Source organism: Zootoca vivipara, chromosome 4 (genome assembly GCF_965207765.1).
Source record: "Zootoca vivipara chromosome 4, rZooViv2.hap1.1, whole genome shotgun sequence".
NCBI classification, from domain to species: domain Eukaryota; kingdom Metazoa; phylum Chordata; class Lepidosauria; order Squamata; family Lacertidae; genus Zootoca; species Zootoca vivipara.
Genome location: NC_142587.1, coordinates 21396236 through 22549668, shown reverse-complemented (window position 1 = coordinate 22549668; position 1153433 = coordinate 21396236). Strand labels below are relative to the sequence as shown.

At 42.4% G+C, this 1153433-nt stretch overlaps 11 protein-coding genes and 1 long non-coding RNA gene across 25 annotated transcripts; 6 read left to right on the top strand and 6 right to left on the bottom strand.

Moving 5' to 3' along the window:
* Window positions 1–254819: 254819 nt before the first annotated feature.
* Window positions 254820–269236, top strand: SLC10A2 (solute carrier family 10 member 2). The gene is made up of 6 exons (XM_035116235.3): window positions 254820–255259; window positions 258785–258903; window positions 263086–263174; window positions 263258–263433; window positions 266143–266300; window positions 267643–269236. The coding sequence occupies exons 1-6, from the start codon at window positions 254820–254822 to the stop codon at window positions 267807–267809; spliced, it is 1149 nt and encodes a 382-aa protein (XP_034972126.2). The 3' UTR covers window positions 267810–269236.
* Window positions 269237–297824: 28588 nt separating this feature from the next.
* LOC118085661 (methyltransferase-like protein 21E) lies at window positions 297825–308336 on the bottom strand. Of its 2 annotated transcripts, XM_035116564.3 has the most exons (5): window positions 308131–308336; window positions 305444–305529; window positions 300459–300616; window positions 300003–300120; window positions 297825–298932 (listed from the first exon to the last, which is right to left on the bottom strand). In XM_035116564.3, the coding sequence occupies exons 2-5, from the start codon at window positions 305514–305516 to the stop codon at window positions 298496–298498; spliced, it is 786 nt and encodes a 261-aa protein (XP_034972455.3). In that variant the 5' UTR covers window positions 305517–305529; window positions 308131–308336; the 3' UTR covers window positions 297825–298495. The 2 variants fall into 2 exon arrangements, with proteins under 2 accessions (XP_034972455.3, XP_088523690.1); XM_088667564.1 differs by lacking the exon at window positions 300459–300616 and having other exon boundaries at window positions 308131–308275.
* A 1187-nt stretch (window positions 308337–309523) lies between these two features.
* LOC148685860 (uncharacterized) lies at window positions 309524–312365 on the top strand. Its single transcript, XR_015949475.1, has 3 exons — window positions 309524–309873; window positions 311125–311274; window positions 312259–312365. It is a non-coding gene; the product is annotated as an uncharacterized LOC148685860 (long non-coding RNA).
* A 946-nt stretch (window positions 312366–313311) lies between these two features.
* On the bottom strand, window positions 313312–340417 carry ERCC5 (ERCC excision repair 5, endonuclease). The gene is made up of 16 exons (XM_088667563.1): window positions 340358–340417; window positions 339865–339983; window positions 339305–339480; window positions 338546–338725; window positions 338395–338483; window positions 338194–338254; window positions 337580–337723; window positions 330481–330688; window positions 328685–329647; window positions 328091–328335; window positions 322573–322692; window positions 320105–320318; window positions 318810–318954; window positions 317838–318038; window positions 316960–317044; window positions 313312–314141 (listed from the first exon to the last, which is right to left on the bottom strand). Exons 2-16 carry the CDS (start codon window positions 339950–339952, stop codon window positions 313572–313574), a joined length of 3489 nt encoding a protein of 1162 aa, XP_088523689.1. The 5' UTR covers window positions 339953–339983; window positions 340358–340417; the 3' UTR covers window positions 313312–313571.
* A 1429-nt stretch (window positions 340418–341846) lies between these two features.
* Window positions 341847–354343, bottom strand: BIVM (basic, immunoglobulin-like variable motif containing). Its single transcript, XM_035115272.3, has 10 exons — window positions 354095–354343; window positions 351917–352515; window positions 350976–351102; window positions 349673–349768; window positions 349409–349513; window positions 348644–348738; window positions 347550–347682; window positions 345577–345660; window positions 344429–344525; window positions 341847–343311 (listed from the first exon to the last, which is right to left on the bottom strand). The coding sequence occupies exons 2-10, from the start codon at window positions 352395–352397 to the stop codon at window positions 343018–343020; spliced, it is 1512 nt and encodes a 503-aa protein (XP_034971163.3). The 5' UTR covers window positions 352398–352515; window positions 354095–354343; the 3' UTR covers window positions 341847–343017.
* A 2221-nt stretch (window positions 354344–356564) lies between these two features.
* On the top strand, window positions 356565–377069 carry POGLUT2 (protein O-glucosyltransferase 2). The gene is made up of 10 exons (XM_035116014.3): window positions 356565–357800; window positions 361431–361636; window positions 362567–362772; window positions 364934–365011; window positions 369484–369656; window positions 370256–370493; window positions 372861–373070; window positions 373711–373800; window positions 375265–375369; window positions 376893–377069. Exons 1-10 carry the CDS (start codon window positions 357616–357618, stop codon window positions 376908–376910), a joined length of 1509 nt encoding a protein of 502 aa, XP_034971905.3. The 5' UTR covers window positions 356565–357615; the 3' UTR covers window positions 376911–377069.
* Window positions 377070–377419: 350 nt separating this feature from the next.
* On the bottom strand, window positions 377420–409300 carry TEX30 (testis expressed 30). 3 transcript variants are annotated; one of them, XM_088667561.1, is made up of 6 exons: window positions 409276–409300; window positions 382136–382206; window positions 381076–381306; window positions 380539–380590; window positions 379344–379546; window positions 377420–378617 (listed from the first exon to the last, which is right to left on the bottom strand). In XM_088667561.1, the coding sequence occupies exons 2-6, from the start codon at window positions 382151–382153 to the stop codon at window positions 378456–378458; spliced, it is 666 nt and encodes a 221-aa protein (XP_088523687.1). In that variant the 5' UTR covers window positions 382154–382206; window positions 409276–409300; the 3' UTR covers window positions 377420–378455. The 3 variants fall into 3 exon arrangements, with proteins under 3 accessions (XP_088523687.1, XP_060129350.1, XP_088523688.1); XM_060273367.2 differs by lacking the exon at window positions 409276–409300 and adding an exon at window positions 383805–383976; XM_088667562.1 differs by lacking the exon at window positions 409276–409300 and adding an exon at window positions 383723–383742.
* On the top strand, window positions 402177–419430 carry METTL21C (methyltransferase 21C, AARS1 lysine). Of its 2 annotated transcripts, none has more exons than XM_088667560.1 (5): window positions 402177–402196; window positions 414454–414587; window positions 415638–415780; window positions 417073–417190; window positions 417900–419430. In XM_088667560.1, the coding sequence occupies exons 1-5, from the start codon at window positions 402180–402182 to the stop codon at window positions 418292–418294; spliced, it is 807 nt and encodes a 268-aa protein (XP_088523686.1). In that variant the 5' UTR covers window positions 402177–402179; the 3' UTR covers window positions 418295–419430. The 2 variants fall into 2 exon arrangements, with proteins under 2 accessions (XP_088523686.1, XP_034970829.2); XM_035114938.3 differs by lacking the exon at window positions 402177–402196 and adding an exon at window positions 412670–412729.
* On the bottom strand, window positions 419030–463078 carry TPP2 (tripeptidyl peptidase 2). 4 transcript variants are annotated; one of them, XR_015949473.1, is made up of 30 exons: window positions 462727–462964; window positions 457074–457202; window positions 454045–454140; window positions 453006–453110; window positions 452281–452405; window positions 451200–451363; window positions 450153–450307; window positions 449058–449134; window positions 446341–446468; window positions 446099–446198; window positions 444351–444499; window positions 444087–444202; window positions 442439–442607; window positions 442088–442245; window positions 441084–441160; window positions 439883–439989; window positions 439201–439355; window positions 438407–438523; window positions 437523–437623; window positions 436541–436637; window positions 436233–436370; window positions 433346–433590; window positions 432803–432881; window positions 430723–430761; window positions 426280–426431; window positions 426043–426139; window positions 424510–424651; window positions 421366–421573; window positions 420227–420346; window positions 419030–419981 (listed from the first exon to the last, which is right to left on the bottom strand). XR_015949473.1 is itself a non-coding variant. In XM_035114935.3 (30 exons), exons 1-30 carry the CDS (start codon window positions 462889–462891, stop codon window positions 419892–419894), a joined length of 3789 nt encoding a protein of 1262 aa, XP_034970826.2. In that variant the 5' UTR covers window positions 462892–462970; the 3' UTR covers window positions 419030–419891. The 4 variants fall into 4 exon arrangements, 2 of the variants coding, with proteins under 2 accessions (XP_034970826.2, XP_034970827.2); XM_035114935.3 differs by having other exon boundaries at window positions 424521–424651; window positions 462727–462970; XR_015949474.1 differs by lacking the exon at window positions 430723–430761.
* A 38663-nt stretch (window positions 463079–501741) lies between these two features.
* FGF14 (fibroblast growth factor 14) lies at window positions 501742–793165 on the top strand. 3 transcript variants are annotated; one of them, XM_088667558.1, is made up of 6 exons: window positions 502741–502849; window positions 661165–661204; window positions 721257–721367; window positions 725182–725285; window positions 786224–786422; window positions 790054–793165. In XM_088667558.1, exons 3-6 carry the CDS (start codon window positions 721316–721318, stop codon window positions 790188–790190), a joined length of 492 nt encoding a protein of 163 aa, XP_088523684.1. In that variant the 5' UTR covers window positions 502741–502849; window positions 661165–661204; window positions 721257–721315; the 3' UTR covers window positions 790191–793165. The 3 variants fall into 3 exon arrangements, with proteins under 3 accessions (XP_034970596.1, XP_088523684.1, XP_034970595.1); XM_035114705.3 differs by lacking the exon at window positions 661165–661204 and having other exon boundaries at window positions 501742–502849; XM_035114704.3 differs by lacking the exons at window positions 502741–502849; window positions 661165–661204 and adding an exon at window positions 692725–693727.
* ITGBL1 (integrin subunit beta like 1) lies at window positions 793140–913132 on the bottom strand. Of its 3 annotated transcripts, none has more exons than XM_088667556.1 (12): window positions 912898–913132; window positions 910153–910364; window positions 864985–865131; window positions 863441–863563; window positions 861647–861787; window positions 858435–858575; window positions 856607–856753; window positions 815179–815295; window positions 810681–810827; window positions 806899–807012; window positions 803604–803731; window positions 793140–793262 (listed from the first exon to the last, which is right to left on the bottom strand). In XM_088667556.1, the coding sequence occupies exons 1-11, from the start codon at window positions 912996–912998 to the stop codon at window positions 803640–803642; spliced, it is 1482 nt and encodes a 493-aa protein (XP_088523682.1). In that variant the 5' UTR covers window positions 912999–913132; the 3' UTR covers window positions 793140–793262; window positions 803604–803639. The 3 variants fall into 3 exon arrangements, with proteins under 3 accessions (XP_088523682.1, XP_088523683.1, XP_034970593.3); XM_088667557.1 differs by having other exon boundaries at window positions 793241–793259; XM_035114702.3 differs by lacking the exon at window positions 793140–793262 and having other exon boundaries at window positions 802930–803731.
* Window positions 913133–920142: 7010 nt separating this feature from the next.
* Window positions 920143–1106275, top strand: NALCN (sodium leak channel, non-selective). Of its 3 annotated transcripts, XM_088667553.1 has the most exons (46): window positions 920385–920517; window positions 929485–929636; window positions 931460–931642; window positions 946366–946422; window positions 951406–951489; window positions 952816–952955; window positions 954271–954399; window positions 959085–959239; window positions 992781–992923; window positions 993065–993169; window positions 994182–994268; window positions 1017351–1017482; window positions 1021573–1021740; window positions 1034570–1034761; window positions 1040757–1040894; window positions 1047117–1047191; window positions 1066495–1066631; window positions 1068391–1068532; window positions 1069672–1069758; window positions 1071965–1072038; window positions 1075515–1075616; window positions 1075996–1076065; window positions 1076541–1076632; window positions 1077592–1077714; window positions 1078928–1078984; window positions 1079245–1079365; window positions 1079457–1079588; window positions 1082907–1083074; window positions 1083792–1083896; window positions 1085093–1085199; window positions 1086925–1087045; window positions 1087142–1087240; window positions 1088780–1088873; window positions 1090387–1090493; window positions 1091650–1091724; window positions 1092124–1092243; window positions 1092532–1092600; window positions 1093287–1093435; window positions 1093873–1093966; window positions 1095429–1095561; window positions 1096850–1096965; window positions 1097672–1097829; window positions 1098686–1098836; window positions 1100771–1100920; window positions 1102130–1102247; window positions 1105296–1106275. In XM_088667553.1, exons 2-46 carry the CDS (start codon window positions 929529–929531, stop codon window positions 1105487–1105489), a joined length of 5361 nt encoding a protein of 1786 aa, XP_088523679.1. In that variant the 5' UTR covers window positions 920385–920517; window positions 929485–929528; the 3' UTR covers window positions 1105490–1106275. The 3 variants fall into 3 exon arrangements, with proteins under 3 accessions (XP_088523681.1, XP_088523679.1, XP_088523680.1); XM_088667554.1 differs by lacking the exon at window positions 1069672–1069758; XM_088667555.1 differs by lacking the exons at window positions 946366–946422; window positions 1069672–1069758 and having other exon boundaries at window positions 920143–920517.
* Window positions 1106276–1153433: the final 47158 nt, after the last annotated feature.

Sequence of the window (1153433 nt, the reverse complement as noted above, 5' to 3'; positions counted from 1 at the left end):
ATGTTGAACTAGTACAGTGGTACCTCTACTTACGAATAACTCTACTTACGAATGTTTCTACTTACGAATGGAGCTCCGTCCGCCATCTTGGATGAAGTTTAGATAGGATTTTATTCTACTTACGAATTTTTAGATAGGGTTGCTTCGACTTACAAATTTTTCTCCCAATGCATTCCTATGGGATTCGACTTACAAATTTTTTCGACTTACAAATGTGCGCTCGGAAGTTGAGGTACCACTGTATTCAGGAGTTCATATTACCTTTATTAAGCCAAACAAACTGTCATAATACAGCATGGAAGCCTTCAGGGGTCCCCTTTATCAAGTGTTTTATCAGGCCCAGGAGAGAGAGACAAAAGTGTGTTGGTGTTAGTCAAGCCACCCATGCCTCCATTTAGTAAGTTTTAAGACTAAGTGGAGGAGGAGCTAGCAGACAATTCAAATGAGGCCCTTTAATTTGCTTGCAGGTTTCATGTTGCACTGTAGCCTCCTGGGAATATTGTTGCACATTCCTTTCCTGGTCCCATTTACGCAGAGGCCAACAGGGGGGGGGGAGTAAAATGGGAGCTCGGCAAACATTCTACATTTGTGGCAGTAGTTTCAGTGAAACATGATCGCAGATGTAGAGTTCCCATTAGTTTACTTAATTTTATTACTGAATAACATGCAGAACACATTCCCCACCCCCACCCCAAACTTTATCCTTTGCAGGCCTTTGTGCCTTGAATTACTACCGTTCAGCAGATAAATAAATTTTAAAAGGCATTTAATACACTACCTGCTATTAGTTTTATTATTTTTATTGCACAGGGTGGTTTTAGAAAATTACTAAGCTAAGCAATGACACACATTATGCACACAGCACATAGAGAAATCAGAAATTGCTGAGGTTTTGGGCTTATATATAACTATGCCAAACCACAAGCCATAAATAACTTTGGGGATGGAATTCTGTAATTTTATATTTTCAAGGGATCTTCCATAACCTGTGTGTAATAAGGTGAACAGAACTTGTAAATTTCAAATAACCTTGTGCATTTATAATTCTCAAACGTAAATGCTTAACTTGGGCTGCAATTCCTATAAGTTTCCACCGAACTCAATGGGAGCCTAGTTCTGAGTAGATATGGATTGCTGCTATGCACCAAGACGCAAGTCCTGCTCAATTCAATAGTACTCAAAAGTAAACAGAGCATAACGTTATGACCAGTCTGCTTCCTAACTCATTAGAATTCCACCCACCCTAAACCCTACTGTGAGTCAAATTATTAGCCAAACCTGTTTATTAGGGGTGGGTGGTATTTTTGAGGATTTTGAGGACAACTATTCTGAATCTAATCCAGGCTGGCTATTTACAATTTATTACAAAACTGAAAACTATGGAGAGACCTGGTCTGAATAGAGAGATTGGATTCTTGTCTCATTACACATGCTAAAGCTATTTTTGGTCATCTGCATACTATCCCTTGCCTTTTTCCTGCAGGACTAATTGCAGTCGTTAACAGTCGTCAACAGGTTTACCATACCCACTGAGTCAATCACCCATCTCCTACTACCCTCCTGAGAAAAATCCCCACCCCAACCTCCCACTATATATATAAGGGTCTGGTAACTTCTGTTTCGGTGTATCTGAAAAAGTGTGCATGCACACAAAAGCTTATACCCAGACGTAACTTAGTTGGTATCTAAGGTGCGACTGGACAATTTTTTTAAAAAAAATTATGCACATGAAAGTCTACTTCCTAAATTAAACCTCCCTTGCTGGGTTCAGCTAATGGGCTGTAGCAGGTGTTGAGGGACCTTTCTTTGTCCCTCCAGATGTTGCTGAACTTCAACTTCCAGCAGCCCTGCAAATGACCAATGTGGGAGTTGTGGTTCACCAACATCTGGAGGGATAAATGTTCCCCACACCTGGTCTATAGGTGGGATTACAACACCCCCCCCCCAAAAAAAAACATGACACAAAGAAAACGCTCACCAAAAAAATTCATGCAGCTATTTTCCCTGCACCTTTGGTAAAGGGCGCATTTGGTACATTTGCTCCAGACATGAGACAGACCCTCTCATTTAGAAGGTAAGCTACTGTGCTGCTTTCCTTTAAAAGGGGGGGGGAATGCTGCAATAAAAGCAGGCATATACTTGCGGGGAGGGGAGGGTTGGGGGAGAGAAATTGAAAGAAAATTAAGAACAGGACTTGAATAGACTTCTGAAGAATTAAATACTGCCAACAAACTCTGATGTCAAAAATTGATACTGGATTTGTATTTCCTTTATCCCTTTCAAATGCTTTATCTCTATTTTTCTCTGTCAAATATCAGGCTTACAGTTGGCATAATAGAACTTCTGTACCATGTAGCCCTGGAAATTATAAAGGAGCTACACGAAGGGGCGGCGGCGGGGGGGAGCTATTCTTTTTATGATCCAGCGGGCTGATTTCCCTCTAGAATACCTTATTCCCACACACCACTTGCCCGGGCCCAGTCAGCGCATATTTTAATAAATACATCACTTTATTTGATAGATCACTTTTCTAATTTAAGAATATGTTATAAAACTTTATTTGGGAGTCTTGTTTCAGCCACAAAAGGAACAGTCCTGTGCATTGTTGAATTGCAGCTATAGGAACATAGGAGGCTCCTTATCTCAGCCCAGACCTTTTCTCCATTTACTTTCCTATTGTCTACATAGGCCTTCCCCAATCGTTGTTGCTGTTACTATTAGTAATAATAATAAAAAATACCACTTAGTGCAAAAAGGGTTTTCTCAGCGCTTTACAAGGTATACAGAGGCATTCAGCTAACCTTTTGCACTAATGCAAGGATTGGCACAAGTCCACCACAAACATCCAGCTAGTTAGCAAAAGGTGTCTTCATGCCCATTCGACCACTTCGGACTGAGGCATTGGCATTGTTACAGGAGCCATGTAAAATCTGTTCCGCATTTCAAGAAACCAATATTTGAGTGTGGCACACGTTGGAACTTCCTGTCTATTGACATCCAACAGGAGCCTTCACTATATTCTTTTCAGTGCCTGCTAAAAACTTTTTTATTTAGGTAAGCCTACCCAGATGTGTAAGGGACGTGGGTGGCACTGTGGGTTAAACCACAGAGCCTAGGGCTTGCCGATCAGAAGGCCGGCCGTTCGAATCCCCGCAACGGGGTGAGCTCCTGTTGCTCGGTCCCTGCTCCTGCCAACCTAGCAGTTCGAAAGCACATCAAAGTGCAAGTAGATAAATAGGTTCGCTACAGCGGGAAGGTAAACAGCGTTTCCGTGTGCTGCTCTGGTTCACCAGAAGTGGCTTTGTCATGCTGTACCCCGGCTCCCTCGGCCAATAACGCGAGATGAGCGTCGCAAACCCAGAGTCGTCTGCGACTGGACCTAATGGTCAGGGGACCCTTTACCTTTACCCAGATGTGTAGAACGTGGTGGGATGTTTATTTTATTTTTAAAAAATCTGTTATTGTTGATTTTATGTTTTGTATTATTTACAGATCTGTTTTATGGTTTTTTTAAAAAGAAATCTCCATTTTTATTCACTTTATAAACCACTTTGAGATGGTTGCTCTTAACAATCAAGCAGTGTATAAATTTTAGGAAATCAGAGACCACTCCTATTGAGAGGGGCTTCCCAGCTCCCTCTCTACTTTTCTGGAGGAGAGACTCCCTAATGATGCTGCTTCTGCAAAGGTTACACGATTTGGAAACCCTAGAAATATAATGCAAATAAAAACAAATGTGCCATTTTTTGTGATCTGGTGTGGTGTCTGGGGGTTGGTGTCATGTGTTTTTAATACTGCAGACTGCTCTGTGATTCTTGGGTGAAGGGCAGTGTAGAAATTTAATTAACAAATAAATTTATTTCGCTATGGATATCTACAGCTATTTCAAAAAGCGGATGACGGACACTTTCAGACAGTCAGAGGAAGCATGCAGTGCTCAAACCTATTCCTTTGGTGGAGGCAGGAAGCACCTTCCGATTTCGCTCTGCTTATAAGGCAGTGAGCACGTGCCTGCATGAGAGAGTCGCTTCCCCAAACAGAGCGCGAGCTGGAAGCTGCGTGGGGTTTGCTGGTCTCCTGTTTCTACTCAGCTCTGAGGATGCATTGCTTTCAAATTTAAACACACATCCAATCCAAAGCAGAGATGGGATCAGATCAGATCAAAATGTTTATTCGGCTTTACGCCTATCATAAAACACAACACAACAAAATAAATCAAATAAAACAGCGGACTCGTTCAAGCCACAAATAATATAACACAATTCACAGCTCACAAGGACAATGCAGAGATGGGAGAGAAATTCAACTCAATTCACATTTAAAGGCAAACCCACCAAATTTTCAGTTTGCGAAACAATGCAAGAACTGAGACCCAGACATTGTTCAAAATTTGCGCTCCTCTGAATTTTGCAGTGCAGCTCTCCAGCCAAGTAATGTCTAGATGAGCACATTTACTAGGGTAAGTTTATCATTACGGCAATATGAGACAGTAAGGAATAGGATGTGGCCTGAAAGCTGCCCTTTAAAACTTCCCACCACCCCCACTCCCCAATGATAGATAAAAGTCACTCCAAGTTGCTAAAAAGCCCAGTAGCTGCCATTGCTGCCATACTTTGAAAATGGAGCCCCAATTGCCCCTGTGGGAGACAGGAAGTGTTGACAAACTGTTTCCTCTACATCATGCATAGGCAAACTAAGGCCTGGGGGGCTGGATCTGGCCCAATCGCCTTCTAAATCCGGCCCGCGGAGGGTCTAGGAATCAGCATGTTTTTACATGAGTAGAATGTGTCCTTTTATTTAAAATGCATCTCTGGGTTATTTGTGGGGCATAGGATTTCGTTCACACCCCCCCCCCCAAAAAAATAGGACCGACCCTCTGCTGAAAAAGTTTGCTGACCCCTGCTCTAAGTCTCTCCTCAGAACTCATGAAGCTTATGGTTTAACTCAGACCTCCCCAAACTGCGGCCCTCCAGATGTTTTGGCCTACAACTCCCATGATCCCTAGCTAACAGGACCAATGGTCAGGGAAGATTGGAATTGTAGTCCAAAACATCTGGAGGGCCGAAGTTTGGTTATGCCTGGTTTAACTCCATACTTCTCAACAACAACAACAACAACAACAACAACAACAACAAGCTTGAGTTCAAGTTCACTACATTCTCATTTAATTGCTTTTTACTCATTCCAGCACCTCCCATTTTTGTTTCCCAAACTGTTGAAATTTGGATCAGGGCAGGGATGTACTTGAAAAATAATAATAATAAACTTTTACAAGCACCATGCCTGTTGATAGCACTACACATAAAAACAGTAACAACAGTAATAAATAATAATGACAAAGGATGCTCTTGCAGTTGATGCTGTAGTCTTGCTATTATTTTCCCCACCTCCTCATGGGAGATTGGGGGGCTAGAAATATCTCTTTCTGCAAGAGCTGCAGAGGAGTTTTGTTTTTCGAAAAGACTAACAACGCCCATGGCTCTGCCAGAATACTTTGACTTTCCTCACAGAAATACCTTGTCTCCAATTAGGGAAGAACTAAAATAGATGTTGTTGTGAGGCTAGATAGTCAATTTTTACAAGTCCGAGGGAAATCCAGGAAGGGATATATTGTTCCTGTCAGGTACTTTAGTGCCAAAGCACTGCAGTTTTGCTTTGCTCGTGGTTTTGTTTGGAAAGCTTGACAGGTAATTGGCTTACCTCAGGACTCAGCTACCCAGCTGCGAAGAAAACGTTTCAAATGTGTCGTAAAGGGCAATATACAAATGTGACACTAGATGGCGGTGGTGAGCTATGCAAAATTCAATGTATTTTTCAAAACATATTTTTAAAAAGCATGGACTAATTGTGGGCTATTTCATGAACTCACAGGAAGAGAAACAGGTGAATCACCTGCTCAGCTTCCATCATCTACCTGACATTTAGAAAACACCTAAAGGCAGCCCTGTTTAGGGAAGTTTTTAATCTGTGATATTTTAATGTATTTTTATATTTGTTGGAAGCCGCCCAGAGTGGCCGGCGAAACCCAGCCAGATGGGCGGGGTATAAATAAATCATCATCATCATCATCATCATCATCATCACATATGCCATAATAAGTCACCAGTGCCCATCTACATTCTACATACCGGTAGGTCAACAAGCTTGGGTTGATACAAAATACATGGACACAGGCAATATCCAAAAACCAGTGGTGGAACATTTCAGCTCTCATGAGAATCTGTAGCTGGCCTTAAAGTGGCCATTCTTGAACAAAGGAACTTCAGAAAGCGTCTGCAATATGAAATTGCTCGGGGTTTTTTGAGCACAGGGTTCGTTTGTTTTTTAAACACGTTTTTAACCACACTGCATGTGCTAATTAGCTGACTATTGCCAGGATGCCTGTGCTATTGACAACTGTTTTGTGAATGGCAACTTTAATAACATAATGCTTTCTGCATTATATTTCCATCTCAGTACCCTCAACCCCTATCAGCACCTGTAACTCAGACTAACAACACTGCAAGCATCTGATGAAGTTAACGGTACTCTACGAAAGGTTATGTCACAGGCCATTTCTTAGTCTTTAAGGCACCACAAAACGCTTCATTGTTTCTGCTGCAGCAGACCGATAAGGCTATCCTTCTGGGGAGTGTTACATCCAGGAGTTTCTCTGGACTGATTCTTTGACATTAGGTTGTTTCGGATCATAACAATGCTCCGAGTATTTAACATATTTTCTTAATTTCACCTTTCCACTTGCTGTGAAGCAAGTAGCTTAGTAGCTGACCCAGCTTCTCATTCCCGTCTGGTAATTCAGTGGAGAGGTGCCTCTTCTCATTGTTTTTAAATTTAGATACAACAAACTGTGGAGCGGGGGGCTCATTAATGAGTATTTAAACCCCGTTTAATGCATCCCATTTTACTCATTAGCCAAGAGCGGGTCATCTACAAATGTGCCAAGGTACGTTGTGTAGAACAGAAATTAGTTTTTAGGCACAGGATCATCTTGATTCATTTTGATCCAAGGAGCACTGAGCAGTGCTTTGTTTTCACAGTATATTGTGAGGTGCCTTACTTAGGGGGCAATCCTGTACACAAAAAGGGGGCTGTAAAGCAAGCCAGTGTAGGGTAAACCAGCCTAAGGTTACACCAGATCTAAAATTTGTTCAGCAGCAGGGCTACTGCTGGCCACCTTTTAAAAAAAAATTGGGGGAGGGGATAGGTAAGCCCTGTCCCAAATCATTTGCATGCACAAAGTCCATTGGCCTCTCTTGGTGTCACTCCTTGCCCTCAAGCCTGGCAGCAATCCGTGGGCAGGAGAATGAGGAGAGCTGGGGGGGGGTGAGCGAGTGAGTGTCAGGTGGCAGCCATGTTCCTCCAAGGCACTATTATTATTATTATTATTATTATTATTATTATTATTACATTTTTGATACATTTCAATATTGGCAAAATGTAAACAAAAATAATGCGAGAAGAAAAGAATCTTTGAAATAATAAAAAGTAACAATTTTGAAATAAGAATAAAAAAATAATAGCCAGAAAGCATTCCTTAACCGACTTCCCTTCCTCTCCTTTTATCTCCTCTTCTTCTCGCGTTTTCTTGGTTCGCCCTGCCTATCGCAACTCCTTATATAAACTCTAGTTATTTCTTACACTGCTGAGAATCTTACCATCCTGCTAGGTTGATAGCCTGCAAATAATATTTTTTCATATATTCAGTAAAGAATATCCAGTCCTCCTATCTTTTATCATTTTTGATTTCTTACTCTATTGGTCATCCCTGCTAGCTCCCCTCTGACGCGCTTTATCCTAGGGAAGGGGCAATTGCAATGCCCCTCACCTTTGGGGGGTTCCTGCCCTCTTAAATAATTTATGGGGTTCAAAGGGACCTGTGCCCCTAGGAGTTGGTGCCCTTGCTGCTGGCTGAGCTTGTCTAAGCCTGGCAGAAGGGAAAAGAAGACTTGAATCTTGTTTGAGTTACACTAGCCTTTTCATTGGGTTCCCAGGTCATGCGATTGAACTAAATAGGCCAGGAGTCCATCCTAAGTCCCGCTGCGCTGCCTTCCTTTTCCAATGTTTATGTTGGCTTAAGATCTACCAAGCTTGGCTCAGGCAGCTGAGTCCTGACTAAGCTGAGGATGAGGGAGTTAATCATGCTCTAGGAACCTTGCCACTCAGCCAGAGATTCACTGGATCCTAACCCACTCCCTCTGGCAGATCTTCCTATAGGATTGCTGCCGTAGACTGAGAGAACATTCCTATCCAAATAAATTCGCAGGTGGGCCATGATTTAAACCCAGCTTTCATACATCTAAGCTCAAGTCAAGCACAATATTGCGAGCACGCTAACGTTCCTGGATCTGTGCAGTTCATCCAAGGACTTGCATCTCTTGCAGTGGAGAGATCACAGATCAACAGTTTCCCGATGCCAGCTTGTATATTGTATAAGTTTATGAAGTGCTAGTAATCAAATGCAGAGATGTGCAAGCACACATGAACTAGACCCAGTGCTTTTTTTTTTTCTTTAAAGGAAATGTTTAGGGGCACTCTCATTTTCTTACTCATATTGAAATACCGCCCCTCAATGAGGCCAAACTTAGATTCACAAAATGTTTGGGGGTATGCGTACCCCTGCATTCCCCCCCCCAAGGAAAAGAAGCACTGACTAGACCTAAACACACCCCTGCTTTAATTGTAAAAAAATAACCAACAGCAGAGATTCAATCTAACCCATACATGAATTCAGATGAATTGAATGGGTCTTGGCCTGGGCAAAAATGGGTATGATGAAGGGTATCTCAAACCAGGAAGTCCTTCTGTTTAAAAATAATAGCAGCAGCTATTACTTCTGAGTAGACCTGCCTAGCAGCACATAGTTCAACCATATTCCATTCAGTAAAATATTTCATTGGAGCATCTATTATGGTAACTGTCCGATCTTGTTTAATATATCTTCCCTATTTATTATATCTCTACTATCAGTGAACACACAAACACACACACTGAACCCAAGAACACTTGTTATTTTCTCGCCTTCCCTCCTAACATATATTTAATTATAACCAATGTCAACGTATGCAACATCGCTGACATTAAGGGCTGCAGAGACAGCTATTTTCCTGCCTGGGGCTCGAGAGAAGAGCTCTCCTGGGCCTACAACAGACAGTAACACACAGGAGAGGCCTCTGACCTTGCTAAGTACCAAGATTCCTGTTTACCATTTGTCATCTGATCTGAGGCTGTAAGTGAGCAGATGCCTCCTTTAGCCTAAGGCACCCCCTTAGTAACGAGGGCAGCTGTTGCTATGATATTTGATAAAGGTATGAAAAGTGAGGATGAGGGTGATGGGTTTGCAGGTCTCGTCAAATTAAGCTTCAAAGGCAAAAACAACAACAACAACTAAATAAATGTGCCTGGTGCATTCTCCGTTGTTGTTTTTTAAAGATTTGTTTGGAAATTGCCTTTTAATTATTTCAGATAAGTATCATTTTCCATGGCAGCAGAAATTACATTACATCGTATTTTTAAGTGCTTTTAAGTACCCAGGTCCTCCAACCCAGGAAGCTGCCCTTTCCAAGAAGGCAGCTGGAACGATGATGCAGATTAGAGAAATGGCATGGGGAAAGGGTTAAATACCTCCGTTTCCGCTGCTGCTGCTCCATCCCAGTTCGGAGTCTTGCATATTTACTTTCAAGTACAAATGAAAAATATCTCCCAGTGTGCTGGTCTACAGAAAGAAAACAGTAACAGCAACAACAGTAATCCAAGTAAAACCGAGAACTAGAGCATCTGCAGGGGAGAATAAATTGAGACTCATAATGCCTGTTTGGGGGGAGCATTTTGAAACCAAGAAATGCATATCGGAACCCCAGAAAGATGAGCACCACCAGATTCACTAGCTGCTGGGGTTTTGTTCTGAGTCGAAGGGTGAACTTTGGTGACATCTCTATGGAGAATGTTCGTCGGTGGCTGTGACAGCTAAATGTCATAGTTCAGAAACAGTATGCCACTGAACACCAGATGCAGGGAACAAAGGATAAAGGGGGTCTATTGTTTTCAGGGCCAGCTTCTGGGGTTCCCTGAAGCATTGGGACGGCTTCCGTAGTAATCCGGAGTAGATGGACTGATGATTTAGAGATTTGAAACCTTAAAACTCTTGCATAACATCATCCGGTCATTTTCTTCTAAGTAATGTTTTACCTAAAGTACATAAATTCTCTCTCTGTGTGTGTGTGTATCTGTGTTAATGATCTCCTTCAATAATTTCAAAGGCAACCTCTGCAGCATCTTTCATTTTTTAGGGCGTTGCATTGTTCCTATGGGTAAACCTACATTTCTGAAAGATAATCTCTTATGGTCAGACTTTTATCATGGTTCTACCTGCACCTGCAGACCGATTCACACATTCTCTCCCCATGCTTACGATTAACACAAGGGGGGAAGTGGAAGAGCTTGCACATCCCATGTCTTATGTGCTGGATGTCTGCAGTGGGGTGGGGAGATTGCTCTGCTTGAGGAGGAGGGGCAGACTTTGGTAATCTTTCGCAAGATGGCGCCCTGTGCGAGGCCGAAATTTGGCGCCCCCCAAATGGATCTTCTCAATTATAGATCTTTGCTGCCTCAGCTCAGTGCCCTGTGTGAGGGAGCCTTCCACATCGTCCTGAATCTGATGCTCTTGAGGAGGTCTTCTGCGCAATGAAGAACCCCGGAATAATGTGCCAAAGAAGATGCGACAGGGCCGCTGTGCCTCTTTCCCTCTTAGGTGGTGGTGGAAATCTAGGTTCGGATTCAATATAGCGCATTGCATCAATGCAAGGATTTATGCTGGCCCAATGGAGCTTCTAGCCACCTCTCATGCCTCCTAAATCTGTTCCAGTGACATTTATAAAATATTAGTAGAAATGGAAGATCAGGAAGACAAATTAAAAGAGATGTGGGGAAAGGAGACAGCAGGGCAGATAGATAGCCAAAGCTGGGGGACAATATGGGAGAATCGTACGTTGAACATGTTGTCTATGAGAATGAAAGAAAAATATTATAAATTAATTTGGAGATGGTATTTAACACCAGTCAGATTAAATCAAATAAGCAAGGAATGTTCAGTGTTATGCTGGAGGGGATGCCAGGAAACAGGGAATTATGTTCACATTGGTGGGGGTGTAAATATGTAAAAAATAAAATAAAATGGCAAAGGGTGTTTAAGGAGATAACAGAAATCACTGGGTTAAAGCTGACCAAAAGTCCAGAGGTAGCATTATTATCAATTCGCGCTGGGGTGGAAGGTTCACAGGCTATGAAGGACTTGCTCACAAATTTATTGACAGCTGCTCGAATTATTACAGCTAGGAAGTGGAAGGGGAGAGCAGAATATAAAATGAAAGAATGTGCCATTAAGGTAAGATGGGGAATATCCAGGAGAAATGATTTTGAGGAGATGTGGAGAGTGTTTGTAGAATTCGTACTGTTAAAATGTAAAGGGGTCAAGCCATCGCAAGAGGTGTTGAAATTTTGGCGAGGTTGGATAGTTACAATGGAATGGTATCAGGGGTGCGGTGCACATAAAAAAAAATCTGTTGCAATGGTTCGCCCAAACACTCTGGATCCGATTCAGGGAAGGCACAGCTCATGTGGGGGGGGGGGGACTCCATTGAGCAAGCATGAAACTTTGTGTTGGCAGGGCAACACTCTGGGCGGCTTCCAACAGAAAAATGAAATAAAATAATCTATTAAACATTAAAAGCCTCCCTAAACAGGGCTGCCTTCAGATGTCTTCTAAAAAATCTGGTAGCTGCTTTTCTCTTTGACATCTGATGGGAGGGCGTTCCACAAGGCGTTCCACAGGGCTAGTGACGAAGTAAGATCAAACTGTCAGTGTGGTCAGCTTTGCATAGGGAATGGGGAGGAATGAAGCCATTTTGTCCTTCACCTCAGGTAGCAAAATGTCTTGCTTGAAGTAATATCATGTAGCCGGGCCACAGGACCACTTTCCCTGCTGTGCTACTTTTCTGCCTGCAGGCGATTTTGCTTGTGTTAGCATAGTAAAATGGTGGTTGTTGTTTTTTAACTGCATTCCTTTCATCTCAGCATCAACCAGCTCATTCCCATCTCATTCTGCTGCATGTGAACATCCACACAAAAGACGAAAAAATGAAAAAAAATGGGGGGGGGGGGGAATGAAGGATTTACCACACACGGGGGCATACAGGTAGTGAGTATATTGTGGTATTAAATCAATGCTTTCCCACACCCCTGACCCAGTGGAGAAGTGCTGAAGAATAACTCCACAGCAGTCATATTTTCAGAGTGAGTTGAGTCATTTGCCTGTCATTTTTGCCCGAGGAAGCCACTGTTTGGCTGATGAGGAGCCATTTTCCCCCAAAGCATTCAAAGAAAATAAATGTCTTTATATTCTTTCAGAAATGGAAGATTCAAATTGTAATGAGATTTATGGATTATTAAGATGTGAAAATGTATAATTATATCCACTCTCTCGCTGTAATATCTAACCAAGTCCAATAAGGATGTAATCTCATTAGACTCAAATTTACTCTGTGCTACATTTCTAATATTTGTAAAACACTATTGCCTGGTGATTAGGGGAATGGCATAAGGGCATTAGGAAGCTTGCATATAGCTGCAAGTAGGCAGTTCATTATTATATGAGCAGCATGAGTACTTTTAAAAAAGGTATCCGAGAAATTATACGATGCTGTCTCTGCAGGAAATGCAAGCTAGAGTGCTCATCATTGATTTCACGTCCATTGCAATTATAACAAAACTGATTTTGAATCACATTTGTCCTGTTTTGTGAAACAGATACTCAATGACCCTGAATATAAGAGGCATAGGGGGGAAAATATGAACACCATAGAAAAGACTTAATGGGAAAACATCATGAAAACACAGATTAAAGAAAACGAACGGGATTGCTTTATAACGTATCTTACTGTTGGAACATAATGATGATATTACAAGGAAGAAAGGGGGAAAGCATTCTGCAGCAGATGGCAAGTCTTCTTAAGCAAATTAATGGATCATACATTTCTGAAAAATAAAGTAGTGGGTTATTTGACATGCACTGTAATTACATTGGACATATTGCTTTCAATGAATGTTAAAGGACAAATTAACATTCCAGGGTCCGTCCCCCCCAACTATGTTCTAAATGTGTTTTTCAAGCTTGTAATTAAAATCCTAAATCATCACTGCAGCAAATTAGAAGATTTAATGTGATTCAAATATTGTGATTTGGGTTTTTCATAGACTATATGAAAACACACACACACACACACACACACACACACACACACACACAAACAAACAAATAAATAAATAAGAAAGGCAAGATATAATTTGCACCAGAAATGTTTTTTTGGTTTTTGTTTGACATGGTGGGCTTATCTAAAAGTGACTTACAGTGGTGCCTCGCTAGACGAATTTAATCCGTTCCACGGGTCTATTCTTATAACGAAAAATTCATTTAGCGAATCCCATAGGAATGCATTGAAATTTTTTGATTTATCTTTTTTTGCCCATAGGAACGCAGTAATTGAATTTCAATGCATTCCTATGGGAAACCGTGATTCGCTAGACGAATTTTTCGTAAAACGAATTCGTCTAGCGAGGCAACCTCCGCTAGAAAAATCCTTTCTTTAAGCGAAAATTTTGTCTTACAGGGCATTCGTTAAGCGAGGCACCACTGTACTACGTTGGCTTTGCACAGTGAAAATTTCATCTGAAGTCCTAAGAGCTGGCACTTCCCACAACACAGACAAGCCTAGCTTCCAGTAAGTATCTCTTCTGAACACATGTGCTCAAACTAATCACCATGCAAAACTGAGCACAACACAGATTTCACAATGTCTAAAAGTAACATGACTGATGCGGCTCGGAAGCTATTCTTTAGTAGACTTTCAATTTAAATGCCAACCTTATTTCCAAGTTTCAGGGATACTGTCAAATCATGACAAATCACCGTGATCAATATGGCCAATATGATTCTTGCTATATGCCTCTTCGGCTGTGGTGATGTCAGGTATTACCAGTGAAATCACATAGAGATCTGCAGCGAAACAACACAACTCTCCTTTTGATTAGACATTGCAAAAAAGCTCTTAAGGATTTGCTTCTATTATTGATACATTTTAACCTTCACCTATCAGCGGGACCCAGGTGGCACTGTGGGTTAATCCACTGCGCCTAGGGCTTGCTGATCAGAAGGTCTGCGGTTCGAATCCCTGTGACGGGGTGAGCTCCCGTTGCTCGGTCCCAGCTCCTGCCAACCTAGCAGTTCGAAAGCACGTCAAAATGCAATGCAAGTAGATAAATAGGAACCGCAACAGCGGGAAGGTAAACGGCGTTTCCATGTGCTGCTCTGGTTTGCCAGAAGCGGCTTTGTCATGCTGGCCACATGACCTGGAAGCTATACGCCGGCTCCCTCGGCCAATAATGCGAGATGAGTGCGCAACCCCAGAGTCAGTCACGACTGGACCTAATGGTCAGGGGTCCCTTTACCCTTTACCTTCTAAGTTTTTGTTTTTCCTACTGCACAAGCAGCCAACACACTGCCCACCCTCAAACTTTTTGCAGCAACCAAAATAATAATAAAAAGAACATGATCGAGGCAAAGGAAAATAAGAACTAACAGGAAAAGAAACAGGAAAGAAGAAAAAATAGAGAAAGAAGGAAAGAGGGGATATTTGGAGGAATGAAAAGGACAGTGAAGGAGCAAGAAAAATAGAGGTGCCTTTAAAAGGCTGGAGAATTGAGACCCCATAGCATTTGAGTGCATTATCTCCATTCAACTTAGAGCTGGGTACTGTGACTCACTTTCCCCACAAAGTGTAACTATGAAGATGATCCCTCACTCCAAGTTGTATTTTGTGGGACTAGGATCTCTACAAAATGGCTATAAGCCATGAAAAGTACCACTATGTTGCAGGTTTGGTTTATTGTTATGGCATACTAAATGTTAATGTGGGACCATCACAAAATGGCTACTCCCAAACTGCATAGTTGTTGCCTCTAACCCATGTTATTTATGACGCTGTCTGGAATAAGGTCCAGGATGCAAGCTTATTAATATCAATATATCTACACGTCCTTCAATTTGTCTGCTTCCAGGCTTACTTAGTTCAGTATGTAAGGTGGAATCTACACATAAATAAAAAAATGCTGTGAAAATGGTTTTTTAACGCTTTGAAAAATACATGGAATTTGCCATAGTTCACTGTCACCATCTAGTGTAACGTTTATATATTGCACTTTACAACACACTTAAAATGCTTTATTTGCAGCTGTGTAGCTGAGTCCTAAAGCCTTGCAATCTGCTGGGCCTAGTGGAAAGAGACCTTACCCCAGTCGGGGAGTTTCTCTGAAATGTTACTTTCTATTTAACTGAACTTTCCTGAAGTCTCATCATCTGATGTGCATCTTCTTCAAGGACTTGTTCGCCAGGATAGGTGAAAGCCAAAACACATGCAAGCAAACAGGAGCAAAGCTCCTGGCATCTCGGGAACTGTAGTATGTCACAAAAGAGAAGCTGATATGATTGAAAAAAAGAGAACAGACGAATTGGAGAAGGAAGGACACAGCACCTACACAAACAGCTGAACGGAGAGTTGAGTATCTGTCCTATGATTTGCAAAGCTGCCAGTTGAAAGAGAGAGAACTAACTGTGCTACCAGAGCTAAGTTGTATTCTTAGTGTTGATGCTGAATTTTTCATCTGTTAGCAGAGCTTGCAACTTGGGTGAATTAGGTTGCGGTTTCTGAAGTTCAAATGCTTTATTCATGCAGGAAATATTTACAAGGTGAATGGAGATGCAAGAGAGAAAATAGCAGGCATCCTGTCTCAACAGGTCAGGAGAGAACAAGAAGCAAAATCACTCAGCTTTTTAGGGGTGGAGTTAACTTAGTCAGAGACTACAGTGAGCCTGTCTGGGAGAAATGGCTTTGGCCCTGATGTGTTTTGACTATATGCAATTTTGGCTTTAGGCACTGTCCCCTGTGTGAGTTGAGGGCTTACTGTACAAGCAAGTGAGGGATAGATTGCTAGATAAACAGTGCCCTCACATGGTTTAAAGTAACATATTCATTAGCTAGAAGCTTAAGAGAAGGAAATACACTTGCTTTCCTCCAACATCATCAGCACAGGCATTAGCTTCAAATCGATCAGCAGTTGATTCAGAAAATGAACACCTTTGTATCTATCACAATAGCCCACCATTTACTGAATGGGATCCTAGGGCATCAGTGGTCCTCTGGAGAGCACACAAGCAAAGAAATGCTGTTGACTGGTCAAGTAATCAGTTCCATAATATGCTATTAAGATAAGGTTATGACGATTTGAAAGGAACCAGTATTTGCCTTCATTTTCTATTTCTTTTTATCTTTTTAAATCCATTTCTTTCTTTTCTTTAGAAACTGCCTAGCTCCTTAAATCCCATATGCCCAACTGAAAAAGAAATATTACTTCTTGACATGGTACAAAATGTGTGTAGCTGCAGGTTAGAATAAGCTGAATTAATAGTATATAGTTTGGTGGGGCTTCCCCAACCACTCTGACTCATGGACATCGCATGGGGGGGGGGGTGTCTGACTTTTGTTTGCAGAGTCAGTGCTTGAATTAATGAATGTTCTGCCTCCAGATGCAGAGGTACTGTAATTGCAGTGTAGTTTAACCAGCTGCATTATCCATAAACTGGTCACAAGAACAAGCATTTTCAGAGTTTAATTTTTACCAGCCCTTTCCCTTATGTGTGTGGTTTTTCTTTTAAAGTGAACCCTCCGGGCTTTTAAAAGCAACATTTATAGGCCTTTGAAAGGCCCCTGGTTGAATTTGAATTAAAGGTTTTGTCTGTAGACCATTCAGCTCTTGGGTTTAATACTTCTTTTCAGTTATTAGTCAATCCTAATAGGTCATTTCATTTCAAGCAGAATCTATCCATCCATTCTTTTCTCCTTATTTCATCTGTTCCATATCTTTCCAATCCCGCTCTGATCCCTACCAAATGCAAGCTCAAAATTAAGGGATTATGTGCAATAATATGTATACAAATATATTTCCCAGCAGCTGCCTTGGCAAGATTCTACGTCCCCTACAGCTAACTAATTTTTATTTATTTATTTTATTTTGGACAGAGTATTTCATGTTGCTATGGTGCTTTGTACTGAATCAGAAGCAGTCCCAGGAGGATAGGCAGTGGCTGTTCCTCTATTGACGAAAGAGGATTACTGTAAATGAAAACTCAAATGTAATATGAAAAGCATTTTTTAGGGCAGGGGCAAGACTGACCTTCTCCAGATCTCCACAATCCACCAATATATCTGAAATTTTCAAGGCAAAGGTGCATACTCGGAATTTCTTACCAATTCAGGCATAACTCATTTGCGCAAACTGATCCTGTGTTAAGTGATCCATGCATTCTTGCTGAACAATATATGATGTCCAGCATCCTTTTTCAAGAATATCTATAGCAACCACCAGATGGCCTACTGGAAATAAGCCAATGAACCACCAGTGGACCACAGTCTACTTTTTACCCATCTGTTTGGAGAGTTTTTAAGACACAAAACACAGCAATTGCCAACAGCTAAAATTACTTGCATTGGGAGAAATTCAACATCATGCTGTTAACAAGCATTCTGTCAGTGCAAGAGTTTGTGCTTCCCCAATGGAAAGCTTACCCCCCCCCTCTCTTCCCACTGTGCACTGCTCTGGGGATTCCTCCCCGCAAGCCATTTTTTTGGGGGGGAGCATGGAGGAGGGGTGGAGAAAGGGGAAAGCCCTGTTGTGTTGCTAGCACAAGTGCTTGTGAGAGCTTCAGCTAGCGGGACTACTTAAATAAATCCACCCCCGCCATATTTAAAATAAATCAATTCTGAATTAGCAGGCCAGTGCCACAAATACTGTCATGGGGAATATTCAGAACTTAATCTGAACCAGAGAGCAACAGGAGTCAAGTGCAGAACCAGTTTTCAGTGCATGAACTCTGAAGAATAGTTGGAGACTAGTTCTTCGGAGCACATGCAAAATTCCTGTTATCCGCCACCCAGGTAGCCGCAGCTAGTCACCACACTTTTAGGATTTGTAAACAATTCTGGGTAAAGGGAATCCATCTTGCTGAAGAGGGCTGGGCTCTTAATCAATTTTGGTTACATCCCTACACCCACTTCCTTGGGAGTCATCCCTATTGAGCTCAATGAGATTTAACTTCTTATGTTACCTACTTCCACTTAGAACAGGCATCCCCAAACTTTAGCCCTCCAGATGTTTTGGACTACAATTCCCATCATCCCTGACCACTGGTCCTGTTAGTTAGGGATCATGGGAGTTGTAGGCCAAAACATCTGGAGGGCCGCAGTTTGGGGATGCCTGACTTAGAACATAGTAAGAACCTGCGGCTTAGTCATGTTGGCCACATGACCTGGAAGCTGTACGCCGGCTCCCTCGGCCAATAAAGTGAGATGAGCGCCACAACCCCAGAGCCATCTGCGACTGGACCTAATGGTCAGGGGTCCCTTTACCTTTAGCTTTACTGGATCAGGCCATCGCCAAAGGCCTATGGGAAATCTGCAAGCAGGACCTGAGCCACTGGAGGCAGATCATGGAGAAAGCACAGCAGAGCATAGCCATCATGACTAGTAGCCATTGATAGCCTTACCTGCCATCATTTTGTGGATTATGAGGAATGCTTTATCTGAGTGGATGTAGCAACCAAGTAATTTCGTTGTTCCCGCAAGGGGACAATGACGATAAAGATATCTTATCTTATCCTATCTTTTTGCAATCCTATTTTAAAGCCACCCAAGTTGACGGCCAACATGGCCTCCCGCGGGAGCAAATTCCAAAGTTTAATTTAATTAATGAAGCACTTTCTTTGAACGGTCCTGAACCTTTCAACATGCACTTTCATTGCTATCCATCACCTTGATCCCACTGTCTTGATCATTGTGGCTGCCGGTTTCAGAATCTTTTCCAACTCTGCAATAGCCTTTTGGAGGCGAGGCAGCCAGAACTGTACAGTCTGTAACTGTAACTGCAGTTCTGCATTATGATATCTGCAGTTTGACATTCAGGTCTTTCCCTAATGATTGCTAGTATGGAATTTTTCCTTTTCTCAACTGCCACACACCAGGTCGACGCCTTTATTGTGGAATCCATTGCCACCCTGAGGTCTCCTTCCTGGTCAGCCACCACAAGTTCGGACTCCATGTACATATACTGTATGTGAAATGAAGATTTCCCCCCCCACACACACACACACATGCATCACTTTACACTTGTTTACATTGAACTGCATTTGCCATTTTACTGCCCATTCAGTCAGTTTGGGGCTCTTCTCTTTTTGTTTTAACAACCCTTAACCATTTAGCATCGTCAGCAAAATTGGCCGCCACACTGCTCATCCCTAAATCGAGAGTTAAAAAGCACATATACCAATACTATTCCCTAGGGGACTCTACTCTCTACAGCCCTCCATTCAGAGAACTGTGCTCTTGTTCCTACTACAGCCATACCTCATGTTGTGTCCGCTTCATGTTGCATCTTTTTGCGTTACGTCCCGTGGCAACCTGGAAGTACCAGAGCGGGTTACTTCCGGGTTTCGCTACTCACGCATATGCAGAAGCGCTAAATCACACTTCGTGCATGCGCAGAAGCGCTAAATCATGCCGCATGTGTGCGCAGACGCGGTGCTTTTGTATGCGAACACTTCGAGTTGCAGATGAGCCTTCGGGACAGATTACGTCCACAACGCGAGGTTCCACTGTATTTGCTTTCTGCTACTTAACCATTTCCTGATCCTAACCTTCCTAACCTTACTCACATTTTGGGTGAGGTACCTTGACAAATGCTTTTTGAAAGTCCACTATGCCAGCCATCTCTATCAGTTGTTGACACTCTCAAAGAACTTTAATAGATTGGTCAGAAGAGACATGCCCTTGCAGAAGCCATGCTGGTTCTGCTTCAGCAAGACTTGTTCTTCTTCTATATAGTTCATTATTTTATCTTTAGCAATACACCCACCAGTTTTCCGAAGACAGAAGCTAAGCTAACCAGCCTGTGAATTCTAGGATATTCCCAGGATTCCTTCCTTTCCAGTCCTCAGATATGGAGGCTGATCTGAGGGGAAAGTTACATATTTTTGTTGCGAAAACCACAATTTCACAGTTGAGTTATTTGAGAACTCTTAAGTGTAGGCCAAGCTGTAAGTTTTGATTTTGTCTATTAGAACTAGATGAACAGAATTGCCCTGGTAATCAGATTAATTTTTCCCATAGTCCTACATCACCCTGGATTAGGGATCCTGTGTTGTTGGACTGTAACTCTCATAAACTCAAGCCAGGGTGGCCATTTGTCCCTCCGAGATTAGTAGGATTTCAGCAACTTCCAGAGGGCCACAGTGAGGTTCCCTGCCCTAGATTAACAGTTGTCAGAAGTCTGCACAGATCCAGCTCCTGAACAGCTTTCTCCCAGTTTCATGGAACTCATAAGAAATTCAGCAGGAAAAAACCTTTAATGACGGAGTCATAAAAAACTCAAAAATTCTTTTCCTGATACGATTAAATTTATCATTGCCATAAGCAGAATTTATCATTCTTTACGACCACTATCTTTTTATATTTTTTAAGGCAGCAGTTTTCTGTTACAGTACCACCCACCTAATGATATTTCTAAACTACGTGGTGCAACAGTAATCCACATCACTCCAGTTACTATAGAGGTTTAGAGTTCAAAATGTAACACCATCAACTATAAAACTTAATACTCATGTCATACTTAAATAGCCATTATCTTCTGCTTCAATTCTATTCCAAAATAGATACTGTACAGCTATTACTATGTATAACCTGTATCATCTCTGCACTATTAAAGAGGCTTCTATGACATCCTTAATGATATGCTGTAACTGATTACCATACTTAATTCAGAATAATGGTTTATTTCATGAATATTCATGTGACCCCATTTAATTTTCTGTAGCTGACCTCTGAATTTAATGTATTCATCCTGCAATATTAGTCATTGGTACTGTGACACTGTTATTTCTAGTTCTAATTGTCTAATGTTTAAAATACTCAACAATGTGTTATCCAGTCCCTGATGGAGGTTTTCATCCTTTCTGAAAGTGTCTCACAGCAACCAATTATTTGGAATAAATTGCTACAGTTAAACCAAGAATTACAGGGACACTTAAAATAGCTTTGAAGTGATAGAATACTTTCCATGGATCATAGATCCCTAATTTCTTCTCTCTTCTGTGGTTTAGCTCTCTACATTATCTTTATTAATTATTTGTACTGTTCTGGCTTTCAGAATGAGAGAGATATTAACTAAGAAAACACTGATGGCTTCCATAATACAATTTCCCATGTTTTCATATTTTAACTTGCTCCTAATTTTGCGCATCTCATATTCCCCCTCCCCAAACCAAACCAAATATCAAAGCAAAGATTCTAATCCCTTCTTGTTGGCTAGAAATAAATGATGATGCTGAAATGATAGTGCTGAAATGAACAATTTAAAAATCCTGTTCTTCAGTTACATCTTTATATAATTGTAACTGCTTATATATTTTCTGTCTGTTCAATTATATCTGTTGTCTGCCACCTCCATTGGGTTTGGGACCAAGTTATCTGAGTGACTGCCTTCCCTCATATGAGATCCCCCCCCCTGGACTGTCATCTAAGGTCTTGCTCCATGATCCACTAGCAACAAAAGCTCCAGGAGCTGGGAAAGAGGATAGGGCCTTTTTGTTTGTGGCTCCCCACTTAGGTTGCAGGACTCCTTTCTTCAGAAATCTTGCTTGGTTCCAACTCTGATGATTTTCTGACTGGCTGGTTTTGTTTATCCCTACTGCTATATTTTTCTAGTTAGCTCTAGTTTTTAACTCTTGTTTTCATTGTTGTTCTGTTATGCTTTATTCGTTTTCTTTCTTTCCAATAGAATTTCTATTGAATTTCTTTTTTACAAAATAATTTGAGATTAAATAATTACATTGTTTCATGTATTGACGTCCGACCCCCATCCCCCTCCAAAGTGTTTTTATTCAAACTCTTTTCTACTGGGTTTTACATCAAATCCTCATCTATTATCAATATCTTCTAATACAGTTATTTTATTCATTTTCTTAAATGGATGAAAACGTGGGCTTGTTTTCAGGCTGAAAAATGGATTTAATATAACTACCACCACTAAAAGACCGCCCTCCTGCACAGCACATGTATTCCATGTGCTTTACTACTAGTAGTGGGATTCTTACCAAATAACTGGAAGGTATATGATAATGTGGCCACAACTTGCTGCATCCCATCATGTTTTAGCTACCTCTATCTGCTGCCACATTTGAACCCTTCCCTCCCTTTCCATTCTGAGTCAGATTAGAAGGAAAACCTCCAAATTAATATGCTTTCGCCTGTAGGTTTTCTGCGCCCTACAAATTAAGTTAGCAAATGAACATCGAAGTACAGATCTTTGATCTCGGAGGAAATCTAGAACAATTAAATTGGTGGATCCAGATTTCACGGTGGGTGAAACAGTAAGAAATTGCTTTTTGTTTTGTATTGAGCCAGTCCTGAAATATTATATACGGGGGACAGTTCACACAGAGCTTACATAACCAACAACCATTTGCTGTCTACAGGGCTGGATTCACCCTTAAAATAAGTGCGGGTCTAGGGCATCAAGGGAAGGGGACCGCCACAGAAATTTCCCATTGCTGGATTTACCATGGACCGTATTTTGACACACGGTGTTTGCGTGACATTTTGAGATACCAATATCTGTGATATGGTGCAGCTGAACAAAAGTAGACATTATACAAATACATCTTATGGTAGGTTTCGTTTTGAAGAATAAAATTTTATTTTAAGGTTTATTGTTTATAAATATTAGATATATCTGGGAGCCCCAAACTCTTTTAAGTGCTTAGGGTCTTAATCCAGACCCCCCAAGTGTTCCTATTTCCCAGGGAAAGTCACAGATTTACAGAAGCCATACCAGTTTCTGATTTGTTGTTGGACTGTCCCGCTTTTCCTTAGGACGTCCCTATTTTCATTGAAGAAATGTTGGGGGGTAGGAAGGCAGCCCTGTATAGGGAAGTTTTTTGTGTTTAATGTTTTGTTATGTTTTTATATATGTTGGAAGCCACCCAGAGTGGCTGGGGCAAGCCAGTGAGATGAGCGGGGTATAAATAAAAATATCATGATTACCACTGGTCCCATCACCTCCTGGCAAATAGAAGGGGAAGAATTGGAGGCAGTGAGAGATTCTTGGGCTCCTTGATCACTGCAGATGGTGACAGCAGTCACGAAATTAAAAGACGCCTGCTTCTTGGGAGAAAAGCAATGACAAACCTAGACAGCATCTTAAAAAGCAGAGACATCACCTTGCCGACAAAGGTCCCTATAGTTAAAGCTATGGTTTTCCCAGTAGTGATGTATGGAAGTGAGAGCTGGACCATAAAGAAGGCTGGTCGCTGAAGAATTGATGCTTTTGAATTATGGTGCTGGAGGAGACTCTTGAGAGTCCCATGGACTGCAAGAAGATCAAACCTATCCATTCTTAAGGAAATCAGCCCTGAGTGCTCACTGGAAGGACAGATCCTGAAGCTGAGGCTCCAATACTTTGGCCCCTCATGAGAAGAGAAGAATCCTTGGGAAAGACCCTGATGCTGGGAAAGATTGAGGGCACTAGGAGAAGGGGACGACAGAGGATGAGATGGTTGGACAGTGTTCTTGAAGCTATGAACATGAGTTTGACCAAACTGCGGGAGGCAGTGGAAGACAGGAGTGCCTGGCGTGCTATGGTCCATGGGGTCATGAAGAGTCGGACACGACTAAACGACTAAACAACAACAATGGAATAGGACATCCCTATTTTCATTGGAGAAACATTGGACAGTATGTTAATCTCTCCCTGACTGTTTAAAGCAAAGGTGAAGAGGAGCCGCTTAATTTTGGATTTCTGTATTTTTCCTTCGTTACCCATATGCTTCTGAAGTAACTGAATTCAGGACATTTCTTTTGACTCTTTTTGTCCCTTTAATAAACAACAGCAGCGGACCTTGCCTAGGTAGTTCAGCACTTGCTCCCCCTCTACGTATTGTGGGGAAAGCCTTTGAGGCCCCTGGCACATGTCATCTCACACCTCCTGCGTAACAAAAACTGTTCCTTACATGCCAAGACAGGTTTTTTTAAAATGCGTGGGGATTTGCAAAAAGGTGCAGTGCCAAGGAGGAGAGGCTTAGTAGGTCCTCGAGAGGCCCAGCTGCACGTGGAAAAGGTTTGCAAGAAAAAGCCCCCTTCCTGCTTCACTTCTGCTATGGCAAACGGAAGCCGTTCGGATGCCACAAAAAAGCAGGGAAGCTTTAGAAAGGAGCTAAACTGTAGCTGAGTCAAATGGTGTTTTTGATGAACGCTAATGTGAATTTAAAGCAGCATGGGGCTGCCCCTAATGTTCACAAATCCTCAGAACTCGTGCGCAGAGACCCGGCAAACAGAGAGGATAGTCAGGTCCTCTCTCCATGCACCTTGACCTGCTGAACTAAAGCTGACAGCCAGTCAGTTACAAGCGCTCAATTGTGCTTGTGACTCAAATATCGAAGCGTTGAGTATTAAGTGTAGTGACAGGCTGCTTTAACATGGCTGTGCTCTGGCCCATTTTCGGTTGCAAGCTATCAACATAATTCACCCCAGAGGCATTTTTGGGGAGTGCCTAATGTTTCTCCTTTCCCCCCTTTCCCTTTCTGTTTGTTTGCTTATGCCGCCCTACTACTGTGCAGAAGTCAGGGCAGATTATTTTAACTTGATAATCTGAACAGTGATCTAATAGGAGACAGCTGTGGCATCTGAGTCCCACGGCTATTTACTGTCAATTAGAATGAAATCCCAAACATATTCCCTTGGTTCTGCTCTCAACATGCTCTAATACAGTAGACAATGTTTCATCATTCTCTCTCTCTCTCTCATCCCAGAAAAAAATAGGGCTGGATGGCCCAGAGTCACTCAACTGAATCTGAATATTAAGAACATTCCGAAGCCTCTGAACAAATTGGTGAATGGCGAAAGATAATGGCAATTGTTTCTCACACCAAAGCTTCGTTTAGGCATTCCACCAAAAGGAAACTAGAGGCAGCCAACAACAGGAAAACATGCTGTCCGTCCTGAACCAAGCATGTATGTACGGTAGCTACCGAAAAAATAAGAGAGAGAAGCAAAACAAAGCATCCTGCTCAATAAATAGCCCTCTGAAGTGCCTGTTTTCCAAACAAACCACCAGCCTTCTAGAATGTAAAATGTCTCCAAATGTCTTAACACCGAAAAGGTCACAGGCTCAATTCTGTGCAGGCTATAAAGGGAGTGAGCGTGAGCAAAGTACATTCCACTGACAATTTCGAGACCAAACAGACTGCATCCATACAACACTTTGTTCTGTTTTCCTGATATCTCCTTACCTGATAATTTTCACATTTTGTATCATTCACACAACAAAAAAAAACCACTTGCCATACCCTCCAACATTTCTTTAATGAAAGGACTTCCGGTCTGGCGTCATCAGAAATCGGCGAGGGAAACCTCGGGCTCCGAGGTTGATGTGATGATTTGTATCTTAAATTGAAAATGCCAATAAAGATAATTTAAAAAACAAACAAACATTTCTTTAATGAAAATAGGGATGTCCTTTATTATTATTATTATTATTGTTATTATTATTATTCTCCACCCATTTGACTGGGTTGCCAGTTATATTTAAAAACATAATTAAGCATTAAACATTAAAAGAAACCTTCCATATACAACTCTGCCTTCAGGTGGCTCAGGGGTTGGCTAACCCCATAACCTCCGACATTTCTCCAATGAAAATAGGAGAAGGGAAAGCAGGATATTCCAGGATCAAATCAGAAGCTTCTGTAAATCCGGGACTGTGCCTTGAAAACTTGGAGGCTCTGCGAAAACCTAGTGGAAGTTTAGAGCTCACTTCTGTGTTATATGCTTCCGGGGGGGGATCTGTTTGTAACCCTGTTAACCTGAAAAATCATGAAATGACATCGGGGGCACTATGCCAAGATATGGCTTCCATCCACCGTTTCCATGTGCCCCTAAAAGGGGAGCAGGTGGTGACATGCCCAATGAAAAAGAATATAAAAACTGAAGAAAGCTCATACCAAAATAAAAACTTAGTTGGTCTTTAAGGTGCTGCTGGAAGGATTTTTTTATTTTATTTTATAAAAACTGAGTTAGTGATCTGCTTAGATTAAGCTGACACGGGGGAAATTGAGAAAAGATGGGAAAAAGTTAAGAACAAATTTGAATAGGGTTATATTTCAAATGGAAAAAGAAACGCAAGTAACAGGAAAGATTTAAAGAGAAGCGATGTGTTGTGATTTGGAAGTTAATTTTTATATATATATTAATTATTTGTATATTAACTATTTGGATGATTTATATCGAGTTATGGTTTGTTTTTTCTGTACTGATTTTAAATTGATTCATTAGAGAATTTTTTTTTTAAAAAAAAGGGTGGTGACATGCCCAATGACATCCACTGTCGTGTGACACCACATCCACTGGCGTGAATGAAATTTAACATGACACAGCAAATGTATCAGTCCGAAAGCCGCAGTTCCATAGCACAACAGGTAAGGGAGGGAGAAGCGCTAGCATTATTAAGGAGGAAAGTGAACTTGGCAATCCCCACATCTGAATGTATCCTTTCTATGACAGCATGAAAGCAAATGTGTCACCCAGCCGCTGGCATGGCTTCCAAGGCTTGCAAAGAGGGGAGGGGGATCTGCTAAGCATTTACACACACACACACACACACACACACACACACACACACACACACACACACTGCAGTCACCTCAGCTTTCCCACAAAGGTGGTATTTTAAAACAAACAAACAAACCAGAGCAGGCATGGAACTTCCATGAACTAGAACATGGGTAGGCAAACTAAGGCCCAGGGGCAGGATCTGGCCCAATTGCCTTCTAAATCTGGCCCACGGACGGTCCGGGAATCAGCGTGTTTTTACATGAGTGGGATGTGTGCTTTTATTTAAAATGCATCTCTGAGTTATTTGTGGGGCATAGGAATTTGTTCATTTCCCCCGCCTCAAAATATAGTCCGCCCCCCCCCAAAAAAAAGGTCTGAGGGGCAGTGGACCGGCGCCCTGCTAAAAAAGTTTGCTGACCCCTGAACTAGAAGCTGCTTCCACCACCTAAGGAACCTTCTGCCTGCAGGATTGAGTTCCATGCACAGCGGGACTGCAAACCCAGTGTCAGCTGTAACCCTGTGCTTCAATGGCATGTTACCAAGGAGCCTGGGATGCAAGTGGCACTGTGGTCTAAACCACTGAGCCTCTTGGGCTTGCCAATCAGAATCCCCATGAGGGAGTGAGCTCCTGTTGCTCTGTCCTAGCGCCTGCCAAGCTAGCATTTTGAAAGCACACCAGTGCAAGTAGATAAATAGGTACCGCTGCGGTGGGAACATAAACGGCATTTCTGTGCGCTCTGGTTTCCGTCACAATGTTTTATTGCTCCAGAAGTGGTTTAGTCATGCTGGCCACATGACCCAGAAAGCTGTCTGTGGACAAACGCCGGCTCCCTCGGCCTGAAAGTGAGATGAGCATCACAACCCCATAGTCACGTTTGGCTGGACTTAACCACCCAGGGGTCCTTCACCTTTTTACCTTTACCAAGGAGCCTCATTTTGCTGCCATGTTAAGTATGCTCCAGCAGCTTGGCCCTAGGAATCTCCCATTTTGCCTGGAAAAGCAAACTAAGTCAAGATCATAAGAGCCAACTCCTAGGAGCCAACTCCTAGGGGCCAACTCCTTTGCCAACCCCCAACCCCCAATAAAAGAAAACACAACTGGTTGGCTTTGACGTGCATTACTCAAAAGTAATTCCCTTGAAATAAACACAGCTTTCTTCATACATAGGGGAAAATAGCGCTATCACAAGTCCCAACTCCTGTTTTCCATGTTCCCACACCCAGTCACTACTGATCTGCTTGTCATCACTGGTCTGTTATTAATATACAGTAATGATACACAGAATTTTTTTAAATGAATCAGCAAACACCTTACAACTGCAGCGAGTTAACATTCCTATAGACTGTATTTCACAGGGATACTTTTTTGTTTATCAAGGCTGGGGAGAAATGTTTTGTGCACACGTTTGCTAAGAGTTGTGAAACCGCACATCTATGTTGGCTGTCGTATATTTGTATCTTGTATATTTATTTGCCAAGGTTTGAGGCTTGTCTGTTGTCCTCTTTCCTGTAACTATGATTTGTTTTTAAACAGTTTTGGAAATGAATTTTATATTGTGATGGGATAACTCGGCCTAGGTCCTTACAGCAAAGGGCAGATAAGAAATCAAACAGATAAAAACTCCAAGTAGCAGAGAACACACATATCAAGGACTGTGACTGAATAGCTTAAACATTTTTAATAAGACCACCACCAATTTTGGAGAAAGTTCAAATGGTATAGTATAGCCGCCGCCGCCCCCCCGCACCCGCAACCTTATGTGTGCTATTTTTATCTCATTATTACTCTGGTCAAACAGGTTTTTTAAGATGTAGTGCTATTTAAAAAATGCAAAAAGCATTTACCAGAGATGCCTGGCTGTATATCCTCCAGGCAATGGTGCCTCTTTCAATACCATCTTCAACACTCTGAAATAACAATCATTAGTCTATAGCCTAAAAGTAACAATACATTTGAAAACTTTCAATGATACAATATTTTCCCTCCCACAACACACACACACACACACACACACACACACACACCACATCTATTGAAAGCTTGCCTCTGGATCTAAATGTCTTAGGGGATGGGTGTAGATCAGGCATCCCCAAACTGCGGCCCTCCAGATGTTTTGGCCTACAACTCCCATGATCCCTACCTAACTGGACCAGTAGTCAGGGATGATGGGAATTGTAGTCCAAAACATCTGGAGGGCCGCAGTTTGGGGATGCCTGGTGTAGATGATATAAACTGGAATAAGAAGCTACATTAGCTTTTTGAAACCAAAGCTCTTAAAAGGATCTGTATATTCTCTCCTCTTCTTTCCCACGTTTCTTCTCTTCCCAGATGATGATGAGACAGACATATGCTCATAAAACCATCTTGGTGACGTCTCGGAAGAAAATAATTGTGGCCGGTGGCTAGTCACCCCGAAGAGTTATCTCTTACAAACTGTGTGTAGAGAGAGGAAGGTTTTTCAACCAAAGGAGTATTTTAAGGTATTAAAATTTGAGTACTCTCTGCGGTATGTTTGGATGTAGTTATGTGCTTCATCATTGGGGGAATCTTTCATTTTGGCACTATTTTGCCCCTAGGAGCCAACTCCGAGGGGCTGAGGTCCCTTCACACACACACCCCAATATCTGGGCATTGACATTTAAATGGTGTGTGCACGCCACATCTTGTGATCAGTTATGCAGGGTGGGGCTTACCAATTTTTCCCAAGTTGGCTCCCCTGATTTTGGCAGATCAGCCCACCCCTTTACGTTTGCAATAATATGCTGAATGATTTGATTGCGAGTGGGAAAACAAACCCTAACTTTCAACCTTCATGCGACTGATCCCAGTCACCTTCAATCTCATATGACTCCAAATGTACAGCTTTGATATCGACTATCACGTTGCGTCTGTGCAAAGTTGTAATCCATCCCCGATGATGACTGTAACAAATATATATTCTCCCACTTCGTGTAAGTAAATCTTAATGCACGTTTGCTCTAGGTCAGCCGAACCCCCGATACCTTGAAAAGAAAAATGTTGAAGTGTTAACTGCAATTACCCTGCTGGATTCTAATTTACCACTGAAAACCTCAGGGGTAGATATGCATGGCACACTCTGCAAAAAGATCTGAATAAACCACCACTTAGAGCTGAAGTGACGTGCTTTGAATTCCTTAAATGAGCTATATAAATACTGCATTGTTATGAGTGAAAATTATTATGCTTAACAAATATTTACTCTTTGTTTAAAGTATAACTAACCTGGGTGACATATTTTCATTCTCTTGAACCACATTGAGTAATTATTTAAATGAACATTCTTCTTCTATGTTGTCAGCGAGCATAGAGCCTAGTCTGAGGACCAGTGGATAAACATCATAATCCCAGAAAAACTCTGTGAATGATGCCACCCCGCCCCAAAACGACGGCAGCAGGTGGCAAAATACATCATATGTACTAATAAAAATTCTTTACTTTTTTAAAAAAAATCATAAGTGCTATCTGTGGGATGTAAAACTGCAGTCAAGTACGGTACAGTGGTACCTCGGTTTATGAACACAATTGGTTCCAGAAGTCTGTTCATAAACTGAAGCGTTCATAAACTGAAGTGAACTTTCCCATTGAAAGTAATGGGAAGTGAATTAATCCGTTCCAGATGGGTCCGCGGCGTTCGTAAACCGAAAATTCGTAAACCGAGGTGTTCGTAAACCGAGGTTCCACTGTACAACATTCCTACAGTAGACATGTGACTTGAAGAAGGTGTGGTCTGTTGTCCCATGGAGGAGCACACGGCTTCCATGTTCTGATCAGTGTGTGTGTTCTCCATTTTGGACTTTGCTGTGTGTTTGGAGAAGTGACTGCTTAGCCTCAGTCACCTGGGACTAGCTTCTTTATGGAATAGTTCTAGCTGTAAAGTAACCTAAGCCTGCCTTCAGGGATATGTCTGTGAACCAGAATGAATCTGTGAGTAAACTATTTTTATAGTAACATTAATCCGATTCTTGTGTATATTCTTTTTAAGAGGGAAAGACAAGCGGTTTTTACCAGGAAGGAATCTTTAATAGTAAGACTCAGATGAGTCACCAAGAAGCTGATCGCTACGTAATCTAAAAAGGGGTATGTTTGGAACTCTGCTGGAATATGGAACTTGCTAGTGCAAGTTTGGAAGGATATTATTAAATAATATATCCTCTCCTGCCTCCCTAATCATCCCCACACTATCTGCATGCATAAGAGACACCATTATGCGTACCGAAAGACGGATATTGGGCATGCCAGTTAGCACTCACAGTCAATCTACCATAGGCTGGGCTCATCACAGTTTCTCTGTGGGTTGTGAACCCAATGGCCATGTGGGTTGAAGCCCAACAGTCCTCTACCTCATGCACCTCATGCTACCACAATTGGCCCGTTTTGAAAATGTGCAATGGCTGAGGAGCTCCAAGTCTAAGCCAGACAGAATTGTATTCGCTTGGATTTACAGTGCCACCCCTCGTAGCTTGGATTTTGTGACCCTTAAAATCATAGCCCCAAGATACGTTAACATTTAATCTACTTTACTTGAGAGAGAGAAAATATCTAAATGCACTTTTCCAAGTATGGCACAGTACTATTTTTTGCACTTAAAATTGCACACATTCCTCTCCAGAGAGAGAAGAAGGGAGGGAGAGAAAAAACAGTTCACTTTTGAGCCAGCTACAGAGACATACAAGCAAGCCTGGAGGGTTCGGTACATTCCATTAACTCAGCAATACATTTATCACATACCATATTGCAATTACAGATGAGTGAGCTCTAAACTTTTTTCCCTTCGTTTGAAACAAAAGTTCATCCCTTTTTATTTCTTCTCGTTTTACGTCTGCTGGCTTTAATGAAGATCCCCATGAAACAGTTGCCAACCCCCAATGCAATGTGCAACTGCTCTAACTTAGCACCCGCCTCTGTTTCAGCTAAGGGTACGCACTGCCTTTATAGTTAATTCACGGTGCAAATTCATGTTGTCTTATTCAAAGATGGCGTAAGGCAGCTGTGTTCAAATTTTCTCCATGCATACAATCCTTTGCCCACCAACTACCACAAACCCACATGTGGGAAGACTCTGGGGGCATGTGCCAGATTGCAGTCAATAGTCAGATCACATGGAGTGTTGACTAGGGCTATTTCAACATTGCCCTGCCTTGCACTGTCAAGGCTGATGGTCTGGAGACCACCAGGAAAAGACTGAAAGCCTATTTCAGTGGTAGCATGCACCTTGTGAAATTCCCTTCTGAGTGCAATCTATCGGGTTTTGATGCTATATGCTTTTCAGTGCATGGTTAAATAATCTGGCTATTTTAGAAGGCTTTTTGCTGTTTCTTTTGCGTCCTATATGTGAAGTTCTTCCGTCCATGAGCTTTGGACTGCTGTTCTTGCTGTTGTTGACATTTTTGGTTGAACTATGGGATTCTAGTCCTAAGAGCCTTTCCCAGACGATGACTTTCGGAACAGCAGAAGCAGCTGGGAAGAGAGAAGAGGAGTTCAGGGATATTTAATTTTTATATCTACAGGTATATAAGTTCCTCCATTTTATCCTTTTACATGGTTTTGTATGTTTTGTGGTATTTTATGCATTGTGACTTGCCATTACAGTATTTTTTATTGATTACAGTTTACTAATTCTTTAATGTAATTGTTAAGTGTAAACTGTTTAATTATTATTTGCTGATATCTAATTTTGCCATTTACTGTGGCATGCTAATGGGTTTTGAATACAACCATACCTTGGTTCTCAAATGCCTTGTGACTCAAACATTTTGGCTCCCGAACGCTGCAAACCTGGAAGTGAGTGTTGCGGTTTGTGAACATTTTTTGGAAGCCGAATGTCCGATGCGGCTTCCACGGCTTCCGATTGAGTGCAGGAAGCTACTGCAGCCAATCGGAAGCCCCGCCTTGGTTTTCAAACATTTCCAGAAGTCGAATGGACTTCCGGAACGGATTCTGTTCGAGAACCAAGGTACGATTGTATTGTTTTATTTAAGTTGTTTCTTTTAAAGTTATTGTAATTTTTTTGTATTGGATCAGATTGTTATTACATTGTGATCTTTGCTGTGTTGTTGTTTCATCAGCTGGTAATGCAAATTAAAAGTGAAACGAAAAATGAAATGAAAATTTCAAGTGATGTTTTTTGTTTTGCTTTTGCTGTTTGATATATGTTCGTGTTGTTTGGCTTTTGCCTAATACAAGCCCTATTCAGACATGATGCTCACAAGTAAGTTTCCCAATTGCAGCACACCGAAAATTCCAGCTTGGATGCAGTGTGAGTAAAGAAAAACCATGGCTGCCAAAACACACAAAATACGGAGTTAGAACTTCAATGCCTGCTGCACTGCATTAAAGGTAAAGCCACCCGCATCTGCATTACAGGGAAATAAATATAACTATGGTAGCCAATGCAGTCATTTAAGACACACCGAAGACTTCTCAATTATGGAAGCCCATTTTTGTAAAATTACTATTAAGGGTCATTGGATAGATTACAGGAAGAAATATTTTGTCTATAATTCATGAACTGAACGGTACAGAAAAAGTTATTCCCTCTAAGACTTATTAGAAACAGAAGCAAAAGGATAATAATGCACAGAGGCGAGGCAAGGTCACACAGGATTTGCTGGGACAAAAGCAATAGCATCTTTGTAACTCATTATCCTGTGCGTAAAAACCAACAACATATCGAGGAGACTACATCTTCTTCAGAGAGAGATTTATGAGAAGGAGGACTGAGTGAAAAAGTGAACTTGCATCTAGCCAAAGGTTTCAGATCTTGATTAGTATTGTTGGGGGGCGGTGGGGTGGGGGGAGGCACAGGAAATCCACTCTCCAAATAATTATATGCTAGGGAGCAAAGATAATATTAATGACTGTCACAGCAAAATAACATTGTGTATTGACACAATGTAATCAGAAAAACAAAGGGCAATGATGACAATCTATAATACAATTAACAAATTACAAAATGCAAAGATATAATGCTGGAATTGCTGTTATCAAAAAAAAACCTAATGACACATTACTAAAAATATCAAAATCAACAACTCAAAATTTGCTGTAAGGTAGCTCAAAGGTCTACCAGTGTATTCTGCATTGCGGATTTCTAAATACGTTCTGATAGAAAGCTATTCCACACATCTGATTCTCAGTTATCCATATTGATGGGATACATATTGTTTTCTTTGCTTGTAAAGCAGTGGCAATATTCCATACCTTCTGGCGGCCTTCATAACAAATTGGTTCAGAATGCTAATCTCGTGTGCTCATGAAGCGCTCCTGTGTTCTGAACTTTGAGCCATCTCCTGATGATTCTTCTGTGGCTTAGGTTGCAATCTTAGCTTGGCAATAACTCCTCTCCAACTTTCACCCCCACCAAATGCCCAGCTACAGCATTTATTTATTTTTTGCGCCTACAGTCACTGAACGTAACAATTTGCCACAGTACCCACACTGAAAGAAGAGAAGAAAAGAAAGGAGGCTTTACCTCGCCTCGAAGCGTAATGGAACACAAAGTCAGGAATCAGAGATCTGTGCCTTCTGTAAGAGGTAAGCTCTTCCCTTAAAATCCTATGCCATAAATCTCTTCCCCCGTTCCTTGGTCCGTGGCCGAACGAAGCATCGGGCCTTGAGATCACTGATGAGCATTGAAGCTTATGAACAATGTTAGTGTATACAAGTTTATGCGTGCAAAGAAAAGGGATAGGAAAGGGTTGTCTGAATGTATGTGATTGTCCTGCACCTGCAGCTGGCAAAGTGTGAGTCTGCAAACTTGTGAGAGTGGCTCAGCACAAAATAAACTCTAAATACCCTTGTGTTTGCAGCAAGCTAGCCTTTGGCTAGAACCTAATGTGTGTTGGATTGCTGCAGGGCGCACATGTTGCTGGAAATAGCTTTTATTCCTTTTGCTGTAGGCTGTCTGTTGGGAATTAGCAACGGACTGAGGTAGGATTACAATACTTTCGGCTACAACTGAATGTAACGGCTAAACTGAGAAACTGCATTACAGTGGTACCTCAGTTTAAGAACAGCCCTGTTTATGAACTATTCAGTTTACGAACTCTGCAAACCGAGAAATAATGACCCGGTTTTCAAACTTTACCTCGGTTTACGAACGGAAGCCAAACAGTGGAAGGGCACTGGCAGCAGGAGGCCTCATTAGGGAAAGGGCACCTCGGTTTAAGAACGGTTTTGGGTTAAGAACGGACTTCCGGAATGGATTAAGTTTGTAAACCGAGTTGCATGTTCAGACCCAGAGACCTTCGCCTAAATAAATTCACACATGACTCAAACTTTGGTTTGGTATTTGGCAGAATTTAGGCCACAACTTTATGGATTACAGAAAGTGAGTGGTTGCATAGGCTCTGGTTCGACTAGCTCCCTGCACCCTTGCAGGTAGCGCTGACCCAGGGCATCAGCATAGGTCAGCCAAGGGTGAACACCTGGATAGGCAGAAAGCCAGAAACAGGCTATGTCCACCACCCAGATGTCCCTGTGGACTCTGGCACAGGCAGAGACCAAACCATTGAGTCCCTGGATTCCTTTAACGGAATACCCTTCACATAGGGATGGCAAGAGCGTTCTCCCATCCCTATCACCTGAACCAGAGCCTATCTGCAACCTTACAAGTTGTGACGATTTGCTACATGGCAGGCAAAACCCAAATGGCACCAGCCAATCAGCCAAGTGGGGAAAATTCCTGCCGTGCCCCTGTCCCAACAACAGATGACACACGACGGCATAGCAAGGTCAAGTGCAACAAAGCCCTAAAAGTAGGGAGAGGTGGGTGGGTGTTCTGAATGCACGCACCGAAAGAGGAAGCTCTGGGTCACGTGCATGGGTATATATAGGTCCCTCGATCTGTTTGGACTGCTCCCCATTAGCCAGATTGAACCCAACATTGGGGGACCTACCAATCGGGTGTTGTGGCTGACCAGTCCTACGCACCCACAACACAGGCGGTCGGTCTCCAGGTTTCACTGCAACACATGCCCTCTATGAGGGAGGACCTGATGTACCACTGTATACTTTGGAATACTTGTCAGTAAAGGTGTTTTTCCTTTGACAACCCCATTCTGGCTTTTCTTTTTGCACAATCTGCTGGCGGGTTGAATGGGTACTCCAAACAAGCAACCCAACCACTGGGGAAATCTGGGGTTTAGGTACTGTTTGGGGCCAACCATTCCTTATGGAGAAAGGGGTCTTCATGGATTAGTAAATGTTATAACACCTTTATTCCTTTGCACCATTGTTTATTTCCTGTCTTTTTACAATTCTGTTTACTTTTTTTAAAAGTAATTCGCGATTTTCAGTTATGTACATTTCAATAGTTTTACAGTCATTTTAACATTTCAAAACTCGACTTCCTTTCTCCTCTTTGTACAGTTCCTTAAATTTATTTTTTTCTATTTCCTGCATATTCTAAATTAACTCATCAAGAGAGTAAGGAAATAAATTCTGTTTACTTTGCTAAGTTTGACATGGAAAGGACATGAACATAGTGAGAAACGATGTCCCTGAATTGTGAGTTTCCCATTGAAAGGAGATTCTATTGCCTATGTGTGGAACCCAATTCTTTCTTACAGAGGGTGAAAACTTTGTTGGTAACATGGGATTATTGTGCTGATCTTTACATTAAGTATTAGGAGGTCCACATATTTACTCATACCTTCCAGGACATATTTAAGATAAAGACTAGTACATAGCTGCCAAGTTTTCCCTTTTCTCGCGAGGAAGCCTATTCAGCATAAGGGAATTTCCCTTTAAAAAAGGGAGAACTTGGCAGCTATGGACTAGTATCAGAGTCAAAATAGTTTAATGAGGGGGTCACTTTTCATATCAAGTTATGCCCACTTCGCTGATGCCATGACTGGTCGCTGGTGCAGTCATAAAACATAGAAAAAGTTCACCATTGCAGCTTCTCCTCCTTGCTGTCACTGACAGAACAGAGGAGGGGAGAGTGCACAGTCAATTTCCCAGAACTACAGCTTAAGAAATTTGCAGGATTATGTCTGCATCAGACCAAAAATGAAAATATGACTCAGGCAAATCTCTGCACCTAGCCAGATTCATGTGGCTGTCAAAAAAGTAAACATGGAAAGCAGTCAGAAATTTGATTTAATTGTAGCGAAGTTTCCAGTGGTTTTTATTATTATTAAAAAACACATTTAATTTGAGAAACGGAAAATATGTATAACTGAACAAGAATCAGAGCTGAGCCAATGTTGTCTGCTCTGCCACATTATGCATGCAGTATGTTTTCAGCCACATAAAGGGCATTTTATCTCAAACTCATTCCCTTTCCTTCCCCTTTAAAGATAAAGCATTTCCATCCCTATGTTAAACTTGCTTGCCTTATAAATTCTCTGATACAGAGGGTAAATCACAATCTGGAAATATTTTAGTTACAAGTTGCACTTCATCTTGTGTGTTTGAGACAGTACATAAATTCACCGTTTTCTCTTTGGGTTTAAAATTTACAGGCACCTTCTCCTTTCTTATTCAGGCTTTTAAACTGTTTGCTTCTGTCAGCCTGCATACAAATTAGCCTGAGTACAGACACTTTAAATATTACATGCTCCAGCTAAATCTTGTAAATATGCATATCTATTTCCTTATCACATTTCTCTTTTATTTGTAGCTTTGTTGTGGCCTATGGCTAAAAAATAAATAAATTTGACTTGACCTGAATGATCACGTTACAGAATATGAACTTTACACTCGGCTCTCAGAAGTTATTGCGCAACAGTTTGAGGCATTCCTGAGCTTAAGATTTGTCCCTGGGATAGTCAAGATTTCCTACATTTGGCACAGTGGGAGAAGGTCACACACATTAGAAAATGAGAAATAGCTTGAAAGGCAGTGGCCTCTGCAAGATTTAAGATTTAACAGAAGAGGCAAGACGTTGGTAGAACTATTATTACATAAAATAAGAGTATCCACATTAGAACGGTGGCTCTTAAAACCCAGGATTAGGCTCCAACCATAGCTGCCAAGTTATCCCTTTTTTAAAGGGAAATTCCATTATGCTGAATAGGCTTCCTCGTGAGAAAAGGGAAAACTTGGCAGCTATGGCTCCAACTCCCGTCATCCCTGGCATTCTACTCCTAAGTAGCTATTTGGATGCTAAACAGGGGCAACAAAATCATTCATTTTATGAGGCAGGTAACAAACCCCTCTGCCCCTAGATATGGCCTGCAATGGCCTGGCTAGGGTTGCCATATTTCAAGCAGTGAAAATCCGGACAGAAAAGTTGTTGGCCAAAGCTGTTCAAGTTTTTTTTGTTTTGTTTTAGTTGAGCTTATTGGCAAAATTGCTAAAAATAATATGTCGTTTTGAGCTAATTTTTTTTGGGGGGGGAATAGCATGGGCTAACATATGTCCAGATTCTCCTGGACATTTTCCCGATTTCCGCCCAGACACTGCTGCCGAATGCAGCATTTTTGATATGTCTGAGAAAATCTGGATGTATGGCAACCCTAGGCCTGGCTGTTTCCTAGGGATATACAAAGGCATTGTTTTCCATCCCAGCAAGGATTCCTCACAAGCAGCACTGTATCCAATCTTCTGCAGGTCATCTTCTGCTAAAAAAGATGCTGTTCGTCTAGCTGTCTGATGTGGCAAAAGTACCGGTACATACGTTGCATAATTGTTGCAATTATGTTAAAGATGCCATCATCACTTTATTTACCTCATTCATTTCAATGCAAAGGAAACACAATGCAAATTGGAGGGATATTACTCAAGTATGTATCATTTGCATACTGAAAGCATTTGCTGGGTTGATTTATGTTCCAGACATGGGACGAATGAGCGAACACTGACAATTTCTAATCTCCAACAATGTGCCTATTAAAAACAAAGGAGATGTCAAATATTCTTCAAAGGCAGCTCCTTTCCCAGTTCTCCAACATCATGAAACCTTCCCCAAACTTTTTCTCATTCTGGTCTTACCCTTCCACTCAAAATCCACAAACACAACTGCTTTTCTTCCTGTGGAGAACAAGGTGCTGGGGATCGTTATATTTTATTCTGTGAGAGGAAAATCTATTAGAAAATACACAGACGAAGACAAACTAGACTTCCTAATATCTTTACAGGATATTAGGAGCCCATAAAGGCGGTTAGCTTAAACAGGAGTCAGCAGTGAATGGCCTAAGATTACAGGAAAGTTGAAAACTACTAAAGTATTAGAGTGAGACCATGGAACACAGAGAAAGTATTTTAGGTAACCATAGAGCTGTCAATTATGAGGCTGGCACCCTTCTTTTTATCCATCCACCTGGTAATTATAGTAATTTTCTTAACCTCACAGGATCTGACTTGTGTTTGTTAAAAGGTTTTTCCATGAGCTTGTGAAGCTACCTAGGCACAAGTACCATTAAGCAAGAGTACATCATCTCTACTTTTGCAGCCATTAAAGAGCAAAAGAAAGAAAGAAAAACTTTAATAATGCAACCCAGAAAGAATAGGAAATAATTGAGTTCACATGCTTCTTAATCTTTGAATATTTGAAGAGGGACATTCAGTGCTGAGAGAATTCTGTATAGACTTTTGTCCTGGAGCTGTTAAAACCTTGTAGTGCTTAAAACCTTGTAGGGCAATGAGGCAATGTAATGGCGGTCTGGAAGAGATCAGAAGAAGCCAAAGCTTTCATTGACTCACAAATGGGGAACCTTTTCCAGCTCCAGGACCACATTTCTTCCTGGGCAATCTTCCAGGAGCCACATGGCAAGAATGGACAGGTCCAGCAGCAAACACGAATGTGAATTCTACCACCACCACCACCCCCAGTAGGATAGTTTCTGCACACACTCACACTCCCATCTCTGTCTTCTGTCCAGGCAACCAAGACGCATTATCAGAGTTCAAGGAGACATTCCGGCCAGGCCAAAATACAAGGAGGTATGAAACAAGGCTGGTGAGGGGAAACAGGGTGTCGCCGGGGTGCAGGTATGGCTTGGGGAAAGTGTGAAGGCACAGAAAGTGAGGGCTGGATTTTCCCAGCCCCTTCCTCTAAATGGCTATTTTCAGAAAGTAGTGTTAGGGAATTTCTGTTCAGACCCTTGGAACTTGGGCTGAGGGCCCTGCAGGGCTCCATCTTGTAACCCCTACACTTTTAAGCATATATATGGGAAGCTGCTTGAAGATGTCATCTGGTGCTTTGGGGCACAGTGTCATCAATATTTATTGGTTTGTTTGAAAATGTATAGTCTGCACTTTCATTAAAATACATCAAGAAGGCTTACAAACATATAATGTACAATAAAAGCAGTCAGAGCATAATTTTAAAACATCCATAAAACATCAGTGAGTACTGGTTGGTTGGAAGAAAAATTCATATTGTGAAGGCCTGTCTAAACAGTACGGCGAAACTTTACACTATTTTAATCTTTGTTGGAAGCCGCCCAGAGTGGCTGGGGAAACCCAGCCGGATGGGCGGGGTACAAATTATATTATTATTATTATTATTATTATTATTATTATTATTATTAAAGGAGTGGTCCCTCGTGAAGACCAGCTGAACCTCAGGGGCGATAGGAACCATCAGAAAAGCCCCCTAAGAGGATCTTGGTAATTGAAGTGGAGTATAAGGGATCAGATAAGATATTTGGAGCCCAAGTTGTTTAAGGATGTGCAAGAGGCAGTAATGGCATGGATGAGGGCCAACAGACTGAGGCGGAAGATGGAGGTGTTGTTGGTTGGCAAGTGAGTGAGAAATGCAAGGGCTTCCATTTTCAAGAACTTTGTGATATATTGTGGTTGTGATGGCCAACCCATTTGTCATCCAGCCTGGCAGATAGGTGTGCTTTTTGGTCCTTCGCAGTATGAACACTTAGGTCCTAATGCAGCCTCCCCTGTAATTCTAAAAAGTTGGTGACTCCAGTCCTCACTGAGCTATTAGGAGGCTCCCTGTGTGAGTAATAAAAGAGTTCAAGTTCAGTTGTCTCTTGCAGACCTTGTGGTGGGCCGGACTATATTTTGAAAAAAATATATGAATGAATTTCTATGCCCCACAAATAACCCAGAGATGCATTTTTTTAAGGACACATTCATGTAAAAACACCAGGCAGGCCCCACAAATAACCCAGAGATCCATTTTAAATAAAAGGACACATTCTACTAATAGAAAAACATGCTGATTCCCGGACCTTCCATGGGCCGGATTTAGAAGGTGATTGGGCCACATCCGGCCCCCGGGCCTTAGTTTGGGAACCCCTGCATTATAGCCTTAGCATACCCAGGAATTGGAATAGGGTAGAAATGTAATGTGATTGGCATTTTAATGGAAACTTCCCTCATTTGTGCTTCCCAACACACACACATCCTTTGAAATGTTCAACTTTGGAATGCAGTTTGTCAATCAAAATATTATCTATATATTGGTGAAAGTAACAGGCAAAAATTCACTGGGGGAAATGGCTTGCAAAAGTAAGCATAGTAGCAGAAATGCACACTAAAATGTGAACAAATTTTTGTGATGCCTTTTAAAAGGAATTTTGCAAACTGATCCAGTAATTTTGCAAACTGTGGTGAACTGCAGATTGGGGGGGGGGGAGAGAGAGAGAGAGAGAGAGAGAGAGAGAGAGAGAGAGAGAGAGAGAGAGAGAGAGAACATGAGAAACTGAAAGCAAAGAGGGCCCAGTCAATCTGTTTTGCTTGGAAACCTGCAAGGCTCTTGAGATTAATGTTTACCAGATCGGCAGATCGTGGATGTCTAGGGGTTAGTGTTCTGTCTGCTGCTGAAATTATAGCACGATGTTTGTTTTGTTAAGTTAACAGAAGTTGTATGTTTTAAATTACATTCTATATGACAATGTTGTAAACAACCCTGGGATTATAATGGTTGAAGGATAGTTTTAAAATGAAATGAAATAAATGTCTGGGCCGATAAGACATGATCAGAATCACTGTGCCTGGATTTTCTGTGCCACCCTGGAGTGTTGTAATAATGGCCGTTATTGTGTAGGTTCAGAATAGGGATCCTCATCTTTAGGGTGAAATGCTGGAAAACTTCCATTTAGAAGGCCATGGCATTTAGATCCACTACAACAGTCTGCTTTGCTGCTTGCTACTTATGCTGTGTTTCCCACCCCTGGGGCTCATCTCTGTTTGCCCTGACACTTTCTCCCAGGAAAATCTGTGGTTTAGCGCTGAATCAGAACAAATGGCAATTGGGTTTTCTGTGGATTGCTGTTTGTTCTGATTTATCACTAAAGAGCAGTTTTTATGGGGGAAAGCAGCAGGGCAAAGGCAAAACCGCTCAGACCCATGTTTTATAGGCCCAGGACAAGTGGAAGTGGGGGAAGCCCTCAGTATTACCTGGTCCCAGCCCTTTATCTGTTGATGGGTGCATTTGCCATGGTGTCTGTGAGAACATACCGTTCAGCACTTCTCTGTGCTAGAGTAGGTGAGTTGGCACAGCCAACTGCCATGTCCAGGAGAGGGGCCAGTCCTCTCAGGGCCTCACAATTTAGTGTAGCTTTGCAAGATCTCAGGGAGCAAATGTAGCAGCAAGCTCCTTAAAAGTTCGAGGTGTTCGCCATCACAGCCTCTCTCCCTTGTGACCAGATTTTCCGAACCCACCCACCCTTAAGTCTTCCATGGATAACATTAAGTGGCCAGAGTGGTGCATGCTCTGGTTATCTCCCGCTTGGACTACTGCAATGTGCTCTATGTGGGGCAACCTTTGAAGGTGACGCGGAAACTACAACCAATCCAGAATGCGGCAGCTAGACTGGTGACTGGGAGTGTTCGTCGAGACCATATAACACCAGTCCTGAAAGACCTACATTGGTTCCCAGTACATTTCTGAGCACAATTCAAAGTGTTGGTGTTGACCTTTAAAGCCCTAAATGGCCTCGGCCCAGTATACCTGAAGGAGCGTCTCCACCTGCATCGTTCAACCCAGACACTGAGGTCCAGCGCCAAGGGCCTTCTGGCGGTTCCCTCATTGCGAGAAGTGAAGTTACAAGGAACCAGGCAGAGGGCCTTCTCGGTAGTGGTGCCTGCCCTGTGGAACACCCTCCCTTCAGATGTCAAGGAAATAAACAACTATCTGACTTTTAGAAGATATCTGAAGGCAGCCCTGTTTAGGGAAGTTTTTTAAATTTTTGATGTTGGGAGACACCCAGAGTGGCTGGGGCGGCCCGGCAAGATGGGCGGGGGATAAGTAATATATTATTATTATTATTATTATTATTATTATTATTATTATTATTATTACTGCTACTTGTTTACAGGGTTGGGAAGGAATTTTATTCTCTTGGTTGAGAAGGTTTTGCCTTCCTCTCAGTGGACAGATTGTTGTTAGGCATGTGACCAATTTAATTGTCACAAGTTGTGTGGAAATGGCATTGGCTCTGCCCAATGGGATCTTGAGGGGGCACACCAGCTCTGAGCCTGACCTTAAGTGGGCTGGGTCTGTCACCACACACCTCAGGTTGCACAGGCCTCCACTGTGTTGGGTCCTTTATACAGATTAACTGCCACAGAATTCCCTTTTTCTTCCCAGATCCAGATCCTGTCTCCAGCAATGCCAGCCAATTCATGTTTTTCTTCTTCTCTGTGGAGTCCCATGGATCCTGAATCATTACTTGCAGATAATGTAGTCCCCATCCTGATCAGTTGCCATTGTTACATTCAGTGCTCCCCCCCCCAAAAAATAAAATGTTTAGGGGTACTCTCATTTTGACTCAAGAAAACCACCATTTTATAGTTCAAATTGGGAAAAATACAGTAAATGGGCAAAAGTACAAAGAACACGCATTACCTCATATTACACAGCTGACAGCTCACGGTAACTTACACATTGGCATGAGGTTGTGTGCACTAACATCTTCCTGATTCCATTAACTTTACACTTCTTTGCTGGCTGTGAAGGTGAAAAATAGTAATTTTTCTACTCATATTGAAATACTGCCCCTCAATGAGGCCAAACTTTCATCAGTAAAATACCACACATCCACATTCCACACTGCTTCACACATTAAACGCTCGCTTCCATCCGAGACTCAGGAAACACCGGGAAAGGAAAGGAAGCTGCCATCAGAGGTGGTAACAACAAAACTGGCCAGTCACCATGCTAGATGCCAACTCCTACTTCACACATTAAATGCTCGCTTCCGTCTGAGGCTCAGGAAAGACTGTGACAGGAATGAGCCCACCATTGGGGGTAGCAATGGAACTGACGATTCACCATGCTAGAGAAGAAACTATTTTTAAAAATAGTTTATTCTCCTGTTAGAGTCACAAAATGTTTAGGGGTATGCATACCCCTACCCCCCGCAAAAGCACTGGTTACATTGACAATTACATCATAGCCTTGGGAATCGCTCAGTGAAATAGTTCCATATACTGTAGTCTGAATCTTCATCCCTACTACAAAAATACATACCTGTAATTATGTTTGTCTCGCTGTGATTAAACTACCTGTGCTAGAGTGGTGCCACTGTTTATTTCAGAAACTACAGAGGGGTCTCACTCTGATGCATCAACACATGAACATTGCCTAAAGGAATGATTGATCTCGAGGTCTTCGGCCATTCTTCATTCTGGATGTGAAAAATGGTTCAGCGGTGTGGCTGGTTCCCTAAGTAAAATGAAGCTGAAACTTGCCTGTGTGCAGCCAGAAAAAACAAAAGATAAGCAATAGTAACATCTTCTCTGGCTAGCAATCACATCAGTGACAGTCAATGGGAAGAAGAAGAAGAAGAAGAAGAAGAAGAAGAAGAAGAAGAAGAAGAAGAAGAAGAAGAAGAAGAAGAAGAAGAAGAAGAAGAAGAAGAGGAGACAGAGACAGAGACAGAGACAACCTGGGAAACGGGAAAAACTCTGCAGGGTAACAGATAGCAGCACATACCTGTACATACAGAGCAAGGGGAGAAATTGACAAAATATTTTGAAAGACCAATATAAGAAGACACATACAAAGTCGTATAAAGGTAATTTACATTCTCAATCTGAGAACAAAAAGGGGCTGGGACAAATTCTGCCTTCAGTTACAGCTCGGCAACAGTAAATCAATGAGGGCGGATAGAACGTTTATAACCGAAGGCAGACATTGGCATGTGTTTCATACCGAAACGATGCTCGCTGCCTCATCAGGCTGTTGTCAAGATGAAAGCCTTACCCACCGTGCCCCCTCCCCAGTTTCAGCCTAATTTGTTCTGATCATCCGCTTTGAGGAATCATTCAACGTCGGTACCCAATAACGCCATAGCTGCCAAGTTTTCCCTTTTCTCGTGAGGAAGCCTATTCAGCATAAGGGAAAATCCCTTTAAAAAAGGGATAACTTGGCAGCTATGAATAACGCACACCAAAAATATACTTTTAATTAGCATCTGACACACAACAGAGTGCTTGCCATCCTTGCCTTGTTTTCACTGCCAGAAGCACTTCTGTGAGTTTGCTGCTGAGCCTGGTGAATTATAGAGCGAAGCCCTCCCCGAGAAAGGCAAAGGGGCCTGCTTTTAAGGAGGCACACATGCAACTAGGTCAGGGCTTGGCCCATTCGGCTCAGGCACTCCTAAGCTCTCATTGTTCTCTTCAGTTATGTTCTTTACTTCGTTTCCAGCAAAGCCTCGTTCTGGAGAGCACACCTGGTACCCAACTCCCTGGAGAAATGCGTGGGCTATATATCACTTCCCTCCTGGTTTTGACATTTTAAAAGAAATTTGATTAATTTCTTTTCCTTCCTGCGAAGATACATACAAACAAACAAAGAAGCACACACTATATTACAGCCCATCATTGATGGCCCCGGAAGGGACGAAGGAAGTCTCTGCCATGCTGTCTTCAACTGTGGCTTTCCAAAGGCAAAGGAGCAGTTATCATGGTGGAAAAGAAGAGAAAGCGAAGAAGAAGAAGAAGAAGAAGAAGAAGAAGAAGAAGAAGAAGAAGAAGAAGAAGAAGAAGAAGAAGAAGAAGAAGAAGAAGAAGTTCTTTGCCACTGCAGTTGCCACCCAAGGAAGGCAGCCCAGAGCAGTCCAGCTCAGAAGTCAACTTTCCTCCTATTCTCTATGGTGGCTTATGATTTCCGATCAATTTATGAAATCCATCTCCATCTGAGCCTTTCGGTTCTCTGTGCCTGCTTAGACTTGCAAGAGGTAGACCCTGAGAGAGACTCTTTACCTCTAATGCTCACACACAGAAGGGAGGTGGTTTTTTTTTTTGTGTGTCTCTCGTAGGATGCACCTGGCTGAACATTCCTTAAAGATGCAGGAACACCCGTAACATAGCAATATGGTGTAGTGATCAGAGTGTCAGACCTGGGAGGCTAATGTTTAAATCCCCACCCAGCCATAATGCTCACTCACTGAGGGAACTTGGATCAAAGTCGCTGCTGTTGAACCTACCTCACAGGGTTGTTGTGTGGATAAAAAAATGGGTGGGAGGAGAATGAAGCCTTGATCTCTTTGGGGGAAAAGGTGAGATATAAATGTAGCAAGAAACTAGCAAACCAACAAACATCTCATGGCTGGCCTCCACCTCTTTGCTTCCTGACTCAACAGTATTCCAGCTTCCTTTGCTGCTCTTTCCCAGTCCATGACACATAGCCACTCCTGTCCTTCAGTATTAAACCTGTGAAATTTTCACATTGCCAATCCCTTTCTTAGTTGACCCTTCTCTCAGCTTTCTTTGTTCTCTGCTCTTCTTCTCTCCAGCCAGGCCCCCGCTCTCTGTTCCATTTTCCTTCTGTGCTGAATTGCAGGGACCAGCTACAGGCAAATGTGATTGATATGATCTCTGCGTCAAAGCTGGATCGGATCAATTTGGCCTCGCAGGTGGTCATTTCCACTTCTTGCAGAGTTCAGCAGCACTGCGGTACTCTGGGAAGCAGTAAAGTTAGCCACTATGTTCAGAGGCAAATCTCGCAAGTTTTCTTTGTGAAATTCAACATCTACAGCTTCAACAGAAGGGAAATGAGTTAAGAGTCTCTCTCATGCACACAATATTCCTTCTCTCGCCCACCCACCTTCTCCCTGTGCCAAGATAGCATTTCAGCAGGAGTTCTGCAGATGATCCCAAACATAGTTTTCCCTTTCAAGACCTAATAGAGGAGCTGTTGAAATTTGGAAATATTTTGCCTGCAACCCAAAGTGCAAGTCCCCAAAGGAGACTGCAGCCAAAAGTGCTTCTGGAGAGGTAGTTGAATTTATGGGATGGAGAAATGAGAAGGAAGAAGACAAACAATCCAGAAACTTACCCCCCCCCAAGTGCTTTTAAAAAAAACGAGACAAGGGTGTTCATAACATATTCCAGACACCATACTCCTGCAGACTATGAAGAGAATCTTGAGGTGAATGTAAACAAAATCCTTGGGTTCAAATCCATGCAAGTAGCCCTGCAGAGCCTCCCAGTATAACTGTTTGCAGAAACCTACCCAGCTATCCCATAGCTAGTTGATGCTGAAAGTTTGTTGCTTAGGAACAAAGGCCGTCTGTACGCCAAGATTCCGTGCAAACAGCGCAGCTTCCATTTTGTCCAAGAGGCTTCTCAAAAGCAACTTTAAATGTCGAGTGTTGAAAAGCTAGTGGTTGAAACATCTATGAGGAAACTCTACTGTTCCTGTCCAGGAACATGGTGTAGGTGGGAGCAGCTGAACAGCTACAGTGTTGGCCAGGCAGAAGAAGAAGAAGAAGAAGAAGAAGAAGAAGAAGAAGAAGAAGAAGAAGAAGAAGAAGAAGAAGAAGAAGAACCCATTGGCCATCTCGAGTTTAAAAAGCAACTTGAAATGTATTTAAATATGCCTCCTCCCCTGCCAATATGTTCCTACTATGTTTGCAGGGGGTGATTTTGTTGTTGATGATGCTCCCTTAAACACTTCCATCTCAGACTGAATGTAGTGATGAAGGGAATGAGCCCTTTTGTTGAATGATTTGCTACTTAGGTCCCCTCTGAGGTATACATTTAAAGCAGCATCACAGGGGCGGAGCAGGAGGGGGTGGGGCGGGCCACCCCAGGTACCACCCTGGAGGGGGGTGACACGCCGGGCCCCGGGCCCCACTCCGCGATCACTACTCCAAAGCCAGCAGGCCGAGAACTAGCTCGGTGCGGGGTGACGGTGGCTCACTTGCTTGCTCCCTTGCTCCCTCGGCCTGCGCCTACTTGCTTGCTTTTTTTTTTTTTTAGCGTTTTTCTCGGCGGCAGCACTGGGCCCTGGGTAGCAGGGGCGGCCAGCGAGCGTGACACCCCTCCTCGCTGGCCCGCCCCTCCCTTGCTCTGCCCCTGCTCAGCACCGAGAAAAAGGCTTTTTTAAAAAAGCAAACAAGCAGGCACTGGCAGGCCGAGCGAGGGAGCGAGCAAGCAAGTCAGCGAAACCACTGCCGCTGCGCACCGAGCAAGTTCTCGCTCTGCCAGCTCATCCTTTTTTGTTCTTTTTGGCTGTGCTGAGCCCTGGGCAGAGAGGCGAGGGGATGGGCCAGAGAGGCGCCGTGACGCCCCAGCTTGCTGGCCCGTCCTCTATATGTACAGTCTGCTGGCCTACCCTGCTCGCTGGGGGCGGGGTCGTGATGTCCACCCCAGGTGGCCTAGGGGCTAGCAACGCCCCTGCAGCATCACATCACTTTTAACGGTCATGGCATCCCTGGGAGTTGCAGTTTAAGGGTGCTGGGTATTGCTAGGGAGCCCCTCTTCCCTTCACAGAGAAACAATTTTCAAAGCCATTTGACCATCAATCCCTCTTCCCAGAGAAAAAGGCAGGGCCGTCTTAAGCACCTCTGGTGCCCTGGCGCCGTGGTGCGATGGTTCCCCCCGCCGCCCCGTTTTCCAGCGCGACGGGCGACCGGGTGGCCGGGTTCAGTGCGCAGCACGGCTGCCGAGGGTGCTGCTGTGCGACGGGCGGGCTTAGCGCGCAGCGTTGCTGCCGAGGGCACTGCTGCGAGGTGGAGCGGCCAGCGGGCGGGTGGGCGCAGCTGCGAGGCGCCCCCCCCTTGAGGGCCGGCGCCGTGGCGCCCTGCGCCACCCAGCCTGGCCATAAGGCTGGCCCTGGAAAAAGGCTTAGGCCTAGTACACAGGCATTGGGTCTGTGGAAAACAGAATGAAAAGTTTCTCCTTCCCTAAACATGCACAACCACTATTTGCTTTCTTCATGGGTCTGCTTTTTCTTACCAGTTCTGAAATGCAACAGATCCCAGTCTGGAGTGGTTGGTTGGGTGTGTGCGTTTGCGAGTAGTTGGTGGGGGGGGAGAGACTAGAAAATGTTCTTGCCTCAATGTCAAGGAGGATGTCAGTCTATCACCCTTCCCATTATTACTAAACTTCATATCAATCTAATTGTGATTCGCCCTCTCTCTGGCTTGCTGCAAAGGGGGCATCCTTCAGATTGCGCCGGGTGGATGTGCTTCAGCAGTTTTAAAAAGGGTTACTTTCATCTGTTGCCACTTCACACGGCCAGTCCTCGATGGGAGATTATTTTATCCTCCATTACCTTCACAATGACCTTTGACAGGAGCATGGCTATTACGAAACCCCCTAGTCAAAGCCAGAAATTTTCCTATCATTTTATAAAGTGCCGAACAATCTTCCCCACTCGCAGCTCTGTCCTCTGGCCCTGGTAGTTTACGTGACCCATAGACTCTCTCAATCCATAATGACATTGCAGTCAAAATGAAAAAGTGCCTTTTTTTCTCTCGCTCACAAAAAAAAAGAGCCCCTTGAATTCAATTGAAATCGCTTTGGCAAAAGATAAAAAGAGTGTGATCTAGACGCTTTAGCTTGATTTTTGGAGTTATATCATGAAGAATATTCGCCTGATTAAAATTGTTCTGAATCATCACAGTGGAGCCTGATAGAACTGTCAGTTTAACAAATCATAAAATATCCTGTGTTCTTCAGGGAAGATCAGAAGGGTTATGCCAGCCCTTTTCAACAGTATATATATTTAAAAAAGCAAAACACAGGTCAGGGCAGAGTACAGTAATAGTTTGCAGTCAACTTTTATTTAGAATTACATTTTTCAGATAAAATAGAACAACCCAACATTGATTCTTGTGATACAAATATACACTGGTAAATATTGAATGGCTGCAGTATTTTCTGTTATACTTGGATGGGGCAGCCTTCCACTTCCACCCAAATCAAGGCTGTTAACTATCACTTTCATTAGTGGGGACAGAAGCATTCACAGAGCAATCCAAAAGCCCATTGCTTTTTTTGGAGGATGTAGAAAGCTGTCTTATAACAAGCCAGACGATTGGTCCATCTCACTCAGCATTGTTTACACTGATTGGCAGTGCTCTCCAAGATTTCAGACAAGGTCCGCCACTGCCTTACCCAGAGATGATGGGGATTGAACCTGGGGTAGCTACCACTAAGCTACGGCCTTTCCCCTGAAGGGTTCTTCACCTGTTCTTGAAATGTTTTTGTCTCCCTTGCCCTTCCAGAGGCAAGAGATGCTGGCATGTTACCACAGAAAGGGGACATCTCAAGGATAAACCATATCTCAACCTTGGGTGCCCTTGGTCATCTTAGGAAAGTGCAAGAATTCCACATTCCAATACAGTAAGACACTGGATGCAAATTGAATGAATGAAAATGTTCTCTTCATTGTGGCCTAAGGGCTACTGCTGAACTAAAGAGCCACGGTTTCATTCTACCTCTTTGTCAAAATCCCATGGAGCAGAATTTGCTTAGTCCACTTTCCCTTGGAATGCTCAGTGTGGCTCCCAGAGATGTGACATTGAGACAGGTTCGTTCCCACAATGGTGATTTCCCAAGCCTTCTTTCAAAAACTCATACATGGATATTTTGTGTCCACTGCCATCTCTGGGTTATTTGTGGGGCATAGGAATTCATTCATCATTATTATTATTTTCAAAATATAGTCCGGCCCCCCACAAGGTCTGAGGGACAGTGGACCGGCCCCCTGCTGAAAAAGTTTGCTGACCCCTGGTGTTATTGTAGCTGACTGAGCCAGTGACTGCATAATACAGTGCAAAAATCTGGTTAATAAAAATGTTTGGTTGTTTATTTTCAAATTAAAATAATAATAATTAACCCCCACAGGGCTCTGAGCGCATAGACATGCAAACCAAGGGCTGGCAGTTGAGTATGAGAACTAATTTCTTTGAAGAGCATTGTGTTTACCATGATTCCACAGGCTGTGGTAAAGTCCCCTCTGTTTTTGCCTGTTCTCTTCCATCATGCAAACCAAGTGTTGGCCCTGCGGGGAAACAGAGCCTGGAGAAATGAGATGAAATCCTGATAAACACAGCCACAAAGGCAGATTATCGTCAAGACAGGATGAAGATTCCCACCGGAGAGTGAAAATGGAAGTGCCTTAAAGTCGAGATCTTAGAAAATTAGCCCGGAGAAATATTAATAAGCTTTAACTGAGAATGCCTGCTGACTGCTTGACGTGAAAGGTGCTTTCATCCCATCTTTAAATCCAACAATCCTTGTCTTGTACATTCTGCATCTCTGCAAAGGCTCCAGCAGCGATGACAAGAGGCCTTTAAGAAAAACAGGAAGGAATATTAATACTTCATACATTAGACACAGACTTCAATATTTCCTGCGTTTTGTATGTAGGACAGCTTTAGCGGATATTTATTTCCACTGTTGGGCAATTGTTTACGGGGAAATAGTTTTCTTATAGCTTGAAAGATGGAGCCACTTTCGATTTTATCACCTGGTGAGAATATCCCGAGAATAATTAATTCTATATGTGTGACAGGCAAAGAGTTGTCACGCTGCAATTTTTACTACATCAAAAAAGGTTACGAAAATCAGACGAGGGTGTGCTAGGTATGCTAGGAGGATGTTCACCAAATGGTGGCCCGGGGAGGGGGGGGCGAGTATATTTTGCTTCAAAGCATCCCTCATTCGGCTCTCTGTATAAAGTTGATGACATTGAGCATACTGTATGTACTTACTCAGGCATGGCTGAGCCACTAAAGATACATCTCAATGGAACTTGAGACACTGATGTACCGGTATGGAATCTCTTTCCCCATCCTCCAAGTTTCAGTCCATCTTGAGCCAGCCAAGTAATGCAACAGAAGGTTGGGGATGGATCAGAGAGATGTGGTTTCAAATCCTTGCTTGGCTGTGAACTCCACTCCATTTCTTGGCTACTTACAATTCACAGTGATGTTTATTTTTATCTTGATGGATCAAAATGGTGCAAGTTCAAAAACCGTTATCATAGGGTTTGGGGTGTTGTTGTTTTTCATTTCTCTTTTAAATTAACTGTTTGCACTTAAATGGAAGGAAGAAGAAGCTCCAACCAAAGAGGAATGGATAAGGAAGATAATGGACTAGGCAGAAATAGCAAAATTAACAGCAAAATTGGGAGAATCTAATGGTGACTGGTTTGTGGAAGAATGGATGCCCCTTTTTGGACTTTTAAAAGAAATGTTATGGTATGATGAACTCACGAGCAGGATTTGAGCTGTGAGCAACAGAAGTAATTAGATTATAATCTTGTGGTTAGATCTGATAGATAGAAAATAGGGTGCAGCAGAAGGCGATGACAACTCCATTGAAAAAGGGTTGGGAAGCTGATAAAAATAAGAGAAAAGATGAAGTTGTGTTTTGACTGTGTATGTTAAAAATGTTGAAACTTAATAAAATATAATTAAAAAATAACTGTATCCTACTATCTAATATTACAGGATATTTTTTTTGCATCTGTAGAGAATATAAATTGCTATGTTGAATAGGCACAACTATCCATCTCTTTTAGGCTTCCGGTTTAGCGCCAGCGCCGTCCGGTGGGGTCTGTCTCGATCTCCGAGGCAGCCCGTCTTTGCGAGGGGGGGGAAGCAGCGGGGGCGACGCTGCACCCCATAGAGCCCTATATCGAGCGTTATAGGGACGAAAAGTCTCAGCGGAGCCCCAATTCAGACTCCCCAACTCTCTGGTAGGCTCTAATAAGAGCTCCAGAGCGAGGAGGGTTGTAGTCGCGGGGGCCATTTTGAGCACCATTGTTGCCTTCGCAGAGAGAAGCTCCGTTCCGGAGGCGGAGAGCGCTGAATACTTCCAAAGAAAAAGGATTCAAAAAGTGGATGTCCGTGAGTAAAAAAGCTAAAAATTTCATTGGAACTTAAATTTGGAGCGGGAGGAGATTTAAAAAACGGAAGCCGATCTCCCCCATATTGATTGAAAGTGGAAACAGTTAAGAAAATACCCATTGCCAAGTTATTTGTGGATTTGTTTTATCTATGCATCTGCAAGAACTGTGCTGAAATCCCCCTTGGTGACAAGGTAGAGGGGAGAGTGTGAGATTTAATAAGAGAGAAGAGTCTCTTACTACCGCTGGAATCGGCGGTCCTGACGGATTCAGCAAGATTTGTGTAATAGGGAGTTCTGAAACAATGTTGATAAACTGAGCTGTAAAAGTTGCCTACGAAAACTCCCTTTGGATTACAATTTAGAAACAAGTAATGGATTTTAATTTGTGAATACATTGTAACCAGTTTGGAAAAATGGCGATCGAATGAAAAATGTTAACACTTCCTGTGCTCTGGGATTGCACTGTGTCCTTGAGAGGAGTACAAAAATGTCAACATACGATTACACAGCTGGATTTAAAGAAAAAATTCTGAAACTCTTATGGGAACTTACTATTGGAACACATAAACAGATTGCTCAAATAGAGGAAACAAATCGACTTCTTCAAGGGGACAAGGGACAAAAAACGTTGGAACAAGAGAATAAACAAGAAATAGAAGGAAAGCGAGAAACATGTCAGCTTTTGGATCAAGAGGAAGTCTGCAATGAGAAGAAAGAGGATAAAGTTTTTGAGCACGTGAATCAGGGGAATGACGCTCCCATGGAAGGGGGAGCAGAAATTATGTCTGGACTTCAGAATACCCATAGGGAACAAAGACCGTGGGAGAGGGTTACTTACATTGAGTGGATGATACAAATAATAAAGGGGCAACAGCGAGGGAATGGAAAATTTGGACATGTAAAATTTCGCAGAAAGGGAGTGGGGTAAATGGAAAAAGGTTTTTTGTTTAAAGGCTGGCTAAAACGGTTTGAAACTGGTTTATGGACCATGGAATTTGCTGATCCGAGAAGGGAGGTGCCGTGAACGGGGGGGAAGAGGCTAAAATTAGAAGATAAGATTTAAAATGGAATAAGAAAATGATATATAGATTTTATAAAAGTATGAAAGTTCTTGCAGGAAAATTCAGGCAAGGGAGGGAAAGTAGAATAGAGATGTGTGTGTTTTTCTTTTTCGATTTGAAAGGAGATTATTAGTATAGCTGGGAAGAATGAATAATGGGATAGCGGGGTTCTCTAATCCTCCTCCCGTGGTCATCTCCGTTCTGGGGTTCCCTGGTGGCAGAGGGGGACTTCCGGAGTGGGGGGGGAGGGGGGAGGGGGAGAACCAGCTGGAAAAAGAGCCATCTCTTCCTATCTTCCGTACCCTGGAGGCTTTCGGTGGCAGGGAGAGTTCTGGGGTGTGGGGAGAAGGAGGGGAATGGAAGGAGATATATAAGTAAATAAATAAATAAAAATTATTGATAATTTGATTAATTGGCTAAATGGACAATTTTAAATTAAATGAGATTAGAATGGTTGGTAAATAGTGAAAACTGTAAAGATGGAGCTGGCAAATGAAAATCAACAAAGGGGGGGGGGTCTGGGGAAGCCCAAGAGACAATGTTTACGAAGTTAGATAAGATTTGAATTTTTGATGTTATGTGTTTTGTTTTTATTTTTATCATATTTTTTTGTATGCTGTGGTTTTTTTTTTCTTCGTCATTATTTTTATTTTATTTTTTATTTTTTCTTATCGTTTTTGAACGTTAAAGTTAGATAATAGCTGGGTGGATATCCGCCTATTCCTATCCTTGCCATCCTGGGATCTCTTGGTGGCAGAGGGAGGTTCTGGGGGGAAGGGGGGAGGGGGATAGAGACCCAACTATAAAATGAACCACATTTGATTGCCTTCCTCTCGGGGGGTTCTCTTGTGGGAGGAGAGGGCTCTGGGAGGGGGGTAGGAGAATGTGAAAAATATGTTATGTATGTGTATGGTCTTTGTTATTATGTAAAATCTTATTATGGAAAATCAATAAAAAAATAATTAAAAAAAACTATCCATCTCTTTTAAACTTATCTTTCCTCACCAAAAAAAAACTTCAGGCCAGGGAACTTTGCAGGGTGACGATGGGAGTGTTAATCTATATCATCTTCACAAAACCTGAAAAGTAGATTAGGTTTAGAGGTTATGGTTAGCCTACCATGGTCACCTAGTAAAATTGATGGTTGAGTGGGAGGGAGTGAACGTCTCTGGAAAAGGTTCCATGAGAGAAGACTGATATGCAGAGAATGTAGGTTATCCCAGGCTCCTTGGAGGATGAACAGCATACAAACGAAACAGATAAATGATAAAAAATATAGTAGGGCTGCCTAGAAGCAAGCCCTCTTTGCTCATAGCTGCCAAGTCTCCCGTATTCCCCGGGAAACCCCCGTTTTTCCGGCTGTTCCCAGCCGAAAAACGGATTTTTTTGTTTTTCCCCAGTTTATTCTGGCACGGTGGCCATTTTGGAACTGGGCGGAGCATGCTCAGAAGCGACTTTTGAATGGCTGCAGCGCAACTTCTGGTGTGGTGGCCATTTTGGAACAGGGCAGAGCAGCATCAAAAGTAGCTTCTGAGCATGCTCCGCCCAGTTCCAAAATGGCAGCAGCGCTACTTCCGGTCTGCTACTTCCGGTCCAGTCCCTTATTTCTCAGGCCGGAACTTGGCAGCTATGCTGTTTCCTAGATCTGATGGAAAGGTCTTTTTTTGCCACCCCTCTTGTTGTAGTGTTGCCTCATATGTCTAAGCACCGCACCACAGCTCCTTTTGCTTTTTAAAATAATGTAACCCAGAATAGCATCGGTCTCCCCTGTTTTTCAAATCCTGAGCTTCGAGCTCTATAGAGTGTGTGCTCAGTTCATTCAGCCATTTGCTGAATGACACAGCAAAGAGAAGTCATTCCTACGGCACCTTTGTTTCCAGAACTGCCTTTGCGGGCATTGTTACTTCTGCAGAGGGTTGATATGACTACTGGAAGAAAAGGAATCGAATTCCCTTTGTTCTTTGCCATTGCTAGGTGATGTACCTCTCAAGCTGCAAAGCAACAGACTGCGGGGAAAGTGTGCGTTTTGACAGTTTGCATGAACTTACAAGCAGCCTTCTATTTATCTAAGCTCCTGCTATCAAATCCTATTTGCTAAGACCGTTGCCCCAGCCTGTCAGCAGCTCTACCAGATGCATCGATATCAAAGCTACCTAACCTGCGCATAATCAGATCGTTCTCTGCACAGGAATAACCCCATACAACCCTCCGACTGCATTCATCTGATAACATCCAACAGCTCCTATTTGGCTTTGCATCGTCTTTAGTACACAAAAGTACTAAAGCAAATATGCTGACTGTATCTGATGTGCCAGAATATCGCTGCAACATCTCTCAAATACAGCGTGAAACAGCCCCCCCCCAATCCATTAGGGCAATCCCACTTGTTTCAACAGAGCAGAAATATCTTCACGCTCATTCATTTGCGTACACGCTACTGTTTTCTCCATTGAAATAAATGGGGCAGGCTGCGTACACAAGCTTTTCATGTGTGCACTGAAGCAGGACATTAGCTTAGCATATTTGGGTTTAAATAGAAGAGGAATGCAACCGCTCATTCCCACCTGCAGAGGTTCTTTGCAATAGTAGCACCATCCTCCTTAATTAGAATAGTTAAATAAAAGCAAAATGAGAAAGATAAAGCCACAGACAATTTTCATTTAAAATTAATCAAGTGATAACTGATGGCTTGTTTCATTCTTTTAAGGCAAATAAAAAACGCAGATACTTTCTTTCTTTGTCAAACAACCCTTTGCTGCTGTCATTTAGAAAAATCTATTGCACATCCCAACACTAGGTGAGGAGGATGTAAAAGGCAATGTGTAAATTAGAGTTTTCTGGGGGGGGGGTGGCTCATGTGTAAGAACCTATGATAGAAGCAGACACTCAATTCATTTAATAGATTTGTTGTTCAGGAAGAGTGAATAATTTAAGAGATTAACAGGTCATTTGTAACCATGGAAATTGTGTTTCCTCCATGCCTAATAAACTAATTTTCACATGAAGCAAAGCAACAGTTGTTTGTTTACTTGCTTGCTAAATGTTATTTTCGATTGCTTTCATTTCCTCAGCTGAATTGGCACACAAATGCTAGAGCAAAAATAAAACACAGAAAAGACACCGTGCCATGGCATCGTATGTCTTTGTCATCCAAGGTGATGAAACATTTGTTTGTCTCCTGAAAAAGTCACCAAGCTTTCATCTACCTATGCGGATATTTTGTGTGGAAGGTCACTTAATGGTCCCCAGTTTGGCCATCAGTGTCTATGGGCCATAACAAATGTGACATGGGAGGTTTGTCATTGCATCTTTCATTCTTAAAATGTTCACTGAAAAGTAGCCATGCAATGGGGCTCCAATTCGGATTGGAAGATCAGCGGGTGGAGGTGTCGCTTTCTTACACACTATTTGGCCTGTTAAAATGCCCAAGCACCTACATGCCATTTGTCTCCTGAATAAAGACAGGCAGGTGCCTTAATGCACCTGGATTTGCCCCCTGTAGGGATAAAAAGCAGACCCCCCCCAACATTTCTTCAATGAAAATAAGGATGCCCAATTTTAATAATAGTAATAAATTTTATTATTTATACCCTGCCCATCTGACTGGCTTGCCCCAGTCACCCTGGGTAGCTTCCAACATATATAAAAACACAATAAAACATTAAATATTTTTTAAAAAATTCCCCATGCAAGGCTGCCTTCAGGTGTCTTCTAAAGGTTGCATAGTTACTTAAAGCCTTGGCTTTGGGGTAGCATAACTCCATAGCCTCCAACATTTCTCCAATGAAAATAGGGACATCCTAAGGAAAAGTGGGACATTCCAGGATCAAATCAGAAACTGGGATGGATTCTGTAAATCCAGGGATATCCCTGGAAAATAGGAACACTTAGAGGGTCTGGGGTTGTAGCTCGGTAGTAGAACATATCCTGAAAGGACAGGGAATGTTCCTTATCTGAAACTCCAAACAGTCTCTTCCAATCAAAGTAGACAATACTGAGCTAGATGGAATCTTGGTTTGATTCAGCAAAATGCAGCTTCCTCTGTTCCTAAATACTGGGGTAGCGAACTTGCTTCCCCCAGAGGTTGTTTGCCGACAACCCTCATCATGATTGTTCTTTAGGCTGATGGAGAGTTGTAGTCCAACAATATCTGAAGAGCATTAACATGGGCCGTCTCTGGACCAAAACAACAACATTAAAATAATCAGCAACAGTCAAAACTGCAATTGTAAACCACAAACCCAATATCAGTTAAAAGCGGGCTGAAAGAGCACCAACTTCATCTCTGTTTTGCATACATTTCTGTTCCTCTCTCCACCACAGCACCCCTGCCCTGTCTTCCAAAGAGTGGAAAATCCAGGGCTGAGTTTTTGAGAACTGAGATTACTGAAGTCTTCTTGTTGTTTAGTCATTTAGTTGTGTCCGACTCTTCGTGACCCCATGGGACCAGAGCACGCCAAGCATTCCTGTCTTCCACTGCCTCCCACAGTTTGGTCAAACTCATGTTCGTAGCTCCGAGAACACTGTCCAACCATCTCGTCCTCTGTCGCCCCCTTCTCCTTGTGCCCTCAATCTTTCCCAACATCAGGGTCTTTTCTAGGGAGTCTTCTCTTCTCATGAGGTGGCCAAAGTATTGGAGCCTCAGCTTCGGGATCTGTCCTTCCAGTGAGCACTCAGGGCTGATTTCCTTCAGAATGGATAGGTTTGATCTTCTTACATCGCTTTTCTTTATCTTGGAAGTCTGCAAGGGGGCGGGGAGTAATAACTGAGAAGCAACAGTCACATGACCAGAAGCAGCAAAGTGGAACCCTGGAAGAGCACCTCTGGCTCTGCTTTCTGTGGCTTCGGGTAATGTGTGGAAAGAGAATTTGTGTGGCTCCCCTGGAGGCGCATACACACCCTTGAGGTGCATGTGCAGAAATTCATTTGACTAGCTGCAATACATTTGGGGGCCAACAGCTTCCCCAACTCTTTGGTTTAGCACCATTAGTCTGATTTACCACATTTGCTTGCCGGCTGATATTCCTTCCAGGAATGAAGTGGGAGGGGGCAGAGACAGTGGAATATTTTCTGAAACTTGTCATTAACATTCTCTGTTGAGCTGCCCACATTCCATTCACATCTATTCTAAATAGTCCACACTTTTTACATATATAATTTTTCACCTCTTCCTCTGCGCTCAAGGCTCCTTGTCAACACTAAGGCAACACTGGTCGATAGCTCTTTGGTCTCACTGAAAGCAGCCTGCAGCCTGAGTCTTGAAAAAGAAAAGAAAAAAGAAATTATACCAGAGAGATGCTTATTAAAATGTGGCACTCAAATATGAAAGAAAATGAATTAAGAGCAGTTGGATTTACTTCAGTCGGAGACTTCAGAAGGACTATGTTCGAGATGGAAAAACAGTTGTGCCTTGGTAGAAATCCAAAGCTACAGATTCCTTACAGAGTCACTAAAACTGCAATCCTATCCATTGTCTGCTCAGAAAGCTCATTAACCCCTTAGGGAATAATGAGTGTTGCGGAAGGGCCCAGCAGAAAAAGCCTCTGTGTGTGTGTTAAAGGGTGGGTCTAAAAGTAAGGGAGATAAGGTAATTGGAGGGCTGAGTGTTGCTGGGGTAAAATGCATGTATCAGTTCTTTGATTGACAGGGTGAGTGCTTAAGACTCAGCGTTTTAGCTTCCAGTTTCACTTTTGCTAGCTGATTGAATCTCCCTCCCGCCCACCTCCTTTCCTTGGCAGGTTAGAGTGACCTTGCTTTGCCCTGTGGGGCCGCCTATATTCAGGGGCCAGTAGGAATTTTGCCATTTGGCTGATTGGCTGTGGCCATTTGGTTTTTGCCTACTGCGCAGCAAATAGTCACAACTTGTTAGGTTGGCGGTTAGGCTTTGGTTGATAAATTTGGGAGGGGTATCGCATGGAGGTGCATGCCCCTCAGTGATGCTCTTATAGAAGTATTCCGTTAAAGGAATCCTGGGGCTCCGGGGCTCTCGTCCTTACACCCCCGCAATGGTGCGAGGCTGGGGCCAATACAGAGCACGAGCCTTGGGGAACATTTCTGGTGGAGGGGAGATGGCCTGGACTCAGCTGTCTCCTCCCCCATGGGGTGTTTACTTGACTTTCCTATCGTAGGAAAGCCAGAGCTGGTCTTGTCCCACCAAGGGGCAGAAGTTTAACCAAAGCCTAAGGCCAACACTCAATTTGAAAATTTGTAATTTAAATAAAGTTGTGGCCAAAATTATGCAAAAAACAAAACCTAAAATGATGTGTCTGTCTGAGTTATTGGGGGGGGATTTTCTGGGGGGCCTCGGCACGCAAGCAAGACCCACCGATTTCAGTTGGAATTTGAGTCCATAGGATTGCAGCCTTAGTTTCCTCTCCTATTTCTTACGTGGGGAAAGAAGCCCATTGTACCAAATGAGACTGAGTAGTTAGGCATGAGATTCTGCAGTAAAATATTGCTGTAATCTCTGAGCATTGCAAGACTCCAGGAGTCCCAGACTCCTGGTTTGGTGTTATTGGGTTGTTGTTTTTATTGGGTTGTTTTTATTTTGATTATGTATACTGTGGTTTTATATTTTGATTTTGTTCTGTGAACCACCCTGAGACCTCCAGGTATAAAGCGGTTTATAATTTGAATAAATTAAAATAAAGTAAGAGTGATCATGAAGACCTACACCAGTGGTAAAAAAGTAAAGAGTTTTGTTTGTTTGCATCTATTGCATGTATCTGTTCATATTTTTCAAGTTCTGTGTAAGCTGATATATTCATTTTTTGTTTGCAAAAGGGGGAAAGGTTTAAAGATTGAAAACAGAGAAACTGAAGTCACTACCAGCCCCAATGATAAGCCCCCATAACAACTTTTTAAATTTTATTTTTAAATTTATTTATTAGATTTATCAACTGCCCTTTAACTACAGGTCTCAGGGTGGTTCAAATAGGGGCATACAGTGCTTTTTTCTGGGGGGACGCATACCCCTAAACATTTTGTGAATCTAAGTTTGACCTCATTGAGGGGCAGTATTTCAATATGGAAATATTGAAGGAAATATCCATTCTTAGGGAAATCAGCCCTGAGTGCTTACTGGAAGGACAGATCCTGAAGCTGAGGCTCTAATACTTTGGCCACATCATGACAAGAGAAGACTCCCTGGAAAAGACCGTGATGTTGGGAAAGATTGAGGGCACAAGGCGAAGGGGACGACAGAGGATGAGATGGTTGGACAGTGTTCTCGAAGCTACGAACATGAATATGACAAAACTCTGGGAGGCAGTGGAAGACAAGAGTGCCTGGTCACGAAGAGTCGGACACAACAGTTTCAATATGAGTAGGAAAATGAGAGTACCCCTAAACATTTTTGTAGAAATGATGCACTATATCTATCTATCATCTGTCTGTCTGTCTGTCTGTCTGTCTGTCTGTCTGTCTGTCTGTCATCTATCTGTCTATCTATCTATCATCTATCTATATCTATCTATCATCTATCTATCTATCTATCTATCTATCTATCATCTATCTATCTATCTATCATCTATCGATATTACAAAGTAACCGTCCCATTTTCACTGCCTGAGAATGGAGCAATGAATGAGGAACTTCGTTGCAGTGCAAGAGATTATGCTGATGGCATTCAAGTCTCTGAATCTCCTGCCTGATTCCGGTGAGCATCCCGTGTGTTGTGTCTCGCCCCAGGGACTTCAGAGATGGGGAATCGGTGACTCTCCTTCAGATGCTACTAGACTACAACTCCCATCATTTCTAGCCGCTGGCCGAAGCAGGCAGGAGTTGGCGCCAAAGAATAACTGAAGGGCCACAAGTTTCACATCCCTCCTCTGCACCGCCAGGATTTCTTTTTTACAAAAACGTTTGCTGTGATGTCTGAAGAGAATCTTGATGCCTGTATCAAGCAACAACATGGAGGCATCTGCTCTTGGAAGCCATTTAAAGCAGCCTCCGCAGGAAAGCTGACTCATGTGCAACTAGGCCAGTGTCTGTCAGGACTGATTTTGCTCTAAGCTTTCTGACTTCAGTGCAGGGACTGGATTAGACACTTCATGTGGCTTCTTCCACCTGAGTGAGTAGAAACCATGGAGATGAAAGACCATCCGTTATGAAAGGGTTTAGCAACTGCTGACGACTTCAGTGTAGGAATAAGAGTTGAATGTTGAAAGGGCATCCAGGCCTATGACTGGTGCGTAGAGTTTACACATAGCTTGAATATACGAGCTTTGTACACCTGGATGCAGAACAACTACAGAAAACCAGCGTCTGTACTGCGTGTTATTTCAGTTCCTTAAGCTGTTTTGCTGATTAATATCAGGAATGATAAGAGCAACAGCAGGCAACAAAACAAAACATCCTCTGCAACTGTAGTGTGATCTTCCTACTGCAGCTGCTGTTGGAGTCATATATCCTCCCCAAAGATGGCACAACAACAACAACAACATATTATATCCTTCCCATCTGGCTGGGTTTCCCCAGCCACACTGGGTTTCCCCAGCCACTCTGGGCGGCTCCCAACAGAATATTAAAAACATGATAAAACATCAAACATTTAAAAAAAAATCCCTAAACAGGGCTGCCTTCAGATGCCTTCTAAAAGTCATGTAGTTGTTTATTTCCTTGACTTCTGATGGGAGGGTGTTGCACAGAGCGGGCATCACTACTGAGAAGGCCCTCTGCCTGGTTCCCTGTAACCTCACTTCTTACAGTGAGGGAACTGCCAGAAGTCCCTTGGTCCTGGACCTCAGTGTCCAGGCTGAACGATGGGGGTGGAGACACTCCTTCAGGTATACTGGGCCGAGGCCGTTTAGGGCTTCACAGGTCAGCACCAACATTTGCATGCATTTCATGAAAAAGCTGGTTGGTGTTACCCTCTCAATAAATTTATTACAAACCTCAATTGAATGTGGGCACAAAATAATCCTTTTCACCATGCATAGCTGGGCTACATCTTCTGGTTCCCAAATACGCCATGCAAACACTCTTGTGGGATTTTGATTCATCAGTTCGATCCCACATGCACTATACAGTTAAAGCAGCAACATGCCTCTTTAAGCAGTTGCGGGAGCTGCTGTTTGTTAAAGATGCTGAGGGTTGTTAGGAGACTCCTGTCCCCCTCAAAGACATACAATTCCCAGAGTTCCTTGGGAAGAGAGACTGACTGTGAACCACTCTGAGAACTGTAGCTCTGTCAGGGGAATCTGCTGCTGAAGTAAACACCATTTGTTCCGCTTTTCATTTGCCGTTCTCCCATCCCTCTCTATTTTGTAAAGTTAAGAGCTGATTCTGCGGATGCTGCTGTTTCTCATAAGATAGGTAATGCAGCTGGCTGCTGCATAGAAAAGACCAATTTTCCCCCTAGAGTTTGTGGCCTCATTATAGGATAACTTACTAGGAAGAAATATGAGGCTTAAACAGTGGGGGCGAAATTTAATAAACAAGAGCAATAAACAGATTGCTGGCTGACATGGCCTAAAATAGTACTAAAATAAAACACAGTGCCAATTCTAGACTCAAGCATCAGACAGCTGAAGGATCCATCATGCTGCCAATTCCTACAAAAGCCACCCACCCTGGTTTGCCCTCCCTAGCACTTTAATAATAATAATAAAAACGCCATGCCACAAAACTCGGGGACTCATTCAGATAATCTCCCTAACAGTTTGGAATGTTCATCCTCTCTGTCCAAGGATTCAACCAATTCCCATAGTTTGCTTCATTCTGTAAAGGGTTACCTCAGGCAATGTTTCCAATCGGTGGGCTCACAATTGCTTGTAAAAAACCATCATTTTCTTAATACCCAAGAACTGCTTTCCATATCCTGACCTCATTGGCTGAGTTAGCGAATCCTTCAAAGCGGAGCTAAGATCATGTGCAACACCACACGTCGATACTAATTCTGATCTATTTATTATCAAGCCTATGCATATTTTCTGGGCAGCTGATCCCATTGAACTCAAAGGTTTGTGGCTTGACATTCCGATCCTGTGAATGTGAGGTGTGCCTCAGTCTATTTCACCCAGTTTAGACGCATCCAAGGAGGCTTCCAGACTTCCAGGGTGTCAGTATTTCAGAAGGGATTCCAACATATACTGGCAAATTCAAGCTGGTCAGTTAAAATTGGTTCGTAGCTCTGGTGAAACAAAGTCCCTTTCACCAAAAGACCAGACTTTTCTGCAAGAAGGAAAGTGATGGAGAAATGCACAGGAAGTGCTTGATACAACAACCTCCCTGCAAACAAATCAGAATGAATGTACAATAAATAGTCGCTGTTGTCCAATTTGCCTGCAAACAAATTGGGATGAACAGTCAATAAACAATCATTTTGGGAAATATAGGGGCAGAACTACCCAAACTGTATAGAAATTTATTCATGTATGCAACTACAGAAGCAAGAATTTTATTTGCCCAAAAATGGAAAAAAGAGGACGTCCCAACGAAAGAAGAATGGATTCAAAAACTTAAGGAATGTGCTGAAATGGTGAAACTTACCAGAAAAATAAGAAATCAAGATAACAAACTTTTTTTTATAAAAGAATGGAAATGGTTTATTGAATATTTACAAACAAACTTTAGTGTAATAAACTGCAGTTTTATAAGAGTATATATTTAAAGTAGGTGAATAACTGAATAATTTAAATTAATTTGGAATATGAAGGAAATATTTTTTAAAAATTAAGGGACCGCAGAAAGAGTGGGGAGGAAGTTGAGTTTTGAAATGTTAAAATGATTGTAAAACTATTGAAATGTATGTAACTGAAAATCATAAATAATTTTTTAAAAAAAGAAACAAAGAAAAAGAACAGTCAATGAACAAGTCATCTGGAGAAAGCCCAACTCTACATAGGACTGGGTGGTATAATGTATGCACCATCAACTGAATATCTGGCACATGGTCCCTTTAAGAGAAATAGCTATAACCTAAGAGGCCAGCTTCTGGAGAACTAACTCAGATATCTGGCCTGGCTGGAGAAGTTTGTTTCTACTCTGTGTGGGCTCTCAAGCATCTTCAAGAATAAGGATTGTACTACCATTAATTCAATTTGTAGTGAGTTTCTGTATAAGCATCATAAGACGAAACAGGAAATAAATATGGATATTTTGGACTAGAGTTCCTACCATTCCCCAGCCAGCATGGCTGGCCTGACAGATGCTAGAAGATGGGAATAATTTTACTAGTCAACCATATAAGACTGTTGTAAGAGTTAGCAAAATAATGCGGAGGACTTTGCACTTCCTAAAAGCATCGTTTGAACACTTAACAGCACCATACTAGGCATGGCTATTGAGAAGTGATAATGTATAGGATTGCATCCAACTCTATGATTCTATGAAATACATGCACCCAAATTGCCATCATCTCTCATTGTTAATGGTTATCTAAATCTCAAGATGCTTTCCATAAACGAGACAAGTTTGCCAGCGACTTGAAATGAATGCTGCCAAGCATACGGTGACGTTCGAGAAACTCTGCAGATTTCCAGCTCCAGTGTGCATATTTTGCAATGCTCCTTTATTTCATGTGGTGGCAAAGCAGCATAATGGCAGCCATATTTTATTTCTCCCCCCAGAGCGCAAGGAGAACGTTCAAGCAATTTGCATGCATGCAGAGCAAACAATAAAAAACCAAGCCGACATCCTGGCTCTTCCTACCTTGCAAGGATTAATCACATTTTGGGATGGAGTCTTGGAAAGTTCATCTTTCACGGCAAAGGTGGGGTATTTTACAAAAGCATCACAGCATGGAGTATGTTTTTATGTGCAGAAAGGGTGCTAGTGAAGTATGGCTTGCAAAACAGGGCTGTTACATAGACATACAAAGTTTCCCCCTCATCTCATTTGTGGTTCTCCCTTAATGTTGAATGTTAGCTAGTTAATTTTGTATCTAGAAATGTAGTGTATATGTTCTCTTCTAGCCACATGCTTTCAAACCTTTGAAGTCGAACGGAATCCGTTCTGGAAGTCTGTTCAACTTCCAAAATGTTCAGAAAACAAAGCGTGGCTTCTGATTGGCTGCAGGAAGCTCCTGCAGCCAATCGGAAGCCGCGGAAGCCCTGTTGGACATTTGGGTTCCAAAGAACTTTCTCAAACCAGAACACTCACTTCCGGGTTTGTAGCGCTCAGGAGCCAAAACATCTGAGTACCAAGGCGTTTGGGATCTAAGGTACGACTGTGTTTCCTGGATCACATCTTCACGTTGCCAGTGCTGTATTTCTCCTCTTCCTCTAACTCTTCCCAAAATGCCCTCGAGAAGCAGCCTTCCAGATTTGACTCCCACTACCTCAGCTCATGTGCACTGGACTATGATTGCGCCAAGCCTAAATCAAATTTGACAACATGTTAAATGAGTATGTTAAACTTTTTGCATAAAGGTTATATGGAATGAAATGAAATTTGACGCTAGCAGGTGCAACTACTGTCTTGGTCACAAGTGCAAAACAGAAAAGCGTAATTTTGGAGAACATCGCTGAAAAATCTGGGACAAAACATGATTATCCCAAAGAGTGGTAGGACTACTGAATTCCTTTAGGAAAGCAGATTGTGACTCATCTATTATCTTCCTGACAGGAAGGATAATTCTGTTTGAAATTTGCTCATATGTAAATGGTGGTGTATTAACATGTGCAAAGAAATATGCTTTGAAATTATGTCTCTGCCATTCCTGTTGTTGTTTTACATGAGGAACAGAAACACCAGGCATCTAAAATGTAAATAACTCAAATGGAATCTATGAGTTGCATTTCCTCCCCCCCCCCCAACTCTGTTATTAGAATTAATGCAGTTGGTTGGGTGAAATGGAATGGCAATTATTTTAATTCAGTAAAAGGCTATGTTTGCGTGCCGTGTTTTGTTAAGAGCAAAACAACACAAACTCTATTCCCTTCGTAACACGCAGGTGTACGGCACTAATGAAAAATGTGACATTGGTGGAGCCTATGACTCCAAACCAGAAAAAGGTAGTTACAGTACACTTAAATACCATTGCTAGTTTATTTTCAAATCGCGAATCCTGTAGTCCCTGGCAGTACCATCTTGGGGTTACATCTCCAAGGAAAGAGGAGAAGGTCCACCCTCTGAGAGGGCGGTGCAACTTCACATGCCTCCTCCGTGAAGCGGGGGGAAAGGTCCTTGGGTGGCACCCCTCCCAAGACAGAGATGCTAAAGAGGAAGTGTTCTGAGAGAAGCTGGTAGGTTCCAGAGCTGTCCTATTTAAGTGAAATGCCCCCAGAGGATGGCACAAACTATGCCAGCCCTGGCAGGGCATTTGAAAAAGCTTTTTGTCAGCCTTCAGTTGTCCCCTATCAATTGCTCCTGCCCATCACATTTTTTTTCAAGAGGCAGCTAACATCCTCAGGAAGGCTTCACATTAGAGGGCTAAGGAGGAGGCAGGGCTACCCTAGTCCTCCTTTGTCCCTGTCCCTCCCTTCTTCTGCTACGGGGGATGTCACCTCCATCAATGATAGGCTACCTTCACTGACTGGCAGGTGGAGGGAGAAGGTGGGAAAATGAAGGAGGAGTCCAGAGACACAAAGGAAGTCCTCAGCTGCTGGGATGTACTGGTGGGATATAGCATGCATGACTAAGGGGCACTACACATTATTATTCTGTTCAAGTGTATACTTGAGATATTTTAAGTGCACACCAGAAAACATGTAAAATGTTGTTGCTACAAAAGCATTCACAAATGTTGCATCAATCAAGTACCAGCAACCAAGGGGTTGCCATCATGTACCATGTAATACAGGGATGCGGGTGGCGCTGTGAGTTAAACCACAGAGCCTAGGGCTTGCTGATCAGAAGGTCGGCGGTTCAAATCCCAGCGATGGAGTGAGCTCCCGTTGCTTGGTCCCTGCTCCTGCCAACCTAGCAGCTCGAAAGCATGTCAAAGTGCAAGTAGATAAATAGGTACCACTACAGTGGGAAGGTAAACGGCGTTTCTGTGCGCTGCTCTGGTTCGCCAGAAGCGGCTTTGTCATGCTGGCCACATGACCTGGAAGCTGTACGCCGGCTCCCTCGGCCAATAGAGCGAGATGAGCGCCGCAACCCCAGAGTCGGTCAAGGGGTCCCTTTACCTTTACCATGTAATGCAGCTCTATTTTTTCAAGCTATGAAACAGAATGAGCTCATCTGGCAATAATGCAGACATCCCATTGTCTTGAAAACAGCCTGGGATTGTCACAAAGCTGAGAACAGACTGGAAAAACCAGATCTGGATCATATCAAATGCACAATACATGAATGAGCTGAAATGAACTTACCAGGTTCTAGATGAGCACTCTAGAAATTCCTTGTGCCCTTTGGAAAATGTGATACAGCAATGAGCCAATTCCTTATACCAGAAACAACATTCCAGTTGCTTTATACAGCTTGGGGGCATATGAAGCTGATGATAATCTGAGACTCTTCTGCGTGTGCCACCTCCATGGAATGCCTAAAGAATGGCGATGAGAAAATGGGCCCCTCATTTTTGGAATGCTGTCCCTGGGAAGCCAGCCTGACACCAATCTTGTCACCGTTTTGGCACCGGGAAAAGACATTTGTTTTTAATTTTCCCAGTCATTTGGGCAGCACCAGTGATATTGTGTTGTTAAATTTGTCCAAAGGAGGAGCCTGTGCGCATTCAGTGGAACGTGCTTGCTGTCCTCCACACAATTTGAAGCCCTGCACAATCTAGCTTCCCCATTGTTTAGAAGAGTACCTTTGGCCAACTGATTTCCTGGAGCTGTTGGGGGCTGGAATATGGGGACAGGAATGGTCTACAATGTCCTACTCCTCCACTCCATGTATGACTGCATGGCAGGTGGCTTCTGAAGGGGTCTCTGATATGCTGTTCTGAATCCAAAGATTCCGTATTGCCTTTCTAGTTAAACTTTCATTAGCTTCCAAAGTCCTTGATTGCAAAATGATAGTTTTGTTGCTGTAACTCAACTGGCAGACGGGGGGGGGGGGGGAGTCATTTCCATCACATCCCCTAACTGATCTGAGATGTCAGAAAGAGAGGGGTGGGGGCTATTCTCCATTTGACATGAAAAGATTGAAATAGAGGCATCAGATAATGAAAAGCAGGCAGCCTAAGAATGTCAGGTGAAAGAGATGCTGTGCAGATAAAGGAATTCTTGTGTGCGGAGATGGGGGAAGGTTGGCTTCCAATCCTTTCGAATGGTTCTGAGATTTTTTTGTGCATCTTACTACAGCTATAAATATAACCATTCACCCTTGTCCTGATCATGTCAGCATTTCACTACTATTAAATTATTTCCAGCTGAAATATTAGCTGGGTAAAGAATTCTCCAAAGTCAACAAGGCTGGTAAACAACAAAGGCAACCGTCACTACAGTGGTTTTCAAAGCACAATCCAGAAAACCGTCCGGTTCCTTTGGAACTTACAAAGGATTGCTCACTTGCAAGATTTCTTGTGGATTCTTCATTGATTACAAATATTTCCGGAGCACCCTTCATCCAAACTGATTCCAGGATGGCGTGGAAGGAGCACGGATAAAACTCATTTTGTGGCGATGCAAATGAAGTAAAACGATTGAACATCAACATTTATAATAAATTAGTAATAAAAGTTCAAAATGCAGGCTGAAAGTATAACCTACTTACTGCTACAGAACTTCTGCTGCAATGCCTGGGTGTGTTATCACCTCTGGCAGTTAATGGGAAGCTTGCACCATTGAACACTCCTCTCACATGGCATCTCCAGCATCTTCTACATACAGAAATTCTGTGATGCAGAGCTCTTCAGCACATATAGATACGTTGATATTGATATGTTGAGGAACCGATTGGCCCCTGAATGGAGGAGGTGTGAAAATCACTGCACCCCGTCCCCAAATACTTCAGAGAGGAATTGTCTTTCGGTTGTGTTACAGAAGTATTTTCTCCTGCAGGGGCAGACCTTGAGAACATATTGCCCTGTACGAAGGCCAACATTTGATGCCCTCTTCCCTGCCCTCGCTGCACCAGCTTATGGGGCACAATGTTAAGGGTAAACACATATTCAAAGCAGGCATATGTGTAACTTCCAGCAAAATATCCTAAACCTCTTGGGAGTATGAGGAGTAATACATCTGAGTTCTGGATACGCATATGGGTTCAGACATAGATCTCACAACACCACCTCCCCTCTTCCTATAAACCTGAAGAATTCTACCCTAGTACCTATGAGATTACAGCACTAGCCATAATGTTTGATGCTGTGTTATGTTTTTATGTGTGTTGGAAGCCACCCAGAGTGGCTGGGGCAACCCAGACAGATGAGCGAGGGAACAACAACAACAACAACAACAACAACACAGCTGATAGTTTTGACAAATCCCAGTCACAGGGTTTCATTTAACCCAATAAGATTTGTTCTTATTTCATCTGGAAAACACCGCAGGGTGTTTTTGCTGCCTTAAATTTATTAGATAGCAGGTTTGCTCTTAGGGAAATTCTCTTCAGTTTTAGCATTTGCTTTCCTAACTGGCAGAAGGGGGCGGGTTACAGTGCACCGGCAATCTTCCCTTTGCATCACCCCCCGTTACAATCGTTCAATAAGATGATTGATTCTGCGGCAGCCCGGACCTGGGAGCAACTCTTTCTGCTGTCATTGTACCACTTTGCCACTCTAGGTCTCGCTGACCTATTGCTGAATATAGCTCTGGCCTTTAAAAGAATTGCCGATAACTGCTTTTCTTCTTCTGCCGGGATAATAGCCTCCAAGACTTTTTGCTCCAAGTTCAACTTTAAGACTCCTCTGGCTTTTATGGGCTTTATCGGTTTAATACAATGGTTTTGTTTTATTACTTTCTTCGGCAACTTCCCATCTATCCTGCTCAAACCCGGTTTGCCTTCTACTCGGGTAATACTTCAGAGTTGTCCTACAATTTTTTCTCACTGACTGGGGGCAATTTGTCTTTCATTTATGTCGCATCGGTTGGCTGAACATTGAATGGTGGATTGATAAACCGCACACCTTTCTTAAGGGCTGTTATTGGCCTGTACGTTTTTATAGCAATCACTGCTAAAATATTATTGCCACATTTCATAATGTAATAACAAATTCCTCTGTTAAGCATTTTTAGCATTCTCCAATCTTACACTACAAATTTAAAAAGTTATAGATTGTATCTTCTTAAAGAATGGTGTGGGTTTCTTGACATCCAACCAGATAGCTTAGAGTGGAGTCTTGGCAGCTGTCCCTGATCTGAGAATCTGGGTTACAGCTGAACAACTGTGAAGCAGTGGGGCGAGGGGATAGTTTGCAACAGAGAATGAGCACCTGCTTAAACCTTCCTCTCTCTCTCTGCCTTCGCAACCTCTCCTCACAGCCCTTTCCCAAGTAAAGCATATCTTGTACTGTTCATTACTGAACAAGAAAGGAACCAAGACCCTACGCAGCTCCGGACCAGATTGCTTGGGAGAACACCTTATCCCTTATATATCCAGTAGCAGTTCACTATGTTCAGTAGGAGATTTTCTCCATAGGTAAAGGTAAAGGGACCCCTGACCATTAGGTCCAGTCGTGACCGACTCTGGGGTTGCGCGCTCATCTCGCATTATTGGCTGAGGGAGCCGGCGTATAGCTTCCAGGTCATGTGGCCAGCATGACAAAGCCGCTTCTGGCAAACCAGAGCAGCACATGGAAACGCCATTTACCTTCCCGCTGTAGCGGTTCCTATTTATCTACTTGCACTTTGACGTGCTTTCGAATTGCTAGGTTGGCAGGAGCTGGGACCAAGCAACGGGAGCTCACCCCGTCACAGGGATTCGAACCGCCGACCTTCTGATCAGCAAGCCCTAAGCTCAGTGGTTTAACCACAGCGCCACCTGGGTCCAGTTCACTATGTTCAGTAGGAGATTTTCTCCATAGAGCCCCCCAAATATCAGTAGATTGCTTCACAGTATTCAGAGCAAGACTTTCAGGGCTACTGCCCCTGTTCTGCAAAACAGTTTTCCATTCAAGATATGAAAGGCACCCGCTACCTGTACTTTGGGACAATTTTGTTTTGACAAGCTTTTTCAGCTGGATGAAATGGTCTCTATTTTAGGTATTAATTTTGTTAAGATTTTAATCCTATGCTTTGTTATACCTGTACTATTTTTAAAAAATATTTTTTGCAATTTTCAAGGAAGTCTGTACATTGAATTGTGAGGTGGTTTAGTTACTACTATTACTATTACTCATTAACAAACTCAGCCAGTTACTCACTCCCTCACTTAGCCAGCCCCATAGTCACTCACTGGTTGGCCAGTCTCTCAGTCTTTCTCTTAGCTCAGTAACTCAGTCGGCCCCTCAGCCATCCTCACAGCCATTTGATCTGCTGCTGCTTGGTTTGACCCCCTTCGATGACCCTGACCCTCTCAGGGAGGAGGAAGAGGAAGATTTACAACAGGGGTTTGCGGGAGGTCACAGCTCAGAGGCAGGTGAGGGGAAAGTTGGGAAATAATCCCTATATGGGGCAAATGCATCTCCCTGCATTGCAGGGGGCTGGACTAGATGAACCTCAGGGTCCCTTCCAGCTCAACAATTCTACGATTCTATGATATAACATATCATGACTTCCATCTTGCCAAGGCTTCGGGAAAGTTATTCCTCGCCCAGTTGCAGCAAGAGAAAACAAGGTAGAGTCCTTTTTAATAATAGTGAGAGTCAAAAGAACACAACAATGGCGTTGCTCCAAACTGGGCTCCTCCTCCCTCCACCATAGCAACAGCATCGCCCCTTACAGTGGTCACTCATGGTCAAATGTCTCTGACTGCTTTGTTCCTGCACTCTTAATGAACGCCAAGTTCTGGGAGAAGGGGGATCAGAAATACTCTCCAGTGACAATGTGTCATCTGGCTGCCCTACCGCAGTTCCCCACCCCCCTTCTTCTAACACTTCCCAACTCTTCTGTCTATCTCTGACCTGTGACTTTCCTCAAAGCCCTTTGTAAATCAATGCTGCATCCCTCTTCTCCTGCAGCGTCAAGAGAAAGGTGGGGTGATCTCCACCATTCCTCCTCTATCTAGCCCTCTTGAGTCCAATCCCTGACATATCTGCCTTAGCTTCCAGTTCTGATCTTAAGATTGGTAGATGAAATAGCTAGATAGATGATAGCAAGAAGAAGAAGAAGAAGAAGAAGAAGAAGAAGAAGAAGAAGAAGAAGAAGAAGAAGAAGAAGAAGAAGAAGGGTAGTTTGGATTTGATATCCCACTTTATCAGTACCCGAAGGAGTCTCAAAGTGGCTAACATTCTCCTTTCCATTCCTCCCCCACAACAAACACTCTGTGAGGTGAGTGGGGCTGAGAGACTTCAAAAAAGTGTGACTAACCCAAGGTCACCCAGCAGCTGCATGTGGAGGAGCGGGGAAGCAAACCCGGTTCACCAGATTACAAGTCTACCGCTCTTAACCACTACACCACGCTGATAGATAGATGGTAGGTAGGTAGGTAGGTAGGTAGACAGATAGATACCGTGTTTCTCATATTATAAGACATGTCTTATATTTATTTTTTCCTCAAAAAAACACACTATGGCTTATTTTCAAGGGATGTCTTATTTTTTTCCTCCTCCTCCTGCCGTGGCCGGCATTGCTGCTACGCCTATCACTATGTCTTATTTTCGGGGTATGGCTTATATTCCTTGAATGCTTAAAAATCCTGCTATGGCTTATTTTATGGGTATGTCTTAAAATATGAGAAACAGGGTAGATATAGATGATAGGTAGGTAGGTAGGTAGGTAGGTAGGTAGGTAGATGATAGATAGATAGATAGATAGATAGATAGATAGATAGATAGATAGATAGATATAGAGATAGAGATTTGGATATTTACATTGGTAAGTCTATAAGAATAGCATTGCTGGTTTGTAGCAAAGTTCACAAAATCCAATATTCTATTTCCAAGAAGGGAGCAACCAGAATCCTCTGCCTGTATGGTATCTGCAGTCAATTGATAACATTTCTTACTAATATCCAAAGAGGGACATGCATAGGGGAAAATAGGAAGGGAGTGGATATATAAATAGCTCGTGCAATTCACACGGCTCTCTCTGAATGTTTCAGAAAGACTAATCTAAAAGTGACTTCAGAGCTTACAAATGGCCAACAAAATAGGACGTGCCACATAAACAGGGAATTCTCTTGTAGCATCTGAAGGTGATTATAAGAAATACATCATTTCAAGCCTCTTCTGTACACTAGTATATCTCGATTAAAGACAACAGCAAAAGATCCTGGCATCTTTTCATCTCTGGCAGTGTTCTAATGGAAAACAGATGGCTGAACATTAACAGACATTTGCACCCTTATGATGTTTCAGCTAATGGATGAACTGAGCCTCTTCTAGGATCACAGACAGCTATCAACTGGAAGAGATAATAGATATAGACTTGATTAGTTCCAGCAGTATTTTTTTTAAAGGGGGGGAGGAAAAAACTTGCGAGATGCTCACAAATGAAACAATAGGTAACATTTTTATGGATGTGTACAAACCCAGAGGAACAATACTTCCGTCACACCTTTTGCTCTATAAGGAACCCAAATAGGCTGCCCCCCACTCTCCTACTTTTAAACAAGTTACATTCGTTGTTTGCCCCATTTTTCTTCGCAATTTTTCAGTTGGAAGTGTTATTTCTGATGACAAGTCGGGTGTCAAAAATAGCTCTGCGACAGCAGTGCACTAGTTTTCGGAGGCAATGAGTGCTATAAATATTCTGTTCGAGAGAAAACACCACCCCCAATAATCAACAGGGCGAGGCATTAGGTACTTGGACATACAACCTTTCTAATGGTCTAATGGGTTGCTTTAGAGTACTTTCAGTAGAATCTCAGCTATTCATTGATTTATAATTTTATTTTTTTATGGTTTTAAAGACAAAGGACAGGATCCAGCCAAAGATGACCATTTTGAGCCCCATTGCTTTCAACAGTATAAAGGTAAACCCTCCCCACTTGCCTGTGGGGAGGAGTTGCGGTGGACCACGTGGCCACCCACTCCCCTCCGGGGGTGAGGGGCGGAGTCCTGTGTCACCCGGAGATCCTGGCCATGTCATTGTTCCAGCCAGCCATTCCGCTGGCTGGGGGGCATGGCCAGGCCCCATTTAAACCAAGGCGTGAGCCAGGAAGTGTCCTCTTGGCTCGCTTCCTCAATCTCCCACCCTCCCTATTTTCAGTTTTTGACATTGGCCTTGCTATGGACCTCAGTTGGTCGCCGTTGAGGGGCCTGGTAGGAATTTTTCCACTTGGCAAATTGGCACGGGCCATTTGGTTTTTGCCTACCTCGTAGCAATCGTCAAAACTTTGTAAGGTTTGGCGGTTAGGCATTGGTTGATCTTGTGATGGGCGAGGGGAGGTGCGGCCATCACCTGCCCCTCCAAGCTTAAGGGTATTCCGTTAAAGGAATCCGGGGCTGTGGATCCTGTCTGAAGCCCGGGGAGGGACTTGGGCCATGCCACCACCCCGTTGGGGACCCAGGGGAAGCTTGAGTTGGTTTGCATCGATGGGGCTCCCCCTACTGTGTGATGGACAGGAGTCAGATACAGTCAGCTCAATTCCAATGCCTAAGCCAATACCGCTCACATTCTGTAACCAATAAAGTTGTGGCCTAAATTTGCCCAATAACCATTGACCTAATATCCGTGTCCTTGTGTCTTATTCATCAACGAGGGGGTGGCTTCGGGGTCTCAACAGGCAATAATGTTACTTATCTCCAAATTTGGTTGGATTGTGCCCATAAGTGTTTAGTTTCCTTGAAATAAATTAAACCTATTTCCCCCTGCCCCCCACTTTGTTCTCTATGCCAGTTCCTTCCTCGAGTGCCTCTCAGAATCGGGAGTCTTGATTTCATTATGCATTTCTGCATCAACAGCCTTTTTCACATCAACTCTCTTTCTCAAATGTTGTCAAACGTATCTTGCCTAGGACAGTCTGTTAGCGGCTCTTATTTATTTAATAGAATTTATATACCGCTTGATTGTAGGGTGGGGACTCCTCAAAGTGGTTATTGTTACATCTGCAACTGCCCCTTTTCTGTATTCTTTCCAGGGTAGGGAAGTTGATATTTTTCATTTTTCTTTTTCTTGAAACCTAATTACAATATCTCAGTTCCTATTTTAATTTAAAATTCATTCTGATGGTGTTTTTTTTTTTAAAAAAAAAAAAGGAATCAAAATATTGTAACTTTTTTTACAGTTCAGATTTTTCGGTATTTGTTTTTAAGATTTCCACATAGACATCGATGGACGGAAAGGATGTGAATACAGAAATTGGCTTCCTGTATTGGATTCAGCATCCTGGGAATCTCATTTTTTCAATGCAAGTTTGTATGGCTAGTCAGCACTGTAAGCATTAATGCAGGTTTCTCACTGTGATGCTCTAATCACATATTATGTAGGGCATAAGTTTGCAGAGTGATCCACAGGGCTGTGCTTTTAGCTCTTCCACCAACAATAGCCCGAAAAGGCTGGAAACATAAGCTATAAAATATGTGTAGGCAAGACCAGGAAAAATATCTTAGGTTCTATAGCACACATTACATTTGTCACAGGAGTGCTTTTGATGGTGGCAAAGATTTGCATGATTTGCATAATATCTACAGGCAACAGTTTTCTGCTTCTATTGGAACAAAATTTGGGTTAACTTCACACTGATTTGTTTATTTTTTTAAAAAAAAAAACCAGTGCAGTATGAGGAGAGTTGTGACTGTGTGCTTGGTTATAGATATTCTCTCTCTCTCTCTCTCTCTCTCTCTCTCTCTCTCTCTCTCTCTCTCTCTCTCTCTCTCTCTCTCCCTCCTTATGCTTCTTGAAGGATAAGGCAGACAACTAAAAGAAGAGGAAGGAGTCATGTGAATTTATCTGCTCTGTACTTTAAATGCTTTGATTGCCAAAAACCTCTCAGTGCCCTTTGCACTTAAGAGCATCTAAGCAATTCTGGGATGCTGGTTTCCATGGTACCCAAATGTTATTCATTTTGTTTAATAAATATCATTACTGGCACTCATCTTTCTAGCAGCTCAAGCAATTTTGCCCGAGTGAAGAGCACAATAGTTCCTGCAGCCTTGCTTAATGTGACCCTGAAAATTAATTTCCCATGCAACTTCCATCATTAAGAAGGGAAGCAGCTGCATGCCAAACCGATTTCTACCTCCCAGTTCTGAACTCCAGGCCTGGCTTCACTTATGTTCAAAATAATTGTAGCCAGGCAGCAATAAAATACTTCGGAAGTGAAGAGCCTTTAAATGTTAGAGGATCAATTATATTGGTTGGTCTTTCTTGGAAGTCAAGTCCCTGGCACAATGAGATGTATTAGCTACCAGTATTGAGTTCTGAAAAGTGCCTCTCCTCATGCCTGAAAGAAAAACATCCCTGTTAATGCATGCAGCCAGAAGAGTACCAGAGCTCAAGCTTCCTTTTACTGAAATGAGAGTCAAACAGGGAACAGGAAGTAAAGCTGTATTAAGTTTTAAAAGAGCATCACACTATAGTCCCCACCTCAGATGCAACATACCAATGGGTACTTCTTGCGGGGAGGGTGCCATTGTGAATTTGGATTTTGAACATCTGACAACGTGTTATACGTTCTTTTTGTCAGTTCTGAACAGCAGTGGGTGGTGGTAGTTGCCTAACCTCCCAATGGCCGAATTGCTGCTGCTTGCTGGGAAGAAGAGGGGGCATAGCTGCCAAGTCTCCCGTATTCCCCGGTAAACCCCTGTTTTTCCAGCCGTTTCCCGCTGGCAGTCCGGATTTTTAAAAACCCCGTAAATCCCCCGGATTCTTACCGACCCAGAGAGGTGCCTTCTGCGCATGTCTGGAGTCTCTGGACATGCACAGAAGCGATTTCTGGTGCTGTGGCCATTTTGGAAATGGGCAGAGCATGCGTAGAAGCGGCTTCCGGTGCTGCTCTGCCCAGTTCCAAAATGGCTGCAGCGCGACTTCCGGTGCTGTGGCCATTTTGGAAATGGGCAGAGCATGCGCAGAAGCAACTTCTGGTGCCACTCTGCCCAGTTCCAAAATGGCCGCAGCGCGACTTCCAGTGCCGCGCTGCTGCTGATCCCAGATTTTTCAATCTGGGAGTTGGCACCTGTGAGAGGGGGGCAAGGCAGCGAGGAGGTTAGCAAGGTGCAAAGAAATAAGAAGGAATGCCATAGTCAGACCAGCACTGAATACCACCCGCTGTCTTGAATGCCCACCAATCAAATGATTTTAAAGGCCTTAAAATACAGCTAAACATGGACGGAACTAAAACTATATTCCTAGATAAAATCTGTTTAAAACTTGCCAAAAATTGATATAAAAACAGCACTGCACCAGCCCTTTAATTAAAGCCAGTCATTTCCAAAAGGCCTGTTGCAACAAGAAAGTCTTCGCCTGCTGGCAGGAGGACTGCAAGGAGGGAGCCAGTCTAGCTTCTCTAGGCAGGGAGTTCCAAAGTTTGGGAGCAGCCGGACTTTCCTGCATCCCCACCAAACATGCCCAGGAGGGTGGCACAACTGAGATAAGGGCCTCCCCACAAGATCTCAAACCTGGTAAGGTTCGTATGAGGGAATACAGTCTTTCAGATAGCTTGGACCTAAGCCATGAAGGACTTTATGGGTCATAAACAGCACTTTTATCATAACTAGCTATTATCAGCCTCTCCCCTTGTTTCTGTTTTCCTCACTCTTTATATTAGCAGCCTTCAAAGATACATCTTGATGCCCCCAGAATGGGCATAAGCAGTGCAGCGCTGAACATTTATATTGCATTTTCCCACACGTGAATATTTGGGGGGGGGGGTGGAGAATTAGAGGACAAATTTCAGCACAGCAAAATTGATACAACTTTCCAGATGTGTTAATCTCTAGTGGCTGACCACTGTTGTTCATAACCATTGCTTCTACTCATTTCTTTTACCCTGATCGCAGAGGAACTAAAAATAGAACACTAACAACCTCATTCTTTCTCCTTTTGCCTTCCCTGTTCTGAATTTGAAGACAACCAAGTCATTCGTTCCCCAAATGCAAAGTTTCTCGAGAAACACACAAGGCTACCCTGTGCGTGTACACTCAGAAATAGGCCCACTGAGTTAAATGGGACAGATTCACATGTGGGTCTAGGACTGGAGCCTGCCGGAGCTGGTCTTATTGTCCTGCCAGGTGTGGGGGGAGCTATTAAGGAATTGTGATCAGAAAATTAAATGGAGGCCAAGCTCTCTAATTACTCTGTTTCAGAGAAAAAGCAAATACTCCCAGTTTACATATTTATATAGTATATTGTGGCGTTTTACCTCTAGGGGACCAGCAAGGGTTAATTAGTAAGGGAGAGTGAAGAGCCAATAGGAGCTCATTAGGCAGAAGCAGGGAGGATATAAGGGAGAGAGTCAGAGAGTTGAGGGAGAGAGGGTTAGAATAGAGCTAGAGAGGTGAGCTATCGTGCTGAGTCTGAGAGAGAATGAAGAAGGGAATTTCAGAGTCAGGAGGACGTTGGGGGAACTAGTAGGAAAGGATAAGTTTAAGCAAATGTACCTGAGAAACTGTGAGGAATTTATTTGCTTGTGTGATCATCTTAAATAAATTGTTTGGTTTACCTTTCACCTGACTGGGATCCAATATTTGTGTACCAGTACAGTTACTGGTTGGTGGCAGCAAATGAGTAAAAAGGCATGGGAGACTCTGGGTCAATAGACCGTGAAACGTCCGGGGGCCCTTTGCCGGTTTATCATGCCACAAAAAATATCCCTTGGTATCCCTGGCAATGAATAGCAACACATGTGTGCATAAACATCTGACACAAAGTAGTCTTCAGAATGCCAAGAGTTATTGCAAAGTATTGACTTTCTGGTTGCAATAAATTTACTTTCGGGGTGACCCAGTGCCGCTGGAATACCAATGCGATGAAAACGGAGGAATGAGGCACGGTGATTGGCATTTCTCTTACAGCTGCCAGCCTTTCCGAGGGTACTACCCACACAGAGAAAATGCTACTGATTTATATGCAGAGCTGACTCGCTGTATCTGTCATTTAACAGAACAGCAGATGCATTTGACCACTGTGTCTGGTAGCATTCAGTAAGTAAATTTTATGTTGGACAGTTTACTCAGACGCTTGACTCTTTGGCTCTGTTTGCTAATAAGTTCCACTGAAATGAACTCTCGAGGCGTCTGTGGACTTTCCCTTTCGAGCTTCAATCTTCTTCACTCCAGCCAGCGCAGTAGGCCAATAAAAAGCCTAAAAGAAAATGCATTACTTCTTTGAAGGGGCACATTGGATTAATGTTCAGTTTCATTACTTCAGCTGCAGACAGTCAAAACAAAAATAGAATCCGCTGTGCTCGTTCAAAACTGCTGCACTGCAAACCGACAACGAATGCTGCGGCTTTGCGAAAGGAGAGGCTGTGAAGTGCTGGAAATAGTGGGTCAGTCTAAAATGAGAACAGTCCCTGTTTTACTTGTGTGGGGGTGGAGAGGAGTTTTGGCCCACTTCAAGAACATGACTGAGAAGAGAGTCAGAAATTGAATTGCAGCGTATTACAGTGAAGGGATTGGGAGGGTTCAGTTGCTGAATATTGGGGTGGCCAATCTCTCTTGAAGGATGCATGAGAATGGATACAGGGAGGGACATGCATAGTTGGATCTTGAGACTAATCTTTAGCCAACACAAGCAGCCATTGAGTATCGCTCCCTACTGGAAGCTTGGTTTGTCTAATTGTCTTCTCCCTCTCTTTATCCTAGTAGTGGAGAGCCTGAGGGCCCTCAATGGTGGTGGTTGCTGCTGATTGGACCGGTAGGACAGAAGGCAGGGAGAGCAACAATAGGTGGAGTCAGAGAGCCAATGACAAGCAGAACGGCAACCAATAAGAGGTTGAGCCAACTATTTCCAGTTTTGTCCCCAGCTTTCTCCCTGCAGAGTTCTACAAGAGCAGCATTGAGACGGAGGGAGAGGAATCCGACAGCCAGAAATGAGGTGGTGGAGATGGGAAGAAGGGAGACACACTCCTGCAAAAAGAAATATTTAGCATCCTTTGCGTTGTTCCAGTCCACAGCCCTGGATTTCACTCATACAGCTGCATTAAGGACCTTGGTACTCCACACCTCCCTAAACATATGGTCAGTTTGCTTGCTTAGACAAGTTGTTTGCTTAAAAACGGGCAGCTCATTTCTCCGGGATTTGTTAGCAAACAGAGCTCAGAAGTTCTAAAAGGGCCCTTGAGGAGTTTGAGAAACACAAAACCGAGGTGCGATAAACGCAGATGAGAGCCGTATTTATTCTTCCTCTTTCCCTGTTGGGAACAGCAGGAGCAATGCTTGCCGATTGCCTTTTAAAAATAAGTGATGTCGTGCGCTTGCCATGCAGATCTATACTGTGGTCGATTTTTAGAGGAAGGGTAACAATCACAGCTTTTATGCTATTGTAAGCTTAGGGTTGGATGGGAGAGGGTTAATGGGCTGGGCCACTGTCTTAATCATGGGTAGGCAAACTAAGGCCCGGGGGCTGGATCCGGCCCAATCACCTTCTAAATCCGGCCCATGGACAATCAGCGTGTTTTTACATGAGTAGAATGTGTCCTTTTATTTAAAATGCATTTCTGGGTTATTTGTGGGGCATAGGAATTCGTTCATTTCCCCCCAAAAAATGTAGTCCGCCCCCCCACAAGGTCTGAGGCACAGTGGACCGGCCCCCTGCTGAAAACGTTTGCTGACCCCTGGTCTTAATAGTCATTGCAAAGTTCCTAGGTACCATCCATTTGAAAAGGAGATTGGCTGATTGCTCAGTTTTTGTGTGGCATGGGAATACTTGAAGGAGACCATATGATTTCATGGTCTCTGTGTAAAGAGAAATTCTGGTGAGACAGAGACAGAGAGACAGAGAGTTGGACCCTGTAAGCTAGATTCTGTTGGGCTCAGTAATCTAGAAATGGATGAATCAGTTTGTTTCCTGCCATTGTCAGTTCACATGTGTTCAGTCATAAGTCCCTTCCATCCTGTTGTCTGCTATTAAATTCACATTTAAATTCATAGAATCATAGAAATGCAGACTTGGAAAGGACCCTGAGGATCTTCTAGTCCAAGTCTCTGCAGTGCAGGAATATGCAATTGTCCCAGATGGGGATTGAACCTGCAACCTTGACATTGTCAGCACCACGCTCTAATCAACTGAGCTATCCTGTTCCCCAAAAGTATCCACTGCACCCCTTAAATACACATTTGCATGCAGGGCCGGTGTGTCCATTTAGGCGAACTAGGCAGCTGCCTAGGGCGCCCAAAAGGAGGGGCGCTGGCCAGCCTGCCTGCCTCCCGCCGTCCCCCGGGGCTGCCTCTAGCTGACAGCCACAATGGAGGTGGCCCCAGGCTCGCGCTCCCCACGCGAAGCTCCGGAGGCACGTGGGGAGTGCGAGCCTGGGGCCACCTCGCCACACCTCTCAGTTGTTTTTTATTTTATTTAAATTTTTAATTTTTCTACTTTTTAATTTTTTTCTATTTTTCTATTTTCTATTTTCTATTTTTATTTATTTATTATTTTTTATTAATTGGGGGGGGGAGAAGGTGATCTCGCCTAGGGCGCAAAAAACCCTAGCACCGGCCCTGTTTGCATGCATTTGTGAGCCAAGAACTGAACTGCAAAATCTGCAGTTTGAAAGATTGGCATTCTGATATGTATTAGTCAACGAAGTGCTCACTTAAAAATGCAGATCAAACAAGATTATTGAGCATCTATACTCTAAACATCCTAGGGCAGGGGTCAGCAAAGCTTACGGAGCCTGGGCTGGTCCACTCCCCTGGAGATCTCTTCGCGGGCTGGATCGCGTGCATGTGCACACTTTTGCAGATGCTATTTCCGGCATGGAGGAGGTGTCTGCATGCTCACACACATGCGCAGACGCTGTTTCCGGTGTGGAGGAGGCGTCTGTAGCTTCCTATTGGCTGCAGGAGCTTCCTGCTGCTGATAAGAAGCCCCGCCAGCACTGTGGAAGTGAGTCCCCAAGCTGCACTGCACCGGTTTAGCGCAGCGCACGGGGACTTGCCAAGTGGACAGCGTATCCAGCCCGCGGGCCTTAGTTTGCCGACCTCTGTCCTAAGGTGTTGGCTGTCTCCCTAGAGATCTTATGTGGAAGCATTGGCCTTTGCTCTCTGCTGAACTGTTTTAAGTGTCTCCACCTATGCTCACTCTGTATATTTGTAAATTAGTGCAAATGTTACAAAAGATGCCATCTACCGGAAGGGCTTTGATTGTACTCAAGTGATATCTGAAAGCTATTATTATGAGTTGTGACCTCCTTCAATAGAGATATTTTCAAGATGTTTCTCGCTGTATTGGTGGCATAAATTAAAAAACAAGTTACTGTCAGATGGTTTAGTCACAGAGAAATATCAAATGACTCAGCAGCCACTTTCTAAAAGAAACTCCTATCAAAACTGCAGCGGATTCTCAATTTAAAATGCTTATGATAGCGCTCCATTACTCCCTCTCTTTCTCTAATGTTCATACATTTGATTATTAATGGAAGTTGAGGTGGGAAACAAAGAACCGTTCTGCCCTCTCCCCATAAGTGCATTTGTGGAGGGCCAGAGTACTCATTTTGTGAACATAGCATCAAAAAGGTTTAAACTTACTATGCTGAGCTTGAATGATCAGTTTGGGAAGGTTTTCTAAAGGGTACGGTGTCATCAAAGCACAGATCATGAGGTCACTGTCCATCTTGAATAGAGAAGAGAGGTCAGATTTCAAGATTCGCATGAATGTTTCCCAGAGATAAATGTATCCGAGGATGAAATCAGATGGATAGTATTTCTAGCACATCATCTGAAGTTCCAATTGGGAGGTCAAACAGTTTAGCAGACAACTCAGTGCAGAGAGGAAACAAGCCGATTCTAAAATTGCCTTGTCAGATTCAAAGGGTCTGTGTTTATCATTCTTAGACTATCATAGCGCACCTCCGATTAGGTTTTATTAGCATCATCTGTTCAAATAATGAGACAAAACCAAAATATCGTTGGGCCAATTGAGCAAAGTTGTATCTAAAGCGGAGTCAAACGTGTGCAGTGTGAGCTGCACAAATACTTCCATACCCCTTAAAAAGGAAATACAGTAGTACCTCAGTTTTCGAACGTAATCCATTCCAGAAGACCGTTTGAGTTCCAAAACGTTCGAAAACCAAGGCGCAAATTGAATAGAGAAAAATGAGAAAAATAACATATACACTCAGCGGAAGCCATTTGACTTCTGAGGCATGTTTCAAAAACAGAAGCATTTATTTCCGGATTTACGGCATTTGAGTTCTGAAACGTTCATCAATGGAGATGTTCGAAAACTGAGGTACCACTGTAATAATAGTAACAACAACAAACAACAACAACAACAACTGTATACTGTCCTTTATCTGAAGATCAGAGGATTCACAACATAAAAATACAAAATGAGAATACAAAATACATAATAAATATGAGAACAAAAACAAACCAAGAATGTCCCCTTCCATGCCACACTTAAAAGGGCATCAGATGTCAATCAGCCAAAGGCCTGGTTGAAGAGGAAAATTTTTGCCCAGTGCCTAAAGGTGTACAATGAAGGTGCCAGACGAACCTCTCTGGGGAGAGCATTCCACAAGTGGCAAGACACAGGGTTCTCTCGTGGCAGGAGAGGGCCGGTGGAGGGGGGGGGGATAGGAAAAGATGGAATAAGTTGAAGAAGAAAAAGAGATAAAGTTTAGCAATAAGGATCAGCTGTAAGAGTGATTATGTTAAAGAAAGTGAGTTGAAATTGGGTAATATGAAAAACTGCTATGAAAATACAACTTGGTTAAAAAATGAATATCAGTTGGGAGGTATCCAGGGAAGTCACCAAAACAATGTTAAGCAAATTACAAACTTGAAAATGGGATCTATGTGTTTTTTGTTGTTGTTGTGTTTCTTGTGTTTTAATAATGTTTGCTTAGACAGATATTTGGGTGGACACTCGCCTGCACTCTACCTGCCATACTGGAGCCTCTTGGTGGCAGGGAGGGGTTCTGGGGGGAGGGAGGGGGAGGGGGGATAAACCCAAATATAAAATGAACCACCTTCAACTGCCTGCTTTCCATGGGACTCTCTCGTGGCAGGAGGGGGGATTAGAAGAAGGTGGACAATATGTATTGTATGTTCTTTCTTTATTTTGTAAAATCAATAAAAATCATTATTTTAAAAAAGGAAGATTTGGGCCATCAGATTTGGGGCATCACAGGGCAGGGCAAAGTCTCAAACAAAGATGTGCTTTTCCAAACCCCATTTCTAGCATGTACAGGATTGCACAGTTAGTTGAATGATTAGGTAAAGGTAAAAGGACCCCTGACTGTTCGGTCCAGTCGCAGATGACTCTGGGGTCGCGGCACTCATCTCGCTTTACTGGCCGAGGGATGTGGCCAGCATGACTAAGCCGCTTCTGGCAAACCAGAGCAGTGCACAGAAACACCATTTACCTTCCCATTGGAGTGGTACCTATTTATCTACTTGCACTTTGAGGTGCTTTTGAACTGCTAGGTTGGCAGGAGCTGGGACCGAGCAACGGGAGCTCACCCCGTCACGGGGATTCGAACCGCCGACCTTCTGATCAGCAAGCCCTAGGCTCTGTGGTTTAGACCACAGCGCCACCCGCGTCCCTTTGAATGATTACCCCCCCCCCAATATAATACTCAGTTCTAGCGATAACAGTAGCAGAAATGAGAGCACATCTTTTTGACCTAGGGCAGCAAATCTCATACGTTTGTTAGGGGGGACCTAGGCCTCTTCCTCTTTCCCCCTTGACCTCAAGGTTTTCAAGATGGAGGTGGAGGGAACAACCATTGTCACCTGCAATTCCTGTGCAATGTTTGTTTTCTTGCCAAAGGATGTGGGTAGCTACACCTGCAACAATTGCAAGTTGGTTGCCCTACTGGAAAACAAGGTTGCCCTTCTGGAAGAGAAGGTGCAGCAGCTTCAGGGGCGTGTATCTACGCTCCAGAGAATTAAAGAGCTGGAGCTTTTCTTGGATGCAGCAGAGCACACTGTCTGCACCAAGGAGGAGACAGGGGATCTCCCTGAGGAGGAGGTCAGTTCCCCAACACAGCAGCCAGATGTATGGAGGAACGTGACTCATAGAAGTAGAAGGCCCAGGGATCGCTCTGAGTGCTTAGAATTACACAACCGTTTTGAAGTGCTCATGGAAGACGAGGAACAGACTCCACCTGAGGATCTCTCCCTCATCACAGTTGATGAGGAATATGAAGACGAGCAACCAAGTCAGTCCTCTGGAAATATGCAGGTAACCTTGGAAGGGACAGCACATAGAAGAATCCCAACCAAGCCTATGAAGAGGCGTGTAGTGGTGATTGGGGATTCCCTACTGAGGGGTACAGAAGCAGTGATCTGTGGGCCTGACAAGATGTCTCGAGAGGTGTGCTGTCTACCTGGGGCCAAGATCAAAGATGTAACAGAACGGCTGCAAGGAATCATAAAACCCACCGACAAATACCCCTTCCTTTTGGTGCATGTGGGAACCAATGACACTGCAAGCCATAGCTTACAGAAGATCAAAAATGATTATGAGGCTCTGGGCAGGAAGTTGAAGCAATTAGATGCACAAATTGTCATCTCTTCTGTCCTCCCAGTTGAACGACATGGCCCAGGGAGAGAGGGAAAAATAGGGGAAGTGAACAACTGGCTTCGCAAATGGTGCAAACAGGAACGGTTTGGATTCCTAGATCACGGTCTGCAGTTTCTTGAAGATGGACTTCTGGCAAGTGATGGACTGCACCTCACAAAAGTTGGGAGGAATGTTTTTGCCACAAAACTCAAAAACCTCATCAGGAGGGCTTTAAACTGACTTATGTGGGGGAGGGAGACAGTGGTCCTGAAGGTAGGAGTCTATCAAATGCTGAAGATGATCATCCAAATGTCAAGGACCAAATGGAGCAAGCAGCATGCAGACCTAGTGGTGGGACGAAAATATCCTTAAATAAGAGACATGGGGGAATGATCAACGGTCTTCAATGTCTGTATACTAATGCACAGAGCATGGGAAATAAACAAGATGAACTTGAGCTCTTGGTACAGCAAACTAAATATGACATAATAGGCATCACTGAAACCTGGTGGGATGAGTCTCATGACTGGAATGTAGTAATAGAGGGATACAATCTATTTAAGAGAAATAGACCAAACAGGAAAGGAGGAGGAGTAGCTTTATATGTTAGGGATATGTATACCTGTGAAGAGATCCAGGATTTAAAACTTCAAAGCCAAATTGAGAGTATCTGGGTCAAAATTAAGGGAGAGAAAAACAACAGTGATCTCATTGTGGGAGTTTACTATAGATCCCCAAGCCAAACTGAGGACACAGATGATGCCTTCCTGGAACAGATGGCCAAGCATTCCAAAGGAAGTGAGATAGTAGTAATGGGGGATTTCAACTATCCTGATATTTGTTGGATGTCAAACTCAGCCAAGAGCATAAGGTCGAACAGATTCCTCACTGGCCTTGCAGACAACTTCATTGTCCAGAAAGTGGGAGAAGCAACAAGAGGATCAGCCATTTTAGATCTGGTCCTAACCAATAGTGATGACTTGGTTAGTGGGGTAGAAGTGGCAGGATCATTAGGTGGGAGTGACCATGCTCTTCTGGAGTTTATTATCCAGCGGAAAGGAGCAACCAAGCATACTAAGGTCCAAATTCTAGACTTTAAGAAAGCCGACTTCAGAAAACTTAGGGAAACGCTGGGTGAAATCCCATGGACAGTAATACTAAAAGGGAAGGGAGTTCATGATGGTTGGGAGTTTGTTAAAAGGGAGATATTAAAAGCACAACTTCAGGCAATACCAATGAGACGGAAACATGGAAGGTGCCTAAAGAAGCCAGGCTGGCTATCTAAAGAACTTTTGACTGAGTTAAGATTTAAAAGGGATATGTACAAAAAATGGAAAAGGGGGGAAATCTCCAGAGAGGAATTCAAACATATAGCCAGCACGTGTAGAGACAAAGTCAGAAAAGCTAAAGCACAGAATGAACTCAGGCTCGCCAGAGAGGTTAAAAGCAACAAAAAGGGCTTTTATGGGTATGTCCGTAGCAAAAGGAAAAACAAGGAAACAGTGGGGTCACTCAGAGGAGAAGATGGTGAAATGCAAACAGGGGACAGAGAAAGGGCAGAACTCCTCAATGCCTTCTTTGCCTCTGTCTTCTCCAAGAAAGAAAACAACGCCCGACCTGAAGAATATGGAGCAGATGATTCAGCAGGGGAAACACAGCCCAGAATAAGTAAGGAGGTAGTACAAGAATACTTGGCTAGTTTAGATGTATTCAAGTCTCCAGGGCCAGATGAACTACATCCAAGAGTATTAAAAGAACTGGCAGAGGTGATTTCAGAACCACTGGCAATAATCTTTGAAAATTCCTGGAGAACAGGCGAAGTTCCAGCAGACTGGAGGAGGGCAAATGTTGTCCCTATTTTCAAAAAGGGGAAAAGAGAGGACCCAAACAATTACCGCCCAGTCAGCCTGACATCAATACCAGGAAAGATTCTAGAGCAGATCATTAAGCAAACAGTCTGTGAGCACCTAGAAAGAAACTCTGTGATCACTAAAAGTCAGCATGGGTTCCTGAAAAATAAGTCATGTCAGACTAATCTGATCTCATTTTTTGACAGAATTACAAGCCTGGTAGATGAAGGGAACGCTGTGGATGTAGCCTATCTTGATTTCAGCAAGGCCTTTGACAAGGTGCCCCATGATATTCTTGTAAAGAAGCTGGTAAAATGTGGGCTAGACAATGCTACCATTCAGTGGATTTGTAGCTGGATTACTGACCGAACCCAAAGGGTGCTCATCAATGGCTCCTCCTCATCCTGGAGAGTAGTGACTAGTGGGGTGCCACAGGGTTCTGTCTTGGGCCCAGTCTTGTTCAACATCTTTATCAATGACTTGGATGATGGGCTTGAGGGAATCCTGAGCAAGTTTGCAGATGACACCAAGTTGGGAGGGGTGGCTAACACCCCAGAGGACAGGATCACACTTCAGAATGACCTTAACAGATTAGACAACTGGGCCAAAGCAAACAAGATGAATTTTAACAAGGAGAAATGTAAAGTACTACATTTGGGCAAAAAAAATGAAAGGCACAAATACAGGATGGGAGACACCTGGCTTGAGAGCAGTACATGTGAAAAGGATCTAGGAGTTTTGGTTGACCACAAACTTGACATGAGTCAGCAGTGTGATGCAGCAGCTAAAAAAGCCAATGCAATTCTGGGCTGCATCAATAGGAGTATAGCATCTAGATCAAGGGAAGTAATAGTACCACTGTATTCTGCTCTGGTCAGACCTCACCTGGAGTATTGTGTCCAGTTCTGGGCACCACAGTTCAAGAAGGATACTGATAAGCTGGAACGTGTCCAGAAGAGGGCAACCAAAATGGTCAAAGGCCTGGAAACGATGCCTTATGAGGAACGGCTTAGGGAGCTGGGTATGTTTAGCCTGGAGAAGAGAAGGTTAAGGGGTGATATGATAACCATGTTCAAATATATAAAAGGATGTCATATAAAGGAGGGAGAAAGGTTGTTTTCTGCTGCTCCAGAGAAGCGGACACGGAGCAACGGATTCAAACTACAAGAAAGAAGATTCCACCTAAACATTAGGAAGAACTTCCTGACAGTAAGAGCTGTTCGGCAGTGGAATTTGCTGCCAAGGAGTGTGGTGGAGTCTCCTTCTTTGGAGGTCTTTAAGCAGAAGCTTGACAGCCATCTGTCAGGAATGCTTTGATGGTGTTTCCTGCTTGGCAGGGGGTTGGACTGGATGGCCCTTGTGGTCTCTTCCAACTCTATGATTCTATGATTCTATGATTCTATGCTAGTAATTAGCTGTTCAACTTGCTTGCAAGACTGGGTGTAACAGAGACGCTTAAATTCTGGGAAAACAGATATACTTTGTGAGCCTTTCAAATTACAGATAGCTTAGCAGCTTTGATGTAATGGAATTCCATTCAGCTGGGAAGTGGTGTGATATGATGCTGCAAGTCCACAGATATATTTTACTTTTGACAGCAGTAGTCCTTTATGAATATGGCTTTGCAGGACAAAAAAAAATGGTCCTATTTAGCCACGTATTTGCCAAATTTTGCAGTGCTAAAAGAATGAGCAAATCTTGCCATGATTTCAAATGAATACTTAAGATATTTAGGAACTGCTATAGTTGTTAAAAAGGTATAAGCTATAATATTGTCAAAAAGTTTATTTAAGTTTTGTCTGTATAGTTCAAAAGATAGCAGAGGTTCGTTGTAGTACATGGGTAGGCAAACTAAGTCCCGGGGGCCGGATCCGGCCCAATCACCTTCTAAATCCGGCTCGCGAACAGTCTGGGAATCAGCATGTTTTTACATGAGTAGAATGTGTCCTTTTCTTTAAAATGCATCTCTGGGTTATTTGTGGGGCATAAGAATTGGTTCTTTTTTTTCTTTTCTTTTTCAAAATATAGTCCGGCCCCCCACAAAGTCTGAGGGACAGTGGACTGGCCCCCTGCTGAAAAAGTTTGCTGACGCCAGTTGTAGTAGTTGTTTTATTACTATTATCTGCATACTCAAACTGGATTTTTTTAAAAAAAAGATTAATTGTAATTAACTTTATATATCTGAACTGGGCTTCAAGGCAATAGTGGTCATTTTTCAGGTTGTGCAGCTGATTCTGCTATGACTTAAACTACAAAACAATCTAAATTTCTCATATGGATACTCATACATATGAATTTCATTTACGAATTGCTTCCCCAAAAAAATTACTTAACAATTAAAAAAAACCCAGATAGATGATAGATAAATCAGATAGATGATAGATAGATACAAAAATCTCTACTTAAAATATTAGCTGCAGAAGTAAGGTCTTCAATAGGTTTTAAAGACAATAGAGACAGTGCCTGTCTGATATGTGATGGGAATTTACTTGTAATTAATAATAATTATATAGTCCTACGAAGATACATGCTTTATTGTCGACTGAAAAGGAAGATCTCTGATGATCCATTTGAGAAGAAACCAGTGGCTCAATCTTCCGTTATTCTATTGAAAACAGATGCATTGTTTTAGGAAATATAATAATTCAGATTACTAGGATTAAATGATTGCATGCTAGTAATGTGACGGCATATTATTATGAGTTTTTCTTTATCACAATTTTCATTACCTCGTTATCTTTGTAAGTAGATCAGGAACCACACATAAAAAATGTCTTACACGATAGCAAGAAGAAGAGGAGAGCAAGGTGAGGTGAAAGATTTTGTTTTAGTTTAAATAGGCCAAAGGTAAATGAGGGAAAGGGGTGAGAATACAGTAGTCTTTATTAATAAGTATGTCATGCTTTACTGACAGTCCCTAGAGGTGTGTGGACATGCTCACAAGCTGTACCAAAGTTACCCATGTGGTATTTCCACAACTTAATATGTGATCCAGTATTGCTTCAATAATAATAATAATAATAATAATAATAATAATAATAATAATAATTTGGTCCCAATGGTCTCCGGTTGCCATATTTTGAATAGCAAAAAAAGAGGACACATTTGCTGAATTCTACTTTTAACTACTACTCTTAACTACGGGTCGCTATGACAACTCTACCCATGAAAAGGAGGACGTGTCCTGGAAAAAGAGGACATATGGCAACCCTAGCCACACACATGATTCTACTCAATTAGGGACACATGGTGAATGTGATTATGACATAATGATGCATAGCCAATCAGCTTTGGCTTCATCATGTCACTGAGGGCAAGGGAGGTAAATATGTGTATGTGAATATTGCCAAAAGGGGAGAGCATTTTTCTGTCATATGGCCTGTTCTAGCCTTGATACCCCCAACTCCTAGGGGCCAAGATCCCTTCAGCCCCTCCCCCCTCCAAAAGTCTTTTTGAGGCAGCTGCACCACCCCAAGTTGATAGGCATTGCCATTCAACTGGTTTACGTGTGCCGTGTCTTGTGATTGTTTATGTGGGGTGGGGCTTACTTGCCCCCTCTCTCAATATTTTATTCAACTTGGTACCCCTGATACCTCCACAATCTTGCCTATAAATTGCAAGCAGTATTGCCTGGAAAGAAAATGTGTTGGCGCGAGCATTGCATACCATTTTATTTATGCTGATAAATTTAAAAATGGAAATTAATCATTGGTGTAACTTTAGTACAGCATCGTAATTTATCAAGTCAAAAACAGGGATTTGGTATCGAGAATACTAGCTCTATCAACATATTATTTTTATGTTATATTTGACAGGCAATCAATGAGGGTACCACCATGCGCTAATGGTAAGTATATAGTCGACTTTACAGAAGCACTTTGCTGACCCCACAAATTAACCTTTGGAATAGTATTTCTAAAATGAAGCTTTGATCAAGTACATTTTAGATCAAAAGCCGAATATCCATGCGTGTCAGCAGAACACATTTTTCAGGTAGCTAATAGTATGCAGTTGAAGAATAGACGTGCCTTGAGAAATATTTCCAGAGGTGAATCACAAGGGAAATCAAGAGGTGTCTAACATTTGTAAACTGTCATTGGGAGGTCATTGAAGCAAGTGCAGCCGTAAATGAATGCTGGCACCTTGAAATGTTTTGTACAATAGAGAAAAAATATTCTTACTCTAGAAGTGTGCTTTGGAAACCATATGAACAACAGGGGGGAAATTCATAATTCTTTCTATAATGTGAGGATTACTGAGTGAGATAATCTAGGAGAAGCACTCGAATTACGCTGAAATGCCATACGCAGCCCATTCTTATTAGCATTGCTTGAAAAGAAGTTATTTAGAGTTGCAAATTAAAGAGTTGATTGAAATGGCACATCTAAAAATGCACATTCCTTTTCCTCGGCAAATGGAATCTTCAAATGTGCACGCTGGAAAATTGGGACGTTGAAATTACAATAAACCCGTGTTAATATCCTGAAGTCGGTTGGATGGCTTTGGGTCATACTCTGGCCCATACTTCAGGTAGTCTGAACAGTGCGTGCATTTTGGTGTCACCTTTGTCATAGTAGTCAATCCATCATATTATGGCACCTAAGCTCCAAACCTCCTCTGTGGATTACCATGCCTGGTTTCCAAAATGCTTTGCTGGAGTTAGCAGGAGATGCCCTCGGGCTGCTCTGCAAATACCTTGGTAAAGAGATATGGTGAGAATTTGTTCTTGGCAATCAACATGATCGTGTACCAGGACCCCAACTTAGGGAGAACCTTGTGAGAGAGCATATCAACCTGCGTTCAGGTGGCAAAAGGTTTGTCGTCTGCACGCTTCGCGTTGGTGGCAAAGAAAGCTTTGTTCCCCATCAAAGTTGCATCAGGTGACCCAGCAGAGCCATTCAGGGTGGTTCATGATCTGTGACAGCCTGCAGCGGCCACCTGAAAAAAACAAAACTGTCCCCAGTTTACTTTATTTGAAGATGAAGTTGTTTCTATGTACCACAGCTAACACAGCTAACACAGAAACCAAGTAAGAGGAGATCAGCCTCCACCTATAAAAGAATGTGAATGAATTGCTAGGTGTTGAGAAGGCTCCCACATACTATCCAAATTCTTGCTTTTCCTAGCTGTTCTAAACAAAGTCAGCTGCTGGTGAATTCTCTACTTTATTAGATGGTGGGTAAAGGTAAAGGGACCCCTGACCATTAGGTCCAGTCGTGACTGACTCTGGGGTTGCAGTGCTCATCTGGCGTTATTGGCCAAGGGAGCCGGCGTACAGCTTCCAGGTCATGTAGCCAGCATGACAAAGCTGCTTCTGGCGAACCAGAGCAGCACACAGAAACGCCGTTTACTTTCCCGCTGTACCTATTTATCTACTTGCACTTTGAGGTGCTTTCGAACTGCTAGGTTGGCAGGAGCTGGGACCGAGCAACAGGAGCTCACCCCGTCGCGGGGATTCGAACCGCCGACCTTCTGATCAGCAAGCCCTAGGCTCAGTGGTTTACTAAAGACATGAATGTAGAACATTAGAGCTGGGGTCTCTAGAGGAAAGGCAGTGGGTGAAAGAAGGGTAAAATGTCTCTCCTCCAGCCCACTGCCTCTGTGTGGCAATCACCACCATTGCTTTACAGCTGGAATAATAGGTGGCCATTCAGATGTTTTGGGCTGCAGCTCCCATCATCCCTGATCATTAGCCAGGCTAGCTGGGTCTGATGTGAGTTGGAGTCCAGCAACGTTCGGAGGAGTTAACGTTTCTCCATCTCTGCTCAACAGCAAAAAGGCAGCCAGGGGTGGAGTGGGGGGTCTCTTAACTAACACAAATTGTTGGTGGAATATGTAGCTTCACCTTCAAACTCCCATGAGTGAAGGATACACCTATGGGAAGAAACAGACTCTTCTCTGACACTGCCCTGTAGCTATAAAATACATTCCATCCATAATGAAGTGTGCCACTTCACACCTTTACTAGCTTTTAGGGAGAAGTTCAAAGCTTATCTGTTTCAACATGCTTTTGAAAGGATAGAAATGCTGATGTTTTATTGCTGTGGGTGTTTACTGTGCTCCTGATGCTATAGTTTTAGGGCTGAATTTATTGCCACTAATCTATCGCTTCTGGGTTTATTGTTTTGAAACCAATGAATTTCTTGGTTTTGCCTTTTATTTTATTATTGTGAAGCTACCTGGTGAGAAGCTGGGATCCAAATCTATCTAAAGTAAAAGGGGGGGCCAAGAGGTCAATTTGAATTCAGCACAAGCTCATTTCGCTGAATGATCAGGAAGCAGGACGGGAGGGGGGAGGCTAGAACAACCAGATTCAATTTTTAACTGATAAACTCTCAGTTTGCATGTTGTCTTAGCTGATTCTCCACGTCCACTCCATGCACACACTTGGTAAACATGACATAAAAAGTTAAATAGTTTAGAGCATAGCTGTCAAGTTTTCCATTTTCTCGCGAGGAAGCCTATTCAGCATAAGGGAATTTCCCTTTTAAAAAGGGAGAACTTGGCAGCTATGGTTTAGAACCTTACAGATCAGCTGAGATAATCGGCACACTCATTATGCTCTTCCCAAGAGTCGACCGTTCCTATGAATGAAAAATGTGACCCCGCATGGGCCTAACATAATATGCAGATTACAGACCAGGGTGCCCTATATGGATGCCAAAGGGATCAGCAGATCCCTTACTCCCAGCTGTAAAATGAACACATTTGTACGGTACTATGCAATGTGGCACTATTCCATTGCAGGTACCCCTGTGCATGCTATCTATCCATGATGATCAGTGGTGATGATAGGTTTTGGGTTTTGGTTTGTTTTTAATCTGATGATGTTTTGGTGCTTAGAAATTGCATACATTATTGCTCAAGAGATAAATTGACCAAAGGGATGTTGTGATCTACGGTGACCACAATATGTACCCTGACCTCAGTTCCACTTGTGTTCCTCGCATATGCCAATGCATGTAGAGGGCATGCGCCATCACTAACATCCACACTCAGTTGCTTCTTCCCCAACTGTCATGAATGAGCCAGCTCCCAGTGAAGGTTTTCAGCCAACTGAAGATAGCAGCCAGGAACAGAGAGGGTTAACTGCCATGCAGGATGAGCATTGGCTAGGGTCAACTCCCCCGCCCCTTGGAATGCAGGTTGATAAGGGAATGGCTGAGAGTGAGCCGGAACCCAGACCTGTGCGAACAGAGAAGGAAGCAGCTTGTCAGAACGGGAAGAGATTGGAGCTGAGCCAATCCCTCCTAAGAGCAGGCTAAGGGGAGGGCTGTTAGACCGGAAGCAAAACAAGATACACAAAGTGAGAAAGTTCAATATCTTCTGTCACCGGAAGGCATCTTCAGAAGGGTCATCTTGATTGATGATGGTGCTGCAGGCTGTGTTAAGCCGTCCAGAGCTAGCTGTTTGTTTTGACAATAAATCATCCTTTTTAATTAACTACACTTATTGTGTTATGAAGCGGGGACTGGACTCCTGACACCAACTTTCCCACATTCTGTAGGAAGGTGTAAGGGTCTTCAGAGACCAATGCTTAGCTTCAGACCTTCCCACTCAATGGGGTTGGGACTGCCACACTCAGTGCTGAGATCCCTATTTGTGTTGGCATCCTTGGTCATGCTCAGTACCTGAACAATAGTCCATGAGCACTGAGCAACATTGGGTTGTCATTTTTATTTTGATTATGTATTTTGTGGTTTTATATTTTGATTTTTTTCTGGGAACCGCCCTGAGACCTCCGGGTATAGGGCGTTATATAAATTCAATCAAGCAAACAATCAATCCTTTGAGTAATCATAAAGTCTGGATAACAAAGTTTTGGAAAAGAGAGAGTTAACTATTTTTTGTTTCTTTTGGAAAATAAACAGTTGCAGGAGCTGGACCTGCATATGTTGCATCCCGTTAAGACAGAGCTTTTGCAGCAGTACCAAATAAAAATAGGTTTTGGAAATGCGCAAGTGGAAGGAGAGGGTTGGATTCAATTCTCCCCACTCCCATATACCACAGCTTCCACCAGTGGACAGCTCCTGAGTAAATCCCCTGCCAGGCCAATTCTCATCTTAGTTTTGCAGCTTTTAAACATGGCCTCAAAACTGGCCAACCTGAAAAAGCCGCATGCAGAACTCATTGGTCCGCTTGTCGCCCTCCTGTAGCAGGAAAAATTATTCTGTTCCACTTAATCTTCTAAGCCTTGGTTCTCATTTTATTTGTTGAGTGTTTCTTGAAAATATCTGCCTAGCTGCACTGCATGCAAATATGATGCCCTGTGGAAACGTGAAGATGTACAGAAACTCAACGTTATAGAAAATTAATCACCCTGTAAATATATATGAAATACCCACTGGGTTTCTTCCGTAAAGGAGGCTACATTTAAGTGAAATGCTGGAATGATTTTTCTTTCGGCCTGGTTGGGATGTCTCATTACCATGTGTTATGACTTCATGGTCCCGCGGTTTATATTGTAGCTGGGAGACTATAATCTAATCTGATGTACTGTCGTTGTGAAATTCTATTAAACTAGGACACTCCAGAGAATCAATGAAATACACTGTTTTAGCAATCACTGTTTCAGAACCTTTTGGGAGGAGTGCTGCTTCTTTAGGTGTCTTATTGGAGCTCTACATAAACTCTGTTATTTCAGGAATTGCCGCTGCATTTCCACAGGGTTCTAGTATTACATTACTACATTTGGAAAGGCCTTTCCTTGTTGGAGAGCACTTTGTTTCAGAGCAGAGGCAGTTTCCAATAGCAATTGCTTGCCTGACTCTGAAATGTTTGCTCGTGACTCATCTTAGCTGTTCTCCTGCACTAACATTCCTCCCATGGAATATTTTTACAGTGCCGGCTGTGAAAAGGAAGCCACCAGGAAGAAGCCCATGGGACCATATACTCACCTAGTGATGATTTCAGAGGAAAAGCAGTAGGAAAATGGGTGGCCCTGTAAGCTCCTGTTCCTTTAGGATGACAATATGTCCTCCCTTAGAGAAGACAGTTCTCTATTTGAAGGGTTATACAGCTCAAGTCAATAAAGATAAAGAAAACCATAAGAAGGAAGCCAATGAACTTGATGGTATACCTGCCAAAATCTTCAAAGTGGGAGGAACTGAACTTACACAACAACTTCACAAGCTCATCGAAAAAATCTGGGAAAGAGAAGAGATCCCAGCAGACTTTAGGGATGCCAAAATTATCAATCTCTTTTTTTCTTGAACTGATCTCTGGTTTTTCCCATTCTGTTGTTTTCATCTATTTCTTTGCATTGCTAATTTAAGAAGGCCCTCTTGTCTCTCCTTGCTATTTTTTGGAAAGATGTATGTATGATATAAATAGGTAATTTGAAAAAAAGAAAAAAATGTAACAAATAATCTGGAGCAAAATGTTGCCTGCTGTCTAAGTAGTTGATTGTTGACTAACCCCCTTCTCAGGGGAGAAAACTTTAGGCAAGTCTATAATCCCTATACCATAATAAAGAATGTAAGTTGTCCAAGAAGACCGGCAAGTAAAGACTAAGTGTGTGTAGCTTTGCTGTTTGTCTTCTGGTTGCTGTTTTTGTTGTCTGTGCTTTCAAATCTGCAATATGGACAATCGATGAAAACAATTTTTTTCTCTCTAAAGCATCCTGCTCTCCAGTGGTTTACCTGGCTCTCTGCAGGTCAAAGATCTCTGTGGCCTTCAACTATTTGCAAAGTACAAGTACTGACTTCGCACAGTGTGTCACATCAAAATTGGTTTTACATCTCCAAGGAAGGTTTAGAATGTAATGTCAGGAAAGCAAAGGTGAAAGCGACAAATTTTATGTCACATCTACTTCATTTTCTATCTGCCAGCCTGCCAGCCAGTTCCTTTAAAAAAGAAAAAGAGTACATGCGAAAACTGGTATTTTTCATCTGCCTTATGATGCTGTGCTAGAGCTTAGGATGAGCCCCAGTAGCGACAATATGTAAATTGGGCAAGTGTTGTCACAAATTAACTTAATATATGAAAGCCATACCATATTCACATTTTATTTCATGTGAAACAAATCTCAGCTTCCTCTTGGCATTATATATGAGTAAGCCATTCATTAAGAGGAACTCGGATAACTTTCTAAATATAAAAATCAAACCAAGTGCAAACATTATTTTACTTTCTACCCCACTTCCAAAGAGTTCAGTGTGGTGTGCATATGGTTAGGAACATTAGAAAGCTGCCTTATACCAAGTCAGACTGTTTGTCCATCTCGGTCAGTGTTGTGCACACCATGGATGGAGAACCTGTGGTCCTCCAGGTGTGGTTGGACTCCATCTTACATCATCTCTGACCATTGGCTTTGGTGATGGGAGCTGGAGTCCAGCAACATCCGGAGGACCATAGATTCCCTATTCCTGGTCTACACCGAGTGGCAGTGGCTTTCCTGAGAAGGAGAAGGAGGAGGAGGAAGAGGAGGAGGAGGAGGAGGAGGAGAAGAAGAAGAAGAAGAAGAAGAAGAAGAAGAAGAAGAAGAAGAAGAAGAAGAAGAAGAAGAAGAAGAAGAAGCGGAGGAGGAGGAGGAGGAGTTTGGATTTGATATCCCGCTTTATGACTACCCTAAGGAGTCTCAAAGTGGCTAACATTCTCCTTTCCCTTCCTCCCCCACAACAAACACTATGTGAGGTGAGTGAGGCTGAGAGACTTCAGAGAAGTGGGACTAGCCCAAGGTCACCCAGCAACTGCATGTGGAGGAGCAGAGACACGAACCCGGTTCCCCAGAATTCTGAGATTCAGAAAGCTGGTATCGGAAGCAGCTCACCAGATGGGGCAGAGCCACTACACTAGCTTCTCAGCAGTGATCACTGTTTATAGATATTTATTATCAATACATAAATTTAAGAAGAATTTAAGATTTTCAGAGGTGAACATTCTCTTGAACCATATACTTATATACTACCGTGTTTCTCCGAAAATAAGACACCCTCTTATATTTATTTTCCCTAAAAAAAAAAGCACTATGGCTTATTTTCAGGGGATGTCTTATTTATTTATTAGGTAGGATACAGTTTAACCTACAAGGTTAAACTGCCTATCACTATGGCTTATTTTCGGGGTATGGCTTATATTCCTGGAATGCTTAAAAATCCTGCTATGGCTTATTTATGGCTACGTCTTATTTTCGGAGAAACAGGGTATATAGAATCATGGAATCATAGAGTTGGAAGAGACCACAAGGGCCATCCAGTCCAACCCCCTGCCAAGCAGGAAACACCATCAAAGCATTCTTGACATATGGCTGTCAAGCCTCTGCTTAAAGACCTCCAAAGAAGGAGACTCCACCACACTCCTTGGTAGCAAATTCCACTGCCGAACAGCTCTTACTGTCAGGAAGTTCTTCCTAATGTTTAGGTGGAATCTTCTTTCTTGTAGTTTGAATCCATTGCTCCGTGTCCGCTTCTCTGGAGCAGCAGAAAACAATCTTTCTCCCTCCTCCATATGACATCCTTTCATATATTTGAACATGGCTATCATATCACCCCTTAACCTTCTCTTCTCCAGGCTAAACATACCCATATGTATGGAAAGTGACAACGGGACAGCGAAACTGGATTCAACTTGCCCTAAAGGCAGCTCAGAGATTGATGCTGATGAACTGGAAGAAGAGATATGTGATTCTCCTTAAACAATGGGTTGACAATATGATAATATTAGCAACATATGAATGGACTGCCTATTGATACAGACTTTCTTTGGATAAATATAATGATACTTGGAATGACTTTACACAGAATATATTAGGCTATTGATAAAGATATTTGTATTAGAATAAAAAGACTATACACATATTGTACTAATGTATGGAAATGTTGAGTATGGAATAATTGAGTATTTTTTTCTTTTATTTCTCTTTTCAGCCACGTTTTTCTTTTTCTGTTTTATTACTCTTTCTTTTTATAAATGAAAATTTTTTCTAATAAATGTTTATTTTTTAAAAAACCACTAGCTGCTCAAGTGTGTCCTTACATGGGAAGGAGCAAAGTGGCAGGGAGGCTGGTGCAGTGCAAATGCATTAGCATAAGAGCATGCCTTCCAAAATCCCATTGATAAAAATCTAGATGCTCATTTTTTGGTCCTGATCTCTTGTGGGAGTCAGCTGACTCATGGCAGAGTGTGAGACCCAAAACTAAGCATTTTTTGGTCTGGTGCTCTGACACAAACCAGTTGATTCACAGCAGAGCAGGAGACCCCAAAACTGAATGTTTTTTGGTCTGGAAATCTAGGGTGAGCCAACTGACTCAGGCCAGAGCACCAAACCAAAAAATCAGGACATTCTGGGATCCAATCAGAAGCCAAGCTGGCTTCTGGAATTCTGGGGTGTCCTGCTCAATTCAGGACGGATGAGTGGTATGGGAGAGTTGGAGTGGCTCTGCTGTTGCATTTGCACCAAACTGACCTTCCCACAGCTTCTCCCCTCCACCTCCCAGGAAGCAATAGTATTTCATCCTGCCAGAAAGCTAGCATAGTTGCTCCACCCTGCAAGCCACTGAGCCTGGCAGAGACTGAGCCTGGGGCAAACATATACCCTATTAGTGAGATATAATGCTTCCCCTCCAAGAGTTCTGGGGTTACATGCCTGGCTGCTTAGCTTTTGTAGCAGAGCTTCAGAACATCCCTTGAAAGAGCTAAAAGTAAGTATAGCAGAGGGGAGAAGAGGAATAAAAATATATCTTGAAAATACACATCCATATTTGATGACTATTCTCTGATAGCACAATTTATTTCATGTCTGTGCTTCTGGCAGAAGGCACACTTGTTACTTCGCTGACTCAGAAGCCATTTAAGATACAGAGAACCAACGAGAGATTTCCATTCCAGCAACTAGCATATGGCATGACCACATGGGCACCGGCATTTGCATAAGCACACAACAAACCATCCCTTTAGGGAAGAGGAGGGTACCATCTTTTTAAAAAGGAGCTTGATTAAGGTTGAGTTACAAATAGAGTAGAAAATTATATTTACAACCCAGAGGAAGAAAAGATCTGGTACTATTTATTATCACTGCTTCACTGAGACTAAGTTGATCTTAAAGTCTAAACCAAACCCATGGTTTGTGTATTAGACTCCCAGAGCCCAAATACAGGTAGGTAGCAGTGTTGGTCTGAGTCGAAGCAAAATAAAAAAATTCCTTCAGTAGCCCCTTAAAGACCAACTAAGTTTTTATTTTGGTATGAGCTTTTGTGTGCATGCACACTTCGTCAGATACCCAAATAGTGAGTCATCTTTGTTGGTTTAAATGTAACTATCAATGGGACCTGATGCAGAGTGTACATTCTTGTGTGGACATATCTGCCTGTGGCTTCACCTTTCTATTGTGTTTTTTGTCTGGTCTGGTATTTTTACGTTGTGAACCACTCTGAGATCTATGGATGAAGGGCAGTATACAAAGAAGAAGAAGAAGAAGAAGAAGAAGAAGAAGAAGAAGAAGAAGAAGAAGAGGAGGAGGAGGAGGAGGAGGAGGAGGAGGAAGAAGAAGAAGAAGAAGATACTTTCAATCAGAACTGTGGCAACCATAAAACCATAATTTGGGACAGGGAGTCAACTAAAATAAAATGGCAACATTTTGGGCTAAAGCGCCCAGGTTCAGTGAACTTCCTTAAGAGTGCATGATTTTTATTACTCCTTCCCCTGGCCCTCAATGTGACAGTGGAAGAGTAAGTACATGCATTAAGAGAGATTGAATCTCTCTCCCTTGAAATAGTATTTTCAGCTAACTGCTGCAAGTACATTTCTAGGCTTTTTGGCGAATTTGTAGTTCACTCAACTTTGAATTCATTTTAGAAAGACGGTTGTTCCTCTTAAACAGAGAGGATATGACTACTTGGCAACAATCCACAGTACATATCCAGACTCTGAATTTAATAATTATTATTCACTATAAATGCAAGGGGAAAATTAAAATTGCAAGAAAGGTAATTTCCTTTTGTTTTATGCTGTGCGCATGCTAGTGATGGAAGCCCAGCTGTGTAAATGCACGTTCTTCAATACAGTCTTTGAGATCCCATTAGGGCAAACTCTAACAGTTTCCAAATACCAGAACTTGTGTGACATAGGTGAGAAAATGGAAAAGAGAACCTCATACATTTGTGTATCTACACTAATGATGGAGAACTTTCATCCACATCCTTAATACCGTGTTTCTCATATTATAAGACATGTCTTATATTTATTTTTTCCTCAAAAAAACACACTATGGCTTATTTTCAAGGGATGTCTTATTTTTTTCCTTCTCCTCCTGCCGCGGCCGGCATTGCTGCTGTGCCTATCACTATGTCTTATTTTCGGGGTATGTCTTATATTCCTTGAATGCTTAAAAATCCTACTATGGCTTATTTTATGGGTATGTCTTAAAATATGAGAAACAGGGTAGAAATGCACTAATTTATTATGTTTTGTTTCTGTATTCATGAGGGCAGCCCCAGGCATGATTTGCTTGATGTTCTGCTTACATATTAAACTCCTGATTTTTAGATGTTTATTTATGAATCAAAACCTTTTACAGTGTTTGGGAGCTGAAAGTGAAAATACCACTCACTCGTGGCATGAGGAGGAGGAATTGAACATTTGCAGCTTCTTAACACTTAACATGAAATGGTTCAAGGGTTGATGTGGAATCTTGCCTAAATGAGTGTTGCAGATATTAAATATTGCACGGTTTGAAGTGACTGGAAGCATAAGAACAGACTCCTTTGGAAATGAAACATTGTCCGGGGCCATAGAGATAATATTCAAACTTTTACTGGTAGAACTTTCTTCAAAATGGAATTAAAAAATATCCATACAATATCTTGTGGTGCCCAGCATCTTACAAAATATGAAATAATTCAAACAGCAAAGGTCTCTCTCTCTCTCCACAGCCTGCATTCCAGCCTCCAGACTGTTTGCTCTCCCTTCAAGAGAACCAATTCCTTGCATTATTTGCCCTGGAGCGTTCAGAGAGACAATTCCATTTGCATCTTCACTTCACTAAGTTTGGGAGGGAAAAAAAAAATAAAGGACAACTATTTTCAAAATGGAGATTGCAACCCAATACCTCTCACATAATCCACATTTACAACCCTCACATGTTGGCCATCAGAAAACAACAGTCAGTTAGTTAATCATTAGCATAACAAGAGCTCAAAGTCCTTTAGTGAAACTCTTGTGGAAAAACACCAGTGTTAGCAATACTTTCCCTCTTTTAAACCTTCATTAATACATAAACACGTTTCATTTCTGTGTGAATTAAACCATTACAGTGGTACCTCGGGTTACAGACGCTTCAGGTTACAGAAGCTTCAGGTTACAGACTCCGCTAACCCAGAAATAGTACCTCGGGTTAAGAACTTTGCTTCAGGGTGAGAACAGAAATCGTGCAGCAGCAGCGGGAGGCCCCATTAGCTAAAGTGGTACTTCAGGTTAAGAACAGTTTCAGGTTAAGAACGGACCTCCAGAACAAATTAAGTTCTTAACCCAAGGTACCACTGTATACTTAACCATGGGATCTTGCCCAAACGCAAAAGCCCTCATGCTAGCTTTAAACTTCATGGGATGGTCAAAGGCTGATACTTTTTTAGAGTTGCAGTTGCCTTGACTGTTTGAAGAAACCATGAGAAAACTGCAGAACAGAAAACCCTGTATCAGTATCAATCAGAAGAGGAAAGGAAGCAATAAAGTACAAGCCTTCTCCACACTTGAGGTTGGACTCATAGGGGACTCAGTTCCTAATCATCATCATCAAACCTTTTATTGGCATCACATACAAACATCCATAACAAATCAATACAGAATTACCACCTCCCCAGTGGCACAAAACATTAGCCAAAAGAAAAGAGGCAAAGCAGGGAGATCAGATGTCTGCAATGTGTTTCGATGACAGAAAACCAAATAGAGATATTTAGCGACTAACTTGGTGAGCTCCTGATCATTCCCCAATAATAGAAAATGTATGACCTCCAACTCTGGTTTCCATTTGGGGATGCAGAGTTGGTCTAGGAAATGCTGGCGGAGATCAGCATATAGTTTACATTTAAGAACCATATGTGTAAGGGTTTCCACCAGGTGGTCTTCACATGGGCAAATTCTTTTTCCTTCCACCATGCCTGAGAACCTTCCCCAAAGGAGGTTTGATGGATTTGAGTTGAACCTGGCCAGCGAAAATGCCCTTCTTTCTTGGGGGTTAAGCAAGAACTCAAGATAATTGTGGTTAATTTCATGTGCCCATGAAAGTTGAAAGTGAAGAGGGGAACTTTTTTTTTCCCTGCTGCTACTGTTAGTTCCTGGCATTCAATATCCCACAACCTATTTTTTATTATAGCCTTGGCAGATGGTAGGGACATCAATTGCAAAAGTTCCACTGCCAGCCCAAGTTGCTGTACCTTTATGTTAAACTGTTGTAGCCCTGGGGAAGGAAAGGGGTCTAACAAAACTTCACTGAGGAGAGAATCTTTATCTGTTGTAAGGCAGATGTTTAGCCAGCATAGAAGAAATTTCACCCAGGCAACAGACTTGTGTTGACCTCCCTCTAAACACAAGGCTGCTTAGGGTACACATCATGGAACAGGAAAAATCTTAAAAAGGAAAGCTGCCTGCACTCGTTCAACCAGCTGGGTAAACCCTAGCAGCCAAACTGGAATACCATAAAGCAATTGAGCTAGAATTTTGGCGTTGAAGACCTTAAGGGTAGAGGGGATATGTGAATTACCTCTTGTTATGAAGAAACACATTATAGCCTGCATAGACATCTAACCGGCATTCACCGCATAGCTGCCAAGTTATCCCTTATTTTAAGGGATTTTCCCTTATGCTGAATAGGCTTCCTCGCGAGAAAAGGGAAAACTTGGCAGCTATGATTCACCGGCATTGCAAAGTGTCAGGACCCTAGCAGCCTATGATAGAATGTAATTCCCAGATCCTAATCATTCTGCAAGAAGAACAATGGCGACCTACAAAGCGATCCAAACTATAGGAAACCAGCAGAAGTTGCCTGTATTCCAAACTCAGCTTGGTCACATGACCTAGCAATCTACCCTAAGTTACACGAGCAAAAGGGTGGTGTACTCTATTTTAAAGGCTTGTTTCTCCTCTACCAGGCTTGGGCCTGCTCCGCCAGAGTTTAGAACAGGGGTGAATCGCACTGGTGTAATTAATGCCAGCGTAGTTTATGCTGGTTTCCTACAGTTTGGATCTCTACACCCTTTCCGTTAACCCGAACTGAGGAACGGTGGTCCAATAACTTCCCATTCACTTTTTTTGGGGGGGGGGGGGAGAGAGAAAGAAATAATAATGATGTACATTACTGAGAAAATTGCCACACTCCCTGTATTTGCTCATTGGGACTGCCCTTAACGTGGAATAAAATCAGAGTAACACTATCAACTGATAAACATTGATAATTAGGAGATGTAGAGGAGTTTCGTCTCATTTTGGTTCCTATGATGTCTGGCGTGATCCGACACCTCCATATTATGCTGCTGCAGTGTGCCGGAATGTGTGTTCTTACTGTCAATGAAACTTCTTAAAACACACACACACACACAGGGAGAGAAAACATGTGGTACATTGTGCAGTGACTTGAAGGAAGCTGAAGGTTTTCTAGCATCTGACCTCTTTCCACTTTCCACTCCCCCCCCCCCCCGATTTTTATAAGTGGGCTTTCAGTTCCTATCTCAATGGGTTCACTTCTAGATTCAGCCTTCAGGCTGTCTCAGCGCTGTGCTGTCATGGCCTGATTGACGATTCCTGATCTTCACCGTAAGACCCTCTTTCCGTCTCACTTGTACGCTCTTCTCCGCTTTCCTGTGAACACTTTGTCTTTAATCTCTGCTTACAAGTGTAGCTTTGTGCTCCTTTTGATTTGATAGACTACCGAAGGGTTTTTAAAGGCTCTTGTTTGCAGCAAACGAAAGAGACAGGCTTCGGAATTAGTCCACCTCTCTCTCTCTCTCTCTCTCTCTCTCTCTCTCTCTCTCTCTTCTCCCTCCGGCAACCTACCTCCCAGTTCTTCTAGCCCATCTGAATTCTTCACTTATGGCCAAAACTTTTCCAAGGGGAACTCATGTGCATAGGAATATCCTAATCACTAATGCTTGAGATATGTAAGAGGTAGTGGTGTATTTTTAGATCTTGTAGCTGAGTGGATGGAATCTCTGTACATGGCTGATGGTTGCCATGGAAGCCTCAAAAGTAGATGCTATAGAAGCCAAAATATAATGAAAGTCCTCTGCACCTCAACCAAGTGACCTCAGCAAGGACAGCGATTCCCCCCTTGGCAGGTGTGACTCAATATTGTCATGGCAACTGCCAGCCCAATGCAGATTACAGAGCATATGAAAGCCCTGTGATTTTGCACAAGAGTAGTAGCTAGCACTCTGGAAACTTGTTGGATAGATCTCTAGTATATCCTTGCCATGACAGATTGTCCATAGTTCACTCAAGATAGCATGATGCTTATTTTTTAAAATCTGTAATGCTGGAGTGATGGTTAAAGAGAACTTTGTTCTCTGTCACCTTCGTATCCTCTTGAGTTCCTTTTATCAGTGTGACTTTACAATCTAGTCCTTCTGAAAAGACAGATATCGATCACTGATTGTGGTTAGAAAATTTCTGTGTTATTTATTGAGATGAGGTACCTCCATCCCTTGAGCTGGTGCCCAATTCTCCTGCTTCAAGGGCCCAGAAACCTACCTTGAGGCAATGGCAGGTGCTCCTTAGACTGCCATGGAGCATCTTTTTCCAGGACTAGCAAGGTTTCCATTCCCCCAATGAAAAGGCCACCAGAGAGCCTTCTGTCTGGTGGAAATGATGTGCAGAGCATCATTTGCCCCCTGAAGATTCTGGAACTGGTGACCCCATCCCCAGTGGGGGGGGGAGAAGTTGCCCAGTGGACTGAGCATTTCTTTCACCTGCCCCAAGGTGGGTTTCTGGGCCCTTGATAAAGAGGAACGTAGCAGCATCTGTAGGCACTGCCAGCATTTAAGATGTTCCAAATCTCAAGCCTTTTAAAAATGCATCTTCGTTCTTCCTCTGCACTGTGGATTGTCCCAGCCTTATTCTTTGTATGGAGCTTTTAAGCCATTCTCTCCAGCAATGACTGCTGACTCTGGTGCAGCAGCAAAACTGAGCATTGGACCAAGCTGTTAATATACAGAACAAGTGAATATCAGCCACAACCCCATTTATAAAAGTGTAGTATCATTAATATGTAATCTCGAGCATCTTATTTATCCTAATTACATTTAATCTATTCATTAATGTGCTCATCCCTCCAGACATAGCAATTATTTAAATGTGTTCTCTCTCGCTCCAAGATTTTAGCCAAATTTAAAATGCTAGGCAGCAGCCGGAACAGAAGGTGAAGCCCATTATCCCTACTATACTCCACATCTTGAAGCAAATGGATTTTACCCTCCCTGTTATATAACCAAGATAGTCTCCCACTTGCCCATGTGTTTCCAGCCTCAAAAGCCTAATAGAAGATAATTTATGTGACATTTCCTGGTAATTTGAAGTAGCTGTCTTACATATATCACTAGACAAAAAGGGGGACTCTCCTCTCCTCCAGCCCCCAATTAGTTACCATGCCATTGAATTAAAAGCAAGGCTATGTTTTCATTCATCTTTCAAACATTACATTAAAAGATAAGTACATTCAAATGCCTAGCTTATTTTAAAAACATAAAAATCTGAGGTTGGCCTCTTTGACAAATTACTTGGGCACAGGACAAATACCCAGCTTTAAGTGTGATTCTTCTTGAAATAACGTAGCTCACGTAATTACAATATTTGAAAAGCATGTTCCACGGAGAACAGAGCCCACCTAGCTTATCATTACAATGTGGTTTGCATAAGCTTAGGAATGATGGAGAAATTTGATTCCTTTAGATTAACCTTTCTATCCAACCTGATTTGCACTTTGCAAAACACTGTGCAAACCAAAAGGCAGCCATCTTTTGGAATTCTCACTCCTCCCAGTTGTGCAATGCAGTGCTCCAGCCAAGCCTACAAAAACGCATAGTATGCGAGTGAAAATAACATACAAAATGCATCATATTAGGGAAAATAGAAATATAGGAGACAATACGCAAAAATGTATACTGCAGAAATGGCTTTCACAAATGTGTATATTATGAGACACTGATATTAAAATGCAAATATTTAATAAAAATATTTATTTAAAAAATGCAAATGGATTCTCATAATGACTTTCTTCTTTAAAAAAAAAGAAAAGAAAAAGAAATGCAAACTAATGTGGAAAACCTAGGGAACTGAAAAGACTGAAAACATAGAAGTTAAGAGAAACTGCAACAGAAAGATTGTCAGGGAGCTGTCAGGGAGCCAGGTAATCCACAGGGCAGGAACACACATGGAAGGCAATTAACTTTTTATTAGCAGAAAAACAACCAGAGAGCAAGGTCCCTGGTTCATCTTAACTCAACGAAGGCATTGCTGAAACTGAGCTCTAGGCATGTCCCTCCCCTCTAGCCTCGCACTCTGGAATCCCTCCCAAGCGGACGAAGGCTGCGTCAATGGCTCCTCTGGCCCTGTCTCCTCTGGCATGTTGCTCTGCAATGTGCAGGACCCTCCTCAAGTGGGAGTCAGAGGGGCAGAAGAGTCAGCAGGACTGGGACTGTCTGTGTACACGCTGTGACTCTCAGCTTCTAATCCTGTCCCGAAAGGCCCTCCTTCTCCTGCCCCCCCCCTTGATCGCTCAAGTCTCCTGCTTCTATCAGCTCCCAGCTCATCCCCTTCCGCTGACTGCTCCTCAGTTCCCACTTCCAGGCTCCGGGCTCTAAGGTGCCATCTTTTGAGCCCTCCCTTGGGGAGCAGGCTCCTGTGGGAATGTTGTGGGTAGTAGGAGAGGATATATTGATTAAATGTTATCCTTCCGCACTCACGCTGGTGAGTCATGTAGCAGAGCACATTCCCCTCAATACAGCAGGAAGCTAGTTTGCAGATCCGTTTTGAATCTCTTTAGTTAAGCTATCTAGTCTGGCATGCCCAGATTGGAATTATTCCTGGTAAGTCCCCTTTGAACCCTCTCAGAAAAAATAAAGACACAACAGTCTTTCCTTAAAAGTAACAAGAAGTTTACTTACATTCCGTTCACAGTATGATCTGGGAAGGCAGGCTTTGGCTTGCAGTTACGGTTAAAGAGATAGGTGGGAATTACCCCACGTGCTGCTGGCTGAGAGCCAGCAGTGCAGTCCAAGAGAAGAAAATGGAAGAAGAAGGAAAGAGGGCTGCGTGACCAGCCCTTTTATGGGGTCTCCCAGGGTCATGCAGATCTACCTGCTCACACGCATGGGGAGGATGCTCCAGATCAGGTGTACCAGGAAGTTACACTGGCTGGAGTAACATCCCCCTGTCTGTGTCCACTCTAGGGAAACAAGGAATGCTGTATTTGACTGCTCCAATGGATTGCATCCCAGAAGCTCCCACCACTCTTCTTCATCCAGCTGGTCCCCGACACAGATTCACCCTTCCTTACAGAAGCTGCCGTTCTAATATCATAGAGATATGTCTTCCTAGCAGTGATCTGCTGCTTTCCAGAGGGGATCAACTGTGCCTCGGTCACAAATGTGTGTTCCTTATCTATGTCTGCAGCATCTGATGGAACCCTTACCAGTGGAAGAATTCAAAGGGACAAGTCAAATAGGAGACTCAGTTTCCTTCGACTGCATCAAAGCTAAACATAGCCTTTAGAAATTCAATCCCTTTAAAACTAAAGCTTTTGGAACTCAGGCCAGGGCTGTTGCAAGCAGAAGCAATCAATCAGGCAAGTTAGGTAGGAAATCCCGTCCGTCCGTCCGTAACAACACCAGTGAGGTATCCACCTAATTCACACAGCTGTGAATCATGGAGTATAAATATAAGCAAGTGATGTACCGTATATGCTATTTCCTGCCATAGCCTTGGATGCAGTTGATCTGAAATACTCTACCTAGGGTCCTGTTCTGTGGCTAGAGGTATCTAGATCTCATCTTACCCCCATATTTTGATGAAATGTTTTCCTCATCTTTGGCAGGGCTTTTAGAGGGTTGCAAGAAACTGACAGAGCACACCCTATTATTCCTGCTGACATTACAGCTAAAAGACTTTGCCTCTGGGCAGATCTAATCTCCACACTTTTCAATGCACCATTCAATATAAAATGGTGATTAGAGGATAAATGTCTGCAGGGGACGAAGACCAATTACAAACAGCCACTGTTTGCAGAGGACACTACAACATGGGATTCTCTGACAGGAGTCTAACAAGCTTCTGGAGGGTCCATCATGCACATTTGTGGACACTACATAAAAAAACACATCTGTGAACATTTTTTGCAAATGATATATATATATATATAACAAATTCATGAAAAGGGGCCCTGAAGGTATGTATATGTATGGATTCTCCTCCCCACCACCACCAAGTAGGTTAATTCCACTTAGGGTAGCTAGTTGCAAAGGAGGACACAAATCTTGCACTTTTGATAGCTGTATATAATAAGGAATTTCGGCAAGTGTAGCTTGTCATTGCATCTGACTTCACTGTTCTCTGAAAGCACTTGGAAAGTTCAAAGAAAAGAAAAGAAAAGAAAAGAAAAGAAAAGAAAAGAAGGGAACTTGTTCTAGTTCATGTCTATTCTGGTTATATAAAAAAAATCCAGTTCAAGTCCTTTTACAAAATGAACTTGTTCAGTTCATACTCATAAATATTTGATCCTTGAGGGAAATAATAATAATTCAGAATGCTATGAGCTGTTGTGTTGAAGTATAGGGTCCAAAAGAAAACCAGGAGCCACACATAAGTAATAAGATGTCTGACAGACAGAACATCAAGAGCCAAAGCTTCCCCCATAATTGTCTTTCCAAACAAGAAAATATTTAGCCTGTTTAATTTGTGACAGGCACATAGCTGTTAAAGGCACAAGGCTTCAATCACTTTGTTCCGCGACTTGTACTTCTTGCTGCAAGCTGCTCCTGTTGGGAGGGAGGGCATCTCTTCATCAGGGAAGATACAGGAAATGTCTCACATTCCTTCCTTCTGATTGCTTGGCAATAGCTATTAAGTGACTAAATGTCTCTAGCAACAGCAGTGTCTCTGTATCTGCCTAATTGTCCTTAGAACATTGCCTCCACTTTTTGTTTCCTAACTTGTGTTAACTTAAGCCACTTCTGACTCTGCTAGCTATTCACATGGATCAAGTATACATTCCATACCAATCCAAACCACAAAAACGAATAAATAAATTCAGATGTTGCATCCAATGATGCACTGGATTGCATGTTCATAACAGGGAATCCGTAGTCCTCCTCCGCATGTTGTTACACTACAACTCCAATCACCCCTGATCGTTGGTTGTGTTTGCCGTAGCTGATGTTAGTTGAAGTCCAATAATATCTGGTGTGCCACGGAACCCCTGCTTCTGGGTATAGGTTCCAGCCAAATGCTACAACCCTACATGAACGGTTGCCACTATCGGAGGCAGGGGGAATGTGCTTGATTCTTTACAAAGTATAAACTGATCTTACCTGGTGAAGAAGAACCACAGGTTTGCCACCACTTAACATCCTGTTTATGTTTTGAAGCCAAAGTATACTGAGCCCAAAGTGATAATTTGAAAGAGATTGTCTCAGTCAATAGGACTGAGACAATGACCTGATTACACCTTTTAAAAACACTTTCCTTAAGAGCGTTCTTTTTATGCCTTTTGTTCAGGAGGTGCATTTTCTAAAGCCTTATCGGATCTGGGGTGCTCTCTCAAGTATGTTATCATCTCTAGAATTTGGTAGCCTGCGGTGTAAATCTATGGGAAATGGTTCATTTCCTGCAGAGAGTCGCATTTTTGTCAATAAAAATAAAAATGGAATATTACCAGGAAACTAGCAAAAGGTTGCAAATGTTAAGGCAGCTGGCCAGCTCCAAACCTTTTATGTGTTTAGCAAAGGCCCATTAACCACAATTTATAGAGTTGACCAGAATAAAAAATATCCAGTCATTAGTTGACTGGTAGCATTTTACTTTTTTTTTCCAGAGAGCTTGTTAATCTTATTGTACATGTGAAGAAAGCAGTGCCAGAGAACTTGTGGGAGTTAGCAGGGGGGATCAATATTTCAGCACAACAGCTCATATTCTTTGCTCCATTCCTGTAGGGAATATGTCTGCTCTCTACTCAGAAAACTGTTCTTAAATCCAGTTGGTATACAATATTGCCACAGCTAGGGAGGCCTTCATTTTGTTGATTTTATAAGCACAAAACATCTCTAAGTTAAGATTTATTATTTTAAGAACATAGGAACTGCCTTATATGGAGTCAAACCACGGGTTCGTTTGGCAGCATTTCCCAAACTTGGGTCTCCATCCAGCTGCTTTTGGGCTACAATTTCCATCATCCCTAACTACTGGTATTGCTAGCTAGTGATGATGGGAGTCGTAGTCCAGAGGCAGCTAGAAACCTAAGATTGGGAAAAACTGACCAGCTCACCAAGCTTTCTCAACCTTGGGTCCCCAGATGTTCTTGAACTGCAACTCTCCCCATCCCTATAATCATCATCTTCATCATAATTTTATTATTTATACCCCGCCCATCTGGCTAGGTTTCCCCAGCCACTCTGGGTGGCTTACAGCCCGTAAAAAAATTGTAAAACATTAGACATTGGCTATGCAGGCAAGGAATGATGGGAGTTGTAGTCCAACAACTTCTAGGAACCCAAGGTGGGGAAAGGATGGTCTTCACTGAGTGGCAGTGGCTCTTCCACCTTTCAGATTGGGGACATCTCTCAGCCCTACCTGGAGATGCCAGGGATTGAACCTGGGAACTTCTTTATGCAAAGCTGATGCTCTACCGCTGAGCTCTGACCCTTCCGCCAGTATATGTGTATGCCATTGCCCCATAGATAAGCTCTGCAACTGTGGAATTCATATTAATTTTAATAAAAAAGTGAAGGAATCCTTGTGCTTTTGTGGTGCTTCACCAGGATCCCAAGTATACCTGAGGCTCAGAATCTACAGCCTCTGAGAACTGCTGTAGTATTTTACCTGGAATACAAGGAAACAGCCTTTTGCCAGAAATATTTACAGTACAACAAAACAGCACGAAATGGGTTTAATATTTCTGGGTGCAGTTTTAAAGGCCTCTGGGTATGTGCAAGTAGCTAAAAGATTGTAGGTAGTAAAAACATAAATGATAGCATAAAGGATTCATGGTACAGACAACGCAAATCACATGAATCCAACCATAAGCCTGTCTAAAAACATAGGCTTTGAACAATTTCCTGAATGATAGCAAAACAGGACTTTGGGGAGGGCGATAAATTCCAAAAAGATGAATTGGGAGTTTCTGGCTATATGAAAACAAAATTTGGGAACAATTAGCAACAGTGCTCTGTCTTATTTTGTGTATTCTAAGGTCCTGAGCCATGGGTGTACCCAGCATGGGGCAGGGGCATAGCTGCCAAGTTATCCCTTTTTTAAAGGGATTTTCCCTTATGCTGAATAGGCTTCCTCGCGAGAAAACGGAAAACTTGGCAGCTATGGGCAGGGGGGTGCAGCTGCCCCCCCTAGAAGGCCAAACCACGGGCCCGACTAGGGAAGCAAATACCCTGCGCAGGCACCCCGTTTGTTGACAGGGGAGGGGGGAGGAAACGCTGCTGGTGCCGCGGCTCCTCGGCGGCGGCTCCTCCTCTCAGCCCGCCCTGCTTACATTTGCACCAATTCCCGCCCACTAAAGCCTTCGCGCCTCCCAATGGAAAGCCCTGCCGGGCGGCAACCTCTCCTGCCTAAGAGTTCTGCTGGGCTGGCAAGCGAAGGAGATGCGGCTCCCTGCATTGGTTGCAGCCGCTGCCGCGCTCTGCCTCCCGGTAGGCTGCACTGCGATCGTCGGCGCCGCGGGCTGGGAATTGCCCCCTTCCCCCCTCCGCACCCCCTACCCCCCCCTGAGTTAGGAGTTGCTACTGAGACTCCTCCTGGGCCGGGAGAGGAAGTGTACCGACAGGAGCCAGTTCAGCCTCGGCAGGCAGAAGCCCACAAAGGAGGAGTGGGGGGGGCGGCGCCCGAAGGCGGTGGTCGTGGCTGCTGCAAGGAAGCTGCGTGGGGGCGTTTGCGCCAGATTGCCGGTGGTAGGAGTAGCCCAGCGGCAGGAGTAGCCCAGCGGCAGTGACCCTTCCTCGCTGCCCCCCACCCCCGGCAATAGGAAAGGAACTGCCTTGGGGAGCGGCACAGCTCTCCGCTCCCCCTGCGTGCATTGCCCTCTCAGGGCATTGGCTGCTGTTTCCTTCTTTGCTGCCGCCGAGTCGTCGGGCCCGCTGGCCCTGTAGCTCCGCCCACATTCCCACTTTGTGTCCCCTCCCCTCCTGTGCCTTGGCCCCGCCCCTGAACGACCATGGCTTGCCCCCCCCCTAGTTTTGATCCTGGGTACGCCCCTGTCCTGAGCTGCAATCATATAACTGCATTTATTTTATTTTTTTAAGAGTAGCTAGTCAAAAGCTATACATGGTAATCTTCAGAAAGAATTATTCTGGGTTTTGCTGGTTGCTAGCAGACAGGACATCATAAAGATACCAGCAAACTGATGGAGTAATGCAGCAAGATGTCTGTCCTTAGCTGCACCCAAAAGTTGTATTTGAAGAAAACCATAGGAGATTTCCAATGGCAAAATTCATGGCAAAGCAAACACGTTATTGACAGCATGAACACCTAATCTCCATTCATCCTCTTTAGTATCTTTAGTGAACATCACTGTGAGGCAGTTGTTTGAATAACGATTAATAAACCAACTGGGAGGAGAAATATCAGTGTAGGGAAAATGTTATTTGCTAAATAATATTTAGCTATAGAACATGCACACATTGTGCATTAGAAGCCCTAAAGGCCTTCTCCAATGCTGCTGAGATCAAAATATATCCTGATTTTCCAAACATCAGAAAACTTGTCAGGAAGATGGTCGAACATGGACTGGAGCACATGCGTGTGCCCTCCACATGGTGCTGAAGGTGGCAAAGAGGTCCTGCTTTTCTGTTTCCATTACATCCCCAAGAAGCCATCCAGGCAAAGATACTCTGAGTGGCGAGGAGCCTGTTGTCATTGGCCATGGCCAATGAGAGGCTAGAACACTCTGATGACAGCTGTGACAAGCTTACCAGGCACGTTCGGGATAAATGTCCTCATCTTCCAGCTGAATTGCATACTGGCATCCAAATGCCGAGTCAAATAAATAATCACAAAATGCACTCCACTTTGAAGTTGTCCTATCAACTCCAATGCAATTTGGATGAAGCCATGCTGACCATGAGATGACGGGAAAAGGTAAATGTTTATAAAAGGGGGCTTAACACCTACTGCATTTTGTATGTACTTAAGTGGTTAATTATATATTTGTGCACCAAGAGAGGAGATTGTGATTTCATTGAGCTGATTATCATAACGATAATGAAGGAACTTCTTTCATGGGGCCTCTCAACCTTCAAGCTCTGTGAACAGAAAAAAAAGGTTAATATGTCAAAAACAAAACAGGGTTCATTCAAACTGATGTTGAGTACAGGTGGGTAGCCGTGTTGGTCTGAGTCGAAGCAAAATAAAAAAATTCCTTCAGTAGCACCTTAAAGACCAACTAAGTTTATATTTTGGTATGAGCTTTCGTGTGCATGCACACTTCTTCAGATACCTTCTTCTTCAGATACCTTCTTCTTCAGGTATCTGAAGAAGTGTGCATGCACACGAAAGCTCATACCAAAATATAAACTTAGTTGGTCTTTAAGGTGCTACTGAAGGAATTTTTTTATGATGTTGAGTAGGAAGCAGAGAATTCAGATCAATGTATTAAAAATGCAACTAGTAATACAAGCCCTGTTGGATTTTTTGAATAGTCAAGTTACTTTAGAGCCGGTCTAATGTAAATACTGTCTGTTTAAGAGAAACAGGTGCCGATGTTTCTGTTAATTGCTCACAGGCGTGGGCTCTGCTTCTTGTATATAAGGCTCTGCCAGAAAGCCTTCTGTATCTCTTAGTTAGATCTTTCAGTTTGATTCATCTCGTAGTAGATCACTCTCTCAGTTGTTCTCAGTTTAAGAGATTCCTTAGTTGAATCTTAGTATGATTGCTTAGTTATAATGCTAGTTTGCTGTTAATTCTTGGGTAGTTTTAATGGGAGTTTTGTGGGAGGTTTGGAAAGTGGGTAGATAACATTGCTAAGAGAGAAAGCATTTATCTTTAGTTTAAAGTCCCTTTAGAGTCAGTTTGTTTTTTAGTTAAAGAAACCCAACCGTTTGTATTTTCATCTGCATACTTTTACAAGTGTGCAGCTAGTAAGGGGTTTCATATAAGGGAGATAATTCCCTACGCTCTTGGTGGTGTTTTCTTAGCCAGGTCAACTTCTGACTGTGTATACTCTGCGTGAAGCGTACTTTAAAGGGCCGCTGTAAAACTGGAATATATGATTTAGGTTAAGCAGGTTTCAATATCCAGTTTTCTCCAATATTATTCTTATCATATATATATATATATTATTTTCCAATAAGCCCTGCACATCAGCTTTCTACAACTGATAACTTTTTACATTTCTGATTTACCACATATGCGCACCTTTCTTTCACTGGCTCCTAGTATACAAGATATAATTATTTAACAATCTTTCATTTGTTTCATTTTGGACAAACGGCCTCAGGTAGGATACTGGAGGAATAATTATCTTCTCACCAGCACCATATGCTGTGCTCCTAACATCCCAGGATTCAATGAATCTAAAAACAGAGAGCTTCAAGTTTCCTGTGGAGAATTTCATTATCAATAGCATGTGGTGGACCAAATGAAGGACACTTTCTGAAACAAAGGGTCAAAATGCAAAATAACAAATGCAAAATATGGTACACTTTTTAATATTAGAAACTTTTGAGGGCATATATCTTATCCGTCCAGTCAGGTTCAAGATTCACAATATTCTCTGTTCAGATGAAATATATTCCAACTTTTTAGAAAGAAATGTTGCCATCCTTTTTGGGGAGAGGGGAAATCTCCAACAAAGGAAGTAAGAATTGGTAGGAAAGAGAAATTGTGGTCCTTGGCTCAATTCATATGAGGCATCTGTGAGCCAGTCTAGCACAGGGCATAGAGTGGTAGACTTCGATTACATAAACATAGCGCTGTACCTCTAGCACAACAAATCCACCTTTGCACAAAAAAGCGTGGGATAAACAACTGATTAACAGGAAGACAAAGGAATCAGGATGAAATCCAGATGGATGGTCACTGTTGTATAGCCTCCCCACAAATGAATCAGCACAAGCACCCAATAAGAGCAGACCTCATCTAATCCCCACAGAAACTTTGTGCATTGAATACTCAATAAAGTAATTGGAGAAGCTAAAATCCCCGCTCAGTTGTGAAGCTCTTAGTAGAGGATCTGGGACCATTCACCATCTCCCTGTCCTATCTCTTCTCAGACCAAAGTCCCATTGGAGGTCAGGTTGAAGCCAGAACACTCACTATTAGAAGAGAGAAATCACATCTCAAAGAGCAGAGACAGGGCAGGGAAAGTCCAGTCAAGTCTATTGATAATGTCAAATCTAGGAATTTAGTCCAGATAGATGAGGCACAAGACAACAGGTTAGGATGCTGAAGAACTTCCCTGTACCCCTGTAGACATCTCTCAGGAAGAGCTGTTGCCTCAGCAGCATGCAGAGAAAGCTGGCCGGCCAAATGCCTCCTATTAGCCAACTCCAAACACCTCCTATTAGACCCACTCCGAGGAGATGTCTGCAAATGAGCTCTGGTTGAGTCAGGATGAAGGATCTTAGCCAGCATAGTCCTGGCTGAGCCCAGGCTCAGCCAGAGATCTACCTAATCCAAATTCTGCTCCACCCAGCGGATCTTGGGTTTGGATTGCTCCCACATCTGGATTCAGCCCACTCCTCACTGTGGCACACTAACTTCGTTGAAAAGATTCACGAAAGGCTATTTTTAGAGGAGATAATATCTCTTCTTTCTCTCCCTTCAAAGCAAGGCTCTTCCTTCGTCTTTCCTGCCAAGGGTGCATTAGCATTTGTTTGTATCCACAAACATGCTCCAGGATCTGAACCACAAACTGAGCAAACTAATACTTCGGTAAATTGTTGCTGCCTCCTGTTACATCTGTTCTGCTCTGTTCACTAATTGCCTGTCACAACCACTGAGCCGTCATGCCAGCCTCACTGCCACTTCCTGTTTGGTCAGCTTGTCGTCTCCTGTTAATCTGATTCCCACAGCTTCCCCCCCACCCCGCAAAGCAACTGTTTTTGCTGACTGACATAATGAATATCTATTACTTTGGTACAATATGTAATGCACTAAATTAAATGCAAGAGGGAAAAGAAATAAAGAAACACATTTTACTCTTAACACCGTACAGTGTTTGCCAGTAGAATGAGATCCATCTATTTATTTATTTATTTCAGTGTATATCCGATTAATAACAGTAATAACAACAAACTAAAACATTTTTTAAAAGTCAATTTTAAAATGCACAATAGTTTTTTAAAAGCCAATAACATTCATCAAGGAAAATCACATTAGGATGAGCCACAAGTTAAGAAGAATATTGACAAGCTGGAACGTGTGCAGAGAAGGGCAACCAAGATAATCAAGGGTCCGGAAACCAAGCCTTATGAGCAGGCATCCCCAAACTTTTGCCCTCCAGATGTTTTGGATAACAATTCCCAACACCCCTGACCACTGGTCCTGTTAGCTAGGGATCATGGGAGTTGTAGGCCAAAACATCTGGAGGGCCGCAGTTTGGGGATGCCTGCTTATGAGGAATGGTTGAGGGAGTTGGGTATGTTTAGCCTGGAGAAGAGAAGACTGAGAGGAGACATGAAGCCATCTTCAAATATCTGAAGGGCTGCCACATGCAAGAGGGAACAAGCTTGTTTTCTCCTGCTCTTGAGATGGCTTTAAGTCATAACCAGCACTTTAAATTGTCTCCAGGAGTAAACTGGGAGCTAGTGAAATTGTTGCAACATGGGAATGACAGTGGCTCTGGTCAACAGTCCAGCTTCAGCATTCTGGACCAGCTGAAGTTTCCAAACATTCTTCAAAAGCAGCTCCACATTGGAGTAATCCAAACAAGATGTAACAAAGTCACATGTCATCCTGGTGAGCTCTGACACTTCTAAGAACTGGAGGGAATTATTCATCAACCTTAGCTGTGTGAAGATACTCTGGTCCCTGCTAAGGCCTGGACTCATACAGAGTCAGGAGAGCACTCAGCCTATGAACCTGAATTTTCAAGGGGGATACGACCCCATCCCAGACAGGCTGGACCCCAATTAATACTAGTGGCATATGAGTTTCTACAAGGTTATAATATTATCTTTCCTGGGGTCTGTTTGGTAGCCTCCTGTGAGAGAAAAGAACTGCGCTAGTTCAGATATAGTATCATAAAGCCCACACACATAATGAGATACTATATTTTCCATTAACTTTGCCAGACAATCCAGATGTAGGCAAATCAACCAATATGTTAGAAAGGAATGTCATTTACAATAACTCATTACTTGTTAAAGTATGAGTTCTGAGAATGACTGGGGAGAAATAGTATGACGGCAGGAGAAATTACTTTCTTTGCCGACCAGCTGTAATACCGGGAGCAGCAAGTGGGAAAAGGTTATTTTCTGTTCAATTTATCTGTTATCTGGTTGCACATAGCCTTTATGAAGTGCAGACATCTAGATAACATGGACCTTGAATTAAGGGAGAGTCTTTTTTAAAAAAAGTGACCCAAGGTTCTTTCCCCCCCCCCCAAACAATTTTTGGAAACCTTTGCATTATCTAAATAGATTGTCAAGCAGACAAGAATCCATTGTAGACACTACTACAAGGACCAGTCAAAATGAAAGTGAAGGGGCCTTGTGAACATACTAAGTTATCATATATTGAGTCAGATCTCTGATTCATTTAGGCCACTGTTGTCTACTTTTGACTGGCAGAAGCCACAGTTGAAGGTCTTATTAAGCTCTACTAAGTTCCTTTAACTTAGGGATGGATAGGCCCTTTATGGATGTCAAGGAGGGGAAAATGGGGAGGATGGAGTGGTTCTCCCCATATTTGGCTCCAGTCCCACCTACTTTTTGCTCTAGCCCCACCCTCCCCTTTGATATTGTGTAGAACCAAATGGTGCGACAATCCCAGAAGACCTGTAAACGCCATCTTGTTAGTCAAGAAAACCTTGTGACTAATTGGTGTGAGGTGTAAAATGGGATCATAGATGCTTATCTGCTTGCTTTGAAGCTGCGGAGCCTTGGTTGTTGGCTTAGCTAGTTGAGAGAGGGGAGGCTTCTTTGTCTATCAGCTACTCCCTTATCTGAGAGATGGATGGGAGTGAGGAACAGGCCTCAAACCAGGTGTGAATAATGGAACTATTGCTGCCAGTTTTGTATAAGTAATGCACAAATTATTAACACCTTACTGATAGTCATGATGAAGGCTTGCTCTTTCGGTTGTCCACCCCTAGGGGACGACAGAGGACAAGATGGTTGGACAGTGTTCTCGAAGCTACGAACATGAGTTTGACCAAACTACGGGAGGCAGTGCAAGACAGGAGTGCCTGGCGTGCTATGGTCCATGGGGTCACGAAGAGTCGGACACGACTAAACGACTAAACAACAACAACAAAGCCGCAACGGCAAGGAATCCTGCCTTCAATTGCTGTCTGTAAGTCTCTTGAGATATATACCTACTTTATAATAAAGCACTAGAACTGAGCGTGCTGGGGTTTTGTGCATCTTTCTTTGGAATCCTTGCAACTGGGTCCTTTGGGACATCAGTCAATCATTTGCTCCAGATGGCACTTAGTCCCACAAGACAGGACAGAAATGCAGCTCCCTGAGAGAAACGCAGCCCTTGACCAAGAACAGTCATCCATCCCTACTTTGTCTGAAAGTACCAAGGATTGATATAAGGGACGTGGGTGGTGCTGTGGGTTAAACCACTGAGCCTAGGGCTTGCTGATCAGAAGGTCGGCGGTTCGAATCCCCGCAACGGGGTGAGCTCCCGTTGCATGCTCCCAGCTCCTGCCAACCTAGCAGTTCGAAAGCACATCAAAGTGCAAGTAGATAAATAGGTACCGCTCCAGCAGGAAGGTAAACGGCGTTTCCATGTGCTGCTCTAGTTTGCCAGAAGTGGCTTAGTCATGCTGGCCACATGACCCGGAAGCTGTACGCTGGCTCCCTCAGCCAATAGAGCGAGATGAGCGCCACAACCCCAGAGTCGGTCACGACTGGACCTAAGGGTCAGGGGTCCCTTTACCAAGGATTGAAAATGGGACATTGTGCATACAAAGCATATGCTCAAGGACCATTGTGCAAAGTTTTTGGTTCAATACTTATTTCAGAGCTTTAGTATGGGGTACTTAACTGGGGCAGGAACTAACATTATGTGTGGACTTACCAGGTCACTAAATGCATTTCCTAGTATCATGCAGTGATACTTTTAGTTACCAAGTATATTGTCATTGCTAGGATGGTGATCAGATATATTCCCATCTTGAAGTGATTTACCAATTAAAAAACCAACCTTAAAAACATACCCAAAAATAATTTTAGGCCAAATACAGTTACAGAGTCCAGCACTTTTGTCTTTGGTGTGACTTTTCCCCAATGAGATGGTATCTTTAGTAAGTACCTGAACTTCCAAAGGCTTTGGAAACACGACCTTTGTATTCCTTCTTTCTCCATCTCACTCCAGGACTGGGCTAAAGCCAATCCCAAGGATGCCTTTCCAGGGATAAAGTAGAAAGTCAACACAGCCCACCATCTCTCTTCATTGGAAACGGCAGCATACTTTCCTGATTAATACATTTTTACACTCATTGCAGTTCTTTCCGTTTCCTCTGATCAGCGTTCTCTCCTTTCCAGTTGCCGTCCCCTAGACTAGAAATAGAACTACCTTTCAATCTAACAAGAATTTATTTAAGGAGGGCTGGAGAGTTGGTTCCATCTAAAATTCCATCACCACCCCACTGCTTTATTGTTCATGACGGGGAATGAGATGCGGCTGGACATGGAACAAATTGCTTCATTAGTGACACAGCTCCAATACCTGGGGAATTGTAACCTGCATACCAAGCAAATATAATTTGATCCATAACTAGACCATACTGTTGGAACTGCATAGCTGTGTGGCACTACTGCAGTGTCTATTGCCCAAACAGCATTGCAACACAGCTGGACTGTGACATCCCATTGATACTGAACAAGCAGAAGTCTGCTCCACTCCTGCAATCTACATCACTGGCATTGACTCACTGTCTTGAAGACTTTCCAAGCCAAAAAGACAAGGCAGAGCCCCACCCAGGAGATCCTGTTATTGGTTACTTATAGTAACTAAAATTGGTAGCTACTCAACAATGGCTTACTGTGTATTGTGTAAGAGAGATTCTCCGGTTAGGATTTTCAGGTCACCTGTACCTTTGGCAATGATGCTCCTTTGATTTCCTTCATCGTTTGTGCATTACTCAGTTTTATGTATTATATACAGCTTTATTCTGTTTTTACTTAGTCATTAGAAAATCTTGGTTGAATGTTATGGTTTAATTTTTGCTTGAAACCAATACTGACTTTTTCTGACCATATCTCGCATGAACTACTCAGAGTTTTTGTTTTCTTTTTAATTAAGAGTATATCAATTCTATAAATAAACAACAGCAAGGAGATAACCATGCTGCTGTTCCTTTAAACTTTGTAGAAACTTGGCTAGATGGACATTTCAGCATAGATTAAGCATTAGGGGAGCATTCTACGACATCAACAGAGCGAACAATAAGTATCTCATAGCTATAATGAGATAAGTAACCTGTGACATTCCTGATGTTGTTGGACACTCTCATCAACCAGTATGACCAATGCTCAGGGATGATGGGAGTTGTAGTCCAGCAACCTCTCGAGGGTCACAGGTTCCCCACCCTGCTATATGACAAGCAGAATAGAAACATGTCCACACACACAGCTACCACTTACTTTCCTGCCCTCAAATGTGCACTCCAGCTGTGATATGTTGCTGCCTCCATGGCTGTAGGAGAAGCATAAGGTGGGCAGCTCAGAAATTTGTCCAATTCCGTGAGCAGCATAAACTCAGTTTCCTGGTTACCTTCTGAACAGAACAGATCCTCTTGACTGTCTTTGCAGCTCCAGAATTTTTGTCCTGGAACAACATGTCAGGAGGCTGTCAAGGAATCAGGTTCATCAACAGGTCAGAAGGGAGACTCAGAAGTAAAGTCAGCTGTTTTATTTAGAGAATTAGTACCGGTATGCAACAGAGATCGCTCAGGTATGGCTGCCTCCATGAAGACATTGCCCAGACTGACTCTTGGCACCTCCTCTTCCTCCTAACCCTCCTCTTCTGGATGTCTTCCAAGCAGACCCAAACTCTGGTGGGGAGGAAGGACCACCACCACCACCCCTTGGGCTTTTCTAGCTTTCTTTTCAGCTATGTGTAAAGATCTGTGTGACCATGGAGTCAAAAGGGGAGGGGAGCTCAAGGCAGAAGGACCTGGCAGCTGAACTCAAAGGGCTCCTTGTCTCTACCTCTTCTTGTTCATTCAAATCTCCAGTTTCTTGTGCCTCCCAGTTTCCTCCCTCCTCTGATCTGTGTCCCACTACTACTACCCTGGGTCTGAGCCTTCTTCTTCTTCTTCTTCTTCTTCTTCTTCTTCTTCTTCTTCTTCTTCTTCGGCGTTCCTCAGCTGGAGCCTCCCACCACTCTTTGTGATCCAGCCAGTCCCTGACACTGCAGGCTTTTCTGGAACACAAATGCTACTCTGATGTTGGTGAAACTATACCAGAAGAACTGGCCAGATGTTCCTCCAGGGGTGATCTATCTCCACTCTCTAAAAATGACCTCTTGCACCATCTCAACCAAATCAGGAAAGAATGAGCATCTGCCATCATAACTTGATTGGGCATGGCTGAGATGCATTAAAACTTTGTACACAAATTCTCTGTTTCCTATGACACAAAGGGAAGGCTTTGGGGGGGGGGTGGCAGACCCTGCCACAGTGCCACAGTTAATGTGAGAGTGAGGCCAGAATATAATGGACTCCTCACATATAAAGCAAGACCACTTCTGCAGGAAAAAACAGATCAATTGCCAGTTTGTTCCGGTGCCACTGTTGTGCCTGGGCTGCTTTGATTTAAAATATTGGGGGAAATTGCCTTCCAACTGCAAAATAAGTAGTAGCGATCACGGCATACAGCAGCATACGAGTATGTAATAAAGTTTAACACCATTTGTCAAAAGGTGGGGGGGGGGACGTTCCGTGGACAAGTAATAACACCAAAACATACATATCCCCATGAAATTTCAATCAAACACCTTCCTGACAGGCCCTTGTGACAGATACTCTAGCCTTAATGATAAACCATGAAGATTAAAAGAGAAAGTGGATTGTGTTATTTAGCCCTATTACATATTTTAATCTGACATGCATGAAATTAATGCAGTATAAATTATTTAATGACATAACCTATCATTTTGAGAACCCGCAGATGTCCACACACCATCAAATGGGCTTGTTTGTTAAATTTCACAACTGGCTTCAATCTCTTCATGACTCTTGGTTTCAAGATCGTCTCCAGGTCACTGTGAAAGCTTGAACCAACAAAAATGAATTTTTGATTGATTTGGACTATAGCCAGCCATGGTATTCCATTATATCAAACACACACATTATTTTGAGGTTATTCAACGAGGTTTTTTAAAAGTAATTTCTATCCACCACACCAATCAATCTTGCAGACATGACTCAAAGGGAACCTTCTGTAACTCATGCAAATGCATTGAATCACAAACTCGGTCTCTTTGGATAAAATTCTTTTTAATATAGAACTCAGAAACGTGGGGAAAGTTACATGTTACATATATAATTTAATTTAATTTATATACAATTACACACACACATTTATGTATCATTTAATTTTATCCTGTTACACAGCACCACAGGGTCCTCAAAGCAGCATTAGGTCACAACATTAAAAGCATGCCAAACTACAAATCATTTATGAAAGGAAAGAAACAGGACAGCAGTTAAGACATCATCATTTTTCAGCTGCAACAAAATAACCAGACCCTCTCCGAAAAAACAAAGTTGTTGTTGTTGCTGCTGCTGCTGTCTAATTTTGTATACCACCCTGTATCTGAAGATCCCAGGGCAGTTCACAACAGAAAAATACACAATCCGAATACAAAATACATAATAAAACAAAAACAAACCAATAACCCCCTTCACTTTCAATGGGTTTACTCTGAGTATAACTAACATTGGATACAACCCAAGCTATCAGGATGCTGATGATCCCTCTTACTTCCCCATAACACACATTATCACTGTTATCCTGAGCAATTAATAATTAGTAAAACAGTCACTAATATTATTAGCAGTGAACCAGAATTGGAGGCTCGAGTTCGATTTCCCCCTCTCACTTCTCCATATCACATCACGTCATCTTGATAGTTATTTAGCAACAATTTATTAATGCTTAATAATGCTTACCACTATTGCTAACAACAAACTAAAATTCTGGTATTTTTAAAACTAGAATTAAAAAATGCTAACAATTAGTGTTAGTGCGTTGGGTGGAGGGGAGCTCTTCTCCAGACACGGCCCTTTACTGATGCTTACCTGGATGGAGGTGATACAGGGCAGTTGTGATGCTGAGGCAGAGCAGGTGCACTGGTGAAACGGCCAGCCCACTTCAGCCCCAGCCAGGTAAACAGCAGCAATACCGTATCAGCATCAGGAGGGCAGATACACCCCATTCTGTCTCATGCACCGCTGCTGCCAAAGATCTCCCCACACTACCAGGGGAGCTGGTATAAAATACAGTGGTGCCTCGCTAGACGAATTTAATTCGTTCCACGGGTCTATTCTTATAACGAAAAATTTGTCTAGCGAATCCCATAGGAATGCATTGAATTTTTTTGAATTTTTTTTTTTGCCCATAGGAACGCATTAATTGAATTTCATTTTTTTTTTACAAAACTCTTTATTGCGTATTAAAATTCAAAAGAAGATACACAAAAGAAAAATACGTGTAACAAATACATATAACAAATACATACTATACAACGATTCGAAAATTACAATTAACATTCTTAAGCTAACTTAAGAATCCAAATGCTCCAGACCTTACATAAAAAGGAACCAGCAAAAGATAAAGAAAAGGAAGAAAGACAAACGGAAAAAGAAGAACGGACAAGGAAAAATGTCTGAGGTAAGTCATTATGGGGGGGAAGGGAGGGAATGGGGTGGGATAGGGGGGGAAAGGGGGGAAGAGGTAAATAGGCAAAAAAGAATTGAAAAGGACAGTTAGCAAGAACAGTATAGAATAAAATTTCGACTTCCAAACACTTATAACCGGTTTCATTTCGTAATTAATTTCAGCTAAGCTTTCCTTCTCTTTATACTTTAAACTATTTTTCATCTTCCCATTTCCTTATTTCTTATCAACTTGTGCCTCTTAATCCAAACATATCACCAACTTTGTGCTTATCTTTTGTTTATAAAAGTAATCTTCCACATATTTCCACTCATCTTTTATTTTTTGTTTAGGTGTCTTTCTGATCAAAGCGGTTAATTTCGCTAGGGTCATATATTCAGCTAATTTTATATACCACTCCTGTATGGTTGGAATCCTATCGCCTTTCCAGTTTTGGGCAATCAGCACTCTGGCTGCCGTGCACGCGTAGAGGAGTATATTCTTCCTATCCCTCAGTATATCCTCCGGAATCATACTCAACAGCAGAATCTCTGGCTTTTTTTCGAATGTATATCTGAGCATTTTTTTTAGTTCTTCATATATACCTGACCAATAATTACTAATCTTATTACACCCCCACCAACAATGAAAAAAATCCCCCAATTTCTCTTTACATTTCCAACATTTATTTTGGTCATTTCTATAAATTTTAGCTAACTTGGCTGGTGTCAGGTGCCATCTGTATACCATCTTCCATAAATTTTCTCTAATTGCCATACATGCTGAAAAATTTATATCGTCCCTCCATAGTTTTTCCCATTGATCTACATAGATTACCCTCCCAATATCTTGAGCCCATTTTGTCATTGTATGTTTAACTAACTCATCTTTCATTTCCCACTCAAGTAAGAATTTATACATTTCTGCCAATGGTTTTCCCTGGTTTTCTAATAGAATTTCTTGCAACTTTGATTTCTTGTCCTCAAATCCTACCGCTTTGTGTTTCTTAAATATGGATTGCAATTGGAGGTAATGTAACCAGCTTTGACAATGTTGTTTGATCTGATTATATGGTTTAAGCTCATACTGATTATTAATTTTCCTAGTCAATTCTTTGTACGTTGGCCAATTACCCCCTTTAGGTTCCCTACTCGTCGCTGACATTTCTAAAGGTGAAGCCCACCATGGGACCTTAGGTTCTAACAAGTTTCTAAATTCTTCCCATATATCAAACAGAGGTTTTTTGAACACATGATTAGTAAATGATGAATATTCTTCCCTCTTTTCTCTCAATAGGTGTGCATGCCAACCTCCAATGTTCCTGAAGCCCTCCAATTTGAGTAGTTCCAAGTCGTCCAACAGGAACCATTCTCTCATCCAACACAAGCAAGATGCCGCATAATACAATTTCAGATTTGGGACTCCCCAGCCACCCCTCTCTTTTGCATCCGTTAATATCCTAAACTGAACCCTTGCTTTCTTTCCTTGCCAAATAAAATTGCTTAGATCTTTCTTCCACGTCTCGAATGTGTCTTTTTTGATTTTTATCGGTAGCATTTGGAATAAAAATATCAATTTTGGTAATACCATCATCTTGATTGCGGCAATCCTTCCTGCGAATGTTAAATTTAATCCCTTCCAATTCTCCAACTCCTCTTTTACTTTTCTCCAAATCTTAGCATAATTATTATCAAATAGATCCACATTATTATTAGATATAACGATTCCCAAATATTTGATTTTTCTCACTATCTCCCATTCACTGATCATTTGTATTTTTTCTTCCTCCGCCTTCCTTATATTTTTGATCATCAATTTAGTTTTCTGATTATTAACTTTTAATCCCGCTACCTTCCCGTAATCCAATAATTTTTGTTTCAGTTTGGGTAGGGTCTCCACTGGGTCCTCCAACATTATTATTAGATCATCAGCGAATGCTGATGCTCTAATATTGCTAGACATCTTTCTTTGGGGTAAGAATCCTTGTTGCTCTTTACCTATAACTCTATTCAGGACACCTTTTATCCTATTGGCCAGGATTCCCGCATATAATTTATAATCAATATTCAGCAATGAAATTGGCCTGTAATTCCCTATTTCCTCTCTTCTTTCTTTATCTTTGGGTATCAGGGTAATAAACGTATCCTGCCATGTCTTGGGAAACATTCCCCCTTCTAATATCCCATTTACCATTGTTTTATACACTTCTCTAAGCTCGTTTTGTAGCATTTTGTAATGTTTCCCTGACAAACCATCCGTACCTGGTGATTTTCCTAACCTTAGTTTATTTATCTCCTCATCTATTTCTTGGTACGAGATAGGTTCATTTAATTTCTCCAATTCTTCCGAGCTTATTTTAGTTCCATTAAATTTTTCAAAATATTTCTCCAATTTCTTTTTATTAATATCCTCCCCCTTATACAATTTACTATAATATTTCACGAAACAATCTTGAATTTCCTCTACCTTGGTCTTGATCTTTCCCCCGTCCTTTATTGTTATTATTTGTTGTTCGCTTCGCCTCTTCCTTAACTGCCAGGCCAATAACTTACCTGATCTATTCCCTAGTTCAAAAGTTCTTTGTTTTGCCCATAGAATCCTGTTCTCTATTTCCTCGTCCATTAATTGTTTCAAATTATTTTGTAGGATTTTTACCTGTGTTATTAGAGTATTATCTTTTGGATTTTTCCCCAGATCTTTCTCTTTCATTTCTATCTCTTTTTTCAGCTTCTCTAATTTTTCCTGTTTATCCCTTCTATATCTACTTTTCTGCTGTATATACAACCCTCGAATAAAGGCTTTACTGGCATCCCATACAGATGTTATATCTATCTCCGGCATTGTATTAATTTGAAAAAAATCTTTAACCAATTCTTTTAATTTTTGAACAAAGATCTCGTCATCCAATATCCTATCGTCCATTCTCCATCTTTTAATATTTCTCCTTTCTTCCTTAATCTTCAACATTACCGGGTTATGGTCGGTTACTGATTTTGCCATTACCTCACATTTCTCTACTAATGTTGATAGATCAGTGGAGATCCAAATCAAATCTATCCTGGAGGCCGACTTCTTGGCCTCAGAATAATACGTAAATTTCCTCTCCATTGGATGTTTAAGCCTCCAAATGTCACTTAGCTCATAATTGTCGATTATCTGGAAGAAGATCTTAGGCAACTTACCTCCTTTTCTAGTATCGCTTGTTCTATCAATATTGGGCATTACAACACCATTAAAATCCCCTGCCAGAATTATTTCGTCCCCATCGACTACCTCATTTAATGTTTGTTCAATTTTCCGAAAAAAGCCAGATTTACAGCCATTTGGCGCATATATGTTTATCACCATTATTTTTCCTTTGGGTGTGTAGATTCTTACCCCTACCACCCTCCCTTCTTCATCCTGGAATACCTTCTCTGACTTTAGATTCCCTTTTACATACGTTACTACTCCTCTCTTTTTCTTCCTCTTATCGGCCGATATATAATCCAACCCCAATCGTTCATTCTTTAAGACCCTTTCATGCTTTTTTATAACATGCGTTTCTTGTAAACATCACGTTCCAATTCCCTTTTTTTATACATGTTCCACTCTATTTCTTTTTCGCTTACAATTTAACCCATTTATGTTCCATGACACGATATTTAATTCCATAATTGTATAACAGATGTTATTGTTATTATTAATATATATAATCCAATATACACGTACCTATATGTACGTGTATCTATTCCTCTTAATAAATTATCTCCCTTTTCTTGATATAATCAAATTTTATTATCTTAATAAGAAGAAATATAAGGAAAATCACTACAAAGACTTCTACTACTAGTAATTGTGTTCAACTCATCACCGCTCCAATAGGTATGCGGTGCTTTCAAAAGAAGATCAGATTTTAGTGACTTATTACATTTTCAGTTCTCTTCCTCCCCTCCTTCACCCCCTCCCAACAGCTCCTTCCCGCATTAATTGAATTTCAATGCATTCCTATGGGAAACCGTGATTTGCTAGACGAATTTTTCATAAATTTTTCTAGCGGAGGTTGCCTCGCTAGACGAATTCGTTTTACGAAAAATTCGTCTAGCAAATCACGGTTTCCCATAGGAATTAATTGAATTTCAATGCATTCCTATGGGAAACCGTGATTTGCGAATTTTTCGTAAAACGAATTCGTCTAGCGAGGCAACCTCCGCTAGAAAAATCCTTTCTTTAAGCGAAAATTTTGTCTTACGGGGCGTTTGTTAAGCGAGGCGCCACTGTAGTTGTTACTAGTTTCCTAAGACTACATAGACATTAGGCCTAGAAAGCCATTATAGGAAAAGGTGATTTGAAATCTAAAGTGTGCCACCACCCAAAAGGCCTTGCACCAATAGCCTGATAGCATGGGGAGGCTCCTATAGGGAGAAGATGCTCACCGAATTAGGGTTGCCATAATTCAAACAGTGACAATCCTGACAGAAAAGTTGTTGAGCTCTTCTGTAGTTTTGCCCAAAGTTCCCAAGTTGGCAAAATGCTAAAAGCGGCACTGCCGGCATGCGCTGGCATGTGTCTGGATTTTCACACACGTTTTGCTGATTTCCACCTGATAACACTACACTGTTGGTCACACAGAAACACTGACAAGGTTTTAAGGCCAAATTCTTTACCAATTGTTCTATGTTCTTCTGGTCAGCCATACTAAATGATGAATTTCAATTCTAAAAGGGCACTGATACCGAAAGGAAAATGAAACCCATAAGAATGGTGGAAATATTTGACAGCAGTGCTCACAAGTGAACAGCCTACGAAGTGTGGGAAATAGTCATTCTTTCTGTATTGAACTTATGGATAATATTGGGCCTTGTAGAATGTATTGGTCTAATAAAAATCAGGGGCATTAAGTCATGATTTCAGAAGTCTCCATGTAGAATGAACTTAATTTGAAAAAGAACAGAAATGGAACTGAGTGAACTTTTTAAAAAATACCTCAGAAATGAAGATTTGCCCCAGACCATTCTAATATTTGAGTCCTGTCTTTAACATCAATACTCAGAAAATGTGAAAGAAAATCCTGCTGGGATTTCATTAACACCGCCTTTATTGCAAAGGGCTTCATTCCTACACACATTCATGGATTCAACTTTCCATGTTAAATTCAGACAGCTGAAACACAATTTCCCTCTGCGTTTCTCAACCGATAAAGAAGCCATTGGGCTGTCATTAATCTGCAATCACCCAAAACCTGCAATTATTTGCACAATTAGCTATTGTGAAGAGTTTAGATTTAAAAGAAGAAAAAGAAGTCTGAGCAGCAAGCACCAGTGGGCCAATCTGCATTTGGAGCCAAGTGTGAAGACAGTGACTTAACCCTTTGACCCCTATATTGAACCCACCTGCACCTGCTATTTGAACTAAAAAGGAAGTTTCCATTAGCACAAATGGCAACTTTCCTTCTAATGCAAATAGCAGTCGCAGGCCTCCAATTTGGATTGGGGCCATTGTGAGCAGTGGATTAAAGCCCATTCCCCACCCACCCAGATTCCAATCCAGATGGGGTTGTTTTCCCCTCACCCCTGTTCATAGCTGCCAAGTTTTCCCTTTTCTCGCGAGGAAGCCTATTCAGCATAATGGAAAATCCCTGAAAAAAAGGGATAACTTGGCAGCTATGCCCCTGTTATTTTTGTTAAAAATTATGAATATTATCACATTTCATTTGGCTCTAAGTGAAAACGGGACTGCAATACTCCAGCAAACTGCCTACTGCCACAAAAGTGAAAGGCTATGATTTCTTGCTTCCTCTCTGGTGGAAATAAACAAAAAGGACAAGCATCATCCAAAGCCATTAAAAAATGGGCTTTGAAAAAAAAAGGGAGAATGACAGCCATGCCCAGGAAAGAGATCTGCAAGCAGCTAAGCGAAATTGAACTTAGACCTTTCAAACGAACTATAAGGAGATGGTTAATCAACCTCCTGTACTAGCATGATGACACCTGGAATGGGAGGAAAATTAATAAACAAAAGCTGAAGTTATCAGTTCACCTCTTGTCATCCAAGCCTACATGGAGCAGAGGTCATGTAGAACCAGTGCTTATGGGAGGCATGGTTCAATGCTGGAGCTGGTCAAAGGGAAGATGGGTCCCGGAAGGCAAGGGGATTGTTCTGGCATTTTCCAGAATATTGACCAGAGCAGTCACATGACCAGGCAGGCCACATGACCATCCTGTCTGAATCCAGCTTTATCTGAGAACATTCCTCCCCCCACAGCTGGCCAGGATGCCCCCCCCCCAAGCAGCATTTCATTTTATATTGGATTTGAAGTGACGGGATCTAAAAATCAAATCCTACAACTGAGGATCAAACAGTATGTGACAGTTACACAACTGCACAACTATCATTTTGTTGTTGTTGTTTTAAGAGAGAGTAATTGCACGACTGGGTGATCTTGACTGGGACCACAAGAGGAAACAAAATGCCTTCAATCCCTTCTCACACTCCCCAAATCTAAATCGCACAAACTTTGCTACTATACCACCCCTGCTGTTTCCTTTTCTCCCTGTCTTTTGAGGTCATCAGCTAATTGTGTGATTATCGCCAAGCCTAGTTTGGTCTTCAGTTTCTCCTCTCAGTTAAAATGCCTTCAAATATTGCAACGCTGAGTTCAACCACAGTTTGGAAAGGTGTAAAAGATCATGCAAATAGCTTTACTTTGGACTTGTGGAAGTTGTTGGTTGTTGGCATCTGGCTCTCTCAAGAGACAATGGAGTGCGTCTCTGTGGGTGAAGTCAAACTGCTGCATTAGGCCAGACGCCAAGAACCCCCGCTCAGCCCCACTGACATGGTCCAAAGGAAAGAAGAGCAAGGTGTTTGGTACCAGCTCGGCTGCAGGAATTGACAGGAGTTGACAGAAGGAGGTGTACAAGGCGCCATCCAATCATCTTAGAGTTTTCCTTCTTCTAGATGGTGAGCCCCCTCTGCCCCTCACTTCCCTTGTGAAAGTAATACTATATAAATGTATTGGGTTTTCTTTTGTTCATTTGGTATAGACACATATTTGAGGTGGTGAGTGAAAAACCAGATTTCCGTTTACTTGGGATCTTTCTGTGGGCAACGGCTTAGGCGTTGTGTCATCAGTTGTTACTGCCATTTGGTTGCTGCCTTCCACAGTAATTCATAGGTGGCAACTGACTCTTGGAGATGGCTGAGCTGCACTCCACATATAAAGCACTACAATACCACTTTACACAGACACAGTTTCCCACAAGGAAGTTTGGAGCTGGGATTTGTTAAGGATACTGAGAGTTGTTAGGAGACCCCGAGTCTCCTCACAGAACTACATGTTTCCAACAGTGGTTTCTAGGGCTGCCGTATTTTGAAGAGCAAAAATGAGGATGCATTTGCCGACTTCTACTTTTAACTATGGATCTCTATGGCGACTCTCATTTTGCATACCCATGAGTAAGAGGATGTGTCCTGGGAAAAGAGGACCCTGGCAACCCCTCTTCCCAGGGACTCTGGGAATTGTAGCTCTGTGAGGGGAACAGTGGTCTCCTAACAACTCTCAGCCCACTTAACAAACTACAGTGGCACCTTGGTTTACGAACTTAATCCGTTCCGGAAGTCCGTTCTTAAACCAAAGCATTCTTAAACCAAGGCATGCTTTCCCATAGCAGTGGGGGACTCAATTTACAAATGGGACACACTCAACAGGAAGCGGAAAATGTTCTTATTCCAAGGCAAAGTTCACAAACCAAAACACCTACCTGTACTTCTGGGTTTGCAGCGTTCTTAATCCAAGTTGTTCATAAACTAAGCTGTTCTTAAACCAAAGTACCACTGTACAGTATTCTTTGAGGGAAGCTATGACTGTTGAAAGTGATATTGTTTAGATGTGGCCAATGACATCCATGTAGATCCACATTTCAACTTCAACAACCACTCACCAAAGAGATGGGCGAAGATGTAACTTCTGTTTTATACTATAAACTTTCTGTGGAAGGAGTGTGTTAGGAATGTGTCCCTGAGACTAAGGATTCCAGTTTCTGACAGTACAGTGCTAAGTGCATCTAAATCTATAGCTACCGTGTTTCCCCTTTTTTAAGACACCGTCTTATAACTTTTTTTCCTCAAAAAAACACAGGGTGGCTTACTTTCGGTGGGGTGTCTTATTTTTTTTTATTGCCGGTATGGTATTTATGGCTCAGGGCGCCGCTGGGCTCTCTTGAGTGCTCGGTGCTGCAGCAGCCACTGGTTCCGGGTGGCGGGGCGGCAGGCGTCCTTGACCAGGCCAGGCGGAGGCCGCTGGCTCAGGCGCTCCGCCCGCTGCTGCAGGGTGCTCCAAGCTCCTTGGCTGGGCCAGGCAAGGAAGAAGCAGTGAGCCCAGCGGTGGCGGCAAGCACGGAAGCAGTAGGGACGGCAGTGGATGAGAAGGCGGAGCACGGGGATGCAGCCAGCAAGGCGGGAGCACGATCAGCTGTTAAGCGACGCTCTTGGAGCGCCGCTTCACAGCTGATTGCGCTCCTGCAGTGCCGGCCGCATGGAGTGACTCTGTGAGTGGAGGTGCCTGTGGGGGTTGGTTTCCGCGGCGCAGAAGTATGGCTTATTTTCGGGGTATGTCTTATATTTCTCAAATCCTTAAAAACCCTGCCATGGCTTACTTTATGACTATGTATTAAAAAAGGGGAAACAGGGTATGTGCGTTCCTAATCAAAGAGTTCACAATTGCAAATAAACTCACCTCCCAGAGGTTTCTCACTTTGAGAATCTCAGCATTCCATTACAATACTGGTACAAACTTTTAGCATTCTCGTTATGGAGAACAGTTTGCAAAGATGAATGCTGAGTCTAGTGAAATGGATGAGGGAGTTGGGAGGGTAAAGATTGGAATGGTCAGAAATGAGACTACGGAAAAGTAGCTATTTAATTGCAACGAGGAGATTGGCACATTTTTCCTGTCCCTGTGGATGGAAATGGCCTTAAAAGATCTGCATTATCCATCACTGAAAGTTCATCTCCTCCTGAGGCACGGCTTCTCCTAAACCATATGTCGAGTTTGTGTGATGTTCTCATAGGGATTCGGGAAATAAGTGAGCAAAATGTCTCTTGTAAAAGTGCCCTTGCGGATTTCCTGGAGCAACAAACCTCTTCAAGCAGTTGTAGGGTTTCGGATTCAAGGCCTTAAATGGCTAGATCTGAGGCATTCTGACCCTTATCCAAAGTAGCACATGGGAGCCTATTTAACATTAAACCATGAAGTACTAGTTTGCACATGGAGGTCTATCAGAGTGCACTTTACCTCCATATATAAAGAGGCTGGACTAGATGAATCCCAAACCGGAATTAAGATTGCCGGAAGAAATATCAACAACCTCAGATATGCAGATGACACAACCTTGATGGCAGAAAGTGAGGAGGAATTAAAGAACCTTTTAATGAGGGTGAAAGAGGAGAGCGCAAAATATGGTCTGAAGCTCAACATCAAAAAAAACCAAGATCATGGCCACTGGTCCCATCACCTCCTGGCAAATAGAAGGGGAAGAAATGGAGGCAGTGAGAGATTTTACTTTCTTGGGCTCCTTGATCACTGCAGATGGTGACAGCAGTCATGAAATTAAAAGACGCCTGCTTCTTGGGAGAAAAGCAATGACAAACCTAGACAGCATCTTAAAAAGCAGAGACATCACCTTGCCTACAAAGGTCCGTATAGTTAAAGCTATGGTTTTCCCAGTAATGATGTATGGAAGTGAGAGCTGGACCATAAAGAAGGCTGATCGCCGAAGAATTGATGCTTTTGAATTATGGTGCTGGAGGAGACTCTTGAGAGTCCCATGGACTGCAAGAAGATCAAACCTATCCATTCTTAAGGAAATCAGCCCTGAGTGCTCACTGGAAGGATAGATCATGAAGCTGAGGTTCCAATACTTTGGCCACCACATGAGAAGAGAAGAATCCTTGGAAAAGACCCTGATGTTGGGAAAGATTGAGGGCACTAGGAGAAGGGGACGACAGAGGACGAGATGGTTGGACAGTGTTCTCGAAGCTACCAACATGAGTCTGACCAAACTGCGGGAGGCAGTGGAAGACAGGAGTGCCTGGCATGCTATGGTCCATGGGGTCACGAAGAGTCGGACACAACTAAACGACTAAATGACTAAACAACAACATAAAGAGGTTAAAATAAAAGGAGGTTGTGTCCACGGATTGCTTTGTTTGCCTTAGAAGAAGGTCCTTCCACTCACACAAGCTGAGGTACCTAATTTTCTTCCCCTACCTGCTTAAGCCCTCTATCCCCCCTGAAAAGGTCCTCCATACCCCAGCAGAATGGGATATGGTACAGAGGGCTGCAGTCGCTAAGAGGAGAAAACTTAGGGCCTCTACTTTGTGTGAGTGAGTGTCTTCTGCTGGGGCAAAGCTACCATTGGATCCAACCTGCACAAACCGTCAGACATGACTACGCAGCTGCCATCTCACCCAGTTCTTCTCTCAATCAAAGTATGTCGAGCAGGAGCAAGCAACTCTGATGGTAACCTAAGCAAGCCCCAATTCCTTGTACAGCACTATGCAAAATCTTAATGTATACAATGTTCGTTTCATATAATCTTTCTGCCCACCTGTTCATCTGGCATAATCAAGCCAGATTTAAGCACTTTGCAATCCACACATTTCCAAGAGTTAGCCATGGATTCAAGCTTCTCCCTTCAAAATCCCTTAACTTGGGTGGAATCATGCTGAATTTTATCCATTTTAATGTGTTAGTATTTCAAATATTCTGCTCTTCTTCCTGATCAAATTCTCTCTGTGTGTGTTTTAAATGTGGAAATGCTCTTCAGTTCATTGTCTTCTTCTTCTTCTTCTTCTTCTTCTTCTTCTTCGGTTCAAAATAGGTAATTTGAATGAATCTGTTGGGTCATTTCCCCTGGACTGTCTAACAGGTTTCTGTGTATATGTCCCCAGCTGGATGGAGAACTGAGCCTGCAAAGTATTCTGAAATGCAGCTGAGGTCTGGCATACAGAGCTCCTTCAAAAATGTAAATGTTCTGTGGATTCATTCCCTTCTTGCTCCCTTTACTCCACAAAAACAGCTGAGCACTGTATTTTACAAGCTTTTTAAGAGAGAGAGGGGGGATTCAGGTGTTTGTGCTGCATGCGTAATCCTTTAGATCAGGGGGGACCTCTATTTAAGCAAAATCCACAAGTTAGCAGCTGCAGAGATGCATTCTTATTGCATGGTAGAAACCCCCTTTTTGAAACAAGAATCATCTCAAATCAGTGGCCATCTGATCTGCAGGCTGCTAAATGGAAATCTTGAAGGAACCTGCTTAAACGCAAGTCCTCTGGCTTAACTTCTGCTTTGGTGAAGTGTTTTGTTGAAGTGCTCTAGCCCTTAAATAGAAATGGGTACGAAGGGCTGGCTTTGCTCCGCAGTGTCACCGTAATTCCCCCTTTCCCAAGGAGCTCTCCTTTGCTGCCTAAAAAATAAAAAATCCAATATGCTGATGGAGCCAAAGTAAATCGAAGCAGTGAAATGCATAAGGAGCCAAATTCCTAGCACAACCTGTAAGGATTTCTAATAGCTGAGATCTCATTAAAAGATAGTGTTTGCATGTAAAGCCAGACAATGGTGAGGAAGACCTCATAGGCCAAGTGATTGACAGCCCAGCTGAACTCCTCAGTCACTAGAGACCTCAATCTTTATGATTCAGTCAGCAAGGGTATGATGCTTCTCATTTTATATTGTGGAAAACAAAGCATATTGATAGCAGCTTTATTCCTACACAGCTGTTGACCAGGCCATAGAGACAGTCATGTACAGACCCTTCAAGAGCATTAGAAATTCCCACTGCACTTAATTTCTTACGAAATGCCATATCCAGCCTTATCTGCCATGAACTTCAGCCTTAGCTTAATTTCATTCAATAAGGCAAATCTCTATAGACTCTAGACCAGGCATCCCCAAACTTCGGCCCTCCAGATGTTTTGGACTACAATTCCCATCTTCCCCGACCACTGGTCCTGTTAGCTAGGGATCATGGGAGTTGTAGGCCAAAACATCTGGAGGGCCGCAGTTTGGGGATGCCTGCTCTAGAGCCTAGCACAATATTGGGATGCATGGGCTACTCGAGTCCTCTGAAATCCAAAGCAAAGTGACTTGATCCACAGCTCTATGTCTGGAGGTGGGACATTCATCACCACCATCACCACCACCACCACCACCACCACCACACCCTTTATTTACATGCCACCCACCTGACTAGGTTGCCCCAGCTACTCTGGTGGCTTCCAACACATTAAAACATTTAAGCTAATTCTCCATGAGATTTTGGAATATTTTAAAAGCCTGGAGTAAGAAAGCACCAAAAATAAGCATTGTAAGCATCAGGAGAATGATGAGACAGGCCTGCCTTGTGATGTTCTCCTTGAGAGTCAGGGGCTGCTCTGAGAGGTCCCAAAAGTGTGATGGACCTAGATAAATCAGTGCCATCCAGTAAACCCTGGGTGGCTAGGTAAACCTTGAAGCTTGGATTTACACTGTGAGCTATCTGGCTCTATACTTTTAATTTGAATGGGTCAAGAGATCTGTGGCCTTTTCCTGTCACAGCCAGTAGCATCACTGAAAAGTTAACAAAGCCCAGCCTTTCTCAGATGCTGGGGTGGTCCAAAATATATGGAGGGCACCAGGCTGGGAAAGACTTACAGCCAACAGAATCTCCTTGTGTAAAAGCCTCTTTGTCACCCTTGAAACGAATAGAAAAGGACTTTCATCCTTCCTTTCCCTTCCCTACTCTCTCTCTTCCACAACCCTACCAGTCAGTCAGTTAACTTAATGCCACAGTTTACAGGCCCAGCTCTAGGGGTAGTCCCGGTGGCGCGGGGTGCCAGGGCGCCGGGCCGGTGGGCGGGCGCTGCGCGGCAAAGTTGCGTGGAAGCCGTGCTGCACGCTGCACCCGCCCACCAGGGCGGGGGCACCAGAGCGATCTCCGCGCCACAGCACCAGGGTGCCCGACCTGCTTGAGATGGCCCTGACAGTTTATTCAAGGTTGAATTTCTTAGGGGAAATGCGTGCTGGGTGCCATGAATTCCTAATGGCTACTTGCGCTTTCCCTTAAAATGGTTTCCCGATGCATTCCTTGTAACAAACGAGACAGAAATTATCTCTGCATCATTACTTGAATTAGCCCTGCAGAGGTTTGTCCTAACCCTGGCTGTGTCGACTGGCCACACAGCGCCAAAAGCCTTTCCCAGTTATCCAGACCCACTATTATTGGCACTCCAAAATATACTTTTGAAATGCCCCCTATGGTTCTCTGTGCATGTGTGTGTTTTCTTTATTTTGCGAGCATAGATGCCAGGCTTTCCAACAGTTATGGAAGTTGCAGACAAAGGTGAGATGAGAGGAAAGCAAGGGACGGCGTGGAAGCTACAAATTTGGCGGACATTCACAGACTTGAGTCGAGACCATTGCTCAGCGTCAAACTGCAAATTCAGCTGCACCAGGTTTAATCCCTGGCATCTCCAGGGAAGAGGATTGGGTAGCTGGTGATGAGAAAAAAACTCTACCTTAGAACCCAGACAATTAGAACAAGCAGTGCTTTTTTTCTGGGGGTATACAAGGGCACGCAGTACCGGCAAGGTGTGGTACCTTTCCCCACACAAACATAGGAGCCAGCTCCTAGGGGCCATGGGGGCTTCTGCCCCCACAATAAAATATTTGAAGGGGCGGGGCCCCCACAAAGTTGATGGGCATTCCCATTCAATTGGGGTGTGTGCACTGCATCATGTGATCGATTATGTGGGGTGGGGCTTACCTGGGCCCCCACACCACAATATTTTGCTCAAGTTGGCACCCCCGCGAGCCGCAAATGTTAAAAGTGTGGCGCTTATTGTCACAACTTCATGGCTAGTACCGGCACCTTCCCCTCCCCCCCCCAAAAAAAACAAAACAAAACACTGAGAATAAGTGATACTGTTCTCTTACAAAATAGACAAATAGTCTGACCTGGTACAAAGCATTTCCCTACATCTAAGCAGAAATCGAGGCATTTGCCGGGCATATGCAACCTACAGAGGCATATAGCTAGTTAAAGCTGCTCAAGAAACTTCAAGCCAAAGCCAAATTTGTCTGGCTGCAGTGCCTGTTATACAGGGTCGGAGACACCTCCTGGAATTCCCAGTAATGTGTGCATCCCTTCATTGCCTCCTGGTGCTTTCCATTTTTTTCACAGTAGCTCATGTCCAATAATGCTGGTAGCTATCATCTATCTTTAGATCTGTCAATGCTCAGAGCAACTGCTGGTGATCTAATGCTTTCCACTGTCAATGCACAATTTATGCCTTTGGCATAAATAATATAAAAACAACCAGTTTGTGTTTTTTTAAAAAAAAAAAGTAGTCAGGCTTAAAGTAGCATGACTTTTGCAGAGTTTTCATTATTTTTCCCTACAAAACAAAAATAAAGGTTACATGCGCAATTAGTAACCATATGGAGTCACACAATTATCTTTTCCAGAACTGGAATTACACTAACACAGACTAAATCCGACAGTCTTGTGTATTTGCCATCACTTACACACAGTGTTTGTTACTATGTATTGTTTCTGAAGTGCCTAAAATCTGCCCCTTTGATTGATTTACAAATATTCAATGTACCTTTAACAAAAAAAAAAGGATGAACATAAAAAAGAGAACTGCTGAGGTGAGCAGGGATGGGAATGTCTTTGCAAGATGAAAGTATGTTACAGTATTGCCTCAAATGCCCTGATGCTCATACATAGGGTTGTCATATCCCCAAAAGTGAAAACATCTCCCCCAACTAATACGCTTTAGGGCTTTGGCAGCCCTACACATGCGTTCCTCAAAATAAATGCCTGCGAACATTCAAATGCTTTCCTCAACTTCAGCATTCCAAATCCTTCTAATTAGAACAGCCCTTAAAATAATTCTGTGTTTGCAAGATCAATAATACTTCTCTTGGAAAAAACTTTGCAATTACACACTCATCTCTGAGTAGTCCCTTGTTGGTGGCAAGCTTGAGACATCTCCCAAATTTTCACATGTTCTTCACTAATTTAACATGTGGCAAGGGTGCCTTTCAAAGAATACTCTCGTTGCTAATTAAAGTTTTAGTTTTCGGATTGTCTGACTAAGAGCTGAGAAGGGCATTTCATCTCCAGATTTCTCTAATTATAGCAGGGATTTCTCCCCAGACCCCTGGACTGAAGACATGAGGCACAGTTAGACGGGTTGATCTATGGGCCACAACTTTAGGAATATACATGTCTTACTAACCTGGAACATTTGTAACAAGTTAAAGCCAACCTTGCCTAACTTTGGGTCAAACCAAACATTGCACCAAGCATACATTTTATAAAATAAATAAAATAAAATAAAAACCACACGCACTGAGCACAGGCGATTTTCCTCCCCTACTTCTCACTAAGGTTGGAACGGCAACAAATGAGGGCAGGCATAACCATTTCCTCCCCAGTCTGTTTTCCTGCTTAATATTTGAGCTACCCTAGAGGTGGCATTTTAGCTGAAAGCACTACCAATGCTGTTTACTACGACTGCTTTGATATATAACCGTGTGAGTGGTCTATTATTCTAAAATAAATAAATCACAGTGGCTCATGGGTGAAATGGCCACCAGAATTGTTGCCACCTTTATCTGTGAACATTCAGTGCACAGGCAATAACTTTCATGTATTGGCAAATGGTAATGGGGGCAGGAGCAGAAATATTTTTTAAAGAAGCCTTTAAAAAAAGGCTCACATCTCTTTGTGATGCAAATGTAAAACCTACATTACCCAGAATACTAATTTGCATTACAAATGCCTCTCCTTCTACATTAAGGATGATACAGGCATTCACCTAAATAGCATTAGAGAGGCTCAAAGACCATTTTAGAACCTCGCGTGCGAAACTGCTTTGCATCTTGCGTAAAGAGCACTTAGAAACAGCCATTTCCAAACCAGCGGGATGTAAGAACTGTTCGGGTGCTGTGAGAAATGTATTACTGTAAATGTAAAGGATCCTTTTGCAAGGCTACACCATATACAGTGGTGCCTCGCTAGACGAAATTAATTCGTTCCATGGGTCTTTTCTTATAGCGAAAAATTCGTCTAGCGAATCCCATAGGAATGCATTGATTTTTTTTTGATTTTTTTTTGCCCATAGGAACGCATTAATTGAATTTCAATGCATTCCTATGGGAAACCGCGATTCGCTAGACGAATTTTTCGTAAAACGCATTCGTCTAGCGAGGCAAGCTCCGCTCGAAAAATCCTTTCGTTAAGCGGAAATTTCGTTAAGCAGGGCATTCGTTAAGCGAGGCACCACTGTACTGTACATCTACAGATGAGGAGGGTGTTTGTTGTGTCTCTGCATGATGGGCTGCTTTGGTCTTCTTTCCTTTCCCCCCAGGAGTGTATCATACCAATCAACTGAAGGGCAGTTCTGAAATATTTTGATTACATAAGAAATACGTTCCTGGGAAAGGATTTCTCCCGGTCTTCATTATTCACATGCTACCAATCAAAATCTCCTCATAAACTGGTTCACACATACATATCCTCATTTGATCAGGCTGAACTATACTCCTGGAGCTCAACCAAAGTATAATGATATTGCGGGGATTAAATATTGATCTTCCCATATTCCTTTAAGGTATTTAAGGGGGGGGGTGTTCATTTGCAAGCACGGGGTTTATAATATTCCCTACCGCCTTGTACTTATTTTATTGCTTCGATGTGCAAGGGAAGCTGAGGGAAACCCAAGGATGATTAGCAATAGAGTTCCAATGCCAGACGTTGGAACGGCAGGAAATGTGGTACTCAGTTTTTGTTTTTAGTGCTCTGTTTTTTCCTAGGGAATAGCAATGGGGTGGCTGCAAAGAAACTTGAAGTAGCAATTCACATTTTGATAATAACAAGGCAAAGGGCAAGGTGGCACTTTCCCCATGGAGCAAATCTAGATCAAGGGAAGTAATAGTACCACTGTATTCTGCTCTGGTCAGACCTCACCTGGAGTGCTGTGTCCAGTTCTGGGCACCACAGTTTAAGAAGGATGCTGACAAGCTGGAACGTGTCCAAAAGAGGGGAACCAAAATGGTCAAAGGCCTGGAAACGATGCCTTATGAGGAACGGCTTAGGGAGCTGGGTATGTTTAGCCTGGAGAAGAGAAGGTTAAGGGGTGATATGATAGCCATGTTCAAATATATAAAAGCATGTCATATAGAGGAGGGAGAAAGGTTGTTTTCTGCTGCTCCAGAGAAGCGGACACGGAGCAATGGATTCAAACTACAAGAAAGAAGATTCCACCTAAACAATTGGAAGAACTTCCTGACAGTAAGAGCTGTTTGACAGTGAAATTTGCTGCCAAGGAGTGTGGTGGAGTCTCCTTCTTTGGAGGTGTTTAAGTAGAGGCTTGACAGCCATCTGTCAGGAATGCTTTGATGGTGTTTCCTGCTTGGCAGGGGCTGGGACTGGATGGCCCTTGTGGTCTCTTCCAACTCTATGATTCTATGATTCTATGACAATTGGATGGGCAGTTGACTCTTGCTTTAATACTAGTGACTGTACAGAGTTGTTCATGTCATTTGAGGGCAGCAAGCTAGTGCAGGGCAGGCTATACAAATATACTAGTGGCCAAAATTGTGGGAATCTTTTGGAAAAAGTGTTTCCGAGGTTTGATGCCCCGTAACACCTGATTGGCTCTCTAAACACTCATGCTCATTGGCTAAATTCAAATGAAGGAAAGCTACCTAAGCAAGTTGTGCTTCCTTTTTATGGTTATTTGGCTATACCTTTTGATAGAATACAGATAATTGAACGAACTTTGTTGAATTACACACACCATTAAATTATCTTTCCATTGATATATAGTTTTATGGTATTACTCCAAAGAAAAGTGGTGTTATGAGCCATCAAACCTCAGAAATACACTTTCCCCAAAAGGTTTCCACAATTGTGGCCACTAATGTGCACAGAAAGAGAGACCAACAGATCACTATTATTGCCCTTCCGCCAGCTCTTCAATCCATTTTTTCTTTTTCTTATTCTATGTGCATATGTTTTAGAAATGCAAACTTTTTGTGCTTTCCAATGAAACAGGGTTGCTATGTGTTCTCGTTTTATGGGTGGGTGGATGTGCAAATGTGGGCAGGTGATTTGCAAAAGGTTGCCAACCTTGAGTCTACATTCTTCAGGCTCGTCAAGCTTCCTGTACATTAGCTTCTTACAACTGGAAATTCAGAGGTTGCGTACAGGAGATGAGATAAAGCTACATCTTTATCAATGACTTGGATGATGGGCTTGAGGGCATCCTGATCAAGTTTGCAGATGACACCAAATTGGGAGGGGTGGCCAATACCCCAGAGGACAGGATCACACTTCAAAATGACCTTAACAGATTAGACAACTGGGCCAAAGCAAACAAGATGAATTTTAACAGGGAGAAATGTAAAGTACTACACTTGGGGGGGGGAATGAAAGGCACAAATACAGGATGGGTGACACCTGGCTTGAGAGCAGTACATGTGAAAAGGATCTAGGTGTCTTGGTAGACCACAAACTGGACATGAGTCAACAGTGTGATGCAGCAGCTTAAAAAGCCAATGCAATTCTGGGTTGCATCAATAGGAGTATAGCATCTAGATCAAGGGAAGTAATAGTACCACTGTATTCTGCTCTGGTCAGACCTCACCTGGAGTACTGTGTCCAGTTCTGGGCACCACAGTTCAAGAAGGATACTGACAAGCTGGAACGTGTCCGGAAGAGGGCAACCAAAATGGTCAAAGGCCTGGAAACAATGCCTTATGAGGAACGGCTTAGGGAGCTGGGTATGTTTAGCCTGGAGAAGAGAAGGTTAAGGGGTGATATGATAGCCATGTTCAAATATATAAAGGGATGTCATATAGAGGAGGGAGAAAGGTTAAGTGACTAAACACATCTGACATATGTGTGTGTGTGTGTGTGTGTTTATTTACCATTTAGTATTTATAGCCTCTCATCTAAAATACCTAGAGCTTCTTATAAAAAAAGAACAGACATATTAATATGCAGATTCTTGAACATGACCAATAACTATCTTTTTCAACCAAACGTAACTCTAATACAGCCTCATAATAAGGACATCATATGCAAATCCCAGTTTATCATCAAGTTCTAGAGTGAGGTATGTCTATTTCTGAATTGACACATCATTCACAATTGCCCATTTAAACTGCTTAAATATTGCACAAACATTTCAAAATATTCAGAAATCAGGATTCCTGCAACATTGTGTACTGATAAAATGCACCTTGCTGATGCCTTGAACAAACTGAATGGTTAAACATAGTCATTTCCTTCAGAAGCTAAGAGTACAGTTATAAGTCAGATTCAAGCAGTGTTAGGATCTGAGATTAGAGATTGTGATAACAATCTTTAAAATCATGTTGCCTTATGTTCATGCCAGAATGAGCACAAATATATCTTTCTTTAAATGTCCCCAAAGTCCTGAGTTGACACTTAGAATTATCATCCAGCTTCATCTGCCATTTGAAAGATCATCTGTTCTTAGCCCATTGATAATAAATGTCATGTAGTCTTCATGTGCATGTCAAAAACCAGAAAAACAGTATCTCCTCAGTAGCATTTGCCCATCATTGCCAAGGGATGGAAATTTTATCGATAGGAGGATACTGCAGTATTTAGGATCAAGTTGTTAAACCTCCAAACCCTTTCGAAAAGCATAGAGTACTTTGCCTCTCCAAACACTGCCATCTTTTACAGATATACAGTTGAAAATAGCATCTTCTCTCTCAGGCCTTCTGAAGTTAATATTTAAGTGGAGATCTTAACTAAATCTGTTCTTAACTTCCTTTGAAGATGAAGAAACTAGCACTATCTGTTTCCATTTTCCCCTTTCCAGCATGCATATTTGGGTGAAAACTTTTAACAGCATCTACACCACAGACTCATCCATTGCGATTTGAAGATACGTTGCAGGAGAGAGATAGTCAAACTTCCCATACAGTGGACTTGCACACAGATCAATTGTGTCATTTATGGGAAGCAATGAGACTAAGTTTCTAACATGTCTAGGATGGAGAAGTACTATAGGAGATTTTTGAGTGATTCATATACACCACCTAAAATTGTTTCCTTGTTTTTTATGAAGATATTCTGCCCAGTCAGGATTTCTCAGACGCATACAGAAAAACCATTTCAATTACTACAAGTGACTACAGCTTCTGTTGTACATATTATAAATACAGGGGGGGGGGATCACTAACGTATATGCTATACCTATCTGCTTTGTACTGTAAATCTAACCTCCTTACCATAAATCAATCTAAATCGAAAGTGCTTATTTTTTCCAGAAGTCGGAAGTTGTACAAATGGATGTTGGATGGGAAACCTATCAAACAAGTTCAAAAATTTCAATACCTGGGAGTGCACTTTCAACACAACATGGGCTGGAAAGCGCATATTGCTTACCTCCAAAACAAGGCCAAAGCCCTTTCGAACGCATTACTGCGTTTCTTCTTTTCAGAAGGGGCTTTACATGTACCATCTGCCCTAAAGGTATTTAAAGCTAAAGTGGTGGCGACAATGGCTTATGCTGCCCCGTTATGGGGAGCATCAGTAAATCTGGCGCCCCTAGAAACAATTCAGAACCAATTTCTGAGACGCCTTTTGAAATTGCCCCAGTGCGTGAGCAATGCAGCTATTCGCCTTGAACTTAAAATTCCCTCGTTAGAAAACTCCTTATGGAAGCATATTTTCTGCTATTGGCTGTCCTTGTGGCATAGATTGCCCAATCACCATCTCATTCAATGTCTTTGGAGAGACGACTTTGTTAGTCCCTGGGCAAAAAAAATCCACTCCAAAATTATGTCCTACGGATTGTTCCCATCGGACCTATTGAAATTAGATCTTCCCTCAGCCAAAAGAACTATAATTCAAAAACTAGATAACTATGATTTCCATCAAAATATTATAACGGGAGGTGGAACATGTTCCCCGCTGAATCAAGGCATACAGCCCACGCATCAGATTCCATCGTACCTGTCTTTTCTTTCTGTCGCAGCCCACAGATTCGCCTTCACCAAAGCAAGATTTAATGTTTTCCCATCCAATGTCCTGGGGCACAGGTTTTCCAAAGGCCAAATCTCAGTTTTATGCACGTGTGACAACAGAACAATAGAATCCCTCTACCACATACTGTTCTGTTGCCCCCTGCATACGCCCGCTCGGACTAAAATCTTGTACCCTCTAATTCTGGAAATCACGGACAAACCGCTGGAGACCCAATTAACATACCTGCTGCAAGATGATGATACGACCAAAACATTACTTGTAGCAAGATATTTGATTTCAGTTCTCTCTTATAAAAAACAGCATAACTTACTTTACGACTACTGACACTAAGATACATCATTCAAGTAACCTTCTGAGCTGAGTAATGGAAAATGATGGCCTGCAATGCACTAACGTTTTAACCATAGCTAAAAAACCCATAAAACTACTTGAAACGTTTTAAAAAAGTTGTACAATGTTCCTTGTATGAGGAACTAATTTTGCCTGATTGTTCTGATTCTTTTATGTTTTTAATTTGTCTGATTGTTTTTATGTATGTCGGTTTTATACTGTTTTTTATTCTTGGTTGCAGTACATTATGGGCCTATGGCCGAAATAAAGTTTATCTATCTTATCTATACCTATTGCATTTTCTGTTTCCATGTTCCAACGATAAATAAGCATACCCTTCAAGGCGGTTTTAAAACGTTAACTGAACACAATCTTCTGGGGAAGGAAGGAATGCCCAATTTGGGGAGAAGGCAAAATATGCAGCCTACATATTGTATATTTATTTGTCTGAAAGTGACAGGGCGTGTGTGTGTGTGTGTGTGTGTGTGTGTGTGTGTGTGTGTTTTAAGCATATAATATTGAATTAGAATACATCAAAAGGTTAAACTTATTATTAACTAAAAGTGCTGATCCTGAAATAATATAAAAAGGACATACCCCACCCAGCTAAAACATGAACACCAATTAAAAGTGAAATGCCTTGCTAAATAAGAACATCTTCTCCTGGCACCTAAAGGTTGACTGTGATGGTGCCGGGTGGATGTCTCTGAAAAGAGCATTCTACAGTCAGGGAATTTCACCCTATTATTCCCCAGTGGCTCCGCAACATTTTAATCAAGCTGTGATCAGAGTGCTCACAGTTTCAATTATAAGGAGCAAAAATAATAATAATGAGATGAAATGAAATGAAACTGTAAACAGTTGGAAAGATACAGCTTGCATTCCTCTCTTAATTTTGTTTTTCAAGTGTTAAGGCAGTCAAGGGAAATTCTGAAGAGTTTCATTTCCTTTGCGTTAGAGAAAACGCTGGAGATTTATGGGTGGACTCTACACACATATAAAAAAATGCTGTGATTTTTTTAAAAAGGTTCGAAAAATACGTAGAATTTTGCATAGCTCACTGTTGCCATCTAGTGTCACATTTGTATATTGCACTTTGCAATGCATTTAAATTGTTTTAATTGCAGCTGTGTAGCTGAGTCCATGGTGTCTGTATAATAACTGGAGCATATGCTTTGCATGTAAGAACTTCCAGGAAGAAGCCACAGTGTTTATAGGAAGGGCTGGGAATAATTTGGGCTTGAAACTCTGGAGTGCTGCTGCCAGTTCACCTTTTAATACTACCTTATCTAGTCTGCACTTACCGAACCAATTCACAAACCGAAACACAGCTATCCTTTGGGGAGGGGAGGGAATCTGGGAAAATGCGGTCTGTTAGGGGAAATTGCTTGCCATAAAAAAGAAAGTGGTGTCATGTCACAGGGACATAGTCAGAGGAAGAGGTGGGAGATGACCCCAAGAGTCCATGGGCTCGCAAAAGAACAAAGGTCAAGGAGAGGTGTCAATCAAAGTAGAAAGTGGGGGGGGCGCTTTCGTGTTTCCTGTTTCTTGCTTCCTTAGGAAGCAGGTTTATAAACCTTAAACTTTAAATAGATCAGAACTTCAACATTCAGAAAAGAACCCAGCAACTCAACTTTTCACCAAAACCCAGTGATACAAGTTTGGTCAAAATAAATTCCTTAGAAAATCTCAGCATTGTGGATCATGTTTCCAGCATTAAACAGTCATATCTGTACCCCAACCAATGAAAATTAGCCAGGCCTGTGTCCTACTGCAACGTTTGTTGGTGAAAAACCCATGTTTTCATGGCACCCCACAAAATGAGCCAACAGCGCCCTAACCCGCGGTGCCACCGTCTCACTGAAAACTTGATGTCATCCGATTCACTCTGAAGTGATGCCAACTGCTTGCAAAAGGCTCCCTGCAGCGTTTGGCACTGAAAATTCCACGTTTCACGGCACCCTACAAAATGTGCCCTCAGCGCCCTAAGCCGCAAGGTCATGGTTTCACCAAAAATCCAATGTCGTCCAATTCACTCTATAAAGGTAAAGGTAAAGGTACCCCTGACCATTAGGTCCAGTCGTGACCGACTCTGGGGTTGCGCGCTCATCTCGCATTATTGGCCGAGGGAGCCGGCGTATAGCTTCCAGGTCATGTGGCCAGCATGACAAAGCCGCTTCTGGCAAACCAGAGCAGCACATGGAAACGCCGTTTACCTTCCCGCTGTAGCGGTTCCTATTTATCTACTTGCACTTTGACGTGCTTTCGAACTGCTAGGTTGGCAGGAGCTGGGACCAAGCAACGGGAGCTCACCCCGTCACAGGGATTCGAACCGCCGACCTTCTGATCAGCAAGCCCTAGGCTCAGTGGTTTAACCACAGCGCCACCTGGGTCCCATCTATAGTGGGTGGCATCTATAGTGATGCCAAAAACTAGCAGAAGTCCTGCTGCAATGTTTGGCGGTGAAAAGCAAGATAAGCACCACACCCCATAGTCGCCTTTGGCTGGACTTAACCATCCAGGGGTCCTTTACCTTTTACCCGTTAACTGCTGACACCCCCAGCTTTAAAATATCCAGACATTCTTTTTTTAGAACTATGGTTACTCATGAAACTAATTTAACAGTAAATTAAAATTGTTTTATTGGATGGTGTCCAATATCTATTGTATTCATAATAGACCCACTGCAACCAATGGACTTAATCATCTTAAACCCATTGGGTAGGATTTGCCTAAGTAGCCCCATCAGCAGAAGCTCTGTGCTTCCCCCCCTCCTTCCCCTACCGCCAAAATTGGCTCAGGGGGCTCGGGGAAAAACCCAGAATAGTACAGAGGGAAGAGATGGAGGAATCATTCTGCCTGGCAAGCAAAAATGCTGGAGGAGTGAAACATTGACCTCCACCCATTAATTTCAAGGGAACTGTTCTGAGTATGACTAATAATGGATACCACTATAATTCAAATATTTTATTTTATTTATTGACTTCCTGATCATATACACTTGTAAATCATTTTTTTCTTTTGATGGGGGAGGGAGAGGCCAATAGGCATTGGGGGTACCTCTAATGGTCTCAGAGAGTTCTGATTTACAATGGGCAATCTTGACTTTGTTTGCAATTTTCTCTTCCGATTGTCTGTGAGTAACAATGTTCTGCTTTAGCTATCTGCATAGATAACTGCCTCATTTACCTCTATAAATTAGGCTGCCTTGGGCATAGACTAAAGTGAAATCATTATCCTCTTCATGATAAATACGCATCTGGTAAACTGTTCCAGACCCCCCTAATGACACTTACTGAGACACATGTTGTAGAACAAAGACAATTTTTCTTATAGCTAAGGCATACTATTGAAGTTCATGGGTTCTTCAGATGATGAAGAGCTCTGAATAACGGCTGTCCGACAGGCCTTATGTTTCAAAAGATCGCAATGACCTTTGATTTAGTTGAACATGGAATGCTAGGGTAAGAAAATAGACGTCCTAACTAAATAACTAAAAAATCCAAACCAACCAACATCAGCCAATATTCAGATACCAACTCCTACCTGTACACGGCACTGAACTTATTGCAATGAAAACAATTACTCTGCAAATGCCAATATTGCTCTGCTGATTTTTGAAAAATGTGCAGATTCTGATAAATGCCTATCCGAACGAATATACAGCCTTAGTTGTATGCAAAATAGCAGAGAGCATATAAGAATTGCCAGGGCAAATGCCACAACCCCACATTTTCTGGAATCCTGGGGATCTAAGGGTGCAGAAGGCTAAGCTCTTCTCCCAAAGAACTCCTGCCATTAGTTGGCAAAGGGAGAAGTAAGAGGTGAGTATTCTTGCTTAAAGATGCTTTGCAACTGCAGCCACCTGCACTGGCATCTGAAAAAAAATAGTCTATTCTCTTTTTTCAGTGACTAATGCAAGCAAATTGGCTTGCCCATGTTCTCCAATTGTTCTCTTCTGTTGCCATTCTACAAAGTAGCTCATTGGAGCCTCCATGTTGAGCACATACTTCTGAATACCAGCTGCAGGGGACAAAGAACAGGTGAGACATCCAGCTGCCTACTACAGGAAACTGCATGCTGGATGAGATGCTTCATTGGTTAACAATCTTAAAATAAATGCCTATTTCTTCACTTCTCACTTGTGTTCTAATGCGGAACAAGAAGCATTGTGTTATATCCATAGGAGCTAACTCCTAGGGGCTGAGGTCCCTTCAGGCCCACCCAATAAAATATTCAAGGGGACCGGAGCCCCTAAAGTTGATGGGCATTGATTCAAATGGTATGCATATGCCTCATCATGTTATTGATTATGTAGGGTGGGTCTTACCGCCCCCCCCCAATATTTTATTCAAGTTGGCACCCTGGTTATATCTAGATTCTCGGGCCTCTGGGTGGATCTGAGTATGATAAGAACCCAGCCCTAGTTTCTGTTGCTTCTATTGACAGAGATATTGCACATTGTAAATTCTAAAAGTACACAATGCATCCATTCTTAAAATAGTCCACAAAAAGCCAAACGCTTTTCCGATAACCTTCAGGCGCACAAAAGGTTGTCAGCTGAACTGCCGTTCTCCAGGCCACGACTGTTTTTGTTTAACGCGTCAGCTCCCTGTTGCTGGAACGCTGAAGATGAAAAACTGTTTTGTGGTTTCGTTCTAATTAAAAATGTGATAGTACACACACGCAGAGAGCGAGAGAGTCCTACGGTAATTATTTTACAAAACCCATTACAAACTCCGGCAAGAAAAAACATCACAACCGGTGCTGACATATTTTCTGCAAACAATAGTTCTATAAAATGCACTTTAGCATCGGACTCTTGAATTTCCTAATTTGCTTTTGAATAAATAACAGACACGTCTGAAATCTGAATTTAAGGCATGCTTCATTACTTCTTCTTCTTCTTCTTCTTCTTCTTCTTCTTCTTCTTCTTCTTCTTCTTCTTCTTCTTCTTTTGTCCAAAGATGCTGTTTCTTTATCCAGGGGCTACTCAGTAGCTGGCCGTGCTACTGAGTGTGAATAAAGAATCAGATATGCAAGAATATTTCCATTGAATTTTAGTTGCAAAATAATATGAATGCACAGTCTCCTGGGTAGCCTTTTAGGTGAACTCTCTGACATGGAAGGTCACATGCAAATCCATGATTCATTTCCTTTTCACAACTTGCAATTATGCAGCATGTAAAATTTAAAAAGCTTTCTAGGGGGGCGGGGAAGAGTTTTGAAAGGTCAGTACCAATACTAATAACTGTTCTGTTAGTCAGTAATGTACCAGAAGGATTATACTTCACATCAAATGAGACATCTGGTATCATTTCATAATTCTATGAGAGAAATCTAAAGACGTCCCCAGGGTTACCTTCTCTTGGATACACATGGGCTGCCTTCATCCTGAGATATTTAAAAGAAATAACAGTCAGAAGTCTTAATTTGTTTCAGATGGCACTGCCTTTAAAGCTCATTTATCTACATTTTTTTTGTAAACTTGCAGCATTAGAGCCAGCTGAAAAGACCTGTGAAAGTCCACAATGCCCTATGATAAAGAAAATGAAAAGCTATAAACCCCCAGGGAGAACAGGTGCTAATGTGTCTCTGACATGCCTTCACAGAATACACTGGAGATGCAGTAATGGGCAGGAAGAAAACACAAGTGTTTCTACATCACAAAGGTTTCATGTGTAAATGATGTCAAATGGCAGCTTCTAAGGGCGAACTCACACACAATACAGAATAGAGGTGGGGGGGGGAGTTCATTCATTTCACATATTGATGCAAACCTAGTTTAGGATGGAATCCAATGCCCTGGACACTGCCCCACCATTCACAAGGGCCAGAGTGGGTGGTGGAGGAAGGAAAAATGCCTCTTTACTATGACAGCTCCCAGGCTGGCACCTAAAGGTCTGATTAGTTTTGGTCTACCATCAAACCAGGATGGCTTTAAAAGAGAATTAGGCACATTCATGGAGGATAAGACTATCAATGACTACTAGCCATGATCAATAGGTCTGCTCTGCGAGTGCGGCTTTCTCCCAATCGAAGCGCAGAGTGTTTGAGGACCAGGACATTCACAGGGAAACCAAAATGCTTGTTTACAAAGCTATGGTACTACCAACCTTACTGTAGGCTTGTGAAACATGGACCACTTATTAATGCTGTCTCCAAATATACCATCAACGGTGTCTCTGAAAAATTGTACACATCACTTGGGAAGACAGGTGAACTAATGCCAGTGTACTGGAAGAAGCAAAGATAACCAGTGTCAAAGCAATGATTCTTCAACATCAACTTCATTGGACTGGTCATGTTGTTAGGATGCCTGATTATCGCCTTCCAAAGCAACTGCTCTATTCCAAACTTAAAAATGGAAAGTGTAATGCTGGTGGTCAACAAAAGAGGTTTAAAGACTCTTTCAAAGCAAATCTTAAAAAAATGAAGCAACTAGGAAACACTGGCCTGCGAGCACTCCAATTGGAGAAGAGCCTTTACCAAAGGTGTCATGGACTTTGAAGACACTTGAACTCTGGACAAAATGGAGACATGTGCTAAGAGGAAGGCATGTTTGGCAAACCCTCACTGTGATCAACTTCCACCTGGAAACCTATGTCCCCACTGTGGAAGGACGTGTGGATTCAGAATTAGCCTCCACACTCACTTACAGACTCACTGTTAAGACCATGCTAATGGAAGATAATCCTACGCGGCTACGAGTGATCGTCAGAAAAAGAAAAGGAGGTACCCGGGCAGTGAGGACTGGACCATCTGCTGTGGTGGGAACTGCAGGGCCTGCTCCCTCCACAAGGCCATTACTGTGACTCATTCTGAATCAGACTGAACACAGGTTAGAGCTCAATGTCATGCCTACCAAGTGGCAATAGCGACGGTGAAGAGGACTTTCTTCACCGCCTCTACTTCATCTACAGAAAACAGCAGTAGGAGACTCTTTCAGGTATCTAATGGAACCACCTTCGCCATCAGGGCCTGGTGAGGACCCAAAGATCTCCTGCAATGATTTTGCAAAGTTCTTTGCAGATAAAGTCACTCAGATTCAGAAAGAGGAATATTCCACCTTGGGAGCAGGGCTAGGGCAGGAGAGTGCTAGAGTACTGTCTAGTCATGTTATGTGGGATTAATTCCAATCTGTTACCTCCAAGGATGTGGACAGGCTGCTTGGACGAGTGAAACCGACCACCTGTCTCCTTGATCCTTGCCCATAAAAGCCAGGGTGGAGAATGCTTCCCTCTGTGAGGGAGCCTTCCCAGACCCACTGAAAGAGGTGGTTATTAAACCGCTTCTTAAAAAAAAAATCTTTGGACCTGGCCAATATGGCCAAATATCACCCAGTCTCAAATCTTCCATCCTTGGGCAAGGTGATTGAGTGGGTGGTTGCTGAACAACTGGAGGATGCAGACCATTTGGATCCCTTCCGATTGGCATTCAGGTCTCATCATGGGACTCAAACTGCCTTGGTCACACTGGTCGATGATTTCCAGCGGACTAGGGACAGAGGTGAAAGCTGTTTCCTAGTTCTGGATCTCTCAGCAGCCTTTGATACCATCCACCATGACAACCTTCTGGACTGTCTAAAGGTGTTGGGAGCTGGGGGCACTGTTATACAGTGTTTCCGCTCCTTCCTCCTGGGCCATGTCCAGAAAGTGGTGTTGGGGGATGAGTGTTCAGCCCCCTGGGCTCTCACTTGTCGGGTGCTTCAGGGCTCTGTCCTCTCCTCCATGCTTTTTAACTTCTACATGAAACTGCTGGGAGAGATCATCAGGGGATTTGGGCTGGGCATTCACCAGTATACCCTGGAAACCCAGTTGGATGGATGGGGTAAATAATAATAATAATAGTAATAATAAATATTATTAATAGGGCATTCCTATTTTCATTGGGAGGGTAGTTCTCTCATGAGCACGTCAGGGTCAATAAATGGCCCATTATTGTAGCACAGACTAAAGCTACCTGCCAAGTTACAGCATTTATCTAGAAATCCCTTGGGAGATGTTATCAGTCAGGCCTATCCCTTCATTTGTAGCTAAGCAAGATAAAATATCCCTTATAATACTAAAATCATCCCAAAGGTTGTAACATCCCTTTGGAAGTCTTTAAGCAAAAATTTAGTATAAGTCAGTTTGAATGCTCTCTTTGAAAATTTATTTGCACCTTGCTGCATCTGTTAGATAATCATGACAGATAAACGCCATCTTCTTATGCCCAGTCTCAGCCTGGGCAATTTGGTTTTAAAAGCCTGACATGCTACCTGTGCTGCTAACAGCACTTACCTTGTGTTTATTTGCTTTGGTTGCTCTACAAATCTTTGATTAATATGCCAACTAAGGCCCCTGAGCAAGTGCATTGTGGGTAACTATGCCATAAAAATCCATTAAGAATGTAAAGCAACAGTGATTTAAGGGATAAGGCACTAATAGAAATCGTTAAGGAAAGTAAGAGGATCCAGCCTCGGACCATGAAGATATAACTTTTGCAGCACTAAAAAAAAAAGTTTGCTGCACGAGACTGGCAAAATAAATCAAAACACACTTCATGGAAAGAAGACACAAATCTACTTCATATACTGTATAAACTGCCTCTTAAGCTGCTTACAAAGAGAGCAGGTACTCAGTTGGGCAGAGAATGTCAGCTAGAGGTGAACCCAATTTGTTCAAGCGTTAGCAGAATAACTGGCAATTTCCTGCCTTGCCATTTCTCAAAGCATTTGTGAGTCTTTTTTGTTTCACAGTGGTACTGAAAACAAAAACAAACCCAGGTGACCTGTTATGGCACAATCCAAATTCCGGGGGTGGGTGGGTGGGTGAGAGACTGGCCTGATTTCAGAATAACTGTGCAACCTAATTATTGAGGTCCTAATCTATGGTGGCCTGAAGTTCTGAGCGATGATGGATTCATTCTCCCCATGAAAGGCAAATATGGTTTGGAAAGTTCATAATTTATTGGGAGTGGGTGGGGTCTCCCTCAAGGCACAGCAACCTAAAGGAGCATAAATGTACAGTCATTCCTTGGTTGTCAAACGGCTTGGCTCCCGAACAAATCCGCTCCCGAATACCACAAACCCAGAAGTGAGTGTTGTGTTTTGCAAATGTTTTTTGGAAGCCGAACGTCCGACGCGGCTTCTGCAGCCTCTGATTGAGTGCAGGAAGCTCCTGCAACCATCCAGAAGCTGTGCTTTGGTTTTTGAATGGTTCTGGGAGTCGAACGGAGTTGAAAAAATATCAACGTAGTGCCCATTAAGTATCCTGTTTCGTAATCTAGAGGACAGATGAGCACCAGGGATAATATCCCTTACAGTATTGGTCGAGACTTTAATGTCTTTGACCGGTGTACCATCGACGCACTCTAGAGGTAGGCCATATCTCGCCCTGTGGGTGTTGGTAAGCAACAACAAGCAGAATCACTCTGTTCATCAGCTGATAAATAGGGGATTCGGTTTTGCTCTCAGTATGGTTTTGGAATCCAAGACAATCTCTGATCTGGAAGTCCTGTCTTCAAATCCCAGATTTAGAGGAGGGATGAATTAGGGTTACTCAAATGTGACAGGTAGGTAGCCGTGTTGGTCTGAGTCGAAGCAAAATAGAAAAAAAATTCCTTCAGTAGCACCTTAAAGACCAACTAAGTTTTTATTTTGGTATGAGCTTTCGTGTGCATGCACACTTCTTCAGATACACTTGTATCAAATGTGACAGATATACATTCTACACATGCTCAGAGGTGTGGTGTTGACTTTTAAAAAAAAAGTTGTAGGGCTGAACCTCAGCTAAAATAAAGTCCCGCAGTTTACACACTACTGGAGGGAAGCAGGCACATGACAAGCTGCACACACAAAAAAGTCAGTTTGTTTTGCCAGAGGGAAACAGCACAAGTGTTGCCTCCAAAGCAGTACAAGCCAAAACCTGGACTTTCTCAAACTGCCAATCCGTTTGTTTTCAATAGTTTAATGTAAAGCATTGCCTCAGTCTGAAACCCAGTCTGACAAATTCCTTGCAAACAGTTTTTTCAGAGGTCAATCATTTATGGTTGAAAGAAAGTTTGTGTAACTGCTGACGTTGCCTTAGTTTCAGCTGCATGAAAAGCAGCACCATAATTGTTGGTGGGGGTTAGATTTTTTTCATTCCCGATGCAACTGGATCAGCACCCAAGGGCCACAAGCCATACCAGACTGAGATGTGAGATTAAATGTCAGGAGGAAACAGCAGGGGAGGCTACACAATAGCAAGGCGTAATCACATAAGATGGCAGGTTAACTTGGTCCTCCAATCTCAACCCTACCTTCTCTGTGGCATCCCCAAAGTTGTGTGATTCCCTCCCCACAAAGATTTTTCTGGTACCTGCATTGTACAGCTTTCATCATAAGCCAAACCCCTTTACCCTTGCCTTTGACACCTGAGATCTATGCTTTTAGGGCCCACTCTATTATTTTGATAGTTCACGGTTTCAGCTAACGATTTGTCTTGTTTCACATTGTTGTAATCTGCTCTGGGACCTTATGGGAAAGGAAAGGGAAAGGGAAAGGGAAAGGGAAAGGGAAGGAATTAATCGTTATTTTAAACCAGCATGAAACCAAGCAGAAAATCAAACTGACCCAAATCTGCTGGGGGACTAAAGGGGTGGAGTTTGGAAAGTCATTTTGGGGCTTCAGAAAGCAGCAGCGCTTGCAACCTGGAGGAGAGGATGATGGTCCTACAGTGCCTCCCAAGTTAGGAATGGAAGACAAAAGTCAAATGGGTAAAAAGCACAGGTTACCCTCTGGTTGTGCCCCAGTAGTATTAACCCTAAAGAGTGGTGGCATTTCACACTTTTCATCACCCTGGAAAATGAATCCAGCATTACTTCAGAATCAAGGAACTTCAGATAAACTTTGGGATGAAATTCAGAATCATTTTTCTGAAGGTAGCCCAAAGATATCCAAAGCAACGATCTGAAGGTCTATGTTAGGGACCTTTTATATTAGTGAAAGTAGCAAAATTGAAAGAGATCACACACAGAAGGACTAGAGGCAGAAGAGGAGATTAAAAGGTTTGGGAATAAACATAAGCAAGCAACTGAAAAAATATATAAAGTGTTTTGAAAAAATAAGATTGGACTGTTTCAGAAATAAACAAGATCATTGCCAAATATAGCAACTTGCTAGTAGAAGTTCCAAATTAATATCTAATGGACTTTGGCAAATTAAGCAAATGAAAATACTCTTACTCTAGTTAAAAAAAATAATGAGGCAGGTAAACAACTTTATAAAAATTCAGATATTTGAAAGCAGCTTGAGCTTTCCCCCTGCCAGCTATAGATCCCAGAAAACTCAGAAGGAAATAAAATTAAAGACTATCTGAGCAGACGCCATTTAGAGAAGTTTAGAGATGAGCACATCACGTGCTTAAATGAAAGCATAATGGACAAGGATGTATTAGAAATGCTTGAAAAAGTTAAAAAACACAAATCCCCAGGCATATATGGGTTTACTGCGGGAGGCAGGGTGTTAATAAAAAATTAAAGATATATTGCTTCCACATCTGACTAAGCTGTTAACAGCACACTAAATGAGAATCTATACCTTCAACCTGGCAGCAATCTCAACGATCTGCAATTCATAAACCTAGCAATGACAAACCTAGACAGCATCTTAAAAAGCAGAAACATCACCTTGCTGACAAAGGTCCGTATAGTTAAAGCTATGGTTTTCCCAGTAGTGATGTATGGAAGTGAGAGCTGGACCATAAAGAAGGCTGATCGCTGAAGAATTGATGCTTTTGAATTGTGGTGCTGGAGGAGACTCTTGAGAGTCCCATGGACTGCAAGAAGATCAAACCTATCCACTCTTAAGGAAATCAGCCCTGAGTGATCACTGGAAGGACAGATCGTGAAGCTGAGGCTCCAATACTTTGGCTACCTCATGAGAAGAGAAGAATCCTTGGAAAAGACCCTGATGTTGGGAAAGATGGAGGGCACTAGGAGAAGGGGACGACAGAGGACGAGATGGTTGGACAGTGTTCTCGAAGCTACGAACATGAGTTTGACCAAACTGCGGGAGGCAGTGCAAGACAGGAGTGCCTGGCGTGCTATGGTCCATGGGGTCACGAAGAGTCGGACACAACTAAACGACTAAACAACAACAACAATAAGGAGGTGGATCAAGTGCAGCTCTGCCGACCCATTGCCTTAAATCAGCTAAAGATGTAAAGCTTTTCATAGGCATCCTAGCAAGCCATCTTGGAATATATATGTGAACCAAACAGACTTTATTTTAAAGAGGCATATATTTGACCTGATGTGGACATGTAACATGATTAACTAGTATAAAAAAGAAACAGGTAAAACACCCATAACCTTATCACTTGACAGCCACCCCAATGTCGTGCCCACCAGATGTTTCGGACAACAACAGGAGCAGCAGCAACAGCAACAGCAACAGCAACAACAACAACAACAACAACAACAACAACAATTTATTTATACCCCGCCCATTTGGCTGGGTTTCCCCAGCCACTCTGGGTGGCTCCCAACAGAATATTAAAAACACGATAAAACATCAAACATTAAATCCTTCCCTAAACAGGGTTGCCTTCAGATGTCTTCTAAAAGTCAGATAGCTGTTTATTTCCTTGACATGTGATAGGAGGGTGTTCCAAAGGGTGGGAGCCACTACCGAGAAGGCCCTCTGCCTGGTTCCCTGTAACCTCACTTCTCACAGTGAGGGAACCACCAGAAGGCCCTCGGAGCTGGACCTCAGTGTGGGGGTGGAGACTCTCCTTCTGAGGCCTCCTTCTGAGGCCGTTTAGGGCTTTCAAGGCCAGCACCAACACTTTGAATTTTGCTCGGAAATTCCAACTCCCATAGCTCTACTTAGCATGGCTAGTGGGCAGGGATGATGGAAGATCTGGTACAAAGCTGGAGGGCACCAGGTCAGTGAAGGCTGCTGTAAAGCTTGCAATAAATTGGAAAGGGCCTTCATAAAATAACATTTTTATCCAATGGCAGAAGGTGGAAAAATTCCAGCACATCATAAGTATGGAAAATAACAGGGCAACAGATGGAGTTAACGGAGAAGATGCTAAAGAGTTTCAAATTTATAGGAGATTTAATTTATAGGGGTGTCCCTCCTTTTTGGTAAACAATAGATATAGTTAAAGGAACATATGGCTGTGCATAAGAATAAGAATAAAAGAAGATGGCGCCCATTTGACTGGGTTGCCCCAGCCACTCTGAGCATCTTTCAGCAAAATATAAAAAAACAATAAAACATCAAACATGAAAACCTTCCCTATCCGTTGATGTAAGATGACCCTCTCGACAATGTCCTCCACTGCAGTAGAGGGCAGCAGACTAGCTCAAAGTATACAGGACAGGATATATGGCACTCACAGGTCTTTCTTCCAACACTTTGCCAGTTCCCCTGCCCCTCAGCATCTGCCACCCGAGGTGGCTAGCTCACTGCCCAATGGTAGAGCCAAACCTGAAGTGATGTTCAACCAGTTGTTGTTGTTTTTTAACGAAAAGAAACATTTTTAGAGACAATTTCTGTAATGTTGTCTTTTTCATCACTACACTACTAAGCATCTGTTGGAAAAAAATGCATAGGCATTCAGCTGCTGAGAGCGGGTAGATTTTTCCATTCAAGTTTATTATGAGAACCTCTTTCAAAGGGTGATTTACATACAATGGTCAATTTGCAAGCTATTGCTTGGTGAAGGAAAATGATGGGAAATGCTGTTTTCTGAACTTTTAGCAGCAGCCATCTGTTATGACGACCGATGCAATTTAATTGTGCTCGCAGCTACCAAGACACAGACACACACACACACACCAGTTGCACTCAACTAGGAGTACATTGTCCCTATGCAGGTGTCTCTGCACCGGATATTTGGGGGAAGTCTTTCTGGAAGCAATGTTAAATGGAATCTCATTGTACCTTAGTAGCATTTATCAGGCAAGTGGGAAAACTCACCATGCAATAGCCTCCACTCATCTGATAAGAAGTTGGAAGGTTTTGCCATTGGAAGCTCATTCTTATAGCAAATTTGAGGTCCAGGCTAGGGATGGATGAATCGGTCCTTTTCCTCCCTGTGTCACTTCTGCATTTGTTCACCCATAATTCAGTTCCTGTAACATTTCTGCAATAATTGGCATTTAAAACAAAAAATCTGCTTGAACACATTTTCTCTCAAAATAAGCATTTTGATAGTGAGTATGATCTTATTATTGTTGTTATCCTTATTGTGAGAACAGTTTTGAAACATTCAAGAAGTGTGAAAGCCATTGAGTTTTCTTCCTCTCAACATCACGCAGAACAAAAAAAAAAAGGTGTGTGTGTGTGTTTAGGTGCAAAAACAGAGTCCTGTTTATACTGAGAATAAAATTCCTGCACCAAAGGAAGGAAATGGTGAAGCTGACATATGAAGCCCTTCCTATAATTGTGAAGGGAAGTGTCATCGATCTACTTTAAATTCTTTAATTGCAAAGCTTCAGAAGCCAGCCACTTTTTAGGAAATAAAGGAAACATTCCTTTATTGTAAATGGAGCATTACATTCTCCACTGAGAAATAAGTCCCACAGTATTCAACGGAGCTTGCTCCTAGGTAACTGGGTGACGACTGTGCAGCCTTACACTGCAACCCTAAACATTTTTTATCTTGGTTTTTACAGTAGTTTTTTATTTCAAACCTTACTGAAACAGCCTATAGAATCTAGCGCATGGGTAGGCAAACTAAGGCTCCGGATCCGGCCCAATCGTCTTCTAAATCCGGCCCACGGACAGTCCGGGAATCAGCGTGTTTTTACATAAGTAGAATGTGTGCTTTTATTTAAAATGCATCTCTGGGTTATTTGTGGGACATAGGAATTTGTTCATTATTTCCCCCCAAAAAATATAGTCCGGCCCCCCACAAGGTCTGAGGGACAGTGGACCAGCCCCCTGCTGAAAAAGTTTGCTGACCCCTGATCTAGCATCTTGGATAAAGGCGTTGTCTCAAATAAAACTCCGCAGACACACCCCTTCTCTCCTACTTCCTCATTTATAATCATCATCACCTCCTCTACGGGTGCCACTAAGCGCCCTCTGTCTTCAAGCTCTTTGCTCTCCTACTTTTAAGGCTCACCGGGTTCTGGGAGATGGAGGTTCTGGAAGGCTTTCTAGTGTCAGCCAGCTGCTGCTCTGGCTCTGCCTGCTCCTCCTCTCCCATGATTTCCCAACTATCCCCCTCATCTGCCTCTGAGCTGTGACCTCCCGCAAACTCCTGTTGTAAACCTGTCTTCCTCTTCCTCCTCCCTGGAAGAGTCAGGATGGGGAGGTAGTCTCCACCATTCCTCCTCCTCTGCCCAGCCCCTGACATCCAGGCTCCAAATACAGCAACTGTCAAAAGACCACAGCAAAGCCCAGCTAACCGAAAAGGAAATGGTTAGAGCAATAATAAACAATTAGTGCAGGGAGGGGAAAGTGTAGGTTGCTGCTCACGGTCGACTGGATGCAGCACTGAGTGGTTGGCCGGGTTAATATTGTTAGGATTCATCCCCTGTCTGCAGTCATAGGGTTATTGTATATCATATGACTGCATGTGTCTTCATTCCACAGAGTGGATGTGACGTAGACAGGATGCTTGTCTTACTGTCTGCCTAAGTAGGATTGTTGTGTCCTTTATTACCTCTCTTTACTGGCTGTGATGCCAGAGAGAGGGAGCCATAATGTAGAGCTCCCATCTGTTTATATGTAAATAAAGCAATCGGTGTGCAGACCTGAGCAAAGCCTGTCTCTTTCTGGTCCACATTTTAATGGACGGGTTTGGCGGAAACCCGTAAGCCTCCATGGCAGCCAAAGGGAAGAGAGAAAAGGGCAAAATGGTGCAGAACATATTGGCAAGAGTCGAGGCGCTGCATCAGGCCACAACCGTCACTCACCAGGAAGACGGTAAGCAGCCATTATAGAGTAAAAAGGTAAAGGTAAAGGGACCCCTGACCATTAGGTCCAGTCGTGACCGACTCTGGGGTTGCACGCTCATCTCACATTATTGGCCGAGGGAGCCGGTGTATAGCTTCCAGGTCATGTGGCCAGCATGACAAAGCCGCTTCTGGCGAACCAGAGGAGCACATGGAAACGCCGTTTACCTTCCCGCTGTAGCGGTTCCTATTTATCTACTTGCATTTTGACGTGCTTTCGAACTGCTAGGTTGGCAGGAGCTGGGACCAAGCAATGGGAGCTCACCCCGTCACAGGGATTCGAACCGCCGACTTCTGATCAGCAAGCCTTAGGCTCAGTGGTTTAACCACAGCACCACCTGGGTCCCTGAGTCTATCCCATTATAGAGTAGGATGTCCCTATTTCCATCAGGGGGGAAAATGTTGGAGGGTATGATATTAACACTTAAAACACAGGTACGGAAAGACACTGGGATGTTCTCCCCCTACCCTCCTGAAAAACAGAAGGACATTTTCACATCTTCAACAGAGACAACAGAAGCATTGCCACAAAGGAGTTAATTGTTTCAGGGTACCTGTAATGCCTACTGCCGTTCAAGAAGACCAGGAGCAAACAAGAAGCTGACACAATAACTTCAATCCTCCACGATCAGGCACCTGTATTGAAACTCAGAAAATTAGGTTATAAGGGGGGAAGAGGATGTCAAGACTTGCCCATCATCTTAATAGCATATGCCCTGCAAGGCCAATGGAGGGCAAGATCATTCTGATTATATCTATTTCCTCTATAAAGAAGAACCAAAAAGTACATCACAGTAGATATCAGTAGATATCTTATGAACAGGAAAAGAAAGTGACACACTGATCAGGGAGGGTTTTTTAAAAGAAAAAAAGAAGAAGACCTAGTTCAGAAGGATTTAGAGGAGCAATTTGACCATGCAGCAATATTATAAAAATCCTGAAATTGAGTATCAAAGGTCAGTAACAAAATGAAGGCTAATGCCGGAGCAAAATAGAAAACTGATTTCTGAAAATTCAGCTTCATTGCAAAAATGGAAGATGATGACATAAGCCATAATTTTCTCTCTTTTTCTCCCTTTAAAAATTCTGATGATGATTTAGCTGAAATGCTTCCACTTTTCGCAACATCTCAGTGAAAAGAGCAGCAATTAAAACAAGAATTTATCCAACAAAGGGTGGGTGTCGATGAATGAGAGTTATTACACTAAAATATAGACCGAAATGCATCCTCATCATCATCTGCAAATAGGTTTCAGATATTACCAGGAACTCCAGCTCCTAAGGAGAAATTCTGTAGTAAATAGGCACTTCCTAGCAAAATGGTCTAACAGTTATGATGAAAATAGAACATCTACAAGACAAGGGCTTGGTCCAAAGTTCCATCTTCCATGAAGGTGTCTTCCATCTATAGAAGCATTTTGATCCAGGGGCATACACACACAACCTGTAGGCAGGTGAAGTATAGACACTCAATTGCTCATAGCAGAGGTATGTGTGTCTAATTAATGAATGCTTAAGAGACTAATTTTTTTTCCTCCCATAGCTCAGGGCAACGTTTATTACCATGCTGTAAATGCTTAACGCAAGTTGCTGACAGCACTCCAGTTTTACTGTCATAAATGTGACGCTATAATAATCGTCTATAATTACAATAAGCAGCAATTTTTAAAATAATAATAAAAAAGAACTCTGAGCATTCCAGAGTTGCAGTTTTCTTTTCTGTGTCAGCAAAGTTCCCTTTTATAGAGCCATGCATCCTAGTGAGCCGTGGCACATTAATCAGGGAAGCTTAGAAAGCTACACCTGGTATCTTTGAAGAAGCCGTGGCAGAAATGAAAACACACACACACACACACACACACACACACACACTCCACAAATAGGAACCAGAATGGAAGAATGAGCTGCAGCGTGGGGGTGAATAGGGGTGGGGAGGGGTAAATGTTACAATAAAAGCTATTACTTTGCAATGTGTTCTTTCCCTCCGCCCCCCCCCCTTAATTCAGTTATATGAATATGCATGAGAAAGTATTCTTCACCTGTGACCAAAACTGCTCCCTGGGAAGAGAATGACAGCTAATTATAATTCATAAGACTGATAATTTCCTATATCTAATTTCCAGATGTTAGTCTGACAACCCAGACAGCCATAACAAAAAGGGCAAAAAGGGAATTCATATGCGCCTGCTCATTGCAAAGCATTCTAGAGGTCAGGTGGGGTGGTGGGGAGAGAGAGAGAGTTAATTTCGAGATTCCGAGTTTTTCGAAATGACATTTGGCCTCGGTGGAATGTCAAGGGCATATTGAGAGACAATCTTCCACATCCCACGACACATGCGGCCACCACTGCCTACTCACCCAATTTGCATGTACACACATTAGAAAACAAATATAATTAATGCCATTTTACTCCGCATGTCAGCAGAACTAAAGTCTATTGAAGAATAAATAGTTTTGGAAAGTTAATCAGATGCTAAAGTGATTGGGTGATTTATTTCTGCCCAAGCCGGACATTGTGACTAGAACAGGAAATAAATGTGTGAGATTTATATATTTAAAAAGACTGGGGTGATTATTTTCAATCAGAACTGCTTTCAAGGTCAGATGTCCCATGCCCAGCCATTATTTTCCTCTCTGCTCCTTTTGGCAAGCATTTCACTAGCTCATCCATAAACAATGAAGAAGAGAAAAGACTGTAGGATCAGCCTAACCTTTGGTGGGAACCAAAAGTGTCTTAAGGTTCCCACTCACAAATAATAACTTGCCTTGTTTTTCAGCCACAAGCATGTGACAACATGTGACAGCTACTAGCACACACGTTCCTGAGGGCCTGTTACCTGTCACAGGTAGGGCCCAAGACCAACCAGAGGACATACAAGACGTGTTTTTAGACCTATCTTTTATTCTCTTATTGGATTTATTCTCAAAGTGCAAGTAGATACATAGCGGGAAGGTAAACAGCGTTTCCGTGTGCTGCTCTGGTTCACCAGAAGCGGCTTTGTCATGCTCCCTCGGCCAATAACGCAAGATGAGCGCCGCAACCCCAGAGTCGGTCATGACTGGACCTAATGGTCAGGGGTCCCTTTACCTTTATTCTCTTAGAAAGTAGAACAGGCCTATGCTACAAGCTGTGGCTCAAACATTGTGGGCAAATGTCCTAGCTAAGAGAAGTGTCCATGTTTGTACCTTGGGGCAGGAGGGAGTTGGTCCATAGCTCAAGGACAGAGCACGTGCTTTGCAATGCATGCAGAAGAACCTAGGCTTTCACCAGAACATCTAGCTTTAAAAAGATCTGACCCAGGCATATATTTTGGGGGGACCACTATCTTGAGGAACTGGTGTCAGAGTTGACAAATAAATGACCTTGTGGCTTTCCAGATTGGGACCAGGGTACCCAAAGGACTGCCTGTGTCTGTTCATACAGACAGAGGTCTGATCTTCAGCAGAGGTCCTTCTCCAGATGCCCCTGCCACCTGAGGTACAGCAGATGGACACCAGGGAAGATCCTCCACAGTGGTGTGACCCCCCCAAAAAAAACTCTAGAACTATCTGTGCAGCATAGGTGCTAACTCCCTGGGGCCCTGGGGTGCCCGAACACCCACAAAAGTTCCCATATAGGGGCCAGGCACCCACAAAATGTGGTGGCAGGCATGCCAACACCATGCCCTCCAGAAAGAGAGTGGAGTTAGGGCAGGGTGGGTGGGAGGAAGAGCATGGAGATCAGGGGGGTAGGAGAAAGAGGGCAGAGACAGGGATGTCGGGAACGTCGTCGTCCCAAGCGAAGGGGATAAGTTAGACTCAGGGAGTGAACTAGGGACCGACTCTGCAGATGAGAACTGTCTGTCAGAATCGAGAAAGGGCAGTTTGACCCACTTTTTTTTGGAGAGGACTCTATTAGCTCTCAAGGAGAGGAAGAATTGGAAGGCAGCCAAAGCGTTGCAAGGCAATCAGCGCATAAGCAATGGTCTGGGTCTGGGTTGAGTGAGAGTGAGGAGGAGGAGGAGGGAAGTCGGCCTCTCAGTCCCAAATCCAGGTGTTTGGATAAAATCAAAAGGCAATGGAAGGTCAGGAGGGGAAAGGCGCGAGTCTGGTGCCCTTCCTGTTGTGGATGGAGCGAAATTCATGGACTGACCAACAATTGAGAGCAGCAGTAATTGAGAGCAGCCGAGATGCCAGGCTCTGGATGTGTCTTTTTGCAAATAAACCTGCATAAAAACTGCCAGAGAGCCAATTACTTCTTGCTTGTCTGCTAGAGAGCATTACATGGGAGATCCTACCATATTGTGCTGGTTTTTTACCTCATGTCTTCTCTGGTCATGTGAACTTTACCTGCCGTACCTGGTGAGTGTTTTTCTTTCTCGGCAGCACCTCCAGTCCATGTGAACTCAACAAGCCCCAACACTGAGGAATTTCTCCACAGTTTTCGCACGTTTGCAGCTATTAAGATAAAATATCATTCCACAATTTGCATAGCATAAACACCTATGAAGAACCGCTGCTCCCCAATGTCAAAACTTAAATATCATGTATAAGCAGAATCTTTTTTTGATATCATAGTTTTAACAGATGGATGCAGTGCCAGCAAGGTGCATCTCTGCCAGATGGCTGACTCTTATTTACTGATTAAAACAGAATGAGAAGTAACAAAATTACTTTTATTGTAACACATGGATTAAACACGTAGAAATGTATTTCTCATGGGATGGGAACCGACTAGAACTGGCATATTTGTATACATAGTGTTAGCTGAATTTTTGGTTTGTTTATTCAATGGATAAATGAAGTTGTAGCCAGTTGCCATCCGGACAAAGTTGTTGAGCTTCTTCTTCTTCTTCTTCTTCTTCTTCTTCTTCTTCTTCTTCTTCTTCTTCTTCTTCTTCTTCTTCTTCTTCTTCTTCTCCTCCTCCTCCTCCTCCTCCTCCTCCTGCACGCCATTTTTGCAGCCCAATTCCCTACGGTAGCCCTACGGTACCCCAAAGGATCAGATGTGGGCTAAGTCTGGTTCAAATGTTGTGATTGGAAGTTTTAGGCATCTCCTAGGTAGGGGTAGAATTTTCTGAACATCCCAATGCCAAACTTCTTGGCAGAGATTTTTTTTCTAATTCCCATCTCTCTCCTTAATCTCAACAAGAAGCAAAGTGGAGATTTTTACTGGTCCGTCTAAAAATGTGTACAACTCAAGGACCACCTCTTCTCACAAGAACCAACCTGGACCTGCAATCATCATCTGAGGCCCTTCTCCATGCAGTGGCAGGCCTGGGGGGGGGGGTGTGTCTCAAATTCAGTGCCCACACCTCTTGCCTTCCATTCTACATCATAGTAGTGGTGCCCCCTGTGGCACTGCCATGGCCCAGTGTGACCAAACCGGTCATGATCCCCTAAACCCACCACTGCTCCATGCTCCGTCCGATGGCCTTTTCGAGGTATCCATAGTGTGGAATGCTCTCACTATGGAGGCTTCCCTGGTGCCCATACTGGTATCAGGTCAAGACTTTTCACAAATTCAGTCTGAGGACAAAAAGGGGGATCTTTGGATCACTTGCAGAAGTCACTCCCAGACTACACCATGTGCTGCAATGTGTCTGGGGAAACAGGTAGTGCTGTGGTCTAAACCACTGAGCCTCTTGGGCTTGCCAATTAGAAGGTTGGCGGTTCAAATCCCCGCCATTGCTCCCATTGCTCTGTCCCAGCTCCTGCCAACCTAGCAGTTCGAAAGCAGGCCAGTGCAAGTAGATAAATAGGTACCGCTGCGGCGGGAAGGTAAACAGCGTTTCCGTGTGCTCTGGTTTCCGTCCCAGTGTCCCGTTGCACCAGTAGCAGTTTAGTCATGCTGGCCACATGACCCTGAATGCTTCTGTGGACAAACGCCAGCTCCCTCAGCCTGAAAGCAAAAATGTCCAGGGGACTTAACTGTCCAGGGGTCCTTTACCTTTACTTTTTTTACCTATAGTCAGTGGTATAGAAGCCTCTACCGCACAGTTTGCATCCAATATACTTGTACAATATACATGTACAATACATCATTCTTATCACTGTTTTGCTCACATTCTCCATCTGGCACATTTCTGGAACGGTGTCCAGTTGTGCAGTCCGCACATGGATTTGATAGCACTGCCATCCGAAGCTGTGCTTTGCACAATGTCCCAAAGATCCATTGTAATGTTTTCAGAGGAAGGTAATCCATAGAATGCTAACGGTCATTTATTGTACCATCTCTACCAAAATCGATAAGTCTACGAGTTCTGCACTGTTTAGGAAAACTGTGCCAGTGTGGCACAGTGGTTAGAGTGTTGGGCTAGGACCTGGGAGGCCAGGGGTTCAAATCTTCAACCAGCCATGAAGCTCACTGAGTGACCTTGGGGCAGACACTGCCTCTCAGCCCAAACTACCTCGCAGGGTTGTTGTGAGGATGAAAATGCATAGGGTGAGAATAACGTACTCTGCCTTAGCTACTGGGAAGACAGGTGGGATATGACTGCAGTAAAATAATAATATCCAAAATATATAGATGCAGGTTGTTACAGTTTGGACATTCGTTACTTTTAAAATGTAACATTCAAGAAGATATAAACGGGGGAGGTGGATATTGAAGCTGAAGTTTATTCCCCCTGGTGATCATCTGGTTGCAGAGTCCACCTTAGGCCACTCAGCTGATGGCAGCTCTGTATAACAAGCTGACAGATGTTGATTTCTGCCGCCAGTGATGAAGGCAGTAGAAAATTATTTTGGCTAGAATGTCCTCCTCGGGCAAAACAGAAAGATGAATAAAGTAAGCATTTTTTTCCCACTGCACATAAACACACATTCTCTCCCTCCCCTCCCCACCCTGAAATCTTGCTCACATATGTCCTGCATGAGGTAGGGCAGCACAATCATATCATTGCAGGCTAGAAGTCTCTATCTGCTGCTTTTAAATCCAGCAATGCAAGCTCCTGAGTCAGCTTGAAATTAATCAGAGCACTGCACTGTGCTTTGTGCTATTTTGGCTGTGACCTTTGCATTTGCTGCGAAATGCTTTTGTATCAAAAGGGGGGTGGAGCAGGCGAAGCCTGTGAGCAAACTGACTGCTTCTTTGGGGAAAGGAGCTGCTAAACTAGAATTTCAGCCAGTATCTGCTTTCGGGGTTCTCAAACCTCGCCAAATCTCCATATTTGTATACAGACCCTCCAAGTGTCCCTATTTTCCAGGGACTGTCCTGGATTTACAGAAGACACCCCAGTTTCTGATTTGACCCCAAAATGTCCTGCTTTTCCTTAAGACATCCCTATTTTCATTGGAGAAATGTTGGAGGGTATGGTGGGACGTTCCTCTTTTCATCGGAGGGTGTGAAGTTATGCAACTCCCAAGCCAAGGAGATACATAACTTTACAACCTTTAGAAGACATCTGAAGGCAGCCCTGTATAGGGAACTTTTAAAATGTTTAATGTTTGATCATGTTTTTGTGTCAAATGGGTGGAGTATAGTAGTAGGGGACCCAGGTGGTGCTGTGGGTTAAACCACTGAGCCTAGGGCTTGCTGATCAGAAGGTAGAAGGTCAGCGGTTTGAATCCCTGTGATGGGGTGAGCTCCCGTTGCTCGGTCCCAGCTCCTGCCAACCTAACAGTTCGAAAGCACGTCAAAATGCAAGTAGATAAATAGGAACCGCTACAGCGGGAAGGTAAACGGCATTTCCGTGTGCTGCTCTGGTTTGCCAGAAGCGGCTTTGTCATGCTGGCCACATGATCTGGATGCTGTACGCCGGCTCCCTCGGCCAATAATGCGAGATGAGTGCGCAGCCCCAGAGTCGGTCACGACTGGACCTAATGGTCAGGGGTCCCTTTATCTTTACCTTTATAGTAGTAGTAGTAGTAGTAGTAGTAGTAGTAGTAGTAGTAATACGGACATCTGTATTTTCACTGGAGAAATGTTGAAAAGTATGCCATGTCCAAGGGCTCGGGCATAGACAGCCCCCCCCCCCAAATTGTTTCTTTCAAGCATCAGACCTCCTTGCCATATCTTTTTCAACTCCCCCAATTTCCAAAAAAGTGTTCCATGCATCATGTGGAACTAGTAGTGCTGAAGGCTGAAACAGCAATAGTTGCACAGTCCTTTGGAACTGGTTCAATATTAATTTAAGCAACCCTTCGGTAGCCAGAGACCGTTCCCACCATTTGCCGTGTCTTTGGCAAATTCTGTGCAGTTTATTAGCCTGAGTCAGGTCCTTACTGGGGATTTTACAATAAACTTTGAAAGCTTATAAATATTTTGGGCGGGTGGGGAGCTAAAGGTTTTTGCCATTATTTTGTGGCTTTAAAAAAGAGAGAGAGAAGAGGAGAAATCAACCCAACAGAGGAAAATGCTGACAGAGGCAAGGCAGAAAAAATGGCGGGACCCAAAATATACAGAGCTCTAATAAAAAGTATCTTTAGCGATGGAAATGTGGAACTGATACATTGCTGGCAAAGTACGGAAAGCCTATAAAAAAACCTGGGAGGTAGCATATATTTGTGGTTGAAATAAGGCTTAATACAGCTCCAAAGGTAGTATGCTGGAAGGTAAGTCGATATTAAGCTAATCAAAGGAGATTGCCAACAGCAGCCATCTGACATTAGGAGAGAGCGAAATAACTTTCCCATTTAATAAGTAACTCAATATCCATACATATTGGATACGGAGCATGCTTGGGAAGAGAAATGCAATAGGAAATGAATCAAATTCACACAAGTGCAGGGATCCATCATGGGACGGCTACAAGACATTATAGGTTTCCAGGTTAGTGAAGTTCACCTGAATGCTAATTAATCACTCAGACTCCAGGGCTGTCTTAGGTAAGTTACTAATCTTGATGATCTCTGCCAACACAACACTTGCAGTACAGATGGTAGTTCCTGTGGGGCCAGAACTATCCCCAAGCTTAGAGTTTAAACAAACAATTCCAGGCAGTCATCAGTGGGATAAAGGGAGAGAAACAGTTAGTAGGACATATCCGGAATACCACAGTTGGCAGTAGTTTCTGGGTGTAAAATCTGGATGTATGGCAGCCCATGCCGGCAGTGCCAGTTTTGGTGTGTTTTTGTGTGTGTGATTTTGCCTAAAAAGCTCAACAACTCTGGGCAAAACTAAAGAAAAGCTCGACAATTTTTCTGTCTGGGTTTTCACTGCTTGAAATATGGCAACCCTAACAGAGCTATCTGTGTAGTGTAGCAATATCAATGGCTTTAAGAATTGCTTGTCTGGAACAGTTTTCCTGTCTGATTAGGGACTCGTTTTTATCGAAAGAAAATAAACGAGCAGAGCAAAATCCTTGCGACAACGAATAGTGTGCCAGCCTTTGAAATCTTTCATTTCCATCTCTAAATATTTGTTTTATTTTCTGTGCTGTTGCATAATATCAGTTCTGATCCATCTGTGAACTTGCATGCTTCCCCTTTTAGTCAAAACCCTACATGTCAAATAGTTCCCAGCATACCCAAACCTTTCCACAGTTTAGAAGATTAATATATTATAATTTATTAGGCCCAGACATCCATAGCTGCCAAGTTTTCCCTTTTCTCACGAGGAAGCCTATTCAGCATAAGGGAAAATCCCTTTAAAAAAGGGATAACTTGGCAGCTATGCAGACATTCCTTTGTTTTATAGTACTATACCTTGCAGACATTCTTGAAGTTCAGAGCCATTTCCATTACAAATCCCATGTTGGAGGGGGGGGGGAAATGGGTTTGTACAATCAAAACTAAGAAGGAAAATATTCCAATTGAAATTTAGTTAGAGGGGAAAACCCTACACATCATATAACTAAGACTACTGTTAGAACAGGGCAGGCTCAATTTTTCTTTTTTTCCCTTTTTATTGAGGATTTTCTTGGTTTACAAAGGTAATGCAGTGTCTCATAATTATTCCATTGTTACACATCAATCTTGCTTTTTGAGACATTAGGAAGAAGAGGGGGGAAGAGGGGGCGGGATGGGTGGGGTGGGGTGCCTATGTTTCTGTTTTCCTTGAGATATGTAGGGGTTCAGTGTCAGCGTTGTTTATGCGGGTTCTCTGTTGTTCGCTTGTGTTCCTTCATTGGTGAGAGAGGTCGGGGTTGGCGTAGGGTGTGATTATTCATTTGTGGATGGCTGTGGTGGTCTTTGGTTTCTTACGTGAGTGGGGTGGGTGGGTGCTTTTGATTAGTTTAACCATATTGATTTGTATGCTGACGGTGGGTTTTTGTCATTGTCTTGTTGGGCTGTGTAAGTGATGAGGGGGAACCATATTGGGGTGAAGGTGTCTTCTTCTGTTTGTCCCCGTGTCATTTTCAGCTTACTGGTTAGTTTACTTCACTTCACCTCAAGTTATGTACTTAATCAGAAACATCTCTTTCCCTTCTGCACTGTGAACTTTACTGGTTGTGATGCACTAGGGGAAAGAACCAAGTTTGATTTCATAACTGCCCAGAATGGCAGAGGCAGATTGAGGAGAATGCATCCGGTTCATCCACACTGGGTGCTGAGCTGAGAGGGCATCACAGAGGGTGCCACAACAGTGATGAGCAACAGAAGCTGAGAGGCGGGAGGGGCGCTGAATTTTGGCATCACCACTGAAATTTTAGCATGTGGTGGTTCCGTGGCTTGTAGTGTCAACCTATGTATTCATCGCCCTGTTTTACGGTCATACAAAGGATGGTTTGGTTATCATAGAGGTTGTAAGGTTTGTGTGGGTTGCCATTTGAGCATCAATTCTGATTCCACACGATGAATGTCATCTATAATGCTATCAGTCCTCTCTGCTGCAGAAATGAGTGGCTCGAGAAGATCTAATGCATGGGCTTCTCACCTTCTCCTGTAGGGAGAACATTAGTCCTCCAAATGTTGCTGGACTACTTCCCATCACTTCCCACCAGCATGGCCAAGGGTTAGGGATAATGGGAGTTGTGGTCCAATAACCTCTGGAGGGTCACAGGTTCCCCATGCCTGGCTTAGAGTGATAACCCTTTGGAAATAACCTCCAAATTGCCTCAAGATCAGAGGCATTCAGGAAAGTGAAGGCTCATCTTCAGCCATTCCTTGACTGTGTCTGAAGATGGACACAGCTAAGAGGAGTGAACCCTGTTCCTTCCCCGGTTATGCTCTCTCACCTCAGGCATTTTTTCTCTCAGGGCTTGTCCACATTTGACCATTACTTAACTGTTAATCCATTTTTCCCTATTCAAATTAGAGTGGAGTGGTCCACACTGGCAGATATTTGAATTTGTATCTGAGGAGCATCTTTTATCTTTCCCATTCATGCCAGTAGGCAATCCCATATTGTGTTTGACCCCATCTTCTAATTTGTTGAATCTATTATGCCTGCAAATGTGTTTTAGGCCAGGCATGTCCAACAGGTCGATTGTGATCTACTGGTAGATCACTGGGTGTTCCTGGTAGATCCTGGTAGATCTCTGGCCCCTCAGCGATCTCCTTCCCCCCAAAAAAACTTCGGCTCAACAACTTTGGCTTGGCTTCCCAAAAAAAAAGCTGAACAACTTTGCCTTCCTAAAAAAAGCTGAACAACTTTGGTCCTTCCAATGACAATGGGTAGATCACTGCCATTTTTTTTATCCTGTTTGTAGATCGCAGTCTATTGGGAGTTGCACATCCCTGTTTTATGCTAATGCCCTGTGGGGAGTTATACATCTTTTGATGGCAATATCATATTTTTTTCTAAAACAAACAAACAAATGCCCTTCTTAACCATGTAGGGCACTAGCCACCTGGAAATTCTCTGAAGCTAGCCTAACTGAAATGAAAGCATTACTTCTACCATGCTCTTGCAGGTGGCCGGTTCATTCCATTCAGGCTTATGCCACGGGAAAAGATAATTTTCATGATAATCATTTGCACCCAAGCCCTTTCTACATAACATTTATGTAATCTTAAACACTTGCTAGAAATTTAGATTTAGATTTTGCCCACAAATACAAGCTGCTGATATTTGGGTCTATTAAATTTCATTCCTGTTTAATAAAATTGGTTATGTCTTTAAATTCTAGAAAGTCAAAACTGTGCACACTTATGAGCTTATTAATGCTTTCTGACATGAGCCAGGAAAAGATATCTTAGCCAAAAAGCATGAGGAATGAGTGTCAAAAACAGACAATAAGCGCTGTAAAAAGGGTGGGAGGGGAGGGGTCCAGGGACATATTGGATTTGAAAGACATTTGGCACAATTAGGAGGCAGGTATATAATGACATGAGGGCAATCTTGTTAGATTTTTAGGGAAGGGGGAAAGTGTATTTTTTTACAACCATTATTCTTTTATTGGCAAGCACTTGAGTTCTCCAATACTTTCTTTAATCAACCTGTCCATTCACTATACTGACATTTTTCCTGGAAAACAGTGATGAGGCACTAAATCTACAACATTCACTTTTTAAGTAATAATATCACCTCAGTATCATTGATATATCAATAAAGGCTATAAAGAGGGCTTCATGTATTGGAGATGTTCACGAAGGGGCCAGGCCCAGATATGAGCTGGGGAGAGGGAGAGAGTCATCATGCTCAGCTCATTACAAGGTTCCGAAATTGTCCTCCATCTTAGATTGAAATCCAAGCCACAGAAGAACATAGCTGCCAAGTTCCGGCCTGAGAAATAAGGGACTTGACCGGAAGTAGCAGACCCGAAGTAGTGCTGCCGCCATTTTGGAACTGGGTGGAGCATGCTCAGAAGCTACTTTTGATGCTGCTCTGCCCTGTTCCAAAATAGCCGCCGCACCAGAAGTCGCGCTGCAGCCATTTTGGAACTGGGCAAAGCAGCATCAAAAGTCGCTTCTGAGCATGCTCCGCCCAGTTCCAAAATGGCCGCCGCGCCAGAATAAACTGGGGGAAAACAAAAAATCCGTTTTTTTCGGCTGGGAACAGCTGGAAAAACGGGGGTTTCCCGGGGAATACAGGAGACTTGCAGAAGAAGCACCACTTACCCATTTGTCATTTGTCAAACTCTAAGCTGTCACCTTCCCACAGCCAGGAAAGGAGCAACCACGGCCTCTGCTGGCCATGGAAACAAGTCACAGCCTGGGATTATGGGACCTTGAAAATCTCCACAATCACAAGTGTGTGTGTGTGCCTGTTGGGGGTGGGGGGGGTCGGGGTTCTGAGCTTTGCCTGTTTCCATTCTGTGAAATGGGCATTCTATTGTGCCCATGACACTTCCTTTGATTTGCAAATGTGTCCCTAGGCCCCAAAAGGATTGGGAACCATTGATCTATATATACCTTTACTGGTTTAAGTTGATATGAAGAAAGAACAAGTTTAGGTTCGAAACTATGGACTTGTGAAATCAGGGAATCCATGCTTGGCAGTGAGTGAGGGGCAAAGAAGCTGAGCAGGACCTTCAGTAATCTAGAAGAGGGACTTTCAAGTGCTGTCTTGGTTTGCTTGATTCCTATTTAAATACTTCAATATTTTTTCTTCTAAATGGTAATAACTACCAGAGATGTGGTATGGCATTCAGAGTTGCTTGCCCATTCTGCTTCCTTACAGAAAGAGAATTATGGGCATATCATGATTTATCAATAACTGTTTATTTTATTATTTTTAGCCAATCTGCGGGATTGATCTTTTCCTAGTCCTCATCCTGCTTGTAAATAATCTTAAGAGAAACAATTTGTTTTTGTTTTTTATTATTATTTATTGAACTTATAAAAAACAACAAAATATCTATGGCAGCTTCTCCATTTTGCAAATGTGCATGTAGGCCTTTGGATAACACTGCTGTAAAACTTTATTATTATTATTATTATTATTATTATTATTAATCATCATATAAGTCAGCTGTATGTTGGGGCACCTGGGAAGCTTATTTAGAAACACTCAAATAGGGTTTCAAATAGTAGTGGACAAGAGGCCTTTACAAATTTACCCACTAGGAGCAAATGCTGCTCAGCAACTTCTACTCTAAAGCTCAGGTTGTCATGAAACCTCTTGCTCTTTTCCTCCATGCAGAAGGATAGAAAGACAGGGATCTCTTTGCTACTATGAGCTCTGAAGCAAGCAGAAGCAGTGCAAACTGAGGGATGCCATCCTTTGCCCAAGATGGCTCAGGGAAGGGGGAGGATCAGAGACGAGCACAGATTGTGGTTCGTGAACCAACCGCACCAAGATTTGCAAACATTTGGCAGCAAAGCACACAACCAATCCATTACCTTTTTTAAAAAAAAGTCACCCCGCTACTGACAAGCAACTCCAAAAAGTAATATGACCCTGGGTCAAAAACGGTTTCTGTGTTTTGCACATTCCCAACTTCAGTTTCTCATTCACAATTTCATCCTTTCAGAAAGAGTGTTAAAAACTCTGGACTCTAGAAAAAGCTGTTCATTCAGCCCAGAAAAGTAGGTCATCGCTCACTGACCAGGGCAGAGTTTTTTAAATTATTTCATATTGATTTTATATTGTTAGTGACCTGGGCTCTTAGAGCCAAATAATGGAAGGAGTGAGGAGATGCCAATAAATTGTCCAGATTATTATCTGTTCGGCAAGCAGGGCTAGATGGGTCAGCAATAGCACCATAAAATAATTCAGGCTATCCTGTATTTGAAATGGAAAGTGTGGTGAATCTGATCATAACTGCATTGTTGCGACTCAAAAGGAAATAAATAGGCTTGTTCGGTTCTTCAGAACAACATAACTTTTAAGTTAAAACAATCCTCACAAGACAGCAGCGAAACCCCACAGGCTTCTTAGTAATACTTTCTGCCTGAGCATTTTCAAGTGAACAGATTGGTGCTATACATTGCTTTGAAAAGCTTATAACATACTCTGTAAAAAGCACCCATATCACAAAGGTAGGTATAAAACCATACCTATCTAAATTGCAGGTGTGCTTTCAACCAGAGTGTATTTTTCAAAATAATAATAATAATTCATTTTTAATTTTAGAATTACTGTGCCTGAAGCTGGACAAAGAGAAAAGAGGGTTGTTTTCTTACTCCCGAAGATGAATCCATAGATATTTTTAACCGGCACTTGTTTCTAGTCAGTGTTTGAGAAAAATCAAAACCACGCAATTTACTTTCATGCCCCTTTCAACCCTAGTATAATCTATGAGCAGCAATCCCTCTTCCAAACTACCTTCCACTCTTTAAGAAAGAAAAATAACTATGATCTTCCTCCAGACTGAGGTCAAACTCTTTTTGAAACGTATGAAGTTCTGAGATAGCATTTTTAAAAAGCATACTTCCAATTCCAGATTAATGGCAAGGGCTTGTTAAATGCAACCGCAGAAGAGAAGAATATGCAGAATTACATGCTCAGCTATCACCCGAGACCTACAGTGATTTCAAATTGTCAGAGCCAACGAGAGAAGATTACTAACCTTAATCGAGGGATGGAGGACAAATTCGATTCAGTTCACAAAGAGGGATAGTTCAATCGGTTAGAGCTTGAGTCTCTTAGTCTCAGGGTCATTGGTTCGAGCTTCATGTTGGGCAAAATACTCCTCCATTGCAGGGGGTTGGACTAGATGACCCTACCTAATTCACATATTTCGAAACAAACACAACCGTCCTTGAAAATTCACACTGCTCTGAATTTTGCAATGCAGTTCTCCAGTCAAGCAATCTGTACAAAAGTGCATATAATGGGATTAAGTGTGCAAAAAAGAAATACACATAAGACTGACAACAATGCACCAAACACTGCATTAAATTAGAGGAATTTCCTTTGCAAAGTTATGTTAGGCAAAACCGCATACAAAAATGTGCATGTTAGGAGAAATTTGGTCTTAAATGCCGGTAAATTTTCATGATGCCTCTTTGAAAAGAACAAAACAAAACACCCGTGGGAATATTGAGAGCCAATTTTAAGACTGGAGCAATGAATAACTGAAAGAATCCAAATTGGACAGATCTACCCGTCCCTACGCTTACACCTCAATATATGTAATTTGCCTCTGATGATCCTTCTTATGGGGTTGAAGTGCTGCTTTCCATCTACCTCGAAGCAGAGGCTGGTAGCCATTTGCCAATTATTCTGTGGTTGCATCCTGCAATACAGATCCTGCCTTGATTATGAAGCTTGTCAGCAGCTCCTGGTTGGTGGCCCAGAAAAGTATGAAGACAAGGGAAAGTTTCTTACAGTCCTTTTTTATTTCAGTCTTTACAGAGAGAGACTATAGAACCCAGCCTCTTGGATAACGGCATTGTCCTGGGTGAAGCTCCACCCCCACCCCCGTCTCTCCCACTTCTTCATTCGTCAGTCTCATCGTCTCCTCTACGGGTGCTTCTACATGGCCTCTGTCTTTGAGCCCTTTGCTCTCCTACTTTTAAGGCTCGCCTGGTTCTGTGAGATGACAATTTCTACTGACAATGTGTCAAAACTGGGTATTGTTCCAGCTGTCCCATGATTTCACAGCTTCCCCCCCCCCCCGCTCATCTTTGCAGATGACACCAAATTGGGAGGGGTGGCTAATACCCCAGAGGACAAGATCGCACTTCAAAATGACCTTAACAGATTAGACAACTGGGCCAAAGCAAACAAGATGAATTTTAACAGGGAGAAATGTAAAGTACTACACTTGGGCAAAAAAAAATGAAAGGCACAAATACAGGATGGGTGACACCTGGCTTGAGAGCAGTACATGGGGAAAGGATCTAGGAGTCTGGGTAGACCACAAACTGGACATAAGTCAACAGTGTGATGCAGCAGCTTAAAAAGCCAATGCAATTCTGGGCTGCATCAATAGGAGTATAGCATCTAGATCAAGGGAAGTAATAGTACCACTGTATTCTGCTCTGGTCAGACCTCACCTGGAGTACTGTGTCCAGTTCTGGGCACCACAGTTCAAGAAGGATACTGACAAGCTGGAACGTGTCCAAAAGAGGGCAACCAAAATGGTCAAAGGCCTGGAAACAATTCCTTATGAGGAACGGCTTAGGGAGCTGGGTATGTTTAGCCTGGAGAAGGTTAATGGGTGATATGATAGCCATGTTCAAATATATAAAGGGATGTCATATAGAGGAGGGAGAAAGGTTGTTTTCTGCTGCTCCAGAGAAGCGGACACGGAGCAATGATTCAAACTACAAGAAAGAAGATTCCACCTAAACATTAGGACTTCCTGACAGTAAGAGCTGTTCAGCAGTGGAATTTGCTGCCCAGGAGTGTGGTGGACTCTCATTCTTTGGAGGTCTTTAAGCAGAGGCTTGACAGCCATATGTCAGAAATGTTTTGATGGTGTTTCCTGCTTGGCAGGGGGTTGGACTGGATGGCCCTTGTGGTCTCTTCCAACTCTATGATTCTATGATCTGCCTCTGAGCTGTTACCTCCCCCAAACCCCTGTTGTAAATCTATACTGTCTTCCTCTTCCTCCTCCTTGGAAGGGTCAGGATGGGGAGGCGGTCTCCACCATTCCTCTTCTGCCCAGTCCCTGACATTTTACCACCTTATTTGGATTCTGCTTTCCCATCAACAAGGAAATAAACATTTGTCCCGTAAAACAGGGCCCGGCTCTAGGGGTAGTCTGGGTGGGGCGGGGCGCCAGGGCGCCGGCCCGGTAGGGGGGCCCCACGCGGAAACCGCCACAGCAAGAAACGGAGTTGGGCGGGGGCGCTGGAGCAATCTCCGCACCACAGCGGCAGCGCGCCCGACGTGCTTGAGATGGCCCTGCCATAAAACATTCAAAACACAAACACACCACACATTTTATGTTAATTATGTTGTTGTTGTTTAGTTGCTTAGTCGTGTCCAACTCTTCATGACCCCATGGACCAGAGCACGCCAGGCACTCCTGTCTTGCACTGCCTCCTGCAGTTTGATCAGACTCATGTTGGTAGCTTCGAGTTCACTGTCCAACCATCTCATCCTCTGTCGTTCTCCTTGTGCAATCTTTCCCAACATCAGGGTCTTTTCCAAGGATTCTTCTCTTCTCATGAGGTGGCCAAAGTATTGGAGCCTCAGCTTCAGGATCTGTCCTTCCAGTGAGCACTCAGGGCTGATTTCCTTCAGAATGGATAGGTCTGATCTCCTTGCAGTCCATGGGACTCTCAATAGTCTCCTCCAGCCACCATAATTCAAAAGCATCAATTCTTCGGCGATCAGCCTTCTTTATGGTCTAGCTCTCACTTCCATACATCACTACTGGGAAAACCATAGCTTTAACTTTACGGACCTTTGTCGGCAAGGTGATGTCTCTGCTTTTTAAGATGCTGTCTAGGTTCGTCATTGCTTTTCTCCCAAGAAAAGAGGAGTCTTTTAATTTTGTGACTGCTGTCACCATCTGCAGTGATCATGGAACCCAAGAAAGTTAATTATGTACCCAACCCTTTATATTTATTAATACACACACACACAGAGAGAGAGAGAGAAGCAGAATGGAAACACTATACTAACATATGAAACAGCTCAATAAGTAGCAGTGACCTGTGCTGATTGGCACCATCTGTAAGTTCACACATTTCTGTTTTTAAGTGACAACCAGGGATGGTTAAATGGTGTTTGGAATGCGTCAGGCAAGAACAGATTTCCCCTGTTACCTTCCTCTATTGTTCTGTGGGTACTTACTGACCTGTATTATACTCCTCCTGATTTAACTAGAAGAATTTCTAAATTTAATTGGAGTGTTGAAGCTTGTGCAGTTTTGCTGCAGCTTTCAGTTCCGTTTGCTCGAGTGGTGAGAGGTTCCAAGGGTGCTGCACTTACCCAGGTTTGGCTTTCTTTAGAAAGAGGTCCTGGGTGGCTTAATGGCATTTCATAAAATTCCCACATCGTTACTTGATCATAGGGGGAGGCCAAGAGCCAAATCCACTGCGGACATGCCAGGTCTCCATCTGCAACTCCCACATTCAGAGATTCCATCTCGGTGCCTTTTCTGAAAGCTGACCTCTCAATCAAAACTGAAATCTATCATTTTTTGCACACATTTTTTGCCCTTGTCCCATTGCTTTCCCCCCAGGGAAACCCATTTTTTGCCACAGAATCAGAGCCAATGTCAATCGCTTTCTCTGGATTGACATTTGCTCCGATTTATCACCAAACTGGGAAAAGCAGTGCGGCAAGGGCAAAACTACTTGGACCCATACCTAGAAGTTGAAAACCAATTGGACCCATGTTTTCTAGGCATCAAACAAGTGGAAGTGTTGACAAGCCCATAGAGAACTGCAATCTCCTGTTTTTTTTCATGCAGAGACATCTTTCCACCTCCCCTGGGCTAGAGGTGGGGAATCTGAATGAACAATTTCTTCCTTTGGCCACCACCTGTCTCCTTGGGTCACCTTAGGTACCATTCAGGCCATCTGAATATTACAACCATCAACAAACAAGACTGAGAAGCCACATCACATTGATAGAAAATCAACTCCCATAGAAAGCCTTTAACACTATATTTTACCACACAAAAAGAATCATGCTTCGTGCTACCAAATCTACAATCACATAAAGATTACTTTTTTGGGGGGGGAAATAGTGTTTTATCAAAATGGAAATACTGTTTCCTACAAGAGGCAAAAAGACTTTGGTCATCCATACATTGTTGAATTATCTTCCAGGAGGTCCAGCATGGCCAGTGATCAGCAATGATGAAAGTTGGAGTCCAACAGCATCTGAAACCAGAAGTTAAGTTCTGGTCAGAATTTTATTTTTATTGTTTGTAAGTTTCTATAGATGATATATATATATATATATATATATATATATATATATATATATATGCTAAATTAGATGGATGCATGACTTGATCCATTTGGGCTTTTCTTATGTCCCTATGGATATATATATTTTTTAAGTCCCACTGTGCTCCATGGGCTTTGCCTCAAGCAAGTGCATGTGTAGAATCGAAACCTTCGCGGTTGTGTATTTTGTACTGTTTCATCTGTGCTTTCTAATTCTTAGAGCCCAGACAGATGCATCTTGGAGCAGTTACCACTTCATGAGATTTTTGTTTATTTTTTAGCAAAGATTTGTTGGCGAGCTTAGCGCCTTTGCCATTACGTGGGTAAAGAAAGGACCTGAAACTCGCCTGAGTCAGCAAACCTCACGAGGAAGACAAAGGAATACAGTACCAGTGCTTAATTCCGTCTTAATTCCCAAGACGGAATTAAGATTGCTGGAAGAAATATCAACAACCTCAGATATGCAGATGACACAACCTTGATGGCAGAAAGTGAGGAGGAATTAAAGAACCTTTTAATGAGGGTGAAAGAGGAGAGCGCAAAATATGGTCTGAAGCTGAACATCAAAAAAACCAAGATCATGGCCACTGGTCCCATCACCTCCTGGCAAATAGAAGGGGAAGAAATGGAGGCAGTGAGAGATTTTACTTTCTTGGGCTCCTTGATCACTGCAGATGGTGACAGCTGTCACGAAATTAAAAGACGCCTGCTTCTTGGGAGAAAAGCAATGACAAACCTAGACAGCATCTTAAAAAGCAGAGACATCACCTTGCCGACAAAGGTCCGTATAGTTAAAGCTATGGTTTTCCCAGTAGTGATGTATGGAAGTGAGAGTTGGACCATAAAGAAAGCTGATCGCCGAAGAATTGATGCTTTTGAATTATGGTGCTGGAGGAGACTCTTGAGAGTCCCATGGACTGCAAGAAGATCAAACCTATCCATTCTTAAGGAAATCAGCCCTGAGTGCTCCCTGGAAGGACAGATCGTGAAGCTGAGGCTCCAATACTTTGGCCACCTCATGAGAAGAGAAGAATCCTTGGAAAAGACCCTGATGTTGGGAAAGATTGAGGGCACTAGGAGAAGGGGACGACAGAGGACAAGATGGTTGGACAGTGTTCTCGAAGCTACGAACATGAGTTTGACCAAACTGCGGGAGGCAGTGCGAGACAGGAGTGCCTGGCGTGCTATGGTCCATGGGGTCACGAAGAGTCGGACACGACTAAACGACTAAACAACAACAACACCAGTGCTCTGAATTTGTTATAAAATGGAAAGCTATTTCAAAGCTAATTGCCAGGTTCTTCTGCTGTTAGAGTTTCAGAGATAAAATAATTTCGATATATTTTTAAAGAATTGTTTTGTCGTTATACAGTTCCACTTCTGAACACTATTTCATTATTTACCGATATGCCTCTGGTGAGAGAAGATTCAGCACCGCAAATGTTTCATTTATCTAAGCAATCATGATGACCAAAGGGGGGGGGGTGAACCAACCCTCTCAGCTTTGTACTAGACCTGTAAAAATACTGGCCGCTTGCCTGTAAATCCTAGTCCATAGAAAACCTCAGAAAAATACCAGGGCAGGTAGAATGTTGGCAGATAGAAGAATAATCCCTTTTCTATACTGCAGCAATATTTGCTAACCTTTGCCCCATGTTTGGAGCTGCCCACATGATAACTGAAGGCCAGACTGGAAATTACTTTAATTGTAGGGTTAATAACAGTAGTAGTATTAACAGTGATGATGATATTGAAGAGGAGGATGGAGGAGGAGGAGAAGGAAGCATTGGGAATGCATCAAATTACCAGCACAGCAGCCTCTTGCACAGGAATCATCATTAGAATACGAAAAAAGCTCTCCCATTATTAAAAAATATTGCTTGCAGTGGGCCTTAACAGCACAAGTGAAAAAGACAATTTTGGTTGCTTCCTTTGTCTATCTTGCCACTCCAGCCCATATTTTCAGGTGGGCTGCCTGCCTACTGTATCAAGCACGACATTGGCTTGTCATGCATTCACCTTGTTCAATTAGAAAAAGAAAAAGAAATCAAATAGAAAAACACTCCAGGGACAGGGAGAGAGGTTATTTGAGGACACATCGTGGGTGCCAGCTAATCAGCCCCATCCGTAGGTGGCTTCTGTTGCAAAGTTGCAGAGCCATCCTTTTCTGAGCTGGTCCCTAAAGGGGAAACATGCATATGGATTCCAAACAGTCCAGGTGTTTCCAAGAGTCCTGGAAAATGGCCCATTTCATGCAGTTGCTTAAAGGGCACTTTGATGCTGAACAGGAGAGTAAGCAGAAAGAGAGCGAGCGCAGTGACTGAGGAGCAATTCAGTGACTGTAGCAAATACAAGTGTTATTCACTGACATGCTAAAGCTTTGTATCCATTAAAAAGAGAAGAGCACACTCACAGAGCCTCTTTTTAATGTCTTTCCATTTTTTTCCCTCCTCTAGAAAAAAAGAAAGATGTTACGTCTTACTTTTTATTTGGGCACCGCTTCTTTGATTTTATTCCATTCTCAGTTGGAATGAAATTAAACAAAGGCTGGATGTTGAGGGTGGTGGTGGGTTGGGGCCAGGGAGACAGCTTCGGTTTACACAGTGAACAGGTGAGACATATCAAAACCACCCCCTCTATTATGCTGAGCAGCAAACAGGCTCGGCTGCGCTTTGTTGCAAGCGACAGGATATCAATTGGGCAAGTCTTTCCCCATTCCCCTCAGGGTAAGCTTCCAGGGATAGCTGAGCAACTGAAAACATAAGGAAACAGCATGTGTGGTCTCCCGGCTTTGTATACCCTCCCCCCCCCAAAGGCAACATGATTGACTGTCCACAGCCTTTGAGATTTCCAAGGTAGTTCAGTGTGAGGGATGCTGCGCAGCCTGTGGCATCATTGATTGCTTCTGGAAAGCATCTGAGACATATTCAGAAAGAGTGGTTGCACACCCAACCCTTTTTCTATCAGGACCCGGGAGGGGGAACCACTACAACTCCCAGAGGAACCTACTACTTGTTAGTGCATTTTTTTTTAACAGTATAGTGCACTCGCTTTAACGTAAAGCCATTTCTTTCTGCAAAAAGGCACCCAGTGAATAAGCAATAGGTTTAGGGTTTATCCAAAAAAAATTGTCCCTTTCCAAGGCACCAGGGTGAAAAGCTACCATGGATTTGACAGGGGAGAGGAATATAGATAGTATTTCCTAGTGATGGATCCAAACATGATCCAAGGACATTTGGAACAAGAATCCAGGCAGGTTTGTAATGTATAGCTTGAATGTATTTCTATCATTATTTTTATTATCACCTATCCTTCACCCTCCCAGTGGGTGGTGCTGTGGGTTAAACCACTGAGCCTAGGGCTTGCCGATCAGAAGGTTGGTGGTTCGAATCCCCGCGACGGGGTGAGCTCCTGTTGTTCGGTCCCAGCTCCTGCCAACCTAGCAGTTCGAAAACATGTCAAAGTGCAAGTAGATAAATAGGTACTGCTACAGTGGGAAGGTAAACGGTGTTTCCGTGTGCTGCTCTGGTTCTCCAGAAGCGACTTTGTCATGCTGGCCACATGACCTGGAAGCTGTACACCAGCTCCCTCGGCCAATAATGCAAGATGAGTACGGCACCCCCAGAGTTGGTCACGACTGTACCTAATGGTCAGGGGTCCCTTTACCTTTATCTTTTTATCCTTCACCTTAAGATCCCTGGGTGGGTTACAGCAGTTAAAAAAACAACCACAATATTAAAAACAGTCGAAAACAACTTAGAATCACAGAAATAAGGTAGGTCCCCAAAATATACAGTGGTACCTCAGGTTAAGAACTTAATTCATTCCGGAGGTCCATTATTAAACTGAAACTGTTCTTAACCTGAGGCCCTACTTTAGCTAATGGGGCCTCCCGCTGCTGTTGCTCCACAATCTCTGTTCTCATCTTGAAGCAAAGTTCTTAACCCAAGGTACTATTTCTGGGTTAGCGGAGTCTGTAACTTGAAGCGTCTGTAACCCGAGGTACCACTGTAGAGCTCAAATGTCAAAAGCCAGGGTAAAAAGACGCATCTTCAGCATTTGCCAAAAACTGTACAATGCAGGTGCCAGACTCATCTCTATACATTTGTCATCAGACGTCCAACTGAGTTCCTAGAGAACAGAGTACTCTCAACAAAATTTTGCAGGACTGTGGCCATTAGTTTGGCCAAATGCAAAACTCCAGTCCTTCCCTTGTTACAGAGGCGGAGCTACCTGATCTGGTACCTGGAGTGGCGCACATGCTGTGCACCTGGAGGCAGGGCTAGCTGCCTGTGGGGGTAGGGCTAGCCACCCACAGGGGTGGGTGGGGCTAGTGTCCTAGGGGGCACTGCCCATGGCAAGAGTCCCAGGGGGTGGGGGAGTGTCACCCCCCTCAGGGATGACACCTGGGGCAGACCGCACCCACAGCACCCCGCTTCCTCCGCCACTGCCTGGTTACTCTCATCTGTATACATGAAGGGCTTGAGTGCCTATTATAGGCAAATGCAAACTTTCAACAACAATATGTGAACCAAAACTAAATCATCCTTTGAAATTCACACTTCTCTGATTTTTTGCAATGCAGTTCTCCAGCAGAGTTATGTGCAAAAACAAATGTGTGTACTAGGGTAAAGTGTGCCTAAACATGCACACATTTTGTGAAAACTGGTGTATGAAATATGCATTATTTGGGGGGGATTGTTTTGCAAAAAAAATGTGCCTTTTACTCGGTTCCAAACCACTGAGCCTAGGGCTTGCTGATCAGAAGGTCAGCGGTTCGAATCCCTGTGATGGGGTGAGCTCCCGTTGCTCGGTCCCAGCTCCTGCCAACCTAGCAGTTCGAAAGCACGTCAAAATGCAAGTAGATAAATAGGAACCGCTACAGCAGGAAGGTAAACAGTGTTTCCATGTGCTGCTCTGGTTTGCCATGCTGGCCACATGACCTGGAAGCTGTACGCTGGCTCCCTCGGCCAATAATGCGAGATGAGCGCGCAACCCCAGAGTCGGTCACGACTGGACCTAATGGTCAGGGGTCCCTTTACCTTTTTACATTCTGCACAGAGCATAGTATATGGCACGTGGCAGTTAATAACAATCGAAGAAAGTCCATAAGAATAAAAATGGAAGAATTCTTTAGGGCAAACAGATTGTGTAGGGCTAGCAGGAAATAGTGATATATTCAGCAAACCTGAAAGTGAGCGGAATCACTGGCATCCTGCTGGTTATTTTGTTTGAAATCTGCCCAATAAGGGAGCTTTCACTCAAGCAACATTGTTACCAGAAACACAGAGACCTATTGAGACAATATTATTAAATTCACTCGTTTGTAGAGTTTACTGCTATGAGAACTCACTGTGCTTTAGATGTCGCTCGGCATGATCAACCTGAAATTGGAACTCTCTTTTTTTTTTTTGACTGGTAAACAAGGAGAGGTTATTTATCTAAGCCCATCAGTTGTAGAGGGAAAAGATGAATCTTGTCACACAAGTTGGAGCCCAGTAGTTGGAATCTCAACAGACTGCCCAGAGTTGAATTAAAAGTATGGGAACAAGCAATATCCCTCTGGTTGAAAATTCATTATAACCCAAAGGGAATGTTATCCCATTTTCTGGCCGCAGCCCCTTATCCACCTTGGCTTACGCAAATTACTAACAAGATCAAACAAATTGGCCTAAACCCAGAAGATCTCTTTAATGGTACTTTGAATAAGGCAAAAACAATTATTACTCAGAGGCTTTTCGATATTGAACTGCAAAAAGAAGGTGCCTTACTCCCTGAGAACTACTGGTGTCTAAAATCTTGGCCTAATTTGGCAGCTGCCCATATCTATCAATATTACTTGTGAATCTTATAGATGGGCCTTTTCCAGAGCTCGATTTGATGTGATGCCTTCAGCTGTGTTACACGGAAAATTATTGCGTGTACCAATTGAAGAGCACTTTTGCCCATGCATGTCCAATAAGGTGGAATCTGTTATTCACATTCTTTTATTCTGTGAATTCTATACTGAAGAACGAACGCGACTCATTTTACCCCTATTATCAAAATTCACACCCTTGCAATATTATCTGGAATCCCCCCCCCCCCCGGAAACATTACGTAAATTCCTTTTGGAAGATTCTTTGAGCTCAGTATCCTTTGCTGTGGCCAAATTTTGCACCTTGGCTATTAAAAAAACGTAAATATCTTTTATTGAATAACATATTATAACAATTTGTCCTGCCCTCGGACGATGATATTGCTGCTACAGTTTTTAGTTAAATCTCTTATTTTTTTAATGGTGTTTTATTCCTCTGGACATGTATTTTAAGTACTGTACATTTAATTAGTATATTGACTGTTAAAACCCCATATCAGTCGTTTTTATTGTTTATGTAGAGAATTATGCAGAATTTATGGTTTGATATGCTGGCTGTTTGCCGCAATAAACATTGACTGACTGACTGGAATCTCAACAATGGGGTGGGCCAAGAAAGAAAGAAAAACAGGAAAAGGAACTAATTTTGACACAGTAACCAATCCAGAACTTTGAAAGTACATATTCCCTGGAGGGTGGTGATGGGATAGAGCTGTTTCTACAGAGTTCCAGTCACAGACCATAGGCTCATACAAGAAGCCACAGCCTTGTCTGACGAAACACAGAAAGGATCTGGGGAGGAGTTTGAAAATCAGAAGCATAAAATATTAAAACCCAAAACACTGTTTTCTGCACAAAATTGGGGGGGGGGAATTATCTTCCCCCCTTGCCTTCTCAAAATCCCAAGCAAATTAGAGGTTTGACTTGGAAGCTATACATTGTGCCGCCCAAACGAAAGGTTTTGTAGAATTCAAAAATACATTCCAACATTTAAACAAATATGGGAGGGATGGGGAATCAAAAAAGTTAAGGTTCTGTTAATAATAACAATTCTAAAAATATATTATTAATAATACTTATTAAATTTATATACTGCCCTTTATCTGAAGACCACAGGGTAGTTTACAGTGTAGAAACACAAAGCTACATAGCATTGTTGTTGTTGTTGTTTGTTGTTGTTACCCCACTATTATTACCCCAGCCACTCTGGGCAGAATAACAAACAAAGCAATAATTATCATAAATTTGTTTCATCTTTCTACTATATTGAAGTGAGTATAAAGACAACAGTTAGCATCCCCAATAATGAAGAAATAAACAGGCTTTCAACAGGCATGTCAGAGATTCTGACAAAAGCAAAAGCAAGTGCTGAATTTGCTGATGTTTGCTTATTCGTCCCATGTCTGGAATTCAAATCAATCTGGTGAATGCAATCGATCCTGCTTTCAGTCTGCAAATGATCCATAATTGATTACATTTCCTCCCCAATTGCACTTTGCATTGAAATGAATGGAGTGGAACAACATAACACCAGTGCAACTTTACTTAATATATTAATTAGGGAAATCACACAAGCTACATGGTTTTGGCCACAGCAGATAGCAAGATGAATATCTTCTCTTTTGGTAGGAGGCAAAATGCAGCAGAATAGAAACAGCGCTGCATACAGTGACTACCATGTGGAACAGAAAATTATGCCTCCTTACAGTACATCCTTAGATTTCACCAATGTCCTTTACTATTCCAGGCCACCACTGTCCCTAACCATGAGCTCCAGAAAAGGGATCTAGGTTTGCACATTTTGAAAAACCTACAGTGTAATCTGCTCAGAGCTGGTTTAACCAACTAGGTGAACTAGGCAGATGTCAGGGACAGCCAATTATCCCACTGCTGTGGGAAGGTATGGCGGGACCCTCTGCCCCCGCAAGGAGGCCCAGCAAGGTCCTCTGCCACCACAGATATATATTGTGATATGCTGAGACATTTAGCTGATGATATATAGTGATGTTGAAAACCAGATATCGCCTAGTCCTAGTATCCACATGCAGCCACTGCCACAGGTTGGTGGCCAGTCATTTAACCACTACTCCACACTGCCACATTCCATAATTAAAGGAATAGGCATTGGCTATAGCATCCACTAGGTGGCTCTTCTGCAGACATTGGGGTAATAGCAGACATTGGGGTAATAGCAGAATTTTCCCTTCAAAATTGAAGATCGCTGTAGTTGCAGCAATTGATAGGGCACTGGTGAGGCAAGTAAATATTAGTAGTGTTTGAGCTTCTGCTCAGAACTTGGCCAAACCGTGAAGGATCGCCTTCCTTGAACAAAGTACATCCATGACATCAGTGACTGCCATGAAATCTGGAAAGAAATATAGTGTCTGGCCATTTTGATGAGGAAAATGCCGACCATCGTTTCACTGTGGCTTAAACTCTTCCTATGCCTAAAAGTGAAACAGAATTCTAGTAAGAGTTCCTGTACTAGTAATAGTTCTGTAGAAAAGAAACCTCTACCAGTAGGAGATGAAGAAATCTTTCACCTCTGCTGTTGCTCCCAGTACTGAAGCAAACATAGCGGACCATGGAATCTGGGTGTACTTTCAAAGGTATGTACAGGTGAAACTCGGAATATTAGAATATCGTCAAAAAGTGCCTTTATTCCAGTAATGCAACTTAAAAGGTGAAACCAATATACGAGATAGATGCATGACATGCAAAGCAAGATATGTCAAGCCTTTATTTCTTGTAATTGTAATTATTTGTCATTAGGCGGGTCAATTATAAATGGAATGTAATTAATAAAATGTAATAGCGATGTTTATTTTTATTGTAACTATTTGTTTTAGTACTGTGGAATTTCCAAAAGAAAGCATTTGTAAAAATTAAAAGGAAAAGGAAAAATAATAAGTTGCATTACTGAAATAAATGCACTTTTCGGCGATATTCTAATTTTCTGAGTTTCACCTGTATGTGCTTATCTTCAGGATATTATGCCAACACTGGCAATGGGATAGCACCCTCTAATGAGCCTAAGTGGAGCTTAGTAAATCCCACAAGCTTTGGGGATGCGTGTAAGACTGTGTTGTACATGTAAGCTCTAATTGACAAGGAGCTCAGGAGGAATGCCTAGCTTTCAGCTAGTGCTGAGCAGCAGTATCCGCTACCTGAGGCAATTGTTTCACTCTGCCTAATGGCAGGGCCAGCTCTGCCCACAACTGCTATTTCAAAAGGTTGGGGCTAACCTGCACGAATACCGTTTCAGCAACTAGATAAAGAATAGTGTATCACTACAAGCATGCTAAATAGGGTTGCCACATTTCAAAAAGGAAAAACCAGGGCACCCCAAAACATGGGCGTGGCCAGGATTTTTGTTGGGGGGGGGCAGAATCTCAGTTAGCTATGCTGCTGAGCTTTTTTTTTTTTTTTTTTTTTGAAGACCCCAAAATTGTGGAGCTTTTTAAAGGAAACCTTTAAAATTGTTGAGCTTTCTTAGGAAAACTCGAAAGTTGTTTCTGCAAAAGCACCAGAAAAACTCGATTTTTCAATTGACTTGCCTAAGATTCCAGGACACCGCACCGCCTTTCGGCACCCCACCCCCCAGGACTTTGATTCCGCCTTTGAAATCTCAATAATGTCCAGACGTATGGCAGCCCTATGCTAGATAAAGACTTTCTTTCAAAAATGACACCCTGACTACCTTGTCATTTTTAATACACAAAAAAAGGAAGTCAACCCTGATTGCACAGGTTTGCCTCGCAAGCAGCTCTTCCGACAGCGCTGGTGTCTGTTCTCTCCGTGGTTGCCCCAAACAACAAGGCAGTCGAGATTCGGAAGTGAAACATATTCTGTATAATAATAGTATTTTGCTTTCATTGCCTACCAATAAAAATAATCACCTGCTCCACTTGGCATCCAGCTACCGACGGAGCCGCTCCATCCTCCGCAGAGCTGTGCACCACAGAGTCTAATTGACTGTTGTGCAAACAGTGGATGTAAAGTGACATCCCACAAACCTGTCTCTTGTCAGCTCGCCGCTGCTTGCAGGAAGGCCTGTCGTGATTTATGGAAAAAGGCAGGTTTGCCGTTCTTGCCTGTGCTTCGCTTTGCAGTCATTCAGAGCAGGGCAACACTGGCACAAAGCGTTTGATATTTTGCCTTTACCCTTATAGGTTAGTCGGGCCAATGGTGTCATTTGCTATAAAGCTATCCTTGGTGTAACATTATATATACAGAAACACAAAAATAACTTTGTAATTACTGGGGGTTTTTCCTCTCCTGGCATCCCTGCGCTACTAAAGAAAAGCGGGGAGGGGGGGGAGAGAGAGAAAGAGTGCAAGTTCATTTTAAGTTCTAGAATTAAATCTTTATATATTCCCGCCTTCTGTGTCTCCCATTGCGTTTGAAAGTGCTGAGTGCTGACTCGCAGCAGGGAATTAGACAAACTATTTTTAAAATCACCAATTGGGTCAGCTCTAAAACACAGCAACAGTGTAAAACACAATGAAAGGAAATGCAGCAGATAGAGCTGTGGCTTTTAAAGTGCTGTTTTGCAAAGACCTTTCCATCTCTCTCTCTCTCTCTCTCTCTCTTGCTTCCCCCCCCCCTCTCTCTCAAAATTAGAGAAGTGGCCTTGGAAGCGAACCAAGTGAGTGTTAAGAGATAATTGACTGAGGCCAGGCCAGCCATTTTCATGGCTGAGCAGATTTCAGCCTGGACCTTCGAGACCCGCAAACCCAAACGTTCCACTGGGGGTTTCTAAAAAAGATGCCGACAGGAAGGCAAAAAGCCTTGTCCCTATGCAATACATGTCTGGGGGAAAAATATGGGCAGAGCAGCTGGCATCCCCTTCCACACCGGAAACTGCTCCAACTTTGCGCAAAACCCATTTCAAAAATATGAGAACCAACCCTGAAGCTTTAGTGGACTTCCCAAAACAATAAATCGGCCTGAACAAGGAGCTAGTCAGCTGGTTCAGGGGCTGTTTGCTGGTGGCTGATGTGCCACGGACTGACTACACAATTGTCATCACTTTGTCATGGGAGAAGTCCCTCGCCCTTTTGTCATGCGTCCAGTACTAAATTTAGAAAATGTGAGGAATGCAGTAGCAATTTATTATTTATACCGCACTCATTTGACTGGTCTCAAGTCCACTTGGGAGTCCATATCCTCCAACATTATTCTAATTAAAATAGCAACGTCCTATTCCATTATTATTATCATCATCATACCCTACCCGTCCTATTCCATTATCATCATCATCATCATCATACCCTGCCCATCTGGCTGGGTTGCCCCAGCCACTCTGGGCAGATTCCAACATTTATAAATACATAATAAAACATTAAGCATTTAAAAAAACTTCCCCATATAGGGCTGCCTTCAGATGGCTCAGATAACTCCATACCCTCCAACATTTCTCCAATGAAAATAGCAACACCCTTCCATACCTTCCAACATTTTTCCGGCGGAAATAGGAAGGAAATGCGATCAAATCAGAAACTGGGATGGCGCCTGTAAATCCCGGACTGTCCCTGGAAAATTGGGGCACTTGGAGGGTCTGTGAGCCCTGTGCGCTGCCCAAGCTTTAATCTCCAGGTTTGGGTATCTGACTCTATGGTAAGGAAAAGACGTTGTGTGTAAGCACATGGACACACACACACACAAATGTACACACTCAGTTGAGCTTTCATATGCAGCAGCCACCAGGCTCCATGTGAATGACCACTGCAGAAACCAACCCCAAATAATGCATTCTATGGGGCACTGGAGTCAAGGTTCACAATCATGTAAGTTGATCATGTAACACTCCAGGACAAAAACATTTTAGAAAGAAGCTCAGATCGCTGGCCCTAGAGAAGAGAAGCAAATTAACTACTATGGAAATAAGTACTGCTCTTTAACTCCCTCTCCTATCAAAAGTATGTTGTTTTTGTTATTTCTCCTTGACAAGCAGTGTACCTGACGAAACGTCATACAGAAAACAGGAATATCTCTAGGATTCAGTACCACCACTTTTAAATCTTATAACCCTTCCTAGAAATGGCAGAAATTCCCATTTTTAAAATCATTTTTTAAAAAATAAATAAATCTGTGCATCAGGGATGGGAAACCTTTGCACACACACTCACACCGATATATTGTTGGGCTAGCATTTCTGCCATCATGGCCATTGTTGGAGCCCAGCAATATCTGGAATAAAGAAACACCAAAGTATTTGTTCATGAAGCCAAAAATTAATTCTTCCATTCGGACATTATTGCTACGGCAGTTCATCATTTCATACACAATAAGCGGGGCACCAGTTTAGGGTAATTAATTGTTCTCGCTGGGGGCCATAAGAATTGGGCAGGTACCAGACTGGTCCTATGTGACCAGAGAGAGAAGGAAGTGGGAAGAGAGAGAAGTGGCAGAATTAGAAAAGATGCAGAAAGAGGTCATAGAGTCATAGTTTGAAGGGACTCAAGGGTCATCTAGTCCAACCCCCTGAAATGCAGGAATCTCAGCTTAAGAGGCGGTACCCTCTTTTGGCTGCGGCTCTACCCAAAGTTGGCAAGCAACCTTCAGACCTTTGAGGGAACAAAAAGATTGCCCACCTCTGAAAGTGAAAAAGTGATCAAAAGAGAAGTCTTTTCAAGAAAGGTAGGTGATCTTGGTTCAACGAGCATGGCATGGAAAAGATAAGCTGGGATATATAGGAGCAGCTTGTCATAAAAGCGAGAATTGAGCCTTCCTGTGTACAGTAATGGTATTCAAAAATGCCAGCTATCATTTATGAGCCCATTAAAAAAGAAAGAAAGATCTGTTCTAGCTTTTCTGCAAAGTGACAAAAGTGTTCAGGAAGTCATGCGCTGAAACAACATAAAATCCAGCTTAAAATCACTTCATAGTAACTGCAATTAAAGATGCATTTAGGAACATATGTTGAGGAAAATGGGTGTCTGGTAGCTATTTGCAGGAACAATTAGATGCATTTTTGCTCTTAACAAATGAGTTACAGGTGCAAGTCTGAGCAGCTGCATATCCAGCTTCTCAACCGGCACCCACAGGCAGATAAGTACAAGACACTTGATACTGCTACCAGGCTATAATTCGGAAATGTGCTCTCACAAGCAGGAAGGCTCTCCTTCAGAAAGTTTATCTCTGAAATCTCTGAAAGAAGATGACTTTGTGTCTCTACAGGACCATGTATTCAGGAATAGCATATTGTACCTCTCTTCTGTGACTGTACACATTCAAAAATTAATGGGGGGGGGGTGGTGGTTGGGGAGGGAGATCACATAATTGAATTCTCCCTCAGGTTAAAAGCTTCCCCCACATAAAGCTAGTCTCTGAGGGAGAATGCCTGTAATTTAGGACAGATATTCACCATACAATTGAAGCATTTTCAACGCATATTTAACACATGTGATTTCCCTCAAAAGTATCCTGTAGTTTCCCCCTCACAGAGCTATAATATCCAATATTCTTAAAAAAAAACAAACACTTCACTTTAAACGTGTGTAGAAAGTGCCTTAATACATTTACTCAGAAATATGTCACACTGAGTTTAACGGTGCTTATTTCTAAATAAGTGGATATAGGACTGCAGTCTGAGTTGCCCAAAGGGTACTGTATCTTAAGGGCAGTTGTGGTGGCTGCTTTCTTTATATCAGAGTTATATACCAGATAAACGTTCCCGCAAAATGATCACATGGGATGCGAAGTGGTTGCTGCCCCTAGACTTCCTGACAGCCACGGATTAATTCAGTCAGAAATACTGTTATCGGTATTATTAATCGTACAAATTTAGGCTGCTTTACATAGGTATGGCCGATGTGTGGAACTGCTTTAAACCGTCGCGTGTGGAGACATTTATCGCACAGCCGGTCTTTCGTGTGAGAAAGCTCACAGCATGGAACAGGTTGTTTTCATCGAGTCACCGGAAAGATCAGAAAAGTTTTGCAGTGGCCCAGTACAAATAATCTGATCCTCACCATAGTTTGCTCGGCATTAACAGCTTTCCATGTGATAATATCAGGCACGTGGCGCAATTCCATAGGGTGAGTAAACCAGCCTTTTATCCTGCTGAAAAGACCACCGGTTGGTGGCTTCCTCTTAGCTTCAGCTCTGTCATTCAACTTGGCTTCAAGGGAATTCACTAAGCAAACAATCCTAGACATAAAAAGCTGGCGTAGAGTTTAAAGTTTTGTTGTTGTTTGTTGTTGTTTAGTCGTTTAGTCGTGTCCAACTCTTCGTGACCCCATGGACCATAGCACGCCAGGCACTCCTGTCTTGCACTCCTGTCGTTTAGTTGTGTCCGACTCTTCGTGACCCCATGGACCATAGCACGCCAGGCACTCCTGTCTTGCACTGCCTCCCGCAGTTTGGTCAGACTCATGTTTGTTGCTTCGAGAACACTGTCCAACCATCTCGTCCTCTGTCATCCCCTTCTCCTAGTGCCCTCAATCTTTCCCAACATCAGGGTCTTTTCCAAGGATTCTTCTCTTCTCATGAGGTGGCCAAAGTATTGGAGCCTCAGCTTCACGATCTGTCCTTCCAGTGAGCACTCAGGGCTGATTTCCTTCAGAATGGATAGGTTTGATCTTCTTGCAGTCCATGGGACTCTCAAGAGTCTCCTCCAGCACCATAATTCAAAAGCATCAATTCTTCGGCGATCAGCCTTCTTTATGGTCCAGCTCTCTCTAGAGTTTAAAGTTAAGCCAATGTAAAAAGTCACACCAGATCCAAATTTGGTTCAGCCATGGAGCTGTTGCTGGCTGAGCTGGCCGAAGCCTGGCTGCAGGAAAACAAAGCCTTTAAAATAGTGTTTGAGTTGCACCATCCTTTTTTCCAGCAGGGATGCCAGGTCACGAGACGAAACTGAACGGACTTAAAATCCAGCCCAAGTCCCCATACCTCCCTTGATCCTGCTCTGTGACAGAGGAGAGAGCATCACCTAAGAAAGCTGGCATGCTGCTGAAAAAAGGCAAAAATCCTCACATTTATGCATGTATTTATAGGTGATATTTTACTGGTGTGTTTTTAATCACTCCTGTTTTGATTGCATCTTACGTTACATCTCATGTCGAAGCACACCCACCCAAGGATCAACAGCGATGAAGGGTGGAATAGAAAATTCTCTAAAACATAAACTAAAAGGCACACTTCACCTTGTTCTCTGTACAATCTGCTATTTTATTGTTTCAAGAGAAAGACTCAAGGGTATTTACGAGGTTTACCCAGTAATCTAGGTGTTAGGTAAGCACCTAGCTTAATTTGCTGAAGAGTTTGACACAGCATTTACGAATGCAGAGTTTCAAAAAGCTGTAGCTTTCAATTATGAAACATTCAATTATGTTTCTTTTTTTTATTTCAATTAAGTGGGTTATCTACCGAGGTGAAAAAGCAAAGTAAACAAGCATTGCAAGTTTTGTAGATAGTATCCATTCCATATGTGGGCATGAGTTTAAATGCACAAATAATAACCCAGAAGACTGAAAAATCATTTAATCAGCGAGTCTAATTCAGCATGTTTTGTGAAAAGAAAAGAGAGGCTGGAAACAAAAGCAAGCTGTTGAAATTAAGATATATAGAGCTGTGCATCTAAGCATACTCATGCAGAAGTTTCTTTTGGAGGGCCATAGCTCAGCACCAGGTTCAATCCTTGGGTCTTCAAGGCTCTTGGATAACAGGGATTTTTCACAAATTAGATCAGATTTTGATTTAAAATTGGTAAAATAAAAATTAGTAAGTGCATTTACAAAGAATGAAAGAAAATTGGATTTGATACAGACAAGCAAGCATACACTAATAATTTCTTAAGGTCACGATATTGCTTTTCTGTATACAGTAATAGAAATAATCATGGGGCAGGGAAAATAACGGACTCTTGAGGTTAAAAGTTATAAAGGAGACTCTTTGGATTTAGCACAGGCTTCCTCAACCACAGCCCTCCAGATGTTTTTGGCCTACAACTCCCATGAACCCTAGCTAGCAGGACCAGTGGTCAGGGATGGTGGGAATTGTAGTCTCAAAACATCTGGAGGGCCGAGGTTGAGGAAGCCTGATTTAGCAGGAGTGGATTATCTGCAGCCTGGGGGCCACACATGGCCCTTAGGACCCTCTGCAGAATTTCATGTCGAGCAGATGGGGCAGGCATGGAGAGAAACGAGAAAGACAGGATTGGGGCAGAATGATGAAGGAACCAAAACCATGGGTGACCACTGAAATAATCCTAGGCAGGGGGCAAGGTCTGTGACTTGTAACTCCAGCATCCCAGAAAAAACTGAGACATCCAATTTTTTCCCCCACAGGAGCACAGCAGTCATTTTGGGTGTTGGGAACTTGCCATGAAAAAAAGTGCTTGGGGGGGGGAGCCGCGATCTCGTGCGGGTCTCATGTTTTGCTTGGCAGTGCGGCCCCAGAAGATAGCGGCCCGGTTTTTTGTCGTGATGTGTTGGAAGGTATGTAACTGCAGGTTGTTGACTATTTGCAGACTGTATATAACAGGTCCCCTGGCACCATTAAATGTTGCTGAAGAGAAGCAATGAAAACAACAGTCGGCTGTGCCAATTGGTGATCTACTGTGCTGTCTGGGGTTATATGTTTCAGAACTGACTTTAACAAATTGCTTTATCTGTCCATTTAACAACAACAGAGGAAGGCACAAGAAAGGCAGGCAGCTTCAATTTGCCCATTGAACAACTGTACTTTAGGGCTCTAAAGCAATTTTTTCAAAAACTCCTAAGGCTAAATTTCACACCTGTTAGGCTGTGGTGAATGCCAGACATTAGGTCTGAAACCAGTCAGATTCCCCACCCTGACTCTTCAAACCTATTTTCTGTTTTCCTAATTTTCTACTTTCAGGAAATTAAGGCATAAGGTACAATTTTTAAAGTGTGACCCACAGTCAGAAGGGTATCTCGTTTTAGCGCATTTGCAACCCAGTTGCACAAAGCATAGAAATCAGGTGGGGGGGGGAGAGAAATAGGTATTTGATCTCTCCACCCCCCCTCCACTTCTGCAAAGCAACCCTTCCCCCAATCATTCCTATCTCAAATTTGATTCAGTTTTTAGTCTGCTATTGAGTAAAAACGGAATCTAACCCTCCCTGAAAAGCTGTGATATGCTGTCATGTTTAAAGTGTCTGAAGTATGCAAAGATAGAGCCTGATATAATGTGGCGTATTGTCAGAAACCCTGCTCCACTAATAAGTGCTAGGCATAAATGCAATCATAAAAGCTCAAAAAGCATTTCAGAAATACCACATACAAGAGTGAATGCCTGCCTATGAATCAACTCAAGACAAGACAACAAGAAAAGCTTAAGGTATTTGTAAAGGACATTGTGTATTGCGCTCATTTCTGCTGTTCAGCAAAAGGAACGCATACCACGCAGACTGTAAACATGACAAAATATCCATATATCAACAACTAAATTCTTTGGAAGATTAAACACATAGGCTTTTTTTCTGAAACAGTGTGAATCTCAGGGAAGATAAAATTCTGCACATCTTGCATTTTGCAAATAGAATCCTTCCTCCACTTTATTCTGCCTTCCATGTGCTAGTTTTTGCATTTTCTGTGATCTTTCACAGGATGTAAACCCCACTTCTGAAATCTAGCTGGTGTTTAGCATGCATTTCCATGTTAATGATTCCCTCCCCCCCCAAAAAAAAAATCTGTTTAGAGTCCCATTAACTTGGAAAGTCACAGGGGGCGATGCACTGCAATTTCACGATCACACCACCAACACACATGTGACAAAATCTGAGGTGGTCTTCACATCAGCTTTCTATATTGTATTGTATCGTGAGGGGGAAACCTTCAATAAAAACCTTAACAGTAAGAAGTAAGTACCATCGATATGCGTGCATAGGATTGCAACTTCTAGCACTCAAAACTCTCGAAAAGTTACTTTTAAACTGTTCCTTCCCTGGTATGGCACCAGATGAGAAGGAAGGAAAAAAGTTGTCTTAGCCAAGAAGCTAAGACAATTTCAAACTGTGGAGATAAGTCATTGAAAGCTGCCCATTGTCATGTGTTTTACCACAACCTATTCACATTCTCTCGTTAATTAAAATAAAAGATATGGTGGGTTAATTTTTTTCTTTGAATTGTGTGCTTTTAGAATGATGTTAGCTCAGAAGCGCCGTCATGCTTTTTAAGAATAATAATAATGTTATCAGCTGTTTGTACAAGAAAGAATTCCAAAATATTGCCTTGCTACACTGCAGCAACTCTTCTTCAGATTTTTCTGAAGGGATTAACGTTGACTCTGAAGAATTAACGTGGATTCTGTGAGGCTCCCGTGAGCCTTCGACAAGTAAATTTTAAATGCATTAAATTGTTTTCTATTTTGAAGAGACACCTGAAAGTAATCTATAAAGTTAGCATTGACATAAAACTTCAGTAGCAGCAGCAGAAGCAGTACATATAACTAACCATGACAGCCATAACGGAATTATTCTACTGTGTAAAATTTAAAAAAAAAATTAAAAGGGGGGGGGTGGGTAGAATTTTAGGCCTGTATTGCAATCTGTTTCGCAAGATGTGACAATCTCACACAGAGGTGGTGTTAGGGTAGCACAACTGGCTGGGCTGCACTGGGGACCACAACAGTGATGTTCAACGGGGCCTGGGAGGCAAGGACACTGAGTTTTAGCGTCACAGCTGAAAATTGAGAGCCCAAAGTCTGCCACTGTTGCACATGACAACATCCTACTTGGAAATATTGGGCGATATTCAGCATAGTGCTAAGGAGTTCATTCCATCAGCTCAAGTATTTCTGCTTGGTCAATGAAAAGCTTGCCCTGTACTGTCAGGAGGCTTCCTACTCACAAGTAGAACTTTGGCAGAGACACACGCCCAACTGGCATGTTCCCTCCCTCCTGGTCAATCGTTCGGGGGCTTCTTAAGCATTCTTCAGCCCGAACATCACAGTAACTGATGCCAGAAGACATCAGCACACTTCACGGATCCGCAGAGGTTTGCGCAGTTTTGTAACAGAACTCAGTAGCACAGCATCTTAGCTAATCTACTTTATTCTTTAATCTACTCTCTCTCTACCATCAGACAGCAAAGAGAAAGGACAAAGGACAATAGTCCCTCTTCGGGAACACAGTAAGACAAACATTCTGTCTACGTCACTTCCCACTCTGTGGAATAAAAACACATACAGCCATATGATAAGGGAATGAATCTCCAACATGTACATGGGTTCCCCTGCCCCTCCAGAGTGAATTTGAGGAAAGCAGGGCAGACCCTCCAGGTGCCCCTATTTTCCAGAGGCAGTCCCGGATTTACAGAAGCCGCCCCGGTTTCTAATTTGACCCCGGAACATCCTGCTTTGCCTTAAAGGTAAAGGGACCCCTGACCATTAGGTCCAGTCGTGACCGACTCTGGGGTTGCACGCTCATCTCGCATTATTGGCCGAGGGAGCCGGCGTATAGCTTCCAGGTCATGTGGCCAGCATGACAAAGCCGCTTCTGACAAACCAGAGCAGCACACGGAAACGCCGTTTACCTTCCTGCTGTAGCGGTTCCTATTTATCTACTTGCATTTTGACGTGCTTTCGAACTGCTAGGTTGCCAGGAGCTGGGACCAAGCAACGGGAGCTCACCCCGTCACAGGGATTCGAACCGCCGACCTTCTGATCAGCAAGCCCTAGGCTCAGTGGTTTAACCACAGCGCCACCTGGGTCCCTCTGCTTTGCCTTAGGACGTCCCTATTTCCATCAGAGAAATGTTGAAGGGTATGGAGGGTATGTGACTCCCAAGCCAAGGAGATAAGAAAATAGACACCCTTAAGAATACATCTGAAGGCAGCCCTGTATAGGGAAGTTGTTGTGTTTTTTTTCAAAAAAAATGTTTAATGTTTTGCTATGTTTTATATATGCTAGAGCGGCTGGGGCAACCTAGTCAGATGGGCGGAGTATAAATAATTAAATTTTTGTGATTATTATTATGGAATAGGACGCCACTGTTTTCAGTGGATAAATGTTGGAGGGTATGGCTTAGCAGTGCAGGCGAAGGAGAGAGGAGGCACTGGCGGAGGAAGGGGGTACGGTAGGTGTGGTCCGCCCCAGGTGTCATCCATGAGGGGGTGACATTGCCGCCACCCCCTCCAGGATGCTCACCGTGGGCGCCGCCCCCTGGGACACTAGCCCCGCCCCTGCAGGCAGCTAGCCCCGCCCCCAGGTACACAGCATGTGTGCCACTCCTTGCGTTGACTCCTGCTTGTGGAACTGTTCAGCTGAATCCAGCATGTTCTATGCAGAGTAAAATGTGCTCAACCTCAGAAGCTACCTTGTGCCTGCCTTGGTTTTTTCCTCCCTCAGCCTGCCAGACGTGGACTCCCTCTGCTGACAGCGCCCAGTGCGCTGAGGGGAAAATGAGCTCCCTCGGCTACCAGTGCCCAGTGCGCAGAGGAACAAGCTGAATCAGGCCCTGAGCCCACAATGCGCCGTGGTAAAACCACTACCACTTTCACCGAGGGGGAATAGCCTAATTTCACCCAATGCAGCTTATTTCTCCCTCCGCTTTTCAACATCGCGATGTATCGCTATATCGCAATGTTTGGCTGGCGATACATAGCAATGTCGAAAAGCTAACATCGCCTGGCGGACAGAGTGCGCTCGGACACAGAGCTTTAAAGCACAGGCTTGTGCCTCGAAAGAGCAAGTCAAAAGGTAAGTGTGAATAAGCCCTCAGCCTCCATTCCAACCACTGGCTTACAAAGCATCCCCTGTTAATGCATTTCGGATTGCACGACAAAATCTTCATAATGAGGTATACAAATTGGCACATTATGAAACTTATGTTCTGAAACCTTTGCCGGGCGGAAGCAAGCACATTGTGTTCAGATGAGCTCTCGCACGTTTATCATCTGCCAAATATGTGAAATTCTGATATTTTTCTTACAGACATGCTAATTTCCACTCAAGCTGTGATCAGGCTCCCCATGCAGTCTGCCCGCGACAAGTTAATGAATTGCCGGTAGAATATATTTAGCATTATGTTTAGTATGGCTAATTTACATGTACAGAAGCCAAATGTGTATCAATTTGTAGAGTAATAGGCCCAAAATTATATTAGACAGTTTTTTATTCTCCAGGTGCGTATGTATGTGTGCGTTTTAATGATCAAAACCAGGCTCTGTATACCGAGATGTTTCTTGGGTGTTTCCATTTACCGTGTCCTCATTACAGCATGCTGAGAAATGCGCAGTAAGCAACTGCTGCCAACACATGCTCAAGCGGTAAGGCTAATTCAGGCCTGCTCAGCTTGCAGGAAGGCAGAAATTTTATTCATGTTGCATTTAAAAGGCAAACTTGCCCCATTTTCACCTCCTAAAACAATACGCAAACTGAAACCCAGCCATCCTTTGAAATGTTCATGTCTCCAAATGTTGTGGTGCGGTTCTCCAGCCACGTGTACAAAAAGGATGCACTAGAGTCCATGTGGTTGGTGAAAACATCATAAAAATACATTATATTAAGCAAGTATAAGAAGACAATATGAAAAAAATGAAAGGCACAAATACAGGATGGGTGACACCTGGCTTGAGAGCAATACATGTGAAAAGGATCTAGGAGTCTTGGTAGACCACAAACTTGACACGAGTCAACAGTGTGATGCAGCAGCTTAAAAAGCCAATGCAATTCTGGGCTGCATCAATAGGAGTATAGCATCTAGATCAAGGGAAGTAATAGTACCACTGTATTCTGCTCTGATCAGACCTCACCGGGAATCATAGCTGCCAAGTTATCCCTTTTTTACAGGGATTTTCCCTTATGCTGAATAGGCTTCCTCGCGAGAAAAGCGAAAACTTGGCAGCTATGCCGGGAATACTGTGTCCAGTTCTGGGCACCACAGTTCAAGAAGGATACTGACAAGCTGGAATGTGTCCAGAGGAGGGCAACCAAAATGGTCAAAGGCCTGGAAACGATGCCTTATGAGGAATGGCTTAGGGAGCTGGGCATGTTTAGCCTGGAGAAGAGAAGGTTAAGGGGTGATATGATAGCCATGTTCAAATATATAAAAGGATGTCATATAGAAGAGGGTGAAAGGTTGTTTTCTGCTGCCCCAGAGAAGCGTACAGGGAGCAATGGATTCAAACTACAAGAAAGAAGATTCCACCTAAACATTAGGAAGAACTTCCTGATAGTAAGAGCTGTTCGACAGTGGAATTTGCTGCCAAGGAGTGTTGTGGAGTCTCCTTCTTTGGAGGTCTTTAAGCGGAGGCTTGACAGCCATCTGTCAGGAATGCTTTGATGGTGTTTTCTGCTTGGCAGGGGGTTGGACTGGATGGCCCTTGTGGTCTCTTCCAACTCTATGATTCTATGATTCACTCACAGCTGCTACTGTCTAGCCTCCATGCGTCTGGTCCCTATCTGCTGCTGCAGCTCTTTCGTAACTCTCTCTTTTGCTCCAAAACAAGACCATTTGGGGCTAAGCAAGCCAAGGTTATCTTCCCCCAGGTGAGGTTCAAATTCTCGCCTCCTGCTTCCCAACCCCAAGACCTGTGCAGTAAGTCATGCCATTGTGCACCTGTGATTCCCCTCGGTCTGAGGTCCTGGCCTCTCCCTTTGGTTGCTTGGCAGAAGGATCTTTCCATCCCTTGATGGGTCTCTTGAACCTTTGTCCAAGGGAGGGTTGTGTGTGCTCTGCTCAGGCCTGCTACCAAGGGAACCAGATGGGCATTGTGTGAGCTCTCCCTTGGGATACTAACAGGGCTTGCAAGGAGTCAAAGTGGAATAGGATGCCTAAAGACTTGCAGTACTGGGCCATTGCTGCCTGATTCACTGGGGCTGATTGCACACCCTCCAAGTGTCCCTATTTTCCAGGGTCAGTCCCAGATTTACAGGTGCCATCCCAGTTTCTGATTTGATCCTGGAATGCCCTGCTTTTCCTTAGGACACCCCTATTTTCATCGGAGAAATGTTGGAGGGTATGGAGTAATATGACACACACACACCCAAGCCAAGGAGATAAGTAACTCTACAATCTTTAGAAGACACCCGAAGGCAGCCCTGTGGAAGGTAGTTTTATTAATCTTTAATATTTTGTTATCTTTTTATATATGTTGGGAGCCGCGCAAAGTGGCTGCTGCAACCCAGTCAGATGGGCAGGGTACAAATAATAAAATTATTATTATTAAGCTAAATGCGCATAAGTTGTGGTCGTACTGTAGTAGATTAGTTCACTGCTCATTAGGTAAAGGTAAAGGGACCCCTGACCATTAGGTCCAGTCGTAACCGACTCTGGGTTGCGGCGCTCATCTCGCTCTATTGGCCAAGGGAGCCGGTGTACAGCTTCCAGGTCATGTGGCCAGCACGACAAAGCTGCTTCTGGCGAACCAGAGCAGCGCACGGAAACGCCATTTACCTTCCCGCTGTAGCGGTACCTATTTATCTACTTGCACTTTGATGTGCTTTCAAACTGCTAGGTTGGCAGGAGCTGGGACCGAGCAACGGGAGCTCACCCCGTCGCGGGGATTCGAACCGCTGACCTTCTGATCGGCAAGCCCTAGGCTCTGTGGTTTAACCCACAGCGCCACCCACGTCCCATTGTTGTTGAGTAGGGCGCCCCTATTTTCATCAGCGAAATATTGGAAGGTATGTGATGGATCTGGGAAGCTATGGTATTCTTTTGTGTGTTGCGTGACACAGGATTGCATGCCGGGGGACATATCACCATTGCCATGAGTTTATTGGCTTGCTCCCTCTGTTGTGCGTTTTTGTCACTGGCAGTCCCCAACTGGTAGGAGTTGGTGGTGTTTCCTGGGCACGTCTGACATTTTTACGCCATGTGCCGATTTTCTGAACTTTGTTTTCCCTTCTCAGAGAGAAGACCCATAGGATAAAGTCGGTGTTCCACTGTCAGAGTAGGAGTGGCATATGATATTGCACCACTCTCCATGCAATTAGACTATTATATTGGTCTCTCAGCATAACTATTACAAATGCGTGTTATCATATATTTATGTTTTCTAGCATGCTAATTTCCTGTTTGACTATTAGATTGCAAAACTGCCTTTCCCCCCCTTTTTTTTTGCATCAGTTTGCGCTGTGGTTAAACCACTGAGCCTAGGGCTTGCTGATTGGAAGGTCGGCGGTTCGAATCCCTGTGACGGGGTGAGCTCCCGTTGCTTGGTCCCAGCTCCTGGCAACCTAGCAGTTCGAAAGCACGTCAAAATGCAAGTAGATAAATAGGAACCGCTACAGCGGGAAGGTAAACGGCGTTTCCATGTGCTGCTCTCGTTTGCCAGAAGCGACTTTGTCATGCTGGCCACATGACCTGGAAGCTATACGCCGGCTCCCTTGGCCAATAATGCGAAATGAGCGCGCAACCCCAGAGTCGGTCACGACTGGACCTAATGGTCAGGGTCCCTTTACCTTTACCTTTACAAACCAAAGGTTCCCCTTTTATTTGCATATTCTTAGATTTCGTTTTTAGAATTCAATGTGGGCTTCCTTCCAGCTAGCCAGAAATAACTAGTGTTTCAACAACCTACGATTCATTAAATACCCATTGAGGAACACCTTCTCTAGTGTATGTTTTGGACCGCGCAAACAGTACATGATAAGTCTGGCGTTTTTTACAGTACATAACTTCTTTGAGCTCAGAACTACTTTAGCTTCATTCATTGAGAAACAAAGGTTTCCCCTTGTTGTATTTCATTTGCCGCACTTCTCAAGTTTGGTTCATATTGCTTAATGGCAAATAATAATAATAAACCACACAGGGGGAACAAAAACATAAAATTCAAGATCACTTGATATCACAGAGGGGAGGAAGAGGTAAGTTTTGAGTTGTAGCCCACACTCTTGTAGAAATATAGAGGCGCAGCATATATCTGACTTGTTTTTGTGGATATGACTACTCGATTTCAGATATTAACATTGATTGCAGCAGTTCTAAAACAGAGGTTGAAACAGCATTTCATCATAAAATTATTCTGTGAGTCTCTTGACTATTAGATGCAAGTGAGCTATCCCCATCGGAATCTCTGCCCAGAAACAAACCAATGTGTGTATCATTCAGTATCCCCAAGTTGCAGACCTGCTATGGACAGGGAACCCCAAAACTTCCACTGAACCATTCATGCCTTCCTGAATTCTACAATGCTCTCACAGGAGAAACACCAAAGAAATGTCCAGCTTCACAGGCAGTTCCTTCAATCACATGGACATAACCCTTTCAGACTGGAGTAACCATGGCCTGTAAATAAGCTGAAAGCCCATGTCTGACTGGCAGCATCTGTCCCCCAACTATACACCACTCGTGTGACATTGGAGACCAACAGCAACCACAAAATATGGGGCTGCATTTCTATAGCTCTGAATAATAATAATAATAATAATAATAATAATAATAATAATAATATATTGCCGTATTATTATTCGTACCCCACCCATCTGGCTGAGTCTCCCCAGCCACTCTGGGCGGCTCCCAATCGAATATTAAAACAATACAGCATTGAATATTGAAAACTTCCCTAAACAGGGCTGCCTTCAGATGTCTTTTAAAAATAGACATCTTTTGGTATCTGAAGAAGTGTGCATGCACACGAAAGCTCATACCAAAATAAAAACTTAGTTGGTCTTTAAGGTGCTACTGAAGGAATTTTTTTATTTTAAAAATAGGATAGCTGCTTATTTCCTTGACATCTGTTGGAAGGGTGTTCCACAGGGCGGGTGCCATTACCGAGAAGGCCCTCTGTATGGTTCCCTGCAACCTCACTTCTCGCAATGAGGGAACTGTGATCCATCAGGCCAAATTCCTCCCATCAAGCATATATGGCAAGCAACTATAAGGCTATACCTGCCTTATAAATATACATTATTGGAATGATCGAGCTGCTCTGCATATTGGCAAGCATGTCTAACACTGTTCATCCAACAGAGTGCTCGCATGCACAGGTGGGGGGGTAGGCTCCCCCACAGCACAATCGGTGCCGATTGTCATAGTCTCAAAGACCTATTATACAGATATAGCAGAACGAGAGAGCAGTTTTTTGAGATAGTAGAATGGATCATACCACCTCAAACTGCTGGGTAAAGCAATGCAATATTTCCATGTTTATTTGTTTTTGTTTTGTTTTTTAGAATTTCACTCCCAGCCAGGAGAAAAGTAGTGCTGCATAGATGAACATGTTAGTTTGCTGTCCTGGGACTCAGCCATACAGCTGCAAATAAAACGCTTTAAGTGTGTTTTAAACGCAATATACAATGTGACACTAGATGGCGATGGTGAGCCTTATGGAAAATTCAATGTAATTTTTTATTTTTTATTTTAAAAGCATTTTCGCAGCATTTTTAATGTGTGTAGACTGCGCCCTGGTTTGTTACTTATGATTACTGACATATGAGAGCATTCCAAGATGTTGTGCCCCACGCCACATGCAGAACCCCCCTAAACTGGGAGGCCCATTTACTCACTTCAGTTTCATTAATATAAGCTGCTTTTTCTCCTATGGAAATCCCTGGATTAGGAATGTTCTGCTTATGCTTTTTGAGCTGCTGTTTGGGAGCACTGTTGGCAGTGCTATTTTTCTAGAAAAAGAGGTTCCGGAACCCAGCTGAGAGGTGCTGGAACTGAGTTCCGGCGAATTCCCACTGAGATGGAATCTACACGCATATTTTTTAAAAATGCTGCGAGAATGCTTTTTTAAAAAAAGTTTTGAAAAATACATTGAATTTTGCATAGCTCACTCTCGCCATCTAGTGTCACCTTTGTGTATTGCACTTTACAACACATTTAAAATGTTTTATTTGCCGCTGTGTAGATGGGCCCTGGGGGGGGGGGGGGAAAGCCCTGACTGTTGGGAAGACAGGTACAAAAACTGAACTCGTTGTCATTATTGCAGCATGAAGTGCCACTTGCCCATTTGGCCAACTCGAGCTTCTGCTCTGTTATATCCATGTCTTTCTGATGCTGCTGCATATGTTGATCAAATCTCAAAGGAAGGGAGGGGGAGAGAAGAAGAGGAACGGAGGTGGGAGAGAGAGAAGACAGACACTTAAGAAGGATCTGCTCACATCCTCCCTTAAAGTCAGTTCCTAGAAGCAGCCAGATGGTCTCTGTTGCTGGGCAAAAGAGAGGGGGGGGGAAGGTAACCTATATGGTAACATGAAGGGAAAAAAAGGAATATCCATTTGCCCTGATTCAGAGGGCTGCAACAGGAGGACAGCCATGGATACGCAAGAAATCTCCACAAACGTAGCAGCTAAACAGATGGTTGCTGCTGCATCAGGAGAGTTCCCAGAAGGTAGAATGCATTTAGAAGTAGAGTAATATCTCCAGAGGAAACCACTGGTTATGTCTCATCTTTTTTTAAAGGAAAAAAGACCCAGAAAAGACCCAGTTTATTGGGTACTGCACAGATTTGCCAGAATACAAGTAACTATGAACACTGCGTGCTAGAGAGTTGCAACATACTCCCAGGAGCTGATCGGTACTGTACTCATTATGGCCGGAAGTGGACAGAATTATTGACTGTGCAGCTTGAATAAACTCTCTGCTATCATTGCAATTCTTGGTCATACATACCATCCGTTTGGCCCTTTTGACAACTGCTTGAAACCATCTCTTAGAGAAGATGCAAAGTTCCACTGGAAGAATATGGAGAGGGGGGGGAGAGAAATTTGCTTCATATATTTTCAATGTTTAGATTTCAGTGAGAATTGTAGCAAGACTCATACGGTTATACCCAAATTCAATTACACTCCAAGCAGAGGCATCCAAAAAAATTGTTGTTGTTTATGGATTTTTGCAACTTATATATACACCATACAATATTCATCCTTACCTCTTATCCTCGGACTTCCCAGTCCATCTCTCCCTGGCATTTTAGGTAGTATTTTGTCGGCTGCACAATCTATTATTCAACCCATTTTTATATCAAATCTGCTCATATGTTCATTCCTACTTGCAGGTTAAACTGACTGTCATACCCTTTGAGATGCTCCTCCAAACACTTCCACTCATCTCTTATCCATGACTCTTCCTTATTTCTTAGTTTCGCAGTTACTAATTCTGTGCATTCCATCAATTTATTCCACCATATTAGTGGCAGAAATTCAGGGGCCGACGTTTAGTCCTGTTGAATTGGTCCACTCTGAATAGGACTAACGTTGGAGACAACATTGGAATTACTACTTGTTGTAGCGGTAACATATACAGTGGTACCTCGGGTTAAGAATTTAATTCATTCTGGAGGTCCATCCTTAACCTGAAACTGTTCTTAACTTGAGGTACCACTTTAGCTAATGGGGCCTCCCACTGCTGCTGCCATGCCGCCGCTGCGCAATTTCTGTTCTCAATCCTGAAGCAAAGTTCTTAACCCGTACTATTTCTGGGTTAGCGGATTCTGTAACCTGAAGTGTCTGTAACCCGAGGTACCACTGTATCTAGCTAACTCAGTTAGTTAGAGTGTGATGCTGATAACGCCAAAATTGCAGGTTCGACCCCTGTATGGAACAGCTGCATATTCCTGCATTGCAGGGGGTTGGACTAGAGGATCCTCAGGGCCCTTTCTGATTCTATGGTGTGTGTGTGTGTGTGTGCATGTGTGTGTGTATGTGTGTGTGTGGCTTTTTAAAGCTGAAACTCAGTTCCAGCACCTCTCAGGTTTGGTTTGGTTTTATAACAATTTATAAATTTTCCAAAAATGACCAAAAAAAGAAAAACAAACATCAAAACAATAACAATACAGAAACAAAACAAAACTAAACAAATATAGAAATTTAAATCATAAATCTTAACTCAGTTGACTTCCCTCCACTCCCCCTCTTGGTTCCATTGTGTTGACTCATTCATGCACGTCCATAAAACTTTATACTCTTGTTGTTGTTTAGTCGTTTAGTCGTGTCCGACTCTGCGTGACCCCATGGACCATAGCACGCCAGGCACTCCTGTCTTGCACTGCCTCCCGCAGTTTGGTCAAACTCATGTTCGTAGCTTCGAGAACACTGTCCAACCATCTTGTCCTCTGTCGTCCCCTTCTCCTAGTGCCCTCAATCTTTCCCAACATCAGGGTCTTTTCCAAGGATTCTTCTCTTCTCATGAGGTGGCCAAAGTATTGGAGCCTCAGCTTCACGATCTGTCCTTCCAGGGAGCACTCAGGGCTGATTTCCTTCAGAATGGATAGGTTTGATCTTCTTTGATACTCCTAACAATCCATTTTTCAAACCTTATTCATCTGAATACAAGTGACTTATAAAAGTTCTACTAATGCAAAAGTCTGTACGCAACCCTTGAAGAATATGCATTAAACATTTTTGTTTCTTGGGTTTCAAATTATCTAATAAATCCTGCATAGTTCGTTAATTGGTTTTTTCCAATCTTCTTTATCTTCTTTGGCTGCGGCTTCCTCCTTCTATTGGGGTGAACTGTTTTGGCACTTCTCAGCTGATCGCCATTGCCATTCTAAGAGATCGAGGGAGGAGTTCATGGTGAGCTCCAGCACCTCTTTTTCTAGAAAAAGAGCACTGCGTATATAGCAGATAGAAATAATGAGCCCAACAGCCTGTTCTCTCCTTAGACTGTCCACGTTCAGTGTGACCAGCTTCATCCCACCCTTGTCCAAAATCTCCTACCCCAATAAGAACATAAAATGAGCCTCTGGGTGAGATCAATGGCCCATCTTTTCCTGCATCCTGTGGCCAACCAGATGTTTGTGGGGAGCCTGCAAGCAAGACTTGAATCCAATGCCCACATGTGATTCCCAGCACCCTAAGGCGAAGCGGCTATGGGCAGACTTACTTGGGAGCCAGCGGCAGCCGCCTCTGTGTTGTAAAGGTATCTTTACTTCCCTTGGTCTGCCATAAGAAATAAATAAATAAGGCTTATGTATGCAACAACAGCCACACCGATGCTACCAGCCCAAAGATGGAAAGAAGACAAAATCCCCACCAGAGAGGAATGGCAAATCAAAGCTGATAGAATATGCCGAAATGGCAAAACGTGACCGGAAAGCGCATTATCTAATCAAAGATAGTGCGGGTTGCGGAAGGGATGTAGAAATCCTCCTGGTTTGGGTGGGTGCTGGGGATCTGCAAGACAGTGTGATTAGGGGGCGTGCATGAATGAATGTGTAATTCTGATTGGCTAATGGGCCCCCTATTTATTCCTGGCATCTTTTGAATTTGGTCAGTCGTGCTGGTTTTGAATCTCCCTCCCACCCGCCGCTTGTCTTAAGGTGTTAGCCTGACATTGCTTTGCCTTTCTAGGGGTTGCCTGTATTCAGGGGCCCAGTAGGAATTTTGCCATCTGGCCGATTGGCCTTGCCATTTGGTTTTTGCCTACTGCTAAGCAAATCGTCACAACTTGTTAGGTTGGCGGTTAGGCTTTTGGTTAATTAATTTGTTGGAGGAGGGGTGTGGCATCTACATGTCGACCCTCTTCTAAACATTGCTCCATATAGAAGTATTCCGTTAAAGGAATCCTGGGGCTTTGTCTCTCGTCCTTACATCCCCGCCAAATGGCGGGGCTGGGGGGCCTCTTTACAGAGACTGAGCCTTGGGGAACACTCATGGACAAGAGGGGAGAATGTCTGGGCACAGCTACCTCCTCTCCCATTGGATGTTTACTTGACTTCCCTTTACGTGTGGGGAAGTCGGAGCTGGTCCTGTCCAAATTGGACAGATGGTGATGGTCCTGCCCCAAGTGGTCAGATGGAAATGGCCCTGCCCCTACGGGCAGATGGAAATTGGTCCTGTCCCAAAGCGGGGGACAGATGGTTTAACCAAAAGCCTAAGCCAACACTCAACTAAATAATTGTAATTAAATAAAGTTGTGGCCAAAATAATGCCAAAAACCCAAACCAAAATTAAGTGTCCTGGTGTGAGTTATTTGGGGGGATTTCGGGCATCCTTGTCACGCAAAGCTCAGGAACCAAGAAGACAATCACTTCAAGAAAGAATGGGGGGGATTTATAATTTATTTAGGAGACCACTGTAAGCAGATGAAAACATTAGCAGGATTTTAACAACACTTGTAATGTAACTAAAACGATGGACAATATGGCAGCGGCGTAGCTAGCTGCTCAGGTGCCCAGGGCAGCATAAATGCCCTGTACCCGAGGGCGGGGCAAGCTGGGGCAGAGCACGTTGCACGGAACCTCCACAGAGTCTGCAAGCCCCACGTTGCCGTGGGAGAGATGTGTGGCTCGGGAGCGCTGCAGGCCAGGCCCCACGGTCACCCCCCTCAGTGATGACGCTCGGGGCGGTCTGCACCTACCACACCCCCTTTCTACACCACCATAATATGGAATGGAAAGATTAAAAAATATGGATGATGTAATAATATGCAGTTGGAAATGTTGACAATAAGACCCATGGAGGGGAAGGTGGGAAGTCGAGAGACTATATATGGATATGTATTTGGTAATGTAATAACTTTTTACTTTATTTTTTAAATAAATAAATAAGGCAAATTGATTCTACAGTTTGTAATTAAAAGTTCAAGACCTTTGGAAAGTCCTAGACAGCGGGGAAATGTTTTGGCATCAGATGGTTCAATGGATCTTAAACTGAGACTTAAACAATCAAAAAATACTATTTAGAATCGACTGGACTCCCTTACATTTGCGTAAGAAAGGACTATGTGATGTAGCTCTTTGCTGGAGATGTAATATGAACTAAGCTTATATGCTTTTACTGTGTATGCTTTCGGGAGAAAGTGCTGGACTATATCAACAAGACACTACAGAATTTTTGTTAAGATTTCCCGGGGTGAATATGCTCTTGAACTATATACCCATTGTAATATGGAAACTGACAACAGGACAGTTAAAAATGGATTCTTGGCACCCTAATGGAGGCCAAGAGACCGATACTGACGAAATGGAAGAATAGAGATATGATTCCCCTTAATCAATGGCTTGATAACATGACAACATTGGCTGGATAAAGCTGAGAATTCATGCCTTGTGGGAAACTGCAGCAAAAAGGTTGGTTCTGCGTACTTAGACATTGGGTGGGTAGGATCTCCTAGATCTAATGGTATTGCTGAATCCATACTGTAGTATTTTTTAATGTGAATTTAATTATTATTCTTTAAATATTTTAAATAATATATTTTTGCATATTTTCGCTTTTATATGTATCTTTGTTGTTGTTGTTTTTCTCCCTCTCACTTTTCTTTTCTTTGTTTTCCCTGTATCTCTTTATTCCTTTTAAATGAAATCAAATGTAAACTGGCCATGTCCGTTAGTATCCACTTTTCACTAAAACCGCTTGACCGATTGCATTCAAATTTTGACACAATGCCGCATGCGAATATGAGAGTGACCCCGTACCATTTTCAAAAACAGATGTCACACCTGTGCCACGTAAAAAACCCGTGCTTCAAAACACACCACTCAGACGAAAATGCATGCTGGGAAAAGAACCAGGTTGCAAACCAGCACCCTCTAGTGGCAGCTACACTGGTACTGCACCTATAAAACCTTCCCTCTCAACAGCACCTCGGCTCCCATTTACATACTAGGCCAAAGCCTTTACAGACCAGGCCGAATGGAGGTACTGACTTGCCTGTGGGGGGGGTTGGGGGAGGAGGGGATGGGATAGGTCAGGACACAGTGGGACAAGTCACGGGGATGAGCCAGGGGGTGGGGGGAGAGGGGACGTGATACGTCATGGGTCGGGACAGGGTGGGGGAAATCACAGGGATAGGCCAGGGTGGGGGGAGGGGCGGGATACATCATGGATTGGCACAGGGTAGGGAAATCACAAGGATGAGCCACAGCAACGCGTGGCTGGGCCAGCTAGTAAAATATAAATATTTTTTTTAAAAAAATACAGCAAACTTATAAAGAAAACAAAGAGCAAGCTTATAAACACAGACTTTCCTTGGGTAAGTACAATATTTGGAATGAGTTTACACAGAATATGTCAGGTTACTGGCAATCCTATGTGTATTGGGATAATAAGAATATACACATCTGTGTATTGATGTATGGTGATGTAACAGTATTTTTTCTTTCTTTTTTATTCTCTCTCTCTCTCTCTCTCTCGCCTTTCATTCTTTGTTTCCTCACCCTACCTTTTTATAAATGAAATTCTCCTAATAATTTGTTTTAGGCTTGAAAAGTCCCACTGTGTTCTCTGCCGCAACTTCTCCTGTGCAATGTCGTGTGCCAGAACAGAAGCAGCTCAATGTACTATAACTGTTGCACGCACAATTTTCAGAGCAAAGCTGCTCTCTCTCTCTCTCTCTCTCTCTCTCTCTCTCTCTCTCTCTCTGGCATATTTCCCACCGTGAGCTGACATGGCAGCCTGAGCCAGGTGGCAACCCCGGTGGTCTTTTGCCACTTTGTCTTTCCTATGGAAATCCTCAAAGACTTAAAAGAGCTGTGTTTAAAAGCCATTATGATCTAAAGGGGGAATGTTTTCTAGCTTTCATGTTCCTTCCTTAGGCTATTCTGTTTAACATTTCCGATCTGATTGTCTTGGGAAAAAGTGCTATGGGGGCAAAAAGGGGGATGAACATGCTCCATCAGTTATACTTTCTTGCCCCCTGCTGGATAATGCTGAGAATTCATGCCTTGTGAGAAACTGCAGCAAAAAATTGTCATTTCTGCATACTTTGACATTGTTTGGGTGGGGGTGGTGTTGTAGATCTAATGGTGTGCTGAATCCATACTGAAGTATCTTATTTTAAAAAATATATGTGAATTTAATTATTATACTTAAAATATTTTAAATATTTTTTTGCATATTTTTGCTTTTATATGTATCTTTGTTGTTGTTGCTTTCCTCCCTCTCACTTTTCCCTCTTTTTTCTGTATCACTTTATTTCTTTTAACTGAAATCAACTTAATAAAATATAAATATTTTTTTAAAAGACAACAAACTTATGAAGAAAACAAAGAGCAAGCAACAAAGAAAATAATGGCATTTTCAACAGATGGATCCAAAGACATTCTCTTTACCCTCACCCTAATCCATAGATCAAGCAAGGCAACATAATTATTATTATTATTTGTAGATTGTTATTGAAACTTATCATCATCTGGTCTAGTGTGAGATACCACCTATTTTCAGAGTTGTGAAATGTAATAATATAGGTGAATATATTGGGTGCTTCCACTCTTCTTGTCGCTTTCTATGGGTGACATTCAACTAAGTTTTTATTCAGAGTAGACCCACTGAAATTAATGGACATGGTGATGTTAAGTATATCAATTTAAATAGGTCTGCTCCAAGTAAAACATTGTTTAGTATCACCCAACATCTGTCTTATTCCAGGAGAATTTGTCAATCAACTTTCCTCAGGTGGGCACAGCCATATTAGAGCAGTATTTCCCAAAGTTGGGTCTCCAGTTCTTTTGGGGCTACAACTCCCAGCACCCCTAGCTAACAGGACCAATGGACAGGGATGGTGGGAATTGCTGTCCAAAAACAACTGGAGGCCCAAGTTTGGGAAACCCTGACCTAGAGCAATCGACCCAACCTGGTAACCGCCATATGTTTTGGACTTGCTCTACCACAAGTCCCCACCAACGTGGCCAATGAGCAAGGGTGATGGGAATTGAAGTCCAAAACATCTAGACAGCAGTAGGAATTTTAAATTTCAGCAATTACCAGCTAAAGAGCATTGCTGGAGGGCACCTTATTGTTACTTTCCTAGAGTTCATTAAGAACCCAATAAGGGCATCTACTTGCGTTTGATACGGGAAAGGTTGTGGGCCCTTCATTATGTCAGAGGCTCATGATGAACACCCGCTCTTGTGAAATTCCCTTAGAGGAGCTACCACGGAGGTGATATTTGGACACTAGGACTTCCCCACATGGGAGACCCTTTGCCTTGAATTGCTGTGGCTACCACCAAATCCTTTCCCAAAGCATTGCATTGCTCAGAACAAAACAAACACGTAATTCTGGGGCATAAGGACATCAGAACATGTCAAAGAGCCCTGCAGGATGAGGCCAGTGGCCCATCTATCTCAGCATCCTGCTCTCACAGTAGCCAACCAGATGCCTATGGTTTGCATGCAAACATGGCCAGGGTGCTATAGGACTCTCTTCCTGCAGTTTCTAGCAACTCGTATTCAGACGCCTACAGTTTCTGCCCATGATGGCAATACACTCGGCACATGCAAAGTTCCAGGCGACCAAGCTTCTTGATAACACCACCAAACTAAGCCTCTTGGGCTTGCCGATCAGAAGGTCGGCGGTTTGAATCCCTGCAATGGGACAAGCTCCCGTTGCTCTGTCCCAGCTCCTGCCAACCTAGCAGTTCGAAAGCACACATGCAAGTAGATAAATAGGTAAATAGCATTTCTTTGTGCTCTGGTTTCTGTCACGGTGTCCCGTTGCGCCAGAAGCAGTTTAGTCATGCTGGCCACATGACCTGGAAAGCTGTCTGTGGACAAAGGCCATCTCCCTTGGCCTGAAAGCAAGATGAGCGCCGCAACCCCATAGTCACCTTTGACTGGACTTAGCCGTCCAGGGGTCCTTTACCTTTGCCTTTTTGTATGGTTACTTATCTCCTTGGCTTGGGGGTCACAGAACTCCATACCCTCCAACATTTCTCTGTTGAAAAGAGGGACATCCTAAGGATAAACGGGATCAGATTTGATTTGATTTGATCCAGGATAATACTAGAAACTGGGACAGATTCTGTAAATCTGGGACTGTCCTTGGAAAATAGGGACACTTAGAGGGTCTGTAAAATTCTATCTAACTATGCCATGACAGGCTATTTTGGTAAATCTTCCCTTTTCAGTTTCTGAAAACACTTATAACAAACAATCCCTGTATATCAAGCTCCTTATTTTTTAACTAAATGTCATCTAGGTTGTATAGGAACAAAGAGAGCTGTCTAATATAGAGTCAGACCATTGGTCCATTTAGTTCAATGTTGTCCACACTGATTGGTAGCAGCTCTGTGGTCTCAGCCTGTGGTCTCTCCCAGCCCTACCTGGCGATGTTGGGGATTGAATCTGGGCAGGTGCTCTGCCATTGACCTGGGACCCTTCTCCTAGAATGATGAAATAATTTGTGTTCTTGAAAGCCTTCAAGACAGCGCTGGCAAGTCTTCAGCAAACGTCATGTAACCTGTCTACCAAACATTCCAAGTGCTCTTGGGATTATCTGAGCACGCTAACTGAATTAGTCGGCTGTACAATTCCCTAACCCATCTAGACAAGTTTAAGAGAGCAGCAGCAACCTGATTTATAGATCCCGGAGCATTTAACAACTGGCACATTGCTTTTGGGAGAGCCGATCTCTCTCTCTCTCTCTCTCTCTCTCTCCCCAGCAGGAAAACTTCTGGCAATTGCAAGCTAAGCATGAATTTCCACAAGAGATTCCATGACAACAGGTGGGTGACGCGAGTGGAGAACAAAGAAAAGTATCCTGGCAAAGCTTAACTTGTCCCAATTTCTTAGATACCGGTTTGTCAGTACAAAGATCCGCCTCACCAAGTTTGGTATTATGAAGATAAAAGGAAGGAAAAGTGAAATGATTTATTGTTTGGATGTGCAGCACACAGCTGTCTTCCATTTACAAGTGTAACCATGTTATTACACAAGCACTTTTGTCAGTTCTAAAAAATAAAAAAGTAGCGTACCCTCAGCTTTGTCTGAATACTCCACACTCTTTACAGCTCCCTACCTTTAATGTTCTTTAAATATGACACTTCCTGAATGGCAGGCTTTCCTTTGGAAATACAGTAGGGTCCATTAGCTCTCTCCTCAGCGCTTTCTTTTCCATGAAAGTCCTGTTATGGTGGATTAAGTAAGTATGGCCACGTTACAAAGAAGGATGGGACATGCTTTGTTAAGTATGCTACTGAGAAGGGGCATGCTGGCTTTTCTCTCTCTTTTTAATGCCTCTTTAGACCTTTCAGGCAAAGTGCAGCTCCCTCCTGTGAGTCATGAACCTTTGCGAGAAACTTTTCTATCCAAAATGACCTTCCCCTTCAAAATGACAGGATGCACTCATAGCGTGGATAATTCGCCTTTGGCTCCTCAATCCGGCATGGAATAGTTCGCATGAAGAGGCGTATCATATTTGGGAGAGCAGGGGGTGGGGGAATCTCGTTCAGCCAGTGGCTCAGTTTCCTCTCTCCACCACCTTTCCTTGTTCTAAATGAATAGTTTTCGGGAGAAGGGGTTGCCCCTGGTGCGCTAAAGCAGATGGAATGTAGCTGGGAATGAGAGGCGTTGAGTTGCTCTTTTCTTCCCCATTTGCAGTTCCATTTCATCTGCAGACGGCTGGTGTGAAGGTTTGCAACACAATTTATGACATTGCAGCACAGAGTGGGAAAGCGGGAGGTTCTTGTGTGGGCCAAGAGCTTGAAAAGATTCAGTGAAGGGATTTTGTCACTCTAGGCAATTTAAAAACAAAACAAAAAGTCCTTTCCCCCAACTGTTGTTGTATTCTGGGCAGGGCAATATATGATAGCAGGCTCTACTACTACAATAATAATAATAATAATAATAATAATAATAATAATAATAATAATATTTATACCCCGCCCACCTGGCCGGGTTCCCCCAGCCACTCTGGGCGGCTTCCAACAAAACACTAAAATACAGAAATCCATCAAACATTAAAAGCTTCCCTAAACAGGGCTGCCTTGAGATGCCTTCTAAAGGTCTGGTAATTGTTGTTCTCTTTGACCTCTAGTGGGAGGGCATTCCACAGGGTGGGTGCCACTACCGAGAAGGCCCTCTGCCTGGTTCCCTGTAACTTGGCTTCTCATAGCGAGGGAACCGCCAGAAGGCCCTCGGAGCTGGACCTCAGTGTCCGGGCAGAACGATGGGGGTGGAGACGCTCCTTCAGGTATACTGGACCGAGGCCATTTAGGGATTTAAAGGTCAACACCAACACTTTGAATTGTGCTCGGAAACGTACTGGGAGCCAATGTAGGTCTTTCAGGACCGGTGTTATGTGGTCTCGGCGGCCGCTCCCAGTCACCAGTCTAGCAGCTGCATTCTGGATTAGTTGTAGTTTCCGGGTCACCTTCAAAGGTAGCCCCACGTAGAGCGCATTGCAGTAGTCCAAGCGAGAGACTTGGACTACTAAACCATCACCATTGTACAGCCTGGTTATTTTGCTGTTCTCATGGGTCACATAATGCGCCTGCCTGGGCAAATCGCAACGCCTTGCAGAATACAACTGTGCTATCATCAGAAGCGGCACCAGAACCCAGGTGGCGCTGTGGTTAAACCACTGAGCCTAGGGCTTGCTGATCAGATGGTCGGCGGTTCGAATCCCTGTGATGGCGTGAGCTCCCATTGTTTGGTCCCAGCTCCTGCCAACCTAGCAGTTCGAAAGCATGTCAAAGTGCAAGTAGATAAATAGGAACCGCTACAGCGGGAAGGTAAACGGCGTTTCCATGTGCTGCTCTGGTTTGCCAGAAGTGGCTTTGTCATGCTGGCCACATGACCTGGAAGATATACGCCAGCTCCCTCGGCCAATAATGCGAGATGAGCGCGCAACCCCAGAGTCGGTCACGACTGGACCTAATGGTCAGGGGCCCCTTTACCTTTACCTTTATCATCAGAAGCGGCACCAGAAGGCAGCAACGCAATTCACACAGGTGAATTGAATGGCACACATTAAAGGGTAAAGAGAATGCTTCTAAAAATATAGCTATGGAGAAAATTTACCCGTCTATCCAAAATGACAGGGTGCACCCATGACGTTAACACGGAGAGGCTATTTGCGCATCACTAAATGCGTGGTTGAGAACTCAGAGCACGTGCAGAACAGACACATTTGGGTCCAGTCACATGTATAAATTATATGGAAAGTGAATTAAACATGCTGGAGACACTCGCTCAAGGAATTGAGGGTAGGCAATACATGCAAAGGATTAATCCTGTAGGAAACACAGTTACTTTCAGATTATATTTTTTTTACTTTTTCATCCTGTAGAAATAGCAGACCTCCTACTTCACACACACACACACACACACACACACACACACACACACACACACACAATGTTGCAGGGCTTGCCCTACACTGGCAGAGCTGAGCAGAGCCTCCACTGGCTTTGGAGTGAAATATCTGGCTTAACTGAAAGGGTGCTGCTGCTCTACTTGCAAATGAAGTGAAGTAACAGAACTGGTTTCTTCGCAACACGGCTGCTGAAACAGCCATAATACATAATGATATGGGCTCTTATTGCAGTGTGAAGGCCGCTCTCAGCAGTGGGTTGGGGGGGGGGACGGACACGGAGTATGAATTTTTACAACAGCTATTACGTGTCAGAAACTTAATACTGCTGTGGGGGGGGCACGCAAAAAAGTTATTATGACTTTGAGGTCAACATTTCGTAGTAATCAAAAAGTGTAACCCAGTTTATATCTAGCTCCTAAAGGGGAGACAAGTTCATAAAACTAGAATTATGAATTCTTCATTCTTGTTCTTGAAGCTGTCCTTCTCTGCTGCGGAAAGCCTGCAGATGCAGTGTTAGGGCCTAGGGCTGATCTGCACATTTACTCATGAATACTTCGGGTGGAGGCATTTATGGAATGCCAGAAGATTCAAAGAAAAGGGGGTGAGACAAGTTGCTGTAAAAACCCAGGCAAGGAGAAAGTGTTTTTGTTTTTGTTTTCCTTTCTCCATTCTGGTTGCAGCTGAGAAAGAGTCCCTTCGCACATGACCCAGTCTGGCCTTTTCTTCACTCCCCAGAGTTATCCATTCACACAAGCACTTCATAATATGCAAGTACACAGATCACAGATCTGCAGCCTTATGAAATAAATGTGAGGTATTCACCCGCAAGCATCTGTGGATGTGACTCAAAAATAAAAACCAACCTCCAACGAAACAAGTGTTTATGCCATTCCTCCTCAGACCAGGAGCTGCTCTCCTTCCCTTCACTTAGTGTAGGCTTTGAGGGGAACCTGTGGCTCTCCAGATATTGCTGGACTACAACTCCCATAATCCCTAACTAACTGCCATGCTCCCCAGGGCTGATGGGAGAGGGAATCGAACAATAGATGAGGGGAAAGTTTTTTATTCTTTTCTAAGTTTGGTGAAGTTAATAGCAATAATTAAAACTGTTCCTGTGACTAGTGGCTCCTTCTCGACCACTACTCCAGGATGAGATTCTAGATCTTGTAGGAGAAACGTTTTTCTTAAAGATCCAGTCAACACTTCAGTGAAATACTTTGCCCACTCTTTACTTCAAAATTACATCTATTATAGAAAAGAAATATATAGCCGGTTTGTTATGCATTCACATCCTAGGACAGGGACTCTCTCCCTGATGGAAAACCTCTCAGTTGTGTCCCAGATTTTATCACCCCAATATTTTCTCTCCCACAGTCTAAGCCACATAAGGCAACACAATACAATGTGGTTGTATTATTGGTTTCTGCCCACCATGGGACATCACCAAATATCGCTCCCCTATGCTAACATCACTACATCACTTGCTTTTGAATTACCCAGTACTACCTGAAGTTTAGAAACAGATGAACCTTCTTGCATTTCCTGCAAGCATTATAATTTGAGGAAACAATCAAAGCATATCTGATTGAATGTAATTGTTTGCCAACACAGAAAGCCGTTGAGTTTCTTAACAATATTGAGCAGCAAATTATAAGCAGCTCCTTGTGGGTTAAGCAGTTTAAGCAGGTTAAGCAGTTACTAACTGAGAATCACTCTCTACTATGGATAAGTGGGTCTATCAATTCCAGTTTCTCTCCGTAGCTCGTTTTTTTTTCAATCTTTACTTCAATTCTACACATTTCCACATCGGTTTGCTATTTCTTTTAAAGCCTGCATGAAAAATCATTAGCGTCATAGTGCGAATTCTTCATAAGGTACACATATTTTGCAAAGCACATTTTCCCCAATATAGTGCACTTCTGTGTGCTATTTTTATGATGATAATATACATAGATATACAGTATAGCCTATATATGCAATTTTGTACATATTACTTGGCTGGCGAACTGCACTGCAAAATTCAGAGAATTTGGGTGGGTGACTGCATTTTGCCCTGCGTATGCTTTCAGAGAGCGTGGGTTAGGTATTTTTGTCTTTATCACAAACTGGATTTAATGGGTTGTTGTGTTGTTGTTTGGCACTTAGTGAGCTTGGCTCGCTGCTGCCCACTCACATAATCACACACATCCTTGTTTCTGAACTCAGTGCCAGTTGCCAGTTTCTCAGTGCCCATTCCTTGAGTTTCAAGCAACTGTCCATTTTTTGGGGGGGAGGGGGGTCAAGTTTATCCAGTTCAGTATATGTGTAGTACCTTTTTAAAATGAAACAAAGCAAAAAAGCATGGCAACCAGTTTTGTTTTGTTTTTAACTTTACAAAAATAGACCAGGGTTCTTTGATTGTCATAATAGACAATTCCAAAAGGATGAACAATTCATTTTCTTGAACATTATATGTGTGTGTGTGTGTGTGTGTGTGTGTGTGTGTGTAATTTTTTCCTGAGCTCACTTCTTAAGAGAAGGTTGTACCTCTCATCAAAATGGTGCATTCAAGTTATGAACAAAACTGGATGCAATCCAACGTTCACCAAAAGCTTCAACTAACCATGTGTAGAGCATTCCTTTTTTAAAAAAAAAGTAATAAAACCATCTATATCTGAGAAGCACTTCAGTGAATTTTAATTTCCCTCTTCTGCAAAGTTTCAAGGATTAAATGCTTCGGGGTTTTTTAGGAAGGGTTTAATCATGCAAGGCAAAAACAAATTTCATACACCACAATCACTTTTAATCAGCCTGCGATGAACATGCACAGCACACGATGCCTTCATCCAAATGTCAAAACAACATTAACATTTATATATTTACCACTCTTACAAAATTGACGCTCAGTCATTTTAACTACAGATTTTTTTTCCTTTTTATTTAAAGAGTAACATTGTCATTTGCATTCATTTTCAAAAACTGCCATTTGCTTCCGGGGCTTCCGGGAAATATATATATATATGCGCAATTTGCAGCTTCTTTAACTATACTCAACAGCAGAAGTTGGATTGCCGAAGTCTCTGAATGGTTTTCTTGTACTGAGTTTAAAGCTATTAGGGCATTTCTGTGGCACTTTCCCCCAGTGCTTAGATGCACTAATGCATCACTTTGGTCCCCTGCCATTCATTCAATCACACACAGAGACAGAGATAGATATATAGGCATGTAGACATACAGATAGATAGAGATGTATCTGTTTATGAAAGTTGAATTGCAGCCTGCACTGAAAACACGGCCTGTGTCTTCTGAACCAGCCAGAAGAACACATGAAGATTTCAGGTTGCACTAATCCTAACCTGGTTTACTATAATGCAGGTGTAGCCAATGTGATGCCCTCTAGATGTTGTTGGACTACAACTCCCCTCATTCCTGACTATTGCTACCTGGGTGAGGGACATACAGACCCTCCAAGTGTCCCTATTTTCCAGGGACAGCCCCAGATTTACAGAAGCCGTCTCAGTTTGTGATTTGATCCTGGAATCATAGAATTTTCATCCTAGAATTTTAGAGTTGGAAGGGACCACCAGGGTCATCTAGTTCAAGCCCCTACCATGCAGGAATCTTTTCGCCCAATGTGGGGCTCAAACCCACAACCCTTGAATTAAGAGTCTTATGCTCTACCAACTGAGCTATCTCAGCATTTTCCTGCTTTTCCTTAGGACATCCCTCTTTTCATTGGAGAAATGTTGGAGGATATAGAGTTATGAGACCCCCCAAGTCAAGGAGATAAGTAACTTTGCAACCTTCAGAATACATCTGAAGGCAGCTCTGTATAGGGAAGGTTTCTAAATGCTTAATGTTTTATTATGTTTCTATATATGTTGGAAATCTCCCAGAGTGGCTGGGGCAATATGAACATACAGTATGAAGAGCTGCCTTTGAAAACTGTCTGGAATCTTCCTTTGGTACAAAACACCACAGCTAAATTGCTAACTGGGACTTGTTATTTAGTAACGTGTTTTACCAGTCCCAAAGAAACTGAGTTCCAGTCCACTTCAGGATTCAGTAAGAAGAACTGTTAATTTCCCCCTTCCAAGCCTTATGTGGCTTTAATTGTACCTTAAGAACAATTTCTTCATAAACCTGCCTTCTTTGAGTGCCCACCATCTCTACAGTAGAAGGACACATTTCGGGTGGGCCAACACTCTCGTGGAGTGCATATAGCCAGACTGGGGATGGGATAATGGCCTAGACAGAGGGGGCGTGGCCTGGAGAGAGACCTGGAGGTAAGATAGAGGGGTCTGGAGAGTTACATCCACAAGCCTGAGGTTCTCCGACCCTGTCCTTGGCTATAAGATACCGACTTTACCAGGAATGTTTTCCGTAGCAGGAGCCAGGCCAGCTGCCATTCAGGCATGCCTTACGTCGGGGTGGGAAGCAAGCAGATCAAGATCCAGTGGTGGCTGTTGCCCCTTGGGACTGATAGAGTGGAAGGCAGGGATCCCCAGCAGTAGATGGGTCCAAAGCCAATGACAGGCAGTGCCAGAGCCATTGGCAGGTGGAGTCTACTCATTCTCTCATTGGAAAGAAAAGACAAGAGAAAACAGTGTAGAGGAGGAACATGGGTTTCCTCATTAACTTGGGACTCTTAAATGCTCGGTTGTCCAGTGTTGGTAGATTTCCAGTGGACTGCATCTGTGAAACACATCTTGCCTTTCTGTCACATTGAAGATGGAGCCCATCGAGCTTTCTAACAAACCAAAATTCTATATTTGAAATCTTAACCTTCTTTCAGTGTTACATGTCTTCAGAGAAGCTGTTGTCGTGGTTCTTGACCGTTTTAGATATGTTGGACCCATGCATGTTCTTGACCTATCCTCTCCCTATTGAGTTCCACAAAGGCAATTCCTAACTTGGGAGGAAATCCTAAAATGATAAATAAGTGATTTGCCATTAGCATTGACCTATTCAGGAATATCAGGTGATCCCACAACAACCGTCCTTTCCTAACACTACTAAAACACCTTGGTCCTCATACACCCACAAGATGAACACACTGCGTTATCATTAGCAATGACAGCAAATGGTTTTCATGCTTTTTACAGAAGACTCATAGAGGAATGATATTCACTGGGATGCTTTCATGGGATGAAGATGGAGTGAGCACAGGACATACGCGGCCCATAGTTATTTCGAGCCTTTCCTTCTGACCTTCCTTCAGTCACAGTGGGTTTTTTTTCCTAATCTATCATCATGCACAGTACACACTGACCTTCTGCAAGCACACGCTGCAAGCCAAGACAGGTGGAAACCTGCCTGAGCGAAAAAAGCTGGAGGGGGGGAAACAGCATGGTCAAGAGCAAAACAATGTGAGGCCAAAAAAAGCCATGACAAGGGCCAGCCAGAAATTCAGGTCACGAATTTCAGAGCATTGGAGGCTGGACAACTGACCTATTTTTTCCCCCTTTGAAGGCTGGAATTCTGCTGTGAGGGACAGTAAGAGGGCAAAGAGCAAAATTGTGAAGGGCAGGGGAGCTGGGGTTGAAGACCGAAACAAGTTCTGGCACAAACACACACATTGTAGGAAGACTGCAAAGTTAAATTCAGGAACTAAGGAGCCCGTGGCAGCAGTTCGGCATTTTGCAGCCCAATTCTTTCATTTGTCATTGATTCGTGTCATGTAAAACATTGTACTCTTTGCAGAATTCCCCATAAAAAGGGGGGTGGGTTGTTGAACCACTCTGGAGATCGCAGGGAACTGGGGTCTCCTTACAACTCACAGCACCCTTCACAAACAACAGATCCCAATTGATCTTGTGATCAGTTATGTGGGGTGGGGCTTACCCTCAACATTTTATTCAAGTTGGCACCCTTGTCAGAGAAGGGAGGGGCAAGGTTGGCACATGGTGGTGGCAGGATTGGACCAAGCTCACCACACCTTGCACCTCACTTCTTTCTCTCGGCAACAACCAGTGACCTGCTGTGCTGGGAAGACGCTGCCTCACCTTCAACACTTCACCAGCGGCTACTGCTTAGGATTGCAGCCCAAGGCCCGAAACATCACAGAGGCTCAAATTCCTGCACACCGAAGCAAAGCTACCATTATACCCTCTTTCTCTTTAAGAGACACTTCAACAAACCTGTCCAACATAGTGGTACTCAGCTACTAAAGTCCTGAGGAAGCGATCCATTACGTTGTGGTGGGGCGGAAATCTCTAGGGCAAAACCCATTATTTTAGACACGGTCTTTTTACTATGGTAGCTTATGGGACGCTGTGTTTTCAAGTGTCTTCATCATGAATATTTACACAGATATAATTAAGAATGTTCAGCAGGCATTATAAACACTATTCATTCAGTCCTGAGCTCTGCAGTCAACGCAGTAGGTTTGTTTACTCACCATTTGAACCATGTAAGTGGGTGACATTAGCATGCATCCTCCTGGGCTGTGAGAATCAGTGATGTACCCTCTTTCGTTTTTTCCAGGGAGAGGGCTTTAAAAAGTGATAACAGGTGTTTATTGTAATGCAAATTGCCGATACGTACTGTTGGTCAACATGTAAATTAATTTTGTTCTTTACTAAACCAGATGGTCAATTGTAGAGCACCAGCATGGGTAAATTTAATAAGCATTATCACTGCAGAACATGGTGTTTCATCCTTAGATTCTCTGGTTTCTCGTTCCAGCTCCCCTCTGGTTTCTTATTCCAGCTGCTAGAGGCCCTCTCCAACAGCATGATCGACTGTTCTCCTCTTTGCCCCCTAAAACCACCCAGCAAATCTGGAAAGAGTGGCTAAAAAAGACAAACTAACTCCAAATGTAAAGACATGCTTCAGTTGTTGTGGTATTCCCCTCCTCCATCCTACTCCTCCATATCTGCACCTGGGCCTGTGTACACACAACAGTTTATTCTTGCATCAGTGTGTGGGGGGGTATTTTGTTGTTGTTGTTGTTGTTGTTGTTGTTCTATGTAGTCCACTCAGCTCTTACCTGTGGCTCCTAGAAGTCAACAGCATGCAATAGCAGCCACACCCCAGGAAACAGCTTCAATTGGCCAGCTAAACTAGGTGAGGGTAGCCGACGCGTCTCAAACTCTCAGGGAGTTAGGAACTTCCACTGCGTGTGAAGACTGGCTCCAGCGGATTGAGCGGGCAAGTCCAAAAGTGGGCCCAACGGTCAAGAAGGTGGCTTCTGCACATGCTATAGAGAGAAATGAGGGACAGGTGGGGCTCTTCAACCTGGGAAAGTAGCCTCATTAGGAGAAGACTCTGATCCTAAACCTTTGCTCCCTTGGGTACTCATCCATGAGAAAAGAAACATTAAATTCCTTTTCCTCCCCTGTCCCCTGACCAAACCCTACTAACATGGTGCTTATAGGAATCAGCTGCTTGGCAGAGTCAGATGAGAGTCTGATAGCTTAGCTGCCTACGTGGCTGAAACATATCTTGGTTAGGTGTGGAAATGTGAAAGTGAAAGTCATTCGTTGAATGTAGACCACAGTTAGCTATGTGGCCTGTCCACCCTCTCCCCATAAATCTGTAAATTATGTTATTTCAAACAGCGAGGCAAGAAAATGAGCCAGAGCGCACGTTCTTACATGACATCTTCTCAGGAGGTGGTGGTACAGTGGTACCTCGGGTTACAGATGCTTCAGGTTACAGACGCTTCAGGTTACAGACTCTGCTAAGCCAGAAATAGTACCTCGGGTTAAGAACTTTGCTTCAGGATAAGAACATAAATCACGTTAAGAACAGTTTCAGGTTAAGAACAGACCTCCAGAACGTATTACGTTTTTAACCCAAGGTACCACTGAAGTGGCATTGCTTTGTAGACGTAAGCCCATCAGATACTTTTACAATTTGTTACGAATATAAATTGCACACAACATAGTTTTACCACTTAGACAAGAGAGAGTTAGAGATGAGAGAGAGAGAGAGAGAGAGAGAGAGAGAGAGAGAGAGAGAGAGAGAGAGAGAGATGAGAGAGATATAGAAAAATTAATTGAATGAGTCCTATTTTGTGCACCTACAAAATTGAACTCATAGCATCATACATATACAGTGGTACCTCTGGTTAAGAACTTAATTCATTCTGGAAGTCTGTTCTTAACCTGAAACTATTCTTAACCTGAGGTACCACTTTAGCTAATGGGGTCTCCTGCTGCCACCGTGCCGCCACCGCACAATTTCTGTTCTCATCCTGAAGCAAAGTTCTTAACCCAAGGTACTATTTCTGGGTTAGCGGAGTCTGTAACATGAAGCATCTATAACCTGAAGCGTCTGTAACCCGAGGTACCACTGTAATGTAAATGCCTTATCATTATTCATTGCAAAAAGCTTTATATATATCTAGACTCAACTGACTAAAGGAGATTACTCTCAGAATAGATTAAGGGCCTAACTATAAGTTATATGCAAACACACATAACAAAATGCTGACGGCTATGGGTATTTCTGGGAGGGACAATTTGGGTTGGTGAAACAGTGGGGGACAGGATGTTAATCCTTTCCTTGATCATCACTTACCTGCTCCAGACAAATCCCAGCAACTCACCCATGCACCACTTCTGGAATTCCAATCCCCTCTTGCAGCAACAACCACTGGGGTTGTGTTATACATGTGATATGTAGTTTTAGTCCCTAGCAGCAACAGGAAAAAGCCAATCTCCCTTAATGCCTGCTCCTTCCCTGGAGGTCAACTCTGAAGATCAAGGTGTTATCTTTAATTGTGGACCTTGCAAAATCTTCCCTGCATACCCCGCCCTCTCAGGATTCTGTTTCCATAGTCAATTTAAGCACTGGCTTCAACAGGATGCTATATTTAAGTCTCCACATTTGGAGGAACTGAATTGCGGATCCAGTGGAAAACTCTTGCAAACTCAAGTCTACAATATTCATCTTGGTACCACCTTGTCCAATTAGACCCCCACCCCACCCTATAATATACTACATGCATACACTGGTATGCGTTCTTTCAATGTACACTTGCGGTGGAGGCATCATATGATGTCAAACACCCTCCAACTACTTAAATTTGATACATTATTAAAGATGAGTATCCTTCTTGGTTCTGCTATCACCCAGACCAGTTTTATAAGCATATAATGAACATGATACACAAAGATTTTGGAGTCAGAAATCTTCTATTTTTGTCTCTAATGAAAATAGATGGAGGACTTCTTAGACTTAGAATTATTCTATCATTTCTCTGTGAACAACACAGCTGCTGTTTATTAGAAGCAATCTAGTTATCTTTGAACCAAGTCCTAATGCACACCCTCAGTTCTTACAGATTATAGAACAGCTTGGTTTATCTATAAGATTTAGTTAACTGTGTTTCTTCATACTTTAGCTTAATTTAGGCAGTCACCATGATAATATACTTTATAATTATTTTGGTGTATCCAGCTGATGAATTCTTCTCAGTTAAAGAGTAATTATTTGCAAGTGCCTATTACACGAACAATGAAAATTGCTATTATATGGCAACTTCATCCAGTTTTCAATGGATTCCCCCTCCCCCCGGTTATTTCATTACCCAATTCAGACCTGCAATTGGGATGTGTCTAAGTTAATTCCAGAAAGAAATTCACATTATATTTCCATGTTGTCTACTTGCGAGGGTCAATTTTAAAACCAATATAAAGAAGAATAGTTGGGAGCAAATGAAACCAAAATGAAACTTTTGTATGCTGTGTTCCTTTACATCATTTGCTGAGAGCAAATCTCATTGGACTCAGCTGGGATTAGTTCTGAGTAAACATGTTATGACTGGGCTGCTAGTTCTATTGATTTCAGTGGGGAAGTTAAGCACATAGGACTGCAGTCTATAAATTTAGCCTGATCTTTTGCACTTATTAAAGCAGATTGAATCTGGCTTATAGTTGGGTGTGATTAAACCCACTGATTTTATGTTGGCCTATATCACAAATAAATTAAAAGGCAAACTTTTCAAGATTATAATAGGCACAAATTTCCATGAAAATACTAACGTCTGAGCAATTGAAAAATGCTAACACATGCAACTCCATATAGGAACCTACCGGTACTTTTTTCCTAGGAGTACTCAAGAGTACACAGTACCAGCACCTTCTTTCTAGAAGAAAAGCACTGGAACATACAATCGACTCATCGGTGCTGGGAGGGGTAGGTGGCAAGTACCTTAGAGGATTAATAATCATAAATGTGCAAAAACATAAGATGTGATCCCAACTGAAGTCCCAATGGTGGTCAAAATTCCCAAGTCTGAGGATGAAATAGCCCAATCCTTCCGGATTCAGCGCCAGCGCCGATCGGCGGGGTCTCGTCTCGTCTCCGAGACGGCCCGTCCCTGCTAGGAGTGGGGAGGGCAGCGAGAGTGACGCTGCGCCCTTTAGAACCTCGGGAAGGGCGTCCCGGGGGCAATTTGCTCGGCACAGCCCAAATCCGGACTCCCCAACTCTTCTGTTAGCTCTAATAAGAGCCCCGGAGCGAGGAGGGTAGAAGTCGCGGGGGCCATTTTGAGCGGCAACGTTATTCTAGCAGGGAGAAGCTTCGAGCCGAAGGCGGAGAGCGCTGGATTCTTCCGAAAATAAAACGATTGGAAAAGATTGTAAGTAACCTCACAATTTGGATTATAAAACAATTTGGATCTGGGAGAGAGGGGAGAAAAGAGGAAGCCACCCCCCCCCCCACGGCAACAAAAGAGACAGTAAATAGAAACCCGAAGCCATAAACAGAAGATTTACAATTCAAAGGATCCCTCAAAGGCATCAAAGAGAATCTCCCCTTTGATGCAGGGTGAGAAGGGGAGAGAGACTGTGGTTTATGACTGCCCTGCAGCAAGAGGTAAAGGCTGAGAAAAATCTTTCTTTTCCTCGGGAGCCGGCAGCCCAGGCAACCCAGTGAGTTGATCAGGATTTATGAGTCAATTTTTATTTCATTTTGTATTTCTGGACTTTGTGGAATTTCTTTTCTGGTTTAAATGTTTGTGAAATGTGAGTTCGAACTGTATTGTTAATAAGACTTGAAGAATGCAGCCAGCTTGTTAAAATGGAGTCGAGAAAATAAACTGTGATCATATTCCACCCCACGTGACAAGTTTTGACCTTGGCAGGATTGAATTATGTCAACAAAAAAGTGTTCCCCTGAGTTCCAGCGGTCTGTTTTGACCTTAATGTGGGAAACAAGAATAGTGCTATGTCAAGAGGAGACACGACGGCAAGAGTTACAGGGAAAATTTCAGATGGTGATGGCAGAATATGATTTTTTAGGAGATGAAGCTTTTGACACTGAAAAAGATGAATGTGAGAATGACAATGATGATGACTGTGATTTGGAAGGAAAAGATGAAGATGAGGACTGTGATGATTTAACACAAAATGAAGCACACCACGGAAAAAATGATGACTTTACTCTACAAAAAGTTGGATGGAGTGCCCCGCTTTTGAGGGGGGCACGATTGGTATTATTGGAACTCCAGAACGCCCACAGGGAAGAAGGAAAAAATATGCAGAGAAGAGAAGAAATTCAGGGGCCCTGTATGGTGGCCTGGATGGCAAAAGACTGTAAACAGGGGGTGGGGTGAAGGGAAAGTGATGTTGTGATTACATGGATGGATTAACAGGTTTATAACTGGTCTGCTGATTATGGAATTTGCTGGATTGGGGGGGTGGAGCCGGTAATCGGGGATGTAAGGTTAAATTGAGAATAGTTATAGTTTTAAAAGTGAATGGATTTTGGAAAATGTGAAAATATGGAGGCTTATAGAGGGAGAAAAAATTAGGCACGGGAAGATAAAATGGGAGTTTGATTTTTCAGTGATTTGAAGTTGTATAAGATACAAAGGTGTATTTCTATAAAGTAAGAAACTGTTGCAGATGATAAAAAAGGGATGAAAACCGGGGAAGGGGGGGGAGGGGAAGCCCACAAAATATGGTTTTAAAATCATGAATGTAAGAAAAAAAATTCTGTTTTGTATTGTTTTTTTCTCTTTTTTTGCCCTTTCTTTTTTTTTTCCTATTTCTATTTTTCTCTTCTTTTTTTGGTATGACAATAGATGGTTGGATGGATGGCCTCCTGCGTACTGCCCTGGTTTGCTGGAGCTCCCTGGTGGCAGGGGGGGGCTTTGGGGTCAGGGGAGGGGGAGGACAGAAATCCAAGCATAAAATGGAACATCTCTGACTGTTCACATACATGGGATACTTCTGTGGCAGGGGAGGACCCATGTGGGTGGGTAGGAAGGAGGTGGAAAAGGTGTTTATGTATGTACCGTTTTTGTTTTGTTTTTTTTGTTTTTTTTGTATTCTGTAAAATTAATAAAAAGTATGTTTAAAAAAAAAGAGAAATAGCCCAATGATGAGAATAAACTCTTGTTTTATATTCATGAGACAGCTGGTGTTTATATGCTTGCAATAAAGAATCAGGTGGCTTCACAATTTCTGCTGCAAATATCGCATTCATTGATACATATACATTGGAAGAGCACTTGACTTCCTTCTCCAATCACTGGCTATCAGTTCCCATCCCGCAAGCTCTTCTCTGTGCAGATATGCAACGAAGACCCCTAACAAAGAAGTCTATTTCCATATCATACTTCATGGGGCTACTAAATGCAATGCCTCTGTTTGCCTCAATGTCAGCAGGGTGCTTACTCAACTCCTGAATGTGATGCACCCTTAGTTGCCCATATTTATGATAGCTGCCTAGGAAGAAAGAAAGCTGTGCAGTTGAGCAAGATGATACATCACCCTGCCTTCAACCAAGAGGCCTTATTTTGCTTTCTGATGTTGGCAATGATATCTGGTTAAATCACATTTCAGAGGGCGTCAGGGATTGGCTGCAGGTGTGAGGGTGTTGGCGGAGAGCCGTTTGGGCTCGAGTGGCAGTTAGGCATTGGGTAAGCCTTTGATTGGATGGAGGGGAGGTTGTAGCCTCCGCCTGCCCCTCCTGTAAAAGTGATCTGAGGATGCGGTTTCTGTCCAATGCCAGGGCATGGGCTAGGGCCATGTCACAACCCCAACGGGGACCCCTCAGGGTGCCCCTATTTGATGTACGTCATAAGACTCCCTCTATTGGTGGTTTACCCTTAGATGGACTCCCTGCAGATGGGCAGAAGTCAAGACATAGTCTGGCTTCACCCAATGCCTAAGGCAAACTGCTCATATCTGTAACCAATAAAGTTTTGGCCTGTTTGAACCCATAAACCAAAATACTCGTGTCTTGGTGTTTATTGTCCATTAGGGCCTGCAAGAGGGACAGGCGGTTAAACCACTCTGAGAATGGTGGTTGGCTTGATCTGTTGACCAGCAATATCACTCAGTTGCTGAAACTGCCGTACTAGTTAACGTGATGGATGATGTTTAGTTCAACAGATCAATATGAGTAGGTACCAAGTTAGGGGTAAGAAATGTTGTCATCACAGTACCCCCTCATGTGTATGATTAATGGCGTGAGACAATGACATATTAGGACTTCACTTCCTTTCGACTGAAACAGCACTGAGCATTGCTACTCATGTCCACAGCATGATGAATATACTTAATCAGTAGTACTAGCATTCTCATTAATTTCTCATTAAACTTTATAACCTTGGGAAGTGCATTAAACACTAATGAATGTATTCTTCTGTCACACTACATGCAACTCCCATTTACGCGTGTGGTACGCCTGTAACCAGCACCACCTCCAAGACACTTCTCTGCAGCTCGCAAGCTGTTGACTTGTAAAAAATACAAAGCTGTAAAGTTCCTTGACCTCATGGTTCTGGAGACAAACGGATAATAAAATTTAATCGCACTAAGTCCGTAGCCAAGGATAAGCATAGCCAGCAAAACATTGGAATGGCTTCGCATGGGTTCCGATCTGGTCTGTGGGATGATTCACCCCACACCCACCTGCTCCACTCCTAATGTGGCTGGGGGCAGGGGGAAGACTGAAAACTAGGGAGTAATGAAACAGAATGGAGTATCCCGGAAATGGGCACAGGAGACTGCACACTTCAACACTTTGTTGCCACCTATATAAAAACCACACTAACTCCAGTACAAAACTAACAAATACAAAACAACTCTGTGATTGCCCAAAGCTCAAGTATACAGGACACCCTTCGACAGTTACCTCAAAAATAGTTAAGTAAGAACTGGGTGGAGTTAGTGTTAGTCTCTTTGAAGGAGTTCCACAACTGCAAACATGGGGAATGGCCCTTAGATCAGGCATCCCCAAACTGCGGCCCTCCAGATGTTTTGGCCTACAACTCCCATGATCCCTAGCTAACAGGACCAGTGGTCAGGGATGATGGGAATTGTAGTCCAAAACATCTGGAGGGCCGAAGTTTGAGGGTGCCTGCCTTAGATGGTAGCCACCCATCTAATAACTGAATATGTGGACACTTAGAGAAAGGTGCCCAGTGAGGGTCTCAGCTTCCAAGCTTATTCATATTGGAAAAAATGGTCCTTTCAAGTCTCCTGGTTTCAGATAGGAGTTTGTGCCCAGAAATGAACTGGGAGCAATTAACCAATGACCCATAACATTCATATAAATCATATCCGTCTTTTGGTATTTAGCATTTGGTACCCAAGGCAAAATATTAAAGCATATCCACCTTCCCACAAGACATCAACATCATAACTTGTTGTCAGACTCACAGCACCTACCATTTTTTTGCTACTCTTCTTCCCCAGCAGAGAACCCTGAATCCTTTTTCCTCCTCATTCTCAACTGAGTCCCATCCTGCAGTGGCTTGAAACTCACTATTAATCAAAAAGCAGCCCCTTGCAAAGTGCTGCCGTAGACAATTGTCAAGGTTGGTGTGCCCGACTCGTCTGATGGCAACCACCTTTGCAAAGTTTCGTTTCCAGAGCTTTCGAGAATGTAAATCGAATCTCAGTTAACACTGATAATCTCTAATACATGCCACATCTAGTCTCAGACTGGAAGCGATCCCACAAAAGAAGATGCCCATCAGCTATGACTTGCTGGCAGTTGCTGCCCATTATAGATGTGCAAGCTGCTGTTCATATTGCATTAGAAGAGCTTGCAAATATGAGGTTCCGCTCAAGTTAGATTTCTTTTATGGCTTTATAACTCAGGGCGCCCACTGCTGCCATGTGGCATTAACACCTAGGCAACCGTACTACACAAGGATTTCACGTGAAAGGTGTTTTTAGTAAGCAGTGAAAACGAATTTAAATACGACACAGGGAAGAACAGTGACTAAATTAATTTGTACACAAAGAAGGATGGAGAAGATGTATTCATTTTCAGAGGCAATGCGCCCATCACCACAGTAATGTTATCTTGTAAGCGCATCAACTCTCTGCTCAGGAGTTGACTGCTTAACAGATTAAACATGATGGCCTTGAAGCAGTGTGAATGGATTTTTAAATATATTTAAAACAAAAAACAAAACAAAACTGTGCTTGACAAAGTGAATGTTGCACATTTCTCATCTCTGTAAGGCAGATAATTAGCAACCGCACAGTTAAGCAGTCAAATTCAACAAGTTGCCTGTCAAAGTCGACAGCTGGTAACCAGAGATCATTACCCTCTCTGCCACCCAAGCTATGTTTTTGTCACTCTCTATCTGCCACCACCCTTTTGCTTCTTAAATGCACTCCTTTGGGACAAGAACAAGTTCTTTGTTGTATAGCATCGGCATGACTGCAATCAGCAACTAGTGGCCCATTAAAGACAACTGCCTGGACCACCATTTACCCAAAATATTCCTTCCTTCATTCATTCATTCATTCATTCATTCATTCTTTCCTTCCTGTTTTTGCCCCTTCCAGTTTCCTGCTTCTTCTGGTCCTTCTCTTATTTCCACCCAAACGCTTCTTATTCCAATTGTTTCCGTGATTATTTCACAGGTAGCTTGTCTCCACTGCAGGCTGTTTCACTGTCCACCACGTATGGTTATCAGTACATCTCTGCATTCAAAAACTGAAATGGCTTGAGACTTACTCAACAGAAATCATGTCAATTTGTGGTTGCTTTTTTGTTTTGTTTTTAAAAAAACCAACCCCATAGCCTAAGTGATTCTCTGTGCATTCAGATGCAGGGGTCCTGCATCAATCTTCCTGATTATAATGCCAGTGCATTTATGGTGGATTATAACCTTCACTTTGCTTCGTTACCTGTTAAAGTATGGAACTGTGGCTTTCTTAAATATAGCAGCCGAGAGCTCTCTTTTTTTTTGAATATATTTTTATTAAGTTTTTATATAAACACTTATAAAACATAACAAATTCACAATATAACACTACAAAACATAAAAAACACACAACAATAAAAACAATAAACACATATCATCTTGTTTCATCCTTTGAGTCATTGTCTCGTTTACTTCCCCAAGTCCCCTCTATCTGATTTTCATTTTAAATTCATCTGTAGCAGTTTCTAAATCATTACTTTTAGTTTTTCATCGTCATATTTTTCTTAGTCCATCTTTATCTCAGTCTTTTGCTTATAACTCATTTCCCTACTTTATAATCTTCTCTTTTTTCCCTAATGCCTTAACTCCAGTATTTCCCTAGATGGTCAGTCTTTTAATATTCAAAAATAATTCCCTAAATACACTTTGAATTTTTTCCAATCTTCCTCCATTCTCTCATCCGCTTGGTCTCGGAGTCTTCCTGTCAATTCTGCTAGTTCCATAAAGTCCAACATTTTCATTTGCCATTCTTGTAGAGAGGGCAGTTCTTCTTTTTTCCAGTATTTCGCAATTAAGATCCTCGCAGCTGTGGTGGCATACATAAAAAAGTTGACATCTTTTTTTGGGATTTCTTCCCCAACTATTCCAAGTAAAAAGGCCTCTAGTTTTTTCGAAAATGTGTTTTTGAATATCTTTTTCATTTCATTATAAATCATTTCCCAGAAGCCTTTTATCTTGGGGCATGTCCACCACATATACTCTTAATTCTGATTTTTAATGCTATAAAAGTTAAATGCCACACACACACACACACACACACACACACACACACACACAGGGCAACCCTACCTGCTGCATAAAGGGGACAGACACATGAGCAAGCAAAAGTGGCTGTCTCTATGCAGCTTGGCCCCAAAGTGAAATACTTTGCTTACCAACAGCACTTTAAGAACGCAAGTCATCCGAGAACATGGTGCTAGGAGGAAGCAAGATGCAAGGAAGGTACAAGAGTGACCTGTACCAAGAAATGCAAGCTGTCTCTGCTTTAGGAAATGGTTTTTCCAGATAAGATAGGATCAAACAGGCTCATATCTGCATCACCATGTACATCATCCCGGTTATTTCCTTATTCCCTTGTACTTATAGCCTGCTCTTCCTCCCAATGGGAGCTCACATTTAACCACACAGGAGTGCCTGCAAGAAGGCTGATTACATTCCAAAGACTTGAGTAAAGAGAAAGGCTTTAACCTTGCACTCACGTGAGATCAACTCAGCTAACAACTGAATGTCATTTTAGTGTTTGAGGGAGACACATAATTGGGGATGGGGGGAATGCACCCCTGAGAACGCTTTGTCTCACACCATCGCCCGCCCAGTAGAAGCTAAAAGTCAGAATAATCATAAACAGGACATTAGGCAGAGTCACCCAGCCACTTCAAGGCGGCAGGTGCTGGCTGGCAGAGAGTGGTAATTCATAAGTTAAATTCAGTTCATAAGTTTACTGTTCTAGCCCAGAGTTTCCCAAACTTGTTCCATGCAGGCAAAAGCACACAAGGGATAGAGGTATTGAGCAGAGCTGGAAAGGGGTGTGGCTAGAGAGGGTGTGGCCTGGGGAGAGTCCCAAGGGCCAGATTGAGAGCCTTGGAGGGGCACATTCACTTCCGAGGCCTGAGGTTCTGCACCCCTGCAGTAATAGTTTCTGATCCCTGGATGAAAAATTGTTTAATAATCCCTTTGTCTTCCCAGATACTACAGAATAAATACCTACTACAGAAGCACCTCATTATTATTAGTATTGCACCATTTATAAACAAAAGGAAAGGAACAGAAGTGGGAGAAAAACTTGGGGTGGGTTATAGCCAACCAGTGAATATACACAGCCAACATAAGATAGGAACCAATGTCTCCCATTTCCCAGCTTACTGTTGCTTTCTCCTGGATCTTAATTTGCTTTGAAAAGAGAGAGTACTTGAGCCAAGTAGAGACAATGTCTTTTATTTCTGAGTAACTGCTATCTCCTCTAGGTATCGTTATGCCCTGATGAATTATAGCTTGTTATTCACAGCGAACGTGTTACTGTTTTGTAACAGTGGAGAAGAAAAGGATAAGCTTGCTCCTATTACACTTGATGCTCTTGACTCTGGTTTCAGATCAAGCACAAGAATGAGATTCTTTTCTGCCTGCAATATGTGGCTTTGCCAGTCCTTCAAACGTGTTAAAGAACACTTTGGCTAGGGTGCCACTTATTTCACTTGCCTCTCCACCTGTCAAGGAGACTGTGATTCTGGCAGTGTGCTCAGTATAAGCCTTGGAGACATCTGCGTCACAAGAATACAACACAAGGCAGCGCTTGGCTCATCGTGACTGTTTTTCCAGTTTTCCTCAGCCTAATATATTTTGTTGCCTGAGAAAAGGGGCAAGATCCTCACACACACACAGCTGACTGGGATGACAGTTGAGTCATCGGCACCCTCTGCACCATATATTTAAAGCAGTATGTTAAATCATAGAGTCTAGGGCTTGCTGATCAGAAGGTCAGCGGTTCGAATCCCTGCAACGGGGTGAGTTCCCGTTGCTCGGTCCTAGCTCCTGCCCACCTAGCAGTTCGAAAGCACATCAAAGTGCAAGTAGATAAATAGGGACCGCGCCGGTGGGAAGGTAAACAGCGTTTCCGTGCGCTGCTCTGGTTCGCCAAAAGCAGCTTTGTCATGCAGGCCACATGACCAGCTGTCTGCGGACAAACGCCAGCTCCCTTGGCCTATAGAGCGAGATGAGCGCTGCAACCCCAGAGTCGGACACGACTGGACCTGCTGGTCAGGGGCCCCTTTACCTTTTACCTACCACTTTAAACAGTCATGGCTTCACCCCAAGATTCCTTGGAGCTGTAGTTCATTAAGGATGCTAAAAGTTGTTAGGAAACCCAACCAGTTAGGTGGGATATAAAATAATAATAATAATAATAATAATAATAATAATAATAATTACAATTCTTAATGGTCTATCCCTCTTCCCAGGGAACTGTGGGAATTGTAGCTCTGTGAGGAGAAAAGGGGTCTCCTAGCAATGTTCAGTGCCTTAAAGAAACCTCATTTCCCAGCATTCTTTGGGAATCATGCCAGGGAAAGTGGCATGATACTCCTTTAAATGCATAGTGAAGAAGAGGCCTTCAGTACTGGCAATGGGAGCATGTTGCCACACCCCTCACCTGCTCACCAATACCTCTCTCCCTTGTGTGCCTTTGCCTGCGTGGAGCTTGTCCTTGAACTCTGATAATGCCTCTTGCTTGCCTGCATGGAGGACAGGGAGGGGAGTGTGTAGAAACGAGCCTACGTTACAAAGGTAAAATTCACATCCATTGCTCTGCTCACTTTTGTTTCTGAGCCTGCCCACAAGTGGTCTGTGGTCCCCTGAATGTTGGTGAGAAATGAATCCCCAAATGTTTGGGTTCAAGGAGGGTCCCACATCTGGAAAGGTTGAAGACTACTGATCTATGAGGGAGGGGACTACGATTTTCAGCATCCCTGACCATGGGAGTTGATGGCCAACAATATATGGGGCCCTCCAGATTCCCTATGCCTGGCATAGATCTTCCATCAAACTCAATCTTCCGCCTCTCTTTGTAGGGTGGGAATAAGAACTTCAGCGCTATGGTTCAAAAGATGCCAGTCTCGGAGAGGGTGTCCTGAGGGTCCCCAGGGCCCCTAAAAGTATAGCAATATATTCCTGGCTTCCCTGGCCAGCATATATATATATCACCCCTATGCACTCACAGCTATCTCCCGGAATCTTACTTTGTGAGAATGGAACCTTTTGAAAGGTCTCAACAGCACAAGCATTTCATTGCTAGGACCAGATAAATGATGGGGGCAAAACCATTGGCAGGAAATTCCATCTCCATTGCAAACTCAAAAACCCATCTGCATACCAGTGTCTTGTTTCATAAATGAAACGCGGAGGGAGAGAGAGATTACTGTGGCATACCTGCACTTAGCAAATGAGAAATGCCAAAACAAATCAAGCGGTAAATCCATACTGGAGTATGACAAATCGATTCTGAAATCACGTTTTCTACAATCAGTTACTGCTACAATGATTGATAGTTCTGAAATTTCACATGGATTTGAGGTCCCAGACCTACATTGATAAGAACAGGAAAGCAGCTAAGCAATTCCAGCGCAGGTTTTTGACACAGGCTCACCATTCATTTGTTGCATTATATTTCTACCCACTTGCCTTGCTACTTGCCCTTACTTTTCCTAAAGAAGACACTTAGGCAGAACATTTGTACGTCCTCTGAAATCTGAACTGCAAGCATGCCTTCTTCAGTATTTATATGTCACTGCATTTTTATTGCAAATATCTGCTTTGAAATTCCCAGAGTCATTATCCCCTACCAACCATCACCACATGCTAACTTATTTTCAACAGAAACATTTCAGTAGATTTTTATCACATACTTTCTATTATTTACATAGCTTAATAAGTCTGCAAAAAATCAACTATTATATGCCAGCATTGTTTTTTTAAGGCTCCCCAGTAGTGTGCAATTTCTCATACACAGAAGCCTTAAAAAGAAAACATGAGGAGATGAAATCATAGAAGGCAACTTCTCATCTCTTTATGCCAGTGAGGGGGATCCTGGGCCCATGCAGATATTGTAGGACTCAAACTCCCACCAGTCCCAGTCGGTACACCCAATGGTCAGGGATGATGGGAGTTGTAGTCTAACAACATCTGAAGTGTCACCGGTTCATCAGCACTTGTTTATGCCATAGTGAAAGCAAAAACAATGACAAACTAACTTCCAACCGTATTCATTTTCATCTTCTTCTACAATTACAGCCAATTTTTTTAAAAAAATCTATGTAAAATGATTCCCCCACATTCTGGACACATTGATCACTTGTCACCTGAATTGTCCCACCAGCCCTTGGCAGACCCAGCACCAAACTAGACACATTGATTGCAATCACATAATTAACATCCCATCTAGTTCAGCCTTCAGCAACACCTCGCATTTCATAATTTCTCTGCACAGGGGGCCCGTTCAAACATGCACATGTGCTACTTGCAAGCTCCAGAATCAAGTGATGACTTGCTTGTATGAACAACAACCACCCTGCCCTGTTTCTGATATTGCAGGAGGTTAAAAGGGGGGGGTAAGGGAACTCTGGACAGTTAAGTGCAGTCAAAGGCGACTATGGCGTTGCGGCGCTAATCTCACTTTCAGACTGAGGGAACTGGCGTTTGTCCCAGCTTTCCAGATCATGTGGCAAGCATGACTAAACCGCTTCTGGCACAATGGAACACCATGACAGAAACCAGAGTGCACAGAAACGCCATTTACCTTCCCACCGTAGCATTTATCTACTTGCACCGGCCTGCTTTCGAACTGCTAGGTTGGCAGGAGCTGGGACAGAGCAACGGGAGGTCACTCCATCGCGGGGATTCAAACCGCCGACCTTCTGATTGACAAGCCCAAGTATTATTGCAGGGGGAAAGACAAGGTATAAATAAATACAAAATAATAATAATAATTTTTAGCATCAGGTCTCCTTTTGAGCAAGACAAGTACACCAGTCATCCATGCAATATTTTCCCAATGGAAAAATATTCATATCATTTATACCTCACCTTTCCTCCAATGAGATCAAGGTGACATGCATACAGGCATCTCACACTGCCCTCCCCACATTGTATCTTTGGGATAAAGTATGAGGTTTGGTTAGACTGACAGATAAAGCTGAAGGCCACTCAGCATCTCCCATGGCCAAGTAGGGATTCAAACCTGGATCTCCCCAGTCCTTGTCCAACACTCTAAACACTACAACACCCTGACACAGTTGCCATGTAGAGCCGATGATCACCAACTGTTGGGTAAACAAGTGATGATGGCCAACCGTGTATGACAGGCATGTCAAACCTGCGGCCCTCCAGATGTTTTGGCCTACAACTCCCATGATCCCTAGCTAGCAGGACCAGTGGTTGGGGAAGATGGGAATTGTAGTCCAAAACATCTGGAGGGCCGCAGGTTTGACATGCCTGGTGTATGAGAATCAGCGCATTGCAATTTTATGCAACAGATCACACACCATGTTCAATGTGTTCTTTTTGGTTGTGAATCTATGGTCAGTGGCAAACAAACAGATACACAGACAGCTCCAGATACAGCTGCAGACTAGCCAATCAAAGCAAAGCAAAGGATAGAGTCCACAGAACTAACAATTGCCGGACGGAAGAAGAAGAAATTCCATGACAGGCAAAGGTGAAGGGTCATTTTAAGGCAGCTGTGGAAAGAAGATTGATTGCTGAGGACTCTAATCTTACAAACCAGAGCATCTAAATTTGAGGCCAGGGGGATCTAACAAATATGGATTTGATGTACATTAACATTAACATTTGACATCTGTTTAATAACAAATGTCACAAGAATTTCACGAGCACCCACATATAGACCCACGGTTCCCATAAGCAAACCGCAGAAAGGGAATGAGAGGAAACAAATTAATAATTTCATTGCTACTCATTGTGTAAAAATCACAGGACAATCAACAAAAGCTGTATTTACTATTACTTTCCGAAAGGTTTAACACATAGACCTTTTGCATGGTGTTTATTAATACAGCTTTCCGGTTTAAAGTGCTGCAGCTTCTTGCCACAGCTCAACTCAATCTGGAATTCATAGAGACTATTTTACATATGAGTGATTCAGAACATATGCTGGATTGTGGGGGGGGGGGGGAATCATAAATGAATGCACTTGTGTGATTAACAAACTGGCCACCTGGCCGAACTGCTCATCCATGTACAGAAATCTTACTAAACAGAAGTCAGAAACAGCGGACGTTTCTGAATTAAGGCTTAAAAGATCTTCTGTTTCTGAAATCATCTCCCTAGAGTCTAGGAGACCATAAGATTATACACTCTCCATTCTTTAGTATAATCTTCAGCAGTATGGCAGCATGCCACGGTTTTCTATTAAAGCATGTTTATTTTTAATAGGAAAAAAATTGATTGTGGCACAAGGACATTTCTAGGTTGGATTTTGAAAACATGACAACTTCCTATTCCAGAATGTGACAGTCTTTCAAAAACTAGTTTATCTTAAACTTAAAGTGGCTTTGGAGTCTCCGTCCGAATTTTCATAAAGACAGGGAGCATGTTTTCTACAGACCATTCCAAGAATGTTTGACAATGTTAACAAAATCTCGCTTTTGTACTGAGAGGGTCTGCTCTGGGCTGGCACAACTCTAAGTGCAATCGCACTGCAGTTTGTTTCACAGTCAGCATCACAATACCTCACAACAGCCTCTCGGGAATAGAATATGACTGTGTGGGGCAAGAGTTAAGATCTACCTATGAGAGAGGACTTTGCATTTTCCCTTCTCTTTTTTCTGTTTCTATTTTTGTTTAGATCAGTTTGTTTTTTTACTGTAATGTGGTATAAAAAGTCTTAATAAAACTTCCCAGCCAAAAAGGGAATACGACGACATGTGCAAGTCTGAATTACTTCACAACCTTAGAGTAAGTGTTGGTGCTGACCTTTAAAGCCCTAAGCAGCCTTGGCCCAGTATACCTGAAGGAGTGTCTCCACCCCCATCGTTCAGCCTGGACAGTGAAATCCAGCTCTGAGGGCCTTCTGGCGGTTCTTTCGGGAAGTTTTTAATGTTTGATCTTTTTGATCATGTTTTTAATGTTCTGTTGGGAGCTGCCCAGAGTGGCTGGGGAAACCCAGCCAGATGGGTGGGGTATAAATAAATAAAATTATTATTATTATTATTATTATTTATTGCAAAAGTGTACATGGGGTCCATCCAGACACAATTAGCAGCACCCAATTGCTCTTCTGCTATATGTTGAAAGTCTATACCGAGACTACATTCAAGCTTCTCAGGCTGCTTCCTGACCAATGTTTAGTGTGGAATGGGTGCTGTTCATGCATGCAAACATTCCCAAGAGTCATAGAATCACAGAATCTTGGAGTTGGAAGGGACCCAAGGGTCATCTAGTCCAACCCCCAGCAATGCAGGAATCTCAGCTAAAGCATCCATGACAAATGGGCATCTAACCTTTGCTTAAACACCTCCAAAGAAGGAGAGTCCACCACCTCTCGTGGGAGTCTGTTCCACTGCTGAACAGCTCTGACCGTCAGAAAGTTTTTCTGAATGTTTAGTCGGAATCTCCTTTCTTACAACAAGAAGCCATTGGTTCAAGTTCTACCCTCCAGAGAGGGAGAAAACAAGCATGCTCCCTCTTCCATGTGACAGCCCTTAAGATTGAAGGTGGCTATCATATCTCCTCTCAGTCTCCTCTTCTCCAGGCTAAACAAACCCAGCTCCTTCAAGCGTTCCTCATAAGGCTTAGTTTCCAGACCCTTGGTCATCTTGGTCACCCTCCTCTGCACACGTTCCAGCTTCCCAACATCCTTTTTAAATTGTGGTGCCTAGGATTCCAAGTGTCCCAGCTTTGGTCAGACCAAGGCAGAATAGAGTACTACCGGTATGACTTCCCTTGATCTGGACACTATACTTCTGTTGATGCAGCCTAGAATAGCGTTAGCCTTTTCTGATGCTGTTGACTCATCGTCCCAAATAGGTGGCTAAAATATACATATGTCTGCTTAAGAACTTCTCTTATTCCCAGCATAACTTCATTGCCAACCCCAAATGTATTGCTTTCCTTTCCTTTGGACCACATCAGTGAGGCCGAGAGGGAGGGGGTACAGTAGTACCTCGGGTTACGAACACGATCCGTTCCGGGACGCAGTTCGTAACCCAAAATGGTCGTAAACCGAAGTGCCATTTTGCACATGCACAAAGCCCGATATTCACGCTTTGCGCATGCGCAAACCGCACGCAACGAAAATACTTCCAGGTTTGCAGAGTTCATAACCCGAGGTGTTTGTAACCCGAGGTGTTCGTAACCCGAGGTACAACTGTATTGTCATCTGGGCAGCCCAGGACTTCCATACACACTGCCCAGGCTAGCACCCCAGAGAGGTAACTGCAAATCAGAGTGCTGCAAATCAAGCAAAAACAACATGGGAGGCAGCAGTTGTCTGCAGCCATAGCAGGCGCTGTAACTTTCCAATGGTTTGACGTCATCGCTCCATTGTCTCCCAAGACAGACGGATGCCAATTATTATATTTGGGGATGGGGCAGAGGAAGGGTGAAACTAGCATGAATCCAACACTTTATCACATTAAAATCAATCATTTCCTAAAAGACAGTCTTACTTTTATACCTGCCTACCATGCAGATCAAATAAGGACTAGCCCCCCGCACCACCGGGACTCTACCTAGAGCCGGCCCTGGTTGCCTGTTTTGGAACAGGGGCCAGGTAGGAATTTTTTCCATTTGGCAAATTGGCAGTGGCCACTTGGTTTTCGCCTACCCCCTTAGCAATCGCCACAACTTTGTACGGTTTGGCAGTTGGCTTAATGAAGTGTGTGGGAGGGGAGGTGCGGCCATCACCTGCCCCTCCATGAATAAGGGTATTCCGGTAAAGGAATCTGGGGGGCCTGGATCTCGTCCGAAGTCCGCTTGAGGGGCTAGGGCAATGCCAGGACCACAGGAACCCCGGAGTGAGCTTTAGTTGGTCTTCATCAAGGTTGCTCCCTCGTTTGGTGTTTACCCTTTCAGACTACCAGCCAGAGAGGCAGGAATCAGTTATAGTCTGTTGCCGATGCCTAAGCCAATACCACTCACTTTGCTGTAATCAATAAAGTTGTGGCCTAAATTTTGCCCATTAATTTAAACCAAAATTACATGTCAGTGTGAAGTTATTTACTCGGGGAAGGGTTTGGGGGCCTCGGGGCACAAATGTTGGGACCGGCTGAGATCAATGGACCCCCGGGAACCCACCCACCCCAAACACCAGAATTAAGCATCTTACTGACTGGTGGTCAAGATGGGGCATATCAAATAGTGTCCTCATGCTGTTTTTTTATCTCTCTCACATACAAAACTTCCCTTTCCAATAGTCTGGTTGCTTCTCTTTTCCTTTCTTGTTTACCCCCCACCCAGCTTTCCAGAATTAATTGCTGCCTTTGCAGTTAAAGATTTGAATGAAGGAGAAGGTGCTTTAATTGAATTCTGGAGAGATTACACACCATTAGTTTCAGGCTACCTTGCGAAATAACAGAATCAAGGTCTTAACATCAAATTACAGCGTGTTTGGAGTACACAAAAAGCCACTATACAAGCCAATTTGTCTGGTAAAATACAGTGCATCAATAAGATCTAATTGGCGCTCGTGACTCAGATTAATTGGCTGCGGTATCTTGAAGCTAGTGTGATGGATTTGTTTTAATTACGGATGCCGCTTAAGCTATTGTGTGTGTGTGTGTGTGTGTGCGTGCGTGCGTGCGTGTGTGTACGCATGCATAGCTCTTATTCTTATTCTTTAGGTATCTATCTTCTTCCAGCCTTAAGTATTGGCACACGATACGCTATGAAAGCCAGACAACAGAAACATAAAGAGGAACCTCTGCATACCCTCCACCATTCCTCCAATGAAAATAGGGACACTTCCAACTCCCCCAACTGATCCACCTTCAATCCTCATTTTTTGTCCCTCTAACATCTCTATCCAAAGTGCAACATAAGGTGGAGATGGAGTTTAGCTTACATGTTTAATAACTTTGTGGCAAGACATTAAGTAAGTCGCATGTAACCCAGTACCTTGAAATGGCAAATTACAAAGGTATGTGTCCATTGACATGTTAATTTTACTCCTACCAAACTTTGCAAGGAAAACAGTTACAAACCGAAATGTTTGCTAGAGAGCAATGGGCATAAGTTTCTATGCATTCTAATGAAACCACGTTATATTATTTTGCTCAAAATTAACTGTAAAAATTAAGATACTTTACTGAAAGAAACAGAATTTTAAAAACAAGCAGTCAAGCATATACTCATTCCCCTGGTATCGCACGGAAAGTTCTGAAATTTGGTTCAATAGGCCTAGGTGAATCTTCCCTATCAAGTAAAACTGTAACTTTTCAAGTAAAGGCTGGGTTAATTTGCATAGTCTATTACATGACAAAGTCCAAGGTTGATACTTACTAGGGAAAATGAAAATGCTGGCTTTTATTAAAGTATTCCAATCCAATAAAATGATTTGAAAACATTAACGTCTACAGTTATGACATGAGTCATATTTCTTTGACTTCAGAAATATGGAGTGATGTACCTTACAGCTATTTAACCAATAAGCTTTGAGGTCACTTTGACAGTTCAGTTGCCAAAAGGCCAAAAATTACATTCTTGATAATCATTTAGTATCTGCCTCGTAATCATTGATGGGCGTAGATGTGGTAAATCTGGGTTTCGGAACACATTTTTCATTCCACCAAGATGATGTGGTCGTCTATTTAAAAACTTGAAATGTGCTCAAAGACAGTTAGATAGCAGCATAGGGCAAATCCGCTTATCACACAAATTGTGTTTACCATCATGGCAAAATGAAACTATGGTTGCATTTCTTCTAGGCCACAAAGCCAAGATGGAACTCGAGTTGTCCCAGAGTTTCCCCACTCTCTGGGACTTTGTTGAAACTCTAGGCAGAGACAGAGAACAGGGCAGCTTCTTGTGACATATGATCTCTTAAGGCAAGTGGGCTGGAGCCACTACACAAACTTCCTAGCAAGTGGGAAACTGTTGCTTACTGGGAGGATGGGGCATCAGACAGGTTGGTGTGGTGCAAACACGCGGCAGGAGCTCGAGATTGGCTCCACCAGTGCATTTTCACTGTGCTGACCTCCCTGCCTTTTCACCTCCCTCCTTCCTGGTATGCAACAGTGCCCCATCTGCCGGAAAGCTAGTTGTAGCAGCTCCCCAAACACACACACACACACACACACACAACTGACAAGCCGCTTCTGGTCCCAGCGTTCTTAGTTCCTGCCTGTGTTTTCAAGCAAGACTTCTTGCTTGCAGAAGTCAACAGAGAAGCCAGTTTGCACGACAATACTCCTGGTTTCTCTTCCACCCTTTTCGAGGTCCCACTCCGCCGCCCCCCCCAAAAAAAAACATAGCTTCAGAAGGTCTCCCAACCCTCTGGAGAATATTGTGGGGTAGGAGGGGACAGTAGGGAAAGCAGAGGAAGGATAAACCCTGTTGCATCTGATGTCATGCCTTTTAACTAGTTGAGAACAGAAACCTTAACTTAACTCCAGGGAAATTGAAAGGCTGCTTACTCTTAAGAGGGCCTTCTCAGTGGCTGCTCCCAGACTCTGGAAATCCCTCTCTGCAAAAGCTAGAATGGCTTCCTCCTCGTTGGTCCTTCCACTGGCAGGTGAAGACATTCTGGTTCCAACAGGCATTTGGAAATTGACTGTTTTTAATGAAAGAGCTGGTGCCATGCTGTGTTTATTGTAATTGTGTGTTTTAAAAAGAATTTATGCATGCATATACAGTAGTTTTAATTCTATCCGTGTTTGATTTTTCTGTGTTTTTAGAGGTTCTTTTATTTGCCTTGAGTCCTGTCAGGGAAAAAGACAGGGCATAAATAAATATAAAAGAAGAAGAAGAAGAAGAAGAAGAAGAAGAAGAAGAAGAAGAAGAAGAAGAAGAAGAAGAAGAAGAAGAAGAAGAAGAAGTTGCTTAACTAGAATTTTCATTAACTGTTCCTATGGTTCCATGTTACACATATTAATGAGCTTTTCCATGTGGAATCTCAGTAAGGCCTTCTTCGGAGAAAATTGTTCAACAGCTGGGTGGACACTACAAGCTTATTATTTTGCTTAGGAAGGTGATGTTATCCCCAGGCCCCTCTCTTTGCTTTTGCCTAGCTGTTGAGCAATTTCACTTGCAGACCCACCTTTAGGTTTGAATTATGGTATGTGTTGCAGCAAACTCTGTATTAACCATTGTCCTACATATACCCATCATCTTTGCCAGCAAGGTTATCTGAGGGCAGCAGCATATTCGTTACAGATAAGACTGTAATTATATAACTATATATTTTATTTAATTATCTTCTAATAAGACTCTCATTGTTGTTAAGTGAAAAAGTCAGCTTTGCAAACTTAGGCAACAGATATTCTTCAAAATAACTGCATTTCAACTCACAGCATCCAATGTTCAAGATCACGAACACGAACATTTCCCTTGCATTCTTTTGTCTGCTAATCTTCTGCAGTATTTCCACTATCAATTCTGTAGAGACTTGCTGTTCCTCTTCACAATTCACTTGTTCTTGTAAAATTCTTTAACTTTTACACCTGCCATCTGACGAAGAGGTCTCCATAACAGCACCTACTCCTTTAAGCAATTGCTTTATTTCATGAAACACCCATCCTTTACAGCATGCTAACTTGATAACTTTTTTGCTTGGATGCCAAGAGAAAATGTTTTCATCAATTCAGCACTCAGTCTATTCTTGCAAAGCAATTGTGACCTTTTCCCCACCCTCCCCAAAAAAACTTCACTGCAACCATCTTTTAGCCTAACAAGCATCTTATCCTCTAAATAAAAGATAGGGAAAGATCCACTGTGCATTTTTACAACGATCAAGGAAGGCCTTGCATGCTTTGGACAAGCACAAAACACTGCTTTATTAATACTAATTATTCGTAGTTATATGACCCGTGCAGTGGAACACCTGGTCATAACAGCAAACATAAAAATGTTCCACAGTTCTACAAAGCTGTCTGTACTCCTCCCAAACAGCTTTCCCAGAGAGATCCTGCCTGAAAACATGGGAGGCTACTGGGTTTGGCAAATCTGTAATTCTCAAATAAAAAATAAAAAAATCATCTCCCAATAGAAGCGGATGGTTGTTTCCTGAATTCCCTTCACCATAGTGGTTTTTAGCCCTGGCTCTAGGTTTGGGGGAATCCTCAGCGGGGATAGGAGAATCTGTCAATTTCAGTTTCTCTCAGTTCCTCGTGTTCCTCATTCTTAAGTTCAGTCCTCTATATTTCCACATCAGCTGGTGATTTTGAAAAGCCCTCATACAAATCCATCAGCATTTTAGTGCAAATTCCTCCTACATTTTTGTATGCAATTTTGCTTAACACGTGCATTTTTGCAAAGCAGTTTTCCCTGCTATAATGCATTTTCACTAATAAACGCATTTTTATGCACACTTTACCCTAAGGTATGAATTTTTGTGCACATTACTTGGTTGAAGAACTGCATTGCAAAATTCAGAGCAGTGAAAATTTGGGGGTGGGGGTGGCTGTGGGAAATGAGGTACGTTCGTCTTTAAAGGAAAACTGAATCAAATTTCTCTGCCATATCTAGACTCCTGAGCCAGTGCCCATCCCTGTCACTCTATCGCTTGTGGGCAGACTTCTTGCCTACCTGTAATTGGCAGTGGTGCTCAGCAGAGCTCCCTGGCCACACTCAATGCCTGATATTCACCACTGCTACCGTCTAGATTATGCCCGTCCTGTCACCAACAGGTCTAAGTTGAGAACAGGCCAGGGCTGACAAAATTCAAGTATTATTATTATTATTATTATTATTATTATTATTATTATTACAGTCATACCTCGGGTTAAGTACACTTCAGGTTGAGTACTTTTAAGTTAAGTACTCTGCGGACCCATCTGGAACGGATTAATCCACTTACCATTACTTTCAATGGAAAAGTTCGCTTCTGGTTAAGTACGCTTCAGGTTAAGTACAGACTTCCGGGACCAATTAAGTATTTGACCTCAGATACCACTGTATTAGGGACCCAGGTGGTGCTGTGGGTTAAACCACAGAGTCTAGGGCTTGTTGATCAGAAGGTCGGCGGTTCGAATCCCTGCAACGGGGTGAGCTCCCATTGCTCGGTCCCAGCTCCTGTCCACCTAGCAGTTCGAAAGCACATCAAAGTGCAAGTAGATAAATAGGGACCGCTCCGGCGGGAAGGTAAATGGCATTTCCGTGTGCTGCTCTGGTTCGCCAGAAGCAGCTTTGTCATGCTGGCCACATGACCCGGAAGCTGTCTGCAGACAAATGCTGGCTCCCTCGGCCTATGGAGCGAGATGAGTGCCGCAACCCCAGAGTCGGACACGACTGGACCTGTTGGTCAGGAGCCCCTTTACCTTGTTGTTGTTGTTGTTGTTTAGTCGTTTAGTCATGTCTGACTCTTCGTGACCCCATGGACCATAGCACGCCAGGCACTCCTGTCTTGCACTGCCTCCCGCAGTTTGGTCAAACTCATGTTGGTAGCTTCGAGAACACTGTCCAACCATCTTGTCCTCTGTCGTCCCCTTCTCCTAGTGCCCTCAATCTTTCCCAACATCAGGGTCTTTTCCAAGGATTCTTCTCTTCTCATGAGGTGGCCAAAGTATTGGAGCCTCAGCTTCACAATCTGTCCTTACCTTTACCTTACCACTGTATTATTATTATTAATTATTATTATTATTATTATTATTATTATTATTATTATTATTATTGAATTTACATCCCGCCTTATACCTGGAGGTCTCAGGGCATTTCACAGAATAAAATCAAAATATAAAACCACAAAATACATAATCAAAATAAAAAAACCAACCCAATAACAGCCCCCCCAAAGGGAATAGGGTGTCAATCAAAGGCCTGGTTAAAAAGGAATGTTTTTGGCTGGCGCCTAAAGGTATATAATGAAGGCGTCAGGCAAACTTCCCTGGGGAGAGCATTCTACAGAGAGAGAGCCACTGCAGACAAGGCCCGTTTTCGTGTTGCCACCTTCCAGACCTCTCAAGGAGGAAGCCACAAAGAAGGGCCTCAGATGATGACCTAAGGGAATACAGGGCAGATCTGTGAGTGAGGAGCTCCACCTCACACTGCCCCTGCCTCTCCTTGGAGACCCCTGAGTTCCAACAACAGCCAAGGACAACAGTCATACGATATTACCAATTTCCTCAGGTAGTCAAGAACTTTATCATGAATGCCAACGCGCTGTGCTTACCTTTATGCAATGTAGTCAAAACAGGCAATCTTCCAGAAAAGATAATTTCAATAATAAACCTTGTGTACAAAGAGACACAAACATGCACACGTGAAGAAGATTGTGGGAGAACGAAGGATGCGTTTCACCTCAACATTTCAGAATAAGACAAGGGGACACAGACTACCTATCATTGTATTTTTCAGCTGGAAATATTAGGGTGGGGCATGAGGACACTTGCCCTTTGGAGCTGGCTGGAGATGACTGGAATTGTAGTCTTGCAACAATTGGAGGGGACTAGGCTGGGGGAAGCTGCTTTAAAGTGTGGCATATCACATTAAGTTAAATGAAAAACAAAGCAAGGCAAATAAATAAATATGAGGAAGTAAGCCCTTAAGAAGTCCTCGTGATCCTCATTTCACTATATTCGCTATTCCTTCCTGATGGCCCTTGTGTTTAAATATTAAAATTAAAATTTGGCGTGAAGTCAAATTTGGGGATAAATGATTGATTCAAAGTGTCCGTATATTCATTTGTACAACTGGAATGTTATGACTCAGCAGTTGTTCTCAGCTCTAAACCTTGACAGCGGCCAAGTTCAAGTGTTTATTTAGCACTTTATTGCCCCTCGTCATTTAAAAATGAACTGCTTTGAGTTACTAGCATCCATACAGAGTTTAAGAGGTTGGCAGAGTGCTTCGTTGCCGTAACAATGCAGGACCACCTTTCAAGCACAGCAGGCATCTTGACCTCTCACTTTTTGACAACTCAACCAACTCCGAATTTTTCATATTGCTCTCCCAATGCCACGATTTGCAATGGCACATCCTGCGCGCTGCCCACTGACGATTACAACAGAGTTTTGAGCACCATTTTAAGCACCGTCCTAACAATCTTGTTGGCAATGGTGATGTTCTCCATGGGCTGCAACGTGGAGCTGAAGAAATTTCTAGGACACCTTAGAAGGCCATGGGGCATAGCCGTAGGCTTCCTCTGCCAGTTTGGAATTATGCCTCTGACTGGTTTTGTGCTGTCGTACGCCTTCAATATACTTCCTATACAAGCTGTTGTGGTGATCATCATGGGGTGCTGTCCTGGTGGAACATCTTCCAATATTTTAGCCTACTGGGTAGAAGGTGACATGGACCTAAGGTAAGAGATATTGGCTTTCAGCGGAATTGCCTCCTTCCCTACAGACCCTCTCAGGTGCTAATGTTGGTGGTGAGTGTTCTTTTGGTCATTCCACTGCCCTCAGAAGCTCAGGAGGTTGCAGGCCAGGAGATGGCATTCTCTGTGGCAGCCCCTAAATTGTCAAACTTCCCACAGAGGTGCATCTGGCACCTTCATTATATAACTTTCGGTGAATGCTGAAGATACATCTGTTCTCCTTGGATTTTTACTCTTGAGATATATATGTTTAGGATCCACCTCATTTTGTTAAGTTTAAGTTCTTTTAAACTGCTCTTCATATTGTATAGTAATGTGTTTTAATGCTAATGTTGTGTTTTCATTGTTCTAACCCATGCTGGGATGTTAGGGTGAAGGTCAGGTAATGGAATAAATTATTATTATTATTATTATTATTATTATTATTATTATTATTATTGTGCAGATACCTGGGTGGCGCTGTGGTTAAACCACTGAGCCTAGGGCTTGCTGATCAGAAGGTCGGCGGTTCGAATCCCTGTGACGGGGTGAGCTCCCGTTGCTTGGTCCCAGCTCCTGCCAACCTAGCAGTTCGAAAACACGTCAAAATGCAAGTAGATAAATAGGAACTGCTACAGCGGGAAGGTAAACGGCGTTTCCATGTGCTGCTCTGGTTTGCCAGAAGCGGCTTTGTCATGCTGGCCACATGACCTGGAAGCTATACGCCGGCTCCCTCGGCCAATAATGCGAGATGAGCGCGCAACCCCAGAGTCGGTCACGACTGGACCTAATGGTCAGGGGTTCTTATCTGGAACAGGAACGGCCTCTAAGATATCTCACTCAAATCCTTCCCTGAATTATAGTGCCAACTCTGTATACATTATTTACTGAAAATTTATTGCTGTGTGAAGCGATCCAGAAAGCTGCTTGGAACTTGCATGCATCCTGGCTCCATAGAACAGCAAACCTTAATGCCACACAGCAAACTTCCATTGAACTTCCCAGAAGGGAGAAAAGAAACCCATAAAAAGCTACTGGATGTATAGAGCTACTAATAAGGTTATCTGGATTGTGTCTGTTGCTATTGAACGATTGCATACTAGTCCATCGGTAAACATATTTTGGGGTTGGTATTATCTACTCAGGCTGCAATGCCAGGCTCATCTGCAAAGTTATTGACTGACATCACAGTTAGAGCAGCAAAGGCAGATAGAGAAGTGTGCTTGGTGGCCATTCCATTTGACCTCAGCCTGACTTTGAGTTAACAGGAGAACCTACTACAATAGTAGCAGCAGTAGCAGCAATTAACAATAGATCCTACTGCCTTTGGAGCACACATTTTCCCATCTAATGGCACGGGGTGGGTGGGAATGGTAAGTCACTCTTTCCCCCAGTACTGCTGCCTTGATCTGATTCAGCAACCTCTGAGAGTGCTTTGAGCTTTTTTTCGGGGGGGGGGGTTTGCAGCAGATCTCATGGCATGCCTCCCAGTGTCTTCAGTAACTTGGCTCTGAAAGAACTTTTCCCCCACCCTAAAATGCTAGGCATATCCTTCATGAGGCAAACCATCCCATCACCTCCACACCTTGCTTGAGAGCTTCCAGCAGCATCTGACTGGCTGCTTTTAATCAAATAACTTTAGATTAGGAAGAATCTAAAGTGTGAAGAAGTGTGCATCTAAATCTGAAGAAGTGTGCATGCACACGAAAGCTCATACCAAAATATAAACTTAGTTGGTCTTTAAGGTGCTACTGAAGGAATTTTTTTATTTAGATTAGGAAGTGACCTTGAAGGTCATATAGTGAGACACACACACCCCGGCTCAATTTCACACCAGCATTGCAGGTCTCTTTCGGCAGAGGCTGATCAGCCACTATCATCCCTGAGTGACAGAGGCTGACTAGACTTTGCTTAAATACCTCAGTGAAAGAGAGCTTCTGTTCCAGAGAGCCAGTGTGGTGTAGTGGTTAAGAGCGGTAGACTCGTAATCTGGGGAACCAGGTTCGTGTCTCCGCTCCTCCACATGCAGCTGCTGGGTGACCTTGGGCTAGTCACACTTCTCTGAAGTCTCTCAGCCCCACTCACCTCACAGAGTGTTTGTTGTGGGGGAGGAAGGGAAAGGAGATTGTTAGTCGCTTTGAGACTCCTTCGGGTAGTGATAAAGCGGGATATCAAATCCAAACTCTTCTTCTTCTTCTTCCACTGCTGAACAGTTGCTATTCTTGGGACATTTCTCCTAATGTTTAGTTGAAATCTGCTTTGTGGCCATTGCCTCCCATGCAATCTAGTCCTGCCCTCTATGGCAACAGAGAGCAATCCTGCTCCATCTTTTCTGCCCGGCAGCCCTTTCAATATTTGAAGAAAGCTGGAATATATGGGGGGGCTGTTACTCTCATGCGGCATACCTCTTTTCTGCATTGGGGCCTATCCTAATACACACATTTGTCTCAAACCTGCTGGACTACCAAGTTGCCTTTGAAACTCCGGAGCTCAGACAGGAACGTTTAAAAGCAAAACAAAACACTATATGGTGCAAATATTCATCCCACTCCAGAGATCCTCAGACCCACAAGGGCTGTTTCAAGCGGATGGCTTGCCAGGGAGAAATGTTTTCCATATGGAATGCATATGGAGAAACATACAAACTTATACCTGCAATAACATGTTGCTAGAACTTGTCTTTTGTCTCTCACACATCCCTTGTGTTTTCTGCACCAGGGCAAAGGAGTTTCCCTGGAATAAAAATTTTGCAATAAAAATCTGTACCCACTTCCAACATTATTGAAGAACAGGAGTAAATTCCTTCTTATCCCCCCCCCTCCCACCCCACCCCAATCTGGAAAAAGACTGAATTGGCCTGTTTTTAAATAATACGATATTTAAACATTTTCTGTGATCCTATAATCTCTGCACGTAAGTAAATTCTATTGTTTTCAGTGGGTCTTATTCCCAGGTAGGTGTGCTTAAAGACTTTTGGCCACCATCTTTAAACTTCAATTCTGGCATTTACCAGTTTTGACTTTTCTTTGTAGCCAAGAATTTAATTTTCTCAGGACCAAAGGCTTCACATTCTAACTTGGCATCATCTTATGACTACCCACCTAATACTATCAAACAGCATTCCTTCCTCAGTGCTCGCAAGACTGAAGGGACATAAAACCCCACTGACCAAATATAGTGCCAACAACCCAGAAGCAGATCTCAAGGTTCCTGTGCTTTTCAGATGACCCTGCTGTAGAGTAGACGTTCTTCCAAGGGTCTTACAAGGAAGAGGAGAGAATAAGACCTTCTCCAACTGCTTTCGATCAGCAAGCTCTTAAACCAGCCTCCAGATGTTTTGGACTACAACTCCCATGAGCCTCAGCCAGAACACAGTTGGTTGGTGTTGTAGTCCAAAACACCCACCCCAGAGCCATGAGAAGCAGCATAAGTCTTTGCTGAGCCTCCATTTAAAAGCCATGGCCTCACCAACGCAAAAAGTATTTGTAGCCTAAATGGTACGAACAGTAATTGCAACCAACTCTCTTGCAGCATCAGTATGACAACGTGTTCGACTTTGCTGGCCATGGGAATGATGCCACTTTGCCTCTTCCTTTATACCAAAATTTGGACAGACTACAGCTCCCTTTTAATCCCCTACGACAGTATCGGTAAGTCACATTTTTACCATCTCCCACAGCAAACATCCTCTTATCATACATCTTCAGGACTTCATGCAACTGAGTTCTTGCGCTAGCGGAAGCCCGCACAGTGAGTCCCATACATGCGAGGGGACTTTTTCCCCCTCTCCCCCAAATCTGGTCAGGAGAACGACTGAATGAATTTGTTATTTCGGTCACAGACCAGTTTCAGCCCACATACAACATCAAGGAAGTCATAAAACATGATAGGGAGAACCCCCAGAACAGCACACGGGGCAAGGTGTTCCACCCAGCAAGCAGAAATGCTTTCGCTGGTGGAACAATAGCTGTAGCATGACATTGAATTCTACCATAAGTCTAGAATGCCAATGCACCATTGACCAACCATGTAGAGCACCTCTGTAGTGCTGAATTTGGGGTTGGTGAGTGTGCTGCTTCATCATTTCCCATTCCAACATTCCAGATGTGCACTCTTATTTGAGCCCATGGTAGCTTCCTCCTAGGTTACACAGTCTGCTCTGGCACAATGTAGGATGTTCCCTCACAATAAGGACCAGAGTGCCCCAGGTTTTTGCCCAGGATGTGTCTTACATTTCCAGTGGCGCCCTTATAAGTTCAGTTAAGACAGCATCAATACACACTTCTGTTTTTCATTAAAGGGGTATGACACAATTTACATTGTTTCTTGAGAGGATGTGTATCTATGTCTCTACATTATCAATCAACATCCTTTGTGGAAATGGAACGATGGTGCTGATAACATTTGAAGTTTAAATGCTCAGTAGAAGTTGGACTGAATATGGCATCTCTACTGGGAGAATGGATATAATCACACTGAGATGTGGAGCTTACGAAAATAAGAAAGCTATGTTTATTGCAGCAAACAAATGTTTGATAGGACTATCCTAGTTCGGTCTAACTAAGTCAGAGGTGCACTGCTCCGTGCTTGCTCTTGCATCTTAGGTGGAGAGAGTTCTACACATGTCTTCTTCTCACAAGGAAGGCATGGAGAAGGAGAAAGTGGGGTCAGGTCAGCAACCCTAAGGGTATCAATCTAACACTGTAGAAAGCTGTCAAAAGGACAGTGCAAGGAGCACAGTCTAGGAAGCTGGAGGCTCCTCTCTGCCTTCCATTTCTCATGCAGGTAAAGCAGCCTACAGTGAAAGCAGAGTTGCACCCTGACATTTCCAACAGGTGCAAAGATCTCCACAAAATTTACTTCAATTATGGGGTGAAATGTGGGGTGCATTTGTAAGGGCTCCCAGATTTCATGTGGGATAAGATAAAAATCAGCATGAAAAGAAACATTAAACTTATGTTTTAAGTAGACGAACGTGGAATAGCCATTGTGCCAAGAAAACACAAAACAAACTAATATATGTTTCCAAAACAACATGGAAGATAGTTTACTTGTCACACAATTCTCTCTATTAAAAACAGACAGCTATGTTAATATCAAGAATCCTTTGTATAAGACTGTGATGGAAAGATTGTATTCTGGGCCCTTTAACAGATCTGAAGAAAGGCTGGTAGCCAATGGGAACATTAGTATAGTTTGTGGCCAGTGATATTATTCACATACTTAAAACCAAAAGATTATGCCCAGACTGTCAAGTTACCATGTACAATAAACAAATAAATGTGCAAGCTCTGTCCACAGTTTTCTGCTAGCAGGAAGTCCAAACAGGCTGGTAACACAGGCATAATAATAATAATAATAATAATAATAATAATAATAATAATAATAATAATTTATTTATACCCCGCCCATCTGGCCGGCTTCCAACAAAATATTAAAATACAGAAATCCATCAGACATTAAAAGCTTCCCTGAACAGGGCTGCCTTGAGATGCCTTCTAAAGGTCTTGTAGTTGTTATTCTCTTTGACCTCTAGTGGGAGGGCATTCCACAGGGTGGGTGCCACTACCGAGAAGGCTCTCTGCCTGGTTCCCTGTAACTTGGCTTCTCGTAGTGAGGGAACCGCCAGAAGGCCCTCGGCGCTGGACCTCAGTGTCCAGGCAGAACGATGGGGGAGGAGACGCTCCTTCAGGTATACTGGATCGAGGCCAGATGTGGAGTGCTGAAGATTGCTACCACCAAATTCAGATTGCTCACTTAGATGTGTTCTGCACCAAACATGATATCATAATGCAGCCCTAGCCGAAGTTCTGGAAAAAGCAGGCAATCTATATAGTTCTGCACATGTGGTGATAAAGCTTCTGGTGAAACTGATCAACCAAGACAGTGTGTTTTGGAATGTTCAGTTGCTAAGGAAACTAAACAGGTTGCAGTCCAGCTTCTGTGAGGAGAGGGAAATATGTTAGTGTGGCTGGAATTAAAACCTCACCCAGATTCAGATTGCATATTTGGAACAGGTTCTAGGCTGCAGGGGTGCTATGGAATTGGAAAGTGTTAGACACAAAGAATGTAGAGTAGCCAAGAGGGAGCATGAAGAAAGGGTAAGTAGAGAGAGAGACTTGGAAAAATAAGCACAGAAAAGAATCAGCTTAGGCATGCAGCTAAGAAAGCTCCGAAGAAACTTCACAGCACTTGATAGGCGTGGGCTGTATATTATAAGAATGAGAACAGGATTTTTATGGCTGGTTAGGTGATAAGGTGTTGAAAGGAAGAGGAACAATGTAGTCAGTGGCGTGGAAACCAAGAATGTGAGAAACAATGAGTGACGAAGACAAGGAAATGAAGAAAAGGAGAAAGGGAGACTGGAGGAAACCTCAAAGGGTCTAGGAAGAAAGTGGGAAGGCAAAGGGCTTTGTGGATGTCAATGGTTTGTAGGTTTGCTCAGTGTAGAGTCTAGGCTGTAGTAAGGGAATTCCAGCAGTTGTGGCTTTTGTTTTTAGCAGATGCTTGCAACTGAGCAACACTAAAGAGGCAAAAAGGACGGAGCAATTTCACATATTGATTTCAGCTAACCAGTCAATTCTTTGGGTATAGTTTTCTGGTCAACATTTGTTGCCATGGGATCCAAAATTGCCTTCAGATCTATGCCATTCTACTACTAAAGCATGCTGTGTGCATGCCACAATAATGGGACAGCAGTATTACTCTCTGCCTCCTACTTCCAAGAAGCAAGAAGCCATTTGCTTATATTTTTTTCTTCTTCTGAGAAACAAACAAAAAAAAAACCCTAGAATGCCACACAACGAGAGCTTTAAACTAGTGCCGACTATAGAAGTAGAATCCCAAAGGAAAAAATCAATGCTTCATAGCATCATAAAAAAAAGAAAAGGTACGCCACAGAATGACAACGATTAACCACGGGAGAAATAAAGCTGAATTTTTGTTATCCAGCTGGGTGAACGTGTGACTTTTTATGGGCTATCAAACACAGAGCCAGCATGGTGCAGCAGGTAGTTGTCAGGACTTTGATCAGTGGCACCGTCTCAGGCATGGCAATCCCTGGGTGACCCTGTTAGGGCAATCCCTCGCTCTGTCATCCACAGGAAAATCCCCACCTACACAGCCATGAGCTTCCTGAATGAGATATTTGATTAATATTTGATCCTTCAAGGCAGAAAGGACAACTATGTGTGAGAAAGCATGGGAACAGAAAGAAAGAGCCTTATGCAGAATCCGACCATTGCTCCATGCCAGAGACACAGAGTTCCACCTGACATTGGGGGGGGGGGGCTTGACGCATGTGCATGATATCACATGTGTGACACATCATGCGTGTCGGGAGGAGACCACGACAAGGCCCAGCCCCTCAGGATTGGTGGGGCTCAGCCCTATTGCCACATACTTGGGGGGGGGTGAGGTGTCCCCAGCCCCATAGAGTTGGAGCCTATGCTCCATGCAGCTCAGTATTGTCTACACAGATTGGCAGTGACTCTCCCGGGTTTAAGGCAAGGAGTATTTCTCAGCCCTACATGAAGATGACAGGTTGAAACCTGGGACCTTCTGATGTTTAGAAGATATCTGAAGGCAGCCCTGTTTAGGGAAGTTTTTAATGACTGATGTTTTAATGTATTTTTTTTAATCTCTTGTTGGAAGCCACCCAGAGTGGCTGGGGAAACCCAGCCAGATGGGCAGGGTATAAGTAATAAATTGTTATATTATTATTATATATTGACCCCTTTCCCAAGCCTGCATTTTCAAAAGATCACATTGTTCGGACCTCACCCTTCTCAAGCAAAGAGTTCTGTGCCCAACCTGTGCTATTCTCTTTCCAGGCATTTCACTGGTAGCACTTGTCATTCCCGCTTCGCTCGGAATATTTTTTAAGCATCGATGGCCCGCAAAAGCTAAAATCGTACTCAAGGTAAGGTGTGACATTTCCCAATTGCATATCCAAAAGCTACCCAGAAATGTCAAGGTGTACTGACCTTCTCTTTCCTCCCTCAGATTGGTTCCATTGGTGGTGCAGTTCTCATAGTGCTCATAGCTGTGGTTGGAGGGATATTGTACCAGGGCTCCTGGACCATCACTCCTGCACTCTGGATTATTGGAGCCATCTTCCCATTCGCTGGCTATTCGGTGGGGTTTTTTCTGGCTCGCATAGCTGGCCAGTCCTGGCACAGGTAAGGCTCCAGAATACAAGAATGGAACAGCTTCTGTTTCCTTCAGGCTTGATGTATACACACACATTGGAGTAATGCTTGTAAATGCACCACAAAAGTTTTGGAACGCACCAAACATGTTGCAGGACACCTCGTTTTTAGCAATTTTCTGACACACAGCTCTTCTGCAGCTACAAAGCTATAAGAAATACTTTTGCAAAGTTGTTCCTCAGCATCCCCACTCCGGCAACATTTTGCAAGCCGTGTCCATCCATTTATCTGGTGCTGTGCACAAGCAAATTTGTCTTCTCATTTCCTGGGAGCTGACTAATGGCTTCAACACAGAGAGGTGACCGGTAAGTCCCTCAGTGATTACCCAAAGGACGTCCCATTAGTTTGTGCTGTATAACAGAGATTTGCAAAGGCTAGTCAAGTTGAGAAGGCACATCGGGGACTGAAATACATGCATGGTCAGACAGCACCCTGTTTTAAAGGCCTCAATATGCATACAGGTCCGAGCAGCCGCAAGGTACATGTGTGGAATGGCAATATAAGATGCACTCCACAGCAGAGTCAGGAAGGTCACTTACTGCTATATCTGCAAATTTAACGTCTCAGTCTTTTTCCCTGTTTTGCAATGTACACTGACACAAAATACATTGATGCAGTAGGATACTAGTCACACATTCATGCATCGTGTAATTGACTCTGTATCAGCTCAAGGTGAAGCCGCCCAGGGCCAATTTCAAGGTGTGCATTCAGAATGCAAGTGAGCAATTTTAGGTGAGGTTGCTCAGCAGGGAAGTTCACACGGATTCTTAAAGAACCCACCGTCCACCATTCAAACTATTTCCATCTTGCCCTCGGTCAAGCGCAGGGGGAGCTAACATGGCGCTCTCCAAGTGCTGATGAGATTACAATTCCCAGTAAGCATTGTCCATGGTCTGGATCCTGGGATGTTGCATATTGCATGTTGCAGTCCAACAATCTCAGGAAGGCATACAGATTGGCTGCCCCTGGTCGAATGACTGGAGAAATATCCAATGCCTTCCTTGCTCACTTCGCCACCCTTCCTATTATCCCAGTCATATCGTTGAGCCCTTGGGTACGGAGTTAAGCGAATGGGAGCGCAATCCTATGCGTGCTAACTTGGGATCGATCCCCACTGATTTCAGTAGGTCTCACTGCCCAATATGCACCCAAAGTATTGCATCCTGAGATGTCCAGCAGTAGAAATTTACCTAGTGTATTGCAAACTGAGTATGTCTACTTTTGCACCACCTTTTTCAGTGTATACTGTGTGAAATCTCTGGTTTGGTCTGGCCACGTGCAGATTAATGAAAACATGTAGCCCATAAACATAATAACGATGCAGGCAAGCCAGGCTCATTGTTTAAATATATAACACGAGGACAATTTCTAAAGTGTTTATTTATTGTATAGCCCTAGGTAAATTTAAGCATTTTATTTTTAAAAAAAACAACATGATGATGATGATGATGATGATGATGATGATGATGATGATACTGCCAGTTCAGAGCTGCTCCCAGCCTCCCCAATCATTGCTTATATTTATTTATATTTATTTTATTTATTTTACAAATTTTATATACCACTAGATGGGAATAAAACCTTTCAGCAGAAGTGCAATTGGCTGCCACACTATCAGGAACACGGTGCTTTTTCAATGTGTACATCACATTATGTTCTGTCAGCACTAATGTGTGCGACATAGTTGGGTCACATTCATTATAACCCTTGTGGAAGGTACCCTTTTATGACCTCGTTTATTTTTCTTAATTGATCTTTTAATTAACTTTGAAATGCTTTTCAAGCTATATTTTTTCATGAAAAAATATAATGTTGTAAAGTTATGGATCTATAACACAAGTAGACCATGATGTTGTTGTTGTAGTGACATGGCTAAGTTGTTTTTAAAAGCTTTTAAAAAAAATAGATAAACCAAACATATTATACCTTTATGACTTTATAGTATATAATTGCTCTTTCGTTAAAGAGAAATTGTTTTAGTGCTAATTAAAATGTTAATGTAAGGAATAGACCACTGGAACCATTAAGAAGTGCTCACCGCAAAGATTGTAATCAATATATGCTAAGCTTTGATAAGTTTACTATCTCAATAGGGCACAACCTATGTTAAAACCCCAACCTTTTATAAAGGCGGTGCTAAAGGCATCTGTACCTGTTGAGATTCTTGTATATATACAAGAAGCGAAGTTACAGGGAAGCAGGCAGAGGGCCTTCTTGGTAGTGGCACTCTCCCTGTGGAACGCCGTCCCATCAGATGTCAAGGAGATAAAGAACTACATAACTTTTAGAAGACATGAGAAGGCAGCCATGTATCAAGAAGTTTTTAACGTTTGATGTTTTATTATATTTCTAGAAATGTTTTTGTTTCTGACTATCGGTCGAATAAAGTATATTGAGAGATTATATTTCTGTATATGCTGTAAGCCATCCAGAGTGGCTGGGGAAACCCAGCCAGATGGGTGGGGTATAAATGATAAAAACTTATGATTATTATTATTATTATTATTATTATTAAAGATGAAAATGTTTGGGTGATGGCGTTGTGCAGATTCACCATAAAGAGAGAGTGAACAAGATGTGGTGAGTTCACAGTAACATCTTAGGGTGGGGTGTAAAAACACCCTAAGTCTCCTAAGGTGGTTGTGTCTGTGTGTGATTTTTTAATAATGTCGTTTTTAGGTGTCGTACTGTAGCTCTGGAAACGGGGATGCAGAATACTCAGCTCGCTTCAACCATAGTACAGCTCTCATTCAGCCCAGAACAATTGGAGCTGATGTTTACTTTCCCACTCATCTACAGTATTTTTCAGCTAATACTTGCAGGGATGTTTTTGGGAGGTAAGCCACGAATTAACAAATCCATGAATCATCACGGTTGCAAACTGTACAAGTAAATTGCCTTGCAGGTCTAGGCATTGTACTCCACATTCCCCAATAAGAGGCCAATATGACTGGTTTGGATCAAAACAGGCCACAACTTTACTGAATACAGATTAAAGAGGTTTGGCTTGGGCATGGGGCAATTGAAATACTTCCGGCCTGCCCCCCGGAAGTGACACATAGGTCAATCCAGACGGGGGTTCGTAAGACTTACATCAAATAGAGTCACCCCCGCAGGGACCGCTGTTTGGGGGAGTGCCTTTGGCCCTGGCCCCGCCTGGGCACATGGACATGATCATTTCCCCGGATCCCTTTAATGGGATACCCCAGCCTTTGGAGGGGCAGGTAGAGAATACAACCTCCCCTCCATCCAAGACAAAGGATTGCCCCAAAAGGGGTGAGCGGACTTGGCTGACAATCCAGTCGCAACCTTTGCTCTTGTCCAACAACGTAAGCAGAATATGTCACCTGGTTCAGTTCAAACATCACGCTAAAACAAGGATATTAAAGCTTAACTCTTTGGTGCAGTGTCTGAATTGGCAAATCAGCCAGCAAATCAGAATCAGAAGCCATTGTTGCAGGTCCACCTAGGGAGAGAGCAAACAGAAATAAAAGGCTAACAAACTGCTCTAAACCATGGCTTACGTGGAAACTCAAACTGGAGTTTTGCGCGTTGACTTCAACAAGGCCTTCCACCGCCTCCCTTGGCTGTAATTTCATCTGAAGGCTAGTGTTCATGATTTATTGTTCATATCTCAGGGGTGGTTATTGAGCCACACAGCAGCCACATACACCCAGTATTGTTCATTTCCCTTCCAGTCTAAAATGCTCTGGATTGTGCAAATGAGACCTTAAATTGTGTGCAGTGTATCATCTTAATGACTCATCTGCACCATGCATTTAAAGCAGTATCATGCCACTTAAAACAACCACGGCTTTCCCCAAAGAATCCTGGGAACTGTGGTTTGCTAAGGCTGCTGAGAGTTGTTTGGAGACCTCAGACACAGAGCTACAATCCCTGGGAAGAGAGGTTGGTTGTTAAGCACTCCTCAGCATTAGCAAGCAATGCTAGCCTTAACAACAACAACAACAACAACAACAACAACAGGCAAGCAACAGTGCACTATTAGCTATATCTTCTCAGAAGGAAGTCCCATTTAGTTCAGTGGGGCTTACTCATGGGTAAGTGGGTACAGAATCACAGCCCAGCTCTTCTTTGACACACCAGGTTCGGTTAAACACTGAAATGCTTTCAATCCTGTCTATTATTACCTTTGACATGTTGTGCCAATGTTGTTAGTCTACCAGGTGCACAAAAGGTATTTTGCTGATCGAGACTCGACCGACGAGAATGGACCTGAATCAACGCAGGAGCCAACACACAATATGATGAATGGAGGATTTACTCTGGAGGAGGGAGGAGGAGGAGAGAACCACGTGTCAGTGACTCCCAATGGAAGAGTATAGCCTTGAGCAGGCTGGCTGAAGGCAGGTTGGGAGAGATGCATTGGACTGTGGGGAACAAGTCCCTCTTGAGACAGCCATGGTGTAAATATGTGAATAGATCATGTTTCTTAAAGCTACAACAGTTCCACCCCATCTTCACAGACCCTGGATGGTGACCAAGAGGCCTGGAATTCCATGCACAGCTTGGCAGGGATTAGGGTGTCCGATAACACTATTTAGGAATGAATGAATGAATGAAACCATTAAATAAGTGGCTAACTATTTAATGCTCTCTTATGGTTGTAGGTTATAAATACCATTAAATCTAAAATCAGTTGGTTAGAGCATCATGCTGATAATGCCAAGGTTGCAGGTTTGATCTCCATATGGGGCAGCTGCATAGTCGTGCACTGCAGGGGACAGAACTAGCTGGTCCTCAGGGTCCCTTCCAACACTCTACAATTTATGGCTTGGCTATCATTAATCACCACATAATGATCCCTGTCAAAGAGCTGTCGGCAGAAAATGTTCAGTCCACCATCTCCTCCCCGGAAGTCCCAATCAATGAGAGTTTCAGAGGGAGTAAGAGGTTTTTAAGACTTTTCTTGCGCGCACCTACAAAGTAGTCTGGCCAGCGTGAACAACACTGTTCATGTATGTGCAGAATCTTGGAGTCATACACTCCAAGCCACAGAAGAACTGGGAAATGGCGCTTGATGCTGCTGATCATTACAGGGCAGACAAATTCATATTCTGAACCGTTATCAACAACAACAACAACAACAACAACAACAACATCACTGGTTTATGAATTGCTATCTAAACAACTGTCACTAAGAACTTCAGCAATGCTCCTCTCTCAAATTAAACCCTGAATTCCCTGAACTTCTAAAGTTGAGGCATATTGATTTAGCATCTCCCACTCCACAGATTGGTTACTGGTGGTCCATTCTAAGCAAAGAATGGTGGATAATCCCTCCAGTCAAAATTCATTATGTTTCCATATCATGGGAGCCAACTCCTAGGAGCCAAGATCCCTTGGGCCCCCCAATAAATTATTTGAGGGGGCTCGTCTCCCCAAAGTTGATGGGCACTGCCATTCAAATGGATAAGCAGACACCACATCTTGTGATTGATTACCTTGGCCCCTCAATATTTTATTCAGGTTGGCACCTCTGATTCAAAACCTGCTTTTTCCAGGAATAAAAATTATCTACTGTTTGTGGAATGGTCTCCCCATGGAGGTTTGTCTGACACCTTCATTGTACAGTTATATGCATTAGGCAAAATAGTTCCTCTTCAACCAAGCCTTTGGCTGATGAACAGTCTACGATCTTTTAAATGTGCTTATGGGGGGGTTAATGGTTGGTTTTGTTCTTGTTTGTATTATGTATTTTATTCTGTATTTTTATGCTCTGAACCTCCCCGAGATCTTTCTATGAAGGGCAGTCTACAAATTTAATAAAGAAATAAATAAAATAAATAAATACTGAAGACAGAGGACTATTTGCTTCAAAGATTCTTAGCCGAAGCTCTAGCACATGGAAAAGATCAATTAACCCACTTCTTGGTGCTGTGATTTAATGTGGCAACGTTATTGCTCTGCATTTTCTATTTAAAATATGCATTTGGCAAGCACAGCTTAAATAGCAAATTCTAAACAGCAAGCATGCTATTTTCCACGATTCAGGAAAAAAAGAATGTGCCAAAAGCGGAGCAAATAATGAGTTGCCGTTGTGGGACAGATGTTGAAAAAGAAATGCCATATTCTGCACCATATGCCAAAGTGTGCAGAAACTCTTTCGCCACATGAGCGCACAGCACTTCACAGAATTTGCTCCCTTAAATCCTCCATAGCATTGCACGTCTGAGAGCAACCATCCTAGTAAGGCAATGCACAACCCTGAAAAAATTAGACATGGTGACTAAGACTGCAATCCTTGAACACTTGCTCAGAAATGCCTTATGATGTACAAATTCAGGCTTCTTACTTCCAAATAAACATGAGAACTGGGAGGCATGCCCCACGGAAAATGGTGGAATTGGATTTACAGTTCAACCTAAGCATGACTATTTAAAGCAATGATCTATATCTCTAGTACAGAGATGGGGAAACAGTGGCCGGCCAGATCCATTTCCCATCAGCCTCTGTCAGCCTGACTGAAATATACTCGGAGTCGAGAGTGAATTTCATGCTCTTTATTCAGCTCATAGTCATCAAGGAGAAGAAGAGAAGAAGAATGCCCTTTCCCCCCAAACCATCTGCTTATATACATTATTTACACAATGGGCTTTGCGTGATTGGCTACTTCAGGGCTACACCTGTGGGCCAATCAGTTTGCGGATTCACTTCTGCCAGCCGCCTGATTGGCTGCTCCTGCAGGCCAATCAGGTTGCGGATTCACTTCCACCTGGAGTTGGATTGGGTGGCTTTTGCGGACCAATCAGACTGCTGATTCTGGATCCTATTGTTCTCTGATTCAGCTCAGTACATACGGTAACACTGACCAACAGTCAGTGATGATGGGAGCTGTAGCCTTTCAACATCTGAAGAAGCACAGGTTCTCCATGCCATGCCTTCCCCATATGTGTGTGTGTGTGATCTTCATGGCGACCCTCTGGTTTCTTATTGGTGGAAACAAACCTTTGCCAGATCGATGTGCCCCTTAAACCTAACATGGCAAATTCCAAAAGTAATTTAGCAGGTGTGGTAACTGGTTCTTGCATATTCTAGTCTCCATCACCAAAACTGTGAAAAGCTGCAAACAGGTGTTCAATTCTAGTACAGTTGAAGGAGATATGCACTGTTGCCTAAAACACACACCCAATGTCACTTTCAACTCTTTGGGCAAAAATGCGTGCCCAGCCTGAAGTTGCCTACTATTTTTTTCCCCTTATTGACTCATCCATACTGTCATTTAACGTTAACAGCAAGCTTCCTGTGCCTCTCTGTTGTCCAAATGGTGTTAATTCTCCATTAATTATCCATTGTCCTAATGGCATTTTCCTCCAAATTGTTGCCATCCCACACTTTCCCCTCCCTCAGTCTGGATTTTGTGAGTCGAGGCCCGGCTCCCTGCTTGGTAATGAAATAAGACACATGGACACAAGTATTTAGGTTAATGGGCTAAAAAAGGCCACAAATTTATTGGTTACAGAATGTGAATGATATTGGCTTAGGAAATGGTTCTGAGCAGACTATACTTGACTCCTGCCCACTCTGCAGGTAGTCACACAAGGGTTAACAACCTGTAGGAGGAGCTTGTTGATACAAATCAACTGGAAACTTTCCCCTAGTGTTACTGGAGGGTCGTGCCATGGCCCTAGCCACTACCTGGGCATCGGACAGGAACCACGGCTACCGGATTCCTTTAACAAAATACCCTTCAAGGGGAGGGGTGGGTGATGGCCACAACCTCCCCTCCAACACACAACACATTTTCCAATGCCTATCCGTCACACCTTACAAAGTTCTGATGATTTGCTACAGGGTAGGCGAAAAACCAAGTGGCTGGTGCCAATCTGCCAAGTGGGAAAAAATCCTACCAGGCCCCTTGGACAACCAAGGCGACCAACCAAAGTCCATAGCAAGGTCAGGAGCTGAAGCAAAACCTAGAGGGAGGGAGGGAGGGTGATCCGTGGAAGCCGGAAAAGCAAGGGAGAGCTCGTGGGCCCGCAGCCGTTTAAATCTGGCTAAATCACGCACGCACGCACGCCCCCACAGCCAGCCGGGCTCCAGTGATGGAGGGGGCCTAGCCACGCCCCCTGCGAGCGCGGGAAGCAATTCCCACTCACAACCCCGCCCCTCTGGGGAGAGGAGAGGCTTTCTCACACCATGGATACTCGGAAAAGGAGAAAGTATGAGGCCACACTGAGAAAGTAAATATTTTCTCTGTATGCAGAGCTAATGAGGCAGGAGTGTCACCAGACATTCCCATTAAGAATGTTTTAAAAGAAAAGTACCAATTAGGGTTGCCAGACTCAATAGAGGACAGGATTTCTGTGCCTTTAATTGCCCCGCTCTCTTTTGAGTCTGGAAACCTTAAAGAGAAACCAGCAGACCCTTTGCTTGGAAATTAAACACAGGTTCTACTGGTTTCTCTTTAAGGTTTCCAGACTCAAAAGAGAGCAGGGCAATTAAAGGCACAGAAGTCCTGTCCTCTATTGAGTCTGGCAACCCTAGTACCAATGCAATTCAATGCATTTGTGCTCAAGTGGAAGTCTCACTAACATAGGCGCTGGTTCCTAGGGGCCGAGGAAGATTCAGCCCCCCAAATATATTTTTTGAAGGGCCATGCCCCCTCATTTTTCAGAGGGTGTTTGGCTCTGCCCCCTGGCTCCCCACGCTGTCGAGTGCATGATGTCACATTGAGGAGCCCATGCCTCTTGAAAAGCTCTACTATCTTCAGTGGAACTTACTCCTTGCATAAGAGTACAATGGTAACTTCTATTAACTACAGTGAAGAATTTCCAGAGCTGACGAATGTTTCTTGCCTCCATTTTCTTTTTCAGTCCAGGTGGTCCTTTGGATGTTGCTGAAGCACAGGTACCATCGTCCCTGGGCATTGGCTGTGGTTCTGGGGCTGATGGCAGCTGTAGCTCCGCATCTTTGCTTAGCAGAAATCTCAAAAAAAGAGATTGTAATCTGATGCTATGTATGGTTACCCAGAAAGAAGTCCCACAGAGTTCAGTGGTACATGTCGTCAATTAAGCCTGCGTAGGAAGGCAACCAGAAAAAGTACTCTCACGTAGACGGCTTGAGGGTTAAAAGTAAGAGAATTCCTCCTACGTCTTGGCAGAGCAATAAGTTCCTACTGTACCTTTGATAATGCAAAGTGCATATCTCCTTATCTACTCAACTTATCTGATAAGTTGTAAGGATAGGTGTCCTTTAAATTACATGTGAGGTTCTCTTTGATTTCTATATAGACATCTTATCTTTCAATTACAGCACAGGTAAGATTGGTTTCGAACCTCTAAGAACACCCAGGCAATTAACTTCTTTTTTTAAACTTTGCATTAAAAAAAAAATCACATAAAATTATGCGCTTGGAAAGCCAGTGTTGCAAATCAATTACATTTATGGGAGGATTGCCTGATTTGTCTCACAACAGGACTAAAGTCACACTTACTGGTGCCTGCAGAGGTGGCCAGATGCAAAGGAGCTGCTGGACCTTTGATAGCTACATAGAAGAGCAAAATTCAGCAATGCAACTTTTCATGCTGAAATTCTCTTTTTTGCACAACTGTTACAGGTCTGGGACGCCTGTCCTCTTTTGCATTTGGCCAGCCAAATTCCAGCTAACTAGGAAATTATTCCAGTCTATGCCCCCTCCACGCAGTGCCTGGATGCCTTCCACAACTGAAGCTTTCAACAACAGGGAGAGAAACCTCATCATCCGTTAATGTACATTTGACTTGCTGTTAGACGGACAGATACAGGGGCCAGTTGGAAAGCTGGAAACTCTGCCAACGATCGTGCAAACATTTTCAAGAACAACAGAAGTGATTTAGGGAGCAATCCTATACACAAGAAGTTGGCATAAAGCAATGCAGGCATAAAGTTAGAACAGAGCCAAATTCCATTCAGTATTTGGGCTGCTGTTGGATGAGTTGTCCTCAGCCAGGCAGAGGGAAAACAAGCCTTTAAAATAGCATTTGAGTTCCACCACCTTTTTTGCATCTTTACCGAGCCAAGGGTGAGCGATTTAAACCAGTGTAGCCTGGTTATGCTGGGAACATCTCAACATATCTGGATCCTAACCTGTTGATCTTGCTGTAGGATTTAGACGGCAATCCTAAACACATTTCCAGGGAAATAAATGCTATTGAATTCAGTGGGACTTTTCATTATTTATATTGATGATGGTGATTATTATTATTATTATTATTATTATTATTATTATTATTATTATTTCAATGTCTAACCCACACTTTCTCCCGAAGGAGCCTCTGCGTAAACAAGTTGAGGATTGCATTATTTGTTCCAATTATGTTTATTAGGCCAAAATCCAGAGACGTAGACCCCAGTGGAATCTGCTTTTGCGTAGTCATGCATAAAATTATGCTGTTGCATGCAATCTGCTTCCTCAAGTTTTGTTTTCTCAATAAATAAATAAACACAGCCATTGATTGTCCACCCAAGTCCATTGTTTCTCAGGTGCTTTTTAGCTCCAAGTATCTGAATGAAATATGGCCCAGTCAACTCTGTCTGAACAAATTGTAATTGAACCAATATCTCAGAATGCTGGGGCTGTATCTTTTGTTCAACGGGGACATGTGAGGCCTCCAAATTTAACTGCACATTCAGAAATGCCACATGGTAGAGCCTTTTCCAGACTAGGGTGAACAGCTACAAAAGTGTCCTTGGGCCTTTTATGTTCATCTCTTGAGAAGCTGAAACCTGTGGAAAAGCCCAATTCAGCACATCTATTTCTAAAAACTTCTGTTTATGCAATTTTAACAGCTTTTATACACACATCATACAGTACCCATCACTTATCTCTTTTCCAAAGACTTCCCAGTCCATCTCTCTGTGCCATCCTAGGGAAATCTTGATCTGCTGCATATCCTGATATTTCACCCATTATCCTCTCAAGTCTCTTTGATGTTATCTGCTGCTCATATGTTAACTCCTACTTGTAGGTTAAATTGTATATTGTACCCTTTAAAATAATCTCCCAAACACCTCCACTCTAGTCTTCTCTTTAACTCATCCTCATCCCTTAATTCCACGGTCATGGTTACTAATTTTATGTATTCTATCAATTTGTTCTACCAAAATTCCTTTGTGGGTATCTCTTATTCTTTCCATTTCTTCGCATGTACTACTGCGTGTGGAGCCCTTTAACCTAGGCCTAGAAATAAATTCAGACATGACTCAGGTTTTTTGTTTGGTTTTTGGCAAAATTTAGGCCACGACTTTATTGATTACAGATCAAGTGAGTGGTTGCATAGGCCCTGGTTCCAAAAGCTACCTGCGGTAGCGCTGACTCAGGACACACCTTGAGTCAGCAGCCAGGTTCACACCTGGGATGGGGGTCCTGACTGGTGCCTGCCAGCCAGGCCCTGATTCCCCCATGTGTGCCCAGAACTCTGGAGAGGGCACACCCCGCTTGGGGGAATACCAACCAGAAGTCCAATGGAATCCTTTAAGAGGAATACCTGTGGATAGGGTGGTAAGGGATCATTCCACCCTATCAGCATGAACCAGAGCCTATCCGCCAACCTTACAGGTTGTGATGAATTGCTACATTGCAGGCGAAACCCAAATGGCAACAGCCAATCAGCCAAGTGGGGAAAATTCCTGCCGTGCCCCTGCAACAACGGCAGACGACACACGACGGCATAGCAAGGTCAAGCGACAGCGCTAAAATTAGGGAGCAGTGGGCGGGTGTTCCAGTGCACAGTTCCGAAGAAGGAGTCTCTCTACAGACACGTGCAGCGGTTAAATAGTGATCCATCTGATTGGCATGCCCTCAGCCCAATTGCACCCCATCAGATGGACCACCAATAGGGTGTTGTGGCTGCTCCAATTGTCCCCGCCCCAACACCTAGACCTTGTTGCCGGACCCACCGCAACGCGTGCCCTCTCTTGCAGGGAGGACCTGATTTCTAGCTGCAGCAGTCATGTACAAAAAGATATTGCGTGCCTTTTTTGGAATGTCATCACCTATTACAGTGGTACAGCTGGTTACAAACGCCTCAGGTTACAAACACTTCAGGTTACAAACTCCGCTAACCTGGAACAGTTACCTTGAGTTGAGAACTTTGCCTCAGGATAAGAATGGAAATCGTGTGCCGGCGGTGCAGCAGCAGCAAGAGGCCCCATTAGCGAAAGCACACCTCTAGTTAAGAAGAGTTTCAGGTTAAGAACGGGCCTCCATTCTGATTTGCTTGCATAGAGGACACACAACATAGCATCAAGCAAGTGTTATCCCACACTATCCAGTGCATTTTCCCATCAGGTTTTATTATTATTATTATTGCAAAAAGTCCTGTTTGGAGGCAGGGGAGTGGGGAAGCAGGTCAACTCCAAGTCAACTTTCATTGTGCAGCTGGAATTTGCTATGATCCGATTGAATCTCACCTGAAAATGACAGCAGTCTGGAAGGGCCCCTCATACAGGAGCAGTGATGCTTAATAAACACAATTAGTTCAGGATAAAAGGACTGCCTTCCCCAGGAAAATGCCAGGTAACAAAGACTCAGTAAGATGGGCACCCTTGTGAGCGTTCATCTTTGAAACGTGTTCTTTTAAAAATTGTCTTTTATGAGGCTACAAATGCACAGTAGAGAAGGAGAATAAAGCTAGTGGGATCTCATGTTCAGAAAGAAAGCTTTGTAGTACCATCTAGTGATTCAGCAGATCAGGTATAACTGAATTACCGTAGTGTTATAAACAGCAACAATAGCTGTGTGCGTGGGTTGGTTGCATAAGGTGTCAAATAAATGACACTCTTCTGAGTCAGACACATCTGAGATACTTCCTTATACAGGTTTCTGAGAATCCTTGGGAAACAGGGAGAGTTCCTTTTTACATGGGTGAAATCGGAGGAGGAATATGTCAAGTTCAAATTTCACAGTCATGTGCCAGGAACTTTTGCCAATTTCGCTCATTTGGAAAGTTGGCATAGTCCCTAGTTTGGTACGTATAGTGATCTTATTTCTATACAATGCTGCCTTATAAACAGGCCACTACTCCTCCTCATCAACCAAGGATGCATATTCTGAATGCTATCCAAGATATTTGACAAAGGTCTTTCGCAAAAGTGGTATCAGAGGCTGTGTGCCCATTGCTATTCATTCCAGTTCCAGGGCAATCCCACCACTTGTGTTTGAAGCCGTGTTGTCACCCTAAATCCATATGTATCTTGTAGTTTCTTGAGAAATACTGCTGTCCGATGCATTTTCTCTCACACCAGCTTCCATCCGGTAAATGACAAGGATGTTCTGAAGGGGGTAGTATTCTAAGAATTCGAGTAAAAAATAATAATAATCAGTTGGATGTGTGCAAGCCCTCAGGCACTCTAAAAGAATTCTGTGGATTGAGGCCTTCGATTTGGATTTGCTAACATATTGCTCTAATATGTATTTGGAGCAAGATCTAAATTCGTAAAAGATGCTGGGAAAAGACTGTAAAGCAGTAGTTTAGGGAAACAATCCTGGGGGAAATACTCTAAAACCTCACAGCTTCCTGTTAATTGGCAGCCCTGCAACTCAGTTAGTTTTCCATCCATTAAGATTGTTACATCAAGGAATGTGCAATGAGGTTGCGTTAATCTGCTTGCCATTACGGTGGTCAGCTGGAAAAAAAGAGAGCAAGGCTCCTGCAACTTTAATGGTTGCCTTGCAAGCTACATCTGCTGAAAATTCATCTTCTGTGCAACTATTTGTTTACTACATGGTTCTCCTACCGTACTCATTTTATCTTCACAACGACAAGGTGGATTCTGGAACCAGATGATAACCAGGAGGAATAAACTTCAGCTACTATATCTCCCCGCTTTATATCTTCTTGAATGTACATTTTAGAAGTAACTAATTTCCAAACTATAACAATCTGTACCTACATATTTTGAAGGATATTATTATTTTATAGCATTTATATCTCACCTCCCTTCCCAGTAGCTCAAGGCGGAGTATGTGATTCTTACCCTACCCATTTAATCCTCACAACAACCCTGTGAGGTGGTTTAGGCTGAGAGGCTGTGACTGGCCCAAGGTCACCCAGTGAGCTTCATGACTGAGTGGGGATTGAACCCTGGTCTCCCAGGTCCTAGTCCAAGACTCTAACCCAGGCATCCCCAAACTCGGCCCTCCAGATGTTTTTGCCCAATGTGGGGCTCGATCCCATGACCCTGAGATTAAGAGTCTCACACTCTACCAACTGAGCTATCCTTCACACATGTACTCTATGTGAATTATTATTATTTTTTAAATCTACCAATTAGTACTCTGGACTAATTTGTCGCCATTGATACAAATAGTTATAAGGATAATGCATCACAAATAATTATGCCATGAATGGACAGCATTCACCCAAACAGAGACATGGTAATCGCAGCTCGAAAACATTGCACGTGTCCAAAAAAATAAGACAAAGCCTTGCGTTCAACTACATCAAGGTGTGATGTCTACAGCAGCAGCCAAGAGAGAAAATTGCTGGCTGTTTAAGTGTCCAAGTCAAATAAGATGCCGTTGAGAATAACTTGTCGTTCCTCAATACATGCTTAAGTCTACGTTTGGGAGTTCCTAGAAGCAAGTTAGCACCAATAGTGTCTTTGTTTAGCTTGGACATGCTTATGTTTTGCCCTTTAGCAACTTGGCTCTTGTTGCAGAGATCACACCTCCACAGGGGCCAAAAAACATCTCCTGGCTTTGCCAGTTCTTTAGCATGGCACTTATTTCAGGGTGGAGCAAATCAGATATTAACTTATGTCCATTGAGCCAATTAGTGTAAAGATGTAAAGAAGACTGCCAAAGGGACATAATACGTTGGCATAAAAAGTAATTGGACCAGAGTAGGAGGTGTTTGCATTCTTTTTGACTGAAGTCAGCGCATTCGTGAATTAAGTTGTAATCGTTTTTAAACACCAGGTGGGCAAACGTCTACAAGGAACAACTCAAAAATTAGCACTGGGGGGGGGGAGTTCCCGCACCAAGGGAGTGTCGGGAGCACTGTCAATGCTATGTGGTTTTGTACTTTGATGGGTCTTAGCATGAAGTTAGTGTATTGTTTAAACTTACTGCATCAGTTGGCATCCATCTGTCTCAAGAGACAATAGACGAGTGCCCTTTTGGGGAGGGGGGAGTCAAATAGTTGGAAGGTTACATCTGCTGTGGCTGTAGAGACCGATCTAGGAGAGACATGTTTTGTTGCAGCTGGGGCAGATGCACCATGGCATTTCTTCTCTCTGCACTCCTCACAGGGGTTATTCCTCCTCTGATCACTACTATGGATGTATCTCTCCAGGCACTGCGGTCGTCTGCCACACACAGTGCCAGATTTACGTATAAGCTAAACAAGCTATAGCTTAGGGCCCCACACTCTTGGGGGCCCCAAAAAAAATTAAAGGAAAAAACAACTGGATGTATATTTCCAAAATATAAGATAAAAAAAACAAATAAAATAAAACCTACATACCTATTAGGTCCATAAATTACCATATAGCATATATTCAACACAAAAAAACAGCAGCAATTTGTTGTTGACAAAGGACAGCTGGACATATAAAGGGCCCCATTACCTTCAGTAGCTTAGGACCTCATCAAACCTAAATCCGGCCCAGGCCACACTGTGGGTTTGATGTTGCCAGCCTTTGTGTCACTTTTGCAGGCATCTTTGTAACACCCTCCAGTGTTCATACCCTCCAGCATTTCTCCAATGAAAATAAGAACACCCTATCCATACCCTCCGGGATGTGGGTGGCGCTGTGGGTTAAACCACAGAGCCTAGGACTTGCCAATCAGAAGGTCGGTGGTTCGAATCCCCGTGACGGAGTGAGCTCCCGTTGCTCGGTCCCAGCTCCTGGCAACCTAGCAGTTCGAAAGCACCTCAAAGTGCAAGTAGATAAATAGGTACCGCTACAGTGGGAAGGTAAACGGCGTTTCCATGCTCTGCTCTGGTTCGCCAGAAGCGGCTTTGTCATGCTGGCCACATGACCTGGAAGCTGTAAGCCGGCTCCCTCGGCCAATAAAGTGAGATGAGCGCCGCAACCCCAGAGTCGGTCACGACTGGACCTAATGGTCAGGGGTCCCTTTACCTTTACCTTTATCCATACCTTCCAACATTTCTCTGATGAAAATAGGGATGTTCTAAGGAAAAGCAGGACATTCTGGGATCAGAAACCAGACACTTGTAGGGTCTGAAGTTGGTCTGCCAACAGGCCTGGGGTCTGAAGCCAGCTCCCAGTAGAGCACACCTTACTGTATATTGATTAATTAATAGGAGGTTTCAGTTTACCTATATAGAATTTCTACCACAAATTATTTCCATTTTGTCATTTTTAAATTTATTATTCTGGCATTGCCTATATTGTTTGAGAAAAATTGCCCCTAAGCGATGCACAAGTAACTTAAGTTAGACGGTACATCTATAAAATCTGAGTTTAGCTAAAATGTCTGCTGAAATAAATAAAAAAAAGGAAAATATTCAGTAGGCATCAGAAGTTCATCATGGAAGGTCTGTCTGGCCTCAGCTAGAAGTGAATACCATAAATTTGGACCCACAATACTGAAAACACAGATTCTGGTGGACATGGGTAAAAACAAAAACCTAATGTATTTAGGTTTATGCTTTTAAATGCATTGTAAATCATTGGAAGACCTTTGGGTAACCATTGAATAACAAATCATCAACAACAACAACAACCAACAACAATCACACCAGACCAAGAAGAACCCCCAAAGTTTCCCTTCATCCCCAAACCCCACACCATGTCCCCAAACCCTCTCCCAATTATATTCTGGTAATTAGGACCCAGTTGGACTTCCTTTCATATTTTGTTGTTTTTTGAAACCTTATAAAAGAACATTTTCATTTATAAAACTGAATTTAAAAAAATGAATCATACAGTCCTTAATCAGTCGTATGAGAGGCATGAGACATGCTGCCTAAATATTAATAGGCACATTGTGTCTTTTCTGAATTAGCAAGATCTCCCATTGCTCTCACTGATCAAGTCATAATCTTGCTCCATCTGTCTTCAGCATTATGGTAATGTCAGCTGCTGAAGCTGCCTGATTATAGTTCCTATGATTTGTGCACATCTATTAGCAAGTCAATTTCTCCGAAAATAAATATTCTTGAATCTTCTTTCCATAAGCTGATTTGAAAGGCACCAACACACTCATTTGACTCTTTCTTCCCAGAAGTAATATAATCTTGTTTACCAATCTTAGCGCTTTTCTCCTAATAAAAACTCTTCAGAAGAAACATTTTTCTTGTGCGGGTGAGTTCATCTTGTCCTTTATATAGACAAGCTCACCGAGTGCCTGCTTATATTAAGGCAAATATTACAGAAGGGGGCATCTCTCCTACATTTAGGTTTCCATCTTGTTCTGAACATAGGGAAAGCTGACTCTGAATAAAGGATGCTTCCTATCAGACAGGCAAAACTTTTCTAATTCCAATGCACAATGAAGCTGTTAAAAGCAAGCAGTGTCAAGTGAGCAAGAAAAGCTTAGTATGATCAGATGTAGTCCTCCTTTATTGAATGTTCTGCCACTGATGAAGACTTATTGGCCTTGGCTCACTTGTTTTAGATGCAATGACTTGTTTTCCCTCTGTCTCCTCACCCCACCCCAATATTCCTTTCCTGGGATTTCTCCACACAAACCCTGGAAGATTCTAAAATATCTGTAGAGAGCCGCCCTACATCTGATGGAGGGAGGCGGACAAAGATAGAAGAGGAGAGTGTGTCTCCACTGTCTCTCCACGTGGTGCTAAACACGCTGCGCTCTCTTCTGATTTGAAAGTCGGTAATCCTGTATTTACAGGACCTTGTCACAACGGGGGGATTCCATGGACAATAGCTCCCTGAACCTGCTCCTCCACCGCAATGTTACAGACACAGGTCTACATTTTCCTGTGCCGCTCCCTACAGCACAGGAAAAACCTCTACAGCAGTCCCAAACAAACATGCAGATTATCTCTGCAATCGGTTCTGCAAGTGGCAATAGTTTCCCACCACAAAGTGGCTACAGCAGGAGTGCATGACATTTCCAGGAGATTTACACAGCACTAAAAGCTTAAGAAATGCTGGCATTATGAACATTGTTAAATGAGCTGTCATTCATTTTTGCCAGAGAATGACAACAAAGTGTTGTTGTTGCCATCGGAAATAGCACTCAAACCTTGTGACGCCTTTCCCAAAAGTTCTGTTAAAAGGTAAAGGGTAAAGGGGCCCCTGACCATCAGATCCAGTCGTGTCCGACTCTGGGGTTGCACGCTCATCTCGCTCTATAGGCCGAGGGAGCCGGCGTTTGTCCGCAGACAGCTTCCGGGTCATGTGGCCAACATGACAAAGCTGCTTCTGGCGAACCAGAGCAGCGCATGGAAACGCCGTTTACCTTCCCGCCGGAGCGGTCCCTATTTATCTACTTGCACTTTGATGTGCTTTCGAACTGCTGGGTGGGCAGGAGCTGGGACCAAGCAACAGGAGCTCACCCCGTTGCAGGGATCCAAACCACCAACTTTCTGATCAGCAAGCCCTAGACTATGTGGTTTAACCCACAGCGCCACCTGGGTCCCCAAAAGTTCTGTTAGTATTACTTTTAAAAATTTAATAGCTGTTGCATTTTATATGTTGTGGCACTTGATATTTTGAATTGTACAGGGAGACAGCATTAGCCAAGTTTGCCTGTCATCTTTTGATCCTTGGAATTTGTTTCAGAAGGTGCCGTGGAAGTGAAATTTACCTTTCCGAGCTGACCTTCAGGAAATAAAATAGGCCCAATCATGAAAAGTTTGAAGTTTACAAAGTTCTGCATTACTTTTTACACAAAGGTACCATCCCATCCAATCGGCCTTTTCTCTATTGAATCACACTGCAATTCAGTCTATTTCATTTGCTGCTGTTCTTATTACACAACATGTAGTAGCACTGAGAGGAAGAAAAGCAAATGTACCACTAATGCCAGAAACATGTTGCAGGAGACACCTGCAATAAAACACCAGAGACCTTAAATTCTTTCTAAAGGGTTGAGTCCTACTGAAATCAATGTGACAAATGAGCAATAACTTAAATTACATCTCGTTAAATTAAACTACTTTTAACTGACTTGGTCTGGATGCAGCCCAATGTTCAGTCTCGTGCCAATGCTGGTTATATGAAACTTTTATACAGTGATGGTTTCCAAACTGCATTCTAAGGGACCCTCCTCAGTAGGGAGATCAGCAATTGCAGCTGAGACATCCTAAAGGATGACTTTGCCCACCAACACTTTGTCCTTACAAGGTCAGAGGTTGGATGACTGCAGCAGCATCTAAAGCTTCTCCATACAGAGTCAGACCATCTACTGCACTTTTATCTACATTGACTGGCTCTCCGGGGCTTCAGAAAGCATGTTGGGCAGAACATGGCGCCTCTGCCTCCAATGGAAACATACACTTTGTGGGGCAAGGGGATTAATTGTCTAACAGATTGGTTGGGAGACAACTTCTCTGCCCCTAAAGCATAGCAGCAATTCAGGAGGAAACCAATTTCCACAAGACATCAAATACAGATGATTGATGATATGTCACAATGCATGCTAAGGTACAAACTGGCCTTCAAGGCAGATATGGATAACAATAATAGTGCCAGAGTCTTAAAAGCATTTTAAACACAATGATTTCAATATGTAAAAATATAAGGGAAGCATATTTTAAACACCCAGGAATATAGTAGCTTTCATCCACCGGGCCAAACTATATTTTGAACAACAACTCTTATCTACATGAATATTGTAGCAATTACCTGTACCTGAAGCAATTACAGGTACCTATAGCTAGAGCATAGGGACCCAGGTGGCACTGTGGGTTAAACTACTGAGCCTAGGGCTTGCTGATCAGAAGGTCGGCGGTTCGAATCCCTGTGACGGGGTGAGCTCCCGTTGCTTGGTCCCAGCTCCTGCCAACCTAGCAGTTCGAAAGCACGTCAAAATGCAAATAGATAAATAGGAACCGCTACAGCGGGAAGGTAAACGGCGTTTCCATGTGCTGCTCTGGTTTGCCAGAAGTGGCTTTGTCATGCTGGCCACATGACCTGGAAGCTATACGCCAGCTCCCTCAGCCAATAATGTGAGATGAGCGCGCAACCCCAGAGTCGGTCACGACTGGACCTAATGGTCAGGGGTCCCTTTACCTTTACCTTATAGCTAGAGCATAGCCTCCTTCCTTGACATGCTCAAAACAAGGAGACATGCATGTCCACTCACCATCCGTTTCTAAAACAGATGAACAATAAACTGTCTTCCAGCTGTTTCTCTTCCTTATTCTGTCACTAACTACGTGTCCTTCTTCGGAGATAGCAATACGATAAAGGCACTAAACACACAAAATGAAATGGCTTCTTTTCCTTGCAAGTGAAGTTGGGAACAAAATGTTGTACGAAAACCAGATCCCAGACCATTTTGTTTTGGGGCCCAGATCCAACCTGTTTTGAATAATGAGTGTACAAAAGCGAAATGCAAAATTTAAGCAATCATAACCAGCTCTTGAAATATCCACAGTTAAGAAGATTTTGTTGCATAATGTTTTAAAACCAGATTCTCTTTGCTTATCCCAGAAATGAGGAACATCCAAAAGGTGGGTTGAGGTGGGGGTGTTCCACTGTTGCATTCAAGGAAATAATGTGAAGGCAATGACTGCATGACCATGTTGCCACAATATTCCCAAGAGAGTCTATCCTTCTGAGTTCATCAACTCCTATTATCTACTAAAACCACCAATGGGACCAAAGTTCAAGAGAATCAATGATGATTGTGAGCAACACGGCATACAATAAACCACTCCCAAGTGCTACTGTTTATTGGAATTTAGAAGGTCATCCTACAAATTGCTCAAGGCCTAAGCACTTAGAGGCAATCCCTTTAATGACGTACCTTCTTAACTTTTCAGAAAAGTGTCATTTTTAACCACTTGCAATATGGCTATTCTTATTTTTGTGTTTTGAGTACCCTCAAACCTAATTGTTTCAGTCAGCTCCGCTTCCAAATAATGTACAAAATTAGTTTTTGGTTTTTTTCTGGGGGTGACTGGCCCTTGATTGATGTTGAATGTTACTGCATTGCTCTGCTACATCTTGGAAGCGGGGAGAGGATTTTCAATTTTGAATCTGTGGCAACAGGACAAACCTATATTCCATGGACTCATATTTGGCTGGCACTCTTACCTATAAAACTGCTCGAGATCTTTACTTCATTCCCCAAGGCTCAGATCCAAACATGGGCTTCCATCCATCTGCCTATGCAGGGAAAAGAATATACATTACAGGCCCCCTTCTGGTGATAAGGGCAACAAAGGCTGCCCTCTTGATTGCTCTGCCACCCTCAGAGGTTTGGGGGAATCATGGCCCAGGAGAGGACATTCTCTGTGACAGCCCCTAAATTCTGGAATTCCCTCTCTACAGAGGTGCAATGGATACCTTCCTGGTACAGCATTTCAAGCACCTTTTCAAAGACACCCGGGAGCTATAGTTTACACCCACAGAGCTGTAATTCCCAGCGCTTTTAACAAGCTACAGTTCCCAGGATTTTGGAGGGGTGCTTTAAATGTATGGTATGTGAGCAGCCTTAAACAGGCATCTGGGTGGTCATTGTGGGAACATGATGTTAGACCACCCGAGCCATGGATCAGGCATGTTCTTATGATCATGTTATCTGCTATCACACCTGAGCAAACCAGGAAAGTTTAGTAGGTGTCGGACAGGATGTGTGGCATGCACACACACTGAGAGAGGAGAATGGCTGGTGGGTTTGGTGGGAATAGCTGAGAGCTACCCCTGACACCCTTGAAGATCTGCTGCCTGAGGTATTTGTCTGCCTCAGTCTGCAAATGGCAGAGCCGGCCCTGATTTTGTCCAGCTCAGCCGCGTTCCTGATTGTAGCCCCTTTTCTTCCACAGACCTGAATTGTTCCCATTTACTTCTATGTGTTAAAGCAAACATAGCCGAACATGGATGTGAGGGAAAGCAGCTACAGACAGCCCCCTCCCATCTTAAGCACAAGCTCTTCTCCCAGCGTCAGTGGGAGCGGGGAGCATAGCTGCCAAGTTTTCCCTTTTCTCGCGAGGAAGCCTATAGCATAAGGGAATTTCCCTTAAAAAAAGGGATAACTTGGCAGCTATGGCGGGGAGGGGGATGTCTCCAGCGGAGAATCAGGAAGTGGAGGGCATGGCTCAGGTAGGGTAGCAGAGCCAAGACTCCGCTCAGGAGAGGAAGTAGGAAGCAGGGAAAGCGCAACCAGAAGACCGCTCCCGCCAATGCCGGAATTGCGCAAAAAGCGGCGGGGGCGGAGATTCAATGTTCCCAGGCTACTTCGTTGGAGGAAAACGCGGGAATCTCCATTCGGAGGTTCTGACCCAGACTGACAACATGTACATAGTACTGACTCTGCACTGTAAATAGTTTGCACTGAATAAAGGCATGAAAAGGCAACGTCGTGAGGAGTCTTTACTCTAGAGTAGCCGCTACTGCGCCTGTGACGATAGTGATGCGAACTTTGCTAGTCTGTACACAATGATGCCCTTGTTTATCCAGGAATGTCGGAAACAAAGATAGCCGTGTAAGTTTTGCGCCCCGTGAGTCTGCTAAAGATGAAGCTCTCTCTCTCAGGGTGTCGAGCCGGGTAAGGAAATCACTTGTGTATTTTATAAACAGATGTTTACGCTAACGTCATCAGCTATTAAACCAGAAATTATGAAATTTCTAAAATTAAAATGCTGTAGCTGGATCAGTTGGATAATGAGAAACTGATTGCTTCAATTATCACCTAGGGAATGAGTAGAGTCGTTGCAGAGAAAGGTATAATTGAGCCGATCCTTCTCAAATAGAATATTTTATAGCTTTTAGGCCATACTTGGTGAGAGGGGTTGCTCCTTGCTGAATACGTAATGAACCAGCACCAAATCTGGTATGATGCACTAGGCTGATCTCTAGCAGAAAGCACTGCATGTTGGGAAGGGGGGGGGGGAGAGAGTGATCATTTGAGTGAAAACTGCCTCTTTAATTAATTGTGTTTCACCAAACCTTGTCAGTTACTTTTGAAAGGTCAGGCTGATTTCCTGCCTGGCTGATTCACTGGAGGCAATACGTGTAAAATATCTAATTGAATACAGCAAGCAAACAGATAAAAGCATCCTTTTGGTGACAATCTCTGGCCCTGCCCAGCAAACCTTTAGCAGGCTGCTTCAAGAGAAGCCCCACAACAATCAAATCATTTCCTTGTGCTTCTGACCATGAGAATGCATTTGTGTATCTTCTCGGTAGCCTAGCTGGACTACACTATTGCTGTATTTTGGATCTGATATATGTCTTTGTTTTACAGAATATATCAGGGACACCACCTTCCCCTGCTGACACCGCCCCCCACCGGCTCCCTGCCGCTGACACTTCCTCACCCACCACCACCCACCGTTCTCCAGTCGTTCTCCTCTGCAGCCTCTGGGAGCGTCGGGGAAAACAGCGCCCCATCGGGAGAAGCCTGGTGCAGCTTGCTGGAAGGCTAGCCCAGCCTGCACTACTTCTCCTGATGTGGCATAGACCCGGGCAGCCGGGGGAAGGTTGCACCAGCCTGCATCGCATCTCCTGATGCAGCGCAGACTGGACCTGCCTCCATCTCCTCCATCACCGCAGACAAACTTCCGGACGAGGAGGTCAATAAGTTTTTCTTCCATTTTTTGGTCTGTTTCTGGACTCACGCCACAGCAGAACTACAGAAGTCAGGCTATGCCTGTCCCAAATGTGCTATCAAGTATAGTACACATTAAGCCTGGCACTTGTTTTTTTAAGAAGGCACTTGTTTTTTAAGAAGGCGGAGGTGGAAAACAACTTGTTCTGGAGTTGCTGCGATTTAATATTGGAGACCAGACACAGAAAAAATGACTAAAAGACCATCTAGCCCAACCCCCTGCTATGTGGGGAGGATCTATCCATCACAGCTTGCCCTTGCAATCCATCAATCAGGTAGCCTTTGTCAGGTATCACCAACATGGCATCCTCAGAAGCCCATCGCTGGTACCCACAAGTCCCCTCCACTGAAATTAGGCTTGGAAAAAAGCATTATATTGTAGCCAATGGAAGACGCTTTGTGACACGCTGTTACGGTGCAAATGCAGTGGCCACGAACGTTCCTCCAGTTTGCAAATGTGCCCATAGGCCCCAGAGAAGTTGGCACTTTATGCCACAAACAGAGATCAATTACTGGGTCAGGCAGGCTTAAAGAGGTCACAATGGTACCCCTTGCTGTCAGGCCTTTTAAAAGAGTAAAGTTATCCACATTATAATCAGCAAGCAGAAGGCTGATTATAATGTATGGATCACAAAATGGTACTTGTTTGCTGAGCTCTGTTTCTCTGATTGCCGCCCCCTGGACATCGCTGATGCTGCTAATCCTCCGAATCATGTTTAAACCAAAAGAAAAAGAAAACCACCAAACTGATGCGGCTTAAGTTTTCAACCTTACTGAATTCATCATGTCAGTGACTCTTCTCCTAATCATTTAAATCAGTATGCAAAAGGCTGAGAAGGGGTCTCTCTCTCTCTCTCTCTCTGTGTGTGTGTGTGTGTGTGTGTGTGTGTGTGTGTCTGTGTCTGTGTCTGTGTCTGTGTCTGTGTCTGTGTGTCTATGTGTGATGTGCTTGAGCCACAATAAGGAAGTTCACCATTATGACAGACATTCAGAGTGTCTCAATTCGTTGCCGCGGGCGGTGCTTCCTTCAGAAGCCGCTATAACCGCTTTAGGTAGCTTTAAATTGCAGCTGCAGGTATCAACAGCCTTTGAACCCTTGCTTGTTGTTGTGGCTGTCTCCAACAACGGCCTGGTTTGGCAACAGGGACAAATCTGTGTACTGTACATCTGGCAGCCCTAGTCTCTGTTATTGCATATTTGCCAAAGTTTTTTTCTCCACCTATTTATCGGCTGCGTTCCATTATTCTGCAATCTACAGAGTTTTTAAAAGATGTGGTAGCAAAACAGAATGGCTCCAATGTTGATGTAAGGATAGCAGGAGCAAGCTAAGAAGCTCAAATCATATATATGACTGACACCTTTCCTTGGAAATTAAACCAACATCCAGACTTTAATGTTCAAAATCCATCCAACAGGTCCAGGATTTCACCCTGCACCCCTCTCTAAAAAAGCGGGGGTAGATCACCTCCAGTTTATAACTCTGCAAGTAGATCGCAGTCTCCTGGAAGTTGGCCACCCCTGTTATAGATGAATTAAAATATATTAATTACAGTCACAGGCTCATCCAAGCATGGGCTTACAGTCTCTTCTTCTAACTTCCAAACAACTGTCCTTTCCTCTCTTTCCAGAGCTCAGCCTGCTGTATCTCAGTTAGGCCATGCCTTGCTGCTATTATGAGAAATTTCCACTTTTACTTTCTCCTACAGCTTTGCTCTCTTTCTTTCAAGCACAGAAGAAGCACTCCAACACTCTATTCAACGTAGCAGTGTTCACAGTGGATTCCAAAACACAGTCAACTTGCTTCACATAAAATGGAGTCTCCCCTTCACTAGATATTAGCCAATCACATGGGAACTACTAGAGAACTCTTTAGAATTTAGTTGCCGGCCAAATCTAATTTAAACACATAGTAATGCATACAAGCATTTACAATTTCAGTGAATTAAATTACTATACTTAACATCTGGAGCATGTGATCAACAGTTCAAGATGAACATCCCCATTTGTGAAGCAGCAGGTTGTGCTCTACAGACATCATGCAGGCTTTTTTTCAAGTCACAAGAAAGGATATTAAAACTGAACATCAGGAAGATCTTTCTGACAGTAAGAGCTGCTCGACAGTGGAACAGACTCCCACGAGAGGTGATAGATTCTCCTTCCTTGGAGGTTTTTAAGCAGAGGTTGGATGGCTATCTGTTATGGATGCTTTAGTTGAGATTCCTGCATTGCAGGGGGTTGAACTAATGACCCTTCAGATCTCTTCCAATTCTATGATTCTATGATACACTTCCCATGATTCTCTGGGGGAAGCCATGACTGTTTAAAGTGGTCTGATACCACTTAAATGTAGAGTTTAGTTTTGCCACTCCAAACATGGCGTCCCAGCTTCCTGCTACTCCTACAGCAGCACTGTATGTCATGCAGAAGGCTTCTTGCTCTAGAGCAGGCATCCCCAAACTTTGGCCTGCCAGATGTTTTGGACTACAATTCCCATCCTCCCCGACCACTGGTCCTCTTAGCTAGGGATCATGGGAGTTGTAGGCCAAGACATCTGGAAGGCCACAGTTTGGGGATGCCTGCTCTAGAGACAGGGAGATGTGTGCCTCTCTAAGCTGTATCTCTCAAGAGCTGCAAGCCCCAAAGTTCCATAGTGCTCCCTACCATTTTCCTGTTCACCAAAAGGAGGAGTGAACAAGAGGCGACTCAACTGACCGCCTGTCAAAGGGAAGGGCAAGTTTTGTAACCATTGGGGGCATTCAGATTGCTGGGATAATGGAAGTCGGTTGTTTGTGCAACGGATTTCCAGGCTCAGGAACAGACTTCCACAAGCTACTGCCCTCCAGATGTTTTGCACCTCAGCCCCATCAAACCCAGCCAGCCCTGGTGTAGTCAAAACATCTGGAGGGCAGCAGGTTGGGAAAGGCTACTCTAGAAGAAGTGTGAATAAATGTTGGTCCTCTGGTCTCCAGGATGTTTAAAACAGGGGTAGCCTTATAACTCCCATCAGAGCCAGGGCCGGATTTAGGTATGATGAGGCCCTAAGCTACTGAAGATAATGGGGCCCTTTATATATCCAGCTGTCCTTTGTCAACAACAAATTGTCACTGTTTTTTTGTGTTGAATATATGGGACCCAGGTGGCGCTGTGGTATAAACCACTGAGCCTAGGGCTTGCTGATCAGAAGGTCAGCGGTTCGAATCCCTGTGACGGGGTGAGCTCCCGTTGCTTGGTCCCAGCTCCTGCCAACCTAGCAGTTCGAAAGCACGTCAAAATGCAAGTACAGTGGTACCTCGGTTTATGAACACAATTGGTTCCGGAAGTCTGTTCATAAACTGAAGCGTTCATAAACTGAAGCGAACTTTCCCATTGAAAGTAATGGAAAGTGGATTAATCCGTTCCAGACGGTCCGCGGAGTAATCGTTCATAAACTGAAGCGAACTTTTCCATTGAAAGTAATGGAAAGTGGATTAATCCGTTCCAGACGGGTCCGTGAAGTACTTAAATTGAAGCGTTCATAAACTGAAACATGGGTGTAATTGGTTCCGGAAGTCTGTTCATAAACTGAAGCGTTCATAAACTGAAGCGAACTTTCCCATTAAAAGTAATGGAAAGTGAATTTATCCGTTCCAGATGGGTCCGCGGCGTTCATAAACCGAAAATTCATAAACTGAGGTGTTCATAAACCGAGGTTCCACTGTAGATGAATAGGAACCGCTACAGCGGGAAGGTAAACGGCGTTTCCATGTGCTGCTCTGGTTTGCCAGAAGCGGCTTTGTCATGCTGGCCACATGACCTGGAAGCTATACGTCGGCTCCCTCGGCCAATAATGCGAGGTGAGCGCGCAACCCCAGAGTCGGTCACGACTAGACCTAATGGTCAGGGGTCCCTTTACCTTTACCTATATGCTACAGTGGTGCCTCGCAAGACGAAAGTAATTCGTTCCGCGAGTTGCTTCGTCTTGCAATAATTTCGTCTTGTGAAGCGCGGTTTGCCGAGGCAAAAACAAAAAACCCGCCTAAAAACTTTGTCTTGCGAAGCGCGGCCATAGAAAACTTCGTCTTGCGAAGCGCCGAAAACATCGCAAAACGCTTTCGTCTTGCGAGGCAATTTGTCTTGTGAGGCATTCGTCTTGCGAGGTACCACTGTATCGGTATATGGTAATTTATGGACCTAATAGGTATCTAAAGCCATTTGCACATAACAAAATATGTATTTTATCAAAGTAATTTTTGAACTGAAATACAATTAAGAAGTACTTTAATAGTGAAATACAATTAAGAAGAAGTATATTGGGGGGGCAAAAGAGTGGGGCCCTCACCTATAACTTGTTTAGCTTATACATAAATCCAGCACTGATCAAACCCAACTATTGCTGGCTGGGGCTGTTCAAACAATATCTGGACCCCCCCCCCAATCCATACTCCTCCCATTCAAAAATAAACCAGACCTATTTCTTTGCTTCGGCCTCTTATATACAACGAATTCAGTACTGTACTGTAACGAGAGAGAAATCTAACACCCCTTGAAATAATCCCTCCTGACAATATATTTTTAATGCATTGCATTGAGCTGACAATACAGGTCCCGTTGTTGGATTTGTTATCTTACGTTCTGCACTATTTATGCTTACTGGTGTTCTTACCCGCCCTTCTCACCCCGATCCATTTTTTTTAATTGACGGAATAAATAGCCCAATTTTGGGGGGGAAAGAGCCATGCTGACGCCCGGTGGCGGCTCCTTGTAATGGCAGCTCCTTGATGGACCGTAAAAGCTCTTTTTAGAGTGGTAACCAAACCCCGATCATTATCTCAAGTGTGACATACTGGATGGGAAGCAGAGACAGGAGATGCATCCACGGTATCTTGGATTTACATCAAAGCCTGAAACGTTAGCTGCATTATCTCCGAACTAGGGAAACCTGACTTTAAAGCGCTCATTATTGAACAGCTCCTTTAGCAGTTATGTCTTAATTAAAATACAGATGACAGTGCACCTGTCTATAAATCTTCTTAATAAAACCCATTCATGGGGGGGGGGTGTCCTCGACATTTGCATTCCCAGCCACCAGAATGCAAAACATTCTCTCTTTTTTCGATTTATGGTTTTATTTTACGTACCTGTTAATAATTTACCCAACTGTTAAATATTAATAGTTTGAGAAAGTTTGCATAACCACTAAGGGGGGGGGGAGGCAAACACTTGAAGTGATATAAGAAAGGGAGGGATTAAAGAGGGGATAAGAGTTCAGGTCAAGATTCCAGCTGCTAACTGTTCCATGTCTAGCGACTGCTGATCCTCCTGGGAGAATAACCTTTATCATCCCGACCCCTTTCTAAGGTTTGGTGTATCTCATCCTTTCTTCTTTTGATCCTTCCATGTCCGGTCCCTCTGTTTGCCACACACACACACACACACACACACACACACACACACACACACAATCATCCTCTATTCACCTGCCTTTCCCACTCTGCTTTGGCTGCCAGAAAATTGAATTACCTGGACAGGCCCATTATATTTTCCAAGCCTACTGGCTGCACTGGAGAATCTCATCAGAGGCGTGTCTGAGGTTCTATGGCAGGATCAAAGAAAATACTGGGCACAGCTCTGTAGCAAACGTGCTTGCAGCCTCCCTTGCATTGTAAACAGGGTTGCCTCCTGACTGACAACTCCCCCCTCCCCACACCTGCTCCTGTGACTCTTGAGAACAGCTTGATCTGCAGATATTAGCAACAACAACAACAACGTTATTATTTATACCCCACCCATCTGACTGGGTTGCCCTAGCTACTCTGGGCTGCTTACAGCATGTATAAATACATAATAAAATGTCAAAAATTAAAAACTTCCCAATATAGTGCTGCCTTCAGATGTCTTCTAAATGTTGTGTAGTTCTTTTATCTCCTTGACATCTGATGGAAGAGAGTTCCACAGGGCACTGGCGGAGGAAGAGGAGTGCAGGGGGAGTGCACCGCCCCCAGCAGCGCGATCCCGCTGGGGTGCCATCACGGATGCCGCCCCCGCCCATGCTGGGCGCCATGACCCTGCAGGCAGAGTGCCACACCCCTGGGGTGCGTGCCAGCCCCGCCCCCACCTGCTCTCCGTCCCCCGGTGTCAGAGCATGAAGCTCCACCCCTGCCACGGGGCAAGTGCCACTGCCAAGAAGGCCCTCTGCTTGGTTCCCTGTAACCGCACTTCTCTCAGTGACTGAACCGCCAGAAGATCCTCAGTGCTGGATTTCAGTGTCCAGGCTGAATGATGGGGGTGGAGACGCTCCTTTGGGTATATAGGGCCAAGGCCATTTAGGGCTTTAAAGGTCACCAACACTTTGAATTGTGCTTGGAAACATACTGGGTCATAGTGCTTCTGTGTAGCAGTGATTTTAGATTGATGCTGGCAAACCGCATCAGATAAAAGCTAGCTATCAAAACCCTCAGCTATCAAACACAACGTACAGTGCTGGCAAACCTTCCTGTACGTCAGTATGCACAAACACGCATCCACAAGTTGGGTCAGGGGGACATTAGAGGGCAGCAGGTCACTACTGGGCTGGCCAGAGTTGGGAGGATCCTGATGGAACCGGTTAGAGCAGGTTAGAACAGGGGAGGCTGGTCCAAGCCTGAAGGGTCAGACCCAGGTTAGGAAGAAGACAATGGGAAAATGGCAGAGTGGTGGAAAAACCCCAAGGATCACAAGATTGAGAGGAGGGGGATGTTTAAGGAGTAGGCATGTGACAGGGCGAGGTCTGAGAAGTATGTGAGGACCAGGCACTTCCTCTATGGCGGAGTTTTGGGGTGTTGGCAGGATGTGACCTATGCAAGGACACCACCTCTTTTGGAGTTGACCACTTGTCATTGGATGAAGGATGCACCTCTAGTTAATCATTGACAGTTCTGAAACTTTACAATAAAAGGGGGTGCCTGCTTTCATTCTGGGCGACCTTCCGATCCACATTCTGTCTCCCGCTGTGTTCTTTATCCCGTGCTCCCCACACTTCTGGAAGCTTTTCCTCCGCTCTCCATGAAACTGATCTATAGGGTAACATCTCATTCCGGCCACTGCGTTAAGAAACGTTCACACTGTCTGCGCTTTCTGTTTAACACATATAAGCCATGCCTACCACGAAGCCTATCAGTGAAACAGATATGCAGTTAGTGTTTGCAAATGGTAAAACAAATACATTGGAACTGGACCCCGGCTTGAGCATCTCAGACTAAAGTCTTAATTTAAAGCTTTCTCCAACCAGGAAGGGGGAAATCCTTGCACAGTTTGCAGAATTTGCACAGAAATAGTCCTTTGGGACATTGTTCGCTACTGCACAGGTGACAATGTCTGCAAATTTCAACCACTTATAACCAGTTCCAGTTTTCTTTCAAGACAATAACTGAAATATACTCGGAGTCGAGAGTGAATTTCATGCTCTTTATTCAGCTCATAGTCATCAAGGAGGAGAAGAGAAGACGAATGGCTCTTTTCCCAAAACCATCTGCTTATATACATTATTTACACAATGGGCCTTGCGTGATTGGCTACTTCAGGGCTACACCTGTGGGCCAATTATATTGTGGATTGACTTCTGCCTGCAGCCTGATTGGCTGCTCCTACAGGCCAATCAGGTAGCAGATTCACTTCTGCCAGCCGCCTGATTGGCTGCTCCAGCAGGCCAATCAGGTTGCGGATTCACTTCCACCTGGAGTTGGATTGGGTAGCTCCCGCTGATTCTGAATCCTATTGTTCTAGGATTCAGCTCAGTACATAACAATAACAAAAGCACCTGGGTCATAAAATATCCCAATAGATCTACAGTACAGTATTGATGTTTGTGATTCAGGTGCGCTCTCTCTCTCTCTCTGCCTTGGTGTAATGTCCCCTGGTGTATTTCAAACCAAAACATGGGCTACAATCCTAATGCTGAAGCAAGCCCCAATTAGGTTAGGATTTGAGCCTGATCCAGGGAAGCTGCATAAATTGCCCTTCTTCGGACCCATAGCTTCGTTTGGGAACATTCCATGCTCCTGAGCTCCATTGAAAGTTGGCTGGGGGTAACAAAATGTCTCCAGAAACGTGTGTGTGCGTGTGGTAGTTTGATTCCATTTTGTTTTTGATGTTAATTGCTTCCCGTTGCTTCGCATAGGTCTTTGTCATCTCTGTGCAGGCTGTATAATTCAACTTTCCTTTTTCCATGAAGCAGGTTACTTTAAAACTACTTTAGAGTGAAAGATCTTTCATGCAACTGTTAAGCCATATACTACTGGGGAAAGAAGGGCTTCTTTTCTTTCATTTATCTTTTCTAATAATCCATGCTTACAGTCCTTTCGGCATTGATCAGCAATGAAATTCTCATTGATTAAATGAGCTCTGCACAGATGCCTAAACTATGTTGGGTAGGAGCACAACTTGTCTGCAGCTGCTTTAGCTCTTCTGACTTTTCCATCTTTTCCTTTCCACTGATGATGAAGGACTTTCCTGTAATTGGGAGGAAACAGCATGAATAGCAGACTCTTCCTGTCCTCTCTACTCGCTCATATCACTGTCTTAATAAATCTCTTCCCATACTGAAATAACTGCTGCCTATAATGCCCAATTCAGTCAAAGAGATGCAGTGTGTGGCGCGACTCTTGAAGGGCTATATCACTTCAGAGTGCATGTTTGAAGATATCCAACCTATTTCTGAAGACACTTTAAAGAAAACTTTCCTGCAATCGATACATTTCAACCTGGAATGCAAGACTTGAATTAATCTACCATCTAACTGCAGCATTTGCAATTTTATTTCCAATGTGGGGACACAACTCAGATGTGTGAATCCCAGACATGTGGCCTGGAGCACAGTGAGAAGATTCGCAAATGAGGCATGCAGTGATGTGATGGCACAATGAATGACACGAAGCCAAATGCATGCATTGCTTGGTCTTCTTCTTCTTTGGTGATCACTCGTAGCCAAGTAAGATTGTAAGATTCCATGAACAGATTGTAAGATTCCATGATTGTAAGATTCACTTAACAGTGAATCTGTAATTGGCTGTGGAGGCCAGTTCTGGATCCACACGTCCTTCCACAGTGGAGACGTAGGTTTCCGGGCGGGAGTTGATCACGGTGAGGGTTTGCCAAGTGTGCCTTCCTCTTAGCATGTTTCTCCCTTTCGTCCTGAGTTCGAGCGTCTTCAAAGTCCATGACACCTTTGGTAAAGGCTGTTTTCCAATTGGAGCACTCGCAGGCCAGTGTTTCCTAGTTGCCTCTTTAAACCAGCATTATGCCGGTGTGTGTACTTAAAGTGTGTGTACTTTATTGTTTTGTCTGCCTGTCTGTCTGTCTGCCTGCCTGCCTGCCTGCCTGCCTGCCTGCCTGCCTGCCTGCCTAAATAAAACTTATAAAAAATATAAAACAAAAAAACCCCAGCATTACGCTTTCCATTTTTAAGTTCAGAATAGTCATTTTGGAAGACAATAATCAGGCATCTGAACAAAATGACCAGTCTATCGAAGTTGATGTTGAAGAATCATCGCTTCGACACTGGTGATCTTTGCTTCTTCCAGTACACTGGCATTAGTTCGCCTGTCTTCCCAAGTGATGTGTAAAAAAAATTCAGTACACCATTCATGGCAGCAGATTGGATCATTGGCCCATAGCTGCCAAGTTATCCCTTTTTTTAAGGGATTTTCCCTTATGCTGAATAGGCTTCCTTGCGAGAAAAGGGAAAACTTGGCAGCTATGCATTGGCCTGGTACACCTCCAAAGTGAAAACAACACTCCATGATACAGGACCCACAAGTAAATTGCACATTGGTGAGCATCTGATGTACAGTACTGCCAAGTCATGGTGCTGGGGGTTTCGCACCTAATTCCGCTTTGAATTATTTCACTGGGTATTTATGTGGTTTATGATTAGGGCCCACATTGATCCCAGGTTTCCACTAGGTGGCAGCACAGCAAAATGTTTCTAGCACAGTATGCTAACATTGTATTTGCTCGCTGAAACCTCACACATAGGAGCACACAGAGCTGCTGTGACACAGAGTCAACTCATTCGTCCATTCAACTCAGTATTGTCTACACTGACTGGTAGTGAACTCCAGAGTTTCAGACAGTTTCACAGTCCTGCCAGGGACTAAACCTGGGGTCTTGTGAATACAAAGCAGATGCTCTACTGCTGAGCTGAAATACATATTCTATGCAGCAAGATATATTTTCAAAGGAACAACGCTGGGGAAAGTTACTGGGCCACGTGAAACATTTCTCATTTTCGTATAGATTTGCCAAAGCTACTCAAATACAGACCTTCTGTCTTTGGCCCCTGCTGTACTTCAGCCCACTGCAAGGAATATTAGTGTCTAAATTCAATTGCTTTTTCTTGGATAATGTCAAGTTCCTACAAAGTCAGAATTCCAGACGCCTCCCGACCCATTTATGGAAAATGGCACTGGGAGCATTTCAAAAAGTGCGTTGTTAGTGAGTAATAAAAAGCAACAGAGAAAATACAAGACATGTTTGTTTTGGTACTAATGATGTGCTCCTCCACAAACCTATCCCTATACCACTAAAGTAATTTGTTTTGCTACCCAATCTCTGCCCAGAGGTAGCAAAGGGTCTTGACACTTCGCCAGGGTTTGTGTTTCTTCGGAATGAGACACGTCAGAGACTGTAGCATCTTTGAGAAATATGGTTTATTAACACCCGTGTTTACATGGAGTGCAGAATAGTACATGCCAAGAGTGTCTCTTGTTGATCTCCTCATAGCTTCAGGAAGATTGGGTCCAGAACAGAAGCCAGCCAAGCTAGCAACTTCCCCCTCCCAACTCTGCTATTGCCTTTTGCTACTAACACCCAGCTGGGGGAGGGATGCCACCCCATTTCTTGTCTGACGCTAAACGTGCCACCGTTCATCAGGTTAATGAACTCTGCCATCGCCTGTCTTTGTTGGCACCTCTGTCAGCCAATCTCCTGAACAGGAGAACTAGCTCAGCCTGGTTTTTTTACACTGTATTTTTACATCTTCTCTTAATACTCCAAACGTTAGCGAAATTCTACCATTTACTAAATAAGGAATTATGGGGGAATCTGCCCCCTCCCCCAAATTCATAACAATATTATGAATAACCCTGCACTTTAGTATCTGCATACATAAAGGTATGTATTGTGGCTCATTATCTGTGCAAACAAAGGTATGCATGGACCATCGTGAATCTGTTGACGTGTTGTATTATTTCAGACTGCAAGCGGACACCAAACATTTGAGTGCTGTACCAGTAACATACCTAGCAATCCAATGAGAAATGGTCTAATCCTGGCTAACAAAAGAGACCCTTGCATTGACAATCACCTAATCAGCAGTCTGGATGGGAAAAGGGAAGGCCTTTTCGCTTTGTGCCTTCTCTTTGCCTTAAACAGGGTTATGTTTAAGCTGGGGAGATCAGCTATAACCTCCAGGTCAAACAGTTTCTTGAATCTGTCCACAAACTGGTTTTCCTTCTCCAGTCGGAACCTCATGGCCCAGATGATGACAGTGTTGTCCTTGCACAAGTGGTCGAAGGTAAGGAGTAGCTCATTCAGGTAAGGGTGGTGGTACACAACATCGGCCGCCAGGATGTAGTCAAACTGGCATGAAGCGCTGGGGAAATTCTTCTCCAGGTCGACCCCCCAAAACAGTTCCTTTGCCTGGGGTTCATGCTTGCATTTGGTCTTTGTGTTTTTGAGAAGGTTGTATCGAAGGTTCCCCAGCAATTCAGGCAAATCGGTGGCAACCACACGTGCACCTGTGCCAGGAAGGGGCCACAGAATGAATGCTTAGCAAATCCAAGACAGTTTTGCAGGAATGCTCTCTGGCATCATTAAAGACAGTAGGAACATGGGCAGCGGCTTATACCAAAATCAGACCATTGGTTCCTCAATAACTCAGTACCATCTACACTGACGGGCAAAAGTTCTCCAGAATTTCAGACAGGTAGTCTCTCCCAGCCCTCTGTGGAGATGCCAGGGATTGAAACTGAGACCTTCAGCACAGAAAGCAGACACTCTATCACTGAGTCACAACCCTTTGGTCTGTGGGACATTACTGCCGTCAAACCAACAATTCACGCTTTGCCAGATGGGCACATGAAAGGGCTGAAGCTCAAAGAGCTTCCCTGTAAAATTTGCTAGAGAGAACTCTGTGAGATCACTTCCTTTGCCTGCCTTGGCAGGAAGCTGTAATGCTACAAGATTCCTTCCTGCCAAGGCATATTTCTCTTTCTTCATCATGCCTCCAAGCTGACCATACGAGCAGCTCAGATACCATTTCTAAACTTACATTTTGTACTTTTATAACTTAGATAGTAGTTATAAACCTGCCTTTGTTTTGCTAATTCAAGATCTAGAACATGTAAGTAAATGCTACTTTTATTTCTTCACAAAACAATGTGTGTGATTGCTGTTTTCGAGGCAGAGAAAAGGGGTAATACCAAGAAAAATCCAGTCTGCCTTAAAGAATCCTGGATTATTGTTTCTAGAAGTTTAAATCAACCTTGTCTTCCAAGTTCTGGCCACAATGGATGGTACCCTGCTGATCTCACTCACATGGGCAGGGAAGGATAATAACTAAATAAAATTTCCTCTCCTAGTGTCTAAATCCATCCTTACATGGTCTACTATGCCCTCTTCCTGTAGAACCACATTTCTGTATGGGAGGGAGGGGAGAGACCTGTGTTTAAAAGATAATGAGCTCCTGTCTCTGTTGCTACTTTTGTTTTTGAGCTGACATGCTAACTCCTTGGTCACAGGTGCACTAAAATCTCACACACACCTTGGAATACCACTTTCTGATCTAGAGGACACTGCCCATACTCACCAAGGAAACTGGCTACTATCGAGACCAGGCCTGTCCCAGCTCCAATTTCAATGACATTTTTGTCAACCAGGTTATAAGATTTCATGTTAGTTTCCAAAAAGTGGCAGATAACGAGAGCCTGTGGATGGGGGAAAACAAAAACAGTACAAGAGCAGCTTGACAGGGGAAATAGCATTACACACAAACAAATAATAAATTGATGATGATTATTATTATTAATAGCAGCAAGGCTTTCCTTGTATGGATGATAGATCTTGTTGATCTTGCAGTGAATTGCTCCTTTTGGGTAGCAATTCTGATCCCCAAATAACGTCGGCTGTCTGTATTTAGAGCCTCATCTTCACAGAACTTTAGTTTCCCCAGGCTTTAAACAACCACCCCGTACATTTCACACTGAGCCCCGTGTGGTGCTCTGCTTCACGTATCAGAGCCAACAGTCTTGTTTGCCTGCAATACCGAAGGCCAGACGACAGCTCCATAGCAGTCGGTGGATTCCGTGATCTTTATCTTGTGGCCAACAAAATGGAACCCTTCCCAGGCTTGGGTGGTTATCAGCGAAGGGGAGAAACACCTTCCCATGATCTCTGCGACTATCTGTTCATCTCCGTTTGGTCCTAGTAATAAAACAATGGAAAGGCCATGTGTCATAATAACAGCGAGAGGTAGCCCAGCTCAGCTAAAGATAGTGCAGTGACCTAATCACCAAAGCCACTAACCTCTATATGGCCAGGCTGCCCTCTTGAGCATGAAGCCATCTGAGTTATGCCCCTGCCCACAAAAAGTCCCTAACAATAATTGTTTAGTGTGATATATGTGGCCTCGGGGAGCTGCTATCCATCACGCTTGCTATTTATAAAGCCATAATAACAGAACGGAATCCCACCTTTACTCAGCACCAATGAGACTTAGAAGTCGGTCAGAAAAGTTATAGTGTTAGGTAGAATCTGTAAGTGAGTTTCAGACTGAGTTCTTTCCTTTTCGCTGATATGGATTTAAAGGGAGGCTTAGATCACATTCTAGTCCATTGGGTGGGGTTAATCTCATAGCCTTTGTTGTCCTCCCATTCTTTTTTGATTACGTCAAGGGGGGGTTGCGGGATTTTGGAGCAGTATTTTGTATATTGTGGATACCATCCCTTTGCTGGGTCCCTTTGGTGTTGGGAGGTTTTTCGAAGGTTGTCAAGGACCTAGTTGCTGCTCATTTTACTACTGGGTTGTTTAGGAGGGCATGTAATTGGTGATGTGTTAGCCAGGGCATCTGGGTATCCCCTAGTTTGTCTTGTATTTCCTGTGTGTACTTTCCCCCTCTTTTCTTCCTAACCTAACACTGTCTGTAACACTAATATCTCACAGCAATTGAAACTGATCTGTAGAAAACACAACTTGAAAAAAGAGACAACGCATATATTTTTTGTAAACTAATAAATCTTTAATAAAAATATAGTTAAAAGAAATAGAAAAGTTATAGCGTTCTTGCCATGGGCTGAAACGTCCTGAATAGAAGACTGAATAATGGAAGATTCAGGAAGGAATTTATTTGCATAGCTAAGCTATGGGACTCGCTCTCAAAGGAGGCAGTGGTGGCCTCCAACCCAGATGTCTTCAGAAGAGGATTAGCGCAATTCATGGAGAACTAGACTATCAATGGCTACAAGCCACACTCAGTAAGTTCTACCTCCACTGCTGGAGGCTCGTCATACATTCATATTTAAAATCGCCTGAAGGCTAAAGGAAGCCACATCCTACAGGCTCGCAGGTTCTCTTCCAGCCTAAGCCACAGTTCCTTGGTTCCTGCTTGGTCTTGCAAATGAGGAGGCAGTTGACAACACAGAAAGGCCTTGTTCTTGGCTTATGTATCTCCCCTATCTGAACTGCATGCAAGCAGCTGAAGACTCCGCCTGCATGAAACCGTCTTCTCCTCCCTCTTCAATCCTCTTCTGGTCCTGGGAAGCAGTGGAGCAAGAGAATTTTCTTTCCCCCCCCCTCCTGCACTTGTTCTCCACTCTCCAGCCTTGCAGCTTCTCCTGACTCTCATCTCCCAGATGTTACAGGTTCCCCCGGTTCACGGATCCCTTCTTCCAAGTCTCCAACCTGCCTTCTCCTGGTCCCCAATCCTCAGTATATAGCCACCACACTTCAGTGCCCGGCCAGTCCCTGGCATCAGGCTGTCCATTCTCAAAGTAAAAGTACTAACGTGGTGAGTTTATCTCAAACTGTAAGGGGCCAGGGGAGGTCAAGATGGACGGGGCTTCGGGACAAGGAATCCGCTCTGCCCTCAAGTGTCCTGCTGCTGAAATGCTGCCAAGAAACTCCAGCTGGAACTTTTATGGAAACCCTATACTGTGGCAGCATGGCGATGCAGCATATGCCCTGAGAGGGTTGGGCCTTCGGACAGCGCATGCTTTCTCCCACACAAAAATGACAGAAACTCTTGTCTTGACGGAGGCAGTGGTGAAAGCAGGCAGGAATGGACACGTGTGGAGAATGATTTCATAAACGTTCATCAAGGGCCAAACCTAGAAGCAACACGGAAGATCCGCAGGACAGGATTTCTTGTGTATTTGTGTGTATTTTTTTAAATGCTGAAAATGTTTGCACAAAGTTAAAAAGAAAATTTCCAACTAAAAAGGGATCTGGACTATGGGAGGGAGGGAGAGAGTTAAGTCTTTCCCCATACCAAATGAAAATAACCCATGGAGTTGCTATGTGCCCTGTTTGGGACAATAGCTTTCTTTTCCAGGTCCAGCATCAGTATCATAATGTATATATTTACAGTGGTGCCTCGACTTACGAATTTAATCCGTTCCGAAGGCACCTTCATAAGTCGAAAAGTTCGTAAGTCGAAAAACGCCATTGGAAACGCGATTTCCCATAGGAATGCATTGAAAATGGAAAAATTTGTAAGTCGAAGCAACCCTATCTAAAAATTCGTAAGTAGAAAAATCCCTATCTAAAACCGCCGCGTTTTTTTTCCAGATGTCGAGACATTCATAAGCGCGTGGCCATTACCCCCATTCGTAAGTCGAAAAATTTGGTTGTCGTGTCATTCGTAAGTCGAGGTACCACTGTATACTGTTTTGAGTCCTAGCCATGTGTCTGATTATGTAGCCCAAACCTGGGGAGGCGGGCGGACAGCAACAGCCTCAACAAAGCAGCCCCATTATTGTGCCTTGCAATGAAATAACTCAAAGGCACTATGACACAACTTTAGATTGTCATGGCTTCCCTCAAAGAATTCTGGGAGCTGTGTAGCTTATTAAAGGTGCTGAGAATTGCATCCTTAACAAACTGCCGTTTGTGAGTAGTGTAAGATCAAGTGGGTTCAAGTCCTCTGCTTTCTAAGAGGTCAATTCAGGACTTTGCCAAGTCATAGATGCAGCCTAGGAACACATGATTATATATATGCAACACTAAACCATCTAACAGATCAGGGTGTTAACGGTTGCACTTATTCTATTCCAGCCTATCGGCCCCATAAATTGACTTGCTCTCTTAGTTAATCTGCTCACCCAGGCAGATTTGGAGAATATGCTAAAGGTCCCCCTTCTACTCTTTCTTGCTTCTATTTTAAGGAAATCAAAACATGTGAAATGCTGAGTTAACACTAAATCGATAATCCTTCAGGGTGGCTCTTGCTCCTTGCCTGTGTAAGGTTTCCTAATCAACAGCGATAGCACCACAACCACTTCTGCAAAAGCACCTGGAAAGCTGCATTCCTGCATGGCTTCATAATGAAGATGTGAAATGACCAGAATTTCTACACGCAAGAGCTTCTCTTTGAAGTTGAGGGCGAAAGACTGGATTACCAGATCACATTTCTTTTAAAAGGATCAAGAGAAACGATGTCCTGCAAAGACCCTTAAGTGTCAGGGATCTGAGCTGGTTCTTTGCAAAGAGATTTTCTCTCACGGGTCACATAAAAATACTTGTCAATGTTTCAGCTTGAAGGTTCTCTACAACTCTATTGCACAAATTCCAAAATCCACGTTTGAGCAATTTCTTTCTTAGGGCAAACCAAAATGTTCCAAAATAGCGTGCAAGATTTCAAGTAGAGACTGGTCTGGGTAACAGCTGGGTTTTATATCCCCCCTCCCAAATGGGGATCAATTATTGCCTGCTGCTGCTTCCCAACAGCCAAAAACCTGCAACTCACTAGAGCAGGCACCCCCAAACTTCAGCCCTCCAGATGTTTTGGACTACAATTCCCATCATCCCTGACCACTGGTCCTGTTAGCTAAGGATCATGGGAGTTGTAGGCCAAAACATCTGGAGGGCCGCAATTTGGGGGTGCCTGCACTAGAGCTTCATTTGAATGTCTGCTGCCTACCTACTAATTTTCCCCGAAAATAAGACATTTATTTTTCCTCAAGAGGACACACTATGGCTAATTTTCAGGGGATATCTTGTTTTTTATTATGCGTCCAGCCTCACCTCTTCCTTGGCGCCCTCCAGAACTGCGCCTATCACTATGTCTTATTTTCAGGGTATGGCTTATATTGTGCAAATGCTTAGAAATCCTGCTACGGCTTATTTTATGGGTATGTCTTATTTTCAGGAAAACAGGGTATCTGCAAACTCCACCATGTCTTCAGAATCAGCCAAAATTCCTGCTCTCTCCCCCACTGCCACTTATGTTCACCATCAAGCCTGATGTCCTCATCCAAGTTCTGGAGAGCTCAAAAGCTACCACACTCTTTTGTAAGATCCCGGTTGGCCCAATAAAAATATTGCCCTAATGTGGGTTTTGGAATTGTTCCTGTGGACTTACATGCATATCTTTCTTTGTTTTACAACTCACAGCACAAGTTATTAATGATATTTTTTGTACAGGAGTCTACAGTGGTTCCCCGTTGCACATTCTTCCCTCTGCCCCTTTGTAGCTTTATTCCAGACCCAAAATAGGTTTGTGATTATTATTTTTTAAGCCCGCTTCCTTCAGAAGAGTGTATGACTAGAGACCCAACAGGAGGCTCTGAGAAGTTGAAGGGAAGCAACAAGATTTAGGGCTCCCTGGCAAAAGCTGGTGAGTCTTTACAATAACCATGCATGGATCATCATAATCCTATATAAACTCTCTCTCACACAAACTCTCTCTATCACAAACTCTCTCTCTCTCTCTCTCTCTCTCTCTCTCTCTCTCTCTCTCTCTCTCACACACACACACACACACACACAATGGAAAAGTTCAAGGCCTGCATACCTGTGTCAGCTATTGTATTTTAAATACACACCTAATGTATACTTGATCAGAGCCTTGCCACAGTAACCCATGTTCTTTCTGGTAGCCTCCCAGCTAGATTACTGTTCTTACCTTTATGTGGGGCTTCCCTGGAAGACAGCTTGGAAATACTGATTGGACATTAGCTTAGAGACGTGATAGACCGCAGGTGCAGCAAAGGTACAAAGCAGCAGCTCATGAGTCACCTGTCAGCAAATATTTACCTTTTTTGTTGTCTGGCTTTCTGGATTTTTCATCTGATCCAAGATGCTTGGGTTGCAATGAATGGGATTCCATTTCATACAATGGCCTAGCAATACAAAGGAAGAACTATTTAAAAAAACACAAAAAAAACAGCCAAGCACAGCTTTAGTAACGAACTGGAACACATGGTATTTTCTCTCATTTGTCATGCATTTGGCTTCAAATGTATACATGTCAGGAGTGGACAATGTGGTACCCTGCAGATGTTTTGGTCTACAATTTTCATCAGCCTCAGCTGGCATGGCCAGGGATCAAGGATGGTGGCAGTTGCCATCCAACAATATCCAGAGGACACCACGTTGGCTATCCCAACAATAAGAGGACGTTTCCGAGCACAATTCAGAGTGTTGGTGCTGACTTTAAAGCCCTAAATGGCCTCGGTCCAGTATACCTGAAGGAGCGTCTCCACCCCCATTGTTCAGCCCGGACACTGAGATCCAGCGCCAAGGGCCTTCTGGTGGTTCCCTCACTGCGAGAAGCAAAGCTACAGGGAACCAGGCAGAGGGCCTTCTTGGTAGTGGCGCTGGCCCTGTGGAATGCCCTTCCATCGGAGGTCAAGGAGATAAACAACTACCTGGCATTCAGAAAACACCTAAAGGCAGCCCTGTTTAGGGAAGTTTTTAATCTGTGATATTTTAATGTATTTTGGTACTTGTTGGAAGTCGCCCAGAGTGGCGGGGGCATAGCTGCCAAGTATCCCGTATCCGCCGGGAAAACCCCTTTTTTCTTACCGTTTCCCGGCGGTCTCCCGTTTAGCGAAAAATCCCAGTATTGTCCCTTAAATCGGGATACTTGGCAGCTATGAGAATGCAATTGTTAGCAACCCTAATTACCCGGCCATTTTTCTGGTGCCGCTTGCCCTTCTATGGGCAGCAGAAAATGGCGGCGCCGGCGCCGGAAGTCGCTTCCGCGCATGACCGGAAGTTGCGTGACACGACTTCCGGTGGCGCTTGCCCTTCTATGGGCATCAGAAAATGGCGGCGCCGGCGTCGGAAGTCGCTTTTACGTGTTTCCGGTCATGTGCGGAAGCGACTTCCGGCGCTGGCGCCGTCATTTTCTGGTGCCCATAGAAGGGCAAGCGCCACCGGAAGTCGCGTCACGCAACTTCCGGTCATGCGCGCGCTGCCGATCCCGGATATTTACGACCCGGACTTGGCAGGTATGGGCGGGGGAAACCCAGCCAGATGGGCGGGGTATAAATAAAATAATAATAATAATAATAATATGCTATGGCAGTATAACCAACAATCAACTACACTGGTTATTGTTAGGCCAGTGGCATACCGTGGGTTGCCAGAGCCCAGGACTGTGCAGAGGGGGTGGGTGAGAGGGAGGGGAATGGGCAGAGTATGCATGTGCATTCAGCTGCCTAACAGCATCCGCGTCACCCACGAGATCACAGCCACAGAGATAAGAAAATACTTGTTCTGTTGTCTGGAGAGGTCACTTCCTGGTTTATACGGAGAAGCCGTTTTCAAAGGATCCCAGCAACAGAAGTGCACAGCTGTGTTGAGCCAGCACCGGGTGTTGAGATTTTGTGCCCCTAACAATTTTGCGCTCGGGGCAACAGCCTCTGTGACCCCACCCCCACCCTTCCTCACTATGCAACTGTGTTAGGCTATGTAATGGTTGTGCGTAAAGTATTTGGAAGATCTGGTTCAAGTGTGCACCAAAGGCATAGCAAGGACATTTAGTCCCTACAACAGAATGAACAAAGTGAATCTGTAGATTAACAACAACAACAACAACAACAACAACAGCCTTCCATAGATTATAGATATATAAATAGATACAGATCATAGGATCATCTGGTCCAACCTGTAACCTTGGAGTTATTAGCTCCACGCTCTAAGCACACCACACAAACTACACACACAAAGCACAGAATAAATTTTCACAGTGGTAAGGAGTCTTGGGGAAAAGTGCTGCACAATCATCCTTGTGAAGGAATGTTAGGGACAATCTTTCCCCCACTCCCAGGTTTTAACACATACTAGTCCTATTTTCTTCCAGCCCGCTTTAATTTTCCTGGAAAGGGGAAATAATTGTTTTGAGTTTCTCACACAATCAACCGGAAGGAAATAAAATAGGTGACAAACCTCTATCCATTTACCTGAGACTAAGCCCCACTGAATTCAACAAGACTTGAATAGGGTTGCACTGTATATAGAATATGAGCATGGCTGTTTGCAATTTTTGTGGTGCAATCCTATGCATGGTTACTCAGAGGTAAGTCTCACTCTGTTCAGTGGGGCTTACTCCCAGGTCAGGGTGCACAGGACCTGCACCTTTGTTTTGAAGAGAAGCAGCGAGGGAAATGACTCAGAAACCTCGCTGCGCTTTGACTGACAGTATTGTTTAGACAAGACACCCTTGATCAAGCATTACCTTTCAAAGCCTTTGCACAAAATGTTATTCTAAAGGTCACCCCCATAGGACATTATTATCCATAATCTGGGACAACCTACAGGGCTCAGAAATGTTAACTTGGCACCCTGCTGATTAGATATGGAGCTCTTTTGACCGTGAGTGATATATTTCAGATGAAAAACAACCCCATATCTAAACACATGCTACACAAAAACTGTGCCTTTAATTTTTTTAAAACACACACACAACAATTATTGCAATGTACTAAGCAACATACCTAGGTTATTTTATTTCATTGTTCCAGGTTTCCACAGAAAGTGAAGGCAGAAATTCACACCTGCAGAATCTCTCCCCCAACACTGGTCAGTCTGTAAATAGCGCTATAGAGAAAAGCAAGGAAGTCTGAAACATAACTTGCCAGCAGCACTTCCCAGGGAAGAATTTATAAATGCTGACAGCTGCAACCATTAACAAAGTGGGCACACCCCTTGAATTTCATTGGGAAAACCTCTTCGGAACACTTGCATAAGAAGGGGGGTGGGGAAGTTATACAAGTTGCACTCATCACTGCCCAGCTGCAAAGTAGTGAGTGAATGCATGTGCTCACACACACACAACCAAAATAGAGTGACTTTCTTATTTCCGAACCTGTTTGCACTGTTGATGTGCCTTTCCCTCAAGGAGACCTGTGGAAAACTAATTCTGCGACTTTGGAGCACGATTCAGGGCAGTTCTAGGCTGTTGCTGTTTCCAAGCAGGATCCAATCACATGCCAGCATACACGGCCGGCACTCTTGCGCAACAAACCTGACTGGAAAACATGCTGCCGGGGGGTGGGGGAATATGTGGGACACGGGTGGCGCTGTGGCCTAAACCACTGAGCTTCTTAGGCTTGCCGATTGGAAGGTTGGTGGTTCGAATCCCTGCGACGGAGTGAGCTTCCATTGCTCTGTCCCAGCTCCTGCCAACCTAGCAGTTCGAAAGCACGACAGTGCAAGTAGATAAATAGGTATTGCTGTGGCGGGAAGGTAAACGGCGTTCCGTGTGCTCTGGTTTCCGTCACAGTGTCCTGTTGCGCCAGAAGCGGTTTATTCATGCTGGCCACATGATCCGGAAAGCTGTCTGTGTACAAACGCCAGCTCCCTTGGCCTAAAAGCAAGATGCGTGCCACAACCCCATTTGACTGGACGTAACTGTCCAGGGGTCCTTTACCTTTTTACCTTTATGTGGTATAACCCTAGCTTGGTGCAACTTCATCTAACGTCCCTGCAAACAAAGCAGGATGATTGCTCAGTTTGAGCAGGGTAGGGGAATCTGGTTGTGCAGTTTGGCAAGTGGTTGGTGTTTTTTTATGTACAGTACTTCTTTTAATAAGGCAGATTATGACTGTAGAAATAAATTGATGCATATGTGCAGCTTTTAAAAAGAAAGCTAAGAGCCTATGGAACCACAGAGGAACAGGCAAAACAGATTGCTGAATCAGCATTTGTCTCACTGTCACGTACGTCTGCCGTGCAAATCAGAAAATCAGGCTCGCAGTGGAAAATTCACTGACTGCTCTTTAAATACTACGGGTTTCACCTTAACAGGGAAGGAACACAGGGCACTCACTAGCTGCTCCACCCTGTCTCTTCCTTCACTTGCCTTTTAAGTCCTACTCACTGCCTGCCACACGCAGCTGGAGAGCAGCAGTGCTTAAGAGCCTTTGTTACTGCTCCCACATCCCAAGGCACAACAGTGGCCTAGCAAGGTCTTTTCCTTCCCATTGGCTCTATGGATCCGGCATCCAGAATGCAGCAGTTATTCCCCCAGTGAACTGAGGGTCTCACCACATGCTCCTATTGTCTGACTCCCTTGAGTGACTGCATAGAGACGATCCAGCAGTCATCACCGGAATAGCCCAAGACCTAGAAGCAGTCAGGGGATACCTTCTACTTCCCCTTGGGAGATGATCCAGAGAACTGTGACTGCTGTGAAGCCGCTCCAGTACAACTCAGGTTGTAGCATCCTTGAAAGTGAGGTAGGATTTTGGTGCACGTGTTGTTGTTGTTTTTAGCCTTTTCTCTTTTCAGAGTAAGCAGGAACGGGGGGGGGGGGAGAGAGATGGGGTTTGGTGTGGTGCAAAAAATGGAGAACATTCCTCCACTCTGATACACGCAATTCCTCATCCCAGGCATAATGAGGATGTGTGTGTGTGTGCTAGTCTGGACTTCTTCCCATGTGGCTTTCCTGGGGGCATGTGAGCCTAGCATGCCTGCACTCACAACAAAACTTTAGACTGGATCCAAATATGGTCTCCCATCTGAAAGCCAGAGGTTTCCCCAGCCCCGGGTTATATGTTCTTTGACAGCTGGAAACACATGGATTGAGGGATAAACCTTTTCACGTATTGATAGTTTTGTTATGACGTCCGTTGCCTCTAGACCTGCTAAATCTAGGTTGCGTTTATACCCCTTCAGAACCAACCACCACCACTGGGAATTTCCATGTTTCATTTACTGTGTTCTAAATACTCGTGCTGCTCTGTATACTTTGACTAAAGAATTTCCCCGATGTCTGTCCATTTGTTGGAACTTAAAACTACAGAGTTAAAAGGGAGGAAGTATAGCTGACGACCTTTGGCCCAAATTTGGCATCCCACAGCAGCAACAAAAAAAGCTGCCTCATGCAACGTGTGACAGTTCTCCTAACTCAGAATTGTCTCACCTTGTGCCAGTGAATGTCCTTTCCATGATGTGCTCCCTGACCCTTGATCCTGGAAATGCCAGGAACTGAATCCAGGACATGCAAACGACTTATTCCACTGAGCTACACTTCCTCCCCTAAAGGGTTTTGGTTTGTCCACTCAAACCATGCTGCCAACTGTGTCTACAACACTTATGAACACAAACATGCCATTGCTGTCAACAAATGGAGGCGGAAGATTTGCACAATGACAAGATTCACTTTGACAGGAGGAATTAACACACACACTTACATGATCGTATTCATCTTAGTAACACGTATTTCAAAATGCCTCTAGTAACACGTTTTATCTGCAACTTTCCCCCCAGCAGATTCTACTGTGTCTTCAAATATTGTCCCTTGCACAAGCATAGGGATGATCTTCTTTACTAGTTCCCCTATTCATGCACTTCTCCCTTTGCAGCATCTTTGTCAAGACTGTATCATCTTATAAGCAAGGGCATTTTCTGCAATTTTGCGGGGATTAATTCAAGCACTGGCTACCGACGCAACTGTTGTTCAACTTGGTAATAAAAACATCTTCTAGGGACTTGAGAGAGGACCAGGGAGACGGGACTGTGCTGAGCAGCAAAAGATTACTGGCTGGCACACTGGCGAGGTGGGACACGTTCTATAAAATCTTACGCCTCAGAGGAAGAATTTGCTACGGTTACGCAAGACTACACTCGACAGAACGGTGAGCCAGATCTTATGAAAGTCACCTTCAGGGTTCATCTCTGCAAGACGGGTAATGCGATTTCTGGGTACCTTGATGTATGCCATGTTTGAACTTTCCAGTGATAAAATATCATGCAGCAAAGGCCTTTCTGCTCAATGGCAACAATAAAAGTTCCTGCTAGGGAAAGAAATCTACCCTTCTCAGGTCCAAGCTAAATACAATGGCATTTAATTTGCCTGGGGGAGGGGGAATGTAAATATCTCTAGCTGGGGAAGGGAGGTGATAATTATCTTGATGGGAGCAGGCATTGGTGTGGAAGGGCAATTTGACTTTTCTGTTTTCTGGCACACACCACCTTGACCATCTAACTAATGTGCCAATTGGCTTAAGAACACCTAATGATGAACCTGCAACTCTGCTGTGTTGGCACCTGCCTTGTTATACCCGAGGTTGACTTAGTACTATAAGGGGAGCGGGTGGCGCTGTGGTATAAACCACTGAGCCTCTTAGGCTTGCTGATCAGGTTGGCGGTTCAAATCCCTGTGATGGGGTGAGCTCCCATTGCTCTGTCCCAGCTCCTGCCAACCTAGCAGTTCAAAAGCACGCTCGCAATTAGAAAAATAAGTACCGCTGCGGTAGGAAGGTAAATGGCATTTCCGTGCACTCTGGCACTTATCAGTGTCCCGTTGCACCAGAAGCGGTTAAGTCATGCTGGTCACATGACCAGGAAAGCTGTCTGTGGATAAATGCTGGCTCCCTCGGCCTGAAAAGCGAGATGAGCCCCATAGTCACCTTTGTCTGGACTTAACCGTCCAGGGGTCCTTTACCTTTACCCTTTTACGGTACCTTAGTACCTTTTTCCTTTTAAGGTCCCTTCTATCCAACCTCGTTCTCAATGTAATCATCCTATGAGAGGTCAACTCCCTTCAAAAAAGCCTTTCTCTTTAACTGTGTACAGTATTCCTCTGACAACCTGTTCTTCAGCTTTTTGTGTTTCTCCAGGAAGCTGCTCTATACTTTTTTCAAGCCTGCTTGATCTTGTGGGTTCCTGTGGGAATAGACTTCAGTCTTAGCCAGATCTCTTTGGCTTGCCTCCTTCTCCGGAACAGGTAACAGTGGTGCCTCTCCTTTTCCCTCCTTCTTTCCCTAACTTGTTGTCTTTCCACCCTCCTTCATCCCTGCCCCATTTATGGGCAGACTGAGTCAGAGTGACAGAGTTCGTGGCAGAGGCAAGTTGTGTGCCACGATCCCATGACCCCACAGTTCCCTAGGGAGTGAATAAGCACAGAAGACTACAGCATATAGGTTTATGGGTTCAAACAGGCCAGAGCATTATTAGTTACAGATGTAAATGGTCTGGCATTGGGTGAGGTCAAATTATGCCACTCCAGGCCATCTGCTGGAAGTGCATCTAAGGGTAAATCACATCTAGAGGGGGCCCTATGACCCCTTGAGGGGTCCCCGTTGGAATGCTGCTATGGTTCTAGCCCGTCTTGGCGTCGAACAGAAGCTACAACCTCCCCTTCAGCCAAGTCAAGGCCTACCCAATGCCTAACCCCACAAAGTTGTGATGATTGCTATGAGGTAGGCAAAAACAAAATGGCCAGGTCCAGTTTGCCAAGTGGAAAAATTCCTGCCCGTCCCCAAATACAGCAGCTGACATGGTCCATAGCAAGGTCGTAGCATAGATCTTCCTCGTTCGTACCTCAGCCACTATGCAAAGCCATTTCTCCTTTTGAATTTATTTGTTAAATTCTCTATTAAGATACCTGTATCTTATCTGTAGCTTTTATTGAAGAATGACCAGTCCCATCAGATATAGCTCTGCAATGGATGACATGCTTGAAATGATTTTTTAATATAGGTGAACAGCATGGTATGAGGAGTCGAAGCTGCCCAAAGTATTTTCTTCTGGCGGAATGCAGAAGCCTGTATGGTATGCTGCTGCTCGCATTTCATGAAGTGTGAAGCTGACTGACAGGCTGACTGCATTATAAAATGACTCAATTTCCATGATGAAAAACACATACACCATTACAAATCACCTTGAGAACCTTCAAGGGAGGCAAATTTGTTTATTCTCCTGGAAGCACTCGTGAGAAGAGAAAACAGATATTATCCTCTTAAAAGAGGTTTAAACATTCCAGCTCATAATCGCCATTAGAAAAAGAGAAGCTCTTATTTAATAAATAATGCTAATATTAAAAAAAAATAAGATCATGGAGGTTCGTGCTGATTTATACAATAGTAAGATATTTCATCGTGCTATATACAAAGCAGTGTTTTCAGAATTCCCTATCTGTTGCTGGATAGCACTATTTCTTACGTCTTCCCCTGGAAGACTTGCCCCTTGCCTTCTTGCCCTCAAATACAGGCCTAGCTGTAACCAGAGGCTTTTCTTCCTCGGCACTAGAGCTGCTGTTCCCCACTTCATCCCGCTTGGCTTCAAGCTCCAATCTGGCTTCGTGACTGGCTGTGTCTGCTTCAAGCACCAGGGCATTTCCTCCCTTTTTGCACCTTTTGGAGGCTTCCTTCTCCGACTCTTCGGACGAAGAGTCGCTGGACGATTCAGCCTCCGAGAGCTGAACCTCCCCTACGAAGCCTCCCCCTCCACAACCCTCCCCTTTCGGTTGTGGGGTTTTTCTCCTCTTGCCCCGCCGGCCCTGTGTTCCAGCCAGTCCTTGCTTTGCACCTCGAACAGGATCCTTCCCTTTCCTCCACTTAGGTTCTTGCTCCATGACTGCAGTAGCCTGCAGGACTTCGTTTTGCTCTTCTTCCTTCTCTTTCCTCCTCATGCAAGTCACAGCCCGGCGAAGCCTCTGACTCTTGATGGCTTGCTTCTCGTGTTGTGCTGATCTGAAGAAGGAGTCGATACGGAGCTGAGTCTACAAAGAAGAGAAAAGGGGGCATCCCCACAACTGATGTTAAGGAATTATGGTATATGCTAATTGCAATAGGAAAAAAGACACAGGGCATCTAAGTTCACCCTCTATATTGTATTGCCTGGGCCTATCAAGCTAATTGAGGCCCACTGTACCAATGAAGATCTATGGGAAACTCCTCTCTTGAGATTCCACCCAGCAAGCTATAAGATCCGCCAGACTCAGGAAATGGCCATAGCTCAGTGGTAGAGCATTTGCTTTGCATGCAGAAGGTCCCAGGTTCAATCCCAGGTATCTCCACGAAGAGGTGGAAGAGAACTGTCTGAAATCCTGGAGCACCGCTGGCAGTCAGCACTAGATGGACCAAAGATCTGGCTCAGTATAAGGTCTTCCTACTCAAGACCTTTCAGTTAGTGGCAGCTCAGTTGCGAAACTTCCTTCCTGACAAGCCCACTGATATCTTTCATAGGAGGGTGAAGATCTGTTCATTCAGACTAACCTTTGGTGAGTAAATGATCAGTTCATATACCAGTAGTTCACACCTTCATATAGTTCAGTTTATCCTTGAAATACTGCATTTTGCAGTTTGTGGTTTTATGGGGTTTGGGGCCGGATGGTTTCATTTTGAAAGAGATAAAGTGTCTAAGTAATCAAGAATTCCTAATAAACATGCAATAAAGATTGCTGTTCATTTGCGTATTTTCTATGTAGATGATATTTACATATAATTTGCATAAAAACCAGGTTATCTGCCTGTGGGGTCTCATGCAATTTCTACACAGGCTGATATACTGGAAGCTGACTAGTCTCTCCAGATACTTCTAGGCAGCTCTAAGTGCAGGGATTATGACGCTGCACAGCTAGCAAAGTGCCCTGCCATTCTACACGGTTGGTTTTCATCACTTAACAAAGGAGAGCCTCAGGAAAAGGTAACTAGTCACATTCCAGGAGACACAGAACGTGACAGGATAGCATCTGGGTGAGCCCTCTTGTCTGCTCAACATTAGGACTCATCATCTGTTATCAACATGTTTGCTTACAAATTTATGTCGTCCGTTATGGTCTGAAAATAACTTGTATGCATGCTGGAAAGGAAGAGGTGCCTCACTGATTGTCAGGGATCCACCAGGAATCGGCACGGAGCCCAGTGGAACGGTGCCAGAGCTCCAGGATGATGTCAGTTCTGAGAGGCAGTCGGAAGGTGGTGTTGAGGCTCTCGCAGTGGAGAGGGGAGCGGGGGATGCTGACAGCTCACAGGAGCGCTGGGGAAGGTCAGAAGTGTCGGACCAGAATATGGTGGAAGGGGAGGCGTCAGAGGTCAGAGAACCTGCTCGACAGTTGAGCAGTTCAGGGGGAAAGGGGAATGTGGCCGCCCCTTCACCCCAGGTTCGTAGGAGGGAGAAACGCCGGGAACAGAAGCGCAGGCTAAGAGAGCCAAAGTTCCTTTGTTGGAAGCGTTCCCGCCAAGCGGCACTTCCGGGTTCTGACTCGGGCTGGACAGTCATGGACATTTTTGCTCTGACTTGTACATTAGTATATAATAAAACTCTGTAAAAAAAACCAGTTACGGAGTTTGGAGCCTCTTACTCATGAGAAGCCACTTAACGCCCTCACACTGATCCTGGCAAATTTCCCAGCCACCTGTGGGAGGACTGTTCCTGCCAACTCCTGGGCTTAGAAATCAAGAGGTCTGAGCACAAACCAAAAGCTAATCCCTTTACATCTGTCTCCAGGCTTCTGGTACTTATCTGGCTTCTGTTTTCAGCTCAAAGCATCTTACCACTTAAACTGCTGGAGATCTATGTAATGTTCACCTGCAAACCTAAACCCGCATCCCTTCTTCAAAGATAATAAACTCGTTGAGCCAGCTAAAAGATTAATCAGCCAGGTCCATTAAATGGCCTGTGTTTGGAATACGAGGTGAATGCAAGGTCCTTCAGCTTCCAAATAATCCTTAATATCAAAGTAAGCTGTTTGATAGCAGCACCTATGGTGCTGCAACCAATTCAGAAGGCTACCCACAAAAAACCCATGATGAGTCTAACCCTAGTAGAACAATGACACCGTAAATTCTTAAATTTGCAACATCCACCTGAAACATGGGTGGCCAACATAAGGCACAGGCAGCAGAAGTTTGTGGGAGTTATGAAATGGAAAAATGAGTGAGCCTGGTGCTGGAAAAAATATCTTCAAGTCTTCTACTTGTTCCCTGGCACAGTAGGGGCAAAACTACACCAAGATACAATGAGCCACATCTGTAATGCAGCAAGCACCAGAACACATAACGGCAAAAAACCACTGGCCACTAATATAGAAGAGGGATGTTGTTGGACTCAAATTCCTATCAGCCTAGACAGTAGTGGTTGGGGATGAGGGGAGTTGCAGCTCAGCCACCTCTGGGGGGCCACATCCCTGAAACAGAGCCTACCCAAATTCTGATCCAGAGAAAAGATGGGATAAACATGTTCTAAAAAGTGAATTATTCATTTCTCCTACAATAAACCAGTTCGGAAATTTAAAAAAATACTCAGTTGAGCTCTCACTCTTGTCTGCATTTTGAGTCTGCCCTGAGCAATTTATTCCTGGGATTTAAATTCATCATTTGCTTTCTTTATCCGACTTTCAGTGAATTTCATAGTGAGGAAAATTTCAAGACATATTTGTAGGTGATGATTTAATTTTCTACCTTTGTGGGGGATAGACATCCATTCTAACTGTTCTTACCAGGGTTTATCAGGGCATACGGAGACAGCCTTTTGAGGATGCAGCAAAAGAAGTTTCACCACCCCCACAGACACACATTTGTGCGTGTTACTGATACCTGCTGCGCATTCAGCTGCTTGAGGACAGGCAACAGGACTTCGTCTGTTTTCAACTTGGTCCAGCCAAAACGACTTTGGCAAAATGTGTTTCGAGTCAAGGGCCAATAGAAATTCAAAGGAAATAAGAGCATGAATGAAAGTTCCTGAAAGCAGCAAACACATCCAGGAAAACAGGATTTGCAATATGTGGATTGTGTCAAATGCTGCTATTCAGCTTCCACAACAAACTTCAACTTGTACAAGAGACCTTCTTCTTCCTCTCCAATCTCTTGCAGCCACTGCTCCCCTGCACACCCTTCAAAATCTGCTTCAGAGGATTGGGGCATACTTTGCAGCAGATTTTTGGGGTGAACAGGGATATGCCACTCACACAGAGCTGGATACAACCTTGTTTTTCAGAAGTCTGTAAGTAATAGTTTTATGTAGCAGCACAATGAGCATTTAAAACCTGAAAACACCCTAACAATTACTACATTTTATGATGCAAATCTGGGATGTTCTCAAGCCCTTTCCTTGAATTTTATACATCTATCACAGCACATTTCACACGCAAAGACTGCAGCTCTTTGCCTTGCTGTTTTTCAAGTACTATCTTTCATGCACCACACACCTGCATTTGGTGACAGCTACTTGAAGAAACTCTGTGCATTAGGAAGCACACAGGAGGCAGCACATCGGTTAGCTGCTTCTGGATGACGCTTGCATTGAGAGAGATTTCTATCCCCTCTGCACCACAGAATTGTATTAGCAAACCACGTGAACTCTTTCATGCAACACAGCACCCCATTTGTTGCACATTTCACAAACATTTCTGCCAGAGCATTTCTAAGCAGAGCTTATCAAGAGTGCAGAGAAAACAGAGCGGGGAAAAGGATATTCTCTTATCTGTTCCACATCAGGTCTTCCCCAAACGAATAATCCTTTCGACTCATCCACCACGGGATGCAGATAAGCCTCTGCTACTGCAGGATTTGGAAAACCGGGTGCAAGCTGCAATTGCCGCAATTTTTTCTTCACTTTGGTGTCATGCGGATTGGGACGCGTTTTATTGTACTTCTGAGCCTCGGCCCACCATTCCCTGAGAAAACAGAAATAGATGTTTAAATCTCTCTCACACACAGGGAGAGAATTTGTTGGTTTGGTCAGGACTGTCACCTGTCAGAGACAAGGGAAACTTCAGTTTTGAAGAACTTACGGCCCCTTCAGGTATAGGGACTACAGCAACCAAAACAGCTTTTAGTACACAATGAGCACACAGCCCATACAGAAGTCCTTTCCTTGCATTGTGCAATGTAAATGGAGGGTCCTCGGTTTGCCCCAGTGCGCAGCAGTGTGGTGACCAGGTATGACCATGTGTTGAAATCAGTTTGGGAAAGGTATTGCATCTGCAGAAGAGCAGTGGGCGTGTTTTCCGTTTGTGGGAGACAAAAGCGTAAAGAACATCAAAGAGAAATCAAAAGCCATGTATCAGTAGACAGCCTTAAAACATGGTTTGCTGCTGATTTGCAGATTATGGCTTGTTAGGGAGCAACAAGCCACGGTTCTATGCTCAACTGCAGTTTCTGCTTTATTTCTCCTGTTTGCACCAGGAGAGAGGCAAGGCAGGGGCAACCTGGCAGCATGCACAAGCCAGAAACCATGGTTTGCCCTGACAGACGAACATGTTCTGCCGTAAATGCAGAGAATCACAGTAATTACAAGAAATATAAACAGCTTCGTGGTTGTTTCTGTGTTATTTCCCTTTGCATAAGCCAGGCACCCTAGCTCATAATGCTTCAGACCAGAACACACACACACACAGAGAGAGAGAGCACAACACAACAGCCTGCAAAAAAAATTAAATACCTACACAAGTTTTAAGAGAGGCTCCATTCCTCGTCCAGGAAATTCATTCAAGATCTCCATTGCTGTTACACAGCCAACAGTAGGAATTCCTTCTGTGTAATCACTACCGAGCAGATAGGCTAGATTAATTAACTTGTTCCGATCCAAGCCTGAAAAAGGGAGGGGGGGTTAAGCAAGTCATGTGTGATAGAATTCACAAGTTCACACTTAAAACTAAAAAAAATACATTAACTTTGTTAAGAAAAAAAAGGGGGGGTGCAACAGCTCAGTGCATGATTTTATGGTGCGTAATACAAAGTTCAGTCCTGAACCTTTTCAAAACACAAAGAGCAGAAATATTGGGGAACCAGGTTTGAGATCTTCTATGTATCGGCGAAATCAACAGAGTTCCCAAAAAACTACTAGTTGGAATTAGCGTGAATCATCTTCATGCAAGAGCAGGCACTGAAAACATATATAAGAGCTGCAAAGATTCACAAACTATTGCTAACAATTGATTTAATTCAATTTATTATCAACATCTGCTAATACCAAATGTCTTGCGGTTTGCAACTAAAAACAGCTATCAAGTTTAACAATAAAATAGCAATACACACTCCTACACTGAGAGAGAGGGAGGGAGAGAGAGAGAGAGAGAGAAGCATGTTAATCATTCCTTCAAATGCCTGCAAGAAAAGGTATGTCAACCTGATGCCCAAAGGATGCTAACATTGGTACCACACTTTACCGAGGCTGCCCCACTCAGGCCAGATAATAATTATTCTACCCTATCCACAGGCAGCAAAAGCTAGTTTAAAATAAAATAAAAAGCTAGCTCCAAGTGCAGGCTAATGAGAGAACTTGCTTTTAGCTCAAGATACCTGACAAGTTTTAAGGCTACTCTGACTAAATGCTGTGTCTCAGTTGTTTCTAACTACTGAGCAGACATGACTCATTCCTAATCTGGGAAGCCAAACATCAGAAAGATTAAGAGTGTTAATCCAGGGGAAAACACCAGCAGTCACAAGAATCAACCAGTTACAGAACATCTCTAGACAGTGGAACTAACAGAGCAGTGTTATGCAGGTTCCCCCTGAATTCAATGGCACTTATTCCTAAATTGCTTAAATCACCAATTCTATAATCCTCCGGAAGCAGAAGAATGAACAGAGGAACAAGGAAATATGTTTGAATTATCTGATGTATAATAGCGAAACTGTTGATACACCATCATAATAAAAAATGCATAGTTTCAATTAGAGGGTTTTTAAAAAAGCAGCAGTTCAAATCTTCTGCATAAGCAGGGTTTTTAGGCCTTACCTAGCTGATTCTGGAAATCCACGTACTGGTAATATTCCACGTACTTGTTTTGAGTGAAGAAGTTTTTATACACATGTCGTGCTCCGAACAACCAAATGTCACTGTCATCGGTGATTGTCCCTGAGGTTTGATCAGTGAGGTCTAAGATGGCACATTGAGCCTCTGCCTCCATAGGGGCTTCGATGTATGGAATGCCAAAGAGGCGCAGAAGTTCCTGAGAGAAGGGAGAAACAAACTCAATACAGTGGTACCTCTGGTTACAAACGCTTCTGGTTACGAACACTTCAGGTTACGAGCTCCGCTAACCCGGAAGTAGCTGCTCCTGGTTGCGAACTTTGCCCCAGGATGCAAATGGAAATCGCATGCCTCTGGCGTGAGCACAGTAGGAGACCCCATTAGCAAAAGCATGGCTCAGGATAAGAACGATTTCAGCTTAAGAACGGACCTCCGTAACGAATTAAGTTTGTAACCAGAAGTACCACTGTACTTCTCTTCGGTGAGAGGGGCCCGTTCACCCACCCACGGGTATCACTCGATTACTGGCAGGTGAATGTGCAAACCAGCTCCACTGGAAAGCACTGCATCAGAGGCAATATCAGGCAACATGGAAGTGCATTATTAGATGTATAATGGGTCATTCACATAAGCAAGCCATAACACCCAACTTACAAACGATGCCAGTGATTGTGGTTTCTGGTAGATAATTTTTTTTCTTAGAAGACAGTAAGTGACTGGGTTTGAGTACAGCGTTAGTTTTACTGGGGAGGGAAAGGTCAAAAATATGTAAGACTATGTGACTATGTGAGCAGGGCAAATAAATCTTCTGCAGACAGCTGTTTGTCATGGAGATGTTCTAACTAAGCTTGTATCTGCTGCATCTGCAGCTATGTGATATGTCACTTAAGCCTGGATTTGCACGGGATGGAACAGTTACACTATTTCCAGCTTTCTAAGAAAAATACATTAAGGACTTTTCCCATTTCCACCCCTCCTTCCCTAACATGTGTCTTGGCAATACATCAATAATCACTTATTTTGCTAATGCTCTACTTTACTTTCTAGTGCTGTTAGTATAAGAGCTACAATCAATCTGTTTTTACACATCCCTTGCTAACCCGTTCTGCCAACAGCCTAACTCAATATGATATATTTAAGTTGCACAGTGGAAAACAGAAACGAAAAGGCAATTTGTAGCTTTTATCATTGACATCTCTCTCTGCGCTTTGTTCTTCCAAGTCATGCAAAGTTAACATGTGACGGAATTACTAACATGAGATTGTGTGTGCTTGTGGAGTGGGGGGGGACGCCTCTAACTTATGATGTAATGTTGACGTTTTCCTCTTATTTTATTTATTTCGTTCCATTTATTTTAATCCAGTTCCTGTGAAAGATATCAAAGCGATTTAACAATAAAAAACGTATTTAAAAGAGCATTTATTAATTTTTTAAAAGTCAAATCCAATACAGATGTAGACTGGGGTAAAACACTCAATTTAAAGATTTGTGGGAGGTCTTCAAAAGGCGATGAGGAGACAACAAAGATGGCACCTGCCTGGTATGTAATGGGAGGGAATTTATTTTCACAAATGTTTCTCAGTTTTATCTCACAGAATCATAGAACTGTGGAATTGGAAGAGACAAAGATATCCATTTGCTGTGCTCAACTTTAATATCAGTTTATTCTTCCTTCTTACATCCCCATTGTTCAAATTAGGCACACAACACTGAAACGAGCCAAGCAAGCTTGCCTCTTGATGTAGGTGGCGGGTTATTTTTTGTGGTCCTTTGCAATAAATTATAGCTGTACAGTGGTACCTCCGGTTACGAACTTAATTCGTTCCGGAGGTCCATTCTTAACCTGAAACCATTCTTTCAGGTTTCTCTGAGGTGCGCTTTCGCTAATGCCTGCTGCCGCCACGGCAAAGTTCGCTACCAGGAGCACCTACTTCCGGGTTAGCGGAGCTCATTACCTGAAGCGTTCGTAAAGACGGTGCGTAACCCGAGGTTCCACTGTATAGAACATCGCAGCAGCTGTGAAATAATTCAATGAAACTGATAACGTGAGCATTGCTCAAATGCAATAAGGAAAGGAAAATATCAGTACCTCAAGTTTAGACAAAAATTTGTACTCTCCCTCACCTCTTTCCCAGTAACAGTCAAAGCCAGCATAACCCAGTGCAAAGAACTTGGACTTGACTGGATATTCTTGCCAACCTTTCTTCAAAGCCTGGACTTTGAAGTCATCTTATTTTACTTGTTATTTTGTATTATATTTACTGTTTTTAATTAGGTTTTGTAATTTTGGATTATGCGGAATGCTTTATCTGAGTGGACGTAGCAACCGAATAATTTCGTTGTTCCCGCAAGGGGACAATGACAATAAAGATATCTTATCTTATATTTTCCCTTTGGGAAAATAGGAATCTTTAAAGGCTACTGCGAACAAGAAGGGATTATAAATACATTACCTGACTTTCTAAGAACATCTGTCCTGTCACAGTGGCAGCAATACGCTCCTGCTGTTGCTTCTGAGCCTTTAGAGCATTTTGCTCAGCAGAAAGGTTTGTTTCCAAGACTTCCAACTCCTCCTGTAAACATAAAGGAAGATCCAAGTTCCGTTAAGCCCTAAGGCACCGATGTATGTTAGTTGCCTGTCTGTCAGCATAGGGTTAACAAGTGAACACTCAGAGCTGACTGATGTGGACGGTGACCCAGAATTGGGGAATGCAGAGGGGGAGCAGAGTGAATTTAGAGAGATATCAGGAAACAGCTCTCCCGAAGCTCTTAATAATCCACTCGGCGTGAAGCAGAGACGGAGGGCTGGATTACAAGAAAGGGGGAGGCTGACGTCACTTAATAGAAGGAAGAAGGTGTGGTTCCCACAGAGGGATAAAGGGAGGTGGAACAACGCTGAGGACTCAGATGAGTCATCAGACTAGTCGTAAGTCAGTGAGAGCCGTGGCTTGAGACTGTAGCTTGTATTTGTTATTGTAAATAAAACTTCTCTTCAACGTTGAAACGTGTGGGCGTCTTGAGGTCGAGACTAACAGCATGACTCATCTCTTCATTATCTACTGCTGCTGAAACAAGCCAACTGATTAAAGGAAAGAATGGAGGATGAGATGCAGAGGTAGGCGGCACTGCAACAGCCGGTTGTGCAGCAAGGAGCAGCAGCAACCCCACCAATTATGGACCCTACACAGACTCTTTGGGCAGAGAATCAAGAACTGAAAATGAGATTAGCACGACTGGAAGGAAGGACGGAGGAACAGGCAAAACAGCTCTCTGATTTATCCGGTAGGCAAATGACAAGAAATTTGATACCCCTTCCTCCACGATTCAGTGGGGACAGTGCAGAGTATGATTCCTTTCGGGCTGCCTGTTTGTATTACTTAAGACTTAAAGGGGAAGAATACAGAGATGATGAGGCCAGAATTGCTACAGTGCTGGGGCTTTTAGAAGGGGTGGCAAGGCAATGGATTACCCCTTATATGATGGCCGCTGATCCAGTCCTTAAGAGCTTACCGGCATTTTTGAAACTCATGGACAGTACATTTAAGAACCCAGCCCAACAGGATGTGTTGGAGCAAGAATTTTTGAGTCTCAGACAAGGGAGAGGAAGTGTAGCTCAGTACTGGTCTAATTTTGTGATGTATGCCAGACAATTGGGCTGGGAAGGAAAGGCCTTGGTAGGCTTGTTCAAGGCGGGGCTATCTGAGGAAATTCGTGATGAGTTGGCGAAGATGCCCAGATTCAACACCTTAGAAGAGCTGGGACAAGCCGCATTGCAACTAGGCCTGAGGTTCCAGTTGCGGAACAAGATGCGAAGAGGCTTAGGGAGATCAGAGAGTCCCAGAAGCTTTGTGCCATTGGAGACTAAGGGTTCACTGGCTCAGGATGAAGAAGAGCCCATGCAATTGGGTGCTCTCAGAGGGGGCAGAGTAACTGGCATTACACGGGCTGAGAGGGAGAGAAGGCGAAGAGAGAGATTGTGTTTCAATTGTGGCGCAGCTAATCACATGGCCCGGCAGTGTACTGTGGGAAGGCCACGAGGCACAATATCTGGGACGGATATAACAGCACCAGAAGAATGCAGAGCTGCTGTCGGGAAAAGAGAAGCCCCAACCCGTTCTGGAGGCCTCAGGTTGGGACGAGAGGAAGCAGCAGGGCCTCCACCGGGACCGGTCATACCAGTAATCACTGTGCGTGCGATGCTGCGACTCCCAGACGGAAAGAGTGAGCTTATAGATTCTGGAGCCTCCACAGATTTTATTGATGTAGACTTGGTGAGTAGGCTGGGAATAGAAACACAGTCATTGGAAGAGCCTTTAGAAGTTCGAAATATTGATGGCAGATCGCTGCTATCTGGTTGTGTATCGGAGACCACTATGCCCATCGGGTTAGAGTTGCCAGGCCATTGGGAAGTTATTGCGCTTCATATCACAAGATTGTCATCCTATCCCATAGTTCTGGGGATGAGCTGGCTGGCGCGACATGATCCATTGATCTCCTGGGGTCAGAGATCCATGACCTTCTCATCGGTATACTGCAGATTAAACTGCTTGGGAGTCAGGCCGGAGAGTAGTAGTGAGGCCAATGAAACAATGGTCTCAGGGCCTCTGACGGGGAAGGAGACGCAGATACCGCCTCAGTATAAGTCCTTCAGAGATGTCTTCTGTGAGAAGGAAGCGGATTGGCTGCCACCACACCGACCATACGATTGTAAGATAGATCTTCTGCCAGGAGCAGAAATACCAACCAGCCGTTTGTATTCAATGTCCGAGGTAGAGTTAGCTGACTTACGGGAGTTCCTGAGGAAAAACTTGGAGAGGGGGTTTATAAGACCAACAAAAGCTCCAGGAGGAGCTCCTGTCTTCTTTGTAAGCAAAAAGGGGACTTCTGAGAGGAGGCTAGTCGTGGATTACCGCCGGACCAACCAGAGCATGATTCCTAGTCGTTATCCATTGCCAAGAATTGGGGATCTGCTGGAGAGGTTGAGAACGGCAAAGATTTTTACAAAACTAGACTTGAGAGGGGCTTATAATCTGATAAGAGTGAGAGAGGGAGATGAATGGAAGACGGCCTTCAACACCAGGTATGGAACATTTGAGTATCTTGTGATGCCATTTGGATTGCAGTCAGGCACGGCCACCTTTCAGGCATTTATCAACTACGTGCTATCAGATCTTATTGACAACTCGGTAGTATCCTACTTGGATGATCTCTTGATTTATTCGGAGAGTCCAGAAGAGCATATACAACATGTGAGCGAGGTGTTACAGAGACTGAGGGAACATCGACTGTACGCCAAATTAGAAAAATGCCAATTTCATGTGACGGAGGTCGAGTTCTTGGGTTATAGGATCACCCCAGAGGGGGTGCACATGGATCCAGAGAAGGTGCGGACGGTGTTGTCATGGCAGAGCCCTAAGTCTCGAAAGGACGTGCAGAGATTCTTGGGATTTGCTAATTATTACAGGCGATTTATACATCAGTATTCAGGAATCACGGTGCCAATAACAGAGTGTCTGAAGGGTAAAAAGGAATTCCGATGGACCGAAGAAGCTCAGAAAGCCTTCGAGAGGTTGAAGAGCATGTTTGTAGAGGAAAGGTATCTGGCTCATCCGGATCCTTACAAGCCGATGGTGGTGGAGACAGATGCGTCGGATAAGGCGCTTGGGGCAGTGTTACTACAAGCAGATGAAAAGGGGGAACTGAGACCGTGTGCTTTTCATTCAAGGAAACTAAACTCGTCTGAACAAAATTACACCATATGGGAAAGAGAGTTGTTAGCCATTAAAGAGGCCTTGCAGGTATGGCGACATTTTCTAGAAGGAGCTCAACATCAGGTGGAGGTGCGTACTGATCATAAGAACTTACAGTACTGGCAAACGGCACGTCATTTGAACCAACGTCAAATCAGGTGGGCACAGTTTTTTGCCAGGTTCAACTTCAGGATAAAGTACGTGACAAGTGCGCAGAATCAGGGAGCAGATGCCTTGTCCCGTAAGCCAGAATATTTTGGAGCTGAGACAGGAGGGGAGCAACGATTAATTCTTAAACCTGAGCAACTGCAGCTTGCAGCGGGGACGGTAGTGGAACGGTCTGAGTTTCAGCAGCAGATGCGGAAAGATGTGTTCGCTCGAGAAAAGAGAAAAGCCATACAGAAGGGGGAGGCCCAGGCAGAAGGTTTTTCAGAGCGAGGAGGGTTGTTGTACAAGGGGGAAGCTCTCTATGTGCCAGAAGGTGAGCTTCGGGCAAAGGTGCTAAGACAATGCCATGACTGCCCAACGGCAGGCCACTTTGGGCAATGGAAGACAGAACGCTTAGTGTCCAGAGAATTCTGGTGGCCGCGTATGCAGGAGGAAGTCAAAGAATACATCAGAGCCTGTGAGGTTTGTCAACGGGCAAAGAGGCCGCGTGAGACCCCAGCGGGTCTGCTTCAACCATTACCTACACCACAGGGGCCATGGGAAGTTATTTCCATGGACTTCATTACGGACTTACCTGCCAAGTAAGGGACGTTGTCGAAAACTACAACCTCAGCGGGTAGGACCGTTTGAAGTGCTGGAGCAAATCAACCCTGTGTCCTACAGGTTGCGACTACCAGCATCAATGAAGATGTATCCTGTTTTCCACCGGTCGTTACTATCGCCGGTAACGCCTAAACATCGGTACCAGGAGAGACGAGAGCCACCACCGTTACCAATCTGGGTGGAAGGTGAACCAGAGTACGAGGTGGCCGAGCTCCTAGACTCTCGCAGAAGGGGTAGAGGGTTGCAGTATCTAGTGGCTTGGAAAGGATATGGTCAGGAGGAGAACTCGTGGGAAAACGCGAGTAATATACATGCGTCCAGGCTGCAGAGGGAGTTTCACCGCAGATATCCCAATAAACCCAAACCCCTAGATTGGGTGGAAGAGCAAGCAGAGGGGGTACTAGAAACGAATGATGAACGCGATTGGGAGGAAGAGGTGGAGGAGCTACAACCGGGTTGTAGTTATTGGGAAGATGAGGACGAGGAATGGTGGGAAGTAACCCAGAGAGCGCCAACCACGAGAGTGAGGGAACCTGAAGGACGGGAGGAGGACCCTAGAGAGGGGGATGATGTCAGCATAGGGTTAACAAGTGAACACTCAGAGCTGACTGATGTGGACGGTGACCCAGAATTGGGGAATGCAGAGGGGGAGCAGAGTGAATTTAGAGAGATATCAGGAAACAGCTCTCCCGAAGCTCTTAATAATCCACTCGGCGTGAAGCAGAGACGGAGGGCTGGATTACAAGAAAGGGGGAGGCTGACGTCACTTAATAGAAGGAAGAAGGTGTGGTTCCCACAGAGGGATAAAGGGAGGTGGAACAACGCTGAGGACTCAGATGAGTCATCAGACTAGTCGTAAGTCAGTGAGAGCCGTGGCTTGAGACTGTAGCTTGTATTTGTTATTGTAAATAAAACTTCTCTTCAACGTTGAAACGTGTGGGCGTCTTGAGGTCGAGACTAACACTGTCTGTGCTTAAGTTCGTAGTAGGCATAATTACAGCAGAAACCTATGCTCAGGATTGTTAGCAACCCCCAGAAATATAAAATTCTGCACCAAACAAGTCCAAATTCTGCATTTAGCAGAGCAAAAACAGAGGAACCCTACCCAAAGACATTTTTAGTTCACTTCTGTACGCATGCATCATCAAATCTGAAATTCTGACATTGTTTTTAAGGAGGGTTTTTTCAAAAAAAATTAGCCTATTTCTGATCTTCAATCATAGACAGAATCTGAAAAAGTACAGGCAGCAAACCAGACATAAGAAGGGGAGTTTCGTGGATGTCATAGTCTCTGTTCCTACTGACTTCAAGTTTATCCTTTCTGTACTCTTTCAAACAACTCTACAAATCTTTCTTATTAAATAAATAAATGTTATGGAACAACTGAACAGAATTGTTGTATCCCCTGGGAATGCAGCTCTTTCCTCATTACTGACAACAAAATAATTACCATACTAATATCCTGCCATTCGTTAACTGCATCTTCCTTGCCTTCGATTTCAGCATCCTGTTGCACAGACAACTCTGAATCCTCGCCAGCGTCTTCTGTTAGGCTGCCCATGGGACGTTCGTCCGCCCCTTTCATATCCTCTGCAGACAATCCTTCCTCCTCCTGTTCAGCGGAAGCAAGGGACACCTCTGATGTTTCGTCCTGAGGTTCACCACTCACTTCGGCATCCACTTCAATGAAGCTACCTGATCCACATTAAAAAGAAATGAAAAAGTGAGAGCGATTGGCTTCTCTGCCCCTGTTCTTCTGACAAGTTTCTTAAAGTAAAACCCAAGTGGTTCAAAATATTTAAAAACAACTTCATAGGCATCAATTATTCCAATTAAAATCTGGGTGGGAGAGCAGAATTCAACAGCTGCCTTACTTCCAAAACAAAACCGTTTTTAATTTGCCCCTGAAAGATCACCAAAAATTGAATGCATCTGAGCTTCCCTGCCCAGGACATTCCACAGAGCCATTCATACATTCTGTCATGTTTATGTTTGTTCCTATGTTCCGCCTTTATCATATGCATATATTTTAACAACCACATACCATCAGAATCACTCTCTTCAGACTGTGATTGAAGTTCCTTTCTTTCTCGGTTAAGGTTTTCGATTTCTGAAGTAAAAGGGAGTGCCCGCTGCTGCCCTTCAGAGGCCTTTTTTCCTGACTTCTGAACCAATTCCACTAAATGTTCAGCTTTGCCATTTTCGGCTACCTCTGCAAAGTTTGAATGGCTTGGGACAACTGATGGAGTCTGCGCCGAAAGCTCTTCTTGCCGCTCTGTGCCACTATCCATACCTTCGTCTTCCCCAGAAGTTGTGCCTGTTGTGGAAGTCAAGGCTTCCATTCCTCCTTTTTCCTTATCGGCCACAGGTGCTTTTTCCATAAAAGGAGTGCATGCGATTTCAGGTACGCTCTGATCCTTCTCCAACAGGAGTTTCCTTTGACCCAATTCACTGTCTTGGCTAATGAGTTTGCCTTCTGAATGCCCGACAGATAAAAATGGAGGCTCTTTTTCATGCCGATCTTCAGGTACTTGGCCCTCCTCATCCGAGCTACTGGCAAGAATATCCTTCGCAGGAGGTCTCTCCACTCGACTGCCACCAGTGGGGATGCAAAATGATGCTTCAGCATCCTCCTCATCCTCCTCGTCCTCACATAAAGCATTCTGAATAGCCCTCAGTGTCCTTGGGGACATGTTGCTGGCATCAGAATGAGCGCTGGACCTGCCTTCATCCAAATCAAGCCGATCTTTGTTGTCGCCTTCCAGCTCCTCTTCTGAACTGCTTCCCAGCATGGCAGCTTGGATAGCAAGAACAGTTCTGGGAGAAGGAGGAGCTAGAGAAGAACTGGTGGTTGGTTCGGCCTTTATGACATCCTCTAGAGGGGGCTTCCTGTTAACCTGAGCCTCCTTAATATTCCCTCTAGACTCTGAATCTTGAGACCCTGCAGAAGAAGGGCTGGCAGACTTTGTTTTCATATCTCTGGGGGCATCGCCTTTGGATTGGAGACCTGAAAGAAAAGGGATCATCACTGTTTATTCATATGTTAATACAAGAATTTGGGGTGGGAGGGTTTTAAAAAAAAGACTGCGGGATTAAAAATCACATACAAGCCGAGTGATGACTTTTATTTTATTTATAGGATTTGTATACCACCTGTCAATGTAAGATCTCTGGGCGGTTCACAGAATAAAATGCAGGATAAAAACAAGTAAATAAGTAAAACAAAACAGCAAAACAATGCCCGCCCACCCCTTCTCACAGACACATTTAAAAGGTTGTAGAATATGAATCAGCCAAAGGCTGAAGAGGAACATTTTCACCTGGTGCCTAAAAATATATAATTGAAGGGAGAGCATTCCACAAAGGCAGAGCCATCACAGAAAAGGCCCGTTCTCGTGTTGCTACCCTCCAAACCTCAGCTGGAGGAAGCACAGGAAGAAGGGCCTCAGGTGGTGAATGCAGATTCTGGGGCGGTTTATATGGGTGAGAGGCGGTCCTTCAGGTATTGCGGTCCTGAGCCATTTAAGGCTTTATAGGTCAAAAACAGCACTCTGAATTGGGCCCAGAAGCTAAGTTGCAGCCAGTGCTGTCGGGCCAATATTAGCCTTATACGCTCAGCAACCTGGTCGCTGAATTCTGCACCAGCTGAAGCTTCCAAACCGTCTTCAGAGGCATCCCTATGTATAAACATGGTTACCAGAGCATAGACAACAGAAGTTATTTTGCAGTTATTAAACTGGTTTAATTAATTAACTAAGTTTGTTGTTATTAAACTGCTTTAATTTTAATAGCACTGTACATTTAATTTTCTCATGGAAGGAAACATTACTGCCCTACTACCTTTTATTAGGATATAGTGAGAGGTGTCTTCCGAGACAACCCTCCTGGTTTCCACTTCCTTCAAGAAGCCCCCGTCATCTTCGTACTGGCTCTGGATTTGGCCCGAGTGCTGTTCATTCATCTCCTTCTGCACCTTTTCTATGTGCCGATTCAAACTGCTTTTCTTAAGCAATCCCTTGAGCTGATACTGGGAGAAGTCACTGGACTCCTTCGACAACAACAAAAACAACACTTCAATAAACTTGGATTGAACTTCCTGTATTTCCAGGACAAATAAATGCACTGTGTTAGAGGAAGAGGAAGCATTTCAACCATCAGGAGACATTATCATCAACGTTTTGTAAAGAAAAAATGATATATTCTTTTTAGAATGTCAACAACTATATCCATCACATAGCTTGTTCCATTTAACGTGTAAAAAGTTTTGAAAACGATCCACTGACTTTGGAATAGTTATATAATAGAAGATGCAGAATTTCCTCCTCATATAACACAGCAGAGATGGCTAACTTTATTTTGAGCTATACTGAACCATGGAAAACCATGGAAAACCCTTCAGGAATAATAATAATAATAATAATAATAATAATAATAATAATAATAATAATAATAATAATAATAATAATTTATTATTTATACCCCGCCCATCTGGCCGGGTTCCCCCAGCCACTCTGGGCGGCTTCCAAAAAAACAGAAATTCTAAAATACAGAAATCCATCAAACATTAAAAGCTTCCCTAAACAGGGCTGCCTTGAGATGCCTTCTAAAGGTCTGGTAATTGTTCTCTTTGACCTCTAGTGGGAGGGCATTCCACAGGGTGGGTGCCACTACCGAGAAGGCCCTCTGCCTGGTTCCCTGTAACTTGGCTTCTCGTAATGAGGGAACCGCCAGAAGGCCCTCGGAGCTGGACCTCAGTGTCCGGGCAGAACGATGGGGGTGGAGACGCTCCTTCAGGTATACCGGACCGAGGCCGTTTAGGGCTTTAAAGGTCAACACCAACACTTTGAATTGTGCTCGGAAACGTACTGGGAGCCAATGTAGGTCTTTTAGGACCGGTGTTATGTGATCTCGGCGGCCGCTCCCAGTCACCAGTCTAGCTGCCGCATTCTGGATTAGTTGTAGTTTCCGGGTCACCTTCAAAGGTAGCCCCACGTAGAGCGCATTGCAGTAGTCCAAGCGAGAGATAACTAGAGCATGCACCACTCTGGAGAGACAGTCAGTGGGCAGGTAGGGACTCAGCCTGCGTACCAGATGGAGCTGATAAACAGCTGCCCTGGACACGGAGTTGACCTGTGCCTCCATGGACAGCTGTGAGTCTAAAATGACTCCCAGGCTGCGCACCTGGTCTTTCAGGGGCACAGTTACCCCATTCAGGACCAGGGAGTCCTCCACACCCGCCCGCCTCCTGTCCCCCACAAACAGTACTTCTGTCTTGTCAGGATTCAATCTCAATCTGTTAGCCGCCATCCATCCTCCAACCGCCTCCAAGCACTCACACAGGACCTTCACCGCCTTCACTGGTTCTGATTTAAAAGAGAGGTAGAGCTGGGTATCATCAGCATACTGATGGACACCCAGCCCAAACCCCCTGATGATCTCTCCCAGTGGCTGCATATAGATGTTAAAAAGCATGGGGGAGAGGACAGAACCCTGAGGCACCCCACAAGTGAGCGCCCAGGGGTCTGAACACTCATCCCCCACCACCACTTTCTGAACACGGCCCAGGAGGAAGGAGCGGAACCACTGCATGACAGTGCCCCCAGCTCCCAAGCCCTCTAGACGGTCCAGAAGGATGTTATGGTCGATGGTGTCAAAAGCCGCTGAGAGATCCAGCAGAACAAGGAAACAGCTCTTACCTTTGTCCCTAGCCCGCCGGAGATCATCGACCAGTGCGACCAAGGCAGTTTCAGTCCCATGATGAGGCCTGAATCCTGACTGGAAGGGATCCAAATGGTCCGCTTCTTCCAGGCGTGCCTGGAGTTGTTCCGCAACCACTCGCTCAATCACCTTGCCCAAGAATGGAAGATTTGAGACTGGGCGATAGTTGGCCATATTGGCCGGGTCTAAAGATGGTTTTTTAAGAAGCGGTTTAATAACCGCCTCTTTCAGCGGGTCTGGGAAGGCTCCCTCATGGAGAGAAGCATTTACCAACCCGCGAAGCCCATCGCCCAGCCCTTCCTGGCTAGCTTTTATAAGCCAGGATGGGCAAGGATCAAGGAGACAGGTGGTTGGTTTCATTCGTCTAAGCAGCCTGTCCACATCCTCGGAGGTAACAGATTGAAATTGATCCCACAAAACTTGACTAGACAGGACTCTAGCACTCCCCCGCCCCGGCCCTGCTCCCACGGTGGAGTCTACCTCTTCCCGAATCTGAGCGACTTTATCTGCAAAAAACTTTGCAAAATCATTGCAGGAGATCATGTGGCCCGTACTGGGCCCGGATGGAGCAGGTGGTTCCGCTAAATTGCGAACCACCTGGAAGAGTCTCCTGCTGCTGTTTTCTGCAGATGCGATGGAGACGGTGAAGAAAGTCCTCTTCGCCGTCGCCATTGCCACTTGGTAGGCTCGAAGTTGAGCTCTAGCCCGTGTCCGGTCTGATTCAAAATGAGTTTTCCGCCACCGGCGCTCTAGCCGTCTTAACGACTGTTTCATTGCCCTCAGCGCTGGGGAAAACCACGGGGCTGTCCGGGCTCCATGCAATCTGAGAGGGCGCTTTGGAGCCAGACAGTCAATAGCGCTGGTTAACTCCGCATTCCAGCGGGCCACCAGGGAATCAGCTGAAAGGCCATCGACATGGGATAAAACATCCCCTACCACTCTTTGGAAGCCAATTGGATCCATTAAGTAGCGGGGGCGGACCATCCGAATCGGTCCCACCTCCCTGCAGAGGGAAAGGGTTGCGGAGAAGTCCAGTTGCACCAGAAAGTGATCTGACCATGGCACTTCTTTTGTTTCGCTTTTACTTAATGTCAGATCACCAACATCCATAGAGGTAAACACCAAGTCCAAGGCATGTCCGCGGCTATGAGTTGGGCCAGACTTATTCAGGGACAGCCCCATGGTGGCCATGCTTTCCACGAAGTCCCGAGCGGCTCCTTGTAAGGTCGTGTCGGCATGGATGTTAAAATCCCCTAAGACAACCAAGCTAGGTGTCTCCAGGAGCACATCCGACACGACCTGAAGCAGCTCGGGCAGGGAATCCTTGGTGCAGCGGGGAGGTCGGTACACCAAAAGGAATCCTGTACTGCCTCTATTGCCCAACTTCCAGAACATGCACTCAGAGAACTGGGTCTTCCCAATAGGACGCCTGGTGCAAACTAATGACTTCCTAAAAATCACTGCAACCCCCCCTCCCCGCCCAGATGGCCTGGGTTGCTGTGCATAAGAGAAACCTGGTGGGCAAGCAGCGCCAAGAACGGGCCCATCGGCTTCCTCCAACCAGGTCTCTGTCACACACGCCAGGTCAAATCCTCCATCCACAATCAGGTCGTGAATGGCAGTGGTCTTATTCATCATCGAACTGGCATTGCACAGCAGCACCTTCAGGTCATGTGGGTATCCCTTGCCTATTCCAATATCCGTCCGGTCAGGACCAGACCTGGAGGCAGGGATAGTCCTCAGACAACGACTAAGTCTGCCTCCTCGGTAATGACATGGTCTGGTCTTAGCGTAGGAACCACCTATCAAAGCGGTTGTGGCTGAAGTGTGAAAGTGAGTACGGCCCTTTGCTTTTTTTTTCCCTAAGGATACATTCTTGGGCCCTTGCAAAATAAAATAAAATATTAAATAAATAAATAGAATAAAAATCAAAAATAAAAACCTTTCGACATCAACTGGCACACAAATAAAGGTGTCTTGGGGAACGAGAAAAACCCCTTTGGCTCATTGACTAGCTTCCCTGACAACGAACTAAGCACTACATCTTTGGGTCTCGGAAATGCAAGTGGCAGCTTGCAGCTGAGAATGGAGCCTGGGATTCAAGCAGGGAGTCTTATGAGCAGACCATGGGACTTTGCCCCATGGGATTTAGTTTCAAATCCTCACTTAGTAATAAAAACTCAAAGCGGCACTGAGCATGCTTATGTATATCTACTCTGAAGCCAGCCCTATTCCGTTCAATACAGGACTGCAATCTTACTTTCCAGTATGCAAAATGTAGGCTTGCAGGGAAAATAAAACATTATTAGACCATACTGGCTTAATAGTAAAATTTACTGTTTGAAATATGTTTTATGCATGTTTTGGTGTACTTTTATGGTTTATCATAACCTGCTCTTATCGTTCAATTTTGAAGAAAAGTGGGGCATGAATAACAAACTATAAGGGCACTTTGAATGCTGTGTGCGATGGAAACAAGATAAAAATGGCAAATTAATGGCAGGCGTTTCTCAGAGAGTTAGGACAGCATTATTGACCCTAAATAGGGAAACACAATAAGTGGTTGCCTGGCAGTGCTTTAAATAGCCAAGAACAGTTGCAATATAAAAAAGTGGTTATGCAAGGGGGGGGGGGGTAAAACAGTTGCCTGAAAGCAGCAGGGTGCCCTGCGGCCAATGTTACATGTGTGAAAGATATCTAAACACATCTATTTACGGGTCAGCTGTTTATAAGACGAGAAACCAGCTCCAGCTCCACTTACAATTTTCTGGTTGTGAGCACACAATGTAAGGCTACCCACTACATCAGAGGTGAGGAACTTTTCTCTGTTTGAGGACCACATTCCCTTCCAGGGGCCACATGTCGGTGATAGGTAGAGTTGGGGGCAAAAGTGGGCAGTGCAACAGTGTAATATTTCACCTTTACGCAGTAGGCCAGTTTGCAAAGACACTCACTGCATCCTCCATGCAAGCAAGCCAGAGGCACTACCAAAGTTAAAGGACACATTCCAGCCCAGCAAAAAAAAACAAACCAAAAACAAAACACTAAATGAGTGTGTGCAGCAGAGGTCAGGGTGTAGCCTGGGGAGAGGAATGTGTTGCCTGGAGATTTCTGAGGGCCAGACAGAGAAGCATGGAGAACTGCATTAAGCCCCTAGACCTCATCAGTGTAAGGCGAGCAATGGGTCAAATTACACAGTGCTTGGTCCCATGTCCCCTAAGGTTTTATTTATAATGGTTTTATCTTATTCATAGATTTTTAATTTTAAAATTGAATTTTAACATTGTATTATTCTGTTGTTTTAACTGAATTGTTTCTTTTATATTTGTGTTGATATTATTTGTTGTTAGCCGCCCTGAGCCCGGTCTTGACTGGGAAGGGCGGGGTATAAATAAAAATTATTATTATTATTATTATTATTATTATTATTATTATTATTATTATGTCTTGAAGAGCACATCCCCCCACACCTGGATGCTCTGAGCTAAGGTGCCAGGTGCACTGCGTTACCATAGCGACACCAGCGAGGTTGAGTGTATGACTTGCTGAGCCATTCACCCTCCAATTGGTTCAGAAAATATATCTATGAGTAGAGACGGGTATAATAGTTTCTAGGGCATTGCTTTCCTTATGGATTGTCGTGCCCTTTTCCGTTTGCTGTCAGGGTCTGCCTCTGGATCTGTGAGAAGTCGGGGAAGAGGCTGTGGGTTTTACACAGCAGCATTAGCTAGCATGGTAATAGTATCATAGAATTTTTTTTGAGAGCTGGAAAGAACCCTGAGGATCATCTGGTCCATCCCCCTGCAATGCAGTAATTTGCAGCTATCCCATACGGGGATTGAACTTGAAACCTTGGTGTTATCAGCACCACACTCTAACCAACTGAGCTTTCCATGATGCTGGTGGATCTTTCTGTACATACGTATCTTTACTTCAAAGACCAGAAGAACTGCATATAGTAGATTTTAGGGTTTCGCTTTGTCTTGTGTCTGGAGACAACACACACTTTGTTACTTTGAGCTGTGTGGCTCAGTTTTCCAGAGTCCCTGGAAGAAGCTGTCTGTTGGGAGCATGAAATCTCTTAAGACTCTGCTGGGGCTTTACATACTGTTGATACATTACACAGGTTGAGTTGTGGTGAACCACTGACTGACTTCCACAACACACCAACAGGCCTGAGGCTCCCCACCCTTGCTCTACAGTGTATGATTTCAGCTCAATTTCTATGATTCACAGTACACCAAATGTCTGCTTGGGAACTAAGTCTCACTGAGTTCACTTGGGCTTACTGCCAGTTAAGTGTGTGGAGCCTAAAAATTCATTTAACAGACAGGGCAGATTCCTTACAGTTTAATCTTAGCGACATTTCCCAGAGAATTGGGAGACCATCCTTCTCTTCCCATATATAAATATGCACTTAAGACACCTACCCATAATCTGGCCTTTGAATATTAGCAAAACCACTTTGAAGGTTTATTGCAATCAATAAGTATATAAATTTTGCAGACTTAGTAAAATAAAAGAAGCAGATCCTGTATTTGAAGCATTCAATCAATTCCCTTCCTGCTACGGATTCATTAATTTTGACTGTCCTAAAAAGGTAAAAGTAAAGGGACCCCTGACCATTAGGTCCAGTCGTGACCGATTCTGGGGTTGTGGCGCTCGTCTCACGTTATTGGCCGAGGGCGCCAGCGTACAGCTTCCAGGTCATGTGGCCAGCATGACAAATCCGCTTCTGGCGAACCAGAGCAGCACACAGAAATGCCATTTACCTTCCCGCTGTAATTTATCTACTTGCACTTTGATGTGCTTTCGAACTGCTAGGTTGGCAGGAGCTGGGACTGAGCAACAGGAGCTCACCCCATCGCAGGGATTCGAACCGCCAACCTTCTGTTCGGCAAGCCCTAGGCTCTACATCTACCTTAAATTGTGATGTTGTTATTTTTGACATTTTATGCAGTGGTTTAAATAAGCTGCTATACACCAAGAACTATTACTCTGACATTTTTACCTAAGTACTTGTCACGATGATAGTGGGTTTACTAACAGGGATTTAAGGTCTCTAAGGTGCTGCTGGAAGGAATTTTTGAATTTTTTTATTTTGTTTCGACTACGTCAGACCAACACGGCTACCTACCTGTAACTAGGGATTTATCTGTTCTAAACACAGCAAGATTTTGTTCCGCTCACTTGAAAAGGAAAAGGAAGGCTTGTGCATTACCTCTGGCATTGCCTCAAACAACGTCCTCCTTCGTTTTGTGAATTCCTTCATGTCGGTGAGGATCTCATGCTTTACTTCAGGGGGCAAGCTCAGGAAATCTTCTGAGTCAACATCTACAGAATGAGGGTTTTCACACAATTCTTCCTGTGCAGGTTGGAAAAGGCAGCACCCAAATGCAGAGCCATGAGATAGTAGTTCAAAAGGAACACGCTGACTGCGCAAAAGTACAGGAAGGAAAACAAACATGCACATACTACTGAGCCTAACAAAAATATTGAAAGTTTTAGTTTTCTTTAGTTTACTTTCGGGGACTGCACTTGTATCTGCCCTGTAGGTATTTTTATTTAAATGTTTAGGATCATGCAAAGCCTTAAGTGGAGTCATACCACTGATTTAGGTAGCCTAGTACAGTACTGCCTTCTATGAAGCTCTCAAGAGTCTAAGGCAAAGGTCTTTCCCCAGATGTTGCTTCCAAGACAATGTTCTTAGCACTGATGTTTACTTAACCACAGCCATTATACCACATCAGCACTTAGATTTTATGCTGATGTTCCTTATCCATTAGAAATGCACACAATAATATAAATAAGAATTCTTAATAAAGTGAGAATTACTTGCAGTATCTTTTTCTGAGTCATTCTCTCCTCCCATTCCTTTTCATCTTCTTCATCAGAACTACGTTACAAAAGGAAAGGTGGTAAGCTGTCAAGTATCAACACTTTTTCCATAAAAAGCAAGAGAGTAGAGTGTTCTTTAATAGTTGCATGCCCATATAAACTTTGTAAATATAAACAATATAAGTGTGTTCAACTCACCTGTTCTTTGCATCTTCTTGTAAAGAAGGTAATACATAAATATCATCTATTTCTTCTCTTCGTATTTCTGAAAGGCTAGGGAATGCAGCCTCACTGGGGGGGGGGATAACAACATTAGCAAAAACTTAATATTTAAAGTGGGGGGGGGAACCACACAGAGAGAGAAAAAGAGAGAGAGAGAGGGAGAGAGAGAGAGAGAGCAACTATGTACTTGCCTCTTGCCTGCCAGAACAGATTTGATAGCTTGTTTTTTCAGAAAAGTTTTCAAAAGCTTCTCTGATGTTTTCTTGGAGTCAGCGGCTGCAATTTCTTTCCGTTGTCTTCGCTTAGCCTGCCAACAACATTGGTGAAATAATGTTTTGTGTTAGAAGACTATTTTCTTTCCATTAATTTGATTCTTATTAAACTGCTGTTTAGAACTTGACTTTTTTTTACCAACTGGTTTATCGTCATGCAACATCTTTACTGATGTTGTTATGGTGGCATTGTGTTTTTTGCACTGTGCTGTTCACAGCTTTGCTGCATTTCCTATGAAACTGCAGTTTGTAGTTAAATGCAATAGAAAGTCAGCTACAATAACAGTCCTTCCAATGGTCTTTTTAGAAGTCCTTACATTAATAACCAGCTACCGCATACTCTATTCATGACACATACTTCCGCAAGTGAGCCAGAGATTTACTGAATGCCATATTAAATTTGACCATTGTGGGAAAAGGATTAAATTCCTGCCTTGATTAGAGATGCACACAGCAGAGCCTCCATTTTGTTGTAGCTGGGAGAATCAAATTAATTGCTAGGCTCCAATTCTGCACCTCTAATGTTGCAATCCTATTCTCATTTGCCTGAAAATAAATTTATATTGTAACTGGCAAAAAGTTCAGTACTGGACAAGGTCACATAAAGCACGTACCAAAGTTTGCCTCTTCAAAAGTGGTGCTTCACCATCAAAAACAAAGACAGGGCGAATTCGAAAGAACAGCAGCTTGCAAAGTCGGTGAAACAAAGTGAGAAGGTGGGCATTGTGGGTGGAATTTCCATGGCGGTCCCTTGCCCCTTTCACAGCTTGATTTAGCCAAATGCTGATATCTTAGAAGAGGATTCATAGGAAAAACTGGGGAAGAAAACTGGGGAAGCAGATACATGCAAACAAGAACATCTCAAGCAGTTGCTTATGTCAGATCCTGACATTGCATACGACAAAGTGAGCTCTAGCCCACAAAAGCCTGCAACACATTACTTTTCTTAAGAGTTTAGGATGCCACAGGACTCTCTGAGAGACACATACATCCTGACACACAGTTTGAAAGAAACTGGGTTTTTTACATTCCTTATTAGCTTATCTCTTCATTCATGCATTTTAAATCATTTTCAGCTGTGCAACATCCCCAGTGTGCTTCTTGTCAAATTTTGTGGGATTTCACTACAATAATATCCCCCCTTTTCTTCTTCCTTTTCTTTTTTTAAGGATACCAACAGCAAGGATTTTTCCTTCCAACGTTTCTGGGTTTATGGGTCTTCCAGAGCACTCCAGCAGCTTCCAAAGTCCTTGAACTCCCATCTTTTATGAAGTAATTAAATAGAAGACGAATCTGTTTAATACAATAAAAATATTGGTGGGTCAAATACAAAGACACATTTTTTTAAGAAAACACACACATGCACATTCTATTGATGGAGGTTTAATTATTATTTTATTTCAGCGCTGCCCCAGGAATTGTGTGAGAGATATGCAGTGGTTCCCTAGTAAATAAAGCAGCATGTAAAAGGTTTTACTACCAAGTGAAACACACAATAGCGCGTTTGCATTCCACATATCCCAAAACGTATTTTTAAGACCTCCCCCTTTGCCTGAAGAAATGTGCAGAAATTAATTTCCACCCCTTAAAATGACGCGGGGCAGGAATAAGCGTGAGGGGGGAGAGAACACGGGTCCAGCGATGGCATTCCTGAAGCATCCTCTTACCCAAACTCCGCCATCTTGCCTCGTCGCGCTTCCTTCGCGTCTACTGCTCGTCGCCGGCATGACTGAGGCGCACGGCCTGCTGGGATATGTAGTTCCGGCCACCCCTTCCCCGCGCAGCTCTGTTCCCGCAAGCAAAGCACGAGTGCGTGCCAATCCCCAGTTCTCTCTTAATGTTTTTAATGGTCTCTATTACCGTGCTATAGTGTTGTGTTTTGTTTTGTTTTTTTAAAAGAGAAAACTATGGCTTATGCCACACTGCCACCGTTCTTTGGTTTGATGCCTTTCCCACAAGCCATCCCATTTCAAAATATGTTTGCCAGCACAATAGTCGTTCCCTCTTGGAAACAAGAATAGAACGTGGCTGCCTGGTGTTTTACACACATGCCCTCCAACATTGTGCTATTTCATCATAGTTGGGGGGGGGGGTTGTTAATATTTTATCCCGCACATCCAACCAGGTTGTCACAGCCTGTCTGGCTGGCTTCCTTTTTATTAAAAAAAGGTAAAACAAAACAAAATGACTTCTCTCTAGTCCCTTCCTTGGTTCCATTATTTATCAATGTCCATTGCTCAGTTTAAAATCTTATTTAAATTACCTGTTATCCAATCATAACAAAATCATAAGGAATTCCAAAATCCTGCTAATGTATTAACCTGTGTACACTGCTTCTGTACCGGTATTTTTGCAATAAGCACATTCCATTCTTCCTTAAATTCGTTGTCGTCTCTTCCTCTTAGTTTCATTGTCAGTTTTGCCATTTCAGCGTATTCCATTAGTTTAACTTGCCAATCTGGCTGACTTCCAACATACACAAAAATAAACATTAAACACTTTAAAAACTTCTAACATACGTGGCTGCCGTCAGAAGTTTCCTAAAAGTCATATGGTCACTTGTCTGGGATGTTCTGGGATCAAATCAGACACAGCTTTTATGAATTCAGGATGGTCCCTGGGAAATAGGGACACCAGGAGCCAGCCATGGCGCCATGGCCTGGCCAGGATGGCTTTCCTGTCATACTCCAGAAGCATCTTGGGGATTTCCTTGTCTGAGCAGAGAAGAGGCATGTTTGATGGAGACTAAATTTCAAAGAATCATACAACTGTAATGTAATGTAATGTAATGTAATGTGTACAGTTGATGTAATGTAATGTAATGTAATGTAATACTTTGGCCACCTCATGAGAAGAGAAGACTCCCTGGAAAAGACCCTGATGTTGGGAAAGATTGAGGGCACTAGGAGAAGGGGACGACAGAGGATGAGATGGTTGGACAGTGTTCTCGAAGCCACGAACATGAGTTTGACCAAACTGCGGGAGGTAGTGGAAGACAGGAGTGGCTGGCGTGCTCTGGTCCATGGGGTCACGAAGAGTCGGACATGACTAAACAACAACAACAAATTTTCCTCTGTGAATCAAATACATTTGGAGCAAGTTTGTGAGCAACCGATTGATCTTTGAGCACCAAACGTATAACATAAACAAATGACAAAACTAGAAAATTATGTTTATTAAAAAGAAAGGTCTTTTTAAAGTTTGCCAGTGCTGCAAACCTACAAAATTACAAAACGAGAACAAAGATGGTCCTTGATCCCACTGATATTTTTTATTAAACTGGGTTTTTTTTTCTATAATGAGAACAAAATATTATATTTCCAAATAAAGCTACTTGACATGATCATTTGAAAAGATACAAACAGTGTTCTGGCCAAAGAGGTATATCACTGTGGCTGCTAGTGTATTTCGGCACTTAAAAGCACCTCCCATATTAACAATAAAGCAATTAAAGGAGTGGAGTGAAAATGATCCAGAAAGCACAAGAAAAAGGGTAAGGTAGGAACAGCACAATATTGCAAGCTCAGGTGCTCAGTTTCGTAGCCATTTATGATGGGGGGGGGCAGGAAGAGAGATGTGTTTACAAGCAGCCTATCAAATTGTGAAGCGATCACACAAAAAGGTGTTGGAGGAGCGCACAACTGGCAGTGAAAGTTTTTTCTGACCCCCTCCTCAAAAAGGAGCAAGCAATGACCTCCTCTTTCCAGGATTTTTCACAGGCTCATCGCCTGTGACTGCCAACTAAAGTCGTCAATTAACGCAAAGAACGTAATCCATACAGAATGATGTCCTAACGGTCACCAAACTGAGATCACCCAATAACGATACAAATTTAACATTTGGTGTTTGGTAAATTTAGAAGTGGACTGTGGTGTCCTTATTGCATTTGTGATTTTCTTTTTCAGAACTAAATATACCGGTACAGTATACATTTAAAACCATTATACGATGTGTGTTTAATAAATCATTTTGGAAGTTAACAAATCTCATGCTTTTGAGTATTATCTATTTCTTCTAATAATAGATTCCCCAGGCCCCCCACCCTCCCCGCAATGGCTTTGATCTTGATTTTCCCCCTTCTGATTTCATGGTCAGAGACGCAAGTCAATTGCTGATTATACTGGATTGTAAAGTGTACAATATTCTGTGCTTATATTTGAGCTAGGGTTTCTCAGCATTCCCAACATTCACAGGTTTAATGCAGCAAACATTTCTAAGGTTGCATGTTGTACTGAAATTTCTAACCTCCCTCTACTATGTGCATAATGTACTTTAAACCTATCTTAAGGAATACTTTACAGTACACCAGTTGCACAAGCAGTTCTTTTTAGTCATTCCCGTCATAATCTGTGTAACTCTGAAAGCCGCTATTCCGCCTTTCATGAAGATGAGACAACTTCTTCCAGACAGATTCCTGGTGGAAGCTAGCACTGAAAGATCTTCCCAGGCGCCCATGCTGCTTCTTAGAAATATTGTCTTCACTCTCAGACTTGGCGATACCTGGCGTCTGTGACGGGGGCTGCAAATCTTGTCTAGCATTTCCAAATGGGAAGTTCCAGGGGCCAAACCTTTGCCAGCTAAGCCTCTGGAGGGCAATGATGCAATGCAGATTTCCTCCTACCTAAAAATCAAGGAGAAATCAAGGAGAAACAGAAAACCAAGTTCTAGATTTGGTACTAAGTTCCTTTCCTACAATTTTATGCTTTCCTCACCCTCCATTTTAAGACTTTCCTTGTAAACCTTTTTTTTCAACTTGTGCAGAAGAGATGCTAACTCTTCATCTCTGCCAACCCCTCACAGCACTGGGGCTCCACTTATAAAAATAATAATAATTTATTCTTTATACCCCACCCATCTGGCTGGGCTTCCCCAAACACTCTTGATGGCTCCCAACAGAATATTTAAAAAGCTGGTGAACAAATATCCAAAAAGCTGGTGAAAACACATTTCAGCAATGCATTTTTCAGCAGTCATGCTACTTCCTATGTGACTAATTTTTTACAGGGCAGTGAGTCGTGAGCAAGAATATATACTATTGTGTGGAAAGAGCAGGTCTGCAGCAGATACTTTAAAGTCAGCCTTTTCCCTAGAAAGAGCAAACAGACCAGTAAGAGATTGCTTAAGAGGGGCTATCAAAAGTCTTTTAAATTTTTTGTTGTACTGGAATACTGGGACAAGCTCCTCAGAGGGCCGGTGAAAGAAAACACGGAGTTACCATGCTTAGCTATACCACGGGCTACCATGCTTAGCCAAACAATCTCTATTTGGCAGCATATACTGAGAAAGTTACTTTTTGCAGAGAACAGGTTTTAGACTAGGCATCCCCAAACTACGGCCCTCCAGATGTTTTGGCCTACAACTCCCATGATCCCTAGCTAACAGGACCAGTGGTCAGGGATGATGGGAATTGTAGTCCAAAACATCTGGAGGGCCGAAGTTTGGGGGGTGCCTGTTTTAGACATTCATTTGCACCAGCTTTTCATAGTTCACATATGAGGAGCGGACGTCACACTAGATGTATATGCACTACTACTTAATTTCCCTGACCTCCTTCCCTTTCCTCACTTCCCTTTTCACTCAGGCATTGATTTTTCCACATTTCTTCCGCAGTGTTTAATTTTACATTAGTCACACAGCAATCATCCCTCACAGCTAGAGTCTTAAAGGCAAACCAACCTAATGAGGCATAAATGCTCAAGAAGCAAGAAAATCCTGTCATCAAAAGAAAGCAATTTTACCTTCTTTGTCTTCCGATACTGAAGGCCCCTTTCCAAGTGCCTGATATCTAGATACTCAGGATTTTGTGTGTTCAAGTCAGTTACAATATCTGCCCATCTGTGCAAAATAAATAAATAAATCAGGGGGTGTGTGGTGGGAGGGTGGCAGAGAGATCACAAATTCAGTGTAGAACATGTCATGCAATAAAATTGCACAAGCAGTTTTTATGGTTTTAAAACCCTTTGGGGTTCAGATCACAATACAGTCTTAATTAGGAGCATCCTGCACAGCACGTGACAGAAACTTTGATTTCCTTGACGTACCTTTTAAAAATGAACACACACAAAATTCACCACTCAGAAAAGACTACAGCCCATGAGAATACGGGGTATTCTGTATCCCTGCACTGTGCTTCTGTATTACCCAAGTATTTCCCTCACTAATTTCTCAGCTCCTCTTTGGCCTCTGCCTCTTTGGTTACCAAAACAAACTTAAAAACTATTTTGATTATTCAGTAAGGTGGGAAAAAAGTATTTACTTTCCTTGGTATTTTTTTTTAAGATGACAAAGTCTGTTTTGCACACACACACACACACACACACACACACACAGAGAGAGAGAGAGAGAGAGAGAGAGAGAGAGAGAGAGAGAGAGAGAGAGAGGAGGGGATGTAGTATTTTGTAGACACCACAACCTTCTCCTTCCAGTCTTGACACCACTCTTAGTATATTCAATGCCAAGGAAAAATTGTGAACTCACAAGAGATGTTTCTCTTAGAACTTAGTTTCTCAACGAAACAGGGTACCTCTGCAGAGAAAGCTCTCAGCTAAAGTCTTACCACTTCCTATTTTGGAACTGCTGTTTTAAAATGTACTTCTCTTCGACAAATTCCCACCCCTGGGGTTCTACATCAGATACCTAGTAATAGACCAGCTACCTATGTGAAACGGGATGTCGATCAGATACAAGCTACCTACCTACATTTTGTAAAGAAGCACAGTACCGCAAAAGCCTTCACAGAAGTTGTAAATGAAAATTCAAAATACTCTTGGAAACATCTCTCCTGTCCAGTTTTTGCATTTGCCATTAACAGCAGCTCTGCAAGCACGTGAAGTTCATAAAACCTAAATCTATATCTGATTAATCCCACTAGGGTGTGCTAACTTACTTTTTGCAGTGAATAGTTGGGTGTTTCCTGCTTGGCTCTCCAATGAGTATCCAATGTTCCACATCCTGATGCAACAGGCGCCCTCTAGTGCACACAAAATCATATCCCCTCATTTACCAAAGTAAGACAGAGACAGCTCATGAAAAGGCTTAGAGTTGGAAGGGACCACGAGGGTCATCTAGTCCAACCCCCTGCAACGCAGGAACCTTTGTGTCCAACATGGGGCTGAAACCCACGACCCTGAGTTTAAGAGTCTCATGTTCCACTGAATGAGCTCAGCTTTCTAAGGCATTCTGAACAGTCAGCATGTGTCTCTCAATATTACCACTTAGCTGTTTTACTTCTACATAACAATGCAATTTCTGTTAAGGATGACTAAAACAACTTTAAATGTTTTCTGTGACTGCGGTTCAGAGAAATTGCTTCAGACTTAAATATGTGAAAAGATCATAGGGATTCGACATTCAGTGACGTAGGCAGCCTTTCTTCTCAGTAACCTAGCTCAAGATATCCTGTATTCAAAGAGCACCACATGCAAGCAGTACTCTGCATCGTACATCAACATTATTATGTACCCCAGTCTTAATTAAAGTACAGGCACCAATTAATCTTGAAGTACTGGCTCCACATTTACACTGCATCACCTCTGTACTGATTTCGGCATACGTAACAACTTGCACAAGCGGAAATAAATTTGCTCTAGAATTCTTAATTATTTTTGAATGCAACACCAAGCCAACATTTACGTTTTGTTGCTCCCCCTTCCTAGCAAGGAGCCCATAGTGGCGGCAGCTTGAGCGTTCATGGCAAACCATTAGCCATGACTTACCATGAAATGTGAATACAGTTGTTCAGTCGATGGCTAAACTGAGATCTCCCCAGTTCACAGCTCATGCTACTTACTACTGCTCTTGGTAAAGATGTGCGTGGTTTTCGTTTTGTTGGGTGTTTTTTTTTAATAAGATTTCAGTCCAAATTAGAAAATATTTGAAAAACTTGAAAGCAAGCCATTTTCATGCTGTGTTACGTTTTCAACGCCGTTAAAGTATATAAACGTTTTTTGTAAGTAGGTATGCACGCCTTAGGGGTGCGGGTGGCGCTGTGGTCTAAACCACTGAGCCACTTGGGCTTGTTGACCAGAAGGTCAGTGGTTCGAATCCCCGTGACGGGGTGAGCTCCTGTTGCTCTGTCCCAGCTCCTGCCAACGTAGCAGTTTGAAAGCACACCAGTGCAAGTAGATAAATAGGTACCGCTGCAGCGGGAAGGTAAACAGCATTTCCGTGTGCTCTGGCACTCATCACGGCCCTCCGTGCACCAGCAGCAGTTTAGTCATGCTGGCCACATGACCCAGAAAACTGTCTGTGGACAAATGCCAGCTCCCTCAGCCTGAAAGCGAGATAAGCGCCGCAACCAAGCCTTTGACTGGACTTAACCGTCCAGAAGTCCTTTACTTTATACCTACCTATGCACCCCTTTCATTATTCCATTAGAACTTACTTATCACGTGTTACTGTGTTAACATATCTTTATATGTGCACTATTAATATGATCGTCATACTCGCTTTTTCCAGAGTGACCAGCAGCTGTTCAAGTGCTGATTTTGATGCTTTGCATAGGGTAGAGATTTCCAAAAACCTTCATCCATAAACATCTGGATGGGAAGTTTCATTCTACTCACTCATTCAAAAAGTCACTGTGTAGCATCTGATGTTATTATGCAAATAGGAGAACCTTTTGCATGAACATAAGTTCCTTCCGCTCACAAAGCAAGCATGTTGGATGCTACTCATGGACTCTCATATAGCAAGCATCCTGTTGTGTGTTCTTCCTATCACCTATTTCTGACAACCTTCTCTGATTCTCCAAAGGCTTTAATATACTCAGCATACAGAAACATAGAGCAGCCTGGATTTAACAACGTACAGTATTATTCAAAGAATGCCCACCGCATCAGTAGGTCATCAAAGTCTTACTTGTATGCCTTGCTAGGTTTTATTGGGGTGGCTTCAAATCCAATGGGGCAAAAATAATGATTTTGGCAATGATAAATGTAGGCCGCAGATTCATCTCGCAGTCCTTCTGTTAGCTTGGTCAAAGCCCCCGAAGCTACAAATTAAAACAAGATAAAAGTCACTGGTAATTTGGATTTAGTCTGCAATGAGAAGAAATGTCATAGAAGATTTAACCCCTACGTGGAATTCTTTATTTTGTGCTCTGTAAATGGCAAAACACACAGGGGCTTCAGAGGCATGCAAAACATGCACTACAAAAGCCATAGCTTCTAAATACTCTCAGTTTATTAAAACAGATTGAATTGTACTAGTCAAAAAAAGGCAATGCAACTGTATCAAAATACGTTTTTTTAAAAACAAAAATCCGCTTCAACATTTCTTTGGGTTTTGTTTTTGCAATTGAGTGGTGTATAAATTTTATTACATAAATAAATAAATGAAACCAGCCTCCCCTAACATGGCAGTCTCCACATAGTTTGGACTACAACTCCAATCATTCCTGACCTTTGGTCATGCCAGCTAGAGCTGGAATCCAACATTTGGAAGGTTGTACTAAATTTGTGCCCAGCCAGAAAGGTTCTGTTTTGCCTCCAGAAGCAGCTGAGGTGATCTAAAGTTTTATTTCAACTGCCGTTTCGTTTCATTTTTAAGCCACTCTTTCTCATTACCCAGGGTAATGAACAGCATGGGGCACTACTGGTCAGATGGACGGGTGGCATATAAATAATAATTATTATTCTAGAAGGAGATTCAGCTGAGGCTCCTTCCTGCTCTATTTTGTTTTCAACTGGCATGCTGTCCAAGCCCCCGCCACAAGGACAACTCCACAAGGAGGTTTTCTGACAAAGTTCAAAATAGCATCATTCTTTTTTAAAATAATTTTTTTTCTGTACTGAGTTCAATGTAGATGTTATACAGAAACGTTTTAACCAATAATGCAACTGCTAAGAAATGTTTTAATAAACAGTGGCTATATATTCTGGTTCTTTTCCCTTCTGTCATTTTATATTGCTCCGTCTGTTTGACAACTCACCTTAATAAAATTAGTTACTTACCAGTCTCCCCAGCCGTCTTATACTTCCCTTGAGGTTTATAGAGAAAATATGAGCATCCTTTTACATGGAAATGGTCGTTAATTTGTCTGAACCACCTGAAGAGAACAAAGTGGAAAAACATAGTCCTCTTAAAAGTCGACACCTCTGGTCCATCATAGCCCCAGAAAATGACTCCCTCTGCTCCACTTTATTTCTCCTTTAAATGCTATGATCATCATATGAAATGGCTATATGTTCACAACATGCCCCGATTAAACATGTAGCAAAACGATTCTACGCACGTTTATTCCCATTGAGATCAGTGGATCTGAATTGTCAAGTAAGTGTGCACAGGATTGCAGCCTCTCCTTCCCGGTGCTTTCTGCTTATTTCACCTCACTGCACTGTAAGAGCAGGTCTTACAGGCTGAGTTGCTTCGCATGCCCTTCTCCTCTGAACCTAAGGGCAGCTGAATTTAAGGGCTGGTTCGCCACATGCCAGAAGCATCATTAACACAACAAAGTATGTTAGTGCATTTCAGCACCTTTTTAAAGCTTTGTACATATTTATGGACCACGATCTGTCCATTAAGACTTTATCCACTATTCCTTGGAAGCAAGCCCCACTAAACTCAATGGCGTTTACACCAAGGGAAGTGAGTAGATTGCAGCCCTAGCGAAGTTCTATAGATTAATAATACCTGAATGCCATTTAAGATACTTTTTTTAAAAAAGTTGCACGTATAACCCTGTAGAATAGCGCAAGCTATAGCAAGAACCGCTTTACCTCATTAATGTTGTATTTCCAGTAAATGGCCCAAATCTAATTTCTTCGAAAGGAGGTTGAAATCCCAATATATGCAAAGCCTCTTCTTGAGTAATAGGAGGTAAGCTGGTTAAAAAAATAAGATGAGAATGTAAGGAATTATCACTTTAAAAAGCAAAGATTAGGCTACTTCTTTAGAACACTGACTAGGATGTAAGTCCCACTAAATCCAGTAGGACTTACCCCGAAATGAAAATAGTTAAATAGCTCCACCGAGTGACTTACTTTCCAGCTCCCATTGTGCTATAGAGGAAATTCCAGCAAGAGACCAATGAGGAAATCCCACAGGAAGTCTTGTATTGAGGGCGACTTATACAGTACCTTTAAAAGAACACATTGCTTAAGTTTATGCAGCCATGTCAAGACGTAAAGGAAAACAATGTATTTCACTTCTGACAAATTAATAGGTACATATATTCAGTCACAGAATTTGCTTCACAACTGAATAGCTGGCTCCTCTCAAGAGAAAACCATTATCTCAGCGCTCTCTCACTCCATGTGTTGCAACCACCTAAATAGTTCCACAAGCATACACAATCCCCTCCCTCTATCCGCACACCTCTGGAGGGATGGGGGAACCCCCAAAATATATGCAGAGGATTTACTGGGAGCCAGAGGTGATCCCACTAGCAGAACTGTTTAGTTGGAAAACGCCCTTATAGTTATCTTAAGTAATGCAGAGATGTACCTAGAACTACTTCACTAGAGCTTAATAGCTACCGGTAATAGGACAGCGATAAAGCTTGACAAAAGAGAGACTTCTTTAGGAAACAGATACCCTGTTTCTCCGGAAATAAGACGTAGCCATAAAATAAGCCGTAGCAGGATTTTTATGCATTCAAGGAATATAAGCCATACCCCAAAAATAAGACATAGTGATAGGCACAGCAGCAATGCCAGCTGTGGCAGGAGGAGGAGGAGGAGGGAAAAAAATAAGACATCCCCTGAAAATAAGCCATAGTGTGGTTTTTTGAGGAAAAATAAATATAAGACGGTGTCTTATTTTTGGAGAAACACGGCACATAGATTCCCAAACAGGATTCCACTTAATATTTCAAGGCAGCTGTATTGCTGTATTTTTATTTTTACTATTGCTGGAGACAGACCTATCATGCTGAAATACTGATGGAAACTTCATCCATTTTAGAGGTTGTGGGAAAACGTGGGGCCTTTGCTGTCAACACATATGCTACAGATCCAAAGAAGTAATTTGAAATATTCTCAGCCAGCATTTCACACTTAAAACATTCAGGGCTGTTGTTATTCCTGCTCCTTTGAGGAGGTAAGACACCTGTCTATGAGAGAGTGCAGAGCTTGTAATGGAGCCACAACAAAGTAGTCTTATAGACTCCTAGAAATGTAAGGTTGGAAGGGACCAGGAGGGTTATGTTGGTTTAATGTTTCTGGAAACAAAAGACACTCCTGTGATTTGAATACTCTCACTATAAACAGAGCTGCACCCAACATGGATTTTTAAAATATTCATCTTTATACATTCAAAATTAAAAAAATATCTTTTGAAAACTACCATCTTCGGAGATCTAACACTTTCTGTTGTTTTATTTCTTCAAGAGCATAATGTTGCGGACATTCTCTGTATTGTTTACTCTTCTTTTCTACAGACATCTTCTTGGTTCCTTGCTTCTTTATGTTGCCTGTCAAATAAGTTTAATAATTATTCTCCAGTTAGACAAAACATTATACATGAGCTTGTTCGGAAGGCAGGTAGGGATATAAATTTAAAAGTCAGTTTTCCGAGAGAATGCAAAAAGAAAAAAAGCAATGTACAATTGGGATTTTTTTCTATGTGGTCATGCTGATCTCCAAATTAAACCCAAAATAGGAAGTATGGACTGTGTAAGTGTATATAGCTTGGTTTCATTTGCTCAATTTACACTGTGTGCAATAATTAGATTTGGACTATTTTGACAAGGGAAAAGAGATACGGTTTTAGGGTACAGGAGAGAGACATAACACAGAAAGCAAAACATGATTTGAAAGACAGGCTGCTCAGGAAAAGCATTTTGGTTCCTGAAATTCATTCCGATTATGCAGACAAAATATAACTGATGGAATTCTACAGGATGTGGTATTAGTGTGTGAAAACAGTCCTGATCCAATGATGCCCAGGCATTCACCTCCAGATGGTGGAGGTGTCAGGTGCGCTATCCTGGCGCCCAGGCATCTTCACTTGGTCGCAAGCGGGCTGATAGCCAGGTAAAAAATGTGCCTGGCTAATTTTTAGCACTGCCTGGAATCTGGTGCAGTGAAGGGGAATCTTCCCCTGCCCCATCTTCAATTCTCACCAGTGGGAGCACCAGGGCTGTGAATACAGCTGGGACTACAGCACTCCAACCACTGCCAGCCAGAAGTTTATATTACAACCTAAGTATATTTTTCAGGAGCTGCTTTCCATTTATTAAGATAAAAACACCACCACCACCATACGTTCCATCAAAATAATTGTACCTGCTCGATTCTTCAGCTCCGGGGATGTATCACTGAATTCAGACTTATCTATTTCCCACGCCAATGGGAGCTTTCCAAGGCTATTGGACAAACTTTCCAAGTGAGTATCTTCATTGTAAACTGTGTCTGATGCGCCAGTCCGAATGCCAGTGAAACCAGGCGAATTGTTCCTAACATTTAAGGCAGTGTTGTCTTGTAGGCAGGCACTAACTGTAGCACTTGGGCTTTTGCGAGCGGATGTTACCTGGTTTAAGAAAGCATAGTCTGAACAGATAGTGTAAAACTTTTCTCGGGTATGTGTGACGGGGCATCCCCACGGATAATGCCTGTCCCCACTAGATCCAAGAGAGGCAACGGAGGCACCAGCAGCACAGAACGGTTTTACAGTACCGTGGAGATTCACTTCTGAAGCTGTTCTTCCAGGTCCATGTTCATTTTCTCCAGAACCACTCTCTAGCTGAGAGTCTGCAATGTTAGGCATTGAATGAATATACAAAGCTTTTCCAAGGTAATAAAAAGACAGTGAGCCGCGGGCTCCTTTCCAACTCAGGTGCTGCCTACATCGCTTCCTCCAGATTTATGAGATAATTTCAAATTGTCTGAAATAAAGAAGAGAGCATGTTATGTTTTCAGATATAATAATAATAATAATAATAATAATAATAATAATAATAATAATAAATATGCCAGATTTCTTTGCAGCAAAACTCGGGGCTGGTACACAATTTATTTTCTCCATGCTTTTGCCCAAGCCATCTTACTATATCCTTCTTTGAGGTGAGAAACCACAACTTGAAGGGGGAGGCCTACATTTAGGAAACTATTACAACAAATCCACTTAATGCTGCGCACCTACACCACCACCTACTGTGCGTGTCAGGAGGGTTGTGTTGTATGTGTGTGTGTGTGAAATTAGTAGAACTAGACAAAGGTTCCCAGACAGTAAGTGAACACAAGCCCTGAGGCCACAGGATGCTCACTTGCAGGGGGCCGAAGGCAAAGGCTTGCCACCCACTGCGTTGTCCCCCACAGCACCTAGATTTCCAAGGCGCAACTGGCTCTGAACATGAAGACTCTAACTGGCTTATCATGGCTAACAAGAAAGCCATTGGCAATCATGAAGGACTTCATAACTGGACATATTCAGACTGACGCACGCAGGGGAAAGGAAAATAATTAGAGCACCTCATTTGAAATCCTATGGAAAGTTAGGTGAGGCATTAATACAAACAGCAATCGCTAAGAAAGCCACTGTTCTCTTAATGATTCATATACCAACTAAAATGCAATTAGATGTTAATTTAAAAGAATATGAATTGTAAGAACTGGATGGAAAACATGGATCAAGGAGCACGGGAAACCACTTTGATTAAATTGCATACATTTTGGAAATGATAATTATTTTGATATCAATTGGAACCTGTATGTAATTGGCAACACTGTGGTAATAATGGGTAAATATTGGGAAATTAGAATATCGTCGAAAAGTGCATTTATTTCAGTAATGCAACTTAAAAGGTGAAACCAATATATGAGATAGAGGCATGACATGCAAAGCAAGATATGTCCAGCCTTTATTTGTAATTGCAATTATTTGACGTTAGGCGGGTCAATTATAAATGGAATGCAATTAATGAAATGTAATAGTGATGTTTAATTTTGTTTATTTTTGTATTATTGTAACAATTTGTTTTATTACTGTGGAATTTCCCAAAAAAACATTTGTAAAAATTAAAAGAAAAACAAAAAAATAAAAAGTTGCATTACTGAAATAAATGCACTTTTCGACGATATTCTAATTTTCCGAGTTTCACCTGTATACATAATATATAAAGATAGAGATAGAGTGAGAGAGAGAAATACATTGGCAGGCCCTAGTGCCCTCCACCCAACGGTCTTGGGCTCCTGCTTTCCCCAACGTGGGAAAAATAAGAATAGGGGGTCGGTTGCCTTGCTTGCTTCCCCCCCCCCAACAATTTTTCCTTTTTTTCTGGTTCCATTGTGAGTCCACCCCTGAAAAACGCGCAACAGAGCCTGCGCTAAACCAGCACTCGCAGCACACGCCCCCCCCGGACTTTCCCCGCTTTTATCGAGCAGACACCCTCCTTGCCCGCTCACCCCCCACCCCAACCCCCCGGGGGGGTGAGTGTTCCCGTCCCCGCTGCCTCTCCTCTTTACCTGCTTGGCGGCGGCCATGACTCGCACCAGCACCAGCATCACCAACAGCGCGCGCTCTCCCTCTCGCGCCGCCCCCTCCGAGCTTACCTGAGCGCGCGCGCCAGCGGGCACGCACACATGTACCCAGCTCGCGTGCAAGCTCCGCCTCCGCCCTGCAATCCTACGGGACCCGCGCGAGAGGAGGAGGAGGAGGACGCGCAGCCGGAGAGGCGAAAGCTGCCTTGGAGCCCCGCCTCGCTCCTCCTCCGCAAAGAGGCCCCGGGAAAGCAACAGCATAAGCATAAAAACAGCATTGGGAGGATTTGGAATAGATAGGCTAACGTGGGGGGGGGGGTATTTTGATCACGGCTATTTTATCCGAGATAGCTTTGCTCCACTCTTTCCAGGTCTTTGTTAATTTGTCGCCATAGGGTTTTGCAATTGTGGCGGTATAGTTTGTTGAGATTTTTTGTTTATTTGCACCCCTAGGTATCTGAACTTGGTGAGGCAGAGTTTTATCTTGGTGATGTTGGCGAATTCTTTTTGAACAGGCTTCCTCGGCCCTCCAGATGTTTTGAGACTACAATTCCCATCATCCCTGGCCACTGGTCCTGCTAGCTAGGGATCATGGGAGTTGTAGGCCAAAAAACATCTGGAGGGCCAAGGTTGAGGAAGCCTATTTTTGGATATGGGGTGTTGAAGCACATAGCCTCAGATTTTGCCAAGTTTACTTGTAGGCCCATATGTGTTGCAAATGTGTCAACCACCAAGGAAATGTTAACAAGTGATTAGAAAGAGAATCTACCCAAGTGACGCTGACAGAGAAACCCCACAAATACACTAAGGAAAATGATGTAAGCTTTACCACCCCACCCCCTCTCTCCCGTCCCCCTTTTTTCTTCCCACCCCCCACCCGTACTGCATATAACACCAATGTCTCAAGACACATGTAACTGATTTGTAAAAAAACACAACCTGAAGGAGACAATGCACGTGCTTTTGTAAACGAGGTAAAACTTTAATAATAATAATTCAGTATGATTTTCCCCCTTTTTTAAATTTAAACAAGCAAATATTCTCACAGCCATTTCATGGTTGCCAGTAATGGCATATTTCAGCCATCAAATGCCTGGGTATGTTTGTTTTTTTTAAAAAAAATCCTTCTGAATGTTAATAGCGAAGAATCGTAGAGTTGGAAGGGACCGCAAGGGTCATCTAGTCCAACCCCAGGTACATCTCACCAGGATTTTTGTTAGGTGGGGCAGAACCAACGTGATGGGTCAGTTAGTTAAGTATATCCGGGGTGAAGCCAAATGGCTACATTCCCAGCACCAAAGTGACCTCCCTGAGGTGCAAGCTTGGGCAATGTGTATGGTGGTGCTGGGATACCCAGACAAGAGCCCGTCTCGGCCTCGTTGATGCAGCCCCCAAAAAAGCAGAGCAATACATTTGGCACCAGCTTGGCTGCAGGAGCTGCTAGGAGGAGGCATGCAAGCACCATCCAACCATCTTAGGGACTCCACTCCACATTTGTGTAGGGCAGGCATAGGCAAACTCGGCCCTCCAGATGTTTTGGGACTACAACTCCCATGATCCCTAACTGATCCCTAGCTAACAGGACCAATGGTCAGGGATGATGGGAATTGTAGTCCTAAAACATCTGGAGGGCCGAGTTTGCCTATGCCTGGTGTAGGGTTTTCTCCTTGGCCGTTTCTTCTCCCAGAGATGTCCCACAAGGCAACAGACATAGGAGCTAACTCCTAAGGGCTGAGTTTCCTTTGCCCCCCCCCAATAAAATATTGGAGGGCCCCTCCCCAAGTTGATGGGCATCCTCATTCACATGGTGTGCATGCATTGTGTCTTGTGATTAGTGTGGTGGTGCTTACCTGGACCTCTCCAATATTTTATTCAAGATGGCACCCCTGGCAGTAGAGGTTTAGGATCAGTTTTCCTTCTCATAGATGGGCTACCTTCCCAGGTAGCTCATCGGCCCCTCAGTTCCCTCTACAGTACGTGCAGAAACCACCTTCTTCTGGTTCCACTGTTGGTCTCGTCTGCTCCATCTGCCAGAGCCTGTGTTTGCCTATCTTGCCAGGTTTGAGATCCATCTGCTACCCTCAACTACCCTTAGTTGGCCAGTAATGGCCATTTCCCAGGGTGTGGCTGCTGCTGCATGCTGACAGCTTCTAGGAGCCACAGGTGAGGGCTGAGTGCAGGGTTGGGACCTCTTGCTGCACCAGCGGTTTGGGGATTCCTATGCAGAAGGAGAGTTTTCCCCTAGAAACCCACTAGTCCCACTTTTATTCTGCCTTGGTCAGACCACACCTGGAGTTCTGTGTCCAGTTTAAGAAGGATATTGTCAAGCTGGAAGGTGTGCAGAGGAGGGAGACCAAGACGATCGAGGGTCGAGAAACCAAGCCTTAAGAGGAATGGTTGAAGGAACTGGGGATGTTTAGCCTGGAAAAGAGGAGACTGAGAGAAGGTATGATAGCCATCTTAAAATATTTTAATGGCAGTCACATGGAAGATGGAGCAAGGTTGTGTTCTCCAGCTCTGGAGGGTAGGACATATAAACCAAAGGCTTCAAGTTACAAGAAAGGAGATTCTGACTTCCTGACAGTACTCTGTTAGACAGTGGAAAGGTCTCTTCCTGGAGGTGCTAGGCTCTCCTTCCCTGGATGTTTTGGAGCAGAGGTTGGATGGCCACCTGTCATGTATGTTTGAGGGATAGCTCAGTTGGTTGAGCGTGAGACTCTTAATCTCAGGGTCGTGGGTTCAAGCCCCATAGAATCGTAGAGTTGGACGGGACCCTGAGGGTCCTCTATGCAGGAACACGCAGCTGGGAATTTGGCACCATCGGCACCGTGACCGAGCTGTAACCAACTGAGCTATAAACCAGGCGAAAGATTATGCCGCAATAAATCTGTGACATTTTCAAGACGCCACACGACTTGAGTTGCGATTCCTGCATCACCTGGGCTGGGCTGGATGACCATCGGGGGTCTCTTCCCATCTCTACCCGCGCCTTGATCTTCCCGCGCTCCGCCAACCCCCGGCTGCCGACCGCTGTGTCTCCACCTCGTCGCCCCACATCTCCTTGCTGGACTACATTTCCCGGCATGACTGGTGAGCGTGGGAAGTGGCTCCCGTGTGTTTTTCCCCTTCGGAAGAAGAAGTTTTCGTGGGACCGACGAACCCTGCCCGCTCCCCTTCTCCCCACCCCCCGACCCTCTCTTCTCGCCGCGCCGGAGATGCGGGCGGAGGAGCGCAAAGGCTCCGGGCGTCGTTAGTAGGGGCTGCCGTCGCAAGACAAAGGAACTGGCATGTGGCTGCCGTCCCGGAGCCTCTCCCCGCTCATGCATCGCCCAGACAAAGGCCGCCTCTCCCTTGCAGCTTTCGGACGAGGGCAGGAAGCGGAGGAAACATCCGATCGCACCACGCTGCCTTCCGTCCTGCAAAACTGCCGTCTCTAAGCGTGAGAGAGACGCTCGCCTCCCCACCCCCCGCTTTGCCCTTTGCTCCTTCGACGGGAAGCTCTGTAAATGTTCCGCCTTGGGCTGACTTGCTACTGGCCATTGGGGACGGTGATCCTGGTCCTTTGCGAGTCGGCTGCGGGGAGCCAGCTGAGCCCCGAGAGGAGTTTGGTATGGGGACCCGGCCTGAGAGCAGAGGTGGTCCTCCCCGCCCGGTATTTTTACATCCAGGCTGTGGACACGGAAGGGAAGAGGTAATTCGGTGTAACGCTTTCTCTTTTCTTTTTTAAGCGGGTGGGAACAGGGCCGGGGAGGAGTTAAGGTGGATGCGAAGCGATGCGAGAGCCTGGCTTGGCGGATCTGGAAACGGATTTGCATGCCCGTCGCAGGAATCCGGAAGAAGCTCTGTGTTTTGGAAAGAAAAGCAACTTTTGCGCGTGTTTATATGTGTGTGTGATCCGCTCTGCCCTCGGTATACAGCTCTATGGAGAGAGAGAGAGAAAGGCGATTTAGCAAACTTTGATTGGTTCCCCCAGGGCACTCTTGAGTAAGGAGCTGCGAGTAAATCTGTGTTTTTGGAAACGTCCTTAGAAAATTCACACTTACCGTCTTTATGTGTATGCTTCAAAGCAGTGTTAGAAAGCTAGGAGCTCAAGGGCGCCTTAAACCGAGGTTATGGGTGCAACAACAGAATGTCTTTTTTATAATAATAATAATAATACAAAGCTGAAAATGAACGAACTGCAGCTAAAGCCTTATGTTCATTTTTCACACTGTCTAGTGACCTTCACCTGCCCACCCTCCTAATATCTCTTCTCCAGTCTTCAGAGAGTAGCTGGAAGTGGGGAGGCAGAAAAAGGTCCTTACACACTGCAGTTTAATCTGAAATCTTAGGCACAGTACTGCACCCAGAGCTCAGAAACTGCTCACGCTATTGAAATTCCCGGTCACAAAATGCGGCTAGAACAATGGGAGTTTTGAACGCTACTTAAAAGTGCAGCGTGTGATGTTTGGCCCAGAAAGGTGCACTCATTTGAGAGCAAACATGGGTGTAGTGTGGTGGGGGTCAGGGAGGGGCCGTAGCCCCAGGTGCACAGTTTTCAAGGGTGCCCCCAAGCAGGGATGCCTTTCCCACCCTGCCTGCCGTCAGGGGTCTGTGGGCCCCAGAGCCTGGCCTGGCATTGCCTCCGTGTCCCCAGCAGCTTGGTTCTGTTCACCCTCCACACCCCTAGCACCAGCAAACGCCACAATGCTGCTGGGAGGAAAGGGGCAAATTGTGAATGCCCCAGACCAGTGGTTCTCAAAGGGTGTGGCAAGAGAGGGTGGCAAGTGTGGCAGGAAGCTACAAGGACGATCAAAGAAACATTTAAACGTTTCAGGGTAGTATAGTATCAAAATATTATTATTTTTTTGCAGAATGTGGATAAGATATCTTTTCAAAACGAGAGCCTCAAGTGACTGAGGACAATCCTAGTTGTGTTCTCCAATGCATTTCTTATCAATAAAAAAACCCCAACATAGTGCAAGCAAATTTTTAATCCGAAAGTGGGGCACAGAGAAAAAAGCTTGAGAACCACTGCCTTGGGGCTGAATACACATGCATCTAGACATGTGATCCCATCTGAATGGATGCAGGTTTTCTCCTTCCCTGTGGAAGCCCAGTTCCATATGTGTAGTGCTCGAGTTTCATCCACTTGGATGGGGATAATTTTGCATGTGTGTGCATTGGTTCGCATACCATAGCAAGCCAATAGTGTTATCTGTACTCAGGCTTGTGGTTAAGCTCTCTCCTCCCTAATCATGAGCTGCAGCCAGGAAAAATCTCTGATTATAGATGGTTACGGAGGAGTGAGCTTAATATCAAGTCCCCTTTCGATGGTGCAATCTTGTCCCTGGGAGCCTGCACAGCTGCCCTGAGCCATAGTTGGGCCACATCTGCAGGCGTGTAATGTGAAGCTAATGCATTTAATGCAAAGTTCTACATAGAATTTCAGGAATACAGAATTTCTTCCAGTGTCTTTTTTGTTTTCTTAAAAAAACAAGCCTTATTTTTGTGACTTTAAAAAATGCCTTTGGGTCCTTCATATAGGTCTGTGTTGGATTTCATATTGTCTTGGACAACCAAGGACCTTCTTTGGGGAAAATATTTGCAACTCCTGCCCTTTTTGGCTATGGTCCTAAACACAGTCAGACTGATTAAATTGACTTCAGCTGCTTAATGGTTTGCAGCACTGGACCTGCTATAATTTAAATAAGGTTGTAATTTAACCAATGTAGCACTTTAAAAAAAGCCTTGCAAAGTCTATTGCACTTCAAGTTCATTCCAACTTTGTACTTGAATTTAAATCCCTGATGTTTTCCCACTATATAGAAATGATTGGAAATAGAAAGAGAACGAGGCATGAATTTGGGTGGGGAAATGTGTTATAATAGAAGCAAACAAATTGAGCAGTGCATCAGTGGTTGAGTTTAACTCCACTGGTCTTTTCGGAGCTTCCAGACCTTCAAAAGGAAGTATTTTTTTCACAAGGCACAAAATGAACTTGTGGAATTCACTGCCACAAGATGTGGGGATGGGCAGTTGGTTAGGTGGCTTAGTCAGAGGATTAGTCAAAGGTATGATCAGTGGCTACTAGTCACAAAGGCTACAAGCAGCCTCCAAGTTTCAGGAGGCAGTATGCTGGGGAACAACCGGAGGACAAGGCTTAACTGAGGCATTCTTGTTTGCTCCTATGAGAAAAAAGATTCTAGATTTGACATTTGGGCTGATCCACGAAGACACAAGTTACTTTTTTTCCTTCTTTATAAACGGGAAAAAAAATCAGCCTGAAACTGAGCAATCACCAAGGAACCTATAGGTAAAGGTAAAGGACCCCTAGACGGTTAAGTCCAGTCAAAGGTGACTATGGGGTTGCAGTGCTCATCTCACTTTCAGGTCAAGGGATCCGGCGATTGTCCACAGACTAATCTGCTTCTGGCACAACAGGACACCATGACGAATGCCAGAGCGCACGGAAATGCCATTTACCTTCCCGCCACAGCGGTACCTATTTATCTACTTGCACTGGCATGCTTTCAAATTGCTAGGTTGGCAGGAGTTGGGACAGAGCAACTGGAGCTCACCCTGTCACACAGATTTGAACTGCCAACCTTCTGATCGGCAAGCCCAAGAGGCTCAGTGGTTTAGACCACAGCGCCACTCACATCCCTTCTGCCAAGAGACCTACAAAGCACTTAAACACATATTTCAATTTCAGTATAATACATGACATTATAGTATCTTTGCTAGTGTGAGGAGGAACCATGGAGGTATTTTAGATAGGGAGGGGTGTTAAAACACTACCTTTTCTTGCGTTCACATCACATCTGGGGGGGGAAAGGTTACTCAAAACATTTACCTCAGTAGGCATGTTTGCAAGTTAATTTATCCAGCTCTGGGTATTGGTAGAAAAGTTCTGGAAAACCTTGGTGTTCAACAGAAGTTTAATCCCTGAGAGACAGCTCATCCACTTTTACTGATGCATGCAATATGTACCTCACGTGCGATGACAGTGATGCTCAGCAGGCCTGGTCAGCACTTCAGTTTAACTGAATAACAGACCCCAGAATACATTGCAATATGCAGGGGGGTTTCTTGGCAGATGAGTTTCTGTGGAAAGACTTCCCTAGAAGTAAAAAAATAAATAAATTGAAAAGCACTGTTGCAGAGTATCAGATAATATGAAGTATTTCAGCTGTCAGTGAGACCCATTCCCTTGTTGGTTTAACTTTACAACCCCCAAAGTTTATCCTTAAACTTTTCGACTCGGCTGTAGAATTCTAACCTGAAAAGGGGGGGGGGTGTTTGATTTCATCTTCCCCATTTTCTTTGTTTCCCTGCATAGGTTTACCGTCTCTCCGGGTGAAAATGCATTCCAAGTAAAGATCACGGCTCCCGAGGAGCAATTTACGCGGGTAGGAGTGCAAATATTAGACAGGAAAGATGGCTCCTTCATCGTCAGGTACAGGATGTATGCAAGCTACAAAAACCTGAGAATCGAGGTTCAGGCCCAAGGTGTGCACGTTGCCGAATCTCCGTACAGCTTGAAAGGTACAAAAATGGCATCTCACGTAGTAGCATTAATCTGCACTGTTGGGAGACTCTTATGCATTGTAATTGGGACCGAAGTTTGCCTTGCAAAAGTAAAACCAACTTGTTGGATGTGCCCACCCCTTCCGGTGGACTATTAATCTCCCTTTCGGTCTTCCACAATATGGGCAGTGATCTCAATGCAAGGGAGGAGAAAAGATCTACTTGAATTGTGTGACGCAGCTCATGTTGCCGCTGATTGGTAATGGATTCAGAGATGTGTTAGCTTTGCCCAGAATGCACGGGCTCATCTCTGAGCATTTACTGCAGGGATATGAAACCTGTGAGAGCCATAGTTCCCTCGCACAGGCCCTGGTGAGACTCTGGGAGGCGATATCAGCTGCTAGACTGTCCCGCAGCTGCAAGAAGAATGCCTGCCCATTGTTCTGGGAATTGGTGGGAAAATATAGATAAATCGTTTTGAGGGTTAAGAATAAAGACACTGTCAGATTTTAATCCAGAAAAAAAACCCTGTGCCCTCCATCATCAAAAGTCTTGAAAATACAGTGGTACCTCTAGTTATGAACTTTATTCGTTCCGGAGGTCCGTTCTTAACCTGAAACTGTTCTTAACTAGAGGCGTGCTTTTGCTAATGGGGCCTCTTGCTGCCACTGCGCCGCCGGCACACAATTTCTTTTCTCAACCTGAGGCAAAGTTCTCAACTCGAGGTAACTCTTCCCAAGTTAGCGGAGTTTGTAACCTGAAGCATTTGTAACCTGAGGTGTTTGCAACTCGAGGTACCACTGTATGTGTTTTGGAGAGTGCTCTAGAAAACCAGGTATCTTGCTAAATATAAGTCAAGAGGTGCTTCAAATTAATTGTAACTCATTATCGAATATGTACGATATGTGACTGCAAACACACGCCTTAAAACAAATTTATTGTGTGCAGGACCCGTCTATCACGAGAACTGTGATTGCCCCCAGGAAGATGGAAATGCTTGGCTGGAAGAAATGAGCTGCCCTCCATCCATTTTGCAGATTCAGAGAGATCTGGCGCATTTCCCCACAGTCGACCCTGACAAAATTGCCAAAGAAATCCCACAGCGGTTTGGGCAGAGGCAGAGCTTGTGCCATTACACCATAAAAGACAACAAGGTACACACTCCCCTGATGGAAGTGGCTGTTTTTGCAAATAAATGTATGATAAAATCCCTGGAGAACAATGGAAGGTAGTCATTGTTCCTCTGGAGCCTGCTGTTCAGCTGACAGAAATCAGCTGGTGTCCTTATGCAAGTGCCTGGCATATGCATGTACCTGCCGGTCAGAGTAAACACTACTAAGGTAGATGGAAAATAAAAAAATTCCTTCAGTAGCACCTTAAAGACCAACTAAGTTTTTATTTTGGTATGAGCTTTCGTGTGCATGCATACTTCTTCAGATACACTTGAAACAGAAGTCAGACCCTTATGTATATACAGAGGGTGGTGGGGGTGGGGTGGGAATGGGTGATGGGCTGATGGGAGTGGTAAACCTGTAGGTGGCTGTTAACGACTGCTGATGACTGCAATTGGTCCTGTGGGGGAAAAGCAAGGGCTGAAGCACTAAAGAAAGCTTGATCATGCATAATGAGATAAGAATCCAATGTCTTTGTTCATCCCAGGTGGCTCCATGGTTTTAAGCTTGGTAATGAGTTCCAATTCAGCAACTTCTCTTTCCAGTCTGTTCCTGAAATTTTTCTGTAATAAAACAGCTGCTTTGAGATCTTGTATAGAATGCCCTGGGAGATTGAAGTGTTCTCCTTCTGGTTTCTCTGTCTTGTGGTTCCTGATGTCAGATTTATGTCCATTTATCCTTTGGCGTAGGGTTTGGCCTGTTTGTCCAATATAGAGAGCTGAAGGGCACTGTTGGCATTTGATGGCATATACAGTGTTAGAAGATGAGCAATTAAATAGTCCTGAGATGGTATGTTGGATGTTGTTGGGGCCAGTAATGATGTTGTCCGGGTGTATGTGGCAGCAAAGAGGTAGATGGAGCAAGAGTCTGCCTTATTATAATGGCAAGCTTCCTAAATTCCTAAACTTAGAGCATACATCAGTGAAACCATCCTCCGGGTACAGGGTGGCTTATTAATTCAATAAATAAATAAAATAAATAAACCCTTTCTTCTGGCCAAACTACTAATAGGTAACCCGAGGCTAAAGAGAACACAAGAACTCAGGAAGAGCCAAGGTAAAAGCGAAATAATTATTTTGCTAAATCAGACCAAGTTCCATCTAGTCTGACATGAGAAAACCAGTTGCAAGTATGTAGTTGCTTAAAGGTAAAGGTAAAGGGACCCCTGACCATTAGGTCCAGTTGTGACCGACTCTGGGGTTGCAGCACTCATCTCGCTTTACTGGCTGAGGGAGCCGGTGTACAGCTTCTGGGTCATGTGGCCAGCATGACAAAGCCACTTCTGGCAAACCAGAGCAGCACACAGAAACGCTATTTATCTACTTGCACTTTGACGTGCTTTCGAACTGCTAGGTTGGCAGGAGCTGGGACCGAGCAACGGGAGCTCACCCTGTGACAGGGATTCGAACCGCCGACCTTCTGATCGGCAAGCCCTAGTCTCAGTGGTTTAACCCACAGCGCCACCCACGTCCCTATGTAGTAGCTTATACGGGGGCAATTCCCATCCTTGCTTTCATTGTCCGCAGCATCTGGTATTCGGAGAGAAACTGTCTCTGAACATGGTTACTAGCTGTTGGTGGACCATGAATTTATATAATGTTTTTTTAAAAAAAAAAAAATTAACAGAGCAGCTATTGCAGAATCTTGTGGCAGTAAACGTTGATTATGCATTGTGCAGAAAATACCCACCTTTTGCCGTGAACAAGAGATTTCTCTCCAAAGCAGGGTGATGGCATTGCATATTGCAAAGTAGGTGGCATTGGCAGGCAGGCATCTTGGGGCTGGATTTATTCCCTGAAGACTGGGTCCCTTTCCAACGAGCTGGCACTCTTGTTAGAAAGAGTTGCTCTTTCCATTACTTCCATCTAATGCTAGTTCTGTGTTACAAATCCTCACAAGGTGCTCCTAATGAGGACCTGGTAAAACTGTTATTGTCGGCCTGGCAAACTTGTTGGACATTAGCAATAGCAGCTATAAGAGCAAGGTTGTTGGCTGTCATATATTCTGTGTTGTTGGTTCTGCAGTCCTAAAGTTACATTAGAAAATGGGGGTGATCTGAAGGGTTTAAGCCTTTTCTTTCTTTCTTTTTTTGAGGGGGGGAGCCTAATTCAAACATGCTCAGTCTGGTTTGTTTGTTTTTTAGGTTTACATAAAGACCCACGGTGAACATGTAGGCTTCAGGATATTCATGGATGCCATCCTTCTTTCTTTGACTCGGAAAGTGAGTAGACGTCTTAAAAAACATGGTTGTTACAGATTTTAATTCCGTTTTGTTTTTAAGTTTATGTGCTGTGTCCTCTGCCATGAATATGGCACCCAAAGTGCTGTAGAACACAATAAACAGTAAAAACGAGTTAACAATAAAAAATGGCAACCTTGAAATAAACATTAAAACGAAAGGTAAAGGACCCCTGGATGGTTAAGTCAAGTCAAAGGCAACTATGGGGTTGCAGCTTTCTGGGTCATGTGGCCAGCATGACTAAATCGCTTCTGGTGCAACGGGACACCGTGACGGAAACCAGAGTGCACGGAAACGCCGTTTACCTTCCCACCACAGTGGTACCTATTTATCTACTCACTCTGGTATGCTTTTAAACTGCTAGGTTGGCAGGAGCTGGGGCAGAGCAACTGGGATTCGAACTGTCGACCTTCTGATCAGCAAGCCCAAGAGGCTCAGTGGTTTAGACCACACCACCACCTGCATCCCTGAAAACAAATGACAGCCTCCATAAGACACAGGTGGAAAATGGTGCTGTGAGCAAAAGAAACAGAGTCACCCGCCACTAGGCAGCCGGAATGGTTATTTAGAAAAGCCTCATTTTAACTAAATACTGAAAGGCCAACGAAGATGTGACTGTCTGAATTTGAGCTGATAGACAACTGGGGACAAGATGGGAGCCTGCAGTCCCCTATAGCTTGTGGCAAACTAGCCATTCCCAAGTGCTGCTGTCAACTAGGAGTAACATTATTGTCAAGCAGCCTTCCCGATTCCCATAAGTCTGCAGCAGCCCAGGAAATTTTTCTGATCTACAGTTTCAAATGCTGGCCTTCCTGTCTGGTGCTAGCAGGGTGGATTTGATTTAAATCAAACTGATTTAAATCACGATTTAAATCACGATTTAAATCACTAGTCAGTAAGGCTTGATTTAAATCATAGTTGATTTAAATCATAAAGACTAATTCTTGCTGGTATAACTTTATTATGCAAGTAGATGAAGATTTTTAGAATAACAACTTTTCATATTAGTTTTTTTATCCCCAGTTTAATAGGTTAATCATTCATATTTGGACAACTTTACTGTTGTACTTAGGAAGGAGAAAAATAATCATTACCTTAATAATAACAATTTAAATAGATTTATTCAACTGAAACAATAACATTTCAGCAAATGTTATTTGCTTAAACAAACATCCATGTTTGTTAACTAATTTGGCTAAACAAAAACAAAATATATATATTTTAAGAAACTTAGACTGTCAGCCCAGCCTACACATGAAAAACTTAAATACTGTCCAAACAATCAGAAAAATATTGTTTCTATTCTATTCACTGAACTTCTTGAAACTTAGCACTGAAGGGGTTGCTTCTGTATTCATAGGTTTGTAGAACAATAGGATTAAGGTCTTTTTCTCAACTCTGTTCATGTTATAACATTTTTGCTGTGAAGAAGAGGCATGTGATCTCTGTTGAGTCAAATTCAGTTTTGAGAACTGCAAAAGTAAACCAAGCACCTGTGATAATATCTTGTAGGCAGAGAAACTGCCCAATAATCTTACAAAAACCTCTGGAAGAGGTGAATGGATTAATGGAATTTATTTACCCCATAAATTAAACATATACAACCTTATACTACATAATTACAAAAACGAATCTTTATTTCATGATGGAATAACCTTTGGATGGTAATATTCTTTCCTCAAAAAGCATTTTATTTAAAAAAATCCAATTTAAATCAAAAAAATCGATTTAAATCAAAAAAATCCGATTTAAATCAAAAAAATCCAATTTTTTTGATTTTTTTAAAAAAAATCATTGATTTTTATCCACCCTGGGTGCTAGACAGGCTCCTTTCTAAGAGTCCTAGAAGGGAAGCCTTAAATTGGATAAGGACTGGGTGCTGGGATTAACCTTTTTCTTACTATGTCGCTGTCATTTTTGCTGAAAACCATGCTGTCCTAAATCTTGCTCTGGAAAATCTACTGTCAAAAAGTCCCTGGAGTCGTCTCATCACTGGAATTCCAGCCTATTTGAAGTAATAGATGCCTGAAGGGTGTGCTGTAAAAATTGCAAAAACCAAATCCAGATGACTTAGGCAAGTTAGTTACGTCCGTGCTATTAAGCAGAGCAAATCTCTCAAGGGTCCCTAATGAGTTTTCCTTTCTCCAGAACAAAAAAAGATAGAAGTTTCTATCGCTGCAGGGGCAGCTTCTCTGATGAGAAAATTTACAATCAGTATCAGGGATGAACCAGACTTTCAAGTTTCCCAAAGGGAGGGGGAGACTTAGGCTTGGAGGAAGGAGGAGGTGTCCCCAAGGGGGATAAGGAGGAGAGAGTTATTGAAGTCAGAATAGAGGAACAGACAGGGAGAGATATAGAGCCAGGGAGTTCACAGGAGCAAGTTCCGGTACAGAATCAGGGGAAATGTTTAAGCCAGCTCTTGTGAGGCGTGTAGATAAGAGGAGGGGCGAAATACAGAGCGAGAGTGTTCACCATTTTCTGACTTGCTGGAAGGGCAAACACAGACCTCAGCAGAGATCTTAACTGAGTGACTCTGATGAATGATCATTATGTGCTAATGACCGGTTGTAAATACTGTAAATAAAGGCTATAATACCATCAGGAGACTCTTGTGGTGATTGTGTGAAGAGAGGAAGCCGGTCAGCCCTGACAGTTAGCTCAACTGGCATACAGTCGGTGTCAAACTAGACGTGACATGAGAACTCTGTGGTCAGAGACAGTATTGTGTAACGGTTAGGGTTTTGGACTACTTTTATTTTCCTTCCACTCTGCAGTTTTAATCCGAAATCTTAGGGCGCAGTACTGCGTCCAGAGCTCACAAACTGCTCGCACTATTGAAATTCCTGGTCGCAAAATGTGCCTAGAACAACACTTGACTACCACCACCTGCAAGTTGCTGTTTACACCCGTTGGTAATATTTACAGTCATTGATGAAAAGGGGAGGGTATAATTTTGAACACGTTAACCTGCCCTCTCCCTGCACCATGCTTCTGATCAAAACGAGACTTAGTTTTCTCTTCCTTTCCCCACTTAGCTGGTTTGTTTTTCTAAAAAAAAAATTTAAAAATGGCAAAATTAAAGAGCAATCTGCTTTCCATTACGAAAAAAAGGAACAAAACCTTGGTCCACTCTGTTCTGTATCCCATGCTTAAATGTACATTATTTTGTACTTTGCTGTTTTCTCTTTTTCTGCCATGAGGGAACTGTTACCCTGAACTGCCTCATTCGTGCCACAGGACTCCTGAGTATTCAAGAGGATTGTATGGGTGCCCACTCAATTCCCACTGGGTGCTGGTTAGGGCCTTTGGCCCTCACCATGTGAATTGAAACCATGACTGTAAACAACAACTCAACACCCAGATCTGTCTGCACATTGCAGGGGGAGATTGATAGCAGAGGGCAAGCTCTTTGAGCTGCCATTACTGATATCTGAAGTTCCCTTTCAAAACTTTCAAGGAAACACAGGGTTCCCTAGAACCCAGTGCAGATTGCACCGTCATTCAAAAGATGTCGCCACGAACATTAAAGAAAATGTGCTTCAAGAAGTCTGTTGAAAAATATGTCAATACAGTAAATGCAGCCTGAACTTAGGTTCTGAGAAATAGAATGGCTTGCAATTCACATTGTGATTATAAACCAGCAGGTGGCATTGCGCTCCTAAAGATTTCGGTGTACATGGTTCCTTTTACCCTAAGAAGGCAGAAGACAAATACAACATGTTGGCTTATCCCTGCCTTACAAAAGCCTGTCGAGAGTTGCTTCTCAGAGAAATTCACTTATCTTGGGTGTAGTGAGTAAAGCAGGCGTCCTCAACCTCGGCCCTCCAGATGTTTTGAGACTACAATTCCCATCATCCCTGGCCTCTGGTCCTGCTAGCTAGGGATCATGGGAGTTGTAGGCCAAAAACATCTGGAGGGCCGAGGTTGAGGAAGCCTGGGGTAAAGAAAATGACCTATGAACAAACCACTCCATTTCAGGCTTCCTTTGGTGAATGTGAGGAGATGACAATAATACTGGTCTACCTTGCAGGGTTATGATAAATGTAATATATGTGCAGCACTTAAGCAAATCCCATAGAAATACAAAGCATAATTCATAGTTTTGTGTTGTGGGGGGGGGGTTTAGAGGACAAAATAACCTTAAATTGTACGCAGGCGGCTACAGAAAGTCAGTGAAGACCCCGGAGTACTGGTGTAATATATACTTTCAGGACTCCAATCAGGGAATGAGTGGCCTTTGCCGTTCCAGTTACTCTCCAGTCATTCATAAAGGGCTAGACCCAATTTCAATAATCAAGTTTACAAGTCTGGAGGAATGTTTGCTTTGTGTGCATTACATGTGAACTGTAGTGCAAAATTATAAAAAAAAAATAAACAGATGTCAATTTTGGGATGGTAAAAGAGTGGCCCGATGCAGTCGTAGATACCGAATGTTTCACTTTACTGTCTCTTAGGTGAAAATGCCAGATGTCGAGTTTTTTGTCAATTTGGGAGACTGGCCTTTGGAGAAAAAGAAATCCTCTCAGGACATCCACCCCATATTTTCCTGGTGCGGTTCCAACGATTCAAAAGACATTGTGATGCCAACCTATGACCTGACAGACTCCGTTTTAGAAACGATGGGCCGGTAAGAGTTCCTACCAAGGTTTTGGAAGTTGTTCCACATCTTATGATGTTTCTTGTTGACGGTGTTCATTGTTGCTGCAGTTAGCAGTGGGTACAAGCCATCACCTTTATGCATGGAAAATGGGAAGCTGGATGCAAGGGGGATATGGACAAGAGGGGGAAAGAAGCAGATAGGCAACCCAGTCAGATGGTGGGATATTATTATTATCATTATCATTATTATTAAATAAGGCGTCCCTATTTTTATCAGAGAAATGTTGGAGGACATGATTGAAAAAGTCAGGATAGTGCCTGGTTATGCGTGCCTTTGCCTCAACCCATCCCAGTCAGGAATAGAAACAGTTTCCTCACATGTCTCTCTGAGCATACTGCTTTTCATGCGATCTTCTCACTTCTGGTGAAATGGCAACAGGTACAAACCCCACATTCCTTACAAGAAGAGAAGACTCTGCTCTCTGGGGTCTCTCGCTGGGCCATGTCGCCTGCCTTTCAGCCAGAATCGGTGGTAGTTCCTCAGGGGCATATTAATACGGAGGTGACACCCGCTCCTGCCTGGAAGCTCCAACAACTGTGGACATATATCCCGTTTCCTCTCAACAGAGTCAGCCTGGACATGATGTCTGTTCAAGCAAACACCGGGCCGCCTTGGGAAGAGAAAAATGCCACAGCGATATGGCGGGGCCGAGACAGCCGCAAAGAAAGGCTCGAACTTGTGAAAATGAGTAGAAAGTACCCAGAAATCATTGATGCGGCGTTTACAAACTTCTTCTTTTTCAAGCACGATGAAAGTCTCTATGGCCCCATTGTGAAGCATATTTCCTTTTTCGATTTCTTCAAGGTACGGTACAAAGGTGATTGGGCTTAGATAAGCCTTTAGAGCAGGGGTCCCCAGACTACGGCCCGGGGGCCGGATGCGGCCCAATTGGCCTGCCAATCAGGCCCGCGACGACGCCCGCCGCCTGCTCTTACGGCGCGCAGCACGGCAGTGCTCTTCCGGGTCGGGAAAAAAGCGCCGAAAATCCTTTGTGCGCATGCGCGTGGGCCTCTCCCGACCCGGAAGAGGTCATTTCTGGTGCACTTCCGGGTCGGGGGAGGCCCATACGCATGCGCACAACGGATTTTCGGCGCTTTTTCCACCCTGGAAGCGCGCCACCGCGCCAGTAAGCGCCCGTGTGCATGCGCACGGGCGCGCACTCCCCCGCCCTCCGGCCCGCCGCGCGATCGGCGCGGTGGGAACTGGCCCAAACGCCAGTAAGTCTGGGGACCCCTGCTTTAGAGGTTTCTCCCCTTTTTAAAATTATATTGAGAGGTTGGCAGCTGCCCAGCTCCCAGAGATTAAAAAGCATATCTTACAAGTCTTTGTAGCACTATCACACAGTTCTATGGAGGCTGTATCTAGATTATAATTTTTCAGAAGCCTTAAAGTGTTACTATAGCCTGAAGGAGCGTCTCCACCCCCATCATTCTGCCCGGACACTGAGGTCCAGTGCAGAGGGCCTTCTGGCGGTTCCCTCGCTGTGAGAAACCAAGTAACAAGGAACCAGGCAGAGGGCCTTCTCGGTAGTGGCACCTGCCCTGTGGAACGCCCTCCCACCAGATGTCAAAGAGAAAAACAAGTACCAGACTTTTAGAGGACATCTGAAGGCAGCCCTGTTTAGGGAAGCTTTTAATGTTTAATAGATTATTGTATTTTAATACTTCTGTTGGAAGCCGCCCAGAGTGGCTGGGGAAACCCAGCCAGATGGGCGGGGTATAAATAATAAATTATTATTATTATTATTATTATTATTATTATTATTATTATTATTATTGCCATTGTTGCTTGGGATAAACATGTTCACTTTGTCCAAATTGCTGCGGTTCTAGATGCCTCGTAAGACAATCTGTGCAGGTGGTTTTATTTTTTTCCACATTATTTCCCTGAATGTTTTGGTGAGGCAAAATGAGACCTTAAATTCTAATTTAAGCCAGTAAATGGAAGATGGTTTTTCTATGACCAGAGGTATGATCCAAAACCGCCCCGAGCCTTTTACAACTTGGGCTGATTTTACTGTTATTAAAATTATCCCTCTAATGTGGAGATTGTTGGTCCTCTGAGTTGAGAGGTAATGTTGGTCTTCTTGGGCTTACAGTTTTAGTTTGCCCAATTAAACGTCGTATTTCTATGCCAGTTCTGCCAGTTCCTAGCGGTTGCCGGTGCCGATGCACAGATATTTCACGCTATTCAGTTGGCTCATGTTGTAAGCTCGGTAATGTTATAACATGAAGTATTGCGACGCGAAAGTAGTTTTCATGGTCTCCATGTGGGGCTTAAATGTCTCAAGCAGACTTCAGCGAAGCTGTCAATGCACATTACTGCTCTAGGCATGTTTCTCTGCCTGCACAGACCATAATCATCAGTACACACACACACACACACACACACACACACACAAGTGCTTTTGGAGGGGGCACACGGGTACGTATACCCCTAAACATTTTGTGAATCTTTGTACTTTTGTCCATTTACTGTATTTATTTTCCCCGATTTGAACTATAAAATGGTGATTTTCTTGAGTCAAAATGAGAGTACTGTACCCCTAAACATTTTTTAGGGGGGGAAAAGCACTGTATAGGTATATATATATTCAAAATAAAGACCTCAGATTGCTTTACACCTTTTGGAAAGCGTCAATGGATGAGACTCTTAGTAACACTTAAGCTTTGATTAGTTTTGTGAATGGTTAGTAAAATATGCAGTGATGTGTGATATGTAAAATGAACCACGGAAAGAGAAGAGGGGAAGTCATTGGATATTTTAAAGTTTGTAAAATGTTTTATTTGACATTGTGAAACAGAAAGTTTAATACAGTAATAATAAAATTATAGAACTTCAGAGGGACAGGAGAATTTCAAAACGAACCCAGCTAAACCTGATTAAGAGCTCACACATTATGTTTATGGGCTAAAAGCATAGCATAGTTGTGAAAGCAACACACTCATGAGCAATCCAGTATTGGCTGGAGCTCACTATTAAGGGTACATCTGGCGGCAAACCCAGGTTTGCTGCTAAGTAAATGTGTAAAAATATCCTAAAGGTTCTCTGAACTCCTGCATTCAGATCTTCTTGCAGGTATTCAACCTTCAGATGTCGATGCCATAGTGGAGAGAACACAACAAATCTACAGGCTTCCTGTTTATGAATTTTGTGTTGTGTGTTTTGCAGTATAAATACCAAATTAATATTGATGGCACAGTGGCCGCGTACCGACTGCCTTATCTGCTAGCAGGAAGTAGCATAGTGCTAAAGCAGGACTCCATCTACTACGAACATTTTTACAACGAGCTACAACCGTGGAAACATTATATTCCTTTCAAAAACGACCTAAGCGATCTCCTGGAGAAACTGCAGTGGGCCAAAGACCATGACGAAGAGGTGAAAATACAATGGACCCGCACAGATGTTGCAAAATTATGTTCCCACAGCTCTTAGGAGCTTCTTGTGCTGCACAGAATTGGGGGGGGGGGAGATTCCTGAATCTAAGCATGCAGTAGAAAGCTGGGCATGGAGTTTTGGCGTGCAATAAAGTAGATTGCAGTAAATCTACAAGAAGGTAGATTTGCAGGTAAAAAATGGGAGGCAAGGAAACAGCTAGTGCACGACTAGGAACACAGTTTTTCCTTCTTCCTCTCAAATTCCCCCTTTTTTGGAATTAGTCCCGTTTAACTCAGATGTTCTAGCTCCACATTGGGACTTTTGGTTGGTCCTAATAAAAGGTATAGACTGATAGCCGCTGTCTGGGTTCATTGCACAAAATCCCTGGTGGATTTATGCCCTTAAGAATCATCACTTCTCCCAGCTAATGGAATGTTAGTCTGTTTGAGACTGGGGGGGGGGCGGGTTTGCCTATAATGGACTCATTCAATTTGATAAAGTTTTACACATGTGAAAACTGGAATTTAATTGATCTGGATTGGGTGGGACTGAGCAAGAAGAAGGGAAACTGGCATTATAAGAAAATTAAAGTTTTAACATGAAGATACCTTACCTCTCCCCCACCTGTTATCCCTGACAGGCAAAGAATATTGCAAAAGCGGGACAAGAATTTGCAAGAAACAACCTCATGGGAGACCATATATTTTGCTATTACTTCAAACTTTTTCAGGTCAGTTCTCTCTTCGATTACGGAAATGTAAATGTAAGAATGCCTTAAATATAAAGAACTAAAGTGACTTTCCAGTTCTGTGGAGGGACAAACACATGGCTGTTCCTATATTTATTGCCATACCTTCATATGAGGTAAAGGACCCTTGAACTGTTAAGTCCAGTCAAATTTGACAATGGGGTGCAATGCTCATCTCCGCTTTCAGGCTGAGGGAGCCAGCGTTTGTCCACAGACAGCTTTCTGGGTCATGTAGCCAGCATGACTAAACTGCTTCTAAATGGGACCCCATGACGGAAGCCAGAGTGCATGGAAACACCATTTACCTTCCCACCAGAGCAGTACCTATTTATCTACTCGCACTGGTGTGCTTTTGAATGGCTAGGTTGGCAGCATGAGTTAAACGTTAAGGTTTGTTCAAACAAACAAAACAAACACACTATTAATTTCTTTATCAGATACATTAATATAATACAGTTACATTTCCAAGAACAATAAACATAGAGTCGTCCTCGGAAGTCGAACGGAATCCGGTCCGGAAGTCGTTCGACTTCCAAAACATTCGGAAACCAAAGCGCAGCTTCTGATTGGCTGCAGGAAGCATCTGAAGCCGTGTCGGACGTTCGGCTTCCAAAAATAGCTCGCAAACTGGAACAGTCACTTACGGGTTTGCGACGTTCAGGGAGCCAAAACGTTTGAGAGCTAAGTTGTTCGAAAACCAAGGCAAGACTGTATTTACATATACAGTATATCTAAAAACAAAAGTCGCTGATCAGATAGCAAGCAGCTGGCTGAATTCGCCACCACCCCAGTCCCAAAGTATAGAAGCACCTTCACAATCCCTAATTCCGTACTTGTTACATATAACCACATTGGTGCTGTTGTGGTACATCAAACATGTTATGTGTGCATTAGTCGTGGGTTCAAGTTCCACGTCAGGCAAGATTCCTGCCCAAAAGAAGACCCTCGTAGCCCCTTCTAACACAACAGTTCTCTGATTTTGCATCCCTTCAAGCCATCCGTTCAAATCGAAGGGCATCCTTTTAAAACATTACCCGTGGTGTTTAATAACCAAGATCTGCAAGTAAGCACCGTGTGAAAGGTATGCCCTAAAAATTAAGCTGGCATTTTGTTAAAGAAGCATCCCGCCTTCCACAAATCCTATTCTAATGTGGAGGGATATGTTCCTCAAAGCAGCAATCAGCAAAGATCAAAGAGCCCAGCTTTAGAAAGCCCCTCCCGAAACACAGCTGAAAATGTCTGTGCATTAACACGGAGGTACTGATATTTCAGCAAGTCACCAGGTGCAGCCCGTGTCCGCTTACAGTTTCTGTGATACCGAATCTCAGGTTCTTCCCCACGAGGTTTGCTGGAGCAATGGGCAATCGATTGGTTACAGCTTTTCCAACACTGAATGCGCCAAGTACAAGACGTGTCTCCCCCCCCCCCTTTTAATTTTTCAATTAGGAATATGCCAAACTACAAGTGACTGAACCGAAAGTGAGAGATGGCATGGAGAAAGTGGAACAGCCAGATGACGACCTTTTCCCCTGTAGTTGCCACCGAAAAAAGGTACAGTATGTACACGTTAACATTTTAGGAACTGTTTGTTCACGGGCCTGACCTACCATTTATTTAACTGGGAACATCTTATGCCTCACATGTTCGGATTCTAAGTTGGGGGAAACAGATTTTGTTATGGGTGCCAACAGAATCCCTTGACGCTTTCCCATATATTGAAGGAGGCAGAGATTTCCACAACCAATGCCAGTGGTTTAACAGAAAACCACTGAGGATGTTTTGGAGTGGGTTAAATCCTGCTGAGTCATGGAGGTAGCATGAGGCAGGAGAGCATGAGTTGCAAGTTCACAGAAACCAGCTGTATTTCACCTAGTTTTTTGTTCCAAAGGAAATTATGTGTTTAGCCAAGGAAGTTTGGGTTTTTCTGGATGCAAAAGTCACGCAGCAGATCTGCATAATTTATCTTACGATGTGCAGTTCTGCAGTTTGCTTTTTCCCGTTTCACAGAACATACTCCAGTTTTGGCAGTCGTGGCAAGGAGAAATTCATATTGCAGAAGCCTTGCCTCAAACACATAGAAATCTTGGTCGGCCACCTCTCTTGCTTCTTGAGATTTCAGCAGGAATTACCCACACACTTTCTAGCATATGTTTGCAACCATAAGAATTATCAACTTGCTTTCGAAAAAGAAAAAAGTAAAAAAAATGATATTTTAAGGAAGCTGAATGAACAATGAACCCAGGACATAGTGGGTTATGTCTTTATGCTATAAAACATGCACAATGCAGTTTTCTCTCTCACGCACACAAAACACAGGGCCTCTATCATAGAGAAAACTTCTTCCTTGCAAAAGGCCACCTTACCGTTCTGTCAATTAAGTTGTGTTACCAACTTGAGTCGGAAAGAGTTGCAAATTTTTAAAAAATGAAACAATATTGCAAGTCAACATGGGTCAAATCAATGAGGAAAGGGGGGGGGGGGTTGCTGTGACATCCTCTGAATCCATGTTGTAGTAGGAAGATTAGTATTTTGGAACTCGCGAGAAAAAATGTTTCAAAATGGGAGTTGTATTCCAAACCTTCCATCCTATTCTAACACGACCAGAAAACAGAAGTCAAGATGCAGCATAGAGTGATTATGGGTTTCTTGTGAATCTCTCATTGTTGTTATTTAAATTTACAAATATAAAGCTGAGCAGGTAGCAGGCAGGCAGTGGTAATCCTGAAATACCACCAGTCTTGCACACCAACACAAACCCTAGGGCTCCTTTCAGAGACTCCTGAAATCTAGACCAATGCTCTGGCTTGCTCTTTCCAAGGAAATTATAATGTGCAAATAAATCCTTTCCGTACCCATCTAGGCAAGTGGGTATGATACAGCCCAGGAACTTACAGACCATCATAGTCCATTAACCAGGGGCTTATTTTTCACTATTATGGACATCTCTGCAAAAATAATCTAGGGAGAAAAGGAACTTTTTCTGGAACATAAAAGAGTCTGCTCAAAATACAACAATGTAAAGCAAAGTTGTTCCGGACTACTTCAACCGTGAAATATTTTCTTCTTACTTACAGGTCAAAGAGGAACTTTAACAAGAAAACTGGTGTTTACAGTATTTGGATTTCAGTGTCTTCAGATGAAAGCAAAAAAAGACAAGTCCGAATGCCTTCTATTGTGCATGCAGTATTACTACACCTTAGCTTTTATGATTTTTTATTATTATTTTTAAAAATAAATACTATTTCCATAAAGTTGAGAGCATTTTTTTGTTAACCCAAGGTTTTCAATTAAATCAAAAAATGTCTTTGGTAATTTGCCCTAGCTCATTTCTTTTCATTTTATCACTCTGTCTAATTCTGGCATTACCACTCCATTGTGATCTCCCATTAGGATTATATTCTGATCCATGAATTCCTCTCCTCCAGATTTTTATAAAATTCAGCCTTTTTTTCATTTGGTGCATAAACTCCAACTATAATCAATTTCCCTCCTTGCAGCATCATTTGTACCACTATCACTCTCCCTTCTTCGTCCTTAAGAAATCAATTTAGGATCATATTTCTCCTTTATATACAAAACTACTCGTTTCTTATTTACATCTGAAGTTATAAAGTCTCTCCCCAATCTTTTATTAATCAATACATGTTTATGCTTTCTTGCAACATGTGTTTCTTATAAACAGATTATATCCAAATTTCTTGTTATTAATACATGTTCAATTTTATTTCTTTTAATTTTGTTATTAAGCCCATTCACATTCCATGATAACAATTTCAACGTCATTTCCCAAATCTGAAATCAATAAAATCAATAAAAGTTATTGACATTTGGAGACTTAAACACCCAACAACAAAGCAATTTACATTCTTCTCTGAGCCAAAACAAAGCTCGGGAAGAATAGACTATATATGGATCTCCAGATGCTAACATCAAGAGTGGTTAAAAATGAGATAACCCCCAAGACATTATCAGACCATAATTCAATATTTATGGAATTGAAAGGAATGGAACAGTCTTCCTTCATATGGAGGATGAATGAAAGTTTATTTGATGTCCAGGCAGTGGTGGAAGAAGCAAAAGAGACAATAACGGTCAGGGGTTTACTTTTTGCATTCTGTTTACTGTTTACTATTTGCATTCCCTTTTAGTCTGCATAGTCCAGATAATGTGACACCAAACAATACCAATCTCAATGTTTCCCCCCCTGTAAATTCAGGTTTACCCAATTCGGATATAATCTGGTACATTGGAGGAAATCAGTCTCCAAACTGCTCCACTTGGCATGGTACGGCTAGGCTATCCATTTCATGCAATCCAGTAAAGAATTGTCTGGTAACAGATTTGCTTTGGGAAAAAATACCATGTATAAAAGTAGATGTGTGAGATACAGTCCTTTTTTTCGAAAGTAAAACACAGTAAGATAGATTTATTTCCATTATCTCTGAACATTAACTATATATACACAAAACCAAATATTTAGAGAACATATTTTACACTATAATGAAGTTACAAAAACACGCAGTAGTTTTTGCCAGTGTTTTAGCACAGAGCTGATTACTTATACTATAAGGTGGTGGTATTAATCCATCCTATACCAAGTACAGAGGCTACTGGGAATTGGCTAATTGCTTCTGTCGCTATTCAATGATTTCTTTGATCCAAGACAAAACCTGCCTGTTTATTTCCATCGAGATGTCGTCTGCATTTCGTCCTCTCACTGCCATGCTGTGGTTTGCCTTTTCAACCCAATGGATTTTCTTGGGCGCTTGCATTTTGACTGCAACGCCATCCAGCAGTTGCTATTGGAACAAATGGAGGGACAAAATAGATCAGAAAGACGTATCTAACTCTTAAAAAGAGTTCATTTCCCACAGAAGCCAGGATTACTTGGGTGAGGCAGTCAATAACTGTCGGCATGGCACAGGAATATCTTTTGTCCATGTTGACTGTGCATGGTTCTCTAAGCAAAGTATAACGTGGGATGCAAGGGGGGGGAATGGTGGTGTTTAATAGTGCTGGCAAGATTAAAAATTGCTGCCCTTAACTTCATGCGCACACACTTTAGTGGATAAGATAGATGAATTTTTTTCCAGAAAATCTGCCTTGCTCTGGGAAAATATACAAAGCTCATTGCTAACAGAAGCGGCTATGACCTGCAGTAGAAAAGATGTAAAAGCATATGCTATGTAAACAAAAGTTCTAAAATGAAGTATGGTTTGCTTTTGATACAAACTGGGCAATTCCAAAGGGGGAAATGTGCTTTTTTAAATGGGTTTGACTTATTTATTTGTTAGTGCTGACTAAGAAATAAATAAGTGTGGAGAAAGGGAGAGGAGGTGAAGGTTCTGTTAAAGAAACCAAAGCTTCTCACCTGCCATTAATTTGAACGTGGCAACCCAGCAAGGCAAACCTCCAGAAAGCTCCTTTCATTACCGTGTCAGAAAACATGGGCTTATTTCATCAGTATCGCATATTTTAAGCAAGAGTGTTATTTCCTCCACTTTCCAGCGCATCTAGGTACTCACTTTATCACACATCTCATCTGTATCTCCAGACACAAATAGCACAGGAGACTTAATGGACAATAAATCTTCATCCCGAAGTTTAGAGTGAAGCTTTGGTCGATGCAGCGGGTAAGACAAGCATATCAGACCTTGAATGAAGCTGTCATTATCTTGGTCCGCTTGTCGTATCACAGAAGCGGCAGCACGCGAGCCCATTGAACGGCCTACATCCCATTAAGAATCAAGGAAGGAGAGGGGGGGAATACATTTTTTGTGATTCGAGCTACACATTCTGTGAAACAACCATTTTCAAGGACTTCTAATCCTCCGTATTTCTCTGCTGAAAGTACTCAAAACTCGGGAACCCCTGCTACAGCTAGGGATTTGTTTACATGGAGGCAACATGAACTTTTGCAGCTACCCCAATGCTGCTGGATGAAAAATGTCAGGCTTAAATCACAGCCAAGAAGCTGTCAAGGTCCATAACAGTTTTAGTAAAAGTTCTGTTGGATCAGATCAGTTCCAGCACTGACCAACTGGATGCCTTTAGAAAGCATGTAAGCGGGGGGTGGGGGGAGGGGGGGGAGAAGACAGACCATTCTGCCTGGCAAGCTGAAATACTTGTGCAGGTGGAAAGATCAGAGTGCAACACTGAATTCCTTATCAAATAGGCAGTTAGTGAATCGATGCATGGAGTTCCATAATTAAAGGTCTGGATCATAGAAGTAGAATTGGAAGGGACACTGGGGATCATCTAGTCCAACCCCCTGCAAAGCAGGAATCTCAACCAGATTATACATGACAGGTGGCCACCCCATCTCTGTCTAAAAACCTCCAGGGAAGGAGAGGCCACCACCTCTTGTGGGTGTCCTTTCCACTGCTCTTGTCATCACACAGTTCTTCCTGATGTTTAGTCGGAATCTCCTTTCCTGTAACTTGAATCCATTGGTTTGGGTCCTAGCCTCATTTGGAGGCAAAATGAACCGTTTATGTTTGCCTTCGACTCTTTAGGTGAGGACAAAGGTCTGTGTTGTTCGGAAATGCTAAGCAGAAATAGCTTAAATCTTTGAAATACACATATGCAGTCAACAACAACAACAAAGCAAAACCTGGTATGTGAAATGCCTGCCTCATTCAAAAATATTTGTCAGCACCCTGTTTCACAGGAGGGAAATAAGAAGCCATGTTACATATATACACCATCAAATTTTCTTACCTCCAAGAAAAATGCCAGAAAGTATGTAGCTGCCTGATGATCTTATATAGTCCTTTTAAAAAAAAAAGGTTAAAGATTTTTTGGATAATCAATACAAACATCTAGAAAGTAACTTGCTAATCAATACAAACATCTAGAAAGTAACTTGCTAAAAGTTGTACACAGCAAAATGCAGTCTACTCGACTAATATGTACCCTAACAAACAATAGGGAATGAGAGCAGAGATACACAGAACAGGAATTGCTTTCAATACACTCAGTTTCTTACACAGTGAAAAATGAAAAAACCACACGAGAAAGATCCACCTTTACATACATATAAATTTTATATATTAAGTCTACATGTTGATTGGAGGAAGCTACATATGGGCTATGTGGTTTAGACTGCAATCCGATACACATTTATTCAGCAACCCAAATGAGCTAAATGGGGCTTAATCCCAGATAAATAAGTAAAGGATTATAACACTTTAGGGTACAAGAATTAGCACAATGTTTCATTCTCCTTGAACTAAAAAGCAACTTGGTCTTTCATACCACAACAGCCTTATATGCTTTAGTTCTATAGACGATATTGAGGCTTTTGCAGGTAAATCGCAGACACAGAAATCCATGAGAGGCCAGGTAGTTTGCCAAAGATACAAGGTGAGAGAAATTCATATCACCAGATGCTCCGTGCGTGAGAATCACAGCATACGGCAGCTTCTTCTCGGGGATGGAGAAAACGGCGTCTAGATGTTTGCTTCCAAATGGTATTTTCACACTGGTCTAGAAATAAAAAAAGACTGAAATCAACAAATATGTTTTCAGCACACGTGCATAAAACACAGTGCATCAGACTAGCTGCCATGTTGGTCCTGTCCTTTGACGCAGGACAGTCCAAAAGGAAACGGAAACTGTTCTTGTGATGAAAGGGCATTTCCAGATTCCCACAATTTTCAAGTCTCATCCAGTCACATACTGGCAAATTCAGGCTGCACAATTATAGCCGATTGCTCAATAACCCCGCTTCCTAAAAAATTCAGACTTTTTGCTGTAAGTAAAGTGGTGGGGAACTGCACTGGAAAGTGTGGAATGACACTTGCTGTGAGGCACTGCCATCTATCTAAACAAATCAAAATGAATGCTCATTACCTAGCCAATGTCACCTAATCTCCCTGTAAAACAAATCAGGATAAATTGTCAACAAACAAGTCATCTGGAGGCATCCTAAGAGACATAAGAAGATACAGTTTTTCTCTGTTCTTGTCAACGACCTAATTCAACATCTCCAAAGCCATGTCACATTAATCATTCGGTTGCTTTAATTTTCCTGTGTGTGAAAAATAAAATGCTGGTTTGTTTGGAAGTGTTCAAACGGCGTTTATAATTAACAATGTAGAGCTGGACTTGTAAACACCAAGTAAGACATTTTTACAAAACATTTTTTTCCTTTTTGGTAAAAGGTATAGACTAACACGGGCACGCATGAAAAGTGGGGGGGGGGTTGTGTGTGTGCTAGTGGTTTCTGTGAATTTATTAAGCTTGCTTAGGATTAGAATAGGAGCTTTAAAATCAAAACTGTATACAGAGCAAAGATAAACTTGCTGTGACATACCTCTGAACAGTCACCCATTTTCCAGTTGCGATCTTGCAAGTTCGTGTCTCAGAACGCTTGACTGCAAATCACTGTAATAAAATTAACCAAACATGAATGGCTGCCACCCAGCAGCTCAACATGCACAACCATAGGAGTATGGTCTACTACTACTACTACTAATAATAATTTATTATTTATACCCCGCCCATCTGGCCGGGTTCCCCCAGCCACTCTGGCCGGCTTCCAACAAAACATTAAAATACAGAAATCAAACATTAAAAGCTTCCCTAAACAGGGCTGCCTTGAGATGCCTTCTAAAGGTATGGCAATTGTTGTTCTCTTTGACCTCTCTTTGACCACAGGGTGGGTGCCACTACCGAGAAGGCCCTCTGCCTGGTTCCCTGTAACTTGGCTTCTCGTAGCGAGGGAACCGCCAGAAGGCCCTCGGTGCTGGACCTCAGTGTCTTCCTACTGCTTCCTACACACACACACCCCGGGGATTTCTCTTTGTGGAACAAAAAATAAAAAATCTGTCCAGACGTTTATCAAGATTTATCAGTTTCTAAGCCCAAAAAATTCAAAACAGGCAACCAAAATTACTAGTGCAACCAGACGTGGGCAACTAAGCACACCTGCTCACCCTCTCAGTAGAAAAATATCTCAGGAAGTAGCAAAGAGAAAGCACATTGACTTGTGATTGCTGGATGACGGGCAAGAGATAAATTTTTAAAATAATAAAATACATGACAATAACTAAGGGGCATGAGGAACGAATTGGGGGTGGGTGGGTTAGTTTTAAAGGGCAGCAAACTGACACTTAGCTTGTTGCTATAGCTATTCCACAACAGAATCATAGAACTGTAAGGGACCACAAGGGTCATGCAACCGCCTTTGATGCAGGAATCTTTTGCCCAAAGTGGGGCTTGAACCCACAAAACTGAGGTTAAGAGTATCATGCTTTAGTGACCAAGCTATCCCTTGGTGCACAAGACGGGTGAAGGAACTTGGCACTATTTGGGTTTTCTGCTTCAAGCATCAGGGACTGTGAAAGACAAGGAGAGCATATTGTACATATTGTAGCCCCTATACACATACAGTTCTTTGCCTGCCTTCCTGTGCTCCCCGTTTCGAGATGTCCCCTTTGTATTAATGTATATGTGTCATAGAATCAAGGGATTTGGGGCTTGTAAGGGACCCCTAAGGTCATCCAGTCCAACCCCCTGCAATGCAGGAATCTCTCCGCTGAGGATAAGGCATTTTGTCCAAACTGGCAAAAACTGCAAGCTGCAATAAAATAGTTAGCTTTGAAGGTGCAAGACATTTCTTTTTCGGGGGGAGGGCTGCAACGAACCCCACCTGCGAGCTGCGCACTCACAAAACCAGAAATGCTGCTGGCAGATTCGTAACTGGGGCTCCGACGCAGCAATAAAACTGCCGGCAGAAGCACAAAGCTAAGCAGGAGGATCCGGCATGGTTTCACACTGGATGGGCGGGACTGCGTGCTGATTCCTGCATTGCACGGGGTTGGACTGGATTGCCCTCGGGGTACTTTCCAACTCTAGGATTCTATGAGAGATTTCCCTTTCAAAAAAAAAAAAGGAAAACCTCGATTCTTTCTTTCCCCTCCTTCTAAGGAAACTCCCACCCCGCGCTCCTGAGGCTGCAGCATCCCTTATGGCTCGTTTACTCGGGAGTAAGTCCCGCTGGACCCGGCAGGAGGAGAAACTTGGTTCCGAAGTCATGCGCGCCCGGGCTCACGGCTCCTTCTTTCCGCGCCTTCTTTCCCCTTCCCGCAAGGGTGCCAGCAATTGCGCGCTATGCAATTGCATGCTGGGGGTTGTAGTACGCGCGCCGAAGTGAAAGCCCATCCAGTGGCTCCTAACGCGGAGGGAGGAAGTCGAAGAAAAAGAGGGACACGCCTACTTAACGCCTTCCCCCCCCCCCAATCCGACGTACACCGGTGCCTTTAGGTGTAAACACACGCAGTCAAATACAGTAGAACAATGGCCACGTAAATCATAACAAGAGCCAAAACAAAGACACAAAGAATTAACATTAATAAGAGCAACAAACCCCCAATAAAGGCCCCTACTATTATTATTATTAGGAGAGGGATTTTATGGCAAAGAAATCCCTCGGTGGAATGAAGTGCACTGTTTGCAGGAAAACATCTGTGAATGCACTCTGTTGGGATTGCAAACAACCAGAGCCCGTTTAATAAATGAAAGCTTTGAAAGCAATTACCAAGGGCTGAGAAATCGGGTGCAGATTGCGAGTGTAAATTCAGATTCCCGCTCCCGTCCCCTCCCTTCCTTCCAGCAATAATGTTTAAGGCTGCATGCACGTTGGACATTTAGAACACATTCCCCTGTCAAAGAGGATCCCAGGAACACTGTAGTTTGCTAAGGGTGCTGGGAATTGTAGTTCTATTGGGTGCAAACTACAGTTCCCAACATTTTTTTTGGGGGGGGGAGAGCAGCGAATGCATTTTAAAGCTATAGTGAGTGTGCGTACACACCTCCGCTCATGTCATGCCTTGGAAGCAGGGGTCCAAGCTGTTTCCCCCTTGCTCTGCTCCTTTGGAAGTGTTATGAAAAAATGTACCCCAAAATGCGTTGCCTTTTAAGAAGGACAGACGTGGGTCGGAAGCTCCAAAATTTGCACTAAGTTCAGCTCCGCCGGGAAAATGACAGAGACCACACGATGCTGTCAGGAAAAACAAACTGATCCCTTTTTTGCAGAATGCAAAGCTACAGCTGTAGGGTCCCTGCCTCTGGAAAGAAGGAAGGAACCCCGGAAAAGGGTAAAGTCCCCTTATATACCCTCCTGTCCCTGCATGGAAATCTCTGGACTGGGAGGGAGGGGGAGACAAGGGCGACGGGTGGGGGATCGGATTAGCTGGGTGCGGAGATGACTTTTCCTTTCAGATGGAGAGATGTCAATCGCTCTTCTCCTGTCGCTGATGGTGCTCCCTGTTGTTTGGCAGGAAGGGCAATCAGTCGAGATGGGTGCAGAGGTGGGGCAGTTCCTGGATTTCCGTGGGGTGGAAGTCCGCCCGGCAGGTGTTTTCCTCCAGGCCATGGAAGGGTGGGCTACATTGAGGATGGCAATTTATTTGAATAAAGATGTTCCAGCTAATCCCTCTATTGTCCGTGTGTCCTTGAATGGGTATAGGGTGGTAGTAGGGCAAGGTTCAGGTGGGTTGGGATCATACAGGGTTCATACAGAAAATATACCTGGAAAACATACCTAATACAGGGATTTCTAATTAAAAGGTAGCAGTCCTGACATATACAGTTCTAAGATATAAAACAGCAATTCCAATACAGAGAGATACTAGCAATTCTAATACAGAGGCAGCGGATAGAGATTTCATGGTAAGAGAACATATAATAGGCTGTATTATTAACTTGAGTAGAAAAGTGTCACTTTGGATTTGGGCGGTTTCCCCCCCCCTTCTTCTGGAAACATTGTTTTGTTCTGGGCGGAGGGGAGGTGGAGAGGGGAAATGTGTGAGTTTATGCTAACTGTTGTGCATATGCAGATCCTTAAGCCTTCCTTCAGGCAGGGTCGAGTCCTAGCGGGAGGGGTGGGGAGACAGGGAAGATGGCATTGAACAGGATTCTGGGTATTGCAGCTGTCAAATTCTGTCACCCCTCTCTGTTCATTAATAATGGTGTCCTGCAACCCCCCTCCCAATATGATTTTATAACAGAAGGGAAAACTCATTCTTTAGCTATAAATCAAAGCAAATGGGAATTGGGGAAAACCCAAATTGCTGCGGGTTGGGGAGGCAGGAAAGCAGGAAAACATAAAGTGTGGATAATCCCTAAATTTACTTTCTGTTCACCACCCTGTGCTTATAAGGGAGCATATTACTCTCATAAGTGAAGGGTGGGTTTAAGTGTCATCTAAGAACTGTTTTCTGATGGTTTGTCAACAAATATCTAGGGTTTAAAAAAACAAAAACAAATTCCACACCAGAAACCTTTATAATTTTATGGGTTTAGGAGATAAACAATTATTTGCAGAGATAGCAAAGATTTCTGTGTTTGCTGTTTATAGATCTAAGACATGCAAGTAGTACATGCAAAGGAGTCAGTGCAGGTACTATCGAATGCACAGTTTCTAAGCAGACACTTCAGGAAGTTTCCTTTGTCAACATTTAAAAGTCAATAGGCCTGCTGACCCCGCTGCTATTTTGGGCTGTGTTCACCAGTTGGAAATCTGCTTGCATCATGGTTTAATGCCTGCTGGGAAATAAATGTGCCAAAGATCTTCGTGTCAACTGACTTCATACTAGTGGAATTTGTTAAGACCAAAAGTCAAAATCCACAAGCCCTGTGATAAGCTCATCCAAGAGGTCGGCTTGGCTGCTATGTGTATCTTCTAGACATTCCTTTCTAAATTAGCCAGGGCAGAGAAGTATCAAAGAGAGACCGCTTGCCAAGTTAAAAATAATTATTAGAAAAACATAACACAGGGTAAAAGGCCTGAACTAGTCAGGAACTGCTTTCTTCAGATTCAACAAAGAAGTTGTTTTGGAATCAAAAGGGCAAAGGAATGCCTCCATCTATTTAAGATGAGTAGCCGATAAAATTACTGCCGTTATAAGGCAATCTTTCATTGCTTTGATGAAGTTCTGAGTAGGGGTAGAAGGACTTCTCAATTATCTCGGTTTCTCCTCTTGTCAACCTTGAATTCAGCTCTCCACATTTCTACTGCAATTTGCTATTTTTAAAATGAAAATTATCGAGCATTTTAGCACAAATTTATCCCAATGAACACACTTTTGTATGCGGTTTGGATCAATGTACACATTTTTACAAGCATTTTATGCAATTGTGTATGTTATTTTCACTAACCAATTCATTTTTATACTCATCTCTCCCTAATGTCGACATTTAAGAAAAATTTGCTTGGAGGATTGCTTTGCAAAAATTGAATAACTTCAAATAGTGAAGGATGGCTGTATTGTTTCAGAAAATGCACATTTGATATATTTTCCTTTAAATGCAAAGTGTATTGAATTCTTAACCCCATTCAAAGCTCTGAGCAGTGGTTCAAAAGTTATTAAGGTTCTCTTGCCCCATTGAAGTCTACGGGAGCCCACTCACAACTAACCCCACAGTGACAAACACACCCACACACACTCTGCCCAAAACTGAAACCATACCCCAAAGTGAAACACCCACACAACCTGCCCCACACAAACATCCCATTCACAACACTGCATCTTCTACTGATCCAAATGCGCACACACTGACCCACACTGAAACCCCATACACACTCCACTAAACCCCCACAACCAACCCCATCCTGCCCTGCAACTCCTCCCCCCTTCCCACACTGCAGCAACACACCTTGATCTATACTGAAACCCTCACATGCACACTGAAAGACACACACCTTGGTCTAATGGGTGCAATTAGGAACCTTGAAACAGCGGGAGCAGTCTTGCTGCAAGAAGATCCTGTTTGTTTCTTTTTCACATTTTAGGGCGTGTGAGCGCCTATGCTGAAGGGGAGCGCCCTTGCATTTTTCAAAGCCTGCATTGGGTACCCAAACTGATAGATTCCAGATGATGTGTCCTACAGTTTCCCATCAGTTCCCGCCATCAGAAACTATGTCACATGTAGTCCGAAATTTACATTCGCCATACAATCCAGTGCAACCTTTGTATACAAACGTCCTATATTGTGTTTGCCTCGGCATGGTGATATACATATAAAGCTCCAGGGGAAAACTAAGGAACAGTGATCTTGCATCTCCTTTAGCTTTAGTTATTATTGAGCATCTGCTCATCATCAATCTGACAGTCCTAAGTTTTTAGACCTCTAGAAGGATGGAATAGGAACGTTAGCAAATCTCCTTCTCCTCCTTGTATTGCGTCACCTTTCAGCGCAGCCCCAAGAAACCTTAAGCAGAGTGCACACCATCTATTTTGATCACAGATGTGTGTAGACTGCCTCCAGTTATATTTAGTTCAGATCATTATAAAATTCCCAAAGAGGTTCCAGGATGTAGTCATAGAATAATAGGCATTCTCGTCTTAATGGAACACAAATACTAACATAGAGAGGGAAAACAGAGATGAAGGGAGTAGAATCATCCGGCCACTTTTTGTTGCTGTTCTTTCTAAAGAGTAAAGTGAAATAAAGACTAAAGTTAGTCTTAACAAAAGAATCACACCCAAAGACACACACACACTAAAGGTGAGATCTGAAGGAGTTGTGTCCGATTCTTCATTCCCCCACCCTCTGCTCTCTGGGAAAGATATTATAGTATGATTTTATAACCATCACAACACACCAAGGGATGGAAAGATCCCTCATTTACCACGTGTATCGTGCATCTCTTAAGCAAGGAGTGCAGGGGGAGGGGGGGGGAGAGATTTACCATCTGAAATAAATCAATAAATAGCAAGGTGTGTTTGACTGGTTTCTAAAGTGGTATGGCAAGTATCATGATAGCCTGCTTAAAGATATAGACTTCTCTGATAGGCTTGATGTGCCAAAATTACATGAAAAACATGTGCCTCTTTAGGAAAGAATAACATTATTCACTGAGATCTACATTAACTTTCTGCTAGCTATTGCACAGCTCCTGGTAAAGTTTTCTATTATCTTTTGGAATCGCACTGCTGCCAATTTAAAAAGAAAGAAAGAAGAATCTTTGGCCATTGATCAACTCACTCATTTTTTTAAAAAAATATTTTTATTATAGATTTTATTTGATTACAAAAGTACATGCATTGTCTCTTTTTTACGGGTCATAGAGTCTTTTCTACAGACGAGTTACATTCGACGTGAGACTTTAGTGTTGTATACAATATACAGGTATGATGCCATCACTCCTGAGTTCCCTTCTCTGGTATCATAGAGAGAATGTGGTATTCTGAGAGCTCTGGATGATAAAATGATCCAAATGTCAACTAGATTCAAGACACAAGGTACATTCCAAAGCCAACCAAACACAAGTTAGGGTGCATTGTTGGGCCTACTGAGTGGCAATGAGGGAAACGAAAAGGTCTCTTGCATCCTCAAGCAGAAGTCCTGCAGAGCTTCTCAGAGTGGTCAAAGGGCTGTTGGCATCTGCACCTGTGGGTGGAGCTATACAACTTTCTGGATCCCATCATGAATTGCTTATGAGACACTTTGGGGGTGGGGTCTAGTTGTTTGCCTCTGTACTGATATCTATTCTGTTGTTGTTCCAGAATCTGTCAAGGCACTGTCCGAATAAATATTAGGGGATCATTTTCAGTTACTGCAGCCTCATAACATGAACAGGGTGCTTGAAGGAATGCATTCGACAAGTTGTCCTCACCTAGGAATTTCGGTTTGGATTATTCCTAACAAAAAGGACTCTGGTCTTTTCGGGTAATTTTAAACCTTTTTTTTCAACTCATTATATATCGTTTCCCAATATTCTTTTACCTTTTTACATGTCCACCACATATGGGAAAAGGTCCCCTCCCTTTCTTTACATTTCCAACATGTATCGGATTGTACTTTATGCATCTTAGCCAACCTACTCGGAGTTAGATACCATCTATGAATCATTTTCGAATAGTTCTTTTTCAGTGTGTAACGTGCAGTAAATTTCAAATCACTTTCTCCAAGTTTCTCCCAGAGGTTTAGGTCTATATTGTGTCCTATATCCATTGCCCAGTGTGTCATTGAAGCTTTAACTGGCTCGTCTTTTGTTTCTCATTCTAATGAAAGGTTATACATTCTAGACAAAAGTTTATCCTTATTTTGTAATAGTTCATTTTCCAATTGTGAGCTTTGGTAAACAACAACAACAACAACAACAACAACAACAACAACAACAACCCAAAATTGGTCTAACTTGAACTTGTCATGTACCTGATGATATTGTAACCAGTCTGTAACTTGGCTTCTGAAGTTTTCCATGGGTTTCTTACTCTTCTTACCCTCCTGGACCTTCTATGTTGGGGTTGGGGTTCCTCAGTGGTTCTGCTCTTACCTGCAGGGTCGATTCCAAAATTATGTGCCAGTCCCTGGCACTTACACCATGGGGTGCCACAGGGTATTATTTCCCCCCTGTACTATTTAACATTTCACGAAGTCACCGATAGTAGTCCTAAGAGATTTAGAGCATGAGGTCTTCAGTATGCTGTTGAAACCCGGCTCTATTTCTCATCCGAATCAGGAGTGGACGTGCAAGTCATGAGACGGTAACTGGATGCAGTGGTGGGCTGGATGAGAGCCAGTGATCTGAAACTGAGCCTGGTAAGACAGTGTCCCTGTGGGTGGGTGGTTTCTGAGTCCGGGAAACTGGCCATTTGCCTATTCTGGCAGGGTCGGACTCCTTTTGAAGAAGCAGGTTTGTAATTTGGGGACCTTAATTGATTCATCTTTCTCACTTCGGTGGCTAGGAGTGCCTTCTATAAACCTTCGGTTGATATGCTTGCTGTACCCATTCCTGGGTAATCTGGCCCCAGTGGTCCATACATTAGTAACCACTATGTGGGGCTGCCCTTGAGTGTGATCCAGAAACTGCAGCTTGTGCAGAATGCTGCTGCAAGGCTGTTGTTCTGTGGCTAACTGTTGTCAACCTCTGTTGAAGCAGTTGCAATGACTGTCTATATGTTACCAGGACAGGTTCAAGGTGTCGTTACTTGTTTCAAAGCTCTGCATAAATTAGGACCAGGATACCTGAGAGACCGCTCCTTACACTTCTGCCTGGCCATTACATTCCAAGTTTGAGGACTTCCTGCTATTGGCCTTTAGTCCACCGTTAGTGACAAAGTGCCATTTGAGCTAAATTTCTGAATGTTTTTTAAAAATTATTGTCCACTCCTCATCTCATAGTATTGTACTGCTATTTTAACTGTGTTGCTTTTGGTGTATATTTTATCCTCTTCTGGGGTTTTCTGTACCCCTTTGATATATCACATTGTGAGTGGTTTATAAATCTTTTAAAGCAAGTTTCAATCTGAGATTGTTTGATGCTGAAGTAACATATATGGAGGGCAACTTGTGAACTCCACATGGAGCTGTCCAGGGTGCTGTCTGAAATATCAACTCTTTACTCCCCTTGCTCTGCTGGAACCCAAACTGTTGTATCGACCCCACTGTTTGGACTGGAACTCTCATACTGCTGAGGATGTTGCCTGGAGCAAAATAGCTCACTGGTCTATTTCATATCTAGAGTATTCTACATCTAGATCTAAATCTAAATCTAGAGCTAGAGCTAGAGCTAGATCTGCATCTAGAGAAGTAGCAGGGATGCCTTATTCTGCTATCCCAAATGATTTCCTCTGTTTCATACATACTTACATGCTTACTGTTTTGTTCTTATTTAGGCCAGGGAGATCTTTGTTCTGCGTTCCAGAATCCAGAAATTAAACAAGCAGACTTTGGCAACGCTCAGCAAGATGTTCTTTCAACAGATCAACATTCATGATCCTCACCTACATATTGACTTTGCAAGGATAAAATAAAGCATTACCTGCCCAAAGGTGAAGGTGGTTCTGGCCAAAAAAGAGAGGGAAAGAGCAGGTACTTGTGAAACACAAGCATGGGAAAGAGAAGAAGACATGATACAATTTCCCTGTGAACATGTTATAAGGAGGCACGCAAAGGAAAACGAGCAGTGCAAACTCAATCTTATTCACTACCTTTACCCTGCAGAAGTGAGCCAGAATTGCATTTTTGTTTCATTAGGCCAGATGATATGCTGTGTGCTGCAAGAGAGATTCTTCTTTGGCTATAAATTTGTCAGTCCCCTATTTAAGGGCACTTCATTCCTGCAATGGTATTAGGTGACACGATGCACTCACTGGTGTGTCTGCAGCAGCTGCTACAATTCGCTGATACCTTGAAGTGGGGAGACGCAGGAGTTGTTGGCAGCGTGTGACATTTTATGGCTGTTCCCTCTTGTCCTCTCATTGAGCTAATCAAAGTAAATGCCAGTAAACAAACCCCTCTGAGTCTCTGCCTCTGCGAGGCAAGCAGCAAAGCATCGGGCACTTCCACACACTTGCAAAACAGAATGCCTATCCCATAAGCATTTTCCCTTGTTGCCTCTCTGCATGTACAGTGGAAACTTGTTCATCTCTGCATGCTAAGCTGGCCTGACACAGAGATGCTACCTGTTCTTACTTGAATTCAATACCTCATGATCCCAAAATACAAAACCTTTAACATTTAACTGTTGGACCTAGAAGCATGATGTTGCTCATAGCCTTGCAGTTACTCATAGTAGGTGCAAGAGATTATTGCTATCTATAATAGGAAATAGAGAGTTTCCAGGCTAAGAATTCAAGAGTGTGTTATGCATAGGGGTAGCGATTCCTTGGTTAGCCTTTGTCCAAATTAACTGTGTCTTCAGGCTATAATGCAGCAATAGGCATGGGATGGTATTCAACTAAGTTTTACTCAGAGAAGTTTTACTCATAGTTCCCATGGATTTGCCTTTTCAGCACTGTCAGTTTCACCTAGGACTTAACAAGATACACCCTACCTCGGACACACACACACACACACACACACACACACACACACACACACACAAAGACATATTTGCAATGTGATTCTACACATCTCTACCCAAAAGTAAGTCCCATTCAGCTCAATGAGTCTTCCTTCCAGATATAGAGCATAAAATTGCAGGCACATGAGCCTCCATGGCATTTGTTTTTGTTCTATCCACTTTTCATATTGATGAATATATGTTTTTAATATCTTGTCTGTGTCTCGCGCTGTCATTCACATTATTTGCACCCAACACAATTATCATGCACACTCCCTGTTGGTATATGAGTCCCGTCTGTATACACCATCGCAAGACTTCTTCATAGCTGCAACCTAACAACTGATTCCTGGTAGCTCTGTCCCTCCCCCTCTCTGTATTGAAAATGTCTCCCAGCCACTGTTGGCCTTTGGCTAATGAAAGCTCAGCTGAACACCAAATTCCTGCCGCAAGAGCACACATTACCCTGAATGTAATTACTGCGTTTTGTTGCAGGAAATACAAATCTGCTAGGGAAAATCCTAGTTCTAACTAACTAAAGAAGACCTGTAACAAGCTATGCTTGGAATGGAGGGAGATTCCAGACCAGGCACCCCCAAACTTCGGCCCTCCAGATGTTTTGGACTACAATTCCCATCTTCCCCGACCACTGGTCCTGTTAGCTAGGGATCATGGGAGTTGTAGGCCAAAACATCTGGAGGGCCACAGTTTGGGGATGCCTGTTCCAGACAATCCAAGTGTCCCTATTTTCCAGGGACATTCCCAGATTTAGGATGCCATCCCGGTTTTAGATTTGATCCCAGAATATCCTACTTTTCCTTAGGATGCCCCTATTTTCATCAGAGAAATGTTGGAGGGCATGTGACTCCCAAGCCAAGGAGATACAACTTTAGAAGACATCTGAAGGCAGCCCTGTATAGGGAAGTTTTTCAAAAAAACATATGTTTTATTATGTTTTTATATATGTTGGAAGCCGCCCAGAGTGGCTTGGACAACCCAATCAGAAGGGTGGGGTATAAATAATAAAATTGTTGTTGTTGTTGTGGAAAAGGACGTCCCTATTTTAATTGGAGAAATGTTGGAAGGTGTGAGGTTCAAAATAGATGTCTCCTCTCACGAGGGAGGTGTGGAGAAGAAGGAAGTGGGAAATTAGGTCAGCAACCCTAAAGGTATCAGTCTAGCACCTGATGGAAGGTCAAAGGTTAAGCCAGGCAGGCCAGGCAAAGAAACAAGGAGGTTCCTGATCTACTCGATGAAGCCTTCAGTGTGAGCTGTGTTGCATCCCAACACGTCTAACAGCAACAGCCCCATATTGGTGGCTATTTGTGGCAGAATGAGGCCGTTGCCTCAGGCCTCAGATGCCTGGGGTGCAAAATGTCTTGGGGTGGCCCAGACCTTATATCTACTTATCTTATATCTGAATGAGTGGAAGCCACCACCACCACCCCCAAAAAATTGTCTTAAATTCTTTCTTAAAACAAACCAGACATTTAAAGCACATTTATACAACCCTGGAAACTGTAATTTGCCCCACACAGAGCTACAATCCCAACCACCTTGAACGAACCACAATTCCCGGGATTCTTTGGGGGCAAGTTATGTGCTTTAAATGTATGGTTACAATTTCATTGCTCTCCTTTAGTAGCACCAACTTTGTTTACACCATTTCAGGTTTAGCTCCTTTGCCTGTGCCTCCCTTGTTTCTATAACTCGGGCTCGTTCTGAACGCTGCCTGCTAAGTTTCGTTACCGAGCGTGGTTGCTATGTGAAGCAAACCGTGTCAGGTGGCTAAGGCTAAGGCCTCCATCTTAAATTAGGGCCTGCGTGTCACAAAATCTCTCCCCTATTTACAAGGGTTTGTTTTGTGCCAAGTCGACAACCTGCTTGCTGTGAGATGCTGCGTGCACAGCAGATTTCTGGAATCCACATGACAAGCGGGAGCGCACGACGTGTTTGGCACGCCGTTTCTAGTCATTATAAATCAGAAGTTCATGACAAGCACAAGTTCATAAGAAAGTTGAAGCAGGTCTTTCTCCAAAGTGGTATGCAACTCCACAGGGCACCCTATCAAACCACATTTTATTTATGGGGGGATAAAACATGTCCATTTTTAACCTCTGACTTATCTTGAATAGCCGTGGTCTTTCCCAGATCACCTGGTTGATCTTATGTGCAAAGCACTGGGGCATTCTTGGGATTTCGGAGAGTAGCTCACATGTCTTTCATTGACCTCTGAAGTGATTCGGCTAGAAGCCAAAAGAACTACACTTTGCTTTGCCAAGCCATCTCCATCTTAACTCTCACCCACAAAACAGAGGAAGTCCACCCTGTCAACCTTCAAAGTTGCAATTCTGACCAAGAAACGTGTTAGCAAAGCTGATCTCAGCTTGGTTTCAATGTCAGCGAGAAAGATATTTGGCTAAATTTCTCACCCCCAGGCTTTCTTTGGCTTTAAGCAATAAGGTTTTGGCTGGTACTTTATGTACAGTATGATGAACAGGAACGGTATTGGGGAGGTCCATGGTGCCTTCTGGGGAAAGTTGTTCTTTGCAAAGGGATAATTTCATCATTACTGTGTTCTATTGTTTTCAGCACAAGGTTTTTTTTCTTTTAATGAAGCTCAAAGGGAGTATCTTTCACAGTGATTTTTTATTTTTATCTTGGTGGATGGCTCAGGATGGTGCAAGTTTGGGAACCTCTATAATATTTCTAAAAACTTGGCATTTTCATTTATTTAGTACCATATTTTCAAATATCACACATTATTTTTTGCATCTTTTTATTTGTTTGCAAATTACTGTGTTGAACAGGCATCTCTCTATTTCTTTTAAACTTATTCTTCCTCCAGACGCTTCAGGACAGTGTAGTTGGGCATGTTTGCATTAATCTGTGCTATCCTCCAGGAGATGTGAAAGGTAGATTGGGCTTAGATATGGCCACCTACTAAAATTCCTGGTTGAGTGGGAGAGTTTGAACCTGGATCTCCTTGATCCAAGCCTAACAGTGTATTTAAATTCACTTAGCACATTTCTATCCTCCAGCAATGCTCTCAACAGTGACCATATCTTCTTGCATAGCACTGGCTTTTATAGGTTTAGTGCTGGTGTGTGGATAATTTTCAGGACAGTTCCATACATTATAATTGCCACAGGAATACTCGGATTGGGCTGGGTTTCCCGGACCCATGTGCAAGGAAGTTTAACACAGGGACACATGGGCTTTACATCTATGCTTTACAGTTGGCCACAACAAACATGAAATTGTAGGGATGGAGAGCCAGTGGCCCTTCAGATGTTTTTGGACTACAACTCCCATCAGCATTGGGCAGCATGGCCAAAGATCAAGGATGATAGGAGCTGTAGTACAGAATCTGGAGAGCAACATATTTCCTACCCCGATGTTTCCTACCTCTCTGTTTAAAACGGAAAGCAACTTTGTATTACCACATGTCAAGTGTTACTTATGGTGTCCCTCCTCCTTCGTAGAGACTGATGCCTATGCTGTACACATCCTGGACTGAGGAAACCTCTTTAACATACCCTCCAACAATTCTCAAATGAAAATAGAAATGTCTTATTCCATTATTATTATTATTATTATTATTATTATTATTATTATTATCCCACCCATTTGACTGGGTTTCCCCAGCCACTCTGGGCGGCTTCCAACATACATAAAAACATAATAAAACATTAAACTTTTAAAAAAACTTCCCAGTACAAGCCTGCCTTCAGATATCTTCTACAGGTTCTATAGCTACCTGTTCCTTTGGCTCAAGGAGGTCGCATAATTCCCTGCCTTCCAACATTTCTCCAATGAAAATAGGGACATCCTAAAGAAAAGTAATGGGATGCAGGTGGCGCTGTGGGTTAAACCACAGAGCCTAGGGCTTGCCGATCAGAAGGTCGGGGGTTCAAATCCCCACAACGTGGTGAGCTCCCGTTGCTCGGTCCCAGCTCCTGCCAACCTAGCAGTTCGAAAGCACGTCAAATTGCAAGTAGATAAATAGGTACCGCTCCAGCGGGAAGGTAAATGGCGTTTCCGTGCGCTGCTCTGGTTCGCCAGAAGCGGCTTTGTCATGCTGGTCACAGGACCTGGCTCCGTCGGCCAATAACGTGAGATGAGCGCTGCAACCCCAGAGTCGTTCGTGACTGGACCTAACAGTCAGGGGTCCCTTTACCTTTTAAAGAAAAGTAGGACATCCCAGGATCAAATCAGAACCTGGGGCGGCTTCTGTAAATCTGGGACTGTCCCTGGAAAATAGGGATATTTGGAGGGTCTGCTTTAATTTTGGCAGGACATAGCAAAGTTTCCAAAGACTAGATCAGTTTACTGGCACAGCAGGAGAGAAGCACAGAATGTCACCAAGATACAGAGCAGTTTATCGTTCCTCGTGGCTACTGCTGAGAAGTTTGGCAGGCTTAACCTGGTTTTAAAATGGCAAGAGCCATTACCTGTCTCCCTGACCCCCCCCCCCGGCGGCTTAGCAGTCCTTTCTCTCCCTTGGATAAGCCTTTTCTTTTTATAAACATCTACTGTATCATGTTGTCTCCTTCTTACCTATTAACTAAATTAGGTAAAGGTAAAGGGACCCCTGACCATTAGGTCCAGTCGTGACCGACTCTGGGGTTGCGCGCTCATCTCACATTATTGGCCGAGGGAGCCGGCGTACAGCTTCCAGGTCATGTGGCCAGCATGACAAAGCCGCTTCTGGCAAACCAGAGCAGCACATGGAAACGTCGTTTACCTTCCCGCTGTAGCGGTTCCTATTTATCTACTTGCACTTTGACGTGCTTTCGAACTGCTAGGTTGGCAGGAGCTGGGACCAAGCAACGGGAGCTCACCCCGTCACAGGGATTCGAACCGTCGACCTTCTGATCAGCAAGCCCTAGGCTCAGTGGTTTAACCACAGCGCCACCTGGTCCCTTTTAACTAAATTACACGGTCCCAAACCCTGCAACTTTTCTTTGTAGGGGGTTCGCTCTATCCCCGCGGTCATTTCAGGTGCTCTATTCTGAAAACTCTACAATATGCTTTTAGAGGTGAGGCGTGGGGTTTTTGTGCTCGGATGGAGAGAGATTAAAAACAGGTGACTTCTCTCATGAGAGAGGCATGGAGAAGGAGGAAACAGAAAATGCAGTCAGAAACCATAAGCACAGGGCTTTTTTTCCAGGGGGAACTCACAGGAACTCATTGCCATTCTAAGAGAACAAAGGAGGTGTTCATGGTAAGTTCTGGCACTCCCCCCCCCCCCTAGAAAAATAGCACTGCCTAAGCGTACCAAATGGGGAAGGTGAAATGGTCTGTTTCTTCTTTGTCCACATCTCTTTTGCATTGTCACTCATTTGCACTCAAGACCAAACCACCCATTTAGAATGGAGATCTGTGATTAGACCTCAGAGAGCATTTACATTCAGTACAAAACAATTGCAGAGCTGCTCTAAATTGGATTAGAATATCAGAACTTGAGAAGGGTGGTTTTTTGGTTGTTGTTGTTTTGCCTGTGCCATTTTCCCAACTGTTGTTCAATGTACTAGGGGAAGATATAGGTTTCCCATCCCCCAGTGTAACAAGCTTCTTTTAGGATCAAGACAGGGCCGGCTCTAGGTAGACCCCCGGTGGTGCGGTGTGCCAGGGCGCCAGGCCGGTAGGCCAGGCGCCGTGCGGCGAAGCCACGCAGAAACCATGCTGCGCCTTGCGAGGGCGGGGGCGCCGGAGCGATCTCTGCCCCTCAGCACCAGGGCGCGTGACCTGCTCAAGACTGCCCTGGATCAAGATCAGGAGAATGGCCTGTGTCAGTTTCTGTGTTTCCCGCAGTGCTGCTGATTCAGACTAATCCAGGCCCTCCAAAAACTGCTTTTAAGTAAGATAAATAAATAAATAAATCCAGTGATGAATCTTGCACCACGTAACATGCACTGTATTTTAACCAACATATGTACAGTTTAAAAGAAGGCAGTAGGCTCCAAACAAATTGTAAATGCTTCCCTGTGCTGTAAATATAACAAATGTTACTATTGAAAAGAACTGCACTTTCCCACTTCCTTACTGAAATACTCAGGGCTACCAAGAAGATACTACAGGGAAATATTATACTCAACCACCAGATCACTTGCTCCTTAGACTGCAGTATTTATTTTAACAACTACTGAGAGGCTGCGGTATATGCCATGATACATGCGAGTTCTGGCACCGTCGCTCCTGATTTCTTATTGTGGATCATAGCAGCGTCGCAAGCAGACCTCTGCTCCTGGTTTCAGTTTCCATCAGAAGCAGCATCAAGCCAAAGAGTTTTCCTGTTTCTGACAGTGTGGAGAATCAGACATCTGCATTGTCCAGCCCTTTGCGGCTTCGTTCCCTGGCCTGATGGTGCTGACCTCAAAATCCTTGCTAAAGCTAAGATTCGTCAGGCCCAGCTCAGCAACACCTTTCCCAAAACCCGTAGTAGAAATGGCAAAATGTTTCTTTAAAAAACCCCCACCCCAACAAAGTCTATGCGAGAAAAGTGCTAACTTCATTGTGTTACTCATCAAATGTAACTTGTTCAAAATCATTTCTTTCCTACCCTCCCAACGTTTCTGTTATGTATTAGTGTATATAGTTTTCCCTCAGGTCCTCAGGTCCTTGACAGTTGTTTTAGGAGGGAAACTTTAGGAGGGAACTTTGAATGATGTTTGATACATTATTTGAGCCAGCCTCTATAAAAGCAGGCCAGCTCGGCAATGCAGTTCAGTTCTGTTCCAGCTTCCGAATAAAGAGCTGCTTTGGAGAGATTGCTGTGTCGTCTGCTATGCTTACCCACAACTTAACAGTTTCCCCCATGAAAAAAGGGACTCCCCATTCCATAACAATAATTTATACCCCACACATCTGGCTGGGTTGCCCCAGCCACTCTGGCTGGGCAGCTTCCAACATATATAAAAACACAACAAAACATTAATATAATTTCTCTATACAGGATTGCCTTCAGACAGCTCGGGGGTCTGATAACTCCCAACCTTCCAACATTTCTCCAATGAAAATAGAGACATCCTAAGGAAAAACGAGGCATTCTGGAATCAAATCAGAAACTGAGATGGTTTTTCTGAAACAGGGACAGCCCTGGAAAATAGGGACATTGGGGGGGGTGTCTCTTCTTTCTACCCCAAATTCGACAGGGACTATCCTCAAACTTCTACACTGCCAAGTTTCAAATCAATCTGTTGAACCATTTTCTATAAGTTGTAGGCTGAAATGTCTTTGTTAATTGAATTCTATCACAGTGTGTTGCAGTTATGGGAAGTATTGCATTTTGCTGATTTTTTCCTCGTATGCAAAAACCACAAATAATCTGGTGGGAACCTTAAATACTAACAAATTTATTATGGCATAAGCTTTCATCAACTAACCTTCGCTCTATCAGATGTTTGAAGTGTTATCCCAAGACACACACACACACACACACACACACACATATACTCATGCGGTAAACTAAAGCTTATGCCGCAGTACACAAGATCCTTTGTGGGTTTTGCTGTTACATGGCTACCCCTCTGCAAATATGAGCATTTTCAGGTTTTAAATTCAACAGCCAATTGATTGCTGTCAGATTGTGGACCAACAAAAGGGATTGTTTGAGCCATTCTGCTTTTTTTATAAAAAAAAAAATATATATTTTTATTGAAGAAAAAGCATTTTTAAACAATACAAATTACCAATCACACAGTCAATTACAATTTCCCCCCTCCCCCCTCCCTCCCTCTTCCACCCTCTAAGGACTTCCCTCAGCTCCCCTCTCTGATTTATTTGTACATATTGTTTCCTGCATATTATAGAATTGTACATATCATTACCTTATCTATCACATGTTCTACTAATAAATTGTGGGTGTTTATTCAAAACCTGCCAAGGAGCCCAAATCCTTTTGTTGTCTTTTTAAGTAGTTTATAAAAAGTTCCCATTCTTTTTTGAAGTCACAGTTGTCCTTCTCACGTAGTTTATATGTCATCTTTGCCAACTCCGCATAGCTCATCAGTTTTTCTTGCCATTGTTCTTTCATTGGGATTTCCTCATTCTTCCATCTTTGTGCTAACAAGACTCTTGCTGCTGTTGTAGCATACATAAATAAGCTCTTTATTTTCCTTGGCAGGTCTTGTCCTAGAATCCCTAACAAAGAAACCCTTCTGGGTTTTTTTACAAATGTCATTTTGAACATCTTTTTCAATTCATTATATATCATCTCCCGAAATTCTTTGACTTCTCTACATTCCCACCACATATGTGTTTGACCAAGTTTTATACATTTTTGCCATTTTTACTGGTGTAATATACCATCTATGTTTGAGCCATTCTGGATGCTGACTGCTTTAACGCCTTGCATTGGGTTGCTATCCTTGAGAGCATAGCTCCATTGGAACCAGGGCAAGGTTTACATATTGCACTGTAAATGGGATCCACCTTGCTAATCTTCCCTGGTTTTAAGTAGATGGTCAATGCAGTGATTGATGACTGGCGAGAGGGGAGGAGAAGTAGTCAGCCTTATGATGTTGGGGGTGCAGAACAGGAAAATAACACTCCAGATTTCTGCGGCCACTGCCATAGAAATGGAATACTAAGGAAGAGAAAAATAAAGTGTTTCTTTAGCACAAACAAGAGCTTAACACTTCAGTTCAGTCTATCATTTGTATCCTTGATCAATTTCCTTTCTTTGATAAATACAACTAAACAGTGGTACCTCAGGTTACAAATGCTTCAGGCTACAGACTCCGCTAACCCAGAAATAATACCTTGGGTTAAGAACTTTGCTTCAGGATGAGAACAGAAATCGTGCTCCAGCGGCGCGGCGGCAGGAGGAGGCCCCATTAGCTAAAGTGGTGCTTCAGGTTAAGAACAGTTTCAGGTTAAGAACGGACCTCCAGAACGAATTAAGTTCTTAACCAGAGGTACCACTGTATGTGCAAGAACGTAACTGTTGGCTCTGTTCTATGATTTGTAACTCTGGGGGAAGGTAAACTTCAGCAGCCTTGTTATATACTATGAGACAAACCTGATACGTTGCCATAGCGGTTGCAATGGCACCCACAGGACTTTCATACGCTAACCCTCCTGCTTTCTGGGAACATGAGGATCTAACCTGAGAGATCTTTACGGCTGCCTTGAGAAGGACTTTGCACTCTGGCCTTGCAGAATTTTGCTGCATATGCAACATGCCACAAAGCAGGATCGTATTTTTAAAAAGCGGTTCCCTGGCAAAATGCAGCTCAGAGGTGCCATGCGCCGATGTGCCGAAACGATAGAGTACGGTTCCACCGGAGTTAGGGAGCTGACAAACACGAGAGCGAGGCAACCTAACACCTTATTAGCATCATAAATTTTACGCTGCATTCCAAGAACGACCCGTCTCATGTTTCTGGTTCATACTCTGGAAACGATCACAGCCCTGGGAAACTTGTGGCTCGATATTACTCATGTAGCATTCTAAGTGCAGGGGGGGGGGAATTGCAATTTGGGACTGGTCTTTAAATTTGTTGCAGTTGAGCCAACAAGTTGCCGATAAGAGACTGGAGAGGTTTTGGCCTAGAATATGAAGCCTTCTCTAAGGTCAGATTTTTATTACAGTGGATATAATACGATGATATGATACATACCGGTACATACCCTTTCTGGTTTAGAAATAGGTTTAGAAACCCTCTGGAATGAAAGTTGGACAGAAACAGGAAGAAATGCTGCAGCTGTTCACATATGTTTACCATATGGTTTAAATTAAGCTTTCTGCAGTGTGATGTGGGAAGTACTGGCGGGCTCTAGCTCAGTGGCAAGATCCCAGTTTTAATCTGAAGCATCTTCATTTCCCCCCTTTTTAAAATTATTATTATTATTATTATTATTATTATTATTATTATTATTATTATTATTTACATCCATACACAATCTTAGGTACGTGTACAGCCTTAAATAATTATACCATTAAATATTGATTTAAACCTGTATTTGTACATGCTCTTTTCTTATAATTTCTAACTAAGCAAAAATAAATCAAAGTAAAAAAAAATCCAATAAACTAAATTCCAATAAACTAAATTATATGAAAACAGACTTCCCATCATTTCCCGATGTAAGTTACATTTTCGACATTGAATGATACTTCTGACCTTACTCTTACTATAGTTTCTAGTACTTTCTTATATTGTACCATTTTTCCTTGATTAGTGGTATTTAATTTACACAAGGGTCATTCAAACGCTACCATAGATGTTATGTCATTGTTATATAGGATATCTTGAACATATCCTATTTTTGCGTGAATGATTGTTTTGTATTTCCCCTTAATCTATCTGTCAATTGAGCCAATTCTGCATACTGTAGTCTAATAATTTATCCTGCCATTCCTTTACTGTTGGTACTTTTCGCCCTTTCCAGTTTGATGCAATTAATAACCAAGCAGCGGCTGTTGCATATAAAAAGATTTCTCTTATATTTTTCGGGATATCACTGCCTAAAATGCATTTATAATCTGAAGCCACTTCAGGTAGGGCAGGGAAATACTGGAAACCCTGGGAAACCATTGCCTTCCGGTTTAGACAATACTGAACTAGTTCTTTTCTGCTACTTCATTGATTTATTTACAGAAGGGATTTTAACGGCATAAGAGCATTCCCCAAAGTTCAATATCCATTTGTCTTTTTTGCCACCTGAAATAAATAGGTGGCAAAATAATCTCGTCCTCTAAGGTTGTTCCATAGTTACCCATGGCACTTCCGGAGTGTCACTATTTGAACTGGGAGTTGTGTTCTTGCATGGCAAACCCACTTCCCTCCCATATCACGGTAAGAAGAGTGGCAGGCTGTGTATATATACTATACATCTGAAGCACATGACTTCCCCCAAGGAATCCTGGGAACTGTAATTTGTTGTGGGTGCTGGGGATTATATGTCTGTCTGGGCTAAACTACAATTCTCAGGATTTTTTGAATTTGTTTTGAATGTGTTAGCTAAATGAACTGGAAAAGTCCAACAAATCGGAACGAGTGCTCCATAATTCCTCAGCACCATCTAATTCCGCCCCCCGCCCTAAAGAAATCAAGATGAATACTCAGTAAAGAGGAAGTCTGAAAGTCATTCATTGCTGGTCTTCAACTGATGTTTCCTCTGTTCACAAAGACTGTAAGAGCATGCCAAGTATTCTCAAGTTCTGTATCTCCTTTAGCCTTCTGTATCTGCATGGTTATTCTTTCTAGTTAAGCAGTGTCTCAGATCTGCTCTTTCCACAGTGCTATTGGTACCTGCTTCTCTGCCACCACCAGATGAGCAGCTGCCAATAAAAAAGGCATTATCTTTGCCCTGCAATCTTTATTTTCTCCATCCAATATTGATAATAGTTTTGAATCATTGTTTTTTACCTTCTTCCATTACGTCGTCACAATATGTACTTGCTACACTGCAATCCCACTCCATGTGGAAAGGTGTCTCATTCCCTCCATACGCACCCAGACACTTGGAACTTGCTGTTTGATAGACTTAACTTACTTTATACAGAATAAACAAGTGCATTTTTGAAATAATTCTGTCTTGCTTTTGCTAAAACTGCCCTAAGAGATCTCTATTAATATGTCTTGAACCACTGAAAGCAATGCATTTCAATCTTCCTTGCATACCACATTAAACCTTTCTGTTGTTTTTGTAGACTCCTGTACCCGTACATTATATTTTTATTACACCAGACCTTTCATTTAACTGTCTGGAGAAGTAATGATCTATATTGCTGATTTGCCCACCAATCTCTTGGCAGATAAGTAGAGGGTTGGAGAGAGACCTGGCATGTGGTTCAGGTAGGTTAAACATGCACACATGAAGCTTAAAAAACCAAAACCTTGCCTAGGAGCATTCCTCCAGTTGTTCACTGTGCACAAGCAGCTAAATTTGTACACCTGCACTGCATGTATTACAAAAAATTCTGAAATCGTTTTCACCTTGAAAGATACTTGGTGGGCTCTTCACTTTCTCTTTATGCATTTCCCTGCTAATGCTGTAATGAAATTACTCCTGCTCCCCCCCCCACTTTATCTGCCTAAACAGCTGTTAGGATAACCAGCTCACTTTCCATAAGCCTTAAATACCATATTACTCTTCTTTGCCAGATTGGAAATAATGAGATCAAAGGAACAACATAACTGAAATGCATGTTGGTTTTCATTGTTAGCTCTGCTGGTAATATTTCACCAGTGGGGCCAGTGACATCGCATGAGAATCGGAGAGGAGGAGAGTGCTCTGCGAAAGCCAGCCATTCTTTCTACCTGCCGCTTCAGTGCTATTAAAGGTAAAGGGACCCCTGACCATTAGGTCCAGTGGTGACCGACTCTGAGGTTGCGGCGCTCATCTCGCTTTATTGGTCGAGGGAGCTGGCGTACAGCTTCCAAGTTATGTGGCCAGCATGACAAAGCCGCTTCTGGCGAACCAGAGCAGCACACGGAAATGCCATTTACCTTCCCACCGGAGCGGTACCTATTTATCTACTTGCACTGAATAAGATGCTGAGTATAGGCCTCAATCCATCCAGCCTTATGTCACGTGATCTTAATACAGCAAAGACCCTTATTAAACAGAGGATTATAGATATAGAAAGACAGAAGAATTTGAGTAAAGTACCTCACTTTCTAATTGAGGAGGAAAGGAGATGCTTGGCCCGCCCAGCCAGATATTTATTCCACCTGGAAATACCCTCTCATAGAAGAGCATTCACTTTGGCCCGTAACCGCATAATGCCTTCAACAGTTCTCCAGGGGAAGTACAAATGGATCCCTTTATGTGAGAGATGCTGCCTGTGCGGATCAGGAGAAGTGGAATCTATCGGCCATATACTTTTGCGATGCTGCTTCTACGAGGAGGTGCGAGGCGAGCTTATCCACACTATACTGGCAGAGCTACCTGGACGCTCAGATAATTTCTATATAGAGTGGCTTCTTTCCGACGCTAACTCTAATGTGTCAGCGAAGATAGCCAAATTCTGTGCTAGAGTCATAAAAATTCGGTCTAATCTAATTAGCAGTGTCCAAATGTCTTCAGAACATCTTCAGGACTAGCTAAAGAGGACCCAGTGTTATTAATTGCTGTAGTCTACCTCCCTAAGTAGTAACACTCCTTTTAATCAGTTTTCTTTTAAACAATTGTTAAAACCTATATTTATTGCCTATTTTTAGATTATTACTGTTTTTCTTTTATTGTTTTATGTATTGCATATTTATGTGTGCTGGTCAAGAACCGTAATAAATCAATCTAATCTAATCTACTTGTACTTGATGTGCTTTCAAACTGCTAGGTTGGCAGGAGCACAGACCGAGCAACGGGAGCTCACCCTGTCGCGGGGATTTGAACTGCCAACCTTCTGATCGGCAAGCCCTAGGCTCTGTAGTTTAACGCACAGCGCCACCCGCATCCCTTTTCAGTGCTATTAATAGACAATTTAAACAACAGCTCTCAAGGTCTGCCAGATATAAACGTTTCAGATGCTTTTTCTGTGCATTTTCAACAAAACTGGTGACGTTGTAAAAAACGTTTCTTCTCAGCATCCAAATCAAGAGTAAGACTGCCAACTTTTTTCCTTTCAGGGCTCTCAAGCCTGGCATACTTGTAAAACAAGGAACCATTCAGCAGGCACTGCTTTTCTCGATGTGGGGAACCCTCCTCCCCCTCCATGCCTCAAAAGCATGCTGCAGGCACCACAGGGCTCTCCCCCCCCCCAATGTGCCAGGAAAAGTGCAAGCTAGTGAATTATGGTATGCCATTCATCAATTAAAGGTGTAGGAGCCCTTCCAGAACAAAGGCTGGCAACCCCAAACATTTTGCAGAACCATTTTTATCTAAACATCGGTTGTCCCAATTTCCCACACATTCGGAATAAAGTTGCTGTGACGTGTAAATGTTTCCAAAAGTCAAAAATAGGAAGGATCGATTTTAGAATCAAATCTATTTATTTGCTAATGCATACCGTAGTTATCTTGGAAGAAACAAAGATGGAGGATTGAGAAGTGCTAGTCAGAAAACATGGATCCTCCTCTTCCCCAGGCAGCTCTGCAAAGTTTAATTTGCATTTCCCCCAGATGTTGGCTTCTGGTAATAACCTAATTTAGCATCATAGCATGTAACAAGATGCACGGGAAGTTTTCTGAAAAGCCCTCATCCATCTCTGTGAACCAGTGAAGACAAGAATGAGTCAAAGCACCCAATATATCACAGAGTTAAAGAGCTGTCCAACGGTGATATCTCCATGCTTTCAATTAGCACTTGCCTCAATAGGAACTCCTAAGATTGTGCACCTTTTTAAACACACCAACACACATCACCTGCTGTCTGTTCAGCAGCTGAACTCACATAAATCCTTGCATTACAGTTAGACTCAAGCAGCTTATTTGGCATACAAGGACCTGTGTTTTGAAGAGCACATTTCCCAAAGGGGTATCAACGCCATTAACCCAAAGTCTGCCCTGGCTTTATATTTTCCTGTTGGAAAGATGTCTGCAAACAGCGAATTATGTGGGATTGTGCCATCCACTTGGATTCCTAGCCACATGCCTAAATAAGGAATTGCACTTGAGGGGCAAGAGATGGCTATTCACACCTCTCAGTTCATAACCCTGGCATTGGTTCAGGAAAAATGTAGGCTTTGGTCATAGGAGTTTGAGCAATGCTCTGGTAGTGTGACTTGTTTATTGATTTATCCCCAGCATAAATTTGACATTGTGGTATCTGGGTGACTAAAGATCTAAAAACTACTGTGTGTAATGTTATAGGAGTTGGATAAATATATGCAGTGCAATTTCCATCTACAGAAATTGCCTCCCGCTGAAACACATTCATAAGTAACCCCACCCGTTGTTTTAAATGCCATTCCTTCAAATTAGCTATATTTTCTCACAATGCCTGTTCACATGTGAGCTTCTTAACACAACCTAAAGGATCTCGTCAACCCACATCATTATAATTTAGGGAATATAACATTTAACCCATTCTCCATCCACTTTGAATTCATACCGCAGTACTTTCTCATTTTATTTGACAGTACTTTCCAAACTTTCCACATTTGGGGAACTCTTCTCCATGTTATATGGTCTGTTATCAAAGCCTTGCGTGTGGCAGAGAATTTTGGGCTTCTCTTCCGTGGCACACAGAGAACTGAAAGTCTTGTGCTTCATTGCCATCCTATGGAAATCGACAGTTTTCTCTAGAACATACTAAACATTCCAAGTGGACGGCTCAGTTGGTTAGAGTGTAGTGCCAGTAACAACAAGGTTGCAGGTTTGATCCCCGTATGGGAGAGCTGCATATTCATGCATTGCAGGGGGTGGGGGTGGACTAGAGGATCTTGATGGTCCCTCCCAACTCTACAATTCCATGATTCTCCTGCGGCTACCTATTGTACAGCCCGCCCAAATATTTTGAAGTTGAATCTTACTTCCAGCGACAATGGGGCAGTGTCCTCTACCACTCCTGCGACCAGCAGATTTGTTTAAGAGGTGCAGGATACACCAGAGGGCTGATCTTGCTGCTCTCTCAACATCTCCCATCATCTATGGCTGATACGGCTTCCTCACTTTGCTTAATGATAGGGCTGGCCTTGCAAGGCAATTCTCAGCAGTGGCAGGGAAGCTGCCTTTCAGGGAAGCTTGCCTGCAATGACTAACCTCGCTGATAAATCCCTAACCAGCTTCTTGGGAACCCCAAGGGAAAGAGCTCCTCCCAACCAAGTTTGCAAACCGCTTTCCCGGTAGATGTTGTATTAGATCAGCTGAGAGAAGTGCTACTCATTCATTTTATTGTTTCGTTGCCTTGTAGAGTCTGGCCTTGTAGAAATCAGCACCCTTAAGAGTAGATGCCAAACAGCTTAGCGATTATGAACTGATGAAGGTAGCGATTTAAAGGAACCCTTCCACCAGGGATAGTTGTAATTCACACAACATCAGAGAAGCAGCTCCAACTGGTGGCTTCCAGAGCTAAGTCCCAGCTCTTTCCTGGTCCCTTTCTGCAATTCTGCTATGTCTTGACATGCACACCCAGCTTCCCCTCAGCTGGGAAGATGAGTCATCTTTGGTTCCCAATTTTTCTCACTTTCCAGAGATCATGCAACATTGCAGTTAAAGTGGCCACCTTCAGAATAATCAACAATGAAACCACATCTAGCATTCTTCTTTAATATTAGGAACATCAACCCCCCCTGCTGCCTCTCCTTATATTCCTAAGTCCCACCGAGTCCCCAGGTGAGTATTGGGTTGCAGCCTCAATCTCCATTAAGATTACTCGTGTTTTCCAGAACATGTAACCGTTGCCTGTTTCATTCCTAGCATATTATCCTCATGCTGTGTTACTCCCATCATGAACAAATAGCTTGACAACGTGAGGTTTGCCAAAATTCTGAGCTAAATCCCCAGAGCATCTCTGCTGGGCCCTCTCTTTCATCACCTCTGGAAAAATACGTTTCACAGAAAGCAAATGTTTTCATAGGGAGCAATAAAATTAAATGAAGCATATTGCTTAGGTTTAGACACTCTCAGAGGAAAATATGGGATCGTATCCACTACTTTCCCTAGGAAGGCTTGGTGGGTGGGGTTCGCTGTAGCTTGAGGTTTAAGTGATTAGATACAGGTGTGAATGGCGAGAATTTTATTTGCATTTAAAAACAAACTTACCTAATTTGTACTTTCCAAAACAACATGCAGAGCAAACCCAGCCATCCTTCAGAATTTGCACTTATCAGAATTTCATATCCTCCGACATTTCTATGATGGAAAATAGAGACATCTTAATAAATAAATAAATAAATAAATAATAATAATAATAATAATAATAAATACCCCACCCATCTGACTGGGTTGCCTCAGCCACTCCGGGTGGCTTCCAACATATATAAACACATTAAACATTAAAAAGCTTCCCTATAAAGGGCTGCCTTCAGAAATCATCTAAAGGTTGTTTAGTTAGATACACATTGATTGCATGGAATCTAAAAGGGATCTGCTAGGTACAGGTACAAAGATATAGTCATACACAATCTATTCTTCAGAGCAGCAGGAGGAAGCCACTGCAGAATTGCACTTTTTGGATGAATTCAAGAGCAATCTCTACTCAACAGGTTTGGACATGACAGACAGGTTGGGCAGGCTGTAGCCAGAGAGGAGCTTGGAGACCTGCCCTGCTAAATCTTCCTGCTTGCCCCCTCCCCAACCAATGCTTAAATTTATTACAGAAATTACTTCTTAAATGTACAGGTGATATTATTTAGAATCTGCCTACCATGAAAAATCATGAAACTAGCACCAGAAGGCAGAGATTAAGAGAGAAGGAAGATTGACACGTCAAGACTCAGATGGTAGGCAGACTTTTCATACCTGGCCAATGAGATAGCAAAAACAACCCAACCCAATCTATGGCTATGATATCAATTCAGGAGCAATCACTGCAGCAGGGAAGTGGGGTTCAGTAGTCGCTGCTTGCTGGGCCGAGGAAGGAGTCACTTAGCTGAAGCAGCAGCAACAGTTAAAGTGTTGCCTGTTAAGCAGATGATGTTCTTACTTTTTCACGCAAAACCTTCTCAGATGTTAAATTGCAGGCAATTCCAGACACCCTGTTTATTGAGCATTCATCCCAATTTGTTTGCAGGGAGATCAGACAATGTGGACTATTTAACGAGCATCCATGCCAATCTGTTTGTGGGGAGTTTGTATGACATTGCGCCAAGAAATGTTATTCCACGAAAAGCCCAGTCTTTTAGCGGGTTTGTTGCACAGGGCCTCTCGGTTAACCACAATTACACCACCAGAGTTTGCTGCTGCATGGCTGAAGTTGAATCCCACCTGAAAATGGCAACACCCTTATCTAGCATTTGCTGAGTGTTTGCTCTGATTGTTCGCGGGGTGGTCACATGGCCACGAGTATTCATTGTAAAACGTTTATATGTCTTCACATCAACAATTTGTTCATGTCAAATTTTTTAGTGCAGTTCTCCATCACTGTCCAAAATGCAGATAGATTTCATTTGGGCTGCCATAGAAGGAACAAAAATGTTGGTGGAGCAGTAGGCCACTTGCTCACTTGGCTAGATCAGTTGCTGGGGGAAAGTGCCAAAACTTAAGGCATTTAGCGATGAATTTTGCCGAGGGCGAAGCCTCCAGAGGGTACCATTGATGATCTCAGCCCACCAGCCAATCTCCAATGAGCCTGGGCTGTCTGGCCATCTCCCCATAAGTTCCAAAGCAGTTTTGCTTTTGCCTTTGTCTGCTAGTCCACGTCTGTGAGGGTGCCCAGGACGGTTGCTTTGGGCTGTAGTGCCATCTCCTCTGTGTGCCTCTGCACTCCGTGGTGGTGGGCAGCTGCCTCTGGGAGAATTTGACTATATCCATCACCTTTGGCAGACAGACCCGTGGAGTTACCCTGAAGATCTGTGCGTTCAAAAGATGTGGTAAATGAATTACCCTGTTTCTCATATTTTAAGACATACCCATAAAATAAGCCATAGCAGGATTTTTAAGCATTCAAGGAATATAAGCCATACCCCGAAAATAAGCCATAGTGATAGGTGCAGCAGCAATGCCGGCCGCGGCAGGAGGAGGAGGAAAAAAATAAGACATCCCTTGAAAATAAGCCATAGTGGGTTTTTTTGAGGAAAAAATAAATATAAGACATGTCTTATAATATGAGAAACACGGTACACACAGCCCGTTAGGAATGCTACTCTCTGTACTAGAAAACAGGGCACACACTCTGCGTACAAATATTTCTTGTTCCAGTGGCATCAGCGGATAACGTGATTGAAGGCCCTTAATGCTGGAGCTGTGCCTGAGGTCTAGGTCTACTCTTTGCCTAGGAGGCTGTTCAGAACAATCAGAAGCATGCTTTGAATTCTGCGGAAGAATGACACACTGTGAACGTAATACAGTACATAATGAGTACGTTACATACTCCCATTGATAGGTGCTACATTCTTTCTTTAAAGCACGGGCAACAAATACCCAAAGTATTAAAATCTGAACAAGCAATTCAACAACAACAACAACAACAACAACAACAACAACAACAACAAAAAGGCTGATTACAACAAGAAACAAATGGTTAAACCAGAAAATGAATCATCTTAATCCAGATAACACTTAAAAAAAATAATTCCCAATTTGGTAAATAATTTGGTTAAGAATCGGTCTCTTTGGCCCAGAATAGAGATTGCCAGAAATTCATGGCATGCTAGCTTAGTTTAAAGATACAGTCAACAAGACACATTCAATGTTACTTCCCAAGAGGGTCCTGAAATTTCTGACTTGACTGGGAAAAGAAATGCACAACAACTGGTGCCAGGACATGAGGAGAAAGGGAGTAGGTTAAAAGCATGTGGTTTGTCCCCAACAAAATTCCAAATTGTATCAAAAACATAATTCTGCAGCTAACATAGTCTAGCTGGAAAGTGGTGAGTGGAAACATGAGGATGATCGCATGCCAATCCCTGCACAGGCTACTGGGGTTTGGAGAATATAACATTTGGGGTTCCTTCTGACTCTAAAAATCTATGATATGTAGAGCCCTGTTTAATTTGATCTTGCGTTATTGGAATGAACGGATGTCAAGTCTACTTAAAGCCGCATCCTTGTCCTTGGATATTTTTGTTCACATGTGTTATTTGGAAGAGAGAAACTGCTTTCTCTCCAGACATTGAAAATTATGAATTGGAGCTGGTGAATCTATCAGCGGCAGATAGCATGCTGGAATACACAGCTCCGCGATAAATATTAAGGTGTAGTTTCTCCACCGGAATGTTTATTGGGAGACGTGCCACTGATTTCAATATACCCATAACATGCACATAGCAATATCAGTTAAGTTCATATCATAATCGCCACTTACTACTTCAGCATAGAGAACACAATGAAGATGGCTCAGTTTACTTCCACTAGCCTGTACGCAGAGAATGGAAACCACGACAGGGACTCTCTTCATTCAAAGGTTTTCATCCCTAAATGGTCTAGGGCCCGCCCCCTTCCCCAGTACCCACCCCACACTTGGCACACCTTCGCTATAAAAGGCACCGAGCTGGTTGAAAAATCTCTCAGCTTAGGAATTGGATCCTCGGAGTCCGGATTAATTACAGCTTTCCAGGTAAAATGGTAACCTTAGCCTTTTCTTGGGGATGGTCAGTGAAGGGGCAAGTGAATGAGCTGAGACTTAAGGGATGGGCATTTTGAACTTTATGTTTATTTTTAATACGTGCGATGTATCTTCGACAAGGGGCACAACAGGTGGTGGTTAGATCAAGCAAGATATGTAGCGGGAGACCAGTAACATATCGCTTGATAGCGGCAAGCTTAAATTCAGAAGGAGATTTTAGAATCCGAAAGACTAATGAACGGACCAGAAGATTTATGGTGAATGGAGGACTCTGTGGCAGGCCCAGGGCTAAGCACAGCTTCCTGAGTAAACAGAGCTCACATGAACACATGAGGCATGCAAAGGAGTAAGTGAGAGGTAAAAAGTAGGAGGTGAACTCAGGACTAGGTTATGTGATGAGCCTGTGAGTTATGGGCACAGTTCATGGAACAGTGGCCGGTCTGTGTAAATCTCATTGAAATTTCCCATTCATTTCAACAGGGCTTCTGCAGAATACTTTCCTTGGGAACTTTGCCCACCATCACTCGTGCTTTTCTGTCAGACATGCTACTAGCCCAGGAACCTGAGAGCATGGTTTCTCGAGTGGGACATTTATCCTTTAGGGAGGCTTTTGATTTTATTTTACGAAGTGCTTTTCAGTTACTACCTTAACTGAAATAGTGACTTGACTTCAGGAGGTTCTCTCTCGAGCAGAATGCCACAAACACTCACAGATCACAAACTGCACTTGCAAATGGCAATACATATCCCACATAAAATTAAAAAAAAATAACCTGTTCGAGTCTGGATAGGGATTAAACAATTATGGAATATAAGACTGCATGGAAACAACTTTGAAGGATTATTCCAGGGGGGGTAGCCTTGTTACAGTCTTTTCTAGCAAAACACTCTCTCTCTCTCTCTCTCTCTCTCTCTCTCTCTCTCTCTCTCTCTCTCTCTCTCTCACACACACACACACACACACACACACACACACACAGTTCTGTGACACCTTAAAAATAAAGGCAGTAATCTAGCCTCACTTACTTGGGAGTAAACTCCATTGGCCTCAATAGGACTGACTTTCTGTAGACCTTGTTAGGATTCCAATGTAATCCTGTTTCTATTGTCACATAAGCTTTTGAGGACACCTAGTGGTCGCTATAAAAAAACTAAGGTTCAGGGGATTGGGTGTCATAAATAAGAGAAGAGAGAAAGGCCATGTTCTGTCAGCTTTACAGATGAAGGTGAACTACATGCTAAGTTTGTTTCAACTGTTAAGTGGCTGTTTGAGTAGGCAGCCTGTGAGAAGTGACCCCCCCCCCAAAAAAAACCTGGCATTCCAGGTATTTGCCTGAATTATGTGCTCTAGAAACTCCAGAGCTAGTTTTGGGAAGTGAAGGACCATTATTAGGGAGCAGGTGAAATACTTTCTACAGCACCTGTTGCCTATATGGCTTCCACTGTCGGAGGCCGTCCCAAACTTCTTTGAGCACTTTGGTGGTGGAGCAAAATACGAATATCAGAAACAAAAGCCAACTAAGTGTCTGAAGATTTTCACAGATGGCAAGCTCTTAACTCTGGTTTCTGGTTTTAATGTACAATAGCATGTGCCATGTTTCTGGTACTCAACTTCTTCTTTTCCTCAAAGGGTAAAATGAAAAAAAGTCAGGAACTATCCTCCCCCTATCAGAAACCTCATGGTTTGTTTGTTTGTTTGGTGGTTGCTTTTGCAGCATTCCTGCTATGATTTCTACACGGCACCAGATCTTCCCTAAAGAAGACCAAGGAATAAAGGAGGACGAGGAACACCTGGAGGAAGGAGACAATGGCTGCTCCGACAATGGCTGCTCCCTTGCATCTGACCCAGGTTTCCCTTTAAAGACAGTATAGCTTTCGCCCACTCAACCCTACCCAAGTTTCTTTTCTAAATCAATTGCTCTCATCAGCTCCCAAATATTAAATAAGGCAGCAACCCTGTTGTCGTTTTTGTCCTGCTGCAAAACGAGTCTTTGGGAACATTTGTCCTTTGTTTCCAACGAGTACGTGCACAATGCAATTCACGGCACCAGCCTCCGCACATTTATTCAGTGGTTATTCTGCGTAGGGTTGCCGGTTAAGTGTTTTATGTTGTTAGAAACTACGGAACAGTTGAATCAAATTTATTTAAGATCATTTAAATGATTTTCAGGGAAATCAGGGGGGCTTGAGGGCAGCCTGCTTTGAACCCTTGGAATTCAAATTTTGGGCTGAATTTGCCAAGTGATGCCAGGATGACAAAGGAGTTCTTTTGTTTGAAGGACTGTCCACACCAAGTTTAAAAATAGATAGCAGTAAAAGGCAAGAAGGAAGAGCAGGGCTTTGTGAACTGTTAGCTCCTATGTTGCAGAATGAATAGGCAGATGGGTCTACAGCCAGAACCTTTCCAATTGTGATGAGATGTATTTAAATTACTTGTTGTTGTTAATTTTTTGTACCCTGCCCACCTGACTGGGTTGCCGCAGCCACTCTGGGCAGCTTCCAACATGATATACAATAGTACGACGACGACGTAAACGGAACATCACAGATGTCTATGGAAGGTTGCATTTACAGCAGATCTTTCTGATTTTGCACCTATATATATAGATTAGCATATGCAAATCCATGCCCTCTTTTGGGAAGGCTGCATGCCATTCTATTTGGCAATGCAGAAGTGGCTACCGTAAGATGCCAGCTTTGAGATAAGTCTACATAAACGTATTTTTGTGCCGGTGTATTGCTGGGAACTGTATAGGCACGCCATGATTTGCAGCTCTTTGTGAGACTTTTTACCAAGATTGGCTTTCTAAGTGCCCGCAACAAAGCGCAGCCCATTTTGTTTAAATTCCTGCACCCTCTTACGTTCACAGATGACTATTGCTGACCCCTCTCCCCACAGGGCTGCCCCGCGTGTTCAAAATATTACAGAAATGGGTTCCTAAGGCCTCTCCCTATTTTGACAAAGAACATTACTGCTACGCTGGCCACCAGATCACCATTCAAGAGTCCATTGAAAACTTCGGAGCTGTAGTATGGCCTGGAGTAAGTTTCACACAGGGAAAATAACACCTCGCAAGTAAGCTTCTGTAAGATAATGAAGCGTCTCGCTTTCCTTGATGCCTTGTTTTAAGATCTTAGGAATTGAAAAGGGTCATCAGAAGGCTATGTCAGCCAAGCCCTGGAGTTGCAGGGAGCATTGCTTATGGCCTAAGGTCTCAGCACATTTATGGGGTAAAAGTCAACCCTGTGCCCATAAAGAGCAGAGAGCTCATTGAGCACCCGATACTGGATATGTAGTTAACCCACTGAGCAAGACAAGGCTGCGTTCTGAACCTCCCTAAAGTCTAGGGTAGATTAAATGGATTTACTGAATCTATGGCTCTTTACACGTCTGCAGCTGTGATGCCGCTGTATGGTTAATCAATGCTACATTAGTACTGAATAAGGCTGGGCGATATCTGCTTTCCAAAATCGTAATATACCGCCGGTTAAACTTTGTGATATGGAGGTATATTACTTTGTCAGAAAGGAGGCGGGGGAGAAGTCTGTTGTGGGCCATGGAGAGGGCAGTGCACAGCTTCTGCCTTTCTGTTGGGCCTGGGAGGGCAGTGCTGTTCTGGGCAGTTGTGCATTAGCCTGGTCGCCGCATGGCAGGGCAACGCAGAGCTTCCCTGGAACTGCCAGCCACGGCTTGCCCTGATGATCTCTTGCCATGGAGCTCCTGGGAGCGCCACTTCCTTCCCCCCACTATTTGCATCTCCCTGTTGAGTAAATGTGCAACCCCATCAAGAGCAGGCACCTCCCACCCATCTGGTCTAGGGAACCACCAAGAGTACCTCCGTCTTATCTGGCTTGAGTTTCAGTTTGTTGGCTCTCACCCAGTCTATTACCGAGGAAAGACACCGATCCAGCACTTCCACTGCCTCACCTGCAGACGCCCCTCATCCATGATCTGATTATGGATGAGGAGGCTGATCTGGCATGCATCACTGAAACCAGGGCGGGTGATCGGAAATTCCAAAACTGCTCTCGTGACTTTAAATTCAAGTAGGTTTCAGGCAATGTATCAATACATCGCCCAGGCCTAGTACTGAGTGCAGTAAGGAGGAAAAAGTACTGGGGAGCCTGAAGGGATTTATCCATCACAACCCAGCCTTCCCCCTTTCATCATTTGCTTTTGGACTGAGCTTGCATTGCACTTACTACACAGAGGGTATCGTCGGTGATTTCGCATGCTGAAATCATGGGATGCACACGCGCGCACACTACTGCAGCTAGATTAGGTTCTAAACATTAGCAACTCTCAAATTCTGAAGACAAATTATTTATTTTAGGCTCTTGCTCTGTGTCAGTACTTGGAATCAAATCAACAGGAAATCAGTCTCCGAGACAAGAAGTTACTTGAACTGGGAGCTGGGACAGGCCTGGTGTCCATTGTGGCAACCATACTAGGTTGGTAATTTGCTGAAGGGTATTTATGCGTGTGTTTGTGTGTGTTGCTTCTTGTTGCACATTTTACACACAGTTCCTGCCTACTCACATTACCCCGTACTCTCGAGTCCCAAACATTTGAATAGCATTTTGACAATGCTGTCTACCCACAACCTTATTCCTAGACACAGGATGCCATACGAAGCCTAAAATGGGTTAACAGCTTAATTTGTAACTGTAATTACAAAAAGCATTCTGAAATCTGTTTGTTTTGTGCCTTAACTTCATTTATCTGGCAATGAATATAACCAAGTGCAGTAGGAGACAGTCCAAAACAGGCGTTTTCCAATTCCCAAAAGAGAATTGCTCCACTTATTAACCTGTAGGTGTTGCCCAAACAACCTTGCTAGTCTGAAATAGAACCTTTCAAAAATGTTCTTCAGTCATAAAACTTCCAGCTCGCCAGATCTGTAGTAAATTCTCCTTTAAAATGTGCCAGTGCAGTAAATGGATTACAGTGCTAGTCTTGGGATTTCTATTATTTGTTCTAGCCAGTGGTTGTCCTGCAGTTTTATCCAGAGACTGCAATGGCTGCTTGTTCCTGCAGAGGACAGAAAGCCTAGTGAGTCAGTAATGATTACATCACTGAACAGCAAAAATGTAAACAGAGAACTGTCTTGCCTCTCTTCAGGTTATCAAGGAAGACTTAATTATTTTTATTCCCTTTCAGGTGCTTTTGTGACAGCTACTGACTTGCCCAAGGTCCTTGAAAATATGGAGTTCAATATTTCAAGAAACACACGCAACCTGGAAGTTCACAAGCCCGAAGTAAGAAAGCTGGTTTGGGGGGAGAATCTTCATGCAGACTTCCCCAAATCAACCCATCGCTATGATTTTATTGTGGCTACTGATCTTGTATACCACCACACAGCTCTTGAAGCTCTGTTAGTCACCATAGACTACTTTTGTCAGCCTGGGACAATCTTGTTATGGGCAAACAAATTCAGATTCAGCACAGATTACGATTTTTTGGACAGAGTTGGCAACATTCTCAATATCACGCAGCTAGCAGATTTTCCAGAGTCAAATATCAAGTTGTTCAAAGGCACAGTAAGGGAAAATTAAGATCCGAAAGAGTGTCAGAATCTAGAACAGATGCGGCCTAAAAGTTTACAAAGCAGTAGTTTTTAAAATATGTTAATTAGGCTCTTCTTCACAACAGCCTGGCGCATTCAAGTTAGCTTTGGGGTTCTACTTCCCAATAATGGGTAATCCCAAAAAGCAGGACCGTATGCAACAGGGGTCAAATAAGTGGATTTTAGTAAATGCTCTCCTGCTCCTTATGCAGCTGTTGCCCCAGATGATTAACAGAACATGTTTGACCTCCACCAAACTGCATCCTTTTGGAGCTACCCACAATGTTAGGCTCTGGGCTTTTCCATAAAACTGATTTAATTGGACTTGGAAGCTTAACCCCATACCCTGTTGCGAGAAACAGAAAGGAGGACCATTTTACCCCATAAGATTTCAGATTAAATTTCAGATTAAAATTTAGAGTTGTGCTTCTACAAGGATAAACCAATTCCAGGTCATGGGGCTACTATGCTATAGCTTGATAGAGTCCTTTTAAAAGTCCTTTGGTTCTATAAGCAGTGCCAAATCGTTGTCCCAATAAGAGGCATATATAATATACGCTGTGACCAATATTTGCTACAATGCTGAAATGTAACTTTTTACTTGGCCTCCATGAAGTCATATAGACTAGATTATGTGTCCTCTCTCCATCAGCTCTGAAAAAAAGCAATGATTTCCTAATGCCTCCCTTTAGGTACTCTTGGAAAAATTAGGACAGATCTCAGCTTTGTTTAATTGTTTTTATTATTAACAAAATTAAAAGTATGAGAGTGCGCACATTTTTGATCTTGAAATTTGCACATTTATTTAGCAGTTTTACATTTCCCCCCAAAACATTATTAACATATCTGTATGTATAAGTTTTACAATACCTGATTTAAGTGTTAACTGACTGTTTATACTTGTATCAGTTTATCTGATACTCTGCAACACATGGATATTTGAGAGCATCTCCGAGTTGAAGATATTCAAGAGCACCTTTTGCACCAGCAATTCAAAATACATTTGCAGTGAGTGTGAAAGTTTTTAATTTTAAAAAAATTCAAAATGTAAACTCTTGCAAGTGATACTGGTAATTAAGTTCCATTACTGTTAAATCTAATAAATAAGGTTTTAGCTACTCGGAAGGAGCTTCTTCTTTTTATTTTTAAGGCCTTCATACAATTGAAAAGTTCAATGTTAAAACCCTGCTCATTGTAAAAAGAACCGCTTGTACAGGCTTGTGGTTAAAATTACAAACAGTTAAGAACCACATACACATGCAAGAAACCTTCCCATCTTCATTTCCTAATCCTTGGAGCTGGCTATTTCGGAACACCCATTGCCAGCAATGCGATGTATGCAAAACATTTTGTTCGTATGTTTTTATTTCTAGGGCAACTAAAAGTCACACCCAGAAATTAAATATCTAAGTCTCAACAAGCTCCTTGATGTCAGGAGCCGAACCCTCCCTCACACAACCCCCTTGTCTTCTGATTAATAACACACGATATAAGCATTCAATAATGAAAACATGCATTCCAGTAATATAATGTATCTTTATATCCAAACAACGTAAGAATATCTCAGATTTACAATGGCAGCCATTTCAAAACACACAATAATCGGGTGGATACATCACGGGAAGCCAGTTTTCAGTGAAAGATGCACAGTGTGTCCATCCAAGTAACTTCATTAGCTAAAGAAGAAGAAAAAAATTAAAGTACACTTTTACATCTTCCACTATTAAACAAAGTCCACTAAAAAATGTTGACGTTTTTAAAAATTGCATTCTATTAAGTAGCCAAAGGGGGGGATCTTACATACACACCTGATTCTCTACCTTTTTGGGGGGAGCTGTAACCTTTTCGTAAACTTCCAAAAATACAAATGAAACTTGCATGCAGCCTTGAGTTAGCCGAGGTAATAATGAAGATTACTTACCAGTATGCAATTCTTCAAGTTTTCTTTGGTAGGTTTCTCCTCCGCAAGCTTTGTTGCAAATTTGAGACCTCGGCCGTACATTTTATTTACCAGGGCGTGCTTATAGGCAAATGGTAAAACCTACAGGGGGTGCAAAATAAAAGGTGAGATTTGTAAGCCGGGAGAACATCTCGGTCTCCAACGTTTACCAGACCCAGTTCTATTTCAGACTTTATACCAGCAGTGCAAAGGGTGTGGGGAGGCACAAGACCCTTTCGCATCTAGGTGGCTGAAGTTGCCCTAACGTTAACCATTCCTTAATGCTGCTAAAGCAAAAGTGGGGAGGCTGTTGGATCCCTCCAAAATTAAATATTTGTAAGAATAGAGGTTATTTTATATTGTACCATCAGGCACTTTGCAGAGTATGCAAGAGGACAGGTCCCTGGCCCTGAAGAGCTTACCATTTCAAATTCAACACCAGGGAAACAAGAGCAACACTATTTCAGCTACACATGCCTAACTTAAGCTTAGTTACAGGAAAGCAGCCGTTTCTAACCCTTTGCTCTCCCAATGCTTTGGGCTACAACTTCCAGCAGCTGCATGATTCACCGGGTTGGTGAAGGCTGCAACAGGACCAAAGAACTAGGGGACCATGCCTTACAGTAAATGCACAGAGGTGGAAGAGCCAAGAGGGGGAATCATCATTGCCTGGATGGCGAGGCTTGAAAGTGGAAGGCTGCACAAGACGATTTCTGGCCTGATGTAGTAAGACGATGCTTACACTTATGAAAACATTCACAATTTTAAAAACTGGACTATTTTTCTGCAGATTTGCTTGTATGCTTTTGGTACCTACAGTATGAAAAATTGTAAGGCCTTTGTAAAAAATAAATACCCCACGAAGTTGGCTGTGGCGAGTGGCTGCAATCCTACAAATCTGGATTAAAAACCAACAATGAAAGATTTTAGTTATTGTGTTGGCATTCTCTGCTGTGTATGATTACACAGTTTAGGTGGCCAAAATAATAATAAACAACCCAATGTTTTAGCAAAGGCTAAAGTTGATACTGCATAGAAAAAACCAGCTTGTATAAGCAGCATATGAAGGATTCCTTCCTTCAGTTATAGGAATCTATTTTTGCTCCCCCACTTCCATATACCTTGGTGTCAGACAGGTCAGTCCATTTGGTTATTTCCCAGAAGGTTTCTGCCAGAGCATCCAAGCCACCCTCCTGTTGGTCATCTTTAGATTCTGCATCGCCTGACACAGCCCCTTCTTGGGCCTGAAACTGCAGGATTTGGTCGGACAACGCAGTTCCTTTCCGACAGAGAGCATCCACTAAGGTAGTTTTCTGCTTGTCCATCTCACTAAATGGGAAGCACACAAGAGGATGACAGCATTTGCAGTGAAGCATGCCCTTATTTTTTTCTTAAGAGAGTCCTGAGATGCACAAACCAAATAATAAATCATTTATAATGGGTGTATATCCAGGGTCCCGCCCCCATTACCCCCAAATATTTCAAATGGTTATTTTATATACATGCCAAAACACAACTATCTGTTACATTTAGACAGAAAGAACACAAACTGCTAAGTTGCAAGGAAGACACAAGTATCCTAAAAAAAGAAGAAGCTGATTTTATTTTGATTATGCATGTTTTGATTTTATATTTTGATTTTATTTCCTGAGACCTGCATGTATAGGGCAGTATATACATTCAATTATTTACTTTCATTTATATTTATTTATTTATATATATTTATTATTATTATATTTTGTGTGCCCCACCCATCTGACTGGGTTACCCCAGCCACTTCCAACATATATGAAAACAAAATAAAACATTAAAAAAACCTTCCCTATACAGGGCTGCCTTCTAAAGGCTGTATAGATAAAGAATAATAATTCTTCAGTTATTTAAAATACACAGTGTTCCTATTTGGGCATACATAACGAGCACAGAATTAATCTACTACAGTACAATCAACTTATGCAAATTTAGCTTAATAATACAGTGGTACCTCGCAAGACGAATTTAATTCGTTCCGCGGGTCAATTCGTTTTACGAGGCCCAGTTTCCCATAGGAATGCATTGAAACTTAATTAATGTGTTCCTATAGGCTCTGGGGGACTGGCGGCGGCAGCGTTTGCTCGCTTGGCTCGGGGAAGGCAGGCAGACAGGCGGCAACAGCCCCGGAGCCTTGCCGGGCTGTTGCCACCTGCCTGCCTGCCTTCCCCGAGCCAAGCGACCAAGCGCCGCCGCTAGTCCCGCGAGCCGAAGCGCAGCGGGCACTTGGCTGGGGGAAGGCAGGTAGCAACAGCCCGACAAGGCTCCCCAATGCTGGCTGTGTGCGAGGCGGTGGCGGGAAGCGGAGGAACGGATCCGTTCCTCCGCGTCTCCCGCCCGACAGAGCCGGCATTGGACGGGGCTTCGGAGAGGCGCAGCTCTTCTCCGAAGCCCTGTCCGATGCCGGCTCTGTGCGAGGTGGCGGGGGGAGAAGCGGAGGAACGGATCCATTCCTCCGCTTCTCCCCCCCTTCTTCCCGCGCTACAGCTAGTTCCCCTTTTGTTGCCGCTTGCCGCCGCTTTGTCCTTCTATGGCCATGCTTCGCAAGACGAAGCGGCGGTCATAGAAAACCTCGTCTTGTGAGTCCCTCGTGCAATGTAAAACGCTTTTGTCTCATGAGTTTTTTGTTGCACGAGGCATTCGTCCTGCGAGGTACCACCTTGCCCATCTGACTGGGTTGTCCCAGCAACTCTGGGAGGCTTCCAGCATATACGAAAACCATAATAAAACTTTAAACATTAAAAAACTTCACAATACAGGGCTACCTTCAGATGACTTCTAAAGGTTGTATAGTTACTTATCCTGTTGACATCTAGCGTGTGCGATTTCAGCTTTACAAAGTTGAAATTGCACAAATGAAATGTACGGAAGGCAGAGAGCTTAAAAGCTCCTTTTGGAATGGGTTTTCCCGAAGCAGAAAGAACTTTTAAGCTTTCCAACTGGTTTACTGGTCTCTGGGACGCTTTCATGAGATCTCATGAAAACTCAGATGGCCACGCAAGATCCCTTGAGAGGATCCCAGAGCCTGGTAATCTCTCTGCCTTGCTTGGGGGGGGGGGAGGGTCAAGGCCTGCTTGGTACACAGCTCATGTAAAAATGCTTGCAGTTTGCTTTCAAGTACACATGCTTTTGCAAATATGAACCAAATTCTGAGAATGGAAAAAATTAGAAAGCTATGGGAACATTTGGAAATTTGGCAGTTGACAGGGATGAATTGTACATATAAAATAATAAGGGAGTAAATGAATAAATGGAACCCGACAATCTCATTCATATATGGAACAACAGATTTAAGGTCAGATTGCCTGCTGCTCTGGGAATTGAATTTCTACTTATTTATAGAATTCATTTAAATGTTTGGTGTTGAAATCCTTAAAGGTAATTCATATAGTTATTTAAGATATTGATACTTAAGACATGTTTTAAAAAGATGGTGAAATATAACTGACGTCAAAGGTTTTTAATTAATATCATATAGGACTATCGCAAGGTTTAAATAAAAGGATGTGTTGCCTTATGCAATATTCTTACTAGCAAAACAAATGTGATCTAAAACATCTGGAGGGGTGGGTGGTGGGTGGGGCTGAGTTATAATGTAAACCAGGCACCCCCAAACTGCGGCCCTCCAGATGTTTTGGCCTACAACTCCCACGATCCCTAGCTAACAGGACCAGTGGTCAGGGGTGATGGGAATTGTAGTCCAAAACATCTGGAGATCCGAAGTTTGGGGATGCCTGGTGTAAACCTTTATTCCCAATGCAAGATTTCTGGTCTTAACTGAGTCCAGTAATTATTCTGAATATTTCAGCATTCTATATTGAATAATAGTTCACAAGATGCTGCTTAGAAAACCTGTAGATTTCAATTCTGAACTTAAGACTCTTGCTTGATTGCTCATGCAGATCATGGTCTCTAACCACTTACAACACCCATAATAAAAATCTCAGCCACTACCATCTATTTCATCCTAAAATTTAGGACAGAAGAAGCTTCAATTCAAAGCTGCTACTAATTGTCACTGGCCACAATCCAACACAAAAAGTTCAACACATTAAGGCTCACTGCAACAAATGGACATTATGTTGGTTGGTGGCCACTGTTGTCCTATCAGGAGCACGAAATTGATGTTTAAAATAATTTCATCTTGAGAGTAACTTAATCTTTGAAGCTACGAAGGGGGGACAGTCCGCTTTAGGCCAAGTTGCAGAAATAAGATGCAAGGAAAAAGTATTTACTGGTTAGGTACTTTTTTATAGTAGCAGCATCAGGTCTGGGATCTGTCTTCATAGCGAGATAAATGGCGAGGGCTGTTTGATCAATATGTGCGATAACCGTATTAGCTGCCTCAATAATGTCGTTCAACCTTTTCATTCTTTCCTAGTGGAAACAAACAAAGCACGTTGCATTATTACTCATGCACGAAGAGACATTAATGCAACACACAATAAGCTAACATGTACCTGTCATGGACCCAATAACACAAGATGAGGAATCATGCTGCACAATATTGGGGGGAAACATATTCAACACATAGCCCTAAATGAAGCAACTTGAATATGCTTCTATGATTTACAAGTTTAAGTTCTTGTTGCAATACTAAAATATTGCTGGTGGTTACTAGCTTTCAGCAGTATTGGAGGGAAAGGTGAAGGAGGTTTATGTAACGCTGTATTAAAGATCAACGCTCCTTAAGAATCCTGTGGCACTTTAAAGACTAACAGGCTTACTATGGCATAGGCTTTTGTGGACAACTTCATCAAATGAAGGAAAGGCAATCCTAAATTGGGAAACTTATTGTTTTACCGTGTTTCTCATATTATAAGACACGTCTTATATTTATTTTTTCCTCAAAAAAACACACTATGGCTTATTTTCAAGGGATGTCTTTTTTTTCCCTCCTCCTCCTGCCGCGGCCGGCATTGCTGCTGCGCCTATCACTATGTCTTATTTTCGGGGTATGGCTTATATTCCTTGAATGCTTAAAAATCCTGCTATGGCTTATTTTATGGGTATGTCTTAAAATATGAGAAACAGGGTATTTATTACATTTATATACCACCTTTATCTTCCAAGGATCTCAAGGTGATGTACAGGATTCTCCCCCTCCTCATTGAGTCCTCACAACAACCCTGTGAGGTAGGTTGACTGGTCCGAAGACACCCAGTGAGCTTCATAGCTGAGTGGGGATTCAAACCCTGCTCTCCCAGGTCCTAGCCCAACACTCCAACCATTACACCACATGCTATGTACATATATATGGTGGTGAATTTAGGGGGAACGAAGTCTGAGGGGAGGAAAATTACCTCCCCAGATAATTACCAAGAAGCAAACAGGGCAATGTTAGCGATTATAAACATCCAGGTATTGAGAAGCTAATTTAACACATGTAGCATGATAAAATTGTATGATTGTGGCTTGACCTACATGTGGCAGAACTGAAATGCCCAATCTATTTTGCTTTACACTGGAATTTTCTTTTGGAATACCTTTATTCAAGGGTGACCACCTTAAAACAAGTCACAAAATATTCCAGAAGACTAAAACGTTCTGCTGATGTTTCTCAGTACTGCCAATTTCTGATCTCAAACTCCTGCTCTTATACGTCAACCTCACCAAAGCACTGATCTGTATACTGTAAGTACCAATCCCCTGAACAAAATTTAAGTTTGCTATTCCAGGCTTCCCAGAGCACTGAAGTCAAAGCTTAAGATACGTGAAGTACAAATAAGTGGCCAAGAGCAGACTTAAAACTTTTAAATGTTTCTCACCTTTTCAGAATCCAGCTGATGAAGTCTTGCAACGTACAAGGGCAGATGATTAGGGAAGGCCTCTTTCAATTCATTATACATGTCACTGGTCTCGAGCCTAAAGAGAAAAAAGTATGAATGAAGCCGCTGACTGAGCAGTCCCTGGGTAGCAGACCATGGAAAAGGGACATAAAATTCATTAATAAATCCGTTCTTTGAAGGATGCAATTTGACACTAGGAGAGTAACAAAAACTTACTTAGTCATCCATTGTATCTTCAGGTCTCTTAAAGCTTCAGCAAATTCATCCTTTGCGTCTTTTTCCTTTTCAGGCTCTTTCTCCTTCTCCTTGTTGCCATTCTTACTTTTTATTGGTGATGGGATCAGATGATAGTGAACTGGAATTATATCCTGCAGAAGGGGGGGGGAAGCATAGTACTCAAAAGCGCAGCCATATTCTCATGCATTTATTTCCAAGAATTTTTTCTTACAGTTACGCTACACAAACAAGAGCAAAGCAAGATACAAGCATGATAATTGCACCAGCAAGAATACAGAGTACTTGCTCTGTAAACACCCAAGTAAATTGTAATCTCAGTTAAAGAGAAAGGTCACCAATGTTTGCCTGCACGCTGTTACAGATAGGCAAGTCAAAAGCAGGGAGTTCCACAGTTCTAGGACCGTAAGTAATGTGGTCCCATTTCTCACGCACCCCAGCCTAACGGAACGTGATGGCAGACACCCAAGAAACACCCCTGAAGCAGACCTTAGCATATGGGCAGGATCATATGGGCAAAGATGGTCCTTCAGTTAAGCTGCTCACAAGGCGCTTAGTGCTTTAAAGATTAAAGACAAGTACTCTGAACTGGGCACAGACGCTCACTGGTAAGCCAGTGTGACCGGCACAAAACTGGAGTTATGTTTTGTGACTTCCTGGCCCCTACTAGCATCCAGGCAGATGCTGCAACTGACCAACTGTCTTCAGAGGCAGCCCCAATGTCCAAATGCACCTGTATGTTGCTCACTTGGTCCAAGAGAAGTACAACCATAACCATATCCAGGGACTGTTTCACACCTCTATTGACACTATACTTCCGAAAGGGCAATGCAGTAGGAAAAGGGAGCTGTTGCTTACGTTTGAAGCCGCACAAGAAGATAAGCTTATGCAATGATCAAGGAGTACAGTAGCTCAAAGGATTTAGCATATTCACCTAAGCCTTTAAAATTGTGATCCAAAGTCATTTCGGCCAGCAGACTTACACATTCATTCCCTCACAGAGACTCCAACAGACTGACTTAAAATGTGTTGTGCCTTATATTTGATTCCAAAATCTCACACTCCCTTTCTAACCCCCCCCCCCCAAATAAAGGAAAATGCATCAGATGCAGCTCTCCAACAGAGCAAACAAATTATGTCTGGTGCAGTGACATGGTAGAATTTTGTTCAGATGAAAAACCTGACTTCAGAAAAATCCAGCTGTGGGACAGAGTAAATCCTTATAATCTTCTCATCCTGTTATGCATTGTCATAATTCTCATGATCACATAGTTCAAGTAGGTATTTATTTATTTTTAAGCAGGTTTTTTTTTTAAAAAAGATCATTACAATAGCATTGGCGTCAGATGCCAATATGGTGAAATCTCACATTTAACAGTAACTACCTGTGAGTAGTATTTAACTAAATAGTTGCATCAGTGAAGGGATTAGCAATAGCGCAACAGGATTTCCCCATCCTGCATATGCCCTGCACCATCTCCAAATTTACATTGCAGGCTTGGGGGGAAACCCTAGAACAGGTTAAGGGTCAACATGGGAGGAAGAGAGGGGAAGACTGTTCCATAGCACAACAATAAAGTCTTATGCTGGCACAGTAAATTGCTTGATGCTACACTGAATACAACCTTTTATCTTGATACATGTTAGGCTTCTGAAAAAAAGAAACGATTCACACCACCATTTTCCGCTGAGGAAAAACACACAAAGTATGACTACAGAATACCATCCTTGGTTTGTTGAACTCTCATACAGCAGCTTGCTTTCACCAAATCAGAGTCCCTGTCAAGTAGGTTTCATCCCTGAGCTCTCCCCAACCAACACACAGCTTCCAGTGTGAATCAGTGCAATGTGTGAAGTAGACCCATGTAAAAGGGAAGCCGCTCTCCCTTTCCTAAAAGACAAGGATCAGAGCCAGACCACTGCTTTTCTACTCAGTTCCCTACAACTGTTTTCAGGAGGCCCATGCAGCTGCTTAAAATTTAGCCAGTCATCTCAAAGATTCTGCTTTCAGTTGTGTTTTATTGTACATATTTTTTTCTTCCCTGCCCTTATATTTCATGAGATGACTGTATATAAACACTTTCATAAACAAGAAAAAAGAATGGGAGCAGAAGTTAGGAGGAAACTTATCAGCTGAGATTAGGGGTGCTCAAAGAGAAAGTCACGAAGCTATGTTGCATGCACGACTTCAGAGGAAATTATGTGAATGCATAGTTATGTACATGTGCTTCTTCTTTCAAAATATTAATTCCAGCAGCATTATATAAGATGAATGCCCCCAAAATGCAAGAATCCATGAGAAGTCTCCCCAAGGTACAACAGACCCAGGCAAATGGCAATCACTTTTAGGAATTATGCTGTCAAGCTACAGATGCTGAACAATGTCTTCTAAAGGCTATAAAATCAGCAGCATCACCACCACCATCACGGTACAAATTCAGAAGCCACAGTATGAGAAAATTAAATTAGTATGTAGAGCTGAAAGATGTTAGTGTTTTCTGGTAAGTGTCTCCTCACTGAAGAGATAGGTTTCCTGCCCCTGGTTTATGGGATCAATGCAAAAAGTTCACCGAGGTCTCCTGAACGATAAATGAACTGACCGCACAGAGCTTGAAAAACAGCAATAATCTCCTGGCATTAAAAAGTAGCACAAATCAAGCGGGACAGTGCTAATCCACAACAAGTGAGAAGAAATGCTTAAAACAACATTGGTAATGACCATGTAATATTCACCTGCTGTCTCCATCTGCTGGTAGACTGCTCTTGCATAGTTTGCTACATCCCCCCTCACTACAAGAACACAAAACAGAGCAGGCTACTAATAGTGTTCGTTCCCAGAGGAGACTGAAGGCACCTTATGGAAATATTTCCCGGACTCCACAGCAACCTCAAACCTCTGCATAGGCAGCACACGGTTCGCTCAGTTTCATTTGCCAAGCATATACTGTACAGAGATTCTGAGACCACAGATGCGCAGGGCCCCTCTTCTTTTACAATCTCACATTGTTATAATAAACTAGATCAGATGCAATCAGATTTAAATTCTATTACACAAAATGTTGCTAGCAGAACAGGAAGTGTCTGTTCAGCAAGGGGGACCAGGAGTAACATTCCCTCTGCAGGACAGCTGCCTAGATCACGATGGCTCTATCACAGGCATCCCCAAACTTCGGCCCTCCAGATGTTTTGGACTTCAATTCCCATCATCCCTGACCACTGGTCCTATTAGCTAGGGATCATGGGAGTTGTAGGCAGAAACATCCGGAGGGCCGCAGTTTGGGGTTGTGTGCTCTATCATAATATTTGCACTGGTCATTTAACCCAGACAATGATAATGTAAAGGGGAGAGCTGTGATAAGAAAATGCACTGGGCCATCACAGCTCCATGATCAGAGTAAATGCTCTGCGCAGAGAAGGTCGCACCTTCAATCTCTGACAACCCCACGTAGCAGGTGATGGAAAATACCTCCTTCCAAAACCCACTAAGCAGATCGTCTCTAAAAGCTGACAATACTGGGCCAGATTGGGGTGGCAAATCAGATATGAATGGGTGAACCAAATCTGAATTTCTCATACCCTTTGCAGGCCAAATTAGACAGGTGGGCTAATCAGCTGACATCAGGTGATGGGTGCTTTAAAGTGCTTGCAATCATGGGGACATCATGCAGAGCTTGCAAAGAGTTGACCGTCAGCGTTTTGCAACTCCCTTCAAGGCCTGGCTGACTGCAGAGTCTCCTCCAATAAGAGAAACTCAGCGCAGCTGATTCCATAGAGCTTAAAGAGCGGAGAGCTCCACAGAGCATTGAAGTCAATGACAGGCACCAACTTTGGGCTTAACTTTCTGCAGCAACTGACTATACTCCCTCAACCACAAGCCTCCCTTGCCAATGCACAATTGGGAAAGCACTTAAAAGGCACTGGCAGCTGCATCTCCACCTGTCCTGGGCTGGATATTATATGTGGGCAGCTGGGTGTGGTTTGGGGGAAATGCCCTTGCAGGCCCAACTGGAACCCATGGTGGGCCTTATCAGAAACCCATGGCAAGCCTTACAGTCCTGACCTGCAAATGGTGGCTTTCAAATGACAACGCTGTATGAGCATTGTATGTATAGTTCATCTCGTCTTTGCTTTGTGGCTGGTGGATAAGTCTCACGGGGTTGGAGTAGCTAGGTCGGAGAAAATTCCATTTGAAACCAATGGATTCTGCAGGGCAAAGTCCAATTTTTACGTGTATGCCCATACCACTGCTATATTACTATTGCATTACTATATGCATTACTATTCCAAAAAAGAGGTGATGCTCAAGAAGCATGGTTCATTTTGTGCTAAAGACAACTGCGAATACAGAGAAGTTAACTCAGTATAAATCTTTAAGTCATATGCAAAAAGACTTAAGCACATCTTTCAAAAACTGACAATCAGTACCTTTTTAAACTTTCCTTGTCGCTTTGCTGCAGACTGCCCCTGGGAGTTAGAATAACACACTGTAAGAACACATGCACAAAACTCTGTGGAATGGAGCCACCTCCTCCCATCATGTTTTTGTTCTCTACTCAGGAACCTAAAAGTCAGTGTCTTGTTCCCTTAAAATATTGCTTATAATATAATATTTGAGCATATTAGAAGAAAACTAATGTATCCTTATGTATCTTGTTGAAATTTAGGTTGTTGGTTTTTTTTAAAAAAGCAAGCAAATGTTAGGAGAGCTAATCCAATTGAGCTTCTGACATGGCCACCATAAAGCAAATGTGGCAATCTCACTTATTTAGCAACAAGTTAACGGGAGCTGTTCCCCGTCCCAAGTTTAAAAAAACCTAACTATCTGAACACCTCAATTTCTGTTTCCCACTGAATATGCTGCTGGTTGTAGCAGGAACGCAACATGATGGATGCTATTGTTTTTAACACTCCACAACAGGACTGTGTGGAGAAATTCTGACCAAATGTTCAAGCCAGCTTGAGACTTTGGTTCTCTTGAAATCATTATGCACACACTGACATGCTCATACATTATACCCTGCCTTCCTTGGTCAACAGCTTTTCCCGCATACAACACTGCCGCCGTTAACGAAATTATCTCTTTAGCATCAAAACATAAAAAAATAAGGTCAGGAAGATATAGGGCAAAGCACTTAGGCTGGTTTAAGCAAGTCTATGGCCACCATGTTAAATTTCTTTAAATATCTATGTGACCTAGCCTAAAGTGCTCCATTGAGACTAACTCTGTCTTCTCAGTGACTGCTCTTTGGCGAGCAGCTTGTGACAACTGGTCTTGAAAGCATCTTCAAAAATATGTCAGGTTCTGACCCATTTTTCTCCTGGCTGTACTTCACCAAAATGTGCTACAACAGCAATCCTTTAGCATTGGTAGATAAAAGAGCCAGGATGGCAGAATAATATTCTATATGGGTAGAACTAGCTCAAAAAAACTAAGTGTAAGGAAAATACCACCACTGTTTTTGGCCACTGCTGCTAATGGCTCCGCTCTTCTCTGCCACAGTGTGGCACAAGGTACAATTGGCAAGTGGTTCCCTAATTCTCCCTCCCCGATCCCACTCCAACATGGCATAGCGGTGCTTAACAAAACTACAAGTCCAATATGAAACCGATGAATGACCTTTTCCACAATTGGCCAGCTCTGAACAGAAAGCTTATATGGAAGGCGATTTAATTTTTAAAGTGAAGTATAAGGCTGATGAGATAGTTCCTGGATCACAATTATATTGATGCTAACCTCTGGAAATATCTTAAGTCTTGTCATACCTTCCCACAGTCCTATTATATTTAGCTCACTTACCAAACCTTTTAGAATGAAGGAATTTATGTCTATTAGAAAGTGACCTCTAGCCTGCTCAACATAGAGTATTTTTTTTAAAGTAAAAATGTGAAGTGAGCAAATAAGAAAATGACTTAACTTTTGCAGCCAGACTCAGGCACAAGCCAGCGAACACATATTCGCTCAGTGGCAATGCTTACTGGTTTGTATCCTTAATAATGAAAATCCGTTTGAGGGAGAATATTATTTTCCTAGTTCTCTGCATGTATACAAAGGATGCCAGATCACTTTTTACAGCTTTGTATTATATAAGGCAGGTGAAAACTCACACCAATAGAGCATCAAACGAAAGAGCATTGGAGACTAAGAACCTCCAATGTCTAGAGGAAGTGAGATAGGACTTTGTGCTCTATGGTGCAAAAAAGTACATTATCAAAGGGAAAAATAGCTGGATAAAAAGCACTATGTTAAGTATGTCTTGACAGTGCCTATCATAATATAAAGTGTTGGATGATATGAAGTACTGGAAGTTATTGCAAACGTACACACACAAAATGAAGCTGAAAATATTAAAAACTGTTTGATTTTGAAAGAGAAGAATCCTAGTATTTGGCACTGGAGCTGCGTGGAAAATTATCAGCCATTTAAAATGGCAGTAAATGGCAGCTTTCTTTTTGAAAAAGGCAAGTTTATGAACTTGGGTGTTTTTATAAAACAAAGAGAACTCACCGCTTTCTTTCCAAGATCCGTCTTTGAAAGGGTTAATGATCCTGCAAGGTAACAGCCTGGACTTGCTCCTTTAGGTACTCTAACAAAAGGGAAATATAGCACACAATGAACGGTACATACTATAAAAAGCCCAACGCATAAAATGGTCACAGAAGAGATTTGGTGTAACAGGGGACTGGGAAATATGGCAAAGCGCACCCCCAAGCTGCGAAGGGGTGGGACAAGACACACACTGATTCAAAAGCTGTGAAGCCAAGCCTAATGTGCTCTCTTTGCTTCGCTGTGTTAGGTGTGTGGGGGGGGGTAGCAAAAGAGATCTAAACATCCGCATCTATTCACAATGGAGATTCGAGAAACAGGTCAAGCCTTTCACTGAATGAACTGCTTTCTAGGGACAGGGTGAGACAAGAGGTTCCTGGACCACTGGAGGTCAATATGTAAGGAGCACTGACCACCGGCTTTCGTTACCCGAGTCTGAAGACTCAGAACAGTTCTCAACCTTTATAAAGTGTTGAACACAGTAAGAGGATGCAAGCTACTTACTTGTCATCTGGCAAAGTGGATACAAAGAAGGGCTGGCTATGTTTTGGTGGCAGAGACATACTGTTTGCTTTCTTCTTCCCCAAGAGAGCCTGGGCGTGGTTTTCGTAAATATCTAAATTCAGGGCGGTAGACAGTCTATGAGAGATAATAAACGGAAGGTCTTTGAGACGATCCAGTTCGCTGTTCTGTTCGTGGCGGATCTGTAGCCGAACGGTATAATCGCCTTTCTCCAATTTCATGGAATACTAAGGAAGAGAAAAATAAAGTGTTTCTTTAGCACAAAGAACAATCAATACTTCGTGAACAATAAACCCTGCATTTTTAAAAAACAAAACAAAACAAGAGCTTAACACTTCAGTTTAGTCTATCATTTGTATCCTTGATCAATTTCCTTTCTTTGATAAATACAACTAAACAGTGGTACCTCAGGTTACAGATGCTTCATGTTACAGACTCCGCTAACCCAGAAATAGTACCTCAGGTTAAGAACTTTGCTTCAGGATGAGAACAGAAATTGTGCGGCGGTGGCACAGTGGCAGCAGGAGGCCCCATTAGCTAAAGTGGTGCTTCAGGTTAAGAACAGTTTCAGGTTAAGAACGGACCTCCAGAACGAATTAAGTTCTTAACCCAAGGTACCACTGTAATATGCATTGAGTTAAATTTATATACCGCCCTCGAGCTTCCGGGTTCAGCGCCAGCGTCGATCGGCGGGGCTTTGTCTCGTCTCCGAGACGGCCCGTCTCTGCTAGGAGTGGGGAGGGCAGCGAGAGCGACGCTGCGCCCCTTAGAACCTCGGGAAGGGCGTCCCGAGGGCAATTTGCTCGGCACAGACCCAATCCGGACTCCCCAACTCTTCGGCTAGCTCTAATAAGAGCTCCGGAGCGAGGAGGGTAGAAGTCGCGGGGGCCATTTTGAGCGGCAACGTTATTCTAGCAGGGAGAAGCTTCAAGCCGAAGGCGGAGAGCGCTGGATTCTTCCGAAAATAAAACGATTGGAAAAGACTGTAAGTAACCTCATGATTTGGATTATTATAAAACAATTTGGATCTGGGAGAGAGGGGAGAAAAGAGGAAGCCACCCCCCCCCCCCACGGCAACAAAAGAGACAGTAAATAGAAACCCGAAGCCATAAACAGAAGATTTACAATTCAAAGGATCCCTCAAAGGCATCAAAGAGAATCTCCCCTTTGATGCAGGGTGAAAAGGGGAGAGAGACTGCGGTTTATGACTGCTCTGCAATAAGAGGCACAGCCTAAGAAAAAAACCTTTCCACTCGGGAGCCGGCAGCCCAGACAATCCAGTGAGTTGTCAGGTTTTATAAGTCAAATTTTACTTCACTTTGTATTTCTGGACTTTGTGGAATTTCTTTTTTGGCTTAAGTGTTTGTGAAATGTGAGTTCGAACTTTATTGTCAATAAGACTTGAAGAATGCAGCCAGCTTGTTAAAATGGAGTCGAAAAATAAACTGTGATCATATTCCACCCCACGTGACAAGTTTTGACCTTGGCAGGACTGAAATATGTCAACAAAAAAGTGTTCCCCTGAGTTCCAGCGGTCTGTTTTGACCTTAATGTGGGAAACAAGAATAGAGTTATGTCAAGAGGAGACACGACGGCAAGAGTTACAGGAAAAATTCCAGGAGGTGATGGCGGAATATGATTTTTTAGGAGATGAAGCTTTTGACGCTGAAAAAGATGAATGTGAGAATGACAATGATGGGGAAGGAAAAGAAGAAGATGAGGATTGTGATGATTCAACACAAAATGAAGCACACCACGAAAAAAATGATGACTTTACTCTACAAAAAGTTGGATGGAGTGCCCTGCTTTTGAGGGGGGCACGATTGGTATCATTGGAACTCCAGAACGCCCACAGGGAAGAAGGAAAAAATATGCAGAGAAGAGAAGAAATTCAGGGGTCCTGTATGGTGGCCTGGATGACAAAAGACTGTAAACAGGGGGTGGGGTGAAGGGAAAGTGATGTTGTGATTAAGGATGGATTAACAGGTTTATAACTGGTCTGCTGATTTTGGAATTTACTGGATTGGGGGGGGAAGCCGGCAATCGGGGATGTAAGGTTAAATTGAGAATAGTTATAGTTTTAAAAGTGAATGGATTTTGGAAAATGTGAAAATATGGAGGCTTATAGAGGGAGAAAAAACAAAAAATTAGGCACGGGAAGAGAAAATGGGAGTTTGATTTCTCAGTGATTTGAATATTAGATGAAAATGTTAACAATTGATTTATAAGTTGTATAAGATGCAAAGGTGTATTTTTATAAAGTAAGAAACTGTTGCAGATGATAAAAAAGGGATGAAAACCGGGGAAGGGGGGGGGAGGGGAAGCCCACAAAATATGGTTTTACAACTATGAATGCAAGAAAAATTTTTTTGTTTTGTATTGTTTTTTCTTTTTTCTTTTTTCGCCCTTTCTTTTTTTTCCCCTTTTTTCCTATTTCTATTTTTCTCTTTTTTTTTTTTTTTTTTGGTATGACAATAGATGGTTGGATGGATGTCCTCCTGCGTACTGCCCTGGTTTGCTGGAGCTCCCTGGTGGCAGGGGGGGGCTTTGGGGCCAGGGGAGGGGGGGGAGGACAGAAACCCAAGCATAAAATGGACCATCTCTGACTGTTCACATACATGGGATACTTCTGTGGCAGGGGAGGACCCATGTGGGTGGGTAGGAAGGAGGTGGAAAAGGGGTTTAAGTATGTACCTTTTTTTTTTGCTTTTTTGTATTTTGTAAAATTAATAAAAAGTATGTTCAAAAAAAAAAAAAATTTATATACCGCCCTCAGTCTGTAGATCTCGGAGCGGTTCACAGCAAAAACACACGAACAAAAATAAAAACACAAAATACATAACAAGAAGAACAACAAAATAAAACATACCTGGTGAGGATAGGCATCTCCTGACCCCATCTGTTTTTTATTCTGGTCAAAGATGATCCACAACTGGCTGTCATATTCTGACTCATACAAGAGGTCACAGAGCAAAGGACAACTGGGAGTGACTTCTCCGCTCTTAGGCTGAAAAAAGCCACGAGTATGTTAAGGATATTCAATAATAAAAACCACATTTCTATACACACAGCTTAGGATACAGCTTATATTTAACGTACAGTTAAATACACTAGGGCCTTACCTACATATGAGAACAGTATTTCTTTGGGAACTCTGGTTTAATAATGCAAACTTACTTGATGAAAGTTGTACGTCAAAACCATCTCATACAATTGTCGATTATTTGGCAAAACATCCCGTGATCCTAATGGCTTTATTTTAGCACTCAGTGGCCTGTAATTCAGCAATACAATGATAAGCATTAGGAGCTAGGTTCAGGATGCATTTTTTAAAAACACATTTCACAAATTTCATATGCCGCTTTTCTGAAATAATTCTCACGCAAAGTGGTGTACAAAATTTAAACAATAAAATTAAAGTTCCAACAACCTAAAAATATAATCATATAAAAACCTGGGTGATATCCAACCTCGCCTTTTAAAGAGGGCAGAGCAATGGAGCTCAGATAGTCTGTTCTGCTAGTGGCTCTCAGGACTGCGACTCTCATTAGCCCAAGTCATGCTAAATAATCATGATTCTAGCTTTAGGTTTTTCATTATATCACTAATGGAAAAAATCCCATTGTTTTAGACTCATGAACTTCCAATTTAACTACTTTGCTGCTGTGTATCCTGAGGCAGAATCATTACCTTGCCTGCAGGAAGCTTTTACCATCGCCACTTTTAAGACAGAAACAAAATGCAGATAAGACTCAACATCATACCCTCCTGTAAAAATCCCTCCACAGTCGTACCTTGGAAGTCAAATGGAATCTGTTCCAGAAGTGTGTTCGACTTCCAAAATGTTCAGAAACCAAAGTGCAATTTCTAATTGGCTGCAGGAAGCTCCTGTAGCTAATCGGAAGCCGCAGAAGCCCCATTGGACGTTCGGGTTCCAAAAATAGTTCGCAAACCGGAACACTCACTTCCAGGTCTGCGGCATTCGGGAGCCAAAACATCTGAGTACCAAGGCATTTGGGATCCAAGGTAGACTGTACGTTCCTATTCAGTCTCTGGAAGAGTTGCTTAGTGTGAACCTTGTTTGGCCTTCATTTCACGTGGACCAAAACATATTGTGGATCAACACAGCTCCCTGGTTTTTTATTTAAACTACCGTTACCTTAGTGTCTGAACCCAGCTTTTCAGATTTATAGAAGGTGCAATGTCTTCGTATCGCAATGTTGTCCGAACATCAAAGCGCACAATGCCTTCTGAAGCATGCTAAAAAAATAAGGGGTGCTTGTTAGGACTTATTTTCTGCTGGACGTTATTATGAATTAGGTGGTGTGCATGTGGACGTCTACATGAAGAAGCATTTGATGAACTGGAATGTAGGAAGCTAACTCAGACCATTGATCTATCTAGCTCAGTATATTCTACAGTGACCCTCCAGGATTTCAGACTGGAGACATTCCTAGCCCTGCATCAAGATTGCCTGGGACTGAACAAAGCAGATGCTCTACCACTGACCTACAACTCTTCCCAAAAATAAAGGGTTAGTGAGCTTGATAATTCTACAGGGAGACAGGCATGCAAGCACTCCACATTTACGAGAAATACATCCAGTTATTCTGAAGTCAGGAACCCAGAAGCCAGTGAGACAGTAGGAAAGTTGGGGTATTAGGAGAGCAAGGAAGGGGAGAAAAGGGAGCAGCACCAAAAAAGCCCCCCCCCCCCCGAAATGAAGCAGGAGAGGCGGCTAAGCCTCCGAATAGGAACCTTTCAAATAATTTATGATACAATAAAATGCTGAACACATTTCAGATAAAAGAATGAACATATAAATAATTAAGTCAACCACAATGAGTCAACCAGGCTTGGATGAGTCAGAAAGGCAACCTATACATATTTTAAAATAACACTCCAGGATTTTTTTTTTTAAGAAAAAAACCTCAACAGTGACTACGGAATTTCATACCAAGAAGTCATAGCTCTCCAAGCATTTTCTCCCACCCTTTAAATGATCCATAAAGCAAAATAAAGACAACACAGAATGATACTCACGACGTTTAATTGAGAAGCAGTGCAAATTATGCCATGAAAGGAAAGGGTGTAATCAATGCTGACATCACTGAGGCTTGCCCACCAACGGGCAATGCAAAATTCAATTGTTCTTCCACCCTTCATGGGGGGAAAGAAGAAGATTTAGATGTATATCTGACTTTCATTCTTTACGAAGCCCCCCCCCTTTAGAATCCCAGTGCAGCTCAGAATACTTAAAAAAAAAACCCCACAATACCTTGGTTGCAAAACTACCTTAAAGGATCCATTCTCATCCAACTCCAATTACTATGCACATTATTTAGTCATGCAACAACAGGCAGCTATAGGCAGAAGGCTTCAGATGTAGCCCACACAGATTCTATTAGGAAAACTATAAATGGCTAGCCAGTTTATTCATAAAATGAACCCATAATGTTAGTCTAGGGCAGAAAGGCAAACATTTTCTGGGCCGAGAGCACCACTGACCCATTTTCAACCATCTGGGGGCTGCGTATGAAAATGGGCATGGCCAGAACTGCAGTGTACAACTTTCCGAACAGTTATTTTATATCTTTTATTTAACCATTCACTATTCATTAAGTTCCATTCTCTTATTTTCTAATGATAAAGTTGGAGGGGGTCAGGCGGTCACAACCCCCTTTTGACACTGGAGCAGGGGTAGCCAGAACAGGAGCAGCCATATATTTTTTTTTTTTAGAAAAAAACACCACCACAATATTCAGCAGATCATCATTGCCTATTACTGCACTCTATAGGGCAGCACTTAACTCTATTCTTAATTCAAGGTCACTTACTAGAACAGAAAACGCTTCAGTAACTGATCCTTTTTCTGGTATTGAAGAGAACTTGTAGAACTCATGGCTTCGGTACGCCTTCTGCTTTACTAGTTGAACCGCATGGAGAACAAACTTGGCAGTTACATCAGGTGATGAGGAACATACTGTTACTTCTAGGTAAGAGAAAAGGCACAGCTTTAGTCTTAATGCTCTATGGACCTCTGACTCACTCCTCTGAAGCTACCGTGTTTCTCTGAAAAGAAGACACCGTCTTATATTTCTCCTCAAAAAAACACACGGTGGCTTATTTTCAGGGGATGTCTTATTTTTTAATTACATGTCCAGCATAGCCTCTTCCTTGGAACCCTCCAGAACTGCGCCTATCACTATGTCTTATTTTCAGGGTATGGCTTATATTGCGGCAAATGCTTAGAAATCCTGCTATGGCTTATTTTATGGGTATGTCTTATTTTAGGAGAAACAGGGTAGCAAGCCAAGTGTGTGCTTAATTCCTTGATAAAGGGATACACTGATTATCCTTTAAAGTACTGTATAACACAAATTCTGAACAGGTCGGAGAATTAAGCAGTGACAACTTAAAATCTGGACTCTTAAAGTGACATGCAAATACAGAAAGTGTCACTCAGATCTTAAACCGTACAATTAACTTTTCAACAATTTGCTACCTAATTTGCCTTACCAGCCCACGTTGCTCCAGAAGGGACTTCAACAAAGTGTCTTTGGATTTGACCAGGTTTAAAATGCACGTCAGTGAACTTGAGATCATAGTGTGAAGCTTCATCTGTTCTGTGAAGAGAGGAAATGTTTAGAAAGCGCAAAAATCCTTAAGGAGAGGGTTACAGGTTGGAATATGCAAGGTATTTTAAAGATGTGTAGAGTCAACAATTCAAGCAGCTCACAAATGCAGGAAAAGCATCTCTCTCTCTCTCTCTCTTTTAGAAAAATGAGGCTCTGATCAGAGCAACTGGTTTAAGATACCTGCTAATGCTTACATATATACCCTTGACTAATAATCAAGATGCACACTGACAGGAAACTGGACCCTCAATGATAACTAATTCAGGCTCCTTTAAAGTGGCAAATCATTATACTTATGTCAAGTCATGGTTTACATGGAATAAATATTTCCTGAGCATTAGATGTGCATAACACAAACAGAAGACATCACTGCTGCTGCTCCTATTGAATATCAGATACTGCAGACACACACTAAGAGAAGACTACAGTACTTTGAAAACTGGATGATGGACTAGAGAGTTTGATTTAGCAGAGTTCTTATATACATATACTATCACTACAGTGGTACCTCGACTTACGAACGACTTGACAACCGAATTTTTCAACTTACGAATGGGGCAATTTTTTTTCGACATCCGAACGGAAACCGCAGCGGTTTTAGATAGGGTTTTTCCAACTTACGAATTTTTTCGTTTCCAATGCATTCCTATGGGAAATCGTGTTTCCAATGGTGCTTTTCGACTTACGAATTTTTCGACCTACAAAGGTGCCTTCGGAACGGATTAAATTAGTAAGTCGAGGCACTACTGAACTACCGATTTATACAGAGTTCCTTACTGTGTTGTAAATGATTCCCATTGCATAGATGGGACGGTAAGCGACTTCTCAAAATTCTAACAATGAGTCCATGTCAGAGCCTGGAAATTTGTTGTCCCGCTTTCTAGCCTGTGATCTATGCTAGTGGTCACTCTTGCCATTTTAACTGTTGCATTATACAAGGGAAGGTTTGCATTCTGCCTACTGGTAGTGGTGAAAGATACAAAGGCAGAGATAGAAGCCAGATTTTCCCACAAAGATTACGTACTGTAGTTGCAAGTTTGTTTTCAACAAAGCATTGCAAGGCGGAAAAAAAAGTCACTTACCTTGCTGGTATAACAACAGTTACTGGAATTCTAAACAGGGGGCCTGCGTTAGGCATAGATATTTCATAACCACACACCTAAAAAAGTTGAAAATGCAATAAAATTAGGAATTGAATTTAAAAACAAGCCTCAGTCCTTTGAAGATACTGATAAGCTGCCATGTATTAATCTTTTACAACTATACTTCCTGGAACTCTGTAACTGTACCGCAAGCATAACCAACAGGGTGCCCTCCATATTCTGTAGGACTGCAACTCCATTCAGCCCCAGCTAGAAGAGTCAATGGGAGCTGCACAAACTTCTAGAAGACATTGTGTTGTTTGGCCACCTTTGCCCTAACACATTAAATATAGTCCTCTAATGAATACACTCCAATCTGTTTCCCCATCACCTTGTGAACAAATGCACATAATGTTCGACAGCCAAGGGCTTGCTAGTTCAAACTTATTCACAATGCTTCTTGAACACTGTTCCTAATTTCCCCCCCTCTGCCCCAAATCTTATCTGCAGAAGACTGAAGGAATCGCCTCTCTGAAACCCTACCTCTGCAAACAGCCCCTTGGAGCAATTCAAGCTGAACTTTGCTACTGTCCTCTTGCCAGTGCTATAGGGGGTGGTTTGTGGAGGACCCTGCTACACCAAATGATTGTCAAGAGCCCAACCCGAACTGGTGGAAAGTTTACATCCTAAGACTAAAACGGCCAGTGAGGAGCAATTATAGTGGATTTATAAGAAACGTTTTATAGTTACGAGCACCAACTGAAATATGAATGGCTGATGGAAAAGGATAAATGAAAATAATAAATAAAATGTTAAACAATTTTAAGTAAAGGAATTTACTTAAATTGCAGCAAGAAGGGGGAGAGGAAACATTGGGGGAGGGGACCCCAACAGGACAGGAAGTCAACTTTACATTTGTATTAAATTGTATTCAATGGATGTAAATTCATTATTATTTTTTGAAAACTAATAAAATATAATTTGCAAAAAAAAAAAGACAATACCTCTGTATAGTGAACTCCTTCTCGCAGACCACGCGGATCCACGCGAATGTTAATATGTCTACATTGGTTCATGAGCTCCAGATGAGTAGGGCACTGAACCCAGGATGCGTTTGAAGTTAAAGCTAAATGAAGCTGGAGAGATATCCTGTCAGCATTGTCTGGAAGAAGAATGTGCAAAGTTAAGGATTTTACTCCGTCTGTAGCGGTTTTAATTAGGAAGAAATTATAAACACAAGGGATTTTTAAATTAAAAATAGTCTTTTTGTGATTTTATGGCAAACTTAAACATAAGCCCCTACTTCCCCCTTTGTTCAGCCATGAAAATATTTAATATCGCTGCACCTCTCCTACCTGTGTTTTCAGGGAAGAAGGGCTCTATGCCAACACCATGGTCAGAAGGCACAGCTACCTGGGCAGGATCTCTGAGGTAGATTCCACGGTTGTTGCCAACAGTAATGGTGAAGCCTATGTTGTCAGCAAATGATGAGTTCTGGATGAGGTAGTCATAGGCTTTATCAACCTATTGAGAGAAGAGTGGAGAGGAAATCAAAAGGAATTTACTGAAAATGTGGAAGCCCATGAAAATCACTTTTATGCCCATGTCCGCTTAGAAGTGGTAATTCAGTGCCCTTCATAGCGTTTCCACAAGGCAAGGCTCCTTCCAGCTTGGCAGGAAAGCATAAAACGTCTTCAAAATGTGCCACAGCCTTTCCAAACAAGAAAGAGCACCCAGTGGATCAAAGGCAAGGGAAAATGTTTTCAGTAAATCAACTTCCCTGGGAGAGGCCCTTGCCAAGAGAGACCCAGCAGCGAGAACACCTGGACAGCTCATTTTATCCTATTAGAAAAGGGATGAAGACATTCCCTTTTAGGAGGTCTTTCTCAGCTAAGCTGACAATGCGGAGGATGTTTATACTTTATTGTGTGATCACTTTCTCCTCTCTCTTTCAAATCTGGTTGCATTTCAAATTATATTTTAAATAGGGTTTTTGTGGGTATTCAGCAGCATGCTCATTCAAAAGCAGGATATAAGGATAAGCAGTAACACCATATGCCAAGCTGTGTGAGAAACGCAGCAGGCAGACAAACTTCCACAACAGGGGTTCCTTGCTAAGTCTGTGTTCAGTGGGATTTACTCCCACTAAATGTGCATAGGATTGCAATCAAATAACTGGTATCAAAAGAACAATGAAAAGAGCAACAAATAAAACAGGTTATGAGGAAATAAAAGGAGCCATATAACACTGGAATATATCCACTTAAACAGCTCAGGACTGCAATACCTCAAGGACTGCCTCTTTCCATATGAACCTACCAGGAGCTTGAGATCATCTTTTGAAGCCCTCCTTTGTGTGGCTGGAGGGTGGCAACACAAGAACAGGCCTTCTTTGCTGTGGCTCCCTGTCTGTGGAATGCTCTCCCCAAGGACGTTCGCCTGGTGCCTTCATTATACACCTTTAGGCACCAGGCAAAAGCGTTCCTTTCTAACCAGGCCTTTGGTTGATCTGATTTACATCTTATGCCCTTTTAAAATGTTGGGGGGGGGGCCTATTGGGTTGCTGTTGTTATTTTATTATGTATTTTGTGGTTTTCTATCTTGATTTTATTCTGTGGACGGCTGAGACCTGTGGGTATAGGGCGGTATATAAATTCAATAATAAATAAATAAAAATGTATATCGGGCATCGCCTCTTGCCTCAAGCATTTGTTTCAGCACTTAGTTTGCAGCTTCAGTATTGTCCCGTAAGCCAGTAGGTTTGAATGAAAGCTTACTGGAAAAAAAGGAAGCAATATAGGAAGTAGTTCAATAAAACTAGGAGTTGGCTGGTGCAGGGAGGGGGGGGGGGAATTGCTAAACCTCAAATACTGGAGTGGAACACCAGGGATACATTTGTTTATCAACAAATAAGATTTGTTTTTCAGCTGACCTAAAAGACTGATGAGACAGTTTTGATGACGACAACAGGATTTGTTTATTTGCACTCCAGCTTGTAATTACCTGAATAACACCATGTCCTTGGGCAAACACTTGGATGTTTTCCACCTTCACCGCAGTATTTTCCAGCGCTCTCCTGACCGAGTGAACAGTGTAGCGCACATCATTAGCTTTAAGTCCTGTAAGTGGGGAATTCATTGACAGCAATAAGAGAAATGCTCCTCACAAGTGAATCTTCATTATCAAAGGAATCTCTTGCACATTATGAAACACTCTTTTACTTTAACCAAAAAGAAACTTGCTTTAAACAGTGGCGTTCCACGTTACCTGACAGTACCAAAGCAATGCCACCACATGCGTTCGGTGAAGACATTGATGTGCCATTCATGAGCTGTGTCCCTCGTAATGTCCAGTTAGGGACGGAGGCAATAGCGCCTCCAGGTGCGCTGATGCTTACTCCCAGTGCTCCATCAGTACTGAAATTAATAGAAAATAGAGCAAATATAGAGTTAAAATGCTAACAACCCACCTGTTACTTCATAAGCTGTTCAATTATTCCTCTTTTAGAGTCATACGCAGGCGAAGCCATGCAAAATCCCCTTCCGACTCCCGTAAGAGAATCCTAAATACAGTGGAACCTCGGTTTATGAACACCTCGGTTTATGAATTTTCGGTTTATGAACGCCGCAGACCCATCTGGAACGGATTAATTCACTTTCCATTACTTTTAATGGGAAAGTTCGCTTCAGTTTATGAACGCTTCAGTTTATGAACAGACTTCTGGAACCAATTACACCCATGTTTCAGTTTATGTACGCTTCAGTTTAAGTACTTCGCGGACCCGTCTGGAACGGATTAATCCACTTTTCATTACTTTCAATGGGAAAGTTCGCTTCAGTTTATGAACGGTTACTCCGCGGACCGTCTGGAACGGATTAATCCACTTTCCATTACTTTCAATGGGAAAGTTCGCTTCAGTTTATGAACGCTTCAGTTTATGAACAGACTTCCGGAACCAATTGTGTTCATAAACCGAGGTACCACTGTACATGAATGCTTAACCATCAACATGCCACCTTAATATAGATGATGGCCTACCAAGCAGTGACTTACCATGGTGTGCATACAATCACTTGATATTGATCATCTATATTGTCCAACAATTGGGGGGGGGGGGAAGGTCACCTATCTCCTCTCTCAGATTTTTTTAAATCCAATTTTTTAATCCACTTACAGGAGGATATGTACATCTGGCAACATACACTTCATCTGAGCATACGGAGCTACTTTTGGTTTACATACATAGTCCAAATGTCCACTGACTGGCAAGAGGCTCTCTAGCATACAAGGCTAGATCTTTCCTAGCCACTGTTTATTGAGAACCTTTAACTGGAGATTGAAGCCAGAACCTTATGCATTGGTCCTGCTATTCAGCTACAGATGCTCACTACTTGACAAGATGAAACAACTACTTTGCCAAGTTGTAAGCTTTTCATCTTTGATGTTTTGTTTTGTCCCTTTGTATTTTGTTGGAAGCTGCCCAGAGTGGCTGGGGCAACCCAGCCTGATGGGTGGCGTACAAGAAATATTTTATTATTATATATTATAGTAAGTTACCACTTACTGCCTGCATCTACCCACTGCCTGAAACCCTTTATCTCCTCAACCCACTCCTCTCTCTTCTGGAATAATGTCTTTTCTCAAACACTTCGCAAATCAATTAGGATTTGGTTCTATCTACTCACTAGGCTCTTGGCAAAGTATTGGAAATTTGAAAAAAAGAAAAGGGCCTGATCTTGCAGCTGATTGATAAATTACACAAGGTTTCTTGGGCTGTGTTGCTTATTCTGCTCATGACCACCTTGCAGCATTTGATATTTCAAAGCTCAGCATCTAATTTTCACTACGATAAGCAGGAAGCTTCAAAACTATCTCAGGAGTCATTCCTATTACATCAATATAGGTCCCAGAGATCAGCGAAGTTTTTTAAAACCACATTTTCCCTTTACTTTCAGGCAGATTTTGTCAAATAATGTGACGCCTCATATGATCTCATGAATCTATATATCACTTACCTAGGCCCTCGAGATGACCAAGTGTACTGATTTGCAGGAAGTTTCTCTCGCAAGGAATACTCAGCAACCATCATATCAGGCGACACATAAGCACCAACACCTGGAATGTTTATTTGGCAGATGAAGGGGTTGAGAACACAAGGTCTTATCAACAAGCCTATTCCCAGCCTCAATAAAATATTGGTTTCTTTCTACTCTCAGAATTGTTATGTAATTAGAAAAATAGTAATAAAAATACTTGCCAATCACACTAGATGTAGTTCCACCTGGGCAACCAACTGTCGACAGACAAGGACCATTGTTCCCAGCACTTGAAACATAGATTACATTGTGTTTCCATACAGCTTCATTTATAATTTCACATATTCTCCTAGAAGAAAGAAAGAAAGAAAGAGGTTGAGCAGGTGCCCTTTCTGCTTGTCTTCTCCCCCTGCCTGTGAAAAATGCTCATAGACAGAGCTGGACAGTTTTCATTAAACAGATTCCTGTATATTTATTTGAAAACATTCCTATACCGCTTGATAAATGGAACCGCTAAGCGATTTACTCTCTAACTTCTCACACCACCAAAACAAACTAACAGACAAATAATGAACCTATCCTCGTGATGCTGACACAAAAACTCTGCACATACGTGAAACTAAAGAATGGGAAAAGTCATTTTTCTTCCCGTCTCTCCCCGATTCATTCAACCCCATGTCTATGACAGCAGCGTCTCACACTGAATGTAAACAACCTATAGAAAGATCTCTATCAACTGAGAACAGAGATGTTGCATGTACCCTTGTTATCTATGAAATTCCTTCAATAAAAACCATTTAAACTGTCAACGAAAGATCTCTGCACGCTGCAGCCTAAAGCTGTTTACTATTTGCTATGTACTGCCCACTTCTTGGCAGTGGATGCCACTTACGCAGCTCTGTGACATCACTGTAGGGATGCAGAAAGAGGGCCAGGGCTTCCAACAGAAAGAGGGCCATTTCAAGCAAAGTGGTAATGGATGAGCACCCTGCCTTATTAAGCTAAAGCATTTGGGAACATAGTCAAACAGACTGTTCCTCAGGTTGTCCGGAAAAACACACACACAAAGGTGCCTCCCATCCCAAAACGTCTTGATTAGAGTGAGGGAGCTGATCCAGAACTAAAGCTATGAATCACTTGGCAAGAAAATGTCAAATTCTGCATTAGTGTGTGCTTTTCACTGGGTGTCACTTCTGTGCAAAAAAGCGAAAGATTTTTTTTAAAAAAAACCCTCCAAGTCACAAGGCAACTCTGTGTCCTCCTTCAACAGCCCTATGGGCAGACTCTTCAGACCTACTTTTGCTTCTCTACTAGAACCCCCAAGATCTACCAACCAGAGCTTGAAATACATGCACTTCAAATTAAAGAACAGGGTGTCTGTGAGCACTTGTTGAGCCTAGCAATTTATAATTTAGGTGGAAAAATTGTCTGGTGGTTACTATTCTTGAAAAAGAAAAGGAACCAGAAGCATTTGCCAATTTAGTACACATCAGCCAGAGATCAACCAGTAATTCCCAATCTACCTTCTGCCCACCCCTGCTGCAAGCAACAACACTTCCACATAATGCACTGCATGACTGCAATAACCCAACACCCCCAGTTTTCCCGCCAGGTATCTGTAGGTGGCCAACATATCTGACTGAAAAATCTAGTACACTGTCTTCACCTGATAACTTCCTGTAGTGCCTCCCTTAAAAATATGAGCTAGCACACTGTTTCTCAAACTTGAGTCTCCAGCTGTTGTTGGGACGGTCCTGCTAGCTAGGGATGATGGGAGTTGTAGTCCCATGAGAGGAGTGAGCCAGCAGTAAATCACTCTTAGCAAGTTGGAGTTAACTCATTACTAGCAAAAAAGGGGATCTGCACAGGAGTGTCAGGCCTAATGAGCACAGCAACTCATCTCTGGCAAGTCTTGCCCCCATGAAGCAGTTCCCACAGCTGCCTAAGTCCCCTCCTCTCTCCCATGTGAGACTGTGCCTGTGCAAAGCTAACTTTTGCTCTGCCCTTTTCATGCCTCTCCTGGTTCTGGGAGACCAGCGGGGAAGGGAGCTTGTTGAAGGAGGGGGAGACATTTCTGCTTCTTCACTAGCCAGACTCATCTCTGCCTCTTGGCCTCCCTCCTCTCCTACTTCAGCTTCTGCCTGATTCTCTCTGCCACAGACTCCCCCCACTCACCAACCCGTCACTTCTCCAGCTTCTGACATCTCCTCCCAGTCTTTTCCCAGTCCCCCCTTTGACCACACATCATTGTCCCACTGCTACTCCCCAGGCCCTCAGCGTTTCCCCCTTGGGGCTTCCCCAGCTGGTTCTTCCCACCATTCCTCTGCATCCAACCAGTCTGTGACATGGGAACCCAAGTTGGGGAAACACTAAGCTAGCAACTTAGATTTATTTTTTATTTACTGAATTTATAAATAAGGCAGCAAATACCTCTATGATAAAAAAATACAAAATAAAATATAAATGTATATATTAACTGTTAAAAACATCTAAAACCAATTCAATATAACATGTAAAACAAACGGGAAAAATAGATACTGTCCAAATCACATGTCTGAATAGGCCCACTGAAGCAGAATAGCTCTCAGCAGGTATTTAAAAGAGGACACTGCGTTCCAAAGCACAAGTGCTGCCACATTAAAGGAATGACTCCTCGGTCCTGCTGGCTACCCCCACCTTGCCCCCATTACTTTGTTTCCTTCATGTTACACACATGGCTTTGCAGTGGCTGCCTCTTCAACGAGCCTCCACCTCTTCCCAGCTCCTAGCTTTGAAAGCGGAACCGCCCAGTGATCTGGGGCACAAACAAGATCCCTTGAACCACGTGCAAATCAAGAGGCACTCCGGTAGATGAAAGCTGAAAACCCGGCTCTAGGATACTGGAGCTGGCTACCCACGATGGAACAAAGTAAGGGTCATAAAAACGTAGTCCACTCACCCAGCATTTGGCCAGTGAGTTGCCTCTCCGTAGCTGTAGTTGACAAGGTCACACTTATATTTTATTATTTCTATCATCTGTTGAAGTGAAGAGAATTGCAACGCTTAAACCATAATGCATACTGTGGCACTGTCTGCTTGCACGATATTGCTAACTGGCATTTTTGCTAATAATAATAATAATAATAATAATAATAATAATAATAATAATAATAATATATTATTTATACCCCGCCCATCTGGCTGGGTTTCCCCAGCCACTCTGGGCGGCTTACAACAGAAACATAAAAATACACTAATTTCTTAAACATTAAAAGCCTCCCTAAACAGGGCTGCCTTCAGATGTCTTCTAAAAATCTGGTAGCTGTTTTCCTTTTTGACATCTGATGGGAGGGCGTTTTCTCTGATGGGAGATGCTAGGATCACATGCAACATTTAAGAATCAGATCAGCTGGCATTACTCCCTTGGTGATCTCATGGTGTGGGGACCCAAGCAAGGGTCTTTCTTTCGGGAAGAAGAGACCTGATTAGATGAACGACTCCTCCTTGGACAATGCGCAAGGCAGTGATGTCATGGCCATATTTTTCCATTAAGCTACTGCAGCAGCCTTTCGAGCAAAGAATGGGGCAAAAATGCTTAATATAAATAGTGTGTGCATGTGATCCTCAGGCAGCTTGTCTGAGGAGGATTTAATTGAAGCAGCTGGCTATCTCTTGTTTAAATTAAAATGTGTGTGGCCTTTCACTCTTTGCCACTAGTGACTGCTCGGAACTATTTTTAGCCAATTGCTAAATTGCTTGGCAGTGGTACTCTGAAAGCAAGTCTGCACTTCTTCATTTCCAAAGAACTACTGTTCCCATGAAGTAAAGGGGAATTTCATGGACAACTGGACAATAAAATTTAATGAACAAAATTCTACCTGCACTCCCCTCCAAAAACACATTCACACATGACATGTACTAGCGTTGTCTGAGATAGCTGAGGTTTGAGTCTCATGCTGGGCAAGATTCCTGCATGGCAGGGGATTGGCCTAGATGACCCTTGTCAATCCTATGATTCTATAGTCTTCCATGCAACAACTCTGCCAATACTTACAGCTCTGATAAGTCCAGTGCCAGTTTCCATGGTGCTTAATCTCGTATCACCAATCTTAATTGCGAGAATCTGTGCACCAGGGGCCACACCGTTACGATCTGGTTCATCTGGAAAATACCCAGCAGCTATGCTAGCAACATGTGTCCCATGTGCTCCTGAAAGAAGAAAGACAATGCACATCAAAAGAGCAGAACCACTTTTTCCATACAAGTTTGGGTATACAGCTTTCCTTACCGCCACTTACAAAGCAATCCTGACAAAGCCCTTTCAACGTGATCTTCGATATAACATTCAGCATGACAATTGCACTGGGAAAGGTATTCCCGATAGCTGTTCTGCAAAAGGGCTCCAAAGGCGGCAATAAGGGAATGCTCATCTTTCATAGACTGCTTTGGTTCATATAAATGTTCATGATGATTCATTCATTCATTTTGAATTTATATACTGCCCTATACCCACAGAAAATCATGAATGTGTAGTTCCATGTGTTAAGGCAGGCGTCAGCAAACTTTTTCAGCAGGGGGCCGATCTACTGTCCCTCAGACCTTGTGGGGGGCCGGACTACATTTTGGGGGGAGGGAAATGAACGAATTCCTATGCCCCACAAATAACCCAGAGGTGCATTTTAAATAAAAGCACACATTCTACTCATGTAAAAACACGCTGATTCCCAGACAGTCCGCGGGTCGGATTTAGAAGGCAATTGGGCCGGATCTTGGTCCCGGGCCTTAGCTTGCCTACCTGTGTGTTAAGGGATGGTTGTGAAGGTTGTCCATGCAATGTGACAAACTGCATCAGTGGAGCTCTTCACTCAGGTATTGCATTGGAGTGATCAATATATGCTCAGACTTTTTGTAGATCTGCCTGTGAGCATGTCTTACCACTTATGGAATGACCTTTGAAACTGAGTGTTAACACAACAGCTCCTCCCTTTTATCTTATCTAATTTATCTGAAACATTAGCCGTACAAACAGAGCAAACTATACATTTAGAAAAGTAAGAAAATGAAGGACACTGAAGAATTGTTTCTAGATGATTAAGCTTACCTCCACTGGTGACAATCGAGAGCAAGTTCCCTTCATCATAGATATTGACAGAGTAATTCAACATCTCCGACGTGCCAAACGATCCAAATTCTTGACCTTCCTTGTAGTTGCGTAAAACTGTGCAGTTAGAAAAGTCACCAGTTTCACTTGAATCTATACAAGCTCTAGAGAAAAGAACATATACACACCTTGCAAGTTAACAGTTTTCTTTTCTTGTATTGAACTATCCAAAAAGGGTAATTTAAATCCTGCCACCCCAATACATGCAATGGTCCCCAAGTTTATGAACCTGATTCCACAAATGAAAGAGTTCATCAGTTTAGGGCCTCCCGTTCAACCACGCCGCCTGCACCAAAACACTCTATTTAGTTTTTTTGTGCCTCACCAGTTGCACAACAGCTCTAGGCAGGCCTGAAGAGCAAGTTCCCAAACTGCTTTATTTGTGAAAATAAACATTGGTAAACGTGCAGGTCCTGAGCAAACATCCAGCACACACCCTGTCACTTGGTAGCAGCCGTTCCAGCTGTGGAAGAGATGAGGGTGGCTCACTCTATCCCCTCTGCTAAAAGATCACCAATATCACGCACCTCTTATCTAGAACTATTTTCACTCCAGCTGATTAATCTTAAAAACCTGGCACCTGAGTAAGTGGTAGCAGTCCTGGGCAGAGTGGCATTTGGCCCAGTTAGTGGAAAGGCTTCCAAGAAGGGGTGATTAACCTGTGGCCCTCCAGGTGTCTTTAAGACTGTACCACCCCCAACCACTGGCTGAGCTGGCTGCACTGATGGTAACTGTAGTCCAGTAACACCTTGAGGGCTACAGGTTCTTCACCCCTGCTTCAAAGCTACTTTTGTTTGTTTGCCCTAAATCTTCTAACATTCAGTTTCACTGGATGGCTCTGAGTTCTGGTGTCAAGAGAAAGAAAGAAAATACTTCTCTCTGTCCAAACGCCGTATCCTTTCCTTATCAGAGTGTGTCTCCATCCCATTAATTATTTTGGTTGCCCTCGGTTTCAAAATGTCAGATAAGGTGAGCATAGTTAGGGACAATACGTATTTTATGGGCATTAAAAAAAAATTACCTCCAAGTTTCCCCATCATGCCACACCAAGCAGTCATATACAGGGCCAGGATCACTGTATTTTTTCTCAAAAGAATTCAGCAACTCCACTTGACTCTGAAGCTCTTCCTTCATCAGTTTGCCTTCCTGAAAGATGAGAATTTGTCATCAAGTATGCTAACGTAATGATTCCCGGATTCAGCTGTGCCATGTGCGTATCACTCGCTTCAGTGGGAGCTGCAGGCATAAATTACAAATGAAGATCTTCGCTCCAGTGTGCCCTCCCCCCATTTTCTGCAACCAGTTATATAGCTTACGTACAGCTAGACCCGAATCACAGCTACATAAGCATATGCCATGTGCAACGGAGCACCATAGCCCAAGACAAGGATTTTGGGGGCGTATCCCCACCTGCATCGCATACAGAATGCACAACCTCATCCGCACAAGGCAGTGCAGATGAAGCCTGCAGAGAGAGGTGGAAGTTAGGTACCTGTGTGTATATTATTACAAAATGAATCACAGGGTCTTATGCAAGGGTGGCTGGACACAAACAGAATGGACTTGCACCCACGAAACAAGACATCCCTTTCTCCCTCCCTTTTCAAACTCCAAAATCTGTTCTAGAAGCTTGAGGGAACCCTCCCTTTGTGTCATGTTCTGTTGTGTGAGTGGAAATCTCCTTGAGCAACAATGGATTTCACACAGAGCAATGCTTCTTAGGGGAGTTCGTTTTAAAACAGTAACCTGCGATGGAGAGCTGTGAGCAGCTTCAAACTCATCTTGTTTCCTGCAGGCTTCCGCAAGCACCAATCTGTGAACAGGATCCCAAAGCTTTTCCTTGCGTTCTTTCTGCAATAGATGATATACTGAATTTTAACACTGGCATCTTTTTACACTCAAATGAAAAAAAAGGGGGTTGTGCCAAAATGGCTGGGCTTTCATGCCATGTTAAATCACAAAGGGCAAGTATGAAACACACCTTGCGGGTTGAAACATATTAGTCAACCAGGAAGGAATGGGGGAAATCACAGCACAGAAGGGTAGGAGGGTTCATGAGAGTCTAACAGAGCAATCCTAACTCTGGGTGGGAAATATCAGGGAACAGCAGTACAACTGGTGCTACATGCCCACCACTCATGTCTTTTGGAGAAAAAGGGGGAGAGGCAAAATCACTCTTCCCTAGTTTGGGCTAGCAGAGCAAAGTGATAGCAATAAGGTCAACTAAAGATCCATTGAATCTCAGGCCAGCTCAGCTACTTCCCCAGTTTTGGGACCTTCTGCAGGCTACCTCCAGGGGGAATCTATCAACAGGCAGAGGCCAAGAGAGTTGTTTTGGGTGAGTTAGAAGAAGACTGTTGCCCTATGAAACCATCACCCAGCAAATAGGGGCTTTGGGCTGCAACCTAAGGCTTATTCCACTGTTTTCAGGATTTAGAATTTGTTTTAATGCTATTTTTAAATTTTACATAACTTTAATAAATTTGTTTTATTCCATCCTACTTCATTTTATTTGAATATTTGCTAAAAGAGCAACATTTTTTTTTTCATTTTTAATTGGGCATGTTGTGATCTGCCAGGGAAATTCAGCATGTTTATGTTTCAGGCCAAACATAATTTCTATTATGCGCTACTTTCGTACTATGAAACTTTTGTTCTACATTTTGGTGTGAGATACAAATAAACAAATCTAATGCACTGTTGCTACTTTTGCAGCATAATTTGGTGTCAAAAGAGAGCCTGTATACAAATTAAAGACTTTAAAAATGAAGATGCAAAGAATTACCTGTATTCTTTCCTTGAGAGCTTTAGGGTAGAAGTCATAACCATTTTTTAAGCCAATGTGATATGTTCCTGAAGGATTTACCCAGTCTGTTGGGATCTGAAAAAGGTAGAATTTAGGAATCTATGTATTTTGTCCGTTCTATCCACCTCAGTGATCATGCACAAAATGTATACAATAAGAATGGTGAACTGCTGAAAACTGTTCACAGCCAAATCCTATGCATATGCCTATATACTGTACATCCAACTAAGTCTAATGGGTTCAATTGGGCTTACCCCTGGGATGCATGCAAAGGATTTAAGCAATAAGCAGATTAGTATTGTGCAACAAAATTCAAAGAATATTAATTAACGTCCAGCCTATTCTCAGTTCTTTCACAATCAAATTTATATTCTCTGTTATACAGCTACAGGAATGCTTGTCTCTTTTATAGGCACATTGCTTTGGTCGCCCTGTATGACCAGTGCCAGATTACTTCAACATGTTATATGTGGGGCTGCCTCTGATGATAGTTCGGAAACTTCAGCTGGTGCGGAATTAGGAGATCATATAATGCCAATCCTGCCCCCACTGCACTGGCTGCCAATCAGTTTCCGGGTCCAATTCATGCTGGTTTTGCTCTATTATAAAGCCCAAAATGGCTCAATACCTCAAGGATGACCTCTCTCAATATGAACCTACCTGCACTCTGTGATCATCATCTGAGGCGCCCTTCTTTGGGTGCCTCCTCCAGATGCGGTTCGGACAAAAACAACATGGGAACGGGCCTTTTCTGCAGTGGCTCCCCATTTGTGGAATGCTTTCCCCAGTGAGGCCTGCCTGGCATCTTCGTTACGTAGCTTTAGGCAAAACATTCATTTTCTTGCAGGCCTTTGGCTAATTAAACAACCTATGGACTTTTAAACTGGGGGTGGGGTGGGTAGTTTTTGTTTGTTACCATGCTTGTTTTTATACTGTAAACTATTTAGTGATCCTCAGATGAGGGATGGTATAGAAGTCTAATAAATAAAAATAATGATGTTATAAAAATACATTAAGTATATGACTGAAACTGTAGATTTTGGGTTGCATCAAACTAACTTATACTCAAACCCACTGAAATTAATGGACCTAAGTTAGTCATGTGGGCTACTTTCAATGGGTCTACTCTGGGTAGGACTGATACGGGAGGTAATTCATAAGGTGATATCTAATTGTGCCACACAGCTGACAGCAAGGGTTCCATCACAAAATGGGGAGAGAGAAGCAATTTTTAACTATTTTCCCTTCCCCTCTGCAGTCTTCCCAATCTGCTGCAGGATGAGTAGTCTTCCACAGCAGACTGGGAGGCAGGGGAAATCATTAAAAATTAACCCCTCCCTATTCTCCTGTTAGAAGCCTTGTCATCAGCTGAGTGACACCACCGGCTTCAATCCATTGACCTTCCAAGTAAACATGCATAGCACCAGGCTGCAAAACTTGACAATGCCACCAGAGAAGTATAAAGCACATGACTACATAGCACCCTTGAGTGTTAGTGGTAAACATTAGGATATTCTCTTCATCTTAAGAGTTTACTGCTCTGGTGTCAGTCAAACAAGGCCTTTGAAGATGCTAGGCTTCAACATAGCAGCAGATGACACAATAGGCTGACCTTTTACTATGCAAGACAAATAGGAAATGAACTATGATGGGATGCAATGAATGAATGAATGAATGAATATGAGAAAGAACAATCCACAAAGCCTTAGCTTTTCTTGATGAACTGCACCCTCTTGTGTCAAAGGGGCAAGCTGCTCTTTTAAAAAGTAGCTCGTTTCCCTGGCAGTGGGAACAGTTCAGTTAAAACAGCAAGCAATATCTCAATGTACAAGGGTTCACTCCTGCCAGTCCATTCTCAGGACTGCAACCACAGGACTGCACTGAATAAACAAGTACTGTAAATCACAAGGGCCAAGCTATCAGGGCTCGTCAAATCTTGAAGTGGGGATTTAAAACAGCTACAATGTCTTAAGGATCTGGCTCTCATGTAGACTCTGAAATCTTTTCACAAGCCTCAGTATAAATATCAAGTATCAACTTGTGTGTGCCGCGTTCTGAGTGAGCCAACCTCTACGTATGCTGTTAATTTGCGGGAATTATTATAAACATAAAAGTTCCATGGGCAGTTTACAATAGAATACAAAAGCAAACAATTTAAACGGCGAACAGTCCGCCTTGAGTCTATATTCAATTAAGAAACGATCTGAAAAGAAAAGCTTTCAGCTGCTAGTTGAAAGCCAGTAATGAGACAAACAAGCACCCTAGGCGGGCTTGTTCCCCAACTGGTACACTGTCACACTGATGACCTACAGGTGAAATGCGGAAAATTAAAATATCGTCGAAAAGTTCATTTATTTTAGTAACGCAACTTAAAAGGTGAAACCAATACATGAGATAGATGCATGACATGCAAAGCAAGGTATGTCAAGCCTTTATTTGTTGTAATTGCAATTATTTGTCGTTAGGCGGGTCAATTATGAATGGAATGTAATTGATGAAATGTAATAGCAATGTTTATTTTTAGTTTAGTATTATTGCAACTATTTGTTTTATTACTGTGGAATGTCCAAAAGGAAGCATTTGTAAAAATAAAAATAAAAATAAAAAATAAAAAGTTGCATTACTGAAATAAATGCACTTTTTGACGATATTCTAATTTTCTGAGTTTCACCTGTATGACCACCTACCAAGAGGGGCAGCTGTAAAGCAACCTCTCTGGATGATTTCAGTGCACACTATAGAAGGCATTCCTTCAGACAGACAAGAACTAGGCCTTGTATTCCCCCAATGCAATTTTAATAAACACTTAGGCACAATTAAATGTTAGGAGTGCAACTAGGGCTTTGCAAGTGTTTTGAGGAGATTACTAATTGTCCTGTTGTATATACAGCTGGAGAGTACTTTGCCTGTGGTTCAAATCCTCTCACATTTAAACAGAGTATCTTGGATTTTTCAACCGAAGGATGACCCAGAAGAGGCCACCAACTTTAATTCAAAATAAACTTTACCTTCAGACTTCTTCCTGAAAGACCAATGATTTCTCCATCTTTTGGTTCTACAACAGTCGAAGTGTTTACATCACCACTGCCTGTTGTATCTATTATGTCAATTATCTTAGGTTTCCCATCAGTTGTAATCTGAAAATAATAATAATAAAAAATTAGGAGATACAAATAATTGCACTATAAATGCTCCATAGACACAGGAACATTTGGGGGGGGGGGAGTCCCACACAGTGTAGGACATCTTCTACTTGGTGTGGAACAAACTGTTTCCTAAAGCAAAGTAATATGCATTAATTTAAAAAAAATATTATATTGTGTGCTGTGGCAGGGTAGAATAATGACGCTCAAACAGTACAAATGTGATTTAAAAAGAGCACAAACACAGTATGATAAACACATATTCAATAAAAGCATCTTCCAGATAACTGCAGCAAAGTAAGCGTAATAGCTTCAACTTAATTAGCGTGAAGATTAAAAACAGGCAAAGGGAACAATCCCAAGCTCCCAAGAGGGCAACTGAAGGGATGCTGAACACTGCATTTACCCTGCTGTTCCCCCAACACATACCCACAAAACCAAACAAGAAATACGCCACCCCTGGAGATGGTGCAGTTATTTTCCCTCCCACTGCTGTCAGCAGGAGGGAAGTTTTCAATGGCTCAATGAGGGGCAGAGAGAAGGGAAAACTCCCCTGCACAACCAACCTTCTGTCAGCTAGGGCTTTGGAAGAGGTTGTTTCTCTGCCACAGAAACTGCTCTGCGGGCTAACAGAAAGTCTGACCCTTTTTATATAAAAAGGAGGCCATTAGAATGAAGGTAACATGAATGGATGATTGTCACAGATGGAACTCTTAAGAGGTCCTTTGCTTATTATTATCATTATTATTATTATCATTATTATTATTATTATTTATTATTATTTATAGCCCGCCCATCTGGCTGGGCTTCCCCCGCCACTCTGGGCGGCTTCCAACAAATACCAAAATACATTAAAACATCACAGATTAAAAACTTCCCTAAACAGGGCTGCCTTTAGGTGTTTTCTAAATGTCAGGTTTATCTCCTTGACCTCCGATGGCGGGCGCCACTACCAAGAAGGCCCTCTGCCTAGTTCCCTGTAGCTTTGCTTCTCGCAGTGAGGGAACCGCCAGAAGGCCCTCAGCGCTGGATCTCAGTGTCCGGGCTGAACAATGGGGGTGGAGACGTTCCTTCAAGTATATAGGACCGAGGCCGTTTAGGGCGTTAAAGGTCAGCACCAACACTTTGAATTGTGCTCGGAAACGTACTGGGAGCCAATGTAGGTCTCTTAAAGGTAAAGGTAAAGGGACCCCTGACCATTAGGTCCAGTCGTGACCGACTCTGGGGTTGCGCGCTCATCTCGCATTATTGGCCGAGGGAGCCGGCGTATAGCTTCCAGGTCATGTGGCCAGCATGACAAAGCCGCTTCTGACGAACCAGAGCAGCACATGGAAACGCCGGTTACCTTCCCGCTGTAGCGGTTCCTATTTATCTACTTGCATTTTGACGTGCTTTTGAACTGCTAGGTTGGCAGGAGCTGGGACCAAGCAATGGGAGCTCACCCCGTCACAGGGATTCGAACCGCCGACCTTCTGATCAGCAAGCCCTAGGCTCAGTGGTTTAACCACAGCGCCACCTGGGTCCCTTAGGACTGGTGTTATGTGGTCTCGGTGACCGCTCCCAGTCACCAGTCTAGCTGCCGCATTCTGGATTAATTGCAGTTTCCGGGTCACCTTCAAAGGTAGCCCCACGTAGAGCGCATTGCAGTAGTCCAAGTGGGAGATAAGCAGAGCATGCACCACTCTGGTGAGACAGTCTGCGGGCAGGTAGGGTCTCAGCCTGCGTACCAGATGGAGCTGGTAGACAGCCGCCCTGGACACAGAATTGACCTGTGCCTCCATGGACAGCTGTGAGTCCAAAATGACTCCCAGGCTGCGCACCTGGTCCTTCAAGGGCACAGTTATCCCATTCAGGACCAGGGAGTCCCCCACCCCCGCCCACCCCCTGTCCCCCCAAAACAGTACTTCTGTCTTGTCAGGATTCAACCTCAATCTGTTAGCCGCCATCCATCCTCCAACCGCCTCCAGGCATTCACACAGGACATTCACCGCTTTCACTGGTTCTGATTGACCTCAGGAAGGAGACAAGTTCATATAGTAGATTAAAATAGTATAAATGTATGGCCAAAAATATTCAAAGATGACACCCATAAAGTATTTATCCTTGGAATGCCAATTAGGAACACTAAGATTGTCTAGTCGCACATCCATCTCAAAAGTGTTTCTTTTCTTTTTTAAAAAAGAGAGATGGTTAGAGATGAGGATATGGAGTGTGGGATGCAATAGGAAGTGATACAACACAGGGAGAAGCAGACAAACAGGATACTGTCACAAACAACAGCTGTATGGAAGGACATGTGGGTGGATGTGACAAGACAGGGGCAGATCTTAACAGAAAATGATAAGATCACAAGGCAAAATACATTGCAGAAGCAAATATATAACTGCCCTATTTGAGAAGGACAGGAAATAATTCAGCCTTCGTGCCAAACCTCTTGGAGTCTGCAATTGATCAGCCAAATGTGAAGACCTTCCAGCACCTTTACTGAAATAAGTACACATGAAGCAAGGGTGAGACCGGACGGTGTGACCAAGGCTATGCCTACATTCACAATGGAGAGTCAGGAGCCGCGCCAACAATTCAGGCAGCAGCCCCCGGCCAAGTACGGTAATATATAGAATAAGCCAATCATCAAGAATCCAGCTATCTAAATTCTAGCAACATACATCTATGGACAACATCTCTCCATATGATGCAACCTGGACCCTGTGATCATTTCCCCAGGGAGGTTCGGCTGGCACCTTCATTATATACAGTGGTACCTCTACTTACGAATAATTCTACTTACGAATGGAGCTCCATCCACCATCTTGGATGCGGTTTAGATAGGGTTGCTTCTACTTACGATTTTTTTCTCCCAATGCATTCCTATGGGATTCGACTGACAATTTTTTTCGACTTACGAATGTACGTTCAGAACACATTAAATTCGTAAGTAGAGGTACCACTGTACCTTTAAATGCCAGGCAAAAATGTTTCTCTTCCATCAGGCCTTTTGGATGATTAACATCCTACACCCTTTTAAATGTGTTTGTGGGAAAGGGTGGGCAGAGTGGGGGTCATTGGTGTGTGTGAGCGTGTGTTAGTACATTTTTATTACCTATGTGTTTTGTACTTTTATCTTGGATTTTAATCTTGTAAACTGAGATCGAGGAAGGGCAGTATACAAATTAAATAGACAAATAAATAAATAATGGAAAGCAGCTGGAATCCCATAAGTTTTAGTTCTGAGGGTGGCAACGTTGTGCTTTTACTTCATATTTCAATCCGTCAGGAAACTGTTTTTCAACAAAGTTTCTACTGAGTGTTTCCATAATAAGGAATGCAAACATGCAAGACTACCTTTCTCAATTAACTCAGATGCTTGATCTTATTCATGAACTGTGAGCAATTATAACACCCCAAACACAGCAACTATACTCTGAATAACTAGTTAACTGATGAAGAACAAGTTCTCCCAGAGGCAAAATTTAACAATACAATTACATTAAGCTTAATTCCCTCCCTAGTCATTCACGTCATGCTTCATAGCATCTCCAGGAGATTACCAGAATCTATCATGTGTTTTCATCTTTCCAGTCTTGTGAGAACAGCCAACCCAGTCAATTTAATCAGAAACCATTTTAGTTTCATTAACTTTATGATAGGTCCAACTCTTGTAAAAAATGTGCATCCTTACAAACAGTGTCAAAATGTTTTACCATTTAAGGAGGATAGAATTACTACTTACTAGAGAAAGGGATATTATCTCTAGTGAAGTGAAGTACCTACACTTACAGAACAAAAGCCTTAGGGAGAATGCTGACTATTATGTATTCAATATATGCTGGACAAGAAACGTGCCTATCAGTGCTATTTGCTTCAAAAGAAAATATACCTGGATCTTGGGTGGAAAAGACCAACCAAAGAACTTGATGTAAATTCATATGCTTGCTAGAAGGCTTACTTTTAAGTAGACTGGCTATATTTCTACTTGCAGTACTACTGTAAGACACAATAGCCATAATTATGCACACAGTCACACTTAAATCAATAAGGTTTAATTGTGCTTAAAATGGGGCAAGTGTGCCACTTGCTTTAATTTGTTTTGAGAAGGGTAATAAACAAAATTAATGGCCTCCCTCCTCCTGTCCATTAAAAATCAAAGTACTCCCCTTGTGATTCAATCTGATTATCAAAAAACTTGTTAGGTAAATATTTTCAAAGTCAATAAACCTAACCCAAATGCCTTGTACTGTATGGCAGAACTGGTTTGCTTTTTTCACTGTGAACAATTTATCACAGCAACCTACACCTGTCATTAACACGTATGGACAAACAGTAAGTGTTATTTTTATTATTCCAACCTTTAATTGCTTTAAACCAGAAACCTGTGGCTCTCCAGATCTTGTTGGACTCAATTCCCATCAGTCCTAGTCAGTGTGACCAACAGTCAGTAATGATGTGAGTTTGAAGGACCACATAAGTTGCTTAAACCACCTCTAGTTTAAACACTGCACATGAGGCAAGTGCTTCTGAAATGTAACTCCTCTGACCTTTTATAAATCTGTTCTACCTTGAATTTAACTATACTTGGGTGCCTTTCCTTGACCAATCACAGTCAGAACTTGAAGAGGGCTATTCCTTCATTACATTTTGTACAACTGTATCTTATTAAAACCTCTCCTTTCTATAATGAACTACCACAATTCTGTATGATTACGCTGCAGTGTGTTCTGGAGATTAATAGTGTTATTTAACCAAAAACAACAAAACCTGTAAGCAAGCAGAGACACATGACAGCATCAATTGATGCATAATTTGGAACAAAGGCTCAGACAAAAGCATAGGAAAGAACAAACATCTTTCAGCTTGGACATTTTCAATGCACCGCAAGTTTCATTGTCATCTTCCGTGCAACACACAAACATGGATGCTCTCCTACAATATAAGACCATGAACATAGGCTGTGTTGTCAAGCCTGGTCCATAACCGCCTTGCCATCGGTTTTTTTTTTAACACACTCGCCCGCTTCAACTAATCCTTTCTATGCACAAGAGCTGCTCTCCCTTTATCTTTTCCCTTTAAAACGATTCCACACGAACATTTGCGAGCTACTCGCAACACAACAAGTCTGCCAAGCTTTAAAAATAATTGCCACAAGCCTAGGAGCAGCTGCAAGCCATAGTGGTTATACGTGCACTTCGCAGAGATAGCGTCCCTCTGAATACAGCAAGATAAGGCTTTATTTTCCCACTGCCAACCTGGCTGGCCAGGGTGGGAAACAGCATCTGCCCCAGCAGGACTCCCCTCATACCCTTCAAGGCTTTTTTCCAGTTTAATGTCTCACTTAAGTCTCAGGGGCAATTAAAAAATAACAATACCTATTTCCCACTATTTTCTGTTTTCCCTCCACAGCCATCCAAATCCCCACAACAGGGGAGGCTCAATCTCCTCTTCTCAAATCTCACAAAGGAGAGATGGGGGTCCCTTCTCTCACCGATAGGCAACACTGCCCACCCCGCCCGTGCTGTCTTACCTGCATGCCTGGCGCTCCGGGGTCCACGCCCGTGTCTAGGACGGCCAGGAGCACTCCCCGCCCGTCATACTCCGGGTACCGGGATAGGAAGGAGGCAGCGCCGGTCTCTTTCTTGGGAAGGAGCCCTTGGAAAGGGTACTGCTCCTCACCGGCCGCCGCCGCCATGTTGGATGAGCAGAGAGAGAGAGCGAGAGAGAGAGAAGGCGAGAGGAGAGTGACCGGGCACGCACGCGACGCGGGCGCCGGACCGGGTGACGTCACTGACTCGACGGAAGAACGCGGGCCGGGCGTGAGGCTTCTTTTCGCGTCAGGCGCATGCGCGATCTCCCCCACTTCGGCCAATGAAAGCGCGGCTATCAGGTGCTACATGTGCCCTGCAGAGGCTTATGTAGATTTCGAGGCGGGGCGGGGCGGCAGGTCCGAGCCGACGTGCAGCCACTCAAGTTGCAGCGTGAGGAGAATCCGCGGAACCGATTGGTCCTCGCGCCGCGCCAATAGGGAAGGAAGAACCCGGCGCTTGATAAAAGCGGCAAGCAGCGCCCGCCCTTCCCGCCTTTAGCCCTTTTATTGGCTCTGGTGTTTTATGTTGAAATTGGTTTTTAAACGCCGGAAACATGCAGCCCTAAGCCCCACCCCCACCCTTCCCGGAAAAGCATAAACATCGCAGGAAAACATTGCGCCGAAGTTGTAGCTCTGGGTCCAGTGAGAAGATGCAGTAAAAGGATTATTACAGCTACCTCTTTGAAGGCGTCGACATTTCTTTTTCTTTCTTTCTTTTTTCCAGGTAAAGCTTTTGACCTTTTAAGAACTTTTTTACCTCCCACCCTAAAAGAGCGACCCGTCCAAACTTTTCGTTTGCCACCACATGGATATCTGCAGATGCTCTAAATCAGTGGTTCTCAAAAGGGTTTGGCAGGACGATCCAAGGACAATCAAAGAAACATTTAAACATTTCAGTATACAGTATACAGTAGTAGTAAGTATAGCATAGCATAGAAATTTATATATATAGAAAATACACACACACACACACATACACGTGGGAAGCCCAGCCAGATGGCCGGGGTATAAATAATAAATTATGCTGCTGATGATTATTACTTTTTATTATTACAGTATACATAATGGCAATGGCGCCCACCTGAGAGATACTGTACTAGAACTGAGTTCTGGAAAGTTCTGGCTGAAAAAATGCTGTGCACTTAGGGTTTCTGACGGCATCTTCTATTTTCTTCTTCTTGATGCCTCTCTCTTCCAGCAAGTTGTGGCTGAAATAAGGCACTCTCTCGCAATCCAGAAACAGTATCTACACCTCTCTTCAAGAGTTCTACAGTTCTCCATGACAAAGGATCGGAAAAGAGAAAGACTTCTTTGCATTGATGAAATGAGAGTATGTTTGTCTCAAATTAGACCAAATATAAATGAGATACCCGGCAAATGCAAGCTCACACCTCTTGTTGAGATTACAAACAAGAAATGAACAGGCTTCATACTAGGCTTTCTATTTATTCTGGAGTTCTTGAGGAAGCAACCACAATCATTAGTACAGTATAACTGAGAATGTTGCAACGCTAATGACTGCCAGCGCAAATACCCGTTGGCATAATCTATTTGTGTTTATTAAACAGCATGCAAACTTTAAACACTTTTTAATATGCCAAGCGGAAAGCAAGCTCAACCTGGTTTGCTAGTTAAAGCATTTTGGAAGCCATATTAATTTTAAAGTAGATTGGACAAAATTAAACACAAGGGCTTTTATCTAAAGCAGTCTTGCATGAGCAGATAGCACTTCTACGCCTACAAGGTGAGTTCCCTATTTTCACAATTCCCTGTATTTGCTACATAGCCTGCACTGCATCCTGTGTTGTTATGGAAGCACCCAAAATCCTCAGAAGCAGCTTTTTGGGGTGCAGTGAATATTAGTGCAGTGTTTCCCAACCTTGTGCCTCCAGCTGTTTTCGGACTACAATTCCCATCATTCCTGACCACTGGTCTTGCTAGCTAGGGATGATGGGAGTTGTAGTCCCAAAACATCTGGAGGCACAAGGTTGGGAAACACTGCATTAGTTTACAGTGAACCTGTGTTACTTGAGCGAAATGCTTTCTGCTTGTGCAGCAAAACCTTTGGATCCATTTGAGCCAGTAGTTTTACATGTCTTCGTAAGAATGGCTAAGCCTGTTCCATGCTTGGTGCATTTTTAAAATTTGAATGCATGCATTTGTTTACATATTTACTTTGCCCACTAACAGAAATCCTGTCTGCTTACAATATATCTGAAGCAGCATACAATAAGAGTTCCTCACTCAGGCTGCTGATCAACGTGACTTGTGATTTGAGAGGCACAGAGAAGCAAAGATGTTTACAAAGTTCCCCCTAGTTCAGGGGTGGGGAACCTCTGACCCACAGACCACATCTGGCTCTGCATTTTCCCCAAGCCACGCCCATCCCTTATCAGGTGCAGGGCAGATAGAGACAGCATTATTTGTGCAGAACTAGTGCACAGAAAGTAGTTTTTCAAGCCCTAAGCTTGGTCCTTGGAAAGCAGCAAGCTCAGGGTTTCTAAAGCGCTTTGTGCTGTACTTCCAAACACTCGACATGGAATAATAGAATTGTAGAGTTGGAAAGGACCCCGAGGATCATCTAGTCCAACCTCCTGCAATGCAGAAATATGCAGCTGTCCTATATGGGGATTGAACTTGTCACCTTGGAACTAAAGCATCCATGACAGATGGCCATCCAACCTCTGCTTTGAAACCCCCAAGGAAGGAGAGCCTGCCACCTCTTGTGGGAGTTCGTTCCACAGTCAAACAGCTCCTGCTGTCAGAAAGTTCTTCCTGATGTTTGGGGGGGGGGAAGAGAGAGGATTGTACACATGGGCGTAGACAGGATTTATGTTGGGGGGGGGGCAGGACACCCACCTGTCATCATTGTCTGTCTGGCTCTCTCCAGCAGATTCAGAATGAAATGTCTTGACAACTGTTCTTTTAAATTACAGTCGAACCTTGGTTCGCGAATGCCTTGCGACTCAGAACGTTTTGGCTCCCGAATGCCACAAACCTGGAAGTGAGTGTTCTGGTTTGCGAACATTCTTTGGAAGCCGCACATCCGGCATGGCTTCTGCGGCTTCCGATTGAGTGCAGGAAGCTCCTGCAGACAATTGGAAGCTGTGCCTTGGTTTTCGAACGTTTTTGAAAATTGAACTGACTTCCGGAATGGATTCCGTTCAAAAACCAGGGTATGACTGTACTTTCTTTTGATCCAAGTGCTCAGAAATATATGTCAAAAAAATTCTACAATTTCTACTTGTAGTTAAGTATTTTTATTTATGATTTAGGGCAGGCATAGGCAAATTCTACCCTCCAGATGTTTTGAGACGACAATTCCCATCATCTCTGACCACTGGTCCTGTTAGCTAAGGATGATGGGAGTTGTAGTCCCTAAACATCTGGAGGGCCAAGTTTCCCTATTCCTGATTTAGGGGGAGCAGCTGTCCCATTGTTCCCTGGCTACACCCATGATTCTACACCATGGGGTCCCCCCCATGATTGATGCAGGAAACAGTGGTAGCACTTCTGCTTTAGAATCATAGAGCTGGAAGGGACCTTGAGGATCATGTAGTCCAGGGAAACTCGGCCCTCCAGATGTTTTGGGACTACAACTCCCATCATCCCTAGCTAACAGGACCAATGGTCAGGGTTGATGGGAATTGTAGTCCCAAAAAATCTGAAGGGCCAAGTTTGCCTATGCCTGATCTAGTCCAACACCCTGCAATGCAGGAGTATGCAGCTGTCCCATACAGGGATTGAACCTGCAACCTTGGCATTATCAGCACCATGCTCTAACCAGCTGAGCTATCCCCATGTGACAGCTGTTAGATATTCCGGCGTATAAGATGACTGGGCGTATAAGACGACCCCCAACTTTTCTAGTTAAAATATAGAGTTTGGGATATACTCGCCATATAAGAAATACGACCCGACGTATAAGACGACCCCTGACTTTTGAGAAGATTTTACTGGGTTAAAAAGTAGTCTTATACGCAGGAAAATACAGTAGGTCCTTTTGGGGCTTCTTCTTGGGTTTCATTTCTGGGATGTCCTGTACAGAAGGAGTAGATCCACTTACTGTCTGAACTAGAGTTTAGTTTCAGGGAGCCATTCTGATCCTCTCTGCCTAGGCCTAAGGCTGGGAGAGCAAAATGATGTTGGGGAGCTCTAAGAGTGGCACAAAACAGATCCTTAGATAAGGTCTCCGTCCATTCATTCCAAATAAAACAAAGAAAGGAGAAAGTGTACCTGTGACTCATTCAAGCCTGTGCTGGAACAACACTGGACTTTTGTTTATTTGGGAATGAAATACTGAGCCATTAGGCTAATAGGCTCTTGAGTGGTTTTTTATGATCTGGCCAACACTTGTACCATTTTGTAAATGAATGGGACGTTGTACTGGCTGACCAAAAACTGCTGAATTTCCCTTTATAAAAGAAAGGAGAAGCAGTCTGAATCCCCAACATATTTTATTATTGGACATTGTCTTCCAGTAAGAACTATCTCTTGGCTTTAGCAGAATTTGGAGCAGGGGGAAAGGTCTCCTAATACTTTGGTATGTAGGTTTTTAAATAGTTTCATTTCTGTAAAGTAGCCCAAATATACAAAGTTTAAAATAACCCCTCTCTTGCAAGTCTGAGTCTTAGGGAGTTGCCTAGATAAATGATAGCCACTTGTACAATTCCTTTAAAAGTGCAGCAGGAAGCATATTCACATTAATGGCCACAAACGTCCTCCTCCACCTCTTTGATCCTCTATCTCCAAGTACACTTTTGGATATGTGTCGCTTCAGGAAGTGCAGTTCCTCCCAGCCTTTTTGTTCCTTTACTACCAGTTTTATTCAGATATAAGACCCATTTCACCCAATAGTGCCATTGGGTGATACTACCCAATAGTAACTATGCTTAGAATTGCTAACACCCCTTTCAGAAGTTCTCCCTCCAAACTCCCTTCTCTGCAATACCTAAAGTCTAAAGCAATGGCTCCCTCTTGTGTTCATGAATAACAATAGCATTGCCCATAAGTTGCATTGTTTGCTTCTTGTCAGCATTCAATTCCTTTTCTATTTCCAGTACAAACCCAGCTCAACCAGCTTCCTCTGTTTTCCTAACTAATCCCACCCTCAAATTCAAGATATGAATTGTCTTGATTTTCTCAACATTTGTTTCCATGTGAAGACTGAGGAACTTTCATGTTCTATGTGTTGAAGAGAGTTTCATAGTAGGTTTTTTCTTTTCTTTTTCATTTCCAGGCAAGAACTATAGAGTTGTGGATCAAGAATATAATATTCATTCTTTGAAAGAGTTGTATTATTCTGTCTTTCAAACCTTTCATAGATGTTTTTCATCTGGCAAGCACAGCCTGGGTTGTTGCTTTGACATTTTAATTGCATCTATTTAATTATGATTTAGATAATGCTACATGTTTCGGTGGCCAAGTAAGCTATAATATATTAGCAAAGTTATCCAGTATGCTCCAGTTAGGTGCTTGCAAGTGTTTATTCAGTTCTTTGTTGTTGTTTCACATCAAATAGTTAACCATTACAGATTATTTAAATTTTCTCCATTATTTAAGTGGCATTTATATACCACTTAATCACCAGCCTTTCTAAGTGGTAGACATAAAAAATAAACCATACCGAAAATTAAACCAAATGGCAACCTACAACTGAACACTTATCTTATTTATTTTGTTCCCACACATTGCCGCAAGCACTTTCACATCATCCTTCTGAGGATGAGGGGGTTTGTACGAAGCCAATCAATCAAAGCATTATGTAAATGCTTCTAGACAAAGATTGCCAGGACAATCTCTGCCCCCCCCTCTGCCAACACACATTTTAAAAACTTCGTTTGATGATCACCCACCCACACGTGTCTACTAGTTTTCACAGCCACACCTGTCAAGTACTGCAAGCTTCTCTGAGCAAGAAAATCGGATCCCTGAAAATGACCTTAGAATCATATCAATACCTTTAAAGGGGCATGCCTTGTGCAGGCTTCCTTCACTCTTGCTAGAACTTGTGCTAGCGGAGCACTCTGCAAACTGGACTGTGAAGGTGTATCCATTTATCCTCCACAAGGTGGTTTTGGCACAGGAATAAAAGTTCCCAATGATTCTGTTAGAAGGACGGAGAGTGCTTAGACTGGTCCCTGGTGCCTCTACATTTAATTAATAATACCGTACCAAAATGATGGCTTGCTGCATCCCTCCAGGGACAACTTCTGTTATGAGTGGCGAAAGCAATAAATTCCTTATCAATTATTCAGGTACTTCTGGAAAGCTTTTAAGAATTGAAAGGAGGCGCTTATTACCCTGAAGCTCCAGATGCGGCATCTTTATTATTATTTATGACCGTAAGGTCCCAGGGCGGGTTGCAACAATAGAAAAATGCAATATTAAAATTGGTTAGAACAATCTACGTTCAGAAGACTAGGGCGAGTCATATATATGCAGAGTCAAAGGCCAGAGGTTACTGATTCAGTTTGGAGGGCAAATCTGCATAAATGGTGAAGGGGTCACCGGGAGCAGTGGGATGCACAAAAAGAGGTGGCCTGATGGGTTCAAACAGGCCTGAATGTCTGCCTTAAGGGCAGAAATGTTTCTGCCTGCTTGCCCAGACCCTGCTGGAATGTGGGAAACACAAGACATGGGCAATGTTTTAGTCGAATGAGCCGAGATCACATACCAGATCCTTCTCCCTTTCCCAAGATTCATATGTTCAGTGTGGTTTCTCTTCAATAATTTTACACTGAGACACTGAGACACAAGCTGAGGAGTAGCTAACCTTTTCTGATCCATTGCAGTTATCTGGGTTGAAGTGGGTATGCTCAACATGTGAAAGTGTATGGTGTGGCCAATATGTAAAAGTGGCCATAGTGCTCGAAACTGCATTCAGAAAGACTTTAGCATCAACTATTCTACACCATTTTGATCATTATTCAATTTAGAAATCTGGGAAGAGTCATGCTTCCTGATTAATATTTCAAAATAATATTATTTTGGGAGATCGAATATCTCTGTATCTGTTGGAGGAAGTCTGCTTTAAATGGTTGTATTAATTATTTAAAGCTGCCCTAGAGGTTTTTTACCAAAAAGTGGGAAAGAAATGTTTGAAATAATATAATGAAAATGAAGGTGTGCAGGTTTCCTCTACTCCTCAGCTGAAAAAGAAATCCCAGAGCAGCTTACAAAGATCAGAAATGAGACAATCTAACAAGGACACAACACAAAAGGAAGATGGGTGGGGAGGCAGGGGGGGGAAAGCAAACTCTTTAATAGTTATTAGTTACAGAGTTGAGCAGGTAGTCCTTTAACTGGTTATGGAGCTAGATTTAAGCACAGTTGAAGAGATACTGCTTCCTCTCCCTCTGATGGCCTCCTGCACTGCAGCAGAATGCCAAGATAGCACTAAAAATCTAGAGCACAATCCTCCTTACCCTTCCCACCAGTAGCAGGGTCACTGCGAAAGACAAGACAGAGTCCTATCATCAGTCTCAAGGTCGTAAGGTAAGAGGGAAGCCTTTTAAAAACTAAATCCAAAACAACAACAACCACAAGCTTCACCAGCTTGGTGCTCATAGGCAGCATGACACCTGGTAGGTGATCTACGTTCTGCGCTATGCAACGGAGGGAAAGTGTCAGACTTCAGGGAATCGGCTCCCTCCCTCGTGACAGTAAATAAGAAGATCAAACAAAAATAACGTCTTTCCAGTTAGATTCTTTAGACACAAGCACACATCTCCCTAGAAATGGCGGTGCTCCCAATTAAGGCTCACTCCCCCTTCCGTCCCTATTAATCTACATCACTCCTATGCCTTGTAATCTGAGCTTGTACCCTCTGTGCTTTCTGTACTGAGACTTTCTGAGCTCTTTGTGACCTTGGGGAGGGCGGTGGAGGAATGCTGTCCAACGACTGAATCTGTTAACCCTCTCTCTTCTAGTATTTCTTTGCCTAGCTGTTCCCTATCCAGTATTTCCCAGCTTCTGCCTTCTGAACTATGTCCTTCTGCAAACCACTATTCCAAATCTATACTGTTTTCCTGCTCCTGGGAAGATTCAGAATTGGGATGGGGGGGGGGGCTCCCACCATTCTTCCTCAGTGCAGCCCTCCTCAGCATGATCCCTGACAGAAAGGAATGAATGATATACTGAACACTGAAAAGACCCACTTTGGAATAGAGCTTACCCTTAATTATCCACTGGCAAATGCAAACATCTCCCCCCCCCCCAAAAGCGCTCAGCACTGTTTTCCACAAACAGAAATGAAAGTGCACCAAATGCTCCACAATACTTCCCTGAGGCAGGATTGTGGCCTAGACGGTTTTGGTTATTTTATAGCCTGATGGATCCCAGGGCTTACTATATCAGCAAATAAGGCATGGGCACGCACACCCAGCTTTCGTCCACTTCGTTGCAAATCTTGTTAGGCAGTTGCGCTTAAAAGCAACATCTTAAATCTCCAAGAAAATAAGGAATTAGCCAAGAAGGAATATCTCCTTTGGTTCTACCTAGTGGATATTCTGCCTTTGGACTATGCATGCACGAAGAAATGATGCCACTCAGCGGTCATAGCGCTCCCTGTTTCCTTTGATGAAGCAGAAAAAGAAATAAAAATTAGAAACACCAATGTAGCAGCAGATCAATAGTTACAAATTTAAAAGCGACGTTGCTCACTCCCAGAACACTTTCTTCTAAGCTTCACTGTCTCTCTCCCCCCCCCCCCAACCTTATTGTGCTATGGAAGTGCATTTCTTTATTGCTTTAAATAATACTTAATAAGCTGGTACTTGTTCAGCCCTTTAATCTTGGAAAGTGCGTTACAAACAGACACTGATTAACTGTAGACCAGATCCTGGCAGCTTCCCAGAAACATGGAAATTTTGATGGGAAATGCCTAGAGAGAAAGATGTGTTTGTCCATTGTGCTTTGGCTCCAGCAGCAGTGAACCCACCAGCTTCCCCAGGAATTTCATTGCTGCCTAATAAATACTAAGCTGACATTTATGGCCCGGGTTTCAGCCGCTGACGTCAAGAAGCTGTACCCTGGGAAGCCAAGGAACCTCCATCTTGGCGCTGTGTTCAGTGCATCACTAACACGACACCGGAATGCTTCATCTGAGATGAAATATTCATCGCCTCGCAAAGGTTATGCAAGCCTTGTTTGGATGTAATGAAACTAGTCGGACTTTTTTTTTGCGGACTGAAAAATTCATAAGGATTTCAAACAGTTGGTTAAACCTTTTGCTAATCCCGTGTAGTTGGTCCCCAGCAAGAATGTAATTCTGTGTAAAAGCCATACCCTTCTTTCCCTTCAGAATAATTGAAATGATGGCAATATGCTGCATCAGGCCTCAAATGTGCATCCTTTAAATAGATGCCCCACTCTGCTTCTTAGTAAACTTTTTATTAACAAGCTTACCCAAAACAAAAAAACCCCACAAAGCCCCCCCCCCACAACTACACCGGGTCAAAGCTGGCTACATAACTCACCTGAGCCTCCAGCCTGAAGTAGAGAGCCATAACACATCCTCAGAAAAACCATTCATTTGAAACGGGGACCATCCCAGAGAAAGCAACTGAGGATTGCAACCTTCATATGCTTCAGTGCTTTAATCGCCTCTCCAAACGCCTGAATTTATGTGTGCGCACTCATGGGTTCTAAGCCTCAGCAAATTTCTTATACAGGGCGGAAAGGGAAAGAAGTGCAAAAGTTTCTGTGATATACTGGCAGTATATATATACCGCTGCCTTCAGGTGTTTTCTTATCTTTTGTGCATTTCATCCATATCGTTGTTTCATCGTTAGTGAGATGGGGAAGTGTGTAGGGAAAGCACGCGAAGAAAGAAAGCCTGCTGCAATTGAAGAGTGCCTCGTAGCTATGGCACTGCAACAGGGCATTCTGGTTAAACTCCCATCAGAGCCTTTGGTCATTGCTGGAACCAAAGGAGACATTTATGAACATTTTGTACAGCAGGGAGATTAATCCCGTGACACAGGTCATTGTTCATATGAGGTCAATTGACTGGCAGCATTCTTTATAATTTGTGAGCCCCCCCCAAAGGACCCAATAGGCAGGGGAGCTGCCTTCTATATAGACTTGTGTATAGCAGAAGTTTTTTAATTCTAGGCCAAGCTGACTTAAAAATTAGACCTGTTTAGTGTCTTTTGCCTTAGAGCCCATTGTCAGTTGAACAAATGGTTGCCTTGGCCATGAGGATAGGAGTTTAGAAATTTCTACAGACCTGAACGCTTCAGAGGAAATGGGTGCTCCATCTTTATTTGAGCTGAAACCTCAGTTCCAGGAACATGTATATTCGCTAAGCTGACATATTCTGGATGGTGTGTTCCTTTGGCCACAGTCCATACAATAACTGTGCAATAACTGGCCTGCATTAGAGTCTCAAACTCAGGGCTCAGTCTGTGATGCCTAGATCTCCCAAATGCATAAAATCATCCACCTGCAGTGGGCTGCAGTGCAGTGCTTTCACCCTAAATTATCTGGAAAAAGTTCAGTGTTCTTCTGTAAGGACAGTTCATATATTCAGTACAGCATGAGACACTAAATAACTGAGTCGTGGGTTTGAGTCCCACATTGGGCAAAAGGGGGTTGGACTAAATGATCCCTGTGGCCCCTTCCAACTCTACAGCTCTATGATTCTATGATAATGCAGGAGAAATGGTTTCAGAAACAAGATCTTTCGAGCCAATTTACACAAGCAAGCCAACAGATTAAAATAAAACCAAGTATTTAGTCATTCTCAATTTGACTATAACTGATTCTGACATGTGTCATATGTTGCTAAAGTATGATTGGCAGCTTAACTTTTCACACAGCTGACTGGAAACCCCATCTTAAAGCTATGAAGGGGTTTGCCACCACTTCAGATTCTGAGTCTGAATTTGTGAAAAGTCATTATATGAAATAGTAAAGGAATACCTTTTCACCTAAGACTTTCCCCCAAAGACAAATCAGCATTCCCTCCTTTTCAACTTCCCTAGCAAGGTTAGAGCCTGCTTTGAAACTTGTCCATCTTTCTCAGCTTTCTAAGCTGCTAAGAGGCCAGCATGAAGTCACTTTCCTGCTTTTTAGAGTAGTTTTTAAAAAAATAAAAATAAAGTGCACAAACCCCATTGTAAGACAAGGCAGAGAAAGAACTGAATAAATATTTGAGCACATGGCTGTGCAGGTGCTTGAAACAAAAAAGAAAACTTCTTTCAAATGGGGAGAGGCGAGGCCAGAATTTGCATTCAGTATAGACCCAGATGTGTGTGTCTGTTGCATTGTGAAAGAGCAGGGTGGGGAGGGGCAGGAGCAAGCAAAATGGAGAAAACCTGTCCAGTCTGTATGCAATTTTAGCATCATTGTCTTTTTTATATAAAAAACAAACAAACAAACAACTGCTTATATTGTGTAGATAGAAACCCTTCAACAGCTGTACAATTAAAGAACAGTTGGGGGTCTTGACTAGCAAATAAAATTACACACTTTCACAGGCCTGGGTATAGATGAATGTTTTGCCTGGCACCCGCAGACATGTAATGATGGGGCCAGGCAAGCCTCTCTGGGGAGAGCATTCCACAATGGAGTAGGGCAATCCACCCATTGTGAAAACAAGCTCTAGTCCCACCTTAACTAGTGTGGTAGGCCAGATGGTACCCATAGCTCTGTCCTCCAGTAACTTGCTGCCCAAGGCGGCCATCTCACTCTGCCCAATGGCAAGGCTGGCCCTGATAGATCCAAAGGAGGAGGCTCCTACCCTGCTATTAAAGAGAGAAGTTCAGCCAAGTACAGTTTGCATGGCAATCAACTCCTGCTGAATTTCTGTCTTTTACACAGTTGTTAAAAGTAAAGGAGTCCATCATCTTCTGCCTCCAGCCAACCTATATTTAAGTCCCGTGTTTTAAAAATTAGGCATTATTTCCTATTCTGTTACGAGGTCGAGGTCCTGTAGGATTATGTGTCTGGCACGATTCTTCATACATGCAAAAACAAAACAAAACAAAACAAAACACCAAGAGAATGTGGAACTGGGCTTAAAGATTAATTTTCTGAGAAGGTGAGCTGTCTTTTTCTACAACACTTCGCATGCTCCTAGTCCATAGGGTTGCTATGATCAATGTCTGCTCAACAATCCAAAGCCAGAGAGGTGGCACCCAAAAATTCCCTGTGAGTTGGATGGGGCTTTGGTCCTGCACTGTACAATTTCTGAAGATTACACAACTCAGTTTTTCTTAGTGAAAAATTTTAATTTTTTAAGGATAGAATACAGACTGCCTACCCACTACCCCTTTGTCTAAACTTTCCTGTTCTATCTGTCTTGTCTCTTTATCTACCCACAATACAGGCTTGCTTCTATGATCAGGATAATTTGTGAAAGAGATAAATTTGAATTTGGGGCTGTGCATGGCATGGATCTGAGCACAGCGGACTTCAAACATCCATCTCTGCATCAAATTCCATATCGGAGTGACATGTGATTAGTGGGTTGTTGTCGTTTTTTTTTAAAAAAAGCCAGCTTTTGAGGAATCCATCTCTCCAGACAAGATAAAGTGCAGAGGAATCCTACCATGGAGATGAGGAGGGGCTGATAGATATGATCCAAGAGATTTTAAAGTATCATATTTTTGGTATCATTTATGACCATCAAGAATAATGAAAGGGCCACTATGTGCATATTATTGGGCGGGGGAGGGAGGAGAGGGTTTGAAATCCAGAATGGCACAATCTATTGAAGGAAGATAGTGTCCACTTCCACGGATATGATATAGAGGACAGAATTTGATTTCTTTTTTTAAAAAATTAACATATCCAAATGATAATCTTCCTAAAACAATGTATTTTGTGAATGTTCCATAAAAATGTTTTTTAGTTCCCTGGACCTGGGCTAAGCATGTTGAACAGAAGCATGTGGAGAAGGAGAAAGCAGGGCATTGCTTCCTTCCATGATGAGGGTGAGGGTCTGCTGTCACTTGACAGGGCCACAAAAAGTTGTACTGGGGTCTATTGACCTCAAAATATGTAGGGGATGGTACCCACAATATGCAAAATACTACTCCAAGTCCCTACAAATCCCTCACCACAATCAAATCCCAATGTGAGCATGACCTAGGTTATGAAATAAACCTTACCCAATGGTCTAAATTGTGGTCTAAAACCACCCTTTAAATCTATCTTAGCCCAAAGAAGGGGACTCACTTTGAAACTTAGATGGTATCTAACACCATAGAAGCTGACAGTGATACACCCAGGGAAATCACCTAAATGCTGGAGAGGTTGTACCTCTACATGCACATATCTGCACATGTGGTGGGAATGCCCCCAAATCCAGCCTTTTTGGACATCCGTCCTACAAGAAATCTGCAAAATAACAAAACAGGAATTATCTGGTGATCACTCGTAGCTGAGTAAGATTGTTTTCCATGAAATGGTCTTAACAGTGAGTCCTTAAGTGACCCTGGAGGCCAATTCTGGATCCACACGTCCTTCCACCATGGGGACATAGGTTTCTGGGTGGGATTTGATTACTGTGAGGGTTTGCCAAATGTGCTTTCCTCTTAACTTGTTTCTCTTTTGGACCCTGAGTTCATGCTTCTTTAAAGACTGTTCTCCAATTTGAACACTCACAGGCCAGTGTTTCCCTGTTATCAGTGCTTATACAACATTTTTAAAGATTTGCCTTGAGAGTGTCTTTAAACCTCTTTTGTTGTCCACCGGTATTTCATTTTCCATTCTTAAATTGGGAATAGAGTACTGTGGTTGCTTTGGAAGACAATAGTCAGGCATTCGAACAACATGACCAGTCCAATGAAGTTGATGTTGAAGAATCATTGCTTCAACACTGGTGATCTTTGCTTCTTTCAGTACACTGACATTTGATGTCTATAACACATGGGTTTTTAAAACAAATACTGCAGCAGAACATTTTTCTCCCACTTCAAAAATGGATTGTTCGCTGTACAAATTCCTGGCTACTGACATCCTTCACCAAATGGACTGAGCGGCTCTGTCTTTTCGCTTGCTTTTGCAATATATCAACATAACTTTGCATGATGGAAAACAAAACTAAGCTGGCTCTTTTAAAAATAACTTCTCAGTACAAGAACACGAGTGTGGTATATTATATAGCAAGTGTCAATATAGTTGCTATTTTTATTAAAAACACACACATCAATAATTGTTATTGAATTCTGATTATTATACAGTTTAAGAGCAATAAATCAAGTTATAGAATTGGGTTGATGCAAAGAAGTTTGGAATTGTAGGAACTGTGTGAAAAAATGCAACATTATCTACTCCAGTGATGGGCAACCTTTTGAGCTTGGTGTGTCAAAATTTGCCAAAATAACCGAGCATAACTCGGGTGGTGTGTCACTTCGAGAAAAAAAACCATAATTTCATGATATTTATAGTTTAAATAACAAAAATGTATAATTGTAATATATAACTGTATTTAATAAACCAAAAACTAATTATTTAACCAAACCAAACCAAAAACCCCTTATTTATCACAAAGTGCCCAGAGTTGTTGAGCTTTTTGGGGGGAGCTGACCAAAGTTTTGGAGGTTTTTTTGGGGGGTGCAAAAGTTGCTTTGCTTTTGGAGGGGGATGCCCCAAAGCTGCTGCGCTTTTTTGGGGGGGGGAGAACAGAAATAAATGAAGAATAATACCTTCGCTGGAACTAACACGCAGCACCGACATAGTCTGCCGAAGCACCAAAAAACCCCAGCACAGAACGGGTTAAAAAACGAACGCTGTTACACCCAATCATCGTCTGCCAAAGCGCCAGAAAAAACAGCAGAGAAAGGGTTAAAGAACCAATGTCTGGCTACCAGCAACAACAACAACAACAACAAAAGGATCCGGGTTTTAACAGCGGAGACAAGCTGTAGCGTGAGGAGAAGCGTGAGAACAAATGGAGGGGGGGAGACAACAACAACAGCGCGAATGGGCCGATGGGGCGTGTGCCAGCAGTGAGGGCTCTGTGTGTCATGTCTGACACGCGTGTCATAGGTTCGCCATCACTGATCTACTCTATGCATTTTTCTTAGGCTTAAAAATTGACAGATGCTGCATGCCTTCTTAAATGGCTATGATAAATCAGTTTTCAAAACATACAAAAAACAAAATGCATTTGTTTTTGGAAGCAGCCTCCAATTGAATTATGCTGCTCCAGCTTTCTTACTTCTGATCAGAAAATAGGTAATAATAACTTGTGATCCAGCTCAGGCTTGCATAGTGATTTTCACAGAGTCTCACACAAGGAAAATTATATCCAAAGAAAACCATAAACACAAATTTGTTTCATTCTATGGAAACCAAGATTGACAAATAAGATCTAGATGTAGGCAGAAATTGAATTAATAGTATAGATCACAGTGGTAGTGTTTTTTAGATTTCACTATTTAAGCAAAACTTCTTTCCATCACAGTTCAACATGAATTTTGAATTACTTGTTTAAGGAGCCAAATAACTTCTAAGGCAATAAAACATATACTTTGGATTGTAAATAGTTAATCATGTGTGATCATTTATGCCCAACTATTCATTGTTTCTACATGTATAATCTTCCATAAGATGTTACTAAAATGGTTCTTCCTCTGAGACTTTCCTACCAGGCAACAGAGATCATATTGTGCATCTGACTCATTCTTATATCACTGCATCAATTTCTGCAGTGCCTACCAATGATGTAATATTTTCCCAAAAATTACATTGATTAATAAATTGGGCCTTGAGGTCTTTTGGGCTGCAAAACATTCCTGGGAATAAGCACCATTAAAAGCTGTGGAGTTTACTTACTTCAAAGTAAACATGCATATGAGTGCTGTGCTAGAATGTATACTCAGCAAAATCAGCCAGTAAAGCATTTCCTTGATGATTTCATTTCACACTGAAAGTTGTATGTTTAAATGCTTCCCCAGAGACACACAAAGAGAATAAACCCTGGAAACACAAAACAAGCATAATATGAAGTATTACTCAGCTTGGCCTTCTCCCTTGCATGGTATTTTTCCAAGTATAGGGACTGGGTATGAAATAAGTTGCACTTTGCTCCCTTAGTGCATGGCTAACTTGCCCCATTTAACACCTCAGGACCAGCATATCTGAAACCTCACCCTACATGCATGTTCACTGTGGACATTTATATTGCAGGCATGGATACTGTGCAGTTTGAAGTGGCTGGATGCATGAAAAAAACTGAGTCTTTTTGGAATAAGAATATTGTCAAGGTCCATAAGTTTAATTCAAATCTTTACTTTCTTCCAAAACAAAACAGAAGCATCAAAGACACATGCAAAATATCCATGCAATGTCTTGTGCTGTCCATCACAGGCTCAGCATCTTAGAAATATCTTTAACTTATAATGAGAGCTAATAAAGAGAGTTATCTCTCACAGTCTCCATTGCCTGCATTCCAGCCCCTTTAGCCTGCCTTAGGCTGTTTACCTGGAGAGCTTCATTTACATCCTCACTCTCCTCTCCTGGTCCTGGGAGACAGTGGAGCAGGAGAAGTGGAGGAAAGGAAGAGGAGGAGGTGTGGAAGCCCTTGATTCTACAGCAACCTGACCTCTACCTCTCTTCTCCTGTACCTGTCCTTCACTGTCCAATCCTGCAGCTTCTCCTGCCTCTGACTCTCGTCTCCTGGCTGTTACAGATCCATAGCTGCCAAGTTTTCGCTTTTCTCGCGAGGAAGCCTATTCAGCATAAGGGAAAATCCCTGTAAAAAAGGGATAACTTGGCAGCTATGCACAGATCCCTGACGTCTTCTTCCAAGCCTGCCTCCAACCTCCCTTCTCGTAGCCCCCACTCCTTAGTATCCAGCCATAACTCCTCAGTGTCCAGCCAGTCCCTGACAGTGAAAAGTGCAGACATTGGAGAAATCCAGTGACAGTGGCACACAACAGTATTTGTGCACCAGGTGAGCGAGCCCATGCTGCAGGAGTGGGTGTGGCTAAATTGCACAACCCCTTTACCTCCTGCATTCAATGCATGGAAAATGTTCATGTGACTGCCTGCCCCCACCTGCATTTGTTAAATGGCATGGCACATGTGCAGCTGTCTTACTTGCTTCTATTTGTGTAAGATAATCATCTTCTGCAGAGTGGTCTTTAGAAAATATCTAAATTGCTTCTGAGTGTAAGCTTGTTTCTACAACGCTGGAAGTGTGGGGAAATCAGCACACTTAAAAATATGCTTCGATGCATTCTGAATATTTCATGTTGTGTTGAGGTTAGCAAATACAGAAAGAGTTCTAGAAGTTTACCTCCTTGGAATTTCTCATGTTTGGTAGATTTCTTTTTTTAAAAAAAAACTGAAGTACCATGACCAATAGTTCTTCATTCGACACAGAACTGAATTGTAATGTGCTATTTTGAGGAATAGCTCTTGTGAATCCAAGTTTAATTTCAGATTTACAAGCATTTCTCCCTACACTGTCCAGTGAAATATGGTTGGCATGATTTCAAAAGTAGTACACATGAGACCCCCAGGCATTTTCTTATCTAGGCATTGACCAGACCTACTTAGCTGCAGCAGAAGAATCACATCATGTGCCCTCAGATTGTGCCCTGAGAGCAACCCAACTTGTATTTTTGGGGGAAAGTATTGAGAATGTTTCATGGCTGGATTTGGGGAAACTTCACTGCAGTTGCCCAGCACAAACTGGCCTTGACATTTGACATTCCATTTTACCCATGTTAAATATGAAATGAAGGTGGCCTTCTGCCTCGTTCTTTGCAGACATTGGCAAAAACATGCCTTTCCCCCCTTTCTGTCTCAAAAGAACTCTTTATGCATCTTCTTTTAACTGGTGTTAAAGAGCAAGCAAACCCATTAGAACCTGCTCTATTTTATATGGAAAGGTTCAATAATTCATGCAATGGCTTTAAAATATAGCAAAGTGTTATAAAATTTGCTTCCATTTTCAGCTTCAGTGGAACTCTTAATTTCCATTGAAGCAGAAACCAGCTATATTTAGGCTGTGGTGCACAGCCATAGCCATTTGAACCAGATTGATATTTGTAGCACCATATTCTTGTTACAAATCAGGCATCCAGTGAAAAAGCATTGGGTTTCTTCCTTGTTTCCAAGCCATGAACATGTCAACAAAATACTGTATCATCTTCATAGTTTAACAACAGCACCATCCCAATACCCTCTTCAAGTGGCTAATGTGATAAAAGATACATGAAAGCACTTAAGATGGCATTATTTCCTGTTGAGAATTTCTTCTGATATTGAAAAAAATGCACTGTTGGTTCATCTGTTTTATGACCATCACTACAATGTTATGACTGTGGGGTTTCAGTAGGGAGTTCACTCGGGATTTGTTTTCAGCCAGAGCTCGCCAGAGCTCAGCTCCAGCACCTCTCAGATGGGTGCCATTGCCATTCTAAGAGAGCAAGGGAGATGTTCATGGTGAGCTATGCCACCTCTTCTTCTGGAAAAATAGTACTGGGTTCACCTATTGAATAGGATGATCTACCCACACATTGAAACAATGTATGAGCAGGGCTGTGCTGTTGTACAAGCTAGCCATTCCCCCACCATGTGCAGTGGCCACACCCCTGTGTGTTCAGCCATTGTGCTTGGACCAGTCACCCACTGATTGGCCAAGGGGCAGGGCATTTGTCACAGTTCATGCTGTGCGGCTTGACCTCCCTCATGACTCCTTTTAATATGTAGGAAAGCTGTCTGCCCCTCCTTGTTGTAACCCCCCCCAACCCGCACACAAACACCCTGTTACAAATGTGCACCTGGGTTCACATGTGTGCAGCCAGCACTCGTGTATGTTGATATACACACCGCCTGAGAGGTTTAGGATCTTTTGCTGGAGTTATGGTGTGTGCTTGTTATTGATAATGTGTTAACCCTTAACCTTATGCCCACAAGAAGCTCTCACAGAGAGAAATAAAGAAAGCTTGCTTTATTATATGAAGCAGGAGTGACAGAATATATATATACTGTTTCAGACAGCAACGTTACAATCTAAACAGGTAGCAAATTCTACAATACATGCACACTTTGATTAAAGAGTAAAATTATTCCCCAGCTACTCAACCCCTCCAAAGACTTTTTGTAGTCCTCTGGACTGCAAGATGTGTTTATCTTAAAGGAAGAATCTCTGTGTAATATTAAAATGTCTCTTTCTCACATACCATGTTACTCTCCAGGATAAAAGGTAAAGGTAAAGGGACCCCTGACCATTAGATCCAGTCGTGACCGACTCTGGGGTTGTGCACTCATCTCGCATTATTGGCCGAGGGAGCCGACGTATAGCTTCCAGGTCATGTGGCCAGCATGACAAAGCCGCTTCTGGCAAACCAGAGCAGCACATGGAAACGCCGTTTACCTTCCCGCTATAGCGGTTCCTATTTATCTACTTGCACTTTGACATGCTTTCAAACTGCTAGGTTGGCAGGAGCTGGGACCAAGCAACGGGAGCTCACCCCGTCACAGGGATTCAAACCGCCAACCTTCTGATCAGCAAGCCCTAGGCTCAGTGGTTTAGCCCACAGTGCCACCTGGGTCCCGTCACTTTCCAGGATGCTGAGGACCAATAAAAGGAGATGGCCACCTTTTGATTTGCTTGTGAGTTTTTACAGGGCATCTGTCTGGCTTCTGTGGAAAACAGAAGGCTGAGCTAGGTGGACCTTGGTCTGAACATCAAAATGATTATTATAGTCTCACACCACGTTTCCAGGCATTTTTTCATTAGTGTCTGGCAGGAGAGGCGCAAACAGTCTCCACCATCTGGTGCTTACTAGGTGTCAACATTAAACCATGTCTGGACTACCTGGAACCTGGGTTTCCTCGGAGAAGGGGAGCACCTGCCCTTCAATAGATCATTGTGCCACCAGCAACCCTGAGGAGCCATTGGGTTCTTGGGTGGCTCTTGGATCTCCTACTTGGCACTCAAAGGATATAGAAGCAAACAAGAAAGCAAGTTCTGCAGAAACTCAGGCAGATGAGGCAGGCAGAAGATCCTGGGATGGCAAGCCTGGTGGCAAGTTGTTGGAGGAGAAAGCTGTGTGTGCTGTGCAAGCCATCCTACACTACCTAGCTAGCCTGCTGCCCTCAGCTGTGATAGGGAGAAAGCTGCTCTATTGCCAATGCTGAAGCAACATTCAGCTGCCCATCTGGTTTGCTTTTATACAAGTAATGGGAGCAGGGCATCTTATCCTCAAGAAGCAAAACATATTGGGTCTTCCCTGCTTACCATCCCTATGTGATGAGATTTCTGGACACTTCCACATGCAGGCAGAATATTCTCTACATGTGCTTCCTCTCGATGGGGCTTTGTGAATCAACCCTCTGGCCTTACAGAAATTCCATTACCGTTCTTTCATGGTCCTGTAAGAAGTAAACAAAAGCTTCTTGCGCCTTCCTATGTTTGCCAATTATTCACTCAAGTGTTGTGACAAGTGCTAGAGCGAATAGTGTGATTAAACATTTTTGCCATGAGAATGTCTCATCATGACAAGAGAATGTGCATGGGATATTTTGGTGTGTGTTAAGTTTACCAGGTGCACATGCCACACTGTTTGCTTTGCTGTATTTTTTTCCCAGCTGACAAAATGATTTATTAACTGTCTTTTGAGAAAGTTCCAATTCACTAAACAAATGATGAAATATCATATTTTCTCTCTCTCGCTGACCCAACATCAATATAAAACAAGAAGGGAGAGACACAGGCGTAGAGAAAAGGAAAGAAAAAAATTGAGAGTGCCAGAGAAGGCATAAGAATATTGTATTTAAAATTTCAATTTTAGCATTGAACCAAAAGACTGAATTGTGATCAGAAGGTCGGCGGTTCAAATCCCCGCGACGGGGTGAGCTCCTGTTGCTCGGTCCCTGTTCCTGCCAACCTAGCAGTTCGAAAGCACCTCAAAATGCAAGTAGATACCTTCCAGCGGGAAGGTAAATGGCATTTCCGTGCGCTGCTCTGGTTCACCAGAAGCGGCTTTGTCCTGCTGGTCACATGACCTGGAAGCTGTACGCTGGCTCCCTCGGCCAATAACGTGAGATGAGCGCCGCAACCCCAGAGTCGGTCCCGACTGGACCTAATGGTCAGGGATCCCTTTACCTTTTTATAACAGTATAAACCAGGTCAGAATTAAAGCAATACAAATCTCAAAAATACAAACAGCAAAAACCATCTAGCAATGGTGTTCTAATAATAATTAGAACAAAAACCATAATGGGAATAATTTGGTGCAAGAATCCAAATGACTGCTCAAATGAAAAAGTCTGGAGAGCAAAGAGAATGTTCCCTTTTTTCTTTTTTAAATGACTTTTTATCGGGTTTAATAAACAACGATCACAGCAATAATAAACGATACAAATGAATAGACCCAACCTTCTCATGTTATTTGTATATACCTCAGGTTACAAACACTTTGGGTTACAGACTCCGCTAACCCGGAAGTAGTACCTTGGGTTAAAAAGGTAAACTTTACCTCAGGATGAGAACAGAAATCGTGCAGCGAGGGTAGGGTGACAGCGGGAGGCCCCATTAGCTAAAGTGGCACCTCAGGTTAAGAACAGTTTCAGGTTAAGAACAGACCTCCAGAACGAATTAAGTTCGTAACCACTGTATCACAAAAACAACATAGGAAATTTGCAGTAATATCTACAACGTATGGTTGCTTGTTAGTGGTCAATGTGCAAGCTATTGGTTCACAAATTGGTTTAAACAAAAACAAAGGGAAAACAGGATGGAGTTAAGAGATTACATTCAGCATCACACAGCTAAATGCCTAATTGGGAGTCCTCTTCTTTACACCTGCAGGTGTGGCAGGTGTGTCTGGCCTTGGTGGTGGACCAGATGAGAGCTAAACAACTGAAGCTTCATCCAGGTAAGACTGACACACTGTTAGTGGATGGTTCTCTAGAGCAGATGGGTGGGGTGTGGACTGTTCTGGATGGGTTACATTCCCCCTGGAGGAAGTAGTGCATAGAATGAAGGTACTTCTGAATCCGCTCCACTATTGTCACTCGAGGCCCAGGGACAAGAGTTGATAGCTCAGCTGCACCCCTATCTGAACAGGGATAGTCTTAACGTTGTTGTGCCCAGGTAACCTCTAGGACTAGGTTATATTACTGAAGTGTGTTACATATGGGGCTACCTTTGAAGATGGTTTGGAAACTGCAGCAGGTGCAGAATTCAGCGGTCAGATTGCTGACCTGGATTGCTGGTGGGGAATTTATTACTGCAGTGGATCCCAATGGGCCTTGCTATGAGCGCTGATCAGCTGATCATATGACATCAGGAGAGGAGCAAGTGGTATGGTTTGGAGGAAATGGCCTCACAGGCTGAGACCATGCCATGCCTAGTTAGGCCTGTGGGCTGGAGGTTCCCCATCCCTGGTATAAGCCAACCACATCTGATGACGCATCAGAATACAGAATATAAGGGTGTTTCAAAGCCATCCCAGGTTAATTGGGCATGGTTTGGAAAACAATGGTGTCAAACATTGTCACCAAAAGGCCAACACTACATTAGGTGAAGAGTACGTTTGAGTAATAGCAAAATTGTTCTCAACTGTTACTAAAGTGCTCTCTTCACAAAAGAACGTGAAACTATTTGCCGGAATGAGATTCGAGGAGAAGCATTTGAAGTAATTCTTACATCGTGGAAGTGTTAAAGCACTCCGACTGTCAACCTTGACACCTGTGGAAACTGCAGATCTATTCTCTGTGAAAAGTAATATCCAAGGCCAATGAAAAACTAATGAAGTTGACACCCTTGTCTTTTACGCAGATGCAGACACAAAGAAACCAGTGCTGAGCGAGTACTCATTTCCTGTAAGAGTAGCTATTTCTGGACCGAGGTCATCTAGACACTGTTGTCTATGCATTGGTAACCATCAGGCTGGATTAATGCAATATGCTCTATGTGGGGCTGCCCTTGATGCTGGTCTGGAACCTGAAGGTGGTGCAGGATATCACCCTACTGTTGAAATAATTTTGCTGGCTGACAATTAGCTACCAGACTAAGTATTTTTTTTATAATATTTTTTATTAAGGTTTTTCAGAATACAAAAAAAAGAGCAGAAAAAAAAGAAAAAACACAACAATAGTAACACTACAAAAAAGAATAAAAACACAAAATCAAATTGCTTGTTCCTTAATCCCTTCACATTGTTTGTAGGGACCGCCTCGGGTTTCCCTCCCTGTGGTCCTTTAGTAAATTTCTAGTTAGCAAATTCTATATCATTTTAATCACCTTATATATCTTATTCTTTAACTGTCATCTCACATATTATACATATACATATTTCCACAGTTCATTTACAACTTAATTTCTATTCTAATATATTACTTTGGCATGTTTTTTAAGATATAATTTAAAGTCTTTCCATTCTTCTTCCATCGCTTCTTCTCCCTGGTTGCGGATTCTTCCGGTCATCTCAGCCAGTTCCATAAACTCCATCATCTTCATCTGCCAGTCATCGATCGTTGGTAATGTTTGTAGTTTCCAGTTCTTGGCAATCAGAAGTCTCGCTGCCATTGTAGCATACATAAAAAAAGGTACATTTTTCTTTGGAATCTCTTTCCCTACAATGCCCACTAGAAATGCTTCTGGGCTACCAGACTAAGTAAAGGGGTTGTCTTTTGTGTATAAATCCCTATGTAGCTTGAGACCAGGATATCTGAAAAATCATTTTCCTCCTTATATTCCCAGTCGATCATTGAGTTCTGCATGTGAGGTCTATTTTGCACAATGTTGGGCTTCAACTAGAAGGTCTTCCTCTAGTTAGTACAGTGGGACTTACCCCACTCTCCTCCCACCATACCTCTCCAAGATTTGCTCCAAGATTGGCTCAGAACAGTGCACGGGGGGAGGAGAAGCATGGCTAAAGCAAGAGAGCAGATTCAGTTCAGTTTAAGTGAATTTTCGCAGAGGCTTGTAAGTAGGACTAGTCATACTACCCAGTCCCAAACTGCGGCAAACCAGCAATCTCAAAGCACCACTAATAATCTAGTTTTATTTGTTTTGTGCTGATGGTAATGGTTATGTACTAAGATATATTGTGTCAGGGTTGCGCCAGACGAGCAGGAGTGGTGGCAACTCCCCCTAGGCGAAGCAGCAACCACGGAAGAGTCTGGGGAAATGGAGAAATTCATACCTGGAGAAGACTGGTGGCGGCACTGCTCAGAAGAGGAAGAATCAGATAGGGAAGAGGGAAGACCAGAACAGGAGGGAAAAGGAGTCAAGTCAGAATCAGGCCCTTGTGAGGAGAGGAGTCAGCAGGGCCCCTCCTCCCTTCTCAGCTGTAGAGCGTAGAGCTGAGAAATGTAGGGAACATTTGGAGGCAGCTGCAGCTCGTAAGAGGCGTGGTGATGAGCCGGCTACTTAAGGAAGGCCGGCTGCTCCCTTCGCCAGCACTTGCAACTGCTGTGCTGAAGTGTGTGGCATAGCTGCCAAGTTTTCCCTTTTCTCGCGAGGAAGCCTATTCAGCATAAGGGAAAATCCCTTAAAAAAAGGGATAACTTGGCAGCTATGGTGTGTGGTTGTCCTTGCTCGTCCTGTTCCTGATTCCAGTGTTCCTGACTTTGGCTTCTCCTGACCCCCGGTACTGATATCCGACCTCGGCTGATTCCTGGCCTGGCCTGTTGGACCTAAGCTCCGTCTGCTTCCAAAAGCCGCCTTCAGCTTGCCAACTTGCTGGCGCGCTAACATACTGCTTAAGCAGAGAGTAGAGTTCAATATAAGTCAATATGGAAGGATGAGGGATTGAGGGTGGACGTACATTACAAGAATGGCATGACTGTGGTCCGGAATAATGCACAAGCTCTGAAGCTGGCCAAACAAGCTCAAGCACTGAGATGGCTAGATTATAAGGACGCTTTTTGTGGGTAACTGGGATGGCTTTATTCCAATGGGTGAAGAGACCAAATGGAATTGTCACATACTGTCCCACCCCCCCAAAATGGTACACTATGGTGCAACCTGTTGGATTAAAGAAGAAAACTTGATAAGGGCCTTATTTTCAACCATCCATTTGTCTGCATGGACAAATTTAGAGTTGGAGGCCGCATGCATTTGGGATCCCAAGTGAGGCAGAGTTCTTGAACGCACACAGAAGTGGTCTCCATACATACAGTTGTCCTTGGCAGAGGGTGGGAAATAGGGGGTTCCTTCACACAGTATGAGGGCAGAACCTGCCGCTGTCCCCTACCACAACCCACATTTTGTTTTATGCATGCAAAATGTCTGGGAGGAAAACATCTGAAAAGGTTCTGGCCTGCCTCTCTTTCCAGCATGCTAGATTGTGTAGAAATGTGCTTCGTTTAGTTTCGTAAGACCCCCTCCCCCATCTGAAAATCTGATATGTTAACAGTCTGGACATAGGTCTCCTTTGTGAGAACTCAGTCCTGGTGTCCTGGCATTCTGTGGGGTATTAGGGTAAAACCAGAGCTATCAACCAATTAAAGGATTTTAGTAGATCAGCCATCTGCATAATTAACTGCATTTAAATTCATTAGCATTTAAATAATTTAAATTATTAAAATGCATCTGTTCTCTTTTCATTTCCTCCTTGATGTCCTGTTTGACTCTTTTGATTCTCATCCGACATATAGCTTGATTATTATACAGGTTTTACTTCAACAATTTTGTGCTCACATTTTTTTTAAAAAAAAAGTCTGACTCAGCTAATGCAGTTTCCTTCTCTCCTCTCCCCTCCCCCCGCCCCGCCCCGGTTGTATCATCTTGTTGTTTTTAGACTGCAAAACTGTGGGAAGAGACCTGCTAATTTTATTTCAGCCCAGTTTCTCATACATTTTAGGCACCTTTGTAATAATATTTTTTTAAAATAACTAAGGCTCTCTCTCGTCTCTGCATCTCAGTCGTGATCGACCATCTACTCAACTTCATTTACTTAACAGAAACCAGAGGCAGAACTCCCAGCATTAAACTAATCACCCTGAAGTGGCCAATGACCTGTGAAAACCCCAAATAGATCACCTTGTCTCATTCACCCATGCTGATTAAAAATCTGGAAATCCCCGATTTGGGCAGAAGGAATAAATAAACTCCTGCCAGTGGCACACATTTCTCCGGACTCTTGCTAGTCACTCTTAAGTTGCTGCTTAGTCTGGCACTGGACTTCGATATAAGGCAAATAATGTCAATTGCTTACTGTTCCAAAGCGTCCTTGTCAGGCCAATCCACCAGCACATTACTGTCAATCCCCACATGGGCTGGAATCCAATGAGATTGGACCCAAAGAGCCCTTAATGAGGACTCCAAATTCAAGAACCATAATTCATCCACCAACTCTCACTTACACCCCATGCCTCCATTTGGAACAATCAACAATTCTGACAAGGAGCCTGTTAAAACCACCACATTACCTGGCCCCAGATCCCTAACCAACTCTAAATCCAGCATTATCACTGCTCCGCTGCCTATATTGAAATCAATCTAATAAATTGAAAGCTCGTTTAAACTTAAGGCTTGGATGCAAAAAGCTGCACCCATTTTTCTACCCCATGTCATCTGGAATTCATCTCTATAGATTGGGCAACACTGGTCCCATTGCAGAAAAGGTATTTAATAGCTCTACTTATGACCCCTGGGCAGCGGGTGGCACTGTGGGTTAAACCACAGAGTCTAGGGTTTGCTGATCAGAAGGTTGGTGGTTCGAATCCCCGTGACAGGGTGAGCTTCCATTGCTCAGAGAAGGCATAAGAATATTGTATTTAAAATCTCAATTTTAGCATTGAACCAAAAGACTGAATTGTGATCAGAAGGTCGGTGGTTCAAATCCCCGTGACGGGGTGAGCTCCTGTTGCTCGGTCCCTGTTCCTGCCAACCTAGCAGTTCGAAAGCACCTCAAAGTGCAAGTAGATAAATAGGTACCGCTCCAGCAGGAAGGTAAATGGTGTTTCCGTGTGCTGCTCTGTTTCGCCAGAAGCGGCTTAGTCATGCTGGCCACATGACCTGGAAGCTGTACGCCAGCTCCCTTGGCCAATAATGCGAGATGAGCGCGCAACCCCAGAGTCGGTCACGACTGGACCTAATGGTCAGGGGTCCCTTTACCTTTACCTATGACCCCTAGTGACTCAAGATGTTGCTTTTAATCCCCATTGCAACTCTGTCTGCCATTGAAGATACCCACACCCATGCATAAAACAAACAAGCAGCCTATGCTGCCTGGTGCCCATTCTATGACCTTTTAAATGTGTCTCTCTCTGTGTGTGGGGGTGTGGGGGTGTGATTGTTTTGTCTTGTTTTATTGCATATTTTGTGTTTTCATTTTGTATTTTTATGTTGCGAACCGCCCTGCCATCTTTGGATTAAGGGCGGTGTACAAATTTAATAAATAATAAACAAGAAACAAATAAAATGTGTATAAACCGTATCTGCTCTGCTACAGATACTGCCCTTCCCAAAGCTATAGCCCACTTCCAGAGCCTAGCAGAGCATGAATAATCTCTTTGGACTTTGCCAAACTTTCTGGTTTGATAACAGATGGTGCTCCTTCCGTGGCTAGAGCAAAGGCTGGCATGGCAACATTTCCCTCATTGCTCATCTGTGTGATCATGGAAAGAGAGAGGGAAAAAAATATACTTCCACTGAAACACAGATCAGGAAAACTGTGTGGTGAAGACGGCCCTAAACGTTCCAACAGGCCTTGTCATGACGAGGCAGGCCTATGGATTTTCCCTAAGTCAGCGATCTTCTCCAATAGCTTTGAGCTGAGTGTTCTTTTTTCCTTTCAGTTTATCCACAAGCTCTGAAGAATAGCGGATCAACGTGCATCTTGTATGAAAAACCTATAAGGAAATATTCCATTCATAAACTAGGTCATTTCCCCCATAAAACCCCCAAACCTTGTGAAACAGAGACTCAGATTGCCTTAATACTAACTTGAAGCTATTGAGAGCTGGTATGTACCTCCTAGCCTGGAATCTTCTCTGCCATGTTTCAAATGATTACAAGATGCATCATCTCCCTCCCGAAGTCAAGAGCAGGGATATGGATCCTCAGACCTGGGGCCCAAATCCACCTCTCCAGGCTTCTCTTTAAGACTCTCCCTGAGGTCACACAGCCTCCCTATCCACACAGCCTTCACCAACCTTTCTTTGCACCCTCCTTGGGTGTTCCTGCCTACCTGGAATGTGTCCTTGAACTCTAATAATGCTTCCTGCTTGCCTCGATATAGGGTATAGAAACTAGCCTACTCTGCAAAGCTAAGATCCATGCTTATTGTTCTGTTCCCTTTTGCCTTTGGGTCCAAACACCACTGGCTTGTGGCCCCTGGAAGGCTGACTTGCAGGGAGAATACGGACCTTGAATTGAAATGGTTCTTTATCCCTGGCGGTGGTAAGTTGCCCACGACCCACTTCCATAAAGCAGCGTGCTCAACACACAAGCCTAGTTGACCTTCATCTTGGTATTGGACGTTAGCATCACATTATCCCATACCCTTTTGGTGAGGTGAGCCATTACCATAGCTGCCTTGCCAATTATCATGGGATCATTATGGAGGAATGCCCCCCCCAAACCTCAGGCTTTTATATACATTATTTACACAATGAGTCCTGTCTGATTGGCTGATTCTGCTTCCCTCCTGGGGACTGATTGGTCTTTTCCTGCAGGCCAATCAGCCGTTGCATTCTATGATCCTACCAGCCTAATAGGCTGATTAACTTCTTCCTGCCTGGAGCCTGATTGGTCTTCTCCTGCAAGCCAATCAGTTGTTGCAGTTGTTGCATTCTAGGATCCTACTTGCTTATTGTTCTAGGATCCAAGCTTAGTACAATAGAACGATGCACAGCTACAAACACTAGTAGTTTTACATGCATATATGCCATGGTTCAATAAAGTGTCTTCTAAAAATGTAATATGCGAAGCAGGTCTCAGATACGATGGCTCCCATTGAATGCAGCAACCGAGTGTCTACTCCTCCTTTTTGTCCCTTAGTAACAGAAAGTACATAATTTAACATTATTGCCCTCCAGGTTTCCCCATACGTAGAAGCAGCAAGAGCCAATGCGGCAGAATGGAGATAACCTGATAACCTGACTTCACACATTTTGCATTACTGTATTGGCCGTTACTGTGTGAGAGTGGAGTGGCCCACTTGCATCCTCTGCAATGTCTAGCTTCAACTGTGCACCTTACTCTGATACATTTTTATGCTGAAGCAAGTCCTGCTGTATTCAGTGGTGCTTACTCCCATGTAAGAGTGCACGGGATTGTAGCCTTTGTCACTAGAGAACGAAGAGGGAGCATAAATGTTAATTGGTCCCCTTAAATTGCTGTGCAGCCAACTCTGCTTTACAGTGTGGCAGAGTTAAGCATGTTTCTAAATAAAAATAATTATAGGTTTTTATGCAAGCATTCATCTTTTTTCGGGAAGGCAGAGCACTCTGCAGGTTACCAGCAGCTTAAATATTGCTCCTCATCTGGAAGCTAATTAAAATATTGATTAGTTATCTGCAAGTTATATGTCCTTCTTGCCTCTTACTATCTAACGTGGTGATGGCATAGTTATTGATCTAATTTTTTTTTTAATGTGGCACTTATTGCCATGGTATCCAGGTTCTGAGGAAAAATTCTTTTGCACACAGGGGAAGACATATTTTTCTATGTTCTTCCAAGATGACAGAATGTGGCTTTGGGTTGTGTGGGATATTTTCAATATCATTATTTTATTTTTAGCAACAGATCTAGGTCTATTCCATTCCACTGGCAGGGGATGCTTCATGCTCAGCATCTCATCCTGTGTCTGGCTAACTGTGTCCTCTTGGTCAAATAGGGATATCTTAGGGGAAGGACATTCCTTATTTGCTATTTGTGTCTAATCTGGGTGGCCAAGGGACTAACAGGAGCCAGGCAGTCAGCTGATCTTCAGAAGCGTTATGCGGGCAGACTTTCCATGAGGTCAGGGAACAAAAATTAGTAAAGAACATGAAAAGAAGATCATCTAGGAAATATGTCTCAGCCTGACTGCCTTTAGAAAGTTTAGGAGGAAATGCCAGAATGGCTTCTGGGATCCCATTTTAACCAATCAGGAAAGGAGGCAAGACTTAGACCTGGTTCACATATGGATGTTAGTCACTTAAGGACAGCAAGTGATGAAGATTTGCATGGGTGAATGGGCAAGCCAAGATTGAATTTTCGCATGCATTCAGACACAATGTTTTTCAGTGGAGTCAGTTCACACTTTCAGCTGTCAGTCTTCCAAGTAATCTGTGCACATGTGTAAGCCAGCCCTATGCTACAAGATGATCCCTCTCCACGTCAAATGTCAATAGCAATATTCAGTCTGTATATTTATTTTATTTTATTTGGCACGATGATGATTTTATGATTATTTATATACCACTTAATCAAAAAGTATCTCACTTAGCAGTTTACATAAAACCGTATAGAGCAGCGGTTAAAACAGGCTTTAAAAATCAGTATTTATAAAATTATCAAATAATATTTGTTCATTTAATTTGTTAATTGCTTGTCATAAAATGTTCCAAAGCAATTCAACAACATATATAAAACATAAAATTCTGAATTAGAAACAAGTGTGGTAGGAGATCAACTCTTATGATGTGAGCCTTAAATAGCAGGTTGTAAATAGTTCAATCTTTATTTAGTTTTTTATGTTTGATGCTTTACTATGCTTTACTATGTTTTACTAGGAGAAGGGGACGACAGAGGACGAGATGGTTGGACAGTGTTCTCGAAGCTACGAACATGAGTTTGACCAAACTGCGGGAGGCAGTGCAAGACAGGAGTGCCTGGCGTGCTATGGTCCATGGGATCACGAAGAGTCGGACACGACTAAACGACTAAACAACAACAACAACTATGTTTTAATATAGGCTGTAAGCTGCCCAGAGTGGCTGGGAGAACCCAGCCAGATGGGCGGGGTATTATTATTATTATTATTATTATTATTATTATTATTATTATTATTAAAAACATTTTCAGGTCCAATCCAGATACACACTGTTGAATGAATGAGTGTGGTAGAATATTCAGAGTACAGGCATGTGCCACCAGGATTGTACAGGGAACCTCTTGTACAATCAAATAATTGCAAGGATGGAGATGGCTTGAAGCAGGTCTAGTGAGTAGTGTGGTTTGGGGAGAAGGGCTTGCCCTAAGGCACCAAGGGCGAGGACTGTTCTGACGTTCCCCACACCTACTTGACACCAAGTAGGTTGGAGCAAGCCAGGTGGTCCTTCCTGACCCAGAGACAAGCTTCTAGGTCACATGTCTTCGTGGGTCTGTGTAGTGAAGAGATACTTCTATTGCTAGCTGTGGATGACCAACACCCTAGCTGAGCAGCAGTTGTGTCTTACACTTGCCAGGTTTGTGTTGCGGAATGCTTTTTCAGCTTCTGACAAATCAATGAATATGTTGATTAACCCAGATGATTAAGATAGGCTTATGCAATAATTAGTTGAAAGTATCCTAAAGCAGGGCATTAGAAGCTATTAACAATTTCGATTGCATGGTGGCACTCCTTTCTTCAGCTACATTCTTGCTGGCTAGAAATCAAAACGACTTCTGTGGCATCCTAAACACTCCTATTCTGGTCAAGCCAGACTGTTAAGCACTTAACTAGTCTGCAAGTTTATTACTAATTTTTATTAACACAGGCATAAGGAGGGGAAAATAAGACAAAGTACAACAGTGCTGCATTTGGACAAGCTATGGAGTCACACAGTGTGATATGCATACATTTGAATTACACAGAATTTTGCGTGTTTAGACCTTTAAACCTCCCCCTTTAAATAAATCCTGACAAGACTCAAATTTTGGTTTGGTTTTTGGCAGAATTTAGGCCACAACTTTGTTGATTACATCAGGTGAGTGTTTGCATAGGCTCTGGTTCGACTAGCTCCCTGCACTTTTGCAGGTAGCGCTGACCCTGGGCACCAACCATAGGTAAGCCTCAGGTGAACACCTGGGACAGTGGCAAGCAGGAGCCCTGCCAGTCCTCCACCCAGATGTCCCCTGGACTCAGGCTCAGGGCACAATCCCTCTCAGGGTTGACCAAACCATTGAGTCCCTGGATTCCTTTAATGGAGTACCCTTCACATAGGGATGGTGAGAGCGTTTCCCCATCCCTATCACCTGAACCAGAGCCTATCCACAACCTTACAAGTGGCGCCAGCCAGACAATCAGCCAAGTGGGGAAAATTCATGCCATGCCCAACGACAGACGACACACGATGGCATAGCAAGGTCAAGCGCGCAAGCCCTAAAAGCAGGGAGAGGTGGGTGGGTGTTCTGATGCATTGACCAAAAGAAGAAGCTCTGAGTCACATGCATGGGCATATATAGGTCCCTTGATTGGTTTGGCTAGCATCCCATTGACCTGATTCAATCCAGCATCAACACCTACCAATAGGGTATTGTGGCTATCCAATCGTACCCATCCACAACACAAGGTTCGGTTGCCAGGTCTCACCGCAACACGTGCCCTCTTTGAGGGAGGACATGATTTATATTGTAAGATATTATTATTGTTGTTGTTGTTGTTGTTGTTGTTGTTGTTGTTGTTGTTGTTGTTGTTGTTGTAATTAAAGAATATACCTGGAAAAATGTATTGGCAGTAAGCCCTCGCTGTGGTTAGTTTCAGTCCTATAACAGAAAGCTGTTGCATGCTAAGAAGGTTACAAATTTGCTTTCTGTATCTCAGGCAACACAGAGACACAAAAGCACTATCCGCTATAACCTGAGATGTTTTACACAAGGCTGAGTTGTAACTTAGTTGGTCTTTCCCTTTGGAAATATAAAAATGACACAGCCGAACTTTATCCCTAGCACTAATTGGAACATCCTCATAAGGCAGAGAACAGAAGTAAAGCAGAACATAGTTATGCTTGTTTTAGCAAAGCTAGAGATCCATGTGTTTTTGTTTTTTTAAAAAAACTCAGACATCAAAAAGCTAGGTAACTAAGTCATTAGAAATCAAATTGGGTAGTATTGCCTAATAGCAAAGGAGGACAAGATTTAATGGCTTCTAACAAAGCACATAATTCAAACACTTTGTGAAACCATGGCAAAGTTCTCAGCATTACGCCCACTAAATGTAGCTGTATTACAAATTGAAAATTATGCCTCATTTTACTGTATAAGTACTTCTAAATCTGAATAGTACGGTACTAATCCCGAGCTTTTGGAGTGTCAGAAAAACATGAGGATTATTTTGTAATGATACACATCATGTATCAACACCCCGAGATCGACTCTATTTCTCTTACAGATATATTGGAAACGATTTTGGGAGCATGTAGGGTAGGAAAGGAGTACTGTATAATAAATTGTTTGCACTGTATAAATAGTTCCCCAGACAAGGAGAATACACCCTCCTGTTTCTGTCACAAACTTGGGCTGGCCTCAGTTATATAACTGAATAAATCCCAATTTGAAAAGTACATAATTAGGCACTTTTGGAACACTGATTGCAAAATATTGGAAGCAACAATAAGTGCTGTCAATGGATGGATGTGTGGCAAAGAAGGAATATTTAGTAAATAACTCCTTATGTATAAAATAACTTATTTTAGAAGATTTGAAATGGAATTAAGGTGGTAGTCCTAGACACACACACACACACACACACACACACACACACAGGATTGCACTGTAAATTTAACAAATATTTATCAAAATATTAGCCTCCATGTACAGTACACTGGAAACAGCACAATTGTACAGTACACTGGAAACAGCACAATACTAATAGGAATGGGCACAGTTTAATTTATAGTTGGTGAGTGAGATTCAACATTACTTGTGTTCAGAACAGGCCCGTTAAAATAAATGGATTCCTGTAACTTAAATTCATTTATTTCATTCAGTTTGCTCTGAGTATGACTTAGTTGAATACGACCTCTTCTTTTTTTGTCATTTGGAATGAAATGTCCTTGGTTCGATCCTCAGTATATACTGGATGACCCTATATATATATATATATATATATGGCATTTGTTTTTATTTTCATTATGTATTTTGTGTTTTTATTTTGTGATGTTATGTTGTAACCACACTGAGACCTGTGGGTACAAGGTGGTATACAAATTTAATAAATAATCTAAAAATAATAAAAAATCTCCCACAGTCTTCCATTTAAATTGATTTAAGAGATTTTGCCTGTAATTTTTTTTTAAAAAAAATGTTTTTAGTAATAAATTTGCAAGTCTCCTTTGATTCCCCCCCCCACAATGATGTTGGGAAATATATATATAATACACTATAAATAATGCTTATAATGATAAAATACAAGTAAAATAAGAATAATTAAAAGAGCAAGAAAACAGCACCAGATCAAGTAAAGAAAGAAAGAAAGAAAGAAAGAAAGAAAGAAAGAAACAAAGAAGGAAAAGCCACCATGAAACCCATTCCCAGCTAATCAACATTGAAAAACTGTTACACTTCCTCAACAGTTAAGAAGTTCTGAGGTAAATTAGGGTACTTTTAGCACCACATCACCCACGAGCAATTCAATATAATATGCTGTAGCTGTGTGTGTGTGTAAATGTATACAGTAGAAGTTTGCTTTGGGCAAAATTTAAAGATAAAACCATTGACAAGGAGGGATTTTCTTCAGCCGGAACTCTCCGGAACTTAGTTCCTGCCCCTCTCAGGTGGGCGCCATTGCCATTACAATAGAACAAGGGAGGCGTTTATGGTGATTTCCGGCACCTCTTTTTCTAGAAAAATAGCACGGGAGGTACTCTTGATTATGACCCTGAATAGCGACCTCAAAATTCAAGTTGATGTGAGAGCAGTAGTTCAATTTAGTGTACCTCTTGAGTTTACCTCAGGAGTCCAGTCAAGCAGAGTTGCTTGTTGCCCTCCCTGTGCCACACTTTCACATTTGCAGACCTTAACCCTCATGATGGATGCCTTCTTTCCTGACAGGATTGAGGAGAAGACTTCTGCTTTATGTGACTGCTTGAGTCAACGAAGGCTAAGGAGATTGAAGGGAAGCCGAGTCCATTTCTTTGCAACTGCGTCCGCTGTGGAATATTCCATTTGCCTGATCGGACTTTCACAGGATAGGGAGTCTGAGGCAAATGTTGGTGGCAAGATAAGAAGTGATATGCATCCATGACAAAAACTGAGAAGTCACTAGTCTGGATGGTGTCCACCCATGAGTTTTGAAAGAACACAAGTATAAAATGGCTTCTCTCCTAACACAAATCATTGTAGCTCGTCTGAGAGCAACTTTGATACCTGAGGACTGAAATGTGGCCAATATAAATGCTAATTTTTAAAAAGGGATCCAGGAAGGATCTGGGAAATTACAGACTTGTTAGCTTAATATCTGCTCCAGGGACACTGGTGGAAAGCATTGTTAAAGATAACGTTACCAAGTCTTGCTGAAAGAGAACCAGCATAACTTCTGCAAAGGTAAGCTGTGTCTAACTTAACTTTTAGAATTTGTGTCAATGCGAAAATGGATAGGGGTGATACAGTAGACACGGTGCACTTGAATTCTCAAGGTCTCAGGAAAACCAATGAATTGAAGTCCCATATTATCAGGGCATTTTTTTTTCAGCCGGAACTCTCTGGAACTTAGTTCCTGCCCCTCTCAGGTGGGCGCCATTCCATTTTAAGAGAATCTAGCACCTCTTTTTCTAGAAAAGTAGCACTGCATATTATGATATTTGGATTCATTCAGGCCTCATTCCAAAATAATTTGTTCTGCCGCACTCACAGGCACATCTGGTGCGGACGCAGGACAGGGCCTTTTCAGTGGCTGCTCCCAGACTCTGGAACTCCCTTCCTAGAGAGACTAGACTGGCTCCCTCCTTGTTCTCCTTTTGCCTTCAGGCGAGGACTTTTTTACCCTGTTTCCCCTATTTTAAGATGTAGTCATAAAATAAGCCATAGCAAGATTTTTAAGCATTCAAAGAATATAAGCCATACCCTGAAAATAAGGCATAGCGATAGGCGCAGCAGCAATGCTGGCTGCGGCAGGAGGAGGAGGAAAAAAATAAAACATCCCCTGAAAATAAGCCATGGTGTGTGTGTTTTCTTTTAAAGGAAAAATAAATATAAGACGGTGTCTTATTTTCAGAGGGGGAACTGGCTCTTTTTAAGGAAAGGGCTGCTCTGTTTTTACTTTGTTGTTGTTTAGTCGTGTCCGACTCTTCGTGACCCCATGGACCAGAGCAGGCCAGGCACTCCTGTCTTCCACTGCCTCCCGCAGTTTGGTCAGACTCATGTTGGTGGCTTTGAGAACACTTTCCAACCATCGCGTCCTGCCCTCAATCTTTCCCAGCATCAGGGTCTTTGCCAGGGAGTCTTCTCTTGTCATGTGGTGGCCAAAGTATTGGAACCTCAGCTTCAGGATCTGTCCTTCCAATGAGCACCCAGGGCTGATTTCCTTCAGAATGGATAGGTTTGATCTTCTTGCAGTTCATGGGACTCTCAAGAGTCTCCTCCAGCACCATAATTCAAAAGCATTAATTCTTTGGCGATCAGCCTTCTTTATGGTCCAGCTCTCACTTCCATACATCACTACTTTATGCATTTAAATCAATTTATTTTTACGTCATTTTCATTCCCTTATAATTTAATTACTTTTTAACTATTCCCCCCTGCCTTTTTATCTATCTGTGTTTTACCTATTTTGTTTCCAGTTTTGTGAACTGCCACAAGTCCTTGTTCTGAGGAAAAGCCAGAACACAGAATTGTAGAGCTGGAAGGGACCCTGAGGATCATCTAGTCCAATCCCCTGCAATGCAGGAATGAATATGCAACTGTCCCATAGGGGGACTTAACCTGCAACCTTGGCGTTATCATCACTATGCTCTAACCAACTGAGCTATAAATAAATACCAGAACAGCAACTGCAACATGAGCATTTAGCTGTCTATGTTGGGGATTAAATTTGGGGCTGTCTGCATGCAAACCATGTTCCTTAGCACTAAGCCGTGTTGCATGTACAGTTTGTGAGGAAGTTCTTCACACAGTACTGCAAGAACTAAAAGCTAAAGTAAGAGCTGCATGTTGGTACTTCTTTAAAGTAGAGCTAATATGTCAAGATGAGCATGATACTGGGAGTATAAGGAACTGGGAATGGAACGTGGCTCGGTTTGTAACATGCTTGTCACATCTTGGATTTCAGTTTTTAAGCAGTTATAAGTCCTGCTTAGAGACTGTCTTGGCCATAACTTTCCTCTCCTACCTCTGTCTTTTTAATGGATTTAATCTCAGGTAAAAAGCAGCAGACACCTTGGAATAATGATTCCCAAAAAAGCAGTTTTCACTATTAGGATAGCAAGGATTTGGGCCATTCTTGCTTTAATGAGGAAATGGGGTCTAAAGAACCTCAGCTGTATAAGTGCAAACATTATATAGAGTTGTGTTGTTGTTTAGTCGTTTAGTCGTGTCCGACTCTTCGTGACCCCATGGACCATAGCACGGCAGGCACTCCTGTCTTGCACTGCCTCCCGCAGTTTGGTCAAACTCATGTTCGTAGCTTCGAGAACACTGTCCAACCATCTCGTCCTCTGTCGTCCCCTTCTCCTAGTGCCCTCAATCTTTCCCAACATCAGGGTCTTTTCCAAGGATTCTTCTCTTCTCATGAGGTGGCCAAAGTATTGGAGCCTCAGCTTCACGATCTGTCCTTCCAGGGAGCACTCAGGGCTGATTTCCTTATAGAGTTGTATTAATAACAAAAACAGGGTTGTATATATTTGCAATTCATGCCATAAATTCGTTCCGTGGTTTATAGCATTATAAAGATGTGCATGGTTTGGGGCAATATCAACCTTCTTCATTAGTCGAACATACAAGTGAAAGAGGACACTTTTAGCCTCATTCTACAAGTATGGAACTGATACCAGGATTTGCCTCAGTCTCATGAGCTCATGACGACATAGACGTTTGATCCCAGGTATAATTCCAACATGTTTTGTGCAGAGTAACAATGGACTTTCAGACACTAAAGTTTGGTCCCAGGGCATTGTCTGAGGGCATGTAGCACAGCCATTTAGCTGAAACTGAGCAGACCCAAGTCTGGCAAATGCCTGGATGAGAGACCACCTGGGGTCACCACAAGTTTCATGATGGAAGAAAAGTGCAGGATATAAACAACATTTTCAACAAGAAGCGCACATTTCCAAGGTGGGAGGAAAGTGCCAATGTGCAGCTGTTCTCTTGGGCTGGATGGCAGCAGCTATTGATGTGCTACTCATCTCCTGGCATTTTCCTAGAGTTGTAGCATTGGAAGGGATCCTGAGGGTCATCTAGTGCAACCCCCTGCAATGCAGGAATTGCTTTAGGATCTTTTGCATCAGGAGGAAGCCTGGATGGCGGAGGCATATAATCTCTCCTTCTTCTGCCTTCTTTGAGATAATGTTTAGCTTCGTTTTGGCAGCCCCAAGTGTAGCCCCAGGTCTAGACAAGTAAAATTAACTTTCTTTTTCTTGCTGTTAGAGTAGCTCAGTCGATAGGGCATGAGGCATGAGACTCTTAATCTCAGGGTTGTGGGTTCGAGCCCCGAGTTGGGCAAAAGATTCCTGCATCGCAGGGGGTTGGACTAGATGATCCTCGTGGTCCCCTCCAACTCTACGTTTCTGTGGTTCTCCGTTTGGCGATCAGGGTCTTCCAAGGAATCTATCATTCCCACCCACCCCCTTTCCCTCCAACTCTGAATGTGTCACGCTGTGTGTGTGGGTTTTCTTTGCTTTTTTTGGTTAGCATGCGGGGATACACTTCTCCCTGGAGAGTACAAGTGGCAGGCTGGGTCCAGTATTTTAAGCTGCAGCACGCTAGGTGAGAGAAACGGAGCAGAGGGGGGTTGGATCATGGGTGGGGGGGACAAGGCAGAGACTGCAGTGACACTGCCTTCCTTGGGCTGGCTGAAGCATCTCACTGGTGACAGGCTCGGGAGCACGTGGCTACGTCATGGAAAGCCAGGCTCCCCATGCAAATCTCAACTCCTCCTACTCCCGTTGAAAGCCTGTAACTCATAGCCCAGGCTCAGGAGCAGAATCCAGTGTGTGCCTGCGTCTCTCTCTCTCTCTCTCTCTTTCTCTCTCTCTATCTATGCATGTGTGTGTGTGTGCATGAGGGGGGAGGATCCGTCTCCGTTTCCCCCTAATGCACGCCAGTGCTGGACGAAGCAGGGAGAGAGAGAGAGAAAGAAAGAGAGAAGGGACCTGCCTCTGTCGCGTGTGTGGTTCGCCTGCATGCTAAGGGCTAAAGATTTGCATCTGCTGTGCAACTGGGAACCGCAGGTGCCACACAATTACATACATCCCTGAGATGATTTGATGGTAGAAACCAGCACTTTCCGAGGGGAGCACCTGCCTTCATCCATCAGACTTGAGCTGGGTGGTGGTGGAGGAGATCCGGGCGCTGTGCGTTCTCCCTTCCAACGGGCTGCACTATGGCAGTCTTTTAGTAGGATGCATCCTGCCTTGGCTTTGTTCTGCAGATCCACCCAGCCTCCCAGCCATCAAGTCACAGGCTATGGTTTCCTCTGTGGGGATCTCTCGCGCTTTACTGTTGTCTCGGGTTAGTTTTTGGCCTTGGCTGGAATTTCATCGCCTCATGTCTTGGTTGGCTTCCATCTGAAATCAGAGGAGGAGAAGGAACAGGAACAAGAAGGCAAGCAAGAGAAGGATCTATGTCTTTTTTCTTCTTCCACAGTTTTGGGTGATAATCCAGCGTCGTTCTGGAGGAGGGAGATAACCGTTCACCCTGGCTGAAAAACGCATCCATTGAGAAGTCTGAAAGAAATTAACCACGTGAGGGGGAAAGGGGGGGAGAAAGAAAGGAAAGGAAGGGGGGGAAAAACCTGGGAGATCAGGATTTAATCTTTTTTCCTCTTTTTTGTTTTGTTTTTGTTTTTGTTGTTTTGGTGGCCAATGATAAAACTGGTGCCCCTCTGGAGTAGACCCTAATCTCAATTTTTATTATTATGCAACAACCACAAGGATCTCCTCTTTCTCAGGGTGTATAAGCGCAGGATTGCTCTTTCGCCCAAATCAATGTGGTTTCTTTGGAACATTTTCAGCAAAGGATCGCATATGCTGCAGTGTCTTTGTGGCAAGAGTCTTAAGAAGAACAAGAACACAACTGGTAAGCAATACACTGCATCACTGTGTGTGTGTGTGTGTGTGTGTGTGTGTGTGTGTGTGTGTGTGTGTGACAGTCACCCCCCACCTTTGTGTTACTCTCGTCTGTTGCTCCCCATAGCGCCAGGTCTGCAGTCCTCTCGAGGGGAGACAGGGGGAAATAGGAAAGCAGGCCGGTGCAGACTTGCGTGCAGCGCCGTGTACAAATAAGCCAGGCTGTGTTTGCAGGAAATTCGCCAAAATCTGCTTTGGATGAATTGTTTCCAACGGGGAAGAGAGAGGGTGGGAGGGTGTGGGGAGAGAAAACTTAGATCTCTGTTGACATTTCTTAACCGGAAGATGAAATTGTAGCAGTGTCTCATACTCTCATAACCCTCGTTTCTTTCCTGGTCTGCCCGCTCCCCGCAACAGTTTCCAGCAGAGGTCTCAGGGCCTTGCGCGACTGGTGGGTGTACCTGAGGGCGCCCTGCCTGAGACTTTCGGTTCAACTCGCAAGCGTGGCTCGTGCTTCTAAAGTGGACAGGGGGAAAAGAAGAGAAACCCAACTCTTTCGTGTCTATTCACCAGATCTTCGTCAGCTGCCCTTCCCCATCCCCGCATTCCCCCTAGTCTGCAACCTGGTGGCAGAGAGAAAAGAGAGAGAAACACTTTCAGGGAGTTTGTGCCTGGAAGGGAACTAAGAGAAAGTCCACCTGTCCAACAGTAGCCTAGGCAGAGAGAGGGGTGTGTGTGTGTGCGTGCAGTGGAGATTTTCTGAGCAGGACTTTGGAGGCAGAAGCCCAAGGCCCCACTCAGAAGGAGAAGAAGGAGCCCCCCCCGTCTCCATACGCAGCAGCAGGGCTGGCTTGCCACATGTGGAAGGAAGTCATGCAATGCACATGGCCTCCTTATCCCATGAAGCCCAGGATCTTAAAAAATAATAATAAATGACCTAGCTTTTTGCGCGCCTGTCTAGGTTCACTTTTTTGCGCCTTGTTGATCAGCCCAGCCTGTCTGCTTGTCAGCTTCCAACCCCAGCAAGCTCCAACGGGGAAACTTGCAGTACGTTACATAAGGAAATGCAAATTGCAGGTGCTTTGGGCAGCCCCCACAACCCCACCGCCTCCTCCAAGCCTCCCCACCCCCCTTAATTCCCTTCCCCTCGTGTCAACGGGGAAGGACAGCGCTGGCAAATGGAGAGAGTTTGGGGAGAGAGAGAGGGAGGCAGGGAGAAGGAGAGTCTTCCAAGGAAGCGGCGCCACAGACAGACAGACAGACAGACCCCCGCCTTCTCCCCGTCCACACACACACACACACACACACACACACACACAGGCTCAAGCCTGTCGAGTTGGTTAGTTGGGATCACCTGTGTGGTCTTGGGCGGGGATCTGCCGTCCCTAGCAGTGCTCTGGAGGGCAAGAGCCTGTGGAGGTTTGTGGGGAGCCTAGAAAGGAGCAGGGGTGTGGGGTGGGAAGACTCGTGTAGTCTGTGTATGTGTTTTTGGTGTTGCCTGCCCTGCAGTGGCAGTTTCTAAGCAGGAGGCTCTTGACGCTGGTACTGCAGTGTAGTAGATCATAAGCATCCGCTGACACACCAACAAGCTGCAGCAGGCTTGGCAGCTGATGCTTGGGGGGCAGCCTTTTCCTCCCCCCCTGGCTTCAGACTTGCAATGCAAAGGGACCAACTCTGCATCCCGAGAGAGAGATGTTTTGCTCCCTTCGTGTGTGTGTGTGTTGGCTCCGTCCGTTTCCCCGCTGCAGCAAACAGAAGCAGCTCCTTCCCAGAATACCAAAGAAGGCAGGATGCCCCAGCAGCCCCTTCAGCTCTCCGGGGGGTGGGGGTGGGGTGGGAAAGAGCGAGCGAGCTCGGTCTTCCCTTCTGCACAGGACGAGCCGAGGGTTGGTAGTGGGCTTGGTGGTGGTGGTGGTGGGTTTAGCTTGGCGCTGATCCTTCCTCCTGGTCCTGGAAGGCAACCTTTTGCTCCCCACTTGCAGGCACTGCGGTGGGGGGGGGGGGAAGGACAGCACGCTTGGGCCACGGCAACTTTGCCAAGGCGCAGGACCTTCGTGCAAACGGACGAAGGAAGACGGTGCATTCTTCTCCAGTCTATGTATATAAAAACAACACATCAAAGCACTCCTGCAGAAAGCACTTGCCTCCTTGACCACCTGAACGCAGATAGGGGCTGGTGAGGAGGATGCCCTGAGGCTGGACTCAAGGCAGTCGGAGAAATTGACCTAAATAATAAAGCCCCCTTTTTGCCCCCTGATTTCCTTTTAAATAACAAAGATGTTGCATCTCTGCAACAACAAAAGAGCGGTAAGGAATAGAAGGGCCCCTTCCCCTCCCCTTGCAAGCAAGAGAAATGCACAGCCTAGGATAACCAGAGTGAACACAGGAATGTTTTGGACTCCTTTAGATCCCTCCAGGCACAAGAGAGAGAGAGAGAGAGAGAGAGAGAGAGAGAGAGAGGTTGCTTCTCAGGATAGTTGTCCACTTTACTTTATGATGACTTCTTCCAAGGAGGATGCTATGCTGAGCTTCTTTCTAGATGTTTCAGAGATGGTGGAGATTTTTGAGATACCTAGGTACCCCAAAATGCTGCAGATTCCCTTTCACAGGGTCCAGTTGGAATGAATAAGACTTGATAAGAAACTATATTAGAGGCCTTTGGAAATGTACAGGATAAGCAAAACTCTCCTAGGTGATCTCTGTTCTTACCACCCCACTCTCCATTATCCTTAGTCCTTTTCTTTGTTTTTTTAAAAGTGATTTATAACATGCTGTTGCTGTTTGTCCTACATCAGGGGAAACTGAAATTCTGGTCCTGGTGCGGTGATGCACAAATGCAAAATGCAAATATTCTATAGCATGACATGTACAGTACAGCAGTTTTGATTAGGATGGAGGCTGCCTAGTTAAGTGTGAACAAAAAGCTTAGGTGCTTCATGTTATCTTTTAGTTTCAGCATCACTCTGTTAGCAATGCAGCAACCGGACGTGGATTTTGGTATATACTGTACTTGCAAGCTATTTTCTTTCCAAAAGTTGTTGAGCTTCTTTCTTTCTCTCTCACACACACCAGTGCACCCTCTCCTACAGCTTTTTGTTGTGGTAATAATGGTTTCCCTCTCCTGGTTTCCGCTCCCTGTTTCTGCCTTAGCTAAAGCCTTTAATATATGTCGCAAGTAGTCTGTGGTCCTGAGGTATGCGTCTGCTGTGAAATTAATTGATCAATTAATGTGAAATATAGGCAAACCCCTCTAAACTGTAAAAGAGCCCTGAGGAATAGTCTTGAATATGATCGATTGTGTTCTGTTTGTTATGACTCAGAGGAGGATAAATAGGTTATGATTTTAAGGTGGGAAAGACTTGGCAATGTGTGTGGTGCTACATGAATAGATTTCTTTGACAGTGGTTGATGTACTGTAGCAGGTCAATGACTGGTCCATGTTCTAAAGTTTGTCTGAGGCAGCGTTTGCATATGATGCTACGATTCTTGAGGGAAAAACAAGCTATGCACGAAATATAGCGCTTGACCTTTAGGAACAAATATTGGAGTGTTTACACAGCCATGAAAGAAACTGTGTTGATGATGGCTAAATCATGCTTTGAATAAAGTACCAAGTAACATATTTTGCTCAGTTTTTCCTTTGTTGCATTATGGCATATTAGTTGTAATGATGAGTGATGAATGACTAAAATGCTTTCCTGCTTTAGCAAAAATAAGACTGTGAAAACCCTAAGAAGATTTACTAGATAATGAGTTTCACTGAACTCAGTGGGGCTTACTTATGAGTAACTTGCTGTGCAAACCTCACCACAGCGTGAATTCAAAACAAAAGGACCTGCCATTTAAACATTGCAAGATGCTATAATTTTTAGAGACATTAGGATGTTAACCACTAGTCATCTTGATTGGATTTGTTAATGGGTAAACTGAAAGAAAATTGGGATAGAGAGTTATTGTTGCATCCAGGAGCAAGACCCTACAAATAAACATAATTCATACCTTACTTTTGTTGCATTGTCCTAGCTTCGGGTATTCAACATACAGTATTTCATTCACACAGAGCAAGTGTTCTTTTGTTACATGAAACGTTTAATTTCATGGTTAGAATCAAGCAGTTTTGTAGCTTCTAAGCCTGTGGTGGATCATGCAAAATGTATCAACTTGTGTTTGATTGCCTAGGCAAATGAATGGTCTATTATGGTATCAGCTGGAATTTTCATCACCTTCTGAATAAAATTCTTAATATTCAGTTTTACATACGATGAAAATGAGAATGTCTGTGCTTGGAGTTTCTCTTAACACTGATGTGTCTGAGTTGTTCAAAAGCCATTTGTATGTGAACATTTATCCAACTTTTTCCAAATAACAATGTCTTCTTTTCCTTCCCTCTATTTTTCCTTCATCTGCCGTGCTTGCTTCTTGGGATTCCTATCACTGAATGGCATGTGAAACATTTCAGAATGACTGTCACAGTGAAGCAATTTAATTTAGGAAGTTGAGAGAATATGCTTTTAGAAATTGCGGTGGTTAAATATATTTTGACTTTCAAAACTGGGTCCTGGAAAAGGAGGCACATTGGCCCTTAACTTTTACTTACCAGTACTTATTTTCAAGGGGAAATATTTTGTGACCTGCTTGGTTTTCTATAATATTTAAAGTGAGCAAAATAAGTCAAAGTTTCAAAGTTTGTATATTTTGTTACTATTAAGCTTGGTTTGCCTTGCACCCCCTCCCTCAACCACCCCAGTGCCTTGTTTAGTGAAGTCATCCTCAGCTTTTACAAGTTCTGGGAAGAGAGGGCAGATCAGAGTAGGCCCTAGACACCTTGCCTTTTCAAGGGGCTGCATTGTGCCATTCAGAAGGCCTCTCCCAGTACCACAGTGCTTGTTGCAACACAACTTTCTGATCACATGTGGCTGTGAACAAATCAAGTGAAGCACCTCAGTATCCTCAGTGGCAATGCAATGTGCACCTCTAAGATTGGGATCAGTGAACATTTTGCCATCCCCAGAGACTTGCTCCATGTGTTGCCGTTTTCACTCCAATATGCAAGTGAATCGATATGTACTGCATGAAGTTCTAAGTGTGTGGGAAAACAGGAGATGCATCCCTGCCATTACCAAACTCAAGAATGTTCAGCTGATGACCTGGAGGCAGCACTCACTGGGCCTTCGTGTGCATCCTTTTGTCCCCCGCCCCCGACCGGAAGTCAATATTATTAGGAGCATGTTTAGCATTTGAGACATTTTGAAATCCTTGTCTCATCGTCACCACTTTGCAAATGGGAAGCGAAGCTGACAGACAAGGGAGTTTTAGATGTTATTTGAGGACTAAATGAGCGTGTGTGCATGTGGGTTTTGTTTTTTTAGGGGTGTGTGTGGCATTGCAGTGGCAGGTTCCTTGACCTATGTGTGTTCATTAGGACATGTATAGGAAGGCTCACATATAAAATTGTACAAGCAAGGGCTCTCTACAAAGGCATAGAGGAGGGGAGGCCAGGAGTATGCTGCTGTCTCCCACCCTGGGCATTCATTTAGACCTCAATACAAAATGGGGGGGGGGACACCTTTGCAAGCTACTGAGTGGATTCACAGTATAGCACAGATTTGGATCCAGGTCCAATTTCAACACTATTAATTCACATATGGTCAGTGTGGATTTTGCTGCACTGACTATAAACATATTTAACATCCTGGAAGCTCAGGCTCAAAGGACCCAATACATTAAATGAATATTTGCAGGTATGTCCATTTTGTGTGCATTTAAAATAACTGCTGCAGGAGGTCCTGACCTGGGCCTGTATCATGGGTGGAGGGAGGTTAACTCTTTCTTCCCTGTGCTACAGCTTCCTTCCTTGGGAAACCTCTTAAGAGTTGCACAAATATTGTGCATGGGTGTACTAGGTTTGTGTGGTGAAAAGATTGACCCCATTGTACCCGCACCATGTTCTAAATCTGGATTAGGTCCTATACAGTAATTTTGTTTTGTATTTTTAAACTATGAAGATGCATTCCATGTATCATAGAGTTTGGAGCTCGCTTATATGTCTTCTGTATTCAATTTTGGGTTCTAGCCAACTGGTTGGGAATTACTGATACATAGCATTTCATGCTGGTTTAAGCAATAATATGGCATAGGGTAAATAATGGAATGGTTATGAGTTAGTTTGGCCAACTGGCAATGAGACAATGTTCCATTCCCTGATTCTTAGTTCAGTTCTAGCTCAAGAGTATTGGCAACCATAATTGGTTACTCCAGCCAGTTAAGGAGGAACAACTGTGTATGTGTGATTGCTTATAAAGTGGGACACTGGCAGGAACAGAAATGTGGAGTTGATTTGAATGTCTTTCCAAATGACCAGGTGTCTTCCTCTCAAAACATTCATCATCACTGTCCTCTTGTGCTAGCCCTGTTTTTGCATCTTGATAAGAAATGTGACTTCAACAAGCCTCCTGCTCCTCCCAGATTAATGAGACCTCAGGTGAAAGGCAGGTAAAGGTATGGCTACCATCACTTTGATGGTATTTACAAGCAGTTTGTTTTGAAATAACTTATGGAATTCAAAGGTGCCTTTCAAGTTGTCATGACGTCAGGTAATTGACATCTGGGCAGAGTTGCCCACTTGTTAAAGTTGGCCCACAGGGGCAGGAGGAAGGGTTTGGCATGCTGGTCAGATTCAGCTCCCCACCCCCAAATGCAAAGGGTAAACTTGCTTATAAAGTACTCTCTCATCTGGCAATAGAATCATGGAATTGTAGAGGGCAGTCTTTTGCCCAAGGTGGGGGGGGGCAGAATCCACAACCCTGAGATTAATTTTTGCTGGAGAAACGAAATAAAGGTCTGTAACATATTTTCTCCTGTAACTGGGAATTCCCAATTGCTTTAGCTCCTTTTTTGTTAAGGATCATATTATTATGAGACCCCACTCTGTGCCAAGGCAATGTCATGGTATTCAACGGTGCATGGGTGAGAAGAATCACAGTGTGTAGGGAAGCCAGTGTGGGGCAGTAGTTGGGGGCCAAGCTGCCATGCTGGCAGTAGCCATAATTGTCAGATGTAGAACAGCAGTGCCATGAACAACTGCTGCTCTTGAGCTGACTAAAGGGTGGAATGCAGAAATGGCAGGAAGAAAATCTAGGGATGACTATCCTTGTGTATCATCCTACAGGGATTTGAGGCCAGCTGCATTGACACAAAACTTTGTGCCAGATGTATTGCAGTAAGCTTTTAGAATGGGATTGAAACTGACAGGAATCGTAGAAGAATGGAGGACTGAATCCACCTCTTAACTCACAAACACGTGCTGCTGTTGCTGGACTCTACATGGCATTGGAAAGAATGCATGCATATAGATAGATCTTGGTCTAAAAGCATTTCACTTTAATTTGAGGTATTTATAGCCTACCTTTCACGATAGCCTCAAGGCGGTTTGATAAAACATGAACAGTACAGCATAAAAGAAACATGATTAAACAGCAGGTAAAAACAACCACAAGCACACAGTGTTTTGTTTTATTAAAACAACAACAACAAACAGGATAAAATAGTAGTCCCTCCATTTATAAGGGGCAAATATGGTAAGACACCATTAAAGGCCCTAGACACCAAGACAAACTTTATCTGGTACCTAAATAATAGTAAAAGAAAGTACCAGACATACAGTTTTAGGGAGAGAAATCCATAATTTGGGTGCCATTGCAGAAAAGGCCCTCTCTGCAGTTGGGGTGCAGCTGGCTGACCTCTGAAGGCAGGCAATTGGGGGAAGAGGCATTGATTTAAACTCAATTCGAATTTTAATTTGTATTCTGCCTTTCTACAGTACTGTAGAAATTAATAGTCTTAAGTTAGTCACGTTTGTTAACTTCAGTGGGTCTACTCTGAGTAGAATTAATATTGGCTGCGACCCAAAACCAACAAAATATCAGCAATACATCAAAAGCAATCATACCCACTCAACTTACATCAAATCAGTTACAAACCACCAAATGTATGAACAACCGAGGGGGGAAAAAATACATGAAATGCTACAGAGCTCCCAGGCATAAAGAAGACAATGTTCTGAAGTGGAAAATTACTATTTTTTCATCCCTTTTTGGCAGCTTCCACCCACGGGCCCCAGCCCTTCACTTGGAGAAGGGACTCTGAGAGAGATCTTAATTGGAGGGCAAGTTCATGTGGGAGAATACAACCCTTCAGGCACTGCGTTGTCTTTCTCTACTGTGGAGGTTAAGTCAGGTTTTGTTTTGTTTTTTCAAATCCTTACTAGTATTGCTTAGCCCTGGCAGAGTATGAATGGAGAGGCCATAGCTCAATGCGTGAAGAAGGTGCCAGGATCAAGCCTGTCATTGATGGGAAAGACATGTGATGGAGGCTCGCACACAGAGTTACAACTCTCAGAGTTCCTTGTGAAGATGGATTGACAATTAAACCACGCTGAGAACTGCAGCTCTGCGCAGGGGGAATAGGGGGTCTCGTAACAAATCTCAGCACCCATAACAAACTACAGTTCCTGATATTCTTTGAGGGAAGCCCTCCAACATTTCTCTGATGAAAATAGGGATGTCCTAGTCAATAATAATAATATGCCTACCACATTTTAAAACTTAAAATCCATTGTTGTATATCGTTTTAAATGTTTGCTTTGCTTTTGGGATTGTAGTTCCATTTCAAGTTTCACAAGCTGGTCTCTGACCGTAATAAATAAATAAATAAATAATAATAATAATAATAATACCCTGCCCATCTGACTGCGTTGCCCCAGCCACTTTGGGCGACTTGCAACATATATAAAAACATAATAAAACATTAAACATTAAAAAACATCCCTATATAGGGCTACCTTCAGATGTCTTCTAAAGTTTGTATAGTTACTTATCTCTTTGGCTTGTGTGTGTGTGTGTGTGTGTCTCATAACTCCATAGTCTCCAACATTTCTCCAATGAAAATAGGGATGTCCTAAGAAAAAGTGGGACATTGCAGGATCAAATCAGAAACTGAGATGGCTTCTGTAAAACTGGGACTGTCCCTGGAAAATAGGGACACTTGAAGGGTATGTGACTGTTTAAAGTGCAATAATACTGCTTGAAATGTGCAGTGCAGATGAGACCTATTTGTCCATTTAGTTCAATATTATCTACACTGACTGAAATAGATAAGACTTATAGATAAAATAAAATAGATAAGATAAAACAGACAAGACTTAAAACAGTCTTATCTCTTTTAAGGAGATGTCCTGTGTACCTTCTGAATCCTATACCTTTAAAATTAGCAGAGAAGAGAACATTTCAGCAGGTATGGCTGCTCCTGCCAATGCACCACTGTGTTACGAAAAGCTTCGCCTGGGAAAATTCTGACTTCTGTTCAGTCCTTAAAGGTACAGGAATTTAACCCCCAGGGTCTGGATCTGGTGAACATAGAGGTCTCTTTTAGGCAAAATGCATCTCCATCAAAGTCAAAAGGGGACATACACAAGGAAGTCAAATATATTGTTGGTCACCAGGCAGTTTTATCACAGTTTTAAATTTTGTAATGTTTCAATTAAATATTAATGATTCTATACTATGCCCCTGAATTCCTTCTGGGGGAAGAGTGGATAATAAATAAATTCTAGTTTTGAAGCAGTGTCCGTAAAGGCCACAGAATTATGTATGCTAAGATGTTAATACATATGCATTGCATGCCTATCTATTATGAAGTTAATAGATGCCTGGTGTTGGCATGCTCTTCGCGGCACTCAAATGAACAACGACCTGTTTACTTGGATCTCACCTACTTGCCCACCATGGAATATATTTTCTGAATTTACACAAATTAAATTTCCTCCCCTGATCTAATTAAAGCGTGTGTTGCCCTTCTTAATGGGTGAAATTATTTCATGCTCATGATTCTTTCTGTTTGAGCCATAGATCTGCGTCCATCTTGGTGCTAGTTGGTTTTAGTATAGTACTTACAGCGGCAATCCTATACATATTTCCCTGGTATATCGGGTCCTTCCTAATAAGAGGGCATGTGTTTCGGTGGGACCTGGCAACCAGACCCTGTGTTGTGGGTGGGAACGTTTGGATAGCCACAACACCCTATTGGAGGTCCCTCGATCTCGGGAGCAATTGGGCAAGAGGGATGCCAGTCAAAGCAATCGAGGGACCTCTATTTAAGCCCATGCATGTGTCCCTGAGCTGCCTCTTTTAAGCTCCGTGCATAGGAACACCTGCCCACCTCTCCCTACTTTTAGGGCTTGCACGCTCAACCTTGCTATGCCGTCATGTGCCGCCTGTCATTGGGACGGGCACGGCAGGAATTTTCCCCACTTGGCTGATTGGCTGGTGCCATTTGGTTTTCGCCTGCTGTGTAGCAAATTGTCACAACTTGTAAGGTTGCGGATAGGCTCTTGTTCAGGTGATAGGGGTGGCAGGATGCCTAGCCATCCCTATGCATTGGGTATTCCTCTAAAGGAATCCACGGACTCATGGTTGGTCTTCCCTGTGAGGGGTTGTCCTCTGAGCCTGAGTCCAGGGGACATCTGGGTAGAGGCCTAGCAGGGCTCCTGCTTGCCACTGTCCCAGGTGTTCACCCGAGGCTTACATATGGTTGGTGCCCAGGTTCAGCGCTGCCTGCAAGGGTGCAGGGAGCTAGTCGAACCAGAGCCTATGCAACCATTCACTTGATTGTAATCAATAAAGTTGTGGCCTAAATTCTGCCAAAAACCAAACCAAAATTTTGAGTCTTGTCTGAATTTATTTCGGGGGGTGATTAAAAGGTCTCCACATGCAATAAGCCCCACTCAGCATAGTAGGGCTCACTTCTGAGTAGCTGTGAATAGGGATTGCTCTATAAGAGAATGATTGATACTTGAGGGACAAACGTAATACGCATGTTTGCCTGTTATGCTTATTTAATAGATTTATTTGCCAACCTTCTCAGGGCAGCTCAGAACAACAACTATAGACCATAAGAATAAATATGACAGTACAATATTAAAACTTATGTCTCTATTTGTTTTTATTTTATTTTATTTTTTAAAAGACCAATAGGCTGTTCATCTTTCTCTAGACGTCAAATTATGTTAGGAGAAGAGAATATGGTCATTAGCACATTTATGCATTTTTATTCAGAAGGAAGCCAAAAAAGTTTAGCAGTGCTGACTCATGAGTAAGTGGTTCTCACAACACAGTCATGTTCACTGAGGTTTGCTTCCAGGCATCCGGTTGGCTACTGTGAGAACAGGATGTTGGACTGGATGGGCCTCTGGCCTGATCCAACAGGAGGAGGCAGAAGCCACTATAAAGGGAGACAAGGAACTGCCTTATGCCTGGATAGCTCAGTTGGTTAAAGCATGGTGCTGATAATGCCAAGGTTGCAGGTTCAATCCCCATATGGGATGGCTGCATATTCCTGCATTGCAGGGGGGTCAGACCAGAAGATCCTCAGGTTCCCTTCCAACTCTACAATTCTATGATTCTATGACTCAGAACACTGGTCCAGGAATCAAGTTCATATTGTCAACTCTGACAGGCAGCAACTCTGCAGAGTTTCAGGCAAGTGCCTCTCTGAGCCCTACCTATTGGAAATGGAACCTGGGACCTTCGGCTTGCATTGTACAAATGAGCCGCAGCCCTTCTCCAAATGTTTTTTCCCAAAAGCAGTTATATATTTTTTTAAAAAAAAAAAAGTGGAGAAAGCCTTGCAAACTCACGTTGATAACATCTGCAGTGCAGCACTGTCATGGCCCCATTTCTTCACAACAAAGGCCTGATTCACACTTGATTTCTGTACACTTCACTGCTGTTCACTTGATGAATGACAGGGGAATGTGGGATGCCAAGTGACTCCATTGAAAAGCATTGTGTACAAGGTGATGCAAAGAGATACAAAAGTGCCACCTATGGCATTATTATTTCTGTGAAGGCTTACTCACCCATAGAAGTCATCCATGTATGAGCCAGCCTGGATTTTTTTTAAAACACACACACACACACACACACAATTATGATGCAGCACACAACAGCCCTGTACCACAAATCCACTTCTGATAGATCTTTACTTCCTCAAGCAAATGACAGATTCTGGGTGCAATGCAGGCAGTTGTAGGCTGGGTATAGCATCTCTGAATGAGTGCAGTCCTCTATGTGGCTACTCAAAAGTAAGTCATGCTTACTTCAGTGGGAGTTACTCTCAGTTTAGTGGGCTTAACATGGCAGCTTTCATGCGCAGTTGGGTATATTGGAGCACACCAATATGTGAAACAGAGCTGAAATATGAAAACATCCTAATGTAAATGTGGCCACAGTTTCTTCAGTATATTAGTTAACCAACCTGCTGCACGCTGCACAAAACCACCATATTGTTGGATTTTATGGGTTGCCGCGCTGAAATGAACAACAGTGATGTTGCAGTAGTAATAATAATAATAATAATAATAATAATAATAATAACAACAACAACAACAATTTATTATTTATACCCCGCTCATCTGGCTGGGTTTCCCCAGCCACTCTGGGCGGCTTCCAACAGAAAAATAAAACACAATAATCTATTAAACATTAAAAGCCTCCCTGAACAGGGCTGCCTTCAGATGTCTTCTAAAAGTCTGGTAGTTGTTCTCCTCTTTGACATCTGTTGGGAGGGCATTCCACAGGGCAGGCGCCACCACTGAGAAGGCCCTCTGCCTAGTTCCCTGCAACTTGGCTTATTGCAACGAGGGAACTGCCAGAAGGCCCTCGGTGCTGGACCTCAGTGTCCGGGCAGAATGATGGAGGTGGAGACGCTCCTTCAGGTATACTGGACCAAGGCTATTTAGGGCTTTAAAGGTCAGCACCAACACTTTGAATTGTGCTCGGAAACGTACTGGGAGCCAATGTAGATCTTTCAAGACCGGTGTTATGTGGTCTCGGTGGCCGCTCCCAGTCACCAGTCTAGCTGCTGAATTCTGGATTAGTTGTAGTTTCCGAGTCACCTTCAAAGGTAGCCTCACGTAGAGCGCATTGCAGTAGTCCAAGCAGGAGATAACTAGAGCATGCACCACTCTGGCTAGACAGTCTGCAGGCAGGTAGGGTCTCAGCCTGCGTACCGGATGGAGCTTAAAAACAAATCTAAAAGGCACAGGAACTATTCTCATCCAACCCTGCTGTATTATTGGGGTGTCTGTGTGGAGCACCTCACTTCCCTACCCTGCTTTGGGGCAGGGAATTGCCCGACAAGTTTCTGTCAGGCAACTAGATCTTTTTAAACTACAGACCTAACCAGTACTTTTTTTTTCAGGGGGTACTTCAAGGGTATGCAGTATCGGCACCTCTTTTTGTTGTTGTTGTTAAAAAGTGTGGCACTTACTGTAACAACTTCACGGTGAGTACCGGCACATATTTTTCTAGGTGGGGGGGAAAGCACTGGACCTAACGGTTGCATTACTTCGCTTCAAAATATGGTAAGTCAGCCTTGCTGGTTTCAGATGTGCTCCTGATCATTCTCCTGAATGTGGCCCTGGACTTCTGCCTCAACACTCTGCCCTGCAGAGAAGGTTGCATTGACCTTTTCTGTGGTCCTCTGTGTGTTTACGGGAACAACCCTATTGGGCATTTTGGCATTTGAAAGATAACACCATTGTAGTGTTTGGCTAGGTCTACGTTTGGATTTTTTTTGGTGTGTGTGTGTGTGTGTGTGTCTGGTGTAGCATCTAGCTTTAAAAAGAGATTCAATTGGTAACTTTTGCCGTTGCATGCATGGATGCAATGGTTTCAGCATGGTGCTGATAAAGCCAAGCTTGCAGGTTTGATCCCTGCATGGAACAGTTGCATATTCCGGCATTGCAGGGGGTTGGACCAGATGATCCGTAGCGTCCCTTCCAACTCTATGATTCTATGTGCACAGTCTGTCATGGATGGCATTGTAAGTATGATGTGGTGTGCCCTGCTTCTCCCTTGTGCACATGGTATCAGATTGCAGCAAGCAAGGTAGCCAAAATGGTTTGATTGCTAATATTGAGACTGGTGAGTGAAATTTAACAGATGTGTTATGAGATGTATCAGAAGTAGTGGAACTGTTGCTATTTATAGAGAAGAGTTAAGACCTAAGGAAATAGTTGGCACGATATGTTTGTAAACAAAAAGGCATATATTAATGATGGATTATTAATCACATCTTCGTGAAGATTACAGCTATGGTGCAGCATGGTGCAGCATCTTGTAAATGTTGTACACTCTTAAATTCCTTTAATGTCAATGGCTTTATATTTCCTCTACGGGAACTCAACTTTGGCTGACTTGTGTCCATTATGTTAAAGTGGGATTTTTTTTTTACATTTTTTTTGCAAAAGCATGGAATGTCCTGTACAGGCAACTCCAAATTTATGGGGGGTTGCGTTCCAAGGCACTGTGTGTTTAAGTGAAATTGCATGTGTTTGGAACACCATTGAAAAAGCCTGCAAGCATCCCATTCTGCGCCTGCCGCACCCCTTTTTGTGTCATTTTTGGGGCACTTTGGGGTTGGTTTGACACAATGCACGCATGTGAAATTGCAATACATATCAGACACGCATAAAACATTTGCTGCCTGTAATTTAATAGCTGATAACAATATTTGTAGAACTTTGGGGAGTGCCCAAGGTAATTCCTCCCATCTTTTGGAAGAAGAAAAAGAAAAAGATATTCTCTCAATGAAACTTCTTCCAGTTGCTGTTACTGATGTTTAGGCCCAGATAATGGGAAATATCAGCGATTCTCCTTGAGACTTTTAAGCAGATATTGAAACATATAACCACATGTTTGAAAAGTCCATCTTTCTCAGGATTATTAGGTGTTTCTTCTTTGTTCAAGAACACAACAGGTATTATTTCCCTCATTTCAGAGCATCTCTTTGCCTTGATAGTAATAACATTCTTTTGGTGGTGAGGAGGCAGAGTTCCTTATTTTTGAGGGATTAACAAGCTTCATTTAGTGCAGGTATTCAGCTTTGCATAGCTAGTCTTGGTATATATCATGCACCATATGCTTTTCTGTTTCTCTGGAATTATTGTTCTACCAACGCAAGTAGCAAGAGTGAACCCTTTCTATTTAGCACAGAGAGAATATGCTCATCACAAAGGTTGCAATCTGATTGTTAGATCACGCACACACACACACACACACACACACACAGGTGTGAGAAATGATAGCCTGAGTGTCAGAGGCTAATATAGAACGTGTGATGCCATGTCAAAGGGAAGCGTCTTTGTACTGGCTGCAATACAACACAGAGGCCAGCATGCTTAAACCAATGGAAGGAAGTGGGTTTAGGTGCATTTAGTTCTGTAAACAGCTATCACATGAAGGATGGAGCTAGCTTGTTTTCTCCTGCTCTGAAGGCTAGGAAGCGAACCAATGGATTCAAGTTACAAGAAAGGAGATTCTGACTAAACATCAGAAAGAACTTTCTGACAGTAAGAGCTACTCGGCAGTGGAACAGACTCCCACAAGAGGTGGTGTGCTCTCTTTCCTTGGAGAGTTTTTAAACAGAAGTTGGATGGCCATCTGTCATGTCCGATCTAGTTGAGATTCCTGCATTGCAGGGTATTGGACTAGATGACCCTGGAGTCCCTTCTAACTTAAGGTTACCAGATTTTTTTCAATGAATCCTGGGACACTTTTCAACTTCAGTAGGAATAATAGGATTTTGACTCAGGGGACTGATTTGTAAATCCGGGGACTGTCCCCGGGAAATGGGGACGTCTGGTAACCTTATTCTAACTCTGTGATTCTATGGCCAGCCTGCTTCTACCGATTATGTTGCTGGGTGGGATTGTGTAAAGTATCAAGCAGCATGCAGTGAGGATGAGTGATTTAAATTTCACCAGAGTTCAGACAACTTCATTCTCTGAGCAGCCCATCTGTGAGAAGAAGTTAAACATTCTGCTCACCACCACTCTTCTTTAAGAAATACTATCGAAGCAGGAAATTAAAATCTTTGACAGAAGACCCAGCTATTGCTTTGAATTGGTGCACTCTCTGCAAAAGAATTGGTTTCTATTAATTATTTAAAGTGCTGTAAACCTCAAAATAATGGGCATGCCCCAGCCAGAGTTAAACACTTGGAGTGACTGAAGGTGATGCTTTGCTCTACAGCTGCAATCAAGAGGACTTAAAGGGCCCCACAATGTTTGGCTCATCATCCCAGTTGTTCATTAGAAGCACTCTCTCTAAGAACTGGTGCCGTAGTTTGCTTTTTTTCCCCATTCTCCCTTTGGATCCCTTTTCCTTTTATACCATGTCATTTGCACTAAAGTATGCTTGAGGGCAAGGATTGTCTTTATATCACTGGTAAACTGCTCTGGAATATTGGGACTGAAGAGTGGATTACTTTTGCCACCTTTTGTCAGAATCTTGTGGTAAGCACAATTTCTAAAATTTGTCAAATATGTTGTATTTTGGCATAAAAATACAAGTTTATACTTATAGGGCACTATTACAACATGTCAAAGATGGATTGTAACATACCATAGTTTTTTTGGTTGTTGTTTTTTAAATGGAGTCTAAAAAAAATGAGACAAAAAAAATGTCAACAATGGAAACAAAAATTATGTCACCGACCTGTGTGTTTGTTTGAATTACTCTCCCTCCCAAATGCTTTAATTTGGGGGGGAGGAAGGTATGATGGATTAGCATCACACTGTTTTAACAATTGCATATGAAATGTAGACTCCTGGAAATTATTTGGCTTAATCGCTTTGTGAAGTTAAAATTAAATAGATCCCACTCAACATCAAAGTAGTTCCAAGGTTAAACACGTCAACTTTGTTGGAATTGCCTTTATTATTAGAAGACAACATAGGTAGGATGCTCGGTTATAAGGTAGCTTTTCTTTTAAAGAGAATCCAGGTTAGAGTTGGAGAATTTTGTGTTTCAATGCAGGGGTATATTTTATTATTGATAAGCTGTATTTATTAAGTGATGGAAGCATGCCTAGGATTTCTAAACAGTCTCCCATCCAGAAAATGACCAGAACTCATACCTGCTTAGCTTCAGCAAGCTCCTGCATCATATACCTTCAGGTCATGCTGCCCCAGTCTCATTTGGAAGGAAGGGCAGGATATACCTTTAATAAAACAAATTAATCAGTAAAATCATGGCCCAGGACTAGTAGATTCTTCTTCTTCTTCTTCTTCTTCTTCTTCTTCTTCTTCTTCTTCTTCTTCTTCTTCTTCTTCTTCTTCTTCTTCTTCTTCTTTTCTTCTTCTTCTTCTTCTTCTTCTTCTTCTTCCACTCGTAGCCGAGTAAGGTTGTCTTCCATAAACACTATTTTAGCAATGGGTCCGTAAGTGACTGTGGAGGCCAATTCTGGATCCACATGTCCTTCCACAGTGGGGACATTGGTTTCCAGGTGGGAGATGATCATGGTGTGGATTTGCCAAGCGTGCCTTCCTCTTAGCTTGCGCCCTGAGATCGAGTTTCTTCAAAGCCCATGACACCTTTGGTAAAGGCTGTTCTCCAACTGGAGCGCTCTCAGACCAGTGTTTCCCAGTTGTCAGTGTTTATACTACATTTTTAAAGTTTGCCTTGAGACAGTCTTTAAACCTCTTTTGTTGACCACCAGCATTACGCTTTCCATTTTTAAGTTCGGAATAGAGTAGTGGGTTGTACCCATTGCTGATCAGGGGTCCCTTTACCTTTACCCATTGCTGAATGAGCAGTGTTCCACCTAGAATCATAGAATTGTAGGGTTGGAAGGGCCCACAAGTGTCATCTAGTCCAACCCCATGCATTGCAGGAATTTCCCCCTCAATGTGGGGCTCAAACACATGACCCTGATTTGCTGCTACCCCTCTCTACCACCGCTTGCTGATTCACCGGGCAGCAATGGAAGAAGAATGGTGAAGAGGAGGAAGAGGACCAGAAGCAATCTGGAGGAGAAGCACAACTGTGGGAAGGAACTGAGGGCCCCCTGAAGGCATTTTTCCTGAGCCACACACTCCACAGATGTCTTTTATCTCAGGGTACTGTTCTGACAAATGTGGCAAGCCTGATGTGGATCCAGAAAATCCTAAAAATCTGGTCTTAAGTGAACTGAATTACATAAACAGAATTCCCAGTCCTCCAAGCAAATGTTCTTTAGATGAGCTTGGAATCAGTGTGGCAACTTATCCCATGGTAGGACATTTACATCTCTCATGCCAACCTGTTGCTGAGAGAAGGGCAGGACAGGGGCTGTAGCCAATGGTTTGGCAGTACGTTCTGATTTTTAATGAAGTGACCAAAGAGTAGGTTTCAGCATGCAAAACCCTCCTGCGTATTTTGCCACTGCAGAAAAATAGATATGCAATGCTGGTAAAATTTAGGTTTTTGTTTTTTTTTATATACTTCTGATGAAACTATTTTAAGTATAGGACTTATTTACAGTATGCAGTAGGTGTGAAAGTGAGATAATGCTGGTCGGTCAACAAGCTTTGTAATTAGAACAGGGAAAGAGTTCTTTAAGGATACGGTCTTGAGCTCTCAAGCCCCCCACTTTAAAGGATTGTAATAACATTAGTAGATGCAATTAGGGTCCAAATTCCCTTTTGTATTTGTGTTTACCTTTGTGGCTCCTCTTCAGTGACTTATACTGTCTGATTACAGTGACTCTTGTCTTGTACAAATAAACTAATCAGTTTCATTGTTCTCCTGGAAATTCAGACCCCCCTCCCCCCCAATATCACAATTTCCCCAGTGTCTAGGTTACAAATGCCACAGGGGAGCCTTTCTGATCCTGCTTTCATGCTAATGAAATTTAGAAAATAATTGTTTCCTTATATAGTTAAACTGCATCCTTATACAATGATGTAGTTGTGGTTTTTGCTTTCTTATGAAACTAATGAATTTCTATCTTCCTTTTGGTGAGAACTGGATGTGTAATAATACAACCTTAAAAAAGAAAGGGGTGGAATTTTAAATAGTGGGTGCTTGTACCTGCTTGTTGACAGGTTAAAACTGACCCTGGAAGCACAGGGGAGTGGCTGAACTGGATCAATCTTGAGATGATGTCAGCACCGTTGGGTGCAGGACAGTTACTTGAGGTTGCTGGGTGCTGATGCCAGCTCTGTAATGCTCACGTGTCGTAATCATGAGCCCCAAGCTGTTCCCAGCTTCCTTTTTATGTTATTGCACCTCACCTTGTGTTTTCATGACCATGCCATGCTGCAGAACCCTCCAGGTGGTTTCTTAAGCACATGGCAGGCCACACGACCAAGCTAGCTTTCAGCAAACAGGCCTACAGTATGACAGGCCTGATATATGACTCTCTTTTCTTTTCTTTTTTGGAGTGGGTGGAAATGCGCTAAGATGAAAACTTCTCTCTCTTAGAATTGCTTTTACATTTTGAATTTAGCACCTGCTAGAACATAAAAATCCTGGCAAGCATATCCTTTCCTTTTGAGTTGAAAGGGCTAAGGAAATTCAAATGAGAGTCTAGTTTATATTAGACACCTAATTCTTTTGTGCTCTTTAAAGACATGTTGGTATCGAGACCTTTCATGAAGAGAGAGCCTAATGGACAAATCATCAGTGCAGTGCTTTCAAAAACACCTTATTGGATCTTATTAGCAAGAGAGAGTCAGCAGTCTTGAGTGGAGCTCTATGTCAGTACAGCCATCATTCACAGCCATGCTAAAACAGGTTGAGAACTTAATGCAACATCTCTGCTTCTGAACAGGAAATATATTCTATTAAATTATCAATGATATCTAAACACTGAAAGGATTAGATTGATTTTTTTAAAAAAACATTTGCTAAGTTGTTTACTGTTTGTTTGAAGAACACATTTCAACCCCCCTCCCCCCCTTTTACTGGATTTTGATTCAGAATTGAAGAAGCCAATTTCTCGAAAGGATCTATGGTTCAGTGATTTGGTTTGAAACAGAAGTGACTTGTAGCTTATGGCTGTTTACAAGTATTCAAGCACCCTTGCAAAAGTCCACAGCCTCTTCCTACAAACTCCCAAGTTTTTGTTTTCCTTTCCGGTCACCACCATGTTTCTCTGTTCATGCCCTTGCCTTTTTAATATAGGTTAGCAGTGCGTTTGCTTGAGGGTTTTCTTTCAAGGCAGCCCTTGAAAGCATTGCAGTAGTCTATGTGTTATTGAGGCTAGTTCTCATATATCTCCAGATGGTTGGTAAATCAACCTGAGATGGTGAAACATACTCCTAGCTACTGCAGCCTTCTCAGCTGCCGTAGATAACACTGGTCCAGGAGCATCCTAACAACACATCCCATTTTCATGGGGGAGTCTAGCTCTGTCCAAACCTGGTTGCAAATCTCCACTGAGATCAGAAGCCTTCTCAACCAGCAGTGTTTACTTCTGTCACTTGTATTAAGTTTCTGTTTTCATGTAAGTATGGTACTTCAGGGTATTCCATAATGGCCTTGGCCCATCATAGACAAAAGGAATTAAGTGTCACAGAAGTCCTTCCTTTGGTCAAAAGCTTTGAGGCATGCCATGTATGAAAATAATGAGAGCACCCCTCTCCTCTCCTAGCAGTTGGGAGACATGTACTGCGTTTATTTCTTGAAACCTGCACGTTTCAACTATACCTCCCTTTTACTGAATCTCAGGAGTTTTAGATAACAGGCTATTTTTACAATGTTTAGCCGATTCTCAGTACAGAAGGTTCATGGTGAGTGCTTTTAAAGAATGTTTCTGTAGCTTGTTTCTTTGTTTCTTGAGCCAATTATTTTGTGGCTTTTGAAGGTATGTGTCTTGATCCAGTTAGCTCTGAAGCACACGTGGGGTTTCTCTGTGTGGGGTAAGAAAGCACCATGATACCTTTCCAATTCCTTCAAGGCCCTAGAGCTGATGCGTCCGTCCTCCCATCACATGGCACCCTGGGAGGCGCTATGCTTAATGTTAAGTTTAATCATGCTTCTTGGGATCAAACTAGATGTGATGTCAAATGCATCTTTGCTCTCAACATGCATGTTTTAAAAATGCAAATTAGCAGCCACTGAAGGAGGAGAAGCCTGGTAATTATCAGGTCTGCAGCAGGCAGGGAGGGGGACCTTACCATTTCCCCTCCTGCAGCATCCCATTGAAGCTACTAGCCTTTTAACTGGAGAAGCCAGAATCAAACATGGAACCTTGTGCATGCAGAGACTGTGGTTTCTCCAAAGTTAAGTTGTAGTAATATGCCACTCCTTTCAGCAGTGGGGAGCATGGGAACAACCTATGGATACCAATGCTGTGGACGCTATTTCTGATATTTAAATAGTTTCTATGAGTGTCAATCACAGGAAAAGGCCCTGTTAACCTAGGCGCCATGAATGAGGACATAGCAGAGTGCAATGAGATCGTAAAACATCTAGCTCTGTAGATCTTCATGCTATATCAGAACACAAGCTCTAAGCCCTTCTACAAGAAAAAACCCCCACAGTGTATACATTTGCTGTACTGGCTTCTGGTTGTGGTGAGAGACAGCCCTGGATTTAGGATGGTACAGGCGGTTCCTCTGTATAGGGCTCACAAAATAACAGTTTGGTTTTGTAATAATGTGAAGTTCAGTGAGAAGATCCATAAAAAAGCGACCGTACCGAAAGGAATTATGGTGAAAATAAGAACTATTTGTGCGGGCGTGTTTGCTAAATATTGTCCTCACTCGGGGCAACATATTGCCAAAGTCCACTGCTGCAAGGCACTGCCTCTTTGTGGCTTAATTACTTTTAGGCATTATCTTGAGCTTTTCTCTTCCCAAGTCTATTATTTATTGGGGGAATTTTTTTTTACATGTAACTGCCCATTATGTGGACAACTCAAGGCATTGCACAGCAAATCTTGAAAAAAACCACAATAGCAAGAAATAGGGCACATTTAAAACTATCAAACATAGTAATGGCAAGCAGTCAGAAAACAAACTTTCTGAAATTTTTCTGTAATAAAACAGCTGCTTTGAGATGTATAGAATGTCCTGGGAGATTGAAGTGTTCTCCTACTGGTTTCTCTGTCTTCTGGTTCCTGATGTCAGATTTATGTCCATTTATCTGTCGTGGTAAGTCACTGATCCTAGAGGTGGAAAGATGTGTCCAATTTTCTTATATTTATCAGTTGGAACTTTTTGTTGTCTTTGGTGGTAGGATTATATTCCCCAATCTGTCCAGAAATACTGGGTCCCTTGTATAACCCCATCCTTCCAGTGGCAATGGGTGGTTTGGGGTGCAAATACTGATAACCCTGTCAAACTGAGGTGGGGGGGGGAGTATCATGCTAGTTGTTTTAAGTTATCTGGTTGGGTTTCTCTTGGCTTGAACATTTGCAGCTGCAGAATAATTCTACAGAATGCCAAGTTTAATTTGCTTCCAACTTTTCAAACACTACCTGGTCTAGTAGGTGACATAGCCTTGCTCTGGGTTTTGCTTTGTTTCAACATGTCTGCTCAACACTGATGTAAGAGATGAATACATGAAAGGACGCAAACACCACCAACTTGATTGGTGGATGCAAAAGACCATTGTAGTATTGTGCATATCTCCTATTCATTTTATGGTTTGTGTGCGGCAGAACATTCCAGTGTTCAAAGGAGTTTTAAGAGAAATATATAAAAAATGGTTTCAAGATAAAGCAGCACAGGAATACTGAATTGGAGATTATTGATTCAACATTAGTGAAGGCTAAATTCTGAATTAAATTGCTTAGAAGACCAAAGTCAAGGAGGAGTCTCTTCTATACTGCGACTTTTTTTTAGAATAAGCCTGACTCATTGTTTACTGTTGGTAGCCTTGGACCTGAATTTTCTATATTGTTCTATAGTTATGCATTTGACATAATGTTCCAGAGAAGCATACTAAGATATTCTTTGTGTTTGATATGCACAGAACGTTCCTTTTCATTAAATAAAGAGGTCATAAAAATGCTGGAGAAGCTACAGAAACAGTGGCACTAAATTTTTCATCAAACACGATTTCAGTTTTGTAACGAAGAGTAAAATATGGTCTCCCTGGAAATCTGCCTCTCTCTATTAATAATAATAATAATAATAATAATAATAATAATTACAGAATAATCATTGGAATTCATGCAATTTATTCTTACTCAATAGAAGAGTGACGTTAGAATTTCAAGTGGCCATTGCTTCTTATTCCCATAGCCCAGCAGCAAAAAATCAAGAGCTGTAGGATATTGCTGTAGGTTTCCTCTCCACTTCTTTTGAAATGTTTGCATTCTTTCACCATTCATATTAAAATGTAGCACAGAAAATGTGTACAGAATACCCAGCGGTTTTTGGTAAAGATTCTCAATTATCTGGTGTGCACTAATTTTTTTTTAACCAGGCTGCTCACTTGCTGCATTGAGGGACAACAGATAACACTCTGCCTTCTGTTGTAAGAGTAAACAATGTACTTCCTGGTGTGCTAATAAGTGCAGTAACAGGAGAGGCTTCCTGAATATAAGGAGACCTGTACCAATAATCTGAATTGAGCTGATGCATTAAAGAACTTTTTTTTGTATAAGCTTTTGAATTAGCCATTCGGACAAGTGTGCTACAGTGAGCAGGTAGTGTAAATTGCCTCACCCATTTGCCATCAAGCACCGTAACCCCCCTTTATGGTTTATCACCCAGGCCGTCACCTCATAGGAATCTAGCTTGGTTTGATTAGATTTTAACGCTTGTTGGATCCAGGGATTAAAGGGGTCCGGCACCAAGTTTAACATTCCAGGCCTTGAATAAATTCTAACACTTGCTGTATACAGGGATTAATTAAAGGGGTCTGGGACCCACAAACGTATAACAGTACTGACCCACTTTTCTGGGTTGTTGTTAAGGATAATTGGGATATATTTGCAAAGCCAATAAGTATATTGGAAGTGTATTGAAAGGCAGAGACTGACCTCTGCTCTGATAGCAAATATTTTGTATAGTAACCGTTCTGTTTACTGCAGTAATGAAAACAGGATTTCTTCATCACCCTAATAGCATACATTTCTTTCAGTGTGGCAGTAGGAATACTACGTGAGAGAGCGAGAGAGGTTCTGTGAATCATGTACTGTATGTTTTATGAGAGAGAGTGACCGCATCATTTTTAACTGCAAGAGAAAAAGCAAAACTGCAAACCTCTTATTAGCAGAATCCAATGGGTGTGAATAAAACAGCTATTAATACTTCAGGAGCTGACGCATTTTGTTTGACACTTCTGTGGATGGGCTTTTTTTATTAATTATGGAAATTATATGCTGGGTAGAAAAGGCATTATGCTGGCTTTCATTTCTTCTGGATAACAGATCTGTGTAGGGGCCTCAGGTTCCTAATCAGGGTCGAGGCTCATGTACAGATGATGGAAGTAGATTTCATTGTTTACTGAAAGAGAAAACTATGACCAACTCTGGGACTTGCAAAGAACTAGTAAAGAATAACATGTTTTTAGAAGTATGTGCAGAATACTTTTCTTGCGCTACATGTGATTCATCTGAATAGCATCAGAGCAAATCCAACTTTTCAGTAGGCAACTGTTACCCAATCTTCACCATCTAACTGAAACAAATGCACTTTCTGTCCCAACAGATGCATTTAAATCCAACCACAGCCCTATTCAGTTGTTCATTGTGGTGATAAGGAACCACACACTGGAGGGCAGAAGGCCCCCACTCATTGCAGTCTAGGCATATTCATTAGAACCACTAAAAGCAGGTTACAACAGGGAGGGCTCTGTCCATGATTGCATAGATAGAGCCATCAGCTTATATAGTTATATATATGCAAGGTTTCTTATCGGGCTTATAAGCCAGGCCAGTATGGGCGCCCTGCCTGTGGCAGTTCCCAAAATAGGAACCCCTTCTCCCAAATGAGTGCATAATATAAGGCACCACAATAAAGTCTTGTGGTATCTTAAAGACGAACACATTTATAATGGCATAAGCCACTGAATTTAGTGAGATTTCTGAGTAGACGTAGTTACGGTAGAATTGCACTGTAAAAATGGCAATTTAAAAATATGGTTTGTAGGGGGATCAGTGAGGAAAGATTTGTGTGTGTGTGTGTGTTTAATTACAGTAGCAACTCTTCAAAATGCACAAATGTAGCCAGTATGTATAGCAGACTTGGGTGGAACAGGAGGCAAGGGGGGCGGGGAACGACATACTTAAAGAAAGAAAGCTTGGACTCCGGGACCCGTTGCAGGAATGGCCTCCAACCTTACTCATAATGAACTTCTGGTTGGCAAGTAACGTGTGAGGCCTGCCAACCAGAAGTGCTTTCTCTTCCCTTCTTCACTGTTCATTATTCTTGGACTGAATATCTGAGAAGGACTCATGTTTAATATGGATTTAAATTTAAATCCTGAAACCCATCAAGAAAGCTAGAGCAGTGCATTCTTTTAATTAACCACTGGCTGGATTTCCTTTGAATTTCATTGCCGAGCTCTCCAGGCAGAAATGGAAGGAAACTGAAGGTGTGATTTCCACGCCATTGAACCTAAGTGGCAGATACCTAATTCATTTTTTAATCTGGGCTTTTTGTTGCAAATTAAGGGTCAAGTCACAGTTCCTACAATGTATTGCGAGGGCACCTGCCTGTACCCATGTAGTGGAACCCTCAATTGTATTTGTGGAGACCCCAGCAGTGCCAGGGGTGTGTTGTTTAATCCTACGGCAGCAAAAGTTACACATGAATGCTGTTCTCATGGAAGTAAGAATGGATAAAAGTTTGAAGAGGCCTGCCAAAGTTCTCTTTCTTAGTGCATACTGTATCCCCTTTGGCTTTACCTAACCACACAGTAACACTCTGAGCCACGGTATTGCATGGATGAATGTAGCCACCATTTCTCACAGTGCCCCTGGTTTAATACAACAGCTAGAGCAAGCTGCCCAATACTGCTCAGAAACTGGGCTGGATTCTTCAAATGCAGACCCTCTGAGTGTCCCAATTTTCCAGGGAAAGTCCTTGGTTTATAGAAGCCATCCCGGTTTCTGATTTGATCCTGACGTGTCCCACTTTTCCTTAGGATGTCCCTGTTTTCATAGGAGAAATGTTGGAGACTATGGAGTAAATCCAACCCCTAAGCCATCTGAAGGCAGCCCTGAATAAGGAAGCATAGTGAAATCATAATCATTGAATAGGGCATTGGAGATATGTTGGAGAGTATGCAAATAGGGGGGCTGAGGCAAATGTCAGCAGTGGGCCCTGCTTAAGGACTGGACCCCTGGCAGCTGCCCAAGGATGCCTGATGCTGATGCCAGTTCTGTATAGATGCTAATTTTGAAACACCACCTCTCACATTATGCCACTTACACTCAAGTAAGCTATTAAATGAACTGCAGTTCCAGGCACATCAGCGTATGCACTGGCTCTTGGTTGTCATCCTACAGTTTGCTTGACTGTGCCCTCCTTCTAGGGAAGGGCTTGTATTTCTTCTTGTGAGTCAAGATACAGGCACACTAAATGGTTCTCATTTGTGTAACTATTTATTATTATTGTATTTGTCTTTCCTCTTAGAAGTTTACCCTTATGAGCATTTCGTTTACACACGAATGTTGGAGTGCCAACATTATGTGTATGTAGAGAGAGCGAGAGCGAGAGCGAGAGTGAGAGAGAGAGAGAGAGCTACTTTGCTTTTGTTGAGTAACATTTGCAAAAGCAACAATAATGTGGATTTTAAAATAGCATTTAATATTTTAGCCCATTTCCTGAACAAAATACCGGCCCCTGGAGCACTTTGCAACCATGAAACATATGGAGATAAAAACAATTATAATAAAATCTAAAACAACAAAATGAATACCAACGACAGTGTAGGAATAACATTCCGTAGGACTAATTGTAGGAAGCCTGGGGGTGGATGGAAGTGATAATTGACTGAAGCTCTCAATGGAAAATTGGGGAAACTTATACTTTTGCTAATTTGGAAGTCAAACTTGATAGATACCCATATTTGTTTTTTCCTCTCATAAGGGAAAACTTTTTCTTTTAAGACAGAGCCTGAAACGGGAAGAAAATATTTCAGTGAAATGAATACAAGTTTAAACCTGTGGGAAGATCTAGGCTTGCAACAGAACTGAAGTGGTGAAATGGATGATGCTTCTTTAGATTGTAAGTGGGGGGATAACAGTCTTGAATACATTTTGAATTAAAACGAAAGTCCTGCAACTGGGGGGGGAGGGGTAACTAACGGAGAAATAGCAGGTCCCTTAAGATATCTCTTATTGATGTCTTAGGTTGTTGGTTTTCCCCCTGGCAGTGAACTATTTTATATGGGGGAGCATTGCAGTCCAAAATGGTACAGTCTGTTCTAATCACCCCAGGAACCTCCTATCACACTTAACTATTGCAAACAGACAAATAGTTTTCTGTAAGTTGGCAAGCCAATGTGTTTTTGTTTACACCTGAGTGAACTGGAAGCCGCTGAGTATCTGCTCTCCGTTTTCTTATTTCAGTGGACATTTCCCTGCATTTCTAGTTTGCCATTTCAATATTTCCATTCTGCTTGGCCTCCCAAGGGCTTCCATGCCCCGATAGGTCCTGCGTTCAGGCAGCACTCAGCAGAAACAGGAAACAGCGGGAGTAAAACACAGAAGCCGGGCAAAAGCAATTCACACACTGATACAGGGAAAGGACAGGGCAAAGCAATACCTGGAAGACTAAACCACACCAGGCTAATAACAGGGGGAATGCAGACTGTTCTGTTACAGGACCCATAATCATATATTCCACAACCAGGAAGAGGTTTCTGGTACTTTACAAAGCTCCATAAGAGGTGGATACTCTGCTGGGCACAACAGCAGAGCACCACATTTACTCCTTCATCAGCTGTGCTGTTGCAAAATCTGGGGGCTACTCCACACGAGTTCCATTTCATTCCATTATTTTCTTCCTGCAGGTGTATCCTGCAAAAAGCACGGATAGTGCAAATAGTAATGGATTAATGCTGGACTGCTCAGACATCATTCCATTCCATTCCATTAGTTTTCTGGCATGTTTCCCCAGTGTGTTCACATTATTGCTGTTCGGAGGGGCACTTCTGCAACAAAAGTGAGAAACACAGACCTTGGGACATTTGTGCAATAAGAAGGATTTTAGCAGGAAGCTATGGGATGTTGACCGATTGGAAGCAAAACAGTGTTATCGACCCCAAAACGTTCACAGGTGCAAAGATGATTTAAAACAGAGTCACGTATAAATGCCCTGATACCACCATCGAATTGTCATGAACGTACAATAAAACAGACATCCGGAGGGGCCCTGACAATACTGCTGATCTTGTCACATTTCCTTAGCTTACTTAATTCTACGAGCAAAGGCATTCCACATGCTGTAACTGAAATGGTGAGATTTGTTTCTTGGTATATTATTCCCTGGGTGTGAAAGCTTTTACATACAGATTTTAGCAGCAGCATCTCACTTCACACATTGTGTGTGTGCATGTGCTGTTGTGTCCTTTAAAAAAAACAAAAACAAAACATGTTGGCTCCAGTCACAAGGTGCCGTGATGAATATATAGCATGCCCAACTCTGTTGCAGCTTTAAAAATATTTTGACCAATGCACTGTTTCATCTTGCTCATTTGAGAAGGTGTAATGATAGCTGGCTATTAGCTATGAATATAGGTTACAAATCATAGTAATACCAGAAAATGCACTGTACCCTTTTATGCTATTTCCTTGAGTTTTCATTAGCTTCTTTTTGGCCAGAATATAGAAATGTAATTATTACCAAAGAAATCGCAGTTACCATGAAAGGTGTTTTTTAAAATAATAATAAAAACCAGTCATGGGATATTGCAAAGAAACTATGCACAATATTACAGGTTGTTTGTAAATCTGATATTCATAGCTGCCAAGTTTTCCCTTTTCTCGCGAGGAAGCCTATTCAGCATAATGGAATTTCCCTTAAAAAAAGTGATAACTTGGCAGCTATGCTGATATTAGAAGACAAAGGTGGGGAGGGGAGCTTGTCACAGCAGGAGGGGGAGACACCTGCGACTCTTCACCAGCCTGACTCCTCTCTGCCTCTTGACCTCCTTCCTCCCCCGCTTCAGCTTCTGCCTCCGATTCTGGACTTCTCTGTGACACAGACTCCCATAGCTCACCAAGTCCTGTTACCTCTTCAGCTTCTGACACCTCCTGTTCCTAGTTGTCACCCTCTTCTCTCACTGGCCACTCATCATTGTCCCACCATCACTCCCTGCAATCTGAGCCTTCTTCCTTTGGTGGTCCTCCTACTATTCCTCTGCATTCAGCCAGTCCATGACAAGTATCCACAATGCTCATTCCCCTTATTCTTCTCTGGTTTTTAAAAATATATCCCAGGTTTTCCCATTCTTCCTTTTGCCCAGGCAAATGATTTGCGAATGCCACACCCTGCTCCTTCTCCAGATGGGTATATGGAAGACACCTGGTTGACGAAGGACGCCTTAGTGGTTCTCAGTTATCTGCAGGCTGCTGGTGTTTCTTATATGGTTTAGGCTGCATTTCCGTGCACATAAGTTCCAGTGAACTCAGTCAGAATTACTTCTGAACAGACATGTGCATTGTTAATCTTTCTAGATCCTGAGCTTCATAAATCCTGCTTCAGTGCCATTGCTTGCACTAAACAGCCTTTTGTGGGAGTCTCCCAAACAAGCCTATCCAAGAAAAGATGGGATTTGGGTAGGGTTCTTAGGTCAGTGATACAGCAATTGCTTTGGTTGCAAACACTAAATTTAATCCCTGATATCTCCAGCTGAAAGGACAAATAGTTTGACCCGGTATGAGGCAGCTGATAATTTCATGACTCTCTTACACAGAGAAGAAAGCGAAAGAGCAACCTGCTATGAGGCATAAATATTGTTTTGTTTACCTGGTGTGCCTTCAGATTCCTAGAAGAATGCAAATTCTTTTTGCTCTATTCATGGATGGGGGGGAGGGAGAGTTTGGCTACACTACAGGGGAGAAATATATTCATCAAGCTCAGTTGAAATTTTCGTGTTTGGATTTTTATGAGTTATTTGAACCAGCCTATTTGCATCAGAAACCTGATGAGTTAGTTACATTGATTCAGTCAAGCAACAGAAAATCATGATTCATAGCCCCCATCAAATTAGCTGAAAACGTGACTTGTGAATATTGAATGTGAAAATCACTCTTGGGAGTGATTGTATCATGAGTTATATCTGGGGTGAAATATGTTGGCAGGTGAGAAACAGAATATTGATTTGCAGCAGTACTGTAGGCATGTCTTTACTCTGCAATAAGCCGCAGTGTGGTCACTGGCCTATATCCGTAGGTAAATACATAGGATTGAAGTCTAAGTGCAATTCTATGCAGGTTTGTTCAGACCTAGGTCCTACTGGGTTTTATTCCCAAGTGAGCGTGCGTACGATTGCAGCCTCTGTGTTTTAATAAATCAGGCAACACACAGTACTTCAAAAAAAAAATGCTCTTAGGTTTGCAAGTCTGGGGCATGTGATAGTAGGGCTTACTCCAGACGTGGCAGATAATTAACTTGGGCAGCTGCTGGATTGATTGTTCCAGTGAGGTGCATGGGTGTCTCTGAAGCAACAGCTCCTTCTTTCTACTCTCCAGAAGATTAACCAGATGCTTCTCTCAACATACTAAATGCAGCCCTATCCCAAAGACCTATATAGTTAGATGGATAGCATGGATAGGATTGGAGCCCTAATTGCTCTACAACTATGGAGGATCAATCCTGCCCTTCTTATACTGGGCATTCTTTCTCCCACCACTGGGTTCCCCTTCACCCCTTTCACTGGTAAGGAATTCCCTTATATTTGGCACAGACAAATTAAATCTTATAATCTTCCCACCCCACAACCCAACCCAAGACAGCAGAGTTCCATTCCTGCCTGAGAAACAGAGGAAAATCCCGCAGACCTGCTGTTCTGGTCAACGTTAAATGGTGCTGCATCCATATGTTCAGAAAGTTCTGTAAATGGTAGGTGATCGCTATGGTGGCAACTATTTCATCAAAATAATTTATCTTTCCTTTTTCTTACATGGTTGAATTGGTTCGCTGTGATTTTGTTGATAGTGGATATAGACTTGAGTCTTATTTTTTTTATGCCACTAGACTAGACTTTATCTTACTCTTGAAGCTAACTGCCCAGAGAACTTGAAAACTTGCTTATTGTTTTGCAACATTTTGGCTGCCCCACCAAAAAAGAGCAACAACACTGCTTGACCATGGACTTTGGAATTTTCCACAAAGTGCAAATGGACCTAATAAGCATGCCATAAATCTGCATTCACTACTGAGCCAGGATAGTCTGCAGCCCCCTATTTAAAGTACACTCAGTCGTAAATCCAGGATTGCTGCCATGTAACATATGTAATGAACCTAAGAGATTTTACCATTATACACTGGGCTTGTGCCAGAAAGCATAAGGTGTTTTGTAGCAGTGCCAGTAAGCAACAAGAAACAGTTTGTGGAAGAAATAGGGGTGGGGTGGGGGAAAAGACTTTGAACAATGTGTTTGTAAATTGGGAAGAAAGCACATAATAGCTTAATGTATATTATACAGTTTTAAAGCAAGCTATTACCCTCAGAGTGTACTTGATTATATTAGCTATTTGTGGTGAATAGGCAGGTTTTCGGATTTCCTATTCATGGCTGCTGTTTCTGGAAAAAGAAGTGCATGAACTTTGTAACAAATAAACATATAGCAACCACACACACCTGCTGGTTTTGTAGACATGAATGAAATTTTAACTGGCAGAGACAGCTGTTTCCAGATATATTTATTAAACCAACACCACCCCGTTGTATATAACATGGGCCAATTCTCTGTGTCCTTGTGTTAGCAATGAAACAATATTTCCAACCAGTTAAAACTGTATTCTGGCAGGTAGCTAATAAACTCCAGATTATGTCCTGGCTCTGTTACTGACTGGCCATTTTGCCCCTTTTCTTCCTGTGATTGAATTCTTGCCTTGAATTCTGCCTGTACTAGCCTTGTACGGGGCTGTGTCCCATTCCAACTTTCCCAGATAGAGAAGGGAGCTGTCCCGTCAGCACTCAGAAGACCTAGGTTTGAGCAGCTGTCTACAAAATAATTCAGTTGAAAGCAGCGCTATTGGAGCCTATTTCAACACCAGTTTCCGGACAGAAGCTTGAGGATTTAGTACTCAGCTTGAGGTTGGGGCAAATTAGGGTTCCCAGCTCTGCAAAGTTTGACCTTAGAGTGCTCTCTGTGTCCCACATCTCTTCCTTGTCCTGGTCAGAACAGTGTCCCACTCTGATTGCAAAGTCTCCACAAATTACAACTTTGGGAACTGGCAGGTCCCCAAAGGTTGTGGTGGTTGTGATGGTGGATATTTTAAAATTAAAGGTTAGCAACCTGAATGTGGGCAGTGCAGGGCATGGATAAAATTGACATAGCCACTTAACACAAGTGGCTAATTGTACAGAAAGGTGCTTACATATTTTAGGTTTCCAGCAGCAACTACTCTATTGTGTGACATTGGAAGCAGGAGGCAGTGAGGATGGATTCTGCTGCAATATTAGGTGCATTATTAATATAGATCATTCTTAGTTTGGGTCTCTTGGTGCCATTCCAGTGCAATGAGTTGGCATGTTTCAAAAGAAAAGTCTGAGATACTACCAGCTTTTTTTTTTTTTTGGATGGATGGAATAAAAAAAAACTTCCCTTTTTCTTTCACACTACAGTGAACATACCCCCTCTCCCACAACAGCTGTAGAATAAGATGTGGCCAGAAGCCATGTTTGTTGCTGGAGAGGGAAGAACAATTCCACCGAGATTTCCAAGCACTGCTTCTGTGTTCTGTGAAATCTACTTCTGCAAATACTGATAAGATATATTTCTGTGACTTAATGTACAAGAGGAAACATGACAGATGATGGAGGTGATATTGGGAGCCTGCTGCCATTTAAGGAATAAGCCACCCTACACTGGCATCCACATGCCAAATCAAGATAGTGAATTATGGCTCTCATTTTGAAATAAAATGTGCCCTCATGGCCCTTTTAGTGACCCTAATCTCATTTTTTATGAGAGTAATTTATAAATGTCATGGTCTTTGAAAGAATGAAATTGCCTTCTCTGAGCTTTGTTTACAGAGGAGAGAAACTGAAGCTGGAGAACTGTACACATTATCACTTAGTAGTGCCATGTCTTCCACTGTGCCACACCCTAAAGTACCCTGCCTTTATGAAATAATTAGAACGCAAGGCGAGAAACTGGTGCAGTGGTATTGATTTGTGTGTATTGGAAAATGTCCCAGCTTTGCCTTGTGCTCAACTGGTCCTTAGAAACCACATGATCTGAACACTGCTTTGTAGATCATTAAGCTGAGAAATGTACAAGGCGATCTAATCCAGGACGACTTGCACGTTTACCCACTAATCAGCTGCCACAATCCAGATCAAACCATAGTATGGTACAGTTGGAAGGGACACGGAGGGTCGTCTAGAGTGCACAGAAACCAGTGAAAGGTCCCGGCAGATGGCTCAAGCAGACAAGACAAGCTCTATTCCAGCCCTGACATTTTGCTGTCTTTTCGGGTAACTGACACCTACATCAGCTCTGTTAGGCTTCTATCTATCATGATCATCCCAGAGGAAACAAAATCAGGGCAATTCAGAAGTAGGGGTAAGAACCCAAAATGAGGCCCATATAAGAGGGTCAGACAAAAAGGTTTGGATACTGTGAAGGTCTTTGGAAGCTCACGAGGAGATATTTTTCAAAGGTCTTTATTATATACATATGTAAAGATTGCAGTCATTCATCATGCGTCCGACCCATCACTCATAGTTTCCGGCAGTGCCGTCTTCCTGCTCTTACGCCAGCAGAGTAGTTTGGGTAGCCCTACCCTCCTCCTTTGCTCATGCCTTTTCAAACCCCTGTTGTTCTTGAGCAGAGGAAATGGGCGGCCCCTCGGTTTCAGTCCCAGAACTACTAAAGCGGTGCTGACCCTCTCTCCTTGCATGAGAGACCCTCTCCTCCTCAGAGCCTACCTTCTTTAACCCCCTGCTTCCTGATTCTCCCCTCCCTTCCCTGTCACTGACTGGGGCCTCCTCCTCCCCTAGGTCCAACCCTTGCCTCTTCCCCAGACTGCTCTCTGGCAGCCCCTCCGGCAGCTCCGTGACAGATACTAAGATAATTTAAGGAAGGTCACAGAAAGGAAGTTTCCTGTGTCCTCCTTCCACACCATGCAGCCAAGTGCAGTCACCAAAATGCCACTTGGAGATTCGTGGGGGGCGGGGGACTTTTCTGAGCCATATGGGCTGGGGGGGGGTTTCCCAGGGACTGCTAGGGGAAGGAGCAGAGGGGATCGGAAACATCCCTTCTGTGAACTTACTTAAGTTAATCTATTTTAAGATCTGACTCCTATTCTGTGGACAATTTCCCCACCCCGCCCCATCAGCTTCCTTTGTCCCGTCCTGCTGAATTTTTCTAGTCTAGAATACTCATGACTCTCCAGGTGGTTCTTCAGGCAAATAGCTGTGAAACTTTTCTCCCATGAATTATCTTACATTAGCTTACCTTAGGTTCCGAGCCGTAATCGTTTTTTATACATGTTGAAAGCATGTAACTTGGCGTGGTGTAAAAAGGGTTCCAGGTACTGCCAGATTCTGCATTGACTGAAGTTTCTAAGGCAACATTGCAGAGAGCAATCTAATCTGAATGTGCCAGAGGCAGTTGTACTAGTGGCCAAATCTGCCTTTTTAGTTCTTTATTAGCTAAATGCATTTCTATCCTATCTTTCCTCCAATGAGTTCAAGGCAGCGTACACTGCTTCCCCCCCCTTCCCATTTTATAATCACCTTTGAGGTAAGGTAGGCTGAGGGAATTCATTATTATATGGCCCCTTCTTTAAATGCCCTAAAAAGATGTAAAGCTGAGGACTAATTTATTTACCCAAAATACCAATACTATTTTTAGAGTGTCAGCTATATTCCATACACTAATTATATTCTATATATAGCTACAGTATATTGATGCATATTACTGCCGAACGCTGTACGGTGTGATATCTTTGTTTTCCTGGGAGAAGACAGAGCCAAATATACTTGCCCCTGGGGCACAGTTAGGGTGTCATGGGAGATAGATAGCAGCAGATCTTGTCTGGTCTTGTTTAGACTGTTCATTTCAGTTGCTTCATTAAGGTGCAATGCTCCCAGTTGCAACGACATTATTATGAAGCATCATGAAACTGTGACAAGTGTAACTGAATAACATAAGACAGTTGTGCGAAGATATCCTATCCGTTTCACCTTACTAAGTGTATGGATAATATTGTGTTCTATTTTAATTTTCTATTATCCTCCTGATTCACCGGAATAGGATGAGTCTAAGTTTTGTAAGATCTCTATGTGGCTTTTATCCAAACTTTGATAAGGTCTGGTGCCTAAGATCTGAAAGTTATTTATTCTTGGAAAAGGAAGCTCATTGTCTCTGGTTTGTCTGAGTGTATGCTAAGAGATAGCTGTGTGTGCAGGCAAGGCAGAATAATTAAACAACCAGATTAGTGGCTGTGATTAGTGGTATTGTAGTCTGTGAGTATGTAATAGAAAAGATTACAGGAAAATGCTGAGCAGCAGACAGTGGCAAACATAATTTTTAAAACTCAACTCCGGTGCAGCTTTGAATAGTAATGTCTTGGCTTAAAAGCATTTTAGCAGCACAGAGAATACACAAAACTTGCAGTGCGCTGTCCCCACTGACTACACAACTCATGACCCACCAAACTGGAAGACCACTATTCATGTATTGTGGTGCAGCAACACCTCCTTCAGAGGGCAGAAGTCAAGCTTTTATTTAATTGAGTTGGAGGTGGAGCCTTATAGGTCATGTAGTTCAATCCTCTGGTTGATGCAGGAAATAAAGGGCCAAGAGCATCCCCAACAAAGGGCTTCTCCCTGAAAACTTCTAGTGAGGGAGAGCACCATCTCCCCTCTAGGAAATTGGCTCCATTGTTAAACTGTTCTTACCATCAATCAGCTTCAACAAATGTTCAGTCCCAAATAAACCCTTCTGTAAAACAAGCCCTTAAATCTAGTCCAGCTCTCTGGAGCAATAGAGAAGAAATCTTGGCCCTCTTCTTTGTGACAGCCCTCCAAGGGCAGATCCACATCACACATTTAAAGCATATGACTTCCTGAAAGACTCATGGGAACTGTAGTTTTACTCCACAGAACTATACAGTTCCCAGGGTTCTTTGGGGAAGCCATGCACTTAAAATGTATGCCGTAGCCCGCTCTATCACGTCCCTCTCTTCTCCAGGCTGGTTCCTTCAAGCTTTCCTCCAATGACCATATCTGTTGCTCCTTTCAGAACTTAATCCAATATTTCTATATTCTTAAAGTGAAGTGCCATAACTAGGAACACTCAGTTGTTGTCTAAGAAGTAGCAAAGCAGAACAAGTGATCTCCACCACAGCAAAATTGAAGGGTCAGTTCTCAATGAGCATTTGTTTTATCAATGTTATGTCATGATTGTACCTCACAAACAAAATGAACATTGTTTATTAATTTTTGGAAATCGTATTGTTTGAAGTGTGGATTTGCTACTGCACCCAGTTATCTGTGCCCAATGTAAATTGTTTTCTCTTTTGCTAAATGTAATATTTTAAATGATTAATCCATTACAACATCCTTCCCCTGCACCCATACAGACATTTTATCATCCTTTCTTTCTTTGAGTCTTAAAAATTATTCCAATATAGGGGCTCGTAGCTTTAAAACTCTTCTTTCCCTGGAATAGCTCTTTTTGTTATTGTTGTTCAGAGGAAATTGTAAGGGGGTGGTCTATGATGTGGCACAATTGCTTGAAGTAATAATGTGAACCTTGAACAGCATACAAAGTTATTGGCATGTTTTGGAAAGAAATTGCATTCATTTTGACTTCTAAATTGAACTCATGCTAGGATGAGAGTGGGGGGGGGATGTATTGCACCTTCTAGCCTGCTGCTGCTGCTTGTATGGGTTTTTTTTAATTTAATCAAAAGTTTGCCATTGGCTGTTCTGATTTCTGCTCACACCTGTACCCTATAAATAGCCCCTGTTGCCAATATTTAGTATTTATGCAGATTACTACCTTGTTGTCATTATACATGTCCAAGCTTTTGTGCCAGTCTTTCAGTCTTAGTGTTTCCCCTGGGATGGACTTACTGTGGTTCATGTTCCAACCAGAAGATACAGGTCAGCTGTGTTGCTGGGGGGTGAGTCAGTGCTTGCTGTGGACAAAATGACCAACAATTAACCAGTTGCACAAACAGTGCTTTCAGCGGGGGACGTCATGCGTTGTAACCGAGAGGAGCAGTTGCAAATAGGTCATAGCAAATAGAGTTGATCAGTATCTGTGAGTAACCCTCCAAGTGTCCGCACATTCAATATGCAACAATAGGCTAACAGGGCATTTCTCACAGCTGGCTGGCTTCATTTTGGGAGTGATGCCAATGTTGTGCAGCCATTGCCAACCAGTTTGTGTGGAAAAGATGGAGTGGCAAAGCAGTTAGATTATGTAATGGCTTCCACTTTGAATCACTGACATGGCTTTTCATCTATTCAATCTCCTGACTTACCGTACATTTACATCCAAATAAGGGTGCTGAATGTGAATCTGGAACATACTGTAAAGCAGGCACCCCCAATCTTTGGCCCTCCAGATGTTTTGGACTACAATTCCCATCATCCCTGACCACTGGTCCTGTTAGCTAGGGATCATGGGAGTTGTAGGCGAAAACATCTGGAGGGACGCAGTTTGGGGATGCCTGCTGTAAAGCAAGCCTAGAAAATTTGCGACCCACCAGTCAGCTTTGGCGGGCAGCACAGTGCCTGAGCAACTCTACCATTTTTGCCATCCTAGGTGGGCTGCACAACCAGGACTAACATGTGGGATACCATACATGGCTGGTGAGCTTGGTAGGTCACAAGATGTGCAACTTGTGGTTTGTGTATAATTTCTTAATGAAGTCAGATCAGAATACCATTTGAATAATTAATCTGAAATGAACTGGTTTTTCCTATGATACAACTGAAAACAATGTAATTACCATGCAACAGAAGAGACTTTGAAACATAAAAAAGCTATTTGACACATTGATCTGTTGGGGAGAAGTTATCAAGAGCTTTCTTTAGTTTGGAACCGACCTCTTAGGCAGAAACCAACATCTGAATCCATGCCACATCTATGCTGAAGCATTTCACCAGCAACCCAGATTAGGTCGAGTCTGCAGATCAGAAAAAAGATATTGCCATGGTAGGTAAGGCATTCTATCCAATAAAGGGACAGCCGTACCTTTCAAAGTTGCAGAATGGGGCCACAACTGAGAACAGCCTGATCTCATGCCAGTCTGGAGAGTGTCAGCATGTTAACTGTGCATTAAAGTGTTAACTTATTTCCCCCCTTTTAGGGGAAATTTCTGTTTTTTAATCCACCAATACTTACAGGAGGAAAATTAGTTACTTAGTCAGGTTACCAGATTTGCCTATTAATAACTTATGCATAATGTTCCAAAACTGGTCCCTTCTTATGTTATCTTCAAAATAGGTAACTCCTGCTTTATTATTTCCCCAGGTGTAGAAGACCTATTGCACTGCTATGCTGGCCTTATCAATTTATTTGCCAGTGGTCTGTCCATAGCTGCCAAGTTTTCCCTTTTCTCGCGAGGAAGCCTATTCAGCATAAGGGAAAATCCCTTAAAAAAAGGGATAACTTGGCAGCTATGGGTCTGTCTCCTCTCTCTAGAAATCAACTCTATCACTTTAACCCTTCCCTAACAGCAACACCTTTATATCAAATCCTCCACACTCAAATGTAGCCAGGGGAAATCATGTCCAGGACAGGAGTGCAATGAGTGCAATAACAATTTCCCTCCCTCACTACCCCTGTAGAAAAAAAAGAACTGCCTTCTTGGCTAGAATGTTAGTTGTCTGGAAGCCAAGTTGGCATTCCAGTTCCAGTTTAAAGGGAACAGCAGTGATAGTATGCTGCTAAATTGTCCACAACTGGAAGCACCCTAAAAGGCACTGCAATAAATGCTTACCAGAGGAACCCCTGTCAAGTAACTGGAGTTTTGTTTGGAAACAAGCCAAATTCTGTTGTTGAAGCAGAGGCAGTTTTAGTGTTAAGGTAAATAAAATTGGCAAAAAAATCAATGGAGTGTTGCTTACCACGCTGTAGTCACTAATTCTAAATGGCACCAAAGGTGTAGAAGCTTTTCAGAGAATAGGATTGATGGCAGGTAGGGATTACAACATGCTATTTTAAATATGTCAATGCTGTTCTCGTGAGAAAAATTGGTTGATTCTGTTCATGAGGCAGATTTCTGTAGTCAAGAGATTGCAGCTTTTCAAGGAAGTTGTTGTGAAAGCGAGAACAAGAGATGACAGAACAGGTTCCACCTTGGTGTCTGTTGTTTTGCTCTATAGGACTATTAAAGCTCACATATATCAGTTAGGAACCTCTGGCTTTGAAGCTAAAATCTAGCCTAGTGAGTTATTATCATAGCCTGGCACCTATAGTCAACCACAGAGCCATTTTCAGGTATATAGGGATTAAGGACTATACATACCTGTAAAGTGGAAGTTGTTGGCTCCAAGAGCAAATTAGTTAGTGCAAAGGCCCTTGATTGCACAAACTAGTGGAAAGGCTTTGAAAAAAGGGAAAATCCCCATAACATTTAAGATGGATGGAAGATATTAAGGGCAAATGTTTCTTGGCTTGCTATGTGATATTTCCCCTTCTTCCTGATTCAACTGTATGCTTTAACCTTATAGAGAATGTTTTGTTATTTTAAAGAAAATAGCAAATAGTTTTAGAGGATCAGTAAGTCTTTGGACCTAGAGCAGGACATTGGTTAAAGGTAAAGGTAAAGGGACCCCTGACCATTAGGTCCAGTCGTGACCGGCTCTGGGGTTGCGCGCTCATCTCGCATTATTGGCCGAGGGAGCCGGCGTATAGCTTCCAGGTCATGTGGTCAGCATGACAAAGCTGCTTCTGGCAAACCAGAGCAGCACACGGAAACGCCATTTACCTTCCCGCTGTAGCGGTTCCTATTTATCTACTTGCATTTTGACGTGCTTTCGAACTGCTAGGTTGGCAGGAGCTGGGACCAAGCAACGGGAGCTCACCCCGTCACAGGGAATCAAACCGCTGACCTTCCGATCAGCAAGCCCTAGGCTCAGTGGTTTAACCCACAGCGCCACCTGGGTCCCCTTTAGGACATCGGTTACTAAATCCTAATTAGTCATCTGCACATAACAGAATCTGGCTGTCAGGAATATGGGAACGAGCTACATCCTGCTGTTTGTACTGGTGAACATTGGAATGTTATTACTTTGTTTGGTCTCTATAACAAAGGGTTATTGGGGCTTTGTGTATGTCCCTGGGCTATTACTTAAGTATTGTTACATTTTTTATAGTTAATATTTATTTTACTGTGATAATGCTTTCTGATAATGCAGCTTTTTGAATTTCATTTCCTCGGGTATAGGGATTCTGTGGCCAGTCAAATGTTGTTGGACTCCAACTCCCATCAGCCACAGTCAGCATGACCAAAGGCCAGGGATGATGGGAACTGTAGTCCATCCACACCTGGAGGGCAACAGGTTATGCATCCCTGTCTAACCTGATAAGAACTTCATGTATTGCTTTACAGTTACACACAGACTACTCTGTAAAAATAATACAGTATAAATGGGGCTTGCACTAAAATATTACAGTGTGGAGTACTTCTGCTCAAGATGCCAGCCTTTCAGACCTATTCCATTTCCTCCTCTTCTGATTTTCCATCATCCTTTCCTACAGTCAGCCTGTGATTACTGAGTATGTTTAATTCATAGAATCATAGTTGGAAGGGACCAATTGTCATCTAGCCCAACCCCCCGCAATGCAGGAATCTCAGCTAAAACATCCATGACAGATGGCCACCCAACCTCTGCTTAAAAACCTCCAAGGAAGGAGAGTCCACAACCTCCCGAGCAAGACTGTTCCACTGCCGAACAGCTCTTACTGTCAAAGTTTTTCTGTATGTTTAGTAGGAATCTGTTTTCTTGTAACTTGTAGCCATTGGTTTGAGTCCTATCCCCCAAAAGCAGGAGAAAACAACCTTTCTGCCTGGTCTTTTTTGGATTCCTCCGCCCGCCCCCCACCTCTAAACCTCTTTTGTATTCCTGTAAATTTTGAGTTTTGCCCAAACCTCCCTCTTGTATGTGGATGGAGCTGTTTGGGATACATAAAGACCAGCACTCAGAGAATGGGTTTGAAGCTAGTATGTAGGACACTCTCCTTTCTTTTGCATTTCCATCGCCTCTCTTATCTAATGCAAGATACTGTTGCGACCTGCTCTGCCTGGTTTGGTAATGGTTGCTTGCTTATCAGAACCCAAAGGGCGCTGGCTCTCGACGCTAGGCAACACTGATGGCAATCTACAAAGAAACTAGGATGGATGTAAGTTATTCTTGTCACAGTTGCCCAATGCAATATTTTATTCATCTAAAATAAATATTTTAATGACCTCCCCTGCCTTTGGTTGCTGAAAAGGCTTTCAAAATGTCATGCTTCAAGATACAAGACAAGCCTACCTTGGAAAAGCCAGGCATGCAAACTCCCTCTGCTCTGCCTAGTGGCGGTTTTATCAACAGAAAAGCATGGGATTGAGGTTTCAGTAGTTAGATGGCCTAACGTGGTCATGTTTGCTATCCTGTTCTGGCTCTTCCTGTCTGTTTACTGCACCATATCGCTTTTTAATTATTACCATGAGTGTGCAAACTGGTCTAAAGAAGAACACATTGTGGAAATATACCCAGCAGCTTTACCTGAGTGTCATGCAGCAGGTGGTGCTCTTGGCTAGTGGAAGGTGGAATGCCGGCTGACTAAACCCAACACACCTGCAGATCTTTTTATGAAAAAGTCAGCTGGCATGATTAAATTGATAGGTTGTGATTGTGGGCTGAATGGATGCACATTTTTCACAGAGCAATCAACCAGCATCAGTAAACGTTGATTGGATTTTGCTCTCCCTCAGCTATTCTACCAGCTCAAACTTTGCACGAATACATTCAAGCTACTTCCTTAATATGCTGCTTTGGCCATATTAAGTAACCGTAAAGAAATAGAGAGTTAACCACAAAGAAACACAAGGTTTCTATCTTGAGGAGTCACAAGGTCCTAAGAACAGATTGGAAAGGTCTACTTGGTTTCTGAGTAGACGCCATTGAAGAGCATGCATGTGTGAAGAAATAATGCTATTTCACCAGTTTGGTTAATTCTGTTTTCTGAACTGGCTGTTAACCTGGGTTCACCTCTTCAACCCTTCCTTGGAAATTTTCATGCAGTTTTCTGTGATCCTACTTCATTATGTCTTCAACCAGGAGGCCTATTCCAAATAAAGTAATGAAACAGTTTGGAGCAATCACCTAACTGTGCACCATTACTATGACAATGGCATTGGATATTTTAGTTTCTCCTATGGAAAGATTTGTGCATTCTTGCCTTGATTTAAAGTGATTCACTTCCCACCTTCCTTTGCATGTGGAGACCTTTTAACCACCCCCCAAAATAAATTCAGACAAGACTCAATTTTTTTGTTTGGTTTTTGGCAGAATTTAGCCCACAACTTTATTGATTACAATCAAGTGAGTGGTTGCATAGGCTCTGGTTCGACTAGCTCCCTGCACCCTTGCAGGTAGCGCTGACCCTGACACCAACCATAGGTCAGCCTCGGGTGAACACCTGGGACAGTGGAAAGCAGGAGCCCTGCTGGTTCTCCACCCAAATGTCCCCTGGACTCAGGCTCAGAGCACAACCCCTTGCAGGGAAGACCAACCATGAGGCCATGGATTCCTTTAGAGGAATATCCAATGCATAGTGATGGCTAAGGCGTCCTGCCACCCCATCACCTCAACCAGAGCCTATCCGCAACCTTACAAGTTGTGAGGATTTGCTACGTGGCAGGCGAAATCCAAATGGCACCAGCCAATCATCCAAGTGGGGATAATTCCTGCCGTGTCCCTGTCCCAATGACAGGTGACACAAGACGGCATAGCAAGGTCAAGCGCAAGCCCTAAATATAGGGAGAGGTGGGCGGGTGAGCCCCAAAAGGAAGCTCAGAGACACATGCATGGGCTTAAGTAGAGGTCCCTCGATCGGTTTAGCTGTGATCCAATTGGTCAAATTGCACCCAGGATCGAGGGACCTCCAATAGGGTGTTGTGGCCGTCCAAATGTTCCCACCCACAACACAGGGTCTGGTTGCCAGGTCGCACCGCGCATGTGCCCTCTTGTTAGGGAGGACCCGATTAACAGATGTGACTGCATAGTCCCTAGGCAGCAAAGTGTGAATCGGCAGCCCAGAGACATTGTGACCAGCTTTAGGCAGGAACTGTGTCAAGGGTAGTGGTCAGAGCAGTTGTGGTTGATTAACACATGAACATAGTGTGTAAACAACAACAATAGAACCCAAATAGGCATGCTGGTTGCTTTTTATTAGCCAGTGGAAGTGAAGTATGAAGGAGTGATAGAATCGTAGAGGTGCAAGGACCCAAAGGGTCATCTAGTCCAGTCCCCTGTAATGCAGGAATCACACATGAAGAATCCTACCCAACCTTTGCTTAAAATGTTTTCTTTTGGTTAGAAGAAGCTGTGCTAAAATTGGAAGAACAGTGTTTTCCCAGTTTGTGGGCAGAATAAGATTAATGGCATCTTTAAACAGGCCAGCACAGCTCGTAACCCATCAAAGAAACCACCATCCACCTACTATGCATGGTGGTCCACTGGGGGATTAATAAATCTCTTGGGTTTTATCTTGCCTGAAATGGAAACAAACTGGGACTTACTAAGCAGTTGGCAGGCCAAATATATCACAGGTCTGCAAAGCCGCACTCAGCCTGCTGGGTCACAGCTTGAACAAGCCTGAAATATTAATTCCAGGGATCAGTAGGAATGAATGGGCATCCCTTTGTTCACCCCTGAAAGGGGGCAGGACTTTGTTCATGTTCCAAGTTAATGTGCTCAAAGCCTCAGGAGCACAAAGGATGCTCTGTGTATCATTCCAGCTGACTGCATCCTCCCACCTGGGAACGGGATGCTGAAGAACCCCATTCCCACTGAGGCAGGACCGCCTCTGGCGGGTATTTTACAGCAGCAGGAGCCATGCACAGCATTCTTTCCTCTCCTGGTAGCCTGGGCTTGGGACTGTAGGTACCAGCCTCCCCAATGAGAAAAGATGCTGAAAGCACCTGGAAGCATCTGCAGCAGCGACCTCTGCCTCCTCCTCCACCTGCTCCAAACACAGCTTCTTTGCCTTTGGGAAAGTGGATGTCCCAGTGACATCCTGACCACTTGGAAGGTACTGCAGCCCCCCCCCCCATGCCTCTGCTTTCCTTTTGCCCCCAGGATAGATGCTGGGGAACCTGCGGGAAGTAATGACTGGGTATGATTGAAAACCCAGGCCTCTACGAGCTGAAAGGAAGCCGCCACTTGGGCAAATGACTAATCATATTATGATGTTCTTGTGTCTGAAAGTTGCCATCACATGCACACACACACAAAAAATCAGTTCTCTGCTCCACCATATGATTCAGGTATCCTATTTTTTGTTATTGTACATTTGTACCCCTTATTATTGTGAATGGAATTTCTTTCTTTGCTTCTTACTACATTTTCATTCTTTGCCTTCAAATGGGGGCACATGAATTGCCCTATCCTAATTTTATCCTCACATCCAACCTGTTGAGAGATGGTGCCTGGCTGAGCCTGGTCTTCCAGTTCATGTTCTGACACTCTAACCACTGCAACATACCGGCTCTCTTCCAGTGGTGCAACCTTTACCATTTCTGCTGCGTCTCCATGGCCTCCATTATTTTCTCTGCTCCTGCTGCACAGAAACACTCGTGCATCCCCTCCTTCTCACCACAGCTAATTTAAAAAGCTGTGTTAGACCTCTCCCCTAAATTATTTTGAAGAAGTTGTGGGGTTGAAGTGCAGAATGATAGAACACTGCTTGTGTGGATTTGGAAAAACAATCTCCTACTTCACTCAGAGTTTAAAATGTAATAGCCCTCTGCAGGCATTCAGATAGAATGTGTAAAGGCTCATGCTAGGGATGGGGTGCATGCAGGGGCAGAGGAAGTGGGGTCCAGTGAGGGTGGGCTGCCCTGGGTGTCACCACTGAGGGTGTGTGAGACAAAATGGCTGGCGGCACTCACCACGGGGCTTGCAGCTCGCCCGAGCCACACGTCTCTCCTAGGAGTGACACAGTGGCTTGGGTGCCCGCAGGTTCCGCGCTGCCCCAAACAGTCTGCCCGCCACTTCCCCCTCAGCTGTAGGGTGGCTGAGTGGGAGGAGGCAGGCAGACTCCTCAGAGGCCCCGTGGAGTGTGCAGGCCCGGCTGGCCCCACACCCCAGGTGCCCAATCAGCTTGCTCCACCTCTGGGTGCATGCACCAGCCCCTGGCCCCATTATTCCTGGGTGTGTCAGACACACTTACTCTAGCCCCAAACTTCCTGTGTTGAGCAGGAAGATCCGGGATGAGTTTCTAGGTGTGTTTGGCTGAGTGCACTTGGAGCCCTCAATGCCACTTGGACCTAAGCACTACCAGGGTTCTTAATTGCGAGGGAGGCTCTAAGCACATTCAGCCAAACATGCTTAGCCCCCTTTGGACCTTCCTGCTTGTTGCAGGTGAATCCATTGTGCACACCCTCTCCCCAATTCGAACCTCATGCACCCTATATGAATGCCTAAAGAGGGCTACAGTCTCTGAGGAGCAGCGAAGGCGACGGTTGTCCGGAAGCAAATCTACCCTTGAGCTGAGTGAACTGTAATGATTGAATGGAAGTTGGTTCTTCTTTCTCAGCATTTCCTAAAATGTTCTGATTCCTCCTCTTTTTCCATCTTCCCATCTGACTTAAGTGCCTACTAGTAAAAGCACTTTTGCAGAAAGTTCTAAAAATAATCTCCACTAAATGCTGCGTAAGTAGAAATGTAATTCATATCAGCGAAATGAAGGGACATTCTGCTAACTGAACTGGTGGCATGAAATAGAATGGTGTGTCAACAGCAGAGGGTGTTCTTTGGTGTGGAACAGACATTTCAGAGAGGCATAATCTTTCAGCCATTTTGGGAACTTGTAAACAGTTTGCAGGATGTCTAAAACGGTATAATGACTTCACCGCACAAAAGAGCTGAACACTAAGGCAATGTGTATATACATTATTCTGGGGTTTTTGTTTTCTTATTTCTGCCCTGCCTTTTAGCTCACAAAGAGATCTGAAGGAGCCTAATCACTTAGTAGTAGTGTATTTTTATTACAATAAAGCAGCATATAAATCTCATGAAATAAATAAATATGCAAATGAGCCAAAACAGATTAATTCTAATTCACAGGTCAATTCACACACTTGGCTGGAAGTAACTGAGTGACGAATTATCAATTGATGCGTATTGGCTGCGTGAATTGGCTTTTAAAAGATGCATCCCTAATGGTGTCTTAGTGGAAGATGTGCTCCTATTTACTTTACATCTGGAAACTTAAATGTGACTATTCTAATGTATACAAATCGGGAACTGTAGACACCAGAAATTACTCTCAACAGCAGATTGAGAGTAATCCATAGCTCTTTCCTTATAATAGCAGTACAACTAGTATACAGCAAGAGGAGTGTAGGAACCCAGATCAGAGCTTTAACATAAATAGCTTATGTGATAGGTTGCCCAAGTCCTCCCACTGCTTGACCTTCACAATGATGATAGTCAAGGATATAAGGGCAAAGCAAAGGTTCTGCAGTCATTCATGCCGTCTAAGTGACAGTGCTTCATAGGAAGGTGTTCTATAATTATTAAGTAGGCCATTGCACTAGGCCTCATTAGCTGAGATAACTTTCTCAAGAGATCCTCTTGAAGGAATCGAGGCCGAATGGGTACTAACTTATTGAACTATTTCCATTTGCGTACGGCACCGTGAAAATCTGCCAAGCTAACTTACATCAAGGTTTTAATGCACATGGAACATGACACTTTCTGTTATTGCCTAGTCATTATTATTTATTTTTTTGCTTTTATATATTGTCTAATTAACCATGCCCTCTGGGTGGTTAGCAGATTTAAAAACCAATGGGACATAAATGCCACCAAAGCTAAAAACAGTAAGCAAGTAAAAAGCAAATGCTCGAAGATATGTGTAAAACCAGCACAAGGCCATCTCTGCACACACCGTACTGTGTTAGTTCTTAATGAACTGTAGGGGAGCTGGGGTTAAGACCTGGAGACAATGGTCTTCAAATCACCACACAACACATGGTTCTCACTGCTATTCTTCAAAGTTCAGCACTACTTACTTCACCTTCTCTGCAGACACTACTGTTTACTAGATTCATACAGAACCATATTCATTTTCTATCTCACCCAGGTCTGGTACAACAACAACAACCTGCACCTTGAATTATTGCAGTTAGCACATACCACTCAGTGTGCCCTCTTTAGGCGTTCTTCAGTGTGATGTTGACCTGAGGTGAATGGGCACAAGTATGCTCCTAAGCCTCTTCATTCGCCCTCCTGCAACTTCTGGAGGGCAATGACAATGGGGGCACAACAGCGGGAATATACTTTCCCTGTGGGATTAATAATAATATTTATTTATTTATTTATTTAATTTCTACCCCGCCCATCTGGGCAGGTTTCTGCAGCTACCCTGGGCGGCTTCCAACAAAAGATTAAAAATACATTAAACATCAGTCATTAAAAACTTCCCTAAACAGGGCCGCCTTCATTTGTCTTCTAAAAGTAAAATAGTTGCTTATTGCCTTGACATCTGGTGGGAGGGCGTTCCACAGGGCGGGTGCCACTACCGAGAAGGCCCTCTGCCTGGTTCCCTGTAACTTCGCTTCTCGCAGTGAGGGAACCCCCAGAAGGCCCTCGGCGCTGGACCTCAGTGTCCGGGTTGAACGATCGTTGAACAGTTGAAGGGGACCTTTTTCCTCTATTTCTTTTTTTCTTTGGCAATAACTAGCTTACTGGCAGCAAGATTTTGTTGTAGCCTTACAGTGCATGCATGCTCTATGCTTTATATTCTGTTCAATTTCTGTGCCTAGAAGTTTGGCCACTCCACCTTAAGAAGTCATTTATTGATTTATTTTCATAGTAGACCAGAGCATCCTGTTGTGTTTCATGACTTTGCTTTCTTGTTTTTTTTTAAGCTGTATCCCTTAAGTAAATTAATGCTGTTGTTATTTTAATTAAAAAAGATTAAAACAAGCAACCCCATGATCCCCAAGGAAGCAGCCTGCTCTGTGTGTACTATATCTATGAATGTATGTGTAGCATAAAGACTGAGCTATAATTTACTTGTTCCGCTTCCATATGTAAATGCTTTTTTTGTAATACATTTTATTAGTTTTCAATTACAGTCCAGTAATAGCCTCATTATAACAATACCAATTTATAATACAATTATTAATACCAATTCAAATAGTGAATTATATAATTTAGTTAGAGTGCCCCTCCCCACAGTGCTAGATTTTGATTTGATGATTTTCTTTATTTCTGTGTTCCAAAATCTTATTAGTTTCAATTGCATTCTGGTCACAATAATAATCCCTTATTCCAGTGTTTCTCAACCTTTTTTGGGCCACGGCACACTTGTTCCGTGAAAAAAAAATCACGAGGCACACCACCATTAAAAAAGTTAAAAAATTTAACTCTGTGCTGCCCTATATTATAATTATGACTGTGAGAAACACTTGCCAAATATTGCTTTCCGGCGGGTCAGTGTTGAGTATTGGCGGCCGCCAGGCTCGTTTGCACTGAGCTTTGGGAAAGAGGAGGAGAAATATTGCTTTCCGGCGGGTCAGTGCTGCTTATTGGCGGCTGCCAGGCACGTGACAATGCAAATCACCCTTCTCGTCGCCGCACGTCGCGGCACACCAGCCAGCGTCTCGCGGCACACTAGTGTGCCGCGGAACAGCGGTTGAGAAACGCTGCCTTATTCAACAATGGCAATATTCATAACTTCTATTCATGTTGACACATGAAATGATTTATAAAACTGCAAGTGAGGAACTCAAACTATATCCTTGTTCTTCCTGTGTGTGGCAATTATTCTGTCCATGGTGTTTCTTCCTGTCCTTGCAAGATGTTATGTCTTTCTTTCCCCTGGTTGTTGCTGTTATCTGTCATGCCTTGGGTGGAGCTGATATCCCATTGTTGTTACAGAAATTTCTCCATTGCGCCGTCCCCTGCTTTGTTGTTTTGCACCAAGCACTTTAACTATAGCTGCAGAAGTCACTCTGTCCCAGTAAATAAACTATTGTCACCATATTTCCTCTCAGCCTGGGAAGAAGAGCGGTCTATCAAACTGCAGATGACTCAAGAAAGAACCTTATCAGTTCCTTGGCAGCTCACGGACTCCTTTCCTTCCAGCTGAGGATATATGTAGATGATAAAGGATGGGGAAGAGTCAGCTCTAAGTTTCCATCGTAAACCTTTTGCAAAATACAGCTTCCCTCCCTTCCCCCCTTTTTTACATACACAGTTCCATTTGATGTTATATTCCATATTTATAATCCAATTTCTTTCATCCTCACTTGTAGAAATATATTTTGAACTAACATTCAGAGGAGGGTTGCCGAATCATTAATGTAGAGAAGCAAATTTTAAATAAAGAAACTCCGTAGGCTCCTCCCTCCCACCATCTTTTGCACTGAATGAAGTCTGATCTCAAATTCAAACCTAAAAGTCCTTGCAGTTGGTTTGTTCCACAGTTTGTGATCTCTTCTCTTCTAGCATGGGCCTGTAGTTTAGTGAAATTAAGCTCTAATTAACAGGATAACGTCTGCTTCTTAATGGCGGCGTCGGAGGGTTTTCAGCAGGCAAAGTGCTTTTGCACTCAGCACCTCCCTGCCCCCCCCCGCATTCCTTGCCAGAACAAGTCAGGTACCAAGACAAACTGCGAGTGAAGCCCATACACTCCCATCCCTGGGGAGAATTTGCAGGGATGATTTACCCTGAATTATCTTTGTTTTTCCTTTGCCAACAATCTCCCGCTGTCATGAGGGCTGCCTCCATTAAGGCATAGCTGAACCAGAAGCCTCCAAACGTAAATGCTTTGGGAAACTTCTATACTATATGCACATAACCCAGTTACATTTCCATTATTAGTCCAGAATATCTGGTAGATTTTCACCAACTTGATGTTGCCTTATTGACATTTTAAGTACCAGTACAAACATTAAAATACATTTTTCTGGAATGCAAATATACAAGAATGTTGTACATTAGCGATTCCCAATCAACAGATCCCAACATTTTTGCTTTCTACAATTTATATACATTTGATTTAAGCACCTGAGTGGTTTGTGCTCACAAGAATGCATTCCTCACATTTTACAGAAAGCTGTCTCAAATCATCTTGATGGTACTTTTTAACCATCTAATGCAGGCATCCCCAAACTGCGGCCCTCCAGATGTTTTGGCCTACAACTCCCATGATCCCTAGCTAACAGAACCTGTGGTCAGGGATGATGGGGATTGTAGTCCAAAACATCTGCAGGGCCGAAGTCTGGGGATGCCTGATCTAATGTATAGCAGGTTTTTGGGTTTTTATTAACTACAGTTAAAATACCCGTGTTGTTTGTTATAACCACTAAGAGCAAAAGAAGAGTTATGTGATCAAATGTACTGCACTATATAACTTTGAGAGTATTAACTCCTCTTAGAAAGAATGTGTATATAGCAACAATGGCAATTTTTATTTACAAAGCAGCGCTAAAGTTCACAAAGTAGTAATTAAAATTAATAAACCACAGGACTGTACTGAAGAAGGTACAATATACATTTACATTTAAACAGTGGGAGGAACTAAGAAGTGAGAGGAAGGGAAGAGGCAAAATGCTAGGAGATGTATTTGAGCAAATGAGTTACACTTAGGTAAGCTTTGTTCATTTGGGCTGATTACTATGGTTTGCTCATGAAAATGGCACTGTCACTACTATCTTGCTATTAATAGTATTTGCTTCTGCATATGAGTGATTAGTGCATATAATTCCATTTTTAAAATTATAGATAGTCACAAACTATCTGTAGTTATTAATATCTTAACCATGTTTACTCAGAAGTAAGGTCTGTTTAGTTCAGCGGGGCTTACTCCCAAGTAAGCAGATTGCAGCCTTATTTATGGCATTTTTGCATCTCTCTTATTTTTTAGATTGGTGGCCACTTCAGCTCCATCAAAAGCATTCTAGACAGTGATGTTTGGCACAGCTGCCATTTATCTTGGCATTTCATTATTGATCCTGAATATGAACTTTGGTAGTTTATAATAAGTTCAATTTGATCGCTCTGAAGCTTTGATTGCATGGGGCGGGGGGTGAATCAGCCTGGAATAAGTACAAGGAAATAGTCTAAGTGAGTGGGAAATTGTATTTGTCTGATACATGACAATGATCAGTTTCAATGGTCATTGAAAAACAGAATCATACACAATCTGAAAAATCAGCTGATGCACTGACATTGAGTAAATCATGTACATACGCAGCTCCCTGCCAGAATCAAGGAACCTCATATGCACTTTATATTGACCCACTTCTCATGGAGATTCACTCACAAAAGTGAGAAATTTGAGTGAATGATGAGTACCATATGCTAGCTTGAACTGGTATCACCTTAGATTTGAATATTAGAATTTATGGGATTTGGGTTTTATTTTGTGTACATATTTGCAAACGCCTTTAAATCAGTTCGCACTTGGCTGTGTGTCTGTGTGAAAGTACATACACATTTAAAGTAAAGTGGGTGGGTTAATAAATTGTTCGACTTGGTGGTGTATAAATAAGCAGGGTAATCAAGCTATGACCAAGAAGTTGGCTTTGTTCACATGAGTCTTAAAAATACATCTTCCTCCTTGGAGCCTCACAAGTTGCGATTCTGGAGAATCAAGGGCGGTTGAGTTGCTTAATCATCTGACTCTTCTAAAACACCATATGCCATATTTATTTATATTGTTTATTCCTTATGGTGTGGGTTGCTGTGTCTTTGCCTAGTGAGCTTCCAGAGCCTTTTGTGGGCAGAGAAAGGCGTGCCACTTGGGCTCCTGGGACTAGCAGGTTGTATGAAGCCCCCAGACTGGAAAGGTTTATGCCTGCCTGATCAATGGAAGCATTATCTTTCACCTGTAGCACTTTAAACTCTAGCTCCAGCCACTGACCTCCTGAACAATAAGTTAGGGTGTTGCCCTGTAACATTTGTGTCTATTTACATTTATCTCATTGCACAACATATACTGTGCCTGTTTTTGCAACTTTGGTGTACTGTTATTACCGCCATGTGACATGGAAGGCAATAATAAACAGAGAAGGGGTTTTAGATACAGCTGCATACTGCTGCATTGTAGGAGGTTGGACTAGGTGATACTCAGGGGCCCTTCCAAGTCTACAATTCTATGATATCTGAAATGACCAAAAAATAATAATAAGAAGAAAGTGAAGGGCTATCCCTCAGGAACAAAGAACCAGAGGAGAACAGTATTCCAGATGAAACAAAACAAAGATGATAGCAAGTAAGAGCGGCTGATAGAATACACTGGTTGTGTCCAGATTATCACATCTCACCCTTATAAGCAGAGATATGAATGAGCCTTCTGCACATGAAAGCAGCTGCTTTGCTCTTTGCATGAGCAGGGAAGCAAGCTAAGAAGGTGTAATTATGCATAGTTTCCTGTTACCTCCCAAATGAGGAAACTATGATTAATGGCTACCCAACAAGCAAGATGTTAAATCCACTTTAAAGCATGTCTTGATGGTTAACATCTTCCAAACAAGCCAAAATATTGTTTCCTGTTTAGGATGCAACAGGAATCTGTGGTTAACTGTAACTTTGTGCCTTGTTTCCCTGCTTGCTTCAAGAGAGGAGTGAAGTGGTTGTGTGGGCTGCATGAAATGTAAATTCATCTTCTACTTTTAAGCAGAGATGCTGCGATTTGAATGTGGCTACTGAATCAATGGAAGACCTATTCACAAAGCATCTAGCAAAGAATAAACATGTTCAAAAATGGCATAGAATAGTGACACCATGATTAGGGCTGCCATTTGGCCTCATTATGACTGATTTCTTCCATATTAGCATAGCAAACTGCAAGTTTCTGTTTATCCTTGCCTTGTCCTTTAAAGTGTCTGATAATACCAGTGTTAAACTGGACTTAAACCATTATTGGACTAAGAATCTACATCTCATTCAATGTGATCGTTCCTCCAGCAGCATCCTCCAGCAGCATTTTACAACCCAGGTTCAACATACTGGCAGGAAAGCACACTAACCATCAAACCCAGGGGTTGTTTATTTGATGGGATTTTAATTATTCCAGCCTCACTAAAGCTCCCCAGTGCTTCAGCTTAAAGAGTGCTGACTCAGTACAGGCAAAATGCTTTGATATTATTTGCAGCTGAGGAAATAGCTACGACTTTCCAGATTATTCATTGTGCATTGCTTTTGATGAATAAAAAATATTTATTGGAGTGGCTAAACATGTAGCAGGACTTTCTGTTGTACTTTAAAAGTCTTATATCTCCACAGAATCACAGTTTAAATTACCGGTATATTGTAAACTAACATTTAGCTATATTTAAGGCTGTGATCTGGTCACTGCTGTGTAGTCATGATAAAATGGAGGCTGAGATGTAGCTGGATAGTTAGAAAGAATGAGAAAAGAGAGCATTGACTGTGCACTTAATGTGTTTCTCACACATTACCTAGCAGCAAGCCTGCTAGTGTACATTTGATAGGGAGTCACGGCGAATCCTGAATACTTGATATATGTTCCTGTATGATATACGTGTTTGCATTTCATTCACACTAAACATTTTAGGCAAGCACCTAAGAAAACACTAATGCGTGAATCAGCCTTCAAAATGGGAGAGGGAAATAGAACATCTCCAGAAAGGTCTTTGAATCATGGCAGGTAGATGCTTTTAAGAAAGAACATTTCTGAACTAGCACTTTGTTTGCCCACCCTGGCATATTGACAATGTGTAGTTTATGGGTTGCTGAACATGTTAATGCTGCAGGGATGCTTTATGATATGTGTACATTTATGACACATGTTGCAAGAAACAGGCACTTGCCTACGGGGCGTAGGAATGGGGGGGCGCTCCGCTCCAGGTGCCATCATGGAGAGGGGGTGACAAATTATCAAGGAACAATTACTGCCCTACTAGGGTGGTTCATTAAAACATTTTTTTTTAAAAAAAATACCTGCTCCAAAGGTCTTATCTTACTACACTAGGGATTATATAGCTATATATGAAATTTCATGCATATTAGTTAATATCTTGACCCTCCTCCATGAAAATAGCTGTTTACTTGGCCTTTTTCCTATGTCGTGAAGGCTGAAATTTCAATTCAGTGGAGCAGGGTCAAGATATTAACTGATATGCATGAAATTTCAGATACAGCTATATAATCCCTAGTTCAGTAAGATAAGACCTTTATAGCAGGCATTTCCAAAAAAAGGTTTTTTTATGAACTGCCCTACTGCCCTACCCTCCGCTGGGCTTCCCTCCCCCACCTCCAGTCTCTGTTGCTGTGTCTTTATCCGTTGTTTATCCTGGCTGAGGGGAAAAACAGAAGAAGGATGGCTGTCGGTCAGGGATGGTCTAGTTGAGATTCCTGCATTGCCCCAGGGGTTTGGCTAGATGACCCCCAGGGTTCCCTTCCAACTCTACAATTCTCTGGTGCAGACTTTTAGGTAAAAGTTGGATGCAAGGGGTGCATAGGATTGCAGCCCATCTTATGCACCGTCGGCTCGGGAATGAGGTCCCACTGATCATGATGAGACTAGATTGCTGCTGTGCAGTCCTGTTTTTTTAAAATAAATGTTTTCCTTTTCAGATAATACAGGTTCCACGTAATATCTGTACTGCATTGTTTACTGTGAAAGCACCTTCACTTTGGAACTCCCCGACTATTGCAACAAAGCACGTGCCTTTCCTAGACTCTTTTTGGGCACCTGCTATAAGCATTCTTCTTTAGGCAAGCATACCTAGATGCTTAGGAAGTTGAAGTAATTTTAATTTTAATACTTTAGCTTTTGTATGTTTTAAGGTAGGATTGTTAATTTTTTCTTGATTTTGCTGCTGCGGTGTTGTTGTTTTTTGTTTTGGTAAACCACTTTGCAGGTTTTTTAAAATAAAATTTTATCAAATAAATAAACAATATAAATAAATTAACACAAGCCAAAACACAATCCATCCTGTAGATTTAAGTATCTGTCCATAGTCGCCTACTTGTCATCAGAGGCTCGGAATCTACATTCCTTTGTAAGAAAATATGAAATCACGTAAAACCTTTTTGCAAGCAAAAAAAAATTATCAATGTGGGGGGGGGGGGGGTTGACAAGAAATTTTCCGCACCTGGTACCACCTGACCTTCCTACGCCTCTGCTTGCCTAACACATGCAAATGTGTGTGTGTATTTTTGTGTGTATTCCATGTGTATTCGCTAGGATCCTGAGATCAAGGAACAGGTTTGGTCTATGTTTGGATACAATTGGACACAATTTTGAATCAATATGGGGGACTGAACTTTTAAAAACTGCATCAATTTTAACCAAATTTTGCATGATTGTTCTTCAGAAGGAGCAGGTTTGCAACTATGCTTGGACACAATTGGGTGCCATTTTGCACCAAGACGGTGGACTGCAGCTTTCAAAACTGCATTGATTTTAACTGCTGATTGCAAAACTGCACTGGTTTCTTTTATATACTAGTTTCTTTGAATTCCCAAGCCATGCCAGATATGAGACTGATAGCAAATATATCAAACTGGGCTAATGTAAGTCCTGCTAACTGATGGTATCTGTTTCAGTACACAACCCAGCAAGCTCAGAAATAGCATACCGAAGCTGATTTTTGAATTTCAAATCCACTTAGTTTTTTATTGAAACAATACAGTATGCTCAACTCATTCAATAAGATCATGTGGTGTTGTTTTTTTTATGAACAAGACAATTTAAGACAGGTTTTATATATTGAAGACTAGTTTTTATTCAAGAAATAAAACCCAAGCTGGAGCATTCATGGAAGCAAGATTTCCCTTTGACGGCCATTGTTCAGCTTGATACATGTGAATGTATTGATTTCCTATGAAGAGCAAGCCTGGATTCATTGCACAATATCAACTTAATGCTGCCGAGCCATTCTGTTTCCTTGCCACACACAGCTTCAGCAGCTGAAAGAAGCTGGTAGAAGAATCTTCATTTCTTTTAATTTTTTCTCTCAGCTTCTGCCTGACAGTTCAGATCATTTTGCAGCATATTGTCATCTTAATGACTTGATGCATTTGGTGAGAATAGGCAGAGATACATTCTGTAAGTTATAACCACAGGATAATTTATTCATTCTGAGTAGACATTTGATAACTGATAAATTTCTTACACAGAGAGTGGAGCCGAAATGCACTGTCTGTATGTGGAAGGGCTGATCATCATACTAGACTTGTAGATTGAGGAGAGAGTCACATACCATTGGTTATAAATTATATAGAACACAGCCACAAATTTCTATCTAGGGGGAAGAACAGAGTCCTTGTAGGCGTGTAGTCAGAATTTCCACGCTGTGGCATTTAAGGGTGGACTGATGGGAGGATGATAAATTAGTGCAAAACAGCCTAGATCTGAACGCAGCAGTGTAGTGGGTTTAAATTTATTTAATTCTATTGCTTGTTATCAAAATGTATTATATAAAAAATATAAATAAGACTCTAGTGCTTGTTGGTTATACCTGTGGCTTGCATTCATTGGCCAGAAAATTGGATGTAGGAAGCAGGTTGGTTTCTTACAGAGAACTTGAATAGAATACCATCCACATCATGCTTTTTCTTATACCGTACGTCCCTGAATAAAAGATACTGGAGGTTTTTTTTAAAAAAATGAAAGCTGAACATGGGGAGGGGGGACTAGAATGTCATAGAACCCATACTCCCTGCTCCAGAAGGCTCTCCATGGCTACAGCAGCAGCAACAACATCATTTGTACTCTGCTCATCTGACTGGGTTCCTCAGCCACTCTGGGTGGCTTCCAACAAATATAAACACATAATAAAACATCAAACATTAAAAAATTTCCCTATAGAGTACAGGGCTGCCGCCTTCAGTTGTCCTCTAAAGTTGTGTAGTTACTTATCTCGCTTTTATAAACTCTGCATTCTATTTTGAGTCTCCCCCCCAAAAAAAAATATGATTCATATCATTGTAAGAAAAGGTAAAGGGACCCCTGACCGTTAGGTCCAGTCGCGGACGACTCTGGGGCATTGGCGCTCATCTCACTTTACTGGCTGAGGGAGCCGGCGTACAGCTTCATAAATTACCAAGGAAGCAATAACCCAGGATATTTTAATTCCAGCACTGCATTTTAATTAACTCTTTATAATATAATTTTAATATAGTGCTTTCCAGTCTTCAGTTAGCTCACTCTCCAAAGAAAGCAAGTTGTTGTTGTTTTCATTTCATATGGGAAACTTCCAGGCAGGTGTTTATTGTGGAATCAGTGGTCTTCATCCATGAAACGTTTTTGCAGCATCAACAAAATATTGTTATCATCAAAATGCCAGCCATACCCCACCTTGTCACCATTTAATATATATTGATCATTTTCGGGTGAAATCTGATAAGTTTTTTTAAAAACCCCACAACCTTTGCCAATGACCTGTTACAATATTAAGCCACTGACTGGAAGAATACAAGGTTACCACCCCCACCCCCCAAGCTCAAGATTTGAACCTCAATTTGCCAAATCTAAATCTATGTTGGCCATCTCCTGAAAACAGATTTTGTTAAAACAAAAGCAACAAACATCTCTTAGGACCAAACATATAAATAGAGGTATGTGCAGTTTTCACAGCCCAGTTTTTGTAGATAGGCTACAGGGTCAATATTCTATGAATCCAACTGGGAACTCATTAAGGAAAAGAAAAGGAAAAGTTGTCTTTCTTGAAACAGTCTAGGTTTGCTCTGAAAGGGCCTACTGTGTAATACACAAAAGAAGATAAATTGGTTGCTGATTTATTCCTTCTGAGTTCCCTAGTACTGAATCCACTATGTAGATTAAATGTGTACAATATGTGTGTCCCATGAAGCCAGCCGTTTGATGGACCCACAACTTTTGCAGTCCCAGTCAGGCAGCAAAAATAGATGTTTTATTTTGTTTTAGTTCTTGGAATATTATGCTAGGAAGCTATGCTCTGCTTTGTGCTTTGTGGGTCACAAATTGTGTGTGCCTCCAATGGGTGATTCAAGTTGGGTATAGATTGCTGAGAGTTACCACTTTCATCATTACCAATCTCATAGTGGTCAAGGATGATAGGACTTATTGTCCAGCAACATTTGGAGGGCAACAGATTCCTCCTCCCTGGTTTACAGCTTAAGTTCGGATAATTGCAATGATAGCTCTCTCGGCTCAGTTTAAGGGGCTACAGAATCCTTTATTTGTATCCATTGCACTAATTACTTCTACTTCACATGTATAAGGTAGATGGCAAAACTAAACAAGCTGTTGCTGAAATTTGTGCTGAGTGCAGTTGGACTCTACCTTGATAACTACTGTGAAATGTGTGGGTTTGTAGTTATTATAACAGTAAAATTCATGGGTGCACCTGCTTTTGGCGATAGTATTGTTTAAAAGGAAGGAGAAAAACCAGACCTGTTCCTTGAAGAAAAGCCATGCTCCAGTAATCAGATCTTGCCTGTACATAATTTGATTTCTTTCTGACTCTGAGGAAAAATCTGAAAACAGCAGCTGGATCAATTTCTGCACTTGGAAGCTAATTTTGAAAGTTCAGTATTTCTGAAAATGAAATCCTGTTGGAGCAACTTTCTAGAAGTGTTGTGACATAAAAGAGACTAATGTTAGTTGTGTCAACAACCTTGAGAGGCTTCTTTAAATGTACAATATCCATGAAAAACACTGTAAAAAAATATTCCTCTCCAACAGATTTTCAAGTGCTGGATGGTCAGGCCCTAGGTGTGATTGTAATCATAATCCAGATGATATTATAACTGGAATCCAGTAGGATATTGATCTTCTGCCCCCCCGGAGGATGGGAAATATTTTAACTCTTGTGCTGTGAAGCCTTGTAGGAGAGCATTAGTTTCACTGATTCAGACTCTTAAGGGTCACACTAGACACAATGCCATTCTGCACAGTTTTCAAACGGCTTTTAAAAAGGCAAATGACAAGCATAAGGGCCCTGTTCCAGTTTAGGACCCCGGTATGGGTGGGGTGCTTTAACTCTTTGCCTCCTCTCGCTGTATTCTCAATTTGTCTCAATTTCCCTGTGCGTCAAGCCATTGAGGCAATTGCTAATTTAAGCTGGCATTTAAGTAGAAGCTGGCCATTGATCAGGGCTGGAGGGCTTCCTGCATTAGCAGGGCCTTTGACTAATGACCTTTTGAGGTCCCTTCCAACTCTGTGATTCTGAGGTGGAGTACTGTCCTCATAATAGGACTTTCAAAGAGCTTTTGGGAAAGCTTTTGGGGTGGACGGGGAGAGATTGAAGAACACCTTGAGAGATTTGCTGGATCAGAGTGAGATTTCACTCAGTCCGGTGGTTCTCAAACTTTTTTCCTCTGGGCCACACTTTAAGAATATAAATTTGCTTGTACCACACCAAAATTTTTATGGATAAGAAATATACTGGAAAACAAAAAGTGCTGGATTTATAACATAGAACACAAATACTTTATAATACGATCACGGGACATCCAGACAGTACAAAACAATGCAGCTAAAGAAGAACATGAACCATTCCCAAAATAAAATTTAAACGAGCCTCTTACATAGGTACATTCAGTATGTATACAAACTCAATGAAAGGTGTGACCTTGCAGTATCACATGATGTTCTTGCTCTCCTTTTGAAAAGTTATCTATCCATATTCTACAAATAAAAAACACCATTATTTTGATACTATACTATATTCCATGGAAAGGTTTATATGTTTCTTTGATTGTCCTTGAATCTTGGCCATGATCTCCTGCCACACCTTTTGAGGACCATTGACTTAATCTTTTTTTCCCGGTGGCAAGCTGGATCTCCTTAGGAAGCCCACAATGAGGGCTTAAAGGCTTGGGTTGACTTGCCCAAAGGCTCTGAATACATTTGAAAGCTGAATAAAGACGCAAGGGAAAAGGCAAACAATTATCCACCATGCTTTATTGGTTCAGTTGTTAGAAGATATTTTTCATGCTGTCAAGGTGACATTCTCAAATAATTACATTGCCAGTTAAAGCAATATTGCACTAATAGAGGATTATTCTTGTGGTCTTTAAACTTTTCTAAGACTAAATTCTTCCTTCCCTTCCTTCCTTCCTTCCTTCTTTCATTACATTATCCATCTGAAATATTGCTGTTCAATATCAAAGCAAGCCTTATTTTCAACATCTGCTGAACAATGTTGCCATTTTAATTAGCACATCATATATTTGGTTTTAGGACTTCACAAGCAAATCAGGGTGCCCCTACTAATGAACTAAGCATTAGGGAGTACTGAAGGTGTTATGAACTGGGAGGTGCTGTTGTAATGGATAGTTAGTGAGGTTTTTGAAAGGCGCCTCTTGCTTTCAGGTAGTCCTTTGGGTTTACTGACTAATGCTTCTTAAAAAGGTGCCAGCTGACATGTGGCAACTCCCACAATATTTCTTTGCCCCTTGGGAAGCAGGCTAAGTGCTGATAACTTATCAGCAATATTTTTTAAAAAAATGTGATGTTGCAATAACTTCTCATTCCATCTAAAAAAAGAGATCTCTCTGGCAAAGAAATACCGGTAGGCGCTACTTGCCTCCTCAATGCCAGTAAGATTTATGATATAAAATAAGAACTGCCAAATTGTTTTTTTCCGTGTGTGTGTGTGTGTGTGTGTGTGTGTGTGACAGTTGCTGGGAAAGGCTTCATTATTAGATAGAAATATTATTATTTTTAACTGAAACCCACCCCAAACCCCTATCCTAAAGAAGTTCAGTTCTTCAATTTCAAGATGTGGGGAAATTAAGTTTGCCAAGCTCTTTCTGACTTGAATAAAGAATTATAGAGAAGTTAGTGAGTGTTGGCAATATTTTGTAGGGCCAAATTTCATTTCATTTATTTTTAGTCAACTTATAGACCACTTACAATCTTCTCTATCTATATATATTATAAATGAATGAATGAATGAATATAGGCACCCACACTTACCGTATGCATCACTGGGAAATAAATAATTACATCTGTTCAAACCTGGAAATGCTGGGAGAGAGGTGGAAAGTCCTAATGGCTCGTGAGCCACAAACATCCCCCTCCCTCGAGCCCAAAGAGGATGTCAGTCTGGAAATAAAGGTTTACAGAGATTGAAAAAGGAACTTATGGGCTCTAAAATGGCACCTGAGAGCTCTCTCTGCTGCTGCACTACCCTGCTCAACAGCTGTATTGCAGTGGGCTCAATTGTGCTGTTCCCTGCTCTTTCTGGTGGTCTGGAAGCAAAGGTACAGTATAAAGGGGAAAAAGTATGGTACTGTATTTTTGATGCCCTTTTGCCCTAGTTCTCCACCCTGATGAGGCTCCCCACTTGCACCAATTTTGCTTATGCACACTGGGGCCCTGAACGTAACCCCCACATGTGAAGAGTCACCTGTAGATAAAATCTTGAAGCAGTTTGCAATAAGGAACCAAAAGATTCTAAAAGAGAGGGAAATTCTCTAAAACATACAACAACAAAAACTACACAACAACAAAAACAAACAACAAAAAATATCAGAATCAAAACTATAGCAGATGCTATAGATAACCAGCAGATAAAATAATCAAAAATTAAAATAAAATAAAATACTCTGAACATAGAATACTAAAAAATATTAAGTAAATAATTGGCAGCCTTTTGCCGGGACTTGTAAGTGACCAATAGAAACTGAACCAGAAAATCCATCCACTGATGTCTGTCAGAAGTCTTTGGTTACTGTTACAGGTTAGTGGGGCAACAGGGATCCCCTAGATACCTGGGTGCCAGGTGTTCCCCTCCAGATTCTTGGATGCTGGCACTTAATCAGAGCTGATGGGCTGAGCTTGCTTAGAGGGGCAGGTGGAGAGATGATGGGCCATTAATCCATCTACAAGACAAAAGACCCTACAGATAACCAAGGGGGAGGTTGCCAGAACAATGTTGGTGTGGTGTTGCACAGGAAAATGGTCACTTTTCAAAGCTAGGGGGGGAGAAGGGGAGGAGTTGCTTGGCAAAATCTTGGGATTAAGGGAAGGAGAAGCAGGAAATAGGTTGAACTCCATGCGGTGGCTGGAGGTCAGAACCATCTTGGCACTGCCAGACTCAATAGAGGACAGGACTTCTGTGCCTTTAATTGCCCTGCTCTCTTTTGAGAAACCAGCAGAGACCCTTTGTTTAATTTCCAAGCAAAGGGTCTGCTGGTTTCTCTTGAAGGTTTCCAGACTCAAAAGAGAGCAGGGCAATTAAAGGCACAGAAGTCCTGTCCTCTATTGAGTCTGGCAACCCTATTTGGCAGGTTGGGACAGAAGCACAGAGATAAGTGTTCAGGGTGCTTTGGAAATCCAGTTCTGCAATACTCAAACCCCTCTTAAGATGCAAATGCTCTAAATTCAGCTCTCCCTCCACCGAAAACCTCTAGTGTAAATATGTGTAAAATTAACCATATTTCTTAAAATATGGTCCTGGGTAAGTGCCTGGAACCCCCTGGAATCTTGCTACTGCTAAGCAGAGATTGTAGGTTGGGTGCAACCTTCAAAACATTGCTTTGCTTCTCCAGTATTTCATGGCTAACACCTGCTGTAGATATCATTAGGGATTTGAGGGTCTTGTGATGTGCCATGCTGTCCAGCCCCAATTGCGTTTATTGGGATGGAAATCACATTGAGGTTAATAGGACTTACTTTCATGTGTGTTTGGGTAGGCTTGCTGTTTTAATTGATTTTGTATGTTGACAAGGAAACCTTGACAGCTAATTCTTCTTATGAATGTAAATCTTCAGGCAATCACAAGATTATTTACATACTGTGGAATAGTATCAGATACAGTAAAAATAAGGAGAAATAGTATTTCTCCTCTGCCCCCTTTATTTCTGTCAGAGGATAGTATGGTGACCCAAGTTCAAATTCCGTGCTCAAGGGGGCAAGCTCTCACTTTGTGTCTACACTGCTAAATAAATTACCTTGGCAATTTATGTAGAGGTTACATTTCCAAGGGACCTTCTGGAAATAAACAGTTTTGATTTTTTTAAATGGGGAAGTGAAACTGGCCGAATTGTAAAGGATTATATTTATTCAATTCTTTTGCCTGCAAAGAGCAGGCGAGAGAGTAGAACAAATATAACAAAGATATCCTGCTGTATTCTCTCCCTGCCATTGGTGTGTTTTTCTCTTGACCTACTTGCTGCATGAGAAAGGTTTGTAAATATTTAAATACTTCTCTTAAGTATTTCTCCTGCATGAATTATGTGTATGAAACTAAAGCAGAACTGCAGCTGCCAATTAGAATGCGGTGGAGCTGTAGTTGCTGATGTGCCGATATAATGATTTCTCCCCGCTCCCCCCACCCCCCAAGCTACAGCCATGCAGCTCTAGTTCTGAATATCAGAATCAACACTGCGGCTCTGTGGTTATTGCCAGATTTGGTTCAGTGGATTTTTGAACGTTGCTAAATGCAAGTTTTGCTCTCTTTTTCATTTACCAATGGCTTATTAACTTCCTGTTTCTCCCGTCTAAGAGAACATCAAAATGTCCACACAGGCGACTGCCATTCAGGTTCTGGTTTGGTCATCAAATTACTACAGGTCAAAAGTCGTAATTCCTTCATTCACATATAGCCCACCTTTCAACCTGATAGGCCCACCAGATATCGTACAATAATAAAACTAAAACATGTACAAACAGGGCTCTTTTTCAGCTGGAACTCACCAGAACTCAGTTCCGGCACTCTCAGGTGGGTGCCATTGCCATTCCAAGAGAACGAGGGAGGCGTTCATGGTGAGTTCTGGCACTTCTTTTTCTAGAAAAAATACCACTGTGTACAATTCCTAAAACTTTATAAACTGCTACAACCTGTCTGCCTTGTTTCAAATCCATAAATTAAAAACAAAAGGGGGAGAGAAAGTACATGAAGCAGAAAGACTAACTGGGACAGAGCATCCCACTTCCACCCTCCTACTTCAGATCTATGTACTTTTCAAGGGAGAAAAACAGAACAGCCCATACCACCTCATGAGGTGGACAGTGAATGGGACTAGCTCAGAGGTTTCATGGGTACCAGGGTAGGACCTCAAGGGTGCTTTGGCACCCATAGCCATCATATTGATGACACTTGGGATAAGGGTGTATTGTCAACAGGAAAATGTATTTTAGAAATGTGGAGATTGTACCATGCCTCCAGAGCTGAACTGTGTCCTATATACAGGTAGGTAGCCGTGTTGGTCTGAGTCGAAACAACTCCTCACCCACAATAATACAACCACCAGACTTAACATGGACACTGGTACCAGAGCCTGCAATAAACCCAGATGCCAACTTTGCTGCCACATACACCCGGACAACACCATTACTGGCCCCAACAACATCCAACATACCATCTCAGGACTATTTAATTGCTCATCTTCTAACATTGTGTATGCCATCAAATGCCAATAGTGCCCTTCAGCTCTCTATATTGGACAAACAGGCCAAACCCTACGCCAAAGGATAAATGGACATAAATCTGACATCAGGAATCACAAGACAGAGAAACCAGTAGGAGAACACTTCAATCTCCCAGGACATTCTATACAAGATCTCAAAGCAGCTGTTTTATTACAGAAAAATTTCAGAAACAGACTGGAAAGAGAAGTTGCTGAATTGCAACTCATTAGCAAGCTTAAAACCATGGAGCCACCTGGAATGAACAGAGACATAGGATTCTTATCTCATTATACATGATCCAGCTTTCCTTAGCACCTCAGCCCTTGCTTCCCCCCCCCCCCCGGCAAGACCAATTGCAGTCATTAACAGTCGTTAACAGTCATCTACAGGTTTACCACTCCTATCAGCCCATCACCCATTCCCATCACCCCCACCCTCCGAATATACATAAGGGTCTGGTTACTTCTGTTTCAGTGTATCTGATGAAGTGTGCATGCACACGAAAGCTCATACCAAAATAAAAACTTAGCTGGTCTTTAAGGTGCTACTGAATGATTTTTTTATTATTTTGTGCCCTATATGTTATTCAATACAGTGGTACCTCTGGTTATGAACTTAATTCGTTCCAGAGGTCCGTTCTTAACCTGAAACCATTCTTAACCTGAGGTACCACTTTAGCTAATGGGGCCTCCTTCTGCTGCCGCGCCGCTGCTGTGTGATTTCTGTTCTCATCCTGAGGTAAAGTTCTTAACCCAAGATACTATTTCTTTGTTAGTAGAGTCTGTAACCTGAGATGTTCGTAACCTGAGGTACCACTGTACTACTTAATATATTAGGACCTCTTAAGGGTACGACAGTATTGGCTCCTTTGTTTCTAATGGGTTTTGCGTAACCTGAAGGGAGAAGAAAATTTTGACATCATACCTGGCTTGGAAGTTTAAGCTTTATGATGTCAGTTTAATAACAACTAATATGACACCTTCTGAGTGTTCAAAGTGCTTTGTATAGTTACCTTGTTATTAACCCCATACTGTGGAGAGGAAAGAGTGAGGTTGGGAGATGGCAGCTTGCCTTAGGAAACTTGCCGAGTGAATACCTGAGATAAGATTTGAACCACACATACGCCAATTCATATGTACAGGAGATCGGTCTCATGTAGTCCAGGAAGCACTGTTGGGAATCTTTCTGACCAGTTTTCTTTCTGCTGGAGATGCAGTATCTGTAAAAAAATTAAAATAAAATAAACCATAGGGGGACAAATAAACGTAAAGTTTATCCAGTACTTGTGCAGTACTTATTTTCTGATCAGTTCTAAATTGAGAGCAAGTATGGTGCAATAGAACATTGAACCTGGGAAACCAAGTTTCAAATTCCCACTCATGAAGCTTACTGGATGAAGAAAACAGGAGGGAAAAAGTTTAAAACGGAAACCATCAACATTATAGTAAATAATTATTTGTCCTTTGAAACTGCCTCCACGGCTGACATTATCTGCAAGGAGAAGAAACAATGCCATTATAATTTTGTAATGTCACAGTGGAATGACTGAACAAGCAAATATCCCTCTTTCAAGCTGTTCTCTATTCTATAAAGAAGTAAATCCCTGCCCTGTCCTTGGATTTGAGTTGTACATACGTACCTATAGTTTACAGGGGTGATGATTTCATAAAACTGTAGTTCGTTTTACAGAGCAGTCTTGACCCCCAGATTTGCAGGCTGGAGGGGGTTAGGATGAGAACATTGTCCAGGAGGGAAGTTTCAGGAAAAAACGCCCCCCCTTTCCTGTAATCTTTTTACTTCGTCCACCAGCCCTTAACATCTCTATACCTTCAAGATCTAAGGATGCTTCAGAATACTGTGTGTGTGTGTGTGTGTGTGTGTGTGTGTACATCGGTTTTCATGCTGACTGGATAACGGCTTTTTCAAGGGAACATATTTAGGCAGATCTTAAACGGCAGATTATCTGCAACTGTCCAATTAAAGCCTTTTTCCTTCTTAGAAGGCTGATTAATCTCGCTGACCTCAGCCATTTCTTTCTAATTAGGAAACTAGAAGGCGGCGAAAGCTACTGTAAAAGTTTCATGTGATCCTGTTGAATTGACAGCATGGCTTCCCAATAAGAATGGCTAATAATGGAATTTGTAACAGTGTTTACAATAAAGCTGTTCTCCTTAGGAAAACCACAGAAGGAATGTATGCTTGATTCATCTAAATAAAAGGCTTTGGAAAGTTTTATTGGTTGCAAAAGGATGGAAAAAGAATGGGATGGAATTCTTTGTTTTTGGATAGGTTTCTATTGCTAAATGTAGAAAAGTGTGTCATGCATGGAAACGTGTGATTATGGCTAGAGAAAGGGGTAACAAGTTATATTTGGGTCGAATCAGGCCACAACTTTATTGACAACAGATGTAAGAGGAAATCACAGCTTTGCTAAAGCTACCACCCCCACCCCCGTGAACAGGAAGAGGGGGATGCACATCCCTAAGGGCAGTTATTATTGGCATATAATTGATCACATTAATCTCTACTCTTACAGTCCATGCATATTTATTTTATTGGGGATTTCAGCTCCCCCCTCTCCTTTCAGCTTCAATATTCTCCCTTTCATTTTTTATTTATGTATTTGTTTACCATGATTTCATTCCTGATTACCATGATTTCATTTCATTGGTGGCAGTCTGTACTGCAATCCATAATTTTCTTGCTTTCTTCCAGCAGCTAAAAGGGGTCTTAGCAGTGCAAGATCATTGCTGTGAAAGGGAAAAAAAATCCCCCAGAATTGCTGTCAATTTCATGCTGTCTCAGAACTGCATTTTATCAGAAAGAGGCCAATTCTATTGGGCTTATAGCTTCCTAAAGCCCAGTTAAAAACCACTGGTAAAACTGGATAGTTTTAGTTTCCTCCCTACCCATCCCACCTCAAATACCATAGCTGCCAAGTTTTCCCTTTTCTCTCCAGGAAGCCTATTCAGCATAAGGGAAAATCCCTTAAAAAAAGGGATAACTTGGCAGCTATGCAAATACACATGCCACAATTTTAATTTTCAGGTGAGTAATTGGGGAGATGATGTGCACATCTCTAAGGTTATGTTCACCCTATTCCCCTTTGCCCCCTTTATTTTTTCAATTTGTCTTGTCTGCCATTTGTACCCCTTTATTGCTGCACTGCTTTTTTGTTTGTTTGTAGAATGCAAATGTAGAGGCCGATGTCAGAATAATAAGGGCAAGAAGCATGGTAAGGAACAAATGACTGGTAGGCTTAATTTATATCAAGCAGAGCTACCTGGTTAGGCTGCTACTTCAAGTAGCTGGCTAAGATACCTGCTCGGAAGTAGAGGTACTCAGAGGGAGTCATGCTGTAATGCTATAGTGCTTTATGCAAGTTGGGTTGTGCTGAGACAGCAGCTTGTTCCACAGTGGATTCAGTGCTCCCGGCAACAGCAAAAATATTTAAGTAGTTCCCATGTGACCTTGTTGCTGTCACAGACACTTACACTGAAGAAAGCCCTTGTCTAGATGCACCCTTAGTGCCTCTTCAATGAAATACTGACATTTCTACTTAAAAACACACAACTAGGGGCACCCACCTAGGAATCTCGAACCTCCTCAGGCAACTCCACATTCTCCCCACGCCACACTCCTCAGTGGCCCTGCTTTCAACCCCATGTGTTTTTTTCCTGGCTAGTATGTGCATTTGAACTCTGGTGATGCCTCTTGTTTGATTATGATGGAAGATAGAGAGGGGTGTGTAAGTGTGTACAGCCTACTGTGGAAAGGTAAACATTTACATTTGTTGTGGTCTCTGACATCACCCCTATATGCATGTGGCCCATGGAAGATGGCTCAGAAGTAGCCATCTGGCTGAAAAATTCTCTTCATCCCTGACGTAGGGCCAAGTGCGGACAACTATATTGGGCATAGCCTAGGGAAAATGATATCAGTGGTATCAATTTTACAAAGTCCTCACGGGTCTTCCCTTCCATTGCTTCTGGAATTCCCTTTCTGTTGTGTGGTCCTCCTTTAAGCTCTCTATACTGCCTCAGCTTCTCCTGTTGTTTATGTGGCCCTGCTTTGCCTTGAGTAGAGCAAGTTGTGTGTAAAGGCAGAGGAAGAAAGCTCCTGAAGTTAAAAGGTCAATAAGAGATCCTGATTTGCCGTGCATAATTTAGATCTGAGTTAATATTTGTAAAGGCCAGCTTACCCCACCACTTATTCTGTTGTGCCAGATGATCATTTGGGAAACATGGCCCTGAGTTGGGGGGGGGGCATTTGGCTTTGGCATGGTGGACCACAGGATTCTTTAGAGATGATATCTGAGTGTCAATTAAAGTATTGTGGGCTTTTTCATAGGCAAGACCCTCCTTCAGTGGAGGCATGATGTGAAAACAATTGCCAAGTTCATGCATCTGATGTAGAAGGATATTGATGGTACCACAATATAAGGTGTCACAGGATTTTGTTTTTGCTGTAGCTGACTCACAGGGCTACTCTTGGTTCCTGGATATATGGGTATTGAGCACTGCTCTTCTCTGTGTGTGGGGGGGGGGAGAGAGAGAGAAAGGACATATGGGACACAGCTAGGAATATAACCAGAGGTCCTTTTGGCACAAAAATATCAATGTGTTAGAATTAGGTCATGCTCCCCATCCTATTTCCTGTGTACAGTTATGTGACCCTGGCACAAACTCTGGTCCCCCTAAAGGGAGACGATCTGGTAAGGCATCTGCTGTAGCCCTAAAGCCTTAAAATGAAAGGCTTCTTGGTTTATAGAAGAAATCTGTCTTCCAGCAGTCTTGAATGATCCACATTTTTCACTTTAGGCAGGTTACAGTTTCTGCTACATCTACAGTAATTGCAAAGAGGACGGTGCTTTTTTATTTTATTTTAAAGACACATACGGTATCTTTCAGTGATTTTCTTCTTAAGCAATATGTGAAAACAGGACATTTTGTAGACAAGCTACTGCAAAAGAGGACTCTTAGTTGTGTAGACAAAGCAATTTTGGCAGGATAAGCTTCCATGCATTTCAGGAATGACAAAGTGGCACTTTCCAAAATTCCCTTTCTACAACAGTTTAAGTAACTTTGTGTCTGGTTACTGTTCTGAGATGACACTGAAATAGGGTTGCCAGACTCAATAGAGGACAGGACTTCTGTGCCTTTAATTGCCCTGCTCTCTTTTGAGTCTGGAAACCTTAAAGAGAAACCAGCAGACCCTTTGCTTGGAAATTAAACAAAGGGTCTGCTGGATTCTCTTTAAGGTTTCCAGACTCAAAAGAGAGCAGGGCAATTAAAGGCACAGAAGTCCTGTCCTCTATTGAGTCTGGCAACCCTACACTGAAAGACTGTAGCTCAGTGGCGGAGCACACACTTTGCTTGCCAAATGTTCAAGGTTCAACCCTTGGCATCTCCAGGTAGGGAAAGACCTCTGTCTAAGACCCTGGAGATCCACTGTCAGTTTACAGGGTAAGTTGGACCCATGGCCTGACATGTTCCAAAGAAGAAGGGGTAGCTTCTGATTTTGCCATGAATCAGGCTCCATACACAGGCATACATTTAAAGTGCACAGCTTCCCCCAAGGAACCCTGCCAGCTCTAGTTTACCCCTCATAGTAGGGGTACAATTCCCAGCTCACTTTAAAGCTACAGTTCCCAAGATTCTTGTGGATAAGTCATGTCAATTAAAGGTGCTTTGAATGTATGGTCTAAGTCAGTGTTTCCCAACCAGTGTGCCTCCAGATGTTTTGGGACTACAACTCCCATCATCCCTAGCTAGCAAGACCAGTGGTCAGGAATGATGGGAGTTGTAGTCCCAAAACATCTGGAGGCACACTGGTTGGGAAACACTGGTCTAAGTTACATTTGGTCACTACACATCTGGCCTTAGCACAAATCATACTACTTGACTGTTGTCCTTTGGCAGTTTTGCTCAGAACAGCTGCCTTACATATCTTAATAGCCAATGGGATTTTAAAAGATGCCCAGTTGGCTCTTTTAAATTTAGCCAACCTTATTAAATATTTCAGCCCTTCCCTTAATTTTGCTGACTGCAGGACTGTTTCCTGTGCTTCCATTTATATGTGTAATTAGTAGGTTTGTGTGTGTGTGTGTGTGTGTGTGTGTGTGTGTGTTTCAAACCCACAAAAAGTGCACTTCACTTGTCAGCTATTCACTAATACAGTAATAGATTACACCTGTTACAAATAATGGTGGAGTAACATTTGTCTGGCTCATAAGAAGCTTAAACCTTGAAATATTTCCTTAAGGTTCCTTTTTAATGTTAGGCTGTTTGTAAAGGGATCATGGGGCCAGTGTTTTAAGTAGTGCAACGTGCTCCATGAGTTTGGTGCAGTGCAGCAGGCTTGTATAATATTAGGGCTTTCTTCAAGCAAGCTTTGGATCTTAGCACTACTTGGAGAGATGGAAAACATCCAGGATTTTGCTGTGATGTTAAAAACTGCACTGACTACAGAGTTTCTGGAATGTATTTGTTCTTGAAAAGTCCACAGTTTCTTTCACCGGGAAGCAGTTTTAACTAGCTACTTACAAAATTATAACTAAGATATGTTGCGTTGAGAATAGGACTGTCTCCATATTAGAAGCGAATACTGCAGGAAGCCTTTAGTCACACGATTATTAAGGAAAGGCAAACATATTGACTCTCAGTTTATTTACTTATAGATGTGTGCTGCATACTTTTTGTATATTGGACAAACAGGCCAAACCCTATGCCAAAGGATAAATTGACATAAATCTGACATCAGGAATCACAAGACAGAGAAACCAGTAGGAGAACACTTCAATCTCCCAGGACATTCTATACAAGAGCTCAAAGTAGCTGTCTTATTACAAAAGAATTTCAGAAATAGACTGGAAAGAGAAGTTGCTGAACTGCAACTTATTACAAAGCTTAAAACCATGGAGTGACCTGGTCTGAATAAAGACATTGGATTCTTATCTCATTATACATGATAAAGCTATCTTTAGCCATCTCACCCCTTGTTTTTCCCCTGTAAGACCAATTGCAGTCATTAAAAGTCATCAACAGGTTTACCACACCTATCAGCCAATCACCCATTCCCACCACCCTTCTGAGTAATACTCCTCCCCACCCTCTCACTATATATAAGGGTCTGGTGACTTTTGTTTCAGTGTATCTGAAGAAGTGTGCATGCACACGAAAGCTCATACCAATGACAAACTTAGTTGGTCTCTAAGGTGCTACTGGAAGGATTTTATTTTTTTACTTTTTGTATGTTGACCAACCAGTGATGCTTTGCACATGTAAACCAGACATAAAGTTTATTCACCACTGATAGTATTTTCTAACCAAGTCATGTCAAAACATACCATGTCCTCAGCCTGAAACTCTGGAGAGCCACTGCCAGTCAATATAATTCAGAGCTGGGTGGACCAGTGGTCTGGCTTGGTAGAAGGCTTCTTTCTTTCCATGTTCCTGTGTTAACAGTTTCCCAGAAGACCTTTATCCTATACATGCTTTGCCTCCAAACGGTTTTCTGTTTACACATGATGCAAGCAATCCTATTTGCAAGGAACCTTCATCTTGCATCAATTTCTTCCTTTGCCAATTTTAGCCTTATTTTAAGAACCAGGCCATTTCTTTTCCTCACAGAAGAGAAAGGCATAAAAAATGATAAGCAATATCTTTTACAGTCTTCACCCGTGTATTGGCAAGATATTGCATTGTGCTCTTCCTTTCCCTGAGCAATGTGACATTAAGCGGGGTCATTGATGGGTAAATTTATTTTGAAGAAGAAAGCACAGGAGATTTACAGTGCCTTGTAATATTCTTACTCTTTTACAAAAGCACAGCGGGATATGTGCATATCTGCCAGGTAAAAATGAAAAGCATGTGTAACTTGATATGAGTTTTCAGAAACTAATGAAGACAATGGGGTGGTATCCAGATTAAGCTCCTAGAAGCTGTCAGTAGGCAACAGCAGCCACACACCGTGGGCTTTGACTGGCTTTGACTGTCTGGCTAAACAAAAAGAGGGTAGATGATGGGTCTCAAACTCTCAGTGAGTTGGGGACTTCCTGTGTTATTTGATGTTTAGAGGCCAACTAATTATGAATGGCTGAATCATTACTTGGTATGGCGATATAAAAGGCACCTGGAATCCCAACTTAAACAAGGGCGTGTCTGGAAGGGCAGCACTAGTCCTGTTTGTTTCAAGTGTCATTTGCTATTGTTATTTGGTGGTACGATGTTATTTGGTGGTATGTTTATCTTGCTATTCAACATAAAAAATTACAAAATCTCATACAGTACTAAGAATAAACACTTCAATCCAGCACAAGGAAAATATAAACTCGTATTGCTCTTCTATAAATTGTTCTGCATGTTAAAAAAATATGCTGCTAAACAGAAGGGGGAAAATTACGATTGCAGGAGGAGGAGTGGCTGTGGTGATGGAGGATCGGCTGCAGATTTCACTGTGGATCAGGGCAGAGCATGCACATTCCACCACTGTACACAAGGATTTCTGGGCACAGCTGCAGTTTATGGATTCAGTGTCAAACTCCAGGCATGAAACCAGATTGAAGTGGGACCTAGATACAAGCAGATATTTTCAGTGGCAGACTCTGAAGCAAAATGTAGAACGTCAGAATAAAATACAACATAGTGAGAGGAATTTCTAAGCGTCCTGTTATTGATCGCATTCATCTCCGCTGCCTGATACAAAATAGATGAACTAAGCCTTAAGAAGATTCCTAATTCGATCATTGTTAAATGAGTACTACTGTATTTAACTGGTTTTGCTGCATTGCATGGATGTACTGCGCAATAATAGAAGGTGACCAGATTTGAAGGAAATCTCGTTTTCTTTCATTGGATTCAATTCACTCCTATGCTGTGTTATATATTTCCCATAAAATGGCCGAATCAAGACCTTCCAAGTGTCCCTGTTTTCCAGGGACAGCCCTGGATTTACAGAAGCCATCTGGGTTTCTGATTTGATCCCAGAATATCTTGCTTTTCCTTAGGACATCCCTATTTTCATCAGAGAAACGTCGGAGGGTATGGTAGGGTGGCCCTATTTTTATTGGAGAAATGTTGGCGGCATGTGAATCTTGCCCCCGTTTTACACATTGATTTACTCTTGCATGGTTAAATAGTTTATTCAGTTCTTAAGAGCAATCCTTTACATGTCTAGTCAGAAGTAAGGTCCATTGACTTCAATGTGTTTTACTCCCAGATGAGTACAGGACTGCAGCCCAAATGTACCAGCGTTTGAAGTTTCCATGAAATCTTCCTCCCCTTGCTATTATTATTATTTATGTTTAAGCTCACCCTGTAATAATATAAAATTGTATAATTTTAATAACAGCATGAATTACTGCACAAACAGCTCTTTGGGGAATTATACACCAGACTTTAATTACAGACACTTTCCAGTTCAGATGCTTGAAAAAGGAGAGTAACAGAGAAAATTCCAACTATTCTCTTGCTCCAAGCAATTCCTCTATTTAATAATTAAAGTATTAACAGCATAATGTGACAAGTGCATATGCATGTAAACGCAACATTAGACACTGGCTTAACCTTGATTGTATAAATCAGTCTGGATTTGTGTGTTTGGTAAGGAAAGCACGTACAAGGGATCATACAAGTGAATTGATCAAAATAATTCTATCATTAAATAATATGATGGTGCACAGTTGTCTATCTGTCTACTGTTAGTTAGCTTGATCTGGAAAGCTCCAAAGGTTCCCTTTATCTCACATTCTGTCTGAACATACTAGCACAAATGTATCTTAATTTAGGACTGTCACATGTCCAGATTTTCTTGGACATTACTGGGATTTCAAAGGCAGTAACTGACATTGGGGGGAACATCCAGGTGGTGCTGGATCTTAGGCATGTCAATCGAAAAAGTGCTTTTATTTTGGCATTCATCTCAATTCTGGGGTCTTCCTATTGAAAAAAAGCTGAACAACTTTCAGGGTGTCCTGGTTTTTACTTTTTGAAATATGGCAACCCTACCTAATTCCCTTCTGCTCTGTCATAGTATGCCATGGGACAACAATGTAGCATTGCAATCATTTTTTGTATTTTAATCTGGTCAATGTATGTGTTTTGCACATCTCAATCCCTCAGTTGCTTGTCTGTTCAAAGTCCTCTGGTGCCTGCATGTAACCTCACCATACCTCAGAGCACCCCATTAACTTCAATGGAAGAGGCAGCTCCATTTACACAAAGGGTCATGTTTAACTTAACAGGGAAGCTTTATACCCATCAGACAGGGCCGTCTTAAGCAGGTCGGGCACCCTGGCACCCTGGCGCGCAGATCACTCCGGCGCCCCTGCCTCGCCCCGTTTCTTCCTGCGGCTGGTGGGCGGGTGCAGTGTGGTTTCCGCGCGGCTCTGCCACGCAGCGCCCCCCTGCCGACCCGGCGCCCTGGCGCCCTGTGCCACTAGAGTCAATGGGCAAGCCGCCCCTGCCATCAGAGTCTCATGCACTGGAGCCAGTAAATTCACCCTAAGTGATATTTAAGGAGCACTTATTAAACACTCCATTGGAAGCCATTGTATTATGGTGGCTCACGTGTTGGATTTAGACAGTCATTCTACATCCAGGTGAGCTCTGGAAGCTGCTGCGCCTCAAAATCACTGTGTATATGGTCTGTATGTGCATGAGTATAACATGAGGGAGCCCTGGGACAAACTCTGATAAATAGCAGTGTCCCTGAGGGAGGCAGACATTCACTCTTTCCTTCATGGGACTGAGGATTTTAATAGAGATACTGAAACTCGTCTACCTGCTCATTAATGATAATAGGAAATATATTTCTCTGGAAAAATATATATTTAAATTTGCTTGTAACTCTTCCTGAATGTTGGCTTCACAGCGATTTCTCTGCCACGGGCATCACAGTTTCTGAATCCAAATAAGTTTTATTTAACTCTCCCTCCCATCCTAGAGGCGTGAACAATTGCGCTTCCTGCCTCCCGGCTGCGTCTCTGCAACATCCAAACCCACCTTAAGATGACATTTCGACGAAGAGACGCATTTCTGTTTATAGGTTGTTTTCTTTACTTTCTATTACTGTGTCAATGGATTAATTATTTCTTTATGCAGTTTTCATCTAAAGAGGCTTGCTGCTAATTCTCTTCCTGTAGCAGCACTGTTTAATTAGGCAATCACCCGTGTGTCTACATGCTGGTAGGAAAAAAAAGCGACAGAAATTACACAATGTGTTCATTTAAAAGTCTGCAAAAGATACTCTTTAACTAAGAAATTGAACGAGGAGGAGGAGGAGGGAAGGGGCTTGAGAAAACTACAGATGAAAATTTCAAAGGCCAGAAGTAATAGGGAAATATCTAGTTAACACACACATTATTAAAATTGTGTTTTCTGGAAGGCCATTGTTTAATTTCACACACCACCTTTCCTCATTGTTTCCACTCATTGAATAGGCATACTGGCATGTTCTTTTTAATATAATCAATGGTTGTTATTGGTTGGTATTGTCTTCCTTCTACATTGATAACCTGTAGTGCTTTTTGTGTAAATGTATCTTGCTCTGTTCTCACCACACCAGTGAGTGTGGCATAGCCATGGGAGCAGACGTTTAAGCACACCCTTTTAAAAATAATTCTTTTTTTTAATCCACTAAAGCACTTTTATATTAAAGTGCTACAGCATATTTAACTTCAGTAAAAAAAATTTTTTTAAAAAAATGTATTTTATTGGTTTTCAACAGTTACACCATAAACATAACATAAAAACCAAAACCAATCAAGGAGTACAGATTATTGGATTGCCAGTTGCACAAAGTAAAATGAAGGCAGTACATACTTAATAGTTTCACCGGCTTAATTAGTCCTCTCCATAAAGATACATCCGACACTGGGGGTTGTAATAGCTGTGCTGACTTACTAATGTGATCAATAAACAAAGACCACGTGACTTTAAAAATAGTCCCTCTTTGCCTGTCCATCTATAAGTCTGCTGTGCTGGGTAAAGCAATAAACAGATTTCTGGGAAATAAATACAGTGCTAAAATGGTACTGGCTATAAAGGCATTTCCTTTTTCTTTTTAAAGTGTTATTCTGCAAATAGTTTAGTATCTTAAAAATAAACAAAACCATAGGTGAAAAGGCACTTTTGAACAAATTTTAAAACTTTTTAAAAAAAAATTAAGCACACTGATATAATTGCGTTATCCAAAAAGATAATGGGCAGAGCACTCAATTCCCTAGATCTCCTAGCTAGTGACAATTGGCAGAGGTACTTGTCCACCTGCAGAGAGCAGCTCTATTGACACAGAAGCCACTTCTGCTGCAGAGACCCCTGCAATGCCTATGGAAATTTACCACTGACATTCTTCCTGTTAGCAATAGCTGGCCTAAGGCCCTGAAATAGGGCACTCGGAAGCCAGAGAGGGATGGAACAGAGGTAGCCTTGGATCCAGGAGCTCCAAAGCCCCTCCATTTCCTCGAGAGACTCCAGCGTCAGGTCCCCCATGCCTGGAGGTGGTGTGAATAAGCATGAGACTCTTAATTTCAGAGCTGTGGGTTCTAGTCCCACGTTGGGCGAAAGATTCCTGCATTGCAGGGGGTTGGCCCTTTGTGGAATCCTAACTCTACAGTTCTCTGTGATTCCAAGTAGCTGACCCCCATTGCTTGGGAGGGGGAACTTGGAGAAATAAGACCCCCCCCCAAGGTTCTTGACCTGACCTGCCACCACTGTTACTGTGATGTATCAAGAGGGGTGAGGCAACAAAGTCAGCACAATGCAAACACACCAGCTGGATTGGCTCCTCCAGCGCATTTGTACCATGCCAACCTGCCTCTTCCCCTCCTGGTATGCCGCAGTTGTGTGTCGCTCTGTTAAGCCAGTCCCTGCAGGAAATGCACCACCCCCTAGGCCTTTGAAGTGGCAAGAGGCCATCCTATCCTACTTAACATTGTGCTCGGTGCTGAAGTGTGTATGTGTGTTGACAGGCTTTCCAACCTGATGCATTGCTGCACACATCCGAGTTGCACCTAATAAAACAGTCAAAATTAATGCTAAGGTGATCTAATTTGGTGCAGTTTCCGCTTCTGGCCTGTTCTTTAATAATCACCATAAAAATGGATTTTTATTTATTTATTTATTTATTTATTTATTTATTGCCATCTGAGAGAAGACAGGCTGAGCACCAGAAAAGAATCCAGGAGGACAACCTGGAACTAATGCTGAACACTTTAGCCAGTGGTAGCAACCAGCACCACTGCAAAACCCTGAAACTTTCGAATCCGTTTTTATTGACATGAGCAGCAAAATTTCTATTGATTGCAAGGACTCTGTATTGCATTTTCAGCACTCCAGTGAGCATGCCACTGGAATAAACCCTGTTTGGACCTTAGTTCCAACTTGCTTCTGCATCTGACCGCCCTGAGCAACTTTATTTAATAATTACTGTGCAGTTATCCCCAAAGTGACAGCTTGCAGGATATAGGTAAGGCAATTGTTTCACTCTGTTCCTATACCGCAGAAGGGAACGAACTGCTGACTGGTCTGAACAATAATGAACTCCCACAAGAACTAGAGTGGGAAAGAATATTAGAAAATGCATGTGGCAGGAAAGGAGTTCAAAGCAGAGGGGAGTGGGAGGCACCAGAGAACAAGACAGAATGTGACCGGAGTCATACCATGCACTCTGATGTGGCGGGTGTTCTCTTAATCAGTGATGTCTTAATTGGGGGGGGGGAATAATTTCATTGCAAAGGTGTCATAAAGCCAACATGTTGCCTTATCCTGCAACCTGTCAGGTTCCATTCAAGAGGTGATGTTGTCTAAACCTATTGTTTGTTTATGTGCTGTCCTCATGCAATGTGCTTTAAAGCTTAAGCTAATTATTATAAGGAGCTCTTATTGTAGTTCTGTAGGCTGCGGCGGGTACTCTCTTGTTTTTTTCACAGTGGCCAAGCAGGTGCTCTGCTGGGAAACCTGCAAGCAGGACCCGAGTGCAAGGGTGGCCCTTTCTCCTTCCGTGGCTTATAGAATGGAATTGTAGAGTTGGAAGGGACCGTGGGCATCATCTAGTCCACCCTCTGCAATGCAGGAATCTTTGGTCCCAGGTGGGGCTTGAACTCATGATCCTGAGATTAAGAGGCTCAGGTTTGTTTGTTTTTTTAAAAAATGAAAGTGTAGTTTGGAAATATTTAAATCATAAATAAATCTGAAGTTTGGGCAAAGGTCAGAAGACAGGGACTCTACAACCCTGGCCTAGCTTTGGCAGGCAGGGACCTCAGCTGATTTTGGTTCTCATGAAAATTAATGTTGATTATTGCAGTCCTTTTATGGCCAGGAAGTGAGAAAGGTTCTTGTGGGATTCTCTGCTTCAAGTGCCAATACCTTGACCAGCTTTGCATACTATGCAGCTTGACTTAGGTTAAGGGGGTTGTTATTTGCTGTTGTGACTCAGGCGGCAAAATGTTTTGGGGTGTCCCTGAAGGTGAGGAATGAGAGAAGCCTATCTTTCAAAGTATAGATGTGAGTAAATGCAGATATACCCAGTAGACTTTGTTGCAATTGCGTATGGTGCTGGTATGGTTAAGCCAGGTTTTAATAGAAACGGAAGGGTTAGAAATCTAGTCTGGCTCTCAAGGTCATCCCATGTGGCTGCTATCAAAATACCTGATCCCCAAGGCACCTCACTTCTTATTTACCTTAGTAACCTTTCTATAAAAAAAACAAAACCTTTTGTGTAATAAGGGAAGGGTTTGAAGGCTTCTGGTGCCTATAGGGTGGCCACTTACTCATTGCAAGAAGAGGACACAGTTTTGCATATGCTAATTTGCATCTTCTCATCTTCTCAAAAATTAGAAAAAATGGCTAATTTTGGGATGTGGCTCAGATGATCAAGCTGACAAACATCATAAGAGTTAGAGAAACTCATCAGCAAGACAATAAATGCATAGAAAAGTGGTGTCTGTTCATTTGCTACTGCAACCAAAGACTGAAGGAGGTGATGAATCCATGTAACTCATTGAAGGTGATATATAGACGAGCATATTTGATATATAGACAAGCATATTTGAGGGACGCGGGTGGCGCTGTGGGTTAAACCACAGAGCCTAGGGCTTGCTGATCAGAAGGTTTGAATCCCTGCGACGGGGTGAGCTCCCGTTGCTCGGTCCCAGCTCCTGCCAACCGAGCAGTTCGAAAGCATGTCAAAGTGCAAGTAGATAAATAGGTACCGCTACAGCGGGGAGGTAAACGGCGTTTCCGTGTGCTGCTCTGGTTCGCCAGAAGCGGCTTTGTCATGCTGGCCACATGACCTGGAAGCTGTACGCCGGCTCCCTCGGCCAAGAATGCGAGATGAGCGCGCAACCCCAGAGTCGGTCACGACTGGACCTAATGGTCAGGGGCCCCTTTACCTTTACCTATTTACCTATTTGAGGTTTAGTTATTTATGCAATTTCATTACTGGTACAGTGGTATCTCTGGTTAAGAACTTAATTCGTTCCGGAGATCCGTTCTTAACCTGAAACTGTTCTTAATCTGAAGCACCACTTTAGCCGCGCCACTGGAGCACGATTTCTGTTCTCATCCTGAAGCAAGGTTCTTAACCTGAGATACTATTTCTGGGTTAGCGGAGTTTGTAACCTGAAGCGTTTGTAACCTGAAGCGTTTGTAACCCGAGGTTCCATTGTAGTTTTAATGTGTTGTGCTTTTTAAAAAAATACAACTTAAACTGAATGATTTGGATATTTTATATAGGATAAGGATGAAAGTTTTTTCACAGAACATTTTTTTTAAAGGAAAAGAAAATAATTGCGGTATTTACGTAGGAATGCAGTGCATCTCACCTATAGTGGGAAAGACTGGGACCAGGTGACCTGTGTGCCTGCTCAGTCCACTCTCAGATTGTGACTGTCGATGGGCAACTTCAAGGTCCCTTCTCTCACGCATTATGGTTCTTTTTCTGTAAACTGGACTTTTGCTGGTATCCATGACCAGGGCCTCTTGTGGAATTTGGTTCTGGAGTTCTAGAGCTGGAGCCGAACTAGTGAACTTGAAATTTAAGTAGTTGAATTTGGAGTCACTAACCCAGCATGGATCCAGAGAGATTAAGAGACATATATCCTCACTGCCAGCTCTTCTTCTGCCTGGTCATCTGCTGGGTCATTGTCTACAGCTGGATCTTGCCCTTCATCCTGAGGAGACCCTGCCAGTAGACCCTCCTGGCAGACAAATGGATGCTTTCTGCCAACTTTCTTCTTGATGCTTGGGGGGGGGGGAGTGGGAGAATCAGGGATCAAGGCTCTGGAAGGGTTACTGGGCAGCCCAGGTGAGACATGCAGGTGAGATGGGAGACTTCAAGCTATTTTGGCACTGTGGTGGATTCACACAGGTCCTCGCCTACATTGGGCTTCTCTGTGGGATCCCAAGCTTCTTCCTCAGAGCTGGTCTTCCAGGAGCCTGGGTCCAGCAGAATCTTGACAATGAGGCACCTCTTCAAATAGAAGGCACTTTCAAATAAAAGACTGAATTCTTGACAGCCCTTCCAGCAGAGGATTCTCCTCTTTTAAGGGAGGACACATGACAATTATTAGTGGCCTTTTGCATTTTTAAGTAAATAGAATAAGGGGCCATTTGCCTCTCATGTTCATGGACAGAACTAACTTCATTGGCTCCTTAGCTCAACTCAGAATATGACCCCCATCAAAAATTAGCCACGTACTAGGGATTTAAAACCATTGTGTTCTTCTTTGGGAGAGACGTACTAAAAATTGCAGAATTGGGTCAAATAGTCATCTTGCCTATTTTACACTTAAGAATTTGGGTTTTTTTAATATTCTCATGTTTGTCTAAAAATGTAACAGTTCTGACAGCTTTCTCCTCTTGTTTTTGCTCAGTTTGGGTATCATATCACATGGCATGTTGAATCAAGGGCTGTGAGTATCAAGCTGTTAATAACATCTGATGCAGAAAAAAACCCAACCCATTTAATACTTCAAAGCACACAAGTGGGCACTTCAAAGCAGAAACAGAAGCTTTTTAGCTATTGTTCTGTCTTCCTCAAACATTACACTGTTTCTCCCTGGACAGCTCCAGCTGGTGAAACAAAAGGAGCATGTATTGGAAAATGGTGGTGGTTTCCTGCTCCCGGGGTGGGGGGGCAGGTTGGCCAAACACTGCTATTCATTTCATATGTGTGTGGCAAAGATAAAACAAATTACTGCATTGCAGCTAGTAATGTGTAAAGGTTATCCTTTCAATCATGGTTCTTTTGGGTATCCTTTTTGTGTTTAAAGAAAGGCAGTGAGTTTTGTTTATACACAGTGTAGTGTATGTCTCTTCCCAGGGGAGCCCACCGCAAAAGCAAATTGTAGTAACCAGAGAATGCTGCATAGCTTCCCTGCCTTGGCACATTATTATTATTATTATTAATAATAATAATTATTATTATTATTATTTAGCCCTGCTACTGGTTAAATTATCACAAATAGCACAGCAAGTTCCCTTATTCTGTAGATAATGTAGAATAGTAGAACTAAGGACACCTTTTAAGAGATTATCTGCACGGAGATGTGTTAGACCAAACTATATTGCATTATTCTAAAAACTTGAATGCAGCCGATATGTTATTCACCCCACACTTTCTTCAGAGTACTGGTGAATATTTTCAGGCACTATATAAATAGTCTTAAAAGGCTTCACCTGAGGTTTTAGAAACCTTCCTAGATATTTAGCTGTGTTAGAAATCTACCTGTTAAAGAGATTGGGGATGCTAAATTTGGCATTTAACAGGTGAACTACTAAGCGAGCAGTTCAAGATGTAGGCTTTGGGCATTGCTGGCTAAAGATGTGCTGCTTTCTGAAGATGCCAAATTATGCCTCCACCCAACATCCAACTCAACCTTTTAAAGACCGGCTGCAACAATTTCTGCTTTCATATATCTCTCATTTGTGGTGCCTCCTGAACAGGGCTATTTCATCTCCAACAATTCAGTGTGCAGAAACCATTTGGACTGGCAGTTGAAACTTATTTCAACCCTGGCGGTGAGATTGCATCCTGCATTGCACCTGAGGGCAGCAGGTTAGTTCAGGGGTACATGACAAGCCTATGGCGCCATGATTTAAGAAGGATATTGACAAGCTGGAACATGTGCAGAGGACGGTGACCAAACTGATCAAAGGTCTGGAAACCAAATCCGGAAACTCCGGTTGAGGGAGTTGGGTATGCTTAGCCTGGAAAAGAGGGCACTGAGAAAAGACATGGTAGCCATCTTCAAATGTCTAGAGGGCTGTCACATGGAGGATGGAGCTAGCTTGTTTTCTCCTGCTCTGGAGAACAGGACTCAAACCAATGGATTCAAGTTATAAGAAAAGAGATTTTGACTAAACATCAGGAAGACCATTCTGACAGTAAGAGCTGTTCGTCCGTGGAATGGATTCACTCGGAAGGTGGTGGGCTCTCCTTCATTGGAACAGAGGTTGCATGGCCTTCTGTCATGGGTCCTTTAGTTGTGATTCCTGCATTGCAGGGGGTTGGACTAGATGACCCTTGGTGTACCTTTCAGCTCCACAGTTCTGTGATTCTGTGAAATAAGTACTTTCTATTATATTGAACCTACTGACATTAAGTAGCCTGAAGCTTGAGTATTATGAACCAAGGAAGAAGAAAATATTTGCTCCACAAAATGCGTAGATATTTAGCATCATTCAGAATCTTTCGTCTCTGGATATGTTTATAGGCAATGCTTCTGCAAATGCAATAGCTAACCACAAATAGAAACTAGAAAATTTGAAACTGTAGGCTGGACAGGGAGGGCAGATAGTTTTATTGTTTTATTGAAATTTTAATTATGGGTGTTTATATTTTAATGGGATTGTTTTATTGTGCATTTTATATTTTAATCCTTGTGTAATTGGTGGGGTTTTTTTTGCATTAAGCTGTATATAAATTAACAACAGCAGCAGCTGCTCTGATTTCTATTAAAAACAAGAGAGTGACCACCTGGGGGAGCAAATTGTATCCTGAGTGATAGAGCAGGCTCAGTTACCCTAAGCTAAACCTTGTATCTAAAGCACTTTTATCCACCTTTCCTGTGCAGTCTTTTTTAAGCCTCATGCAAACATACAGTCTCCCTGTGCACTACAAACAGTTAAAATAGCAACTTCCGAAATTAAATTTCACACCAACTCTGTATTAAGATCACATAATGTCAGCTTTTGCAGCAGATCTATTAGGTGCACAATCAACTATGCCAAGCCTTGGTACGATTTTTCATTATGCAAAGTCATGTTTCTTGCGTGCTGTTTGGAATGAGCTCTCTGCCGGCATCAGGCAGCATAGCTTGTCCTTTTATGGTTAACTATTGCATTGCCTTGTAGCTCAGCTACAGCATTCTGTACAAAATGGATTTCAGGTTTGGATAGAAGACTGAGCTTAATTTTGCTCTGGCTTTATGAAAGAAATGTTTGTTTTCTCACTAGCTTGCAGTTTACTTCTTTCAGTGTGTATATTTTGGTCCAAAGCAGGTTTTGAATGAGAAATATAAATACTGTACAGTATTCATGAAAGTTGCAATTGACTTATCTTTTGAGAATACAATCCAAGGACAGAATTTTTATTCTCAAATTATGGAAAATATTTATAGTATGTTTTTTAAGGCTGCTTATACAATGAAAACAATTAAACAAATTTTAAATTTGCATTTCCCTGCAGGAGGAAACACATAAAACAGTTTAATAATGTACACAAGAACCAGCATAAAATCATTTTTGAAATGAAATGAAGTCAAAATGCCATTTGAGCCCATTTAAAAGCAACCCCTCCATACACAGCCTTTCCCTATATGTTTTAGGAGCCTACATTACTAAACTATGTAAGTTTCACACAGTTTGAAATACCATGCCTTTTCCCAATGAATCTGGGGATTGTAGGTTGGTGAGGATGCTAAGAATTCTCTGTTATATTTTTCTGACCCCTTCTTAGGATTCCCCAAGGAGAGGTAACGGCTGCTAGACCATTTAAGTTTGACATGTAGGCATAGCTGCCAAGTTCTCCCTTTTTTAAAAGGGAAATTCCCTTATGCTGAATAGGCTTCCTCGCGAGAAAAGGGAAAACTTGGCAGCTATGCATGTAGGTGCTCACTATGGCAGCAAATAAATGCTTAGAATGTGGTGTGACAAGTGGGATCATAGATAGATAGATAGATAGATCACCTATGTGGGTAATTAATAAAAGAATGATGTGCTGGATGCATATATCTAGAAACACAAACTTCACTGCGGGATAGAGCCCCAGCAGCAAGAGAGAGTCACAAAAGCAAGCAGCAGTGTAGTGTGGGGATTTAGGCTGTTAAACCTTAAAATAGTTTAAGTTGCCAACAGTGCTTCCCCTTTTCTACCCCTCTCACACTGAGCAGAACACACTGTTAGTAAGTGTGAATGTTTTACTTACAAATTTCAAAGGTCAGATTCATGTGTTATTCCATGCAGCAGCAAGAAGAACACAGGTCGAAAATTAATGGGGTTCTAAAATAAAGAAGTAGTCAACCTTCCAACTTGTTCTCTCTCCCGCTTGTTCTCCCTCTCTGCAGCTGGCCACACCCTCCATTCCTTGTTCCTTCTAGCCCATCTCCCAAAGGAAACTTATCCTTACGCCACCTCACTCCAGTACAGATGCATTCTCCTCCACTGCATCTAAAGGCAAGGGACTAGCTAGGGGGGCAAAGGGCAGGCATTAAAGCCAGAATCAAGCAAGCTTTTCTACCTGGACTTGGGAGAATTGGAATGGTTGGATTATTGCTCAGAACTCAGAAGGAGTTGTCCCAGTCTATTTATGCAAGTTTGCTGCCCTATTCTCCCTCATGGTAAGTCTGGCCCTGCTGGGGATGTAGTTGTGTACATATTGATTGTGGCCAGTGTTTCCTCAGTGGAAACATTTCACACATTTAGCTAGTCATCATCAAGTGTCTTGAGGAATCAAGGAATGAGAGAGACCTTGGAACAGCATGCAAGAACAGCCCTGCATATGTATTCCTCAATCTCAAATTGCTGTACTTGCTGACTGTTCTGTTATAAATGGCATTCCTGAGGTTACAAATGCTTGCATTCTTTGCATCATTTGCTGTCATCTCCAGGATGTCACATTATTACCCGGTAATGAAACTCTACCAAACAGTTTATGTGTTTTTTGTTTTTTAAAAAACAAACAAACCCAACTTGTTTAAACCAATAGCTTCCATGTAAGATAGAAGTAGGCAAGGTGACATTTTCAGAGAGATTTCCCCCACTGAATATGCTTTTAATAAACGTGGTTTGCATTTATCCTTTAACCCTATACTCATTCTAAGAGATGATACATAAAACATTTTTTTAAAAAATATTTTGAAATCCCTCTGAGCTATTATTCATTTAAAGACGTAACCCTAATCAAAGAAAGGACTTGTCAGGAATTTGAGCAATTTTCTACTCGGGCAATTTACCATTAAAATGCTTTGAATTTTGTTGAACAATTGTTAAAGGGGGGGGTTACTTCCACTAGGCTATATTGGCTAGGCATATGATCGAAGGGTGATATAAAAATATTGATGATGATGATGATGATGATAAGGCACTATGCAATTCACTACTATATTTAAATACCAGGATAAATTTTCATGTAAGGACCAATTTGTAGCAGAGGTTGGACGACCATCTGTCATGGGTGCTTTAGTTGAGATTCCTGCATTGCAGGGAGTTGGACTAGATTACCCCCAGGGGTACTTTCCAACTCTACAATTATATCATTCTGTGAGTCAGCTTGTAGAACACTCTCAAGGTGTCATCAGGAAATAAATAGGCCATCGATTTACACAAGGAACTATTGATGTACTAATGAACTACAGTATTTGTTTTCTGATGACAGAAACGTTCAGCCAAAACAGCATTTTCTGAAGAATCTACAGCCCATGAATGGTTACCACAGAATATGTAGATGAATGTCCTCTTCTTGTCCAGTGATAGCTGATGAGTCAATTTAAATGTTAATTTTTGACACGATAAGGTGGAGCCATGGTAGTAATCTGCCATTTTTTTAACATTATTTTACAAATATTTTCATTATAACCTAGACAGTAGAAGACAGGTTATTGCAATTATAATTATATTCAGTTACATTTTCATCTACCAAATGATGTTTGTATTTGTAATTGGATCAAATTATGGTTTGCATGGGCAAACAAACACATTCTCTCACTCACACAGGTGTGGCAAAGAATGTTAAAGAACATAGAGAGTTCCAGTATTGAGATTTCATCCACTGTTATATTTCCTTTTCCTTTTCCTTGTCCTGCAGAAAATGATGTAGATGGCAAAGCTATGCCAGGGAACCTTTTTCGTTTTGCTTGCTTCACTGTTGGCACCAACTGAATCTGAAAAGACAGTCAAAACATACTTAGAAATGGATAGCTGATACTCCCTGCGGACAGTTAACATTCATACATAACACACAGTTGTGGTGAAAGTGTTTGGCATGTGGCCACTTAACACTATCACATTCCTAAAATACTTAGTAGGCAATGTTTTGATACACTTGGCCTACCTCAGTCAATTGAAACCTGGTACTGTAGTTCTGATGCCAGCTGCCTGGATGATTAAGAAGGAAATGCAGTGCAGAGATGCCAATATCTATCTAGCAGATAGACACCTGTCAGAAAATGCATTCTCACATGAATTGTGCTCTAAGAAAAGACAATTTATAGTTTATTTTTGTACCAGTCAGTCTAGCACATCTTCTCATACATTTCTCCCCATTCCACAAAGCTCTCTAGGGGCCTCTTGGCTAGGTCAGTCTCAGTTTGTTTCAGGGATTCTTGCAAGAGAAGGCAGCGTCCTTCAATAAGGCTAGGAAAAGATGTGATGCTGGCATTTGCTTTGGTTTGAAGGTTGGTGGGGAGGGGAAGGGTGTAGCCACAATCAAAGGTAGGGGCATTTCATTGTCATAAGTTGTGCACAGATCCTACTAACAGCTGTAATTGCATTCCAATAATTTATTCTGTTTGTTGCTCTGAAGCACCTCTCGTAGGTTGGTCCCGAAATACTCATCCTCCCCTTCCATCCTACTGCAGGGTGGAGCAAGGTCTTTTTTATCAGCTGGGTGCACATTAAGAGAAACTCGCTTAGAAAGAACTTCCACATTTGTCCATTTGCCTAGCTGAAGCCAAGTTTTAGCATGGCTGCGTCTGCTGTAGAAGGTTTAGAAGAATTAGCTAGAGGCACAGATTCTCAAATTTTGCACTCTCAGGCTCTTCTTCAGACAGCTATAAAAGGGATACCACATTTTACACGTGTCACCCATCAGAACTGATGAGAGTATATATTTTGTAATGGTATCAAGTGTGCTTGGACACAAAGGTCATGGCAAAGACAAACCTTAAAGCTGGACTAGCCATTATCTTAAGTTGCCATAATGACAGGTTTGTGATCAAGCTGTACCAAACACTAGGGTTGTGCATGCTGCTTTGAGGAATGACTGAATCCAGCTGTTTTGAGTTCAGATATAATGCCCCAAAGTAGCTTGCAGGGCCATTGGCTGCTGGATTTCTTCTGCGAGCTGACATGAGTGCTCAATAGGAGCAGACATCTTTTGTTCTGCTTCCCTGGTCCCTTTATTGGAATATTAACCTCATTCAGAAAAACATGCAGTTCATGCCCACAGGGGGTGTCTGCCATTATGATGACTGTGGAATTACTAGGAGCAATGAATAAGCCAAAGGTTTAGCGGTGCCTGTTTCACATCCCCTTTCTAGATGTTCAGAGGGGGCTAAAACGAAAGCATACTGGAAGGGAAGCAATATTGCAATGCCACTGGATCTTCTCCCTCTTCGGGTGTTCAGTCAAGCAAGCTATCCTTCATTCATTTGTTAGTTATGCTATACGTTTATTTCTTTTAAAAAGCATAATTCAAATTTTTGTCGGACCTGTTAATACACCTTGTTATATCTGTTACAAAAATATTGCTATCAAACAATCCAAGATAACTCATGCAGATTATTATGGGAATCCATTTTTCCATAATCAAAGCTAGGGGACAAAATTCCCCTTCAAATAATGAATAATTGTGAGATGAGGTGGAAGCTCATTATAAGCCCCCATTGCTGCTTACACTGTTGTGATTAAAAGGACCCTTTGATGAGTTGATGAGCAAATCCCATGTGGCTGGCCCTTCATTCCGTGCTAACCCGAAATATAGGCTACAATTTGGGCTACTTAGTCAAGAGTGAGCCCCATGGAACCCTTGTGGACTTAGTTCTCCGTAAACATGCCTAGAATAAGGCAAAATGCTTGCTATTTTAAACACCTCTGAGGGCTAAGAGCCAACATAATTCGTATTCAGGAGAGCACATAGGCATGTTGTCAAAAACCAGCTCTAAACCTTCCTATAGGTGACACTTCCTAAGAATGACAATTCTTATCTTGAAGGACAAGTGAAGCAGTCAGGTTAAATCAGTCAATGACCATCTGCGTATTTGCCTTACGAATGCCAGGCATAACTGTCTACCGAGGAGTTTTGTTGTCACTTTAAGATACTGTTGCTATTGTTGCCCCCAAAAGATATAGTCACAACTTTTGTAAGGCTGTATATGCAATGGAACTTCCGGAGTTATGAAAATATGGGCTTTTGTCAAGGTGCGAACTAGTGATATGCCAGAATCTGTCCTCCAGTTTTTCAGACGTTTTCTTCCGCTGAAAGATGCTTCTATTTTAATGCCGCATTCTCCAGGCAATTGAAAATTCCTTTGGAATTTCAGTGAAGTTAACCTTATCATAGTGAGATGGCTTTTGTGTTGTCATTTTCTTTCCATTAATCATTCTTCCAGCATTCTGTAGCCCTGCTGCCCGCACTTCCTGTTTGAAAAAGCCCAGTGGGAGAAGGCACTGCAGGATGTCTTCCTCTGACCTCTAATTGAAGCGCGGGAGCCTGAAGGCCTGGGTTTGGTTTTTTAAAAAGTCTTTCCCTTAACCTTATAAACAAACAAATAATCTTTCCACACTAAGGTCTTTAAAAGTAAAGAAAAAAAGGGGGGGCAAATAATGGTTGTCTGGTACCCAATAGTTAGTCTTTCCACTGTGCTGTTCTTGGAAGGTTCAGCTGAGGGAACCAAGGGATTTTCAGGAAGTGCAGGCATTCAGGAAGGCTGCAGAGTGTGGCCAGTAGAAAGACCTTGAGATCCTCTTTGGTGAGCTTTTTCCATGTGGGGTGAGTGACTACTAGCGGTACGCAAATCTATCAATTTCCGCTTCTCTCAGTTTGTTGTTGTTGTTGTTGTTGTTGTTGTTATTATTATTAAATTAGTTAAGTTAAACTTTTTTAGTTAAGGCTGCAGTCCCAATACACACCTACTAAGCTCTAAGACCCATTGAACCAAGTAGGATGGACTTCTGAGTAAGCATACATAGGATTGTTCTGAAATTCTTTGAAATCATTGGGCATAATCCAGCCAAAGTAAACAAGACATTAGTAAAACAAAACAAAGTAAACAAAACATTGGTATCTGAAGAAGTGTGCATGCACGCGAAAGCTCATACCAATGACAAACTTAGTTGGTCTCTAAGGTGCTGCTGGAAGGAATTTTTTTATTTTGTTTCAACTACGGCAGACCAACATGGCTACCTACCTGTAACTAAAACATTATAAGACCTTCAGTGGGAGAGGTTTTTTAAAGCACATGCTTAATGTTCTCCAGCTGAAATTAATGGGGCATTACAAAGTGCTTAACTTTGGCTGGATGGTTTCCATTATTAGTCATAACTGGAATATGTGCATCTGGATGAGGGCAGTAATTATTTAATTTTGTTTTGTTAGCCAAAAGCTTCCATCAGTGAGAACACAGCACAGAAAGACCGACATCTGTTCTCTAAGGCACAAATAAGGTTATGTGTTCAGGAAATGTAGTTATGGTCAAGGCCAGGGAAATATATTCAGCTTGGGTTTTGTTTTTTTACTCCAAGTTTTGCTGCCTATTCTTTGTCTAACAAAAATCCCTACAGCTTCTTCTAGAACCAAGGACCATGTGTTCACTTCTACCCTAACCTTCAGTTGTACTACTTCAGGACATAGAATTTATTTAGCATTTATGTTCAAAGTGCTCCACAGTGATAAATTCAAGAATCCTCGCAATAGTCTTATAAAGGTAGGCTGGTATTATTATCCCCATTATGAGACACAGAGGCTGAGAGGATTGTGCACAATTTAAGGCCCTCTGGCCGGCTATCTCTTCTGGCTTCCTTTGATTAACGCTGTTGGAACCAAAAGAAAACAATGCTGAGATGAGGACGAATAATGCCTAATTAGTGTTTAATTCACTGACATTTAAAATCTGTTTTTGTTTGAACTTCTGCCTTTTCATGACTGCACAACACTTTAGAAATAGGTGACAGTGGGCTTTTTCCTTCTTTTTTTCACCATCAGTCACTAACCAGCAATAGGAAAAAGCGGAAGGATTTTCATTTAGCTGGTGTTAACCACAATGCCACCCTATGTAACAAAAATAAACCCAATGCTAAGTAACGGGATAATAATAAAAAAACCTGCTGAGGTTAACAGATAAATATCATTAGTATACAAAGGAATAAAGCTGTACACAGGCATCAAGAGAACCATTAAGCCGTTTCTCCCCAACACCAGAAGACATTTCCATTAGAGAGCTGATGAGTGTTTTCAAGAGCTACATTGGTTTTTGCAAAATGTTGTTGAACACTAATATCTTTGAGCAGATTTATAACTCACAGTTTAAATTTGAAATATAGCAGTACAATTACTTGATTTTTTTTAAAAAACAAACATTTAAACTATATTAAATTTAACCCCACCCCATCCAACCATTTCTCAGAAAACTAGTGCTTCCCAGCCTAAAGATGCCTAAACCACAAAGGACACATTTAACCAAACTTGCAAGTAAATAGGAATAAATTTGCCCTGTTTGTAGCCTGTCCATTGCCACCAGCAATAAGGTCAGGACATGTAACCTTTGAAGAACTTGAAAAAACATTAATATAATAAAATGATTCCATCTTCTTAATATAAATAATTAAGCTGAACTTGGTCTTTTCTTGTTAACTTTGTAGACATGGCTTGTAGGACAACTATTCAGTTTGGAATCATAAACTGGAGCACTGACACTCATTTCCACATTGTATTTTACTAGATAAAATATTATGATTAAGAGGTTTTCATACACTTTGCATTTAGGTGGCAGACTCCAGGCTCTGCCACTGTTGTTTTGACACCATTTGTGTAATTCCTAGTTTGATGTGAGAATATTTTGGATCACATAATTGTGATCCCTCCCTGCTGATGAATATCAGAGAAAACGCAGTGAAAATTAAAGGAGAGGGCCTAAGCACTGGGGATGGACACACGGTTTGGATGGATAAGGTCCTAAGTAATGGTCTCAGGAAAGCCCTACCTCTACCCAACAGCCAATAAACAGCCAATAAACAAACAATTGTTTTAAATGGACTGTACTATATCTGGGTGGTACGGGACATGTTAAATTCCACATTCACATCAATGTTGCCTGTTTCTTCTGCTTAGAGTTCTGCCCTGTTAGCGTAGGGCACAGATATCCAATGTGGTCCCCCACTCCATGTTGTTGGATCCCAACTCCTATCAGCTGTAGCCAGCATGATTGGTGGCCACTGATGATGGGAGTTGTAGTCCAACAATATCTGCAGGGCACATTGTTTGCTGTTCCCGGCTTAGGGCAATTATCTGGATACAAAATGGCCACTGAGGTCAATTTGCCACATTCTATCAGGATGGTATTGACTGCCGTCCACAGACTTGGACTGCTGCCATTTGCTGCATACAGAATTGCCTTAGAAAGAAAAGAATGGAAACTGCATTTGGTCCATAATGTAGGAGGAAGACAATCAGCACGTGTTACACTAATTCTACGAAAATTGCATTGGTTCCCAATTTGTTTTCAGGCTCAACTTAAAAGTGCTAGTGTTGACATTGAACAGCTTGAGACCAGGTTATTCGAAAGACTGCTTGATCCCTTGTGAACTTGAGTGCTAAGATCAGCATCAAGGGTTGTCCTCTGATCACACTAGAAGATACAAAGGACAGAACTCCCTTCCTGTGAAAATCCAATGCATTCCTTTTCTTCTAAGACAGTCTTTGAAAATCTTTTTATTATGTCATACCTTTAGCAACTGGTTTTATTATTCCTGGTGGCTTTTAGATTAGATTTCTGCCAATATGTTTTTAAATTATATTTGATACTGTGTATATATTGCTTGTTACCGTATACTTTTCAATTGCTCTTTTATTGTTTCACTCTCTCCTTTTGAGAGTTTTCCTGACAGAACACACACACACACACATTTAAATAAAATAAATATATAGGACTTGAAGGGGCAGAGTTCATAGTAGCTTTTACAGAAATGAAATTTGTTACAACAGGATGTGTAGGAACTTCTGCATCAACCGCTCAAAGGCATCTAAGACTACTGCAAAGCTCAATTCCTTATACTTCATGCTTCAAGACTGTAAATGTACATTTGCCAGTCTCTAGAAGGATTCAGGCAGACTCCTTCTCTCATGTGATTATTACAATTGTCATGGTTTAGCTTGGTTGTTTGAAAATGTTATTAAGGTTCAGTTGTCATGAATAAAATCCAGAAATCAAGAACGCATCAGTGGGTTCTTAGGCTGGGGCACAAGAAGCTTTCCACAGTTCATTTCAGTGAAAACAAGTGGTCTGAAATTTGATTGCTAGTATCATGCATCTGATCTAAATATAGGGCAGAAAATGTCTGGAAGGAGCCCCATTTTAAAACCACCCTGGAATCAGGTTAACCTGCTGAAATGCATGAAACAGTAGAGTCCTAGCTGTGTCACCTTTTGTCTCCCTTCTAGTCATCTCCCATGGCAGGAGGTCTGCTACATTAAGCAGCAATGTACCTGGAAATTGTGTGTGCTCTGCTTCTTGGCTTTCTTACAATGGACAAAATCTGGGGGAAAGAAACAATACATTGTTGACATGGAGAGTTCTGCGGGTTGGATCTCTGTGAATTAACGGTCAGGAACTTGACAAAATGGTGTTAATAACCATGAATGGGACTCTGATTTGAAATTCACCCTGACTTGGTATCTCACACATCTGAAAGATGTGCATGTGTGAAACAGCCATTTTGAATTTTGATAGAGTGAAATAGAAACAGACAGAAACTTGGGACCTTTAACTTGACTCTTCAGGGTAGAGCAGCTCTCTCTAGGGAAACTTGGATGGAAGAAAAATATTATCATTCAATTTTAATACATACATACATAATTTTATTTGTATGCCACCATTCTGCAGTTCAAACCATGCTCAAGACGGCTTACAATACGAAAACGATGTTTAACTACAGCATAAAAAGTAGTCATAAACAATAAATAAAACATTAAAAATATACAACCTAACTGAACAACTTCCATTTGAATTACAAGATTAAAAATATATGCAAAATAAAAACAGCAGCAACACCCCCTCCAAGCTAAGCCCTCCAAAACTCCAGTCCAATACTCTGTTCATCTGCCTTAGCTTTTGTAGCTAGAGTCAATCAGGGCCCCACTCTCCATCATGGGACAGTGATTTTGCAGTGAGCACTTTTGTACTAAGCAATTTTACACCAGTGGGGAAAATCACTGTAATTTATCCAGTATAAATATGAAGCCTACCTTTCTGGGATCTGCCAAGGGCTTAATAAATATCTTTAGACACCCAAATTACTCTGTGATATGGCACAGAAAATAAACACAATGAAACAAAATTAAGTCTAAAAAAAGATCTGAATTTAACTTGGCCCTTACTGACATTATTAACTCATTTCACTACTTAATATTTATGCTATTTGTGAAGGGCAATGCTATATTTCCCCAGGTAGTTCCCTTCATTAAATGTATACTGATATTTAAATTGCAAGGCAGGCTGGGTGAACACAGAGTGCAAATTGCTTGCTTAGCGGGATTGCTTTAGTGTTCCCCCACAAAATCACTGGCTTTGTCAATATTTCTTTCGGTCTTTAATAATTTAAGGCAAAGCTGACAGCTTGCAGTAATAATATGAAAAATACTTCATTTTTCCCCAGCAAGCACAGTGGTACTGGCAATCTGTGGAGAAGGACAATTGAATTCAATAATCTTTGGGTTTCAGAATTTTCGAGCATCCTAGAATATCTTATCTCTGTAGGGCTATTAAGAGCTGAAAATCTAGTCTGTGTAACTGCAGTGTTGGACTCAACACAATTTTGCTCATCTAGAGGGTTGTTTCCCCACCTTTTTTGGCTTACTATTAGAATAGACCAAAAGATGGGACCAGCCAAGATGACCACAGACCACCAGCAGGAGTTTTATAAATATTGTGCTTTTACCACGTGCAAATATAGACTGGGGCTTGGATAGAGCATTTGGGCCAAATTGATTTGGAAGTGATCTTCCTATTAAGTTTGGGTAATATATTGATGTTAAGTTAATTTATTTTAGAGATGATTTGGCAACAATATTTTTTTGCTTTCTGTGAAATGTATGTCCATTTTCAGCAGAAAGCTGGGACCAAAGTGTTTTGGGGCTCTCTGACTCAGGCACACTCAGAGTAAATCCATTAAAATCAATGGACTTAAATTGGTCATTTCAGTGCTATTTTTTTCTAGAAAAAGAGGTGCCAGAACTCACCACGAACACCTCCCTTGTTCTCTAACACTAGCACATTGAATTGAGCCTGGAAATTAATTGACAGCTACTGCAGATTATTCAAAACTGGTGAGATGAAACTAAATTGCTCATCAGCACCCCTCAACAGCATTTTGCACTAGTTAAAGTTTGTTTTTTTAAAATATATTTTTATTAATTTTCCAATTAAAACCAATTATATCACATTCATTATTTCAAATTGTACACATATATATATCAATCAAACCGAATGTTATGCCAAATCATCTAGAGAATTTTTTATTTGGGTTCCCATGCTTCAAGAAATTGGGGATTCCTCGCAACCGTCCACTGCCGTCTTTTTTCTAAAGTTCAAATCGTCCTCCAAGTTCATAATAATCCAGATCTTCCCCTTACAGTCACATAGATGTTTTCCACTTTCAACCGATTGTTTCCCAGCTGCTGAGATAAATATCAAACAAGGTTTCACAAATGTTCGTTCTCCTGTGTGGGTTAATCAGTCCAGCCTCCCCATAAATCTTCTTAGTCAGGAGCTCCCTGTTGCGTCGAAGCAGCGCCATCTTAAAAAGCTCAAATCACTTTCGTTTTCTCTCATAGCCATGAAGATTAACGATCTTTATAAAATTTACAGCTTTTCCAGGCAGAAGACCCAAACATCAAACCATAAACTCTTGGTAAATTAATGGATCTCCTTGCCCTATAGCTGAACTTAGCTTCAGGTCGCTGCTCCAATTCAAAGTGCGTCACAGCTCATAAATCCTCCGAACGCGTCCAGGACTCCTTCCGTCCGACTAGGGGGGGGGGGCTTTTCTCATCGGCAACTCCACATCTTTAAAAAATATGCTCAGTAACAGCAGTTTATAAAGTTCAACTCACACAGTCTTTTGCTTCTCTTTCACTCCAAACAAGCCAGGACATCGCGTCTGGGAAGGTACGAAGTAACTCATATGAAGAAAAATAAAAAAAAACTCAATTCCCTTATTGCTCCGTCCCTATCAATCCTTCTTCCAGATGATATACAGCCTTTGACTCCTCTCCCTCAGCAGCATAAATTTCTCAGCAGTAAACAGCGCTTCTTCCCCTCCTTCTGAAGTATGTCCATAGATTTAAGCCTAATTATCTTCTTTAACCATGGAAATCCCCGCCATGCAGATTAGCGTCCGGGAGTCCTGGCCCTCGTAAGTGCTTTTCAGCCCAAGCTCCCCCCACTCCATAAACAGTCGGAGTGGGTCTGGGGGCATCGCGGGCCAGCGGCCCCTCTCCGTAACCCCCGGAGAGGGTAGGGGGTTGCCATTTACTCCCCTAGCAACCGCCAAATTCCTCACGAAGGTCAGAGGGATGGAAAACAGGTCCGCCATTCCTGCCGGCGGAAACCGGAACCTGCACTAGTTAAAGTTTGAATGCTATTTGAGGGCAGCCCCATATAGAACATGTTACAGTAGTCTAGTCTTGAGTTTACTATGATGTGAATGACTGTACAGAAAGGTGGTAGCTAGCATCCTAGCTAAAGCTGGAAGAAGGCACTTTTACTAAATAATGAACTGCCCCTTGAAATAAGGAAGCAAGCCAGAAACACAGAGGTGTGTCATATGGAGTCATTAATTAGAGGTTGAAATATCTTACAGGAATAGGTGCAGTTTAGATAAATAGTGACTTTGCATTTTGATGTAAGAAAGGGGGAGACAAGAGCTATCAGTTTCAGGAGTGAACACAGGGAACTGCTGAGCTAAAGGAGGAGTTAGCAATGATCTGTGTCCTCAAGTAATCCCAACATTCAAAGCCTCTGAAGTGCGGGCTATAGTTGGTGTTCCTGTATCTGCAAAAGTCGCAGGCGGTCACTGTAAATTACTGTTTTCTAGACAAATGGAAAGGGCAATTCAGGCCATAAAAGCTTCCTTTTTCATTTATGTATAGTGAGAAACTAGATTATCCCACTTCAATTTGATCTAAAAAAATATATATCTTGAGGACAGTTTTGACTGGTTGTTATGTTGATGTTAAAACCGGGCCTCAATGCTTTAATAAATTGAAGCCTGTAGATTAATCAACAGAGGCTTTCACCCATTGATCAGCCCTGGGCAATTTTAATCAGCAAGGTCAAATTAGAATGGGTGAGGCTGTGAATTAAGGACATGGTTGTTTGTCTTTTGCAGCTCTGGTTTATTATTTTAATAGGGCATGGGGGAATTTCCATTAGCACTGAGAGTGGTACCTTTAGTCATTGTCTGTCATTTTACATGTCTTTCAGTATCTCAAAGACAAGCCTATATTGCAGTTTTGTACTTAAAACAAAAAGTCTATTTGATATTGTGGCGTTCATACAGAGCCCCCTGTCGTTCCATGGACTATTGACCCTGTGCCACTACGTCTATTCTCTTCCACTGCCACCAACCAGGTTTCCCCGGTAATATATTCAGACTCAGTTAGGTAGAATCATAGAATCATAGAGTTGGAAGAGACCACAAGGGCCATCCAGTCCAACCCCCTGCCAAGCAGGAAACAGGTTGTAATGTATACAAACAAGTTGTAACGTATTAACAAAGATTCCAGTTTATTGTGAACGCAAACAAGTTTTAAATACTTTGAAACACTGTAATCCGATTCACTTTCTCTGTCTCTAACTCACTCTGACTCCTATGCCTCCCACCCACAAGAAACCAAACGAACCGTCTCTCTATTTCCAACTGTCTTCCCAACTGTCTAACCTCTGGCTAAGCCTTTTAAAAGGAGGTAGGCTCCACCTCTGGGATTTTCTATTGGTCTACCTATTAACCCTTTCTCTCTCCCCCTGTACAGACATTTCCAAAAGAACGGGCAAACATCACATTTATACTGGTTAAAAGCTTATTAATTGCCACGTTTCTTAATTAGTTTACATAGGGAAGAAAAATCCCAAGAAAAAGCTTAATATAATGACACCTTACACTGCAAAGTTGCTGCTGCCAGGCTTTTAATGGTCCCGCCGTTCCTCCTGGAGATTCAATAAAGTAGGGAGAGATTTGTCCTATCACTGCAGTACCGTACTATTTAATTAAAGGTTATGTGTGTGAGCCATATGCACCAATGTGACCAGATAAAAGCTGTCCAAACAAGGCCTGCTGCTGGGATCTAATTTCTATTCTATCATCTTCAGTGGAACTATGTTTTCAGATATACTGCAGCAGCCTTTATAATATGTTTCATGCAATCTTCTGCTAGAAGGGTCAAGCATACAGAAGACAGGGTATGCGTGCAAATGCCTACCTGCTTGGTTGCCTGAGGTGAATGAGGATCACCTCTCACCAAGAAGGTATGTAAACTCTCTATAAAATCGTTTTCATCGCAGCCCTCTGCATACATTCCATTTTGCTCAATGGGATTTTACTTCCAAGTAAACTGAAGTTTGTATAGCCTTAGTTTCAATAAGCCACAGATAGCAAGGAGAGATGTTGGGAGTATTTGTTCTCAAGTGAAATGGGGTATGTCTGGAAATGCAGGTAGCCATCTAAAGAGTTCCTGTTACCGTATAGATGCTCCATTTTGAACAACGCAAAATAGAGACTCCAGCCTGGCTTCAGACTCTGATGTGCATGTAAGTATGCAAACACTGGAGCCAGATCTTATCTCATCTCTTGGAAAGTGAGAGAGAATCACGAGCGCTCTAATAGCACCTACACCAAACTATTAACAGGAGCTCAAGAAATCTCTCCCATTAGCAAACACACAGATTTTTAACGATGCTTGGGAAGCTTCAATCTGCGATAACAAAATAATTGTGACATTAATACTGATCAACCACTTGTCTTAATGCGCAGCTCCATAGATTCATCACTGTGCTATTGTAATCTAATAATAGCCACTTATGCATTCCAATTCAAAGTTATAAATAGATCCCAGAGCGTAGGGGGAGAACGATGGTTCAGAACAGTCACACTCTCAAACACTTTTTAAAAAGGGGGAAAAAAGAAGCCAAAGAAATGGCTCGAGATAGAAGGTGCTCCAGTAGTGCTGAAGTGGAAAATTTGTTACAGGCATGATAGATTAGATATCAAGGAAAAGGCTGCAGTATTAGACTATGTACTTGCAAACTATTCTGAAGGGAGTAGGGGTGGTGATGGGAAGGAATGCACTCTACCCACAGTTTTGTGCAGGATTTTGGAAGGGAGAATGTGCTTGTATCTGGGCAAAACAGTCTATAACGTCTAATTTCTCACGTTTGGTTTGAGCTTGGAGCTTCTTCTACAGTGGTTTACTACATTACTATCAATAAAAGGCCCAATGGCAGCAAAAGCAACATTTTTCCTGTTTTCTCCTGCTCTGGAGGGGTAGGACTCAAACCAATAGCTTCAGGTTACAAGAAAGGAGATTCCAACTAAACACCAGGAAAAACTTTCTGACAGTTAGAGCTGCTTGACAGTGGAACGTAATGGAACACTCTTGCAGGCCCCATGGCCTCCTCCGGCAACTGAAACAGCTACGCAGCATTCCTAGGAAGGGGTCCTGGTGTTCTGGGACTCACAGCTGCTCTCTTGTGAGCGCCCGGTCTTACGCAGAGTAAAACAGTGCAGACGGAGGTATCTGGGCATACCTACTTTATTTCTACTAATTACAGATTAAAGAACATAACAAGCATGTATGAGAGGAGCAGCCCTCATACAGACATCCTGTCTCATCGCAAGACAGAGAGAAAGAAAAAGTACAATAGCACACAGACAGGCTTCCTTTCTCATGGAACAGAAAGTAAACAATAGGATCAGATGATCCTTCCAATGAGAGGAGTGAAATACTCAGGAGGTTGTGGACTCTCCGTCCTTGGAAGTTTTTAAGCAGAGGTTGGAAGGCCATGTGTAATGGATGCTTTAGCTGTGTTTCTTGCATTGCAGGGGGTTGAACTAGATGCCCCTCAGGGTCCCTTCCAATTCTATGATTCTATGATTTCTGTGATGAAAATAGGGGTGTCCTATTCCATAATAAAAATTTTATTGTTTGTACCCCACCCTTCTAACTGGGTTCCCTAGCCACTCTGGACGGCTTCCAACATCTATATAAATAAAAATGTAAATGTTCGTTTGTTCAAAATCTTAAATCTCTGAAAGCTCTTCACTGATTGCTTTGAAATTATGACACAACGTTGCATTCAAATACATGTGTGTTTTTATATACCTATATTATATAGATGTCACACCTGACAGGTAAAAACATGCTTTTTAGGAAAAACAATGCCATCTGTTGGACGTCAAAGCAACACACGCTATACTAAATATTTTATTCCCAGGACGTCTTGGAGCGCAGGGTGGCGTCCTTCCGGCACGAGCGCGCAGAGGCTGCTGGGAGCGGCTGGCTGGCGGCTCCTTCTGGGAGGGTGGGGGCTGGATCCTGCCCCTTTGCCACCGCCGTCTCGCCTCTCCCCGCCATGCTCGCCATGTCCACCTTGGAGAAGCAGCTGCAGCTGGGCCGCCTGCCCCCTCACCCACTGGGACCCGCCGGGGGAAGCAGCCAGGCCCTCCCCCAGATGCACATGGGGTATCTGAGGGGGAGAGAGAGAGGGGTTGGGGTGGCGGCTGACGTCACGCTTGAGGAAGATGATGTCATGCAGCAGGGGAACCAGAGAGAGGGGTGTCCTGTCGTCATGTGGCTGGGGGGGACAGGGTGCTCAGTGGAGGAGGGGCGTGGCTTTGGGGAGGATGAATGGGGAGGGGCGAGGTTTGCCACAGTTTATTTTGGGGGTGGGTGGGGTGGGGGGATTTTCCAGAACACGCGTGGGTGGAGGAGTCTGCAAAATGAAGGGGGACTCTGAAGGGAGGGGGGCAATCTCTGCTTTCAATGGAAGCCTGATGTGTGTGTCTTATATATCAACAAAGCTCAGGGCCAATCTTTGGAATTGTACGGTTTACATCTAGACACAGATTACTTCTCACATGGACAGTTCTATGTTGCGTGCTTTAGAATTGGCAAACCAGACAATCTCTATATCTCCACAGACAATGGAACAACAAAAAATATTGTATAATTTCACAATAACCATTGTGAAATTAAACATATTAGAAACGTATACTTTCTCTTTTCGTACTTTTCCATTTAACAGACTGAGCCACAGCAACGCGTGGCCGGGTATAGCTAGTATGTATATAAAAACATAATAAAACATTAAAAGGGTTCCCTATGCAGGGCTGCCTTCAGATGTTCAAAAGGTTGTATAGTTACTTATCTCCTTGGCTCAGGGGCTGCATAACTCCATGCCCTTCAACATTTCTCTGATGAAAATAGGAATGTCCTAAGGAAAAATGAGATATTCTGGGATGAAATCAGAAACCAGGATGGCTACTATAAATCTGGGACTGTCCCTGTCTGCAATGTGTGTGGGAAAATGGCATAGGTGGAATATATGGGGGCGAGTGCTAGCCCCAGTTTCTCTTCTCTGCTGTTTCCTTCCTTTCTCCCCTGCTTCTTCTTTCTCTTGTTCCCTTTGAGCCCTCACTTCTATCTGCTGCCTCATCTGTACTTTTATCTCAGCTAGCTCCTTCCATTCTTTGTCATTTGGTCATTCTCAGCTGTGTGGCCTACCCCTGCTGTCAGGTTCCTGAAATACTACCACTTCAACAAATTGGGAGTGGAGGACCTTTTTTTAGCCCAAGGGGAGGGGTTTCTGGGCTCCACATTCTAGTGGTACATGGGGTCAAAGGCAAAACTGGACAGAACAATGAATCTCTAGGTAGGGAATGGGAATGTCCCCTGTCTGGATAACTGCTACCATTCATTGTAGACAATACTGGGCTTGATGGATGAATGGTGTAACTTGGTTTAAGGCCGCTTCCTGTGTTCCTAAGATTAGATGTCGGGGAGAAGAGTTCTATCCTGGTTTTCTCCCAACTTGCTGGTTTTCAATATGCAGGGAAGTTTTGAAAATTAGGATGTTCCACACAGATCAAAGAAATGCAAATGATTTCATTTTAGATTTCCAGACATGTTAGTCTTTCAAGTATTTAAGCTTAACATATGTTTCATCCAGAAAGAACTGAGTGATCGTGTCACCAACATGGCACCCATGGGCACCACTGTGTTCACCAGTACCTCCTAAGATGCCTTAGAAAGGTCTCATTAAATATCACCTCCAAAATTCACAACCTTCTGCATGCAAAACAGATGCTCTTCCCTGTCACAGGGCTCTGTGGGGCCAATGGGAATCCCTCTGAATGTGGGCACTGTGCCCATGGTTGCAAATGCCCCAAGTCTAGAAGGGAAGATGATGATAAACTAGGCACACAAGCAATGAGATCCCACAAACCTACAGAATCACTTTTGTGGTAGAGCAACCCTATCTGAGCTGATTTGGCATTTGGAGACTGAATGAAAAGAAGAGCCAGGCTGTGGGCTGTGTGTTTCCCTTTGTTTGGAATCTCTATATGGGGGTTGAAAGAGAAGCCAGAGGGGAGTGATTCACCATGGATAACAATTCGAAGGCCAGGGTGGTTGTGGGGGGTGGGAGGAGGAAGGAGAAGAGCCGAAGCAAGCATAAAAGCTGTGACTCGATAAATGTTCCCAGCAGTGGATGAGGCAGTAGAGGCATACAAAATATTCAGTGAAGACGCAGTACGGTGGGCGGTAATAAAACTGGACATTTACCACCTACAGTAATAAATTTTGGTTTGGAACTGAAGGTATTTTCCTCTCTAGCCACAGGCGACTCCACCCTGCTATAAATGAAGGCAAATAAGGAAATGCATTTCAAGAGGTAAATTTGAGGGCACTCCTCCTGCCACTCTCCACCGCATAAGGAAGGTCTTCTTCTCCATAAAATGCCACACCTTGCACTTACTTACCCCCTAGCCAGGTAGGGCTTTCACTTAGCTACAACCAGTATTGTTTTTTGGAATGAAAACAAGCAAGCTGATCCTAAGCACTTGTTTGGCTTGGGGAAGAACATTATGTAAATCTCAGTGAAAAATTACTTTCCAGATAGATGCGATTAGAGACCAGCATGGTGGAAAGTAAATGTCCTTACCCAGTAGTTGACACAAGCTACTAGCTGCTCTGTAAGTGGGAAAATCAGAATTTAGCTGACCCAGCAAACTAAAAAAAAACAAAAAACGGAGGGGAGTCTTAAGCAGGATTGTATGCACTTCACCTGTGCAAAAAGAAAGCAAGAGATAATTTTTTAAACAAATGTTACATATAGACTGGCGTTTGCATTCTTTGCTAAAGCATACCTTGTTTCTATTCTTTCACAGGCTAGTTGAGCACTGCATCATACTGTACCTTTGGCACCTGATTCTGTGTGCTAGTTGGCACGTTTGCTTAGAACGTTTAGCTCCAATTAATGGCTCAGTACACTTCAAAAACAGGATGCAGCAAAATAAACAAAGTGGCTCTGAATTTTTTGTTTTTGTTTTTTGGGGAGAAATCAAATGTAGTTGAATTTATAGTACAGTATTTCAGCATATGAATTGGCCTCAATCCAGCTCTTATGATGATCAGCAACTAGGAATGCTGTCCCCATTTGCACAAAAAAAAAACCATTCATCCAATACATTCATCCAATTCTGCAGAGCCTGGATGAACGTTGCGCTAAAGTGCAGGTGGATGACCTGTGGTCCCCAGGCCACATGTGGCCCACAACATCCTATTATTTGACCCCAAATTCCTCCTGAAGCTGCTGCATTCTTCCATCCCAACAGGGGTTCCCTCCTTCTGGTTTGCTTTCTCCATATCTTTCCTTGCTTAAAAAAAAATGTTCCCCCTCCTTTTCTTTGTAGTTCTACAACAATTAGAAGAGTCGATGTTTTATTTGCTAGAAATAAATTGATTTTTTAATGTTATTCTTTTAAGTTTCCTGGTTGTATGGCTTGGGGAAAAGAAGTCCATGTGATTTGAGTATTTGTTCATTATGCCCTGTTGAGATTCTGGCTGACAGCTACTTTCCCCTCTGGAAGGGGGATAGTAGGATGGTCTGTCACAGTGTTTGATGGGTCCCAAAAAACATATTGGATTAAGGTGCTAGTTCATCACACTGGTTCATTAATGAAGCCAAGTCAGTTAAAATCTCAACTGGAGACTGTGGTTTGCCCCTCAGATGCAGTTACCAGAACTATTCCTTGAATGTCTCATACTGATTTGACTTTGCAGGCAGTTTTTTCTCCATTTTTGGCCAGGGCGGGCAATTTAGGTCAAGTTCAGCATCATTGGGTACCCGCTGAAGGACCACATTATATTTAGATAAGCTACTAAACCTGTTCCTCCCCTTCGACATTGCAATCTGCTTGTTCACCCACCTCTTATTCTTGCCCAGACAATTGAGGTGAGGAGGAGGAACATTAGATGCCACTGCCTTCTTGCTCATTGGCTCTCTGCTTGGCGAAAGAAGAGAAACAATAGGTGAGAAGGTAAGCCAGGGGTAGCCAACATGGTCACCTTCAGCTCCTGCTGGAGTCCCAGCTCTCATCATCTGACAATTGGCTGGGACTGATGTGAGCTGAAGTCCAGCAACACATTGGCTGGTCTCGAGGCTGATGGTCTGAGGGAGCAGGGCCCACAAAGGGTGTCTTGCCCAGGGGTTATCCAAAACATGAAATCAATGGGTTAGTTGTTGTTGTTGTCACTGTTGTTTCTATAGGTAAGGCTTGAAAGGCTTGTGTCAAACTCAAACAATTCCCTGTTTGCCAGGTGCCTCTCTTCCTTACCGTGCTAAAATTGATAGTTCAATGAAGCCTAGAGATATTAGTAATTTAAACAGGTGAGTCAATTAAAAGCCACTCAGGCTCTCTGGAAGCCTTACATAAGCACACAAGGATAAAAATCCTCTTAGCAGGCAAGAGAGAAGAGTTTAAATGTACTCTTTGTCAAGTGAACAAGGCCCCTACCATTTGACAGATGGGTGTAGGTTCAGTTGCCTTACACTTAATGGGAGCAAATGACTCATAGCAGCTTGTTCATCCATTTGGGGCTACGCCTGCACAAGGGTTCGTGAGTTCTCAAGTTGCATGCTCTACCCCTGTGTAGCCCTGATATTCAGCAATTGGCGTGGGTGTTCCAGTTTTATATATTCCAGGGCTAGAGGGATGGAATAATAGAGCGATGGATCAGCTTAAGTAATTCATTCGTCACGCTGTTGTACTTCTCATTTGAATGGCATCTTTTACTGATGAACCAATTCAATTAAACTGGTTTCATCCTTCCTTGATATCTCCAGAACAGGGACATATTGACTATAGTGCATGGTTGTTGTTGTTTTAATCCACTGGGCAGTTTCATAATGAATAATGCATATTATAACTGAATAACAATTCCTGTGTATATTGATTTGGGCAATTGCAGACAAGTGACACTCCTTTTGATGAGAAGACACACTTCAGCCATAGTCCAGTTTCTCGTTATTAAAGGAGTGCTTGCATGTGGGCTTGTGGTATGCTTGTGGTGGTGCCGAGGTTCCAGGGCGTGTATGTGGGGGGTGGGGGTGGGGGTTAGTGAGGGACAGGATGTGAGTGGGAGTTGCATGTGTGGTTCCCCCTGTTTCCAGGTGTGCCCGTGCAAATGCTGATTCAGAGTTTTAAGATGTGCCTGTGTCATGTTATTTTCTTAGTTGCCCTAAACATTAGTTGCTGCCCTAGACATTAATGGAGCAGGAAAATTTTAAGAACTTTTGAAGTGGTGTGCAGAACTTCATTTTTTATAAGCTATGGAATTTGGAGGCATATAACTGCGAACCTTTTTTTAGAAAAAACCCTTTAACTAAAAGGGCACTCCTGTGTCCCATTAATCTCTTTGCTGAAAGGGACTCGCCCAGTAGGGCTTAGCTACAAGGCAAGCTTCCTGGCAGAGGTGTCAGTGCCACTTCCCAAAAGGGAGAGGGATGAGGCAGTGAGGAGATCAGCATAATGTGGACATACCACAGGAAGTTCTAACTTGGCTCCACTAGTGCTTCCATGCCAACCTCATCACTCCTTAGTAAGGTAAGCAGCAGCAACAAAGCTAACACTATGATGCAGCGTTCGAAACTCCTGTTGTTCTAAGTGTGTCTTGCAACAGGGAATTTCATTAGCGCGAGCAGTTTCTGAGCTCTGGGCGCAGTACTGCACCTAAGATTTCAGATTAAAACTGCACAGTGGAGCACTTTTTTCTGCCTCCCCACTTCCAGGCACTCTCTGAAGACTGGAGAAGAAACCCTCCTTAGAATATTAGTGGGGCATGACAGGGGAAGCATGGCTTTGTTTTTTGCAGTCTTCAGATGGGGACTAGACCATGTGAAAAGTGGACATAAGATTTTAGCTGCAGTTCATTCATTTTTAGCTTTGTATTCTTGTTATGAAAAAGCATGCCTAGACATTCCGTTGTTGCGCCCACAAGCTAGGTTTAAGGTGCCATGTAGCTCGTAGCTTTCATATTTCAGTTTCTAACACTGCTATGACGCCACTCCACTGGGCAATCTTCTGCTTTCTGTCCTCTGCCTATAGCATTCTTGTTAATGCTCTTTCTCTGTAATAATCCTGCAAAACTGTGCAGGTTACGGATCCCATAGAGCAGGCATGGCCAAACCTTGCCCTCCAGATGTTTTGGGACTACAGTTCCCATCATCCCTGACGACTGGTCCTGTTAGCTAGGGATGATGGGAGTTGTAGTCCCAAAACAGCTGGAGGGCCAAGTTTGGCCATGCCTGCCGTAGAAGGAATCCATATGCATACATCAATGTGAGTTGCATGCAGAAAAGCCCATCAGCACATGCAGGTTTGGGTTGGGACCTGTGAGCATCATCTCTCTCCATGTAGTGGTGTCCACAGAATTGCTATTTGCATAAAGCTAACACCATGGCTGTCTTAAGCATATCTGGCGCCCTGGCGCAAAGATCCCTCCGGCGCGCCCCCACCCCGTTTCCCAGCGTGGCTGTCTGGCGGTCGCAGCGTGCAGCACGGCTGCCACGGGCACAGCAGCACAGAGCACCCCTGGCGGCCTGGCAGCCTGGCGCCCTGCACCACCCAGCTTTGCCGTAAGGCCAGCCCTGCCTAACACTGTGTCTGTTTCACTTTCCTCCTTATACAATGAAGAATGTATCTTATATCTTCCTCATTATACAAAATGACATACTGAAAGCAGTTTCCCCCTCCTCCCACACCTTGATGGTGGTATTTTGTGATCAGACGAAGGGCTCTTACTTCATATGTTCATCGGCAATCAAGTACAGTACGCCACAGCTAATGCTACAGCAAGAAAAATGCAGTTCATTAAAATTACTGCTTGGAGTGCATGCCATGCAATTTTTGAGCAACTGAAGTGAAATTAGGGAAGGTGAGTTTCAGGGGAGCAAGCGATGCTATCCTCCCTCAGCAAATGTCAGCTGGGGCTGCTGTGGTACCATAGTTGTTGTTTTTTAATGGAGTTTTACAGTCAAGACCAGGCATCCCCAAACTTCGGCCCTCCAGATGTTTTGGACTACAATTCCCATCTTCCCCGACTACTGGTCCTGTTAGCTAGGGATCATGGGAGTTGTAGGCCAAAACATCTGGAGGGCCGCAGTTTGGGGATGCCTGGTCAAGACTATTTCATTAGATGTCGCTTAAGTTTTAATTAATGAAGCATCTATTTTATTGTGTGGTTTTGCACAGCTCTGTTAACTAACTTTTCAAGGGCCACACATTAATTTTCAGTTGCTTCTTGTGTGCATCCAGTAGTTTGTTCTTGCCATCAGGTGGAAGCCAGCTTCTTCCAGGACACAAAATTCTATTCAGCAATGAAAAAGAACGCTAACCAATGTGTTTGAAAGTAGCCAATGATGGATTCTTATTTGCTCATTCCAGGAGGCATTGCACCAAACTCACATCAAAATGACAACTAGGAAGTGACATCATGGCATCTGACTTGTTTATCGCTTGTGGGGTCAGGTGGTGATGGTGAATCCTCGAGGAAGGTATATGACCTTCAGGGGCATATAGGGAGTTCTCTGTGTAGGCTTCAAACTCAAAACCCTCAGAAAATCTTAATCCTTCACAACAGAGGAGAGCTCAGATATGATCGTATCTTCCCAAGATTTGAGATTACTATCCCAAATCCCTCTTAAATCAGGCCTGTATAGCTTGTGAGTCATTGAGTCATACATTGCTCGCCAGCCATGTATTGCACATTTGCAGGTGCGTGATGCAGGCACAAATATTGAAAACTTTATCGAGTCCCTAATGGATTAGTATCCTGCCTAGGGAGCTGCATTTAGCTTAGGGGGTCACATGTTGTGTGGGCATGGTGAAAGTGGATAGTTCCCCCTTGGGATGAGTGACTGAATGTTGCCCGTAGTGTTCAAGGCATAGCAGCTGGGCACATCTCCAATATTTCCTTTAAAAAAACACCATGTGAGTGACTCAAGTTGACTTCTGCCACAAGCTATGTTGATGATCTTGACATAACTGACTGCTTATCTGTCTCTTTGGTTGTCCATGTAAGAGAAAAACTGGGGAATAAGTATTTCTCAGGCCCCGCTTAGAGGTATAATGTTTGCCCAAAGTAAGGAAAATAATCCATTGTGAAAAGTTAAGTTGCTGTGATTTATGCAAGTGTGTGAGATGATTACATTTCATCTATTCTGGTGGAGTCGAAGTCAAATATGCCTGTGAATATAAAACTTGCCTTTTTCATAGCCGCCACACATTGCTACTACTACTCAGCTTAATGCCAAAAAAAGTGTATACTGGATTGTCTTTGTAATAAATTGTTGAACAACTACCATTATTTGTTTGTGGGTGTATATGTGCAGAAGCAAGGGACCCAGGTGGCGCTGTGGTTAAACCACTGAGCCTAGGGCTTGCTGATCAGAAGGTCGGCGGTTCGAATCCCTGTGACGGGGTGAGCTCCCGTTGCTTGGTCCCAGCTCCTGCCAACCTAGCAGTTCGAAAGCACGTAAAAATGCAAGTAGATAAATAGGAACTGCTACAGCGGGAAGGTAAACGGCGTTTTCATGTGCTGCTCTGGTTTGCCAGAAGCGGCTTTGTCATGCTGGCCACATGACCTGGAAGCTATACGCCGGCTCCCTCGGCCAATAATGCGAGATGAGCGCGCAACCCCAGAGTCGGTCACGACTGGACCTAATGGTCAGGGGTCCCTTTACCTTTACCTTATGTGCAGAAGCAAGTACTCAGAGCGGTATTGACATAACATTCCAAAATCTAAACTACCTATGACTAGCTCAATAAATACCCCTCCCCAATTCATCTTTCAGAATTTCTTACCCTTTTCAGGTTGTGCTCACATACCGTAATTAATTAAAACTGCTTTTCCATTCCTGGTATCTATCATTAGCTTGTAATTCCTTATAAAGGTGGATAACCCCAAATATACCACCCCCAGTTTCCAGGAGAAAAAAACGCAGTACATTAGTTATAAATAACAAAAGGGCTTAAGAAAGCAGAATAAGTAACTTTGCTTATCAGGTTAGAAGGGTTTAAGGTCCACTAACCAAGGACAGAATCTCAAAGGCTTGGTAAGTCTCTCCCAGACCCCCTCCTCCTCAAAGGGAAAAAAAAACACCTATATAAGGATTGTGTGTGTCAAAGTGTGTTACTGCCAGCATTTGGTGAAATTAAATTTGTCAGCTGTGCTTTTTTTTCCTAGAAAAAAAAAAGATGCTGGAACTCACCATGAATGCTTCCCTTTGTTCTCTTAGAATGGCAATGACAGCTACCTGAGAGGTGTTGGATCTGAGTTCCAGTGAGTTCTGGTTGAAAAAAAGCCCTTATTAAGAAAAACAAGGTTGTTTTTGTTTAGTTGTTGGTTTTGTGTGTTAGTCACAAAAAGTGGGTTATGGAAAAATTGTGCTGCTGGAAATTGTGCTCCTCTCTTGCACTTTCATCTTTGGGCATCACATCCTTTGTCACATCCTTGCAAATGCTCTTAAAGTTTTTTTGTGTGGCTGGTAGTTACTGAGCTAAGTCAGATTCATAAATGAATCATTGCTGCATAGTATAGATGAGCGACGGACTCCTGATACTGCCACTGATACAGGGTGTAAGCAAGGAGCAAAGCATGCTTTGGTTTCTGATTGGGAATTTGTACAGTTGGAAAACTTACTTTTAAAAAAACCATTATGAGATGGAGTGGGGGAAGCAGATCTGCTTAAAAATATAATTTAAACATTGTGCAGGCTCTGAATTATCTTTGCTTTCCTTTAGCATCTATGGCAGCTGAAGTTAACCAGAAGAAATTCCAGAGTTCTATTCTTTGGGCTATTGCATTATTGTTGCTAATATGGTTCTGTTCTAGCCAATTAGCTGTTTCTACAATTTGCTTTAGCTTTGAAAACCTGGCACCAAGAGAGGTCAGCTTACATTGATGTTGGATTAGCTCACTAGACTGAAGTAGTTCTCCTTTCTTGTTTGCTACCCGGAGGGTATGCTTGCTCTGGTTTCTATTCTGAATACACACATGATCATCTACTTCACCTTTTCTCCTGTTAACCTAGTGTGCATTTTTTTATTTTTAAAAAAACCTCTGAAATAAGTGTCTTTGATAAAATTGCAAGTGTGAGATAAGGTGTCTTCATAAATTAGTTTGAACAGTATTAGCCAAATTATTCTTTTGAAACTTGGCAAATGAAGAAAAATAGCTAGAAATCATTGTGCTGTTAAACAAATGTGCAGCTATTTGACAGATGAGCTTTTAATGGAAAGAATTGTGCAACTGAGGTGCATCGACACGTTTCCATTCTGCAGTATCCACACAGGCTTTAAAAACCATCTCTTTGCTCTGCTAACAGAATACAGTGCATGTTTTGCCAGAAATATTGTGAACCAGGCCTGTGCCAAGGGTCCATATTCAATTGCATGCATCACACTTTGAACATGACATTCCTCACCTAACACAGTTTGTTAGAATGGGGTGCTCTCCCCTCCTTGTGGACACACCCTTGCTTGGGAGGAGTCTTCTTGGTTTGTTAAACCAGGACTTCTTATAACACTTGAACTGGGAAGCTGTGATGAAATGTTCCTTAAAAACCAGGATTGCAGGGGTTCCGGTTTCCGCCGGCAGGAATGGCGGACCTGTTTTCCATCCCTCTGACCTTCGTAAGGAATTTGGCGGTTGCTAGGGGAGTAAATGGCAACCCCCTACCCTCTCCGGGGGTTACGGAGAGGGGCCGCTGGCCCGCGATGCCCCCAGACCCACTCCGACTGTTTATGGAGTGGGGGGAGCTTGGGCTGAAAAGCACTTATGAGGGCCAGGACTCCCGGACGCTAATCTGCATGGCGGGGATTTCCATGGTTAAAGAAGATAATTAGGCTTAAATCTATGGACATACTTCAGAAGGAGGGGAAGAAGCGCTGTTTACTGCTGAGAAATTTATGCTGCTGAGGGAGAGGAGTCAAAGGCTGTATTTCATCTGGAAGAAGGATTGATGGGGACGGAGCGATAAGGGAAGTGAGTTTTTTTTTTATTTTTCTTCATATGAGTTACTTCGTACCTTCCCAGACGCGATGTCCTGGCTTGTTTGGAGTGAAAGAGAAGCAAAAGACTGTGTGAGTTGAACTTTATAAACTGTTGTTACTGAGCATATTTTTTAAAGATGTGGAGTTGCCGATGAGAAAAGCCCCCCCCCCTAGTCGGACGGAAGGAGTCCTGGACGCGTTCGGAGGATTTATGAGCTGTGACGCACTTTGAATTGGAGCAGCGACCTGAAGCTAAGTTCAGCTATAGGGCAAGGAGATCCATTAATTTACCAAGAGTTTATGGTTTGATGTTTGGGTCTTCTGCCTGGAAAAGCTGTAAATTTTATAAAGATCGTTAATCTACATGGCTATGAGAGAAAACGAAAGTGATTTGAGCTTTTTAAGATGGCGCTGCTTCGACGCAACAGGGAGCTCCAGACTAAGAAGATTTATGGGGAGGCTGGACTGATTAACCCACACAGGAGAAAGAACATTTGTGAAACCTTGTTTGATATTTATCTCAGCAGCTGGGAAACAATCGGTTGAAAGTGGAAAACATCTATGTGACTGTAAGGGGAAGATCTGGATTATTATGAATTTGGAGAGACGATTTGAACTTTAGAAAAAAGACGGCAGTGGACGGTTGCAAGGAATCCCCAATTTCTTGAAGCATGGGAACCCAAAAAAAAATTCTCTAGATGATTTGGCATAACATTCGGTTTGATTGATATATATATGTGTATAATTTGAAATAATGAATGTGATATAATTGGTTTTAATTGGAAAATTAATAAAAATATATTTTTTTTAAAAAAAAAACAGGATTGCATACCAGGATCAGACTGGTTTGCCAATTGTGGCTTGTAGGGAGCATTTGAACTACAGGTAGGTGGTTCAGATATCATAGTGAAAACGTGAGTTAACAAACCAGTCTGCTTCTCCTCCACTCCCACTAATTGCTCATTCCCACATCATGGTTTGTTGGACCAGGAATGTTATGCCTTTGTAAACCAAAGTATCTAAATGGTGCCAACTTGAATAAAATATTGTGGGGGCCCAGGTAAGTCACATCCTGCATAATCAATCACATGACGCAATGCACACACACCATTTGAATGGGAATGCCCATCAACCTTGTGGGATATTTTATTGTGGGGGCCAAAGCTCCCATGGCTGCTAGGAGTTGGCTCCTATGAGATGGGGTCAGAACTAGCAGGGCTCTGTTTATATTCATGTCCTTGCATATGAGATGGCTTTGCTAAATAGTTATGGACATTCCTCGTCCAGAAGAAATCATTACTTTCTTTGGTTGCATTTTGGATTCTTCATTAATTTCTTATTCTTCTCCTGCCTTTTTACTGTTATATAGAATATGCACTAGAAAAGCTCTCATTAGACAGGAATGAGGGACACTTCACGCTGAGCATTATATATCAATGTTAACTCTAATATCCTGCTTCACATGCCTTAAAATAATATTTAAGTAGTCTTTGGGGGGATTAGCTGCATCTCCTATCTGCTTTTACGTGCACCCTTCTAAAGTGGAAATTGCTTGCGCCTAACCAATGCATGGATTTGGCTCTTAATATTTAATGTGCCTTCGGTCTTTTATGTAGGTCAAGAGAAGGAATTAAATAAGGATGCTGTACCACTTACACTGGCACCCTCCAGGTGCCTGCTGATTGGCCTGAATCATTAATCAAAGGGTAACTACTCTGTCCGGCCCAGGATATGCATTCTGAAGAAGCTCACACATTGATGATGGTGCACCCAGGAGATTGCTTAATTGTCCTGACAAGTCCTTTCTCTATTCCCCCAACAACTGCACCGATTATCAAAATTGTGCTTGTGGCATCTAAAAATACTGTGAAGTGATGCAACTTTTGGCTTCCTCAGTCTACTGTTTTTCCTTTTGGGTGCTGCTTCTGCTAGAGGAGGCAGCTGTTTGCTTTGAAAACAACCCCCCCCCTTTTTTTCTTCCCTGCCTCCTGTTTCAGCACTGCAGCAGAACTCTCGCAGTTGGTTGTAAATGTTCATTCACAGTTTTAAAGCTTCCTAGCTTTGTGTCGGGTGGATGGTGCAGGGCAAGCAGGGTGGTGATGGTGAGGAGATAATGAATGCTAGGGAAGCTCTCCTTTCATAAATCCTTTTTATTTCCCTACTGCTGCTCAGCTCTCTGAAGCCTGGTTTTAAGTGCTCTGAATTTCCCAAGACGACATTACGATCTTGCGCAGAAGGTTGGGTGGGGGGGGGATATAAAGCATTCACCAGGAGTGGGGAGAAACAGAAACACAATATGGGTCAGTTGCTTCTCCATTCTTAGGCTACGTTTGTTAATAAGAATGTGGCACGTGGGTAGGACCACAGAGAACAAATAGCAGGATAAATATGAAAAGGAAAGAAATTCTCCTTACTGGGCAAAGTACTCATTAGAGGCATTTGTCAGTAAGGCACAGAGAAAGCTCTGCCTTGCCCACTACCAGTTGATGCAGAGAGAGAGAGAGAGAGAGAGAGAGAGAGAGAGAGAGAGAGAGAATGAGAGAGAGAATTGACGATGGACTGAAAACACCATCAAGAATGTAGCTCCATGTCTTCTGACAGGAGCTGGCTGCCATGATCACATTACTGTAGACCAATCCTCTACTGACTTCATTTGGTTACCAGTTTTCTTCCAGGGCTCAATTCAAGACACTGGTTTTGACCTTCAAACTCTTAAATGCTTTGGGACCACAACATCTCAGGAATTGCATTCCTTCAAATAAACCTGCCTTGGAACCTCCCCCCCCCAATCAACTAGTAGTAGCTGATTGAAATAAGGCAGGTGGGTGCATGGGAGAGGGCCTTTTCAGTTATGGCACCCAGGAACTGGAAAAGCATCCCAAAAGAAGTGTGTCAGGCATAGGCACCGGGTTGCCCCCAAGATTGGGGGGACTACCATGTGTGTGTGCAGGAGGCCGAGCTCTCTGGAGGAGAGACCTGCAGTGTGCGGAGTGCAAAGGGTGTCACATGTGCATGATGCACACAGGGTTGCCTGAATATTGAGGGGGCTCAGCCCCTTTAAAACACATATTGAGGGGGCCGAAGTGCATCCAGTTCACTAGAGTTGGCATGCCTGGTGTCAGGCCTCTGCACTGCCTATTTTTAGATGTGCATTTTCCTTGGGCAGGCTTTTGGAAAGGTCCTGGTTTATGTTTTAACTACTGCATTTTTGTCACATATTTGATCTTTCAGGCTGTGTATTATTGTATTTTTTTGATTTTACGTAGGCTGCTTTGGACATGATTGTGAAAGGGTGGTATGACAATGACAAGATAAGGACCAAGAAGCAGAGAGGACGGAGCTGAGTTTATCGTTTCTGCCATGCTCATCTGCTAGGTTCAAGGAAGGAACATGTACATAATTGGTCTTTAGCAGCAAAAGTGATCTAATGTGGGTCACATGAATGGCACCAACATTTACTACTGCTATTGTTTGAACTTTATTTTTGTTTTGTTTTTTGAGAGAGGGGAAAAACCCAACATCCTGAAGTTTGGGGGTTGAAAGTGGGGCCCCCAGAGCGGAAAGGTTGAAAACTGCCAAAAGACACAAATGTGAAACAGCTTGTCTCTTTTCCCATACTGTACTTTTCCAATTGCGAAACCCATAATAAATCAATAGATACCCAATACTAGATGGTTGGGGTTTCTTATACCATCCAGATTCTCACAGCTTCATTTAATTTTGGGTCTGAGAACTCCACACATTTGAATTAGGTGAACAACCATACTACGTTTGTGGCAGCCTCGAGTTCCCCCCTTAAAAAGCAAATGACGATGGGAAGCAGAGTGCGCTGACCAAGGGATTGCGTTCATCTCCCCCCATCTCTTCCAGCTCTCCCCCAGTTTTGTTTTTCTTGGGAGGTTGGAGCAGATGAGTGTGTTGCTTTCACCCATCTTTTATGGGAGGCCAGTGTAAAGTGAGAATGCTGATATCATCTGATAAGTGGGGGCCCCACACGCCTTGGGGGATTTGTTCAACTCTGCCAAATCCTGCTGTTGGCCATGCAGAAAATAGTGTGTGCCTTGTTTTCCAATCCCTTGTGAGCAAAGGCAGCAACATAGCGAGAGTCAGAAGCTTGACAGCTGTGAGGTATCGTAGTCCAGGTCACTAAAGATGTGTGTTCCAGAAATGCTAGAAATGTTAATCTGTGTTAGTGATAGTGAGCACAGAAGTGCAGTTCCTGAAGTGACTTTGTTCATGCAGCGTTTAAGGTTATAATCCTGCATTACGTGGCATCCAATGGGACTTACTGTATTGAGTCTGTTGATGCTTGCTCCCAAAACTTAATAAGAGGCATCAGTGCCAGATTTATGTATAACCTAAACAGGTTAGGATCCCACACTCCCTTGGGGGCCCCAAAAAAAAATTAAAGGGAAAAAACTGGATGTACATTTCCAAAAAAACAAATAAAATAAAACCTACATACAGCAACAACAGTGTTTTGTGTTGTAATGTAATGTTGTGATGTAAGTAATGGCCCACGCCTGCTAGCCTGGTCCCTAAAATATCACTGGTTTGTTCATTTCTATTATATAGGGTGCCTACATTCTGCATGGACTAGTTGCATGGCAACATGTGCAAATGGCTTTAGGTCCATAAATTACCAAATGGCATATATTCAACATAAAAAATAGTGACCATTTGTTGTTGACAAAGGACAGCTGGACACAGCTGTATAAAGGGCCCCATTACCTTCAGTAGCTTAAAGGTAAAGAGACCCCTGACCATTAGGTCCAGTCGTGACCAACTCTGGGCTTGCGGCGCTCATCTCACATTATTGGCCGAGGGAACCGGCGTACAGCTTCCAGGTCATGTGGCCAGCATGACAAAGCCGCTTCTGGCAAATCAGAGCAGCACATGGAAATGCCGTTTACCTTCCTGCTGTAGCGGTTCCTATTTATCTACTTGCATTTTGACGTGCTTTCGAACTGCTAGGTTGGCAGGAGCTGGGACCAAGCAACAGGAGCTCACCCCGTCACAGGGATTCGAACCGCCGACCTTCTGATCAGCAAGCCCTAGGCTCAGTGGTTTAACCCACCGCACCGTGGTTTAACCCACCTGGGTCCCAGGTGTAGGTGTAGCGGTACCTATTTATCTACTTGCACTTTGAGGTGCTTCCGAACTGCTAGGTTGGCAGGAACTGGGACCGAGCAATGGGAGCTCACCCCATCGCGGGGATTCGAACTGCCGACCTTCTGGTTGGCAAGCCCTAGGCTCTGTGGTTTAACCCACAGCGCCACCCGCGTCCCCTCATCAAACCTAAATCCATCCCTGAGTGGCATGTGACAGTTAGAGGATAGATAGATATAAATGCACTTTACTACTGCTCTATGAATTGGGGGAATTGGCGGGGGGGGGATGCTATTTGTGTACTTCGCCTTAAATTTCCTGAACAACAGAGAAAGGGGCTGTATGTATTGAAGAATTCTTCTAGCCTGTAATTTTTACCGAAAGGGTTGTTATTACTTCATAAACTGGAAGAATAAAATTCAAACAGGGCTGTGTATAGAATCCAAAAGGTTAAATTACAGACTCTGCAGTGCAATGCATTGGGCTTCCCCCCCTTCTTCTTTTTTTATACTGCTGTCGCAAAATGAATCCAACATTGTATGACTTTATTTTCCTCCTCTTCTCAACCTAAATTGCATGCATTCTAATTGTGATTTTTTAAAGAAAGGAATGAAGAAAATGCTATAGTGTGGATTGCTCCTGTTCAGAATTCCAGATATTTCCATTCCATCCTCATCTCAGTTTTCCACTTTGCCCTCACTGCCCTACAGTCAGTCATAATTCCATGCCCACTGGACATATTCTTTTTGCAACTTTAATGGGAAAAAAACCCTTACTAAAGGATTGGGCCTTTTTTTTTGTACTTATGCAAATCACAAATTATTCCTCCTGCATGCAAGTGCCACACTTTTGGCTATATAAGTGCTGGTGCTTGAAGAATCAAGATTATTATTAGTGTACATGATAAACACCTTTCATTGTATTTTCCTGCAAGACAGTGAGAGGACTGTAGCAGTTATGCTGGGGCAGTAGTAGTGCCACACCTTCTCAATAACCAGGAGGTAGTCTCATGTTCTTGCTGAACACTGTTCAAGTGAATGTTGTACTTACTACATAAATAATTCTTTTTTGGAAAGCTTAAGTATTGTTTTGCAGGGCATTTTGGGAAACATACATTTGATGCAATTTGACTCAGAAATAAGCTAAGGCTATGTAAAATTGGTCATGTGTGAGTCTAATCAAAATCAACCCGTAACAGTCTTTCTCCTTTCAGATATTGTGGGTTATTTCTGAACAATGAAGTTTACTGCAGGGCTAGTTCACGTGTGTGTTTTTCACTTGATGATTTTTGTGTGTGAATGGAAGCCAACACCACAGGCAGAGCTTTCAACCAATGTTACCTCTGAAATACTTTTTGATGGAATCAGTTTGCTTGTTTAGTTGCCATGGAAGAATCAAGTGATGTGCATGAAAATGCAAACTTCCTACACTGCTGCTGTACACACCCTATAGCCCTCAACATTCAAAGTGCATTTCTGACCTCAAGGAATTCTGGGTACTGTAGTTTGTTAAGGGTAGCAGGGAATTCTAACTCTGTGAAGGGTAAACTACAGTGCCCAGAATTCTTTGAGGGCAAGAATGTGCTTCTAATGTGTGTTAAATGTGGAGTATATAGGCAGCCTTGTTGGGCATAATACTCCTTTAAGATCTCCAAATATGTATGGCCATTTAAAGTTAGCATGGCCATTGGAGAAATAATGGCTTTCCCTTTACCCTTTTAATCATGTAGTAATATCACATTATATCTAGTGTTTGCTGTTCATTTGTCAGAACTGTCATTTCAGCTATGAAGCCCTGCTGTGGTACTGAATTAATATCATTCCTTTTAATCCACAGACCAATTATCCCCGTTACTTGTTGATTCATCCAAGAGCTATGAATCGAAAAGTACATTAGGCACTTTGATAGGTGTTGCTAGTCCTATGAAGGAATAATCTTTTTGTGCTAATTCATAACCCCCCTGCTTTGCTTTCATTCTTTCAAGTTAAGCTGGCTGACTCAAGGTTTATTTTAATGGCATCCCTAATTGAAAAAAGACCAGGTGCCATAACCTTTCTGCAACATCTCAAAAATGCACTCTGAGAGCCATTGGTGAATGGTGCCCATTGGGACTGGTAGGGTGGAAGTCAGGCAATGCCAGGGCCAGTGACAGACCGAGACAACTAAAGCTTTGTCCATATCCTCCTCCTTTCAGTTGATTTGTCCAGCCGAGACTAAGCGGCAGGAAGCTGACAGCAAGGGCCCTCCTATGGACTGGTTGTAAGTTAATAAGTGAGGTTTGGCTGGCAGCAGGCTGAGATTCATGGGGCAAAACAGATAGGAGTTTGGTTCTTTAAAAAAAAACTTGAAAGCAAGGGGTTCTAATTTTGGTTGGATCTCCCAAGATGTGACTTGTTAACTTTGGGTGGCTTTGTTGAAGGCGGGAGGAGTTCTGATTATGATTGTACTCAGTGCTATTTTTCTAGAAAAAGAGGTGTCAGAACTCACCATGAATGCCCCCCTTGTTTTACATCACTCATATACACCAAGGGCACTGGCTCCTGGGGACTGAGGCACTGTGGGCCCTGCTCATTTTTTGGGGGGGCCTCAATGTTCAGAGATACCTGCACTTATGCAACATAAGGACATCACCTCAGACCCCATCAATCCTCCAGAGAAGGTAGTGGCTCTGACAAACACCCCTGTCCACCTTGGTCAGCAAAAACCATTATCACAGTTTGAGCTTACATTCTAACCAGTTAAAACACACTCAAAGGGGGCACAGACCTGGGCTGGTGATGGCTGTGATCTTGGGGCAGGAAATGTGACCTGGGAACATTCGGCCTCCTGGCCTGGGGTTTCGCACCCCTCCTTAGGAGCTGGCCATTTTGAAGGCTGCATTTGAGCTCAGATGAATTCCCAGCTTCATCCTGCAAGATGCGCTCAAAAGTTGCTACTCCAGACAGCTGGCTAGTCTGCCTGTATGGTAGTTATGACTCTATTTACAAGTCCTTTTTCCTTATTAGCTGCCGCTTGGTAATTATTTATAAGCTGCTTACATGCCTTTCCCACACAGTTGTCTGCACTGCTAGACAGTATTGCCCCAGGAACAATGTCAAGTGTCATATAACTTGCTTTTACAGCTGGTACTTGCATGAGGCAGATTATTATGGATAAATTCATAGAGGACCAGAGCCTTGAAATCATCCACATGCCTTTCCAAAAAGCCTGGTGCATGAACTGCAGCCACTGCTGAACCAAACAAAAATCATGGGTGCAGGAGGGAAATTGCTCATGAGAGGCAATACAATTCTTGTGTAGCTTTCAAACTGGTTACATCAGCCTTACCTACCCCACAGATTTCTTGTGAGGATAAGAGCAGGGGAGGTAACCACGTACACTGTCTTGAGCTTCTTGGAGAAGGGATATAAAGGCAATAAAGAAATAAAACAAAATATACCTGAATGTAATGCACTTTGCACCATAGCAGCTATGCATCTCAATAAGATACAGTTGCTAGTTTGGGAGGCTAGGTGGAAGGAAAAGGCTTGAGCATCTTTTTCAGATACCCAAATGCCACCCTAAGGCCACAAATTATTTCTTGGCATTTTGCTGCTTCATGGAAGCCATTCATAGACCAAAGCTTCAGCAAAACAAAGTGTTGTGCTGCAAACTTTCTCCCTATCACAGTTTCCCCCCCAGCCATCATTAAGTCATGAGTGTGATAATAAAAGTCACATGAAGTACAGCCTTCCAACTCCTTAAACCGAAATAGATGGAATATTAGTTCACAGGGTTGTTGTTGTTCAGGGATGAGATTAAGAGCTGACTCAGAACATGACACATTTGATGAGTGTCACAGAGTGAGGCCATTGCTCTAAGTCTCAGCTATCTTTAAGGGTTTAGGTCTGATTAGACTTCTCCAGTTAAAACCTATTATTTTCTTGCCTGTGTGGGTCTTTCAGTGAGAGCCTGTCATGGGCTTTAACCATCTAGTATATACTAAAGCAAGACACTTAACATTTCAGAAATAGTTTTGGCTATGTTGCAATAATAATAATAATAATAATAATAATAATAATAATAATAATAATAATAATAATAATAATGGACTAGTACGGTAAGTGAAAATAACAGATATACTAGGAAGTAGGAAGGATTTTTGTTCCTGAAAGACAAAAACTTAAAGGCATTCAACGAGTAGGAGATAGCAGGTAGCAAATATACTGTATCAGTGATTACAGAACATGCACCTCTTGATAGGGAACAAGCAAATGTTACTGTAGTAATCAATATTAAAATGCCTAATGCTGGAGAAATTAAAAGACGCCTGCTTTTTGGGAGAAAAGCAATGGCAAACCTAGACAGCATCTTAAAAAGCAGAGACATCACCTTGCCGACAAAGGTCCATATAGTTAAAGCTATGGTTTTCCCAGTAGTGATGTATGGAAGTGAGAGCTGGACCATAAAGAAGGCTGACTGCTGAAGAATTGATGCTTTTGAATTATGGTGCTGGAGGAGACTCTTGAGAGTCCCATGGACTGCCAGAAGATCAAACCTTAAGGAAATCAGCCCTGAGTGCTCACTGGAAGGACAGATCCTGAAGCTGAGGCTCCAATACTTTGGCCACCTCATGAGAAGAAAAGACTCCTTGGAAAAGACCCTGATGCTGGGAAAGATTGAGGGCACAAGGAGAAGGGGATGACAGAGGACGAGATGGTTGGACAGTGTTCTCGAAGCTACGAACATGAGTTTGACCAAACTGCAGGAGGCAGTGGAAGACAGGAGTGCCTGGCGTGCTCTGGTCCATGGGGTCACGAAAAGTCGGACACAACTAAATGACTAAACAACAACAACAATGCTGGAGATACAAGTCCCGCCTGTCTAGGCTACCGCATCATTAAGCTATTTCATTACATTTATATCCTGCCTTTCCTCAAAGGCGGTCAATATGTTGTGCATAGTTCTCCCCCCTTATTTTATCCTTGCAACAAAACTGTGAGGTCAGGTGGACTGAGAAACAATGCCTAGCCCAAGCGAGCTTCATGCCCGAGTGAGAATGTGAACCTGGGTCTTCCCAGTGGTAGCCACTACATCAAACTAGTGTCTCCATTCGCAGTTTTGTAGGGTTTTTTTGTTTTGTTTTGTTTTTTGTAAAGCTTCCAAAATCTGTCAAAACTGTTTGATCAAAGATGACAGTGGAATGAAACACTAGCTGGCATGCCTTGAAAAATGATGTATCTACTTCAGCATCTTTAACTTTCTTCAGTATCTACATTCCTTTTAGAGGCCAAGGGGAAATCATTGCTGCTGCTCATAATTTCTATTAAATAATAATAATAAAAGCTACCTACTTTTTGAGAAACCTATTACACGCCAAACCCTTTCCATGTGGTGAGCCCTTAAGAACTGAGAAACTTTCCATTCTGAAGCCTTTCCCATTAACAACAGCAATACAATTACCAATGGCAGTAGCTCTAATTGAATAGCATCGGTGTGATGCGTATTAAGTATCAAAGCAGGAGAGCCGTCAAGATCTTTCTCCGAGAAATGTTTGCAGACGTGCTGCCAGCTTGTGCTTTATTTTATTCTTCGTATATTGTGGGGGGGAGAAATCCTTGGCCTATGGAGAAATCTGTCTCTATGTCCTTTTCCCATTGCTGTGCTCCTTAATGAAGACAAGCCAATGAAAACAACTTCATTTTTTTATAAAAAAGCTTTTGGTTTAAGCCTGCATTAAATGTGCTTTGCTTCCCTTGCAGGGGAGGAACACTTCATTTGGTGATATAAACAATGGCTTTGGGGTGGGGAAGAAGGGTGATTGGCTGAGAAGGAATAGGAGAAGAAGCCAAACATATTTCTATGGAAGCAAAGGGCAGGCCAAGCTACTCAATAGAGGTGCTACAACATGGCATCTGCAGAGCAGCCAGCAGTGCCCCACGGGGCCTGGGGCTTATAATATCTTTTTTTTCCTAGTGTCTTAAAGCCAGTAAAGGGAGATGGAGTCTTGTGCTGGGAAGGAAGCTTATAGTAGAAAATATTTTGCTATGGCACTTAAACCAAGACTGAAGTCGAAAACATCCCGTGTCAGAACCATCTCTGACATGGTGTTCAAACTGATTTGCTACTTACAGATCCACAGATCAAAGAATCATAGGAGAGCTTTGGCAGAGCGAGAAACTCTTTCCATGAGAACTGGTGGTTCCCCCAGAAGTTGTTCAGCTCTAGTTCCCATCAGCCCCAGCCAGCATGACTAGGGATAGAAGAATCTGTCAATTTCAGTTCTCTTTATTTCTCATTTTTCCAGTCTTAAATTCAGTTCTTCACATTTTGCGGCAATTTGCCAATCCTCATCAGAATTTTAGTGTAGATTTCTTCCAATGAACTCATTTTGAAATGCAGTTTTGACTCCTCTACGCATTTTTGCAAGCAATTTGCCCTAATGCAATGCATTCTTATATACTATTTTCATTTTCATGCACACTTTCTCACAATATAGGCATTTTCCAAACGTCAGTTCGAGAACTGCACCACAAATTTCAGATAAGTGCGAATTTCAAATGATAGCTGTGTGAAAGGATTGTATCAAAAGTGTGGTCAAAGGATGGTTTGCTTATTGTTTTTGAACGTGTGGATACGATAGATTTGGCTTTAAATGCGTACCGAATTCAATTTCTCCTCCATCCATAGGCATAACTAACAGATGATGGGAGCTGTGGTCCAAAAACATTTGGAGGGCTGCTATAATAAGATTATTGGAGGGGGAGGTATACAAAGTTAAGGAAGTTTGCAAAGTGCCCCATAGGCAATCAGAATGGTGGGATATGGGGACAGCATTTCCAGAGTCTGAGTGAACTTAATGGAAGCTAGGAAAGTACACGTAAGTACAGCTCCTGTTTATTTCAGTGGGGCTTTTGTGGAAGAGTTTACTGGTGAATTTAGGTCAGTTTGAGTTCAGTGCTACAACCTGAAAGTTAATGCAAACAGGAATGGGTCTTCATTTTCAAAGACCCATAAAACAGAAATCTGCCAAAGTGGGAAACAAAGTGATTCTGCACTGTGAGTTAATTTAAGAAATATGCCTAAAAGACTTGGGCTGAACATCAGAACTTGCAGATGAAAAAGTTGCCGGTTCTGGCACAGCCTTCCTTGCACTGTATTGCCCGAGAATCCTTGTTTGGGTGGGAAATCATATGGCTGGATGATTTGGCAGTGCTCAAAGACAAGTCCATCATTTAACATTTTCTTTTCCCTTACGTTAGTGGTGGGGAATCTATGGCCCTCCAAGTATTGTTGAACTACAATTCCCATCATCCCTAACCATTGGCCATGGTGCTTGGGGCTGATGGGAGTTAAGGTCCAGCAACATCTGGTGGGCCACACACTCTTCCCCTGCCTTCCACAACAGAATTGAGACAGCTTTTTTTATTTAAAAAAAATCTCCCCTTTGTCTCATTTCCACAGGCTAAAATTGGCCTTTGCTCATTAATTGAATAAAGCTTTAGTTTGTTAATGGACCAGTTTATTACCCAAACCCTTTCAACAGGAGTACAAGTTATCTGCGCATAGATAATACTGTTCTGACATGTTAAAATACTTTGCATTTAAGCAGAGTTACATCTGATTAAAACATGGAAATGTCAGAGTTTCTGCGGAAGCTTCAGGAGTTCATTGGGTGGTATTTTTAAACTGTGGTGTGAACAACGTTCCTATGGATGAGGAATAAATGTTAAGGTGTGTTACTTACACTTAAGAGAACAGAATGGAATAGCATACTTTCTTAAACAGAAATCTCCATTATTAATAAGTTTTGTTTTTTTTAAGTGTTGCCTTAGGGTGCATTTATTAGCAGTGACCCATGAGCTTCCTGTTTCTTATTGCTACATTTCTATACCATATTGATATCTTGGAGAAATTAATAATAATTCAATATGTATAAAATGCACTGTGCTGAGTGTTTTACACCAATTAAACAAAATGGGTCCCTGCCTGCAGGTTCCCAGGCTATTAATCAGCTATGTTCCTGCATCATTTTGCTTTACTCGTTTACTCCCAGTATTTCACTTAATAAGGGATTTTCAAGGAGAAGAATTAATTTATGGGAGTATATAATCTAGAGTATCTTCAAATAACTCACCACATAGACAGGATTTTAGTTTAATGGTTTTTGGCATGAATTTGGCCACAACTTTTATTGAATCCAAAACATGTGAGTGGTTGTGTAGGCATTGGTTCTCAACTGTCACCTAAGGACAGAAATGATAACAATAACTTGCCTTGTCAACACGGGGAAATCCAACAGGGAGAGACGGAGACCCGGGTGCAATGAACTCTCCCTTTACCCTTCAGGCTCCCAGAGGCATCAATACGCCATCCTGGCCCCCTACCTTGGGGTTACGGACACAGCATAGAGCCCCTGTATTCCTGACCAGGATTTCCCCAACCACGCAGGCATAAACTTGGGACCAACTTAATCAATAAGACCCTTTAATACAACCAAAATAACCAATGCCTAAACGCCAACCTTACAAGTTGTGACTATTTGCTATGCAGTAGGCAAAAACCCAGATGGCACCAGCCAATCAGCCAAATGGGAAAAATTCCTACTGGCCCCTGAATACAGGCGACCCTTGGAGTCACAGCAATGTCAACACAGAGGCCTAAAAACAGCGGAGGGAGGGTGGGGATCAGAAACGCAGGCAAGCATTTAGACATTTATACCCCAGGGGCTGGACTTACCATTTGCAACATGCTATTTTGCCCAACAACAGCCCAGATCCAATCAGACGGTGGCCACTCATGCCCCCACCTTTGACTCAGGAGTGGTTTGTTAGCCCCCACCGCAAATCGTGCTCTCTATTATAGAGAACCCGCATTGAAATAATGAAGCACTCTCTCTCTCTCTCTGTCTCTCTCTCTCTCTCTCTCTCTCTCTCTGTGTGTGTGTGTGTGTGTGTGTGTGTGTGTGTGTGTGTGTGTGTGTGTGTTCACTAGGAATTATGTTCTGTTTCAGTGAGGTTTACTCCCAGGTAAAGGTGCATAGGATTTCAATCTAAATCTGTAATCCTAAACACACTATCTAGGAAGCAAAGCATCATTGACTGCAGTAAAATTTACTTCTTCTGAGTAAATATGAATAAAATTTTGCTGTCGGTTGGGTGATTGGTTCAGAATGTTGTCACATTGTAGTGTTTTTTATAGTGGTCTTCTAATTTTATTCAGAAGGGCAATGTATCTCATCCATTTATAATGGATGAGACAAGGGAGACTTTCTGCACTTGGGTTAGGTACTAGTGCTATTTTACTACACACACACACACCTCTTCAGAATATAAGAACCTAATAAGACCTTGCTGGATCTGGCCAATGGCCCATCTAATCCAGGATTTTGTTCTCACAATGAGCAGCCAGGTGCTCGTGTGCAGGACCTGAGTTCTCCAGCAATCTCCAGCACTGGCAAAATGGGCAATATTGGGCTATACCAACACATGTTGGTATAAAGTAGCTTTCTACATGAGGAATTTGTTCAAGCAGGTGCCATTCAGCTCCCCAAACTCTAATGGTCCTGGTAGGTTGGGGAAGAATTGCATTTCCCCAGAAATGAGAGATTGCAGCTTTTATTATTGGAAAATGAATGCTACACCCCAGGCACAGAAGTGCTTCCCATAGAAAACTTATCTGGCTATCATTCGCCAAACGAGCAACCATATTAACTTGCCGCTACTCCCTTGTATACTTGTTATGTATTAAATCATGAAAGAGCTAGAACAATGTGATAGGATGACAGCGGGATTTCTGCCCTTGACTTCAGTGGGACAAGGACGGCAAATGGTAGTTTAGTTGGATTTGTTAGTGCTAATTATTCGTTTCCTCGTTTGGCTCTGAACTTCATAGTGTGGGTGGTTGTGAGATTTTGAATTAAACTGACATTAAGATAGAAGTCAACAGGACCAAGAGTAAGCAAGTGTGCTTGCTGGTGGCACTTATTTCTTTATTATTTATTATACCTGACTTAGTAATAAATCACTCTGGTTTTATTAAGCATACTACCAGAAGTAAGTTTCTTCTCCCCCCCCCATCCTCTTGGAAAGCCATGTTGTTTATCAAGTCCCAAGCTGATGACTCCTGCTGTGAATATGTCATATGGTGATGTCAGTCACGTTATATTAACTTTTATGACAGTTACAAGTGACACTATTTGTCAGAGAGAAGGGAGGAAAACCATTTTCCAGCATATTTTTTCCACATAACAGTGAATAAGTGAATGTATTTCAGGTGTCATGGGTATGCAAACTTTATAATGTAAGCAATGATATCCAGTTAGTGATGCATAATATTCTGTGTAACATAGCACTAACAGAAACTTACCCTATACCTTTGGGGATATCTTGTTTGTTTGATGAATAACAGAATTTAATCAGATTTGAGGATTCAGGGGGGAGGGATCAGATTTGCCTGCAATACGAAGAAGCAGAAACCATTCTTCTGCACCAGTCTCACTGAGACATTCCAAATGGCATGGGTGAGGCACCAAAATTTCTAATTACAGGATGCACAACTTTGTGCTTGTACAGCAATATATATTTTAAGTGACTTAGTGTGACGAATGAATGCTAGTTCAAGGAAACAAAGGATTTCTAAACTGTGATTCCCCAGTTAAAGTTTTGTTTGTTTGTGGGGCACTTGGTGCTTCACCACTTCCAAAGCGTTTGATTTAGATGGTAGGTTTGATGGCATCATTACAAAGGTACATCTAAGCTTGGAGCTGAAACATCCTCAGCTTTAAGAATCAATCTCCTAATCATTGGGAAGGAACCAGTCTGAAGTTACAGCTATTAAACTGATGCCATAATTTGTTCAGCCAGAAGATTCCCTTGAAGCTAACTCCCTTTCTCTCTCTAAAAGCATAGCTCTGGATTTTGAAAGAACTATCTCCAGCAAATGTAAAGGCATTTCTTGCTGTGGAAAAAAAAAGGTGGTTATTGCTCTTGCAGTAGATAAGGAGGGAGAAAGACCAGGGATGGTGAGTGAAAATTGATAGTAAAAGGACAGCTGAAGATTGCTCTACACTACACAGGTACTGGACATTGTGATCATACAAGAATAGGACAAAATGAACCCTATGAGCCTCTGGTCACTTAACACCAAAAGTCTAAAGCAGGCTTCCTCAACCTCGGCCCTCCAGACATTTTTTGGCCTACAACTCCCACAATCCCTAGCTAGCAGGACCAATGGTGTAGTCTCAAAACATCTGGAGGGCCGAGGTTGAGGAAGCCTTGTCTAAAGTGAAGCTCCATTCAAAACAACTGCATCTCAGCAAGAGTCAGTGCTTCCATTCAGACAGCCAGTGGTGAAGTTTAGTCATTTGGGGACTTCCTAGTCTTGGAGGAGGAGCTGTTAGGTGGTATTACTTCACATACCTCAAAATGTAGTAAGCCTACCCTGCTGTGTTTGGGGTAGCTCCTGCACCTTCAGCGAGCACCTTGGTTTGTAGCTGAGTCAGGAAAATGAGTGAGGACTAGGCCAACGGAACCTAATGGACCCTCTGGGAAGTCAGAGTTTACAGGAGTAGCATAGCTGCCAGCTGCTGCCCTGTGGTTCATTGCATGCCAGGAGTGTGGGAATATATAAATCACGTGGTTGGAGGGGGTTACAAAGAGAAACAATAGGAGAGATAGTTTCTAAGATGTGCTGAAAATATATTCTGTATTAATTAGGCCCAATGCATTTTGAGAAAAGTCTTCCCTCTGAGACACTGTGTTCTATATTCTAAGCAGCAGTGTAATAGGAGTTTACTCTCTGTTATTTAGAATATAGAGCACCGTGCACCTGAGGGAAGAGTTTTCATGAAGCACTTTAGGCCTGGTTAATAAATTGCATATTTTCAGTACACTTTAGAGTTTCTCTCTCCTACTTCTTTTTTGGTGCCTCCTCCCTTTCCTCCTGAGGTATCAATTAAATGCACCAGTAGGATTGTTCACATGTTACACTGGACACCCCAGCATGTGTAAAAGTGTTTGTGTGAAAAAGTGTGCCCTTGTTCATTTGAACAGCTCTGATAATGTGTACACCATACCTGCAAAGTCTCCTGCTGAAAAATGCGGGATCAGCAGCGGCGCGGCCCCGGAAGTTGCGTAGAAGCAACTTCCGGGGCCACTCTGCCCATGTGTGGGCACAAGAAATAGGGCAGAGCGGCACCGGAAGTCGCTTCTACCCATGCCTGGCGGCCATCTTGGTGGTGGCCGCATGCCAGCGGCCGTCATCAAGATGGCTGCCGGACATGCATAGAAGCGACTTCCAGTGCCGCTCTGCCCTATTTCCAGTGCCCACACATGGGCAGAGCAGCACCCAAAATGGAGGCTCCCTGGCAGGTAGGAAATCCGGGGGGATTTCCAGGATTTTTCTCCATTCGGGAGAACAGCAGGAAACGGATTAAAATCCAGGGGTTTCTAGCGAAACACGGGATACTTGGCAGCTAAGGTGCAGTTACTGAACTTTACATATGAATTACTATACAGTACATATGAATTATATACGGACTATATAATCATTGAATGTAATGTGTGAACACCTCCAGTGTTAAACATTAGTGACATGTCTGTGTACGGAGGGGAAACGGCATAGGATGGTGCCATAATGTAAGAATCTGGGGTTAGGGTGAAACTCTGCATCATGAAGCAAACACGGGGCATTTAGATGAATTTGGGAACATGTGTTTGCTGAAGCGAGCTGAGATTGCCTCCTTAGCAAACAATATTTAAATGATTGCTATCATAAATATATTACATCTTTGTGAGTTACCTATGTGGTAGGGAGCCCCAACAAGAAAATTAGAAAACAGTGAGGCAGCTCTCTCCAGAAATTTAGGGAGTGATCTGGGAAAGATCACATTTGACTGTCCTATGGGAGAACCCAGGAGTTAGACACTCAAAGGAAATTGTTTATATCAGTTGCCTCTTGGTAGGCCAAGAGTAAAGGCTTTCATGGTGTAAGCAGGTAGAAGAGGCAGTTAGGTTAAGACAAAGAGGCAGTGGACTGATGGGGATGGGAAGTAAAGTGTTCACATCTCTTCTAGTGTGTTCAGTTGTTTAAACTTACAGACTTCATCTTCTGGTCACCATCTCTGAACCCCATCTGACTTGGTTGCAAGATATACTGAAATCACCAGTTTTTGCAGCCCCAACCTCTGCCTGTTCACTTGGAAATAATTTCAAGTATAAATGGTGCTTACTCCCAAAATAGGGATGGAGGAGAAATCCAATTCAGCATGCATTTAAAGCCAATTCTATAAAAAAGTGCACTTTCCAAAACAATATTTCTCTGAATTTTGCAATGCAGTTCTCAAACTAGCAAGTGATCATGAAAAATGTATATATTTGGGGAACGTTGTGCATAAACATGAATATATTTGTGAAAATCATATACAGACGCACATTGCATTGGTGGAAATGGTGCATTAGTCAAAACTGCATTTAAAGATGTGTTTATTAGAGGTTCACACTAAAATGCTGACAATGATGATTTCTTTTTTTCAAAATCCACAAATTGCTGCAAAATGTGGAGAACTGAATTGGAGAATTGAGAAGTGGAGAGAACAGAAATTGATACATCCTTCCATACTTACTATCAAATACTGGGAATAATATATAGAGTGGCAGCCTAATTTTAAACATGTTTGCTTGGAAACAAGAGCCACTTATTTCAGTGGTCCAGGATTGCTGCCTGACAACCTGATCCTGTGCATATTTGCTTAGTAGTAAGTCCTAATAAGATAAACAGGATTTAATTCCAAGATAGTGTACGTAGGAGTACAGCAGCTGTACCTGTACCTGCTATTCTGAGATAATTACAGAGAAGTTTGAAAGCTTTTTATACCTTCTTTGAAAAACAAACTCTCTCTTAACACATTTCCCCTTCGAAAGTCCATATTCAGCCTGCCTCTCCACATCGGTAAAAAAGAGGGGGGGGCACAAATTTGCTTTTCGTTAATTATTTAGAAACCCCAGGGATAAGTTGACTTTTGCATAAGAAAGAAAAGAATCGTGACCTTTGTGTACACCCATCATTAGATGTGCAGCTATTTGCACGGTGTTAAGTGAGGAGGGGGCCACAGGTGCACTCATTATAGTGAGAATGAGCAAAGAGGGGAAGAAAGGAGATACAGCTGGGAACAATTATTTCTCAGGAAGAAAAGAAAGCATCTGGGTAGAGAGTTGCACTTCACGGAGAGGTGAACATAGTATAGGAGACTGAACTTTAATTGTAGCAAGGATCTCTTAAGGGGATGAAGATATTGCACTGTTGGCCTCCCATCTATTTGACTGGTTCCAGCCTCTCTCCCCAGCCTCGCTTTAGTCACAGAGTGATCTGCGTTGAACATGTTAGTTAGTAATAGCTGGCAGGAACAGTAGACAGAAGATTAGGTAAAGGTAAAGAACCCCTGGACGGTTAAGTCCAGTCAAAGGTAACTATGGGGTTGCGGTGCTCATCTCCACTTTCAGGCCGAGGGAGCCGGCATTTGTCCACAGACAGCTTTCTGGGTCATGTGGCCAGCATGACTAAACAGCTTCTGGCGCAACGGGACACCGTGACGGAAGCCAGAGCGCACGAAAACACTGTTTACCTTCCCGCTGCAGCGGTACCTATTTATCTACTTGCACTTTGACGTGCTTTCGAACTGCTAGGTTAGCAGGAGCTGGGACCGAGCAACGGGAGCTCACCCTGTCACATGGATTTGAACCACTGGCCTTCCAATCGGCAAGCCCAAGAGGCTCAGTGGTTTAGACCACAGCGCCACCCACTCCCTTTCAAGTCAGAAGATTATGCTGGTCTGGCTATACTGAGGGACCATCAGCAGTGTGGTTTAAAGCTGCCCTAGTTCATTTTATATATTTATAAAATAGTTTGGGAAGTCAGATCCAGTCTGCAGGTTCTTAGAGAGAAAGGCAATAAGCACTGAGGCTCTTGCCTTTTATTTTGTACACACAGGATATGTGCTACATGAGTGTCTTGCAAGGAGCAGTGTTTTTCCCCTTCTCATTTAAAGACAAGGTTTTGCTTTTACCCCATTGAGCAACCTTAATTAAAGATGATTAAGGTTCCAATATAATCTGCCTAACAACTCCTTTAAAAGTAGTTCGGAGTTGTAACACTCTGGGATTTGGAAGTAATCTTGGAGTTCTTGACATATAAAGGCAATCTGCTCTTGAAAAATGTGTCTGGGGCTTAAAAGATTGTTTTTTTCCTGCAAGGAGCTGGCCCTTCCAAAATGGATTTGGGTTTTTCAGAGTCTCAAATGCATTTTGGGATATTAAGCTGCCAAAGTTTCCCGGAAGACTTTAAAAAAACCCAATCCAATTTAAATGCTTGACTAGATTTCTGTTTTCAGTAGATGTATCAGACCATTTCTATTGTCTATGGCTGCCATTTTCTGAGCATGTATTTCATCCTGTGTATTTCTTTGCATTAAAGCTTCATAAGGCAGAGTCGCTCTAAATTTACATGGGTAGTTATTGGTGCAAGCACATGGTTACTATAATTCTGTGAAGACTTCAGTTATGTGAATTAATGAATACCCTAAAGCCAAGCCTATACCTGAGTAATCAGATGCTGCTGTGTATGACACATCATGTCCCCCAAATACTTATCCATTTCTACCTGCTCCCCAACACCTCCATGCTGAATTATAGCTTTTGCAAATTGTGTTCATGAGGGTTCCCATTTAAGTTGATTTTTTAAAAGACTCCTTGTTTATGAACGTAGTATCTGATCCTATTAGAATTAGTTGCAACTTAGCCACACTGAAAGCAGTGGAGCAACTGACCTGTGTCCCATTGTGTTTAATAAGACTTGGCCATGACAGACTTTTGCTAGAGTGGGGCTATAGGCTTGCAGAGGAATGTGTGTTGCGGATCATCTGGCAGAAGCTAAAATACCATAAAAAGACATCTTGTTATTTCCTTGGTTCTTGAGTTTAATGCCTGGTAATTCTGGTGGATACTGAAATGGATCATTGAATTGCTGAGATCTTAAAGGTAAAGGGACCCCTGACTGTTAGGTACAGTCGCGTACAACTCTGGGGTTGTGGCGCTCATCTTGCTTTACTGGCTGAGGGAGTCGGCGTACAGCTTTCTGGGTCATGTGGCCAGCATGACTAAGCCACTTCTGGTGGACCAGAGCAGCACACGGAACGCAGTTTACCTTCCCACCGGAGCAGTACCTATTTATCTACTTGCACTTTGACATGCTTTCGAACTGCTAGGTAGGCAAGAGCAGGGATCGAGCAACAGGAGCTCACTCCGTTGCGGGGATTCGATCTGCTGACCTTCTGATCAGCAAACCCTAGGCTCTGTGGTTTAACCCACAGCGCCACCTGTGTCCCTGCTGAGATCTTAGAGCTGATGAATAATGTCATGAGCTGGCAGGACAATAGGGAGGAGGAAGAGGATCCTGGCGAGGGGTGTAACCAGAACTGGGGCACACTGGGACAGGCAGAGGATTGGGAAGGAAGTACTCACAGGGTGATGGAGGATGGCGAGGGAATGGGAGTCAATGCCCAGGAACCAGAGCAGCAGCACCCAGAGCCAGAGAGACCCCTGTCTCCACAAACAACGGTGGGCTCTGAGGCATAGGTAGCAGTGGGAGTGGCACTCTGAGAGGTTGAGGCAAGCAAGGGCCTCTCTAGCTGGCCAGGTGGGGCTCACTAGCTCTGGGAGGAGGTTGTGATTCTTCAGCTGGAGGAAGCTTGGAACAGGTGACCATCTCCTGCCTCGTTGAGCCCTGATGCTGTAGCATGCAAAGTAGAAAAAGGAAGCAGGTCTTTGAACTTTGGGACTTGACATACTGACTTGCTACCAGGTAGGCCAGGGGTTCTGGACATACTATGGGGTTGTTGGCTATTGGTAGAAGTATTTATTAATGTGAAGGTAACAAGTGTCTCTCAGTTAAACTAGCTGTGCAGTGGACAGCTACTGCCAGTCAGAGTAGGGGAACCTTTCCCTGCAGATGTTGCTGAACTATAACCCTCATCAGCTGTTGCAAGTATGACGAATGGCCAAGGATGATGAGAGTTGTGGTTCAGGAACATCTGCAGGGCCAAATATTCCCTGGTGAAATGGAGCAATGGTATGACTTCTCATAAAGCAGCTGCCTATAGCTTATGTTTCTATTTGAGTTTTTACTGATTGCTGGTTCGTTTGATTTGACTCGTTCTGGAATTAGGTGGCATATTTTATTCTTTCTCTTATTTAAAAATGCAAACCTATAATAAAATGCGAATACATAAAATGGCTTACAGGCCTTTCAAGAAAAACAGTTACAATGCAGTGGTGAGATTTCCTACCTGGATTGAATACGGTTAGATTTATCTGCCGAGCTTGACTCTGTTTGCGTCTTTTAACATATATTTAGCTACCTTCTGCAAATGGACTGATGCGGTGAATCACGCAGTGCCTCAGAATGATTTTAATGGGTGGTGGGGAGCATGAATTGATTTGCACAAAGAAATAACACACACACACACACCAGCAGGCTCCCTGGGAACAGATCCTCTTTGCAGAAAATTAGAGCTGCTATACTGCCCTCTAGAGTTCCTCACAAGCCAATTCAAGCAGCTTAGCTACCCTGCAGATTTTTCTCCAGGTTCCTTGCTGCTGGCTCTTTTGTGTCCCTAACTTTGCTGGCTGTACAAGTGTAAGGGGCTCGTCCTGCTACAGCAGGTAAAATGTATAAAAACACTTCTAATAACCCTTTGACAGTAATGCAGATGTTCTCTTTCTGATACAGACAGCACCATAGCTCAAAATCAAAACAACCCTTAAAATAAAAATAAAAACTTGTGTTCTGCACTTGAGGTCTGCTTGGGATACAAAAGGCTGCTAGTTGCAAAACTCTTGTGAATTATTATTATTATTATTATTATTATTATTATTATTATTATTACTACAGGAATGGCTTAGAATGAGAGTCCCATGAAGCATCTTTAGCATGAGCCTGGCTGCAGTTTGGAGCCCCTGCTAAAGCAGAGGCAGTTCATATATTACCAAAAGTATGATGTCAGAGACTGGGTTTTGGAATGACATTTTTGTATTGGGAATTTTTTTGTTGGGGAAAGAAATGGTGTTCTCAAAGAGAGGGCAGCAAACGGTTCAAAGGCTATTTTTAGCATTTGCCCTTTGTGATGAGAATGAAGTTGAAGCTTCTCTGTGCCGTGCCAGACAGTGGAGAGCATCACCTTGGTGATGGAGAGGGAGCTGTGCAAATACTCAGAGGGACTTAGGGTGGCCCTGCGGATTTTGAAGGAGTCCTTTATTTGAATGCCTCTCTGGTCCAACCAAAGTGATGGAGGGGCCGTGGTTGGTGGCAGTTACCAGGGTGTGTTTGAAAGTGGCGGGAGAAGGGTTGGAGCTTGTAAGAGCATAAAAAGTCCCCTGCTGGATCAGGTCAATGCCTTACCCTCGTCCGGCATCCTCTTATCACAGTGGCCAATCAGATACCTGTGGGAAATGTGCATGCAAGACCTGAATGCAACAATACTCTCTCCATGTGATTTCCAGCAACTGGCATCCAGATGCATACTGCCTCCCAACACTGAAGCCCCTATGCCTCTGAACAGACAGATAAGTTTGGTATGCTGGCCAATCTAGTTACTTGACCCTCACATTAAGGCTCATGTTTATGCTTGCACATCGTCGTCACTAGCAACCGCAACTATATTGCAGCTTGTATGCCACTTTTCAAAACCAAAGCTCCTCCAAAAATTACTTGCAATCAAGGGGCTATAAACAAAACATACAGTCAACCAGCATCATATAAATGTCACCACTGAACTCGCACACAAACTAGAGATTTGGTTTTTTTGAAAAAAAAAAGTTAACAGAGCAGCATTAGAAACAAAAGGCTTGACTATCTTAATAGCCCGCTTAACATCATCAAATCCCAATAGTGGCCTAGTACTAGGATCAGTGGTCAGGGATGATGGGAGCTGCTATCCCAAAACATCTGGAGGGCCAAGTTTGCCTATGCCTGGCCTAGTAACTGCTGGAGTGACACACATGGATGGTTGGTTTCCACACAGTATTGTGAACAGAAATAAGCTAGATAGAAGCTGTTGCAGTTTGCAAACCCGTTCTGGGAGATAGAATTGTGTATTACTTCTTTAGACAGTGGTTGGCAATCAAGAGTAGTGAATCCAAGGACTTGATCACACCTGGTGGGTTTTGACTTGGGATATCTGCTGAAAAAGGTTACCCACTGAGTGTTCTCTCTTGCATATAAACTTTGTACTTTCTATTACAAACTGTAGGAGACATCACATTTTGTATTTTCCTGTGACAGACAGTGATGTGGAGGCACAGAGGAGAAACCCAAATGTGACAACATTGCAATGTGTGTGTGTGTGTGAATGATAGTGGGGATAATTGACATGGAGATGCGAATTTTGACAGCACTCTTATGGTGCCCAGTACCAAAAACATGCTGTCAGTTGGCATGGGAAACCTCATGCGAATTTTGACAGCACTCTTATGGTGCCCAGTACCAAAAACATGCTGTCAGTTGGCATGGGAAACCTCATGGCCGGCTCTAGGTAGACCCCCGGTGGCGCAGGGCACCACGGCGCCGGCCCGCCAGGAGGGCGCCGCGAGCTGCGCCCGCCCGCTGGCCGGCCGGTTCGACGCACAGCTGCACCCATGGCAACCACGCTGTGCCTGCCCGCCCGCCGCGCAGCAGCGCCTGTGGCAGCCGCGCTGGGAAACGGGGCGCGGGAGCGCGGAGGGATCCGTCGCTCCATGGCCCAGGGGCATTTAAGACGGCCCTGGGAAACCTTATTGTTGTTTTTTAAAAAGCAACAGTTCCAGGAGTCTTTTGCATGTGTGGAATCTCATTACTTTGTCCTTGGCCCTTGTTCTGGCCTAAAAGTTTATGCATGCATACACATGTGAGTGACTTGCAGGATTTATCTGGAAAAACAGTACTCCAAGGAAAACCCTTAAGTTAGCCATGGAGGAAAAGAACACACAGTACTACCTTTTTTCAGTATGTGATAATGAAAATGATGCTGCTTTCATCTGTAGTAAGAGGTTTAGAAATATAATCTTCTAGAACATTAATTTGTGGCTGATCTGATTATGATATAATGGTACAATAGTACAATTATGTAAACCCTGCTGTTATAATGAAAATGTTTACAGAGCGACCAGTCTGATTTTGTTTTCTCCCCAGACCATTTTTTTAAAATTTTGGTGCCCAGAACCATTAGAACAAATTGAGCTCAGTGGAATGGTCCCCCCCAATACATATTTGATTCCATTTAATTTTCAGTGCCATGTCTCATTGCATTAGCTATGGGATATATTGTCACTGCATATTGGGTTAATGTCAGTGTCACAGACCAGGGTTAGAAATTAAACAATTTTTCATGCTCAGTCATGCTCCAAGTTTCCTAGCAGAGTCCTGAGGAAATGGCATTGGTGTCATGGTAACTGTTCCTGGATCTCCCAAGTGTGTCTAAAAATTAGTCGCTGGACAGAGGGGTTGATATCTGTATCAAGCGCTCAGGTGTTCAGACATCCAAATATAAATTGCAGACAACTCCATCATATTGCCCTTTTACTTGTCTCCACACAGTGGAGAAACCTGAGGCCATTCTGAAATTCTGGAGAACTGGATCAATGCAGGAATTAATGACCTGTTCTGAATACTTTGAAGGTCAAAGTGTAGCCGCAGCTATTATCTGGTGTGGAGACAGGGCCGGCCCAATACATTTTGACACCTGAGGTAAACCACAAAATTGTGGGCCTCCCCCTGCCAGGAATGAAGGTGTGAGCGAAGATCTACACCAGGAACAAGGGAGGGAATAAAGATCTATATTGGCGAAAGGGTGGGGGGAATCAAATCTTGCCTGATGGTTGAAGTGGGAATCTAAGGCTGTCACAGGGTTGGAGGCAGGGGGCCAGCTCTGAATCACGGTGAGCCCAGGAGATCCCAGAGGGCAGCCCCTGCCGTTTCCTCCCTAGGGGTGGGAGGAGGCCAGCAGCGCCTCCTATTCTCCACGAGGCTGCTGTATGGGCAGCATGGGGCACTGCCAAGGAGACAGTATATCAGGTGGTACTGAATGCTTACATGTGGTGCCCGGGGTGGTACTTCAGTAAGTGTGCATAGAACTGCCACAAAAACTTCAGTATATCTAACTGGAATGATTGCATAATCTCCCCCTGGTTTGCTTCTGACTCCACTTCACTCCCTTTCTTTTCTTGTCACCCGTATGTCAAATTGTAAGCTTTTCGGGGCAGGAACATGTCCTCTTATATTTTGGAAACAGATGATAAGAATAAAAATGAAAGCTGCACTTCCATTCCTGGGATTGTGATGCTTTCCTTCATGAGCTACCTACCATCAGAGACTGTGAAAGGAAAAAATCAGTTCTGGGTGTATTAAAGAACTGAGAACATGGAAGATAAGGTTGCCAGTGACTGCTAACTCTGGGACTATTCCTTACTTCCATTGGTGGAGGCAGAATACCAGCTAATGCAAACTGCAGGAGGGAAGAGTGCTGTTGTGTTGGGGCTCCCTGTGGGCATCTGTTTGACAACTGTGAGAAATGGTTGCTGGACCAGCTGGTCCACTGGCCTGATATAGCTGGCGGTTCTTATGCATCTTTTAATGCTTTTCAAAAAAAAAGTATTTAAACAAACCAAAACAAATCTGACAGTAACATCAAGATAGCTTGCAAAGTGGCTCTGTTCGTTCTGTCTTTAGCAAAATCTCATGCTGAATTTGCTCATCATCCCATCATAAATTGCGTTGTAGAGATTTTGTGCTTGTATGTTGTTATGGCTAATAGAGAATGCATTCGTGCTGAACAGAAGCAAACTGGAACAAACTGAACTTGCTCTTTCAATGTATGCTTCCTGGGTTCCGGTTTCCGCCGGCAGGAATGGCGGACCTGTTTTCCATCCCTCTGACCTTCGTAAGGAATTTGGCGGTTGCTAGGGGAGTAAATGGCAACCCCCTACCCTCTCCGGGGGTTACGGAGAGGGGCCGCTGGCCCGCGATGCCCCCAGACCCACTCCGACTGTTTATGGAGTGGGGGGAGCTTGGGCTGAAAAGCACTTACGAGGGCCAGGACTCCCGGACGCTAATCTGCATGGCGGGGATTTCCATGGTTAAAGAAGATAATTAGGCTTAAATCTATGGACATACTTCAGAAGGAGGGGAAGAAGCGCTGTTTACTGCTGAGAAATTTATGCTGCTGAGGGAGAGGAGTCAAAGGCTGTATTTCATCTGGAAGAAGGATTGATGGGGACGGAGCGATAAGGGAAGTGAGTTTTTTTTTATTTTTCTTCATATGAGTTACTTCGTACCTTCCCAGACGCGATGTCCTGGCTTGTTTGGAGTGAAAGAGAAGCAAAAGACTGTGTGAGTTGAACTTTATAAACTGTTGTTACTGAGCATATTTTTTAAAGATGTGGAGTTGCCGATGAGAAAAGCCCCCCTCTAGTTGGACGGAAGGAGTGCCTGGACGCGTTCGGAGGATTTATGAGCTGTGACGCACTTTGAATTGGAGCAGCGACCTGAAGCTAAGTTCAGCTATAGGGCAAGGAGATCCATTAATTTACCAAGAGTTTATGGTTTGATGTTTGGGTCTTCTGCCTGGAAAAGCTGTAAATTTTATAAAGATCGTTAATCTACATGGCTATGAGAGAAAACGAAAGTGATTTGAGCTTTTTAAGATGGCGCTGCTTCGACGCAACAGGGAGCTCCAGACTAAGAAGATTTATGGGGAGGCTGGACTGATTAACCCACACAGGAGAAAGAACATCTGTGAAACCTTGTTTGCTATTTATCTCAGCAGCTGGGAAACAATCGGTTGAAAGTGGAAAACATCTATGTGACTGTAAGGGGAAGATCTGGATTATTATGAATTTGGAGAGACGATTTGAACTTTAGAAAAAAGACGGCAGTGGACGGTTGCGAGGAATCCCCAATTTCTTGAAGCATGGGAACCCAAAAAAAAAATTTCTAGATGATTTGGCATAACATTCGGTTTGATTGATATATATATGTGTATAATTTGAAATAATGAATGTGATATAATTGGTTTTAATTGGAAAATTAATAAAAATATATTTTAAAAAAAAACAATGTATGCTTCCTAAGGCACTTCATGGGGGCTTCCTTATTTATGTATGGCAGCTCCTTTAACGACCCCATATATATATAGTAAACTTCAAAACATGCTAGTCATATGAACTAGGTGCATCTTAGCAGTGGTGGCTATCAAGTCCTTTGGTCTAAATGATTCAGAAGGTTAGCATGCTTGCCATCTGGAGCTTACAATTTTCCTACATACTCTGCAAAACAAGGGTAATTTAGTTTTGCCTGTGGCCTGTTATATTTACAAAGTCTACTTTTAAAAAATTAGCTATTTCATATGATGAGGTACCTGGTTGTTATCACATGCTCAGTCTTTTTATGCAAGGTGCCTGACTTTACTGCTATGCACTGCTTAAAATCTGGCATTTATGAAAGTGCCAGAATTAATGTTGAGAAGTAATTCTGTATTGTTTCTGTGCTCTCTCCCTCCCCCTAAAAAAAAAATCGATTCAAGCCTCTATTTTTCCTATTGGCTCAAGCTGGCTCACATTTTAAAGTACCCAATTATTTGGGCATCCTGATCGCCCTAGCCATTGCTCCCTAACCCTTAAGTCCAACTGTAGCATGCAAGGGAACTGTGCAGGAGGCTGAGAGGTGTGGAACCAATGCCAGTATTTTGTTACACCGAGTCTCTGATAACAGGATCTGGATTTCTCTGCAGGGCCAATGGCAGCTACAGTGTTCCACCCATTTTGCATGTAAAGTTGTTAATGTTTGTTTGTTTGTTTGTTTGCTTGTACCCCACCCATCTGACTGGGTTGCCCCAGCCACTCTGAGCAGGCTTCCAATACACATAAAAACATATTAAGGCATTTAACATCAGAAAGCTTCCCTTTACATGTCCTCTAATGGTTATATAGCCAAACATACAGGTTAAGGCCAAACATGCACGTTCCAAGAGTAAAGGGCAAGCACATAGGTTCCCAGAGCAAAGAAGACAGCAGCTATTAAACTCCCGCTCCAGTCCTCCTACGGCTGCACTGCTCGGAGCTAAGGCATGGTTTGGTTTAGGATTACATCCAAACTTGGGTGTGTGGTTTGTCTCCCCCAGACAATCCCCCAGATAAATCAGGAAGAAACCTTGGTTCGACTAGAGCTCATGAATTGACTAGAATGAAACAAACCACAAAGTCAGGCTCAGATGCAATGTTATGCAAACCATGGCTTAGCCCAGGCAGTTGCAGCTGCTGGGAGACTGGTGGAGGAGTCCACAATCCATGCTTATTTGGCAGCCAACACTGGTGACAGTTAGATGTGATGAGTTTCTTCCAAATGGAAGCAGCAGGCCTGATGATGCAGAGACTCTGCTGTGTGCATCTGTATTCCTCTCTGCAAGGCCAAAATTCTGCTATTGATTGAGTTGCATACTGTTCCCTTAAACAGAGAGTGCATGACTCTTGAGTGAGCCGTGGCGGGTGAGACTCAAAAAAAATGGGGGCATACTGAGAACAAACTGTAGCTGCCTAGCCTGTAGTGTCATAAACATTGCTTAAAATAAACAGGTTGGACAGGCAGTCACAACACATAAAAGGAAAGGAGGAGACCTGATTTGATCCTGGCTCAGCTTCAGAGTGCAATGTGCAAGGTGATGAGTTTTCATCCCTTCAGGAAACAGGTAGAAAGGACGACAGGGGGACGGGGAGATGAGCTTTGCAGAATCGTGTTGGGAATGACTGCATTCCCTTTTCAACACTAGGAATAGAAACATTAGCTCGGCTCTTTGGAAGCTCTATCCATCTGAAGTCTGTATAATAAGAGTGATTTAATTTTGCCTGCAGCCAGTTACATTTACAAATTTCTTTTTAAAAAAACACTTTAATGTTATGAGGTACCTGGTTATTCTTGTTTGGTTTCTGCTCTTCATGACCTAGACAATGGCTATGATTCAGACAATCATCTCAATTTTGGATGATCATCTAGATTTGGATCCGTGAGTGAACCTCACTGAGAACAAGAACCTGAATTGGCATCATGCTTATTAATGGCAGCAAATATTGGAGACAGAAACCTATGTCAGCTATAAAGCTTTGAGATCATCAGTGCTAGGGCATCATTTGCTTTAACTTTTACTATGAAGGAAGACAACTGAAAATAAGGATCAACTTCAGAGTAAACACAAATAGCACTATAATACATGTTTAGATTTAGATATTTCCCCCCACCCCCAGCGCTGGACTAAGTGTACAGGCAACCTTGAATATGCTTAATTTGAGATGATAATGCATACATGAATATGAATTGTGGTATAATATCTGTTAGCATGCGCACATATCTGGAAATTGTTTCAGTAAATTGCATTGTATAATTATTATTGCATTTTAAATTTGTGTATTTAATGAGTTTTTGATTGTTTAATGGTTTGTATTGCTGCTGGTTTAAAATTGTTTTCTTCTTAATTGCTTGGATTAGTTTCCTATGAGTGTACCGGTCTGTGAAATGTTTCACGGTGTTTTAATTTTATTGGAATGAGATGTTTTAGCTTTACACATGTATGAAAGGTGCCTTAGGAGGGGTTTGCCCAGTAGCAGATTGCACAGTGGGGCTGTGTCGTTCACCTGACTTCCCTCTTGCCAAATCTCCGCTGCATACCATGGTTGAAAGGAGTAAAGGCTGGTGCAGTGCAGACATGCTGTCATGGGTCAGGAGTCTGCTTTGCCTGCTGAATAGCAGCCTGAAAGGGGGAAAGGCAGAGTGATTCCACCTGCAGCTGATCAGCTGCCAGAGGAGAATGCACTAATGAGAGCCAGTTGGTACTGATGAGAACCAGCTGGCTCTGGCCTTCTTAAACAGAGCTCTCAGCAGCAGTCGGATACTGGAAACAACACCTGTGGTTCCAAGCCCTGCCTTGCTGCTTCCTGTTCTCCATCTTGAGCCTTGGCTCTGTGATCATCTGCATCCTTTGACCTCTGGACTCTCAGACTTCATACGTAGATTCTGCTTTCAGGCAAGTGTTCCTTAGAGCAGTGTTTCCCAACCAGTGTGCCTCCAGATGTTTTGGGACTACAACTCAAATCATCCCTAGCTAGCAAGACCAGTGGTCAGGAATGATGGGAGTTGTAGTCCCAAAACATCTGGAGGCACACTGGTTGGGAAACACTGCCTTAGAGACTCCTAGCCCCTGCTTGCTCAGCAACGGGACTCAGATGGGGCTGGGACACATGCCAGTAAGAGCACTGGATTTACTCTGCTGGTGTGTTTGCACCATGCTGACCTCACCACCACCTTGTCCCTCCCGTCTGCCCTCTCCATCCCAGAGGAGGTCAGCCGCACTGTACCGCACTGCACCATGTGCTTCTTGGTGGCATAAAAATATTGTAATTAATCACCTCACTCAAATTTTAAAAACCAAGTACAGTGTTTGCTAAACACTGATATGGAAAAGCTGATTCCCAATGTAGCAATATCTGAATTAATAAAAGGAACAGCTAAAGCAGCTGTGTGAGGTAGCTGCAGTTACACGGAGAACCTGTGACTCTCCATGCATTGTTGGACTCCAACTTCCATCAGCCCAAGACAGAACTGGTGAATGGTTGGAGATGATGGGGGATGTGATCCACAGCATGAAATCCCAAGCATGTTTAAGGAGAAAGAAGTCTCAGTGGGACTTGTGTCCTTGCAAATTTGTCTAGGATTGCTATGTGTTGCTCCTGGTGCTGTTTAAAATGCTGTTCCAGAAGCGAGATTCCATTTTTATCGATTCCCCATGCTTTTCATTTGGCCGGCTATGGCAGGTGTTTTTAGTTTGCTTACATCAAGCAAAATATTGTTTGGGCAAGGCTATTACGGTGTGTGAGCAATAGATAATGGTGACAAAGTAAATGCATCAAACAATATATAGGGTGCCATTTGGTAGCTTTCCAGAACATGATCATTTTCATTTCATAGTTGTTAGTGCAAAATTGTTGGTAGAGTAGCTCTCCAGTAACTCTGAAACTTATCCCTGCCTAGTGTGCAAGGAAGGGAAAGGACAAAAACATTTTTATCATGGTTAAACATGATCAAACCCACAGGAGCCTACCCTCACATTGTTCATACATGCTTGTTTGTTTTTAACATGATATTGTTAAAAATTCTTTTTCTTTTGCAAAAAAGAAGTTTGATGGTGCCTTCAAATTATGGCATTTATTTGCAAGCATGCTGCAATGTATCAGAAAGCAGAATTTGAGTACTAGAAAAGGTAGCAAATATATTATTTATTCTATTATTATTGCGATTGTTGTTGTTGTTGTTGTTGTTGTTGTTGTTTGATATTCTACATTTGGATTTTCTGCCTCAGGCACCCTAATGTCTTGGGTCAGCTACGCTTTTAGAGCAGAGAAAACATCCTAGCACACACTCTTGTCCAAATATCGCATAGCTATGTAACCACACTTAAATACCAGCAAAGCAAGCAAGAGAGCGCCATCAGATTCAGCTAGTAGATTATTGATGCTTTGCCAGTGAGGGCAGACATGCTTGTCATAGTTCTTAATTTTTGTGTCATTATTCTGTGAAACAACCTGGCGTTTATTAAAGAAGGTTCTGTATGTAGTCATTGGTGCCAGCCCACATCTCAGTAGTGGGGCTGAGTTTCCCAGGGCTATGTTCTGCCCCACATTTCTGCCCTCTTTAGAGTGGGGTGTGCACCCTCCCTCACTTGACTTACATCCACCTTCAGTGTGATCTGGGGCCTAAACCTGCAATCACTCCTGTGAGTGGGGGTATTTATGCCCAGTACACATTTAAGGCTTTACAAGCTATGCGGGAGGGCAAGCAAAGCTCACTCCTGTAGTGCAAGGTAGAAACATCAACATCTCATTTCTTATACGTGTCTATTCCTCAACAGCTTAATCAGACAAATTGTGGCAAGCCTTGCATTTGTCTAAATATTTGAATGAGAAATGCAATGAATGAACTGCTTATTCTGCAAATGTATGCTTCGCGGTTGCTATCTTTAGAAGCCACCACCTACTCTGCGCCTATTTCAGATGCCTGCTTGATGTCGCACATTTTGCCCCATTATAATAATCACATCTAGAGATCTGCTTGCGGAAGAGATTTGTGTACCCCCAAGCAATGACAGAAATTCCGTAAGTGGGTATACAAGTAGTTGAATACAAGCTATCAAGCACAGGCTGTTTGGTATGGGGATATTGGTTAAGATCAATGAAAAACCAATACAAAAAAATACTGAGATGGGGGGGGATATAATTGCTTATTGATATGAATACAAACTTACAATGCAATACATAGCAGGGCTATTTCTATACCATGAAATCTATTGCTGACGTTTTCATTTATTCATTATTTAAATGAGAGGAGGCTGTTCTAGCCCAGTGTTGCTAATGCCATAAACACCAATTATACAGAAAATTAGCATGTATTTTCAGTATAAAATTAAGATATATTCTCCTGCTGTGGCAAAAATCTGAAGAACAATGGAAGAGATGTGCAAGAGAGTGCAGGTCTAGGAATCTCCCCCCCCCCAAAAAAAACAAAGCAGGAGCAATGACATCATTGCTAGAATGCAAAGATGGAGCCTCTTTGCTTTGGCAAGTGTAGGAGATGATAACGAGACTTTAGAGATTGTTTTGATAGATAAGCCTAGAGGAAGCCAGAGCATGAGGAAAATAACCAAGCAGAGGCTGGATACTTCTTTCCTTTTCTTAGATGGTGCTCCTACCTCAGGCTAGTAGTTTGACTGGTAAAATTTTAAGGAAGATATTTTGCATATCTCAGTGAAATCTAAATGCTGTGTTTTATCTGGCTACGTGCCTTTTCTTAAAGCTCAGTATGTTCTGCAGGTTTTAACCTATAGAGTGTGGAGTAAACGGGACTGAGCTCATGGACATTTACTCCTAAGCGTATCCTAATAAATTTGGCATTATGCTGTGCCAGGTTCAGCACAATTGCCACATTCCTGTCTGGGCAACCTTCTTGGTGCCACATGTCAATGGGGGTACAGAGCCAGGGAATGCAAATTTTGAACAGTATGCTGGTTTCTGCACACACTCGCAAACTCCTCCATCCTCTATCCATCCAAGCAAGTAAGAAGCATTGTCAGCTTAAAGACTCAGTCTAGCCTGGCAAAAACACTTGAGGATGCAAAGAAGGACTGGTTAGAGGTGCAGCCTAGTGTGTGCAGCCTGGGACATGTCTCAAGGACCAAATAGGAGAGGAGGTTCCTCATCCATGTGCTATACTGTACATTATTATTGCTCTGTATATACATACTGTATACACAAACATATACAGATACGCATACACATACAAACATAATGTATTAATGCAACTGCCTTCATTTTGGGACTCTCCTTGGGACAAAGGTCATGGGGGCCATCATGAGTTCCCGCACTTCAAAATTTACCACCCCACCACTGGTGGAAATAATTACTGTTCTGATCTGTGGTGTCCAAGGACTCCAATGTTCCTGAAAGAAGGTGATTAATCATCAATTTCTCATGCCAGAGAAATGGGATCTGAAGTAGAAAGACGATAATGGAATTGAGGAAAGCATGCCAAGCTATGCCACAGAGTCCTTGCCTACAACTAAGAATATTATGGTTTCATCCCTGCCTCTTCTTAGCCTTTCCACATGCTGTATGTCTCAAGAAGGAGTTGCCAAATGATACTGTATGATACATTTGTGGATCATTGCTCTCCGGAGGAAACAAAAATTACTCTAAACATGAGACAGACGTTGCACCAAGAACAGTGTTGCAATTCCTGTGAATGGATAATTGACCAGCCTCAGGCTTCTGTACAATATCTTGCTTGGCTGAGCACAAGGGAGGGTAGCTTAACAGTGTGCAATGGCTCATGCTTTCTATTTTATGGCGCTGTGTGTGTGTGTGTACTGCAACATTTCTCAGTAGGGGTGCTTACACTTGTGTTAATTTTCACAAAAGCATCTTTGCTCTGCTATTTATACTCAACTGCTTGTCCCTCCTCAAAGAATTTTTTGACAGATACTATTTTATTAAAGTGGACAGAGGACGAATAATACACAGTGATCTTCATCATAATTCTTTTTTTTAAAATTCAGTTTTATTAGAGCAGTTTTGAAGGGCACACACTAGTGTATTACTGCATTCCCTAGTAATTTTGCATATTTATACTAAATGTCACTTTATTTTTTTTTTAATGTAAGAATGGTCATTGTACTCTTCAGTTGCACAAAGAAATCCAACTTTGAACACATCTTGTACACAACTCCCCAGACTGTTTACATGAATTTATATGGGTGGTTCTATTGTTATAGATTTAAAAGGGGAAGCAGTAGATTGAGTAGGAAGAGAGTCACTAGCTGCTTGAGAGACTGAAGTCTCTTGCTTTTCTTTCATGTGAAAATATCATGGAAATCAATATATTTCAACCTTTCAACACCCAGGACCCAATCTGGCATATTATACTTGCCTTGAACTTTTTGTCTCACCTAGTGGTTTATCTTGGGACTCTCTGCCTGTCTGTCTAGTCTACCTTTTTGTTTTAGCCTTCCCTCTGTCTGCTTGGACTCACAAATTGGTTTTGACAGCATTGAGAGGTTGTCTAAATTAGGGCTTGGTATCATTTTGTTGTCTAAATTAGGGTTTGACTGTCATTTGCCTCAATTTCCTCTTCATTTTGAGAGCCAAGAGAATTGGAGGATATAACAGATGAGAATCATTCCTGTCATGTGCTTCCACCCATGACAGCGTAAACATGGCATGTAGTGATCTCCACACACCAAATTTGCTTCCTCCTTATTACTGTCAGTGCCATCGGCCGTGAGTGTAATTTTGTGCATTAGCGATTCACGGAACCCTGGTGTGAAATTGTGCTAGTCTTACTTTGAAATCCCAAAGTAATCCCATATTTTCCCAAAGAAATCCCATATTTTGCCCAGCAAATATGCATGACCATTTTATTTTACGCAAACTCATTGTCAGTGTGGGGGTGTGCAGAATCCCCCGAGAATCTTTGCTGCCCTTTTCAACCTCTTCACCTTCTCTCTGCATGTGTCAGATGCCTCACCCTTGCAGGAATGTCCATGGTGTCATCAGTGCAGGATTTGGGGTGTGTGTGGGGGTGTCCATTCAGCAGAATGAGCAGGAGAGGTGGTAGGCTCACCCTTCCTTGCAGGTTTTTAAGCAGGGGTTGGATGGTCATCTGTCTTGTACTAGTTGAGATGCCTGCATTGCAGGGGGTTGGACTAGATGACTCAGGATCCCTTCCAACTCTACAACCTGTGATTCTATGAGAGCTCAGTAGGGTGGGATTACCATATTTAGAAGTGATTGCACACTGCTATTTCAAGAGGCATAAAACACAGAGTCTAAAATTACCTAACTGCGCCACTGGGTAGCATACTAATATAATATTTCCTCATAAAGAAGACCATGTCTGAATTAGTTCAAAATCAAGTAAACCTTGAAAGTGCATCTAATCTTAGGGGAATAGATCCAATTTATACATCCCTTCAGTAGTGTGCTTTCCATGAGAAGCAGGTTTTATAAAGCAGGCCTCTGTGGCATTGCCAGGTTAGATAACATTGCTCTGTATAATGGCCCTGGCCTTGAGTTGGAGAAGGAGCTACTGCTTTCAACCAGGCTCTTGAGACAGCACCTACAGAGTCTAGACTTGGACCTTCACAGATGCTGCTCTGAAACCTGACATGACAGAGGAATCTAGTGCAGGCATCTGCAAACTTCGGCCCTCCAGATGTTTTGGACTACAATTCCCATCTTCTCTGACCACTGGTCCTGTTTGCTAGGGATCATGGGAGTTGTGGGCCAAAACATCTGGAGGGCCGCAGTTTGGGGATGCCTGATCCAGTGCCTCCTGCAGTATTATACCTGCCCGGTGGGTCAGGTAGCACACTATATCAGGAGGCTACAGAAATGTGAAGAAGCAATCATCTTAGATTGGGCCTGAAAGACCTACAGATTTGGGTCCAAGGTGATGGAACTGGAGTGAACTGAAGAAAGAGACTCAAGGCTTCCATTCACCGTTCACTCTTTACTCGTCAGAGCAAGCTGCTTGCTCTGAGCTATCTGTGGTACTGCTACAGCAGCCGCCTGTCTTGCTGCCTTGACCTCGCAGCTACCTGATCTATTCAGGTCAGAACACTCTGCCCCATTATGTGCAATGTACCACACCAATGTCACACCTCCCTGGGGACTGCTGGCGCTGGTGTGGGAACATTCCATGAGACAGCGCAGAGCAAGATGGTAAAAGATTTATGTATGTCTGGCAGTGGTGTGGAGTCTTTGCTGCATCAAAGCTGGTTTTAGCAGGAATTGTACTTGCAGTTCATATTCCTGATTAAAGCAGTTTGGTGGAATTTAGTTGATTTTTTGCATTTAAGGAAGATATCGCCGTCATCATGGCACACAGAGAGAGACATCTGAATGGCCTGGCAGAAACTAGTCACATCTGTCTTAGTGCTGTGGATCTGTCTCTTCTGCATGCATTTTAAGTGACAGAAGCCTGCGTTAAAGTTGGGTTGCCATGGTTACAGGGGATTCATAGAAATGCCTTGAGGAGGAAAAGAGCTCCAATATGTTGGGACCAGATAACTTTCTTTTATCCCTTTCAGCTTTTGGACTCTCCCACATTTCCATCTTCCCTTACATTATTCTTGTTGTTGTAGTTGTTGACGTCATCATTCTTGCTTCAATTCCATCCTTTGGTTTACCTTCGATAGTAATACTGTCTACCCTCAAAGGATCAAAAATGAGTATGAAACTGGTTTCAAAGCTATACTGCTTTTATGGAAATTGGGTTTAATACTTGTTAGATTCTGACTTGTACATCTAACATTTTAGAGCTTTGAATCAGCAACACTAAAATGGCTCTGTCTTTGTATAGTTCCCGGGAATTGTGAGTTTAGGGAGGGAGGGAGGGAGGGAGGGAGGGAGAGAGAGAGAGAGAGAGAGAGAGAGAGAGAGAGAGAGAGAGAGAAATAGAAATAGAAATAGAAATAGCAGGAGCATTAAAAATAGCTGTAAAGAGGAAATGTAAATTCTATCAACTCCCCAAAAAGTTCTAGTGCTTGCAAAAATTAAAGAGCTGTAAAAAGGCAAAACAATACAGCATATTTAATTGAAAATGGTACCCAGCCATGAATATTAAATTGTCCAAGCACTGTAAAATGTTAATGCTCTGCATTACCAGACAGAAAATTATAATGGGATGAAAATGGCAAAGATTTTCAGCTCCTGTTTTGATTGGCTTTACGGCCACATGCCAGAAAGCCTGCAGCTTAATTCTTAATTTTGCTCAACTAATGAGATGAATTTAGCTCACAAAATGTCTCCAGGAATATCATTTCTCACTCTGTTTGTAATAAGATGACGACAGTTTCTTTATCAGATAAGGCCTCATGAAGAGTATGCAAAGAGTGGAGAGTCGTTATAAGCACACATGCTTCCATGAATGATATCTAGAAAATTCACATTGCATTTTCCCTGCTGTAGGCAAGGGATTGGGAGCAGTGGGTAGTTTGTCTGTTCCATGTTTGTACCAGAACAAAGAAATTCTGCTTAGGAACTTATATTTTAAAAAACACACTGACAATACAGCTCCCCCCCCCCTCAAGCCTTTTAGGAAGTAGTCCATAAACTAGTGTGCTGCTGAGATTGTATTGTAACGTTTTGTTGTGCAGCTAGATCTTTTAAAGTTTAAATTTAATTGTCTATATTATACGTGTCGTTGTCATCATCTTCTTTTTTGTAAACTACCTTGGAATCCCAATGGGATGACATGCAGTTTAAGAAACAGAATAAATAAGCAAATATCTAGGAAGTGGTCCAGGCAAGAGATCGCTGCTCTTCTTTGCTTCTTGTTTGCAAAATAAGTGTGGGTTGGCAGGTGGTGGCTTAAATGCGTGAAGGAGCCATCACAGGTCAAGGAACTCAAACATCACCTCTCATTGTTCTGATTTACCGTGTTTTCAAACAGAGTTTGTTGCAAATAACCTGGCATGAGTAATCATATGATTCTGCTGCAAAGAACCATGTGTGAGTAATCATATGATGTCCAAGCACATGTGAATCTGCAACCATGCCAGGTCCATGTTCTCTCTATGCTCCACAGAGTGTAAGAAACTCTTTTGGACCTTGGGATCAAGGCCAAGGCCATGGGAGTGGAATCATAAAGCTATTGACACCCATATTAAAGGTATGGGTGCCAATTGGCTCCCATAGTAGTTGGCACAGACTGTCCACAATGAATTAAAAGGAGCTTGCAAAGTGGTAGTCCTTGGATTATTTCATGGTGTTATTTCCCTAGGGGAGTCAGCAGTCCTTTGACTCAACTCAAGTTGCCCATTTTAGGGGGCTGTCGGTGATTGCCAGTGAAGCAGGAAACAAAGGACACTACATGGTGAAAGCGAAGCCATAATATATCTCCCTGATTTATTAGCAACCTACTATATTACTCCTTTAAGGTGTAAAATCCTGTTTTCTTTATCAGGTCCTCTGGCAGATGTTTGGTGAGCGCACACTGCGGTACTCAAATACAGTTTATCAAAATGTGCTGATTTTAGAAGTTTGAGGTAGGAGGGAATTAACAGAGATAATTGTGCACATGAATATTCATTGTAAGCTTGCTGTTTACTATAGCAACCTCAGCAATTTGGCATGTCTTTATTTTATGCCTCATGCTATTGTTGCTCCTTATAACATGAGTTGCAAATGTGTGGGTGTTAGCAACTGTGGCTATAACAACTCATCAATGAAAAGTCAGTGATTTCTTTTAAGCTCAGGATTACAGCCAGTGCATGAACTGTAGGGGAAATATGATGGCCAGATGAAAAGGAGGATGAGGCTACACCTGCTGAATTTTCTCTTCTACACAACTATTAAAGCTGCAGAAGCCATGTCCTCTTTTGCACATGGCATGACCATCATATTAGTTAAATTATGGCCCTTCTGGAACCTTCTAACTATGGGAAACCAGCTTCATATAACCAACATGCTGGACTAAATGCATGAAGGGGTTAAAACCATAGAGTATGCTGTCCTGCCAGGCTTAGCTCACCTTGGGAGGTAATAAGTAATCAAGCCTTTGTTCTTCAAGTCTACATGTAGACTTTGGTGTGAGAGTATCTCTGAGCTTCTCCTTCCAGCCACATGGCTCTCACAAGCTGCTATTTAGTTCCTATAGGAACTTTCACCACTTTGTAACAACTAAGTTTATTGACTGTGCAACTTTTCTGACTGATGCATGGAATAACTTATTAACTTGACCTTTGAAGCATTTGTAAGTAAACCAATTTTTAACTTACTAAACATGTGGTCTTTTCTGGGGGGAAGAGGGAAGTTTTAGAACTCACATGGGCATATTTTAGAGATCTAATAGCCTATATGTACTTCCATGCTTTACTTTGCTGTATAATTTGTTTTATTTTTTATCTCTGCTTGGCTCCTCTCACCAAAGAATACTTGCCCAAAACTTGAATCTTGGCTTCCAGGGAATTCTCCTTTCTATTGCACCAAGACTAACCACAGTATTTAAAGGGTCCAGACTCCCTCTGGTCTCCCTATAATTCAAGCACTGATTGCAGTTAATGAAGTTAATGGTCAGATATGTTTATATGGTAGCAGCAAATGCATAACCTGGTGCACGCCAATGAGTGTAGCATAGCTAGCAAGGCCATCTTGGTGCCATGGATGAGCCTGTCTCGCATACACCTCATATGGGATGCCAGTATATGCTACTCAGTGCACTAGCACTCCTACAATTAGTTCAATGTGGTTAAGAGATTTATCATATTTAACACCTGCGACATAATGCATAACCTTATGTTTGGCATCATCTATCTGCTGTTTCTCAGGTGCCAAGCAAAATTAAGTCAAAGCAAAGATGGTAGCTTCCTCCTCTTCCTCCTCTGAGACACACAGATGGCACAATGTGCAAATAGCAGTTAATGAGAGTTGTGTAATTTTTTTGAACATCTCACTATTTACTCAGCAAGCTGCTTGAAATTTTGTGACGATTTTATTGTCAATAAAAGTCAAAACAAGGCGTTAAAATATAAGTGAGCATGTATTAACAATGTTAATTGATTCATTTATAGCACAACAGAGGTTGCTTTCAGCGTGGCTTCCATAGTTCAACTACTCATTTTTCTGTAATTCTTATGTATAAAATTATACTGTTATAGCATTAAAAATGACCTTTGAAGTACCATGCAGATAGATACAACATATAGTTCCAGGCTTCTTTATTTGTATAAATATTTTTATTGCTTCTTCAACAAACTATGAACAGAACTAAGTTCTCCCAGTTCCACTCAGAACAAACTACCAATATGCCAAGTTTTGCTGTTAGCTGGTGGGCGTATTTGGTGGGTGTCAATATATTCATTCAAATATTTTATAAAGGGGTAGGTATCATATTTTGATAAAGTCATCCACATCAGATGTGTTGTTCAAGTCACGTACCTTTTTTGTCAGTTTTTCAGATAAAGCACTAGCCCATTTGTTCTGTCGCCATCATTTGATGTGTAGGTGTCAAGTCCTTTGCAGTTCTGTGCTATGACTAGTCATGCCACCACCAGGAGAAAAGTGACAAATTCCTTATAAACTAAATTGTGTGGATCTTCTTCCAGTAATATTAATAAACCCAAACTTGGACTACATTGTACATGCTGATTTGTAATATTGCTTGTTTCCACAAATTATCTTTCCCAGAATGGCTCCACAAGTTCACATGAGCACCACATACGGAATATTCATTGAATATGTTTTGCCCATGCAGCTAAATCTTAAAGGTGTTAAATGCCAGCTATAAAGTAACTTAAAAGAATTCTCTATTATGCAGGTTGACACTGATCTTAAAAGGTTTTTTTTCCCATTAAGTTGTTCCAGTCAGCCTTTTCAATTTTGGTACTTGGGTCTGTTTCCCATAATCTTTTGGTTGCTGAGCATTGTCCAATAGTGAGACAAGAGGTTAAAGCTTCTTGACATGAGTTAGGCCTTGACATCTTACAGTAAAAGGCAGAGAGCAGTAAACATTCCCTGTGACTGAAGTTACCAGAGATGACCAAAGGCCACACCTATGTTAAAAAGAGAAAACCTCAATGATTTTGCTAGGGACTTCGGGTCAGCTGATATGACAAAAATTCTGAATGTCTGGCTAAGAATTGGGGCAAAGGTGCATGATAAAGAACTGTCATTGTCGGGAATGTGTTGAATTTATTAGGAGAGGAGAAACTGTTTGGTCAATCAAGTTAGTGTGTTTAGCATCAATGAATAATAATATTTGGTGTGATGTTGAGGATATTAAAAAAGGACTGGTGCACCCTGCTATACTTGAACTGTCCAAGCCGTGAAGCTGGTCTTCCAGCTGTGGAACACATCCTCTTCAACTTTGCTTTAACCTTGTCATTGTACACTCTTGCTGTGTCAAACATGGTGTGGGAAATACTTTCCATTTTCATGCTAATCAATAAAATGCCTCGGTTAGCATTTCTATCTGCATGCTGCTTGTGTAATGGACTCTGCTTCAGTTGATGTGTAGTCTGGATCTAACACCTACAGATTCAGGGAATTTCTGGTTGACTACGCACTCCTTATTGCCTGGGGAAATCCATAACTTACACCCAGTAAGTTTTTATAGTTGCATACCAGATAAATTGATTTGGGATTGCACATAGGACATAATAGCATAATGGAATGGAGCCTAACACAGCAATCCTCTAAGGACTTACCTGAGAGTAAATCATAAGTCAATTGAACTTGCTTCTCAGTAGATTGTGTTGAAAAACTTTTAAATCTTAACAGCCTTTCTTTCATTGTTACGGTATCTGTGTTGCAATTTCCAATGTGTTTCCATCATTATATATTGGGAGAGTTACATAGAAATAGCTGAAATTGTGAAATGGCAATAGAGTCAACGCTATCTTTGTCTTCCTATTTGTCTGTGGCTGATGCTTTATCACTTGGGATGCGACAGAATTCACCTGTACCCAGGTCACTGTAGTGCATTTGAAGAGAAGACAAGAGTGGAGAATGCAATGCTCAGAAGGCTGATAATACAATACAGAATCATTTTTTGAATCCTCATCATCCTCATAAACTTTCATTTAGAAAAAACAATATGTATTGGGTCCTGTACCAAAACAAAACAACAAAAGTCCTTGTCCCCAGGCTCACAATTATAAAGCAAGACAAAAGTAAGGACAATTAGAGGGAAGGGGGGAAAACAGCAAGCTACCTGAGGAAGTAAGTAAAAGAAGGGAAAATAGCTTAATACAATCATATATAAAGTTGTGGGGCAGAATTTTTAAAAACCAAATAGAACATCATCACAAAAATGCAATGAATAAAAGACTGATTCCTTAAAGGGAGGCAATGGTATGGTGCTCATGATACAATAAGCCATATTACGGCTGTCCAGGACCGTGGAAACGTTTGAGCTTCTAGAGAGGAGCTTGAAGTTCCTCCTTCATCTTGTTGACTCCCATTTTATCCTCACTATCCATGAGTCGTGGTGATGGTTTGTTCTTGATGAGCACTTTACCATAAGCCCAGGTGTGAACGGCATCTGAAATGGGGACTGGGAAGGGATGAACAGGTGGAGGACAGCAGCAGCTCAGAACTAGTGCTGAAAAGTTCTGGGAAGTGAAGAGGAGGCCAAGGTTTGCATGCTCAGTAATGGTTGGTGCTGGGAAGCAGTGGAAAGAATGGAGGGAAAGGAGAGGCCAGAAATGACTAGCTTAGGAAGTCCCAGTGCAGGCTCATCATTTCTTGGAGAGGAGGAAGCTGTCATTGTGAGAGCAAGAAGATTTGCATCTCTCTGGTTTCCAGCCTGCCTGAAGTGCTCTATATGCAACATTTTAGGTGGTCTCAGAACTATCACACTCGCTTCTCCCCACCTATTGTTTGGGCCAAATTCTGCTTCCTTGATCCTGTGACTGTTTGTGGTTTTTTAATAATAATAATAATAATAATAATAATAATAATAATAATAATAATAAATTAATTTTCCTAATTTCATTAGTGCCAGGCCAGGAGTGAGGAACTTGTAGCCCTCCAGACATGGCTAAACTCGTGACTTCCATCAAACTCAGCTAGCATGGTCATTTGGCAGAGCCCAAATGCAATCCTAAAAACACCTTCTAGGGAAGGAGCCCCACTGTGCTCAGTCCCGCTTTTGAGTAAGCCTTTACAGGATTGTGCTGTAAATCCTGTATCTTTTCCTTTGTCACAAAGCAGCATTCCATTCAGCAAGCGTTTTAACCCTAATTGCAAAGGAGGAGACAAAAAGTATTGCTCCTAAGAACCAATTTCTTCTCACTGTCAGGGTTCTTTGCTCTACTGCCAATTCTGTCGCTTCCGATTTGTGCCTTTGCTTTCCCACTTATCTATCTACCAGGCTGGTGCTGGAGGGAAGCTACCACCCCAAAAGTAAGAGTGATTTCATTTGATCCCACAGGCCACACTGGCTGTCAGCACTTAACTCCACAATGGCTTCTAAAGACTTCATCTATGAGGTAGACATTAAACTCAAGAGGACAACATTTTAAGCTCTTAATAAGGTCATTGTCAGAACAGTCCTAGGGAGGCGGGTGGGAGGAAGAGCCTGTAGCAGAGGAACTACTACTTCCTACTGGAATCACATCCTACACCAGTGGTGCCGGGTAGAGGGGGCTTCAGCTCCCCCAATACTGAGGGGGCCACTCCCCCACTGCCGGGGGCCCTCCATGCACCCTGGCCTCTACCTGGCAGCCCAGGAGCCAGGCAGGGGCTGCAGGCAAGCGCGGAGATCATCCTCTGCATGTCCTGCCCTCGCCTGGCCCCCACTGGGCAGCATTATATGACCACACCCCCTCAATGTGTGGGGCAAGTCGGCACCCCTGTCCTACACAGAGAGTGGCAGATGTCTCTTTCCTCTCCAGCAGACTTAAAACTTTCTCCCTCCCATTTGTTTTCAGCAGTGGGAGAGTGTTGGTGATGCAGCTTCTTGTCATCACCATGAGGGGGCCTTTAGCAGTGAACCTCATTCTCTGACCTCAGAGATGGAGTCCACAAGAGCCAACAGCCCCTCAGTGCCCTTTCTACATGCTAATATTGGCTACATAGCTGTGTCGCTAAACCAGGCTTCCTCAACCTCAGCCCTCCTGATGTTTTTGGCCTGCAACTCCCATGATCCCTAGCTAGCAGGATCCCTAGCTAGCAGGTCAGGGATGATGGGAACTGTAGTCTCAAAATCTGGAGGGCCGAGGTTGAGGAAGCTCTAAATGCAGGACTTCACTCTCCCACCCACAAATTCCTAGTAGGTGCCTCCCTGTCAGGATTGGGACCCTAATGTGGGATTAGGATGAGTCTTTAACTTTTGTCCCTATCCAGATGGGGCCCACTAGGCCTACATTGTGCAAAGCAAAAAAGAAACGAAACAGCTCCCATTTAAGTTTTTTTTCCCCTGCCTCTCCGTTTGCAGAAAAGAAAATCTTACCTGGTACAGTAGGCTGGTTTCACTCGCTCACCTTTCCCTCCCTTTCCTCCATAGAGACATGCAAAAGGCATTATTAGAGTTCAACGACAAATTCCAGGCAGGCCAAAACACTCAGATAAGTTGTGAAGCAGGGCTGCCGAGGGTTGTCATCACCTGAGGAGAGAGGGTGTGGGACAAAGGAGGGAGTGTAGCCTGTGGCGAGTCAAAATGGCCAGAGAGAAAGGCCCTTCAGGTCCATAAGTGACCCCCAAGCCAAGTAACCCAAAGCACCGCCATAGCTTTATATTGATGTTACTTTAAGGCAGCCAGTCTTCTTGTTTCTGTTTTGTATGTGAGAAATGGATCACAAGTGAGAAAGCGCAGTGCAGAGGTGCCAATTCGTGAGGATGATGGGGGGAGGCCCCAATGGCGTGCACATGACGTTGCTGTCCTGCCATCATGTGCACCCAGGGCTGAGCCATACGCGGCGGTCACGTGTCGCCAGTGGTGGCCCCTTCACTACCTCCTGGCACTGCCATTGGCGGAAGGCTGCTTCAGCCCTCCTTCCCCTCTACTGTGCTTTTTGGACATTGAGCAGCTGGCCATCACTCCAAGAATATTCAGGGGGTGAAAGTTCTTGGGGCCCCAGAAGCTGGCGCCTCTGTGGTAGGGCATCTGCCTTGCATGTAGGACAGGTCCCAGGTTCAATCCCTGGTATCTCTAGGTAGGCCTGGGCCTGGAGGGCACCTGAAAGTCAGTGTAGGCCATACTGAGGTACATGGACCAATGATCTGACTTGGTATAAGGCAACTTCCTAGCTTCCAATGCAATACTAAAAGTCATAATTATTTGCTGTAGTTCTTTCTCTTTCCTCTTTTCCTCTTAATCGTGACTTTTCAACATATAATTATAATTATTTATACATATAATTAAAATTATATACTGGCAATTGTTGCAACCAGAAATCAGGTGCTTTGTTTTTCAGTGATCAAGAGTGGAAAGGAAGGATGAAGCATTGCTACAAATATATTTGTTCCTCCTATAAGCTAGTCTTTTTTGCCGCTCACTCCCTAGTAAGTAGAGCTATAACGCTTGCTATATGGAATCTTGTTTTGTAGGGTGGAAGAAGGAGAAGGACTACAGCAAACACAAATAGTGGTATGTAATTCTTTATTTTATTGATTTTTTTTTCTTCTTTCATCCCTCTTATTTTTTTTCTTTGGCCTCATAACCGTGTGTTGAATACGGTCATTATTCATGATTTTACTTCCATAAAACTAAATACACAGAAATGTTATCACAAATAACATCTGAAATGGGGCTAAATTCCAAAACAAAATGGGAAGGAAAAATCCATTTACACTTTCATTTTTCTGTACAATATTTGACACTGCTCCATGTGGATTTTATGTTGTTCCAGATGTGTGTGTGTGTGTGTGTGTGTGTGTATGTGTGTGTGTGACCTCCAGCGATCCAATAGCAAATATTATAAATAAATGAAAAACATTTCCCATAGACTTTTAAGATGCATAATCTTAATAGGTTCCTAACTTATAATCCACTGTGACTCTTTTCCTTTTTCGAAACATTTTCACTGCAATTTGTACTGTAAGTAGCAAGTACTGAGTAGCATTCCCACCCCCACCCCCCACAATTTGTGCACATAACCCTAGCGATAGGGTCTCTGGTTTCAGTGGCAATATTACGTTGTAATTTCCTTAAATAGGTTTACAGAATATTTGCAAAAACCTCACTCTTTTATTGCCGGGGGTGGGGGGCACGTGCCTTCTGTTTTCCTTCGTTGATACCACCTATCGCCTGGTCACTGTAAAGCACTGAAGCATTTGTGGAAAATGCCATCCAACCATACACTGCTACTTGCTTTTGACTTTGTGGTTCTGAAGAGGCAGCCCAATTCATGAAAAAGCATAAAAAAGCATAAAAAAGGTCAGCCAGGGACCCAGAGGCTTAAGTTCAAATCTCCGTTTCTGAAATCTAAGAGTACCACTGCCATAATTGCATGCTTTGTTGAGGTTCTGCTTTATAAAAACAAATACAAAATAAATGGATAGTGTTGAACTGTGACCAGGGAAACTGGGGTTTGAATATGCACTCAGCCATGAAGCTCACTGGGTGACCTTGGGCTAGTCACCATCTTTTAGCCTAACCTACCTCACAGGGTTGTTGTGAGGATGAAATGGGGAGGAGGAGAAGCGTGTGCCCAACCTTGAGCTCCTTGGAAGATAAAGGTGGTATATAAATGTCATAAATAAAATAAAATATGAAGAGGTAGCAGGTTTTTCTGATATCTGGCCGTTGGGTATAAAAGGGCATTGTTTCTATTTCTAACTGTTTGGGACACAGCAAATTCACCCAGGTCTTGCTAGTAGTGTTAATGTATTTTATATCTGGTGTTTCCTCTGCCATGATGAATTTTTGGTGTCCCCCCCCCCCTTGACATATTGCATTGAAAGCTCCACGTACCGAAAACAATGTATTAAAGGTACTGTGTGAGTTCATTTTTCCAGTACTAACACATTTGCCACTTCATTAGTTGCAATCATCATTCCACATAACGTTTTTCTGGCTCCCTTGGAGGCATTCCTTGAGTATTCTGAAGTATTCATGCCATGAGGCCTGGCAACCTTTGCCCCAAATTTATTTTAATAACATAATCATTCTGTAGGATAAGTAATGCATTTGATTATAGTTGGCTAATTAAGGCGTAATACTTTACAGCCATATTTCTTTCCAGTAGAATTAAGGACTGAGTTAATTAATTTTGTTCTCCATTTATTGCATTACAACACACACACACACACACACACACACACACACACACACACACACACACACAATTATTTTACTATGTAGAGAAGTATAGTCTTGAAAAATGCATATAACTATGCTTGCTAAGGAGTCGAGGCAAAAAACAACACATTGCTTTTTTAAAATAATAGTCTTAGTGGAATTATATCAATGTGAATCCCACTAATTTTGACATATTTGCTAAGAGTGAAACCATAGACCAACAGTCCTTGCTGGTGGTCATTTCTGCAAATTAAAAAACAAACAAACCAAAAACAATTTTATTATCTGCTTTAAGGTTCTTTTGGACTGATTTTTTTTATAAAAAAAACATTGGAAGTTGAACAGAAATGAAAATTCTATTTTAAAATGTCACATGTATGAGTCTCTTAATGAAAAGCAACTGAAGCTGAGCGCTTTATGAAACTATCAACAATTTTATACTTTTGATAATCAGTGCACAGGAATGATTTAACCCAAAGGGTTTATAAGTGCTTAAAGGGCTGACCTTTAAAACCTGTCATTTCCACAGGAGCTGACCATGTTTAGTGCCTACTGACTCAAAACAGAGCTGCAGATGTTTACCCCTCTTCGAAAATAAGGCTATTGCAGTTATTTTTATTTCTCAGCAGAATTTCTGTTCAAGCAACCAAAGTTCCCGTGGCAGATGGTGGTTGCAACCTTGCACACACTGAATGCGTATTCAAGGATACGAACAGTGTTTCTATGGTAATGGGAGGCTCAACATCTCAATGTGTATTATGTTCAAATTTCCTATAAATACATGCTGCATTTATTAAAACTGGATCTATAATCTCATGATGTTTTTAAAGCAAATCATTCATGCCTTCTGCCCTCTATCCATGTCGAAAGAGAAGCTCTGTTTTCCCTTGTATTAACTTCTAAGAATGAATGAGATGGCAATGCAGTGGACATTCTGGTGCAAGGAGAGCTGTCTTTCAGTGAGGGAAGGCAACTACTTGCCACTGCCACCAGCAGAACCTGACTGTACTCTACTAAGGATGTGTTGTGCAAATATGCATTATCTTTTGCTTCTGATGCAAAACACACACATACATGGTTGCAGATGAATTCCAGTCAGGCAGCAGAGTTGATAATATACAGCAGGGGGAAAGCAGAGAGTGGAGGCTTATGCAAGATTCAAATCTGCCTTATATTGTTATCTTTGCTTTTGAATGAAGAATACAATATGGAATAAAAGCAGCTATGGATAATGTGCATGCAACGTGTGACGGTTCTGCATGGAATGAACTCTATATCTGCTCCTGCAGATAGGGGTCCTGAACATGCATTACCAGCATGTGGGAGGCCAGAGGAATCCAAGAAAATAAAGGGGTGGATTTTAGGCATTCCTACTTGCTATCACGAAGGGACCCAGGTGGCGCTGTGGGTTAAACCACTGAGCCTAGGGCTTGCTGATCAGAAGGTCGGCGGTTCGAATCCCTGTGACGGGGTGAGCTCCCATTGCTTGGTCCCAGCTCCTGCCAACCTAGCAGTTCGAAAGCATGTCAAAATGCAAGTAGATAAATAGGAACTGCTACAGCGGGAAGGTAAACAGTGTTTCCATGTGTTGCTCTGGTTTTCCAGAAGCGGCTTTGTCATGCTGGCCACATGACCTGGAAGCTATATGCCGGCTCCCTCGGCCATTAATGCAATATGAGCGCGCAACCCCAGAGTCGGTCACGACTAGACCTAATGGTCAGGGGTCCCTTTACCTTTACCTTACTTGCTATCACAGCGAGTGGCGCTGTGGGTTAAACCACAGAGCCTAGGGCTTGCCGCTCAGAAGCTTGGCGGTTCGAATCCCCGTGATGGGGTGAGCTCCCATTGCTCAGCTCCCAGCTCCTGCCAACCTAGCAGTTCGAAAGCACCTCAAAGTGCAAGTAGATAAATAGGTACCACTGTGGCGGGATTGTAAACGGTGTTTCCGTGCGCTGCTCTGGTTCACCAGAAGTGGCTTTGTCATGCTGGGGTCCCTTTACCTTTACTTGCTATCATTATAATAAGGTGAAAGAAATGCCCCTAAAAGGCAGAAATAACTGGGGGTCTACATGGGTGCTGGTCATGTACAAAAATGTTGCACAACCCCACAATTTAATGCAATTTACTCCTCTGCTTGGGCCAGATTTTCCCCAATTCAGCCTAGTTCACACATGCCTCTACACTGTTCCTCTGTACATGAGGGATTGAGTGCCTGAATACCTTCTAGGAATGTAGAATTCAACACATATAAGCGCTGAATTCATCATTTAATTATGAAAACAACTACAGTTTTCACCTATGTGTGTTGCTGGACAATCCAGTGTTCGAAACTCCCACTGTTCTAGGCGCATTTTGCGGCTGGGAATTGCATTAGTGTGAACAGTTACTGAGCTCTGGGCGCAGTACTGCGCCTAAGATTTCAGGTTAAAACTTCAGACTGGAAGAAAAGGAGGACCTTTTTCTGCCTCCCCACTTCCAGCTATTCTCTGAAGACTGGGGAAGAGACCCTCTTAAGAATATTGGGGGGAGAGGGTGGGCAGGGGAAGGACTAAACGATGTGAAAAATGAACATAATATTTTACCTGCTGTCCACTGGTGTATCTGAAGAAGTGTGCATGCACATGAAAGCTCATACCTATGACAAACTTAGTTGGTCTCTAAGGTGCTACTGGGAGGATTTTTTATTTTTATTTTCACTAATTTTCAGTTTTGTATTCTTGTTATTTTTAAAAAAGCAGCTAGACATTCTGTTTTTGCGCTCATAACCTAGGATTAAGGTGTCATTTAGCTCCTGGCATTCATATCTCAGTTTCTAACACTGGGGCAATCCATGTGGACAGGTGGGGACAGCCTACCATGCAGACAAGAAGGAGCTGCATCCACCTGCTGCCATTCATGAACTGGGCCGGGTTAGAGGAGAAATGTCCCAACCAGCCCCTTCTAGACTGTTCTTGGAGTGAATTCACACAACCATATATAAGACTTGATTACTCACCACTTTAGTACTCAGCATGAACAGGGGATTGTGTGAACTGACCCTGTCAAAAAGCATGAGTTTACAGTAATTTTAAAGCTCTGTCTGTGAGGGTTGATCTATGATGGTTTGTTCAAAGATGGTCTGTGTCACAATACCACAACCTGTGTCCCACCATGTGAATGCAGCCTACCAGCCATGTGCAGTAGGGCTAACTGAGAGCTCAGAAAGCCTGCTATGCTACTTGCCTGGAATGGGGGGGGCATTATCAAGCACTTGGGAGTGTGTGAGTGGCAGTCTGCCCTCTGCTTGGTAGACCATACTATCTACAAGCTTATTTCTAACTTAAGTGTAAGACATTGGAAGGTTCCAGGCTCTGGAAGGAACTAGAATGCTAATTAATATGAGGTTGAAGATGACTGAAGGATATATTTTTTTCCCCTGAAGGACTAAGGACCCATGCTGTCTGTGAGGTTTGTGGGTTTTTTTTTTTTGTTCTTGTTTAAAACAATACAGTATTTGAGGGTTATCTGAAGAGTCAGGGATACTCTCAGCTTCTCCATTGTGAACAGAGATTATTTTGGGATTTGTGAATGTATATATGGTGTAGAGAACTGGACCATCTCAAAGTATTCACACTTCCCAAGAGTAAAGCGGAGGAGCTACTGTACTGGATTGGGAAACATGTAGCTGTGTAGATGTAACATATGGTTACTAAATCCTACGGTAACAGCATTACGAGTTCAGGCCAAAATATGGACAATAGATTGATAGATAGGACAAGTATAACCTGCACAAAATGTCACAGTGTATCCTCCCAGAAGCATAGGAGAATTCCACCCACCTATCTTGTACATGTGAAATAGATTCTAGAAGTTAGTTTTTCTTAATGAATGACATTTTACATTGTTTACAGCAAGGAAAAGGAAGCTTTTTGGTTCCATATTCCAGATCCTTGTTAGGATTTGCCTCACAGGCCAAATCTAGCCTGTGGGCAAGTCTGCCTTCCTGTCAATCACCTTACATTACAAGGACGTTAAGTGATTTTGTGCTTTGGAGTCCTGAAGTTGGGGCTCTGCTAAAATAGGCTGAGGGGGGACTTTGTTTCAGTGACTGGGTCACCAGGGAGCACAATTTCTGTTTTGTCATTTCCGTGGATTGTTAACCACCTTGAGTGCAGTAATGTAGAAAAGTAGTACACGACTTTAAAAGGACATGATGATGTTTGAGGGTCAAGCAGACCAATGCACACTCTTATACCTCCAGCTTTCTGCTTTTCTTTTCCAACCGACGTTCAATATTCTGTGGCTCTTGATGACCATGGACAATGCTTGGTCTCTTTTTTGTCTCCTTTATTGCTATTGTTATTTAATAATCTGTTTGTGTTTTTCTTTTTTCTCGTCTAAAATGAAACATTATGCAATTTAGGCCAGTGGCTTAAGCCACATTTTAATCCTCATTTTTGGAACCTGACCTACTTTGCTGCAATTCATCTCGCAGCATCTAGACTAGTATGTGTCATAGTGAGATTGCAGTTGCTGTGAGAAAGGATTTTGGTGACACTCTTTGGTAGTGAGGACATAGCAATTTATGCTGCAACACCTCTCCACACCTTTTCACAGAGACTGTCTCAAAGGACTGTCTGCCTTTGTATTACCACTTCTATCAGTTGTCATTTTTAAAATGGTGAAATGTGTTGTTGTTTTTAATGATGTTCAAGGTTTTACATCTTTTTCTCTCTAAAGCTATTAAATACTTGCCTTCCATTTACTGAGTGGGGAGGAAAGTGAGAGGCAGAATATGTTTTCTTGTGGAAGCAGAAGTTTCACTTCTTACTATTTTAGTTGAAATTAATAGTGTGGGGAAAATATCTACATGATTTGAATAAACACAAGCATTTCCAATGACAGCATTTCAACATATGCATATTTCATGAATATATGCATAGTGAATCATATTTCATTCTAATATGAAGTTTGGTTTTTATCCAGCATGTTTTGTAAAAATTTCCGAAGGAAGCAATTCAATTTGTATGTGAGCCAATTGTAGATAGGTTTTCCTCCCTAAGCCGAGTTTTGAGTATTAAAACACTGAATATTCATTCCATGGTGGGGTGGGGATTGCCTCTAAATCAAATGAAGTCAGGAAATTAACCCACCATTTCTGACACTCTGTTTTCAGTGTTGAGTGCAGAGGAGAAATGGAGTCTTTTGTCACTGCCCCATCATCTACTCACTTCCCTGAATGAAATTCCTTGTCACTTATTGCTACCAGGCTTGTCCTCAAAATATGAATCTGAAGTAAACATTTCCAGGGTGGTTTACTAAAAAATGAAAGCAAAACAGAAATGACAACCCAGTTACAGAATCACAATAAATAACAAAAGGAGCAACTAAAACAATGGCCATTAAAACTGTTCCCGTTGCAGCTTAAAAGCCTGGGGAAATACATAAATAAACTGGCAATGGACCGGGCAGCACAACTGAGGAGTCTTGTTCTCGATTCACCACCTGCCTCACTTGAAATTATTGGGGCATGTGAAGGAGGGCCTCTGAGGATGACCTTAATGTACAGGCAGGTTTGTGTTGGATTTGATGGTCCTCCTGTTGGAATAGAATCATATATCGCGTATAGTGACACGGCGACACCAGATACAGTCGGATTTGGCTATGTGCTTGCATAACTGGGGCTAAGTAAACCTGATATAGAATGAGGGCAATGGTACACACCAGTCCTGGGGAAATTGTTGAAAGGAGGGCAATGCTTAATTGCCGACAAAAGCGATTGGAAAAATTGCCCCCATTGCCACCAGCCCTAATGAAACTGAGGGATGCATTACAGAAAAGGTGTAGATTGATGTTATTGTTGGGAACAAACAACCTGGCGATTTTCCCATGGAGGTTGAACTACCTTTCTCCAGCAGTCACTAAAATGAATTACTATGTATTCTTTCTCTTTTTTGGATCCTAGTGGGCTAAGATGCTGTGTCCCTGCGGGTATCATTCTTGCAGTTGGGGAATAGCTAAGCACGCCCCAATTGACGTGTTGTTGTGCTGTTTTGCAAGATCCCATAGTTAGCTTCTGAGTGCATTCTTTGCATAGCACATTTTTATGTCAAACCTCAATGCATGTCACCCTTGCGGGGAGTCTGACAACACAAACGATGTGAGCTGTTCACATTTTGAGCCAAATAGCCTTTCCTTATTAATCCTGGAAGAAAATAAATGAAAATCAAGTTAGTGTCTGTGGGAGGGGGGGAATTAGATTAACTCTAACTCTGCTTGACAGACCATTTCTTTTGTTTTCCATCTGCATTCTCCCCCTCCCTCCCCCATGTAAAACAGAGGCACTGTTCCCATCAAAAAAACTCTCATTTGTTGATAGGATTAGGATGTCCAGTCAACTGTTCACTCAATAAATTGATAAGGAATTGTCTAATCAAATTATAGGAATTTTCAGACCCTAGGAAATCATGAATTATTTGAGCTGCATGCTCAGGAAACTTGGTTCAATCAGTGCTTATTGCCTTTGACTATGCACGGGGTTATTACCTTGCCTGAAATAATTTTGAATGTTTCATTAAAGAATGAATCATCTTAAAATAATTGGTGTTCTTTCAGTTGCATCTGATGAAGTAGACCTAAATTCACCAAGGTTCATACCACAATAAATTCATTAGGTGCCACATGACTCTCTTGTTTTCATTTCAGAAAAGATTGTTTTGCCTCAGTCGTTTAGATGTTGCAAATTAGACGTGTTTTTATTTAGCCCTCTTTATTAATGTTGTTTAATTTATATTGAACGTATGAAACAGATTTGTAAAGGGTCAGGCCACTGCTCCATCTCATCCTGTTTTGATCTACCCTGAATGGCAGTAGCTTTCCAAGGTCTCAGACAGAAGTCTTTTCCTGGACCTTTAACACGGGATACCTGGGACTGAACTTTCCGTAAACAAAGTCTGTAAGGAGTGTGCTCTGTTCATGTGGTAAAGGCCACCCCCAGAACACTAATGGAAGCTTATCAGACCTGAGCTGCAAGTAGTGGCATCATGCCAGCATCTGAACCCAAAACATCAGCAGCAAGTTATTACTGAAGCAGGAAGTGCTCCTGGATTGTCATGCTGAGCAGCATCCTTAAGGGATGTTAGCTTCTAGACCAGGGGTCTGCAACCTGCGGCTCCGGAGCCGCATGTGGCTCTTTTACACCTTTGCTGCGGCTCTGGAGCGGATACGAGGGGAGGAGGCGTCCGAGCCATGCGCCGCCTGAGCCATGCGGCGGCGCCCGCCACGCCCGCCAGACACTCGCGCGGTGCCCACCGCCGCCGGAGCACACAGCTGCGGCGGCGCGCTGTGCGCCTGCGCCCCGCACGCCGGAGTCCACAACTCCGCTGTGCGCCTGCGCTGTGCAAAAAGGACGCAAGGTGACGTTAGCAGCCTGGGGAGGGTGGTCGGCCCCCTCCCTGCATCAGCCCCTCCCTGCTGCATTTCTGCAGCCAATAGGCTCACGGGGGCGGGGGCGGAGTTATTTTTATTTTTTAACGGGTGCGCTTCTTCCCGCCCAGCAGCAGAAAAGGCTTGCGGGCTCGGAGCACGTGTTTGCTGCTGCTGCTCCTGCCTGCGGCCTGCCTGTGGCCTCCTGCCGGCCTGGTCAGGAGATTGAGGTAGATGTATTAATCAATGGGTTGATTCAATATGAGGAAATTTTATAAGTTCACTTGATGGGAGCAACACACATGAAACCATACAGGTGTCCTAATAAGGGAGTCAGAGTTTTGCCCATTCCCAGTAATCAAGGCAGCCCAAACTCATAAGGCAGTGGTTGCTGGTGCCCATTCCCAGTCATAGCTGCCAAGTTTTCCCTTTTCTCATGAGGAAGCCTATTCAGCATAAGGGAATTTCCCTTAAAAAAAAGGGAGAACTTGGCAGCTATGTTCCCAGTAATCAAGGCAGCCCAAACTCAAAGTTATTTTTATAATGACGAGGATGACATTGGGCCCTCATTATTAATTATTATTTACATCAGGCACAGATTATGATTTATGGTACACTGGGGCCCTGATTAATTTTCTATGGCATTTTGGGGCATTGATTATTGGGCATAGCAAATTTTGCTATGGGGCCCTCTGATTTCTAATTACGTCCCTGTTTTGCGGCTCCCAGTTTATTTTTTTTCTTCGGAAACGGGTCCAAGTGGCTCTTTTTGTCTTAAAGGTTGCAGACCCCTATTCTAGACCAAACTTCCCCAACCTGTTGCCCTTCAGATGTTTTGGAATGTGTCTCCCAGTTGGGACTGATGAGAATTTTAGTCCAAAACATACTTAAGGCAACAGGCTTGGGGGTAGCCTTCTGTCTGCACAGTGCACAAACCATTCCAGTCAACTTACAGCAGGGGTGCCCAAACTTTTTTCAAAGAAGGCCAGATTTGATGAAGTGAACATTGAGGTTGTTGAGCTTTTTTAAGGATTTAACCCCATGACATATACTGCCACGGGGGCCAGATTAAATCGACCAGTGGGCCGGATTATGCCCCTGAAACGGACTTTGGACATGCCTGACTTACAGGTACCCTCTGCTGAAAAGTTGATGGGGGCCATAATTGAGTGTTAAAGTTCATGTTTTGTACTGATTTCCTAGATTCAATCCTCAGGGCCTATAGCTTTTGCTATGCTTAGACAGCAGTGCTAACACACTGCCTGGGATCTTGGAGAGCTGCTGCCAGTCAGAGTAGACAACACTAAGGGGGTAGATGGATGAAATGTCTGACTTGGTAAAAGGCAGCTTCATACATTTGTGAACTTAGGTGGAAGGTCTTGATTGTATTGCTATATGGGCCAGAGGCAGAAAACTTTACAGGGCAGAGCAATGCTATTCCACATCTTTCCTGTTCCACCTTCCATGCTGTAAGCCTGTCCTGATCTGATCCAGCATTCCATCTCCAGTTTTGAAAAATGCTTGATTCATTTGTATGGCTAAAGTGACAGTCTGGAGATAGATGGAGTCTTGATAAGCATTGTCTACTTGAATTAACCTGTAGACCTCAATTATCTAATGCAGCAGATAATGGACTGCTGAGGCGTACAGCAAACCATTTTGTCAATGGCTCATTAATACAGGCATATTTAAAATATGAATTTTTATGAAGGGTTTTAACTGCACACTATGAATTGCCAACTCATGTATGTTGTTTACCAATGATCAGGCTCCTAGACTTTTGTACTCTTTCCTTCTTTTTTTACATGTCAGTTTTGTGAACCAAGGTGACAGGAAAATAGATAAAGTATATGGGCAGGGACACTCCAAGGACGTTATCGCTCACACAAGAGGAATGACTGCCACTTCAGCACATGAAATTCAATTATATCCGCTGAAAACCTAGAAGCATGTCAACACCAGTCATGTTTGAATATGCATAGCATTTAGGACCAGCAGATTATAGCTGTTGTGCATAATATCACTCAGTTTATCTATAGCAATGTATGCAAAAAAGAAGAAGAAGCATTAAACAGGGATAGAACCACCCAGTGAAAGCCTGCAGTCTGATTCAGAGCCGGCCCTAACATTAGACAGAGCAAGACAGTCACCTCATGTGGCAGATGCTGAGGGGCGTGGGGAATGCTACAAGATAAGAGTGGTTTGCTCCACAGAGCCTGCCCTGTGCCTTCTGAACTAACCTGCCATCCTCAGGTGTGGTGGAAAACACTGTCCTGTTGCCAGGGTTGAGGTATTTCACCTGCTGGTATTCCAGTCATTTTCTGTACATGGATGCAGGAGAAAGTACCACCCTTCACCTCAGGCAGCAAAATGCATTGCTCTGGCCCTGATCTGAATCACTGCTTGGGCATTGAGGTCAATGGGGTTTATCAGGTCTGATACCAGGCTGTGGGTTTCCCTCAAGCTGTTGTATTCCTCATTGCACAGGCAACAGGGTGTGGTTCATGCATTCCTACATTTTTTAATGTTAAGGGGCACTTTTCCTGTTAAGAAATAGGAGGTGGGTCTAGTGTCTTGGGTCAGAGGTGGGTCATCTGACAGGTTCCTAAACATGACAAACTTTGATGCCATTCCCACATAGCCTCTTGACTGATTATTTATTTTGTACTCTCCGAAATAGAGATAGGAAGCTTGTGGCCTTCCAAATGGACTCTCGCTCTCATCAGCCCCTAAGCCAGCATCAGCAGTAGTTAGGGAAGATGGGAGATGTAGTCCAACCACCTCTGGAGAACTATGGCTTCCACACCACTGCTCAACACAACTTTTGTTGGAAACATTCATAGAACCAAGCCAATTTCCTGCAGCCTTACAAATTTATGATATTAATGCACAGACAGTCATTTTCAGTATGTGAAATACTCAGTAATAATTAGGAAGAATGTTTTTGTTACTGTTTTGAGTCTGTCCCTTTGGAAGTAGGTAGTCCAGACTTTTTAGGGTTTATTCAAATAGGAGCAGTTTCTTGCAAAGGCATCAGGTAACATGGTGACTCGAGGCCAGTGTGGTGCAGTGGATAGTATGCTGAGGATGATTCTGATAGGCTTGGTGGGTGCAGGTCTCTATCCAGCTATTACATTTACTGAATAAACTACTCAACCTCCCTCACAAGGTCTTCTGAGAGCAGGTGATTCACGAAATTAGAATTGTAAATTGCTCTGCATGTTCTAAGGTATTGTAGAAATGAAACGCAATGACTTTGTGGGAAAGTGCATGTACAAGTAAAGGAAATCAAAGTGAAGTAGAGATGGTTGCCCCGTAAGCAAAATCACGGTAATTCTCTAGAGTTAAGTAGGGTTCTCCTTTGACCTTTGCTTTCACAGTGGAATTCAAGCTCAGCGCAATATGACTACTTCTTCTGATCCCAAACAAACAGCTAGTCCAAAGCTGTCATCTTTTCTACTAAGGCCCTACATTTTGGTTTTGCTTGCCCTCTTAATTACCTTTTATTGCTTCCATTAATCAATGCATTCCACTGTGAACAGTCAACCCTCCAGGAAGAAGGTGGTGATTACATGGCAAGATTGGCTTAGATGCAATGTTTTAAAGCAACTCATGACACAGTTGACATCTAATGAGTTGGCTCACTGCGTTAGGGTATTATTGAACTGAATTGGCAAGGCATGAATGCAACTAACATAGAATGCAACTAACAAGTTTGAAAAGATGTTAGTTGCAGTCTATGTTAGATGCATCACTACCTTGTTAAATCTGCCATTTTTAAACTCTCTGATACTACCTGCCATATCAGGACTCTCTATATCAGAAATGGGGAACCTCAGGCATGGGTGCATGTGTACATGTAGAAACTAGCCTACTTTGTCCTGCCAGGGGCATATTGCTACTGGAGTGTTGCCCAAAAGGGCATGTGTCTCAGGTTAAAAATGGTACTTCACTCCTGCTTTATATCATGATTGGGGAACCTGCAGCCATCAGTCTAACTTTGCATAGGTGGCAAAGAGGAGAAAACATGAGGTGGAGGGAGGCAAAGGGAGTTCTGGCTCTGCCCATCACTGACTTCTGCCCCATTCTGCTAGACTGGTGACTGGGAGTGGCCACTGAGGCCATATAACACCAGTCCTGAAAGTCCTACATTGGTTCCCAGCATGTTTCCAAGCACAATTCAAAGTGTTGGTGCTGACCTTTAAAGCTCTAAAGGGCCTTGGCCCAGTATACCTGAAGGAGCATCTCAACCCCTGTCGTTCAGCCTGCACAATGATATCCAGCTCCAAGGGCCTTCTGGCAGTTCCCTCACTGCGAAAAGTGAGGTTACAGGGAACCAGGCAGAGGGCCTTCTCGTTAGTGGTGCCCACCCTGTGGAACGCCCTCCCATCAGATGTCAAGGAAATAAACAACTATCCGACTTTTAGAAGACATCTGAAGGCAGCCCTATTTAGGGGAGTTTTAATGTTTGATGTTTTATCGTGTTTATCTGTTGGGAGCCGCCCAGAGTGGCTGGGGTATAAATAATAAATTTATTTATTATTTACAAGTGAAGCAAGGCCCTCAACAGAAAAATGCTTCCCGAACCCTCAAGTATCAATATCAATTCCAGCTTGTCCTCACAAACAAGATTCAGTTCAAATGTATTTATTCCAAGCTCGGGGCCAGAGAAAATATTTTCGGACAGAAAGCCTATTCTCCAAACCACTTCAGAGAGTTTTTTTTCTGTGGGAAGAGTTGCGGCTGGATTGATTTCCATCCATTTTGACCTGTGGCAGGATGATTTGTGTGCATCCACCACCACCACCACACAGATTCTAGTTTTTAGCAGCTTTAACAGTAAGTGAAATCGCGTCAAGTGCAATCTCTCCCATATTAGCGCTCTGCTACAGAGAGAAATCCCAAGGAAGCTCATGAGGCCCAATGGGCACTGAAGGATGGCATTAATTTGAATGAACTGCTACGTAGCACTCCAGTCAGGTTCCTTTTGCAGGGTGTTATGGCCTGCTGCAGAGCAAGAGGCTTCATGCTTCACTTTGCCTCCCTTCAGCCTCCTTTCCGTGCTGCTGGGGGACACAGACAAGGTGAGCAGGAATGGTATGGCCAGCCTAGGCTACATATTACTGCTCTGTCTCTTTCGGGAAGGTAGTCCATAAACAGTCAACAGTGGTGGCCTTGGGCTTCGTCACTTCAATTTCTGCTTCTCTTCTGCATACACAGAGCTATCGCTATTAGTAGTATTGGTGTTCAGTAGGCAGCAGCAAATGTTAACTTACTGATTTTATCTCCCCACCCCATTCTTCGGCATTATTTCATGTTGTTATCTCCGACTAACTACTTCAACATATATATCCGAGTAGCACAGCTACCTTAAGGAGGGCTGGGAAGACATGGAGAAGCAGCTCCTCTGCTGTATACACAGCCCTGGTGGATCCTGCTGGACAGGGTGGAAGGGGGCGGGGAGTTTTATTATTTTGCTGTGCCAGCTCTATCCTAGCACAACTGATCAGGCCCCTCAGGAGCTCCATGGGGCCCAGCACCCAGGAGTTTTGGCTCGCTACCAGAGGTCTGCAAGGAGGAAACTACTCTTGCCTCTTACCCCTGCTCCCTAGTCATCAACACTGAGGTGCTAAGATTGTGGCCTAATAGTGTATACTCATCTACCTGCATACTCAGAAGTAAGTTGCATTGGTCTCAATGCAACTCAATCCTAAATCGATATAGGAGTGCAGCCTGATTTTTATTTTTTAATGGCCTGGCAGAGTTCCCTTGAAAAAGAATGTAAAAATGTTTCAGATTCCATTTGCTGTAGAAACTTTATACAGAGATGAGGGGGCTATTTTAGAATGGTTGAACTTATTCTGGTATTTGAAAAACACTTGGAATTAGTTATTAGAAAATAACTGCAGTAGCAGCAAAGTGAGAAGATAAAATGCTTTGATTTTTATGATTTCAAACTGCCTGGTTTCTCCTCCCCCAAGGGGTTTCAGTAGTGGAGGACACATTCCTTATCTGGTATCTAATCCCTAAAGACTGGAGAAGTGAGTCTTTTGTACACAACAATATTTTTCAAGGGTGGTTATAAAGAGCATTTGTTCACTTCTGCCTTCCAGACTGTTTTGGGCATTGCTTGATTTGCATAATTAGATTATAAAAAATAGATGAGTTAAGGGTGACTTGTGCAGCAAATTGTTCAGCCAACCTCTCTCCGCTGTTACATATATATATATATATATATATATATATATATATATATATATAAAAATTTAAGCAACTGATTAAGGAATTTTTTATTTTTGTTTTTTTTAGCACATTGCTTTTGTTTTGCAGTACAGCTTTGCTTTGTTTTTCTCTCAAAATAACAATAATATGAATGTCAACCTACTGTTCTTTGGTCTGGCATTATAAAAAGAGTTGACATTAAACAAGAAGGCTAATCCTTTCATAACATGTTGTCAAGACCGGCCGCTCAGGAAAGCAGATAAGCTCTTAGCCTGGATGACAGTTTTGGAAAGGGCATTGGAGAAAGAGTTACTTACAGCATCATCTTTAAACACAATTACCTGTGAGCTAAACAACATGAGAGAAAGGACAGCTGCATTGTTAGTGCTTCTGTTGTCTAGTGTGGTCACTTAAGCATTGCCAAAAAAGGGAGAAAAAAATCATCACCCCCCAAAAAGAAGACAGAGATAGTGAGCTGCATGCTTGCTTAGTCTTCAGACCAGGTGCTTTAGGTGATGATGAGCAACTTCAAGGCTGTTGCTCTCCATTCTTACAGTTTCTTATATTTAAACTGGACTTGGATCAGACTGCCCTTCAGATAGAGGAGACCTTCAAAATAGAAGACTGTCCTCTGGCAGCCCTTCAAAATAGAACCATGGAATAATAGAATTTTAGCGTTTGGAGGGATCCCAAGCTCAACCACTTGCAATGCAGGAATCACAGCTAAAGAATTCCTGACAGATAGCCATCCAACCTCTGTTTGCAAACCTCCAAGAAAGGAGAGTGTGCAACTTTTCAAGGCAATCTGTTCCGCTACTGAGCAGCTCTTTCCGTCAGAAAGTTCTTCCTAATGTTTAGTCAGAATCTCTTTTGAATCCATTGGTTTGGTTCTTGCCCTTGGGACCAGCAGAAAATAAGCTTGCTCCATCTTCCATGTGGCAGCCCTTCAGATACTTCAGATATCATTCCACCTCTTTTCCATGCAAATGATACCCAACACCTGAAGTGTTTCTCATAAGACTTGGTTTCCAGACCTTTTATCATCTTGGTCAACTTCCTAGGACACATTCCATCTTGTCAGTATCTTAAACTGTGGTGTCCACAACTGGACACAGTACTTCAGGCATGTTCTGACCAAGGCAGAAAAGAGTAGTACTATTACTTCCCTTGATTTGGACACGATACAGCCTAGAATTGTATTAGCTCCCCGCCCCGCCCCCCAGCTGCATCGCATTGTTGACTCATATAGGAGACTCTGCCCTGTTGGACACATGACCACCCTGCTGGTCTGTTCCAGAATGTGGTTGAGAAACTAAATTTTTACAACAAAATGTGAGCTTAACCCCCCAATCTCCCTGGTGCTATGTCTTCCATACCAGAAGTGAATTGGACTGGGGAAGAAAAGTGAGAAACCTTAGGTTTGAAGGTTATGCTCAGCTCAGCTATGAAGTTGATTTCTGTACTATGAATTATTTCTGTCAGTTCTGTTTTCTAGAAAGCCAGAACCAGAGGGCGGGGTAGGATTAGCATCAATTTTGTCACTCACATGGGGGCTACCCGAAGGATAAGGGAGGTGTCAGGAGTGACAGAATGCTTTGGCCACAATAATCAGGGTAAACAGTTTTTAACGCTAGAACAGGAATTCTCTTGTGCTTTATCAGAAAAGGCATTTACATTACTGGGTTTTTCCCCCAATGTTTAAACTGGATCCAGAAATTATATTTTGTGAAAGCAAGTGTGTGATGAGGGTGTTGAAGCCAAGGTTTGTTTTAAATCAGCACACTCCATCCCTGTATCTCTTTGTACGTTTTTGCTAGCTTCTGATAGCCTCAGATAAATACTTTCCTAGCAAATGGTTTTCAGCTTCTTTTCTCGATGCTGCTTCTATGAAATGTATTTACTTAGCTTGGTTTTGCACTTTATTATCTTGTCAGTGGTACAGCTTCCGTTTCGACATGTTTGGAGTGGAATTTTGATGTAAAACTACAGGTCAAAGTTTGTCAAGTCTCTTTAAAGAAAATGTGACTACCCTGCCACAAATATTGATAAGCTTTCAGGTTGTGCCAGAAACTCTGTGCATCTTGCAATAAATATTGAAATGTTGCTTGATTTGAATCATATAATATCCCGAGGCTTTCAAGTCAATATTCCACCTTTTGTGCTAAGCCTCAAACGGACTGTGCTGGAGGAATATTTCCATAAGAACAAAACACAAACAAAACAAAATAGAGCTCAGAATCTAGATCTAAAAGGAATTCTGTAACTGGAGAAAGAAAAAGCTAAAAATATGTCATTGGTACCTTCTACCTATGCAGATGGGACTTTGCCTAACCTCCCTCTGGTCCTTTACAGTGCAATTCAGGGATAGTCAGCATGGCAGCCTCCAGATGTTTTGGGACTCCAACTCCTATCACCTCCAGCCAACATGACTGGTGGTCAGGGATGATGGGAGCTGCAGTGCAGAAACATCCATAGGGCAGCACATTGGCTACCCCTGGTGTAATCCTCTATGTGTTTACTCAGAAGTAAGTCGTGTTGAATTCAGTGGGGCTTACTACCTGGTTTGTGGCTTCAGGGTTGAAGTCTCAGCCAGTAGATAATTCTATCCAATTTGGCTTTTATTGTCACAAGAAAACCTAAAAACTGTATAATATAATTCTTTTCTCCATTACTGTTATCTGCTATAAAAGGGAACCATTGTATCAAAAGAAACATTCTTTGCTACTTCAGTTTCAGTTTGTTGTTTATCTGAGATATTTTGCACTAGGTAAAACCTGACAGGCATTCAGAGAGCCTCTATCTTTTAAAGAATGAAACAAATCTGCAGGCTGAGCCCAACATTATCTCGTGCACCTGAAATACATTTTTCATATGCGTGTGTAATGCCAAATTTGATGGAAACATCTGTGAATCTCAAAAGCTCTTAGCACTGCATTTGTGCATCTTGGTTGGTCCTGATAAAGGAATTGTTTGTGGTTAATGTTTAATAAATCTACTCGGTATTTTAAAGCAAAGTCTCTATCCTCGATGCATATATGAAAAGCAATATCTTGGCATAGTTTTAGGATAGATGCATCCTTTCAGCACAGATTTCTTAAACACTGCAATCAGCAAATGCAAGAGATTATGTGCACATTTGCAGACTCTCCTCTCATTTTTGAGCAGATATCTAGTGTAACAGTGTCCACTGCTGGCAAATCAGGCAACTGCACTTCAGTTTATAGAATAAGTCAGGCTATTGTTACAAATAACAATTAAACAGGTGCATTCTAAATTAGGTCTAGAGGGGGGTTTGGGGGGGGGAGGAGACCCACCTAATTTTTCTAGGAACTTTACAATTACTTCTTCTGCTAATAATACAAGTGGAAGACTGAATTCGTGACCTGCAGCAATCCAATAACTTCAGCTTTGCACAGTCTCGTTTAAGATCCCCAGAGGTTTTTGTAGAGCACAAAATAATTTAGTATTGGCCAAGATTATTGATGTTCCTTTCAGTGAAGTGTGAAATGCCCCACACAGTTACTAGATATTATTTGTCAGAAGCGCAAGGCAAGTAAAATTTGACATTCAGCTTTTTGATGAGATTTTAATTGTTGGTGCCATTTGAACATTACATCTATCAATGCAAAAATAAGAAATGTCTTGTTGGATCAAACCAAAGGTCAATGTGATCCAACATTCTGTCTTCCTTCAGCTAGCAGCCTCTGGGAGACTCATCGGTTGGGCATGATGGCAATTCCTGTTGCCGCACCCCCACCAAAACACATAGTCTTCATTTATGTGTCATACAATGTAGTCCTGTGGCATGACTACTCAGACGTGGTCCAATTGTGTATAGGATTGCAGCTGTAGCTAATAAGCACTGATATACATCAATTATAGGAAAGTCTAATGCTGTTCAAACGCTGGTGGTGAATTCCATAGTAAGCTCATTATGTGTTGTTTCAAATCCATCCTTGTCTCCCCTGAATCTAATTTTGCTGGATGACTCTTATTCTCTATGAATTTGTCTAATCCCCCTTAAAAGCCCTCCAAATTAAGTGGTCATCACCACATCTTGTGGGAGCAAATATCGTAGTTGTGCTATGTTCTGTCCTGATTCTTCCAACATTCTGCTTCATTGGGAAGAGGAGTTGGAGTTCAGGCTTAAGTTTTCTAGTTATTCCAGACCTTTCCCACCAACTAAGAACCCCCAACTCCTCTCAAATCAACCCTTTGTAGTCTGGAGATAACAACCACCTTCTCCAGTTAAATCATTGTCTGATGAAAATCAGAATATCCTGAAGATTACTCTCCCTCTCATAACCAAAACAAGGCCTTGGGATTTTTCCATCTTTCTAAACGTTTTCCCATAGAAAAGCTCTCCCTCTGGCTTTTCTTGCAAAGCTGTCAGCTGAGTGGCATCATAGCAGCAGCACAGAGATGTGAGCTTTGGCAGACTGCCCCCATTTTTCATTCAATGTCTTCCATCTAGCATCTAAAAGATTAGTGTAAATTCCAACTCTCTGTGACTTAATATTTTCAGGGATGAATGATGGGAATTCAGTGGAGAAAAGGCATTATGAACCATTATAATGACTCCCCCATGGGTATGTAAAAATATAGCACTCTTATCAGATGGTTCTTGTTTACAAATGGCAGGGACCTTGCATATTTACAATCTGGCTCATCCTAAGAACACCACAGAGCCACTGCCAGATAGCAGAGATAATGCCAAAGTGTAAGACAACTTCTTACGTTCCTATAATGGTTCATGCCTGCAAATGTATTGTGGGCAGGACCCAGGCAACTTCAACTACATTTAAGTTTAGACCTATTGATTTCAATGGAAGAGATTTAAGTCAATAATTAAATATTTCCAACTGGAAATAGGCTTCCATTTTATTAGCATGGGTTGCATCATTTTCAGACCACAGCATTGTTACCCATTGCACATCTCTGCATAAGCTTTACAACCTTGAGTGACAACCATATTTTAGCTCAGAAATGGAAATATGAAACCATTTCAGCTTCTTGGTGCATATTTGCTTTCGTGGGGGTGGAGGGAGATGGCATGCACTCAGGAAAACTAATTTAAAGTCAATTTCAAATACTGCCTTTCTGTTTCCTTAGAAGTGTATTTGTCTGCATATTATAGATGCTTATTTCTCTCTTGCTCTAGGTAGGAAATAGGGTGTTTCCCTTTGGGGGCGGGGGCGGGAATGAAAGTGACTAGCTAACACTTTTCCGGACAGTTAATTGACATGCATATGCTTCTTCGCTGTTGAAAAGACACACTTACAGTTCTGTGTGTGACCTGTATTAATGGTACAGCTCGAGTGATTTGAGTGCTGTACTGTGATGTACAGCAATGTATTAAAGCACAACACTTTGAATGCAAGCATGCGTTCTACTTGCGCAGAGTCCTTTCAAAAATAAATAAATTCTGCTTCAAGGAATAACTTTCACAATGAGTAAGAATTCAGCGGGGAAAAACCCATTAAAATAAAGTCAACAATAATCCATACCTGCTCTGAATGCCCAGAAATGTAGCCGGAAGTGCAGCATGAAGTTGTAGAAAAGAGACCTCTATGGGCCGCCCCATAACCATTTATTGAAACGGACACTGCTGATAAATCTCTCTCTCTCTCTCTCTCTCTCTCTCTCTCTCTGTATATATATATATATATACACTTTATCAATATATAATTTCTTTGAACACATACTAAAAATACTGTTTAGCTCATTATGCAGGTGTTACTTCTTCCTCAAATGTTTTGCTTTCTGTGTTAATTTCAGTGAAGGATTGCTGCAAAGTTAATGCTACAGTATTGGCTGCTAAAGGCCAGTTGCCTATATTTACTTTGGTTTGGACCATTATATTTTCCTAATTTTATGCCAATGATCATCAGGTGAAGAGTTTTGTTATTGTTCAGGGTTCCTGGAGTGTCAAAAACTACTAGTGAAGTATCTGGACGGATCTTTCCAGGCGATAAGTGATCCTCTCAAACTATTGCTATCCTGTGCCAGAATCTACCATCTCTTGAGAAATTTCCTTTTGTGCTTGGAGCACACTTTTCATGCAGAATGTCCCAGGTTTCATCCTGGGCATCTCTAGGTAGGGCTGAAAAGGCTTGTGTTTCAAAATCCTGGTGAGACTTAGTGGACCAATGGCTAGGTGACTTGGTTTTAAGGTAATCTTCTATGCTCATGTCTGTTGAGGCACTGGCTGGAATGCATCCTACAGCCCTTTGATGGCCCAGTCAGCTATGTTCGTGGCTTGTGGCTTGCTATGATGTGACATGGGTGTCCAGAAAGTACTAGCATTACATTACATTAAGCCAAATGTGGATTTCACAACCACATTAAGTTCCAATCTAGTCACCTTACAACTCAAGACATGCAACGATAGGTTGCAACATACCTTCCAACAGTTTTGGTTAAACTCTTCTTCATGTGTGGTTTTTTTCTCATTGTGTTTTGGTGGTTTGAGGTGTCAAGAGTGGCTATATAGAGTGCTGAAAGCAAATGTGCTGTAGTGGTTAGAGTGTTGAACTAGGACTGTAGCAATCCAGGTTTGGCTCCTGTAACATTATTTACAAGAATTCTATTTGAACAGATGGAATTCTATTTGAACAGATGGAATTCATTTTAGAAAGTATAATTTCTACCCATTGGATGATTGGCTTTGATTATTTTAGTACCACTAACCAACAAATAATGCAGGGATTTGCAATGTGGTATACATCAATCTATTTTTATTCTCATCTACTGTGATTTATGATACATAGTATTTCTCCATGTTCAAAAACCATTTAATCCTAGTGTCCATAAATAAGGATTTTGAAATTGCATCATGTTTTTCTGGTGTAGCCTCCTTTGTTCATTTGATCTGGTAACACCTGAATAAAGAAAATAATTTATTTTTTATCTCCAGCATATTTTGTCATTTGTCACAGTACAAAAACAAAATACATAATTACACCATTCAATCTAAGATGACAGCATTTGATAGTTAAAAAAAAGTTTAGCACAAGGCTTCCCTCAGGTTCATGGCTATGAATACCATCAGCTGAAGTTATTTCAAATGTTTTGAAACCGACATGCACAAGTCAGGTTTCGCTATCATTTTAGCGACACATTTCTCAAAGGGACATGAACAGGAATTATGGATGTTCTGTTTCATGTTTGCTGGCTGGTTCATTCCTATGAATTTTCCCCCCTAAACACATCTGCCACAGGTTCTTTGTATTAATTTGGGATGGGAGATATGTGGCCCTCTAGATCAGGCATCCCCAAACTTCGGCCCTCCAGATGTTTTGGACTACAATTCCCATCATCCCTGACCACTGGTCCTGTTAGCTAGGGATCATGGGAGTTGTAGGCCAAAACATCTGGAGGGCCGCGGTTTGGGGATGCCTGCTCTAGATATTGTTGGATTCCAACCTTCCATCAGCCCCAGCCAGCATGACCAATGGTCAGGGGATTATGGAGTCCAACAACTGCTAAAGTACCTCTCACCCCCAGGCTCTTAAAATTCTACAGGTATAGAATTAATTTAGAATGTTGTTCAATACGGAGCTACAATTTATCCCACTTAGGCAAGGTCACACTGTGCATTCTAGGTTAATTAAACTAGGATAACTGCTTTCACCTAGTTCTCTATCAACAATTATAATCAAACATTAGACTCCTCGCTCAGTGCTCATGCACTGAGAAACTAGCAACACACACACACACTCTTTTACCAGTGAAATGAATTGTAGCAAACTTGAATTTGGGACACAGGTGGCTAAAACTGAGTCAGGCTTTGGGCGTACTTCCTTCTCCTGGGAACCTGATTCAGGATAAGTGCTTGTGCTGCCTGGGTTTAGGAGTTTGGTTGCTTCCAATCCTGTTTGTACATTTGTAAATAAACTGGTTGCAAATACATCATTAGGATGTTCATACAACTTACGCATGCATTCACTGAAAGAGATTACACCTGCTGCCCCGGATGCTGCTTACCAGCTGTGTATTTCAGTGTCAGTGGGAAAGAGCCCAATGTTCACGCAGTTTCCTTTCTTACTAATGCTAGTGCATTGTAGTGGTTAAGAGTGTCAGACTAGGACCTGGGAGTCTAGGGTTCAAATCCCCACTGGGCTATGAAGCTCACTTAGACTTGGGTCAGCCACTGCCTCTCAGCCTAACCTACATCACAGGGTGGTTGTGGGGATTAAATGAGGAAGGGAAGAACCATCCACAGAGCCTTGAGCTCCTTGGAGGAAAAGTTGGGTTTGTAAGTGCCATAAATAAAGTGCAGCCACTGAGATGTGTGTCTGGCAAGTCTGATTCAACTACTCCATCACACATTCATTGAACATGTGTGAACACCCAGCATTACTTCCCAACACTGTTTCTCTCGTCCAAAGAAAACCATTTGTTTATTGAAATATGTATATTCCACTTTTTAGGATAAATGTTCTTGCTAACATGCTGGATTTTAGTTAATTGTTTTGTATGGACAGGTCATTTGAGCCTGCACCTGCAGACTGAAGTGGTGCAAGCCAGACAAACTTCATTATCTCAGTGACAACTAGGCCAGAGTTGCTGAAAGAAGGGAGATAGGCTAGGCAGTGAGAGAGGCTGGAATTCTGTACTCATTTAGGAGTAAACTCCACTGAGCTCAGGATTGCACTGTCCCTCAAAAATCATGATATGAAATTAAGAAGGACAAATCCAATCATTTGTATATTACAGTTACTGCACAAGAAAATAACGGATTTATTGGGAAGTTGGTTTAAAGCCTTCAGCTAACAAGTCTGGACAGTATTTATCCTATTTACCAAAGCATTACTATTCTTCATTAGAACAAGTTATTAAGGGGGAGAGTTTTGTTTTACAGTAATTCCACCAAACAAAAGTGCAGTTCTTCCTTCCTTCCTTCCTTTGTTTTTTTCTTCTTTTTGCTAATACCTTTGCCTTTATTCATTGACTTTAAGAAGATAATGAGTTGGCAAAATATTCTTACCACAGACTCTGGATTATCACTGTTAACGTGTCATCTAAGGAAGTACGGTAATTACCTTGAGACAGCCTAGCTACAGGAAGGATAGAAAAAGGATTAATGTACACAGACATTTTTGAAAAACCAAGTCATTTCAAGTCACTTACAGATTCTCTTCATACACAAATCTTTCCTAGTAGCAGCCATGTATTTTGATTCTTCCTGTGTGATGTTTTTCAGTCACTAGAGTGTATTGTTGTCAAATCATAATGGTGGAAATGGCTCTATAATGCCAATATTAATACATCCAATCATCCACAAGATTACAATGTAACTATGCACTTTAGATATTCACCTGGGAATGAGCTGGTAGGAGGAGAGATAAACAAGAATCTAAAAGATTCCCCCCCTTACTGTCACTTGTTATATTTATCTTCAATCAGAAACTGGTGAATGTTTTAATACAGAGTGTGACACTTGTCTTCAATCTAAAACCATACCTTGTTAGTTGGTGGCCACATAAGCAAACAATATGTTCACGTTCTGAAAATCTCTCTGCTATCAAATCCCTTTCTCTAGTTTGAAGTGCAAATATTTTATCACAGATTTAAGACAGCAGATGGCTCTCTTGAGTTTCCCTTGGAACATCTAATGCTGTAAACAACTACCCTGCATTTTCAGATTAGAAGTAGGAAGAATTGAATTTACTTTTGTTTTCCGGGGGGGGGGGGATCACACCTTCCACATTATTCCACTATTTATTTGCATTTTTTTCCATACTATAAAATCCCCCCTCAGCCATCATAGACTGAGACTGGCAAATGTATGACCTGATTATATTCGGTGAGACTATAAAATTTACAGTTTAGAATAAGTGAAATGAACATGATGTAGGAAGATACCTATCACAGAGACTATTAGGGTACTTCACTGGATAGAATAGGTGTCCTCTTGGATGGTATTTTATTTACAGTGGTTTAGTGCAAATAAAAAACAAATATAGTGGCTTCTTTTTCAAGCTGTTTTTAAAATGCTTGAGATTTTCACTTATTTTCTGTCCCATGTAGCAAAAATCCATAATGGGGGAGTACAACACTGGTAGACAATTGTATGTGTGTTTTGCCTTTGATTTTCTAACGTTTTAAAGCTGCTTTTAAAAGGTTTGATCTTGCTGAATGTTGGCAAACGAAGTGCTCATTCAGAAATAATAATCATGTGTTATAAATATATGTAATATTTTAGAGGTGGAAGGATTAGTTATGGACCAATCAGCATCACAGTGCAATCCTATAATGCCTGTTCAGAAGTACATCTTGCTGAATTTAAAAGGACTTACTCCTAAATAAGTGGGTGTGAGACTGGAGCCATAAACACTCATAATAATATCACAATAAAAGCAATGGGACTTAATGTTGAATGGAACATATTTAGTATTACTGTTATTAGTGTTAATGTATATAAAGCTTTTAGAGAACAAGCTATTCTCAGTCTCACCATTATTACCACTGTTCTGTGAATCTAATGGTTGCTGTTCACATTTTTGTTCAAAGTGAAGAACTTAACATGACATGTTCAAAATGTGGTGCAGCAATCAAAACTGCTAGCACATTGCAAAGCTAAGCAGGGTTCAGCAGGGTTCCAAATTGGATGGGAGGCTTTGTGTCGAGATTCCTGCGTTGCAGGGGGCTGCAATTTATGACCCTTGGCGTCCCTTCCAACTCTACAATTCTATGAAAACTACTCAGGAAGCCTTTATCTGAGGTGATGTTTTTGATGTGGGGCATCTTAGGTATAAGGCTAAATATGGTTGTATCTCATTTCCCATGCCCTTAATTGGGATGTTTCTACAGTACTAAAAACCTTTGTTTTGCACTGTCCAATAGGGCATGTCATTTAAGGACGAAAAAAAAAATCTCAAATTTGCTCAATGAGGGGTTCTAAAAATATGTTATTGCACATGAGGAATCCAAATCTGCAATTATTTTTATGATTGGTTGATGTTTAGCTTGGTAAATTGAGATCTGTTTGAAATACACTAAAAAAAGCCGAAAACTCGCATTTTGAAGCGAAGTTAACGTTTTTAATCATTTTATACAAGTGAAAATATAAAGAAATTTTGTTTCCAGCTGTAACAACATATCATTACTTTATCATATAACATCCTATTATAGTAAAAAAAGAAAAAAGAAAAATAAATTAACAACTTCAAGGGCTGTTATCACATAGAATCATAGAATTGTAGAGTTGGAAGAGACCACAAGGGCCATCCAGTCCAACCCCCTGCCGAGCAGGAAACACCATCAAAGCATTCTTGACATATGCCTGTCAAGCCTCTGCTTAAAGACCTCCAAAGAAGGAGACTCCACAACACTCCTTGGTAGCAAATTCCACTGCTGAACAGCTCTTACTGTCAGGAAGTTCTTCCTAATGTTTAGGTGGAATCTTCTTTCTTGTAGTTTGAATCCATTGCTCCGTGTCCACTTCTCTAGAGCAGCAGAAAACAACCTTTCTACCTCCTCTATATGACATCCTTTTATATATTTGAACATGGCTATCATATCACCCCTTAACCTTCTCTTCTCCAGGCTAAACATACCCAGCTCCCTAAGCCATTCCTCATAAGGCATCATTTCCTGGCCTTTGACCATTTTGGTTGCCCTCTTCTGGACACGTTCCAGCTTGTCAGTATCCTTCTTAAACTGTGGTGCCCAGAACTGGACACAGTACTCCAGGTGAGGTCTGACCAGAGTGGAATACAGTGGTACAATTACTTCCCTTGATCTAGATGCTATACTCCTATTGATGCAGCCCAGAATTGCATTGGCTTTTTTAGCTGCTGCATCACACTGCTGACTCATGTCAAGTTTGTGGTCTACCAAGACTCCTAGATCCTTTTCACATGTACTGCTCTCAAGCCAGGTGTCACCCATCTTGTATTTGTGCCTTTCATTTTTTTTGCCCAAAGATCATGTATCTGCTGAGGGCCCACATCTGAGTAGGAGAGCCACTGGCAGAAGCCCCCTGGACCATGCTCTTCAAAAGAAGTGTACACTGTTAAAATTTGATTCCTGTAGAATCTAAAGGCCTGCTCTTGATCCTCACAAAGATGGTGTCAGACTTAGAGAAACCATATTCCATGCAGGTCAAGACTTCTGTTCATTTAATGGTTCTGAAGCAGGAGAATATATAGTATTTCCATCCTTCCATCACTGTGATAGAAGGGTTACCATAGTGCTTATTATCCATGCTACTATTGAAGGAACTAAAATCTTGTCTTTCTTAAAATGTGGCAATCCTTCTCTTAAGATTGGGTGCCTGCCCAACAGCCTTAATCCTACACTATCAGAATGCTGTTTTTGCACCGCCCCAATTTATCCAATAAGGAATGACCGTCACTCGACTGAACTTTGGTAGCTCTACTTTACAGTGTATTTTTAACACCTCCAAGTAGTTTATCCAGTCCTCTGCATAGACTTCATTATCATGTTTATCATCATAGCTATTCTTCAAAGAAAACATGCTTTTCTCCTTCATGGGAATAAAATTCTGTTTGCAAAGCGTGGGAGTGAGTAACAAAGGGACACAATTCTCTGCTATGACCACACAATTGTTCTGGTACCAGAGATGCTCTGTAACATATTCAAGCAAGACCCCAGCCCCCAGTCTCCAATGCAACACAGAAGACAATCGCTAGGGCTGGTTAGATGTCCTCATGCCACCCCATTCTGTCTATCTTGGATAGACAATAAATCTACTTGTCAGAGCATTTCGGCTTTGAAACCCCAACAACCTCAGTGGGTGGACTGGTGGTAGAAAGCAAAAAAGATATCACATACTGTTGTATAATATTAATATTAATAGTACAGATAACTACAATACATATATAAGAGAACTACAATACAGTGGTACCCCACAAGACGAATGCCTCAATGAAAAACTCACAAGATGAAAGCGTTTTGTGTTGCGCGAGGCGACTCGCAAGACAAAGTTTCCTATGACCGCACTTCGCAAGACAAATAGGAATGCATTAACTAAATGGGTAGACCGGGTAAACCGGGAAAATTTTAAACCATGCTTTGCAAGATGAGTTTTTCGCTATACGAAGCAACTTGCAGAACAAATTAATTTCATCTTGCGAGGTACCACTGTATCTTGTAATCAATTTTAGGCACTTATCAACATCTGTTTTCATCAAAATTGGGGAATAACCTATATGTTTATAAATGACAGAAAAAATTAAAAAATGGTAAAAAGTAGGAACTTTTCACATAGAGATTTACCAAGCAAGACCTAAATATTTACAAATAACCAAAATATATTTCAAATTACCTAATCATACCACAACTTTTTAACACCCCTCAAATCAGGATTTTTAAAGATGAAAAATTCAACACGCCCTACTGTCCAAGGTCCTGATTAAAGTGAGCAGGCAGTTAAAGGAGATCAAGAGAAAGCTCCCACAGAACACTGCAGTCTGTCAAAGCTGTTCCTTGCAAACAGCATATTTGTGCAGAAAACATTGGGCTTTGAAAAATGATAACATTATGTTGTGTGTTGAAGAATATATTCCAAAGCAAAATGCAGATGAAACAAATAGTGTTTAATGCCAGTAAATTGTATTGGGCAAGTTCTAGCAGGAGGAATTCCTTGTATTGGCACAAAATATAAATGCTTGCATTTCCATTTATTCATAACCACTTCAAAAAAAAAAACCACAGAAGCACAAAAATACATTCTCCAGATATCTGAAAATGTGCTTCTCCATGTTGGTCTAATGTAAAAGAACAAAAATTGAAGCTGGAGGATAGAATTAAAACCATAACATCTTCGACTTGATGTAAGTAACTATGCTTTGTTAATAAAATAATTTTAGAGGATGCTGGCAGTTGTCTTTAGAGATACAAAATAATCAACTAACAATGGACTGCTCTGGTGTTCATATTTGGGAGATTTTGTTTTAAAGGGTGTGCCTAAGCATTAAAAAAAAAATGTAAGCACTACTTTTTCACCTAAAGTTCAACTGAAGCTCACAGGTTCAGCTAAAGTTGAAAAAGATCTGTTTGAAGGGGAATAATGAGTAAGGCTGTAAATAGTTCTCTTGCTCATCCAATCTTCCAGTTATCAGATGCTTTGGATGGGACAGGAAGCTGTAGATCTGTATGTATCTCTTAAAGAGTAGTTCCTTACATAGGCTTGTAGTGGGTTTTGTCTAAGTTAAAAGTTCACATAGCAAGTGAGGTTCTAAAGTTAATGAAGTTTCACAAGTGAATGTTGTTATAGTTAATACATAATTGAAAATCTATTTTGTTCAGTATAACTATCTTGGCAGCGACAGATTAATCTGGTACCAAGTATGGGCGTGTCTGCAGAATACTTTTTATGTCTGGAATCCTCACAAACCATATTATTAGCATTAGCATTAGCATTATCATTTGTATCATAGGAGTCAACTCCTAGGGGCTGAGGTCCCATTGCCCCCCCCCATACAATATTTGAGGGCACAACAAGCCCCCCCCCAATTGATAGGTATTGCCATTCAAATGGTGTGTGTGCACCATGTCTTGTGATTGATTGTGTGAGGCGGGACTTACCTGCCCACCCCCAAAAAATATTTTATTCAAGTTGCCACCCTTGAAGGAGCTCGTGGTGGCATACACAGTTCTCATCCCCATTTTATCCTAAGAGTTAGCGAATCGCCCAAGGTCACCCAGCAAGCTTCACAGCTGAGTGGGGATTTTAACCCTGGTCTCCCAGCACTCTAACCACTGCACCACATGGCACTCATTCTGGTGCCATACTGGTAGTGGGTTGTCTGTTGTGTGGCAGACAGGTGAAGCTCGGAATCAATCCAGGTTGGAAGTCCTGCTTGCCCTAGCTGGCGTTGTTGTGCTAAGGTGTCAATGAAAGAAAATGCACCGCACCTGCCCAGCAACAAATATGAGTTTTTTCCCCTGCATCTGAGCCTCCATCTGTAGCAGACATGTAGAGTTTGACTGGAGCACGCAGTTATCATAATTACATGCTTGAGCTCTTGGCAGACAAATAAATTAATCACAGAATCTCGGGGCTCTTTTTTCCATAAAACTTTAAAAAAACAACCAGTGGTGCACAAATGAGAGCCAAATTCCAGCCTCACAGACTACAGGGTGAAGTTGAGTTTTCAGTGGCCACTACAGAACTCAATAAATCTAGTGGTGCCCACCTGTACAACTAAATGTGTTTGCTTGGCAATAGAAGCTACTGAATCCGTCCTGTTTTGAAAGATGATCTTAAGAGGAACCGGTTCGCCCTTCCTTTGAATGCCATGATGCCTGGAACGCCTGGCTCCATCTCCCTTCCCTGTTTTCCTCCTTCCACATGGAAACAAGACAAGCCCAGAGAGATCGCGAGCCAAGACTGTCTTTGTTGGTCAGCTCGCTGCGTCCGAGAAGCCACAGCCAGGCGCTGATGCTCTGGAGCAGAAAGCGCGCCTATCTCTCTCTTTCCCTTCCCAGCTCATCCTCCCCTGCCTGGGAATTAGTCTTCGCCTCAAGCAGCAGCGTGTCCGGTTCCGAGCCCCGAGAGAATAGGGTGCTGCCGCCGCCGAAGCAGAACGGCTGGGTTTGGGCACCGCCGACTTGTGACTCTCGCGCAACCGCCGCCGGCCCTAAGGCGGCGCGCGCCTCTGGGCGCCATCCCCGCCGCGTCCTTCCGCAAGAGTATCCCGTCAGCCCCGCCGTAGGCAAAGCAGCCACAAATGTTCCCCAGAGAGAGCCGCCTCGGCGGGGACAACAAAGAGACCCGCGCGCGACGCCAGTCTATCGTGGTTACGTAGGGAAGAGCCTCTCTGCTCTTGCAACCCCACCACCACATGTGCGAATCTTGAATGCACGGGGGGTGGCGTTACGGTGCTGGCCGTTAATTCGTAATTCTAACCCCGGTTAACTCGGGGTCTCGCGGGGTGTCCGCTTATTCCGGGTGGGGCAAGGCAGGCAAGACTGTGTGGCGGGAACGCGAGGGAAAGTCGCGGAAGCAGTCTGTCGCTTTCCTGGCTCTGACTGCACTTTCACCCAGAGAGCTGAGACTTTCTGGAGCGAGGGAGAGAGGCGTACAGAGACACCAAATTACAACTTCTCCGTCTCTCTTTCTCACATCCGTGCGCGCGCCGTCTCACACTTTCCCGTGCATAATTTCCCTCAGTCAAGCACCTAACCTCTGCCCCCCCTTCCTCCGCCTCTCTCTCTCTCTCACACACACAAACACAGAGATGATGAACCACACGCGCGCGCTCTGCCCTACGCGCGCGCCCGCGCAACGCACACTCTCACACACAAGCTCCCGGCAGTCACAAAAGCCTGACTGGAAGCCGAGGGGCGGCAGCGTGGGCTTCTCTCGGCGACAAGCAATTTCCTCCCTTCAATTGCGGCGAGGCTTTTTGAGCCCACCTCTCTTTCCCTCGCCCCCTTCCCTTTGATTAGCATTCTCCTTGCTGTTGGGTTTTCGTGTGGTGCGATTTACCCCTCCTCCTTTCCCCCCCTCTCCCCTCTCTCCCACCCCAAGGACAAATCCCCTCCCTCAGTCGTCTCGGGAAGGGAGAAGGAGGGTGAGCGCGAGTGTGTGCGCGTGTGAGTGTGTGGCGGGGTGGCGGCTAGGGTGGGACTGAAGCGCCGCGATTAAGGCTCGCGCTCTCTCTCCGGAGCCGAAGCGGGCGGTCTCCAGATGCTGCTTTCTCAGGCACTCGGAGGCAGCCCCGACGACGAGGAGGACACGGCGCCGGCGGCCGGAGCGGCGGCGGCGGCGGCGGCAGCGGCGACAGCAGCCATGGACCAGCGGGCAGAATAAGCCGTGCGCCGAAGACACGGCATCCGCCGCGGGTGCTGCTTGTTGCTGCTCCCGCTCGGCCTGAAGCCAGGCGACTCCATGTGGTGACCAGAGGACTTTTCCTCGCCGCCACCACCCATACCCGCGCCTTTCTTTCCAGTTGCCCGTCCTTGGCCTTCCGGAGATGGGTCGGCGCCTCGGCTGAGCCAAGCCCCGCGCCCGTCTCCGCTGCGTTTGGGCAGGGCGCTCGCGGACGCGGAGCGCCCGACGACGGACCGAGGCCATGGCCGCGGCCATCGCCAGCGGCTTGATCCGGCAGAAGCGCCAGGCGCGCGACTTGCAACATTGGGACCGGCCCTCGGCCAGCAGGAGGCGCAACAGCCCCAGCAAGAACCGCGGGCTTTGCAATGGGAACCTGGTGGATATCTTTTCCAAGGTCCGCATCTTTGGCCTCAAGAAGAGGAGGTTGCGGCGCCAAGGTGTGTGTGTTTTGTGTATGTGTGTACGTGTGCGTGTGCGTGTGTGTGTGTGTGTGTGTGTGTGTATGTCCCCTATGCGCTTGTGTGTGCCTTGGAAGGAATGACCTGCGGTTTCCAAACTTGGGCCACAACTCGCTGGTAAAGGGCAAAGAAGGGGGGAACTGCTACTTCTAGGAGCTTTGTAGAGCTTGCAGTGCGAGAAACCTCCAACTTGTAGATTAGGGTCGTGCCCATTTTACAGGAGGGAAACTGAGGCTGTCTCTGGGTTAATTGTTCTGAAGAAGCTCTCTCCCCCTCTCTTAGTAATGTGAAGGAGAACCCTCGCTTTCAGTACATAAGCATGCTTTGGGACTGGCAAAGAAAGCCCTTGTCTTATTTAACCGCCTAGAATTGATTATCAAAACTGGATGCTTCCAGTGTGTTAAGAGGCAGCTAAGCTACGCTAAAAATGTCATCCCAAGTCTGTGGGATAAGTAATTGTGCCCATTGTACAGAAGTGGGAAAGGGATGTGCCCAGGGCTACCCACTGAATTGTTTGGATTACAGGCATTTAAAGTGCTTGGTTCTCAACCAAATCATGGCATTTGGTTAAGGCAAGGACTTATCCACAGTTGTTTAGATATTCTTGTCACACTCCCACTCGGGGTGTCAAAGAGAGGTAAATGAATGGATTCCTACCCACCCTTCTAGTTAAAGCTCATGGCTGAAATGGTAATTCTAGTCTAGGCTGGTAATTATTGGTATAGAATTGGAAAGATAATTGTTTCATATTAATTAATGCCAGATAAAGGGAGTGATACCGAATATGTGGGATTGCTTTATGCTACTTTATCTTCATTCATACCAAAGTGTCTAAATCAGTGTTCCTCCAACTATTTCAACTGTACTAGGTGGGTTGTGAATGGTCTGTAACTACAACAAAATACGTTGCTCTTCAATATCTGCTAACTAGATTCTAACTTGTGTCCCATCCCACCCTCTGAAGCCAAGGATAAAAAACCTGAGAGCTCTATACAGATTTCAGTGTATTTCCTACCCACTGCGTGGAGCAAAGAGTTGTGTATACTAATGGTTGAAAGCAGCCTTGGAAGGATAACATGATGCAACAGTAAATCCTCTAAACCTTTATTATTCCCTTTTGTTGTGCTGTTTCTTTGCCTTTAGATTTTGTAGATTTTTATAATTTATGAATACAAAGAAATCCCAGCATGAAGCAGCTCTAAGAGACAATTCATATTTGCAATGATCACCCATTGTTCCAATCTGAAGCACAATGTTAGGAAAGAGAAATGTGTTTTATAATTGTAATTTGTGAATTGAATCAAGTAAAAAAAATAATTATTTCCAGTGTCAATCTAAGTGCATTCAGGGCATTTATTTATTTATTTTTTAAGAAAGCAAGTTTTAATGAAGACACACACAGAGAAAGATTTCCCCTGAATAAATTGTATAAAGATCCATATAATTTTTTGTGTTTTGAGTGAAGTAATAACTAGTATGTAGTGTGTTCTGTATTTTATAATACATCCCATTGTTTCAGTATTAGAAAGCTGATAGCATGAGAAGGCAGGGCAAGCATTCTGGGGCACTGTCACTTTAAGAATCTACAGTTGTTGAAGTGGAGAATCCTCAGAGTGTTGAATGTGGGGGAACCCCAATTCCCACTACACCCTGTTTTTGCAGCCTCTGTAGCTTGCTCACTCCAGCCATGGTTGATTTTTAATCAGTACATTTCTTAACGCACTGGGAATGCTCTGTCACCAGTTGGAAAACCATGGACAGTTGTCTTAACACTACCTTTCTGAACCTTAACGCTGATTTTGCTGAATTTCTTTCCCTTTCTTTGGACAGTCTAGCACTGTGGGCTCCCCACCGTTCCTTCATTTTGTCTCTTTGGGCTGCTTTTAAGCACGGTTTATCACTAGGTGTGTGAGCCTCCCAAGGGAAGGCAGTTCAAGTAACAATAATTGGAGGAGTCTTAACTATATTGGAACTATATTTCAGGAGTCTTACGTATATGGATACACCAGGTGCATCATGCAATTGTGGATTTACATTTCTGGTTTTTCTGGTTTTACGCACAGTGCAGTGCACTCTTGGTGGTGGTAGGGAGCTGTTACACACACACACACACACACACACACACACACACACACACACATATATATATATATATATATTCCTGCTTCAGATGGATTTGATCAAAGTGCAAACAGACCATAAAATCAGTGTAATGGGAAATCTGATCTCTCTCTCTCTCTCCCTTGGATTTTTTTTTTTTTTTGGTAATTCTGGTTTTTAAAACTGCAGATGCTGTGACAAAGCTAGCATCATCCCTGCCATAACTAAAACTAGGAAGACCTCAGAAACAACAACAAAAACAACAACCCCTTCCCCTCTTCAGTTTAATTGGTTCTATACTTTGCCACTTGTACTAGCATGTAAGGTTTGCACTTCTGGGAAACGAGGTCCTTCCTATCACAAGGTGTATCAATACTGAAATGCTTTTCTTGGCTAAGAAAGCCATGCACTGCTTTCTAGGATGTAACTTGTACTTAATAAGAAGTTTCACTTATGGAAACGTAAACTAAACCAACACATATACGTTCCTGATAAAATTTAAGAATAATGTTTTAGACTGTTAAATTATTGCTGAAAGGGTGAATTAGCTTTTTCTTTTTTCTTTTTGGGAAAGCAGTGGCATAGCCAAGTGAAATTACCTTACAACTGCAACTAGTGACAATAAAATAACAGTGACACTGATTTCCACAATCTAGTCATCTTGTCTTTTTTAGTAAAGGTAGTGCAATGCTTATAGCTGATAGTCGCTGTATCTGCCCAAGAGCAGCCTCAGCGAAGCAACATTAATACCCCTATTTGTTGTCCTGTTTGCTTAGTTTTACACACAGTGATGCCACTTTATGGCCTTAGCAACTCAAGCATGCTTGATATCCACACATATTTGTTTGACTTATCATTTATGGGAGAGGGATTGTATTTAATAATTGCATTATATTTAAAATGAGCTAATCACTAAAGCTAGCGATCTGCTTAAAACATTATTAGATCATAAGAGTTGTTATGTGAACAACAATAGTGTAAAATGAGAAATTAAGGCGACTCCTTTAAGAAGGCAACCCAACAAGCAGAAGCAACAATTCAGGTTGATTCTCTATTAGGGAATGTTCCTTTAGTCATATGTTACAATTTCAGTATGTGGGACAGATCCAATCCATATTAGCGTAGCATAATGAAAATATTACCTTCACTTAAACCATTTGCATTTTTGTACCCTCTGTTTCATATACAAAATGTTTATAGAACCTATTTATAGAATACACTTGGAGAGTTTCTTGTATATTCTCCTAGAAAATGTACTACGGGATTTGTTAATCAAAACTGTCTTGTTTTAAGGAAAATTAAGAACATCGGATCCACTATTTATTATTGGTTCTAAACCACATTGTTGCCCTTACAGGTGATGACATATGTTTTGCCTGTCTTTAAAAACATCAATCTACTGATTCCCTAAACTTCTTTTTTAAGAAAGGGGTAGTGTGGGGTTGCATAAAAGATTGTTTAATTAAATTTGGATAACTATTAATACTTGCCACTTGTGTGGAAAAATATTGCTATGGTTTCCTATGATGTTTTAGGTTGCTAAATAATAATTATGAACCAGTTTTCCATGTTTGTAGATTCTGGGAAAATTAGTATTTGCCTTCTAGAATCAGGTGTTGATTTAGTACTTGCCTTCCAGTTGATTCCAGAAAGTTATAGATGAAGGGGGGAAACTGAATGCAATTAGAATCAGTCATAATTTTTGTACTGATGTTAGCAGAGCACATACTGAGCTTTTTCATATTGTATCTAGGGATGTTCCTAAAACCTGCTTTGATGGTATTAGGTTGAAATGCTTGACTGTCCAAATTTTGTGTGCAGTACATTTCGCTGATAGCAACTGGAATATTTCACGTATGGTGTGTGTTCTGGGAAGGAGATGCTTGCCATTTTATTGTTTTATTTCATCTTTTATCAAATGAGAATTATTTGTGCATGAAACTTTATCACTCTGCTTCAACCTTTTGTGTGTTTACTGATACTTGCTGTGCAATTGTAAACACATGTATTTTGTAAGTTATAATCCTATTGTTACCAATCTGGTTTACTTCGATGGGGGAGAAATTGCATTCAGTTTGCATTTAAAGGTCAACTTAATTCACACATTCTGAAACATATCTATAGTTCAAAATTCACACTTCCAGAAATTTTGTAATCTAGTTCTCCAGACAAGTGATGTGTAAAGAAATGCATAGACTAGGATATGGTGTGCATACTAATGTGTATATTAGTGAAAATAGCACACACAAAATGCATCGCATTAGGAGAAATTGCTTTACAGAAATGTGTATATTGAGATAATTTTGCTGTTTAAATTGCATGAAGACTTTTTTTTTAAAAAAAATTGCAAACTGATCTGGAAATGTAGAGAACTCTAAAATGGGGTGGGGTGGGGTGATGAGGAACTGAAGGAAACAAAAATTGACATATTTGCCCTCCCTTACTTCCAAGTAAACATGCTTATGATTGGGGTGTAAAATAATTACTTTCAAACAAGTTCACACCCACCCATACATCTGTTGGTTAATTTATATGTGGGAATTTGTACATTCGCCTTGCAAATCTGTATTGTAGTTTAATACACAATGATGTAAAATGTAATTTCTGTAGCAATGCAAATGGTGGGGTGGGCTGAAAAATCCAGAGCTCTACTGCTGCTACGCTGGTGAAAGTGCCACAGAACTTTATACACAACACGACAAACACAAAATTCACTATATATTGACCAATTTGACCAGGGACTGTGCCAGCAATGATATTGACATGCCACCCACACATGAAGGCCCCCTTTGAATGAAGGGGACATGCTCCCAACATCCACCTTGCATCATCAAACACAACTCATGCAAGGTGGTACCACCAAGTGCTCCCACTCCACTACCCCCATTGGCACAGCTAGCAACAACCCCAGTGCTTCCAGTCCCAAGGCATCCCTATAGGCCGGAGTTCAAATTCACTCATGCCACCTACAAGCAGTATTTTAGGAACACAGTACATGGGGAAATATAGAAAAGACACAATACAGCATCAATATATCTTCCTGGGTAGAGTGTCTACACCAGGCATCCCCAAAACTGTGGCCCTCCAGATGTTTTGGCCTACAACTCCCATTATATTTAGCTAACAGGACCAGTGGTCGGGGAGGATGGGAATTGTAGTCCAAAACATCTGGAGGGCCGAAGTTTGGGGGTGCCTGGTCTACACACAAATACACACACACACACACAGAGAGAGAGAGAGAGAGAGAGAGAGAGAGTTCTCCCATGACATGGCTTCAAGACCCTCAAGGGAGGGAATGGTTCCATGGCCAAATAACTGAAGGGCAGGGTTGAGAGAGGCAAAGGGGGCAGCCCTAGACACAGGCTGGTGGCAAAAGCAGCCTACAGTGGCTCACACCCCAACCCCAGTTTCAAGACCCACCAGGATCCCAGGAGCACGAGGACTGCAGGAGGATTCCTGGTATGGTGGAACAGCTCCTGTTTGATACATTGGAAGTCCCTGTACATACCACATTAGGAAAACAGGAGGCACGCATGAGCCAATCACCAGGAGTGTTGCAACCAGCCCTTTTAGCACACCCTTCCGACTGGCAATCCATGTGATCAAGACGCCCTCCTGCTATCAGTAGCAGATGGTGTGATAGGGCTGTACCACTTACCTGACCTCCCTCTGGCTGAGTCTGCTGTATACTGGGATAGATAGGCGTGTAGTGGCAATGAGGTCAGCATGGTGCAGATGTTCTGGCAAGAAAACTGCATTGGCTCCATTTGTACCATGCCCACCCTGCTGCTGCTGCCCTGCTCCCTCCCCCTCTGTCCCAGCATGCAGCAATGAGTAGACCGGGGGGGGGGGGGTCAGGCAAGTGGCACAGCCCCACGAAACCTCCCTCTCCTGCAAACTGACTGCCTTGTATAACCTGGCAGCAGCACTTATCCTATCTGTGCACTCTGAGATGCCTGACCCCCTCATAGTCAAGAGAACCACAGTAAGCAGAGAGGGGAGAGGCCACTCTTCTTCTTACCATCCAATCCTGAGGCCAGCTGAGACAAGATTAAACTAGAGAGGAGCAAAGGAGTACCTTTCTGCCCATCCATAGCAACAAAGAAACTACACACGTGACACAAAGTTCTTACTCAGAATATATGAGATTCTGAAAGGGAAAGAAGTATGTACAGTATAGGGTTGCCAAACACTCATCTCAACAAGGCTTCTGTGTCTTGGTCAGTGGTTTGACAGCAGAAGGGTAGCAGGCTTGTTGATCTATCAGGTACTAGCTCCGTACTGGGAGCATCATCCGTGGTACAACTGTCTGCAATTAACCTTTGCAAGGGTGTGGCAGCCTGCCTGGGGTAAACAAGCTCACAGAGGAACAGCCGAGAGCATCCTTGTTACTGCTTCTACAGGTTATGAGGTGGGACTGGCTGGTATTGTGAGAACTGTGAGATTGGTGCTGTGTTTGTGGAAGAGCTGCTTGTGGAGAACAAGGGGAGACAGAGAGACACAGAGAGGACAGCAAACAATAGATAGCAGCTGGAGTGCATAGTCTTTGAAACAGTAAGTGTTTGTATGAGCAGGTAAGAGATCGCCAACAGAGAGCTTACCTGCTTGCCTGTGTAGGTGGACACCATATTGCACCGTTAGAGCAATACAGTTCAGATCAGGCTCAGCATTTGTATGCATAGGCAAGGAATACGCTTGGAGCAGCTCCCCATTACAGCACGTGATTCACACTTCTCTTTTTTATCTGTGTAGGGCAGGGGTGGCCAACTCCCAAGAGACTGCGATCTACTCTCAGAGTTAAAAACTGGCAGTGATCTACCCCCTTTCAGGGTTTTTTCCAGGAGAAGGAAAGCCCCATTTTAGGGGTTCAGGTCAAAGTTGTTGAGCTATCTTTGGGGGGGGAGGAAAGCAGGGCAAAAATGCTGAGCTTTTTTAGGGGAGCCAGAGTTGTTGAGCTTCTTCGGGGGGAGCCAGTAGTTTACCAGTGATCTACCACAGACGTCCAGTGATCTACCGGTAGATCAGAATCTACCTGTTGGACGTGCCTGGTGTAGGGTATTCTATCCTTGCATTCCCAGCTGTTATACAGGAGTAGAGATTGGTGTTGGCTGGTCCTGCCTGGAGCCTTGAGGCAGGGTAGCTTCCAGGGTTCTAGGGGTAGGAAGTGTTCACAATGTGCAGAAACGTCTGGTGGTGCTTAGGACATAAATCTTCTGCGAAGTGATCTCTTTTTATGCTAAGTGTCCCTTTTTTATGCTAAGTGTCCCTTTTCCTTTCAACAGGGTTCCCTGTTGTGAGCTCAAAGTCTGTGTAACATCATTGATACAGCCCTGTGCCTCACCACCTATCATTTGATGTATGGTTTATGCGTAGTTTGTATTACTGGTAGTGTTGTGAGTGGGTGTTGAGTTACAGCATTTCCTATGTTCTGTCACGGTGACAAGGGCAGGGCAGATAATGGGGAAAGCGATTGTAATTTTGCCCTCCCATTGACACCAGTGGGATGGAAATTCCCTCTACTAGGTGGATGCAAAGTTTGCTCATTGACAGGGATGTGAATGTCAGTTGAAGCTCCTCACCCAGTTATGCCAGCATAGCTGGGCTTCCCCAAGGTCTTAGAGCAGCAGCAGTTATCAATTGAACTAAGAATGTTTCAATAGGTTTTGTGGGGGGTGGTGGTGCCTTTGCTCCTTTCTCAAACCGAGCAAGTGATAATTGGTTGATTCATTGGTTAGGAGTACTGAAAAGAGAATTCTTTTGCAGAATAAAATTAAGATACCTGTGGCTCGAAGCCTGTAATGCGATATTTTTATTTTTATTTTTAATTTTGCTGGTAGGGGCATGAAGGCAGGATAAATCTGATTTGCATTATATCCATAGTGCAGTGATCCAGTAAAAATGTGGCAAAGGAATCACTGACTGCACTCCCAATGGAAGTAAAATACTTTGGCACTGATCTGTCAAACCATACATGCACACTGTAGGTTTCACACAGACTGCTGCATGTGAAGAAAAGATGGCTGTTACTTGGATACAGCTGATAATTTGCTGCGCCAGCAGCAGCCAGGAAATCAGAGCCCTTTCCCCCCCAAATCTATTTGGTACAATATGCCCCAATCATTTTGTTTGGCAGTGTGGCAAATAACACATCCTCTGTTGCAATTTTTAAAATGACCCAGTTGCCCACACATACTGTACTTACATGAGTCAGTAGTGCCCTAAAAAAAGAGGAAATAACCTTTTCCTACCTAGTCTCCTGGAGGCAGTACTTACTCACCACCAGCAACTAGGCAAGTGGTTATTTACAAGCCTGCAATTATCTATGTAAATTGTACATCTACCTTTTCATGTCAGTTTGTCTTCGATGCTAAGTTAGTGTACTTCATTATATGCAATTTTCTATTTTGTATTCATGTATAATTTTAGTGATGCAAAGTGGGCTTGCTGTAAAAATGTCTTGTAATGAAGCATGTGTTCCTCAATAATTGCTTTCCGTAGCATATACTATATATTTCATCCATTGCAATTTTATTTTCGCAGCTTCCTGCTGTTTTGCTGCAAAGTTTTATTTTGCTAGAAACGCCTTTTATTTTATAAAGAGAGCTCACCCATTTTTATTATTTTTTATTATTATTTTCCATTTTTACCAGATTTATACAAAAATCCCTCTGAACTATGTACTAGATTGCCTAAGGACTACAATCCTAAATACCACACTTGGAATAGTCTGTACAATTCTGGTCATATCACCTCAAAAAGGATATTGTAGAGCTCTTTAAAGTAATCTAACCAAAAGTATCAGGGGGTTTGAGCAACTCTTCTGTGAGGAAAGGTTACAACATCTGAGGCTTTTTAATTTAGAAAAATAAATGATAGAGCTGGTGCATGACATGAAGAAAGTAGATAATAAGATCCCCCCCCACTGGCACCGCCCCTGCTCATTCTCCCATAATACTAGAGGCTGGGGCCATTCAACAGAACTGAGTGTTGAAAGATGCAGAACACATAAAATAAGATTTAAAAATTCCTTCCAGTAGCACCTTAGAGACCAACTTAAGTTTGTCATTGGCATGAGCTTTCGTGTGCATGCACACTTCTTCAGATATGGAAGAAGTGTGCATGCACACGAAAGCTCATACCAATGACAAACTTAAGTTGGTCTCTAAGGTGCTACTGGAAGGAATTTTTTTAAATTTTGTTTCGACTATGGCAGACCAACATGGCTACCTACCTGTAACATAAAATAAAGTTCTTCTTCACACAGCACATAGCTGGGCTATGGAATTTACCCCCATGAGATGTAGGGATGATCACTAACTAGGATGGCTTTTTAAAAGATTAGGAAAAATTATGGAAGATGCCTCCAGTTGCTGGAAGATTGCCAGTTGCTGGAAATTAGAAGTGGAAAGAATGCTAGTTGGCTCAAGTCCTGTCTGCAGGCTTCTCATAAGCACCTGGCTGGCCACTGTTAGAACATGATAGTTTCAAAATGTTTCAGGGGGTTTCGTCAAACTGTTTTTCAGGGAACCCTGGGTTTCCTCAGAGGTTAATCAAAGGTAACTCGGTGTGAAGATCACTAATGGTAGACAATCATCCCTAAAAAAACAACAACACACAGTTTAATCATCATTACCACTACAACAGTGATAAGACAAAGGTGGCAGATATAGGTCAGGATTATCCTCTTAGATTTCTGGGTGATTTCCATCCGATTGGCAAGAGGGGATTGACTCTCAAATGCTTAACAATAGCAACAACAAAAAGTATTTCCCCACCTAAATTAGACTGCTGGAATAAGGAAAGCTAACTGGGAGTGGACTTTTGAGCGAAAAGACTACGGTATCTGCTCAGTTCAGTTGTGATACTGAAAACAAATCCCTGGGCTAACATTATGTCCTTTGTACCTGGGTCTCATTGGTAAATCTTAGAGTTATGGTAAATATAAAGCAGATCTGAGAAGTCTGAAGTCTGTCCACTTATACCCTAAGATAGCCTTCCCCAATCTAGTGCCCCCCCATATGCCTTGGACTACAACTGCCATCAGCCTCAGCCAGCATGGCCCAGTGGTTGGGTAATGGGAGTATAGTCCAATTATCTGGAGGACACTGGGATGGGAAAGACTGTTCTAAGAGGTTACGTTCTCAGATCAAGCACAAGGTTCAATATATTTTGCCTGTAAGCCATCCCACATGAACTGTGACTCTTACAACATGCCTCAGGACCCTCTAACAGGCTGTGATTCCATGTGAAAGGTTATCTCAGTAGACATGCCAGTGTAGAAGCTGAAGACTCTGGGAATTTATCTTTGCCCTGGCCAGGTGCCGCTATTGGTCAGTTGGTCCTGCGCCCAGGAGAATGCCCTCTAATTCCTGACGCCATTGGCCAAGCATCAAATAGCACTTGCAAGATTTCTCTTCATATAACAGCAGCTGAAGAATGTAAAAACGGAAATGTTTTATTTGTGTGTGTGCGCACGCGCGTAAACATTTACACATAGGTATATGTGCACACCTACCCACTTTATAATCAATCCCCTCCAAGCAAATTCCATTTTTTTCAAAAGGAGGTTAATTTTGTGATTGATCCATAAAACTTATGCAATGCCAAGACAACTCTTTGACTGGATTCTGGAGTTGACAATGAATTCATGCATATGGGCATCTCGGGTCACAAGAGAGATATGAAGGGAATTTGGTTCTCAAAGAGCAGGGGCGGTATTTGCAATACTTTTGAATAATAGCAGTGTCATCAGTCTGGTGGAATAACAGTTCTAAAATTAGACCTTTGGAAATGAAAAGGACTTATTTGATTTTTAAATAGCATGCTTTATAGTGCAATCCTATGCATGTCTATTCAAAATCAAGTTCCATTTATTTCAATGGGGCATACTCCCAGGTAAGTGAATTTAGGGTTGCAACCTTAGTATCTTTTTACCACCTGGGGCTTTTATGTAGGCCATGTGATTAAGCCCCATTATAGCTAACAGGTCCTAGATACATATAAATGTGTACAGCTAATATTTAGATCTTAAATAATATGCATGCATAATATGTGTGACTGTGAGAGCAGAGTGACTTTCTGACTGATCCTACTGTAGTTTGTCAAATGCGACTTGTGCCATGAGGAAGTGAATGGGAATTTGCCTTGCCATCAACTTGGTGTTATGGTTGGGGAGATGCATCACCACTCACTTTTAAGTACAGATGGGGCTAACCACAGCTAGTGTCAGAGGTAAGCGCCATTATGCACCTACCAAGTCCCACATCCTTTGGGGGGGGGCACATAACTGACCCAAATTGTTGAAAATTCACATGCAATCTTCCCTTCCTTCCTACAGAGAAACAACATGAACCAATTTTAAGGTCATGGTTATATGGGAAAATACCACTCTAAACTAATATAACTGCCAGTGACAACCCAAAGCTATGCCCTCAAATGCCACAATCATAGAAAATGCATCTGGCCATTACTACTGACTGTATTTATACAAACAGCATGGGACCACATGGTAAATGGTGGACTATAAATACCTATAACCTAGTCCACACTCTTGCTTTTCCATATGATAGTGGGTACAAATCTGGCCAAGAATAACTTGTGCTGCTCATATATAAGATAAATAGTCTTGTATGAAGTGGTCATTTAAACTAACCTGGTGCCTTCCAACTGTTGCTGGACTAGAGTTTACATTGTGCCTGGCCATTGGTCCAAAAATTCTAGAGAGGACCAGGCTAGGGGAAGCTTCTTCAGACTATACTTATTTCTTCTGAAAAAAATGTAATAACCTATCTTGAGGGCAATTGTAATGCAAAGATATCTTGGGATACCTTTTACATTTTTCAGAAATAGTCTGGATTCCCCCCTCCCAACAACCCCCCCCTTGATGACTTGACAGTTTATTATCCCCACAGTCCACTTCTAGTGTAGTGTTTGGTGCTCAGGAGATGCTATAATTGCGTTTATAATTGGTGTTGATAAGATAACATTAAAAAGATCAAATGCTAGAACAGAATTGCCATACCTGCTTTTAAAGTGGCTAATAGGGGGTTTGACGACAGTATAGATCTCTGCTGGATCCATCTGACTGTCCTCTTGAAGCTTCCCAAAGAAGTACATAACAAGTGCATGTAAAAACTCCAGCAAAAGATCCTAAACCTCTCAGTAATGTGTATATGAACATTGGCTGCGCACATGTGAGCCCAGGTAGACACTTGTAACGACATTATGTGTTCATGTGTCCCAATCACTGTGGCTTAGATTTTAACATGGTTAGGAAGGAAGAGAAGAAATGGAGGAAAGAGGGAGGTGTATGTGGAATGACTCTTGAGTATGAACTAAAAAAGATTGCAGCACAAGAATATAGGAGAAAGCAATCAGAAGCTGAGAAAGAATGGCTAGACAGAAGCCTATGGAAAGTAATTTGCTTCTGGCATGATTGCCAGAGAGTCTGTGATGAGGCTGTTCCTGCATTTTCACCTCCTGTGGTTTTTGACACCTTCCCCTGCCTGCCCCACTCCAGGTGTCCACTAAATTTTCCTTTCTCCCTTCATTGTGGGTTTATGGTTAGCTGGAAAAGGAAGCAAACTTCTGATGTGCCCTAGTTCCCACAAGTAAAAGGTTACAGCGCATCTACATACAGTATTTAAGTTCTAGAGACATTTCCCCCTCTGAGCTTGGGAGGGGGGGAAATGGCTAAATAAATAAAGTTGATTGATTTTATTTAAATGATTTCTTAACTCACTGAAGGCAAAAGAAACCTGTAAGCGATGTGCAACAAATGACATCATATAAAATGCATTATGTTAATATCAAATGAAGACTCCCTGTTAAAACAGCATTATGCTCTTCAACTAGCAATACCTATAATCATACAAGTTGCATTTTCAAATGTGCCCTGTCTTTCTCAAGGATATCCTTGAGGTAGCAAGAACAATTATATAGGTATTAAATGCTTTATCACCACCAGATGGAAGCGGGGTAGCATACATTACCATCTTAATTGTAAATTTTAATATTACTTGCTGAAAGTTATGTTGGTGAACATTGTAAATTCAGGAAAAAAAATGTTGCTCCCTTGTCTTTAATTCACCTATAAATCTTTTAATCATTTTTAGACTCTATATTTAACCCTGTGTCTTTTTAAAAATCTAACCTGTAGCAAAAATGCAGGCTGCACATTACATAATCTGCTATGGCAACATTTCACTGTGTAGTTTTAATCTCCCTGCCATGACAACTATGAGCAGGAGAATGGATCCACTCCAGCTATAGTTAGTTCATACTCGAAATCAATGGGGCTTGTTAGGCATGACTAGCTTATTTTCTATGGGAATGAAAGGCTATTAAATTTAGCTAGATCAGGGCCTATGTACTCTGTGAGAAGAACAAGAATAGGAATCAGAGCAGTAACATGAAGGGTTGCTTAACAGTAAATTAGTGGCATTGCATCCCTGAGCCCCTTTCACCTAGATACATAGCAAATTTTGTCTGCTAATTTCATTTGGCAGATGTTGAGCCTGTCTACTTCTCAGTCTTGTCTCACATTTTGACTGCCACACTTTCCCAGCCTAATTGTATCAAATTTATTGGCGCATCTGTTGATATTTGGGAGTACTGATGCAATTGCACACATTTAATATTCAGGGACGGGGCAGCAAAACCATGCTGAGTTTGGGCATGCAGAATCATGCAGGAGGGTTAAAACTGCAACACTGAGAGATGAAGAAGAGATTAAATGGCATAGTAAAGGTAAAGGGACCCCCTGACCATTAGGTCCAGTCGTGACTGACTCTGGGGTTGAGGTGCTCATCTCGCGTTATTGGCCGAGGGAGCCGGTGTACAGCTTCCAGGTCATGTGGCCAGCATGACAAAGTTGCTTCTAACAAACCAGAGCAGCACACGGAAACACCGTTTACCTTCCCGCTTTAGCAGTACCTATTTATCTACTTGCACTTTGACATGCTTTCGAACTGCTAGGTTGGCAGAAGCTAGGACCGAGCAACGGGAGCTCACCCCGTCGCGGGGATTCGAACCGCCGACCTTCTGATCGGCAAGCCCTAGGCTCTGTGGTTTAACCCACAGCGCTACCCACGTCCCAAATGGCATAGTATTGGTTGTCATATTGCAGACTTAGGGTTTTCTGGTAAGATACTGAGGCTGCAATCCTTCCTTGGGAATTAGTAGACATGTATAGAATTTTGCTGTATATTTCTGGGGTTCAGTAATTTGAAGAGTGGGTGAATACTTCCAGGACTGGTATGAGGCATTTTGGTACCTAAGGTAAAGAACATTTCACATATAGAGGCTAAGCAGACTGGCACTTAAATTTTACTTCAGCACTGGTGATGCAACCCACCTATCTGGATTAATTGCTACCCTTGTCCTGTATCAACAACCACACATATTACTTAAAATAAGCGTGCATTGAAATATTTGCCTAGTTATTAAAAAATACAAAATGGGTAACTACAGCTGCTGTCTTACACCCTGTACATAAGCCCCACTGGACCCTGTGAAACTTACTTCTGAGTAATCATGCATAGGATTGTGCTGTAAGGGTGCAATAGCACTTTATGTAGCCAGCAAAAGGGTGTTGCCACTTAAAACAACATTCTGATAGTGTGTATTTTCCACTCTTCCCCAAATTGTGTTGGATCCCTTGCCCTATGGGATAGTATCCTTGCATTATACATTTTGTTGCCCACACAGTATCGGCTGTCGACTGTGAGCACATGGTAATGCAAAACACAATGACTTCATGCTCAAGAATCCCATGTTCCAGGAAAGGAGTGATGGGAGACTTTACCTAGGAATGCCATTTCCAATGGTAGCCCCATGTCTGGCATATCACAGTTCTGCCCCAGGTCATGTGATCTTGACTGTGTGTTCTAAGAAAGCAGTGGAGAGTAGAAAGGGGTGCCAGTGGAAGACACATTTTCTAGGGCAAGGCCAACAATTCGTGCGTTCTTTCCCAAATGATTGATGCTTTTGGGGAGCAATGTAGGGGAAGCTGAGTTTACAATTTAATGCATTTTTAACAGTTTGAAACTGCAGCCACTAAGTGAATGGCTAATGATTTAATATAACCATTTTTCTTTTTACACCTATTTTATTTTAATGTGTAATTTTCTCCTGTAGATAGTCCTCATTCCTATCCACCTTTTTCTTAGCAAGGGCGTTTTCTCATCACAGTGTAGGAAATGCTGTATTTTATTGTCAAACTCTCAGCTCCTTTAGGGATGTGTTGAAATAGAGTAAATTCAAGACTCTTGCATTTAAATTGTAAGAAAGGGCTACAGTTTTTTTTATTATAATTATAATTTGGTTCTTTCATTTATTTTTATTTATTTTAAGACTAATTTATACAATCACTTGTCCTGGCACAACAACCACTAAAATCACTTCAGACTTTGATTGCTTATTATTCAAGGGGACTGAAAGAGATTCAACAACCTTGACAAAATCATTCACAAACTGTTAGCATCTGTCTCTTTCACCATTATTTGTATTGTATTCCTGCAACACCATGGTGCTTCACAGGATACTATAAGTAAAAAGGTGGCTTTGTTTAAGAAAAAGCTCGGGCTTATAGGAGCTTACAATCTAAAGTTTAATGACTGGGAGAGAGAATGGAAGAATGTGAAGAAATGCAATGCATACTTTTGGTGGGGTGTGTGTGACAGGGGTGTTAAACAAAGGCTGCCTCTATAAGGTGAGGCTTTAGGCAAGGTTTGAAGAAAAAGAGAAAGCATAGAATCATATAATTATAAAGTTGGAAGGGATTATAGAGATGTTCTCTGAGAGAGTTCAAGGCATCAGGGAAAGCATAGGAGAATGGACATGTGGTTTATGGCTCACATAAACAGTAGCAAAATTGTCTCTAATGGGTGAAGTTTACAGTTCCATTGAGATTGTGATTTGTGAATAGTGATGGGTGAATCTGTCAATTTCAGTTTCTGAGTTTCTCACTTTTGCAATCTAAAATTCAGTTCTCCACATTTCTGTATCTGTTTGCTTCTTTTTTATAAAAAAAAGTCCTCTTGAAAATTCATCAGCATTTTAGTGCAAATTTCTCCTAATATGCACATGTTCATCTGGATTCTTGTCTAATATACACATTACTCCAAAGCATTTTTTGCCTAATATAATGCATTTTTGCATGTTATTTTCACTAATATGCATTCATATCCACCCTTTACACCACCTATGTGGCATTACTTGGCTGGAGCAAAATTCAATTTTTGAAAGGAGTCTGTATTGCATTTTTCAGATTATTTTGAAAAGTGTGCATTAGGTAAATTTGCCTTTAAATGTAAACTGATTTGAAATTATTCTCAATCTCTATCTGTGAGTGTCCCAAGATAGGCAATATGAGGCTTTGATTGAGACATCTTAGAATTCTCCATGGACTATGCGAGCAGTTCTGAGGAATAGCAACCAAACAGTGATTGTTGTTGCCTTATGTGTCTGTCAGCAGCTGCTTAGTGTAACATGCATCTGTTGCACAGATTTCTGTCCCTATTTTTTTATCACAACTCTCTTATTTCCTTCTGTATTTTACACATCACAACAATAGGATGTCTAAGATATCCTGCGAGATAAAAGCATTTCCCTTAATGTGTTACTTCTTTAATTAGGATCTCTTTTGAAACACACCAAACACAGGCATCCAAGTTTTAGAAAGAATCAGATGAAAACCCCTTAGCTCTGTCTATAAAATTATAAAGTAGAGGAGGTTGAACTTGGGCATTAATTGATCCTTCTGTCTAGTCCAGTGTTTCCCAAACTTGTGTCTTCAGCTGTTTTTGAACTACAACTCCCATCATTCCTAGCTAGCAAGATCTGTGGTCTGGGATGATGGGAATTGTACTCCAAAAGGAGCTGGAGACCCAAGTTTGGGAAACACTGGTCTAGTTGGTGCTTTCTGCACATGATAGTTACTGGTTTGTCTAAAATTAAAATTCTGTACCAGAAACTTATGAATTCCCATATAATTTGGTGTTTTGTCTCAGTTTCAAGTGCAACACACAGGACTGATGCAATATTCTCTGCATTCTAGCCTCTTCTCGCATTCCACTGCAAGAGAACCCCTTAAAGATGAAGTCGGTAGAGTTATGCATGATAAACTAATAAAAATTCATTTACATACAGTGGTGCAGTTTGGCACTTTTGAACTCTTGCCTTACAGCACAACCCTGTGCCTGTCTACTCAGACTATAGTGAATGGCAGGTAAGAAATTCTAATAATAATAATAATAATACTGAATGTTATAAAGACTGCAGTCCTAATGGTCTTACCAGGATGGGTGGTGATCTTTAGATGGTCATGTATATTATTCCATGTACTTCAAAATGTGGCAAACAACCCTGTAGCATTTAGGGGTTGTCCTCCTCATTCTGCTGAGTCCTGACATGACAACACCACAGCTTCTGCTGCTCCATTTGTATAAGTATATACTTATATGTAGATGAATGCAATCTATAGTAGCAAAAATACTTTAGAACACTGCCATTTTTACTCATTGTCCTGCCTGGCTATTATTTGAGGTTTATACTGCTATTTCAAATATATCTCTTTATATCAATATTGGCTCCGAATCTACCTGAGAGGGTATGCTAATTTATTGAATTGTTGAAGCACACTGAAGATGAATGCTGATAGGAATCCAGACTTCTGTTGTCATCTATTAGTGATCTAATTACATATTGCTTCCTCTCACGGGACACCAGTACAGGCTTGATTAAAGTATAATATAGATAGTTCCCTAGAGGGTGTTAGGCTCTTTAGCTGATGCCATGAATTCAAAAGTCCTATTTTTCTTCCGCCTCTTGGTTATTGTATGAGCACGACAGCACCAACATTATCATTTACTCCAGCGGTTGACAACCTTTTTGGGCCTATGGGCACATTTGCAAACATTGTGGACACACACGGCAACCAAGCACACACCACAACCCATTCCACTGGCTACAATATATATATAGCCTTTTTACAAGCATAATTTCAGTGGGGGCAGAGGTGAGGGAACCCCGTGGGCACAGTTGCCCCCAGGCACTGCCTTGATAACCCTTGAATTATTCTTTTTGAACTTCCTTAGCATCATCAACCACAAAAAAAACCTTTGGGGGCTGATGAGGTTTGAAATTAATGGTCAGAATGGGCTTAGGTTTGTCTTCATTTTTAAACACTTCAAAATTGTAGATTGACCAACTACACCAGCTGTAGGGAACCTTTGACCTCCAACTACAACTCCCATCAGCCACAGTGATGCCAGCAATGGGCTGGGATGATGGGAGATGTAGTCCAGCAACATCTGGAGGGCCCCTAACCTATACAGAGGTTGTTGGATTGTTTCCCACCCCCCAGAGGCACCAGCTTCTCCAGACGATTGAGGGCCCCCAATGTCATGTACCGATGTCACACACACAGCCCTCTGAACATTGAGGGGGGGCTGGCCCCCTCAAAAAACATTGGTGGGTGTGCCAAAGTGCCTTAGCCTCCAGGAGCCGACATCTGTTTCCCCCTAGTATGCAATTTTAGATTAACTTTGAAAATGTTCATCTGATGCACTAAGAAAGGTATAACTTACAATCCTATGATGGAATGAAATGGATTTCAATTTCCCCCCTTCTTTTCAACCTTCAGGGGTCTGTAACTTTTCTAATGAAGGCAACTTTTGCATTATTAAAAGTTTCTCACTATTGAGATTTCTGTCAGTGAATAAAATGTGATTCTCAGCACTTGTCATGTGGTCTGTGGAGGGGGGAAATGTTTGGGAACCACTGAACTAGAATGTCCATGATACATATAGATTAAATTCTGTACAGTTAATGTGGACTTGTGTGGGGAGCATTGAAAGAAAGGATAATGTGAATGCTGGAAAATGAAATCAAGGACAGGCAGTGATTTTTTTACCTATGTGTAGTCAGCATTGTGCTTCCAAGTGCATGTGTCAATGGAACAGATTGCAGCCGAGTATCTTCCATTCTGGGTTCAGTTGCACTCTGAATTCCCAGCTACAAATCTAGCACTCACAGGGCCGGCTCTAGGTAGACCCCTGGTGGCGCAGGGCACCACGGCGCCAGCCCGCCAGGAGGGCGCCGCGAGCTGCGCCCACCCACCCGCTGGCCGGCCGGTCCGCCAGTTCAACAACCGCATTGTGCCTGCCCACCCGCCGCGCCGCCGCGCAGCAGCGCCTGCCCGCCCACCGCACTGGGGAACGGGGTGGGGGGGCGCCGGAGGGATCCATCGCTCCACAGCGCCAGGGGCACTTAAGACAGCCCTGAGCACTCAGCTCAACATTTATTTTTCCTCATAGTTCCACACATGTGAGTTAAAGGGAGAGTGTGAGATGCTGAAGAAAACAATTAGGGAAATTCTGATATTGTTAAGTTAGCAAATTTCCTTGGAAGTTAGAACTACCTGGTTTTAAACTCCTGGGCTGCATTGCTGTGTTGCTGGGCTGTGTATTTCTCTGCGTGAAATAAATTGCTAATAATGAACACAGGGGCAGAGGAATAATCTCTGTGATGGGGATCATTGGATTGGTTTGTGCAAGATGCTATTCCTGAGCCCTAATTACCCATATTACCCTAATTGGATGGGCGGGGTATAAATAATAAATTATTATTATTATTATTATTATTATTATATTTTATTATTATAAAGGGCACACTAGGGTTGGTCCTCCCAATAGACTGAATAGCATTAGGTGGTGGAGTGAAAATATTTGGGTGAGAATTTAAACCAACTTTTCAAAAATCCATTACGATAGTGTCTAGTACACTAGATAGAGAATGGAACAATCCACTCACCCACTCCTTATGCCAGCCTGTGGAGGGTTTGGCTTGAGTAGAGGCACTAGTTGAGTTGGCCTCCCACAGGCCAACACCAACACCCCCCTTCTTCCTCCCAGACATCTGGATCCTGAGCTGGTCTCACTCTTGTCAGGTGATGGTATCGGTCCCAACCCAGACCCGATAGCTCTTCCATCTCATAGGGGTAGGTGTCTGTGTTCATGGTTTGACCTGAATGTCCCTTGGAGCAGCCAGCTGACTTCTTTGCAATGCATTAAGATCATGCCTAGCCTCATGCCCACACAGCGCAGTTTCATAAGTTTTGCAAGTGATTTGTTGAGCAGCAATCAGCTGGCTATTTGCCAAAATGTAAGAATCTGCCATGGGCCCACTGAGCCACTCTATACCAAAGGGTCATATGAATCAGTTGTTAGGTAAGCATCACTCAATAAAAACACTCAATAAATATGTGTTAAGCCTTTATGTGAAAGGTCATCACTACTCTTTGTTCATCACTGACCCCCTACTACTTTGACATTCCTGAGGACAACCAGGCTATTTAAATCCCACTGTCTTTCCCTGTATTGCCCCTTTATTGGTGCCTTCATGGGCACTGAACCGGAGAGGAAAATCTTGTGGTCCTTGTATTTAAGCTCATACGGGTTGCATGTAACTTGAGCACTCAAAGTGTTCAAATTTACAAAATGCTAGCTGATCTTTAAACAGACTGAAATGAAGAATCCTGTGTGTTTGGCAGATAGACTGAAAACCAAGTTTGATGCAGAAGTAATATAATAATGATCCACTGTGGCAGAAGGATCAGGAGCAGTAATTAACACAGCTTTATTAGAGTGAAACTGGTTATTTCCACGTAAATAAACCCATTGGCCCTTTGAGCTGTGACATGTTTCATCTAAAAGCATTTCATCCTTCACTTATTTGTGAAGTCCTTATTTGTGAAGTCTCATGCCCAACCTAGTTGTGGTTCAGTGACAACTACAAATACCTATTATCATGCAATAGTAAGTTTAGGCTACTGAGATAAATGTATTTGCCTTTCTTTGCCAACACTGTGTTTCAGGTAGGAGCCATGATTCTCTTCTGCAAGGCCTTTCTAGCTAGAAATTCAGAACTCTCTCTCTCTCTCTCTCTCTCTCTCTCTCTCTCTCTCTCTCTCTCTCTCTCTCTCTCTCTCTCTCTCTCTCTAGTATATAATAGAAGTACCGTAGTAATAAGAGAGCCACAGGAACTGTTTGTAAAGTACTGTATGTCAAGCTTTGAAAACTATTTTAATTCTTTCCCCTTTCCCACAATTCATCATTTCCATACAGATTAAATTGTATGTCATGCCTCTCACGGCACACACATATTTTTAATGGTAATGATTGCTTTATTCAATGTAAGGAATGCTTCTTTTTTTATTGATCGGCATCAAAGGTTCATTGGAAATGAGTAGCCACAGAAGTCAAATGGGGAGCCAGAGAAGTGCTCAAGGAAAAGGAAAAGATTTGTAGCTATCTGCACTGTTACATAATATTAACAGATAGTGCTGGAGAAGCAGAAAAACATCAGAACATGAGCTGGCACTGCATTTATTTATTTAGTAAAACATAATTTCCTAAATCACTATGAAACAGACACAAATAACTTTTTGACCTTCCATGAAATGTGACATACTTAATGAGAGATCCCACTGAAGTACTATTTGATGGTGATTCTCTTGTAATGCTCTTACTAAGTATCATAATCTGGGCCTGGTGCATAGCTTGTTGCCTGCAGATAAAATTGTGCCATGATAAAGAGAAGTTTCGGAAGGGATTTTGACTAGAGGCCAAGGATCCTGCAGGATTGTTTATTGCTTTCTTCCTGTAGATGTCGAAGCATGCAGCTGGGACATGGGGCAGGAGGGTGTGCCTCTACTGCCCCAGATCTTCTATTAAAGTGGATTTAGTATGGTCCTTTGAGAGCTATGGAGTGTTGCGCCCTACCTATTTTGAGCTGCAGAATTCCCCAACTATTTCTCTCCCTCTGTCTCTCCCTCTCTCAGCTACACATTTACCCTCTCCCTTTCTACCACCATCCGCCTCTTGGTTCTGCCGTGTTGAGGCACACAGGGATATTATTGAAATATATCTGTTTATAATATCTTTAGTCAGTGCAGATCTGATACTCTCTTTATGTTCAGCCTTTTTTCTTTTGAAAAGGGCAATCTATTCTTAACTTTATTGTGCCTATTTCTTTTTAAAAGACACAAACAGTGAAGGGTGTATTACTGGCAGATATTTATAAAATCATAGAACTGTAGGATTTGTAAAGAGTTGGCAGCTATCTAATTCAGCTCTTTACTCTAAAGCAGGATCTTCTACACTGCATCTCCGAATCCCTAAAGGATTAGCCTATATATTACTGCTGTTAAAAGCAACTTTTCCAATCCACAATTGACTGGCTTCCAGAAAAGGGAGAATCCCCTTTCAGTGGCTAATTTTAGAACATTCACTAACTGTTTCTGAAAACATTTCATTTTTCAGCAATAATTTGTACACTTTGTCCTACGCAACATTCTCATTGCTTTAACTTTTCTGGCAATCATCCTAAATTGAATCTTAGATATTTAATCATCTACATTGCACTATGCCTTTGTAAATCTCCTAAAAGGAGATGATATTTTGGTAGAAAGATGCAAGGGTCTTAATGTTCCAACAATAGCTTTAAATACTTTGGAAACAGATGCATTATGAAAGATTAATTCCTCAGCCATTAATTTGTAACAGAACAGGGCAATAAATCATAGTTTCTATTCAATATCTTTCTGCAATTGTGAATTCCACTTGATTCACCTCTCTCACTCACCTTAACAAAATCAGTATTTGCCCTAGTTAGTTCGGATAGGAATCCAATTATGCGGGGAGCCAAAAAGCTAACCACCAATCACAGGAGATCTTTAAAAAGGCCATTTAGTTTAATACAGTTTGGTGAAGTGAAGATAAAATAATGATGCTTGAATCTATATTTAAAAAGTCCAGAATTCATTGAGAGTAATTGAATCAATTTCCTAGACATCTTTTGGAGATCTAGATTGAGGCCTTATGACAGGAGTGTGCAACCACCACCACCACCACCCTTAGGTAGATCTTTCAATGAATGAATGCTAGTGGAGGGCATGGCCCAAGCAAGCCAGTGGTAGCTGGAGCCAGATGGACAATGGTCAGGGCCCCCTTTCTGCCTCCCCTGCCACTTCATTCTCTCTCTCCCTCTCTTTCTCCTCTTACCCAGTCAACTGTCAGAGGACGGACAGATCACTCTTTCCAGAGGTCTGATCACTTGCCAGAGGGTTTCCTCTACTTCCTCTTACATTGCCCCATCCATGATGGATTTTCTCCATAGTGTTCCCTTCCTCCAGCCCTACTTATTTTCCTCTGGGCTTCCCACCCACCCACATGAAATTAGACTCAGGGCTGCATGCAGCTCTGCCCTAAACCCTGGTCTATGGTGAACATCATCATCATATCCCCTGAGATGGCAACATCTGCCATTCTCTCCAGGAATGGGGCCCTCTCCCTTTTCACCCTTCATGTGGGGAAGGGAAATGGCAGGCAGAGCTCAGTTTCCCCCCACTGGGCCTGAAGTCTTCTGTCATGTATTATCCCATGTTCCACATGCAGGGAATAGCAGCGAGAACAGTGAATCTTGCTTGAGGTGGTGGTTGGCCATAGCATCAATTTAGCAAAACCAAATCTAGCATCTCACAGTTGTTTTATAGAAATAAACCAGTTGGGATGGGGAGGTGTTATTTAAGTGAAATCCTTTCCTATTGGCAATACAGTGGTCATGGTGAGAGGGAAATGTCTCTTCAAATTTGCATGGGCAAAAATGCCCCCTGCTGAGCTCAAACCACTTGTTCCTCTTTCTGTATATGCGAAAACATAGAACAATACTTTTGTCTGCATTTGGCTTATATAACATATTTTTAATTGATTGCTTTATGCCTAGTGCTAGCAGCAGGAGATGGAGAAGGGTAGGTGTTCATTGCCAAAATACTCTGTAAGACTGGGAATGCCTTGCATCTTGGCACAGTCCTCAAATTAAAAACAAGCGCTGACCCTGGTTGCCCTACATTTACTGTGTGTGACATATATAATATTGAAAATTTCTGTTTAATCGGTTTGGAAGCAAGTAGAGTTTCTTTTTCTTTTCTTTTGTTTGCCAGATTGTTGACCATGCAGTTTTTTCTCTCCTCCTGTTCTGTATGCAGGGCTCAGCTCTTGCCTCTCAATACAAGCAAATGTGAAATTCTATACAAGTAATACGAGTGGTTCCTTTCCATATTTTGTGCAATTGGCATATTAACAAGAAATAGGACCACCTACAGTGTGCCGTACGACATTCTGTGAATATGCCAGCAGCATTTTGGAGTGATGCTTTTGCGTATCTAACCAGAAAGAATATACCACTTCATTTCATGTGCTTTTATGCATTCTGGCAAGGAGTAAATGAAGTTAATCACAAGTTAAGGAACCCTGCCACTCTGTATTATAGAAGAAGCTTCCTGTACATAACAATATAAAATTGGCTGTGGTTCAGAATTTTCGTACTTAGCATTGCAAATTAGGCTCCTGTCCTTTCCCTACTGAGCTGCTCACTGGTGATCTGGAATACCTTATTTTCTATGGAATTTTCCCAGGTGCTTTAGAAATTAAAATTCTAGAGGGAGTTCTGAAGGGGCTGTAGCCAAATGAATCATATTAGTCCTTGATATAGGTAGAATTGCCAGGTGCAAAACTGTGCCAGGGTTCTCTAGCCTGCAGATTTTCATTGTCACTTCAGCCCTCAGCCGAAGCTTTGGGATAAAACCTTGATATATGGGAAGCTTATATGAAACCGGCACACAGATGAATGACATACACAAAAATGATGGCAATCCCTGTCTTGCATTAAAAAAAAGAACCATCTGAATTTCTTTTTCTTAGCCAGGTATTAGTGCTCCTATATATGGAGATCTTGTATTATTATCCCACTGCCCTTCTATTTTCTATTACTATAGAAATGCAACCTACTGATTTATAGATGCGTCTGACTTGGTAGTCATACTAATGTGGATTGGCTAGTTTCTGTACAAATTAGAAGCAAAGTGACAAACGGCTCTGTCATTCTGCTTTGTCTCTGTAGCTTCTGGATGTGACTAAATTAAAATGGATTACATGATTTGATTTTCATGGAGGGTTTGTTCATGCAAGACAGCTTTGGAATCACAGACTTCCATGACGGATGGAGGGCTTGAGCTACTTGTTGATTATGCCCTTGGCAGAAAACTGCAGAATATTCTATTCTCCAATGAGCAGGAAAGGGGGGGGAATTACCCATACAGTTCCTTTGAGGTTGGTAGCGTAAAGTTTCTACACACATAGATTTAAGCTTCAACAAGAAAAAAAGGGCAGCAGTTGCCCTTCAATTCTGAACATATAGCTTGAGAAGATGCAACTTACCATATACAATACGTTTTCATTTTTAAACTAGGCACAATGTCTGTTGCGTAGTCATGCCTGTTATGTAGTTTTACTTAGGTTCAACTCTGAAAAAGGCATAACTTTTCAAGGTTCTTATTGACTTTGCATTCTTAAAGGTAATCCGCATTCTTAGATTTTTTGCATGCACACAACAACAACAACAACAACAATATGACATTTGAAAAAGACAAAAAGGATTAAATCTGCCAATACATAAAAATTATAACCTTCCATATCACTCTACCAATGTAAGACATTTCAATACCTGAGGAATACATGTTAACTTGATGCCCCACTTTTTTCAGAAATGACACACAATTTACATCTGAAATAGGACAGGAGGTTCCAGTTGCCTGGGGAGAGCTCTCTTTTATCAGTCATTGCTTGGAATCCTTTCCTGAAAGACACGCATCTTACTGTTCTCTCCATGTTATAAACCCTCTTGTTCCTGTATGATGTGACATTGTTCATTATTAACAACCATGCTTAGCGAACATGATTTTTAGTTACAAATAATGTGAACTTGAAAGGTACAATTTTTCATTTCCTGAGCGACCGGTTGGCCTGGACCTCCCAGGTTATGTGAATTATTATGGTACACTACATTTATCTCTACTAAGTTTAGAAATTTTTGAAAGTACTGAAAGTATGTTCCTATGAAAGTGTACCAGCTGGGTTACACTCCTGTGTGCATTTCAAAATAATTAAGCTTGTGAAGAGAACTTTAAAAAGTAGAACTTGGAGCCTGTACAGATTTCCTGTGCAAATAGGAACAGGATTAGAACAAAGGTGGGTTGCTGCAGCTCCTGTTGGAAGAAAGAGAAAGAAAAGAGTACAGATAGACTTTGTACTGAGCAATTTACATGAGTAATTATAATGGAGGTATATTGTACACATTTTAAGAGTAAGAGGCTTATGTTTTTTTGTGAAGAAATAACAATTCTATTTTGGTGCTGCTGGGAATTTTCCAGGTTATTTCAGCACTTCTGTTTCTTAAGAGTCCCATTTTTATTTATTGCTAAGTGGTTTTTCACAGTCAGTGTGTTCCCTGGTGTTAGTCATCATAGTGTCTAATAGGCCCAAATTTCAACCAATTAACTATGTGAGCTTCCGTAGTCTAATCAGTAAGCGTATGTCCAATAAAATGTAGCTCACCTACCCTTGTTTTATGTGGGCAACATGGACCATATCTCAAATTACTGATGTTTCTCAATATGGGAATGAACAACACGAACAACCATTTTGAGCTGTAACTAAGAGGGAAAAAATGCATAATGTGATAAACATATTATCGACTGATCTTTTCAATTAACTTATCTGTTCTTATGAATTACCAACTTGCTGGGATGTTGGTTTCAGCTGACAGAAAAAGAAGCTATCAAAGACACTTTTCAGGGATAAAATGGGGCTCATCCATTTGTAGTGGGAAACAATAAGGCCACCAGTTGCTCTGTTGATAAAAGCTTTGTCTTTTTTTTTGGCTTCTGCTTATTTTTCAGGAGCAGAATGGCTGCTGCTAAAATTCTGATAACCTGTTAAGAATTTGTTTACTCCCTGTTAGGGACGGAGTAGAAATTCAATTCAGCTTGCATTTAAAGGCAAATCTATCAAATTCATACATTCCGAAACAATACGAGAACTGAAACACAGCCATCCTTCAAAATTTGCATTCATTTGAATTTTGTGATCCAGTTCTCCAAACAAATTTTATAAAAAGGCATATATTGGGTAAAAGTGTGCATAAAGGTGAATATATATATATAATTATATTAGGATAAATTGCTTGCAAAAATGTGTACTCGGGTCAAATCTGCATACAAAAAATGTGTTTATTAGCATTAATTCGCACTAAAATGCTGAATGATTTTCATGGGATTCTTAAAATAAATAAATAAGAAATTGCTGCAGAAGTGTTTGAAAACATAATTGAATAAAGGAAAAATGAGAAACTGCGTGAATCAAAATTCACCATCCTTACATCCCCACTCCTTGAAGGCAGCCATTAAGGGGAGCTGTGCAGTTACAAGGTATCTTGTTCTCAAATAGAGACTTTGGGATATCTATTTACATGGCTTGGAGGCTAGTGACGAAATATGTTTGTCTTTCAGATCCCCAGCTCAAGGGTATAGTGACCAGGTTATATTGCAGGCAAGGCTACTACTTGCAAATGCACCCTGATGGAAGTCTCGATGGAACCAAGGATGACAGCAGTAATTCTAGTAAGTGATTGTTCTAGGAAACTATTCATCTCTTCCACACATATAGTAAAGTTAACCATTTCAAGATTTACATGTAACCATTTCAAGATTTACATGCAAACATCACTGGGTGTTGTATTTTTATGCCTCTTGTTTTCTGATTTTGCTTTTGGTAAAAGTTGTTTTTGCTTTTTTTGATATTTACAAATTGAAATACAAATATACAAATACATATTTTTTAAACCCCCCAATGCCTTCATATATGTGAATAAGAAGAAGCATGCGATTTCAGGAAAGTCCTGAAGCTGCTCACTACAGGATGATAACCCGGCTTCATTTTCAACAAAAATAGTTTTCCAAAGATGTCTAAAATAATGTGCTAGTTTGAGAAGAACCGTCATACCTGCTTCCTAGTTTCAGCTTAAGTGTGCAGGCCTTCTGAAGTATTGCTAGGCATAATAGTCTCTTAAGGTGTGTATATCAGGGACGCGGGTGGTGCTGTGGTCTAAATCACTGAGCCTAGGGCTTGCCGATCAGAAGGTTGGCGAGACGGGGTGAGCTCCCGTTGCTCGGTCTAGGCTCCTGCCAACCTAGCAGTTCGAAAGCATGTCAAAGTGCAAGTAGATAAATAGGTACCACTCCGGTGGGAAGGTAAACGGCATTTCCATGCGCTGCTCTGGTTTCGCCAGAAGCGGCTTAGTCATGCTGGCCACATGACCCGGAAGCTGTCTGCGGACAAATGCCGGCTCCCTCGGCCTGTAAAGCTAGATGAGCACTGCAACCCCAGAGTCGTTCGTGACTGGACTTAACTGTCAGGGGTCCTTTACCTTTACCTTTAAGGTGTGTTATAACAACACTAAATAACTCTAAATTACATAGAAAGATGATAAGATAAGATAAGATGAAAATCTTTATTGTCATTGCCCCCCTGCGGGAACAATGAAATTACTCGGCTGCACCATCCACTCAGATAAGGCACTCCACATAAATTTAAAATAACTACAAAACATTAATTAAATACGAAATGGCAAGTAAAAATAAGATGATTAAGTAGGGTTGCCATGTGTCCTCTTTTTCAGGGGTAGAATTTGGGACAGATTGCATTCATTTGCTTTGAATGGCCACCACAGTTTCCTCTCTTTGGCTCTTCAAAATATGGCAACCTTACTAAGCAAAGGACTACTTTAATATTTCATGATCATTATGGTGGCAGCTGAATTCAGCAGCAGCCAGAATGCAACAATGAATTGTGATGGCATTCCACAATTTCCCATTATTCATTAGAAATTTCACTTACTGTGTCTCCAACACAGTGAAAGTTAAGACAATTTTAAAATCTTGAGGTTGGTCAGGTTACCCTAGGATGGATAACCACTTGCTCTTCCATGTTCCGGAGCCCAATGTTGTAAATACTGTGAGTAATGCTTCCCCTTTGGTCTGTTGGTGTGAGTTCCTCCACATATCTTCATGGGCTGCTCAAGAGCTTGAAATATGAATCCACATGAAGGAGGGTGACATATTACCAGCAGCAGAGCCGTCTTTCCCATATGGTGTAGTGGTTCGTTGTGCCAGGGTGGTGGCCTCTCAGGGGCACCCCAGCGAGTGGGGGAGCTGCACGGCTTTGCCGGCAGCCTCCCCTTTCCCTGCGTACCTGCCAGCTGCTCCTTGTCAAACATATGGCTAGCGGGTGTGCAGCTTGTCTCCCAAGCCTCCACAGGAGGAGAGCGACCCCTGCAGAGGCTTAGGATGGAAGCTGCGCCCTGCCAACTATATGGCTGGCGGGTGCGCAGCTTCCTTCCCAAGCCTCTGCGGGGATTGCTTTCCCACAGTGGCATGGGGGAGAGTTGCGCGCACACACCATGGCTGGCAGTGCGCAGCTTTGCCCCCCCCCATCTGTGGTAATTTGGGGGCGCTGAGCGGATATTTGCACCCCGGCGCTGCATCTGATGAAGACCAGCAGAGCAATCGGATAGGATGCACACAGGGCAGGACTTTTTAGGATTATGTGTCTCTTCTTCTCTGCTGCCTCAGCAAAGTATCCAACATGGCTGCATTGCCAGGAAATCTGAATGGGGGAAAGGAGGGAAAGACACTGCATACACAGGCTAGTAGGTGGATGAGCCTCTCACCACATCATTGTTCTGCTGTGCATCCAGCACACCTGAAAACTACATTAAAAGTTATGGTTGGGAAGGAGCTGTTGCTTTTGTTAAATGTTTGAAGTGGTCAAGGAGTGTGGTAAGAGCCAGAATGGCTCCAGAATGGCAGGACGTTGTTTTGCTTCACTCTGAAGTATAGGAGGAGAGAGAAAACATAAGAGTGGCTCATGGCACTGTGCACATCATGACCACCGTCCTCTAAAGGTTTTTAAATAAGCAAAACAATGCACAACCACCTTGTACAATTAAGGCAAGCAGTAGCCCACAGTCGCTCATGCCCCTTCCCCGGGCTGTGTGGGGCCACCTTGGTAGCGTGGGGCCCTGTACAAGATGAATGCTGTTTACTTGCAGAGACTCCAGCATCTGCTTCATTTTACAGCAGCTTCAAAAGTCCAACTCTTATGGTGCTCACAATCTTCTAATATGACAAAGAATTAATAATAGAACCTAATTTTCTCTATGTATTTCCTGTGAGTGGTCTGTTATTTTTCTCCCTCCTGGGCATATTGCTTGAGTCACGTCCCTCTCCTGTGATGAGCAATAATGAGCAAGTTGTTCTTTTTCATACATTTTCACTTTGGTCAAAACATTTGTACCTGTTGTTGTCCTGATTTCAAGGTCTCACTTTCTGTGGATACTTTCCCTCCCAGCTTAAATCAATAAGCAACCCTTTGAGAAACTGTTGCATGATTGCTTGATCCTTTGCAAGTGCAGAGCCAGAAAATATGCCCAAGATGGATTTTGACTTCACTGTATGGAGGATGCTTCAAGTGTCATCCATTGTAGTTGCCTAGTCCATGCAGCCAGCTGTTTGTGTGCAATGGTTTGCCAGGCAGATCAGGAGATTTCCCACACATCAACACAGACCTGGGGAAGAAAGAGTGAGAGGTTGAAGTTGCACAAAGAAAACCCATCTGTGTGGTGAGCTGCTACACCACACAAATGGCTTACCACATGGAGACTATTGCTATGGGAAGCAATTTAAAGCATCATTTGTGGCACACTGATACTTTCAGAGATGGATGCTGCAATGCAGCTTCTCTGAAGCCCTGTTGTCATAAGGTTTAGATAGCAGGGAAGGGTTTAATTCTTCTGTCTTGGTGTGAGAAGTGAAGCTACAGGGAACCTTCTCGGGTAGTAGTGCCCACCTTATGTAACACCCTCCCATCAGATGTCAAGGATATGAATAACTATATAACCTTTAGAAGACATCTGAACACAGCCCTGTATAGGGAAACTTTTAAAGGTTTTATTATGTTTTTATATATGTTGGAAGCCACCCAGAGTGGCTGGGGCAACCCAGGCAGATGGGTGGGATACAAATAATAATAATAATAATAATAATAATAATAATAATTTGTTGTTGTAACTTTGAATATTTTCACACGTGACAAAAGTAAACCTGAGTGAAGAAGGTACATATTTATTTTTTCATGGGAACCAATCTGAAACAATTCTGGTACAGGGAGAAGTGTTTTTGAACCAATTTAGATCTGCTACTGCCACTACTCCTAGCTTGATTTCTAATACTGTGGCTGAAATCAACTTTGTTGCATACTGGCTTCAGTCTTATGACATAGTCACAGACAGAATTTGAGAATGTGTAGCTAACTGTGCATAGGATTTCTACATGACATCATTTGCTTATCTGTGACAGTTCTTCTTTATTTTTACAGCATTGTTCAACCTTATACCAGTGGGACTTCGAGTTGTCGCTATCCAGGGTGTAAAAACAGGCTTGTATATAGCCCTAAATGGAGAAGGGTTCCTTTATACGTCAGTAAGTAATATGCTATGGCTATTGGTTCTAATCTACTTTTCTATAAAAAGGTAGATCCAATTAATAGAAAATCTTACAGGATTTGTAAAGAAGAATGGTGAGATGATTCTACATATTGATTCTTAATACCTGTGGGTTTAATAAGGAGAATCTTCATGTGGGATTTTCAGACTGCAAATCACTGACACAACCCTTTCTCACAACATTTTTTTGTCCTGTGGAAGCGACTGCAGTAAGGTATCTTCCTGAACTATCAGAATTTCTGAGCCACTTAGGAAGAGCTCACACACTGGCACAGGGAGGAATCACAGTATGAGGCCTGCAGCTCCTGTTACTGTCTTAGGGTTGCAAGAAGCAGCAGTGCTGCAGCCACTCCCATGCTAACCATGAAACGTAAGCAGCAGTTAGTTATGCCCATGCAATAATTTGATAATGATTGGAAGATGCATTCTGAGCAGTAGCTGGAGGACTTTGTTTAATATGACTGTACAGTGCTATGACTGCAAGGTATGGAGACTGAAGTCCAAACTCTTCTAATATGTTTGCTATACTGTACAGTATTACAGCCTCACTTATTCAGATAATTTGCATGAAATTCAAAGCTTTTGGAGGTATAGATAAATAGGAAGATTCTTCAGAGTTAGAGCTGATATGAGATTCCAAAGAAGAGCCACAGCAAATTCAGTTAACAATGTGTTTTGATTAACTTGGGCAATGCTGTGTATACATTATCCTGCATTCTTATAGGATAATTGAAGCTGGTGGGTTTCCCACCAAGGATGTCATTGTCATGATTAAAGGCAATAAAACCTTCTCCTCCATAAACCAAAGCACATGGGAGCCCCTACAATTTCAGTGGAAGAGAGTTTATCTGCCTCCCGTGTACATCATTTCGGCCTGATTGTTCAAACATTTTGTACAGGAAAAAAAAATTCACGCATACAAAAATGAATCATGTCAACATTTTCGCAAGCTTATGTTTTATTGTCATTGAGGTAGAATTAAAGTTTTTAATTCCTTAAAATAAAAGGAGTCACATAGTAGGGAAAAAGTGCTTCTGGTAGATATTTTCCAGGCACATGAACTAGTCAAAACTGAACTCATGTAATTTCCAGTGAGTTGAGGGGGAGAGTTTCAAGGGTGTGGTTAACTCTCCCATTGAACTGAAAACGCTTACTTTTGGCAGAATGGTACTGCATGGCCCTGATCCAACTTTACGGAGGCAGCAGCATGTCACTGATAGTCTCAACATGGCTGTGTGCATGCAGGCTGCTGACTTGGGCTCCCACCCAGTGCACCTAGCACATGTTTATGGATACAGCTCCTTATCTAGCTGGTGATGGATGCACAGAACCCTTTTTCCAGGTGTGCATTCCTCTAGCTGGATCGTAACATTGGTTTTAAATAACATTCTCTGTTAGAGGAGTTGCCTGGAATTTCATTATGCTTTTTAGAAGCCTTATCTCAAGAGCTGCCTTGAGTTACCAATGTAATGGTTTGGGTGGTGTTTTCCCCCCCCATTCGAAGGAATGTTAGACATATTATCAAGCTCCTGATACCCTGAAGAAAAATATTCTGTTTGTTTTGAATGGATGACAGTGCTTTTTAAAGTTAATTAGGAGGAAATGTTCTAGTAGCTGAAATGTCATCGAGATAAAAAAATGAGTATTGCACAGCACTTATCTGTCATACATCGAAACATGGGCATATGGAAGATCTGTGTTTTTGAGTACTGTACCAAAAGTGTGCAATAGACGAACTGCAAAATAAAAGTGTGCAAATACCCCCAGGCTGGAGAGAATCTGAACTACTGCTTTTCTGTTCCTTTGTATGAGGGCTGGGGAATGTGTGACCATGAGAAGGTTGCAGAAGTCCACAGCATCATGGTCAGCAATCAAGGATAGCTGTAGTCCAACAACATCTCCAAATGATCACATGTTCCTTGTCCCAATTTTATTTATGTCTATGGCTTTGCAGACAAGCATCTATAAAATAACTCACTTCAGGAGTCGTAGCAATTTTTTTCTGTGTGGTAGGATTGGGTGCAATTAACACATTTCCCCCAACTCATGGTTATTACATTGTTTCCCATCATTTGCAGGGGTAAGAAAGACATTCTGAAATGTTAAATATGTTTCTAAAAATAGATTGGCAGGTAGTGTGTAAATCTGTAGAATGGAAATTCCTAGGAAGAGAGACTTGAACCATTCCATGTGGCTTTTTTAAAGACTATTCCATTGCAGTTAGTCAACATAACTATTGACATAGAAAGGCTATATTTTAATGATGTGTGTGTGTATGTGTGTACCTGTACCTTTGTGTTTTTGAGCATGCAGTATTTTTTTTCCTAGAAAAAGAAGTGCCAGAACTCACCACGAGTGCCTTGTTCTCTTATAATGGCAATGGCACCCACCTGAGAGGTGCCAGAACTGAGTTCTGGCTGGAAAAAAGCCCTGCATATATGCAGAGAAATGTAAACTGTATATTTCAGAAGTTGCTGTAGCATTGGCTGGTGTTTCTTAAAGGGACTGGCTCAATCTCTCATAGTGTGCATTAGTAAGTTAAAGGGCAATGCATTTTGTTGGAGGAAAGAATGATTTCTTTCTTTTCAAGAGTGTGAAATAGTTTGAAATATAAGAACTTGCAGCAAGGAAAAAAGCACAGGTCAGAACCAACCTTAACAACATGTGGTGTTTTTTTGTTTGTTTGTTTTTTTAAAGAGGGTGCACAGTGTACCAAGTTCAAGTGTACCAATTTCAAGTGTAATGTCCAAGTGGATCTTAGGCTGCAATCCTATACTCTAGGACAGGCACTCCCAAACTGCGGCCCTCCAGATGTTTTGGCCTACAACTCCCATGATCCCCAGCTAAGAGGACCAGTGGTCAGGGATGATGGGAATTGTAGTCCAAAACATCTGGAGGGCTGAAGTTTGGGAATTAAACTTCAGCCCTCCATTAAACTTTGTGGGATTAAACTTTGTGGGATTAAACTCCCCCATTAAACTTTGTGGGATTTACATCATATTAGGCATGCATAGGATTTTGCTGTTGCTTTGGTGATCTTTTTTATTGGTCAGTTAGTTGTATTGTTGACTTTAGCATTGTATGCCACCATGGATGCCTTTTGGCAGAGAGGCAACTTACCAATAGAGTAAGGCTATATTTTTATGCACACTTTGCTTGGAGTAAGTTCCACAGAGCACAGTGTGATTTACTTCCTAATAAACATGCATAAGGTTGTACTGTACAGGAGTGGATGAAGGAAGAAAAAAGAAAAAAGAAAAAGCTCCAATGTGACCTTAGCCTTGCTTTAGACTCCGGCTTTCACCATTTTATGATATCTCGTGAAGGTCAGCTATTCAAAGAAGAAAAAAATCAAAAATTTCACTGGACTGGTGCAAGCCTCTTGTCTGAACCCAATGCTACTTTTCTAGAAAAAAAGGTGCCAGAACTCACCATGAATTCCTCTGTTGTTCACTTATAATGGCAATGGCACCCACCTGAGAGCTGCCGGAACTGAGTTCCAGTGAGTTCTGCTTGAAAAAAGTCCTACCTGAACCTAAGTATTTATTGTATTCTGTTGCCCCAGAAGGACTAGACTCAACATGTGAAAAATGCAAGGAAGCTAATTTTGGCTAAAAATTAGGAGAAACTTTGTAAGACTATGAGCTATTCAAAAGTGAAGCAGGCTGAAACTGACACGGGGACAAACAGAAGAAGACACCTTCACCCCAGTATGGTTCCCCTTCACCACTTATACAGCCCAACAAGACAACGACAAAAACTTACCGTCAGTATACAAATCAATATGGCTAACCTAATCAAAACACCCTCCCTCCCCACTCACACAAGAAACTAAGGATCACCACAGCCAACCACAAATGAACAATCACATTCTAAGACAAGTCCCGACCTCTCTCACCAACAAAGAAGCACGAACAAACAACAGAGAACCTGCACAAACGATGCTGACGTCGAACCCCTACACATATCAAGAAAAACAGAAACATCGACAATCCACCACACCCAACTCCCCATCCCACCCATCCCTTTCCCCCCTTCCTCATAATGTCTCAAAAAGTAAAATCGATGTGTAAAAATGATACATGGGAGAAGAAGCAGGAGAAAAAAAAGAGACATTGCACTACCTTTGTAACCCAAGAAAATTCTTAATAAAAAGAATTACAAAAAAGTGAAGCAGGCTGCCTAGCCCCCAGGAAGTGGTGGGTGCTGATAATGCCAAGGTTGCAGGTTTGATCCCTGTATGGGGCAGCTGCACATTCCTGTGTTGCAGGGGGTTGGAGTAGAGAATTTTCAGGGTCCTTGCCAACTATACAGTTCTATGAGTCTATGAGCCCTTCACTGGAGGCATTTAAACAGGGATGCTATAGTCACATCTTGTATAGTCAGCAAGGAGTTTAGATTAAATGACCTCTGTGGATTTCTGTATTTTAGAATTTCTGTTTTTTTGGAAGCCGCCCAGAGTGGCTGGGGGAACCCGGCCAGATGGGCGGGGTATAAATAATAAATTATTATTATTATTATTATTATTATTATTATTATTATTATTATGTGGTACTTTGCAGCTCCATGATTTCAAGATTTTGTATACTTGTGCTATGAAACATAAGACTTAATAACAAACATGATGAAATTTAAGATTTGCCTGTGTTAACATAGAGATTGTCTTAAACATTAAGCACTATATAAATATATTAAATGAAAGTTAAAGAAATAAATGCTGTAAGCGCTACCTAATGCTGTGCATGCGGAAGTCGCTCAGGCAAAGTTCACCACCTTCTCCCCGCTGTGAGACACCTTGCACAAGTGATTTCCTGATTGTTTGAGACCTCTCCACTTGATTTCTGGCAATTCTCCCACCACAGGCTCCCTGCCACATCCCAGACCTCTACTGAGAGTCTCCTGATCCTCATGGCATTTTCAGGGGGCTGGGAAGGCAGGAAAGCTCTTTTACAAAAATGGACTCTCCCTCCTTTGCATGGCATTGGCCAGAGCTTATTTGGGGAGCTGTTCTTCTGGGGAAATTGAAATAGATTGGAACTGAAACATACCATTGAAGAACTAAATTTGATAGTAAAAGATAGCAATGCCACAAACTGGTGTGTAGTTAATTTCAGAAAAAGTAGTTAATAAACTGTATTGGTCACTTAAAAAAAAAAGATTGCTAAAGTCATATATTGCAGAATTATTATGCAGATGAACAAGGTTTCCACTTCTCTTTATTTATCTCTTTACAGTGCACAACATATGATGGAATTAATTACCCTTACGTTCAGCTGTAGAAACCACTAGTAAGGAATACTTTTGTTATGCAGCCTACAAGTTTCAGACGTAATTTGGATTCTGCACACTGTCTGGGATACTTCCCTTGTAGCAGATAAGTGACAGATATGGAACCAGAACTAGAAGTGTTGACATACTCTGAGAGAAGCCCTTTTCATATCATTTTCAACTAGGATCAGAGGTGAAAAGGCTTGAAATCCTGTGGGGAAACCTGTCCTCTTTGCACCACTTTATGGATCCCAGCACTTCACACATTGCCTGTGCTACATGCATAACCAACCAATAATGCACAAAACTTCACTTTAGCCACGGAAGTAGTGACCTGCAGCATCTCTTAATTTGTTTATTTTGGGGAGTAGGATCCTAGTGGAGCTATGAACTAGCAAGTCCCTATTCCTGCCATGTAGATGGCCTTATTTAAAGGTGAGGTGATAATGTGTCTGCAGACCCACCCTACATTTAAGCATGTGGCTTCCCCCAGAGTATCCTGGGGACTGTGTTTTACTACTCATAATTCCAAGCTCCCTTAAAAAAAAACTATAGTTCCCAGGATTCTTTAGGGGAAGCCATGTGCTTTAAAGGCAGGATATTCTAGCACTTCTCTTATGTGCATTAAGTCGGGAGTGCATTTTCAGTGTTGGAGGTTTCTTTCCTCCTGACATCTCCATATTGTCACCTTATAAATACTCTCATCAGTAGCTTAGAGCTTGCTTTTCAACTCATTCATGAGAAAATAGCTTTCTGCCTTAGGGAAATGTATAGGATGTCAAGGCTTGGGGCTTCCTCTCTTCACAACAATCACCAAGGAAGCCTCCTTTTTATAGTCTTTATTTACAGTATTTACAACGGGTCATTAGCACATCATTATCATCCATCAGAATCACCCAGTTCAGATCTCTGCTGAGGCCTGCGCTTGCCCCTCCAGCAGCCCAAGAAATGACGAAGTTTCCCGCCTCACCTTTCAACCCTCCTCTTGTCTCCCCCCCCCTCCATTCTGAGCTTGAGTTTAACCCAGGCATCCCCAAACTTCAGCCCTCCAGATGTTTTGCACTACAATTCCCATCATCCCTGACCACTGGTCCTGTTAGCTAGGGATCATGGGAATTGTAGGCCAAAACATCTGGAGGGCCGCAGTTTGGGGGTGCCTGGTTTAACCCTTGCTGCTCCTGTGAAATTCCTGGCTCTCTAACCCAGGGGTCCCCAAACTAAGGCCTGGGGGCCGGATGCAGCCCAATCACCGTCTAAATGCGGCCCGCAGACGGTCCAGGAATCAGCATGTTTTTACATGAGTAGAATGTGTCCTTTTATTTAAAATGCATCTCTGTGTTCTTTGTGGGGCATAGGAATTCGTTCATTTTTTCCCCAAAATATAGTCCGGCCCCCCACAAGGTCTAAGGGATAGTGGGCCAGCCCCCTGCTGAAAAAGTTTGCTGACCCCTGCAGTCTAACCCTTCCTGCCTCTTCCTCTAAGCTTACTCCAACAGCTCTCCCCTCATTATCCCCCTCCCCCGGGGAACTTGAAAACACTGACTCGTCCCTGACATAGGACTAGATACAATAGAAAATGAAAGGGAATGTGACCAAAGGTAATCAATATTTTACAGGTGACATTCTATTATATTTAAATCAAAGTCAAAGAAGAAATAATTTTGGCTTAGGGTGGATCTTTTATGTAGGCTTCAGAGTGCTCATCCTTTATTTAAGCAAAAACAAAAAACACTTGAAGGCCACAATCCAGAAAACTGTGCAGTGAGCTCTATGAGCCCAGCATGATTTCAGGCTTATATTATCAAATAGTGGCCAGCTAGCTCTATCACCTTTTTTTATGCAGCAAACCACTTTTGAAACTTCATGAAGCTTTAAGTATCCGTAGCCCAACAAGTTTCATTAGCTACAAACACACCCTTGGATGTATCTAAAGAGACTCCCAGGATTGTGACGTGCATTTCCTTAGTGTAGTTAAGCTGTATATTTAAGACTCAACCTAGGAAGGAGCGAGATAATGGTTTTGGTACACCAGCCATGCAATCTCATCTTTAGCTGAAACCTAAAATGTTACTGAGCTATACTTTTGTTAAAGTTACTACAGAGCCGCTTGTCAGCTCGGAATAATTCATTTTCATTTTTAATAGGATGGTACCACTGGTAAGTGCAGCGTGAGAAATTTTCACATGATTTACATTTAGTGATGAGCAATCATCGCAACCAGGTACATAGCTCGGCAGTGGCACACTGCTTTGCATCCAGAATGTAGAGGTAGATGGATCAGCCTATTTCTGGTCCTTCTTAGCTTTGCATGTGAGTCTGTTTTCAATCCAATTTCCACATCAGACTGATTGTCTGTTTGCTTTTTGAAAGAGAATTCACATTATCTAATGCATATTTCCACAAAATACGTACTTTAGAAGCATTTTATCCTTCTCGTTTTTGTAGCCATTTCGTTGCATTCTTTGAGCGGAGCTGTATCACAAAATTTGGTGAAAACAGAAGGTTAGCTGTGTTCTTATATGTGTTGTCTGTCTGGAAAGTATGGATGAGGTCAGTTAACTTAAGACCTAACAACATCCTCAAGCATCCCTCGAAGCAGGGTTGAGGTTCAGTCCCATAGCATCTCTGTAGTCCAAAAGATCTCCGCTAGCAAGGATAGAATAGGCTTCTCTCCGAGACCTTGGAGAGCTTCGAATTGGACAGTGGGAGATTTGTGATCAGATATCAATGGTTTCAAACAAACAAGCAGTAAATGCAGCTGTGGAGGTGTCCATTCTTTTCTACCCTCTTCTTACATCATATACAGTGGTACCTCTACTTACGAATGTTTCTACTTACGAACGGAGCCATCTTGGATGCGGTTTAGATAGGATTTTTTTCCTACTTAGGAATTTTTAGATAGGGTTGCTTCGACTTACGAATTTTTTCTCCCAATGCATTCCTATGCGATTCGACTTACAATTTTTTTTGACTTACGGATGTGCGTTCGGAACGCATTAAATTCGTAAGTAGAGGTACCACTGTAGTTGGTTTCTGAAAGGCACAGGGCCCTGCATGATTATAGTCAACTTATAAAAGGACAAAGAAATTTTGTTAGAAGAAGTACACGAAGGAGCACTCTGGTTATACATGCTAAAATAATGGTAATCTAATCTCATGCTTCAGAAGTAAGGTGATTGCCAAAGGGGGTTAGGAAGCAGTACTGTTCTTGCTAAGCAGCATTTTATATTTCAGAAGGTACATTATAGATTTTTATTCCCCCCCCCCCTTCTGAAGCCCTAAGCAAGGGCTCTGAAAGTACATTGATGGACCCATAGCCTGATCTGGTCTGGCAAATTTTTTGATTCCTGACTCTTCTTCTTTGGTATTTCTTGTAACCTGTAATGAACTTCTGGCCCTTTATTGGACCAGTTATATAAGCACACCCACACAATTTGTAATTCAATTTATTCAACTGCAATTCCAGTTGAATATGTTACTAACATTTTTATTCCTTGCTATGCAGCATTCCTTTGGCAGGGAAGGGGGAAAATTTTGGTGAGCCTGTAGAACAGGACAATACACATATTTATTTAATTTTAGGCTTCAGTTTGGAGTAGAAAATTTAAGAATATATTCTGTTTAAGGTTGTTGTAGTTGTTGTTTAGACGTTTAGTCGTGTCCGACTCTTCGTGACCCCATGGACCAGAGCACGCCAGGCACTCCTGTCTTGCACTGCCTCCCGCAGTTTGGTCAAACTCATGTTCGTAGCTTCGAGAACACTGTCCAACCATCTTGTCCTCTGTCGTCCCCTTCTCCTAGTGCCCTCAATCTTTCCCAACATCAGGGTCTTTTCCAAGGATTCTTCTCTTCTCATGAGGTGGCCAAAGTATTGGAGCCTCAACTTCACGATCTGTCCTTCCAGGGAGCACTCAGGGCTGATTTCCTTAAGAATGGATAGGTTTGATCTTCTAGCAGTCCATGGGACTCTCAAGAGTCTCCTCCAGCACCATAATTCAAAAGCATCAATTCTTCGGCGATCAGCCTTCTTCATGGTCCAGCTCTCACTTCCATACATCACTACTCGGAAAACCATAGCTTTAACTATACGGACCTTTGTCGGCAAGGTGATGTCTCTGCTTTTTAAGATGCTGTCTAGGTTTGTCATTGCTTTTCTCCCAAGAAGCAGGCGTCTTTTAATTTCGTGACTGCTGTCACCATCTGCAGTGATCAAGGAGCCCAAGAAAGTAAAATCTCTCACTGCCTCCATTTCTTCCCCTTCTATTTGCCAGGAGGTGATGGGACCAGTGGCCATGATCTTGGTTTTTTTGATGTTGAGCTTCAGACCATATTTTGCGCTCTCCTCTTTCACCCTCATTAAAAGGTTCTTTAATTCCTCCTCGCTTTCTGCCATCAAGGTTGTGTCATCTGCATATCTGAGGTTGTTGATATTTCTTCCGGCAATCTTAATTCCGGCTTGGGATTCATCTAGTCCAGCTTAAGGTATATACACATATGTAGCATGGGACCTTATCTTACATACACTCATCCTTTGTCATGCAATGACTGGATGCAAAGGAGTGGTGGAATGTACCACCTGGGGAACCCCTAAGAGGAACCCTGGGGAAGAACGCCCAGAGCCCCAGGGGATTAGTGGTGGGTTGGCAATGAGTGGTCAGAGGGAGAAAAGGGGGTGGGCTGGGATGAGGTGTCAGAAGCTGAAAGGGGCAACAGGGTTTAGTGAGCAGGAAGAGGCTGTGGCAGAGAGCAGTCCAGAATCAGAGGCAGAAGCAGGAGAGGAGTCAGGAGGCAGAGTGGTGGCAGGCTGCTGAATAAGTCAGGCAGTCTCCTGCTCCAGCTGTGACCAGCTCCTCTCCTCTCTGGTCTCCCAGACACACAGAGAGAAATGAAAAGGACAGAGCAAAAGGAGGCAAGATGAAGGAGCCTTAGGCTGCTGGGGAAGGAACCAGGGGAAGAGCCTCAGAGAGCAGTAGTCCTTGCAACTGCCTCGTTGGGGAAGGACCTACAGAGAAGAGTTGCTGTGATCACTAGGCCTGTGCTGTTTTGGGTTCTTTAAAGAGTTACCTTCACTGACACTGGGAGTTTTATTGCTGACCTACCCACACTCCAGCTCCTGACATCCTTAGGCAGACTGGCCCAGGGCCAGCCCAAGACATGTAGGCACCTGAGGCAGACCCCAAAATGGCATCCCCATCCCTGCCAGGGAAGAAGGGGTGAGGGAAGATCTACATCAGGGTGAGACAGGAAGAAGGATCAACATTGGGAACTGCTGCCCTGGTCAATCCTGCCACCTGACTCAATCACCTCACCTTGCCTTATAGGTGGGCTGCCACTGGATTGGCCATATTCCAATTCCTCTCATATAGCTCTTACGTAATTTTATCTTCTTTTATTTTTATTTTTAATTAGGTTCTGGGGTGGTGCTGTGGAATCTGGAGCAGTAACTAATCTAATCATTAGAATTAGTCAGGGCGGGCAATGGGACCAACTAAGTAACTGGTTTGCAATGAATGTACCATGTTAGCAGGGTATTTGTTCTGAAGTACCCTGTTTCTCATATTTTAAGACATACCCATAAAATAAGCCATAGCAGGATTTTAAGCATTCAAGGAATATAAGCCATACCCCGAAAATAAGACATAGTGATAGGCGCAGCAGCAATGCCAGCCGTGGCAGGAGGAGGAGGAAAAAAATAAGACATCCCTTGAAAATAAGCCATAGTGGTTTTTTTTGAGGAAAAAATAAATATAAGACATGTCTTATAATATGAGAAACACGGTAATACGGTATTATCCTTGCCTGAAATTTCAGAGCTTCCTATAAATAACTACATTTATAAAACTTTATTGTAAAAAAACCACCTTCCGCTATCATCTTTGTATCTTTTATATCATATTAGCTATGTTTCTAGGAAGTATAAAGTGAATCATTACCTTCAACAACTGTATATATAACAAGAGCCACTTTAACAAGGATAAGTAAACCTAACCTAAAGTTTTCTAAAGGAAGTGCTCCTCAAAGTATTTAAAATTTCCTTGTAATCTACTAGTAACACTAGATGAATGGATACTGTACAATAAATGAGAAAAATATGTGGGTGCAGTGACGAACAAGCTTTGCATAACATTTTTAAAAATATCTAATTAGACATCCGCAAAAGATTCAAGGACAAAAAGGCACCATGAAGAAGAAAAGAAAATATGTTTTTCTGAGTAACACAGTCACTGAGTTACAAAACAATATTTACAGTAGCAATATTGCTTCTGCATTAGCATTGTGTTTCAAAGCGTTATGCAACTGAGCTAGTTAGGAGGCTTTTGTAGTTAGGAGGCTTCTGTAGCCCACTGTGACTTGTTTGCAAGACACTTTGCAGATAAGGTCACTTGGCATCCTCTCTGACATGGATGCCATGTTGATAATGGAATCACTACTGAAGGTCCCCTTGGTTTCTTCTTTTTGCAGTTGCCTGGATCAGCTGCATTTGATTTCTCCTGAAAATGGAGACAAAGTGCTTGGAGAAGACCAAGCCATGACTTGTGTACTTGACCTCTGCCTTTTTTGGGTTGTGATAATAACCAGTCATGAGAAGTTTTGTCTGCTTGATTTGTAGGATCATTAATAGTTCTTTTTTGTGAGGTTATTGCCTGCCATGTTGAAGATGGTGGTACCATTCCTACTAACTAAGCAAGCTTTAGATTCTGCTGACCTTAATGATTGCAAACTAGTCTCAGGTACCATATAGGGCAAGTTGCTAAAGAGGGTAGTGGGTAGACCACTGTAAGGTAAAGGTAAAGGTACCCCTGACTGTTAGGTCCAGTCGCGGATGACTCTGGGGTTGCGGTGCTCATCTCGCTCTATAGGCCGAGGGAGCTGGCATTTGTCCGCAGACAGCTTCCGGGTCATTTGGCCAGCATGACTAAGCCACTTCTGGCGAACCAGAGCAGCACACGGAAATGCCGTTTACCTTCCCGCCGGAGCGGTACCTATTTATCTACTTGCACTTTGACGTGCTTTTGAACTGCTAGGTGGGCAGGAGCTGGGACCGAACAACAGGAGCTCACCCTGTTGCAGGGATTCGAACCGCCAACCTTCTGATCAGCAAGCCCTAGGCTCAGTGGTTTAGACCACAGCGCGGCCCGTGTTCCTGTGAAACCACTGTAGGTGTTTGGATAAATATGATTTATTATGTATTATAGACCCTTTGCAGTCTGTTTCCAGGCCTTTAGGATAGAAACTTCATTGGCTAGCCTAGTTGATAACCTTCACTGGGAGAGGATGACTCACTCTGTTAATTACACTGAAGCTCTTGGCACCTTTTGACAACATAATTCTGAGATGACAGTAGTATCATTCTGGACTGGCTTTCCAAGTTGGGACTTCCTTGTTCTGCCTCTTTCTGGAAAGCAGGTTCTAAAAGGTAGCGTTGGAGGACTATTTTTTCCTTCTGGTTGAACGTAATTGTCCAAACAGTACAATATTGATGATAATAGGGGAATCAATAGACCATTTAACAGGGAAGATACCTGTTATGAATGCAATCATTAAAAAAATTTCCTTTCCAGAAGCAATCCGGAGTAGTTAACAAAAACATAGCAAACCAAATACAATACAAAAAGAACCCATGTATTATACCATTTGCATACAACAACATCAATATTATAACAACATTTTTAAAGAAAAGCCTTTGATGTGTTTTTATAGTGGATATATTTTACTGCTTTATTGTTAGATTTGTTTTTAGTTTTGCTGTGATTTATATATTTGTTGTAAGCCACACTGAGTTTGTTTGGATCCTGTCACTGACTCTCCTCCTAGCAGCAAACATGTATGCTTTCTCTAGTAGATAGGAATGTAGGGTGGGCAACAGGAAACAGTGTAAAAGCCAGAAACAATGTATTACAACAGATTTTTACTCACTTTGTTATCACTTGTACGTAATCAAACAGTTGAGAACAAAGCTATAGTGTTTTAGGTAGCCCCCCAAAAATTTAAACCAATTATTTACAACATGATATCCTTACTGCATGTCAGAGAGTGACATCAATATGCACAGTAACAATTCCAATTGTCAGAAATGTTTAAGCCTAAAGAGAGTGTCCAACCTGTGCCATATCGGTGACTTAGCATATATTCCTTTAAGCAAACTTATAATGAAAAATCTAGATCAGGACAAAAAACCATTACAAGTCCCAGTGCTCAGATTCAGGTCTATGAATGTGAATTCAATTAAATAAATTTAAATATTTAAATCGCATTCATCCCTAAAAGTGTCCATCACAGTGCAAAGAAAGTCAAATGCTTATTTTTATTGCCATCAGAATCCACTCTAGAGGAGCTAAATATAAGAGATAAAAAAGAGGCTCTGCCTCACCTCTAACTAAATAAGCATCATCATCCAGTCTTCTAAAAAAAGGTTGTATTCCTAGAATAAAGGGCCTCCAGAGGATTTCCCAAGTTGCACTCTACTTTGCATGAAGAAAATACACTTTTTGCAAACGTGTCTTTTTAAAAAATATATATTTCCAATGCAAAATTACAACAAAAGTTACAAACAAAAAAATCCAAAAATAAAATAAACATACAAACTAAAAACCAAGCAGAACAGACAAAAACCAAAAGAAAAAAAAACCTACACAGAAAACCATACCGTCATTATAATCTTTACATACATACAGTATACACATATTGACTTCCTTCCTCTATTTTGAAATTTCTAATTATTCTGAGTTGTTGTGTCTACTGTGAATTACCTCTATTTTTACATCTTTCGGACCACTTTTCAATTTCTTGAACCCTGCAAAGCTTCATTTGTGACATACCGATATGGTTACTCCAGAACAATGCTTTTTCATATATTCTTTAATACAATCCCATTCTTTTGCTAATTTTTGGTCCGATTGTCCCCTTAAGAATGCTGTGAGTCTTGCCAAGTTTATATATTCACAAAGTTTACTTTGCCATTCTTTTATCGATGGGATTCCCCCCCCCTTCCGTTTTTTTGCTATAAGCAACCTGGCAGCTGTTGTTGCATAAAGGAATACTTTCCTTTGGTTGCCAGGAATATCTTTTGTAATTATACCTAGAAGGAACGACTCGGGTTTTTTTACTAAAAGTTATTTTGAACATCTTTTAAATTTCTTCATCTATTTCATTCCAAAATTGTTTAATAATTCGGCAAACGTGTCTATTAGCTGAATTTTGCTATATTAATAAAAGGGAGAGAAAGGGTTGGATGTCATTTATTCTGCCAAACAAACAGGGAGCACAATCCATTCTGAGATCAGTTGGTTTGTTTTCCTTTGTCCCTTTTGGCCAGTATCTGAGTTAGTTATGCACTGTCACATCAAGATTCAGGCCATCGGCCATATTGATAGCTGGAGTGCTGTGCAAAGAGAGCTAAGAGAAGAAGATCAGCTTCTGAAAGGACCTGCATTAAATAATGACCCATTTATAGAGCATTATTCCACACTGCTGGCATCCGCCTGTCTCGGGAGGCAGTGGAGGAGTGGGCCTTTGTGGGTGAGGTCAGGCTATTGGAAGGTTGCAATGCCTGATGTGGCTGTAGAGACTGGTGTGCACCTGGGACAGATGAGGGCATCCAATTGTGCTGTTGCAGATGCACTATAGCATTTCTTCTCTCTGTGCTCCTCCAGACAGTAATTTCTTAAGAGGGGTTTTGGGGAGATTCCCCCATATTTGCTCTGCCTTCCCTGCTAGAGTGGGATGGCTGCCTTTATGTGATGCAACTGGGCTGCATTAATGCCTCACACTGTTATAGCAGTAAGAGGTGGAGCTCCATAAGAGACAAAGGGGAAACAGTGAGAGGTAGAGATCATTTTAAGGGAGTGGTGTATGTGCTGGAGATTGAACCAGGGACTTTCTGCATGCAAAGCAGGTGCTCTGAACTATGACCCTTCCCCAAGAAAAACACCTGAATTTGAAGTGAATTCTCTCCCCATTCTGCCTCCTACTTATCTTGCATTGGTGTGTCCTTTGTATTTTTTCATATAATGTGAACATGAGCCCTGCACTGTAAGGAGAGGCTGTAGCAAAATATAGTAAAGAAATGCTTTTGAATAGTAAATGGAATATCATTTGTTATCTCTTTGGTCTGCTTTTCTCATGATGACTTCACCATCCTTCCATAACAGTGGCTCACCTTTTAAAAAAATACAATCTCCCTATACTTCCAGTTTTCCAATTACCTATTTTGTTTGGTAGGGACAATGTGAGAATATTAAACAAACAGTTAAAAAGCACTGCCCTTTTCTTTAGAATTAAGTATTTGAGTTCAGGGCAGTGGAAAGACTTTTAAACAATAAAAAAGGATTAGTTTTCATGGTTGAAAGGGTCCCTATTAATAAAAGTGTACACCATTTCTCTGTATTTCTCTTTCTCTTGATGAATTGGTATTAACAGTTCTATTTTGTCTTCTTTTGCCTAAGGCATGTTATAATAATGTCACATTGTAGGCTGGATCCAAAAAGTTCTACATTAATGACCCACGTCTCCTTACATTGAAATAATAAGGCATTTTCCTTTTGAAAGGCGAGGCATTGAATTGAAATTATTCTTTAACAAGGATGACCAGGCTTCTTCAACCCCTGAACCTTGAAACTCAGGGACAAAGGCTTCCAAAATCAGGAGTTCCAGATACTTGAGATCAAGAGATTTCAACAGATGAGTGAGAAACGTCAAACCTTTCATTTTCTGCAGTGTATTGTTGACAATGGACACAATCCAAAATGGAGTTAATGAGGATTTAGCCCACTATAGAAGGCCTGGGGAGATCCAGGCACTCACTTTCTGATCTCTGAGCCACCTGCCCCCTTAGGCTGGAGGGCAGGTGGAGGGGGGGGGGCGACAGCAGGTAGAGACTCTCATTACTCACAAAATCTTTCAGCAGAGGACTTGAGGACTAAGTTGGTGTCACTGGCAAGTATAAAGGCTGTCAGGGTTGCTTACTTCCTCTGTTGCTTGGAGAGGCTATCCATTTCCTTCCCTTATATATCATACCAGTGGTCTTGAAACTGCTTGTTTCTGGTCTGGCTGTCTCTGGTCTGCCCACCTCCAGCATACCTGTCCACTCTCAGACCCGAGTGCCTGACAGTTTGTCCTGACTGATAATGATCTCCTCCAGGGCTTGACTCCAAAGAACGAAACAGTGGAAAACATGCCAGTGATGGATGCTTTGAGACCCCCAAGACTCTATCATGGGACACCCAAGTGGTACAGCTTTGTAGTTTTAGACCTTGAGTCAATGGTCATGCCCCCTCTTCATAACATTGCTCTTCCACCCTCCCCACCATTATTCCATGCTTTGGAATTGCTTTTACTTTCTTGATATGTTGGAGCAAAACAACAAAAAGCAGTTTGCCAATCTTGAGAAGAAGAAGAAAGAACACTTCAAGCATGCACAGTTTTGTATCTTAAACTCGTGAAAATCATTGCACCATCAGGAGCAAAATACTGTTTTCTTCTGCTGACCTGACGTTAAAACACGTTTACTTTGGAATGCACACAATTTGTTGTAGGAAAGGGTAATATATTTTAAAAGTAAAAATATTGTTTTTTAAAAAACTTTACAGTTACTTGCATTTTTTTAAAAAAACTTGGTTTATGTATGCCATTTTTCATTTCCTGAAATGAAAGGCAGTTTTGACACCTGCAAAGCAATGCCAAAGAGAACGTGGCAAGGTGTTTTTCATGATGGCTTTTGACAAGTCACACCTTCTATGTGCATTTTAACAGCTTCTTCAAGCCCCAGGGCTGCTGCTTTTTGTTTTTATTCTACCCCAGTGGCCATATACAAACACTGCTTATTACTCCATGCTCCTTTACCAGTGGGAGGGGACTAAATGTAAAAAGGGACAACTCGTTAAAAGTTCGTGCTGTGTGAGATGTTGATGTGTTTCTTAGGATGGCTTTGGTTTAGGGAACGTTAAGTGTTTATAATTCCATGCTGCAGAGAATGGTAGTGGACTGTGTTGTATGTACAATGAAAATGGCAGCAATGAGCAATTGATTTTGCAGATTTAAATGTTAGGTATCTGAAATGGTGGTCTTTTTAAAAAAACAACTCATCACATTATTTAGCAATCTCCCCTAATCCTCCATATCCTTGACCCACTTAAATTTCTCAATAAGCAGTGGAAGGATGAAACTCAGTATTTCACACTTGCTCAGATTATAATTTATATAGCAAAGGAACGCAGTGAACATTTCTTGTAGTGCTAAAATGCTCAAGGTGTCTTCTCTGTGGTGATGTAAGCAAAGCAGGCTATCACTATGGCTTGTATAACTGAAAGCTTCATATGACCTTCAAAGAAAACAGAGTAAGATGTGAGGGGCAATCTTGATTTGTCACACACAACAGTGGAGCTCTCCTCGCACTGAAGAGGCAGAGTTCTGCTGTTTCCTTGATTTTAGAATACTATGCATTTGAGCACCATGACATGCCCATCCCATCTCAGTGGCAAAAATAGCATGCTATTATTGCTTGGATGAAACTCATTTCATTCCCTGGTGTTAATTTATTAAATAACTTTCATAGCAGTACTCGTTGCCTTTGATTTTCATAGAATCATCCCGCGGTTTTGTTTCAAGGAGGCTATCACTTCTGCGGGATTTCTAGAAAGGTCATTATCATTTCAATCAGAGACCTGTAGTGGTTTTGATGATGAAGTAGGTTTGCTGGCTTGCATAATACATTTTAATATTCCATAAGCTAAAATATACACTACAGACAAATATTAAGAATGCACTCCTTAAAGCCCCTTAGATGAGTTGGCCAGATGCGTTTCAACATAGTCATCTTTAGTGGCCAAACATTTGAAATGTAACATATAAATACGTAGAAATAATAGTACTTCGGTTGGGGGAGGAAATCTCCTTAAAAATAATATGTTATACAATCTTTCATAGGCTTCAGTATAGATGTACTAGAGTGAATATAAAACTTGTCCAAATGCAAAATGTTTAAATCCTGCACAGGAGATAAAAAGATAGATTCTTTGAATCATAAAAAGAAAGTATAGCAATATTAAGTTATACAAAGCCAAACTTGCTCATGATTAGATAGTATTAGTAACTTTATTCTGTAGTTCCTATACTATACAGGCATCCGAGTAAAGATGGTATGGTGATATTTTAAAGAAAGAAAGAAAGAAAGAAAGAAAGAAAGAAGAAGCAATTGCATTCAATGGAGCTTACTCCCAGGTGACTGAGTAAAGTCTGTGCAGCCTTACACTACAACCATAAGCATTTTTACTTAGAACTAAATCCCACTGAAATGGGATGCGGGTGGCACTGTGGTCTAAACCACTGAGCCTAGGGCTTGCCGATCAGAAGGTCGGCAGTTCGAATCCCTGTGACGGGGTGAGCTCCTGTTGTTCAGTCTCAGCTCCTGCCAACCTAGCAGTTCGAAAGCACATCAAAGTGCAAGTAGATAAATAGGTATCGCTCTGGCGGGAAGGTAAATGATGTTCACCAGAAGCAGCTTAGTCATGCTTGCCTCATGACCCGGAAGCTGTCTGCGGACAAACACCGGCTCCCTTGGCCGGTAAAGCAAGATGAGCGCCACAACCCCAGAGTTGCCCGCGACTGGACCCAATGGTCAGGGGTACCTTTACTTTTAAATCCCACTGAGTTCAATAGGATTCACTCTCTGGTATATTCCCAATCATTCTCATAGTTTCTATATTATTATTATTATTATTATTATTATTATTATTATTATTATTATTACTATTATTCAGAGGTCATGCAGGGGGCTGGATGGAAACTCTCTGAGATGTGCAAAGGCCTATTCCTATTCTTTGGGCATTTGGCGCAATGCAGCTCCTCCATTTATGGTACACTGCCAGATGAGATGGTAGAGATGTCTTGTTCCATTACCTTGCTGCCATGGACACAACATTCTTGGTGTATTCCCCCCCCCCCTTGCAGAGTAGAACACACAACCAAGCTATTACACTTATTCAAAACCTCCACAACATTAGCTCTATTTAGATTTGAATTTTTTAGATGAGTGAGAGACATGGGTATGTCAGTCATGCAGAAATGGTTTAGCTAGGTGTTGGTGACACCTAACTTTTGAAACTCAATCTTTTTTACAAAAAATAAATTAATCAAAATTTAAACCACCTTTGTATGGGATAGTTTTATCTCTTTCCCTCTCTTTCCTCTTTCCCAGAATCTTTACAGTTTTCTAGACTGTGCTCTAGGCACTTGTCTTAGGAGTCATTTCCAATTATGAGGAAAGCAAACAGGATTGGCAGCGGGAAAGCCTTGAAGCCTAAATGACAGTTCAGTAGCAGCATAAGAACTCGGTTGGTGTTGCTCATGATGTATTTCAGAGCTTTTGGGTAAAAAGGAAGTTGAGGAATACACTCTCTTGCAGCTGATTAAACGGCAGCAAGAGATGGCAAATGTTTAAAGGCAAGGTCAGACGTGAGTAAAAGATGTTTTTCCACTTCTTCCCAGTGTACTGCAATAAAAGAGTTTACAAGCTAATGCAATAACAATTAACAAACAAAAATCATATGCTGAAGACAGTTTCTAAACACCACATGACTGAGGCACAGGAGATTGTCCTCTTCCATATATTTAAATATGCATATTTATATTTTGTTGCTGGGGTATTTTTTTAATTATTTGTTTATTGCATTGCGGCATGTTGACCTATTGAAAACAATAGAGGGGTGAATGACAAGGAAGCCAGTTCTTGCTTCTCCTTTTTTAAAAATAAAATAAAATAACCTTTATTGAATTTAAAATAATTATAAAACAAAACAGTCAACTAAAATTCCAACAAAAAATACACAACAACAAAAAAATATACAAATAAACAATCATAAACATTCAAATAAAACTTATCCTATCTTCTGCCATATTTATCGGTCTAGCTTCTACATCTTCATTTCAATATCCATATTCATATCATCTTATCCCGATTGACTTCCCCTTCTCTTCCTCCCTGGCTTCAAAGTTTTTAACTTTCCCACTGCATCCATTTACTTTCCTCTTGGGAATGCTACAAAATATTCATTTTAAACCCAAGTTCTTGCAGATATATTCCGAATTTTTCCCAATTGTTATTAAACTTTTTATTTAAACCACCCCTTATCGAATTTGTCAATTTGGCCAGATCAATATAACTAATTAATTTCTCATGCCAATCTCTAATCGTAGGGACTTCCTGGGTTTTCCATAATTTAGCGATTAAAATTCTTGCTGCCGCCACTGAATACAAAAATATCTTCTCATCCTTTTTTTTCACTTCTTGTTCGACCATACCTAATAGGAAAGATTCTGGAGTTTTCCTAATATTGTATTTGAATATTTTCTTTAATTCTTCCAATACCCCACTCCAAAAAGGCTTTATCTTAGCGCAGTGCCACCATACATGTACAATTTGTACATTCCTATTGCTTCTCCTTTTGACTTAGCCTTGAAGACACCAAATTTATATTCTTACACAGGCTGAATGTATTGGAGGATTAAAAATAGGGGTTGTAATATACAAGACCTGACTATGAGTGTATGATGCCTTGATTCTACTGTCACCCCTGCCCTCATAAATCTCATAGAAACATTTGACCAAATATCAGACTACCACATTAATTGCTACAGAAGGTGCCATATTATACCAGGTACATGGTGCTAATTTGAGAGAAATCAAAATATTCCTAGTTCTGGGGAAAGTATAGCTAAATGTGATATAGATGTAAAACGGAATCTTGCCCCTTCTTAATGTGTGCAGATTTGTGCGTGTTAACCATGTATAGTATTGTGCTTCTACTGGGGGTGAATAGGGAGAGTGTATCTCATGCTCCAATAATTCATTTGGTAAAAAGCTGAGAAAAAGGTACTGAAATCTGAAACTCTTGATGAACCCTGCTGGATCAGGCCAGTGACCCATCTAGTCCAGCATTCTCACAGTTCAGTTCTGTTTTAAAATTTATACTCTGACAAATTCTAATCATATCAGTAAATATCAAATTAAATGCATTAAGCAAAATGGGAGGCATGCGTTTGCTGTGCACACTGGAGATGTGTTTGGATCTGCTAGCAAAATAACACAGCTGTATGATAAAACAATATAACACAAGAATAGATTTTGGCAGAAATCAGTATTGTAAATAGAGCTGTCGCAGAAGTGACAAATTGCATAGAGGCTCAATCTGTCTGCAGGCAGTTCAAATTATGGACTCAACCATCCCATTCTGTTCCCATATCTGACAAACAATATGCGAAAACATTTCAGACTCAAAAGGAACATGTCCATAGTCATAACCATTTGCTCATCAGCTTGGGGAAAAAAGTTCTAATCCAAAAACTGAATGTTCCAAGTGCTGTTTGTTTTCACTGAGAAGGCTTACTGTAGTTACTGAAATTAATTCAGCATTGCCGATGCTTCCAACAACACCATGTCTTGCTGCATTGTATTAGTCCATCGGTAGCTATTAGTTGTGGGTGTAGATATATTATGCCTGTTATAACATACCCCAGGTCATTAGAACTATATATACGTGGTCAACATATACAATTTGTCATTAGGGCTGGGACTTTACGCAAGGCAGCAGCTGTAAGGGGAGGGAAGAGGAAGGCTATTGATGTTCTCATGTACTGTTATTGGACATAACATCCAGTTCTTCTATCACTTTGTTCTGTCCTTGTGCCTCTGTTAATCTGCCAGGCTCCCTCTTGCAAATTAATTGGAACAGGAGCAGTGTTTCATTTGTGTCTTGGAGGTAAACATAAAAATACAATGGTTAGATCACCCTTAGACACATATCAAAAACCCATAATTTTTTTTCTAAAAAATAAGAAGAGTGGAATAATTAAAACACAGAGACAGTTCATGCAGCATACATCACCTAATTCAAGGGATATCAGAATTGTTAGGGTACCTTTATACATATATTTGATTTGCATGTAACACAAGTGACCTTGCTTTTTAAAAAGTGTAAAGAAGGGGCATCTTTTATGAGTCTTATCCAAAACCCAATTTTTTAATCACTTCAAAGTGTGTGAGCCACAAATGAACAGAATTATGAATGATCAATTTAGTTTTCTGGCAGTAATTCATATCACTCATTCTGACACATATTTTCTGATAAAGGTATAAAACTGGATTGATACTAAAAAGCAAGGTAGAATACTGGTCAGCATATATTCTAGTCTCCCAAAGAAACAAACTAATGCAGTTAGGTAAAATAAATTCATTCGAAGGCTTCTCTTTCTTGTAACATGCAATATGTTATCTCTAAATTGCAGACACAATAGGAAGAAAAAAAGGATATGGTAGAAATTGGCTTAAGCCATCAGCTCAAAGAAGTAGTAGCAGAAGAGTTATTATAGAGCTAATCTGAAAATCAATGCTAGTGCTGTGCACATATGGAAATCAATATGCTGTAAAGTGCAGTCTGTGTAAGGAAAAAGTCATTTAGATTCTCTGTTTGGGACCTTCGTTATTAAGCAAGCTTAGGAAACATTGACTGTGCTTAGGAATTTTGGTACTCCTCCTCTCCCCCACCCCCACCCTTGTTTTAACTAGAGGTGAAGGTAACTTGTTTGAAATGGTTGCTAGAATTCCTCATTGTTTAATGTACAATCATACCTCGGGTTAAGTACGCTTCAGATTGAGTACTTTCAGGTTAAGTACTCCGCGGACCCAGAAGTGTTTACTTCTGCGCGCTTCACACACACACACGCTATCACCACTCGGGTTAAGTACTTTTTGGGGTGCAAATGCCACCCCAGAACCAATTAAGTACTTAACCCGAGGTACCACTGTAAATGTTAATTTTTTTCATCTACAATATTGTCTTATTTATTTTATAGTACAGTACATTGATTATTGCCTTCATTTTATGGATCAATGGTCTCGTTAGACAGTAAAATTTGTGTTAAATTGCTGTTTTAGGGGGTGTTTTTCATCGTCTGGAACAGATTAATCCACTTTCCATTACTTTCAATGGGAAAGTTCACTTCAGGTTAAGTACGGACTTCTGGAACCAATTAAGTACTTAACCTGAGGTACCACTGTACAATGAGGTGTGGCAAGTGTGAAACTCAAATACTACCTGTGCTGTGTGTGCTCATTTCAAACACCTGATGACAGAATCCGCTGTGAAACTCAGTGGTCAAAATCTACAAGCACCTGTTGTAAAATGGTGTGTGTAGATGAAGAAATATATGTAGACAAGCACTCACGTGCTCTCTTTGCCTCACTGACAGAATATACATGACCATTAATGTCTTCATTAAAAGAAAAAGTACTGTGGTTGTGATTGGTCATTTTGAAAAATAGTTTGGCATTCATGTTTTTCACAGCTTCTGAACGCTGGAATGACATCTTTGTTGAGCTAGCCAATGTAACTCCAAGGCCTTGTTCCTTCTCAGAAAGACAGTATTGCTTTGATGATTGGGTTGAACTTGAGAGCTGAGTTCATACTTCAAAGGACTCTGTTGTGGCTTTGGGCATGGCACCACAACTCGCTTTAAAAAAAGGAACCATGGGGATTTATGTCACAGGGTAGCTACAAGGATGAATGAGATCAAGGCCACGAAGTGTTCATCATAGTGTAAAGGTGAATTTACTGTGCTTAACTGAAAAATTCTAGTTTGAATTTGGAGAAATGCCAGTTTGGAAGATTTATCTATTTACCAAGAGAGCGCAGATGTGTTTGATCTAGCAGAATTAATCTACCAAAAAATTCAGCTATCTGTCTTTGTAAGTTTTATATTCATTTTTGACAATTTTATCTAAATTCATGGTGGCTTTTCTAGATAAAAAAAAAGATACAGTTAAATATGATTAATGACTGTATGGTGACAAATCCCATTGTGTATAACATTAAAAATAAAAGAATCTAGCAGTCCAACCCTCTGAATGTTTACTTAGAAGTGGTCTCTCTGAGCTGAATAGTACTTAACTCTGAAGCAAGCACGCAGAGGATTGAGACTTAAGAAATTCACAATTATCCCTGCATATTTACTGAGAGCTAAGTGCCTCTGAATTAAAAGAGGCTTACTCTGAAATATAGGAGTGCTCTCTGGCAACTTAGTTGAGAATAAGTTCCATTCTATTCAATCCAAAGGGTCAATGTGCACATCCTTTTTCATTCTCTATCCCCTATCCCTGCCTAACCTGCCTATCCATGCTATGCTATGTTTCCAACTAATTACCACAGATAATTGTTTCTAATGCAGGGTTACATCCATACATCGTTCATATCAATGTCTGGCCACCATTGTTCATTAAACCTCTTTTAACTTGTAACATTTCTCTTCCTGAACAGCAATCTACATTAAAATTTACAGCTATACAAATGTGCCGATTATATGACCCCATTATATTAGTGCTGAAAGGAATGAGATATAGTCCTAGCCAGTATCTCTCACTCCAGAGTATCTTTCTTATTCAGACTTTCATGAAAGGATTCCTATGTTCTGCCATAATGTGCATTAATGTATTCAAGACTGTTTTAAATTAGAATGTCCCCTATCCAGACCTTCTGCCAACATGTTAATGATGAACTATAATGGTGCATTATTTCGTCACTAATCCTCATATTGCATTCAAGTGCCAATAAGTAACAGTGGACTGAAACTAAATCAACAAAATGGGTGTAGGCAGAAGTAAGGACATAATACAATATTTTAAAATGATAATTACTTTTGATAAGATACAATCAGTCCAGCCCAACTACATTGTTTAAACATGGCTTTTAGCTGGCTTTGTCCCAGAATTTAACTTCATAGCTTCTTTGGACGTTCTAAATAAGTATGGCAAGAGGACACACTAGGGATAGGAAAGAAATTCATTCAATGAATTCACACTTCTCAAACAAGGTCTTCTTGGAAATTTGCACTTCTCCAAATATTGCAATATTGCAATATTTTCCAAATATTCTCCAAATATTGCAACTCCAAATAGGGACCCAGGTGGCACTGTGGGTTAAACCACTGAGCCTAGGTCAGCGGTTCGAATCCCTGTGACAGTGTGAGCTCCCGTTGCTCGGTCCCAGCTCCTGGCAACCTAGCAGTTCGAAAGCACCTCAAAATGCAAGTAGATAAATAGGAACCACTACAGCGGGAAGGTAAGTGGCGTTTCCGTGCGCTGCTCTGGTTCGCCAGAAGTGGCTTTGTCATGCTGGCCACATGACCTGGAAGCTGTACGCCAGCTCCCTCGGCCAATAATGCGAGATGAGCGCGCAACCCCAGAGTCGGTCACGACTGGACCTAATGGTCAGGGGTCCCTTTACCTTTACCTTAAATATTGCAATACAATTCTCCAAGCAAAGAACGTGTACAGAAATGTGCATTTTGGTGATGAAAGCATAAAAACATGTTTATCAGTGAAACGAATGTATAAGAATGCATTTCATTAGGGGGAAATTGCTTCTAAAATGTATATTTATTAGTCCAAATTACATACAAAAATAACATACTGCATTAGGAAAACTGTGCACAATACTGTAATGCATGTATATTTTTATGCACTTAAAACACACAGACACACATTCAAACTGGGTGAACCAAACTTACGATTGGAAAAATGAGAAACTGAAGTTGACGGATTCATCTGTCCTGAGGAAGCACATCAGAGCATAGCAAAACATATTTGCAATGCGTGGCTCAGTCCTGAAAATGTTAAGTGATCTTGCCTTATGTGCAGAGTACATCACACTAGTGAGCAATCACAATGAGCCTCCATTGAGTCTGGCATTAGGGGAAAGATCTCCCAGATTTTGGGAAGGAAGGGGAGTCAGTGACAGTCGCTGTGATAACCAGACAGGATTAGTTTCAAAACTTTTCTTTATAGAAATTCACTGACAAACTCACAAAAAAACTAGGTAATGAAAACAAGTTACCAAGACTTAATCAGGAAAGAAGGGATTGATTTGTTCCACACCCTTAAAAAAGGTAAAGGTAATGGACTGGCCGAGGAAGCTGATGTTTGTCTGCAGACAGTTTTCCAGGTCATGTGGCCAGCATGACTAAGCCGGTTCTGGCGAAACCAAAGCAGCGCACGGAAACACCATTTACCTTCCCGCTGGAGTGGTACCTATTTATCTACTTGCATTTTGACGTGCTTTCGAACTGCTAGGTTGGCAGGAGTTGGGACCGAGCAACAGAAGCTCACCCCATCACAGGGATTCAAACCACAGACCTTCCAATTGGCAAGCCCCAGGCTCTGTGGTTTAGACCACAGCGCCACCCGCATCCCTACCTCACACAAATGACATTATTCTAAAATACTGTGAGTACTACCTTGCCTTTCCCTTGCAAAGGAACTATTGTATGTGCAAGGTGTTATCTCCTTTCCCAAGGCACTCAGACACATTTAAATAGCATAGTCCATTGAAATGAGTCTTAAAGCATTGTTTTGCAGTTTTAGCTTTGGAAACATTCTCACCATGGTAGATCTGTTTTTAACTATAGGGCAATTTTGTCATCCTTCCCTTTACCCATTGTGATTCCTCCCTTCAGTCAAGGCATTTAGAGAAGCATGTTATAGAAACAACCCCACAACATTTGTTGTAGAGAACTAAAATGAACAGTTTTCACAGCAAGAATCAGTACCACATTGGGGATCGAGTGGGTAGATGGAAGGAAATCTGCTTGGTGGTCTGTTTCCGGTGGATTCCTCTGACATCCCTACCCATTCTTTATCTTCAGCTGCTTTTGAAAACCCCTCGCCATTTCAAAAGCAGTATGAGAAATGAAAGTCCCAAGTCCTCTTGGACTAGTGTTTTTGACTTACGTTGTATTTAATGGTTACAGGTAGGTAGCCGTGTTGGTCTGGATCGAAGTAAAATAAAAAAAATTCCTTCAGTAGCACCTTAAAGACCAACTAAGTTTTTATTTTGGTATGAGCTTTCGTGTGCATGCATACTCATAAAGCTCATACCAAAATAAAAACTTAGTTGGTCTTTAAGGTGCTACTGAAGGAATTTTTTTTTTGTATTTAATGTGTTGTCTTTTTCATTAATTGGCTTGGCAGTTTTGCTCTAAGTGAAGAGATGGTATTTAAAAATATATACATTTTGGGCAAGAAAAAAATGTCTCCCCCCTCTATTTTCCAATGTGCTTTTTATTTTTATTTTCTCATTACAACAGTACAATTCTGTCCATGTCATTTTAGAATTAAAGAGGGTTTATTCCTTGTAAAATGCGTTTGGATTGCAGCTCAAGTGGAGCAAAGCGGCTTGCAGTTGTTAAGGATCTTCCGAACCACTCACCCTCCTAGTCTTTCAAGCCTCTTACAAAAATTTTGGATGATGTTTCAAATTGCAAACCATTTTGATAACTAGTTGTCCCTCAGAAGCTCAGATTGGCTGAGTGCTGATTGCCCTCGAGTTTGTGCATGCTTGTTACACACAGATATAATGTAACAAAGTTGTACAAAATAAAAAGGCCTGTCATTGGTAGAACTGAACACCTATACAGCTGATCAAATTGACCCACAATTGTTAGGGGAAGTGTGCTGTGAAGGTGAAACATGTGTCAGGTTTTCTGAGGAGGAACCAAGTCTACCAAACAAAAGCAAGAAGACTGAATGATCTCTTTTTACAAAATGCTCGTTTTGTAGCTCTGTGGCCTAAATGCGCCCTAGGAAAGTTTCTAGCATTTTAGAGGCATCTAAAGTTTATAAACAGTGTAAGATAAATTATTGGATCTTTCCTTTGTTTTGTTGGCTTCTCTCTCCAATAAAGCTGCATGTACAGCTTATGACAGAGCCTTTAATAGCATTTATTTGCAGAAGCCGTTTCAAGCGATCCTATGTAGGGACAAGTGTATGACTTAAAAAAAAAAAAGGATGCCTTTCCATTAGACTTCTAGTGGTGTGGTTGAAAAATTGCCTCAACAGCTGTGGTTTAGAACTGATTGCTCTATTCAGTCATACCAAACAGAATCATATATATTCTCTTTCATAAAGTGTTGTTATACACCTTTGCTTTTCTATAGTGTGCTGTATGGTGTGCACAGGCCCCAATTTACAATATAGCTTTGTCCATACTTTTTCCCATACACAGTTGTCTATTTGCATTCCTTCCCAAATGGACTTGAATGCTCTTGCAGACACTGCTCCCCCCCCCTGCCCCACTCTTATACTGCCTGTATTTATGGGCACTCCAGAATACAGAATGATCAACAAAAGGCAAAGCAATAGATGGCTTTTTCAACCCCACCTTCATGCCTCCTCCTCCTTTTCTGCAGCCTGTTCCAACTGCACACTGCTCACCCCTATGGGAACCTCCTGGATTTTCACTCCTCTCACACATATTGCAACTACCGAACCCCCTTTTCACCTCACCTCCCCAGGAGAGTTGCTGCCTGCCTAGCCCTCTTCCAGTTGCAGCGAGGGCACTCCAGCCTTTCCAACTTTTCCCCTCCCCTCAGCTCCCAGCTCAGCTGCAGCGATGTCCAGCTACCCTCGGACTGCCTTAGCTTTTTCTCTCCCCGGGCTCACTCAAACCAGAAGAAGAAGAAGTGTTTGGATTTGATATCCCGCTTTATCACTACCCGAAGGAATCTCAAAGCGGCTAACAATCTCCTTTCCCTTCCTCCCCCACAACAAACACTCTGTGAGGTGAGTGGGGCTGAGAGACTTGAGAGAAGTGTGACTAGCCCAAGGTCACCCAGCAGCTGCATGTGGAGGAGCGGGGACGCGAACCCGGTTCCCCAGCTTACGAGTCTACCGCTCTTAACCACTACACCACACTGGCTCTCTTCCTTGCCCTCAAAGCTAAATTTCTGTATGCCTAGCCCGCTTCTGAGAGCAGCAGTGGCACCACCTCCCCTCAGGATTTCCCTCAACTCAGTTCCCAGTGCAGCAGTAGCGATGGCAGGCAGGCTGCCTTGGGTCGCTTGCTTCCCTCTCTCATTTGCACACATGCCCACCCAAGCTGTTCCCCCCCCCTCACACTTAACACAGGAGTCAGAGCAATAGGGAGGGAGCACTGTCAGTCACAGCTGGCTGCACATGCTGGCGTGGCGACTCCTTACAATTTTATATCTTAGAGAGATATGTGTCAGAACTATTATTCGCGTCCCCATTGGCTGATTTGTAAATGTCCCACTTTTATGGAAGCTGCTTGAAATCTGCAGCCCTACTTTGCAGGATGTAATTTACTAAAAACAAACCAATGTGTGTATAGCATTTATAACCCTGCTTTATAAGCAAACTGTTTTGTTCCCATTTTGCCACTACTGGATGCAATATTTTATTGGTATAATGTGCTATGCCAAACTTCAGAGGTACTAGTTCACTGATATATTGTTCCTGCTGTTTTTCTGACATATTATCCCATGGGGCAAATGAGCAACTCGCAGAGGCCTGTCGCCTGGTAGTTCTTTTTTTATTTATTTCAGTGCAATTAATTCTCATCTTAAATCCTTTCACATACTGTCAACATAGAAATAGCAAGGGGGAAGGAATCCAGACATGGCAACAAGTTAGAGAGAGCTTAGATAACGTTTTTCAGTCGTCATTATGTTCAGGTAAAATCAGTATTTCTCTTTCAGGCAAAATAAACCACAAACATCACTCTCTGTACCAAGATACCGTGCAACATACCACTATTTAGAGATAAAACAAAAAGTGGTGCTGTGATGAAATTTTTCCTACAGTTGGTTTCATTCCCCTGCAAAAGACGCTTCCGTTTTTGCCATCTAATTCTCATTGCACTTCAGAATGTCTTGGGCATTTTGGTGGGTGTAGGTTTTTGAATTTACATTATAGTTGTGAGGTGGCTGAGGGTAGTGTGTGTGTTTTTATTTCCACAAATAGTTCTCCAGCATTCTTCAGTTACCTAATATCTTCACTGGGATTTAACTGAATGATGGACACCCAGAGAGGCTGCAGAGTGCAGGATGCTGGTGAGATAATTTACAGAATGCAAACAAGAACACACACAAATGTCACCCAGTAGCTTCAAAAGCAAATTAAGTGTGACAAAAGCCCGCACCCCACCAATCAAATTTTTTAGGTCAACGTTTTCTCCCCTTTCATTCCCCTCCCCCAATGAACTGATAAAGAGTGGTTGAAATAATCATGGGTAAAATTTTCAGCATCATGTGAAAAACAGACATACACATCATTTTCAAACCCCCCCCCCCCCGAAAAACCCCTTGATATCCCCAAAAGATGCATAGGAGAACTAGAACAGGGTCTAGTTTTTCCCATTTTTGCCAAAGAGCTTACTTGTTTGGCAGAATTCTGCTAATTTTTTAGTAACTTAAAAGGTAATTACATTGGGCTTGATCCAACAGTGCCGTTCTGTAGACAGAAAGGGCTTGGTTTTAGTAGTGGACCCTGTTTAGAGAAGGGAAGGGAGACAACTTTTGCCAATCTGACATACCTCCTCACATCTCTAGAGCAGGATTTTTGGGAGTGAAAGGGGCTGCAGTAAAAATGACCTCCCTCGTTCCATGAGTGGGAACTTTTGCTGCATCCATGACCCCTCCACAAACAGAAAAGCACTGCTGGATACAACCTATCATAGGTTAACTAAGGCGTGCCCACAAGTGGCATTTCTTGTGAAGGCAATCTGTTTCAGTTTACTGTATACAGGGAATCAAAAAACACAATTGGCTCCTTTACCACCCCTTTCTCAGAGCCCAGGAGAAGCAACAGGCAGCCAGCTATCATAGATGTGAGCCGAATGTCCATCCCAGGTTGTGCCTGCCCACTTCCACTCTGCCTTGTGGTGTGTGGGTAGCAGATCAGGCCAGTAGAGCACTTTTGAGCCCTTGGCAGTGCCTGACCTGGCAAGCTGCTCACTGAGACTGAAGCTAGATGCGTTAAAAAAAATAAATGGAGTGGTGGTATCGAGACTGTAACTGTTAATTGAGTCATCCATGTCTGCATTGGGTAAGTTCAAATGAGGCACTTCGCAGCACTTGCAGTTTTCATGTTGCACCATGGCCTCCTAGATGGGCTGAATCCCCATCTCTATAGCTTTCTAATATTTCTTATGGCCAAAGTGGCTACCTTTGCTCCTTAAGGAAAGTCAATCTCTTTCTTCATGTCTGGCATTATATGCATTGTGCCACAAGTTTCAAAGAAAACTACAGCAGAACCCATCACTTGCTGCATCCTAGTATGTACTTGGCATCCTGTTATGTATTCAAAAGCATGTGAGGAAGACTTCCTTTCCATCTATGAAATTTACATTAGCCTCAGCACTGGGATAATTGTACTCTGGAGCTCGTTATGTTAACTTGGAGACCAGAGTTGTTGTTTACTATATTGCTGAATGGAGTGTGCACCTGCTTTTGTTATTCCTTTAAAAAAAACAAGGGTGAAGTGAAGGGCAATTCCCTACCAGTAGAAACGAGGTTTTCAAGACAGGGAAATGGTGCTGTGGAGATTCACACTGTTGACAAGTAACTTGAGTGTTAAAAACACAACAGTGGTTTGCATTGCTAATTCCTCCATTCTGTTATAATCCCACATCCGGTAGTAATATACCACAGCTGTTTTGATTAAATGTGTACCTCAGGCTGATCCTATGAGTCATCAACATGTAGTTGTTTATTATAGGGCATGGATCACTGCTGTACCAGCACAACAGTTTTGTGCCTGTTTTGATTTTTGATTTTTGATTGCATGGTATGTCAGCAGTTGAACTGATTTCTCATTTTTTTATTACTTTATTATAATTTATAGAGCACTGTCAGTGTACTTGGAACTTTACAGACTAACAAACAGAGAAAAGAGAGAATGGGAAATCTCCACCCTTGTGGGCTTCCTATAGACATCTGGTCTGGATCCAGCAGGCATCTTATGTGCTTGTTATTTATGTCAGGAATGGGGAACATGTGTCCCTCCAAATGTTGTTGGACTCCAGCTTCCATCATTATTGGCCATTGGCCATTCTAGCTGAGGATGATGGGAGCTGGAGTCTTCGTGTGCCACCTCCACGAGAGGTCCAGAGGGTGGCAACACAATAATGGGCCTTTTCTGCAGTGGCTCCCTGTCTGTGGAATGCTCTCCCCAGAGAGGTTCGCCTGGTGCCTTCATTATACACCTTTAGGCACCAGGAAAAACAATTCATCTTTAATCAGACATTTGGTTAATTAAAGGACATCCAATGCCCTTTTAAAATGTTTTTTTTTGGGGGGGGGGTATTGGGTTGTTGTTGTCTTTATTTTGATTATGTATTTTGTGGTTTTCTATTCTGATTTTATCCTGTGAACTGCCCTGTGGGTATAGTACGGTATATAAATTCAATATGATGATGATGATGATGATGATGATGATGATGATGATGATGATACATCTGGAAGACTTTCATAAGGTTTGGGCAACATTTGCTATGGACAAATTGATTTATTTGAACAAAGCATTGCAAAAAAAATTATGGAAGGACTGTGTAACTTATTGTTTTGTTATTCTCCAATGTCTTTTGTGTATTATATTCACCTGCATTCCTACCCAGATATTAACTTGAAGTGCAGCAGAGTCAGATAATCTTACTTATGTGTGCCTGTTGAGCGGTCTGTTTTTTCCAGTTAAAACTAAGGCAAAGCAGCCCTTCTTCCCCTGTTGAGTGAGCTTCATGTCAATCCTGCAGGGGGGAATAGTATTTCTTGGAAGCATCATATCAGTGTCACATAGAGACATTGAATTTTCTATCCGTTCCTCTTTCAAGCTCCATGTAAACTAAATTTTGAGAGACACAAAGAGGGATTAGAGGGAACAACAAGAATTATGAATGAACATTTTTAAATGGAGACATCAAATGGAAGGGTGAAACCCAGTCTGCAGACATGTAAATCAAGTAGTGGATTTGTGCTCGTAAAATTGTTTTAGTAAGTTTCCTTAAAGATGCAAATAATATCCTTTTGTAGGAAGAATGGATAGTTGATAGTTTTGATGTCCTTTTGACTTTATTGGTGAATAAAGTCTGTCCTTTCAAGTTAACTGATTGAATTAAAAGTGACACTCTTGATGCGTGTGTATTTTCCATTCAATGAACATCCCTTTCATACTCTGAAGACAAGGGGGGGGGGGCTGATGCTCACTGTTTGCTTTGTTACAGTTTATCAGGGGAAAATAGCCTTTTCACTGTCAACATTCCTGTGAGGCAGGCAATACCAGAGGTTGCTTAACAGTCACTTATGCAGTAGAGAATTGTGAAAGCAGATTAAAGGTTAGATATTTCAAACTAGGCCTTCTATAAGGTCCTGGGAAAGCTATTCCATGAATTATAATATCATATAGAGTTGAGCAGTCTGTAGTAGCAACTATTTTTTCCTGTTTTATCCTTGAGGAATGAGCTCCACTACTGAAATCATATGTTGTGCAATTCTGCTCCAAACCAAACCTTTTAATCCATTCTTTTCAGATTAAACTGACAGGCTCGAATGTCCCATTCAGAATTTTCCTGGCCATTGTGAAATTGTGACTTTACTCCTGTTACCCGTTCCTTTCAATCTATGCCATCCCTCTCTCCCCAAAGTTCACCCAGCCCTGTTGTATTCCTGACTAGTCTAACATCCTGTTCCCTACAGGTAAGGTACAGTGTTCTTACAATGGCCTGCCAGATGCCTGTATGAAGCCCAAAAGCAGGACCTGGGTACAACAGCACTGTCCCTTCCTGTAATAATAATTTTATGTTGTGGTCTTCACAACAAGTATTCAGAAACATGTTCAGGTTGATCTGCATTTCCACTTGTACTTCTGCTACAGGGAGGGGGGGGAGCTAGGTGTGTAGATGGCTCAGCCTTACAACGTGAGATTGGATGGGATGATCTTTTGGCCACTTTTGGAGTGTGCCCTCTGGTTGTTGTTGTTGTTGTTGTTGTTTTGTTTTGTTTTCTGTGCTATTTTTCTAGATAAAGGGGTGTCGGAACTCACCATGAATGCCTCCCTTGTTATTTTATAATGGCAATGGCGCCCACCTGAGAGGTACGGTAGTTCTGGTGAGTTCCGACTGCAAAAAGAGGACTATTTTTTAGTCCTCTGTAAACCACAGAAAGCGTTGGACTAATGCTGCTAAGAATAAATGTGCTGCTTGGTGAGGACTGGACCGATTTTGCTGCCTGTGGTAGAGGAGCAAAGGGTGCCCACTTCCTGGGTGAAGGTGCACAACACCATCATAGCTATTTTGGCATCTGAGGCAGAAAATCCCACAAGCAGAAAAATGCAACAGTAAACATTTAAATTTGCTGCCTTCTCATGGCACCCCTAACCAGCTGCCTAATAGTTGGGCCAGCCCTGAGCTTCATGATACCAACATTCCTGTTGATCAAATGAAAAGGGTTGGGCATTTCATTCATCTGCCTTCCTGCTGTGGGGTTAAGACATTAATAAGGAAGCATGTCTGTTGTTTATCAGCATAGATATAGTGCATGGGTAGGCAAACACTAAGGCCCAGGGGCCAGATCCGGCCCAATCGCCTTCTAAATCCGGCCTGCGGATGGTCCGGGAATCAGTGTGTTTTTACATGAGTAGAATGTGTTATTTAAAGTGCATCTCTGGGTTATTTGTGGGGTCTGCCTGGTGTTTTTACATGAGTGGGATGTGTGCTTTTATTTAAAATGCATCTCTGAGTTATTTGTGGGGCATAGGAACTCATTCATCCCCCCCCCTGAAAAATATAGTCCGCCCCCCCCACAAGGTCTGAGGGACAGTGGACTTGGCCCCCTGTTGAAAAAGTTTACTGACCGCTGAAATAGTGCATTGTTTTTTGACAGTCTGCAAAGCCCCATACTACTAAAGACACATTTCTTTTTAACCCAATTCTTTGTTAATGGAGGGAGGGGGAATAATTTGATGGTGGCCACTGGATTTAATATGACTTTAAGAATTGAATTAGACCAATCCACAGAGGATACTGTATGTCTGGCAGTGACTATTGCACGGGGCAGCCAAGCAGAACCTCTGTGTTGAAAGGCAATGTACCTCTGAATGCCAGTTGTTGCTGTGGACACACAATGCAGAGAGAGCTGTTGACTTCCTGCCCTTCTCATTGAATTCCTGGGAGTGTTTGGGTGGCTGCTACTGGAACCAGGATAGTGGCCTACATGGCTTGATCCAGCAGGGCTCTAATTATATCCCTACTGGAACTTCCTGTTGCCCCCCAAATATGTGACTAGGTAGTTCCCCATATGCATGCATGTTTTCTCACAGTGGTGCCTTTTCCCCCCTTTCAGTATAGAGCAACAGTGACATCCACTGGCTGGCTACTTTAAACAATGCACAGCTTCTCCACTGAATATTTCAGTGAAATCCTGCATATATCCCAAGATTCAGAGTGGTGTTGTTGTTGTGTGTATGTGTTTTAAAAAAGGTTCTGCCAATTGATTGGATAAAATAAAAATCTGTGCTGGCTTCATAGCTGCCAAGTTTTCCCTTTTCTCGCGAGGAAGCCTATTCAGCATAATGGAAAATCCCTTTAAAAAAGGGATAACTTGGCAGCTATGGCTGGCTTGCCATTTTGTCTAAAGTAATTAGCACACCGGAGAAATGCACAAAGTGATTTCTCTTTAATAGTTCTTTTTCCCATGGATATGACACTCATTTCAAACCCACATACCTAATTACTGTATGCTTAGTAACCCTATTTTTTTTGGTAGATCATCTGGCTGATGATCTCCTTGCTCATGGAAAGAAAACCCCAGAGGACAATACAGTATATTTTAAAGCAATGGTTAAGAAAGATAGAGAGTAAAGTATACAAAGTAAAACCAACTTGGTTCCCCTCTGCTGCCTGCTCCCTGCTGCTTAATATCAGGAGTCCGAGTCAGTAATATTACAAAAGGAAAGCTTCATTTATTTTAACTGCTTTAAGGATGGAGATTTTCACATATGGTAGAAGTAAACAATACACATGAGAAATGTGCAGTGCAATCCTATAAATCCCTACTCAGAAGTAAGTACCGCTGAGTTCAATGGGATTTACTGCCAGGTAAGTGGGTACAGGATTGCTGCCTAAGAAGTTGATTGGCAAAAGCTAAAAAAAATCCAGGGGGCCATATAAATGCACATCACATTTTTATTCAGTCTTCTAAACCATAAATTAAATTCCAAATATAAGCAGTTTTAAAAACCATTAGCTAAAATATGATGCAGCTTTCTATCTTCAGCAATTATCTCATATGGTCTGGAATCTGCTTCATGAATGATTTCAGTACTACTGTTTTGCAAGCTAAAAGGGGTCCAGGAGAAAAGTCTGACATTGCACACTTCCTGCTGACCTGCTGATAGATTGTGAAGAGTGATGCAGCTCTTGATCGTTTGATTTCATATACAGAGAAGAATGCATATTAAAATATCACAAAAATGTTAGACAACACTGAAAATATAAAATACTGTATCACCTACTGCCAGGGGTTTCGGGTGACTACTCTCGAGTAACGACGCTCCTCAGGTTACTTTTCCATAACGTGTTTATTGGTGCTGATATGTACAGTGAAGCAGGTGCAGAAACATGTCTCCTCAGTCCGATGCAGAATCCGGAAGTGCCCCTCGGCGCGAACGCCCTCAACATAAAAGGCGCGGGACACTGAATCTCTTTCCTTTTCTCCTCCTTCATAATTCCGGAACCGGCGGAAAGGGTCTGCGTTCCATGTTTTCCCTCTCCCCCTGTTCCCCTTCTCTCTCCTCCCGTCTGTGGAGTCTGGGCTCTTTCATCCTGCCTGAGCCCGGGCACTCTCTCTCCGTGTCCTGACCTCCCTCCCCGGAGTCTGTGTTTCCTTCGCTACTCTGTGAGGAGCTACTCTTGATGATGGGGGGGGGTACTCTGTACTCCCTCCCCCTTACACCTACTATTCCAACACAGTTGAAATAATGTTGCTGGTACAATGTTACACCCCAGTGTTACGGAGACAATAGTTGGTATTCCAACAGGGGTCACTTATAAACTTCATTTATCTCAGTGATTTCCAACTCCTGTAGCATTCCAATCCACTTCACCTTTGATGACTTGATAGGTGATTCCTTGTACTGATATGAGAGGCACGTATTCATGCCACTGAATGCTTGCGAGGAATGTTAACTTCATGCTGGGCTGGACATGGACCGAGTATCCTGCAAACATAGATATGTTTCTGGCTGTTCTTGGAAATTCCTCCCCTCCAGGTGGGACTTGCTCAAATGTATGGATGGGGGAAACCATAAGAGCAAATGAAATCACGTAGGAAACCATATTCAGCTAAACATTTGTTGTTGTTGTTTAGTCGTTTAGTCATGTCCGACTCTTCGTGATCCCATGGACGAAAGCACGCCAGGCATTCCTGTCTTCCACTGCCTCCCGCAGTTTGATCAAACTCATGTGTGTAGCTTCGAGAACACTGTCCAACCATCTCGTCCTCTGTCGTCCCCTTCTCCTTGTGCCCTCCATCTTTCCCAGCATCAGGGTCTTTTCCAGGGAGTCTTCTCTTCTCATGAGGTGCATAGCTGCCAAGTTTTCCCTTTTTTTAAGGGAAATTCCCTTATGCTGAATATGCTTACTCGTGAGAAAAGGGGAAACTTGGCAGCTATGATGAGGTGGCCAAGGTATTGGAGCCTCAGCTTCAGGATCTATCATTCCAGTGAGCACTCAGGGCTGATTTTCTTAAGAATAGATAAGTTTGATCTTCTTGCAGTCCATGGGACTCTCACGAGTCTCCTCCAGCACCATAATTCAAAAGCATCAATTCTTCGGTGATCAGCCTTCTTTATGGTCCAGCTCTCACTTCCATACATCACTACTGGGAAAACCATAGCTTTAACTATACGGACCTTTGTTGGCAAGATGTTGTCTCTGCTTTTTAAGATGCTGTTTAGGTTTGTCATTGCTTTTCTCCCAAGAAGCAGGCGTCTTTTAATTTCGTGACTGCTGTCATCATCTTCAGTGATCATGGAGCCCAAGAAAGTAAAATCTCTCACTGCCTCCATTTCTTCCCCTTCAGCTAAACATAGGTAAAGGTAAAGGGACCCCTGACCATTAGGTCCAGTCTAGTTGTGACCGACTCTGGTGTTGCGCGCTCATCTCGCATTATTGGCCGAGGGAGCCGGCGTATAGCTTCCAGGTCATGTGGCCAGCATGACAAAGCCGCTTCTGGCAAACCAGAACAGCACATGGAAACACCGTTTACCTTCCCGCTATAGCGGTTCCTATTTATCTACTTGCATTTTGATGTGCTTTCGAACTGCTAGGTTGGCAGGATCTGGGACCAAGCAACGGGCGCTCACCCCGTCACAGGGATTCAAACCGCCAACCTTCTGATCAGCAAGCCCTAGGCTCAGTGGTTTAGCCCACAGCGCCAACTGGGTCCCTTCAGCTAAACATAGCCTAGTTTATTTCTCTATCCAAACCAATACTTAGCCATGAGGCAGTTTCCATGCTACACAGTTCACTAACTTTGCTTCCTGGAGTCTGGATCCACTGCAGCCCTTTCTCCAAATGTGGTCTAACCAAAGTCTAACCCTCTAAATAACTTTATTTGCTTGCTTTATGGCCAGTGATGTTGAGAAATATGACCCAGGTGCCCCAAGGTTGGCAGAAGCTGAAAGCAACTGTTTTCAACACACACACACACACACCCCACAACACAAAAAGGCAAAAGCAATTTGATTCATCCATAGGGAGTATTAGCCCTTGTAATATATGCAACCACAGTGAATGTATGTAGTGAATGGGGCATTGAAGTGGCAGCCTCTACTCTCCCTGACACATATTTATTATGCTGATGGGTATTGTGGGCCTTTTGCCTGTTGTTTGATCTACACACACACAAATATTTGAAAGGGATGATTTTGTTGCAACCTGGCAAGTAGAGCAAAACTGTCCGATTTACATACTTTTTGTAGTAATAAGGCATTTTTGACTCCCCATATACCTACATCATGTTAGTGCCTTAGAATTTTGATAACTTGAGTGAGTGAATGAGTCAGTCAGCGAGGCCCAACTGTATGTCTGCATCCCTCTCTTATGGATATTTGTTTCATTCTTCAGCTTTAGCACAGATAATTAAAAGTCACTGCGGTAGGTGAACTTCTGTGGAGACACAGCTGAAAGCATATGTGCCAATTTATTTTCCAAAGTAGAAAACAGACAGCAGCTCAGTTGCCCTGGTGCTTTAACCATAGATGGAGACATCTTCTTGTTGAAATTGCCTTAGCATAAAGAGTGCTTGGAGGTTTCTTTGAAAAGTTATTCACAATCAGTGAAATTTAGCAACTGTACGCACCAGAAGAGGTTTATCTGGATTAAGAAGGAACTTCCTTGCAGTCAGATGGGCTAGTGAATGTCAACTCTTTTGGATTTGTTTGTCTTCTACGGGACATTGGTCTTTCTTTCTTTCTTTCTTTCTTTCTTCACCTGGAGCTATTTCCTCTGTGTGTACCTGTCATTCAGGGGATATTTGCTTTTAGCAGTTCATGGTCTGGGTTGGATAATGTTGATAGTTAAGCTAGACAACATTTTCTTTCCCAGCTCTATTGTTTTTATTCCAAATATTTCAACTCTGCACTGTGATCATAGCCCTCAAGATGGTTTAAAACAGTTATTTAAAACAACTTAATCATAAATAAAACAGTCAGTATCAATACTCAGCAGAACATTACCTGGAAATTATCACAAATATAAATAAATGCTACAATCCAGTAACAACTGCGAAAAGCTCCCAAACTGGAAGCATCCAGAGCGGGGATTCTGATAAAGATCTTAGGAATCAGGCAAGTTTGTATTATCTAGAGCCATGTGGAAATTCTCCACTCTGCTTTTGGGCAGACAAATTGGGGGGACCATGTCACTGGATTTCTCCAAGGAGAGACGAGAAATTTCTTTGGCAGGTTCTCAGCATAGCAGCGACAATAGCACAGCTTCTTTTTAAGGGGTTTTCAGGTTTTTTTCCAGTGGAAATTTCAGCTCAGCTCTATTATCAGTTAATTCATTACACTAATAAAGGCTGGTGGTTGTTCCCTACACAACTCCCACCCCCTGTCCAGTGTCAGGAGATATGACTGCAGTAACAAACACCTGAAATATAAGTTGTGCACAAGTTTTCAACAGACCCTTCTTTAAGATGCCCAAATTAAGCTATCCTACTTTGCTACTTAATGTTTCTCAATGTTAGTATTAACATAGAGGGTGGATGGGAGGGCAAAAGGGTGATTCCATAGTTGAAACCAATATGAGGTATACTAGGGTTGTGATATGTCCTCTTTTTCCAGGGCATGTCCTCTTTTTCATGGGTAGAGTCATCATAGTGAGCCGTAGTTAAAAGTAGAAGTTGGCAAATGTGTCCTGTTTTTTGCTCTTCAAAATATGGCAACCTTAGTGCATATTAAAAGAAGGTACCACTGGACTCATTTGCTACAACAGAGTAAAAAAGGCCAGTTTTCCATTCTGTGATGAGAGGATTTTCTGTAGAGCAACTCAGTTTCATTAATATTAAAAATATGGATTCATTGTTTGGGGATTTTCTTTTTCTTTTGTCATGGGAAGGAGCATCAAATATCTCTTACTTTTAACCTTGAGGTTTGATCTTTGGTGGCAGTTCTGATTCTGAACACTATCTGCCATGCCAGATAATTAGAGTAACTGAAGGGGGATCGGAATTCAAGCTGTTTACTCACTTGTCTGTCAGAAAGTTTTCCTTTGAGGGAATCATTTCAATTAGCTGTATTCAAACCAGAATGACAGAGCAGACCAGCCTTGAGCCTTTTACATGAGTGTCAGTTAAATGTGAATGTCAAACATGTTGTTGTTTTTGCTGCTGCTGCTGCTGCTTAATTGCAAACCAGACGCTACAGATCACTTCCATGATTTCATGAAAAGGTGTTTAACACTTAGCCTGTAGGGTTGCAACTTTTATTCCCCCTCTTAATTGATAAATGCCACGTATAGAAGCCATTGATCACTGAAGGGAGAAAAGTGAACAAACTGAAAATGCATTTCAAGTGTAAAATTGAGAATATAAGCTTCATTGCTGTAGAGCTGGAAAATGTACTGGTAAATGAAATTGTTCCATTGTGGAAGTTTCCTTAGCACAAAAATATATGAACTGGGATCCAAGAAACTGCATGACTAGCTCTAGGCTTGGAGGGGGGACTTGGGTTTCTGTGCCTTGAAGGGCAGTGCCCCATTCAGCATAGAAAGCTCGTTCTGGATTTGAAGAGGCTTTCATTAGCAATTTGTGCTATGGCATTTGGTGGCTGTCTTCTGTTCCAATTTTAAAAAGTAAAAAAAAATTCAGTGAGTGTACCGAAGCCTTCAGCTAGTCTAAAGTAGATATTGATATTCCAGATATTGACTGAAGTGTTGCCAATGCAAAAAACACAAAAACCAAATTCATTCCAATACTAGTTTTTTGTATTTTTAAAAAATATTGATGTATTTTTTATTTCATCAGTTGAATTCAAAGGAGTATGGGTTGAATGAGTTTGCTCATTAGTGCTATTCCACAGCTGTTGCACAAGTGCTACCTGAAGAGTTTGTGCAACAAAGCATCTAAAGATGTAATATGGACATGGGAGTCCCCAGCCCACCCCAGTATCTCTGGAAATGGAAGCTGATCCTGGCTCTGTAAATGGTGCTCTGGGGTGCTGCAAGGGTGACCAGGGAGCTGGTGGGGCAAATTTCTCAAGTGATTTGATATGAGCACATTGAAGATACAGAAGTCAGTATTGTAGTCTTTAATTGATGTTATTCAGTACTGGACCAGTGGAAGGGATTGAGGGAGTACTAAGAGTTGAGGTCTCAGTAGTTGCCTTGCCCCGGGCACTGGCAGCCCATGCTATGGCACTGGTGAGTGGTAAACCAGCAGAATCCCTAATCTGTCCCAATTGCCCGGAACACACACTCTAGGACCGCCCCCCCCCCAAAAAAAAGAATCTCCGCTGAGAAGAATCTCAGCAAGCCTGCTGCACTGAGTTCAGGTGAGACCAATTCCACCCTGCTCAGGTCTCAGTGACCAGACCAGCCTCTTCATCCATACAGACCAGATCAGCCTCTTCATCCTTAATCAGATCATGGATGAGGGAGGTATTTATTCAGAGTCAACCTGGCATTCAGCAACAGCAGCTGCAGACCTGAGGACTGGCAGATAGGACAACCACAATTCCCCGGGTTGGAGGAGGGGCTGGCACACGGCACAGTCACTAACTGCCTGTGCCGTGTACCCCTTACCCAAGCTGCTGCTTTGTTCCTTTCCTCCTGCTTTGTTGTTGCTCACATTCACTGCATTTCCCTGCAATATAATTGTTGTAAGGATTTATGAAAACGTTGGAGATAAGTGCTATGTATGAGGATCCTAGGGAATACTGCAGTCACATCACAGCAGGCAAATGTGAGTTGTTATGGCAATTTTCTGCACAGAGTGATACTGTCTGTACAACCCGCATATGCATGCAGGCAGGGCAGCCGTTGACAACCACCAGTACAATCTTTCTCAAACATCCCTGAGCAAAGTGAAACTATTATACCCAGCATTTTCAGTATGATACCTCTGAAGAAACAGTCCAATGGCTATTTTGCCATTTTTGACTGTAGTATAATACTGCTTCCTTATATTCAAGCAGATTATCCATAAATGCCAGGTTTGTTTTTTGCAATAAAGCTTTCCAGCCAATTATCATCCATTTAATACTTGTGCATTATTTATGGTTTTACTTTACTGAATGTTTGAACTATACGTTACTGCTGTTGAAGTTTTCCAGATCATTTTCATTCCTGTTCTTCTCCTTTCAGTCTAGAAAATATTGAATTATAATTCTGCCCCAGACATGTTTGCTAAGTCTCCCAAGTTTGAGACATCTGCACTCTTATGTGTATACAGCTTGTTGCTGAGCAAAATGGAGTTCTGAAATGATTATATAATCAATTATTCCCCCCTCCAATTTTAGTCCTATTTTACACTGTGTTGCCAATGAGCCCTTTCACACATTACGTTTTGGGGTGTTTACCTAAGACTTTATTTTTCAATGTACACCTGAATTTTAAGTCAGAATGTGGCAGGTGGTTTGAAAATATGTATACACTTGTTCCTAACGCAAATGTAATTTATTTATAGCCCAACCACCACAAATAATGAAACCACCACAGAATGAAAAAAAACAAAAACGAATGTAGTTGAAAGAAAGAAAGACAAATCAGAAAGCAGTTGTACATTGTCTAAGGGAAATTGGGATATTTAGAAATTTTGCAACTTGCTCAGTGAATTTTTAAAAAGGCCTCTACTAAAAGGACTCAGATGATGAACCTGGAAAGGACTATGTGGAGTGGAAAATATCAGTTTCTCTAGCCCACTGATAACTACATTTAGAAAGAACATGTGGCACTGACTCCACCTCTTCATTATTACAAGGCCAGTATCTGCTACTTACAATAACTTTGTTATGTCATCACCAATTCAGCTATGGCATTCCACCCTTGAAACTGGAACCTGGCAAACCCAGTGATGGGGGGGGGCTGCCTTGTCCTCCAGGCCACACTGCTGAACTGCCAAACAGGTGAGGTGTTGAAGGTGCTGAACCAATTCTTGGGTGTGGTAATGAGCTGAATGGGGCCACTAAACAATAAACTGAAAGTTGGAGGTGCAGCTAGTGGTTGGTTCCTGTGCCAAGAGCGTGGGTATTCAATTTGTTCTGATTGGGATTGCACTTGCCCTGTGAGAATGGAGCAGGTTCACTTCTTGAGGCTGTTTCTATGCATAGCTGCCAAGTTCTCCCTTTTTTTAAAGGGAAATTCCCTTATGCTGAATAGGCTTCCTCGCGAGAAAAGGGAAAACTTGGCAGCTATGTTTCTATGCAGACCAGGACCTGGGGAACCAGTGTACAAATTCCTACTTAACTATGGAAGCCAGTGGGTGACCTTTGCCCAGGCCCCAGTCACCACCACTCAGTCGAAACAGGGAGGGCGATAACCATGTATGCCAGTGACATGTGGTGAATTTTTTTGTAGGGGAACAATTATGGCCAGAGGCACCAGCTTACAAGGGCAGGGGGGGGGGGGGCGGCGACATTGCCTGCCTCCCTAAGCTGAGCAAAAGCTTCCCAGGCTTTGGGAAAGAGGAGCCAGGTTTCTGACAGGATGCTGGAGCCCTACTGCCTCCTTCCCAAAGCCAGCTGGACTTCGGGAAGGTGGTAGAAGGGCTCTTGGAGCCATCAGAGAATCGTGCCTCCCTCAGCCAGCCAGAAGCTGGTGCCAGGGGAACATTTAGGGGACTAGCCTGGTCCCCCTAGTCGTCTGACCACACACCACTGATATGTGCCACCTTGAGCTCCTTCAAGGAAAGGTGGAATATGAATGCAAAAGCTGTATCTTTGTGGTGTGGAGAGAGAGAGAGAGAGATGGCTACTTCTGAAATATAGACAGATTCTGTTGTCACTAGTTTCAACTCTGTTTGTTGCTTAAGAACATATCTGGCATTTGCTACTTGGCAGCCAAGTAGCTGCTAGTAGAACATAACACTGGCATTACAGAAAATGAAGCACAATATATGTGATGCAGCTTTTTTACCCCCTTCTTAAATGGACAAAGGGAGTTGTCTCCTGGACTTGGCTCTTTTTATGCAAGACTGGAGGGTTCCCAGAAACCATCCCTGGAGAGGTTAACAGCCAGGGACTGGTGTTTCAGTATTAGTCTGACAGTTGACACCACCTTAAAAGATACTCCCTGCAGCTGTAGCAGCCAGCCTGCCATAATGTAGGTCACTCTCGAAAGAAACTGTTCCTCAGGGCATCTGAGCAAAAAATGACAGGGAGGAGAGGGGGGGGGGGACCTGGCTGCTGCAGATGTGCTTTGAGGAAATCTGACATTTGCAATTAACTGTGCTTGAATAAAACGGGCCCCATTCAGAAACATCCAACTGGTGTGGATTTTGAAACAAGGTCTTCACAACTGAAAGAGGCTATTCATGCCTTTGAACTTCATTGTGCAGACGAAGTACTCGCCCATCATAAGATACCTTTGTGAGTTTGAGCCCACACTCCCAAGACGGCTGAAACCATTTATTAGTCTTTTACTATGAATTCATCATTCCGTGGGAATCCATTAGCTTGAGGGTGGAAGGAGACTCAAGAACAGCATATTTTACTCCCATTTATTTATGTAAATAATGCTTCAATGTAATCCAGTATAAAGTGATGCACAATAGGGGTGGGAATATCCAAGTTCCACATATATATGCTCATTAGGTCTGAACTAGGAATGAGATATTGGGTTCATTAATGTATGGCTCAATGAAGATATGTATGTAAAGTAGGATAGAGAACTCATGTAACAAAATTGTGAGCTGTTAAATAGAAAACCTACTGTAATTCAAATCTCAATTCAGTCACAAATCTATTTGGCAGCCATAGCTAACCACCACACCATTTAATATACAGGGATGGTAATACAGGCCTACCTGTTGTAGGATTGCTGTGGTGATGTTATACAAAGTGGTTTTAGCGCTATAAATGTGCTCTATACATGCTAAGTATTTTTTATGGAAATAAGTATTCTCTTACCCACCACTGCAATAAAACACCACCATCACCACCAGCATTAGCATATTCAATTTAGAAATCATTATTTCAACTAGGGGAAGACCTTATTAGAAACTGGATGTGGGCTTTGCCCACATGCTGACTTCAAAATTTGAAAATGGTTAGAGAATAGAACACAACAGTTAATTCTGTTTCCTACATTTGTGTTGAAATGGAGGGACAATATGGTATGTGGGAGTTAGGAAACTTTTCATATGAACTGCATACAAATATTGATCATGGTGAAACTTCCCCAATGCCACAGCAATATATATTTTAGTTATCTTTGACCTTTGAATACATATCTCCCCCCACCCCATATGAAAACTATGTTCTTTTCAGTACATTAACTGTGGCATATATTCAGATGAAGAGGCAAGGGTGTAACTTAGCTAATGAAGTCACAGAGTATATTTACACACACACACACACACACACACACACACACAGAGAGAGAGAGAGAGAGAGAGAGAGAGAGAGAGAGAGAGAGAGAGAGAGAGACTGTTCATTTGAATCCTCTGACATCCTACATATAATACAGGTGGATGTGGGGCTTGGTAAACAGCCTTGTGGGACAAATGAAGAGACCTGATGGGCTGGATCTATCTCTCCCTCAACTCCTGTAGCCCAACTTTTCCTGTACCAACACCTGATAACCATACCTGGCATCAACGTAGCAGCCAACTGGGGAGGTTTGGTGTACTTAATTGTTCCTGTTGGCTTGAGGTCCCCCACAGCTGATTCAAGCTATGAGCAGTCTCAGAAACCAGGATACCTGTTTGTTTTTATGTATTTTTATTATTTATTAAATTTGTATACCATGCCTATATCTGTCTATCTCAGGGCCATCTTAACCTACCTGAGCTCTTAGTCTAGCAGGAAAACAGCATTGCAATAGGCAGTCAGGTAGATGTCTCCCCATTGCATATTCTGCATAAGAATGAAGGTCTCCTGGTACAAGCACCATATGTGGACTGGGATGAGTGTGACTTAATTGGCACCATGCAATTAAACATGTATTAAAAGAAGATGTTAGGCCTTTTTTCCCTTGACTCAAAATTATGTGTAGAATACTCCCCTGGTACCAATTATAAAAAAGGAAAGTCTAGAATTTAATTAGCATTTGATGATGCTACTCAGAATGTATTCAAATTATAAGCTCATCACATGAATAATCTTTTATCATCTGATTAGATGGAGCAATTCATGTGTCTAATGATACCTGCTAATCAATCAGGAAGGAGAGAAAAAAAATACTTCAGAACCAAATCTGTATGCAAGCAATACGGCATCATCTCTGTTCTGCTTTAGATTCACAAACATCCATGGTGATTTCTTTAGGGAGCTTTTCTTTGGTGTGTTTATGATGCTCCATGCTCACAGAGGCACTGCACGAAGCCGACCTGTTTAAGCCTTCGCGATGGCAAAACTTTGAGTTGCAGTGAGGTGGGTTTTTTTCTGACAGCAAAGGATTTAAACATAGTGTGTAACCACTTTCATAGCCCGTTCCTCCCAAGTAGTTGGCGCAAAAGGACTTGTTGCTAGCAATGTGCATGAGAATGGGGCGTGCCTTCCTGTAGCCCTTTGTATTGGCAGAGGTGGTGATGCAAGGGGATGGAAGCCGGGTGCACATTATGCTCTTTGCTTCACCCCTTGCACATCATCCTTCATGGTGTTTCCTTCACGGCAGCCCTGTCATTTGAACCAGCAGTGATTGGCAAAAAGTTGGTCACCTGCAAAAGCAGACTAATCACTTGAGAAAGCCTATGTCTGAAACTGCCCTCAGTCTGCTTTGCCCTTAAGTTCTAATTTCTGTAATGGGACTACTGATAAGCCCCATTGCATTGTCTCTGAGATAAAACGTACATAATGCTTTGCACTCTGGGCATACAGTGCAAGCCATGCGTCATTAACTTCTTTGTAGCTTAGGAGATCAAGTAACTTCATCAAAGAGAAATTGCTTGCATACATTTTGAAATGGTCAAAGAACACTTCAGTGTTAAATAGAAGTCACGTAGATCTTTCCTCAGTGGAATGAAGTGGGAACAGGGTCAACTATACTTATCTTTCTGAAGATGCATGACTATTGAGCTAATATTGCTGTGTAGAGAAAAGCATTGCCAATCTCACATACCGTACCTGTGGCTTTTCACCAAGCTGTAAAAGTTGAAATCTGTGTAATATTGTTCTCTGTTTCGTTCATTGAACTAGCTACTGTTTCTGCAACATATATCATTAGTGGCTGGTAATGTGTTCCTGGCGAGTAGATATTCTGTGAATGAAATGTTATTCTCAAAGTCATCTTCAAAGAGGGAAAAAGTTTTGTAATTTTATTAAACAAAAATTGTAAAAAGCAGACAATGTCTACCCTGAGTGGGCATTCTAAACTATATAGCATGATGGGCTGGCTTGGTAGCATTTAAAATCTCTGCCTTTATAAATCAAGTGGGTTCATTGTTAATGCTTCCTTTTCCATCAGTTCCCCCCCCCTCTTGTTTGCCATAATATATTTAGCATATCCAAAGAATCGGTGTGGGTTTTCCTAAGACAAGCATTGGTTGGGAGTAACATTGCAACTGCTGCCAACAGCATGATCCTATGTGCACTTTCAAAGGAGACATCAAGATGGAATTACACATTTGGCAGCAAACATGGGGCTTCCATGGGCGTTTGTGGAAATGAAGTGGCAGGAGGTGGGTGGGATACAGCAGGGGAGGCTTTGTAAATGGGAAGCAATGGTATTGCAGTGGGATTAAGAAAGCCCTCTCCTTGTTATTGATTGCCCCTGCAATCCCATCATCTATTTTTTTTAATGGTTTTCTTGTAAGATTTAACTAATTTTAAGCAGGAGCTTGGCACATTTCCTATTGTCTTTATGAGCTTCCAACATTCTCCTTGTTGGAGCTTGCTAAATCAGTCCCAGTAAAGGCAGAGCTCAACCAGTCCTGTGTTCTCCTTACTCTCTTGGGTCTCTGAGAAGCATTATCACAGTCGGTAGCTTGCCTCTCCGCCATCCTCCTTGCTCCTTGACTAAAGGATCCCTTCGCAAATGTGGATTGAGAAACTCTCCAAATGAGTTGCAAGTTCCCAGGTGACCAAACCTTATTGACTGCCTGCCAGCCATCAACAAGGTTTACACTCTATTATCTTAATAGCATATGTTTGAAAAACAACTCTATCTGCTATATAAGACCAGACATGGAATAGCATGGTGCGTGAAGAGAAGCCTGACTCCATCCCAATTGTGGAGGACAAAAGAGAAGCATTCTGGGTGAGGGACGCTTTGTAACAGGTCAAGTGACAACTCATATTGCGTCTTTTCACAGGGGAGATATGTGGGCCCCTAGTTTGGGCATTACACAAGGATCACAAGTTTGTCATGTGCCTGTCCTCTCTTCTAGCCTCCTGCAATGCCCAGAGTGGCTCTTGAACACATTGATTTCAGTGCAGTTCGCTTCCCAATCAGTGTGGCCTGGATTGCAGCCTAAGCCAATCTGTAGGATATTAAGGTCAAGGGCAGCCCAATCCACACACAAGTAGTTAGAATTTAACTTGTTTTGTTCCATTGACAGTAATGTGAATAACAGCTCCATCCTTAACCCAGCTGAGCTAAATTGCTATGGTTTAAGCTGATTCAGCCCTGTAGATTTGAATGAGATTAAATCAGCTTAAATTAAAATGCTTCAACTTAACCAAATTGCGAATCCAACTGCAAATCGGATTAGACCAAAGCACTCTTATTTAACTAATCTGTAGCCAGCTTATTAAGATCAGTGCTTTTAGTGTGTGTAAACCATATTTGTATCAAGAGATTTGCCTTGTACCTATATCCAGCAAAATATGGAAGCTGTATCAGTTTCTTTGGTACTTTTACTGAACACGCTGAACCTTATAGAAAAGGAAATTCAGACAATTTCCCAAGCTACATATGTTCCGTGTAATTCACTGAGAGTTCTGACTAATAAATTCATAATCTTCCCTGCCTCTGTGCCATAACCAAAGTGGAAACCTGCCCAGCAGTGATCAATGCAAACTAATTTATTCATGGATACACTTTGGTTTCATTTTAATAAAACAAATTATAAACTGAAATTTATATTTTGTTAAATAATTTCATGAGCAGGTATCTTAATAAACTATGCCCTGCTGTACGTGCAGTACTGATCGTTATTTTGAGATTCATTGTACTATGATTTTAGCTTTGAAATAAGTGTTTACTATGCAGCATCTTTCTTACTGTAAATAAGTGTCTAGAATTTAATAGGCTCATCAGGGTTTCCCAGACTTGCTAGTTAGGGATGATGGGAGTTGTAGTTCAAAAACAGCTGGAGACCCAAGCTTGGGAAACACTGATCTAAATCCAGTGGATGCTCCAGTCTGTGGACTTAATTAGGCCCGGCACGGATCCCAATTTGCCCCAGCAAGGCCATTCCTCACGAACCATGCCCACCTTCTCCATCATATGACACATCAGGTGTAGGAGCAGGCACAGACATTGCTGCAAAGGAATAAGATGCAGTGTGGAGTAGTGGTTAGACTGCTGGACTATTAGGGCCCGGGAGAACAGGGTTCAAATCCCCACTCAGCCATGAAGTTCACTGGATGACCTTGGGCCAGTCACTCATTCTCAACCCAACCTGCCTCGCAGGGTTGTTGTGAGGATAAATTGGGGTGGAGATGTATGTACACCACTCTGAGCTCCTTGGAGGAAAGGTAGGATATAAATACCGTGTTTCTCATATTTTAAGGCATCCCTACAAAATAAGGCATGGCAGGATTTCCAAGGGTTGGTGAAATATAAGGCATACCTTGAAAATAAGCCGTACCGGCTTGTGGTGGGAGGAAAAGGAAGATGTCTCCTCAGAACCGGATGCTGCTGCCATGTGCAGCTCCGTCCGAGTGGGAGCCGGCAAGAGCTGCAGCACACCCGGCTGGACCCACAGCTCAAGCCGCGAAAAGCCCCGGCAGCTGGCAGGCAGCTGCACCAAAAGGGTGCCAAAGGGGCACGTAATGGCTGGTGTCCAGCTGAGCGCGGCAGCCAGGAGCTCCATGCAAGGCGGCAAAAGCTTCCTCTCCTCCTCTTCTTGCAGAACCAGCGAGACTATTGCCTAGAGTGGCAGCAGGCGTGTGGTGCCACTCTAGGCAGGCGTCTTGCTGGTTCTGCAAGAAGAGGAGGAGAGCTCCATCTCCGGGAAGGCGCCCGCTTCCGTCCGCCCGCCCTGCTGGCCATGCTGAGTGTTCCCTGCCCTGGCAGCACAACAAGCACTAAAAAGTGTGGGGGCCACCTACCTCACCCCTCTCTGCCTCCTGCTAGCTTGACCCGGGAGCTCCTTGGGGACACATGGAGCCATGGGAGGAGGAGGGGGGAGAGAGAAAGAGAAGAGAGCCCAAGGAAATGGAGGTGATGATAGAGGAGGAGGAGGAGGAGGAGGAGGAGGAGGAGGAGGAGGAGGAGTAGTGGTGGGGCTGCGAGAAAAGAAAAGAGGCACAAGGTTGTGCCGGGGTTATCTGTTTTCACTGGAAAGGAGCAGGGAGGCTGGTGGTGGGAGTGAAACGGAAATCACAGGGGGGGGGGAGATCGCGACTGTTTTCCAACAACCCAAGAAGAAAGTGGGGAGGTGTGCGCACACGGTTTTTTGTGGTGATGGTGGGGGAGAGACATTCCCCAGGCAGCTTGGATTGGGGCCGGTGGCGGAAGCGATAGCAGTAGCAGCAACAACAACATACAGTAATAAGGGACTTAACACCACTGCTTCTCTCTCTCTCTCTCTCTCTCTCTCTCTCTCTCTCTCTCTCTCTCTGTGTGTGTGTGTGTGTGTGTGTGTGTGTGTGTGTGTGTGTCTTCTCCCCTGCTGGGCGATCTCTTCCTTTCGCCTGCGCGCTTCCCCATCTCTGTCTTTTCCCCTGATCAGAGTGGGTCGCTGAGAAGGTCTCCCTGGTGGCTGTAGTTTCCCCCCTCCCTTCCCGAAACCAAGGCGATTTTGAGGGTGAGCGGAAAAGGTGGTTTGAGGTGGATCCCAGCCAAGGCAAGGCGGCCGTGCTGAGCATTCAGCTGCCCGAGCAGCCGGCCAGGGTTTCTGTTTTCTGGTTTTGCCTCCCTTTTTGGGTGTGTGCGGGATCTTGCCTGCTGCGCCTTACGAGAAGGCTGTTTACCAAAGGGAAAAGGGGGGAGCTGCACCTGACGAGCTGCTGCCTGCAATTGCAGTAGATGAGGATGCAGGCACTCAGTGCAGGGTCCGAGAGTGAAAATGGAAGTCCCAAGCTGGCGTGGGGCGCTGGAGGGATCATTGAACCAAGGCGCCAGAAAGGCTTAAGACGCCCCTGCTGGCAGGAGCCGTGGTGCGCGAAGTTCAAGGCTTGTTGGGCTGAAAACATTGAGCTTGCATGGTATGTGAAATGCATGCTTTTATCATGCTTGTTTGGGCTCTGTTCTGCTTTTGATCTCAGAAAACTTTCACTTTGTGCATGTTTAATGCAAGCTTTAATTGCATGCAATTGCTCCCCCTCAGTGTGCTTTTGCTTGGTGCAAAAGTACAATATTTATGCATGGTTTACCATACTTAATTAAAAAATAAGACATCCCTTGAAAATAAGCCATGGTGTGTTTTTTTGAGGAAAAAATAAATATAAGACGTGTCTTATAATATGAGAAACACGGTAGAAGTGTAAAATGAGCTTCCCACTTATCCTTTGCAAGCGGGACTTCCTGCCAGTTTTGTATGTTTTTGGGACCCGCCCTATTCTCGTGAGAGAAATTTGTTTGAAACTGTTGAATAATGTACTCTAAAATTGTTGTAACCTTCCCTGGGACCTCATGGTGAAGGGCAGGTAAGAAATTGAATTATTATCATAGTGGTTGTCATCATCATCATCATTATATCAGAACCACAAGAAATCCATATTATGACACCCTTTTGGAACAGTTATCTAATGATCTTTTGAAAGGGGGGTTGAAGAAGCTGTGCTGATGACTTGTGTAAAAGAGGTAAGCAGACTGGGGGTGTTTTGCAAAAGCTGTGAGTCTGCAAAGTGCTAAGCAAGAGGCAGACAATGTGTGGGTAGAGGAGGCTTCCTTAACATTTGTGCTTCTTTGTAATTGTTGACAGGAGCAGAAGATGAAATCCCTGGTTCGGGACTTGTGATGTTCAGTTTATTTCTGGATGAAAGGCGCCCTTCGGGAGGGGGAGGGAGGTATCGGGAAACAATTGCTAGCACCAAAGAGAGCACTAACCTATTGCAAGCTCCGTTTGAGCTAATAGTACCATGTGTTGTCAACACAGAATGGATGGGAAGCTCTCTAAATTTGCTCAGTGAGGAATGCTCCTCCCCCTCCCCCCCCCTTTGTAAATAAAACAAGGAATACGTTTTCCAGTAGTGGAGTGCACAGCATAGAACTAAGTTCATGAACCAAAACTCAACGAGCTATTTCCCATGGGATGCCTGTGTCCACTTTCCATATACCCTGTCTTTCTCCTCCCCAGTGCCCTAGCCTGGAAGTTCCTTGAGAGCAGGAACAATTGCAGCCTGGGGCTCTGGAGACAGATGGATCCTTCTATGGGAGATGCACACCAATCTCTTATTGTAATTGAGCGATGAAGTGTGTGTACATCCAGGCACACACTGCATGAGAGGAGGGGAGAGCTCCATTGTCCTTACCATATTCTGAATTGTGACCGTACTAAGAAGGTCATGTTTGTGTGCACTTACTTCTGTGGGACTTACTTCTGAGTAAACACAAATATATAGGGGGGAATGTATAGGATTGTACTGTCAATTGTGATTCTTGTGTTACTTCTGAAGCCCATAGCTGCCAAGTATCCCGTTTTCGCCGGGAAAACCCCTTTTTTCCTACCGTTTCCCGGCGGTCTCCCGTTTAGGTTTTTATCCCGATATTCTCCCTTAAATCTGCTTCTGCCAGTGGCCATTTTTCTGGTGCCGCTTTGCCCTTCTATGGGCACCAGAAAATGGCGGCGCCGTAAGTCGCTTCTACGCGTGTCCGGAAACGCGTAGACGCAACTTCCGGTGGCGCTTTGCCCTTCTATGGGCACCAGAAAATGGCAGTGGTGGTGCCGGAAGTCGCTTTTACGCACTTCCGGCCATGCGTAGAAGCGACTTCCAGCGCTGGCGCAGCCATTTTCTGGTGCCCATAGAAGGGCAAAGCGCCACTGGAAGTTGCGTCTACGCAACTTCCGGTGTCGTGGGCTGCCGATCCCGGATTTTTCCGTCCAGGAATTGGCAGGTATGCTGAAGCCACATTGGCTATTATGTATGAAGGTGGGACACAAAATGTTGAAGCAGAAGAAAAATAGAATAATTTTAAAAGTCAATACAACCACTTCTGTTATAGAGTCATGCTGAGAAGGGTTCTGTTAAACAGAAACAGAAAATATAAATGCAGTGCATGGTTGGAGGAAGACTGTGTGTTGGTGTATGGCGTTTCACAACAACCCATCTACCTGGAAAAGAAACAGCTGACATTAATGAATGATTAAGGCTGCAATCCTATGCACACTTACCTTGAACAAACCCCATCTGAGCAAATCCCCAACCGTCTGGCTGGGTTTCCTGAGCCACTCTGGGCAGTTTGCAGCACATATAAAAAACATAACAAAACATTAAAAACTTCCCGATACAAGGCTGCCTTCAGATGTCTTCTAAAACTTGTATAGTTCTTTATCTCCTAGACATCTGAAGGGAGTGCATTCCACGGGGAGGACACTACTACTGAGAAGGCCCTCTGCCTGGTTCCCTGTAGCTTCACATCTCGCAGTGAGGGAAACGCCAGAAGACCCTATTTATATAGAATATTAGAGATAACTTAGTTGGTAGAGCATGAGACACATTGGGCAAAAGATTCCTGCATTGTAGGGGGTTGGACTGGATGCCCCTTGAGGTCCCTTCCAATTCTTCAATTCTATGACCTCCCTTTCCCCATAGTAGTGTGGTACACATGTACACACACACACAAATTTCTTTTGTAGTGATGCAGTGCCTGCTTGCTTGTGTGTGTGGCAAGGAGGAGAAGGAGGGAGCAGAGCTCAGTGCAGCTCCACAACTGTACTGTGTTACATGGACACTGGATTGAACACCAAATCTTTTCCCCGTGGAAAGAATGACAGACTTAGGTAGAAATACAATTGGGCTTTTCTAGTATGTGAATAGGGAGAGCTCTTTCTAGATTTCTTTTTTTTAAAAAAAAAAAAACCCAAAACAGCACACTTCTGCACTCTAGTGCCAGAGAGATGGGTTACCGATATAACTACATTTTTAGGCAGTAGCAAGCAGGAACACATTAAAAGTTCATTAAATGACAGGACAACATTGGCGAGGGAGTTATTTCTGCCCTTTATACTTTAAAAGGCCATAATCAGCATTACTAGTGAACAAATAGAGTGGGGAGTGTTTATCTCTGAAATGGAAATAGTAGAGGAGTAGAGGAAATAGTAGAGGAGTCCATTTGTATGAGTATGGGGTGGGTGAGGAGTTGGACTGTCACTTGTCACCATATGATGGCATGGTCACTAGCCACTAGGTTCCTGAGCTCTGGCCCCACAAGCAATGTGCAGTTTCAAGGGTTCTGGATGCACTACCTAGGAAAAGAATCACATTTCCCCACCAATAAAATGTGGAGTTCCTTATTGCTGAATAAATGCAATTTCTCTGCAGCAAGAATGCTAGTATAAAATCAAGTTTTTTGAAACTAGATGAATATAAATGCATTAAAAGATTTGCAGATAACATAAACAGAAAGTCACTTGGGAAACCCAAATTCAACCCAGTAATCATGTCATCTACAAGGGTTATGAGGTCCTATGAAGATGCTAGGACGAGGCAACTCCAGCTGATCTATTTATATTGAGCTTTAAGTCAAAGCGAGCTGTACTAGTAGTAGTTCCAGAAGAGTTAAATGCAGCATATAGTACATGACAGAACATTCAATATTTTGTCAGCCCATCACATTTTTTTCCAGCTGACTTTTGCAAAACTGCAGAACTCTCTGGATTTTACACCTGTCATCTAACTAGCTTCAAAATTTCTCACTTTTATAATAAAAGTGCACGTCAGCTAAAATGTCATGGATTCCCTGTGCCACTTCGCAAGGGAATCCCAAGGACAGTGAAAGCAGGAGGAGGATATATGATGGATGCACCTCAGAGGCTTGGTTAGGTTAAATGAGGGCTCGGGTAGTATCCAGGGCACATGGAATTCAAGAACACAACTGCTGGTTCTAGTTTCCATCCCATTCCATTATTATTTGCAAGCCATGGACCGCACCTCCTGCTGTGCACATTTACTTAAAGCGGAACAGCATGCTCAAGAGAAGATCTTTGTAGTTTATTGGGGCTCTGTAAGGTATAATCATTTGCTCTGAGTGAGACTATCTTGTACATGAAGGCCCTGGGAGGAGCTAGATCCTGCCAGAAAGGGAATGTCTTGTTGAGTTTATAGACTTAATCATGGGAAACTTCCACTTCTGGTGCATGTGGGTTCGAGGGTGGATGCTCAGATCTGATTCTCACCCTCCACTCATAGAACCTCTGTGCTCTGTTTTTTGCACAAAGAAGGGATGGGTGATAGCAGTACAAAAAGAAAAGAAAATGAACACTTGTGCTGTAGTTTCAGCAGCACCAAGAGCAAAAGGATAATGAGAAACCTTGCATTAAAATTCTTATTTTTAATTATGTATGAATGTACATGCTAGGGTGACTACTTAACACGTTTTCAAAAAAGAGGAATGCATTGCCAGATGCAACACTGTGGTATTTAAATCAACAGAACTTACAGGTTCTTAGCTTTGGTTGGATCACACCCATATTGCTGTATATTGAATGAAGTATTGCAAATTAGCATCACAAGTGCAGGGGCCTCCTGGTTGTCTCTCTCTCCCCCCCCTTATTCCAGTAGCATGGGAGAAATGGCTAATTATAATAATAAGGTGGTTACTTTTCAAGTGTCTTACCCATGGTTCCTGAATTCTTTGAGTTCACTTATTTTCAAAATCATGCAAGCTTTGAACTTAAATGCTGGCTTTTGTTTTGTGTGGAAATTGAAAAGTAAATCGATGTTATTTTCTCCCCTTCCACTTCACCTGATTGCATAGATAGATACACACAAACAACCAACAAAGTACTGTTAAAATGTTGCAGTGTGGAGTACTTAGTGTTTCAGATAGGCAGCCATGCCCCCTTCAGGTTACTCAATTCCGTTCCACCTTCCACCCATTTTTCCACAAATCATTCCATGACCACTGAGCATGCTCAGTCCTCATTAGGTCTTTTTTTTAAGTTGGGGGACTTTAGGGTTGTTTGAGCCGTTTTTATTTATACTTCTGCAAGGCTTAGGGTTCTGTCAAGCCTGCTGATAATCTTCCTCTTGTGAATGTGTGCTGCTGCTTCAGCTATATACCCTGTTTCTCCTACCCATAAAATAAGCCGTAGCAGGATTTCTAAGCATTTGTGCAATATAAGCCATACCCCCAAAATAAGACATAGTGATAGGCGCAGTTCTGGAGGGCGCCAAGGAAGAGGCTAGGCTGGACATGTAATAAAAATACTGTAAGGCATCCCCTGAAAATAAGCCACCGTGTTTTTTTTTGAGGAAAAATAAATACAGTATAAGACGGTGTCTTATTTTCGGAGAAACACGGGGTAAGCACTGGCAACTATACGTAGGCATCAGAAATAAAGGAAATTATGTTCGCTATATCTACAGTATATAGAGAAATCTGTTGCTTTTATATGAGCTAGGGACTGTGTATCATTTGGTTTAGTGGTCATACTACACAATATGTCAGCTGTCATTAATTGCATAATACCGTACTTAGAAGTTTGGATCCATACATAGTTGTGGGTAGTATCATGTCACATTATTTTTCTATCAAATGGAGAAAAGTTTAAACATAAATGGCCCAGATCTACATATGTATTTTTCCACAGAGGGCAAGTATTCAAAAGGTGGAAATGAATATAGTTTCTTACCAAGGTACAAGGTTAAGGTTACCAACATAGTTAGCCTGATCCTTTGCTATTACCTAAAATAAGTATTCAGAGAAATATCTGCAAAGCTCTAATCACAAACTTTGTCATTTTAAAATAAAACTGGCAACTCCTAGATGCTTGGCCATTTCCCCAGTTTTACTGCTTTTTTAAGAACTCTGGTGGATACAGGAGGTTGTACTTATAGTCTGAAGTAATGAAAGTTTATTCGCTCTTTTTTGATATCTACAGTTTTGAAGAATTTTAACTTAAGTTTTTGGTTAAATTGAGCTCTTTCATATATATTTTTCTAGTCAAAGAAGAGCCAATTCTTAATAAAAGTTACCATGCAAGTGGATTTGATTTTAAAAGTCTAAAATTACATATAGTATCTATTGAGCATAATAGCAGGATTTTAGCTTTGGATTTTGCTGCTTTTACGAATGGGTTTACCGAAGCTTCTGCTTTTGCACTAGAAATAATAATTGCTACGTATCTTGGTTGCTCAGCAGCCAAATAGAACTGAATGGTAATGAATCATGATTGTGAGTGGTCCCTTTCAGCAACAGAAATTGTTTACCTAAGGTTTCTGTAACATTTCAAAAGTCCTTTGTTAGCCATGCTTTATATACCGTATTATAGGGATGAGAAATGTGAGGCCATTTTCTGTATACCACATCCATCCACCCACCAACTGACATCACTGCTGGTGGGCGGGAGGACAGGGTTTAATACCGCATTGGGAGTGCACCCTGTATCCAGCAGAGACAGTCAAGGCAGCAAGATATAGGACTAAAGCCCTTAGCAAAAGCACTTCGACAACTCATGCTTCTCCTTTAAGCCAGTGGAATCTACCCCACTGCTTCTGGCTGCCCACCCAGTTAAACCAGAAGTGCAGGCTGTTGGTGCTTTTGCAAAGCACCTTAAGGCGGCAATGAGCAGGATCAAATCAAAAACTTTATTGCGGTCCAAAGACCCAAAAAAACAATTTCAAAACTAGATAATAATTTAATAATAATAATAATAATTTATTATTTATACCCCGCCCATCTGGCTGGGTTTCCCCATCCACTCTGGGCGGCTTACAACAGAAAAATGAAATAAAACAATTAAACATTAAAAGCCTCCCTAAACAGGGCTGCCTTCAGATGTCTTCTAAAAATATGGTAGCTGTTTTTCTCTTTGACATCTGATGGCAGGGCGTTCCACAGGGCAGGCGCCACCACCGAGAAGGCCCTCTGCCTGGTTCCCTGCAACTTGGCTTCTCGCAACGAGGGAACCGTCAGAAGGCCCTCGGTACTGGACCTCAGTGTCCGGGCAGAACGATGGGGGTGGAGACGCAGTTAAAACGACCAGGCAGACTGAAGAAACCAAGGCAGTCGTTTTGTTTTATCTAGGGCATAATAACCTTTGTTTCTTATAACCTCTGAAAGAAACTTTGCCATGTCCAGTGTAATATCATTTGACCTGTCTTCCAAGAGATATTTACTCTGGGAGGCTTCAGATTTTCCCGGCAAATTTGCCAGTAAGGGTTTGATCGGTTCGTCCCTTGCTTGCTCATATTGCCCACAATGCAGTAGGATATGCTTCATACAATCGACATCCTGGGAACATAAACAAAGCCTATTCTGATAGGGAATGCCTCTCAGTCTGCCATTTAGAACTTCCGAGGGAAATACATTTAGTCTGGCTTTGGTGAATAAACACTAATAGGTAGGTACAGATAAATTCCTAAGGTATGAGGATATCTGAAAGTCATACCCGTATTGGATTCCAGCTGTGACCAGGCTACAAATTACAGTACATAAGATCAGGATCACAGGTCGCTATGTGAGATGTCCCAAAGCCTTTGCCTCAGGGATTCAAGGGAAAGTCGTAACCCAGATGATATAAGAGGGGTGGTGGCAGTCCGATCAAGGCGGCTTTTCTGGCCATAGTTTTCAGCCATGAGCTGACAAACTTCTCGTTGGTTAAATGTACTAATAATCCCTCCCCCAGGCCAAAAACTGAGATCTTGAGCCAGTATCTCAAGGCAGCCCACCATGCTTTGGTGGAGAGTGGGCATTCACCTGTTTCCAGAAATAGAATTGAATTTGGGACACAGCTTGGGACCTGTAATAGGGACCGAAGAAACTTTGCCTGGAACCCATGGAACTTAGGAAATGAACCGTTGTACCAGATGTTCGAAGCACAGAGAACTTGGGAAACAGATTTTTCATTAAAAACCCTTATGGCTGATGGAACATAATGGCCTCCTCTTGTAAAAAAGAATCAGAGTATAGCAAGTTTGAGCAGGATCTTCCCTGCAACTGCTGATGCAAAGGGTGGGCGGTCCTTCAAAACAGTGTCATGTTGCCTGCTTTGACATCCACACTTCAAAGGACCTAATCCTGTGATGTCATTTGTGATGTCAGTTGATTGACAAGTGGGTGGCTTGCCCACCTGTCAAATTTGGCCTGTGGAGCTATTACCGGTAAGTAGCCTATTGGGGAAGGGAAGGGCCATAGCTCAGTGGTAAAGGATCTGCTTTGCATGCAGAATGTCCCAGGTTCAATCACCAGCATCTCCCTGTAGAGCTGGGACTGCTCCCTGCTGAAACCCTGGAAAGCTGTCATTGTAGACAGCATAGAGCTAGGTGGACCAATGATCTGACTTGGTATAAAGTAGTTTCCTATATTCCAAGGCATCACTATACGATCTTTCTACACAGGCCTTTTCACCTCTTACTTTCAGTTGACTTTAAAAAAAAAAAAGTTGCATAGGAGGTATTTTTTGGGATGTTTCCAAGGAGGAGAAATATATACAACACATAAAATAAAGTGGTGCCTTTACTGCTCCCGTGCTTTCCTTTTGTTGATGTGGTTCAAATATTTGACTTCCATGCATTCAACCAAAGAGCCTGAATGGCATGTATTGTTTCATCAAAGAGTCTTAGCTTTTTGTGCTAGGCATTTTAAAACTGTGCTTCGTCATCCTAGAGATGTGTTAAATAAGCATGAATTGAATTGCTGAAGGTTCCCCAGTAACAAAACTGGGAACTGAACTTTGCTCTTTTTTTAAAAAAATCCATGAGTCCCAGATGCCACATGGGTTTTTGTATTTAAATGTAGTAAACCCAAAACAGAATTGGGGTGTATGTGTGAGAGAACACTTGCTGTGATTGTCCTCTAACATCTTTTCTTTCCCCTGCAGGAACTTTTTACACCAGAATGCAAGTTTAAGGAGTCTGTTTTCGAAAATTATTATGTAATCTACTCATCAATGCTCTACAGACAGCAAGAGTCAGGAAGGGCCTGGTTCTTGGGGCTCAATAAAGAAGGCCAAGTCATGAAAGGAAATAGAGTGAAGAAAACAAAACCAGCAGCGCATTTTCTACCGAAGCCATTGGAAGGTAAGCTTTGCATTGACATTAGTAGCATATCTTCACAATTTGTGCAGCACACAGAGTGGGTGGCTTCAGGGGTACATTTCTATCATTCCCAAGGGTTTCTAAAGATTGCTGGATGACACCTCCCTAGCTCCTAGGAGTATTTTGTATATTGCTTCATTTTGTTTGAAAAGGGCACACATGAAAGGCTTTTGTGTGTGTGGTGATACTTGATCAGGGCTTGAGTGTGGAAAGCCACTTTCGAAAGCACTTTTCCAGCATCTCAAAATGGACTGCGGATGTAGCATGGCTGCTAAAAGACAGGGCTGTGAAGAATGAAATTTTGTCTTTGTCGTAGGCTCAATAGGTGGCCTTTAAGAGAGCCATCCCTCTCCCACCAGCCTCAGTTCCCACCTGCAATATGGGGTTGATAAAAATATCACAAGGCTGTTGTAAAGATTGTTGAGGCAATATATGTAGAGCACTTTGCTTGAAAGTGCACTGTGAAATACACTTCAGAATAAAAATTCAGGGTTCGTGCTTTGAGATAAGTTTTTGTTTAACCGACTAGGGAGATCTGAATCTCAGCATATGCTTTTCTTTCTGATGATTTTTTAAAAATGAAAATTGTAATGGAAAGTGCTTATAAAAGCTAAGTCAAATGTCCAGGGCAGCCCACTTATACCTTTTTCCAGAAAAGCTTATACTGTATATCCAAAACTGAACAGAAGTGATGGAAGATGTCCCAACAAATTTCCCTACCTTCCCACCAAGCTTTTAAAGATGAGGCATGGCACACTTGTTCATGAGACTCTCTCTTCTTGTGGGAATATTGAGATTACAAGTGCACACTTGTTGGGACAAATGGGTCTGCTCCCATCGGCAAAGGAAGTCCTGGCTTTAGGTGGCAAGGCTGCACCCTCCTGTTCGGTCTCCTTCTCAGTCACTGCTGCCATCTGTTCAGTTTCTATACCTCGGCTGACCATGCTTTCGCCAGCCTCCATGGAAGTTCCTCATTCCATATGAACACTGGAGGGGAATTGTGGCATTCCTGGTCCGTCTTCCAAAGTGACTGACACGTTGGATTCCTCCATTCCAGGTTCTCACAATTCAGTGGCCCCCCTCAAACACACACACCTATATTTCTTCTTCCTCCGTCACATCTTGCCACCCTAAGTCCTGTCGCCACCGTACTGCAGGGCTCATTGCAGGTTTTCATTGTCCCTTTTTGCAACTCATTTAAATCCCTTTCATGTTGATCTTAATCCGCACAACATAGTCAAACCATGTTGAAATCTATTCAGCTATCACAACCCCCTTCAAAGAACCTTGAAAAATTTGTGTGGGCAAATGTTCTCTGATAAAGATTCCAGACCCTTCACAAAACTACAGTTTAGAGCTTGTTTCTTAGGAGTGGTGACTTTCAAATGAGTTTTCAATTATGCTTATCTATTTCACTATACCTATTCCACCCCATTATTGCCATGGTTCCTCAGATTTCCAGAAGATGCTTAAAAATGTTCATTGACAGTTAATGAAATTAAACAAAATGATGCACATTTTATATTATGGCTTGGCCACTGGTTTAAGATAATTGATTACGCTCCTTAAATTTTTCTGAGTTTTAATTTAGTATTTATTTTTGATAACTCTATATCCCTCCTAATACAGTTTGCAATAGTCAAAAATAACTAAACAGCAGCATTAAAACAACCACAATCAAATATCATCCTGAACTGGTACCTGTGCCTTTGGGAAAGAGGTATGCAAAAGGGGGTGGCAACACAGGCAGCCTTGTCTGCATTACATGCAGCTGATCTTTTCACTTCTCCTTCCCTTTGAAAGCAAGGAGAGGGCCACAAATATGGCATTGCCACCAGTGAGTGCTGTTGCAAATGGCTCACTCTTTTCTTAGTGGGTAGACATTTGGGCTCTGCACAGAAAAGTCACAGATCTACTCCTACCCCTTTCATTTAATGACCTTCTGGCCCCGATTGTTTAGATTTTATTTTTCCCTGTAGGGCTAGTCCAGAATAGGTTATGCCACAATAAAATCAATTATTGCTCCAACAGAACAAAGGGGCAACTATTCTGGATTTTATTTTCACAAATAGAGAGCAAGTGATGATTTGGAAAATATGAAAACATAGGTTATACTTTCAAAATGATAGATTGTATAGATTAAATTCCTAAGAGTACGAGGCATTGGGAATGCATGATCCGTATTGTATGCACATTCTTCTGCATAAATCTTAGTGAAGATGAACCATAGTACTATCATACACAAGAAATGGGAATCTGTGTTCTTATTTTTTTGTTATTTGTTAAATGCCTATTCTTTCCACACACCCTAGCTCTTCCCATATCCTCTCTCAGGTACATAAACTTGCAAGAGCTCAAGTTACTTTCAGGACAGCATGCTGAATGGAAAGAGAGAGGCATGCACTGATCTGTGCCTCTCATGGCCATGTATTTGTATTGAGAGGGGAGGGGAGAAAAGGAGTATTGTTTTTTTCAAAATTTACCATTAGTGGGCAAATTTTTCAACTGGGACCCTTAACCAATTATAGTTGGAGGCTCTGGCCTTGCCAGTTTAGAACCAGTTATTAAGAAAGCTAGTTTTGTTAATTGCTAACTAGCAATTTGTTAATTGCTAAAGGTGAATGGGCCAAGAAAACTATCAGGGATACTAGGCTGCTAGCTGATAGAACGTGCACTAGCCTTTGGAATCAATAGGGGTGTGACAGCTTCCAACCAACTTGGATGGTTTCAGATCTGGGAGTAGCATGCCTGGTCTCCAGGCAATCTGGAGTGAGTGTTGTAGAAAGCTAATATATATCGAAATAGACCTAAAAGGGATTTCTCCAACACAGGAGTCTAATCAAAATGTCACCATATTATAAGTAGCGTAGTTGTCCCTCATTCAGACTGCATCTTGAGACAATTGCCATTCTCTGTTTAAAATGGTCTTAACTCCATCTACATAAATACTTGCTTTCCATATCTTAATGTTGTAAATTTTAAACTCATCCAGCTTCCAATTCCCCATAACTTTTATACATATAATCAGAAGGAACATATGACAACAACAACAACAACCATATTTGTATCCTGCTCATCTGACTGGGTTACCTCAGCCACTCTGGGCAGTTTCCAACATATATAAAAACATAATAAAACATTACACATTGAAAAGCTTCCCTAAACAGGGCTGCCTTCAGATGTCTTCTAAACTCATCTCCTTGACATCTAATGGGAGGGCATTTCACAGGGTGGGTGCCACTATAGAAAAGACCCTCTGGCTGGTTCTCTGTAGCTTCACTCCTCGCAGTGAGGGAACCGCCAGAAGGCTCTCGGTGCTGGATCTGTGTTGATGCTGAACAATGGGGATAGAGACGCTCCTTCAGGTATACAGGGTCAGGGCCATTTAGGGATTTAAAGGTCAACACCAACACTTTGAATTGCGCTTGGAAATGTACTGGAAGCCAATGTAGGTCTTTCAGAACCAATGTTATACAAGTGTGTGTGTGTTTAAACTCCCTTATTTTTTTATAAAGCAGCAATTGAGTTAAATGGAGTTTAAGTATTGGGATCTCTCATGTTTTACTTACACATCTTATCTCTTTCTCTTCTCCTCATTCCTCTTCCCGTGTAGTTGCCATGTATCGAGAACCATCTTTGCATGATGTTGGAGAAACAGTGCCAAAGGCTGGGGTGACTCCAAGTAAAAGCACAAGTGCATCGGCAATAATGAATGGAGGCAAACCAGTTAACAAGAGTAAGACAACATAGCCAGATCCTCATGGGTAATGTGACTTATTGAGCTCTCTTAAGTACGGCTGAGCATTTTATCCTTGCAAGACTGTCTCACTCTGGTGTCTGCGGATCAGCTGGAGGCAAGCAAATGCTTGCTCTTCACTCGTCCCAAACTAGGTTATTGCAAGCGGATAAATCTCAACCCGTAACTCCTCCTACAGCAAAGAAGACACCTGGTTAACCAGCTGAACTCAGACCATGGAATGCCCTACCAGATATGGAATGCCTTTTTAATATCTTTTCTGTGACTGTGACACCTCATGTGAATGACATACTTCACAAGTACACTTGATATCCTGCCTGCTGACAGTTACCCATAACCCCCCTTTTGAGTCCAGGAACCCCATGTGTTTTAAGTTCAATTTTGTAGCACACAAAATAAGTAATTTCTAGATAGATGCTGTAAACCTGTGCTATTATGAATTTTCTCTTCTTCCCCCTTTTTTACAAGGCTGCTCGCTCTGCTGTTTGTGTGACTCCTTTGCAGGGATTGTGTTTCTCTCAGAGTTAAACGTTGCTGGTGGCTTAGTTCTGAAAAGCAATCAGGGAATCAGGGGAGCCTTCAAAACCCTATTCGGAATTATACCTGTCAAGGAATAGGATCATTGTCTCAGAGGTACAAATGGGGATTCGGCGTGGATACTCTCTAGTGTGTTCTTGAGGTTGGCATTACTGAGAAGTGAAAAACATCAAACATGGCCAGTCAACAATCTCTCGAGGCCAATGTTTGACACCCCCTGGCAGTTTCTTTTTGTGTGTGTGTTTTATACATATCACAAGCTTACTGGGTAATGGTAACATTTGCCTTGCCCAGCGAGCAAGACCCACACATTTTTGGGAAAGTGGGTCCAAAGAACTCTGTAGGCCTTGTAGGCCTGAACTAAGGCTCATTTTTCATCTACTAGTCCTCATTATTTGAAAGTTAAAGAAAAAAAATTAAGATGAATGAAAATTGCGCTACCTAAGTCCATTTTGAAACAATAGAATCCTTCCTGTTTTTAATGAATGGAACGTAATCCCATCCTTTTTTTTTTTGGCTGTAGTCCACTCTCTTACTCAGCAAAGCATGGGCAAGGAAGTTATTGTGTTCTTTTTTGCAGCACCAATGCAAGGGGTAGAATATACTTTAATACTTTCAGTGTTTTAAAAAAAAGAGGGAAGTTTTTCAATGGGACATATTTAAAGAGTTCCTTTGTGTTTCTTTCTTAAAAAGCTCAGCATGCAGAGTTTAATGCTCTCTATATAATTTCACCAGTACCACGTTTCCAGTCCAGCTTTTTAGGATAATATATGCCCACCAAATTGCTAGGTTTACGGTGCCTTGCCTTGATCTCAGTATTCTGTCCATTGTACTACATGAACCTAGGAAAATTCTAACATGATTACAAGGCTAAGAACTTTTACCATTTGATTGCTTAATAAAACGAATACTGTTGATATTTCCTGGATATCAGTTTAAGAGTGGGTTGAAGCCAATTGAGAAATGAAATGACAAATGGTCACAAGTCTTAGGAGACATGAGAAAAATGCTGTAAAGACGTTAAGTAAATTGGTAAAGAATTCAAAAGTGCTGATTAGAAAACTTGATAAAAGCAGAAGGCATGCTAGGGACCAAAATGTACCTCAGTTTTGGAAAACTATTCGGTGTTCATTTTCATGTTATCCCCCCCTCGTTTCATTTTTGAGACTGTGTTTTCAGAATGGCTTTTAAGAATTGGTTCACATTTACATAAATTATGATCTGTTCAAATGTTCAGCCTGCTTAGGTAGTCAACTAGATTGAACATTGGTTAACTCTTGACGCTTACAATATTTTCATAACAGCTTCTATTTTAATAAGCAAACACTTGATATACATCCAAGTAGGTTATGTGATGTTGCTTAAGTAGAAATATACAATGTAAGCATTCAGACCAATTAATTTTTTGTTTTATTCCCATTTAAGACAAGAGACTGTTTAAGGTTGGTTCTTTTTAACCAGAAGAGTGAAGCACATAAAATGATGCTCAATTTTCCAAGCACTTAAAAAGACAAAAGAAGAAGAAACTAAAGAGGTGTTTAAATGCAATGAAAACGGTATGTGCACAAAAATAAACCCTGAGCATCCTTTTACCCTGTGGCTTTCTCAAAACACTCTCTTGTGTTTTCTACCACATAGGGACAAAAAGGACCAACTTCCCCTCCATTAATTGAATGTTCAGGGTGATCAGCAGGTGGTGTGGCCTTCTCATGCAGGTACACTTATGCGCAAGGGCTGTGTAGTAAATACTGAAACTGAAGGTCTCTAAACTATCCATACTTTGCTCTCAAATGTGAAATGTTTTGTGTTATTCTCTAAAGACTCTGTTCCAGCAGCCTGCTGATTTCATTCTAAATAGAAAATTAAGTTTCTATACTGTGCAACTGGAATTAAAACAAAACAAAGTTATAAAACAGGAAAGCAAAATAAAAAAGATGTGAAATGTATTCTTTTTGCAAAATTTTGGAATCAGTTTTGTATTAGTGGATGAAGAATGGGAGAGGCAGGTGTTGGGTATAGAGATGACTTTAGCACTGGGGTTTATGAAGATAGTATCCTATCTGGTCAGCTCATGCAACTGATTTTATAAGGCCAGTATAGAAAAAAAATTCCGCCCCTACTGCATCTTAATCCAGACTGCACTCATCACAGTATAGTCTGTTGGGTCTACCCTGCACTGTCAATTCTTCATCTTTTCATCCATGGAGAAGCTCATGAGACATAATCAGAGTTCTGCAAAATGGGATCAATATCCTTTGAAACACAACAATTTAATTTCCAACTTGCAAACTCATGTTGCCAAGCCAACCGGTTGAGAGTGGCTAATATAATGTTAAGGCTGAGTTTATTTTTGTAATGTGAATGGTTGGCGCTGTACTGTAAGTAGAACACACAATGTCACCTTTGGCGTTCTCTTCTGTGTCTGGAAGGGTCTTAAACCAGCTGAGAACCTGTTTCAGCACAAAGGAGAGGATTCATTGTTTCTTGTGCTTCGGTTACTCCTTTAGGTTTGTCTCTTGTCTCATCTGCTGCATGGGAAGAGGATGGTAATGATGAACTGCATGTCGTAGGCTATATGTATCAGACCTGTTGGTATGTACTGCTAAACTGACATACATATAAGCAATGAATTTGTCTGCATTGTACAGTTTGTGTTTATTACCATTTTGTTGTATACACAGATGCAACATATTGAATAAAATATTTGTATGAAGGCATATTTAAAACAACAACAACCCAACAGTTGATATTTTACCCCCCCAAAAAAGTTGTGCAAAGTAACATTGCATTGGCAGCAGTATAACAAAACATCATGTACATAGTTTGGCAAAACTCAATTCTCTCTCCTTTGACCATGCCAAAGAAAATTTTAGCTCCTTAATCTATTACCTCTCTTGCTGTTTTCCAGGTCAACATGTTGCCATTTTGTTCCCTCTCAAATTAATTTCTGTCAAGCAAAACTTTCTTTTCAACTGTCTGTTACTTGCTAAAGAACTGTACCAGTAAACTTGATGGAATCAATTTGTATTTACAGGTCAAATGTGTATACTGCCATGTAAACACCATGTTTGTGTTCCCACATTCTCTCAGTTTGCATGTTTTGTTGTGTTGGCTTTAGCTTCAATCCCCGCAGAGGAGGCAGCATTATCAGCAATGAACAAATATGGTAATGACAGACCCCAGCCATGTCATGCAGTTCTAACTGCAGAGGGAAATCAGACATTCCTCTGATCCTGATACCTGGATTCCTTGGGCATATTGGGTTTTGCCATTCATGGCAGCAGCTTTTTCTGCTGAGATACATGAGAAAGGCAACCTAGATGAAGGAGTTCTGAGCATGCATTAGAACTTGCCTACCCCAAACACATCACTGGATCTGGATATCCGGGTGATGGACTGCAGTGGGATAAGATTGCACCTTTCATCCTTTTCGCAGTTAAAAAAAACCAAAAACACTTTTACTTTATTCTGCAAAATCTCATCTAAGTCCATGAAAAACCTCATTCCTTGCTAAAATACTGAATTAAGTACCAGTACCACCTTTTGTTATGTCTAGGAAGCATCCACAACACACAGGAGTTCTCACTAGCCCACCAACACTCATACACTCTTATAGGGATCTAATAGGGAGGTAATATATAAAAGTTTGCAACACACTTTAGGATTTTCTGTCCTTGAAGGTACTTTAAAACTGACATAAAATATTTGTATGAATTTATTTTTCCCTGCATCAATTTGATTTAACTTCTTTAGAATTATATTGCCCTATAGCAAACTATCAAGGCATTAAAAAAATAAATGACTACTTGCTATAAAGATTTTGCCTGGGACGTGTGTGTGTATATTGAGGGGGGCGGTCTTCTTCTTACCATATGGGGGAAGGTTTTCACTGTCTTAGTGCCACTCTGCTATGGCTTACATACCTTAAGACACCAACCATCTATGGATACTTAAATGCAATTTATTTTTAGCTATTTAGTTTAAAAATCAGATTCTTGTGATACTTTTCAAACGGAAGTATTTTATCCCCAAATGTTTAAGATTAAGAGTCTCCTGATACCTTTTTATTTGCTTCAAAGCAGGTTTGGGGAGAGATGCTGCTAATTTGACCAGAGAAGCAGTGCAGGAGTAGTGGATCTTAAACCCTTTCTTCCCATGCTGTCCCTCTAGGCCCCACCCACCACCAGCTACTTTTTAAGTTATGAAAGAGACATCAGGAAAAGTCTCCTGCTCTGCGTGGAGTTTGGCTTTTAGTCTTTAAATAGACAGGTTGGATATGGACAAATACCATCACTTAGGGTCAAGAGATAATTGGGCCAATCAGATTATTTTGGTATATTTCTGCTGCATATCCAGAATTTCAGCAAGTGATCATTATTTTTATACTGGCAACCCCCTTGAGGACCAGCTGTGCTAACAACATGAATACAGCCTGCTTGGGCACATTCCTTCCCTGAAGTGGACCATGGTTATCCACAAATTATAAGACATATCCTTTCTGGACCATTTGAAGAGGGTCCTCCCAGGAACACACACACCCTCAAACTTTAGGGACATGAATTTATAAGACATGTTTGCACTGGATTGAGACACATTTCTTGAGTACATACTTTATATTTCCAGGGAAAATTCTCATGAGAAAAGCATTTGCACTTGCAATGTTCCACCTGCACTTTCAAGGGATACCATCTTGGAAAGACTGTACTGCTCATTTCCCCTAAACATTTTCGTTGGGTTCAAAAATATATGTTGGGTTATCTCCTTATAAAACTATATGTTGAATCTTAGATGTCAAGGGAAGTGTCACTTGCAGATTTAAGTAAATAAAAGCAACAAACCATCTTAGGTTTATATTTCTGTATGTATGCCACTCAATCATATAGCCAACAACAATCCTCATTATGGTACACATAGTGAACAGGCTATGCAGGCAAGTGTATGACACCCAAAATGAAATCTTACAGCCTAATTAACTGTAGTAAAAGTACATTCTTGGAAAAGTGAATGAAAATGGACGCAAAATAAAAAAATTCCTTCAGCAGCACCTTAAAGACCAACTAAGTTTATATTTTGGTATGAGCTTTCGTGTGCATGCACACTTCTTCAGATGGAAAATGGACGCTTACCCCTTCCTCCAGGTGGGTGGCTGTTGCGGATCCTGGCGCTCAGTCGCGATCCCTGGGTAGCCAAAACACACATGGCCAAGTGGCCATTGGGGAATTGTCCTGGCTGCCTTGGGTTTCCCGCCAGCTCCTGCACTTTAAATTAACCAATGAGAGGCCTGCTCTGGGGGGTGTACCTCACTTGCTGAAAGGGCATTGGCTGCCCACCTGCCCGAGCAGCCAGTGAGGCAAAAAAGCCAGCAGCACCTTCCACCCTCAGTGCAGTTGGTGGAGAAGCATAGTGAACTGGCTATGCAGGCAAGTGAATGACATCCAAGATGAAATCTTATAGCTTAATTAACTGTTGTTAAAGTACATTCTCAGAAAAGTGATTGAAAATTACGACTATTTTGTTCCCACTAGAGAAAGGGCTTCACGATCTGAGGCTGAGATGGTATATAGTTATCAGAGCCATTCTTATCTCGTTCCTTTCCCCACTTCACTATGCTTCCTCTTAAATCAGAAATGTGCAAAAGTTGGTGAAGAGCAGCAACTGAAGGGGCAAACCACAAAGGTGCACAATGTTTTAATAAGATATTGCAACAGGTCTATCCTAGAGTTTTTCAAAGTCATAATTGTTCTTCTTTTAGAGCAATTTTGGTGGGTAGACTCGCTAATTATTCAAACATTTACAAAATTCTCCATTGTGGAGAACTCATTTTGATGGCTTGCCACTTTGGTTTGTTTGCTCCCGGTTGCTAAAGGCCGCCCCTTCTTTTATTTAATACATTGCACATTGCACAGCTACAGCCCATGTTCTTTCCATAGCTGCCAAGTTTTCCCTTTTCTCGTGAGGAAGCCTATTCAGCATGAGGGAAAATCCCTTAAAAAAAGGGATAACTTGGCAGCTATGGTTCTTTCACCATCTTAAGCAGGGTGGGGTAACAATAACTGCTAGTGGTTAAGAAAAGTTCACTCTCATACTTATGTGGGATGGGAATGCTCCTGCTTTTCATGTCACCCTGTAAATGGCTAAGAAGTCTCTGTAAAGACATAAAGGATAGCATTAGTAGTTGTGATACACATGCAGTATAGTTCTATTGGAAGGCATGCCAAAGCCCACCGAAACCAAAGGGTTAAGATGTGCCTAATTGCATGCAATTGCCTGAGTGCCATTTTTGGTTAGTATTATCAGTTATTTGGTTAGTAATATCAGAGTGTTTACATCTGGGGTCGCCAGCCCAGCACCCATGCCGTACCATGACATACATGAAGGCTTCCACTGGTGCCCATGGACAGGGACCCCAGATTGAGCTTTCACGGGGGGAAAGGTTTCTAGCCCTCCTAGAAAGTAAGTGATGGGGTAAAACATGCAGGTAACATCCAAGCAATTTCTGTTAAATGCAAGTGAGTGCGGTGTGGCCATTTCCTCTGGTACTGAGGGCTTCCTGTTGCTATTTGATCGCTCTAGCCTGTGTGTGTGTGTGTGTGTGTGTGTGTGTGTGTGCACGTGCTCATTTGCTCGCAAAGCCAATATTGTATGATTTCCACAATCAGGACCAGCAGGCCATAGCTGACTTTCTAGCCACTTGCTGCCAGGAGTGGCTGTCTCTCTAATTTTGTCTTATGCCACACTCCACATGGCATTTTGTGTTATAGCAGCTATTTTGGAACTGGTGTGCCCAACACTCCCTCAAAATTTGAAATATGCCCGCCCATCCAAAAAGGTTGGCAACCCCCAATTTACATAATCAAGCCTCGCAATTGTTGCTAGCAATGGTAAGAACTATAGGCAGCTACATAGATGTCTAAATACCATTGCAAGCAAGTTGGGAACCCAACACATCCTAAGAATTTATACAGCCAGCCTTGACTTCTCTCCTGCCTTTCTAGAAGTTATTTCTACCAGTGGAAATGCATTTTCTGCTCTTAGCTACAGTTGACTAACCATAGTGTCAGGATGTTAAAGAATCAAAAACAGAAGAATGCTGCTGGAGCACATTAGGAACTAATTGGGTTGTTCCTATGCATGCATTACACTGAGGTGGTGGTTAATATGTGAGTTGAAGGTGTGAAGGGAGCAAATGGCCTCTTTATGTATGCAATTCTTTACCAGCCCCCTAGTTCATGCCAGTCATCTGATGAAATCAGTTTGTGCAATATAAACTGGTGACAGGCACAGTTTACATAAGAAGCAAGAAGAAAAATGTATCCCATAATATTCCTATCTGCCCATCAAGCAGGTCATCTGAATGGAGGTTCTCCTCTTTGAATTTAATGGAGCTGCCCTTCAAAAGGAGATAATACACTGGGTTTCAGTTTCCATACTTTTTATGCTCAAAGTTCAGACTCCCTCGTTACTGTTCCGCCTCTGTAAGTGTTTTAGACCTTGGAGCTAATACATTAAAAGCTAGAGGGGGAAAAGCACAGGGCGTCCATTTTGATTGGTGGCATGTTTCCTAGCTCAAGGCCGTTTACAGTTTGCACACACACACACACACACACACACACACACACACATACACGTAAATGTGGCTGCAATCTGATGACTCCAGCCCTTGCACGAAACTCTGTATGCACAAAGGGGCCCAACGTACGCACAGAGAGCATTTCCTTTTATCAACTAGAATCAAAAATCCAATGCATATGGCAGAATTTTGGTCTGGGGCAAATGTATCAACTTTTAAACTAAGTGCCCATTTAGCAATTTGTTATACTGATCAGCATTGACTGTGCAATGCTGTCATTCAGCTATAACCAATGTGGCTTAGATCCAGGCACAGGGAAGCTGCAACTATGCCCCATTTTAATTGGACTGTGGATGTGGCATCCAGTACCTTTCTACATAAATAAAGCCCAGCAAATATTTAGATGGCCATTCCAGTCGCTCCAGGGTCACAAAAATCACATGTCTAAGATATAAACATTGTTTTATAGACGTCTCTAGTCAAAGCAGCAAACCATAATGATGAATTATTGCATCACTAGGAATCTTCAGCTAATACTGTATCAATATATTTTTGGAAGTGCACTATTTCGAGTTTAAAGATGGCATATAACAGCTCTGAGGAGTATCTGCCTGATTATGCATGCACATAGCTCCTGTTTAATAAATTATGCACAGACATTTAGAGGTCACTGAGTACAGGCTCTGATAAGAAGTGTGTCTTTTGCTTTTAAAGGAGACAAGAAATGGAATCGCATGAAGGGTTTGCTCTGTGTGTGTGTTGTGTGTGTGTGGGGGGGGGATAGTTAATACCCAGGTAATATTAGCTTCCTATAACCATCTCACACTTCAGCCATTTCTTTATGGTAGCAGCTTCCTGTTTAAACAGCACCTGCTCTTTCTACAAAAATAAACTCAAGTTTTTACAGTAATTAAGAATACCAGTATATATTTTGCAATGGTCTTCCCTTATTTCTGCATAATGGGTCAATCCAAAAGCTGAATACAGTATAGACATCCAAGTTGTTGCAACAAAATAATATATTAAACTTTTATATCTGGATACAGTGTTTCTCCAAACATGTTAGCAAATTTGCTTTTGCCACCCTTTAACACAAAATGTAAGCATTCTTTTTAAAAAAGAAAAGAAAAGAAAATGTATGTAATTTTTTCTCTCTGAGGAACTAAAGGGCTGCCAATTCTCCATGTACAAAAAGTGATTCTATGTAAATAAAGCAGGGAACTCCCCGAGAGCTGTGCTTTTTTTTTTCATAATTCAATGTGAACTCCACACTGAGCAGCATTTCACCACTAAAAATAAAATTTAAAAAATTGTTCCTAAGACTGAAATTTTTGTATTTATTGTTCGAAACCCATAATTTCAATTTTCTGTGCTGCCCTGTTCTTAACACCTTTGACTCTCTACACAATAACACTGAACAGATGAACTTAGGGCTGGCATCAGGTTTGGGTAGCTAGAGAGGCTGAGGCTGGGCTCCCAAATGAAATACAGTATCTGCCCTATCTGCCCTGCATTCCCCTTTTCTTTTTTCTGGCCTAGTGCTCTACCACTAGAAGACAACTTTGCCCAGGGCCCTGCCAAACCTGGATGAACTGACCTTCCTCTGGCAAACCTTCAGTTTCATTCTTATTATTTTTTAAAATGGCAAGGTTGGGTGAATACTACCGTGTTTCTCATATTATAAGACACTGTCTTATATTTATTTTTCCTCAAAAAAAAAAAACCACAGCATGGCTTATTTTCATGGGTTGTCTTAATTTTTTTCCTCCTCCTCCTGCCGCAGCCAGCATTGCTGTTGCGCCTATCACTATGTCTTATTTTTGGGGTATGGCTTATATTCCTTGAATGCTTAAAAATCCTGCTATGGCTTATTTTATGGGTATGTCTTAAAATATGAGAAACAGGGTAGATCTGATTATAGTAGTTAATCCAAGGTGCATGTAACATGCATTCCAAAAGTGGTATCAGTTTTCCTTTGCCTTGCATCAAGGACCAGGCAGAAAGTATTGCTAAGCCAGATAGCCAACAAGATGCTCTCCATATGCTGTTGGAAAGCAGTTATGCAGAACCTGTGACTGTTAAGCCAAACAACACCAGCAGAGCAGTCAGGGCTGGGTATTAGTCAAAGCCAGGCATCCCCAAACTTCGGCCCTCCAGATGTTTTGGACTACAATTCCCATCATCCCTGACCACTGGTCCTGTTAGCTAGGGATCATGGGAGTTGTAGGCCAAAACATCTGGAGGGCCGCAGTTTGGGGGTGCCTGGTCAAAGCTATTTCTGTTGCCTGTCTGGGACTGCTAAGGCAAGGGAGCGGTCACAATATATGGCTGATTGTTTGGCTCAATAGGTGATAAACGCTTAAGGCTTGCTGTGCAATTCAGGGTATATTCACGTGATCAACAGAGCCATGAGACATAAAGTGATAAGTCTGCTTCTACACAAGACTTGATCCTCTCTGACAGTAATCCACACACTCATGCACCAAGCCACCTAGGGGACAAAGAGGGTCAGGAGGCTTGGCTGTAATAGCTCTGCAGCACAAACACACGCTGAGCTTCAAATCTCCCCTTCAGGGTTGCAGTTAAGCTTACTAGCAAGTACTGCATTCTTGTAATTAAAATCCACTTAGTTACCTTTTCGGCAAGTTCTAAGAGCAAGAGGAAATCCCCAAGAAGCCTGCCTTGGCCATTATCCTCTAGATAGCAAGACACTCATCACAGTATATTGATTTATTCAGCCTGCAAGAGATCTGATGGGCACACAATGTTCCAGGGCTGTTGAGAGGTTCTCTCGGGATGGGGAGTCTGCAGCCTAATTTTACATGGGTGGGGAGAGCCTGGAGGGAAGATAATGAGGATGGGAGGGAAACAACTGGAGGGGGCGAGAGCCAAAGCAGATGACAGGATGAAAAGGGGGAAGGTGGTCAGACCATGGACAAGAGTGATCTGACCCCAAGTAGCCCAGGGAGTGGGAAGGACCTGAGAGAGGCTGAGAGAGGCAAGATGTGTGAGAGGGAAAGGGGGTGGCAAAAAAGAGAGAGAACCGCTCAACAACCCTGGAACATTGTTTGGTAACAGGAAATAAAATTATCAGACCTTCTTTATGCATTTGGAATCCACAAGACAGATCGCTTGGGAGCCACAAATCTGTACATACAACTGTCTCCTTGGCAAACTTGCACAGCCCCACCCCCCCTGCTCCCAAAGCTTCCCTCAGCATCTCAATGAAGAAATCAAAAGTGCAGGCGCATGGCACTGTGCTCTCAGGCTTGCTCCGCCTGCTGAAATTAGAGGGACAGATTCTCTATTATAGACTGCTAGGTACATAGCCAAGTGACAAGGGCTGGCACTAAGGCAGCTGCCAAATCAGTTTTGCCCACAATTTCTTGCTGCTTCAGTCACTTCCAACCTCCACCACAACCCTCTCAAACTCAGCTCTCTTTTTTTTTCCAGCCGCAGCATGCCAGAGCACAGTTCCTCCACCCTTTTCCAGAGCCCCCAAACAACAACTCCTGGCGCTAGGCCCTGAACCAACTCCCAAAGCAATGACCCTTCTCCTTCCCCCTCACACACAAGCCCAACCCTAACATGGCCGTGCCATTGCTCCTCCCAGTTTCCAAGAGACCGCTGTGGGTGACGCTGAGGCCTATCCACAGGCTGCCAAGGCATCCCTTCTTCCTCCTCCTTCCAGCTGCTCTAGCAGGAGGTGGTGAGGAAGCACATGGTGAGGATGGAGGGGCCTCCCCATTGCCCTGGCACCCAGGCACAGTGGGGGCAGCATGGGAGACAGAAGGGTTCGCAGGGCGTGCAGGGGGAAGGGAAGGAGGGAGGGAGGTGCAGGGGGCAGATCCGGCACCTTTTTTGCCTATAAAAAATCCTGCTTATACCTAGTGGGAAACTGGGCTGAATTGCCTTTCACCCTGTTTCAACTATTCAGTTAGTCCTGTGGACCAGCGACCATGAAACAGCAACCAACCTTGAGTTCACTCGTACTAGTAAGTTCCTCCATGTGAAGGAAGTGCTTTTGTGCTCTGGCTTACCATATCCCCTGCACACCACTGCCTTTTTTCTTTCCAGATCCCTAATGGCATTGGTGAGTGAGAAGAGCCAAATCAAGGCCTATATAATATGTACTGCTGAGTTACTTTTGCTAATTCATTTCTGCTTGCTCAGGGAGGCTTTACCATTCATTCACACAGTCCTAGAAACTTGGGGTGTTCTACACAACAGTGGTACATCTGATTGCCAATAAAAAGATTATTTAGAAATACGCATTTTGGCAAACATCTGCATTGTTCCAGTCCTGCTTGGTGCTCCTGGTAGTCTCGCTTTTCCTCCTCCTCCTCCTCCTCCTCCTCCACCACCACCACCACCACCACCACCCTCACAGACTTTGGCCTAATTTAACCACACTACCATCAACTCCAGCTGGTTGCAGCAACACGTCTGATTTTGTTCATGGGTGTCCCCAGTGTCATGGGTGTCCCCAAAGGAAGTGCAGTGACATCCTTAGCTGTGTGATGCGGCTCATAGCAGCCAGTAAGATTGTGAGCAATGGGGGCAAATGATGGAAAGGGGAAGGGAAAACAGCACTGGGTAACAGAACTGAAACAATGCAAATGTGCTTTCAACATGGACCTAAAATCACTGATGTAGGAAGTCATTTTCTGGCACTTTAAAAAAAAAATCAAACAAAGTAAGTAGTTTCAGCTCACCCTTTAAGAAAAAAGCAAAACCTTCAAGGAGGGAGAAATTTCCTCCTTTCCATTCCATCTCTTCCCTACACTTACAAGAGACCTGTGGAAAGCAGTGGTGAGTAGGGCGACACAAAGCAGAGAGGGTGTATGTAGCTGAGTGATGTGTGTTTGTGTGTGCAATAGAGAAAAGGCCAGGATCAAAGGGATCTCTCCCTCTAAGTTAGAATTTGTACATATTTCTGAACCAGCTTTTTCATACAGATAGTTCTTATTACACAATGAAGCTGAAATTCAGTAGCCCAACTACATTATATAATATGTCTTGTCTGTGCAATTTCCAGCACAGATTATTTGTGGCACTTTTACAGGCTATACTGTGTTCTTTTGTGATATTGGAGGGGCCCTACCCTGTTCCCACTGACTGCACCGAGAGCAGGATCAAAACCTGTTGTTGTTTATTGGATTCCCCCCGCCCCCATGCACACACACCTGGAAATATGCTGCTGTGCTCACTTATATCTAGTGATGGATCTGCTTCTCTTAAAGTTTGTCTTGCATTTAATTATTCTAGCAGCCTAAGTTAAAATAAACAAGCACCAGACCCAAAATCCTTCAGTCTTCAGTGTTCCATGGCAGCATTAGGGGTATTCTGTCCCAAGCCAGATTTCGCAAGCATTTCCAGTCCAACCTTCCCAGCACTCACAGTTTCCACAGCTACATATACCATTTCCTGGAACAAAACAACACAGGCTATAATTATCCATAATTGAAATGTACTTCATTAAACATGTGTTGCTCTGCAAACGTCGCAAACCATCAAACAGCTTTATTTCCCCCTGTACATATTTTCTCTTGCTGGACAGAACTCGCTTTGCAATTTGATTAAGTCGTCAAACCCCCCCCCTCAAAAAAAGCCCGCTAAACAGTTTGCCATCAAGAAAACACTGAAGGTTACAATTAAACCATCAGAGTTTACAGCCAGCTGCCTCTGCGCTGCTTAGCTCTAGTCTTTGTGCTGCAGTTCAAGGTACAAAAGAAAATGGGCATCTTCATCTTTTGATCCTCTAGAGATGCTTTAGCTATGCTTTATCCAAATCCAGATCCCTTTCCTTGCATGCTTCTTTCAAGGCAACCAAGTGTGTATAATACTAGGGCATTGGCAGAATTCAGGACTCAAAAGTCAGGTTTGGGATGGAGTGCTTGCCCCCAAACTCATGCCTGCCATTCACAGCCCTAACTCATGCTCCTGAACACTGTCTCCTTCCTCTGCACCAGTGAACAACCTGTGAATTATGCTTTAGCTGCCATCTTACAGAAACTTTTGTGTCCAATTTGCTACCAACTACCTAGGGTGGCCATATGTCCAACTCAGGGCTTTTGTTGTGCTACCTCTCTCTCTTTCTCTTTCTCTCTCTCTCCCTCTCTCTTTCTCTCTCTCTCTCTCTTTTGCTGCCTGTGCCAGCAGCCATTTTGTGCTGGCGCCTGCAGTGCTTTTATCAACACCTCGTTTTTTCCCTTTACCAAAAAATGAACTGGTCCTACTTGACATTTGAAGACATCCTCTATTTAGAGATCAGTCCAGCAAAGACGCGGGTGGCGCTGTGGGTTAAACCACAGAGCCTAGAGCTTGCCCATCAGCAGGTCGGCGGTTCGAATCCCTGCAACGGGGTGAGCTCCCGTTGCTCGGTCCCAGCTCCTGCCCACCTAGCAGTTCAAAAGCACGTCAAAGTGCAAGTAGATAAATAGGTACCACTCCGGTGGGAAGGTAAACGACGTTTCTGTTTGCTGCTCTGGTTCACCAGAAGCGGCTTTGTCATGCTGGCCACATGACCCGGAAGCTGTACGCCGGCTCCCTCGGTCAATAACGTGAGATGAGCGCCGCAACCCCAGAGTCAGTCACTACTGGACCTAATGGTCAGGGGTCCCTTTACCTTCTACCAGCAAAGAACCGTAAGAAAGGGGAGCAGAACTATTAGCACCTGGAGCAGGTCATCTGGTTGCAGAGTTCCCTGCTATATATATATTTTAAAAATAATCCAGTCCTGGAAGTCTTGGGCACCACAAGGGCATCTCAAAATGCCATATGAGCCTTCCTGGGGAAGGTATTCCATGAAGAGATTGCATATGTCAAGCTAAATCAGGGATAGGGAACCTGTGGCCTTCCAGATGTTGTTGAGTCACAGATCCTATCACCCCTAATTACTGGCCGGGGCTGATAGGAATTGGAGTCCAATCACCTTTCCATATCCCTGGGTTAGATTATCAAAAGCAAGTAAGTTTTTGTTTTAGCTATTTGTTCCCCAAATTCACCTGCTGTTTCAAGCAACAGAGGGTTTGTCCTCCAAAGAACGTATGTTCCTGGCAAGAAAAGAGAGGTCTAATGTCACTAGACATTCCCCCTCCTACCTTGTCTCTTGATAGCTACTGTTGCCTATTTGGCATTCGCTGCCTGCGCTTCTTGGGCAGAAGACAGATGGGCAGACCTTTAATTGCCAGCCACCATGTCAGGAGAAAAGTTGTCAGGCTCCTTGACATCCTCATGGAAAGTGTCCAGACACCAGGCCAGACTTTCAAGATGCATGGCTGTTGGCTAAAATGTGCTGTTCTGCCACTGTCCAGTAAACACACACACGTGCTTCCCTGATGTTCTAGAATCCTGGAATTGCAGAGCTGGGAGGGACCCTGAGGGTCATTCTAGCCCAACCCCATGCAATGCAGGAAACTCAACTAAAGATGTACATTTCATATTGTGTTATGTGTTCTCCAATAACTGGGCAGGTCAATCAGAGGAAATTAAAGGGTGTTCCCTCCCGCCTTCTCCCAAGATGAAAAATGTAGCTTTCTTTCAAAGCACTAAACTAAGGTTAATCCCAATACTGTATAGCAGTTTCAGTGTAATATCACATCTTCAGCAGCAGTGCAGAAGCTCTGCTATCCATCGGGATAAGTCAGCTGCAGCTATTAAAAGGATCATTATGGGAAATGTGCCCTCCAGCACTGGAAAGGGCCTACATAGAGCTTTCAACAAACTTTTGTACAGATTTGCTTCTCACTGTCACCACGGATTGCTTCCCCCCCCCCCCACAAAAATCATGTTTTATTAAGTGACAAAATACTGTGTTTTGAGAGCATGGGAACCAGGATGTAGCTGTAGTGTGTGTGGCCTGTCTCTTTAAGAGGTGTGCCTGTCACCAAACAAACTCCCCTCCCTTGCTGTCAGTGACAGTTTTCTAACAACAAGCCCTAGGGGAGTGTGCATATAAGTGCACATACAGTATCGCTGAAAATAATGCAGGAGACATGTTTGGGGAAATAGCTTGCGAAAATAGGTATGTTAGGCAAAATAGCACACAAAAGATACGTAATATTAGGGGAAATATACACTAAATTGGCAACCAGTTTTCATTATAGGTATAGATATCCATATATATCATGAACTGATGCTGAAATGTGGCAAACTGAACTTAAGATTCAAAAACAGAGAGAAACACAGAAAAAAACAAAATTGGCAGATTTCTCAAAAAATCTTAAGAGTTGGAAGGGACCCTGAGGATCATCTAATCCAAGCCCCTGCAATGCTGGAATTTTCAGGTGTCCCATATGGGGATCGAACCTGCAACCTTGGCGTTATCAGTGCCATGCTCTAACCAACTGAGCTTCTTGACCTTCCCAAACCAGGAGAGAGGTTTCCTCCTGTTCATTTGGAACTATTAGCTTTGTAGGCAACCCTATTGTGTTGCTTTGTCTCTCAGCTTATAGCACAGTGTGGTCAAAAGTGCATATGTTGGTGGGTAGGAGGCTGTTGGGTGGCAGAGGCTGGCAGACCGGGTAAACTCTTTCAGTCTCTGCTATCCTACGTGCTTAAAGAAAGGAGTTGGCAGGGCGATTGTGCCACACCTGTGCAAACAAGGCCATCGTGTTTGTCACATTCTCTGTCGTCGCATTCGCAGAATTCCCCTGTGATATACCATTCCTGGGGCGAACAGATGCACTTTCCGCAGTGACAAGAACCTGAAAGCACAAAAAAAAATCGTTACTAGCACTTACAGAACAGTGGAGCTTTACCCGCTGGGCCTGAAACATCTTAGGCACACAATCAGTGCCTATTAATAAGCAATTGTCTACAAGGAGATAATCAAGATAAAAGCCCATTGAAGAGAAGAATGCTATAGAGGTGTGCTTTGACTTGAAGAGTTTTCCATTAGGCCCTGTAGTGATTTCTCTCCGTACCCTACCCCCTCATACCTCCTTCCATTTTGTTTTAATCAGGAGATACTCTGAAGAGGGAGATGCTTTCGCTTTGTGCCAGAGCTCTAAAATCAAGGCTAGTTTCCCAGTGGGATGAAGCAGTGTGTGATTTATTAATTAATTAATTTGGCTAAGGTAACAAGGCAAGAAGGGACAGGAGAGATATTCTTTGAGGGCACTGAAGCCACTAAATTCAATCAGGGATTTTTTTAAAAAACAACAACAACAATGAAGTAATAAGAATAAGCCACACAGCCGTTTATTATCTGCTGGCTGTGGGGAGAAGCAAAGCATGCCACAAGCATGACCTGCTTTCCTTTCTAAGCAAAAGGTTTTTGTTTCACCAGCCCATGGGTCATATTGGGTGCCCCACTCAAACAGCGGGGAACTGGAGAACTCGAGCACTTGTGTCCATGAGGGATGTCTAACTAACCCCATGGCGTATAAAATTGAGGCACAATCCCACTACAAAGAGAAACACTTTCAAGACCTACTGATTTCAGTGGGGAAAATGAATCAATTCTCTCTCTCTCTCTCTCTCTCTCTCTCTCTCTCTCTCTCTCTCTCTCTCTCTCTCTCTCTCGAATGATTGGGAGTTGTGTGGGAGTTTAATTTTGGTGAGATTGTGTGTGCTGGCTTAAGTAGGAACAGTTGCCACCCTCTTTTTGCCTTGGACGTCTTCCCTGTTTCATAAGGTAATGGTTACTGGATTATTATTATTTATCCAGAAGATCCTTCCTTGCATGCAGGGGTTGGCTCTTAGAATCATAGAGCTGGGAGGGATCCTGAGGGTCAGCTAGTCCAACCCCCTGCAATGCAGGAATCTCAGGGGCTACTGGCACTTTCTGCCTCTGATGAGTTTAGGCTCGGCCAAACTGGGCTGGTGTCCCTGTTCCGCCATCAACTTCACTGGCATACTGAGTTGCGTTTTTGTGTGTGGACAGTGTGTCTTTTCAACCACTATGCTCCACCACCAGGAGCCACAGCTGGAGGTGCCAGCAACGCTAATGTGAAGAATCAACTGTTGAAATAAAATCTTCAAAAATAAATCTTTCAGGCAGAAACCTGGAAACGCAGCCAGAAATTAAGATGAGCCTGTAGCTGCCAGATGTTTTAAGATTTCATTTCATTTTTCTAAGAAAAGTGTTTTGCACAAAATGCAAAGCTCCATTAACAGCTTGATCTTCAGACATGTTCACCAGCGTATAATTGCTCGATATGGTACCATAACAACCACCCTAAAACAGATGTAATAAAATGGCCTTAGAGGCTAATCATTTCTTAGAATAAGGTGCATGTCCTCTTCTGTGCCAAGAGCAAGCCAGTGAAGGATTAGTTGGGTTAAGAATAGCAGCCGAACATCAGGCTTCCATACTCTGAAAAAAGGCATAATATTGTTTCCCCAGGCAGCTCAACCATCAAACTTCCTTCGTTTAATTGCAGCACATACAAGGTGTGCAGGATACGGCAGCTAAAGTGGCTTTTTACACAGCTCCCATCATCCTTGATTGTTGGCCATCTTGGTTGGGGCTGATGAGAGATGAACCACACAACCTCTGTAGTGTGTTTACTACCCCATATTCCATGATGCCTGTTGCCTATTGAGACAGGTAAGAAAGAAGACAAGAAGCCAAAGCGAATGACAGGCAAACCGACCAAATTCTTTCCCCCTTTCTCTTTCACTCCGAGTTCTACAAGCAAGTAGTTAAGTATACCAGTATATATTCTGCAATGACAAATAGTTTGCAATTACTGTAAACCCAGAGAGGAAAAATAATTTAATGTATACCTAAAACTGCCTAATTCTCCACCACAAAATGCACACACACAAACACCATTACACTTGTGCAGTTTTTCCTCATTCAGCATTTTGCCTAAGAGGGGAATTTCCTTACTTTCTATTTTCAGTTGCTCAGCAGTAGCTTAGCAGAACTCGGATTTAAAGAGGGTGGCTCAGACTTGGCTCTGTGGAAGTTTCATTTACAATTACTGTTCCACCTTGCCAGACTTCTGTACACCAGGATGGGGGACCTATGGATCTTCAGGTGCTGCGGGACTCCAACCTCCATCATTTTTCAGCCAGCATGGCCAATGGCTAGGGATGATAAGGGCTGGAGTCCAAAAACATCCAGAGGACCAAAGGTTTCTGCATTCCTGGCTTCAGACAACATTGGGCAAACCTGCAGTGAAGCAATATCTCCCTCTGCTTTGCTCTACATTGACCAATGCTCAGAACCATTATTCCTGTGAGAGCCATGTCCCCCCCACCCCCTCCTTGTGTTGATGGTAGCAGCCATATGAGTCCTCTGTTCACCATGGCTAGAAGCAAGGAACTCAAACAGGAGGCCACTCACTACAGGAGGTAGTGAGCTGTTTTTGAAGTTTTCAACATAGCACGATGGGGTCCAGCTGCTCACAGTGGTGGCAAACATCCCACAAGACTAGTGTCAGCCCTTTATATGAGCCTCTCAGTAGCAATCTACATCCTAGCCCATGTGCAGAACCTGAATTTTTGCCTATTGCTGAAAACCAGAGTAGCAGGACACAGACATTCTGCCCACTGTGGCAAAGGTCGGCGATGACTTGATTGTGAACTTGAAAGTGCCCCACATTGGCACATGGGAAAATAAGAAAGCATTGTCATGGGCAGGCCACAAGGGAAGTGCACCTGACGTTTGAAAAGGCCATTTGCAGTACTAGAAAAGCGAGATACTAAATACATGTAGATGAATCCTAAGAGACAGAGGTGAGGTTTTGTTTATTGTTTTTAAATTAAAATAAACCAGGAACCAAAGAATCACATCCTACACAATTTTAGAAGATTATTTAACTCTCTTTCCAAACCCAGTGGGCTTCAATCACCACTGAGCCAGTCTTTTCTTAAAATGTCTGCATTTGGTACAAATTCCATAGGTTCGAAGAAGCAGCCACAATACAGTTTGCAACCGAAAAGGAATGGCAATCTAACAAGGTATAAAACCTCTGAAATGAAGGAACCCCCTCAGACTTTGATGGATATGAATGGAATTGGCAGTCCAAAAGAAAAGAGAAAGAATCTCTTCCCACTCCAGACAAGTTTAGCAAACGTGCACACACACACACACACACCTGCTGGCAGCACTTGGAACATCATGCCAAGATATAATCCCTCGTACACAATGGCCTCATATAGATACGTACACCCACAACTATACCTGCAAATGGGACCACACGCTGTTGGTAAACAATGCCTGAAAGGAAAGCTTCTAAATACAAAACGGATAACCTGATGACAAGAATTCTCTGTATTGTAAAATCATTTTGAAAAGCTGTCGAACAGTGAGGGGGCTATGAAAGTTGAGTGCTACAATTTATAACCTGCAGGCTGGGCTTTTTTTAATCTCTCAGAGCATGACCATATACACCATGGCACTCTGTTTCCCCGCACTTACCCTTCCCTGAGCACAATATGCCATCCGCCGATTCGCAGAAACTTCTGCTCTCGCTTTCCGTCATGTTGCACTTCCTTGGGTGCTGACACAACTTCCCAAACCATCCATCCTTGCAAATGCATCGTCCACAGGAACACATGCCGTGACCTAGAAGGAAGAGATGGCGAGGCAGGGAGAAGTTTTGTATTTTTAAGTTTATTATGAGGGACGGGTCCTGTACAGGACGTTTTGCTGCCCAGGGTGAACAAGATCACAACTCCCTCCTGAAGCTCAATACTCAGGTACTTGGATTTTACTTCAGCACTGGCAATGAGGCACCGCCCTCCACCACACCTGAGGGTGGCAGGCTACGTTATGGGGCACAGGGCAGGTCACGTGGGACTCAGAGCTTTCAACAAAGGGGGAATGGCTGAGGGAAGCTCAAAAAGAATGGCTGTGGAAACAGTATTTCATTGGGAATGCATTTCAAAAATAATAGATGATATTAGAGGAAGGAGGTGGCAATTAGCAGTTGCCAATTGGCAGTTGGGAGTTGCTTGGCTATGTTAGCTCCATCTTGACTGCGAAGGTGAGAGGAATTCGTGTGGATGCTGTCTGGAGGAGTTTGCAAGTGATACTTGTTCAAATGTTGCCAGCCTGACAAGTGAAAGGATTTATTTTCAACTATTTGTGAAAGGCACATAAAAATAAAATTCGCAGAAACTGCCACTGCTGCCTCCCTCTCACACACCCAGCAATTGCTTTCTGAGGCAGCCACCTCACTCTGCCTAATGGCAGTAACAGCACTGGCACGGGGTCAGAACAGGCTGCGGTGGATTCTTGTTTGCCTTGTCAACAAAGGAGAAGCTTCACCTGCTAAATCTCTATGACCAAAGCCTGGTTGGGGCACAGGGAAACGAGCCACGCAAAAAAGGTTTGTGGCAAGCATGGCCCTGAGTCAAAACAACACCCCTGCTTGTCAGACAATGCCATGCCAATGGCACACAGTGCAACAGCCAGAGTTTCTATCCCCAAAGCAGGGCTTAAGTCAGATTTTTTTTATTAAAAAAAAAGTGTTGGAATGCTGTGCGAAGAGCTCACTTTGCCACATTCAATTTGGGAAACGCCTTTTGTACTTTTCGGAGCTCTCAGGCAGGGCAAAATTCAGCATGTGCAATCACATCAATCACTGCGACTTTGTGACTGAAGAAGACGCACCTGTTGGACATCTGCCTACACCAGACCTCTTATGGTGGGCATGCCCCAGGGAGCTGGACTGGCCTGCTGCTCCCTCACATGTGCACACACTGTCTCCCCGAGTATTTGGAATTGCACTGTTCCGTACTTTGAGCACTGCTGTGCACAAAGAAGAGGGCTTGCTGAGTGCAATGTGAATCAGTCCTTCAGCCCTTTGTGAACAGCAGGAAAGGGACATTGCTAATTTCCATGTTTATATGTCTAGAAGTATTTGTGCTGTTCTTATTTGTGTACACAGCAGCCTGAAGAACAACTTGTGGATTCGAGTCACGTTACCCTTTCCAGTCCACTTATTGATTGTTCTTCATACAAAGTTAAGCATTCAATAACTATGGCATGCTGCGTACTTTACGATGGGCAAACTGGATCTCCTTCTACACTCACCTTCGCAAATGTGCATCTGCATACATAAACAGGAACCTGTTTGCAAATGTGTATGTAAGCCTACATGAATATTTAAAGTAGGCTCTGGTTTATAATTGGATGCAGTCTCCAATATGTAACTGCTCCAGGGGTGACCATGACAATCCATAAATCAGGGGCCCCCCCACAAACTGATCCACCATAGCTGTATCTTTATCTATATTGCATGGACCAATATTGTACAGATTGGAAAGATGAAGGAGTGCACACAACCCTTAGTAAGCAAAAGCGATGTTAACAGGATTCAATGTGGAAGAGAGGGACTACAGCAAAAATGGCCTCGGCCCAGAATACCTGAAGGAGCGTCTCCACCCCCATTGTTCAGCCTGGACACTGAGGTCTAGCTCTGAGGGCCTTCTGGCAGTTCCCTCACTGCGAGAAGTGAAGCTACAGAGAACCAGGCAGAGGGCCTTCTTGGTAGTGGTGCCCACCCTGTGGAACGCCCTCTCACCAGATGTCAAGGAAATAAACAACTATCTGACTTTTAGAAGACATCTGAAGGCAGCCCTGGAAAGGGATGTTTTTAATGTTTGATGTCTTATTGTGCTTTTAATTCTGTTGGGAGTTGCCCAGAGTGGCTGGGGAAACCCAGCCAGATGGGCAGGGTATGTATAAACAAACAAACAAATTATTATTACTATTACTATTAATTTTACAACCTATTTCACCAGAAGGAATCATTTACTGAGGAAAGTGCATGCAAACTTCTTTCCCTCTTATGATTCTTACCCCTAAGCTTCACTTCTCTCCATGACCAAGCCAACCCAAATCAAAGCCCTATTTAGGGATAATTGTTTCACTACCCTTAAACCTATAAAATATGATTCAAATTTTGTCTCATTGATTTGTGAGCTGGCTACACACAGTTTTTACTCTCTCAGCTTCAGTTATCCAAGAGCATAGAATGGGGATAACAGACCCACCCTCACTGGGCTCTTGTGAGCATCACAATAAAAATAATTGTTAAATGCATTAAGCACTGAAAGTGAAATTTAAATGATGAATTTAGTAGTTCTATTTTATTTTTCATCAAGGCAAACTCCCCTCCCAGAACATTTTTATTCTTTGGGATTTGGATGTTGCACAGATTTCCTTTTGAAACAGCTCACATTTGAAAGTGTTATAATATTCTAAACGTGTTCAATACTCCAAGGAGAAGGACGACCTATGCACTGAAGTCTGCAATCCTAAGCACATTTACTTGGAAATAAGTTCCATTGTAATCAATGGCATTATTTTAAGGGAATGGAACAGACTATTTAGGGCATCTCCCCTTTTGACTTCTCTGGGCAGAAGGCTAAAGCATTGGGCCACAGATCTTGCTGAGAAAGCTCGTTCTTTTCTTCTTCAGCTGACAGGCAGCTGCATTTTCAAGTTGCTATAATAAACATGTAAGATCACGGCTGCTTACTCCCTCATCTATCACATTCTTCTCCTTATACCTACCTGGCCTAGAGTCAGAAAAGAAAGCTATTCATCAATCTCTTCTAGTCAGAGAGGGCAGGTGACCATTCTTATTCAGATCACCTGCATTGCCATTCACCTTTTCCTCTCTCATTTCAGTAGGCATCTAATCTCGAGACAAAACCCCTGCCTTTCTCCGAGGTCCCTTCAGCTGTAACACTTTCTGCTTTCTCAGGGGGGACTAAGGTTTCTGTCCTTTGCAGCAAAAATGAGACTGAAGTTGGTTCCCAATGTAGTGATGCAGAGTGGCATGCACACACTGAATAAGAAAATGAAGTTTCTCTGCCCTGTGCCTTAAAATAAGCTGTGCAATACCTTATCTCATGCATCTCCATGGGAACCAGGAGACAACTTCAGCCTTGCACAGCAGAAACTTCCTTGGCAAGCCGCACAACTTTCTATGCAAATGGCTTTTCCAAGGCAAAGTGTCAAGCAGGCATTTTAACAAAGCAAATCTGGCAAGTGGTTAAACTGGTGGTAAATATTTTCCAAGAGTAACATGAACCTAGTGTACACCAGTGAAAAGGGTAATGGCACTTGACATCTACCTTCATTTCTGTGCCTATTTCCATCTGCAAAAATCTGTATTGCAGATCGGAAACACTGCCTTGATTTAGAGTTATGTAATACAGTGGTTGTGGACAGGATCCATTCCAGAGCTCCGGTTGGATCCCGAGGTTTCCGCAACCGAAGGGAGCGCGTCTGTGCATGCGCAAACGGCGACAGACTGCTTCTGAGCATGCGCATAGCGTGGTAGAGTGCTTCTGCGCATGCAATGAAACATTTCCGGGTTTGCCACTTTCACAACCTGAAGTTTATGTAAGCCAAGGTGCTACTGTATATGCATTTCTGTTTTAATGATAACACTACCAATAGCAAATTTAGGTTGTGCGAGTTGATTTGGAACTCTTACACACAAACTTGCTTTGCCAAAAAGAGGGAGACCTTTTTGTAGTGATGGAAGTGACAGAGAAATGCAGTGGGAAGTGTGGGGTAATGCTTGCTGTGATGGTGCAATGTTGTCTAACTTCCCCGCAAAGAAACCAGGATGAATGTTCAAATGAACAGGTCAACTGAAGCAACCTTATTCAGCCTACGGTTCCTTGAGTCACTCCTCATTTTCTTCACATGTCAATTTAAGAAACCATCAGGATCCTTTAAAACCAATTATATGGCAATTCTGGACTGCGGTGGGTTGCTCTTTGATATGCTCCAGAGCAGTATATTTGTTCCCAGTATTCTCCTTACATAACGTGTACTTTGGGGCAGCTGGACAGCAGACTTGCAGGAAATCATTTCATCAGGAGTCTGATCTGATGAAGAGGATGAAGAATGTGCATTATTCTGGGTATCTTGCTTTAATTTAACAACATACCACTGCAGATGACGCCATCTATGTCTTCACATTGCCGATCGTCACACTCACAGATTTTGCCATATATTTTGGACTCTCCTGGAGGGAAACAAGTGCACTGGCCACATTCACATTTCCCTGTAAGAATAAGCACTCCATCAGTCACATGCAACAATCAGAGCTACATTGGGTCATTAAGGAAGTGGCAAATAAATATAAAGATCAAATTGAAATACAAATGCAAAAATTCTAGAAAGACTGCTGCATCAAGGCCCCTACCTCTATTAGGAATAAAGGGAGCTACCTTGAAAAAGGTCTGTCTGTCTGCCCATTTGGCCATATTATCATCCACTGGCAGTGGTCTCCAGGGTCTTCCCTATCATGAGCTACCTGGATTAGAAGATGCCCAGGATTAGACACAGGAACCTCCCACATCCAAAGCAGGTGCTCAACCACTGAGGTATGGGCCTTCTATGTTAGGAAGGTGTCATGGTACCCACATCTCATGGCTTCTTTCTATACCACTGGAGGACATCTGGAAGTCTGGGGCCCACACTGCCATTTCTTCATAAAACTGTAGTCAATAGTGAAGAAGAAAGTACTTCTTCATGCAGAACAAAGTTAAATGATGGAATTCACTCCCACAGAAGGAAAAAGCAGATTTGACAAATGCATGGTGTAGAAGGCAATCAATGGTCACTAGCATCAATGACTATGGAAGGGAGAGAGACTTTGAGTCCATCAATCAGGCAATAGCTTTTTCCATCTGCCTTGCCCCACCCTCCAGCCCTAGGAGTCTTTCCCAGACCATGACCTTGAGAACAGCAGAAGCAGCTGAGGAGAAAACAGAGGAGTTCAGGGATTCACACACAGACTCACTCACACTCACACACACACACACACACACACACACACATGATGTGTCCTTGTTTATCAATTTGATCCTTTTACATTTTGTATGTTTTGTGACATTTTATGCATTGCAATTTGCAATTATCTTTTACTGAGTTTAGCAATTCTTTATTATAACTGATAAGAGCAAACTCATTATTATTTGCTGAAATTTAATTTTTTTTGTTTACTTTTATATTCAAATGGATGATTGAATATATATTTTTTGTTTGACGTGAGTTGTTTATTTCAAAGCTTCTTTTGTATTGGATCATAATGTTATTAGGTGTGTGAGCTTCGCTGACTATTTCGTTGTTTTTTCAGCTTGTCAACCGCCTCGTGTATAGTAATATTGAAAGGCGGTATACAAATTAAAAGTGAAATGAAATGGTCTATGTTCACTGTCAGAAGCAGGGTGCGCTTGGGTACCAGTTGCTGGGAGTTGCAGCTAGGGAGAGTGCAATTGCACAAAGGTCCTACTTACTGGCTTCCCCCAGGCATCAGTGAGAAGAGAGTGCTGGGCTAAATGGGTCATTGGCTTTCCTTATGTTCTTTCTGATTCATGATGGCTTTTCTTATGTTCTTCAAGGAAGTCAAGGTAGGGTTAACATAGGGTTCCCAGATTGTCTTCCAAACAGGCAGTGTCTGGACTCAGATTCAGACACTGCCTGTTTGGGAGAAAATTAGCTTCAGCAAGGTGCCCTTAGATCACAGAATTGGCTGTGCCGCTTTAGACTGAAGGCAAGGGAATCAGTATGCATCCTGAACACAAGTTGCTTGGAATTGCAAGTGGGGACAGTACTGTCATGTTTGTGCCCTGCTTTGTGGGCTTCCCAGAAGAAGCATCTGGTTGGCCACTGTGAGAACAGGATACCAGACCCGATGGATCCAGCAGGGTGCTTCTTATGTTTATCATCTACCAGTCCCATTTCCCCACACCTCTTCACCTGTGCCCCCCAACCCCCTGCAATGCAGGAATCTCAGCTAAAGCATCCATGGCAAATGGTCACCCAAACTCTGCTTATAAACCTCCAAGGAAGGAGAGGAGAGGAAGGAAAGGAGATGACAAGGTTTAGTCTGTACTGCGTCAGAGAAAAAGCACCGCAGAAATTCTTCCAAAGTGCTTACAAGTCAACCAGCCATCAACTGTAGAATGTACATTCTACCATTCACCTATCCCAACATTGCATCTAATACAAATTAGTCTGGACGATTCCAAAAGATTCAGAAAAGAAGCAATAAATAAAAACAATGGATAAATTACAGGTCCATATATACACAACTAGTCTTGTGTCAGAAACCAGTGCTTTCTTCATAATACCTTCCACAACCCCCCACCAAAGTGTGTCTTGTGTTCACGACTTTGGGAGTTGGACTTATGTGCAACACAATGCAGTGGCTAAAATTATTATTAATAATAATTTCTAGTTTACATCTCAGCGAATAACAAAGACTTGAAGCCAATCCACTCAATTGTTTCGTTTTTCTTCTGAAGTGTGGAGTATATTCTACCATTCCCTGTAACATTTGTCACCATCTTTTTTTTTTATAAAAAAACTACCTTCTCCCCCATCCTCCACCCCCTCAAAAGCAGCCAATTTGCTTGACAGATGGGCAGAAAAAAACTTAGTCGCGTAGCACAGGACTAAATTCCAGGTCGCTCTATTAAAGAGGCTGGCCTACTGGGCCAAAGAAAAGAACCCAGCAACAACAAAACAGGAGAGCCCATTTTCAGAACGCAGAGGGAGATAATTTCAGCAGCTGTCCTATTTTATTGAATGTGTCTGCTGTGGAAATAACAGCAGGCCCACACGGCCTGGCCCTTTCCTCTTGCTTTGCCTTGTGATAACCATACTTTCAACGCAAACTTGATCATTTGAGTAATTAGAGGAAATCACAGAAAAAAATGAAAAAGGGATCAACACTTTCACCAACGCGTTTTTCCCTTCCCCGGAATAATAGGTTTACCATAGCAACCCGGATGCAGAGAGGGGGAAAGTGAACACCAGAAATATCCTCAGCTCTTTTTAAAAGTACAGCACATACAGAAACAATAAAACGTTTGAGGGTGATAGCTGGACTTTCGGAAAGTAAAAGAAGTGCAGATTAAAGGTGAGTAAACTCCTCTCAGCTCAGTTTGGAACTGACTCAGTATTTACAGCGTTTTACTGAGTCAGACCATCAGTTCATCAGTAATGTCTATACTGACTGACTGGCTTTGCAGGCTATCAATCAAGTGTCTCTCCAACCCCTGCCGGTAGATTGTGTAGCACAGGGTTTCCCAAACTTGAGTCTCCGGCTGTTTTTGGACTACAATTCCTATCATCCCTGACCACTGGGCCCTGCTAGCTAGGGATGATGGGAGTTGTAGTGCAACAACAGCTGGAGAGCCAAGTTTGGGAATCACCCAAGCGGTTGCCACCATAGCTGCCAAGTTATCCCTTTTTTTAAGGGAAATTCCCTTATGCTGAATAGGCTTCCTCGTGAGAAAAGGGAAAACTTGGCAGCTATGGTTGCCACCTACTAGCAAAAAGCCAAAGGTGTTATTTAGAAAAGTTGCAATTGAGCATGCTTGGAGGTCTGCGCCTCGCATGCTCATATGTTGTTCAGAAAAGGATGAATATCCTAGGCACTCTGCACACTTGCCATAGATATCAAAGTGAGAAAAGTCCATTAGGTTAAGGGACAGAATTCACATACCCCAGGCACGAGAAATGGATTCCACGCTGGAAATTTCCTCCGACAAACCCAGGCCCTGGTACCATTTTTTAAAGAAGGGTCACTAAAACAAAACAGCAATGAAGGTCTGAAAGTATCACACTTTTTCTCCTCTAAGCTTTTTGTTGCATTTTGTATGATAAAGAGACCAGGGATGGGGAACCTTTTCCACCCCTGAAAGCTCTCCCTGAAGGCAGTGATCCCCCAATCGGATGCTCTGAGTGGTTACCGCTAGTGAAAGTTTCATTTTTCACAGAATATAATGCACATAATACATTTGTATTATATACCTGTCATTCCGAAGTACCATATGTTGATTCTGGATCCAAAATATGCTAGACAACTACAAAGGCACAAAATACTAATCTCTCTAAGAGTTTTTATTTCTGCAAAAGAAAGAAAACCTTACACTCTTTAGATAGGCCGACGTTATTATTTCCACCCACAGATGTTCAAGTTGCTTAAGGACACATTGTAAGGACATTGGCATTTTGGCCCATTTATTGTATGCACCACATGATGCTATTATGTTGCCATTCACTATTGTCCAGGTTTTAAAAAAAATGAGGAAAGCTGCTGAAATGACTGGTGCAAAGAGTTACACTGAATATAACGCTTACCCACAATGCTGGGGCCATTAATTACATGTATTTGAACCAATTTCCAGATGCCTACAGAGGATAATAAAAGCTTCTTTGTAAACTGTGAGTTTTGATTTAAATACCGTGTGCTAGAAATTGAACTTAACAGTATATAATTTATTGGAATTTCTGCCCCTTTCTACAGCCTGCAAAATGCCAAAGAAAAAGTGAATAATAATAAGTGTTCCTACAGAAACACCATAATTTCCTTTACATTCCTATAATGGGCTGATTTTCCCTACTCTTTTCATTCCGAGTTCATACTTTCTCAGCTGCAACAAGGGATGAAGGGGAAATTTCAGTTTTACATAAAGCATTTGGGGTCAAATTACAACATTGGTCTACTGATCTATACAACAGATCCAAAGCCTGTTGCCACAGTAACAGAGTGCTTTGCAATTTTGAACGTATCCTTGTGTTACCCCAATTTTACAGATTGGGAACTAAGACAAAGGCTACCCATTGTTCTAGAGAATATTGTCTCCGTATTTGGGTCTTCAGTGCAGTTTATATGGGCATGTATTCAATTTCCATTACAAGGCTGGATGGCAATATCAAATAAATGGTTACACGAAATGAACACACATCTAAATGTTCAGAGGGTGCCATTTTGTAGATCGGAGCATTGTGGTGTTTTGCCTTGCATTAATAACTGTAACAAATTTCGGCTTCTAAAGGTTGTCGAGATGATTCATTATCTGCTTTGCAACCAAATAATGAGAGAATCAACCATAGTGCTTGTACACCTGAGCACAGTGGTGGTGGTGGCTGTGGAGGAGGCCAGGGCACTAGGACGCAGCACTTCACATTTTGCCTCTGGCAGCAAAACCTCCCAGGGCAGCCCTGCTCCCCAGCAAGTGCTCACAAAACTGAAATCTAAAAAGTTCTCCATCCCTTCCAAAAACAAGTATCAAACCCGGGATATGTGAAACTCTATGACAAAGAAGGGATCATCTGACTATGTGCATCTTTTTCATCATGGTGAAATTCTACAGCTTCTCCCCACAGAGCTAAGAGTAAGAAGCAGGCCTTTGAGTGACTACAATAAACGCTTCAACTTTGGGGTCAAATTCAACATGGTGATAAATGTGCAATGGTGCTTTTGTCATTGGAACTTCTAAACGTCTCTTAAATAGCAGCTGTTGGGTGCCTTAAACCGGATTGCAACCATAGTGTGGAAGAGATAAAAGGTCCAACTCCCACCTCCCCTTGTGATATTTTCCAGGTGAACATCCTACCCAATCCCTACCACCTCCTATTTGCTCCAGGAAGCAAATGACAACAGTCAAGTGAAAGAAACTCTCTGCTAGCTGAAGCACTGCCAACAGGGAGAGGGTGCTGAGAGAAGTAAACTCTTGCAAAGCAGTGCAAGTCAGTGGGATTGAATTGTAGAGAGGAGGATGCAAAGGGGTGATTACATTGTGCCTAACCAAGCTGAAATAGACAAAGATTTGCATTTCCCCCCAGCCGCCCACTTAAATAATCTTAGTTCCAACCAATAAATTATGAACAAATTAATCATACCTGCTGGAGCCTTTGTAATTGGCTTCCAGTGATATTCTTATAACTGTAGCATGTTTTTACTAATTGTTTTCCCCTGTATACATGCAGTGCTACCATATGTGGATAAGGATGTTCTAGTGACATCTATGATATTAATCAGAAGAAAACTGACACACATCCTAGCATTATTCATACGTTTATCTGAACTACTTGCATCCTAGAGGGACTTGTAAAGACTAATATATGATGAACTAGGAAGTGGGTGGTTCTGCCGTGTACCCAGCTTTTTAAGCCTTCCCCGCCCCCTCTTGCTCCTTTTCTAATTCACACCACATGGACTTGGCAGCCTAGATTACAATCTTATCCTCATGTCATTGCGCTCAGCAGGAGTAAAATTTGCTTCCATGGAGACAAGTCCCCAAATCATTTATGAGCATTTATTCTTACGTATTCCCACTGTGTAAGAGTGGGAGTTTAGCCTGTATAAGTCACTGGGAGGAAGAAATCATGAAACAAAATGGGGGGGGGGAAATGAGGGAGAAATAAAATAATAGCTTACTACGCAGAATAGAAGGGGTAGAGGAAGTCAAAGCATTCTTAGGAGCTACATGGAAGTCACCTCCCACCACCTAGAAGCCTAAATGATAAGGAAAACATTCAGATCTTAATTGCTTAGAATGTGCTGGTAAAGTGTTGGTAAAAGTGGAGGTATATCAACACACTACACCCTAGAAGTAGCCAACACATGCAAACAGAGTTTGTTCAACTCATGGCTCTGAAAGACAAACGCAGGCCAAATGGGAACTTGTCTTGAGATTCCTGTTGTGCCAACAGCTTACGAATGGTGGTTTTTAAGTACTCTTAGAAATACAACAGATAACATGTGTTGGACTTTTTACACAGGGCCATATGAGTCTCTTCCCAAAAGAAAATTGCCACCAAATACGACATGAATTTGGAGGTTACTGGTAAAAGACGAGTGAATTCGATCTACCACAATGCAGTCTGTCCTTGAAAATTTCGTTCAGAAAGATTAGCTAGTTCAGAACACGATGGCTTATAGCTAACTGGATCATGCTGGCTTGATTGTATCATGGAATCATACTAAAATAGCTTCATTGGGGCCCAGCGTGTTTCTGCTTTTGACCTTTAAAGCCCTCAAGAGGCTTCAGCACATTTCCCACACAAACCTGGCCAGGATTTACATTTGGAGCCACTTCTTGGGGTGTTCTTTAGAAAGAAGGTTACTTGGGTGGCGACTGAGAAGAAGACCTTCTCACTGGTGATATTTTGTTTTATGCCTTCCCCCGGTCGTCTCAGTGGGCACCAACACTGCTATTGTTTGGGCAAATGGTTAAGAGTAGAGCCAAGTCAAAAGTTGAATGGTTTGAACTTTCAGTTCAATTTAGCAAAAATGACACCCAAAATTGGGAGTGGTTGGGGGGGGGGGTTGAGAGAAGCATTTGTGCCAAGCTGGGGAAGAGCTTGTTATTGGTAGTGAGGCCATGGCTGTGATTTCTCATTCTGCCACCTGCCTCACCTCCACTACCTGTGATGGTGGGAGAGATCCTTCTGATAACCACCAACTCCTCCCACTTGGAACTACAATGAGGCCACAATCCAAACCAATGATGCCTGCAAGCATGTCACGAAGGATGGCAACATCAATCCCACCATGTGGGAATTCCTTACAGACAACTGCAGTGTCTGGAGCCTGGCAATCAGGTTGTGCATCCATAGCAGTGACCAGAGGAGGAATGACTGCTGGGAGGAGTGCAGAGAGAAGAAAGGCCATGGTGCATCTGCAGCAGGACAACTGGACGCCTTCATTTGCCCCTGCTACTAGAAAACCTGTCTCTCCCCTGTTGGTCTCCAAAGCCACAGCAGGGCCTGTAACTCTCCAATGATTTGACTTCAAACCCCGCCCCCAAAAGGCGCATTCCTACATTGTCTCTTGAGATGGACAGATGCCAACAACAGATACCCCAAAGTGTTCCAGGGGCAGGGAGGAGCTGGGATATACTATTTAGTTTTCACGCTTATATCCCACCCTTCCTCCCACCGGAGCCCAGGATGGCTAACAACGAGTATGAAATACAAACACTACACAACAGTAATCGAAACAACAAGATATGTACAGTACTAACAACTAAACTAATATGCAGTAGATAAATAAAATTTGGACTGCTGACCTGAAAAATATATATGCAAAAATATGGATGTTTTCTCAACTTTTTTTTATATAAAAAAAGCTCAAAGAAAGTAGGAAAGTACTTTGCACACCCACCCACCACCATTTGCTACAAGTTTCCCTAAGAAACCTCTTGACAGATTGCAAAAAGGGGAGGTTTTTCCCCACTTTGGCAAATGCCTCTTGAACAAGCACTTTCCATTTCGTTTGAGCTTCGTCTCCAGTGTTTTGGTGGCACTGAACATTTAAGCCTCTAAATAGCTTTTGCCCTGCACACTTGAGATGGATAACGCTGCTTTTCCCTATTATGTCACTAAGCAAAGATGGATCGGGTAGCCAACACCAGCTGCTCACAGAAGCAAGTTTGCAGCTGCATGGAAAACGTGATTTCTCTCTTGGGTTTGTGCCGGGCTGTTCTTCTGTACAGTTATCTGCCATCAATGAAGAACCTGAGGGTATCAAATTGGGTTTCACCACAGTCACAAAATGCTAGAATCTAATAAGGCTTTCATATGAAAACAAGATACCCAGTATGCACTGATGCATGGCTATACCTGATTATGCATTCATGATTAATGCTATTATTGGTATTTTTTTTGGGGGGGGGGATATACTTATTTCTGCAACCAGCATTTTTCTAAAGTTAACCAAGAAAAGTTCTTCCTGCTCTTTGGTGCCACAGTTAAGTCTTCAGGGTGAGGAGACTGCTGAACAGGCTGGTTTGGTAACTGGTAGCCCCACACAATTGCATCCATGGCAGCAGCACCCCAAATGCCATGCTTCGTTCCTGGCCCGGCCCCTCAGAATGAATGGCAGCTGTTCAGTTCTAGGAGAAAGCAAAGGCACGCAGGTAGGGACACCTTCAGAGTTGCAGCTAAACCTGCAACTTGCGGCAGTGATCTCAATGTCTGACATAAGAAGCAAATTTTGGCCCTTCCCAGCCTCGTCTCACATGGAAACCCACTTGCTTTGTCCCACATTTATTTATATCCTGTACTTCCTCCAAAAACAGATCCACAATTTAAAATGAAGGCATTCTAAAACAGAAAACACATTCTAAAACAAATTACAGGTGTGTTTGGGTTGTTGTTGTTTTTAAAAAATAATCTAAAAGCAGTTGCATGTAAAAACTTACTTTCTTTTTTAAAGAATTCGTTTAAAAACATTATTCCATCCAGTAATCTCAGGATTACAAGGAACAACATTTTTCAGCCACCAAACATCAAGAATATTTTTTTAATCCCTCCTGAAATTTAGTAATAATGGAGACAGGTGCACCTCACTAAGGAGGGCATTGCACAATTGGGGAATGCCCTCCTTGTCATGGGTCAGTGCCAAGTGGTCAGGCATTGGTAGTGGCACCGCCAACAAGGCCTCACCTGCCGATCGTAGGATTCAAGATCAGCTTGGCTTCAGCTAAGCAGCTGCATATGTGACTATCTCTTCCTTAGGCTGCATTTCTTGTGTGATGCCAGAATATGTTGGAACCTTGGGGCAACATCAAATGATGCATTTTCCCTGATCAAGCCCAGCACATGAAAAGGGAGCATTTTTTTCCTGCAGTTCCTCCCTGCCCACTGTCTCCATCTCCACCATGCATGTATGGTCACACAGATATGGAATATGGGAATGTTCACATAATTCCATGTGTACAGGTGAACACCATGTGTTTGATTTCCTCATTTAAGTTAGGGAAACCAACCATGTCGTTGTCACCTATGCACACCTATGCATTTGCATAGATAGGGCTGAGACATTCAGCGTCTGCGTGTTAATGGCAGGGGTGGTCATGGAGGTGGGGATGGAACACCAGGTGGGAATACTGAAGCTGTGCACACTCCCTCCCTCCATCACACTGTTGGTCTGTTAAGTTGGCACCATTTTCCTGTTTAAATCTGAGAGCTATTTGTTGGACAAGGTCTCTTCTTAAGGAGCTGACCTAAGCCACTTCTGTGAAATCAATAGGATTTCTAAGTGACTGTACTTAAGATTATGCATGAGTTGGAAGCAAAAAAAGGAAGTTTCTATGCTCTGTGATAGTAAGCACTTTAGGAATTGTGATAAAGTAAGGCGGTTATGAATGAAATAATAACAATAAAATGTTATGCGGTCTTAATTATCGTGGGTTGTGACTAGCACCCTGCTGCCTAATTGCGTCAATGACATATGGCAAATGTGACACACTTGTAGGAAAGAGGAACCTTCCTCTACTCGAGAGTCGGTGAAGAACTACTCCACCAACCCAGCATCTGATTCTGCAGCTCTTAACAAACATTAGCACTGATCTGAATTCTCTTCCCCATGTCTTCCCCATGCTCTTAAGCAAATAACTGGCAAAAAGCCACAGCTGCCGTTTGCTTTTCAGACGTCTAACTTGTTGACATCTGCTATCGCCGCCATCAAAATGCCATGCCTGCGCTCCAGCTGGTTGCTCTCAACAGCAGCAGTTTGGAAGGTGACGATCCTTGTAGCCTGCGATTATTATGCTGATCTGCCTCGGACAAGGGGAGTTTTCGTAGGTATCTATAAAAACAACCTTGTTGCATTAGATAATCACAAGATTATAGCTCAATGTGCATGCATTTCAACCTTGTTTATTAACACACACACTCTCCGTGAGATTGCGGCTTGAGATAATATCCTTGCGGATGAACTCAGAATTACAAGGTTTTCACCACTATAACTATTTCCAGAGGGGTAGCCCTGTTAATCCGTTGCAGCAAATGCAACTCAAGAGTCCACAGGCCATGATATGTTGAAAGAAACAACGTACGTACTTCCTCAAACTGATGTCGTTTCTTCCATATCCACTGAGAGAACAATATTCATTGGTTATATCCGAGTGGGATGGGGTGCTGCTCATACCTGCCAAGTCCTGGACGGAAAAATCCAGGATCGGCAGCCCACGACACCGGAAGTTGTGTAGACGCAACTTCCGGTGGCGCTTTGCCCTTCTATGGGCACCAGAAAATGGCGGCGCCAGCGCTGGAAGTCGCTTCTACGCATGGCCGGAAGTGCGTAAAAATGACTTCTGGCACCGCCGCCACCATTTTCTGGTGCCCATAGAAGGGCAAAGCGCCACCGGAAGTTGCGTCTACGCGTTTCCGGACACGCGTAGAAGCGACTTCCGGCGCCGGCAGCGCCATTTTCTGGTGCCCATAGAAGGGCAAAGCGGCACCAGAAAAATGGCCGCCGGCAGAAGCAGATTTAAGGGAGAATATCGGGATGAAAACCTAAACGGGAGACCGCCGGGAAACGGTAGGAAAAAATTGGTTTTCCCGGTGAAAACAGGATACTTGGCAGCTATGGTGCTGCTGCTCACTAGGCTTCCATACGTGGAGATCACTGAAGGGAAGGTGTAGTGTGGGTGGAGGTTGGATCCAATCTGAGGCACCCGCTGCTGTGCCAGCACCACACCAACCTTCCCCCCCCCCCAAGCAGGTCTACATGTATGGGCCAGCTGCAAGCATTCCCATTTTGAAGGTAATGGCCTGTACATCTCAGTGTCCCTGGTGCTAGGCTCATCAAAGGAAGGGGGCCCCTTGGGGAACTTAGGGGACCCCCTCCTTCATATGTCGGGGCACATGATATGTGCAGGCAGTGCTGCCCCAAGTTGGCTTGATATGTTTATATAGGTAAATTATGCCAGTGTAAATTGCCCTGTTCCACACTCCGTTCGGAAGTGGAACTACTGCCATTTACTGAGCATGGCAGAGGGAAGAAAAGTATGCAAAACAGAGTTTGGTGTATATCGCCCCTTTGGGCCAGTGTAACTTTCACTGGGTTGCTATGTTATGGGACTGAGCTGAACAGGGTTTGTAGCAGGAGTAACTCTCCCCCTGTCCTGCCCCTCTTCCAAGAATGCCCCCTTTCCAGGACTTGGCTGAGCTGGCTGAACCCTGGTTGAGCTGGGATGGGGGAACTACAGCCAGAAATCCATGTATTAAAAGAAAACTCCTCGTTCTGGCAGATTTGGGGTTTGGATTGCTCCCTAAGTCTCACAAAGTTGAATGGCTATTACTCCCAATTAAATGTGTGCAGGAGTCTTAGATCTGTCTTAGATGCTTTCTGGTACTATTAGCCTCAACCTCCATCCTAAATCTCCCTGTTCCATTTCCTCCCTCCTTCCCTCCCACTTGTATGTTCATTCTGTCACTCTCCAAACCCATGTCATCATTCTAGCCACAGTGTGGGGACCCTTGCCGCAAAGTCACTTGACACTGGGGCAGTGGTTTAAAACAACAGAGTGTTGCATGGGGCAGAGGAGCAATGTTGGGAAAGTTTGTGGCTCCTGAATCATCTGCAGTTTAATTCACTTGATTGCTGTGCCGTATATAGGATTGACTGCTTCCTTGTTTTGTTTTGTTTTTTAAAAAAAGAACATGAGTTTCCATGTAATGAGTCATAGCATTAATTCCACAGAGAGATATGTAATTTGCAGATTAATTTACCAGAAAATGTCAAATGCTTTGTGGAAGTTTAATCACCAAAATGTTAACCTTGTTCATTTCCCATTTTAACCTGTTGTTCATTAGCAGTACATCTCCAAAAGATTTCTACAACCACCAACAGCAGCCCACCTTTCACGGCTCACACCACAAACATGCCCACTGAAAGCTTTAAACACTCTCTTCTTTCAAGCAAAGGCCAACAACATAAACTGTATAATTGTCAGACAACAATATGAAGTGATTTGCCTGCGCAGCAACCATGAATATTACTTGGCAATTACAGACTGTTGAGGACAGACTCCATGGCAACAGATGATGTCACACTGTGGATCTGACTTGTTGATTAATGATACCAGCCCCATGATTTTTTGTCTAGGATTAAATGCATTGCCTTACTACTCAGGGTGAAATATTTCTAAGTACATTTTCCACAGACTGCATATTAGATTGTACTTGTACCAGATGAGCAAATTTGGATGTGTGTGTGGCAGAGGAGTTTAGAAAATACTTATGGGAGCCTATAATACCATGGGATTGAACATGTATATGAAATACCTTGAGAAAATACCCATTTCATAGGCCATAAGTCAAGTTCCGTAATAACCATTTTAAAAGGCTGAGCGATCCACTGTCAGTCAGTTCAATTTAGATGAGCAGAGCCTTTTAAAATCTGGAAATGTTTCCAGTGGATAAACCTTCCAATTATGGAAAACTGAAGTAATTTTGGATGTACAGACTGAATATTAACACCTTGCGTCCCTAACTTGAAGGATTATTTTAAAAAATACTTTTTGTTAGGATAGTTTTTATTTCTAAAAAAACACCAAAAACCACAGATGCCAAAAAGCTTAACTGAATAATTTTGATATCTGTTTTGTTATTCATTATTATTTTCTGTGTTTGATTGCATCCTGCTAAGGATCTAAAGCTCAACCAAATACATGCTGTTTAGCTGTTTTTCAATGACAAATATATTTTCCTTTTAACCTACTTTACTAAACAACATTATACCTTTATGGAATGCTGTGGCACACACACACCCGCCACCAATCGATTCAGTATAATATAATACAGTATGACTTTTAAGCCCATTGTGCATGCTTCCCTTGTAATATTGTCACTAAGCAGCATATATTGTTTTCTACGTAAATTTGCTTTTCATGATTAAGTCCCTCTGACACTATGGAACCAAATGGTTCACTCAGGTAATTGGGCAAAGGTTAGAGTCCTTCCTGGTGCCATCAGGCAGGCCCACCACCAGGGCTGGCAGAAGGTGATTAGATGTGTCACAGTTTGGCTGCCCCAGATATAGGGAAGCAGCCTGTCCAATTTCAGGAATCAGGATCATTCCACAGTTGTGGAAGGGAAACTGAGGCAAATGCATCCAGAGGTTGAGCAGGTCCAGTCCAGAATACAGAGTAGCCGCCCTGGGAAAATATTGTCTGGGTCTAAAACTGTTACAGCTGGTTTCAGTTCTTTGTGGCTTTTAAAAACATTTTTAAATTTTCCTTGTTTTCTTCTGCCATTTAATTTTCTAGATTGATAGTATGGGAGTTTTTGCTTTTTAAAAACTAAAGGACAACTGACAGATGCTAAAAATGAATGAATGAATTAAAAAAAGGTCCATGTAGGTAAGGTGTTTTTGGTTTATTCAGAGGCGTAGCAAGGTCAGGTAGTACCCAGTGCAGATTTTTTTTTTCAACCCCCCCCCCACATCGGTGGCTCGGGGTAGGCTTGGGAGGCGCGCCGAATGTCACCCCCTTCAGCGATAACACCCGGAGCGGTACACACACACACACACACACACACACCCCTTCCTACACCTCTGAGTTTATTTACTCTTTACACACTCTTTACACAGTCCCCCACAACCACAGAGCCTTAAGGCCATTTACACACATGGCTGACCCATTGCCTGCACACATGCAGACCACCCATTAAAAATGTCACAATTTAAGGTGCAGGATTTAGATTTATATAAATGGGGTAATATATGACAAGGGAGAACAGGGTTTTTAAAAAGTCATTAAGAAGTATGGCATACTTTATGCAAAGCCTTTGCATATTTCTTTCCTCCGTGGTGGAACTGATTTCTCGTTTGTGGGGTTACAGAAGTGCACTGGTGCCTCATGTTAACTGCCCGGCTGGATGGTCAATTAGCAGGAAATCAAGAAAGCCCAGGTAATGGGGAAATAGCACCACGACCACCCCACAGGCAGGAGGAAGAAGATATTTACAAACTCTTTATTTGTGGGTCAACCAATCTACTTAGGCCATTTAAAGCCAATTTTGGTGATATGAAAGCAGCATTAATATGAAGCTGTGTTGATGCTCTGTTGTTTCTAAAGCCCTTGGCTCCAAATATGGGATGATTAATTAATCAGCCCTGGGCATCAATGGTTGCTGGGAAATCAGCCTGTTAACAATGGAGAGCGACGTAAATAAATTTGCGGGAAGTATCAAATGAACCGCCCAAAAGAAAGACTGTGTCTTGAATTGCTAGTTAATATTGACTGTCAGCCCAACACATTTCAGGCTCTCTCTCTCTCTCCGGGGGTTTTCCTTGAAAGACAGACAAATACATATGTATGACACTTATGGATTAGCAATTGTAGTAGTGCTGGTAGTAATAGGAACAACCCAAAACTATTATGCTAATATCAATATATACAATTCTCCTTTAAAATAGAGAGTGGATGTTTGGGTTGCGAATGTGATCTGTGCGGGAGGCACTTTCGCAACCTGCAGCGTTCGCAACCCGCAGCGCTACATCTGAGCATGCACGGGTTGCGATTCGGCGCTTCTGCACATGCGCAAATTGCGATTTAGTGCTTTTGTACATGCGCGAGCGCCGGAACCCAGAAGTAACCCATTCCGGGACTTCTGGGTTCTGCGCAGTGTGCAACCCGAGGTATGACTGTACTCCTGTGATTATTGATGGCAAATGCCTTCAGGTACATGTAAGAAATGAGCCCATAGTAATTTTGTGCTTAGTGACGGGCAATCCACCTTAGGCTGATTTTGTGATGTCTGAAATTGCAGTGTCATACTTATATTCGTGTATGTCTGTGGTACACTTTTATACACGTTTCCAATTTCATTACTCGAATCTACATTTCCTTAAACGTAAAGCCTGCATGCTTTCTCTCTCTCTCCTTTACACACAAGAACACACACACACACACACACACAGTAGTATTGATGATGGGAGGAATCTGCTAAACATCCTATTAAATATTTTCTACTCTTCCTCCCCTTCTTCATCGTACATGTTGAATAATTTATTGGCTCGCCGTAAAAGGAATTTTTTACTCTAGAAAACCCCATTATATTTACAGCGATATTTCTCCTGGATATTTTACACTTAAAGGCTTAGTCTTTCCTAAGAGTTTGGTCAAGTGCTTTGGCCATGAATTTGCACAAAGCTTACCCCCCCCAAAAAAACCCTAATAACTAAATCAATTTTTTGCAGCAGCATGAAGAATGATTGCATCACTGGAAACACACAGCTGTATTGAGACAGCACCAGGTGTTGATATTTTGCAACCCCTAAATTTTTTGCAACTGTCCCCACGCTACACCACTGTATACATGTGAACGTATGTATCCTACACATGTAATAATGGAATAGCTCATTTTGGAAGATTAGTAATACTACTCTTGGGATCTTTAATGACTACAATTGTACAAACATGGACAGAATTGCATTGACTCTGCTTACTTTGCTTATTATGGGGAATTTAGCAATGGATGTTATTAGGGTCTTTGGTCTGGGATCTGGCAATAAGCCATACCATAGTTGCAGAAGCAGTATTTATTTGTAAAAGAATAAAGATCTAAATGTTAAAAACATGCAAATTTGCAATTACTTTAAAGCAGCAAAATTGTTTTGCAGCATTAGACACAACTACAGAATAGGGAGGGTTAACAACATGCTACACAAACTAGAACACCCACATGTTGCTTAAAATTATTCTAAGCAGTGCCACCAATTTAAATGGAGCATATTGTAGCACCAAAAATTATTATTCATTTTTCACTTATCTATATTTTATCAGGGCATCACAATTTCGCCTCAGCCTCCTTCCATGGAACTGTTGGCTTGGTAAATAAGAAAAAAAAAATAATCCCATGGCTACTCCCTAAAAAGAACACATTGATCTTGGCAGTGGCTCTGCAAGCACCATGGCTTGTTTGCAGCTGAATATTCTGGAACATTCTGTGTACCAAGCTGACTTGGGGAGAACAAAAGAAAACAAAAAGGATGGGCTCTGTGTGAAATTTGGACGTAGTATACAGCACAACGATTAGGTTTAATCTATGAAGCAGTTATAATTCACCTAACCTATTATAATTTTAGGGGGAAGGAATGAAAAGTCCTCTCAGCAACGTTTTGGAAACTTCCTCTTGTCAGGAGAACATTAGAGATAAGGCATGCGCCAACTACCCAGTCTTTCAGAAGTACACTTAACATTCTTTTCAGCATGAAAATTTTATGTATTTCCCACTGATCATCTTGTGGTGTTGAGTTGTCATTTAAGAACTGTATTAGTTTTGGTGCATGTTTTATATTTTATTTTTGGTTTTCTGTATGCTGTTCTGATACATCATAATGTGAGTAGTCTATAACTTAAACAACAACAACAAGAAGAAGAAGAAATGAGAACTCCCAAACAAAGGAGCTGGTCACCCTGAGCTGCAGTTGAAGTTGATCAACGAGCACCTCAATGGTAGTTTGAGGAATATTACCTCAGGACATTAAATGGCATACACTAGTTGCAGTGGGGGAAAGGCGGGGATCCTGAGGGCCAGATTGGAAGGACCAGGGGCCATATTCTAGCCTTGGGGTGGCAGTTCCCCACCCCTGATGTACAAAAGGAAAGCCCAGAGCATCTTAAAAAGACAAAAAGGGATAGAAATTGAGCACCAGGACGGAACAGACACAGCCACTTAAGCAACTGCCAGGCATTCATCTCGCTGCCAGGACTGGGGAGATCAATTCTCTTCATCCTGCAGACGAGAACCACTTTGAGTTGCAGATGTTATGAAGAAGAAAAAGGGTCAACAACCACATGAGCAATGGGGTGGCTGGCAGAGCAGCAAAAATAGAGAGATTGAGCATCCTCCCCATGGGAGTGAGTAATTTGAGACCAGACAGATCACACTGACAGAATTTAATATATATATTTTGCTTGAAACCTTCATTACTGACACTGCTACTGAAACAAATGACCCTTTTTCATCTACCTTGCCTCGCAAGATAAATCCATCACCAATTATAACTGTTATTTTCAATGTCTTGTTTATAGACAAAAAGAAACTATGCACTTTCGTCCAGTAGATAAATGATACACCTGAACGTATCCAGAAAATTCATTTCACACAGTGCAATTCACTTCTTAGAAAACACAACTTAGGCCAAACTCCAGGTGTTAAGAACAGGGGGAACTGAGGGTTGGCAGGCAGTGATTTCTGCATAACAACAAACAATATTCAACAAGGCAAATGAGAAATGAAAATGTATGCAAAATCAACCATAGTGTATTAACTTATTTCAGCTGCAGCTGTATTACGTGGTTGCAGATCTATACAGATCTAATAATGATAATGCTTTTGCATTTACATAGCATTTGCATTTGCATTAGGGGAGGGATAAACACACTTGTGCATGATGTGCAAGCAAAAGGTTGCAAGTTCCATCCCAGGCATCTGCAACTCCATAGATCAGGGATCAGGTAATGAGACTTCTGGCTGAGACCTTGAAGGCCAATGCCAGTCAAAGAAGACTGCACTAGGCTAAAGTACAAGGTTTCCTATCAGAAGCATCTTTTCCATTTGGTTTAGTGGCACCCTGCGCCATGGCGCGTGCCCAGCAGGGGCGCCCAGCAGCAGTGTCCAGGAACAGTTGCACCTGCGCCGCACGCTGCTCATGTTCAGGGCAGTGAGTGAGGCGGTGCCACTGAAGCAGCCGGCTCCAGGCGCCCAGCATGTCATGCCACCCCGCTAGCCAATCCGGCTGGCGGGGGACATGGTTTGCCATATTTAAACGGCAGTGGGTGGGCTGCGCAGAACATTCGCCTCCTCTCTGCCATTTGCAGAGAAGGGCGGGTGTAAAGTTAGAGCGTGGAGGGAAGGGGAGGTGGTCTTCTGGGCCAAGCCAGGTGTGTGTGCCCAGCTGGCCTGTCTGGGGAGGCAGGCACTTGGCTGGCTGGCTTGCGTGCTGCCCCCTCCCCTTCCCGTCTCCTTTGGCTGCACTGTGCAGGCTCTATAATAATAATAATAATAATAATAATAATAATAATAATAATAATAATAAATTTTTATTTATACCCCGCCCTCCCCAGTCAAAAACCGGGCTCAGGGCGGCTGACACCAACAGAACCACAATAAAACATAAAAACAATTAATTAAAATACAGATTAAAATACAGTATTAAAATTTAAAGTGCAGCCTCATTTCAAGTAGGCCATAAATCCAAGCCATGAGGGAGAAAAACACAGGGGTCAGGCTGAAGCAGCAGCAAGAGGTGAAGAAGCAGGCGCTCCCACAGCCGACACTGTTGCCAACGTCGCCACTGGACAAGAGAGGAGAGCGCTGCGCGCATACCCCCAACTCTGCCTCCCAGCTCTAGCTGATGGAGTTCAGCGGTGCAGGAGGAGGAGGAGCAGCAGCCGCAATATGAACCAATGAACCACTGAATATGAACCTTGAAGCAGCAAGTGCAGCCAGCTGCTTTCCCTTGCTTGCTTTGAGAAATCAGGCAAACACACAGCAAGAGTAAGTGAGTAAGAGTAAGTGAGTGGATTCTGGGGCTCAGCAGGGACTCCTCTGACAGGGGTGGGGGCTTTGTCACGTGCTTCATGTGAAGGTGGTGAAGGTCCTGTGTGAGTGTCTGGAGGCGGTTGGAGGATGGATGGAAGCTAACAGATTGAGGTTGAAGTGCTGTTTTGGGGGGACAGGAGGTGGGCAGGTGTGGAGGACTCCCTGGACTCCCTGGTCCTGAATAGGGTAACTGTGCCCCTGAAGGACTAGGTGCGCAGCCTGGGACTCACACCTGTCCATGGAGGCGGAGGTCAATTCTGTGTCCAGGGCAGCTGTTTATCAGCTCCATCTGGTACGCAGGTTGAGACCTTACCTGCCCGCAGACTGTCTCACCAGTGGTGCATGCTCTAGTTATCTCTCGCTTGGACTACTGCAATGCGCTCTATGTGGGGCTACCTTTGAAGGTGATCCGGAAACTACAACTACCAATCCAGAATGCGGCAGCTGGACTGATGACTGGGAGCGGCCGCTGAGACCACACAACACTGGTCCTGAAATACCTACACTGGCTCCCAGTACGTTTCCGAGCACAATTCAAAGTGTTGGTGCTGACCTTTAAAGCCCTAAATGGCCTCGGCCCAGTACACCTGAAGGAGCGTCTCCACCCCCATCATTCTGCCCAGACACTGAGGTCCAGCACCGAGGGCCTTTTTGGCTGTTCCCTCACTGTGAGAAGTGAGATTACAGGGAACCAGAAAAAGGGACTTGCAGGCAGTAGCGCCCGCCCTGTGGAACGCCCTCCCATCAGATGTCAAGGAAATAAACAACTATCTGACTTTTAGAAGACATCTGAAGGCAGCCTTGTTTAGGGAAGTTTTTAATGTTTGAAGTTTTATTCCATTTTTAATATTCTGTTGAAAGTTGCCCAGAGTGGCTGGGCAGGGTAGAAATAAATTCTTCTTCTTCTTCTTCTTCTTCTTCTTCTTCTTCTTCTTCTTCTTCTTCTCTTCTTTCTTCTTTCTTCTTCTTCTTTTTCTTCTGGCACACCTTTTCTTAGAAATAGTGTTCATTTGTCTATTTGATTCAGTAATTATTGTGTGGTTAATGCTCACATGCATAATCTTTCCTCCTCACAAAATATGTGAAGGAGGAAAGATGAGAAACTGTCAAGCATTTCCCAAGCTTTTGCCCAAGAGAGAATGATAGATTCCCCCCTTGTTGCATTTTAAACACAGCTGACTAGATAAAAATAGTGTTTAACGTTTACAATCATTATGAGCTACAGTAATTTATTGAATCCTTCAATCAGCCAAAGGAACAAAAGACTAGGATTTTTTGGTGTGGTGTGTGTGTGTTGTGTATACTGACATCCCCAAATATTAGACGATCAAAGGCTAAAATGAACAGCCCAAACACACAATAGAAATTAAGCAAACAAAGCAAGAACTTCTGAGAAACAACCACAAACTTGCTTGAAACAACCAGAGAATCCACTCTGTGGTTGAATTGCAGCTGGATCTGTAGCAGAAAATACTTGGGGAAATAGCAGTAAAATACTGGAAAGTGCTGAAATAATATTTATTTGAATTAGCACTACTCCACCACTCTAGGAGCTAGAGTTGTCCCGTTGTCATAGTGGGAGTCCTTGCAATGGCTTCCACCAACAGAATGGGGTAGTTGAATATAGCCTTTTCCCTGTTACAAACTGGTGTCTGCATTAGTTGTGTGAGTGGTGGTGGAAATGGAGTGTCTGCATGTCAAAGTGTTGCACGGCAATCAGAAATTCCTCATTTCATTCATACTTAAGAATCTAGAACCTTCCTCCTGTTCCCCAGCTCCTCTTCAATACTCAAAAAAAGCACGAAGGGAATTTTAAGTGTTTCACCATCCTGTTGTCATAAATTTTCAGATCATTTAGCCCCAGCACCTGATGTTTCTGAAGCTGGGAAACGAGAGTGATCTGATTAATTTATGAAAGTATTCATTTATTACAGTGTGGTGCAAGATGAGGGAAATGACTGACGCTATTATCTGCAAAATTTTCCAGTGATGCATTTCACAAGCAAATAAAGCTCCTTTCTTGAGAACAGCAAATGTAAAATCTGACATGTCCTGACAAATTTCTAAGGCCCTCTTTGTGTGACATGTCTGGAGGGTATCCATGTGTGGCGTGTGAGAGAGAGAAAAGAGAGAAGAAGAGAGATTCACCAGCTGACCCCACCTTCCAGACATTGATCTGAAGCTCTGAGCAGAACCTACGTGCATATAAACTGTCTGCATGTAGGCTTCGTACACGAGAAATGTACGCCACAAAAATGCAAGAAATTGATTGTACGGCTTTTGACAAATGTTGACTTTGTTCAGAGCTGCAGAATTGAACATATTTGGGGAAGGTGAAGCACCAACAGGGGTGATAACACTCTCCCTCTCTCATATATTTTCTCTCTCTTTTACACACACACACACACACACACACACACACACACACACACACACACACACTCCAAGTCCTGATATTCCAGATATACTGCATGAATAAGACCATAGCATTTTCTTTAAGATTAAAAATTGAAATGACAAGAGGAACATTTCCTGAAGTCTCATCATCTGCATGCACTAAGCCAGGCATCCCCAAACTTCGGCCATCCAGATGTTTTGGACTACAATTCCCACCTTCCCCGACCACTGGTCCTGTTAGCTAGGGATCATGGGAATTGTAGGCCAAAACATCTGGAGGGTCGCAGTTTGGGGATGCCTGCACTAAGCTGTAAAAAAACAACAACACACAGTTGGGCCCTACGTAAGAAGGTAAGAAGAGCCTGCCAGATCAGACCAATGACCCATCTAGTCTAGCATCCTGTTCTACAGTGGCCAACCAGATACCTGTGGGGAACCCACAAACAGGATTCAAGCACAAGAGCACTCTCTCCTCCTGCGATTTCCTGCAACTGACGTTCCGAAGCATTGTTGCCTCCAGTGGTGGAGGCAGAGCATAGCCATCACGGCCAGTAGCCACTGGTACCCCTCTCTTCCATGAATTTGTCTAACCCTATTTTAAAGCCATCTAGGTAAGATGACCATCACTGTGTACAGTATTCCGAATGCGGCCGTGCCATAGATTTGTATAATGCTATAATAATATTGGCAGTTTTATTTTCATTTCATTGCCTAATGATCCCTGGCATGGACAGCTCCCAAATGAAATCAAACAGTGACACCTGGTCCATTCATCTAAAGGAATGGGTGAACAGATCAGGTCCCTGCGCATAATTGACTGTGGCTAAAACCCTCTTGATAGCAGAGCAGTTATTGTGTGCCTTTGTGTTATCCAAAATGATCTGCATCATGTTGTAGGACTAACGAAATAAATGCCACAGTTGCTATGGCAAAGACTGCTATTTAGCAGCTTCAGCTGGTTTGCCAGCCACAGCCTTCCTTCAACAGATGGATCCATGGTTACTTCCAGACTAGATTACTGTAGTGCTTTTTGGGGTGGAGGGGGGTGGGGTGCAGCATTTAAAAACAACCCAGAAATTTCAATTGGTGCAAAATGCTGCCGCCAGGTTATCTGGTGCTATAAGAATGAATATGACAACAAAGAGATGGTCCCATCTGCATGGGCTAACCATTTATTTCCAGGCACAATTTAAAGTGCTGGTGCTGACTTTTTGGGGAGATCACTTTAAGAACTGCCTGCTTCTGTATGAACCTGCTGGTCCTCTGCAAACAGCCCTGGAGTTCCTATCCAGTCATGGATTTAGGTGGGGAAGTACAGGAGACACCAAGACGGCTTTCCTTCCAGGTGACATTCACTGGGCTCTCTCTCCGTGAGATGCCTTCAAATCCCTTGGGTTGCTTGAATATACACCTCCTTATTTAAGAGATAAACCAAGGCGTCTCGGGTCAAAGAGAAAGGAAAACAGAGGAGGTATACTGTCTCTGAGTACCAGTTGCTGGAAGTAGAGAGTGCTCTTGCACTCAAGTCCTGCTTGCAGATCTCCCACAGGCATCCAGTTGGCCACTGTGACAACAGGATGCTGAACGAGATAGGCTGTTGGCGTAATCTAATGGCAGTCTTCTTATGTTATTCTCTACATGACATTTAACCACTAGAACAGGGGTGGCTTATTGGTAGCACCCCAGATGTTTCCCCAAGCAGCCTAGCCAACAAGAACGATGGGTGCTAAAGTTATCCCCTGTGTGCTGGATAATATTACCCAATTTGGCTTCTGAAGACACTTTACCATGTAAGACACCTATTTCCCCCCCCCAAAAGCTTCTCTTTACTTGTGCTCCCTGTCTGAGAAAAGGTGGAACGCCCTCCTACCAGATGTCAAAAAGAAAAACAACTACCAGACTTTTAGAGGACATCTGAAGGCAGCCCTGTTTAGGGAAGAAGAAGAAGAAGAAAAAGAAGAAGAAGAAGAAGAAGGAGGAGGAGGAGGAGGAGGAGGAGGAGGAGGAGGAGGAGGAGGAGGAGGAGGAGGAGGAGGAGGAGGAGGACAAGAAGAGTTTGGATTTGATATCCCGCTTTATCACTACCCGAAGGAGTCTCAAAGCGGCTAACATTCTCCTTTCCTTTCCCTTCCTCCCCCACAACAAACACTCTGTGAGGTGAGTGGGGCTGAGAGACTTCAGAGAAGTGTGACGAGCCCAAGGTCACCCAGCAGCGCATGTGGAGGAGCGGAGACGCGAACCCGGTTCCCCAGATTACGAGTCTACCGCTCTTAACCACTACACCACACTGGCCGTTTTTAATCTTTAAGATATTAGTGTATTCTAATATTTCTCTTGGAAGCTGCCCAGAGTGGCTGGGGAAACCCAGCCAGATGGGCAGGGTATAAATAATATATCATCATCATCATCATCATCATCATCATCATTATTGATAGGATTAATCACTGTTGTTTCTTTTTTCTGATAATCCTTGGAGACCATCCTGAGCTCTGCTTTGCCCCTAGCACAATCTTGCATACCATCAGGGGTGGAGGAAGGGGTGTGTGGTAGCTGCGGGCTGTCCCGGGTGTCACCACTGAGGGGGGTGACAAAATGCCAGGCAGCACTCACCACTGTGCCTGCAGCGTGCCCGAGCCACGTGTCTCTCCTGGGAGAGACGTGGTGGCTTGGGCGCACACAAGCTCCACACTGCCCAAACAGTCCGCCCGCTGCCTCTCCCCCAGCTGTAGGGCGGCTGAGTGGGAGGAGGCAGGCAGACTCCAGAGGCCCCATGGTGCACCCCGCCCTTGCCCCCCCTGGACATGCCACCCCAGGCACCCAAGCGACTTCCTCCGCCACTGCACACCATCTTAAACACTGTCTCCCCCCTTTTTTTGCAAACTGCAAACATGGTTTTTCCATCCTGATATTCTTTTCTTTCCCTCCCTCCCACTTTTGTTGTCGTTTTTCTTATGATTCAGCCTAAGGAAAAGTTCTGAAGAATTTGAAAGCTCACTATTTTGTGACCTTTTAGTCAATCTTACTGACGGTACAGCCAAAACAAAATAAAAAAATTCCTTCCAGTAGCACCTTAGAGACCAACTAAGTTTGTCATTGGTATCAGATTCAGGTATAGCCGTATTGCAATCCTTATATTGTTTTTCATATTCTCTTGTTTTTTATAAGGTAGGGCCCCTTTAATAACATCTATTCCATTTTATTCCCTCCCCCTCAACATTTCTCCAGTGAAAATAAGGGTGTCAATAACAACAACAACAACAACAACAACAACAACAACAACAACAACTCATCATTATCATTATCATCATTATCATTATTTTATTATTTATACCCTGCCCATCTGACTGGGTTACCCCAGCCACTCTGGGCGGCTTCCAACATGTATAAAAACATAGTAAACCATTAAACATTAAAAAACCCAACACCTTGCCTATACAGGGCTGCCTTCTAAAGGTCATATAGTTACTAATCTCATTGGCTTTGGCGTCGCATAACTCCACACCCTCCAACATTTCTCCAGTGAAGATAGGGATGTCCTACCATACCCTCCAACATTTCTCTGATGAAAATAGGGGCTTCTTAAGGGAAAGGGAGACATTCTGGGATCAATTCAGAAACCGGGACCGCTTTTGTAAATCTGGGACTGTCCCTGGAAAATAGGGACTCTTGGAGGGTCTGCCATATTTGTCTAAAACAGCTAATTTTGAATTAGGTCTGGAGCCTTTGCCTACCGTTCCCTCCCCAATGTCTCTTGCTTGGCACAACTTGGTTGACCATTTTAAAATCCAATGCTCTTCTACATCCAACAGTTGCACAGTCTGTTTTCCCTGTACTAGTTAATCCGTTTTCATATCCAAACACCTTAGCTATAATTCTAGTTCCATCTGCTCTTCTCCTTAAATCGCAGTGCATTAACTCATGATCGCCTGATCCAAGGCTTTTCCCAACAGCCGCTATCTATTCTGTAACGTTTCCTCAGGGCTTGCCACTACCAAAACCAATTAAACCATTTCCCCCCCTCGTAGGTCAGCCAACAACTTGGTGAAGAAACTGATTGTCAAAAACACTGGGGAATTAATCGTTGGGTCTGCTGCCTTTAGAAGCACTGATCTTCCCATCTGGGTCAAGGGAAATGCCCGCCAGCATTCATCTGTGTTACAGCACAGCAAAATGGAGCACTAAACTTTTCATCTCAATGCTACTAAATCATTCTTAACTGCTGTAGTTCAACACAGTGCGTTATGGATCAGGCTGTCAGAAAGCATCTACTTGACATTAATTTCTCAAATTGGGACTGTAGTTCCAGCACTTCTAATCTGCACATTCCTAATAGGCAGAATTTTAATACGTCCTCCTTCAGTGCCAGCATTCACAGAGACAGGGTAATAAATACAGTGGTACCTCGGTTTATGAACACAATTGGTTCCGGAAGTCTGTTCATAAACTGAAGTGTTCATAAACTGAAGCAAACTTTGCCATTGAAAGTAATGGAAAGTGGATTAATCTGTTCCAGACAGTCCACAGAGTACTTAAACTGAAGCGTTCATAAACTGAAGCGAACTTTCCCATTGAAAGTAATGGAAAGTGGATTAATCCGTTCCAGACGGGTCCGCGGAGTACTTAAACTGGAGCGTTCATAAACTGAGGCATGGGTGTAATTGGTTCCGGACCTCTGTTCATAAACTGAAGCGTTCATAAACTGAAGCGAACTTTCCCATTGAGAGTAATGGAAAATGAATTAATCCGTTCCAGATGGGTCTGCGGCGTTCGTAAACCGAAAATTCATAAACCGAGGTGTTCATAAACCGAGGTTCCACTGTACACAGGTTTATCGTGCACACACTGCAAACGCACAGATCTGCAAGTGTTGCTCATTGTCTGAACTGAACAAGATCCCTCACCCAGGCAACTATACTTACGACTCCTATGAATGACTGAAAGTGTTCATAAGTAATTTCCCAAAGCAACCTGGCATAGCAAGGTTCTGTGGGCTGTGGCTAAGAATATAGCCAATTTAATATTGCGGCGCAAGTTCCTCCTTTGGGCATTGCTAATAAGCACCGGCAGCCAACTGTGGATATTACACTTTCTTGTTCAGCTGCTTTTCATTGCATCTAAAGCTGCCCGTTGTCTCTATCCTCACAAGAACATGAGACGAGCCCTGCTGGATCACGCCGAAGAAGAAGAAGAAGAAGAAGAAGAAGAAGAAGAAGAAGAAGAAGAAGAAGAAGAAGAAGAAGAAGAGTTTGGATTTGATATCCCGCTTTATCACTATCTGAAGGAGTCTCAAAGCGGCTAACAATCTCCTTTCCCTTCCTCCCCCACAACAAACACCCTGTGAGGTGGGTGGGGCTGAGAGACCAGAGAAGTGTGACTAGCCCAAGGTCACCCAGCATCTGCATGTGGAGGAGCGGAGACGCGAACCCAGTTCCCCAGATTATGAGTCTACCGCTCTTAACCACTACACCACACTGGCTCCCATCTAGTTCCTACAGTGGCCGATGAGATGCCAGTGGGAAACCAGTGACAGCAGCAGCTCTCTACCCACTTGGGCTCCCCAACAGCTGGTATTCAGAGGCACACCATGTCCAATACTGGAGGTAACACACAGCTATCATGACTAGCATCCACTGGTAACCTTGTCTTCCATGAGTCATCCTAGCCTGAGCTGAAGGTTCCCTCTTGCGTAGCTTATTTATTTGTTAGATTTGTATCTCATTTGTTGATGACAGCACCCCCCAAAAAAATCATAAAATAAAGCTTCATTAAAAACTTAATAAAATAATCCTAGAATTATAAAGTTGGAAGGGACCCTGAGGATCATCTAGTATGCTTTAAAAATCAATACCATAAAACAGGCATCCCCAAACTTCGGCCCTCCAGATGTTTTGGACTACAATCCCCATCTTCCCCGACCACTGGTCCTGTTAGCTAGGGATCATGGGAGTTGTAGGCCAAAACATCTGGAGGGCCGCAGTTTGGGGATGCCTGCCATAAAAGAAATGGACTTGAGAGAGGGCACTGCTCTATGGAGAGCACATTACTTGCAGGCAGAAGGTCACAACTAGAAGCTGATAGAAAATACCCTCTGCCAGTCAGAGTAGCCAATACTGGGCTCCACAGACAAAAAAGCCTGACCTTGATATAAAGCAGAAGTGGAGATGTTTTGACCTCCAGATGTTGGTGGGCTGTGGCTTCCATCGGCCCTAGAAAGCATGGCCAATGGCCAAGGATGAGGGAAGGTGTAGTTCAGCTGCATCTTGAAGGGCACAAGGATTTCCATTTGCACAAAACCAATTTTCCTCCCTCTCATCTCCCCCCACGGTTTCCCCTCATCTGCTCTGGAGGGTTGAGGGAACCTCCAGAACACATCTAGGGGTGCATAGGAGGAGAGGAGAAGGAGGGGAGTCCCATGACACAACCAATAAGTCCTTGCACTAATGGAACTACTTTGTTGGATACTGTCCAACAACATCACATGAAGTGGGTTACATGGAGAAGGAGGAATGCATTTGCATTCAGCGTGCTAAATTCTGCTTCTTGGTGTGAGGTTGAAAAAGTCATCAACAGACAACAACAACAACAACAATTTATTATTTATACCCCGCCCATCTAGCTGGGTTTCCCCAGTCACTCTGGGCGGCTTCCAACAGAAAAATGAAATAAAATAATCTATTAAACATTAAAAGCCTCCCTAAACAGGGCTGCCTTCAGATGTCTTCTAAAAATCTGGTAGCTGTTTTTCTCTTGACATCTGATGGGAGGGCGTTCCACAGGGCGGGCGCCACCACCGAGAAGGCCCTCTGCCTGGTTCCCTGCAACTTGACTTCTCACAACGAGGGAACCGCCAGAAGGCCCTCAGTGTCCAGGCAGAATGATGGAGGTGGAGACGCTCCTTCAGGTATACTGGACTGAGGCCATTTAGGGCTTTAAAGGTCAGCACCAACACTTTGAACTGTGCTCGGAAACGTGACACCACAAATGCCTTCCTCATTCTCTGAATGGGTTATGTCCAAGTCTCTATTTCCCCTGTGACTTTAGACTTTATACCATACAAAATTGTATCGTGGGCATGTGTGCATTCAACATCTGGCTAACAGATGTGCCAGCTACATATACTAAATTACTCTCCATGATAAAGAATAAGATTTACTGTCCTGAAAGATCAATATTCATTTTTGAAAGAGAAACACCTACCGTAATTCTTTTTTTAAAAAAAACAACAACAACATATAATTGGCTAAAATGAAAAAAATGTCATGGCTTGCAAAATACTTTTGTTTATATTGAAAGCTATAGCTTGCATAAAGAGTAACTGAGGTTATTCAAACATGTTTGAGAGACAGGAACATACAGTACTACCAAACAACTCAAATGTGTCAATGACAAAGTGTCTTAAATCAAAGAGTATTTTCCATTTTAAGAAAGCTTGACTTTAGCCACCTGTGCAAACATTTTTAATGCATCCATTTGATTTCAGCAAGCTGTTGCTTAGAAAAATACATTAAAAATCTCCCAGAAATTATGGGCCCAGGGGCCAGTCCTTAAAATGCAAACTCCTAAACAAGGTCAAAATGGAAATTATAGCAATTTTTGAGAGCTTGTAGTAGTGGGGAACCATCACTCACCGAACTTCCAGGTGGTCATATTGCTGCTGCTTACCAGGTGGTGGCATTGAGATTGCTGTGGTGCAAATGCACCAGTGAAGCCAATCTGGTACTCCTGCCAATGAGTTTGCACTGTATCGACCTCAGCACTGCCTCATCCCTCTTCCTCTAGTTCCTGGTAAGCAGCAACAATACAGCCAACTGGTAAATGGTGGTGCCCTATCACACCATCCACTGCTGAGAGCCTGAGTGAACTTGATTGAACAATTATGATGGATGGAAGCAGCTTGCCGCTTAAGGGTGATTATGCTATCTCTCCAACCCTGCTCAAAAAGGAAACTTATAAGATGGATATGCCTTCGAATATGTGCTCTAGGCCACTTTCTTACATGATGTGCAATCTACAGATGTGGACTGTTCCAAAAAAGGGGGGCTTGGGCGTCAAATATTTCATCAAGGGAAACCTCAGCAATCTCTGAAATATACCCAAAATTCCCAACTCACTCATCACTATAAGGTAAAGGGACCAGTCGTGACCGACTCTGGGGTTGCGGCACTCATCTCGCTTTATTGGTTGAGGGAGCCAGCTTCCAGGTCATGTGGCCAGCATGACAAAGCCACTTCTGGCAAACCAGAGCAGCACACAGAAACGCTGTTTACCTTCCCGCTGGAGTGGTACCTATTTATCTACTTGCACTTTGACATGCTTTCGAACTGCTAGGTTGGCAGGAGCTGGGACCGAGCAACGGGAGCTCACCCCGTCACGGAGATTCAAACTGCTGACCTTCTGATCGGCAAGCCCTAGGGTCTGTGGTTTAACCCACAGTGCCACCCGCGTCACTATGCTTTGGTGTTAAGTGCATTGGCTTGTGTTATGAGTGCAACCAAACCTATTTCATTTATAATTTTATCATTTATTTTAAAATGCATAGGTACTGCCCTCTCGCAAAATTTCTGGGTGGCAGAAAGCAACATAAAGACACTAAGAAACAATACAGAAGAGTCATTCGTTGACTGGCTACTCAGGAGGTATTTTAAACAACTGCATAGGCCTTACGTTTCCTAGTAAAACACATTTACAGTGTAATCCTATGAATGCTTACTCAGAAATAAACCCTGCCAATCCAAGGTAACTGTGTATAGGGCTACAAATTAAGTCCCTTCATGTTAGCCGCCCTGGGCTGCTTTGGAGGAAGGCATGAGATATACATTTAATTGATCAATAAATAAAGCTACCATTAAGCATACATTTATAGAACAAGTGAGTGGATGAATAAAAGCAAATTTGGTTCTTGTTCAAAACCAGATGATGTTGTGCTTATGCTTATCATTGGTGTTATGTGACTATTATTACCTATTAATTATTGCTGCTTACTATAAAATGTTATGGATGTACTTCCACATTTTAGATACCGACGGTTTTAGACCTTGGAAAGGGATAAGCTGTTCATCTTCTTCCCTTATCTTCAGAAATGTGACTTCTCTAGGAAATCTTACTGTGTGTTTAAACAACAACCAAAAAACAACAACCCGAGTGTTATTAAGCACTGCATTTGGTATGGGGTGTTCAGTTATTTAAATTCAAATTCTTTTTTCCAATTATTACATAGATAACAAACAGCAAAATGAAAATGATCGGTTTTCTTCACTATTTCTGACTGTAACACTTAAAAAGTCAGCAATTAAACTGAAAAAGTGAACTCCTTAACTTTAAAATAATGATTAACATACAATAAAGGTAAAGGTAAAGGGGCCCCTGACCATCAGGTCCAGTCGTGTCCGACTCTGGGGTTGCGGCGCTCATCTCGCTCTATAGGCCAAGGGAGCCGGCGTTTGTCCGCAGACAGCTTCCAGGTCATGTGGCCAGCATGACAAAGCTGCTTCTGGAGAACCAGAGCAGCGCACGGAAACGCCGTTTACCTTCCCGCCGGAGCGGTCCCTATTTATCTACTTGCACTTTGATGTGCTTTCGAACTGCTAGGTTGGCAGGAGCTGGGACCGAACAACGGGAGCTCACCCCGTTGCAGGGATTCGAACCGCCGACCTTCAGATCAGCAAGCCCTAGACTCTGTGGTTTAACCCACAGCGCCACCTAATATACTAAATAAAATGTTTTCTTTGTAGTCCAGGTTGCAATTTATTATGAACTAATCATTTTATATAGATACCTGAATAACATTTACAAATGAAATCTTATTATATCTCTAAATAGGATGCTGGAAAATTGACAATACAATGTAACATAGAGTGATAGACTCATCATTTCTCCCCTCCCCGTCCATTTCTTTAGGTATATTAATCAGCATTATAAAGCACAACCAACATTAACTCCAGTAGCACCTTAGAGACCAACTAAGTTTGTCATTGATATGAGCTTTCTTGTTAGTTGGTCTTTTCATTATGATTATTTATTGCTACATAGGTGTATCTGAAGAAGTGTGCATGCACACGAAAGCTCATACCAATGACAAACTTAGTTGGTCTCTAAGGTGCTACTGGAAGGAATTTTTTTATTTTGTTTCGACTACGGCAGACCAACACGGCTACCTACCTGTAACCACAACATCAGCTCCTAAAACATAGTATTTTCAGGTTTTACACAAGGCAGAGATGGGCATATGTGAAGGGTAGAGAGATGCGACATTTTTGATTAAGCACTACATTTTAAATTTTAAAAGAAAATGAATCAAGTTTTAACGAAATAATTTGTGTGGCATTGTTCTTTTGTCTTTGGCTACTTTATGCAAACCTTCCTTTGGGAGGAATGTATAGCATTGCATGGAACGTCACGGGCTCTGCTAGTGGCCACACAAAGCTCACTAAATATTCAGGAAGTAGAAGAAAGGATGTCTATTTTTGGCAGCAACATTACCTTTAAGATCACCACTGCAGATTAGTCACCTGTCGCTAATGAAAGTAAGCCAGCATGGGGATTCAATCTATCACGGCCTAGAGAACAGGATGACCCACATTATTATTCACTGCAAATATCAACCACCTGATAATCAATGACATTTCATGTTGGAATTGGTAATGAATCAACAGCAGAGGTCACAGAAAGACAGAAGCAACTCTCTCAGCATCTATCATGTGCAATAATAACATCAAGCCAATGGTAAATTTAATAACAAATATACGTGAATCAGAAGTGCATACTCAGGGCCAAATGAAAAGACTGGCATTGTTCATTACTCTTTCTAATACTGAACTCAAGTGGGGAGTGCTGACACAAATGGAGCCAAATCGAGCCACCAAGAAAGAAGAAGAAAAAAATTGGACAAAAGCCTCCAAAAATAAATGCCCAATGAGGACTGAGCCTGCTCATCAGCCATGGTTGGAAAATAACAGTAGAAAACTGAGGAGGAAAAACTGGAGTGCCCTAGTAGTGAAAAATTGCCAGAGGAAAGTCAATGTTCTAAAGTAGTTTTGTAATCTGAACAAATGAGGAGGGCAAAGTGCATTTTGACCTCAAGAGGTACAAGCTAGTCAAGCACTTATGAAAGCTGAAATTTCACATATTCCTGTTAGTATCACGGGAGCAGACAGCCACCCACATGTAATGCAGACTCACATTTCATTGTGCAAATTTTCAGAGTACAAGATTTTGTAAAACAAATAAATTAATTAAATAAATAAAATCTACAGGCTGTCTCGAATATATTTGTATAAAGGGTTTAAAGTAGCATTTTCAACAACATCTTCCACATTCTGGAAGTACCTGCCATCTGCCAAAGCTCTCTTGGGCTCTCTTCTACCCAATCAAACAGGAAAGACAATCAACACAAAGGATTCAAAGGGAGTCTTCACAACACATTAGTGTCACCCTGTTCTTTGATTAAGCAATGGCAATTATGTCAATTACAGCAATTTCACAATGGGAAACATTCCCAAACAGGGAAGCCTGTTGCAAAGTGTAGGTAGTCTTTACCAAAACGGGGGGGAAACAAACCCCCCACAATTTTTCAAAGAGACCACCACAGTATATCAAAGGAACATTAACTCAAGATATAATCTTGTGCTCAATATAGAATCTGTAACACTAAATTGCTTTCTGTGCCATTCTGGAGGCACTGCACAAAAATATAATGTATTCCACATTACTGTAGGTATGCATCATCTTATTCCCCCACCTTTCACAAAACTCCTATTTTCCCAGTATTGTGAGATACATACGTTCTCCCTTAATGCTGGCTTTTCCTGCAGCTTTTTTCAATAACAACACAGATACATTATTACTGACCTATATGCTAGAGGCCAGAAACATTCATAAAAGAGGTTGGGGGGAAAATGTTGGAAGTAGGACTATGCTGGTCCATACAGCATTGATTCTTCCATTCCAATACATCTTAAAGAAGGAAGTGGCACACTTGAAATATTGAGTACAGTACCAAATAATGTCCACTGTCTAACTGGAAAGGAAAATGAATGTGACCTGTTCTTAACTTTTTGCGATTTGCTCAAATAATTCCTCAGCTTAATGCATGCTGAACGTTGCTTTAAATTGTTTGTCATTTCTGCGTCAATAAAAACAGCAACCCAAGAAACCACCAAGTTAAACAAATGCAATTCAACTTAAAACAATTCAGATTGATTACCCAAGAAGACTATGCTAAGGCTCCTGCAACTGATTTTGAGAGCCATCTTGGGTTACGGGGGGTGGGGGGTGGAATCCAACTAGCAACAGTCACACATAACCAACCACTTTTTAAAAAAAACCACAAAACATTGAGTTGGCTTCAGCTTTAGTTTTCTCCAGGCTGAATTATAAGCAAAAACCAAGAAAATGGAGAGAGAGAGAGAGAGAAAAGATAGGCATGATGAAAGCACAAGGAAGAGCTCTTAAGATGGAAAGGAGAGCACTTTGCAGACAATTCGATTAGATATTGTTCCTGGTACGAAGAGATCTGAGAGCCAAACCAGATGTGATGTTTGTTTCATGAGTGCAATTAATGTGTACTTTTTTTAAAAAAAAAATGTAAATAGCAATGCTGCAGGGCCTGACCACTGTCAGAGCCTTGGGGTGGAGGAGAGCATAACCTTTCCCTAAACTATAGTGGTCCCAACAGGCTAAGGTAAGAGTTAGGTAACTCTAGACAAGACCATGGACAGCTCCAAGTAGAGCCTAGTCTGACAGCTCATACACAAGCAGGCTCAAATGTCGATTCAGCAGCAAAGAACTCTGGACTGAGTCTTAAACATGGCTGCAGCTTAGTTTTGGGTGCTTGCTCTGCTGGGGGGTGGGGTGGGGCAAAGCCTTTTGTAATTATGTAATTTGTAAGACTGCCTGATAATGGCAAGAGTTGATTCCAATGGTGGTGGATTTTGGGTAGCAGTCCTTTTACTCTGAGGACAGTTGTTGCACAACCTCCTCAGTCTGAGGATCAAGATGGCGACAAGATGAACTCCTCAGGTGCAGAAGCTGGGGGACTGGGTTCCTTTGGGGTCAGTGCTCCTGCTTGGAGGCCATGGCTTCTCTCCCCCCCCCCCCAATATGACATCTTGTTCTGCTGGAGACTGGGAAAGTGGAAGCAATGAATTACCAAACTGTCTTCCAGTCAGGCCAGGCTAATAAGGTACCTGAGCAGCTCCCAGTGAGATTTGTTGGCTTAGCTATGGAAGATGTTGTCTGAACAAAGGATCAGATTCACCTGGAGGCTTAAGAAACTTGTCAGGGAGTTTCCTTCCAGTGGCTTGTTCTCCCCGAGTTTCCTATACTCCTTAAAGAGGCCACAGTGGATTCTGCAGTCAGATGCTTCAGCAGGAGAAACTGCAATGGAGTCTCCTCCAGAGTTTGGGGGTGATGGGAGAGCCATGTGCTCAGGACAGGATGGTATAGAATATAGAGATTTGCTAACGGAAGAAGGAGACCAATTTAAGTTAAAGACATATGAGGAGTTGAAATGTAAATTAGATGATTGGCTCCAATATCACCAGATAAATGAAGTTTTTAAAATGGATAGATTACTTGGTTTTCAAGCAGAGAGGTCAAAGTTGGAAACAGAATTGTTAGAACCTAAGACGAAAATACTTTCCAGGATGTATAAATTGTTGCTTGAGTGGCATACGAAAGATGAACAAACAAAAAATGTTATGATCTTGTAGGCAAAAGATGTTGGTCATAATATCATGATGGAAGAATGGGAAAAACTGTGGAAAGAGAATATTAAGTTTACTGCGTGTAGCCTATTAAGAGAAAACATAATGAAAATGATGTATAGATGGTATCTTACACCAGTAAAATTAGCAAAGATATACCATAATCATGACAATAAATGTTGGAGATGTAAGAAAGAAGAAGGCTCATTTTACCACATGTGGTGGACATGCCCACTAGTAAGTGACTTCTGGAATAAGATTTATAATGAACTTAAGAAAGTGTTGAAAAACACATTTGTCAAGAAACCAGAAGCATTCTAGTGGGCATTGTCGGGAAGGAGATTCCAAAGAAAAATGTATCTTTTTTTCTGTATGCCACAACGGCGGCTAGACTTCTGATTGCTAAGAACTGGAAACTACAAACATTACCAACGATTGATGATTGGCAGATGAAGATGATGGAATTCATGGAGCTGGCGAAGATGACCGGAAGAATCCGCAACCAGGGAGAGGAAGCGATGGAGGAAGAATGGAAAGATATTAAACTGTTTTTAAAAAAATATGCTAAAGTAATTTTTTAGATCAGAAATTAAGTTGTAAATAAACTGTGAAATTTGTGAACATGATATTTGAGAGGAAGAAAATGAGTTTTTATAAGGTCAATACTTTGATATAGAATTTGCTAAATAGAAATGTATTTAAGAACCACTGGGAGGGGAACCCGAGGAGGTCCCAAATATACATTGTGAAGCGACTGTTAATCCTATGCAAGGCAACACTTGGTCCTAGATGTGCAGGAAACATGACATGTGGGAAACCCAGCCAGATGGGTGGGATGATGATGATGATGATGATGATGATGATGATGATGATGTTTCCTTCCTAAGGCAAATAACAACTTGAAGTGATTTTCATTAGAACCATGGCAAGGAAAGAAAGACAGGGTTAAACTCTGTCTCCCCAATGAGTATTGTGCAGGCTCCTCTAAATCTGCAATTCACATAAGGGGAGGGGGAAAGTGTCTTAATTTCATCCATGCATTTAACTGCATGTTTCCTTTTGCCCTCAGGCTGCAGCGAAGCATGCTAGGGTAAAGGACCACTGGCTACTACTCTCCCTTTGAAAATGTTAAAACCAGCAGTTCTTGGGATCAGTTTTGCCAGCACTAATCAGTTCATACGAAAGAGTCCTAATGAACACAAATCCTTGTTGATTGCTTTGGGACTTTTCTGCGGGCTCCAATATAGATTTGTATGCCACTCCCGCTGCCTGGCATGATAGCTCCATTTCCCCCCCTCTTTGGCTTTCCTTTATACACATATAGTTATGAAGGAACAAAATCTCTGGAAAGGTTTTATTGGGGGGGGAACAATCGAGGAGACAGCAATCAAGTTTCAACAGAGCTGGATGACAGTCAGCCCTTCCTCCTTGTAGATATATATATACTATAATTGAACAGTTTCCTTTGTTCACTGTGCTGTGACAATGAAGAAGACTGATGTATGACAACATTAATTTAATGCTGCAACAACTATAATGTCGTGCTCTCGCTGGGTACAAATCCTGTGCCAAACAATATGTTTTACATGGCATTAGGAAACTTCGATGCAGTAGGCAGGGCAACTCCCATCCCCCTGACTGATCTTACTCACCGTGATGAAGCATTTGGGGGGAAACCAATAATCCACTGTGAAGCTGCTGAAGGCAGGAAATGCTCCACTTTGATTTTACACTTATTTATCCAATGGAAACTTATTCATAATACTCAGGAATTGTTATTTTTAAGTCACGGGCTGCCTTTGCCCTACAAGCACAGCTCTAGTTTCCTTTCCAGAAGGAGTAATTAATTAAATTAAAACTGACTTCAATTGAATAGGGTTGCTGGTAATTCTCCCCCCTCACGCACCCTCAGCCTCAATATGTTATTTACAGTCATGGGACCAGTTGGGCTTCCTGCTTCCTTACAGCTTCCTGCCGTAAGAATATAGGAGGAAATCCATTGATTCCATCCCTCCCACAGAATGCCTTTTGATCCAGTAAATGTGTCTGCTAATCCAGTTCCCTCTTTCCACTGCAGTCTCCTCTGCCACCTTCCGCACTGTTCAGGAGCATCCATCAATCCAATGGAGCAGATTTTCTGGGTGTGCAGAGAGAAGGGCGATCAGAGAAAACCAGATCCTTTCCTCTTCCATCCTGCCTCCATGTTTCCCAAGAAGGATAGTAGCATATGATTGCTCCATAGAAGCTTTGAGAAACATCATGAAAGATAAGCTATGCTAACGTCACCCCTGATCTAGTTCCTCACATTATTAGCATGTTTGCCCCACATCCCCAAATGCCTTTTATTAGTAGTAGTACCATGGGATGTATCTAATGTGCTCATATTTCTCCCTGCAAAGCAAGAGGCAAGCAGCACAGTTAATTAATACAGTGGTACCTCTGGATACGTACCTAATCCATTCCGGGGTGCCGTTCTCACCCCAAAAAGTACGTATCTGGAGCAGCGCTTCCACGCATGTGTAAAGCGCCGGTAAAGTGCTTCTGCGCATGCGCAAAGCGCACAGAACGCTTCCGCGCATGCGTGCGCGGCAGAACCCGGAAGTAAACACTTCCAGATCCACCGCATACTTAACCTGAAAATACACAGACTGAAGCGGGCGCAACCAGAGGTATGACTGTAAACTAAATTAACGACTTAATCAATACATATTATGATTTGCGCAATCATGCCACTTAGCATAGGGTGGAGTCATGGGAGAATGACAGTCATGTCACTCCCACATCATGTAGAAACTGAACCCCATACTGCACTATATAGTTCCATACATAACCTTCACCTCCAAGCAAGGCAAGAATAATGTTCTAGCATTGTTTTCACAGATAAAAAAGACAGCAGCTTTAAATTAATCCCCAATGTGATATTTTATATTGAAAAGAGAAATACATTTTAGAGTAGAGGTGGAGAACTTGTGGCCCTCCAAACAGAGGCTCATTTAGGGGAGCGCAACTGGTTCGGTCTCATTGGTCATGGAGCCTCGGGCAGGGACACCACCGAAATTTGAGACCCCAAGTTCCACCACTGCTCCAGATACGGATGGACTTCAACTCCCATCAGCTCCAGTTAGCATAAGCATCATCATAATTTATTACTTATACCTTGCTCGTCTGACTGAGTTACCCCAGCCACTCTGGGGCAAGTAGTAAAGATAATGGGAGTTGCATTCTGGCAATATGTGTAACAACACAGGTTCCCGACCCCTGTTTTAGAGGCTAGCCAACTTTGTGGAAGACAGGATTCAATCAATTGAGATACTATCGCAGGCAGAGGTGGAGGGATTCAGTAGTAGCCATAAAACAGGTAACATATGAGGGTTTTGACTGAGATTCAAGCAATCTGTTCAGCAATAATAATAATAATAAAACTTGATAAAAAAAAACACCAGCTGCTAATTTATAGTTCCTGTAGGAGACAGGTAGCTGGAGGCAAAGGATATACAAGCAAATGTCAAAAGAGGCAGAGATAAATCTGGCAAATAGACCATAACCTTTGCTTGACTCCTGGTTATTGTGGACAATATTAGTGAAAGAGCCCATCACAAATTAAATGACATGTAAGGTCAGATGCAATAGTTCAAGAGCAATGCTAGCTTTCTCTTGGGCAAATGCTTGAGTAAGAAAAAAACATTCATTACTTTAATTACCAGTACCTTTAAAGCAGGTTCTTGGAACTATGTGTGATTTAGAAGCCACTTGGACCATGCCAGAGGATGAAGTGAATTGTGTGAATTTCAGCAATAAATCTGGAGTATCTCTCTCTTTCTCTCTCTCTCTCTCTCTCTCTCTCTCTCTCACACACACACACACACACACACACAAAACAACAACATTGTTTTACTCTTACACCTCCTGTTCTCCTTCTCCTACAAAATCTATCTATTATCCTTACTGGTATATTTAAAAGTAGACTGGAAAGAGGAGAGGTAAAGGACACAAGTGTGGGAGGGTGGAAGAAGAAATTAGGATTGTCTGTGTGACATTGAATGTCACACAAACAGATTCTTCTTCCTCTCTCCCTTCTCAGCTTCCTGCACCGACACAATCTGCTCCAGAGGGTCTCAGTTCTTAATATAAGATTTGGGGGGGGGCAGGGGGTGGAAAGGTAGGGAAATCTCATTGCTTGATCCCACTGACAGATGGACACTAATAGATGTCAATAGTTATAAAGCCAAAAACCTGTGTTAATAACAAAAACTTTTAAAAAAGAACTTTGTTCATTTATCTCTCCATTCCCATCTGATAATCTTTTAAAAACTCCCCTTATAATTCCATAAATCACAATGAAAAGAATTCATTTCATTCTCAATTGCTTTTTGAATTTGAAAAGGCAAGTCTTTTTTAAAAAAACAAAACCCACCAGGTAAGTATGGAACAGAGACACTAACAACAAGAAGAGGATCAATATGCCTTGTTTAGTAAGATATCCATTATTTCAAAGGGCATTTCAGGATTACCTTGGACATGATTGCCATTCTGTAGAAATTAATTACTTCCCTTAGGGGCTACAGCTTCTAAGAACTCCACATAACTAATATCAACAGCTTTGCAATGCCTCTTATTTTGAGAAAGGTTGATCAAACAAGCGTAAGCTAATTATCCTTTCACTGTAACAAATAGTGGTCATCTAACAACATCTCTCTAATCATGATTTATAGTCATTTACACCAATTGAGGTTATGGCCTCTTCAGTTTAGAGGAAATTATGTCAAATAAGGTATTTTTTTTAAAAAAAACACAACAACCTCAACCTCAGGAAAAACTCCTGGGAGAGATATTTGCATACATAAGAGTTTTGCAAGATCAGAAATCTTCTCATGCGAAGCAGACAACACACCCTGGCAATGAACAGCAAAGAACCTCCATCATGTTTTGTTACAAAAAGAGAACACTGGGGAAATGATCCACCCGGAAACACCTAAGGTTGAAAATACTGATCTATTCCCCTTCATTTTCCATAATAGAGTGAAATATGGATTCTTAGTTAAGATGATTTCCTACAAAATGCCAATATCAAAGTGGTGCATCATGTGGAGATATTATTTGAGTGGACAATGACAATAAAATCATTGTTCTCAAAGAATACTTTCCCCCCGGTGCCGTCTTCATGAGTATGATGGGGTAATGTCAATGCATGGCTGCAAGCATGGTTATATAATAATAATAATAATAATAATAATAATAATAATAATAATAATAATAATAATATTATTTATACCCCGCCCATCTGGCTGGGTTTCCCCAGTCACACTCTGGGCGGCTTCCAACAGAAAAATAAAATAAAACAATCTATTAAACATTAAAAGCCTCCCTAAACAGGGCTGCCTTCAGATGTCTTCTAAAAATCTGGTAGCTGTTTTTCTCTTTGACATCCGATGGGAGGGTGTTTCACAGGGCAGGCGCCACTACCAAGAAGGCCCTCTGCCTGGTTCCCTGCAACTTGGCTTCTCGCAGCGAGGGAACTGCCAGAAGGCCCTCGGTACTGGACCTCATACATATTTCTTACTTAGAACCGCTAGAGTAATTCATGCATTAAAATAGTATGACAACATGAAGAAAGCTCCTGAATTATGGAACAATTACCAGCAAAATTTCAAGTATGTTGGTACTTGGAAATTATTATTATTATTATTATTATTATTATATATTATTATAAATATTTAAATTATTATAAATTATTATAAATAAATTATTATTATTATTATTATTATTATTATTATTATTATTATTCAGATGGGGGAACTTTTAGACATCATGTTGGCTGATTCAGCACCTTTAATATCCACAAGTCACATCAGGCCTATGCTGATTCCTACCAGCAAGGGGCAAAATTTAAATGATGGGTAGCTCAAATTTGTATCCAGTTTTTCTGCTTCTTTTGGTCCCATTTAGCGCCAACTGAACATATAGCAGTGCTGGAAGCTGCTCTTTGAACATAACCTAAGACAGATATGTGAAATGTGAACCGCTTTACACTCTTGGTGGAAATTAACGTCTCTCCATTCCAAGTAGCAGCTCAACTAAATTGAAAAATCAAATTCACCTCAAAAACCAGACAAATCAAACCAAGCCACCTACCTCTTCCAGAGCAAGGCAAATGTGAGCTCCCTTGACATTTTCTAGCGCTCTCTTCTGCCGACATGAGACAAGAAAGTGGATGCTCACATTTCTTCCCTGTCCATCCTTGTTTACAATCGCATCTTCCACAGTTACACTGTCCATGACCTTAAGAGCAAAAGGAAAAAATACATCATTTCGGTTTAGTGCAGCCATGTGCCCAACTTTAGTTGAAAGGAGTAGTAGAGGTAAAGAAAAATAGGAGGGAGACTAGAGACCCTAAACTTGCCCATCAGTGGTTAGCACCTAGAAGTTCATCAGACTGAGTAGGAATACTGTTTCTGGTTGTGTATCCAAATAATGATAATATTTTTATTCTATACTACACTGAGATCTTTAAATGTTTCTTTGGTTGTCCTTGAAGCTTCTTGCCACACTTCTCATCCTCTCCTGCCACACCCTTTGAGAACTACTGATCTAAGCTCACCTTGCTGAATCTAATTTGGCAGGTCTGACTCCAGCCACTGCCTGGATGGGAGACAGCCTGGGAACCCTATGTAACACAGCTTTGACTTCCATGAGGAACATTAAGAACAGCCCTCCTGGACCAAGACAAAGGCTCATCTAGTCCAGCATTCTGTTCTCACAGTGGTCAACCAGATGGCTATGAGAAAGCCTGCCTCCCACCTGTAATTCCAAGCAATTGGTGCACAAAGGTATGCTGCCTCAGGCAGTGGAGGTAGAATATTACCATTGTTGCTAGTGGGCACTGGTAGTCTTATATCCTCCATGTATTTGTCTAATCTGCTTTTACAACCATCCAAGTTGGTGACCATCATTATCTCTTATGGAAGCAAATTCTGTAGTTTAATTATGTGCTGCATGCAAGAAGATGGGATACAGAATGTACTTACTACAACAACAAATAGCTCCCTGCCTCGCTCCACTGAATATATATAAACTGTGTAGTTCTACTTCAGAGGGAATCAAGCCACATGAAGACAACCATGCATGAAATCGCAAGGTGGCATCACAGCAAAGCTTGTCCATAAAAGAAGTGTTTCAGTTTCTCAACTCCTGCGGTACCCTGGCCTGTGAGGGTGGGTGGAGTACTCTTTCCTGCTGGATAATTTTTTAGGAGATAGTCATCCTGTTGTGCGCTAACTGATAAAGCTGTTTTAAAGAAGCTACTCAGTGAGATGAAGGGCTCTGAATTGAAATTCTAGAGAAATGGGAATCTCTAGAGAATGCTGCCTTCTCTGTAAGGTAAAGTAGTAGCAGCAAGCTACTCCTTGCTCTTGGTGAATGAAGTCTTTAAAAGAACCACAAGTATTTTAGTTTAGTTACAGGGAGGTACTTATCTGCAAATTGGCTTTTTACGATCCCCAAATGCTTCATCTAGACATATGGGGTTTACTTATCTGCAGTCTCATCCCATCAATTAAATAGATGAAATACATTTCTCAAAGGGGTAAGCTTTGTGAAAAGATTGCATTTGGGGTTGTTTTATCGTGACGTCTACACAACCAGCACCGCAGGCTGATTCGGTGGGAGTGAGGATGCAAGCCTGGGACAGAAGCATCAGCACATTTCTTATGTGGTCAAGGGGAGAGGAACCACCCACATGGGTGATTTGTATATGTGGCAGAAGGAAAAAAGATACAATATTCATACAGAACATTTTGAAAGTGTGAATGCAGAGGATGCACTATATATTTTGGAAACCTCTTAAGCTCTCATAATGATAGTTTCCAAGATTATGAAGCAGCATTTTGTCTTTGTTTGGATACAACTGGATCCAATACAGCCATATTGAATTCTTCACATTTGTTTCAAATATTGCTCTTACCTGAACAGAAATCATCTGAATATCTGTCATAGACTCCCTTGCAATTCCGTTCATCACACTCACAGGTGTCTCCATGAATATCTCCCCAGTCGCCAGTTGGGTCAACATCATGACATGTGCATTCACCGCAAATGCAGGTGCCTAAGGCGAAAAGAGATTAGCTGAACAACAAAAGCAATAGCTTAGAACAAAGACTGTTAAGATAAATTAAAGGAACAGAAGGTTTTGATGGTCTATAGCTGTTGAACATTTAGCTGCATTTTTCAAAGCTACCTTGTAGCATGGTCAACTCATTTTGAAAGTCTGCCTTCTTCAATGTGTTAAGAGACCAGCAGATGAGAACTTGCTCGTCACCATGTGGCACCATGGGAAATAGTGGCTAGAAAGCAATGCCTCAGTTGTTACAGGGTTGTGAGCGTGTAAATGTGCTTGTATGTGTCTAGACTTTTCAGGTATTTTGGCTTCTGTTGGGAGGTGATAGGTACCACCTCCTTCCTGCTTCCCTAGGATCTTTCATTATAGGGCCAGTCTCAAATGGATGAACGTCAGGTAACTCATTTATTTTGACCAATTGATTATGTGTATGTCATGCCGTTCAAATTACATAGAGATATGGAGAAAGTGGGACCTGCTACAGAAAGTTGAAGTATAGAGTGCCCTTGTTCAGGATTCCAGATACTCCATTCCACCACCACCCCCAAAGATTTTCTCCCCCCCCCACTACCAGTGAATCAGCATTCCATTCCCAGTGAGCATGCTGGATCCCTACCTGGCTGTTTAACGATTTCCCCCACCTAAGGGTTTTCCCCTACTAAAGATTTGTTTTTGCTATTTCCGAAAGCCCTGGTGTTCCCCCAACTCTGTTGATACCTCTCTCCTACAAGTGAATGGTGCTGCACCTCATCCCCGCTCACCCCAACCATCTGAAGAAATCTTGCAGGTGCTAGCATAGGCGCTACCATAAAAAATGCAACCTGTGGAACATTCTGTGTATGTGATGAAGTGATTTAGGTCAAAAGAATCTGAAATGCACCAGGCTGGGGAAAGTTAATACAAAGGAAGCTTTTTGCTCTTGCAATAATTATCCGAAGATCAGATTTCACAGACTACCTACCAGAAATAAGTTACTTGATGAACATTGCAAAAAAAAAAAATACGTTGTGATTTAAATCTATATTTCTTACTGACATCGTTTGCTACCACATGAGTAAAACATCTAATCTGACAGATAACATTTATTGCTTCATTGTTTCCGGGGCTGCAATGGCTTTTATTAATTTATATATATTTTAAAAAATCTCACTGTTAAATTAAAATGAAATGAGCTTCTATTATTTCTATATTTCAACCAGACTTTCAATTGCTCTGTAATTAAAATGAGAGAGTTTTCTAAATGCTCTCAGGATAATTAGATGCTCCTAATTTGGCAGAGCTTTGTCAGTGGAGATGTACTAAAGAGATGGATTTTGAGATCTGCACTTTTGCTTTACTGTAATAGCTCTGGACCACAGCCAGAGGAACAACAGTTGATCTTTTAAATATTTGCTGAGTGAAAGCAGGCATCATTGTTAATGAACACAGACACATTCATGAAACACTGCTCATCCTAAACAGTACTGAAATTATTGTTTCATTGCTAAAAACTGAGCATTGAAATTACTGGTGGAGAATAACAGACACACCCAGACAACCATTCAAACATCCTTGCCCCACCCTCAAGTAGGGTGCTAGCCAACCATTTCACTGTTCTCATTGTTCCAGAAACAGAGAAGAACAGAGAAGAAGTTTCAAGAAGCAGCAGAAGGCTGAGGTTGTTTTGCCTATGCAAGGGCATTTTCTGTGGGAACTGTTCTTTGGACATGCGCAGTGTGACAGGAAGTACTGATAACAACGGTTCTGAGTAACTTGTAACTTGTGAGTCTCTTGCTTGCGCCTTGCAGTGAGAGAAGCAGAGAAAGAGTCTTGGACTCTTGTTGGACTCGAAGCATGCTTTGGCCATGGCAGTGGTGAATGTCTGTAGCCTATATATTTGCTACCAATATGCTTTTATTATGCCTGTCAAGTAAACTTCCACACTTCAATGAATCTTTATGGCGTCCATGAGTGTTTATTGCCTACAGTGTGTACCTTCAACCCCAAAGATGCTTCCAAGGAAGGAGCTGTGTTGAGATGTAACTCTGCTGAGTATGGATACTGTCACACACACACACACACACACACACACACAGAGCGAAAGTTACGCCGGACCCAATCCTTCAAAATCATCCATCAGAGGTTGATGGATTGATCCAACGGAATCTACACTCATGGCTTTTAACATTAAAGAAGGGTTAGGGAATGGTTTTCGATAACATAAATGGACACATGTCGTCCTACTTTTTACATTCCTAATGTGTTATTACCTTGTCATTTCATTTTTAATCATTTTATGCTGCTCTATCACTGAAACACTGCTCATATGTTCTAAGTAGTGTTTTTCCTCTCTCTTTTTTTTACTGCATTCAAACTCTGAACCCCCTCCAATGGCATTCAAGGGGTAGATAACAAAGGACCCAGAGAGAGGGAGAAAGAATTAAAATGAGTGAAGCAGAGCAACAAAGGAACCAGCAGCAAGGGGAGAAACAGAATTGTGTGGCCGGGCATAGCTTTCATTTGTGGGGCGGGGGGGGGGGCGGGCAAAGTAAAAAAATAATAATTTACAAGTATGCTCTGTGATATTTTAGAACGACATATCTAATATTTTAATAGGGGCAAATAACATTAAACAGGTGAGCATAGATTCAGGCCCAGTCAGCATGTTCAATGGTCAGGGATGATGGAATTTGTAGTTTAACCACATCTTGGGAGCCACATGTTCCCTAGATTATAGTTAAAATAAATAATTACAATAAAGGACAATAAAGATTTGTGTATTTGCATGTGCACGTAAAGAACTTGTGCCATTGATATTTCTTGGCATTATTCCCTATATTTTATTTTAAATATTTTAACTCTGTGTTGCTGAAATAAATGAAGGATGGTATAGAAATATGATATAAAATGAACAGATTTGGCTTCAGGGGTTCAGCATAGCCCACACTTTTCTTACAACAGGTGAGTTTTCACCATACCATGTAATCTCATATCAATGCAAAATATTAATTGAAACAACAACAAACTAAAGTCTAGCTCTAAGAGATCTACATACGTAGAACAGTACATGAATGGCGCACCTCTGTTGCTGCAGATTTTGCCATCTGGAGATGTACACCTCCTCTTGATCTCCCATGGGGTAATGTCACACTGAAGTTCACATTTATCGCCATGCCAACCAGCCTCGCAGTAACAGTTTCCACAGTAACACTTTCCATGGCCTTAACCCAAGACAAAATGTTGACAGTTAAGAAAGATGGTCCTTATAAACATATATATATTGTTCAGTTCATTTTAAAGAATATTTTGAATGAGGATTCATAAAACTAATAGCCACCACAGACGGGAGCAATTTTATTCTTGGTCTCGTAATAACCTCTGCAGAAATCTCAGCATCATTTCATTGTTTTCTAGCATTCTGGAGGGGCTGCTTTACTTCTGATGAATGAGTCTATATACAATAAAGTCATTACCACAATCTCCTAATATTCTTCTGAAACTTGCAATAAATGCCAGCCTACACCTAAGCAGCAACACTGGTTAATGCTGGGGGAGAGGGAGAGTCTGGATTGTCACATGGACACTTAAGAACATTTTTACAGAAAATCATAAATGTAGATGGCTGAGCATGCGTAAGAGTATATTTGTTCAGAATTTTTATTATTGTTATTAAGATACAGCCAAGTCTAGCAGAGTGCAAAGGAGGGAGAAGTTCTGTCTTCTTTGCAAAGCTCTTCAGACTCCCTAAGCATGCAACAGATATTAAGAGATGAAACTATGTAAATTTTACTTTATGCAACGCATTTTTTAAAAATTGGGTGAGTCAGTGATAGACACACACCCAGTTCAGCCTGCATAGAGTGGCTCCCCGCCATGTGGGTGTCTCACCAACTCAACCTGAGGCGGCTGGTGGTGTTTCCAGGCATATTAGGAGCATGTTGAGTATTTTTCTGCTATTTGGAGAGTTTTTCAAGCTGTGTGTTTCCACCTCTACTATTAGATCGGGTGTGTAGAGGACACCGTTCTTTCCCTCCGGCATAATTCAAGTAGAGAATTACTCTCTTAATAACCTAGTCTGTTTTCCCTTTTTACTCTTTTCTGGTAACTATCTATTTATTGGCAATGAATTTATCTCCTTCTCAAATTTTGTTCTTGAGGCAAATGTACCAAAGTATCAGCAGAAAAAAAAGCCCAATCCTACACTATCCTGCACTCCCATGATTTAAGACTGTGTGAAATCCCATTTATTGTAATAAGAGAAATTACTCCTGCTAGCAAAGGAATGGACTGGACTGGACTGTTGCTGCTTTCTGCTGAGTCTTCTGCAGCTGTAAACCTCTTCGAAATAATGGCCACAGGGAATGTAGTAAGTGTTCATACTGTCATGATATGTGGACTGGAGCCTACCAAGATACTAATTTTCACTGTTGAAACCCTCAAGTTGCTTCAGCAGAGTAATATTCATGCTACCTATTGGCCTAAAGCAACATCATACCCCCTCTATTCTCTGTAACTCCTAACCTTACACCTGACTTACAAGGCTCCTGCTCTTTATTATTCACAACCACTGCTACTATCAAAAAGTTTCTCCATGTGGCAGAAACTCTGCAAACAAAATAAAAATTGAAAGCTTGTGCCTCCTTCGGCAACAGAAAAATGGTAGAGCTTAGCTTCAGAATTCACTACCTGGGCTCCAATCCACCTATAAGTACTTTTGGTTAAATCCCATTGAAAACAGTGGCTTTGATGGAATGCAGTCATCATGGATAAGTGTTGGAGTGCAGCCCTTTCATGCAAAAACTTCTCCCAAATGCCACATCAATATTATCTGATTAACACTTGCAATAATTCTCCATCTCCATAAATACACTTACCTGTACACATCTCTCCTGTTTCTTCATCTATGCATTCTCGGTCATCACACTCACAATATTTACCATGGATCAATCCATTCCCTTCTAAATTGTCACATTTACATCGGCCACAATGACAAGTTCCTGTTAGAACCAAAAACAAAGACAACATGGATAAGTCAGAGTGCAAGAAGGAATGGCAAAGGCAATCTATTCTAATCCCTTGGAATGCAGCATTATTTCATGGCCTTATCCATGTCTGCAAGATATTAAATTATTATTTATTTCATTTATAACAATGGGATGTGCTAGAGTAGAGCCCTCTAAATGGAGTTGGACGCTCCACTCTAAGACATGTGAGGGGTGGCCGTGGTATTGAGAGCCACATACATGTCAAAAGGAGCATTACAAGACTAAGGGCCATCATGACTAAGAGACCTACATTGGCTCCCAGTACGTTTCGGAGCACAATTCAAAGTGTTGGTGCTGACCTTTAAAGCCCTAAACGGCCTTGGTCCTATATACTTGGAGGAACGTCTCCACCCCCATTGTTCAGCCCGGACACTGAGATCCAGCGCCAAGGGCCTTCTGGTGGTTCCCTCACTGCGAGAAGCAAAGCTACAGGGAACCAGGCAGAGGGCCTTCTTGGTAGTGGCGCTGGCCCTGTGGAATGCCCTTCCATCGGAGGTCAAGGAGATAAACAACTACCTGACATTCAGAAAACACCTAAAGGCAGCCCTGTTTAGGGAAGTTTTTAATCTGTGATATTTTAATGTATTTTGGTATTTGTTGGAAGCCGCCCAGAGTGGCGGGGGAAACCCAGTCAGATGGGCGGGGTATAAATAAATAAATAAGTAATGCCCCCAATGACATTGTCACAGGTGCACAAGGACCTAGTGGTCTCAAGGTAAGCCTGGGTCATTGTTTGTAGAACTTTGTGGCTCTTTGTGGCTGGACATTTCATTCCAAACCTCCACAATAGGTTTAATACCCCACCAGACATCACTTTTTCTACAGTCTAATAAACAAATCTGGATCAGCACTAACTCTACAAAGAATATAGCTCTGATACAACACAGAAATTCCAACCGGCCCAGATTTATTTGCAACAATGCAAAGTATCAGTGCAATTTCAGCTGCATCCAACCTACTGTGCATGTTCACTGGGAATTAATTCTTCGTGCTATTCATTTATTCTGGATTCTCAAAATATTCCAGTTCTTGCATCTTTCCTTTAAACCCCTCTTTGAGTTAATCCTTATACAGTCATACCTCGGGTTACAGACCCTTCAGGTTGCATTTTTTTGGATTGCGCACTGCGCAAACCCAGAAGTACCCAGATTTTTGCATGCGTAAAAGTGCAAAATCTCATTTTGTGCATAAGCACCGAATTGCAACCCATGCGTGCGCAAATGCGGGGCTGCGGGTTGCGAACGTGCCTGCTGCACAGATCACATTCACAACCCGAGCATCCACTGTAATTCAAACTCACATAACAGATCACCCAAGCATCTCCTGTTTACCCCTGCGTCCATCCATCAAAACAAAGCAAAATTAAACCTCACCTGCATTTGAGCAGATGTTATCTTGTGAATTCTTGCACATTTCATTACTTTTCTTCCGCGTAAGGTTACAGGTTGTTGGGTACTGGCAGGCATCACCATACCAACCGTCCTCACATTTGCACTTTCCACAGTCACACTTTCCATGGCCTGCAAGAATAGTCAAAGAATCGCTGATCAGCATATGCATGCACACACCAAATCTCAATGTTTTATTTTGAAATGCCATTCATTTGCTCTTAACATAGTTCAATTTTTATTCAAATGATTAGATGTAAATGTTATGTGGCTGTTAACCAATCAAATGGTTTGAGCGTGAACCATCAAACACAAATCAAAATCCAGTTACAGAACAGAGAGCCTGGCACCTTCTCTTTAAATTAATGTGGACTTTCATTTAAAAATAGAAGAGCAATTTTCAAAAATATATTCATGCTTAAGGAGGACCATGAGAGAAAATGTGCAGTTACAGGTAAAAGTAATAAATAAATAAATGTGTGGCTACATTCCTACCATATTGTCAGTGCCTCCCTCTACTTATAATCATCATAACAATAATTTTATTATTTATACCCCGTTGAAAGGTCTATGTGTTGCTTGACTTACATAGATCTAGGAGTTCAACATTCATATTCCAAGTTGGGACAAGATGTCAAGGTATTTTTTTTTTAAAGGGTGCAACTTTTAACATGAGTATATCATTATGGCCATAAAACTAAAAGTTATAAAGTTATGAAACTAATATCATCTTCCCTAAACATAAGCATACTCACATGTATCAAGTTAGGCATATCCATAACAATTGGGTACTGGGGGAGTGTAGCCCCTCTTCCTGAGTAATGCTTATATTAATAATGAGTAACGTTCTTTTTGTCCAAAGATTCCACACTAGCTTCACATTTAAGAAATGTTTAATTCTGTATGTTAAGTACCACCCTTGCCTCAAAAATAAGCCTTGGACAGTTTTATACCCTCCTCTCCACCTAGCAAAGTGAAAAGACTGCAGAAAAAGAGTGACATTTTTTTAAAAAAAATCATAAAGGTATCTCCGCCGCCACCCCTTCCACACACACCCTTTCACTGGTGCTCAATGTCTGTCTTGAATTGGTCCATAAATATAAGTATCCACTATTATTAGTTTTTATTTTTAAACAAAAAAACCACCACCCTTCCATCAATATCTTTTTAATACAATAAAAACATCACAACTTAGCCTTCTTCTATTCTAGTACCCTTGGTGAATTAAGAGCTCAATCTCCCTCGATCTTTATGGAATAAAAGAAGCACCAAACAAAAGTGTGAAAGACGTTCTCCCTCCCAGCTTCCTTGTTCCTTAAAGATGAATTTAGCAGCCTAGCCTTCGTAATCTCCTTTAGCTGCTGGTCAGGCAGCCTTAATCCCTCACAGTCAATGGAGATAAGCATTAATCAAAAACATTATTACACAACGGCGAAAAAAGGGGAAAGAAAGGATTGTTTTAAAATAAAGGAACCTATAAAAATATAGCTGTCAACTTGGAGTAGTGGTTTTACTTTATTCAAAATAGTAATTAAAGCCCTATACGGGCATCACAATTAGGTGACTGTAAATATATTTGGGGGAGAATGTGGATGAACACATTGGCTCCATCCTTCCTCCACTACCATTTTCATTACTTTCCGATTCATGGCCAGCCTTTCTTTGTTCTCTTGGGCTATCCAGTCCAAGTCTAGTTTAAACATTAAAAGCTCCTCAGAAGGAACAGCAGTGGTCTTGAAATTGGCCACCAACTTTGAGCTTTGTTGGTGCCAAGATTACCTCATGGGCAAAACTGGGAAATCTAGGCAGGCATGTTTAGGCCCATGGAGCAGAAGTTCCAAACCGCTGCTCTAATATGTTTATAAAGCACCATGATTTTTCACTCACACAGTTAATCTCTTTACATCTCCAGATGACAAGAACAAAACATGTGGGGTACTAGTCACCTTTTATAATTTATACATATATTAAAATATGTGGGGTTTTCAACATGCAGGTGAAAGGACTTAAAACATTGAATTCTTTTCTGCACTATACAGGAAGAATAAAAAAAAGGAGTAGCAGCTGGTATGGTAATTAAATTGGTCTCATTAGTTTTTTGTTTTGTTTTTATGAACCAGAGAATGATTCAAAAAAGAGCTTATCAGAATCTGAAAAGTGATTCATGGAATAGCTTAAGAAATCATTTTTGATTGATCCTCTCTTGAATCACAGAGGATTTAGAAGTCAGAAAAGAGAATGAGAAAATGGGAGAGTTCTGTAATTATTGTCCAGCTTTGAGAGAGAGGGAACAAAGCATCTTCACCTAACTCAGAGAATTTCAAAATAATCCACTGAGCCAGACTCTGCCTGCACAAAAAGAGTGTGTTTCTGCGGGTGGGTACACACATAATATTAGTATCAGGATCATCACACAGGGATTAGCAAATCGCCACCACACTATTGGAAAATTCTCTTTCCTCTGAACCAGTGTTGACAATTTGCAACCATAAGCTGACTTTTATTGACGTTTTATCTGCCTTATTTTATTTTATTGCAGCTTTATACTATTTATATTTTTGCTGCTAGCTGCCTTGAGCATCATATGGTGGAAAGGAAGGCTGCATAATAAATTAATAAACAAACCAGCAAATGTGAGGTCAAATCTAACAAGATTCTGGATGCTCAGATTAACCTTCCTGATAAAGAAAAAGTAAGATATAGAAAATAAACTTGTTTCTCCATCATACCAAAACCTACATTTTTTTGTATATTATTAGAAGGTTCTTTTATATAAAAAATATTCTAATTAACATTGGCAACATATTACTCATGATTATATCAAGTAAAAAAAAACTTTAAAAAAATGAGGTGCCGGTACTCTTATATGATGCTTAATTCTGAGCACAAAACAACATACGAAACTAACTACATTGATTTGCAATGCTGATGTGGGGGAAAACCTCAGATATTTGTTGTTGTTGTTGTTGTTTTGCTGTTCTTAGCAAACCTTGTTACATATATCGTAATGAATAAAATTACCACTCCTTTTTTCAGAAGAAAGATAAGATAGGTTCTGTGGATTTTAAAAAATTAAAATGTTGCCCTCTGGCGGATAATGCTGGCATCGAAACACGGAGGAGGAGGAATTCTGATCCTAGGCTTGTCATTCAGAATTTGCATGGATGAGCTTGAATATTATTCACTGTAGAGGGCAAATTCTATATGTATTAGAAAAATTAATACTCCGAGGTCTGAAATGGTTTGTAGCATTCCTTGCACAGTTCCCCCCCCCCCCCCGCCATGGCTATTATTCCTCAGATTTTATATTCTGTTCCTTCCTGTAAAATAGTTGTGGGGACAATTTAGTCTCACAGTGTTGCTGAACTACCACTCCCATCATGCCTGGCCACTGGTTGTGCTTTGCTAGGGCTGATGGGAGTGGTAGTTCAACAACATCTGGAGGGCTGTCACAGGAGTGTGCCAGTCAGTAAATCACATAGTTCAAAGATGGAGTTATCTCTTTGCTAGCAAAGACATCACCTTCCCCATCCCTGCTGTAGAGCCATATCCACTCTCTTTTATTTCTATGTGCGTGTGTCCCCCAGTTTGCACTTTGGAACATGTGCTCCTTCTCTCGTTCTTTCTGTTTGTGTTGAGTTTATTGATTGCTTTTTGTGAATGTAAAAATAACAAAAACCAGCAGAGCAACACAAACTGTAGCCGTAGCAGCAGAGAGCAGTGGATTCACAACTGTATCAGCGGCACCTTGGTGATTTGGCACCCACCCTGTGCGATGCCAACATTTGGCACGCATGCACACACCCAGCTCTCACGCTGCCTTCCCCAAGCCAGGTAATGCAATTGGCTTTGGGAAGGAGATGCAAGGGTTCGGGCAGGGTCCTAGAGCTTGCCCTCATCCTTCCCAAAGCAAGCGCCTAACTACCTAAGCTCTGGGAAGAAGGCTGGAAGGTGCACCCTCGGCTCGGTGCCCTTTACGAGGGAACCGCCCGCACTGCCCGAAATCTGCCTCTGCAATCAGCAACTGAGAGGGCAGAAGATGGTGGCAGTGATCATTCACCTTCCCCCCACTCCCTGCACCAGGCTCTAGACTGGCAGAGCAGAGCAGGGAGTCATGGCTCAGACCTCTCACCCCAAACAGGCTGGTTTTCAAACACCACTGGTATCATGTGCTGTACTGTGCTTTCAGTATGTGGGTTGCTTGGCAGTGAACCCCCTGGTGGCTACTTCCTCATCCCCACATGGCAGATCAGGGTTTAGGGGGTTATTATTCAGTAAACTTAACAAATTACACACACACACACACACACACACACACACACACACCTGTATGGGAAACAGCCATACTAGGAAAGTTAAATCTCCAGTTTGAAACTAGGACAGGGGCAAACAAAATAGGACACCTTCACCCCAGTGTGGCTCCCCTTTATCACACAACAAGATGAACCCACTGATAGCGTTTGAATCGATATGGCTAATTTGACCCAACCACCACCACCCCTCTCACACACAAACAAAACTCTCTGCAGTCAATCGAAGGCCCCCCAATCTCTCTCACTGCCAATGAAAACTAATAAATTAACAGAAAGAGAACCTACCCACGTGATGCTGGCACAAAAAACCTGTGCATATACTATGTAAAAGAATGAAACTTTACTAACCCACTCTCTTCCCCTCAACCTTATACAGTGGAACCTCGGTTTATGAACACCTTGGTTTATGAATTTTCGGTTTATGAACGCCACGGACCCATCTGGAACGGATTAATTCTTTTTCCATTACTTTCAATGGGAAAGTTTGCTTCAGTTTATGAACGCTTCAGTTTATGAACAGACTTCCAGAACCAATTACACCCATGCTTCAGTTTATGAACGCTTCAGTTTAAGTACTCTGCGGACCCGTCTGGAACGGATTAATCCACTTTCCATTACTTTCAATGGGAAAGTTTGCTTCAGTTTATGAACGCTTCAGTTTATGAACAGACTTCCGGAACCAATTACACCCATGCTTCAGTTTATGAACGCTTCAGTTTAAGTACTCTGCGGACCCGTCTGGAACGGATTAATCCACTTTCCATTACTTTCAATGGGAAAGTTCGCTTCAGTTTATGAACGCTTACTCCGCGGACCGTCTGGAACGGATTAATTCACTTTCCATTACTTTCAATGGGAAAGTTCGCTTCAGTTTATGAACGCTTCAGTTTATGAACAGACTTCCGGAACCAATTGTGTTCATAAACCGAGGTACCACTGTACTGTCTACAACATTAATGTCTCACATCGAATACAGCGGAGCTGTAGAAAGGGATTTATGATCTGAAAGCAGAGGCAATGTATGTACTTTTGTAACCCAAGAAAATCTTTAATAAAAGCATTTTCTTAAAAAAGAGCTTATGACTAATAAAGGAAACCATCATTTCCTATGGGCTATTCATGCATAAATCTATATATAAAATCTAGAGTTTTGTATTAGTAAAATCATTTTGTTTCCTTCAAAAAGAAATGAAACATTTGAAACTGATATCTCTTTCCACCCTCTTTTGATTAGTCATGGAATCAACACAGCAGGAAAAGAAAAACCTAGCTGCACTTGGAATTATGAATGCCAGAGTGCCATTTCTTGGTGGGGGGAGCACTGCAACAGATACCCAAAACAGGTGCCATTAAAATAGTGTTATTTAAACTGCAAGGAATGAATCATGGCTCATCATTCAGGGTCAACACCTGACTAGCATTTCAGTTGATCTCAACAGCTCCTAATGTGTTCTGCTCAGCTGTCTGCTGCAGAGTAGCATATATGTTATGTAGATCCTAAAACAGTGACCCCCCCCCAAAAAAAAACAGCTTAGAGGCTGGCAGGATGGAAGCGAGTGCCTTTGACAAATCATTGGCTTGGAGTTGTGAAATTCATAGTCAAACTATATAGATGGACTGCATAATGCTAGGAGGGTTCACTGCCATGTCCCGGTGAAGTGCCATGCATATCAATGCTGCCAAATAAATTATAAACAACAATACTACAGTGGTGCCTCGACTTACGAATGTAATCCGTTCCGAAGGCATCTTCGTAGGTTGAAAAATTCGTAAGTCGAAAAGCGCCATTGGTAACGCGATTTCCCATAGGAATGCATTGGAAACGGAAAAATTCATAAGTCGAAGCAACCCCATCTAAAAATCCATAAGTCGGAAAAACCGCCGTGGTTTCCGTTCGGATGTCGAGAAATTCGTAAGCATGCGGCCATTTGCCCCATTCGTAAGTCGAAAAATTCGGTTGTCGAGTCGTCCGTAAGTTGAGGTACCACTGTAAATAATAGCTATCCTCATGGAGTGGGAGGAGTTGAGTGCACTATGGTACTATATGGCTTTTTAAATACATTTGAAAGCACGGGTGCACAATATGGGGAGTGTGTTGCAGTTCATTTGCAGGAACTGGCAGTCCACCAATGCAGTAGCTGTCCAGAAAAGATATGCTTGCCAGTTTTCCAGGAATTCCTGAAGGGTAATGGAATCACACTTAAAAAAACACTGCCCTCTCCACTCATCCACCTATTTCTTGGCTGAACAATCTGTTCAAAGTCTCGTGAAAGTGGATTACAAGCTGTAAAGGCTTAAATGGGCACTATGAAAAAGAAACTAACTAATTAACTTCTCCGACAATTTCCTATAAAGACACACCCTCCTGCAACATTTGGTTTTAATTTGCAGCTCTGACCTATATTTCTGACCATTTCCCTTTCAATATAACACAAATGGGTCTTGTCTATATGGAGTTTAATGCTGTGTTACTTGAAATTCGGTTTATGAAAAGTGATACAAGACCTCCTTGCATTCCATCCAGGCAAGAACACTTTGGAGAGTTGTGTGTTCTGGGAAGAGGTTGTGGGGCTTGTTCTGAGGGCCAGGCCTAGAGGACTGCATGAAGCTCACAGGCCTCAAGTTCCCCACCATTGCCTCAAATAATTATAATTACAAATAATTACAGTCAGAGTCAAAACTGAAAACTTTGGGAATGACAGCATTTTGATGACAGGCAACACTCTTTAAGACTTTAGTAATATAATCTAGAAAGAAAAAAATGTCTTGACAAAATCTAGTGCTCCTCACACCAAGGGTCCTTGAATTACTATTAAAGCCATTCTGGATTTGCCTGCATACAAAAGAAGCATAAATGCAAAACGAAATATCTATTTACCCTTCTACCAGAAAATGTATTTTTAAACAAAGAAGATTACAAGCAAGATAAGTTTTTTGTCACTTTGAGGAAGGAATGATTAATGACAAATATTATCATTCACATCCTAGGGTCAGTTGTGACGTAGATCTGTGTAATTTAATTCCTGCAGAAAGTGGAGTCTGACATATGAAGTGATTGCTTCTGTCCTTCCTAAAACTACATCCACAGGAGTGTGTCATCAGGATAAGTTAGTCTTTCCTTAATAGATGTTTGCTACTAGTGAAGCTGAAGCTGGCCATCTCATGAGAAAAGAAGACTCCCTGGAAATCGGGTCCTCCCTAACAAGAGGGCACATGTTGTGGTGGGACCTGACAACCAGACCCTGTGTTGTGGGTGGGAACATTGGAGCAGCCACAACACCCTATTGGTGGTCCCTCAATCTTGGGAGCAATTGGGCTTGAGGGATGCCAGTCAAAGCTATCGAGGGACCACTATTTAACCACTGCACATGTCCCTGAGCTTCCTCTTTCGGGCTCAGTGCATCGGAACAGTACCTTGTCTCCGCTGCTGACCCAAAGGAAACAGTGATCCACAAGGAGAGCAGTCTGCGGCGACGAGACAGTGAATCGTTTCAATTTACCCCTTTTCCCGTTTAATTTCTTTAATTTGAGCCCCGCAAAAAAATTCCCCTTTTGTCCTTCCCACCCCACCCACCCCATTCGGTTAGGGCCTTTTGGCCCTGGGGCCTTTGCCCCCTTTGCAGGTTCCTGTTTTGCCGCTTTAAGGGCCCTTTTTTCACTGCGGCTGCAGTGTCAAGGCTTGCCTTTTGGCTAATTCATTTGGGCTTGCGGTAACCGCAGCTTGGGGTATTCCCATTTTATGCTTTTTGGCTGAACAAAGAGAGTTCCCCTCTCGTTTTAGCTGCTCTCCGGTGGCATTCTATTGCTCACCTTTTCTGGACGTTCTGGGAGTCATTCCCTGCCCCGAAGGGTAGCGGCGGGCATTTTGGGTGGGAGCGTCATTTTGTGGGCATGCCCTTCTTCACTGAGGCGCCATTTTAATTTGGCAGGAGCGCCATCTTGGTTGCACAGTTTAATTTTTGCAGTTTTAATCGGCTTTAATTTGTGGCTGCTTTTGTTAGCTTTGCAGCGCGATGCCGGTTAAACGTAATCCAAGCCCTGCTATTCCTGTGAGAAGGGCGATTAGAGGCCCTTCACAGGCGCTCCGTTCTGCGCCACCCCCAGCCTTGCCCCAAAATATGACTGATCGGTTACAGTCAATTATGGCCAATGTTGGATCTGATCCTACGGCTCTGGCTAGATTTTCCTCAGAAGTTGATTCCTTAGTGTTCTGTCAGCGAAGCATTTATGCTTGCTCAATTGAATGATCTCTACTCTCCTCCTTCCTCTCACCCCATTCTGGGTTCTCTCAAACCTCCAGAGCAGATTTGGGGAGAGTAAAAAAGAAGCAAAGCAGATGGGAAGTGCCATTGCCCAAGCAGACCTCATTCTGCTCGCTTCTTAGTTGAATAATTCCATATATGAGAAACAGCACACATTTCTGAATACTTGAATAGAGTGTAGGAAAAAGAGATGTTCCATTGCCATTGCTCAGTGAGAAAGCACACACACTTCTCACATCCTCACATTTTCCTCACGAATGGTGATCACGTACGCAATGGAGGGCAGGGCTCTGACACCTTTCATAATTGCATAGAGGAAATAAATCTGGCTGCTGGCAGTGCAGCATGTGAAGCTGGAGTGAGAAAACTGGACCCTGATGAAACTCTGCTTTGCACAAGTATTAAAGGCAGAGGGGTCCTATCCTCCTTTGCTTCTTATCATGGTGTTCAACAGGGATGAAGTACCTATGACCCTCCAGATGTTGCTGGACTCCAGCTCCCATCAGCCTGAGCCAGGATGACCAAAGATCAGAGATGGTGGAAGCTGTAGACCAGTAGCATCTGAGAAGGTTTTCCCCAATCCAAGGGCACAAGTTTAATGCTTCCTTTTCTCCGTGAAAGCAGGGAGTACAGGGCTTGAGAGGAAGATGATTTCCACAATAGAACTTGTTAGCTCTCCTAAGGCACTGCTTTCCTACAACTTTAATGGGAAGATCTCATCTTGTGGCCTCTGCCTTTAATTGCTTCCTATTCAGCAAAGTCACAACATTACTGGCAAATGCTATCAGTATTCAGTATGATATTTTCAGGAGTAAATTTCTTATTCCCACAGAGTGTGTGCTTACTCTCTGAGTTTCTTTCATTAATTTATGTGGGTGTGGACAAAATGGAACTGTTTCAAACCAACAACAACAGGAAACAAGAAAATTAATAGTCCACTCCCTATAAGGAACAGGAATCGACTAATTAAGTGGCAACTGATCAGTAACACCAAGGTCAGGCAATCAGAAAGTAATTAGAGACAGGAACTGAAAGAAGAAAGCTTCTAATAAGTCATAGGTAAAGGTAAAGGGACCCCTGACCATTAGGTCCAGTCGTGACCGACTCTGGGGTTGCGCGCTCATCTCGCATTATTGGCCGAGGGAGCCGGCGTATAGCTTCCAGGTCATGTGGCCAGCATGACAAAGCCGCTTCTGGCAAACCAGAGCAGCACATGGAAACGCCGTTTACCTTCCCGCTGTAGCGGTTCCTATTTATCTACTTGCATTTTGACGTGCTTTCGAACTGCTAGGTTGGCAGGAGCTGGGACCAAGCAACAGGAGCTCACCCCGTCACAGGGATTCGAACCGCCGACCTTCTGATCAGCAAGCCCTAGGCTCAGTCATAGCAGACCCAAAAATATATGGTAGTTCTTTGCCAGTTCCCAGTGGATGAGTTGGCAGTGCAGTGCAGTTTAAAGCAGGGATGGGGTGTCAGAAATCAGGCCTGGGGGCAAAGAAAGGATGAAAACATGGAGGAGGGAGGAATCTGGAATGAAAGAAGTTGGCAAGGATGGGAATGCCAGACAAAAACAGCGAGTGCTAAAGCAACGCAGGAGAACGCAGGGGAACAAGAATAATCCAGGAGTGGGAAAAGGCAACTGGATCTTGTCAAATAGGATCTTGCTTCTTCAGGGTTACACATGTCTGTTCAATTTGTCCTGCCACCAAACCAAATGCAGTCCAACAACCATTGTCCGGAACCATCAGGTGCCTGAAAACCCTGCTTTTGCAGTTCCAGGCAGGCAAGGAAACCAGGAATTTGAGCTCTATATATGACTTGTGAGATGCCTTCAGCTTAGTTGGTCACAGGGTGCGAAAGCCTGAAGTAGAAAGAGAATCCAATTCTTGCTCTGTGTTCCAGCTAAAATTATGCACTCTCACGTCATGAGCCTGCACCACAGGTTGCGTGTGTGTAGATAAAGCTTCATAGGTATGTACTGAGTTTTGTTTCTCCTCTCCTTCGTCAGGATGCTCACATTGAAGGCTTGTTCCATCCAGCCCTTTGCCATCACTTGGTGAAGTTACACCTGCTTAGTAGTGGAGCAGAGCTGGTTGAGGATATGGGAAGTGTAGTGTGTGTATGCACAGGAGGAAGGAAAGAAACAGGGAAGTGTGTTTGTGCAGAGGATGGCCTGCACTCATTGTGGCAAACTGCCACAATGCGAGGCCGCAAGTACAAATAAAGTACAGCCATCTGTTAATGGCTGGACTTGGGTGAATGCATGATTCTACAGTACATACTTTCACACTGAGCCTATGATGGCAAGTGCAGTTGTGTGTGTGATGGGAAGAATTCTCTGCTGGCAACACTCACAGACCTGATGCTGTCAGGCTGTACATACTGTTCATCTGGAAAAGGAATCGTTTGTGGGTTGGGGGGGGGAGAGAGAGAGAGAGAGAAGAGGAGGGAGAAAGCCTCAAATGAAATTAGAACCAGCTGTATAGGAAGACAGACAAGGTGGGGGTGGTAGAAAATTGTCACCATGGCAGAGCAGGTGCTGATATTGTGGTCGCAGAATAAACACTGCCAGCTTTAATGCAAAGGGAGGAGGAAAAAAGAGCCCCAGTCCATATAAATAATAATAGCAGCTAGCAGGTGGGGGCAGGTCTTACACCAAGGGAATTTGAAGATTGGCGTGCAGTGAAACAAAGAGCAATCAGCACATAGATTATATGCTTTTGAAATATCAGAGGTTATATTGCACTACAATCTGAAATTAAGTTTATTTTTACTTCTCTAGGGCTGGTGGTGGGAAAAGACACCAAAAAGAAGTCAAACGAGGAGAGTGTGATGGATGAAAAAGAACAGATTGTTTTATTTTCTCCGCAAGAAACAGTGTACTTCATACTCACAGTCTAAAGAACGTTATGCAGGTGTGGGTGGCATTGCTGAGTTAATCGGTTCCTTCATGTTGTTCTTCCTTATGTATATTTTAGCACACAGATAATACCTATTTCCTGAATGGAAATTAATTAGGGAAAGCTGAGGAAACTTCGAGCACAATTCAGCCCGAAGTTAAACACTTTTAAGCAACATTGATTTAGTGGGAAAGAGCTAAGCACACTTCTTAACTTTCCTCCTGAAATCAAAGGGGCTTAAAAGTGAGTAGACTGTGCCCATTCTATACAGCAAAAAGTGACCCTGATATTGGCTCAGCTCAGAATAATGCTAAAACATTAGCAGCATTACACAAATGAGCAGGTGCAACTCTGCTCCCCACCCCTTCCTTTTTCATGTCCAAACACTGGAAACTGTGGTTTGTTCAAACCATACTTTAATCAAACTACGCTCAAACTGCTATTTCAGATCTTGTTTTGTGAACCAGCTGCAAATTCCCACATTCAGATATGAGAAGCTGTGGTTTGTTCAAAACCACAAACGGAAGTTAAAAACCTATCCTTGTGGAAATGAGATGGAAGAGGGAACAGACAAATCAGCCTGATTCTAGGACATGCAGCATTCATATATCCACCCATCAGCCCATTCTGTTGCATTTCCACATTAATCTGCACTTTAAAAGGAAAGGAAAGAAAATCTGCATGAAAATTTGCATTTAAGATATTTAGATTTATTTTTAAACATATTTTCTCTCAAATAACACTTTTAAAAATATTGATATGTTTTTAAAGCAAATAAATATATCAGAGTATTCCTGAAATGCAAAAGCTGATGTTTAAAAAACAAATGTTGCTGATAAAATCTATCAAAATCGCCCTCTTCCCTCTCAACCCACTGCCAACTCACCATAAAGTTTAGAAGAGGCTGCCTTTCAATGCAACATTATAGGATAGGAGAGCCAGGGCTAGAAATAAGTTGCACAGGGTGAAATCCAACATCACCATTCTGCTCATGGAATGACTTTTGATCCAATTGAAGAATCAGCTAACATAAGGGAAAGGGAAACAATTATCTCGAATTTCCCCTTCTTCTGCACACCACCTTCCACATGGTTCTGAAAGGTCCCTCCAGTTTTGCAGAAGACAGAGGGAGCTGAAACAGGAGGGGGACTTGACAAGAATCGCCTTTCCTTCTCTTATGTTAGTAGACATCTCTGCTGGATCAGAAGGCATTGTGCAACTGGGAAGGCAGGACTGGATTTCACTTGCAGGGTTAACCGAGGTTAACCAAACATTAGAAACTTTATACATATGGGTGATTGCAAATTCACCACGCAAGGCTTCACCCTGCAAATATATGAATCACTGTACAAGCATATTTAACTGCTGTACAAACATGGTCATTTAAAAATACACTTAAAAATATCAGAGGAGCATAGAATTCTGAAGAAATACACTCCACTGCAGCCCCACCCTCACACCTATATCTCATGTCTACACTGACTATCAGATATCTGGTTAGCTACTAGGATGCTGGACTAGATAGGCCATCATCCTGATCCACCAGGAACTTCTTATGTTCACATGTTCTTCATATGCATATCATCTTCATCTACCCTGGAAGGAAATCCTTGGCTTGCAAGCATGAGAACTGGTTCCAATCTTCTCCTGTCTACTTGTGCCATATGACAAAATCAGTTTTCTATTGCAAGGAGCCATAGACCAGTGATCAACCGTTTGTTTCAGTATAAGACTATTCCATGAGTTCATATGCATTTATTCAAACAGTATATGGAAATGTGATTGCATTAAATGGCTAGGTGATAATGCCTCCATTCGTTAACACCAATACATAGGACTGCTAAATAGTTTAAAACATGGTTTTCTTACTCGATCAATTTCTGTTGAAAATATTCAAGTTAATTTAAATAATGCTAAAGCTAGTGCACTTCAGTTCTGGAGTAAGTTTCGATGTATATTTTAACAAAGGACTCATGGAGTAGGGAATCTAATTCTCTATAGCGGTTTGGTTTAACAATTCATATGCAGCGCAATAAATAGATGATGGAGAATGAAGCTCTTAAAAGCTCCCACTTTGAACTCCAATTAATATAATTACTTTCTTTTAATCATCTCCATGGGTGTCTGATGGGAAAGAACACATACTGCACACTTTAAAAAAAACCAAGGTGCTGAATGTTCAGATCACTCTTGTTGCTTTGGACGTCTCAAGCAAAGCTATCCCAGCATTTCCTTTTTGTTAATAAATCGTGTCCTATTGTTCGAGATTAAAAGTTTTCACAATTCAAATAAATCTGGTCTGTGCAATATTCTTCACAGTTAATACTTTTGCAATAGCAAAAGGAGGTACCATTCTAAAACTGAAATTCAATGTATATCAGTACAGTATTATCTTTAAGCTGTAATAATGTAGCTTCTGGGTGGCTGGAAAACTTTCTTAATGCACAATAAAAGCTAGCCTCAAATAAAAATAGTTAGGGTCTGTAAACCTACATAAGGCACATACATATTCATCCTTAACATGTGATGATGGCCACTGATTTAAGCTGCAATTCAAACTCCTGAGCCACCAAGAGGTTTGGATGGGGTAGTGATGGTCTCCCTCTGCCCATCTCAGAACAGACTCTGCCTATGAAGCGATGCTAGCATTATGCTGCTGGTGTGGAACTCTCTGTTCTGCTTCTTGAAAATGCATATCCTCTAACATTTCTCCCATGAAAATAGGACGCCCTATTTTTTAATAATAATAATAATATTTCTACCCCGCCAATCTAACTGATTTGCCCCAGCCACTCTGGGCTGCTTCCAAATTATATAAAAACATAATAAAACATTGAACATTTAAATAAATAAAAAAACCTTTCCTGTTCAGGGCTGCCTTCAGATGTCTTTCAAAGATTGTATAGTTACTTGTCTCCTTGGCTTGGGGGGGGGGGCACATAACTGCATACCCTCCAACATTTCCACCCACTTCATTTTCATGCCCTCCACGTGTCATTTTCCAGGGACAGTCCCAGATTTACAGAAGCCACAAGACGAGATCTTCCCATTAAAGTTGTAGGAAAGCAATGCCTTAGGAGAGCTAACAAGTTCTATTGTGGAAACCATCTTCCTCTCAAGCCCTGCACTCCCTGCTTTTACGGAGAAAAGGAAAATAAGGACGTGCTAAGGAAAAGCGAGATATTTTGGGATCAAATCAGAAACTGGGACAGCTTCTGCAAAACTGGGACTGTCCCTGGAAAATGGGGACTCTTGGAGGGTCTGCCATATTTGTCTAAAACAGCTAATTTTGAATTAGGTCCCAGTCTGTGTCTAATCACTATGCCACCTCCAGGCTACATGTTCATGAAGGATAAGGCTTTCAACAATCTCCACAGAAGCAACATACCTTTTAATAACAATTGCTGGGAAACATGGGGGGGGGAGGTATCTGCCACCACAGAATACAGGATACTGGACTAGGTCTTCTACTGGTATGGTAAAAACCTACTGAGTAAGCTCAGGAAGTTCATATTTTGCCCTTTCATCTGCTGGTGAGAGAAGTGAGAGCAAGTTATTGTGGCTCCAGTAGACAAGAGAGTTCTGGGCAAGTCAACATATGGCATTTAGGAGAGGCAGGTCCATGTAGAACTCCTAGTGGGGTGAGTTTGGAAGGTTGTTTCAGCAACAGATCATCCCCGACTAAGTCTAAAAAAATGGTTTTTCTCTATCGCATATACCACACAACAAGTCCTATTCCCCACAACAGCATATGAAACAATATGGCTAACCTGACCCAACCTTACCTTCCAAGTTCCGGACTGCAGAATCCGGGACCGGCAGCCATTTTACACCGGAAGTTGCGTCGATGTAACTTCCGGTGTTGCTTTGCCCTTCTATGGGCACCCAAAATGGCCGCCGGCGGCTTCAAAAGTTGCTTGTACGCATGTCAGGAAGTGTGCTGATGCAACTTCCGGTGTCACTTCGCCCATCTATGGGCACCAAAATGGCCACCGCCAACACCGGAAGTCATGTCTATGCACTTCCGGACATGCGTAAATGCGACTTTTGAAGCTGGCGGCGGCCATTTTTGGTGCCCATAGAAGGGCAAATCGGAAAGAAAAAACATGGCCACCGGCAGGAGAAAATAATGGAGAAAAACGGGAGACAAAGTGATACGGGGGACCACCGGGAAAAGGTAAGTAAAAAAGGGGTTTTCCCGGGGAAAACGGGAGACTTGGCATCTATGGACCCAACAACTACCCCCTTACACATACAAAACGAACTGCATTGCAACCTGCTGAATGCGAACAACCAGGCTCTGGACCCCCTAATCTCTCGCAATGCCAATAAAAATAGATAAATGTACAAACAAAGGACCACGTGATACTGATAACAATACCCTAAATAAACGCTATGCAACAGAATAAAATAACATTACCCTCTCATCTCTCTCTCCCTTCCTCTCTCCCCCCACCCCAACTGTATGATGTCTATGACGATAGTGGTCCCATACAAAAGGTAAAGGAACTGTGAGAATGGCTCTATGAATAAAAAATGGAGGTGCTATATGTACTTTTCCATGTTTATTTGCTTGTTTTGTAACAAAAAGAAAAGTTATTTAATTGGGAGGGGCACGGCATCACCAGCTTGCACCTTTCTCTTCTGCAACAGGATGAGATCACTTTTGAAGGCCATTGCCGGGTTGTTGTGGGGATTAAATGAGGAGTGGTTGAATCATGTAGAACCACCTTGAACTCCTTGGAGGAAAAGGTGGGCTCTAAACAAACAAGCAGAGGTTGCTGGCACCAAACATCACTAGGTGGAAGAGAGAAGTCCAGAAAAGATTAACAGTTACTGTTCATACTTTAAACAAAGGGGTTAGCCTTGGCTGGTGGTAGTTATGCTCTTCAGCAAAATTTAGCAGTGCCCTTTTAAGGATCTGCGGAAAGTGTGTGTGTGTGTGTGTACATATAGATGGATATAGATTCTCTGTCTCTCTCAGATACTTGTTTTTTTGCTGGCATGTTATTAAAGATCCACATTAAAATGCTGATCTCTCATTTGAAAAACAAAATGCAATGCACTTTCAAGATGGGGAAAATGTCCCTTTTCTAGTTACTATAAATGCACCTCTAGGAATGCTGCCAGCAGCACAGGTGCGGAGGCACAATGCTGCCTATGTCTCGCACTGCCCTACAGATGTTTACTTTGATGCAAACCAGACCGTGTTCCAGGGGCTTGCTCCCAAGTAAATGAACAGAGGATTAGGCTGCATGGCTCCCAATCCTAACCATACATTAGAGGAGCCCTCCTGGACCACACGAAATAGCCAACGACTCCAGCGTCCTTGTTTTCCTGCTGTGGCCAAGCAGTACAGGAGGCTAGTTTGCCCTCCAACTCATGGAGGTCCATCCGACCAGCAGCAAGGAGGCAGAGCTGGTGCACTTGTCCCTGTGCCTCCCCAACTTCTGACAGAAGGTTCATGTGACTTGCGTGTAAAGTTCTAGCCTATTTCTTCAATGCAAAGCAGTAAAAATAAATAATGAACAAATGAATGAAAAAAACCAGAGCAGAAACTATGGGAGCCATGGGTTGGGTAGAAGTGCCCTCTTACCAGCACAAATAAAAAAAAAGGTTTCTGATTAATACCATTTATTATTATTTAAAAATAATAATGGATGAACACCCTAGCTGCCAAGCTCCACCTGCATCAGACTCAAGTGTAGCACAGTCAGAAAATTACAGTTGCAGAGGGTTGGACTAGATGACCCTTGGGGTCCATTCCAACTCTGCAGTTCTACGACTCTATGAAGACTGTCGAATGATGCCTGTTGGAATGGAAGCCCACAGGGCTTCCTGGGATAATGCACAGGTAAGGAGAGTCGAGGAAGAAGAGGATTGCATTCGAATATGCAATAACTTTGCAAAAGTCTGGTTAACTGACAGCTGGGTAAGAAGGCTTTTTTTTTTTTACTTTCTAAGAGCACACATTTGATGTGTCGAAATAGTTAAAAAAGTAACACAAATTTCTACAAAGACTTTTTTTTGTTCAAACTTTTTCAAGAACTGCACTGCACTAAGTGCCAAGGATTTCACGTGGAGGAGGCATAGTGAACACCATAATCCTTTTAGAACTAGCCTCAAATTATCATTTAATTTTAGCAAGGGGGAGAGGAGGGGGAAACACCCGTGATCCTGTACCATTCTGTTCTTTTCATTAAGCTTCGTTTTTCTGTTGATTTACCAATAATTTGCCAAGAGCATTCATTCATATCAAAGTGCAAAATGGGGGAAGATGCATTAAGATAAGAGAATGAATTAGCTTAGGAACCAAATTTTATATGACACTTAGAGGCAAAATGGAGTGGGGGGGGGAATGAAACCTGTGGTTGTTTTGTTTGGCTAGGACTTTGGGATGTAGCTTTCTTACTGACATCCTATAAATGACATATTTTCACATGGTTAAAATGTTCTTCAATAATTGCTCCTAATGCATTAGGCACAAAATAGGTTTTGATTCAACAAGAGGTAGGCAGGATTACTTTGATCTTCCCCGACATCTGAAAATGTCAGCCTCTACTCTCAGATGGTCTTTATATTGACATTTCACTAATATTGCAAAGCTTAATTTGGAAAACTACTGGAAAGAAGAAAATCACCAACAACCTTTGAGGTCGGCATCCAATCAGATCAATGTGCCCCCTGAGACTAGAAATCAGAGACAGCTGCGGTCTGCCTCAAAACAACCACTGAAGCACCACCAAGCAGGTAGACAGAAGAACAGACACTACTGTAAAGGAGACAAACATACGCCTGATCTATATTTATGCTGACATACATAGCAAAGAGTCGGAAACAACTAAACAACAACAACATAGTTTAATGTGTGGTTTTCAGGTGTATGGCGAACCTGACTTGTAAACTTATGGTAGATTGCCATCTTGACCCAGAAAGCATGTCTAGTCCATCAGTTCTTACCCTTGCCCTTATTTTCTAGGTACCCTTTCACATCACTAGATCCATGATGCTTCCTCACCTCAACGTGCCAAACCTGAAATCCAACTAAACATTACAGCTGTGAAGCATGAGACCAGATAACTAGAGCAAGAGCTATTATCCTCTCTTTGGGTCAACTCTCTGGATTGCTCCTCACCCTCAACGTTATGCATGGTTGTTGGTCAACTCTCTAGTTCTCTAGTCAACTCTAAAACTCTCTAGTTCAGGCATCCCCAAACTGCGGCCCTCCAGATGTTTTGGCCTACAACTCCCATGATCCCTAGCTAACAGGACCAGTGGTTGGGGAAGATGGGAATTGTAGTCCAAAACATCTGGAGGGCCGAAGTTTGGGGGTGCCTGCTCTAGTTCCTTGTATTGTGGGCAGTGGTCAAATTTCCAAGCAGCTCTCTGCCATGACTGGTTCCCCATCACTATGAAGTGAACACTGAGAGAGCTGTTCATTACCAAGTCAATCCTGAAATGAGTTCAGAGGTATTCAACCACACCATTACTATTCACTGAAGCTGTCTCATGCTTGCAACCATATTATAATAGGTCCATGTCCTGCCACTGCCCCCTCTGCTTTGAATCCAGTCTCCCCCACCTTTACATTGTGCCACCTCACAGGCTATGATGTTACAAGCAAATCCACAATGTTCTGATAGTGCTGCTTCACATGCAATATAATCTTATTACTCCAAAATGTTATGAGCTCCTTTTCAAGCATTTATGCAGCAGCAATGAGTTTCATGGTTCGAACCTAAAGGAAATGGTTTTGATAGACACTGAAGTTGCACTGTGCAAAAAGTAAAGTGGTTATGTGGTGTGTTGTTGTTGTTGTTGTTGTTTTAAAAAAAACACCCAGAATGCAAGTATTCGTGTACATCCATGCCAATGCTGTCTGATGAAATTCTATTTCAGTTCCATTCACTATTTGGTCTTGAGGGGCATCTTAAAAGGTAGAGGACCAAACAAGCAAGGCAAATGCTCGAATACTTAATAGGCGGGTGTTGAAGTGATATGATTGTGTCCAATTTGGAATAATAACAAAAGGACCAGAGGAGTGACATGCAGCACTCACACTGGCCCAGAATTCATCTGAAGCACCTGTTAATAATATATATTTTAATAGCCAGTAAATATGGATTCTGGCAGCATCTATTTGAAAATAGACACTGGATAGTGATTCATCCAGCCTAAAATAACAATGTGGACAGAGGAGAGGAGGGGCAAAAAAATCATTTGACAGAGACATAGAGGCATACAGAAAGAGAGGGACCAACTTGCTTTTTTTAAAGTTAATTACATACATTTTCTATCACTCAGCTCAGCAAATTACTAGTTTTAAAAGGTAAGGAGAAGAATGGTCCACGTCGGGCATACAATTACAATTGACATTTATGAGACTCCTGTTGATGGCAGCCATTTTCCTTGGGAAGGAAAAAAACCAGCGTCTTTTTTGTTGCTGCTAATGTTCCTTCTCTTTTTTTAATGTAAATAAATTTTTATTAGTTTTTCACAGTTACATTTTTACAAATAAAAACAAATACCATTTCACAAACCTTCTCTTTGAGATTCTTTAAATCGCTGGACTTTCCTCCATACCCTCTTCTGGTTCCTTATATTAACCAATTTCTTCTTCATATCCATTCTTAAACCTTTTCCATTATTACTGTACTTCCCTTAATTTTATCTAATTCTCTACTAGTTGCAAGCATTTACTTAAAAGCCTGCCAATGTATCAACTTGTTTACAGTATTTTTGCACATAAACAATAAATGATTCCCACTCTTTTTTAAATTTCCCGTTATCGTAGTCTCTGAGCTTTGCCGTCAATTTTGCCATTTCTGCATAGTTCATGCTAATGTTCCTTCTCAATAGTCGTTAATTAGAACAGCTTCTCTTATGTCAACAGGCCTTCTTGAGAGCAAAGAGTTTCGTGCAGCTGCTTTGCAAATTTCAATGAGAAGTAGGTTACATCCTCAGCCACAGAACTTAGATCAAATGAGCTGACATCTGAGGTCTTAATGCTCATCCTCTAGTTGAGACCTAAAATGGCCCTGATTCTGAAGAGTCACATATGAGCAACGTGAAACAATTCTGCCCCACAGCTGCAATGCTACCAAATATTTTGGTGTTTTGATGTGTAGTGATCTGGCAACTTGCAAATCCTTAGCAAGGCTCACAAGCTTGTCATCCTGAGTCATGCATCCATCAAGGCTTATTTCTTCCACCCCAAATTCACTGCTTTGAAATTTATTTGCATGATAAATACAACGCAGGTGGCGCTGTGGGTTAAACCACAGAGCCTAGGGCTTGCTGATCAGAAGGTCAGCAGTTTGAATCCCCGCGACGGGGTGAGCTCCCGTTGCTCGGTCCCAGCTCCTGCCAACCTAGCAGTTCGAAAGCACGTCAAAGAGCAAGTAGATAAATAGGAATCGCTACAGCGGGAAGGTAAACGGTGTTTCCGTGTGCTGCTCTAGTTCGCTAGAAGTGGCTTTGTCATGCTGGCCACATGACCCAGCAGCTGTACGCCGGCTCCTTCGGCCAATAACGTGAGATGAGTGACGCAACCCCAGAGTCGGTCATGACTGGACCTAATGGTCAGGGGTCCCTTTACCTTTACTGTGTTGCATTTTGCCATGGTGGCTGTTCCTAGTGCAGCAGCAGCATTCCGTACTTCACAGCACCATAGGAAACGGGGTTATGATCAGCTACCCTAGCTGGGAATCACATTTTTTGTTGGTACAATGATCCAAATGGCAGCTGTATCCTACTGCACTAAGGGATGCAGTCATCTGTGACATTTTTTCTCCCTGTGCAACTTCCTATGCGTAGGAGAACTCCAGTAAGAATTTGGTACCTTGTTCACTTTTTACCCTTAGCTCTGTAACCTAGGCCCATTTTGCGGGGAGCTTCTGCAGGAGTCTGTTCTTGGATCTTTCCTGCTTTTCCCTCTTTGTCATCTCCCCTCTCCTCTAACACAGCAACTTGAAATATTACAGCAGGTACCGGTAGTGAAGCTCCCTGGTGGGTGATGGTGTCCTCAATTTCAAATTTTACAGTGTCTGGAGAATATGGGCTGAACAAATACAACTAGAGCACTAAGGTATTTTGAGCAATGCAGAAGCTATTGCCTAGATCTCACAAGTGCTTCCAGAGCACAGGACACAAACTGTTCTCAGTGGAACTCTTCAGGTTTAATATTGCAAAACTCAAATCAAAGTTACATGTATAGCTAAATGTTACTACATCCATTCTGGTGGCCATTTCAGAAATCACAGGAACTGTGTGTAGTGCTGTGTACATTTCCCACACTGACTTGTGATTCCTGCACCCTTGGGGTACCTCGTAACTCTGCGGTTCAATGTGAAATCAGTCTATGGCTGCAATCCTAAACGTAACACCCCACTAAACTCAGTTTGAGTACACATGCAAAGAATTACAGTTAAGATTCTTCTCTAAGACTCTGTTAAGTGTCATGGGCTCATCTAGCAAAATATGGCGCTTGGGAAAACAGATTCTCAAAATGTTAGGTGCCTTACAAACATTGCTGTCCATGTTGCTAAGAAAGAAAGATATACCTCAGCACAGGGTGGAAAGCAATAGACTATTCTTGATACAGCAACTAAATGAGGTTGGAGATGGCCAAAGGGTATTTTTGATCATCTTTTCGTACAGACTTTCTTCTTTACAATGGCTCTAGATTCAGGTAGGTAGCCGTGTTGGTCTGACGCAGTAGAAGTATATTTTAAAAATTGTCCAGTAGCACCTTAAAGGTAAAGGGATCCCTGACCATTAGGTCCAGTCATGACCAACTCTGGGGTTGCGGCGCTCATCTCACATTATTGGCCGAGGGAGCCGGCATACAGCTTCCAGGTCATGTGGCCAGCATGACAAAGCCGCTTCTGGCGAACCAGAGCAGCACACGGAAACGCCATTTACCTTCCTGCTGTAGCGGTACCTATTTATCTACTTGCACTCTGATGTGCTTTCGAAGTGCTAGGTTGGCAGGAGCTGGGACCGAGCAACGGGAGCTCACCCCATCACGGGGATTCGAACCGCCGACCTTCTGATCGGCAAGCCCTAGGCTCTGCGGTTTAACCCACAGCGCCACCCGCATCCCTAAGTAGCACCTTAGAGACAAACTAAGTTTGTTCTTGGTATGAGCTTTCGTGTGCATGCACACTTCTTCAGATACTTTACAATGGCAAGATATATAAGATGAGAATATATATAATAATATAGGCTTCCCACAATGAACATTATACTTGGTGCAGCTTTGACATCAAGGTGTAAAATACTTAGAATCTGGTTTAACTTGCATCTGATCTCCCCAGGCTTGCTTAAGCATATACTGAAGTTCCAAGACTGGCTCAGCCACAATTAAGGAAGGGGGCCGATCCTCTTGAAAACCATCATGAGGCTGCTGATCAGGGCTCACTACACCCAAGGGAAGGCTGCAGATGTATCTAAGAGTCATATAACCATACCATCAATGTACAGCCCAGATCTTGGGGCTGGACAATCAGCATATTTTATTACTTCCCTTCTCACACACCCCCCCCCAAGAGAAAAGCTATGTACAAGACCGCAAATAACACTCATTGGTGCAGAACAAAATCCATTCCCTTCAGTTTACTTAGGACATGCTGTTGTTAACAAATGATTTTAGAGCTTGGAGTGTGGAAAGCAGGTGGGGAGAGAGAACGGAAAAAGACGAGACAGAAGAAAAGAACAATATAATAGAGAGGTTTTCATTCCCAAGGTCAACTCATCATTATAACAAAACCATAATGAAGCATAGACAAGGCCTGGGACAAGCATTCTTCTGAACACAGTTCAAAATAGATCAATGCATAATTCACTGAAGTCGAAGCACATTAACAAGAAGATGGCACTAAGGAAGACAAAGCTGCCTGCCAGCATTGCCATATTATGTGAGAGACCAGGAGGGCAATCCATAGTTGGCAATCTATTTGTCTGCAGTCTCTGCCAAAAAGCCAGATGCTCCAGTTACACAAATGCACCCAGAACTTGGCATGCAAATTTTGCAGTTGCTATTTACAGTAGAAAATTAGGTGGCTAAATTCTAATTTAGGAAAAGTCATCTCAAACCTACATTGTCATCAGTTTAGAGAAGAGATTTTGTAAAATGCCTACCCTGTGTTTTACGGTTTGCAAAAATGGAATCGCAGAGGGGATTTGTGTAAGTTCTATGTAATGTTTGGTGATGTGGAAAAAAATATAGATCAACGGGGCATGTAACTTGATTTTAGAAACAATTTTTTTTAAAAAAAAAATCCTTCCAGTAGCACCTTAGAGACCAACTAAATTTGTCATTGGTATGAGCTTTCGTGTGCATGCACAATTCTTCAGATGCCTGGACTATACAATGTCCAGACTCTTTATATTCAAAAAGAACTTGACTTTCATAAACATATAACTGAGAAGAATATATTTATACTCTAACTTTTGCGCAGGTCAGGTTTCTCCCTATTAACTTTTAGGGATCTTCCCTCTGGCAATACTGCCCGGGGCTGATGGAAGCTGGGGTTGCAAGAGTTCCCCTTCCTTGCACTTGACCATCAAAGTCAGCCTGAGCAGCTTCACCTAGAAAAGGGGCAGAATTTGAACCAATCCTGATTAACTGTTTGGCAACAAGGACCATAATGTCTTATGACCTTTGTTGCCGTCATCTTGTTATCCTAATTGTGAATTGTCTGAGTTTGAAGCAGTGACACTAACTGTTATTTTCAGGTTTGCAGGAGTTACTACTCATCAGTTTCACAAGCCTCAGGAAGTTTTGAGTGTTCTCCTGTTAAATGTTCCAACATCTCCATCTGCAAAGCCACAGCCTGCTTATCACTGTCCTCCCTGAAGTCGAGATCTGTGTGGTCTGAGTCAGGGCTACCTCTTCACATACCAATCTCATTTCATCCAGCAGAAGATTCAACCAAATCTACTGCAGTGATGTCCAGAAAATGCTTGCACAGCAAGTCAGAGCTGTTTGACGTCTTTTTTTTGGACACACAAGAAAAGAAAAGACAAGACAAGACTACCTGCTGTGTTTGCATGGCATCTTTGAGGTACGTAGCTGCTAGTTTTGTCTCCATGTCAGTATTCAGTAACTGCATTCTGTTTAGGACACACAGTACAGTTCTGTATTTCTTTACAAATCTCATGTTCCAAAGTTCAAGGAGAAACAGAATTGATGCCATATTGTGAAAAATTGGAAGGGGTTTTCAAAATTTCTTTTCTGGTGAAGCATGAAGGGATTTTGAAGGAAGTTAAATGAATCTCTGCTTAAATATTTGCAAACATTTTCAATGGGGTGGTAATGCAACTCTGAAACAGCCACCAAGGTTGATCTAAAGCAGGGTTCCATGCAAATTGGTGCATCTCATTGTGAGGAAGGGGTGGTCACTTGAGCACACCGCATATGTTGCATTTATGTTTGGAGGGGACAGGTGAACTGTTCCTTCCAGCCCAGTCTTCAATGTTGCACAAACCAATCCCATCCACCCAATGACTGCATGTTCAATGTCATTGTGAAGGGGTCCTGAGTGTGCATAGGAACTAATGTGTAAGACCTTTTTGTCTGGTGTCCCAAGGTGCAGCTGCAGAACGTGTTTGTGGACAGAACATGTGTTAGCATGCAGAGGATTTTCTACCAGGCACGCTTCAAATGCCCACATTCAGTGAATGCTTAGAAGGGGTGTTCTGTGGACACATCAAAGGAGTCGCAAGAGTGTTTCAATATGATGTGAGGCAAACTTCAGATTTCCACCCAGTAAATTTTGAGTGAATTTAGAAGCTCCTGTGTTGACAAAGCAACCAATGAATTTTTTTTGGGGGGGGGGGACTTAAGAGCAGGGAACTGTCTCAGGGAATTTTATTGACATACTAAAAATCTAAGCATTTCCCCCACTCCAGGTCTAAAGATATGCTTAAATGTAAGAAATTGGAAATATTTGTCCACCTCTGCTAAACTTGATAAAGTTTATCTCTTAATAAATACAAAGGTAAAATTGGTTGAGGCTGTAATCCAGCACACAGCTAGATTGCTTAAATCCCATCAGAATTTATCTATGTTCTGGATTGCTGGCTAAGTGATTTGCATTTCACAGGCGATAACCATGCAATCTAGTCTGCTATCGAAACCTCTAGTATTGATATGAAATGGTGGTAGTTTTAATCTCTGTACAGACCACGGCAGCAAGTAATCTCACCACGAATGCCTGGAATTTCTTAATTGATGAAATAGACATTTGTAAAGTCAGTGATGCATTGATTTAACCATGAGACTTTAAGCCCTCTCTATACTGATATACTTTAAAAAAAAGTCAACATAACCTGGATTGAATTTGATTATTCTACATTGGATGCAAACATTTGAAAGAGGAACATTTGCCAGTGGGAGTTTCCTAACACGGTATGTTTTTACTGAGAAGAGAAATGCAGGAAGCTTCCTTATTCCAGATCAGACTATTTCTCTCTCCCGGTACTCTTCCCTCCCCCATCATCTGCTGTTAGGAAGTGACATGACTCCTGTGTATACATAGTTATGATTTATTTATATGTGAATCACCTTCCACATATAATGTCCCAGGGCAATGTGCAGACATATCCATAAAAGCAGCTAAAAACATTTTAAAGACTATAGAGGAACAACCAACCACAGGTTTCAAAACAAAATGAACACCAAAGGCAGGCACCTTCTAGTTTAGCTGGAAAAAGCTTGTTATATCTACCATGTAAATGAGACTTTTGCATGGTTTTCACATGTGGACATTTCACATTACAGTGGTACCTTGGTTCTCAAACTTAATTCGTTCCAGAAGTCCTTTCCAAAACCAAAGCGTTCCAAAACCAAGCCGCATTTTCCCATAGAAAGTAATGCAAAATTGATTAATCCGTTCCAGACGTGTAAAAACAACCTCTAGAACAGCAATTTAACATGAATTTTACTATCTAACGAGACCATTGATCCATAAAATGAAAGCAATAAACAATGTACTGCAGTCACACAATCAATCAATCAATCAATCAATCAGTAGCTGAACTGGGTTCCACACAATCACATAAACAAAAACAAAAGAGACACAAAAATGCAAAATAAATAGCAAAAATAGATAGACCTCAGAGTAACACTCAAAACGGAAGTGTGGCAATCACAGCGTAACACTCAAAATGGAGCATGTTCAACTTCCAAAAAAAAGTTCGCAAACCGGAACACTTACTTCCGGGTTTTGCTGTGTTTGGGTTCCAAGTTGTTTGAGAACCAAGGTACCACTGTACATCTGTGTGAGTAAAATGTCATGTGTGAAATAGCCCTTAGTTCAAGCAAGAGATGGGGGAGCAATTCAATTCAGTATGCATTTAGAACTGAATTTATCACTGTTGCATTTCCCAAAACAACATGAGAACCAAAGCACAACCACCTTTCAAAATTTGCACTTAATATGAATTTTGCAGCACAGTTGTTCAAGTGACCAATGTTTACAAAATCACGCATGCTAGCAGGGAATGTGCAGGGGAAGGAATCGATTATTGAAAATAACACACACAAAAACCATTATATTAGGATAAATTGCTTGCAAAAATGTGTACATTAGCTAAAAAACAAAACAAAAAAAGCATATACATGTGTTTGTTATGAGACATTTGCCCTAAAATGCAAAATAATTTTCATCAGGATTTTTAAAAACATTTTTAGTAAACCACTGAAGAAATGTGGAGAAGTGAATTTAAGATTGGAGAAAGGAGAAATGGGGAGAACCAAAACTGACAGGTTCAATCCCTGTATGGGACAACCACATACTGAGCAGTCTCGAGCAGGTCGGCCACCCTGGCGCTGAGGGGCGGAGATCGCTCCGGCGGCCCCGCCCTCGCAGGGTGCAGCATGGTTTCCGCGCGGCTTTGCCGTGCAGCGTCCTGCCTACCGGCCCGGCGAACTACCACACCGCGCCACCGGGGGTCTACCTAGAGCCGGCCCTGACCACATATTATTGCATTGCAGGGAGTTGGACTAGATGATCCTCATGGTCCCTTCCAACTCTACAATTATGCGGTTCTATTCTATCCCCCTTCTCCTTTCATCTGTCTTCATCTGTTTGTGTCTTTGCAATAGCCACCTGTGTTCTTCTAGTTCACGGAGGATTCCGAGCAAGATTAATGGGTGTATTTAGAACATAAACCTGGCTTTCATTTTCCAGTGACTCCAACACCTCTCTATTCCTACTTCTCAAACACATTCACCCAACCCCCCTAAAGTTAACTAAGCAACCTTCTACTGACTCTGCAAAATGTATCTTTGAATATTCAGCTTCTATTGCTGACACTTAACTTTGGTTCTCATTCAAATCATTGTAATAGCACCAATTTATCAAGCACTGCCAGAGATGCACACCCCCCCCTCAAAATAAAAGATCTTGATATATGTGTGCATGTCTGTGTTTGCACAATTTAGCATTTCAGTTTATATAATAACCATGTTCAATATTGCACCTGAATATTGTGCTGTGCTAATGAATTCCGTTTGCCTCAAATGTTTCCTTTTTATTTAAAATATTTATAAAGCTGGCTTTCTGGGCACTGTCCACCCATGGTGGCACAATAAGGTCATAAAACACAGTATAACATATTTTTAAGAAAAAGCTTTCTAAAAATGAAACGAAATGAAATTGCAGCTATATATTGAAATATAAACCAGTAGAGAGGCCATTTACAACCTATGAACTTTTATTGCCCTGTTTAGCATTGCTACCATAAAACCCCTCACTTTAGTAGAACCTAACATTATTTTTCCATAGAGCAACATGGAGTACTATAAATAAATAAATAAACCAGCAATAAACATTTAAAATTTACTAGCAGCAGAAGCAGATTTGAAAAATTGCTATTCTCTTCACTCTGAATAACAATAGTTATAATTGCATGAATACATAAGCGCAATGTATACATAACACGCAAGTTTTAAAGAAAAAAACAGAAAACAGGTCTATGGTGTGAAGGGATGTGGAAAGAAACCTTGATGAAGCTAAGTAGGTGTGCATCTAGTCAGTGGTTGGATGGGAGACTGCCCCATTCACAGAGAAAGTAAGAGGTAGGTGGGTTCTACTTTTTCTATATGAAAAGGAACTTAGATGTGAGAGAGCTAAACACTGCCCCCTCTATCTCATCTTGCAATACTCTGGTGTGTTTCAAGCTTTGTCTCCCCAGACCTACTCACGTTCAATAGAGTAGCTAACCAAGATAAAATTGCCTATCAGGAGTGAGCATAGACCACTGATACCAAAATGTATGGAAAGCTGCCCTATTAGAAAAGTTAGCCAACAAACTTAAATTAGCACAGGGACAAGCAAAGGAAGATTCCTTCACCCCGGTGTGGCTCCCCATTATCACATACGCAACCACAACAGGACAATGACCTATCTCACCCAACAGCATACGAATCAGTATGGTTAACCTGACCCAACAACCTACCCAACCCACCCACAAACCAACAAGCCACACTGCAATCAACTGAACGCAACCAACCAAGCTTTGGACCCCTTAACCTCTTGCAATGTCAATACAAATAAACATAACATCTGGAAGGCACAACATTGGTTACCCCTGCACTGTAGGCCTCTTTAAAATCGCATGGAGGCATGTTGCCTGGAACCCTTTCGGCATGGCAGGATTCTGAATCTGTGCCCCACGTGGATGATTCTGAACAGAAATGCAAACCGTTAGGTTTTTGAGCCAGTGAGCTATATTGTCCTAGGCCGCTAAGTATGAGCAAGGGGGGGGAAATGCTTATTTTCTTTTAGGGGAAAAAAATAAGCTAGGGCTCTCACAGTGCTAGACTTTGTGACAGATATAAAATCGCATGCTTGTGTGACGTGGTTATGCTGATTTTGAATTGGCCCAACCCTGTTCTTCATTGTTGAAAAATGTTGATTTACTACAGTAAGTTTGAAATGGTATAGTTGAGGCCTTGGTTAGAAGAAGCTTAGGCATGAAGGCAGTTTCCTTTGAAAAAAAGAATGTGTATATTTCTTTATTGATACCAGCATTAGCAAAGAGAAACCACACGTGCCACCTCAATGTGCACACTGGCTGCTAGTGTACCACTCGATAGCTTGTTTTTGTAATTTCATTTTGTCTTTTGCCAATATTCCATAATTCAAATGAATGCTGTGGGTTTTAATGTTCCTTATCATACCTAAACACCAGTTCATGTTAATCTGACTTGAATAGCACTTGCCATCTATTAACCCATCTATTTAATTTATCTAAATCCCCCTGCAGCCTCTCACAATACATTGCGCTTCTTTATTTGTTTGTCGGGACTAATCCAATAAAAATTTCCTTGGTGTGTTTTTAAGAAAGGGGTTTGTTCATTTCCTTTGTCAATATAATTAAAATATAGCACAAAATGTCAAGAAGTAAGCAGCAATTTCTACAGTGTTTTGCATGAATCATACATCATCTTTCAGATTGGGAGTTTATTGATGACCAGTTTTTTTGTTTGTTTGTTTCTGAATCGTAACAGATATTGAATGCCATAAATCAAACCTTCCTTCTGCTGGATAACTCATTTGTCCTATAGCAAAACTCTGCAAAACTCCAGTGAAATGCATTCTTGCATTCTGACAATAACTTACAATAAAACAACTAACAACATTTCCCTAACATCTCAGAAATCAGCATAAATAGACCCTGCTCATAGTTAAGCTGATCAGCTCCATTTACTTCAGTTAAAATGTAAACAACAAAAGATTATGCATGATTCCTATCCAGATGATTTCTGAATTTGATGTGCGTTATGGAGTCACAGACCTTTTATTTATTTAAGACTTTTATATACTGCTCATATATTTGCATCTCTAAGAGGTGTATCATAGAATCATAGAGTTGGAAGGGAAACTGAGGATCATCTAGTCCAGGCTTCCTCAACCTCGGCCCTCCAGATGTTTTGGGACTACAATTCCACCATCCCTGACCACTTGTCCTGCTAGCTAGGGATCATGGGAGTTGTAGGCCAAAAACATCTGGAGGGCCGAGGTTGAGGAAGCCTGATATAGTCCAACTCCCTACAACGCAGGAATATGCAGTTGTCCCATACAAGGATCGACTCTGCAACCTTGGCATTATCAGCACCAGCTGAGCTACTCATATAAAAGCAATACACAGAAAATGGGACAATAAAATGATAAGAATTTATCATAAAACCAAAGACTACCTGAAAATGGAACATGAAAGTCTTAAGTCATGTGCCTGAAGTTCAGTAAGGAGAATGCCTGTCTAATTTCAACGGGGAGTTCCATAAACTTCAGTCCCCTGCACTTCTAGCAGTTATGAGCTGTGCGTTTGAACCACGGGGGACCACCAATAGAGACTCCTCCCAAGATCTTAGTGATTGGCCCAGGATATAGGGGATCAGGTAGTCCTTAAGATATCCTAGACCCATGTTGTTAAAGGCCTTGTAAATTAATACAAGAACCTCGAACCTGGCGAGGGAGTGTATGGGCAGGCTGTGCAAGCTTTTTAGCTGCAGCACTGTGTACCAGCTGCAGCTTCCAGATCAAGGGTAAGCCCCACATAGAGCACATTGCAAGAATTGAAGCTTGAGATTACCATTGCATGAATCACCACAGCCAAGCTACCCTTGTCCAAGAATGGACAATAGCTGTCAAATGAATAGTTGGCGAAAGGACCACAGGGTGGCAGTGACACTACCTTCCACATCTGTTCTCTGGACATGGCCCTGCAGGTAGGAATGGAGCCATTGTAAAACACTGCCTCAATACCCAACCCACAGAGCCAGTCCAGGAGGATACTGTGGTCAACAGCATCAAAAGCCACTAACAGATAGAGCGCCATTCCACTTGTTGACTGTTTAAAACTTGCATGAATCTGCTGGAGTACTAGTACAGTGGTACCTTGGTTCTAGAACAGCTTAGTTTATGAACAACCTGGAAATAGAACGCTGCAAACCCGGAAGTAGGTGTTACAGTTTGTGAACTTTGCCTTGGAAGCTGAATATGCTCCACTTCCTGTTGAGTATGTTCCATTTGTAAATTGAGTCCCCCACTGCTAATCAGAGGCTTCCTGTTGAGTCTGTCGGTTGTTAAGTCCTGAGTACCCATGCAACACGGAAGTTATATTTGGAGCTTTTGTTTTTCCTATTTTTTGCATTTTTGTTTGTGTGGCTTTTACGTTTTTTTGACTGTGACTTGTTCTTCGTTTTATGGGACTGACTGGTGACTGAGGTTTGTGACTCCGTTTTTGTGACTGTTGCTTGTGACTTCATTTATGTGATTTGTTTTTGTAGCTGTGTGGAACCCAGTTCAGCTACTGATTGATTGTGTGACTGCAGAAATGAATAAAGCCCCCCCCCCCATTCAAACAATGACTATCATCAGTGTACATAAGAAAAAAAAAATTTTAATTTCTATCACCCACAATACTGTCTTATTTATTTTATAGTACAGTACATTGATTATTGCTTTCATTTTATGGATCAATGGTCTGGTTAGATAGTAAAGTTCATGTTAAATTGCTGTTTTAGGGGTTGTTTTTAAAAGTCTGGAACGGATTAATCCATTTTGCATTACTTTCTATGGGAAAGCACGCCTTGGTTTTGGAACGCTTTGGTTTTGAAACAGACTTCCGGAACAGATTAAGTTTCAGAACCAATGTACCACTGTAATAAGTACTGTGAATCAACAAAAAGGATGCATGATATACATATGCTAATTTATATGCATGGGGCAAAAAAATTAAAAATAATTACTACTAGCAGGATTATACCCAGTGCTGCTTGTAAATTCTAAAGAACAGAAAAATATTGTGTTGTTAAAATCAATGCCGTTTTGAAAGTTTCCTTCCACCTTCTTGGTCCAAGATGACATCTAACTGTTGAAAACCTGCTCCATGATAACAGGAATCATCATGCAAATGCACAGCAAAGAGACACAACTTTCCAAAATATATATGGCAGTAAGCATTTTAATTAAAACTGCAGTACATTTTATCACAATTGAACTGGTGGAATTGCTTCCACATCACCTCTCAGCTAAACAAAAGCAAGAGTTCTAAGCCTGATGATGACATTTTCTTATTTTTTTGCTACTAACCTTTTGCATGTTATTTTTGGATGTTACATGCAGAATTTTGAAAGAGCAACCTGCCCTTTTAATAGTACTCTGCAGGATAATTTATTCAAAAACTATTTTGCACAGGGCACTAAAACATAAAAGGTGGTTGTGATGAAAAGTGTAAGGGTTGCAATATGTTTAGAGGGACAACCTATCATAAGGGCTCATGCTGGGTGTCTGTAATTCTGCATTAAAATGATGGTTTGTTCCCCCTATTTCTGATTGGCTGAGCTCTAAATCTGGGCAAGAATCCATTGATATATCCCAACTAGGGGCTTTTCGTATGCACTATTAAATATGTCAGAAAAGTTGCAAGGAGGACAGTGAAAGGGAAAATGGGTCTAGAAAAATCTGCATGGCTGAGTTTGCAATGGGTGTTGTAGAATGAAGCTTACTATTGCATAAAAGTCTTGCTGCTTCAGAAACTCGGAGCTCACTTTCAAAAACCACCAGTTTCAGGCATTTCATACAAAAATGTGCCGAGAGTGAATGTTATTTTTCCCCTCCACAAAGGGCACTGTATTTCTTTAACCTTTTGTCCTACTGACCTCCTTGTACAAACAGTATCTGGCTCATTGCCCCAGATCCAGGCACTGGAGCTACGCTTGCCAACACTGCATGTTTTCTCAATTCATCTAAAATCCTGACAATACTATAGCTGTCAGCTTTTGCCTTCATCATGACTTTTACACTGAGATAAAGAACAGTTGCCATAGCTGAGATACGGGAAGAAAGGCCTTTCTTTGTTGGAATGGGTACCATTGGCGGAATGGATCCCCTGCCCTGCACGCAGCCCCCCCACATACATTCCTTGTCCCTCCACTTCTCGACAAACAATGAAAAGGAGGGCTATAATTGTGCACCCTGTACAATTTTTCACACCTTAAAGGTAAAGGGACCCCTGACCATTAGATCCAGTCGCGGACGACTCTGGGGTTGTGGCGTGCATCTCGTTTTATTGGCCAAGGGAGCCAGTGTACAGCTTCTGGGTCATGTGGCCAGCATGACTAAGCCACTTCTGGTGAACCAGAGCAGCGCACGGAAACGTCGTTTACCTTCCCACCAGAGCGGTACCTATTTATCTACTTGCACTTTGGCGTGCTTTCGAACTGCTAGGTTGGCAGGAGCAGGGACTGAGCAACGGGAGCTCACCCCGTCGTGGGGATTTGAACCGCCAACCTTCTGATCGGCAAGCCCTAGGCTCTGTTATCCAGCCTGATCATGAAGTGGTTAAGTGTGTGCAGGGGGCTGGGCAAGTGTTGGCCTCCCTCCCAATGTCCCCACAAAATGCAAGTCGTCCCCTTCCTCTGTCAACCTTTGTAGAACAGAGGCGTGAAGGAGACTTCTAAACATGGGGTTGGAATCAGCATGCACTCACTAGTTCCCCTCCCCAACACACACACACACTTACACTTAGGGCTATGATCAGGTTGAACACCTGTATACTGTATAGCTAATATCCAGTGCGAAATGGGTCCAGGGTTAACTTATTGCCATAGTTTCCCTTGTCCATCAAGAAACAGATCATTTTAATGTCATCTCCATTATTTGCTTTATCAGGCAACAGCATTCATAAGGTAAGGACACACCAACCTCAGGTAACTGAAAAGTTTAATTGACTGATTGGCACCCCTGCAGATTATTATGCCAGAAAACTAGCTGCTGCCTGAGTAGCTTATCTCTCAACTACAGGCAAGTGGACCTGGCATGCTACATGTACAAACTGCAGACACCACACACACACACACACACACACACACACACACACACGATAAATGCAGATCCAATGGAACTTGCTCTGTCCATCGCATGCTGTATTCCTGTTTATAACTGTCCCCCTGAACTAGCTTTTTGCCCCATGAAGGATAGCATAAAAGCACCTGCAGGGCAAGTATCCATTTTCCTCAACCACGGAGCAAACAGATTGAAGTGCAATTTGGACAGAGAATGTGATGGGGTTGTGGGAAGATACAGAAAATACCCATCTTCATGGCCACAGCCCTAATCAGAACTGGGCAGTTTGTGACTGCATTTACAATTTTCTTTAAAAATGCAGAGGATCTGACTACAGGTACTGTATGACTGTGTCATATCTTTTGGTTTATAAAACAGACAACATGTGCTAATTGACTAACTGGGGTATGAACCAGTGTTTGAATTATGGGGCGAAAGATGGATTAATTAAATTCATGAATTGACTCTCCCCAGTTTCTGCTATATTATTTTACCCCCATAACCTTCAGAATAGCAGCTAAGGAGTCTGCAAGAAAAGGTGGGCAACCTGCTACTACCAGTCCATCATTCATGCATTGATATGGCAGATACTGCAAAAGTTAATTGATAAAAATGTAAATTCTCTCTCTCTCTAGCTCTTCAGTTTCAGCAATCCTGTTTTGGAGAAGCAGCCGAAGAAGAAGAAGAAGAAGAAGAAGAAGAAGAAGAAGAAGAAGAAGAAGAAGAAGAAGAAGAAGAAGAAGAGGAGGAGGAGGAGTTTGGATTTGATATCCCGCTTTATCACTACCCGAAGGAGTCTCAAAGCGGCTAACATTCTCCTTTCCCTTCCTCCCCAACAACAAACACTCTGTGAGGTGGGTGGGGCTGAGAGACTTCAAAGAAGTGTGACTAGCCCAAGGTCACCCAGCAGCTGCATGTGGAGGAGTGGAGACGCGAACCCGGTTCCCCAGATTACGAGTCTACCGCTCTTAACCACTACACCACACTGGCTCTCAGATAAAACCAAGGGCCACTCCAGATGAGCACTGGTGATTATTTGTGCTTGTGATGGAATCAGGGCAGTTACACACAATCCCGCTTTCGATATGGTTTGTTCCTGCAAAGGTTTTGGGATAGACTTATCGCTTCATTTCCAGTTGGTGCATGTCCCATAGCTTGCTGCGGGAATCTTGTAACTTTTCACACCACAAACGTTCTGGTTTTGGTTTATTGCCTTAGGTTTGCTTTGCTACAATGAAGGCAGCAACAACGTACGTTGGGGAAGAATTGCAGAACGATTTATTGATTTAATATGCCGAAACCGCTTTTATATTTTTATTAAAAATATAAAGCAGTATAGAAATTTTAAAAATAAATAAACTAATGAAGCAAAATGATGTGTGGATGTTCTAGCAAAAATCCAGTACTAAAGCACTATTATTGTGTCAATGAAATGTTGCAGAAAAACCCACCAGATTCTCCCATCAGTAATGTTCTCTTCATAGTATCTCTTTAAGTAGTAAAAGATGCAATATAGATTCACAGGCAGCAGTGGACAGTCTGGTGGGGTGGGCTGCTGCTGCCTACTGGGAGCAGGAGGGGATAGTTAGGTTAGTGTAGTGCAAATGCACCAACAGAGTCAATCTGCTGCTCCTGCTGGTAGGTTTGCACTGCACTGTCCCCTCTCCCCACCCACCACACAACAGAGACTTACTCACCTGTGGGAAGGCCAGGTAAGCACCTCCACCTGACCATGCCATCTGCTACTATTTGCAGGTTTTTGTATGAGACATATCTGCTGTCTAGTTTACGTTCTCAATTTCTCTCCTCTTTCCTCATCACGTACTTCTTTCCTCCCATGTAGAAGCCTGCCTTCAGGCACATCTGGGAATATGTGCCACAAAAGCAACATTGCATTCAAACAATTATTGTCAATGGCTTTCTTGGAAGCCTTGCATTACTGTTCCAGAGACCCTGGGGACCACAATTCATTATTCAAAAGGTTAAAAATGTTTTATTGGATTCCATGGCAACAACTATGATTTATTTATTTTTATTCCAGAAACAGGCCTCCAAATTACATTTCTAACACCGCCCTATTTGGCATCCTATTTCGTTTACCAACCACTTGGAAAACGAAGCAAGCACAGCAATATTCCTCGCCACTTATGGTAGGACAGCAAATGTTATCATATTCCCCAGGGACATGAAATACAAGCAACTAAAGGAGGACCAAAAAAGGGAAAGCTGAGCTCGTTTTTCTTTTTCTTTAAAAATGACTTTTTGTGTGCCGAGACTCAATGAACACATTAATATCAGATCACTATTTCATATAAATACATTTTTACAGACAGCATGCTCCTCCATTGTAGTGTTCTACCCATAGCTGTTGTGAACCCAACATACAAATAACATACAAGTTAGCAAAAATAATATTTAATTAAAAATAGATCCAAGAATCAAGCCTATTCATCGACCTATGAGAAGTATTTACAAATCTGAATGTGGGTTTTTTTTATTTAAATGTTACTACATTTGCAACTGCAGAAGACCCATGGTTATACCACAGCCAGGCTACAGGCTGTAAGTGAAAATTCTTTATATAACCATCTCATTCATAACAAACATAAACTTAGAACAGCGTTTGCTTCGGCAACCTGTACTCTAGGTTTGCTTAACACCTGCCCGAGTAGTTTTCACACATTTGTCAGCTAGCAAATATTTCAATTCTTTGCGAAGCAGCAAGAAAGGGTGTTTGAAAGGGTTTGTGATGTAAACTGAAGGCCCCACTCTGTTCTCCAGGTAGTGGCCTGATGTCAGGGACTAGCTGGGTGAGGAGGAGTGGTAGGAGCTGGCTGCCCAAGAGCCCCTTCCCCAGGGGCACATAAAGAATGCTATTATTTATAGGCTTATACATTTCAGCCATTTCATTCCAACTCAACAACCAGATTTAGATTTCATCCAAAGGCTTAATAAAGAAACTCTCACAACACTTGTACATTTTCCTTTCCCAAGGAACATTATGTACTGCACCATATATGTTCAGGCATTTCAACAAAGAACATAAGAATCCTGCTAGATCAGAGCAAAGGCTTATCTAGTACAGTGTCCTGTTTCCCACAATGGCCAAGCAGATGCTTATGGGAAACCCACAAAGAAAACATGTGCAGAACAGCACTCTCCTGTTTGTGTTCCCCAGCAACTGGTATTCAGTGGAATACTGCCTTTCATACTGGAGGTGGTACATAGCTGCAAGAAGTAGTCGCCAGCAATAGTCTTAAATATCCATGATTTTGCCTAATCCCCTTTTAAAGCTACCCAAAGTTGGTGGCCATCAATACACCTCATGGTAGTAAATTCCATAGTTTAATTATGCACAGGCCCAGATTGCATGCTGTGCTACGTTAATGCATAGCTAAGTGTAAGTGTGTAAGTGTTCAGACCCCCCCCCCTGGAAAGATCGCATCTGCTTTGCTCCTCCTCCAGTCTTACTGGTGGCTAAGCCATGATTTCCCTTACAGTTAACATCCAAAATTGATTTTATAGATCGACTATTTCCATAAGAGAACCATAAGCTGTAGCCAAGATCTGTTCCCAGTTTACAGCGATGGTTTGTCTGTGTAAAATAAATCACAAGTCCTGATTTGAACAGAACTCTCAACTAAACCACGTCTCAGTTCTGGGTAACGAGGAAGAACATGCCATTTTTTCCTATGAGTACCCTCATGTTCCCATGTTCCTGCTTAGGAAAGGTTATGTACAAACTAGACCACAGTTTGAGGAAGCATTGCCTTCTGTCTGTCCTGGATCTCCCAACAATCAACTTCATTGGATGATTGAAAGCTCTAGTATTATGAGGCAATGAGGAAAAAATTCTCCCCACCTGCTTTCTCCAGTTGAGAACTTCCTCTCACTGACTGACATCCTCACACATTGCTGTATCTCCGTCCCCTAAGTGTGGAGGCATCAAAACTGGTCTGATGCATTGTTGATCACGGTGTGTCATCGACTCCAGGAAGTGGAGTGCCTGAACCACACCAGTCTAATGAGATGTACAGCCGGGGGAAGACTTTGACTTTGACATCCAACTGCCAACTTCCATTATGAAGCTGTGACATAAACCAAAGCCACTCCTGAAAGCCCTGCTTAATTATGTACCAGATGCTCCTACTGCTAATATCCAGAAGTCATCAGAATAGAGAGAGCTAGAGAGGAGAAGGTCTCTGACCCTACCTGTCACAGCTTATTTGAGCTGTTAGTGTGATTTAGCAAGACATATGGGCGGAAGGAGTCAGTCACATTACTCCGGATAGACAAACCTGAAGTGACAGCAGAATGGAAAACCACATCCCACTTTATGACTCCTTTTCATTGTCAAAACATCTAAAGCACCAGATCTCATCTCCCTTCCTTCCCACCCAATACGTAACAGAGTTTCGGGGAACAGACATCCTCAGTTTACCTACTAGCTTGGTGCCACAACACTGACATAGGGCACAACGAAGCCACTTTTCTGTCAACTTATCCCACGGAGCTACTGCAAAGGCCTTCAAGCACATAAACAGAGGCATTTGCATGATGCCTTTAACACATAATTGCTGCCATGAACTGAGGAGGAAGAGGATCCCGGCAAGGGGTGTAGCCAGGGCTGGAGCAAGCAGGGAATGGGTAAGGAAGTACTCACAGGGTGACAGAGGATGTCGAGGGGATGCAGGCCAATGCTAGAGTATGAGGACCCATCACTAGAGCCAGAGGTGCCCCTGTCTCCACAAACATGCCAGGCTCTGAGGCATAGGGAGCACCGGGAGGCTGATGCAGGCAAAGGTTCACAGCCCAGCAAACTAGCTGGCCAGGTGCGAGAGGTCTGATTCCTCAGCTGGAGAAGGCTTGGAACAGGTGATGATCACCTGCCTCATCAAGCCCAGATGCTGCAATCAGCAGGAGCTGCAATGCTGTGTCTGCTCAACTATATACAACAGCAAAGTAACAATCTAGGCAGGTAGCAAATTCTACAATATGTACAAACCTTGATTAAAGAATAAATGATTTCCTAACTATTTTAAAGGCTTGCAGAAATATGGGCTTTACCATTTTGCCATAAACCAAAACTAGAAGTGGAAAAAGGGGAGGAAAATATACATTTCCTTAAAGCAAAGCATAAGTCTGCTGAGTCCTGGGTTGTTCTGTTGGAGCAAAGAGAGCTAGCTAGCTAGCTACTGGAAAGTCTGGGGTTTAAATAATAACCTTAGTTAATGCCCCCTAGTAGGAAAAGGTATGAGGGATCTCAGAGTTCCTGCCCATTTCTCACCTTGCCCATCCTAAAGAGAAAAGGACTGAAAACTGGCCACCCTGTTTGCTTAATAAAAGGGCGAAAAACTTGTGATAGTGAGTGGTGGATTAACTGAACCCTCCTGCTATTTGCCCTCAAATCACCTTACCATTGTGCGGATGGCTCCCATTTAGGAGTCGAGTATCCTGGACTTAGCAACTAAATTTGTATGGGTTAAACCAGGCACCCCCAAACTCCGGCCCTCCAGATGTTTTGGACTACAATTCCCATCTTCCCCGACCACTGGTCCTGTTAGCTAGGAATCATAGGAGTTGTAGGCTAAAACATCTGGAGGGCCGCAGTTTGGGGATACCTGGGTTAAACTTTAGGTCAGATGTGGGTGAACTCAGGATATGCCTGAGTGGCTTTCAGGAGACTAGAAGTTCCAGGGTCACCAAAGTTCATCATGGAGGGCCTCCTGTCATATTGGGAGTTATGTCAATCTTACACTCATAATTCACAATCTACAAAGGTAAACCATACCATAAATTCAGATTCACACAGACCTCTTCACACATGCTGGATGCCTCATGCCAGTCACACACACATACATTTGGGAAATGGTACTTACAAGAATGATAATAAAAAAACATTTCTGCCATCTTTCCTCAAGACACGACTGCTGCAATCTGTTTTATTATCAACACATACCCTGCATTTGAACTATAAGCCACCCTTTGGATTCATGCTCATTTAACCTTCCCAAGACCAGCATTAATCTCAAAGCAAAGATTAACTAAAAAGTCTTCATTAAACTGAACAGCACAATAAGAAATAAAATGAGACTGTTTCCATGTACTGCAATAAGAATGAAAAATAAGATGGCAGTTTATCCTCAGTCAACATTAATATCATGCCCAAAGCAACTCTACCTGTAGCAGATTTCAAAACATGATAGAAGCAAGGACTAATATACAGTATGACTCAAAACTGATGTTAACTGTCTGTGTATATCACCATAATAATTCATAATCCCCCACCTGTATCAACCCTTTTTGTTTTTGTCTCACTGTAAGCATGAAGAATTTGTGACCCAGCAGCCTGAATGCAGCTCACACTATTGTTTTTGCAGTCCTCAAAGTCATAAAACAAAGCAGTTTATTGAGACATTGTTGGACCACAGATTGCAGCAGTCGTGTCTGCTGGACCACCAAGCATGTCTGGCGGTCTGAAGTTGGTGAGGCTGCCTAGTAAGAATAGCAGGTTTTATATAGGATAATCTTACCTACCACTATTCAGATATTGTATTTGGCATCTTAATGACGCCACCTCCATGTTAATTCTTATAAGGGTGAATTGATCCCTTTACGTTAGAGAATACTTGGCGCATGAAGCATTGCAGTTTGGGGAAAGCAGTTTAAAAGCAGTTGATCCAAATTATTCTTTTCTCACTGAACTCAGTAATTATTATGGTGGAAAAGTCAGTATCGTTAAAACTTTAGGGAAGTTAGGTTTCAGATAAAAATACTGATACTTTCAGCTTCAGCTTATATAGAAAGTAGAAGGCATTGCAGCACACCAAGCAAAACAGTGAACATCAGCCTGATATTTTGCACACATATACAAGCCTCAGCAATATCTTTATCTGCTCTTACTATCATCAAGCCTTAAATGAACGTGTGATGTCATCATATCCATTATGTGATCCCTGATTGGCTGGGGTCATTCAAGGTGAGATAACAGCAGTGTCAGCAACAAAAAAGTCAATTCAGTGGCAGCGGTTTCAAACATCCGCAAGGAAACATAGGCTTACACTTGGTTTCCATTGTGTTTAAAAAGGTAAAGGTAAAGGACCCCTGACAGTTAAGTCCAGTCACAGACGACTGGGGTTGCAGCACTCATCTCGCTTTACAGGCCAAGGGAGCTGGTGTTTATCCGCAGACAGTTTTTTCGGGTCATGTAGCCAGCATGACTAAGCCGCTTCTGGCACAACAGAACACCAAAACCAGAGCAGCACACGGAAATGCTGTTTACCTTCCCGCCGGAGCGGTACCTATTTATCTACTTGCACTTTTGGGTGTGCTTTCGAACTGCTAGGTTGGCAGGTTCTGGGACCGAACAACGGGAGCTCACCCCATTGCAAGGATTCAAACTGCCGACCTTCTGATTGGCAAGCCCAAGAGGCTCAATGGTTTAGACCACAGCGCCACCCGCGTCCTTCCATTGTGTTTAGCACCCATCAGAAGCAGCTTCCTTGAAAGCAGCACTCTTGCACCAAAAATCTTCTTTAAAGTGAAAATGCAGCACAAACCTAAGTCTGATGTGCATGACATTTGGGTTCCATGTATTCTATCCTAAGCAGCAGTGCTCTATGTAAGCATATTAAGCATTTCTGTATGATGTAGCAGGATAAAGGGGGCCAAGTACTATTTTCTCTTTTTAAAAAGCATTCACGTTATAGGGGTTTGTTTTCCTCGTGTTATTATTGGACTTATTATTCTTAACATCATTGCTGTTAAAATAAGTTGCTATTTCTTTTCCTATGAAATTTGCCAAGCACATTGCTGGAATGCATTTGTTACTAATGGCACTCTCTGTAACATTTGCGTTGACCTAATTGTGGTGTCTGGCCCGGAAAGTTGACACGTTACATGGAACCGGTACAAATATTCAGAGAGGATGTGATGTGAAAAAGCACCAGCGAACAGTCCCCCTAGTCCTTTGACAAATGAGAAGATTGCAATGTTCCCATGTTATTGAGCTATTTAGAAACTCTTAACCCTGACAACAGAATATGAGAAATTAAAACAGACGGCTGAAAATACTAACATTGTTATCATGCCTTACAACAGTTTCAATTCACCTCAAGTTTGAGGCTCTTGTGCAGCTCAGACCTATGCATGTTTGCTCATACTGTCCCCTGGATTCAATCAAATTTACTCCCTGGTAAGCAAGTGGAGAATTGCAGCCCAAGCAGACACCATGTGCCAGAATCTGGTGTCGGAACAGAAGCATTAATGCACAGTGGGCACTAAAGAAGATTTACACAGAGAGGGTGGAATTAAATCAAAGATTAGTCTGACTAGGGCCTGTTTCATGCAATGTATACATGGAATCAGTGTGTGGGTGTGCGGAGGGGGTGGTACCCACGGCATTCAGCATGGATGATGAAGTCCACACATATCATGTGGAGTGCACAAACCTCATGGCACTCAGTAGTTGGTTCTGCACCCAAAACTGCCATGGCCTTATCTACAGACTCCAAAAAAGGGAAATCAGTATTTAACAGTTCAGACCACAAGCCAGAAAGACCCTTGGCAACCAGACGAGGGTGTGAAATATGCTGACTGACTCCAGCTACAAAAGCTGAGGCTGCTGAAAAGGCCAGAGCCAATCTTGGCTGTGAGTCCTGGCAGGCCTTTCCCCACTATCCCTGGAGGGCAGGGTCCCTGACCGACTCCAGCTACAAAAGCTGAGGTGGTTGAGCAGACTCTTGGGCTGGGGTATTGCTGGTGGGGGAGGGTTGCTGCTGTTATTGATATTACTTTTTGGTATTTTAAAATTATATATCCTATGATTTATGATTTTCAGTTTGGTTGTGTTCTTTTGATGCTTTATTTATTGTTTATGATTGCTTTCATTATGTTTATAATTATGTGGTTTTTCATGTTGTAAGCAGTCTTGAGCATGATTTTGGCTATGAAAAGGCAGCATACAAATAAAACAATGTATATATGTTTGCTCGCTCTCTCAGATCCTCTCATTTGCACATCTTATGAAACCCATGTAACTAGCTAAGCTAGATTGACTTTTGGATTTCCAGTCTACGTGTGTGATTTTGTACCTTCCCTTTTCTTCTCCACTCCCCTTACCCCAAACAAGCATCTCCTTTATACTTGGGCATTTGGTTTCGTTGCCTTAAAAGGGAAGCTGTCACAAAAGACTGCACAGATGTATGAGCTACCCCTTTGTGTTCTAAGGATATTTCACAAGATTTTGTTACAATCTCTTTCTACCAATTTTGGGGGAAGAAAATCCAAAGCTCATCTCTTTGGTTCTTTTGCTAGAGCTAGGCTGAAGGGAGGTGTCCTTGTAATAAAGCTGAGAAATTCCTCAAGCTGTGGTATAGTCTATGTAGGGAGGGGAAACTTCCAGCTCACTGGCTATTTTTAGGCCTGCCAGGGTGTCCAATTTGGCCTGCAAACCTTATCCACTCACTGGTGATGTCAGGTTATGAACATGGACTCATTGCACTGTATCAAGCAGAAGGGTGGTTTTGATTGGCTGAGATGCACGAGAAAGTTGTCTGCAAGGAGCTGTCTTGCACACCCTGAACCTGCTCAGTTTCAAAAGGAAGGGGGGGGACATCCCTTTAGCAGTGCTTTGCTGCCTCCTACCAGCTTTGAAGTCCCAACTTTGGGACTTCAAAGTACCAACCCCCTAATGTCATTTGTGACATCAATTGATTGACAGGTGTGTGGCCCTGCCCACCTGTCAAATTGGCTTATGTGACAGATCCTTATAAGGATCTAGTTCATGAAGCTGAAAAGTTTCCCCACCCCTGGTATGGGGTGTATTTAGATGTGCTTCCTGACTAGGGGCAGCCTATGGTAATAACCCCTTATTTAAAAAAGGCACCTTCCAACAGGAAAAAATCTCCTTCATTATTGGGTCCCACATGCACTCCACCAATCTGCATGATCTTATGCTGCCAGCTTACAAAAAAGAGTGCCAATTCACCAGAAGTCTACCCTCTTCTCGTGCTTTTAAAGGTGCAGAAATCAGCTAGTGAAGTTTTTCTTCATGGCATATAAATAAACATCAGTCTCCAACAAAAAGCTATTCATTTTTTGCATTTATATTCCACGTCCCTCCAAGGAATTCAATGTTATCTACATGGTTCTCCAACCAGCCCTTAACCTCAGAACATCTTTCTCATCCAGTAAAATTCATGGTGAAGTCAGGATTTGAACATGAGTCTTACCAGTGCAAGTGTCTCACTCTAAACCAGCCTTCCCCAACTTGGTGCCTTTCATATTTTTGGTCTACAAATCCAATCAGCCTCAACCAGTATGGCCAATGGCCACAGATGATGGGAGTTGCAGTCAAAAACAAATGGGGAACACCAGGTTGGAGAAGGCTGCTCTAACCACTACACCATACTAATTCACCAGCTAGACATGGACTGAAGGAGTCTCACATGGTCTCTAGCTACTTAGAAACTCAGAAGAACCAGGACTCTTCTAATCAACCAGTCTTTATTACCTTAACCCTAAACATAGTGGGTCAACCAAAGTTCAATCATTGACTGTGCTAACCATGTAACCATGCTCCACCAAAGTCATTATTGCCGAGTGGCCACAACCAGTTCAGTTTTTCTGCCTTCACCCACCTACATGGAGAACCTTCAAGATTCCCAAAACTCTCTACTCATACAGGAACCCAATAGTAAAGGCTTCCAGTCCCATCATTTGCCAGCGCCCACCAACAGTCCAGATGGCCACAGAGAAGTCGTGACCACGTCTGAAGCATACTGTGAACCTTTGTGAGCTGCTGAGACTTGCTCACCTGCACAAGTTTCTCCATCGTAGGTTTCACACACCCACTCATGACATTCGCAGAGGGGCCCATAGTATTTGCCTGGCTCGGTCACTTGGCAGATGCAGACCCCACAGTCACACTGGCCTCTGCCACTGCAGAGTTTTCCACCAGGGATTCGACATCTGCGCTCTGACTCCGTCAGGGACAGTCGGCAAGGCGAGGTCCTTCCCCAACCACTCCTGCAGGGAATGAAGAAGACAACCAGTTGTAAAAGAGAGAGAGGGAGGGAGAGAGAATATCACACAAATGATGTAGAAACTTGTGCTGCTGGGTTGTGCTCATTCAGCAATCAGCCCACAGATTATTTTGGAACTAAACTTGGGGGAAACCAATTTATGGGTTTTAAGAAAAACATTTATTTTGGGTTCTAAATAATAATGAGACTAGGTGGCTAGATATTAAAATCTGTTAAACCACACACTAACATTGACTTGTGGCTCAAAAATTCACACCAGTATGGTAGATGTGCACTTTCTCTTGAAACAGAACCCAGTGCTATTTCAGCATTGCTTGCATTCAGGAACACCTTTGTTTCTGCATTTCGAATGAAGAAGAGAAACACTTTGCTAGATATAATTTATTTATTGCCATGTGCATGCTCAGGGCCGTCTCAAGCCGGTCGGGTGCCCTGGCGCCCTGGCGTGGAGATCGCTCCGGCGCCCCCGCCCTAGTGGGCGGGCGCAGCGCTCAGCGCCCTCCTGCTGGCCCGGCGCCCTGGCGCCCCGCGCCACCGAGACTTCTCCTAGAGCCGGGCCTGTGCATGCTGGCCTTGCTTTAAAGGGACTTGGGCAAGGTTACCCTTAATTTGACCATATAACATTCCTCTAAGGAAAGCATAAACTGAGACTGTCCCAAGATTACTCACAGCGAGTATCATAACCAAGTGGGGATTCAGCCACAATCTTATAGTTGCCAGGCAGGTTCACACACCCAAAGCCCTCCATGCAAAGGTAACACAGGGTACATGAAAGCTAGTGTGAATCAAGCTATTTGGGTGGGGAGTCGGCTGCTGTCTCTGTAATCCTGGAATACAGCAACAACAAGGAAATGGGTGCTTTGTTCATGCCCCTGTTCTTTCCTTCGGCATTTCTGTACAAAATTGCATGGAAGGGTTGGGCAGCACGAACTGTCCCTTGGGCAAATCACTCTCAGCCACACACAATCTCCACTTGAATCACTCTGCTTTCCTGTTCCAACCACAAATAGGAATAACAGTACCTTTCCTCTTGGGGGTGCTGTGAAGATGCAAACAAGAGTTGGAAAGGCTGGTACAGTACTTGCACTGACTCATAGGAATGTGGTCTATATAACTGAATACAGAAGTAAACCTGAGAACCCAGCAAATACTTTCCTGCAGGTAGCAAATACTTTCCTGCAGGTTGCCCAGCAAGGTGTCTTGTGTCATCTCTATTTTAGACAGTACATTAATGTTCTGGATGGGAAGATGGTTTATTTCCCCCCCAGAAAAAGGTACTTATTATTTTAATTAATCCGTTCCCTCCCCATCTTTGCCAACCTTCCCAATCAGAATGGCCCCAAATTATTGCTCCTGAGATTCTACCCAACGGGTGACATGATCCATATATATGCCCCATCAGAATGTTAGTATTTACTTTATTCATTTGAAAAAAATTAGCCACATTTCAGGCAGTTTACATAAAGGCATAAAACTATTTCAGTAATGTAACATGGTACACATTTCTTTCCTTGTTAGTTTCCTTTTAAACCTCCGGATATCAATTGCATAGAATGACCAACACCTTGCGACCAGCCTAATACCAAATCTTTACTTGTTCCATTTTAAAGCAATAGTTCAACAGTATTTTATTTACTCAAGAAGGAAAGAAGAGCATCCAAATGAGACTCCTGGATTATGATTTTGTAAAGAAGTATGGAGTTAAATCTTTTATTTATTATGGCAAAGCATAGAATCATAGAATTGTAGAGTTGGAAAGGACACCAAAGGTCATCTAGTCGAACCCCCTGCAATGCAGGAATCCTTTGCCCAAGGTAAGGCTCAAACCCACAACCCTGAGATTAAGAGTCTCATGCTCTACCAACTGAGCTATCTGGAATGAAGTTCAAAGAGGAATGCAGCAGGGCTCAAATACAAGCTGACAAGATGCAAATCCCAGGCAATGGAATTTGCAAGACTTTATACCCCTATTGCTATGCATCTTAATCTCAATTTATAGCCACTGTGGGAATTTATAGCCATTGTGCCTTTTCTCCTCCTTATTAGTTTTCCTAGGATACGGCCAAAATTAGTCCAGGATGCTAGACCTAGATTCCCGCAAAGCTGTTTTTACCAGGACCATGAATAGGGGTGAAACGGGCATGCTAAAAATTACCAACAGTTTGTCCAGCAAATATATGAAGCCAGTAAATCGCAGGAAGCTCTAATGTGTGCTCATCAGAGTAATGCTCAAAAGAGACAACACATTTTTGCCTAACCCATCTGATCTGGGATATCTTATGTATCATGCACTTCTGAAGTTCAAATGTGGATGTCAAAACGCAAATTACAGCTACAGCTCTGCTTCTGCACTCAGATATGCTGTTGATCCTTTGGTCAAATTTTACAAAGAGTCGAGCGGCAGGTTGGGGGGGGGAGCGAGAGAAATACCTCTTTAAGGCTTCTTTCTTGCAACTTGTTGCCTGGCCCCTAAAAGCTAATTGCTGGGGGGAAAACAACAGTTTAACAGAGCTTACCGCAGGGACAAGGAGAAACTTTGTGAAATAACAGGCAGCAGGACGAATAGTGAAGACATGAATAGAAACGACGCCAAGCTGTGAAGCCCCTGAGTATGCATGCTTAGATCCCAGGGAAGCAGTAAATGAAGAGTTCTCCTGCGGAGTCCGAAACACAGACAGACCCAGAAGGTTTGCAGAGTTCCGAGCTGGCCAGAACTGGCTCCTTCCTCCCGTGCTCCACCAAGTGCCTTTGATTAGCTGCCTGGAAGCTGGATTTGGGCAGCATTCTGGAAGGAAAGGCCAGTGCCAAACCCCAAAGTTTACAGTCTAGGCAGGGAAGTAATTAGAAACAGTTGTACGGCCAGATGGTTTATTTTGACATAATAAAGTATCCTGTTCACAGTTTTGAGCAAAAGGTCTTGTTCTCGAAAGAGAGGCACCCTAAGTATTTGAGGAAAAAAAGTAAGCTTGAGTGAGCTTTGATTAATTGAAGTTTTTGAGATAATCACGCCAAAAGTAACTGGGGAGAAATGTGTGTTTGTCAGGCTTGGCAGAAAACGCTCACATTATTTTCCAACTGTATCCAAGAGTGTAATGTTAGAGTTCAGGTGAATGCTTTAAATTCTTCAGGCTGACTAGAAAGAAGCAGGTCTGTTCCCTTCCCCCCTTCCTTATTAGTGTGCAAAAAACTACTGTATGTTATACGCAGAGCAAGAAAACCGTCAAGGTCATCAAACTGACAGCAACTCCACTGTCAAAACATTCATCCATCCACTCAAGGTAAGGGAGTTAGGTAGGTTTTTCACATTATGCAGCAACAAACCCACTTGACTGGGAACTGTAGGCAGTGATGTTTCTAGGTATGGTGTGCTGATTTGCAAACATGCGTTTGTTGCATTCATGTTTTACATTTTTTCCGAGGAAGGAGTTGAGTTGTAAAACAAAGCAAAACATATTTGAAGCAGAATGTGATCCAGATTGTGCATTTGCTGGTGTGGGAATGAATGTGAAACACTGAGGTCACTGTCAGATCAGGCAAGGCCAACAGCAAGTCAGAGCTGAGGAGCAAACTAGATCATATGCCAAATACAGGACTTGCCAAACTATCATTTCAGCAGGCAAGCCATGCTTTAGAGTTGCCTATCTGCTCTAATTAGCCATCCTCTCACTATTCATTTTCATTAGTTCAATTAAATTTCCACAGGGCAGCAGTCTCTCCAGGCAGAAAACATAGCTACAACTTTGGCCTGTCAAGTCAGATATCACACCGAAACCATCATTTATTGAAGAAGGTTTACAACAACACTATGGTTAACATAAACAATGGTTTGCAAACCTACTTCAAAGTTTTGTTTTTAACGTCTGATCACAAACTATGGTCTGCCAATTTAGACACCACACCAAAACATTATTAAATTTTCTCGTTAATCATACTTTGTAATGATATCTGAATAAAGCCTAGCTCAGTCTGGACTTTGCAGCCTCAGATGCCAGCATTAGATAATCAAAATCTATTAATGCGACACCAAAACTGCATTGCCTTTAAGTATTAAGCAGTCTTTTAAAAATGTACCAGTCATTAAACAACAGCTGTCCATTACTAATATTATATGGTGGGTGAGAAAAAACATTACAGATGTTAGTCTTGGATCTGTTCCTCAGAGAGATGTAACACTTTCAGTAAGTTTAAAAATAACTCTATATGCTGGATAGCAAACTTGGTAAACTCAGAGGGACAGCCTTTATAACCAGGATTATTATTGTTGTTTAAAAAATTCCTGATCACTACCAATGGCCATTTTAGAACTCTTGTTAATAAGAACATGAGAAGAGCTTGCTGGATCAGGCCAGTAGTTCAGCATCCTGTTCTTACAGTGGCCAACCAGATGCCTATGGAAAACTCACAAGCAGAATTCAAGCACTAGAGCACTCTCCCCTCTGGTGGTTTCCAGCAATTGGTACTGCAGGAAGAAGTACTTTACCTTTTCCTGAACATTTGGCTTCATTGCATGTCAACAAGCTTTGGTGTTATGAGAGAGTGAGGTAAGGGTTATTTACATGCCTCCCCAAACAGCAAAAACAAAGAGCGGTACATGCAAAATCATTTTCTTCCACACAATGGCTCCACCCTCATCATTCAGCCTGAAAACTGAGGTCCAGCTCCAAGGGCCTTCTGGCAGTTCCCTCATTGCAAGAAGTGAGGTTACAGGAAAAGGGCCTTCTCGGAAGTGGCACCTGCCCTGTGGAACGCCCTCCCATCAGATGTCAAGGAAATAAACAACTATCTGACGTTTAGAAGACATCTGAAGACAACCCTGTTTAAGGAAGATTTTAATGTTTGATGTTTTACTGTGTTTTTAATATTCTGTTGGGAGCCACCCAGAGTGGCTGGGGAAACTCAGCCAGATGGGTGGGGTATAAATAAAGAATGATAATAATAATTATTATTATATAAAAATTATTGCACTCATATCTTTGGGGAAGCACTGCAGCTCAGCAGTAGAGCACCTGCTATGCATGCAGGTCCAAGGTTCAATCTCTAGGATGTCCGGGTGGAACTGGGAAACATTCCTTGATTGAAACTCTGGAGAACCACTGCCAGTCAGAGGAGACAAGACTGATCTAGAATGGATCAATGTTCTGACTCAATATAAGACAGCTTCCTATGTTCCTATCTTATGAAGGGTTCAACTGGTATTCAGATTGTGGACAGACACAAGATAGGAGAGAATCATTGGGAATTGTCCCTTAGGATGCACTAACCCAACAAGCCTTTCAGAGCTAAGCAACTCATGTGATGAAAAAAATAAAGAGCTGAGCTAGCTTAGCCAAGCAGTTAACTTTGGAATAATCTCTGCAGATTCATCAATTGCCTAACGGCAGTTTGATAGCCCACAGGCGCTGTCTGGCTTTCTTAAAAAATAAATAAATAAAGAGCTGTGCATACTGAATTTAGCCCCAGAAGCAGTGAAGGATGCCCTAAACACTATGTTTTGTTTACAGCAATTTCACAGTTTCAGAAGGGCAAGGTTTCAGAAAGCCTTCCATTTTAATACATTTGAAGTTTTGTTACTGGGTCTCTTTGCATTACATGGTTTTTTTGATGATCTGAAAGAAACTTTACAGATCTAGGGCATGATCCAGTCAAAGTGAAACACTCTTCAATCCCATTGATGTAAAAAACTGATGCTTGCGCACTTTGATCCCAAAGCAAGACCAGATGCAAATGAATACATATCGTCACCTGCTTTGAATTGTAATGGTCACCGAGTTCCCAGTGTAAGGGGGCGATATATGTGTGTGTGTAAAGGTAAAGGTAAAGGGACCCCTGACCATTAGGTCCAGTCGTGACCGACTCCGGGGTTGCGTGCTCATCTCGCATTATTGGCCGTGGGAGCCAGCGTATAGCTTCCAGGTCATGTGGCCAGCATGACAAAGCTGCTTCTGGCAAACCAGAGCAGCACATGGAAACGCCGTTTACCTTCCCGCTGTAGCGGTTCCTATTTATCTACTTGCATTTTTGACGTGCTTTCGAACTGCTAGGTTGGCAGGAGCTGGGACGGAGCAAGGGGAGCTCACCCTGTCGCAGGGATTCGAACCGCCGACCTTCTGATCAGCAAGCCCTAGGCTCTGTGGTTTAACCCACAGCGCCACCTGCGTCCCTTATGTGTGTGTGTGTGTATATATATATATATATATATATATACACACACATACACACACACACACATATATATATATACAGCTCTTGTCAAGTGCAAGTGCAAATATACCTCTTTGCAATGATGAATTATATTAGCTGATGTAATATTGTGTAAATTAACACTTTTCATCACTATGACTATTCTTATTCCTCCCCCTCGAAGCCAGTGTCATTTCAGCTGTGGCCTTGAACAAACTCTCATTGACTGGTATAGAATTAAGATTTTGCTGTTGAGTTTCACTATCAAGCTGTCAGTTCTCATAAGGAGATGGTCTTGCCCACAGCATAATTCTGCCTAGTAGCAACATATTCCTAGGAATAAAATGTAATGGAGGAGGAGGATGAACTGCACTGCAAGATATATATATATATTTAAAAAAATGTATCTAGCTGCTCGTCAGTAAATATATTATTTCTGTCAATATTTTTCGAGGCATTAATGGGTTACTTAATGTCATGGTCTTCCTAAGACCTTCAAACTTCAGCATAATCGGTAAACTGGTTAGGAGCAAAGGAAAGACAACCCCTGCTGCATCAGGCAAAAGGTTAATCTTGTCCAACATCCTGTTCTCACTATGGCCAACCAAACACAACAACAACATTTATACCCCACTCATCTGACTGGGTTGCCCCAGCCACTCTGGGAGGCTTCCAACATATATAAAAACATAGCAAAGCTGCAAAGTGGCTATTCAGAGGCTTATTGCTTCCAACACTGGAGGTGGTACATAGACACCATGGCTAGCCTAGACACCATGGCTGCCTTTCATGGCTTTATCCTCCATGAATTTGTCTGCACCTCTCACCAAAGTGGTGTATACCCTTTTCCAAGAGTGGAGTTTCCCCAGCCCTTTGTTTTGTTTTGGTCGCCATTTTCTGAACGTTTTTGCAGCTCTGCAATGTCCTGGTGAGGTTACCATAACCGCTCAGAGTATTGCAGTAGTCCAAGTTCTGCTTGGACTACTGCAAAGCGCTCTACGTGGGGCTACTTTTGAAGGTGATTTGGAAGCAACAATTACAGTAATCCAGAATGAGGCAGCTAGACTGGTGACTGGGAGAGGCCGCTGAGACTACCATGGGGGTCCCACCATGGATTTGTATAACAGCATTGTTATAATGGGCACCTTACTTTAAATCTTTTTCCTAGTTATCCTTAACATTGATTTTGTCTTTCTCACAGTTGAGTCGACATCTTCATTGAGCTGCCCACCTTGACCCCAAGTTACAGCTCAATTTCAGACCCCATAAATGTATAAACACTGACAACTGGGAAACACCAGCCTGTGAGCGCTCCAATTGGAGAATAACCTCTACCAAAGGCGGCATGGACTTTGAAGAACCATGGACTCAGGATGAAAGGGAGAAACAAGCTAAGAAGGCGGCATGCTTGGCAAATCCTCACCATGATCAACTCCCACCTGGAAACCTTTTTCCCCACTGTGGAAGGACATGTGGATCCAGAATTTGCCTCCACAGTTACTTAGGGACACACAGTTAATAACATATTCATTGAAGACAATCTTATTCGGCTACAAGTGATCACCGAAGAACATGCATACTGTATGTGAAATTACCACACACACACATGTGCATAACTTCATATTTACCTACGCTGAATCATATTTCCCATTTTAGTGCCTATACATACAGTTTGTAGAACTAAAATGGAATAAGCTTAATTCAGTTTAGGCAAGAATCCGTGTCTGCTTTGTGTCCTTTTAAATGACTATTACTGAGAATATTTAGGTCTGCATGTCATTTGCTTTCCTGGCATGAATACTGCTGTTTGTAGGTGTACAAAAGATTCTTTCTTCAACTAAAATATTGAAGCAACAGAAGCCCTACATACCATGTGTCTGCACCCTGTATGCTGTCAGGGTGTCTTTGTGGAAATTGTCTGTTTTGCTATGTGAACATGCCATGTGTACCTATGTGAAGAAAAACACGCCATAATGATCCCCTGTGAAGAAGAACTAATTTGCTGTGTGCAAACATGCTTTCAGAACTCATTGCAAGGATTGCCATTGTACATTTTCACCATCTAAATCAGGTTCTGTTGAACACAATGAACTTTTTTTAAACATATCCACTACACCAATGACTTGTATAGGGTATGGTTGTTCTGTGGTTTATGCAACTGTAGACACTAAGAATGCTCTATGACCACAGTGAAAGGCCAGCTTCAGAATCAATGAAACCCAAGTTAGTGGGTTAGTGAAATGCCATGCATGAAATGACCTTTATGTACCGTACCTTTTGCAGGCGAGAACATGGACACACGTATTCTAATTCTTCCCTCCACCACACAATATTAAACCTCACTGAAGGCTCGACTCCACTTTCTACAAACTACAGTTGTTTATAATATTGGGGGCATTTTAGTTTAGAGAGGGTGAGGAGGCAAGTAAGGGGAGGCTACATAAAATTATGCACAGTGACAAATGGAGAGGTTCCCCCTCCTACTTTCTCATAATATGGGAAACTCAGGGTTGTGGGTTTGGTTTGAGGCCCATGTTGGGCAAAAGGTTCCTGCATTTCAGGGGGCTGCAGTAGGTGACTGCAGTGGTCCCATCCAACTCTACAATTTTGTGATTCTAAGAACCTCCATCTTCCTGCACCCTGACATCTGCCTTCCCCCTTACAATTAGCCTAGTGTGCTGACCAGGGGGATGGGGGAACCAAACTGGAATGGGTTGGCTCTGCCTGCACCCCCTTTCGGCCTCCAGGCTTTCCACCCGACCACTTCCACCGGGCACCAGCCACACGTTGGGCCACCAAGAGAGGGCAATAGAGCATGAGACTTCAGAGTCGTGGGAATGGGCATAACCGGGGGGGGGGTAGGAGGGCAGCTGTCCTCCTCAATCAAGTAAATCAATAAAAACTGTAGAAATAATCAAAATATTTTTAATTGAAATGCTCGCTAAGGTCACTTGGATGGTGGTGTGGTGCATTCTAGCGACACAACTGGCAACCCGATGGAGGCAGGCATGGCTTCTGCAAACTGACCCATTGCTTGCAGGTAGCTTGGTGCTGGACGTAGGAGCCAACTCCTAGGGGCTGTGTCGTCATGTCCCCCCCCCCAAGTTGATGGGCATTGCCATTCAAATGGTGTGTGTGTCCCAAATCATGTGATTGATTATGCAGGGTGAGGCTTACCTGGGACGGACCCCCCCCCCCAAATATTTTATTCAAGTTGGCACTGCTGGTTCTGCAACAGGACAGGTGGGTGCCCTGCCACCCCCAACACCCATGGTCGTGGGTTCGAGTCCCGCACTGGGTTGGGCTAAGTGACCCTCGTGGTCCTTTCCAACTCTACAATTCCTCCTGCTCGCGTGGTGCTGCACCTTCTTTCTCTGGTGGAGAGGAGGATCTGGGGCCACTGGGCGCCATCCCCACTCTCTGCGCCATCCGGGGGGGGGCGCGCGCACGTGACGCAGCGAGGAGGAGGAGGATTGGGGCCAATGGGGGGGGGAAGGCGAAGGAAATTCGGGACACCCACCCCCCGAAAGGCATGCCACCGATGCCTCCCAGCCCACCTGGCGCCGGCCCTCTCACCGCCTGTAGCGGGAGGCGCCGTGCGCGCGTGTCCTTCTCTCCGGCTCGATGTGCGCCGGTGGATGCTCGCGGGAAACAGCTGTTGCTGGGCGACTGCAAGGCTGCAGCGCCAGCGAGCAAGAAGGAACCTGCTCGCACCGTTTCGCCCTGATCTCCTCGCTGCCGGGCGCCGCCGCCGCCGCTTGTTCTTCCTCCTCCTCCTCCTCCCCACCACCCCCGACCCCTCCCGGGTCACGCCCTCTCTGCGCACCGGCGACGCGGGGCGGAGGACAACTCCAAACCCGCCACCCAAACCCCCGAGAACCATCACCAAAATCAGCTCGGGGGGAGGGTGGCCAGAGCACCCCGCTCCAATCACGCCATGAAGGGAGAGGCAGGCGGTAGGTTCCCAGCGGCGGTCGGGTTGCTTCTCTGTTTGGTATGATGCTGCTGCTTCTCCTCCTCCACCACCCTCCCCCTTTTATCAATAATACTACCGATAATAATTATACCGTGTAGCGGCGGCGGCGGCGGCTCCTTTCCTCCTGACGGGCTTTGCAGTTCTTGGCGGGTGCGGGGAAAGCAGGAGAAGGCTTTGTAGGGAGAGAGGAGAGGCTGGCGCAGCTGCACCGGAGGAGAAGGAGGAGGCCTCTTGGGCTTGTTTTCGGTCAGGGCTTCACCTGGGCGCTGGAAGGAGGCAGCTGCTGCTCTCCACCTTCCGGTGAGGAGGGGATGGCTGGGAAGGTGAGGAAGATGCCTTTTTCGCCCTAAGAGGAAAAGCAGCCGAGAACTGTCTGGAAACCTTTGCCCTTAAAAGGGGGGTGGGAGGAAAGGTTGCAAAGCCACATTGGCAGCATAGGAAAGGGTGGGGGGGGAGAAAGAGCCCACAAGCCCCTTTTTTTTTGCACAGGTGCCCTCCTCCCAAAAGATAGGCCTGGTCTGTTTCTGTAGGGCCTTCTTGCCTCTCCAACAGAATCCCAGGCCGGGCGTCCTCTAATATGGCCTTCTCCCTTTGGCATCATTGGTGATGTCAGCCAAAGGTGGAAGCAGATGACCGCTCTGGGGGGCAAGCATGTAAAACTACAAACTGTTGTTGGGCCCGTGGTCTCCTTCCCAGGAGGTGATGAAGGTAGCCCCCCCCCCCATACATGATATGAGGCACTCAACACATTGGGTCTCAGCACCCAGCCCAATTATGTGACCAATTTCTTTTCTTTTTTTAAGTAGGTGTGCACAAGTATATAAGCTTTTGAGGGAAAATAAAACTGTAAAAAATAAAATGAAAGTTAGGTTTTCTAAATATCGGGAGGTGGGGTTAGTTAAACTAACGCAGGTAAACAGGTTAAATACTGAGGCTGTAGCATAAGTAGAAGGTTAAAGGCTGATAAGCCAAGGTAATACCTGAATAGGCTGTCCCCCATTAAAATAAAATAAAAAGTTCTGTAGGTTATATCCCCAGATCCCACCCTTCTCAGGGAGCCCCAGAAGAGAGAGAGAGCCATAAGGGCCTAAAGCTCTTGAATGAAGTATCCCCAGTAGCCGTTCTCCACCCCCAATTAAAAATTCCAGACTTCCTCAAGTTAAGCATGAGGAGAACCTGTGCCCCAAGAGTGTTTTCATGCAAGGCTAAAATACCTGTGAGCTTCTTCCCTATTATTTTTACACAAAGTTCAATATTAACACCGGGGGTGTGTGTGTGTCAGAAAAACCCAGTTCCAAATGTATATTCCAGTCAATGTGTGGTGTGTTTGCATTTCAGACATAGTGTTAAGCCTTCTGTTTAAAAAACACCCTGTTGTCCAACTTCAAATTAATATTCATTTTATACCAGTTTTGGTGTCAGAGCTTTCTCAAAAAAACCCAAACCCTGGAAATTTATGGTTTGGGGAGAATGCTGAGAGCAGAGATTCCTAGACCTTCCCACAGAACCGAAGTCCCCACGGTCCCCTAGAGAAAGGGAATGGCTTTTACACCTAGGGTTCCCCTAGCCTTGTCTGACACTCACGTAGGCCTTGTTCACATGCATATTCATCACTATGTTTTGCGTCAGCAGCAACTAGGCTTATGAGGGATTGTTGATGGAATTGGGTATTTTTAGCTTGGTACTGTAAAGAAGAGATTTGATAGCTATCTTCAAATATCTAAAGGGCTGACACATGGAGGATGGAGCAAGCTTGCTTCCTCCTGCTCCTGAGGCTAGGATCTTAACCAATGGATTCAAGTTAAAAGAATATCAGGAATAATTTTCTGACAGTAAAGAGCTGTTTGACAGTGGAACAGACTCCCACGAGAGGTGGTGAACTCTCTCCTCCTTTGGAGTCTCTTAAGCAGAAGTTTGATGGCTATCTGCCATGGATGCTTTATTTGAGATTCCTGCATTGCAGGGGGTTGGACTAGATTACCCTTGAGGTCCCTTCTGACTCTACAATGATATGATTCTATGATTCTAATCACTACACTGCAGTTAGCTTTACTGTGTTCTCTGTGTGGAGATTTGTCCGAAGTGTTTACATATGCTCCCATGGTCTGTCGTTTCACAATACTGCTTAGTCCTGCTATACTATTTTTAGTGTTCATTGACTGAGTGGAGTGCATTTCAGCAGGGTTTCTAAATTATAACACATGGGTTTGTTTGTTTGTTTTTTAAAAATCACAATACCATTATTATTATTATTATTATTATTATTATTATTATTATTATTATTATATGCCACAATCTGACTGGCTTGCCCCAGCCACTCTGGGTGGCTTCCAGCAAAATATAAAAACACGGTAAAGCTTTAAACATTAAAAACTTCATTATACAGGACTGCCTCTTCCCTTTGCACTTGAACCTTTATATGCTACATTCAAGATATGCAAAGTCAGAAAACCAAGCCATGTAACTGTGTATGTGCTTATTTCAGGTTTTCTGGTAGAGAGAATTGAGTTAGGTTGCCATATGGTCCTCTACTCCTCAGCAGTATTCTCGCTGGGTTAAAATGAGATTTGCACAAGGACCCAAAGGCAGCACATGCCCTTTTGGTATAATTAGCTTTTATTTGCTCATTACCTTATTGCTATCTTCAGAATTGTTCAGTTATAAAATATTCTTATTCAAAAAACAGCAACCGTGGTTGCTGATTAGGGGTAGTTTCGAACATGTATCTTCCTATCAATTTTATTTCCCCTTCCTTCCTTTCTCTTCTGCCCCCCACTCTCCAGTTTGTTTTTTAAGCTTCCATGGGAACTGACTGCCAGCAGCAAATTGTCACATCCTTTCCTGCAGAGTCAAAAGTTGCAAAGCACAATTTTCACATGACGCAGAAACAATCTTAATGGGATCTTGGTAGAAGAAGAATAGAGTTAGAAGGGTCCCTGAGGATCATCTAGTCCAACCCCCTGCAATGCAGGAATGTGCAGCTGTCCCATACAAGGACCGACCCTACAACCTTGGCATTATCAGCACCAGCTGAGCTATCCATGCAGAAATTCTTGCTGAAGCCGCTAGATCTCGTTTGTGAAAACCGAGTGGTGGGGTGGGGAGTTGAATTGGGAGTTTCCTCGTCCATACCCTTCAACATTTCTCTGATGAAAAAGGGATGCCCTAATAAAAAGCGGGACATTCTGGGATGAAATGAGAAACCGGGACGGCTTCTGTAAATCTGGGACTATCCGTGGAAAATAGGGACACTTGGAAGGTCTGCTTGTCTAAACCAGGGATTTAGCTCAGAGAGCAATGTGGAACCCTTTCAGGCACATCATGTCTTTGGGTTCATGTGAACATGCTGCTCTACCCTTTGCCCAGGTATTGTGTTTTATCATTCCTCCTCTCTCAAGTTTTCAGTTCTTCAGCAGATGCTTAGGCTCAATTGGCTGCTGAGCATGCTCAGGGTTCCCCTCTTCCTGAGGGTTCTTTTGTGCTTCTGCAAAGCCTGGCGTTCCCCCCAAGCCTGTTGATAAGGACTGGCACTCAGAGAACCAAAGCTGCAATCCTAACCCTACTTACTTCGAAGTAAGCTCCACTGAATTCAGTAGGACTGAAGACATGGTGAGAATGGCAGTGTTGCCTGTTTGCACACACAATGACAGGGCCTATAATTAAGGTATATCTTTGGTGGCCAGAAAAGAAATAAAAAAAGAGGCAGCTTTATCTGGAAGGAGAAAGAAACAGTATGGCTGATAATGATATGAAGAAAAGGGGGTGGCTCTTCCGCTTGAGCGGATGGAGCTAATATTTTTTGAAAGGAATGCTGGGTGACATAGTTATTTGTGTTAGAACTAGTCATTGCCTTGGCCTTCTTCAGAATGTGTCCTTCCTCTCAATGCACTGACTTATATTGCTGTGATTTAAATTCCCAATGCATTTCTCCCCCTTCAAAAGCTTTTGAAAATCTTCATAGAATTTTTTTAATGGGGGTGGGGGGCGGTCAGGTATTTTTCTTTGTTGTCGTCTTCTTTTGCTTCTAAAAATAAGCTGAAAGAGTGATATTCTGATTTGCACATTAACAAAAATGAGACTGCATTCCTATACATATTAAGCAATGGCAATGTGCCCAAATTAATGTTTATTTCTGATTCTTTCTGTGCAGAGAAAATGCCTCTGCTGACAGAGAACGCAAATTGGCATGGCCTCTTTATAGGCCCCCCCTTTTTTTAAAAAAAAAAAGTATGCATGATCTAGCTTTATGCATTCTTGATACAGAAGTTGATTCTGGAAAAAAGCGGACCCAAAATGGCATGTTGCAAAGTAGCTCACACATACATTTTCTATTTACCTTTCATAGATAGTCTCTACATTTCAAATAATCACTGCAACATTATACTATCAGTCCTAACATGAATGTGGACAGTTCCAGACAACTTTTACGAATGTTAGGAAATGTAGGGAAATCTGGGGCTGTTGACCACCTAAATGTGATTTGTAGCATTTATTTGTTATGCCCCAAAATAAGGAAGTGACTGTTAAGAGTATTTATATGCCGTTCTTCAAAACACATTCCGTAGCAGCATGCAATAAGATATTAAATGCAATAATACAAAAACACAAATCTATATAAAAAACAATACAGCAACAAATAAAAGAACAGCACCTATGTTTTTGTGGTGCTCACAGAACTCCTCAGATATACTGTATTAATAAGCCACATTTAAGTTTCACAAATTAAGTATAGAAGATTGCATCCAACTGAGTCTTAGACTGATGGAAACTAATTGACTTGGGATAGTTCGTTGTTATTATTTATTAGATTTATACCTCAAATCTTCCTCAAAAGGAGCTCAGAGTAGCTGAGTTAGTCACGACTAAGTTGAGATTGTCATGAGTAATTTAAGTCTTGATTTCAACCTGAGGTTGTAGTTTTGCCCTTTCCATTCTAATCACAAGCTGTGGGCAGCAAGTAGCAGAAATGTGAGGTTCCAGGGAGAGGCTCTGCCGTCCCAGGATTTATTGAATCACAAGTTGACCCTGCTGCTGTCACGCAATTACATTGGGCCCGATTGGGGCCTGCCCCCTCACCTTCTGCCCCAGCTGACACACTCGCAGTGGTTTGGATGTGCTCCTGTTGTTCCATTAAGCCCCACTGGCCAGAAGCTGTGGTTAGGATTTCACCCATATAGGTGAACAACTATTTCCTCTCACTGTGTGCAAGTATTCGGTATGCATTGGATTTCTACATAATACAGTGGTAAAGGTAAAGGGACCCCTGACCATTAGGTCCAGTCGTGACCGACTGGGGTTGCGCGTCCAGGTCATTTGGCCAGCATGACAAAGCCACTTCTGGCAAACCAGAGCAGCACATGGAAACGCCGTTTACCTTCCTGCTGTAGCGGTTCCTATTTATCTACTTGCATTTTGACGTGCTTTCGAACTGCTAGGTTGGCAGGAGCTGGGACCAAGCAACGGGAGCTCACCCCGTCACAGGGATTCGAACCGCCAACCTTCTGATCAGCAAGCCCTAGGCTCAGTGGTTTAACCACAGCGCCACCTGGGTCCCTCGGTTTAAATACACAATTGGTTCCGGAAGTCTGTACTTAACCTGAAGCTTACTTAACCTGAAGCGAACTTTCCCATTGAAAGTAATGGAAAGTGGATTAATCCTTTCCAGACGGGTCCGCGGAGTACTTAAACTGAAAGTACTCAAACCAAGGCGTACTTAAACCGAGGTATGACTGTAGCCTGATCGCTTGCCAGTGTATCTATTCAGCACTCCTTTCCTGGTTGAGAACCAGAATCTCACAGCTTTGCCAGTTTCCTTAATTTTTAAAGAAAACATGTTGGGAGTGTTATGTTTTATGGTGATACTAAAGAGCAAACGTAATCTGCCAGAATGTGAAAAAAGTATCTTTCTGCAGTGTTGCAGAAAAAAGTATCTTGACCTTCAAATTAATATGTAAACCAAGTATATCTATCTTTCCTCTTACGAAATGCTTGGCAGGGTGTCTGAGTGCATATAGAAAACGTGGGTAAGCATTTGACTGATTATGTCTCAGGGGTGTGCAAAAGGAAAAATGAATGTAGGAGAATAGAATACAGTAATGGGCAAAAATCTAAAATTAGCACCTTTGATTTGTTAGGTTTGTCTCTTAAAAACAGAACAAAAAAACCCTCTTATATTGTGGTTTTGCTTCAGTAAACATATGAGAAAAAAGTATTCAACCATGTTGAAAAAATGGTCCCTGCTAAGTTAATAAAGGACTTCACATTATATTAATAAATCCATGACTGTGTGCTGACCTGCTATGGTGGTTGTTTTGTTTTAAAAAAGATATAGACAGCATTCATTCTAAATGTAAGCTACAGATGGAGAATTGACTTTAACTAGATTGGGTTATCTCCCCCAGAAACTAGAAATGTAGGGTTTTTCTTTTTAATTGCCCTTTGTAAAAAAAAAAAACTTATTTATTGATTTTTCACACACAAAAATCTATAGATTTTTTATACTGTATATATATAAATTTATTTAAATTTTCAGATTTACAAACAATCATCAAGCAAACAAATAAAACAATTTCCAAAAGTTCCCTTGGACTTCTCTCCTCCCCTTTTGTGGTTCTTATGTTAACTTCTTCTCCTGCATCTTCTCTGTTAGTCCAATTCTATTAAATCTCTGATAAAACCATAGTCCAGCTTTTAACTACAAGCCTCATTCCAATCCTACTAATAATTTTAATTGTTTCCAATGGTGTTGTTTTTTTAAAAGGTAAATTGTATATTTTCCCCATTCCACATTGAAATTTTGGCTTTCCTTTTTTTTAATAATAATAATAATATTTTATTAATTTTCCAGAAAAAAGGATTAACAAAACACTAAACACAGTAAGGAAAAAACAAGATAAAAAAGAAAAACACAAATACAAAAAGCAGACAAAAAACAAGAACATATAAAACATTATGTCTTATCTCCTCACATTGTATATTTGGGACCTCCTCTGGTTCCCTTTCCTGTGATTCTTATGCACGTTCCTAATTAGCAAATTCTATATCAAAATCTTAACCTTATAAAACTCCTTCTTTCCCTCTTAATAACATCTTCACATATTCCACAGTTTTATTTACAGCTTAATTTCTAATCTAAAATATTACTTTAGCATATTTTTTAAAATACAATTTAAAATCTTTCCATTCTTCTTCCATCGCTTCTTCTCCCTGGTTGCGGATTCGTCCGGTCATCTCAGCCAGTTCCATAAATTCCATCATCTTCATCTGCCACTCGTCAATCGTTGGTAACGTTTGTAGCTTCCAGTACTTAGCTATCAAGAGTCTCGCTGCAGTGGTGGCATACATAAAAAAAGATACATTCTTCTTGGGGATCTCCTTTCCTACAATGCCCACTAGGAATGCTTCTGGTTTCTTAACAAATGTGTATTTCAACACTTTCTTAAGTTCATTGTAAATCTTATTCCAGAAGTCATTCACCAGTGGACACGTCCACCACATATGGTAGAAAGAGCCTACTTCTTTGTTACATTTCCAACATTTATTATCATGATTATGGTAAATCTTTGCTAATTTAACTGGTGTAAGGTACCATCTATACATCATTTTCATTAAATTCTCTCTTAATGAATTACACGCCGTAAACTTAATAGTCTCTTTCCATAATTTTTCCCAGTCTTCCATCATTATATTATGTCCCACATCTTTTGCCCACAAAATCATAGCATTTTTTGTTTGTTCATCTTTCGTATGCCACTCTAACAGTTTGTACATTCTGGAAAGTATTTTCGTCTTGGGTTCTAACAATTCTGTTTCCACTTTTGACTTTTCTGTTTGAAAACCAACTAATCTGTCCATTTTAAACACTTCATTTACCTGGTGGTATTGGAGCCAATCAGCTAATTTACCTTTCAAGTCCTCATAAGTTTTTAACTTAAGTTGGTCTCCATCTTCAATCAACAAATCTCTATATTTCAGCAAACCGGTCTCCATATTTAACCTTTTTCGAGCCTTGGCCTCTAAGGGCGAAATCCATTTAGGTGTTTTCCTTTCTAATAAATCTTTATACCTGGACCAAACCTTATACAATGATTTTCTAATTATATGAGTTTTAAAGCCTCTGTGGGCCGAAATTTTGGCTTTCCTGATTCCTTATTCTTCTGGTCAGTTTTGCCATTTCATAGTCCATCAGTTTAATCCAGGCATAGGCAAACTCGGACCTCCAGATGTTTTGGGACTACAACTCCCATCATCCCTGACCATTGGTCCTGTTAGCTAGGGATGATGGGAGTTGTAGTCCCAAAACATCTGGAGGGCCGAGTTTGGCTATTTCCATTCTTCTCTGGTAGGGACTGTGCCTTCTTTCCATCTCTGGGCTAGTAGTGTCCGGGCAACAGTAGTCGCATACATGAAAAGTCTTGTCACTTGGAATTTCGGCACCTACAATTCCTAAAAGAAAAGCTTCTGGTTGTTGTTGTTGTTGTTTTACAAAAGGTTATTTTAAATATTTTTTTTTCAATTCAAATTTTAACATAAATTGTAAGTTATTTTATCTATTGAATTCCCACCCTCCCTTTCCATATATATCTCTTCGAATGCTGCATATTTCACATAAACTATTCAATACATCCAGTACATATACTATTCAATGCATTTTTATACTATTCAATGTATTTTAAGTTGTTTATCTTAATAATTAACACTGTTGGTCACATTTGTAAGTGGTCTGGGTCTTTTGATTATATCAAGAACCCGTTTGAACTTTTCAGCAATTGAGATGTACCAAGCAATTCCTAATTTCTTGGAGGCTAGATTGAGGAAGCAGGAGGAAAGTGAAGTGAAGCTAACCAAAACTTCCTATGTAGTTTGGGCAGAGCATTAATTTATTATTTAAGATGGTCAAGCGGCTTTTATTTGTTTCTTGACATGACAATGTTCTTTTCTTTTGCAGGAAATTTCACAGTTTTAGATAACCAAAGCTAATTTAAGTACAGTATGCTTAAAAGGAAACAGAGTTCAAGGGTAGAGGCCCAGCCAGTGACAGACTTTGGTCCCGATGAATCTTTGTCAGACAACGCTGATATCCTGTGGATTAATAAACCAGTAAGTTTTTCAAAATATTTTAAAGTCTCAGCCCTTTATATAAGAGCACTAGCTGGCCTGGCCACGCGTTGCTGTGGGTTTTTGTGTTAAGTGGACCTTTTTCTGTTAAATGGACCTTTAGAGTCCCCTCACCTGCCCTGTCCCAACCCTGACTTCCCTACTGTAAGTTTCAAAAATAAGACTCCCCCACCCACGCAAGTTCCTGAAAATGTCCCCACCCCTCCACTGCTTTGGCTGACTCAGGGTCCTACCTCCCCCCCCCATGGCTATGTGTTTCCCCCTCCCTTTGTTGTGCCTCATCCCTGTGATTCCCCCATCCTGTGAAAGGCCCTTATTCTGATTGTTTTTGCCTGTGGCCTGCTGGGCAATGCTGCGGCCTACACATTTTTCCCTGCTGGGCAATGCTGCAGCCTATTGAAAAAGCTGGGCCTTGTTTTCAGTTGGACTGTTTTCAGTTGGTTGCTGTGGAATTTTGTGATGTCATCTGGTGTCGCAGCTTTGGAGGCGGCAGCAGCATGCGATCTGCCTTTCTATTGGATGCTGCTGGAGTCTTCAGAGCTTCTGGTGGTGATGTCTAATTTGGGCGCCACTTTTTGTGTGTTTAATAATTATTTTAGGTGTGATAGGTGTGGGGGTTTTTTGGGGGGGGATTATGCCAGATCCCTCCCTGATGGGCATGGAACGTTGTGGCCAAATTTGTTACATTGCGGTTCAGCAGTTACAGAGAAAGGCTGTGACCTCCGCACGCGCAATGCCTACATTTTTATATATATGGATGATTAAGCCATAGTCCTGTTAATTCCCATTGACTTTAATACAAGAGATTAAAATACGTGCTCGTTGAATTCAAGGTGTTGTTAAATTGCTTTCACCAGTGTGTGAACGTATGAAAAATTGTAGGAAAGGTGTGTGACTGGGAATTAGGCTATGTCATGTTTGATCTCAAAGAGAGTAGCTAAAGACTCAACCCTGCTTTTCTTCTCCATAGAACATTGATAAGGAAATCAGGCTGAACTCATACATACCTACGTGGGGTGGCATACATTTGAGTAGAAACAGATTTTTATTAAATATCATGAGATAAAACAGTTATCAAATGCTGAAGTTAGAAATGTCCAGAATGTCGCTGAATAATATATTTTCAAGTTCTGAGATTATGGAACTAGCACTTTTTATAATTATTTATTCCTGAATACGTTGGACTGTGTTCACTGTCAGTCCTGACCCAATGAAAATAATGGCCATGGCTAATGTAAGCACATTCATTTCAGTGAATCTACTCTTACGGTAAGTATATCTTAGTTGGATGCCTTAAGGCAAGCTTCCTCAAATTTGGCCCTTCAGATGTTTTTTGAGACTACAATTCCCATTTTCCCTGACCACTGGTCCTGCTAGCTAGGGATCATGGGAGTTGTAGGGTAAAGACAACTGGGGGCCAAGTTTGAGGAAGCCTGCCTTAAGGTTTGGGTACCTAAAGTCTTCCTGGAAAAAAAAAAACTGGCAGGAATGTGAGAGAATAACTGATAAAGTGTAGACTCTAAAAGTTACACACGTTTTCTTTGTTTGAAAATAGTTTCTAATCTCCAGCAGTGATGGTGGTAAGACAGGGAGAAGGAAATGCACAGAGCAAGGAGAATCTGAATGATTTGCACAGCTGATTTAATTGCAAAAGAGAAATAAACTGCATTCTTCTCTCCCTCTTTGAGTGGAAAAGTTCCAAACTGTAGGTCATGAGAGCTCATTAAAAAGAATAGTTAAATGTCATATATTTTTACTGTTAAAGAAGGTGATGAAAGCCTTGTTACTGCTTCTTATTTTTTCAGTGGGTGCACTCTTTACTACGCATCTGTGCCATCATCAGTGTTATTTCGGTCTGCATGAACACCCCAAAGACCTTCGAACATTATCCTCCTCTTCAATATGTGACCTTTGCTCTAGATACACTACTGATGTTTCTCTACACAGCAGAGATGATAGCAAAGATGCACATCCGTGGCATAGTCAAGGTGAGCTTTTAAAACACTTTTTAATGTGTGTGGGTTTTTTTTTTTTTTTAAGGATGAGAAATAGTACATTAGGTCCTGATCCTAAACAAACTAGCTGGAAGAAAACATCATGGCTCTGAGGGAAGCCTATGTTGGATCACGTTGGGCAATATCTTGCTAGGTAATATCCAGAATAGACCCATTAAAATAAATGGAAAGAAGACCGAGGAGGAGTGGCAGAATAAATTAAAGGACTATGCCGAAATGGCAAAACATACTGGAACAATAAGAGAACCAGAAGAAAGAAATTTCATCAAGGAATGGGGAAAATTTGTGGAATATTTGAAAAGCTTTTGTATACAGTTAAATTCATTAGCAGGATTAAGGTAAAACAAGCAGTTAAATTTCTAAAACTGAAAACTGAACAATTATATTAACAATTAGTTAAGTTCTTTGACTTCAGTGGGTCTCCTTTGAGAATGACTAAGATTTGATGTCATTGTGTAAACTCCAATCCTGAGCATATTTATTTGACAGAAGCCCCATTGATTAAATAATAAAGTTTAGGATCAGGATATTAGACCATTCTATTATTTTACTGTATTTTACCATTCCCCCTCCCATCATTTTATGTGTGTGTGTGTATGTGTTTCATGTTGGTCTTTATAAAAGCGGGACTCTGTGTGTGTGCATAAGAAGTCATATAAAAAAATTGGATAATATGCCAACTTTCAGTCAGAATATTGTATATTAATCTTTTGGGACACTGTTTAAAAGGTTACTGAATATATAGATCAACAAAAAGGCCTTGTAGTACCCTAGTCTACTACAACAAACCCCACAGTTTGGGCTGTAATCTTTCAATTCTTTGGAAAGCCTTCTCTTGAAATCCATTTGGCGCCAACATTGATTGATTTTGGAGGCAGCTGGTGCTGTGGTCTAAACAACAGAGCCTAGGGTTTGCCGATCAGAAGGTTGGCAGTTTGAATCCCTGTGACAAGGTGAGCTCCCATTGCTCGGTTCCAGCTCCTGCCAACCTAGCAGTTCAAAAGCACGTCAAAGTGCAAGTAGATAAATAGGTACCGCTTCAGCAGGAAGGTAAGCGGCATTTCCATGTGCTGCTCTGGTTTCACCAGAAGTGGCTCAGTCATGCTGACCACATGACCTGGAAAAACTGTCTGCAGACAAACGTCGGCTCACTCAGCCAGTAAAGCGAGATGAGCGCCGCAACCCCAGCTTCATTCACGACTGGACTTAACTGTCAGGGGTCCTTTACCTTTTAAAAACCTATCTCTATAGCTAGGCTTTTAGTGATGTGGATTCTTGATGTACAGTGGTACCTCGCAAGACGAATGCCCTGCAAGACGAATTTTTCGCAAGACGAATGCGTCTTGCGATCCGATGGTGACTCGCAAGATGAATTCGTTTTGTGAAAAATTCATCTTGCGAATCGCGGTTTCCCATAGGAATGCATTGAAATTTTAATTAATGTGTTCCTATGGGCAAAAAAAAGAAATTTCAATGCATTCCTATGGGAAACCGCGATTCGCAAGATGAATTTTTCGCAGAACGAATTGACTCGCAGAACGAATTAAATTCGTCTTGCGAGGCACCACTGTATTAGGTTACTGACTTTCGTAGTAAGGAGAAGTAGTTGTGATGTGATGTGATGTGAGGTGATGTTCATATTTTTCTAATGCACTTGAATAATTGTTTTGTTAGTTTGATTTTATATTTGACGCATCCCACACTGGGATCACTTGAAGGGTGTATTAAAAATAAATTTCAGTTAATAAGAGAAATGAATATATATTTAATGATCAGAGCTGCTTAAGCTTAGTACCCCACCCCACCCCCCCAAAAGGTTCTGTATCACGATTACCCAAATTATGCCTCAAGAGAGTTTGATATTGCAGCCTTGATAAAATCATGCAATTTAAGTAAAATTCTAGCTCGTATTTTTTTCTTTACATGGACCGAGATGGCATGTTGTAGTGCTCTTGTGGTGGAGCTCCATACATGTGTTTGCAGGTAGTTCAAACTTGATACAGCAGAGGGGTTAGCATTCAGAGTTTTGCCAAATTCAGGTTCTGAGTGGGGAATCCATGTGAATATACATTTCAAAGTGACTGCGGGGGGGGGGGGCGAACTCCTTCCTTTCACTGCTAGTAAGAATTGGCCACACTAACCCTCCCAAAGTGGACATCTTAAACAAGCTTTGGGAGATCACAAGTGGGCATAATAAAATTACTCATCCGAGTAGGGTAGGCTTTCCAAAACAAAACAAAAGGCTTTTAGCAGGTATCAGAAACAATACAACAAAGGTGCTTGCCTGATATTAATAACCAGGAAGTTCCAGAGCATGGTTGCTGCCACACTAGAAGATCAATTCCTTGCAAGTATAGACCAAATATTATATGGAGCTTGTAAAGGTACAAGTTCCATGGATCAAAGTGGGAAATTATGGGGTAAGGCAATCCTTCAAATAAGATAGTGTCAAGCTGTTGAGGGCTTCATGTAACAATAGTAGCCAATGGTATGAGTCATTCATAAAAGTGCTCTTGACTAGTTCTACTTGTTCTTAAAAGGAGTCCATTCTGTCCTCTCTCTTAGCCAAACCACATTTTGCATTAAATGTGTGCTTTTAAAAAACTTTAAGTAAGGGTCATGGAGGGGAAATCATGACTGAGACTGTGGCACACAGGAAGGGGGATTTAGATCAGCTGATCTAAATCCCCCTTCCTGTGTGCCACAGTCTCAGTCATGATTTCCCCCCCAGCAGTGGTCCAAATGAAATCCACTCCCAGCTGCTTCTCTCCAATGCCAAACAGCTGCTTTGAGGGGTGGGTGTAATTTTTGTCTGGATCATTTCGTAGAGGGAAGGGGTAAAAATGATTCATTTTCACTCATTGTAGGCACAAGCCTGGTTGTGATTACGTAGCTGTTATTTAAAGTTTTAAAAGCAAGCACGTGTTGTGATGCTAGTTACGCTTTGGCTCCCGGTGTGTATACGATTTTTTTTTGGGGGGGGGGAGTTTGCATTTTTAGAATAATGCCAGTGGGAGCATCCTCTGCCTGCTAGGGCTATTTGAGCAAGGAAGGCAATCTTCATTTGGGTTGTGGCTTGGGAGGAAAGAGTTTGACCTCCCTTCCCCATGTGCTTTGGTTAAAGTGAAAACCAGCAGCACCAGCTTAGTATTATATTTAAAAAAAAATTGGGGGGGACACACTGAAGATGCAAGCTATGCATTTGTGAGTTGCATGTCTGCTTGTGGGTGAGGAATAGATGTAGGCTAGGCAAATGTGGCAAAAACCAGATATGTCTATCTTTTATTAATGGGTGTCTGCTTCCCTTGGCAAGCCTTGCATCCCAACACTGCGTGGAATTCAAAGGAGGCTAACCTTGTATCAAGTCATTGGCCCACCTGGCTCAGGACTGTGTGCTCTGACTGGCAACAGCTCTCCAGGGTTTCAAACGAGTCTTCTGGAGGTTCCAGGGACAGAAGCAGGAACCTTCTGCTTGCAAAGTTCTGCCACTGGGCTGTGGCCCTTCCTGTGTTGCACTTCTAGATAGCAGTAGCAGTCTGAAGCCCTTTTTGTCAACTCTACCCTGCAGTCTGAAATGGGTCATAGAATTATAGAGTTGGAAGGGACCACAAAGGTCATTAGCCCAGCCCCCTGCAATGCAGGAATCTTTTACCCAATGTGCGGCTTGAGCCCATGAGCCTGAGATTTAGGGTCTCATACTGTACCATCTCAGTTCTTCGGTACCTTTTGTAATCCACTAGACTAAGGCTGCCCACAAAAGATTGTCTAGAGGTTTTGGCTGGTATAAACTGTGGTGGTCCATCCCGAGTGGGATAATGGAAGCATACTACTGTATATTAGAAAGAGCTTTGCACTGTTTCTCCAAAATGTTGCAGCTGCTTTGTTGTTTTACTTTCACCTTTTATCCTTGCGGCAAGTATTTTAATGACTTTTGCACATTCTGCTATCTCATTTCTCATGAATTCAAGGTTTCATGTGCATGACTTCACCACAGCAGAATGTTCTGTAAGAACGATTTGTGAGATGGGTTTGCAGGTGTCTGCTCATCTAATCAATCAAGCGATATTGCTACGCTGCTTAAGTGCAGTTGCTGGGGCACACCAGAAACTCCGCAATAAGCCAGAGGGGCATGGGCATCTCTTTGCTTTTCCTGGAGGGGTCGATCCTTTGCACATGCTCCAAAGGGATCCGTGTTTTGCATCCAAATGAATGCATGTGAAACAACTGCAGGTTCCCATAGGGCCCTTCCCAAGGGCCCACCCCACCTATCTGGGGCAGAGAAAGGTGCAGCCAGAAGTCGTGGTGGGTGCTCCAGTTGAATAGCCTTTCCTGCTGAGGTGGCACTCCTCTAAGAGTGTGTGTGTGTGTGTTTTTAAGAAAGGTTACAAAACTTACTTTGCAATATCAACAAGCTTCCTAGATAATTTGGCACAGATGAAAATAAGGGCACTTTCTTTTGCATGAGTGGGTGGGACTAGGGGCGAACCTTTGTTATCTTGATGGGTGATGGTGGACCAGCACAATCTCCCCTCCAAACTAGACAGCACACGCTGAGCAGGATGGCTCTAGATGACAAAAGTGGTGAAGCAAGTCACTCACTACACAGAAAGTCAAATACATAAAGCAGTATATGTATATATATATATATATACAGCACGCATATACAGTGGTACCTTGGTTCTCAAACTCAGTCCATTCCGGAAGTCTATTCCAAAACCAAAGCGTTCCAAAACCAAGGCGGCTTTCTCATAGAAAATAATGCAAAACGGATTAATCCGTTCCAGAGTTTTAAAAACAACCCCTAAAACAGCAATTTAACGTGAATTTTACTATCTAATGAGACCATTGATCCATAAAATGAAAGCAATAATCAATGTACTGTACTATACAATAAATAAAACAGTATTGTAGATGATGAAAATTAAAATTATTATTTTCTTCTTCCCTGCACTGATGATAGTCATTGTTTGGATTTTATCTATTTCTGACAGTCACACAATCAATCAATCAATCAATCAGTAAGTAGCTGAACTGGCTTCCACACAGTCACAAAAACAAATTAACCAAAAAAGCCTCAGAAACAAAAATGCAAAATGAAGAGCAAAAACAAAAGCGCCAAACTTAGTCCGTTCTGGAAGTCCATTTGACTTCCGAAATGTTCAAAAACCAAGGTGCAGCTTCTGATTGGTGCAGGTGTCCCGGAAACAATAGATGACAGCTGCATCATATATTCGGCTTCCGAAAAACCAAAACACTTACTTCTGAGTTTTTGGCGTTTGGGAACCAAGGAACCACTGTATACTGTTCTGCATTTATAGAGAGGACATTGGTCCCATTTTACAGCTGGGAAATAGAGAACTGCAGCACCATGTCTAAGAGCAGCTAGTATGTTTCTGGCCAGAGCCCTTAAGGCAGAGTACCACAATAAATACATTTAATGAGCATATGAGAAATGTTTTCCCATAACCTCTGTACAATTACAGGCTTCTACTTCCCCATCAAAACTCTGCTCCAGCACATGCTGGCAGATACTTTCCAAAATGGTATCTGTAGCAAATGGATGATTAGTTTCGAGAGAAAACAGGCAATAAGAAGCTTTGTATTTCCCTACCCCCTCCATGGATGCCTCGCCTTCATTTTGTCTCACAGGAACATTTCTGATGTTTTAGATTTCCAGATGTCTTTTCTACTCTAAATCAGGGACAAGGATCCCCGCCCCCCCAACCTGAGGACTTCATTCCCTTCTGGGAAGTTGCCTGAGGGCCGTATGCCAGTCATGGGAAGGGCCAGTTGTAAGAATGTTTCCTATGTATGAAAGGCAACTCTGTACACACACTCACACACCCCTCTCTGTCCAGAAGAGGCATTTCAGAGTTCAGGGACACATCCTAGACATGCAAAACCAATTGGACTACTACAATGTGCTCTATGTGTGGCTACCTTTGAATGTGACTTGGAAGCTATAGTACAACTAATCCAGAATGTGGCAGCTAGACTAGTGACTGGGAGTGGCTGCTGGGACCATATAACACACATCCTATACTGGCTCCCAGCACGTTTCTAAGCACAATTCAAGGTCTTTGTGCTGATCTTTAAAGCCCTAAGCAACCTTGGCCCTGTATACCCAAAGGAGCATCTCCACCCATATCGTTAAGCCTGGACACTGAGGTCCAGCTCCAAGGGCCTTCTGGCAGTTCCCTCACTGCAAGAAGTGAGGATACAGGGAACCAAGCAGAGGTCCTTCTCGGTGGTGGTGCCCACCCTGTGGAATGCCTTATGAGGAATGGCTTAGGGAGTTGGGTATGTTTAGCCTGGAGAAGAGAAGGTTAAGGGGTGATATGATAGCCATGTTCAAATATATAAAAGGATGTCATATAGAGGAGGGAGAAAGGTTTTCTGCTGCTCCAGAGAAGTGGACACGGAGCAATGGATTCAAGCTACAAGAAAGAAGATTCCACCTAAACTTCCTGACAGTAAGAGCTGCTCGGCAGTGGAATTTGCTACCAAGGAGTGTGGTGGAGTCTCTTTCTTTGGAGGTCTTTAAGCAGAGGCTTGGCAGGCATATGTCAAGAATGCTTTGATGGTGTTTCCTGCTTGGCAGGGGGTTGGACTGGATGGCCCTGTGGTCTCTTCCAACTCTATGATTCTATGAATGCCTTCCCATCAGACGTCAAGGAAATAAAGAACTACACAACTTTTAGAAAACACCTGAAAGCAGCACTGTATCGGGAAGTTTTTAATGTTATGGTTTATATGTGTTAGAAGCCGCCCAGAGTCCCAGCTAGCTGTGCTGGGTATATATATTTTTATTGTTGTTAGTATATTTATTTAGGATGTAAAGCAGGAGCAGTGAAGGGTGTGGCTTGTGGAGAATTCTGGGGAGATGCCGTCCCTGCTCTAATGCCTGGTGTTTTGTTTGTTGGCAAACATTCATTGACCAGAACCTTAATTTGTCTTTTATACCATCCGCAGCATCAAGTGGCTCCTGGATGGGAAAAGTTTTGGTAAGGTCAGGAAATGATATCTTCTTCCCCATAATGGCTTGGTATTGTGCCAAGGCACATGCCAGCAGGGCTGGATGAGCAAGGAGGAAGGGTTTAGATACACCATATGGGGATCTCCCTGCATATGGGCATGGACAGGGTCATTTATCGCTTAAACATCTGTATTGCATTTCCAAACTCATTCAATCTGTATGAGGCTGGCTGAGGATAAAAATGGGGATCTGGCCAGGAGAGAGGTGTGCCTCTAGCATGGCTGGAGATCCTGCCCTTACAGAAACAGAAGCATCTGTATTTGGGGTGTGGCCTGCACACACCCCAGGCCCTCAACGGATGCCCAGGTATCAGGTATCACTTGCAAGTATTGATTTGTAGGGAATTGAATAGATTAAGCTTAATGCGCTCATCCAGTTCCTGTTATCAAAGCAATTGTTGGCAGCTCTATTTGGCTCTGGTGCCTGACATCCCTCTCAGCTACATTTTCTCTCTTTGCTGGCTTGTTCTGTGCATATTTGTTGCAGCTTCAGAAGTGACCTCTTCACAAACCCCATTTCCATAGGCCGCTGCTTCATCCCTGCTCCCTCTTTCTGCCTCTGTGCTGCTAACTGCGGAGGGCACCAGTTGCTGAACCCTGCACCAGGTCTTTGATAGCTAGACATTTATGTTGAAATGTAACTTAAAGAAGGAGGTTGGGGCGGGGGAGGCCATCCACGTTTGCTGAAGAATTTTGCCACTTAAAAACTAAACAAGTACGGTACGATGGCAGGATTGAGCCAAAGATCTGATGGAAAAACTGCAGAGCCAGCAAAAATAAATAAGTAATGCTTAAAAATAGCATTGGATGCTGTGGTGAATAGTTATGCACCAGGGGAAAAAGTGTCCTAGACCATTTCAAAACCTGGAAATATCCTCTCTCCAATTTGCCATTCCCCCAAGAAGAGACTTTCCAGCTTCACCATCTGCTAAATGTGAATTCCTTTAGAATAAGAGCATACCTTCCCACCCACTTCCTTACAAGTTGGTTCACCTGCAGTGCTCAGTTTCTTCCTTTGCTTCTTCCTGATTGGGGGAGGGTATAAATACTAAAAAGGAAAAGGAAAAAGCGTAGTTTAGCAAAAATACAGATTAGTCAGACCATGCTCGCCAGTCCCAGAGATGCTATTAAATATAGGATTGTTTGCAGCATTGGAAAATATATCACAAAAGAGGGGTGGAGAGCTTGTGGCCCCTTCAAATGTGCTAGTTACTGGGGTGTAAGGAAGTCTTCATCCAGACCCTCATGCCTTCCTATCTGAGGTTTCCAGGTTGGTTTGGGGGATCAGCCTGCCATTCTTTGTGACCAACATGTTTGGTTTATCATGTGATGGGCAAACCAAGCATGCTTTTCCAGAAAGCCAGGAGATAGGGACATTATCCCACGTTGGCACAGGGAAATCAATTTACGTAAATACCCACAAGCAAGACCTGCTGTTTACAGTTTAGCCTCCATTTTGTTCCCATGATTATGAGCTTTCAGCTTAGGTTGAAGCACTGGGCCTGGGCAAAATATCCCCTTTCTTCTCTGTTTGGGTCTTGGCTTAGCCAACTGAGTCCTGGTTCTCAGAAGTTGCTAAGAAGAGGATGTAATGAGACCCTATTGCCATCTTTAGGCAGAATGGCGGAAGAGGCAGAGATAAGACTTAACCATGGTTTGCTCAATATAGTTGTAACACTTAACCATGGTTAATGCAAACCCTGGTTTGTGAATCCACTGCAAAGCCATAGTTTTATATTCTGTCATCCAGCCAGTTCTTCCCTATGAGTTAGGAATAAATAAGTAATGCTTACCATGGTCAGGAAAAACACAATTGATAAGCACTTTGTGTACAGAGGAAGCTTGGGCAGGGAGTAAAGGCCGTTTAGCTTGCAGTTTTTTGAAGGCTTGAGGCAAGTAGAGGAATTATGTGGAATTATATAACCCAACTTTGGGTGCACGCAGTGTTACTGATATCCCTACTATGAAAATAAAATATGCAAACAAGGGGTGGGGAAGAAGGTTTTTTAAATCTATTGTTGTTTGATTGGGACAAGGAAATTGGAGAGGGGAATAATAGCCTTCAAGAGTAACTAATTGACCTTTGTACATCGATTCACTCATTTACTGTGCAGGCAAACCTGGTATCAGTAGATGTAGCTCAGGTGTGACTCATTCTTCTCCACACAGTAAAGTTATAGAATACTCTTTCCTTAGCATCTGCTCAACACAGGGCAAGGTATACATATATATTCCACCAAATTTATTCCTGTATTTGTGCTAAGCAAACTTCATTTAGTCTCTAGCGGAAGGAAGGCCATAAAACAGTTCAAAATTCCAAGCGGAATTTTTCAATTAGTTTTCTGCGGAGGTTTCTACCTTAACGTTCTAACTTGAATTTTTGGATCTTTGTATTCAGCTGCAGGGGGATTTTCTGTTATTCCTGTCAAATGCTTGAATGGTAATTTCAGAGCCTCTCGTGTCTTTCACCATGGAAGTGATTGACAGTCTCTTACTGTGATGCCTTTCATAGCAAATATGATTGATAACCTTAGCCAAATTACATGCTTACCCTTTGGTTCTTAACTTCCAGCCCTCTTCTACCTTTCTTAATTGTTTCAGCTAACCCCCTTCTTCCCTTCCTTTTGTGCTCTCCCATTTTGCTAATCCTACATCTCTGCGGTGCCTGATACACTAGAATGTTCTTGCTGATTACTGGAGTTATATTGGCAAGACTTTGTGCTCGTAGGTGTAAAATTACTGGATTTTGCACAGTGGGGCTATTTGCAAGTTCTGGGTGTACTCCACAGAAAAATAAAATGCATTTGAATTATTCTGTGTGCCTCTTATTTGGCTCATACAGTATTCCTTTTATAAACTTTGGGAATTATTATTATTTTATTTGCTAATTAGTTTCATTTAGAGAATAAAATATTTTTGCTTCCTAATCCTTTGCACCAACAGGCCTTTAAAATGTGCTTTTAATATATTTTACTTTATTATTTTTTTAAAAAAATAGTAGCCAGGTTTAGTGTGTGTGTGTCTTGTATTACACTGCATAGACTGACATATGTTTCATATTATATTGTGTTGGAATAACACATTTCAGGAGATGGTTAAAAATAGTTTTGCGTTTTTATGCAGTTCACCATCCCATTTTAGAAAATGCCTTCTTGGGAGATGCTTAAGAGTGTTTCCAATTACTGTCAGGGTATTGTTTTTTCAGGCAAATTACCGTATTTTGAGTGGTATTAGTATGAAGGTCTGGGACCAGGATGTAAAGAAGAGGCCTAGGGAACCACAGCAGACATGCAAGCAATGGACCAGAAAGGAATTCAGGACAAATTGCATATTAAGTGATGGAAATTCTGTGGCTTTCACCAGTCCCTGCCAGCATAACCAGATGATGTGAGTTGTAGTCTAACAATGTCTGGGTGGGCACAGGTTCTCAATCCCTTGCTTAAAGAAACTGGTTTAAAGACTAGCAGAAGGAAGGCAGAGGAAACAAAAATACAGGTGCAAATTAAGAACACACAAGAGTATTGAGTGGAGATGAATCTCAGCTTAGTAGCCCCCAGCATGAGCTGTTGACCAGCCTGTCAACAAACCTTTCATGATTTGTGAGCAGCTAGGGCCAAAGGCAAGCTGGGAACAAATTACTCCCAGGTGAATTTGGCTGAAAGTCAATAGAGAAGACTGAGGAGTGCTTTGTAGCAGAGGCCAGCCGTTTTCAGGTGGCAGGCATTGGTTGAGTAATCATCTATATTTTCTTCTTCTGGGAACTTAACATACATGTCGCCACTGAACTATGATATCTTCTGAGTCTTCTTCCAGTTCTTTTAAGGACTGAGTTAGGGTTTTGGTACTTGTCATTATTTTAGTTTCAATTCTCTTCCTTTATTTTTAGGATCTTGCAATCTGCTTTTGAGCCAATAGATGGATATACACACTCATGCATATGAGGGGAGGGAGGAAATAAGAAACTCTGCACTGCAGTTATAGACGATGCTACACTAGTGGTCAAAATTGTGGAAACCTTTTGGAGAAAGGTTCCTGAGGTTTGATGACTCATAACACCACTTTTTTGGAGTAATACCATTAAATTGTATATCAATGGAAAGATAATTTAATGAATAATGTAACACAAGAAGGTTTGTTCAATTATCTGTATTCTGTCAAAAGTTCCATTGATATATAATTTTATGGTATTACTCCAAAATAAGTGGTGTTATGAGCAATCATTGCCAGAATAAGATGACACCTGATTGGCTCTCTAAACACTCCTTTTTCTGTTTATTTGGCTATAACATTTGATAGAATACAGATAATTGAACAAACCTTGTTGCATCAGTTTTGCACCAACATTATAACTGATCACACATGGGTCCTTGGTCAGGAAAGTACATTGCACATAGATCATTAATTTACTCATCCGTAAAAAAAATTAGCTGCTTATATGTGTTTGGCCGGTATCCAGTTGTGGCATTAAAGTGTTGCTGACCATTCCAGTGGGAGGAGCCTTGATCTTAGAATAGCACAACAATCTGTTTCAATTTATTTTTTTCTGCTTGCAATTAACATTGTGCGGCCATTATTCTTATTATACTCAGTGACTATTAAGCTTGTGTGCTACTGCTTGTGTTTTAATAGGTGTTATCAGTTCAGTAGGCAGTTGATTTGTGTTCAGTTCAGGGGTGTCAACTTGAATAAAATATTGGGGGGCAGGTAGACCCCACACCACATAATTGATCACCACATGACATGGTGCACACACACCATTTGAATGGCGATGCCCATCAACTTCGGGGGTGGGGTGGGCGGCTCCTTCAAATATTTTATTGGGGCAGCCAAAGGGACCTCGGCCCCTAGGAGTTGGCTCCTGTGGTTCAGTTCATAATTTTGAATTCAGATACTTAACATTAATCACTGGGAGATAAATTAGTAGACAAGGCATTATCCTCTGGCATGTAGGCAGCAGTGCTTCTTCTGCAAGCGTGCTTGCTTGGACTCATGGATGCATCCTTTAAAGACAATGGGTTTCCCCCCCTTCAGAAGTATTGTGTTATTTATGCAAGTTAATATGATATTTTTTTTAAGTATTTACTCCACAGCCGGAGAAAATAAAACCTCCCAGAGTGGCTTACAAAGATCAATAATAAGGGGGCCTCTGCTGCCAGGCTGACCATCTCTGGCTATGCAGCCCTAAAGCACTTAGCCGTGGATGTTTTTGTTACACACTTTGTGCACAGGAAAGGACACTAACCAAGATCTCTTATTTAAACACAAGGGACACAATCCAGTACAAAGTCTAATGAGCTGGATTTTGAGCTGAAAGCGCAGAACTTTCTACATGAGATGAGATGTTGGGTTGGAGGGATGTCTGTGCTGGTCATCTATTTCAATCTTCCTAATTTGCTGCAAAAATACACAGCCTAATATATCATATTTATTATGTTTGATCTCAGAAGCCATATAGTACCCCCCCTTTATATCAGAACATGGAAGTTTTAGATGAAATTATAATTGGCCACATGGTGCAATAGAAATGGGAAATTGAGATTTTAACGTATTAGGCAGGCATTCTTGATTTGAGTTGTTTGCATTTGGATGAAATAGCAAACACTGGTTTGGCACTAGCTTGAAATTGAAGCTTCAAATGCAAAAAGGAAGAACGGAAAGTGTTTGTTCCTAATTGATTTATATATTTAACAGAATTTACATACTGCATAATCATCAAACAGTCAAGGTGGTTTACATAAAATATACACTAAAATTACTGGTAAAATCAGATGTTAAAAAAGGTAACCTAAAAATTTCTCAAGATAAAACCAGTGGTTTAAAAAAATACACATTATAAAATAAAATTGGTACAGTACTATATGTTTCTTGGTTACACACAAAAGTTTTTAACAGATGCCAGAAACACTACAGCAAAGGCACCTGCCTGATCCATGCTTTGGGAGATGATCTGAATTCAGCCACACAGTCCCTTCTGTGATTCTCAAAACATTTCCAAACTCTTACATAGCACCCAGGTTACAAATGTGAGTCCTTTTGGTATTAGGCTTGAAGCAGTTATCAGTGTGTCTGAATTAAAAAGAAAGCGAAAGCCTGGCTCAAAAGTTAAAAATCTGAACTTTCTGCTTACATTTCATCACATTGCTATATTATCATTTCATTTGTACATGTTGCATCTATACCAAGATGAATAAATTAAAATTGGGTATTTTAAAGGTTTTAGTTATATTAATGGGTTCTTGTTCTTGTTTTTAAAAACCTAGTTTTAAAATGAAATCTGAACTTAATAAACATATGCAAATTCTCCCTTCCTTGTGTTTGAAGGAAGATGAAAGGGATGGGTGGTATGTGTGAGCCCAAGATTTGATTGTTCTTCCAATGGCAAACCATAGTTTGCTGTTATTTCTGAACTGAGCCTGTGACTCAGAACTGCAGATCATGCAGGCTCTGAATGGGGAATTCTTGTATGTATTCCATTAGGCAATTAACTTTTTAAAGACCAATGAAAAATTGTATTTATACCAATGCTGTTTAGTAGCATGTACTGAGTAGGACACATTTATATATATTGCCATCTCATTGTGGCTTTATTTTTATTTTTTATTTTTTTTACCCATAAATGTCTATGCCGCTAAATCAAGGGGGGAAATAATCTCAGAGAGGTATATATAAAATCAAAAATAAAAACATAAAAAACACTTATCAGATGAACATAAAACTGGGTCACATGGTGGGGTATGCTCATGTAAATGATTTGGCATTTTAAACTAGATTGGGGGGCACCTCCCTAATATACAAAGGCAATGAATTCCTCAGAATATGTGCTGCTTCACGGAATGCCCCGTTTCTTATGACAGGTGCCACAAAGGGACAGTTAGCAAGGCTTCTCCAGCAAAGCTAAAAACATTGCCAGGAATGTTGTTCAAGTAGATTGGTTCCAAGTTCTTTAAAAGGCTTCTTACATTAACAGCTTACATTAGGTGTAACCTCCTTTTGTCTGGACAATTCATGGTCAGGGCCTATACCCTTTGAGCTATGGAACCTTCTCTGGGAGTGACATAATGTGTCCTGGCCCATGATCTTGGAAGCCATTTCTCCACATGGCTATAATTGCATGGAGAGCAAGAGTAAGGCTGGTAACTACTACCGTAGCACCACCCAAAAGGGAAAGCAGCTGTTCTCCTTGACTTTGAACCCTGCTAAATTGGGTTCTCTGGGGCACTGTGGGATAATCACAAGGCGGCAACTTCCTAGCACTGGCACCATAAGCCTGTGGTCAAGGGACCAGATGGGAAGGAGAGCTAAACAGCAACAATGGAGATGGCCCTGACAACTAACTCAGATAGCCGTGGGCCAGGGGTAGCACAACATAACATAAAAGGGCACAGGCCCGGTTTGGGATATATGAGGGTATTTGGATTCAACAGAAGCAAAAAAGCTTGAATGTACTATAAGAAGATGGGGGGATGTTTCTTCTTGGCTTGGAATTGTCACCCACTTTCACTTTGCAATGCATTTATAAAGCTGAAGTGAGGTTTAGCACCTGCAGGCCACATTTTTCATGGCATGAGACTCTCTTCTCTCTCTCTTGCGTTGGTGCATTGACAGATAATGCTGCTAATGTGCAAAGCTCATGAATGGAGGTAATCTCCTTTTTTCTGTAGATGGAGTTGGGAAAAGGTTGGAGGTTAACCACACCACAGCCATTTCAGATGTTCAAGGTAAGATGGAACAAGTTCACCTTACTTGGGGATATTTTCCCTTATGAGAGTTAAAACCAGAATATACTTGTCTGTCAAAGCCAAAAGGGAGTTTTGTAACAAAAGTTTACGGGGGCTAAAACAGATTGTATGTTATTGCACAGTTCCATGCCATAAACATTAACCCTTTTTAACCCTCCCCTCATCCCCTCATCGTGGCTATACAGTTATGATTTCTTTCTCATGGGTACAAGACAGCAGCAGTTACTATCCCAGTTTATTGTGGGGAAATTGTGGTTAATTTTTGAAAAATTAACCATAGAGCGGGCTGCGTCTGTTCTGCACACAAATCCAAAGACCACCAAAATCAGGATCCATTTTGGGAGTTGAGGCCATTTGCTGAGCTTGGCATAATTCACTTTGCTTCCATGATTCAGGCTTTTGACTGCTTTGCAATTTGATGCGGGTGGGCAATGCATAGGTAGTTCTGACCATGGCAGTGAGTGCTTGGCACCAAATGGGCAACAACTGCATGAAGGAAGTCCAGCTTGTGCTTTCTTTCTTTTTTAAAAAACAAAGTTGTGTTGAAACTGTGGGGCAGGCAGGCAGGAACTGAATGGGAGCAGTGGCAACACCAGGAAAAAAAAATTCTGTGGGGCACACAGAATATTTCTGGGTGGGGAAGTTGTGTCCCACATGTTAAGATCTATGAAAGAAAAACAACAATATATGCTAAAGACAGGAGTCCAGCAATGATGGGACAAGTGAGGGACGAGCTCCTTGTTTGGGGGACTGTTGCCCTTCCTGCCCCCTACCTCTGCCACTGCTCACAAATGAGAAGGAAAAGGAGCATGGAGCCTGAGAGCTGTTGACCAATATATTCAAGAGAACATCAAGCAGAAGAAGGCAATGGAGGAGATTTAAAGGAAGTTAAAGAAAATTCACTGCAGCCCCTCTGTTCTTAATCCTTTTTCAGGCCTTACTAACAGATTTCTGAGCTTCACACACTGAAGTCATGCAAGCCAGAAGCAGTCTTTTAAGAAAAAAAAATATAAAGTTGACAGCAGAGAGTCGTCTAAAGCTGAATCTTGCCTCAGATATTAGATTGCATGTCTACATAGTGAACTGCATATAAGCAAACAGTGCACAGTTCAGGTTTTGCCTTCCTTGCATGGCCATCATTATCTCAGCTAATGATCCTTCCAACTTCCATTTCCATAATTAGAAGGAAAATAACAATAAGTAATGCCGGAAGAGGATGGAGACTTGAAAAATCCTTTGGCAAATGTTATGTGAGGATTCCTGCATTGTGCTGCTCCACCTTGCATGAATTTATAAGATTGTTCCATTATTATTCATGGGCTCCAGTTCTGTGAAGGTCAGAGCTCTTGTGTAAAACATTTACAAATCAGATGGGACACTTCACACACAGTAAAAAAACAAAACAAAACGGTGGGGTGTCCTTCTCTTGCACAGACAGAACCTTTTTTTATTTTGGATATAGTTTGTTGCCTCAGGGCAGAAATGACATATCTAAAGAATTCAGGCAATCAAGAGAGAAAGAGCCATCAGTCTTCATTAAACTGGTACCATCAAATGATTTAGCTCAGCTGTTAAGACTTCTGCTTCCCTAGCGGCCCTGCGCATGGTAAGAAATAGGATGCTAGAATGCTATGAAGAATCTGCTAAAGGCACCTTAAATTTGCCAGGCAGTGTAACAAAGAGAACTTATACTATGCTTCAATTTAAGAAGCTTTATTGAAAAGTTAACCACATATTTGTGAAATAAGAGGTGGTTTTATTGTATTTTGTGACTTTCCAAAACTATGTAGACCTATCTTTGTACAGAACAATTCCCCTCCCTTTCAGACTAGTACAAATCCACACACAGTTTGCTATAGCCATTTGCTCATAACTAAAGGCTGCTGTGACAACTCATAATGAGCCAGAAGGGCATTGCTAATTTGTGTATCTTATTTATGCATCATTAACATTTTCAACAAACTGTGACATCAGGTCGTATCTAACAGATGAGTTGTACTTCTGTGCTGTCACTTACACAATCTCCAATGTGAATCTGAAAACCAATTCAAGATATTACCTTTTTTGTAACATAGGAATCATTCGAATGTTTTCATAAGCAGGAAAGTGTATTGTGTAAATGAGTAGTACTATGCATTTTATGATGTCTACTCAATTGCTGCTTGTAGGTAAGTTAATCATCTCTATGTGGTTGGTCCTTGGGTTTAGAAGCTTCTAAATTCTGCAAGGCAGGAGAATAGGAGGAGGACGGTGAAGGAGATACAGAAACCAGGCACCCATGTGAAAAGGAAAGCAATTTCATTCCAAGCACCAAGGGGTGACTTTTTTCTTTAAATACCTTTTGTTAATTGGGACCTTAGTCTATAAATGGTTGAACAGTGGGAATGTTTGCTCAAAAATTCACATACTGCAAAAGAAGAAGAAGAAGAAGAGGCTATTGTGCACAGCATTTCACTTTTAGGATAGAATCAAATATGAAGGCGTACCTCTCTCCAATGCAGTTACAGTGGAACCTCGGTTTATGAACACCTCGGTTTATGAATTTTCGGTTTATGAACGCCGCGGAGCAATCTGGAACGGATTAATTCACTTTCCATTACTTTTAATGGGAAAGTTCGCTTCAGTTTATGAACGCTTCAGTTTATGAACAGACTTCCGGAACCAATTACACCCATGTTTCAGTTTATGAACGCTTCAGTTTAAGTACTCCGCGGACCTGTCTGGAACGGATTAATCCACTTTCCATTACTTTCAATGGGAAAGTTCGCTTCAGTTTATGAACGGTTACTTCGCGGACCGTCTGGAACGGATTAATCCACTTTCCATTACTTTCAATGGGAAAGTTCGCTTCAGTTTATGAACGCTTCAGTTTATAAACAGACTTCCGGAACCAATTGTGTTCATAAACCGAGGTACCACTGTACAATGTAGCTGTGATGACCCAAGATTCTAGTTTCTGTTGATTTCCAGGGTTCAAAACCAGGTTTTGGTGCCAAAACGAAATAATCTTGACTGTAACATTTGAAGATATAATTATGTTCTTTGTGCTTTGTTTGTTTGTTTGTTTGTTTGTTTGTTTGTTTAATTGATTTCTGGATTATTTTAAAATAGTGAGCCATATTTGTCACATTTTTTTATTTTTGCTTGCAGTCATTACGACTAGAAACATACTCTTTTTAAAAAAGAAGTCTCAAATTCAGTCATAAACCTCTGGGTTATGTGTCTCACCACCACCATTGTTGCAGTCATATATTGTTTCTGTTAAAAAATTGAAATAGCCGAAGAGCATATGTAAACCATGGTTAAGTGATCAATGACATGCCATAGATCTGTTCTCCCCTCCCCTCCCTTCATCTTTGTGAATTCCTGAATCTTACTCGTTCAGTTTTAACCATGGTGCTATCTTATATTTGTGCTGGGGCTAGCTATGGCTAATTCTTATCATGTTGAACTGTTAATTGAATATTTGAAAATAGGGATAGAATGAAGCTGGTTAGCACACCCTGGTTAAAGCCTAGCCACAGCACCGTTAGCAATGGTGCAGACCTAAACCTCTGCCATAGTATTTATTTATTTATTTGTTAACCCATTCTAGCCAGAGAATTTCTACACATGAGAGGAAGTGAACCTATGAGTCTGGAGCATTCTCCCAACTTCCTAACCATGGTTAGGCCATTATGTATCCAGGAGGCATAGACTCTGTTTGCTAAGCCAAAGCATAGCTTAGTGCAAATGTACAGGTTTGGGGAGGGGAGATTGTGGCTGCTTTCCTCCTGTACCAGTCATGTTGTGAGATATACTGACTGGAGCAAGGCAAACCACAAGCCCTGGTTTGGATGACACGCAGTGCAGCAACAGCAGCAGAACCAGGGTAGGAGCAAAAGAGCTGTGATACCTCTTGGAAATCTGTACACTTGAACATTTACACCAAGCCATAGTTAGGCTTTGTGTTATGTGCAAACTGGGCCATGGTGTGTTATCTCATGGTTTGTGTGTTTTAAAATGTTTTACTTTCTCTCCTCTTCCCTCTTTGCCCCCATCCTATTGACTGAAGGGATTTGCTATCACACCGTATTATAAATTTCTTTAAAGACCTCTGCTTAATCCTGTAACTTTAACACTGCCCATAAAGCAAGTTGCTTTGGCCTCTGTTGTATGGCAAGGCAACAAGATTTGATGTCCTGGATGTTGACTTTAAGGTACTTTAGAAAGATACCCTTGAGGGAAAAGGCTCCCATAGCAACTATTTCCAGTACTTGCAGATGGTCAGTCTTTTCTTGATCAACAGAAAAGGCAACTTGAAGAGGATGCAACTGCACCCATTTTTGCTGAAGTGTATTGGTATATGTAGTTTTGTGCTCAACAAAGGAGAAAAGCTACCAGGAGATGAAAATTGAGGGAAAGGATGGTTAACTGAGCACTATAATGAGCAAATTCAGTTATGCTTATAGCCAGAGCTGTGCCTGAAAAACATTTTGTCAGGTGGTCTGCAGGTGGCTATATAAAGCATCAGGGAAAAGCAAGATGAAGCCTGCCTTATTTCTCTTCATTTTGCTTTACCCAAAGCATTCCTCTTATTCCAAATGCACTGGTTGCAAACCAATTCTGTGCGGTACAAGAAACAGGAGGCGCAACTTATAAATACTGACCATTGACACCTGTGATAAATGACTACAGGTTGTTTTGAACATCCGTCAGACAAAAAACCCAGTTATGCTATAAATGGAGTGCGCTTTGTAAAGCTGTTCTTTGTGAGGAAACCGAAAGGAGATCCTTCGAAGCCTGCTAGTCTTGCAGCTTTCTCCATTGGATATTGACATAGAATTTCAGATGCTAGGATGTTGCTTTTGCTTCACCGTGTTAGAAATATTCTGTTTTTAAAAACGTGAAATTACAGAAATAATTAAAAAACATGAAATAGCACAACTCGTATAATTCCGTTTACATTTTTTTTCTCCTTAGGGGGATACTTCCTATGTGAAGGACCGCTGGTGTGTGTTTGATGGATTCATGGTATTTTGTCTTTGGGTGTCATTAGTTTTACAGGTAAATTATGTTGCATTACAATAAGTGCAGAAATACAGCCTTTATCTCTGGGACAAGCCCTCACCCCAGCTTAAGAAAAAAATTAAAAACACCCTTGAGGGCTACTCTTCTTCTGGTAACAAATAATAATAATAATAATAATAATAATAATAATAATAATAATAATAATAAATATTTATACCCTGCCCATGTGGCTGGGCTTCCCCTGCCACTCTTGTGCAGTAGAGTTGGTCCCGTTCCTCAGAGCTAGACCAAACAGGAAGATTATCTTCAGTGCTTGGGGCTGTGGTCTTTCTGTAGCAAAGCAGGGCTGTCCACTCCAGACCCCATGGTTTGCCTCCATAATAATCAGCTGAGTACAAAATGAAACTAATAGCTTGCATCCTAAAGTAAGTTAATAGAAAGACACTCCCAGAAGGAAGACTTCCTTCTACCTACTGCAGCTATCCGTGTCCCTTGAAAAACCTCTCCAGCATATCAGAGGTGCCTTGTTGATAGCCATAGGCCTGGGTAAAGAGGAATATTTTTTGCCTGGTGCCTATAGACATGTAGTGATGGCACCTGGTGAGTCTCCCTGGGGAGAACATTCCACAACCAGGGAGCCACCACAGGGGGGGGGATCATTTAAAAGAATTCATACAGTACTCAAATGCTTACATCAGGAATGGTGCACATACTTTATTACAAACTTTGTTAAATCAATGGATTGCAATTTTTAAATTGGCTGGGGAAACCCAGCCAGATGGGCAGGGTAGAAATAATAAATTATTATAAATTATTATTGAATATTCTAAGGCCACACTCTCTCCTGCTTCTGCTCAATGGATCCTTCCCCTTACTTGACTTGTATGAAGTGCTGCATACTAGACATGGCTAGAATAGGAAGCCTAAACACTTTCTGTTTTCTGCACCCAGTTCTCTCTCCAACCCAGACCTGGTCTGGAAGAGGTCCTATAGGAAACCCACCAGAGGGTTTGTGTTCTCTACTGGAGTGTTTCAGATTAATATGCTTTTTTTTTCCTTTGCCCCTGGTAGATTATTTCAATCCTCCCTCCCTTTACTTTCAGTTTTACCTTCATGGATGAGATAATTGACTTTTGGTGTTCCGGAATAAGTCACTTGAATTATAAAATCAGTTGCCGAAAGCCTCTTGTTTCAGAAACCAGTGTTAAACTGGGAACAAGCGCTGAAAGGAGATTGCCATTGAAAATACATTGCCCTGGAAATATTTATGCAAAACAATGCAAACTTTAGAAAACAGCACAAAGAACAGTAGTATGCTCAGGGGAAAAAATCAGAGGGAAAAAGACATTCTTTTGTTCCTAGGTGTTTGAAATTGCTGATATAGTTGATCAAATGTCACCTTGGGGCATGTTGAGGATCCCTCGTCCGCTTATTATGATTCGAGCATTCCGGATCTATTTCCGCTTTGAGTTGCCGAGAACCAGGATAACCAACATTTTAAAGTAAGTTATTTGCTAAATCTAGACACAATGGTATATGAATACAGTATTTGGGATGGGGAGACAATGGCATTGTTTTGTTTGGGATTATTTTAAACATGCAATCATATGCTTCTTAATTTCTGTTAGATATATAATACAGACTGTGAATTTTTGGGGAAATGTCACAAGATTGCTTAGGAAATTCCAGCTCCTATATTAAATAAAATTTTTTTTAAAGATTTCATAAAATTTGATAAATATTATTTTAATCCAATTTCTCCCATCAGTTCTGGACTGCTATGAATGTTGGGATAATGTCCTGTGTTAGAAGTAGCCCAAGCTTCTATTTGAAGTTCTTTCCCTTTGACCTCTTCACAGACCACAATTTTCAGGTGAATGTTTGAGGTTGAATTTGGCATCCATCTGTCTCAGGAGACAGTGGAGGAGGGCACCACTTAAGAATTAATTGTACCATGCAGTTGTATGGGGTACACTCATCAGAGAGCCCTGAAAATTAGGGTTGCTGTTGTAGGCCTAACTACACGTGAGGTAGAAGTTCCACGAGACACGTTGGGTGAGGGTTGGAGGATCTGTTTTTACCTGCAAAACAGGTACTTCGGAGAGGGATGTTGAACACACTCTACACTCGCTGCTAACCTCTCTTCAGCCAGAGCCAGCTGTACCATTTCATAATGAGATAGCCACCTCAGAGCAGCAGCTGCTAAGGGGCAGGTAGTGGTTGTGAAGTGTTAGAGGGTAAAGTGATGAGTGCCATTGTGGCCTGTCTTGCACCCCTTTAGCATCCTACCCTGTCATCAGTATTGGAGACATATTTGATTGTCCATACAGATATACATATTATTGGGATTTGTGTATGTGTGCCATCTTGTCCTTGACTTGGACGAGTTCTGCTTTCAGCCTAGATAAGCATGGTATTGCACTGGAGAGGAGAAAGGCACTTGAAAAGAGAAGATACAGAGAAGTAAGACACCAGTGAGGGAAGAGGTCTGCAATTCCTCATGTGGATACTCTTATTTGCTATTTAAAAAACTGGACATGCATCTCTCCTTTCTATGCAATTCCCAAGACATACCCTGCCATTTTTCAGATTATCCCACCACCTCCCAACCCAGTTTATCTTCCCTTGAAGACTGCTTGCTTCTTTTAATCTAGTCATGCATTTTAAAGGGCTAAACCACAGTATGGATACCCCCTGTGCCACAAAGCTATTCTCCACTCATCTACCACATATGGATGGGATATTGCACTACAGTACTGGTGTTGAACTTGTTAAGGTTACTTGCATGTAATGCATATCACTTTCCTTTTTCGTTAGGCGCTCAGGTGAACAAATTTGGAGTGTTTCAATATTCCTTCTGTTCTTTCTGCTTCTGTATGGAATTCTGGGAGTTCAGATGTTTGGACCTTTCACGTATCATTGTGTGACAAATGATACAAAGCCAGGGTAAGTGTAAATGAGGAATTTTCTTTAACTTCGTCTCAGTGACCTTCTGTCTGGAGCTGAACTAGAAATGGAGAAATCACAAGGAAATAGTTCCTCTAGAAAGACATTGAACTTCAAACAAATTCTGCTAAAGGATCCGGCTTGAAATTTGGGGTTCCTGGTGAGTCAGTGATTCAATTTGCACACAACACTCAGTCAAACCATGGCTTAGTTACTATGAGTGAGCCAACCTACTCGTTCCCAGGACAATGAACACAACCTTGATCACTAAATCTTGGCTGCAGCTCATGATTTGATTGCAGTGAGACAAACCATGAGCCCTGATTCAGACATGTTACTGCTATTTATTGTTTGTAAGCCACTTTGGGATTCATTTGAATGAAAAGCAGCATAGAAAGGCAATCAATCAATCAATCAATCAATAACACTAAGCAAAACCATAGCTTAGCTCTGGGTCGTGCAGCAGCAGCAAAACCACGGGAAGATCACAACCACTGTGATCTTTGCAAGCCCCTTCCCAGTTTTGTTAATGTAATTACATCTTGCATGCTTGAAAGGCTGGTGGTTTTATTTGTGCAGCCCGCTCTATTGCTTTTATTTTATTTTTTTGAATTATAAACTTCCTTATATTTGTTACAGAGTATTTGCTTGCTCTGTGAAGCCAAACCATGATTTGTGGCCTACACTTGCTAGGCGACTCCTTGTTTCGCAGTAGGAGTGGGGTGGGTTGGAGCAGGAGTTTATCAACACTTTCCCTTGTAGGTTGCTGTAAGGTTTGTTGAGAAACAAGGGTGTGGAGGCCTGGCCGATAGACAAACGGCCTTTGCTTCAGCTTTTGGCAAGTATATTCTCTTGTTCTAAGTATCCTTTTGGATGAAGGCTCTCTTCACCGTGACCTAAAAGTGACTGTGCTGAGATAAGGCCATACCAGCAACAACTGCTGGACATATGTGTCAGGGAGGAGCCAGTGGTTTCAAGTTCCCTGGAGGGAGGGAGAGACCTGGGAGTGGAAGAGGAGGTTGATGTGCGCGAGGGGGAGGGAGAGAATGAGGAAGAGGCAGGAAGGGTTGGAGAGCCAGGGAGTTCACAGGAAAGGCTCCAGCTCAGAATCGGGGGAGCGGGGGGGTTCACCCCAGCCCTCGTGAGATGTGCTGAGAAGAGGAAGACTCCGTCATTTCATGAGTTGTTGGAGGGAAGTCTCGTGGTGATTGCTGTGAAGAGAGGAAGCCCCGTCAACCCCTGACAATATGAAAAAGGGAAAGTGCCCCGGTCCTCCCCCAGCTTGAAAGCAAGAACGTTTTGATTTCCCAAGTGCAACAGGCCATTGAGGTTCTACCTATACTTGTGCAGTGAGGTGTTAAATTTTAAAACAAACATAAATCGGCTCTGTGGAAAACTGAATCTGTATTTCAATAAGATAGAAGAGTCGAACCAACTGTTCAGCTGCTAACAATATTCATTTTTTCTATTTTTAATAGTTGAGTGCTGCATTTTCTAGTTGCTTCTGCTTGCCCTAATTTTCGCTGCCAGGTCCCTTCCCCTTTCCCTTGAGAGGATTCTGAATCTCTTTCTTGCTAAGCATTCTTCACACTCATTATCCTGTTGTTATAATTACTTATCTAACTCCATTTCTTCTGAGGCAGATATTATTTCGCCCTGTGTTATACTGGCCTCCACCACCCCCCACAACTATTTTGTTGTTTAGAAGGCTTCCTTGCTGCAAAATTTTAAAAAAACAAATTTCTTCATATTTGTGTGATGGGGAAAAAACCATTTTGTAGATTCTGTCCATGGTGGTTTTGGATATAGGGGGAAAGGTCCAAATCCTGACTTGTTTGGAAGTAGCCCCCGGCATCCAAAACCGCCAGGGGCAGATTCCTAAAGTAAAATGGGGGGGGGGTTATAAATAAAAATGGTTTTCCTTGAGTTTACTTCCAAATTAGTGTACCTAAGACTACAACCATAGGTACTGTACGGTGATTAAAACAAAACAAAAATTCCATGATGCTGATTACTGTAGGACAGTCATTCCCACATTTCTCCAAGGTGCTCAGGAAAACATACAATGCCTCCTCTCCATTGTATTTGTACTGCATTGTATTTATAAGGTAGTGAATGGCTCAAGGTCACCCTGAGAGCTTCATTGACAAGTGGGGATTGGAAACTGGGTTTCTTCAGTATTAGTCCAGCACTCTTTCCCCTGCACTGCACCGATTCTCTTACATGCAAAGCAGGATATGTTCCTGTGTCCTTAACAGTTAGGAACCCAGGAAGCTGCCTGAAGCCAAATCAGACCATTGGTCCATCTAGCCCAGGGAGCAGTCTTTTTCAGCCCTCCCTGGCCCTGCCAGGGATTGAACCAGAGACCATTTGGCACTGAGCTGATTGGTTAGAGTGTAGTGCTGATAACACCAAGGCTGCAGGTTCGATCCCCATATCGGATAGATGTACATTGTTGCATTGCTGGGGGTTGGATTCTACAATTCTATGATTTTTCTACTGCCCTTCCTCTATAATAGTTTGTGAGAAGAAATGTAACCAGGTACAGCATGGCATACACCAAATTTCCTCTTTTGCACTGAAGCCCCGTCGTCTATATCAGTAGCCACTTTACTACGTGGCCTTGGGTGGGTCTCCATTGCTTTCAGACTCCCTTAAACAGGGTTGCCGTGATGCTAAAACAGTGGTTCTAAAACATTTTCCTCTGGGCCACACTTTCAGAATAAAAATTTGCTCGTGCCACACTGAATTATTATTTTTATTTTTATAAGAAGTACGCTGGAAAGCAAAAAGAAACTACTCCTAGCTGGACTTGATTTATAACATACCGCACAACTGTGGGATATCCATAAAATATAAAACAATGCAGATGCATAGGAACATGAATCATTCCCAAAATATAATTATAAACGAGCCTCTTACATATGCGCCTTAAGTATGTATGCAAACTCAAAGAGAGGTGTGAACTTGATTTTGCCAGGTAATCTCGTTTATATTAGAAGCCTTTCTCTTTTCTGATCCTTCATATTTGTCAGAGTTGAAAATCCCCGTTCACAACAATATGTCATGGAGAACTGGGGGGGGGGGGAGCTAATCCTCTTGAAGAAAGGCATAAATACTTTTTCAGGTTGTATGTATTGTATATTTTGATACTATGTACTATACTACACTAAACTTGCCCTCGAATCTTCCCACTAACTACAATTGCCATCCTCTCTTGCCACACCAATGTGGCATGCCACACCTTTTGAGAACCACTGTGCTAAAATGTTCCTGCTCCTCCTTTGGATGGAGAGGAACATACGAAAGCAGCAAAATAAATAGGATCATCCCAGCCCAGTATTGTCTCTTCTTGTTTTTTTGTTTCAGTACTGTACTACTGCCTGAATAGCTGACTCATGTTAATAGCTATACTTCCTCTTGTTCTCCTTCAGAGTATTGCCCTACATTAAATCTCAATTTGCTGAGGGATAACTTCTTCTGATCATTCCAGAGCTTCTCTCTATTCTCTTGAGCCATTGCTCCTTTCAGAGGATGGTGATGTGTGAATTTGATAACGCAGAGTGCACATTGTTCCCAGGTTCTTAATGAAAACAGAGAGCCTAGCTCCCAGAGCTAATTCCTCAGAGAATGGGATCAGACTGCTCCTCACTTGGGAGCTGTACAGCTCACCATTATTTCTCGTTTATAACCTGTCAGCTAATCTTTATGCTTGCTGTGATATTTCTGTGTGGGCCAGTGATGTGCATATTTAAGAAAATGAAGGCCAGAACTACAAGGATGGTATTGAAGAGGGAGGATCCAGTATCATATTAGCATAAGAAACTCACGGCAATCTACCACACATCAACTAGATACAACAGAGTTCTGCCAGACAGCTAAAATAGAAAGTTATCAGAACTCCAGAAGCATTTGAGGTCTACAAGTTTCCTCCCTGTCACAGCATCAGAGCTACCATTAAATAAGCAGCTACAGATGCCTTTGAGTAGTCATGATCTTAGCTGGTGAATACATTCTGATGAATACATTCTGTATTCCTTTGTATCAGGGACCATTTTGTTGTGTAACTTTGGGTCACTTCTGCATTTTTTAGCTTCAAAATGCAAATATCTGCATTTCAGGGTTTACAAAGAATTTCAGCACCTGAGAAATTATCTCTGTTCGTGTGAAGTATTGTACTAGACTTGTACAAGATGTTATAAAGGACAGGTGCCAATTTCTTATGAAGAAAACTCAAGTGTTTATTTAAGACATTGTTTTCCAACGTATTCTGTCAGTATCCTTATGCAAAATTTTGTGCTTGTTAAATAAATTGCTTATTATCTGATGTTGCTTTTGTGAGATTGTGGGGGAGGCAGAGGGCATTGGGGTTCTGCCAGATACTGAAACATGTTACAGGGGTTCCTGGAAACACTGATTTAGGATATCGTACTACAAGAGCCTCTGACTGCAGCATCTCCAGTGACCATCTTGACAAATCCTTTCAGAGATTCTCTTTCCCACATTGCACTAGCAGACAGATGTCCCTACCGCCAAATATTAACTCTCCATTCTAAGCAGCGCTGTTGCATATATATTTTTACCACAACATTCAATTTATTGGGGGGGGGGACTGTTAACCGCTGCTGTTTCCACTGTTTGTGTTTCTCAGGTTGCGCTAACTTGTTCTCTTTTTATGTCAACAGAAACATAACCTGGAATAATCTGGCAATTCCGGATACACACTGTTCGAAACCATCTGAAGAAGGTTACCAGTGCCCCCCAGGATTTGAATGCTTGGACCTTGAAGAACTAGGGTTAAGCAGGCAAGAGCTGGGCTACAGTGGCTTTAATGAGATAGGTCTGTTTATCTGATTAAAATCTATTATCAAAGCCTATTTTTAGATTCTTGTAAATCATCTAGGAGGAACTTGCAATAGACAGTTTGTGAATGTGTAGGGCAAAGGGCTGTTGATGTGGTGACTGTCCTTGTCTTTGATAGATCTTTTGCACTCTTCCTCCAGTTGGAGATTGCTTTAGGAGTATTGTCTCTGCAATCCATCTAATGCTATTCGTGCCCTGATATGCTAAGGGTAACACCCTCTGTGACCTGAGTCGCATGCAGCTTTCTCTGGCAAAGTGAGGCAATTTGTACAAGTCTGCAAGGGGGCTGTCTTCTTAACATTTTCTCCTCTAGCCCCTTTCTACTAAAGCCACTCCTATCATCCCAGCTGCTTCCCTGCCCTGAAGGTAGGAAAGATACAGAGCTGTAGCTTGGGGGTGTCTAGTTATGGTTTGTCCCTTTAATTAAAAAGGTTTGACTTGCTTGTGTTACTTTCGCAAGCATGAATGTTCAGCAGTGAAAAGATGGTATGAGAAATTACCCTTAAAGAGTACGTAAGCACAAATTCATGTGCATAAACAGAACTCCATATGGTTAGAATATTTACATGCAGATGCCAGTAGGTTGGTGGGGGAAACAGTGTAAAAAAGATACACCTGCCCCTCTTCTGGCACTTCCGGAGTGTTGTTCTTTCGTGCAATTTTTTCATACATTCAGGTAGATGTTGGTAGGTGCCTTTTGTGCAGTAGGGTTGCACCTTCATAACCAAAGGCAAAGAAAGCAGGTACACTGCAAAACAATAATAATATGGCTATAGCAAAATAGGATGCAGCGAGTCTTTTTCTTAAATCAGACACTGCTAAAAAAAGTGACAGAAAACTTCCATGGGAAATGCAGCATAACAACCATTTGACAGTGACATTGTATAACCTCAGCAATTTTTTGAAAACAAAATGATTGAGATGATTGCTCAGTATGCACTTCGTATAGAAGCAGCCTTTTTGTGTGCTTGCATGTGTTTGGTTTGGATAATCAGACTTGGGGTATGTAAAGTTCTTACTTTTTTTGGTTTGGTTTTTGATCTGAGCTCCTTTTCCCTTTGAAAAGTCTTGCATTTTCTACAGAAAGTCTCTTTAATAAATGAATAACTGACATGTGACAGGTGCCCTAATATTTCAGATCGTATTTCATTTCATCTCCCTTCCCTTCTCTGCCCTTTGGTGTATTATTATCGAGTCTGGTTTAGTTCAATAGTTTTGATGACTACGTGCATTATGGAGCTAACTTCTCATAAAGATGCCCTCGTACATTAAGTATGTGACTGCATTTGCATAGATTTCAGAGTTTTCAGCAGGTGATTCAAAGACCAGTAGATTAGAGAGGACATGAAAAGCAACTCAGACAGGAAATAAAAAGGATAGGTCAGGTGGGCATGACTGTGTGATTACATTTTCAGTGTAGCTACATGCTGGTTCGAATATAGCGCTAAGTGAAACTTTAGTTTTGCATGAATGGAGAAGCAAGTTGCTGCATGTTTAGAAAATCATGGCAGCTTTGCTACTCCTCTGCTCTTGCTTTACTACTAGGAGCCTAACCATGTTTTGGCATCTCATGGGAACTTGGGCCCATGGCTTTACTCACTCCAACCAAACGACCAAGCTGTGATCAAGAATATTCTCAGATTACTGTGTATGGTTTGTTTGGGAGAAACAAAGCCTGAGCCTGGGTTTGCACCTAACCCTAAGCCAAGCTTTGGCAGAGTAACAGGAGCAGGGAGGAGTGAAATGGCCACAACTGTCCACCAGGACATGTGATCATTTACACATAGCCATGGTTTGGCTTAGCATTATGGGCAGATGAAGTCTGTACAACTGCAGATCTGGTTTAGCTAATACTGTACAAGTAATCACAACCCAGTGGACTATATTCATTAATACAGTATTCTTTGCTGATTTCTTTTTAAAGTCTGTTTTCCTCAGATAGATCACAGAACATAATTCAGCATATATAGATTTGGCAGAATTGTGGGATTGTTAAAGTAGCTTTCCCCCCAAAGGTTTACTGACAAAGACACTCAGAGTGTTTGGTGCTAGATTCTGAAGAATGTTTCCCGCGGGGGTTTCCCTTTACAGATGTACACATCTGTACATTCAGATGAGCTGCAGTGTGTCTTCTCTGACTGCAAGGCTTTAAGGTTTTAGAGGTTGAAGTCCCCACCAAGTGCTATTTAAATTTATTATTTGTTCGTAATATCTGACGATGCTACTCTGACAGCATTTTGTGGGGGGGGAGGGTTTCTAATTTCATGAGACACAAATTATTCATGTTCATTTACATCAAATAGTACCCCAGCCAATGACAACAACAACAACAACAACAACAACAACAACAACAACAAAAACAACAACAACAAAGAAGTATTATTATTATTGTTGTTACCCCACAGGTTTATAATATTCCTTTATAAACCAGAATTTTCAAAACATTTTTTGTGACCTAGCAGAACTGTCCTTTCCCACCCCTGCCCCTTCATAGCTATCATTTTGTGCAAAGCGTACTAGTTCAGCTTTTGGGGTCACTCTGTTTGCAAGCAACCTGCACCCTCACCTTGGCCAGTGGCCAGATTTCAAAGTAAAAAAGCACTTTTGTATTTTCCTCTGTTCATAGAAAGATATTTGCAAAATGTGCTGCTATGGGCCCTCAACACTTCTGGGGTATAATGTCACTGGCCTTCAAAAGATTCTGATTTGATGATCCTCTTCAGCACTGAAGTACCAGGGAGGAAGACAAGCTTGCCCACTTTGCAACTTGTGTGTGATATGTTTACTAAGACATTTTCATAATGCTTCATGCTATGAAAAAAGTGTTACAACTGATAGCCAATTACAGCCATTCATAGGAAGATGTCCAACTAGGCAGTATGCACCTCAAAGTATGACATAACATTCCAGCTGTGTAAAGATTCCAAAACATGTTTATGACACAAACTCAAATGTGAGGGAAGGAAGGAGATGCCCCAGGAGCTCTATATCTAGGCCAGACGCTGCTTGAGAAACCAGCGACACATTTATTGGGTTTCAAGTGGAATTTTAACCCAGGTGGGGAATGTTTCTTAGTTAGAGGGCTGTATCCCTTATTGGCAACTCACCACAAAAAAGCCAGCAGTTTCTACACATGCATGAGCATGCGCACACAAAAACACATACCCATTATGCGTCCAGAAAAGCAAGGAAAATTGTCACAGTCCAAGGACACATTTTAACCAGGCAAAACACTTTGAATAAGGTGCGGAGCAAAGTTGATGAGGGATTTAGAGAGGGGAGTGTCCTCTGCCTCTGGAATGTCACCAAACTGCCAATAGTCTGGGCATTAGGAGAAGAAGAAGAAGAAACTCTCTGTGGCTAGCACATGGGGAAGGAATTTTATCAAAATTCCTTCACACGAACCCAGAAGTGGCTTTTCTTTCTTCAGTGCATAGCAAGGTGCAGCGATCTCTGTCCAGAATTCCTAGCCTAGAATCATCCTCCTTTATTGCATTAAAAGTAAAGGTGGCACGGTCATCTTTGAGCAAGTAGTTGGCACATAACACTGGCTTGAGAGTAGACTAGCGGTGGGAAACCTCCGGCCCTTGGGCCTTATTAGGCTGGACAGAGGTCCTAATTTGGTCTGCAAGACCTTTTTCCGCAAACCACACAGTGGGGCAGGTAAAGACACCGCTGCAAGGGAGCAATTGGGAAACCCAAAATGTACTCTGGGTTGTTCATTGTTGGGTCGGACTTGTCTTTTGCATCTTTTAAATCCGGTGCCAAATGCAAAACCCATTTGGATGGGTTCAACTCAAGAACTCCCAATCAGAGGGTGAATTTGTTTTATTTCACCAAACTTATTACTGGTTCCATATCTATAGCCATATATCAATCTACTATTGTTTTTATTATGTATATTCAAGTGTTGTTATATATTTTTACATTTGTACTGTAAGCCACTTTCTCAGTGAAAGTGAGAAGGCAGAGTAGAAATAAATAGTTACAGGAGAGCCTAATAAGGCATAGCTGTCAACTTTCGGATTTGAAAATAAGGGATCAGCAGCCTCACCTGTCCCGGGGACAGTCTATGGTATATCTAACAATCCAGGATAGCAGCGGGAAACGGTGCTGGAATAAGGGAAATTCCAGCAAAAAAGGGAGGGTTGACAGCTATGCTAATAAGGGCAGAAGAGATTGGGATGTTAGTGTTGTGGCTAACGCTCCACAAGCTGTGTTCCACTCATGCAAGGAAACTTCCCCTTCCTCTCCCCATGCCCCTCCAAATCAGCTCCAGAGAGCCCCCCAACCCTCTGGAGCAGATTATAAGGATGCATGGGGAAGATGCAGGGGAAAGAAGAAGGAACAGCTTGTTTTCTCCTACTCTGGAGGGTAGGACTCGAACCAACGCCTTCAAGTTAAAAGAAAGGAGATTCCGACTAAACATCCGAAAAAAACTTTCTGACGCTAAGAGCTGTTCAACAGTTGGAACAGTCTCCCTCAGGAGGTTGTAGACTTTCATTCCTTGAAGGTTTTTTATGCAGAGGTTGGTTGACCATTTAGCTGAGATTCCTGCATTTCAGGGGTTGTACTAGATGGCTCTTGGGATTCCCCCCCCCAACTCTACAATTCTATGATTCTAAAGATGGGAAGAGGAAACTCTGTTGCACAAGTGGAATGGAAGCATGGGATACAACCCTTGTTTCCTGAGCACTGAATCAGATTCAACAACTATAAATATTCCTGAGTCTGACACAGTAAAGGCAAAGGAGGTGGGATGGTGTGGGAGCATCACACAACTTTGTGATTTTTCTCTTCGTATTCCTCAGCATTGTTTTAAGGCCTAAACGTCTTCATGTCTATACTGCACTTCAACTCAGCCAACCCCATGCTGATTTATTTAATCACTTGTTTGCAGCCTGTAAAGTGTGTCATTCAGATTGATGAATCCAGCATAGGCTTGTTTTTTTGTTTCATTTGTGACTGGAAAAATTCTGAAGGTTTGGGACTTTGATTTACACTGGGGATAAGATAAAGAACTATTCATATAATCCCGTCACAGCTTTAATATCTCCTCTTTTACAAGTGAGTACCTCTGCTTTGCCTCAACTATCTGTCTTTAATTTTTCTTTTCTTATATTCTACCCTGTGGTGTATTTTATTACATTGATACAGTCTCTTAATTATACTTAATTTATTACATGCCCCTTCATTTTATAGACTATCTAAAATAGAGTCAGTTTCAAGGACACCAGTAGTCTCTTAAGGGTTGCTTGCTTGTATGAATGGCGTGACAAATTCTTTTATGTGGCTGCTTGTTCTTAAATATGTTCTTCCTCAATGTGGTTCAGAAGAGGCCTTGCTCACGCATTACTTTGTTGTGTGTGGTTGTCTTTCCTCCTTGGTCACGCCTCATATCACATATAATGTGTGAATTTAAACATCACATGATGTCCTTGTGATACTTTGGGCAGCTTATACTGCTGCAGAAAGTCCCCCATTGAATCAGTATTTGGGACATTACTAAGCTGAAATCGTATAGATAGTGTGGGCCACAGGTACAGCAATGGAAATGCAATAATCTGGGACTCAAATGTCTGAATGCATGCCTCTCCCTTTTTCAGCTTTCTAACATCCTCACGTCCAGGGCGAGTCTCTTCTCAGTGCCCTATCACAGGAGAAAATTCATCAGGAGGTCACATAGAGCCTTATCTGTGATGGCACCCTGATTGTGGAGTGCCCTGAAAACACGACTGTCCCCAACATTTTTGGTATCTGAAGAAGTGTGCATGCACACAAAAGCTCATACCAATGACAAACTTAGTTGGTCTCTAAGGTGCTACTGGAAGGTCTGTAAGGTGCTACTGGAAGGAATTTTTTTGTTTGTTTCGACTGCGGCAGACCAACACAGCTACCTACCTGTAACCCAACATTTTTGGCATTTTAGTCCCAGAACCTTTTTAGCTAGTCATAAACTACAACCATCCTTTAAAAAAAAAAATCACCAGTTCCCAAATTATTGAGAATATTATTTTGCTTGTATGATTTTTGAAAAAAAATCCCCATAAGTACTGTACAAGTTTAAATACCTAGCATATATTTTCTCTCCTGATGTTGAATCAAAGTACCTTCCTTCCCCGACTTCTTTACAGGATGTCCTGTGGGTGACTGAATTAATTACTGAAATACTGTTCATCAGCTTCCACAGACATTCTGGAAGAATACTACCTATGAGAACTTAAAATCATTGCTGCAAATTTTGCGGAGGAACAACTGAAATACCCAATTTTGTCACTATCTTTCAGATGAGTTGGGAAGGATGGAAGTAGTGGGCAAAGTTATTTGAGTGTCCAGAGGAAGGCAGCCAGGATGGTGAAGGGTTTGGGAACCAAGTTCTATGCAGAACTTATTGAAATAGCTAAAGTATGTTTCGTCTGGAGAAGAGAAGATCGAAAAGAACTGCCATCTTCAAAAAAATGGAAGAACTGTTGCATGGAGGATGGAGCAAACTGGTTCTGTGTTGCTTCAGAAGGCAGGACTAGAACCAATGAATGGTAGTGATAGGAAAGCAGATTTCAGAAAAGAGAAGCTTCCTAATAGTAAGAACTGCCTGACAGCTCTTCTTTGCTAGAGGTGCCTAAGTAGAAGCTGGACTTCTGCCAGGGATGCTATAGTTGCATCCTGCATTCGGCAAGATTTTGGACTAGATGACTTCCAATATCTCTTCCAGCTCTTTAATTCTGTGATAGAGACAGTAAGGTGTGATGGCAGTGTTTTGGCCTTGACCCATGAAAACTAGAATTTGATTCCTTCTTTCTTTATTTTAAATTTGATTCCTTCTTAGCAGTCTTCTTGCTCAGAAGTTCTTTGCACTGATGATACATACATAATGGGATTGATAATCAAATTTTCATTGACATGGTTGATTTAAATGATATTATCTGAGGTGGGGGCAGGATGCAGGTGGTGCTGTGGTCTAAACCAGTGGTTCCCAACAGGTGGTCCGCGGACCCCCAGGGGTCCGCGAGCTATGCCAGAGGGGTCCGCAAGATGCTATTAGAATAAAAAATATATTAAATATATTTCGTATGATAACAGATTTTTTGTTTTGGCCGCTTCCTGCATGAGCAGAGTCTAGCGCAAAACTAGAATTAGATAGAGGCAGTAGTTCTGCTGTATGCCGTTAGGTGGCGCTTTACAAACACTACTGTTTTGCAAAGAGGCAGTGCGCGCATTCTACTAACGCTCACCTCCCCAAGATGCTTTGCGCGCGTCGGCTTCATTTGTGCGCTACTGCGCAGGTACCCCGTCTTCTCCATTCCCCTTCCTCCTCCCTGGCGCGCGCTGCCTCTTTGCAAACAGTAGTGTTTGTAAACAAAGCGTTGTTTTTCGCGGAAGCTACAGTTCGCGTAGTTAAAAATGGACCGTTGGTTAAAAAGTGGTTCATATCATTAAGAACTGAAAATTAAAACTAACTGTATACTGATGGAGTACTCTGTTGTAACTGTAAAAAACGTATAAATATAAAATATAAAAAGAGTCTTAATTTGGCTCTCACTTTTTAATTTTAGGATTAGGAATTAATGGGGGTCCTTGTCACAATAGCGGCTCGCTGAGGGGTCCTTGAGAAAATTTTGTTGGGAACCCCTGGTCTAAACCACTGAGCCTACGGCTTGCCGATCAGAAGGTTGGCGACTGGGTGAGCTCCCATTGTTCGGTCCCAGACCACCTAGCAGTTCGAAAGCACGTCAAAGTGCAAGTAAATAAATAGGTACCGCTCCGGCGGGAAGGTAAACGGTGTTTTCGTGCGCTGCTCTGGTTTGCCAGAAGCAGCTTAGTCATGCTGGCCACATGACCCAGAAGCTGTCTGCGGACAAATGTCGGCTCCCTCGGCTTATAGAGCGAGATGAGCTCGCAACCCCAGAGTCATCCGTGACTGGACCTAATGGTCCACCTTTATCTGAGGTGGGGAGAACTAATACAAGTGTTATTCTGGGTTAGATTGACAAACAACAACAGCTTAACCACATATTTAATTAGAGGTGATGAGAACAAAATCAAAAGTACTAAGCCATCACAACGACAAACTGGCATTATTTAAGGTTGAGCATTGATTTCAGTTGGTGTTGCTTTGGGAGGGATGTTGCAAAGATGTTTAAGAATCAGTATTTTTTTTTCAATTCTTACAACTATTGTGTAGGAAACAGAGAAATCTATGCCTATGCATACGCATACATGAAGGCTACTTCATTTGTCTTAGCAGGTACCTGTACTGTGTACTATAGAAACATAACATGAGGTTTCTAGAAACAGTTATATTAAAAACAAGTATTTTATACATAGCCATTGAAATGTTGGTAGAACTTGGAGATGTGGGCAGACTTCTGTGCAGCCATGCAACTTGCTTAGTGGCTTTGGAGAAGACACAACAATTTCACAGAATTGTTTGAGTGTAAATTGAGATGTTCCTGTGTTCTGTTTGAGGGAAAGAAGCCAATGCAGTGCCGATATAATGTGGTGCCTTGGGCTTGTTTCTGATTCTCTGCTGCTTGGATCTGTACAGTATTAGAAGACTAGGGTATTGTTTAGAAGTCCATTCCATTTCTTCCCTAGCACTTCTAACATACCAGAACCTGGAGCAACTCCAGCACAGGTTTTACTTTTTCTGTACACGTGGCTGATCAAGCAGCCACGAAAGATTTTCGCCAGCCTCCCTTGTAGGAACTCCCTGATACTAAAGTTATTTTAGTAAAACTGTACTCTGTCTTCTCTGCATTTTCCTGGGTCCCTGGAGAATCATACACTGATGTCTTCAAGAAGCAGCTCTCCATTCCTCCCCCCCCACCACCACCCTGGCCATTTTTTATAACAGGCAAAGTTAACCCAGAACAGCATCCACACTCCCCATCCTTCCATATTAAATGATTATAAGCAAGCATTAAAGCTTCTCAGTACATAATTTAATTCAGTTGAGATGTTCTCACTCTATAGAGCACCTTAGTTTTGACAAAGCAGCTGTAACAGCTATCCATTCTTTTATTTTATTTTAAGTTGAGTACTTAGACAGTGACCAAACTTAGGTTTTTTAAAATTATTATTAAAAGGTATTTTTTGTAAACAGGCTTATTTTACTGTATGAAGGGGTACTACACCAAAAAAAGTAAAATGTTTCAGCAAATATGAAAATTTGGGGAGTTTGGAAAGTTGAGAAATTTCAGAGCATACCCCAGAATTTTAATTGATTGCCATGTTGATCCCAAATTAGCTGATGCCTACATTAAACAAGGCAGCCAGGTGAAACTAATGTGAATAGATTAGTACAGCTGCCTTGTAGTGACAGTCAAAAGAAAACTCTACAGCTGTTAAACAGGATTCAGTGGAACAGAAATTCCATTGGCATTCCAGACCATTTGGTATTGACTCTCACCAGATAAATAATAGAATCTCAGCTGGAATATGCTGCTTTCCAAGTTTGTCTCATTTCCTGTCTCCTTGTTTGTAATCAGACCTTTAATATGGGGAAGTTTGGTCATGAAAGGACTTTGATCATAAAATTAAGGTTGCCAGGTTGCAAACTAGAGGTTAGTTTGCTTAGTTTTAAATGGACCGAGGTGATGAAGCAGCCCCACCTTCTTTTGTCTGTTCCTCTTTTGCCCTTCTACCCACCTAACTGTTTTACTTCCTACACCTGGATTTCAAAAGAAATGGATTGCAGGTGAGAAACTGGCTACTTTGTTTTCCCGCTTACATCCATCCATCGATTTAAAGATAGAGAGCAAATCTCCTGGTTGCAGCCAAGCAGCAGAATTCTGCATGAATGTTTATTTCAGTGTAAATGATTGGGAAATAATAGGCGTGTGCAGAGAACAAATTTCACAACACAGATGAAATTTTGAAAAATGCATTACTCTGGATTAATGGTTTCCAGACCTATTCTTAATCCAGAGTAATGCACAACCATACATTGTACAAAGCCATATTTAGAAAAATCTATTCCAACATACACCAATAAAATAAATGTTTTACACGCACTATAATAGCTCTGCTGCGTCTAATAGACTTGTCTGTAGGCTTGATTGAATACATTTAATCCAAAGAATGCTGAGACAAGCCATTTCTGTTTGCTGTATTGTGTGAGCTGTGTAACTCAGCCCCTTCTGCAGATGAGCACAAACAAAAATGCTGATTAAATATCCTGATTTTTTTGTGTGTGGTTTGTGGTTGTTGTTTTTAATTTAAAAAGTTACCTTCCTTTGTCACTGCTCATAAAATAATTGACTCTTTGTCAGAACACCTTGGTAAAGTATTTGCAGCTATCTATTTATTAAGCCAGCAGTGTCACAACTGGAATTAGGTATTGCACAAATCAAGAATACTCATCACAGAAGCCAGTTGGGTGCCCAGGTGCGAATGAGGACTCTGCATCCTAATCTGCTCAGAGATGGACTTATCACAATTAGTCTGGGTGATTATTTTAAATCACATCATCATCATCATGTAATTTGTATGCCACTTTTCCATAGTTAACCATGCTCAAGAAGGCTTATAACATTAAAAGGTTTACCTAATTACATATATAACAAAAGTATCCAAAAGCAATAAATACAACAAATCAAAAAGCACACAACCATAATTGAACAATTTCCACATTGATCATTATAAGATCTAAAAATGAAGATGCAAAAAAGTAATATCAATAACAGCAACAGCTTCCCCCTTGCTCAGCAATACCGCAGCCTGAGAGTCTGTTCAGCAGCCTCAGCTTTTGTAGCTGGAGTCAGTCATGGCCCCTCCCTCCTAGGGGAGGTACAGTAGAAAAGGCCAGCAAGGTAGAATGCAGATCTTCCAGAAATGACATCCTCATCCCTAATTTCTCAGCTGAAAAGAGGAACAGGGAATACATTCAGCCATCGCTATCCTGCAAAAGAATGTATTTCAGCCAATGATATGATGGCTTAGTTGTTAACAGTACTTAAATGTGAGAGATAATTAGTTTCTCCCAGGAAGAAATATAAGCTGTTCAGCCAGTCTAATGATAATATGCAGTCTGGATTTCCACTGCCCTTTGCAACATTTCGTAGAAGCATAAGAAGCTGTCTTGTACCAAGTCAGATCATAGGCCCATCTTGATCAGTATATTCATTTATGCAAAGTGTTGCCGCATATATTTGTGAAAATGACATACAAAAATGCATTCTATTGGGGGAGGTTGCTTTGCAAAAATGTTTATATTAAGGGAAATTTCATACACACATGTGTACATTAGCAGAACTTCATGCTAAAATGCTGGTCAATTTTTGTAAGTGCTTTAAGTATATGCTTGGCAGTGACCATATCTGCTTCCTGGTTTTGCAGAAAGCTTATCAGGAGAGCAGACAACTTTTTAAAGAGGGCAAATTACCACAATCAGGGGGGAAACATACAAGCAGGCACACAAATGAGAAGAAATGGAAGCTCATTAGAGCCATCAGCCTTAATGAAGATGAAGAGAGAGAATGCCTGGAAAGTGCTGCTCTGGACAAAAAACAAAACAAACAAAATTGCCCCATAATCAGGAAATTAATTAAGAGTTATGTGTTTTTGAGCACTGCATTTGCTGTGCCTTGACTGGTTTATAGGCTCTGGAACAAAGGGGTGTTTCCTGGGATGTGAATGACTGTAAACGTGCAGGTCGTGTGGTTAAGACTGCCATTTTCATTTTCCATACATCCCCTCTTCCCGTTTTCCAGATCAGGGCTGGACAAAATAGATTTTAGAATGATTAGTACTAAAAATCTCGCAGAGGTCTGAATATGCTAATGGAATTTAGAACTATGAATGATAAATTAATGAGGCAAGAACCTAAGAATACTGTCAGTTCAAGAAACATTGCATGAGGGGAACACCTCCCTTGTTCTCTTAGAATGGCAATGGTGCCCACCTGAGAGGTGAGTTCTGGCTGGAAAAAAAGCCCTGAGCCTGGACATGATGTAGGGATCATAAATAAGCATTAAATAAAACAAGAAAACAGCAAGATAAAAGTCAATTCAAGCAAAAAAAAAACATTTCCACAAGAAGGGTGGTAAACTTTTCTAATGCCTTTCTCAGAGAAGAATTAGTAGGAAAGTGTGTGCAATCAGTTACATGTATAGTTATCATAGGCAGGTAATGAAAAGGAAAGACTTAAAGTTTGTCAGATTATTTATTTATTTATTTAAGTCACAAACTGAGTTGTGACACATCTGTTTTATCTAGATTTACTGACTCTTGGATGTCTAACTATCCTATACCAGTGGAGAACAAATAGTATTTCTCAAGTTTCTCCACATACATTGTTGCCCCTGCTTTTAATTTGTTAATAATAATAATAATAATAATAATAATAATAATAATAATAATAATAATAATAATAATAAAATTTGCCAGTGCTCAAGATAGGAAAGAGGGCAGTGATCAGATGGGAAAGCTATACACAGTTGTTCTGAACCATGCAGTAAATGTAAGAATATAGATAATGACCAACTGGGGCAGAGCCTCCTGGACAGCAATCCTCAAGTGGAAGTTTTTTTTTTAAAAAAATATTTTACAAATGTGTCTGTATTTTCACCTCTGGTGTGTGGGAGGATATGCTCCCCTTGTACTATGTAGAACAGGGGACCCCAAACTAAGGCCCGGGTCCTGAATGCGGCCCAATCGCCTTCTAAATCCAGCCCGTGGACGGTCCGGGAATCAGTATGTTTTTACATGAGTAGAATGTGTCCTTTTATTTAAAATGCATCTCTGGGTTATTTGTGGGGCATAGGAATTCGCTCATATTCCCCCCCCCAAAAAAAATATAGTCCAGCCCCCCACAAGGTCTGAGGGACAGTGGACCGGCCCCCTGCTGACCCCTGATGTAGAACCTATACATTGGGGCTGGTATGAACCAGCAGGCTGGCATTACTTTGCAGTGCCAGCCTTGATGAATTTAACAGACGCTCTTGGAAAGTGATCTGGTCTGGAGTGTGTGCTACATTTCCATTTCCTCAAGGATCACCCCCCCAGAATAGAAATATTTTCTCCAAATTCCCTGTTAGGTAGACATAGCAGCATGGAAAACAGGTTTGGGGGACTTCATATATACAGCTCTCAGGGTTAGGGTTGATGGATGTTGTTGTCCAACAACATCTGGAGGTCCAGAGGTTTCCCATCCTTGAAAGGGGCTGGACACCTACCCTTTAGAGCATGTGATACAATGCAGACCATTGTTCTACAGTTGATTCCTGCTGTTCGAAATGGGTTAGCTGTGGTTCCAACTAAGCCCTAGAAGCCACAGAACTCTGGCGGGGATGCCCTCAGACTCTCAACCTTTGTTACAGCAAGCCCCTCTGTTTTCTTTGCCCTGTGTTTATCTTCCAAATTCCTATTTTCGGTACTAGTGAATGAGACTTGGTGGAAATTGTGGGTTCACCTTGATTAATTGAAGCTTTTCAGTCTATTAAGGCTCCAGCTGGGCAAGTGCATAAAGCTATTAGTTGTAATTTAAAGAGAGAAAGAGAGAGAGACGGAAATAAAGCATGAGCACAGTAAGATGCCTTTTTGATGTCTCCTATACATGCAGGTTGCTTATTGATGATCCTTCAGGAGTTCACTTTGATTTTTATTATAACTCTTTTTGCTCTTAAGAGTCATCAGCTGTTTCTCAAAAACCAGGGCTGTGAACTTTTAGGGGAGGCCCCATTGATTTTGAGACACATTTTCACACTCCTTTTTTTATCAACAACAGATATTTCCCTGTAGATAAAAAGCTGAGTAATCAATACAGTATTAGAGTCTTTCCTTAAGTGAGCGGATTTATTTTGAGACATTCTGAATGGTAGTTTGAGGAAACTTGTTTTCATACTGACTAAAAATGTAATTCAGATATATTTATATGCAACAGTTTTTTCTTAAGCCGTGCTGACATATTGAACTGTTTGATTCCTTGCCCAATAAAATTTTCTTTAAAGGCATAGATGAAGAAACATAAAAGGTCAGAAGTGGATGCTAACTTTTCAAATGTAGATATTGCATCCAAGAACAGTCAGAGTTCAGATGTGACTGGGGTAGATATGGGAAAATTCCTCTCCTGGGTGTGCTGAAATATTTTGCATTTCAGAAAGATCAAAAGTGTTCCTACTGAAAGGAGACAAGCTTAAATGTGAGGTTTAAATCAGGAATGTTGGAACTTGGAATGTTCTTCCCATTTTATCTGGCAGTTTTAAAGAAACCACTTGCCAAAGGCATTGGCTCTTCTCTTTTAAGAAACAGCCAACTGGTAAATCTATCAGTTCTGGTCTTTACAAAATTGTTTTGATAACCTATATATAACTGAGCATGAGAAACATTCTTACAAGAGTGGGAAGAAACTGATGTTCTATTATTTAGCAGCTAAAGCTCTAAAAAGTTATTTTCACAAGACACAAATCTGCTCACTTTAGCCAAACACTAGAGACCCAAGATCTCCACATTTAAAATGCATAAGCCTTGAGAAGACATCTGAAGGTAGCCATGTATAGAGAAGTTTTTAAATGTTTGATGCTTTACTGTGTTTGAAGGGCAACCCAGTCAGATGGGTGGCATATAAATAATAAATTATTATCATTATCATTATCATTATTAGTATTGGTATTATTAATGGTTGGGTGGGGGGTTTTTTTGGCAAAGTTTCCTCTCTCTAAAATTGGAGAAGTAAGAATTCTCTTGGGGGAAAGTGAAAATTTATGAAAAAATGCATAGTTTGCACAAAATTACTGCTATTTAAAAATAGTAATGGACCTAATGGGTCACACTTTAAAATTTTCACATTAATGTACTGTGTTTTGGGTGTTTGTCAGCAACTTGACAGATTATTGGAGAAGATGCTTTAATATTTGTTGCTTCTCACAGGACTTCAGTGTGGGGTTTTTGTTTTTTTGTTTTACTAAGCAAAATGCTTATACTTTATAGGAGACTATGAACTACGTCAAAAAGTTCATCTGCAAATGTTTCAATTATTCGTCCCGCCATTCCATTTGTAGTGAAGCCTGTTACTATTTTTATTTATGTATATGTGTCCATCTTGCAGTCAGAGAGTTTGACAAAAACAGTATATGTTGGCTAACTTCCTTTTTTTGCAAACTATCTGCATATCTAGCATAAATGCCCTTTTTATTTACAACGGGTGACATCACGTTAGGTCTGTCAGACATGTAAAATAGTTAGGATGTAGTCACTGAATCTCTTGGACTGACAAATATATAAAACAACAGTGAATTACTTGAGTTTTCCCAAAGCTCTGTTTATGCATTCAGGTTTTCTGTTTGGCAGTGACACCCATTACTATACCCATTGATTTTAAGTTCAACATATTTTTCCAATATTTTAGTATTGTTCTAATTTAAGAGGAGAAATGTCTCCAAATTAAACACCTCTCACGTTTGCTTGCTTAAAACAACACACTGTTGGTTTCTTCTTCTTTTCTTTTGAAAGAAATGAATTCCTACTAGCTTTTGCTATTGTTGTTGTTTTGTTTCTAATAATAATAAAGAATAATAAATTTTTATTTATACCTTGCCCTCCTCAGTCGAAACCGGGCTCAGGGCAGCTGACACCAGTAAAATTACAATAAGACATAAAGAAAGAAAAACAATTACCGGTAGTTAAAATACAGGTTAAAATACAATTTACATTTAAAATTTTAAATGCAGCCTCATTTTTTAAAAGGCCCAAGCCAAAAACCATAAGGGAGGAAAACATAGGGGTCAGACTGAGTCCAGGCCAAAGGCCAGGCGGAACAGCTCCGTCTTGCAGGCCCTGCGGAAAGATGTCAAATCCCGCAGGACCCTAGTCTTCTGTGAGAGAGCATTCCACCAAGTTGGGGCCAATACTGAAAAGGCCCTGGCCCTAGTTGAGCACAATATAACCACCTTATGGCTCGGGATCTCATTCTCATTCATTTATTAGGACTAGCTAATGGTTTCATTCTAGCTCTGCTTACACACAACAACTAGCAGTGCGTCTCCATCCTCATCAGAAGATACATTCAGCCAATTCATGAGGATGGTTGCATATCTACATAGACATTTTCATACAATTCACCAACATGTGGAATCTTCTGTATTGCAATGGGCGGATGTGTCTTGTTAATATAAAATGCGTTAACACTTTCAAAATGTTAAGCAGGGCTTTTTGTTGGTACAAAGTGAAAAGATGTCTTCTCGTCCCTGTTGAAACGCCATCTTTGACTCTACATTCTAAAAGATACAATCCAAATGTATTTATCACAGACCCTTCTGTTAAAACTAGTCATCAGCTAATCGTATGAGAAATACGCACTCCTGAGACGTGGTTAGCGTAAACAAATGGGATTCTGATGAACATCTTCAGATATAGTTTATTGTCTGTGACCTTGTTTTTGGAGAGCTAGTTGCCTAGGCAACTCAGGCCTCCCTCTGCCCATCTCACCACGGAAAGGGCACTGCCTTCCTTCCTTCCCGAGTACCATTCCCATGCATATGATTGCCAGTAATCACATGTTGCTTTTCCGTAACCTTTAAAGTCCTAAATGGCCTTGACTGTAGTTACCTCTGTAAATGTCTCCCCTGTTATCAGACTGCTGCACACAAGGATTCTCAGAGGAAGCTCTGCTCAGAACCCTTTCAGCATCTGAGGTCAAATCGGTGGCGACAAGGGATAGGGAACAATCCATATTTGGAGTTTCTTCCCCAGAGAGGCTTTGCAAGCCAGTTCTAGAAACTGGCAGGCACATTTTTTTATTTCAGTAAGTGTTAGGAGACTGAGATGGAGAGCTATCTATTGCTGTTTAAACATGAATTGTTTTAAGGCTGTGTGTGTGTGTGTGTGTGTGTTTAAAAAAGATATAATGTGCTAGTTTATTGTTAGCGTTGTCATGAGCTGACCTGAGGGTCCGATGGTCCCATGTTGGGGGGAAATATATGACATAATGCAGGGGTAACAAACCTCCTCTCCCTGCCCCAAGAGTCACATTTCTTTGTGCAAAGGTCTGAATGAGGCCTCTAGGCATGTAGAAGCTTCCTTCAGAAATTTCTGCTCAACACAGAATGATTGTGGCTGAAGCGAATGTACCCAGTGTGCAGGGCTGCCATGTTGTGATATATATCTTTTCCTTATGTTGTATATACCTTTTCCTTGAGTGTTCAGGCTCGGTTTCTGAAGATCACTCATGAAATGTGCACATATGAGTGCCTGTCTGTTTCACCAGATCATAAGCCTGAATAATGTAATCCCCCACCCCCCAGATGCTAAAATGATGTGACTTGCATGAATATATCCATTACTCTAAAAGCAGGCATCCCCAAACTCGGCCCTCCAGATGTTTTGAGACTACAACTCCCATCATCCCTAGCTAACAGGACCAATCGTCAGGGGTGGTGGGAATTGTAGTCCCAAAACATCTGGAGGGCCGAGTTTGGAGATGCCTGCTCTAAAGGAATAGTTATACCTAGGACATTCTACAGAGTTGTGGTTTTGTAGAATGAATGCACTTGTACAGTGTACACAAACCCTGCCCTGCATTTCAGTAACCTGTCAAAATATACCTATGATTTATTTAGCTATTACCTAAACCACAGAGCCTAGGGCTTGCTGATCAGAAGGTCGGCGGTTCGAATCCCCGCAATGGGTGAGCTCCTGTTGCTCGGTCCCTGCTCCTGCCAACCTAGCAGTTCAAAAGCACATCAAAGTGCAAGTAGATAAATAGGTACCGCTACAGCGGGAAGGTAAACGGTGTTTCCGTGTGCTGCTCTTGATTCGCCAGAAGCGGCTTTCTCATGCTGGCCACATGACCCGGAAGCTGTACGCCTGCTCCCTCGGCCACTAAAGCAAGATGAGCGGCGCAACCCCAGAGTCGTCCGCAACTGGACCTAACAGTCAGGGGTCCCTTTACCCCTTTACCTAGTGAGGACAATGTGGTTAAACATACACTGCAGGCAGGCTCCATGTCAGTGTGCTCAATTTAAAATAAGTGGGTATATGTATAATTTAGCATGCACCTGAGTTTTCTTCCCCAGAGAGACTATGCAGGACATTTTTACTTGAGTGATTGGATCTTGCACAATCTAATTGTAATGAATGGGAGTTGTGCAAGAGCAGTGCCAGTTTCAGATTAGAGGGGCTCTTGGACCTCCTTAATCTGTTGCACAACATGGAAAGAGAAATTACTCATTATTCTTTACATTTTTTGGTACTCCTTGGAACGTGAAAGTGATTTCACTGTTGAAGTGGTCAGCCTTCCTTGGGATCCTGGTAAACATTCTCAATCTTGACCCCCACCCCCTGGACTCGGCAATTGGAAAGGCACCACTCATTTTTCAATATGATTTACAGAGTAGAAGTTCCTCTTGACTACAATCCTAAAAACTATTTCCTGTGAGTGAACGCATAGGATTCTACTGAAAGTGACTTAAATTACTTTTGATTGGACCCCCCCTTCGCTTATTTTATTAATCACTTGGTTCCCACGTCTTAAATATAAATAAATAATTTGGTCTCTAGGAAGGTCTTTAACTGATTAATAATAATAATAATAATAATCCCAGAAAAGAAATGCTTCCATTGTCATCAATTCTGAATTGGATATATTGTGCTAAAAGATTTTACTTTTGAATACAAGGAGTAATATAACTGCAATAGCTAATGCAGACATTCAAATATGATTAGATTAATCATGGCATATATGTACACACACACCAGACAAATTTATGCCACGGCCCAAGGGTCACCAATAAATCTATATAATATGATGGTGATTACAGTGCTAGAGATTTTTTAAAAAACCAGTGTGCTCTTCGATATTAGCTTTTAAGGACAGTGCTGTATTGATCTGTTATATGATCTGTCCTGTTGTCAGGGGCCCAGGGGGTTAATCAAAGCAAACCTGTTGAATAAATGGTAATTGAAAATACTTTTTTTAAAAAATATATATATATTCAGGAACCTTTAAAAATAACAGCAAGCAGTGTTATTCTCCTGGGTAATTAGGTTCATGAGATCATAGCTATCGCCAATAGCAATTATGAAGAATTGTTAAGCAAGGATACTTGTCAGGGAAAAAAGGAAGTTTCTAGCAGAGTCCTCTGCTTCTTCTTAGATGTGTGAAAAAGAGCCAGCATCGTATTGTTCTAGGCATAATTAGCTTGGTTGGGGGAGGGCCAGAAATCATGGGGAACCATAATATCGGTGACATGGAAATGTGAAACAAGTGCACTTTTTATATTTGAGCTCTTAATTAACTTTGCTGTTGAAATGGTGAATGTATTAGCATTGTAAATTACCCTGGGTACTTTGTGCAAGTGGAGGAAAATTACGAAACCTGAAACTTCCATAGTATATATTTTGGAGATCGAGTACGTGTACTGTGATAGAATCATAGAATCGTAGAGTTGGAAGAGACCACAAGGGCCATCCAGTCCAACCCCCTGCCGAGCAGGAAACACCATCAAAGCATTCTTGACATATGCCTGTCAAGCCTCTGCTTAAAGACCTCCAAAGAAGGAGACTCCACCACACTCCTTGGTAGCAAATTCCACTGCCGAACAGCTCTTACTATCAGGAAGTTCTTCCTAATGTTTAGGTGGAATCGTCTTTCTTGTAGTTTGAATCCATTGCTCCGTGTCCGCTTCTCTGGAGCAGCAGAAAACAACCTTTCTCCCTCCTCTATATGACATCCTTTTATATATTTGAACATGGCTATCATATCACCCCCTTAACCTTCTCTTCTCTAGGCTAAACATACCCAGCTCCCTAAGCCGTTCCTCATAAGGCATCGTTTCCAGGCCTTTGACCATTTTGGTTGCCCTCCTCTGGACACGTTTCAGCTTGTCAGTATTGAACTGTGGTGCCCAGAACTGGACACAGTACTCCAGGTGGGGTCTGACCAGAGCAGAATACAGTGCTACTATTACTTCCCTTGATCTAGATGCTATACATAGACATGGCTCATTTAAGAAACAACAACAACAACAACAACCAGCCAACAAATAAGAAGCATATTTTACTTTCCCCAAGGAAAGTAGAAAATCAGATGGGAGTCCAAAAACATCGGGGGTGCATCAGGCCCTCAAAGACTGATTTAAATAATCTGTCCTACGAGGATTTCACCCTGCATGGACTGTTGCAAGTCCCTCCTCATCCCCTCAGCAGCCCTTTAGCTGTGTTTATAGCAAAAAAACATGGTTAGAAGCTGATGAGCTTCCTCATGTTTTTCTGCTGTGGCAGACTGGGTTTCATCTTCTTGCCTTCATCTCCTCCCTCCTTCTCCCACTTGACAGAACCCTTTATTGCAAGCAATTTGGTGTACAGTAGTCCTCTTATCCTGCTCTGTCCCCCCCCCCACTTTTTTTAATCCTTCCTCCCAAGGAGCAGGTGGTACAAAATAAGCAATTTATGGACTGAAGCCTTTTCTCTCCATCTACCTAACATATGCGCTCTGCACAGTATTTAGAGGGGAAATGCCCTCATATTTTGCATTCCTTGCTATTCTGTGCAAACGATCCAGATGGTGCAGCATGAAAGGTGTGAACAATTTTTCAGTTCACTGAATCCTTTTCTTTTCTAAACTGCCACTGGATGCATGAGGAGATATTAGCACCAGGGAAAGGGAAAGGGGGGGGGGAAGAGTATTGACTATTTACCCACATAAGAACCTCCCCCCATCAACTGCCATGATACTTTCCAGTCCTTTTTTACTTTGGGATTATTTGCGAGCTGCCTGACAAAATAACAATTTCTTTTAAAAAGAATGCTCGCTGAAGCAAGATGGCCAAAAATATCGCTGCGAATAAAAAAGCACTGGAGATGGTGCTGCTGTAAAAATATAAGCAGACACAGAGATTGAAGCATGGAAAACGTTTCCAAGTAATTCTTGGTAATGAAACGAAACGAAAACTATTTCAGGTCACAGACATTGCCTAAGCATGGCCCCAGTTGTACTTGCCCCACAGTTCAGAAAAGGGGTGTTGGTATGTTGGAAAGTTTCAGAGGTGAAAAAGGAGACCATAGCATGGAAGTCCTCCAACCTGCCAATGGAGGCCATAGCTGCCAAGTTTTCCCTTTTCTCGCAAGGAAGCCTATTCAGCATAAGGGAAAATCCCTTTTAAAAAGGGATAACTTGGCAGCTATGATGGAGGCTTCCAGTGGTGTCCCTGGGTAGCTGCCTCAGTCTCCAAGCTTTCGTTTCTTTTATTTAAAAAAGCAAGCCTCTAGTCCTCCTAGAAAGAAAGCTGTGGAACAAAATATGGCGATGCCTTATAAGAGATTTCTGTGAAATGACAGTTGTGCATATCTATTTCTGGTACTGAGGAATGTTTCCTCTGGTACTGAGGAATGTTAATAGCATAACTGTGAGTGTGTATGCAAGAGAGAGAGAGAGATATAATAAGGGCCAACAGGACATAAGGGTGTTTGTTTCTCTAATGTGCTATGCCATGCTCCCTCAAAGCAGCCATTTTGTGTTATGGCATGCCTCTTACACGGTAGCCATTTTGTGAGTGGTACCCAGCACCATCCCTGTGCCCACTAGTCCAAAAATGTCTGTGACCCCTGCACTAGGATGTTCAACTGAGGAAAGTTTTGTGTAACTAGGGTGAAGTCATCTCCTGCTTTATCTATCTATTCATTAATTTTTCAAAAGTACTTGGTGGGGAGGCTAATTTAAACTGCTGCCAAAGTACGTGGGAGAATTTATCTGTTTCAGTTTGTGCTGATTCTCCAATACAAATTGTCCACTTTGGAGCTACTATTATAGGAAATAAATAATATACATTGGTACCTTGGTTTATGAACACAATTGGTTCCGGAAGTCTGTTCATAAACTGAAGCGAACTTTCCCATTGAAAATAATGGAAAGTGGATTAATCTGTTCCAGACGGTCCGCGGAGTACTTAAACTGAAGCGTTCATAAACTGAAGCGAACTTTCCCATTGAAAGTAATGGAAAGTGGATTAATCTGTTCCAGATGGGTCCGCGGTGTTCGTAAACCGAAAATTCGTAAACCGAGGTGTTCGTAAACCGAGGTTCCACTGTACATATATGTCTGTATAGCCTGCCTTTCACCAAGGTGTCCCAGCCAGGGTACATTACACACAGCTTGGGACAACGAATAAAACTCGTGTCGAGTTTAGCATCGCAAAGTCAACAATCAAAACCAGTTATAAATAACAACCAGTGCCAGCAAAAGCAGTGCGGCAAGGGAACTTCAGATCTCATCCTCTACTCCCAAAAGTCTTTTGTGACCCACAAAGGGGAGAATGGAAGTCCAGGAGATTCCTTGGAATCTTGTTTTTATGATTTATGTTCGATATAGCTCTGTAAAATTTTAATTTGAAAAACCAAATAAATAAATTTGTTTTAGAAAAAAACCAAAAGTCTCGGGCAAAAAGCATGTGTTGAAACGTGCTGTTGAAAAGCAGGGGGCCAGATGTACTTTGACTCGGAGAGCATTCCACGATTTGGGGGCCACCACAAGAAAGCCCTCACTTGCACTCCCACCTTGCAAGGTCCTCGTGGTGGAAGAACTGCCAGCAGGGCCTTCTCTGCACATCTTAACACTCGGGCAGATCTATATAAGATAAAGCAGTTGTCCAGACATTTGGGGCTCGAGTGAAGAGGGCTGTGCCCCTGCCCACACCCATCAAAATCTTGGACCACTGCTAATCCCCTACTGTGGAGTGGCATGACATCCATAGGGCATCTGGGAGAAAAACATCCTGATTTGTATAAGAAGGTGGGGGAGCTGTTTGAGCTGTGGGGGTCTCATTTTGTAAAATAACGTATGGCTTTATAAGAATGGAAAAGCTATGGAAAACTGAAGAAATTTGTAGGAATTGAAAAGCTATGGAAAGCTGAAGAAAACAAAATGTCCCCAGTGCTGTTGATGAAATGTGCTCTTCTGAAAAGTGATATAGAGAAGAAGCCTCTATTTTATTGTCTTCTCTCATCCCAGACAGGGCAGGGAATCATTGCATACTATGAGATAGTTTATTTATATACTGCTTTTTTGGCCCAATGCCCCCCAAAGCAAACAATACATATTAGGGATGCAATGGGAACCAGCAAGAGTCCTGCCAATAGCAGAAATGTCCGCTGCAAGCATTCCTCAGCCCTGTTTCCTTAGGCAGTGATGATTACTCTCAGTATTAGGCCTGGCAGAAACTTCGCTCACCCTGAACAATTTTCGTATCTTCTCTTTCTAGCACCCAAGCAACATAAATGTCTTATCAGAACTATGGTGACTGTGTGTATTGCCGGCCTATCTCTAAAAGAAGACATTTTTACCATATATAGTAGAATGTGGTGGTTGTTCTCAAGGCAATGCTGTTTATTACTTGTTATGTGAAAATGTTTAGGAATTGTAACAGATTTCACGCAATGCTGCTTTACCACCCCCCCCACCCCCCACCCCACCCCACCCCATGGTAGAATATGGTTCAGCATGCTGTGGGCAATTCAATATTTCAAAACAAAAAACTACTTGCAAATCACATTGCGGGTTTTTGTTTTTGTTTTAGAAAACTTTTCAAACAATTTTGTAGTGCTTAAGGAGAGATCGGGCACCAAACACCAAAAGAATAATAAAGAATGATTAACCCTGTTCTATTTATCTTAAAACACTGGCATGGTTTCCGTTTTGTGCATAAAGAACGTGATCGCCACCTAGTGGCACTCAAGAAGTTTTAAAAGCTATATATTGGGGAGAGTGGCATTTTCTTTTCTTTTCTTTTCTTTTCTTTTCTTTTCTCCAGAGTGCTATATGTCCTTTGACAACAGCGTTTGAGCTGTCCTGTGCTGACCTAAGATTAAACCTTGTGGAAAATATCTTATTATGTTATAATTTTCTATTGTAATTAAATATAATATTCAGCTCAGCAGAATATACTTAATATGAGAGAGAGAGAGAGAAAGAGAGAGAGAGAGAGAGTGTGTGTGTGTGTGTGCCCGCCCCTCATACAAAATGTCAGGACATTGTACAGCAAAAATATAAACAGGGCATTTCTTCAGCTGGAACTTTCTGGAAATCAGTTCTGGCCCCTCTCATGTGGGGAACATGGCCATTATAACAGAATAAGTGTGGTGTTCATGCTGAGTTCCAGAACCTCTTTTTCTAGAAAAATAGCATTGAATATAAATGCACCCATCATAAGCTTTGCAGATTCCACAGACAAAAGCAACACCAGTCAATTTGTATTGGATTTGAATAAATGGTGCTGCTCATATATCAATTCTAGTATTTCAAAATTCAATAGCCCTTTTTTAGATTGCGCCAGATATTGTATTGTTGTGTGACTGTTGGGAGTGGCACCAGGCTGACTCGCCCTGCCCTCGACGTTGCACATTACAGCTTACCCCACCCCCCTGGTGTCCATGCATGCAGCTTTGTCACCCCAGATTGCATGGAAGTCTTCACATGTACTGCTGTACCCATAGAATCATAAAATTGTAGAGTTCAAAGGGACCCTGAGGATCCTCTAGCCCACCCCTCTGCAATGCAGGAATATACAGTTGTTCCATACATGGATAAAACTTGCAACCTTGGCATTATCAGCACCATGCTCTAAGCAACTGTCAGGCTTTGGGAAGTCAGGTTCCTCCCCCATGGCCATAAATGAGCAAATCAAACAAAAGGGAATTCTTACCAGTTAGTTTCTTTAATAAACACAGCAAAAAACAAAAGAAAGTGTCAAACCAGAATGGTGGTGCTCCCAATTAAGGTCACTCCCCCTTCCATCCCAATTAATCTAAGTCACTCTTACGTCTTGTAATTTGAGCTGGTAGCTTCTGTGCTTTCTGTTCAGACACTTCTGAGCTCTCTGTAACTTTGGGGAAGTGGGGTGGATACTATCCAGAGACTGTGAATCTGTTAACTCTCTTCTAGAGTTTATTCTGCTAGCTGTTCCCCATCCAGTATTTCCCAGCTTATGCCTTCTGAACTATGCCCCTCTGCAAACAACTGTTCCAAATCTATACTGTCCCCCTGCTTCGGGATCAGGAGAAGGGGGTGGCTCCCACCATTCTTCCTCAGTGCAGCCCTCCTCAGCACGGTCCCTGACAGCAACTGAGCTATCCGGGGGGGGGGGCAGGGCATGCTGGCATGTGCAACACCAAGGACAGGATTAGTTGGCCTGGGCCCAGGTACATGTTGATGCAACTTTCAAGTGGTTCTTTAGAAGAGGTAATACTGATCTGATGTCACCTTTAATGACTGAGAAGGTTGGACCACCTTGCTCTGCTCTGATAGGCTGTGGCTTTCTAGGTCTTAGGCAGGAGTCTTTGCCATACCTGCTAGCTAGTGTTTTTTTTTTAAAGGGGAAATGCCAAGGATCGAACCCATAGCCTCCTGAATGCAAGTCACGTGCTCTACTGTTGGGCTGTGACCCCTTGATCTAATGATGAATAAGATCAAGGCTGCCAACTACATTGCACGCCGAAATGTGCTGCATGTATTTTAATAACAATTGGGTCTATTCACCGCCGTACAATTCCATTTTTTGCTAGTGTTTGGTGATATTTGCTAGACAATCAGGCAGTAAGTGGAGTTTGCAGATATTCCCTCAGCTGGTGCTATTACCTGTTTCAAGAGGAGCGGAACCCAAGCATTAAACATTTTCTCAGCTTTCAAATAGCGTGGGATTTGTATCTAGCCTCGTTATTGCAACCCAGCACTATGAAATTAGCATAAGAGGAATACAGAAAGAACCAGCTGGAACTTAAGTACCAACTAGAGGTGCCTTAAAAAAAAACAGGTCTGGTTGCAGAGTTATAAAGCGGGGAGGTGAGGAATAATTTGACAGGCAAAAATGGGATGCTAGAGGCTTCTCGTCATCTGATGCATTTGCTGCTGTAACTGCATTACCCGTCCATGTTTCTCTTCAGTGGCGGACCTTGGGGTCTCAAATTTCCGACCTTGGGGTCTCAAATCCAGCTTCCGGAATGGCTTGCAGAGGGGAAATGGTAGGAAGGGATGGGTGCATCAGCTATTCCTCCTCCACTTTAAATCCTGTTTCACAGCTGTATGGCAGATTAGCATTCCCAAAAGTAGGAGTGTTGGTCAGCCAAGTTTTGAGTAGACCTATTGGAATTAAAGGACCTAACTTAGCCATGTTCAGTTGGTGTACTGTGAGTGAAACTTGGTTGAATATCACCCTGGATCTACAATGTCAAGTCTAGTTAGTAGATAATGCTTGGCCCCTTTACTTTTCAATTAGATTAGTAAAGGTAAAGGTAAAGGGACCCCTGACCATTAGGTCCAGTCATGACCGACTCTGGGGTTGCGCGCTCATCTCGCATTATTGGCCGAGGGAGCCGGCGTATAGCTTCCAGGTCATGTGGCCAGCATAACAAAGCCGCTTCTGGCAAACCAGAGCAGCACATGGAAACGCCGTTTACCTTCCCGCTGTAGCGGTTCCTATTTATCTACTTGCGTTTTGACGTGTTTTCGAACTGCTAGGTTGGCATAATAATTAATAATTATTAATTATTATAATTATTAATAATTAATTAGATTATTAAGGGAGAGCAAATAATGTATTTGGGTCTAGCAGTTTCAGTGGTAATAATCTTTTAATTTATTTATTTTTAAATTACATCCCACCCATCTGGCTGAGTTTCCCCAGCCACCCTGGGCGACTTACAACATTATATAAAAACACAAAGAAACATCAAACATTAAAAAACAAAACATCTAGCAGCTATATAAGTCCAGTCTCTTCTATTTTCACCTCCGAAAAGGAATCCTATAAATAAGAGAACTTAAATCTAAGATGATACCAGTATACTCAAGACTCCTAGTCCTGGTCATTGGTTTGTTTGCTTTTCTTCTTCTGAAATTAAGTTTCCTACCTCAGGGATAGTTCCCACCTCTACCCCCTTTGATGAAAATTTGTGAAATTTCAACCTCCATTTTGTCATGTGCAACGCTGGTAAGGCCTAAAATGTCTATCAAGAGAGGAAGTCTCAGCATTCTCGCTTTGGAAGGAAATTAAATATAACTCTGTTACCTTCCCCAGGATATAACCTCAAAGCAGTTATTATCCCCAAGGTTATCCTGTGCGCTAGGAAGGAAAGAGCACAAGACAAAGCGATAACAATTTACTGGAAATAAAATCGTGGGGGTGGCAGGATGAGAGGGAAGGAAGGCTGTGGTGGTTCTGTATTCTTAGACAGGAATCTTCCCATTTATTTAGAATTATTCTGTTCATTGGTGTGGTCATTCGAGCTAGATGAAAAAGTATATGTCTTAAGTGTTCATTTTGTATTCTTCTTTTGGTTTTGATTGCTAATACTACTGCTACTAATAATAATAATACTGCCTTTAGTAATGTTGCATTTAGACATAACAGCGCCGTCTTAAGCGCTCCCGGCGCCGTGGTGTGCCGGATCCTCCGGTGCCCGCCGGATCCCTTCGGCGCCCTCCCGCCCCGTTCCGGCGCCCTCCCACCCCGTTTCCCAGCGCGGTGGGCGCCGCGCGCGGTGCAACAGGCGGTGCAACAGGCACTGCTGCACGGCAGGCGGGCGGGCAGGCGCAGCTGCACGGCGGACCGGTCGGCCAGCGGGTGGACGCAGCTCGCGGCGCCCTCCTGGCGGGCCGGCGCCATGGTTCCCTGCGCCACCCAGCCTGCACGTAGGGCCGGGCCTGAGACATAACACCAAGCCATGATTGGGTCTCTGAGAAGGCATGTGAGCCCAGTACTCATTCTTTCTCCTCTTGCTCTCCCTCCCTCTTCCCCTTGTGTACTGAGATGATAAACTTTTGTTGCCTCTTTGTGGCAAGCCACAGTTTGCCATTTATCTGAATAGGCAAAGTATGTTTTGTAGTTCCCTACAAACCATGATTACAGAGCTTGGTTTGTGATCATGGTTTATAAGTGATCACAAACCAAGGTTTGCTTGTTTAGATGAAACAACAAACTTATGTTTAGGCACAAACTGGTCCTGGAAATTTCTAATCTTTGTTTGCTGGGGAAGGAGAGGGGATGAAACTCGGAGCTCCTTTTCATAATACAGAATCACGGCTTAAATGTTAGTTGTGGGAAATGTGTTGTGCGGATTGGTGTGTGGTAAATGTCTGTTCACTATTTCCCATCAACGCTAATGAACCCTAGTGAGTAGAAAAAAAGTTGTAAAAGCACAAGATGTGAGTGAGGAATTATTAAACCAAACACTCCTGAAGATGTACATGTATCAAAACCAATTATTTTGTATAAGACATTAAAAGGTAAAGGTAAAGGGACCCCTGACCATTAGGTCCAGTCGTGACCGACTCTGGGGTTGCGCGCTCATCTCGGATGATTGGCCGAGGGAGCCGGCGTATAGCTTCCAGGTCATGTGGCCAGCATGACAAAGCCGCTTCTGGCAAACCAGAGCGGCACATGGAAACGCCGTTTACCTTCCCGCTGTAGCGGTTCCTATTTATCTACTTGCACTTTGACGTGCTTTCGAACTGCTAGGTTGGCAGGAGCTGGGACTGAGCAACGGGAGCTCACCCCGTCACAGGGATTCGAACCGCCGACCTTCTGATCAGCAAACCCTAGGCTCAGTGGTTTAACCACAGCGCCACCTGGGTCCATAAGACATTACAAACCGTGAATAATTCCGTTGTGTCCTGTTCCCTCTTAACTCTCTATCCACTATTTTTCTACTCATATCGCTTCCTGAGTTAAATAGCAATCTTGCTTTAATAGTGGGTGTGAAAGAACACATCCAAAGGGTATGAATATTTGTATTCTAAAGAAATCTAGCATGTGTGCACATTTGGTTTTCATTTTATGCTTTTCTGTGGTGCACTTGATCCATGTCAGGGTGCAGAGAAAATAATCTGACCCTCTTTCTCCCCGCAGGTAGCAAAAACCAAGTGAAATTTTCTGCTTTTATTATATTCATTTTTCTTATGGGAGGAAACCATGTTAAATCATTTGCTTCTTCATATCCTTTGAGGCTAATGTGGGTTTTATTGAGGGAATCATTTTACCCTGGGCAGTTATTGAATGTCCTTTTCATTAAAATGGCTTTGTAGCTTTGTTTTCCTCTGGATTGAGCACAAATTTGCAGTTTCTCCCATAGAATATGAACCATATGAGAAATGAAAGTACCGTATATTCCGGCGTATAAGACGACTGGGCGTATAAGACGACCCCCAACTTTTCCAGTTAAAATATAGAGTTTGGGATATACTCACTGTATAAGAAATACGACCCGGCGTATAAGACGACCCCAGACTTTTGAGAAGATTTTCCTGGGTTAAAAAGTAGTCTTATACGCAGGAATATACTGTACATTGAAAAGACTTCCCCCCCCCCTGTGTTACATGCTGCCTTCTCCCAGTGTTTCTCCACCCACATTGAGGAGTCAGCATGGAGTCTTTCTTAATGTGCCAACATGTCGTTGCCAACATGTATGCAATGATTGCCAACATGTCCAGGGCAGTCCCCAAATTGGGATGTGTGTATTCCAGGCTGCACTCCTGGCCAAGTCACGTGACCTGCAAAAGGTCATGGTCCCCAAAATGAGTTTTTTTTCCCCAGGGCCGTGCTCTTGCATGAGAGCATGGCACCCAAAAACACATGTTCGGGGATCAAAGCGAGTTTGCCACCTCAGAAAAAGTGCTTTTGTCAGGGCAAGATCACACACACACAAAAACGGGATGTCCTGGTTTTCCCAGGACAGTTATGGTGTTATAAGGCTGGGAAGTTTGGGTGGGTCAGTTCATTTTTGTGTTCAGTTATAAAAACAAAAACAAGCAGGCTTTTAGCTGCTAGGTACTCATTTTGATATCTTGGCCAATATGTTTTGTTTTGCTTCTTTAAAGGTTTAACTTGGCGCACTGGGAGCAGATCCCTAATTTATGCCGCAGTCACGTTTGTGGCAGATGCAGTTTTACACAGCTGTTTCAGACCTCCCAGGGGCTTATTTCCTCTGCTATATGGCACAGTCAGTAGCTGGGGGTGAGAGGAGTGAACGCGCCCATTAAACCATAGTTTATATTAAGCAATGGTTTATCATTATGTGTAAACTGGGCCAAAGTATGAATGACAGACATGCATCTAAAACACTCAGGTGCACATTGGGAGCTCTTGCCTAATCAAGATGTGTGTGCATATAAGTGTTCTTGAATGTACAGTAGCTGCAGAAAATATAAAAGTGCTCTACAGGCAACCATTGCTAAACTTTTTATTAGTTGTTATTGTTCCTTTGACACCAGCCAGTACACTTAAAAAATTTACAAGCAAAGTTGTCCATGTCACAGAGGTAACCTGAAACAAGAAGTTTTAAGAACTCTCTATTATATAGTTTCTGCTGTTAAGGGAACCAGGAAGAGGTCAGCACAGAAGTTCACAAACCTGCTGAAAGTGCTCTAGAAATAGTTATATGTTTATGATTGATTTGGGGAGAGAGGGATTTAATGGTGGCCTTCGAAAGTTTCTCTGTAATATTTTTGTAATATCCGAAGGTGCTAAGGGATCTTGCAATAGAAGCAGTAGCAGTGATGAGCCCTCTCACATCTGTTTTGTACCTGAGCACAACTTTCATTCCAATATTTAAAATCTATGCAGTTTGTCATCCTATGTTGGTATAATTAAAATGTGGGTAAGCCCAAGCTTCAATTTCTCTCTCTCTCTCTCTCTCTCTCTCTCTCTCTCTCTCTCTCTCTCTCTCTCTCTCTCTCTCTCTCTCTCTTGTGTTTGAATGTCCAAGCTTTCCAATTTTCCATTTGTTTTTCTGTAACTCTATAACAGCTGTTGAACTTCATCTGAGAGGAGGAGGAGGAGGATTGCAGGGCTCAGTAAAAATCCCTAGTGATTTCTTTGACACCATAATTAAGAGTAATTAAAACCTTGAAGCTTCAAAGTCTGCCTACATATCCAGAAATAAAACCTCCCATATTTAATTATGCTCAAACAATATGATGAGTTTGGGGGTGAGGGATTTTCATCCCTTCTCCAGGATACAGAAGTAGAACTGATGGACAGGTTGTAATAGATGGGTACCATTACAGGGATGCTTCACCTTCACAAGAGATGTTTGTCATATCCTCCCCCCCCCCCGTTAGTTAGACAGCTTCCTTAAGTAGATGCAAGGACATCATGAGAATGAAAAGAAGCAAGGCCCGAGTAGGCGAATCTGAAAACATAATAACTCCTGTTCTAAAATGGCAGGCACTGTTTTTCAAATGTCAACATTAAAGAAAATATTTTCCAGAATGTCGGAATACTTTCAGAGGGTTTTTGATTTGGCATTCTGACGCACATCTATTCAGCCACTTTATGGCATGCTTTTAACGCTCCACCAGTCCCAAATCACATCCTCCATCCTGAAGTAATACTTCATATCACAAATGTCAATTTGGGACCATTTATTTTAATTGCTCTCGACAGAAACATTAAGAGGCTGCTGCCACAAGAGGAAAGATTAACTTTAAGATTGCATTGGGGGGGGGGTTTGCGGCGGGGAGGGGAATGTAAGTGAAAATGATGTGATTTAAAAAGAAACATGGGAGAAGAGAAGGGGAAAGATATGATTTATAGGTTTTAAAATCGGGATGTAATTTGAAAAGCACATAACTTCTATTGGGCTGATGGCTGAATTCCCTGTTGGCCAACATTAACAAGGGCCGCAGGGACTGGTGGGTGTAACCAAAGAAAAAATTGGGGCGATCAAAGTGGTCTGCTTTCTCTCAGACTCCTGTGTGGATACACATCCAGTAATGAAAGCAGAGAGAAAGAACGATACAACTGCCACCACACCAAAGTCCCTTTCCTTTCCCCAGTGCAGCCATTGACAACAGAATGGAAGAACTTCCAAAAGAGGAAGGACTCATTCCTCTCAACCTTTCCCAAGTGCTGGAAATGACTTAGGAAACATCATAGCAGATCAGAGTGTTCCTTCCTGTTTCTGGAGCACTCTTGATCTGTCCTCAGTGGTGGCGGCAGAGAGACAAGAGGCACTTCATTCAGTGCTGCCAAAGAGGTGCTTAGCTTTCCATGGTGGTGACAGAGAGAGGAAAGAAGAGCAACATAAGAAAACAGTAATATATATATATATATATATATATATATATATATATATATATATATATATATATATATTAAAATCAGCCACTGCCAAATTGTTGGAGGCCTTGGGGAGTCATCAGAAATTGCCTTGGGGAGCCCACAGACCACGTTTTAGCCACTGCAATATAAGCCAATAGAGATGTTGCTCTTTATTTTAAAAAGAAACTAAATAGATGCCTTTTTTTTGGCTCAATGATACACTGGGAAAATGCATCCGGGCCTAAACATTTGTTTTCTTTTTGATTCTGAAATGTATAGGAAAAGATGCAACATTAAATTAAATTAATGCAATTAGATTAAATATCTAATTGATTAAATGCGGTTGAGGAAAAGGAAGGTTAGTGTTCTGACAGAATACTAAACTCTATTATCTGATAGAGTAAGGAGAGTGTTTGAGACCCTTTGGGATTGCCTCTCCCTCCAGTAGGAGGCAAGGGCATATTGCAAGTTGACTCCTTTGTAGTAGAAGAAGCCCAGATCCTATACCAGTTCAGCCACAGGTCAGGAAGCAGGGCCTGGGTTGGTCTCTACAGAGTCCAAATCAGATTCTCCAGTTGCAAATGTGTCTGTGTGGCCGAAAAGTATGATGGACTTAAATAATGAGTGGGGTATAATTTTGCTAAACAAATCTAAGCATATAGATTTGTGACATTTCTGTGAAGATGGGATAAACTTTGTAGGATTTATAGGATTCTCTTTGCCTCTTTCATGCAGTCTCTTCTCTCTCAATATGGCGCCATGCAACTCTCTTGCATCTGGGTGGGAGAGTAGCTGTTCTCTTGGTAAACTGCAAAATAATCCGCATTTCTCCATTGTTGAAATGCCCAGAATTGGTTTTTGACACAGCAGTGATATTAACACAAGCATATCCATAACTGTTCCATCATTGATGTAACTGGTTCTTAACAAGGACTTTTCTGGCAACTTAGTTGATAAGGTTGGACCATTAGACAAGCAAATAAAATAATGCATGTACATTTTCTACTTCATTATATGTGCCTTAGTTTTGCAGTTGCTAGAAAATTCTAGCAGTTGTAAAAGAAAGTTTGTGCTGCCATTTTGGGGTAGTGGCAAGCAACTGCATATGTGGCACAAAGTGTAATGATTGCTCTTACATTAATTGCATATTATGCTCAAACACACACACACACAGAGAGAGAGAGACAGACAAATATACCACAAACTTATGAAGAAGGGCATATTCTGGTCATGGCTATTTATGTGCTTTGAACACATCCACACCCACCCACACATACATGCATATGTTTTCAGGGATCAAATGTTGTGCTTTGTAATATTGCAACAGTTGAAAGCTAATCATAAAAATAATAGAAAACTCTGTTGGCTCTCTTTTTTTGTAGAGGCTTGTTTAATGGCAAGAAGGGAAAATGAAGGAAAGGAGTGTTGACTGCTGATATTTGAAAATGCTTCTTTTAATTTGCACTGCATATGTATTTTATTTTCCATTTACAGGTACAAGCATCTTTACTGTTTACGAAGCTGCTTCTCAAGAAGGCTGGGTCTTCCTGATGTACCGAGCAATCGACAGCTTCCCCCGATGGCGCTCTTACTTCTATTTCATCACCTTAATTTTCTTCCTTGCTTGGCTTGTTAAGGTACTGTAGACCTGATCAGACACACACCTGATCAGAATATAAAGCATGTTCGAGTGGGGCTCACCCACCCACTCACCCACTGCTTCTACCCCTGCGCTTCACTGTAAACTTTTTAAAAAATATATATAATTCTTTTTGTAGAATGTATTTATTGCTGTCATCATTGAGACATTTGCTGAAATCCGAGTGCAGTTCCAACAGATGTGGGGATCCAGGAGCAGTACAACTTCGACAGCTACGACACAGGTAGATGTTGCTAATTTTAAAAATTCGCTTTGATAGGTGTGAATTCTTGCTTTGTCCTACTGTGTGCTTACCAATGTATTGAAACACTCAGGTGTAGGGTGCAAATGCAGCATTTGAATTCAAAGCCTGTGTGGTTCATTGCCTATAAGCCAATCCCTGTAATTCACTAAAACAGCGTTTACAATTTTGGCAATCCAAAGCTCTCCGGAGATAGATGTTGATTGGAGACAAAATCCTGTTGCTTTCCATCCTGAATCCCTTGAGGCATTGCTTTTTTGTAATTATATGGAAGTGAAATTAAAACAGTTTCCACACAGCAGAGCACGTAACATAGTGCAGTGTTATCTAAAAATGCTCATCACTTTGGCGAGGGTTCTTCTATAACATTTACTCACAAGAAAGTCTCATTCAACAAAGGTCCTTTCCAGTGTTAATTAAGAGTTCCCTGTTCACAGCTCCTGCTAATAGTATTGCTTCCTGTTGGTTGCAGCAGGAGGACTTTGGGCAAATAAACTTTTAATTGTACCCTGAGCAGCTGCTCTTAGTTACCCTGATGTTAGTTTCTATTCCTACAATGGTGGGAACTTTAATTATTTATTTCTTATTAATCCTTTCCTTCATTGTTGTTATTTCAATTTCTTTTTTTCTTTTTTTTTTAAAAAGAGAATTTATATGGGTAAAAGAAAAATGTCAACTTAACAATATCAGTCAGTATCTCAAAACACTACAGCAAACCAAACAAGCCGAAGATTCAAAAGCTAGGAGGAGAGGCTTTTACCAGTCAGGAATGCCTTCCTGTGAAGGAAATTCTATAATTACAATATGAAAGCAACGGAATCTCAGTTGCATTCTCTGCAATAGGAATAGCTTTCTTTCAAAGGAGTGCTAGTTGAAATGCAAGACTAGGCACAATATAGTTAAAGACAAAACATATCACTAGTTTTGTTTGTATATATGAGCACGTAAATCGCTTCTGACAAGTGCTTTCTGACAAGTGTTTCACCCCCTCCAGATGTTTCATGAAGATGCTACAGGAGGATGGCAGCTAGTAGATGTTGATGTGAATAAGCCTCAGGGCAGAGCTCCAGCATGTTTGCAGGTAGGGCATTGCTACTGATTCTTTTTTAAAAACCAGAGATACCAGTGCAACAAACCAAGTGGGAATGTTTCTTTTCAAATAGAGACAGCAAGTGGGAAAATGACCACAACTGAAACTCAGAAACAGCTCTAAATTTAGTATTTACTTGCCAGATTTGTTGTACGTTTCATATGTCTGTGCGTGTTAGGTGTAATGTGAAATGAATGGCTCATGTGCACATCAGCTAGTCCAATTATACATTCACCTTGCCTCAGCAGAATGTGCATGCAATCCGTCTGCGAAGAGGGAATACCTTTTGTCAAAAGAGGCTTGTGGAATGTGCACATTTTAAAGGGTTTTGTGCACTCTCTGGGCACTTTGCACAACTTCTAACAGGTCTTAGTATATTCTCCAGATAATATGCATAATCTCCCAGATTATGTGTTTTTCTTGACAGAATTGTCCACACTGTCCTGTGGGCTCATTCTTCAATCAATAAGCATAGCGTCCAAGAAATATGTCTCTGCTTGTGGTCAAGATGCATAATCTCCTAAGAAAAACATCCTTGGCTGCTGTTCTTTCGTGGGTGGCTCCAAGCGTGAATGTAGGCCAGTCAGGAACCTTTCCAGCTAGGAACACAAATTTCCAAAGTGATACAAATACAAATTTATATTGCAATCGATGCAGGTACATATCTGAAATACCACAAACCTCCATTTCAAAATGAGAAAATAAAAAAATGGGCCAAATAGTAAAGCTTTATTTTCATAATCAAAACTAAAACAAACAACTGCAAAATGGGGGGGGGGGGGGTTCCCAGACATTTGTGATGTTGAGGACATTTCTTAAGATACCATTTCAAATTTGAAACAGGATAATAAAATACCTGATAATTCTTGTGGATTGTTCCAGCATGCAGCCATAAATGTATTAATGAGCTTATAGGGGGGGAAATTACTCAGTGTAGACCCACTGCAATTAATGGACCTAACTTCATCTTTATCCATTTCAGTTGGCCTGCTCTCAGTAAAACCTATTTGAATACCGCCCAATAACTTTTGAAAATACTGTATTCAATAAAACCTTATTCTTAAAGCAGGGGTAGGAAACAGCATGAGAGCATCTCAAGCTTGCTCTGAATTAAAGAGACCTGATAACATAGGGGAGGAGATTGCAGGTGGAAGTATACTGGGTTGTGCCCACGGAGAGAAGGCACCACTGAGGTTTTTGTGGCATGGAGATTAAGAATTCTAGAGAGCCTCTTTGCCTCCTGGGTAATATATGTCCTCCTCTTCATATTGTTCCTGCCTACAATGCTCCAGATTTCAACCAACCATTTTCCTAATGCCCTTAACATAGCATCATTCTGGGAAATTATGGTAACGTAAATGGGTAGACCCCACTGGAATTAAAATGGTGGATCCCCAAGGGAGTGATGTTGTGCTGTGGGTATCGCAGTAAATTTAAATGGTGGCTCCTTAACACTACTAACTGTGTCCATAAGATCAGAGCAGTAGCTGAAAGTGTACCAGGGCAGGCATCAACACAGCAGTGGGCATTCCTGTTGTGTTGTAGACCCAGTCGTTGCCGGCGGATAAGACATGGTGATACCAGGCCTGTGCGGTGCGTTGCAGTGAGCAGGGAAAGGAAGGAACATTGCACCTGTGTCAGCTGCAATTTCCTTTCTATCAATGACTGTGTGGTTACGAGATTTCTGGGTGTCTCTAGATGCACATTATAATGGCCTCAAATTGCCTCAGATGTGTGCTAGAAAACTGCCAGAGACGAGGCCGAAGTCTTAACTAATGCACTCTGACAATGTTTTTCTAATGTTTGCTTTTGCATGATTTCTTTGCTCAAGCCTTATACAAACACAAATCAGAGATAAACAGTGCGTACGTGAAGGAAACCTTGCTTACAGAAGCGAATGCATGCACAGCCTGACGAAGCGGGTTCTGCTTTTATTTGCATGGTAGGGAATAGTGGTCATTGATGAAGCAGGGGCACCTCAAAGCACAAACCCAGCAGGATTACAGTGTTCTAATAACCTGCTACGTGTTTTCTTGGAAATAGCCTTGATAATCATTGGTTCAGCTTTTGTTCTACAGGTGGTAGCCAAGGTAATACAGTACTGGTGGGGAGGGAGTTATTGGGCAAGAAGGGGGAATGAAATTGCACGAAAGTGAAAAAGCAGCTTGGAGATTTTGTCCTGAGAGCTCCTCAGTAAGTTATTTATGTGTTTATTTAAAAGCATCAATAAGCCACATAATATTTTAAAACTCTCTAAGCAACGTACAATATAAAAGCAAACCATATCATTACAACAAAAATACAACCAGAAACTAATAAAACACCAGTGTTAAAGAATGTTAAGACAAATAAAAGCAAATAAAACAGGAATTTAGGGGGGGTTCAAATGAATAAAGAAGGGTTCATTCTTATGGGTGAGAAAAAGCCTGCCCAAAAGGCTAGCCTTTACAAGACATCCGAAGCAACTGATGGTTGCTGCTTCACATATAACAGAGGGCTAGGCATTCCGCAATACAAGGGCAATAGCAGATAATTCAAATTTTTGTGTGTCTGCTCTGTTGGAGGTAGGACCACTAATGGGTGGTTTCATGAACTTTAACTTTCTCTCAGACCAAATCATCACATTTCTCCCCCACCCACCCCCAAACTGTTTTAAATCTAGAGGAGTTTGTGGAGCAGACTGGGAATTTTGCAGATGCAACTATTCAGAGGAAATATCTTTGGGGAGGGGGGCATTCTGTGTGCTAGCGAGAGTAGACACTTCATTTCTGCCCTTCAGAGTCATGTCTCTGTTAAAACAGTCCCCAACATAACCCTAGAATGTCTGAGAAAGCTGCTTGGGAGTCGCTTTGAGATTGAGCAAAACCTGCCCCTCACTAGTCATGAGAGCCATCAGAGGCAGGAAGCAGACTTTGCCCCTACCCACATCCCTTGGCTCTCTTCTGTATACATGAGTGGTTGACAATGACTTCTGAAGAACAATTGGGAGCCCTTACTGAAGTCAAAACCTGCCCTACACATAGGAGCTGGGACTCCCTTTCTTATGTTTCACCCTCCAGGGGCCCTTGCGCAACCCAGGCCCTCTGTCCACATGCATCTATCCGTCATAACGAGGCAGCTTTATTTAATTAATTAAAATGATCATTTGTTCCCTGAAAAATTCAGTCAGCTGCACAAATATATTCCATGTTTCGTTCTAAAGGTGGGTCTTTTTCATTAGAATGCATTGTGGAAAATGTGATTTCAGCTAATTAATATTTTCACGGTGCGTCACTAGCTGTTGCTGAATCTGATTAGATTCCTAGGACTATGTTCTTGTTGCCTAAGGCATCCAGGAGTTTTGCGAGTGTGCAAGCTAATTCTTATTAATTATGTGCTTTCTTCCTATTAGGGAACTTGCCTAGATAAGTTATTTGCTCTTGTTATTGTCACTGGTATAGCGTATTTTAACTTCTGGTTGCTTCCTGCATACCGTAAATTGCTCCTGCTGTTACACTGTGTGCAGTTCTCTGTCTCGTGGAAACAGTTAGCCTAAGTGCCAGGTTTCAGAGGATTTCTTTCCCAGCTCTGCAGGAAATAGCACATTCTTTTAATCCTGTGCGAAAGGCATGCTTTCTGTTTCATTGTTTCTACTCTTGTTAAGAGTCCAAAATAACAGGGGGATACTCATTATTACTTTTCTCCCTTTTTTTTGGTTTCTTATGCTAAATAGACATTCTTTTTTATAACATGTGCAGAATATGCATGGCATGATAAAGACATGGAGAAAGGCATTGAGCAGCCTTTCCAGGGAGTTTTGTACCAGTCTTTTAACAGCTAGTAATTTTACTTATCACCTGGATTAGTGCCAGTTTCTGCATGGCTTCCTTGCCCAGCCATTTATCTCCAGAAATTCCATATGAATTACAATGGGAATGAATAGTCTTGAACTGAATTTTGGGCTTAGAGGGTTTGGAGGAGAGTTATGTTCATCTTTTTCAGTTCTTTGTGTGTTGATTTGCGAAATGTGGTGGCACCGAAGTGCTTAAATCATTTTGAAATGACTTGGTTCATTTATAGCTCAAGTATTTTAGGGTAAAGGTGAAATTTGGGCAGAGCCTAAATTTCCACGAGTTTCACTTTTTGCAACAAAACTTGTCATTTGACAACAACAAAAAATTGGCAGGATACTCATAAAAAAAGCCCTCATGCTTTTCATAATGAAAGTAACGTAGCAGTAGAGAAGATGTTGTGATTTTGACTGACTGAATTACAGTGCGTACACTTTGCACATATGACAAGGAATACTGTGTTAAGATAAAAAGTTGCAGCATGCTAGCTTAGGATTCCAGAAGCCGGGCTCAACATGCTCAGCACAGCTGGAAAAGATTCAGCTACGTTGTGGTAGATAGACTGAATGAGTGAGAGGTGAGTCCTCAGTTTGAGGAGAGAGCGTAAGGACCAGATAACATTCTATTTTCTTCAGAATTCTATTATGGCAGAAGTAGAGGGGAGACTGAAATTACTCTTCCTCTTTCACAACAAATAACAGTTCTGAAATTCATTGGGCTTGCTCTGATTCCAATCTCTTTCACCTGTGCTATGCCTGTGCCACTACAGTTAGATTAAGCTGATGTTCAGTGGTAATGGGCTCTGTAAGACAGAATCTACCAACTTGCTTATTGGTGTTTTTTTATGGAATTTTTCCAGAGAAGTAACATGGGGCCAACTTGCTTCATTTTTATTGTGTTCCAGAAACTTCCAATATACCTTAACAGTTCCCCTGGCAATCTCTGTCCAGTATTATAAAATGATTTCACCCAGCGTCTGGATAAATAAAAAATTGTCTAAGGTTTAACAGACCCCATTCCACCCCAAGATTGCAGACTACTCTATGAATCTGTGCAGAATCAAATGAAAGCAGTATGTACCGCAAACCTAAAAATAATAAACAGGGAGTTTCTTTCAAATCACTTGTGTAGTCCTTTGAAAACAACAGCTTTCATCTAATGATAGTGAAGAAGGAATGCTAACTAGCCAACTAACATTATCTCCATACTGTGCTTATTTATTGTGCTTGGATCAAACTATGTTTGCCATTTCTCACACATCAGAATAGTGTTCCATGATTTACAGTGGTACCTTGGTTTATGAACACAATTGGTTCCGGAAGTCTGTTCATAAACTGAAGCGTTCATAAACTGAAGCGAACTTTCCCATTGAAAGTAATGGAAAGTGGATTAATCCGTTCCAGATGGGTCCGCGGAGTACTCAACCTGAAGCGTACTTAACCCGAAGCATGGGTGTAATTGGTTCCGGAAGTCTGTTCATAAACTGAAGCGTTCATAAACTGAAGCGAACTTTCCCATTGAAAGTAATGGAAAGTGAATTAATCTGTTCCAGATGGGTCCGCGGCGTTCGTAAACCGAAAATTCGTAAACCAAGGTGTTCGTAAACCGAGGTTCCACTGTGTTGGGGGTGGGGGCTACAAAATTCATATCAGGCGAAAGGAAGGTTGATTTTCTCCATACAAAGACGAAGCAACTCTCAGTTTCTCATGTTTCCTGACCTAGAGTACAATCAGATCTTAAATCCTCTAGTTGTATACCTTAACATCTATAATTGCTTTTCAGACTGCATTGTAGAGATCTCTCTAGCTCTCCCACCTGCAGCATGAACACCAGAAAGCTAGGGTTTGACCTCAGTTCCTTCCAACATCTCTCACTCAGCACCAGGAGACATCTTTAGAGAGGTGCCTGTTATCCTGAACATGCAGGGTTCTCCACTTACAGGCCCAGCTCTGCAAAATGTGAATGGTGATTGGCCTATCTGCTTCCCTTGATTCTTAATCATGTGAGTGGGGGAATGCCCAAACAGAGCGTGCATAATTGGGAAAGAATAGCCTTCAGGCCTGTCAGAGATCCTGTAATTCCACCCAAACAGTATGACATAAATCTGACATAAGTTCATACATGAAAGGAAAGGGGCACAGCTGGGCTCTAGAATTATATACGGGATTGCCTGTGGTAGTGGTTTTGGAATAGTTAGACTGGTGACTGGGAGTGCCCACTGAGACCACATAACACCGGCCCTGAAAGACATACATTGGCTCCTAGTATGTATGTTTCCGAGCACAATTCAGAGTGTTGGTGCTGACCTGTAAAGCCCTAACCGGCCTCGGCCCACTATACCTGAAGGAGCATCTCCACCCTATCGTTCAGCCCGGACACTGAGATCCAGCTCCGAGGGCCTTCTGGCGGTTCCCTCACTGCGAGAAGTGAGATTATAGGGAACCAGGCAGAGGGCCTTCTCGGTAGGGGTGCCCGCCCAGTGGAAAGCCCTCCCATCAGATGTCGAGGAAATAAACAACTACAGTCGTACCTTGGAAGTCGAACAGAATCCGTTCTGGAAGTCCATTCAACTTCCGAAACGTTTGGAAACCCAGGCACGGCTTCTGACTGGTTTCCAATTGTGCAGACATGCTGGAAATGATAGTGGAAGCCGCACCGGACGTTCGGCTTCCCCAAAAACATTTGAAAACTGGAACACCTACTTCCGGTTTTCGATTGTTTGGGAGCCGAAACGTTTGACTCCGAAGGCGTTCGGGAGCCGAGGTACGACTATATCTGACTTTTAGAAGACATCTGAAGGCGAAGTTTTAGGGAAGTTTTAAATGTTTGATGTTTTATCATGTTTTTAATATTCTGTTGGAAACGGGATGGGTGGGGTATAAATTATTATTATATTATTAATCACATCTTTATTCTTATCATAACGCTGTCCAGTCGAAATGCCTAATGTCTCTGATCCATAAGCAAAACGGAAAAGCATAGGTGGAAATGGAACTATCTTTTGTACTTTCATCTGCTATTTTATGCAATAGGCCTCCAGTGGTGCAACGGGTCAGTGCGTCTGGCTGTTAACCAGAAGGTTGGTGGTTCAAGCCCACCCAGGGACTGCTATGGGCAGAATTCCTGCATTGGAAGGGGTTGGACTAAGATGACCCTTGGGGTCCCTTCCAGCACTACAATTCTTTGTTTTTATCATTTTTGGCTTCCTTAATCTGGCCTTGCAAACTGAAGGGAATGAAAACTTTTGCTTTCTGGAAATTATGATGTTGTGCTTTTGACTGTGCATTGGTGTTGCCTCACTGTTCTATAACTTACATAGTTTAACCACCTTTCATCCCTCTCTCCCCCCCCCCACCTTTTTAGTTGGTTGTGCTATATGGTTCCAGCTGTGGGAAGAGGTTACTGCCCTTACCAACTCCTAGGGTTGAGCAGAATTCAGCACTCTTATAATTTCGCATCGGGAAAATTCAGCTTAAATAATCAAGTAATGAGGAGCTGAGGAAACTTAAAAGAGATTTTCCAAGGCCATATGGCAAGTATTGTAGAAAAGATACTAAAGAGCATCTAGAATTAGCTCCTGTTTTCCTTGGGGTTGCATCCGACTCTGAATTCTGTGTTTTTACAGCACTAACAGGCTGATGTTTACAACCTCTGGGCAAATTCTTACTGTGGCCTTTAGTTGCTAATTATGTTCTGAGCTGCATAATTGGTTCTTTAGCCCCAGTTTGAGCAATTTTGCACTATGGTGAACTGTTGTGTTTTTTCCTTTACTTTTAACAGTCTTTTCATATAATACTGTCCAAAATGATTTGGGTGTTTCAAACAGTGTTAAACTGAATTGCATTGTGTAACTTGTGAATTGCCTTGGGAAGAATGGGGTTTTCCATTGAAATGAAGTATACGAATTTGTTAAATCATTGATTGGATGGATGGATGGATCAATCAATCAATAAATGATACTGGGATGTTGGCATCACAGTCCTATACATGGATAATCAGAAATAAGGCTCATTTAAGTATCACCATAGCTCTCTAACTTTTTTTTTTTTAAAAAAAAGAAATATCAGCAACTTCCCAATTTTACTCTGTGCCTCCTCGGCTTTCCATTTCATCCAAATCTGTCATCAGTTGTGTCTCACTGAGGCGATCATTTTAGCCAGCAGTGCTTTGATTGCTATAATTGTGCTACAGAGAGAGAAACCTACATGGCAATTTAAATGCCTGTTTGATGGGGTTTGAAATACTGGACCTAGTTAACCCCACAGATCAAGTGTTGTAGAAGAAATTAAAATTATACATTAATTTTAATGGTTCTATTGAATACTCCTATGGACCATGACATCAGTTTAGCTAAAAAGATAGCTTGCAAATGACTGCCAGCAGAACCAGTGAATTAATCCACCAGTGAAAAGAATTCTAAAACTAAGAATGCACATTCTGATTGATACACCTCATTGTTACAGCATCTTGGTTTCCTACAGAACTGCAATCATGCTCAGTGTTCAGGTTCCTGAGAAACTCTGTTTTTTTAAAGAGTTTGGAATCAAAGAGTGGTATGAAACAGGGCTGTGTTCTTTCTCCTTGGCATATTGTTCTCCCTGCTGCTCTCTTAGACCTTGACCTCTACTGAAGACGGTGTGTACTTTAATTGAAGGAGAGATGGGAGGTCTGTTCAACCTAGCATCTCCACGCCAATAACAAAGTGTGGTGGGTCCTTATCTGAGAGATGTTGTTTGCAGTTGATGCAGCCCTTACAGTGCACTCCGAGGAAGCTCTACAAAGACTCATCAACCATTTTGCCCAAGCCTGAAGGGAGTTCAGCCTTACCATTAGCCTGATAAAGAACAACATCAGCAGCACTCCACACACCAGCATTGGTGACCACCCTCTTGAGATGGTAGATGCTTTCGTCTACCTGGGATCCACCATAACTAGCAACCTCTCCATTGATGCTAAGCTGGACAAGCATATGGGCAAGCCAGCTACAGCAATGGCTCACTTCTCCAAAATGTGATGTAAAAACAATACCAGGGTGAAGGTCTATCAGTGTGCTGAGCACACTGCTTTATGGAAGTGAGTAGTTGATAACTTACAACTATCAGGAACAATGCCTCAACCCCTCCCACATGTGCTGCATCAGGGAGATTTTAGGCATCACATGGCAGGACAGAATCTAAACCAGGCATACCCAAACTTTGGCCCTCCAGATGTTTTGGACTACAATTCCCATCATCCCTGACCACTGGTCTTGTTAGCTAGGGATCATGGGAGTTGTAAGGCCAAAACATCTGGAGGGCCGCAGTTTGGAGATGCCTGATCTAAACAAAGGTGTGCTCTCCCAAGCCCATATTCTCTCTGTCTCAGTGGCATCTATGCTGGCTTGGTGATGTCCACAGAATGGAGGGTGGCAGGATCCCCGAAGAGATGTTGTACGGGGAGCTGGTTTCAGGCACCAGGCCTGTTGGCAGACCAACTATGCATTGCAAAGATGTCTGCAAACATGGCATGAAGACTGGCAACATCAGCCCCGCCACCTGGGAACCCCAGATCAGTGCATTGCCTGGAGACATGCAGTCACATTGTGCATCCATAGCAGTGAGCAGAGGGGGAAAGACTGCCGGGAGGAGCACAGAGAGAAGAGACGCCATGGTGCACCTGCAGCAGTGCAACCATGTTCACCTTCATTTGCCCCAGCTGCTGCAAAGCATGTCTCTCTCATATAGGTCTCTACAGCACAGTAGGTGCTGTAACCTTCCAACAGTTTGGCTTCACCCGCAAAGGCACACTTCTCCATTGTCTCTCGTGTCAGACAGATGTCAACCACGGGTGGAATTCAGTTTTGTGCTACTATGAACTTTGAGTTAGCACAAGCATTGCAGTTTGTCAGATGGAACAATCTCCCTTTATCCCGCTGGGCTGTTCTGGGAGTTCTCCAGAGACAATTTCGGGAGTACAGTGGGAGGAGAAGGGTGGAAGACCCATTGTGTAAGTGGAGGTCCTTGCCCAGGGCTTCTGCTGATAGTGTCTGTTGGGTGAATCTCGCCCCATGTTTCCAGTCCTCACAATTATGGAGAACAGCTTAAGAAGTTGAAGCTGCACCACGGGGAAAACGAAGCAGGTGCTCTTCCATTGAGCTTCAGCCCTTCCCAAAGCAGTTCCTCCAATGGCCCAGCACAAGTTGGCAGGCCAGGGGAGGACCATAGCAGGCTGAACGTGCTTTGCAAAAGCCTCATTGTGCCTGTGCACCAATGAGAGCAGAAGATCACTTCCACCAGTGCTTCACAGCTGCGATGTCACTTCCTCCCTGCCCCCACACCACCCCAATAAGCAGCACTGATGTCTCTGTAGGGAGGGTGCTGGCTGCAACTCAGATGGAAGTTCCAGGCCAGTCCACTCCCTTGTGTGCTACTTTTCTGCTTGCAGGGTTTTTAAAAGTAATAACGATGATGATGATGTTGATGATGATGTTGATGCAGGGATGTGATCAAAAATAGTACGGTATGTTTCCCCTACCTGCAGACTGAAGTCCATTCTACCACTGTGGACCACCACCACCCTATTCCCCCAGTCTACCTGAGGCTACCCATCATATGTACAGCAATCAAGTAGTATAGAGGCTTAAGTGTAAGATCCATATTGTAGACATAATAATACATTCTGAAATTGTTTAATGCATAGTTCTCCTAATAGATGTGTAATTTATGTCTTCAAAGCTTTTTGAGAATTGGGAGTATAGTTGTTCCACCACCACTGCCCCAGCAAAGTAGGAAATCCTTCAATTTTCTGCAGCTGTATAAAACTGCGTTTGATTACTTTGTGTATATAAACTGTGTTCAGCATTATAAAGTAAAACTGCCAGATTTGGGGAATCATTATGCATCCTCCTTCAGCATCCCCCCCCCTTCCCCATCTACATATCTCCTTTCTGCTTTATTTATTTTTTTCCCCAGTGGAGGAGGTAGCAAAATTGCCTTGATTTCTTTGAAATGACATTCTTTTAAATGTGGGCTTGTTTTTATTTCAGTACAATACTAAGAATTTTCTATAGAAAAGAGATGTGAGTATTTGAAATGACACCATAGCAACAAGGCTCAGATTACATTCCAGAATTGCGTTTTGACATTAAAGTGGTGGTTGTGGGGGGGGGGGGGTGGGCTGAGTTTTTTAATCGGGGGAAATTCAGATCCTTTCCCCAAGACAATCCAAGGCTTTGAAAAATGCATACGCACCCTCATTCTACCAGAGTAAATTGTATTAAGGGGGCAGGGCAGAATATGGGCTGACATTTTTATGGTAGACATAATGTCACAAAAAAACTAGGTATCTATCCCGCACCTGTCAGGAAGTATTCTGGATGTCCCTCATTAGTGTCAGAACTCACTCAGTTTCAGGTGAGTGATGCCTGTAAAGGGAGAGGGAAATGCCCTCCTTATAAACCCAGTCTTCCCCAACCGGTTGTTGTTCAACTGCTGGTATCGTTTGACTACAGCTCCCATCTAGGGATACATCAACAATGCCTCACTCTTCCGACATTCATTTGCACTTTCATCTACTATTTTATGTTCCACTGCAGTAGGGAGTTTTTGTTGTTGTTTTTTACAGGTCTTTCTCTGTTCCATTTCCCATTGATGCAGAAATATATGATTTTTTTTATATGTGTCTCATAGCACACTGTAAAGACACATACCTCAGCCATAAATCAGTTGCCTTCCATGTGTAGGTTCCCTTTCAAAGTTCATGAATTTCCAGAGGGGTAGCCCGTTAGTCTTTTGCATGAAAGGTATTGTGATACCATAGAGACAAAATCAACGAAGTGTCTAATGGCTGATCACAAAGCCAGCTGTTTGCAATTCTAACCAGGTCTACTCAGAAGTATGCCCCGTTGAATTCAGTGATGCTTATTCCTAGATTCTTTTTGTAGAAAGGTGGCATACAGATAAGATGGTGGGAGTGACGTTTCCTCTGTCATCCCTATTCCCTTCATCCCTGACCGTTAGTAATGTTGACTGGGGCTGATAGGAATTGTGGTCCAGACTTGGGGGGAGACTCTGCAACATTTCCTGGCACAGCAGCCACTCCTCCACAGTGTTCCTTCCTCCGAGAGTCAGTCCTTCGGCCAAAAGAGATTAGCCACCCCGGCCTTGTTGGACCTTAAAGAACTCATCATGGAGGGAATTGCTTAATGTGGAAGTGCAAGAGTAACATAATGAGATAGCTCCATACCTAGGGTTGCCATATTTCAAGAAGTGAAAATCCGAACACAAAAAATTGTTGAACCTTTTTTGGCAAAATTTCTGAGCTTTCCCATATGGGCTGCCATACACCCAGGTTCTTGCAGACTTTCCCAACCACTATCCAAAAATTCCACCAGGATGCCATTTTCACCAGACAAATCCCAGCTATGTCCAGGAAATTCCAGACATATGGCATTCCTTTTCATACCCATCTCAGTCTATCTACAGCATGAGCAAGGCACCTGGGCTTATCCTATATAATAAAGTCCCTGTGTCTCTGCGTCCAGTCCCTGTGTCCGCGCTAATGCGCATGTGCCCCATGGACACAGGGACTGGACGAAGAGGCGGGACGTACACACACACATGCTCTCCCCCCCCCAACCCTCTGCCTCCCGTTCCCCTACGGCGGCGGACCAAGATGGCGGCCCGGTCCGGCTCCCGATGCCGCCATCTTGGTCCGCCGCTGCCTCCCCCTGACAACCCTACCTGGCCCGTGGGAGGAGCGGCGGGGCCGCGGCCTTCCCTCCCTCTCTGCGCTCGGCCGCGGGACACGACGGGAGAGTGCTTTGTTTAATTGCGTTCCTGGCGCGCCCCGCAGCCGAGTGCAGAAAGGGAGGGAAGGCCGCAGCCCCGTCGCACCTCTAGCGCCCGTTTTCTTAACGGGCTGGATGAGACTAGTAGATATATAAATCATTATATAGATGTTTCTGATCCTCCATTTCTAGTGTTTAGGAAAAACAAAGTATTGTGGGAGAAATGATGAATTAAAATAGACTGCAAAATCTTCAGAAATAGTTTAGTACATGAAACCAATTTCCCAGAGCGGTATGGAGCTCTATTCCTGAAGGTTTTCAAGTAGAGACAGGATGCCTCTCTTATGGTGATGCCGTAGGATTCCCTGCATGGAACAGGGTTTTGTAGCAGCAGGAGCAGCTCCCCCCCCCCAAAAGAAAAACCTCTCTGAGTCTGTTTCATATCACTATATTATGCAGTACGGCCCAAAATTCTCCCAAGAGATATTTCTGATTCTTTCGGGAATTTGCAATTAATAATGTTCAAATCGCAAATGTAGAACAAAGCTGTCTGAAGAGCTTTACTTTGTGACCTGGAAAGTATGTTTGATGCTGATATTATTATTATTATTTATCCCCAAAAAATCCTTTGAAGTTAGCTTCAATTGAAACATTTACCAGAAAGGAAAAATAAATCTTAAGTATGATCCCAACAGCGCAGTGATTTTAATTATTTTGATAAAGTAGCTGATTTTAGTCTCGTTGACCTCAATGGAACTAAAATAACTGAAATCAAAGAACTTTGACATTAACTAGGCTGTGGATTATATTTGCTAATTTCACTATTTTATTAAAATAAGTATAATTAAAATTTCATTATAAGACTTTTCTCTCTTGTCATCCAATGCTCTGTATAGTAAATGTTCAAATTAAACTTTAAAATGTAATTACAGGCAAATGGTATGGCATATTCATTTAACCACACAGAATCGGGTTTAAGGTGCTGGTTTTAACCTTTAAAGGCCTATACGGGCTAGGACCCTTGTACCTACAGGACCGCCTCTCCTGGTATGTCCCAAGGAGGACGTTGCGGTCTTCAAATAAAAACATCTTTGGAGATCCCGGGCCACAGGGAGAGTTAGGCTGGCCTCGATCTGGTGGAACGCTCTGTCACAAGAGACTAGGGCCCTGCGGGACTTGACATCTTTCCGCAGGGCCTGCAAGACAAAGCTATTCCACCAGGCACAGTCTGACCCCCCCCCCTTCTGTAATCATCATAGCACTCTAGCCCAATAGTTGCCATTAATTTCATACTGGATTGATTTTAGAATGTATTTTAATTAATTGACTCTGTGATTTTATGTACACTGTGCTATTTTTACTTATTGTTACCTGCTCTGAGCCCGGCTTTGGCCGGGGAGGGCGGGATATAAATATTAAAATAAGGAGAAGGACCATTGCATAGTCCATAGACTGTGTATTCAGGCTCCATAATCTCTTTAAAATGACAACTGTTATTTTGGGTCAGATTGATAGCCCACCCTGCTTAGCCAAGACAACATTATGCAAAGGGATGTCTGCTACTGTGATAGAAAAAAATACTAAATTAAGAGCACAATTTACTAGGTGTGTTTGCTTAGAAGTAAGTTGTGTTAACCCTTCTTCCAGGAAAGTAGTTATAGGATTGTAGCTTAAAGGTATTTTCTGGAAATTTTATGATTATGTTTAAAATAAAATAATTTTGGTCTCTGGGAAGAGTTACATCTATAAAAAATTAAAATCATGTAATGTTCTTAAAAGAGAGAGAGAGGTAAAACTGCAATATTGTGAATTTGGATCCTGACATTTTGCATTGATTGTACAGTTTACCGTCTAGTACAATCGATTTCACAATGTGCTCTATCATTTTTATTTATAAGGAGTCACTTCATATCTCAGTGGCAGATGAGATTTTGTATGGTGTGGTCCTTCCTGCATATGGATTACCCTTTCCCGTGTTCAGTTTTCAAACACCCACCCTAGTATTATAACAATGGTTAGTTCTGGATATATTAGAAGAGTCTTCTTGCATTTATGGGGAGATCTATCCACTGCTGTTCATACCAGATTCTAGCAGTTGCATGGAGATTCAGGCATTTGTCATCTTCAGCCTATTTATTTCCACAGCAGCTGTTCTGCTAGAGATTAGGCTGTGAATCTAACCCCCCCCCCAAATCTTCATTAATACAAATTAATCATCTGATCATTTTCTTCCTACTGGAGCATTTGATTATCTCAAAGCACCCTCTACTTTTATATGCAAATTTTGTCCTAAGCGTTCCAACAAAAAAAAAAGGCATAGCAATTAAGCAAAGCAAGAAAAGGTGAGGGATTTCTGATTCAAATCCTTTGCAGTTGATAACAGTAACAAAAATTTGGTAACTTCATTAATATTCTTTTCATTGCACACACGCAATTGATTTTCAAACAATCAAAATACTCCCATGTTGTTCAGTAACTTGATGGATATTAATATTACATATCTTTTATCCAACATTAATAGTCTATTTAAAAAGTCAGTCCAATAGGTGGTTATATCTATTAATGGTATAATATAGGTAGTTCCACATACCTGGATTCACATTTTGGATTCACCTGAATGAATCATAGCAATCATGTTTAAACAGGTATGCCTGTATTTATGGCTAACGTTGACTTGGTGCTTTCTCCTCCATAGGAATGTGTACAAGTTCTAACCTGAGGACATTTGTGTACAAGACATTCAGAAGTGCTGCCATATAAATGAATTAGCCTAGAGGCCATCCATAAAACATCATTATACATAGGCCCCAAAGCTTATCCAAAAGTTTGTGTCCCCAACTGTTGACATATGATATGGTGTAAGATTCATTTTTATGGGGGAAGATGCTGGCAGCATTCTTACAGTCCTCCCCAACCATGGTTTAGAGGGTTGGACTCAGCAATGAGCTCAAGCATTTCACACGCATTGTCTATTCAGATCATTGTATCCAAAAGGCCTGAACAGCAAACTGGTTTGAGTGGGTGGTTTTCAACTAATTTTTACTCAGAGGGAGCGACATTGAAATTAATGAACATGACTAAGCTAGGCCTGTTAATTTTGAGGGGTCCACTCTTGAGTGAAACTTAGTTGAATACCACCCAGTGAGCCCTCCAAAGCAGGATGGTTCATTCAGGAACATAGGAAGCTAGCCCGGTCCACCTAGCTCAGCACTGTCTACACCAGACATCCCCAAACTTTGACCCTCCAGATGTTTTGGACTACAATCCCCATCATCCCTGATCACTGGTCCTGTTAGCTAGGGACCATGGGAGTTGTAGGCCAAAACATCTGGAGGGCCGCAGTTTGGGGATGCCTGGTCTACACTATGGGTGGGGAATTGGCCCACCCCACTCACCAAGGGTCTGAGACCCATCAGCTACCTTCACCTGGTTCAACCAACTTCTCAGAACTTCCCAGTGTGTGGCTGCTTTCACATGCTGACAGCTTCTCTCACTGCAGGTGAGAGCTGAGTGTAGGGTAGGGATACAGTCTTTGATACTCTGAATTTCCATAATGCATTGCCACAGGAGTGGCAGGAGTGACTATTCTTACAGTCTGCTTTATGCATTCTAAAGTTACCATTCCATCACAGATGATATGGCTGCTTTCATGACCATCCTCCAAACTGTGGTTTGGAGAAGTTAGCATTCCCATCTTCCCTCCTCTGTCCTCCATGACTCTTACTTGCCACACAGTCCAGGCACAGCCTTACCACTTCAGCAAAAAGTAGGCAGCCCTATGAATGAGGTCCAGTCCAAGTGGTAGTGATGGTAAGGGACCATTTAGATTTTGCACTTGGGTGGCAAAAAGATCTAAGACTGGCACTGACTACTGCGATAACATACAAATAAGGGAAGCATTGAATAAATTATGTGTTTCCTATATTATGAACATTGTGATTCACCTGATACTAAGATGGGAGCAGGTGTGAGTCTTAAAAACGAATTTAAATTAGGAAATATTAGTTGCTTGAGGAAAGTACCAGCTGAAAAATATTTCTCGAGACAGAGTGTACATTTTGTCCAGATTCACAAGCAAGGCCATTGAGACTGAAGACAGCTTTGTCAGAGCACTGAAGCCATTTGGGGGGGAAAGAAGAAGAAGAAGAAAAAGGATCAGTCGCTTCTCATTGTTTGTCTACTTATTCTACCTTTGCCTCTGGCAAACAGGTTTTGCTAATCCATTGCATTATTTCCAGGACAAAAGAAAACAAAACTCTTCAAAAGGACAAAAGAAATGTAACTATACAGTGTTCTCTAGTGGGTACATACCGGTATGCTTGGATGCTAACTAGGCACCTTCAAATTGAAGGACTTATTCTGATCTCACTGGCACAATGGAAGAGAGACATATACAGTCATACCTCAGTTTAAGAACGCTTCGGGTTAAGTACGCTTCAGGTTGAGTACTCCGAGGACCCGTCTGGAACGGATTAATCCACTTTCCATTACTTTCAATGGGAAAGTTTCCTGCAGGTTAAGTACGCTTCAGGTTAAGTACAGACTTCCGGAACCAATTGTGTACTTAAACTGAGGTACCACTGTACGGTATATATATATTGCTAAATATTTAGAATGTTTATGTGTTTTTACTTTTTTGCCGGTTTTAATTTTGTGGTCATTTTTACTAATAATCTTACTGTTTCATTATTTTTTTAAACCTCTTTTGAGGGTTTCTACAATCAAGCAGTGTACAAATTTTATGAAATAAGTAAAAAATAAAAATAAAGCAGGGAAGATATCCAAAACGGACATATAATTATAAAAAGGGCAACATGATTGGCAGCTGTCAAACCAGAGGCCAAATCTGGTCCCCAGCAAGGCTGCTGAATCCAGTGGGGCTCTTCTTTCTGTATGCTGTGCTTTCTGAGACACAAAGGCAAAAAAGTTCTAAACGCTAAAGTTCTGCACCCGCTGCTTCTCACACCCCATTCTACAACATTGTTTTGGTGCCCCCTGCAGTCTGGCACCCAGTGGGCACACCACCCTAAAACCACCTCTGTCCTGAACCTCCCAGAGAAGCAAAAGAGGTTCTTCCAGAGATCTTTCCATATCACACACCCCATCTGCTCACTCCTTGTGTGAATGCCAAGGTTCAGACAATATAGGAATCAAAGGAGCATCAGTGTGGAGAATTCTGCCAAAGCCTCCGCTGCTGTTCATGTTGAGAAGAATGGGAATCTAATGGTGTCTAATTCTCCTGGTAGAGAATAGCCCATGTTTCTGACTCTTCATCATCCTGTGCTCAGTTCAGCGCAGCGACCCTGATAAAACCTACCAGTAGTTGTGCACTAGGATTACAGTGTATTCAAATGCTATTTGATGATAGCCATTTAAGCATTCTTGATAAAACCATATAGGGGACAATGGCTACAATGAATTGGACAAAGCCAGAAAATAAGCCTACCTTTCGTACATTCACACCAGGAGAGTACTTAACCTGCATTATTTGTACATCTTTTTGTGCAGGAATAAATTTCGTTCTGAGGTGCTAAATGTGGTTGCTAAGCAAAAGAGGAAAGCAGTCAACTGATAATTTAACTTACTCAAGTTTTACTTTGTAATTTCGACAAAGTACAGAAAAGTTTGTATTTTGAAGGTGACGATTGGTCAGCAATCTTAAGGCTTGAATGGATAATCATCTAAATGTGTTGCTGTTGTGAACTCTCTGTTGTATTTTTAGGTTTTCTTTTATCATATACCTGTCACTCTTTAGATTTCTTGGAACCAAATTATGGTTGTTGAAAGGCTGGGAACTTTATTGTCCTAGAGACAATGATGTGACGTCGATCTTCTTGCTTGTTTACAAGCTGACATATGGTTTAAAATGCGATCTTGGTATCTGGGCAATTTTGAGTGCTTACCTATAAATACCTACCAAGAAAAGGTATTAGTTTTCTCTCTCTCTCTCTCTCTCTCTCTCTGCAGCTGACAATGAAAGAGCACTTTCATACCTTTTTCCAGCTCAGGCACAATCAATGTTGGTATTTTGCATCAAGATATTCTGCTTTAAAGAATTAATTCTTTCTGACTTACAGGAAGAAGTAGTGAGAGCCAGGGCAGGAATAGCCAATGTGATGCTCTCCAGATGATGCTGGCATCAAAGGATGATGAGAGTTGTAGTCCAACAAGATCTGGAAGGTACCATGTTGAATGCATCCGCCAAAGAGTGATATCCAGCAATCAAACATAGAGGAGGTCAATTGAAATCAATTGACCTAAGTCAGGCTGCCCAACAGGTCAATGGTGCCCTACTGGTCAATTGTGGGATGTACCTGGTCGATCCTGGTCGATCTTTGTACCCCCCAGAAAAAAGCTCAACAACGCTGGCTCCCTAAAAGAGCTCAACAGCTTTGGCTCCAGTGACAATGGGTAGATCACTGCCAGTTTTTTTATACTGTGAGTAGATCACAGTCTTTGGGGAGTTGGGCAGCCCATTGATTTCAGTGTGTCTGCTTAGAGTAAGATTTAGTTGGGTGTCAGTTCTTGTACCAAAACACACACAAACAAAAGTCTGCACAATTTTAAATTGTAACTTGTGAAGGAGAAAAATGTGTTTTCATTTTTAAGGAAATGTCACAATAAAGTTCCACATTTCTTGCTAAAAGCACCAGTAGTGCACTAGCCAAGCAAACACAATGTGTGCATTGTACTCAAAGCCAGAGTGGTAAGCCTTAGAAAAATACTCCCCCCTTTGGTGTAGACATCAAAATCACTAGAGTCATGTAAGCATGATAAATACCACCACAATATTGAGCTGTTTTTGTTCCATTTTCTTACAAGAAGGCCTTTGTGATTCTTCTTATTTTGCTGCCATGATGGGTTTTTTTTCTGATATTCCTTCTATCTTGTCTCAACCACACTAGTTACAGGTAGGTAGCCGTGTTGGTCTGACGTAGTCGAAACAAAATAAAATAAATTCCTTCCAGCAGCACCTTGGTCTCGTAAGGTGCTGCTGGAAGGAATTTTTTTTTAATTTTGTTTCAACCACACTAATTCTTAGGAAGCTCAGCCTCACTGCCAACACTAGTATTTTGCATTTTCTTTTGCAGATTCCTTTGTGAATCCTTTGGCTGATTTAGAAATTTGCAGATAAATACAGAAATAAAGTGACATGGAAATAAGTATAGAGTGATATCCAGTGGCATATGAATGAATTTCCATTTCACAAGGAGACTTACCCTTCCTCTCCTCACCCGTGTTCTGCCCCCAGACCAGCTCTACAGGGTTGGGAGACCTTTTGGACCAGATTTTTGGAGCCTTCAAAGGGGAGGGGAGGAGAGGGAAGTTCTGTTGGGCAAGTGTGTTGCCCAGTTGGGTGGAAATTATTGGATGTCACCCACAAATAGTGGCATTGTGGGAAAGATGTAGAAATTCATATATCCATGAACAAAGTATTGATGAATGCAATCAAATCACGGAAGGCAGGAAAGCAAGAATTCACATTGCTAAAATATGTCTTGTTAACACTAAATAAGATCTTCTTATTTCTATAACACTAAATAACATCTTCATCTTTCTAATAATTGCTCACCCAGACCTTCTATATGTATTTGAAATATCAATGTGTATCGAAATCTGTTTGAAAACAAATGTCAAAAGAAAACATGTGATGCAATACAGTATAAGAAATAGAACACAGAAGGTAAGGCATGATAAAGAGTTTATAGACTTTTAGACACAATTTGATGTCCTGAGCATAGATTAAGAAACACACAGAGGGTGTAATAAGCTGGTCCTGTTTCAAGACAAAATGGGGGGGGGGAGACAGATTTTGGTGACGCAGATTTTGGAAGCCTAAGTAGATGGTACGATTCCTCAAGGTAGACTAAGGCAGTGATGTAACAGCCTTGTTAATACAGACCTGGAAGGAACTGGTGGAAATATTGTCCTACCCCTTCCGAAAGCAGGAAGGAGACTGAGCAACTTAGAAGGTAGTAGATGACGACCCACAAGGAACTCCATGATTAGAAGCATTGTGCTTTGATTTGGGTTCTGACCCATATTACTCCAAGCATGTTTAGAAAGTGGAAAAGATCAATTCTCAAGGTTTCTAAATAATTTTAGTAAGAAGACTCACCCACTCACAGAATGTTGTGTTGTATTTTAGATTCATGAGGTTCTTTTAGATTGTCAACTTGTGGGTAGGGACTGTCTTGTTTTGGTTATATGAAAGCTGCTCTGGGAGCCTTTATTTAGAATGCTCTAAATAAATAAAATAAAATAAAACCCACCTATTATTCCCAGAATCTACATGACATTCTGGATTATAGTGGATCTGTTTTACTCCAGCTGTTTTAAGCCGATTCAAACTTTATTTCCCTGGGGCGGTTTTCATTTGCTCCATAGAAGATGGAGCACTCGGGGACAGGGTTTTGATCCAACTTGCTCACCACCTTCTAGCTGTGCTTAAAATTGAGGTCACGGGTTTCCAAATATTCACGCACCATTTCAGTTGCAGTCCCTGCCTAAATTAAACAAACCTTTGGCAGACTGTCTTCCCTTCTATGAATTTCTAGTTTTGTCACATTGCAGGTGCCCTTATTTATTTCTCAAAGCATTCAGATTATTAAAAGTGGCTTATTACAGGTTGACATATACTTTTGGGGATATTGCACATTTAATCATCTGTCTCATGTCCTCCAGACAGGGAACAATGTCACCCTGTTTTCGCATTAATAAATGACGTGCCATAGTAGCAGAAAACTTGTTATTTGATACAATTCTGACTCCGCTTATCTCGGAGCACTCCCCATTGAATTCAACAGGACTTACTTCTGAGTAGACATGGTTTGTGCTGTTCCTTCAGATTAATTCTCCGTCCATAGCACTGACACTATGCAAATATGTGCGCCTCTAAATATAACCTTATTTACGTGGACGAGGGATCAGGGAAGGTAATCTGTGGTTCAGTATTGATACTATACAGTTTTTTTCCCTATCATATAGATTCCTGGCACTTACACCAGAGCATTGCTTTCATCTCCTCCCCATATTGTTTAAGAGGCTCTTTGAAGCACTAGAAAAATACAGTAATTTAAGAATGAACAACACCTGGCAAAACACCTCTTTTCTCAAGTTTTTACAATACCTTCCCACAGTGCGTGCTCTGATAAGCTCTGAAATCCAAGTGGCACACAGCTGATCAGGCAACTGTTCAAAATATTGTTTGATTCCATTCTGTCCAAAGAACAAACTCTGTTCACACATTCCACTTGGGTGGCATAGTATTGATGTGCGAGCAAAATTGGCTCAGGGTGTTTCGAAATGAGTGACCTTTTTTCCTCCCAGCCAATGAATGCATTTAAAAATTCTATAGCAAAGAAAGTTCAAAATGGAACAAATGTAGGCCTTGGAATACCACATGTGGCTGGGACAGAATTCAAATAAATATGCTGGTTTCTTTCCCCCCATGGGAATTGTTCGTGGCAAAGCAGGGGGTAAGGGGAGAGGTGGAAATAAAATGTATTTCTCCAATGTTTTTAATGTCTGTTCACAGTCACCTAGGTTTTCCTGTCTGCTGCTTCTCCAGGGTTGTTTTCATTTTCCTTACAGCATGATTCCAGCCAGGGATGATGTAGTGAGCAAAACACTATCAATGTGATGTAGCCAGTCCAATTTGGCTACAGCACTAGACTAGACTGTAATCAAAGTGTGTACCCAACATGCATTTGACTGAGATTTATGGCTACTCCTAAGAATATCTGTTCTGTAATCTGGAGTTAATCACAATATAAAGATACAAAATGCATAATAAAAACAAAAACAAGAACAACCCAATAACCCCCCCACCCCAACACATTTTAAAAGGGCATCATATGTCAATCATACAAAGGTCTGGTTAAAGAGGAATGGTTTTGCCTGACGCATAAGGGTGTATAATTAAGGCGCCAGGCGAACCTCACCGGGGAGATAATTCCACAATCCTGGAGGCCACTGCAGAAAAGGCCAGTTCTTGTGTTGCTACCCTCTGGACCTCTCGTGGAGAAGGCATTTGAAGAAGGGCCTCGGAGGATGAACTCGGGGTGTGGGAAGGTTCATATGGAGAGATGCTCAGACCACCTTGCCCTGGGGAACAACCTGGCCACTGAATTCCGCGCTAGCTGAAGTTCCCAAACCACCTTCAGAAGAAGCCCTACATTTAATGCATTGCAAGAATCTCATCTAATATGGGAGTTGCTCCATCCCCTTGATCATTCTGGAGATGCCAGAGACTGAACCTAGGACATTTTGCATGTAGAACATGTGCTGTGCCTTGGATCTTCGGCACCCTTCCCTGGAGGTTATAATTAAAGAAATTTCATGGCGATTTTTAGGTTCAGTATTCCTAGTTGCTGCATCTGTCAGTGTCAACATCATAATTTTTGCATGTGATTAAAAAGTTTTTTTTTCCCTAAAGGAGAGACTCTGCACATGTTTTTGTTTTTTTTTCTACAGAGAATGATGAGGTCCTCAGTTTTCCATATGTTTATCCTGAGCATGGTGGCAGTAGATGTCATTGTTGCAGCTAGCAATTATTACAAGGGAGAGACTTTTAAGAGCCAATACGATGAATTCTACCTTGCAGAGGTGAGTGCCCTGAAATTGCTACAGATTTTCTTCAGTAATAAAAAAGGTAAGTGAGCCCAGGCAAACGTCAACCAGTTTTGAAAGTGTGCCATTTTGTATTATTATTATTATTACTTTTAAAGCGCAGTTAGAATCCTTTACTGATTTGTTCTTTTTTTTCTATCAACAACTGACAAGTTTGCCCTGCACTTTTCTGAAAGAACATTTCCACACACAAAGTCACAGTAATAATGAGCTCAGACAGGAGGGTACCATCAACAGGCCATACCCACATTTTATTTTATTTTTTCATAACAGGAGTGTAGTGGATGTAGGGGTTGGGTAAAATCATACATTGGTTCTCTCTTCTTAAAAGGAAAAAAAATTAATAATGTCACACCACAAACAAAGTTAAGCTAATTTCAGGAAACCGCTTTTGTGTGAAAAAATATTTATTGCTTCAGTTATTCCTTAAATCGTTGCCTATGTCATTCCCCTGCACCAATATCGCCTAAGTCAGTAGCAATATGTAACAGATCTTTCATGATATCATGATGTAAATACACAGCCTAGGTACTTTCTGCATATGTGGAATATTTCCCTTCTCCCAGAAGAAGACAGACCACTTGTAGTTATTTAATTACTAGTCAAATGCCCTTCATTACGACAGTGAGGATGTATGTATGCGGATTCTGATGTCTAGGAGGGAAAATAGGTTCTGTTCTTGGAGCATCTTTGCGGTCAGTATACACAGTACTTTTGTTGTAAGAGGGAACGACAGCAAGTAACACACCAGTGAAATCCTCATTGTTGCACATTGCCCCGATCCAAATGTTCATTTGCAGAATATGATGATTTGCTAGCTGCTAGCGGACCAATTCTACTGCCACCCTTCCCTCTCATTCACATAGGTCCTGACTATATGTCTTCGTCAGACCATGTTTTGTTTTGCTTTTTTAATTGCCCGTTTCAGTGCACTTTGCATAACTGCATTCCTAGCAAGCTCCCAGAGAATACAGAGGCCGCTGCTTTGTTTCGGGTACTCCCAGTTTGCTTTGTGGGAGCAGTAGCGATAATAATATATATGTTACAGTACAGAGTCTTACGCACTGCCATTTTTCAAACAGAAAAAGAAAATGGCACATCAAACACTACCCTGCTCAAAAATGAACAATTTGGAGTGCATAGGGTGATTGTCTCCTAGAGCGTTCTTGTAGGCTGGGTGGAAAATGTGCTTCTGGGTGACATCCCACACACTCTGCTTCCACAGTCCCCTCCCCACCTTTTATAGTTCCTGAGAGGCATAGCTATTCTGGCACAGAAAGAGGTGACAGCATGCTGAACTGCAATTGTTCAAGTTACCACTTCACCACTCTCTGCTGTGTCAAGGTCTCCTTTATTACATGGCTAAAAAAAAACTACTGAAACACTCACCAGGGGTGCCAGCTTGGAATCAGAGTCTTCTCTTGTAAATAATGATACTCCTGTCTCTAGTCTTTAAAAAAAAAGTCAGGTGTTTTTAAATTTAACCAAATGTTATGCAAACCTTTTGATACATTAAAAAATGTTAGTAGTTTTGAGCTCATTTGACAAGCATATAAAATGCAAATCATCCAGCCCACACAATTTTGGAACGCATTAAAATAGGTTTAACTCTGTAATTGTTAATATTCTCATAATGGAACAGTGAAAATTGTCATCGTTCTAGAACACACTTTCACCATGATAGGTAACATTTGGAGGGCTTATGTGGGAGGAGGGGGTTGACAAAAATGTCCATGTTTCTCTCTGTGTTTTGTTTTACATTGATATATTTTTGATATATAGCATTCATGTTTCAAGTGACTGCTTTGCAGAAATTGTTTTGCTTGCATTATTTTTTTCCTGCTTTTCAAATACAAATATTGTATCCAAAAGCAGCTTACAAACTAAAAAGACAAAATAGGGAAGAGGTAGAGGAGAGAGATCAGTAAAACCATGACAAAAATGAAGTGGTGATTGTAAACGGGCTCTTACATCTAATTGGAGGAAATCACCTAGATGTTCTCTTGCTGATGTGTCACAGTATGTTTCTCATACATACATTCTCACACTGCAGTAGCAAAAGAAACCCTCAGTAGTTTGTGTAAACCTTGATGTGTGAAATCACCCATGTATACCTGTATTTTTGCATGAAGCGTGACCGATACTGGGCAGAAATATGAATCGAATTACTTGAAATAAAGGTCTGTATATATATAAAAAAACACCTTTGTTTACTTTAAATATTTACAGAATAACAAGATTTGATATGAGAGCAAAGGCTGTATAAATGAAACACAAAACAAAACCCCACAACAGCGGTAGCTGTAATAAGCAAAAACATATTTCAAAAGCTTTTATGAAGATGATGTACCGCTGGTACCTGACCCCGGTAAAATTGGCTGAGAACTGTAAAAAATAATAATAAATGTTGGAAATGTAATTTGGAAGTTGGGGATATGTACCACATGTGGTGGTTATGTAAAGAAGTGAAACCATTCTGGGAACTAATTTACAATGAGCTAAAAAGGATTCTAAAATATACGTTCCCTAAGAAACCAGAAATGTTTTTGCTGGGATTATTAGGAAGGGAAATTAAAAAAAAAGACCAGAAAATATTTATGTACGCCACCACTGCGGCCAGAATGGTTCTGGCACAAAGATGGAAAACTGCAGACATCCCAACAGTAGAGGATTGGAGGGTAAAAATGGTTGAATATGTAGAGCTGGCCAAATTTACTGGGAAGTTAAGGGAACAAAGAGATCAAAAAACACAAACAGAGTGGAGTAAATTTGTGGAATATCTGGAAACGTATTGTAAAACTATAAAGACACTAACAGGTTTTAAATAATACCTACAACAGTAAATAGAGAGTTATACATAGAATATGGATAAAGAATGAGATTGATGGAAATAAGATAAAAGGAAAGCGCAAAATTTAAGAGATAAGTTGTAAAACCAAACGTGAAGTGAAAGGGAAGCTGGGTTCAGCAGAACTAAAATTGGGTATGAAGGTAGAGGGGAGTGGGATCATACAGATAATTGTTTGATGATGGTTTATATATTTTATTTGGTATAATTTGTATTTTTTAAATTTATTGTTATGTTCACATCTGAGAAAATAATAAAAATTATTTTAAAAAACATATTTCAAAAGCTTTCTAAGGAGCTAACTTTTCTTTAAAATGCTTTGCGTATGAAGACCTCAAGACCTCCCAAAGAAAGACACAGTTGACACCAATATTAGTTTAAGGTTATTGGCATAATTTTGGCCACAACTTTATTGATTACAGAATGTGAGTGGTTTGCTTAGACTAGATGCACCTACACCTACAATGCAGGGCAGCACTGACAACTGGACACCGGCAGAAGTCAGTAAGGGTAAACAGAGTGGGGGAGCATTGGTCTTACTCACCCCAAAATGCTCCCAGGCGCTCTGGCGTCGCCCTAACCCCTAGAAGGGGATCAGACAAAAGCATGGTGAGCACCTGGATTCCTTTAACGGAAAAGCCTATCGCACATTGGGAGAGGCAGGTGTGACAACCTCCCCTCCACCACACCTTGAACCAACGCCTAACCTCCAAACCTTACAAAGTTGTGACGATTTGCTACATGGCAGGCGAAACCCAAGTGGCACCAGCCAATCGGCCAAATGGGAAAATTCCTACCAGGCCCCTGCCCCAAAAGCAGACAACCCACGATGACATAGCAAGGTCATAGCAAGACCCTAAATATAGGGAGGGTGGGAGGGTGATCCAATGCACAAGGCGCTAAGAGGAAGCTCTACACAACATGCAGCGGTATAAATAGGTCCCCCAATTGCAAATTCTATCAACCCCATTGACCAGAATTACCCCAGCAACCGAGGGACCCAGTCGGGTTGTGGTAGCTATCCAAACAATCCCACCCACACAAACAAGTGAAGTCAGTCTTTGTGATCTCACCGCAACACATGCCCTCAGTGATGAGGACACAATTTACCCATCTGATCGCTATGAACTTGCCCCAGGGGAATAGAAGACGTGTTTCTAGGAGATCTCTGAATGCCTGATCCGAAGACTCCCCCCCCCCTCTTATATGTTTTCCCAGGTTGCATTTACGGTCCTGTTTGATCTGGAAGCGCTTCTGAAGATCTGGTGCCTGGGATTTACTGGCTACATCAGTTCATCTCTGCACAAATTTGAGCTGCTGCTGGTTATTGGAACTACTCTTCATATTTATCCAGACCTCTACCATTCACAGTTTACATATTTTCAGGTACAGTTTATAAGGGAAAGATGTGATTTGAAATCATACATATGATGAGGTAGGAGTGAGTTCCATTGATGTTTCAGGTTCATTGGAAAATAGCCAGTTTACCTATTTTATAAAGGTAAAATTAGATCATATGTGTAGTGTGCGGCTGCCGTTGATAGCAGTACCCAAAGTCTCCTCTCTCTCTTTCTGCCCCTCAGTGCTAGTGATCTTAAATGTATGGCAGGATGCGAGTGCTTTTTGAGTTTCCTTGGCCTGCAAATGGCTGACATGGAATGGGAATGGGAATGAGGTTGAGGTTGGGAAAACGTACAGCAGCACTATGTTGTCATCTCGGATAGTTTAGCTGGCTAGATGTTATGAAGGATAGAAGTGGAGGAAATATAGATCTGTTTGCTTTCAGCAGTAGCCCATACATTGGGGCTGCCATTCGCCTCAAATTTATTGGACGTACCTGGGATTTGTCGATTGAAAACAGCGTCTGTGCGCAACTTTTGAAAATTGGTTAAAATGTCCGGTAAACCCTGGGCATATGGCAACCCATATTGGAAGTGTTGGGGGGGGGAGATTTTTTTTGGCAAATTTTGTAAAAAAAAATATAGCTTAAAAACTTAATTTGTTTTGGAGACTTTGCAAAAGAAGCTCAAAAACTTTTGTGTCTGGATTTTCCCTTTATGAAATATGGAAACTCTGCCATACATTACTCACATCTAATTGGGTGCCGCAAGAGTTTTCCAATGCTCCAGAGAATATAATTGTCACAGTGCTAAGCCCTGTAAACAAGGGCCCCTCCAGCTGTCATTTTTATTGTGCATTCAAAATTATTTGTGCCCATTGATGGTATTATATGTGTTTCCACTTTGAATACTGTTTGTACCTGCAAAGGTTTTGGAGTGGACATACTACTTTGTTTACAGTAGATGCATGACTTGGAGCAGGGGTCAGCAAACTTTTTCAGCAGGTCCACTGTCCCTCAGACCTTGGGGGGGGGGCAGACTATATTCATGCCCCATAAATAACCCAGAGATGCATTTTAAATAAAAGGACACATTCTACTCATGTAAAAACACACTGATTTGTTTTTATACCATCTGTGGGCCGGATTTAGAAGGTGGACCGGCCCCCGGGCTTTAGTTTGCCTACCCATGACTTGGAGCTGTGTGCTGAAATCTTGTGACTTTTCATGATGCAAGTGTTCCAGTGGAGGAGGGAAGGAATCCCACTTCTGTTGCACTATAATGCAAGAGTACCACTCAAAATGGCAATTGGGGCAGCATCACAGAATAACTCATAAAGCAGAATGATGTTTGTACGGTCCAATATAAATCCGCCACTACTGCACAGGTGACATGTTGCAGAATACACCCACAAAATAACACTAATTTGGAGAGGTTCTAGCTCTCCTGTCTGCCTGAAAATCAAATACATCTTCAGATTGTTGGTGCACATTGAACATAACACTACAAAGTCAGTCACATTAAAGTCCCAATGATTAAAATGGGAGAGTTAAGCATGCATTTAAATATTTTCTACTCAAGTCAGTGGACTTTTTTTTAATATAAAAAAAAACTATTTTGGCTGTATTGTGCTCCAATACTTTGTTATTTGAAGGTCATGAAGATAAAAAAAAAATCTAACTGAAACTCTCTTGTATATGTATATTCTTCAGATTTGGGCTGAAGGTTTTGTGCAGAAAGTAGGCCAGCATATGACACAGAAAGCCCCTACATTTGACTTCTTTTGGCAATGGGAAAGCTTATTTATCATAACCTATGAGCCTCTGTGATCCCTACATTGTTCCTGGAATATATTCCCAGAGCAAAGGAGAATCTATATTGAATTGTGCTTGTGAAGGTGAAATCTCTTACACTGATTAGCTGAGCTGGTACAATGGCTCAGAATTTTAAGCTGCATTGCACATAACATGGGAGTTGCATGACTAGAATCATTTTTGCTCTTCGTAAACCAAGTGTTGGTGATCCTAATTTGGATCGGTGATGGAAGAGTAGGGGAACCTAACATTTTGCCCCATGTCACAGCCCTGTGCTAAACTGGAAAGCACGGAGACTGAGGGAAGACAATGTAGAAGTAGGCAGTGGATTGGGGCATGGCTGAGAATGATGAACCTGAAGGAAGTATAGGTGGATAATGAGACTTGGGGAAAAGAGCTGAGGCAAGAGGGAGCTAGCAAAGAAGAGGCTCTGAAGAAACTTCACAGTGCTTCAATTAAATATGGACTAGGGATTCCAGTCAGCAGAAAGGTGACCAAAGAATGTGGGGTGACATAGGCAACGGCCTGAGAAGCAGAAAACTGAGGAAACGATTCGTGGTTGAGTGGGCGCTTGGAAACCGAATTAACTGGGCACTTTTGGCAGAAAATGGGCAAGCAAGGGAGGGAGCCCTTCATTTATTTGAATTAACGAGGCAATTCTTTGGTGAGGAGCTTCCAGTCCTCAAGTACTGTACAATCAACTCTTGCTACCAAATTTTTTGTTTTTGCTTGTTCATTTGCCAACTAAGGCAGCTGCAACCCTTTTGCAGGTTTGACAGGCACTTGGCATGAGAAAAAATGTTCAGAGAATATGGTTTCAATGAGCTAAGCCAAAACAATGATTCCTGGAGATAGAAAATTGCAGTTTTCAACCATAGCCAATGGGGCGGCAAATTTCCTTTTTTTTAAATGAAAAAACTCAACCCACCCTCATGCATTATTGATAAACAAATTGAAATGAATGGCAAGTGATTAATAATACATAAAGGGTAAATAATGAATAGTGCAGATAAATCTTTTTAAAACTGTGAACAGGGTCCAGGCAACTGAAAAGAGTCATGTATTCTGAAATTATGGAAATCTGAACAGCTTTCCCTATTCACTTGATGATGATCTGCAAAATCCACCCAGAAAATATGTGCTAGCATCAAAACATCCTTGGAACATATATGGATTCTTTATTTCAACAAATGGGAATTTCCGGAGCTGACTACAGTCAGAAGCATCAGGCTAGGCTACTTATGTGGCAAGCTAGATTTCTCAAGCATAAAACAAAGAATGACAATCCTGAATAAATTTTTGTTGCAGAGCTCGTGTTTCAATGGGGCCTGAGCAAATAAAACATCAACCCAGCTTCTCCATGCTTTGCGTCCCAGATGTTCCTTTACTGGAAACCATTATAGAATCATAGAATTGTAGAGTTGCAAGGGATTTTGAGAGTCATCTAGTCCAACCCCCTGCAGTGTAAGAATCTTTTGCCCAATGTGGGGCTCAAACCCATGACCCTGAGATTAAGAGTCTCATGCTCTACCGACTGAGCTATGGATAAAGATTAAAAATAAATAGGTATATCCTTGCCTGTGAAATATTTACGTTGTCCCAGTGAGCTTTCAGACTCATTTATTAAGTATATCTTAATTATAAATGCATTTAACTTGGAAACAAAGATGGATTCTTAGCATCACTTTGCCATTTATTTCTTCAGCCCAGGTTATTATCATTTGCTTACATTTTGCCTATGGTGAATGCAAGTGATCATTCAAGGGAGACGACTTTCCTGGACTTCTTTCCTGTGGAAGCTTTAACAGGAAAAATTCATTGTGGATTAGATAGATAGATAGATGAGAGAGAGAGAGAGAGAGAGATTGCTTTGCCCTTCCAGGTAAATACAGCTGTGTTTGGATCCAGCATGGGGATTGCACTGGTGGTAGCATCCTAGAATCATAGAATCATAGAATCATAGAATCATAGAGTTGGAAGAGACCACAAGGGCCATCCAGTCCAACCCCCTGCCAAGCAGGAAACACCATCAAAGCATTCCTGACAGATGGCTGTCAAGCCTCTGCTTAAAGACCTCCAAAGAAGGAGACTCCACCACACTCCTTGGCAGCAAATTCCACTGCCGAACAGCTCTTACTGTCAGGAAGTTCTTCCTAATGTTTAGGTGGAATTTTCTTTCTTGTAGTTTGAATCCGTTGCTCCGTGTCCGCTTCTCTGGAGCAGCAGAAAACAACCTTTCTCCCTCCTTTATATGACATCCTTTTATATATTTGAACATGGTTATCATATCACCCCTTAACCTTCTCTTCTCCAGGCTAAACATACCCAGCTCCCTAAGCCGTTCCTCATAAGGCATCGTTTCCAGGCCTTTGACCATTTTGGTTGCCCTCTTCTGGACACGTTCCAGCTTATCAGTATCCTTCTTGAACTGTGGTGCCCAGAACTGGACACAATACTCCAGGTGAGGTCTGACCAGAGCAGAATACAGTGGTACTATTACTTCCCTTGATCTAGATGCTATACTCCTATTGATGCAGCCCAGAATTGCATTGGCTTTTTTAGCTGCTGCATCACACTGCTGACTCATGTCAAGTTTGTGGTCAACCAAAACTCCTAGATCCTTTTCACATGTACTGCTCTCAAGCCAGGTGTCTCCCATCCTGTATCTGTGCCTTTCATTTTTTTTGCCCAAGTGTAGTACTTTACATTTCTCCTTGTTAAAATTCATCTTGTTTGCTTTGGCCCAGTTGTCTAATCTGTTAAGGTCATTCTGAAGTGTGATCCTGTCCTCTGGGGTGTTAGCCACCCCTCCCAACTTGGTGTCATCTGCAAACTTGCTCAGGATTCCCTCAAGCCCATCATCCAAGTCATTGATAAAGATGTTGAACAAGACTGGGCCCAAGACAGAACCCTGTGGCACCCCACTAGTCACTACTCTCCAGGATGAGGAGGAGCCATTGATGAGCACCCTTTGGGTTCGGTCAGTAATCCAGCTACAAATCCACTGAATGGTAGCATTGTCTAGCCCACATTTCACCAGCTTCTTTACAAGAATATCATGGGGCACCTTGTCAAAGGCCTTGCTGAAATCAAGATAGGCTACATCCACAGTGTTCCCTTCATCTACCAGGCTTGTAATTCTGTCAAAAAATGAGATCAGATTAGTCTGACATGACTTATTTTTCAGGAACCCATGCTGACTTTTAGTGATCACAGAGTTTCTTTCTAGGTGCTCACAGACTGTTTGCTTAATGATCTGCTCTAGAATCTTTCCTGGTATTGATGTCAGGCTGACTGGGCGGTAATTGTTTGGGTCCTCTCTTTTCCCCTTTTTGAAAATAGGGACAACATTTGCCCTCCTCCAGTCTGCTGGAACTTCGCCTGTTCTCCAGGAATTTTCAAAGATTATTGCCAGTGGTTCTGAAATCACCTCTGCCAGTTCTTTTAATACTCTTGGATGTAGTTCATCTGGCCCTGGAGACTTGAATACATCTAAACTAGCCAAGTATTCTTGTACTACCTCCTTACTTATTCTGGGCTGTGTTTCCCCTGCTGAATCATCTGCTCCATATTCTTCAGGTCGGGCGTTGTTTTCTTTCTTGGAGAAGACTGAGGCAAAGAAGGCATTGAGGAGTTCTGCCCTTTCTCTGTCCCCTGTTTGCATTTCACCATCTTCTCCTCTGAGTGACCCCACTGTTTCCTTGTTTTTCCTTTTGCTACGGACATACCCATAAAAGCCCTTTTTGTTGCTTTTAACCTCTCTGGCGAGCCTGAGTTCATTCTGTGCTTTAGCTTTTCTGACTTTGTCTCTACACGTGCTGGCTATATGTTTGAATTCCTCTCTGGAGATTTCCCCCCTTTTCCATTTTTTGTACATATCCCTTTTAAATCTTAACTCAGTCAAAAGTTCTTTAGATAGCCAGCCTGGCTTCTTTAGGCACCTTCCATGTTTCCGTCTCATTGGTATTGCCTGAAGTTGTGCTTTTAATATCTCCCTTTTAACAAACTCCCAACCATCATGAACTCCCTTCCCTTTTAGTATTACTGTCCATGGGATTTCACCCAGCGTTTCCCTAAGTTTTCTGAAGTCGGCTTTCTTAAAGTCTAGAATTTGGACCTTAGTATGCTTGGTTGCTCCTTTCCGCTGGATAATAAACTCCAGAAGAGCATGGTCACTCCCACCTAATGATCCTGCCACTTCTACCCCACTAACCAAGTCATCACTATTGGTTAGGACCAGATCTAAAATGGCTGATCCTCTTGTTGCTTCTCCCACTTTCTGGACAATGAAGTTGTCTGCAAGGCCAGTGAGGAATCTGTTCGACCTTATGCTCTTGGCTGAGTTTGACATCCAACAAATATCAGGATAGTTGAAATCCCCCATTACTACTATCTCACTTCCTTTGGAATGCTTGGCCATCTGTTCCAGGAAGGCATCATCTGTGTCCTCAGTTTGGCTTGGGGATCTATAGTAAACTCCCACAATGAGATCACTGTTGTTTTTCTCTCCCTTAATTTTGACCCAGATACTCTCAATTTGGCTTTGAAGTTTTAAATCCTGGATCTCTTCACAGGTATACATATCTCTAACATATAAAGCTACTCCTCCTCCTTTCCTGTTTGGTCTATTTCTCTTAAATAGGTTGTATCCCTCTATTACTACATTCCAGTCATGAGACTCATCCCACCAGGTTTCAGTGATGCCTATTATGTCATATTTAGTTTGCTGTACCAAGAGCTCAAGTTCATCTTGTTTATTTCCCATGCTCTGTGCATTAGTATACAGACATTGAAGACCGTTGATCATTCCCCCATGTCTCTTATTTAAGGATATTTTCGTCCCACCACTAGGTCTGCATGCTGCTTGCTCCATTTGGTCCTTGACATTTGGATGATCATCTTCAGCATTTGATAGACTCCTACCTTCAGGACCACTGTCTCCCTCCCCCACATAAGTCAGTTTAAAGCCCTCCTGATGAGGTTTTTGAGTTTTGTGGCAAAAACATTCCTCCCAACTTTTGTGAGGTGCAGTCCATCACTTGCCAGAAGTCCATCATCAAGAAACTGCAGACCGTGATCTAGGAATCCAAACCGTTCCTGTTTGCACCATTTGCGAAGCCAGTTGTTCACTTCCCCTATTTTTCCCTCTCTCCCTGGGCCATGTTGTTCAACTGGGAGGACAGAAGAGATGACAATTTGTGCATCTAATTGCTTCAACTTCCTGCCCAGAGCCTCATAATCATTTTTGATCTTCTGTAAGCTATGGCTTGCAGTGTCATTGGTTCCCACATGCACCAAAAGGAAGGGGTATTTGTCGGTGGGTTTTATGATTCCTTGCAGCCGTTCTGTTACATCTTTGATCTTGGCCCCAGGTAGACAGCACACCTCTCGAGACATCTTGTCAGGCCCACAGATCACTGCTTCTGTACCCCTCAGTAGGGAATCCCCAATCACCACTACACGCCTCTTCATAGGCTTGGTTGGGATTCTTCTATGTGCTGTCCCTTCCAAGGTTACCTGCATATTTCCAGAGGACTGACTTGGTTGCTCGTCTTCATATTCCTCATCAACTGTGATGAGGGAGAGATCCTCAGGTGGAGTCTGTTCCTCGTCTTCCATGAGCACTTCAAAACGGTTGTGTAATTCTAAGCACTCAGAGCGATCCCTGGGCCTTCTACTTCTATGAGTCACGTTCCTCCATACATCTGGCTGCTGTGTTGGGGAACTGACCTCCTCCTCAGGGAGATCCCCTGTCTCCTCCTTGGTGCAGACAGTGTGCTCTGCTGCATCCAAGAAAAGCTCCAGCTCTTTAATTCTCTGGAGCGTAGATACACGCCCCTGAAGCTGCTGCACCTTCTCTTCCAGAAGGGCAACCTTGTTTTCTAGTAGGGCAACCAACTTGCAATTGTTGCAGGTGTAGCTACCCACATCCTTTGGCAAGAAAACAAACATTGCACAGGAATTGCAGGTGACAATGGTTGTTCCCTCCACCTCCATCTTGAAAACCTTGAGGTCAAGGGGGAAAGAGGAAGAGGCCTAGGTCCCCCCTAACAAACGTATGAGACTTGCTGCCCTAGGTCAAAAAGATGGGTCAAACTGCGCGCGCCGTTAGGCGCGCGCCGCTGCACTCCAAGCTCTGACTAGCTCCGTCCACAGCTAATCACCTGAACTTCCTGACTCACACTTCTAGGTGAAAGGTCACAGCCAGAAACAAACAAGGTCACAGCCAGAAACAAACACCCACACAAGCCTGGACAGTCACCCAAATCCAAGAGGCAGCAGCCCTAGAAAACCAGCACAAGCACACAAACAAGTAAGAAAACAAATAAGCACACAAACTTACTCTCACACAGCCCCAAAAGACAAAACCACAAAAACCTACAGAGTGTCTCCCAAGCTCAGCTCAAGCTCAGCTAAATGCAGCAGGGACCTTTCCTATCCTAACCCTCTGTAGCAGTAAAGATCAGGGAGTTGGTATTTCATGGCTAATCTCCCCAGATGTCCTTCAAGACAACTGTGACCTTTTTATTTGAAGAAGAAGAAGAAGAAGAAGAAGAAGAAGAAGAAGAAGAAGAAGAAGAAGAAGAAGAAGAAGAAGAAGAAAGGACACCTGTCTGAAAGTGCTTTAGGAATGATTCTTCAGTCAGTCAGCATCACAGAGATCCTGGCACACCATTAAATGAAGAATGCTCATGTTATCAAAACTGTTCCTACAGCCAGCTTCTTCATTAAATTTACTGTGTAAAGATAAAGATGCATATGTTTCTCAAGCAGGAGCATCTGCCACACTGAAAGATTTAGGTCACCTTCTGCAATCCAAGTCTCCTACCGGCAAATGACAGGGGAGGTTGCAAAATGCATTACCATTTGTGCCAGTGTGACAGTTAGAAATCCACCGTTATCCATGAGCAATCAAATTCCTAGGGAGTGATGTAACATATCTCTAAATCAACTGGCTCAAAATATTATGTTCACCTAGATACTTCCAGTGGCTAGGCAAATCCTCCAACATTCTAATATTTATGATGACAAGTCTACAATATCCCCAGCCAAGCAGCAAAGAGGTAGTTGGGAAAGGAATTCCCATGTTAAACACACCCTGATTTATCTGCTAGACCTACTTTTCACCTGCCTATGCTTCCACGCTACGCACCAGAGACTGCAATATTTATTAGCCTTTCCTTTATTTTCAATGCATCAGTCACTCTTGCTTACCACTTGGACTGCCATTCACCTTCCAAACCGCAAAGAGGTAATCTTTTTTTGCAACACAATTTGTGTGTTCTTGTGTACAAAAAGGAAAAGGGAGGAAATCTAGTATTCCTACTCCACACTAGGGTCTTTTAAAAAAAAATGTATTCCTGCATGGCACGATTCAGCCAAAATGTGCTTAGTTCTCTCCACTGAAATAAAAGGATTTAAAGATGCTTAACTTTGCTTGAATTGCGTCCTGCATTAATGTGATCTGAAGTTGGAAGCTAGAATTGGCTAGTGCTGAATCATCCCAGCAAAGAAAGATAGGTTTGGGTTAGCTGTGCATCCTATGGCATCTGGACCCAGCCATTTTGGGGGTTCAGGGGAACACTGCCAGAAATGGGGGGTAGGGAATCCTGCAGGCTGAAAATGCAGAAATAGTATTACTCTGGAAGGATAACAGTGAGATCCAGATTGGGCTAAAAGGTCATTCCACCCAACCACTCATTCGTTTCCAAGCAGATTCTTTTGTAAGTCAGTTACTATTGACTATTCTGTCCAGAACAAATACCTCTTAAGCATTTCTGGGAAATGGAGACCTTCTTGGCTGATGTATTTGAGAACAGGGAAAATAGGTGCTGCCCTGAGTTCATTGGATAATCGGTAGGCAAAACTATAATAAGTAACAATACAAAGTTAAAAACGGCAGTGAATATCACAAAGTCATATCCTGCAATAAAATGATCATTCATTGCATGGATGATCTTTAGCATTGTGAACAATGTTGCTGTACATTTTTCCCCAACAAGGTATAATTGTTCAAGATTTAAAGCCACGACAGCCAATGCACCAATTTTAAAAAAGATAAGTGTAAGTAGATCCTCACACTACCGTAATGGTGCAAGCTTCACTGAACTGCATAGTACTCAAATGCCTCCATCGGATGTTCAGAGTACTTCTGCCATATGCACATGAGTAAATGTAGGGACTGGTGGAAGTAAAGAAGATTGCCCTGCCCTTTTCTCTCTTAATGAAAACAAATGGACTAGCAGAATAGTTCCTGGAAAGATTAATGTACTACTTAAATGTCAATTAAGGCAATTTAAGTGGGGGGCAGGGGCACCTGTAGCAGAACAGTTAAGTGGAAAACTGCTCAAAATCTAAAACGAAAACAAAACTTTTTTTAACCCCTAAGAAGGATCTGCAAGAGCAGTTTCACACCATGTTCCACCTATTCCATTTAATATTTGTAAGCAATTATTGCTGTGTGATTATTTTATATGTACCAGGAAGGGCCATAGGTAGAGCAAATGCTTTTCATGCAGAAGCTCCTGGTTCAATCTTGGGTGTCTCAAGGTAGGACTGGAAATGTCTTGTATGAAATGCTGGAGAGCTGCTGCCAGTCACTGTTGACAAGACCAACCAATGGTCTTGCTCTGAACAAGGCACATGGGCGTAGGCAGGGGGGCAGGAGGGGGCAATTGCCCCCCCTAGAAGCAGGGCCACTGGCCAGCCTGCCCCACTGCCCGCCCGGTGCCGTCTCCCTTCTCCCTGGCTGGCTGTGGGGCGGGCGGCGGGAAAGCACCAGAGCCGCGCAAAGCGTTTGGCTGGCTTTCCCTCCCTCTGCCCCACAGCCAGCAAGGGAGAAGGGAGACGTCCCTTCTAGCCGGCTGGCTGTGGGGCGGGCGGAGGGAAAGCCAGGCAACCGCTTTGCGCGGCTCTGGGGCTTTCCCTCCACCTGCCCCAGCGATTGCAGAGGGGGAGGAGGGGATCGGAGCAGCCCGATTTCGGGCTGATCCTGGCTCCCCCTCGTCCCTTCTGATCGTGGAGGGGGAGGAGGGAGTCGGAGCAGCCCGATTTCGGGCTGATCCTGGCTCCCCCTCGTCCCTTCCTATCGCGGAGGGGGAGGAGGGAGTCAGAGCAGCCCGATTTCGGGCTGATCCTGGCTCCCCCTCGTCCCTTCCTATCGCGGAGGGGGAGGAGGGAGTCGGAGCAGCCTGATTTCGGGCTGATCCTGGCTCCCCCTCGTCCCTTCCGATCGTGGAGGGGGAGGAGGGAGTCGGAGCAGCCCGATTTCGGGCTGATCCTGGCTCCCCCTCGTCCCTTCCTATCGCGGAGGGGGAGGAGGGAGTCGGAGCAGCCCGATTTCGGGCTGATCCTGGCTCCCCCTCGTCCCTTCCGATCGTGGAGGGGGAGGAGGGAGTCGGAGCAGCCCGATTTCGGGCTGATCCTGGCTCCCCCTCGTCCCTTCCTATCGCGGAGGGGGAGGAGGGAGTCGGAGCAGTCCGAATGTGGCCCCGCCCCGCCCCTTGCTCCCCGCCCCTTGCCCCCCCTGATTTTCATCCTGGCTACGCCCCTGACAAGGCACCTTCCTATGTATTTGTCCTAGAATCTCAACTCTGCATAACTGCAGGGCGATGTTCCAGTGATGTTTCTTCTCTTCTGCTGGCCCCCAAAAACAGCAACAAGAGGATTCGTTAGTTTTCCATGGCACTTCGTAAACATGGAAGATGTAACTAGTATATGTAAAAAGTGGGGTTTTATATCCTGCACCGAGAAAGGAAGCACAAATAGGGAAGAAGGTGTGCTAAAGGGAAAACTAAACATGTGTTCCTGAAAGTTCATAGAATTGTAGAGCTGGAAGAGAACCCAAGATAGTTGCACCTCTCTACCCGCCCCCTTTACTCTAAATAGTTGTCATGGATCGGGAGCGTTGAACTGGATCAGGACCATGCCATTGACCCTTTGTGCTACTGTCTCAGTGAGCTGCTCCGATGGAAACTTTCCTCACAAGCCAAACAACTGCTGTTGGGTGGGGGACGTTATATAACTAAGCACTCAAGGACACTCTAGATCTTTGACACAATAGTTCTATGTCTTGGAAATAGTTATTTCTGAAATATTGCCAAAATGTTTAAACCCTGAGGCACCGTCCATTTCTCAGAGGAGGTAAGGCTGATTTTTGTAAATAAATACTTGCATCTAAACTGAAGATACATTTGCCAAAAAAACCCAAAAACTGATGTGCTTGCAGTGCAGTAACATGATCATTCTCTTTTGTACAAATTGCTTACTGCCATTTTGTTTTAGTTTGAATTTTAAGGAATGACTAATATTGGTCATTTTGACCACGTCAATGCTTCTGTTTGTTTTAAGGTGCACTGTTTTTCAAATACATGTTTTTTTTGTTTTGTTTTTTTAAAAAGCTTTATATTTATATTTTTAAGTAACTGAACTAGCCATGATTAACCAGAGTATTGTGTTCTGGGGTGAAGATGGGACATTATATGAGCCTAAAACCACATGAAACCTTGTACACACTACACTGATGTATAGAACTTAAGAACTGACATGGTTTTTCAAGATCAAAGCAATGGTTAGTTGATCTGTGGTACCTCTAGTTATGAACTTGATTTGTTCCGGAGGTCTGTTCTTAACCTGAAACTGTTCTTAACTAGAGGCGTGCTTTCGCTAGTGGGGCCTCTTGCTGCCACTGTGCCGCTGGCACACGATTTCCGTTCTCATCCTGGGGCAAAGTTCTCAACTCGAGTTAACTCCTACAGGTTAGTGGAGTTTGTAACCTGAAGCGTTTGTAACCTGAGGCGTTTGTAACTCAATGTACCACTGTAGTTCAATACTTCGTTCTTTTTGAGCCCCACTAACCCTTTTTAAATTAGCGTGCTGTAACAATATGCTGTAAGAAGCAATAGAAAACCTGAAGGAAATCAATGGACCAGGACATTTGTTACTTTCCCATTCAACACATGGTACTTAATGCTAGGAGGCTACTTGAAATAGAACCTTCTATGTTATACCCATTTGACACCCCACAGTCAGATCAATAATGTATTTCCTTTCCTCTTGCAGGTTCTCAGGGTAGTTCGACTTATAAAGATTTCTCCTGCTCTGGAAGACTTTGTGTATAAGATTTTTGGACCTGGGAAAAAACTTGGGAGTTTAGTTGTATTTACTGCCAGCTTATTAATTGTAATGTCAGCAATCAGTTTGCAGATGTTCTGTTTTGTGGAAGAACTAGACAGATTTACAACATTTCCAAGGGTAAGTGTAAAACAACAACAAACCAATCAAGCAATCAGCTATGATTCTGTCGTCTTTCTTACAAATGCCTTTTCCTTTTAATTCTAGCTTTGTTAACACCAGCTGTTTGGAAGGTGTGGGTAAAGATCGGGTTGTTCCTGTGTGTTGGTTGGGGTTTTTTTTGCGTGTTTCTGTTGCTTTGTGGAATGTACTGTGGGAAGCTGTGTAATGCCTTTTGCTTATTTACTTCATTCAGTTTTTAAATCCTGTGCTGTCTTCTGGACCCCAAAACAACTCTAAAAATAGCTTTACAAGTACTGCTCTATGAGTCCTTGGGTTGTGTCTAGTGCTGCACAAGCAGGCTTTACTCCCTTAATAGAACTTCTCCTTCCCTTATCCCTCTATAGCCCCTTGCATACACCCCAGATTTGCTTTAGAGGGTCCTCCAGAGCTCAAGAGCAGATTTCGAAGGGTGGCATCAAGCAGGATAAAAGGAAGGGGAAGTCTCGTAGTGTGAGCTGATATCAGTTCAACTAGTGCAAGGGGAAAAAACCTTACATATTTATGTGCTCATTCATTTGTAACATAAGATCTCTTCCACTTTTTTTCCTGCCCCTTTCTGTAGTTCCCCAGTGATCAGGCACTGATCATCCAGGCACTTAACCCTACTTAGTTTCAGAGACAGGGACAGCAGTAGCAAGAACCAGACTGTTTTACTTCATTTTTTGTGTAAACACAGAAGAATAAACGAGGAGAGCTGTAACTCAGGGTGAGAAATGTGTCCTTGGATCAGAATATGAAATAAAACACCCATAGAAAGCAATCTTAGTAACTGCCACCTGTTTAGAACAAACTCTGCTGCCATCTTTGCCCCTGCAAGGCCATTTTGTGCCTCTTAGGCCTCAATATTTTTCAGTCCTTCCAAGTAGGCTCTGGGGGTTGAAAATGTCAGAACCTGTAGACTAGACTCTTTGCAAGACATACAAGCTGTGTTTTCACAAGCTGTCACAACTTAATGCTCCAGGGCCAGTGATGGGCAACCTTTTAAGCTTGGTATGTCAAAATTCACCAAAAAACCGAGCATAACTCGGGTGGTGTGTCACTTCGAGAAAAAAAACCCATAATTTGACGATATTTATAGTTTAAATAACAAAAATGTATAATTGTAATATATAACTGTATTAATAAACCAAAAACTAATTATTTAACTTATTTTTTAAAAAAATATATTTTGAAAATATTAAACGTGTGTAACGAAGTTACACTATGTATTAGGCGTGTCTATGTATTAAGAGTGGGGGATGGGGTAATATTAGTATAGAGGTGTTTATATGGGGGAGGGAAGGAAAAAAGGGGGATTAAAAACATGAGGGGAAAAAAGGAAAAATAAAAATGAGGATAAAAATAATTATAATAACAGAAAAGGTAACAAAAAAATTAAATAGAAAGGGATTAAAAGTTTTGTTGTTCTCCCTTTTTAAAAGTAGAGTGAAAATGAAAATAAAAATGAAAAATATAAAAAACAAAAGACAAAAATGGGATTCAAAAAGCAAAAATATGAGCAAACGGTGGCTGCCCCCCTTAAAAGGAAAATATTTAAAAAATGAGAGAATGGGGGGGCGAGGAAGGGAGCTGTTTTGTTTTTGTTCTGTTTTCCAAGTTGAAAAAAATGAAAAATACTGGGGGGGGAGGAGCCTAAAAATAAAAATAAATAAAAATAAAGATTAGAAATAGTAAAAATAAAATTAAAAAATAAAAAGAGACCTTGGATGATATCAGGCAGTGTTCTTCTCCTGCGGGGAGTCCTTCGCCCCGCTGCCTTTCTCTGAGTCTCAGTCCGTTCCATTTCCAGGCACGCTGGCCGTTGGGGAGGGAGGCCCGGGTTGGGCCTGGGCTCGGCGCGCGGTTTTTTGCGGCCTCCCTGGCTCTCGGGAGCTCTGTTGCTTTGCTGGGGGAGGGGGGCTTCAGATCCCTCCATGAGCGCGCCGGACGTCTCGGCTTCCCTCTCGCGGCGGTGCTGGTGGCGGTGGAATTGGGGTCTGGGTTTTCCTCCCCTCTTGCCTCTGCGCTGGCTCCGAGGCCTTCCTGGCCCCGAGGCCTTCCTGGCGCTCTAGATGGCTGGGTGCTCCGGTCGAGGTTGGGGGGGCTACGGCTCGCTCCGGGTGCCCCCGGACTCTCCCCGGTGTTGCTGGCAGTGGTAGCAGTGGTTCTAGCGGCCCCGGAACCAGCCAGGTAGCCCTGTAGGGTTCTGGCTGGCCTCAGGAGCTGCCCGCTGCCATGGCGTCCACCATGCCAGCTCAACCAGAAGTCCTCCTGACTGCGATCCCTCCGCGTGTCAGTGAAAATGGCTGTGCGTGTCAGTGCTGACATGCGCGTCATAGGTTCGCCATCACCGCTCCAGGCTATAGCTAAAGTGAACAAGATGCATAACAGTTATGGTGAGAAGGGCTGGCCTGATCATGAGGTTAAATAAGATGGCGAAATCAGCTGCTATTTAGTTTGGGTTCTTTGAAAACAACTGGATGTGATGACATGGGGTTTTCTAGCCAAAGTGTTAAAATGTACTGGGATGAACAGAGAATGAGGTGCAGGTGATGTCAGGAAATGTTCTAGTCAGGCCCTTTCAACCAAATAAATGTCACTGATAAACAACCCCTTAGCTCCCAATCTAGAAAATGTGGAGAGGCAAAATATGTTATTTTATAATTCTGGATACTGATGGTTTCTTTTTCAAACACAAAAAAGGGAATTTTGAAATCAGACATGCCAATATAATTGAAGCCGGAAACTTCCTTAGAGTTGCCACATCTAATAGAAGTTTCTGCACATATTGTGTGATGTGATGATAGATTGACACGGTGCCGTGCTAGGATGTCATACAAAGTGAATAAGTGAAGTGTCCCAATATCCACAAGCCGATTGTTGGCATACCTACTTGGCAGAGAGCCCCCCCCCCCCGTTGCTGTCCTATATTGCTTGCCGCTAAGTAAGAGGAAAAGTAAAAAATGGCAGTTGCTTGCTGACATGGTAGCTTTCTTCATGTCATTTCCCTAGATGCTGAAAAGCAAGTGTGCTGAGCCAAATGGGAACTATTGATTACTATGTCCATTAATGTCGCTGAATCAAAAGCCTAGAACTAAAAAAACAGCAAAAGCGCTATAGGAACATTGTGGGTTTTTTGAAAGAAAGAGGGAGAAAAGGCAGACAACCTTCATTCCCTAATGTCTCTAAATTGCATGCTTTCACATGGTTACCTGACAAACAGTAAATAAGTAGAAGCTTAAAGTCACTATGGTTACCGAACACAGCATTCTCTGGACCATTTTTGTCTTCTTATGTGGTCTGATAGATTAGTTTTCAGGTCAGTGTGGGCCTCTAAAATGGACTTCTGCAAGTGTGTTTCCTTCCTTTTCTTGGATTTGTCACTTGCAAAGTCATGTCCAAACTAAAGAAAATATGGAACATTTTATTACCTTGAATTTTTGCAATTAAAATTGGCTGCCTTCTCTCATGAGAAATTGTATTTATTTCATAGGGCTCGGCTGGTACAGATGAGAAACTAGAGTTTCAACAGTTGAGCAAAATGCTTTTTGAGGGAAGACCTGCACTTACGGGGCAAGCCCCGCTTCCCCTCCGGCTCTTGTGGAGACACTCCCCAGAGCCCAGAAAATGTCTTCTTTGGGCTCTGGGAAGGTTTTCCTCATGAGTCAGAAGCAGAGTGGGGCTTTGCTGAGGCTCTTCAGGTGTGCCCCCATACTTGAACATGCCTAAATGGAGGGATGTCTGTAACGACATTAGGCAAGATTGTATTGTATGAGACAGATTACACTGAATGTTGTGGAATGGGAGAACTCTGTATAATGCTACCATTTCAGACCTTAATACTGGATAACGTTAACACTGATTGATGGATGGACCAAAAATAGTGGTCTCTAATGCATTTTTTGGGACGTGGGTGGCACTATGGTCTAAACCACAGAGCCTAGGGTGGTTCAAATCCCCACGACATAGTGAGCTCCCGTTTTTCGGTCCCAGCTCCTGCCCCCACCTAGCAGTTCAAAAGCACATCAAGTGCAAGTAGTACCACTCCAACAGGAAGATAAACGGCGTTTCCGTTTGCTGCTCTGGCTCGTCAGAAGCGGCTTAGTCATGCTGGCCACATGACCCGGAAGCTGTCTGTGGACAAACGCCGGCTCCCTCGACCTATAGAGCAAGATGAGCGTGCAACCCCAGAGTCATCCGCGACTGGATCTAATGGTCAGGGGTACCTTTACCTTTAATGCATTTTAACATTGGTTGGTTTATGTTGTATTTTGGAAATAATTTCTAGTTGATTACCAGTATCAGAATCTCTAAAGAATCTTCAAAAAGGAAAAAGGAAATCAAAAGGAACTTGAAGCCTCCACCACACAGCCACACAACATGAATTAATTCAAAATCCCTCTATTTCCATAAATCTCCAGGTCTCATTTTCACAGCTGTTGGTTCTGTCAGCTAGGTAGCTGCGTTTCAGATTCATTTTAACATAAATGGTGAAAAGTGTACCTTTCAACTAAAAATATCTTGCTCTGAAAGAAAGATTGCTACTTGCTGAACTTAAAATCACTGTATACGGCCTTAACATTTTATTTACACTGGTGTTTTCCGATACAGAGAACTTTAATAATAGGAAAGATTTACATGGGATAGCATTAGAATGAAGCATGTTTTAAATGGAAGGTTTGGTTTTCTCTAAAATGGAAAAGGTTGTCTAGGTTTTTTTGTTTTGTTTTGTTTTAACATCACATTTGTCCTTTCTAAAATGTGATGCTGTAGAAAATGAATGCCATTTATTTGGCATTAAGAAAGAAGAGAGGAAAGTTTCATTTTAAGCTAAACTTGCTATACTTTCTAAGCTATTGAGATATAAATGATATAGAGATGCCGAAAAGATCAAATAAACCATGAACAAGATATGTACACTGTCACCCTGATCCAGTTATGTCTTATGTCTGAATATCACTCTAGATTGGAAATTGTGGGTGCAAATTGGAAATAGATATGATACACTTCATATGTTTATCAGGGGAGGATGCAGCTGACCAGTGCTGTTTTGCTTTGAATGAGAAACATATCCCAGTGTGTATTTGAAAGTACATCCCCCATTCATATTCCCACACAACTAGTTGCATGTTCATACCTCATGATGAGAGCTGGATCAGGTCCACTGATAGTTAAGAGCTTATTTGAACGTAGCCTCTATGCAAATGAATGGATATAAGAAAGCTGAAGGAGACATATCTGAGGAAATCTATGAGTGGCTACACAGTGACGAAACGTCAACATATTGGACATAGTTATTTTTTAGCGTTTATTGAAAAATTCATATAAACTTTTCCTTCATAAGATATACAGTATATAGAACATACAGAATACAACAAGATCAGTAAAAGTATCAATAGAAGCATAATTATAAACTCTGATAAAACAGCTCCTGCAGAACCGCTACTTGTAGGGAGGTATAGAGGGCACGGTCTGCTGTGCTAAAAGCTTGAGTCCTAGGGAAGACCTAATGCAGTGACATAGAAAGGGAATAGGTGCTTAAAGGTGGCATTTACAAAGAACTTACAGCTCAGCTACTCATGCGCACTGTTGCTCCTTGAGTTTTATGGAGAGATTCAGCCCACCTTTCCTTTCAACTATATTTGCTTCTGATGATGAGGAAAAACCAGCATGCATACAGCATTATCATGTGCTCTGGGTGAAAATGCATGCCTACGATATCACAACAGCATATAGGAGTAGACTAAGGAAGCTGGAAATCTTAGGAAGCCGAATTCCGAGGCACTGAAAACAGTCTTATAGTGACCCATCACATTTTTACAAGCAAGAAACCAAACACCAACCACATATTAGCTAGCAAGGTTATGATTGCTGCATGCAATTGCTGACACTGGTATTGGGTTCAGGATATTATTCACTTGTTTCAATAAAGCGCACCCAACTGAGCTGTGTGTTTGATTATGTTCTCTTTTAGGCTTTTATGTCCATGTTCCAGATCCTTACACAGGAAGGATGGGTAGATGTCATGGATCAAACTCTTAATGCTGTAGGGCATATGTGGGCACCTGTTGTCGCTATCTACTTCATACTTTATCATCTTTTTGCTACCCTGGTACGTTGTATGCCTTGCTGTTTCTTGTATTTACTTTTCTGAAATGTTGCTCGTGCTGGCTCATATGTGGGATGAAACGAGGCACAGGAGAAATAAGATTTTACAACTGTCTAAGGAAGCTGCCTTGTATTGAGTCAGACTGTTGGTCGATCCAGCTCAGTATTGTCTCCCGCAGGTGCTTCTCTCTTTACTGCTGCATTCCCTTTAACTCAACTAGCATGGGATGGGAGTAAGCAATAGCCAGTATAGCATCTACTTTCGCCCTGCATTGCCTCCCTGTAGCATATTGGTTTTGGTATGGAAGCACTCACAGGTAGCACAGTAAACTAGGCACACTGAATGGCAAACAGAGTGTTCAGCATGGTTTCGCAGATGGAAGCTTGTCCCACTGTTTCTAGATTTCCCCTGTTTTAATTATTTGATGGAACCTCAAGTTCAGCCCTGCAGCTTATGGTGGCCAGTCTTTGCGCCAGCACAGGAAGTTGTTTGTAAATACAACCATACTCCTTTTCATAATATAATGTTGCAGATGCTACCTACAATCATGAAATCATAGAATTGTGACGTTGGGGTTGGATCCCAAGTGTCATCTAGTCCAACCCCCTGCAATGCAGGAATGCTGCCCACAGCCGTCACTGGGTGGACTCGAACCACCAACCTTCTTGTTAACAGACCCATTGCTCTGCAGGAGAAGACAAGGTACCTGTCACAATTCACAATGAAATCGGTGACTACAGTGAAGCAGAAACCTACACCGATCATCACTGTACTTTCCCTCTAGCTGTCATGATTCACAGATTATGGTCATTGGTGACCTTAAGCCTTATTGCAATGCGCTCCATTGGGCCCGGCAGAGCAGTTTTTCAGGGATCCCAAAGTCCCTATACTCCACCCCACCCCCCAAGTTCCTAAGAATGGGCAGAACTGGTTGGTTCCACTCCAACAGAACTCTAGAGTGGGTTAAAGAAGTTGGTTGTCTTCTGCAATTCACTCCACAATGAAGGAGATGGAGCTTTTATGAAACTCACCACTGCTGCATGATGGAGTGGTGGTTCCTTTCCCTCTCTGGTTCGGATAGTGCATACCCTACATCTGGAATGCATATTGAGTTTTCCCTAAGGTTTCCATAGTACAGTCCACCTGCCCCCCTCCTAACACACACACACAATGCAAGATGATGCAATTGCAGTGAGATTTGCCACTTCTCTATTACATTTGTATAGTGGTCGCACCACCACTATTTGAGGAACAGAACCAACCCCACCTCACTACTAAGGGGGGTTCAGTTTATTTCCACTGCTCAAAAAAGAGGGGAAGAAGGGGAGTGAAGCCCTCAGAATATATGGTGACACAATGACAAGTGGATAAAAGAGCAGGAAAACATTGCAGTAAATGAGAATGAGAAGGCGGGTTAAAGCTCAGAAGTGCTAATTGTATGCACTTGGAGCAGGATCTAAAGAGAGCTGGAGAGAAATGAATAGCTTTCACACCAGAAGCTGGAATGGAGTTTAGGTTTGAAAAACAAAAATTGTGTTCAGAGTGAAGTCTATTATTAAAATCCAGAAGGGAATGGAAGAAGTTAAACAAATAATAAGTTGAGGTTTAACTGTTCTTTTGTGATAATGTTCTAGATTTGTTTTTGACATTCGGTAAAAAATCTCCATTGTGTGTCTATCATTCTCAGCTATAGTGACTGGAAATAACCACAGATTAAACTGCAGTGTATTTCACAGCTCCTGCACAATTCCTTGATAATATCAGGCACAGCTTTTCATTATCATTCTAGCTAGGGCCACAATCTGAAACAGAGTTGAGCTAAATATTTACATTTTTGTAAATCCAAAATGTTCCATAATTGCTATTTTATTGTATTTAATATTGTATTTAATAGCATTTATATTATTATTAAACCCAGTCAGATGGGTGAGGTAATAATAATAATAATAATAATAATAATAATAATAATAATAATAATAATAGTTGTTATTATTAAATTTGAGCACCATTTGGTGACAAGGAAGAGCAATTTTTTCATAAATGCACATCTCTTAGCATACTTTTTTTTTTTGCCCATGATATCCTTTAGAGCAGACACTGTGAATTGGATGCATGGTGACTTGGTGGTCCCAGTCCCTTGTAAAGAGCCAACTCCAGAAAATGGTGCTGGTTAATAAGCCAACTAATTACAGTAGTACAATCCTCTGCATGTTGGGGGCATCTCCATAGAGCTCGTTTCTCCTCAGCACATGTAGGCATCACAGCAGAGCCATTTGGGGATTGGCAAGTCCATGCAAATCATCCATGTCCTATATATTGAACTCCATGCAGATCTCCCTCCAAACAGGTTATTGTTGTTGTTTACCGTAGTCGTTAAGTCGTGTCTGACTCTTCGTGACCCCATGGACCAGAGCACGCCAGGCACTCCTGTCTTCCACTGCCTCCTGCAGCTTGGTCAAACTCATGTTTGTAGCTTCGAGAACACTGTCCAACTATCTCATCCTCTGTGGTCCCCTTCTCCTTGTTCCCTCCATCTTTCCCAACATCATGGACTTTTCCAGAGTCTTCTCTTCTCATGAGGTGGCCAAAGTATTGGAGCCTCAGCTTCACGATCTGTCCTTCCAGTGAGCACTCAGGGCTGATTTCCTTAAGAATGGATAGGTTTGATCTTCTTGCAGTCCATGGGACTCTCAAGAGTCTCCTCCAGCACCATAATTCAAAAGCATCAATTCTTCGGCGATCAGCCTTCTTGATGGTCCAGCTCTCACTTCCATACATCACTACAGTCATACCTCGGGTTAAGTATGCTTCAGGTTGAGTACTTTCAAGTTAAGTACTCCGCAGACCCATCTGGAACAGATTAATCCACTTTCCATTACTTTCAATGGGAAAGTTTGCTTCAGGTTAAGTACGCTTCAGGTTAAGTACGGACTTCCAGAACCAACTACTGTACAGTCATACCTCAGGTTAAGTACGCTTCAGGTTGAGTACTTTCAATAAGTACTCCATGGACCGTCTGGAATGGATTAATCCACTTTCCATTACTTTCAATGGGGAAGTTCGCTTCAGGTTAAGTGCGGACTTCCAGAACCAATTAAGTACTTAACCTGAGGTACCACTGTACTGGGAAAACCATAGCTTTAACTATATGGACCTTTGTTGGCAAGGTGATGTCTCTGCTTTTTAAGATGCTGTCTAGGTTTGTCATTGCTTTTCTCCCAAGAAACAGGCGTCTTTTAATTTCGTGACTGCTGTCACCATCTGCAGTGATCAAGGAGCCCAAGAAAGTAAAATCTCTCACTGCCTCTACAGTATTTCTTCCCCTTCTGTTTGCCAGGAGGTGATGGGACCAGTGGCCATGATCTTAGTTTTTTGATGTTGAGCTTCAGACCATATTTTGTGCTCTATTCTTTCACCCTCATTAAAAGGTTCTTTAATTCCTCCTCACTTTCTGCCATCAAGGTTGTGTCATCAGCATATCTGAGGTTGTTGATATTTCTTTCGGCAATTTTAATTCCGGCTTGGGATTCATCCAGTCCAGCCTTTCACATGATGAATTCTGCGTATATATAGGTTAAATAAGCAGGGAGACAATATACAGCCATGTCATACTCCTTTCCCAATTTTGAACCAATCAGTTATTCTATATCCAGTTCTAACTGTCGCTTCTTGTCCCACATAGAGATTTCTCAGGAGACAGATGAGGTGTTAAGGCACTCACATTTCTTTAAGAACTTGCCATAGTTTGCTGTGGTCGACACAGTCAAATGCTTTTGCGTAGTAAATGAAGCAGAAGTAGATGTTTTTGTGGAACTCTCTAGCTTTCTCCATAATCCAGCGCATGTTTGCTATTTGGTCTCTGGTTCCTCTGCCCCTTCGAAATCCCACTTGCACTTCTGGGAGTTCTCGGTCCACATACTGCTTAACCCAGCTTTGTAGAATTTTAAGCATAACCTTGCTAGCGTGTGAAATGAGCACAATTGTGCGGTAGTTGGAGCATTCTTTGTCACTGCCCTTCTTTGGGATTGGCATGTAGACTGATCTTCTCCAATCCTCTGGCCACTGCTGAGTTTTCCAAACTTGCTAGCATATTGAGTGTAGCACCTTAACAGCATCGTCTTTTAAAATATTTAATAGTTCAGCTGGAATATTATCACTTCCACTGGCCTTGTTATTAGCAGTGCTTTCTAAGGCCCATTTGACTTCACTCCCCAGGATGTCTAGCTCAAGGTCAGCAACCACACTACCTGGGGTGTACGAGACCTCCATATCTTTCTGGTATAATTCCTCTGTATATTCTTGGCACCTTTTCTTGATGTCTTCTGCTTCTGTTAGGTCCTTTCCACTTTTTTTCCTTTATTATCTTTGTATGAAATGTTCCTTTCACATCTCCAGTTTTCTTGAACAGATCTCTGGTTTTTCCCATTCTGTTGTTTTCCTCTATTTCTTTGCATTGCTCGTTTAAGAAGGCCGTCTTGTCTCTCCTTGCTATTTTTTTGAAAACTGCATTCAATTTCCTATATCTGTCACTATCTCACATTTTGCTTGCCTTCTCTCCCCCGCTAATTGTAAGGCCTTATTGGACAGCCACTTTGCTTTCTTGCATTTCCTTTTCATTGGGATGGTTTTCGTTGCTGCCTCCTGTATAATGTTACAAGCCTCCATCCATAGTTCTTCAGGCACTCTGTCCACCAAATCTAAATCCTTAAAGCTGTTCCTCACTTCCACTGTGTATTCATAAGGGATTTGATTTAGATTGTGTCTTACTGGCCCAGTGGATTTTCCTACTTTCTTCAGTTTAAGGTGGAATTTTGCTATAAGAAGCTGATGATCTGAGCCACAGTCAGCTCCAGGTCTTGTTTTTGCTGACTGTATAGAGCTTCTCCATCTTTGGCTGCAGAGAATATAATCAATATGATTCCAATGCTGCCCATCTGGTGATGTCCATGTGTAGAGTCGTCTCTTGTGTTTTTGGAAAAGAGTGTTTGTGATGACCAGCTTGTTCTTTTGACAGAACTCTATTTGCCCTGCTTCGTTTTGAACTCCAAGGCCAAACTTGCCAGTTGTTCCTTTTATCTCTTGACTCCCTACTTTAGCATTCCAATCCCCTATAATGAGAAGAACATCCTTCTTTGGTGTCATTTCTAGAAGGTGTTATAAGTCTTCATAGAATTGGTCAATTTCAGTTTCTTCAGCACTGGTAGTTGGTGCATAAACTTGGATTAACTGTGCTGTTAAAAGGTCTGCCTTGGATTCGTATCAAGATTATTGTATCATTTTTGAGATTGCATCCCACTCTTTTGTTGACTATGAGGGCCACTCCATTTCTTTTACTGGATTCTTGCCCACATTAGTAGATATGATGGTCATCTGAACTGAATTCACCCATTCCCATCCATTTTAGTTCACTGATGCCCAGGATGTCAATATTTATTCTTACCATCTCATTTTTGACCACATCCAGCTTACCAAGGTTGATGGTTCTTACATTCCAGGTTCCTATGCAATATTCTTCTTTACAGCATTGGACTTTCCTTTCGCTTCCAGGCATATCCGCAACTGAGCGACCTTTCAGCTTTGGCCCAGCCGCTTCATCAGCTCTGAATCTACTTGTCCTCTGCTCTTCCTCAGTAGCATGTTGGACACCTTCCAACCTGAGGGGCTCATCTTCCAGCGTCATAACTTTTATATGCCTGTTGTCTTTGCCAATGGAGTTTTCTTGGCAGGGATACTGGAGTGGCTTGCCAGTTCCTTCTCCAGGTGGATCACGTTTAGTCAAAACTCTTCACTATGACCTGTCCATCTTGGGTGGCCCTGCATGGCATAGCTCATAGCTTCTCTTAAGTTATTCAAGCCCCTTCACCACGACAAGGCAGTGATCCATAAAGAAGTTCCAAATAGGTGCTTTGCCATTATCGGCCATTATCATTATTATTATTATTATTATTATTATCATCATCATCATTATATTTGCACTTACTGGTTGCCTTTCCTTACAAAACATAACCCAAAACAGACCTTAGGTAAAGTATGAAACCAAACACTGCAAAATGTAATGTACATAAAATAAATCTTACTTCTATTATTGACACACCCAGGATCCAAGAGAAAAGGAAGCCCCTTTTACATGTTGTCACTGACAAAGTTATTTTTTCTCTTTGGTGGATGGAGGTTTTCATTATCTGCTTTTAATATTGGGCTCTGTCTTTTGAAATCCTTTTGTAGATTCTGCTGAGTTTGTTTGTTGCTGTTATTTTGGACAACTTGGAACTTGATGAAGATCTAAAGAAACTTAAGCAAGTAAGCTTTTTCATGTTGGATATTAATTGCAACAAAGCAATATTGTGTCCTCATTTTTCTAGGAAAATGCAGATGTCAACCACCTTTTTGAGAATGTGAACTAATTAAAATGCCTATATACCGTAGTTTACTTTCTGCTTGCCTGACAGAATGCTCTCCCCTCCCCTGTGTACTGTTTGGGGAGTTTTCCTGACTCTCCAGAGCAGATTTAGGGGAGCTGTGGGGACCATGCAGGGGAAGGAGAAGGGGGAAAGGCCTGTTGTGCTAGCTGGAATCCTTGTGTTGGGTTTGCTGAGTCTGGTCCTAGGTCCTGATGCACTCACTCCATTTTGACGCAAAAGAGGACATCACAGTGAATGGTGATTTGGGAGAGGCAATGTAAAAACAATGGACCCAATCAAGAAGGTGTCCACTGAGCAAAGGATGGCAATAGGATGATAAAGCTAAAATGCCCTGTACACAGAGCAATACATGCTGGAATGTGTGTGGAGGATACAAAAGATGGCTGTTTCATGCCTTATTTTTATTAATCATCTGGAAGTAAAATCTAGAAACTTGTTTCTGAACTTAGCAGATGCACTATTTGCTCAACACTATCACCATGCAAAAAGTTGCACATGCAAAGCTGTGTACCATTGATACTTTTACCAATATGCTTCTGTTGCCATACCAGCAATGAAAGGAATCCTGGCACTACACTTAGTTTGCAGTGGTGTGCAAAAGGTGTGTAAAAGAGCATATTGTGAACCTCCTTGCAAATTCAGTAGTACTATGCAAATGGCTCAAAAGTGTATATTCAATGCTATCTTGTGCTGTGGCTTAAATTGTCCCTTTCGTTCTCTATAGAAAAAAAGTTTCTTTCAGTATATTTTGTTACCCATTTTATGCAACATTACACATGATATTATTCTGCTGTCCATTCTATGTCCCACGGAAATCCATAAGTCTGAGGGTATTTAAGCCATTCTATCAGGTGAAAATTTAAAATTTAAGTACCTTGATAGTATTGGTGGGGTTGAATTATACAATCTTCTTTATATAAAAACATTTTATAATAATAATAATAATAATAATAATAATAATAATAATAATAATAATGCATCTGATGCTATACTCCTTAGCAGCTATGTAAAGGGAATAGATATATTGATACATGGCAATGAGTGGAAATAGTACAGCCTGTGAGAATTCAATTAAATTGTATGCAGAATAAGCACAGTAACTTCTCAATGGCAGATTCAGGTAAGTAGTCATGTTGGTGGTGCTACTGGACTTTTTTTTTCTCAAGGGCCGTATTTGATGATAACACAATCATCTGAGCATTGCTGAGTAAATTAAAACATCAAGTAGGACAGGAAAAATAGCTGATATCCAGTGTTAGTCATAACCAGATTAGACCTATTGAAAACAATGAAATGAATTGATTTCAGTGGGTCTACTCTGAGTATGACTGAGTTGGGTGTCACCCATTGTCTTTATTGATACCCTAATAAATAGAACTGAACTTCCTGATAAGCTGCAATTTCATACAGGAGTTTCTCATTAGGGTTGCCAGACTCAATAGAGGACAGGACTTCTGTGCCTTTAATTGCCCTGCTCTCTTTTGAGTCTGGAAACTTTAAAGAGAAACCAGCAGACCCTTTGTTTAATTTCCAAGCAAAGGGTCTGCTGGTTTCTCTTTAAGATTTCCAGACTCAAAAGAGAGCAGGGCAATTAAAGGCACAGAAGTCCTGTCCTCTATTGAGTCTGGCAACCCTATTTCTCATTGAAGTCCTGCAGTTCAAGAATGACCGTCTTAATGCCAGTGATAGAGTAGCCTGATAGATTAGAAAGTTTTCTTATTTCTGTGTGTTGCCATTTATGGTATCAGATTTGTGTGCATTCATTCTTTTGCATAGGGTCTGCCCTATTATTGGTCCTATGTACAATACAGAAGGTTGTTGCTAGCGGTTGATAGCCTAAAACACATTAAAAGGTGAATGAACCCTTGATGTTGTGACTCACATTGTTAGTAGCTGCAATAGCTTTGCCTGAGTGGATATGGGGACAGAGCAGACACCTAGGTTTGTTGCAGGAACTGGCCCCTGTGCATGCATGCTGCTGCTGCTGCTAAGCTGTTTTAGGTTAGGATTGCTGTAAACCAGCATTTCCCATACTTGGGTCTCTATTTTTTGGACTACGATTCCCACCAACCCTGACCACTGGTCCTGCTAGCTAGGGATTATGGGAGCTGTACTCCAAAACCAGCTGGAGACCCAAGTTGGTGCAAACCTTTTAGTTATTAGTCTCTGTCCAAAGGAGCAGTTGTATTGCAGATCTGGCTTTTTTCTATATTCCACCCGTAATGTAATTAACATCATATCTGGAAATTTCCATTAAAAGGCATGCTTAGAAAGAAAGAAGTTAAGAAATTACTCCTTTGAAATGGAAGATTGTCCATACGATTAAGTGACACAGTGAGAAAAGGTTTTCCCTTGAGGTAAATATGATGGAATTCCTGGCTTTGTGCTGATTGCAGTTGTGAACTGTTCTACTGAAATATTGGTTTTCTTATCATAGTAGATAAAGCAGAAAGAAGGGGATGTGGTTTCGTTTTGTTTTTTTAATTCGGTGGCTTTCTGACTTCTCCATTATAAGTTGGCCACAAGAACAAGAGAAACAGTGTGGTGTTATTGTTGCTTTTCCCTTCACGCCCATTTTCTTAATGGAAATGGCTTTTGTATCATTGTAGGGGAAAATACTCTTCCCCATCTGTAATTAAAAAGCTAAATGGAATGCCAGGAGATAGCCGGCTAATTTGCCGTATGCTGATTCTTCAGAAGTGCCTTGTGCATACCAATTCAAGCTGCACCACCTTGTACAGAATGCAGTTTGTCTGTTTGTTTTCATTTCCATCTGCTGTGGCCAAAAAGATAGAGGCGAAAGCATTGTGGCGGTTGGACTAGATGACTCTTGGGGTCCCTTCCAACTCTACAATTATATGAATTAATGACTACTATTCGTTGTTTCCAGGGAGATGACCTGCACTACAGTGCTGTGGTTGTTCTCTGAAGGAGATGTCAAGCACCACAGAATTAGCCAAGTTCAACTACCCACTAATGAAAAACATACAAAAATGTTGGAGCAAGCTGTTGGAGTAACATTGTGGGCGCTTAGCAGTCACTGAAAAAAATATGAAGTGGTGGCCCAGGGTCAAGTACAATGTTTAGCAGAGAGCAGGAAGTGAGGGCTTGTGTTAGATACTTCAGATTAAGTATTAACAATTACTTGGCACACACACCTTCTGAATATACCTGCTGTTCCCTGGGGCCTACATATTGTGATAGTAAGCGAGAAACATCATGTGCTGCTACTACTAAACAGAACTGGGGGGGGGGATGCTGACAGGAGCTGAGAAGTTTCTGGTTTGGGATAAATCAGGGATGTCCAACAGGTAGATCGTGATCTATCGGTAGATCACAGGACGTCTGTAGTAGATCACTGGCTCCCCCCAAAGAAGCTCAACAACTATGGCTCCCCTAAAAAACATTTTTGCCCTGCAGCCCATCAAAACAGCGCTTTCCTCCTCCCTAAAAAAAGCTCAACAACTTTGACCTGAACCCCAAAAAGGGGGTAGATCACTGCCAGTTTTTAACTCTGTGAGTAAATCGCAGTCTCTTGGGAGTTGGCCACCCCTGGAATAATAATAATAATAATAATAATAATAATAATAATAATAATAATAATAATATATTATTTATACCCCGCCCATCTGGCTGGGCTTCCCCAGCCACTCTGGGCGGCTTCCAACAGAAAAATGAAATAAAATAATCTATTAAACATTAAAAGCCTCCCTAAACAGGGCTGCCTACAGATGTCTTCTAAAAATCTGGTAGGTGTTTTTCTCATTGACATCTGATGGGAGGGCGTTCCACAGGGCGGGCACCACTACCGAGAAGGCCCTCTGCCTGGTTCCCTGCAACTTGGCTTCTCGCAACGAGGGAACCGCCAGAAGGCCCATTATTTATCTAATGGAACTTGGCTCGTCAGACTCTTCCTATAGGATGAGAAGCAGAAAAACTGTGATTTAAGAGGAAGTAGGAGGGAAGGTAACCCCAATACTGTCCCATGTCCCTTCATCCAGATGTGGCTAGTAAATACATAAGTTGTGGACCCTTGTTATTGTCACTCCGGTGACCAATTCCCTGTTTTTAAAGGTATTTCCTTCCAACTGGTTATATGAAGCATTCTCCCTCTCCCTCTCCTTTAATTTCATTGATTTTGGCAGAAATGTTTCCACAGTTTAAGTGTGTCATCCAGGTTTTCCTTGTTGACTTGTGCCCACCTATCTCTTTGTGTAGCACATATATTTATGAACACCTACAGAAGGAACTCCCCTTCCTTCTGTAGCCCAATCCCAACTATTGTTATTTGGAAAGTCTGACTGATTTTAACTCTGTTTACTTTCACATAAGTAGTATACTTAGGAGTTCAGCCTCAACCTAGCACAAGCAGTTCACAAAAGCAAGATGCAGCTGTGGTCACGGTCCATTTCCGCAGCATCCAGCTTTTCTTTTCTTTTCTTTTCTTTTTAAGTAAGCCATTTTCTAATCAAAAAACACTGTGTGTTCTGACATTTATCCTCCATAAATGGTGAATACCTTTCTTTCACAAATGCTGATTGTCTGACAAACAATCTTGGGAAGTTGATTTCAATTGCATAGTGGTATTTATGAATCCGATATGAAAAATGTAAGAAATTCATTCAAAAATCATCACCTTAGTGTTTCAGTTTACTGGCAAAATTAGCAATATATCTGAGCTCATTCTCTGTGGGAAGATTATTTTTCATTTACTTATTTATTTATCACATTTATATATCTCCATATTATTCGACTTATAAAAACGCAAGTAACCTATATTGCAGAAGCTTTGAAAATATCTGTTACAACCAGGAAAGCAAATAAGAATGTTTCATGGTGATTTTTTTAGATTTTATTTTGTTGAAATCAGTGGAGAAATTCCTTCTGACTTAATAGGAACAGAATTGCACACTTTGGAGTTTATATCCCCAGGAGAGGAGTTTGTTGTCGGCGTCCTATTGTTTTTTAACTCACTTTTTAAGGACCTCATTTCCTTTTAGAGAAAAGCACATAAAATATTTCATTAAAATTAAAAGAGTTCAGCTGAAGTCTTTGTCAGTTGAAAGAGAAAACATGCCTGTTGCTAATATTATAGCTGGCCTTATTTTGGCTGAAAGCCTCAAGAGGACTGTAATGGGAATGGAATGGAAACATTGCATGATAATGAGTGTCAACATTTGCAGAGATTCTGTATTCTTAAAGGGCCATAGAGCCAGATGAAAAGATACTGCATCTTGTACCCAATGTGCGTCAGAGAGTAGCTAAAGCTATGTCTACAAGACATTGGGGTTTGTTCTAGAGAGCTCTGAAATGCAGAAAGCAGAACTAACAGGGGTTGGGGGACATAGGAAACAACTCCTAGGGGCTGAGGTCCCTTCATCCCCTCAATAAAATATTTGAGGGGGAGAGCCCCCCCCCCCCAAGTTGATGGGCTGGGCATTGCCCTTCAAATGGCATGTGTGTCTTGTGATTGATTACTTTATTCAAGTTGGCACCCCTATTGGGGGATATTGAGAAAACTCTGTATAGTGGGATAAAGAAACACAGATACTAAAAGGTGGTAGACCTCAGTGAAGGTCTTCAGGCTGCCCTCTGGTGGACATGGTTTCTACATACGCTTGCTGTATGCCGAAACGTTTGCCGGATTTTTTTGGGGGGGGGAGGCATGGTGTGGTGCTGCTACAGAGCCATCTTCCGAGCTGCGGCATTGCTGCCACTTACCTAGATAGTTTCAGGGACAGCAAGAAGGCAACGCTCTTGCGGGATTGCCAGGTTGGCTCTGCCAGTGTGTTTACACAGCCTCAACCTCTCCCCTGCACTGTGTCCCATAACTGGCAGCAACACTGCTGTTGGAATGGTGGGTCTGTGACTTTCCTCCATTATGCTGGCCGCTCCTGGACATTGTGTTCTGGACGGAAAATATATGGCAAATCTTACTTACTCCTACCACACATAGAAAGTTTGCCTGTCTGTCTTCATAACATGGTCAAACTAGAGAAATGTCCAGACATATGTAGGATTGCACTATTAGTTATAAAGTGATCGCAATCTAAGTGGGATGCTTACGGACACCATTTTGTCCTGCTCAATGTACTCTAAAAATTCACAAATACTAACCCTTCCCTAAACCTCTCATCATACATAGGCACTCTAGCCTAACCTTTAGGTGGGGTGGGGGTTTTCTGAACAGACTAAGCATTTGGAATGCATGGATAAAAACCGTGAAATTATTCCTGTGTCCTATAGAAAACCCTTAATAAAACTGGGAAGGGTTCCCCAGATCTCCTGAGTCATAATCCAGCTCTTCTGTTCCTTTATGCTTCTTGCATCTCACATTCTGTTCAGTTTATGCTTTCAAAGGAATATTCTCTTGGGAGAGATCAATTCCCTCTCACAACTTCACACATCTGCCAATCTCTCTCTTCCCACTGCATATTTATGACTCGACTGCAGATGTTCATTACTGAAAACAATTTCGCAACTGATGTGCTATGCTACCTATGACCATACGTTTCCTCAGGGGACTTGAATATTTGCTGCAAATGTATTGTTTGAAATGAATGAAAAGCTCTGCCTGTCACCAACTCGTGTACCTGTCATTTTTCTCTGTGTTCATGTGCGTTGGGGAACAGTTCGCCCCATTTGGCTAATAAATTTGGAGGTTTTTTTCACCCTCAAACAAAGATAAGATGCTACAAACCTGCCTTTCTCCACTACTGCTGTTACCTTTTAAAGTCTAATGATTGCTTTCTTTGCTTTCCTGATTATTGTACCCCGTTGAAAATTGGCTTGTAATTATTCTGTGCTCCAACATTGTGTAGGATTGAGCATGAGGCTCTGTTCACCAGTGCAATGTCACAGCAGGTGAAAGCGCACCACAGCCATCAATAATAATGTGCCTCCCAGCTATGCCCATTCGGTCTATCACTCCCTCTAAATAGCAAACTCATTTCGTGAATGCCAACAACCAGGCAGCCCAATTGGAGCCATGGAGGAAAAACAAGGAATATATAAACATTCTCAGAGGTGACCTGAAGTTTGCAGGACTACAAAAATCTTTAATAAACAGGCCCCACTGCTATCCGATGGCAGGCAGGTAGACAAAGGAAACTAGCTGAGAGTGAAAGTCAGGAATAAAAAAGAGGAAGGGTGAAGAAAGGGAGGCACTTATATCTGGTGCTATTTTTCTAGAAAAAGAGGTGCCGAAACTCACCATGAACGCTTCCCTGGTTCTTTTATAATGGCAATGGCGCCTACCTGAGAGGTGCCAGAACTGAGTTCCAGTGAGTTCCGGCCTTACCTTCCAAGTCCTGGACTGCAGAATCCGGGACCGACAGCCGTGTGACACCGGAAGTTGCGTCGACGTAACTTCCGGTGTCGCTTTGCCCTTCTATGGGCACCAAAAATGGCTGCCGCCAGCTTCAAAAGTAGCTTCTACGCATGACCAGAAGTGCGTCAACGCAACTTCTGGTGTCGCTCCGCCCATCTATGGGCACCAAAAATGGCCACCGCCGACACCGGAAGTCGCGTCTACGCACTTCTGGTCATGCGTAGATGCGACTTTTGAAGCCAGCGGCGGCCATTTTTGTGCCCATAGAAGGGCAAATCAGAAAAAAATGGCCGCCGGCAGGAGAAAATAACGGCGAAAAACGGGAGACGAAGTGATACGGGGGACCACCGGGAAAAGGTAAGTAAAAACGGGGGTTTCCCGGGGGAAACGGGGTACTTGGCAGCTATGGTTCCGGCTGAAAAAGAAAAGAGCCCTGCTTGTATATCTGTTTTTCTTCCTCTGATGCCCTTTGCTCCGTTCCTCTTTCCTCCTCCATGAGAATCAAGGTAAAGAGGATGAAGAGACATATAGACAAAAGCAACTATTAGACAGGCTCACTTCCATCCGTATCACAACACATCCAAAGAGTTAGAAGTGTGCTTTTCCATCTCATGGAGGTCTGTGCTATTTCCTCTTCAGGCTGTAATCCTATAGCCGACTACCTAGGAAATAAGCCCAAACTGAATTTAGTGGGAATTACTCACACTCAATTATGTATAATATTACATTCTCAGTGTATGAACTCAGTGATATGGAAAATAATTTTATGCATGGCAAGCCTACCTCTTATCTTAGTGGTAGAGTTATACACTTCTTTGCTACCCCTGGGTGTAAGGGACGGGGGAAGCTTTTGCTAATAATTATTCATGATAATTAAGCACTTTTCAGGACATGGAGTGCCTTACAATTCTTTGCTCAGCCTTGAAAGCAGCCTGAAGGCATTCAACACAGCCTGAATGGCTTTAGAAACATTATAGCCTTCCCTCTCACAATATAGGTTGTGATGCTACTGTTGTGCCTCTTCTGGGATGCTTTTCTACAATGTGGGCAAACCACAAATATGTCCTGCTTCAAGAGTAGAGCCGCCGCAGCTCCCTTTAAAGAAGGGAGGTTGCATCCATTGTTCTAAGAGCATGATAATTAATGGGAAGCAAAGCTGCCCAAGAGTTTAGGCCATATATGGCCAAATCTTCCAAAACAAAGCTATTATGCCCAACTCAAAATGTAAATGAGTGTTTGAAGAGCACTTCTCTTTAAACTATCAATTTGTGCACACGAGTAACGCTATTCTGGATAGACGCTGAAAAATTAAAGCGAAACATACAGATTTATTTGGGGGGGGGGAGAACCGCAACATGTTTTTTCAAAAGAACAATTTCTTTTTATTACATACTTGGGAAGTACCAAATATCCTACTTTTGCTACTATAAGTGTCCAAAAACTCAGGCTGACAGTAGGGAACATGAACTCTTAACTTTTTTGGCATTTATAATAATGATATTCTCTTCCCTTCCCTGGCCTCAACCTTGGCACTTTGTCATTTCATTAAAACACTCTCCAGGTGTTAAAATACGTGCAGAGATCAGTATAAGAGATTTGCTGTTGCTCTTTCCATTGTTGTTGTATGTGGTTTCTGATAGCAGTGCAAAGCTAGACATTCTGCTGCTGCTGCTGGATTTTTAATGTGATTGTATACAGAGTAAATGAAGACACTATGTGAGATCACAGCTTCCTGTTTTCTTGTTCTTTAAGCATTTTCTTGCTAAACCTATCCTATATGCATTAATTTAATTTTTCTGGGCTTTAATTTATTCACCAGGATGCTTTTGCACTGGAAACAAATCATGTCCTTTAACTAAAAAAAGATCACACTTAAAGGTAAACATGGCAAATTCAATAAGGGCAGAGCAATCCAAAGCACCCTTATGCCAGGCTGGTGGGGGGGGGCACTTGATTAGGCAGAGGGGCTCCTCCACCCAACTATCCCAGCTAAGCCAGTTGGCTTCCAACCAAGCCAGAGTGATGCAGGCATCACTCCATCACTGACCTCTACCTTTTGCCTGATGAACATACAGGTGAGTGGGAATATGGTTGGTGGGCTGCCTGCTGATGGAAGCCCCTGAAAGTCCCCCAAATGGCTCATTCTCTAGGCTAAGAAGGCCTGAACCAGCCCAGGATTCACTGGACCCTCAGCCATTCTCACTATCATTGTGCAGTTGTCCTGCCCCTCCCCCCCTCCCACCTTATGAGCTGCAGACAGTTATGGACACGTAACACTATTGTAGTGGCATCTACTGGTGCTTCTGTAGAGAAAAAGAAATGCTTCTGGGATTGATTTTGGAGAGAATGGTGTGAGAAAATACGCCACAGTCCTTTGCTTGCAGATGCCTTTATGGGAGATAATCTGGAAGATGCCTTTTCTGTGCCTTTATGGGAGATAATCTGGGTGGGGAATCTAGGATAGTGATAGAGGGTGTGCTTCACATGCAGAAGGTCCCTAGGTCCAATGCCTGGTACCTCTAATTAAAAGGATCAGATGATAGCAAAGTGCCTCGAGAGCTGCTGCTAGCCAGTATAAACAATACTGGGTTAGGCAGACAAATCATCTAAGCTGGTATAAGGTAGCTCCTGCATTTCCCGTCCAACTGATGTGAGAACACCTGCACATTATTCTGAACTTTCTGAAGAATATCAGTCCAAAGCACTTGCTGGGAGCCATAAGAGATTGAGAAAAGGGGAACTGAGACAAGCCCCGCCACCCCGCAACTTCAGTACTATGCCGACACAGCTTTCCTTATAGTAAAAAAACCTGAATTGGAAGAGGTGTTTCATTAGTGGTGGGCAGAACTGGGTGCCAATAAAGGTAATTTTAATTATGGCATTGACTTGTATGTAGTGTTGCAGCTGAAAAATGAAAAGAGAAAAATGAACTCATCTGATTTGCTTCCCTCTCTCCCCTAGTCTTAGTACTGTGTACTAAAATGAATCTAATGAGTACTGTATATTAAAATGGAAAACTGCCTTACATAACTACATGATAAACACCCTCATAATTACATATGGGTGGAGCATTTATCTTCCATTATCCCTTCTCCACCAACACACACACTGACCTCCTTCTCTCCAGTACTCCAGGAAGAACAGCTAAAAAGCCAAAAGCAAATTCCGATTTCATATCTACCTTTCAGCATTTGCTAGTACATGTATCCTTTAAAAAATCATTGGACTCTTTAGCAAAGTGGAAATTGTTGTGTTAAAAGCTGTTTCTAATTAAAATATGCAATGCATACCTACCGGTATTAAATAGGGAAGTAATTTTACAGTTTGCTTCTCTTCACTAATACAAACAAGATGTCTGCAAAAGTTCAACCAGTGCCTTGAAGGTAGTTTAAAATTCCTGAAATGTGCTACATTCTATTTTGCTCTAAAAATAACATGTGAATCCTGGCAGAACGAGATACCCTCTAGGCTAGTAGCATAAGCAGTGTATTTCAGGGCAAAACACCACCAATCAAAATGTCACATGCAGCTCTTCACTTTTCGCCTTTCCTTCCTAACTTGATTCTGATGTTATTTGATAAGAAGGGAACGGGCAACAGAGACATTTTGCAAGCCACCAGACTTGTATGTTTTTCAGCTGTACGCTTTCCGTTTATTAATTCTTAAATGTTATGTTGATATTTTGTCTGATTTTAAGCCCAGACGTACTTACTTCTATTCTACTTCCCTTTTTTAAAAATATATATACAATCTTTTAAATAATGTGTGAGACTGCAAACTACTTGAGGGAAGGGCCAAGGAAGGGCCATGGAAGGCGAAATTCTCCCAATAGTTTATTGGGGCAGGTCTTACTATTAGCACTGGCAGTAGCACAATGTCTATCTTTTTCACTAAGTTACCCCTTCCCACCACACAACTATAAGTGGCAGCAGCAGCAACAACTGAGTTGGCATCCTGGCCATCCTTTTGCATCCTCCTCAGTGTCCCTGGTTGAATCATTCCAGAACATGGAAATGACGGCCAAGCCAGAAAAATTATGGACATTATTTGGAGAAAATTCTGCTAAGCAGCCTTCTTTTCAAAGGGATGACAAAAAAGGAACATCTCAGAAATTTTCTCAGAGCAATGTCTTCTGAGAAATTGTAGCTTAGCTGCAGCTCACATACTGCCAGGTTTTTGAAAAACCGAAGGGGAGCTTGAAGGAGGATAGCAAGGTGGATTATTTCATACATTATGGGAGCCTGAGAAACAAGTACCACATCCTGCATTCCAACTCTACAATTCTAGGATTCTATGTGGGCAGACAGGGGTGGCGTAATGTGTTTTATATGTATCTTTTTCTAGCTTATAGTGAAACAACAACAAAAAACCAGTCCAGAAATGTGAATAATGTATCTGATAATTCCACTGGCTTGTTCTAGGTAACCCAAACACATGACTTAAGCCTCGAAGCCCAGCCCAAACACAAGTGGCAACTGTCAGCCAATATATGAACCAAGAGAGAATCTAATGTGAGACAAAAGTGTTATCAACACATCTTGTCTTCCCTCAAAGGCAATGCCTCAGAATTCAGGAAATGTGTCTCAAAGCCATGCCCACGCACAATTTAGAACAGCTGTCTTGCTTTAAGTCAGATCAGCCTTTTATTGGCTATGCTTTTGGACTTAAAAAGCATTTTTTTTTAAAGAAAAAGTTCAGACTCCTTTTTCCTACCTCTTACCACATGTATTTCTTTGCATGCAGGATTCCTCTACTACTGACCATCCTCACTTCCTTCTGCTCACACCGAGATGAGCTTCTGTGAAGGCTACATATTTGTATGGTAAAGGCACTTTTCAGGGTCTGCCATCAGCAGGCAGCACACCGGCACTTTATAACCACCCCCTCCCAATTTGCCAAGAGATCTGTTCAATTAATTCTCATTTTGGTATCTCTGACTTGCTAATCTATTAACACATCAGCTGGAGACTTTCATCCGTTGCCACCAATCATGTTGAATTGCTGAGGAGAGGCCGAACTGAAACATTAGAGCGTCAAATTTCTTCTGGTTACTGCAACCCAATTGGCTTCCTCACGCAGTATCTACATATGGGTGGTTTCTGGTGTTACAAACAAACGTAAACAAGGCAGACACTCATGACTCCTGTTTCTTCTTTTCATTCAAGTTGTGAAATGTGGGAAGGGAGGGATAATGTTTCCATATATCCCAAAGTGGTAGGAGTTTGCTCTATACACATCTGGTCCTTGTGTGTTGCCCCTGCATTGAGATGCTCAAATTCCCATTTGCCACATTATACAGGATACAGCAAAAGTGGGTGTGTTAGTTGCTTATGCTTCTTCTGTTGCTACTTGGTCATCTGATGCTGCACTGAGAAAGTAGAATGGTCTTGCAATGCTGCAATTTGGAATGTGTGTTTGCTTTTTCATCTTTTTTTCCCTCCTAGTGCTCTCTTTCACCAGCACATAGCATTAAAATGCCTGAAACTAGGTAATAATAAGTTTATTTATCCTTGGGAGATTTTGCAGAAGTTTCAAGGTACATTTGCAGGAAGGGTCCAGAGGTTGTGCTGCATACGGATCTCATTCTCGGTTGCAATTCATTCATTGTAATGTATCCTGAGGTGAATGACTTTGGGATAACCTCATCTTTTTATATAATATTTCTTCTATAGCAGTGAGTATGTTTCTTGGGTGTATTTTTAAACATAATCACATAGCTGCTACCAAGCATGGCTATTTGGAGACTATACTTCAAACAGTTTCAGATAGGAAATACCCAGAAAAGAACGTGCCAAAGGAGGGGGGGGGCGACGACAACTTTCCATTATATATTTGATCCTTGCAAATAGTGTGTGTATGTGTGTTTTAACAACTGGCAAGACTGAAAGGTATCAGGTTTAGTTAAGGAAGCCACTGTGGCACATTCAAATATAGCTACCCACAATGCAGTAATCTCATAAAATCCTCTCTCATACAGGTTATGAAGTATGAAGATTACAAAGTTCACACCATTGTAGCGGTCCTTAGACTAGTTAAATAAACGGTGAGGTGTGTAGCATTTTTTAGGATTGCAAAGCTTTACAGAAGCAATCTCTTAATCCCTAGTGAGTAAAAAACAAAATTGTATCTAGGGTTGCAGTGAGTATTTCATGCATAGGTGCATAAAGGTAAAGGACCCCTGACAGTTAAGTCCAGTCACGAACGACTCTGGGGTTGCGGCGCTCATCTTGCTTTACTGGCCGAGGGAGCCGACGTTTGTCCACAGTTTTTCCGGGTCATGTGGCCAGCATGACTAAGCCGCTTCTGGCGAAACCAGAGCAGCACATGGAAATGCCATTTACCTTCCCACCGGAGTGGTACCTATTTATCTACTTGCACTTTGACATGCTCCCTCTTCCATGTGACAGCCCTTAAGATATTTGAAGATGGCTATCATATCTCCTCTCAGTCTCCTCTTTTCCAGGCTAAACAAATCCAGCTCCTTCAAGCGCTCCTCATAAGGCTTAAGTTTCCAGACCCTTTGATCATCTTGGTCACCCTCCTCTGCACACATTCCAAATTGTCAACATCCTTCTTAAATTGCAGTGTCATTATCTCTCAGATCAAGGGGGCCGCAAGAGTACTTGAACCTGGAACCCAGGGGGTGGGGAAGTGATGCCAAATTTAAGAGCTCCCCCCAGCCCTCACACTGCCTTCCCAAAGCCAGTTAAGTGATGCACTGGGCTTTAGGAAGGAGGCACAAGGCTCTGGCAGGGTCCTGGAACCCTCCCATCTTCTTCCCAGAACTGGGAAAGCACTAACTAGGCTTTGGGAAGGAGGCGGGAGAAATATGTCAGAAGCCTCGTGCCTCCTTCCCAAAGTCCAGCACCTTGCATACCTTGATTTGGGAAGGCAGCATGATGGCTAAAGGGGAAGGGTATCAAATGTTGCTGACCACCCTGATCCAGGGTATTCATATCCCTCTCCCACTAGCCAAAGTTCCTGAGGCACCTGTTGCTATTTTTTCCCTTGTTAAGCGCATCCTGAGATACAGGGTTGTTTCTAAACTGAACTCCCTCAAATTAGACACATACATAAGGGCATTGAAACACTAGACGTCAACTCATTTAGAGTATACATGGAGTGCAAAGGGAGAAATTATTGGTGAGAGGAAATGATAGATGATAGATGATAGATGACAGAGAGAGAGAGAGAGAGAGAGAGAGAGAGAATTGGGGTCAGTTTGCTTCAGGTGCCATTGTGGGCTGGGAGGGTAGAACAGTAGAGCATTTTCTATAAATGGAACAATGCGGAGGTTGAAGAAGGTGTGTGTCATGCAGAGGAAATATTACCCCAAAACGTGTTCGGCGTCACTAAGTGAAGTTAAATGCCTTGCTTTGCCCAGTAGGTAGCATTATCTCAGCACGGCAGAAGTTGAGATGTACTGCAGAATGGCTTTGAGTTTAGAATACTTTTTAACATGTTATTAATCACTATGTTCTTTTCCACAAGGTGCCTTGCCTGTGCTCCTCTCTTTAGCTACCAGGCTCCAAAATGAGCATTAATTTTTCTCTCTCTTTTTTGCTCATATGAAAATCTGTCAACGCCTTTCTATTATGCTGCCGTTTGGGATGTCTTCTTAACAGTGGCTCTCATTCAGACACTTTGTAGTATCACATTTCTATGAAGGACAAGATTGCCCCATCTCTTAGGCTGCCACAGTGGCTGTGTGATTCATCATCATCATCATCATCATCAAGTAGTGGGAAGAAAGCCCCCCAAAATGAGCCATTTATTCTAGGTTTAGCCATGACTTGTTAACTTTTAGCGTGCAGCTATCTCTCACTCTCACCTTCTTTCAGAAGCCATCTTTATATTAGCATTCAAAAGCACCTCTTCAACTATATACCCAGTCTGCATAGTTCTGCACTACTCTAATGATGCACAATTCTACATTCTGTTTTTCCCTCAGGCTCATTCTTTGTATGTCCATGATTTACAGTCCTAACTCCCCAGTACACTTAATCCCATGTTTCTGTGCCTTAAAGTGGCATTCAGAAGTCGACGGCCCAATCCAAACAGCCCCTTCAGCTATATGCGCAAAGGGCTTCAGTATGTCCACTAAGATTTTCGACTCTCTGAGCAGCAGCCCTCATCAGCCATACTACAAATACCTGCTTTTCACATTTTTCTCGGCCTTCCAGTGTAATCTGCTGGACTCCTATTCAAGACAAAAAAACGTCCAAAGCTCCCTTGGGCACGTGGAGCTACTAGCCATTTTGGTTCCCTGTGTCCAGCTGCCGCCATTGCAAATTGTTTCTATGTCCTACCGTGTTGCCAAGGACCGCAGAGCTGTTGGGCTGCTCCTACAATATGAATGTTAAGTGGTGCAAACTTACCTTGTATTTGCCTTTTGGCAACACCTCTTTGCTAAGCCTGTCTCCCTGCCCCACACTTCCACCTCAACTGTACGGGTTTCCCCAGCTCCTTTCAAGTCATGTTCCTTCCTTCAGCGCATGGCAGGTGTCTTCCCTTCCCCCACCACCCAAATACTACTGTGCAGTTTTTGGGTTAAAAGAACCTTTTTGCCGCCGCTGCTTTATGATCTTCAAACCACCACTCTGGTTTTGATTCTCGCAGGTATTTGCAGCATCCCCCAATCTATTATCAAGCCGTTCTCATTACTATGCTGCTTCCGTCCTCGGAATTCATTAGCAAAGATAAGGTTGAACATAATTGTGGCCCTTGCAATGCCCTTAAAGGACTCCTTTCCCCCAGCTCGCTACACTATCATTAATCTGCACTCTTTGTTTATACTCAAACTCAAAAGTGTTTTTGGTGCATTGGGCCCTTTGTTTGCAGCAGCAATAGCTATTCGGAGGTCATTATCCTTCCACATTGGACGCTGAGAGTGGGAGCAAGTGGCTGCCCTTCAGACACCCTCAGGCCCTTATCTGTGATTAGATGTTCTCCATCAGATGTCCTGGTGATTGTGCTGAAATCTAATTACAGTGGTACCTCGGTTTATGAACACAATTGGTTCCGGAAGTCTGTTCATAAACTGAAGCGTTCATAAACTGCAGCGAACTTTTCCATTGAAAGTAATGGAAAGTGGATTAATCCGTTCCAGACGGTCCGCAGAGTACTTAAACTGAAGCGTTCATAAACTGAAGCGAACTTTCCCATTGAAAGTAATGGAAAGTGGATTAATCCGTTCCAGACGGGTCCGCGGAGTACTTAAACTGAAGCGTTCATAAACTGAAACATGGGTGTAATTGGTTCCGGAAGTCTGTTCATAAACTGAAGCGTTCATAAACTGAAGCAAACTTTCCCATTGAAAGTAATGGAAAATGAATTAATCCGTTCCAGATGGGTCCACGGTGTTCATAAACCGAAAATTCATAAACCGAGGTGTTCATAAACCGAGGTTCCACTGTACCGTATATAGTTCAGTGGCTCCCCCACTTTCCCAAGTGATTGAAAGTTTTAGGGCGCAGCCTTTGGCTAGGTTAGGTTTCCTTCTGAGGTGGGGTTGCTGTAACCTTGGGGTGTTTCTGGGAGACCTGTTTTTATTTACAAATATACATGGTGAGTGTGGGGAAGTGAGCAATCATTACCACAATAAAGGACTATGTTTTTAAATAGCCAGTTGTTGTCCCCAAAGAAGATAGCTTCTGCATCTAGCCTGGGGTGTGTGCTAAGACTTCCCTCTCCTTTATTAGCTGCATTCTGCCAAACCATTTCTTTCCAACCGATGTCCAGACACATGGGGTGTGTCTCTAGCTACCGGTATTTGCCACCAGCCACCAGTGCTTGTTTAAGGAAGGATTTTCCCCATCAATGCCCATAGAGCAGTGGTTCCCACTTACTAAGTACTGCAGACTCCCTGTTTTTCAAAAGTCAAGCCATAGAGCCCCTACTTTGGGGGGGTATTTCTATGGTAATTTTTATTATGTGAATGGTGCCAAGGGTGGATTACCCTTTCTTTTGACTTCTGAGCAAGATTGTCTAGGGACCTGTTTGGAAGCATTTCAGTAGTATTGTCTGAGGAACCTGCTTAGTGGTTTACTAACCTAATAGCAAAGGACCCACTCTTCTTTCTAGTCTTCTTCTGCATGTGCTGTTTTGTCTTTTACCTCCTTCCAACTCCATTTTATTCCCCAAATACACTCCAGGATTAGCTGGTATAGCAATTAATTTGTCCTTGAGTGGCAGATGTTGAACTTCTGAGCCACCTATATTGCCTTCAAGTTTATTAGCAGGGAGTGGGATTTCCCTAAGGATCAGCAAGGAATTCCAATGCTAGATTGCTTGGTCTGCTAAGAATTTAGTGACTTCTCTGTACATGAGGACTATCTTTGGAGACAAACCTAATTTAGTCCTATTATTATTATTATTATTATTATTATTATTATTATTATTAAACTGCCCTGCACCCAAAGATCACAGGGAAGTTTACAATATAAAAACACAACATCCCATAATAACAACAAACAAACAAAATACCCTCCAGTTTAAAAGTCTGTTTTTTAAAAATTAGCTGATTGTTAAATTGAACTGATGGTTTAATTAGCTAAAGGACTTGGAGAAGAGGGGTGTTTTTCCCTGGTGCCTAAAGATATGTAACAAAGGTGCCCAGGCAAGCTTCCCTGGGGATAGCATTCCACAAGCAGGGAGCCACCACAGAATAGACCTGTTCTTATGTTGCCACCCTTCAGACCTCTTGTGGAGGAGGCATACAAAGAAGAAAATATGGTTTGCTAAGCACCTATATTGTGCAGTCAGACAATATCTTTTCTCATTGGCTAAGTATGTGATACACACCAGTGTTTTTCAACCTGTGGGCCAGAAGTGGGCCGTGAACAGTTCTCCACAAGATGCTTGTATATTACAGCTCACTCCTGATGGGCAGGCGCCAAAGGCACCTTGTGGCAAACCATCGCCAAATCTGCCACCAGGATTAGTGAATAGTTAAGCCAAAAGTGAGTTGAAATTTACTTGGGTGAAATAAGAAATAATATATTTACCCCTATGTCTTAATAATGATCTGAGATTATATTGTCAGACAACCATCAAGCGCTGCATTGATCTACTTTGTTGGCAATATGTAAGCTTGGCCACTCCACTGATAGTTGCCAGAACGGACTTTATTGCAAATAAAGCAGTTTTAAAATCGTAGTTCATTATACACTGCTTGAATAACCATGTTTTTATAACTTGGGAAGCACTATCCTGCCATCAGATGGTAGCTGTTCTTACATTCCCATATATAAAACTATGAATAAGTTTCTAAGTGCTATAAATATTTAAACAAATTCCACATTAATAAAACTTTAAGCAAATTTTTGCTTGGGCGTCTCAAATAATGGTTATAAAATAGGCAGTTAAAATGCAAGAAACTGACAGCTGGTAAAGACCTAATGTCCAAAATCCACCTGACAGTGTAATGATGGGTCACTGTATGAAGTCAGTTTGGACTTGTGGGTCATCGTGCCAAAACAATTGGGAACCACTGATATATACAACATTTCACTTATCTACAACTGACGGGTCTAATAAGAGGGAGGGAAGTATGTTTTCCTTGTAGAGTGTGAGAGAACTGTGAAAAACTACACAAAGGAAATACAAATATTTACTGCAACACTCTTTGCATTTTAAATCTTTCAAGAAAAGGACTTTTTACAGTTTTAACTGTGCATGTAGTTCGGAAACGCTAAGAAATAAATGTCAAAACAAAAGTTGCAACTGTGGTTCTTTACTGCCACCTTGTGTTTCTTCAGTTGATTGCATTTGCTGCTCTTTCTGGGGGGGGGGAGCAAGACTTCGTTCCTGGTTTATTTAATCTTATTTATGTGTGTGTGATTTTATTTAGCTGAAGCAAAGTGAGGCGAATGCAGATACCAAGGAAAAGCTCCCACTGCGCCTACGGATCTTTGAAAAATTCCCTAACAGACCTCAAATGGTAAAAATCTCAAAGCTCCCTTCGGATTTTACAGTCCCCAAAATAAGGTAGTATTGCTTTACAGCTCTCTTTAAGTGCTTGGCAATGTGAAACGCGTTTTAAGATAGGTTCGAAGTTTGCTTTAGATTCTCTTCTCCAATGTGTGGTTTTTTTGTTTGTTAGTTTGTTTTTTAAATGTGAAATCGATCCCATTCCACAAGGCCAAATTCAGGTGGTTTGGGGCCAATGCAATTCCCCAAAACAGGCCCCCCTTCACCAAAAACAAGTATAAAATGGCTGCAACATACTTAATACTTGAATCACAGACATCACATTTTGTTCCCTTTAACCATACTGATGCAACTTGTTTCTTTGGTTCTCTCTCCTACCACATACACATGTTGTTGTTGTTTAGTCGTTTAGTCGTGTCCGACTCTTCGTGACCCCATGGACCATAGCACGCCAGGCACTCCTGTCTTGCACTGCCTCCCACAGTTTGGTCAAACTCATGTTCGTAGCTTCGAGAACACTGTCCAACCATCTCGTCCTCTGTCGTCCCCTTCTCCTAGTGCCCTCCATCTTTCCCAACATCAGGGTCTTTTCCAAGGACTCATGAGGTGGCCAAAGTATTGGAGCCTCAGCTTCACCACATACACATATATTTTGCCTATACAGTGGTACCTTGGTTTATGAACTTAATCCATTCCAGAAGTCCATTCTTAAACCAAAGTGTTCTTAAACCAAAGCGTGTTTTTCCCATAGCAGTGGGGGACTCAATTTACAAATGGAACCCACTCAACAGGAAGTGAAACATGTTCTTATTCCAAGGCAAAGTTCACAAACCAAAACACCTATTTCCGGATTTGCAGCATTCTCAATCCAAGTTGTTCATAAACTAAGTTGTTCTTAAACCAAGATACCACTGTACTCATTTTCTTCCTTCCTTCCTTCCTTTCTTTTGCTTGTTTGCCCACTCCCACCCAGTGCATTATCTGTACCGTGAACCAACCTAGAAAGGGTATCTGTTTTGCTTCCGAAGGAGTGAAGAGTCTTCCAATTGACAAGAAAGCTAGAACTGCACTTCTATTGTCTTTTAAAACTATTGCCAAATACTATAGTAATCACTGCACAATATAAACACATTTATCCTCAATTAAGCTATGGCTTTGTGACTGGCTTAAACATTCTGCTTTATATGATTAGAATGTTAGGACAGACACAATTGAAATATATTTTGTAAACCGCTTTGGGATTTGTTTTTCACAATCAAGCACCATATAATTTTTTTGAAATAAATAAATAAATGGGGGGCGTTAGCTATGATTCTGTCCCATTAGAACAAAATCCAGCCAAGTAAATGCTGTAACAAGCAAACTGAAAACCGGAATTTGGCTGATGCAAAGTATGGGCTAACGAAACCCTTTTTTTATAAACGTGTTCTTTGAATTCCTGCTGAAATGTCTGTTTTTTTCTTGGGAAAGGATGTTTTCTATGGATTATATCAGAGGTTTTAAAACTTGAAATTTAGCACATAGCAGAATCAGACAGAGAGGTAAAGTACAAAACAAATGGTAAATATTTAAAGGAAAGCACGATTAAAAAGAACGTAAGTTTTTTTAGACAATCATGTAGCTACATAAAAAATTAATGTTACCTCAGTGATCAAATCAAATCCATTGTGTATAATATGCCTTGTATAGTTTTCATTTTATCTTTTGTACTAGCATATGGACTATTCAGGATTTTTTCAGATACTATCAAATTATAAATAAAGTGAATCAGGAGCTTTGCCTCAAAGCCTTCTCTCTCCTTTTTTTTACTCTTAAGGGAAAGCTTTATGAAGCAATTTATTGATCGACAGCAGCAAGACACAACTTGTTTACTGAGAAGGCTTCCATCAGCTTCTTCCTCCTCATGTGACCATTCTAAAAGGTTGGCAATTGAAGACAACAAATACATTGACCAGAAGGTAAACAGCAATATATGAGTCATCCATATCTATCATAAACCAAAGTTGTACAAGCACATAGAACCTTGATGGTCCAACGTGACAGACAGATTTTGTAATTATGACCCTAAACTTTTGATTGATGCTAATTTTGTGGGTTTCCTTTTAGAGCTCTGTTACCATTCTGAATATTAACAACTCCATGATTACATCACAGTGTAGGGAAGAGATGGGTAGCTGGTGTTGTGTCCACACATACCAACCTATGCAGCAGTCTCCCATCAACACATTTTTCAAACAAATAGTTATGTTCCATACATTGATTTCATACAGGACCTGAAGAACGGGGGGGGGGGGGGAATAATAGCACATATGGCCAAATGCTGTCTAGGTGATTGCAGTACCATGCCAAGCAGCATAGATTCCCCATGCATAAGCTGAGTCTCTAGTTAGATAGATGTGGGAGAGATTTTTGCTGAATGCCTTTGAAAACTGTTGCCAGACAAAGTTGGTACAGTGTGTGGGCTGAGTCAGTGTAAGATGGTTTCGTATACTTGGTGAGAAATTTGCCCATGTGAGTAGAACATTAGGTTGCATTTTGCTACTGATTCTGGCTTTCTATAGTTACCATTACCATAGCAACCTCCTGTTTAAATGCACCAATATTCTCCAAAATCTCTCCCCTCTAACGCAGATTTGAAATAACTTTTTTTTAAAAAAAACTGAATATTTGACTGTGTGCACAGTAGAACAGAAACAAGCATGAGCTATGGGAGATGTTAATTAAGCACAAAACACTGAAACCAACCACAAAAAGTATGCTGACAGCTGTAGCTTCCTTTGTGCATGCTATCTATATTTCCTCTAATGTGAAACAGAGAACCTAGAAAACTCTACAATTTATCAAATTATAAAGAAGAGCTGTTTAGGAGTTGAGCAAAAGCAGGTTTCTAACTATAATGGCCCTAGGGTCTTTTGGAGAATCGTGCCCCCTTTCTTTATTCCAACATCTCACGAGTTTTTTCATTTTCTCCAATATTAATGCACAGAGGTGCTGCAGACGTTTTTGCCCAAACGTTTCTCTTTATCCAAAGTTCTCATAGTTTTCTTCCCTCTAGTTCAGTCCGCCAAGCCTCTTTCTCTCTTTACTCTGTCCAAAGTTGCATGACAGGCAAGCTGACATGATGATTACAGGGATCTCCAGCCTTATCAGGATGCTGTTGTCCTTTCTGGAAGACCGCTGGAAGGTAGCTCACCTCCTGTTTATTTAAGATAAATAAACAGCTTTAAGCAGTTAAGCGAAGCAAACATTCACTCAGTCATCCAGTTTGTGACTGATTACATTAAAAATAGTAATATTATATGGATAATAGAAGCATAAGTGTAATGAATACATAGGTATATAAGATTTACTGTACAACATAATGTCTGAATTAGTATGGTACATGGCAGGGGAAAATCAGCTGATTACTCCATTTGATTTCATTCATGATCCTTACTTTTGTTTTGTTATTCATTCACTAAAATTGCATTCACTCGGCAATTCATTCATTCCTCTCCTATCAATTTCATTATTTCCATTTTGTTTTCTTAACCATTACTTTAGCTGCTATCTATGGTTGCAGCAGCTTCCATCGGTTTTATCGAAAACGTGCTGGACATTACATTTTTCCCATTCTTGAGGGCAGGGTGAGAAAAGTAGTTGCCATTTTAAAAAAACACAGTGCGCCATTTGTGGCTGCCATTCTTGTGCATTGCTGCTGTTGGCCAAATACAATGCATAGTTTGGCATTGTCACACTCACAAGTGGAACCAGTCTAACATGAATGAATACAATTAGGTGAGATGATCCATATCACACAAAAGCAGAAGCCCCTGCTAAGGTTTTCACAAATCCACCAGTAACTTCTTGAACAACTCCAAAGGCATCTGACACCAGTGAGAGCTGCTTTATACCATCCAATCGTATACAGTGATGTGCTACAAACTGCTAACCATGTTCTGAGCATGAGTTTAACATTATGCCAGCCACCATTGTGAATTCCTGTGCTACTTGGGAGAAGACCTGGTCAGGGCAGAATGATACTGCCCCAGTTGGGGTTTTCTGCACAACCCCACTGGGGTTATTCTGTCTAAATTACCAGCTTGAGGTAAGGAAAATATCAACCCAGATGCAACATAAGCAGCTGTATGCTTGGGTTGTGTGTACTGGTGATAAGTCACAGCTTTGCTCAGACCAAACTACAGTCTCATATTGACATGAATGACTAAACAACAGACTGGTATTGATAGTGTTGATATTTATATTTTTAATGACTCTCTTCAAGGGTAGATGGAAATGGCACATAAGCATGTGACTAGATCCAGACATTATACAAATAAAAGGGCTCCAACTGGAAAATGGGGGGCACGGCACCATCTGACCCTTCCCTTTCTAGTCCCCCACACGAATCCTATGCTGTTCTCCCAATTCTTTGGAGCAGCTTTAAAGAGAGGAAGGATCTGCAAATATTGCCACCCCTCTTCTTCTCTGGTGGAGAATTACATGCACACCACAAGTCTGGACAGAAACCATAATATGATTTGAATGGACTACTATGTTCTCCAGATGCATTTGCATTTTTCACATTATTTTAAAGTAAGCTTGTATTCTTCATCCTTATATTCTAGCTTTCAATTGTGATGTTTTCAGACAGAGATTTTCTGAAAACGTCTTTGTCATCTGCAACATCTGGGTTGTTGTCAGATGAGTTGGCTTGCCATCCACATGGCAGATGTGTTTTTGCCTTTCCTTTTTACTAAAAACCATCTGTGTTGCTTTAAGCAGTTTTATGATCCTGGTAATTTTTTGCAGATCTTCTTTCATTATCATTTTTTAAATAGTAGTAGTAGTAGAAGTTAAATTCTGTGGCCGTAGAATTGGGTTTAGTGCATTGCAAATTTTTAAAATAGGAGAGCTCTAATATCACCAAATAGAAACAGACCTTGCAACTTCTGATCTAAGGTAGAATGAAACTTTCTTATGCAAGTCTTAAGAAATATTTGCATGTATGTATCCAGGTGCATTTTGCCATTCAAAGTCTCAGTTAAAAAGCCTGCTGTGTTTTCAGATAATGCATACGAAGCTGGTACAGTCTTTTTTGCAAGGCAAGTGTTGAAATGTAAAACAGTTAAGCCAGCTAAAATGATCTGGGTAATCTGCGAGAAGTGATAGATATTCACAATATACCTTTATTTTTCACATAACTGTATCCCTAAAACTGTTGGTCCAAAATTATAAGGGAGGACTCCATAGGAGGTGCAAATTCCAAATAAGTAAAGGTACCTTGTTCACCATAGCAGGACTTGCCTGTGCACATTTGACATGAAATGAACTGCTCAATAGATCAGTATTCTGGCCCATGACAAGATACACAATTAATTGGTAAAGCTGCTTTTCCTTTCGTTTCACAGCTCCGCAAATCCGTTTTCAGCATTAGAGCAAGAAACCTTCTGGAAAAGGAGACTGCAATCAATAAAATTCTTAGGTAATGATAATTTGATGCTTCCCTTAATTTGATTTGCAAGTAGCAGATTTATTTGAATCATTTTGAATAGTTTTCCCAGTCCAATTATTTTCTCACTCTTTTTCTGTAACAAGTAAAATCTTGGTATTTCCTAAAAGCTTTGATACAATTAAAATCCCCTCCCAGACATCTCCCAGTATACCTGAAGGAGCGTCTCCACCCCCATCGTTCTGCCCGGACACTGAGGTCCAGTACCGAGGGCCTTCTGGCAGTTCCCTCGTTGGAAGAAGCCAAGTTGCAGGGAACCAGGCGGAGGGCCTTCTCGGTGGTGGCGCCCACCCTGTGGAACACCCTCCCATCAGATGTCAAAGAGAAAAACAGCTACCAGATTTTTAGAAGACATCTGAAGGCAGCCCTGTTTAGGGAGGCTTTTAATGTTTAATTGATTATTTTATTTCATTTTTCTGTTGGAAGCCACCCAGAGTGGCTGGGGAAATATATTATTATTATTATTATTATTATTATTATTATTATTATTAGGAATCAGTCAATTAGATGAATTTAATCTCTGGACATCCAGCAATCATTAGGAATATGATGCGACCTCCCCACCTTTCATGAGCCTGCTCTGCCTTTCCTTTTCTCCAAATCTAAGCCATAGAGACCTTGAGGAAGGCATGCACAAATCTCTAGATCACAGCACAACAATCGAGTTCCTTAGACACCTCTCCATCTAGGGACTGTCCCTCTCCACTCCCCCTAGGAAAGGGCATGCTTGCCCAGAAACAAAAATTGGGATAATGATCCAGATTTTTAATACCTTCCCTTACAAATTTCAAAGTCTGCTGAAAAATATAGTGCTCAGAAGAAAATGAACATCATCATAATTTTGTAACAATTTCTAGCTATTAGAGAGGTAAAAGATAAAGTGCCTGTTCATTTATTTGCCACTATAGATAGAAGCAAAAATATGTTCTAGACAATGCTCCTCTTAACATTTTTACTGTACTCAACATGAACAGCACATCTTACATACAAGTTCTGTTTTCAGTTATTACCTGCTTTTTTTTAAAAAAAAGAAGCACCTATGTTCTGTCTGCAACGATGTTTGGGAAACTACATTATTGCCTTGCTGGAATTATAAATTTAGTTTTGGCAGTCTGATGGTATTTCAAACAGCTGCTCAGCTGGTCCTAAAAATATTCTTCAAAATGGAATGACCTTTTCTGCTCGCCGGGATGTTAACAGCCAAGGGATAATGTATCTTTGAAAACATTTAACAGACAAGCTTATAGCCAGATAGTTTCACTGTGTCAAAGCTATGAGAATGTTATTCAGAAATCCAATGCATTGTTAAGTGCATTACAATGAAAAACAGCGTAATGCAATGCTTCTATGCCCACCTAAGCTTCACAAGATGATTGTGTCCTTCCTCAACAACATGTGCGGCACCATCCAGTATGATGGCTCATCCTTGGACACCTTCCCTATAAAGAGCGGTGTGAAACAGGGCTGTGTTCTTACCCCAACTATATTTGGCATGTTCTTCTCCCTGTTGCTCTCATATGCCTTCAGCTGAAGACAGTGTGTACTTCCATTCAAGGAGCGATGGGGGTCTGTTCAAACAGGTGCATCTCCACACCAAGACAAAAGTGTGGCAAGTCCTTATCTGAGAGATGTTGTTTGCAGTTGGTGCAGCCTTTACAGTGCACTCCGAGGAAGCTCTACAGAGACTCATCAACCATTTTGCCCAAGCCTGTGGGGAGTTCAGCCTTATCACCACTGACAAAGACCAACATCCTGGGGTCAGGACATCATCAGCACTCCACACATCGGCATTGGTGACCACACTCTTGAGGTGGGAGATGACTTTGTCTACCTGGGTTCCACCATAACCAGCAACATCTCCATCAACGCTGAGTGTATTGGCAAGGCAGCTACAGCAGTGGCTCACCTCTCTGAAAGGGTGTGGGAGAATGCAATGCTAACAAAGATGTGCTCTCCCAAGCTCTCACATTCCCAGCATGTTCACACTCCTATCTCAGTGACACCAATGCTGACTTGGTTGTGTCCACAGAATGGAAGATGGCAGGATCACCAAAGGGAGCTGGCTTCAGGCACCAGGCCCATTGGCAGACCAACAGTTACAAAGATGTCTGCAAAAGTGACATGGAGGCTAGCAACATTAACCCGCGGTGTGGGAATCCAGTGCAGGGAGATTGGCAGTTAGGTTGTGCATCTGTACAAGTGACCAGAGGAGGAATGACTGCCGGGAGGAGCGCAGAGAAAAGAAACGCCATGGTGAATCTGCAGCAGCGCAATCAGACACCTTCATCTGCTCCAGCTGTTACTAAACATGTCTCTCCCATATCTGTCTCTACAACCACAGCAGGCTCTGTAACCTTCCAACAATTTGACTTCACCCCCAAAGGTGCATTTCTCCATTGTCTCCCGAAACAGGTGGATGCCAACAAGATTATTATTTTATTCTTTAATTTATTTAAATACCACCTTTTCCCCACAACTGGGACTCGTGGCAGCTCACATAAATTAAAACAAACATGGATAAAACACAGATAGCTGAAAACTTATCAAAGGTACACCTACTCAGAAATAGGAGCCATTGAGTTCAGAGGGGTAGGATTGCTGCCTTAAACTATGCTGTATTACCGTACTAGTCTTCTAGCGATTCTAACAATACAATCTTACTAAACCACTTTCTGCTTACAAAAAAATATTTAGGGAGGGGGGAAAACTTCAGTTAAAAGTGTTTCCTTAATAGAAAAGAATTCTTTGAAAATTAAATATTTTAGCAAAAGCTAACACTTGTAACAATATGTATGGAATTCAAAGGTGAAAAAAGGAATAGCACCAGGGTTTGACGGGGAATCAGGAAAACAAGGAGAGATGGATGGAAAGGCAAGGATAGAACAGGAGGTCATGTAATTGCTCTGTATTAAACACTCTGATGAAAGCACACTGTTTAGGAGTTGATTAGACAAAGAGTTCCACATGAGGTATCTCTGAAGTATTTAATTTATCCATATTTAAAATGAAGAAAAACAATTCCAGACATGAAACACATACACACATGGGAGGGGACTGACACCAGACTCCATGGCGGCTTCTTTCTTCCCTCTCCATGAAGCCATTCATTAAACTGGGAAGCTGGTGTTCTCCTGTCTAATAGCCATATCTCTGTCCCACTGATCCTACAGCCCTGGCTGAAGCAGGAAGAGCTTTTAGGCCAAACTTCTAGGTGTGAGGAGGATGGGGCAGATGACAACTATATTATACGACTTCTTGTTCTGAGTAATGGCTTGAGCATGTATGGCTGCGAAAGAGAAAGGAGTGGAAGAGGAATGTTTTGAGGGGTGTGTGTTTTTTCCCCCAATCTCCTGCAGGGCTGTGAATTATGTCCTTTAAAAAAAACACTGAGTTGTTAGGTTGCCGTACAATTTTATTTTTACCTACCGTGATACTGCTCATTTCCTTAGGGCCTGTACACGCCAGCGCATGTTGAGTGGATCCTTTGAGGGGCAGCCTGCAAAAGAAAGATCAATACTTAGTGTCCAGCATCATATACGTCAAGAACGCAGGTAAATACAGTTTTGCATTTTACAATATGGTGGATTATATCAAACAGATGAAAATGAAAAAAGAGCTCCGTAAATAACTAATCTCCATATTTCTTTGACAATAACAAGGATAAATCAGTGTGACGTACAAAGGGGAGAAAATGCTTTTCATTTCAAATGTTGTTAGCTTCCATGACATTCAAATCATCCATTTAAAAAACCAAGGAAAAAAAGTAGCTGATAGTAGATTTAGACTAGGCTGAAAATGTACAAGCTTTTGATGCAACCAAAGAAAAAATGATTGCAAGGGACACTGTCTTGGTGCACTAGAATAGTAATCACGTAATGATCGACACTTGATCTCAGTTATCTGTCACCCAAAAGAGTGTTATTTTTCCAGGTCACTAAGACATGGCTCCAACAGTCAGCGAATCAGCAGAGGAAAATCGCTTGAAACTCTAACTCAAGATGTAAGTCAAACGAAAATTAAGAATGGGGTGGAATTTAAAATATCTTGGAGAAAAACAATTGTCATAACAAATCACAAATTGTACAGTAATGATTTTGTAACACTAATATTAGTGTTCCTTTTTAGTGCATTAATTTGTGAACTGATAAAGCCTACCCAGTGTTTAGCACTTGCAAAGTCCCATTGATATATATGGTAGAGGTTTATGCCTACCACTTCTATTGAAATCAATGGGATGTAAAGATGCTTAATTTTGGTTGGATGAGCTCTGGTTAATATGTATAATAGTGGAGTATCATTCTACATAATTACTAATCAACTTGTCAATTTTCTCAAAAACTGAATAAGAAACTCTTCTCATAGTACTGGAGTTTTTGAAAATAAAATATAAGCTATGTGCAGTTACCTCCATTGTCTTGCTTTGTTCTTGTGTGGTAAAATAGAGAACTGTTTTTGGTTTTTAATGCTTCTTCTAGCATTCTAATACAGTGAGGTACAGAAACGCACAGAGAGAAGACAGCGAGATAAAAATGATCCAAGAAAAGAAGGAACAGGCAGAAATGAAAAGGTATTTAGGGAATTTAAATTTCTACCGCTTTCTTAAATTGAATATATTTACTAGGACTGTACCCCAGTTTATTCATAAATCAATAATCTGAGTGGTTGAGGTCATAATACATAACCCTGGCTGTTAGTGGTGAGGTCTGATAGAGGGGCACAAACAGCTCTGTATTCACTTCCCCAGCGCTTGCACCAACCAGGCCAGAAGGCAGACAGAGAAGTGAAATTCCCCTTCTAACACCAGCTCCCAGATTGGTGAGGCGAAGAAGCCAATTTTGGGCTCGTTTCCAGCTCATAGCGGCAGCAGATTTGGCAAAGGATCCACTGGCTCTCGTGCTGGCCCATCCCTACCCTTGAAACACCCCCATTTCAGCCATAGCATCTGCCCACCTACTCTTTAAGCAGCTGCATTGGGTTGCTGCTCATTGGTGGGGCTTCCCCCACCCCCACAATGGTGGCATTTGGCAGAGCTGAACAGGGATGGGTGGAAGGACATACCCACCCCATTCAGACTTTTGCATGACAGATCGGATATTTGGATTATTCTGCCAGTTGATTAACAAATTTGCTTAGGGCTATAAACAGTATTTCCGAAGCAAGAAGTATGCTTTTAGATGACGCACCCAACAGTCACAGCTGGCATTAGATGTATTCCTCTAATGTGTGGATGTCCTGTTTTAAGAAGATTCTTGCCATCTGCGGTTTTGATACACACTTGTAGAGAGTATATACTTTCCTCATCACAGCTAGTTCGGGCTGAGAGATAGGGACTTGCCCAAAGCCATCCTGTGGTTGCCACAGATGAGCAGAACGTTCCTAAGGCTCCCAGTCAACCCTCTCTCAACTGCACCACAATGGTCTTGTTGCTATAAGCTAACAAAATATATACTTTATATACCTTCCTGCTGGCTTCTTTGCCTGTGATTGAATATCTTACAAGTCCCTTTTTTCCCTCATTCTTGAAAGGAAAGTCCAGGAAGAAGAGTTACGAGAGAATCACCCCTATTTTGACAAGCCTCTGTTCATTGTTGGCCGTGAACACAGATTCAGAAATTTCTGCAGAGTGGTTGTGCGAGCTCGCTTCAACGCGTATGTATCCGAGTGTTTTGTGGCAGCTTTGTGTTTTCGCTTTGGCTCTGTGTTTTACTTCACAAGCTCATACATCAAGTAATAGGGTTCGGCTGAGTTAACTTTTTATTTGGTTATCCTCATTCCAGCCACTTCCTCGTGGTGACACCTTTAAAAAAACATGCTATAACACCTGCAAGCAGTCACCACACAGCACAGCAGCATCCCATTGCAAATTCTTCCACTGCCATTTCATGGCAATAGAGGCCCTTACTGTGGTACCACAGCACATGGTTAGTGCAGACCTATGGTGTGGGCATGGAAGCTCACCATGGTACTATTGGGCCATGCGTACATAAGATAACTCTAGACCTGGGCCTAGACTTCTTAAAGTTCCAAGCAATTACTTAAATTGCAACAATCTGGCATCTGATGTTGCTTCTGAGCATATCGATTCCATTTAGGTATTACAGCCAATAGCCACCAATAGGCCTACCCTCCATGAATGAGTGTAATGATTTTTTAAATCCAACTAAGAAAGTGGCTATTGCCATGGCTGAGATATGTATTACATATTGGTCCAGTTTGCACGTCACAGTAAACCATAGTTATCTGTCTGCCTGGGTGCTTTGTGCTGCCTTCTTAGCACCTGAAGGAAATAAACCATGTTTGACTTATTGTGCAGTTTGTTTGACTTGAAGCGCCTATTTCTAGCTTGGATGAAATGCTAAGCCAGGGATCATGGTTTATTTCTCCCCAGCTCTAACAGCGAGAAGCAAAGCAGGTATAACTGGCACATGCACAGCAAGCTGTGGCTAATATATGCGAATGCAGCCATTTTTAAGAGGTATTTTTATCAGACAAGGACCTGCTATCAATCAGATTCGTTGGGTGATGATCGTGTTACGAGGGAGGGGGGAATCCATTTTTTTAACATCTGTCACATCCATCAATCCCTTTGTCATCTTGTCTCAAAACTAAACCAAGATCTAAACTAGTACTGATTTCTGTTAGCTTTCTGTAATTAAATTAAGAACTTCTAAGAACTTTTTCTTAGTCCTGGCATGCCACAGATGAAATAACTTAAGTAGTAACTTGATTCAAAATGACCTTCAGTAAGCTTTAAATTCAAACACAAATCCAGGAATCTGTTCTCTGACGTATGTGTGTCATAATTACATGGCTTCTTAGAGCTTGAACTGCAAATTCTGAAGATATCTTTCCTCTGTTACAGCTCTAAAACAGACCCTGTTACTGGAGCAGTGAAAAATACCAAATATCATCAACTTTAGTAAGCATAGCAAAAAGAAAAACAAATGTTACTTGTCCAGTTACATTTGCTATATCTGTGTGCATGATTTCTAAACTTAATTTTTTTCTAGAAAATATATGTTTGCTAATATGTCACTGTAATGATTTATTATGGATTCATAAAATGTTAAAATTGTAGTAGATGTTCTACATTTACCTTTCTCATCCATGCCATATGTTGAATAGATATTTGCCATTAATATTGGAAACTCCTTCTGAATGTTTCATTTTATTCTGCAGTGATTTGCTGGGATTGGTTACATATCTGGACTGGGTAATGATCATTGTCACTATATGCTCTTGCATTTCAATGATGTTTGAATCTCCCTTTCGAAGAGTGATGCATGCGCCAACACTTCAGGTAATTATGTAAAAGTAATATGTTGTAGAAAAGAACCCTTTGTTTTCAAGTTCAGGAGTAAATAATATTTGGTTTTCCCTTTGCTTCTCAGATCGCTGAATATGTTTTTGTAATATTCATGAGCATTGAACTTAATTTGAAGATTATGGCTGATGGCTTGTTTTTTACTCCAACGGCAGTCATAAGAGACTTTGGAGGTGTCATGGATATATTTATATATCTTGTAAGTATTTGCTCTTCAGCTATTTTTCACCAGCGTGCCTAATATTCTGTGCTAGTCATGATTAACTAAAAAAGAACCAAGCAAACTTTGGGGAAATAATGTCATCTAATAAGAATGAGAATCCACATTAGAAGTTAAAAATAATTTGTATATACTGTTTGTCTGCAATTTACATTTAAGCTCCAAAGTACTTTCAGTTATACATAGGTACATAAAGACTTATTTACCTGGAAATGTTTAAGAAATGCAAATGCAAATGTATGATTCAGTTGCACTGTTAGTATAATAGACTCACAACTTATGCACATTTAACTTGTGTGCATTCAGCTTTATGCACTTGGCCTGAAAGGATAATGTAGGTGCCAGACAAGCCTCCCAGAAGACTTAGTTCCATTAATAGGACACCACCTCAGAGAAATTCATCTCCCTTGTTGCCATTTATATTTCCTCAGCTGGCAGGGGAAGAGCCTCCAAAACAGATCCCAGCACATAAGTACATGATTTGGGGGAAGATGTTCATTTGGGGATAGCTTTTAGAACATGTATCTATCCTACCTCATGGGAACATAGTCCTTGTATTTTTCTGTGTATAATACTAGATTATTTTCCTTAAAAATCATGCTAAAAAGTGGGGGTCGTCTCATACATGGGTAGGGTGGGCGTTGATTGGTTGCTGCCGCGGCTGTCAGCAGCTATTATGCTTATTATTGGTTGCTGCGTCAATGGGTGGTGTTGATTGGCCGACACTGTGTCAGTTGGGTGGGCAATTGGCAGCTTCTGCGGGTGAGGGGACAGATGGGAGGCGGATTTAGCGACGTGTGGTGGTGAGCGATTTTCGCCATTTTCGCCTAAAAAAAGCAATCCTCCCCCCAAAAAGCTCAACAACTTTTTGCCATCTCCCCCCATTTTCTGAAACTTCAGTCCCCCAAAATAGGGGGTGTCTTATACATGGGGGTGTCTTATAGACAGGAAAGTACAGTGATTTCTTTTATAAAAGAAATAATTTAATATCGAACTATGTATAGATGGCATTAGATAAATACTTAATGTTCATATTATCAAAAAAGACTGTTTTTTAAAAAATCATAGCACTATATCTGAACAAGACTTCTAAGTGAAAACATTGTGAGCTTGATTAAATCTTGTAGATATTGGACTGTGTCACAGATATAATGAATATAATTTGTCACAATCAATTTGTATTCAAGCCTTGCATGTATGGAGTCAGACAATGAGGTCTTTTCTCAGAAATCCTTCTCCGCCTCTTCTACTTTATTTGAAGAAGAAGAAAAACTGCATTCAATCTCCATTTCTAAATAACTCTAACATTTACAAATGTTCAGTTCAGCATGTATTGTTCCGCATTGCACCATTATTTGGGAGCGCAGAATGAATTTAATGAATTTAAATTTTAAAAAACTGCACACATATCCAATTCTTGAACATCTTGTAACTAAATTCTGTTGACATTACCTGCACGAAAACAAGATTAAAGTTGTTTTGAAACTCACTACATGTCTTCCAACCCCTCAAAATATCATTTTAATATGGAAAGTGTTGATGAAATATTACTTAGATGTTATTACTCACAAGAAAGGTTTCTGACAAAAGCTAGGAGGTCAACAAATCCAGATAATAATCACAGCAGAAGATAATTTATTATTTATACCCCACCCATCTGGCTGGGTTTCCCCAGCCACTCTAGGCGGCTTCCAACAGAAAGATGAAATAAAATAATCAATGAAACATTAATAGCCTCCCTAAACAGGGCTGCCTTCAGATGTCTTCTAAAAATCTGGTAGCTGTTTTTCTCTTTGACATCTGATGGGAGGGCGTTCCACAGGGCGGGCGCCACCACCGAGAAGGCCCTCCGCCTGGTTCCCTGCAACTTGGCTTCTCGCAACGAGGGAACCGCGAGAAGGCCCTCGGTACTGGAATAATGCAGGATTTGCCCATTCTCTGGGGCATGACTAAGGCCCAAGCTGGCAGTCAAGTTGGCTAACCAGTCAGGAAATGTACACAAATAGGCATTTAGACTTTCTTGCACCTTTACTTCAGTGCGATAAGATTACTGCTCAGTCGCCTTTTGCCATCACGGCACACTGTTATGCTGGTGTGTTAACACAGGCTGATGTAACATCATGGCATTTCTATCATGGCCATGTGTTAGTTGGTAGGTAAAGGTAAGGTAAAGGACCGCTGAACGCTTAAGTCCAGTCAAAGGTGACTATAGGGTGTGGCATTCATCTCGCCTTTCAGGCCCAGGGAGCTGGTGTTTGTCCACAGACAGCTTTCCAGGTCATGTGACCAGCATGACTAAACTGCTTCTGGTGCAACAGAACACCATGACAAGTGCCAGAGCTCATGGAAACGCCATTTATCTTCCTGCCACAGCCCTACCTATTTATCTACTTGCCACTGGCATGCTTCCGAACTACTAGGTTGATAGAAGTTGGGACAGAGCAACGGGAGCTCACCCTGCCGCACAGATTCAAACTGCTGACCTTCTGATCGGCAAGCCCAAGAGGCTCAGTGGTTTAGACCACAGCGCCAGCCTCGTCCCTTTGTTAATTGGTACCGAATGTGAGGGTGTCATTGGCGAGCATCATTGTGATTATTCAGGGATTTTTTTAAAAAACCTGAAGCTTTCTATGCTGCCCTTCAGTAAAATTTCCATGGGTGGCTTACAATAAAATAACGGAAATAAACTATAACCCACCCACCCCCCTAAAAAAAAACCCTGAAAAAAGAAAATAAATAAAACAGAATCATGAAATGTAGAACAGACAGACCATAATCATGCTACTTTAAAAGGTAAAGGAACCCCTGACCATTATGTCCAGTCGTGACTGACTGTGGGGTTGTGGCGCTTATCTCGCATTATTGGCCGAGCGAGCCAGCGTACAGCTTCCAGGTCACTGGTAAATGCTGACATATCCTAGCAAATACAGATATATGTCCTTGGTGCTGAAATCACGTTAAAATTGATGCTAGGTTAGATCGTATGGAGAAGACATTCCATTTATGGGACTTGCTGTCATTATTACTATGCTGGCTATTGTTTGTAGTATTACTCTTAGGATTCCAGCTTTGCCTACCGGATTGCAGCTGTGCACAGTAGGACCATAAGCTTGGCATACTCATGACATAGTTAGGATTGCATTTTATTCTGGTGTTCTGTGTGAGATATTTTACTTTATTTAAAAGGTTTTAAGACTAACTTTCAACCTCACCTGCCCAAGCTAGCAAATGAGTATGTGCAATGTGTTGTTGTTTTTTTTAAATTCCTGGGCTATGTCCTCTTCCACCTTTCAAAAGGTAAGCTTGATATTTCTCTGCTGGATGCCGCAAAACGTCCCTGCGAAGTCAGGAGTTCAGCTCTTAATGGTGTTACGGTGTCTCCGGCCACTTCGGATATTTAAGCTGGTGCCTCAGATGAGAAAGGTGGTCCGAGAACTATTCAGCGGCTTCAAGGAAATCTTTCTTGTGAGCAGTGTTTATTTTGTTAATCTTCCAATAAAAGATTTAAAAGTCAATTGTATTGCATTCATCAGTATCTGTTCAATAGGTTTATGATCAATGCATTTCACTACATCCTAAAAAGAACATGTTAAAATCCCACCTGTTCTTAGACTGGGTAACTCTCTCCAAACCTATTTAGTTATAAGCTCTTCCGTAGAATAAGGGGAATAAAAAATACTGTAATTGGGCCCTTCCAAAGTTCTGGTTAAAGTCTGGGGAGAATGCATCAAAATTGCCCATTTATTTTATCTAAGCTATTTATATACCGCTTAATATCTGGCATTTCTAAGCAGTGTACATAAAAAAGCTTTGTATTCTATAATGTTGTGATGACCCAAGTGTCCTTTAAAGAATGTCCTGCTTATGAGTTTCCCAAAGACATGTAGTTTATCGATGTGTGAAGCAGGATGCTGGACAAGATAGCTCTTATTATGATTGTGTTTCTAATTGCAAAGAGGTTTACCTGCATGCATAAAATGTAGGTCATGAAATTTACTTGAATGGAGTGAGGAATGCATTTAAATGCAGTAAGAGGCATGTCACTGGGGTTAAAGGATATGAAAATACATATGTGAACGAAAAGAATGAGGTGGCTTAAGAGAAGATTCCCATAGAGAATTTAAACATTGAATATAAGACCGTTTTCAGTAAAGTTGGGCTGCTTTTCATTTATTCCTACAGGTTTCCATTCTTTTGCTGACATTGATGCTTGTTTTTGCAAGCTTTGGAGTTCAGCTTTTTGCTGGGAAACTGGCTAAGTGCAATGATCCACATATTATTGCAAGGGTAAGAACAAGTATTGCTTGCTTCAGCATGTACAGAGCATCTCCTTCCTTTGCACATGGGCAAAATTCCACTAGCTTCTGTGGTTCCATTCTAGAGTAGGGTGGGGGAAGTTTATGAGACATTTAAGGACGACAGAAAATGCACAAAAAAAGAAAAGTATATATGAAGCTGCTTTATATTGTGTCAGAAATTTATGGTTCACTCAGAAGTTTTACCAATAACATGGCTATACATCACATGAGATCAACATAAGACATGTGTGAGAGATGGCAGACCTGCATTGCCACTGTGAAACAGCTCTGTGGTCCCAATTTAGAAATCTTCACACAGAGCAGTAGTGTATGCAATGTGTACATTTGTGGTTGGTGAGCAGATGACGCACTCAGCTTTGCCAACAAGGCTGTTAGTAGGAATGATTCTTTCAGTTTCTCATTTTTCCAATCTTGAATTCAGTTGTACACATTTCTGCAGCAGTTTGTGGTGTGTGTGTGTGTGTGTGTGTGTGTGTGTGTGTATCTCTCTCACACACACATACACACTTTTTCAGGTGCATGTTTATTCTAATAAAACATTTTTGTATGTGATTTTGAAAAACGTACACCTTTTTGCAAGTATATTTCCTAATATAAGGCATTCTTCACAAATATATTCATTTGAATGCACATTTCTCCCTAATATATGCATTTTGGTAAGCACTGGTTGGAGAAATGCATCAAAAATTCAGATAATAGTGCAATTTTGAAGGTTCTCATAATTGTTTCAGAAAGTGCAATTTGATAGAGTCAGCTTAAAATGCATACTGAATCAAATATGAAATAGCCCCATGCTAGTTAGTGAGTGGAGAGGGACAGCAGGAGTATGGATTCCTTCCCTCTGCCTCACCAAGAAAGTAATTGCTTTTGTTGAACAGATGTTGCCAACAAAGTACATGCCTTTTCAGTCAAGGAAGTGCAACTTTGCTAAATGTACAGGTTTCTTTCTCTTTCTGTCTCATCATAAACAATACCCTTTTTATGAATGTATCATCTTTGCTAGCCTAGGGTGGGATGTTGGTTAATGAGGGATTTGACTCCTTGAGTTAAATTAAAAGCAATACTTACGCTCAATTTATGACATAATTTCCTGGTGTTTGTCATACGGGATATTTTTTGGTTTGTTTGCAGCTTTTTATGAGCATTATTTTATGTTTATTATAGGAAGACTGCCATGGCATATTCCGAATAAATGTAAGTGTTTCCAAAAATCTAAATCTAAAATTAAGACCCGGCGAAAAGAAGCCTGGATTTTGGGTGCCTCGAGTCTGGTAAGTAGTATATTATGGCTAGTGCATTTATTCTGAAGATTCAGTTAGTATTCTAAGATATGCAGTGGACATTGGAAGTCTCAGCTACATGATAGTTAACTTTGGCAAGCCAAGTACTCCTTCCTACACTTCGATTTTAGTGGTAAATCACACAACCAGGAGAGCATGTGGACACATTTTTAGTAATATTGTGGCAAAAACAATTGAAATAATGGTACTGGTTGGTTAAGAGCAGCAAAGTTTTTAAGCAGTTTATCTATGCTTAGAAAATGATGAAACTGAGTATATGTAGCCTAGGCACATAAAAAAAGATTTGATGTAGACAATGCAATTTTAAGGGCTATCAAAACTGCAGTAGAGATGCTGGATATATTAGTTCTGCCTTGTCAGTGAGGGAGTAGGCTTTTAAGCTACAGCCACATAAATTTAGAACCATATTATGACAAAATCTCTAAATGTCAGAAGAGTTAGATGTGCCAAGGGAAGTTAAGTTACCCGATCTTTTGATTTTTAAAGGAGAGAGTCATTTATAAATGATTATATCATACTTGGATCCTTCAGCTTGAATTTCTGTCCCGCTTTCTGACCCCATTCCCACACAATGAATTGAAGGGGGGGATTCTTCTTAATAGTAGTCTGTGTCTGAAGGTGCTTGGAAAGTAATGGCCATTTCCACATATATTGTGGGCATCCACTGTGCTGCCTTCAAAATTGTTCTTTATTTTACAAATGTAAGCATAGGGTTTTTTGCTATTCTTTTCCAAAACACTATTGTAAAATTTATCCTGGTGAGGGGGCTTGCAAAGAAGCTTCCAGTACTAATATGTGGAGTTTTTCTTTCATTGTGTTCCATTAATATTAGAAATCATGGTTTCTAAAGCAGGTTTCATTTTTGCAAATAATTTTAACATGGGAAGCTATATGTGGATAGGGGAAAGTGCCTTGCTATTCTATTGAAACGATGCCCTGTGATGGGAGCAGCTGGTGATGGAGCAGCTATGGTGTTTGCAGTATCAAATACTTTCAGGGGTTTTTTAGATAAAGCCCATAACCTAAGTCTCTATGTGTAAGCAATCTAAAGACTTTAATCAGCAGCACTAATAATGTGAGGAACCAATTTTGCCAGTGTAAGAAAATGTATTTACCATGAGGAAAAGTGCACAGACTGGAGACTTGAGTGCGGAGGCTGATATTCAACTAAGCCATACTCAAAGTGGATGCATTGTAATCAACAGACTTAAATTGCATTCAACAATTAATAAATAATAATATTGCATTGATACATTGGTGTCCTCCAGTTTTATTCCAGGGTCATGGACCACATATTGAGGCACTTAGTAGTAGGTGGTGTGAGGTTAAAACATGACACTGGAGATCCACATCCTTAAATCTTCTGGGATCCTATACACGCTGACCATGTTTACTTCAGAGCAGATGTACATGAATTGCACTGTTAGTCTATTTTTCCAGATGTTCAGGGATCAAATGGCACTCTTATCCATGACTGGCCTCTTTTAATGTTAGCTACTTAATCCAGGGGAAAAAGTGAATAAGAAATGTAAATATATATCCCAGGAATGTATATGATTGTCTCCATGACTGTGTGTGTGTGTTTTGCTCTAAACTACTCACTTGTGTTACTAAGAGATTTGTCAGTTCTTTCGGTACAATTAGGGACCTTGACTGCATGTATTTTTGCTACCCTTCCCTGTGATATTTTAACAGGGCCAACCCTCGGAACTTTAACTTTGACAACGTTGGGAATGCAATGTTGGCATTATTTGAAGTCCTTTCCTTAAAGGGATGGGTTGAAGTCAGAGATGTTATCATTCATCGTGTGGGGCCCGTGAGTATACATACCTCAGCACTTCTCAGACCTTTTAATTCCTCCTTTAATTTCTACAGATGAGTAACATTTTTTTTAAAAAAATTATTTATGCAGATTCATGGCATCTACATCCATGTCTTTGTATTCCTTGGCTGTATGATTGGGCTAACTCTTTTCGTTGGAGTCGTCATTGCTAATTTCAATGAAAATAAGGTAATAATGCAGACTTTCTATTTCTCATGAAATATTTTTTTATATTGTCTTTGCACCTCCCAAGTGCTGCCATGCAGTTATCAGATAACATTGCAGGTATAAAACGATACCAACTTGGGTTCATCTGCCAACTGCACCCATTCCTGGAGAGATTTAACTGGCCACAGTCATCGTATCACTTGCTAGAGGTGGAGGAGAATTTCATTCAGCCCATGATTTAAAGAGAACTGACCTAATTTGTACCTCCTGGATACACAGTGGAATATCGTTTTTCCTTCAGATTTCACACTTTTCAGAATGTTACAGTGCAGTTCTTTTCTCAAAAGAAATGCAATATATATTTTGGGATAAAAGATGTTTAGAAATGCAATGAGATGAATTACACATTTAAATACATATTTGTTTAAAAAACACATGTAAATAGGAATTTCCATACAGATTTTAAATAAATAAATAAATAAAAATCACAAAGCGAGGGAAAATGGAATGGGAACACTTGTGAAAATGACGTGCAATGGAAATAGACTGATATGCCCTGGAAGTTAGTAACTTCCAGGGTTAGACTACTGTAGTGCATTCTAATGCTCTGGGGTGAGACTACTATAATGGACCATACTTGGGTACACCTCTGTAGAATCCTCAAGTTTCAGCAGGAACAAAATGTGGCACCCTGTTCACTTCTATGCCCAATTGAGAATGCTGGTGTTATCCTATAAGGTAATAGGAAGAAGAAGAAGAAGAAGAAGAAGAAGAAGAAGAAGAAGAAGAAGAAGAAGAAGAAGAAGAAGAAGAAGAAGAAGAAGAAGAAGAAGAAGAAGAAGAAGAAGAAGAAGAAATTTATTATTTATACCCTGCCATCTGGCTAGGTTTCCCCAGCCACTCTCGGCGGCTCCCAACAGAATATTAAAAATACAATAAAACGTCAAACGTTAAAAACTTCCCTAAACAGGGCTGCCTTCCGATGTCTTCGAAAAGTCACATAGTTGTTTGTTTCCTTGACATCTTATGGGAGGGTGTTCCGCAGGGCAGGCGCCACTACTGAGAAGGCCATCTGCCTGGTTGAGACTTTGTTATCTTCTGGACCATCTTCTCCTATATGAACCTTCCCCCAGTTATTAACTGAGGACCTGCTTCTGTGGATAGGCAAGTGGATTTTCATGGGGAAATATTCTCAGCTATTGCACCCAAGCTTTTGAATTCCCTGCCCCTAGAAATCCTAATGTACGATGGGGTATCCAGCTCTCATGTAGGCTTCCCTTTCTTTGACATCCACATCCAATGCCTGGATGTTGAGAAGTGGGACCAGGGATCCGCCCAAGCTCAGGAGTGGGGCCAGGACCATGGCCCCATTCACTTTTAAATATGTACCAGGGCAGGTGTATCTTTTGGAGGCAATATGAGAAGCTTTTGTTCAAACCATTTCTTGGTAGCCAAAGATAGGATAGAAAAAATGGTGTACAGTTATACCCCCCACACACACACACACTTTTTGACAAACAAATAAATACATAAGTTATTTTGTTATTCTTGTTCATTTAGGGGACAGCTTTGCTGACAGTTGATCAGAGGCGATGGGAGGATCTCAAGAGCAGACTGAAGATAGCACAGCCACTTCATCTCCCACCTCGCCCAGGTATCAAAGCCATTTCACTTGGATTCGTAATTCAGCAGGAATGTAGGTTTCATATTCTAATTGTAATCATGAGGCCCCTATGAGTTTGTGAGTACCGTGTTTCTCCTAAAATAAGACACGTCTTATATTTATTTTTTCCTCAGAAAAACACACCATGGCTTATTTTCAAGGGATGTCTTATTCGGGGGCTGGATCATAACAGGGAAATGATTTTTTATATGAATTTTACAGATGCTGTACAACAGAAATCACGTTTCTCTTTCTCAGGACTGATTAGCCAGATGCTGCCTGAGATCACAATTGGCTTTACCAAATAGCTGTTAAGTACTTTCCTTTGATGCCCAGATCTCATGGCTACCATAAGGTTTCTATCTTTCAGGACAAAGGCAAGGTGATAATAGGAAGTTGTCTTTATCTATCTCCTTAATCTCCTCTTTCATATGCATAACCTTTGAAGCCTAGGAATGCAAGTTGTCTGGGTCTCTCGGCAAAATGAGAAGGGAGGGGATGTCAGTTTTAAAAAAACCACCCGCATGTCTGCGAGAGCTCGCTACTTTCCTACCGTAGCTGCAGTTTGCCTGCCTCGCTCTCTGTCTCGGCCATCAAGAGGAAATCAACAAGCAACTCATGGCTGGGCACATACCGGTAGAATGGAAGGGGGAAAAGGTGGGGGGAAGCGAGAGGTGGGCTGTGTGTGTGTGTGTGTGTGTGTGTGTGAGAGAGAGAGAGAGGGAGAGAGAGAGAGAGAGAGAGAGAGAGAGAGAGAGAGAGAGAGAGAGAGACGCACAGGGGGAGAGAAAGAGACTCGCACAGGGGGAGAGAAAGAGACTCGCACAGGGGGAGAGAAAGGGACGCGCACAGGGGGAGAGAAAGAGACTCGCACAGGGGGAGATAAAGGGACGCGCACAGGGGGAGAGAAAGGGACGCGCACAGGGGGAGAGAAAGGGACGCGCACAGGGGGAGAGAAAGGGACGCGCACAGGGGGAGAGAAAGGGACGCGCACAGGGGGAGAAAGAAAGATGCGCACAGGGGGAGAGAAAGAGACACGCACGGGGAGAGAAAGAGACACACACGGAGGTCATTCATGAGGCGTCTTTAATCGCTCCTCTTTTCTTCTTCGTGCCTTCCTCTCTTCTCCACCGCAAATGCCACTTTTGTCCTCTTCACCAAGTAGAGCTCACATACGGTAGCACTACGGCTTATTTTCGGGGTATGTCTTATATTTTTTCAACACATGGAAATCGTGCCATGGCTTATTTTATAGGCATGTCTTATTTTAGGAGAAACACGGTATTAAAGTGAAAATGTTCTGCGCTTATAAATTTTGTGAAAGGGCTTCAGCCCAAAATGTGCTTTAGAAGTTCAGAATTTGAATTCAAAAACTGTTCAAAATTTAAAGGTCTAAGATTTATTATTGTGTATATGCAAACTAGACAAAGTTCAGGAAAATAGAGAATGACACAAAAGAATCATATACTTTATTAAACTGTGTGCTTTTAATTGTTTTTCCCAGATAATGATGGATTTCGAGCCAAGATGTATGATATAACTCAACATCCATTTTTCAAGAGGACCATTGCTGTGCTTGTCTTGGCCCAGTCTGTGTTGTTATCTGTTAAGGTATTTGCTCTGTTCCTTACGACATCTTGCAAAGCAGTAGATTATATACTGTAGCGTTGGGAAAGGTTCAGAAAACGGCAAAGCAAAATGATCAAGAGGATAAAGCAGCTCCCCTATGAGGAAAGCATACAATATTTGGGGCTGTTGAGTTAGAGTAAAGGCTAGAGGCAACATGATAGAAGCACCATATTTTTCGCTCCATAAGACGCGCCTGACCATAAGACGCACTTAGTTTTCAGAGGAGGAAAAGGGGAAAGCCCCATTTTTTAAAGGGTCAGCTCAAAGTTGTTGAGTTTACTTTGCAAAGGGAAAAAATCCTGTTCAACTCACAGTTCTGCAGCTTCTGATAATCTAATCTGACAGATAATCCAATCAGCCAGTCACATGTTGCCGGGGAAACAAACAGCCTCCCTCTGCAGAACATTCAACAATGGAGGCCTGGGCAAGGGGGTGGGGCGGAAGGGAGCTAGCGTCCCTTATCTTCCTCCCCGATCTCTTGCAACCAGCTGCTGAGCGGCTTCCCCTTTTCCTCGTTAGCCTTTAGCTCTTTCTAAAAATAAAAAAGGCACAATCTGCTTTTCGCCCCTGGGCAATTCGGCTCCAGAGACCACGCATTCGCTCCATAAGATGCACAGACATTTCCCCTTTTTAGGAGGAAAAAAGTGTGTCTTATGGAGCGAAAAATACGGTATATAAAATTATTCACGGGATGAGAAAGTGGGTAAAGTTTTTCTCCTTCTCACATAACATTAGAACTTGGGAAATATCCAGTGGAGCTGAACATTGGAATGTCCGAGTCAAACAAAATAAATTAGTTCTTCACACAGTGCATAGTTAGACTGTGGGATTTGCTCCCACCTGAAGCAATGATGACCACCAGCTTGGATGGCTTTCATAGAGAATTCGACATTCATGGAGGATAAGTCTACTAACCCTGGCTACTAACCCTGGTGGTTATGTTCTTGCTGGAAACTGCAGCAAAGGAGAGTGCTGTTATGCTCAGTTCCTGCTTGCGGATTTTCCATAGGTATTCAGTTGGCCGTTGTGAGAATGGGATGCTGGACTAGATGGGCCTCTGGCCTGATCCAGCAGGCACTAGTGTTCTTTTAATAATTTAGAAATACTTTATAAAGCCCTGTTTCTTCTTTTATGTAAGTGGGATGATCAAGACCCCGTTACCGGTCCTTTAGCAGCAATGTCCGTCGTCTTCACCTTCATTTTTGTTCTTGAGGTAAGGTGATATATTTCACAATTTCTCCAGTCTACAACATTGCGTCTTTTGTCAGTTTTGCTTTTGGACATCATGCAACAGTTTTACTTTTCAATCTGTTCAGATTCATACTGATTTGCCAATAACCCCCCAGTTTGGGTATCGGTGACACTCAACTTGCGCAAGGGGTTACGTTCTGTGGATAGCATATAAACCAAAATCACATATAGGGTGGGATTGCCCCCCTTTCTGCCTCCTTTGCGGGGGATAATACATTTTTGCCAAACATATAAAGCTAAATGTACATGTTACATATGCTTAAGTTGTGAGTTACCTGTAGTGCAGAATTTTTGGGGTGTGGTGGGCATGATGAATGATGCCTCCCAGAAAAGTAATAACATATGCATTCCTCTCTTACAGGTTACCATGAAAATTATTGCTATGTCACCTGCTGGATTTTGGCAGAGCAGAAGAAATCGCTATGATCTCTTGGTGACATCTTTAGGAGTCATTTGGGTGATACTCCACTTTGCCCTAACTGTACGTTCCAGGAAACTGCTTTTTTTTTTGTCAGAACTGATCACATAGGACTATTGTAGTTTGTATATCTGAAATGTAATTCATGAGCTGCTTCGGTATTATTATTATTAATAATAATAATAATAATTACTATTTGTTCAAAAGAGGGGGGAAATACAAACTGATCACCCTGCTTTTCCCCAACCCAAAGATCAGATGTAATTAGATGTAAACAGTAATAGTCCTTAGTATTTTAACCTGCCATTTGAGTAGTACCAAGCAGAAACAACTTCTGTGTTTGAATTCCAGAATGCCTATACATACATGATGGGTGCATGCGTAATTGTCTTCAGGTTCTTCTCGATCTGTGGGAAACATGTGAGTAAAAGTGGCTTGTTTGTTTGGCTGCTCTATTCTTTTCAGTATGGTACTGAGGGTGGGGGGGTGACGAGATGGTAGGTGTACACACCACCCATGCCCACTGCCCTTGGTCCTGCCCCCCACCCCCGGGGTTCTGTCACTGCCCAATCCCGGTCCTGGCAAATAGCACAGTTCAGAAATTTGCAGTTCAGTTTGGGTACTAGAGACAGGAATAGCTTTGTTGGGAGGTCTGATGGCTGGAAAGAGGTCCCAGAAACTAGGGGCAGCAATCTGAGAGTAAAGAGCATGAAGGAGGAATGCAGAGTAGTCTTGCAGAAAGGAGCAAGAGATTGAGGAAAGGAAGGGTAAGCAGGAAGGTACCTTTGGAGGACTCAACACCATGGGTCAGAGAGCAAAGGGTTGCTGTGTGTCAATTCTAGACCCTAACGGTGCTGCTGTGCTTTGAACACTGCATATAAGTGGAAATATAATTGTATTGTTGCTGGAGCATTGTGACCAGGCAATCCTAGGGATACAATGAGGGTCAGGAAGCAGTAAATGGAAGGGGCTGGATGTCACATATAAGTGAAACTAACCAGCCAATTCATTGGCTACAGGTTTCTAATGCTACTCAGCTGTGTCACTGTTTTGCCCCATTTCTATTATTAAACGTTATTTTCCATTGCTTTCCTTATATCTTTTAGGTGACCCTGAAGATGCTGCTTCTGACAGTGGTTGTCAGCATGTACAAGAGCTTTTTCATCATAGTAGGGATGTTCCTGCTGTTACTTTGCTATGCTTTCGCAGGAGTAGTTTTATTTGGCACTGTAAAATATGGAGAGAACATCAACAGGTATGACATTTTTTACTCCACCAGAAAGTAAATGATATTGTGGCATTGCTGTGTTTGAGCGTGAATGTTTGTTGAGTTTCTCAAGAAATTTGATTCTGGGTTGGGTCTCAGAATCCATGCTTGTGCAGTCTAGTTATGGGCACACAAAATGCATGAAGCAGCTGTACTATGCTACTCCCATTCTATGTATAAGTACTCATGTTATTTCCTGTAGTAGAAATAATTTGCAGGCTGGGCTTCTGGAAATGAGAAGATCAGGTAGATTACTATATAGCAAGCACAATATAGCCTCTCACTATAATTAATAGTCGCCATGGAAAATGCTTCGGACTAGTTAAGTAAGGGAGAGGAGGAAAAGATCACAACATCTAATGTTTTTTAATGCTGAATTTCACTTGTCACACACTGAACAAATTTTTTTGTTTGTTTAAAAACAGGCATGCCAACTTTTCATCAGCTGGTAAGGCCATTACTGTACTCTTCAGAATAGTCACTGGGGAAGACTGGAACAAGATCATGCATGACTGCATGGTAAATTGAACACAATTATAAAACAAGACATAAATATTGAAACCACTGCATATCTAACAGCCTAGCTTTGTGACTTAACTGTGCTGTGCTTTTTTTTTTTAAAAAAGCTACCATTCACACAAACATTCATGTATTTATTTGACATGTTATAGGAATAAATGCATAACCATTTAAGTCCATGGACAATGTCAACAAGTATGCATATATTTTGCTGTTCTAAATATCACCCACCATCTTTGTATTAATTGCTAGCAAGTGGGGGACTTTCTGAATATGTTGATTATATTGCTAACTGATAAACATTTGTTATCCTTTAAATCCAGTACTGGATCTGCTGCAATAAATGCCAAAACATTATTATCTCAGATGTGTGTAAATGCTAATGCACAGGACTGGTGCTGCTTTCATCTCAAACCACTAGCTCTCTTACAACTGCAAATCATATATAGATTAAGGTAGCCCCACTGTCTTGGGGCTTAGAACACAGGTTCTCTTTCTGCCACGATGCTGGTAATGTCTACAGTGAAAGGCTGACGTGAGTGGGCCTTATTATTTTGGTAAAAGGACTGCTAAAGGAGGGCATGGTAGATGTTTTTATTATTTATTAGATTCATATACCGCCCTTCATAAGATCTCTGGGCGGTTCACAGAATAAAATAGAGGATTAAAACAAGTAAATAAGTAAAACAAAACAGCAAAACAGTAAACCCCTCCCCTTTACCACAGACACATTTAAATGGCTGTAGAATATTAATCAGCCAAAGGTCAGGTTGAAGAGGAATGTATTTGCCCGGCACCTAAAAATATATAATGAAGGCGCCAGGCGAACTCTCTTAGGGAGAGCATTCCATAAGCAGGGAGCCACTACAGAAAAGGCCCCGTTCTTGTGTTGTCACCCTCCGGACCTCACGTGGAGGAGGCACGCGAAGAAGGGCCTCAGATGATGAAAGCAGCGTCTGGGACGGTTTATATGAGTAGAGGCAGTTTATTTAGTAAACCTATGAATATATAGATAGAAAAGATTGAGAGATGGCAGGAAGTTTAGGTTCTTCACCTTTGGCTGTGAGAAAAATAGGTTATGGTTTGATAGGGAGGCATGCAATGGACAGGGAGGGAGGGAGGGTTATGTACCCTGCATCAGGGCACCCCTTTCGCTGTTAAAAATGGAGGCCTTCATCACTCTTTCCACATTTTAGGGGCAGATCTTTTTTAAAACACACACACACACACACACACAGATGTGCTGCTGTTGCATCCAGTTCAGCCCTCACTCTTGTCCTGACATACGCCTCAGAATGTTGTTACTATTGCTGCTCTTGCTGTCGTGTTAGTGCCATCGTTGTTCCCTAATTGTTTAAGTGTATGCTTATGCATATGTCAGTTACAGTAGTTGCAAAAGAAAAAAGAAAAGAATAAATCATATATATATCCCTTTGAATTAATTAATTAATTTCCTTTGAAGGTTCAACCTCCTTTTTGTACTCCAGATAACAGAACATACTGGAAGACAGATTGTGGAAACTATGCTGGTGCTCTTATGTATTTCTGTTCGTTTTATATCATCATTGCATACATAATGCTAAATTTGCTTGTGGGTAAGTCACAAATAGCCATTGCTGTATATGTTTCAAACATACTTATTATGTGCACTTTTTAAAACTTATATATATTTATAAATATATATATTTGTATATAATTTACCCTTCAGTCCCCCTGAGGGGACAAAACCATAAATAAAATAATTGAATTGTCAACATGACTGCAACGATCAGCTAACTGAAAAATTAAAAAAGTGGCATCAGTTTTGGACTGCAAAACAAAACCAATGAAACAACCCACAGAGACCTGACAGGAATTTCAGAAGCCTTCTGAACGTGAATCTGTTTTAAACAATTGTCCTGGTGGACCTCTCTAGGAAATTAAATTCCATAAAGAAGGCGCCATACACTGGAATACCTCACCTCAGCATATGGAGTATGCTTTTCTAAGTATTAGTACCGTATTTGCCCGAATATAAGCCCGCACCTGAATATAAGCCGCACCTTTAAAATTAGGCGGGGGAGAAAAAAAGAAAAAAGATCCCCGAATATAAGCCACTCCATTCCTCACTGCTCCTGGCTGCATACGGGGGGGGGGGGCACATTGCGTTGCCAATGGCCTTTCCCCTTCCTCGTTCTCTCCCTTCCCAACCTTGGGGGAGAGGACAGGGGACTACGCACGGGGAGGGCACCACTTTGCCGCGTTCCTGGAGCTGTTTGCCCCATGCTCCTGGCTGTGTAACGTAAGGTCACAAATATAAGCCACACTTTAACTTTTCACGGTCAGAATTGGGGGGGAAAGTGAGGCTTCTATTCAGGCCAATATGGTACTTAGAAGATCAGCATACCCAATTTTTGAAATCTCTCAATAAAACAACGAAGTCTTGTTTAACATTTGAAAAACTTAGGTGCCATTTCTTTTCGTATAAAGTTATTGGTTTAGCAATATAGGAGCAAATATGTTTTAGCATGTTTTAGTAAGAAAGCTGACTCATAAAAATATGTCTATTGGAAGACAAATTATTCCTACCTTCTATGTGCATATGAAAATAACACTGCAGAAGGCTTTTCAGTTTATTGAGTTGCCTTTATTGAGTTTGTTCAGTGTTCACGGAAGGCAGTAGAACACTCTCCATATTTAAGGTTGAAGCATATTAGATTCTAACTAATACTGTTAGATTGAGTTGTCTAAATAAAGGCAAGCCTATTAATATAAATATAGCATTTTGTACATTTTTGCCAACATCATGAATACAAGTGAATTCCTTAATGGACTATATACTTGTTTAATGCCCATGCCATTTTAAAGATCTTATACAGTGTTTAATGTTTCTGTTTTCCGTAGCTATCATTGTGGAAAATTTCTCGCTGTTTTATTCCACGGAGGAAGACCAGCTCTTAAGTTACAATGATCTTAGACATTTCCAAATTATATGGAACATGGTTGATGACAAAAGAGAGGTAATAATATAATTCACTATAATTCCACGAGTCTTATTTAGTTGCTGCTCTGTTAATTAACTGCTAGGAAGGAGAAATAAATGCGGTTTTCCAAAAGGGACTGCAATATTTTGCATTTCACTTTATAGGGAGTAATAGAGGAGTCCTTTCCAACATCAGTTTCTTTCAGTCTTTGTGCTCAAGCACAGTGGAACTTCAGAACTGTGAATGGACTTACTTCAGAGTCAGGGTACCTGTGGCCTTCAAAATATTGATGGACTACATTTGCATTATTCCTGACCATAGGGCATGCTGGTTGGAGCAAATGGGCCTTGGAATTTAGCAGCTTCTGGGAGGCCAAAGGTTGTCTATCCCTGACTTACACCTTTGACCTATAGGTCACTATCTACAAAAATGAACAGTTTGGCTAAATTCCTTCATGGGTCATATCCAACACTGGTGTCCCGATAGCGCAGCAGACATCCACTTAACGCAGTATAACTTTCTTCTTCTATCCTCTCTCCTGCATTTCCCTGTGCACCCTCAAAATCTGCTCCAGAGGGTTGGAGAACCCCCCTGGAAACAGATCTGAAGGACACATGGAGAGAGGAAAGAGAAGTTCTGTTGCACAAGCAGTGCTCCATGCACGCAGCATTAGCTATTTTGGTGACAGCTCATGAAGGTTTTGACCAGTACCAATAATGGAGAAGTTGTGCCTTCTTTTCAGGGAGTGATTCCCACCTTCCGAGTCAAGTTTTTGCTGAGGTTGCTACGTGGAAGGTTGGAGGTGGATCTGGACAAGGACAAACTTTTGTTCAAGCACATGTGCTATGAAATGGAAAGGCTGCATAATGGGGGAGATGTAACATTCCACGATGTACTGAGGTATGTCAGATGGCACACAAAATCAATTGTAGTTTAATTGCAGGTATTTTCTGTAAACTATAAAACAGAGTACCAATATCAGTGCTATTTTTTAGAAAAAGGGGTGCTGGAACTCCCATGTTCTCTTATAATGGCAATGGTGCCCACTTGAGAGGTGCCAGAACCGAGTTCCGGCTGGAAAAAAAGCCCTGAATACAATCCTTTTTATAGGGGTTATAGAAAATAATGAGGAGCATATCAGATTTTACTCAGTGCTGATTTTTCTAATGTGTATCTAGAAGTCCAATTCAAACTACTATATTCATCATATAATAACTGCAGCTTTCAGCTGTCTTTTTTGGCTGTGTGAACTTGACCTATAAAAAGAGTGTTTTATTATCAAGGCAGGCAAATTTAGCATATAACAATGTCCAGTTCCATGGAAGAAAGAACTTTCCCTGTTAAAAATACCCCAATCCAGGGAACTTCTGCATCATGATAAGAGCTGACACCAGTTTCGCAAGTCACAAAGTGGAGGAGGTAAGTCGGCACACCCCTCCCTCTCCTCATCTAAAAGCCAATCAGTGTCAGAGCAGAGAATGCTGATGCATATCTCCAGTGCAGGATTTGGGCAGCTTGCACAGTTGAACATACTTGTGTGCAGAAACCTGTTTTCATTGCACATGCACTTCTCTGTATCACTTTCACTGTATCATAATCCATGTATCCCCAGGTCATCAGATGACCCTTTAAGAGCAAAATAAACACCTTATTTTCAGAGGAAGTATATGATACATCTGCTAATATTTTCCTTTTATAAATAATATTATAACCAACCTCATTATTATTATCGTTTAATATTATAAATTTCTTCCAGCATGCTCTCCTACAGATCTGTTGACATCAGAAAAAGTCTTCAGCTGGAAGAACTGCTTGCCAGGGAACAATTGGAATACACCATAGAAGAAGAAGTAGCCAAACAGACTATCCGCATGTGGTTGAAGAAGTGCTTGAAGCGCATTAGAGCAGTAAGTTTAACTAGGAAAAAACAGAAAGCATGTAGCATACCCTTCCTTGTTGTGTAGAACATGCTACATTTTATTTTCATACTAGAGAGCTGTCAATTATTTGGAAAAATTATTCAAGCTTCTTAGCCTTCTCAGTCATGCAGTGCTTAAAATACGGGGATGCTATCTATCTATCTATCTATCTATCTATCTATATCTATCTATCTATCTATCTATCTATCTATTTTTATGCCACAACCTCACTGGTGCTTTACATAATCAAAAAAGACACAAGGAGCCAATAATTAAGATGTGGACACTAGAGGAGAAAGAGGAAGGAAATGCAGATAACTATAACAGAAGGATGATGAGTGACAGCAGCCGTGTGTGATAGAATGTTGCGTGGAGATATGAATGATGGGTGGCAGGAGTTGGTTGAGAAAGTCAGAGTTAAAAGGAGTGAGGTGAAAATTGAGGACTATATGATCAGGGGGGGGGGGCATTGGTACATTGCTGTAAAGCTTGGAGTTTGGAGGGTCAGGAATATTAGGTTAGATTAGTAAATTACAAATATATTCTGGTCTGGAGTAATGGTGTTTTTGTTTAGTCGTGTCCAACTCTTCGTGACCCCATGGACCATAGTACATGTGCTATGAAATGGGGTAATGGTAGTTTATCAGATTCCCCCCACACACACACACACATCTTGTAAATTATACAGTCAAGTAGATAAATGAAGAATCCTCTTGCTCTCTGTAAATCAGTGGATGGAGGCAGCAGGTTGTTTGGGAAACTATTAAGGAAAGTCTGGACAGCTGAGTGACTGACCCTAATGGCCTCCATGCACCCAAGTCCTTGTCAGGGACCGCTGCAACATTACCATAGCAATTAGTGGTGGCATCATATTTTGGAAATGGGGGTTTCAAAATACAGGCTCCCTCAGTTTAAAAATCTGCACACTATTATGAACCAGGCCAAACACTGCTCCAAGTTTTGACTTGTTTTATAATGACTTGGTAACAGCCCTCCATCTGTCCTAGAATCCCCTACTTCCCCTGCCTCTTTACCAAGTTGCAACTCAGGCAAGGAAAGCTGGTGATGGTTTCTATCTGCAGTGACGGTGTCTTGACATGCCTTTAAGCATGGATGGTCTGGGAAAAGAAGTTTTTTAATTCCTTCTCAGGCGTATTTTGTTTTTGTTGACGAAGATGATAGCTGAAACTACTGATCCCAAATACGTACTTGTAAAAAGAATGCTTTCTTTTATTTGAAATCTGGTGGAGAACCATTAAAAACTATGTTCTCTCCCAGTCTGGAAAAGGACATACCTCCATGGGGGGGGGGATTAGAGTTGTTTTCCAGATTTGTATTCATTGACGCTGAAAATACTTCACTTTCAAGTTGGTAAAGGAAAGGGGGAAATGTGCCCTCCTAAAAAAATTCTCTGATTTTGGACTTTGTTCCAATTCTTCCTATAACTCACAAACAAGCATAGAAAGCTTTATCTTTCCAGTTAGCGCAATAATGTTTAGGGTTGGATATATCCATTCTGCATTATTTTTTTGCACACAATGTCATTGATACATAAAAATGAAAGTGACATTTTGTAGTTATCTAAGGGAGTTTCCATTATCACTTTGTTAATCTTATCTAGTGTCTAATTTAAAAATCACTGAAACCAGTTAACTTCAATAGCCTCCAGATGAGTTCTATAAAAGCTTAGTTCTTCTCCCTGATCATTTTATTTTAAATGTCTCTTTCGATAGTCTCATAAAGCAGATTGAAATAAAATTAAATGGTGTAAGCAGCTTTATGAAAATGACTACAAAGGAAAAGTCCACTGTAACTGTGAAGAATATAAAGGGAATGTAGAGCAGACAAGAGCAAATCTCAATTTTTGAAGAATACTTGTTTGAAAAGATCCAATGATAATTATACTTATTATCTTTTTCTAGAAACAGCAGCAGTCATGCAGCATTATCCATAGTCTCCGAGAAAGTCAACAACAGGAGCTTAGCCGTTTCCTAAATCCACCAAGCATTGAGACAACACAACCAAGTGAAGACATGAATGCTAATAACCAGGATAACAGTACACAGCCTGAGGTACAGTTAGGCTCAGGTCCTCAACATGTTGGCCTAAGCCAGTGGGTTAAGATAAATCATGATTCTTCATGGTCTCTGTGCAGGCACAAATATGGGAAAATCTGTGCCTATGCAGAGCATCTTTGGAATATTCTAGAGCTTTTAGGGTGGCTGGATACACACATAAGCTTAAAGAAGAGTCACTTTGTGAAGAACATCGTTCTGCCTGGACACTGAGGTCCAGCGGCGAGGGTCTTCTGGCGGTTCCCTCGCTACGAGAAGCCAAGTTACAGGGAACCAGGCAGAGGGCCTTCTCGGTAGTGGCACCCACCCTGTGGAATGCCCTCCCACCAGAGGACAAAGAGAACAACAATTACCAGACCTTTAGAAGGCATCTCAAGGCAGCCCTGTTTAGGGAAGCTTTTAATGTTTGATGGATTTCTGTATTTTAATGTTTTGTTGGAAGCCGCCCAGAGTGGCTGGGGGAACCCGGCCAGATGGGCGGGGTATAAATAATAAATTATTATTATTATTATTATTATTATTATTATTATTGATATCCTGAGCTAAGAAAAGTAGGCCTATAGTTCTTCTTCATCTTTGTCCTTGTCTTCTCCTCCTCCTCCTCCTCCTCCCCCTCCTCCCCCTCCTCCTCCTTGCCTGTGGTTTCAGTTTTGCATTTTCCCAGTTCTACAGTCTTCACAATATGAAATGCCTGGGATCAGATCCAGCCATCCTTTACTTCATTGTTGTTTAGTCATTTAGTCATGTCTGACTCTTCGTGACCCCATGAACCAGAACACGCCAGGCACCCCTGTCTTCCACTGCCTCCCGCAGTTTTCAGACTCATGTTGGTAGCTTCGAGAACAGTGTCCAACCATCTCGTCTGTCATCCCCTTCTCCTTGTACCCTCCATCTTTCCCAACATCAGGGTCTTTTCCAGGGAGTCTTCTCTTCTCATGAGGTGGCCAAAGTATTGGAGCCTCATCTTCAGGATCTGTCCTTCCAGTGAGCACTTCCTTAAGAAACCTCATTAACCTACTGTAAACAGTGTCATAGTGACTGAGGTGGATACTCATTGTATCCTAAAATCTTCCCAGCTACCATGAGCATAATTATTTCTAGTGAATCAGAAACAAAATAAAGATCAGAAACAAAAAGGCCTTGCTTGTGTTCTTTAAAGCTTCAGATACTATGCACTTAAACACTGTGCTCTTTTGTTCTATTCAGACAAGTAGTCAACAACAGCTCCTTAGTCCAACGCTGTCTGACAGAGGTGGATATCGGCAAGACTCTACTGATGGTGGTAAACCTCAGCGGAAGTTTGGGCAATGGCGTTTGCCATCAGGTAGGTGAAGATTGTTATGAATGACACCAAAAAGAATTCTAAATGGAACCTGGAGCTCTATCCTATATAATAATGTCCATGTTGTCCCTGCGTCCAGATGTCCCGTGTGTCCCTGGGTCACTGCGCATGTGCCCCAGGGATACAGGGATTGGACAGCAGAGACTGCGCGCGCGCACTCTCCCCCCACTCTGCCTCCTCCAACCGCCGCTCCCGCCGGGGTGGAGGCCGGCGAAGGCCTCCTCACAACCCTCCCTGGCCGTGAGGAGCGGCGGTTGGAGGAGGCGGGGGGGGGAGAGTGCGCGCGTCCTTCCTGTCGGCGGCTGGGGGAGAGGAAGGAAGGAGGAGAAAGCGCCGCTTTCTCCTCCTCCGTTCCTGTCCCCCTGCCGCCGACAGCAAGGACGGGTCCCAGGGTTCGGAGAAGCGCTGCGCAAGCGCTTCTCCGAACCCTGGGATGTCTGCTTCCTGTCGGCGGCTGCGGGAGAGGAACGGAGAAGGAGAAAGCAGCGCTTTCTCCTCCTCCGTTCCTGCCCCCCTGCCGCCGACAGCAAGGACGGGTCCCAGGGTTCGGAGAAGCGCTGCGCAAGCGCTTCTCCGAACCCTGGAATGTCTGCTTCCTGTCGGCGGCTGCGGGAGAGGAACGGAGAAGGAGAAAGCAGCGCTTTCTCCTCCTCCGTTCCTGTCCCCCTGCCGCCGACAGCAAGGACGGGTCCCAGGGTTCGGAGAAGCGCTGCGCAAGCGCTTCTCCGAACCCTGGGATGTCTGCTTCCTGTCGGCGGCTGCGGGAGAGGAACGGAGAAGGAGAAAGCAGCGCTTTCTCCTCCTCCGTTCCTGTCCCCCTGCCGCCGACAGCAAGGACGGGTCCCAGGGTTCGGAGAAGCGCTGCGCAAGCGCTTCTCCGAACCCTGGGATGTCTGCTTCCTGTCGGCGGCTGCGGGAGAGGAACGGAGAAGGAGAAAGCAGCGCTTTCTCCTCCTCCGTTCCTGTCCCCCTGCCGCCGACAGCAAGGACGGGTCCCAGGGTTCGGAGAAGCGCTGCGCAAGCGCTTCTCCGAACCCTGGGATATCTGCTTCCTGTCGGCGGCTGCGGGAGAGGAACGGAGAAGGAGAAAGCAGCGCTTTCTCCTCCTCCGTTCCTGTCCCCCTGCCGCCGACAGCAAGGACGGGTCCCAGGGTTCGGAGAAGCGCTGCGCAAGCGCTTCTCCGAACCCTGGGATGTCTGCTTCCTGTCGGCGGCTGCGGGAGAGGAACGGAGAAGGAGAAAGCAGCGCTTTCTCCTCCTCCGTTCCTGTCCCCCTGCCGCCGACAGCAAGGACGGGTCCCAGGGTTCGGAGAAGCGCTGCGCAAGCGCTTCTCCGAACCCTGGGATGTCTGCTTCCTGTCGGCGGCTGCGGGAGAGGAACGGAGAAGGAGAAAGCAGCGCTTTCTCCTCCTCCGTTCCTGTCCCCCTGCCGCCGACAGCAAGGACGGGTCCCAGGGTTCGGAGAAGCGCTGCGCAAGCGCTTCTCCGAACCCTGGGATGTCTGCTTCCTGTCGGCGGCTGCGGGAGAGGAACGGAGAAGGAGAAAGCAGCGCTTTCTCCTCCTCCGTTCCTGTCCCCCTGCCGCCGACAGCAAGGACAGGTCCCAGGGTTCGGAGAAGCGCTGCGCAAGCGCTTCTCCGAACCCCAGGATTCTAGCGCCCGTTATTGAACGGGCTGAAAACCACTAGTTTACGGATAAAACTCAGGAAATTGTCATAAGAGGGCATGCATCCTCACTGGAGGACTCTGCAGCAGTAGATTTCAGACTGACTACAGCTACACTAGAAACAGAAGAGAACAGCTATTCCACATTTCTCAAACAAGCTAGCCAAATCTCATGCTATAGGAGAAGAAAGGAAAATCATCAAGGTCTTTAAGACCGGGGTGGGGATGGGAGTAGAGAAAAGGATATAATTATTTCGTAACTCCAGATTCAGTGATCAGTAAGACAACAAATGTGATCCAAAGCCAACCACCATTATTATTCTGGAAAAAAATTATTGTTAGTATAATTCTATGCTGCATAGGATTCTGATGCAATTGAGGAAACACACACATACAGAGGTTCTAGATTCAGGTAGGTAGCCGTGTTGGTCTGACGTAGTTGAAATAAATTTAAAAAATTAAAAAATTGTCTACACTATCAGAAGAAGTGTGCATGCACACGAAAGTTTATACAGTACCCAGAACAAACTTAGTTTTTCAGTGTATCTGAAGAAGTGTGCATGCACATGAAAGCTTATGAACAAACTTAGTTGGTCTCTAAAGTGCTACTGGACATTATTTATTTATTTATTTATTTATTTATTTATTTATTTATTTATTTATTTACACACACATACAGAGGGTTTTTTTATTTGTTAAAAAAACACCTTCCACAACTTATTGGAGCCAACTGAAGCTCCTGGGTCAAAATATGCTGGAGTAAATCATTCAACAAAATGTATTTTAAGAAAAGTAGTTATGGAGTACCTCTTCCAATGGCGTCCCTAACAATGGAAGTCCATAGGGAAAGTAATAAGAGTGTGCAATATTTGGCCCTTTAAACACCAGAGCAATGTGGACCTGCATAAGCTTAGCCATATACATAGCTACTGCCTCTAAGATCAACAATAACTTAACTTAAGCTAAGCATGAGCTTCATTGCTGTTCTGGACTCATAAAGATTCTTAAGTGTGCCAAAGCTGCAAGTCTGGGCTGTTTTAAGTAGATCAGTTCAGTCTTAGGATGTTTTCTCGCACTTGGTATTAGTTGTTGCTTTTTTCACATTTGTAATGCTTTTGTACATGAAACCTAATCTAGTTGAAATAAATTGAAGGTTTAAAAATTGCTCTCTTTCCTCTTCTGTACTATATTAACAAGGTAGGATGCAAGGTAAATGCATTTACAACACAATGTAGTGTTCGAGCATCTCGAATGCATTTTTAATGTGAAAAGCTCTTGTTTTGTATGAAACCATCCCCACTACTCCAGATAACAGAGCAAGATGCATACTTGCAGTAGTAAGTAGTCTTCTGTTTAATTCCCTAGCTCCAAAGCCAATAAGCCATTCAGTGTCTTCAGTCAACTTACGGTTTGGTGGCCGTACAACTATGAAGTCTGTTGTGTGCAAGATGAATCCCATGTCAGACGTGGCTTCTTGTGGATCAGAAGTCAAGAAATGGTGGACAAGACAACTCACTGTGGAGAGTGATGAGAGTGGTGAAGACCTGCTTGATATATGATCAGAAAAAGATGCCATTTCAAATCACACTTATGCAACATTCCTTTGGAATTAAATCGTTTTCCTGGTTTTCAAATTGCCGTTCCTATTGACTGACCATTTATATCAAGAGAAGCCTTCAACTTGACAAGATATACGACTTACTTATTTTTTAATCCTTGTTTGATTATTAATGTAAGAGAAAACATCAAAAAAGGTAGTGTTCATAAAAAGCAAGGACAGTTTTGTTTGGTTTTTCCCTTAGACCCAAGAATCATTAGTTTAACTCCCGGATCTCAGCAGGGCTTTCTGTCTTTCAACAGCCCCTCTACATCACATCCCAAGCTGGTTTTGAGATATGGTGGGTCTTTAAAATTGGATTGATATTGCTTGGTCCAAATTGGGGGGGATTATAAACCAATAGCTGTTGTCGAAAAAATGGGCATGCAATTATGCCACAGTTCTTTACAATTCAAAAATATAGGTGATGACGGGAGGACTTTCTTTTGGTTGGTATGGGAGAAATTTGCTGTGAAACTCAAAAAATACCCCAAAGAAAATATTTGTATGGAAATGTTGTGTTATTGTTTCAGTACTTTGGAGCTTTCGTTTTAGACAGACAGGCAAACATAATTTATTCATAGTTTATTATGTGCTTTTGTTTATGGGTGCCAATTGGTTGATTTATTTTTCTTTGTTGACTGTGAGTGTTGTTTTTGTCTATAAACAAAATAGTTTGTAAGGAGGATGCTATTGGGGGGGAAATCAAGTCCTTACAGGGCATGTACAATTAAGGAAATAGACCTGATTGCAGCCAGTGTTTCATATTTGAGAAGTTTCACTCTATGCGTTCAGAGGACTTGTGGAAGTGTTGCTTCTGCCCTAGTCAACACTTAACCTAGCCTGGAAATGATCATCACATAGGGTACAATGTCATTGTTTTTGCTCTTTTTTTCTAGCCTTCTGCCTAACCAGTATTAATACTGATGAACAACCTCTAGAGGTGAACAGGGAATTCATTCTAAATGAAAGCATTTTTACAATATACAGATTTTGACTTGCAGATAGCTAGCTTTTTTAAAATATGCAAGATGTAGGATAGTTTCTTTTAGCATATCAGAAAATGACTAATTGGGTTTTATAATCGTTTTTAATTGTTACTGTGAAGAACTAAACACGAATGCACAGCTGTTCTGCCCTTCCACCTGCTGAATAGGTTTTGAGCACTGTATTCTCTATCAACATCCATCACTTCTTAAGATTGGGACAAGGACAGTTAAAGCCTGCATTTGGTTCATTGTCTCCTCTCTGTAGGTCCTTCTAAACAAGTGTTTATAGCTGTCTGAACTAAGGACTGGCTGTTTAAGGAAGAAGCTGGGATTCTCCTGTGTGCAGTCCTATGTGTTTTGATGTAAGATGCAGCACCCATACATCACTTGAAATACATCCAGAAAAGCAGCCTACTTACAAAAGTCTGGTTTTGTGCTTGATTACTCTTGCTTATAAAGTAAATAAGTTTTATTAAATAAATTAAATAACCTTATTGTTTAGATCAGTGGTTCCCATCCCCCCCCCAATGGATCACTTGTTGCTTCTTTTGTTTTTTATATTGTTTTATTTTATTATTGTAATTCAATAAAATATAAGAAATAAAAGAAGCAATTGAAATGCCATTAAACATCAATATCAAAAATTAATGTGAACATGCCATGGACCACTGGAATAAAGCTGGTGGGCCACAGACCACAGTTGGGAACCTCTGGTTTAGATAATTCACTGTGTAAAGGACATCACTGTTATATTTTTGAAGTATGTTAATCATGCAATGCTGACATATAAATTATGCCATTTATCAAGTTCCTTGTCCTTATGTACACTGGAAGTGTACATTTTTAATTTTTATAACAATGATACAAACTGTGTGTTTGGTAACGGGTTGGATGCAGACGACATGTTAGAGAAGCAAGACACTTGGCAGTTTTTAAAGTTCATTTTACCTGGATAAATGTGAAGTCTGTTGAATTAAAGATACCCTGTGTGTGGAGTGGCAGCAAACAGAACATGCAGGAGCAAATAATAATAATAATAATACTTAATAAACAAATTTATAAATTGTTTCATAGCACGAAGCCACTGAAGTGGTGTACAAGCTAAAAACTGAATAAAGCACAACTCTAAAAACAATAAAACCATCCCTGTAAATTAAATAAACAATGAAACAATTTCTGCAGATAACACTTCAGTATGCATCAAAATACCACACACAGATGCATAAGATACAGTAGCTCCAGGGGAGAGTTAAAGGTAGCAAAAACCTTCAAAAGAAGTCAGAGAGAGACTGGCCACTGATCTCTAACAGCTAAACCGAAAATGAGCAATCCCAGTAATGAGGATCCACCAACAGGGGGGAATGACCTGTCCAGGGGAAAGGAAGAAAAAGACAAATCAATCATTTTCCTGGATCTGGTTCTGTATTTGCAAAATTAATTTGCAAACAAGTTTATGAAGAACCTATTTTGGGTACTTCTGAAAGGCAACTCATCCAACCTCCATACAATTGCATATACAGTATAACCTCCATACAACTGCATATATAAAATTAAAATAGCCTGGTTTATAAATACAAAATGGATTGACTTGTGTTTGCACTGAGATAAGTATAATAGGTACTCCAAGATAAAAGTTTGCAAGGTGTTTTGGAGTGAACATCAAAACAATTTGCTAATACTACCAGCAAGTGGAATACTCCCTTGTATGTTTTGTTTAGCACTTTGTATGTTACTCAAGAAATACTGAGCACAAGTGTGCAGCATATAAGGGTTGGTTTAACATTTCAAACTTCAGTCATGTTCTTACTTCGTTTGGCATATTTTTGTAATGTCATAAAAGAAGAAGAAAATAATGCAATTTTCTGGCATTACTGAGGCTGTGATTATATGCTAACCTACCTAGAAGCCCCACCCAATATAGTGAGTCATACTTCCAAGCACACAAGAATTGGATTTCACTTAAAAGTAATCACTGAACCTCTTTCTCCAGTATAGCTGCATGTCATACAGGTAGCATGACCAAACAGTGATGAATAATAGCCATCTTATTACTTCTACAATACAATTAAATGTATTGTGAGAGGCAGGGGGGAATGGCAGGGTTCTGACACCTTCATAAAAACAACAGTCCTTTTAGGATTTTATATCTGTTTCCCAACCTCATCTACCTTGGGATATGGGACCTTTGCCACTACCATTATTTCCTATGGAAATTATGTTGCACTACCATGGCCTGGCCTGGATCTTCTGAGACGCACCAGAAACATAAGATTTCATGAATAAAACAGGAACTTTAACAACTTGGAAATTGTCCATGTTCCTTAGTAGCCTTATGGACAAAAACGGGGGGGGGGGGGGGAAACCCAGCAACAATGAATGATAAGAGTTGTTTTGGGTTTTATTCCTGCTTTTGCTTTTAATGCAAAATATATATTTGAATCAATAGAAGGATTTCCATTCTCAATCTACCCTTTGGCCACATGTTATTTTAAATGCTATGGTCTTTAGCGCATTATGATGTACTCATCTGTGTGTGTATTTCACTGTTTAGATTAGGAAGAAGTCGAAGTCCCTATGATGTTGTTTCTTAAGTCTGTGCATTCTGTTGTTTAAACTAGATTGCAGCAAAGAGCTTCGGAAAATGTCACTCCGGTCATTTTTGAGGACAACATTTTGTCTTTTTCTTTTTTGTCTATTTGAACTTAAGGTCTGTACAAAAAAATAAAAATAAAAACCTAAGCTGACAGCAGGAGGGTTGTTGGGTTTATAAAATATGTTTTCTTGAACTTTCAATAACGTGCTGAATTGCAGAACCTTTCTGAGTTGTTTCTTAAGGCAAATGTTCTTTCTCAACCTCTGGCAAACATTAGCCCTTTGCCATATGGTGTCAAGAAAAGGCAGTTGCTTCCAGTGATGCCTTTCCTCACATTTTCATTCTTGATTCATTTGCTACAGATTATTCGCAGGTTCAAAGCAGTATTTCACAATTTTATTTTGTTAGTGCAGTTTGCCAGTCATTTGGGGTTTCCTTTTTCAGTCAACAGAGTCACCCAGTCCTACGGAATGTTCTGCCAACAGAGATTCATCAGGCACCTCCTGTTTAAACCTTTAAACACCTGCTGAAAACCTTTCTATGCCACCAAGAGTATTGCAGGTAATTTTTTTAAAAAATCGTCTTTCTGTAATGGTTAGTTGATTATCTCCAATTTTCAATTTTTACATGGTTTTTATTACATATAGATATTGTAAACCGCTTTAATGTTATTTATGATATATATAAACATTTAGGTAAATGAATGAATGAATGAAATATGTTATGAACCTCATGAAGCATAATGTGTAAAGGGGGCTCCAAATGCAGATGGGTAGATTAGCTACATTTTGGAGTTAGGCACATTGCCATCTAAAGAGGAGCTCCCTGCCCCATAAGAACATAAATCAAGAATATCAAACGGCAGCATAGTTTCCAGGGTACTCCTAATTGTTCTGTTGCAGCACCTACCAGCTGGCATGGCCACAAAGGAGGAGTACCAGATTATGATCCTGACAGTAACACAATGCAGCATCATTCCTAAATCCAGCAAACTCATTTTAGGCAACTCTTTGGGTTTGTGCTTTGCTCCTTGGCCTATAGCTGACTTCCTCCCATGTGTCCATCAGCTGAAACAGCAGCCCATCTCCATCTCTATACAGCAACCATCCTGCCCCATCTGCTGCAGTGCAGAGCTGGAATATTGTAAGCTACAGCAGGTTTGGAGGTGGGAAAACAGGAGATTGCACCTCTGTGGACAAAGCTGCACCTGCCATCTGCTGAGCATCTATTCAAAGTGCCGGAGGCCCCCACCTGGCTGGCTCCTGAGTCGGCAGCCTGACGATGCACTAAGCCTTTTAATTCTTCTCCAAACATCCTTCAAGCTCCTATGTCAGAAAATCATGCTGACCTGTCATTTACATTCAGCCAGATGTTGTCTGTATCTCCAGGATTTAAAGTTAATAATAAGCCATTTGGGTAACCCCTTTCCTAGTGTAATTCCATGCCTCGGATATCCATGTGTAAAGCTATCTCTTGCGTTGAAGTCTTGCAAAGCAAATGGGAACTTTTTCTAGAATTCAGCTAAGTTTCCTTAAATCTCAGGCACTCAGGGATTGGCAATGCTTGCCTTGTGTCTTAAGCAAGCATTATGAGTTACCATTCTTTGCACTCTGAGCCAAACAACAACAGGGAATTCAATAGCATCTCTACTGAGTAGATCTGCTAAGGATCAAGTTGCTGCTGATTTGTGGTTGACTTACCACACATGCATTCATTGCTTTATAACTGCATTGTCAAGTGATTGCTTGAATGTGTGTGTCACTGAACAGGCCAAATACTACAGCCAGTGCATTTAAATTATTATTATTATTATTATTATTATTATTATTTATTTCTTCCCCACCCATCTGATTGGGTTGCCTCAGCCACTCTGGGCAGCTTCCAACAGAATATACAGAACACATGATAGATAAGACATTAAAAGCTTCCCAATACAGGGCTGCCTTCATATGTCTACAGAAGATCATATACAGTAATTGTTTATCTCTTTGGTATCTGACAGGAGGGCATTCCACAGGAAGGGTGCCGCTACCAAAAAGGCCCTCTATAATACCACCCAGATCAATATAGGTTTGCATGTTCAGCTGTGAGTCATTCACTGAAGGATGCACATGTATGAGTGGCTCTGGATTTGTGAAAAATAAATTTTGCTATGGGAAATTTCCATCCTTTGAACACTAGAGGGCCAGCATTACCTTGCAATGGACTCCTGCAAGTAGAAACACAGGCAGAAAACTTTTATCTTCATGATAGCAAAACATTTTAAAAGCTTTTTCTAATAAGATTTTTTTATGCCTGTTGTCTTTGTGGAGTTTGAATCCCAAGCCGGAATTAAGATTGCCGGAAGAAATATCAACAACCTCAGATATGCTGATGACACAACCTTGATGGCAGAAAGTGAGGAGGAATTAAAGAACCTTTTAATGAGGGTGAAAGAGGAGAGTGCAAAATATGGTCTGAAGCTCAACATAAAAAAAAACCAAGATCATGGCCACTGGTCCCATCACCTCCTGGCAAATAGAAGGGGAAGAAATGGAGGCAGTGAGAGATTTTACTTTCTTGGGCTCCATGATCACTGCAGATGGTGACAGGAGTCACAACATTAAAAGACACCTGTTTCTAGGGAGAAAAGCAATGACAAACCTAGACAGCATTTTAAAAAGCAGAGACATCACCTTGCCAACAAAGGTTCATATAGTTAAAGCTATGGTTTTCCCAGTAGTGATGTATGGAAGTGAGAGCTGGACCATCAAGAAGGCTGGTCGCTAAAGAATGGATGCTTTTGAATTATGGTGCTGGAGGAGACTCTTGAGAGTCCCATGGACTGCAAGAAGATCAAACCTATCCATTCTGAAGGAAATCAGCCCTGAGTGCTCACTGGAAGGACAGATCCTGAAGCTGAGGCTCCAATACTTTGGCCACCTCATGAGAAGAGAAGACTCCCTGGAAAAGACCCTGATGTTGTGAAAGATTGAGGGCACTAGGAGAAGGGGACGACAGAGGACGAGATGGTTGGACAGTGTTCTCGAAGCTACGCACATGTGTTTGACCAAGCTGCAGGAGGCAGTGGAAGACAGGAGTGCCTGGCGTGCTCTGGTCCATGGGGTCACAAAGAGTCAGACATGTCTAAACGACTAAACAACAACAACAAGAAGATCATATATGTGATCTGCATACACGGTTTTGTAGTCATTCTTACCTGGACATTTCAACCATGTTTATGTAACACAATCCTTCTCTGGGGCCTGGGTTAAGGCATTTTCAATATTTATCCATTTTCCCCAACCGTCCTTTCTTCTTAACTTTCATCACCACAAACTGAACATTTTCTTTCTCCTCTCTGATTGGTTTTCCTTGAGGATCCCCGTTTTCTTTTCTTTCAAGTTCCCCTCCTACAGGAAAATTGGGGTGACATTTATGACAAGCAATTAACCTTGCAATTGTTCTTTCAGAATTTGCAAAGGAATTCCAGGATATTTTGGCTAGAGAAGTATAAGACAAAGCCAGTTGTCAGGAGTAGCTCAAACACCTAATTTGGTTTTGATCTGCCAGGTTGATCTCTCATAACCCAGGGTATGATTTTATTTCTACACTGTTTTAAGCTTTTGAGCTGGCTGCTGTTTTTCTGTCTCTGGTTAATATTTTTACAGTGTGCAAAATAGCTGCTTGCTCATGAGTAGGGATGGAAGGAGCTGACAGTTTCGGTCCTCTCAGTTTTACAGTTTTCTAAATCTTAAATTCAGTTCTCTGAAGCAGTTCATGGATTTGTACTTTTTAAAAGGAGTCCTCGTGAAAATGGGTCGGCGTTTTCATATGAATTTCTTCTGATGGACACACTTTTGTATGCAGGCAATTTTTCTCCTAATATAATGCAAGTTTGTTATTTTCATGAACCTGTTTGTTTTCCATGCACATTTCCCTCTAAAATATTCATTTTTTGTAAACATTGGTTGGAAAACTCAACAACAAAATTCAGCTCCCCGCCCCACATCCCTATTTATGAGTAGCCCAACTAATCATAAGCCTGGATGGGCTGCAGTTGGACAAAGGTAGAGATGATGAAAGGCTGCAAGTTACCAAACTCCTCCTGCAGGCTCCTAAGTCTCAAAGGAAGTCATTAAAACTGACTTTGCTAGCATGGCACCCTCCTGCATGCCAACTCCCATCAGCCCCAGGCAGCACAGCCAACTGTTAAAAGGAGGCAGAGGCAGCCATTTGAGAAAGGATATCATGTGGCTAGGCTATGTTATTTCCTTCCCATATGATGACAGGACAGAGGAGAAGGGGCAGCCTGCGTTCCTGAACAAGTCCAGGCTCTGCTGCCATAAACACTGAATCATGTGAGACCCTAGAAGCTGTGACGTTTATCATTTTTCAATTGTTTCCTTATTACTGGTTGCTGCTTTTTAAATCAAAGCAGCATATATATTTCTTATCATAAACAAGATTGTGCACTTCCCAGAATGTAGTTTTGTTTGGGAGAATTTTAAATAGCGTGGCAAGTTGATCTTGCCAACCATCTCCGTTCCACTCAATTATTATGTGGCGAAAGTTTGATTTCATTCCCGTGTTTGGAAAATGTTCATTTGTTAAACTTCTGCACAGTACACAGGCCTGGAAGACACAGTAAAGGCTTGCAACAGAAGACGGGCTTCAAAATGTGCTTGGGCTTGAAATTTGTGCTTGGGCTTCAAAATGTGCTCCCAGCTGTGGATTGAGCCACAGCATGAAAAATAAGGTGTTTGCTTCACACACACCCCACACAAGGAGTGGACTCACAAACACATTTTCAGCCTGGATTGAATGTAAGCAGCATTAGAAGAATATTGATTTGAGCCTATGGGTCTTGCTCAGCCCTCCCCAATCTGGTATCCTTCTGTTTTGGACTACATCTCCCATCAGCCCCAGCCTGCAATTCCCTTAGCACCATCTGTACTGCTTCCTGTTTGCCTTGACATGCCTGAAACTCAAGCTGGCTCTTCTTGTAATAATAGTGCACCGCAACCATTGCTGATTAAGGCCAAACCCTAAAGCAACATGTATACAGTAGTTGGAAGTTCCAACAGGGAGCTGCTTCTCTGAATGTTGCCAACTGACCAGAATATAGTAGCCAACAGTGTGATTTGAAGAAATCAGCAGGTGAATTTTTCATGGGGTGGAGATAAAGATCAGTGCCTGCAAAATGCCTGCTGATTAAGCTGCTATTAAAAGTAGCGCTACAGGGGCTGGTTGAAAAATTGGCAGCACTTCGGTACAAATAGCTATATTTTGATTCAGAAAATTTGCTATTTGCATTGGCAACTCAGGGATGAAGGTAGATTGCTGCAGCTGGAAACAGGTTTGCTTTATGCCACCTCAAAAAAAAAAAAGGTAAGCCTAATCTTGTTTTGTGTGTAGAAGAGAGTACATTCAGCCCTAATGATGACCAGTAAGATATTTTGCCAGAAATTGATCTCACTGATCTTGGTGATGCTGCCAGGTACACAGAGGGCTTTAGGAAGTAAAAGCTCCATGACAACATAATCAATGTGACAAAAAAAAAGACCTTGATTAAATGCACTACGTTTTCTATGCTTCTTAGTATTTTGTATAGAAATTCTGCTGCACTTACTGTAATCCTCAGGGAAGCTTGCTTGCTTGCTTGTTTAGACAGCAACTCTGCTACTAGTCATTATGTGAACTGAGAGATGACTTTTAAGGCTGAAATGAACCAAGGAGGAAGTTGTGCAACAGCAAATCATGCATTTCCCCCACTTTAGGCTGGTGGCTGGTGGGGTTTAATTTTATTTTTGTTTGATGTGCATCCCGGCATTGTGAATGGGCTAGTACGTTCTTCTTTTTGAAATAGTTTGATTGAAATTGTTTAAACACAGGTAGAACACTATACCAGAACAAGAAACATTAGAGTACAAAGGGGGGGGGTGATGGACATAGACTCCATATACAATAAAGAGATCTAGAACAGATACTAACATGTTATGCATATTCTTATATCACTTGTGTGCCCTTTACAAAAGGTCAACAAGGAGCCAAAATGTGCATATATCTTCTCCGTAATCTGTGGCAGTGGCGGCAAAGTATCCCTATTTACAGAAAACATAAAAGGTCCCCCGATTCTGTCAGATTTGTCCTTTGTAGCTACCCATCTAAATGCACAATATTGATATGCCAAACATTCAGATACAGTCATGTCCTATATTTTTTTCTGGGCTAGTTCATTCTTATTCCGACCTGCATACCATACCTGATTATTGATTTATTTTCAGCTTGAAGGAAAATATTTTCACACTTCTGGCCTGTGCGTGAGTGAATGGTTTCCTTGCAGAATCTCCTACCCTTTACGTACCCTTAGCATGAACTTTTTACATATCTTTCCAAATACAGTACCTTCAGCAAAAATGTATAAGGCTTTTATAAACAAAAAACAAAAAACCACAATTATTTCCCACAGCTTTTTGCTTTTCTTTTGTTATATCGCAGCTCATAAGAAGTCCAAGAGTTACCTGAAAGAATCTTCTAGTCTAGTCTATTTTAGGTTTTTTTTTTAGTTGCCCTCACTGAACTTGGAGACAAACCCATAAAGAAGGGTAAAGAAAAGCAAATGATTATGAGAGGCTGTGAAGGAGCAGAACTTGATATTTTATTGTTATTACAAGAGGTCATGAAACAGTAGGAGCAACCAGATTTTGGAGTGTAGAAAATATCTCCCTGGTGGCAGTGGTGATGGAAGGGTAGGTTTAGTTGGTTTGCTTAACCTCATTTTCCTCCCTCAGTGCAGGCCAAAGCCCATTCATTCCATCACAAAGGCGCTTTGGGCGCTTCCAATATGGAGGTGATAAGGCAAAATAGCAATTTATATACTAAAATAACTGTGTCCTTATGATTCCTGAAGGAATTCATTTTCTTGCCACTAAAATTTAAAAAAAAAACCCTAAAAAATCAATCACAAGCTTTGGCGATATTGCAACATTGACTGAGTTAATTAGGACTGTTTTGCAAGTAACATTCAGAATGTCTGTTGTGGCTTGCTTTCTTACTTTTCTAAGAAGCCATGCTTTAATACATTGAACAAATACTTCTGGAAGTACTGCTGGTTGTGTAAAAGTAAGTACAGTAAGTGTAATCCTGTTTGTGGCTGCCATAAGATATATAACAACAGGATGTTCTGTCGTGGGGGGAGGGGAAGCAATATGCCAGAAATAAGCCTTATATCATACAGCACAGTACTGCCTTAGGAAACTGGTTAGAAGAAGCAGTAACTCGATAGTGGTAATAATGTTCCATGTATCTCAACTTGGTTGCTATCTTTGCCATCATTATCTTTTTCATAGCCTCCACTGGGAAATATGTTATTAGAAGGGAATTTGTTCCTACTGCTTGTGCATATCTCAGTACAAGGTACCGTAGGCTGTCACAAAGCAACCTTAGATTGCTCAGTTCATAGCATGGCGTGGAACAGAAACCTTTTAAAGATGGCTAGGGAAGATTAGATTTATGGACCCAGTTCTTCTACCTCAAACCATTGTACCAGCAGTTTCTGGACCAGGCAACGCAGGGTTACAGGGTTATTTTCTTGGGTTTGGGCCTCTCATAAAAAAGATGTTGGATTCAACTGGCAAATGCAAACATAGATGCTAATGTTTATGAAGTTTTTGGTAAAGGGTAAAGGGACCCCTGACCATTAGGTCCAGTCGTGACCGACTGGGGTTGCGGCGCTCATCTCGTGTTATTGGCCGAGGGAGCATGACAAAGCCGCTTCTGGTGAACCAGAGCAGCACACGAAAACGTCGTTTACCTTCCCGCTGTAGCGGTACCTATTTATCTACTTGGACTTTGATGTGCTTTCGAACTGCTAGGTTGGCAGGAGCTGGTACTGAGCAACGGGAGCTCACCCTGTCACGGGGATTCGAACCGCCGACCTTATGATCGGCAAGCCCTAGGCTCTGTGGTTTAACCCACATCGCCACCAGCGTCCCTTTATGAAGTTTTACTACAAGTGAAATAAAGTCTTCTAAAAATTTATAAGGAATGCAAGAATCCATTTAAACATATGAATGCATATATACATATACACAGGTCAGTTATTTTAAAAAGTATTTTCAGCAACTAAAGTTGTTTGTGAATGAAAACAGAATACATTGGAGAAATCATAACACACTTTTTGATTGAGTCTCCATGAAGATAGCATGCTTTAACTGGGAACATCCGTTGAAAACACTTCTTGGCTCAGTTGCCAAAATATCTCTATATTCCAGGTTCATAAGGATACAGGAAGCTTAATGCCAAACTTGTATGTTTTTATACAGTGTAAATCAGCAGGTGGCAAATGATTTGTTTGTTTTTTCTGCATAATGACTTATTCTTCCTTATATCTTTGTATTTCTCCCATGTGCCGTTTTGGCTCCAACAGTGTCCCCATGGAACTCGTTACTTTCTTTTGTTTATTAAGTTTTTAACATCAAGGTGTAAGGTACATAGATGTAAAACAAACAAGGCAATTATAATAACAAAAGAAACAAGTGTGGGACAACCAGATTTTAAATCAATGACAAGTAGGTTCTGTATCTATGACAACTATATTCCATAATATTCTGAGGGTGACTTAGCTATGTGCAAATTGGCGCGACTGCTTCCAGAATCTAGTTTTTATTAATCTAGCTGCCATATGACAAAGAAAAGTATTAACTCTTTAAAAAGAATATTTTGAGAATTATCAAAAATAGACAGCAGTCTTTCGTCATGGCTGACCCAAGCTTTGCACCAGCTCCATCGTAAAATCAACAGCTGTTGCTTTGCCGCCTTTTCTCGACTCTTGCGCAAACAATTCACCTCAGAAGAGCTGTCCTTAGCAGAAATGGCAAGTGTGGAGGCCTGAAACTGCCACCACAGACTGTTTCTGTGAAGCCATCTGAGTTGAGAAAGCTCTGCAAGTCTTCTTCGCTCCTCTTTCCCCACATCTCTTTGAAACCCTTCCCATTTATAGGGCAGCCCTTTTCTTTATGTTGAGACTGCGTTAAAAGGGGCCTAAACAGATTGCTTCCCCTCATGGCAAGCAATCTCTGAAGAGATCTAGAGGTCTTCACAGTTGCAGTAAATCTCCTCACAAAAGAAGTCTGCCCCCCCTCCCTCACCCCCAATTTCGTTCCAGCTTTGAGCTCTTTAACATGCCTTGACAGAATTCTCTATTTCGATAAGTATTTTTTTTAAGATTTAGAGTTACCTGATTTAAACATGTGTGAGACAACAGCAGCTAGAATACTATTGGCACAGAAACGGAAAGAAAGGGAGGTTCCAATGAAGGAGGAATGGCTTTTAAATGTAATGGACTACAGTATATGGAAATGACAAAGCTGACAGCAAAATTAAGAGACCAAAATGATGAACTTTTTAAATAGAAGAGTGGAGGCTTTTGTGGACTATTTGAAAAAGTATTATAATCAAAGGAAATTGCTGGCAGGATTCGGGATACGAGCAGCGAAATAAAAATGATAAAATAATTATATTAGAGGGATTTTTGTAATACGAGCTTGATAAAAAAGAGTTCGAATAAAAACACTGTGGTGGTGTGGGTGGGAAGTCAAATCTATGGAACAAGTTATGTAATTGTTTGATTTGATTTTTTTTAAAAAAATATATTTTATTAATTTTCCAATTAAAACCAATTATATCACATTCATTATTTCAAATTATACACATATATATATCAATCAAACCGAATGTTATGCCAAATCGTCTAAAGAATTTTTTATTTGGGTTCCCATGCTTCAAGAAATTGGGGATTCCTCGCAACCGTCCACTGCCGTCTTTTTTCTAAAGTTCAAATCGTCCTCCAAGTTCATAATAATCCAGATCTTCCCCTTACAGTCACATAGATGTTTTCCACTTTCAACCGATTGTTTCCCAGCTGCTGAGATAAATATCAAACGAGGTTTCACAAATGTTCTTTCTCCTGTGTGGGTTAATCAGTCCAGCCTCCCCATAAATCTTCTTAGTCTGGAGCTCCCTGTTGCGTCGAAGCAGCGCCATTTTAAAAAGCTCAAATCACTTTCGTTTTCTCTCATAGCCATGAAGATTAACGATCTTTATAAAATTTACAGCTTTTCCAGGCAGAAGACCCAAACATCAAACCATAAACTCTTGGTAAATTAATGGATCTCCTTGCCCTATAGCTGAACTTAGCTTCAGGTCGCTGCTCCAATTCAAAGTGCGTCACAGCTCATAAATCCTCCGAACGCGTCCAGGACTCCTTCCGTCCGACTAGGGGGGGGGGCTTTTCTCATCGGCAACTCCACATCTTTAAAAAATATGCTCAGTAACAACAGTTTATAAAGTTCAACTCACACAGTCTTTTGCTTCTCTTTCACTCCAAACAAGCCAGGACATCGCGTCTGGGAAGGTACGAAGTAACTCATATGAAGAAAAATAAAACTCCATTCCCTTATCGCTCCGTCCCCATCAATCCTTCTTCCAGATGATATACAGCCTTTAACTCCTCTCCCTCAGCAGCATAGATTTCTCAGCAGTAAACAGCGCTTCTTCCCCTCCTTCTGAAGTATGTCCATAGATTTAAGCCTAATTATCTTCTTTAACCATGGAAATCCCCGCCATGCAGATTAGCGTCCGGGAGTCCTGGCCCTCGTAAGTGCTTTTCAGCCCAAGCTCCCCCCACTCCATAAACAGTCGGAGTGGGTCTGGGGGCATCGCGGGCCAGCGGCCCCTCTCCGTAACCCCCGGAGAGGGTAGGGGGTTGCCATTTACTCCCCTAGCAACCGCCAAATTCCTTACGAAGGTCAGAGGGATGGAAAACAGGTCCGCCATTCCTGCCGGCGGAAACCGGAACCCATGTAATTGTTTGATTTGAAGTTAACTTGTGAAATTCTCTCACACACACATATGTGGTCAAGTCAAATAATTACATAACTTCTTTGTTTCATAGATTGGACTTCATAGATTTGTTTCATTGATTTTGATATATATCTATATTTATCTATATCTATATATGAAAAGAAAAGCTATTCTGCCATCTTGTGGTGTTGATGTCTCCCCTGGCATTCATGCTGATTGATTGGCTCCTCAAGAAACCAATTGATTGGCTCCTCAAGAAACCAACATCACCTCTAAGGATATCAGTCATGTCACCAGTATTAACCTGGATTGATATCTTCCCAAATTGCACAATACACTGAAGCAGATTATTGCCTACACAGAGATGGGTTCCTCTCACAGGTGTACTTCTGGTTCATTCTCCTTTTCAATAGCATGGAGTGCTTCCCATAGACTTTTTCTTATGATCACAGCAACTGCTTCTCCTTTGTGGCTTCACCAGTAACATCACTAGTCTTTCACTTCAAGTCTTGGTAGGTGCACAGTGAGTACTGTTCCGTTGTACTCAACCATTTGCTGGTTTTGGATAATCAGCTTCTGAACATTTGCTGTTTTCTTCCGCACTTGGAAAACCTTGCAGCAACAGTGGCACCAAGCCAATATTTCACAACTGATTTTAACAATACCACCTGGCAATGGTTGATTTTGGAATATATTCACCAAATACAAAGCACCTGTTCTTTTACATATACAGTATGAGCAGACACACCCTTCCTCACTATGGCTAATGCTATGTTGTCCAAATTAAACCCATTTGTGCTGTCAACAATCTTTTACAGTACACTACACAGAATATTTCTAAGACTGAATCAAAGGCACATGTGTTCATTACTATTGTTTATGTCTTATTCGCTGTTGCCATTTTTCAGGAGACCAATGGATAGTACAGATTTGGCATGGCTGAGGTCCATGTGTTACCACTGTGACTGTCTATAGGTAAGAAAAGCTTTTGCTTGTCCTCAACAACCTCTCCCTGGTTCTCATTCTCCTTCTTCTCTGTTATGTGATGTATTCAAGGTTCCTTTGCTGGGATTGTTCCATTAAATTCTTTGGTTATACACAGACTTATTTTGACACTTCTGGCATCCATGGGTCACCTCCTTGTCATCATTCCCAGAAATTGGACTTGGTACATTATTTGCATTCCTTACCTGGGTAGTGCTATTGAATTTTCTTTTCGCCTACTTTTAGATGCAGAAGCTGAACTACTATCTAGCATATTATCATAGCCCATATTAAAATCTCCTGCTGCAATAATTTCCCCTTTAGTGAAAGAATTAAGTTTTTTTCAAGGTCTTTGCCATAAAGGAATATTGGTTTGATCTGGGACCATAAATAGAAACCAGAGTTAACTGTTTATCACCACATTGGCCTGAAACAAAAATAAACCTGACTTGTGGATCTTGTTTAACATCTTGGTTTGTTTGTTTTTTTGAAGAAAAAGGACTTCCAACTCTTTAACTAGTTGGAGACCCTCCACTATTATAACATCCCTCAGACCCCTCACATTTAATTTAAGCAATTTAATATCTCCTGTGGATTAATCGATTCAAGAGAATTTTTTTTGGGGGGGTAGCATCTCTGAACCGAGCGGTGCAAAGCGTTTATAACTCTCCCATAGCACAGCAGCAAGAAACAGAACAAAAATGAGAACCATAACCCAGTAACACCCCTCCACTAACCCCCCTACCCTTTCCAAGTCCACTGCGGGAGTAACCAGAAATTAGCTGCTCTGTAGAAATACCACAAGCGGATTCCACCATCAATGGACTTGCAAATTGTGAGGAGAACAAATGCCTAGGCATGTCTTTTACAGCCATAACTGTAACATAGGCTCCAAGAGTACCATTTCTCCACCCCCCCAATCCTGCAAGCTGTAAACAGTAATACTTTGAAAAGTTAAAGGGATTAAATAGGGCACGCTAAATCTTACTGTGCCAGTAAATCAGGCAATATTGCAAAAAGTAAAGAAGGAAACATACCGTATCATGCAAACACAATATTGAACAGTGGTGCAGCAAATGTTTTTCAGCATTTCCTGTAAAAGTACAGTATGGATGTATGAATCTTGATAATGCAGATGTTTTTAGTTTCAGAGGTTTTGGTCTATTTATCCTGTGCTAGAGGTTTTGTGGTGGTTGCCAGTTGACATTCATCCCAGGTACATACGTAAAGGCAGATCTTCTGCATCTTCCTCGATCAATTATTATTCCAAAGGAGAGAGAGATTCAGTAAAAATAATATTATGAAACACATTCTGTTTTGTCAGTGGCTTTATGTATTATGCCTTCCAAGTTTCTGATTAACATGAAGGGGAAGCCCCGGAAGCTGGCTTGAATGTGTGGCTTTGTTCAAAATCTCAGCACTAAGGCCGTTCAGAAAAAGAACACAGCATCCTAATTCCACTGGACCTTTTCCCCTGATTGCTTTCATCAGAGCAGCTCTCTGGGAGGAATTAGTAAACGCAATAGCTATATCTCTTGTGAGAGTGCAGAATCAACTCGAGGGCCTCTCCCGCTGTTTTTCTCCTTATTGTTGGTATCTATTAATTTTTATATTTTCAGTTCTAAGGTAGAAAACTCATCTTGCCATTTTTGAATAAGCTCTGCATGGAAGCTTTCAATCCATACAGTCTAGGGATAGGGCTGGACATGTTGAGGCTTCTCCGCTGGAGTTAGGCTTGCTATTAGGCACCGTTACACATTTCCCACCTTCCCCAGGACCCCCAAACTTTGGGGCAAAGTAAGTTTTAATATTGCACAGAGAGCAAAAAAATTAACTTAAAAGTTGTCTTTGAACTATTGCCTTCTGAAATGCTCTGTTTGGGTGCAGAATTGAGCCCTATAGAATTGCAGGGGGTGATTTTTTTAAAAAAAGGGTTTGTGGAGAGACCGCTCTCAAGCCATTGCCTCCATTGTCACGTACATGTGCCCCCCCCTCCAAATTTGCTTTTCTTTTGAAGTGCTATGATAACAGGACTTTTTAGTGTCTAGTGAAAAGACCTTAGTCTGCCAACAAAGCTTTTCGGTAGAGACCTTCCCAAGTTTGCATCTGCATTGAAATTGGTTATAGATGTTTTAATTGTTTTGCCTGTTTTGTGTTTGTTGTCCTGAGCTCCTTCTGGAGGAAGGGTATAATAATATAATATAATATAATATAATATAATATAATATAATATCAGTTACAGAGAGAGTGGTCCTGTATCTTATTATTCAGGGTTGATAAACAAAGCCTCTGTTTCTTTCATAAATTGAATCATTGTCATCTTTAAGAAATAATATGGTTGGCTGTGATGCTGAAACTAACTATAACCAGGCCTGTCATGACATTAAATTGGATCATACTTTAAAAATAAAATAAAATAAAAGTTACAATCAGTTAATGAACATATTCTAAATGAGAAACAAGTGCAGACCTTAGTAAAGAAATAGCAGGCAGCTGTTCTCCACTGCTCTCATACCTAAGAATGAGAGAAGTGGAGACATAAGCAGTTGGCCCTTGATGTGAAAATGGCACCGCTGTAAGTATACAAGATTATCCATGTTTTCACCTGTGAACTACTGGAGGATATGATTTGAAAGTACTCAAGCAATAAGAGCTAAGATTAGCCTTGCTGAACCAGAGCCATGATTTCATCTCTTAAAAGAAATATCTTTTTAGCCATCCCCATGATCCTGGACATCACATATATAAGACACAAAAGACTTAAAGCCTCCCCCCCCCAAAAAAAAGTATACTGCTTTATTATTATTTTATAATCCCATAAAATGCAAACTGCATAGATTTTACCTAGGAGAGTAGATAGTGGAATAGAACTAGTAGGAAGCTTTCAGTTTGGTGATCCAGTACTTGAAAGTTTCCATAAATCATGACTAGTTTATTAATAATCCTGCAGCCAGGTGCCAGGCACTTTGATTCCATCATACCAATTTTACCCAATTTGAATGGGCTGCTAGTTTGTTTCCAGGCTCAACTCAAGGTCGGTGCTGGTGTTCACTGTGAAAGCACTAGTGCAGTCCCGTGGCCATGCTGGGAAGCAACATTTCTTGGTCAGGTCTCTTTTTATGGTGCAGGGTGCCAGCAGATTCCCTGTCTCCAGACTGGCAAAGAAGAATATTACTCTGTGCAAAGTGAGAATTAACTTACATAATGGGTTATGTAAAAGCTGAGTTAACAGAAAATTCATTGTGAACATCAGGAATTATATGAGAGGCATGCTTTATGCTTCATCAGAAACAAGGGTGTTAAGTACACTGAACAGGAATATCAAAAGGTGTAATAAAACAAAGTAGCTTATGGCATAACTAGGAAGTGATAGAACAGTGGGATCTGCTTTCTCAGAAGTTTTAATCTTGTAAAACACACAACACCAGTGCAAAACAACAACAGGTGAAGAAACAGAACAAAAACACATTAAAGAATGCAACTAAATGTGAGCTTTAAGGGAGAGGTTGTGAGAACAATATACATAACTTTCTTGAAGTCCATGAGATTAATGTCCTTAATTTTGTAAAAAATATTGACTCTAACACAGACTACTTTCATCAACAAAAATGCTTGAGAAACATGCAAATGAACCCTTTCTAGATAGTAGGCTCATAATACACTTTTTCAAAGGGGGGGGAGTACATTAAAATTACAGTGTATAGTAGCTGTCCTTTATTTTTTAAATGGAAGAAAAACCATATTTGCTAACACTAAAAGTCTCTGCAGCTGGTTTGGGTTAAAGAAAATGGTGAGTCACAGATGGTCGTGCTGCCTGCAGGCAAAAGGCTTTTCAGTAGCCAGAAGTTGATATGTATCTGCAAATGCCACTCTTTGCTTGTAGATTTTTTGGAACATTTGTTTTTATGAGACATCTTTTGCCAGAGAAAACTCTTAGTTTGTCAGGAGTAGGATTCCTTGGGAACTAAGTGGGTTTGTTTCCTCAAAATCCGAGTCATCAACAGATGCCACTGCAATTATTGTTTCATCATTTTCAGAAAATATCCTGTTTATTTCAATAATTGCAGTATCAATGACTATAAAATTATTATTTCCACTTGTTCACTTTGGCTCACTTTTTCCACTAGGTTTTTTTATTTAAAAAATAGCTCTTGGTCACTTTATTTTAAAGTACAATACATCTTTTAGGTGGTTGCCACAGCAGCTGCTTGGGTCCTCTGCACAGACAGTCTGGTGGCATGAGTCTTTGAAAGATGGTCAGTGAACTCCTGATAAGGTGACTTGGTGAACACAGTCTCTTTCCACAGGTCAGGGGTAAGGTAACTATAGGTCATTGTTAACCCATAATTCTGTAGCGTTGCATTTCTGTTGAACTAGGACTTGCACTCTCCAATTTTTGCCACTTGTAACACTTGCCTCATTATAATTTGGCCTAACAATTTGGATGGGTCCAGACAGTCTCATGCAGCACCGAAAGTGATACATAACCGTTCTATGAACCTTTGCATGTTTCACATATCAAGATTTCTAAAAGCAGCTTAGGATATTTTAGAAGCATATATCACAGGACATCCGAAGCATTCGTTTTGTGCCATGTCCTCCCAGAGACTCCAAAGGCACACTCCATTGTCTCCCGAGACAGACAAGTGCCAACAATATCTCTCAAAGAACTTGTACCATGAATATCTGCAAGTTCATCCGGAGACCAGTCGTTTCTATTTCTATGGGAATGTGCTTACCACATCCCCCAATTTCAATCAGTTTTTCATCTTTTTTTTAGGGTATATACAAATTTGCAAATAAAGTTCTGTGTACAAAACACCTGAGTCCTTTACTTAGTTGGGAGTATGGATAGTTCTGAGCAGATTGATGCAGTGCCCACTGAAATCTGCAATTGGCAGCTGTATTTCCCACAAAAAGTCTGCTGCTCAAGATCAGAGCATGGAGCTGAAAAACTTGGATTCCTCCGGCTGGTTTTGCATGATATGTCTAATATAAGCAACATTGCACTAGGGACAAGAAGCAACCCTTGGCAATGGCATCCAGAACTGTCACCATATCAGAAGTTGTGGCACTGAACCGACACTGATACCTGTGCTCTTGACTTCAGGCGCTCCAGTTCATTTTTTCATGCAAATTGTCTGGCATTTCATTGAGTGCCATGCATGTTAAATGAGTAAAAGTCTTTCTAGCCACATTGTACATAACCTTTAAGTGTACCAAATAATGTAATGATCGGCTCTTCTGTTAGCCCTTTATTTTCTTCTATCCACAGGACAGATATAAGAGGCAAAGAGCTCTACATTTTCGGTGGTTTCATTGCTGCTCTGAACTATAACTGGGATGGCATTTTGGAAATGTCACCCTCATCTTAGCTAGTCGAACCAATTACTGATGGAAAAGATTACCTACAGAATAGGACAAGGAGGTAAGATGGCACAGCCATTAACCGTACGTTAACTTTAAAGGCATGTAGCTATTAGGACTCTGTTTTTGTAATGACGTCAATTCAATTATTTTTTGCAGTGCAGGATATAAAAAATAGCTATCTTTTTTATGTAGTGCCAAATACAAGCTGTCATTCATAGGATTATTGGATTTCAGGACATCTAGTTCCCCCACTTGCTATCTTAAAGGGGAAAGACAGGAAATGGGGAACTTTTTTTCCATCGGCACATCTTTTCTTTTCTATTTCTCCTCTACTTCTTCCCAGGATCCTAACAAGTGCCTCAGATGTGTTAGGTTGTGAGACTATGATTGCTCCAACTTAATCAGTACCCAGCAGAGATTTGAACATGGGTTTTCCACCTAAATAATCTAATCACTACAGCATATTCTTCTCCTTGTATTTTTCCCTGTTATAACGCAAATCCAAAAAAAATAAAAAATCAGCCAAGATTCACAGGAAGGTTGGTATTCAAACAGCTAAGGTAGATTGTGTAGGGGATGCCCACCAGCCCCATAATATGACCATCAGTATCACACATCAGATGGGGTGGCAAGTGACAGGATGAAGGTTGAATTGAAAAACTACGTTTCAGCCTTCAAATATGTACCCACCTTCCCCCCTGTTTTTAATACAACACTGAAAACAATTTTGAACAACTTACAACCACCAAAATAGGGTGAGTTGTAAATATATATGTCTCAAGTATCAAAGGCCAGATAATGGGGCATTTGCCGCAAACTATAGTGTAGTTACTAGATGTGCCATTTGGACTGTACAAAGTGCAACACGCACGAACTGCTTAGAACTAGCTTCCTGGCAGCCTGCTACCTCATAAAATGACAATTAGAGCACTTGTTTTTAAATGGAAGGTTGTTAAGTCAAGCTATAAAATCTACAACATATTCCCCACTATTGAGAGACAGGGGTAAAAAAAAAAAAATTAAGGTGCCACTGACTCCTAAAAATGGGTCCTTATAACAGTTACCAAGGTTGTAGGTTTATCTACCGTGTCTTCTGCAGGGTGTATCATCTCCCTATTTGCTCTTATTACTTCCTTCTTCCTTTGTTGCTGCTAGCAGTTACTCATTGGAGACAGAGCTCCAAGGTCTGAGGGCACATTTTTCAAGTAGATTTGGGGCCTGGCAAATAAGCCTGTCTAGAAGAAACTGAGAGGATCAGATAAGAACAGAAAGAATAACCTGAATTAGCAACCTGCATGGTACCATCTATCCCACCTTTCCAGCTGGCAACCAGAAAATTTGTCCGACTCCTAAACATTCATAATGTCACAAAACTACACCCTCACTGAGCATTTTTAGATAGCACTTTTCTGGGCTGGATGCTGTAATTCACTCTGGTGACCCCTGGAGGACCAAAATCAGCTGAAGCACATCCTGTGCGCCATGATGACTAAGGGAACTGAAATGGTTGAAATCCAGTCACCTGCCTGGATATGTGCCACAAATAGTCTTCGTAAATCGGAAAGTCCATTAGAGTATGATGTGGAACAGAAAAACACATGAAAACCAAAGAGAATGTTGCAATCCAAAATAAAGGTTCCTATCGAGTTCATACTGTTCACATACCATCGCGTTGTGGAAGCCATTGTCTCAGTCCAGATAGGCAAACCATTTTGCGCACCTACCTCATCAAAATATTTGTTTTGTGTCCTGAATAGTGACCACTCATGGTGTACTGCAAGCTGCTTCTGGATTTATTTGCTTGCTCATTGTAATTTCAAAGGTGATGAACTCCAGGCCCCAGATGACTCTACTGCACCTCCCAAGGTGCCACACCAGAGCAGCTAAATCTCAAAACTGATCTACTGCATAGGAGTCGTCCTTTCTTAAATAAAGGATTCCTGGCATTCACTAGCCTAGAGTCAGCTTAGTAATCTACCCCCCAGTAAGTCCATGGAGGATTTCAGCACATGGCTTGGAAATTTAAGCTGCATTCTCTCAGCCATTTCCCCAGTGCCTTCTCTTGGATACTGTTCTTTAAGAAGCTTTAGTGTGCATCTGCTGCAAACAAGGTTTTGGATGCCTGCATTTCAAATCTTCTAAACTTCTCACCCACACATCCATCTTCATTTGCCAAATTGGCATTAACACACTCTTCCCCTCTCACTGTGGGAAGCAGCTTTTCTCTGTTGAAGCAGACCATGGCACAGAGGTGATGTCGCTTGTGGCCATGGGGTGCCCACTTCTAACAATCCCAGCGATGCTGTCTCGCTGCGGTCATTAGATGTCCTGTCACATTTTGCCCCCCCCCCACCGCCCAGTGCTGTGTACCTACTTTGTTGTTCTTGGCAGGCCATGGCACTGATTCATATGCCTCCTGCCTCCTTTCCTATACAAACACCCGGGCAAGTAGGTGCCACGCAACGTGTCAGGCTGACAGTTCTGTGAGAAACAACTCTCCAAATGAATCCCAGTGAGGAGGAAAAATGGCATCGTGCCCTGCCTGCATTGCAAATTTTAAATGCATCAGGTCTCCAGTGGCTTGTTCCTTCATTATTCCATACTAGAGAATTGAGCAGCTTTCTAAATAGAAAAAAAGACAATGTTCTTGGCTAGTGAGAAGGAAAACACTCCCCAACCCTGACCAGCTTCTAATAAGGGTGCCCAAGCAAGAACTGAACGGATTGCCCACAGAGAAACCTTTAGTTCTCTCTTCTAATATCTTATTCCCTCATTTGTTTCTTATGCTCAGTACATCTTGGATCATTACCTGGTCCATGCTAGTCTAGCAGTTCATGAATGTGTTACTACAGTAAGCTGTGTTGCTCTACACTCGAGTACCCAGGGCTACTCAAGCAGATGGACAATTATCAGTGGCAATCTCTGTCCCTAGACAGAACATCCCTCTCTGTGCCCAGGGCTGTGTTTCAAAGGAACACTTGCCCTTTTTTTCATTATTGCCACAAGCAAACATTTTCTTAAACAAGCTTTTTATGAATCAGCGAACCGTTTAACTGCCAATAGAATTAGCTTGGGATTTTTTGCTATCGCAACAGCGCAGAATGAATATCAAGAACACGCTTGAGACAAGTACAAGCTTTCTCTTGGCAGTGTTTAACAGTTTAAATAGTTTCAGCCACATGGAAACACTGGAGTAGGATATCTAATGGAACCAGGGGCAAAGGAAAACTCCGAATAAGGGCTTATTGTACGTAAAGAGGTCAAACAACAACACAAGAACATAGTGGGATCAGGCCAAGGGTCCAACTAGTCCAGCATCCTATTTGCCATAGCAGAGAGACAGACAGAAGAGGCACCCCCATTCCACGACCTAGCTTTCCCCCCCAGCCTCTAGGGGCAGAGATGGACCAGCAGCAAAGCTCTGTGGAATGCCTCCCTCCTGCTGAGTACCACCACCCAGCTTTGCCACTAGGCAGGAGGGGGAGATCTTTCCCCCTGCCTGGCAGTGTGTGTGGGAGTTTGTCCACCAGCGTAGGGGGTGGCAGCAGGGATTTTTGCCGCATCCCTGATGCTGGTAGCTGACCGAGCCCTGTGAACTCGCCTTGCTCATTCTCTCTGCCTCTCAAAAACAAGGAGGGCCATAGCCTAACCAGCAGGGCTGTAGTTTAATCTATATGAGGTCCTTGTTTCAATCCTCATCATCCCCAGGTAGGAGTGGGAAAGACTCGCTTGAAATTTTGGAGACCAGCTGCCTAGAAAAATCTAGATGGACCAGTGGTCTGACCTGGTGTAAAGGAGCACCCTATGCTCCAAAAATCTGCAGTCTGTCTCCTTTGTTGCCTTTCACAGATACACAAATCTAGATCACATCCTCTTCTGCTGGAAGGTGGAAAAGGTATACACATAACAACCTTTCTGGGACCTTCCAGATAATTCCTAGCCATTCAGAAAGCATCCGCTGGCTGTTTTGCCAGCAATCTTCTTAACAAAAGGAAATGGTAAGATATAGTCAGCAGGGTTGGCCAAGTTTATGCACTCCTCCTGGCTTCGTTAACCTTCTGCTGTCCAAACACCCAATCTTACAACAATACTATGATCAATGATACTGAAAGCCACCAAGAGGTCCAGGAGCATCTGAAGGGTCAGTTCCATTGACCCCAGGGGGTCAATATCAACCACTTTGGGGCACCCCGATGCAACGAGTACAAGTGTAACATACAACCTTATGTGCACAAAGAATAAGAAGGGAAAGAGTGCACTAAAAACCAGAGTAGGAACAACACAAGTACGTTTGCAACAAGTTCTAAAAATCATTGAAATGGGAAATACACTTTTAAAAAAACCTAACTCGGTGAATGGTTTCCGTTTAGCTCTAGTATGAAGAGAAGCCAGAGCAAGGAGCTCTTAACACCATTATAATTCCATAGAAAGCAACTTGATTATTTCAGACTTAGTTTTAAAAACTTTGTTGAGTACTTATTTATATCCTGAAAGGAACCTCATTGTATAGATGTTTTTCTTGTTTGGAGAATGAACTTCAAATTATCCACTTATCCATACACAACCCTGGGCAGCTTTTAAGAAAACAGTATCTACCAGATATGTGTAATTTAAAGAAAATAATCATAAGCACTTCATTTTATATCTTTGCACAATAGCCATTTATAGTAAATTTCTGCAGAGCCACAAAAACAGAACTCTTGTGACCTTATCTTCCAGCAGATAATCTGCACTGGTAAAGCGAGATTGCTTGTCGCAGGGACAAATAACATATGTCACTTGCCCATTTTAGGAGAACATATGCGGAAAGGGCATTACTAAATTTCTATCATCTGTAGGGAAAATACTGTACAATTCTGTCATTGCAACACAGCTGATACGTTTGTTTGGGGTTTGTTTATTGTCTCAATTGGCTAACCTCCCATATTTAATATTTCTTCTCTTGAATTCCATACACATTGGATTCTAGGCTCAATAGTTTCCACCTTTCCGAGTGTTGGCAATACAGCCAGGATCATTCTTGTGTGGTGGAACACTATGCATGCATGCATAGAGCCCATTCTCATGCATGCATGCAAAATAAATATGCAAATGGTTGTGGACACTGGACATGCTAGTGGTGAGCTGGTGCCCTGCAGCATCCTTCGCACAGACATTGAAAACACCTTATACTGACTCCAAACTTACAGAAACATAAGCAGTGGCCTTATACTGCATCAGACCATTGGTCTATTTAGCTCAGTACTGTATTATCTATACTGATGGCAATGGCTCTCCAGGGTTTCAGACACAGTTTCGAGCTTTCAGGAGTCTCTTCCCAGCCCTACCTGGAGATGCCAAGGATTGAGACTCAAACCCTTTGCATGCAAGGCAGATATTCTTACCACTGAGCTACAGTTCTTCCCAAAAAATTATTCTTTAAAAAGCTATATCAGCACGCCATCCAAATGGGCAAGCATTCATGTTACATAGGAATTTTCTGCAGTGCTGTTCTTATGCTCTGGCTGGCTCCTTGCAGATTTTTGAACAAATGTAGGTGCAGGATAAAAAGCTGTAGTGACCACAGTTGACCATCCCAATCTTTGTAGTGATATCTCAGTACTTCATAGTGGTTTTTCTGTTCTGATTTGAGAACAGTATGGAACACCTGCAAATACACAGCAGATTGTTAAAAAGCAAAAGCAAAAACTATAACCAGCTAAAAGACAGTAATACTGCTACCTGCTTTCTTCCATTAGAAGCCCATTCCCAGTTTCCAGATAGCACAACTGCTAATTATGTAATCTGTTTACTGAAGAATAAGAAAGGAAACTGCAAACTAGAAAATCATATTCTAATTCTTTCCCCACCCCCACCCTGAATCTATGATATCAGCAAAACAAACCTGTTGTGAATTTCAGCTCTATGCACACTCAAAATTGCTTTACCTGTCATCCCAGGAGCATGAAAGCAAAGACTTCACACACAGAGAGAGAGCAAACACACAATACAGTTGTTTACTCGCAGCAAAAAAAAATGGGCTGACAGTTTTGCTATTCCTTTTTTTCCATATCGCTCATATACATGAGACACATGCAATCATATGTTTTGCTATAATACTCAAACCATAGGCAAATGAGCATTGCCATTAACACACTTGCCTGTCTCGCTCACACTGCTAATTATTACCTGTACTGTGTGGTGGTTGGGAGTTCCCTTTCTAGTGTTCTCACTCCTGAAGAGATCAAGGTGGCTTTTTGATGGATTCCCCAATGCAACTGCCCCAGTTTGTGTTAAACTGTCTTCCTATTGGTTCTCTCTCTGTATATAGAATCACTTCTATAGAGTCTTAGGACTCTTCCTAGGTCACAACCCCCCCCCCTCTGTCATAGCTGTATACCTCAGGCTGCACCTCTAGACCCTCCTTGAGGGTTTTTGCCTGAGTGGAATGTATCCTGATAAAGAAAGGGGTGTGACTGTGTGTAAAAACTAGTCTACTACACAAAAGGGCACTTTTGCCTATGCCCTACCCAGCACTGGCATATGGCCCCTGGAAAGTTTCCCAGAAAGGAAGGTGGCCCTCAGATTTTAAAAGGTCCCCTACCCCTGATCTACATAAAGATAACTAATTGTCTACGCCAAACTAAAACTATTTGAGGGAAAGGAAATGGACTAAATCCTAAATTAGCCAGTCCTAAATGAGCACATGTAATCAATATCATCCATTATAATATCAAACTTAGTGGCCCCTTGCCAAACAGCAGAGCAGTCAAAACAGGAGAACAAGACAATCAAGGGTTTTCTGCATACCCATGACACTCCCTAGTTATGAAGGGAAACATTAGCTTGTAAAAAGGAATAAGGACTCCCCAAAAATGTTTTATAAAAAAACCTATTTGCAGGTGCAAGGACTCATTTGCTACACAAGCAGCTGCAGTGGAATACAGCCACTGCCCTGTCCTCTGAACTGAGGTGGCCGTATGGGGTGCTGGGACTAGGAGGGGGCAGAGCAGAGACGAGGGCAGGGGAAGCACCAGGTTTGCAGTGGTGACAGGTGTGCATCCACTCAGGCTTGCCTCTGCCAGCCTGGTACTTCACCCGCCCTTACCACCACTCTGTCCTGTGCCCCCTTAGTCCTAGTGGTCGGCAGCACTGCCACAAGGCGGTGCAGTGGTGGTGCACCACCTCATGTGTGGTGACTGGGGGAAAGGCTGCCACCTGGAAGCACCTTAACATTGCAATCCTAACCATGCCTACTTGTGAATATGTACTGTTTAAGTCAGTGGATAACATTTACTCTATTTCTCTCCTTGTTTTAACGGCAGGATTGCAGTGCCTGCTATCTCATTTGTCTTGCACTTCCATAGATTGATGAGAAACAAGCTAGCAACACTTGTCCCACAATGTTACTGCAGCCCAAAACAGAAGCAATACTTATCTAACTAATCCCTATTTCCAAATTATGAATCATTGATTCCATACTTTGTAGGTGGTTGTTGTAGCCTGGGGCTCTACACATTAGAATTTGCAAATAGTCTTTAAACTGCTTCTTAAAATATAAAACAAGATACCTGCTGTTTGATTGCATCGTTACAGCATTGAGGGGCTCAGATTAGCTGTTAATGCTCACTAGAAAGCATGTATTGCATCTTTGAGGATACAGGGTTTCTGTCCCATTAAATTAAGGAGTGTGTTTCATACAAATTGCCTTCCCTCTTAATTCTGCTTTGGTTTTCTTGTCTATTAAGAACATTCCAAGAAGCAACTGTGTTGTAAAAACAAAAGTAAAGAACTTTAGGTCCCAGGAAGTCTTAGATTCCATTATCATTTTGCCTTAATGCATTTCGTAACTGAGGTCATGTAGAAGAGACAAACTAGAAAATAACCAAGTAGCTAAGGCTACAGTCCTGTACTCATGTGGAAGTAAGTCCCATTAAACTCAGTAGAGGTACCCAGATAATCAGACTGGTCTACTTTTACTGAGTGACTTTAAGTTCCTGAGGCCTGAGGATATAACCAAGGTGTCTGACCATGTATAGTCAACCACCTGTCTGCTTGACCCTTTGCCTCCACATCTAACAAGAAGAGGAAGTCCAGGAGGTTGTAAATTGCTTCTTGGAAAAGGGGTGGTGCTATCCTTCAGGTGACTTTTAGGCCACTCATGAAGAAACTTAACCTGGATCTGAAAGATGTAAACAACTATAGGCTGGTTGCAAGCAGCCCAGTGTTACAAACTGAGATATGAAAGCTAGACACTAAATGGCACCTTATACCTAGGTTATGGGTGCAACAACAGAATGTCTAGGCACACTTTTTTATAACAAGAATACAAAGCTGAAAATGAATTAACTGCAGCTAAAATATTATGTTCATTTTTCACATCATCTAGTCCTTCCCCTGCCCACCCCCCTAATACTCTTAAGAGGGTCTCTTCTCCAGTCTTCAGAGAGTGGCTGGAAGTAGGGGAGGCAGAAAAAAGGTCCTCCTTTGCTGCCCCTCTGCAGTTTTAATCTGAAATCTTAGCTGCAGTACTGTGCCCAGAGCTCAGAAACTGCTCATGCTGATCATATTCCCTGTCACAAAATGCGCCTAGAGCAATAGAAGTTTCAAACACTGCAGCTGCAGCAGTGCCCTCCTGGGCAAGGTGCTCAAGCAAGTGGTTTTGGATTGAACTCTTTTTCTAGATGCACTTCAATTACCCTTCAGTCCTGGTTTAGTAATGGAAAACTTTCATGTTCACCCTGTGGGATGATCTTTCCCAAGAGAGGGATAAAGAAAGTGTGATCCTGTCAGTAGTCAGGTACTTTTCAGCAAATTTCAATACCGTTTACTGCGATATCCTTCTGGATAAGCTGTCTGAGTTGGGTGCTGAAGGTACCCACGTTACCAGTGCTATTATTCTAGAAAAAGAAGTGCCGGAACTCACCATGAAAACCTCCCTCAATGGTGCCCACCTGAGAGGTGCTGGAGCTGAGTTCTGTTGAGTTCCAGTTGAAAGAAAGCCCTGCGTGTTACAGCGACTCTGCTCTTTCTTAGATGACCAATGATCCTCCATGCTATTCTAACATCTACATAAAAGGTGGTCCTGGGATGTGGTCTGAGGTGTCAGCAACATGTGGGTGGCACTCAGCTCTGTCATCCCCCCCCCCCGGTATTATATTTCTCTAGTCTTCAGTGAGCGGCCAGAGATGAAGAAACATAAAAAGGTCCTCCTTTTACTTCTACTCTGTAAACAAACAAACTCTCTAGATTCTCCCCAACACCACCAGCACCATTGCATAAATGAAGAGAATGCAAACAGCAGCAGCCCACAGCAACTTTGCTTTTCTCATTTTTCCAGGTTCTGAAAAATCTGAATTCACTTAACAAAAGCTATGGGCTGGGTTCTGGTTGAGGACAACATCATATGAATGATGCCCAAAAACATTGGACTCAAATAGCCTCAAACCCACAGGGCAAGCTAGCTTAAGGGTCTAACCCAGGCATAGGCAAACTCGGCCCTCCAGATGTTTTGGGACTACAACTCCCATCATCCCTGACCACTGGTTCTGTTAGCTAGGGGTTATGGAAGTTGTAGTCCCAAAAACATCTGGAGGGCCGAGTTTGCCTATGCCTGGTCTACCCCAAATATCATGTGTATCCAGTTAGGAAGCCCACTATACTGCATCCTTGGTAGGTGACGACCCAGCCTTTGAATGGTGAGGGGCCCTGTGCCTCCTAAACTAGCTTGCTGCCTGTAGGTGTAGTGGAAGATGCTAGCCAGTCACCAATGTGGAAGTAAGATTCAGCTGTCATTTTAGTTCTATATATGGACTGGGATGGTGCCATCTTGTCTTGGTCTCCGACTGCAAAATGTCTTTTACCACCCCTGGATTGCACTGTATGGCTGCAATCCTAAACACGCTAACTGAGCAATCTGAACAACATGCTGTTGCCACTGAGCCTGGCAGAGCTGGGGTGCGACTGCCACATGTACATAGCTGCCAAGTTTTCCCTTTTCTCGCGAGGAAGCCTATTCAGCATAAGGGAAAATCCCTTAAAAAAAGGGATAACTTGGCAGCTATGCACATGTACCACCCAACCACTCATGGCAGCAGAAGGTGACCTAGTAATCAAGTCTAGATCGGGGTTCCACTCGGTCCAACACAGATAGCCAGGCAGAAGGGGGTGGTTGCATGGTGTAAGCCCCTCTTTTACATAGTGTAATTTACCTCTGAGTAAATATGCACAGGATTCCACTGTAAGGCTTACTTGGGTGCCTCTCAAATCCTGGCATGGGCATTGTCTGAAGAGCCATAAACAGTGCCTTTAAGGGGATTAGAACAGGCTGTTCTGCACTGAAGATCATGATACATACACCCCAGCCGCTTTTACCTTCCTCTTTCAATTATTTCTCTCTCCCATCTGGTCTCAATTTTTTTTGAGGTTAGGGAGACACACACTTTTCTGTAATGAAACAGCAATAATTCCACAGTTATCAGTAGGAACCCAATGGACACATGTGCCAGAATAAATCACTCATGTTTGCACTGTGGATGATTTGCAGTGCAATAGTCAATCCGATATCATTTCTGAGGTCAGGGTACAGCAAAATAGCAGTTTATTCCACTTTCCTGCCTAATACCCATGTCTAGTATTGACTCATTTCCTGTAAATGGCTTCAGAGAATGCCTTCAGAAAATGTTCAGGCAGGAATGTCATAAATGAAAGTGCTTTGCTGTTGCTAAGATGTTTCTTAACAGGGTGTCTGGTCTCCTTGGTAATATAGGAATACAGTATACCTCTGTAAACAACATTAGTAACTCATCAAGAGACTTTCACCTTTGTGGGTGCCTAATGCTATGGGGGTGGGGGAGAGCAAAACTAAAATAAGCTGCCTCTAGAAAAGAGATCTCAAGATAACAAAAATTTGTTTGTTTGTTTGTTTGTTTGTTTTAAACACTATACTATTTTCAAAAATGTGCTTCACCACCACCACCACCACCAAATTGTTTTGGAGAAGAATTTGCTATTGGAACCTCATTTCCCCTCATTACTCCTGGGATTGTTCTCTCAGATTGCTTGGGGTAATTTTGCATCATGAACTCTGTCTGGCACAATTAGAAGCTTGGAGTTTATGTGCTTTCTATCATCAAGCACAACACAGCCACCTGCAGTTAATACTTTGCAAGATTATGGTACCATTTGGCTTAAAAGCAAAAAAGGATGAGCCGAAGATAAGGCATCTTTGGGGAAAGAAAGCTCCAGTGGCCATGAAGGCATCCCCCCCCCCTTGCTGCTTGTAATTAGGACTACGTCATTCTGCACCCTTTTTGCAACTGTCTGTCACTTCTAACTTTCTGTAGTTTTCACTTACGTTTGCTGCAGATGCATGGTTTCAATGCTCTTGCTGTTCTTTGCCATTGCAACTCTTAGATTCGTTTTCCTATGTGGCCATTTGATCCTTATGGCTGTAGCACTTCATGTAATTCTGCTAAAGATGTCAGAATCCTACATCTGAAATGATGTTCTGAAATGATGTTATGGAATGTAACAAAAAAATCTAATGTTTCATCTCCGCAGCCAATTAAATTAAGAGGCAATGTGGGAAAGTGAGGCTAAGAAATGAAAATGTGAAAAAGAAAAATGGACTGACAGCCAGATGGGCAGGGTATAAATATTATTATTATTCATTAAATTTATTATTTATAGTCTCCATCCCTTCAGTCAATAGAAGCTTATGTATGTGACCTTGAACTTCCCAGAGGAAAAGCAGGATATAACCATCTGTCAATGAATCAATCACTCAAGTAGACTCTTGATGCTCGAGATTTTTTCCCCTCTGATTTTTTTTTCTGGATAGACATAGCTCATGAGATCATCTTCCTATAATTCATGTGGGTTATATATGAATGAAAACTTTTAAAGTATTATCTAGAAAAAGTTAAGCATTTTGAAACCCAGGTGATTCCAGTGAGAGGTGTGTGCTTAAGTTTCTCCAACTGAGATCAAGGACATTTAAAAGTGGATTGCTTTTTGCTGGACCCCACCTTTTGTTTTTAGGTACACCTGAGAGTAACTCAAGGAATAGAGAGATATTGCACACATTATGTGGTATGAGGCAGTTGACAGTGGCACGAGAGCTTGGTGTACTCTTCTTTCCTGGTTTACTACATACCGTACATGCTATTTTATTTTATTTTTGTTATTTCATTCAAATGCACCTCCTGATGAAAGCTATATAGCCAATAATTCTGCAACCTCAGTCTGCTACCTACATATGTCATTTGAACTAGGGCTGATACCTGGAATATGTGGCATCTTATGTAACTCAGATTGGGAGTAGGGATGTGCAAGAAAAAAAGTCATTTCATAATTGTGTTCATTTTTGCTATTTAAGACCTTGTGTGTTTTGCTCTTCATTTGCTAAAATCACATTTGCTTCTTTCTTCATTTGTTGGTTTTGTTACATTCATTTTCCATTTTTCCTCCTCCTGTTCTTGTTTTTTCCCCTGCATCTTGTGGCACAGGCAGCAGGAGTGCTGATTAGGGGGGGCTGCCATTTTATTTTCCCAGAATGCTTTGGACATTGACATTGACACATTCCATGGTGTACTGGGGGACAAATGAGAGACACTACAAATAATAATAATAATAATAATAATAATAATAATAATAATAATAATGCTCACCTCAGAGCCTGGATCAGACCAAAGCTCCTTCTAGTCCAGCATCCTGTACTCACAGTGTCCCATCAGATATCTATGGCAAGCCCACAAGCAGGACATGAGTGCAATAACATTCTCCCATTTGTGTCCCCTGTCAGGAGTTCTGAAACACATAGTGCCACTGTGAAGAAGGTGATATGCTAGAGCAGTCAGGGTTTGCCAACACACAGACACCCCATTCCTCCTAGCATTACTGGCTTCACATGATAAAATTTAAAACCTGAACAGGGCTTTACTCCCTAAATATTTTATGAAATTGTGCTATTATTGAAGGAGTTAAGACCAGGGAGGTCTGTTCCTAGGCTCTGCTAGGTCATGCCCCCTTACCTCCATGAGGGACGAAGTGAAGCTGCTTCTTTTTCCTATTCCTCACCTCTCTTCACACCATGCAACCGACCAGAATGGACATGTTTGAACTTGCTCCAAGTTCAGACTACATGTTTGAAACTATATTCTGTATTTTGCACCCAGGAGTATTCCACCTATGTTCTCCTTGCTGCTCATGGGACAATGCATTTGTCCAAATTTGGATTTAGTAAGTGAAGCTTTTAAACTTACTTAACAGTGTTCGTTGCTAGAAGTGTAGAGAGAGGAGGCAAGAGCATTAAGGCAGACTAAACAGATATGCAAAATAGGTTTTACAACCTATATTCCACACTATGCTACTGGTAAACTCTGAGAGTGTTTTTAATTCTGCTGGGCAGGCTGTCTCCTGTTGGAGACCCACATTTTGAATCTAGGTGTCCATCTTATTCTTTTGTTAATTACCCACAAGTGAATCAGATCTATTTTTCACCCTCACATCTATGAGTCTCTTTTGAGGTGTTTTCCCACTTAGCTTTTTCTCCTCCAATTTTTTGTATTTGTGCAGAACCACAAGGGTTACCATAAGTCTGCCAATGCCCCCCCTCTCATTCTCTCTCTCTCTCTCTCTCTCTCTCTCTCTCTCTGTGTGTGTGTGTGTGTGTGGTGCAGTTTTGGATACATATGCTCAACCATAGGAAGACTCAAATCAGCATCAGTATGTGGGTGTATAGTAATGATTTTTCAATACTGTATATACAGGTTGCTGCTGATGTTATTACAGCTATCACCCAGCTTCTGGAATTCTGTTTGTTTACTGCATTGGGGTGGCGGGGTTCTGTCCGATAGATAGATAGATAGATAGATAGATAGATAGATAGATAGATAGATAGATAGGTGTAGATATATATGAAAGAGAGAATCTCCTGTTAAAAACTAAGCTCCAGGCTTGGATTCCTTGTGCCATATCTCATAAATGCCAAACGCAAACAGCCTGGCTGTTTTATGAACATACTCAGTTGTAGGAGAAATAACAGATGTTGAATGTGCTCTGCCATGGCATGAATCTCGCTCAACAATGTGCCTTTTCCTGTGAGTGACTGGTCTGGAAAATCTGTACGCTACAATTTGTTTAGTCTTTCGCTCCATGCATAATTTGGTAAGGCTGGTGAAGCAGCACCATATGTTACCTGCACTGACACACAAAAAAGGAATTTATGTTAATAGGAGAAACAGGCATTTCTAAAGCATCCATGCAGGGTATCATGCACATAGTCCAGATGTGCATTTCTCAGATCCCAGTTCACACATCACATCACATAAGCGCCTTTGGGTTCAGCAAGTATGGCCCGAGAGGTCATACTTCCTGCACCCACTTACCTCATATATGTGCAGTGCAACAGGCAGCTCAGGTGAGCAGTTGGCAGCTCAGACAAACCCTCTGCAGCTACACTATTGCTACAAGTGTATGGACGCCTGCAAGTTGTATGTTTGAATATTGCAGGACGGAAGCACAAGTAAAGTATTGCCTATTTCCTGTGGCCCATCTCATGTATAAACTGAGCCTCAGTCAACGCAGCAGCAGAGGAAAGCATAAGCTGTATTTTATACCCCATTTAACTAAGAGCTTTTTGTAGGTTCATCAAAGAACTGAAATAAAGGTTAACTACTCGTTGTGATAACCATGCCATTAATATGATTTACCTCCTGCCAGTGTCATGCATAAACTGGGACAGTGCCCATACCACTGCACAAGAAAGTGTAAGCAGTCCTTTATACATTGTTAAATTAGGGCCTTTGTGTAGTCATATGAAAGAAGTGCACAAAGAAGTGAAATAGAGGTTAACTGCTCATTGTGCCAAACACCTGCATATTCCCCCTGCATCGTTGGGCAGTGTAAACACTGTGTTTCCAGGTATGCCAAAAAATGAGGTCTTGGCGCCCTGACCCACACTTTGGACGATGTTTGGTTTTCAGCGAAATCTTGACCCCGCAGGTTAGAGCGCCGAAGGCTCATTTTGTGGGACGCTGTGAAACATGGGGGTTTTAATGCCAAATATCAAAGGAGGCCTTGCCCCAGCGTTTGGAGCTGCTTTGAAGTGAATTAGACAATGTCGAGTTTTCGGCTAAATCTTGACCCCGTGAGTTAGGGCGCCAAGGGGACATTTTGCGGGGCGCTGTGAAGTGTGGAGTTTTGACGAACAAACCTTGGAGGGGGCTTGTGCCAGAGTTTGGATCCGCTTTCGTGTAAATCGGATGGTGTCTTTTTTGGTTATATCTTGACGCCGCAGATTAGGGCGCCAAGGTGATCATTTTGGGGGGCGCTGTGAAACGTAATGTAATGTAATGTAAATTTGAATCGCAACAAATGTGCAGTTGCCAAAGATTGTGTTTTGTATGCACAAGATTTTGAAAATAATGGATCTCCTACACATTTAGTTCTTTTTAATTTTTTGAACAAGCATATCTACAGAACCAGTATGCAGGAAAATGCAGTGGAAGAAGACTGTCCTGCTGCTACATATTATCATTTTTGCTTCTGACATCAACATTTGCCAATTAGTCGTATTCAGTATTTGAAAAGTCACATACCACTTTTCAGCCTGCATTAATTAATTTGCCCAGTAATATTGCAAAATCCTAAGCCAAAAATCTCTGACATTACAAAAATTGTACTAAGGAAGACAAGGGCTTATCCCGATGCATTTAGCTTCCTCAAAATCTGACAATTTAAAAATATAATAAAATAGCTTTTTGAACTTAACAAGGGCTCGTATTGCCAGAAATTACTAAGGGGATAACAAAGCAGTTTGGACATCTGTAGAACAAAGCCATGGGAGGTCACAGCTTAACCCATGTAAAAGAAGAATTTCGGTCAGGGTCATTGCAACATACCACATGCCTGTGACATCCCCATTAAATGAATTTGAGGGTTAGTTGCTCATCTGCTACATTTGACGCCCAAGAGATCAATAAATATTGAGAAAGGATCAAATTTTTGATTTAGTTCCATCACTTCAAAACATGTAACAGGGAAAACAATATTTCATGTTGTGAGTTGCAAAATACTATTATTAGTATTGTAGGGCAAACAAAATGGGTTTGGAATATCTTCCTTACAGGGAAAGTGTTTGAGAGCGGCCATAGCTCAGCAGTAGGATGCATGCTATGCACACAATGGGTTTGGGTTCATTGGTTATTGTTTTTTCCCCAGGGGGGTGAAGTGACTGGTGGGACATGACAGAGGTTTTGCACAATTATTAATGGTATGAAGAAAGTGAATGGATAGGAGCTCTTCTCTGTCTCATCAAACTAGAGTGGAATTGATTGGCAATATAGTCATAAATGATTTCTTTATACAACATCTAAGTTGCGGGTGGCGCTGTGGCCTAAACCACAGAGCCTAGGGCTTGCCAATCGGCAGTTTGCGATGGGGTGAGCTCCCAGTGCTCGGTCCCTGCTCCTGCTGACCTAGCAGTTTGAAAGCATGTCAAGTGCAAGTAGATAAATAGGTACCGCTCCGGCGGGAAGGTAAACAATGTTTCCATGCTCTGCTCTGGTTTGCCAGAAGCAGCTTAGTCATGCTAGCCACATGACCCAGAAGCTGTATGCCGGCTCCCTCGGCCAGTAAAGCGAGATGAGTGCCGCAACCCCAGAGTCGTCCGCGACTGGACCTAATGGTCAGGGGTCCCTTTACCTTTAAGTTGCCTCTGGAATTCAACAGAATGCCTCTGTTGCCTCTAAATGCAACAGATATTTGTTGCTCAAAGCTGTAGGCCATTGCAACTATACAAATGATAATGATAAAGGAAACTGCTTGCTGCTAGTGATAACCACTAGCTCAGTTGGCAAATTCATGGAGGATAAAGCTTTCAGTGGCTGCTAACCGTGATGGCTATGGTCTGCCTCCACAATTGGAGACAGTAACACTTCTGAATACCAGTTGCTGGAAACCACTGGAAGGGGAGAGGGCTCCTGTGCTCAAATCCTGCTTGCAGGTTTCCCACAAGAATCTTGCTGATCACTGTGAGAACAAGACATTGGACTTAGATGGAATGGTCCACCAGGGCTCTCCTTGTGTTCTTTAAACTCCTGATAATCAGGCAGAATTGTGGAGGATGAGGAGAATAGCCATGATGGTACTTCCATGCTGAGAAGCAGAATGAAAATCAATTGCTCTGGGACTTTATTTCGGCAAAGCATAGGGCCAGAGTGCCATTCTATTCTGCCTGTGACAGGACTAAGGCTGACGATGGTAACACTGCTTTAGTGCACAATGAAATACCCTGTTTGACTTTTATATAGTGGGAGGAAAATGGCACTGTCGCCACCATCACCTCTTTCAAGAATAGTCAAGAAAACGACAACGGACCAGTATCCAAAACAGAGACTATTCAAAAAGGCGAAGATTTAGCAAGGATTCCAAACAATCCGCAAGCACCTCTCACGGTCCACCTCCAAGGAGCCTCCAGAACATAAGATAAAAATGTTCTCTTTGAGATTACTGCCAGTCAACCTGAGAGTGGGGAAGCTTTCGGTAACAGGATCTTAAGGAAAAGAAAACATCTGGAGACTTCCTGAATGGTACATGGATCCCAGCTAACTGTAAATGACCATGAAGGGAAAATATCTCAGTAGCCAATATTTTTCTCTGCTGGTATCAAATGAAATTCATTTGGTATCAGCTGGAGCTTTTGTAGTGCTAATGGAAGTTATTTTCAGTTATCACATCAGCCCATAAGTATACAAAGGCAGCAATTTTGCTAGTAATCTGGAGATCAGTTGGAATGCAGGGGGTATGCTTTAGACTATTTCAGCAGTGACAAGCCTTTATTTTAAATACATGTTGTACATCGTAAATAAAAAAAAGAGCACAGCAAAAAGAACATTGAGCTAGGGTAAAGATTAGAGTTGGGAACATATCACAGTGTGAACATCTGAACTCCTAAACACTAGGAATACCAAAAAAACCCAGTGCTTAATCGAGAAGAACTATGCCTGGAAGCTAATTTTATGCCACAGATGTTCCTTTTAAAACTTCAGATATGATAAATGGCACTGCTGAAATGAATGAGGGAGCAGGGGTGGAATTTTCCAGCAAGTTCTCCTAACTCGGATCTGGTTACAATAAGAATGAAATATTTTTGTTTTCTCAACAGTCCCAATGATGGGCGCCATTGGGTTGAGGAATTTTAGAGAAAAGCAAGTGATTCATTTCAAACTGGGCAGCAGATCCTTAAAACGATTGCCTTAAAATTACCGGTAAATGTGCTAGTGCTTAAATGTAAAGCCCTAAATGGCTTGAGATCCAAATACCTAAAGAAACACCTCTCTCTACACCAGGCATCCCCAAACTGCGGCCCTCCAGATGTTTTGGCCTACAACTCCCATGATCCCTAGCTAACAGGACCAGTGGTCAGGGATGATGGGAATTGTAGTCCAAAACATCTGGAGGGCCGAAGTTTGGGGATGCCTGCTCTACACCAACACATCCATGCCTTTAAGAGATGCAGCTGGTCTGTTATCTTAATTCCCGTTGTTGTTGTTGTGGTGGTGGTGGTGGTTAGTGCTTTTTTTCTTTAAAAAATGTTTAGGGGTACTCTCATTTTCCTACTCGTATTGAATTACTGCCCCACAATGAGGCCCAACTCAGATTCACAAAATGTTTAGGGGTACGGTATGTGTACCCCCGATCCCCCCCAGAAAAAAGCACTGATTATGATTATACCTTTCCTCTCAGGTATGATGCATGACTGGTGCCGCCACCACTGCAATCTTTTTGGTACCAACTTAAAGCCTAGTTATGTGCCAGTGCATTCTGAGCATTTTAATTGTTGGCCCGCCACCTTTCCTATTGTTTAAATTATTCTGACATTTGATTGGGAACCTACTTATTTATTTTGTATTTTATTTTGGAACGACTCAATGATCATGGTCTTTGCCTGAAACCCTAGGATCTGTAAGGATTAAAGGTGGTTTTACATTAACAATAAATAAATTATAAAATAGTAAAAGTCATCATCAAGTGTTGAGAAAGTGGTCATCATTAATAGCAATTGATGAACCTAAACGTTCAGAGGGGAATACTTGTGAATAAGAGACTCTGGGCACTCAGTGGGAGGAGGGCTGTTTATGGCTTTCCAAAGGCACCTCTTTAACTACTTTTGAAAACAGGGTGCAGATTGATGAGCACTTAGTATAGAAATTACCATTCACTCTGGCTTCAGTGCCCGCCCGCCCCCCGCAGCAAGGTAATTGAAGCCACATACACATGATATTAGCCCAAATCCATCTATATCCTGTAGTTCCTTGAAAAATACTGCTGTTTGGTGCGTTTACTCTCAAACTGGCTTCCATCCGGTTTGAAAACATAAACCACATTCACCGTGCAGTGGTGGGTACATTTGAGAATGTTGTTGTGCATGCACAGTTGATAGCTGTGTTGTTGTTTTTTAAATAATTTTTATTAATTTTTAGAAAAAGAAAACACATACAAAATATACAACATAAACTCTGTCCCTTCATTTTCCCTCCACCCACAAGCCCACCTCTGCCACCAGTGAGACCCATGGGTATTGGGGAACAAAGGGGTCCATTTTAAGCTGGGTTTGACCTCCCCCTCCTTCCTCCCCCCTCATCCCCCCCCCTGCCACTGAGAGGACAAAGGCGGAGGATCTCTGGGGATTGGCTTATCCCCCAGCTATTTCTTCACTGTACTGGAAAAAAGAAAAACAAGGAAAAAAGGGGGGGGAAAGCAAAAATATAAAAAGGGAGAAAAAAAAGGAAAGAAAAAAAAAGGAAAAAGGAAAAATATTAATGGCTTCCACGACTCTCCTCCTCCTGGATTTCCCAACCTCTTTACATAGTTATGGCGGGTTTTCTAATCCAATTCAGAATCTTATTCTTATAATATTAACACAATCCTCCTCCTTCTTCATGCTGTCCCCCTCTGAGCCCCCCCCTGCCACTGGTGTAGCCCGAGGAGTCCAGCAGTCAAAAGGTTCCATTTTTGTGTCTGGGTTTCCCTCCACCCTTCCCTCTCCCCTCAAGGCACCCCCTGCCACTGGGTACCAAGAGTAAGAAGGGGGAGACAGGCAGTTTTCCACCCAAACACCTCCTGATCACCAAAATTATTCAAAAACAAACTCTAAGCATATTTCCTCAGCCATTCTTTTTACTCCCTCCAGAAAGCTCTTAACCTTAAACTATAAAAATCTCTCCTTTCCCCCCCCCCAATGTCCCTCCTCCCAATTGGATCAGTATATCCTTTAGCAGGCCAAGATTCCGACACCGTTGTTCATAAACCAAAAAAAGTACCTTAAACTAAAAATTTTACCCCACACCAATTCTTTCCCACATCCACTTCCAGACCTCTGCTCCTCCCTCTTTCTGCCTTTCCCTCCCTTCACTAACACCATTCAACATTTCAGTCTCTCCAGGATTTTCACTTCCATCAATCTTCTCTTCACTTTGCTTCTCCTTATCGGCCTCATCTCTTTGTTCTGATCTTTGTTTTTCATCATCCAACACATATTTTTTATGGTCTGAATCAGTCTCCAAATTGTCCTCAAATTGTTGCTCCTCACACACAATCTCATAATCAAAATTGTCCTCTAAATCTTGCTCTTGCACCTCATTCTCCTTTTCTGTTGGATTGAAACATTGCCTTTCCTTGTAGATATCTTCCCATGTTTGTAGATAGCCCAGCACAGCCTCCTGGAAAGCTCGAGAGAATTTTGTTTTCATAGTTCACTTGACCGCAGGCAGACCAGAGATAAGGGCAGAAGGGTACTGGAAAATTCCTCTCTACCACGTTGTCGGCTCCATCTTGGCTGTTCTTATCCTTTGTCTTTAACCTCATCAGATTTCAAATTTACAGTCCACTTAAATCATTTTAAAACCTTTTGAATCAATTTTTCCAATTCACAGGAATAAAATCGTCTTTCTTAGTCCTTTAACAATTTGACAGCTTTTGACAGCTGTCAAAGCGTCCTCCCCCTTGTTGCTGCTGAACCTCAAGGGGCAACGACACCGGGGGCTGGGGAGGTTTGGAAAAGTCTTTCTTTCTCTCGGGTCCGCAATCTTGAAAGAAGTTTTCCCTTTTCGGCTTGGGAATATTTAATGCGCCTCCCGATTGTCCATTTGGAAGAGATCGGCTTCCGTTACTTTAGAATCTCTTCCTATCTTCAAATTTAAAATTTTTAAGATCCGAATGGAGATTTGACTTACTTTGAAGAAGTCTTTTATTTCCTTGGAAGAATCCGCCGCTTGCAGGCTGAGGACTCGGAGCTTCACTTCAAGGAGGTAAGATGAAACCCAAAAATGGCTCCCGCGACTCCACTCCGCTGGCTCTCGATTGCTCTACTGAGCTCTCGGGCAGCAGAGGATTCGCGTCTGGAGCAAACAGCTGGGCACTATGTCACCGGGACTCTCTACCCGGTGTTTTTTCGGGGAGTCCGCTCGCTCTGCGGACTTCCCCCCCCCTCCACGAAGCCAGGGATTTCGGAGCACGAAGTCCCTGCGTCCAACTTCACCAGCGCGACGAATCGGAAGCTCGATAGCTGTGTTTTAAAGGTGTTGGGATGGTTGCAGACGTGGGACAACAAAACAGGTAATACACATGGGGTCAATACACCCAAGGCTTTTTTTTAGCCGGAACTCACCAGAACTCAGTTCCGGCACCTCTCAGGTGGGCGCCAATGCAATTATAAGAGAACAAGGTGAGTTCATGGTGAGTTCCAGCACCTCTTTTTCTAGAGAAATAGCACTAAATACACTAGGACTGCCATACATCTGGAATTTCCTGGACATAGCCGGGATTTGACAGTGTCCGGGTTGGAAACAGTGTCTGGGTGGAAATCACTTTAATTTCCAGGAAAGTGTAGATTTTGGCAAATATCCTTAAAAATAGCTCCAAAACTTCTATTTATTTACAGTGGTACCTTGGGTTACAAACGCTTCAGGTTACAGACTCCGCTAACCCAGAAATAGTACTTCGGGTTAAAAACTTTGCTTCAGGGTGAGAACAGAAATTGTGCTCCTGTGGCGCAGCGGCAGCAGGAGGCCCCATTAGCTAAAGTGGTGCTTCAGGTTAAGAACAGTTTCAGGTTAAGAACGGTCGTCCGGAATGAATTAAGTTCTTAACCAGAGGTACCACTGTATTTGCAATTTTGTGTCCGTATCTTCACTTTTTGAAATATGGCAACCCTATAAAAATGTTTAAGTGTCCGCTGTTTCTTTGCAAAAGAGGAGGATCGGGAGAGAACCAGAATAGGTGGTGGAGTCCATACAACATTTCTTCCAGCAGAGAAGCAACTGTGACTGTAGGGATCCCTTCGGAACCAAAGTACGGTAATATATTTTTCAGTTTAGTTAGGTGTGATGATTAAGTGTCCACAGTATCTTTGAGAGTAGGGAGAATGGGGAGAAAACCATAACAACTTGTGTCTGTGACCTCCTTCCTAACAGCCTCACCAGGACCAGTTCACCATTGGCCACTGGCCAGAAAAATAGATTGTGCTTTCTTGGTACAGATTGTTGAGGGTTTCTGATCCAATTGCTTAACAATAGGAAAAACAAAATGACTTTTCTCCAGCTAGCTGAGACTGCTAAAAGAAGAACGCTGACCAGGAGTGGACCTGCATAACACTCTCAGGCCTTGCAAATGTAGACAGTATTGAGGGACCATTGGTCTGACAGCTTCCTATGTTCCTGTTCCACTCGGTACATTCTCTTGACAGACATTGGAACTGATGCCTTAATTCTGTACACAAATAAGGCGAAAACATGCTAAGCAAGCAGCATCACTATAGTCTCCTTGCTGTGATGAAAACCCAAACTGAGAATATTACACATAATAGAGGGTGGTCTTGGGCATTCTAGTCAACATGTGCAGGCTCAGCCTTAAGAAACAATTTGTTGTAACTGTGACAATGCAAACAGAAAGAAGATAATGCTTGCATTCTCTAAACGGTGTTTCTATAATCTCTGTTGGAACATACAAAGAAATGCAGGGAGTTGCACTGCATGTACTCAGAGGTTCATCTACAGACCTTCCCTCCATGGCACATCCTGCCCATCATAATGACAGACATCTCTTGCTGCTTTAAAATACTTCCCCCATTAAGAAATCCCTGTGTGCCTCTCTTTCTTGTTTTATTATTCCAGAATGATTCAAAGGAAGCATTAAAGTTATTTGCTGTGCTTTCTTTCCTTGCAGATGATAGCTCTAGATGGAATTATTAATAATAGTGCTGCATTATGATGGAAAAAGGGAGAAAGGGGGCAAATGAGCTGCTTCAACAGAAATGATGCATCCAGGTCAAGGTAAGGTAAAAAGTAAAGGACTCCTGGATGGTTAAGTCCAGTCAAAGTATTGCTTTTCTTACCAGCATGTGGATGCTTACAGTGATGTATGTAATCTTTCATGCCAATGCAATGTTCCAAAACATTTCATTACAAGAGAATTTGGTCAGTGTTATGCAGGAGAACCGTTGGAACAAGATGCAAGGGTTTATATACACTACATTTTTTTTATGTATTCACCCCTGCAGCGTTTCTGCAGAGCTTGCTCATTCACTTCAGTGGAAGTTCTAGCCACATTATTTCCCCCCTTTTCACCATTTTATTGCATAATATAAAATAAATGCAAATCAACGTCTAGAGTACAATTTGGATGATGTGCATGTTTATTCCAGTGTAGTGCTCACATGTGCCACTGTAACCACCAGTAGCTCCTACGGTGCCCACAAAATTCTCAGTAAATATATCCTCAAAAATGCACAATGTACAAGAGACTGCTTGCTCTTCCTGCTCAGTTCCTGTTTGCACTGGCTCAGCCTCCCCAAATTGAGCATGGCACTCCACCTTCTGTTTTGAACAGCTTCTCTCTGTGAATGAGCATGGCAGTGGTTGATGTAGTTGCATTTCCCCCCATCAATAGAGAGGCACAACTGCACACCCCATTGGCAACCATGTTGTTGTTGTTGTTGTTGTTGTTGTTGTTGTTGTTGTTGATACCCTGCCCACCTGGCTGGGTTTCCCCAGCCATGGCACTTTTTCAAAATTGCAGGTGTGACCTCTGACCTACAGTATACACTTCATTTCATTTATCAATTGCTTCCTATGAAACATCCTGTGATTAACATTTTAAAAATCAGTAAAATGGGTATGTGTTGCTGGAGAAACACATACCCAAAGTCCCCTAGGAATATGGAACTAGTTGCATAGCTTTTTGGATCCCGGCCTACATTTCTTACAACGTGATCCTATACTCAGGAGTAAGCCCTACCAAGTTCAATGAAACTTACTCTCAGTTAAGTGTTTATAAGATGGCTGCCAAAATGGGGGTTTTTTGGTCCCAGAAAAGTTATATAATGTAAGTTTTATCATGCACCTTCTAAATTTAAATTGGCTCCATACATGCTTATAAAAGGGAACAGGACTTTTTTATTTAAAAAGAAAAGGTAGGGTTGCCTCCCTAACTAATACTACTTTACTGGATGTTTAGTTTTATTGCTGTTTCAATGTTATATTGCTTCTCTTAATGCTATCAATGGGATTTACGTATTTACCGTAACATCTTTGAATATGTTTCATTTGCCTCTGCAATTAAGCTTTTTATTTTTTAGCTTCTACAAGTTTTTTTTTTAAAAAGATGCTAGCAAACAAAAACGTGAATCCACTTACTCATAGGTGATAAAAATTCACAGTAAAGCCATAGATGTAGCAGAGTGAGAATTACCGTAGCAGCAGGAATCAAGGATAAAAGAAGATTACAGATGATGAAATGTAGTAATTGACTAGAAATCGCTGGAAAATACCAGATGGATGTCAGTGTTCCACACAGTTCTAATATGCCTGTGTGGTTTTATTGAGCTTCACTTTTCAAATTTCCTAAGTGTAATTGTGGTTTATTGATATAGTATATGGCCCAGTTAATAGGTGACTGTAAAGAGAGATGCAGCTTAAGCCCTTCTGCGTCCAGGAATAAATACTGCCCTGCACTGCCTGGTTGAAGAGGTTACTGTTAATGGCTGCCAGAAGATGCATTTGTTTCCTTGTACATGAGCAGAAACTGCTCCATGTTGGATTTAAATTGTAGGACGGATTGCTGCACCAAAGATCAGGCACACAATTATGGCGCCTGCCAAAAGAGGCTTATGTAGGGTTTTTACATTAGTTTTGAGAAGAAGAGGAAAAACCCCACCAAAAGAAGGAAAACCAATTCCTTTGGAGTAACAGTTTGTCACAGCCAGCTTGGACTCCTCACTCGCTTCCAAGGGCTGTTTTCTCTCATTTTGCTTTTCAGTGGTGAGGAACCAGGCACATGCAAGTTAATAATATGCCAGATAATATTAACGTTTGCCTGGATTTGCACTTCAGAGTGATTAAATTAAGGAAAAGAGGAGGTGCGGGAAGAGACAGTCTATTCCATAAGACTGGCATTACTATGCCAAATGATGTTCGGGTTTTTAAATGTGAAACTGCTGTTCTCGTGGTGGTGGTGGGGAACCTCCCTTATACTGTTTTGCATATTTTTTGTACCTGATGCATCTACTGCTGTTTCCGCCAAGCCACTGTTGGTGTCTTTTTTTATTATTGGAAGAACATTACTTATCCTCCCTCTCTCACACAAACTCAAGCTCTGTCCTAGTAGTTTGAAAGCACATCAAAGTGCAAGTAGATAAACAGATACTGCTCCAGCAGGAAGGTAAATGGCGTTTCTGTGCACTGCTCTGGTTCACCCTTAATCATGCTGGCCACATGACCCGAAAAAACTGTCTGCGGACAAACATCGGCTCCCTCGGCCGGTAAAGCGAGATGAGCACCGCAACTGGACTGGACTTAACGGTCGGGGTCCCTTTACCAATAATAATAATAATAATAATAATAATAATAACCCAGCCATCTGACTGAGTTGCCCCAGCCACTCTGGGTGGCTTCCAACATATATAAAAAACATAATAAAACATTAAACATTAAAAAGCTTCTGTGTACAGGGTTGCCTTCAGAGGTATTCTAAAGGTGGTTATCTGCTTGGCTTGGGGGTCACATAACTCCATACCCTCCAACATTTGTCCGATGCAAATAGGGATATCCTAAGGAAAAGCGAGACACTCCAGGGTCAAATCAGAAACCGGGATGCTACTGTTCTGCCTTCACCAATAGAGATGGCATGCCTCTGTGTGCCAGTTGCTGAAAACCACTGGGTGGGTAGGGGGAGCATGCTCCTGTGCTCAGGTCCTGCTTGAAGGCTTCCCATGAGCATCTGGTTCGCCACTGTAAGAACAGGGTGTGAGGCTAGATGGGCCACTGACCTGATCCAGCAGTTCTGCCATTGTCATATGCTGATTTGCTGGGATAAATATGCAGAGTTGTGTTCCACAAATGTTTCAGAAATGAGCAAAGCAAAGCTATGCCGTAAACTGACATGTTGTTTGTGGGGTCCCACAGTGTGATAAACAGATCTCCTTTTGGAATCTCAAGACTGGGACACATCAGATGCAGTGTAAATTGGGTGTTTGCTGGTGGTATTAATTACCTCTCGAGTGCACCAAGTACGAGCTCATTTGTATTCAGAACAACCCCCCCCCCCCTAGAATAAGAAAAGAAGAAAGACTAGAAACACAAGAAGAAATAAAAGATCAATGAATGGCCAAAAAAAAGAGTGTTCTAAACTTTTTTCTCCAGCTGCCTTAAAGGATCATCCTCAAAAATCAACTATAGATGTGCAGCTGACATGCAACTTCTAACGCTGATAGGTGGCAGCAGGGATTTCTCTAGAGAAAACATAAAGTGCTTGATGATCATGTATTCGTCTTGTTACTTGCCTTGTAAGACAGCTAATTATTGCAGAGGTATCCAGAGTTATGGCAGGTGACAGAAATATTGAGGACACGATATTGTATAAAGAAACAGTGTAAATCTAATGAATAGTCGGGGGCGGATTTCAGGGAGTGGGGATTTTGCCTCACACCCTGAAAACTACAAGCTACATTGTTCTGAGTTCCAGTTGTATCATCTGTCTGGCCCATCCATCAACGCCATACTGTCATAGGTAGATATCCTCACAAAGGATGCAACATACAAGACTGTGTTCTCCAAAGGTCTTCTTCAAGGGATCCAGTTGTGATT

Coding starts and splice junctions, on each gene's coding strand:
- TPP2 (XM_035114935.3), bottom strand. CDS start 462,891: ATGGCGGCGGCGGCCGGTGAGGAGCAGTACCCTTTCCAAGGGCTCCTT. Junction 451,364..452,280: donor CATGATGGGGAAACTTGGAG/GTAATTTTTTTT, acceptor TCTTTTCTCTAG/AGCTTGTATAGATTCAAGTG. Junction 446,469..449,057: donor ACTCACTGGCCAAATGCTGG/GTGAGTGGACTA, acceptor TCTTTCTTCTAG/GAGAATATGTGAAATTATAA.
- ITGBL1 (XM_088667556.1), bottom strand. CDS start 912,998: ATGCATACTCAGGGGCTTCACAGCTTGGCGTCGTTTCTATTCATGTCT. Junction 910,365..912,897: donor AGTTTCTCCTTGTCCCTGCG/GTAAGCTCTGTT, acceptor CATTCCCTGCAG/GAGTGGTTGGGGAAGGACCT. Junction 858,576..861,646: donor CAAAATCTGCAGCAACAGAG/GTGCGCCATTCA, acceptor TTTTCGCCTTAG/GCACCTGCATTTGCGGTGAA.
- POGLUT2 (XM_035116014.3), top strand. CDS start 357,616: ATGTTCCGCCTTGGGCTGACTTGCTACTGGCCATTGGGGACGGTGATC. Junction 369,657..370,255: donor GTTTTAGAAACGATGGGCCG/GTAAGAGTTCCT, acceptor TCCTCTCAACAG/AGTCAGCCTGGACATGATGT. Junction 373,071..373,710: donor CCAAAGACCATGACGAAGAG/GTGAAAATACAA, acceptor TATCCCTGACAG/GCAAAGAATATTGCAAAAGC.
- BIVM (XM_035115272.3), bottom strand. CDS start 352,397: ATGCCTAACATTGCAGACTCTCAGCTAGAGAGTGGTTCTGGAGAAAAT. Junction 349,769..350,975: donor GTGTTAGATCTCCGAAGATG/GTAGTTTTCAAA, acceptor GTTCTTTTAAAG/GTACTGTATAAGTCGCCCTC. Junction 348,739..349,408: donor GGAAATACAACATTAATGAG/GTAAAGCGGTTC, acceptor TGTTCTCTTCAG/GTGGTTCAGACAAATTAACG.
- ERCC5 (XM_088667563.1), bottom strand. CDS start 339,952: ATGGGAGTTCAAGGACTTTGGAAGCTGCTGGAGTGCTCTGGAAGACCC. Junction 338,255..338,394: donor CAAGAAGATGCAAAGAACAG/GTGAGTTGAACA, acceptor TTTGTAACGTAG/TTCTGATGAAGAAGATGAAA. Junction 318,955..320,104: donor GGATTTCCAGAATCAGCTAG/GTAAGGCCTAAA, acceptor TCCCTTTTTCAG/GCTTGGATCGGAACAAGTTA.
- LOC118085661 (XM_035116564.3), bottom strand. CDS start 305,516: ATGGAATCCCATTCATTGCAACCCAAGCATCTTGGATCAGATGAAAAA. Junction 300,617..305,443: donor AAAGCCAGACAACAAAAAAG/GTAAATATTTGC, acceptor TTTTATTACTAG/GACCAAACGGAGATGAACAG. Junction 298,933..300,002: donor GATAGTAGCCAGTTTCCTTG/GTGAGTATGGGC, acceptor TTCCTGGCACAG/GTGCACGTGTGGTTGCCACC.
- SLC10A2 (XM_035116235.3), top strand. CDS start 254,820: ATGCAGGACCACCTTTCAAGCACAGCAGGCATCTTGACCTCTCACTTT. Junction 263,434..266,142: donor GCTGGCCAGTCCTGGCACAG/GTAAGGCTCCAG, acceptor TGTCGTTTTTAG/GTGTCGTACTGTAGCTCTGG. Junction 266,301..267,642: donor TGCAGGGATGTTTTTGGGAG/GTAAGCCACGAA, acceptor CAATGTTGTTAG/TCTACCAGGTGCACAAAAGG.
- NALCN (XM_088667553.1), top strand. CDS start 929,529: ATGCTTAAAAGGAAACAGAGTTCAAGGGTAGAGGCCCAGCCAGTGACA. Junction 959,240..992,780: donor CAGTGGCTTTAATGAGATAG/GTCTGTTTATCT, acceptor TTCCATTTACAG/GTACAAGCATCTTTACTGTT. Junction 1,088,874..1,090,386: donor TCATCTCCCACCTCGCCCAG/GTATCAAAGCCA, acceptor TGTTTTTCCCAG/ATAATGATGGATTTCGAGCC.
- TEX30 (XM_088667561.1), bottom strand. Junction 379,547..380,538: donor TTCTGGCATTTTTCTTGGAG/GTAAGAAAATTT, acceptor AATGGGATGTAG/GCCGTTCAATGGGCTCGCGT. Junction 378,618..379,343: donor CAGATGAGATGTGTGATAAA/GTGAGTACCTAG, acceptor TTGTTCCAATAG/CAACTGCTGGATGGCGTTGC.
- METTL21C (XM_088667560.1), top strand. Junction 414,588..415,637: donor CTCCCTTGCATCTGACCCAG/GTTTCCCTTTAA, acceptor CTCTCCCCACAG/GGCTGCCCCGCGTGTTCAAA. Junction 417,191..417,899: donor CATTGTGGCAACCATACTAG/GTTGGTAATTTG, acceptor ATTCCCTTTCAG/GTGCTTTTGTGACAGCTACT.
- FGF14 (XM_035114704.3), top strand. CDS start 693,532: ATGGCCGCGGCCATCGCCAGCGGCTTGATCCGGCAGAAGCGCCAGGCG. Junction 693,728..721,256: donor GAGGAGGTTGCGGCGCCAAG/GTGTGTGTGTTT, acceptor TTTGTCTTTCAG/ATCCCCAGCTCAAGGGTATA. Junction 725,286..786,223: donor AAGGGTTCCTTTATACGTCA/GTAAGTAATATG, acceptor TTTCCCCTGCAG/GAACTTTTTACACCAGAATG.